Source organism: Andrena cerasifolii, chromosome 12, assembly GCF_050908995.1.
Source record: "Andrena cerasifolii isolate SP2316 chromosome 12, iyAndCera1_principal, whole genome shotgun sequence".
Taxonomy (NCBI): Eukaryota; Metazoa; Arthropoda; class Insecta; order Hymenoptera; family Andrenidae; genus Andrena; species Andrena cerasifolii.
Window position 1 is genome coordinate 11,096,956 of NC_135129.1, and position 1,033,582 is coordinate 12,130,537.

The 1,033,582-nt window shown below is 44.6% G+C and overlaps 74 protein-coding genes, 6 long non-coding RNA genes, 1 other non-coding gene and 1 pseudogene across 201 annotated transcripts; 44 read left to right on the plus strand and 38 right to left on the minus strand.

Moving 5' to 3' along the window:
- The first annotated feature begins 99,136 nt into the window (after positions 1–99,136).
- On the plus strand, positions 99,137–123,200 carry LOC143375025 (myosin-IIIb). Of its 4 annotated transcripts, XM_076823721.1 has the most exons (17): positions 113,172–113,313; positions 114,355–114,689; positions 114,898–115,179; positions 115,249–115,833; positions 116,124–116,515; positions 116,595–116,923; positions 117,007–117,513; positions 117,607–117,893; positions 118,047–118,321; positions 118,436–118,803; positions 118,899–119,033; positions 119,136–119,392; positions 119,475–119,683; positions 119,795–119,875; positions 120,424–120,588; positions 120,811–120,832; positions 121,314–121,477. In XM_076823721.1, the coding sequence occupies exons 1-17, from the start codon at positions 113,298–113,300 to the stop codon at positions 121,323–121,325; spliced, it is 4,257 nt and encodes a 1,418-aa protein (XP_076679836.1). In that variant the 5' UTR covers positions 113,172–113,297; the 3' UTR covers positions 121,326–121,477. The 4 variants fall into 4 exon arrangements, with proteins under 4 accessions (XP_076679834.1, XP_076679836.1, XP_076679832.1 ...); XM_076823719.1 differs by lacking the exons at positions 113,172–113,313; positions 120,811–120,832 and adding an exon at positions 99,137–99,426 and having other exon boundaries at positions 121,314–123,200; XM_076823717.1 differs by lacking the exon at positions 120,811–120,832 and having other exon boundaries at positions 121,314–123,200.
- A 1,187-nt stretch (positions 123,201–124,387) lies between these two features.
- Alpha-catr (alpha-catenin related) lies at positions 124,388–193,507 on the plus strand. Of its 5 annotated transcripts, XM_076824895.1 has the most exons (13): positions 124,388–124,606; positions 135,987–136,042; positions 156,953–157,142; positions 169,491–169,768; positions 171,207–171,449; positions 174,371–174,634; positions 175,553–175,804; positions 176,013–176,172; positions 176,327–176,445; positions 176,716–177,045; positions 180,195–180,401; positions 181,214–181,719; positions 184,022–184,154. In XM_076824895.1, exons 2-12 carry the CDS (start codon positions 136,028–136,030, stop codon positions 181,622–181,624), a joined length of 2,469 nt encoding a protein of 822 aa, XP_076681010.1. In that variant the 5' UTR covers positions 124,388–124,606; positions 135,987–136,027; the 3' UTR covers positions 181,625–181,719; positions 184,022–184,154. The 5 variants fall into 5 exon arrangements, with proteins under 5 accessions (XP_076681010.1, XP_076681007.1, XP_076681011.1 ...); XM_076824892.1 differs by lacking the exon at positions 135,987–136,042; XM_076824897.1 differs by lacking the exons at positions 124,388–124,606; positions 135,987–136,042 and adding an exon at positions 125,491–126,149.
- A 16,952-nt stretch (positions 193,508–210,459) lies between these two features.
- Positions 210,460–211,701, plus strand: Prbp (Prenyl-binding protein). 3 transcript variants are annotated; one of them, XR_013086823.1, is made up of 5 exons: positions 210,460–210,604; positions 210,761–210,823; positions 210,904–211,161; positions 211,233–211,433; positions 211,465–211,701. XR_013086823.1 is itself a non-coding variant. In XM_076823974.1 (4 exons), exons 1-4 carry the CDS (start codon positions 210,564–210,566, stop codon positions 211,312–211,314), a joined length of 444 nt encoding a protein of 147 aa, XP_076680089.1. In that variant the 5' UTR covers positions 210,460–210,563; the 3' UTR covers positions 211,315–211,701. The 3 variants fall into 3 exon arrangements, 2 of the variants coding, with proteins under 2 accessions (XP_076680089.1, XP_076680090.1); XM_076823974.1 differs by having other exon boundaries at positions 211,233–211,701; XM_076823975.1 differs by having other exon boundaries at positions 210,484–210,594; positions 211,233–211,701.
- Positions 211,702–212,106: 405 nt separating this feature from the next.
- LOC143375150 (homeobox protein aristaless-like 3) lies at positions 212,107–214,138 on the plus strand. The gene is made up of 3 exons (XM_076823965.1): positions 212,107–212,460; positions 212,813–213,015; positions 213,095–214,138. The coding sequence occupies exons 1-3, from the start codon at positions 212,247–212,249 to the stop codon at positions 213,434–213,436; spliced, it is 759 nt and encodes a 252-aa protein (XP_076680080.1). The 5' UTR covers positions 212,107–212,246; the 3' UTR covers positions 213,437–214,138.
- Positions 213,840–218,070, minus strand: Cul2 (cullin 2). Of its 2 annotated transcripts, none has more exons than XM_076823948.1 (8): positions 217,626–218,070; positions 216,804–216,996; positions 216,221–216,719; positions 215,959–216,138; positions 215,658–215,876; positions 215,407–215,577; positions 214,371–215,321; positions 213,840–214,300 (listed from the first exon to the last, which is right to left on the minus strand). In XM_076823948.1, exons 2-8 carry the CDS (start codon positions 216,920–216,922, stop codon positions 214,169–214,171), a joined length of 2,271 nt encoding a protein of 756 aa, XP_076680063.1. In that variant the 5' UTR covers positions 216,923–216,996; positions 217,626–218,070; the 3' UTR covers positions 213,840–214,168. The 2 variants fall into 2 exon arrangements, with proteins under 2 accessions (XP_076680063.1, XP_076680064.1); XM_076823949.1 differs by lacking the exon at positions 217,626–218,070 and adding an exon at positions 217,386–217,608.
- A 407-nt stretch (positions 218,071–218,477) lies between these two features.
- Positions 218,478–219,676, plus strand: Prosbeta3 (proteasome subunit beta type-3). Its single transcript, XM_076823967.1, has 3 exons — positions 218,478–218,631; positions 218,867–219,432; positions 219,505–219,676. The coding sequence occupies exons 1-3, from the start codon at positions 218,629–218,631 to the stop codon at positions 219,551–219,553; spliced, it is 618 nt and encodes a 205-aa protein (XP_076680082.1). The 5' UTR covers positions 218,478–218,628; the 3' UTR covers positions 219,554–219,676.
- A 117-nt stretch (positions 219,677–219,793) lies between these two features.
- LOC143375151 (uncharacterized) lies at positions 219,794–220,735 on the plus strand. Its single transcript, XM_076823966.1, has 2 exons — positions 219,794–219,965; positions 220,050–220,735. Exons 1-2 carry the CDS (start codon positions 219,899–219,901, stop codon positions 220,694–220,696), a joined length of 714 nt encoding a protein of 237 aa, XP_076680081.1. The 5' UTR covers positions 219,794–219,898; the 3' UTR covers positions 220,697–220,735.
- Positions 220,736–220,782: 47 nt separating this feature from the next.
- Positions 220,783–232,846, minus strand: LOC143375146 (facilitated trehalose transporter Tret1). 2 transcript variants are annotated; one of them, XM_076823957.1, is made up of 3 exons: positions 232,633–232,846; positions 223,184–223,497; positions 220,783–223,086 (listed from the first exon to the last, which is right to left on the minus strand). In XM_076823957.1, the coding sequence occupies exons 1-3, from the start codon at positions 232,686–232,688 to the stop codon at positions 221,795–221,797; spliced, it is 1,662 nt and encodes a 553-aa protein (XP_076680072.1). In that variant the 5' UTR covers positions 232,689–232,846; the 3' UTR covers positions 220,783–221,794. The 2 variants fall into 2 exon arrangements, with proteins under 2 accessions (XP_076680072.1, XP_076680073.1); XM_076823958.1 differs by lacking the exon at positions 232,633–232,846 and adding an exon at positions 228,837–229,413.
- Positions 232,847–243,864: 11,018 nt separating this feature from the next.
- Positions 243,865–248,785, plus strand: Ninab (neither inactivation nor afterpotential B). Of its 2 annotated transcripts, none has more exons than XM_076823956.1 (10): positions 243,865–244,042; positions 245,595–245,848; positions 245,918–246,064; positions 246,137–246,278; positions 246,679–246,829; positions 246,908–247,137; positions 247,214–247,396; positions 247,470–247,901; positions 247,961–248,063; positions 248,234–248,785. In XM_076823956.1, exons 1-10 carry the CDS (start codon positions 243,980–243,982, stop codon positions 248,398–248,400), a joined length of 1,872 nt encoding a protein of 623 aa, XP_076680071.1. In that variant the 5' UTR covers positions 243,865–243,979; the 3' UTR covers positions 248,401–248,785. The 2 variants fall into 2 exon arrangements, with proteins under 2 accessions (XP_076680071.1, XP_076680070.1); XM_076823955.1 differs by lacking the exon at positions 243,865–244,042 and adding an exon at positions 244,788–245,349.
- Positions 248,641–279,105, minus strand: Clc-a (chloride channel protein 2). 8 transcript variants are annotated; one of them, XM_076823939.1, is made up of 14 exons: positions 261,013–261,963; positions 260,754–260,841; positions 254,694–254,982; positions 254,242–254,453; positions 253,444–254,078; positions 252,357–252,591; positions 252,112–252,274; positions 251,804–252,034; positions 251,402–251,625; positions 251,137–251,328; positions 250,884–251,026; positions 250,632–250,809; positions 250,325–250,552; positions 248,641–250,261 (listed from the first exon to the last, which is right to left on the minus strand). In XM_076823939.1, the coding sequence occupies exons 1-14, from the start codon at positions 261,162–261,164 to the stop codon at positions 250,088–250,090; spliced, it is 3,144 nt and encodes a 1,047-aa protein (XP_076680054.1). In that variant the 5' UTR covers positions 261,165–261,963; the 3' UTR covers positions 248,641–250,087. The 8 variants fall into 8 exon arrangements, with proteins under 8 accessions (XP_076680054.1, XP_076680056.1, XP_076680058.1 ...); XM_076823941.1 differs by having other exon boundaries at positions 253,444–253,964; positions 261,013–261,955; XM_076823943.1 differs by lacking the exons at positions 260,754–260,841; positions 261,013–261,963 and adding an exon at positions 277,991–279,105.
- Positions 268,039–271,125, minus strand: LOC143375148 (putative oxidoreductase YjmC). Its single transcript, XM_076823962.1, has 2 exons — positions 270,069–271,125; positions 268,039–269,410 (listed from the first exon to the last, which is right to left on the minus strand). Exons 1-2 carry the CDS (start codon positions 270,399–270,401, stop codon positions 268,562–268,564), a joined length of 1,182 nt encoding a protein of 393 aa, XP_076680077.1. The 5' UTR covers positions 270,402–271,125; the 3' UTR covers positions 268,039–268,561.
- Positions 279,106–280,990: 1,885 nt separating the features above from the next.
- On the minus strand, positions 280,991–282,366 carry Syb (Vesicle-associated membrane protein synaptobrevin). Its single transcript, XM_076823977.1, has 3 exons — positions 282,151–282,366; positions 281,474–281,793; positions 280,991–281,398 (listed from the first exon to the last, which is right to left on the minus strand). Exons 2-3 carry the CDS (start codon positions 281,787–281,789, stop codon positions 281,346–281,348), a joined length of 369 nt encoding a protein of 122 aa, XP_076680092.1. The 5' UTR covers positions 281,790–281,793; positions 282,151–282,366; the 3' UTR covers positions 280,991–281,345.
- A 1,167-nt stretch (positions 282,367–283,533) lies between these two features.
- Positions 283,534–300,450, plus strand: Nsyb (neuronal Synaptobrevin). Of its 6 annotated transcripts, none has more exons than XM_076823970.1 (6): positions 283,537–283,872; positions 288,463–288,680; positions 290,115–290,194; positions 290,274–290,325; positions 291,056–291,114; positions 294,390–296,500. In XM_076823970.1, coding segments are annotated over exons 1-5 (366 nt in total). In that variant the 5' UTR covers positions 283,537–283,870; the 3' UTR covers positions 291,070–291,114; positions 294,390–296,500. The 6 variants fall into 6 exon arrangements, 5 of the variants coding, with proteins under 5 accessions (XP_076680084.1, XP_076680085.1, XP_076680088.1 ...); XM_076823973.1 differs by having other exon boundaries at positions 291,056–291,102; XM_076823972.1 differs by having other exon boundaries at positions 291,056–291,098.
- Positions 300,451–300,600: 150 nt separating this feature from the next.
- LOC143375155 (large ribosomal subunit protein eL22) lies at positions 300,601–301,813 on the plus strand. The gene is made up of 4 exons (XM_076823976.1): positions 300,601–300,745; positions 301,013–301,153; positions 301,320–301,441; positions 301,580–301,813. Exons 2-4 carry the CDS (start codon positions 301,025–301,027, stop codon positions 301,725–301,727), a joined length of 399 nt encoding a protein of 132 aa, XP_076680091.1. The 5' UTR covers positions 300,601–300,745; positions 301,013–301,024; the 3' UTR covers positions 301,728–301,813.
- A 626-nt stretch (positions 301,814–302,439) lies between these two features.
- Positions 302,440–304,793, plus strand: Atg8a (GABA type A receptor-associated protein autophagy-related 8a). The gene is made up of 3 exons (XM_076823978.1): positions 302,440–302,850; positions 303,624–303,821; positions 303,890–304,793. Exons 1-3 carry the CDS (start codon positions 302,761–302,763, stop codon positions 303,953–303,955), a joined length of 354 nt encoding a protein of 117 aa, XP_076680093.1. The 5' UTR covers positions 302,440–302,760; the 3' UTR covers positions 303,956–304,793.
- Positions 304,794–304,898: 105 nt separating this feature from the next.
- Amt (Ammonium transporter) lies at positions 304,899–307,657 on the plus strand. Its single transcript, XM_076823979.1, has 10 exons — positions 304,899–305,174; positions 305,241–305,526; positions 305,585–305,742; positions 305,815–305,926; positions 306,003–306,208; positions 306,290–306,421; positions 306,501–306,596; positions 306,662–306,840; positions 306,914–307,001; positions 307,066–307,657. Exons 1-10 carry the CDS (start codon positions 305,036–305,038, stop codon positions 307,224–307,226), a joined length of 1,557 nt encoding a protein of 518 aa, XP_076680094.1. The 5' UTR covers positions 304,899–305,035; the 3' UTR covers positions 307,227–307,657.
- A 47-nt stretch (positions 307,658–307,704) lies between these two features.
- Positions 307,705–310,919, minus strand: Orc4 (origin recognition complex subunit 4). 3 transcript variants are annotated; one of them, XM_076823959.1, is made up of 6 exons: positions 310,743–310,919; positions 309,865–310,084; positions 309,130–309,456; positions 308,562–309,059; positions 308,347–308,499; positions 307,705–308,274 (listed from the first exon to the last, which is right to left on the minus strand). In XM_076823959.1, the coding sequence occupies exons 1-6, from the start codon at positions 310,751–310,753 to the stop codon at positions 308,113–308,115; spliced, it is 1,371 nt and encodes a 456-aa protein (XP_076680074.1). In that variant the 5' UTR covers positions 310,754–310,919; the 3' UTR covers positions 307,705–308,112. The 3 variants fall into 3 exon arrangements, with proteins under 3 accessions (XP_076680074.1, XP_076680076.1, XP_076680075.1); XM_076823961.1 differs by having other exon boundaries at positions 309,865–310,093; positions 310,751–310,918; XM_076823960.1 differs by lacking the exon at positions 310,743–310,919 and adding an exon at positions 310,349–310,487 and having other exon boundaries at positions 309,865–310,093.
- Mdlc (RING finger protein mdlc) lies at positions 310,491–312,131 on the plus strand. Its single transcript, XM_076823964.1, has 6 exons — positions 310,491–310,625; positions 310,772–310,845; positions 310,960–311,166; positions 311,238–311,454; positions 311,523–311,715; positions 311,795–312,131. The coding sequence occupies exons 1-6, from the start codon at positions 310,514–310,516 to the stop codon at positions 311,976–311,978; spliced, it is 987 nt and encodes a 328-aa protein (XP_076680079.1). The 5' UTR covers positions 310,491–310,513; the 3' UTR covers positions 311,979–312,131.
- A 276-nt stretch (positions 312,132–312,407) lies between these two features.
- On the plus strand, positions 312,408–323,889 carry LOC143375144 (synaptic vesicle glycoprotein 2B). Of its 4 annotated transcripts, none has more exons than XM_076823950.1 (11): positions 312,408–313,409; positions 316,395–316,680; positions 317,583–317,730; positions 317,805–317,985; positions 318,061–318,382; positions 318,455–318,613; positions 318,682–318,770; positions 318,841–319,005; positions 319,076–319,195; positions 319,273–319,656; positions 319,733–323,889. In XM_076823950.1, the coding sequence occupies exons 2-11, from the start codon at positions 316,411–316,413 to the stop codon at positions 319,911–319,913; spliced, it is 2,019 nt and encodes a 672-aa protein (XP_076680065.1). In that variant the 5' UTR covers positions 312,408–313,409; positions 316,395–316,410; the 3' UTR covers positions 319,914–323,889. The 4 variants fall into 4 exon arrangements, with proteins under 4 accessions (XP_076680065.1, XP_076680067.1, XP_076680066.1 ...); XM_076823952.1 differs by lacking the exon at positions 312,408–313,409 and adding an exon at positions 314,238–314,444; XM_076823951.1 differs by lacking the exon at positions 312,408–313,409 and adding an exon at positions 314,519–314,718.
- Positions 323,890–332,532: 8,643 nt separating this feature from the next.
- Positions 332,533–333,874, plus strand: Trsn (translin). The gene is made up of 5 exons (XM_076824529.1): positions 332,533–332,731; positions 332,984–333,083; positions 333,144–333,359; positions 333,420–333,499; positions 333,557–333,874. The coding sequence occupies exons 1-5, from the start codon at positions 332,660–332,662 to the stop codon at positions 333,791–333,793; spliced, it is 705 nt and encodes a 234-aa protein (XP_076680644.1). The 5' UTR covers positions 332,533–332,659; the 3' UTR covers positions 333,794–333,874.
- Positions 333,875–333,964: 90 nt separating this feature from the next.
- LOC143375442 (glyoxylate/hydroxypyruvate reductase A) lies at positions 333,965–335,582 on the minus strand. Its single transcript, XM_076824524.1, has 4 exons — positions 335,291–335,582; positions 334,589–334,963; positions 334,168–334,532; positions 333,965–334,096 (listed from the first exon to the last, which is right to left on the minus strand). The coding sequence occupies exons 1-4, from the start codon at positions 335,385–335,387 to the stop codon at positions 333,965–333,967; spliced, it is 969 nt and encodes a 322-aa protein (XP_076680639.1). The 5' UTR covers positions 335,388–335,582.
- On the plus strand, positions 335,172–345,667 carry E(pc) (Enhancer of Polycomb). Of its 3 annotated transcripts, none has more exons than XM_076824522.1 (11): positions 335,172–335,339; positions 337,814–338,149; positions 338,823–338,961; positions 339,056–339,297; positions 339,613–339,869; positions 339,956–340,091; positions 340,169–340,465; positions 340,712–340,863; positions 340,966–341,100; positions 341,171–342,139; positions 342,578–345,667. In XM_076824522.1, exons 2-11 carry the CDS (start codon positions 337,997–337,999, stop codon positions 342,693–342,695), a joined length of 2,598 nt encoding a protein of 865 aa, XP_076680637.1. In that variant the 5' UTR covers positions 335,172–335,339; positions 337,814–337,996; the 3' UTR covers positions 342,696–345,667. The 3 variants fall into 3 exon arrangements, with proteins under 3 accessions (XP_076680637.1, XP_076680638.1, XP_076680636.1); XM_076824523.1 differs by having other exon boundaries at positions 335,172–335,336; XM_076824521.1 differs by lacking the exon at positions 335,172–335,339 and having other exon boundaries at positions 337,585–338,149.
- Positions 345,668–348,470: 2,803 nt separating this feature from the next.
- Positions 348,471–352,311, plus strand: LOC143375440 (fanconi-associated nuclease 1). The gene is made up of 8 exons (XM_076824520.1): positions 348,471–348,818; positions 348,906–350,284; positions 350,379–350,510; positions 350,584–351,027; positions 351,122–351,533; positions 351,623–351,745; positions 351,845–351,956; positions 352,075–352,311. Exons 1-8 carry the CDS (start codon positions 348,654–348,656, stop codon positions 352,131–352,133), a joined length of 2,826 nt encoding a protein of 941 aa, XP_076680635.1. The 5' UTR covers positions 348,471–348,653; the 3' UTR covers positions 352,134–352,311.
- On the minus strand, positions 351,754–353,340 carry LOC143375445 (NAD-dependent protein deacylase sirtuin-5, mitochondrial). The gene is given in 7 exon segments (XM_076824528.1): positions 351,754–352,035; positions 352,297–352,368; positions 352,370–352,424; positions 352,557–352,699; positions 352,766–352,861; positions 352,863–352,963; positions 353,024–353,340. Coding segments are annotated over 7 exon segments (753 nt in total). The 5' UTR covers positions 353,255–353,340; the 3' UTR covers positions 351,754–351,980.
- Position 353,341: 1 nt separating this feature from the next.
- On the plus strand, positions 353,342–355,570 carry LOC143375443 (methionine aminopeptidase 1D, mitochondrial). Its single transcript, XM_076824525.1, has 6 exons — positions 353,342–353,623; positions 353,698–353,937; positions 354,005–354,196; positions 354,267–354,417; positions 355,103–355,213; positions 355,272–355,570. Exons 1-6 carry the CDS (start codon positions 353,588–353,590, stop codon positions 355,460–355,462), a joined length of 921 nt encoding a protein of 306 aa, XP_076680640.1. The 5' UTR covers positions 353,342–353,587; the 3' UTR covers positions 355,463–355,570.
- Positions 355,571–355,586: 16 nt separating this feature from the next.
- Prosbeta7 (proteasome subunit beta type-4) lies at positions 355,587–356,954 on the minus strand. Its single transcript, XM_076824527.1, has 5 exons — positions 356,779–356,954; positions 356,270–356,476; positions 356,055–356,201; positions 355,788–355,986; positions 355,587–355,721 (listed from the first exon to the last, which is right to left on the minus strand). Exons 1-5 carry the CDS (start codon positions 356,907–356,909, stop codon positions 355,632–355,634), a joined length of 774 nt encoding a protein of 257 aa, XP_076680642.1. The 5' UTR covers positions 356,910–356,954; the 3' UTR covers positions 355,587–355,631.
- A 487-nt stretch (positions 356,955–357,441) lies between these two features.
- Positions 357,442–358,191, minus strand: LOC143375447 (U-scoloptoxin(01)-Er1a-like). The gene is made up of 3 exons (XM_076824530.1): positions 358,074–358,191; positions 357,814–358,001; positions 357,442–357,607 (listed from the first exon to the last, which is right to left on the minus strand). The coding sequence occupies exons 1-3, from the start codon at positions 358,099–358,101 to the stop codon at positions 357,473–357,475; spliced, it is 351 nt and encodes a 116-aa protein (XP_076680645.1). The 5' UTR covers positions 358,102–358,191; the 3' UTR covers positions 357,442–357,472.
- Positions 358,192–359,779: 1,588 nt separating this feature from the next.
- LOC143375242 (putative chitinase 2) lies at positions 359,780–362,882 on the minus strand. The gene is made up of 8 exons (XM_076824168.1): positions 362,658–362,882; positions 361,834–362,031; positions 361,547–361,706; positions 361,380–361,476; positions 361,104–361,310; positions 360,831–361,028; positions 360,382–360,510; positions 359,780–360,310 (listed from the first exon to the last, which is right to left on the minus strand). The coding sequence occupies exons 1-8, from the start codon at positions 362,719–362,721 to the stop codon at positions 360,044–360,046; spliced, it is 1,320 nt and encodes a 439-aa protein (XP_076680283.1). The 5' UTR covers positions 362,722–362,882; the 3' UTR covers positions 359,780–360,043.
- Positions 362,883–363,362: 480 nt separating this feature from the next.
- Positions 363,363–364,730, plus strand: LOC143375101 (protein KTI12 homolog). 2 transcript variants are annotated; one of them, XM_076823876.1, is made up of 5 exons: positions 363,363–363,639; positions 363,709–363,991; positions 364,069–364,207; positions 364,294–364,356; positions 364,463–364,730. In XM_076823876.1, the coding sequence occupies exons 1-5, from the start codon at positions 363,477–363,479 to the stop codon at positions 364,658–364,660; spliced, it is 846 nt and encodes a 281-aa protein (XP_076679991.1). In that variant the 5' UTR covers positions 363,363–363,476; the 3' UTR covers positions 364,661–364,730. The 2 variants fall into 2 exon arrangements, with proteins under 2 accessions (XP_076679991.1, XP_076679992.1); XM_076823877.1 differs by having other exon boundaries at positions 363,372–363,639; positions 363,730–363,991.
- LOC143375096 (carnosine N-methyltransferase) lies at positions 364,730–368,434 on the minus strand. Of its 3 annotated transcripts, none has more exons than XM_076823862.1 (8): positions 367,956–368,338; positions 367,263–367,488; positions 366,719–366,876; positions 366,437–366,577; positions 366,196–366,358; positions 365,901–366,134; positions 365,636–365,833; positions 364,730–365,089 (listed from the first exon to the last, which is right to left on the minus strand). In XM_076823862.1, the coding sequence occupies exons 1-7, from the start codon at positions 368,060–368,062 to the stop codon at positions 365,663–365,665; spliced, it is 1,200 nt and encodes a 399-aa protein (XP_076679977.1). In that variant the 5' UTR covers positions 368,063–368,338; the 3' UTR covers positions 364,730–365,089; positions 365,636–365,662. The 3 variants fall into 3 exon arrangements, with proteins under 3 accessions (XP_076679977.1, XP_076679976.1, XP_076679978.1); XM_076823861.1 differs by lacking the exon at positions 364,730–365,089 and having other exon boundaries at positions 365,206–365,833; positions 367,956–368,206; positions 368,300–368,434; XM_076823863.1 differs by lacking the exon at positions 364,730–365,089 and having other exon boundaries at positions 365,206–365,833; positions 367,281–367,488.
- Positions 368,435–368,887: 453 nt separating this feature from the next.
- Pip4k (phosphatidylinositol 5-phosphate 4-kinase) lies at positions 368,888–376,149 on the plus strand. 4 transcript variants are annotated; one of them, XM_076823843.1, is made up of 9 exons: positions 368,888–369,541; positions 370,441–370,538; positions 370,937–371,047; positions 371,813–372,001; positions 372,629–372,767; positions 372,840–373,139; positions 373,205–373,380; positions 373,449–373,591; positions 373,660–376,149. In XM_076823843.1, the coding sequence occupies exons 1-9, from the start codon at positions 369,404–369,406 to the stop codon at positions 373,845–373,847; spliced, it is 1,482 nt and encodes a 493-aa protein (XP_076679958.1). In that variant the 5' UTR covers positions 368,888–369,403; the 3' UTR covers positions 373,848–376,149. The 4 variants fall into 4 exon arrangements, with proteins under 4 accessions (XP_076679958.1, XP_076679962.1, XP_076679961.1 ...); XM_076823844.1 differs by lacking the exon at positions 368,888–369,541 and adding an exon at positions 369,827–369,968; XM_076823846.1 differs by lacking the exon at positions 371,813–372,001 and having other exon boundaries at positions 368,920–369,541.
- Positions 376,150–376,185: 36 nt separating this feature from the next.
- Positions 376,186–380,655, minus strand: LOC143375083 (kinesin-like protein KIF23). Of its 2 annotated transcripts, none has more exons than XM_076823832.1 (15): positions 380,239–380,654; positions 379,588–380,157; positions 379,355–379,522; positions 379,089–379,287; positions 378,891–379,029; positions 378,632–378,831; positions 378,462–378,566; positions 378,296–378,381; positions 378,092–378,222; positions 377,922–378,025; positions 377,748–377,856; positions 377,528–377,670; positions 377,157–377,462; positions 376,831–377,067; positions 376,186–376,758 (listed from the first exon to the last, which is right to left on the minus strand). In XM_076823832.1, the coding sequence occupies exons 1-15, from the start codon at positions 380,247–380,249 to the stop codon at positions 376,570–376,572; spliced, it is 2,697 nt and encodes an 898-aa protein (XP_076679947.1). In that variant the 5' UTR covers positions 380,250–380,654; the 3' UTR covers positions 376,186–376,569. The 2 variants fall into 2 exon arrangements, with proteins under 2 accessions (XP_076679947.1, XP_076679948.1); XM_076823833.1 differs by having other exon boundaries at positions 376,615–376,778; positions 380,239–380,655.
- A 3,910-nt stretch (positions 380,656–384,565) lies between these two features.
- Positions 384,566–394,842, plus strand: LOC143375088 (sodium-dependent nutrient amino acid transporter 1). 2 transcript variants are annotated; one of them, XM_076823837.1, is made up of 11 exons: positions 384,566–384,690; positions 388,675–388,764; positions 388,930–389,016; positions 389,111–389,360; positions 389,718–389,955; positions 390,450–390,824; positions 391,320–391,509; positions 392,046–392,222; positions 392,567–392,843; positions 392,915–393,009; positions 393,413–394,842. In XM_076823837.1, the coding sequence occupies exons 1-11, from the start codon at positions 384,679–384,681 to the stop codon at positions 393,584–393,586; spliced, it is 1,965 nt and encodes a 654-aa protein (XP_076679952.1). In that variant the 5' UTR covers positions 384,566–384,678; the 3' UTR covers positions 393,587–394,842. The 2 variants fall into 2 exon arrangements, with proteins under 2 accessions (XP_076679952.1, XP_076679953.1); XM_076823838.1 differs by lacking the exon at positions 384,566–384,690 and adding an exon at positions 384,995–385,320.
- On the minus strand, positions 393,995–396,403 carry LOC143375102 (uncharacterized). The gene is made up of 5 exons (XM_076823879.1): positions 396,150–396,403; positions 395,362–395,867; positions 395,039–395,294; positions 394,844–394,921; positions 393,995–394,738 (listed from the first exon to the last, which is right to left on the minus strand). The coding sequence occupies exons 2-5, from the start codon at positions 395,643–395,645 to the stop codon at positions 394,649–394,651; spliced, it is 708 nt and encodes a 235-aa protein (XP_076679994.1). The 5' UTR covers positions 395,646–395,867; positions 396,150–396,403; the 3' UTR covers positions 393,995–394,648.
- Positions 396,404–396,426: 23 nt separating this feature from the next.
- On the plus strand, positions 396,427–402,653 carry LOC143375086 (sodium-dependent nutrient amino acid transporter 1). Its single transcript, XM_076823835.1, has 9 exons — positions 396,427–396,603; positions 397,306–397,675; positions 397,751–398,006; positions 398,226–398,600; positions 399,002–399,191; positions 399,765–399,941; positions 400,054–400,153; positions 400,344–400,615; positions 400,862–402,653. Exons 1-9 carry the CDS (start codon positions 396,589–396,591, stop codon positions 401,027–401,029), a joined length of 1,923 nt encoding a protein of 640 aa, XP_076679950.1. The 5' UTR covers positions 396,427–396,588; the 3' UTR covers positions 401,030–402,653.
- LOC143375090 (sodium-dependent nutrient amino acid transporter 1) lies at positions 400,869–407,342 on the minus strand. The gene is made up of 10 exons (XM_076823841.1): positions 406,907–407,342; positions 405,885–405,968; positions 405,133–405,406; positions 404,732–404,948; positions 403,676–404,047; positions 402,790–403,156; positions 402,081–402,180; positions 401,828–402,004; positions 401,609–401,700; positions 400,869–401,546 (listed from the first exon to the last, which is right to left on the minus strand). The coding sequence occupies exons 1-10, from the start codon at positions 406,919–406,921 to the stop codon at positions 401,400–401,402; spliced, it is 1,845 nt and encodes a 614-aa protein (XP_076679956.1). The 5' UTR covers positions 406,922–407,342; the 3' UTR covers positions 400,869–401,399.
- Positions 407,343–407,750: 408 nt separating this feature from the next.
- Positions 407,751–413,148, minus strand: LOC143375089 (sodium-dependent nutrient amino acid transporter 1). Of its 2 annotated transcripts, XM_076823840.1 has the most exons (10): positions 412,747–413,148; positions 412,178–412,666; positions 411,963–412,103; positions 411,261–411,501; positions 410,676–410,919; positions 410,045–410,419; positions 409,117–409,483; positions 408,377–408,653; positions 407,970–408,064; positions 407,751–407,896 (listed from the first exon to the last, which is right to left on the minus strand). In XM_076823840.1, exons 2-10 carry the CDS (start codon positions 412,199–412,201, stop codon positions 407,759–407,761), a joined length of 1,902 nt encoding a protein of 633 aa, XP_076679955.1. In that variant the 5' UTR covers positions 412,202–412,666; positions 412,747–413,148; the 3' UTR covers positions 407,751–407,758. The 2 variants fall into 2 exon arrangements, with proteins under 2 accessions (XP_076679955.1, XP_076679954.1); XM_076823839.1 differs by having other exon boundaries at positions 412,178–413,148.
- A 2,077-nt stretch (positions 413,149–415,225) lies between these two features.
- LOC143375103 (uncharacterized) lies at positions 415,226–416,927 on the plus strand. The gene is made up of 3 exons (XM_076823880.1): positions 415,226–415,557; positions 415,663–415,874; positions 416,465–416,927. The coding sequence occupies exons 1-3, from the start codon at positions 415,465–415,467 to the stop codon at positions 416,793–416,795; spliced, it is 636 nt and encodes a 211-aa protein (XP_076679995.1). The 5' UTR covers positions 415,226–415,464; the 3' UTR covers positions 416,796–416,927.
- A 523-nt stretch (positions 416,928–417,450) lies between these two features.
- Positions 417,451–428,776, plus strand: Ift46 (intraflagellar transport 46). The gene is made up of 3 exons (XM_076823873.1): positions 417,451–418,929; positions 418,984–419,175; positions 427,839–428,776. The coding sequence occupies exons 1-3, from the start codon at positions 418,691–418,693 to the stop codon at positions 428,413–428,415; spliced, it is 1,008 nt and encodes a 335-aa protein (XP_076679988.1). The 5' UTR covers positions 417,451–418,690; the 3' UTR covers positions 428,416–428,776.
- Positions 428,001–438,258, minus strand: LOC143375104 (uncharacterized). 4 transcript variants are annotated; one of them, XR_013086805.1, is made up of 3 exons: positions 437,631–437,774; positions 437,459–437,542; positions 428,001–428,326 (listed from the first exon to the last, which is right to left on the minus strand). It is a non-coding gene; the product is annotated as an uncharacterized LOC143375104 (long non-coding RNA). The 4 variants fall into 4 exon arrangements; XR_013086806.1 differs by having other exon boundaries at positions 428,303–428,326; positions 437,464–437,542; XR_013086804.1 differs by lacking the exons at positions 428,001–428,326; positions 437,631–437,774 and adding exons at positions 434,955–435,326; positions 438,131–438,258.
- Positions 430,880–435,380, plus strand: Clc-b (chloride channel protein 7). The gene is made up of 12 exons (XM_076823834.1): positions 430,880–431,314; positions 431,547–431,672; positions 431,759–431,957; positions 432,040–432,293; positions 432,373–432,550; positions 432,948–433,472; positions 433,532–433,701; positions 433,770–433,949; positions 434,034–434,243; positions 434,329–434,574; positions 434,653–434,733; positions 434,804–435,380. The coding sequence occupies exons 1-12, from the start codon at positions 431,165–431,167 to the stop codon at positions 434,903–434,905; spliced, it is 2,421 nt and encodes an 806-aa protein (XP_076679949.1). The 5' UTR covers positions 430,880–431,164; the 3' UTR covers positions 434,906–435,380.
- Positions 434,955–435,228, minus strand: LOC143375105 (uncharacterized). Its single transcript, XM_076823881.1, has one exon. It carries the CDS (start codon positions 435,226–435,228, stop codon positions 435,115–435,117), a length of 114 nt encoding a protein of 37 aa, XP_076679996.1. The 3' UTR covers positions 434,955–435,114.
- LOC143375095 (uncharacterized) lies at positions 437,781–440,972 on the plus strand. 3 transcript variants are annotated; one of them, XM_076823857.1, is made up of 2 exons: positions 437,781–438,099; positions 438,789–440,972. In XM_076823857.1, exon 2 carries the CDS (start codon positions 439,009–439,011, stop codon positions 440,254–440,256), a length of 1,248 nt encoding a protein of 415 aa, XP_076679972.1. In that variant the 5' UTR covers positions 437,781–438,099; positions 438,789–439,008; the 3' UTR covers positions 440,257–440,972. The 3 variants fall into 3 exon arrangements, with proteins under 3 accessions (XP_076679972.1, XP_076679973.1, XP_076679974.1); XM_076823858.1 differs by lacking the exon at positions 437,781–438,099 and adding an exon at positions 438,174–438,312; XM_076823859.1 differs by lacking the exon at positions 437,781–438,099 and adding an exon at positions 438,345–438,681.
- A 6,219-nt stretch (positions 440,973–447,191) lies between these two features.
- On the minus strand, positions 447,192–488,169 carry Gluclalpha (glycine receptor alpha 1). 9 transcript variants are annotated; one of them, XM_076823850.1, is made up of 12 exons: positions 487,854–488,169; positions 483,756–483,823; positions 479,772–479,893; positions 462,525–462,592; positions 450,845–450,914; positions 450,570–450,723; positions 450,402–450,484; positions 449,763–449,897; positions 449,523–449,675; positions 448,956–449,236; positions 448,509–448,544; positions 447,192–447,561 (listed from the first exon to the last, which is right to left on the minus strand). In XM_076823850.1, the coding sequence occupies exons 2-12, from the start codon at positions 483,812–483,814 to the stop codon at positions 447,328–447,330; spliced, it is 1,395 nt and encodes a 464-aa protein (XP_076679965.1). In that variant the 5' UTR covers positions 483,815–483,823; positions 487,854–488,169; the 3' UTR covers positions 447,192–447,327. The 9 variants fall into 9 exon arrangements, with proteins under 9 accessions (XP_076679965.1, XP_076679964.1, XP_076679963.1 ...); XM_076823849.1 differs by lacking the exon at positions 462,525–462,592 and adding an exon at positions 473,602–473,669 and having other exon boundaries at positions 487,854–488,166; XM_076823848.1 differs by lacking the exon at positions 462,525–462,592 and adding an exon at positions 468,444–468,511 and having other exon boundaries at positions 487,854–488,165.
- A 983-nt stretch (positions 488,170–489,152) lies between these two features.
- Positions 489,153–491,403, minus strand: LOC143375097 (pentatricopeptide repeat-containing protein 2, mitochondrial). The gene is made up of 5 exons (XM_076823864.1): positions 491,184–491,403; positions 490,476–491,002; positions 490,101–490,400; positions 489,558–489,662; positions 489,153–489,478 (listed from the first exon to the last, which is right to left on the minus strand). The coding sequence occupies exons 1-5, from the start codon at positions 491,263–491,265 to the stop codon at positions 489,353–489,355; spliced, it is 1,140 nt and encodes a 379-aa protein (XP_076679979.1). The 5' UTR covers positions 491,266–491,403; the 3' UTR covers positions 489,153–489,352.
- A 1,400-nt stretch (positions 491,404–492,803) lies between these two features.
- On the minus strand, positions 492,804–495,267 carry LOC143375107 (uncharacterized). 2 transcript variants are annotated; one of them, XR_013086809.1, is made up of 3 exons: positions 495,023–495,267; positions 493,021–494,943; positions 492,804–492,944 (listed from the first exon to the last, which is right to left on the minus strand). It is a non-coding gene; the product is annotated as an uncharacterized LOC143375107 (long non-coding RNA). The 2 variants fall into 2 exon arrangements; XR_013086810.1 differs by having other exon boundaries at positions 493,021–494,926; positions 495,023–495,266.
- Positions 493,487–494,783, plus strand: LOC143375100 (uncharacterized). 2 transcript variants are annotated; one of them, XM_076823875.1, is made up of 5 exons: positions 493,487–493,628; positions 493,722–493,932; positions 494,009–494,138; positions 494,207–494,443; positions 494,510–494,783. In XM_076823875.1, the coding sequence occupies exons 1-5, from the start codon at positions 493,501–493,503 to the stop codon at positions 494,665–494,667; spliced, it is 864 nt and encodes a 287-aa protein (XP_076679990.1). In that variant the 5' UTR covers positions 493,487–493,500; the 3' UTR covers positions 494,668–494,783. The 2 variants fall into 2 exon arrangements, with proteins under 2 accessions (XP_076679990.1, XP_076679989.1); XM_076823874.1 differs by having other exon boundaries at positions 494,207–494,783.
- On the plus strand, positions 495,136–495,229 carry Trnai-uau (transfer RNA isoleucine (anticodon UAU)). Its single transcript has 2 exons — positions 495,136–495,173; positions 495,194–495,229. It is a non-coding gene; the product is annotated as a tRNA-Ile (tRNA).
- A 376-nt stretch (positions 495,268–495,643) lies between the features above and the next one.
- Mrps16 (mitochondrial ribosomal protein S16) lies at positions 495,644–496,640 on the minus strand. The gene is made up of 2 exons (XM_076824775.1): positions 496,248–496,640; positions 495,644–496,005 (listed from the first exon to the last, which is right to left on the minus strand). Exons 1-2 carry the CDS (start codon positions 496,368–496,370, stop codon positions 495,727–495,729), a joined length of 402 nt encoding a protein of 133 aa, XP_076680890.1. The 5' UTR covers positions 496,371–496,640; the 3' UTR covers positions 495,644–495,726.
- Positions 496,641–497,380: 740 nt separating this feature from the next.
- On the plus strand, positions 497,381–518,423 carry LOC143375091 (uncharacterized). The gene is made up of 5 exons (XM_076823842.1): positions 497,381–498,103; positions 498,474–498,521; positions 515,402–515,536; positions 516,325–516,776; positions 516,850–518,423. The coding sequence occupies exons 1-5, from the start codon at positions 497,828–497,830 to the stop codon at positions 517,625–517,627; spliced, it is 1,689 nt and encodes a 562-aa protein (XP_076679957.1). The 5' UTR covers positions 497,381–497,827; the 3' UTR covers positions 517,628–518,423.
- A 639-nt stretch (positions 518,424–519,062) lies between these two features.
- On the plus strand, positions 519,063–611,362 carry LOC143375098 (thyrotroph embryonic factor). Of its 7 annotated transcripts, none has more exons than XM_076823870.1 (7): positions 519,063–519,661; positions 557,177–557,206; positions 604,266–604,411; positions 605,208–605,445; positions 605,943–606,112; positions 606,566–606,703; positions 607,036–611,362. In XM_076823870.1, exons 1-7 carry the CDS (start codon positions 519,574–519,576, stop codon positions 607,120–607,122), a joined length of 897 nt encoding a protein of 298 aa, XP_076679985.1. In that variant the 5' UTR covers positions 519,063–519,573; the 3' UTR covers positions 607,123–611,362. The 7 variants fall into 7 exon arrangements, with proteins under 7 accessions (XP_076679985.1, XP_076679986.1, XP_076679987.1 ...); XM_076823872.1 differs by lacking the exon at positions 519,063–519,661 and adding an exon at positions 548,412–548,844 and having other exon boundaries at positions 605,943–606,046; XM_076823871.1 differs by lacking the exon at positions 557,177–557,206 and having other exon boundaries at positions 519,064–519,661.
- Positions 529,439–530,589, minus strand: LOC143375341 (uncharacterized). Its single transcript, XM_076824341.1, has 2 exons — positions 530,313–530,589; positions 529,439–530,246 (listed from the first exon to the last, which is right to left on the minus strand). Exons 1-2 carry the CDS (start codon positions 530,513–530,515, stop codon positions 529,796–529,798), a joined length of 654 nt encoding a protein of 217 aa, XP_076680456.1. The 5' UTR covers positions 530,516–530,589; the 3' UTR covers positions 529,439–529,795.
- A 14,558-nt stretch (positions 611,363–625,920) lies between the features above and the next one.
- Positions 625,921–627,236, minus strand: LOC143375196 (uncharacterized). The gene is made up of 2 exons (XR_013086834.1): positions 627,049–627,236; positions 625,921–626,200 (listed from the first exon to the last, which is right to left on the minus strand). It is a non-coding gene; the product is annotated as an uncharacterized LOC143375196 (long non-coding RNA).
- A 5,418-nt stretch (positions 627,237–632,654) lies between these two features.
- On the minus strand, positions 632,655–685,995 carry LOC143375275 (extracellular serine/threonine protein CG31145). Its single transcript, XM_076824222.1, has 7 exons — positions 683,580–685,995; positions 650,921–651,045; positions 647,054–647,129; positions 639,742–639,834; positions 639,098–639,402; positions 637,613–637,886; positions 632,655–633,734 (listed from the first exon to the last, which is right to left on the minus strand). Exons 1-7 carry the CDS (start codon positions 684,101–684,103, stop codon positions 633,533–633,535), a joined length of 1,599 nt encoding a protein of 532 aa, XP_076680337.1. The 5' UTR covers positions 684,104–685,995; the 3' UTR covers positions 632,655–633,532.
- Positions 685,996–686,022: 27 nt separating this feature from the next.
- On the minus strand, positions 686,023–739,743 carry LOC143375278 (coiled-coil domain-containing protein 137). 4 transcript variants are annotated; one of them, XR_013086861.1, is made up of 7 exons: positions 739,341–739,743; positions 737,987–738,134; positions 737,281–737,920; positions 736,995–737,205; positions 722,657–722,799; positions 707,281–707,457; positions 686,023–686,189 (listed from the first exon to the last, which is right to left on the minus strand). XR_013086861.1 is itself a non-coding variant. In XM_076824235.1 (3 exons), the coding sequence occupies exons 1-3, from the start codon at positions 738,061–738,063 to the stop codon at positions 736,996–736,998; spliced, it is 927 nt and encodes a 308-aa protein (XP_076680350.1). In that variant the 5' UTR covers positions 738,064–738,846; the 3' UTR covers positions 736,846–736,995. The 4 variants fall into 4 exon arrangements, 1 of the variants encoding a protein (XP_076680350.1); XR_013086863.1 differs by lacking the exons at positions 707,281–707,457; positions 739,341–739,743 and having other exon boundaries at positions 722,669–722,799; positions 737,987–738,846; XR_013086862.1 differs by lacking the exons at positions 707,281–707,457; positions 739,341–739,743 and having other exon boundaries at positions 737,987–738,846.
- Positions 687,874–690,430, plus strand: LOC143375281 (uncharacterized). Of its 2 annotated transcripts, XR_013086865.1 has the most exons (4): positions 687,874–688,355; positions 688,438–688,652; positions 688,749–689,364; positions 689,670–690,430. It is a non-coding gene; the product is annotated as an uncharacterized LOC143375281 (long non-coding RNA). The 2 variants fall into 2 exon arrangements; XR_013086864.1 differs by lacking the exon at positions 689,670–690,430 and having other exon boundaries at positions 688,749–689,456.
- On the plus strand, positions 734,920–736,861 carry Borcs5 (BLOC-1 related complex subunit 5). The gene is made up of 2 exons (XM_076824236.1): positions 734,920–735,814; positions 736,059–736,861. Exons 1-2 carry the CDS (start codon positions 735,501–735,503, stop codon positions 736,552–736,554), a joined length of 810 nt encoding a protein of 269 aa, XP_076680351.1. The 5' UTR covers positions 734,920–735,500; the 3' UTR covers positions 736,555–736,861.
- A 1,599-nt stretch (positions 739,744–741,342) lies between the features above and the next one.
- On the plus strand, positions 741,343–783,373 carry LOC143375277 (ATP-sensitive inward rectifier potassium channel 12). 8 transcript variants are annotated; one of them, XM_076824231.1, is made up of 10 exons: positions 741,343–743,071; positions 751,670–751,784; positions 752,909–753,147; positions 753,938–754,211; positions 754,457–754,649; positions 754,966–755,187; positions 755,815–756,050; positions 756,477–756,775; positions 756,849–757,122; positions 783,265–783,373. In XM_076824231.1, exons 1-9 carry the CDS (start codon positions 742,797–742,799, stop codon positions 757,120–757,122), a joined length of 2,127 nt encoding a protein of 708 aa, XP_076680346.1. In that variant the 5' UTR covers positions 741,343–742,796; the 3' UTR covers positions 783,265–783,373. The 8 variants fall into 8 exon arrangements, with proteins under 8 accessions (XP_076680346.1, XP_076680344.1, XP_076680343.1 ...); XM_076824229.1 differs by lacking the exon at positions 783,265–783,373 and adding an exon at positions 780,143–780,259; XM_076824228.1 differs by lacking the exon at positions 783,265–783,373 and adding an exon at positions 768,146–768,362.
- Positions 768,405–786,078, plus strand: LOC143375276 (uncharacterized). Of its 3 annotated transcripts, none has more exons than XM_076824223.1 (3): positions 768,405–768,890; positions 780,143–781,200; positions 783,265–786,078. In XM_076824223.1, exons 1-3 carry the CDS (start codon positions 768,655–768,657, stop codon positions 784,452–784,454), a joined length of 2,484 nt encoding a protein of 827 aa, XP_076680338.1. In that variant the 5' UTR covers positions 768,405–768,654; the 3' UTR covers positions 784,455–786,078. The 3 variants fall into 3 exon arrangements, with proteins under 3 accessions (XP_076680338.1, XP_076680339.1, XP_076680340.1); XM_076824224.1 differs by lacking the exon at positions 768,405–768,890 and adding an exon at positions 774,668–777,141; XM_076824225.1 differs by lacking the exon at positions 768,405–768,890 and adding an exon at positions 778,522–779,123.
- Positions 786,079–787,035: 957 nt separating this feature from the next.
- On the plus strand, positions 787,036–789,423 carry LOC143375553 (uncharacterized). Of its 2 annotated transcripts, none has more exons than XM_076824780.1 (7): positions 787,036–787,257; positions 787,556–787,790; positions 787,960–788,092; positions 788,162–788,379; positions 788,441–788,587; positions 788,676–788,849; positions 789,215–789,423. In XM_076824780.1, the coding sequence occupies exons 1-7, from the start codon at positions 787,242–787,244 to the stop codon at positions 789,345–789,347; spliced, it is 1,056 nt and encodes a 351-aa protein (XP_076680895.1). In that variant the 5' UTR covers positions 787,036–787,241; the 3' UTR covers positions 789,348–789,423. The 2 variants fall into 2 exon arrangements, with proteins under 2 accessions (XP_076680895.1, XP_076680894.1); XM_076824779.1 differs by having other exon boundaries at positions 787,042–787,257; positions 788,673–788,849.
- A 1,310-nt stretch (positions 789,424–790,733) lies between these two features.
- LOC143375327 (uncharacterized) lies at positions 790,734–792,727 on the plus strand. The gene is made up of 5 exons (XM_076824315.1): positions 790,734–791,247; positions 791,682–791,768; positions 791,973–792,057; positions 792,286–792,374; positions 792,443–792,727. Exons 1-5 carry the CDS (start codon positions 791,179–791,181, stop codon positions 792,638–792,640), a joined length of 528 nt encoding a protein of 175 aa, XP_076680430.1. The 5' UTR covers positions 790,734–791,178; the 3' UTR covers positions 792,641–792,727.
- A 4,193-nt stretch (positions 792,728–796,920) lies between these two features.
- Nasp (Nuclear autoantigenic sperm protein) lies at positions 796,921–812,323 on the plus strand. 4 transcript variants are annotated; one of them, XM_076824436.1, is made up of 4 exons: positions 797,731–797,763; positions 810,212–810,770; positions 810,816–811,006; positions 811,177–812,323. In XM_076824436.1, exons 1-4 carry the CDS (start codon positions 797,746–797,748, stop codon positions 811,831–811,833), a joined length of 1,425 nt encoding a protein of 474 aa, XP_076680551.1. In that variant the 5' UTR covers positions 797,731–797,745; the 3' UTR covers positions 811,834–812,323. The 4 variants fall into 4 exon arrangements, with proteins under 4 accessions (XP_076680550.1, XP_076680551.1, XP_076680552.1 ...); XM_076824437.1 differs by having other exon boundaries at positions 810,212–810,740; XM_076824435.1 differs by lacking the exon at positions 797,731–797,763 and adding an exon at positions 796,921–797,134 and having other exon boundaries at positions 810,212–811,006.
- LOC143375403 (uncharacterized) lies at positions 797,992–808,425 on the minus strand. 2 transcript variants are annotated; one of them, XR_013086890.1, is made up of 6 exons: positions 808,253–808,425; positions 806,040–806,264; positions 801,404–801,511; positions 800,416–800,553; positions 799,329–799,857; positions 797,992–799,265 (listed from the first exon to the last, which is right to left on the minus strand). XR_013086890.1 is itself a non-coding variant. In XM_076824441.1 (5 exons), the coding sequence occupies exons 1-5, from the start codon at positions 808,329–808,331 to the stop codon at positions 799,598–799,600; spliced, it is 810 nt and encodes a 269-aa protein (XP_076680556.1). In that variant the 5' UTR covers positions 808,332–808,425; the 3' UTR covers positions 797,992–799,597. The 2 variants fall into 2 exon arrangements, 1 of the variants encoding a protein (XP_076680556.1); XM_076824441.1 differs by having other exon boundaries at positions 797,992–799,857.
- Positions 812,324–812,384: 61 nt separating the features above from the next.
- Rempa (intraflagellar transport protein rempA) lies at positions 812,385–817,595 on the minus strand. Its single transcript, XM_076824429.1, has 6 exons — positions 816,980–817,595; positions 816,653–816,900; positions 816,263–816,581; positions 815,966–816,182; positions 812,924–815,894; positions 812,385–812,849 (listed from the first exon to the last, which is right to left on the minus strand). The coding sequence occupies exons 1-6, from the start codon at positions 817,241–817,243 to the stop codon at positions 812,537–812,539; spliced, it is 4,332 nt and encodes a 1,443-aa protein (XP_076680544.1). The 5' UTR covers positions 817,244–817,595; the 3' UTR covers positions 812,385–812,536.
- Positions 817,596–817,684: 89 nt separating this feature from the next.
- Positions 817,685–819,962, minus strand: LOC143375399 (uncharacterized). 2 transcript variants are annotated; one of them, XM_076824430.1, is made up of 7 exons: positions 819,506–819,962; positions 819,042–819,442; positions 818,780–818,975; positions 818,492–818,725; positions 818,207–818,419; positions 817,956–818,144; positions 817,685–817,867 (listed from the first exon to the last, which is right to left on the minus strand). In XM_076824430.1, exons 1-7 carry the CDS (start codon positions 819,794–819,796, stop codon positions 817,820–817,822), a joined length of 1,572 nt encoding a protein of 523 aa, XP_076680545.1. In that variant the 5' UTR covers positions 819,797–819,962; the 3' UTR covers positions 817,685–817,819. The 2 variants fall into 2 exon arrangements, with proteins under 2 accessions (XP_076680545.1, XP_076680546.1); XM_076824431.1 differs by having other exon boundaries at positions 818,492–818,975; positions 819,042–819,431; positions 819,506–819,551.
- An 894-nt stretch (positions 819,963–820,856) lies between these two features.
- On the minus strand, positions 820,857–823,699 carry LOC143375402 (hexosaminidase D). Of its 2 annotated transcripts, XM_076824438.1 has the most exons (9): positions 823,454–823,696; positions 823,309–823,363; positions 822,670–822,885; positions 822,258–822,606; positions 822,113–822,187; positions 821,837–822,032; positions 821,504–821,779; positions 821,336–821,422; positions 820,857–821,277 (listed from the first exon to the last, which is right to left on the minus strand). In XM_076824438.1, exons 1-9 carry the CDS (start codon positions 823,480–823,482, stop codon positions 821,103–821,105), a joined length of 1,458 nt encoding a protein of 485 aa, XP_076680553.1. In that variant the 5' UTR covers positions 823,483–823,696; the 3' UTR covers positions 820,857–821,102. The 2 variants fall into 2 exon arrangements, with proteins under 2 accessions (XP_076680553.1, XP_076680554.1); XM_076824439.1 differs by lacking the exon at positions 821,504–821,779 and having other exon boundaries at positions 823,454–823,699.
- A 216-nt stretch (positions 823,700–823,915) lies between these two features.
- Not (ubiquitin carboxyl-terminal hydrolase nonstop) lies at positions 823,916–829,380 on the minus strand. Of its 2 annotated transcripts, none has more exons than XR_013086889.1 (7): positions 828,619–829,380; positions 827,278–827,410; positions 826,992–827,207; positions 826,489–826,903; positions 825,844–826,410; positions 824,398–825,764; positions 823,916–824,338 (listed from the first exon to the last, which is right to left on the minus strand). XR_013086889.1 is itself a non-coding variant. In XM_076824433.1 (7 exons), the coding sequence occupies exons 2-7, from the start codon at positions 828,736–828,738 to the stop codon at positions 825,707–825,709; spliced, it is 1,509 nt and encodes a 502-aa protein (XP_076680548.1). In that variant the 5' UTR covers positions 828,739–829,044; positions 829,119–829,380; the 3' UTR covers positions 823,916–825,706. The 2 variants fall into 2 exon arrangements, 1 of the variants encoding a protein (XP_076680548.1); XM_076824433.1 differs by having other exon boundaries at positions 823,916–825,764; positions 828,619–829,044; positions 829,119–829,380.
- Positions 829,381–831,412: 2,032 nt separating this feature from the next.
- LOC143375548 (major royal jelly protein 1) lies at positions 831,413–838,773 on the minus strand. Its single transcript, XM_076824774.1, has one exon. It carries the CDS (start codon positions 838,367–838,369, stop codon positions 837,074–837,076), a length of 1,296 nt encoding a protein of 431 aa, XP_076680889.1. The 5' UTR covers positions 838,370–838,773; the 3' UTR covers positions 831,413–837,073.
- A 16,651-nt stretch (positions 838,774–855,424) lies between these two features.
- On the plus strand, positions 855,425–860,276 carry LOC143374982 (uncharacterized). 7 transcript variants are annotated; one of them, XM_076823618.1, is made up of 6 exons: positions 855,425–856,006; positions 856,978–857,085; positions 857,280–857,387; positions 857,582–857,689; positions 857,733–857,844; positions 860,114–860,276. In XM_076823618.1, the coding sequence occupies exons 1-6, from the start codon at positions 855,959–855,961 to the stop codon at positions 860,140–860,142; spliced, it is 513 nt and encodes a 170-aa protein (XP_076679733.1). In that variant the 5' UTR covers positions 855,425–855,958; the 3' UTR covers positions 860,143–860,276. The 7 variants fall into 7 exon arrangements, 5 of the variants coding, with proteins under 5 accessions (XP_076679733.1, XP_076679731.1, XP_076679732.1 ...); XM_076823616.1 differs by having other exon boundaries at positions 857,733–857,840; XM_076823617.1 differs by lacking the exon at positions 856,978–857,085 and adding an exon at positions 857,129–857,236 and having other exon boundaries at positions 857,733–857,840.
- A 10,352-nt stretch (positions 860,277–870,628) lies between these two features.
- LOC143375011 (RING finger protein 207) lies at positions 870,629–877,368 on the plus strand. 7 transcript variants are annotated; one of them, XM_076823700.1, is made up of 9 exons: positions 870,629–870,776; positions 870,947–871,180; positions 871,812–871,960; positions 872,046–872,830; positions 873,214–873,558; positions 873,633–873,918; positions 874,076–874,465; positions 875,252–875,523; positions 875,988–877,368. In XM_076823700.1, the coding sequence occupies exons 2-9, from the start codon at positions 870,972–870,974 to the stop codon at positions 876,096–876,098; spliced, it is 2,547 nt and encodes an 848-aa protein (XP_076679815.1). In that variant the 5' UTR covers positions 870,629–870,776; positions 870,947–870,971; the 3' UTR covers positions 876,099–877,368. The 7 variants fall into 7 exon arrangements, with proteins under 7 accessions (XP_076679815.1, XP_076679813.1, XP_076679810.1 ...); XM_076823698.1 differs by having other exon boundaries at positions 872,046–872,537; positions 872,625–872,830; positions 875,252–877,368; XM_076823695.1 differs by having other exon boundaries at positions 875,252–877,368.
- Positions 877,369–877,520: 152 nt separating this feature from the next.
- Positions 877,521–881,192, minus strand: Mtpap (mitochondrial poly(A) polymerase). 2 transcript variants are annotated; one of them, XM_076823702.1, is made up of 7 exons: positions 881,030–881,192; positions 880,366–880,556; positions 880,047–880,295; positions 879,758–879,976; positions 878,889–879,100; positions 878,602–878,822; positions 877,521–878,527 (listed from the first exon to the last, which is right to left on the minus strand). In XM_076823702.1, the coding sequence occupies exons 1-7, from the start codon at positions 881,157–881,159 to the stop codon at positions 877,965–877,967; spliced, it is 1,785 nt and encodes a 594-aa protein (XP_076679817.1). In that variant the 5' UTR covers positions 881,160–881,192; the 3' UTR covers positions 877,521–877,964. The 2 variants fall into 2 exon arrangements, with proteins under 2 accessions (XP_076679817.1, XP_076679818.1); XM_076823703.1 differs by lacking the exon at positions 881,030–881,192 and adding an exon at positions 880,623–880,980.
- Positions 881,193–883,090: 1,898 nt separating this feature from the next.
- On the minus strand, positions 883,091–883,627 carry LOC143374976 (uncharacterized). Its single transcript, XR_013086774.1, has 2 exons — positions 883,334–883,627; positions 883,091–883,300 (listed from the first exon to the last, which is right to left on the minus strand). It is a non-coding gene; the product is annotated as an uncharacterized LOC143374976 (long non-coding RNA).
- On the plus strand, positions 883,292–932,715 carry Pio (zona pellucida domain-containing protein piopio). Of its 3 annotated transcripts, none has more exons than XM_076823591.1 (9): positions 883,292–883,428; positions 885,787–885,824; positions 893,926–893,986; positions 909,292–909,506; positions 927,550–927,717; positions 928,689–928,894; positions 929,342–929,504; positions 929,664–929,849; positions 930,111–932,715. In XM_076823591.1, the coding sequence occupies exons 2-9, from the start codon at positions 885,789–885,791 to the stop codon at positions 930,312–930,314; spliced, it is 1,239 nt and encodes a 412-aa protein (XP_076679706.1). In that variant the 5' UTR covers positions 883,292–883,428; positions 885,787–885,788; the 3' UTR covers positions 930,315–932,715. The 3 variants fall into 3 exon arrangements, with proteins under 3 accessions (XP_076679706.1, XP_076679707.1, XP_076679708.1); XM_076823592.1 differs by having other exon boundaries at positions 883,296–883,424; XM_076823593.1 differs by lacking the exons at positions 883,292–883,428; positions 885,787–885,824; positions 893,926–893,986; positions 909,292–909,506 and adding an exon at positions 911,776–911,889.
- A 1,290-nt stretch (positions 932,716–934,005) lies between these two features.
- LOC143374961 (uncharacterized) lies at positions 934,006–962,228 on the minus strand. Of its 9 annotated transcripts, XM_076823561.1 has the most exons (17): positions 962,074–962,228; positions 944,511–944,686; positions 943,882–944,153; positions 943,544–943,817; positions 943,042–943,458; positions 942,348–942,954; positions 942,107–942,282; positions 941,073–942,007; positions 940,810–940,992; positions 940,579–940,732; positions 940,315–940,505; positions 940,071–940,244; positions 939,836–939,998; positions 939,559–939,745; positions 939,375–939,478; positions 939,167–939,196; positions 934,006–938,536 (listed from the first exon to the last, which is right to left on the minus strand). In XM_076823561.1, exons 2-16 carry the CDS (start codon positions 944,524–944,526, stop codon positions 939,168–939,170), a joined length of 3,882 nt encoding a protein of 1,293 aa, XP_076679676.1. In that variant the 5' UTR covers positions 944,527–944,686; positions 962,074–962,228; the 3' UTR covers positions 934,006–938,536; position 939,167. The 9 variants fall into 9 exon arrangements, with proteins under 9 accessions (XP_076679676.1, XP_076679673.1, XP_076679675.1 ...); XM_076823558.1 differs by lacking the exon at positions 939,167–939,196; XM_076823560.1 differs by lacking the exon at positions 939,167–939,196 and having other exon boundaries at positions 941,073–941,986; positions 962,074–962,227.
- On the plus strand, positions 952,972–954,464 carry LOC143375345 (uncharacterized). Its single transcript, XR_013086882.1, has 3 exons — positions 952,972–953,216; positions 954,033–954,095; positions 954,183–954,464. It is a non-coding gene; the product is annotated as an uncharacterized LOC143375345 (long non-coding RNA).
- Positions 962,229–962,580: 352 nt separating the features above from the next.
- On the minus strand, positions 962,581–978,613 carry Fra (neogenin protein frazzled). Of its 8 annotated transcripts, none has more exons than XM_076823546.1 (27): positions 978,278–978,613; positions 972,692–972,857; positions 972,471–972,616; positions 972,233–972,400; positions 972,042–972,164; positions 971,805–971,967; positions 971,589–971,716; positions 971,354–971,513; positions 971,153–971,265; positions 970,495–970,666; positions 970,268–970,415; positions 970,057–970,185; positions 969,771–969,977; positions 969,395–969,686; positions 969,149–969,307; positions 968,856–969,061; positions 968,621–968,773; positions 968,376–968,538; positions 968,114–968,308; positions 967,977–968,042; positions 967,671–967,803; positions 967,357–967,589; positions 966,966–967,070; positions 966,583–966,794; positions 966,295–966,511; positions 966,077–966,213; positions 962,581–965,905 (listed from the first exon to the last, which is right to left on the minus strand). In XM_076823546.1, exons 1-27 carry the CDS (start codon positions 978,330–978,332, stop codon positions 965,807–965,809), a joined length of 4,248 nt encoding a protein of 1,415 aa, XP_076679661.1. In that variant the 5' UTR covers positions 978,333–978,613; the 3' UTR covers positions 962,581–965,806. The 8 variants fall into 8 exon arrangements, with proteins under 8 accessions (XP_076679661.1, XP_076679655.1, XP_076679660.1 ...); XM_076823540.1 differs by having other exon boundaries at positions 970,495–970,903; XM_076823545.1 differs by having other exon boundaries at positions 971,153–971,268.
- Positions 974,419–981,397, plus strand: Bap55 (Brahma associated protein 55kD). 3 transcript variants are annotated; one of them, XM_076823590.1, is made up of 7 exons: positions 974,419–974,648; positions 975,404–975,519; positions 979,360–979,706; positions 979,799–980,128; positions 980,200–980,451; positions 980,530–980,727; positions 980,808–981,397. In XM_076823590.1, exons 3-7 carry the CDS (start codon positions 979,380–979,382, stop codon positions 981,021–981,023), a joined length of 1,323 nt encoding a protein of 440 aa, XP_076679705.1. In that variant the 5' UTR covers positions 974,419–974,648; positions 975,404–975,519; positions 979,360–979,379; the 3' UTR covers positions 981,024–981,397. The 3 variants fall into 3 exon arrangements, with proteins under 3 accessions (XP_076679705.1, XP_076679703.1, XP_076679702.1); XM_076823588.1 differs by lacking the exons at positions 974,419–974,648; positions 975,404–975,519 and adding an exon at positions 979,031–979,170; XM_076823587.1 differs by lacking the exons at positions 974,419–974,648; positions 975,404–975,519 and adding an exon at positions 979,069–979,285.
- Positions 981,398–981,996: 599 nt separating this feature from the next.
- On the plus strand, positions 981,997–983,788 carry LOC143375381 (odorant receptor 13a-like; annotated as a pseudogene).
- Positions 982,476–994,446, minus strand: LOC143374956 (serine/threonine-protein kinase atr). 3 transcript variants are annotated; one of them, XM_076823538.1, is made up of 40 exons: positions 994,260–994,446; positions 993,985–994,187; positions 993,743–993,913; positions 993,531–993,688; positions 993,310–993,459; positions 992,783–992,981; positions 992,572–992,711; positions 991,921–992,489; positions 991,701–991,865; positions 991,151–991,636; positions 990,902–991,079; positions 990,581–990,826; positions 990,387–990,503; positions 990,196–990,318; positions 989,865–990,112; positions 989,570–989,791; positions 989,327–989,498; positions 989,129–989,255; positions 988,940–989,064; positions 988,709–988,869; positions 988,478–988,638; positions 988,213–988,406; positions 988,062–988,146; positions 987,836–987,981; positions 987,660–987,776; positions 987,450–987,589; positions 987,162–987,386; positions 986,822–987,082; positions 986,522–986,747; positions 986,279–986,463; positions 986,018–986,217; positions 985,774–985,946; positions 985,569–985,712; positions 985,353–985,510; positions 985,060–985,291; positions 984,855–984,993; positions 984,683–984,797; positions 984,457–984,610; positions 984,072–984,308; positions 982,476–984,006 (listed from the first exon to the last, which is right to left on the minus strand). In XM_076823538.1, the coding sequence occupies exons 1-40, from the start codon at positions 994,301–994,303 to the stop codon at positions 983,824–983,826; spliced, it is 7,479 nt and encodes a 2,492-aa protein (XP_076679653.1). In that variant the 5' UTR covers positions 994,304–994,446; the 3' UTR covers positions 982,476–983,823. The 3 variants fall into 3 exon arrangements, with proteins under 3 accessions (XP_076679653.1, XP_076679651.1, XP_076679652.1); XM_076823536.1 differs by lacking the exons at positions 982,476–984,006; positions 984,457–984,610; positions 993,310–993,459; ... (2 more) ...; positions 993,985–994,187; positions 994,260–994,446 and having other exon boundaries at positions 984,124–984,308; positions 992,783–993,072; XM_076823537.1 differs by lacking the exons at positions 982,476–984,006; positions 984,072–984,308; positions 993,310–993,459; ... (2 more) ...; positions 993,985–994,187; positions 994,260–994,446 and having other exon boundaries at positions 984,486–984,624; positions 992,783–993,072.
- Positions 994,447–994,718: 272 nt separating this feature from the next.
- On the plus strand, positions 994,719–996,788 carry Hmg-2 (High mobility group protein 2). Of its 3 annotated transcripts, none has more exons than XM_076823596.1 (7): positions 994,719–994,872; positions 994,951–995,139; positions 995,211–995,394; positions 995,456–995,732; positions 995,806–995,887; positions 995,988–996,203; positions 996,277–996,788. In XM_076823596.1, exons 2-7 carry the CDS (start codon positions 995,052–995,054, stop codon positions 996,411–996,413), a joined length of 984 nt encoding a protein of 327 aa, XP_076679711.1. In that variant the 5' UTR covers positions 994,719–994,872; positions 994,951–995,051; the 3' UTR covers positions 996,414–996,788. The 3 variants fall into 3 exon arrangements, with proteins under 3 accessions (XP_076679711.1, XP_076679709.1, XP_076679710.1); XM_076823594.1 differs by having other exon boundaries at positions 994,720–994,872; positions 994,951–995,142; XM_076823595.1 differs by having other exon boundaries at positions 994,733–994,872; positions 995,026–995,142.
- LOC143374962 (protein MMS22-like) lies at positions 995,910–1,003,555 on the minus strand. Of its 3 annotated transcripts, XM_076823569.1 has the most exons (21): positions 1,003,237–1,003,553; positions 1,001,951–1,003,175; positions 1,001,738–1,001,872; positions 1,001,513–1,001,666; positions 1,001,257–1,001,442; positions 1,001,057–1,001,170; positions 1,000,163–1,000,360; positions 999,839–1,000,086; positions 999,672–999,769; positions 999,433–999,608; positions 999,204–999,362; positions 998,895–999,135; positions 998,588–998,816; positions 998,429–998,525; positions 998,159–998,353; positions 997,926–998,099; positions 997,491–997,844; positions 997,218–997,420; positions 996,958–997,146; positions 996,825–996,878; positions 995,910–996,101 (listed from the first exon to the last, which is right to left on the minus strand). In XM_076823569.1, coding segments are annotated over exons 2-21 (3,489 nt in total). In that variant the 5' UTR covers positions 1,002,235–1,003,175; positions 1,003,237–1,003,553; the 3' UTR covers positions 995,910–996,100. The 3 variants fall into 3 exon arrangements, with proteins under 3 accessions (XP_076679684.1, XP_076679683.1, XP_076679685.1); XM_076823568.1 differs by having other exon boundaries at positions 1,001,951–1,003,553; XM_076823570.1 differs by lacking the exons at positions 995,910–996,101; positions 996,825–996,878; positions 997,218–997,420 and having other exon boundaries at positions 996,991–997,146; positions 1,001,951–1,003,555.
- Positions 1,003,556–1,004,891: 1,336 nt separating this feature from the next.
- Positions 1,004,892–1,010,560, plus strand: LOC143374963 (uncharacterized). The gene is made up of 15 exons (XM_076823571.1): positions 1,004,892–1,005,234; positions 1,005,518–1,005,903; positions 1,005,973–1,006,165; positions 1,006,237–1,006,426; positions 1,006,501–1,006,747; positions 1,006,830–1,006,944; positions 1,007,011–1,007,324; positions 1,007,414–1,007,624; positions 1,007,714–1,007,878; positions 1,007,950–1,008,308; positions 1,008,380–1,008,534; positions 1,008,605–1,008,883; positions 1,008,959–1,009,203; positions 1,009,286–1,009,415; positions 1,009,497–1,010,560. Exons 1-15 carry the CDS (start codon positions 1,005,208–1,005,210, stop codon positions 1,009,607–1,009,609), a joined length of 3,129 nt encoding a protein of 1,042 aa, XP_076679686.1. The 5' UTR covers positions 1,004,892–1,005,207; the 3' UTR covers positions 1,009,610–1,010,560.
- The last annotated feature ends 23,022 nt before the right edge of the window (positions 1,010,561–1,033,582 follow it).

The following is a 1,033,582-nucleotide window of genomic DNA, read 5'->3' on the forward strand; positions in this document are numbered from 1 at the left end:
TTACGAAACACGCTGAAAGTTCCAAGTACATAGATGGAACGCTAGAAGAATATTTGCTCCTCCTATTTCTCCATTCGAGATATTTTTCACTTACTATATGTGATCAGTTTACTCGCCAAACAGTGGGCTACAGATATGGCTGTTTAATCTTCTATGACGCTGTGTGACTTTCAGGTTAGATATAATATTCTGCGTGTTTTATATCGAAGGTACTAAACTCACGAAACTTCTGTATTCCACCATTGTAATATAGGAATCATAAAGTGTTTGTGAAATGAAATTGATATGTGCCTGTTAATTTATATACAATCATTAGTGTCTACAAATGTTATAAAAAATTTTGTTGAGAAATTTTGCATGAAGATTGTATAGTTTGCTTGCTTGCGATTAGGGAAAATTGGTTGTATATTATACGTTTTGGAACAACTGGTTATTGAAAAGAAGAAACTTTGATGTTCTACTTAAATAGCTTGAGTTTAGAGGCGAGATGTTTGGTACTTCGAAGTTTAGTTTTCAGTTTCTCTGCGTTTTATGCAGTTAGATAAATTAGCGTGTATCCGTACTGAGTGATTGTGAAAACAAGTCGAGGAAATCGAAGAGGTATATAACTGCGCAGTGAATATAATTCACGTGTGTTCTTATCGTATTTTTGTAACAACAAGTGCAACTTCTATCAGCTCCAGACTGTATTGGTACCGCCAACAAGACGTCCAAATACCAACAACATACCGACATGCTGATCACGATAAATTTTGGGATGCCAATTAAAAATGTTGACGCCTTAATATGATTCGTCATGGTCCTCAACAGCGAGTGGAAGTATGGATTACCATTTACTTATATTATTCTTACGTAGGGTAAACTGCACTAATGCTGGCACTGCACTAATCATTGGCACTCCTGATTAAAAAGCCAAATATTAACAAGTACAAGCTTAGGAAGTACTGTTTTACAATTTCTTATTTTTCTTTCACTACAACACTGCAATGCCCAGTAGTTGAACTGCACATTTTACATCTGGCAACACCACAAAGTGGGTCAAAGGGCTGAGTTTTAGGCGTTTTCTTAAAATTTTGATAAAATGGGGTAGGTAAGTATATTTTGTCGCTTTATAACTAAGTAATGGATTGAAATGCAGATTTACTAAGTGTTCTAGGTATTTAATAATGAATGAAATAGCCTGCTTAAAACTTCGTTTTTAACTACATATGTTTTTCTATATAACCTCAAATTTTAGGGTGCCAATGATTGTACTTTTATGCCTATTTTTGTTTTTCATTGAATAGATGATCAAGATATTTTATTTTAATGAGAAATCTATAATCATTGATAATAACTGAAAACTAAGACCATATGAAAACTTCACAAAAAAATATAGACATTCTAATCGGGATTTCAATCATTGTACAGTTTACCCTATCAGCTACCGCAATTTCTAACTACACATTTGCAATATTCTTTCAATTTTTATCTGGGAAACAATTTCCAAGATTTTTTTAAAATTATTCATCGTCTATTATTTAAACCACATTCTCAGTGACTGAAAACAGACACACACATTAAAAGAATATAGCGAGTAATTAATTAAGCGATACCTGAAGAGTGGCACCAAAATTACAATTGCAATCGGAGTTTGTAGCACACTAGACTGTAGCTAGGTTCACCTTAGGTGTTTCCCGTAGCTCGTGTCAATTAAAAATGCTAACGCGTTAATATCCCCCGTCACGGTGGTCCGCAACGCATGGAAGTATCGATTGCCGTTCGAGTCATCCTACCCTGATGTACGTCTGGTGATACGTGTGGTCCACGTGAACGCCGAGATTCTATCTGCACCGCATCAAATATTACGGCTCGTGTAAACACCGCAGGGTGGTAATTAAAGCGGCACCCTTGTCGAATTATAGACGCTGGACGAGGGGTGGATTCGCCACGGCTGAAGACCCGTGGCGGGGTTTCCAAAATTTCGTTCAACGACGGTATTGCGAAATTCCCGCGTACACGCCCCTGCGGGAGCCCGATCCTCTGCACGCGATCGTGTTGTTTGCAATCGAACCGACGTGTCCATCAATTTCTGATTATGCGCGCATAAATACGAAGAAGAGATTACTCTGGGCCACAAATATTCATTATCGATGAAGTGGCATCGCCACTCTTAGCGAGCAAGGAGAGGGGTGAAGGGGGCGGAAGGAAAATCTGTGTGTGGTAAGATCGAAAATTGATCTAGGAATAAGATTATATTCTTCTTATCAGTAACGTTACTTGGGTGATTGAGAAGGAGTATTAAAATAAATTGTTAGTCACTAGTGGTGGGAATGTTGAAAATGGACATTGAGAAATCAGATTTGCTAGTGTTCTACGAGTAGGAGAGCACTGACACGTACATACACTGGCGTTCATAAGTATCAGGACACTTGGCAGTGGCGCACCCAGAAGGGCGGAGAGGAGGTTAAGGAGGCCAAGAAGAGGCTTTGTAAGAAGAAAGAAAAACTGGATTTTATTCTTTAAATAAATTTTTATAATCACCTAAGGAATTTTTGCAGAAAATTTTTTAGAGTTCTTTAATAAATGTGCAAAATTCTCCACCACAAGTATCTCACACTGGGTAGGTGTTCTAATTCTTATGAACGATGGTGTAAATAGCTCGAGGTACCACCGCGCAGTGGCATTCGCCTGATCAATCTACTCGGGCATTGCGCCATTACAATTTAAAAAAAAACTTTCCTGCAAGTATTCTATCACTCAGTTATCAGACAGCATATCACAAATAGTACCCATTATCTAAATGATGTGAATCGAAAAATTGGCGACCACGCAGCAAGTAAACGCAGAAGCGTCCATCATTCTAAACCACCAATTTCTCTATTCGGCCCAATCTCCGCAGTCTCGTTGCGCAACGAGCGACTTTGAGAATCGTCAATAATTGTGGTCATTTCCCATCGACCAACGTTACGATCCATTTATCACAGACGTATCGCGGTGTTATCGTTGCTGGATCGTTTCCATTGGCGATCGTGGAAGACGTCGCGACGGGTGGCCCGGGAGACAAGTTCAAGGCTTAATTCGACGAGATTTGACAAATGGTAATGCAAGGGATGTGCTCCGGGGGAAAGGGGTGGAGGATGCCGCCGTACGAAATTGCTATTACATATTTATACGGGGGACTCTGCATTGTCTGCTAAAAAATGTCCCGCCATTTCGCGACGCGCTCGCTCGATTCGTCGTTTCTCAGCGGGTGGACGAAACGCGACCTGGCTTCGCTGCTGTTCCGCGTTCCCTGACAAATGATCGCACTGTCAAAAACGCCGTCTACCGCGGCCGTCACCTGCGTCTCCCCTTATAATTCTCTTTTACGTGGAGAATTATTGTCGACTATGCTCCCTCTCATGCATCCTCGATCATTTTACTGCTGCTAGGAACCCTGTGGTGCGCGGCGTGTAATGTGTTTGCCCTTGTTAGGTTAAAGGGTTCTTATTAAACAGGTGTCCCTAGATCTTTCTAAGCACTCTAAACCATATTTGCTGCCACCCCGTATTTCAGGTAAATTTCTTACCTTAGAAAACCGTTTTAATACCGTAGACACCAAGTTACTGTAGTTCTGCACTTTTTTAGTATTCTTTTTTTACAGAATGTTGTAAATGAACCACTTCTATTAATTCAAATAATTGTTAATAATTCAAATTTGCCCATATTCTATAGGATTATTGTAGTTATAAGGGTGCCTGTGTATTTCCTCATATTTTACACAAAGTTAGAAGAATCTTCAAAGAAATGAGAACGACAGCGGGTCTATAAAGGATCGAGGGATGTAGTAGGGTTAAAATTAATAAGCTATCGCTAGTAATATCCTTTACAGTTGTGCCGTTTTGGTAGCACGTTCCAACTGCCTGAACGTACCCACGAATTCCTACTTAAGAGGACTGCAATGCTAGCGAAACGATAGAGTACCTAAATCCTTTCACTTCAGCCTTTCATCTTCGCCAGTTGTCGAAAAATTAATTTCTCACTTCCCCACAATCGAACGTCATGGAGAATTGAATTGTCACCTCCCACCATCGTAGCAATATTATTTTATACTACGATCAACCAGGTCGGATCATTAATACGCTCCGAATTACCCGGAGAAATTAATAACGCCGTGCCGGTGTGGTACTAATTAATTAACGTTAATCAAGCCTTGAATGGGAGTGGCCGCTAAAGTTCGCCGCAAATTCGCGAGCTCCACTCGCAAGTGGAACATTTCCTTCCGCCATGAAGGCAACAGGTTGTACAAGTAGAGGAGGTCGCCAACTTGGCGAAGGTTGAATACGGCGACATAAGCTCGCTAAATTGTCTTCATTTCCCTGCAAAAAGCCCGGGGGCGAATTTCCAGCTTCTCGTCTACATTTTCACCAGCAACGCGGCCGACAAAACTACCAGCATCCCCCCCCGTACATCGCCGAGTAACCTTCGAATCCCTTCGGAATTACAATTTCCTATTCACCCTAATAACCGCACAAACAATTCGATTAACGTGGAAAAAAAATCCCCCCCCCCCACCATATGAAATCCTTCTTCATCAACGATATCTGTCGCAATTGAATTCCAATCTCTATTTTTCCCCGTCGCCAATATTTAGCGAGCGCTGTGCAATCACGTGACAGCAGCAAAAATCCGGCATCGCAATTATTTCGCGTTCCATGTATCTCCGATTTCGCGCCGGCGAGCAGAATTTAAAGGGAGGAAAGAGGTCGAATGGAAATAATGGTAAGCCTGTAAAATTTAATCCCGTGGCGTCCAGTGTTTAAACAACGGTGACGCGCGGCCTCGCAGAACGGAGCGTACTGACGTGTCAAAAATAATACGTCGAGCGGACGTCGTTTCGCGGTTTTTCACGCCACGATGCTTTTTAAGCCGCGGCGGAGGGGTAAGTGTTTGGTCGAGAAGCGGGAGGAAAATCGCGGGGCAAATTGACAAATTAATGTAAACCGGAGAGTTAACGAAAAGTGCGGGGGAGCGCGGTGCGTTGGCGGGGGTATGTTTACCATCTGCATACATTGAAAGAATTACGCGCTTCCGCGTCCCTCTTATCGTTCGCTGCCTAATTCCAGCGAATCATTCGATTCGTTTCCATTAACTGTACACGCGAATAAACAACACACGGGGTTGATAGCAATTTTTCATTTTACTGCGCCCCATCGGCCGTGACGGGCTCCGCGACGATCTTACCCGAATTATGCCCACGCGGGCATGAGTACGATTCGTCGGGGCTGGGAGGAGGTGGTTGGGACGTTTTTAAATTATTCATTGCTCCCTGCCGCCAGTCGCGACCCTGGAAATCGTTCGATAAAACTTCTGGATGAAATAATACGAGGCGAACTTGTCGCGGCGGGTAAACAAAAACTGGCCCGCGACAGCGCAGGTAATCAGAGTGGGAAACTTCGGTCAATTTAACTTTGTTAATAAACAGCTTCTCGTCTTCGTCGCGGGAATGAAAGTATCAAGTTCCAGTCGATATTTGACTGGGCGTTGATGAATGAATTGCTTGGTCTGCACGGGGAAATTTTCTTCGACGAAAGTATTCTGATTGCTCTTTATCAGACCTGTTGGAGGGATCTTGTTTTTCTCGCTTGTGCTCCCACGTTGTTGTAATGGTAATTAATTCTGATACAACGTCTGCTGCGATATGGGGCTGGTTATAATTTTTTGTTAATTGCTTGCCTCTCTTGTTTGTTTAAAATTCTGCGCTTTCGGCTGAAGGGCATTTGCTAAAGCAATTTCAGGATTTCTTCTGAGACACATTGGTAATGGTTGAAGTACAAAACAAGCTACATGTACTATTACCCGGCCGAAAGAAGATCCCCAAGAGGCGGGCTCGGGCGATACAGTCCGTACCTATGACGATTGGTCGAATCACCTATTTTGGCACACTTTTAAAGACGCGACACACGTATTTTGGTTATTGGCTGAAGTAGGCACATACATTGTCGCACCGCGCGACGAAGAGAGCGCACAAAACACATCGAGATCGAGTGGAATAGAGCGATCTGACCGACGAACGCCAAAGCAATAGCGTAGGCATCTCAGACGGTTAACCATTAATATATAATAACATAAAAATTTTCTTATTTTTCAAACAATCTGGGCGAGATTGCGTTTGGGCTTATTTTAATCAGAAAAATCTAACCAAACCAATGATAATACTTTCCTGAATATATTGTGAAAAATAAGGAAATTTTTATGTTATTATATATTAATGGTTAACTATCTGAGATGCCTACGCTATTGCTTTGGCGCTCGTCGGTCAGATCGCTCTATTCCACTCGATCTCGATGTGTTTTGTTCGCTCTCTTCGTCGCGCGGTGCGACAATCATGTGCCTACTTCAGCCAATAACCAAAATACGTGTGCCGCGTCTTTAAAAGTGTGCCCAAATAGGTGATTCGACCAATCGTCATAGCGACGGACTGTATCGCCCGAGCCCGCCTCTTGGGGATCTTCTTTCGGCCGGGTAATAGTACTCATGCCTGTTCTCGTTTACACGTTTTACATCACTGCCTTCAGAAACTCCGAAATCTCAGAGGAAGCTGACTTAAATAGTCTTCTCCCAAAATAGTTAGTATTATAGAAGACTCTTTAAAACTGTAAGGTCGGATCTTGGTTGAGCTTAGTAGGTATTATGCGCTTGCTTCGCGTTACCTCCAAGTGTACGTTCTAAAATATATACGGCTAAATATATTTATTGTTAATGTATACTCGGTGTAAGAAGGTATATATTGTATGCGACGATACTAGCAATAAGATTCTGAAGATTAAGCGTGGAAATGTGCTTAATACAAGGTGATCGAAGGTTTCCAAACGTTGCCCAAAGTGATCGGCTATTCGTGTCTTGGAATCAACAGTATTAGCAATTAGAGCAGCAGAACGACTTGGTATTTCAAGATTATAGGGCGATATCTCGTCAACGACGTCGATGGGAGCGCCGTAAGCGGATCAGGCAAAGTGAACTATGAGCTCTGCGCGTAAGTACTTCGTCCCAATACCGTAAATTGATGACTACTGCGTTTGCAGCACCCGCGACACGCCTCGCATAAACCAAATCCCCTGGGCTGTTGATGGAAAGCCAAACAGAATTTCATTACCAGCCAAACGAATCGTAATGCACGGGCTTATGTGCATGCCCAAACATTATCGGGCTTCCTTTCTTCCTCTGCCGAAGCAGCGTCGTTTAAGCAATTGCTTTGCTTGCGCTGCCGCTGGGACCAGTTGCAATAAATTAGCGTCTACTTTAATCCCCTGGCAATAATAATATGCCTCTGCGACATATACAGAGGGATTAACCATTGAAAATGAAGGCTCAACAGTCACGTGACATCCTACCTCTTTCAAACCCCACTGTTTCCCAGACTTTTGTAGCTCTGGGTAGGTACTAATTGTAAGGCATCTGTTCTAAAGCGCTTCTTTCTGCCCCTGTCCACTGAATATATCTGAGCGACTTTTCGATTACTTTAAAGAGCTAAAGCTCGAAGGCTCCTACTCGACGCCGGGCACAGGACTAATAAAAGGATACAAGATGTAAGACACAAACTTTCAAGAACCCCTAAATTACAATAGAGTCAGATTCAACGCATCGCCAATCGCTGAATTCTCTATTCCTAGGACCACTGCCGGAAAAGGTACGAGCAGCGCGACGGAGGCCAGGCGAAAGGCAGAGAGGAGTAAAAATAATGAAGCCGCGACGAACGGGCTCGCAGCGAATCGGGGTCCAGCGGCGGGCTCGGATGGGGAGCTACCGGTTGCATCATCGCGATGCTAATTTGCATAAATCGCGTCGACAGAGCAGCACCCAACACCCCGCTAACTACGCCAGCCTACAGGGCGAAACGAGGCAGCGAAGAGACCCGTGGTCGACCGAGGAAGCCGAGATCTTTATGGTAGCAATAAAGCCAGCCAGGCTGGCTTCCAGTTACAAATGACTACTGGTAGCTGAAAACTATTGCCCCCTGGTATACGGGCGTGCCCCTCCCGCCACATCCCCCGTGTAACCCCTGCACAGCCGCTGCTCCACCCACGGTGGCTGCTGACCTCACGGAGCCAGTCCCCGCGGCTGGTTAGACGCGTGAAATAGGACCTCTCGTAAATCCTCGTAACGCCTAACTAACTCTCACGCCTCGGCTTTCTTTACGCCACCGTGCACCCTGCCCCGATCTAAGGATTACCTTCGTTAATAATTGTTATTAAGCGACCGACGGAACGTCGCCGCGCGATAGGTGTCCCCTCAGCTGCGCTGCAACTGGCTGGTCAGTCGGCGCTGACACGGATTTGGGAAACCGTCGGTTTGGGAGACGGCAGGGCTAACTTTTGTTAGTGATCTTGCTTCAAGAAGACTACATTCAATACCGATTTCGAGAGTTTGTATGTTTCTCGAGGCTTCCCCTCGCGATGGTGGTGTGCTGGGTCAGGTGGTTGTTTTGGTTTTACGAAGAGTTGAAGATTTTGGATGAAGCTTGAACTATAGTAGAATTATTTAAATTGGAAAACTTTGGAAGATATGAAAGTGTGTCTGGTAGGTCCTATATATCTTTGAATATTTTAGAGTTAGTTGTGATTCTGTTGATTGATATTAGTGGAGTTTGGACGAATAGGTGCTGTATACTAGAATATGATTTTCGGATCCTAATATTATGCAATGATTTATAGCGAATCTTCACCGTACGTTCATCGTGGAGAATTACTTATCCATATGAGAGATCCAGTCACGTAGGCTACTTGGTTAAAAAGATGAAAGAGCGCCAGCCGTGATGTAATTAAAAACTTCGTCAACACGCGAGGGGTGAATAAACTCCTACACGCCGCAACAGGGCCTCAGGACTTGTAAAATGTTTGTAAATAAGCCGTGAAAGGTGTTCATCAGTCTTCTTTAATATTCAAAGTTCGGAGGCCTGGCTGTGGGTTTTAAAGTTAATTTATCGCGGAAAATATACGCGCCTGTTGTACGAATAAAATCTATCATCGTACGTCTTACGCTAAATAATTAAGAATTCCACAATGAACGTAATTGATCACCTTGCCAGGCGAATCCTTCCATACCTTTCAACCACGTAATATCCATAAATTTCGAAACGCTCCACAACCATTATTAAGAGATGGAAATTCGAGACAAGCTACTGTAACTAATCCGAGGTACTTAACAAGTGACCTCACGCTTTTCCCATCTTCCCAGAGGCATTATTCCGAATCGCCGATTAAAAACGCGGCTTTACGCCTGCAGGCAGCTTCGAGCCTGAATAAAAATCAGTTCTAGCCAAATATAAGCAGATTTCACAGTGCCAAGCATCCGTCGCTGTATAAAACCGCGCTCGACCTCACGGAGCATTAAAAACAATCGTAAAAAAAAAGATATCAAAACAGCCTCCCCTGTGCTGCCACATTTTCAGACGCGACTCTAATCCTTCAGTAAAATCCGCGCTCGCGCAAATCCTCTTGCCCTTATAATCGCGTTCCGATGGATGAAGTTAAGTCACCGCGAAAATTTCAACAACACTGCTCGCCTAGAAACCACCAGCGCGGTTAAATGCATCCACATTGCTAGTATTCGACGCGGATCTCTGTTCGGACCTTCTCTCGATGGTGCTCCATGAACTCGACTTGAAGAGCCCGAGACTAGTTTGGAAGGAGGGTCGTTGATTTCAAGAATCGTTGATCAACTTTGCTGGTATTTGCAGACTACTCACGGCTGGGGAACTTGTATCGAACTGGTCTTGGAGGTTCGCGAGGCTGTCTGTTCTCTGCTGGTACAAAAATGTATGGAATTGTACGCGCAGGGAATTTCTGGTTCGCCGAGTGTTTAATTCGTCACTGATTTGGGGTAGGTAACGAGGTTCGAGTGTTGGGATGTGGAATAGAGACTGAAGGATTGAAGGATGCCTGGAACTGAGTTTAATTAAATGTAGCAGCATGCGGCAGTTAGTTTTTTGAAGGATTCTTGACGAAGGTGTTACAGTTAAGCTTAAAATACTTGAATACTGGCTCATCTTTGATGTATCGAGGGTGGAAGGGACATAGGGAGGTATTGTCACTCGAGTGATATACAAGGTATTGATCTTGAAAGTATAAGCCAACAAATGTGTTTCATCCACTCATCGCACATCCCACACGTCCAGGAACCTAGACCAGGCTCTTGCCTCTTGATCGCTCAATGTACCTTCTTCATCCCCCATTACTTCACACCCTCACACACCCCTTCCACTCACAGTGCACAAATGATTCTAGGAATCAAACTCCCTAAACTCCACAGTGAACCGCAGGATTCCTACTAACAATGCGAACATGGATACAACAATATATCCAATCCTGCCACATGCCACCTCGAAGAGCAATACACCTGATACCGAGTCCGGAAGAATAACACAGCCGAAGCAATAGCGAAGCAGGACTCGACTGAAGCCTGGATCGCAAGCTTCAGGTGTGCTACCTGAAACGATCGCTACGCGAAACCACCCCCGTCGCGGTGCAGCCATGCACAATTACCAACAATCCGTCGGAGAGGCGCGAGCGGCGGGCGCGAGCACGCGTTTAATGAACGTGAAATGGAATTCGTCGCGACTGCGAGGCACCGTTCGGAACGCAAGAACTAGCGGCAGAGGAGGGGGCGAAGGCAGAGGGACGGATTCCAGCGAGTGTTTGACGTGTATCGCGACGAGGCGCGGCACGACGGGAGTGGCTTTAGCCGCGAGGGTTAGGTTCCTCGGTGCCGTGAAAAGCGAGGCGTCGCATATTAATCATGGTATTAACACTTGAACCGAGCAAAAGCCTAAACCGCCGTGCCCAAATGGCGGTGAAAAGCGTCACGCCGCCTCCTTGCCATCCCTCCGTTCCTGTACTTGTATTTTCGTCGCTGGTGGAACGGGTAACGGAGATACAGGGTCGTGGCTAGCAGGCGAGGGGTGGGGAGGGGGTGGTTGTGTGCAGGCACACAGGACGAAGAGGGGGATGGGACTGTAAACTGAAACGGTGCGAAAATTAATTGCCAGGAACGCTTCGCCCACTCTCGTCCTACCTACCCTTCACCCTTAATTACTAGCCACCCTTCGCTCTCTCGTCCCCCTCTCCCACCCCTACAACCCCACCGAAAGCTCTGTCGCTGTTCCTGGTCGCGACCGCTAAACGGTCAGGTGAGGGGGATGGAAAAAAAATCTACGTTCCGAAGCGAGAGATAATATAAAACGGTACAATGATCAGATATAACACGGTCCGCTTAATTTCCAGCGTATCGAGTAAAAAACAGAGCCGGCAGCGGCGTCTGGCTGGGGAAAAATTCGGGCCAATTTTCCGGGGACCCGTTTGGTAAACAGAGTACTGATTGAATTGTAGCTGACCCCCAAACCCCCGCGACGTGTGGAATTTTCGCTCTTTGAAAATGTTGTATGGTCGGCGTTGGCCGCGGCGCGCGCCCTTGTACGCGGCGATGTTAAAAGGAGGGAGGAATCGTGTAGAATCGGAACGAGGGCGCGGAAGGATCTGTGTTCTTTGTCACTCGAAACGTAGAGCAGGAAGGAAGGTGGGATGGAGGTGGAGGCAGCAAAAGGGCGAGGGATGATTTGGTAAGTTGCTAGAATCTTGGCGAATCGCGGGAGAGTAGTTGCTGGAGGTAGGGGAGAACGTTGGAGGAAATTATTTGTTCGTTTAGTGGTATAGTGAAACAGGGTTAAGTCGTCTGGGAGTTGATATAGATTTCATATGCTGGATAGTACTTTGAATTCTGCTACGCTTAAAATAGGGAGGTAGGGAAATATTGAGTATCGCGGTGCTCTATAGTGAATCGAAGACTTTGCTTTTGATTAGATAGGAAAAATCTGAATGACAGGAAAGGACACGCAAAGTCCTAGATTCAACCTATTGTTCTCCCTTTTAAAGATTGAACTGTGAAGGATATCATTCTCCTGCAATTACTGACATCGGTCGACTAAAAATTCAAGCAACTCGCCTCGAACAGAAGAGCAACGCCTAGGAGCTTCGAAGCAACGACGTTCCGTGCCCCGTTACGGACAGAGAATTGCATAAAGGTATCTATCGATTTGAAACACAAGATTCTGAAGATGCCGAGGAGCAAGGAGAAAGTAAAGGACATGGGCGGGTGGAGGTGAGAGAACGGAGGTGTCGCTGCGTCGTGCGAATCGCGGAACAAGAGGGAGGCGATGTAATAAAGCGACTCGTGAGCGAAGCACGCCCCGAAGGCAACAGCTACCCCCTAGAGTTACAATCTTCTTCGATTTCAAGGGGTCGACAGATCAAGCTGCTTACGCAATACCCCTTGTATTCTTACAATAAGGACCCGAGGATGACCCTCCGAGTTCTTATAACCATCGGCTACAGACCCTGTAGCCTTCCGCCTCGTCTTTTCGTTTCCGACTTCTGAAGCGACAGGAGCCCTCTGCTTCACGACTCTCGCGATTTAATACACCTGGGACGATTAACTGAATCCTGTAATTTATGGAACACTCTGTGGGATTCACTGATCTAGTTTAAATTTTCCATGCACCGCTAAACTTTTGGGAGAAAATTGAAGAAAAATAAAATACAGTCAATTTTATTTTCTAAGTAATTATTTCTACTATTAATTATTTAAATCTATATCGTTCCTAGATACAAGTGATAAATGACATACTTTTCCACTGGATTTCTCTATAAAATTTTGTTAACTGTAAACATTTCGACTTCGTTTAAAAAACGATGGCAAATTCTGTGGATGAAACCACATCACCCATCACTTGGTTCTCGACAGGAATAACTTCGGAGCTTTCGTTCCAACTCAGGGAACGCCACTCTGTCCCAAAATTTACTTAAATTCCTCAAACATTACACCGTCATATCTTTTAGTTCCCCGTTTCATGTTCCTAGGTAAATCAATTCCCTCCGACGACCACACGATGCTCAATTTTTCGGAAAAAAGAAAGACACGGCGCACGAGTGCTCGTCCACGGAAAATCAGATAAAAGTCCGCTCCGCCCGGTTGAAAAATACTAAAATCAGCAGCTGCCAGTTGCCGGGGGTCGAAAGTTCCGCCACCCCGATGTATCGGGGCTTGTTTATGGGCGCCGTTCGACACGGAAGGGCCGGGCAACGAGCTTTTGTCAGGGAAGATACCGATGATATTGAATTTCCTCCATACGCGAAGCTAAAACACGCCGTCGGAGCGCGCGCATCAATTGCCAAGTGCACCGAAGAAAACGGTGGCTTTTACGCGGCCTCTAAAGTGCATAACACGGCAAAACGCACCGAGAAGACGGTGGCCAGTGTGTTGGGCCAGTTAGGCCTCGACCAGACCGCTGGACGGCCAAACGGCTCCTTCGTAATAGCCCAGTAATTGTGTTTGCTAATTGAAATTATGTCCTCACTGGGTCGACGCGGGGCCGCTGCGTTTTACCGTGCGAGGTGCATTTTCCACTGTATGCTACGTAAAATGAAGAAAATAATCCACGTCGGCACTCAGCCTTTTACCGCGTGCAGAAATTTTGTCGAATAAAATCGTTGTAACGATTGGCAGCTGGACTGAAAATGTTTCGCTTGCTGATGTAAATGGTTCTGTGCTTGCAGCTTAGATTGGAGGGATCGTGTGGATTTCCTTCTGTTGCCGGTGAAATTTGTAGGCGTATAATTGTTATGTTTCAGGCGATAGCTCTCTATTTCGTGGGCAGGGTCGGAGTGCAACGATTTCCCATTCGCGTCACGTAGAACGGTACGACCAATAAAACTTTGTCGACTTTCAGCGATCACGCAAACGACTTCTACGCTCCTCAGAGGGAATAAGAGATCCCTGAATAGAAATCGCGGCTGATCAATAGGGAAGACGTCGAAACTCATTTTATCGCGCTGCGAGAGCATTCGCGTTTGTCTCCTCCACTTTTATTTACTATTTCGTTATTTTCTACCCCCGTCACCTGTGCGAAAGTAATTCCTTTCGAAATATCATCACGTTTTAATAGGAATTTCCCTTTCCGAAGATAGTTGGTAGGATTACTTTGCTTTTACTGAACGCTACTTTTTCCATCCTTGATCAACTTCAAAATGTTTGACCAAGTATTAACTTGAAATCATATGCAAACTGTCTGCTTGATTCGCTACAGAGGACCGGGGTAGAAACAATTGCACATTAAATTATATCACACTGATTAAACACGAAAATATTTAACATACGATACATGTCGATCCAATAATTGAACTTGGATATCGATATAACAAGTTTTCGCAAAAGTGTTTCCACTATAGTCCTCTTTTATACCCTTCTAACCCTTAGCTTTGAAAAAGAAATAACGCCCAACCTTATGCTAACCTCCCACACGCTGAACTCCAGACCCGCAACTGAATTAAACAAATGTCACCCAGCGATTACTTCATACATAAACTCTTAGGCGTCGAAGCGACGTCGTCGACGAGCCAAAAGCCACGAAACGTCGGAGGCTCTGAAAGAAAGAAGTCTCGAAGGTCGGGAAAGGCCAGCAGACGCAGTGACTCGATCGTCTGGTAGCAGGAACCCTTCTCGAATAAAGAAGGAAGCGTGGCCAATAGTCTATGTATCGTTCCAGGATGCAATTGGGTTATTAATTAAGGGTATAAGCTGCCGTCGGGAGTGGCTCGCGAGCAGTGGATCCCTTTCATCGAGTTTTAATGCCCACGGAAAGAGGAGTGGGCGGAGGGAGACAGGGATAGACGATGGAAGAGGAGATATTCGATGGGGCAAGTGTGGGGGCGGAAGGCATAAGAGAATCGCTGCAATTATGCCGATGTTGTTAGGGATAGACTTTTAATTTCGCGAATCCTTAATTATTGCCGGGGCTAGTTTTAAAGCCCAGACTGGTTCGGCCGATATCAATCTGCAACGCAACTTTGTGTCTGTAATTGAAAAAGCCTGGAAACCCTCGCCTCCCCTCCCTCCCCTCCTCCTTTCTCTGTCTCTGTTTCGAAGGAAAGAAGGAAATGGAGGGCAGTCTCCCTATCTACGAATCGTTCCCCGTAAATAAAATTCTGTTGCCCGTGCTTATTCCTCTCCTTTCTACTCTTTTTCGCGGCTTCCGCTCCGCTGTGCCACCCCCGTCACTCCCTATTCCTCATTCTTCCTTTAATCCATCGGCTCACCGATTTCTTCATTGTAAACGCGACAACGGTCGCTGGTTACCTACCTGGTAATAGAATCCCTCCTCTCGCTGGTTTCACGATTGCAAATCGTTCGTTAACTTCTGCACACGCGTCTATGAATTCCAAGCTTTTTGAAAGACGTAAGTCATGCTTGCCCGAAGATTTACTGGCGCAACGAATATGCTGGGGTGGAAATAGAAAGCACGTGAATGTGACTCACCGGTCGCTGGATACGTTGCTGAGCAGTGTTTCTGTCTATCAGTCTGAAACAGAAAACGAATGTATGATTAGTTAAATTAATTAGGCAGCATCGCAGAAGTAACATTTTCCCTTTGCATTTGAAAAACACTAGCACGAAGGAGAGCACAGATTTTCCCTGAAATCTGTGGGACTTTGAGAATCCATTTGAGAACGGGTATAATTTCAAACAACATTATTAGCGACAAAGGACTGAAGTTTTATTTCAACCCCTCTCTTCCGCTACTAATGCTGCATAATGAAAGTGGAAGGCTTTCTCGATGACGCTTCAAAGGGTTTTAAAAATTCATTTCGCAGTGCTCTTCGCTGCAATATATTATTACATTCTGTACTAGAATAGATTATTACCCCCATTCCCTGCGATTCCAATTTGCAACATTACCAGTCATATGTCGGCAAGAGGAATCACTAGGACGACATGGAACTAATGAAGACGTAAAAAATTCTAGTATTATTAACTCTACATCGCGAATGCTTCTGTGCTGAGCGATCTCGAATACAGTTCCTCCAGCGTTGATAATCAATTGCTGGGAATAATGATCACGTTTCGTTGGGATTGATTCTCCAACGGTCGTTCCACTCACAAATTCCGCAGATAAAATCTTGGGGTTGGCGCTTCGACTGTGGCGGTAGCTCATGGTCTTTCATCGACGATGCAAACCCTTTGCGGTCAAACATGATAAATTTCGGGGTGGGCGGAGGGTGGTATCCGTAATACGTGTCCCGTTCCGATGTTATGTCGTTGATCCAGGCGCATATGTGCGCGTGAAAACGATATTTCACAGGCAGTTTGATGAGCTTCCCACATTAAGCCGGGGGTAAGTAATTATCGACTGAGCAATGACCAGAATGGCCGGGTCGGGCCACTCCCTTCTGGGGTGTCCCAGTGCGTGTCACCGCATTAACCACCCCTATACGGACATCGTTCTCATCAAAGTTCAAACGCTGGATATCTCCGATATGTCATTGTAACCTCTGCACGGCTTAATTAACGAGACTTGGCGCGGTTGGAGAGACACTTTCCACACGGAGAGTTATAATACTTTATTTCTTCTCGCGTTTCACGTTTCAGAAAGATGAGAAACTAGCTTTGACGATCTGTATGGTATTAGTAAAAATTGCTGTCTTCCATGTGACAAAATTTGAAACCTGAATCGTTTCAGTGGTGAAAGCAAATAATTTCGCCGCCAAGGAAGATAGTGGAGAATATGAAATATATATTTTTCAGGGTTGTTCGATGGCTGAAGATATAAACGCGGGGGAATTACTTTGGATATTTAGGATCACTTTGTTGCAGAGACAGGTGTTCAAGTTCAGTTCACAGTGCGTTATACTATATGTAATATATGGAATGAAGTGATGAATTTCAAGATGTCTTCCTATCTTAGAGATTTAAGCGAAGACTTGATTCGTGATTGTGCCAAGGGGGTGTGTAAGTGCAGAGTGCATGATTTATTTAGAGGAACCGCGTATTCGATTTTCGATGATGAATTGTTAGGGGATGGGGCTAAGGAAATAGCAATCTCAACCTATTCCAGGAGGAATATCGTTTCGCGAACAACGTTTCTTCCTTCGATTCACCCCATCGATAACGAGTTACAGTGAGTCCGGGAAAGAACGGGCTGCAGTTTCGAGTACAACCTGTACGCTCTTGACTAATGAAAAACTATAGCAGAACGTGATTGCAAAGTTACATTCATCCCCTTCCCGTAAAGGATCATTCAAAGTGCAGCATTCTATCTGCAGATCCTTGGAATTTCCTTTTTCTCATTCAGCATCCCTGCCTGCATATCAGGTCTGCACAAATTACATATAATGTATAAATTTTATGTTACCGTTCACTTGATGAAAGTTTATTATCGCGTTTTATCAGCAGAATATAAAACTGCAGAGATGTTGAAACGCGTCTGATTAAAATCCGGTTACATTACATCAACGTTTTCGCCTGAAAGATACTTTAGTTAATTAAATTCACGACCTTCATATAATTAATGGCTTTAATTAGCGTAATTCGCGGATACACCGGGACAGGGAACAATGGAAACCTCAGGAACAGTTTTATCCCTGCAATCTCGGACAGTACTTCCGATTTAATATATTTCTATCCACATATTTAACATTCGCGTTTCATACTCTCAATTCTTTCATTAGGAAGATATTAAAAAAGTTTCCCCGTGACATCGTGTTCTCTGCGTTGAGTATCGAACGCTGTGCTCGTTGCCAATCGATGCGGGCGAAAGTACTTAAAATCGCTGTGTATAGAATCTCCATTCTTTCTATCATTAAGAAATTGAAGGTGAACAGATTTGAATGATAGTGTTACACTTTAGACTGTAATATGCTTCGCAGGCATAAATTTTTTGAATTATATCTATTTTTGCTTTTAAAGGTATCACGCCATTTCTTTTTAAATTCCAATGTTGTGTTTGATATGTGCAGAATTGAGTAACAGATTGCTGCTATATATTTATCTATATTTATACCGTTCCTTTTTGATAGATCGATAAGGACACTTTTAAATAATTACACAGAGCTAAGAAATCGATAACTACAAGATGGATAATGATTCACGGGCGGAAACCGTATCCCTCGACTTGTTTCGTCGATTTCGTTGGTAACCTCGTTAAACTATGAGACAGAGGAGCAAGCCCTTTCTCCCTCGTGACTCGCAATCAGTCGACTCTCATCGGCGTTCGGAGCTTCCTCTCGAATTACCACAGAGGATGGTCGAGGTTGGTAAAGTCAACGGATCCAGGCTCCGTCTCTGCTTCCACCAAGAAATGGAGTGGCTTGATTTCAGTGAAATACGAAAAACCGAATCGACAGCGTCTGGTGAACAAAATAATTCCGTCTTGGTAGGTAACAGTTCTGTGACAAATCTCATTGAAAGATTCTTTCTTTCTTCAGATTATTAGACTTGAGATGGGCAACTGATGAGGACTGGGTAAACTTCGACATACATAATGTTTCTAAACTACAAATATTATAAATATATAGTCTATTTAAGTCCATCCTAAATATCAAACTGTTCATATTACTTCTGAGAGAAGATAAAGATTTTAGATTATACCAAGACTCGAGTCTCGTATAAAATCTTGACCCTGCAAGTCACGTGTGGCGATGGTATCCACCACCCAATGATTAAATTGGTTAATAGCGCTCATGAATAGAATAAAAAATGTTGAAGGTGAAAAGCGAAACGAGCATCGTTTCAGATACGCAATTGGTTATCCCAGTAGAAAGGGGTTAGAAATTTTCGATATTTCACTTGGTTCTACGAGGCAGCAACATCGATTCCTCAGCAGGGAATATTTGCCCGCCTGCTTCAAACGGCAACACGGGCATACAAGCCATCCAAAAAATTCCCTTTGTATCGTGACAGAGAGCCATGATATTAGCTCCCGCTGGTAAACGCAACGAACGCGACCACTGGGGGGGTTGCGTGGGGCCGAGGGGGTGTCATCTCGGTTCACCCACCGCCCTGCAAGGTTCCCTTTATTACTTTATTCCTCGTCCCTTTCCTGGCAGGCAGTGGGGAAAGGAACCGTGCTTCTCGAGGAACAAAGACCGAGAAGAAGGAGGAATGGGTAGTGCTCGGTGCGTGGGGGGAGGGGTCAAATATTATGAAAGTATTTTCCTAACCGACTGGCAAAGCCCCGAAGACATTTATTCCGCGAAAAATGAAGTAAAATAAATGTAATGTAAAGGGCAAACTGGCTCTTGGTGCCCGAGGAGGGCGTTGGTTCCACCCCCTTTCTCAGTCCCCCCCCTTCTTTACAGCCCTCTACGACTTCCTTGTGGTTCTTCAGAGCCGAGGAGGAAGGATAAAAAAACGTGGAGAACGGGATCGAGAGTTGATGCAACGGGGGGCAATGAAGGAGGGAGAGGCAGAGTAGAACGGAAAGAGTGGAGGTGGAGTGTAAGAAGTCGATGGAGGAGATAGCTGCAACAAGCTGTTCTTTCTTTTCAACCGCGGCGCACCAACGATGCCTGTTCCACGCCCGAAGGGATCCTTCCTCCTTTAACGTTCGCCCTTCTTTATGCCTCTTTCAATACGTTCTTTTACCGAATCTCCGTCTTCCTCCTGGCCCTCTTCCTCTCTGCCAGAACGTTTGCCTCGTACGCCGGAGCTCCACTTTTCAACTCGACATCTTAATTCTTTTTTCTGACATAATCGTCTTAGAAAGCGGGGAACAATCGCGGCGCCCTACGACGCTGGAATTCCCTCTCCCCCTATCGTCCGCCATTTTGAATCACCTTTAGCAAAGGGGACCTTGAAATCGTGTCTGTGTCTTTGAGGTGACTGGTGGCTGACTAGACTGAATCGTTTTAAGAACTCTGTTTCATATATATTCTCTGTAATACAGATCTATTCTCATGTGTATGAATATACGAAGAAAGAAGCTACTTGTGAAAGATTAGCTTCTTCAAATCTTCGTTCCTTTGAAACGCGATTGAATACCTACTTCTAAGGTTATCCAGCTTGTCCACTTAATCATTGCGAAGGGAATGTTCTACATTGTTAATCTACAAAGATAAAGGACCATTTTTGGGGGCTTTCATTGTCAGAGCCGACTGATTCGGTTCGAATTACGGTGGAGCCGTGGCGAGTCATCAGGGGCAGGCTGTCGTCGGGGTCGCATGCAAGCGGCAACGGCAACTATCGATTCGTGAGTTCGCCCAAGTAGAATGAGACTCGAAACGAACACGCCAGGCGGAAGACGACGGGAAGGTAAGGAAGATATTTACCAGCGTCTCCTCTTACAACCTCGGCAAACTTCCATTCCTCCCTTTTCCGCGTCTTCGCGACTCCCCGCCACGTGTTTACAATCGGTTACTCGATGCTTAATCCGATGAGAGAGGCGAACGATAGAGAGCAGCGGATGAAAGAAAGAGGGAGGAGCGGAGAAGGGGTTGCCGCGTCGTAATTTAAGGTGAACGCATCGCGACTGGAGGAGAGCCGAGCAGAGAGGAGGGCAGAGTGGATGTTTTCTCGGAGAGTTTCTAGCGTGGAAAGTGTAATGGGAGACGGGCCGGAGGTATCGAGAATCGAGTGAATCGAACTTCACTGTTTCCGAGGCTCACTTGTGGACACGAATCCACAGATTCGTTCTCGTCCACGACGATTTTTTCGTGGGCCGTATCACGGCAAGAAACTTGGTAACTTCTAGAGTTTCAATTGTGGAGCTTGCCGATGATATCAGCACGATAAGCGTACGAGTATCTACGCATTCAGTGGCGCGTGTATTCTGGGAAAACAAAAGAGGTTCAAGTATTGAGATGGCTAGGAGAGCATCGATAAACGTTGAAAGATTAAATTGCGATAATTAATCACAAAGAACGGAGCCGGCTGGCATGCGTCAATCTCTCGTAACTTCAGCGAATCAATTTTGTTATATTTAAAGAAGGTGACTAATGATCAACAGAATTAACGTCTAACTTAATGTGATTTATGTGTCGTGTAGATAATGATTCGTAGAGATATCTCAAGAAACACGATTGTAATCCAGGAACGTTTGATAGCTCAAGCAGTAAACCTTGGGGTATCAATATTAATTTTATAGATGGCGCACGTCGAAGCACCACCTTCAATTCTTCCTTCAAATCCACTTTATGCTCCTCCAGATTTCAGCAATTTACGCCCGAATAATATGCACCGAATTGGACAGAATTATTATTCCCCTCGCATGTTGTTCTCGAAGCGCGGCTGTAAAGAGTGAAAATGTACCAGCAACAGTCAAAAGGGAACCCAATGAAAACCGACGAAATTACGAGGCGAACTTTTTGCAACGAAACCAGCGGTGTACGATCGTTTCAACGTTTCCCCCGTGAAACGGCTTTGTGGCGTCGAAAGTATGAAAAATCTCTCGTTTCGTCTCGTTAGGCGACAAATACGCTGTAAAAAGGGGCGGAATAACGAGACGGTATTACAGCGAGAGGATGATAATATGGGGAAAAGAGGCGTTTAATTGGAAACTCGTCTTCGTTAGTGTTTTCATCATGAACGTGACGTTTCGCGTTTCGCGTGGCGGTTTAAAGGGCGTTGGACGGGGGTGAGGGGGGGCATGGGAATAATAATCGCGAAAAGGAAAATTGAAACGAGCGTCACGTGAACATATTAACGGAACGAAACACCGGAATCGGGCGATGGATACATGAATTTTCAGGGAATAACAGGTAAACCGCGGCACGCAGATTTATTTTCCAACAGATGCGCGCAATTAACGGGCGATCTGGATATCAATTCCCGATTCAAGCCCGGCGATAAACAAATGGGCAAAATGGGTTTAGTTCCCTCCCTCCCCATGGATCATCTCATTCATCACGCCGATTATTCGCAGTAAACATCCTGCGTGCAGGGTGAAGTCGTTTCACGCTGACGTGGACCGTGTGAATTGGCCCCGTTCAAATTAGACGCGTTCATAGGAATCGGACAAAGTGGTGGAATGATTTGTGGGAATTTAGCATTTGACGAAACGGGCGGGGGATTATCCAGGATAGGTCTACAATATCAGCTTGAATCGACTTGGAGCGAAGAGAAACTCAGAGTGACTATGTGCTGAATTTAATGCACTGTAGTAATCAATAATAAGTTTGGTTTTTGGATTGTAGATGTTGCTGCGTGGCACCAATTGATCTGAGAAAGTGAATTTGAATTCACCATCTGCATACGGACTTAACGTTGTTTTTTATTTTTAAATAAATTTTTATGACAACTGTCTAGGAATCCCGATATCATCGTATTGCAAGCGATTAGACACTTGCAGGAGATGAAAAAAATCGAGGTTACAGATGATTTAAGGGTCACTGTGTACATGTGTGGTAACGTTAACCCTCGCGCCAATTAAATACCGAATGCGTCGAGTTCTATAAACGTATTCAAAGGCTAGCCCAATCGGCGATATCTGTGAACCTACTTGGAAATTTCACGAGGCCTCCTTATAAATATTCAAATTGCCTGGAACCCCTTTCACGGCCCAAGGGGGAGAGATCGTGCGCTTGCATTTTTGAGACCTAATCGAGATGAAATTTATCAGCAGCTGTTATTTAAATGAGTGCCATTCGCGGCGCGACTTTCGTCCCGGGCGTGTGCCGTTTTCGAATAACTATTTTATGAAAAGCCAACATTACCTCCCCCTTGTCTGAAATTTTCGCGAGGTCTCCTTTTGAATTTTTCCTGAAGACAGAGTGGCCGTGGAGGAATTTCTAACTGCACCACCTCTCGAGCAAAACACGGTAATCTGTTGGTGCAAAAGGAGGAGCTTGGAGAAGTTTGTTAATTTTCTTCGTTACTCCATGCTCCGGAAACTAGAATCGAGAAGAACTTCCCGTCAATTCGTATTGGCTAGGACGAGTCTCATTAAACATTCCAACCGGTTATTTAAACAACAAATTCCAGCTGGCAGGGCTGCTGCTTCGAATTATTTTCCCGACGAACCGGTCGCTATTTAATATTACAATTACATTGTGCATTAATTCATCAATCCACCGCTAATATTAGATCCATCCCTGCATCGATTACCTGCCAAACGGTATTACACATTTCAAGTTATGTAATTATTTTTTGAACGCGACCGTTATGAAAATTGGAGCAGCGGGCATCCAGGTGTAGGTCGATCGCAGAATATTTCGATCGAAATTGTTGAGCAGCTTGTCAGTTTAATTAAAAAAAATTGCGCGGGATTCGCCTAGCAGAAGGCGTAGCAGCGTGTGTGCGAGTTATTATTATTATTAGTATTATTACTATTCACGGGATAAACCCTTTGGTACAACAGAGATACAATGCGGGGAGACGTAATACAAATATGACAAATATACAATCCGAAGAGAACAAAAGAGAGTATGTATAGAAATTTAAAAATGAACAAAGAATGACAAATTATAGGATAAATCATAGAATAGTTGACATATTACAATTTTCATGGAGTAGTTGGAAATTTCAACAGCAGCGAAACCCCAGAAAAATGTCATACACTGTTCATTACTGGAAAACTTGCAACGTTCGATCAAATTATTCACTTAGGTTTCGTTGGAGGTTAATATATTGGTATCACGCAAGGTCCATCTCATTCAGCAAGTTATTAAACAAGTAAATACATCAATAAACCTGCCGAATTTGGCGGTTTTAAAAATTCACTTCAACGAATTTGGACATCTATCGATACCTTCGATCTTTCGTCACAGAACGTAGATTCTCTTAAAAGCCCTTCTTGCGAAGCAGTGTGAAATTACCCGTTCAAATAAACTCTCTAGTTCGACCGACGTTGAACGCAATAAACGCCGCGCTGGATTTAAAAAAATCCGTGAAGTAGATTGGTCTTGATAGAGAAATAAAAACAGGGCGGCATTCGATATTGCTTTCGAAATGTAATCGTTTCTCTTTCCCGTCTGGGGGAAAAAACAGTTAACCAGACACGAAGTGCGGAATTCGATGTTCCCCGGTACAAGATAAAAGCGCCTCCCTCTATTGTGTTAAAAAGCACGAGTGCCCTATGCAAAACTATGACCTACAATTTCTAAACGAGCCCTTTCTCTCGCGGATGAATCGTCAAGTGCGTGTAGCTACGTCACGTCGGAAGGACAAACGCTTAACAGTGACATTTCCCTAAATACTCAAACCTCCCGGTTACAGTCAGCGTTCGGCGTGTTCATAACCGAGCAGAGATTCTACGATCCAATTTCATCCCCCTGAATCGTCGCCAGAAACCGTTTTCGCGGGACGTTTCGCTTTGCCTGGCCGACGATCGCCAAGAATGCGACGCTCGTGTTTACCGGAAGTCGACAAGACCCCGAGTGGATTGCCTCGCACATCGAATCGCGATATTCGGTAGCCCGTGAAACAGTCGACGTCCTGGAGGACGCGATTCCACCCCATCGACTCCCCCAACGCCCGAAAGTTCACCACGGAACGATATACGTTCGGTGTCGTTTCGCTCTTGCCTCAAGCGTCTCTCCACCCCTCGCGAGGCGTTCCCCACACCCTCCATCCGGTAGCCTGTATCTGTTGCTTCTTCTTTGGATGCTCGTGGCGACCTGGCGAGTGTGGGGTCGGGTACGACAGAAAGGGTTTTGCGGGATCGGTGAGCACACCGCAACAGGCTTGTAAAGATCCCTTCGGGGCGACTGTAATTTACTGCGCGGCTTCTTGCGGCAACGGTGGACGCACGCAAATGCGTAGAAAATTTGCAGCTGGAAATGATGAATAGTGGGCCCTTTTTTTGCCATTATTGTATTTTTTGGCGTGCAGGGTGATTGCGAGAGTTCGCGATTATTGAAGCTTTGTAATGGGGATCTTTGAGGGGTGATTTCGAGGTTAACCAAATGGGGAATTAAGACGTCATGGTATTCGTAAGAAACGCTCTAAGGATACAGTAAACATTACAAAGACAGAAATACAGCAATAATGAGAACAGAACGTCAATACTGAAATTGAGGGTCTAAACAGCTTTCAAGAAAACTTTCAAAATTTGGGCTTAGTTGTCATGACACGTAGAAGTGTGAGTAGAGGAACATGTGTACACATGTGTACTTGAATAAAGAAACGAATAGAAAGCACAGAACGGCCCAAACGGCAAGAACGAGTCGCAGTAGTATAAGTCAACGATTGCTGCTGCAACATCTTTTACAACGTATTCACTTCACTATCGCCTAACCCCAAGATATCTAACCATCTCCCGAACCAGATTCCATCCAACGTATGCTCGGAGGTCCCAGCCACTAACTCTAGCCCTGCAATTCTGTTATTAAATCGAGCAAATCAAAAGAGTTGACCCCGAACATGCCGTGGAAACTGAAAAGCGTCGAAGCGCTAATCCTCGACGTGGAAAACAGCAATATTGCAGTGATCCTGTCGCGGACTTACTTTCCAAACAGCGGCGATGTTTGATTTCCAATGGGAACATGCACAACAAATGTTTGAGCGGAATTTTACAAACAAGTACCGCGCGGAGGACGCGCTGTATTACGGGCCGCGAGTTCACCGTTCCCGACCAGAGGTGTTTCGTGCCGTTGCGTACGCGATGTCGCAATAATATCGCATCCGGTTAACGGCAGCAAATCCTCACCGTCGGACAAAAAGCACGGCTGACAAAGCTCGCGGGATACCCGCCGTTTATTTGTATTAAACAACAACAACCGAAGTGGGTTGCCGCGATCGAGCCCGAAACTGGCGAGGGATGGTTTGGACGTGACAATTGACTCACGGGGGAACGTGACGCGTAGCATTAAAGCTGATTTAAGTGCGCGAGCGAATAATGTGCAGACGGGGTGTTCGGTGAGTGGGGTTCTTGGACTATTTGATGTTAGTGGGAAGCTTCTCTGTACAAGGAGTTTGAGTAATTGTCTTGAACGGAATGTTTGAGATTTTTGGGGGCAAGTATGCGGTGGAGTGGATAGAGATCGAGAAGGAGTTAGAAAGGGTGGTTTCTTTGGAGTTTAAATTGGAGTTTAAGTAGGCAGAGGTTTGATTGAATTTAGGACTGGGTGTCCTGTGACATTGTGCTTATATGGATTACGTATTGAAGTTAATGTGTGGGTAAAGTTTGTTGATAATATTAAAAGATCATTATCAAGTGTTATCTAATTTTCCTGAATCTGACACAAGGAATAAGTTGAGATAGGGGAGTATGATAACCTTACTCAAAGAAATCCTACGAAATTGACTTATCGAAATTGTTGAAATTCATGTCGAAATATTTTTCAAGCTGAAAGCTACACAACTCGTGAAAGGAATTTCCAAGTTTTTATATTACAGAGATTATTCACAGCGTCTCTGATGTCATCGCCAATCATCGAGCATCGATTCAGCGTGGGGCACTTGTTTCGCGGACCGCCCGGCCGAATATAAGTGAGCTGGCGAATAAGGTGGCGGCTGTCAACCCTTGAGCAATTTTAAATGCAAATTAAAGTATTGGTCCCGTTGCTCTCCGCCTGCTTCGGTTACAGTGAACAGCGGCAGTAGCAAGCCGCCCCTCTACGATGCATTTGCATATTAAGTGGCCGCGACCCAATAACACCCCCATACCACTCAACCCCCGTGGAGCGCCACGATGGAATTTCACGAGCTTCGTTGGCTTCCCGTCTGCCGTTGGTAACTGGGATACCCTGGTCCGCCGTTTCGACGATACCGTGTAGCGAAACACAAAATAAGGATTCCTCGGTGTGCAAAAGGTAATAATTAACTGCTAGTTTAAACATCCACTCGGAGATTGCGCTAATTTCACGAAATCGTAGGGAAAATGTGTAAAATTCTGTGAACTTGCCGTGCGCGGTAAATTAATAAGGGAATGGGCATTTATCTGACACCGGTGGAAAGTTTGGAAAAATATCAGCAAGTTCGATGAGTTGAAAGTCGTGACGAGTATTTGATCCTCGACTCTTCAGATCCAGTTTGATTTACATTGACTTCTATTTACAACGCGTGATCGATACAGCATTGCCCCTCACCGAGCAATAAGAAACACGAAAGAATATATCTACTCGACTTCTCGAGCAATTGCAAGGTTTCCAACGACTCTAGGTTTCGGGCCAACGAAGACAAGGAGAAGCTAGCAGAATTTCCGTCGGGTCTAGCAGCGGAACAATAGCTTTCAGAATTCGAGGAAATCGTTCCCCGTTAATTACTCGGTACATTATCCGTGGATAACGCTGCCGAGCCCGATTCCCGGGGCAGACAGTCCCTCTCGTCTCGCCCTTCTAAATCCCCATTCACTGATCGCCGGTCGATTCCAAAAATTCCGCCGAGCAGAAACAATCATAGACAGTTCATTCCGCTCCGCTTAAAAAGTCCCCGACGGCACGTCCCCTCCGGAGACGATCCTCCTTTAATTAAAACAAGATCCAAATTAATTCCCATCAAAAACAAAGAGCGCCCCGCTTTGATGCTGCTCGCTACACGGATTATCTTTGTCCTAGGGGGTAACTTTCTTGGTTTTGCCACCAAAGGAGGAGGACAAAAAAAAAGGGAGACAGAAAAAAGACGGAGCCGAGGGCCGTGGGGACGGGTGGCCTGATGGTAGGGGGGGAGGTGAAAGGGTGGAGGCAAAAGAATCCAGAACATTTTACACCGCCCCGGGGCGAGTTTCGTCGCTTACGCAAAATAAACTTCGACGAATGGCTGTGACGGTACTAGCGAGGTGAACTTACACGCGCGCTTGGATAGAAGAGAGGTGCAGGGAAATAGAGGGAGAGGGACAGAGGGAGAGCTGGCAAGGAAGTGGCAGCGAACTGTGGCGGAGAGGGGCAAAAATGGCCTAGTACGAAGGGGGTAGCAAAAGAGTCTCTTGCGGTACATTTGGGTTTTATTGAATATAACGCGTGGCGGAGCCCCAACTGGCTTTCCAAGACTATCCCACTTCCCTTTGTCACCGTTTCGACTCTTTCCGTCCCTCCTGCTTCCACCCCTTTATCTCGCTCTCCTTCCATCCACCTTTTCCCAGTCTTATTCCCCCTTTTCCCTCTTTGCTCGGTATAGACACCGCGGTTATTACGCCATACTGGTTTATGGCATTTTTGCGTGCATTTAGACAGTTTTTCCCGTTACCTTCATCCCCCAGCGCCTCCCCACTTTGTCTCTGCTGTTCCTGTGTGTCCCCCCTTGCACCAGCGACTCGCTTCCTTCGCTTAGCCGCGACCGCAGGAGGGGTTAATGGCACCGAGCAGCAAGTCTAAAACGCGTGTCTCTGGAGCAAGCTTGAAAATCGAGAAAGTACCTCTCGGTCTCGTTATCGAACTACGGGACGAGAGGGTTTTCATGGCCCTTTGCCGCGGAAACTTTCATTAGAAGGGGAGGAACGTGGCGAAGAGCATTTCGTTTGATGGGTCAAAGGCTGGGGTGCTTTGCTACGGGACTGTTGATTTGGAAAAATAATTTAGTAACTTTGACCAGTCGTGGTACTGAAGATAATGCTAATGCTTGCGAATTCACCCTGAATCACTTATGTAGAAATAAGTGATAAACAGTAAGTCGTCGCACGTTTCATCCTAAATGCACAGCTACCATTATTTAATCGCAACATAATCTATCACCAGTCACAGAACTTTGCTGCGCGAAGCTGCAGAGCTTCGTCGAAATCATTATCGAGCAGTTCAAGCCGAATAATCTGTGCCGCCTACTTTGCAATCAATTCTGGCTTTAATAAAGGCAGGCATCGTTTGCTTTCCCGTGCCGCGCAACGTGCACAGAAATAATTCTAAATAAGTCTCAAGCGTAAAGAAGAATTCTTCTCCTTTCCCCTCGAGCGTTCCTTAGCGGAGCAAGGCAATCGCTGGCGAATCCCGTAACAATAAAATTACAGCCATCTGAAAATTAATAAGCCCCGCCGAAGCAGTTCAACCGTCCCCGGCGCACGCACGGAAAACTTAAAATAATAACGCGACCGTGGGCGCGCGAGTATTCTTTTCCATTCTCTCGGTTTCTGCTTTTATATTCCGTCCAGCCGCGTTTCTCCCTGCGGCGCCTTATTATTCATGCGCCTTTAAACGCTCCCGCATGGCGGAGTGTACGGAGAAATGCTAAACGGCTTCATCGACCGCGGACGATGAATTTCAGTGGCTTCATCAGCGGCCTGGATCAACGAAAATTAACTATAAACATAGCCGGCATGATCTATCAGATCATCGACAGCGGCAGGAAAAACCGTGGCTCGATTCGTTAGGCTGGCGTCACTGTCAAACAGATCTTGGACCTCGGCAAGCAACGCCAGCAATAATTAATAGACATTAACGTGAAATAGCGCAACGACAGCCGTAAAAGCATCAGATTTCAGACACAGAAATGGAGCTGAAGCGAGTTTTCAACACAGGGTGTCCCAGGGCAGCGTGACGTACGAGTAAAAATAAGAAATAAATATTACATAAACATGGGCTGAGTAACTGTTTTATTAAAAATATGGAATGATAACTGACTTGTTCTTCCTACGATATAACGTGAAAATAAATTGTGGATATTTATCCGCTCTGTTTGCGTGGGCTCTCTTTACTATTATACTCGAGGATCATCCAAGATGACAAATATTTTCTATTGCTAACAATAATTATCTGTAAGTTTTAGAACTTCGTATCGAGATGCTGTGGGTATTGAGGTTTTAATAAAACGTTTATAACCCTACGTCTATATAACATTTGTTTCTTATCTTTACTCGTAGAACACACTGCCATTTTACCTATGTTAGAAACAACCTGGGACACCCTGTAGAATTTGTGCAGCACGTGTTGCAGTGTGTTTCGTTCCCCATGGCGTATGGAATATAAATAACGCTAGGGGCCCGTGCATTGCGCGTGACATTCTTGTAAATTCGTCGACGTTGCTGTTTTCCACCGTTCCATTATACCGAGCAGCTCGCGTTCTCCGGGCGAAGACCGTTTCGTTGCTCTCTGTTATGAAAATGATCCGCGAGAAGGATCGCGGAGAGTGATCAGAGATCAGACGTGACGTAATTGCCTGCAACTTTTATTAAGTATATTGGCCAAAGGCGCAATCATCGTTGGCTGACTACCCATTCCTCTCAGACGCTGGGAAATTAATATTTCCCTTGCCAGAACTCGTACAAGTCGACTATTAAAATAACTTCCTTCGAACTGTCCTCCCTTTGCGACGGTGCAATGAATTCTTTTGTAGAAAGCGGGCCAGTGGTGCGTGATCAACATCTTATTGTTATTAGAGACGAAACCTACTTAGGATTTCTTGGTATTAAATAGATATTGCCAGTATATCACGCTTTCGGCAGGCATTAAGTAGTAACACCTATAATAGTAGAAACCTATAGGTCTGCGTTGAGGCAAATGTCCGATGAACATCTTCATTTCGAAATTGCTGAAACATTCCCTGACTACAATCTAACCTCCACCCAAAACCACCCAAATGTCTCTGAAAAATCTTCATAAAGACACGTCGAATAAACAAGCCTCGTCATATCGCGCAGCCAAGAAACCGGCGCGTTTTGACTCCCGTTAAACGATACCCGTCGAATCGTAGCGCCCTCGGCGAGACGTTTTTCCCAGCCGAAGCCTCGTTTCACCGTCACGGCCAGTTCCTTTCGCGGCTTACGCAAGCGTCGCTTTTTACCCTCGAATCGGCACGTATCGGTCGGAGTCCTCGAGTTTCTGCACCATAGAGGCGAGCAGTCGAACGAGGGTAACAAGAGAAACGTCGTCTCGTGTTTTTCTCCCGCCACCCCCACCCTTTCGCACCCCTTGCCCGCCAGGTTTTCTGGGGCAGAGCTTGAATTCTCGCGCGTTTCGCCCTCCGTGGTTGCATACGATGGACGAGGGAGGAGAAGTGGTGAAAAAAAGGGTGGAAAGAACGTGGATGCAGACGGGGCCGAGGGGAAGCATCTGCAGATCGCGTCGAAGGGGGTCAGACGAGGGTGGAAACTGTACGCACAAACACGTGTAATGGTATCAGGTTTTCGAGGCGTGCTGGAATACCCAGGAAAATGCGAACGACTGTGGGGGCTCGCGTTTAGAGATCGTGGCGCGCCGATGCATTTCAGGCTGAAAGGGTAATTGACGTTTAGGCTGAATACCGATACGTTCAGCGCGCTGTTTTATCCCCTCTCTGATCGCTGTCTGATAGCCGGGTCGCGTGTGCTACTGTGCTCCCGATACCGCGCGCATTATGCAATACGCGAGCGTCGTTTCGCTACCTACCATTTCGGGGTGTTAATTAATTTATTCAACCACACACGAGGTCTGCCTTCTTTCAAATTTTTATATTTACGGGCTTGTCATTGCTGGTTGGTGGAGAATTGAGTGCATCTTGGTGCACTGTAGAATGCACCTGTACTGCTTATATTTTGTACTTATTTATTTATTTATTTATTTATTGCACTCACCGTTACTGTCGTCAACGTCATTTCCAAGTTTATAAATTTGTTTTCATCGTGGTAGGAAAGGTTTTACTATGTGATCGTTAGTAATAGTGAATTATTTCAAATAGCTCATGAAGATTATGATATTATTTCTCTATTCGTCTTTTAGATTTCTGTTTAATGGCCTTGACTCGCTGATGCAACGAGCGTCGGGCAGATATTCCATCGTGAAGATGGAATAGCGATGAGGAAACGAAACCGCCGCGCCCGTGCTCCTCAATGCGGCTGGATCGAATGAAGGAAGTTACACGGAAACGTATGGCATAACAGTATCGAGTTTTTCTGGTGTTCGGATCAGAATGCAGCCTCGCCTGAGAGCTGCAGTTCGGCGTGTGCACATACTTGCATTGCCGTATGAGAATCGAAAACCACGGTCGAACAGAGTCTCTCAACCTTGAAATAACTATCGGAGCCTTCAGAACCGTATATAAAACCCTCGGTAACCTCCGAACCACCCTTACAACATAATTGCACCGATGCCCTTTCTGCATCAAGAAAGTTTTTAAATAAAACAGACAAAAAGAACAAATAATTCAAGCCCCCTCTAGCGTATCCCAACAAATTAAAAAACTTTCTAAAAGCGATGTGAACACTTCACTCATCTGTACAAATTTTTTAAAATAAGATTTCAATCAATGAATTTAAGCAAGATATTTCGTCAGGAACTCTTCCGAACTAATGCAGAACGAGGAAGTATTCCAAGGGTGGCGCAGCTGAATTTCGAATGAATTTGACGCGATCAGGAATCGTGGATAAAAAAAAGGGGGGAGAAAGGAGGTGGGAAGCAACGGGCGCGACGAAGCAAAGTCCATCGTCGCCGAGACAGCACGTGATAACCACTGATCGCTGGACAGCCAAACAATAAAGGCTTTCGTACAAAGCCCAACGGCATTCCTATTCATTCACACATGCAGCAAAGTCCCCTGGACAATGCCGGGGCTCGAAAGTCCTGCACAGTCGGCAGGCTCAATATTAAAATACTTGAGCATATTCTCGGCGAGTCGCGCTAAACGCCCGAAAAGCTCAAGACGCCTCTTTCAAAGAAGACAGAGCTCCGAGGGTAGGATCCTTTCGCTACTGATACAAGAAATTCCACGGATTCTGCACGAGCGTTGTCGCCGGGTGTTCCCTTTGTGATCGATCTCCCTTTGATACTTTGCTTTCCTTATCCTTATCGTTTGTTAAATCTCCCTTCCACAGCTTCCAGCGACTTGCACTGGTAACGAGGCGTTCCCCCAGCTCGAGTTAATTAATTGCTATTTTTTTTTTTCGTATCGGCAGAGCAGAGTGATAGGGCTGCATAAACGATTTTCATTGATTGGTACCGGAAAATATTTGTTTCGTGTATTTTTACGTTCGTTTAGTTTACTTTTTTTTACCTTTTTCCCTGCTATATCTTCTTTTTTAAAATGGGTTTTGTGTAATATTCGTACGAAACAGAGTATCGTTAAGTGAGTGTGTACACCGATAACGCCGGCGTAAAAAAAAATCATATTGGGGGCAATCTTGTAGCGTACAATCGACGCTTTTCAATATGCCGAATAAAGCTGTGAAACTACGATAACAAACCGGTCACTGTATACCGTGTACCGTGCTGTACTGGCCGAACAAAAGCAGGAAGGATCAAGAAAGACCTTTTCCAATATTTTGGAAGCTTTTGTTCCTTCTTTTTTTCTATAAATCTTTTCCTAGTTTATCTGCAGTGTGTATTCGTCGCAGAAAGGGGATGGATACAATAGTTGCACGAGGCGGATGAATGCAAGCTATGGGGTTCTGTAATTTTTTCAAATATTTTGTTAAAGGGCGACCGGAATGCTTGTTTTCAAAATGGACGTGAACTAAATGGGAACGTGCAGTGAATAATCATTCCAGGGATGGCAAAATAGAAGGGGGAACTAAGCGAGTCTCATTCTCGAGTAAGTTGTTCTGCAAATAAAATGGGAGTGTCGTGAATATTCATCGCTTCCTTCGAATCAATTTAAGTTGCTTTTAAACTACTTCTGCATCTATAAACTGTGATTTCACAAATTCAACTCTCGCGTTGTATATTTTATAACACTTGCATGAATTCTGTAATAAACCAGATTTGAAATTTATTTTCTAATGAAAGATCCTGCCACTTGATTATGCGAATACCCAATCTACGATACAGCAACTATTTAATGAGCCGAAGAAGTTTACAGATTTCAGCTTTTTTCGAACGTGAACATTGAATTTTTTAATAAAAATCATTCTAACCACATAACGTTCTTATGGTAACATTTCACAGAGTAACACATAACGCCATGTCGAAAATGCTAGGCTACAAAACAGTTATGGCATACTTTCACAGTATTATAGTGCAAATAAGGTGCACCATTTCAGAGCCTACAGTTTTTATGTACTCTATTATTACATATGAAAGTGTAAAAACATAAACATTACTTTCCTTCGTGGTTTCAAGATTTCTCTACGATTGAACATTATTTTTACAGGGAAGCAATGAATTCGAGAGTCCGGAGTACCTAAGTCACTTATAGGATTAAACATATAGATACTTGTAACATAGCAAATAATGTTATAAGGGATCGGGAAGCCTAGTAGCGATCAAGTTTAAAATAGGCGATACGAGCAGCTTCGATCCACTTTCCAACTCGAAATTTTGGTTCCCCTTTGGAGACACAGAATTAGACCATTCCAGGAAATTCTTTAACCCTACGTAACACAGAATCAAGAATACAATTCTGCCTTGCCAAACCACACGGCTTTCCTCATCGTTCAATTTACAAGCATCCACGAACCACAAACCCAAGAATTTTCAAAGGAGGAAGCCCGAGCTCAGCCGCCTGCTATTTCCAACCCTCGGTACACCAGCCAAATGCAATCTTAGAGAACGACAAATCGAGCCCCTTATTTACCATTTCAGTTCCCAATTGTCCATCGTGGATTCGATACACAGCTCGAGGTCGAAGTCGAAGCTCCAGGGTATTCCCTCCAATATGCTCACAGACGCAGCGCATACACGCGCGCCCGTTTGATATGTTTTAATTCGTATCGGGGAGCACGAGTGGCGACCAGTTGGTGTGGGTATAATCAGTGCCTCTGTGCCCTCCGATCCTTCCACGAAACCACCCCCCTCCACCCAACGGCTGTCCCACAGGGACGCGTCCTCCTTTTTTCCTTCAGCTCCTCTCGTGGAAGAAATTCGCGGGGCCATCTTCGATAGCCGGCTTGGTGTGCCGACTCTGTACACACAGGTACACGCATAGGTGGCGGAGGGCGGGTGATGGAGTGCAGAAACGACAGACGAAACGCCAAAAAGACACTCGGCACCATTACAGAGGGTGACGAGCGTATAACGGCGTTGCTCTGAATAATTGAACTTCGATCCTCGCTTCTCGAGAATATTAATGGAGGCTGCCTTCTGTCCTCCCCTCCTCTCCCTGAGCCCCGTTTCTCTGTGTTCACCCTCTTAGATCGAAACACCCACCCCCACCCTCCCTGTATATTTCACGTCTTCGTTCTATGAAGCTGGCCGCGTTTAATGCAGGTTATTGCAAACTTGATAATTTATGGCAGATTAACTATATCAAGTTTTTGCATCGCCTCATTGGTTAAGGTAGATTGCACAATATGTGGTGGTTGTAGAGTTTGGAAATTTGAAATGTTTTGTTGTGTTAGACTGTTTTGTGTGTTTTTACAGAAAGAAGAGTTACAGCTTTGTTATACCAAGTTTATTACTCTCTGTTTGGTGGTGGAGTGTTATACGAGTTTGATAATATTTCTATATTTTTCTGTAATTTAATTCTCTCGATGTGGATTACGGAGAAAAGGGAAAAAGATCTGACGTGTTCATTGAGAATATTAAACACTTACTTCGGAGTGTGTAAGTATTGTAAGAGATTGTTCGAAATTGGAAAGAATGTTTATATTTTTGGGTTGAGTCTGATAGAAGTGTATTGTGCGTTGCGCTTGTATAGGTCTGGGTAGCAGATATCAGCTCCATCAGACTCTTCTTTCGCTGTCTTCAATTTCCATTTACCCAATATCTAATTACAACTCCCGCCTCGCTGGGTTTTGACATTCTCATTAGCATCGAAACTCTGATACCCTTCGCCCCCTCTGTAATTTCTCCGAGGATGAGATTGTCGAAGAAGTGAATGGTCATTACCGAACGACCGATAAATCACTCTCCATGCAACCTAAGTCGAACGATTTAAACGACTTCCCAAGATTTTAACCGACCAGCCATGAAAATCCGCTGTCAAGTGGACTGAACACGTAGGTAGCTATCTTTGAGTAACGATTCAAGTTCGTGCCCAGATTTTTAAGGGGACATTCTCACTTGGATGGAGAAAAAGATCCCGCAGCCTAATATTTCGAAAATCTGTTCTTGTTCTTTAACATGGCTACCACGATATTTCAAGAATGAATTAACCGATGCCCTTCAAATTTTACAGACATATAAACTGGGTGTTTGTCTATCACCACTGCTAGAATTCAGTCAATGTCTGGAGTAGATCTTTTTTGAGGAGCCATAAAAGACGAAAAATTAGTGAAAAATCATCGAAACTTTCGATACTCGAGAAACCAGCAGTCACCTCGAAAGTGGTCTTCTTAAAACAGTGTAGCTGGTTTGCAACGTTCGCTGTGTTTTACCAGAGAGTCAGGTCGAGCAAAGAAGAACGAGACAGGAGGAAAGTTCTGGTGGAGAAGGAAGCCTCTTCATCTGGAGTAGGAAGACTGGCAGTTGAAAAGACAGGACACGGGGGTGGCATCGAGGAGGATATTAGGGGACCTGGAGGTCCAGAGCTGGGGGGGTCTGAATGTACACCAGGAGGGCCAGTACCATTGCAAACATAACCGCACTTTGCTACATTAGCTTTTATGTTAGTACATTCGACCATACGGCTTACCTGCCTCTTAGTAACGTCCATCTCCGCGTTAGGCGTGCGTGTACACGTGTGTGTGTGTGTGTGTGTACACATTTCGTCCAGAGCATTTCTACTTGTAACGTTGTAAACGCCGGGCAGCAGTAACCATCGTCGTTTCACGGTGTTCATGGGTACAACCATTACTTGCAAGCTACCTACTGTTTTAAGGCTTATCTAACGGCTTCCTGATGGGTGGGAAGCTCGACTAGCTTAAACACTCATTATCAGACCAGCTGACCTTCGTTTCAGGAACTTAACGTTCTCAGCTTCGTGTCTTTGCTTGCTCGTTCTTTCCACGCATCCGAGTGGAACTGCGGCGAACGTTGACTTCGCGACAAGCTTCGTGGGCTTGAATCGATAATTGAAAATGGTTCGGGAAGCTGTGCTTCGGGGGAACTACTGTCTTAACGCAGTACTATTTTTGAAATGCGTTACTGATTGGTCTCTTGCAGATTAAGAAGAAATTTCAGCAAGAATAGAGTGCTTGAGATATGGGTACAAATGTGATCAAGTAATGGAGATTATAGAAGGACACAAACATGACTTTTGGAGCACATGGGTCTGCAAAGCGATCGTTGCAGAAATATTTATTAAGGTTTTCTTAAAAGTAGATATTAAGAAATGGAAGAATTATTTAATGTGTAGTACAGTTTTGCGTGCGATAAGATGTTAGATCCCATTGAAAAGTGTAATAATAATGGCTGGGTGTTTTATTTCTCTCCCCATGAACTACCTCCGAGGAATTAATTTATCGGTTGAATGAAAATGAAAGAACATGAGCGTCAACCGTGCACCGTCGACGTTCCACGAGAAGCCGTGGCGATAAATTTCGATTATTTTGTAATGAAAGGGAATTGGAGGGGGAAAAAAGCAGCGGGCGCAGATAGTGGTCTTAACGATTTCTCATAGTGTTCGATCCACAATGAATAGTCCAACTGGGCGCAAACCGTCCCGGAACAATCCCCTGGCAGACGCATTCAATAAAATCCAATTTGGCGGTGGCTCGTGCTCTCACCAGCGAAATTAGGAGCGTGTGTACGCGGTTTCGCTCGGGATATACGAAGGCCACCCTTAGGCCAGCAGTTCTGGGCATTCCTGCAAATAATTTCGGGTCACCTATAGCCGGGAACGTCCGCCAGACTGGGCAATACAAGTGAGAAGCTGATTTCCACTGGAATGAAATGGTGAAAGTGGAACTCATGAAGCTCTCCTTGTGTTGTGTGCGAAGAAAGGGAAGGGGGGGGGAAAAAAGAGGTCAGGATGGAAGTTCGAGGGGCAAGGAAGAATTGAAATATCTCCGGCGTACGAACAGCCACGGGGAATTGAGAAATTGCACCTCTGTTCCAGTTTGATCACCCAACAAGTAGGAGTTAATGGCGATCCATGCCATTTTTCAGTGATAGAGATGGGGAACCCTAATGAAATTCTATTAATCGTCGAATTATGATTCGAAATTCCACTGGGCAGTGGAAGAAGAATTCTGTAAATGGAAATTCAAGGTGTAGGCAAAGACGAATTGAGAAATCAAGCAAGTATGAAGAATTGTGTGGTTAAACCTTTGTTCCAGTTTATGATTCCAGCAGGTTAACGCAATGAAATTCTGCGAATCATCGAATCACGATTTCCGCTGATAGGTAGGTGTATTAACGCAAACGAATGTTAAACAACGTTCTCTCCGAGGAAGCGGAATATTTTATGGGAATGGGAAGAACTTTTTCCTCTGCATATTGCTGCCGACTGAATATCGAGGATTCATTACAATTTTTTTGCACGTGAGAGATACCTGCTGCTTAAAAGACGACGTTTTGCAGCTGTGCAAATTTATAACAAGGTAGGAAACGATTCCACCCGAATCCAGAGATATGCGGTCGTGTAATTAAAGGAAGCCCGAGAACGCTGTCGAATGTTTTATTTTTCAAATACATTCTCTCGTTTCTTTTCGCAGAACAGCGTATTATTAGAGTGTAATTACGCTGGATATTTTTCCACCTGTTCTCGAGAAACTTTTACTTAAATGTGGAATATAATTAAATCCAAATTTAAAATTGCTGGTACGTAGCACGGGGATGTTCCTCGCGAGAGCGTGATCGTGCGTTTCATACTGAAGTAATTAGTAATTAGTAATTAGACTACTTCCACGGGGCAAAAAGAACACCTTCCGATTCAGAAATCTTGGCCCTGCAGAAGGGTATCTTTCATTAAAATATCCAAAGAAGCGATCCATCAACATTTCATACAAGACTGTTCGCTTCTAGAGATAAGATTAAATACCAAAAGTGATCGCATACATTTGAAAATATACAATAAGGATCAGAGAAATACAAGTACCACCAACTGCTTCATTTGAATTACATTATTTAAATAACCTACTTAGTCGCTCATATCCTTCAATTTACCTAAAACTCCTGTCCGAAAATTCTTTTACCAGAATAGCAAAAAATGGCCTGCTACTTTAATAGAAGAGCAGACGAAGCTGCCCGAGAAAGAATCACAATCGACACTGTTCCCAAATAATGAGCTTGCGCGCGTGTGTATAGTAACGACCGTGTTTTTACCCTTGGGGGCCAGCGCGGTATGCCAAGAATTACTTCCGACATTTAGCATGATCAGTGCCTTTTTCCTTTGACGAGCTTCGGCAAAGCCCTTTGGGCGAGGGATGCAAAACGGGCTTGTCAGGCAAACCAGTGGTGTTGTTTCGGTAACGGTGGCACGGCCTATAATACAACACGAGCACGACCTCGACGAGTATATACGAGTACCGGGGGATAATTAAGGTTCGGGACAACCTACGAGGCTTTTGTACTCGGTCGAGGTGCGTTTGGCCCTGGAGAGAGCGAGGCTCCTGTTGGATAGAACAGAAGGTTGCCCAGAGGAAGGAGGTCGGGGGGTGGCGGGGGAGAGGGCGTCGGAGAGAAAGGGATGGGTGCCGGATCCTGATTTACTATACGAACGAATTTATAGCAGACTTCTGCTGTTAATTAAGCAATCTACGAAAGATTCTAACGAAGCTGCACTTCATTCTGTTGCTACCTTTCACCCTGCCTGTTCTTAGCCGCCACCTACTTCCCTGTCTTCCAGCCTGCTTATTTTCCTATTCATCGTCCTGTTCCTTTACGAAACATTTCAGCCTCGCCCCGGTTCCTCCTCCAATGTCACTAGTTCCAAAACAGAGTTTTCGCTCACTTAACCCCTCCCCCCTCCATCTCGTTTCTCGTTCTTCGGGTTTCGCTCAACCCCCAATCGCCCACACCCCCTTCCCCGGTCGTCGGTCTAAGAACGACTTCTACGTCACTTCCATTCCAGCCTTTCCCCTCCCAAGCCGCGTTAGTCGTCTCCGTTTTGCTCGAGTTCGTTTTCCTACCGCCTCCACCCGGGTCGAAATTACACGCGAGTAATTTATAATTTAGACGCCGAGGAGCTGCAAGACGGCGACGAGGAGCTACCGGGGGGCGAGGAAGCGGGGCGACGAAGACGAGGTCGACGTCACGGCATCAGAAGCAAGTTGGAGGCGTACGTGTGCGCCACGGTTGTCAGTTTCGTTTAATGTTTCCGATCCACGGCTGGTTACTTTCCCAGATTCGCCAGATTGCCGTTAGTCGGGATGCGACAGATAGAAATGGAGAGGCAGGCATTAAGCACAAGTAGGGAAATCTGTAGTGAACTCTGTTCTACTTATGCATCTGTGCTTCTATTGCAGGGCTTGCGTCAGCTTACTTTCGTCCCTGTTACTTTATTTCGCGACTCCGCCTCCACTTGGTTCGTTCAGAGAAAAGTTGAACCGGGAATTTGACACAAGAAGGAATTTATCATGTATTAAATATGTTTTCGGGGTAGTGAGGCACGCAATTCGATTGGAATGTTTCTTCTTTTATTTATGGTAAACGTCGGAGAGAATGGAACGACCGAGCCTGTTTTTTTTTTAACAAAAGACACTCCTGATTGAGAGAATTAAAAATATGATTGTGCATCGTTGCAACAGCGAGGAAAGTGACCACTGATAGTCTGCCACTACTAAGTCGTTCCGGTTTGTTTATTGTCAGGAATGGAACAGGTGCGGTCCAATGAAGTCCCGTGACTCGCCCACTGTGCAGCGCGAAAATTCGCGCGTGAATATTCGAAGGCAGAGGCGAGGTTGCTGGTTCGAATCGCATATGCGACGGGGAGATGATTCTTTCTCGGCCGACGAGAGCGTCAAACACGAGTCAAATATAATTCCGAACTTTAAATTGAGAAGCTAACTTCCGCCCATCGTGTCCCAGCATGAAAGGCCACGGGCATATGTATAACGGGCGCGTCTAACTGATATAGATGCTAAAAATCCCTTCAATTTCCAGTGCGCGCGACGGCGAAACTTGCACGAATTCCCTCTTTATGGATTAAAGCGAAACTTTGTCATTATTCTAATTGCTTACGAAGCTGCGTTATCCGTCGACGCGCCCCGTCAGGGGAACTTTCACAATAATTTACGTTATGAGTTACTGCTGCATGATAATCTTCCATGTAAGTCCCTCTAACGCGAGTTACCTGCCGCGAGCTCCTGTTCCTGCTGACTCTGTCGCGGCACACAGGCATTCGATTCGCTCGATACGATGTCCTTGTCCACGTTCCATTCGTTTAGTACCTAATGTCTAATAGAAGTGACATTGTATCACAGGGAGCTAAAATTCTTAATGCAAGAAGTTGCTCGCGATGGCTCTAGGCAAAACTGGGGGATGATTTTAATGAAATGGGTCTCTTTTTCAATATGGAACTTCGGTTGCAATACGCGAGAAAACTTTCCTTCAGCTTCGCGCTAGGTGATGAAATTTGCAAATTTTGACTTTGCGTCAAAGCCAAAATTTTGGTTTTACGCATAAATGCTATGCTCATTTACTGGATTAATCTTCGATTATACACTTTCATCACTGGTGAATATGAAGTAAGATTAACGTAACGCAAGGTGAAAGAATGCGTCGCGGGTGGTTGGATAAATTTTTATGAAACACTTCTTCTACCACGGCACGTTCAGCGAGCGATGGAAACTGCGAGCAACGGTGTTGAAGGCAATCGTCTGAAGCAGACCCAAAAAGAAGCATCAATCTTAAACGTAACTGATTATTTCCTATGGAGTTCTCGGTAATGCAAGCCAAGGGCTCTACGAAATTATCCACCCTCCCGCCTCGATAGGACACGAGGAAACAGGACGAGATTCCGAAGGGCGAGGAAGCATCGATCGCGACGAAAATTGCATCACCGACTCTTCTCTGCCCTCGCCAGCCTCTTTACCTTCGGGAAAATATTCAGACTGGACCGACCTATATCCAGATGCTGTCACGTAGAAGGTGTCCTTACGAAGCCACCTTCAGAAATCGTTAAAATCGTTAACAATACCATCGTAGGAAATCAATGTCCATTAACGTCGAATAAATCCTATAAAACTGTGTATGTTCCCGTCGTGTATTAGATATTTACATATTCAATCGTGCTCCCTCTATTGGCCAATTATTCCTATTTCCCCATATCAAGACGAAACAGAGGGATACATCGAGGAAAACTATCCAAACTGAATAAAATCCCGCGATAAGGAAGGCGCCTATTTGTTTCCAGCGAAATCTCGCGGATACGCCCCGTAGGAGCGTACAATTTCAAACGGGGACGTGCTGCGGCACGTGTGCCCACCTACAGCGACTTGTAAAATATTCAAAATCCATACTCAGGTATTTACAGGGGCGAGCGAGCCCGTATGTCGTAACGTTGCCGAGGTTTATTATATTTTAGACGTGCCCGTCCCGCTTGCCCCGCGGGGAGGGTGTCTCGCCGCGAGGAGGGAAGACAGGCGAGAACGGGAAGAGGAGGCAAATCGAATCGAATGCAGGGAAAGGAGGATACGGTTGATCGATCCGTGGAAAATCCCGCTTCGAACGCAATCTCCTTTCCTTAAGGGTTTTCATCGATCTGCTTTCGTCCTCTATCGTAACGAGGAATTCGTATTTTCCTCGGCCAGAAATTAAGAGATCGCAAGAAACGCTGGGTAGTTAAATAGTTATTCTAACGAAACAACAAAGTGCAGTGTTTTTGGGTGCTCGTGAAGTTGAAGTATTCTCAATTGTTAATATGTAACAACTATCAATCGACAGGGAAATTATTATCAACACAGTAATGTTTCTATAGGATATGCTAGTTCGTAATTGCTAAGATAAATTTCTGGGCCAGCGATTATGTTTTCTCCAAAAAAGGAACGTGCAAAGGAAGGAAGTGAGTTAGAAATGGAGATAGAGAAGGGGGAAAAAGAAGGAACCAATGCAGTGGAAAAGGGAGGGTAAGAACGAAGGGATAGACACCATTTTTCAGTCTGGCATCCATGAATCTGAAATTGAGTGGATCAGCCATCTGCGCCACTGTTCCCTCTTACCAGATCCCTGAATGCACCGAACGCTTCCTCCCCCTTTACATGTTGCATACGTAGTCACTGTTATCCACCCACACCTTTGTCTGTATTCTTCTTCTCCTCTCGCCGCCCCCTTGTTTCTTACAGCCCGTGGCGTATATTTAACACGAAACGCGCAGTAAAAGAATTCGACGAACCATCTGGTTGCAGCTCGTTAAAGCAGCTGTGACTGTTCAGTGTAAATTCGACATCTCACCCTTTGAAATGCAAGAACATACTTCGAATCGCCTTTGAGCCACAAGCAACTGAAGACAGATCAGGAATCAGCGGCGTTTCGAGTATAAAGGAAGCAGAGCATTGTCTTCCAAAGTACATGTATCGTTTCGTACGACAAAGTCGCCTTGATCGTTGAGCTATACTACTTTCATCTTGCAAACTACAGAAACTGCAAGTTCCCTCCGAGCCCCATGTCCCGTTTACCAGGCGAGATTTTGCAAGCATAGACACTCAGCCTGCGCATTGCCTTTTTTATGGCTACTTGTTTACGAGTTGCTCGTATTAAAAATAAATCCCGCGCAAAGAAAGGCGTCTTGCGAGCTGCAACAACTGTGCCCGGGCGTTTAAAGAAGGCAGCGTAAAACAGAGGTTGCTTCCTTTCAATAAAAGGATCCCCCTTCTGTGGCAGGAAAATATCTTGGAAATGTACGCGGAAACGTAGAGAAGACGAGACACTTTCTCTTGTTGGGAAACAGGCGAATCTTCTGACTATTTCAAGGGTAATATGATTAAATTTGCGATTTTCGAAGGTGTTCCTTGGAGTCGACGAACTACGGCCCCGGGAATCGTCCTGAAAGGTCACTCCACCCCGAAAAATGGTTACCGTGCAATAGGATGGATGGATCCACCCTCAGGATGGGCAGGGTGTGGCGCTGCAAGATAGTAACACAACGACAAACAAGCTTTGTCGCAGTTTGTCGCCTCATTTCTCCGGTCACCTTTCGTCTTTTTCCTTCCCTTTAATATCGTTGACTCTCCAAGAACGCAGAATATCTTCCAGCTTTCTGCTTTCTCGCCCCTCGTTTCCTCCAAAGCTTCTTTTCCATCCCTCGCCCCTTCCCTTCGCCTCTTTCTCCACGGCGAACTCCTTGCTTTTTCAACGCCACGACTTGTGTATTTCTTCTTTATCCCGACGCCTTTCGTCCTTCTTCGTGGCCCACCGTTTGTTTGCCTTTTCCCTGGGAACACCTAGACGCGCGCGTGAATACGGGCGGAGGAAAATTCAGTGCCTTTCCACGGTCCTTTTTAAGGAAACGAAAATGTTTCGCGGCACTCCGGGGCTCTTTCGTTGGGAAGAAAAATTGGCGCTGCGCTGCTAGTGAATTTCATTGGCTTAAGTACACGGCGTTCTTCTGCGAAGACGAATTACGCTTTCTAATATCAAAAAGCGTGGCTGCTCTTTCGACTGGAGCTTAGAGCTTAGGCTTTCCCTTGATGTAACCTATATGTGGCTCAGAGTAGACTGGATCTCGTTTGTCGAATTAAGCCGCCCCGTGGAAATTACACAGCAACGTGAATTCATCGCGATTGAAATTTCCGGAGAAATTTCATTCGTGTTACTATGTATTTTTAGGAGGGCGTGCACAGTTCTACTAATTATACAAAGTGACTGGAAGGAATAATATGTTAAATGTTCCGGCGTAATCTTTTCCCTCCGCGGCGGAGCATCGCTCTTTCCGCAGAATTCATTCCAGCTGCTTCGACATCAGGGAAATGAGAATAAACGCGGCGGGGAGCGTTTTGAATGCGTTTCCGCAGTACTGTCGACAGGAAGATAAGTATTCGTTCCGGCGTCTTCTTCAGCTTTTCCTGCAGCGAAATCGCGGAGGGCTTATCCTACCACACGTCACGTCAATGAGGCTTCTCTATCTCTCAAATAATTCCTCTTGCGTAATGACAGCAGCAACAATTAACCGGGGAATCTAAGCATCCTTTCATTATGAAATGAAATATTTAAAGGGAAGGATAGATAAGTGGCAGGATGTCAGATCTAATTATTGACCATATCTTCGTAGAACAAGTTAATTACTACTTTGAGACAAAGGTTGAATGATTGGATATGAGTGTAGCAAAGAATTCTTTATATTACACGCGTATATTTAAAGCCGAGATTTTGTCGTGGCGTGTAGAAACTTATTGTTAGTTATTTCTAATATTAAGTTGAAGATTCTATTTCATACAATATTCCCCTTCCAGCTCTGTTCCTCGATTAAAATGATTCGCGTGTTCCACAGCTTCCACGTACCTAACTCTCTCCCAAAACTACATAAAAATTCCTGACTGCGCATAAACTTCTACCCACAAATGAACTTATCCAGATTCTGATGGCTGGTTCATAGAGCAAAGGAATGCATCAAGAAGTATTTTGAATACATTGGGGTAGCAGCGCTGACAGCAAGATAAGTATCCTTCCACCCCCTTTTCTCGCCACCCTTCATCCAGCGCCAACCGAAATCCATGGAAGCGCGATAAAGTAATTGCGGTACAAAGTATGAAATATGCAGGAGGCCATACGGGGAAGCGTCGAGGCCGTTGGGAAGATGAAGATGAAGACGCCGACGAAGGGGCGAGTAAGAAGAAGCGGACGAAAGATAAGACAAGGGCTGAGCGGGGTGGAAGCAGCGGCGAGAGGGAGGGGGAGGGGAGCCACGAATTATAAGTTTTAATTACTGGAAGATGAGCAGATGGATTACTTTCGTACCTTTTTCTGAAACTCGCTTTTAACGAATTGCTCGAGCCACACTGGTTAGAGGGCGGCTACGATTTATACGGGGCACTAAAAACCGATCCGAAAGACTTCGCTGGAATTGAAAAAGAAAGAAACATCATATAAATCTGGGCCTGAGGATCGACTCTGACCGAAGTGAAATGTAATTTTCTGGCTCATTGGCTTGTAACTGTGAAACGTTTGCCCTTTTGTTTCGTATGAAAACAAGGAGTGTGAGCAAGGAGCCTTGTTAAACACTGTAATTGACATGTACAATTACGAGAGTCTGAATTTCTGTAGAAATTTTATACTTCATTTTAAAATATATCGTAGTGATGATTGACGACGAAAGCTTTAGTAGAGTACAGAAGAAATGTGCAGACGGAAATTTGGTTTCGTAGATTCGATGTATTGATCGAAATGCTCCGGGAACATCTATATTTTCTTTGGTTATTGACGTTCGTGTCTGAGACTTCTAAAAATCGATCGGATTCCAGGGAGCGGCGCGTTCGCGATAATTTATCATCTCGGAACTGGCTGCCATTTTGCGTAATTGAGGGACCGACGGCGGATGAAGACTTCGGCGCGAGAAATTGGCCGTTCGTGAAATTGATTGCCGAATGGATCAGCTGTGCGGGGCTCAGGCTTTAAGTATTCAAGCGAACCGGCATTTTAGAGCCGCTTCCCTGTCATTTTTAGCTCGCTTTCTTCTGAAGTTTCTCATCCCCGTCGGGGAGAATAAATTTCGCTACTTTGTCAATAATGGGGCATCGTTCGAGGCATAATTTTCATCAACGAAGTTAATAAGTTAGATGTTAGTTATCGATCCTGCTGGAATTGAAATTAAAATGCAAATGCTTTTTCATCCATGAATCGCGAATACACTGGGGAAATAGATTGTGAACGGGGAGGTTTAAAAATAGTTGCATTCTGTCATCTAGATTTTTACGCGATATGTTGGCAGCGATGTGTCTGGGAATTTGTGGTTGAAATTTTCGCAGGGGGCGCGTCAAAAGCCATCACGAGGTGGGAGATGCTTTTACCAGCGTGGAAAAGGATTACTTGATATCAGTCCTCGTTACTCCTGATATATTAACAGTCTTCATACGGCAACGTCTCTGAAATCTGGATGATACTTTGAACATCATCTTACATAACGCGCAAACCTCTTACATATTCATCGGCTCATAAATGTCGAAGCCGCCTTAGCACGAGGTCGTATTAATGAATAATAGTAACGTTTCCCGTGAATTACGTTCAACGGTGAACGTAGGCGAGTAGACGAGGCTCGCATTAGACGGACGATTAACGCTCATGAAAAGGAAAACAATGAATATCAAATAGTAATCTTCAGTTGAAATTGAAGAATATCAGATTTTCTATGGTCCAAGGTTTTTGTTATATTAGAAGCATTCCTATTATACCATAGTGCGTGATAATGGTATGAAAATAGACGAAATTAGCCTATATTTTCATAAAATGAATTGAAATTTAAAAGAAAACAATTCTAACTTATGTTCCATATATTTAGGTTACAATTGATTGCAAAAATTCTGTTGAAAAGTCTATTAATGGCAGAGGCATGGAAGCTCATATTACGTCAGATAACAAATCAAGCAACCATGTGAAACATTTGAAATAACCTAACCAATGGAAATAAATGATCTTCTGCACGCGAGCCTCGCCTGTCTGACCAACACTGCCCTTTACTACTGGCTCGCGCTAATCCACGAGGCATTCGTTTACCTTCAGCTTTCATTTGACACAGAAATACATCCGACGCACAAAAAGGCTCGCGCAATAACTTTGAACATCAGAATTCGTCAGTCTTTCGTTAATCGAGCTAATAACAAACTATTATCTTAACACTCAAGCAACCTGCGATTCCAACACACTGCTCACAAAAATTTCAATTCGTTACACCCAGAGTCGAGACCTTAATGATTTGTTTAATCGGCAGAATGCAAGCGATCTGAGGATGTGTGGAATAAATATGATCGGGAAAGGCACGGGGACAACCGTTAATTAAATTTTGCCGAAAAATTCGGCAATTCCAGGCAACAGAAATCCGTTCTATGGGCACGGTGTGTGTAACAAACGTGAGCAATTTTTCAGTTCATCGAATAGGAATTCGCGCACGAATTCCTCGTCGGCGCGACATGACAGAAAGGATGCTGATTGGTGTAATAGTGCTGTGGAAATGGGTTTGATGGACCAGTGCTGGGGGTATGTACAGACTGTCACAGTGGCACAGTAGCGTGGATGAAACGACACTCTTCGGCTGCCTCTGTACTGTGTAACACATAGAAGCAAGTCCGTGTACGCGAAGAGGACTATCGATGCCCTGCTGTCACTTTCTCGATGCACGCAGTAACAGAAAATCTCTAGTACTTGAACCGTGCCACGAGGATACAGTTTCGACGTAAAATATCGTATTCCTTCATCCAACATCCTTTTCCGCGCTTCTGTCGTATGGATCTGAATCTGGCTGCATCAGGTTTATATTCAAATTTCTCTTCTATTTCGAGCATCACAGCCAGTTGGTTTAAACGCGGAAGAATAACGAATTGTGAAAGATATTTATTTTAACTGGTGAATAATTTCGTTACTTTGAATGGGAGAAGTTTCTAAGACTATTTTTCTAATTGCCATCTTTCAAATGCATAGTGCTGATGCGTAGAGGAGTTCAGTTGCCGAGAGCTTCTAGTTAAGCGGAAATAAATATCCCTATCAATGCGATTGTATATCGATATTCAGGGTATATAAAAAATTAAACAAAGACAAAAGGAATAGGGTGATTATCGAAAAGATCCTTTTAATTTCTCGCGCCTTCAGTGCTGCAAGCGTAAAAATTCAGTGCACTTTTCGCCATTATTTCAGACATGCGTTAGGATTGAACCGCGGTAGAATATTCTGACGATTACCATGCATCAATATTCGTGCAAGTGCAGGTGGATAAAAATCTGTGTCGTATGGGGTGATCGTTCGCCACCCTACATCACACTCGTTGATCGTGTGCCAAAAGGCTGTAATCCAAGCCATTTCTCGAAATCGCTCGACTGACAGATGTACGTAACTCATCAATCAACGTTTCAATGGAAGCCACGAGCTTCGACGTGAATACTGGGCAGTTCATTAGCTAAATGATTTCTAAGTCTTCAACGGTATTAATTATTACCCTTCAGAATTAGTCTGCTACGATCTGACGATTCCATTGATCATAGAGGGTTGCCGATTGCGATGCAGAATTTCCTACTCATTTAAGCTCCAGTATTCAGAGGAAATAACATGATTCGAGGATGTTGAAATTTTATTGTTTAAAACGACTCTTTTTATAAAAACGACTGTTCGAATACACGTAATGTTTCTAGGCTCCTTCATACTTAATAGGCGAAATGAGATTAACCTGCTACTTACCCTAGCAAGACTACATAAATCTTGAAAAAATGGAGTAGCTACTATTAAACCTTCAGGTTTCGAACTAAGAATTTGCATATTTTCGATAATATAAAAAATTACTAAGTATCTGCAGAAACAGATGGACATGTTTTCAATGTAATCGGTAATTATGATAGTTGCATAGGTCCGCGACGATCCACGATAAATCCCTCGTAGTTGGGGCGGGAAATTTAGGATCGGGGACAGATCGACGGGTTTACACAACCACTTTCAAAACGCTCGTCAGGTTAATTACTCGTTACGTCGTATAATTAGCCGCGTGACGCCGGAAGGGAGAAAAATCGACGGTTTCACTCGTTATAGAGCGAATGAAACTCGATCACGGCCGACACACATGCGGCCACGTATTAACCAGGCACGTATTTTCCCAGTGCTGAGCCAATGCGTATAGGATCGGCAAACAATGTTGATCCCCCTATTATTCGACCAGCGAATGGCTAATGACGATTAACGCAATGTTTAGAGCATTAATCCGTGGCATTAATATTTTCATCCTCCCCCACTCCCCATCGCTTCTGCGCCCTCTATGCGCGCAAAATTTGCACGCGCGATCGGATTAATGCGGCATGTTCGCGTTCAGAGCCTATACTCTGGCGCATCAGGCAGTATTGCTCGACGGGGAAATTACTTGGCGATCGTTTAGATGATTTTGCTAATAAATGTCTTTCGGTTATCTTGTTCTACCGATTTTCGTGGTATCGAATATTTAGGATGTTTCAGAGCATCAATAGCGGAGGCATTGAAGTGGAAGCTGTTTAAAAGTGTCGCGCAGATATTATTTGTATTTGAAATTACAAATTTAAAATTAAGAAGGTGTAAGAATTTATAGTTTGAGGGATTTATATTGAAAATTCAATTGTCGGGGGGGGGGGGGGGGTCGTGAAAGCATTGGACGATACGGAGGCGCTAAAGATTACGCCAATAACATAAACTCGAGGGCATAAATTTCAACGGTCGCGAACATCGATAAAAAAGCGATTCGTTGGTCAGCACGGTACTATTAATTAAACGTAATGGCGTCGTACGGCACGAAACTAGCCCTCTTTTATCAAATATTCATGTCCGTTTCAGATCGCGAGCACTCGTAAAAGGTGCACTCCTTGTTAAACAATGACTGGTGTATTCAGCGTCGGAACTCCAGGAAATTTTAGTACAAAGTCACGCGACTTCCCTCTCGTTAATTAAAGATGTGAGACCATAAAAATTTCCAAAGAATAGTTCAATCCCTCGGTTAACGCTGAAAAATTACGCGATGCGACTCGCCTGACACTAAATTTCGCGTTTCATTCCGCCAGAAATATTACAGACGTAGACATTTTTAGCAAGCTATCCGGTTACTGAAAGAAAGGAAGTCGTATTACTATTCGATAATGACTCTTTAAAAAGCAACTAGACCTCAATGGGTTAATGCTCGACTAAACGAATCGCGGGAAGTGCATCATTCGATGTTCCGGCGGATGCGCGAAAAGAGGGCCAAAGTATGATTAATAGTTAAGGCGAATTCGCGTATTCCCTGGTAAGTGAAACTGGCACGAATCGGAAAAGTTTGCCAGGGGAATGGCAGCGGGCGTTCGCCATCGACTTGCGTGCAAAGTCACGATAAATCGTGCGAAGACATTGATAGCAGACAGCCAGCCAGGGATATTGCGCATTTACACAACGACCGTGCACAGGGTGGGTCGAAAAACAGGGCGATATCAATTACAGATTCATCTATCGGGACAAGTGTCGCAGATAGCGAGGTAAATCGGAAGAAACATCGGTATCTTAATCGACGACAAGTCGTGAAATATTCTACGTCACTTTTCCTTCGTTGTTACTTCGACGAATTTGACGTATGTTGTTTCATATACCAGTGATTTAGTTAACTAATTACTTAAGGGTGTTGACTAAAATGGGGGTAAAAAAATTGAACGTGAAGTCTGGCCAATTTTATATGACGAATAGGAAATACGTAATTAATTGAATTGATCGGCTATTTCGCGATTAAGTTCGTATTACGGGTGTATTAATTCTGGACACTCGGGGCGTGTGTGCCATAGTACGTGATTTTTAAATATCGACTGTGAGCGCAATTACCCAATTCGCGTGTTAATGCAAATTTTGGTGGCGCGGCATTGTAAATCTTACAAGCATGGCGACATCCACGTTCAATATCGAAATTGCACCGGTACTGGGATTAATGTAGATTATCTTCAACTGTATCATTAACCCTCTGTAATGGGACCTCAGACTGGCAAATCGTTACGAACAATTGACGACATAGAGAGCGAAATGATATTGTACCGCGCGTAATTGTTCGCTGAAACAATGGTAACAAAGACAAATTGCTGTTTTCTATGTAATTTGCCCGTACTAGATGTAACACGTGCATTGAAAACACAGTCTTTTTGGTATTTACGAATCTGATAGTACTGTTCCTAATAATTATAGATATTAATGAACCTGACGTCTCATCACCAGTCGTTGAATAACACTTTAGTAGTAGGCGTGAAATTTGAATTGAATATTTCGCGAACACCTTGTATTCAGAGTTAAAATATACAAAATGAGCCACATAAAAAGTTACACGACGTTATATAGGTTACTATTACTTAGTCCTTACTTCGCGACGAACAGAGGTGGCCAAGGTTTGTATTCGTTCAATGAAGAATGAATAAAATCAACGGACAGTATATTTGTATCGAACGAATAAATTCTCACACAAAGAAATATGATTCGAATATTATTTAACAAACAATCAATGATCAACATACATACTTTTATTGCAGCCAAATGTTTACCCGATTGGAGAATAATTATTTTCCTCCAACTGAACAATAGTTCGTTCAATATGCTTCTCGAACATCATACAGTAAACAAATAAAACACCCCTTTAGTGTTCAAAATAACAATCGAAACAGATACTACGCAATACGTGGGTACTTATATAATTTATCGAATGAAAAAGTGCAATGTTTTCCCATCCTGTTTCACCAATATCACTGTTACTAAATAAAATTTACTTTAAATAATAACTCGAGCGAATATTCAACCATGTAACCCACCGGTCTGATGCCCAGCGAGAAATCGAGGACCAGAGCAAATCGTAGGATAGTAATAGCTACCCACGAAAGCTCGAGTGATGAATATTCAATAACTGGTGATGGATGACAGATTATTTTCTGTCAACGGTCGTGATCGTATTTTTCGTGCGGAAAAACTCACCGAGTACGTACGCCAAAGAAAACACAGATGGCACACACACAGCTCCGGCCGCCGTCGTCGATCTTATTCTTCACTGCGCCTTGAAGGGTTTCCTGCAATAGCAAGAGAACAGAAATCTTGATACGGGTACGATATATGTATATATAACCATGCAATAATATACTCGATCGCGGTTTCCCGCTCGCAAAAGGAGGAAGTAAAACTCGGTATGCGACGGGGCGGTCGTAGACGTCGTCGTCGTCGACGTACGGCGACGCTGCCGTAGTTTTATCGTGCACCCGCGCTTATATCGTGGTAATATCTTGCCCGGTAAATGAAAAAGTTATTGTTTTCCATTCTACCTCCCTTCCGCTCCCCTTCCCTTTCACTCGTTCCCCGCCATCGCCGGGCCGAAGTTCTTAGCCGAGAGCACACGAAAATCTCGCGAACCCTTCGGGAGCTCCTTTCCTCCGTGAAAACATTCTTCCACCCGAGAAATACGCATTACAAGCAAGACAGACGTTTTAGAGAAGTAATATCTTTGTGGTGCACTCGTGTCCGACTGGAAATACTTCAGGGAGTCTGTTTCTTTTGAGCAGTGGGCTACGAAAGCTGTGTGCCGGATTACGATTCCAGGGGTAATCGAAGGATTTCGAATGAATTATTTAAATAATAATCGCGGAATTATTGCGCTGCTGTTTTATCTGTTATTCCGAGTATAAATGATCCGAGTAGTTCTTCTAATACACGCTTCTGGGCCACTATGTCCAGTTCTTTTCTCTCTCAGCCTCATTTATTTTTGAAACATGATACAGTTGCGCTTTACAGATGCGGCGATGCATTTTTGAAAGAAGATACGTGGCCAGACTCGATTCTCTCTATTTTCACATGGAGAAGTGCTAGGATTCAAGTCGGGTTCTAAAATCACCTTATAGTTTCCGCGAACAGATCTCCTGCGACTTTGGAAATCAGTGCGCGTAAATTGCCGACGCAAACGCAAGAGATTGATAGACGTTGAAGAATTATTTCTGCTTAAGGGCAAGGAGACAGCCTCTGCAGCATTGTTTCGTTCGATTCGGGTGTCTTTATCATAACCCGCAGTCAGTGGTGGCGAAGACTTGACAGCCCTGAACCCCCATGATTGATATCAATCTCCTCCTCCGCCTCGCCCTCCTTTCGAGTAAACTACCACGCTGCATATCCCCTTTTCGATTATATCGTCCCACCTCTGCACACACACGTTACACGCCCGCAGACACAGACGCGAGCCTGGTGTTCCACGCTCGTTCGAGATAGCCCGGTCGATACGGCTATTATGAAAATTGAAAATAAAGGCACTTTTGCGCCCACCGAGGAGACCGAGTCGATCGGTCGTTGTCTTTTTACTCCACGGGACTTTGTTAATTATTTCTTTCAGTTAGCGATCGCGTGCACCGTCCCAGAAGCCTTCTACGTCCCTCGGAAATATTCTTCCCGCGAGTGGCAATAGGAGATTGGCCACCAGGATCGTAATTTCCTTTGTCCTGCCCGTCCCAGATGTTATTATCTTTGTTTCCCTTTAATTCGGGACTCGCGGCGCGCTGAATATCACATTAAACGCGATTTTTAAAGGGGGACCAACGTCGTTAGAGCTAGATGTGGGGATCGTCCGACTGTTATCCCGTACCTTTGACCGAAAATTACTTTCGTTAAACTCGACGGTGAGCCCTGCAAGATATTAAAAACGTCGGCAGGTACCTAAAAGTCAACTATACTCGACGCTTGCAATAAATTATTAGTAAGATAAATCAGGATAGTTTCTATTGTGCTTGAGCAAACTTCCTTAAAACATTTCTTTGCCCGCTGGCTAGGATACTCAACGCTGCGCATTCTTTGCTTACCGAAGTGCAGTTATTCAAATTCAGAATTTTATAGGGGTGGTGGGAAAATGGGAAGCAGGGAGTTCCATTCGCGAATCCCAATATTCCGCAGTCAATCGCGTACCTAGTTCTATTAGAAACATATTCTCCCGAAACCTTCACCACACCCCCCAGCAGATTCTCCCTCCCACCCCGTTCTAACGGAAAACTTACTCGAACCGCGGCTGCACCTTCGGACGCGAACGAGCCATCGAAAAACGCAGCGCGGAAGCGAAAGTTACGGTCGTAATAAAACGTCTCGTTGGTCGCGCGCACGAAGCAGCCAATAAAACGGAACGATAATGACGCGAAATATGAAGCGGACTCGATGGAATCTTACCGCGGTTTCCGGGGGTAGCAATAACCCCTCTTCAGGTGCAGCGGCGGGCGCAGATGAATGGATGCGCTCGCTTGTAAATACATATAGCCCGCAAACGATTCGTGCAAAGGGCAGCCCGAATCGTACTATATATTCGACAATATTGGACAATATTGGAAACTGTACTGGGAGACTATCTGCATGTGCATATGTGCCTTCCGTGCCAGCCGCGATACAACGCAAGTTTATTTATTGATGTGGATGCATGCGAGCACGTGCGACCACGTACACACGCCAGTGTTCAATTTCGCGGCTTCGTCACGGCGCGTACAAGCTTTTGGCCATCAGCAGGGAGGGACTTGATGAACGAACACGAACGGGGTGGAATGGTAGCATGCTTCCTTCAAGAATATACCGACGAAGCGAGGCGAGGTGTATTCAGCTTCGTTACACGAAGATTTCTATTTCCTCGGTTATAATTGATGCAAGCACGACGTAAGGAAATATTTGTGCCACTAATTGTAAGAAGTATGGCGTTTTTTGGTGCACAAATTGATCATGGATTTAATAAAAATTGCGGTGTTATATGTGAACTTAATTGAGTAACTTACAGAAGATTGCAGTCGATTCTTACGAGTTTCTAAGGTTTGTCGGAGCAGAAAGCAGGGTGGTAAGCCAGTGCAGGATTTAAAAAATTTTGAGGCTCAGGGGGAAGGTAATACAAGGTTCGGAAGATAAAATGTTTGGATCTACTATTCGGTGGAAGTGTTTTATTATAATGAAGCACGATGCACAGAATTTCAACGGAATTTCTTGTCGGATGTTGTAGCTATAGTAATCTTATTGCAAGCTCGCGAGTGACGCGAGCCTTGCTGCGATAAAAAATTGTCGGAGAAACGAGGAAAATAAGTCGAAGAGCGTATTTTTATACGGTTAACATGCAACGATACTCATGGCCGTCTGTTGCGCGACTCTTGCGTCTCCCAATGACAGGTTTAATTACCGCCCCTGGTCGCGGATACGTGAATTCCTCGCCGTTCTCGCGCGTATTAATTTTAAACGATGTTAAGGGGTCTCACTTATGAACGCTGCTCCATTCAGATCGCGTAATACGAGGCGACGACGGAAAGAACTTCAAAGAAACAGTCGCTTGACATAACGTCACGATCAATATAATTCAATGCCTCTACTGTGCGAATAATTAAAAAGTTTCTCTGTAATCCCTGCTGTTTAACTTTTTACTTATAACTCAAGTTGTCAGAGACACTCGAGCGTGAGTGGCGGTATTTGGTGAGCAATTGAAACGTTCAGCACGTATCGAAGTCCTGAAGTATGTATTTCTCACAGAAAATTGCAAGAACTCCAACTCGAACGATGCGAAAATGATTAATTCCTTAGTCTAAGAACTTTCCCATGTAGTGCAACGAAATTTTGGGTATTACGGATAGTAGAAGCCTGCTGCAGGCTTCTATCCGTGCTTGATGCTTTCTTAAAACTCGATTCGGCATTCCCTCATTTGATATGCTCTGAACATTCCAGTTGGAACATCGTCACGGGCGATAAAACGCGAGATACGGTCCTCCTAACAGTGTCATAAGGAACTGATTTCACGAGCAACGGAATATTAACCAACGATGCAGCCACAGATTGTCTGAATCACCGTCACAATTTCCACCATAGGGACGTGTCGCACGTGCACGATATAGCCACATCAGCGATCATGGTCGTGGGTGTTGCATTGTCACTTTTCAGCCCTTCCTAAGCCCCTGTTGACAGGAAGGATAGAAATGCATGTGTGGCACAACAGGCTCACAGAGGCAAGCTACTTGCTCCTAATTATTCAAAGTGTATTACACTTGTAATCATACTCAAATATACAGTCTTTCCCAATTATCTGAAGCGAAAGAATTTCTAAGTGGACCTCAGCTTTCGATCGGAGTTTCAATCAGAAATCACTATCAAAGAGATGAGAGTGACGCCACTTGCAATTTGCACTGCACTTAGAAACTTACTTTCAGCAAAGCATTCGAATAATATCTGACCAAAGGCTGGAAACAACCAGTTGTTAAATACTGTAATACAAAAAGGCAAGTGTTATCGTGACAAGAACACCGCGAGGTCCTAATTTTTCGCAATAGAAAAGGAAGCGAAGCTTAGAAAAGAGACTGATAGGTATCTCGAAACACGAGAACTAAAGTCTGCGAAGTGAAACTGTCTGTGAACCAGCTCCAGTCCTCTTCTTCCGCCTACGATGACGCGACGAAGTTGCCCGCCTTCGTATTTACAGGGGGGGAGGTAGGCGATACCCGCCAAAGTCCGTCGCAAGTTTTGGAATTTGGAAAATGCATTTAATCTAAGTGTAAGCGACGAAGACGGGGCCGCGCCACCTTTTCATCGGGACAGGGACATTCCGTAGAGGAATTGAAATTGCAAACCGGCCAGAGTCGAGAGCAGCCATTTCAGGTTAATTCCATTAATTAAATTTCCTTTGTGCCAGCCCAGGTATATTGCGAACCGCCAATTTCCGAGGTAGCATGATAATTCGAGGGATATTCGTCGGCCAGGGAACCCGACACGCAATTCGATTCTTTCTGCAATCGGCTAAGCAACGATACGGCCAAACGCCGAACGGATAAAGGGGCTTTGAATTACGCCTCCCCCATATCAATTTGCCAAACACCGTGCGATAAGGACGCTTCTTTCCCCGTGGACGACCGTTCTGTCGCCGATGAAACGGGTTTCGAGCGCCGTGTATAACTGCTGACACGTTTACCCCGGTCTCGAGTCGCCATTAATCAGTGGAAAAAGCGAAAATTAGGGACACGTTCTCCGAGGGCCCCAGGTTCCTCGAGGTCCATTTATTTCATGGCAGAGATAGAACGTGTCGTTAAGGACAGTATCAAGGATTGGGGAATAGTAATTTTAAACGACTTCCTCGCGATAAAGTGATGACCAAGGATGCGGCTACAGTTTGAATAAATTTCATCTCGAACAGAGGCTACGCAGACTTTCTCTGTGCCTTTTGTATCCTCAGAGAGTCTCGACAGTCTTTCGACGTGACTTGAAATAGAATAGATGTTTAATCAGATTTTTATTAGGACTCACGATGACCAAGCCACTATAGAAGATTGCTACGAACGTGTCCCTTAGTCCACATTACTGCCGCTAAATTGTAATATAAAATAGCTAACTACCGCTACCGTCGTACAATTCTATTTAAAATCCCAACCTCTCCGACTCCACACTCCGCTTCAACCAAAAACCTAATTCGTTTCCATCCATCGATCGCTGATATTCCTCCATTCATCAAAGGGAAAACCCTTTGGCATGGCTCCGCGAATTATTCAATTTTACAGCGGATTTCTCTGCAACAGGCACCTTTATCCTCGCCTTAAAAAGAGGCACTAAAAGCTAAACTCCCAACGAATACCCGAGGGCCGTTAAAGCGCCCTTAAACGGAAGAATCTGCTCCGATCACCCGATTATTTATGAAACCGGAGGAAAATCAGGATTCCTCGGATTCCCCGTGGAAGTATCGCGAATAAAATTCGACACGACGACGGCGCGCAGAGTTTGGCGTCGTCTTGAAGACTGTGCCGTATAACATGGCCTCCGTGGGCTTCGCGGGGGGGGTGGCATTATAAAATATAAAATATCCGTCAGTCTGGCCGTCGTAAACGTTAAACGCGACGCAATGACCGCGTTAAAGAGGCCACCAAGCCGTATGACAGTAGTTGGAGGTGCTCCTTTAGTGGCACCGTTAAAGGAGGCCGCCTTTAACTCTCCCCCCGTGCCGCCCTTTCCCTTCCGCCATCGTTTTTCCAGCCCCTCGACGGAATCCCTTTGCGCCGACTCGTTCTACTGATAGCTGCACGGGATACCGAACATGTCGCGTAAATATTTTAATAGGCGATCTAAATGCACCATTTCGGAGTAAAAGCTTGCAAAAAGACCAGGGACGTTGGTTCGGATGTTGCTCTTATTAGCTGGCGGGCAAATGGGACTGGTGTAAGAAGGGACGAAGGTAAAATTAGGTGCGATGGGGTTAGATAGTTGTGGTGAAATGTGGGGCGCACTGAGCGACTAGTGATCTTGCGACGATTCGGGGAATTTATCGAACGGAAATCGGACGTGAACGGCCACACGAGTCGAGAGACTATGTCCCCTCGCGAATTAATTGCTCCCTCGGCGAAACGTTCGATTCTCCACGAAGCAGCAAGCTTGCCCGCGCGAGCAGCCATCGTAACGCTTCGACGTTTCATCGTATGGCGTTCCAATGTTATACGACCACCCGTGAAAAGTGGCCGTTAAAGAAGAGGCGGAATGGAGGGAAGCAACGAAGTACAGTCATGGAGGAAACGACCCGTGACGGTCGTTGGTTTTCAAGCGAGGCGAATTAAATGCACCCACCTCGGCTCACCGCTGGATAGTCAAAGTCTGCGGGAAGAAGGAGCCCTCGATTTCCCTGTTACCCCCGCGATCCATCGATTTAATCCCATCGCGGGGAGCCGAGCGAATATCAAGCTCATCGATCATCCTCGCAGCCACCAAGTATCAATCACGACGTATCGACTTCAAGGGACGAATATTTCCCAGCAATCTCTGCCAAAGACCTACATTCTCCCGGCGAATCGATCGCGACGCAATTTCACGAACCAGGGGCGAGCAAAAATTCGCGCAAAACCGCCACGGACTCGCCGATATCGTAGATAATTGCGTTTACTTATCGGAAGGGCGTCGCGAGTGCCGACGTTGGAAAAAAAAAATAAAAACGGAGGAGGAGAAGGTGGCGGGGAAAGGTTCGACGATATTCCTTCAAAGGGACGAAGAGCTTATTAGGTCCCAAAAGAACAGGGTAATTCGATTTGATCTCCACAGGCTGCATTTCCGTTCGACGCCGACCAGACGAGGCAATTACTACTTCTCCGCGTCTTTCTGCGGGCCGTAAGAGCAGAGTGGTGTACGTACGTAAGGAACAGACGCACTTTTAAGCATAAAAAGTTACGATCGCGACGCAGCAAAGGGATGGCAGAGGCAAGTCGCCTACAGGAGAGACCGTTCACATCAAAAGGAATCGCGCGCTGCGAAGATCGAATCGAATGACGACGCGCGGTTCTTTTGGGGTTTAATAAAGTCCTCCTCCTTTTCAGAACACTGCACCCCTCCCTCCGTTCCGCCGTCGGTGATGCCGGCCTCGCCACGGTACCCGGCTGTCTTCCTTCTTCTCATACGCGTCACGGAATGTTTGGTGCCTGCCGGAGATTCGCAGAAATCCCCGGGGCGAGTCGAGCGAGAAAATAAGTTGGACATATAATTTGAGAAGCCGCAGGAAAATAAGCAACAGCGGAACTTCTTCATCCCCGACACCGTCAAAAGGCAAAGAAAGCAGGAGACGAAGCTAGCAGACCGGAGATGAAAGGGGCCCTCTCGTCTTCCTCCCTCTGTTATCGGCTGCGCAAGGGACGAGGAAGGAAAAAACAGATTGAAGGCCGCCGGTGGAAGCAAGGGTTAAGTTAATCCGGCCGCCCGATGAACTCGAAAAAGAAACCCGCCGCTGGGAGACCCTTAATTGGAATTACATTCTAATTATTCTCGGACGAGGACGTGGACCAAATCGCGTTATTGGTGTGCCTTTAGTAGTGTGGTCTGGAAATCGTCTCTCAGTGTCTTGTACCGAGGGGATTCCGGTTTTTTCTCAAGACCGAGGATTGGACTCGTGGTGTGCGGCGCGTGCAATCAACACTCTTGCGACAGTTTAGGACCACCAAAGTCCACTGGATAGACTTTCTTGGTGTTTATAGAAGCGCACAGTTGTTTTGCAATGTACGTGTTTGCTCAGGGTTTTTCAGTGAGTTAAAGTGTGTGTTATGAAGGTCAGATGTGTTCTGTGCGAGATATTTCTGATTGCGAGTTCCTACTACGACGCTTTGATGAGTTGTGGTTTTTGGAGCTAGGATGACCGGGTAAAAGAAAACTATGGATCCCGTTTCAATTGTTCCCTCTCTGAGGAATGAGTTGCTTTTGGCGATTGCAAGCGTGTTTCTCTCCTGAAGAGGATGTCGCAGCTGTTGGAAGCCGACGTCTGACTAACCGTAGGTTACACTACTGAAATTCTTTTAACTTTATGTACGCCTGTTACAATAATTTCGTCATGAATTGCACGGGTTTTTTAAATCGTTTTCGACAATCAGAACACCCACGTTTTCTATGTTCTTCCGAGCTTTGAACCGCCGAATCTTCGCGCTGTAGGCTCGAATCATGTATTTCGAGCCACGGTCGAACCGTATCGCGGAAAGTTCCCTTTCGGCGAGTGCTGTTTCATATTCCAGAAGTACGAAACACTCGGGCGTTCAAGCACGGAATTTTAAAAGCTTCCGAATGTCGTTTTGCTCCCGCTTTATTTGCCAGGCGTGGGCGGTGGGGTAGGAGGCGGTCGTTTTTTCCGTCGTGCTCGCTAAAAAGAACGAAAAACTTTGATGCACGCGTTGGACAAAGCGAGCCAGGAAGCAGACGGAAAAAGTACAATCCGCGGGGCCAGGACGCGTCGGCATTAACCGTTTCTGCGTCAAAATTTCTCTGCCCACGGGTAGGCTCTTTTAAACTGCCCGTGTAAAGGAGCTTTTGCTTTCGACTTTGAAACAGTAAAAACAATTAGGCGCTGCGCCGCGGCTAAATAATGGCTATTAACGGCGCGGAGGACAGGCGGAATCCATCAAAAGATGTCCTCCGAGAATGATACGCCGTTCAACGAATTTTTAGCCGACCAACTGGAGTAATTCCACAAATACCCAGAGCAGGGACAAACTTAACGGCTCTGTCTTTATGCAGTTGATGGAGGAACCAGAGAGGAAGTGCCTCAGATACGTCCATGCAAGTGGACACTGGCACGGGCACACAAGCGCGGAGCAATCTTTATCCGGTCGGCGTGCACATAAGCGCACGTACACGTGCAATATGCAACCAGCCCACCCAGCATGGAGCCGGGCTTTGGGGCCGACAGCGGACAATGCTGATTCGCCCATCCCAGGAAACTCCGGAATCCGAGATGTCAGCCGGCTCATCTAATTCTGAATTTAATAAACACATACCTGTCTACGTGAGAGGCATTGAGCGCGCAGATGTTTAACCCCGCGGGCGACGCCGCCACGCAGCCCAGCCATTGTTCCAGTGATAATAAACAATAAACAGAGGTAGCGGTATTTGTGACGATAGTGGTACAATTCCTTGCGTCATATCAATCAGGAGAGAGGTGCAAGGGTTTATTAATGAAAGCTGGATTCGACGTTTATACGGTGCGCGAGGTGTTTTAGGGGTAAACAGGCGGAGTTGGTGGGATTGGTTTGCGAGCCTTGGGGGTTGGAGTGAGAAATCTGAGGAGCTGCTGCGTCACGAACTTGTGCTTTGGTGGAAGGTGAATATTTGGGGCGGAAACTATGTGAACGAATAGATTTTTGCTGGCATTACGTGCAATGGTATTTGCGACTCCTTCCGCGCTCTAAATTTGTCTCACGAAGACTTCCTAGTCGCAAGAAAATTGGAAAATCCGAGGATTCAATAATATTGGATTGTTTTAAAATCATGTTCCACGCCAGAGATGTTTAACGAAAGACGTTGGTGAGCAGGTGAGGACGACGAGTGAGTCGTATCCAGGGAAGCACGATGGAAACGAGCTTAAGAGAATAAGTAAGGTACTAGCCGCGGAGCGCGCAGGGCGCAAAGAAATAAGTAAGGGACAGGCGTGAACGTGGACTACGGGACGTTCAGCCACGGAACTAGGGGAATTGGAACAGATTTACTTGGCTTTCGGCCTTCCCCGTCCCTTCCAACGTCGAAGGATCGACGTTAGGGGGTTTTCGAGGGTGAGCCAGTCGTAGGGTGGAAAAGAGGGTTGCTTCTTTCACGAGTTCCTCGTTCCTCGATTACGCTCGTGTCCGTGCCTATCGCTACACCGATACGCTTAGTTATATTCCACCGAATTCAGCGATAATTGGATGAATTTCGATCTGAACTGGAGTTACTCCGTAGGGTTCAAGCAATATGGGTTTGGGAGCAGGTGATCGGGTATGTACCTTCGCGTAGCTGCTGACTTTGACTCTCACTCGATCGCTAACCGCATCTTAATATCATTTCTTAACGAAACTGAATATTTTAGACTATATTAGGACTAATTAGAAGTGAAAATGAACCCTGTAGTCACTGTGGCAATACCTGCCAAGCTATCTGTCATCTAAAATACTACTTTCGGTGCCTAATGAATATTTCTCTGGACATATTCGCACACTTTCCACCTTCTGTTTCTTGCTAATCAAGTTCGAAATCACTGGTGAGGTACATTAAGCGTTAAGCTACTTCAGACTCAAGTAACTTGCTTTGATTTCCGCCGTCTAATACCACGGTACTGTTGGTAGCTCATTCATCTACCCGGAACGTTATCCTACAAAATGAGACGAGAGGACAATCGAGCAATCATTCAGTCGACTTGGGACGTGTCTGGTGGATGGATTCCCAACGTCTACGGCAAACCCCAGGCTTGATTCCAGCTTAACGGAGATTTTGCAGCAATGTTCAGGAAGCCAGGGCTGGGTTAAATGCGCCCGGTTTCGGGAAAGTAGGTGTAGACAGCGGCGGTAGGTGGAAAGAAGTTAGGGGTTGGCTGGTCGAATCCAAAGGAGAGTGAACGAGCGACAGAGGAGGAGCAAGAAGAGCTGGTAGCAGGGAGTGAAATCGCTTGGATCTCATGGATTTTCGGATTTTATGCTTCTTAGGCATTCGCTCCGATACGTCTGCTCGTGAGTACAGTTTTCCTTCTTGCTGTGCCGACCAACATACACGAGCCAGTCCCTGCTTCCTGTCCTACACTGGCTTCCTTATCACCAAAGTCCCTTCAGACTGCCGTTGAAAGACGATTTATGAACCGATCAAGCTCGGCGGCAAGAATACCCAGCCGAAACTCCTATCCACCTCGACAATTTATGGCTCGTAAGTTTCCCGGGGTTGTGCGAAATTTCGAAAGGATACTGATTGACGGACGTCCCATCGACATTTTACGCGGGGGGTCGTTTGGAGATCGATAGTCGTTTCTCTCTTTCAATACCATTTGATGGCTTACAGGCGCAATGGTAGTCTCTACTTTATTATACCCGAATATTTATCTAGTTCCTGTTTGAAGAGTACTTAGTGTTAAGTTCTGTAGAGTAGCTAATTAGGAGTTGCTATGCGCCATGCGAGTCAGAAAGGAGACTTCTAAATTGCGCTAGAGCTGTGTAATTATGCATACTTTGAAAAGTCCAATATATACATAATAATGTTAGCGTATTAAAGAGTTCGGCACCCTAAATGACTTAGAAATCCAGCATAACGAGAAGACGAGCAGAACCGATGAAAATGGAATGAGAATAAAAAAAAGGTGGACAAGAAGGGTACTGGGGTACAGCAAGAGAGAAAGAGGTAATACCTGGATGCTATCGGGATTTGGATCGAACCCAATTAATTCCTAGGGCTGGCATCGGTAATACTGTTGGTGTGGCAGGGAGCATGAACAAAGAAGACCATCAGACTGGCCAGTGCTATCAACGAAATTGAAATAATCGCATAAAGGCAGCAGCCTGAACATTTATTGGCCACCCCAATATAATCCCAGATAATTAATGGCAAACAAGGATACACTTGCAGGTAATGCAACCGTTTCTATGATTAAAGAACCCACAATCCCATTGTGCACAATGACAAACGGGACCACTGCCAGGAAAGAGATTGAAGAACCGAAATTCTGAGCAAATGCTATGCAAGCCTTCATCGACTATCAAATCCACAATCGCCGAGGCTATTTATCGCAAGTACACACGAGGAGCAAAAGTGGTCCCTTGCATCAAGCTGCCCGAATTCTAATTAATTTAAAACACTTCACTGAAAAGCTTCGACGACTTGCTCACATTTACGCTGCACGCTCTGGCGTATTTGCTTTACAAGAGCATTGAAAGACACTTCATCTAACGTTGGCAATAAACTCCTCGAAGCCTGTGGATTTCGACAAGTTTGTTTGACTTCGACTCGATGACACCGTTCTCCATGGAATTTTCAAGCGCGTTTCGCGAGATTTGCCCGCAGGAACAGGGTGAAAATGCCGACACTCCGGTGGCACGAAAATTCACCCCGAAATGCGGATCGCTTTTGAAACGAACCGAGAAAACGCGAAAATCCCGACCAATGGTGAATACATCAGGCACGACTCGGTCCAGCAACGGTGCACGCGCACTTGAGCAGTAAATTGTACGAGTTATATGATATTCCGTGGAGAAACGTGAACCCACGTGCGTACGTGGCGCGCAACACACGACGAGGCAAACCGCAGGAAAGCACGGGAGGGTAAGAGAAGTTTTGAGAGCACTACGGAGGTATAGAAGCTCATCGACGCGTCAAAGTGGTCCCCGCCAATTTCATAGGGAGGTGAGCAAACAGGGGCTCTCAAACCACTCCACCATTCGCTCGCGAGAAGCCCGGCATCGCTAGTTCTCGCTTGTGTCCTCGAGCCGGGTGAATCGTTTTTTACAGCGCCCTTTCGGTCGGGCGGAACGATGGAATCCGGTGGGATCGGTTACAGGCAGCCGGGAAGCATTTGAAATTTGTTTAACGACGAGGCGAGGCGGCCGCGGAGCATGCGTGGGAACGGGTAACGATAGCTACTAGCAGGAAATTATCGACGTTCGTCATAATCGAAAGGTTATAGTTATATGTTGCATTACACGCGTGCATTGCGCAACGGCATTATTTGCGTACGCCCCCTTCTCATAAATCCCATTAGCCTTCATTAACATTCGTCTGTAATCTGCATTAAACGAGCTCAGCCCATGGCAAAAAGTTATCGAAACGCCGCGCCGCCAAGGCAATTGCCAATTAACGATGGATTCACGTGATCGATACCTCCCCGCCGTTTACTTTCGACTCTGCCGAGCGCCGCCCGTGCTTGCCGTTTCCTCGGCCGAAGATGGCCGAGTTAATGTCACGTTACTGTTTGCCGCGGCTGCTCAATTAGTTCGATGCCATGAGACAATGCATCAGGCAAATCGAATCTCGCATGCAAGTGCATGCAGTTCTATTGAATTTCAATTACAGTTACAAATGACCCTGTGGGCAGGTTCACCGGCGTATTCCGGGCTAGAATTACGCAACGGTCGATGGAAAAACTGGAGGGACCGAAACTAACGGCGGAAAACCTGGCCGGGAGAAATATTTCCCACTCTCGTCTTGATTCGTATCGATTTCACTATTTACGCACAAGGGTCCCTAAACGGGTCTCCCGAAATCTAGAGGTGCCGTCCCAGAGGCGCAAGTATCTCGAACCTGATCGAGAGATACACGCACGAGCGCCGTTCGTAAACACCAGAATTTCGGAAGCTGGAAGTACGGCGTCGCGTATTGCTGATCCACGCGGCTCTCTTAAATATATATTATGTCCCCGAATTATAACAAGCGTCCCGAGATTATGCAAATGTTTAATCGCGAAGGAGCCCGCTAATGGGAAGAAATTGCAGCGCTGGCTTCAGATTAAGAGTCGCCTGCCTCCCACCACCACGTCTCAAGGAAGCAACCCTGCGGAGACAGCGACCGCCCTAAGAACTCCTTCTTCCCTTAACCGCTCGCAACCCCTTTCACTCCACCCTGCTTGTCGGCTCTGCCGAGATAAGGATTTAATTTTTGGCCACCTTTAATCCTAATTCCGAGTTACTTGGAAAACGGCCACCGCCACCTCGCCGCGCTCCCTCGCCCCCGTCTCCGATCTTAACCACGAGCAATGATGAGTCGTACTGCCAGCCAGAGATGATCATTAGTTTCCAGCACTCGCGTTCAACCACTTTTTTCGTACATTACTTTTTATCACTGCTCCTCTGGCCGTGGCTTCAATAATCGTGGATTTGGGATATTAAAATAGTGCGATGTATAAATGCGAGGGAACATTTATAGCTGCGATGAAAGAATTATACTGGCTGTTGCTGGAGGACTTATACAGGGAAAACGCAACAGTCGGATCTACGTACTTTCTTCGGACCATCGACTATGAGACGGACACTTAGTCTACCCCATTTTTTTCCGTAATCGAATGAAAAGGGGAAATTTAAATTTCCACGTAAAATGTACCAAGTACGTTGAGTTGATTTTTAGAACTTTTAACAGATCCGTACACAGTCGACTTCTACAATGATTTTTTAATGGGAAGTGACGGTCACCTTTTACGAGAAAGCTTATGAAACACAGAAATCTTAATCGTCGGTAATACGAAACTTTCAAACTTGTGGATTATCGTATAATCTTTTTAAAATACTGAGAAAGGAAGACTCGGGAGACGTGTCGTTTCATTCGATCAAGGGTCACAACCGACGAAAGGGACAAGGTAAAGCATGGCGCGATGAGAACGTTCCGACCGGCTAATTGAAAATGTTTCATCGCCCAAATTAATGTAAATATTATTATTCCGTTCCACTCTCGGGCGGCGCTTTTTCGGATAATCGCTCGGATGATAATAAGAACCTTTCCCCCGCCGACGCCCGCCCGCTGTTTTAATACGTCGCCGACCGTCGAGAGACAAAATTTCTTGCAGGAAAGGCCCTTTAGTTTTAATCTCGTTACTTGAATTCTATCAAGGGGATAACACCTATTAATTCGTTCCTAGAATGAACTCGTTAAAGGAGCTCAACTTGGTCGCGATATAACTTTGTTAGGTGGAGGGGGTCGGGAGGGTGGGTGCGTAAAAACATTCCACCTGCCTTTGAATATAGGCCGAGGGAAATAATGGAAATAATGAGCAGTGTAATAGCCACGAAAGAACGCGGCTCAGTCGCGACAAAGTGCCCGTGCAATCGATGGATCTCGTGTCCCGGCTTCAAACTAGCATTGGGGCTCGTTGAAACTTTTCTTAAACTGGCAATTCGTCTGGCGATAACGCTGCAATATTCCAGGAAGGTGCAGGGGATAATATTCGTCTACTTGAGCGCAACGTCAAATTACAAATTGCTCTGTCAATACTGCAAGCATATAAAGGTTCCTACGGATTCCCATGAATCCGTAAGTGTTCCGCGTTTTGTAAAGACCAACAAGCAGCAAACTGTGCCGCGATGCGTGCTGACGTGCACGTGGATTAAAAAACAGCGACGAATTGTAAAAAAATATTTCCCGAGCCAGAACAAACCGAAACGCCGCGTCTGACAACGACAACTTTTTTCGGCAGGGGAATTCCTGTTTGAACGGGCCGGTGTTATCAGTTGTATACCTTCCAGGGCACGATATCGTATTGTTAGAAGTGTGGCGTCGCGTGCATGCCGTAAAAACAAGTTACGCTCCACCGAAAAAATACGATTTAACAGGAGGAAGTATTGATTTATCGGATTTACCTCTCGCACCTGTTTGTTATCCACGACCGTGGGGAACAGCGAGCTTTCTAGTAACAGCGAGGGATATAAGCGCTAACTACAATGGACCCCCAAGAATTTCAGAGGAAACACCAAACGTCCCCTCGACGAAGCAGGCCCCGCAAATTTTCGCGGCTGAGGGGAAACGAAGAAAATAAAAAGTAATCGCCGTAAAAATCATGATATCTGAATGGTAAAGTGATTATGGAACCGCGGACCTGGATAAAAGTTGAAAATTAATCCTATGAGAATGTTACGTATGAAAACACGATAGAGGCGTAGCAACAAGTACGGAAATCTCGTCACTGCGGGTTCAAGGAGGCATTACACGCCGCGCTCGTGTCGTGTAAGCAGATTAATAAACTTCGTGCACGTGTTAGTGGAGTTTTCATCCTCATTTTGTCACGCTATAGCGGAGGGGCGAGCTCCTCTCGCCGGAGCGCTCCCTGCGAACGAGCGTTACCCAGTTGTACAAACAATTACACTAATTGTTAAAGTGATAAATACATACGCGCGCACGGTATATTCCCCGGGGATCGATACACTCGGTGTACACGGGGTGTAGCCGCGTACCGTGCTCAAACTGTACAGGAAACACGATGTTACAAGAGCTCCTCTGAGTGGCACGTGTTGTTCTTACTCGTAACGTGAACATACACAGAGTGAACGAGACAGAGACAGAGGGGGAGAGAGAGAGGAGACTGGTTGCAGGTAGACAGAGATGCGGAAAGGGACGCGTCCGCGGAAAGAAGACAGAAAGTCGCAAAGGGACAGACCGCCGCGTATTATATCACAATCCATTGCAAGCAAATAATTACACGGGCGACCAAATAATCTAGGGTAGTTCAGACACACTGAAGCCTTTCGGGGAGTTTCATACATCTATTAAATCTATGCTACCCCATGGTTGCGCCGCAAACTAAGTTACAAACGCGACAGCAGCCATGCCGGGTGGATCTAGCGAAATTGTGTTTCCATGAATGCCGTTTTCAACGTTTGTGCGTTGAAAGAAAGGACTGCCGTAATGAAATTTTGAAGTGGCGAGGTTATTGGAGTTCTGGCGGGAGGGTAGGAAATTACAGGGCGAGGGATGGCGAAGTGAATCTGTGTTTATAGGCGGGGGATTATCTTTTTAGGATTAGCACTTTTTATCGGCAGCGTGGTTTAAGACAGACGGGCAAGGGAAAGGTAATAGGTTCCCGCTGGCACCAGCTCGCCCGTTAAAAATAGCGAAACGCTTCCTTGTTGATCGGTGAAATGACGATGGTGCACCGTCATTTTCACGGAAAATGCACGCCTCATTAGGGGAAGGTGGGGCAAGACGGGGTACCCCCCGTATCTCGTGATACAAACGCACTAATTAAAATTGAGCATACGCGTTAGATGCGTCGCTAGCGGCGCCGCCAGTGAGCAGCGAATCAATGAAACACGTGGACGCGTGACGAAGTTTGATCAGAATTTATAATTTATTGGGACTTCCTTGCTTTTTGCTTATTTTTAGCACCCGTCACAGTGATATAATAATGCAGGTACGTATAGTTAAACTGAAAGACTTATTACCAAAGAATGGTTCTGACATAAAATTGATCAGTTGATTATGAAAATATGTGTTTTATTCATCATCAAACCTTAACTACCTCGTCTTGCCCCACCTTCCCCTACTCTCAGCAGCCCTGCCCTCTGCGTTGGATTACGTGTAAATTCAAACGGAAAATAGTCGATGCGGCAGCGGGGATGTTTATTTGCCCTGCATGTTTAGTTCCGCCGGAAACACCCTGTGTTTCACCCCCTGTGTCCCGTGTCAGGGGCAGCATTGATTATTCGTCAAACGAAAAGAAGCGAGGAACATAATTGTTTTACCTTAGGGGACTAACGAAGGTAAAGGGAAAATTAAAATACTGGTGTTCGGATCCGAGTGACGAGACAAATTCCACTTCCCTTTAAAATTGCGATGTATTTTTAAATAACTCTTAGCAGTGACCGCCGACAGATTTATACCGCGAATAAATGTTCTGGTGGAGCGCTGCGTCAGACACAGAATCGCTCAAAGGAGGCAATTAAACGTAATCCAATTTGATCTATTATAACTGTATCTGTGCCGCTCGGAAGCTTCCATCATACGTGCTTTTTATCGCTCACAACAACCATATTATTCGGCAAGCGTGCTGCAGCGGCCGCGCACGGTTTGCTGGCGCGTCCGACAATTAATTTTTTAACGAAGCAGGTAAATTCTCCAGCTCGATCCGCGTTGTTGTTAATTCGTCGAAATGTTTACCCAACGTTCTGCGCGCACATTACACACGCCTGTAAATACACCACGGTGGAGAGCATCAATGATAACGAATTTGTCGGGCATTCTTCGTCCAACTGGAAACACGATTACATACGCCCGACACCGGGCGGGCATAATGATTTCGAACAAATTAAAAACATACACCGGTACGTATTATTTGCCCCGCCGAAAACTTATACACGCACCTACCCCACTGCAAACGGGCCACAGAGGCCTTCGATTTTATTCCACCCCGCCATCGTTGCGGAGGGAGAGAAATAAATTTAACCCTGCCCGTGGTAACGAACCTCGGTACAGGAAAATGTATGGGAAAGCGAATCGAAGATCAATCGCGCATTTTATTCTACGAATCAACGATTCTTCCACTTTTACTAGGTTTAATATCAGTACGTAACTTTAATCCAAAATTTAGCGAGATCAAGTGGTCCTATTTAGAAAAATGTAGAGAAAAACGAAGAGTTCGTGAAGAAATATTTATCTATTTAGGATCGCGAACTAGAATCCTGAGCTTTTCCATTATTCAGAAGAGAAACTCGCGAACGTATCAATGGAGACGAACAATTTCAATAGTGGACAGCGTTTCTACGAATTCGAGTTGCCACAGTGCCAACAATATCGTGAATGATTGTTACTGCGCGTGCACACTGCACACACACACACACGGCACATACAACCCCGCGTACGATTGACCGAGCATTAAGTAGTATCGCACTCTTCCACGAGCGAAGCTTTATTGCTAAAGCTGCTTTCTGCTCCCTGCTGTGAAATTGCTTTACGTCTACACCGATGGCTTCGAAGGAGGGCTTTTGATATTTTTGTTGCTTTATGCAAGCCGCCGGCACGCTCGACGAAACCCGCCTGCACGCCGACCGACGCGCTATCATTTCTCCTGCAGATTCATTAACCCGATGCAAGTCCAGATAAATAACCGACTGACCACCGTAAACATCGACTTAACGTCGACTAAGTGCCACTCGATTAAATGGCAACGGTAACGTCCGCGCGGCATTAATTATGTTCGCCATGCAGAAGCGTTCAACCAAGTGGAATAAATTTTAAACATTCCATACCATGTGTTAATACGTAGATGTCTAAAAAATTTCCCCTAGTAACCAGTCGTTTTCGAGATACAGCTAGGTAGTTTCAGTTAAAAAGCTGCTTCATAGCAGATGTTCGAAGTGTGCACACGGATCGATACGCCATATCATTGACTCATTCACCACTCCCAACTAATTTCTAATTGCGCTCAGCACATTGCCCGTGCAATTTGTAATTTTTTAAAAGGCTACGCCGTTTCTAGGTATAACTTATGTGTGTAATTAAAAATTTGTAGAGACATATTTATCGTATATAAAAATGTAGAATATCACGTTAGATTTACGCTGCCAATTTGAAGTAAAAGTCACAAACACCATTAGCTCCGTTTATTATTTATAAAAAAAATTTCGCTGCTAAAGAACGACCGTTGGATAGAGTCGTTTAATTACACAACTTCATCGCTCGATTCTGAACGGAATTTCTCTCGGTTCGGCCAGGAATTCTCCCATAAATTTTTATTTTTCCATCTCCACTTACCTCTGCCTCCTCTGCTTTGCTTTTCCTCCTCTTTCTCTCTATCTCCGGTGCCAGAAATTACATCGAGGCTTACGTCGCTTGCCACAACACCTGCAACTTTCCCACCCCTCCATCGGGATTATCTATCGATTTTCTTTAATCTTTATAGTCGAAAGATTCGGATATTTTTCCGCCTGATACAGTAAACAGCGATTACCAAGAACGATTGGCTCGTCGAAGCCTTTCGGCACGCGTGTTCCCAAGCTTTGCCTTAATTTTTGTACACCGGTGATTGGTACAGGGGAGCGCACTTGCCGGTGCTTCCAAACGTAGAAAATTATTAATTGAAGGGAGCACAAGTTTACTCGGTATCCCGTTTTACTTGGGAGACTGAACCGCAGTAATATGTCGCGGCACATTAATGAAGGCGGAAAAAGGGAAGGTATCTCGGGCTATTCAGGAAGCGGAGCACTCAAGGAAGTTAAGTTTACAATCAGGTACGCTGAGAGGAAAGGTAAACCTACCTTCGTCCCACAAGTTAAAACCACCCTGGCTAATGGCTCCGAGCATCGAATGACACGCGACAAAATAAAATGCCCCTTATAAAGAGGTTCTTATTTCAGGAGACATCCCGGCGCACGCTGAGAGAAAAGGCTCTCGAAGGCGTTCCCAGAGCGCAAACGTAGCAATTTATATAGGTACTCGAAACAGCGCAAAACCGGAAAATGTTCACCCTTCGGCTGGGGAAGAAGAATTAACCTGCCATTTAAAAATATCGCAACCGAGAAAAATACATATTTACTTCTTGCGAAATTTCCTGTGCAAGGATCGAGTCTACGCTTGAACAAGAAATAGTGTATTCAAGAGGCTACAGATAAATTTATGCTTGCTTCAAACGAATCCAGATACATACTTTAAACAAGACCGTGCGAACTCATTTAGCCACCCAGCTATTCTGGCTTTACCTTCGGCGAATGAAGAATTGCACAGAGCCATGGGCGCGCGCGAAAGAAAATCCAAGGGGAAACGGAGCACGAAAACAGATATATGAATTTAACATTCGCGAAAAAAGTCTGAGAGAGAGAGAGAGAGAGAGAGGGAGCGGGTAAACTCTGGGCGGCGAGTTTAAACTCGCCCCAGGAGCAAGAAAACGTTTCTGGAACGTGGAACGTCGGGAACGACACACTTTGCCGACTTTCAGTTCGGATACGCGCAGCTTGTAGATCATTAAGCGGCTAAGGGAGAAATTCCCCCGGTTACTGAATGGTTAAGGGTAGTCGAATGTCGTTGAAAAGTGGAGGAAGAACGTACCCGTCGGGGTTCCGAGACGACTTCTTGACCCTGCTGCTCCGCCGTGCTGGTTCCCGCGGACGTGAAATTACCGTGCGAGCAGTGGCTGAAAACGCTCGCGTAAATATGATTCGGGGAAGTAGGGTGAGCGCGAGGGAAGACGTGGAGGAGACGAGGGGCGAGATTCGCAGACGAAACGGCGACGCAGGGCCAACGAAACGCCAGGGCAAAGTGAATTTCGGGAGTTTCGCGCAACTTCCGACGATATTCCGCGATAATAGACATTCGTGTCGCTTCGACAAGACTGGCAGCGCATATAGGGGCGACGTATCGTACTGTATCTTCCGAAGAATCTGACTTTTTCCGGGCGGTATGCAGAGTTCGGAGCAGTCGAAGAAATCCGTCGCGAAAAGGACGAGTTTCGTGGGAAGCTTTAATATTTCAGAAGGGTTGAAACGGTTCACGCAGCTACGTTGGCTGCTAAAATATTTGAGGACGTAAGTAATCCAAGGGGAGGAATCGATTTCAGGGAGCGGAGTGTTAAAATTCCTCGAAAGCACGAAGCAGCTCCTCTAATTGAAACTCCCGATTACAAACATTGCTTCGCAGCGATTATGAAGTTATTCGAGTCGGGAGTTCTGATTGCGAGGGGGTTGGCTTGAGTTTAAATGAAAATTCGTGAGTCGATTTACAAAAATACGCCGCGCCCGTGGGAAAGCTGTGGTTCTTAAGTAAGTACGTTAAGTATATTACTTCCGTTGAATATTGCTTCACGGAGTATCGAACGAGCAGCAATTTAACCTTCAATTCCATGTATAATGATTTAACATGGAACGCGGGGTAACGGCTCTGTGAATTGCACGCGTTTAATCGTCTGAAGAATTCAGTAGTTACGTGCCATGATAGTCGGACTGCTCCAGAGTCTCCGGCAATTAAACCACTATTAATGATAAGTTTCGAAATGTTTAGCAGAGGAGCGTAACGATGGCTCTTACCCGTTGTGCTCGCGATTCACTGCTTAAAAATAGTTGAACAGGCTTTCTATTTTTTTATCTGTCTTCACAGATAGACATAGTAACCACTTCACCATTCTTAATAAGTATAAGACGCATTTTCCTCTACACTGTACGTATTTAGCTACGTCTTATATTATTAAGCTACGCTATAAATCTTACTATCGTACTAATATTTATTTCAAAGAAAGATCATTCTATAATCTACGAGCGTTGACTTTAAATTTTAATATTCTTATTTCTACAGCTACCTTATCTTATTCGAGCTTAAAGAGAAATAGGAAGAGAGGTCTAATAGTGATAGCCATCGAGGTAGAGGAGAAGCGTGGTTAAGAGAAAGTAGTAGAATTTCAGTAGTGACTTACCGCGATGGTCAGACCGCTTCAGCCACAGGTTTCGTCGGGAATAGTCGCGATTAGCTCGCGCACGGTCGATCGCGTTGGCGGTCATTACGAAAACGGGTCACATAGGCTCTTCGTTTCACAATTTAAAGCACGATGACCCCACTTTTCCGTGCGATGCTCATCAGGAAGGCGACGTGTCACGTGCAACCGCGGTACGAGTTGCTCGCGGCCCCCACGTGACGTGTCATGTGCGTACCCGCATGAAACAGGAGCAGGTGCCATTGTCGGCGATGTCCAATTAAAAATGAATGAGACAATAGAATCGATTCCGGGCAGACCGAGCCGCGAGTCACGCGTTCTCGAGCCCGATGACTTCAACGTGACCGAGAATGGATCACGAACACGGGGGAGAGAGCTCCTGCCAGCCATTCAAGGATGAACGTGAAGAGCAGAAGTAACGGGGCACGGAATGCGGATTCGCCGAGTTTGAAAGTCTTCCTTCTGAGAGGCATCAATCGAGGGACAGCGTAAGTGACATTGACGGTTCGGCGGAACTTGTAACGGTATAGACAGGGGATGATTCTGCTCGACGTGGGGTAGCTTGGAGGAATTATTCGCGGATAGTTCAGACGTCTGTTAAAGTTACATTACATTCAGACACTAAGACGTGTATTCGAAATAAGCTACGTCAAGACGAAGAAGATAGACTGCTAGCACGAGTAGTCAGACTTTTATTCAATAAAGAAATCGCGATGTGGAAGTACCTACGTTACGAATTAAGTAATTTTCTAGGAACACACTGAGAGAAGTGAAATAGAAGAAACGACCAACAATCAATTACCCAGATGTTGCACAGGAAAGGGCCTACTATCACCTCCGACGAGAAGTATCACTGCGAGGATCTCTACACCCTGCCCCCGGGGAGATTGTGAAAAATGAATGAATTGTGGTGTTGGAGTGATCGCCAAGCGAAACGCGTTCACGGGTATGGAATAATGCTCCGAGGGGATACATTGAACGAGCGACTTGCATCGTCAAGATTTCAGCCCGAAATTCGTCGCAAGGCACTCTAGCAAACCCTTAGAACGACTGAGCCCAGATGTACGTACGATCGGTCCAAGTTTCTTTCTCGGGGGTGTACTCTGACACGCGCAACGTTGGACTGCATCCGAGAGAAGCTCGAGATAAAGGGTTGTTGACTGTGCGGATGCGGACGTTAGACTGAAGCGGTGGTAGGATCACCTCGAGGATCGTGTTGGACGGTCATTGGCGATCGGGAGTGGCTCTGACTTGGTACGGCGGGGCGCATGCGCGCCCCCTTTTTCAACCAAAAGACCCCACTAACAGCTCAGGCGTTTTCCACCTTCCTTCGTCTCCCTGCTGGAGCCACCAACACACTATTCAGGAGCGCCCTCCGACCAAAGGGTAGGGTGGATAGGTGATACGGTGACGAGACACCTATATGTTCGGTATATCGGCTCCATCCGGAGGGAGGAAGGAAGGGAAACGTTGAGAGGCAGAGGAAAGGGTGCGCGCGCGAGCTGACACCCCCACCTCTTCTTCGCTCCTCTCGTAACGTCGCCGGAAGAATGCTCGAGAGGGTCTACTTCCTCGGTTAGACTCTGCTAGAAATTCGCGGAACGAACGTACGTCTCGCCGTCCAACTGGAAACGTTTATTAGGCACAGTCCCGCGGGACTTTCTCTGTCCCTATATGCCTTAGGTTACGGCTTTACAACATTTACCAGGATCGTGTGTAAATTCTTCGAGCGTACTTACACGGGCACCGTGCTTCCTTCAGGAATAATTTGCGCCCGCGACGTCTCGATTCTAATGGCGACATCGTTTTCACAATTCTAAATTCCATGTGGATAAAACGAAGACTTTATCTGCTATTTCATCTGCTCGTTACAGATATTGCACAAACACCGAGTACTTGGAATCTAGCGTGGGCTGTAAGGGAAGGTTTTCAAAATGCATTTTCATCGAAGAAAGGAAATTGGTCTGTCTACTTGGAAATCATAATGTTTTGAAGACATCTCTTGTGACAATGGTGAAGCATTAGTGGTTGAAAGTTTAATATTCTGGAATTTATTTAAGCTCAACTTTCCGACGCTATAAGCCCAGTTTCGTTGAAAAAGACTGGTCAAAATGAAGGGTGTAACTAGAGATCTCTGACTCCGCACATTTTCTACTTATACAGTTGTATAAAACGACGACAGAAAATGCGTTTATAACGTTATACTTACCACTTTTGTGGAGCGAGCAGGGACACAACGGGAGGATTCCTAAATAATTAATGCACCTTCGTTTCCTGCAGGTATCGAGAGATGGGCAAAGACGAGTCTCATTAAAGCGTCCAGCACGCTCCATAAAAAGCTTCATAAGAAACCAATCCAAGTGTAATATAATGTTAAAATACACGTACAGGGAGAGTAATAATTGGTTCTAGTACTTCCCTCCCGGCTCTATTTACTATTTATTCCTGTAAATCTTTGATTGTGCTGGACGGGGATAGATGGATAGACGATATCGGTTCTACCTAGAGAGGGGATCGTCAAGAAGGGTTGGGGTGCGCGCGCGTTTTCGATCCCTCCCTTTCTGCGATCGTACACCGTCGGAGAAGAAGATAAAAAGACTCGTTTCGCCCTCTTGCTCCCTCTAACTCGATGGTGCCAATGACAGTGGGGGTGGATTTTTAAAGCACGACAAGCTTTCTTGAGAAATGTCAGAATCGAGTGTACTTCGATGCAAAGCTTCTTCTGCTGCCCGCAACAGCTTTGCATAACGAATTAATTACACCAGGGATTCTTGACTCGATTAAATTAGGAATAAATGTGTTTTAAGGAGTGATTCTCCAACACTAATAAAACGAAATGTTTCTTTCTTCGCATTATTTCTGCTTCTGACGAATGCAAACTAATTTCAGTTATCATAATCACCCAATTTGATTAACTTGATTGTTTCCTATGCTAGCAAAGCGATAGAAGCACCTTTTCCCCTTAATTAATTTCGCTCAGGGAGATGCTGTCTTATAAGAATTATCAAATTGAAAGTGAAATATTTATAAATAGCAAACAGGAGTGTGTTTATCACATCAGGGGATAATATCCATCCATCTATCTACGTCAACGTGAACGGAGACTTGAAAAACGAACAACTACAAGCCCGACGATAGAATTACGAGCATATCTCCACTCACGGATTCACGGAATCTCGAAGTTGAAAGAAATCTCTTTCCCACAGGACTTTGGTCGAACTCCTTTGTCCTAGTCGAATGAAACCTTATCTTCTATCACGGCTAATAGGAAAAGAGTGACATGTCACACGATATCGTGACTATCGAGTGACGCTGTATTTTCGCAGGATAATAATACCGTACGGACAAGAAGATTACGTGGGTCGCGCGATTCGAGTATCCACGCGAATGGATGTCCTTAACAGACAAGTTGTCACATCATCTAGACGCGCGAACAGTGGTGTTCGTCTATAGATACAACCGTACACCCAGATCCCAAAATACCTAAAATCTCAGCGACGACATCTGAATGCACAACCCTCCGACAAATTATTACACGACGTTACTCCGTTACAGTGAACCAGCGCGCATTATCCGTGAGCCACGCACACAGGCCCCGCGAAAAATTATAGGTTTCAGATAGAGGAGCCGCCGTGCAGAATATTATACCCTTAATAATCCAATTATCGGATCGGAATCGCGCGGCGATCGTGCGCCATTTGAACATTCAATAAACAGGCATCACGTACGATTCTGTTCGCATGATTTAGATGCTTTATGGAGAAGGGAGGGCGGCAGGGGGTGGGTCCGGCGTACAAATTCTCACACAGCTGCCCGCGCCCAGATACACTCGTGCACGCGCGTCCGTCTCTGGCTGCAGGAGCGTGATTTGTCAACCAATGAAACGGGGGGGTGAGGGGGCTAGTTAGAGCTGTATTCATTACAAATTACAGTCTGTGGACCGGTTTTATGATACCGCAGGAACGCGAGCGCGGTCTACGCGGGGCCAAAGCAGTGTGCTTGTTTTGCGGTACGGCCCCTTTTAATCCGCCACAAACGTTCATTTTCTGGCCAATTATCGCCAATTTTCGTTAGAATCAAGAACCCCGCGGGCCGACTGCCGGCCAGCCTCCATGAAATCTAAGCGCCGCGGTTCTATCGCCCGGCTACTGCGAAACCACTGATTTGCATATCTGCGTCCACGTTCCATCGAACCTATTCACCCTCTTTCAGTGATGTTCGAATCTCTGCCCACGAAAATTCCCCTGCAATTCGACCGTACGAAGATTCCAGTCGCTTTCGATATTACTGATAGTCGAAAGAAGACAATTTTGGGGAGCCTCGAAGGTTTGAATGGTTTTCTCTTTTCGGAAGGGTGCAAGCGTTTCTTCGAGAGCTTTCGAGAGGCTTGACAAGTTCGAGTGCAAATGCGTTAATTAGGGGGAAAGAGTGCTTTCTATTTGTAGCTGTTTGTGGGTGGAGGCTGGAATGGAGTCGTACGCGGAATCAAAAAGTGGATTACGTTTGGGTGCTGTTTATATGTAGTTGCACGTGAGACAGTAAAACACGTGAATCTCGTATCCAGGGTGACAATCTCGATCATGTCACACGGTTACATAGAGTCGTAAAACGGAGGTCGGATAATATTATGGGATTGCCGCGACGAATTCAATCGGTTCCGCGCGGAAGCGTGCAGGAAAAGTTGGATGAAAAATTTAATGTGTACCGCTGCAACGAAGGCCACGGGGGGAATTAATTCTGGGGACGAAAGCTTTGTGAATTCTCTGTTGACAGCGCGGATCAACTCTTGCGTCGAGTTAAAAAAAAAGTCAATAAATGTAGAAGTTTCTATGCTTAATGAAACGAAGGGACATATTTCTTGTGGGCACAATTACGAAACCTTAAATCTATTAACTGAATGAAATTGCTTGGAAGAAGCACGGCGGTGTTGCGGTAAAAGAGGACACCAATCAGTGTAACGTAAGAACTAATCTCGAACTATTTGTAGTGCACAAAGAAGCTCGCGAAGTGCAGCAGATTGAGTTCTCTTGGTTAATGAAAATGACACGAGGCTTCCCAACTTTCGACTGTGTGTTGATATCGAAATTCATGTAACTTTATCACGTTTTCGTTAAAATGTTCACTGCGCGCCAATATTACATGGGAATCGAATCCGAGATTGGATTAATAAAACTGTGATCGCCCTACCTCCCTTACTTCTCATTTCCTCGAGCAAGAAAGCTTAAATAACATTCCTGCATTTCGCTATGTAACGACTTTTGAAAATTCCATCGCAACCCAGCAATCATCAAGCGACTATCGCCCGACAACAACCCTCCCTCGAACCTCATCCATCTCCGCCCATAACTCGATACGCATCCAACGTACGTATCCAGAAAATCGAGTGGACATTTTTATGCAGAACGAAAGTGCTTCGCGCCACCGTTCGCCACGGATGATTACCCTGCCCAAGCGTGTGAATTAATTCCTTAATATCGCAACGAAACGTGCATAATCGGGCCCGACGCGAGCGCCTACGTTACAAATAAAACACCCCCCGGCATCGGAAGCATCCCCTTTGCTTCCTGCCTCTCTCTCTGTCGCTCCGAAATGGCCGGCGAAAACACGTCGACTGCATTAGCAGGGGCAAAGCGTCAAGTTGGAGTGCCGTTAAGTCACGTCAAAATTATGCGGCACGGCAGTTTGGACAATTTTCCAGCCGTTTAAACCGCAATATCTTCCCGTTACTGACGTCTGCCCGCTCCCTTTCCGCGGGGGTGGGTCTCGACTGACGTTGGGGGGAGGGTGGAGGATTGCTGAGAATCTTCGTCGCTACTCGTATTATGCGCGTGCTGGGACGCGTGCGTCCTCTCTGCCCGCGTAATTCTCATCGCCGTAGCGCCGCGCAGATTTGGAAATTATGCAAATCCAACGCCGCGGGGCCCAGGGCTTCGTGGCGGCACGTATCGGGAAATATTCGTCGCCGCTCGGAACCCCCCCCCCCATTCCCTCCCCTCGCCGCTTTTACTTTCTTCGTGTACGTGGCCACCTTTTCGTTGCCGGCTTTTCGGGATTTCCCTTCCCCCTGAGTCGATCTGGCACTTTCATGCGGATGAACGTCAGCCGGCTCCTTTTCGTTAGAGAACATTACTCTCGGCTTCGCGTTGGATCGTCTCTCCTTTCTTCCTCTGTTCTACCGTCGATTTCTTTTTAACAACTCAACGATGGCGTCCCTGTCCGCCATCTAGATATTTATTCCAGTAAGCCTCTGCGAGTCGTGGCCTCGCGATGCTTTATCGGTCTGTTCAACGGGGTCCTGTTCCGATTTAGACAGACGAAGCTTGACTCGTCGCGATATGGGAGTGTCTTTCTTCGTTTACCGTGGGTTGAATGATTTTCGAGATTTTGTTAGTGAATGGATTGTTGATGAGGGTGTTTTCAGGGAAATTGAAGCTGCTGGATTTGATGGAAGCTGTGACTGTGACAGCTCCGAGGTATGTACGTATTGCAGAGGGAGGTTTAAGAAATATAGATGACTGGGATATTGAATTTATACTACCTACTGTATCTGAGTTATCACCGAGAGATTACCATTTATTTAAATACATTTTTCTTGAATAAATAAGTAGCGGAAGGTTCTTCGAATCACGCTGGAATACAGATAAAAGTTATCGGGGAATATTTATTATGTTGCTTTAAAATACTTGGAAAACACTCTGTGTAAGTGTTTGCATATCCAGCCGTGTTTATAAGGAATCGTTTTAATGAGTAGGTAGTCGTTTAACGAATACCTACGCACAGTTTTCTTTCAAAGACTGAGAATTAAAAATCCCCATTACCCTGTTTAACTGCATATCGTTTCGTCCTACGTATCAGCGATCTTCTATTTTGCTTTACTTCCAAACATGTTTATATTCAATTATAGGGAGCGGTATTTATTAGCTGCATCGCTCTCTTTAATAATTAATGCTGCGGAATAATGATAATCTGGAATTATGTGTCCCGATGCATAAGTAATTGACAAATATCTTCCACCGTGAATTTCGTGAATTATTAGGCTAATTTAATTAATTACGTAAAACGAGCGATAATCAAGGAACAATTAATCGACAACTGTCGACACACGTATTACGAATTGAATTGAATAATTTTCTCATATTTCATACAGATAACAATCGCGTGTTTGTACACTACTTTTAATCAGCACGCGGCACACATATTTCTTAATTACCTAAGTGAACTCTCCCATTAGATGAGAAATTGTAAATATTATTCTATCACCACCAATCAGAAGGAAGTTCACCATTACGGGAAATGTCATTAACTTAATTCTCCAATAAACATGGACAGTTTTATGGTAGTTGAGGTGATTTTATGACAGAGTAGGTGTGCAACTCAAACCATCGGCGAAAACATTTCTAGCGCGGTGCCGGGAGGTGCGTTGCAGGCACAATTGATAATTTTATCACTCGGAACGGTCATTAGCGAAATTAAAGTGTTCATAAATTACCTGCCGCGAATACGGAATAATGGCATACACAGTTGAAGAAAAAAAGAATGGATCGTAGAAGTGTGGAGCGGGGCGCACCGTAAAAATTGCACAGTAAATTAAACTACAGAAATAGTGGCCGTGCAACGCCTGTCTAATGGCTCGACAAACGATGCTTTACTGTGCAGTCCGTTGCACGCTGTTATCCGCGTGTACAACCTGCAGCCGAACTTCTGCCACCGTCTGCTGCAGTTATGCTTATGCACAAAGACGATTCCCTCTTTTGCAAATGAAAATCTGCTCAACAACGTGTGCTCGCTAGAGGCACACTAGAAGCTATGCTTCTTCTGACGTTTCTACAACACTGAAGCTTCAGTGAAAAAGTGTGGACTAATCGTTACAGAATTCTTGTGTTCTTCGCATCAGAAATCATTGTTACTCTATCGAATCAGGAAACAGTGGGTAAAAATTTGTTGCATTACTTCCAAATATGCTACTATGAAATTCTATAAATAGGTACAAAAGTACGAGTGCTGGTATCAAGTACCTACTCTCAACTTTCTAATTTGATTTTCGAATGTACGAGAGAAGTTCATATCACTCTATGAACACAATTTTCCACAAAGAACCCTGTTCTTCGGTAATCACGCGCGAGCCCTGCTGAGAAGCTACTAGAAGTCAGTTCTCTTAAAAATTCCTCCCCTTCTTTTCAATTTGAAACGAAAAAGCTCGTCGATGTCGCGATAGAGAGCTACGACACTGTTACTTTCACGCAAGCACGCCGTTAACCATTCCTAACGTCTGCAAACATCGCGCGAGCCCCGTCGTTGGATCCAGCGATTTATCAATACCCTTTCGAACGATGCTCGTTAGGAACAAAATCCCAACGTCACGAGAGGTTTTCCCCTTTTTCTTTCAACGGGTGCATGCGATGGCACACGCGACAGAGGCCCACATACATCGGCGGAACACGATGTACTCGTTAGCATAACGATTCAGCTCTGACTGGGCTCTGCCGCACGTGCATTCGACCCTCATAAGCCAATGCATATTTATATATATGTACGTATTTCGGAGTTACACGGTACGATACACGTTATTACGTAATAATCCTGTTAAATGTGACGTTAAACAGCATTAGCGCGACGATAAAATTGCACGCCGGAAACTACATTGTTCTTGTTCAATGGGAACGATTTGAGCACCGTGGATGTTTCAGCTGTCGCGATGATTGATAAGAGAGAGCGCACAGTTCGTTTAACGCGTGACTAATATCTGACAGCGATATTTGCCCTACCTGATGTGTTATTTGCAGACGAATGAAACGCAATTCCAATGGACACACACCGGAGCTTTATGGGATTCGTAACAGTTAGAGAATATTGCAATTCGTTGCAATTAAGCTTGACTTTCGTACAATTATAACGATAGAGGACGAAGGGTCACAGGGCGAAGGAACCCTGTCGTTTCAAAATAAAGAGATACTACATAGTTTCTTTAATTTTAGAGATTTTTCTGTCAACATCTTAGGTCTCTGTGTGAACGACCACTTTTCGAGTGAACAGAAAAGTTACTTGTAATTAATGTTAATGCTTATACATATTATATAGTATTATATATAATGTATAAGCCCCCCCCCCCCATAAACATGACTCATGTATGAAAGAAGCTAATTCCCTTTAATTCACGAAAAAAGTTCTCACGCAAAGATTGTGAAATCAACTTTGCTAATTCCAACTGTATTCTCGTTCTCCGTTCGAACACTGATTCCTCTGTCACTTTTTATACTTGACATTCCTTTATTGGCCACAAATCGATTCAGTGCTCAGATTTTCAGCTTCGGTTTTAAGGAATTAGCGTGCGTTGTATAAGAAAAAACTATGAAGTCGACTTAAAACAAAATGTTTCATATCACTAGTGCAGGTTGGCGAATGTGCTATTAATCTATTACCGACTTTGATTCGTTTAAATTAGTCTCTACCAAGTTTTTATTATTTTCCATCGTAAAACGATTTTCATACGACATTTTTAACAGAAGATGTCCCTCTTATAAAAGTTTTTGTGTCAACTACAGGCTTCCCTCGCCCGCTAATTCCTTAAAACCGAAGCTGAATCCGAGGAATCAGTGTTCGAACGGAGAACGAGAGTACAATTGGAATTAGCAAAGTTGATTTCACAATCTTTGCGTGAGAAGGTTTTTAATGTTTTTCGCGAATTAAAGGGTTAAAGGTACAATTGGAATTAGCAAAGATGATTTCACAATCTTTGCGTGAGTACTCTTTTCGTGAATTAAAGGGAATTAGCTTCTTTCATACATGAGTCATGTTTATGGGGGGGGGGGTTATACATTATATATAATACTATATAATATGTATAAGCATTAACATTAATGTATCGAACGATTAAACACTGACAATGAGAATAAAAGAGAAATCATTCGGCGTAGAAAATCATTTGCAAATCTAAGAGCAAATGTTACTAATTGCTCGATATCTCGAGTTCTATCGATCATAATTAATAATAATTTATACTGGGCGGTTAGTGTAAATGTTGTTAACATTATTTGTCACTGCAATAGCCACTGGAATGGATATTTTAGCAGAAAATCCATTTTTGCCAAAGAATTCGGTGGATTTCGCAATTGTAAGTAACCGTCGACCTTGTTTTGATCGGGAGACATCGTTCCTCGAAGTCTACATAAGGAGCTCACAGATCTTCATGTACTCAGTCGTCGTCGGTCCTCCGGACTTGAAGGACCTCCGGGCACCCTGGAGCTGCCGAGCCACCTGGACCTTCTCGACTTCCTGGACTTCCTGGACTGGCTGGACTGGCTGGGGACCTGGTCAGGGTTTCAACCCTGGTCCTTCCTCCACCCCCGGAGCTCCCGAGCCCCCTGGACCATTGGGACCTACTGGACTTGCTGGACATGCTGGAGACCTGGTCAAGGATTCAACCTTGGTCCTTCCTCCACCCCCGGAGCTCCCGAGCCCCCTGGACCATTGGGACCTACTGGACTTGCTGGACATGCTGGAGACCTGGTCAGCGATTCAACCTTGGTTCTTCCTGCGGACCCTTGCCCCCCTGGCCTGGGTTACCTTATTCGGTTGGTGCCGGTGAAATTTTGGGGTTCGTTAAGCCATTTAAAATTTTAATTGCTTTCTTCGATTGATTTTCATCGTCTGTCCGATTTCATGCATTCCTTCCAGGATTTTTGAACGAGTCGTTCTATTTCGTGTATTTCTTCGATGGGTTTGCATGATCTGTCCTATTTCATGCATTTCTTCGATGGATTTACATGATTTATTTTATTTCACGCATTTCTTCGATGGATTTTCATGATTTCTGTTACTCTTTCATGCATCTCTTCGGGGGTCTACATTCTCTGCTCTCCTTCATGTATCTCAACGATGGTTTTGCATGGTTTATTCTACTTCATGCATTTCTTCGATGGTTTGGCATGATTTATTTCATTTCATGGATCTCTTCGGTGATTTTGCAAGACTTCTTCCCTGGCACGCATATCACTCATGTGTTTCCTTTCCCTGCTCTCTTTGATGTACGTATCTCTACGATGGGTTTACATGATTTATTCTATTTCATGGATTACTTCGATGGGTTTTCATGATTTATTTCTTTTCATGGATTTCTTCGATGGTTTTGTATGACTTTTGTCACTCTATCGCGCGTCTCGTGGATGTGTCGTCATTCCATGCTCTTCTTCGTGTATCTCTACGATGGTTTTGCATGCTCGTGCGTGCTCTGCTATTAGTCGAAATTATCTCGATCGGCACCAACTAATTAAGTTTTTTCTTAGTTTCCTTCCAAGCTGACCACACCATTGAACGTACTTGATTGTTTCAGATCCAGGTTCATCCGTTCGCGGGGAAGATATATTTAAAAAGAAAAGTGTTGGTGCAAAGTGATAGTGGAAGAAGATATCCAAGTAAGCCTAGATTAATTTATTATAACATGAAGTATTTAAGGTCCCATGTAAAATTGCGAAGTAGTCACTAAACCATTAGCTTCGTTGCTTTTTCATTGGCTCCTCATCTCCGATGAGGAGGTCGCCGCTGGTTCCGTTTTCGGGAGCAAGCGACTGAGCATGGAATCGGTATGGGTGGATCAGTTTCATCCCCTGGTGTTCTTGTCGAAAGGGAAAAGTTTCGGGCGTAGGGGGTGTACCTTTTGGTACACTGTCTGCGTAAGTCACCCTGTCCGATACCCAGTCTCCCAGTTAGTCGGCTTGAGTCAGGTCAAGTATTTGCTCCTGGCGAGTCGCAAGGTGCAAGAGGAATCGTCTGGGAGACGCCGAGCGCTTTTCCCTTTCGGTTCGGAGAGCAGGGTGGTAGGAACTGCGCCACCTTATACTCCTTTCATGCTCACCGGTAGTCTTTCCTTCTTTCCTGAATTTCTTTTAATCGCGTGATTGCTTGGCAGTTCCCTAGATTCTACATCTAAACCAAAGAGACCGATGGAACTTTGTTTCCATCGATCTCTTTGGTTTAGTTGGCTTAATGTACAGGGAGATCGATGTGTTGGTGCAAAGTGATAGTGGAAGAAGATATCTAAGTAAGCCTAGATTAATTTATTATAACATGAAGTATTTAAGGTCCCATGTAAAATTGCGAAGTAGTCACTAAACCATTAGCTTCGTTGCTTTTTCATTGGCTCCTCATCTCCGATGAGGAGGTCGCCGCTGGTTCCGTTTTCGGGAGCAAGCGACTGAGCATGGAATCGGTATGGGTGGATCAGTTTCATCCCCTGGTGTTCTTGTCGAAAGGGAAAAGTTTCGGGCGTAGGGGGTGTACCTTTTGGTACACTGCCTGCGTAAGTCACCCTGTCCGGTACCCAGTCTCCCAGTTAGTCGGCTTGAGTCAGGTCAAGTATTTGCTCCTGACGAGTCGCAAGGTGCAAGAGGAATCGTCTGGGAGACGCCGAGCGCTTTTCCCTTTCGACTCGGACAGCAGGGTGGTAGGAACTGCGCCACCTTATACTCCTTTCATGCTCACCGGTAGTCTTTCCTTCTTTCCTGAATTTCTTTTAATCGCGTGATTGCTTGGCAGTTCCCTAGATTCTACATCTAAACCAAAGAGACCGATGGAACTTTGTTTCCATCGATCTCTTTGGTTTAGTTGGCTTAATGTACAGGGAGATCGATGGAACTTTGATTCCATCTATCTCTCTACGGGTCTCGAAACGCAGCAACCTCCTCGCGGTGAGACCTGGTAATCGGTGAGAACCGAGCTGATAGCTGCGATTGTCAAATATTCTAGTCGGATATAAGAATTTCTGTAACTTGTAACACTATGGTAAAATGTAAGAATAAAATATGTAACTTGGAATGTTGTTCGATTGTTCCTACCGGAGCCCAGAACACGAGTACAGTGTTAAGATAGAAGGAGACTAATTTAAACGAATGAAAGTCGGTAATAGATTAATAGCACATTCGCCAACCTGCACTAGTGATATGAAACATTTTGTTTTAAGTCGACTTCATAGTTTGTTCTTATACAACGCCCGCTAATTCCTATTAATTCAGAATAAATCTTATATATTTTAGATAAATAGCTCGATACATTAAGTAAAACGACATATGGGTTCGAAAAAAAAAATGATTCGCTTAATCACGTAAAAACACCGGCGCTATGTCATAAAATAAGATAATATGGCTAAAATAGCTCCGACGACCTGTCAATTTCGCTATCTTTCGTGTATAGAGACATGGTCGCTCAGTGTGCCTATGGGTAGAGGGGAAGGGGGAATTAGCTTCCAGACGCGACAATAACCAATAAACAAAGTGTTGCTTGTAATAATGCGAATAGCGAGAAGAGCAACTCTATATAATTTTCGAAATGTGCTGTGTAATGTACATGTCCACGAATCATGATAGAAATATTCCACCTCGAAAACATAAATTAAGCGATAAAGTACTGAGAGAAGAATAGCCCTTAATTCTACGGTACGATCATACGTGAAAAAAATTGAATAATATGAATGAACGATAGTTCCCATAATCGTTTGACAGCGTGGACACGAAGGGCAGAGGAAATAGAGAAAAGGGGGCTGAAAATGGTAGACGTTATCGCGAGGCAGTCCCCTATCGCAGTTTTTCTTGTCGATACAATGTGTCTCGGTTTAACGAACACCCGGACACAACGAGCAAGATGTTGGCGACGATAATGCAGATGTTTGATCGCTGATGAACACGATGCCCCGATAGCGCACCTCGAAGGGGGGTAAACGACAAGCAAAAAGATAGAGGCGCAGATGAAGGATAAGAAAACCAACTGCCCGTGGAGAAAATTACGCAACTCAGAAATTTGTTCGTGAGCTTTCTTTCCTGCATTCTAATTGAAATAGTCAAGCGATAATTTGATAGGAAGAGAAACATCGATGGAAAGAAGAGAACAAAAGGGCAATCGTTTCCACGATTATTTATTCTTTCAAGTTATAGAGAGAAAACCTTTGGGCCACATTCACCTCGAAGGGTGAATCGGGAGTGTTAGTAGAGCTTTGAAACATTGACTCCTCTCTTTTAATTTAAATCAGAAAAGGTACAGGATTCCTGTGCAATTAATGAGCTCATCATTTCCAAGATTATAGTATCGAAGTTAAAGAAGAGAGATCCGCGCGGAAGGTCGATGCACGATTGAAGCTCAAAGTGCTGAACAAGTCGCTGACAGACTTCTTCGCGTTCTATTCATGACAAGGCAATTTAATCGCCTTCGTTGTTGGACAAAACAAGGCGCCGTTACAAAGTAATTAAAAGCAAATTACTCGTCGCGTACTGGCCCGTGAGCGAGGCGTAACGCGATTATTATTCGAGGGGCGTGCACGGGGCCAACACGTACCCGAAGCATTTCTCCATTTTATCAGACAGCGAAATAATAAGGACGACTAGGGCCGCAGTTATTCGGAAAGTACTGCCTTATAAATATCAATTATGTGTCACACGCGTGTCAACGCGCGGATATTTCGCTCCGCGATTCGAGAGATGAAAGCGGAAAGAGACCAAGTTTCTTTCCTCCCTTTGGCACGTGGATCGTGGACAGGGGTGGGACGAGAAGGAGGGAAACGTATCGAGAAAACGAGCCCCCTGAAAAGGTTCCTGAGATCCGACCAAGAAGATAAGGTGGGCTCCGTTGGGGCGCTTTGTGGTTTTTAACCATTCATTGCGACGATTGGAGCGCTCCCCACAAATCGAGGATCGTGCGGGGTCTATATTCGACGACACAAGAAAATGAGAATATTATTCGCAGGGCAATCGAGATCAAAGCACGGGAAATTATCATTTTTTAACGATCGTGTCGCCTCCTTAGTTTGCTACCCACTCCTTCGCGACGGGGAAGCCAGATGTAAGGGGTGTGTTGTTGCAAACTGTACAAGGCGGTCGGTTATTGGTGGTAGAAACAGGATGGAGGTGAGCCTGAGTTATTTTCAGTTCAGTTCTGGAAAATAGATGACCCCTACTCAGATTCTATTAAGTATTTTAGGACACTTGGTATAATTCGTAGATTCGTGCTTCTAGTTAAATTTCAAGGCAGTATCGATGTGCTTTGTATGGTTTAGAAAGTTTCATTCGTCGAGGTATAGACTGGTGAACTTGTACATGTATACATCTAGACAGTCCCGCGAGATAATTAATTCAATTAATTTGCTCGTAAATAGAAGAACAGGACAGAGGAGGCAAAGCTGGAAGATTTCAAATTGTTGGAAAGAAGATTATGTTTCGAGTATTATGACAGTAAATGGGGCTTGAAGGAGGTCTAGGTTTCTGGCAGTGAATATTAGAGACTAAAATTAAGAACTCACAGCTGAAGCCGCTCTAAAGAAGATCGAGAGATGGATGTGTCATCGATCTCACATTCTCCACAAAAGTGTTCCGTGAATGTAAAGTTGGGAAGCGTCTTTTGAAGCTTTCAGTACTGAAATGTCACGCCAACGATCCCTTTCAAGCACTTCTCGCGTGATCGATGACACTGTACAACATGAATGGCAGAGCTGTTATTCTGTAAGCTACTTATGATCGTTAACGACTCTTTCATTCGTCTTCAGAATAAAACTCCCTGTTTCTTCTCAATCAGCCATTGAAATGCTATTTTCACTAAACAATCGACAAAAAAGCAACAAAAAGTACTGTAAGTAACTCCGTGCAAAACACCCCACAATAATTCAAACAAAAATATGTGATTAAGGCTTAAATACACCCGGCTGCCCAATTACTCAAAAATGTATTTCTTTACTAACCATAAAAACAGCTCAACGAACAGAAGAAATTGTGAAGAAATTGTATAAATTATAATCTCACTAGACACTTGCTATTAACTCCCACTAATTTCCATACCTCGAGTGAACATTTAAATTTTAATTCTGACAAGACAATACTCTTCCACCATTTCCGTTGTCATTTCGCGGTACGATACACGCACACATCGCACCATTAGTCATTCAATCACAGCTTGTGACAATCGTAAAAGACTCTCCAAGCAACCGTGAACCCATATCAAACAAAGGGAACGCGACGTCGTTATTCTGATCCAGGCGTGGTCTGGGACACTGATATTGAGTCCTGAAATTCTTGTGACTTCGCCAACGTATGTGTCCACTGTCTACGGGGTTGCTCTTGCCACTTATCGCGTTCTATTTATCATCGCCAGCATATTTCAGCTAGACGCCCCCCCCTCAGGTAATATTTAGCAGGTACGGTACCGTACGCGGCCTATATTTGCGTTGCACTTGAGCAAAACCACGCTTCTGCTGGCATAATGACCACGTCGAATGGCCGCGGATGGATTTATGTCCAATTACTCCTTTCCTGTCCTTCCTCGAGACAGTTGGTCGCCGATGACAAGCAAAGTATCCCGTTTTCCGTCAGGAACACGGACGAGCAGTTTGCAGCGCGCTTTGAAGAACGTTTGTCACGGTTCGAGTGCAATGGACGCAGCCACGAATGAGTTTATCGAGTGCGGTGGTCGAAATAATGTGTAAAACCGATGTATTTGTGTGCGTGTATGAAGAAGTTTGACGGTGGAGTGTGATAAGGGTCGTGGTGTTATCGGTGGTTGTTTTTTTTTAGGAAGAAATCTCTTGTTGTTTGTGATATCATTTGTGATTGTGAAACTGCTGGTAAACCCTATTTTGGATTTTTCTTGGTTTACGGTGTTAATGGACATGATGAAATCTTAAGACAAAGAAACGTGCTCCGATTTATGAAATTTCCAGAAAGGGAATAGAAATTGTTTCCTGACTCGATTGTCAAGGATATTGCGGATATCGGTGTACAGAGAACTTAATAGGAAGTTTGCCGGACAATTGAATTAAATTCTGTTACATTCCTACGTGGCAAGTTCCGAGTGCTACAATTAGCTTGAACGACACGTGTGAGTAACTGCAGTCCCGATGACACACACCCTGTATGTGTTATTTCAACGAAGTAAGACTTCACTTCAATTTACCCCCCGATGATTCGGCGCGTCGCTCCTAGATATTAGCTCATCGAAACCCTTAAAATATACCGTTTCAAGCCCGCTGTGCGCACTGTCATTTATTTATATTGAAAGGGGCAATAACAAATTGCTCGCAAGTTACACAATGACCGAGAACGGACGACCCCCGAATTTCTAAATCCTATAAACTCTCGTCAACGTGTCGTTAATACTCATTTAGGAACCCTTTGGAAAGATCCCCCGCCTGTACAATTAAATTAATTGAATTCCATCCCGACAAACGTACACGTCTCATAAAAAGGGACGTATTTCTAAAGTGCTCGGATGACTCTTTGCGAATGCTAACGTTTATGCCTCTTTCCTTGGACTGTTTTATCACAAAGAGCGTTCAAGTAAATTCGATGTCGCGTGACACACGATCGGGCTTGAAATGATTAAACGCCGTCCCTATCGAATCACTGCACGATCAATTCGCTGTTTCAACTAGAGTGATTAAAAGCAACTGTACGCTACCATTGTAATATCGGTTGACAGAGATTATCGTCGAACAGCACGAAGTTGCCCTGCCATGGAACTGGCACGAGTCGAAAACTCGGGACCACCCTTGTGACTAAATAAAGTTCACGATCATTCGGTTATGTCAGATGATCGTCAGCGATCGTTAATAATATATTTAAACGATCCGGCGCTGATTTAACCGTTGAGACACACACAGGGACTATCGATGTACTATAGATATCGACCTATTTATCGGTAATCCGATTTGTGCCGTATAAAGACCAAAGCCGTTTGTTAGGGAGATCAAACTAATCGTTGGAATAGGGAGAAATCGGAACTAATGCCTGGCAAGTACGATAATGCACGTTGATGCGTTGTACCGCGATAATAATCGTTAAAACGGAAGCTGACGTTGCAGTAGCTGGAAGACAGCAACGTTATCTATTACTCAAACTCAAATCTCAACTATAATCGCCTACACTCATCTCTATTATAATCTGCACTTATCTCTCACCGGAGAGACACATAGTTCAACATTGATACCTGATATTAGAATAAGTCATGCGTGGTCTTATTTTCTGTATTAAAATTATGGATCAAGCGATGCCAATCTAAGCGTCAAGAAACAAAAGTAAGATAGTGACTTTCGTGAATAACTCTTCTTCTTAATTTACCTTAACAAACCTGCGAATCTCTGTAGAATCCTTGAAAGAGAAGTAAAGACAATTTCTGTCATTGCAATTCCAATATTCTATCACTCTGTGCATTATTATACATATGCAAAGAGAAGTGCCTAAAAATCATTGGCTACAGAATTTGCAATCCTGGTGTAAGGTATGATAATAGTCTAAAGACAGTAATTGTATCGATAAACCACAATGATCGAAGGGAATAGGGTTGTCTCTGGGAGATACATCACTAAGGAGGATGTTCAGACAGCCCATGTCGTCAGGATCGATCGCGAAACCGCGGGTGGTCAACTTATTGCTTCGTTGATGCGAATTCGCGAGATCAAGAGTGACGCAGGATCGACGGTGTCCTGCAGAGAAATTAGGAGCTGGTCGCTGTGTGCTAAGCGGAATTTATCGTTTCCGCGGGATCAACCGATTCCCTCCGAGCCCCCTGTCTAAAAAGATTCTTCAATTTATGCGAGGGGTGTCGCCTCAGGCTTCGGCGAGCAGCTGATGACTTCACGTTGGGCCCTTCTGATCGATAAATTTGTAATTCGAATGATGACCGTCGATTGATGCGGGAACAGAACATGGGAAAGGGTCAGAACTCCATTTCGAAAGCTTCTGATCGATCGTGTCGTGAAATTTACCGTGCATGGGGAACCATTCAAGGGGAAACAACGATCTAATGCTTGGTGTACTTTTTATTTGGATACAGAGAATTTAAATGATGTTTATTATTATTCACGAAAGTTGAAATTAAGTAATACCTTTCCCCATATTCTAGCTTTCCTTCGAACGATTCCTCGATTAATTGAAACACATTTCCCTGTAACAAATTCGTCGAATACGATGCCGAAATGGTCGTAACTTTTGGTGCTCGGCCCATGCATTAGGGACAAAGATTAATCCACAGGACATATGGTACCTTTCCATTCTTATCTACGGCCTGACGTAACTCAAACAAAGGCAGATGTTTGTCCGCAAATATGATATGAATCGATAGACGAAGGTGAAAACAGTCTTTCAGTTTCTTGTGCCGTAAGGAATACCTTTTTATACTCCACGAAGGACATACATGTACACTAACGATCTAATCAAATTAAATTTCATACACCTCGCAATTCAATGCCCTAATGGCAACTGGATAACAACATATTTTCCGAGAGAAGCAAATAATTATTTTACGTTACTTGGTCTTGATAAAATCGTTGAAATTAAGGGTGCAACGTCGATGATTCGCGAGTAACTAAAAAACGAATATATCACGCGATGAAAGACAATATACCAACGCGGTTGGACGTTATGAATGCGCCATGTATTACGAGAGAATATCACGAATGCTCACCCACCCTTGACAATTATTACCAAATCAGCCTGTCACTATCGTGGCCATGATCAACGAGATCTGATGAAATATAATGGATTTCAATAATTGTCCTCTAGTTTAACTATCTGAATGTGACTGTAAACGTGTTTGGTCAGGCGAGATCTCCGGACTTACGGATGGCTATTGCGAAAGGGCAGCTCTAATGATGTCGTATAATAATGCTGGCGTTATTAGCACCACATGGTGGGTGCAAATTTATCATGGAATTTAATAAATAAAATTCGTTTACGCGAGCTGTGCACCCGTACGTGGACGGCAGAATGAATTTTTCAATGCTTTGTCGTCCATTGTGCCCGTGCAAGCATGCTTCTTTTTTTAAATATGTCCAGAATAGGTTCGCGAACTTTCGCTTTTGCAGATTTTTAATGTGTTTTATGATAGACGAGATTCTTGATGAATAACAGATTTATTGATCGTTATTGACTGTCCCACATTATGTAAGGATCGAAGAATTAGTACCAAAAGGTGTTTTATCGCAAATATAGCGGGGATGAGGTTTCGCAATTTTTTAATGAAATACTATTTAATATTGAAACGATCACGTGCTGAGCCCTCGCGGGTGTATTAAATATTCGTGGGCTTCAATATTGAGGGGAATATGGAAATGCAATTTTATTTTGTCCTTCTAAATAACGATAAACTAGATTCCTACAAAAGAGGATGTATTTTGTAGAACATGCTACTCCATCTGTTCGAACGTAAAGGTATTCGGAGAGAGAGGAAGCAGAAAATCGATGCAGAGCACGCACGATATTTCGTTGGGAAGGTAAAGTTGGATAGAAGAAACATAAAAATCGTGAAGCTGAATTTAGTTATAATACTTTGAAATCGTCTCAAACATTAAGAAAAGATGAACACACTTTTACAACAATGGTCTTCTGTACTATTAATATATTGTTACTTTAAAAAAAAAAGTAAATAATGTAAAACAGCTCTATTTTGTTGCTTCCTTAGAGCTTAAAACGAATTAATAAGTTTGCCAAGATCGATTGCTGTGGTTATTTGATTACCCAACTGAAATATCGATGCAAATTATTCCTGAAGCAGTACGTTCTCTTTGTAGAACACAGATGTCTATTTTCATTCTATGATTGCTTTTGCGTTATCATGCACTGGTAAAGAACTAACACGAAAAGTTTCCTCCTACGAATCCGTTCTACTAATAATTTCATTCTCGCTAATTGTAATTGAATGACACAAAATTATTAGAGCATTCAATTCAAGGAAACTAAGATTAAATATTGTTTTAAATACAAGTTTCTGCTTGGCCTTGCAATATTACCATATTTTTCCAATATTACCAGGAATACATTTGTTAGATTTAATTTAATATTCTATATAGAGTATCTATATGATCAGAGGTACCAAATTATACATCACTCACCAATTGTCGAATTCAATGTATTGTCCCCGGTATATCCTCACAGTCACCTGTAAACAGACACATTACAGTTAATTTAAAAGAAAAACACAAAAATGAATTTAAAAAACTCTATGTACAATTCTACAAAAATAACAGTCTTTCTATTTAATAAAAACGCTATAAATTCTCTAGAGACTATACTCTATTACAATACAACTTTTATTAATTTTTTTTAAAATATAATCCTCGTTTATTTGCCACCCGTTACAATTAACATTTAACCAAATATTTGAACTTTAACTTACACTCTAGTAATTTATAGATATTTTGCCCATCGACTCTTCTGTAATTGAGAATCGTACACTAAAATTTCGCGGGCCGAGAAACAGAACGTCGCAACTCGAAATCAATCTTGTCAACACTGCCACGGTCACTGAACGAATGCTTCGTTTCGGCGAATGTTCCGCTACCCCCGAAATGGTTGGTTGACAGAAACCGAAACTTCCTAAGTATTATTAAATCGAGGCTGAAGATTTCCGCGCTGTGTTTACATGCCTGGTTTCGCGGAGGTCAACGTACAATACACTTAGCAAATGGCTATTGCGTACTAAGGAGGCTTTTGTAAAGTGACGTGGAAGCTACGTACACAAGATAACCGAATGTGTGTGTGTGTGTGTGACTGATCGAGGTGATATGTTATCGGCCAGCGCCTGTTTTCGGATCTGACGATTTAGTTAATCATATTCCTCATTTGTTGAATTACTGTGCGTGTGCCATGATTTCTTGGAAATTATAACATATGAACAAAAATAGCAAGTAAATGTAATATAATCGTGGGCCCACGAATGCTTTATTTGAAAGTTGTAACGAAAATATAAAACTGGAGGAAAATGATACAGGTTGTGCTATTGATATGTTGCAAGGTAAGAAAATATTAATTAACGATAGGACCAATTGTGGATATAGATTATCGTATTATTGCTACTCGAAGAACCTTTGAAATCAAAACGTTTGAAGAGTTAGATTATTGTTTGTATTATGAATTTACTAGGTGCGTTAAAACAGGGTGTTAATTGAGGAAGAGAACAGAAGCACAGTTCAGTTTCCTATTTGTCACTATTAACGGAAGAACTCTGGATTAATTTCTCCAGTGTATATCTGTATCCCGAACCATTCTATACGAAATTGCACGTAGGAATGAAGAAATAGAAAAGGCATTGCACAGGCCAAGCAATCTAACGTGCAAACAGGTCAAGCATCCAGAAATAAATGTTTCAAATCAAATAAAGTACTTCATCTGAAGAATAAATGTTTATATCGGTCGAGAACCACATAGTTCCTTGTACTTTCTTACCGAGATTTTTACAATTAACGTCACTTATTATGCCCAGTTGATTGCACGGTAGAAACATGACACGTGGACGAGGCTCTGCCATTTGCTGATGACAGAGTTACTCGTTACAGGCAAGTAACAATTAAATTCCAATGAGTATTACTTCTTGAAGCCTTGATTTCAAACATGTATTCATTAAGACAGTCATAATTGCAAAGTGAAATGGCATAAATGCTCTGGAAATAAGATAAGAAAATCGTTTTGAGGACGCTAGACATTATTTCTGTACGAAGCTCTTAATAGACCAGCTGGCATTAAATAAATAACATTGCATTCCTGTGCAATCTCCAACGACCATTTTTCTCAATCGAGTAACAAGGCTATTCAACTTTTAACTTGATATATCTGAGTGTCTGATATGTCTTCATCTTGATACAGTTGAGTGTAGAAATGTCCATTTGATTCTTTACCCTTATTCTTAAATTTGATCTGGATTATTCTACCAAATTGATAAAGATCAAGATTCTACGGACAATGAATGCTTTGTATATTATTATTTATGTCCGCCTATCATCTTCATCTTGACTCCATTTTCAATGACACACTTCCAGCTTTGAATTTTAAACAACATCTATTCATGCTCCAATACTGCATTTACTCTCTCTCTAACATCCTCATAATATGATTATTGAATTTAAAATCGTAAACGAAAATGGAACATCTTAATCAGCAAATTGGGAATGTTTGTCGAAAAATAATGCAAATGTATCACAAGGGATCCCATTCTTATTAATGTCAGTGTATAATCTGAATCTAATAGTCATCTAATTAGATAGTTTAGTACAAAGTGCCTATCCCCGTTCATTCGTGTTTATTCAAACTTGCAACAGTTTCCAACAGTTTACATCGATCTCCTTAGTGGTATCTTCACTCCATCAAGTTTATGGTAGAACAAACAGTAAACGTTCCCTGCACGAGACTAATATACCAAGATTGTAATTATATCGGTAATAACGAAACCCTTGCATTAAAGTGATTAATATACCTAGACGAATTATCCTGAACGAGCATCTGCAATATAAAATAAAGCGAACGGGCTGGATCAAGTGATACGTACATCCGTAATCTTTTTGAGAAATTATATGAACGTAGACGCCGCTAGAGTGACGTAGTAAATAATTATCAATCATCGTTAAACTTTCACGTGTTCGAGCGTGTCAGTAAATCGAAGGAACCTTGTCCAGTTTATCGCTCCACGCATCCTCTATCACCTGCTTGTTATTTCGCGGTGACGAGGGAAAAAAATGGCAAACGAACGGCGAAATATCTGCGAAGAATCTGCTACGAATGGATGAAACGTTGTGCCAAAACTCATCGATGCATCAAGTCGTGAAACGAGTTACCCTGAAATTTTTCTGGAACCTACAAGTGCCACTTACTTCATGGAATCAGATATGGCATGAGCCGACATAACGTGCCATAGTCGGAGTCCAATAATTTGCGATCGTGTCCCACTCGATTCCACCGATAAATCATCGAGCTAGAAAGTTCAATCGCAAGTCGCAATGATAATAATTGAACGTTTGAAGGGACAAGTGTCCGGATGCAGTTGAATATAATATTTTCAGTGATGAATACAACGAACGTGTGATAAGGGTCGGTTATTTTGTTAAATTCAATGAAATTTCGCGCGGAACGTTATCGTCTCATTATCATCCGGCTTGTTTCACACGGAACGATGCAGCGAATGAGTACAGTTATGGAAAATGCGCGAAAGAAGTGGAGGAAAATGCAATGGCTGGAAAAGTAACGGTAGGCAGAACTGTGAAACCCGTAACTCATTCGTTACTCTAATTCGGAATTAATTATGCAAATTTAATCGCACCGATGAAATGTTGGAGAGAGAGGAGACGGTAGGGCACAGAAACTGTTGGCGACATTAATAAATGGGAACCACTTAAGCGTGCTTTGAAGAGAAAGAGTTTGAATATTTAAAGAAGCGACGTTCGGATAAACGTTTGGCTAAAATGGATCTACGTCATGCTAGCGAAATATTGTCAAACGGAAGGAGTAACGGGGTCGTCAAACAAATGGACACGATAAGATCCTTCAGAAAATAAAAGGAACGACTTTGAGGTTCTTTAAAAAGCGTTGACTTTTTAGGTGAATCTTCTGTCGACGCGATATTTTGATAAAATATTTTTATTCGCGCAATTTAGACGGTAAATAATTTTATACCCCCATTGGAATAATCCTTTTCATCCGCCCCCTTATCGCAGTATCATAATCATCATTAAGATTAATCGAATGTTCAACTCACGTACAGCGAGTCAGAAAATTCTTTGCCCAAACAGGAATTTGTAATAAAACCTTATCGAACAATAAAGCAGACGTTCTCCTATCAGATCAGAAATGGATAGGCATACCTTAAACGCGGGAACCGTTCAATTCTCGTTGCAGAAAGGAATCCACGAACTTCTAATAAAATATTCGATAGAAAAATTCTACGATACAATACATTCGCCCGCTTCTTAAATTGGCTTCGAATACATACCATTTTGAAATCGATCATGATATGTACATACATCTGAATCTCGAACGCTTATCTACAAATGCGAACGAAAGGAAATCAAGAGTTTAAGCCCCGAAAAATCACATCCAATACCAAGTCCCCCTCCTACGTTAGTACTTTTTTAAATCCTTGAAATTGCCGATATCAGTTCGATTAAACTTAAATATCGTATCAGTCTGGGGGGGGGGGGCGATTCGATAAGGCTGCGTACGTAAGCGGAAGGAGTAGGTAACGGAGCATCGTGAAGGCAAAGAGGAAAGGAAGAACGGTGGAGGGGGCTCCGATGCGGTTCCCCGTGTTCCATGAGCACCGAGCCTGAAGACAGAGCCGGCCACTCGCGTGCCCTGCTCTTTTCAGTCGCCGATCCTTTTTGTATAGTCTCGGGCTCGCACAGTACCGGTCAGACAGTCACGCAGACGCGAAGTGCCGGGGAACTTACTTCGCCGGGCTCCGAACCGATCGTTTTTCTGCAATCGACACGCGACTGGTTTCGAGTTCCACCGGCCTGACACCTCCAGGTCATGTTCACGTGAGTCTTCCTCCTCTTCTCCGGGAGCCCCAGGGAGCATCGTCTTTCTCCTAATTCATCTGCAGTCGATGGTCCCGGTAAGCAGCATGCTGAGAACGTGACGGTGTTACGCATATTCTGTATTAACATCACAGTGTATAGTGTTGTTTATTTCGTACTGTTCGTTAGTCTGATAAAATTGGAGCTTCAATGTGGCGTTTCGAAGCGGGAGGTTAATCGGAACTTTTTCTAGAAGTTTGATGAGTCAGTCTTGGTTGATAGTAGATAGTTGGAGGCTCTAGTATCTATTTAAATTATTCGAGCGTGTTTGGAAGGACTGTTCTCGATCTGCCTTGATTTGCACACTCGCAATGTCGCGTCCAATTACTGTATTATTGACCAGAAGGGATTCATGAGATGGAAATTCCGGAGTGACTCGGGCCGAATGGTAGATTGTGCATCGCTCCCCCATAAATAGTAACGGATATGTAAAAACAAACAATTGAGACGTTGGAGCAATTACCGCGATAGTCTTACGGCGTAGCGCACGTGATCTGTTTAAAGTAATGCCAGTTCTGTCATGGGTACATGGACACTACATACCTACCGATGCATTATGCACGAGCCTTGATCCGTCCTGCACTTTTCATGTTTGTATCTCAACCTGCCGCGTAACAATTAAGCCGTTCCGTGGCGCAACATTCAAAATAACTTTGAAGAACCTCGCCCTCTCGGCCCGGCCGTAACGGTCCCCGCTCCGAACGTCTTTTCGCTAATTTCTCCGCTAATTTAAATATTACGGCACAACGTTAGGTGTACAACAAAGCACTCTGCACGCTAAGCAACGCTTTAAATTCATTTGCGAACACGTCAATTAAACAGGAGGCGCGAACTGAAACGATTCAACGAGATCGCTCGCACCATGAAGCGTGAACGATGAAAATGTCTAGGAGCCATTATCGTATTAAGTGTTTGCTATCGACTTGAGAGATCTACGGGAGATCAAACTGTAACACAGTAGCATTCATCCAGACGATGAACTGTGCGCCGCAAAATCCTAAAGACGCAACTACAACATAAGAGGGTTTGCTGGTTTGGTTTCAAGATACATTCCACTTGTACGCAGTGGCCGCGCCTTGAAATTATATCTCTATTAACGAACCAGGGGTTTCAAACCATCACAGACTATTTCTCGCAGAAATTCAAACAACCATAACAGAGGATCACGCGTATGAGCTGCGTATCGCGTGGATGTTGGTCCCCACCTCTCGTAAACGCTTATCAGGAATTAAACAGTTGAGAATTATCAATGTACAACGACGATATCGCGTGTCTATCTACCAAAACAAAGCTCAAGTACGCTCACGTGCGATCGCGAAGGTGTGCACCTTGAACTCTCCCGTGGATGAAAGGTCAAGAACGAATTTCGCAGGCCACGCTCAAAAGAGATCGTCGCGATTCAGAGAAAGGTGGAAAGGCTCGGGCAACTTGCTATATAGGGTGCTCCCAATATCCACGTACACTGCAGAAATGGCAGTAACCAATGGAACGAGTTGTAAATCGACTGGCACGTTAATGGGGAGCTTGGTGAATCGCGAGAGAGTACCTTTTCAGGCACCACGCCCAGAAACGAAATTCGTTCGCTTCAAGAAGGTGTCTGGCGATCTCTGTCTACTGTCGTCGTTGACATGAACATTCTCTTTATGAGTTTCTGAAGGACAGCGAAGGAATTCGTAATTTTGATGAATGAAGAGAGATGACGTGTTAATGGGAGAATTTGCTGCGAGATTCAAATTGAAAATGCTCTTCTTTAAACGTCGAGGAGTTACAAAAATTCAATCCCGATGTGACAAGAATATACGATGAAAGCAAGGAAGGGAAATCGAGATTTCATAATTTCTTTATACCTCGGTAGACAAAAAATTGGAATTTAGTATTCCTCAGACCATTAATCGTGGCTCTAAGTGCAATTTACTCTCGTGGTGTGCGATTTCATTGCCCGGCATTGACTTTTCAAGATTAATAACGACACACAGGCGAGCGCGGAGAAACCGTTCAGCGCGTGGACACGAACGACCAACAGGGCTAGGCAAATGATCACCACGCATCAGTAATTTGATGGATATTTCAATTAGCTATGAAATATCGCAGTATGGTCTCGATTCTCGATGCAATATAAAATCATCTCCGTCAGATGCATCTTGCAGCTTTTGAAGGAACATTCAACTTTGCGGTGATTGAAAATTAGTACGAAATCGGGCAAGGTTTATAGTATCAGCAAATGTGTCATGTGTTCGAAATTAAGTCTGCATGACGCAAGCGATAACGTACGTAGAAACGAGTAGTCGTATTTAGTCGGTACGATGACCACTAAAATGTGGCTGTTGATCGGCGATTACGCGAAACTCGTCACGGGAAGGAAGCGCGCGAAACACGCGGCATTAGCTGCGAGGGAATAAATTGCATAAGAGAAAGCAAAGGAGCCGAGTGCCACTCGATCGTTTTATCGCGAGATTTCGACAGGTGTCGCCGACCATATGAAAACCGGTGCACACGACAGAACACGATTCCCCTTTCTTTCCCGGCCGACTTTACTTTCCCTCGAGACAACTCAAATGTACCTTTAAGAGAAACTTTTATCGCGTTCGTTGCATAAGGGATACTTTAAAATGTATTTTACACGCACGACCACTTGTTGATTACTCGTTTCATTGTCATCTAGAAGTGGAAAGCCGTGTTGCCAATGAAATCCGTACTTTTGAACTTTCAACCGAAATTTGGTCGCACGGGGTGGTTTCGTAACTTCAGAAAGATGACGGATCCCGCGGAATGTCGCGCAAACGTTACATCCTATTACGTTGAGTTTTTTTTTTTCCACGCGCTCCGTTGCATTCAGGAAACGCATTTCCACTTCCTCCACGATTGATACCGGCATCTAAATTGAATAGATTTTCGCGTGATTCGCGAAACGTGATCTCACAATGCGATAACGAATTGCGCGGACAATGGACACGCACCAAGACACAGAGATGGGAAACAGGAGCACGGATTAATTAAGTTACGCGTAGACGAATTGATTTTTATAGGATCATTGAATTGTAATGTAAGATGGGATCGTTCGGGTTACATGACTGATATCATTGTACGGTTGGACAGATTAATTAAGGTTACGGACTGTTCCCGGCTCCGTTTTTCAACCGTTATTGCGGGCTTTGTTAAAAGAAACGAACGAAAATGCATTAAGGCTGAATCTTTAAATTGTTTCGTAACAGAAAAGTCACTTTCGCAGCGGAGCTTCTTTCAGAGAGATTTCTTTTCTCTAATTGTCACTAATTACAGTCTCATTTGAGGAATCAACCGACAAGGAAGAAAGTACGTTTCCTTGGAATTCAGCTGAATTTTTCTTATTTTGTAAGGCGAAGGGAAGACTTCAAGTCCAGCAGAGATAAATTTAAGCGCGGAATTAACGTAGATATACATCTTTCGCGGGAAGTAATCGCGATTTTCACGGCGGAAAGATTTAAAGCTGTATCATAGGCGAGAGGGGAAATAGAGAAATAATTTCGACACGATCGTTTCAACGGGTCGTGTAACTTAAACTCTTAAAACTAATAACTTCTTGTATTTAGCTCGCGGAAAATATCACTCGAGATCGTTTCTTCGAATAGTTTAGCTTTCACGAGGTAGCATTCTTATAATGTCCGTTATGTTCGCCATAGTTTCTACTTGTACCGAGACAATCGAACCAATTAAATAGAAGAAAGCGAGCAATTCCGCGGTTCGATTTGCTTGCCGGTCGGTTCACACGATCGTGACGAATGTTCGAACGGCGATACTTTCACCAATTCTGGTTATCGATCCCTTTTTTTTTTCTTTTGCACCGACCGGTACGTAGGATTACAGGACTTCCGTTCTTCGAGAATTTTATCGGCTCCGACGACAATAATTCTTTAGCATATCCAAAAGCACACATTGCGCAACGACGCGTGTGATAAAAACGTGAATCAACATCGAAAGCATCGGCATGGTTTTTATATCCGTGTACAGACATTTGTAGGATGATTCCTACAAGATTATGAGCCGTATCGGATACAGATAAAAGTGTATTTTACGTGTACTTGAGAAGGAAAATCTAAAGGTAGACGAAATTAAAGATAACATGGAATCGTTATGTAGTTACACAGAAAATACTGGCACATATTCCTGTTTTGTATCTTAGATGGTAGGTACAATGTGGAACGTTGTTTAATTAAACGATGAGCAACGAAGTTTAAGTAAAATTTCTTGGGGCGATCCGCGATAAACCTGATTTCATAAAGTAAAAGCACGTGACTTTTACTCGTGGGGCGTACTGAAGTGTAAAACTTTAGCCAAGAAGCTGGTAGGTCTTTCACAGTCGGCTAACAATCACGTGAACTACTCTTACAGCAGCATACGGTGTTTTGCAAAGTTTAAAATAATTTTTATTGGTGATCAGAAAACGATAGTATATTTCATTGTGCAGAAAATGAATTGCAAACCTAACATGCATCATTTTCTTCGTTATTGGTTCTGTAGGGACGATTTTAAACTGTAAAATGCTGAAATATTATTATGAAAAAATTGCGTAATGAAATATAGAAATAGATGATCACCCGAGTAAATATGTTAATTCGTTACTCCCCACGGTTAAGGCGATAATTTAATAGCGATCAATAATTTCGTATTGCTTGGCGAGGAAGGTAGAAATAGACAATGAGTAGACAGTGGCCAGTGGACAAAGTCAGACAAAAAGTACCGAAAGCAAAATTTGCAAATCGACCGTTCAGCTCTGAATCCCCTCGACAACCATCGCTTCCTCAAACATGGTTTGACTTTTTTTCTCTGTGGTTAATTATATCTCTCACACTCACTACTCTTGACTCCTGGTGCATTGTTGTCCACCAGATAATTACATTTCGCGGCGTGAGCGACTGTCTCGCGTCCCATGCTCTCCAGAAGGCGAAAGACTGCAGAAATTGCAACCGCTGCATTTCGTGTCCCAACTTAACGATCGAGTTTAATTAGTACCTAAATACTGTTCACTTTCGTTTCGTGCTAAAGTGAAGTGGAAATCTTCCACCGGCTACAAATTGTGCTTAATGACCGCGCGCGCGTGTGTACGCCAGATTTCATTCATTTGTGTAGGAGTTTTCCACCTGAAGTCATGGTAGATTCTTAGAAATACTGAAACAACACGCTCGATACGAGTTGCGGCTGAAAGAAGGCAATGTTCACCTTTGTTCGTCGTGGAAAAGCACGCTGACTGTTCAAAGTTTTATCAGCTGTAATTAACGTTTCTACAACAGCGTATCTGCTTACGTGACATTCGATTCAGAAGTACCTACTAGCAACACGCGAGTGGATCTTTAGCTATTTAATTGTTCCTCCTCGCGAGTTCGTTGCTGGAGATCTAATCGAAATAGTGAAATAGTTCAAACCGGATAATTATGACTATTTCACACGTTGATGAATTTTGAAGAAGAACCTAGGCATTCATACATTTTAAACCTTCATTTAAACAAATCTTTGCTTCCCATTTCAAACGACAAGGCGTCCTCGCGAAGATCTCTAAAAAACTGAAATTGGTAACAAAGTACATATATTATAACTCCTGAAGAAAACGATCAGAATAATTGAAATACCCATCTCTCTAAACCTGTCCTCGCTCATTTCCCATTTGCTATGTTCCATCGGCAACAGGACACTGCTTCCAGCTCCACACATTTCTTCATTCACACCGTTCATTCAGCTCCATTTATGTAGAAGCCATCCCACATTACACGAGAATCGAGTGAAACCCAATTAGATGCTCGTCACGCACGATAATGAATTAAATGATCAGCAGAAGAAGGCTGAGCGGCAGAAACAGATCAGATGAGGAAGCAGAAGAAGAGTTCCTCGATCTATTGTCCCATGGATCCGTGAGTACTCCCTGACATTGTTCGGCCTACGCTCTTTGGACGAGCGTGGGCGTTTGATTTCCATACAAAGCGTGGCGATTGCATTTGTCGGCTTTTCAGTTATTAAAAAAGCAGCAATTATCCGCGTGGCTCGTCACGTAGGATGCTTGTTGCGCAATACAGTCGACGTTGGACTGACCAATGCCGCGAAACAGGACCATGCTCGATACCTCTAGCATTGCATAGACTCGAAATTCCCAGGCGCGCGTGTAATAGAGCGGTTCTTCGTGGTTCGTTTGGAAGTTTCGATCGTTAAAAGAAACTGTCTACCTGGCGTTCAGCCTCTCTTCGAGAGCAATGGCTCGTTGAGTCATTATGCTAGGCGGTCTAATTATCGCCGCGGCAGAAAACAGACGAAAATGGCGTAGACGGTCTTCTCAAATTCGGAAAGCTTTTGTGAAGGGCTGCGAACCTTTTCTAACAATTTCAGACAATTCTGGACTGTGAAATGTGTTCGGGGAAATACATTCTAAAAGATGAAGATCATCAAGTATTGCGGCACTGGAAGATTTGTGTTTTTTTATTTATGCGAAAAGATAATGTTAAAGAATTCATATAGGAGGAGGTTTAATGTATGATTTAGTTTCTAGATGGGATAAAGGACGATGATATTAGAAGGTGGTGTATAAAGATCCATTCTAAAATTTCGAAAGACAATTTATCGCATCATTCTCTTCGGCTTATTAATCAATCAGGTCCCCGCGACAGGTGAAAATCTCGACAGTGGAAGCTCGTTTATCTGGTCAGAAATGCAGGCTTGTTCCACGCTACTTGCCAGAACCTAACAAAATTAGAACGTGCAATCCGAAGAACGTAATTCGATGAAGTGTATCGTGTATCGATGTCGTATTTCATCTCTTGTAACACTCGAAAACTGGTGTACCGTGAGTCGCGGATCTGATAACATCGGCAGATCGATTATCATCGCTACATGGCTCCTATGATGTTAACATTCAGGTGTGTTCATTTTTTAGATATCACTGGAGAAAGTAGCAGAAACTTTATAGTATCAGAATTTTAACAATTTCCCTTCGTTTCCCACAAGTTAATGTTATGAAGCAACATTACCCACAATATTTAAGTAATCCGAACGAATAAAGAATTTTCTCTACGTAACACGAAAATCAGTTACAATATTATTCGTGTTTACAAAATTTACAAATTCCCTGAGAAATCTCTGCATAAACGATAGACGTATAGAATCCAGCAAGACTCCATTGCTTCTCGCATCAGAGTTCTCGCGTCTTGCATCACAGGTGGACAACTCATAGGTGCAAACGGAAACACGTTATGCAGATTCGTCAAGCACGATTTCCGACCGGAAGATTAGCGCGAGAAGAAAAGTTGCTAGCTTCCTGAAAGGAAGGATGTTAAACATTAACCGTAATAACTAACAATTCCCTCGCTTTCGACGATATTAATTATGCCAAAGTAGGTTCCTTATTAAATAAATTTCCTCCATGGAAGGTGTGTTTACGTTAAATAGATTATTCCCCGCAGCGAGATTTCGCTGAAACAAGAATATTTTGCACAGGTAATGCGAGGGAAAGTTGAATTTGGAAAATGTAGGGTAGGTGGGATTAAATAGTGATCGATTTCGATATGATTGTTTATGAATTGAAGTGACTTTTTCGTGGATTCACGGTCCCTTACGGATGATTAAAAAAGAATACAATGGCTACGTCGGAGCGTGACGAGTATGAAAGCAAACAGTGGTCAAAGGTTGGAAAGTAGGGCTTCGCATTATCGTGGAATTAGCACACTTTTACGGAGTCACAGGTGGCAACGGCATCACCAGCGAATTTTACGCATCCTCCGAAACGTTCCATGTATTCCTTCATCGACATTCACCTGATTTTATCTCGAGCGAAAAGATCTTTCTGCTGTATAACATTACACAATTCTTCATAATTTCATATCTATACCCAGCAATTATTCTCGTGTATGGAATTGAAATATCCGGCTCGAAGATTGCTAAAATTTGGGATCTTTCATATTTCACTAAATATCTGGATGAAATTCATAGCAGTAGGTATACATACATCTGCACTTAGCAGTTTGCAAAAATTTACCCCAAATTGTTCGCAGTGCGAAAATGATAGAAAATCAAGAAACGCGATAGAAATTCGAAGTTACACAGAACTGCTGAGAACAGTTCGATTTACAGTTCGACAGACTCTAAAAAATACCCAAGCAAATTCGCTACCGCGTGTTCCTGGCGTAACACGCGTGACTCAAGAGACAAATTGCTGAACGATGAACAGCAAAACGCGAGGAATTATTGCTGCCAGTGTTACGACAATTCGCATTAGTGTAATTTTTTATCCCCGGCAGACTCTTGCCTTGACACGGTCACCGTGATTTGCCACGGTCACCGTGATTTACTGCAGGCGTACCAAAAACAACGACGAAAAAAGAACCGCGGATAGAAGCTCGTTTCGATGACGATTGTCATGGTACAGGCTGGACACGGTGACCCCGCGAATCAGACCGATGATTTCAATAGTCACCGTTGAAATATGTGTCTCTCGCCTCGTGGAATTAATATCGCAGCCTCGTTCCGCGCCAGCAAACACGCGGTATCGATTTCGAGGAAGCACGATCCGATTTTACGTCGCGATGAACGGCGGCGGTGAAAAATAAAGCCGCATAAAAAAGGGGAATCGAAGTCGGTCACCGATCGGTCTGCGGGATCGATCGCGGAACCGCTCGCGAAGAAATTTCGCAATTGCCTGGAGGCGCTGCGCGGAACAACGATAGGTAGAAATAATACATAGTTGTTTACGTACGTTCGTAGAACACGCAGATAACAATTAAAAAGTGGGAGCAGAAATTCATTTGCTTTTTCAAGGACTTCAAAAGCACACAATATTCTAAAATAGGAATTTTTCAGGCAGCAATTTCATTTGAATTTTCGGGATGTAGTTTATGTAATAACATTATTATATTCATCAGAGATTAGTTGATTATATTACACCAGTGATGTACCCAGAGGGGGAGAGCCCCGATGAGACCCGGACAACCCCCAAAGAAGAGGCTTTGTAAAAGGAAAAGAAAACTGGAGCTGATTCTTTAAATAAATTTTTATAATCACCAAATGAATTTTATTAAATTTGCATTGAAAATATTTGCGTCCCTTCAACTTGGCTCCCCCCAAAATTAAATCCCGAGTGCGCCACTGTATTACACTTTGGAAATAAAGCGTGTGTGCTTTGAGTATCGCGTCTACTTACGAGGTAAATGGTTCGTGAGATATATGAGTGTCCGATGACTTCTCTAATCGCTACATTAGTTTATTACGTCGACTTCGGCGAGTGTGATGCTTGGCATTATCGATGGCACCACGGTACGCCGTTACACCGTCATGGTGCTCGGATCAAGCAAGAAGAACGGTGCTACTGGGAAGGTTTTACATTTTAATAAATCAATGACAAGCACGTGGTAAGAGTCACTCAGGGATACCTCTTTGGACGCTCGGCTCCATGTTTATTAGATTAATAGCGACGTTAACGGGAAGATGTATTGAAAGCTACTTTCTTCGAACATTTAAGCGGCATGGGAAACTTTGGTAGTAGTTTCATATTTCGAGAAACAATTAATAATCCATGGATGAAATTTATTCAAATCGCGTCACATTACTGCAAAGTGACTGGAGGTATCTACTTTTCTCAGAGGTCAGAAATCAATAAACTTCGCCGGTGTGGTGTGCAGAAAATAGACTCAGCTGACCAAAGAATTCATTGATGCGCGAGTGAAATTTTCTTGTCTCCCTGGGCACTTTCCATACAAGCATAGCACAGTTTTGGATAATGGTATGCACTAGCAAATGCCAGCGCGATCCAGGAGTCGTCAACTTTCCTGGAAAAGAGATTGCGCCGGGCCCAATTAGCATAGAGATCCAGTTTACAGGGCATTGTTCACCACACTGCATGGTTTAAACATTACGCTGAAGTGCTATGGCCATTGATGGCACGCACTATACCGTTAAACCGTCACGCTGAAAGGATTAAAACAGCAGGATCTCGTATACGTGCGATTGGAAAAGCCTCTGACCCTTTCACTCCATCCGCTGTCATCTGACTGACACAAAAACCGTGACACGTGGACGACAGCTGCCACCGAAATAGCAGTGGAAAGAATTTCTCTGCCAATCGTTGATTAATTTTTGTAACCACTATTTTAGGCTTTCAGAGTGAAACTTTTGAAAACGTGAACATCCAACGTGCAGCAAAAAAGCAGATACATGGATACTGTACGTGATCACTGTTTACAATTGAAATTGAGTGATCCAAGTAACCCCGCGATTATTCCGTAATCACGGTTTCGTTTATTCAAATAAGGCAAGTAATGGAACCGTGTGTTATCAATGTACTGTGTTAATATTCATATTTAATTATATTAACGCCGTGCTGCGTGTTGCGTGGAAAATAGAATTCGGTAAACATGGCGCGCAAAATTGGAAAAGTGAATGTCCAACTCTGCGAAGCAGCTCTGTGAAGTGGCAACAGAAGGTAAACGAGCATGCGTAATTTATATGATAATCTCACGAGCACCTACGAGGATTTAAGCGGCTCGTCATTTTATGCTAAGCTACGCGTCGCTTCCCAATCTGCTTCGATACCTCATTCTACGCACTAAATAGTAGAAAAATGTATTAAGAGTGTTGAATTCGCCATGCCTTGTTTCCCACCAGGGAAAACTACCTTACCCCGAGCATGTGCCTCGAAAAATGTCAGGACTTAATACAATCTAACCTGGCCATTTACGTAAAAAGCGATTTCTAAAGGAATCATGCTTCGTTTAACAAACTTGGCGCTGAATATGCAAACAGAAGTGACTTCATTGAAGTTTTTTCTCCCTTCGAACTTGCGCTAGAAAATGCGATGCATATCAGAGTTATTTCGTTTTCCAATGCGTCCACAAGGAGAAACCAGCCAGGAATATCATTAAAATGTTGTAACTCTTTCCAACAAATATCGCTGCGTCCAGTCAAGTGACTGACTCCGCGATTTAACAGTACCTTGTTAAAACTGGAGCCTGTACTTTCCAGGAACGGAATGCGACTTAAACACGAACGTTCCAATCATTGATTTAGAATCCAGGAATAATGCCTCGGTAACGAACATTGATCGACTGATCACTTCGTTACTTAATTACCTTCCACATAAAATTACGTAGGAAATAGAATAATTTTAAAACGAAGTTATTTTCGAAGCCTCCTAGAGTGCGCCGACGAAGAAACACTTGGACACTCTGGAAGAGAGGCAATTGTAATCGATAATCGTTAATAACGAAACTCTCGTAGCCAATGACACCGTTGTAACCGAGAAGCCACGATGTTCGTGACTTCGCCGGCTTATGCACCGCCTAATGTGGTTCAGTCAAGTATTGTCCAAGGTAGCCGGACACCCTGACGCAGCTACGACAGACATTATTTTACAGTCGGGGGCCTTTAAGCCAATTTCACGTCGGGTTTCCTCGCTCTAATACCCATCTCGACACGTGACTGGCTCGCGCCGCGATTGGTTATTGTTTACGATTGGCGAGTTCGAAGGTATCGAACCGCGAAATCCAGCGACCAGCCGATCGTTCTCTTTATCAGTGAAACGGGATCATAATCCACTGGGGGAGGGCAGCGGCTGTGATTCACCACGAAATCGGCGATACTTTCGAAACGGTCCGGAGGAAGGTATTCATAGAAGAAGGCATCGATCTGTGAAATTGACAGGATTCTCGTGTTCTAGGTCGAAGACACTAATTGGTCGTTGTTGCCAGGGAATAACTGTTCTAAAGGGAAGAGTTTCATCGAGGAGGTCATGCTCGGGCTTGAATAAAAGAATATATTACGAACTTCATTGTTCCGGGAAATTGTAGCGTTTTAAAGGCTGAACGGTGGTTTCTGTTGTATTTTATGGTAGGCGAGGTTTCCATGAGATAGTCACCGTATTTAGACGATTTTCTCTGGGACTGAGCTACCTTGTCGTGGAAAATGAAGGCGATGGAGAATAGAGAGCTGCGGTGGTGGATGGAGTTTAGTAGGAAACTTATTACAGCTTCGTAAAAATGGGAGAACATGGTTTGTAAGAGGTTCTATTGTTCTGTAAAGTCAGTAGGTGCTTGGTGGGTCTTAGAAGGGTTTGAAAGTTGGTTTTTGTGGAGAAATAAAAAGTGTAGGTTGGCAAGTTTGCAAACACATCTGAATGGTATGATATGAAAAGAGAAATAAAGAAATTTCAGTTATAAAGAAGGGGATGGTTAGATGACCCTATCAAGTATAATGCTAAAGAATTTCTATAATTTTTTATAAATGTAATTCGCAAAAGGACCCTCGCGGTTCGACGTGCAATCAACGTTTAATCTATGGACACTTAAAGCGAGGGAATTAGAATTTGGCGCGCAAATTGTTTGACAAACGCGTAACGCAAACAGACAGCCGTGCATTTGACACACTTCGCGCCGTTAAAACGTGACTCGATGACCGTGTACAATAATTAACACCTGCGCGAGCTCACTTTACAAGATTATGAAATTATCTGTGTACTTTAGCGTGACCTTGTATTTACATTTCAAAGCAATATGGAAATTTTAATTGCCCCTCGGTTCCTGTGGAAAATAAAATAAGCGAACGTGCTACCTATCACGAAACCTTGCAATTACTGTATTCCTTTTTTATCATTATGCTCTTATCTGCTTATGTCTACGAATATTATTGTTTCTCCTCTCTTTCAGAGAAGAATTCCCTATCTGATTCAGTGTAATTACTGCCTCGGGATATGCTTATATTGAATATTGATAAGAAATTGGCGGTTGATGATTGTAGAATTATCAGACTGTGATAACGAAAAGATATTCAAAATAATACTTTGCGATAATGAAGACGATAACGACTGTTATTACTAAAATCTGGAATGAGTCATGATTGAGTCGAATTCATTAATATCAAGAGACTCAAATTTTTCTTCTATTCAGAGGCTACATATCATAAACTACAGCTGTCTCTCGTGATCCATAAATGTCCCGTTTAATTTAGTATTACAAAATGTCATGCGAAACCACGAGTGGCTTCGATCCTTAGGCGGCTTCATCCAGTGGCGTAGACCACCCATTATCACATCTTGAATATCCCTTATTTGGCTTAAAGAAAAAGGAGTATACATGTACTTGTGCCATTATTAACTCAAATGCTCCTTTGTTTTCGTTCTTACCACATAAAATGAACATCCTTACGATCTGAGAAGTTGGCTCAGATTTGATTATCCATGGAGGAAAAAAGCTTCAATTTACTCCAAGTATATCAATTACAAAGGAAAACAGAGTACCTATATCTACTAAAAAATGGCAATTACTTTCTATCCTCGACGATAGAATACTATTTAATAATGTCAAAGTCCATTCTCCCTAAATACTCCTGCTTAAACACCTGACAATAAAACTAGATAAGAAAATGTAGCCACCAGAATGCACTGCATCTTTTCTTACCTCCACACACCTAAAGGAAGCTGCATAGAAAGATATAATCTCAGTAATAACTCTCCGTGAGTCCATTCTAATTTTACAAATAACACTCCTTACGTGCACGAATCCATAATTCGTATGCAACCATCAAACGAATCGGTTAAACGCGAGACGAATCAGCCCCACGTGGGAGTCGTTTATCGTGACGGAGATACATCGGATTCACGGTGCACGCGGACGTAAGTGTATTTGTGTTATTATGGAATTAATATCAAGACCGCGAATTAATATGACAGAAGTACCACGTGGCGTGGTCTTCTTACGAGACCTATTTCTGAGGACAGAGCAGAAGTGCGCCGGTCTTTGCCGAGCCCCAATCCTATTAAGGGGTTAACAGGTATCCGGTTAGAAGAGACGAACGACCCAGTCGTATCTCGTGCCTGGCCAGGTGAACAGTGTTCATTAACTATCATCAGCGCTTAAATGAGGGATCGAGATCTTTAAGACACGGAGCGCGAGCCACTGTTACCGAAATGGGTGATATAATCGGTTAGTAAAGGATCCATTCAGCCGAGAGGAATTCCATCGGTCGATTTATTTTTCAAAGTGTAGTGTAACGAACGAATAATTATCAGTAATAAAATACTCGCGAGAAACAGGTCTCTAATTTTCATTCGATCCCGGCGAGAAAGTGTCTCGCGATTAGCAATGAATTTGTATAAATTCTGTTCGATTTGTTATCGCACGATTAATCGCGAAGATAGCACTGTTAACGTGGAAAATATTGAATCTTACGTTAATCTAATATTTATCTTGTTTTCATGCTGTGTTCTGAAGAGAAGCGAACGATTTCTGTACATGTTCGGTCTACTGAAAGGGCTTGTAATATGTAAATTTGATTATTATAAGAGGGTGTAGTATTATGTTACGCAATCGACCTTGCTAGTTGATGCCTGTATTAATTGAATTATAAACTTGCCCTGAAACTCCATGTTTCCCGCCAAAATCGATTCTCTCTTTAATTACAATAATTCATAATTTATTATGAAACTACGTACTTGACGATTCATTCTTCCCTTAGCCATGTATAATGATTTTCCAGGTGGAGAATGAAATTTATTTGAAACTGTAAACACGCCTCGATCTTTTTCTGCGTGTCTTTTTTTTTCAATGAAAAGTTGCCGATGCACACTAGAGCAGCGACAACTTTTCTTCTCGCGGTTCACCGCAACTTTCTATGCGACTTGGTCCTAGGAATTGCTTCGATGCAATAGCTTCCGCTCGTCTACTGTAAATTCACCAATAAATGCAACGTACCAAACACTGCCAACACAATTTTCTACTTCACTGTCTACAACTCTACCCATTACGTATAAAGAAACGCATTATAGTTTCTCTTTTCTAATAAAGGTGCATAAAAACTGTTACCGATCGTACTCTAAATCATACCCTACTAATAATACTGCAAAATATCTGCGTACATATTACTCTTTTAATAAATTCCCCCCTTTTGCGCGAAGGAGACAAGGAGCATAATCTATCAAATACACTTGGAACTTTTAAAACGGGAGATTTGAAACTTCGTTGCAGAAATGACCGGTGGCGGGACCTGCATGGCGTACCATGGTCTCAGTCAGCACGTGAACTTCGACGTGATACCAGATCCTGAGGACCGTTTCGTCCTGGAGGAGCTAATCGGCGAAGGGACATACGGGGAGGTTTATTCCGCGCACTGCAATGAGAGCGGCGATAAGGTCGCCATTAAGATACTGGAGAATGTCGCGGACAACATCGAAGAAATCGAGGAGGAGTATCTTGTCCTAAGGGATCTGAGCCTTCACTCGAATATCCCCCTGTTTCATGGCTTGTTCCTGAAGCGAGCGAAGCCCTCCGAGGAAGAGGATCAATTATGGTTCGTCATGGAGGTATCGTCGCGCTAATTCTCGTCTCGTAACACAGGCCTCTGATGGGAAAGCGTAACGACTGTACAATTGGGAGACACTCTTCGTATCTCTTTGTATCTTAAGCGTCGACCACGTTCCCGTGGCTATTCATTAACTCGTAATTAACTGATTCCTAGTTCCCGTGGACACTGAGACTGTAATATGACAGACAACCGTTCTTTTGCTCTAGCTCTGTACCGGAGGGTCGGTGACCGATCTGGTCCAAGGTTTGAAGAAGAAAGGGAAACGCCTAACGGACAATCAAATCGCTTACATCATCAAAGAAACGGTGGAAGCTTTGATCTATTTGCACAGCAATCACTGCATGCACCGTGACGTTAAGGGACACAATATACTGCTAACCGAGGAAGCACACGTGAAACTGGTAGACTTTGGTGTGTCCTCTCATCTTGCTGCAACACTAGCGAGGAAGAACACCTCTGTTGGAACGCCGTACTGGATGGCGCCCGAGGTATAGCAACGTTCGTTAGAGATTTCTTAATCCAATTAATTCACCTCATAAGTCACTGATATGAAACAGGTGATAGCATGCGAGCAACAGCTGGATTCCTCTTACGATTCACGCTGCGACGTATGGTCGGTTGGAATCACGGCCATCGAGTTATCAGAGGGCGATCCACCTCTCTCTGAACTACATCCTATGCGGGCACTGTTTCAAATCCCCAGAAACCCACCCCCGGCTCTGAAGAATCCAGATAGCCACACCCCGGAATTAGTGGACTTCATTTCGGAGTGTTTGGTGAAGGATCTCGAGCACCGACCGTTCGCCAGCGAATTGAAGGAGCATCCATTGCTGGTAAACATCGAGGAGAACTTGGAGAATGTTAGAGAGGAGCTGAAGGAGGAGATTCGTCGGCAGAGGGCGGAGGGAAGAGTTCACAGGCAACCAGAAGTGACGACCAAGCATGGGAAATTGAAGACTGATCGGAAAACTAGGCCGGAGAAGATGTACATGGACGATCTGGCTGCTTTGGATATGCTGTCCGAAGACGGGATCGTTGAGCAACTGCAGCACAGATACGAGCAGGGTCAAATATACACTTACATCGGGGATATACTGGTCGCTGTTAACCCATTCACAAATCTGGGACTCTACACGGGGATTGTAAGTATCATTTTACGCGCCCACTGCCACCGTGCATTTGAGAACCTAGCATAAAGCTACACTCTCAGTTGTCCTAGTCCATGCAGGGTACATTTGTAACACGCTCAGTGGCACGGTGGAGAAATTGTTGCTGAGAATAAAAAGAACGATGAGAAAAGTAAAAGAGTCACTTGTTTCATCGACGTAAAATGCAAATTGTCAATTTCGTGAGAACTTGCGCGTGGTAGATGGCGTGTTAAATTTGTAGCGATATTTCTAGAGTAATGTGGAAATGCGCATCATTTCCGTAGGAGCAAAAGAGGTACAAGGGTCAGGCGAGATCAGACAATCCTCCCCACATCTTCGCCGTCGCTGATGCAGCGTACCAGGCGCTGCTGCATCAGCGACAAAATCAAGCGATCGTCATTAGCGGGGAGTCTGGTGCAGGGAAAACCGAAAGCGCGAATCTGCTGTTGAAGCAGTTGGTTTACCTGAGCAAAGCCCCCAACCGCAACTTAGAGGAAAGGATTCTTCAGATCAATCCGATAATGGAGGCTTTCGGCAACGCGACTACTGGGATCAATGCAAACTCGTCGAGATTTGGGAAGTACTTGGACCTGACGATGACCAAAGGTGGCAAAGTCACTGGCGCCAGGATATCTGTTTATCTGCTGGAGCAGTCTCGAGTAGTAGCTCAAGCTGAGTGAGTATTCTTCTACCTAGTATTCTACGAAAGCAACACGAACCGCGAGTAACAGAGTCTTCCATGAAAACTGTTTCAGGGGCGAACGTAACTTCCACATATTCTACTACATGTACGATGGCCTAGAGGCGGACAATCGTCTGACGGAGTTCTACCTAGATGGGAACCTGCGGAAGCATCATCGATACCTAACGGATCACAGCCAGACATCCCAGACCTACATCGACAAATTCCAACAGCTGAAGACTGGCTTCAAATTGCTTGGATTCCAGGACAGCGAAGTGGACACTGTCTACCGTACCTTGGCTGCTGTGCTTCACCTTGGTGACATCGAATTCGGCGAGGTCGCGAGCGAGGACAACACTGATAACAAAAGCACAGTAATCGATACGACGCCTTTGAATAGAGGTACTCACTCGCTTCTAAGTTTCTGCAACTTCGATTGCACTTTCGTGGATAACTCTTTATGGATCTTGAAATATATGTTTCAGTTTCGCAGCTGCTAGGTGTGGAAGAGAACGATCTTCTGGATGCATTGACATCGAACTCGGTTATGACCAGGGGCGAAACAATCACGCGAAACAATACAGTGGCAGAGGCCTGTGCAGCGAGAGACGCGATGGCCAAAGGGCTGTACGGTCGATTGTTCGACTGGATGGTCAATCAGATCAACTGTTTGCTGTGCTTCAACCGTTCCCCGAACTACGAGCCGCTGGCCATCGGCCTCCTCGACATATTCGGCTTCGAGAACTTTCCCAGGAACTCGTTCGAGCAACTCTGCATTAACATCGCCAACGAGCAGATACAGTATTACTTCAATCAGCATATATTCACCTGGGAGCAGCAGGAGTACATGGCAGAGGGAATACCAGTGGACTTGGTCGAGTTCTCGGACAACAGGCCAGTTTTGGACATGCTACTGAGCAAGCCTATGGGACTCTTAGCTCTTTTGGACGAAGAGAGTCGATTTCCCAGAGCCACGAACAAATCTCTGATAGGTAAGACTTGTCTCTCCCTTTTCCAGTATTTTAAGTAGCAGATCAATAAGCGGGTTAGTCATTAGTGTCTAAAATGTGTCATACGTGTTACAGAGAAGTTCCACAGCAACATCAAGTCGAAGTTCTACGTACGACCGAAATCAGACGCGGTTTGCTTCGCAGTTCATCATTTCGCAGGACGCGTAGTTTACCAAGCGGAAGGATTCTTGGAAAAGAACAGAAACTTCTTGCCTCCTGAAGTTATTCAACTGGTCAGACAGTCCCAGTACGATATGGTTCGCTTCTTGTTCCAATGCCCCATCACGAAGACCGGCAACCTGTACTCGGCTGTTCACGAGACTGACACGAAGAGACTGTCGCAGTCCAATCAAAGTACAAAGGTATTTATGGATCTTCAAATGAAGATGTCCATGAACCACTTGCAGATTAAATAAAAGTGGAAACCTGTTCCGTGTGTCACGAATACTACGCGACTCACAATATCTTCGTCTACTATAATCTTTGGCTGCTTGAAACAAGTTAATTTGTTTCAGGAACGATACTCCAGTCGAGGTTTAGCATCGCAGTCCAGAGCTCAGCAAACAGTGGCAACGTACTTCCGATACTCCCTAATGGATTTATTGCAGAAGATGGTGTCAGGATCGCCGCAGTTCGTTCGTTGCATAAAACCAAACGACTCGAAGAGCCCACGATTTTTCGATAAAGAGAAGGTCGTGAAACAGCTGAGATATACTGGCGTGCTGGAGACTATAAGGATCAGGCAGAATGGCTTCTCGCATAGAATACCGTTCAACGAGTTCTTGAAGAGGCAAGTGTCGAAGTATATTTCTACAATTTTGTATTGCGTTCTCTTTTATGAATACTGTCTACGTCTTGACTTTTTGAGGATCTTTGATGAAAACAGATATCGATGTGTTTGCAGATATTGTTTCTTGGCATTCGGGTACGATGAGCGAGTGGTAGCTAATCGCGACAATTGCCGCCTTCTTCTCATCCGTTTGAAGATGGACGGCTGGGCGTTGGGCAGAACGAAAGTTTTCCTCAAGTACTATCACGTCGAGTTCCTTTCCAAGATGTACGAGGAACAGCTGAAGAAAATCATCATGGTACAGGCGTACGTTCGCCGATGGCTGGCGAGGATCAAGTTCAAGAAACAGAAGTGGCAGTTCGCTGTGTCGATCGTCACTTTGCAGCGCCACATTCGTGGGTGGCTGTCGCGCAAGCATATGTTGAACGAATTCAAGAAGAAGCAAGAAGAACAGGAAGCCACTGTTTTACAAAAAACTCAGGGTAAATTGTCCAATACCCTTGAAGCTCTTGGATCTACAATTTCACTTTTAATTTCTACATTCGCCTGATAAATAATTTCAATCTCCGCGTTACAGAAGAACAGGCAGAGATGGCTAAAGCCGAAGAGGGGGCAGAAGAGAACGAAGAGGAGGAGGAGGAGGAGGAGGAGGAGGAGGAGGATGACAAAGACGACTTGAAGGAAGACGATGCTGCAGTCGTCATTCAAAGTCGTAAGTTTATATCAATAACGCAAATATAATCTTCACTGAACAAATCACGTGCGAAGATTGTGACCAAATCAGAAGCTAATCACAATCCCCTGATGCTTATAGACTTCAGAGGCTACACCATTCGGAAACGCTTCGGGCTAGAACTGGAGGAGCGTTTCAAGAGGATCCTCAACTTCTACGACGACAAATTCGAGGCTCATAAAGCGTTACTCCGCGAGGGTTTGAAGAACGAAGACGCTGCGTTCATCGTTCAGCGATGGTACAAGAAAGAGGAGAGGGTTAAAAAGAGGAAACCACCAACGAAAGACAACGTGCACTCAAAGCTAAGACAAGCTGATCTCATACAATTCTCTCAGAACGTAAGAGACACGCGGAACGATTCATTCATTCGAACCGTTTCGATTCACTCATTAATTACAATGGATTGTAATCGCATTGAAGGTCCACATGAAGAATCAAGAGGTGCACAAGAATCTACGCCGTAATAAACCCAGCGTGCGGTTGGACGACATCGAGGAGCCACCGTCGGATTATGCTCGCCCGGAAGGATTCAGCATGGTGCAACCAATCATGCAATATCGAAGTGGCAATCAAGTGGAAGGCGAGGAGACCGCCAAGTACTATCGCGACTTGAAGAACGAGATGAGCAGGTAAATAAACGTATTGTTCTATCGCGGTCGATTGCCCACCCCCGCCTCTCTCGGGTGAATGAGAAATTCGAATGCTGAATTTTTCAATGCTTTTGGCACTCGCATCGGAAGTGGTTCGGAATTCGAAGACGACGAAGTTGGCTGGGACTTACCGTTGATACAGCTAGAAAATGACCTCCATCCGTCGTCGAGGTACATCGTTAATTTCAGAGCAGTGGTTTTATAGAACCCTTAGCTAAGCAGCAGCTGAATGTTTCTAGATATTTGTCTCCATTTATTTTTTGATACTTGAAGTTTGAACTTGTCTGCCATGTAGAGGACGAATGAAAGTCCAATAATTTCTATGATTTTAATGCTTTTCTACTAAGTACTGTAGAATCTTATCTTATGATTAAAATGGAACTATTCCACAGTCATTTACAAAGCATTCATTAATAGGGCTCTTATTGCTAAGTAGTGATGACTATAGTGGGCATCGTGTGAGATATTATTCAAGTTATTCGAAATCATAAAGACTTGAGTAGCATGTAACAATTTACCTACTGTTCAGCTAGAAATGTTGTACTCCCCCTGCTTTCGAGGATTCGTAAAACAGTGAAGAAAATTCAACCGTATTTCCTAGCGTGCTCGAGTACCATTTGGTCGATGCTGCGTATGGAGAATTGTGATCTAGAGCGCGTGGAGAATATTTTTTGGCTGACTATACCTCGCATCGAAATTATCACGTTCTAACTTTGCAGGAGTCGAATGGGGCAGATTCTGGAGGTGAACACCGAGAGGAGAGAACGTCTGGAGGCCCAGGGCGATTTTGCGATAGCTCCAGAGCAGCAGCTCTCGGATATATGGCACAAAGCTTTGAGAAATCCGGACGACACGACGCAACCAGAGAACTCAGCCAGAGCGAGGTACGCCGAAACTTCCTTAACAATTCAGTCACTTATACCTCTCCCCTGTCCAGCCCACTGTTTAAACTCTGACCACCTCCCCCGACGATTCAACACCCTCGTTTACCCTCTCCCCTGGTTCTATGTACGTGTACTTTACACTAGCCAGCAAAGTATCGCTGAATTAATAACTGTAATGTAATTGAGTTACTAATGTTTCGTTATGTTTCCGTACCTTGCCAGAGGTATCATGGCAAACTTCCAGGTAAAATTATAAAATTATGCCGTCCGTAGATTGTATCATACCTCCTGAGGGATTTAATTTCATTTAGAAGCTCCCGACATAGTTGTTACGCAAATATTTTTTAACAGACGACCAGTACCTGTTGCGAATGTACAAGGGAATCCCTTCCTAGTAGAAAAATTGCAAGAACCGTGCGAATGAGGGTGTCGTGTAAGATTGCGAGCGAGCGAATTGGTTCCCTTCGTGTGCTTCCATAGTCCCGATGTTGGAGTAAATAACAGTAACGTAGGAAATAGAAGTCTGAGTGCAATTTGAGATCTTGAATCCAGGATGAAATGTTTAAATTATGCCCTATTCGAGTCGCTGCTCCAATTCGAGCGCTCTGATTGTAGACCCCGAGTAACGTATTCATTATCAGTCTCTATCGACCAGTAGCTTTGAAGTCGATAACAGGCCACTGTGCTACGCTGTGATTTAACTGGGAGAGATGATTTCCTTGCAGTTCAAGGACTAATCACCTGCCTGGCAACAAGCTGCGGTCCCCTGAGGGCTATCCGCACCGTAAACAACCTGGAGTCGACTCTTCGAATATCAACGATTCAAATGGCCTACGATCCAGATACAGCGACAGACACGGCACTGTGAGCGAGCACCAGCAACCCATTAACGGCCACCAGCGTGTCGTCAACGGATGCCCTGCAAATGGACATCCGAACGAGGTGAAACTTAACGGGCATACTTTCGTCAACGGACACGCTCCGTCGAGCAATCACCACGGCCCAGCGAACGGGCACGAAACCGCGATTAACGGCTACTCGAATGCCGCGAGCGAGCGTTCATCTGTGAACGGCCACGCGGGCAAAGTGAGTGGACATCCAGCTCGCAGTAACGGATACCGAAGCAATCTTAACGGATGCCAGAATGGTTTGTACATCAATAAAATGGTGGCCAACGGGTGGGCCAGTCGCAGAGACGAACCGAGCAGACCGTCCGGGCTGAGCAATGGCCTCAAGAGTAGCTCGAACGATCGAACGAAGGGAATAACGCCCACGAAGGAGAATGGTAATTTGGAGAAAGGTCGGCAGATCGTTTTAGATAGTAAGAATGGAATGAACCGATCGGTTGTCAGCCAGAATGCCGTGAACGGTCGATTCGGCGTGAAGAAGGAAGTAGGCAAAGACTCGTTTGGCATATCAGCTGATCTTAGACAGCTCCTGAGGCCCACTGTCGTTCAAAAACGACCGGAAATCATCAAGGTTGATTACGATCCGGAGGACATCAACGGACCGTACAATTTTCGCCAGCTATTAAGACCAGCCGAGTATCTGCCTACGGAATCATTGAGAAAGAGAAAGGGGGGACTGGCTTGCAACGGAGTCCCGGTGTCGAAGGACAAAGTTCCTGAGAAACACGTGAAGAGAAGAGCGCCGCTGGCACCGAATCAAAATAAATTCGTTAACGCGAAGAAGTAACGCTACGCGATGCTTGAGCGTTCAAAATTGCATAGAGCAGACGTTGGACGAGCAGTCAGATCAATGATTTTGTTTAGAAGTAAGGAGGCTAATCGGAACTGCGATTAAAACTGCTGGGTATGTGCGAAAAAGGGTTCCAGAATATCAGAGCGTGTGATATTCATATAAATTAGTATGTATTAGGCCTTCCAATCGATTTCATTTGTTTAGACTGTTTTTTTTCTAGGAATAATTATCATTCTTTTATTTATTCTATTTTATTTCTGTTGTTTGTTACAATCAAGCAGATTTTTGTTATTTGAACTTCTAACTCGAGGTTTTCTGTTAAATATTGTGAATATTATACGCTCCTAAAATCGTGAATCTTTTCCTGGCAATCTGTTATATGGAAACAGCATCGTCTCCATTCAAAATGGACGAGATTGAAAATTTTTATTAGACTTATGATTATGATCATGCAGTCTGAAGAAAAAAATTTCCATCTTATTATGCCTTTCGAATCTGTTTGCGACTGTTTTGCAAATACTCAAAATGTCACCTTTGTTAGTTTATTTCGACCGCGCGATTGATTACTGCTCCCCCATAAAAGCGTGTTTCAATGGTAATCTATATTTAGAACTAGTCATGTGTAGCTTTACAAAAAGACTTAGATTGTGTTCGATAGCGTTAAAAAAATTTTGTTCACAAAGTTTCGACGGTGTTTACCGTGTATCATGGTATTTATATTTAACAAGATGAACGTAACTTGTAATGTATGACTAATATAATTAATCATCAAGTCTGTTTATTAGTGATTGACCCTGTTAATTATTTGCGCATACGTGGTAGCATGTCGAAAGTAAAGCTTGTATATAATATTATCATAGAAACAGGAATAATAATATGTTAAATATATATGTTCCGCTTTAGACTACAAACTTTGTTGTATTACTCATTCCACATTGCATAGTGCAATTTAAAAAAATAACTTTTTAACTCAACTGATATAAATTACGAATGACGTGAAAGAATTTAAATTTCTCATCGAAAAATTAGTATTATATTAATAATATACTATTTTGCAACTATGCCGTGGAATTGTGCGCAGTACAATAATCTACTGTATTCTGTTTTTCTTATTCTAGGACGTCTATCTTTCTTTAACATTTCAAATATCCCGCGCTTGACTACGACCCGTTGCCCCTAGCAACCAACCAACAACTCATGAATTGTAGGATATTCGAATACATTTTTAATCGAATACACTTTCGCTCGAATAAGCTCTTCTTCGTTACTGACGAATGAAAAGTTATTCGTGACTCTTATTCGGGATTCCTTATCCGAATAAAATTGCATCTGATACTATTTCTTATACAACGTTCATCTGTTTACCGCGTTCCGAGAAAGTGAGTTTAAAGTCTCATACCATCTCGCTCGTCAAGAACTCCAATCGTTGATAAAACCCAGTCTCAAGCCAGGAACCTCGTCAGATGGATGCTCCAAGCGTGTTCCTCTTTCTTTTTTTGCACTTTTCGAAAAAACCACAGAAAAATAACGCGAAACGTTGCAGAGCGCAGGACTCGCGAACAGCCGCCGACCAAACGTGGTAACAACTTCGCGGGACACGAGAGAGCGCCACTGCGTCCCTACAGTGGCGAACTCTTGATTGTAAAGCAGCTTCAAGAAGCATATTTGCGCGGGAATTTTAAATCGTTAAAATATCACATGCTCGTTGAAAAGTGGTATTCATTCCTCAAAAGGGAAATTCTTTTCAAAAAGCCAACAAAATTATTCTTTTAATTGATTTTTTATTCAAGAAACAAGATCAGTGCAGATATTTTAAAGAATTTCCTTGCATTCACTTGTTGAAAAACAATTTTATTTGATACAAGCAGTACAGTTATTCTTCCAATTCTATTCGTTCGATGAAGAAGATAATTAAGGGCAGTTTATAAAGTTACATTAAGCCAGCAAAATAGATAATGGAAACATAGTAGAAACACGCCATGTCCAGGAAAACTCGATACCACGAAAAGTTGCAGGCGCGTCGCCGTCGTGGCGCCTATGCCGCTGGCGTCGCTGAATGTCGCCGCCGCGATTGGTGGACCGCCCGAGAAGAGGGGCGTCTAGGGAAATAACTGGAATGGCTCGGGTGTCGCGGAGGGTGTTGTGTGGGGGCGGCACGGGAAGCGAGAGGGGTGCAACGAACCCTCTAGGCTCGGTTCGAGTCTACGGAGCGCGGAGTTGTGTTCGAATCATGGCGACACCCGACCCCGTAGACCCAGCCACCCTAGAGATTAAGACCCGTAGCATAGAACAGACACTACTCCCACTAGTGAAGCAGGTAAGACAATTAATCGGGAAGCGGCGGAAAGGAACGCTCGTGTGCTCTAATCACTTTGTTTCTTTCTTTTTTTTTCTTTTATTTGAGCCGCTTACACACACTCCCTGGCCTTTAAGCCGCGATAGGTTAAAGTCTCTCCTACCCCACCGGCTTTGCCTACGATGCGTTACGTTCTCTGTTGCACTCCGTGTCGTCTATAGAGTAAACCGCGTGCCCGTGTGTGTGTGCGTGCTCGTAATCCTCCGCCAGTGTGTACATGTGTAATAATGCACGTGTGAACGAGCGTGTATGTACGCGGAACCGGTGCATGTGTATATTATTCGTGGGGAAAAGTGAGAGGATCCGCGTACATGTCAATCAGACGGAGAGAGAACGAGTGGGCGGCGAGGGAGAGGGGGCGGGGTAAGACGGGCAAGAAGGTTAGTTGCACGCAACAAGGACGGAGAACGCACCGACCGTTTTAAAGAGCGGGACAGACCTATGAAAAGAGCGCGTACACGAGAGATTAAGAGTTACTTAACGGACTAGCGCATTCAGTGTCAACCATTCCTTCGATATCGATTCGATCTTCACGAAAATACCGCCCCTGCGACTTTAAGAGGTTAAAGTGGAACAGTGGGATATTTGACAGTTCCCACGCCGGGCATGTGCTTCGTATCATCGAGCGACCGAGCCGCCACGCGATCCATGTAACAGATATTTTCGTATTTCATCCGTCTCTCTCTCTCTCTCTCTCTCTCTTTCTCTCTCTCTCCCTCGAGCCTCTCTATTTCGCTCTTCCTTTCGCGACGTTCATCTTTCTTTCCCGTTGTATCTTTTCTAACCGCGACTGCCTGTATACTGACGTGTATATACATGTGTGTATATATATATATATATATTCCTGGAGTGTCACGTGACCAGTCTTTCGTGCCGCGGGCGTCGATTTCGAGCTTTTTCGCCGTAATGTGGCTGATAAATTCTCGTTGCGTAATCACGAACACGTGCCGGACGGAATTTCGCGTACGGATGTGGGAATACATAAAGCTAAAACGTGGCGCGGAAGTCAAAGGGCGTCGAACGGACCAAACGTGAAAAATGATTTCGAACGGAATTTGAATTAGACAGACCGATGCACCGGTACATCGAGACACCTGGCGTTAACTACGGTAGTAGACTCGGCACCTTGTTTCGATGATAATCATTTACGAGGCACGAAAATTTCCAAATTTCCGAAGTTCTTAACGAGGAAATTGCTGTTTTTTTTTTTACTTTGTTTATGAGCTAGGTTAAAGGGAAAATTATAACGAAGTAAATATACGTGGGCTATATATAGAGGCCGGTATGCTTAACAGCGTAGACTGTTTTGTAAGAAACTTCAGTCGTGTGATTAATGAAACGGCGCGCACGTGTCGGTATACTTTATTAACTCCTTTTTTCTCTCCCTTTGCTACTAATTTTGGCGCGGTAAAAGGGTCAAAAAACCAATTCGGTGCCTTTCAGTTTTTGTAGTATTTGAATTCTGTGGCGTTGATCCCTTTAATCTTCGCGCTCGTTTACAACGGTGAGTCGCTTTAATCATCCACTGAGATGTTACTTTCTTGCCGCCATGTTTGTGTTTTAATGTGATATTTGACAGTTATGCACATTATCGATCATATGTTTGGGGCCACTTCGGTGACCGTACGCTCAAATGCAATGAATAATTGTCTAGATGATTATTTATTCCATATTATTCAAATAATATGCAACTGTGTGTGACAGTGTACGTTATGCAATATAAACATTAAATCGGAGGAATGAAAATAGATGGGAGGAAAATACATGAAAATTCTGGAAAATAGAAAGAGCTACATATAAATAAGAAAAAATATTAGGTTAATGAAAGAGATGTTATAGACGAGAGTAAACTTTATTAAAAGCTGATTCGTTTGTTCAAACAAACAAAAACAGAACTGTTTAATAAATAATACCACTTTTAAGCTTCACAGCAAACTTTCGATATAAACCTCCGTTAAACATAGTTCAGTGAGAGGCCGCCTTAAACATATGATCAATATCGTCCTGGTTTTTATTTTATATTACTGATATCGAATTTACACCATGTACTTAGTTCCTAAATTATGATAAAATGCACCAAGATTTTTAATTTTAGATATGGAAGTAGTAGATCAGTTTTAGCTTTATAATTTTTAATGCCATAAAGTGTAATAACATCCATTTGGGTATCAAGAGATTATCGATAAAATTAGATATCGGATAGCGGTATCATATTTTTGGGATTGCAATACTTCACAGATACACGTACCTACATAGTTTAATAAACTCAAGATTAATTAGAATGTTGATTTTTCACGATATAGCATAGTATGTTTGAACATCGATAATTCGTAGGATGTAGTGCGGTATTTATTCCAAAAACTTCTTAGAATAGATATTGCAGTAGAAATTACGTGGAAGTACATATTACTGTCCCTGCGATTCGATTCAAGGCAGCCTGCTTGCTCCTTTAGGCGTATTTGAAAGAACGAATATCTTCAAAAGAATCCTCAGTTGATTATCACCTTTTATCTTTGTCACTCCGAATCTTTTGCCTTACGTACGAAATAAGTCTTCAAACGCGAGGCTCGATTCACAAAAGGCGTCGTTAGGAAAGGCATGAGAGCAAATGAACAGGTTCGAGTGGATTCTCTTCATCCCAGGATTCACCTAATTTAGCAATCACAGATCTCGTTTCCTGCGTCACTTTCCATTGAGCTACTTTCAAGTGGCCATTCCAACATTTACATACCCTGCTGGGGGAATAATTACTCAATCCGAAGCCAGATAACTGGATAATTCATTCGCGGTATGCGCACATGAACGTAAAACTTCTCTGGAATATAACTTATTAAATATTCGTTCCTTTCGAAACGATTGACCAACTTCAAAAAATTTTATCAACGTATGTAAGAAATAGCTGGATCACGCGAACGGGGAAACGCAAATAGCCACTGGTTAGCCGTATTTTGAAAATAACAGAACAATAGGAGCGTTTCCAATCATTACAAACTCCGCCCACGCACACGTACTTCATAAATGCACAGAACATTTCACATTCACGTATGCCTTCCATTCCATGTCCAGGGCGTATTTACTGAAACGTTGGCAAAACAATGAAATCCTCTGTGCAACGTGACTATAATTCATCTTCAGGGCCGATTGTTCTTCAATTTCACGGCCTGAAACATTAGAAATCTTAGGGGAATGCTGAAATATTTACAGTAAACATTACTCGTGTGTAACGAACGCAAGAAGGAATCAAACTACTAGTTCCTAATAAAAAAAAAATTAATTAAAAATAAACAGCACTTCGATGTATCTGATAGCTTTAAAAAAATATTAGTACACAATTCGAAGTAGCAGTGCTCCGGAACTATCGAAGCAACGAGTCGAAGTACTAATGAATTAATAAATAATTATTGCGATACGACAAAACGTAGGAAGGGTGGCGTAGGGTTTGCAATTAACAAATCACGAAGCTTCGGATAAGGAATTGTTTGCGATTGCACAGAAAGTTGAGGGATGAGATATATTTCTAGGTACACGGTGTGAAAGTTAGATACGGGGCACGTTGCGCGTGGCTTTGATAGCAGATTGAAACGGAACCGATCAAGCGACCAGAATCGCGAACCTGTCGCGGCGAGAATTATTTCGGGTCAAACGGAAAGCGAAATACCAGTCGCTCGTGAACAACCTTTGTGCCCCATTAAACGACGTTACGCGGTGTGCTAGTGCACAGTCGCGAACAAACGCGAAATTGATGTGTATTGGTTAAACCTCTTAAATAAAGCGCGCGGGTGTCTGATGCATGGCACAGAAGGCGATCGTTACCGGACTGCAGCCACTTGTTAGAGCACAGTCTAGCCGCCCCCTGGCTCTCCTTCTTCCACACCTTTCTTGCTTTTACCTTTTCCCTTCCCCAGCCCTGCAACCCCCTGACAAAGACCTTCGACCTACGCTTTTCGCGCAGACTTTTCCTTGCACTCGGAGTTTTAGAGTGGCCGAGCATCGCGGTCGATGTTTTATTGACCATTTGGCCGGCCGATTTGTTGGTAGACCGCGATCGCGTTCTGTTTGCAGTCCCGTTCCCCCGACCTCGTCTCGTGGAAGTCTTATTTTCGGCTGAAAGATCGCTGTTACTGCGTTCAATACACTCAATGGCATTTGAAGCCTCCGGATTCTGGTGGAATCTTGGATCGCAATGTACACTCGAGGGAAAATAGCAGTTGTGCTCGATTCTTTATAGAATGCAAGTAATCGGGTCGGCGTATGCTCTTTTCTTATCCATTGTTAATGGTCGCGTCGGTAAATTCGAGCCGTTTCCACGGACGCTTCAATTAACCCTCGTTCCGCGCTTCAACTCGCGCCCTGATATCATCGGTGTGTTGAGATTAATGACTGGAGGCCATCCATCAGCCGCTGTCAATCGCGAATGCGAATTAGACACTAATTATAGGGCAATCAGAATATTCGCGTAGCAGGATTTTAGAATTATAAAATCTATACCCTGGCTCCTTAAATTCTTCTACAAATGTATTTTCAAAAGAAATTTGAATGCGTGCACAGTTCTTGCGTTCCTATTTCCATCGCTGCTCGATCGCGGTTAAGAGCACATAGATTAAGCATGTTCTACATCCTCAAAGGGCAATATTTCTGAAGCGAAAAGTGCGGTAGTATCTGACGTGGATCTAGAAAGTCGTTCCTTATAAAATATTCCAAATGTCGAGTGGATCCTTAAATATATATCTTGAAATTTCCCTCTGACATTTTACCCCCGGTATTTTGGCTCTGTGCAGCTTTCGAATACGTCGATAGTTCTGCCGAAGCTTTCCCGAAATGTTTGTAGTGGAATCTAGTCTGATGATAAATCTAAATCCTAACTCGTTACAAAATATCTAGGCTCCCTGTTACTGTACCAAAAGCTCACTTGTTATTTCTTCGTTCTCGATAACAATGGTCGCAGTTCGCGTGCTCGTTATAGCCAGGCGACAATAGATTACACAGATCCACCACACGGTCATTCCTTTTTGCCAGCTTTTAATCGTAAACTTCCCTCTGGGAAAATTGAACAGATTTTCAATTGCCTCGCGTAAACTTCTGTGCTCCATTTCCTTCCTCATTCAATGGTTCATTTCATATTTCAATTCTGTCTGCGGGGTGATCCATCCTTCGTTACCTGCTTTTGGGGAAGGGAAAAAGAGATTTTATATTGCTGAAAAAAAAAAGTGACGACGCTGACGCGCTCGTGGACCACCAATATCTACTGAGAATTCCTCGGGTGGCACACTTGAACACTTCAATTAACCTCGATCTTCGACCTAACCCCACGCTGATCCATTACCAACGTGTTACGATCGCTGACTATGGCTGCTGCAGACTTCCTCAGCGCCTGTCCTTGATTATGAGCGGGAAACTGTGACAGACAAATGGGGGCATGAAGTACCAAACCGTCTTCAAATATTCTTCAAGGGAATTTGTGTCAGCTAATGAATCTAATCATTGTTTTGTCGAGGACACCTACCTTTCCTTATACTCATTCCATAGACTATGTTCTAATCATTGAAACTACCCTAGAATCATCTCAGAAACAGATATTCTGTTTTCTTCGTATTTGCCCCTACTTCCAAGTCACTCACGAAGTGATTCGAGTTGAATTCTTGTTAGGTACGTTATGCTTTCGATCCGCAAACTTTGAGACAGTTGCAAACCGTGCTTCCTCCTTCCCTAATTCAATCGCAAAAACGAAATTGTAGGATACACTCTCAGATTGGGAATATCGCGTTGTCTGACTAACTCCCATTTCAATTTCAACCACGATCTTTTATTAGATTCCGAATGGAAACTAATCCAAAGAATACGTCCACGCGAACAGAAAAGGCCATTTCTGGTTGAAAGCAATTTAAAGCGACTCGTCGACATCAGCGTCTCCATCTAGCTTGCGAGTTAGGTGATCACGCACGCCTGTGATTAGCCGTATCCAATTAACACGCCTCGATTTCCTGCCACATCTGCGAAATCTCATATCTCGCGGAGTCTTAGGCGGCGGGCTTACGAGTCGATTTTCCACGGGGAAATTACATCTCATATTTTTCCATCGTTCGGATGTTGCCGTGACTGAGGCCCTCCAAAGAGAGAACTTTCCGTGACAAGTGTGTGCAGTGAACTGTAATTTACGACCTCGAAAAGCACTCGGCCTTAAGGCTCCCTGCGAAGTCACTAAAGCTCAGACACGCTGGGAACTTTAAGTCGATGGGCCAGGGCGTTATTAAAGAATTTTAATGAAACTGTTACGAGTTTGGCCAATTTCTTGCATCCTCGGGGCACGAAATTGGAAACTCGGCGCGCGGATTACAGCAGTTCTCGCGTTTTTAATGACGTACACAGGTTACGCGAGAATACCGATTCTTTTCTTCCGTCTTAGGCTGATCGCCAATAAAAAATACTTCTAACCGTTTAGAAAGGAGAAAAGGGAAAATTGAGATGCAACGTAACTTTTTTTATTTTCAATTGGTTAAAAAACACTGAGGGGTTGCACAGTGGGGTACAACTTTAACGTACACTAAAAGGATCTAGGGGTAGTAGAAGAGCCCTCGAAAGACAGCGCGTTCTTCGTCGAAAATAGGTAGAATTTAGGGTCGCAATCACCAGGGTATCTCATCAATTCGAGTGTGATCGTTCGCCTGCTGCGAACAATCGATATTCTCATTACGGACACACTGTTGTGCTTCATCCCTGAAGTCCCATCATTGCAGTTTACGTTAAATAGAGGAAATTGGAGCGTAAAATTAACTGTGTAGACATATTCGCTTCAACTATCCACGTGTGCCTGCGCCTTAATTCCGATTCATCAGGGATAATAACACGTGAACTTGGAGGACACTTCTAAGTTCCAGGCACCAACCTGTAACATCAGGCTCCATTTGCCGCCAAAGCGATGCCTCGTTCTGTTATCAAATTCTTCCTCTCGAATCTCGGGTGAAATTTCCCGAATTCCCTCGACTAATCTATAAATTTGCTCCTCGAAATGCCCGAGCGCGCAGCGAAGCAAAGTACGAAGAGAAACTTTCAGGGACGGCTGGAACTCTGGAAGTTTAATCATTTATCAAAATTCTTTCTCGAGTTTCATCAACATGCAGCGTTTTTTTTCTCACGCCTCTTTTAGCTGCAGCTTTTTATCTCGCTTTTAAACGTAGCTCGATAAGGTTTCAAGTGCAACATGAATTTGCAAACGGCCCTCCAAGCCTTTGTAATCGTGCGCCGCTTTCGACAAATCCCGCGAAATTCGTACAACAGGCAATGCTGGCGTGGTGTCGTTTTTGGTTTCATCAACGAACGTGACGCGGGGCTTGTTCATCACGGGAGAAAGTTGTGATTTTCATTCAGCACTCGTGGGAACGTTCTCCCCGCTTCGACTTACGATGCCGATTTAGTGCGACTTTGAAGTTTCATTGAAACACCCGTCGGCAAATAGTTCGGAAGCAGTATGTGCGTTGTGCGCAGCAAAGATAGTTTTCGTTCGCATGCGGGGCAAACATGTCAGAAGCCATCGAACAAACTAATATTGACCGTCGGTCTATCCAACGATAGTGAAACCTCGTTCGATCAACATTCTGGCACGTCTGGGTAAGAAGGGCTCCCATCCAACGTTATCACTGCACTTGGGGCGGAATTTTTCATAACTCTTATAGCGAAATCTTGGCTACAGTCGCGTGAAATTATATTTTAATTCGTCTTGATTGAAGGGTATTGCCTCGAAATGTGATTTTTTCTTTTACAAGGCACTGTTGGCAGTTTCTATTGGCGTCACAAAGGATTTCACTGTGACAAGAATTATATTTGTTTTTTTATATTATTATATTTTTCTCGAGCAGAATGTGCAGAGATAGATTTATTATTACTATTATTATTTGAGTTTAGGATCTTTTTTTATTTTAATTATGTATTTTTAAAATGATATCAATTAATAAAATTTTGCAAAGGTTTTAAGCACTAATATTTTGTGAATCTTTTCGCAGGACGTTTAATATCGGTGTAATTATGTAACTGCTGATTATGCCCAGCGTTGTGGACACATATTATCAAAATAATATATAGAACTTCTGCAAAATTTAATAAACATGCGGTCAGACTGATTTACTCGCAATTTTCATTGCGGTACTTGAAACAATCGAGAATTATCCGGCATATTTAGCTGGAATAATAAAATTGGCGTGGCTGCTGTTTACTATTCCTCGAATACAGTTTCAACCGCAGTAATCGCGTTTCTTGGCGCACCGATTTGCCATCTAACTCATCCTTTTGCGAAATTGCATTTCTGCTGAAAATCGTCGCAGCTTCTAGCGACTCGACCTGAAATCTATTGAGCTACCGAACTCTAAGGAAAGTTTAGTTCCTGTGAATCGGATACCCCCGAGCCTAATGTATCTTTTCACTTCCGCTTGAGCTGTGCACCCTCTTGATCATAGCAGTTGCGAACATTTTCCAATTCGCCACCTAATAACTCAAATCTTCCACACCATTAAAAATTTCTGAGCACCCTTGTAGAATTATTCGCGTTTGCGAAAACCAGCAAGCACAAAATTATCGGTGAAAACACCGCGCCGAAAAAAAAGATGATCTTCCAATGATACAGCATCGATTTCAACGAGCAATTTGTATCGTTCCCTATAAACGCAGCAATTCTATTGGAAGCTCTCTGATGTGGCTCGCCGAGCGCGTTAGATCATTAACAGCAAACGTTGAAACTTTCAATCTTAAACGGCCATTTCGTTTTTATCGCTGGCCGTGTTAAATCCTACGCGATAAATCGCTCGTATCAGTGGCCATCGTGGCAAGCAAAAAACCGGGCCTTCCGCAGAGGGACGCGTAGAAATTTTCCGTCGAGCTCCCGCGCTGCCTACCGGGTTCGCGGAGATGGCAGGTGGGATATATTAGAGGGAATATAAAAAATTGCAGCATCGTACGGTGGCGTTTCGCAGTCGGCGCGCGGGCGTTTTAGTTGCTCGACGGATGACAATTTCCATGAAGGGACACGGGCCGCCCCGTCCGCGTCGGGGAAATTTCGCACGGTCGCGGGGAGGCCCGTGGAAAAAATCGCTCGATGAAAATCCGTGGCGCGACGTTTCGCATTGTGCAGAATTCGCTTTATTATCCGGCCGAGGGAAAAGAACTGCGGCGGGGGCCGGATCGAAGTCGCAGAACCGCGAATCGTTTAGAGCGAAGTTCGCAAAGCCGAGAAAATATGGGACGACCCGGGCGAAGGAGTGAATAAAAAAAAGAGAGAGAGAGAGAGAGAGAGAGTAGCGTGGGGGAGTTTCCTGCCGTATATTATCTTCTAAAGGCTCCTGGCTAAATGAATTAAATCGATCGCTTGAGATATGGGGGGAGGGTAAAAAATTTCGAGGTAAATGTCGTTAGCTTCGAGTTCGTTTTTAGGAAAGAAGATAACGTGCCGTGGATTAGTTTAACGAGAACATTTTTCATTTAATGCGTAAGTAATTGATTCTTTATTGTAACGATACTAAATTCTTGATAGTGAATTTATAAAGTTCGAGTATATTTATAGGTGGTTTCGTTTAATTTCTCAGATGAAAATTGGCGGAAGCTTTTTTTTTTGTCCTTTTCTTATTTGGGTCGTACCTCTTCATATATTCCATGCAAGTTGTCCATTTCAAGTCAATTTCGCAAAGAGACGGTTCAATTATTTTCTTTCGCGGACATCACTGCGCGTTATTATTACACAGCCGTACGTTTGTAAATTTTAAGTACATGCAGAAATTTTTAGGGAAATGGCGCTACTCTAGTAGTCATGCATACAGATTGCCTGCTAAAAATTAATAGACACAGATATGAGCAGCACTGGCACCATGTTCGCCACCGAAATCACCGCATTTCGTTTCTTTATCTAAAAACCTGACGAAAAGTAGCGTCAGGTACATCACATTACCGCATTTTAGAGAACGGTCTTAAAAAATGTAGGTACACGTTAGAGATTACAAAATTGCGCACAATCTTAATTCCAAAATATAAGAAGTCGGAAAGTATTCCCTTGAGGTAGTCCAATCTTGATCGAAAATTAAAATACGAAAGATGAGCGAAAGAAAAGGGCAGGAATTAATTATTCCTAGTCGATTGATATCGTGCAGTGACAGTTCCATTTACGCGACACTTAACGAACAGAAATGCAATTAGATGATGCTGCACTTTCTGCTGTTGATGGAAAAGAAGTTTAGGTGATAGTTGAAGGGAACATAAAGCTGCAGGACTGAGTTCAGGTACAAAACGCAAAGAGACAAAGCGATGTTAATAAACCGGGGGAAAAGCTGGCAAAGAAAACGTGATTCTTCTTGCGATACACAATAGGGACCTATCGTCTAGCAACGAAAAAAAGTATCGTCGACGACAAATATCAAACAAGGGAACATCAATCTTGAACAACTCCTAGAATTGATCGTTCACAAAAGGAAATCAGATACCCGGGTTTCTTTTGTCCATTCCAGTGGCTCTCAGAGGTAGCTTACTTGTAATCGAGATAGCATACCCAGAAGCGTTTGACATTCGAGATCCATCCCACAGGACTCGCAATTCACCATTTCCTGGGGAGCATAGATCACGCAAATTTCTCAAACATACCTCGAATATTTCATTTTTATTCAGCCCCCGCAGCCTTGACCTTAAGGAATTCCCTCTTCCAACTATACCACTCTCGACTTTCCACCAATTTTTACATTCCGCTACTTCAATTTTACTTTTAGCGGAACGTTTTAATAGCGCGTGCTCGCAATTAATCCGACGTTATAACAACATCGTGGCACGCGAAAAGATTAAAGAAATTTAGAAGCATTCTTCGTTTCTCCGCTAGGAAACTTAATAACATGCTGGCCCCAGTGGCATACATACCCGTATCCATAGGAAATACAAGAATAATTTACACGCTCACTACAAGCTCACCTCGAGTCTCTTGTACACAGTGAATACTTATGAAGAAAATATCCCACCCTTCTGCAAGAAGGAAGTTCAGAAACTACGCGATTGCTCCAAACGACGCCGTTTAATTTAATACATTTCCCGTGTCCGCGCCGTAAACATTATCCCGCGATAACACGGGAAATGCATATCGAAGGGGCGGGATATCGTTACACGAGAGTGGTGCGAGGGCGCAGTCGTTGCACCTCCGGGACGCCGGGATTGTCCTTTCGCGGAAACGAAATTTTAAGCCCGCGCCCCGACGGCAGCGGGGCCGAACGATCGGGGAGCAGTGTGGCTCGCGCTAGAAAAGTAGACCGAACACGAAATCCGCGCGCGTTGCTCAGCGGCGATCATGATTTCTCACTCAACGGATATGTACGATATGTTCTAGGCACATCTTCGACAGGCGAAACAATTGAGTTCGTAGGTATAATGGGTTCGTCCATGGTAAGTGTTTTAGCGGGTCAATGTTTCACCGACACACAATCGCTACGTACATGTGGTGTAACACTATTAGAGTTACATAGTTGACTAGCGGTACTCGAGTGGTGTTTGTTTACATGTGACTAGAGAGTGAAAGAGAGAAGACTAGACCGCCTTTAAATGAACGTTTCCTTAACGAGCTTTTGCAGACGTTGTTCTATAGATCGATGTGACTTAGTGGAGAAAAAGGGAGGAAAGAAAGAGAGACGAATAAATGGCGTGATAAGAGAGTTTTTGGTTGCGCTAACACGGTTCTGTAGAGATGTTACCGATCGATTGTTGTGTGTGATTAGAGAACAGGGGAGGATTGTTGCCGCCTAATTCGCCGTGTTTGTTTCGCGGCGTAATTCTCCAGCATTCGTTTGTTTTTCGCTCTTTCCGTTCCGTTCTCCCAGTAGCTTATTTATCGGGCGCAGCATGGGTCTCGGTATGCATCTCGATTTACTGTGCTGACACGTTGTTTTACATTAGAGTTAGAAGGAGTTTGAAGTTTCCACCCGCAAGATCCATGGAAACAAGTCCGCGGCGGATTCCCACGGACGCGCTTCTTTGGAGCTTCGCGGTGAAATACTAGAGAATTCTGATACCTACTGCTTTTCTGTTTGTTCAATTCGACACCGTTCGAAACGTGACTGAAGTAATGGTTTGAAATACTATACATTTGGTGGAACTTCTTTCCAGCGACACGGTTCAATGTTGTTGCGTCTTCTTCGAAGAATAATAACTTCAATAATTTGTCAATCATGTAGGCTGTTATAATTTAAGACACACGTCACACACACACACACAGACAGCATTTCTTTCAATCATTCCCATCACCTTCGAGAAGTTGATTAAGAATTTTCACTTTCATTCCAAGCGCCGCATAGAATTCAATCGTTGATACCCGCTTATTGCACGATTTTTGAATTAGGTATATTAATGGAGAGGAGCATTACAAGATTCTCATCGCGCCTGTTCCAGACCCATTTCCATAATCATTTTAATCTTTCCCTATCTCCATTTCGTCGTCGTTTCCGTTCATTTACTGCATACGATCAATTCGAAGGAAGTGTTAAAATTCCATTAAAAGGGGCGCGCCGTTTTCGAACATCGTCGCCTGAAGCTATCGCGCGATTCAGCCTGCATCCTCTCGACGAAGAGAATTTCATTACAAAAATTAAGTTCCACAGAAGGCGAGGGGCGTTTTCGCGAGGTGCCTTCTTTTCTCATACAAATTAGCTAATGCAGGACAACGCGAGCAAAAGGACCCGTGGCGGGGCTGTACTAATGCCTGTGCAGCGGATTAAATCGAACAGCTTCTCGCGAGTTAAGTATTCCATTAAAAGGGGGGCGATCCGAAGTCGTAACTCCCTGCAAATTATTTATTTAATGCGGCATAAAACACCGACTGTATCTGACACGTCTGCGGGGGGCGTACAAGAGGTCCATAAAAAAAGGGAAGCCCTCCGGTATTCGGGGTAACTGCTTGAATAGTAAAAAGATGGGGGCAATAGCGTAGCTTGTCGAATGTAAACGGAAATTCGTGATTTTTTATCATTCCGAGGAATCAAATTCAAAAGCCACGTTATCCAAAATGGCGACGAAGAGAAGTGAATCATAATATTATTAGATTTGCCTTTTGCAAACCCCTAATTCTTAGTTAATAATTACTCTGGTCGTTGGAGAATTTTATGAACTTCCACGACGACCAATCAGTTTCTGGAGTGCAAAATTTGATTACGTAAATAGATTCTGAAGGATTACTGTTCACTCTGTATAATTAAAGGGAAGTACAACCCGCTGTCGTCCAGCTGGTGTACGTACATCCCATAAAGTCCCATCGTCGCGATACGAGATGAAAGAGACCCGTAAAAATTGAACTCATTCTTGGGAAGCCAGGCAGAGCCCTCCAAATCGATGCAGGACGAAATGGAATGCTTTATCTGCGGTCTTAAAGTCGGCTGAACCTCATCATTCACGAAGATGTGTTGATTTCTTGTTCACCCTCGATAGGATGGTACATTTTCTCCTTTCCACGACGGTTCTTCCTTTGTGCGTTAAGTAAATTCGATACAGAGCTCCGTTGAATGCAGGTCATGTTGTGGAAAATGTTGTACGACGCGATCCATTAGCCATTAGCGTCGTAATCATTCTCGAAACTCCAGTGGTTAGAGGAATATTTATTAAAGAAAAATTCTCCTGCAGAAGAAGCTGTCGTTACAGAAATTAATTCCACGTAACTGTTCGTAGTGACATATCTGTGCCATAACATTAAACCATATTTCTTTATTGATAATTATTAATCGAGAAATACCTGTTCCGCGCTCTTTCATTCGAAACTCCATTGACCTTGTTCCAAGCTTTAAGATTCCTCCCGCAGCGTGTTATTTAAACTCTCCCTGAGATTACTTTGAACAAGACATTTTCACGGCTGTGAAATTCAGAGTGCTGCACTGCCTTTCTCTCACTCGAAGTAGTAAGTCAGCCGCGCGGAATTCCTCGTTTCCCCCCATATGTCGCATTAAGTATATATAAAAGTATAGCACATAGATCTCACGAAAGGCGTTCTCGGTGGCTGGATTTAAGATATTTACTTCTGCAAGCTTTCCGTACATACGACAGTACATACCTCCATATTATATGACACAGATAGATCACACTCTCCCCGGCCAGTGCAAACCGATTCCCTAGTCCCCCGAGAAAGATAATCGGTTGGGACGCCACCGCTTAGCTGTTATTAACAGTGACCAATAAAGTTTCACCATTCGTGACGAATCTTTCATGTTCCACCATATTTACCATCGCAAAATAAGAAGCTGATTCTAATCATTCTTGCCCGTTCGAATTTCTGAAGCAGAATTGTTTTAAGTACGCTGCCATATGTCCGCAATAGATAGGAGAATACAGCCCGTCGATCTATGCTAACAGTGAGCTTCAATTTCGATTTACAAAGAGCCTGCCAAGGATTCCCCTTATTTTCTGCGTGTTTCGCGACAGAAAAGGTTCCTCGAACCGTAAGGCTAGTGCAAATATGTACGGGAGTCACGTTTTCTGCTCTGCGTCCTCCTCTTACCTCATTTTGGTACTCGGCTTTTTTCTCCCTTTTCCTGAAGATTCTTCGCTCAGTTGTCGCTCCTCTTTGCACCATTTTTCTACCGGCCTACGTGCATACAATTCTTCCTCCTGTTTACCAAAATGGGAGAGGAGAATAATCTGGAAAGAATTCTCTCCGTGGAACGACCGAAACCGTCCGACGATGTACGGCCCTATTCTACTGGAGCGCGTGTCTGACCACGCGCGATCCTATTCTACTGAACCTCTGTAATTCCATGTTTTCGTTGTTTCTCCGGTTTCCTTTACACGATCTTCCGCATAAATACCATACTTTTGTTATAAAAATCCTTATGTTTCATCAGCTGGCTTCTTTCATGTTACATTGTCCACAAAATCTTTTGAGAATTCTGTTTAGGGATTGGTCTTGCAGTGCTTCGTTTTTTCTAGTCTTGCACATGATATTAACATCTTTGGTGGTCAAGAATTTTTACATCTTACGACGCGAGAGAGAGATTTACACGTTCCTCTGACTGCCCCTTAATCAGTACGATATGTCAATGTCGAAGTTGTTGAAGCGTCAAATTGGTCATCGGACTTTTCAAAGTCCATTTATGTCATCGCCTTCGGTGAAGCTGCTTTCAAACTTATTCGATTTGCCGGGAAACCGAAGCATTCATAAAAGTAGACCACCATTCCGGACACTTTTTAGAGAGAGAGTAGAATACCGCTGTTAAACAAGAAGCGTTAGCTTAACCGGAGATTATTTTATGAAATTATTTGCGACACACGTAGAAGTATCCTTTGTGTAGCAAAGAAAGTGCATGTCGACGTGAACGGACTGTTTTTACGTGATCGAGCCAAACGTGGCCGGGTAAAGCGTTGTTAACGCTTCGATAATCGAATTTTTCCCGCCACTTTGCCGTCGAATGCGTAGCAGTTTAACCCCAGATTTACGAGCACGTTGAATAAATAAGGATGAAGCTTTACGTATGATTTACGATACGCCTGTGCACGATCTCGATTAATAGCGAGTTACTGCATCTGTGTCGCTTCGATTCCGCGTCCTGGAACCTCTGGCAACCGTGGGGATGGGGGACGGTTCTAGTTAAAACCCAATTCAACGTAGTCGCGTAGAAATAGCGCAGTTTAGAATCACCGTGTCGCGGTATAAGAGCATAAATGCGAGCATAAATACAGGTTGGGAGCAGATTCGTTGTTCGACTGGAAAAGGGTTGATTTCTTGCATAAAAATAAGTCGAAAGTGTAGAGTAATTTCTTGAAGGCCTTGCGTTGCTTCGCTCGCAACTAGATCCATAACAGTTCCAGCAGTTCCTGAGTTCACGAATACGGTGTTCGCAGAAACCGTATCCTCAGCGACCTCGCGCGCACCTAAATTTTCGGGCCCACGAAGCCTCGCACGGAAGAATCTATCTCGCACTTTCCCCTTATTCGTCGCCCAAAGAATCGGCCCTTGCCCGACGTCACCGCGAATTCATCCCCCGGCACAATATTTATAGAACGCATAACATCTATCCGTCTATCTTAAGTTGAGAGGGGAAGTAGGTCGAATCATCCCTCAAAGTTTCGCCGAGGCACGGCCGGAGATCCGGCGAAAAACAAGGAGCCAAAGAATGGAAAGTCAACAGCGACGGAAATTAACGACGATCGAAGTCCCATTGTTAGCCCATGCGACAAAAGACACCGGGGGACCGGAGGAGCAGCGTTGCGTCGCCCTGTATCCAAGAAACTCCCGCGCTTTTTCGCTCCGCTCGGCGGAAAGAGGGAAAAAAAAAGGGGGGGAAGCAAGAATTCCCTAGGCGGAGGGAATCCAGCGTAGAGAGGAATGCTCAGTGGGAGAATCGGTCGCGGCCGGGACAGCGGCGGGGGGAGCGGGCGAGGGGGGGCCAGGGGGCAGGAAAGGGGGCCGTGGCGGTGACGTAAATGTAGAAGAGGGACCGTCGAGGGGTTGCTGGAAGAACGAAGGAATCGTGAAAATCGCGATTTCGCGGGCTAAAGTACGGGCCTGCCGGCGTATTGATTGTCGGTCGGTGGAGAGAGTCAGCGCGCCTGTGCTCCGACGTTTCACGCATAGACCGAGAGAAAGGGAGAGAGAACAAGGGTGGAAGCGCGGCAGTAACGAGGAGCGGAGCGGCGAGGGCGCACGGAGGGCGGAGAAAGACCCACGGGAGAGGGAGAGAGGGCACAGGGAGGGAATGAAAGAGGGAGAAACACCCTCGTCCCCGTGGTCCTGCCACCGAGTCGGTTTCGAGTCCAGTCTTCCCCCAGGCACTCGACAGGCCGGTACCTGTTTCTCGAAGCGACACGCGCTCTGTCGTCCTCGCAGCACACTCACTCTCTCTCTCCACACATAGACACACACGTCCACACACACGCGAGGCATATATATATATATATATATATACACACACAGCGTACAAAGAGGAGACACAAAGTTCCACGCGTACCACACGTATGAGTCCAGCACGGGCGCACCGTATCGGCGCACGGTATATCTGTACATATGATAAAGACGAGCTCATACGGCGAAAGATAGCGGTAATACAAGCAGAGGGATAGATAAAGAGAGAGAGGGAAAGGAGAAACGTACGCGAGCGCACACGTAGAGAATACACCCACGCACAGAGGCACCCACATGTCTACTCACACTGTGTACACGCGTACGCGAGAGAGCGAGCCGCATACACGCAACGAGTGGTTATCATCGTCGTCGTCGTCGTCGTCGTCATTCTCGTCGCTCGTCATCGCCCCGGCGACCTGCACCACGCGCCACAGTCACAGGAGAAAGCGAACGAGGCCTGGCCTAGCGCCGTAAAACGATCAGGCCACATTTATCAAGTCAGCCTCCCAGAATCCCGTGGCAGAGAGGGATTATCCCCCGAGAGAACGGATCCCTGAGCCTCGTGCCACTGTTCCATCCGCGCGAAACGGACACGCTTCGGGGATAGCTGCTCGTCTACTCAGCGAGTCTGCGATCCTCCTGCCTGCCCGCTGGACATTACGAATTCAGTATATGTCTGTTATGCACGCGTGGAAAAGATTCCGGGGCTAGTTGGAGTACATGCCATCGTGAGAGGGCGAGGGCGATCAACCCGTAAACAGCGCTGGGAAGAGCGAGAAGAGATACGCATTGCCACCGTCGAACGCGATCAGTGAGAATTCCATTCAGGAGAACCGACCACGTCTACTCTGCTCCAATCCCGGGCGGCGCGAACGAAACGAGTGCCCGCAAGACCCCGATGCTCTGATAAATTCTGCTAACCGGTTCGCGCTAACCTGGCTTCATCTCGTGTGCCAAGGTGCACGCAAGGAAAATTAGCGGCGGAAAGTCAGCCTGATCCGTCTGCCGGGTCGTGCACCCCCGTTTGAAGGGCGACGGCGAACTTTAAAGTCGGGTTCGTTGCACCGCTCCGATCGGAGACAAGTTCTGAGCCTGTGGCAGCAGCCTGAAAACAGTGATCTTCCTTCAAAAAAAAAAAAATATATATATATATATATATAAATTTAAATATAATATATTATACGAACATCTATTTTTGTTTCCGTTCAACTCGGGTCCTTAGTTTAGAGAGGGCCCGCGATATTAGCGAAGATTAACGATTCTAATCATAATTATAAACAGAGAGAAAGAGAAGGAGCACACTTGTTAACGAACGAGATCACCTGCACCGACAGAGAGAGAGAGGGAGAGAGGGGGAGGGAGAAAGAGAGAAGATTAAATATTTCTATACGAGTATAAGAGGCACACATATCTTAATGATGTTGACGATTCATAGTATATTTTGATCATATTCAGAGGAAGACAGGGAGAGCGTGTGAGAAAGGGAGAGAGACCTAGAAGGAGAGCGAAGAACCGACAAATCTCGACAGGCACAATAACAAAACGAAGATTATAATAGTAATATATAGAGATAAAGGTAGATTATTAAACGGCTGATAGCGGGAGGAAGATAAAGAGGAGACGAAGATCATTGTTTAAAAGTTGATTACTACTCGATTGTCTCTATGCCTGCCGCATTCTATCGACGAGACAGAAACATGTACGACTGTGGCATGATCCCTGATCGGCAGGTACGTTTTCATGATAATATCACCCCTCGCTTTTTATCTTTTAATCTTTCCACGTCGATGGACACTACTTTCGATTTGCGGCGCCCCCAATAGAGATCGATCCCCCTGCTGCGGTATTAATCGAAATAGGAATGTATTGGCAAGGTGCATTTCCAATAGAATGTTGATAATTGCTCAGTCGTGTCGAGCGTTTAAACGGGTCATGGAAATTAAATGTATGCTCTTTTAAAAAACCCACGTTCGCTTTTTAAAAGAGAAATCCGCGCGCATTGAAAATATATCTATGTTCCTTGGGCAATTAAAATATCCAGATTATTTATTTTATCTTTGTAACTCTGCGAACCGCGATATTTCCTTCTTATATTCTCATATTTTTTAACATCCGATATTATTCGTCCATTGGAAATGTTTTATTCCGAAACAGGGGAGGCGATTCAATTTTGTCGACGAACAATTAAAGCTTCCAATTAGGTACCTATTTTCCAGCAATTTTTTGGGCTCAGAAGTTACAGACCAATGAAAACGAAGCAATTAGAGTACATATATTAATGACCCTCAAACTTGTTTGATACCCGAATTTGCAAATGTTTGCTTTAGCCGTAGCAAAATTCCTGACAGTATCCTGTCCAATTTAACAGCGATAATAGCGGTTCCCAAATAGAATATGCTTAGTTGAGTAATAGGATTCCGAATACGTTTATACGAGACGGAGGAGACTAGTTGGAACGGCTTTGGAGCCGTCGGATAGGTGAAAATATATCAGCGATATATTCTCGGCGACTGCTCGATATAGGCCGCGAGGAAAGTGGATTGTTATATGGTGCAACGATTGTTGCAAAGTACAATGCAAAAATGAGCAGCCCTGCCTGCGACGTTGCTTTTAATGAGTTTATTAGTGAAAGGAGGTCGATGAAACAGATCGCAGTTGTCACTGCATTAAAATGAAAAACGTACACTCCCATCTGCAAGGAGCACGGTTGACTTTCATCGGCTTTATTCGCACTTCAGGCATTCCAAATTCTCCGTCACCTTCGTTATTGAAAGTCCTATCTGTGTCAGGCAGTCGACAAAGCTCTCGTCCAGGATTTATCGATGAAGTGTGCAATCCATCATTTTCTTGGTAAACACGGATTGAATGAGAAAGAGGAGGGATGGGGGCCTGGGTAGAAACAAACGAGATGAAAGAAGCGAGCTGGAGGAATAAATCTAAAACGGCGGCCGCGTTTCTGCGAAACGACGCCTCGGGGCTGGCTTCTGATTGGTGCGAAGCTCTAAGAATTCGAAATGAAAATGTACAAGCGGGATCTTCGGGGGGAATCGCGTTTAAATCAAGGAGCGCGAATCGACGGAGGCCTTCCCTCATTTTCCACTGGTTCGTGGCAGAATATAGTTGCTCGGTTGGGGGAGAATAAGATTTCCGCCCCGGTTCGTCATAATTTCCGTTTAATCTTCTCACTTAATATCCATTTTCAGCGCGCAGCTCCGATTCTCCCTGTGTATGCGAGATTGCGTTTGAAAGTTCCTCCAGCAATTTCCGGAAAAAGTGCTTCGCCATTTCGGTAACAATCCCTAACAAGCACGGCGGGGGTTTGTAAAAATCTATTAAGCCTTGCTAATTATCCGGCACCGAGGCTCGAACGTCGGGAAATGCACATTGAAGCAAACAGTTTAAACAGCCTCGCGCGTTTACTGCGCCGCACCACCTTCGCGTGTTAATTTATGCGCAGACTGACTGCAAGCGACGTTTAATTGTAAATTTAAATTATTCCACCGCAGCCCCCGTTGTATCACTTTGCGTCATAATTTGTGGCGCAATGTAGGTCCGCGTAAATTAACTTTTACAATGGGAGAGGATCCGAGAAATCTTGCGGTCGTAAATACAGCGAAGCTGGTTTCCCTTAAATACGAATCTTCTGGCTGGCTTGATTTTCATGTTCTAGCGGAGTTTAATCGGTCAATATCGATGCTTAGCCGCGAGAAAGATAATGCCGCAATTATCAACGGGCATCTAGATATTAATTAACGTCGAGATGCTACGGTAGCTGCTGTATTATTGCGGATTCTTCGGTGTTATTAATTTATTAATTCAAGAAGGCAAGTGCATCGTTCTTGCAAAGGGAAGAGTCTGTGTCTCTAATTAAACGATAAAGATCCTCGAGTGGAACGCTTCGAAATTAATTACGTTAAAATTAGAACCTCCTCTTTGGCCCAGCCGTTCCAATTTATTTCGCGATTACTCGCATCGCCGAGGCTCGGAATCATTGATACGTGCGAGGATTTGATTAAACGTTACTGCGAGAGCCGTCCCAGGGCCTATAGATTCGCCCGCGGCCCTCTTGATCCAACCCTCCAGCCTTTTCGGCAAAATCCCCCAACGGAGGCAAGGAAGGTGGCCATTCCGTGTCTTTACTCCCGTAGAAGAAACCGGGCTTTGCTCCCCCGGCAAGGTCGTCTGAACCAGGCGAATCCTCCATTAAACCAGGCTTATTACTTCTCGCGGGAAACATTCCAAGCAGACACTTGACATCGTAAAAAAAAGGGAAATATTAACTTCGAGTCTCGATAACCCGTCCCCATCGATTCTCTTTTTATTATTATCGTTTCGTGCCTCGAGGGTGCAGGTACTAAAACGAAATTGCTTGAAAGCTTGATAGAAAAACAAGCATCGTGAGAATTCGCATTCTTCAAATGTCACTTTATTGGATGCGTCTAAATTTAAGTTAATTCCCTCTCTTGAAGTAGAACGTTGAATTTCGAGAATTTTTCTTGAGATCTTAAGTGCCCGAAGTTATTGGATTATCGGGTAATTAGATGTGGGTTATTGTCGTAAGAATTCGGTGGGCTCAATCTTGCCACCTGGGTATCAGCATTTTATTTATTTTCTATGGATTTAAAGCATGGGAAATCAGGGAAGGTGGGAAGATAATAATGAATTCACAAAGCACTGGCCGAGAGATTAAACTGACCAAGGTTTCTCGCGATGGTTTATAATTTAAAGTCACGCGAGTCTGATTAACACACCTGTTAGTCGGACGTTTAAGTAATCTTTTCGCAACGATCGACACGTGCCTCCGTGTTCGTACGATTTCATCGGGAAGCGTTGATCGCGATAGTCACATTAATTCGCGCAATGTATGACCAGGGAAGGAAAACTATACGCTCGCCACCACTCATACGTACAATTTGCTGCATCGCAAGCTTCTTCCTGCTCTTAAAATTGCGGAAGATTTTTCAAAAACATCCCTCTGTATTAAATTAAACAAGTGCAATACAAGATTCTTCCTACAGGAAAGTTTTAAAACGAAGAAAGTTGAAATAAGAATGGGCGTAAATCGTTAATTTGGGGTTGGACGATTACCAGTTTTTTCCTCGGAACAATTGCCACTGACCCCTTTTATCTGTAAGGACTTCCCTTTGAGACTTTAATTGCTATACTTGGAAAAAAATGTGCAGTTATTATCCGAGAGTCTCTGACGACCCGTGAATTCTTCTCCAAGGACGATAAAAAGTGTCAGCAAGAGAAATGGGAGAAATTAATTAATAATGATTGTGATCCACCCTTATTCGAAACAGAGATATCAATATAGAAGGAAGGAAGTTAAAAATGAAGCAAAGATTTCTCACGCTTTCCTTCTGACTAGTAAGCTTCAATTGCGGTGACGTGTATAATGGTGAACGTTGCTCGTACGAGCAAGCAAATACTTAAGGGATAGTAGTATGTACGTTGAATGCGGACACGAAAGTAAACCGTGAATTCGTGTCATGGAGCCTGAAAGCAAATCAAGCAGATGAGTTTACGCGCCATTCACGCTGCAATAAAACTGCGTTCGAGTGTCTCTCCTGCACGGCTCCCTTTCTGTTACCACTTTATTTCGCGACGTTGAAGTAACGCCACTTAGAATGACTCTGCAACATGTTGTAACGAAAGTAGATTTTACTTTGCCGTGGCACGTTGCCAGTTCCTCCTTGAAATTTTCTTCTATGAATTAAAAGATAGACGAACAATTAAAAATTTTAAAGAAATTTATTTTATAATAGAAGGTGGAGACACAATGAATTGTTCGAAAATATTTCCAAAGCAATAATGGAATCATGAAGACTACCTAGGAACATAGTTTCTTACGCAATGCTATCGTTTAAGGTGATACATACGCATTCGATACTGATTAATATCGAGGCATGAATTTCACATAGACGTTAAGTGTTTCGTAACCGTCTTCATTGAAAGAAACGGTAGTGCTAGAATTACGTTCCCAAGGGGAGATTATTTCATCGCGAAGCCATTCTCGAGATCGATTAATATTATTATAAAGTACAATCAAAGAAATCATATGGGCACGTTGATTCATTCATCCACTTGCTCCATTCGTTCTCCAAAAGGCTGATACGAAGATAGAACCAACAGGATGTGATCAGAGTAATGCATCCACAAATTTTTCATTTTTTTAATCAGCTTTCTAACTATTGACGTTCCCATTCATTTTTCTCGTTTAATTGATGCAGATCAATCTTGCCCAATTCTAACGATTCCTCAAACTCCCTTCCTCTCGAGAAATATTTACCCTCGATATATTCTTTGCACAGAAACCTTCTTTTTCGAAATTCATTCCCTTGAGAGGTATACATCGGTTCCACCACTACGCAGAATGCGCGTGCACCATTCTTGCGGGGAAGGAATTCTTATACCGGAAAGTGAGGAAACATCGCAATAGTGATCGATGAATGGCGCCAGGGGGGACGTTAGCGTCTCGCGATTTTCATAATCGTCCCGTTCCCGATCAGCCGTCTCACCGATAATGAATATATCGTTCGCGTACGATTTCATCGAATCGTCGGGGGCATCGATTTCAAGCCGGTACAGGTCATTACAGTCGCGACGAATCGTCTCCCGTGGCATATCTACGGAATCACTTGGAATCCAATCATGGATAAACGGATTACGTTAACCCTGCGCTCTGTATCTTTGTTTACATAGCAGTATCGCGAACCGGAGCACGATGCAAAATCGTCATCCGTGCGACGAGGCAGTTTTCCATGCTGGAACGGCGCGCGTTGCGATCGTTCGTGCACGTCGAATTAGAACGGCTACAGACCGCGGAGAATTTTCATTAACGGATAATCCTAATCCAACGAATTTCGGCTGCGCTGCCCCGACGTAACGTTTAATGGGCTTAAATCAATCGTACGCGAACGAATGGCGGGACATGAATTTTAAACCGGGCGATTTTCCTGTGAAATGGACATGGAAAAGAGTGTGAATTAAGCCCCTCTTTAGCCAACTCTTTTCAAAGATGCGAAATTTCATAATGCAGCCCTATTTTTGGGAGAGTTCAGATTTTTAGAAGGTGAACGCGGGCGAGGGATTTTTACAAAGATTTTTTAGAATCGTCGGGATTAAATGAATCGGAATTAATTACGAATTTAAATTCACGATGCGTCGGTATTTTAAAATTTCGAAGACCCCTAGTAATTTTAGTTAGAAATTATAACTGAACGGTGTACCGAATCGTAAATTGCATTTACGCGAGGCTAAAAGGTATTGATGCTAAAGAACACTCGAGCGCCACGGCCCTAAGTATTTGCCTATGTAACGAGTGTACAAAGTTTTTCTACACAAAGGCGATCGCGAAGCAGAGGTCGACGGTCCATAATCGATATTCGGCAACCACGTCGCAGAAACATGTGGCGTTTATGATACCATGTAAATTACGTGCATGTAACGAGGATAGCATGCACCGTGGCGGGCGTTAGTTCTGGAACATTAATCGACGATTTTACCAAGGTCCAGTGTAAACGTAGATATTGCTATTAATGTTCTCCCACATTTCACCGCAGTTTACCTGTTACACGCGAACCGTTGTTCGCAAACCTGAAATTATCGCGTGGAAATTTCTGTCGTTTCGCTGTTCACATAATCGCCATTCAATTGGCTTCTAATGGAGACGTAGTCACGATCACGAGGTGTCACTGTTTACTGTACCAATCACACTTCACTTCTGCAACTAAAATTCTCTAATTTTAATCTCACAGAATGTAACAGTAAATTACATTTACTTTGCTCCTTAACATTGCATCTTTTTTAACACAATATTGCAGCAAGTTGATAGAATTGATAATGGTATCACCACTTTTATTGCAAATTCTTTACTCCCAAAATGAATATCAAATATTGAATGAAATATGCATCGAAGGCATTAGAATTTAAAGTAAGGCTGGCCTACACCTCTGTAGACATTTCTCATATTCTCGGTGGTCAGTGCGAAAGCAGATGCATGTGTCTTGAAAAATAGAGGAAGAAACGGCCACTCGTTAAGGGCCCCCTTGTTTTTTGAAGCTTTACTTTATGAAAGCGAAATGTTCGTGGCCTAGTTTGGAGGTAGTGGTCCAAAGTTTGGGGTCTGCTCCTTTGTCCCATCAGCTCCTTCTCCGTTGAACGTTATCAGCGTGTAACCGAGTGACATGGATGAGATAGGCTTCGTAGCTCGAAACAGAGGGAAAGCAAATTGCCCGAATAATACATTTTCACTGGTCTCCTAACTTTCGTTTCGCGGCCATGAAATTACTCGTAGAGTTATATTCCAGGATATCCTTGGTCACCCAGTATTCATCACACCTATTTCCTTCTCATTCGTGCCCCTTTCGAACCAACAATAACAGGTTAAACTATTCTCCGGTTAGAACTCGTTGAAAAAGCTTATTTCTCTCCCGAAACTGGGCGACCACTTCGCCCCTCGTTTTAACGTTACCCTTCTTTAGAAAACACTAGGGGAGTCCGCGATCTAAAGTAAAACACAGTCGTGTACGAAAATTCCTTAGAGAAATCTCGGAGCATAAAGGGCTCCGAAGCTCCGAAATTACTTTAAAATCTAGAACGCCTCCTAAAAAGTACAGCTAATTACATGTAGCTACGCTAATCAAAAGGTGGCCACATCAAAGGGAATTCCAACTGCGAAAATTAAAATCACGAGCGCTACAAACTTTAATTCAAACCCAAGCGACAGAATAGTTTCAATGATTCCTCGTTCGAGCGCATCCCCATAAAACAATCTGAAAATCTGAAAACAGTGACTCTATCCAGGTGAAAAAGTCTAGAAACAATCCTGTCCCTCAAGAGTGAACGACAAAGATTTATCATGGCGTTCGGAGTTTAGTGAGCTATCGTTCTTCTTCTCGTTATACTTTCCCAACAAAAACATCAGCCGGTGGATGAATAAAGCGCGAGGAACAAAAGCAGAGCGAAAGGAGACAGGGAAGCTATGTGCCGTACGAATAGTTGTGCCGCGGATGAGAGGGAAATGGCGAAATGAGGAAGCTCTGTGACGGATGGCGTGAACGGCGTAAAAGCACAGCTCATGCATCTTTTATAAGGGCAGAAACCAGGGGGATGTCCCCTGCGACGTCGTGAGTAATCGCATGATACGTCCGTAGGATAGGAAAGGGGGACGGGGGTTGGAGGAGTCAAGAGGAAATGACGAAGGTTAGATCATGTACACGCCAGTAGTCATTCACTCGAAGAGGCTAGAACCCCCATAATTAGCGCGGCACCTGAATATCTCAACCTCCCCTTTGCTTCGCACCTTCAAACAATAGAGAATATTCTAGTATTATTCATTACTATTCAATCTGTTATTCGTACTCAGCCTGACTGTTAATCAGTAACTTCGAAATTATTAGTATAATTGCGAGGACTGCCTTGGCGTTGCGTCATAGGGAGGAAATATCGTGCGTATAATTGCAGACCTCAATTCTGACTCTGAGTGTCATTAAATAATTTGCTAATTACTGAACGAGAGGGTAAGTAATTTACTTGAAGGTAAATGGGAAAATAGAGTTAAGCGAGGCACGAGGGAAATTGCATTGTATCTTCATCAGTATAGGACGAAAAGGTCGCGTCGTTTAATCAGCATCTAATTTTCCAATTTTCATGTCAATTGCGATATTGACGTAAAATTCTTTTCCCTATTATGGTGCTTTATCTGTACTGGTAACTGTATTTTAGTAGATACCATTACATCCCTTTTCCAACAAAACGGGAAGAATCGAGGAAAGATACGACGGAGATCAGAAATTGTATTTCGAAGGAATCTGATTCCAATGTATCGAAATTCCACTATTTGATAGCCATGCTTCCCTGGAAAAATGTCCCAGAAACCTTCATTTTTTTTCTTGTCAATCCAAATCGATTTGATCGAATTACGCTTTCAATTTTTATACGACGTATTTTCCAATATTTTATCGTAGAAGGTTCGAACGCTTCAGAATTTTATTTCTAATCAGAAGTCTAAACGAGACTGTTAATATTTCATGCAAATTACGATTTCTCTCACAGTCGATACGTTTAATTAAGGTGATCTCGAACTAAGTGACAGGATGTATGAAAGACGCTAACTGTAATAGATGGTATATTTGGAAAAGCTCGCCAGAAAAATGAGAGAAAATCAGTCAGCGAATAAATACGAGGCCTTTGATTGTTCGTGTACGTGTGGGCTCTCAGTCCGAGAGACTCTACGCCCCTAATTAACACCAAATTGAATATTCACGACCTTTTTCAACTAACCGCCTCGACAAGGTCCGTCTTTCCACGATAAATTAAAGTGGTCTCGCACAGCATGCCGTATTCCACCCAACTTCCGCTTGCCTCTGAGCCTCCGTTGCGGGGGATCCAATTAATCGCGCAGGTGTATATTTTTTCCCCTTCTGATTTATCCATTTATACAGAAGGCGATCGCAATTAATCAGTGAATGTCACTACTAAGGGATCAGCGATTCCTCATTAAATTCCCCAACAAATTTATCGCAACCCCCTCCAACCCCCACTGTTTATAAATTTATCCAGTGCAAGTGCGAATGCCAATTAATGATTACTGCGTCGCGTTTGCCGCTTAACACGTGAAATTACTATTTGCATAAATGCACGCGTTACACGAGGCAGCCATTAATTAGCATGCGGTGCTAATTGCCCCACGCTCGTGGCGGGAAGATTTCCCAGTGAAAAATAAGTGTTGTCGGCATCGAGAATGCGAAAATTCGTCAAAGCCGGGGGAGAGGGGGGGGGGGGGATTAATTGGCACGAGGGTGCGTTGAAAAATTTGTTGGAAAAGTAACTGCGAGGTCTGGGAAACTCGGTTAATTCGTGAACTTGGCTCGTTAAATAGAAAAGCGAAGTGAGAAGGAGGCAGGAGCTATTAAAGCTCGAGTTAGTGTCACGGTTCGCATAATTTGTGCCTTTCGTGTTCAAGCACTGGTATTCGACTCTAATTTGCGCTACCCACGGTGATGTAGCCCCCGTTGCTCGACTTAAACTCGGGTTAATACGGCCCACCTGTAATTAATGCTGTTAGGCACAGTTGCTGATAGATGCGCCACACTATTTCGCTGCCATTCGATTATATTTGCAAAAGAGCGAGTGCACTGTTGAAACTTCCTTTCTGCTCTGTGGTAAGTAGAATCTTTTTAGCAGCGCGCAACGTGGCGGCTGCAAATGCTAATTCCCGCACCCCATTCGGGCTCTACATGTTTATCAGCTTCCAGATTAATTACACGAATTTGCCATGGAAGTAAACAAGCTGCGTGTAGTTTACGCAAGGCCGTGTAATAACTCTCCTCTGGCAAGAACGTTGATCTTATGCAAGGAATTTGTACTCTGTCGCGCGATCTGGGGCCCCCTTATATTGAACTAATGAATTTACGGCCGCCCCTCTGACATCCGTGAGTTACGGCACCAAAGTTTCCGTCGCGGTGCCGCGATTCATGAAAGATTAAAACTTGGTCGCGGCGCGATATTTCTCGGGCAAACGTTTATCGAGCAGCCCCCACCGATATCGAATCTGTCAGGGGGTGTAACGTATTAAATTCCAGCTCGGATGAATCCTTATTTAAATCTACATCGCCTGGCACTCGTGTTAATTTCTTGGGTATCGGTGTTATTTTAATTCCTCGGGGTTAGAAGCTTTAATGAAGTACAGAAATTGCGCAGAAACTCTAAGCACAAGTGAGATTCAGATGAATTTAATATGTAGGAGATTTGAACATATTTCTGTCCACCACCATCTTCCCCCCTCCCCCCAAGGAACGAATGCCAATATCGGTAGCCAACCCACGACGTGCCATCGATTTGGTCGAAGGGTTCCCAGAATTTTAATGTGCAGGAATTCTCGTGGAATACGAAACGACGGGCATTAGAGTAATATTAAACCACGCGTTCGAAATCGCCATGTACACGTACATTTCAGTCCACCGTTTTATGTATTTACACCGTGCATTGTGTACACTTGCAGGATTTAATATTTCACGTTGCAGCGCAACCGTGAAATATCATACTGGAGCCACAGATAATTCCCGGGTTTCTTTACATTTTAATACAGGTACTTATTCGCACTCGTCTAATATTCCCCTTCTGCGCCTCAAATTGCCCCTCCCCCGTTTTAATCCCACATCTCGTGCATCGCCAAGCCACAATTACATTTCGAATACCATTAAACCCCCAAAGTTCGAGCCAAAACTCGCGATAAGTGAAACTCATAAATCGTCCAGGCGCTCCCCAGGCAGTACGCATCATATCCTTCAAAGTTTCTATTACAGCTTCCTCCAAAAACGAATCCCACGTGGATTCTTCGCCCCGTGCCATCTCGCGTCCCGTATTTCGCGCATGAAAAGGGCTGCGCGGTAAAGATAAGAAAACTCGAGCCCCGTCGACGCTCGCGTCGTTTATCCTCCGGTGGCACCGAGGCGTCTCCGCTCAGCAATTGCGCGAAAACATCTGTCGCGAAGGGCCGTTTGCGTCGAAAGACAGATGTAACAGGAGGGAAACGCGCGTAAAACCCTTTCGACCCCCGCGATATTAAAATTTTCCACGTGCACACAGACGGACGGGGGATAAACCGTTGCCAGGGAGCGAAAAAGAGAAACGCGACGTTCACAATGCACGCGGAGTGGAAACGAGAGCCCCGACCCGAGCGCGACGTCACTGGAACTCCCTGGCTGTTGTCTGGACCCGCGGCGTTTGACAATGCTTGGACGTAGACCCGCGAATCTGTGAATCGAGTGTGGAGTGTAAAGACGGGCGTCCGTACACACGTGCGCGTGTGTGTATGTTCATTCGATTGTACGCATTCACTTCGCAAAACAATAGCACCGGGCACGCCCCCTTTCCGATATTCCCCTCCGTCCCTGTCCCACCCGCGCTGCCGTCCCCTATCTTCCCGTATTCTCCCTCGCAGACCACGTTGCGCCTGTCTTTCGTATCTCTCTCATCTTGTTTTAATTCACCCAGTAGTGGGTCAGCATCCTTTAATAAAACGGCTGTGATGCGCGGACGATGGGTGTTCGATAAGTGTGGGCACCGATGCTGGGTAACTCGGGGGATGGTCACTTTGACGCCTAATTAGAAGAATGTTCTTTTTGCCGGGCGCGAGAGGAGTTGATTAACTGGGAACTGGGAGGTTGAGGAATTATTTTGCGAGTACTTGGTGCAAAGCGACGTTCTTTTTATGTTTATTGAAATAGCAATGTGTTCTTAGAATTAATTATGTCGAAATGTAAGCTGGCTTGCAGCTGGGTTAAAATTTGAAGACTTACATCGTTCTTCATGGTCCCTATAGGGAGGGTAAATTGATTGTTCAATTGGCCCAGCATTCGACTCATTGCTGTAGTAATAAATGCATATGGTAACCCACTTAGAATGAAACCACCCTCTAGCGCAATAACGCGAGATAATATTGATCTTTAAAAATCGCAAAGCTAAATCACGCCTCACCCCTTTCTGTCTTCTTCAATTATTCCTTTGTTCCACTTTTCATCCTCCTCTTTGACACCTTCTTCCTTCACCATCTTTTACATACGAGTATGTACATCCCTGTATACTTGCCGCACTTTTCAATACATAGGTACAACTCCCCTTCCCCTCGTTCTTCTCGTTCCTCCTCAACCCCCATCTGCGCACACTTCTCCCTTCGTCCTAGGAACTGTCTCCGTTTCTTACCCGTTTATAAGTCTGTCCCCGACCGCTGGCCTGGCGGAATAGTTTAAAAGGGGCGGCGGCTAAATGCATCGGCTAATTGTGTGGAAAATGAGGTATATAGACGCACCCTCGCGCGCCCTCCAGCTACAGGCCAGCTAACGGGGTTACTTTCGCCCAGCTTTCTTGAATACACATTCGCCATTTACGAGAAAGATACGGAGAGAAGGAGAGAGAGAGAGAGATCTGTCTGGTCGTTAGCCAGCAGACAAAACAATCCGAGCTGTGGCTTTCTACGGCAAACAGTGGAACAGCCTTGCGCGGTATCGGGCGCGCTTACTTTTCGTAGCAACGCACACCGAGATGCAACATTAATTAGAGATGGTTTGAAACTCTGTTAATAGCGAGCTTTGCTTCCCCGTCCCGTGCATTATGCACCGTCCGCGGTAATTGTTTTACCTCGCTAATATCAGTGGTACGAACAGTTCCTCGTGACTTGCTTCGTAAAGCGGGATTATTTTTTTACACCCCCAATTAAGGCTGGCTTCGAAATGGAAATATTCGATGACGAATGTTAGTAATTAAGGAGGGTTTCTCGTGTAACAGCCCTGAAAGTAACTGATATTTATGATTTTTTTTGTAGAAATTATTTTTTGTCTCTATCCCTCTCACGTAATTATTACTAATTATTGTGGCTTGATTTTGGAAAGTTTCCGCAAGTTTAAAGATGCCCCCTTATATCCCAAAAGAGTTTAACTCAATATTAACAATAGTTTCTTGAAAGAAAATTCATAAATATCAGTTCAAGTATTAAAGGAAAAGTTCGTTCTTGGATAGAAAATTCCTGAAGCCTCTCAATTAGTGATTCCACTGCTTCTATCGCGGATCGTGGACGTGAGAGTATCACAGTATGCATACATTCTAATTCGGATATAATGAAAGCTCTTCTAATTGGATTTCACTGGGCCAAAGTTACCCAGGATAATTTATTACCTACATCTGTTTACCCGATAAGAATATCGCAGTTCATCGAGGGAGTACAAACGTAATTGTGCTACATTTCGCATCGTCAAACGAATTAATTGAAATTCATTTCACAAATGTTTGCCCCTCGATCTTGTCGCGTAGCAAATGAAATTTGCATCGGGAGTTTCCTTTGCGTAATTTCTGTAATTGGTAAGCCTGGCGTTCAGGGAAATACCTACAAATTGCGCGGTCGCAACATTCGCTGCCGATAGCTTTTTATTAACTTTGCGCGAGATGCAGCGGACGCAAAATCGATACACCGTTGTTGGCGCAAAAGCGGCCTCAAATCTCTCCCGTTCCCGCGAAATATATCGCTTTCCGCGTGTAATATATCGAGGCTATACGTTATATCCGCGGCAATTCCGACCAATTTACTGGAGTTAATCTGCAGGAATTATTACGTCTTAAATGGCCACTTTATTCGCCGGTAGAATGGTAACTTGGAGCTTCGCCAGTTAAACACGTATCCTAATTGTGTCGCCGTTGCTGCATGTCCAGAGAGCATAATTTTTTACCTCCTCTCCCTATCCTACCCACAAAATCCAATTAATTTTTCAATATACGCCCCGGAATGAGATTCGTTCACGCCTCTTAAAAGTAATTCCCCACTCCACGTGAATCCTTTCAATGCGCAATATTCAGTTCGGCTTCTGATGACGTTCTACGTTGTATTCGATTGGAAATTAATTTGGAGGATCCGTAACCGGAGCCCCATTAGAATACTGTTCCGAATCAATCTAACGATACCTTCCGCCGTTGTTTTCCAGATCTCTACGTTAGTGTCGCACAGAGAACGTCCGCTATGTTCGGACCGAAATCTGCGTGCCGTCGCCAGGGTCGGGCAGGCGGTGAATTTGGCAGTGGAAAGGTTCGTCACCGTTGGCGAAACCATCGCAGATGACAATCCAGAGATGAAAGAGGAGATGTACGAGGCCTGCAAGGAGGCGCGAGTCGCTGGTGAGTTGTCCCATTACTTTTCATCCCCTCGTGAGAAGCGTAACGTCGCAACTGACGTATCCATTCAAAGAATTCGTGTGATCCCTGATACAGGGCAATTAATTCGCGAGCTGTCGCAATTACACACCGCCGGTTGAGAAACGCGCCGTCACCTGGCTTCTTATCACTTTTCGTGACAGACGACAAATGAAACTTCCGCGACGGTTATTAAAAGCCTACTACACTCTGAACATGACAGCGCGTTAGTAGATCGCATCTAAGCTTTGCGGCGCATCCGTGCGCACAGGTTTCAGCGTTCCTCCATTTACGTGCACAGCACTGTGCTTACTTTCAAATGGGGGGATCTAAATCGATGTCAGCGAGGGGTCAGTTAGGAATAAGCGGAACATCAAACCACTACAGCTTATCGTACTTATCCCCCCATTTCGATATTGCGCCAAGGAGCCATCTTCAGTCTGACAATAGCCACATTCAGGGTTTAAGAGAAGACAGAGACGGGGCGAGGGTTGCGGGGATGATTTTTACGGCGGCGCATCCAGAAATCGCCCGCTCAATGTTCATCCTCGAAACTTGTTAGGCAAATAGAGGGCCTCTAAAAAGCCGCGTGAAGATTCTAAAGCCGCTCGAAGATATAAAGACGTTCGTCACGAGTTGTCGCTTCTAAAAGCTGAAAAGCTATCTCTCGGCGGGGCATTCAGGCTCGTGCTGACGGCGACGAAGGGAGAACGTAGTCATTGTACGTCCAACAAGTTTTACTGGAGCTTGACTTTGCTGCGCTCTCTGCTCTCTTGACAGTTAGAACACGATATCAATACCTTCGGCTACGTATTCCCCTCGGGGGGAATAAAATCTCTAGTGGAAGGCTCCTCGAACGAGAAATTTCTCCTAGGACAGTGCTCCTTTGTTCTTTGCTGACATTTACGACGTATTTACGAAAATCGAAATCATACCGGCTCGTTCCCTTGCCACTTATGTTCTACAAACTGGGTTTCGTCATTGCCCCGACGTTTCTCAACTGATTCGGTCCCAATAGATACGCCAAATTTCTTTGTCTCTATATCGTTCACTAAACGAATTCTAATTTAATAACTTCTGTTGAGAAAAGCGCAGACTCTGGGAAATACAGTTACCCCCCGAAATCCCCCCGAAACCAAGGATTAAATTTCGCTTCGAGTTCCTTATGAAACCCTTTCACGAAGTAAATTTAATTTCGGTCGTAACCTAGGTGGTATTTTACGGGATTAGGTAACAGCGCGAAGATGACGAAACGAAAGGGGCTTTGTATACAATCGCATGGAATTACATAAATAAATGAGACTGAAATTTTAATTGAAACGGGACGGAACTCGTGCTCCACCCTATTAAAACTTCACGTGTAATGCTTATGAGCTTCGTTAAATTGTTTGCCACCGAAACATCTCCGTACACATGCACGCTCATTAAAAGTTACCAACGTACGTGTACACGCATATGTGTATTATCTATGTCGCTGATTCGCGCGACATTTTCGCCTGCGAGTTATCCTTTTTTTCATTCGCCTCTGCGCACAATCCCCCAAAGGATTCCTCCTCGAAAATGCTCCCTCGGTTCGCGAACATTTTCTCGTTTCACCTTGGCCTCCGTTCTCCCGTTTTTCCCCTTTTTTCGATTCACACAGATCAGCCGCGAACCGAAACACTTCTCCCAGGGCGCTGTACGTATCAGCAACGTAGGAAGAGACGCCCGCGGCTAAAAGCTCCGAGCATCGTCGCCGAGAGGATATAAATGCAAACTCTCGTATGCAACTTCGCGGAAAGAGCATCGGCAAGAATACGCAAACTGGGAGGAAAAAGTGTCGGCGTCTCCTTGGGGGCGAAACAGTTCTTCGAAAGTACTCCGCGCCGCATTTGTCCTCGAAACTTCGATATCTCCCTCTAATAGCACTGGATGATTTAACAGTGGACTGCAACGTTTGTTGTTCTAAAAGTCGACGCGCGTTATATCTCCCTACTTACATTTCTTCGTTTCAGACATGTTTAGTATACACGTCGCTCTAGTTATTTCAATGCAGAATCCACTGTGGAATTATTTCACATCTGCCTGTATGTTTTACGGTATAAATACTTTCAGCATTCCGAAGTCTTCACTTTAGTATCCATTCAGATTCGCAAGTTATGCGAGCTGGGGTGTATATGCAGTGGGTATTGTAAATATGATGCGGATGAACGGGAATATTTCTGACTTTTATTTTCCTGTGAACCATCAAGTGAATTTATTGGCGGGTCGTAGTCTTTAAATCCAGAAGTCTTCGAGCGGAACGCGGTTTTCCCGATGCGAGATCGCGGTCTTGCGCTTGCGAGCTCAGACGAATGCCAAAAAATGCAAAAAATATGCAGGGATGACCCACATTCGCGGATCCCTGAAAGATTCCTCGGCATCTCCAGGGGAACTTTGGACGACGTGTCCTTCGGATGGAAAATGACCAACAGGGAGTCGTCGAAAATGTTTGCTTCCCGTTTATGCATCTCTTCGTCCACCATACTCGTTGAATCGACATAAGGAATCGCGAAGAAATCAAAATTCGATGTATTATTTGCTCGTCGCATCGAAGTGTGGATGTTTCAGCTGCTGATGATCGATTTACTAAAGTAGCCACAGATTTTGATTAGTTACAAAGGCTTGCGAGATTACACTGCTGAAAGAAATATAAATTTTGTAGAATTAAAAATAACGAAGCTTTCCTTTATTTTCATACTCGCGAATCTAAATGTCCTAACACGTATTCGGTTGAATCCAAGCACAGCATCAGTTCTATAAAGAGAAAGTGCTCGCAGAAGATATCGATTGTTGCAATCAGCAAATGTTAGTTTTAATCCCATCGAACAGCGTTATCAGCTAACAGAGCAGGTCCTTAAGATTATCCCATTATTTGTGATTATCTGGGATCGTGCTCGTACACCATTCTCAGTAACTTCTTATACTTGTACGACCTGAGAGCCTTCCTCGCGAAGTTTCCTCCGAAAACTAATTGAACCGAGTAACTCGCTTCTCTCTGACTAGTTCGCGCGATCCGATCCTCTTCTTTCCACGTTCTCCCATTTTCTACAATCCCACCAACACCGAAATCGCCAATTTTATCTACCTTCCACTCTTAACCCACTTTAAACGACGATTCCCCGGGATCAAGAATTTCGTTCGAGTTATTCGGCGCGCGAGTCGATAAAATATAAATTTAATTAGATCGCGCTAACGCTCCACGGGCCGAGGAAATGCAGGAAACAGGGGTGTTGATGAATGAGCGCATTGGATACCGATAAACCAATAAAAATTGAGGGCGCTCGGGAATGAGACGGAGTTGAACGGAACGATTTTCTTGTAACAGCTTCGAAAGGGCGGCGATAGCAGGATTTGCAAAGGTCACGGCGAGAATCCTATCTCTAACTGGACGATGCCTATCGCACGTGAAGTCCATTGTAACTAATCCATGTGCCGTGAACGAGATCGTGGGTGGAAAATTCACGGTGATGTGGCACGCAATGTATCTGAATAAATCGTCCAGTCACTGCGCTAGATTCTGCACGTTCCTCGCGATTTAATCTCGCGCTAAAAATATTCCGCTGGCTACTTCTATCGGCACGCATAAAAAAAAAAACAGAATCGTTCGTCGTGTCGATTTTTCTATCGTTTCATACATCGCAGCATATGCCCCTCCGACAAACGACAGGAAAATCATTTATTCGTGATAAAGCAATAACATTAGATTTTCCGTTCATTACCCCGCAGAAATTACTCGCAGAAAGGCACTCGACTGCGTCTCTGAGGGTACGTAATTACAGCAATCGGAATCAGCGAAGGAAAAGTTCTGTCAGCTCTAAATCGCCAATTAACGACGAGGATCGTTTCGCATCGCCATCAGTTCTACCAATTAAAAGAGTATCTGAAATGCTCCCAATTAACTGCTGTCGAAGTGATCAGAGCGGTCAGCGGGAGCAAACAATCCCCCAGTTTAGAAGCACTTGAGTGGCAACGCGAGTGGGACTTTGGCGAGGAGTAGAACGGAAAAAATTGCAACTCCGGAGGATTGATGGAGGGCGTTTATGATGTTATCGAATTGCGCGGCGGAGAATTCAATCGGCGTCGATCAGTCGCAAAATCTGGATTTAATGAAGCCTCCAATCGCAATTATGCCGCGATTAATTGCTAATTGGGACTTTAATGCGATGCAGGCGAATCTGGACGCGGATCCGCCGGAAATTGCGGCGATCCTCGGCTGCAAGAACGATTACGCCTGTGGCGGACGATAATTTACGATACACAGACGCGAAAATTCACGATAAATCCAACTGGCCGGGCATTCGCTGCCTCCTACGTTACGGAGCGTGTTTACGAGCGGCATCGCTCACTCACCGGAGTGAGTTTCCCGCGAAGGCAACTAAATTGCCAGCGGCCGAAATTGCTGCGAATTACAAGTGCAGCGGAACGATCCTCTTTGATAAATTCACTAAGAATGTTGCCCCCCCCCTGCTCCCCTTTACCGGGGAGAATTTATAACAGAATTCCATTCGAGCATAAGCTCGGGGGCTTACGTAACGTTCTGTTGCATGCATTCTTCACGCATCGTCTTCTGTGAAACTTGGGTTCTTGAATACTTCATTCGGCGTCGATAGATGTGGACTGGCATCCTGCTCGAATGTATGAATTATGAATAAAGCGTTGGTAGACTGGTTGCTCTGCGCTGTGTTCGAATTAATGATACATAAAGTTCGTAAAGTGGAGAGGAACATGCAGGAAACATATACTCCCATGCTAGTAAAATAACTGTGAATTTTCATTTAACAAATTTGAACGTGGTAATTGAAGCTTAAGGTAGCCTTTAGAGATTGATTAATACTTTCAGGCTTAACAGCTTAGTCCACATTGTTTACATAGCTCTGTATAACACTTATTACATTCTCAATCATAGGAGCATCTAGATGCTTCGTTGCTGAATAAATCGCCCAGCAGCAAGAATCTAAAGTATCGTTCTGTCGTCAAATAGAATCATCCATTACAGTGCAGATTGGGAGATAGCGAGAAGTCGGTAGATATTATCAAGGAACGTGTACCGGCGAGGGAATGTAGTACGAGGTCAAAAGTCAAAGGGGTTAGGCGAGGGTAGTTACGCGGGGGTGGAAAAGCGGCAAAGGCGAGAAGTTGCGAGAATACAGAGCGCCGAAGAAACCGTGACGATTTTCCTAGCTTCTGTATCTGACAATCAGCTTGCCCTAAACCGATTCGCCCTTTAATGGATTCGCCGAGCACTTTGCCTCCCCCTAAAATTGCATCGCGACCGTTTCCAGCTTTCCCCGAGCCAATAAGCCCGTCTCCCTCGAGCTAACATAGGCACACGTTGACAGAGCTTAACCTCCGATCCCGATTTTTTCCTCATTGCCGTGAAACAACAGCAGTCCCAACCGTTCCGTTGTCTTGGAGCGCTTAAACGGACAAAGACGGCCTGGGAGAAGTGGAAAGCAAGTCAGGCAAGGCAAGCAACACGGCTGAGATAGTGGCGAGATGCCAAGCGATATACCGCTGGAACAGCGCGCATAAGTTTCGGGATGAAGCTATCTTATAATCTGTTCCCGCTCCTCTCGTTAAACGCTGAGAAGCTGGCGAACGTTCCCCTGGCTCTGAACACCTTTAACAATCGCTTCCAACTATCGTTCGCGGGGTAGAGAGATCGTCGACAAGTGGTAGCATGAATCGCAATTCATTTAAGTTGATGGGAGCGCGTAAATTTATTAACACCAGGGAGTTTCGGTGTTTCGAGAAATGCACTGCTTGAACATTGGGATTGCGCCGCTGAGAAGCTGTCTTATAAGGATTAAGCGTCGTTTGGAACTCTCACGTTCCGTTTCAAATCGAGGGCCAACAGTGGACGATTAATCGAAAAGCCATCGTTAAACTTGCCACGTATTTGGAGGCCCCCTGTTGGTTTTCTCGCGAAAGAAAACGGTCGCTGTGTCGTCGTCCACTAATAACTGCATCGATCAACGGCGAACAGTAACTTCTTCCACAGTCTGTGTACCCCTTACGATAGACGGTACTCTGCTATTTTTATCCCAACTACCTTTTAAGATCGGGTCAAGTCAACGTGCAAAACATTTATTAACCCTCGAGCGTTTCTCGGCGAAGAACCAGGCCGGGTGCATTGTTTTGGCAGACGTCGAACATACGCCAGGATCCTCATAGATTCTTCTCAATTTCCAAGCCAAATGCGACTTCGATACCCCATCGAACGTTCGGCGAATTAAGCGCGCCTTCGGTATCTCCTCGCGCCAGAAGAGAAAGTCGAATCCTTCACAGCTGCATTATGACTTTCTTTGGACTTGGGAACAGGGCTGACATAGTAATTTGAAACAGCAGCAATTCCTCTAACTTCGCAAATTAGGAATTAAGAACTGCGGGTTCCTCCATTTTCGCAAAGTTCAATGGAATCGTTATGCCGCGTCAATTTAAACTTCCGTGTGCCCGGGAGGCATGCCCGTAGCGCGGAGAGTTAAAAAGTTAGAATGGTATTTTCATCTCGTATGCAGGGTGAATCTTTGCGAACCCGTGCAGTTTAATATCGATGTCACGTAGCCTGACGCGAACTCGATTGACAGTGAGTCCCGTATCGAAACTCACGTGCCCAAGGGATTAATCAGACAGCCGGAAGGGACGTCGATATATCAGATCGAAAGTGTTGGTATTTGCCAGCGTATTTGAAACTGCTGATCGAGGATACCCAGCATGATGTTCGCCGTGCGTTCAATGGACCCACGGTTGAATAAGCTCCCTGCATTATACATATTCCAGAACGCAGGCCTGGGGGGAATCCATTCCTTTTCGCGTAACGAACAGTTGTCTCGAATGGAGGGGAAAATGTCCAGCCGAATTCGCGCACGATAAGGTGAATGTCCCAATTTCTGCTGATTTAACAGGTAACTCGTCATAAAGAAGGTGTAAAAAATTTGTTTGTGATGAAAATTTGCAGAGTAATTGATTAATTCTTTAATAATAAATCAGCCAATTCAAAAACTGTTTAAGAAAGATATTTCAAGATGTTTAACTATTAGTGATTTGTAATTAAATATATAATGCTCTAAATGCCCGTATATGTATTGCCCCAAGCTCGTGCAGCACTCCCGTAAATGTTTAAATAATTTAGAATTATTTTCTCGCAACTATAGTACAAACGTAACGCATACAATAATAAGAAAAGTGGGGACATGAGCAGAAATTGGGACATTCACCTTAATAGCTCGTCGGGAGGAACAAAACGATTAGAGATGCGATTTGTTTTATGTCCTCGATTAAAGCGTTGAACCGTGGACAATTTATGAGCGAAATTTATGAACCCGTGCGCGGAACATTTTACAATTTCGTCCTCCAAAAGCTGATCAACTTTCACGTGCCGTGCCAGCGCTGATTTCAATAAAACTGATAAATCGCAAAGGAATTTTAAAATCTGGGCGCCAATGAAATCGTGAGTTCTACGAGAGCCAGAGATATTATTTAGTAAATGGAGAGAATTCTGATGACTTGATCGTTACCAGTTCTGGTCCAAGTATTGATCTCAACTATCACAGAGGTGTTACTTAATTCTGAGACACCGCTCGAGCAAGCTAGCACGAATTATACAATTTCAAGAATAACTCGTGCTGGTTCTAGTCCCTCTTCTAATAACGAATGACTTCGCAGAAGTATTATTCCCACCGATTGTGAAACAACCTTCAGCATAACACCGTGCACAATATCTACATGAGACTTTTCAGTTGTCCCGGTTTGCGCGAGCACCGCGTTCAATTTATTTACAATCGTCCATTCTTAGCGGCATGTCCACGTGTTTTCCGCGATTCAGCAGCATCCCACTGTCATGACAAAGGATCAATGGTACGAGACTACCAATCGGTGAACTGGGTTATACGCAATGCGCCTGTATTGCGGTGCCGCGACGTCTGTAATCCCGTGGTCTCTCTCGAATTTGCATGAGGAATTGGAGGACAATCCAATTTCGTCCGATTTCCTATTTAATGGAACGAAGGGTTATTCCGAATATTCCGTCGACACGTAACCAAACCAACCCCCCCAGGCCCTCTCGCACGTCCAGCGAGCGTTCATTCGATGATAAGCGCAAACAGTGGGAGAGTAATTCCGTTTGGCGACCCGTTGGCCTTTCTTCGCCGCTCAAATGAAATAATCATCGGCGAAGATCGATCCCGGCCGCCGCTACTTTGCGTTCTTTGCTCTCGATTCGTGGCAATTGTCCGCGGAAGAGCCGTTCCCGTGGATTTCCGTTCTCGCCGCTTAATCTCGCGAATTGCGATCGACGCAGCGAGACGGAAATACTTACAAACCCCGATATCGGGGGGAAGCATCTCGTTTTAAAGCTAAACTCCAAAGCTGCCTGCTTCCCCGTCTCGAGTATTACCCGCGAGTGTCTGCATGCATTCGCAGGCTTATCGGCACGGATGGATCCGCAACAATGTCACTGTTCGCGTGGAATTTTCGGGTCGCGCGGCGTTTTGCCGATGGAATTGCTTGCGACTCGGAGACCAATCAAATCCGAGGATGATACTTTTTACTCGCTCGACGATGAAGCTGCTGATAGAATCTGGTTACACGCGAACTTTTCGTTCGGCGACACCCCTACTCCTTGGCCATTTATAGTCGAGAAAAGGCAGAAGCAAAGGGCGATGTCGAATCGGGACAAAGCAATGTACTCGCGCGATTGTTAAATTGGGTCAAGGGGGGTTGCATGGCGTACTTGATACTCAATCTGCATAAAGCATCGTAAGGTTTCGCTATCAAGGCAGCTGAACTGATTACGTTACGCGGAGTCATCCCTTCTAGGTTACAGAAGGGATTATCAGAGCGCGAAACGGCGGGCGAGGAATAATGGAACCGTTTCATTCGAGAAATTCGAAAATTTCTCCGAGCGCCATTGCCACGCTGAACACCGGCCAAGGAAGCGTGGCTGAACGACGAGGAAAAATGGTTGAGATACCCTCCGCACCTCTGGCAATACTCGATTACGTTGAGTGTTGAGAAATCTATTCGGAAGCATAGTAATTGAATCTTTGGTCCACGAGATAGAATCGGTGAGTCGAAGGTCCTACGGTAGAATATCGACGTGGCCATGAAATGTGACTTTATTACTTGATCGTGGAAAATGGAGGAAGTGAAGGGAAAGGCAAGATGATTCAGCTGAAACCAGCGTATCTTCTCTTCTACCTCGTTTCCTTCTTGTCTGCGGCGCTCGGTGAAATAGTTGAATACAAAAACCCTATCTGCTAACGCTTCGTTAAACCTCTGTGACGGTATTAATCCAAGGGATCTCCCAGCTTCTTCGGCCATTAATCAATGATTCACTGTTCGGTCGTGTTCAAATCGAGACTCGAATCACTGCTCCCTTTCGAAGCACTTGTGCATACCTTTGCACGATATTCGCTGGAGATCCTCTTCTATTGTGGTTTTATTCAAATGCTGAACTATACAAGCTACTTGCTGTAGATTCTATGGTAACCTTGTAAGGAATTAATGAAACACAGAGTCGATCCGAAAGCTCTGAACTTTCTAAATCAAAGTTTGCCCCTGAGATCAGAATCGGACGATTTATAGCGTCCCCGTGTCGCAGAGATATAAGTTTCAGATTTATTTATCGCCGAAGTTGAGGACACGTGTAACAAATTTACGTTCATCTAAGTTTGCAGCGTTACGATCTAAACTGGCTCCATTAAATTACGTATTATAGATAAAAGAAAAAGGAATGATAAGAGGAATTGAAATTCTACTAACAAGAATCTTTTAAAACCGAGAGAGAGGTTTTTAATTAACAAAGGTCGCTGTGAGCAACGACTAATTGAAGGAATAGGAGGATTTAGAATTGTAGAGGATCGTTGCTTATATATGTTGTTTAGAAGCAGTCAAATACACAAAGTCCTGTTAAACGGTAGGAAAGTTGCGTGACTGGAGTAACGATTATGTAAAACGAAAAGTTGGCGATGTAGGTACGAAGTGGCCGTGATAAAAGTTAATATCGAAGGAAAACAATTTAATGGTCGTAAACTCTTAGTTAGTTATTCCACGACGTAACTCAATCACGGGCCACGGGCACGGGGCATGGAAATGTGGAGCGGGAAAAAGAATATACCTACCGGCGCCAGCTTAAATTAAAAAATTTCGTTGCTCATCGAAAAAGTTAGCCGCGCGGCGTATCGTGACGAAGGAAATTGTGGAACGCGATACCATCAACGCTTCGGATAATTAAAACTACTTAAACGTAATGAATCTTGTCGGGGAATTCCGAGATTAATTGTTTCGTACATCCGCGATCGAAAGTTCGCACGAAATTTGCATATTGAGAACTAACGCAATTAATTTCACGCTACTGAGAACTTGTACAATTGCTTCTTTGATATTTAATATAATATATTGCAAAATTTCGTTTAAAAAACGAGTAGCTGATTGGAGGTATAGTTCACGACTTGGAAAAGGGAATCTTGTGTTATTTCGCATTCCTTTGGAGATTTTATTTAAAAAATTTCATACGCGTTCGAACGAAGTGGGATGCTTGGAATATCTTTTTTCTCGGAAGCCAGAAATTCCATGGTGCTGGTGCGAAATATGTCGATAAAGAAAATTGGTAGATGGGTTGTGGAGATAATTTGCTGTAGTTTAGGAGAAACTTTCTTTCCCTCGAAGTGGTCGCCATCGAGAAACTGTCCAGGAGACAAATTGACGAAGGGAATATCCCTGGAGAGATTGTACAAGTGAACTGAACGAGCTTATGGACACGATCTTGACGCGCTATTATGGCGGAGCACCTGAACCCACTTTGCATATCCTGTATATTTCATGGAACACTAAAATATGCATGTCGAATACCCCTCTGCGTTCGAAAGTTTGAATATAAAGAGCGTAGAAAATGCCGTTTGTTAATCGATAAACTTTTATATGTACCTGTAATACTCGAAGACATTTTCATTTTTCAAGTTTGTAGACATCTTTTAGGAAGAGGGTAAAGTTTTTTTTATCTTTTATCATATTACAGTGTTTATAACAAAATCAACGTTTGACAACGTTAGAATGCATTAACATTTCTAACGCTATCAATTCTTTCCTATTTTATTGTAGACACCTATCCATTTTTGTCCTGAGTTGAATTGGAAATTAAATGTTTCGAAAATGAGTTCCGTTTAATATAAATATTCTACAGTGTCAGAAATTCATGACAATATTCAGAAACGATCTATGCATCTTTGCAAGCAATTTTTTTCTCAGTTTCATTCGAATTTCTCACCCGAATCAAATATAGGTCGAATTTTACATATTGCATGGAACATTGGAAAAGAAATATTCAAGTGTCGTTAAAGTGTCGTAAATAATCGACACAGCGTTACGAAACCTGCGTTTCCGTCGATTCGAAGCAGAGAATGTACTCCCACCTCCTGTTCCCAAAAATATTTTTCATTCTAACCGAGGAATAATAAAAGCCGCGGAGAAATGTCCTAGATTAAAAATGAAATTCCAGGTTTTTAATCAGAGAGGACCTGTCATCCTCTCGCCTTCACTTTCGTGCAAAAAAAAAACGAGCAAACAGATGACATTCGATATATTCTTCGTGACACGTTCAAAGCGTTTTATAAGATGATAAATATTCATCGCGAGAGATGAAAGGAAATTCGATTGTCGTAGCACGCCGATATTAGAGAGGAGCTGCTGCATAGCAGACACAGCCAAACGACTGAAATCATAAGGTGTGTTTGTGCAAGAGACCGATTTACATAGAACATTTTGCATATAATACCAATGGCATGCAGATGTAACTCGTGCATTGCATTTGACATATTACCCTGGAAAATACTGAGTCTCAGTTTCGCTAGACAGGTGATTCCAAGATCAATGTCAATCTTCATATCTTCGTTCATCAATCTCCCTTCTATTTTCCTTAAAAGAAAATCCAATATTTTAGGACACCTCAACTGGATGAAAGATACTTTTTCGGAACCTATGACAAATATTAATCAAATCTCTTCTCTTACATGGCACTTATAATTTGGGCATCTAAAGCGGCAGTTACCATAGCAATTGAAGGCTTCCAAACCTTTTTTATTACAAACATTGATGACCAGATGAGTCTACTATACTACAATTTATTTATACCCCTTCATCCCCTATTTCACCTTCTCTTATTTACTCAGAACGAAATCTTAGGTGTAGAAACTCAGACAGGTTACTCGTTAATATGGAAGCATACGTTATAATTCAGTTTCCTATAATTTCACGACGATTAAATCGTAAATGAAAGGGTATTCTAAATGCAAAAAAAAAACGATCTTGTTGCAGGCTCAGCGATCGAAAAGTTATGCGAGTGTGCGATGGAAGACAGCCTAGCTGACCGAGGGTCTGTCGTCAGGGCTGCCAGGTGTCTTCTTGGCTCTGTGACGAGGGTCCTCCTTCTGGCTGACCTCGTCGTGGTCAAGCAACTTCTTCTCGCTAAGGACAAGGTGGCCATAAGCCTTGGTCGCCTCGAGAGTGTCTCCAACTTCACCGAATTTGTGAAAGCCTTTAGCCAGTTTGGAGCTGAGATGGTAGAGCTGGCTCATCTAACGGGCGATAGACAAGTGAGTGACCATTTGAATAATTCTTCCTTGCTGTGGTTATTAGAGGTTATTGAGGGGATGCAATGTCATTCAAGATACGTAGATATAAATATTCTAGCACTGTACCTTCTACTTTGAAGGAATTGAAATCGCATAGAAAATTGACTGAACATTTGGATGACAGAATTGATTCTAGAATTATTATTTTTTTTATTTGTTTTTAGTAATTGCAGGTTCGATAATTTCAGATTACAGCGACAATATGGTAATCAGGTTCGATCGAGCACTGAATGAATGAGACTGAATTGCTTCGTGTATCTAGATTGATCCTTGTTTGTCTGTTACGACACATATTGTGCTCCCGACAGCTTCGTAATGAGTACAATGAAAATGTACTTCGAAAATACCTGCCGCTATTTTCCATACCCTTTTAACGATGCCACTGAACAGCCAACGGAGCAATCTAAACCAAAACAATCAATGGCTGAGGTTCGTTTAATTTGAAGGCGGGCGCGATTAAGAGAAACAATGGAGGTCGTTTTAAAACTGACGAGATTAAAATAAAACTTGAAATGGTCTAACGAGGGCCGTGCTTGACATTCTCTGCTGTATTCGAAGTGTGCTGTTTTAGAAGGTTCAGTTCTGTTTTGAAACGGTGTTCCGAAGGAAAAGGAACATAGTTTTCCTTTCAATGTCTATACCTACCCAAATTAGAAGCTTTACAGCTTATATCCGACATCGAGGGATTTTTTCGAATTTTCTTTTCATTTTTCTCCTCCCCCTTGCCAAGTGGCACAGCCTCGAAAGTAGTTTTTGATAAATCGAGCACCCACCGGTACATCCTTCAAGGATTCCTTCGCTATCAAAGCGTGGCGCTCCCTTAACAGGGGGAAACATATAAAAGGTGCATTACCCACGGAAATAGACTGAGTTTCTCCGTAGTCCTCGGTGTCGTAATCTTCGGAGAAAATCGCACAGAGAGAAATAATATTCCCCGTACACTCGTAGCCTGACACGTCTAGCCTTTAATGCCAAAGAGATTCGTAAATAGCAACTCGAGAATAGAATCATCAATGCCAAGCTTCGACTGTATCACTGAATATCGCATAAACTATTGAAGTGTCGGGGAACTGCGCGGCGTGGTCTGAAAAATAGGTTTCTGAGACAAAACCTCTGAAATATACAAACACTTAGAATTGTAAAAATATAAGAGAAGGTTGACGAAAAAAATTGTGCATGCTATGACAAAATAATCTTGAATTATATTACAGTTATTAATTTTACTACCCCTTTGAATGTCTCACATCCCACGGAACACTGTCGTACCTCGTCTCTACCGAAGTATCACATATAGCAACCGCAAAGTAACATTCTGCATTCCGAACACCGGTCACCTAAAAGTTTCGTAGCAAAAGCGTAGAACACAGAATGAACTGTAGGAAATGTTGTAAACTTTCAGAATGATCTGAAAGACGAGCGACGAAGGGCACAGATGGCCGCGGCTCGCCAAGTTCTGGAGAGGAGCACCATGATGCTGCTCACGTCCAGCAAAACCTGCCTGAGGCATCCAGAATGCCCATCGGCCAAAGAGAACAGGAACACCGTTTTCTGTCAAATGAGAAGAGCCATGGATTTGATACACTACGTCGTCAAGGACGGCGTATTGGACTGCAGCGAGTCACACTTGTACTCGAACTCTCAGGTACGTAACTTTGTCTCCTATTTAGTGAAATGAAAATGCTGCGAAAATGTTAAATAATAATATTAAATAATACACGAAACATTTAATTGTAACGTTACGTAATGTACGAAAATAATATCAAGTGTTTTATGTGTTCCATGGAATCTGTATGTAATTTTGTTTACTTATAATTTGTTGTACCACATGTTGCATTAGATTTCTATTGCTATCTAAATGTGAAGAACTCTAAACTGCAAGCTATTTAAATATCAATTTTTCATACGCGATTCTGTGCAATACGAATAGAAATTTGTATATTTCAATTGACGACTGTAACCGGAAATAAGAGGAATCAGTCTCAGAACGAAGCAGAGTACAAAATCCGCGAAGATCGAAAGATCCTCCTTGAAATGAGGATCTCCTTCCAAGGAATTTTGGCGCCACGGAGCCTTGTTTATCGCCGCCATGTATTATCTAGAAACTCGGACATGCGTTCGTAGAAATCATGTGGCGGCAGTGAGAGGGCGGAAAGTTTACAGTGAAATGCATGGGAAAGCTTGGAATGAATCCAAAAAGGCGAAATTGTGATTCAGGGGTAGCCCGGAACGCACGAATTCGCCGACCTTGAACAGCATTGGCCACCTTGCAGGAAGCAATAACACTTGAGGAATCCGGATGATCTCCTTATCGTCGCCAGAATCGTAAAGCATGACCCTGATCTCGATAACGGCACCTTCAATCGGTTAAAAGAGAAAGAAGAAAAGCAGAAAGTAGGATATGCGGGCTCTATCAAGAAACAAACATTAGAAATCGATATGCGCATTTCCCCTTAGCATTTCTTATTTCAGCAGAGCAATTCATTGCAGCAAATAAAAAGTAGATGATTAATACGATTGCAGTTACGAACATCACAGCTCCTATAAATCACACACACGTGCAGAATATAATTCGCCACGTGGAACGTGTGTCACTTTAGAATTATTATGTAGAAGTCTTGAAGCAAGTAGTAGCAGTCAACGTGTGGTCAGACATATCAAGTCCTCGCTTAAACCTCCAACTGTTGCGTTGTATTTAATCTGTTACATTTTGGGGTTTAGTTAGAGCGTGGGACGACGCGGAATACAGTTGAGAATTTCAACACGTTCCACTCCAAATACGCTTTGGTCCGCAGAAAATAAACGCTATAAAGTGAAACGTGAATTATCGCCGTTGCATCTCCTCGTGCCCGGCGACTTTATCTCCAAGTTTCTCGATGGTTTCTTGCGCGATACGATGTATGTGCCCGAGACTTGAAAACATTCCAAATTGCGCTCCATATCCGTGGCACCAATATCGACATCGCTGACATCGGATAGTACGCTTTTAAGCGACCGGCTGGGGCCGTATTCGAAATTTAAGAAACATCCTCGGTATGGGATGGGACGCCGGTCTATCGACAGCGGCGTAAATTGATATCGTGCCGCGGATAAAGCGGACGCATAGCGAGCCACGCCGAAATGGATGTCATAAACGTTGCCCGGCATTCTTAGGCATGTGCCAAATTGCAGCGTCGCGATTCTGGTGCATTAATGCGCCGGCGTTATTTAAATTTCTCGCCAAGCGAGAAATCAGGAGGCCAGCCAAATACCCTCGCGGAACAGCAACGGGCCAGATAAGGGGGAATTTATTTAGTTTAAATGACGATACGCCCCACCCACTCGCTCGACTTATGAAGCGACAACTGAATTAAATGAGACTATTGTGGGGGTAATAGCGAGCGACGAAGTTGAGTGAAAGGGGATGACGGAGAGAAGGCGGGGGCTGAATTTTACGGGTGATTCACTGGTTATCAAAAGAAGTCTTAATAATTGTGAGTGTAGAAATGCTTCAATTTGATTTATCGAACAAAGCTTCTTGTCTGTCAGAGAAAACTTACAATTATTAGTAACTTTGCTGTGGCTCATGAGTGATTACTCGATGGTTTTCAGATGTATTTATTTATTTATTAAGTCGTTGGGCTGCTCTGCTTAGTAATATAGCATATCTCTGATGGTGAACATTTACAAGTAAATGTAATTGAACGTTGCGTTGATACATGATTTTCTGTCTCTCAGTGCAATTCTTTCATGAAATTTATTTATTCATGTGATAAACTACCTAAATCTCGAAATTTCAATAGGTTCTGTTACCGAATATCAAATCGCTGTCGCGTGAAACCTGTATATTCCAGTGGAAACTTAAATCTTTAAGAAACACTTTAGACCAAAATCCAAGAGCATCAAAGAATTTATAATGCGCAGATTGACCGATATTCCTGAAGCTTCAGAGGGGAAAAAGTAACTGAAGGTGCTCGGTCACGTTCAAGGATCTCGCCCGAGTAATTGCACTAGAAAAAATGTATATTTAATCGCCGCCAGTGTTTTATAGTCTATCGCGTTCTATCCTTGATCCAATGCAGTCGATTTAACTGATAATGCGTATGCTGACCTTAGGGCACATTATATTTAGGTACAGCTTGCCATCGAAGTTCCGTGTAGCGTGTTAGAACTGGCACGTGTTTACTTTGTAAACATAGTAATATTTTATAACGCGCATAATGCAATGTTCAGCTGGAAGCTTTTCAGCCCCCTTTTAACGTAAAGTCACGATCGATTTACGGAACAAATGAGAACGAAATTTTCGCGAAAACTTCATATCAGCGCTATATAAAAAAAATTATTATTAATTATATAGTAATCTGAAACTCGTCTAGGTTTTCCCCATTCTTACAATTCAATCGTCGCGAGTAATACACACGCGTTCTTGACGTTTACATTTACATTTTCATCTTCTTTCCCATTTTAAAACTAACAGACCAGGAGATGATTTTCTGCGTCGAAATGACTTGCATTTAAGGAGCATAGGGAGTCGTGAAAGGTGAAGGAAGAAAGTGGAGCTTGCGCTGATAGAACCATTAATTCCAGAGCTCCCAGCAAGAGGATTGGGACAGCAGCACAGCTTTCTCAGCGCTTAAACACTTTGAGAGACTCGTGGAGACCACAAGGATGACTCTCCTAGGACCTGGTTGTCGAGAGACACTCACGTCTGCCCTCGACACCGTCGTCGAAAACACACAGGACTTCACTGACAGCGCGTACACGAGCCACGAGCACAGAGAGAACATACTTCTGCTCTGCGATCGGGCGAAACTCGAGCTCAACACACTGCTACGTATCGGTAACAGCATGGTAAGATCTGATCATTTCTATTCCACTCTTTCGAGGACCTCAGCGAAGGACGTATATTCAAGTTGATCCTCTAATTCAAATTCTAATCTCACTGCCACTGTAACGCGTACTCATATTTCCTTATGAGTTTAAACAAGAACTAAACGAAGGAGAAAATTGCAATTAATGGTAACTGGTGATAAATAGAAGTAGCTTAATTAAGTAGAAGTGATCGACTAGAATACCTCGCCTTATCCAGAATTCAAAGATTAGCACGTATTAGTAAAGAATCAACGTGACTTTCCATGGTCGAAAAGTGGAGGAGACACAATGCCGATTGCGTCCACCTATAGACAAAGCAATTTAGCCGTAGTGAAAAGATCCGGTGCAAAAAATTCATATAATACCGGATTATTCGTGGAGGAGTAATCCCTGGCTTGATTCTCCCTGAAAAGAGGTGCCATTCCGTCGTAAATCCGAATGAATAACCGGGCTAACCTGAATCAGCTGCGAGAGCCACTGCAAATGAATAGGCAGGGGGTTCACCTGTGTAATTCTTTCTTTACAAAAAGAGCAAACTGCCTGTTTATCTTGTTAACACGGGTATCTACCACGACCTTAAACGCACAATTTCTTCTCAAACGTCCAGTGACAATACGAATTGCAATGAAAAGAAAGTAAGAACAGGGACTCCATCCCCCATTTTGTAACTTTCTTTAAAATTTTCAAGTACTTTCTTAAAGCTGAGAATAATTCTGCGCTCATACTTCTTGATGCATCATTTACCAGGGCATTAGAATGAAATCTATGACACAGGTGACAAATTTCAATGTAACATGAAAATGTCCTTCGCTGAAGGTGGTGAAATTTATTCCTGAGAATCCTTGCAGTAATGGGGTGTACAATAACAGTGAAACGTTTATTGTTATCTCGTGTCAGAACTACGAAGGCGGCGGTGGTTCCCCGAGTTCTGAGATGGAGCAATCCGTCCTGGGGGTGTTACGAACTACCAGGGACCTTCGCCAGCAGCTCTGCGCGACGACGATGGAGCAGGCTGGCGATCTTGGTCAGGTGACCAAAGCTGGCCAAGAGCTTGTGTCAACGATCAGAAATCTCGCTCTGGCCAACGACATTAATCGCCTCCAAGAAAGCAGCGACAGATTTCACGAGTACATGGACCACATTATCGAAGTGAGTGTTTCGTTACGAAGTAGCTCAGATCGTTTAAATTTCCGAGCAAATAAAGCTTCTTCAGTCACCATAAGGTGCTTTCGTTTTTGAGGCTCTGAATATTTTCGTTTTTTTTTTTAATTCGAAGTACTGGGGTTTAGTGATATTGTCCCCGATTGAAAGGGAAACGTTTCTGCTGTATAATGTATTTACTTGTGTGGGTTAACAGGTGTGCAAAATGCTCAGGCACGTCGCGCTCACGGAGTCATTGCAAGTTTCAGCGAAGTTCACAGAGATCAATTTGAGAATATACGGCCCCCAAGTGGTGATAGCCGCTCACACGTTGGCAAGGCATCCCACTAGCAAAATCGCTAAGGAGAACCTGGAGGGTAAGTTGCGACACGTGTGCTAATAACAGCTATGTAAATACCGAATCTGATAAACCTATAGAAATCCATGTTGCGCGAATGAGTGCATAGCTTGGAGTGAAATGAAGTAACGTGTTCTAGGTATGATAAATAAGAATCGACTCGTAATTTTTAGTATTCGCCGATATGTTGCAATGGCTCATGACTGACGCGACAACAGTGGCTAAAGATGTGCTCGAATTGAATCAGAATCGACCCGAGAAACAAGTATACATGTCCTTGCCACGACCAGGAGTAAGTAGAACCTTCTATACTCCTTCAATTTCATCTTACTTCGATCCATCGGTTCCCAATATCTCAACAAGTCAAAATATCTTTCCTAACTGCATCGTGTATTAAAAGTCCATCGGTTAGAAGTTAGCAGAAATGGCAAAACAACTTGGGCCGATGAAATAATTGATATAATCTTTATCCACTAAAGGAAGCCGGCGACTATGATCAATCCTTTAGAAACCCAACAATTGAGCAGAGCCATGGAAAGCCAACATCTGTATTTAATTGCAGAAACACGGCACCACGAGCAAGCCGCTGAAGCCAGTGCGATTGGACAGCGAGGAGCAGGCGAAGATCGCGAAAGCTGGCCTGGAGATGAAGCTGATCACATCAGAGATGGACGCGGAGACGGAGAAATGGCAGGAGAGCGGCAGCGCCCTGGAGGAGAACAACGACATCGTGAAACGGGCGAAGAACATGTCCTCGATGGCGTTCTCGATGTACCAGTTCACGAGGGGCGAGGGCGCCCTGAAGACCACCCAAGATCTGTTCACTCAAGCTGAGTATTTCGCCGAAGAGGCGAACAGATTGTACAAGGTTGTGAGACAATTCAGCTACCAGGTACGTGGTATTAATCAGGGCGACGTAGAACCAAAGCAAAGTGAATTATATATATATATATACACACATTTCTTCGATTGGACATGACGTTTGGGGTGCTACGTGTATACGTGTACCCGCTCAGGGACCGCCCACACGTACACGCATACACTGCGCACCGTCCTTTCTTTACGATCATTCTTTTCTACCGTTGTTTATTATTATCACGGATTCTATACTGGACTTGATTCCGAGTTTTTTGATCCTTGCTATATTGGAGACATTTTTCCTTGGATTTTTCGCTATTGAGTTTCGTTTTTACGTAATTGCGACGCCGGGGCCACGTCGAATCCGTTGATATGTAGTTCGATCGAAACGGGAATGCAAATATCCTCTCTCTTGTAAATATCCTTTGCATCGATATGGTTTAAAGTTTCTAGCATGTTGCATTCCGTTTCAACCGACTTGACGTTCAGAGCTGCTCGTTGATCTTACGACGCCGTGGATTTTTAAAATTTGATTTTAAGACCGAAGTGTCAGTGTGCCGTCGTGGGTGAGATTGGAGGTGGCCCGGGTGTGTGTTATTAGCATTAGACATGTTCGAATTAATACGTTTGCTGCCCTTTCGACCCTCCTAGCTAGGCCGAATATATATATAGTTACCCGAAACCATTTTGATCTCTTTATACTCTTCTTGAAAGAAATCAACAGAAACGCTAACCTTGTAATATACTCTGTATTATGAACACCCTTTTTTGACCCTCGCTCTTTGAATGCCTCCATCCAGGTAACTCTTTCTCTCTTTACTTTAGACCCTTGTTGGGCGCCTAGAGATCATGTTCGCCTTTTGTACAGACTCGTTCTCATTGCCGTGCTCGTTCTCTCTTGCAACTTCATTGTTCCAGTTGCTGTTAAGTGTCTGTTATCTCTTACATCACTTACACGTTTGTTACTGTTACATACTTTTTTATACGCAGCGCTGCTATGCAAGATGTCATGAGACACCTAGTACCATCACCCTAACAATCGTTTCTTTTGAATGACGTAGTGCGGCCATGTACACCTTTTTTCTTTTACCAACGAGGAAACGCACGTTGCGACGTACGACTATTTTCTGCGAGACCAGTTCCCATTGCCAGTCGCTACAACAAAGTAATTTTCATTGGTTTAATCGTCGAGCAGCTGAGGTGCTAACGTGTTGCCTCTCATTACCTGGAAAATAATCGATCGGACCGGACGAGTATTTTGTAACTAGATCTGCTCCATTGTGTATAAAATTGTCGAACTAGAAATGTAGTACCATTTACGTGCTCGTTTGATGTAAGTACCGAAACTAGCCTCGAGTATATTCTTCTTCTGTCAAGCTTCGTTGCAATCGAAATTTGACGCGACGAAGAGTATTCGAACATTATTTAGGTTTGACGTAAGCGAATCACAGTCAGGTTTACCATGTTTTCCATGTCTTGTTTGTGCTTGTAAAGAAACAGAGCAGTAACAGTCTTGATTGTGCAGTCGTAATTAGCGTGATAAGTTTTGCAGGAACGTGAGTCTCGCCTCGAGGATTAGAAATAATAAAAAGAAAGAAAAGGGACTGTCTTTTGATTTTCACTTGTCACACCATCAGACTAACTACGATCATTATTTTGTTGGTAAATCTATTTTGTGTACGTACATTTTATGACTTTTTTGTGTACGATTAGTAAGGTGTGTTTTAGATGCTACGGGAATGCTTCCGTCTGTGGACGACGTCTATGTGCATTGTGGTCCCCCTCCTTCCACTATCTGGGGCATGACTATTATGTCTCAGTTTTTGCCAGCTTCCGATTCTTCCGTTTAGAAATAAATAAACTTAACGTTACCATTAACGAGCCAGCTAAGGTGAAGTTACCCGCTCGTTTGTACCTCGAAATTGTCCGCGGTTATTCAGTCGAACGTACTCAAAAACTGCAATTACTTTCGTCAACGATAAATCGAATTTAAGAAATTCACTTAATTATTAATTCAATGAATAATTTAGTATATATTTGGAACACCATAATTGAAACAATTTAAAAGTGAAACAACTATGAATTAGATAATAAAGGCTATATTGTTTTGTTAATCGATGGATGAATTCTACTTTTATAAAGTTTAAGGGGTAATGCCACTCTGGAATTTTGGAAAAATGCTACAAACTTTTTTGGCTTAAATGATGCCTTGGGGTTTTAGAAAGAACCTACAATAAGTACAAAAAAAATCAAAATCAGGCTGCTTTCCCGGGCGCTAGAGTGGCATTATCCCTTAATGACAACTATCCCTGATTATATGTTCATCTTAGCTGCTGCCTCTTGCAAAAGTGTATCTGAATTCTAACGATGGTTCGATTAATTTAATAATCGTGAAGCTTGCAAAAACAACAAGGTCTGTACTATTTCACTGTCATTCACACAGTCACTCTCTAATGTTCTTCTCAAACAACTTACACTTTCCGTTAAAACTTTTGCATTGTGTTTCTATTTAGGAAGGATAGAGAATTTTTCTGTTAACTTGTTAGATGCAATTCTATAAGTACCCAAAGATACATATTTTAAATTACTTATTACTAGTCAATGAATAAAGAATAGAATCAGGCATTGCTTTGAAGAGTTAATTTAAAAAAAAAAAAAGAAACGCTACATATGTACGAAGAATAATTTCGCAGGGCAAACGTAATTGGTGGTTTTCAACGATTGTTTAAAATACATAAAGCACACTTACAATTAACCCCATTCGTAACAGCACGGCGCAAACATCGCTAAAACATTTCCGACGATAATTTCGATGTTCCTAAAATAATAATTTTATTGTAAATCTTCAAAAAATCGTTAATCAAAGAATTATTCCAGTCGTTACAATTCAAGCTGATACAATTTACCATCAACTGTACAATTCTAGGAGCATAATAAGATTTCAAGTACAAATGATTAAAAAATAAAAAATGCACCCCACTTCGTATTCTTACAATGAAACTGGCTATCAATCTTACTGAACATTTAATTCCTGATAACGGTGTTTCTCATTTATATCGATTCTCTTACGAATTCTGACGATTACTCGTAGACGTTGAAATCGTTGCAAGACCGTACACGAACACGTTTGCCTTGCGACACGAATGAAGACGTAAGTTTGTATACGATGTTGCATGGGCGCAGGTACCAGGTGGACCGCACAAGAAAGAACTCCTGGAGAATCTCGACCGTGTGCCGACTTACGTCCAGCAGCTTCAGTTCACCGTGAAGAATCCCACCGTCGGGAAAGCCGCCACCTTCACGAAAGTCGATAACGTGATACAAGAGACAAAGAACTTGATGAACGTGATTTCGAAAGTGGTCACCACATGCTTCGTCTGCGCCACAAAGGTAAGACGCCCCGTACTGATCGTCCCGATCGATGTTTCCGTGTGCCACACACGAACATTCAATTACCGATTGCCACAGATTACTGTCTCTCATTCACGTTGTCGTGCTGGTTTTCGTTCAGTACTCTTGACTTTTATTTTTCCGCCCGAGAATTCGGGGCCAGTTCGATCTTTCCTCTTCTCGATGGATCAAGCAATTATTATTAGATTAATACCGTTGATACGAATCTCTAAATATTGGTGATAATTTTACTAGGTTCGGAGATGTAGCATTCAACGCTTTATTAACGTGGAAAGATTGAACGGATTCCTTTTTTGTATTTTAGCTAGCTTTGTGTCGGCAGAAGAAGTGTTTCAATTTTTTTAAGTGTAGCTGTGCGTAAATCGTTGAAATCGCAAATAGTTAGTCCTGTGCGAATATTCGTTGTAGTAAGACAGCTGTTATCAAGGGAACTTAACTTCATTCATTGGATACCATAAAAGCAACATAACTGTTCATCAATTTACACATTCGAAGGAGTTCTAAATCCATTAATTAATTTACCTACAACACTGAACACTGTAATCATTATTCAGAGCTCTTATTATCCAAGTATACACCTAAATCGTTAAACTGGCACAGGATTCAAAGTCAGTCATACAGAGCACCACCAAATCCTCAGAATTCTACAGATACCAAACCCCCAGCCTCCACATTCTGTCACCGCAAAATACTACGCAATTATTCGCACAGGGCGAACAAGTACGAATCGCAGCGCAGTCACGTCACGCCTAAAAACTGTCTACATGTCCTTCCATGTATTCATCGAATAGCACAATGTGACCATGCCGCAGTACGTGGAGCTCAGTCCAACAACGGTGCCTGGCCTGGGCGAAGAGGATTGCTTGTACCCAGTTAGTCCCCAGTTGCTACCGTCGACGAGTCCCTACGTGCAGCCCCATCCCCTTACCTCCTCCCAGCTGCACAACATTTTAAGAGCGCCAGGGCTCAACTTCCCTCCCTTCGGTCACAACACTCTGCCACTCCCCGCGTCCACCAGCAGCAGCGGCACGCGTAGCTCCGCTTCCTTCGTCCATCCCTCGGTCCTGCCGTACTCGGCCAGCAACACAACGTCCGGTTGCGGACCGCAGGCACCGCATTGCCTGCAAAATCTTCAGCTACTGCAGCTACAGCTGCACCAGGCGCAGCTGCAGCACCTAAGACACGCCACTCTGCCGAGATAACACAGACTATCGTTGCACCGTGATGGTCGCATGTGTTCACGCGCACAGCCACAACGCTGCGCGGCGAAGCGCTCGCTGTTCTTTCGTTCGCACAGGTTCGATTTTGGTTTCATTTTTCCGTTTCGTTTTCCTCGTTTCGCTGGTTTGCTGCTTCCACTTTCGCGGTCGCGAAACGAACGCGAATGATTGAATTACGAAGTAGTTGGATTGAGAGATATTGTGTCTGGTTGGCAGGGAAGGGGATTAGGGAAATTTTATGGCATTGCTGGTGTATTTAGGACAGATATGGGCAAAATTTTTATTTAGATAAAATTTATTTTCGAATGACGAATAAAAGTTAAAAAAAATATTCATCGTGTGTGGAATAAAGTTACAGTTAAAGTTAAAGTTGAAGAATTTATTCGACGTTCAAGTTGAAACGCTTGACGTCTAAAAAATTTAACTTTATTCGTCAAATAATCTGAAGTTTAAGTAACTTTTATTTGATCCGATATATAAATAATCTTGTATTTAGTTGGGTCCTGCCCAACTCTGATTTGGGAGTATTTATAGTTGGATTTGGAGTTCTGGAATTAATCGAAGGAGTGTGTAAATTGCGATAAGTACTTCTTTGGGGATAAAGAATGTGATTGGGGATTCGGAGGCATGGGATTAATGTGACCCGAATTAGAATTTTTGAATTGTGACTGTTTGGCAAGTTCGACGAATTTTATCGTCGAACAATTCAGTCATTTGCGTTCGTTAAATATTTTCTCCTTTCTCGTCACCGCTATTTTCATAACGACACATTTTACGCGTAGGCATTACCGTCGCTATTTATGTTAATAAACTGGCTTGAATATTTTTCTTACCGTATTGTTGCAGACATTTTTCTCGCAACAGCTTTGCTTCGACTAATAAGCCACGTTGCGACAATATACAACATAATCCGCAGCACGAAGGTGAACTGATAATCAAACGAGTTTACTGTTTTCAGCTGTCTTTACAGGAATGGGCGCGATGCAATCTTTCGTAACAGAATTTCCTTTTCATTATTGGAGTCACTTTCTGGCACGCTGAATATTGTAACGCATAATGCTTGTATATAATCGTGCATCAAGACAATAACACATACTTTTCCTACAAGTATATATTTCTCAAACAATAATACTTTACAATTCTTCAATTTTATATTAACAAATTTTTATAACAACCAAAGAGTAATGCTGGTCACCCTTCTCCATGGTGGGGGCATTAACAGTCACAGTTGCGACGCTTTTGAGGGAGCTTCTTTGCAACTAAAAGGACTGGAACAATTACTAACTAAACGTCTGCCACGTCGTACAGAAGTATTTTGGAACTTAAGTATCGCGAGATACATTCAAACATTCAGATACAACGTTCAGTTACTTTGAGCGTGAAATACAACCGGAGGGATCGCGAAATGTGGCAATTCAATTCACCCTGGAGATAGAGGAGAGTGTGCCCTTTATAATGCATTTTGTCTCGTATCGATATCGCAAGCGGTTCCCGAGATATAGGGCATCGAAGCGTGTATTTGAAACGCAACGGGTATGAATGGGGTGACCGAATACGCGTGACCCAATGACCCACTTCTCTTCCCGGAAATGCGTACATCACTAATAGTACACAGTAAACAAACGCTGACCTAGTTAACTGACCAGCGCAACATGGCGAAGCGTGGGATAAGCTAGTCCGAGTGAGAGGTCCGACTGCGCGAGCGAAAAATACCATTATCTTTACACGACGATATCTCGTGAACCGAAAGTGGTATCGACGCGAAACAAACGCCATTTCAAAGGGAAGGGTTCCCCGCTTCGGCTAATATATCCATTTTGAAATATTTCTTTATAATTTCGGAATAACAGTCTTCCAAAGTTATAGTTATTTTAATACGCGTTTCTGATGTATTTGGAGAAGCTTTACGGTAAATTCGTGAACCTTCAACGTGATATTACTTGCAATCTTATAATTAACATCCGTGAACATTATGAATAATAATATTTAAACAAATTTGTTACACTTCCAGAAATGTTGTTCCAACTCGTTACAGTTGCAAAATAATTACAAAGCAGTAAGAATATCGCGGAGTACAAGAATATCAACGAAAGCTAAACGTTCCAGAATACTTCTCACGCGACATTTCAAATAGAAGGGAAGTTATAATCGACGCAGAAGATTTTAGCCACTCGAGGCTTCCATTTATCTGGCATTTCTTACTTCTTCTCAGCGAAGTAGCCAAAGTATACGAGGGAGATATTTATTTGGTGAAGCCCGAGTGGTCGAAATCGTTGGATTATAAGATTCCCTTGCACGATATGGGGTGATCGCAGCGTCGTGCAGGATAATTGGCGCGGTACACTGGATAATCCGCCCTTCTGGGCCTCTGTTTTACAGTACAACCTGGATTTCCGAGGTCTGTCGGCGCGTGGGGCCGGCGGCTCGCCGTACAGGGGCGGAGAGGGTGCAGGCGCCGACGGCGACGGTGGCGGTGCTGGTGTCGACGGTAGCAAGACGGGCTCCGCCCCCGGCAGCGACCCGTCCGTCTGACAGTTTGGGATGGCCCGACGGGCCAAGGGGGACGCTCGCCGCACTCGGGTTTCCTTTCTGCTATTCTAGGAAGAACCTCGCCTGCCCCAGCGAAGCGTACACGTCGAGTCCTCGCGGACACCCCCGACCAGATCCATCGCTGCTCGTTGAACGGGCCTCCGCCACATTTCGAGGGGACCTTCCGCGTGCCATACGGAGCGATCGTTCGCATGGCTTCTAAGTACGTACAGTAGAAATCTGGGATGGAACAGTTTGGCACCAACGAGTTAAACATCTTTCCCTTCTTTTATTGGGCAAAGCAGAGCACGCGAGGTCTGGTGAGCGAAATTTTGTTGTAGGTTTTTGTTGAATAACAAAAGCTTTGTCTACTTTTTACCGCTTTTCCAAAAACTCTCACCCTTTTATTGGTTTTCATTGACTTTAATTGTCTCTTCCTATCAATTTTACCGCCCCTGTCTATTTAGTGTTACATTTCGTAATAAATTTGTATGCGATCTCATTGGTGCCAAATTACACGGGTTCTACTGTATCGTTAAAAGAAATTTGAAGATTCTGGCAAAATATCGCTAACTAAGCGATTCAACTCGTAACTATCCAAAGGAGAGCCGCGAAATGATGAGCGCATCAAGTTACGAGCTGTCCCCTCGAAATTATTATACAAAATCTTGGTTTGTTACCAACTGAAAACGACATGCTCCATTCTTGGTGTTTATTAAATTTCTAATATCCCAGTGAACGAGCCTCGAGTGTCGTTCTTCTCGAGGGCACAGGAAAATGAACGTTCGGTGGAGCGTTCGTGATAGACTCGCGTTAAGAGAATGTACCGGTGCTACAGGGCCAGTTACCTGGTTACCCTGGTTAAATAAGAAATTAAATATCTAGGTGTTAAGCCGACCGCGGTATTTCTTACAATATATTCGAAGCATACCGAATTTTCGTGCGCGACCGTTGGTCCTCGAGAACGCTTGCTCGCCAAAGCGATTACTAGACCGTCGACGTGTACGTTTCAATTGTAATTGCTTCGAGCACAAGCTATATATTCCAGCGATTAGCCACAGTACACGCTCGTGCGTTGCTCAATATATAGACAGGTTTTTACGAGCCCTCCGCTCCACTTTAATCGCGTACGAAATTGCGATAAGTGACTGCCATGAAACACGACGAGAACCATGGAAATCTGCGAGAAATTTGGGCATGCTTTTTACACGATAACGCACGCGTCTGTTCAAAGCCATTTACAACGGAAATTACTCGTTCCACAGCCATCTCGCATTTAGTTTCCGACGATCACCACTCTTCGCGACAATCTGGCCTATTAACTCTTCTCAGCACACTTAACTTCACCGCTCGACGCGACGGCAATTTTCGAAGCAAGAATTTCTGTTAAGCACTCCAAAGTTCCTGTTAATCGATGCGTTCGTTTAAACTGTAATTGCCTTGAAACACTACCCATCCGACGACTAAACGAGACACGAACTCGCGTCGCTTGAACCAAACGACTTTCGCACTTGAGCCTCATCGTGCACCGCGCTTCTTCAGGCGGAGGTGGAATAATTTTTAAAAAGGCGACCCTAAGAGTCGCGGCTTGCTCGTCCCCGAGCGTGCACGATGAAGATCGATCGCTACAATGGCAATAATGCAGCCATATCAGAGGAATCGGCGACTGATGCGAACAGGGACGGGTTTAAAATAATATCCGCGGCAGGAATCGCTTTTAACTGCTTGGTGCCATCTCATCGACGAGAGCAATAATCCGCGTCGTCCCAACGGCGAACACTTCGCTGCTACGTCGACTGTCGGCCCAGTGATTCGCGCGAAGGCCCGTTGAGAGATACACGATTCGACGGAGTCACAGCGGCTCGAGTAGCAGCGAAAGGATCCGAAACGCAGCCCCGTGGCGCGCGCGTTAACGCCGCGCCTCAGACGCCTTGTACAGACTTATATTTTGAAATAGAGCATCCCCATTCGAGATCATTTCAGGCTCTGCGCGAAGGAATCGCTCTTCCATGTAGGAGGGTTGGTGCAACGACAATAATTCGGGATGTCGACTGGAGTGCCTTTTAGAGGTGAAATATTTAGAGGCCAACTTCCGCTGATAACGCGTCTCGCCACCAACTTCGATCTTTCAAGGGTTCCCGACGGCGCAGAGCCGCGGTATATCGGCTGTCAGTCTTTTAACACTTTGCAACCGTCGTTAACGCGCCGCGCCGCGCGAGTACGTAGCGCTTTTGTCCACAGTTTGCTTTCGATATCCAGCAGCGTCTGATCGTTATTTTGCTAATCAGCACCTCACAGGACATTGTACGCCTTCAATAAACGAGCAGTCCTGCTTACGTGTACCGTGCGCGGAAGAACGTGGAATCTGGAATGATAGTTTACGCCCTTAAATCGCTAACATTGGTCGTCGCGAAAGAATTCTTTTGCGGGGAGCTAGGATACCGTGGCAGAAACGATTCTTGAATTTCGCCACTGATGACGTTAATACTGTTCGACGTTTGGCAGTGTAAACTGTCTTTCAAAAAGTGTTCCAACGTTCTATCGAGGGTGCGATATAATAGACAAGGAATTTAATGAGGTTGTAGGACACTGAAGTGAAGCTAGGAGCCTGGGACTACATTCTTTATTGCTTGTAAACAGTAGCGTTTTGGCCCTCTGCAGTGGTCAAAAGAAAGTGAACTGTTTTAAACTGTGAACAATATCAGAAATAAGATAGTTGCATTAGAAACAGTTATACCTTCAAAATACCCCATGAATTAAATTCTCTGAATAAAGCCTAGTGTGTATCAAGATTGCTATGCAGACATTTAAAAATATGAGTTCCAAACTTTCTTCTAATCACCGCGGTAGTTCTCCTAAAAAATAGCAAGAGACACATTTGGCGGATTGTGATACTACTCGAGCGTGTCCAACTACCTCGTTACACTTCTTAAATCAATTATAGTCTAACCACTGAAGCCTCCAACAGTATTAGTTAGAAGAAAACAGCCTAGAAAGCCTCGTAGCAGCAATTCACAAGGCATTTCTTGCTCGTAAAACAATTCCCTTCAGCTGCCTCCCCTAAGCCATCAGATTCCACGTTCACCAGCAAAACATGTCGCGAAAGGGGACGTTTAACGAGACTGCTCGTTTCACGGCCAGACATCCGCTTTGCACCCGAGCACTGTAGTTCGCGAGACGATGCCAGGCCGCGGTTTTGCGACTAACCAGCCCTAGCACAGCTTGAAAACACAGGATGGGGCAGGAGATGGACGTTGAGGGTGACCTGAGGGCGGCAGCAGGGCGGTCAGGGACGTACTTTGTGGCAAGGACACCCTGGCTCACTGCACGAAATCTCGTGGTTTAAGCTCAGTCGGGCGTAGAAACGACCTAAGCTGCTCGCGTCCGATCGGCGATTAAGCTGTTCACCTATCGAGGCGCATTCTCGCGCGTCGCCGCGGACGTCCGATCGAGTCGCGGGCAGCTTGGATGCGCGCGAGCGCCGTCCGAGAACAAAGCTTCCTTCATAGTGCCACAAAAGAAACACTCTCGTTCTTGCGATACGTCTTTGAACCCGCTGACGAAATCGAGCTCGCTGTCTTCCAGAGAGACGAGCGAGGCGTGCATCAATATTAAAAACAATCCCCGACGACTTCTGTCGATGTATAAAAGCTGCTCGACCGCGCACGAACGAGCCCCTCGTGATTTTTCTATTCGTAGCGACTGCCCCCGTCGCGGCTAATTGATCGACGTCGAGTTTAACCGTAGAGCCGGGCAAGCTGAATAATAATGCGCGCGCAACGGCCACGAGCAACTACTAGCTGTAATTGTACAAAATAATAATCGGAATCGAAGGGTTCGTCGTGCACGCGCCAGCCAATATCGAACCGAAGATCACGAAGCTGGCGCTCTAGCATGGCCTCTCGCTGCACGCCGATCAAACGAAACGGCCGGGGACTTTATCGATCGATTCTCGTGATCTTCCTCGAATTCGGAGCGCAGAACGACGCTGGACGATGACTCCCCCGCGCGGGGAAGCTCGTGGCGCGTCCAGCGGCGATCCGCGCCACGCTTGTTCTCAAACAGCTGATCGTTTCCGCGTGAACGGTCCCCGGAAACGACAGGGAGATACAAGTGGTAGCGTTTGTACATAGAGCATTAAGTTCACGCGAGAACAACGTCGACCAGTCATGCATTTCACGTACTTACGAGTTGTATTAGAGGATCGATTCTGTATGTATTATACAGAGTTGGCACAAAGACAGTACGGTTGTACTGATCAGTGGAGTTTGCGGGGGAAGTCACCGTCGTCGATGATTAAACGTTTGACACTTCGAGCAAGCATGCTGTGCACACCTCGGCGTGTTCTCGCGTTCGCGTCCTTTGGGAAGCATCCAAGTATTATTCAGCTGCCTCCCGAATGTTCACTCGGGACGAATTAAGTCAGAGTTCCTTGGTAGAAGCGATCGCTAGAATAGGCTCGACTGAAGGGGCGTTTACCGAAACCTTGCGTTACTCGAAGTGTTAATGAGTCTTACAAATTAATAATTATAATCAGATAGGCAGATCGATGTTCTTTTATTTTGGTGGAATGTACGCAGCGTTCTTTCTACGTCGATGACCGGTGACGGACGCTTTTGAGCAAGCTCCGCTGGCTTCGTAGATGCTCGAGGCGCCAGAATGTAAACGAGGGCCTCTTACCAGGGGACATTTTGACAGTGTCCCCCGAGATGTTCCTAGGGTGTAATCACGCGGACTGACGTCCCGTAAAGCGCGCGCGTAAACCTCGCAGGAATGTAACGAACCGGCACGCGTCCGTTGCAAGCTGACAAAACATTTACGCGACGCGTTTGTACAGACTCTGTATCATACCTTTATCCACGCGGTCTTTAGTGTATAGAGTTCGTCAGTTAAGGGGTTAAGCTTAAGTTTTTTTGTATAAAAACGGCACAAATATTTTGTATGGGAAACGTGGGGTGAGTTCGACGTGAGCGTTGAGTTTTTATTATTAAATTACCCGCGTCTGTAGTCTGCCAGCTAGAAACCAGCTAGAAACGATTCGACCGAGGATCGATTGCCAGGCCTTCCGGGGTCGTCTGGGTGGAAACTGTTATCAATTATCGATGAATTGGAGGGATGACGGTTTTGTTCAAAAGTTTCAGTCATTTTTAGGAGTCATAGATATCTTAGTTGATGATTTCGAGCTTAAGTTTCTTTAAGATTCAACAACCTCGATGAGTCGTAGGTTTCTTAATACTATTATGGAATCAGGAACCCCCATGAGAGGGAGCGCGGAATGAAAGACCTCAGCGGATCGGGTTCGAGTCCCACGTAATACTTTGAGTAGTCATGATTTTCTTAGAATTATTTGAGACGTTTAGAAAGTACCAAAGTTAAAATTCTACGGATTTCCCAGCTAGCTTGCATATACTGTAATCAGTAAAGTACTATCAATATTATCAGTAAATCCACCTCACTAACTTAATCCCGACACACCTTCCAGCTTCACGTAAAATCAACATTCGAAGAATCAATTTCATTTAAAAAAAAGAGTATAGACTGTCTACGTGTCTCCCAATAATTCATCGATTCTCGATAACGCGCGTACTCCTCGATTCAAGATCTGGCAATGAATCCTCCCGTCAGATCGGCTTCGTTGTTTCCTATCGAATGAAGAATTCTCGTCGCATATAACGTAAAACCTAAAACCAATGTGGTGATAGTACTTCTAGAGATCATCACGATTCTAGTCGTTGCATAGAAGTCAGTTTGTAAGTGTATAACGTGTACCGATAATATCGTTAAGTATATAAATGATAACGAATCGAAATTACACGCTAGCATCCACGGTCGTGACGTTACGATATCCCAAAGCTCGGCATTGTGGCCCTAAAAGCAGCTCATTTGCGTTCCCTCATCTGAAGGCACAATCACAAGGGAGAGCAATTTGCGAACCGTATCGTAGCCTCCTTGCGTGTGTACGACGTCTGAAATTCGCCATGGTGTAATTCTACCTCAATTCGTAGCATAGACAGCTCCAAAATTACTTCGTCGATGAATAATGTTCAGGTACTGGCTAGATCTCAGCATCGATTAATCCTTCTCGGCATATACGTAAATTAATTAACGTTAAAGTCTTCTAAGCGTGTCTCTGGGCATGTCGGAGACACGTCGCTGTGAGAGAATGAAAGGAAACATAGGAGAAACGGTCACTGGTGAAACGTTTCGAAGAGAAGATCTGATTAAAACGATCCAGCAATGACAGTGTCGCTGTGACACTTCTCCGCGAGCTTCTCGTCGCCATCGATTGTGCCTGTTAGCTGGACTATTTCGTGCCTCTGCTGGAATATTATCGGGTTTAATCGATACTTAATCGTCTCCAGGTATTAATCGAATGAAAACGAAAGGACTCGAGAAAAAAAAACGAAGCAGCCTTGTAGCCAAGCATTCGCAATAGGGGGATAAGAGGAATCCTACCCATCTAGCAGTTTTTATAGGATATTTTCTGAAACTCTCTCCTCAGCTCGCGAAGGCTATGGAATCTATTCAATCATTAACGAAAGTAAGCCAAAAAGGAACGGGATGGAGCGAGATGTGATTCCTCGAGGAGTCTCTTCTAACTTATTAAAACTCTTCGTACATCGACGTTTAGAGAATCAGTTCGGGAAATTCGTACTATGAGCTTATAACACCTCGATATATCGAAGAAACACCGATAGATCATCGAATAGTTCGTTCGTTAGACAAACCCACCCTTCCCCTTGATGTATCTCGAGAAATTTCATTTTTTAATCAACGATTCGACGGGCAAGGGAGAAAGCGCAGAAACGAAGGGGGCTGAAAAGGGCTTCGTCTCTTGTCGATTATTCGAAGGGAATAACAAAACGTACGTTAAGGTACATAGGTTTTTCTACATTTTATTGTTGCGGCTAAGTACCGTGCCAACGGTGGCTGACGTTATTTACAAAGGGACTGACGATACCTCGGTATCCAACTAGGGCAACTAGGCGGTCGAATGAACGCAGCATCAATTCTTCGCGAACGTAGCGATTGTTAGATTCTTTCCCAGACTGCAACGTCGCCGAGGAAGTCGCGACATCTTCATCCGCCGATCGCCAGAGCGAATAATCCTTCGTTTCGTGGAAAGATGGATTTACCTGTTAGAATTTAGACCGTTGGAGAAGCTCCCTGACAAAGAACGTTTCCCTTGGCATTTCAACGCCCGTACACGTATTTCAGCGATTGTCGACGGGTGACGGGATTATCAAAAGAATTGGCAACGATGGGGTGCAGGGGAAATCGCGAGAAATGATGGATCGATTTAAAAAGCAAGGGTGGAACGAGCAAGCATGGCTCGCGAATAACTGACGAGCTACAAACGAAAGAGTTCTTCGAACGAGTGATCGTTTCGCAAACAGTTGGCAATCTTCTGGTTGCAATTATATTCGCGATAGACAAGGTTTTTAAATTACAAGAGAATTCTAGATATTTTCCTATTTAGTGAAAATTAGTTTTTATATGATTTACAATGAGAGTCTCTGGTTTTTGCCAACTGATTGTTTATATCCCCCCCCGATGCTCGATATTTGCGTGTATGAATATTGTAAAGAAAAAGACGCGTGAAATTGTTTGTGAAATGAAATAGATTTGCGATAGTTAACAAACGGTTGATATTCCTGAAACAAAGTGTTCTTAACATTACGAAGCATCACAGACATTCATTTCCGAAACTTCTATCATGTTCAAAGTAGCTGCGTAGATTGTTGCACGGATCAGATAAATTATCGACTGTTCGCGTAAAATAAATAATAAACACGTGAATATAATGTTCAATCGTTTGTTAACCACCAGTCTTCGTACGAAGCTAATAATTTCCTTGCTACTGAAAACGATCACGACGTTCGGGCTCTTGAATTAACAAGAACGAGGTAGTAGCGCGTATCTGTGAAACGTTATCGGCATCCACAGAATAAAGGCGCGCTTGCAAGTCGACGAGGTAGCAGATTAAAACGAAAGACGATCCCCGATTCTGTCGCTGTTTCTTTCTCTTCGTTCGACTTTCAAACGCGAGGCTGTGATCGTCGACGCGATAGGAAAAAGAGAGAGAGAGAGCAAATGGCCGTAGCACAATGCGGAGTGATTAAACTAATTACTGTAAGAGAATCGTCTCGGATAGAGATCGAAGAACGCGCATCCTCGCTCGTGTTCGATACGCCTTCGTAGTTTAACACGGTCTTCCCAGCGATGATTAACGTTTCCTCCTCCACGAATCGTTTCTCTCACGCGAGCGTAAAGCCACCCTCCCACGTGCGCAAATCTGAAGCCTACGTTCCACGTGAGCAATTCGCGATGCGTAATGCAGTGAAAGGGGGTTCCTTCGCGTAAGGAGCTCGTAACCGTTGCGACGTAACGCGTGATACGCTTAAGCAAGCTTTAAGCCGCGACCCCACTTGCGCAATGGGCAGTACGGAATGCGGACTAAGTGACGCATTTGAAACCAGATTTGAACCACGTGAAGAATGTGCGTTGAGGAATGTACCTAAAGAACGTTTCCCACTTAAAATAGCGTGATGGAGAAGATAGGTAAAGCCACGGTTATACGTGTACAATGGCGTGAGCAATGCACTGTAGGAAACGTCTAACGTAGAGTACTCTTTAAGCCACATTCCCACGTGCACGATGTTCGATGCAAAGTTTATGTAAAAATATGTTCGCACGTGTAAAATTCAGTGCTCGAAGCGCACTTAGGAGCCTTTGAAGCGCAACTTTTTTTCGAGTATACTGGTTGTATTCGGTTGCATATGTACGATTTTATTACTTCTTCTCGATATCCGTTGCCTTTTAAGTCGATTTTTTTCAAAGTATTTCGAGTCTGGTTGCGTATTGCGCGCGTGGGAATGCGGCTTAAGAATCCTCATCAGGGGTTGTCTACGAGAAGCTAGTGTCTTTGAAGCGTGCATGTATCCTATGCGTTGAACATGTGGGAACGTGGCTTAAGTGGAGGGGGAAAGGCCGCGATGGCGGGATTTCTATCGAGAACTTTTTGAGAACGTTCGTTTATCCGAGGTAGGTTCGACACGCTCGGCGCAATCGTGATCCCCGATGATCGGGAGAGAAGCGAAACGAAACGCTTACCTACCTTATGATAATTTATTACCAAACGTTTCATTTGTATGACGATATAATGGAAACGAGAGAAAAAGAAACCAAAAAAGTATCGAGATCATAGAGGACGAGTTTAGCTTAGATAGGTTTCGTACTTCGTATTTAATGAACATTATTGAATCATTATGTATCAAGTATCGCATGTATTGGAGCTGATGAGGACAATGGAAAATAAATAATTGTATCCATAAATCGGGCATTAATTATATGTTTATATCCTGTGGTTCCTTGTATTTCTTGTATTTCTTTGTTCAAAGCATATTTTTGGCACTCGTCGACTAATAAATAGGTAGTTTTCAATATTTCAATCGATTTCAGAGAATTACAGTATCCGATGAATGTTTAATAATAATTAGGTACTCAATTACGTGCAAAATCTGTACAAAAATCTTTGTTGAAGCTTAATAAAGCATTAGATTTTGAGATGCAATAGTAAAGGTAAATTATTTACTGAATATAAATAATTCATACTTAGTGAAATCCAGTTCAACTAAAATGTATTTATACATTATATATAATACTATGTAATATGCATAAGCATTAACATTAATATATCGAACGATTAAACACTGATAATGAGAATAAAAGAGAAATCATTCGGCGTAGAAAATCATTTGCAAATCCAAGAGCAAATGTTACTATTTGCTCGATATCTCGAGTTCTATCGATCATAATTAATAATAATTTATACTGGGCGGTTAGTGTAAATGTTGTTAACATTATTTGTTACTGCAATAGCCACTGGAATGGATATTTTAGCAGAAAATCCATTTTTGCCAAAGAATTCGGTGGATTTCGCAATTGTAAGTAACCGTCGACCTTGTTTTGATCGGGGGACATCATTCCTCGAAGTCTACATAAGGAGCTCACAGATCTTCATGTACTCAGTCGTCGTCGGTCCTCCGGACTTGAAGGACCTCCGGGCACCCTGGAGCTGCCGAGCCACCTGGACCTTCTCGACTTCCTGGACTTCCTGGACTGGCTGGACTGGCTGGGGACCTGGTCAGGGTTTCAACCCTGGTCCTTCCTCCACCCCCGGAGCTCCCGAGCCCCCTGGACCATTGGGACCTACTGGACTTGCTGGACATGCTGGAGACCTGGTCAAGGATTCAACCTTGGTCCTTCCTCCACCCCCGGAGCTCCCGAGCCCCCTGGACCATTGGGACCTACTGGACTTGCTGGACATGCTGGAGACCTGGTCAGGGATTCAACCTTGGTTCTTCCTGCGGACCCTTGCCCCCCTGGCCTGGGTTACCTTATTCGGTTGGTGCCGGTGAAATTTTGGGGTTCGTTAAGCCATCTAAAATTTTAATTGCTTTCTTCGATTGATTTTCATCATCTGTCCGATTTCATGCATTCCCTCCAGGATTTTTGAACGAGTCGTTCTATTTCGTGTATTTCTTCGATGGGTTTGCATGATCTGTCCTATTTCATGCATTTCTTCGATGGATTTACATGATTTATTTTATTTCACGCATTTCTTCGATGGATTTTCATGATTTCTGTTACTCTTTCATGCATCTCTTCGGGGGTCTACATTCCCTGCTCTCCTTCGTGTATCTCAACGATGGTTTTGCATGGTTTATTCTACTTCATGCATTTCTTCGATGGTTTGGCATGATTTATTTCATTTCATGGATCTCTTCGGTGATTTTGCAAGACTTCTTCCCTGGCACGCATATCACTCATGTGTTTCCTTTCCCTGCTCTCTTTGATGTACGTATCTCTACGATGGGTTTACATGATTTATTCTATTTCATGGATTACTTCGATGGGTTTTCATGATTTATTTCTTTTCATGGATTTCTTCGATGGCTTTGTATGACTTTTGTCACTCTATCGCGCGTCTCGTGGATGTGTCGTCATTCCATGCTCTTCTTCGTGTATCTCTACGATGGTTTTGCATGCTCGTGCGTGCTCTGCTATTAGTCGAAATTATCTCGATCGGCACCAACTAATTAAGTTTTTTCTTAGTTTCCTTCCAAGCTGACCACACCATTGAACGTACTTGATTGTTTCAGATCCAGGTTCATCCGTTCGCGGAGAAGATATATTTAAAAAGAAAAGTGTTGGTGCAAAGTGATAGTGGAAGAAGATATCCAAGTAAGCCTAGATTAATTTATTATAACATGAAGTATTTAAGGTCCCATGTAAAATTGCGAAGTAGTCACTAAACCATTAGCTTCGTTGCTTTTTCATTGGCTCCTCATCTCCGATGAGGAGGTCGCCACTGGTTCCGTTTCCGGAAGCAAGCGACTGAGCATGGAATCGGTATGGGTGGATCAGTTTCATCCCCTGGTGTTCTTGTCGAAAGGGAAAAGTTTCGGGCGTAGGGGGTGTACCTTTTGGTACACTGCCTGCGTAAGTCACCCTGTCCGATACCCAGTCTCCCAGTTAGTCGGCTTGAGTCAGGTCAAGTATTTGCTCCTGGCGAGTCGCAAGGTGCAAGAGGAATCGTCTGGGAGACGCCGAGCGCTTTTCCCTTTCGACTCGGAGAGCAGGGTGGTAGGAACTGCGCCACCTTATACTCCTTTCATGCTCACCGGTAGTCTTTCCTTCTTTCCTGAATTTCTTTTAATCGCGTGATTGCTTGGCAGTTCCCTAGATTCTACATCTAAACCAAAGAGACCGATGGAACTTTGTTTCCATCGATCTCTTTGGTTTAGTTGGCTTAATGTACAGGGAGATCGATGGAACTTTGATTCCATCTATCTCTCTACGGGTCTCGAAACGCAGCAACCTCCTCGCGGTGAGACCTGGTAATCGGTGAAAACCGAGCTGATAGCTGCGATTGTCAAATATTCTAGTCGGATATAAGAATTTCTGTAACTTGTAACACTATGGTAAAATGTAAGAATAAAATATGTAACTTGGAATGTTGTTCGATTGTTCCTACCGGACCCCAGAACACGAGTACAGTGTTAAGATAGAAGGATATGTACAAGATGGAATATTTCTGCGCGATACTGGAAGTAATGGGTGTTTGACAATTTTTAAAGTCCTCTCTGCTTCAGCACCTTATTGAAATATACCAAGTTACAATTTTATGTTAAATAAATTTGTTTTGCGTTAAATAAACCCGAATAGAACAGCGAGGTTAAAAGGCGAATTCTAACAAAATCATTTAAAAATCGCGGGTTTCGAATGACGTAGTGTTACACGTGTTGAATTCTAATTCCTACCACGTGTAGCGTTACAATCTGTTTCGAGACTTCACCGGTAACGTTGCATGCGACACTAAAATGGTAAGGTCTGGCTAAGGGGGTCCTAGGACCCCAAACCGATGACACGTATATTGAGGGAGCTCGCGTGCCCCCAGAGGGTGTGACAAAATTACATTGGGTGATGCTATACATCGTTGATGGTTATATCTGGGCTGTGTTAGTACATACATACGTATTTAAGGGGGTAGACATGGGTAATGCAGCGCGCTGTATACCGACACAATCTGGCCCGAAACATGGGTTTGGGATTTTTCGTTTTTCGTCCTTATATGAGCAGATTTTGGGCTGGGCGAGGTTTCATTCGAAAGAGGAAGGTTTAATGCGGAGCGCTCTGCTCGTGGTTCAACGAGATTGTGTTGATATGTAATAATAGCCACAATAAAAGCATGATGGAGACAATGTATGCATTTTCGGACGATTGTAGGTTGTGGTTATATTCATTTTAGGCATACATTGACATAGGAACTGTTGGGAATTGTATACATTTACTAAATTAACGATTTTATCGTTACATATACATCACTTGAAATCGCTGTCGTATTTATATCATAGTAATTCAGGCAGTTAGAACAACAACGGACTAACCTACATTAAAAAAAAATTTCCTATTGTACATCGATGGCTTACAATTAGTGCACACATTTTATATGTCCACTTTTAGCGTTTTTGAGAAAAACAGGTTCAAACATTCAATGGTACTTTATGATTACATAAATACTTTTTACATTATTGTAATATAGGTATCACTGAATGTATGTAATTAGTAGTATAAGTTAGAATCTGCAAAATTATAATAATAACTCGACAATAATGCTTGAAATTTGGACATGCTATTGTAACCAAGTACAGAGGAGGACATACTATACTGAATGATATTATATAAAAATGAATGAAAGGAATTATACTGGAAATAATCTCACTTCAATATTATATTTATTTTTAAAGTAACAGGAATAAAAAAGTAATTCGCGGTAGATATAGGAAGACTTTAAAATTTTTTTATTTATTGTTACATTTTTCCAAGACTACTTTCATCCAGTAACGTCTCCGGAGGGCAAATTAAAGAGCGAGAAGTGGCGCAGATGTTTCGAGACAGTGACTGTTTAACGAAGAGACGCAGAATTTTGGAGCGCCTCTTATTTGCAACTTTAAGGCAATGCCTTTGAAGCTGAAATTTAATATACCTCTTTCCACTTCATGTTCTCCTGATATATTGGCCAAAATCTGGCGAAAATTTTCAGAATGCACAAAATTGGGCTTTGTAACAGGAGAACATGATGTCGAAAGAGGTGGCACTAAGTAACGTCTTCGGAGAGAGAATCAAGGATGCCTTCGAAGCTGAAATTCAGAATACCTCTTTTCACTTCATATTCTCCTGATACCTGGGCCAAAATCTGGCAAAAATTTTCAGAATGCACAAAATTGGGCTTTGTAACAGGAAAAAGAAACATTTGTGGCAATTTTCAACTTCGTATCTCCACCTGGAGGGTAGTAAAGGGCAAAAATAGGAAACCAGGTTTTTGCCGAATTTCTCCTATACTAGGGGATGAAAAATTTTGAAAAAAATCAGAGACATTTCTGTTATTGGGGCACATATTAGAGAATTGTTTCAGATTTTTAAATTGAAAAACCAAGCCGTGAAAACTAAAAAACGCCAAAAAATGCTGAAAAATGCCGATTGTGCATGGAAGCAGTTTTGGCACTATAATTATATTTTTACTGTAAGTACGTATCATTGTTACTATTGTCCTGAATTTTTTTCAGATTTTTCAATTGAAAAACCAAGCCGTGAAAAATAAAAAATGCCAAAAAATGCTGAAATATGTCGATTGTGCATGGAAGCAGTTTTGGCACTATAATTATATTTTTACTGTAAGTACGTATCATTGTTACTATTGTCCTGAATTTTTTCCAGATTTTTCAATTGAAAAACCAAGCTGTGAAAAATAAAAAACGCCAAAAAATGCTGAAAAATGCCGATTGTGTATCGAAGCAGGCTTGGCACTATAATTATATTTTTACTGTAAGTACGTATGATTGTTACTATAGTCCTGAATTTTTTTCAGATTTTTAAATTGAAAAACCAAGCTGTGAAAAATAAAAAATGCCAAAAAATGCTGAAATATGTCGATTGTGCATGGAGGCAGTTTTGGCACTATAATTATATTTCTACTGTAAGTACGTATCATTGGTACTATTGTCCTGAATTTTTTTCAGATTTTTCAATTCAGTGCGCCGCAGTTAAAAAAATTAAAAACCGATTTTTTCGTCTTTTTTTCCGTGTCAGAGTAACTTATACGTCGAATTGCTTCATGAAATAAGTGTTTTATGCGATCTTCCATATTTATGCGTACAGCAAAACATCATAGGAATTAGCTGGACATGCTATTGTAACCAAGTACAGAGGAGGACATACTATACTGAATGATATTATATAAAAATGAATGAAAGGAATAATACTGGAAATAATCTCACTTCAATATTATATTTATTTTTAAAGTAACAGGAATAAAAAAGTAATTCGGGATAGATATAGGAAGACTTTAAAATTTTTTTATTTATTACATTTTTCCAAGATTATTTTCACCCAGTAACATCTCCGGAGAGCAAATTAAAGAGCAAGAAGTGGCGCAGATGTTTCGAGACAGTGACTGTTTAACGAAGAGACGCAGAATTTTGGAGCGCCTCTTATTTGCAACTTTAAGGCGATGCCTTTGAAGCTGAAATTTAGTATACCTCTTTCCACTTCATGTTCTCCTGATATATTCGCCAAAATCTGGCGAAAATTTTCAGAATGCACAAAATTGGGCTTTGTAACAGGAGAACATGATGTCGAAAGAGGTGGCACTAAGTAATGTCTTCGGAGAGAGAATCGAGGATGCCTTCGAAGCTGAAATTCAGAATACCTCCTTTCGCTTCATGTTCTCCTGATACCTGGGCCAAAATCTGGCAAAAATTTTCAGAATGCACAAAATTGGGCTTTGTAACAGGAGAACATGATGTCGAAAGAGGTGGCACTAAGTAATGTCTTCGGAGAGAGAATCGAGGATGCCTTCGAAGCTGAAATTCAGAATACCTCCTTTCGCTTCATGTTCTCCTGATACCTGGGCCAAAATCTGGCAAAAATTTTCAGAATGCACAAAATTGGGCTTTGTAACAGGAGAACATGATGTCGAAAGAGGTGGCACTAAGTAATGTCTTCGGAGAGAGAATCGAGGATGCCTTCGAAGCTGAAATTCAGAATACCTCCTTTCGCTTCATGTTCTCCTGATACCTGGGCCAAAATCTGGCAAAAATTTTCAGAATGCACAAAATTGGGCTTTGTAACAGGAGAACATGATGTCGAAAGAGGTGGCACTAAGTAATGTCTTCGGAGAGAGAATCGAGGATGCCTTCGAAGCTGAAATTCAGAATACCTCCTTTCGCTTCATGTTCTCCTGATACCTGGGCCAAAATCTGGCAAAAATTTTCAGAATGCACAAAATTGGGCTTCGTAACAGGAGAACATGATGTCGAAAGAGGTGGCATTAAGTAATGTCTTCGGAGAGAGAATCGAGGATGCCTTCGAAGCTGAAATTCAGAATACCTCCTTTCGCTTCATGTTCTCCTGATACCTGGGCCAAAATCTGGCAAAAATTTTCAGAATGCACAAAATTGGGCTTTGTAACAGGAGAACATGATGTCGAAAGAGTTGGCACTAAGTAATGTCTTCGGAGAGAGAATCGAGGATGCCTTCGAAGCTGAAATTCAGAATACCTCCTTTCGCTTCATGTTCTCCTGATACCTGGGCCAAAATCTGGCAAAAATTTTCAGAATGCACAAAATTGGGCTTTGTAACAGGAGAACATGATGTCGAAGGAGGTGGCACTAAGTAATGTCTTCGGAGAGAGAATCGAGGATGCCTTCGAAGCTGAAATTCAGAATACCTCTTTTCGCTTCATGTTCTCCTGATACCTGGGCCAAAATCTGGCAAAAATTTTCAGAATGCACAAAATTGGGCTTTGTAACAGGAGAACATGATGTCGAAAGAGGTGGCACTAAGTAATGTCTTCGGAGAGAGAATCGAGGATGCCTTCGAAGCTGAAATTCAGAATACCTCTCTCCGCTTCATGTTCTCCTGATACCTGGGCCAAAATCTAGCAAAAATTTTCAGAATGCACAAAATTGGGCTTTGTAACAGGAGAACATGATGTCGAAAGAGGTGGCACTAAGTAATGTCTTCGGAGAGAGAATCGAGGATGCCTTCGAAGCTGAAATTCAGAATACCTCTTTTCGCTTCATGTTCTCCTGATATCTGGGCCAAAATCTGGCAAAAATTTTCAGAATGCACAAAATTGGGCTGTGTAACAGGAGAACATGATGTCGAAAGAGGTGGCACTAAGTAATGTCTTCGGAGAGAGAATCGAGGATGCCTTCGAAGCTGAAATTCAGAATACCTCCTTTCACTTCATGTTCTCCTGATACCTGGGCCAAAATCTGGCAAAAATTTTCAGAATGCACAAAATTGGGCTTTGTAACAGGAGAACATGATGTCGAAAGAGGTGGCACTAAGTAATGTCTTCGGAGAGAGAATCGAGGATGCCTTCGAAGCTGAAATTCAGAATACCTCCTTTCGCTTCATGTTCTCCTGATACCTGGGCCAAAATCTGGCAAAAATTTTCAGAATGCACAAAATTGGGCTTTGTAACAGGAGAACATGATGTCGAAGGAGGTGGTACTAAGTAATGTCTTCGGAGAGAGAATCGAGGATGCCTTCGAAGCTGAAATTCAGAATACCTCTTTTCGCTTCATGTTCTCCTGATACCTGGGCCAAAATCTGGCAAAAATTTTCAGAATGCACAAAATTGGGCTTTGTAACAGGAGAACATGATGTCGAAAGAGGTGGCACTAAGTAATGTCTTCGGAGAGAGAATCGAGGATGCCTTCGAAGCTGAAATTCAGAATACCTCTCTCCGCTTCATGTTCTCCTGATACCTGGGCCAAAATCTGGCAAAAATTTTCAGAATGCACAAAATTGGGCTTTGTAACAGGAGAACATGATGTCGAAAGAGGTGGCACTAAGTAATGTCTTCGGAGAGAGAATCGAGGATGCCTTCGAAGCTGAAATTCAGAATACCTCCTTTCGCTTCATGTTCTCCTGATACCTGGGCCAAAATCTGGCAAAAATTTTCAGAATGCACAAAATTGGGCTTCGTAACAGGAGAACATGATGTCGAAAGAGGTGGCACTAAGTAATGTCTTCGGAGAGAGAATCGAGGATGCCTTCGAAGCTGAAATTCAGAATACCTCCTTTCGCTTCATGTTCTCCTGATACCTGGGCCAAAATCTGGCAAAAATTTTCAGAATGCACAAAATTGGGCTTTGTAACAGGAGAACATGATGTCGAAAGAGGTGGCACTAAGTAATGTCTTCGGAGAGAGAATCGAGGATGCCTTCGAAGCTGAAATTCAGAATACCTCTTTTCGCTTCATGTTCTCCTGATATCTGGGCCAAAATCTGGCAAAAATTTTCAGAATGCACAAAATTGGGCTTTGTAACAGGAGAACATGATGTCGAAAGAGGTGGCACTAAGTAATGTCTTCGGAGAGAGAATCGAGGATGCCTTCGAAGCTGAAATTCAGAATACCTCCTTTCGCTTCATGTTCTCCTGATACCTGGGCCAAAATCTGGCAAAAATTTTCAGAATGCACAAAATTGGGCTTCGTAACAGGAGAACATGATGTCGAAAGAGGTGGCACTAAGTAATGTCTTCGGAGAGAGAATCGAGGATGCCTTCGAAGCTGAAATTCAGAATACCTCCTTTCGCTTCATGTTCTCCTGATACCTGGGCCAAAATCTGGCAAAAATTTTCAGAATGCATAAAATTGGGCTTTGTAACAGGAGAACATGATGTCGAAAGAGGTGGCACTAAGTAATGTCTTCGGAGAGAGAATCGAGGATGCCTTCGAAGCTGAAATTCAGAATACCTCTCTCCGCTTCATGTTCTCCTGATACCTGGGCAAAATCTAGCAAAAATTTTCAGAATGCACAAAATTGGGCTTTGTAACAGGAGAACATGATGTCGAAAGAGGTGGCACTAAGTAATGTCTTCGGAGAGAGAATCGAGGATGCCTTCGAAGCTGAAATTCAGAATACCTCCTTTCGCTTCATGTTCTCCTGATACCTGGGCCAAAATCTGGCAAAAATTTTCAGAATGCACAAAATTGGGCTTCGTAACAGGAGAACATGATGTCGAAAGAGGTGGCACTAAGTAATGTCTTCGGAGAGAGAATCGAGGATGCCTTCGAAGCTGAAATTCAGAATACCTCCTTTCGCTTCATGTTCTCCTGATACCTGGGCCAAAATCTGGCAAAAATTTTCAGAATGCATAAAATTGGGCTTTGTAACAGGAGAACATGATGTCGAAAGAGGTGGCACTAAGTAATGTCTTCGGAGAGAGAATCGAGGATGCCTTCGAAGCTGAAATTCAGAATACCTCTCTCCGCTTCATGTTCTCCTGATACCTGGGCAAAATCTAGCAAAAATTTTCAGAATGCACAAAATTGGGCTTTGTAACAGGAGAACATGATGTCGAAAGAGGTGGCACTAAGTAATGTCTTCGGAGAGAGAATCGAGGATGCCTTCGAAGCTGAAATTCAGAATACCTCCTTTCGCTTCATGTTCTCCTGATACCTGGGCCAAAATCTGGCAAAAATTTTCAGAATGCACAAAATTGGGCTTCGTAACAGGAGAACATGATGTCGAAAGAGGTGGCACTAAGTAATGTCTTCGGAGAGAGAATCGAGGATGCCTTCGAAGCTGAAATTCAGAATACCTCCTTTCGCTTCATGTTCTCCTGATACCTGGGCCAAAATCTGGCAAAAATTTTCAGAATGCATAAAATTGGGCTTTGTAACAGGAGAACATGATGTCGAAAGAGGTGGCACTAAGTAATGTCTTCGGAGAGAGAATCGAGGATGCCTTCGAAGCTGAAATTCAGAATACCTCTCTCCGCTTCATGTTCTCCTGATACCTGGGCAAAATCTAGCAAAAATTTTCAGAATGCACAAAATTGGGCTTTGTAACAGGAGAACATGATGTCGAAAGAGGTGGCACTAAGTAATGTCTTCGGAGAGAGAATCGAGGATGCCTTCGAAGCTGAAATTCAGAATACCTCCTTTCGCTTCATGTTCTCCTGATACCTGGGCCAAAATCTGGCAAAAATTTTCAGAATGCACAAAATTGGGCTTCGTAACAGGAGAACATGATGTCGAAAGAGGTGGCACTAAGTAATGTCTTCGGAGAGAGAATCGAGGATGCCTTCGAAGCTGAAATTCAGAATACCTCCTTTCGCTTCATGTTCTCCTGATACCTGGGCCAAAATCTGGCAAAAATTTTCAGAATGCATAAAATTGGGCTTTGTAACAGGAGAACATGATGTCGAAAGAGGTGGCACTAAGTAATGTCTTCGGAGAGAGAATCGAGGATGCCTTCGAAGCTGAAATTCAGAATACCTCTCTCCGCTTCATGTTCTCCTGATACCTGGGCAAAATCTAGCAAAAATTTTCAGAATGCACAAAATTGGGCTTTGTAACAGGAGAACATGATGTCGAAAGAGGTGGCACTAAGTAATGTCTTCGGAGAGAGAATCGAGGATGCCTTCGAAGCTGAAATTCAGAATACCTCCTTTCGCTTCATGTTCTCCTGATACCTGGGCCAAAATCTGGCAAAAATTTTCAGAATGCACAAAATTGGGCTTTGTAACAGGAGAACATGATGTCGAAGGAGGTGGCACTAAGTAATGTCTTCGGAGAGAGAATCGAGGATGCCTTCGAAGCTGAAATTCAGAATACCTCTTTTCGCTTCATGTTCTCCTGATACCTGGGCCAAAATCTGGCAAAAATTTTCAGAATGCACAAAATTGGGCTTTGTAACAGGAGAACATGATGTCGAAAGAGGTGGCACTAAGTAATGTCTTCGGAGAGAGAATCGAGGATGCCTTCGAAGCTGAAATTCAGAATACCTCTCTCCGCTTCATGTTCTCCTGATACCTGGGCCAAAATCTGGCAAAAATTTTCAGAATGCACAAAATTGGGCTTTGTAACAGGAGAACATGATGTCGAAAGAGGTGGCACTAAGTAATGTCTTCGGAGAGAGAATCGAGGATGCCTTCGAAGCTGAAATTCAGAATACCTCCTTTCGCTTCATGTTCTCCTGATACCTGGGCCAAAATCTGGCAAAAATTTTCAGAATGCACAAAATTGGGCTTCGTAACAGGAGAACATGATGTCGAAAGAGGTGGCACTAAGTAATGTCTTCGGAGAGAGAATCGAGGATGCCTTCGAAGCTGAAATTCAGAATACCTCCTTTCGCTTCATGTTCTCCTGATACCTGGGCCAAAATCTGGCAAAAATTTTCAGAATGCACAAAATTGGGCTTTGTAACAGGAGAACATGATGTCGAAAGAGGTGGCACTAAGTAATGTCTTCGGAGAGAGAATCGAGGATGCCTTCGAAGCTGAAATTCAGAATACCTCCTTTCGCTTCATGTTCTCCTGATACCTGGGCCAAAATCTGGCAAAAATTTTCAGAATGCACAAAATTGGGCTTTGTAACAGGAGAACATGATGTCGAAGGAGGTGGTACTAAGTAATGTCTTCGGAGAGAGAATCGAGGATGCCTTCGAAGCTGAAATTCAGAATACCTCTTTTCGCTTCATGTTCTCCTGATACCTGGGCCAAAATCTGGCAAAAATTTTCAGAATGCACAAAATTGGGCTTTGTAACAGGAGAACATGATGTCGAAAGAGGTGGCACTAAGTAATGTCTTCGGAGAGAGAATCGAGGATGCCTTCGAAGCTGAAATTCAGAATACCTCTCTCCGCTTCATGTTCTCCTGATACCTGGGCCAAAATCTGGCAAAAATTTTCAGAATGCACAAAATTGGGCTTTGTAACAGGAGAACATGATGTCGAAAGAGGTGGCACTAAGTAATGTCTTCGGAGAGAGAATCGAGGATGCCTTCGAAGCTGAAATTCAGAATACCTCCTTTCGCTTCATGTTCTCCTGATACCTGGGCCAAAATCTGGCAAAAATTTTCAGAATGCACAAAATTGGGCTTCGTAACAGGAGAACATGATGTCGAAAGAGGTGGCACTAAGTAATGTCTTCGGAGAGAGAATCGAGGATGCCTTCGAAGCTGAAATTCAGAATACCTCCTTTCGCTTCATGTTCTCCTGATACCTGGGCCAAAATCTGGCAAAAATTTTCAGAATGCACAAAATTGGGCTTTGTAACAGGAGAACATGATGTCGAAAGAGGTGGCACTAAGTAATGTCTTCGGAGAGAGAATCGAGGATGCCTTCGAAGCTGAAATTCAGAATACCTCTTTTCGCTTCATGTTCTCCTGATATCTGGGCCAAAATCTGGCAAAAATTTTCAGAATGCACAAAATTGGGCTTTGTAACAGGAGAACATGATGTCGAAAGAGGTGGCACTAAGTAATGTCTTCGGAGAGAGAATCGAGGATGCCTTCGAAGCTGAAATTCAGAATACCTCCTTTCGCTTCATGTTCTCCTGATACCTGGGCCAAAATCTGGCAAAAATTTTCAGAATGCACAAAATTGGGCTTCGTAACAGGAGAACATGATGTCGAAAGAGGTGGCACTAAGTAATGTCTTCGGAGAGAGAATCGAGGATGCCTTCGAAGCTGAAATTCAGAATACCTCCTTTCGCTTCATGTTCTCCTGATACCTGGGCCAAAATCTGGCAAAAATTTTCAGAATGCACAAAATTGGGCTTTGTAACAGGAGAACATGATGTCGAAAGAGGTGGCACTAAGTAATGTCTTCGGAGAGAGAATCGAGGATGCCTTCGAAGCTGAAATTCAGAATACCTCTCTCCGCTTCATGTTCTCCTGATACCTGGGCAAAATCTAGCAAAAATTTTCAGAATGCACAAAATTGGGCTTTGTAACAGGAGAACATGATGTCGAAAGAGGTGGCACTAAGTAATGTCTTCGGAGAGAGAATCGAGGATGCCTTCGAAGCTGAAATTCAGAATACCTCCTTTCGCTTCATGTTCTCCTGATACCTGGGCCAAAATCTGGCAAAAATTTTCAGAATGCACAAAATTGGGCTTTGTAACAGGAGAACATGATGTCGAAGGAGGTGGCACTAAGTAATGTCTTCGGAGAGAGAATCGAGGATGCCTTCGAAGCTGAAATTCAGAATACCTCTTTTCGCTTCATGTTCTCCTGATACCTGGGCCAAAATCTGGCAAAAATTTTCAGAATGCACAAAATTGGGCTTTGTAACAGGAGAACATGATGTCGAAAGAGGTGGCACTAAGTAATGTCTTCGGAGAGAGAATCGAGGATGCCTTCGAAGCTGAAATTCAGAATACCTCTCTCCGCTTCATGTTCTCCTGATACCTGGGCCAAAATCTGGCAAAAATTTTCAGAATGCACAAAATTGGGCTTTGTAACAGGAGAACATGATGTCGAAAGAGGTGGCACTAAGTAATGTCTTCGGAGAGAGAATCGAGGATGCCTTCGAAGCTGAAATTCAGAATACCTCCTTTCGCTTCATGTTCTCCTGATACCTGGGCCAAAATCTGGCAAAAATTTTCAGAATGCACAAAATTGGGCTTCGTAACAGGAGAACATGATGTCGAAAGAGGTGGCACTAAGTAATGTCTTCGGAGAGAGAATCGAGGATGCCTTCGAAGCTGAAATTCAGAATACCTCCTTTCGCTTCATGTTCTCCTGATACCTGGGCCAAAATCTGGCAAAAATTTTCAGAATGCACAAAATTGGGCTTTGTAACAGGAGAACATGATGTCGAAAGAGGTGGCACTAAGTAATGTCTTCGGAGAGAGAATCGAGGATGCCTTCGAAGCTGAAATTCAGAATACCTCTTTTCGCTTCATGTTCTCCTGATATCTGGGCCAAAATCTGGCAAAAATTTTCAGAATGCACAAAATTGGGCTTTGTAACAGGAGAACATGATGTCGAAAGAGGTGGCACTAAGTAATGTCTTCGGAGAGAGAATCGAGGATGCCTTCGAAGCTGAAATTCAGAATACCTCCTTTCGCTTCATGTTCTCCTGATACCTGGGCCAAAATCTGGCAAAAATTTTCAGAATGCACAAAATTGGGCTTCGTAACAGGAGAACATGATGTCGAAAGAGGTGGCACTAAGTAATGTCTTCGGAGAGAGAATCGAGGATGCCTTCGAAGCTGAAATTCAGAATACCTCCTTTCGCTTCATGTTCTCCTGATACCTGGGCCAAAATCTGGCAAAAATTTTCAGAATGCACAAAATTGGGCTTTGTAACAGGAGAACATGATGTCGAAAGAGGTGGCACTAAGTAATGTCTTCGGAGAGAGAATCGAGGATGCCTTCGAAGCTGAAATTCAGAATACCTCTTTTCGCTTCATGTTCTCCTGATATCTGGGCCAAAATCTGGCAAAAATTTTCAGAATGCACAAAATTGGGCTTTGTAACAGGAGAACATGATGTCGAAAGAGGTGGCACTAAGTAATGTCTTCGGAGAGAGAATCGAGGATGCCTTCGAAGCTGAAATTCAGAATACCTCTCTCCGCTTCATGTTCTCCTGATACCTGGGCCAAAATCTAGCAAAAATTTTCAGAATGCACAAAATTGGGCTTTGTAACAGGAGAACATGATGTCGAAAGAGGTGGCACTAAGTAATGTCTTCGGAGAGAGAATCGAGGATGCCTTCGAAGCTGAAATTCAGAATACCTCCTTTCGCTTCATGTTCTCCTGATACCTGGGCCAAAATCTGGCAAAAATTTTCAGAATGCACAAAATTGGGCTTTGTAACAGGAGAACATGACGTCGAAAGAGGTGGCACTAAGTAATGTCTTCGGAGAGAGAATCGAGGATGCCTTCGAAGCTGAAATTCAGAATACCTCCTTTCGCTTCATGTTCTCCTGATACCTGGGCCAAAATCTGGCAAAAATTTTCAGAATGCACAAAATTGGGCTTTGTAACAGGAGAACATGATGTCGAAAGAGGTGGCGCAAAGTAATGTCTCTGAAGAGAACTAGAAGCCTTGACCGAAAGTCGATAGAGTTTGAGAGTAGTGAATGGCATATTTAAAGTAGTGCTTTAATGCGAAGATTTTTAAAACCACTCTGCGTGGAAGGATCATTTTAGGTGTTCTTTTTAGCATGTCTTTTATATGTGATTTGGAATAGGAAGGAGTAAGTAGTGCTCGTTAAATAAAAAAACTCTTTTACCACTTAGCTGCAATTTATTCAAATAAGTGAAATGCAATACAATGAAATTTTACAAGTGTAACTGGGTAATTCGGCTGAAGCAGTATCTTGTGCAAATTTCATATCAATGAACACAGTCGAAAGTGCAGCCGGTTCAACGTCTTTTATGTAAAAATTCCTTACCTGTAAAGCAGAAATATACACGATTAATAATCGCTCTAATTACAGTATGTGAGATTAGTTACATCGCATCGGTACACTCTAAACTCTAAACATGTCACACATATACAAGCACGCACACACGCACAGCATTTCAACAGATTTCAGAGTAGGTAGTTGCGGAATTGGCCGCTACTCGTGTCGCACCCAATGTTACTAACTGAGTCTAAAATAAGATTACAGTGCTACGAGTGGTAGGAATTAATATTAAATCTTACCAAAAACAAAATCTAAAACGACTAATTTCAATCAACATGTTGCATAATAAAATTATTCCCTTTACTAATATATTTTCATACGTGACAAAATGTTGCAACGTTTCTCCCATTTTCAATAATAGACAAGTCATGTTACTAAAAATATTTTTCTTCTTACAGGTTTTAACTTCGGAATATTTCGTCGGAATGATGGAAACCTTGATAATAATCACAAGAAAATAGTGACTTTATATACCTTATACTTTATTGTAACACTGTAAAGGCCTTTTATGCAAATATATTGAAAGAAACTTGAAACAAACTGTATTATTATTCAGAAATACCTTTTACATATTCCTATCCAAATTTCAAATATCTATGGTATTTCCTTAAGAATACCATAGATTTCCTTTGTTAATAAGTCGATATTGAAGAAAATTTTGCAACTATTGCCCATGGAATACTATTCAGAAATTACAAGCTTCGAGTCTTTCAAAAGCATCACATTAACCTAGAACTGTTTAAAGGCCCATGAAAAGCGTAGCTCTTGTTCGCTACTTTAAGGCGATGCCTTCGAAGCTGAAATTTAGTATACCTCTTTCCACTTCATGTTCTCCTGATATATTGGCCAAAATCTGTACATCGATGGCTTACAATTAGTGCACACATATTGTATGTCCACTTTTAGCGTTTTTGAGAAAAATAGGTTCAAACATTAAATGGTACTTTATAATTACATAAATACTTTTTGCATTATTGTAATATAGGTATCACTGAAAGTATGTAATTAGTAGTATAAGTTAGAAAGTTAAAAAATAGACATACAATATGTGTGCACTAAGCCATCCCAATATATTTGAGTGCCTTTTTTATATTATTTGTTAATAGCCAACGGTTATATGGACAGGAACATTAAAAGAATTGAAGTATCATAAAATAGTAATAAACCCCGTAAACATTGTGTTTCATAATTATTCCAGTTCAGAATTCGTTCATGAAATCCGCTACTGAAAATGCGCAGGCTGGATGCGCGTGATTATTATGTGGTCGGCTCCTCGAAGTGATAGAAAATATAACCTAAGTATATGGTATATGACAACAAATGTTTAGTGGCCATTTCGTTCTTTTACGAAACATTTGTGAACTTTTTATCATCCTTTCAAAATATTATTATTACGTCACAACAGTATTTTTAGGAAATCGGGTATAGCAATTAGGTTATATTTTCTGTCACTTCGAGGAGCCGACCACATAATAATCACTGTAATACCGACCTGCCGAATCGGCCAGGTCACGTGACGTGTCTACCCCCTTAAGTAGAGGGAAATCGATAGTTTCTTAGTCGATTGTAAAGCCAATTACTGAATTACCACTGTTTAAAATAAATTATGCCTCCTCGTGGCGAAGACATATTAAAAGGTTTCCAAGTGTATCCTTTTTTCGGCTGACAAAAGATATATTCCTTGCGAGTAAATCGTAAGCAGATGACAGTTTGAAGGTTAATGTAAACCGTCGCAATTAATCTTATTCATCTCGTAATCCTAATTCACGTACACGTATTTCCCTTGACAGTTATTCGTTGCAGGAATTGGATGAATTTACGGGACGCTGACAGTGGTAAAATATTGTGGCAGGGTAATGAGGATTTGTAAGTGAACATAACCTCTGTCTAAGCGGTAACACGAATAGTGTGTTTTATAATTGGCCGATCGAACGATTTGTTCACAGATCTGTGCCTGACGTGGAGCACGAAGCAAGAGTACCAAAAAAGATTTTGAAATGCCGTGCAGTGTCTCGGGAGATTAATTTTAGTTCAGCGGAGCCAATGGAAAGATTTAGGTTAGAACAGAAGGTGCTGTTTAAAGGCCGCTGCCTGGAGGAATGGTTTTTCGAGTTCGGTTTTGTTATACCTAACAGTACAAATACATGGCAAAGTTTAATTCAAGCCGCACCAGAAAGTCAAATGATGCCTGCTAATATCTTGAAGTATGTGCATACCATTTATTAACTTTCAATTTGCAACTCTTTATAATTAATTCTTCCATATTTCTAAACAGCGGCAACGTCGTGATAGAGACGAAATTTTTCGACGACGATCTACTGGTCTCTACCAGCAAAGTCCGTCTTTTCTATGTCTAATAGTATCCATTTTATACTGATGATACAATGTGGGTCCAACTACTGTGTGTGTTATCACACTCTCTTGGGATGGAATACTAAAGACGATAGTAACTTCAAAGTTCATATTGAACGTTTTACTTTACAATGCACCTACTGTGATACGCGCACGTGCTGAATGTATTTTCTCACAAGATTCTCTTGAAACTGGAATAAGCAATGTCAGCACCCTTTCAGTTTTAAAAGAAAAAAGCCTAATGAAAATTTACTGCGGTAATGCTTCAACTGCAAGATGTGCACTGTTAATGCACAATGCGTCTTTATTTATTAAGTATGAATGTGTGTAATAAATTTTGTACATATTGTAATACACAACACTTGATCTAATAAAGAGATATGTGTAAAAGACTCGTGTTTTAAATTACGCGTTCTAAAATCTTCTTCAGTTTCATTTTCCTTGTTTACTGTAAGAAGACCTGGGGTTTCTATATCTCTAAGACCGAGCCGTGCCCTCCTACGTTGATACCAAAAAATCGGACCGCGAATCGGCGAATGCCAAATCCTCGTAAAGACATAACGAGCGCACGAGGGAAAGAAAAAGGAAGCTAGATATACATTTTCTCCACTGTACATCCGTGCTATTGATTCGTGGTGTACAAGCAATACATTTTTGTGGCTTCATTGCCCCTCTTGAGGGAGTTCATGTTGAATATACTCCTATCCCCTACCCTGTCTGCATCACACAGGTGTAAGGAAAAAAAGGAGGAAAAGAGAAAAGAAATAGCGGAGTTGCGGAGCCACTGTGGTATCCACACGGACTTCTCTCTATCTGGTAGTGATTCAATTACCATTAGCCTACCCTTCATCGGTCTACCGTTCGTTTAGTGTACGCAAGTGTCTAATTAATCAATTAAAAAAAACGACTATCACCGAGAGGGACCAGCTACCGCGGTATGGATTTGAAGGAGGAAGACGAAGGCGGAATCGAAAGTGGCAGGCAGCTGTTTTTGGTAGGGGCGCCGCGTGATCCTCTGGTATCAGCTGGGGCGATCGTCGCTTCTGCTGGGGCACCAGACGAAATCAACCCCGGAGGAGATCTACAGTCGACTGCTCTGGCTGGTCTGATAGGCGCGCAATCTTCCTCGGTTTGCTTTCCTACAAAATTCTGTAAGTGCACCCTGCCACCCCAGACCTGATTTAATTAACTGCCACTCTCTTCTACCTGTCGGCCCGTAAGTTGGGGCAGTCCTCAATTAAATTATTGCTAAATGCATTAAGCGAATCGGCAGCCCTTGTTTTAAATAGAGTTAGTGGTAATCAGTTTAACAGTTATGAACCGTTTTACCCACGTGTGAATCCAACGCGATTAAGTGCGATCGAGGTAGTGCGCGTATCCGCGAATCACCCTCCGGAAACTCTCTCTTCGCTGTAGTTTAATCGCTGATCGAGCAAGCCCCGCGCGCTGACCGATCGTGCGATCACTGCCACTGATCAGATTGTGTCCGGTGCGTTTTCATAGCCTACGATTTCTCGCCAAGCCCGGGGAGCGAGGACAGGCAATCGTCGGGAGTCGGTAAACGAAAGCAGCGCAGATACCGCACCACCTTCACCAACTTCCAGTTGGAGGAATTGGAGAGAGCCTTTCAGAAGACACACTATCCTGATGTATTCTTTCGAGAGGAGCTTGCTCTGCGTATCCAACTGACAGAAGCCAGGGTGCAGGTAACAAACTCTGTACGCTCTGTCATTCAAAAAGATGCGATCGATGAGGCTTATAGATCCGAGTGGTCATTGTTTCTAGGTGTGGTTTCAAAACAGAAGGGCAAAGTGGCGGAAGCAGGAGAAACAGTGTAAAGTAACCACTCACTTGACCTCGCATCTGTCCCCATCCGACTGTCAGGAAGTGCAACCACAGCAGCAGCAGCATCAACAGCAATCGGATCATTTGCTGCTGGAACCACCATTGGGCAGCCCACCGCCTATATATCTTGGAATGGAGTGGGCAGGTTTCTCTCCGTACAGCAACACAGCCACTGCATCACCCCTTGTGGTCAACAATATGAACAAGCCACTCGAGTCGGAGGCGGATGACAATCCATTGCTGGACCCAGAGCTGTTGCAACTGAAAACTCCACGTTCCTAATAACACCAATTCGAGCCTATACCATAGCGTAGCACGTGAATAATACTCCTCTCACCATATTATGCAATACTTTTAAAAGGTAAACTACCTAGTGCAAATGATTCTTTGCGATCACTAGAAACTTATCATATACCGTCGTGCAATATGTTGCCAGTTCCTGCTGGTGTATCGTAAGTGATTTAAAAACGTGGGACCAAAGACTTATAATGGATAACGAGGCAAAAAAATTGAAACTCCAAGTATCTTCGATTATTGTTATGTAGATTTTGTAAGGATATAAATATAAATTTATTCTTGCGGGTTCAATGAATCCCAGCTGTAAGCAATTGTAGTTGTACGTTACAAATGGAAATTAAATTTCTACTTATCCCTGGGAAACCACCGACGAGAGATTGTCCCAACATAAAATAGTAATGTCAGCTTTATTCGGTGTGCATACATATATTACAGATCGTCAAATCAACTAAGTTTATTAATTGGTTGATTTAGAAGCAAGTAAGCAATTCGGAATGCTCCCTCTGATCCTTCGAACAAGAGAGACACTCGGCTGAGAGAGTACTAGCGTTAAATAAGACTATCCCTTGCGTGGAAAGATATTCGGTGAAAGGAAACCTTACACCGGCCGAACGTTTTGTCCAAAGTTGTTAATAACGAATTGTGCTTGCGTCACGAACGATCAAGGAGCATCCCGAATGAAATAAATTAACGATGGTGACAGATGGTACAATTGAATCATGCGACGTACGAATACTCATCTGCATTATTCGGCGCACGTTCGATATACTGCTTATCTATGAGAGATTCGATACACTTTTTGATCATACCGATTGAGGGTGCAAATGTAAACTTAGATTGACTTAGTACCTGCAACAAGAATATTAACAATACAGATCAGCCGCGTCGTTTTAAACCGGACAGCGAAATAAAATCTTACCTCTTGTACGAGTTGATTGTGTCTGAGAACCTTGCGACTCTTCATAATACGGACAATAGCTGCTTGCAGGTACAATTTTCTGTCGTCGGCAACGCTGCGATGAGTCGCTTCTGTATCGTGATTCTCGTGCGGCATATCCCGTTGCAGAGCGCCGGATATGCGGAATTTCGTTCTCTTGTTCGAGTAATTGAAATTAAGCGACAGTGTCGTGTCCTGCTTCAGCTCCCCTTCCGTCGACTTCTTCAAAACTTTACAATCTACCAGGCTGGTGGCATGCTTGACCAATTGGTCGTGCGACAGGCGCAACGACGCGGCGGCCTCGCGGCATTGTATCGAATTGCAATGTTCGAAAAGTAGCAAAAGCGCCATTTGGTAAGTTTGCACGGTGACCAAATAAGGCTTCTTCAAGTAATTAAACTTGAGCTCCCCTTGGCAAAGGTGATGCAACCAAGTGAGCTTCCGCCCGCTGAATTGCGCGTGGTAGAACGTTTCGAAAGCCTGTATGGACTTTTCTAATTGCTGGGGAATATGGAACGGACCGGATGACGATGGCAGACCCAGCGGCCAGGCGCCAGCCTGCAACACGTACACTACGAAACCTATGCCTAATTGATTTTCCCTACCTCCTTCTCGCAAACTGGTAGCAAACTTGGCATTCAAGTCCGTCGACACCGACATGTCGGTGAACATTCGATGAAGTTTGTTCGTGAACTCGTAGCCGCAGGCTTGTTTTAAACGATCGATCATCAGCTCCTCGGCGTCCATCGATTGCGATTGCGACTGCTGTTGTATCAAACGCTTGGCGAGCATACGCGCGTAGAACTTTTGAAAGACGTCCTTGTCGTCGACATATTTGAACACGGTGATGCAGCGCCCCAATTTCTCTTCCACTTCTGCCTCCGACGCGGCCTTGGCGTATCTTTTCAGCAGCGAGTTGCAGTACTTAGCTAGCTAAATCGAATATGTTACAGATAACAAAATTTTCATTAACCGTCGTAGAAACCGACTTGCCGGTAGCGACTAGCAAGTTATTTACCAGTTCCGGTGCTCTGGCCGGTTGCCGCGGCACAGGCTTATGATTCACGACAGCCGAACAAGCTTTATCGAGAGCAGTCACGAAGGCTTGGTCGTTTTTGAACACATCTTTGATCAATTCGGAATATTTGTGATGCACATCCAGCATGCTTTCCACAAATTGCGTGTGTACCTGTTATCACACGATTATGGAGTATTGTATCATTTCTAGGGAATAAGATATTTTAGGCGCATCGCTTCCCGTTTCCTTACATTGTCACCTTGTAAAGATCCGATTGCCTGCATTCCTTGTTGAGTTATGTGTTGCGTAAGCTTTTGTACAAGCGGAGCCAGACCCGAAGGTATTGGCATTAACAAAGGATATAAGAGACTTAAATTCCTTCTATGTTCATTTTCTATCATAATTTCTGCTTCCGTATGAAGCCAAGCCACGTGCGTGGCTATCATCTTCTCTTCGCAGCACTGTCTCACCTGCAAAACATTACTCTCAGACAACCGACTACTACTTTAAATTAATTCACTTCTCGCGTAAAGCGTAAGAGAAAGGCCATACTTTAGGTACAGAGCTCGAATGAAGGAACTTATGAGCGCGCAGCTCCTCTTGGACCAGTTGCGATGTAACTTTCTCCATGTAATGCGTTATATCAGATTTCAAGCGCAGCTCCACCGCCTGTTTCATATAAAACTCCCCGCTAGCTTCTAGAAAAGGTGTTTCAAAAATTTCTTGATACATCTAAAACGAGATAAACTGTATGAAGTAGTTTTGCAACGAGCACGTATATTAAACAAAAAGATAACGTAACGTGAATAATTACATCCAGATCTCCTAGTAATTTATACTTTCCGACGCAAACGAAGCTCTGTATCACGCCACAAACAACTTCTGTACTCGCTATCTCAGCTTTACCGACTCTGTCCGCGTGAATGCTTTCCAGCAGCTGGGAAACTAATTGCTTTTTCAACGGTATGATCATTCTTTTCTTCCAGATATCTAAGCCAAGTTCCCCTATCTCCATCTGTTCCTGACAATCGTCAGTCATAGTGGAAAATGTGCCGTAGATAAGTTCCGCATCCGAAACCTTCTGTTTCTGAATGTGCTGTTGATTTAGATATAGGTATAGGCAATGCAAATAATTAATACCCTGCGAATACTCTGTCCAGGCACGGTGGTATGCCTGGAGCCAACCAGATTCACCTTGGGCGCAAACTGACATTAACAATTGGAAGACGTGATTATCTAGAAACTTTTTCGTCTCGTTATACAATTTATCTGTGAATGGTTCTGGATATGCCACGCACAAGGAATACACATCGCTAGAAGAAAATATGAACGATGTATTCGGAGTTACCACCTGTCCGCTTATAAAACAGCTGCGATCAAAGGAATTCACGAGGTACCTGAATCTATCGTTCCATGTGGCGCGTGGAACATTGGACAATGTTATTACACACTTGACGGTCTCTTCCAATACATTCCATGTTTCTTGAAAGTTGACGTGTTTTGGTTTCAGTGACATCCTTTTATGCGATCGAGGAAACACCGAGGTATCAAATGTATAAATTCTATAATATAATCAGCAAACTTGTAAACCTGCAAGAAATAACCTCTGTGACAATCGTTCGGCTTTAATTCATCTCTGGTAATAAAGCAAAATGCGGGAATGATAAGAGCATCATTGGAAGCAAGGTAACAGTCAGCAGACTGAACAACATTAAAAGCCGAGCACCTAAAATATATTCCAAGAATAATCGTTGCGCTATATACAGAGACTCGGTGGTTGCAATGGTTTGTTCATGCGTTTTCCACATCGGTGGTTTAAAAATAACATTAAAAGTAAAATACGTCGCGGGCGTATTTCCATTTCATGGCCGTCCCGAATTTCTTTCCATTCGGACGCCTCTTACGGAACTTATTCTTCTTGGAATATATTTGCCAGCGCGAGTGGATTCAACTGATCAGCACTCAAAATAGAGTCGCACGTTTTAATCGAACGATAGAGATCGTTCGTTAATCGTCGCTGAACGTGAACCGGGAACGATCATCTTTTGGTCGGTACCGCCGTGAGCTGCGATTTATTCCCACGATTGCAATTAAATAGGTTCGAACGGGAGGTATCGATGCGACCTGTCCAACCAACTACAAGTCGCACGTGTAAACGCGTATTACAGGCTACAGCTGACCGCTGCACCATCCAGATGGTCATGACCGAAACCACTAACCAAAAACTCGTAGAAAGAACGGCCTGTGTATTCTCAGAGATACGATGGCTTATCGATTGTAATCTCCGTTAAGACGTGTCCCTCTGCTACGCTTGTTCTCCGTATTTCGTTCGAATCATTCCCTGTCGCAAGATACATGACATTTGCAATGACTCGTCTTGATCGAACACATTTTCTCTCTCTATCCGTCTCTCTTGTCCCTTTCCCTTCCTCTCGTTCTCACTTCACCTGCCACTTTTTAAGGGTCGTTCGTTCCACTGGCGAATGATAACGCGCTTGCCTTGCGATACGCGCGTACACGGACTCTATCCCGTTCTATGTAACGATCAACGAATTAAACATGGGACCCCGAACTGCACCGAACTGCCTCGAAATTCTCAATAACATCACAGAGCCATCTTTTTCCCCTTTGCTCTTGACTCTTCCTGGGCTCGTGGAGGGGGTGATAGGACAGATCCGACCAGAGAACCAGTTCTCTCGCGAGATACTCCATATTGTTTTTTATGTCAACTCGAATTAAATGGCAATGCGCTCCATTTCATTGATTGCATCGCCTTTTCAGGCATTCCCAGGTACGCTGAATGGTTTTGCTCAATGAATATGGTAGATTTATGCTAAACCTGGAAATTGTATAAGCTTCCTAGGAAATAGCGAGTTTAATGAAAATATCTACCTGAAAATACGCGAGGTGATGCTGATTTTCCCGCCTATCCCTAACATGTATAATAATAATTATCCTTCGAAATTGTACTAATCAAATTAAAAATGAATTGTATATGAAAGTTGGGATATAATATTTTGTACGCAATACTGTGATAATAAAAGGTTCACGCGCATTATTGTACACGTTGTTAGATTAGATTATTTACCGCAGAGCTTTACGCTGGCAGGGGAACTCAACTTCTATGCATTACATACTTCGTGATCGTGATTCGCGTTCTACGGTGTAGTTTAAACTGTGCCGCTGGTTAATTATTGATAGATTTGATAAAATCTCTTAAAGATGGTAAGTATTCTTCTGTTAAATGCTAATACTTCCAGTAATCTTCGGTGACGTTTAAAAATTTTCATCGCTATTGAATTTGCGCGACTTTAAAGTACTATAAAGATAAGGGGAGGTTATGTTACTGTCAAATACACTGATGACACTGCACGTTTCGTAAATTAACAGAAAACAACTGATATTACTCTTACGGGCGAGCCGTCCTCATGATTTAAAAGTTACTTCTTTTCTATTCCAGAGTATTTTAGCGTACAATGGAGGAGCTATTATAGCAATGAAAGGGAAAAATTGCGTGGCAATAGCCGCCGATCGCAGATTCGGTATACAAGCGCAAGCGATAACGGTGAATTTCCAAAAGATTTTCGAAATGGGGCCACACCTGTACGTCAGCCTTCCCGGCCTAGCCACCGATACCCAAACAGTCATGGAAAGGCTAAGGTTTCGAGTGAACCTCTACGAGCTGAAAGAGAGTAGAAAGATCCATCCCAAGACTTTCGCGTCAATGGTTTCGAATTTATTATACGAGAGAAGATTCGGGCCTTACTTCGTAGAGCCCATCGTGGCTGGTTTGGATCCTGTTACTTACGAACCGTTCCTTTGTAACATGGACTTAATCGGATGCATAAGTCAGCCTGGAAACTTTGTAGTCGGTGGAACTTGCAGCGAACAGCTTTACGGAATGTGTGAATCACTGTACGAAGAGGACATGGAACCAGATGATCTCTTTGAGACGATCAGTCAGGCTTTAGTAAACGCGTGCGATAGAGATGCGATATCAGGTTGGGGAGCCCTTGTTCACGTAATGTAAGTTGCTTAATTTCCCATCTCTCCCCGCTTTCGTTTGTTTCAAAGCTAACAATTAACTTTCAATTGCAGAGAGAAAGACAAAGTTACAACAAGAACTGTGAAAACACGAATGGATTAAACTATCCGCCAGACACATGTTTACATTATGTATAAATTTATATTCTGGAAGCACCTATTCAACAGACATATATTCTGTTCAAATAAATTAATAATTTTCAATAAATGGAATGGAAAAGTTTAATGTTTATCTATTCATTGCCCCATCCCGAAAGAACCTAAAACGAATAAACGTCGCGACCATTTGAATAATTCTTCCGTATGTTGGCAATAGTAATTCGAGCTGTTCAGTTTCTAAAAGATTTCAGGTTATGTTTCCCTAGCCTATACTTGTGCGATATTGAGCTCGGTTCGCGTCAGGTTTTACGGGCTTTAGAATGATACTTTGCACAAATATATTTAGAAAATGATTACCACAATGGCTCTTAATAGATTGTGCGCAGGATTTCGGCAAATAACAATATGTCGACAAAGTATGTATAATATCTACTTCTTTAAATAATCTACTAACAGAAACATAACCTGATTTATTTACGTGATTTCGTTCGTCGTTTCAGGGAATATTGTTGGAAGGTATTGTTCGTCTTATCAATCAAGAGGTGAAAACGATGCTTTGCCTTCGTTTTTTTCTAAGAGCGTAGTGAGTACAACGTACCCCGAAACACGCATTAAATTTGCACCGAGAACGCTCGACATCGATTTCGGAAATCTCGATAATGCGCCGAAGAGGAACATAATCGAAACACCATTTAAGAATATACCATCGATGGAGGAGCCTCTGAAACGGCGCCCTATCCAGCATGATCTACCGTTAGAGGATAGGTCGGTGCAGCTTCCTCCAACCGAAAATACCATAGAGAAGCTGGCAACGCGTATGATCGTAATTCGGCGGCAGAAGATGAAGAAGCACAAGAGAAAGAAGATGCGTAAAAGATTGCAATTCGTCATGGCGAAGATAAGACAGAAACGTAACACAATCAGGGAGAATGCATTTCAAGCAGAATTAATCGCGAAGATTAAGGAAGCGGAGATGTTCGACGCAAAGTCGTACGTGAATGAGAAGCTCGCTCTGCTGCAGAAAGAATTCATACCACGGTCGTACATGGGTGAAATACTACCGCAAAGTATGATAAAGCACTTTCTGGAGGAGAGGAAGGCAGCCAAGGAGAGAAGACGTAATAAATTTCGTTTGAAACTTGATTAGATGTATATATTGGATAAATAAACGTTCGTTATTCTAAGAGTCCTCTGTTTCAATTCAACAGCATTTGTATCAAGCTACACGAGAGATGTAGTCAAAAATGTTTAATTTAAACTTATAAAACACTGTTTACACTTTTACAGTGTAAATACATGCGCCCACATTATCAGACCATGTTTTTACAAATGTTGCTTGTACGTTTATTTATTAATTACGCCTTGTCTTTTAATCACTTATGTACTATTGCGAGATGAGAAGAAGGAGGACTACCCACAAGCTGAAATGCCACAGGGGCAAGGGGAATCGCCCGCTCGCTCCACCTTATCCCCTCCAAGGAGTCCTGCTTTTCGGTTCTTAGCGGGTGTCCATATCCGCGAATTGTTGCGATTGATTTCGTTTGCGTTCTTCGTCACGGGACGAACTGTGTTGGAGGGGATACGTTGACGCGAGCGGGCGATTCCCCTTGCCCCTGTGACATTTCAGCTTGGTGGTAGTCTTGCTTCTTTTCATCTCGCAATAGTACAAATGTTATAATACTACGATACAATAAATAGCACCTTTCATTTTCTTGTGCGTGTCGAGAAACATGTAAGGCACAACTGTCCGTTCCCGACGAACCTAGTATATAGTCGCAAGTAATATATGTAGAATCTTTGAATAGCATGTAATATATTTTACAAAAATATACCGCGTCGCTAGCGCCTTCTTTGAGAGACATACGCGATGCATTTAAACTATGTAGTCTTTAGTCAATAAATATGTATCATCGCGAAGATTAAAATTATCCTACCTAAAAATGGGAAAACAATAATCAGAGTATCGATAGTGAAGTCTTAATATCGTGCAACTGACTTTAATCGATCCCCGAAGTCTCTTGATTATATATTATCAGCTCTACCGTTCGTCATAAAACCAAATTAGAAACGCCGTTTCTCTTACTGCGTTAAAGGCCTCATAAAAAATATATAAATCCATCTGAATGATTGATATTGAAACGCGGTAATTAAATTTCTTTCGCCACTGTTCGATGGAAGACAAAATCCTGCCTATCCGCGTCAGGAATATTAAAAAGCCTATCTCACGGCGATATTAAGAGCTGCCTCAGGGTAACACCTGCCCCTTCTTTACCTCTAACACCTTTGGTTTGTTCCTACTAATAGGACTAGTCCTTAAGTTACTATCCCTGCCGGAGAAGTAGTCCTCTATCTCCTGCAGCGTTTTGCCTTTAGTCTCGGGGAGGCATAAGTAAAAGTATATCGTGCCGAACAAGGATATACAACCGTAAAGTATGAAAGTACCATGCCGAGTAAGTGCGCTAGCCAAGAATGGATAGGTTTTAACTACCATAAATATGAACGAGTGGGCTGCCATGGTAGTCAAGCCGCCGATAATGCCGCGTACTTGTACCGGGTACACCTCTCCTATCATCACCCACGGGATAACCAGGAAGCCAAGAGTGCACGTTATAGTGTAGGAAAATATGCACATAACAGGGAACCAAGTGGCGACGATCGGCGAGTTGTTCAAAGTCCAGTAATCTTTCAGCCACATATAGCCCCCCAAACCCATCATGGAGAACCCACAGCCTACGGAGGAGACCATCGTCAAAGGCCTCCTTCCGCACCTTCTGCACAGGATGCAAGCCACGATGGTGGACGCCAATCTCACCACGCCGAGGATCACCGCGGCTAAGTACTTGTTTAACGTCGCCCCTGAGTCTTTGAATATTTCCACGGCGTAGAACGTTATAACGTTGGTGCCGGACCACTGGTAGATCAGGAAGTACAAAAACAACAGCGCGAACGGCCTCACAGCGTTCGGTTTCAAAAGAGCGCCGACGATCTCGCGGAATCCCGTTAGACGCTTGATATTGTTCCGATTAGAGAAATTGATAAGCGTCTCCATTTCTTGATTGACGTTGTAAGTGCTGCCGCGGAACTGCTGCAGGGCCTTCCGCGCTTTTTCCGGCCTGCTGCGGGATATTAGGTACGAAGGCGTCTCGGGGAAGAAGAACATTAGCAGCAGAGCGGCGAGGGGCAGGATCCCGCTGATCGCTGCGCAGACGTTCCAGCTGACCATGCTTCCCAGGGCATACTCGATCAGAACGCCTGTGCTGACGCCGATACTCGCGAAGGCGGTCAGCATCCCCCTGAGGTGCGGCTGAGTCACCTCCCCGGTGTAAACGCGAGCCGGGGCGCCCACCATGCCCGATCCAAGTCCCACGAAAAATCGCCCGGCGTATATCATGCGGATATCGGTTGCGCACGCGATCAATATCCACCCGAGCAGCGCTGGGATCTCTGTGATAATCAGGGATCTCTTTCGGCCAAGGACGTCCATCATGTAGCCGGACATTAGACACCCGATTGGAGTACCGATGGAGGACATGCTAGCTGCGGATAGAATAGAGAATGTTATCTCCTCTTAGAAATATATCACCTCTTTACAGATACGTAGTTTAGTCGAGGAATGTTCCATAAGTTTCGTTACCTATCCACGACTCCTCTGAAGATCCCTCGGTTATGGGGATGGTACTGTTCGGTTCCTGCAGCTGCGGCAGCGCGATAGCGGAGAAGCCAAATGTCATGCCCGTGTTAATAGTTCCTAGTTGCGCGACCACCGCCGCGAGGACTTGTTTCACCACACTGCCGGTAACATTTTCACCGCTCTCCGGGTCATTGTGCGCGCTGTTCGACGATTCTCCGGATTTCTCGTCCTCCAGCTCGGCGGGTGATTGGATCTTTGGAAGTACTGTCGAATCCACCAGAGAGGATTTCTCGGAATTCTGTATGTCCCCATTGTGTCTGCAACAAATCATTTAGACCGTATGAAAATATGCCCCTAAGAAGTTACCCGATTTTTTTTCAAACTGTGCAGGTTTGTAGAGGACCTCGACAGAAGTAAAAAATCAAACGAAAAATTGCCCGACAGGTACTTCTATCGAGGTCCTCTACAAACCTGCACAGTTTCAAAGTAATCGGAAACTTCGGGTAACCGAACTTCCCCTGTAAGCGGGAAATTAAAAAATTCGCCTTCTTCACACGAGTAAAATTGACAAAAGCAAATGAGCCGAACTCAGTTTTTTTTTTTTTTTAAATTCATCGCGAAAGTAGAAGGGACAGTGTTTCGCACCCGTCCATAGTGTTTATCTCGCCAGCTAGGAGATAATTATTTTTACGCAACGTAGATAAAGAGGAACCTGTTTGAAATCATATACAAATGTTTTTCTTTGAAAGAGCCTACAGTGTCAAGAGGACAAAAATTTACGGCCCAGAGACAGGTTTATCAACGCAGCAGGCTCTCTGTGGAGTATAATTATATAAATGTTTCGTACAGCCTGAAAATTTCGCTCCAATTTGACTCCGCTAAAATAAAAAGCTTCACCTAAATCCTGAGCATCCGTATTCCTCCTGCACTTAAGACGGGGCAATTTACTGTTTGATAGATTGTTCCCTGTTTATCATTATTACTCAAGAAACACGTGAAATCCTGTTTCTTTTCTTTCCGATATGTTAATGCATCGCAGTGGCCATAATTCAAGTTAATTGAGTGAAAAGTAATCTACGGAGCAGCATAATTAACGTCATATTTAGCGTCCTTTTTCCTTATTCGAACAAAGAATGGGGGAGGATCGTTAATAATGTTTACCCTAATAATTATCAGCGGCGTAATATTAATAAAAAATACTTAAGGTGATCCAGGACGATTTCCACGATTCATGAACTCGCATAAAAGACAGGGCAGATGTGATTACGGCCGTGGAGCCGAGAGATAGACAAGAATTGACATAAAGAAGTTTATCGGTAGAAAGGACTTGTTCTTTGTCAGACGAGTTGCGGAGCTTTGCGGAAAAACATAACGAAATATTTATCTATTAAGAGCAGATTGCAAAAAATTATTAGATCACTCTCGCGTTTAAAATAATACCTATGCGTAGAAAAGGCGACCACTGTCAAGAACAATAGTCGCGCGTGCATTTCCAGTGATGAATCACGTTCTACACGCGTGGACTTCTGTATCGCTCTTCCGCTCTGACTTTTTAACGCGGCGAAACGCCGCGTGACAAAAAGCGTGCACGGATCGTTTCGAGAACCGCGTGAAATTATAATACGCAACTTTCTTTGCGCTACGCAGTTACTTCTCTCGCTTGAACGAACGTAGTGCACCGCTCTGTCTGGAGAGTCTGTGGACTTTAAATAATACCAATAGAAATCTGTGGTCACTCGACTGAATATTATAAGTAAACTTAGTAAACACATCGACGATGCTTAATAGGCCGCGAGCAACGCGATGATGTAACCGTCAACTCTACAAAACGATAAATATCGTCGGTGACATTGCGTTCGGCCCGTATGCAGATTTCTCATTAATAAAACACGTGCTGGATTGTGGTACAGTCAACGTTCGATTCCGCATTCGTACAGGCGTAATTGGCGAATCAGTTTGGAGCTAAGAGGCGCGTCGAATAAACCGCCTTACCAAATTATTAGTGGAAACAGAAGCTGCTTGAAATATTAAGGGTATGAAGCATTTCTTCTTCAATTAATTGCAAAGAAATCAATTGATGCCGAGACTTAAGCTTTAAAGAAGTATGTTTTTTTAGTCGAAAATGTGCATTATAGATGACGCTACAGATGAATTAGTAAAGGGGCTTTTTAAAAATGTTCCTTTTGTTTTATAGCGATAACTCAAAAACGCAGGTTTCAATCGAGTCAAATCAAATTCGAGCATGTTAAATTGAAGTTAATAAAAACTCTTCTTCTTTGTGAAAAGAAACTAAAACCTCATCTTTCTCCACCGAAAAAGGCACTTTTTTAAAAAAAAATCCCCATTCCTCAACTATCATTTTCATAATTTTGCTTGTTTTATAGGTTCAATGCAGAACCAAAGGTATTCTAAAGTAGATTCTACAAGCAGGTCGCTGAATTTCGTTTCGTTTCGTCAAAATCATTGAAAAGAAAAGAGACTTTTTTGTCAAAACGACAAGAACGACTGCTCAGTAGCCCGAAGAATGCATTTTAACTGTTTGAAAAAGCGACGCAGTTGGGAAGCTCGTTGATCCGCATCGTTACGATTTACCTCGAAATCCTACCAGCGGCCATGGCCGTGATGGAAACACCGGTTCCCGTAAGATCACCGAAGTTAAACATCACGGGGCGGCGTACTGGGGAAAGATGGGTGACCATCACCTGTCTCCCGGTGCGTCGCTGCTGCTGGGACCCGAAGGAGAGAGGAGGGAAGAAGGAAAAATTGACTATCGTTCGTTGGGCAATATAAGCGAAATGCTTGAAACGCCATCCTGTGTGTTAGAAACACACAGGAAAACAAAAAATACAAATACAAAATACAAATACCTCGAAATCCAAAATAAATCGCACGCGCGGGAAGGGCAATAAAATTCATCCGATGGGAACTCTGTGGCTGTCAGAGACTTGTTTAAAGTCCCGTTTATGATTTGCAACGCGTTTTATACGTTTCCTCAGGCGAGGTCTATAAAAATATCTTATTTTACAATCATCTTGCATCTGTGTCCTTCTCTGTACTTATGTCACAGTTGCGCCTAAGCTCGTCCGTCCAGTTTTAATAAACGTCTATGCGTAAGAACGGAGTCGCGCTTGACCGTCTTCTTCCCTATGGATTGCTGTTGCCGTTCACGTGCACTCGACCGAGAGATTCACGAATTTTGGCACTCTCCAACCGAATTATTTTCGTCCACGTGTTGCAGGGAAGGGTTCAAGTGTGTACAGAGTACACGCTCCGCGCGAATACACCCCCCGAGCACGATCGTCCCCGACCGTGATATATTAATATCCCCAATTACATCACACAGGTTTGACAACGGAAAAGTGAAACACGTGGCGAGTAAGCCCGGAAACAACGAGATGCGAACAACTCTCTACTCTTCGCGTTAGGTGTTACAAGATCCAAATACGTATTTGTAGTCAATGGCGCACGCAGATAGGGGGCCAAGGGGCCCCATCACCCCTTAAAGAACAAGGGGCTTTGTAAAAAGAAAAGAAAACTGGATTTTACTGTTTAAATAAATTTCTATATTCACCTAACGAATTTTGTTGAATTTGCAGTAAAAATATTTGTATCCCTTCAACTCGGCTCCCCCCACCCCCAAGATTAAATTCTGAGCGCGCCACTGTTCGTAGTCATATTGATTCTAAGTGGAGGAGATGTATTCCCGATGTATTGTCTAATATTATTATCTTCGTTGTTGGAATCTGGGGCATTTTTAATAAATCCTCACAACTGCCGACCGACAATTCGAAAAGGGATTTCTGGAGTGGAATTCGCACCCCCGGGGCCACTTCTTTTCAAGATTACCACCGTACCATACCATATTGTAGTAATTTTAATTAATTCTTAGTTTCATGTTCTTAAGGTTAAGAACTCGCCTTTACTCTAATTTTAATATCTCTATATTTATTATATCTTCCAAGAATTATATCTTTTAAAGAGTAATAAATAATAATAATAATAAACCATACTTCTGGAGACATAGAATATCTTTAGGTCTTCGTGGGCAGAAAGTAAAATTGTCGTTTCGTCAGTTATTTAATACAAATGCACCCCCTGTGCAAATGGTTGCATGGGGGAAGGTAGCCCCCTGCGATCGAGAAATTGGCCTCGTGTGTCCAGTGGAATAAGCTGTCACCTGTCCGTTCATCAATGATGCTACTCGAGTGCGCATATTAATAGATTAATTACGTCGAGTCTCGGTAAATAGATGGCTGTTATCAGTTTGCAAGGTGTAAATCACAAGGATTTGGTCGGTCAGAAATAGTTGCCGCGTTTCATTTATAGAAGACAGGATTCTGCGAGCGCGTTCAAGGGACAATATAAATTTTGGCCGTTTCGAGTGAATAAAGTAAATTTATGTAATTTTTCTGCAAAATTTCTAACGCCAATCAGCGACAAGGGTGAATTTTGATATTGGCCCTTCCCTCGAACAGAAAGGGAATTAACCCAACCGCGAAAAAGAACATTTACGTAATCTGAAACTATTGCATCGTCGTATTAAAAAAAAAAACAACGTTCGTCGTTCATCAGCTCTCACCAACAGCGCACGAGTTTAAAAACCGAGCCACGGGAGAACGCAATTAAATTTGCTCGACTGTTATTTCGCTTCTCTATCGCTCGCAGAACAGCATTAATTCAACTGGCCTGTCGAAATCTTTAATAAGGACGGCATTCATGATTCTCGGTCAATTACATCTTCGAGGGCTTCTTTGGTTACAATGCACAGGAATGCAATCAACTTAGCATTGTTATTTGACTTCCACTTTATTTATATCCCTGGACTTCGCGAGGCTGGCCCAACGTGATCAATACTCGAGGAAAAAGGATCGATCTGACGTTGAAGATAAGGAAGATGTTTACTCGTGTGTAAAGTCGGACGTAAAAATAATAGAAAGATCTATTATAGTTGCAGATAAGAGACGCACACATGTTTCCCAGATTTTGCATAAAAAAGGACGCTGTTGCCAGTGCCTTGGCCATTACAAGGAAAAATAACCGATCAGATAAAGTAGCCTACCTCGCACTGAAATGGTTTGCCAAAGAAAATAACATAGGGTACACAGTCGCGCAAAGCCACTGTGTATGGCGACCATTGGTAGCTTCACCTTCTAGCAGAAACACTGACAACTTCAAACTGGTGCGCATCCACCGAAGCACGCAACGATTTCTCCTAATATATACAAAGAAATCGTCGAAAACTTATTTTCACGTTTTCACATGGAGGATATTATACGATCCATCAAAGTGTCCTACGTAAAAAGGCACTTGCAGTCTACGACCACTCAGATTAGATTACAAAGCGAATTGAAAACAAACCGTTAACATTCTATTCGTCGTGCCACAGAGGTTAAGTTCAAGCATGAAAAACGAATTCAATTTTCTCATCGTTACCCGAAAATTGCGGTTAGCTTAAACCAATAGAGTTTCATTTAAATCTACATTAAAGTCTGACTAAACGCGTTACCTAACATCGCTGTTCCCAATTTCACTTTCAAATGAAATTCACTGAGCACTGTCGCAGACCACGTGCGACCGTAAAACCAGAGCAACGTGCTCGCAAACACAGGGAGGGGAACGAAGGGACACGGGGGGGACATGCGTTTTATGTACTTACTCTGCCACAGTGTTCGTCATATCGATCTCCCGTCGTTGCTTCCCTCGAAGCGATCGTTTCGGAATAAAATATGTAGGGTTACGACGCCTATGTATATATCACAGTCAGTCGGATCACAATGTTACAATCACTACGGGGCAATTAGCGGGTTTCATCTCTTTCCCTTCTCTCCTCCTGTCGATTCCTTTGTTTTCGGTTATCTTTGTCGCTCTACTTTCGCCCTCCGTCTCTCCCGCTCTTTCCTCCAACGTCGCAATTACGAGCTGCTTTCCGTAGCCGCGGCCTTCCCTTTAGAGAAACCCTTCGTTCGCCAAATCGGGCGTTTTGTTTCGTCGAACCCAACGGACGTCTTCTTCCATGGACAACGAATTTCCACTGATCGTCCCCTTCTTCTTTTCCCTTGCTCTCGGCGCGGTGTCCTCTTGGAACCGAAGGTGCTTCGTCGACGGGGATCAACGGATACTGGGGCTTCGGGAGGAATCGCGATTAAATGGAAACGCGGAGAGACACGAGGCACGTAGGCAGATGGAAACGAAGAATGTTTACATACGTTCCGTCGTGGCGCGCGCGGACTGAATGTACTCGTGACAACAGCCGGCGAACATTTATATATGTGGTAGCGGCGGTTGCCGCGCTGACCCGCGCGATAGTCGGCGAGGGGGAGGGGGGGAGCGCGCGAATTTTGTTGACCCGCGCCTGCGCCCTCCGAACAGCCGCGCTTTTGCGAAAAATATCATTTAAATTAGCGCGCTTTGGTGGCTAAATGAATTTTAATCGTTCTATACAATTAAGAGAGTGATTATTTAAAGTTTACAGGAACGTTATTCCGACCTCTTCTATACCTCTAGCTACGTGAATTGTATATCAGTTTGTTGGAAGTAACGGAAATCTAAAGTGGTATCTATGAATTTGTCCATGTAATTTAATTCCTGAGGGGGGGTGCTTGTTTAAGGTAAAACACTGTTATTTTCCGCTGCGTTTTTAAACGTCCACTGTTTTAAAGTAATCTGGGAAGCAGCGGTCGAGTGAGGCCATTTAATGGGATTTGTTGAACGCGAAAGTGTGATCGTGTAACTGTACTGAGGAATGATATTAAATCACGCGACATCGCGGGAACGAGCGCCGCACCGTTGCTGATCTCATTTTAAATCGAGAACACATAGGGCGTACCGTCGCGTAATCTACATTCGAATCGATAAGAACAATCACGAGGATTTGATCATTTGTTTATCTGAGAAAAATAATGTCGTATCGCCGAGCGGCTCTGCCAGGCTCGTGACTGAATTTGTCACGATTGTTGCTCGTGAAACCTGATATTGACTAGAGGCCGGCCTCCCTCATGTGACTATGAATGCGCCAAACGAGATAAAGCGTACGCGCGGTACTTAAACCGAAAGAAAAGAGTGCTCTCGAAGCTCCCGCGCGAGATCTTTTCGTTCGACAAAACGGGACGTAAATGAAGTTAAAATAAATTAAGCGCCGCACTTTGCGACTTACAGCTTCCCAGTTGCCAACGTACCTTTGTACACTGGCTGGCTCAATGGGAATTCGGTGAAAAATAGCCGAGTTGATAAAAGGGGTGCCTTTATTCTGGAACGCTAATAAATCATGCAACGGCTACGATGGTACAGCGAGATCGATACTTTATCGCGTGCAGGATCGACTGGAAAAATATCGCAGAAGGTAGGAAAGTAACAAGCACGCACAAAAGTACTCCGCTGAAATTTATCTCGGGCATAAAAGCTGTTTCGGAGGTTAAATTATTCGAAAAGAGAAGTGGATCTTCCTGGAGGAGATTTCTTGGCGGAGAAACTCCTTATCGTGGATGGCTTCGTTCATTTGCGTACGACGATGAATCACCCGCGCAATGAAACGACGAAACAGTAACATCTGACCAGACCGGACCAGATAACCCCCCTGCAACAGTCCGTTTAGGCGAATTATGCACACAGTTTAATCATCGGGGGTATGACGCTTCCGCGGCCAAACGAATCGTCACAGTTTCGCTGCGAGTTAATTCTTTTTGTGGAGATAACGATGCCTGCGGGGTTCCGAGCGTTCGAGGAAAAGCAGAATTCACTTCTCGGGATATTTATATTCGAAAAGACAACGTCAACATTTCCGACAAATCGCAGATAAGGGATCGCGGGTACAGAAGCTCGAAAGCAGAACAAGATAGTTCCAGAACTCGGAAAGATCCAGAATCCTTGTCGCACCGATGCGGCGACGCAAATTGCTACCCCAATAAAAGAGAACGTTGCGTAGACGTTTATCGGCGATCATTAATGGATTACATTAAGCGCGATTAATTTTTCCGCGAGGTAAACACGGAGCACACGAATGGCACGTGCACGCAATTAAAGATATATCTGCTATAGTACGCTGCTCGGCTCTATATTTTGTCGAATGCATTAAGGGGGTATACCCGTTTAAACCATCGGAAAATGTGTACAATTTGTGGAATTTTTTACAAGTCAACGGCTTGATGAAGATTTCCCGTTTTTTTACTATCTTTACATAGTATTATCAGCTACTTAAAGAAAAAGTTTCAGTTGAAAAACTATTGTTTTTCGGAAGTTATGCATACATAGCCGAAAGTCTCTCGGTTTTAGACGGCTAAACGGTGGGCCTAAAAACTCGCGCTACGTTCAACCAATTCACTCCCAATTTTTCATGCAGGAGTGCAATAAGATTCCACATCGTCCAACGAGAGCTCTTTTTATTTCGTATCCCTGTTTATTATTTATAAAGAAAAAAAGGTGGCCCTGTCTCTTAGAAAAATGTAACTTTACCTTTGATCTCTCACCATTTCTTTATTTTTCAAAATTTTAAAAATCTGCCCCGTTGGACGATAGCTATTGACATACTTTATAAGAAGATTTTATTGTTTTTGATTTCAGACACGACACACAGCTGTTTTCAGGGCTACCGTTTAGCCATCTAAAATCGAGAGACTTTCGGATACGTGCGCATAACTTCCGAAACACAATAGTTTTTTAACTGAAACTTTTTTCTTAAGTAGTTCGTAATACTATGTAAAGATAGTAAAAAAGCGGGAAATTTTCATCCAGCCGTTGACTTGTAAAAAAATCCACAAAGTGCACACATTTTCCGAGGGTTCAAACGGGTATACCCCCTTAATTGAAAGTAAATGCCCAAGAAAGGGCACCTACAATCTTCTTAAAAACCATGCAAGAAGTAAATAAGACAGAAATTTGAATATACATAATTTACATACAACTTTAGAAAACTTATTAACGGGGGCAAATTTTTTTACGACAAAAGTCACTTTCTTCTAACTAATAATTGCTAATTTAAAACAAGATGGTACGCTATTTACTTCGCACGAATTTCGTTTAACTTTTCGCGTGACCGATCGGAACAAAATTACTGTCCAGTAGTATACCTGGAGAACTGCGTTGTTTGTTTGGACGTCCCCTGCGGATTCTATCAATGCGCCCAAAATTGCAATTACAGTAAAAGTACCTTAAACCACAATACCCGTTGTCGACTGGCTCGTCTGCCGGAGAAGCGGCAAACAGAACGATTACACTGTCAAGTAAGACGAACAGAATTCCCCGCAATATCGAAACTCAGGTAACCAGAAAATCGGCCACCGTTCAACGCATTCACTCGCAAAAGAAGAATCTTCGAAACGAGCAACACTGTTCGTCGACGCAGCCTGTCTTCAGCCCTATCGGATTAATTTCGCGGCAGTTTTTCGCTGCGCACAGAGGAGGCCGCACGTTTTAGGCGAGAGGTGGGACGCGATACGAACACTATCGGACGTACTTACACGTAGATGTCGTCGCTCCCGCTGGGGAAGGTCTGGTAATTGCGGTTCCTGGACATGTCTGGCGAAGGACTGAACACATTCGCGTTTTGTTGCGGTCGATTAAATTATTCTGTGGGGGTTTATCGGGGCTTGGTGTCACGAGTCGGCCCGTATCAAGCCCGCAGTCATGCGCTTCTTACGTCTTGTGCGTCTTGTTTTGTTTAATTTCGCTTATTTCCACCACCCTCTCTTCCGCGGCGCGCGATCCACGCGCCCAAGCGCGAAAAGGAGCGGCCGCCCTGGCTCCTAACCTTTCCCAAAGTTTATCAGCGAGCCTTCGCGAGCTATCGTTCAGGCCGAAGGACGGCTCCTCGCCGAGGGGAATTGATCGAATTGATCCCTTAGTGGAAATTTGCGCCCGCGAGCCTCAGTGCCGTAATTGGGATCACTGGCGGTTACGGGCCGCGCTCGTTACGCTTATCGGGCCTCGTTGCTGCACCCTTATCGCAGATAAAACGATAAACGACACGCGCGATTGCGCCAACAGGCAGATTACACGGAAATACATGTCGGTTAAGGCACCCGGTGTTAAAGCCGAGTGTTACGAGTTACGAGTTCCATTGCGAGGCTTATTGGGTTAAGCGTGCTCGAGAATCTCGTGCGATGTCCGAAGACTATTTAATCGCGGGGCAATAATTGAATCAGCTCCGAGGAGATCGGAGACCCGATTGCCTGGCTGACTCTGCGCAGAATTTCCAACGACGGATGAGTAAATTAACCGCGGAAACGATTGAACCAAGCGACAGAGGCGATTACCTCGATTAAAGGAGGGAGATTAGGCTCGATAGACTTTTATACTTCTCCAAGCTTAAGGTCGTCGCGATTTTTGGCGAAGCGCGGCGATACGAAGAGAAGAGTATAAGCAATTGATGACCGAAGCGCAGCGACAATTAATTATTATTATTACTCGCTTCGCCGCGCCTCGCCAAAATGCGCGACGGCCTTTGTTGCGATCTCGAGCGAGGAAAAAACTTTTTAAAGAATTTTCTTATCGCTGCTTCCCTAACCCAGACCTTCTCCCTCCCGCTTGCGACATCTTTACACGCGAATAATATGAGATCACGTTGAATTAATATTCAGAGAGCGCGCGTTGCACAAGGTTTTGCGTTCTGCAGTGATTCGCGACGCGTGCTGCCGTTCCTCTCATTGTTAGTTACCTGCATAAATGAAAGAGCGGCGAGCACAATCGAAGGAAGTGTGTCGATAGTGCGAGTGCGTTTTCTATGCCCTTCCTCCGAGTAGTATTCTTTTAGGCGCGATCTCGAGCAACTGGGACGGGAATGAAATTTCGATCGCGAACATGGCGGTTGTTTCGACCTGTCGCGTCGCGGTTCGATGATACGAATTCGTGGGTGAACGGGTGGGGAAGGGGACGGCACGGCCACCAGTGGACCGCGGATCGACGATAATTAATCAGCCGCGCGGCTCGTTAGTTGTAAGGCTGTCGCGCGCTGCGATGAGTTACTTAACTCGACTATCTGTTGCGACTTAAGGGGTCTTCCTAGTGTGACAGCTGAAAAAAATTTAAGTTTTCGGAAATTAAAAAAGAAGGAAGTATCGCGCGTATCCTTTTGCAAGTTGCAATCACCTTTTACATTTAAAACTATACGAAAAATATTGCAAGTAAAAATATCCAGTTATAGCAAAATGATGTACTGTTAAATTTTCATGGAAAAATTCCGATTATTTTAGCTTTTACAGAGGCATCTGAATATTTACGATATTTCAGGATCAAATTCATACAGAATCAGATGAAAAATCCTGCCGCACGATTTCATTTAAAGTATTTTCTAGTCTTCAACGAATTTTAGTGCTTTTTTGATGCAATTAAATAAAATCTTTTAATTTAAAAATATTTTTTCAGTAATAAAGACGATTAATAATAATAACAATAATTACTTTCTGCGGAGCCGATGATCCTTATCGCGTCAATTCGGTGCGAGGGTCGTCGACGTGCCAGTTGATGAATCGAGATTGAATAGATCGCGATCTAATCCCGTAATCGAATCAAAGGGGATCACGGATCGCGGGCCGCCGAGCAGGCTCGCTTGTTAGCCAATGATTTACCCCGGTCGATGAAGCCAAACTCGGATTACACGGAGATTTTGAAACCTGGATTACACGTGTCGGTAGATAATTTTGGAAAAGTACGGGAGACGTCGATCATCCTACTGCATCGATGAAGGTGGATCGAGTACAGCGAATTTAATCTACACAGGTGGACCGGTTGCTTTTCCTGGTCGACGGGGAGTTCGCTTTTGATCTAACGTTGAATTTCCTATTAGAATACTTAGGTCCAGTTAGTAGGTACAGAGAAACGAAACTGGCGCGCATAGAAGGCTCGAGAGATGGACGACTTATCGTGGAAGCGAACGATCGCTTCCGGCTCTGACGATTCCTTGATCGCGAGAGGTTGCAGTGGCAGTGACAAGGCGTTTAGTCACGATCGCGTGCCACGAGTACCAGGAACGTTCTGGTGGGCGATAATGGGCGTGAGCCACTTCGCTTTCTGGACAGCATCGAGTCACGAGATCCGATAAGCCCGTGCAAAATCCTCTCGTGACCGGAGTCACGTGCTTCCCGATCACGCAGTGATCGCTACTCCCGAAACGCCACGTGAGAGATTATCATCGGGCGAATCCCAGTTTGCTCGGTCTACGAAACGCGCGTCTCGTTAGATCCCTGACAAATATTTACCGGACAAACTCTGGAAGGCCTTTCACGAGAATAGAAGACGATTTAAAAATAGACCCGGGAATCGTTTCCCGATTTTCCTGTGTACAGTCGAGGCGCGAAGAAACTCCGTCCCGACGAGTGCCACACACGTGGAAATTCAAGGCATTTTCTGGCACCACGATTCCTGGCCTCCATGGCCCTCTAGCCAAAAGGTTTTATCCAAACTCTGTAACTTCTTTTTCTACTCTCTTGCACACTTAGCTCGTTTTTAGTAAATTAATTTTCCGTCTTCATTTTCCCGAGAAATTACCCCTCGGAACGTTTGCCGCCTGGGCCTTTTCCCATAAACCCGCCTCTGCCTTCTTAGTCAGAAATCCCTTTCAGCGCAATCTCGGGAGCGAAAACAAAGACGCGGGTGATTAGAAACTTGGATTCCCAGCGAAGGCATTCACGGGGAGCGGGCGTGTTTTCGATAAGTCACGGAAAAGAATCCGGTTACAAATATGTTTATCAGCTGGCCGAAGATATCGATATCTCTGGCGGGTGGTATCGGAGTGATGTTGGTATGTCCTATATGTACCGTTGCTTTCTTCGCAGCTCGCGGATCTTTATTAAGTGAGTAATTAGCGGCACATGCTCGTTAATACCGAGCAACTAGCGAGTCCCGATGGAGCAAGAGTTCATAAATTGAAAGAGCAGAAAGAATTGGAAATTCTAGAAGAATCCTGCTACTCAGTGCTTGGATTAAGGGGGTATATCCGTTTGAACCCTCGGAAAATGTATACATTTTGTGGATTTTTTTACAAGTCAACGGTTTGATGCAGATTTCCCGTTTTTTAACTATGTTTACATAGTATTATGAACTACTTATAAAAAAAGTTTCAGTTAAAAAACTATTGTTTTTCGGAAGTTACGGATACATGTCCGAAAGTCTCTCGATTTTAGACGGCTAAACGGTGGCCCTAAAAACTCGCGCTACGTTCAACCGATTTACTTCAAATTTTGCATGCAGAATCATAATAAGATTCCACATCGTCCAACGAAGGCGATTTTGAAAATTTTGAAAAATAAAGAAATGGTGAGAGATCAAAGGTAAAGTTAAATTTTTCTAAGAGAAAAATCCACCTTTTTCCTTTATAAATAATAAACGGGGAATCGAAATAAAAAAAGCCTTCGTTGGACGATGCGGAATCTTATTATGATTCTGCATGCAAAATTTGAAGTAAATTGGTTGAACGTAGCGCGAGTTTTTAGGGCCACCGTTTAGCCGTCTAAAGTCGAGAGACTTTCGGACATGTATCCGTAACTTCCGAAAAACAATAGTTTTTTAACTGAAACTTTTTTTATAAGTAGTTCATAATACTATGTAAACATAGTTAAAAAACAGGAAATCTGCATCAAACCGTTGACTTGTAAAAAAATCCACAAAATGTATACATTTCCCGAGGGTTCAAACGGGTATACCCCCTTAAGTGTCCCGTGGCTAACGCTTCGATAGAGCCCCAGATTCCTTAGGGGAGAAGTAATATCGTTCCTACCATAGACAAGTGGAGAGAACGCAGATCCTTAAGTACACCCCTGCGATAAAAGAAAGCTGGCAACAACAACGATAAGCGTCCGCTCGGCTCGAATATCTCGGGCATTTTATACGCGACAAGACGACGATACGCGACGATCGTTCATCGTAGAGAAGGAAACCGATCTGGAGGAAATGATTTTCCCTCGAGGATGGAGTAACTCGTTATTTCCTGAGCGAGTACGTATCGAGTGGAAGTCGAGAAGCTAAGCGCTATCGCGACGAGTGGGCGGTATCTCGTTCATCCGGATCGGCTAGAATCGCGATAACTGAATCGGCGATGACCGAAGTATCGATCTCAGCTAGCGACAGGTGTGCCAGTGCTTGCGTCAACGATGCACGTGATTAGCGTGTCGCTTCATTAACACGATCACAGAAGGACTCGATTGATCCGCACCATCTGTCGCCGATCCTCGTGGGAACTCGCGCGCGGCCTTCGAGCGCGATCGGTGATTATCGACGGCTCTAGGTGAGTCTAAGGACCGTCGACTGATTTCTTCCCCTTCACCGTGTGCAAGGAGCGAGGAGGGGCGTGCGAGAAGGAACCACGGTGGTTAATAAATTAAGCTCTCACGCGTGACAGGCTTCCCTAATTTCTGCATCGTAACGATGTCTGTAATGGAGAGAGCGATTTTTCTGCAGGAGCTTTTTGATGGATGGCGAGCAGTGAATCACGCAGAAAGGTCTCATCACATGATCCGCCCCGATGTGGACGTACGCGCGTCACGAGCGTAGATTAGGATGTCACATGATGCAGACAAGTCCGTAATGCATCACTGACGCGTAGCGTCGGATCGTAAAAAGCGGAGCTTTTTTGCCGAGGATAAATAATGCGCGTGAAATTTGCATTTTCTGGCCGACAAGAGCACTGGATTCCTCTTTGCGTGGGATGCCTTTCGAGCGGAACGCTCGTTTTATTTAATTGGAGGTAACCCACCGTGGGAATTAAAAGTATGTTTTAGGAGAAGCTTGTCACAAAAATGGGCTAAAATGATTTTTGTCGAGCTGTATATTCGATCATAAATAATTATTTTCAAATATAATTTTTGACGGTGAGAGAATTTTTTTCTGTAGCTATCTGTTGAATAACAAAAGCCTTTCATTTTATAAAACCAAATATATAGGCAAGCGATAGGTACCTATTTTTTAAATCACAAAAAATGGATTTAACGATTTAAACAAAATATATATATAAGAGAAGGGGAGAAATTCAAGATCTTTAATATGGGTACGCACCTTTCCCAAGTATAATAGTAATTATATGGGTAATTTAAAAATAATTTATAAGTTTCATACTAAATTTAAACACGTATTACCTACTTTTCTGCCGTTTTTTTTAAACTTGCCGTTTTTATTCATTTTAATTTTTTCTTTCTACCAAATTTGCCGCTATGGGCAGTTGCCCTGTTGCGCCCTGTCCAGTATTATTTTCTGGTTACATAATGCTAATTAAACGATTAAATCCCCTGTCAAACGAGAGATCAGCGTGTCCAATAAATATTCCCCTAATAAGCTGTCCTAGTATTACGTTCGAAGAATAATGTAATACTCTTCAACGGGCACGTGACGGTAACCAATTTCCATAACGCCGAGGATCGTTTCCTCCATCGAGGAAGATAATCGCGCTTTATCGCGAGCACTGTCGGCAACCGCAAAGAATATAAAGAACGCATAACGATCTGTTCTTTATCGCACATTACCAGTCGTAAACAACGGGACTAAACGCCGCAGAGATCGATTTAAAATAGAAGCTCTACCTCATCGGGGATTAAATTGGGAAATACGTCGCGATGAGCAATGGCTGTTAGCTCGCGGGTCCATCATTGTTATCGGAACTCCAATGCCACTGGATTCGATTGACAAGTCGTCGCGAAATGTGCTCCAAGGATAAAAATAGTGGCCCCAGTCATCGCTTTCCACGCGATGACATATGGCGAGCGGTCCTTGTTTTCCACGTGGACGTTGCTTTTTTATTTGACGATACGATGTTAAACAATATCGACAGATAAGTCCACTCGAAATAATTACGTAGCTTGGACACGTGGCTACCACTCGGCGAGCTATTTAAATACTACGTTCAAAGCTCCAATGTTACGTGTAAATTAGAGTTAAAAGAAAACGGTAGCAAAGTGATCAAAATAATTAGTGAATCACCTTATGTGGATCTTTAGCGAGTACACCACCTTGTGGATCTAATAAACGAATGGGTGAATTTTAAATTAGTTCTCGCAGGTAATTTTTCAGTGAAACTATCGGCACCTTTTTGGGAGGTGTTAGGCAGCATTTTAACTTTATCTTTAACCATCGTTTATTACTTACAGTTTTAAAATGGCGTGGTTATACAACATCGTCTACCGCCATATCTTGTCTACTGGCTCCCACCGCCAAAAGCAATAGGAACATAAGAAATAAAAAATTCTTGTTTCAACTTAAAGAAAAATAGATTCTCTTCAATGTGGCCTAGGGTTTTTACTATATTTTAATTTGTTCAATTTTTATAAACCTCCAAAGCCGACCATTTCCTTATTTTGTAATATTCTTAAAAAATCGTATGCTACACGAAGAAAATATATTTTCGTAAATGAAAATATGTATGAAAATTACGTTGAAATGCTGCCTAACATCTCCTAAAGAGATTCCTATATTTCACTGAAAAATTACCTGAGAAAACAAATTGTAAATTTAATTTTAAATTTACCCATTCTTTTACGAGGCCTATAATTACCTAGTGACTTTGATCAGTATATTAGCACCTCAAGGATTCTTTCGTCTTTCCACTCGGAGTCTCTCCTAATACAACTTCTCAGAACCCACCAACCGAGCCATCTGTCGCACGAGACAGAGGAAACCCGACGATTTGCACCCATGGCGTGTTATAATCGTACGGCAAAGAGGTGTCTGTACGTCGATATAGTCGAGTCACACCAGGAGTTACTGTTACGCAATGAGTTAAATATGCCAGCGCGGATAGGAAAATGCGTTTGGAATGTCTTTAAAGAATTATTGTAGCGCATCGTGGTGTGTGGCGATGTTACGTAAATCAATGCTAGAGAAAATGCGCGAGTTCGCGTGACACGATTTTAATTATTTGAATCAGAAGAGGCCTTTGTTTAGACAGCGATCGAATACGGTAAGAACGGGGTTGGCTTTAATTTAAGTCTCCGCTGGAAAAATCCATGAACCTGCATTTTCTTAGATAGTCCAAACAAACGCATGAATCTTAATTGACCGGTGCGTTAACTTTAACGAGTCTGACTCACAGGCTCTAATCATCTTAGACCTATTAATTACACGAACAGCTTTGTTCCGAACGCCGACGTTCGTTTATCCGACCGTGCAATATCGTTCGACGCAACGGCCGCTTCAGTTCCGACGGTTATCTCCGTGGAAATTAAGCCGCTTGGTAGACAAACGTCTTTCCAGAAAGGAGCAGATACTGATGTTTTCCAGGCGATTCGACCGATAGCAATGGCAGAGATAAGATAAATAAAAGAGTTTCTGACCCGCGGTGCCTTTTATTCGCGTGTCGACCTCGCTCGCTCTACGAGATACGAACATTCTATGTACTCAGTTTTTAAGCCGCCAATTTATAGTAATGACGTAATGACTTCTATTACCTCGACAAATACGACCAAACAATTAAGATAATGGGTATTGTTAGATGCCTACTTCGCGACTTTCCCTTTTCTTACTTATCTGGTCATCGTTACCCAGACCCTCAGTCCCTTCCGAGCGAACGGGACTTAACCGTAAACAAGCGGATTAGGCCGTGGGTCCTAAGGCCCCCTTCCAAAGTGAAAGCTAACGTCTCAGTCACCACCGAACTTTCTTCAAACCACCTCTTCCTCCCTTACTCAATGACCAATCCTAGCTTCATTTTCCACAGCCTCGCAATAAAAACTATCAATAGGATTAGTGTTTGTATTTGCATTCTCCCGGGTACACACCGGTATTCATATACTGGGCATTTAGCTACTTACAAGGGAAAGTCCCCAAGCCGGACATTCAAAAACCCCTGAAAACCGGTTACTTTCCGTTTTAGTGTTTGTAACTCGGGAACTGTAAGAACTGTAAGTTACCAACTGATGTTCCTACTTAAAAGAAGTAACTTTTGCCTGAAAACTTTTTTTCCATCTCTTACAGTTCGCGAGTTATAACAGAAAATCGGAAAATAACCATATATTCTATTTATCCTACCTATATATCCTCTACATATCCCCAAAGTTTCATAATTTTTTGAATTTCCAGCTTGGGTATCTTTCCTTGTTACTCACGGTTACAGTCTCACCGAAAACTCTGTCCTCTGGCCGAAAATGGCACGCGCAGTCTATGAATATCGAGTGTGCAGAGTGTTGAAAATATTCCTCGGCAAATATTATCGACTGTCTAAAAGAGTCCCATAATATTGAAAGTCCAAACACTCCACTCGGCTTTGGATCTATAATTAAGTTGCCTCAGCTTTGAATTTGGTCCCCGAGCGATCTGCACGCTCGCAGGCGTTGAGATTGGTCAGTTGCCTTTAATTACAAGCCGCACGGGGTTCCAAAGCGGACGCGATGCTCGAAGAACCGTCGCCCGAACCACGAAGGTCGACTTTGCGTTAGAACGATAGTGGAGAGTTTAGCGGTGCCTCCTGGCCAGCGTGAATACGCAACGACCTCGAGGACCTCGTCGAATACGAATCGACTGGATTTAGCAAATTAGCGCGCGCCCACTTGGGCTTGTTCCTGCGAGTGAGGTAGGTAAGTGTCGGTACGGATCGGATCGAAACGTCCGCACGCGAACCATCGATACCGTGTCGTTATCTCAGCCTTGACCCACACCCGTACAGCCTGCTGAAAGTACGTCGGAAGCGCGAGTCTCGCCGCGAGTGTTTCTGTTTCTCGGAAAAAGGAAACCATTCCACTCTGTTCTGCAGAGTGGGCAGAAAATGAAAGAGCGCAAGTTCGTTCCGAAGTCCCCGTAGCGTGGTAATAATCGCAGTAAACGGTTCAGAATCCTTGCGATCCATAAATCCTGCCACCAGAAGGATGTCTGCGCGATTGCATATTATTCTACTATTTTTCTATGAGTTTTTCTACGACAATAGTGACCTGATTTTCAGAAACAAGAACGAAGGTTCGAGAAGGCGGGTGGCCTAGCTGCAGGCGCTCACCCGGCTTCTGTGTCGCTGCGAGAGCAGGCCACTCACGAGACGCACCTCTAGGTTGCCGCGAGCACGTGACTGGCACGTGGCGCAAGCATGTGTGCACAGTGCGCGCCGTGCACCGTTCCGCATAAAGCTGCACGTAAGCGTCAGCTGGGCGCGAACTTACGCGGAGCGATGTAAGTACGCGTCACGCGGAACACTCGAGCCGCCGCTGGTTAGCGTGCACGCGGCCACGTACGACGAGAGTTGACGTGGGACCGAACTAATTCCCGCTAGCAATTGTCTCGGGCCATTTTTTGCACCGCCTGCAACAGAACGTTGAGTCAGAATTGCTCGATGGTGGAAAGAACTTTGGGCCCCCCTGATAATTGTTAGCAATAATGAAGCATCACCTTGTAAAAGGGGCTGCAAAGTTGAGCTTACGCAGATGCGGCCAGCGTGACGCCTACAGCGACGATGGGCCCGACCAGTGCGACACCATAAATATCATAAATTGGCATCGGGGTCCTTAAGAGTTTTTCCCAAAAGGACAAGAGGGGACTTTCCACGGAACGGAAAGGCAGTCGATTACAGACCGGGACTCGGGAAAGACCTTCTCGACTCTACCGATTTTAACAACGGAATAAAACTGTAACGATTAATTTAGAAAGCGAGTTAATACTCCCAACTTTAAAATATTCTTACATAATGAACGTACTGAATGTGATTAACGATCTACTTAGTCAATGACTCCTGCTATCGGAGTCCGACGGTGAATTTTGGATACAGGATGGATTAGGTCTCTGTGATTCGATGGTGTATTTTGTATTATGTAACGAAGCTTGTCTCGTCTCTGGTACAGCTATCCTTCAGCCTCTCTTTTTTTCTCTGGTTCAATTATGTTTCTTCTTTCAATTGGACGGGCTCTTTGTCTCAACGCGTTCCTCGATCGGATAACTGCGAGTTAAGCAACGGTCGCGTAGACTAGACAACAGCTGAGCGTTGAATATGCGAGAAATCAAGGCTGCTGTGATCTTTTCATATCGCTTCTATCGTAAATGCTACGCGCGGACTGTCTGTGAGAGAGCTAAGAATATTAACTAGTCTGTTGACTGTTTTCCCCCCAGTCACTGAACGATAAGCGCGACCCAATGCCGACTGCATTTCCCCGCTACTGGGAGAGTGTCTTAATCTACGATTCTTTATTACCTTGGCGCAGGTAGTAAACATACATATTATACACAGCGAAAAGCTGGTCGAAGGATAAATTAATACTCCCGTAGAACCGTTATGACTTCCAAGCCTTCCAATCGTGGTCTTCGCGTGGTCGTAAGGAACGCCGAAGTTGCGAAAAGTTTCATATGTCACGCTTACTTTTTCCTCATCGCGCACTCGGGGATTGTATCCTCTATTCGCATTTAACCAGAGAAATAATAGATTCTAAGACCTACTTCCCGAAATCCCTACACTTAATCTTAGCTGCGAATCGACTAACTAAAGAAATTGGACGGTTTACGGTTCCCGCAGTAGGTAAAAAAAATTGGAGACACTCGTGATCGGTAAAGAAGAATTTCGAGAAAAAATTTTGGGTCGATAAAAACTTACCAATCGGTAAAAGTGGAGTGCAGAGAGCGACAGAAATTTGTAACGCCGAGAGACGATTGGTAACTGAAAGAATTATTAAACCTGACGATTATGCTATCTCGAAATACGAAGGAGAACGGTTATAAATTCGCCAGGGCAGAGGCTGTGGGATATCATTGTCCAAAACAATCCCGATTGCAGCGTTTCACCAAACAACATTAACCGTTCCGCGAATAATTTTGGCAGCAGGCCAGTGCAGCCGAACGTTACGCGAATTCGGTCAATTGAACGAGTTTTTCGCGAGGCTGACCAGAGGAAGAGATTCCGAGTGCTCGGGGCGCAGGATGTCAGAGCTTAAGCAGTCGACTTCGACTGTTCTGGACCATAGGATCGCCAGCCTGTTCCCGGTAATAGAGACGTATTCTGTTTACCTGTCGAAATCGTCGGTTGCATCACTCGTTCCTACGCTACTGCGAACCGTGGTCGACTAATAATGCCTCCCTCCTGTCACCAAACTGCTGCTACTGCACCAAACTGCTTCTACCGCTTCCCGCGCACGAACCTGTCATCGAAATCACACGAAACTCGTTACGACTCGTAACTTACGAACCTGCTGGACGGTGGGCACTTTGGGAATTAAATGCGACGTGTACATGGCGGTTCAAAGTGTACAATATAAATCAAGAATATGGAATGAAATTCATTATGAACCTCAAAGCGTTTCCGTTGGGATTTTTGTTCCCAGAGAAATCAGCTTTCTCTCAGCAACGGGAATTATTCTCGAGTTGCAAGAATAGGTACCTCGATGAAAGTAGTAGGGGAACTTTTGTTTTCAGTCCTTCAGCTGCAGGATCATTCATATCTCACAGCGTCGTCGAGCTGCACCATGCACATTACCTCACTCGCCAATGTTTATCGTATACTAATTTTAAAAGAAATAATGGAATACTCCGAGCACCTCATTCACTGCCCTCTTGGAGCGACTCGCGAAACTACTTCCACCTGTTCCTCGAGGAGTCGGTATTGCAGACAGCGGCTTTCCCACGGAGTTGGTAAAGCGGAATAAATTCTAACGAGAAAGTGTACGTAGTACAAAAAAAAAATTGGAAACTGATACGAAATGCCTGCTTCTATTATATTTCAAAAGAAATATTCTTTGAGGCGTTACGTAAATTACAAAACAAACGTCAGACAGGTGTCACGTGTCGCTGGGCCACGTGCTAGGGGGGTGCAAAGTTTCAAAAAGGGTTGAAAGCCACGTGACGGGGTGCGGGGCTTCGAGCAACCGGTGCCGTTAATCGGATCACGGTTGAAACTGCATTTTTAAGGTCAGCAGATTAACGGAACAATGTCATTCGACCGTCGAAGCCCCAAGGGGAACGATGGACTTCACCCACAAGCGAGTGTACCACATTCTGTTCTCGATTCTGGATCCGCTGGTGACGGAGCTGGACGACGAAAACCTCGAGGATGAGATATAACGTCAGGGAATACATGGCCCGCTAAAATTATTCAAAACCGCGAATAGTAGACCGGTGAATGGTTGATTTTTCCGTTCTCCATGCTCCAGCGGGTAGTGCCAGCGAGGGCTGCAATGAAATCAGTCAAGCGCGTCAGATCGAGATCGGAAAATGACTTTTCCTCGGTGAAATTCAACGGACTCGACGATCTGTTGCACGGGAAGCGGGTGAAATTGTCGAGGACGTCGTTTCGTGTAAGTGTTCGCTTAGGGTGACACTTGGGAGCTGCTGATACTACGGTGCTACTTAGTTTCACGTGCTTACTGACTTTAAAAACTACCCTTACTCTAGAACTACCGATTCTAACACGCTGCTAGCACTAGGGTACTAGCCTTCCCAAAAGCAATCATCCCCTAGTTATCGTCACGAAGTTGATAGTGCATTCGCCTTAGTCTACCTTAGTTTCGAAGACCTGACAGGGTAGGATTTTCCACGACAGTTAAGCGAGGTCCAAGACTGCTCGAAGATCGACGATGGAGGAAAAGAGGAGGGTGGAAATTACTTCCCCAATTGTGATTCGAACGTCTGGATGAGGTCCTGCGAGAAGGAAGTGATCGAGCCGATCTCTGGCAAGATCACCGGCAAGATACCCTGTTGGTTGAAGGGCACTCTGTTGAGGAATGGACCTGGAAGCTTGAAGGTCGGGGAGTATAGCTTCAACCACCTGTTCGACAGCTCAGCTATGCTGCATCGGTACGTCTGTGGCTTGCGTAGCTTCAGACGCCCATCGACTAGATAATGATCTTCATAACTTTGCTGTAGATTCGCCATCGCCAATGGGGACGTGACTTATCAGTGCAGATTCGTGCAGACGGACGTATACAAGAAGAACACCGCTGCCCAGAGGATAGTGGTTACCGAGTTCGGCACGAAAGCAGTCCCAGATCCTTGCAATAACATCTTTCAGAGGTAGCGGCTGATTCGAGCAGTGTGGGGGTTTGCGTAGAATGGAAATACATAGATGCGGTCGATTCTCTTCAGGGTCGCAGCAGTCTTCAAGCCTGGCGACGACTCCGATAATTCCATGATATCTGTCTACCCCTTCGGCGACGAGTATTACACGTTCACGGAGTCGGCGGTGATTCATCGTATCGATCCGGAAACTTTGGAAACTAAAGCCAAGGTACGTGATTTGTGTTATTTATCGCACTCCACTATTCATTTCTCTAGGAATCGTGAATCCATTGCGTGGAATTCTAGTGGTGATCGATAAACAGTCTTGGTGATGATCCTTGATGTTAACCGATATCGATCGTTGAGATAAAGTATGGATTCCCACTAGGGCTGGGACTATTTGTCGAATTTTTCGGTATTCGAATATTCGAATACTTCAGTTGCTCAATTATTTGGCGAATATAATTAAATATTCGATTAATAATATTCGAATGCTCAAATATTCGAAGTTTATTCGTAGCATTCGAATACTTGTAAAATATTCGAGTATTAAATTATTCGAATAGTCCCAGCCCTAATTCCCACCAAAGTATCTCGAATGAAGGTGTAACATTTCTTGATCTCCACAGGTGAACGTGTCTGACTACGTTGGAATCGTGAACCACACGTCCCATCCTCATGTAATGAACGACAGCACAGTGTACAACATGGGGATGAGCGTGACGTCGCGTGGACCCATGTACAACGTCGTCTGTTTCTCGCCCAGTCGCATCATCATCGGTTAGCATCCCCTTTGAATGCTCTAATTTCTCAGCTTAGCACTGCAGCAATCTGTTACTTGCTGTGTAATTGTTTCAGATGATTCAGGGGAGGAGAAGGAACTGTCCATGTTCGACCAAGCCACCATCGTCGCCAGCGTTCCATCCAGGTGGATGTTGAATCCCTCCTACATGCACACCTTCGGCATCACCGAGAACTACTTCATAATCATCGAGCAGCCTCTAGCTGTCTCCCTGACTACCATAATATCCTGCAAAGTGAAGCAGGAGCCGATGCGCGCTGCCTTAAAATGGCACGAGAACGAAAACGTATGTTGTTATCGTCTAAGGTGTACATTCTGATGCCCAGTAGTAGATCGCAGGGTACCGTGTTTATTTATCGCAGACTCTTATACACCTGGTCTCGAGAGAGACAGGCCTGCTGGAGAGGACGTTCGTCGCTGAAGCATTCTTCTACCTCCACATCATTAATCAGTTCGAGACACGCGATCGCGAGTACGTGGTTCTGGACATCTGTTGCTACCGGGACGCGAAAATGTTGGACTGCCTCTTTGTGGACGCGATGAAGGTGGTATTTCATGATGATTATTACAGAGTATCACGTAGAATGGATGGGAGAGACAGTTTTGCTTCCTTTATAGAATTTGCACGAGAACCCTGACTACGCAAAGATGTTTCGAGGCAGGCCTCTGCGGTTCGTGATGCCCATGAAACGTCCAAAGCCAGACTTGCCATTGGAGTACAATTTGATCACCGCGAAAACGGTGAACCAGGGTCTAGAGTCGTTTCAAGATGTAAATGAATCCTGCGAAAGTGGAGACGGTAAATCAGACGGTTCAACAAACGGAGACCCATCGAAGACCAGCAAGGATAACAAGAGCGACTACAGAAATACTCTTCGGAGAAGAGCAGCTGCCCACAGGCTTCCCGATGGCAACATCTTTGTGAAACCAGAGCTCCTCTGCGACCTAGGCTGCGAGACACCGCGACTCAATTACGATTCCTATCTTGGGAGAGAGTATCGCTATTTCTACGCCATCTCCAGCGACGTGGACTTGGATAATCCCGGAACGGTAACTACACTTTCATTCTTCCTTATTGTATCGCTGAGCCATGGAATCTTGCCCCGCAGATCATCAAGGTGGACGTGTTGAAGAAGACTAGAAAGACCTGGTGCGAGAAGAACGTGTACCCCAGCGAGCCAATCTTCGTGCCAGATCCTAACGGGAAGGCAAGTAAAATAGAGCAACGGTTCTTCTTCTATCGATACTATTTTCGCTGGTTATTACTTACCGAGGCGATCAACAGATTCTTCTTGCCTTCTATTGGACAAGGGTGTCCAGAGGATCTAGCGACCTAGAGATACCGATCCACCTCTTCACGCAATTCTAAACATTTCAGAAAGAAGATGACGGCGTGGTTCTGAGTGCCATCGTATGGTCGACCAAGGAGACGCAGGTGGGTCTGCTGATTCTGGACGGCGCGACTCTGACGGAAATCGCGAGGGCCACCTTCGACACCCCTGGCCCGGTGCCAAAGTGCTTACATGGCTGGTTTACCTTGGACAAGTAGAGTAAACGGAGATTACAAGGTCCACTTGATCCTCTGGTCCTCGTTGAAAGCGCTGGCCTAGATTATCGGGGGCCCGTGCGATACCTGTCACGCTAATTGATACTGCTACGTTTCTGAACGATCGACCGGCGTCGATCCACGCTTTAGTTGATAGCTTTGTCGCTTTGACGCTTCGTCGCGTATACATACACCGTGTTAGACGCGAGGGAGGAACAAGTACCTATCCAACAGCACAACGTATAAGTAACATAATAAATTATTTAATGTCTTCTCCCGATTGTACAGTGTACTCGTATCTGACGATTAGTGTTGCGTAAAGCTTCATGATGAGACACGTGGTGTAACGCGGATAAATTTACAATAAAATGGGATGCATCTGTGAAAATAGCTCGTCAGACGGAATGTAAAATGCCCTACGAACACTTCGTCTTAAACTAATTCGCCTCGGATCGAGCGGCTCGCTACCGATCGGAGCCGGGCGCCGTCCGCCTCTGGTCCTGGATGAACACCCGTTAACGATCAACTTAAGGCATCATTCAAATTACGCTACGTCGTTGTCGGGATATCGTCCACTAAAACACCACGGACGCAGCTCGCATCCTTGCCGAGCGTCCGGTCGATTTGACGCGTCTCGACGCGTGTAATTCGAAACGTCAGCTTCCGAGTCGCAGCGCAATTCAGCCGAGTCCCATCCAGATGTCGATGAAACGGTGCAACGGACCTACGACGACATTATAACTCTCGCGCGCTTAGACATAACGATTAACAATTAGAATAAATAGGTTGGCACAACCATGGTCAGATAATTACACACTATAGGAGCATTCAGCAGCGTTTACTCATTGACTAAAACATGGCCGTTGGATTACGGCCGGTCCTAGAACGCGAATACGTATTCGCTCAACGATTCGGGATCCTCGTTACTGTCTACGTGGACGACGGACACCTTATTCACGGTGCCGTCCGGGAAACGCTAAGCCACAGGTTAAAAATCACCGGAGCACCAACGGTCTCTCTAATAATACCTAGCGTTCGCGGAGCTTCAACGTTTCGGCATCGAGGGGGATTCCTTTGAGCACTGGATATATCACGAATGGGAGAGTATCATCGACCCGCCACGACTACAATCGCTCGCGCGCACACGTGCAAACACACTCACTCTCTATCTCTCTCTCTCTCTCTCACTCTCTGTCTTCCTAACGCGCTACGTTTCAAGAAGAATGCAACGATTCTCGGTTCTCTAAAGAAATAAAACATCTACATCCTGATATAATCTTCGGTATCGAAAGGGGCTTCCTTCTACGCGCCTAAACACCAGCAGCAACATGCCGAAAATTCGTCTATGAGCTTCCAAAGCCGTCGTGGGCACGTTTCGCCGAACGTGCCGGGATTAGGGAAGCCCTTGAAAACAGAATGATAGATATCATAGTCCCCGGAGTTAAGTACGAGAGGAGCGTTGGAGAAAGCGGCTACCAGCGACCCGAGTTTGCCCTGGGTCACCACGGGTGTCTACGGTCGCGGAAGAAAGGGGGGTTTAATTAGATTCAATTAAAAAGGGGCAAACGTCCCTCGCATCGTACGGGGCCCCGTTGACTGTCTTGCAACGCGGCTATCACATATTTTGCTTCTACTTTCGCCTCCCTTCGCTCGTCCCTTTTCCACGGTCTCCACATATCGTCCGCCCCTCTCAGACCTTCTCCACTTTCTCGCACTCCACGGACGCGATGGAGTTCATCGTGCTGGCATTTTTGCTCTCGGTGTCTGTCTCGCTTTTGGCGATGCTCGAGCTGGACACAGCAATGTGGGGGTCCGCGTGCATCGGCAGGATGCCTGCGTTCGCGTCCTCTATCGCCTTTCGTAGCTGTAAGGGCAGAAGAGGCGTGAGCAAGGGTGGATACGATCGAGCGCGAGGATCGGGACGTACCTCTTTCAGTCCCACAACGCCGACTAGTCTCCCGATAGCCGTGACGTAGGCGTGATTCACGCCCACCATGCTGAAGAGGCTGTGCACCTTGAGCAGGGAGGTCCTCTCGACCAGCTGGAAGGGTGCCGGGTCGATGTGGCACCTGGAGAAGTCCACCTCCAAAGCCATTTCGCTCTCCTCCCATTGCTTCTGGTCCTCCGCCGACATGTCTATCACTCTCTCGCGCGGCTGGCGGTATAAACGAGTCAGGTTTAGGCTACCGGGGATCTATATCGAGACGATGATTAAAGGAAACATCTGTATTTACCAGCTGCACTTTCTTCGAAGTGGCTGGACTCGGCGCCAGCATGGGCGTGTGCGATGTCACGTTTATGCCGTCCTGGCTTTCGCGTCTCGTGCCGGTTACAGATCCTATTTCTGGGTCAGGATCTACGTCCTGCAGGGTGGCTGACTTGCGGAAGATCGCTTCGAAGGCCAGGCGTATCCTGAAATCGTAACCAGCCTTTGGGAATGAAGGAAAGCTGGATTTCCTGGTGTTCGTCAAGTAGACAGTGTTTACCTGCTCTCTGCCCCGGTGACAGTGGTGTAAGGAGTGGCGGCGGGGCTGACCAGAGGGCTGAACCCTTTCAGCGTGAACGAGTTGGTCTTCTTGAGGATCGATTTCTTGGGCTGCGACCCGAATACAGGCGAGTGGTAGGTGTGCTGCAAGGTAACGAGGCGACGTGTGAAACGTGGACGATGACGCAGGCGGCTGTTTAATCGAGCAAATATGCACAATTCGCGCGGAATGACGTCAAAAGGGTGCGACTCACGTGATCGGGGCCGGCGGTGTTGTTTGGGGACATCGTTAGATCGTTCACGCTTTGCCTCTGCATCTTCAGGATATCTGGCGCTGGGATCACCTCGAACCTGGACGGCCTCCTCGTTCTCTCCTGATCCCTCAGCTGCCGTTCCATTTCCTCGCGAGCCCTCTCCTCTGCTTCCTTCTGCCACATTTGGGCCACCTAGAACGCAACATCCTAACGTAAATCCTAATCCCCCGAGATCTAGATAAACCTGTGATCCTATTTAAGGTACCTGTAGCCTTCTCTCGCGACCTATATGCTTCTCGATCAGCTTGATCAGCTCCAGCCTCTGAACGGACCCCAGCAAGATCATCGAATCCGGATTGTCGACTAACGGAAAGCCGCGCAGTTTGCGGTTCTCCTTCAGAATCTCCTTCAGCTTCTGGTACGTGATACCGTGCCAGATGTACCTAACACCGCGGACCATGAAGTCCTCGACGTAGATGTTGTACATCCCTAAAACAATGCTCATTCTCGCTCATGGGCTTCCTTTGACGCAAACGAAATAAACGGAGAACCAAGGGCTCAGACGAATCATTACCTCGCTAGCAAATTCCTTCGGAGAGGCTTTTTAGAGACAGTAACAGTTTTTAGTTGTTATTCTTATGAAAATTAGGAAAGGCAGAAGACTCACCTGAGCTGGAGGGTAACAGGTCCGGCAAGTAGGGCAGCTTCTTGATCAGAATAATGCTGTCGTATATGCTGGGCTGCAGAAGGGCGGCGATCGCGTTGCTGATTAGCACGGCGATCATGATAGGGACTATATGGGTGATCTGGCCGGTCATCTCGAAGATGATGACGCTGACGGAGATGGTGTGGGTGACCGCGCCGGAGAAAGCAGCCGCTCCAACGGCGGCGTAACCCCCTGGAGAACGATTCCCTTGAGTAGTGCAGCTAAGCAGCTAAAGTCGAGTCAACGCGAACGAGCTAGGCTGCAGTTACCTGGTATAATGGGGGTTATTATGCCACCGTAACGAACACCGTTCGGGAACCACAGTGCCATAGCCTCGCCCACGGCTCTACCTAGCGCGGCACCGATCTTGAACACGGGTATGAAGATCCCCGATGGCACGGGCACCGTCGAGCTTATAATGGAAAAGATGAACTGAAATCAAAGTCCCTTGCTCGACTGAGGGCTCCCTCGTTTCTTAAGGGTGGTGCTAGGGGGGAAGAGAGCCTGGTCTTACCGTGAACGCAACGAAGCCAAGGAGCCCGGTGAACACGTCGGTGTATTGGGTGGACCAATGCTTGACTATGTTCATCTCCTCCACGCCTACCTCTTGTTTGGTCCAGGTGAAATTGGTGAACAGGCCGTAGACTTGGTCGTGGGTATTCAAGTCGCCTGCCATGAACTGCCCCAGGCCCAGGGGGAAGGACACGGATGACACCAGAAGAGAGACGATGCCAGGGTACAAGAAACGACTGGAAGCATTCGACGAAATTGCGAGAAGCGAGTCAAGGTACGATGCGATCAATTACACTAGTTTACAGCCACTTTGCGCAGCAGATGCCACTATTTTTTTCTTATGAAAAATGGCTAGCTGATTTCGAAAATAAGGTCTAAAAAAAATTCTATGGATACGTTTTGAAGATATCGACAGGTGAACTTTGTATCTGACTGTAAAAAAGGTGGTTTTAGAAATAGTTCTGATTATTTTTTTGTCTTTTGTTCGTTTTGGTCAATTTCGATGGTATTTTCTCACTTTAAATAAAATCGTGGAGCAGGATATTTTATAACAGAATATGAATGAATTTGATACAGCATCAAGCGACGAAATGAATTTCTTGTGATATAACCTGCGCCACGATTTTATTTAAACTGAAGGAACACCACCGAAATTGTAGTACAAGAAAATAATTGTTTTTTAGTTATTAGTGCATTTTTTATATATTTCTGCTCAGAGGTCATTTTCTATTGCATGGCTTTCATTTTTTCCCAACAGGCGTAAATATGTCTCTGAAGGCCGATTTTTTGTATTTTACATACATTTGGTTCCTCATAAGAGAAACGAATCCCAAAACGAACAAAAGACAAAAAAAGAGCCACAACTATTTCTAAAACACACACATATATTAACAAAATACTTGAAAAAATGTACAGAATGAATTAAAATTGAAATAACACAATGAAATGGAAAAAACACAAAAACCGAGAAAAAATTAAATTTCAGTGTTTTCACGTCAATTGTGTGGCATTTGCTGCGCAAAATTCTTTTCTTATTTTGTAAGCTAGTGTTATTCTAGAGTCTGGCGCCGAGCGCTAGACTCACTCACTTCTTCTGCAGGAAGCTGTTCATGCTCTTGTTCTTCCTCATGAAGATCACGTACTGCCTGTGGAGCCAGACGTAAAAAGCACCGCCCAAGCCGCTGCCAACGCCGATCAGGGCGAAGACGAACAGCTCTTGGGGATCGAACGGGAAGTCCATGGTGAAGTTGGTGGCGAACATCGCGGTGATGGTTTCCTCCCTCTGGAACCAGATCGCGAGCAAGCGGAACATGGTGGCGCCGCAGACGGCCGCGAAGAACCCACGCCAGTAGTTGCGAACGGCGAAGTAGACGGTGGTGACCTCGATGCTGAAGAGGACACCCCCGATCGGGGCGGCGAAGCAGGCCGCGACACCCACCGCGCAAGCTGCGGCCAGCATCTCGCAGTTTCGACTCTCGTTCTCGTAGATACCCTGGAAGCTGGTGACCAGTTTCGACAGCAGGGTGGCCACGATGCTGGCGATGTGCACGAACGGACCTTCCTTGCCCAGGGGCAAGCCGGAGCCCAGGGTCGCGGTCAGACCTATCACCTGTTTTGGGGCAGGCCCAGAAGAAGCTTGCAACGCGAGATTTCGAAATGCCACCGTGGTTCCGATGTTCCCAGAAGAGTGGGGCATGCAGAGGGGGAGCGAGGAGACGAGGAACTACGGCGAAGGGAATTATACAAGGTAGAGGTCAGTGGTTTGACACGATGGTGTCTAAATTCAGATCGTTTACTGATTAGTGTAAAGAACCGCGTGGCAACTGTGTCGGTAATTCCAAGGAAAGGATTAGACTAGCTGAGCGAAGCAAGGCATGCCGTCTAACCTTGGCGATTAGAGTACGAAAGGTGAGGTACTCCTTGAGGGCCACCCCGCGCAGGATGGTCTTCATCTCTGGGATCCCAGACCCTATGCTCTGGGGTGCAACGATGTGCACAAAACCGGCGCTGAAGAGGATCAGACACACTGGCAGAGACACCCAGGCGATGTACTGAAGCGCTGGGTTGTGCGTCAGGTCCTGATAAAGCCATATCCTGGCTGGTGGAAGAAGGACACGGTTAACCAGACGGTTAAAATTGTCCCCTCGCCAGAAGCGAATTAATGGGCGCGAGAAATTCAGAGTGCGTTTGCTGAAGCGCGGTAGTAAAATCGAGGCCCTGGGGAGAATTGAATTGTGCAAAGGAACTTCCAAACTGTAAGCACGATTTCCTCTCTGCCGCGAGAAGGCCTCGATCCTCAAAGGGTACGAAAACGAGAGATCACTGGGATCAGACTGACCGTTGTTGCACATCGAAATGCCGCGGTCCATGGCGTAGCTGATCAGCGCCATGATAACGCCGAGCAGGGCCAGGAAGACCCAGTCCTCGCCTAGCCTAGCTCCGGTGTGCTTCCAGGCGAAGGCCAGCAAGGCGAGCAGCTTCCTGCACAGGGGTCCCCGGCTTCTCGACTTCCGTAGATCCTCCGCTCTGGTCTTGTCATACTTCCGTCGCGCTTTGTCGTGGTACTTGAGCTTCCGCGCCTCTTCCTTTGCGTACTCACCCAGGTCCTTCGTGTACCGACCATACATCTGGATGCATCACGATCTTTCATCCACTCTGTACTCTTCCCAGCGACACCAAAACCGGTGTACGCTAGCGTTACGTTTCTTATTCGAAGGACACGATGCAAGCTTTCATTCGCGATCGTGAGGGTAGCATTTGCTAGAAAGAGTGGTACCTACCGGACGTCTACGATACACGATCTTTCTCCATGAATCTTTAATCGTACGACCGCAAAGGATTCTCGGTAATACAGCCCGGGAGAATCTCTACGATCGTCGCGACGTTTCGAGTCGAAAGTGACCGTGTGACTTGTATCTAATTCGCGAGATCGGTCCCGAAGATTCAACGCGTTCGGATAACATCGATCATCCTTGATTTATATCTAACTCGCCCCGTCGGAGCCATTGTTCTTTTCGCTGAACGGGATCGCCACTCGCGCCAGAAATATCTGTTCTCCTATTTATAAATTAATAGTGTTGCAAACGTCATGCATAGGCTCCTCTCGCTGGCGAGGCGATGCATCAGCGATGTGAATCAGGGCAACGAAGCTGCGAATTAGGGCTTCAATCCGAGAGTTATTCCCCGAAGATCGGCGATTCGTCAATAGCGATCGCGCGAGCAAGCCAGCGATATATTATCGCTGTGGATCGTTGTTACGTGCCGGGGCAAGATAACGTTATCGCGTGAAATTACTCTGGTAAAAATGCGCGCTACCGAACGTAGCCCGTGGGTGAAACGAATGTTGCTTGTTTGCGCTCGCAAATGTCGCTTTCGTGCATAATAAAACTGACGAGTGAAACGTTGCTACCGGTCTACTACTATTTACTACGCTCACTACTACTGCTACTTACTACTTGGAAAAGCAATTTCGCACTGTCCCAGAGCGATTGAGACGCGCTATCGCTCGGCCACCGATCTGTCATCTCAAAGAAGAGGAGACGCGAGCGTCGCGAGCCACGGAATGGCAGGTTTCGACTGAACGATACGATTCCCAGTCTAGATCCCGCTGAAAGGTAGGTGACTCGAGCAAACAATTTCAGATGGAATGCGAGGAAAATAAGATTACACTGCTCCATGTTCGACGATACCCCGATCGGCGATGGTATCGCCGTTTCAAGGAAGCGAGAGGAAGCGTGGCTGATTTAGTGATTTAGTCTCTCACACGGTAAGTATTAATGGACGAATGCCCGAGTAAGTGACAATGAAGAGTTTCCAGACGTCAGATCCAAAATCACTCGTCGATGGGATCGGAATCTCTATAATTAGCTTTGTTATACGTGTACGGTACGCTAAGAAGCCCAGGCTTAGGAGTCAAAGTATCAAGTCTTGGAGAAAAAAAAATGGTTATTTGGGAAATAGAACTCGGAAGATCTCCTAGAGTTCCCGTTCGAAGCTCGATACCGGGGAACAAGTGTCTGTTTGCTTTCATGGAGTTAAAGAAAGGTGCTGATCGTTGAGCCAGTTAGTAGCACCTGCCAGGGGGCAGGCTTCGCCTCTCCGATTGCCCACTTACGAGATAGTCATCGTTACAGACGAAATAGGCTCTGTTCAGGACGAAAGCCGGCATGAAATCTGTATCGAGGGTCCTTCGAAAGCTTCAGCTGGGGCCTCGGACAAAAGGGAAGCACCGAATTCTTCGACGAGGGATCACGTCACGGACGAGGCATTCCTCGAGTATAGAAATGTCTTACGGGTCACTGGCAACCGACAGCACATGTTTTCCGCCCGTCCACTCGATCGGCCGATCAATCTCCCTTCCGCGAAGGCTAACTTCGCTAGACAATCGAGGATTGACTAATTGTCACCGTCCCTCCACGCTCCTCCTTCCCTACCTCTCTTGGCAAGCCACGATATCCGATATTTTTGGCGGCGACTTACTGCGAATCACCCATTTCTATTGTTTCCTGCATCCGACGACTGCCAGGGTCCGCTGGTCACGTTGCGACTCGAGGGACCGAGCAAACAACCCCCTCGGGCATCCAACACTCCGCCCTCGAGTTTCGCGATTTATTTTTAACACCGACGTCCTACAGTTTCGCGTTTATAAAGATCGCCGGGGTTCACTCGTTTCTTAGCAAGTAGCTTATTCGTCCAATCGCGTCGCGTAGAATCGTCACAGTCCTCGAGACTCTTGGAGCGACCGGTGCTCCTATGTCTTTTACCATCGTCGATTTTTCAAGCGACTCAGAGCGAAGCGGCTTTCGCGGGGAAGTCATCAGCGCGAGGCAAGCTTCGAGCAGACTAGAGTTCGTCGATGGCGTTTGGAAAAGTCGCTAGGGTTTCGAAAAGGGCGCGAAGTCTCGCGAAGGAGCGCGTGCACGCGAATTTGCAGACGAACGACAACTGAACGACGCCGCGCCGTGTTCCCAGCCTTCCGAATCGAACTTGAGCCGCGATATTTGTTGAAATTTGGCAACAGTCAAAATCAGTATTTTTAGCGGTGCCCGCCGCCGGTCAACGACGGTGTGCACTATTGTTTATTGCTCATTAGACGTCTGCGATTGGACGTTCTAACGGGCAACATTGTGATCGGATAATATACGTGTAGGATTCCATTTCCACCCCTTGTTCGTCCGTTTGCGAACGGGGCGACGCTCGAAGGGCGAGGGGCACTTGGACCGCGAGAACCACGCTGAGAATAACCGTGGCAATTCGCTCGTCGTGTTACTACGAATTCTACGGCCGATTACGCGTTGTTAGTTTGTGCTTGGATCAGTGTTGTTGCACGTGTTGCTTCCAAGTGTTTTCCACTCACACATAGTACCACGCGCTCGAAAATACCATTGCGACAGAGTCAAGAATGGAGGGATAGAAATAAAGGAAAAGATAAATGAGCGTCTCCTTTAACACCTGTCTTAGTAGTCCACCTACCGATTTATTTTTCTTTAAAGGTATTTTTCAATCTGTTTTTATGGATATAGATTCCGCGGAACGAGCTATAAATGTTCCTCTCGTTTTCGCTTTACTGCGCGTTGCGGATCGGCAGGTGCATTTTTGCGGGAAATAGCGTAGGATGGTGTTCTATGTAGAGGGGCCGTGAAATGGAAGCGAACACGAGTCTACGGCTGAGGATTGAAATATAGGCGACACCTGAGCGAACCCGTGGATGGATTTGACGTCAACGACGGCCACGTTCCACTGGGCAATCAGCCCCTAACCCAATTTTAGTAATTGAGCGCGACCAATTTGCGATACAATTAATGGCCCCGCTCCGGTACAAACATTAAATAGATAGAAACTGTAGCACTCGACTTCGGATCGAATTAAAATTCAATCTCCCTACAGAACTGGAGAGTTAAATATCCCCCCTTGCAACGTTAAGTCCACCGTGAATTCCACACACGCCAAATAAAAATTCCCCTTCCTTCGATTTCCATTTCGAAGTTTCCCGAATGAAGTTCCCCGAGGAAGGAACGCCGGTCGGCGGAAGGGTGCTCGTTTGTTCAGCGAAACGGAAGAACGCGGTCCGTTCGGCTGGTGTCTGGGAAAATTGCGGAAAACCAGTGGAGCGATACATTCTGTGCACACGGTGCATCTGCATAACGGAGGAAAGCGATACGCGCGCGTGCACGTATGCAGGTCGAAATACATGCATAAGCGTTAGTACACCTACTGGAATAATTGTGAAAAACGTTGGAAATTCATCGAAGAATTCTGAGAAATTTTATACCATTTGGTATTTTAAACGAAAGCAGGGAAAGTGTGGAATAGAAGAGGTACCCCTATATTTATGAACGGCAGTGTACGCGTGAGGAGAGTCGAATCTGCGCGTCACGTGAGTGGATCTGCATGCTGGTCACGCGTGTCGGATAAACGTAACGAGTCCTTAAGCGCTCATTCATGCAGATAGAGGCATTGCTTAGAAAGCCGTGGCTGCAACAGTCGGCGTGCACTTTTCCGTTTGGAGGATTACCATCCGCGAGGCGCGAATCCATAAGGATCGAACGGGGGAAGATGCAACGGCGGGATTAACGAGGCAGCGTGAGATTTAATTGAACGCAGCTGCAGAGAAGTGAATGGTAATGCGTTGTAACTGAAAATAGAAAAGTGGTAAATGGCGGTAAATATAATAGCAAATGTCCGAATGAAAAGGTAGAAACAGTAACTCGAAACACGTTTCGAGTTCTCTCTAATTCGCCATCGACTGTTGAGCGTGGAGTAGCAGCGACTCAACTGCAGCGTTTAATGCAAGTGCTCGTTCACTGGATTGCAAGCTGCAGCCCATCGGGGCCTCGAGCTCTCGGTCCTCGCTCGTTTTCCACGCAATCAGCCGATTCGTCGTGGAAAACTCAACGAGGAAGGAGACTCGTAACTCTCAGCGAGAACGAGCGACTCGATGGACGGGACGAAACGTCGGCAGCCGCTTATGCAATGCATTTTTATGCATTCCGAGCTCGTGGCCCCTGAAAAAGGAGGAAATGAAAAACTCGCGCTGCGACGGTATTATCGAGGCGACTCTGTAACGAGGCTTCTAAAGTTATCAGCCGCGGCTCCGAGTCAAGGCGGCCGCGCCTCTCCCTGCGGACTTCTAATTTCGTGGAGGCGCATTCGGCGGACTGCAGCTGGTCACTGCGATCCAAGTGACGTGCATTTCGTGTCAAGGTCGACTCGCACGCACACGCCACTGTCAAGCGGCCCCTCGACAGGGCATCTTCCATTGACATCCGTGGTAAATTTGTCAGAGACCGGTCGCGAAGTGTCTAGCTCTCTAGACGGTGGAGAGGGACAGAGGAACTCTGAGCCTTTGGGCGAGGAACAACGGGCGAGCCGCGTGACAGAGAAAACAGCCGCGGCTCGTTTAACGTTGTTAGGTATTATACGACAGAACTGACAGGGATCGCGAGCCGTTATTGCAAGCTGCTCTCTCGCGGAACGTTTATGTAAAATGTAGTCTCTCTCTCGCCCACTTGGCATCCGTTCAAAGGTCGCCAGCAGCCGCGCCGCGCTTCGAGGACCGCGAGAAATCGCAAGCCAACCGCGACCACACCGTCTGCGTGGCCCAACAGCGTCCATGTTTCAGGGATCGAAGTTTCCGTGATGCAGGCTTTTGAAAAATGACCCCTCGAGTTGCTCAGGCCTTTCTAAGTAAAGACTTCTGCTGAGAAAGGCTCGAGTAACTCGCTTGAATCAAGTTTGGATGCTTTATAGAATATATAAATGCACTGCGCGAGAAAGCACGACGATGCCAGTTATTAATGGCCCCGGTTCAGGTTTGCCGAGCCAACCACTTGGCTCTCTCGTGGATGTAACGATTGTAGAGGCTCGTCGCGAGAGGGAAGTATCGAATGGGTGCTGAGAAAGAGGCAACAAACGAACAGCAGGACAAAGAGCGCGTGTCGCGTATTGGCAGGCTACCGACGATATTGGCAGACGGCTGAGTCGTCTGGGATTCGTCTACCAGCGGCGAAGACGGGTTTAATTTTAAATCTGTCGTCTGGTGATGGTTCAACGGCATTGTATTCGGCTCGGGGTGAATCTTACTCGAGGATCCCTTCGGCAGGAGATCCTATTGGAATTTCTGTGGGCTCGTGACGAAGATTGACGATTTTAGGAAATTGGGTTTGATGGGAAAGAAGCAAGGAAGAGCGAAATGCTGCATGATGTGAAAATGGAATTTACGAGGTGCCCAGTATAAAGACGCAGTAGTACGCGACTGCTAATTAGCGAGCTTGATTCGCGAGGGGAGAAGTGCCGAGCGAGATTTCGCTAGCATATCTGAGATAAAGTGTGCAGCAGAGAATTCCCTGCTGGCGCATGCACACGATGCAAACGATGCATTGAGAGGGAGGTGGCTTACAATCGTGTTAATGTAATCGAAGGGATCGAAATCCTGCTGCTCCTCGTCCGCGTTCGGCGGAGGACACGGATAGAACGCTTGCGAGGGTCTGACAACACAAAACAACGCAATCAGAGGAGGAATAACGCGTCGGGCCTCTTGGAAGCATTCTCGCAATTAAATATCCCATCCCCGACGAGCTTTTCTCGAAGCGTCGAGATCTTTAGTAGCTGATAGCATTATATGATAACCAGAGGAAAGTGAGAAACGCGAGGAATACCTGTGCGGTCTGTTCCGCCGGTTTTCCTTCAGTTTCGCCATCAGCCTGGTGAATTCCTCCCATTCCCTGTCCACCTCCTCCTCGCTACCCTCCGGGTGATGGTAGTGAAGAGTCTCCTCCCGGAGCTCCTTCTTCGTCGCCTGGCTCGCCATGGCGGCTCTCCCTCGAAAAACTCGCCGACTATCCGGGCAGAGAGAACGTGTGGCACCCGCCTGCAGCGGGGGCGCGATAGCGGTATCGGGGCGATAAATTCACGCTGCTCAAAGTGCGCCTCCAGGCCTGGAATTCCGCGACGACCGGGGATTACATAACCGCGCGGGAGCCTCGACCAGCATCCTCGAAACTGTGCGAACCGACCCAGAGTCCCTCCAGCCGAGGATGGCGAAGAAGCGAGCGAGTTCAGCGGAGCTGTTCGACGAATGATCGCGGAGCTTCACGGCAGCGAGTCGTTTCGTCGGAGATGATCATCGCCGGGACCAACAGGCATCTCGATCGCATCTCCGCCGCCACGGTAGCGTCGAGCCGCGTTTCCTGCTGCGTCGCCTTCGACTAACGACGGAAACGGATCGGCCACGGGTGCGAACCAGCCCACGATCGACTTTCTCGGCCCGTCCGCAAGTCCGTGTGACACTGACACTGACACCACAGCGGCCGGAAGCGAAAAATTGGCGAAAAGAAGCCGTTTAAGGCAATTGGATCGTAGGCAGGACCGTCGCACACCAAGCCAATGAGTCACACTGACAATGGGAAGAGAGAACCACCGTGCAGACCTCAGATGGGAGGGCCCGGCTGGCTGGCTGGTCCAATTTACGGACTCATTAGCCTCGCTTCGACTGTTGTCGACGTCGTCGTCGTCGCCGCGCGGTACACGCTCCCGCGATTTTCCCCCGCGATATCGGCGCTCTGACCATTGCCGCGGACACCTATGCGGTGTCGCCGCGAGGACGCGAGGCAATTGCGACTCTGGCCGCGAAAAATTCGCGCCTCGGTAACGCGCGCCTACGTGAAAAAATTTATAATGCGACGATGGTAGAATTTCACTTTATGGATCTTCTATTTTTTACTCCTGATATCAATTTTGCAAGATTGGGGGAGAATTTAAGATAGGCCATTATAAGATGGGACGATTATTTTGAGAATCGATGGATTATTGTTTTTAGTAGACGAAGATTATCTTTGCTTTTGGACTTCTGGTATTGGTCAGGGGTGGCTCTTTCGTTTACGAACGCGTAAATCGGGAGTGTATTTTCTATTTATTCTGTATTATAGGGGAGAGACTGATGGAAATTTCAAAGGAGTCTTGACGTAGCGGTTTCTAGTAGCGACTGTACGGTAGCTGTACACGGCAATTGGCCACTTCCCTCGACGAGGGCTCGTAGGAAGCTGCCTTCAAAGTCACCAGTTATCATTGATCAAAATTACCGCGTAATTTGATGAATGGTTGTCTTACCCGATGCCGGCACCGAGCCCCGATCGATGACACTACGCTAGGGCTACTTTGTGCAACGGTGTTTCCGGTCCTGACACTGGGACTTTGAGAAGCACTCTTTTCAGAGCGAAGTCGATTTTCGCTCGTGGCACTTAGATCGAGGATTGATCCTACTAACGCAGTTGAGAATGATCCACGAATCATTGCAATACAACGAGACGATCTTAAGCAAACACAATCCGGTTTCCCAAAAACCACGCTCCTTTTTCCTCACTTTCGACGGTTCCGTACAAAAAATCCACGAACCAGAAGCGAAAACTCCGTGCGAAATCGAGAACGCGATCTTTCGCGAAGTGGTACGTACCTTCACGTGCGAGAATCGCGATTTTTCTCGGTCGGGGGATTTTCCACGGATACAGGTGAACGATTAACGGAGCACCGTGGCAAATTGTTCGTATTTAACGCGGCATACGGTGCATTGAGCACGTCGAGCCGTAAATTCGCCTGTTTATCCCGAGAAGATAGCCTGATAATGGATCGGAAAGGGTACCGACTCGGTAAATTTGCCTACGCGAGCTTGTGCGTCACGCCGGGTGGTAATTATTGAATTTCGCGCGAAACTAGGAGAGCCTCGGTGTCGTTTCTACAAATTCGCGAACAAAAGCGAGGGAACAGGGAAACTCATCCGAATCCCTACGTCATGCACGTTGCAGCGAATCTAGGAAAAAGATATCAATCGCCTTGGAGCCATAACTCGATCTCATGTAACACTGGCTACGTATCGTTGCAAACGGGGGGACTTCTCCGTAAATTTACGGAATAATTCGTCACAAAAAATATACATATGTACTTACAAAGTTATTCCGCAACAGCCTGCAGCGCCTTTCACTTAACATTCAACTAATCACGTGAGTACTACTTAGTTTTCCTTATTATGTCGCTTATCACGCGCCATATTCATAGCGCGAGCCTCGTGACTGCTAATAATGAGTAGCTCACGATTATTACCACCAGCTATCTGCGACTATCAGCTTCGAATTCTACCAGGCTACGATATGGAAACGGTTATTACAGATAGCTCTTTGCATAATCCCCGTTCGATTCGCGCAATGACATAATAACACGTCTCCCCTATGGCGTGGATACCCAAGCCGTGGAATGTTAGCCTAAACCGCCCTGTTTTCCTCGCTCCTAAAAATAAAGCCCCGACGCGCGTGCACTTACTTCTTTCCTTCGAGAATTCTTGAAACGAGCGAAATCCACTGAATGCCGAATCCTCGAGCATCCAATCATATTTCGCGTACTTACGTTTTTCTTCGGGACGCACTAAACGTCTCCTTTCAACAATCCATCATTGAAAAAGGCGCGTTAAATCGTCATTCTTCCGCAAAATGCCCGAACAGAGGTTTAAGTGTCCCCTTTGTCAAGTTCGTTTTCAGTGAATGAAAAACATCAGTTCCACAATCGCGCGAGTGATGCGTGCAGCGGATAATTAAGCGAGTGTAATTAGGAGCGATGAATATTGAACGACGCCGGTAATTTACGCCGACGGCCCAAGGAAGCCTCGTTTCCCCTGAGATGGCGTAGATTCTTTCCAGGAACGGGTCGAGCTCTCAATTATCCAAGTGCCTTTTAAACAATCGTGCCCATCCTAGCGACAAACGCGCCCAATAGTTCGTCACAGTCGCGCGCTACTTCTGGAGACGCTTTTACGCCTCGCCCGGGAAATTGCTCCCCTTTGCATAATTCACCGTCGGCTTTGTTGCTTGCACTGGCTCGGCCGTTGCCTTGCCCCGCGAGGAAACGGAAGGGATGCCGCTGCGGCAGTCCTGTGATTCGAACGGGGTCTTTCAAACTTCCGGAACGAACCTGGCAGGACACTTTGGCTAAGGGGGTAGGTACTCTAGTGTAGATGGTAGAAGAAAATTTGTTTTTTTGCTTTATATCGTAGTTTGTGGTGTGATAAATATTTCTGCAAAGCGAGGTATTGAAATTCGAAATATTAGCAGAGATGTAGAGGTCCAAAGGTAATGCCTCCCGTACGGCACTATTGTCTGTAAAAACTTTGAACGCATTTTTCTCGAAACAGGGTTTTTCAAGATGGGATTTTCAAGGACGTTTGCATATCTCGAATACTACTGGGCCGATCCAGTAGCTCTTTTGCGTACACGTTCATCACATAACTGGCTATGGTTGGAAGCACGGGCGAGTTTCTATCTTGTAAAAGATTAATATTACAGAAGGAAAACAGCCAAATTTTTCGTGAAAATCGAACAGTTTTACTAAAAATGCTGCTATTCTGCAAATTTTTATTTTTAGAAGGCCTCCGTGGTTCCAACCATAGAGACAGTCATAATAAATGAAATAAACCTCAGTTTTTCCATTTCAGATGACTAGAACAGTTTCTACGCTAACGCTCATCGGAGAAGAATTTTTTTTGCAGAAGCTTGCGCCACTGACTATATCTATGTATATGTGCCATGAAAAAACTCAAAAAAATTCTGAGTGTTACTTCAAGCATACCTTAATATGCAGGCAAAACGCCAGATAGTGTAAACTTATAATATTTGTTAAATAAATTCGGGAAGTTACACTAGAGTACCCCCTTAAATACTCTTGCGCTAATGGCACCGAAACCGTGGTAACAGCTTCTTTCTATAAAGTAAGACTGCCTACTTAGTTCCATACGTACTATGGAAACTTCTATTATTCGTGGGGCATTAGAGGAAACCATTAGTATGGTGCTAGATGAGGTGAAGAGTCTGGTTGCACTTGGAAGTGGATAATTATTCACACAGAGATAATTCTGTGATTGAATCGTGTTTCTTGGGGATATCGCGACTAGTCGGTCCATTGTGACAGAAGATCCCTCGAGAGCCATCACCACGGATGTCCCATGGGTTCATGACCCCATGCCGGCATATTAGAGCAGTGAATTAGTTAATGCCAGTCACATGGCCGGGCAGCGACGAATCACCATTCTCGCGGCGCGTCAACAGTGCATGCGATTGCATTTTGGACAAGATCGCTTTGCCCCAATCAGAGGCCCTTCCTTCCTGTTTAGCTGTACCCGATTCTTTCAATCGAGCCTGTTTACCGCCTCTGATCGTTTCTCGTTCGCTGTGATTACCTCTGCCTTCAACTTCAAGGTTGCGACTTTGTTGTCGTTCATTTAATTGAGAAAACAGCTTGATGGCTTCAGGGCTGATGGGGCTAGGAGACTTTTGGGTGAGAAAAGTTGAGCCGTGGGAGCTTGACGATGCGTGATTAGATTCCATACGCTACGATGACGAAATGAGTTCAGAAATTCTGAGTATTTAGCATAGGATCTACTACTTAAGTTCGATTATAGTGAAACTAAAATTCTGTTTATCTTTCCGGAGTTCTAACAGATATTTCAGAGGAACTAGGACTAACGATCGAATGAGCTAATATCCTTTTGTAATAGGGTCTAGGACAACACCGCGTCGGTGTCACGAGCGCGGCGTTTGCCTGGCACTGCCGCGAAGATCGATCTAATGAGATAAAGCTCATTAGCGATTCCTTGGGCGATTAGAGAGATTAATCAGCGTGTCACCGGTACACCCGTGTTTCTCGCCGAATAAAAATTCTGTTACGGTGAATCAAGGAGAGATCGATTTACGACTCGCTTGATTCATACGTCTCCTACGCTCGATTAATCGTTAGCTCGTGGCCGGGTGTTTTTTTTCACCCGTACGATCGTCCACGCGAAAAAAAGGCCCCTCGTGCATTCGCATCAGCCTTATCGCGGGGGGGAAAAAAATAAGATAGCCCGAGCACGCCTTCGCGGCCTGCTCGATAATACAGCCAACAAACAAAGCGTGTCGATAACTTTTGATCCCCCTGTACATTCGTCTTGTGACGCTCGCGACGCGCAAAACACGATTCGGCTCGCTCCTTTATTGTTTCCTTATGGCCTGAAAAATATGTAAGTGCGTGGGAATAATTGCTCACTGCGATTGGAGGGAATCCGACAGTCTGCTTCTGTTTGGGCAATCTACGAGCCCAGTTCCTTGCACAGGGAGCAAAGCACCACCTAACTTCTCTCCTCTTTCCCTAGGAAACCTACGTGTATTCCAATTTTCCCAAGCTGCCACGTGCATCGACAGTAAAGCGCCTAGAAAGTGCACTTTACGGACACGTAGACGCGGCCTGACGAAATTTCTATTCGACATCTCTGCGCGATAGGTGGAACGCGGCGCGCATAAGCGAGCACGATCGACGGGACGGAATACAAATTTCCTGTGGGAAGCTTCAAGGAGATTTTTCCCAACCGAAAATCCTTGCGCCGGTCATAGAAACTGGCGACTTTTCGAGACGACTTTTCAAACACCTGCCAGTGATGTAACGCGACCGAATGACACCCTTTTTACGCGCGATAACGGCGGACCACCAAGGACTTGGTAGAAATAATCGCCGGCGAATCAATTACGCCGAGGGTCGCATATTTTTCCGTGAAAACGCGGCGATAAGAGCGAGAGACATCGTGTCTGCGAGTCTCCTCGATAACCCGTGTTTGCCGCCTCGGAAAGGCGGAGAGAAAGCGGAGGGAATAGATGCAAGACCACCCCCGACACTGGGGTAACGCCACGATGATGGGCCAAAAATGGTAGGATAAGTTTGGAGGTGATTGTAAAAAAACTTATGAACTTTGTTAAAAACATAACACAAGGTTCTTATGGCATGTATAAAGAAGACGAGGAAATATTTTTTTCAGATTTTTTGAATAAAAAATAGCCGCATATACGACACTTTCCATTTAAGTCCTTCCGCGCTTTTAGTAAAGTTCATAAATTTCGTTCAAATCACGACCGATGTATTACTTAAGGAGAATTATAATAATATTGCGTAGCGAAGGCTTCCCTGGTAGTTCTTTGCGAAATCTTGAGGAATCAGAGTTTATCTGGGATCACTTCGTTTCAGTGGAGGAAGTAACACCCAAAGGAAACAGTTTCCACGTTAAAAGGCACGCGATCGAGCTTAATTACTCCCAATTAAGACTAATGATCCCAATCTCCGTGTATCATACATAAATCCGCGGGATCTAATTGCACAGGTGCCACGAGGCTGGACAGGTGGGCGATTACGAGGAATGAGATATATGGCGACTTAGGGAGACAACAGCGTGGAATTTCTTTGATCTTATTCGCACGATTCACCGCGCACGTGATTCCCTTAAATAAAGTTTGGCGGCTCGTTAATCGTGACGAGATTAGATCGACGGGGCACGAGCCATCGATCGCCTGTCCCTTTCGTTGATTACGCAAGGTACGCGTCCACTGTCCAGGGCCTCGCGGAGGCTCGCTACCGATAATCGTGACTGTCGATCAGTAATGAGTGCAATCGAGATCCCGCGAGCAAGTCCAAGGCTGTCGTCGTCATCGGCCCGATGATCGACCAACGATCAGACCGCAACGCTGTTATGTCATCGCGAGCATCGCTTCCATCAAATCGGCGAACCGGACACGCGAGCTCATCGCCGTCGCGTAAACATCGCTCGAAACGTGCTGTTTAGCTTTAACGCTCCAGTTTGAACAAGGCTGCATCGAGGCTGGACATGTTGCGGGACGAAAGTCTGCGATATATGTATGTATTTGTACGAGGTAACGGATTCTCTCCGTTAATGATACATGGTATCAGAGCACCTGGTGCCTGCTACGTCTATATTATAAAAAAAACGCGAATAACAATTAAATGCTCCGTGCTATCGAAAGTGTACAAGTGTTCCGAGCTTCAGTTCCGAGCGGAATCCTTATGTAAATGCTAGCAAACCTCGCTGTCTACGTAGGTCCTTCGGAAACGAACGCTCGAGGCTCGCCTGATCGCAGATTTCCCTGCTCTAAACCGATTCGCAGGGATTACGCGTATACGATATCATTACATAAACAAGACAATTCTGAAATGCAGTTTGAAATGCTAACGACGAGGCACTGCGGCCTTCCCTCTTCTATTCCCTATCAAATTCAGCAAACACCTGTACCTAACCCAGGCCTAACCCAGCTGAGCGTCGAGTACAATGTTAAGTAAGTATATACTCCAAGACCACAAACAGTGTGTCAGTACCAATTCCCAAACGACGGATCGAAACATTTAAATCTCTTAGACATTTTTAGGAACAAGTTTGATAGGTAGAACGCCCATTTGTTCAGCGAACTCCTCGCAAGCCTTCAGCTGATTCGAATGATAGGAGATGCCTCCCTGCTTATCCACGCGCTCCATAGCCGCCCTCTCGGGGTCCCCAGCCACCAAAACAGGCTTTTCCCCCGCTGGAGGCATGCTCCTCAGCTGTTTCAACAACGTGGAGAGCCTATCCTTCGACCCAGAACCAAAAGCCTCCGGATTGATAGCCATGAAGCATTGTCCAAGGTTGGCGATCTTCGTCTTGTCCTTCCACTGTCTGATGTTGGGTCCGAACTCAGCTCCAGACAGCACTCCGCAGAGCACCTCGACCATCAATGCCAACCCGTAGCCTTTGTACCCGGAGTTACGCTCCTCTCCACCTAAAGGCATCAACAGCGAGGCGGCGTACGCGCCCTCGGCGTCGGTGGTGACCTGTCCATCGCTTCCTAGCGCCCAGCCAGGTGGAATGGGCTCGTTCTTCCTCAGGGCCAGCTCGATTTTACCCAGAGCCACGGCGGTCGTGGCCATGTCCAAGAGAAATTGATCGCCGTCGGAGGCGCCCATCCCCAAAGACAGAGGATTGGTGCCCAGCCCCACGTCGTTGCTACGAGTGGGGACCATCAGGGGGCTGGTGTTGGTGCAGCTGAAGCCTATCAGACCCTGCTCGATCGCCATCGAGGTGTAGTAGCCGCAGATGCCGTAGTGGTTCGAGCCCCGAGCCGAGACCATACCGATACCGAACTTCCTAGCCTTTTCCATAGCCAGCTCCATGCAGAATTTCCCGATCACCTGGCCCAGGCCGTTGCTCCCATCCACCAGCGCTATCGCCTGCAACCATTTCCATCGAACTTCACGGTGAAGCGTGGTGGCACGGATACAGCGGAGTCTCGAACGAAGGAGAGGATGGGATTTCGGGGCGAAAGCAATTCCTCATCGGTTAACTCGGGGTCGTCGAAGGAGCTCTCAGTGCTTTAACTCTCTCAGATAAGCGAAGAGCGATAAGCCGCGGATCCGTGTCGAAACCAGCCAACTATCGCCTCTGATTTTAGAAGAAGAGTACCGCGTGTAGGAGTACCGAAAATCGAAACGGAAATACGATTCTGGCCGAGAAGCAGACCATGCCACACGCTCCGCCGCGGGAGATATAAAGTTCCCAGCTACGAGGAGCAACGAGTAAACCGGTGGAAGGCGGATTTCCATGCGTGCGCTGTGTAACCGCGAGCATTTCCATTGTCCGATCATTCTTCGGCATTAGAAGCGCTCGCACCGTGCAAGCGACTAATTAACGTTAGATTAGAGTTGACTCTGCTTGTCCGCCAGTTGAAGTACTTGAAAGCATCATCTTCGTTTAGGAGGAAAGCGGGACGGTTGAGAGCTGCGTGACTCCCAGAGGGGACGTTCGATGGCTTCGAAGGAGGAGTGCGTATTTGAAGGTGTGGAGATTCGAGAGTGGATGGACACCGTCAGACCTTGGGCCCGATCGTACCTGAAAGTCGGTGAGGACCTGCGGCCTGGCTGCAGGATCGGTGACCTTCATCTCGATATCCTGCACGTACATTTGCAGCCTGTTCATCCCGTGGCTGAAGTGACCTCTGTAATCAGCGGTCATCAGATGGTGGCCCACCACCTGGCCGTCTTCGGCGGTCGTTCCAGCTTTGCACAGGCACTCCCTGATGAACCTGACTACCTCCTCTTTGGGCACCACCCTGCCTGTCCCGCTGCCGGCCATTCTCCTGGTCCAACCGTACTGCGACGGGTCTGACAAGAATTTCGACGCTGTCCGCGTCGCAGTCACCAGACTTCTGTTCAGCGTCGACATTGTACTTTCTTCTGTAACGTATATTGGCCACGTCGATGAACCAATCGACCTAACCCAGCCTTCCTTATCTCCACGGGGCTTTAACTTTATCAAGCAACAAACAGGGGTCGAGGAATTACAGATGCATTGGCCGTCTGTCTATCGCGAACTGGCGAATAGCCGAAATTCCCTCGGGCCAGGTTATCGCCTCTTATCAGCCCTCGACTCGAGGCGAGCTCATTATCAGGCGGGAGCAATGTTTTTCGGTGACGGGTCAACCGAGTCGATTCTCAATTTCTTCAGCTGCCTCCACGTGCAAGGACGTTCCAAGTGCTCGGGCAAACCACGGGGCTCTTTTAATCTCTGCGCCCCGATCGAGCGGGCGTTCAAATTTCCCGCCGCGCAGGACTCGTTCCGCGACCACTGCACTCGCCGCCTTATTGCGTAACTGTTATCAGTGAGTCCCCAAGAGCTTCCAGATGGATCGATTTACATACGTGGACTCGCGTAGAAATTTCTTTTCCCAGAACGTTCCTAGCAGACGAAATCTCCGATCGATCTCTGTGTTCATGCGCAAACCAGTGATGTATGGATCGCCGGCCAAGCTTCGGTGATCGACGGAGCACGGAGCACTTGCCTCTCTGCGACTACTCGCGGCGCCTATCGCTGCGATGCGCATTGGCTAGACTGGCTGACGTCCATCAGCGGGAAATTCAAGTTCCGGGAACGTTATCGTACTAGTTTCGCTCGTGACTCTTCGCTTCCAGAGTGGCTTTTCTCACGTGGGCTTGATTCTTTTTGCTTCGAGGGAAAGTTCCGATATTAGGAATCCCGTTTATCAGGTTCAACTCGAGATTCCTCTCGCCGAGAATTTTCTTTGATAGAAGAAAGTTCGCGGAATATTTCTGGCGTATTTAAACAGGCTTCTGTGGTCCGTGCTGTTTCTAGGTTGGAGGAGCGGATGACGTATCTCTATTTCTGCGCTGATAAAACCGACGATATCTTCGACGCAGTTACACATACGAGAGAATATATCGTCACTGAAAGAAATGCCAAGCGGCGCGTGTCGGCTCGTACTCTGCATCTGCTTAAACGTTTCTCCTCCTGGGAGAATAATTCTGCGGACTCATTCAATCACTGTGTACGTTTCTTATTATAATCTGATCGAACGTCAGACATCCATGCAGATCCTAGTAAACGGCGAATACATTTGAATGCACACTTCGAATTATTCTGAATACGATTAGAGAACATCGAAAGAGTCGGCGTTGATCGCCACGTAATGACAAAGTCGAGAAAGAGACGGAAGTTTCTTAGACGCGCCGCGTCTGACAAAGAAGCAGACTGTCCAACGCGTATAACTATGTACCTAGTGGAACGTTGCAAGGCAAACCAGCTAATCCGGCCGCAGAAAAATCAATGATCGACCCTCTCCTGCGTTTCCGTCTGCGTGTTCTAATCCCTGCTAGTGTTTACGCAATCTCCTGCGCCGAATCACCGCTGGCAAACAAATGCCCCACGTTTCTGTAATTCGGCGCGGATCCACCACACGCGGAGCACGCTCTTTATTCGCCGGTGTAGCTAAGCGTGGCGGAAAAACAGCGCGAGAGGAAAATGAGGAATCGAACGATCGCGCGCCCGTTAGAAAACGAAGCCTTCGGTATTGACTGACGATCCGCGCTGGCTCTCGTCTTGCTTCCTGAAAAACGAGCCACACTGGCGAACAGGTGGCTCGCGAAACATCAGACGGAGCTGTCGTTTCTGCGCGTTCCGTCGATTTTTTCGCTGAGGGGAGTGGATTTTTGTCGACGCTCGAATCTTTTAATTCCTTCTTTTCTTTGAATTCCCCGGGCAAAATTCGACGTCGCGCAAGTTCCTTGGGAAATTTGCATAGGTTGTACTTGACTGTTCGCTGAACGTAGTTAACTATGTATCAGCGTAGATTAGAATTTTCCAGTTACACAATATTCCACGGAATATTCTGGAAATTTACCGTTTCGGTGGCCTTCTTTGTCTTTAATTCGATGCGCGTTGTGCTTTACAAAATCCTTGAATAGGGCCAAGTTTAATTGGGCGACGGATGGGAGCTGTGGTGTCTTTTAAAAGCTTGTCACTTTAAAATGGTGGATTTTCGAAATACCACGGAGACAGCGAACTTGCGCGAACGAAAGTGTGCAGGTCCAATTATCGGAATGATTAGTTTCGCGGCTGTATCGGCGCGTCCTTGAACACCGTACGACCAAACGAAGACGATAACGGTTTCGATGGAAGCACGCTGCTCAATATCGAGTTTTCCACGATAATGAAGACCTAGGCGGTTACAGAGAAATCGACGTTGATATTCTCTTTCGGCTGGTTATTAGGTAACTTTCGATCGACTCGCGCAAAGAAATTGGGCCAAGTTATGCGGAAAGCTGCCAGCCCCCAATAATCTGAAATGCTGTTTTAGTTTCAGCATTTGAATTATTAAAGAAAAGTAGCTTTATTTCTATTGGGTATATTTTATTTCTTGTTGATGTTTTAGAATATTTTTTAGTGGATTATTTAATAGTGAGTAGTGTAATTAATATTATCTTAAATTTTCTGTAGCTTTTGTTTTTTAGGCCCAAAATGGAACTACGTAGCTTTAATAATTGTACCTATAATGTAAGAGTAAATGAATGTAATATTAAGTTATGGGATCCCTGCTGTGTTTAGGGTAGAGTGGGGCTAAAAGTCTGTTTTTTATATTAAAATTTTTTTATAAAAAGAATTTTTGTATTTCTTTTTTTACCTAACTAATTTTTGTCATTTCAAGCAGGCTTCTGCATAACTCGACCCAATTCAGGGGAGCTGTTACAGCGACACATGCTCGAGACAAGGAGGAACAGTGATTTTGAATGGACCTACGCTTCCTATTTGACTCCGTTATTGTCACCTCCTCGGCGGGGAATTTTGGTGCCTCTTAGGATCAAAGGGAAAGTTCCAGTTGGAATAGACGAGGTCCGAGAATCTTAGCGATTTAAAGATCTAAAGATAATTTTTAAAACTCTGACGATTTTAGTCACTTTTACGTGCACGCAGGGGTTCCGCGTTACTTTTTATAAGTATTCCCGTGTGGGATGTCCTCAGCTTTTGAATTTGAAGCGAAATTTTGAGGAAGGAGAGAGGTTGAGGATTTTGCCGACCCAATTACGAGAGATAAAAGGGTAAAACTAGTTTGTTGTTGTTACGTACATACGCCGGTATGTATACCTATGTTTATATATAACGACCTCGCATATATAACCGTAACGCAAATATTGACGGTTGACTGTAACGGGAGCGCAGGTGATACATCGAGTTGCGATGAATTCGCACGAGCGAATTCACGATCGCTCTCCCTCTTCCCTGTCTACTTTGTCTAGTTTCCGATACAGACTAGTTTATTAATCGAACACAGCTGTAAAGAATTCAGCTGAACCGAAATTCCAGTGCACGCGATACGATGTGACACTAAATGCCGCGGATATACCTACAGTAGAATAAATAAATAATTAAAGCTCCTAAACGAACGTCTGATCTTCGCGCATATATTTTCTCATTCCCGAATCTGAGCGAATTCCACCAATTTTCAAAGCAGGAGAATTTTCTCCATAGAGAGTGGCGTGACTGGTGAAAGAATGTCCGAGGTGCCGATCAATTTTCGGGGCCAAGTGGAACGAACGAAATTTACGACTTACGGCCGCTGCTAATGAATTTATGGCATTCGCTTCGGCAGTGTTCGCCTCAGGTCGTTCACGGGACTTTATTATTGGAGTTCCATTCCGTTCCATTGCCGTTCGACGCGATAAAAGATTGATTTATAACAGATCAAACAGATCGGCCGCGCGAATAAACGAATTATCCAATTAAGGGGAAGGGGCGAGGCGCGGGTAATCAATACGCGTTATCTCGCCTTCGAGACGAATTAGAAATCGGCTAATCGTAGCGATAACTCGTTTAGAGCGCGCTTGAATCGACGCCGCGAATTCCGCTCGCATATTTATGCCTATTATGCAATTGCATCGCGGTGATCGAATTCAACGCGACCTCGAGTTTACATCGCCACCTTTCCTCCCGTCAAGAATTCAGGAATTCGAAGATCGAAGAAGAAGCAATAGACTTCGAAGAACATTCCCTCTAATCGAAAGCAACAGAGAATTCTACGCAATGTTTGACGTCGCAGTGCTCTTCTGCTTATCAGCCAAGGATCTCGGGGCAGAGCAAACAGCGCGGACAGCGGAGCTGTAGACGGTTTCGGGTGAAGGCGAGAGATTGCAGCGAAACAAATAGCATAATCTGCGAGAAGCGAGCCGATTATTCGACCAGCGGAGGGACTCGGTTCGCTAGGCGAATCCAAGACCAGCGTCTCCGATCGGAAAAGCGCTGCTCGCGATTACGTCATTAATATTCGATCGAGTTACCTAACGAGAGATAGACGCTCTCGGGAGAGAAACAAAAAAAGAATACTGCGTTGTTCTCGGCGTACAATTGGAAACCGGCAGATCCGCGGTGCATCGAGCGCGAAAAGACCGATCAGCCGGAACCTCGAGCGCGTGCAGACGAGCGAGGAATGTTAATCGACGTTAATGAGATGACACATCGTTAACGCGCGACCGTTGCATGGCTTTCGTTTCGAGAAGAATGGAAAAACAAGAGCAGAGATTGTGTCAACCGATTCGTCGCGGATTCATCTCCGGACACTTCGTTTCTGGTGCTTGGAAGGAGCAACCTACTTTCAAGATTCAAGACGAAACAATACTCCCGCAGAATGGAGTGGAATCGGATGATCCAGGGCTACGGTCAGTCCATAGGAGGCGCGGCACGTGCATAGACGCTGGAAACGTCGTAGTAGTAAGTTGTGAATGGGTGGAGTACGGGGGAGCGTACCACATTAGCGGTGAATGAAACGTGCGGCGTGGGAAAACGGTCTTGGTACCCCATCGCAGGATTTCTGCGCCCAGCGCGCTTACAAGGGAAGTTAGGCAACCCGGAGATTCAGAAAAATAGGCAACTCTGTGTGGAAATAGAGTAGTTTATGTGTAAGATAAATCAGAAAAATTCAGAAGTTTTTCTTTCGTGGAATACTTCCAGAACGCTGAGAGATATCGAAAAGAAGTTTCAACGAAAGATGCATCTATTTTTATATCTGCAAAGCTGCGTAAAAATGATTATTGAGAAATCTACACTTTTACGCAGTTTTGTGGATATAAAAAAAAGTGCAACTTTTGTTTAAACTTCTTTTCGATATCTCTCACCGTTCTGGAAATATTCCACGAAAAAGAAAATTCTGAATTTTTTAAGAGGTGTGATTTCACCCCCCAAAATCGCACCATGGCACCGACAAAAAATAGGTTTGCTCTATCTTCACGCGAAGTTGCATGTTTTTCTGAATCTCCGAGTTGCGTAACTTTCCTTATTAGAGAAAGAGCATATATTGGAGGTCCTGAAATTGAAGATACCGATGTCGAGGACCGGAAGAAAATGGGTAGCGATCGAACGACGCGAAGAATCCCCCGGATCGATAGGGTGAGAAGCCTAGCTACCGTCTGCGTGTCGACAGGAGACGGAGAGGAAGAAAAAAGCAGGTGGAGGATGCAATTTACCAGTTTTGTTTCTCCTCTGCGTCTGCCAATAACTGTTACACGCCGGGGAGACGTTTTTGCCTAGCCTTTCGGAGTCTCGCGGCGCACAGCGATCGGAGAACGCTATCCGCTTAATTCAGCCGTCCCGAATTGCCATTCGCACAGAAAAGCTCAGCGCGCATCGGTGGCATTTTTTCGGGGCCAGCTGACTGCCGGTTCAATCTCCGATCAGTTTAATGAATCGATCGGGAAAGAATGGATAATCAGAGGAGCCTCTTGCAACGTCTGTTTTCGCAAATAGAAGAGACGAAACGATTAAGCGTCGGGGGAAAATGGCAAGCTGCCGCGGAATTTCGCGCGGGGCGTTTCGAAAGTGACGCTGTCCACTCTCGAGGACGCATTGTCTTCGGGTTCGCTATATACCATCGTCTGAAGATCGCCGACCAGTTGGCAGACGCGGCAGCAATTTCGCCGTTGCAAAATCACGGCTCGAGGCGAGGGTGGTGGCGAAGATCGTGGCTGTTAGTCACCCGGGCCACGATCTTCCCCGAGCTTTGTTCAGATAGATTTCGAAATCCCGAGGAAACGTCCCGTAATACACCGCAACGCGAGGAACCTCGCCGATACGGTCGGCTCGCAAACATTGGCGCGTCGAAGAAATTCCTCAGAGCTAAGATCCTCGATCTAACTAACTTATCCGCTGACACGTTTCCCTATCTCCAGAAAATCCTCGTTTCGCCGCGAGTGGCAAGAATCACGGCAGCGGGCACGACAGTTCGCGAGGCTCAAGTGTTCCATCGGCCGCGAGCAAACACGCGGATCCACCGATAAGATAGATAACCGAACGGTGGAAAACCACCTGCTCGCGGTTAGAGCCTTTTCCTCTGTGGCTCGATAGCTCGATTCGCCTGGTGAATTGCCGCGGCCGCGAGTACGCCGAGTGATTCATGCCGGCTGCTTGAAAATACGCGTGCAAATAGGCGCGGCGCGCTCGCGATGGAGCCGCGAATGCTCGATCAGCTGACGATCGGCTGGCGCCGAGGAAAGTGCACGGACGGCCACGAAAATGCACGCGTGAAAGTGGAGGAGCACGTGGCCGCGGCCGGCGCGGACGTATGGATCGCACCGCAAGCGAACTATTCGCGGCAAGCTCCGCGCACTGGCCAAGAATAAACATGAAAATAGGCTTGCAACCCTTACGTCGCGTCGCTTTTACCGCTTTGATCGCTGCGCCGTAAACCTGGCCGCGTCGATTCGATCGATGCAAACGATTTCGCTATACACCGTTTGATATTCGGAGGATCGGAGGGAATTATTGGGATTTGCTAGTCGACCCGGACCTGTCAACATTCCAAGTCAACGCTGGAAGCCTACCGCAACGCGCCCTCTGAAATATATTATTAGGTCGAGAGGAAACGTTTGCAGCAACAGAGCTGACGCTGATTGTTATGATTTTCTATCCCAACGCGAGGCTGAATAACGAGGAATTACATCCTGTCGGGCGACGCTTGGATATTATATTAGAGGTTTACTACACTCTGTATCTTATCGAAGATGATATTCGATGTGAAACAGTGACCCTGGTTATCAGAATTCTTGGGATCTAATGTAAAACCGAGTAACGAGAAAATGGCACTGGGCTAACAAGCGTCTGCCACCCTTTCCGCGAAGTCGCATCAGATATTTTCATTTAAAAGAGTTCAGGCAATTTTAGAATTGTTTTAAACTTTAGCAAGCCCCTGTGTGTAAAGATCACCCTTCACTTTCGGTGTTGGGGAAAGTACGTAGACATTTTATGTTAGGATGGAAATCTATGCTATCATTGTCGATGAAAAAATAAAAAGTTACAGGCTAACATTTTGCTATCTTTTTCAATTTCGTTCGGCTTCCACCCCCGCTGGAACCCTACAGTCTCTTGCATCGTGTCCTCCCGTATCAAGTACACAGTTCGTGTAATTTTCATTTCCCACCACCGCGGTGGCAACATCCAACGAAAAGAAGATGGTAAGAGAAAAGAGGACTCACCAAAGTGTTCTGATACCCCAGGCCGTAGTCCTGGCTGTTTTCGCTGCTGGACGCTGCCATGTTGAATCCTCGGTTCGTCGCAGACGGGTCAGAATTTATCGAAAATTCGCTGGCCGGGGAGACCAAAGTCTGCCGAAATGTGTCGGAGTGTTCGCAAGTGTGTCGAGGGATAAAGAGAGAGAGAGAAAGGGGGAAGTTGCTTCCCTCGCTCGATGGTTATCGGTGGTTAAACGAGACGGCTGTTTCTTCCTCTTCCTCTCTTGTCCCGGGATCTTATCGACGACGATCCCCGGCTAGGACGCATCTATCGTCCCCCACGGTCGGCGAAGCTCGCTTCTTTTCCTAGCGCTCTCAGCTCGCCAGCTGGAGAGCACGCGAGTAGATCCTCTTGCACATGCACGAAACCGAACGACGGCCACGCTCGACTCTGTGCTCCGGCTCGTTTCCCAATATTCATAAAGCACAGATAAGGAGTTTACGGTAGGCGCGCGTGGGAAGACCACCCAAGTAAACGATCGCATCGACGGGGAGATCCTCTCGCGGTTTCGTCACCGAACCGACCGATCGGCACGCCTCGCGGAAAAGCTATCCGCGCTCCCTCCCCGTGACCGCTACCCAGCGACCGTCCTCTTCTGTTCCCCCGCGGAAGCACGCTCACCAACAGTGTGCTCCTTCGCGAGTCCTTCGAGAAGGCCGGTGACGAACTAACGTCGGCCGACCGGCTGTATGTCGGGCGAACGCGACGCAAAGGAAAACAAACCCCACCACCGAGGCCCGCTCGAAAATTGTCCCAATGAACGCTGCCTCGTGCCACTTTCCCGGGAAATCGCGCAAACCGCGCTCCCTCGTAAACAATCCCCTCCCGCGACGCGAGATCCAGCCAAACAAACACGACCCTCGAACCCCGCCGAGGGTGATAGAAGGAGGCGCGGGTCGAGACCGACACAAGAAATCGCGCACGTTTCGGTTTTACGATCGTTCCGAAAACTTTCACTTGTTCTTTCGCACTAAACGATCGGATACAGACTAGCGATCGTTGGACGGTGGAATGGTGGCGGAGGGTACAGCGGTCGAGACACTTCTGTGGGTGACTTCGTGGGCCCCCTTGGAGACGCGCCTCAACGAGCGACTGTCCGGTTGGACGGTCGTCAGCCGACTGATAGGTGTATGAATGAAGCGGCCGAGATTTCTGCCTCGGTTTACAGGAAAATCGGGACCCTGGCCCGCGCGACTCGGGCGTACGTTTTCGTAGCGCGCGAGGAACGCTACTTCCCGTGGCGTAAATCGAGAAGATCGTAAAACGATTTCGTTCGACGATAAACATCGGGCCCAGATAATTGGTAATCTCTGCTGTGTTCGACGAGCCAGACAGCCGAGGTGTTGCGCGCCGATTTCGACGGTAAATCCTTGGCAAGCGCGTTTAGTTAACTCATCGCGTTAGAGCGGAGATACGTTTGTCTCCTCTTCGCGCGCGATTCAAGTTTTCGAGTGTCTTTGACGCGCAGAATTTGGCACCTAGCGATAAGGGAAGCTCGAGGAGGTTTCGGTGTCCGAGGGGCTTTGTGACCCCATTTCGGAAGATTGCAGGGGCATACTGTATCTTATTGTTAAACGCCTTTGTACTTTGGAGTCTGGAAGACCGGGGAAACAAGGAACAAGGCTGAAAGAACCTGGCAAAGTCACGCGTACTGTAAATTATCTAATACAAAGGAGCAGAGAACTCACAGCCACTAAACGCTACTTAAAAGAAACACGTACCTACTGCCTCATTGAAATCTGTGCGCGCAACACTTGGCGCGATAATTCTGCCATACCGATTTCCACCGATACACGCTCGATTACGAATTGCAAGCGTAATTATGTAATTTACGTCGGCCCAGAATTGTTCAACGGCTCCCGGCCGTTGGTTCGTTAAATATTTTCTGGCATCGCGGAAATCGTCGTTTATCGCAAGGGCTAACGTAACGGAAGCGTAAGTCAGGCACCGATTACTCGTTTATTGTTTCGTGGAAACTCTTCGCGCTCCTATCTAAGGCACACACAGACTATCGTCTATCAGAGTCGATTAAACTCGGGTAAGAACAGCGTGGATAACACGGGATCATTCATATCGCTCGCTCGTCCCGTTAAAACATCCTCCGATCGCGACCTTGACCATCGACAGCTCACGCGCTACCTCTCCCTTTGCTTCTAGCCTTTCAACGTACCATGCTCAGGGACCACTCGAACGGAAGACGCGGACCACTAATTGGCTATCGAGCCACGCACTAATTTCGTATCGGTCGTGACATTTCGACTGGGCCCTGCGATCGAGCCCCTCGAACTTGGATCGCGAACAAATCGCGAGGCGATTTGCTCACTGCCCGGTCACGCTCGCTTCGCGCATCTTTGCGACGAAGCCGCGTAAACACGATTCGTTCCGATCGCTCCTCGTTACGAATGACGTACGGGCGAAGGTTTTCAAGGGGAGGACGATTAGATCGAGCAGCGAACTTTCTAAGGCGCCGAATGGGTGCCAATCGAACGGTTTTAAGGAATCGAGGTTTCACCGAATTCGACGAACCACTGTGTGTCACTTCGCGCCGAGGAGCATGACGGTATTCGCGTCGGTGTATGAATATTTATGGCCACGAACGTACTAGGAGAGGTAATCGAAATGGACTTCGGAACTCAACAAAGGCATCGCTTCGATCTAGTTTTACGATCCTCTTTATACTCTTCGATCGTGACACTTTGGATACAACTGCCTTGTGCCGGTGCACTGGTTACGATCCAATCAGGAGGTGGAATAGAGCCGAGTTAGACGGTGGTTTAGGGAATACACAGACCAAGAGGATTAAAATCCAAGGGTTTTTGTACTCCAACTTTTATTAAGCTAGGAGATGAAGCCAATGGAGCTCTGGCATTGGGTGTTTAATCGGGAAGAGAAGAATTTGTATAACGGTTTGCGAAGGAGGAACGACGCTGAATAGGAGCCTGAATCACTTGAAGGCCGGTGGGAAAAGTATAAACGTTATATTATATATTATATATCATCCATAAATGTACAATAAGCATAGAGATAAACGTCGTGAAAATTGTATATTGTCCGTTTGTAGTTTTACAAAAAAGGCCACCCGTATTAATACTGCAGTTAGTTTAACAGTTGTGCGCTCGAATACGATTAAGTCTCAAAAATATGCGTTTGCTATTGGTATCGCGGTTTTGCCTGGACAGAACTGCAGATCGCGACGATTGACAATCGCGTTTTAACATTTTATGCCGGAACACTTACGTCGTCGAAGGGTCCCCTCGCTCTAAGACACAGAATGAACAACCCAACCACATTGTATTCCCCTCGATACAACGCTAACAGTTATTGATTGTCAGCGGGCTTATCGGAACTCGACGATTCCGGTAGAAGCGAAGCTATCGCAAAAGAAATATGTACGTTTCAAGGTATAATTCGATCTACGTCTACAACTGCTTATTTGCGTCACTCACCGATGATGATGATCAGGATGATCACGCAGATGATGCCGATGATGATCATCATCTTCAGGTTCTTCCACCAGTACTTCCTTTTCAACTTGCCTGCCTGCTGCTCGAACTGAGTCGCGCCCTGCTGCAACGCGTCCGCACGGTTCTCCAGCTCCGACAGCTTTTGGTCTCGCTCCAACACCTTCTCCACGTTTACTTTCATTATCCCCACGACCTCGTCAACGGTCGCCTGGGTTTGCTGCAGCTTTTTGTTGGACGCTGTCTGTTGCGGGGTCTGATTGCCCATATCTCCGTCTTTGGAATTACCGCTACCTTCCATGTTCCTGCGAGCATAGAAACGGCGTGAAATCAGTAGACATCTTGAGTGGGGCACCGCTTGCCGTAAACCATGACTATATATGTATATACTGGCGTTATTGTACACACCCATAACCTCAAAATTTACGAGAAACTTTCGCGACCGGGATTAAACGAGTTAAACGCGATGTGAAATCGTGGCACGGTTCGTGGCACCCGGCAAATGCGATATAAATATTCAATTGTTAATAACAGGAAGGAAATGCAACACGGTGCCCGAAAATATGTAATAGTTTTGGTTACCGTGGCACGATAATAGCCCGTCGCAAATATTCATTTGCTGTACCGACGGTTTTGCCAGAGGAGATTATTGTTGTACTCACTTTGGAGTAAAAGATGCGCAGAAGATTCGAGAAGGAATGGAAAATTAGGTATAAATAATGACAGGTATCTTCCGCTTTCCTTAGATGACGAACACACTTCAACAACAGTGTCTGACACAAGATAAAGATGGCGATACCAGTGACGTCATGTTTATAGCGAATAATTTTTGACAAACATGTTAACGAGAGCCGAGGATTCCCTCTAATCTAATCTCCGATACGGGAATCATTGGATTCGAGATATAAACATCTGTCTGCAATGGCTATTGCGACGTAAATTATTAACACGAGAAGCCACGCTTCGAAACTTTCAAATAGCACAGGTGCTGCCATCTCGAGGCTCTGTAATTAGTCTCAGGCATGCACGTTCTTTGCTGGATCAACTTGTCATTCAAATTAATTCATACGTGAATTAATTTCGTAATGTAAATGCTTGTGAAAGGTCGTCGGTATAGTTGAGGCTGAAATTACTATTGACGAAGGCACTTTAAGTATCGCTTCGTGCCAAGTATCTGATACAACTCACTTCCACGTGACCCTTTACACTTTAATTAAGAATCCCATGCCTTCACCAATTTTATACAACCCGCATCCTTGGGGGATGAAAAATTCTTCAAATTAAGCATTACTTCGTCGCGCAATTACACCTTGGAAATTAAACCACGAATTGCAAACAGAACACGCTTCTAGCCAACAGTAGAATCTGCCCGTAATAGTCAGACTGCGGACCCAGCGTCTCCCAAGCGACCCCTCCATCAGATCTCGAAATAAAATCCCTGTGAAATTCGAGCCAAAGATTTCGCAATAAGAACTCACCGAACGAAGCCGCCATTCTACACTCGTCTCCACCGACTTTCCACAACATTTCCGCGACTAAGAGCGAAATTCACCTCGACACCCTGGTCCCACGGCAAAAATCGCAACAGGGACATAAATAAAACATCTTGCGGATGCTCGTGCGCGTACTCTCATCGCGTCGCCAGGACCGTGCTACTCATCTGGCATGGCGAAAGAACCAATAAAAATTCCTAAAACTTTGTACCCTAACTGACATCCCGATCGAAACGATCTATCCGATGGAATTACCATCCACGGCAACTTTCCTGTTATTTGCAAGCTGGGTAACAGAAGCGGGAGCTGGGAGCTCGATGGAAAGACAGAAATCGGCGCGGTCGTTGGCCTATTTCCGTGGAAGCAAGCGCAGGGTGCTCGGTGTCGCTGGCAGCAGCCCTGGCGACCACATTCAGGGTGTGTTTGCGCATGAGGGTTGCGGCTGGCTGCCGTTTATTGACTGAGGACTCCCGTGCATGCGCGCGACTCGCCCCGCGGGACGGTGGGTCGACCGTGTTCTTTCGATACATCGATTCTCGCCGCCCCGTTTCTGGCACGAAAATTCACCGCGTAGCGAATATTCTCGCTGTAAGCTCTGTATTTAAAGAGATTCGGCGTGATTCTCTGTCTATCGGAGCTTCTTCGCCGGCCGGGAATCGCGGGGCACCCGGAATTCTCGGATCCCGGTGGGGCGATTCAAAAGGTTCGAGGGCCGTCGAGATATCGCTGGAGCGGCGGCGTTATCGCGGCGGTGCCGCTGGAAATTTTATCAATACCGCGGCCGTCTAGTCGCTGACAGTCGCTCGTGAAAAGTACGCGGTCGTCTGACGGGGTTGCCAGGCCAGCGGATAGCTCTAGTTGAGGAAACCAAAAGCGACCTAGGAACAGAATGTGAGTACATCCACGAAATCCTCCCGATTACGTGCCGCGCCGGGAAGTGACATCGCCACCGAGAATTCGTAGCCGCGGCAGGCCCTGTGAACTGGTGACTCCCTGTGGACGAATCTATACCGCGTCGACCCCCTGCGAATCCCTAACGCTCTCCCTGTCCACGAATGCCTTATCAGGACGGTTCGAGCCGCTGGACACTTTGGACATAATCGAGTCGCTAGATCGTTCAACGATCGCGATGTAAGTCTTCGCTCGTGGACGTTCTCCTCGCGTTCCCCTTTTGCCTCGACGTCGGAACGGAAATGGGTGTTCGTGCCGAATGTGTGTCAGTGGGAAGGGAAACGGAATTTCGGGCGATGTCGACGCCGTGGGCTTAGGGAACGGGCGAGGAAGTGAATACCGCGACGCGAGTTTAGAAGTCCGAGGACTTTGCGGGTCTTTCGTGCGATCTTGCTTGATAGAGGCACGATACGAGCAGTAACGTTGTGAAATAGGGAAGACAGATGAGTCATGGCAGGCGGTTAACGTTTGGACGGAATTAGAAAGTACGCTGCTGGGTAATTCCAGTGGTCCGAGGCGTAGAATACGAGTTAGGAACTCGTGAAACGAAGCGTCGGCTGTATCTTGCTGTCTCGATTCGAAATTTCTCAGAGCCCCCGCGAGTCGTCGGTCCGATGGAAGGATCGAGCTTCGCAAGACGGATTTCAAGACGCAATTTCCTAAGCGTTTGTCGCCAATCGATTTCCTCGCACGGGCTGTCCACGGCACACGCCAGAATTTCCAATAAAGTGCAGCAGAGCTTGAAGCCAACCGTGGCGATTCCTTTCGGACGGCGAAATTGCGGTCATTGAATTCTGGGACCTCGGCGTGCCCCTCTTGCACGATCGAACGCTGTGCAATGCGAGGGGGGAAGAAGTTGTTCTCGAAATCTCCTGAACTTCGCTACTCCCCGTTCGATTATTACTATAATTTTATGGAGGACTTAGAATTCACGGCGTGATTCTAATTATAAAATTCTCTCGCTTATAATTAAATTTCAATATTTCTCGGATCGATCCTCCTCTATATTGCAATTTATCGAAGCGTAGCGACAAACGCTCGACACGTCGAATTTAAATGGAAAAGATGGTCGGTGCGATAGAGCAAATGGATATTTATTTGACCAGGGCGGTAGCGTCGTTAACATATTTCCCGACCCGTAGATTCGCGAGCTTTAATTACGGGCACACACGTACGGGCGGCAATCAATCGCGAAACACGCCGGGCTATACGTTCTACTCGCTGTTTCTATATTTAGATAATCAATGACGAGCAACACATTTGCTGCAATGTTCTATGGCTTTCGCGATGAAACGAAAAGTAACGCTTTCCGGCGCGTATCTGCTGGCCAGCAAGTAGAGCCACCCCTGGCGTAGTCAGGCAAACCTGAGGGGCCACTTGAACGGCGGCTGAGGATATATTACTTGTCCCTAACCAACGACACTCTATTTTCAAGTCTGCTTCAGTGGAATTCAGATGGAACGCTGTGAAACTTTTGAAATAATAGCAAGTTTATCTTTGTCAGGCAATTTTCAAGTACTATTTAAATAGCAGATCCGGTTAAAATATCATTTCTGAGCGACAAATAGCAGACGGACTACTTCATTACCAAGTCTGATCTACTAGAATTCAAATAATCCAGATGCACGGTCAGTACATAATCGGTATTCATTGGCCGCTGCAAGTAGTTTCTCCCCGCGAGAGTCAGACAACCTCGCATCGCGTCCTGCAGTGGAATATGTAATTCGCATTTTCCGAAGCAACTCTTTATTCTTCGAACAAGATGCTTGGAATGCCATCGCTCGTTAACATTGTACAATCTGCCGTGGCTCTAAAATTAGAACGCGAGCCTGAATATTTTTAAAGAGATGCTAACGCTTTTAAACGCCAGCGAAAGTTTGTTCGCGCGTAGGTCGTACATTGTACACGTTCCTGGAGTAGCGAAACATAGTTGGAGGGTTGAAAAAGTTCCTCAGGATCGATGTTGGTGAAGGGTAGTTTCTATCGAGTCGTTGGAATGACTTCTGTCTTACGCAATTCTGCGATGTGAAACGGAGACCGGAAAGAACGAAACAGAGAGTATTAGAGGAAACTTTTCCCTGCCCGACTAGAAAGTAATTCAATAACGACGATAACTGGCGGGCCAGCCTCTCGATCGATATATTAATTCGATTATATAAGCCGCTTGGACGCGTAGAGGCTCGAAACCAGGTGAACTCTTCCATGGCTGAACAAAAAATTCCCCCTCGTTCGTGGTGAGAATCTTCCGCGAGGAATAATCGGTTCGGCGCATATACAGTCCATTTAAATCGCTTTTAAACGACTCGGGGGGTAATTGTGTAAGTACGAGTCGCAGGAAGCGTGCATGCTTGAAATTATACTCGCTGCCTGGAATTGTAGTCGGATGGAGGGTTCGATCGGTTGTTGCCACTCGGTGGATCGATCGGTAGCCAAAAATAAAGCCCTCCCCGACCGCTTTTTAATCCGCCATTGCGGCTGATACCTACAGAAATAGTGATTCGCCTCCTCGAGCACGCACCGGGAATCGAAACGACCTGAATCGACGTCAACGCAGTTGCTGCACTTGAATCGATCCTATCGATTCCACTTTTTCACAGGTGTATTCTTATACTTGGCAAAGGGGAGGGGGGGTGTAAATGCGAGAATGGTCGATAAGTTTGTGGTGAAAATGTGAGATGGGTTATCTAGAAGTTTCTGTTATAGAAAATTCTATTAATTTTTATTATTATTATTGCCCACGGGAGAAATAAGGGAGTCCCATGGCGGTCCAGAGAGGGAAGGGTGTAAAAGGTTACCCCCCTCGCTCCTGGCTTTTGAGAAAAAAAATCGCTTATTTTTAAAAACTAATCTTGACTAAGTTTATACTAAAAAAGTGAATATCTTTCAATTTCCCAGGGTTATTTTTTCATTATTATATTTTTCTTTACAGTCACCCCAAAGTTGCCCCCCACCTCACCTGGAAAAAAATCTACAGACGCCCTTGAGGAGTCTATCATGCTCCTGTAGCTATAGCTTTCCTTTTGAACCTCCAATTTCTTCTGTTCAGAATATTTTCGAATAAGCACTGCGACTTATCTTCCAATTCACGTATCGTATCGAAGGTTCCAAAGTACCGAGTTTCACAGTGGGCGATGAAGTATTTCGAGCAGGTGTTCCTCATTTCCAGGGGCACGGAATGAACGAGTCGCTCAGATTTGCAAATAAACGAGGACAGTAGGGACGGCGTGTGGGTTGAAGCCGTGGAGTAGAGCCGTGGACATCGGTGATTTAATGGGAATGCAACTGAAAGTTACGCAGAATATTGAAACATGAACAGGGGCGACGCCAACGCAGTACTTCCTTGATAATTAAACTAACATCGCGGTTGTTCCAGGAAAGGTCTTTCCCTGGGCGAAAGGTCAGACGTATTTACGTGTGAAATGCCTTCTGGTCAGGCTGAATGAAATGCCACCTGAGCTGGCGGTAACCTTTCGACTTCCTTCCAACGAAATCAGACACGAACTCGTTATTAAAAAGCATAAGAACAGAGACTTGTCTCCTAGCTGAATTTCAACGATATTAATACTTGATATCGTCTCGAAGCAACGAAATACAGTAGAGCAGCTTCTAAGTTCCCAAGTACCTCGGATCTAGCAAAGACATTGTTAAAGGATAGCCAGCCCTTCGGCAACTGCTTGACGTTAAACTGTCTCCGAACTCGCTTCTCCATTCTCACTTCCTCGCATTCAGAACGACTCGCCAGTTGAAGAGCACTAGCAGCTTCTTACGCCGTTGAGGCTGCACAATATCGAGCATCGAGGGAAGACAATACGCATTTTCGTCGCCGAACGCGCAGCTTTCAGAACCGTGTCACGAACTTTGCCCTTTCGCGTCCGTTCCCGCCCTCGCGTTCGATGGGGGACGTTCATCCACCATAGGATGGGCGTAGGGGTCGTAACTCTCGCGAATATTCCGTGGAAAAGCTGGACGTGAAACGCGCGATTGGATTTAGCGACACGGGGAAGATAAGGCTGCTCTAATTTCTGCGCTGGCTCGAGTGAATACTTTATCACGCAGCCTCTCGCGTTCTCTCACGGCGAATAAAGGAATGAGATTCGTCGGCTGGAGTACTCCGCGCGAGGAAAGGGCTGGATAAAAGGGTCGAGTGGGTCTTGGAGATAGGAGAAGGAAGAAATTCAGGCGATCGGATTAGTCAGCTGGAGGTGGATGCGCATTCGGCCGGCGCTTATGCAAATGATCGCGCGAAAAAAGCTCGTTCGCTCGCTTTAACTCCGCTTGCTTTTAATCTCCGCGCATTACGCGCCTGCACTCGCGCCACTCTCTGTTCGACGTTCAATTCCCTTTCTCAAAAGAGGATATCGTCGGGTTGGCAACTTTACTATGCTTTGAATCGAGAGCTCCGTGTTCTTTCTTGGGAAACTCCGATAAGGGTACTTGGATCTTGCTTAAGAGTTTGAAGAATTCCTTATACCGGCTCGTGTTTAGAAGAAAGTAAGCGTGACTGATGGGAATGTGGTTGTTTGCTCGCAGGGCCACCGAGGGCGGTCTACCAGCGGATGCTACTGCGGGTGCAGGTGCAGGCACCGATGGAATCGTCGGGGGTCCCAGGACGCCTCAGCAGATCGCCTCGCAGAAGCGGCTGCAGGCGACGCAAGCGCAGGTCGACGAGGTCGTCGACATAATGAAGACGAACGTCGAGAAGGTCCTGGAGCGTGATCAGAAGCTCTCTGAACTCGATGATCGAGCAGGTGAGTTGGAGGGAACTATTCCCCTACAGTGTGAAAATCGACTGGCGCAAAGTCGATGCGAAATATCCGCTTTCATCGTCCAGTGTAAAGAAGAAAAGTTTATGCCTCTAGCTCCCTTTAGCACAGCCGTTTCTCCTTTTAACGTCCTCGAGGAAATTACAGGGTACAGCCTTAACGCTTCCGGCTACTGTAATCGCGGATTCGATTTCCTTCCCTAGACTGTTGACTTTAGCGGGTCTTCCTGGGATAAACTTAAATATCATTTTGCACAGTTGTAGCGAAGCGCGATTACGAGCGCACAAAGAGACGAATTAAGCCGAAGGACGAACGCTTCGCCACATTTGCTCGAAGGATATTCCATCCATTCATTCTGGAGCGGGCTGCATTAAGGCTGCCGTCTCATTTTTGTTACGGTCCGAATCGATCGGAGCGTTTCCAGTAAACAAACGGACCCTAATGAAACAACTGCGGTCGATATTATCTCATCACGCCTGCAATATTTTCTAAATTTAAATGCATTTTTCTTATGTAAACCGCATATAAGCTTTCGAATGAGACCAATTTCAATCAAATTGGTACACGTATGACAGAGATATCGTAATATCATGTCATGTACCATACCATACGAAAATGGTAAGATTTTTCTTCTGATTCTGATTCTCCAACCAAAATTTTGTCGACGTAATACATATACCCGTTAGATGTCCGGGCCTGGAAATCAAATACTTGGCGTGGCGAGGCCGTATTCTCAGATCATCAATACCCACACCATCCCTCTCAGAGGCTTTCAAATAATTCGTCGATTTAAAACTCTGACGATATGAGTACATTTGCATTATATTGCGTTTTAAAATAATTCTAAGATCATCATTCATCGACGCCAATACCTTGCCTTTGAGAGGCGTACAGATAATAATTCATCAATTTAATTAAAACTTTGACACATTGCATACACTTTGCCGCTTCACCGTGATTCATTCAAACCTTCCTGGCGATAAAATAATAATAGAGGAAATGCAGCAACAGCGCGATACGAATCTCGATACATATCGGCAACATATCGTTGAAACGCACCAGACCACCCTGCACAGATGTCTTCTACTGGTAATGCGCAGATAACTACACCCGCAGTGAGACGGCTGCCTTAAAGCGCTTCTGACCACCGTCGATCCTTTCCCCCTGCAACTGTCGGCCCTGTCGCGATTTCTACTACTGCCCTCCAAACGACAGATCGGAATGTTATCTAGAACTCGAGGATGCGACTTACAGTTCCCGCGGCTTTTGGGAACTTTCAGAAGCTCTGCTTCCTTCAGGATTGTTTTTACAACACTTTCTCAAGCTTTTTCTGGAGCTCTTCTTTCTATGCAAGGGCTTCCTTGAAATTGCAGAATCCGTCGAGTGTTTCTAGGTTGATTCGGGCGTTTCTTTTTCCAGACGCGCTCCAGCAAGGAGCGTCACAGTTTGAACAGCAGGCAGGAAAGCTGAAGAGGAAGTTTTGGCTACAAAATCTGAAGGTGAGAGAGTCCTCGTCGGGCTTCGTCCACTTGCCCGGCTTCGCGGTACTAAGAAACTTGTGCTCGACTCTGTTTACAGATGATGATCATCATGGGCGTCATCGGACTCATCGTATTGGCCATTATTATTGGTAAGTAGCCAGACGCATAAACGCACTTTCAGAAAGCTAACGACACCGCCAGTTTAACTGTCTAAATGTTCTGTGTCATCTGGTGTCAGTGTACCTCGCCACGATTTCAAACGACTGATTCGCAATTGCCAGTCCCATTGTGTTCTTAAAACTCACTAGAAATCCAGAACGAATATACCCGATGACTAATACTTCTCGTCGATCAAAGAACTACGGCGTTCTCCGCCTAGCCTCGAGTTAAACCGGATAGAATCGTTCGTTCCCGGCTACTGTCTCTGCCAATCTACGTTCCTTCGTGACCAAGAAATTCTGTTCGCACGAGGCCGAAAGGGACGTCGGTGCCCCGCGGGGGAGTGATCGCCGATGTGCTCGCACGGTGTACGAGCAATTCGTTCGGCGTTCCTTAGGAATTCCTCGTGCGTGACTGATTAAACTCTCGGCCGGCAGAAGCGTCGCCGTGCTTTGGTTCAGTCGCGGCTCGGTGCCATTCGAGGCGACGAGAGGCCGCAGAAAACTATCGCGAGGCTCGAACCTGCTATACGGAAAGTCGCGTACAGTTCCCATGGTCCCTTTCGGACCGTAGAGATTCCTTTGCGAGAACAGTCTCAGTCTCTACGCTAACTCGCGACAGAGACACGATTGATTTTATATTAGAGAACGCGCCGCGTAATATCCCACCCAGTTCGTCATTTAACGTGTGAGCTCTATGTGTTTCTCTTTTCTCGTCTAGCGAACTTTATGTAGACGCGCTGGTTGGTGGAAGAGATTTGTGTGTGAGTGAGTCTGAAGGTAGAAAGCAACAAAACTGCGTCGTTGCGTATTAACTGTGTTGTCTCTCTCTCTCTCTCTCTCCCTCTCTCTCTCCTCTCTTTCTCTCTCTCTCTCTATCTATCTGTCTCTCTATCTCTGTCTCTGTTTCTATTTTCTGTTCCTCTTTTGTACTTCTCCTCGTGCCCTTTTCTATACGTAGGACGTACGTGTGTACCGAGTACCCGTGTAACGGATACATGTATACCTCCATTCTCGTTGTTCTGTACCACAAGACTCCCCGTGCGTCCTCGGCCCTTCAGAATTCCTCCGATTTTGAAGGTGTAAACCCAGGTGCTCGCGGTTTCATGAGGACCTTCACGGGGATACTTTCCCCAGCACGATGATCGTTCAACTATTCGCGTTCGATTCGACTCTTCGTTGCCCCAAGAATAAATTACGCTCTTGATTGCGCAAGTCAACTGTTGACGACGACGCGGATCCCCTTCACAAGGCGATAGTATTCGAAGATCGTGGAAAAAGGGGAGGGTGAATACTTCTCCGCGAAGGATCCTTATGGAATCGACGTTCACAGTCGATGTTACCATACACACGTTGTCTGCCTGTAATAGGTACTTGCTGGTGTATCTGTCGCTATCTGTATATCCCCGCCCCGTTCGACCCTCCCCCAGAAACCGCCCCAGCCCCGTTCTTCGAAGGCTCGTTGTATATTCATGAATCGCCGATTTAATTGGCGCGAGCTTGAATTAAGAGTCGCGCACGCGCGCGCGACACCGCGGGAACGAAAGGCACGAGTGGCGGCGGGAAAGCGCGGTGCTTCATGAATCCCCGACAGCCTCCGACCCTGAGCAACACGATCCAGACAGCGACGCCACGAACGTGAACGCGTCGAGAGGCTTTGCTGCGAGGAGACGTGTAAATGCCGCGAGCGCGGCAGAGAAATGAGCTTTTAAAGGTGCGAGGAGAATGTTTGTAGGATCCAACCGAGGAAGACGCTTTTACGAAGAAAGAAGAGATTTCGTAGATCATGGAGATTAGCGTAGAAGACTTCTTTGGTAAATTGATGGATAAGCGATCGTTTCTCCGTTGAGATAACGGCGTTTAAACCACTCGTGCAAAGCCTCCGCAGTGTCACTCCCTCTGACTCCGTTGCGACGGGAGTTTGCGCGATTTGAAAACAGAAAGAAGCGCATAGTAGAATGTAGAAGAGGTGCAAAAGATTCCCGAAGAGGGACGCGGTGTTTCTTTGGAAAGTTCCGAGCGGGCGAACCGGCTCGGAGGCGCGACACGACGGATACGTTTTCGAAATGTACACAACCACTCACCCCGCATCAGTAATCACTGTTATGTGTCTGTCTGTAATTTCTTGGTGGTACCACCCCCTGTCTATCCCCCTCCGAAGTTAGTCCCAGCCAGTGATTTTCAATTTTTTGGTGGTCGCGGGAGCGATAGACGCGCGAGAGGAGCGCGCACGTGAAAAGAATAGAGAATATAAGTACGGACGAGCAGAAAGAGCGAAGGAGCACGCGTAGGATCGCGTGCGGCGAACAAAAGATAAGAATGAAAGATAACGTTCACACCACCGAGAAATGAAAACACGAATGGACAACACCACAACATCAACAACAGCTACAAGCACTATATCGCTCCTCCTATGAACAACAGTAAGAACAACAGCTACAACATCATCAACAACAGTAACAATAATATAGATAAAAGGTTTCTTTAAAAAAAAAAGACAGAAAAGAAAAGCTTTTGTTTAACTCCTACTCTTCTCTTCGGTACGGTAAGCTACAACTTTTACTGCTGCACTTGGTACCACATCTTTTTCAACTTTTCTCTATACCTCTTCTGCGTCTACTTCTTTCAAGGTCGAGGATTTCTCTCCCTTCACGGTACACAGGTTCCAATTTTCATTCTCTACCGTTCACATCTGCGCGCAGAATTGATCCACGCGGTATGCAACGAGAATTGAGGACCGTGCAGCAAGAGCAGCTACATATTTATCAATTTTGAGTAAATTAGAAAAAAAGTGTTTATATAATTGTGGCACTGACTTGAAATTAAAAAGGAAACACTAATTGAAAAAATATATAATTTCACACAATAAGTAGTTACCGAGTTGATAAATTTTTAGTTCCATTTTGGGCAAATTTTTCCAATCTGGAGCATTCGTGTCGCGCAAACCTGTAATGGGTGCAAATTCAAAAATTGCGATAAATCGATGCAGAATATTTTTTCACGTAACTGGAAAACTGTAAAAAATGGAGCTGCGCCCCACTTGCCGCAAGATCCTCGTTATTACTTTCCCCGTTCATTTTATTTATTGCTTTCGCTTTGAAAAGGAGAGGCAGGGTGAAAGGAGCGGATCGATTTCTGCGCGTAGCACGGCTCCAAACTTTTGCATCTTCGATAACAGCATGGGAACTTCTCTTCTTTCTACCCCCCCGTCGTTCTATATCCACCCCCCTGAACCCTCCCTCGAACTCGAACACCGTTTCAGAGTATACAATTACATGACATGATAAATGATATTTCATACATCGGAGCGACTGTGCTTGCCGACGAAAACAAAATAATTCTGGGACGATCTTCAATGCCCGCCGCATGCATTGCTTGCGGAACGATTACGGTGCATGGCACGTTTTCTGTTTCACGTTCGATAGATGGGTTTCGTGTGATCGATAGACGTAGGGGCGCATGGCTTGAATAATTTCCATGGACGCAGTTACGTCGAGACTTTCGGCAACGGCCCCGCGAAAATCGAAGACCGCTCTAGCGGGGAAAGGCCCGAATCGGTGAACGAAATGTCCAAGGATATACTCATTCTTTACATTGAGGGAGCAGTGTAGAGAATGACGACTCTTTGCGAAGTGGCGCGTGTTTGCTGTAAGTTGCATGCGACTCGGTTCGAATAGAATAGAATTGATTAGAAGTATAAGTGTGGCTATGTACGTAAACGATTAAATTCGATCCCTGTGGACGAAGGTATCGCCTCGATCGTCAGCGGCAGCGGAGAACTAGTGGTCTGGCCAGAAACGTCCACTACTACTTGTAGTACACACTTTTTCTCAGGCCTTTCTCGTTACGGGACTCGCGCGAGACTAGCGTTAACGCTTTCAAATGAATTAATTCGTGACGAGCAAGGATCTTCCTCCACAGAGACGTTAGTCCGCGTTCCTGCATGCGAAGATCAGCAGAAAACCGAGCGATAAGATCCCGTAATGCCCATTGGCGACGAAATTGTCGCACGGAAAACGCACACGGAAACAAAAATCTGCTGTTGTTCTTTTCAGCGATCGCCACCGGCGACAGCGACTCGCAAAACTGAACACGTGAGTAAACCTAAGCCTCCTCCAAAAAAAAAACAAAAAAAAACAAAACAAAACGAGCCCAAAAAAGAGCAAAAAGCGAAAAGCAACCGCAACGAGGCGAGAAGGGGGAGGAAGGAAACGGCGAGAGTTATTAGAGCGTGTGCGACGAGTTAGAGAAACCGTTTGAATGGTGATGCGCACCGAGATCCGCGGCAGCGAGGTGTGAAAGTGGGATTCACAGAAGGAAGACGAGGAACGGTCATCCACGGAGCGTCCATCTTTCGTGAATTCTCGAGACTCAGCCTGGCCAGGGTGCTCGGGAAGCGGGGAGGAGACTCCTTGAGCCAAGAGGAATTCCACGCTCTACCCGAGAGGGAAGGCGTCGAAGACGAAGAGAACCCGATTATCACGGTTTCTTTAACAACCCCCAATTCCCAGCCTCGAACGATCTCGAGGTGGAATGGGGAGGGACACGGTCGAATTTCTCTCGTGGTCTCGCGAATGGACGAAGGCTGGCCACGGACGCGCCATTTTCATCGAGCCCCGTTCGTCTAGCGACAAAACAGTTACATCGAACGGTAACGATAATCCGAAAACGATCGTAGAAAAATGTGGGGAGATAGCAAAGAAACACTGGCCTTCCTTCGTCCATCTTTGTTAACCGATCCGCGATGGCCAGCGCGCGTAAATTCACAGGGAGAGGGGAACAGAGTGGTGGTTGGATAAGGGTGGGTCGATTGTACGGCGAGACAGTCGCGATACGTACAGGGTGTCCGCGGAAGACCGATCATTTTCGACGAAGGCAGCGCGTGTCGTAGCGGTGTCCTCGTTCTGCCCCCTTCCCACCGTAATCAAGTGCCGAATATAAGTGATTAAACGAGGGTGTCGGCGCGTGTCGACGTTTACTTTACAAACACACACGCGCGCGGGGCTACGAGGGGGTGGCGCGTGGTCCAGGGGCCGAAGCTGGAAACCCGGGTCATCGGTGTTACAGGGAAGTGGATATACTCGTTGAATCATTTCCCGCCTTGGTTAATTCGAATTTAGCTCCCTTGTTCGTCGAAACACCGACCAGCAACAGGGCAGGGGTGGCGAAGCTTTCGTGTTCTCGCGAACGAAGGGACTTGAGTCTGAGACGTTTAGCGATTCTGAGTAAATAAAGAGTTAAGCTCCGTTGGGCTTCCGCGTGAAACTCGATCATACGACTTGAATCAGACGTCACCCCCCCTGTGCAATGTACACGTATATACATCTCGTGCTGTAAATAATATCATTTCTCCTTCACGTTCGCTCGACTACGACCAATTCCGCCGATTAAACACGAATTCTTGAGTCTCGATGAATTACTTAGAACGCGAGATAGTGAGAGAGAGAGAGAGAGAGAGAGAGAGAGAGAGAGAGAGAGAGAGCGAAAGGGACACGGAGAGAAAGGAATCACGCGCATCTTCTGTTCTTTCGCGTCCGAGTTCTTCCATTGGTTCGGGGAAAAAGAAGACGAGGAGATAAACGTAGAGGTTCTAGCCACCCTGCCTTCGTCGAAGACGGCCACGAACGTCCTCTGGCACGCTCGTGAAAGAGAAGGCGTGAAATACTCACACGATCGAATGGTATCGCGCAGAGGACGGGAGAGAAAATGAGAAAGAGAGGAGCGCCTCGGCTCGCGTGGACGAGGCGCCTATATAGGTTCGTTTTAAGGCTTGAAGAATTATCTACGGATGTTATGTATACATGTTAATAATATTAATAATAATACTAATAATAATGATGATGCTAATAATAACGAGAATAAGAATAATTACGATGATAATAACAACAATAACGATAATAATAGTACCGGGATAAATATTAACGACCGTGAACCGAGCGACGCGACGATCACCGTGGATTCCTTGGGCTCGATTATCGCTTCGAGAGGATAGCGCGTGCAGGGCGTGGGTGCGAATCGAAGACACATTTCGGGGTCTATTTCGCGGGTAAAATCGATCGAGGAAGTCGCGAGCCTGGATCCATCTGTGTTGATTTCATCTCCTGCAATTGCTTCCCTTCTAAAAGTCCACTGTATTCTACGAAACAGGTGTACCCGAAGTTCATAAGATCGCGATTATGAACTAAGCTGCGTAGCCTTTAAAAACACCACACCAGCGACACATTCGTGGATGCAAGTTTCTACGCGATGTCTCTCGATGATGTTTGCAAGTAGAATCGACTTTAAGGAAACGTGTCTGCCTCGTCGACGCCCTGTACACGATTCCACGAAAAGAACGAAAGGTCCGTTTAAGGGAAGAGCATTCGACATCGAGATCTCTGAAACAAATCGAGCAAGTCGTCGATGGTTTTCTTTATTTCGCCTTTCATTCGTTCGCACCTTGCTCTCGCCTGTAGCTGTTGAACGAACGCGTCCGAGCGACTCCCCTCCTCCGCGTAGAAATTGACGAGTAATTAGTGGAAGGATTTCGAGGAAATCGGATCGTATCGAGAGTCGTGGGTCGAAAAAGGTTCACCGAGCAGCCCCTATCGCGAGGTTTCGTTTCTTTCAACGAGATTCTGGATATTGTAGAGGAACTACGCGAAGAAGGGGGCCGGGACTAAGGAACGATTGAAGAGGGAAAACGTTTATGGTAATTAGATGGAAAGAAGCCTGCCGTGACATCGTGGCGTTCGAAACGACCGAACAATGTCTCACGAAGTGCGCGAGAACGCATAGCTGTACGTCATGCGACCCCTCGGCCGTCTTTGAGGCGTTAATTATTAACGACGATTATGAATCATGATTATACCGCTTTCAACATTGTACAGTATCGAATAAAACTTACAGTGAGTAGTCAGAAAAGCAAACCAATCGCAGCCAACTGTACGTAGCAAGAAAAGAAAAAGACAATGGAGAAACTTTTTGCGTGGTACGATCGCGTCTAGCTCGTGTTCTACCTTCTGTTTTTTTTTATTTATTTTCCCTTTTTTTTATTATCGAACGCTCTATAGTCAAAGGGATTTCTATGAAAGCTCAGCGAAGAGAGATTCATCTTGGTCACGGTCGTGTCCAGAGAGTATAGAAATGTTTGTTCGCGGCCAGAAGAGGATCCTTTTAGAATCTAGTATCTCTTTAACCCAAGCGGGAGGTAAGAATACTGAATGCTCCTCTCTTTTTACTACTTGTTTTTCGTTTCACATCTTCCCCTCCTACAGTCAGCCATTTCCTAGTTTCCGTTGGGTTCGTATCGACATATAGATAAAAAAATATTATCAGTCGCGATTACGATTAAAGCGGTGATTCCACGCGCTCCCATCGTCCATCGATCGTCGATAAGCAGACAGATACATAACTACTCTTTTGTTCCATCCCCGTCTGAACGCAACGCTGGAAGGGTTTCTTCCACCCGCGTGTATTCTTACGTTTCAGTACGACTCCCTCGTTTCGAGTCCGCATCTTCGTTGCGGAAGACAAAACCTTGGGAAGGCAAAGAATCTTCCGGCAATCGAAGCTTAAAGCTAGTACCACTATTCTTCATTAAAAATTCTGTCTGAAGCAACGAAGAAGGGCAGGTTCTCCCGTTATTCTTCTCTTTCTTTAAATACACGCCCCCCTCGCCTGAAAAGAAAGAAACGTGCGCGATTGTACGCGAAGAAATACAGGAGAAACGTATTTCCTCGCGCAGAATCAGCCGCGCATGGAACTCACCCACTAGGAACTCACCCCCGCTACCCCAGTGACTAATTCGTACAATTTGCTTTTGCAGCGAAATTCATGCCAGAATCGGCACCACCGCCACCACCCTATGCTTACCCACCACCGGGCATGCCAGTCCAGGTACCTGGTGCAGCTGTCCCAGGTGCCGCCCCAGCTGCAGCGGGAGGCGCAGCGGGCGCGGCAGGCGGTGCGAGCGGCCCTCAGACAGCCGGTGCTGCGCTGGTCGGCAACCTGAACGGCATCCACAGCGTGATGTAAAGGGACTTGCCCCGTGCATCGCCAGAAGAATTTCCCGAGTATAACTTTAAGCGAGCAACACGAAGCGAGAGCGAGCGAGGAAGACGAAGAGGAAGGAGGCACTGATCGATCGGTCCACGTTCGTCCTGCGGTTAATCAAGGTCTCTTCTCTATCGCACGCGGCACAGAAAGGGGATCGAGCGGCCGTCATCCACGGAGGGCTCCCGTTCGGCGCGCCGTGCCGGTTAACGCGTTAACTGCCGCGAGAATCGAATGCTGCCGGGTGCACCCTCCCCGACGGTCGGTGCACGCGCGCCGATTCTCGCTTTCCTCACAGCGTGAGAGATCGTCTCCGTGCGACTTCGGTGCCTAACGAACGAAACGAGGCGCGCGCCAGTTCCTTTGGCCAGTTAACGCGGTTAACCCCCGCCCCCCCCCCCCCGTGATCGCGGGGCACGCAGATCTCGAGCACGGCGTGCCCCGCCGGCGATCCTCCTCGATCGCGGCGGGACACACCGACAGGGACGCCGATGTCGATCCTATATAGGTATAGGTCACGCACGATCGGCAATGATCGATCGCCGCGAAGCATGATTCTCCGTTCACGTATTCCTCGTAGTTAACCTTTAACCGATTGCTGAACAGCCGGCACGAGGGGACGAAGGAAGGAATAAGAAGGACACTGGGCGTACGTGTGTATCTACGTATATCGTACATGTACATAAATTACTACGAATTGTCGATGTAAGATTAAACTATGCATATACATATATATATATATATATAACACATGCATATATATATATATATATAAATAATATGACTTATAAATATGTAGCGAATATTGCGATACGCAAGACACGAAAAAAAAGGGACAAACACGAACAGAGAAATAGAGAGAGAGAGAAAGGGAGAGAGAGAAAGAGAGGGAGAGAAAGAGAGATTGTTAGCGTTGAATTTTATTATCATTATTATTGTTATTATTCACTAGGCAGTTCACGCGGGACAGTTGCGAGCGATTTCGTTTCAACGATCCTCACGCACGCTCCCTGTTTTTACAGATTCTATAATTTAGGTATAGCTGCAATCTGCACCGTTAATTAACGCGAGTTTCGCTATCTCACACTTTTCCCTAGCCGGTTTGAATGATTTCGAGGCGAAGAATGCTTCTCCCGTGCGAGCAGAAGGACAGCCGAACGGGGGAAGCGTTTCAGAGGTTATACTTGTTGAATCGCACCCAAGCATCCGTTCTCCGTGTCCTCGCGACACCTGGAACACTCGAGTCCCTTAACTACCGACCGAGCAGAAGTCGATAATCAAGAGTCGAGCGCGATAGATGTTTCCTTTCTTCTCAGAATCGAAGGAACCTTGGTGTCCTTTTATTCGCTGGCCTAATCAATGGGTACTTCGTCCGGCACGTTTACCTCGTTTAAATAGTTGGGTTTCGATTGGCAGAATTACTCCAAGCACTCCACCATTCAAAGCATTCAGTCTCTGTAGGATATACAGTCGCACTCTAATACGTATTTGGAAAAGAGGATGTCGATTCCTACGTTGCCGCAAGAAACAGCAGAGCCCTGCGGCGGAACGGCAACGAACTTAAATCGAAATTATCTAGGGTCGTAGGTCGAATGGAAATCGAGAGGCACGTGATTCGTCGCTTTGTTACGCTCTATCAGTTTGCACTCCGAAAATTGTGAAACCGTCGACGAGCCTTCAGAATCTAACGACGGGAAATCTTTCGCCCCGGACCCACTGAATCGATCTCTCGAGGCATACCTTCCTTGCTCAAGACGCAAAAAAACGAATAAAATCGCCCCATGCCCAAAACCCCCCTCCCTTTTTCTCCGAGGCGCTTATTATACAATATGTCCACGAATCGACGACAGAAAAATGACTATTTAAGATGTTTGTAAGTACGACGAGAATAATTATACGTAAGAGGGCTTCACCGCATAGGCAGTTAACGTATTATTACGAGTTACAGAGGTACGAATAATATTCGGTTGAGTTGAACGTCACACGTACGATTTAATAATCGAGGAATCTATGTTCATCTAGGAAAGATTATGTCTTAGATGTTACTGTATATTAGCCTTAAATAAATACAATTATGAGAAAGTTAGCTCTTTTTCTACGGCAGTGCACCGTCTTCCCTGTTACTTGGCTCAGAGTTCTTCCTAGATACTGTGACTGCAAGAGTGGGTAGGTTTCTGATGCCTGAACGCAAACTTTCAAGCCCCGATTGAAGGCAGAAACTGGTAGAAACTATTTCTTATGAAGCAACGGGGCTACGTTCATAGCATTACCGTGTTACGCTCCTGATTTCGATCAGGGATAATCGAAACTCGAAACGCTCGTGGCGCCGCACGCGGAGAGACTCGTCCATTTGTCGACCATTTGTAAATTGGCTCCGGTGAGTTTTCTGTTCGCGTAAAAAAGCCAAGATAATTCGAATACGTGTAGAGATGTTTCGAAAATTCGACGGAAATACGAAACGTCGTTTCACGGCGATTGATCGTGATACCGTTACGTCGACATTTTCGAAAGGATCGAGCAGATTTCGTTGGATGTAAAACGCCTGACGTAAACATCGCTCCTCTGGCTGGACCATGTGTCCGCTAGAAACGTGACAACTTTTTAATTAAAACCAATTCGGAATGATAAATCGTACGTTTTTCAGATCGCAGCAAAGATGTCCAAAGGGCCAGCCAACAAGAAACAGGCCCTTCGGGGTAAGGGTCAGAAGAAAAAGATGTCCCTTAAATTCACTATTGACTGCACACATCCAGCTGAAGACAGTATTATGGATGTAGCGAATTTTGTAAGTCCTAAATATCTATACGGATATCACTACTGCTCCAGCTTTATATTACTTCGATACGTGATCGGATCATCGTGTATCGTAGCCGTAACGTCTTTACGTTAACCTAACCTAGCAGGTGTGCGAAGACCTGGGGCGAAGATTGTAATGATATTCATTTTTCTAGGAGAAATACCTGCACGAAAGGATCAAAGTCGCGGGTAAAACGAACAATTTTAGTAACAGCGTTACGCTCGAACGCGACAAGATGAAGCTTTCCGTCAATAGTGACATCGACTTCTCTAAGCGGTGGGTATTGTCCTGTATTTTGAAATATTGTTTAAAGATCAAGAGGAGAGACTATTTAACGCATAGATGATCACGGAATGACATTACTCTCGACAAGAAGACCGATATTTGCACTGATCCGATACCGTGTTTCCATAGGTACCTCAAGTATTTGACAAAGAAGTATCTGAAGAAAAATAAGTTGCGTGACTGGTTGCGTGTAGTATCAAAAGACAAAGACACCTATGAGTTAAGGTACTTCCAGATCAACAGCCAGGAGGACGACGACGAAGAAGATGTAGAATAAACTCTGTTTTTATTCTATACACAATTACAGATACATCTGTACATATTTCTATTAATAAATCATGGAAAAAATTTGCTCTTAATTTTTTTAAGCAACAGCAAGTTTCCTGCAATTTATTCGCCCCTATCACCTCTTTCTATACCCGTTACATGCAGGTAATTGAGTTTCCCAATTTTACTGCTCGAGTAAAATTTCCGGAATCGCGGTGCTACGAGTCCGACACGATAAGTTGTACATCCCTCCACACAGAGAGGAGAGGAAACCAAATTTATCATTACGATGCATCATCAATTCCTATACTCGCGTATACACAATACGCGTCACCTGACGCGTAGTAATAAAAAAAACAGCAGTCACTCTTTATCATCGACAGCATCGTATCTATCGAGGGCTCTATCAGGCCCCAAGCAATTACGCAAGAAACCTTGATCATTACCACTCTATTAATCCAATCGGAATAGTATAACGACCATCTAAATCGTGTAAAGAAGCATATTCTTCTTAGAAGCGTAACCCAATATTTCTCCAACTAGTTAAAGATTATGCGTTTAAAGCCAGCCGTGAAATAAATGTTGAATAAACATGAGAAATACAGTGGCCGAGAATTGCTAGAGGCGGGCCTGTCATATCTATCAAATACATCTGTAAACGATTCCCCGATGAAGCAGATATCGCGATAACGTTTCAGAGCATATTCCAGTGACGTGACTAAATTATCAGTGCTGTTGTTCGACCACAACATTCGGATTTTTTTACATTTTGCGCAAATTGTCTGGGGACTATTTTGCGGTGGCGTAGAGAGTGTAAGGAAAAGTGTATCGCGTTGCGCAGTCGAACCGACGCACGGCGATTGTTGTGACAGAAGTGTAGAAGAGTGTCGTATCGTCGTCGTCGTCGTGTCGTCGTTTCCAGTTTGGAGTCGATTAAATTCGTGTTTAATCGATAGGTAGAAGGAAAAAAGGGACAGCATCCGTGGTTGTGGTACAGGAACGGGCCCGTAGAATCGCATTGCTCGTGCGATCGCGCGAGAACAATGAAGTTTCAGTACAAGGAGGAGCACCCCTTCGAGAAGAGGAAGAGCGAGGGTGAAAAGATTCGACGAAAATATCCCGACAGGGTTCCTGTGAGTACTTCGCCCCAGAAAATCCTCCTCGAATTCGATCGACGAATTCCTCTCCCGCGATCTGGAATAATCCTCTGGAAGAATAATTTATCCCCCCCCCCGACCAGAATCGTTGGACGAATTTAATTTGCGCGACCTGTTCCGATCGTGTCCCTAGATTTTCCTGGCCTGGAATGGGCCAAGGTCAACTTTTTGCGCCGCATTACATTTCATTTCGCGACGATGGAAACCGTTTTATTCTAATCAAGACGGTGAACGATTAAATCGAAAGCTCGTGTCGAATTTCTTTGTGCGTTTGCCTCGCTATTCCTCCACTCTATTGATCTTGCTACGCCCATGACTGTGTAATTTCCGCGATTGGTAAGACGTATGATGAAAGAGAGCGTATCTTTTTTTTCCATTCTCGCGCGAAATCTAAGTAACAATTCGGAGCAGTAACCCTGCTCCGACACGGCGATTTTCGACTTTATTAACGCTCGTCGAAGCGTTCGGAAATGTAGACCAGCTGTTGTTAGTTTTGAGACTTGGAGAAGTGTCAAACGTGCATAATATCAAACGCGGATTTCAAGCTGGTATGTGATCTTGACGTTGAGCCAAGGTTTAAGCGTTTCATGGTTTAGGCAACAGTAGAGGGAATTCTAATGGAAACATTTGCATGTTTCCATTGAAATACAGGATTACACGTAATGCTGTACATCCATATTTCCAAATTTGTTGATATAAACCCAGTTCGGTGAAATACATTCACAAAGGATATTTTACTCATTTTGCAGGTAATCGTCGAGAAAGCACCCAAGGCAAAAATTAGCGAATTGGACAAACAAAAGTATCTAGTACCATCTGACCTAACAGTCGGGCAATTCTACTTCCTAATCCGCAAGCGAATTCATCTTCGCGCCGAAGATGCTCTCTTTTTCTTTGTCAACAACATCATCCCGCCAACAAGCGCCACTATGGGCTCTCTCTATGCGGTAATTATATAATAAGGAACACGTAAGAGTGTGCAACATTATGTCGACTACAACTGTGATTTCTTCAGGAACATCGCGAGGAGGACTTCTTCATTTACGTAGCGTACAGCGATGAGAATGTTTATGGACACTAAATCAGACGGAGGAGAAAAGGAAGACAACGTCAGAATAAAGAGCGGACAACAAAAATTTGCCATCTACAATGTAGTCCTTTTAGAGGCTTTTCGGAAGTGTTAACTAAATTATATCTTTCATCTCTTTTAAGTGAAACTTCGAATCCTAGCACCGCACACTAAATTAAATTTGCTTCCTTAAAATAAATTGGACGTGTTCATCTGCCAACTACACGAACGTCTTATTTTTTGATTCTATCGCTCGCCGCTGGCCGAGGAAGCTTAGGGTAGTAGAACATAAGAAGTATTAATCAGAGCAAAGTTCTGTGACCTCGTGTCGTCTTTAGCCTGATGCTAAAAAGGAAAAAAAATTGGGAAACTTAAAGAACAATTATATACATTGTAAAGAGTGACTAACTTCACTGTTACTGAAGCTTACTATTGTACACACATTAAATGATGGAAAATTATTAATACCTAAAATTACGTTACGACAAATTCGTGACTGTAGATGTTTTATGTGATATCACTTTCTTTTATCGAGGCTAGTGTTATTCTATTTACAAGATTTAATGTTATTCAGTCACAAAAGAATGGAAAAGAACTTGCTGAATACAGTGCTGTCCCGAGAAGTGATTCGTGATTCGATGAGCGAAAATCTGCCATCCCCCGCTAATTCTTTTGTAGTTGCTACGGCGAGCGAGAGAGACTTCTCGGTCCTTCTAAAGTCAAGCCGACTAGACTACCCCGATTGGAAAATTCATAGCCAGTTTCACTTCGCGGGACAGAACTGCATGTGGTGATTTGAAAATTTTTTGTAACGGCTGGATGTGGGCCAATAAAAAAATGTAAAAACTGATTTTGAGTAAAGTATATGCTCCTTATCCTTACACTCTCAGTTCTACGATAATCCGAAACTGCGAGCTCGCTGTACCGATAGGGAACCGTTCTACCTGCATTTCATTCATAATTAACGCTGTTTTGGTCAGGGTTCATCTATTGTTAACATGTTTTTGTCAAGAGTTCCACTTTCCCTGGCCACGGGAGGAGTACGTTCCTTAGTCACTGCTATTGCTTTTGTGAGAAAGGTCTCCGGATAATATGGAAGTAGGGAATAATGAAACGAACGTTACGAATTGTTCGATCGGGCAGGTGCATACAATTTCAACGTACAAACTTAATCAAGAAGATAGTAATTGGATTGTGACGAACTCCTTTATAATCTTTACTATGCAAACCGGTAAAGATGTTAATTAGGTAATGTTGAAGAATACATGCAAACTTCATCTGTTCCATTACTTATTAGGTTTCGGTATGCTAGAATCTGGATGCGTTTCTTTAAAGAACGAAGTGAACATTATGATGAAGAACGTAGTAGACATAGTCCTTGGCGGATTGACTTATTGGGCATTCGGTTTTGCAATGAGCTTTGGATCGAACATATTCGATAATCCTTTCATTGCTATGGGTGACTTTTTAATAGATCCTTCTATAAACGATAGGCTTATGGGCCCAAAGTGTGCGGCGTTTCTGTTCCAATTGAGCTTCGCAACTACTTCGACAACAATTGTTAGCGGTGCTATGGCTGAACGGTAATTACGCCAGGTATAATGAAAAGGTTTATTTTATTTCAACATTATACAATTACAGATGCAATTTCAAAGCATACTGCCTGTTTTCTTTTCTGAATACAATTGTGTACTGCATACCAGCCGGATGGATATGGGGTGATCACGGTTTTTTAAAAAACATTGGCGTCGTTGATATTGCTGGTTCAGGAGTAGTGCACCTTGTCGGCGGTAGCTCCGGTAAACATTATTCCTTTATTCAGTTATTGCGACAATTTATTGACAAACACTTTAAACGTCATTTTACTCTAGCACTTGCGTGTGCCATTATGTTGGGACCAAGATTGGGCAGATATGATAATGGAATTGACCCATTACCTCTTGGAAATCCTGTCAACGCTATTATGGGCTTATTTGTGCTTTGGTAAAACAGATAATCGGATAATAATTCGTAAACTTAAGATCATTCAATGTACTAAAGCATGATACGACTGCATAAGGTGGGGCTGGTTAGCTTTCAACAGTGGCAGTACATATGGAATTACTGAACATCGATGGCAATACGCCGCTAGAGCAGCGGTTTCCACGATGCTAGCAAGCATGGGAGGCGGTTTAATTGGATTAGGTTTCAGCTTGACTAATCCAAATGGGATTGATATTCTCAGCCAGATAAATGGCATCCTCGGTGCATTAGTTGCAGTCACAGGTGAATCCCACTAGAGCAACAACTTGCAGATACTTTTAAAATAATTCAATATAGTAATGTTACGTCTACAATGTCAGTTAGGTGGGTGTTTCCTTTTCAGAGCCTGGGAAGCCATAATCGTCGGGATGGTGGGCGCTTTTGTTACATGCTTCGCAATGCCTCTGTTAGATAAGATGCATATTGACGATCCCGTTGGAGCCAGCGCAACGCATGGTCCTATCTCCGTTCAACTTGCTATTGCTTCAGTCTCCGTTTGATTTTCTTTTTAACAACAACGTTCTCCTCCTTCCAGGAGCAAGTGGAATTTGGGGTATTATTGCTATCGGCTTATTCGCAGATGATCCATATCCTCTGACTACTACTAGTGGAAGAAAAGGCTTATTCAAGGGTTTGTATCAATGAACCCTGCACCTTCGATTCAACAAGCCTCGTAAAGACCTTTTACTGTTTCAGGCGGAGGATGGTACTTGCTGGGCGTACAATGTTTAACCACCCTGTGCTTAGTACTTTGGAGCTTCTCTGTGTCCATTGCTTTACTGTGGCTCATTAACAAAGTTATACCGATCCGGATGAATGTTCACGACGAGCTGCTTGGCGCAGACTTAGTAGAACATCGAATTCGGCATATGCAGGTTTATATGTAGAGAGCAGTGTCATTAAATTCTATAGTTCAGAACTCTGATCTTTCACTATGTGCATTTTCAGATAGGTGTGAGCAGAGCTATGTCTGCTCTCCGCCCGATTTCTCGCGAGCACGAATTAGGAAGCGTACATCCTGTAGGAATAAATCCGGGTAAGATTCATTAAACTAGGCTATTGATAGAGCTGGACTCGTTACGAAAATTAATTTGCAATAGGTCACAATTCGTTCATCGAAAAGTACAGCCGTAAGAATCGTTTGAAATTCGGGAAACGATTGTCTCTGAGGAAAAAGACACCGAGGAGTCCTCGACCTAATACGATCACAGACTCTGTGTTAAGTGGAAAGCCGAGGCCAAATTTCGCGTGGATGGATTGATGTTTCCGAATTCTTTCTAACAATTTATCGAATGTAAATTTATTAGAAACGTATAAATGTATTCACGTACACTGTACACGTTCTAACGCTTTCACACGCCACTGTAACACATACGGTGTACAGACATCCTTTGATAAATAGGTAAAATCTTATGTAATCGCGTACATTATAATTACACACACACATTAGCATATAAGGGAACAAACCAGTTGAAAGATCACAGACACGTTAAATATATGTAACACGATATCTATAATATCCTAAGTGATGTCTCGATTAACAACATGGCACGTGTAAAGAAGTTAACTCTATTATAGCTCAGTTTCGAATAAAATATTTTTATGAAAAGTTATTTATCTTCTTCGCTTTATCGAGGACGTAATATCGGACGTTTTTATTACGCTGTCGTTGGCAGAAATTATATCTCCGAAGACAGTATTGACAGACAATCACAAAATAACAGTTTCATCTACCTTACTCGATATTCTCAAACATTTAAATATATTTACAAATTTATGATAACTTCGCGTAGTAAATGCAAATGATGATTTTGCCCTATGAAAATGCGTTACACGATAGGTACGGTGAATTTTTAAAAAATAGTCGACATTCCCCCAACGCCAAGTCCTACACCATATACCTACAAAATGAGCACACATATTAAAACATCGGTACAAAATCGTTCCCCTAACAAATACTGTAGCAAAATCGGCTTTCGATGCGGAATAAAAAGAAAAAGGAACATTCTCTACATCCTGACAAGTAATCCTGACACAAGTTTATGGAAAATATGAATCTGCTACTTGCTCGTAAAATACTATTCTGTTAGTGAAAATTGCAGACGAACGACGCCACTGTAAATGCAGAATTTGTTGGACTATCATCGTTACACGCTGCTCAGAGCCCATTGGGAGACTTCTGTCGGCAATCCAGGATAATTTTTTACAGCTTCCATAACTTGTTGCGGCGTCAGTAAGAATTTGTAATACTGATACTCCTTCTCAACTTTCGAATTTATACCGCTCACCGGTGTTAGGATCTCCAAATTCTGCGAAAGTTTTATTCGTCAGCTGATTACTGAAATACTGTACAGGGACATCATTCCTTTCACTGGCCTTACCTTGATGTGCTCGAAAGCTTTCATTATGACGGGTCTTTGAACACTTTGTATGGATGAGTTCTGAGTGGCAAATTTAATATAGCGATTATAAACAGTCTCGTAATTGAACGGCTCTCCATCATAAATCTCTGTCTCGTGTTTCATTGCTATTATCTAGAATTATGATATAGTAAGAAGATGTTTCATGCCAAATGGAGTAGCAACAACGCACTTACTAAGCACATTTCTAAAACTGACAATCCCTCGAGCATTAGCACCTTATCGTCTTGAGCAAATATTTTGCTCGCTTCCACAAAATCATTCACTTCCAGTCTTTGATGATTCTCCGACAATGTGGACACAGCTACTGCCAGAAAATTTCTAAAGCTTCTCTCGCTTATATCGATCTGATACATTCTCTTTAACAAATTCACCATAGTAGCATTACCGACTAAAGTTTTTATATAATCGTTCCACATGGATCCAAACTGCGGATCTATTGTACAGTCGTCGTATTGCTGTTCTATCCTATTTACATTCTCGTCGTCTGGAAGACTAAGAAGATGTTGGAAGAGTTCTAAACGATCATCGAAGGCAGAAGCTGGCTGCTCCGACGAAGATGTATCGCCAGGGAACAAAAATATCTGACGATGAGAAAATCTAGATTTAACTCTCTTCTCTAGAAGCTCTATAACGTCCAATCTACAAGTCATCCCTATTACGCATATCGGAGCCTAAAAAGAGAGGAGCGTGTTTGAATTCACACCAGAATATTAAATTCCCGAGTAACTCGGTCACACTTACTTGCGCAGATTGAGCGATATCAAACAAATTATATAGCAGAGTTTGATTGTGGTGTTCACAGAACAAGTCGAATTCGTCTAATATAAAAATAACTGGTTTCGACCGCTTCTTGTCGCCCGACTTTAGACAATCGAGCAGAAAAGCTAAGTTCTCTGCGAATGTGCCGAAAACCTTATCGCCTACCACGTTCTCTAGTTGCATTTGACGAGTGGCATCTTTCAATGCCAAACGGTCATCGGTGTGAACAAGACCGTGAAGATTTACTATCAAAGCATTCTCTTTGAAACTTTTTATGGACGACAATTCTTTCAAGACGCTATTGATCAGCTAGAAAAATAGGTTTCCATAAGAACAGACTACGAAAACATCGGAATTGGTCAAACCAATAAATTAAAGTGACCAGATATTTTCTGTTCCAATGCGGGACAAGCAAGCAAGCAAGCAAGCAAAAAAAAAGTGTTAACAGATCCGTGAGGAGATCTTTTCCGTAATTTATTAAAGCATTTACAATATATTTAAAAATACTTACACTTGTGATTATAAAGTGAAGTGATACATTGAAACGAAATTAAAAATATTTCTTTTTTCACAACAAAAAAAGTAGGGGAAACAGTAATTTTATGCCACTGCAAAAATGTAAAAGGTTACATGTCCAATGCGGGACAAAGGGCTCAAATGCGGGACTGTCCCGCACAAAGTGGGACGTCTGGTCACTTTACAATAAATCGAACATACCGTTGTCTTTCCGCTACCCCTAGGACCAATTAATAGAGCAGAATTGCTCTCGCCTGTGTCGACTGTACGCTTTAACAGCTCTAATATGTGCAGGCGTTCTTTGACGTGGTGTCTAAACTTTGTTTCGGGGCACATGATCTTGCGCTTTAAATATTTTCTAGTCAGTAGTATCATGTTGTCTTGAAAATCAATAGCCATGCTTTTCTTCTTGTTCATATTGCTTTTTCCTCTGAAATGTGCCAAAGGTTTATTACTAATTCGTTTGTAAACTATTTGCCTACATATTGACAGAATGATCATTTGCTCAAATGTTCATATCTATGGAGCAGGTATTTTTCATTTACGCAACGACGCTTGCGAAAGTTCGTGCGTCGTATAGTTTAACGATTTTATATAGTTCCATCAAACTACAATACGATGAACATATAGCGTCCCCGATTAGCCCAATGTAACCTATTAATTGTAGGAAAAACGTAAGCGATACCTTTAGAACGTGCTTACTCGAAGGGTCAATTCACTTAAGTAGATTTGATATCGATTGACTAGCGAAACGATTAGAACAAGTACCGTCGGGGATTCTAAAATAATTGAGAAATAGCGAACTCTCGGTTAGAAAACTGCGGGGGACCAGGTTGTTTACAAAACAAACATGGAAGACGCAGAACCCAAAACGGACAAGAAAAATTGCACGTTTTTATTTAAAAGAAGAAAGATCCGAAGTGCTGCGGCCAGGAAACGTAAAGGAGTGAACGATGAAGACGGTAACTATGTTGAAGAAATACCGAGCCTTTCCCTCTTACTCCGATAGATCGTAATTTCATTACATAAACTCGATTAGTATCCCGCATAGGTTATACGTTTTGTATACAAATTTCAACGTACGTACCATATTTTTCCTTTGTAACAGAGAGCAGCGAAGACGAAACTACAGTTGTCAAGAAAGAGAGGAAGCAGGATGATCACAATCCTATGAAGCAAAGTGTAAGTGGCGAATGAAATGCTTCTTAATGAGCAACAACCGATGTTTCGTTTTTATGCTATGCTGATTCAAGTATTAGCAGAAGTGGGAAGTATTGTAAACACAGTGCTTTACAGACTAATACAAGAAGGTTCAAAGACCAGAGAAAAGCTATCGACGACGACAACAGTGACGAAGACAATGTTACAGTATCTTACAGGAGTAATAGAACCCCTATGCCGGCTGGACCTAGCGATCAAGGGGCGACAGCTGTTTTGGAGACAGAGACGGAGAAAGATAAAGACGCTCAAGCTTTGTTTGAAAAGGCTCAGAAAATAAACGAGGTATGTATAACAATAAGCAGACACGTGCGTAAGAGTGGAACGAGAGAATACAATTGGGGAATGAATTTTAGGAACTCGAGGGAAAGGAAGACGATAAGATTTATAGGGGGTTAAACAATTATGCTCAATATTACAAGAAGAAAGACACCGCTGCTGGGAATGCTTCCAGCGGTATGGTACGCAAAGGACCAATCAGGGCGCCAGCTAACCTCAGGGCCACTGTTAGATGGGATTACCAACCAGACATATGCAAAGACTACAAGGAGACTGGTTTTTGTGGCTTCGGAGGTGAGTAAAGTTATAGCGAACTAACCGCGCCGATTTTTGGAAACTAACAAGTAGGGTGTCATTTTCAGACAGCTGCAAATTTCTTCACGATCGTTCGGATTATAAGCTGGGATGGCAATTAGAAAGAGAAGCAGCCTCGGGAGAGTACAACAATAGCGGCGACGAGGACGATAAAAAGTACGAGATCAACAGCGACGAAGAAAGTTTACCGTTCAAATGTTTCATTTGCCGTAATAGCTTTACCGACCCCGTTATCACAAAGTACGTTTAATCTCTTTACGGTATCAAAGACTTAATCAGCCAGGGATCGAGCAGAAACGGGACGAATTCTTTGTTCCAGATGTAAGCATTATTTCTGCGAAAAGTGCGCGCTGGAACAGTACAAAAAGAGTACCAGATGTTACATATGCAACGTACAAACCAACGGCATGTTTAATCCAGCCAAGGAGTTGATTGCGCGAACGAAAATGGAGGAGAAGGCAAGAGCCGCGGAGGTGGAGGGCGGCGAAGTTTCTGACGAATAATAAAGCACATATTTTCCTGACAAAGAAATCGTACTTTCTGCTGAACAAATTTCAATCGTTTTAAATACAAATACACGACCTACAACCCTGTATACCGAGACATATGTATCCTAATGGATAACGCTTAAATACATTCTATTCCTCTAGACTCTAGACGAGCCCTAAATGCTTCTTCGGATTAATTTCGAACCCCCTTTGGCGGGCTGCTCGCGCGAGGGTGCCGTGGAATTGGTTCATAAGCGCGTTAAGAATAACTTTCGAGGAAAAATGAAAAGTAGCAGGATGGAGTAGGTCGACAACCCTCTCCCTAGTAAAAGGTCTAGATTTGGAAGATCTCGGGCCTGTATGAGCCGTTCCACAAACACTCGTCGTGGTTGACGTCGGTCGGAGCCGAGGGGAGGCAGAGCAGCAGCTCGCTATATAGGGCGAAGGTGATTCTAACGGCCCGTAGTTGTTCCTTCAATCGATACACGCGCAGTGTTGTTTGCCTCGTACTACGAAAATGTTGGCGAGCTGCTCGTCCCTCGCGAGCGACCAGAGAACGCCAGATAGCGATCCGGGAACGTTGTATCTCCTCGCCTCGCCGCAATACGAGCCGACGAATCAACTGGAATGAGCTGAGCCGAGCGACGAGGGGACATCAGTGGAACGGAACGGTGCGGTGCCGGTGGTGTTGGAAATTTGGGGGGGTTCTTCGTAACCCGCGCCTCGCCGTCCCTTCATTGATTTCTAAGACACGCCGCGCGCAAAACCCCGCAGGTGTAACGTGATTGCCCGTGTCAACGCTAGCTACACCCGTGGATCCCCGCGTTTGCCAATTGCCTGGGTCGGCTATCTTAAACCAGTTAATTGTGATTCAGTGTGCCCCTTCGAAATCAATGCTTGAACAGCAGCTTCGTTTTCTGACCGCTGCCGTATCAACGAAACAGACCCTACCACCACCGGATGTAATAACGTTACGTGTCGTCGAATACCACGAGAATCCTAATCGAATTACGGCGTAGCCGAATTCCGCGAGTGATTCCCCTCGAACGTTCATTTCTGACAGAACGAAAGCTTTGCGTTTACGTTGATTCTGGCCGATTTCCGAGCGCATCGTCGCTGTATCATGTGAAACAATGTCGAGGAACTCCCTCGCGAGTGCATCGTCTCCGATAGCAGCTGTTGCTACGGTTCCTTCGGAGGGACGGTGCTACTGATATGATAACGCGATAGAATTCTCGTTCCCGGCGGAACAATAGCTGTTGTCACCACACATATGTCAGTGTGCATCGTCGATCGATAAGCTGACGATCAACGAATGCCTCGGACCGGAGCCCGTTGATCATTCTTAACGACACGCCTACGACTACCGATTCGTCAACAGAACGTCCCAAAACGGAAGCAAAATTCGCAAGGTGCTACGTTTCGCGGAGATCCTTTATTAACCAGGTATGTGTCCTCTTTCACATAACTTCTGACACTGTTCCTAGCGAAGTTTTGTCGAACCCTGTTCGCGGGACGGTTATTTTAATCCCCTGGATCGTAGACTACCCGCGTAGCAACGTAAATTCTACCTCGGTGTCATTTGCGTCTCAAGAGAACAAAGCCTTTGATCTCTTATAGCCTCTCAGCTTCCAAATTCAAACTTTCAAGTGTGCAATTAAAAGATTCGGCTAATGTTTACGAGATACTGACAGTTGCAAGTGTTTTCGAAGATCAAAGAGTAGATCGAAGGTTTTAAGTATATTTCGCTGCTTTTTTCGAACTATTTTTCGTCCATTTTTTAAGTAGAATTACACGCGACGAATGATAGAAGTCAAACTGATACACACGTGAGAATAACTGATGCGTCAAGATCCTTTTCCCGTTAGAATTTCATCGAGAGTAGTCAGACCGAAACAATTGAGAAAGACTGAAACTATCCTTCGGTCTGTAAAATCACAAAGGGGGAGAAGGAATCGTTCGGACGAAAGTGACTCCAGTGAAGAGTTGCGGGGCTAAAAGCGACTCATTGAGATCCATCTACGCCCGACCGTGCTACACAGCGTCTCCTAATTAGCGCTAATCACCGATTAAATACAGTTATCGTGGCGGCCCGTTACGCTTATGCATATCGCGATCGTCGTCGCGCGCGTACATATCTAAGTACCTAAATAGTTTCGGTACGAGACGCATCGAGAGGCGCCAAGTGTTCGCGACCACGGAAAGTCCAAACAAAGAAAGAACATCGAGATTGAAATTTTCTCCAGTGCGTCATCGGGCTGCTGAAACTCGTCGCGAGTGCACTTCAATACGACCAACTGTGTGATTTGTGCCTTTCTACCGGACTATGAGCGACTTGGTCGATTAACGAGTGATTCAGTTACGAGGAATCAAAGAGTATAAGGAGTTCGATGATTCGATTATGCGAACACGGTGCATATCGCGTTGGAAGGGGATCCAGTAGGGACGATTTACGCTTGTCGGCTTTCTGTTTGAACCTGGGTAAGGAAAACAATCGTATGGTGTTCGGTTCCAAAGCTCTGGAAGCATTTCTCGCGCACAGGACACCGAGGCGCTGACTTTATCACGAAAGTTGAGGAATATTTATCTTTCCCGAGTGTCGTGTAATCTACGCATCGTTAACTTCCTACTGCATAGCAGCCGTATCAGTAGCGACTAGGGATCCTCGAGGAAGCACCATTTCCGATGATGGCTATGTACTTTCAAACTTTACATTCCTGTCAACGAAGTAGCCGTGAACGGAATAGCATTAAGGGTATGTTGCGGTCTAGAGACCACAAAATAGCTGAACTTTAGGAATTAGTTAAAGGAATACTACGGATAATTTAATGGCACCTTTTGCATTGTGTTAAGGATGGCTTGAACTATAGAAATAGACTTTCTTTTTGTAATTAATCATTGCAAATGGTAGTGGGGAGTCGTTGAAGTCTAAGCGTTAACAAATTCATCCAAAACGGTACAAGCCATCGGTATCAAATAAAAAGCACTTCGTGAATTTTTTCGAATTTCAAAAAAACCTTGAAATGAAATTAAAAAATATCGATTTTTCGACAATTCTAGATCGGAACCTCCCCTTAACGAAGATATTAACTAAGTGGGACTCAATCCTGCTCGAGTTCCTCGTTTCCCCGTCACACCGGCGGGGCGGCTCGTCGTTTCCCGTTTCGATGAATATTGTATATTAATGCCAGAGGAAAGTTCGGTGACAGAGCACCGCTATAGCTTGATTAGATCTATGTATATCCGTAATGAATGCTTGAGTCGTCTCGATTCCCGGAATCGCCTAAAAATACATACTCCAAGCGCGACGGTACTCGACAACGTGCCGCGTTTTCGTCAATGTCAATTTTCGTTATTATTTTCCCGACGTCCCCTTCAGCCGGCCGCGAATCAAAGAGCCGAGGGTGCGTGAAGTCGGTGCACGTGGGAAGCGAGTAGTGTCTGACGCCGGAAAAGGGGGAGGAAAACAGAGGGGGCGAGGAGCGAAAATGTCGAGAGGTAGGTGACGTATGTAAGTACAAAGGATCGCGGACACGCGGGGGAGAAGTTTGTGTTATACTCTTGACAATAGCACCTCTCGACATTGACGGCAAGGCTGGCACGTGTGTATAGTTGCATGTATTTAGAGGAGAATCGTACGGGCGCCCGGTGTGCAAACGCCCGCAGGCGTTCATGGTCGATTGTGCGCGAGCGAACGCGCGGATCGATAAACTATTAGTGTGCACGCATCCGACGGGCCACGCTTTTTTAGAAGCGTATCGAGCGATAAAGAGTGACGACAAAAAATGCACGGCTCGATGCAGCGCATTGTGACGTAGTGGTTGACGCAAGATGGCACGATAAGCGCCGTTACGCGGGAATTATTCTCAACCGTCGCTCATAACTGCAGACAGCTAGATTCCTTGATAACGTAGTCTACTTACCAACAGTCGACGTTAAAAATTTATGAGCGATCGTATCTTCTGTGTTAAGGTCACTTCCTAGTGGCACTTGTGTCATTCAAACACACCATTCGTTTGAACACCTCTTTAGGTAAATGTAAATAAAGTGTTTCTCCTTCGCCCTCTGCTGTCCGTCAATCCTACCGCCTCATCGGCAATTACCGAGCCATTATAACCGAGTACGTGTACTTGAAAAACGTCTCGACGCTCTTTGATCTTAATCATGAATATTAACTCTTCAATCCTGTCGTTTCATTACTATCTGATGCTGTAGCTCGCTAGTCAAGCTCATGCTGATCGGACAGAGCAGTGTCTTAAAGATTCTTATTCCGCGGAGAACGCGATTATTGTCAACTGAAATTTGTCGAGTGCAGGACATTTACTCACGTTCGATGTCGTCTTGTCCCATCCACGAGGCAGAGTGTGAGCGAGTGGGCCCTTTGGAGTGGCTTAGGGAACGGAATTTCGGTGATGTTGGACGATGTTCCAGATGGTTTGTGGCAGTGATGCCCTCGTCGGAGGAGGAAAGCCAGTGGCTCGTTGGCAGCGGGGGTGGTCTGGTACCTTCTGGCGGTGGCACGGTGTCCGGGGCGGCTGGAGAACGCGCGGTCAACGTTAGAGGAGGATTATACACCGAGGAGATGGCGACGCAACCGGCCAACTCCAGCACGGCTGGCGTGAACACGGCCTCGGCCGATTCCGCGGAGCACGACCTCATCGACTCCACTGCCGATGCAACACTTTTGGCACAATTTCACGAGGACGCTATCAAACAGGTCCGTTCTCCAGGCTCTTTCAGCCATATTGTCATAAGAACACGAAAAATCGCAATTTTTCCGACCACGCTCGATTTTCTGTTAAATATCCCAAATAATTATCGAATTGGTCCACTTTATATCGAAAGCTTTTAGGTAAAAGAAGCACCTTTTGGAAAATTAAAGCGGACTTGAATGGGTAGTTAATACGAGATTTTTAGTATTATTTCACTAGCACGATGTTAGATTATCATCACTCGCGGTTTCCCGGCCCGTATACTAAACGCTACGATTGATTTTCAGAGGCGAAACGATGTTAAAACGCGTTAAAAGCTCCGAAATCCGAGGAGTCCCTGAACCGACGCCACCCACTGCTCCGCAGACTCCTCCTTTACTAAAATTTGAATTTCGAGCGCTAGATACTGCGATTATCGAAAGATGTATCGAAGCGAGGGGTATCGATCGATATCGATCGGGACCCTTCGATCGAACCGCGAAAGAGATATTTCGCGACCAATGGGCTCGTGGAAATTTGAAATCTGTGTTTACATTGGCCACTGGTAGCCCCTTCGACGCGTCCAAATAAAATATTGAACTTTCCTCAGTTTTGCAACAAAAACATAACCTACGTTAAATGGCGTCCCTTTTACCGAAGTTGCTTTCTTTAGACGTTTAATCAGTCTTTTCACTGCCAGTGCTTTCACTCCCAGCGGTCCAGCATGGACGAGGTTTTAGATGAATCGATAGTAAAAACAAAATACGAGTCGCGAGAAGTACCGGGATACCTGAATGACTTCTCAGTAATTAGGCTTTTATTTGACATAATTTTCTCGAAGGTTACATCTGTGGCCCGGATATTCTTGAACGTTGAAATATAAATATAATTAAAGTTCAATGCAGATCACGTTATTTATGTGTTACAGGCTGGTGTTGGGTATTTCCAAATATTGGCTGCTCTCTGTACAGGCCTGAGCCTCGCAGCAGATACCGTTGAGTTTTTTGTGGTACCATATATTTTACCGAGCGCAGAAGTGGAACTGTGCATCGAGGACAATGAGAAAGGATGGCTCAGTTAGTCGATCGTAACATTTTTCTTATTATATATTTGATTTCGCGCGAGGTTCTATCGTGTCGCCGTGTTGCAGGCAACATCACGCTGATGGGTCTGGCGCTAGGTGGATTATTCTGGGGCGGTCTGGGAGATAGACTCGGGAGGCGTAGATCTTTATTATCCGCAATGTCTGTTCATGCTGTATTTAGTGGTGTCGCTACTTTTATGCCAACGTATGGCACATTTATGACTGCTAGATTTTGCTCAGCGATTGGGTAAGAATATTCCTCTCTCATTCGAGCGTAGTTTGGCATTTAGCGAAGCAAATTGTATAATCTATTCCATCACAGAGTAGGAGGATCCCTACCACTAGCATTCGCGTATCTCGCGGAATGTTGCCCGCGGCTAAGCAGAGGCCGCTGGGTCGGTTTACTTGTAGCAGCCGGAGCACTAGGAGGCGTGTACGCTGCTCTTTTGGCATGGGTAGTAGTCCCGACAACTGGAGAAATGGTTGTTCTCGAAAATAAAGAGCACTTCAGTGCTTGGCACCGTTTCCTCTTACTCTGCTGTTTGCCTGCATTGTGCTCCACCGTTGGACTTATTTTTATACCGGAAAGTCCGAGATACTTGGTCGAAGCAGGCAGAGACGTGGAGGCAATGATGGTTTATCAGGTACCGTGTTTATCTGCATCTCGGCTTATAGAATCCACGCGGTTTCTACGGAAGATTAATGTATTCTTGCAGAAAATATACAAGAAAAACAACACACGAAAGGGTGCGACAGGTGCGCAGTATCAGCTATCTGAATTGGAGCTTCCAACTAAAAGGCCTCGTGGTTTAGCACCTCCGTCTCCTACCAACCATACTAGCGTTTTGGCTGACATACTTTATTCCATTGAAATGGTAAGAGTTCGCGTACCGTGTTCTTTGTATCTGACAATTAATCTTGACCTTTTTCTCTGAATTTTCAGTTTTGGAATTCTTTTCTGGAGCTGTTTATATCGCCGCATTTGCGCGTGACGGTAGTCCTTATAATTATTTGGTCGACCGTATCATTTGGGTACGTGTTTCTGCTAAATAATTCAACAATTTTTCTCCGTAGTGTCTCCTACTTTATCGTCTTCTTCCAGACTGTACGGCCTTATGGTATGGTGTCCCGAGTACCTCAAGCTTATACGCGCTACAGAATATAAAAATCACACTCTACAGATTTCCGGAATCGAATTTAAAGAGCAGATGTTCAGCGGTTCTCTAGAGAATCGTCAATACAGAGATTCGACCTTTTTAAACTGCAAGTAAGTAGAGGCATGAGAAACTATTTCGGGCGCACCTTAATCAGGCTACACAAGGGCGTTTACTTTTCAGATTCACAAAGATGGTATTCAGTCACGTAGATTTCGACAATTGTACTTTCCAGTCTGTAGAATTCAGTAGCATAAAATCCAGTAAGACTCACTTTACAGACAGCGTTATTATATACTCAAAGTACGTATTGGGAATAAGAATCTCTGGTAAATGTTTCTTCCGACGTGCATCACGCAGCTGCGTTCTATCGTTTGCAGATTCGTGGATACCGATCTGTACGCGCAAGTCTTTAGGAGATGTAAATTGGAGAACAATACGGAGTTAAGTTTAAGTGGACCGTGCCCGACACTCGATTTGGATTATAATATTTATATAGAGGAAGCACTACATGGTCACTTAGTTGCTCAATTGGCATTCGTGCCTGCGGCTGCTTTGGCAGGACTAGCGCTCACTGTACTTCAGCGGCCAAAAATGATTGGTATCTCATTGTTTTTCTCTTCGGTAGTCGCCCTGTGCTTGATCGTCGTGGGCACCAATAGCTCGGCAGTCCTTGGCTTTGAAGGTGGTTTCATAGCAGTGTTCGCCATAGCTTGGACGTCACTTACACTGGTTACAGTCGAGAGCTTCCCTACTCACTTGAGGTAAGCGACTGTTGTTTTGGTAATAGTTCGTTAAAGGTTCATGGTCGAGGATATGTAAGAGGAAATTTTTCCGCAGGTGTACCGGGTTCGGTTTTATAGCAGCTGCTATAAGAATATCTGGTTTAATAGGAACTACAACTTATAAAACCTTAGTTGGCGCACCTTTAATCGCGCCCGCACTGTTGACTGCGTTACCGTTGTTAATAGCTAGTCTCGCAACGTTTAAATTGCCTCACACTCATACTGTCTTCTTATAAGGATCTTACTATTAAAGTGAGAGAGAGAGAGAGAGAGAGAGAGAGAGAGAGAGAGAGAGAGACGAGAGAGAGAGAAAGAGAGAGAGAGAGAAAGAGAGAGAGAGAGAGAGAGGCACGAGCATACAGATGCCGCAAAGAAAAGACGTTTTTAATCTATATTTTAATGAATCACTTACGAACTGCGCTGATGTTTTTACTCGATACACTCATGACATGAAAAGTCTCAAGATACGTCTTCAAGCCCGAGAAAGGTCTGAGCGGAAATTGCAAGTGAAGTGTCTTGGACGAGTGCGAGTTGATCGATTCGCACATTTGACAGACAGAAATTACGTTTTTCATTTTCCACGGGAAGTGTGATTTCGTACAAAGTGACATATCTAGTAAAAGGAACGATAAATTTCAGTCTACGAGGGAGTTTGAGTATAAAAAGCGCACAGGCATTAAACGGATAATCGTCTCGTACGCTGGGGGCGTGGACTTTCTACAAGATTTTAATACGCGCGTTTTAAGCGCCAACGAAGGTCATTGTTATAGCAGAATCAGAACTTACGATTAGTGGAGAAGGTGAAAAAAGGTACAGAGATTCAATATTTTGAGTCGCATTACTGAAATTTCGTGTAGGACTTGTACTCCAAGATTTCGCTCCATCTAACTTCAAATCTAACACAGGCCATTGTGCGACTCGCCCTCGAGGGAGGGCGGTTGTAGAATGCACGTAGATGTTTGTAAAGTTATTTTAATAGGGCAATAGTCGTGAATTTTCGACGAAGTCAATTTGTAATGGATGTTAAGAGGCTGAAAATCATCATCCATAATGATACGTCGAGTGACGTAACAAGAATATCGAATACTCTAAACACATTGCTTACCGAAAATGCATTTGAATATCCGAGATAGAGCAAGTGGAATGTTATCCGTAGCGTATAGATGTTTTTTCTGTTCATTGTTAGACTAGAGAAGCTATGCATGATTCCAGAATTATTACATCTTAAGCGACTCGGTTGGAAAAGTTTGCCAAGGACAGTACGATAGAAATTTTTATATCCACTATTGCGGCGTACGCTTTTGCCATTAAAAGAAAATTAAAAAAAAGTTGTATCCTAAGAAAGATAGGTAGGGAGGCTCGGGTCGAGCGATAGTGGGCTGTTTTTACTGCGACGGAAAAGTAATATCGAGCAAGCACGTATTCGGTACTTTTGCTTTTTACCGATTTACTCTAGCTTACGTAAACTTTAGATGCTAAACACAGCTAATCGGGGAGGCATTATCCATGTAAACGAGAAATGTAAATGCTGCCGTATGAATCCTAAATTCTCAGCTGAAGACTTGAAATCGCAGAAATAGAAGCTTGTGCTTCGTTTTAGCGTAAAACCAAGAGATTATCGCCTCTAGTCAACTTTTCAATCGTCTTTAAGCTTACGACGCGATCAACCTTTAACAAATGCGTCGCACTTTCTAATACTTGCAAATGAAGTAGAACGTTATTTTCTACTAAAAGTTTCTGTTACGGAAATTTTGCTAGAATTTTACTGCCGCCCCGGCGAAACGGGCCGGTGGCGGCGAGGCAAAGTTGAGAAATGAAATACTGGTTCCTCAGAACTCACAACTATTCCTAGGCAATAAGAACGTAAGCGTAACTTTTATCAAGCGATTATTCGAGATATCTCATTCTTATGGCAACTCAAAATATATTATTAAGGTATTTAAGCAAGTTTATTAGTGAGGTAAAACCAAACTGCTGTTGGCAAACTTAATCGGATAAAATGTTTACGTCCCGTCATGGTTAGTGAATTCTTTCATATCAAATTGTTGGCATCTAATTTAACAAGGAAAATTGTTAATGTTGTGAATCGAATTCTACTGTGTCGTTTAAATGAAGTAGAAACGAGTCAGAAGTGCTGTTCGTTGCCTGTACAAGTTTGTCGTATAATCGACTCTGTTTTCCATCCTGCGCTGATAACAAAAAAAGTTGCTCGTTCCTACTTCTGCAAGCTGTATTTGCAAATCGGGCGATGAAACAGGCTTGTGCTAGCGTTACAGCTCAACAAGAAAATTAATTGCGTAAATCGCCGTGGGTCTGGCGAAACTTTTATTTAAGCTTTAATTCAAGCAAAACCACGGGGACACCTCCCTCTCTAATGATATGTATAACAGTGGAAAGGAGGCAAAAATTGTGAATTTTTTTGTTTCAAAGATGATCACGCCGGCACATGCAGTTCCACATTATTAAATCGTTGCTACGCAGCCTTAAATTCGCTGTCGCCCGTAGATAATATACTTTACTCGACATATCACTTACGAGCGAGCACTCTAGATTCGTAGGCTTTAATTAGACTATCGACTAGACATACTTGGAAGTATGTACCAGCAATCGCAAGAGGTGAAATCCCGAATCGGTAAAATAGCAGTTTGCGGGCAGGAATTCTGCTAAGATGTTATCTTTAAGGATTACGTTCTAGAGGTATCCTTTAGTGGGCTCTGTCAGTCGTTAATGATGGGTACTTTGGTTGTACACCGATCGATTATCAACAGATCAAACTTTAATGAAACGAAGAATACTCATAAAAGCTGATCATATCTCATTCAGTGCAATATACTTGTTAAGCATGAATATCATTCTTGTCTCGTGATAGAAAGAGTGCACAAGTGTGTTGCGAAGTCCAGAATTGATTTCATACAATTGCTTGGAACATTGAAGATACCAGCGACGAAACTAGGGACGGGGGTATAGCGGGTATTTCTGCTAGGGAACCTGCAATATGTTTGAAACCAGTTAATAAACACGTTTATTACGTCTTTTTTATGTAAAATGTGAACTCAACCTCCTAAGGTGGGCAATACAAGGGGGTAAAATGTTTTTTGGGGGGCGGGGACCAAACAGAATCCTTGCTCCGGGCGCTTACAACCTAGTTTCGTCCCTGGAAGGTACAGTACTCAAGGTAGTTGAAGAATCATACACTCAAGTGGCTTTACTGCTAAGATATCCAATACTTTAGCGTAACTGTAACGTGGTACATAAGTTAGATGGATGATAGTCGGGCCAACGATAAAGATCAAGTTGATAATCATCGTGTTTTTCTGTAGAGACTGTGTCTTGACATTTAAATTTCTATTGCTTAATTACGGGAATGGAAATGTATAGCCCAGCGATAGTAATAAGGAGGGAACCGTACAGGTTGCTGTTTTTTTTTTTAATTTAATTCTGGTTGCACGTTCTGCTGAATAAGTCGCGCGAGATTTCAACATTTCCGGCGCTTGGTCCTGCTTCAAGCGAATAATTTCAATATTTCCTCTCACTTTTCCCAAATTATTTATTCCGCCAAATTGCAACTATAATCCTTACACGCAGGGCTTTCAGATCCACTATACTAGCAATCGATGGAAGGAACTCGAAATATTCCTATTTTACATAACTTACCGATGTATTTATAATTGACCTATTTTGTGAATTTGGAGACTATAGAAAGCAATACTATTCAACAAACTATGCAACCAGTATTTAGAAAAAAAAAGACACAATATACAACCATTTACTAGTGAACTATTATTAAGAATTATTACGCATGGTTCCAGCAATTGGTTTAAAGATTGACGAGAGTATTGTACGCGTTAAAATCGAGAACAGTTGGTCTGTTTAATGGAAGACATTGATCGTACGATAATGGAAACACAGTACAGTAAATATTTGATTGATTTTATTAAGAAGCATATTTCCTTTTTACTATACGAAAGTAGACTTTTCCTTTCTTTTTTTAGTATGTATAAGCGTATTCTATCTTTGTAGATGAAAAGCAATTGACTTTCATACAATATTTATTGCATTAGGAGTGAAAAGTACATAGCTCAAGAAATTTTAATATTACCATCTCCGTTTTTGTAAGTTGGTACGATTGCGACCCAAGACGTCGTCGTTTGTATAACTACCGAGATGCATCCGAGATCTAATTTTATTTTTAAAATATAACAATGGCTACTGCTTTTTGAGTAAGTTTCTTTCGAGCTACCCAAAAAAGGATATAAAAGATCGAAATGATTCCATAATTTACACGAAGAGCGTTAATTTGTATTACAGCAATACGTGTACGAAAAAGAAAACTTGTTGGAACGATCGTGGAATTATAGTTTTAGGTAGCTTTATCTCGCAATACTTTTAGAGCACTTGATACTACGACAAAATTTGTATATAATTTATAAGGAAATCCGCGAGCCCTTGCAAATTTCATGGCAATACGTACTAAATTATTCGTAACATTAATTGTCATTATTATCATTGTTGGTTGTTCTCATTGTAGTAATTAGTCCGTTCGATGGACTCGATCCCTCGACAGTGTTGATCGGGATTAATTCCATTACACCGTAAAAGTCAAAGTTTCGAGGACACTTGGATGGTATTGTTTCGCCGCGTCGAGGAAGTTGGAAATTGCTTAGGACCGACTAAGATGAATCACGTACGTAGAGAAAGTATTCGATGCATAGACGCGAGTAATTGCGGGCAAATTGGACGACGTTTACAGATACTATGTACTTTCCAGTGATGTACTTTTTTTATTCCACCGTGATTCTACCGATTGATCGACAGCTTGGTGAAATCGCCCCTTTATTTCGCTTCTGTTAACAAACATGTGTTTGGAAAAATTTCGACAAAAATACGATCGACGCGTTACGCCAATTATATTTGTATCCCGAAATACGTTGCGTATATGTATGTGAAATGATGGCGCCCCGTTTTCTTTGACGAACCAAATTTTACTGAACACTACCTCTTCGTAACATCGCCATTGTTGTTGACGAACGAGATGTCGAAGCGAAGAAAGGATTTCTCGTATGTTTTATTTAACGTGAAACTATCATTTCGATAACAATGATCGATCGTAAAAATGTAAACGACAATTAGAGCTAAGCAGCAGAATGTACGGGTGGAATAAATCGGATAAATTTATTCGTTTCGAGCGTGTCTGATTCCGGCGTTCAATTTCGATTGAAGACCGTGTGTCGTCGAACGTTATTAATTAATTTCCATAATTACTCACCTCGCGAGTCCAAGGGCGTGCCTGCTAATTAAACAGAAATGAAGAACGAATTTTCGAACCACTAACCGGGCCGCGGATTTTTAGAAATTAACCTTTCAGCCTTCGAAGCGAAAGTTTCGGCGGGAAATTTAAACGACTGTTTGGCGCGCCACCTGTATTCAGCGGATAAATCAGAACCGCTACGCCGGCAAGAAGAATTGGTCTTCTTCGTTACCGATTGCGATCACCGAAGGAAACTGCAACTGAAAGAATCGACTCTTTATCGAGTCGTTCCAAAGAACAAAGTGACTTTGCATTTCCCTCGCGGTCTGACGCGAGTGGGTAAACATTTGAGACGATAATTCGCATACCGCAGCGCAGAAGTGTCTGATCTATCAGGTACGAACGATTTACATAACTGCACTCCCAAGCCGTATTGCAAGCAGATAATATACATACGCAAAGTCTGAAACGCGTTAGGTGATCGCCAATGGGAAATCGAACGGATCATTACAAGAGTTCTGATGGCTCGTAAAGTTATGGCGCGTGGGTGCAACGCGTTGCCGACTATTCTCACCGATTATTGACCTTGAGCTTGACCTTGGGCGTGTCCTCGACGTACAAAGTGGTGCGAAGACGATCGTGTCGAACGAGCCCTGACCTAACCTATTCTAGGCTATGTCTCCGTTCTCCATGTACAGACAAAGCCTAGGAGAGGCTAAATCAAGTTACTCTGCTTCCCAGAAACGATCGTTGCCACGTCTTCTTGCAAGTAAACTCCAGCCAGTTCGATTCATACTCTTTCCCATTGAACGATCGAGCGGCGAACGGTTTCATTCACTTTTCATTGCAGTTTTCTCGCAATCTACGATGCCGTCCCGACCGTCGATGATATTTCACCAGGACGCCAGCACGCATCCCCGAATTCTGTACGCCGGGCTGGGAGCCAGAAGGAAACGCGGTTTTCCGTTGGGAACGCGATCAATGGCGGCCGCTGAGGTAGAAGTAAAAGTAGAATGCGCGGCACAAGTGGCGGAGAAAAAGTCAGCGGTGGCCGGTGCACGCAGTTTTTGGAGCCAGCTCTTTTTACGGCCGTGGGCCGGGGACGGTACAAAGAAAGCGTGTCACGCCTAAAAATACGCGAGGCACGCAGGTAGATGTGAAAAGGTCGCCGGGGCCGGGAGGGAATAAGAAAAAAAAGGAAAGAAGGAAGGTAGAGGAATTGCACAAGAACAGCGATTTGGTATTCAAATCGCCAGGCATGTTCCCGCCTCTCTTCGCGGCCGCGGATCCTCCTCTCTTGGCAATAATACGAAGGCCTTCTTCGTTTAAGCGTTGGCTCCTCTCGTTCTCCTCGCTCTTCCTCCACCTCTTTCTTGTTCTCCAGCCTCTTAACGGCAGATCTCACCTTCCCCGTCGGACTTTTTGCCTTATTATCCTGTTCTTTCTCCACATAGTTTATTACGCAGTACAGGTAGCCGAGCCGCGGTCAGGCTCTGCAGCGTCGCGGTCACATGCGCCGTAGATCACTCTTATCGATCCTGGCGGCGGCAGGAAGATCGAGCCGAGGAGATCGCTGGATCCGCACTGATACCCCGGGGTTACTTGGTCGGCTGCGGCGCGCACAGACACGTCCTCGAGAGATTTCAATGCCTCGAGGCTTGCGGAGGCGCGGAGACTCGAACGTCCGCACGTGCACTGCTCGACTGCCGCGTGGTTACATAAACCGGGCCGCTGCAGCTCTCTCGCTCGGTTATTTCGTACATTTCCGAGTGCTTCACTTTCTCCTAGGTCGGCATCCGTGCGCGACGCGGTTGCATCGCCGTGGACGTAGAACGATCTACGTGGTCCGCGGCTCTGTTTCGCCACCGGCCCGCTCAACCGGATCCTCGAGCGCGTTCACCAAAGGGAAAACCGTGTCGCCGTTTACCTGGAACGAGCTGTTTACGTCGTTCACGCTGGACTACCTCGTGAATATTAACCGCTGGCTTCGCCGCGCCCCGATGTATCCGCGGGATCGCGGTGGATCACGGACAATCACTTTCCACTTTCGTCGGTCCCCGGGTACCGTCCCCGGTTGCGGAATCCTCGGCCTCTGCGCACGGGTCCAAAGTTCTCCTGCCGCGTGTCGTCGGTCGCGTCACGGACAGCTACGCGATAGAACGTGGGAACGATCGGGAAGACGTCCAGCGATCACGTGTCCTAACCCTCGACGGCCAAGTGCGAGAAGCGGTTAACGAAGGCGACGATCGGTATACGTGGCACCGGATTGGCCGGTGGCATAGCTCGGCAACACGCACGGTGTGCGCTCACATCGGCAACCTGTGCACCCACTAACCGGCGAGCCACGGGAGGCCAAGGTGTGCGCGCGCCAGAATAATATATGTATCTACGTGCGTTAACCACGTGAGAGCGGCCAGCATCTTTCCACAGGCCCCTCTGGTGGGGACTTCACCTATGGACTGCTGCTCTTTCACTCCCGCGAACCTTGGATCCCCGGGAAATCGCTAGAATCTTAACGCCGACGAGTCGCAGCGCGGCCGCTGCCCGTGCGAGCTGTTGCCCGCGGGGCCTCCTCCTTCGGCCGATTCAACTCCGATGCTGTAGCGTGTACATATCCCGCATAAATTGCGGTAGCGATCTCTGTACGCTCAAGTACACCCTCTGGAAGCTCTCTTGAGAACTCTCGGCGTCGCCGTAAAGGTCACGTTGTCGCGAAGGAAAATCCCCTCGCAAGCGGAAACGAAGGGCGACCGTGTCTGCAAATTACACGTTGCCCCGCACACGGCGATACCCGTAAACGGGGGACCGCTCTTCCCTCGCGGCCGAGGCTCAATCGCGGCTGCATTGCTCGCGCATTTCTTTCGACGCAGCTCGTTTCTTCGCGCAGCCGGCGCCGTTTTTACCTCCATTATTCCGCTGTCATTTACTCGGCATGGTAGTTGGCGTCGGTGTCTCGTTCGCCAAGGTAGGCGCCTACTTTTTTATTCGCCACCCCGTAGACGGCCAGTTCTCACTCGGCATTCCCGGCAATCTCTGATCGACGAGTTTTTATGAAGGTCGTACGAACTACGTACGAGCCTACCCACTTACCCGGCCGCTGATGCACGTGTTTACGCTATTTGCGGCCCCGGCGAAAAGTCCGACGTGTTTTCTCTGCGTTACAACATTATTTATCGCTCGAATCGCGGCCGATACATCACACGCCGATTGCCATTTCGTTTGCGAAGGCTCTATTCGAGCGACTCTCGGCGACTGTTTTAATCGCTCGCAGCAGTTGGCAACCCGCAAAATTCTCTAGGCAGCGATAGAGCGAGGGTTAGGCGAGGCATGGATCCCCCAAGGTCATACCTCCGATCCTATCTCGGCGACTGTGGGTGGTCCACACGGTTTTCGAGACTGAAAGAGCCTCGCGGTATATGCGAAACTTGGGAACCCTTCAGCCTTGATGATGCATATTTCGCTAGTCCCAGCGGCAGCCCCACGGAATATAATCACCGATAACAATGCGCGAGACGTCCGCTGATCGACGTGGGAGACTGATCGAGCGGCCCGTACGCAAACAAGTCCGTCCACGTTTTATTCCGTCGCCCGTGGCTGGCAATCAGAGCGAGACTTTATTTCGCAACCGGTGGCCGGTATCCCGAATTCTCATTTGCAACGTCGAAGATGAACATGGCGGCGGACTACGATAATTTATTAACTAGTCCGGCAGGTCAAACCTGTTGGCTCCCCGCGGACGTGTTTTGCTCGTCGCGCCGGAGCGCGAACAGCCGGTGTCCTTTCGCGTCTTTCTGCAGAAAATACCCTCCCGGCTCTTCCTTCCTCGACGATCCTCCGCGTCTCTTAATTCCCATTTATACCGAGGCCTCGAATTACCATCGACTTTCCTACGCGGCCAACGCGAGGACCCTTCCACGACCCTCGCGCTGCAGTATTGTAGCCCGCGAAGCTCCAACTTTTATTTCCAAGTAGCAATACCCCGCGGGGCCCTCTTCTCTGCGTCGCGGATCGCTGTTACGTTATCTTGCGTGTTAATTAAAGAGCTCGGCGAAAAAGGACACCGCGGATCGCGTGGTGACGGTAATAAAGCTTGAAAACAGGTTGCAAAACGTACGTATCCCGTCGCGCGTACCGTTGGCGGGGCTCGTTGAGTTTTCTAGTCACGTCCCCGACGCATGTCCCCTAATGTAGGAAAGCAAGCGTGAGATATAATTTTCAGACGTTTACTCGGGATTCTCCCGTTGCGCTCTCGGCTGTTAACGGTTCGATATTACACCGGCACAGTGATTCGGGATGGCGACCGGCCAACGGGTAGGAAATTCTCCAGCAGTGACGTAAAAAGGTATCGCCCCAGGGGCATTTCTTTAACACGGCGCTACCCATGCGAGCAGGGGGCCCCTCTTTTTTTTTTATACCTGTACGAATCAAAACAGACGACCTTATCCTCCGCGCTCGAGTTACTGTGTTCCGTTGCAGCGGAGCGGTTCTGCCGTTTTAATTAGAACCGTGCATGCACTCATCGGGCCACACGCTCCAACCAGACCCACTCGAGGAAAAGCAGGTAACCGCTGATGCCCGTTCTTTCCCTCTCGACTTTGATTCTTTTTTTTGTTTCTTATCGCTGCTCTTGTAATTCCAGGTTCCTTGTACACCCGGATAACTTTCCAGTCAAGCTCCACGATTTCTGCCAATACTGTTGTGATAACACGCCGGGTATTCCGAATCAACAGGATCGGGAAACCCGTTCCCGAGCTTCCTGGTCGTCTTCTTATTAGTGTCTCGTTTAAATTATGAGTCCTGGGCCGCAGCTGACAAGGCATACGTTACCCCGAAGGTGTCTTACAAGTTTTACGACAGGAAAGTATGCGTGGATTTATGATGCTGCTCGATATGTTCGATCGGCGGTGGACGAAGCATTCTGGGCAATCCTCCCTTTGAAAATCCTCCGGCGCGGAGCAGGGAGCGTCGGTGCAAGTGTCTCTCGCGCGAGGAATCGTTCGAGTTCCAATCGCGGTGGTAACTCGACACTCGCGGCGAACGGTGTAAGGAGGAAGCAGATTTGCATACCGCGAACGGCAAATTGTCCAATTAGAATAGTTTCTGCGGATATATAAGGCTAGCGAAAGCATCGGCATTCAATCGGTATGTGCCTGAAAGGCTGCTACGTATGCCGGTGACCCTGACATTTACACCGATGCATTTCGCGTTGCGTGTAGCGCTCCGCTGGACATTAAGTGCCATTCACATCGACACGCTCTGTCGACGGTCCCAAACCGGCGAGCGTTATCGCGCCCCTAATTTTCCACGCGATAAATAATCGCGGGCAGGGTAGACGGGGGCTGATCAGCGATCGGTGTAACTCCGAAGCCAACCGCGTTCCAGGCGGCATCCTCGAACGGGCATTCGCAAAAGGGGCCTCTGCCTGTTTGCAGACCCGTATTACACGGATGTATTGACATTGTCGAACGCTCGCGCGAAACCAAAACGAGCGAGAGAACCTGTTTAACGTGCAAATATTGAGCCGCTACCGGATTCCCCTCGCGTCCTCGTAACAGTCGTGACAACGACAATAACGCGGAATGCTGTGAATATTGATCGCGAACCTCCGTTCCGCGTGGATCCAGATTCATTCGGTTCAGGCCTCGTTCTCAAATTCTGATTAGCTTGACTCGCATCCACGCCGAAAGTATGCGCGTACGCGCAGATTCTTGTCCCTCGTCGGTGGGCAGCTAAGTGGATCGGCGCCGTGAAATCGGAACCGTGCTCCGCTTCGCCGAGGGATCTCGAGCGATCGGCTCGTCGAAATGAAATGCAAATAGTCCGCGCGGAGAAGGCGCTGCTGTAAAATATGTTCGAAAAGGGACGGGGGCCCGGTGCAATCTTCCTTCGCAGATACAATCGCGAGAGGCTAAAAATAAACGGTTCGTGCGCGCCGTATCGGGGTACACGCGCGTTGCACGGTACCAAAAATTTACGACGGCCTACGGTACCAGGATTTTATTAAGATTGGCGCCTCGAGGAATGCAAGCTTAACGGGTCGCCGTGGCCCAGCCTTCTTCCTCCTCGGCAGCCAGCAGCAGTATCTCGATCCGTCTGCGAGCACTTGCCCCGTGCCTACGCGACGCCGATCGTTTTGCATCTCCCGGCCCCACGAACGAGAACTTACGGCGAACGAGACGCGTCTCTGCGAGCTGCAAAGACCCCGTGGCCAAAGTTCGCCGTTATTGCCACGCGATTCATTTGCGAGGAGAGACGCGCTATTTCGCGTAGACGTAAGAACACGGGAGGAAAGTGGGCCAAATGAATGATGTTAGCCGGACGGTGTGTCCTGGCAGGAGCATTGTGAAACAATCACAGCGAAGGTAACTGCTTTTTATCCCCCGAGGAAATAGACAGAACAATGGAGGAGAGGAAGAAATAGCTAGTTTTTCTGAAAGAAAGCGTGTCATTGTCTCGCCGACGTTAATCGCTCTAACCAACCGATGGTTACGCGCAAGATTTCCTGTCGATGCATTCAATAACAATGGCGAGGCCTTCGATTGGCGCGGATGAACCGTGAAGATGTACGAACGCTACGAACCACACCGTCGAAGGCTGCCAGCAAGGTCGCCTGTTCCTCCGTGTCTCCGACCACTGTAGAAACAAACGGGCGATGTACGGACGAAAGGGTTCTAACGTATATTTCTCGTTCCGTCAGCTGTCGCGGCATCTGGAAAGAAGGACGAAAAGACGGCATCCTTCTCGGTCCCAAAGGTGCGATCCACGCGCGGCAGAGGGAACACCAGTACTCGGGACTTCCGCTATTTATATCGTCGGTAAGCCCGCCCGGCGAATCGCGGTGGACCCGATCGCAGCTCCGGCCTGCAGCGCCGGGTAAACGTGGGCGTGAACTTTTCAATAAAGCCGGTCTCCTCTCGCGGATGCTCGGTTGAACGCGTGTATCGGGATCAATGACACGCCCGCAGATTCCCCAGAGGTATCCTCTACGAGGTACGTAGAGGCATCCTGTAGAATTCCAACCACCTTCCTCGACTTCACAGCAGGACCTACTGGTTTCTATTTATACACCGCGCGAGACCTTGCAACTTACGGCTCGCGCGCTTACGGAGTCTGTATCAGACCGGTTCAAAGCGCGCTCGCGACTCCACTATCTCCGTGGAACGATCGCTCCTAGTTTGATATCGTGTTTTAATACGATTTCAATTACATACGTCGAATTTTCCTCACGGAAGAAATTCATTATGTTGTCCGCGAAGTACCTTGCTGGATACTTGGGCAATAAGAGGCAGGGAGATTATTAATTATTTCATCTTACGTCACATGTACTTGGTGTAGTTTTTTATGCAAATGTTTAGAGGTTCTTTGGAAGGCAAGGAAAAGTTGACGTGGAAATATTTCAAGTAGAATATGGAAATGCGTCGCCAGACCATGAACAAACCTCAGCCATAGGTATAATCTCTCGTTTATTATTTAAGCAAAGATAATACTAGCGAATAATCTAGCTGGAAAGTACTATGAACCCAAGTACTGTTTCCCTTTTTCAATTAAATACAAGTATCTTGTTCCTTGAATCTGGACAGCTTATAGTAACGCCATCTACTGCTTGAATCGTTTACCAGCGTAGTGTATCTCTGTGCGGAGCGTGTTTTGGACGGAACGTTGTTTTGATAAGATATCGTATTAACGCTGTTCTTTTTCTCGTTTAGTTAGTTTCTCCAAAAAATCACGGACATTATGGCTGATAGAATATCAGAGATTTTTAATTCCTTTCAGGATTATCTCAGCAAAGAGGAAGTGTTGCGCGAGGTTTGTCCAACAACTTGCTACCGATCAAGCTTACCGAATTTCGTGTCAAAATGCCGACGTTATTTTCAACAATTTTAGTACAACTTTCGTAAAAGAAGCATGCTAGTCTTTAGTACGTTCCCTGAATTCTCGATTTGTTTTGTAGACTCAGCGACGTTGAGTAGCTTCTGCCCTTATAATTTATATGAACATTAGGTTAGGCCATGTTGACAACACTGTCATTTGAAAGTCTTTCAAATTTGTTTGCCAAAGGAAATCCGTGCCATTGTCAGAGACCTTGAAAAGAGTGCCAGAGACGTTATGATGACATTGCAGAATATTCACAACGAAAACAATCTCGAAGAAAACATAAGTACGTGCCCGTGATGGATCATCCAATCACCGGTGTAATTATTATTCGTTTCACTTGCAGTCGTGTCTCAGTATTGTTCGCAAGCGAGGGAACTGTTCGAGGATGTGCGTAAAAACTACGCCAGACTCGCGGAAGTGGTACCGAAAGATCAATACTACAGATACCACGATCAATGGCGATTTGTTACCCAAAAATTATGTTTCCTAGCCTCGTTAGTAATATATTTAGAGATTAAAGTTCTGGTTACCAAAGAAACTGTCGCCGAGGTACTAGGAGGTATGTGGTTCGTAACAAATTTATTTGTACTTTATATTTTAATTCGTATCCCGTGTACAGTTAAGAACAACAGACTAGATGGTTTCCACTTGGACCTGGAAGACTTCTTAATGGGTTTGCTCCAGTTGTCTGCGGAACTGGTATGTATATCTCTTTATTCGCATGTAATTACAACTCATTTGTATGTTACATTCCAGAGTCGTTTTGCTATAAACAGTGTGACTAATGGGGACTACAATCGCCCCATAGAAATAGCACGATTTATAAACGAATTAAACGCAGGCTTTAGACTTCTAAATCTGAAGAACGATTCCCTACGGAAACGTTTCGACGGCTTGAAATATGCGGTGAAAAAAGTGGAGGAAGTAGTATACGACCTCAGTATAAGAGGCTTGAAACCGTCTTCGAACCCAGCTGCTCAAGAGACAGAGTAAATATTTTGTAAGGAACTCTTATAATATCAATAATATATATTAATAACTAATAAATTATTGAAACATCTATTTTCATATTAATTATCTATTTTATGTTACTCGATTTTTGCACTGTACAACAATCTCCGAAAAATCTGGTACAAAAGTTACGATAGTTAAGTTTCGAGATTGTTAATAACCGTCTTGTAAGTTTAATACATTCCGTAATTGTTCATCTTTAATAAATCTCTCGTAATTCTCAGCAAAAAATGTTGCAACATCTTCGGGACGAGTGACACCCGAAATGTGTGGTGAGATAGTAACCTGTATTAATTTAAACCATTTCAATTATTACTGACGCTTGTATTTCACGTTGTAATACTAGCGATAATTACCTGCGGTACCGTCCACAGTTCACTATTTTCTGGCAGCGGCTCTTCTTCAAACACGTCCAACACTGCTCCTGCGATCCACTCCTGCTGGAGAGCGTGTAATAAATCTGTTTCTTTAATAATTGTACCTCGACCTATATTGATGAGGACGCTGCCGCGATTTTTACAATTTTGTAACACGTTCCCATTTAACAAACCTAAAGTATTAGGTGTAGATGGTAGAACATTAACAATGTAATCGCAATTTTTCAGCATTTCAGGTAAACATTCGATTGTTCTATGCTCGTCGATGCAACACAATTCTTCTTTAACTGGTGTTCGTGTTACTCCCCATACAGTGGCCCCGAATGCTTTCAATTTCTGTGCAACTGTAAAAATTGAAAACGTATTTACACGAAATCAAGTTAATAATTGCAGTACTTACTCGTTTTCCCAATGTTTCCTAAACCTAAAATACCCACAGATAGATCGCAAATTAGTCTATGTTCGAATATTTTCCCGCCTGTTGACCATTCCCTGTTTCTTTGATTTTCGTATTGCTGTTTCTGAAAGCGTTCAAAATTAAAGATATGTGCCACCACGTATTCGGACATAGCTAAACCCAAAGTTTCGCCGGAGAAACGAGTAACGACATAATTAATTTGTTTATCTCGTAGGCGCGGAACCAGTGTTTCGGCACCAGCCCATGTTGTTTGCACCCATTTCAAGCGTGGTAACTTATCCGTATATGGTAAAAACAGATTGGAATCGGTTACCACTATATCAGCATTTTCTAATTTCGATAGCGTATCATTTTTATCTGGAATTAAAGAAAGCGTATTTAATATACTAAACGGTAGATGCAATAAGAAAAGGGGAAATAAAAAGTTGCGTCGTTACGGTATTATGTGACGAAAGGGCATTAAAATTAACCGGTGAATCATTAAGGAGAACGCGTTTGAAATGTGCGCCAAATATTTAAACGGGGTGGGTTTTCCGCCAAGTGAAAACGCGAAATGCGCAAATTCAGTGTACAGCGGATCGTAGTGGTAGTGCGTTTTGACACGTGCTCGCTGCGAAAGCTTTCGTGAGCCGAAGAGATTCGTGCTCCGCGGGCATGAGAGAAAGTGCATGTCAAAAATAATACCTGGCGAAACGTCAAATATCGTTAAGCTCGGAAGTTGCGCTCGAAGGTGGTAAGATAACCTAGGAATCACGGATAGAATTGCAATGCTATGCGCCATGTCGACACGCGGGAATATGATCTCGAAGAACAATTATCGCAATCAAAAACAACGTTTAATGATCGATCGTACTTTTTTGCAAATTTCAAACGTCCCGTTATTCGCAAGCCGATATGCTTTTAATTTTCACTTCAACGTGTTGCATCAATGTATCTAACCTAAGTTTCCGGTTGAACATACGAGGGTACATTTTTCATTAGTGTTGTCGCTTATGCTACATCATTTCTATACTTTGTCATTTTTATATTAACCATTTTAATTCGATTATGTCGTGGGCGCTGACATCTGTCGAATTCTTTTTTATTTTAACATGTAAATAAGTTGTCTGATTAGCATGCAGCAACCATTGTTGCTTGTCTTCTTATTACATTTGTAAAGGAATTAACAAGTATCTCGATCGAATCGTAACATATTTATTCGCTTCTTGCATTAATATTGGAAATAACAGAAATAAATGTAACGGCATTTAATGGAATTAGTTTAATCGAGATTTTCGTCTCGCGTGGGCAAATTGAAAATTTAAAATATCCGCACAAGTGCGACGCGTGCGCGAAGTAGCAGTGTCTTTTGCACAAACAACGTGTACGCACGGTACGTCAAGTTACAATTTAGTTTCAGCAGCGGTTGCTCCCCTTTATAACTTGATATTCTTGCAAGACAATTGTTCTAACAAGCATAAAATATGAATCGTAATCATTGCATTCCTACAAACTTGTATTTTCGCAAATGAGCTACTGAAACGTCAACGTAAAAGTCGGAGGAACGACATTTTCAATTACACGGCCATACCGGAGCACCCATTAACAGTCGTCGATAATTAATATCATTTTCCAGAGACATTTCGAAAAGTTCTCCGAAATTAATACGATTTTTATAGAAATTTATTGGAGCAATCGGCGATAGGTTAACGAAAGTTTCGTATCTGGACGCCACCTTACATGATTCCGCGAAAACAGTCGCGTTCTTGGAAATTCGCAAGTTGTATGATAATTTTAATTTGAAAAATTTTGATACAAAAGAAGAAACGCCCGGGGACGCGGACGAAGGATATCGCACCGTTGGGAACGGTGCTCGAAAAGTGAGCACCGTAAAAACCGGTGCTGGGCCCCATTCACGGCGCTGTTCAGCACCAAAAGTATTCACAATGGTGTCCAGCACCGAAAATATCGATGCTGAGCACCGTTCACAACGGTGTTCTTGATGAACGCGCACTGAAATCATCGATGCATTGCTATCTTACATTTTTGTTTTCCATGTTTGCTATTGCAGACTGTTAAAAATGTGTTTTCTTCAAAAGAAACTCAAGGAGTATAAACACTATCAATAATGTTGAGTCAAGTATTGCACTCAATTAAGGCATAAAAGTAGCTCAAATTTGTAGGAGTATTATTATAGGATATAATAATTGATTATGTATACATTTGGCAATATCAATTTTTCGAAACCTAAATAGATTTTTAGATAAACTAATATTTATCTAATAAGTAGATAAAATTAAAATATCTGTTATTAAACCTTATCACTCAAATTAAATATCATTAAATATCTATATTACTAAAATAGTAACTTCATGATTAATAAAGATTAATAAATATACTTAGATGCATCACGGTATACTGGGTATTCAAGAAAGTGTATGTGTGCATACGCGTATATGGATAGACCTCAAATTATTATTAACATTAAAAGTTTAAATAAAATGATACGAATATAGGTTAGATTTGCATTCGAAATTCACATTTGTTAAAAGCATAATCGGAACTGTTTTTTAGCCAAATTATAATGCGCTTATTCTTAGCTTATTAATTGAACTATTAATTAATAAGCCAACCAGATAGATCCATTAATTTTCATACACGAACTCAACGGTGCAGACCTTGTTCCGTGTACCATGCGCGCATCGAAAACAACGACGAATGTCGAACATGAAAAACATAGATGTAAGATAGCAATGCATCGATGATTTCAGTGCGCGTTCATCAAGAACACCGTTGTGAACTGTGCTCAGCATCGATATTTTCGGTGCTGGACACCATTGTGAATGCTTTTGTTGCTGAACAGCGCCGTGAATGGGCCCAGCATCGGTTTTTACGGTACTGGCACCGTCGCGGACGGTGCTGGCATCGTTACCGACGGTGCTCACTTTTCGAGCACCGTTCCCAACGGTGCAGACATCTTTCCATGTAGTGTGAACAGGGTTGGCATCCAGTGGGAATAATGCTTGGCGGCCAATAGACGGTCGCGAGTGGACCGGTGGCGGCAGCGAGCCGATTCCCGCGCGGCGAACGTCGCATCGCGGAACTGCTCGGGCTGAACGTGTTAAATGGCTGTGCGTCGGCCATGATGGCTTTGAGCAGGGACCGTGTCACGCAAACATGTTTTCAAAGTGATATATCTCGTTTGGTGACTGAGTGACCGTGTTCCAGCGCGATGGCCGGAGAACGATGAGGCCCTGACCGCTCTCTGTGCCGGGTATTACGGGCGCAGGGCCCCCAGCCAGGCCCAGTCAGGTTCACGTTCCGCAAGCCCGAGGCCCGAGCCGACCCGACTGGCCTCACGGTTCGACACCAGCCAACTCGGTTGTCAACACGCGAGCCAGCCGCCTCAGGATGAGCAAGCTGTCGTTCAGGGCCCGCGCCCTGGACGCTTCCAAGCCCATGCCGATTTACATGGCCGAGGAACTGCCGGATCTGCCAGATTACTCGGCCATTAACCGTGCTGTGCCCCAAATGCCCAGCGGCATGGAAAAGGAGGAGGAATGTGTAAGTCGAACTGTTCAGCCTTCTTCCAGCATGTTTTCCCCGTCCGCCATCTTACCCTCGGGCGCATCTTCGTAAACAACCGGCAGATGGCAGCCTGTTTACCATTATTATCTGCAAATATTCTTTATTTTCCATCCTTTTACGTAATTGCCAACTTTCTTTTACGGCTGGCACTTGCTCCTTGGGCATTTACGCACGTACCTCAAAGGTTATTGACAGCTGTCAGCCTCTGGTTTCGAAGCAACAACAGGATCAAAAGTCCATGTCCCAATGTTGTTGCTCGACGCACAGTTTCAAACTTTTATGCTCGCTGAAGTTTGTCCGTTGCTTTAGCAGTACCCTGCGATTTGCTAGGCTCTCCTTGCATTGGAATCATTTTCCACGTGCATCTTTTCATGCATAAACAATAATTATTTTACGTTACTTTGCTGAAGTTCGTTGCGAACAATGACAGCATCTCTTCGAAGTAAGGGTCACGCTGTATTAATCTGTGAAACATGTTTCGTATAGTTAAGTCTTGTTTTAAGAAAATAGAATAGAAATTAAATCCTTGTTTTAAGAAAATAGAATAGAAATTATATCCTTGGGTCAAGGAAATAGAATAGAAATTAGCAATTGTAGTTTTAATTTATGTATAATGGGCACGTTGCAATTGTATCGATTCTTTGTATAGGAACATCACTTGCAAAGAGCAATATGTACGGGTCTAATCATTCCTACCCCTGAAGTAACCGACTTGGCAGACGCGGAAGCTTATGATAAGATATATCCAGCAGATTATAAGCTACCGCGTCAACTCATACACATGCAACGTAAGTAAACATGGTAAAGAAATTCATCTGAGTTATAAGCAATGCTGTATTGCGATCTAGAGATTTAATAATTGTATTCTGTGTCTGTGCGTAGCCTTTGCGATGGAGCAAGATATTCCGGATTACGACATGGATTCGGAAGATGAAAAGTGGGTTGCAGTACAAAGTCGCAAAATGGACTTGACTCCACTTCAGTTCGAAGAGATGATGGATCGTTTGGAGAAAAGTTCAGGGCAAACTGTAGTCACCCTTAACGAAGCTAAAGCGCTTCTGAAAGAGGACGATGATTTAATTATTGCTGTTTTTGATTACTGGTTGAATAAACGTCTGAAGACGGTAAGTTTTTCGCGTTGTAGCAACATATGCGCTTATATTTAAACGTATAGCGAGAATCATTTTGCGTAAACGTTCATTAGGAATGTTATTTTATCAATACTGTGGGATTAGGAACCCCCATAGAATAAAAGGGAGCCCGGACTAAGAGACTAGGGAGCGTCGACGTAGCCGTGGTGGCACACGCGGGTGGCTCGGGTTCGATCCCCGACGCCTCCTGACTCTCTTTTTCCGTGGTTCCCGAACACATAGGAATTATTACATCTATTCCTACGATACACCCCATGGTGATTTAATTGTACTTCTCCTTTGTTACAGCAACACCCACTTTTATTAACAGTGAAAACGGAGCATCGGTTTGGTTCAGCTGCCAATAATCCTTATTTAGCGTTTAGACGTAGAACAGAAAAAATGCAGACGCGTAAAAATCGTAAGAACGACGAAACTAGTTACGAGAAGATGCTGAAACTACGTAGAGATCTTAGTAGAGCTGTTACCCTTCTCGAAATGGTTAAACGAAGAGAGAAAACCAAGCGGGAACACTTACACCTTACGATTGAAGTCTACGAGAAAAGGTTCGAGAAAACTCCTAGTTTCGTATACTTCGTCTTTTGTGACAAAAACACTTTCTCAACTTTGTGCGATTGAAAATTATGCGTAGATATCAGGCACAAGACTTTAATGGGCAAATACTAGCGGAAGTATCGGCGCTGAAAACACCGAGACCAGCTTTTGCTCCACTGTTCACAAATCAATTTGGTGTTCATCAGAATTGGGCGAATAAAGTCAGTAGTAAAGTGAGTATCTTGGAGTAATGGAGGAAATTGTTGCGATGCCTGTGACGATACATTGAACGTTTGATTATTTTATTTAGGACGAAGTAGTACCTAGGAAAGAAAAAAGACAGTACAAGAAACGGAAACATAAAACTGACAGCAGGGGTGGAAGTTTGGACGATAATGGTGTACGTGGTGGGACAGGTAGCGGAGGCGGTCGGGGAAGTCGGCCTGGTGTTCTTGGAGGCGGGCTGGACCCGCTAATGAGCTCAGACGAAGACAGTCCGCTTCCATCACATTCTCAGCCATCGGTTCCCTCGGATCGGGACGACGAAGATACCACTGACGAGGGTCAATTCGCTTTCCGAAGGAATAGAAATAGCAATTATCTACCAGTGAGTGCTGTTACATTCGTGCGAATTTACCAGTTTCCTGTGTACATTTTTGTGAGAAAAGAGAGAGAGAGAGAGAGAGAGAGAAAGAGATCGCCAACTAAACTCTGCCGCGGATCTATACGAAGCAGGATGTTTCTCTGTTATATGGCTGTCGTTGAAAATCGTCATGAGCTACCGTAAAAGTGTGGAAATAGTCTTAAAGTTCTTTTTTTCAGGATTGTAGATATAGAGCTTTTCTCTTTGCAGCCTGTATCAGGTGGGTTTGGAAATTGGCCTTGGTGTGATAAAGGCGAGGGGGGCTTGGCCGATAAGAAGTATAGGTTCGCGCTGACCAGCATCAGCAAACCACTGCCAAGGTGTATTGGTTTTGCACGGCGACGGATCGGTCGGGGTGGCAGGTATGATACGCGCGCCGCATTTGGCGCGGGTGCGAGTGCTTGTACATACTTTTGTAGGCATGAAATTTCTTAATAATCCTATTGGACGTGGAACGCTTTTAGAGTGATACTGGATCGTTGTTCAACCAACATGGACGACATGTGGTCTTCTCTGGACTTTACGATACATCAAGCAAAAGAAGAGTCGGTGGAGTCGGATACAACCGCCACGGCAACAACTCCAGTAAAAAAAGAGTGGTAGGTTGAAGTCGTCGGTAGAGGACGTCGTATATAAAGATGAATTTACTAAGCGTGTTTCCGTGTGCAGGCTACACTTTCGACCAAAGACTCCACCTGTGTCGGTGCATAGTCCAAGCGAAGAAAGCAGCGACACAGACTCGGATGAAGAGCCAGCGTTATCGCCAGCGAAGCCGCTTCCATACCCGTTCCCCGCCGAGGCGACATCCATCTGCGTAGAAGTGGAGCCTGAGCGTGCAGGAGACGACCCACCTTTCACGTCAGAATTCAATATCGCGGATTACTTCTCGGTGGACGCTCTGTCGGACTTCGACCTTGCCGTGGCGAACATCACCGGTAGTGCGTGCGTTAGTGGCCTGTCGGACAATAACTCTAGCGACTCGCGGACAGACGAGCTGGGCAGCTCGCATTTCGTTGTGACACCGCTACCTAGCAGCCTTTTCGCACAGCCTGCGACGCAGCAGGGCCGGCCTCAGTGCAGTGGTAGTGGTTCTAGTGTTGTAAATACTTTGACAAGTTCTACGGTACCGTCGTCTTTCTCGTGCGCGAGCAATCCAGCGACAGCATCGAGTACGGTGTCCACGCAATGCGCAAATGCTGCCACCGAGGCGCAGTCGAACCACCAGTCAAAGCAACAGCATAGACAATTGCCAAACAACAGCAGTACTGCCTCCATTCTATCCAAGTCCTTGACTAGTCCAACAAATAATAGGAACGGCAGCAGCTGCGGCAGTGGTAATGCTGGAGTAAGAGTGTTCAGTGCGAGTACCGCGACCAGTGGGACGATAACAAACTTCGGCAACGGCCATCAGAATGGCCCGTTGCCTCACATAAACAACTCTAACAACATTTCGAATAACACTCACGTGGTGAATAATCAGTCGACGATAGTTCTGCCGCAAAAACATCCGCCGTCCAATCTGCTACCTGGCCTGATCGCGCAGAGCAAATTGGCGAGTCTTGCGAGGCAGCAACAACAGACGCAAAGTCAGGCGCAACAAATCCCAACGTCCGGGGAAATTACGCTTAATAGTAATAGGTAAGTGCGATGCCACGTGGAGTAATTAATATACCATATTACATTGTTCGAGAATGCAGAGAGCCAAGCAGTTGAAATTCTCATCTTGGTTTATGTTGATATTGCCGGGAAAAGAGCGGAGGGAATAAAAGCCTTCCAGTGTCCTTATTCGTTTAAATGCGAGTCTATCTGCATTGCCGAGACTGTAATTAACACGTTGACTACCAAACTACGAGATAACTCGTAGTTTGCGTTATTGCCTAGGACGCCAACTACGAGTTACCTCGTTGTTTGGCAGTCAACGTGTTAAAAGTCCTTATTTTATACACTGCTACTTGTTCGCAGCCTTTTTTAATTATAGTAAAAAAGATAATACCTACTGGTATCTTCTGGAAGATGATTTTATTGAACGCCTCTCTGAAAATATCATTCTAGTAAAAGTCGCACATTTGATTATAGTGAAAGTTTGGATATGGAGGTGGATGGAGTGGAAAGCGCGGCTTGCGATGGTAAGCCGCAGCAGCAGCAGCTTGTACGGGCAAACAAAACAAATTCATTAGCAATGGAAGTGACATGATGCCTGCTATCGGCACCCCTGTTGCCGCCAATACGTCACTGGGGGCTTCGCTAACTTTACCTTGCCTATGTCTGCCAGACTTTGGGGACTGGACATGTACTACGTGCTCGTTAAATGCGAAATGCGGTACGGCTATAGATTCGATTGCAGAAATGCTCTGATCAGTTGCCTGGTTGCGGCGATGACGATAGAATAGTGTCGATTCCATTACAAGTACCAAGTCGTTTTTGATAATTACAAAAGTGTCATGCTCTAATTCGTTTTTCTAAAAGTCGCTTATTTCCTTGCTCATTGAACAACCGCGATTGACACAATCCACAGTGTCTCATTGAACCTTTATAGGAAAGAAGGAATAGTTTATTTTTTACGTACATTACATACATTAGTACCGGCTTCTTGGTCAACATTATTCTTCTCCTTTTATTTCTCCATGCAAAATTATTCTTTCAGAAAGTGTAAACATCGAATTAGCATCGCTCGCGTACCCTCTGTTCTCTTTTGAAAGAATAATTTCTGTTCAGCGCAAGGGAACCTTTTATGCTTGACAAAATTGTAGCCCGATTTCGGGATGCACCGAATCTGGCGAAAACTCCTCTCTCATTGTTGTTTCTTTTAATCTAACGCAAGTAACACTAAAGGAATATCTATGATGCCGTTGTTGCAATCGTAGCACAAGCTTTCTCAGACACAGCATTAATTATTTTATTACGAAAATATTGCACAGAGATTTACGCTTGACTGTTTCTCTCTTTTTCTTTTTTAAATTCTCGAAAGTTCCGTATGATTTCATTTGGTGATCATATGTACAAGGAAGACGTTGCGGACAAGCAATGACGGATACGTACCAGAAAACTTTCTTCTTTGCAATACAGAGTCTAAGCTTTCGAAGGGTGAGTTCGCGATTGTAAATTTTATTTAAAAGATGAAGCATGCCGGAAAAAGTAGAGCAGCCGCTTCCTGCCGGGGAACTGTATAGTAAATCTTTTATAAATGTCGTTAACAATTCCGTCATATCGCGGATCACAATGAACTCAAAGTAGAATGATTTGACTTACCTATGGACTTGTATGATTATTTCATTACTGTATATAGATTCGGTTTAAATGTAGTAAGATATTGAATTTATTTCCTTACAGAGTAGTAATATGTTAAAGGCTTCCAGGCTGTGAAACAATGAAACTATTGTTAACAATAATTATTCTTGAATTAGCATTAAAGTTACTCAAATAATAAAGAAAGTTTTTGATTATTTCGTCGATTGCCGAACGATGCATTTCTGTGCTGTTAACGTGTAACGAATTATCCCCTGTATGCGATTGTAACATATAAATTTAGATCCTAATGTTGCGTTTGGGAAGCTTGTATCGTAAGAAAGAAAAGAAACCAATATTACAAAGCGACGAGTTCATGACACTACGTTAGGATTTATAATGTTTACGAGGAGTGTGCAACAATTCTTATGTCTTTCACGTTAGTAATTGCGAGCTATGGAAATACAACAAAATCATTAATGAATTCGTTTGCCATACATGATATGAAAGAATTGTTCGTTTTCTCGTGATCCATCACTAAATCATTCTAACTCTTAATTTTGTACAAGAAACGAATAGACCGCAGAACAACGTACCGTTAATTCTATTTTTTTTTTTTTCAAACATTTTGCCGCAGGGTTCCGATAACAGTACTTCGGGGAAAGCACTTGTATTACATACTTTCAATTCATACCAGTAGAATTCATTGCAGCAGCGACAAACCAAAAAATTGATAAATCACATAAATCTTGGAACAATAGCCAAGTCTATGTTTAAGCTTCAACTAAACGATTATTAGGCCCCCGCATAGAAGAAATACATAATACCACATCAGAGAGTACTATTGCCATAAAAATAAGACTCGTTCTGTTATTCATCAATCTATGATTTATTGTAGTCGAATAGATTTTAAACTCTACTGGTATAGCTACAAGGAAACCGAGATTAAGATATTTTGGCACTTACTCGTACATAATCCATATGCTTCGCTACATGATTTTGCTGATAAAAAATTTAATTATTTCCAAAAGAGACCAACATGCGAATAGTTACTGGATCTGCGCCCATTTACGCGCGCGTTATTCTCTTCCTCTTAGTCTTTCTATATTATTACTGTCTCCCTTTCTACGTAACTATCGAGGTGTAACGTTAAAACATTTAAAGCGTAAGAAGTAAACGGAAAACTAAGTTTATAAAAAGTAATCGACAATATTGAGGATATATTTTCATTCGGAAATAACAAGAAGGAGGGGACGAAACGGTAGACTTTGATTCGGGCGGATTTTTCTTTAGCACACGATCACACATCTCATATCTCTGTGTGGCTGATAGAAGAGATGCATGTAAAAACCGAGTAATAGTGATTCACGATAGGCTGTCGAGTACGCGAGTTCGGGGACTGACGAAATTCAAGAGTATCCGTCACATAATTTCTATTGTCATTTAGGAGAGGTTTGATTCATTTACGTGATTTGTAATCTGAAATTTATAGGCACTGATCGAGATCAATAATCCTAGCCATTCGGACTGAAGGTTTCTAATTTAGCCCTAACGTAAATGGCCACGGCGAAAATGTTGTTCAGATAGTCGTTGATTTTCCGGGCTTAATGCACAGAAATTTTTTCCAAGCATGCAATAAGAAAGTTCTTTCGCGAGCCGTAACGCGAGATCAAGAGAGAAATAAATAATAAACAAAAAAATGTAATGGTGCAAATGTTGCAAATTCTAGGGAGACTTCATGAAATCATAATAAGAAACAAACAAAAAAAAGATATATTGTAAATATAAAAATAATTACGCTTATTGTATCTCTTACTTTTAGGTAATTAACTAAAAAATAACTGTAATTAATGTTGTTGTGGTAGGCGCACAGCGATGTGTATGAAAATTTATGAATTCGGGACGATTTTAGAGGAGGAGTAATAAAGAAATTTTATCCTGGATAGGACTTATTATTTTGTTAAGAAACTTCACTCGCCTGTATATTATATAACATTTTGTGAAATCTAATTTCTGCCACATTTGTACATACTTTAGATATCTGATTATTTCCCTCGTTTTTCTCAAAATTCACTTTAAGACGCGAAGTAGTGATTTCTATCATTCCTTTTAATCGTACTGGCGCACTTCGCGATTTCAGTCATTTGCTTCTTGTAATTTCTCCTGGATGGGATTGAATTTTATCGATCCAGTTAACAGATAGAATCTTCCGCCGTATGATTTTGAGAAAGACGAGCGATATTGTGCGGAAAAGAAAATTTCCAAGAATGTACTTGTAAAAACCATTTGTTTATTTTAGTTGGAACGCTTTAAACGAAATATAGTGGTACATGGATTTTTATATAAAATTTATTAATGTTAAAAATATTGACCCAATAGCCACTTTACAAATAAAACGTCGAAAATCCTCAAGGTTTGATCGCTCCAACCAAAGACTGAGTTCGCTTTACATTTTCTGATTTGGCAAACACGAAATTCCACAGACAGAGAGACCGATGCCATTATTTGGAAATTGAAACGGTAGCAACTTAGTCAGAATGTTAGCTAGAAACGTTCACAGATTCTTCTTTTTTTCCTCTCTATCTCTCTCTCCTTTTGTGAAAATTTCAATAATTTATGGTAATTAGTCGACAAGATGATGAGACACAGTAATGTATAATTCGGTCGAATTGGATCGTGAGACTTCGTGTTTACCTAATTTGTTGCATTCGCGGAAAACAATACTGTATCGTGTAAGTAGGAGTAAGCCGGATCAATGCAACCATTTAGAGCGATCGAACGAGACCTATTATATCGTTTCGTGTAAAGGGAAGGATTATTCGGAAAAAGAGTGAGCTTACAGATATAATGTTTAACGTGAGGCTCTTTAAAAAAGTTCTGAGTGTTAAAAACTTTTACGATAATATCGGCAAGTGTCGAAATGCGGTGTATCTATTATACGTGTATTTTATTCTGTGAATACAGTAGGACTTCTATGTCGCTGTGCGACAGGAAGATTTAATTGGAAAAACGCTCCAACCAAAGCTCTGATTCGAACGAAAAGTTTGGCGAGAGTATAGAGAATTTTTCTCGAGATTGTGTAGCCGGAGAACTATAGCAAGGGGAAGATATCAAGTTCTATGTATACTAGAATGTTTGATCTAGACGCCCTTTAATTTGTTCTTCGATGCAAGCATCATCTACTCTCTCGTCCCCTGGTAACACCTTTCGCTAAATGCATGTATCAAATTTAATTTGGTCTAAATAAAATATCAGATATATATATTATATATATACATAAATTAAAGCGTAAATTATATTTATTGTTTGCGAAAAACCATTAAAGATCTGCATAATTACATTCTTCAATTTTGTCGCTTCTCTGACTCATGCTTATAGCTTCTTACTACACGCTTTCTACAATTAACAGTAACAACACAGAAACCGTTTCATCAGCTGCAAATACATTTCGGGCAATTGCATAGAAATTGTACACTTGTGTTTATTTACATTTCTGTATCGATAGAAGAGTAGAGATGTTATCAGGTAGATGAGTTTTATATTCCCTACAAATTACATGTAGAAATCTAAACTCGACTATTATTTAGTATTAATATCCGTAATTAATGTGATTAACATTTGAATCTACTAGATAATGTAACTAATTGAATGTATATATGTCAATCTACGGGTTGCAATTTGACTATTAAATGTATTCTAATTATGTAACTCTGACAAATTGGCAGAACTATAAACAATCCGATCATTGTACATATATATACATACATATGTGGGAAAAAAAGTTAGTACGTCAGGACAGAACTTATTATGCGTAAAACGTTCTCAGCGTAATTTATATTAATAGATCAACATTTACATTTCGCTTGTCTCATTTGCTAATTCTGTTTATGTACTACGATGTACATTTTCTGTGCTATACTTATACGGCAAACAGACTTTCAGGTTTTTTATTTTCTGCAAAATGATACATCTGTTTTCAAAGGAATGGTTTGTAATTAGAACAACTGTTGTCAAGAAAACATTCGCAATGAATATAGACTGGACGAAGAAGAATTTAAGAAAGCGGATATTTCTTCTGAAAATAAATTCCGATTACATCGCGTAAAAATAATTCTTTTTTTAGGATATCCTACCTAGCAAAACCAAGAACTAGTTTTTAGGTATGGAACTTATATACTTAATTACAAGGGTGCCCTGTGCATTAAGTGATATAATTGAAATATTCAGATAAATCGAATTTTCTTCATATGTTATTTACATGTGATTTGAATTTTTGGAACTAGTAAGATTTATCTTATATTTTACGCTTTTTTTGTACAGTATTTCATAAATAATGTTTATTTCTATTTATATTCATGTTCAAGCTACATTTTAACATGTATATTCCTTTAAATAAGGGAACTTGTTCCATTTTATTTCTAGGTTATGTTTATCTAACCTCCAGTGCTACCAACTATTTAAAAAAAAATTAAGATGCCTTTATTATTATTATTCGACTTAGTATTTTCACATCTCAAATATTATACATATATAGCCAAGTGGAAGTCATACATAAAGAAACAATCAAGGTTCATGAACTTTGGTATCATGTAAAAATGTTTATTGTTTGTAAAGTTTTATACTTTTAAGATTATGGTACCCGTGAACTAAGGCTCGATTCATTGTCAATTGTCAGACGAGTGATGCGGCGTCGTGCGATGTGAACATGATGTAAGGATGTGACGAACTGTCGCAAAAAGTGAATCACGTGTAAATCTCCCTATATACAACGCGGCATCACTCGACTCGAGTGGTCTGAACTCTGAATGAGACCTAAGCAGAATTGGATATCGTTTCTTCAATGATGAATGTCGCGAAGAATTCGCAAGAATTGCAAGATGTAATACTGTGATTTCCTTTAGACAGAATACGCGAGTGAGACAAGCTAATGAAAGTAAGTTGCACAGTAAATAGTAGTCAGATCAACGGTAGAATGCCACAACAGACGCGAATTGATCAATTTTATAAATCAACTATTAGCAAGCGAACATCGAAAGTCGTGACCAATATTAAAAAGAATGCTGCAGCAAAGAGTACGCCTTATTCAAGGAACGTAAGTTATTTCTGTTGCCCTCAATCTCTTGTGTTATCGTTTTGAAAATATTTGTTACATAGCATACATGATTATATTATTTTGTAGAGGAAGAAATTTAATAATGGAAGGCGAAACATTTCATTCTCACAGGACAGTGTACAATCTGACACAATGCCAGAATGTACATTTGTATATGAGACGCTTGGCAAGACGTGTAACATCGATCTTGTCAATATTGAAGAAAGTAATGAATTGTCATTGCGTGAAGATGATTACTTGGAAGGATCATCAAATCCAGTGGCTGGTATTAAACACGAATCACGTTCATTTAATGAAACAGTAAATACAAGAAATACAAAAGCATGGAATAACAATGAAACTTACTCAACGACACCAAAAAAAAAATTAGCAAATCCTTCAAGTACTATGCAGTTAGAAGGGATAGAAGAAGGAAGTTCTTCAAGTATTCATTTAAAAGAAACTCCAACTAAAAAGCTAAGAACTCCAGATAAAAGTCCCTTTTTGCCAGCAGACTCTAATTCTACTTCTGCATCAAAGAAATCAAATTATTCTCTGAAAGTAGCTTCCGCCAAGTCGCAAAGAAATATTGCAGTAAAGAAACTTTTTCTTCACATTGTAGATGCCGAAGTTGTAAAGCAAGCAATCGAATGTATGAATTTAGCGAAGCAAGGTGCTATACTGCCAAATAATTTTGATTTAGAAGAAATATATTCTAAAGGTACATTTGTTTTTCAGTACAGTCCCATAAATACTAAGGCTCTGACGAAGTATGAACTGAATGACATAACTTACACCGACGATTTAAAGTCACAAGTACTGGTCGCTACAATCTTCACTGTTTTCTCTAATCCTGTTAATTGTGGTTACTTTAGCGAAAACGAATTGGACTTTATCTATTCCATCATTACGCTTCCCAAAAAAGCTCAAATGCTATTAGCACGTATGATAAGGAGGAAAAATACGCTGTACCGGAAGAGTGGCATAGATTACCCAGAAATAGATTCAGATTTACGGAATACCTTTGAAATTCTTGCTTCACGATCTATTTGCACATTCGATACCGAAAATGAAAATTTATCTACTCTACTTGATTTACTGCAAGTCGATGAACTTCAACGACTTTGTCGGAATATGAAGACACGGTCTAATGGAAGAAAGGAGAAGTTAATAGCTGGTCTAATTAATTTATCAAAAAAGAAATCTTTGTTTCTTGGAATAAAAACTCCACAGATTGTTTTATACACGAATATTCGTGACATATTGGATTATTGTGTACGAATAACTGACAGAACATGGCAAATCGTTGAGAAGATACTGACCTTATTAATACCAAATCGAGATCCCCAAGAAAGTATGGCAGATAAATTGTACGAACTATTTGATGTTTATCAAGAGAACATAATATTCCCCAAAACTCCTGCAAATCGTTTTCCATTATTTTCTTGCCAACTAGATGTAGTAACGTGAGTCTCCCGTACCTTGTCAGTACAGAGCTATAATGCTGGCATTAGAGCGAAGCAAGAATTATACTCTGATCTATTTTGTTTGCTCGTACAGGTACATCGAAGTTAAATCGATGTTGACCGCAACATTGAAATGTATTGAGAAGAAAAATTGGGAAAAGGTGCGAGAGTATGGAAATCTAGCTATGGATAAACTACCAGATGTATTGAAAGGTGAATCGTTAAGGTAATTTAAAATACACGAATCTGTTGAAACGAAATTTCTAATACTAAATGCAATTAAAACTTGTATTTTTCAGACTAAAAAATTCTGCACTCCCCATGCACGTACGACGTTTTATGCCTGGATACGTATGGTTAAAAATACTTTCGCAATCCATAGATGCATTTAAAAAGGACAACGATAAAAACCGAGCTGTAGAAGCGTTAAATTTCTTATTAGAACAAGATTGTCATATGCGTACAAGAAAGGGAAAGTGGTACAGTGAACTAGCGCTTATTAAAATGTTCCATTTTAAAGATGCGGAAGCTAGTGCGTTAATAACAAAACAAGCCTTGAAATCGGGAATCTTGACACAGGTTGATAAAATAGACCTCATAGAAAGGGCAAAGAAAATTCTTAAGAAGAAAACGGGGGTAAAATCGAATACCAAAATGGAAATTAGTACAGTATTAAATGATCATATTTATGAAATGCCTTATGAGGCTGCATTGAACACTATAGATGCTTCGTTAATGCCTGGGTAAGCTCATTTGCGTCTATGTTGATGGAAAATAATAGTAACGAGTTTAAATTTAATAGAAAGCTAAAATATTTACTGTTTTTATTTATTTTAGGAATACTGCAGGGAACAAGAACACTTGGCGTATCGAATCTAGCGATGACAGTCAGAGTTACGGATCAGTAGAAAGTCTCGCACTGTATCACTATTGCGAGGGAGAATTTTCTAATGGATTACACTGCGAGGGCAGATTACCAATTCTTCTGTTTGTCACTTTGTTCTGGGAAGAACTCTATGATATACATATTCCTGGCGCATTTGTAACACAGTATCAATCTGCCCCAGAAGATTTGTTCACGGAACAATTCTATGAAAATAGAAAAGAACAAATAGACATGAAACTTCAGATTATCAACAACCTCAGATCAGAATCGTTAAGCAACATGATGGAAGAGAGATTTAAACAATACAGTCAGTACCAGTCTATAATGCCATCAGATTTGCTGAAGAGCAGTGTACAGTTAAAAGTATATACTCCTTTGATATTCTATTAGCATTCTTCACGCTATTACTATATGTAACAATATGTAAACCAAGAAATAATTTTCCCTCGTAGGAGATAGTTCACTGTTTGGGAGTTCAAGCTGTCACAGGGATTTGTAAACGACTCTATGACAATTATAGGCTCTGGAGGTCTGGCTTTCCTGATTTAATTGTGTGGAATTTTGATACTAAAAAGGTGGGTACTTGTATAGCGATACTGAAAAGAATTTATTTCGTTCAAAATTTATCTATATACATATATCTCCTATAATATATGTATTTTCGTTCTTTACAGCATAAAATTGTAGAGGTAAAAGGCCCTAAAGACACTCTTTCGACAAAGCAACGGTTATGGTTGGGATATTTAAGTCAACTTGGACTTAATACCGAAGTATGTTTAGTACAAGGTAAATACCCGATTCCGTACAGACTTAAGGTTCCAAAGCTTCCGTTACTGTAGTAGTACAGGGACCTTGGATATGATACCTTCAACATAATGTAATGAAAATGTTTATTCTGCTGCAGAAAAACACGGTGCAAAGAGATCGAAGAAAACGATACAAGTGTTTAATACTTCAGAATGATCTGCGTAGCCCGCGAATCTATATTTATGCTGTTCCGAACGTGACATAAATATATCACCGTTATATGCTTTCAGATATTATCGCATGTTTTAATATTTTTTTACAAAGTCTATATTACTGGTTTATCCATGATGCATGTGGAATAATTGCAAATATAACTTACGCAACATGTCTTGTAGCGGGAGTTGTTTCTAAGTTAAATTCACCGATGGGAACGCCGCGTTGCGCTACTTGTTAAGACCGAGGACGTACCGATGACTAAGCAAGCGTCACGGTTCTCAGCAGCAGCATCTAGTAATTTAAAATAAAGTGAGAAACATACTTATTTTATTTTTAAAGAAAATTTTGTATCGATGTGCATAACTTTATAATATAGTGTGTTCAGGTATACATTTTTATCATTATATCTATGCACATACTTACAGGCCTCCTTCATCACACTCTCTTCCAAATATTCACCAAACCATACAATGTGAGGTCTCAGCAATCCTTTGCAGCCCCCTTTTTCGCAACAGGGTAAATCATCTTTCGGGATATCGGAAACCATAATGTTTGGATCTGGAGATCTATATATATCATTTATATTCGTTATATGATCTATATATACACCAGTCTCTGACACTCCATCTCACCCTTTTCCTTCCAACGCAGGGCATACTGGGATCTTTTTATTTATGGCAACCTCGTGGCATACAGTGCAACAGGTTTTGTAAAGCGAACCGTCAAGCTCCAGCCCTTTGATGAAGGTCGTCGATGTTTCGCGTTACGATAGTAACGGTTTTACCTTCTTTCTTGGCACGCTCTTGAAACGCCGCTATTGCTTCGTGAGCCTGGAAACACCGGTTACTGTAACAACAGACAAGGGATAGAAAGACCAACTGTCTGATTACTTTATTGGGTTTAGCTTCGCTCGCCACTCTTCTGCGGTACTCGTAAAATTCCCACACTAAAGATGGGTTTGCTGCAAACGCTTCCGCAGTCGCCAGATGTTGCGCCTGAAATTTTCTCCAAAAGCCACCGGCGCCTCTGAACGTGGGGATGCCAGATTCCGCGGATATGCCGCTACCTGTTAATATCAGCACGCTCTTCGCGTTAAACAACGCTTCGCGAAACGAATTCATGACGATTGACGTTCATACTTCACTCCTGCACAGTGCTTTCCGTCGGATACCGTGCGCATCAGCTGATCCATGCATATAGCACACGCAGCCATGACGTCACTCGTCACTGATTTGTAAATTTAAAAGTCCACCTATAACCTTGTGTTTATCATTTTGTATATGATTTTATAATTCGGTTTCCTGAATGAAAATTATTATGACAGGTCTACCTGCGAGTAAAAAATAAAGATTTCTCTACTCGCATTACGACGAAGGCGGAATTGTAAATGGGTTATACTCGAGCGAAGTGGGATCAAGGAAAAATATAGTATTTAAACATAGTATCTCTCGAAAATGTTCATTAGAAATTTTTTTAGAAAAAAACCGAACGTACGTTCATTTCTAAGGAAATGGTTCTCCCGTGTACGATAGTTCATCTAACCATTGCGTTAATTTTATTATAGATATCGACATGTAAACCGGTATATAATTCCTCTGGAAAGTATGAAATTATTAAACCGTGGGCAGTTTCGGAGATTAGGAAAGTTCCATCGTATATTCCCCAACCATCTTACAGTCAATCAGCTGTACCTAGAGAAGGGCCGAGGAAACCTGAAATTAAAGATAAAAATCAAATACAATGCATGAGAGACAGTTGTAATTTTGCTAGACAAGTGTTGAATCATATGAAGCCGTACGTGAAGGTACATAGCATGCATTCGGTATAAAATTCGATCAACTACTTTGTTGTACTAACGGATTTCCTTTCAGCCTGGTGTGACTACAGACCAATTAGACGTGTTGGCGCACGAGATGATTATAAACAATGGAGCTTATCCTAGCCCGCTTAATTACCAGGGTTTCCCAAAATCGATATGCACTAGTATCAACAATGTTGCATGTCATGGTATTCCAGACAATCGGCCTCTACAGAAAGGAGACATGATCAACATCGATATAACGGTGAGTACTGACATGTCCTTCGAGCATAATACTTTCCTCTGAATTTGTGAGCCTGCACTTTTATCTTCAGGTATATCTAAATGGATATCATGGAGATTGCTCAAAGATGTTTGAAGTAGAAGACTGCGACGACGAAGCTAAACGGCTAATAAGCATGACAGAGTTATGCCTGAAAAGTGCAATTGATATCTGTAAACCAAATGAAAATTTCAGCAGCATAGGTAATCGTAAAAATTTAAGCGTAAGTAGGGAATACAATCCCGGTCATTATTTACGATCCCGGGGTTGGGGGATTTTTTAAAGTCTATCTCGGGATTCCGGGACTAATCCCGGGATTGGGTAATAGAAAATTTTAGTAATTAAAATGATTTATTTTGTGTTAAAATTTGACATATTTATTTAAAGTCAACAAACATTAGCTAAAATCATTTTTAAGAATAAAAACAGTAGAATAATGAAGAATAATAAAGTCTCAATAAGTAGATAATATCAGTAAATCATTATGAAGATTTTTTGGAAATGCGAACGAAGAAACAGCAAAGCACCCACAGTACATATCTACAATGTTTCGACTTTACATGTTCAGACAAGTTGTGATTTGCACTCGCGCGATTTCGAAATAGCGAAAAGTGAGAATATCATTGTAAAAATAAATATATAGTTTAGTTAGTTATATGCGACTTAATATTATTATGAAATTACGACGTTCATTTATTCTGTTTATTTTTATATTTTTTATTTGTTCATAAAGTAATTCACATTTTTTAAAAATCCCGACACGCTCGGGGTTATTTATATCAACTCCCGGGATTTGTAGAACCCAAAAAACAGCCGGAATACCGTATCCCGGGATTATATTCCCTAAGGGTAAGGTATAACATTTATATATTTCTAATTTATTTCTAGGAAATGTTATCGAGGAAATGGCGAGGAACAATGGATATAGCGTAGTTCCAGCTTTTGCAGGGCATGGTATAGGTACTTACTTCCATGGACCGCCAGATATTCTACATTATGGTAGGTTGATGTTGCATTTATGAAGGGAATGCGATGTTACGTGTCTTGTTATTATCAGCAAACAACATCGATGGAAAGATGCTGCCAGGAATGACGTTTACCATCGAACCGATTTTAAGCCAAGGCGGCATGGAAATCGAAATTTTAGACGATGGATGGACAGCTATCACAGCTGATGATTCACGTACCGCTCAGGTTGAGCATACAATTTTAATTACCGATTATGGCTGTGATGTATTGACTCGTTAAGTTTGTTGAATTACTTTGAATTGTTACCCTACTTCTCCTCGAGCTACTATAGAACCTACTGTCTCTTCTCCCCAAAATAAATTATATTTACGAGAGGTTAAATAACAACACTTCTTTCGGTAGATTTATGTGGTAAATATTTTTATTACAAAAATGTTTATATTCATCTTTACATGACAGCGGGTCCCCAGTAACCATCCAGAGTTAACGGTCCTTGTATCTCGACACCTCCGTCTTTTGTGATTATGCCCAGTTGATACTAAAAACATTGAAATTGATTTCTCTCGAACTTAGCTTCATGAAGTTTTAACAACAGGCAACTTACTTTTGGGAAAGATCGAGCATCTCTGTAGTAAAGAACTTGCATCACTTTGTATACGAGATCTATCGCTTGCTCTTTACTCATTTCTTTATTTTCCGTGTAAGCCTTTCTGAGAATAGGTGTTGCCATGTACGCGCCATATCCAGAGGCGATTACTGGGTCGCTGTAAGCTGTACCAAGTTTATCTACAGTACCCAGAAACCTGTACAAGACATTTAAACGAATGTTACATGTACGTTGATAAAATTGGAAGAAGAACAAACTACTCACAGCTTATCATCCTCTATACCACCGATAATGAAATTATTCCAGAACGGATCAAAACTGGATCTTCTATTATACAATACTCGAGTTAACCAGCAATGAAGGGCTTTCGGCTTCAAAACCAAGCCATCGTCCAGGCATTGTTCCTCGAGACTATAAAACACGATTCATATTATAAATTGAAGATTGAGAAGCTGTACCGAAGAACGATCGAGACTAACATTTTTCTTTCAATGTTGCTCTTGAGACATTGGTAATCGGCGTAATCTCCTCCTGCGCCAAGGATAATGTTGTCATTAACTTTCATCACGCGTTCCAGATTTCTGAATCGAGCCAACGATCCATATGATCCAAGAACGTCCGCGGCTATGAGGACACCATCTTTAAATTGAATTCCAACTACAGACGTGCCCGTCGTCATAGGAGCCCTGCGATGGAATAAAACAGTTAACTTGGGAAATGAATGACATTCATTCGAAGCATTGAAGACGATTAAAACTGTCCCGTTACCATTGAATGTTACCAAGTCAAGGTTAGAATTGAATTGTATGATTCGAAATATGAACGTAGTTAAAGCAATCTGTACTTTTCAATGACTCGTTACATTATTGAAGATACTTAAGCAAAGAGGTTTCTTAAATTCTCCGTAATTTATATCCACAATAAGCAACATGACATGCAATTTTCTGAGAGTGACTCTACGAGCAGATGAATGTATAATAGATTTTACTGTGATCTTTGAAATCCTCCGACGTTGGATTGAGCAGAGCTTCCAGGGAAATTGTAAAATGCACCAGGTACCGGTCCATTTTGCCAAAGCGGCGCGGAATTATGCCAATCACTTTTGTTAAGGAGCGCCATGTTTCTTTAGAAGTTTGAAACAGTTTGAGATGTCATCTAGTCGAAACTCGAGCGCCTGCAGGCTTGAGCTTTCAAGAAAGTCCCTAGAATCATGCTAATTTATACAAGGTGTCCTTTAATTTGTATTGCACGTGACGAGGAACAAACTCCTCGCTTAAAAATAACTGGAAGAGTTCTAATTTTAATCCTTTGTAGTTTTGTAGCATTCTACGTGTGTTGAACTGTATTAAGAAACTAGTTTACACTTTTAATTAAACGTTTATCTCTGCGCCGCGAATTACAGGGCACCCTAAAAGCGCGTTATTTCATCTAGTGATATTTAAATTCTCTGCCGTGAGAATCGATGACGTTCGCGGTGATTCGATAATTGCGATTCTCGAAGTTTGAAGAAGGAATGGAAGAATTTGCAGTGCGCGTGATTTCTAAAGTCACAGAGACCTGGACGCCTTTATTTGTTGGAAAGCATTACACCGTGGTATTGTACAATTATATTTTATGGCATTACTTCGACGGAAAACGCTCCAAAGGCAAATCGGAAGATTCGATTACAGCTATCGGCGGTTTTACAAGTCGCCGTAGGGACTGCCGCATCGTACGTTATAGAATTGGTCGCAGACTTGAAACTGTTGGTTGAAGAGGGTCCCGTTTACGCAAAGATGGCTGGAAATCAAATGTCCATCCTGGCACAAGTGATACCCCTAGGTAGAAAATTAAAATTTGATTAGATATAAATACATAAACATCGAAATATATCCGCTAGAATTTACTGTACAATTCCGAAGAAATTATACAGAGCGTCCCATAAGTCTTGGCACTCTAATACAATTCTGAGCAAGAAATCCACTCCCCTATCTCTATTATATTTGAAATTAAAAAAACATTCTGTGTTTAAGGCCCTCCTTACCTGGCACTGTGTACTAAGATCAGCCCACAATTGGTTGCCCAGATCGTGGCAAGAGAAACCAGTACGCGGCATTCTTTGGTACGTCGGATACAGCGGCGGGTCGTGGGGTAAGTGCAAACTGTGATAAGGATCGTACGGGGTTCCGTCTTCGTTGAAATAGTGGCCAGCGAAAGCGGCGTTCGATAGAACTGAAAAGCCAGGGATTGGTGAGAATTTCTATGAAAATTAAATCTATGAAAATTCAGATTCGTAGTATTTACTTGCGAGTAGAACAAAGTAGAGGAACATGTTTTGAAATATCGATAAAGCACACGGTATAATATTTGCGGGAATGCTTTTAGCCAATGTTTACCGCATCGCACGGCTACTGTATTTTTTAATGGACCGATACTCGAGGCCCTGTTTTCCGAATATTGAGTTACACGGGATAAGGTTGATCTCTCGTAATGGAGTGAGATATCGGTGGGTGTCGAAGGTCCGATCGAGAATTTCGATGGTTCCTCTCGATCCGAACGTTGGCCGGAGACTGATTTCGAAGTAAACCAGTGTCCAAGAAGTAAGTTCAGGTTCGCGTGATAATTTTACTGGCCCCTCGATGACCGGCATTGAAAGGTGAAGGAATCCTGCGATCGAGTTTCAACGCCGTTACACCGCCGGTCGGTTTATTCGGCTTTTCGCAAGTAGGTTTCCTACGTCTTCTTTCTGGTCGTGCAATTCGATGGGAAACAGGCGACCCTGATGTACAATCGCAAAATAACTAAAAGAAAGAAACGAGAAGCTTTGTTAATAATAATAGTTTATTTGGAACCGACGAATCCCGTAATAAATATCGACATGGGCAAGGCAATAGTATTCTCGTGAATTGTTTTTAGTGAAATCAAATTATTAGCCTTCATTAAATTCAGGATTAATTATAAATACTAGCATTGCAGCATTTCGTGCGATTTAGAAATTATACAGAGTGCCCGTGTAAATTGCAAATTACACGCGCAAGATAAGCATGTTTCTCTTATTTAACAGAAAGCCTAGATCCGCGAGCAAAAGAGGGTTTTACGTAACCCTCGAATGTAACTCGATCCCGATGATCGATCCTTGTACGTGTATGGGAGCCCGAAATTACTGACCCACATTTTTTTCATAACAAACATTCACTTCCAAACTGGAGCAACGTGCTACCTCTCCGGCACCGCCTACTTTTACACCTATTTAACATAAGAATGCTCGTATATCTAATTCTTCCAGCGCCTTGCGATTCCCCGGTTATAAATTATAGTCAAATATTAAATGGCATAAGCTAACAATTATGTTTCTCTTGAATCAGATCGATCGTATCTTCCTTCCTAATTTATTACAAAACTTCTGCTCGCAAAAAGAAGATATTGAAATTTTACAGTGACCCAAGACACGCGTTATAAAAATTATTTCGAAACTCGATACCGCTGTGCTCCATTTCGCGATAGAAGCCAAACGTGTCTTTATCAACGTAATATGTAAATCAGCGCCAGTAATTCACGGAGAAGGATCAAATGTCCTTAGGCAGGTTTCTCTGTGTCCCTGCCGATCTTGCACAATAGTTTGGCGCCAGCCTCCCACGTTCCCACTTATCTCTTCTCGCTCCTTTTTTATACCAGAGAAAAAGTATTTACGCGAAAAGTCACTGGTCGCCTTGAACAATCAAGCGAATTGGCAGCGGAGATTCGTGCGTTTATATTTCATCGACGAGAACGGGGAATGCTGGAAGCCAACCGAGCTCTTTTCTTGCAGAGAAAGAGAGTTCGATCGCGCAAAGATCACTCTACTTGGGAATAAACGCGAGTAGTTGAATTAGATATGTAAATCTAATCTCTCTGTACAATCTAATCTCTATAGAGTCGGTTGACCAAAGATTGCTGCGTTTTACACGGCGTAACTACACGGTAGTTATAGGATAAATTGGGGAATGATAAAGAACGCGATTTAATTACAATTCTATTTATCTACAAAGTTTCTTTATTCTTATATACACGGATAATACAAACTCTAGCGATACATAGTCTCTATCAACGGCGTGATACTTGTCATACATGGTACGTATTATTACATTATGAGCCATAACAGGAGGGCAGTTTCAGAGGAACTCTTTCAGATTAGTCTTTGAGAGATCACGGATCAGTCCTTGCTGCTTAAAAAATTTCCATGGTGCTTTTTTTCTTTTTTTTGGTATTTTCCCTTCGCTCGTCGCGAGCCTTCCTCAAACGTAGCGCACCAGGAACGCCAACGGCAACAGTACCGGGTGATAGAAACTTCTTTCTGCAGAAGACGTGCCGTTCTTTGTATCGTTGACTGGGGTTGGTTTACTCGAATTCGCTAGGGCCATGTTGATCGATCTCATTAAAGGGAACGTGTTTTCTGTAGGGTCCAGCGAGTCTCCCAAAGCCGCGCATTTGCCACGGAAGTCGTCGGTGTCGATGCTCCAAATCATCACGCCGGAGAGCTTCAGCTTCATCGCGAATTCGATCTGAAGATTGTCAGAAAAGTCTTTAGTACTCGCGTATAACGATACACATGTTTCCTCTAAAAAGTACCCACCTTTGTCTTTATGCTAATCGGATTATCGTACACAATAACATGATCCTCTTTAATCGCGTAAGGCGTGCTACTATCGGCGTCCCACCCAGTACTCCAATTGCTGGAATTCTCCACTATCTCCTCGCAGATCTAGCAAATCGTACGTCACTTGTCATAAATTTGTGGCAGATATATCATTCAGACATAGAAGGTTGATATAGACAGTAGGATTAATGTAACCACGTGTAAAGTAATTCAAGAGCTTTGCAAAAAGAGAAGAAAGCTGGATTTTATTCTTTGAGTAAATTTTTATAATCCCCTAAATGATTTTTATTGAATTTGAAAATATTTTTATCCCTTCAACTCGACTCCCCCCAAGATTAAATCCTGCGCTACTGGATATAGGTATCGAGTATCCTCGAATTAGGAAAGCAAATAGAGCGCAAATATGATTTAGAAGCCAGGCATACTTCGTTGTATCCCATGAATCCGTTTTGGCCAGTGTAGGGGCCCTTGAATCCTTCCGGCAGGCTCTTCTGATTCATAGGACTCTCTTGAGGAGAACTCGGCTTACTGGCCAATACAAAGGTTCTTCCATACATGGGTAGCCCTAACACTAGCTTGCTCGGTGGCGCGCCTTGGCTCAGCAGATAGTTGATCGTGTCTTCCTAAAAAGTGGCCTCGCGTCTTGTATCGAATAGAGCAGCTGACGCTCATAAAGCTACTTTCACACGCGTTCTTACCACGCTAAGACCATCTTGGCCTCTCATCGGTGAATTCGGGAGCACTTTCGAGTCCCACATACCGTGATAATCGTAGGCCATCACGTGGATGTGGTCGAGGTACTTGGAAATTTTTGGAATATCGTAGCCTACCTCTATGATCCCTGTATTGGCACTTATGGCTGCTGTCAACAGGTAGTTGGACTCTCTGAACGCTTCTTTAAGTTCCTGATGGAAAGTTATGTGTTCTCGTTAGCTGGGATGAAGGCCGTAGCTTTCTAGTAGCGAGAACTGTACCTTTACGAGGGAAACAAAGTTCTGCTTGTCCACTGGAGCACCTTCGCGTGATCCAGGAAACTCCCAATCTAAATCGAACCCATCGAAACCGTACTGCCTGTAGGAAGAAGGACTTTATTGCCATCGCGTCGACAAGTATAAGTTACATTTCGAATTCGAGAATTTACCTGAGAAACGCGATCACGCTGCTGATGAATCTGCTTCTTCGTTCAGGGGACGAAGCGAGCTCGGAATAGTTCTTGCTGCCTTCGTTCCATCCACCAATTGCAATAGAGACTTTCAGCTGAGGATATTCCCTACTCAGTTGTGTTATCTTTTTGAAGTCACCTGGTGAACGCGAAAGTGTTCGTTCTCCATTATTCGTCATCGTAATCCAGCACTTCCGCGAAATTGATTTTAAGATAATTCCAACCCACTGGAAATCGATTAATATATCTTTCCACTGAATTATTACCTTTCTCTATGTCCTTGTAGGGATCGAGGCTCCCGATAGTCCACGACGTGTGGTTTAATCCAGCGAACGCATATATGATATGCGTGCAAAGGTCCGGCTGCAGGTTGGCTATATCGAATTTGCCATTTTTCGGCCTGTACGTGGCCCACGAGGCGACGTAGCAGGCCACCACTTTGTCGTGCTTTGGCTTTATCAGAGCTTGCGAAAAAAATAAAACGTCAATAAGAGTTCTTCATTATAACAATACCGCAATCGTTCCGCAAATAGCCTGTATCTATAAGACAGAGTTCACTCTTGAACCTGCTTCTTACTCTGAACTTTCTTTTCGCTAAAGACAGAATGACTCACCGACCGAGTATTTGACGAAAAATCTCCAGCTATAGCTACCCATGGAGGAAGGAACATTCCAAGCGATTGACCCGTATTATAAAGACGTCAAAGAAACAGAGAGTTTAATCGACTTCGGCAGATTACTTCTCCTGGGGGAGCGATGTTAAACGAAGGTCGCGTCGAAATGTCAGATATTTGCATTGCACAAGACGCCAGGGAGAATGTCAAACGCATTCCCGACTTTCTTTTGTGCCGTTTCTACTTCTTCGTGAGCGTCGAATTTAAAACTGACTTTAGCATCCGGATTTTAATTTGTTGTTTTTTAAATGCGCGCTTCTGGAGGCTCGCTGTTTGGGCTAGAGGAAAGCTTGCGCACAGGATGAATCCGTTCGGATGAAGGAGGAAGCTAATTCGGATGCGGACGATATTTCGCGTTCAAGTCACGTGCTGCTAGTGTCGAATGGGGAACAGTGACCTTATTGATATTTACTCACCTGTTGCATCGTTGATAGCGAGGAGGATGATCGTGATTAGAGGCAGGGGAACGTACGCCTTCATCGTTGAGACCGACTATGCGAATGCCGGGTTATTGGCCTAGTATATAGCTTTCACTGGACTTGCGATAAGCCCGCAGTATGGTACTCTGGCGTCGAGGAAAGGAGAGGTAACGGTGCTGATGCTCGAAAAGAGGATGGAGCTAGAACCTGTTGCTGACAAATATCGCGTGGCGAGCCGCACTTATGTGTATAGCCACACGTATATACGCACACGTGCACGAGGGGATATTTATAGGTGTTTCGAAATTAACAATTAAACGGTAATTTTACCGGCATTAATAAGACAAGTCCTGACCGTAGGTACTTTCGCAATCTTTCTGATTGACAATATATTAAATTTTAGTATGCTAGCTTGAGATTTCTTGTATTACTACAATGTTTTGCAGTTTCGTAATTTAAATAATAGCAGGCATCTTTTCGTTTGTGCACCTAAGCCGCTGCAACCCTGAATGCAGTCCTGTGTACGGGATAGTCTACTCCGAGGGGTTCGGAGGAGTGAATTTTTATTAAACATTTCCCTTCTGTTTGGTTTAGCAAATCGCTATTATCCGTAGCCCCTACTGCTCTCTTGAATATTTAGTTTATTATTCGATCAGTCTTTTCTTTTCATCCCGATTTGTTTGAATAAAACTGGGTCGTCTAAAGTTTAAATAATGCCTAGAACTTAAAATGATAGTTCAAGATGGCGGTCCGTGGTTTCCGTGTAGCGGGTTAGAACGTTTACGGTGAACCCTCTATTATTTTAGTTCTCTCACGATGCCGCTTATTATTATGACCGGAATACCATGCAGTGGCAAAACAACACGGACTTACGAATTGAAAGAGTATTTTGAGAATAAAGCGGAAAAGAATGTAGAAGTTATCAGTGAGGTTGATGTGTTGACGAAGGCAGGCTACGATAGAAATACGTTTTACGCTGGTTAGACTTTGTCTTTAGTTGGTTTTTACTGTGATCATTACGCTCCGATAGCAATAAACCCAGGTTCAGTGTCGTTACCATTTGCCGCAGATTCTAAGAAAGAGAGAAGCGTGAGAAGCGACGTAATGTCTGCAGCGCAGCGAATGTTAAACACGAATGACGTATTGATAATCGATGGTAGTAATTATATCAAGGGATATCGCTACGAAATGTACTGTATGACAAAGTTGTACAAAACTCCTCAGTGCACGGTACATTGCGATATACCAATCGAGCATGCTTGGTTGTGGAATGAAAGACGACTGGAGCACGAGCAGTACAGTAGAGAAATCTTTGACGCACTCGTGATGAGGTAAAGAAGAATATTAAAACCTAAAGGACTGAGATTTTTGTCACCGTATAATAAAAGATTTGTAATACGATGCTTAGATACGAAACACCAGATAGTAATAAACGTTGGGATGCGCCGTTATTCTCAGTCTCGGCAGAAGACGAGTTAAAGTTTGATGAGATTTATAGATCGCTGTACGAGGCGAAAGCGCCAAAACCGAATTTAAGTACTCAGTGTGTTAGTATTTATGCAAGTTGTTTACTTAAATCCAGTATTTATTAATGTTTGTTTTTAGAATTTATTAAGCATGGATTGTATTTCAGCCACCATCGTCGTCCACAAATTATTTGTACCAACTGGATTCAGTAACTCAAGAAGTTATTAATGTAAGTTGTTCGAAGATTTTTATTTGCTAATCAATTGCGATCAGATTTGTAACGATACTATAGAAGATTAGAATCCAAAACAATTTACATTATTCTTTTTATAAAGGCGATTCGATCAGCCAAACGATTGGGCGTCGAGAGTGAATTTAACATACCAGGGTACAACTTAACAGTACAGAAACCATGTACCACGGCACAACTTATGAGATTACAAAGACAATTTGTAACTTATAGTAAAACGCGGCAATTCGAAGTTAATCAGATCGCGGCATTGTTTGTAAAATATCTTAATAAAAGTTTGTAATGAAAAAGTTCGTTACCATCATAAGTGCTTTAAGACGACTTTCTAAGAGGTAATAAATATATTAACAAAACGTTTTATCGTGTTTTTAATAAAAAATTATATTAATTACAATGTTAGGCCTAACTTATTTTGTAGATAATTTTGGCCTGCATGTATTCTGCATTGCAAAGTAAACTTTTTACTTTGCAGTATCCATAAACTTTTACCGTAGTAACATAACACGGAATATAAATTATTCTGAAGTAGATAATGACATTTGTGCGACCTTTTTAGCCTTCTAGAAATATTATTCCAAAAAAAAAAAGAGAATAAAGTATAAGGAATATTGAACATTTGAAATGAAAACCACAAAGATTCTGAAATTGCATCTTTTTCGTGATACTAATATTCGTCAATTTAAGACAAGACTGGATAAGGCAACGCTGGCTTCTGTAAAAATTTGTAGCTAACATGTATTCTTTGTAAGATGCATTGGATAAAGTTGATAAATGAAATTTTTTCTATGAAGCGCATGGAAGAGAGCATCGCGAATAAGGGATATTGCATAGTACATACATGCAACCAAATCTAGTTTCTTTTATTTCATATTATTACGATATTTGGTAAATAATTCAAACAATAAACGTTAATGATTATGCTAAATCACAAGTATTGAACTCAAAAGGGAAACTGCAAAACTGTTATCATCACTAAAGAAGATTCATTACCTTGACCGCGAATTAATCTCTGTCGATGTTTAAAAAAATAATCATACCACTTTATTGTTATCCAATTTGTTGACAATAGAGCACATCTATTTAGAAGTTATTTATAATGAAATAAAATTCTCGATAAAAAAATAGCAGTTTAATCATTAACTATGTTGAAAGAGTTTTGTATCGTTTCTAGATCCAAATTACATAAAGTATAAAGCTTTGCTTTCGTAGTAATGAAACTATCGTATAATGCATTTACAGTTATATCAATTTTCCTTACGAGCGAAACACATCAGGTCGTCAATAGCTAGTTCTCCTGCTCTTGCATACCGTTGCTTTCAGAGCCGTTTCTATGATTCACATCATTATCTATATGCCTCTTGGGTTTCCGACAAACGAAATAGACGCTATTATATTCACATTGCAACATACTGTTAACGTTCTGCGCGTAGCGCGTTCTCACGCGCGTCTCTTCCTTCTGAAATTAGAGTAAACAGTAAACTTAAATATCATCCTTTAGTACTAACTACAACATCATCGATTACCTCTAATTGAAATCCGAAACCTTGAATTACGTTGCGAACAACGTCGTAGCTAGGTTCTATTGAATCTTCCATTGGCATATCACTAAAGTGATAGAGCAGTGGACCAAGATTTACCCATATGCCTCCTGGTTTCAGAATTTTATAGATCGTCTCGATAAACTGGACAACATTATTCGCGCAGTCTATGAAAAAGCATGTCGCGACACAGTCCCAATGATTGTCTTCTGTGTAAACCTGTAATGTAGGAAGTAAACTTTTAGTAGGCGTAATTCCTCGGCGCACCGTTGAAACCTACTTCCAGAAAATCTCCCGCTGCCATGGAGAATTGCGCGTTCTCCGGAAGATCGCTGGGATTCACGTCGGGAAAGAATACAGCTTGATTTTGATGCTCCGGTTTTAAATTGTTCATATATTGGTGTACCCATGGATGCACTTGATATGAATTCACTCCCCTACATCTATAAAAATATTAACAGTTATCGATACTCGTTACCGCGCCTCTAGACACTTATCGGGGCTGATTTGTCCGTGCTTACTTATTTAATACAAAATGTGATGCGAAAAGCATAAAAAGGGAAAACTCATTTCCTTGGCAAGTATATCCACGTCTTGCAATTTCGTAAGCAAGTCTTCCCAAACCTGCCCCAGGTACTAGAATTTGCACTTCTGATGGTGTACTGGAAATTTACCTATCATTTCATATTTATCTGAACTATGCTTTAGTATAACACAGTAGTTATTGCAAACACCTACAACCACTCTGGTAACAAATATTCTGTTGGTATTCATGTATTCATAGATATTTGAAGGGCTCGTACCAATATTCTAAAGGAAATTGATTCAAGATTTCGTCTATAATAGGTTGATAACACGCATTGCGTTCTTCGGTTCCTTCCACGCTCCAATCACGGACGAGTTGTTTAATCGTAGCCTGGACCTTTTCTTGATCAGCCATTACTGGGCGAGGATTTAGTGTCTGCAATCAGACCTACCTATATTTTGTACAATAGAATATACTTTTGTAAAAAAGAAGCTTGTTAAGATGACAAGAAAAAATCCAAGCTTGAGTAAGAAATAGGTAAGAAATTTCTCACTGAAAATATATCAGACTATACGCATTCGTATGTAAAGAGTAAGGGATTAATTCTTTCTATATCAACTTTCTATATCATAAACAGTAGGAAAATGGCAACGTTTACATCGTGTTATGGTTTTAATGTCAAACAGAATGAAGTTAAATATTAATTATTGGATGATACTTATAAAGATATTCTCCTTACGTTTCGCAGTATTAATAGAATCGATGGGTTAGAATGTTAAGAACACGTAAATATTGTACAACAGGATATACATGCTACACACCATGTAAACTTTTCTTACACTGTCAGTCTGTGCACTGGCTGGGCTCACATTTTCAAAAATATGCGCTACATCCTTTATAATCAGCTTGATTATATCGTTGTTGTTCTCGATACATCTTTTAACGTCCTGCAAGTGCTCTCTATACTTTGACAGAAGTTTCTGATGATGCGTAGGAAGCGATAGCAAATAGGACTCTGTTTTTTTTACCCTTAGCAACGAGTGATTTCTGCAAGAAGAACATTACTAAATAAGAGGCACTCGCGATACCATCGCGTTCGTGAATTACAATTTGGCATGCTCTATTGCTGTCCAACTATTGTTTGGACTCGATTAAATCAACAACTGATAATTTGCACATGGCCGTGATATTGCGTTCGATAAATCTATCAATACCTAATGTTAAATACAGGTGTGCTACAGTTTTGGGAATCAATCTCTATAATTACAATTATCACTCGCGAAACGTTGGAAACGAAGTGTCACAGTGTAACGCCGTATAGTCGAAGGTTAAGTAATAACGATCGGAGTATTTAACGGCAAGCGAAAAGTTGTGAAATACATCGTGCCGAGTTATCGCTGGTAGCGTGTACTACGGGGAAAATAAAATAGTAAAGGTAATAAAGATAAGGGGAAATCGTCGACTCGAGGATTACCAGCGAAGCAAACGGGAAGGAGTTTTCATCGAGCACTTACTTGTAATATTTGAAAGCCGAGACGATCCGTTGAAAGTGCTTCCTTTCTTCCTCGTCCTCGTAAGTGTCGTGCATCTTTCGCGGATAAGGATTCGACATTGTTTCCATTTTTATATTCGAACAGCGGAGCTCTGTATTTTAATGAGTTTTTCAGCACGACGTTCGGTGGCGGCTTTCTTGGTGCACGCGTTACGACGCGTTCACATTATCACGATGAATCTTTCTTTAAGGCTGAACCGTCCGCGGATTTTGCTTATCGACAAATGCATTAAGATAAATGAAGTTTCTAGTGTGTTCAAATAATCAGAATTATCTTTTGGACATCTCCGGAAACGATAAAATTACCTGGCCGAGTAATGCGTAAAGTTTGCTTCGTCAAATGTCTTCTGTCATACTTCACTCCGCTAATTGTATACCACGGGATACCACGGCATGTTTGTGATCACTTTAATCACATTTCATGCTGCAGAACAATTATACAGTATGACATGTACACAGGTAAAAGAGAATTAGCTAAAAAGTAACAAGAGAATTCGTCGGTAAGATAACTTTTTATCAATTTCATTTCATTAATTCCATTTGCCCTTGAAGATTGTTGCATTATATATCGACGAATCGATTCGAACGGTGCTCTATTCAAAAAGCATCTAGATCATTTCATGCAAAGGGAAAGTTCATAAGAAACTTTAAGGATCGATTGAAGTGATCGTAGTTAGAAAATGTAGCAAAAAATTGCACCTTTCAACAGCCATTTGTAAGAAAAAGCGCCAAAGCGTGTACATTCGCTAGAGACATATACATAACGCATACCGCATACTGCAGTAATACATACTGTATCATGAATCGTGTTAAGAAGACCAAGAGTAATGACGAAGAGGGAATGAAGAGAGCAGCTAAATGACTTTAAATTAAACCGTGAAGATTCATAAAAGTGACTACTATCGCGCTCTCGATCGTTACGGAGGCACTAAAACGGCTAAAGCTCTAAAACGTAACCAACCGAGGCTGTCATAGGCGGACATACGATGCACCGAGAATTTCAAAGCAGTCCGTTCGGTGGAATACAATTTAATTAACGGCTGTATAGAGTAATTAGCAGTAACGTAACGTGGCGGATCTGCGGGTGAAATTCGCTCGCCGCGATTGGAAACGGTGCCAAGGCGCAACTCTCGTATCCGCAGAGTTTCTATAGCTGTTGCGGTTGCAGGTAGGACCATGGTTGTCCTCGCCATTTTTAAAAGGAGCTCAGTCGCTAATGAACCACGGTGGGGTACGCTCGGTGTCTCGCGGCGTTCGAGCTACGGACCTTTTCTCCGTGCATAGTCTCGCTTGTACGCAGTGATCCCGCGATGACGGCTGTATAAAAAGCTTCCTCGCGACTCCCCATCGAACGTGCCACGCAGAGGTGTTATCCGAGAGGTGTGCGTCGCAGGCACCAGCCCGAGAAACATGTCCAGTGTGCCGACAATGTCCAGCGGGCTTAGCAAGCTCAAAAAGAAACACTTCCGAGTGAAACATCAGAAGGTTAAGCTGTTCCGTGCGAACGAACCTCTTCTCAGTGTTTTTATGTGGGGTGTCAATCACACGGTGAGCACTAAATACACGCATTTGCGTGACAGCATCGTACGTCATCGAAATGCCATCTTTCTCTCTTCGTCCCCTTGAAACTTAATAGAGGCCCACAACTATAGCCGATCGTTTACGTTATTTTGCCGCGTACGCGGTTCCCACGACCGTCTCCTTTTATCGATAAGCTGCCCGTGGGCTTGAATTCATTCGGGGTATAGAGTGTCTTATGCCTATTTCCTAATAGCAGCCGCAGTATTACCTGCCTAACGTGTTATTTTGCATTCGCGTGTTTACAAGGCGAGAGTGACGTAAAATGTTTTTTGTCATCACTGGGATCGGTCGTCGAAAGATTTACAGCTCGCTTTGCTTATCCTGTTTTTCTTTGGCAAACCCGCGCGTTAGTGATTTACGTTCAAGATGGTGTTATGATATTGTTATAGCTGCCGTATGTTTATTTAGTTCGGCGTGCAAGTTCAATGAAAACCAGTTTGATGGAGTACTACGATTATCTGTTGTCAAAGTCACCGTTGGATGAGTCACTTAGTTAAACGATCGAGCCCGTTTCACTCGAGCGGAAAATAAGTATTAATTATACGAAAATGGTTAGGTGATTGGGAACTGAGCAGAATGCGTTGTAGCCATAATTAATAGGAGGAAATACATGCGATCGTTTTCATATCCATTTAAGGATGATGACATTACATGTAGATCATATGATAAATTTTATGTATAACAGGCATATGTGTGCGTAGATCCATGCATCTGATGTTTCTCCATAATGATTCAAAGGATCAGTAAATTTTCAATTACTTTGTCGTTTCATTGATAATGTTAAAACTTCTTTGTGACCAGATTCGCAAATAAGGAGCTTGCTTCGGGGATTATGCTTATCAAAACATTGTTTTTACACGTTGCAGATAAATGAGCTTAGTCATGTTAATATACCGGTAATGCTCCTGCCAGATGATTTCAGAGCTTACAGCAAGCTGAAAGTGGATAATCATCTTTTTAACAAGTGAGTGACATTACATTTCGTAGCAGCGTTGGCTTTTGAGTGTAAATTACTTAATGGTAAAAGGACAAAAGGGAAATGATGTACCATGCTTTGACTAATCTGGGAAAGAAATCATTAATGTAAATTTACAGCAAGCCGCCGAGGTGGCCCATTCTAAATATATCGCTAAATACTGAATTAGTAGGCTGGTCACTGATTTTAATAATAGAATCAATGAAGGTTCTCATGATCTCAGATCGCGGTTAATGATAAAGATATGAATAACATTATTTTCGATCTGAAAATGGATATTATCCTACGCTTCCAAAGGTTCCCTTAGAAATCGTCGAATGCCTAGAAATGTAGGTCTTTGTACTTCGGGATTATGGAATATTCGTAAGTCAGACTTTTTGTTTTAGGGAGAATATGCCCTCCCACTTTAAGATCAAAGAGTACTGCCCGTTGGTATTCAGAAATCTGCGGGAAAGATTTGGTATACACGATTTGGACTATAAGGAATCAATGACAAGGTAAAAGATACTTTATTTAATGCTACGTATTCTTCGAATGCTCCCTTCGGATCACTGTTAGAAATTGGTTTAAATGTATCTCTGAAGTAATTACGATAACCAGCATCTATTTGCAATGTATTTTATGAATAAGAAACAATTATTAATTTCTCTTCTTCTACATATCTCTATTATTACATTGCACCGCATGCTAAAGATATGTACATTATGCTATGCAAAAGCTTTCTGTATAAGTTATGATAGTTTGTTGCGCACCATGAAGTACCCGTGGGTCTACTAAAACAACATGGTACATACTTTTTTTTTATTTCTTTGGCTGTAAAGCACGTTTGTTTATTTATAGAACATTGCAGATTTAGGGGCTTTACTTGATACAACCTTGAAGGAAGATAATCTACCCAATGACTCACAGGCAGATCATTGTAAATAAAAGTTTCATCCTTGTATTTGATAGTAGCTTGAATCAAAATGTTGCGAAAAAAATATTTTGTCATAATATCGGCATTACTTTCAAAACTTTATAATAATTGTAATAATATACTGTTCTTTCTACAAGGCATGGACACAAAAGTATTATTAGATAAGAAATTGGTATTGTGACTAACAAATCTTCTACTCAGAGTAGAGTTTATATAGAGTAGAGTATTATCTCGCACTTGTATAAATCTGATTATGTTAGAAGACGAGGAAGCGTACTGTTCATATAAAAATAATAAGTAAAAAAATCCCTAATGGTAAATTGTAATACGAGGATTTTGATACTAGATGTCGGGCATTTAATCCTTCCCGAACAGAGAGGCATTCGGATTTGGCTGGATATGGGAAGGCTCGTGAATTGGTTCAGCGCTCTGCTACTGCTCCTTCAGTAAACCTTTCTCCTCCTCCTATTATTTCGCAAATTCCAGTCTTAAATAAGCCACTACGTTCCTACAGTTTTAAGCCAAAACGTCTGAGGTTAGCCAGACTTGATTTTTCATTTTGTTCGTGTGGCTTGTGGCTAACACGTTTCCATGAACTCCTCATTAAGGAAAGAAAAAACAATCGAAAGAAATAAAGCGCACACATCATATCACAGTACCGCCTTATCACAAATAAAGAACATATTTATGTTCCCACAATGTGTCACGAATTACAACCCATAGAATTACATTTAATTAAAGCATGCACTTTTTCTCTTTTTTTTAGCTTCGTGTACTTATAGTTCTTGCAGTATATAATACCATCTTTCCCCTTGAATTTTGTTTGATTTAATTATTAGACATGCCATTTCCGTAGCAACTTATTTTTACTTCATTCTACTACTGCAATATGTAAATAGTAGTGTTTTAACGAGTGAATTAATATGTTCAATATCTGCCTTGAAAACCAGTTTCCCCCGTTTGTTTATGCACGTTGAATATATAGTACATATAATCGTACGGAATTATGAAAATGAAACTAAAAACATTTTTACTGCAAGGAGTAAATAGTCTTGTGTGCTTTTATGTGAAAATGTAGATGCTTTATTTTTAATAGGACTATTATTTGCTCTTAGGATACGTAGCGGAAGTGAGTAAGTGAAATCGTTCTTTCTCTTTTCAGATCGCAGCCAATATTAGACGATTCTTCTGGTAAAAGTGGCGCGAAATTCTACCAATCCTTCGATAAATTGTTTATCATTAAAACTCTTACAAGCGAGGAGGTGGAAAGAATGCATTCATTTTTGAAGCACTATCATCCGGTATGTAGGGAGCACTGTTACAACATATGGTATATCTGTATGTCTGTAGAAAACTAACAGCATTATTTGCAGTATATCGTGGAAAGGCATGGGAAAACATTGTTGCCTCAATACCTTGGCATGTATCGATTGACGGTAGACGGTGTGGAACATTACGTTGTCGCCATTCGGAATGTATTTTCGAATCACTTGACGACTCACAAGAAGTTCGATTTAAAAGGCTCAACGGTAGACCGTGAGGCATCCGACAAAGAGAAAGAGAAAGATCTACCCACTTACAAAGACAATGATTTCGTTAAAGAGGGGATGAAGATTTACATCGGGGAAGATGCAAAATCCAAGCTCATAGAAACGTTAACTGCTGATGTTGACGTGAGTACTGTTCCTGTCCCATTACACCCAATTGCACTGGATTTATTAAGAAATTACTTTTACAGTTCTTGACGCGATTACATCTAATGGATTATTCCTTACTACTTGGTCTACACGACTGTGCGAGGGCCGAACAGGAGAATAGAGAACGCGCGGAGAGGGAAGAGGAGGAGGAGAATCACGAAGAAGAGGAGGACAGTGAATCTGGAAGTGGACTAGATTCGCGAGGTCCAATGGGAGAGTAAGTGTTGTACAGTTCTGTAGGAAAATCTTGAGATTCAAGATGCATAATATTCACTCCTGTTTCAGCCGTCTGTGGGGTTGGAGTTGTTTCCCTGGTATGGCAACGCCTCCCGAATCCCCACACGCCGCGTTGATGCGCGACACGAGTCTACAATACGAAGATGCAATTATTCCTGAATTAGATATTTATGCAATTCCTAGCAAAGAAGGTAATTACGTCGTATAACGGACTACCGTGCGGGGCTCGACCTAACGTCAACATGTTATTCTGTTTCAGGTGCACCCACAAAGGAAATTTATTTTTTAGCCATAATCGATGTACTAACTCATTACGGCGTGCGTAAGCAAGCGGCAAAGGCAGCCAAGACAGTGAAGTACGGTGCTAATGTCGATGGTATATCAACCTGTGATCCAGAACAATACGGCAAACGATTTATAGAGTTTATGAGCAAAGCTATAGAATAAGCCCGTTGTTCGTTGTTGCTAAGCTTGTAAATTTGGACCGCTCGTTTGAACATCGTGATGACACTGTCGCTTTTACCATGCCCCCGAACGCATGGCAAGGAAGGTTTAGTGCATTGAACCGTTTATTCTCTGCACTTTGATGTTTTATGAAGATCTTCGCTTAGTACGTCAGTAACGTTGATTACGTACCTCAGTATTTCTTATGACATCTACGATCGATTTGAAAGCGTAACAAATGATTGAATTTCATAAATTGTCATTCTACTACAGAGACTTGAAGAATCTTCTCGAAGGAATGTTTAGCACCTCTTATAACCAGTGACATATTTTCTCAGTATTTACTTACAACTCTCCTATAATCGCGATCGTTCAGCATCGCGGTGTTGTTGTGTTCTTTATTTTCTCATTAAATTTACATACTTCGAGGCGTGATATTTTATTCTGCGTGCGTTATGTGTACAGACAGATATATACGAGGGCCCTATGGAATATTAAAAGAATATCTCCTATATCCTGCTTGTTTCGTGAAACGATACTCAATACTATATCGAAGAAAATACTTCGTCTGTACGTGGATATATTTGCCGGTATATCTAGTATCTCGTTGCCCAAACTATTGATATGTTAATGGTCGACGATGTAAGCGATATATCGTACTGTATCGTACGTTGTTGTTGGTACACATAATGTGCTATAAAAGCTGTGTTGTGCGCTTGCGCACGACAGTAAGTTATACATAACGTTAGTTTACTGGGGAATATTGAAATTAAATGTTGATGTTACATTATAATATAATAATCTCGAAGGAAGCGCGATTTAAGTATTTCGCGAGAGAAGCCTACACTTATCATAAAGAGTCTCTCCGGTTTCACAAAGAAGAATTATAATGCTTCTGATCTAGTATCTGTGGTATTATCTGGGATGTTTAAAATATTCGAGTTAGAACGTGAATCGCTTCTACGGCAGGAACTTTCGTTTTGGTAGGTCTAAAGGGAGGAGAGAAGTAATATATTATACACGCAGAAGGTACTATATTATATGTATATGTAATAAGAGCTTGGAACTTGAAGAATTACGAGTAAATGTTAAAAGTCTGTAAATGTCATCTCGGTCGTTTCAGTTACCGTGAGTCGGTGTTTAGACCATCGGTTCGCTTAGTTCGTCAAGTATATTTACAGGGAACAAAGCGAGTCGTATGTATTATGCACGATTCATGTCTCCTTTCCTTCATGAAAGTGCTCAAGTTATTTAGACCGTGTTTCCGATTATAGATTGTAAGAAACCAAGATCGGCATACATTTCTTCTTCGACGCATTGAGATTGGGACCCGCCGACCTTGTTCTTTTCAATACCACAGCTTAATTAAGCAACGGTACTGCGTTAACGACATATTAGGTTTTCTAATAATGTACGGAACAAAGATTAAGCCTGTTGATAGTGTTCGATTCTCAATGCGTTAAGATGTTGGCGCAACTTCAGCTGCACAATAACTTGCTTAACAATTTCGATACAGGACAACTTACACTATAGCTTCACTCTTTTTATTCGGTGATAATGTGCAACAAGTAGATTCTAACGAACAATATTCTAAGGTCGTATGTATCGTTTGTACTATGTAAAAAAGCAAAGGGGAGGATGCATCGTTGCATAACACTCTATCTTTAAATAATCTAATAATCGATTTTTTATAATTTGTTAAAAAATGATTCATAATGTAACGAATAATTACTTTACTAATTAAGGTATTCATCTAGTCTCGATACTTTGTATGATTTTATACGTTGCCAACGCATTGGAATGACGAGAGGGGAGAAACGAGGAAATGTAATTGAATATTGCAGACGACACTGTACTACATACCATAACGTTATCAGTTGCAAGAGTACGCTCAATTTCTGTAATGTTGTAGTTTCTATAAAATAAGAAATATAATTCGTTCTGTCAGCTACAATAAACTGCTACGCAGTGACGAATTTTATGAATATATACATTCATTTTTTTTTACTGGCTTGCAAGTACTGAAAAACGTTCAAAATCACACATACCTTTGTCCAGTTATCGAATTTGGAATCCACCGATTCGCCGGATGCTTTTCTAATTCGACTATACATAGCGAAACAGATTTCGATGATTTTTCAGTTTAGGTTCTCATAATTCGCACTGTGTAGAAACGATGTATACATATATTTACTACTTTGCTGTTGGCAATACATATTCAGGCTTCTGTTGTCCTATCGTTTGTACTATTCACAGAGTCTGTGCTGTATAAGCCACTGGAAATAAATGAACACTTAACACAAAACGGAATTATAAATAAAAAAAGAAAGAAACACAACAGTAGGAAGGAACATGTTCGATTTTATTTTACAATAAGATGTAGGCGAATTTATTTCTCTTAGCGAATGATACTTGTCGCAACACTAAGACAATATACTTTATACTAAAAACGATCAAGTAATTTGTCTATTACTAAAGTAACTTGGTAACAGAAAATATATATTCACTATAAAATGAAACAAAAACATATACTAAAACATTAATCATACGCTTATAACAGATTTGTACTTTTGTTATTGCATGAAATCAAAAATTGAAGAAGAATTCTACTTCTTCGAGACTTTGGTTTTTACATATTCTACTACGTATTACAACTACTTATATTCGCTAAATAAGTCTTTGTGGTGTTTCGTAAGGCAAGTAATAAACGCTTACGAAATTAAAATTAGACGCGAGGTTTCTTCGAGTCATTCTCTTTCGAGCCGCAGCAGCTTTTTTCGGAAGTAGAATCTTTATTTTCAGGGCTAAAGTAACTACTTCGTTTTCTTCTCGAAACAGGCGATACTTGTTTCAAGTGTTCCATGTCGTTGAATACAACTTGCGCACCTCCTCCACTGGTTGGTATTATGTCACCCTATAAGAATCGTTCACAATCTACATTCATTTTCAACTGTAGTTTTTGTCTTAGAAGATTACTAATACCTACTTTATACAGTTTTGTTTCGAGTTCACCGTCTGTATCTTGTTCCTGAGCAACGAGGCAATATTTGGATGCTCTGTCAGTTATGGCCTTCGGGTCTGTCAATTGCGTGACACTTCGTTTATTTCGCATCAATGGTTGGAAGATGGTCCCAACCGGAACTAAACCAGTAGGTCGATGATCGATCCATCTCTCTGCGCTCTGCGATCGTCTGTACCGCAAATTTGCCACTGGAATCCTATCCTAAAGATCGTTAATGATGAAAGGAACTTGGTATCATTTCAGAGTACACCAGGAGTTAGATAATAAGGTACACAGCCTAAAGTATTTACTTTTTTACTCAATCGTACGTCGCTAGCATCATCGAACTTGACGGTAGAAGCTGTCTTTACACTGGTTTTCGGTGTGGTTACGGGAGCAGATATAGTTTCAGGGACAATAGTTGTTCCTGTAATAGTAGTAGCTCTAGACGTTGTAGGAACTTCATCATCGCCATCATCATCATCATCATTATTATTATCGATTGTCATTGGCACTGTTTCTCTAAGTTCTTGTTTCCCTTCAATAGTAGCTTCTTCGTCGCTTACTAATATCTGCTTGACTAACTTCAGCTTGTCTTCCTTCTCTTTCATTTGACTCTAAATAAATAATCATCAGAGTTAATAAACGTACAGAGCATGTATACGCGAGTATAAACGAATACCTGAAGGATCTCGCGTTGACGGCGTAGTTTGCTTTCTAATTCTTTGCCCATTTTGTCAGCCTCCGCTTGGATTTTATTGGTGTATCTCGCTTTAACCCTTTGCTTATCTATATCACGTTGATTCAGTAACATTTCCTTGTTTGCTAACTGTGAAAGAATTCCATGAATCTTTGGCCCCCAAGAAAATGGAGAATGATTCATAAATGTGGGACTAAAAAACTTACTTCTTGCTTCATGTGTCTGATGATATCATTCGCGCTATTTAATCTGTACAGCAAAGTATCGATTTGGCCCTCGGTTTTGCAGATGTGGCCCTCCAAAGCAGATATCTGTAATAATAATTTTGTAATTACAGTTGCAACGTTCGTAACATTCTCCGAGAGGCACACCTTACCTTTTTCTTTTGTTGATCGCCTGCGGCTTTTAACGCGGTGTTCTCAATTTTCAGCGACACGTTGTCTCGTTCCATTTTCACCAACATATTCCTAAAGTTATTCTCTAAAAAAAAGGGCGCGTGTAAATTATTAGAAAGATTAGAAATATCCAGAGTTAAATGAATATTACGTTTCTGTCTTAAATCATCTTGCAACAGATTGCGCTTCTGAATACGCATTTCCAAGAAGCGCATCAGCGTGGTAATTACTTCGTCGTTGTGCGGATTCGTTACGTCCATATCTGGGAATGGTCCTCCGAGACTGAAACGAGATATATCTTGTAACAAACTCAAGTTTTTTATTATTTCTATACCGAAAATAGGATGCAACCTACCTATAAACTAAACCTAAATCGAGTTCCAAATCAGCAGCAGCCGGATTGCCGGCACTTTCCAATCTGTTTTTAGCTTCTTTAAATATCTGCGCAAAAAAGGGAACAGCAATGAACGAATAATCCACACCCTTTCGTTTGAACATATTACAAAAATCAATTTTCCTACTTTATTGGCTTGTCTTCTACCGGGTACGTATCCTAGATCCATTTTCGAAGTCGCGGAATTTGTAACTTGTACTTCTTGACTGACTTCGGCAAACTTCATCACTTGCTGCAGGAGAAAGGTACATTATCACGCAGCTGATGTAATTCGGATAGCACACAATGAGTACTCACGACAGTTTCGTCGTAATCATCGACGCTGGGATTGACGCAAACGATCATTCTCACGTTCCCTTCACCGTCGAAATAATTCTTAAACAGATGCGTCACTTTGGAATCCCTGTAAGGGACTATCTTGTTCGTGTCCTGAGTTTGATTCTCGCGCAGTATTTCCAAGCAGGCCCGTAGCGTCATCAGCGAGTTGTTTATGTTTCCTGTTTTATCAAGTATCAGCTGTTTGCATGGTGGGACATATAACATACAATTTACATACCTGCTTCCCTAAGTCTCTGACCAGTGTTTTTGGATCGATTCGTACGCTCGCTTCCAGCCAAATCTACCAGTGATAGCTGGCTCACGCATACGACTCTTTTATCCTGAACCACCTGCTCCCCATCCCTATCCAATGGTGCCTAGTAGATGATTAGTATAGTAACTACAGGCTGAGAGTCGTACCAACAGTGTGTCTTACCTGTACAAGCCTTATGGTAAAAACGCTGTGAGATCTGCTCGACTCCGCATTAAGAGCAGTGTGTGCAATGTGCCTTTTACGTTGACCGCGCTGAAATACATCAAACGCTTCCTCCGAACTTTTCGCTTCGACTTCGGTGCACCCGTGCACATACATATTCCTGTTCCCATCTTCGCGAATAATTTTACTCTGTAAAGTCCTAAATTTTCCAAAGCTTCTCATGAATCCCATTAAACATCAATTATGCTTTTAAGAAGTATACTCACTTTGTTCTCCCATCGCTATCTTCTAGCAAGTCGTATACGCTATTATTATAAATTTCAGTGTACGTTACAAACACTGCGTACGCATTATCCTCGTCGACAATAACAGATTCTGATTCGCTTTGAGTCAAAATATTGTCATTGTTGTCGCACTCGCCGTTTTGTTGGTGCCTATAGAAAATACAGATATCAGTTTCATACTGAGCGTAGTAATGTAGAGAGGTAAAGCTACATACAGTCTTGGGGTTCTTCCGTTCCCAGAAGGAGCAGATCTTTGAACCTCATTTTGCCTATCCGACACCGCATCAGCTTCGCTCTGTATATCAAATCCGTTTAGTTTATCCGGCTTGAAGACGAACCTTTTTGCCTGGCAGTTTGCTATGCTATTGAAGATTACGTTTAAGCTACGGGGCATGATGCCCGCATCATGCTGATTACCAGACATGGTGTATGTTTTGCCACTGCCGCTAACTCCGTATGTGAAGAATAAACTGTTTTTACCATTAATGAGGTTTTCAATGAGCGGTAACGCGACAAGATTGAACACTTCTTTTTGAGAAGCATTTGGCTGGAAAACGTGACTGAAAGACATTTGAATGGCTCTGTTCGCCGTGCGAATATTGCTGGCTGACTCTGGTTGCGTGATGATCAAGCTTGTGTCGGAAATAATTCTCACACAGGATACGCAATTAGGATGAATCATTGGTCTTAAGCGGCAGAAGACCTTAACAGGTTCCTTGGACATCTCGTTATCGCATTTCAGGCGGTTTGCGTGTTTCCGCGCTACAACAGGTGGTCTTGCATACCTATTAGGTTTTAAGAATTTAAATACACAGATTCGTTAAATATGGTGAAATAAAAATCACATGGTTTTCTCGAAAACTTACGCAGACTTCATGATGGAAATGTTTAGGTGTTATGAGAACGTAACAAGGATTAGTTTAAAAACTTTAAAAGTCTCATTCGCGACGTCTTCGCGGTTAGTTTGTCATTATCTTTTTTATAGTGACCGTTGTAAGAATCTGTCATCTATCAAGTTCAAAATTCAAATGTGTAAACAGTGAAGTCGCGGTATCAATGCTAGTTAATGCGACTCTCCATTTATTGAATTACGAGAGCTTTTGATTCGTTCTGGTAAACATGTTCGAAACAGTCCAGTTTACATGTAGAATTGTTTCGAGGATTTAATTTCAATGCCTGTAAAAGACATAAATGAGTTAGGTACTAGTTATTCCTGTGCATTCAAACTGGATTAGATCTCTAATTAAGGCTCTTTTCCCCCTTACGAATGAATTCACGCAACACGTGGTTTACGCAATATGTCGCGGGACACCACGGGACACTGGTGTGAGGAGCTGTGAGTGAGCCACACATGGCCACACATCGGACCTCGCGACATGATTTTTAGGGCAATAAACAAATATTTTAAAATTAATAGAAATGTCGAAACCACGATTCTCAACCGAGTATTTCCTCATTTCCTCCTTTCGCAATCGTTATTCCTCCCAGACCAATAAATTCATCTACCAATGCCACCACTTTGTCAACCTTTGGACAAGGTAATAATTGTCGTCCCTTCCGACGCTTCCAGGATCTATAAATCCAGCATGGTACATTCAGTTCCTCTATAAACATTTCACCACACACTTTTTGTTTTCAATGTATCTTTATTTTGGGGGGAAAAGAGGAGATCCCATAAAATTAATATAGGCTAAAGTGACGATAAGGTGAATGTCCCAATTTCTGCTCATTTCGTATCTTTCGTATTATTATATGCATTACGTTTGTACTATAGTTGCAACAAAATAATTCTAAATTATTTAAACATTCACGTGAGTGTTGCACGAGCTTGGGGCAATACATACATCGCTATTTTTCATGAGCAGAAATACGGAAATTTAGAGCGTTATATATTTAATTATAAACTACTAATTGTTAAACATCTTGAAATATATTTCTTAAATAGTTTTTGAATTGGTTGATTTATTATTAAAGAATTAATCAATTACTCTGCAAATTTTCATCACAAACAAATTTTTTATACCTTCTTTATGACGAGTTACCTCTTACATGAGCAGAAATTGGGACATTCACCTTAGATTTAATCAAAAAAATAGAATCTACTACAGAAACATGACATTTATTATAAAAAGAATTCACAATAATATCAACACTTACAAGAGACTATCAACAGACACAGTCATAAACTCTTAATACTACGTACATATTGCCTTTCAAATCAATATTAACAATTATTAAAAGATTGCTCAGCACAAGGTGGAATCATGGTCGTCACAAACTCTAGGCACAACTGGAAATAAAAAAATAAATAAATAAATAAAAAAATACAATCTCCTTCAATCTCCTCAGATTCTAATCTCTGTCCACAACAATGCCTTAATTGGATAATAATTTGACCCAGTCTCGCTTAAAATTAAATTTCAACAGCAGTCTGAGTCAATGATAAAAATGGAGGAAAATTAGTGGTGTCCATTTACAGGTTTACACGTTATGTACTCCATTGCACAGCACTAATATGTATATGTATAATCACGAGTGCTTGCATTAAAGTCTCCAGGAGCCGTCCAGCCACAGGGAATGCCACGTGCGTCACATATCGCGGATCCAAGTGTTTTCTAACCCACGGGATGTGCAATGAAGTATCCAACGGTCAAGGCTTCCCCTGAAAAACTGGTTGAGGCGGTTCATCACGCTCTCGATCCCTAGCAATAAGCACGAACGTCTGTTTCCACCGAATCAGTAAACGCTTAGTTGTACTGTGGCAGAGAAAGTGCAACGAAACGATGAGCTGTGGATCAGAAGCAGCATGCTTCTGAACTGGTGTAGAAGACGATAGCGGATTATCCGGTACGTGATTTTCAATAAAAAATGTAGATGGTATTGTTAATATTCATGTACATAGCTGCAATTTAAATGATAGGCTCGATACCAAGTGGCCTTTGGGAAGTTAAAGCAAAAGAATATTCAGTTTCACTGCAAATTCTACGCCTGCATAATTCTTTTCATAATAATGACAATAAAAATAAAATTCTTTCAATTGTAAACCACTGATACCTCCTATTCCTTTGCTTCATATTAATTTCTTAAATATCACTTTGCATTAAGCTCCTACTTCTATTATACATTAAACTGTTTTAATCGTGTATGTCCTCAGAAAACTATCTACATTCGTATAACATTTTTTCTTTAAAATCGCCTCCTAGACGTCTGTTATTTAATATTCTTCGCGCTCGTCCCGGAGTAGCTAGACTAAAGTAGTGCACTTGAAACGAAGAGAACGTTTTCCCTTGAACTCTTAGCGGTCCCCCAGAACTTAGTGGTCTCCTGTTTCCATTTCGCAACATAAACAGCAAATAAATCGCGTGACATCACTCGAGGTAAATTTCGCGCGAAGTTGGTTTCGATTGGAATTAACCAGTTTCAGCTGGCTCGCGATTCACTTTCACGTGCAATAGATCCTCTTGTCCCTTAGCTACCGTCGAAGGTCGTTCATTACGCCGTCGATCCCCGTCTATTTTACACTCGGCGCGTATAGAAAGTCTGTTGATCTGAGGATTTGGTCTTTCCCTTCGCGGTTGCCCAATTTTGGGGATCCCCTTAGCGCGAGCTGCCGCTGTCACGTGTGCGCGACTTCGCGAAAGGGATCAATCACCCCACGGGGGTTTTTGTTTTCCTTCCTAATTCTCATGAGCGAAACTGCGCATTGATAGCATTGGGAGATCTCTGTGGTATTTGGGCGATTCAGTTTGGAAGGACTTGGAAAATCAATGAATAATTTAGGGATGGACGTTGATCATATTTTACGTAGTAACGGAGTTTAATTAAAATTTGAATTCTTAGAGGGCGCTTTTGATTCTTTGCACAGATTTCTGGTAGGAAAATGTCTGCGTAGATCACGAGACACTTGCTTGGTATGTATTTAACGCACTGCCGTGCCATACAAATGCAATTTTTCTTTAGAATACTAGATTTGCGAATTAAGGACCTAGATTTGCAATTTTAATCTCAGTTTTAGAATCAAAGATGAATTTTCCACTGATGCATTCTATTATACTTATGTATCGTTTTCTGAAAAAAATTTCCAACAAAATCGGTTCCCAGGGTGTCCTTCATACATTCCTCGACGACCCTGAAGAAAATACCAATCATTTTACCACCTCAATATCATAATAAGCGAGCATCAAGTCAGTCCCAACGTTAATCCGAAACGTTCTAAAAATAAGCACAAGCTTCTTATTATCCACCAATTAAAAAGGACCTTAAGAAACTTAGCGCGTAGAATAGTAAATATCTGAAGCATTTTAATCTCACGACTGTTATAAAATGCTGAACCTTACTGCAATAAAACGCGCTGCTTATCTTAAAAACCAGTTGATAAAAATTCAATCTACTGCAACGTTTATTTAACCGAAATATTTACTGTGCCCTTTGAACGAACAATGGTTTTTTGCAATTTTGAAGTTTGCTATTTTTGCTTGAAAATTCACTGTGATTAATATTATCGAGAAAGAGCTCAGGTTTTCGAGATTGCATCGACTTCCTCCTCCTTGTCCTTCTTCCACTATCCTTTCGCGTTAGAGCGATGCAGCCAGTGGAATTTACATTCATCCTTGATGCAAGGAGGTCGAGCAATTAGCAAGGTTTATTAAACCAGAGCCTCTGTACGTTTCAACGCGAAGAGAGGACGAGTTAACTAGTCACTTGAAGGTTCGATTTACAGAAAGAAAGTGGATTCGTCACGATTTCTGAATTGTACTTGTAGAGGAGTAAATACTGAACTGTAGATGGAATGAGTTAATTCATGTGTGATTATTATTAGACAATCAATTTTTAATACACTGGAGACATCTGTCATGGGAGAATTACGGAGTTGACATTGTTAAGCCTCATGAAACAGAGCTGTCTAATAAATTTCCAGCTGTAACACATTATACGAGATAATATGGCTAGTGTGGCCTTCGAAGGCACAATATTTCTCTTTTGTTCCTGTCCTTCCTGGATCGGTCCGAGCTCAACGACTTCCTGAATGGAAACACGTGTCCCGAGCAAAAAGAAACGGCAGGGCAGCCTGGTTTTTGCAGTAGTACCCCTTCTTCCACAGGCTGTCCATGCCTTTCGTTCCATCAGGCTCGCGTGGGCCAACGATTAGTCCTCCCTTGATTCAGTTGTGATTTTGCTAGTGGTAATTTTACCCTTTCATGCCTTAAGAGGGATCTGTTTTGCAATAGTGGATTTCAAAGTGCATTAGAAAAGACTTCGCGAGAAGAAACTTCAGTTGTGGAGAATATCTGCAAATATCTGGAACCATGGAGCCACAGGTAACTTTGGTGGTAATTAAAGCAAGTGTTGGAAGTTAATTATAGCGTGGTGACTTTCGTGAAAGATGGATTCGATTTTAATTTTATTTTGAGCATTGGGGGATTATTTTTTTAAATTAGCGAGTTTGTGTTAAGGTTCTCCAGGATTATTATTCTCAGTTATCTGATTGCTCGAAAGAAGTCGTTAATTGGGAGAGAAACATCTACTAGTCATTATACCACTGTTCTTCTCGAGTTACAAGTCGTCGCGAGTAGATTTTAAGGACGTTATCAATGCTCATCCTCAGCTTCTGATGAAATAAATCAAGACAGGGACAGGTGGATGACAGTGAGGGAAACGGAAATTGTGCTTTCCCCTTCTCGATCGTGTTTAGGTCCCCGCGATCCCTACTTCGATCACTTTCGTTGACAAGCTGTGTATGTACCGTCGTTGCCAGTCAGTGGTTGTTTGATCCTCGCGAAGGCACTACACCTGTCGCGACCATTCCCATAGATGTCACAGGATTGTGAATTCGAGCTTCTACCCGTGTCCCAAGCCGCCAGAAATCATCCTCCCGATCGGGCACGCGGCGCACATAAATAAATCAGGATCACGATTCGAGTCGTTGTGAGTTGAACGAGATGCAGAAGGTATGCCATTTTTGTGAGAAGCTTCATTACGTTTTTATAATTCTTAGGGCTTAGGTTTTAGGTCATGGATCTCGGGGCTTAGGTTCTATTAGGATTTAGGTGTTTTTAGGGCTTAGGTCCTAGGACATAGATCTTTTTAGATTTTAGGACTCTTAGGTCCTAGGTCTTCTTAGATTTTAGGTCCTAGGTCTTCTGAGATTTTAGGGCCACTATTTCTTTACTATAAAACAGAATATTTTATCACTGAATGCACCAGGGAGATTGGAAGCAGCCACGTGGGTAGGAATCGCCACGTGTTCCCTTCTAATCAAAACAAAGAGGTTTAAGTAACCTGAACACGTCGCGTAATTCCCCGTGAGAGAACTTTTACAATTTTGACTCGAATGAACCTTCCACGAGCTACTCCACTGATTAATATGCCGATGACTTTAACGGTAATCATCGCGTACTTTACTCACGCTCCGTAGAAACTGTCAACTGCCCAGTTTGACCATAAAAGAATCCTCTGTAACTCGAATATTCGAACACCTTTCTCCTTTACCAAAAAATACAGTCACCTCGACGATGGTAGTAATTCCTAATCAATTCTCCTAGTACAATCTATTTTAGAAGAATTTCAAGTGAACTCATTTTTCATTCAGCAAACTAACAATTCTATCGTTCAAGAAGACGTTACAACTTCATTCCTATAGCTTCCTTGATCAGAGAGACCTTCCTGGATCACATAAGAACTACAGTTTTTGCTCCATCGATTGCTTGGCTCGTTAAAGTGTCGTTTCGTCTTCAATTACATAGCTCGTGGGAAGTTGATTATATTGCAGGAATATTAATAGAATTAGAAGCTAGAAGCCGATCATTTCTACATACCAAAGAGAAAATAAATAGAAGAAATTAGAAATATTTCTAAATTCTTTCTGATCCATGAAATATTAAATGTTATATTCCTTTAAATCCTCGGAGGTTCATAAATTTCCGCTTAATCCCAGGATTTCTCGGGCATAATGTAGGCTGCACAGACCTTGCACGACCGCCGCACGCAACTTGACAATAAAAATCTTACGCAAGGCCTAAGGCAAATCCAACTTTCATTCGAAGTCCTCCGTGCAAGATACACGGCGACCACTCGACGACATGAAAGTTTCCACCCAAAATAATTATGAAAATCGTTACCCGTTGGAGGCTTTTATTTCTACACATCTTCTGGCATTTAATTGGCGTTATGCAACTCTAGGAACCAAGTAAACGACGTCTGAGAAACGAATCTTCGTCGAGAGTCAAAGGTCGTTGGTACCTACGAAATAATTCTAATCAGCTCGAAAAAATCATCGCGAGACACTAATTTGGTTTACACAGAAAGCTACTTTCTTTTTAGAATCCCACTTGTTAATTAAATTTCATCATTCTTTAAGATTGAAATCGGATTATATAAGTTTAACTGACTTTTTGAATTTTATTACCTATTTCTATCTAAATTGAATCCTAGTTGCGGGATGTTTAGGATTGGAAGCTTGCAAGTGGGGATTGGAAAGTAATCAGAATAGATTTGCACTTGCGAAATGCTGGTGCGATTAATCACCAAATGCCGTTGCCATTGAATGGTCGCTGCTGTTGCCAATCGTCAAGGTGAAATTAATATTTGAATCAGGAAGATCGTTATCTCCCTGCTCTTTCACCAGAAAGATCTATATCTATCGCTGACATTGCACGGGAAATTTTTGCATAGACCGTTGAAGAAGTGGCTCCACGATTTAGAGATCTGATGGTAGATTTACTAAATTTATAGAAAATAATTGATCGGTGTAGGTTGAGAAAGGAACGGCGAGGGACGATCCCTATGATAGGTAGAACATATTTTCCATTTATCTTAGGCAACGCGAGGGAAATTGGATCAAGGAACGACTACAACAGGAAGTCTAAGGGCCAGTAGCGTGTAGTATCGCGTTCGATGTTATAAAATGATCCTGTAGTCGTAGAACCGGCTTTCTTTGCGCAATAAAACGTAATAATCATCATGTTGCGTTAGAGTTTATCGTAGATCCTCGTGAAACTAGGATAAGTAAATCCCGTCTCGCCTACCAAAATCGAGCACGTAGTATTTTACCAAAAAATCCTGCATTTGAATATTCAATTCCCTTGAAACAGGGCAGACCGGGGCTAAAAGTTCCGGGGGTAAGTTGCTCCGACGGCTCTATCTTCGAAATAAAAAGAGCGTTGTACTTTAAATTATTTTTCCCTACTAAACACCTCGGTACCTGAAATCCTTACAAAATCTTACAAAGGGATCTCTGGGAATGCTGCTTAATTTTCGCAACCCCCTTCTGCAAATAATTCCATCAATGAAGATCTATGAAAAGAAATCCCGCATTCGAATACCCTACCTCATAATTATGAAATTTTTAATTTCCTTTAAGCACACGCCCCAGCACCTCTAATTTTATTAACAAAACCCGGTGGAAGTGCCCTGTTACCAAACTTTCGCAACCCCCCTCGGCTAATCCCTCCGTCGACGCGCCTGAAGCAATACTTAGAAATCGGATAGTCTGCAGGAGCTGTGACCATTCTGATAATTCGATAGTCTCTGTATTCCGTGCAGCAACGATCGCAGCCACGTCGGATCGTTGCTGGAGCCCCCGCGTTTGGATATCTCCGGATCCACCGGCACCGTCAGTGGTGCGTTTCGAGACGACTCGATTCGCGTGCAACAAACAGCCGAGAGGTATGCAGCCTGTTAAACAACGGGGCGCGGGACAATCGCGTTCGCCGATTGCTTCGACGTGTTGTTGCGTAAACGGCGCACGCGAGGATAATCGTGGCAACTCGCGAATTGCAAGCTTCTGCGGTGGGACAGTGTTTATAGAGACGTTTCGCGAAACGCCGATTCAGCCGGAGCGCGATGGATGTCACGGAGATGCTATCAGCGGAGACTGAACGTGGAGAAGGTTTCGTTTGAAATCGATCTCGAAATATCTGCGATTAAAATAATAGAGTGTTCCGTTTTTATTCGCCTTAACTCTAATTGAGATTTCTCTGCAAACTCCAAGCACTTTCTGTTCTTGTTCGTCTAATCCCGATCCAAATTCTCTGCTACATCGGAATATTTTAGTATTCCAGAGAATTGGAATCAGGTGTATAATGTTTTATTCTATACCGACGTATTTTCCTTTTCTATAAGACTTCAATTGAAATTAGGCGAATAAAAATTCCAGTTGATATTAGGACTAACATTCAGTTGGCATTGCATTGAGTCTAACTGGTACAAGTTTTGAACTTCCTTTTTTGAGAAAGTTATTCGCATTCGAAATCAGGAGGCTGTTCCTGTCACTATCCGAATTAAAGCAGACCAATTTCTTTCAGCACGGAAGGCAAAACGCCGCGTTCGTGGGGGACGACGGCCGCGCGACTACAGACTTGCAAAATTCGAATTCGGGTGGACCCATTGAGAAGGTACAACTAATACCGATCGTATCAATTTATATAGAACACTTTAATTCGAACCTAATTTTCTCTATCAAGCGAGCCACATAGCCTTTCAAAATTGTTATTATTAACCATTTCTATACACGATTACATAGGAACTATCAAACTTACATAAGTCTATTCCCCTTTCAGTTTCAAAATAACGAGAGTTTCGCCTTCGCATATGGGATCCAGGATGATCGCAAGTTGCCACTCACCTTGTCCATCCCCGAGGAAATGGTATGTCCCAGAATCTAACAGAGTCTTGTTGTTCCCTATCCTGCAAGGATTCTCGCTCACTCTATGTACATGTGTTCTTTGAAATCCGATAAAGTCCATCGCGGAGAACGGAGAGCAGAGGGCGACCTGGGGCAACGGATTGGAATTCCTCATGTCCTGCATCGCGATGTCTATTGGCCTGGGGAACGTCTGGAGGTTTCCCTTCACTGCGTACGAAAACGGTGGAGGAGTATTCCTGATACCCTACATCATCGTTCTCTTCGTCGTCGGCAAGCCGTTCTACTACCTGGAAATGATAATGGGGCAATTCTGCAGCAGGTCCTCGGTGAAGATGTGGGCAGCAGGTGTGAATGTTTAAAGCACATAATTAATCTACGGTTTGTTAGGAGATAGCGGCCTCTTTCAACGCTGACATCGCGAGAATACAAACGTGGTGTGCGGAAATGCTTCTGCTGCGCTTCTTAACTATGCTCGCGGAACGCCTATGGGCGTCCTCCGCAGGAGTGCATGTAGTGTGCGACCGCGCATATGAATTTGTAGAATTAAAGGAATTAATGGAAGTAGAATCTTAAAAGTCTTGATGGGTAATAAGTGAAAATATTCTAAACCTTTTCGGGTATTATTGTTCTTTCTGTATGTCAAAGTGGAAGCTATGGAAATTTTTGCTGGAAGATTGCATCGGTCTTCTTCATTCTTCACAGCGCCAGGATTTCGAGGAGTCGGCTGGGCTCAGATGTTCTCCATGCTGGCTGTAGGGACCTACTACTGTTCTCTGATGTCTGTGACACTTTACTACCTAATCGGCAGCTTCCAGGCTCAGCTTCCCTGGTCCACCTGCCTCGAAGAATGGGGTGACTCCTGTGTCGATTCAGGAGGATCCTACAACGTCACCCAACGGAGCAACGCTACCATGATAAGTTCTGCTGAACTTTACTTCAGGTGAACATTCTGAACATCCCCTGAAGGAGAGTCCATAGCTTCCAAGCCTATCAGTTTCATCAGTTTAGAGGGAAAGGGAATCACTGAACCCTAGGTTCAAATGTAGATCTATTTCTTTACTAAGTAATTATTAGGGTGATCTATCCAGGACTCCTTTCTGCTTCCTAACTAATCCTTATACAAATCTTCTGAAAATCTCCTAAAAATCTTCGAAAACTTCCTGAAAATCTCTAAAAATCTTTGACAATCTCCTGAAAACCTCCTAAAACTTCCTAAGACCGTTTGAAACCTCCTAAAACCTCCTGCTACCTCCTGAAATTCTCCTCAGATCTCCTAAAACCTCCTGAAAGTTCCTAGAGCCTCCCAAAACCTTCCAAACTCCCACGAAGGAACATACACAGCCCCTCCCCCACTAAATCGATATGAAACCACAGCATCATTGGTAGAAACAATAGTCAACGAGTTCTAATCCACCACGACTACTTTTCCACCAGGAAGACAGTGTTAAGGGAGAAGCAGAGCATCGACGATGGCATCGGTTTGCCAGACTGGAAGCTGACCGTCTGTCTGCTAGTAGCTTGGCTCTGCATATTCGCTGTCCTAGCGCGCGGGGTGAAGAGCTCTGGAAAAGCAGCCTACTTCCTGGCGATTTTCCCTTACATCATCATGGTCAGCCTGCTGGCGAGGGCAGTGACCCTGGAGGGTGCCGTGGACGGCATCATCTTCTTCGTCAAGCCCAGCTGGGGGAAGCTGTTCGATGCGAACGTCTGGTACGCTGCTGTCACACAGTGCTTCTTTTCGCTGTCGGTGTGCTTCGGGGGTGTCGTCATGTACTCGTCCTACAACGACTTTAGACACAATATATACAGGTTACTCTCAGAACATAAAATAATGATCGATTAGACGAGTTAGTGGTGTTAGAATCGTAGGCCTCTGTCTTCCTCCTCACCTCTTAGCGCCTCGTGTTTTAACACTCCGACTGACGTCGGCATGCTTCGCGCGGATATCGGTGGGAAAGTTTCCAGAGAATTTTGGACGACCTGAGCAAAATTCTGGGCAGGCTTGAAGGGGTACTTCTGAAAACCTCGCGCCACTCGAAGCGTTAAACGGGCGAGCTTTGGTGAGAAATCAGAGTCTACTTGTAGAGAAATAAGTTTCGTGGATGAATATTTGAGTTGGAGAGAATTTCCATGGTGTCTTTGGAATGCACCACTGCTATATATTTAGTAAATGCCGCAGGCAATTCAGTTATGAGGTCTCTGCCTAATTTCTGGCTTTCAGAATGATCAACCCTTAAAGATGTTGCAAGGTGATTTTTCGTTCGAGGATTCTTAGACGTGGTTTCTTTTTGTGTTCCTTTTCAGAGACGTTATAGTAGTGACCACATTGGACACGTTCACTAGTCTGATGGCTGGTTTCACGATTTTTGGGATACTCGGCAACCTGGCCCACGAACTTGGTACCGAGGACATCGGCGATGTTGTTAAAGGTGGAACTGGCCTCGCGTTCGTGTCTTATCCTGATGCAATTGCGAAATTCACTGTCTTGCCGCAGGTAATTTATTTGCCTGAATATCAGAAAATCATGTCTTTGAGTTAGGAAAGGAATGTCTCTGGATCTGTAAGTTTATCTTGCAGCCTTGAGGTGCCAAATTATTGGGTAGCTGTAGAGTGATACGAAGGGATTCAAGTAGATTCTTTATTTTATTTCTTCTCCTTTTTAAGCTATTCCTCCCCCCTTCGTAAACTATTCCTCCCCATTTCTTAACTTCCCACTCGAAGGATTAACAATTCCATCATAAAGCAGAACTAAAAGATAAGTTAAAACAAAACAATAAATTGAAGATAGTATTAAAAGAGAGCATAAAATGATTGCAGAAATGTTAGAGTTCGTGGTCGATCACCGTGAGTTCTATACATACAAATATAAATTCATTGAAAGCGTTCAGGGTGATCTAGACACGCATATAGGTATCGCAACGAGCGCCTGTAAATTTCATTGATCCATTTATAGACCGACGAGGTGATCCAGATTTCACTTTCACTCCCACAAACGAACATAACACGATAATTTTTTCTACTTTCTCGTAGCTGTTCTCCGTGTTGTTCTTCCTCATGCTCTACGTCCTCGGGATTGGAAGCGCTATCGCCATGACCGGCGCCATTATCACCATTATCACTGACCAATTCCCAAACTGGAGTCACATTTACGTAGTACTTGGCACCGTTGCCTTTGGATTCTGCGTTGGCACCGTTTACTGTACACCTGTAAGTGGAATTCTCAATTTTTTCCATTACCTTCAAGATACAATCCCCATAAACTTTCACTGTCTCAACTAAACACCAGAAAACTTACATTCATTGCAGAAAAAAGTTCATTATGCGAACGAGAAGTATTAAAAAATTTTATTTTCCTCAAACAATTAAAAGACAACTCTGATCTTAATTATATGAAAGGAATTTCTCAATTATTCTTATTGCATGCATTTGAAACTACTAAAACATTTTCAAAGCTCTATCATGAAAGCTTAACAGAAAAATAGACGAAACGAAAGAGTTTGAGGAACGAGATTCTTCCTGGTCATTTTATCTGTACATTTAATCATCCGCAGGGTGGACAATTCATCCTAGAGCTAGTGGATTACCACGCTGGTTCGTTCATCGTGTTCATCCTGGCCACTCTGGAGATTACAGGTATTTTCTGGGTGTACGGTTTAGAGAACTTCCTGGACGACGTGGAATACATGCTGAAGAGGAGGCCATCCATGTACTGGAGGCTCTGCTGGGGCGTTATCACACCCCTTCTGCTTGCTGTGATCTTGATTTATACATTGGCCACTCTACGACCATTAACATACAGTGGAATCCCTTATCCAAATAGCGCACACGGTTCGTACGATTTTTACTTAATATTCAATTAATTCTACAAACTATCAGGATCCCCTTTTTATTAATTGCAGCGGCTGGATGGGCTCTCTGTGCGTTTGGAGCACTGCAAATACCTTTCTGGCTGATCTACACCATTATGTCTAACAGAAATTTGGAAGTAACCGAGGTACAAGCAATAACTCAGTTTTAACAGTTAAAATTGATCACCAAAGTAAAAAAGCCACTGTTTTATTAAATAATGGAAGAGTCAATAGTAAATTATATAATTTTTCCCCAAAATAGGTACTTTGACTTCTGCGTTTCTCTGTTAAAAAATACGAAGAAGTGATAAATTCAATTTTTCCAATTTTCTCACTTAGGCTATCTTTATAATTGAAGAATAAATATACTAAAGGGATAAAGTGCTAAACTTAAATAGATTGAAGTTTTTCTACAAGTATTTTCTGTATAATTCTAATTGAAAATCGTGCCCCATATTCCTTATTCTCTTCGCAACAACAACTTAAATTACAACAGTTATAATTCCCGCACATATTTATTTGCCCACATAAATAACGTTCAATTTACAGATGATCAAGTCAGCCTTCAAACCATCCTCCGACTGGGGACCCAAAAACGCCAAGGAGCTGGCTTCCTGGCGCGAATTCAAAGAGACCAGGCGAAAGATACGAGAGAAGCGCGATTGCTCCAGAATCAAGCAGTTCGTTTACGTGATACTCTGCTGGGAGGACAAGCTCGTGTGAAATCGAAACTTTACAAGTAGGGACTCGTATTCGATCATTCCTCGTGATAACATGGCACTTAGTACCATTTTGGTCGACTTAGTGTGGCAGTCGAAGCTGGAAAACATTTTCAAAGGCGACCAACGATTTCCCAATCCCAAAAATACCCTTTCGACTTTGTTCTCCTTTCTTCCACGCTAAAATACTTTTTTAAACACACGTTACCATCGAGTACTTAAATTAGATTTGTCTTCCACTTAGAAGATTACAGCATCTTCGAAATGTTCTCCTTGCTTCTTCAGCTTGCCTCTGTATATAGTTCGTACGTGTGTGTAGATGTAGATTTAGTATACATGACCCTATTTAACTCTCTTCGACGTTTATCTAATGTTTCTATATTTTCAGAACGAAAGAAATCGGTTCCCTAAGGAAAATGGATGTTCATTGACTCTGCAAGTCTCGTTTCGTAATATTCTTTTAAATAGTTTGCTTAGAAATTGATGAACTACCACGAGGGAGATAACAGTATTATGACGAGGAGGTATTTATCGAACTGCGAGCTTCAGAGTGGATGTCCATTTCCTTAACCCTTCGAGCAGCGATAAAGTCCACTTTCTGTAAATTTCTAAATTTTAGCATTTAAGCATATAATTAGTGCTTAATTTATCAATGTTCTCTGCTTCCTATTTTATGGAGTGTTTTGTCACTGCTCAGAGCGTCAAAAGGAACTGATTTATTTTATAATCAGAACAAAACAATCTGGTTACTCGAGATCACTGAAAATCCATTCCCAACATTCTGTTTTACATACATATTTGAGTAACCAGTTGACTTTCTTCTCGAAAAGGGACGAATAGAAAAAATAGTTTCGTGATTCACGACTGCCGTGAAAAAAAACATTTAAAGAATAATCCCCGCCTTTATTTATTAATAATATCGTCAGATTCAATTTCGTTCTCATAGATTTCATTAAAAGATCTTAAAGATGCAAACCATAAGTCAACAATAAAATAACATACGCGTTTTGGATAAACCCATCGAGCTCAGAATTTCAACTTCTTCGTTCAAGAAGAATCATTCCTTTTATCCTTCGTAATTCAAGTAATTCCAATCTCCCACGTGTTCTTCCTCCTCTTCGCATCTGAGCGGCACAAATACCTCGTCTTCCACGTCCTTTTTTAAATAAAATAAGCGTACTAGTAACTATCACACCGATCTGAGAAAGTGTATGTAAAGCATTATCGATAGAAATAGAAGAAAATTGCACGTTATACGAACACGTGGCCTGAGCCTTTCTCTTTCTATCAGCAACTCCAGTTCCCAGTCCCTTTGCCTTTTTTCCCTTTCCTCGCAAATCTGAAATTACCATTCGAAATATTTCAGCAACAGATCAACAGATATATGTAAAAAAATCGAGGAAAATAGACCACTTTGAAAGCAACGAAGAAAGAAGAATCTTTAACAGCATTTCACTTTGTAATTAAGCAGCCAGTGGCCAAGGTACTCGACTGGATCGAAAGGCTTCTTGGTAACGATCTCTCGAAGAGCGTTCGCCAGAGGTTTACTCAGCATATTTTTCAAGTAAAGCCCATCTGAAGATAAATATTCGTCAGAAGAAGAAGGGAGGGATACGGAGGAATCGGTTTCCTCTGCATCTTTTAAGTCGAGGCTCCACAAATTCTGCAACATCGTGATGTCTTCATTGGTGAAGCCCATGGCCTTTAAGAGTCTGAATTTAAAATATTCTTTCTGAAAATTGTGTCTGAATTGTACGTTTCTTGGACCAGGTCTCTCACCTAACGAATTCATCTGTGAAACCAACTTTCAGTAAAGTTCTTATCAGACACTCGCTTATGCATCTTTCGTGTAAGAACTTTTCGATTTCTTCTCGTGGTACCAATATTGGGTCCGGCTGTTTTGTGATTTTGGATTGTTTTTTAGATTCTTCAGGTTCTTTGGGCAACAAGGAACAAATTACGTTCATGCAAGGATTACAAATAGTATCCTCTATTTTTTCTTCTTCGGTCATCTTCTCAGCTTCCTTAAAAGTAGTATCCTGTATTTTTTCTTCTTCGGTCATCTTTTTAGAGCTTGTTATTTCGATTTTTCTAGGTCTCACTATTTCAATTCACTTCTTTATTACTTATGTAATATCTCCTTTTTGGGAAATTTAATTGCGTTTTTTTGGAGCACGTAGCCTGCAAAATGTGTAGTAATAATTGTCATATTTGTTATTCTTCTTAGACTTTGACACCACAAACTTCATTCCACTTTATGGAGCCTGCTTCAATGTGTTTCAAAGCTCTATAATACGTTCCATATGAAAAAATCAAAATGACATTAAATGAAATTTAAATTTAAGAAATTTTCTTCGGCAAGGCATCTTCCCCTCCAGATCCAAAATTTGCAGGACATCAGTATACATAAAAAATGGCATATAAATTAACAGATTCTTTTCAATTTCATTTCACAAATATTTCACTGTAAACAAAAGGCTTACGATTTCTAAGTTACAATAATTAAATATGGAATTTTTAAAAATTATATACTGCCTCAAAGTCAAGTATATTATAATCGTTGTTACATCGATTATAACAAACCTTTGTCACGCGAAGTTTAATCAGTGAGTCAAGGAGTATCCAGAACGCTGATAAAACGTCGAAATATCGATGATGGAGAACCCGTGCAACATTTTATCAGCGTGCAATATAGTTGCAAAGCTTTTCCACTGCTCTCATCCGTCACTTTCGCGTTCGCCTCGACGCACCGACGTTAATAATCATATTCCCGACTAGATGAGCTCTTATCACTTGCCGCGCAATCTAAGCGTCAGGATCGCGATCATTTTATCGCCAAGGTTCTTTTTTTCGAGCATTGGGTGGGTGGGCAGGCAGTATCGACACAGACGTTTTCGCGATATAAAAGCAGATGCGCGATGCCGATCGCTGGGGACTGCGTTGGCCCTGGTCCTCGAGAGTCCCGTTTCCACCTGTGACCGGTGTATTGTTTACAGAAGCATCCAAATGCAGAAGGAAACGGTGAGTTGAAGACGTCACTAAGAATCAAAGTAACTCAGTTGTTCCACTTCAATCTTACTTAAAAAGTTCATTTTCTCATCCCCATTTAAATGATAAATTTATCTACATCCGAAGGAGCTCAAAAGAAGTCCCCTAAATCTAAATTAAACAGATCATTACCAAATTCTATAAAAATTAACTTCCCTCATTAATGAACATTCCCTTCAATAATTGCGACAACATGCTCGCTAAATTTACGACCGATGATGGATCGTTTGATGGATCATTTCTCCAACCTAACGTTCTTTCGAATCAACCTTCGGAACACGGATTAACCCTTTTACAGCGCAATAAAACGATAAGCAACGACCTAAAAACCTAGAAAAGAACGATACCGTTAAATTAACTCTAAATAATCTTCACCTCCTCGTGCTACACTATGATGGGGTGAAATATAATAATAATAAATAATAATATGTGTTCGACTTATAACTAGCCACCAAACTGGCATTTCAGGAAGAGATAGGCAGTTCTACATGCATTTTTGCTATTCGAACAGCCGCGATAGGAACGATTCTACTCACGCGATAAGCACCGCCGCGAGCAACATAAAGAGCTCAATGCTAATCCTTCGCTATCTCGAAATTAAAACCCCATCGAAGTGGAAGAACACGGAAGTAATCAGCTAGCTACATGGTACGTGAGTTGGACTTTGCTTCGCAGAGTAAAGGCGTGCAAAATGGATGCAGCAACCCTGGCTTCGTCATGGAGGAGACTTGGGAAGGGAGGTCCTTGGAGGTGACCAGGGAATCAACCCCTCGATGCTCAATGGCCGCGGAGGAGATGGAAGTGCAGAGCAGCTGGAATAACAGCATAGAGTTCCTCATGTCCTGCATCGCCATGTCCATTGGTTTCGGCAACATATGGAGGTTCCCGTTCACTGCTTATGAAAACGGTGGAGGGGTATTCCTGATTCCTTACATCATCGTCCTGTTCCTAGTTGGTAAACCGTTTTACTATCTGGAGATGATCCTGGGACAGTTTTCATCGTCCTCTTCTATTAAAATGTGGAGCGTGTCCCCTGGGTTTGTTGGTAATTGTTGTTCTTTTTTAGAAGCGAGGTAGGGGTTGTTTGTTGGTCGTTGATGATGAATTTTGATGGGTTCAGGGGTCGGCTGGGCGCAATTCTGCTCGACCATTGCACTGATGACGTACTATAGCTCGTTGATGTCTCTGACGCTGTTTTTCCTGGTTGCTTCCTTTTCTGCTGAGCTGCCCTGGTCCAAGTGCAAGGAGGAATGGGGGCATTACTGTATAGACTCTGGGAGGAAGGCGAATACTAGTGCTAGCAGTGCTCGTGGCTTCGATGCAGTGGCGGAGGATATGGAGGAACAGTACAGGAGCTCTGCTGAGCTTTACTTCCTGTGAGTTCGTTTTTTAATCGTGACATCGTCCTTTTGAGCGTTTTTGTGATGGTAGTTATTGAAGGAAGTACCAAGGAAAAGGGTACTGCAGGGTTTAGAAGTAGGGGATTCATTTCTGGTTCTGATTTATATTGGTTTAAGTAAATGACTATGGAGTTGGAGAGTTGGGGAAGAAATCAGTTGGAAGTGCAAGTTAACGACTACTTCTCTCAATTTCAGAAAAGTGGTTCTCCAAGAGAAAGACAGTATCGACGATGGAATTGGATTGCCAAACTGGAAGCTGACGATATGCCTGCTCTGCAGCTGGCTTTCTGTAATCCTCATATCGTTCCAAGGTGTGAAAAGTTCGGGAAAAGCCTCCTATTTCCTAGCAATTTTCCCATACGTCATTCTACTCAGTCTCCTCGTGAAAGCAGTTACTCTGGAAGGTGCTGTAACCGGTATCTTATTCTTCGTCACACCAAAATGGTCCAAGCTCTTGGACCCAAGCATTTGGTACGCAGCTGTCACGCAATGCTTCTTCTCACTATCCGTCTGCTTTGGCGCCATCGTCACCTACTCCTCGCACAATGACTTCAAGCACAACATCTACAGGTAAACAATTAATCATCCGACAGTCTGTTCTCTATCCCTTCGATCAAATTGCACGTTTGCTAAAAATATGATAGACTATCTCTGCTTAAATGGGAAATATATCTTCCTCATCTACAAATCATCAAATTTCGTGATATTATATTTTTTTAAAAACTTTGTTACGTGTCATAGTAGAATCGATGTTCCTGATTTATATGGCCCATGGCTTGATTCATGAATCTAGATTCAAGTTATTTAAGTGTCTTTATTTCCGTCCTCTTGGAAAGGTTGAGAAATGCTGGATCCTGGTTTAACACCTTGCAGAAGTTTTTATTTTGCATTCTTTCATTCGGGAATATTCTTTTGTTTTGGGTAATGATACTAGGTAGAAATTAGCATGATTACTTATCCTCGTGTTTCAGGGATGCACTTATCGTGACAAGTTTGGACACAGTGACGAGCTTGATAGCTGGTTGCACGATTTTTGGAATTTTGGGTAATCTGGCCCACGAAATGGGTGTGGAGGACATCAACAAAGTGGTTAGATCCGGGGCTGGTCTGGCGTTCATTTCCTACCCTGACGCAATAGCGAAATTTAGTTTCCTGCCGCAGGTGTGCTTCTAATCAGCTAATATTGATAATGTTCCGACTGTACTGTTTTTGATAATTCACCATATCTTCCTTGCCACTCGTACAGTATTTGAAATAATAAAGGAGTCATCGACTCAAGTGACTAACGCTGTTTTGAAACTGTACTGAAGAAACCAGAAGATGCTACACATACATATGTGCAAGATAGAAATATTGTATCAAGTAGTTTATGATATGAAGATACGAATTCACGTGCGTCTCTGTGAGTTATTCAAAATAAAGACAAGCAGCTTGGCATGCATCATACTTACGAGATTGGATCGTCTGGATGGTTAGTCTGAATCATAGAAGATATCGAAAGCGATAGCATTGACTTTATTATACCTTATCGATCTTATAATCCGAATAGCAAGACATTTAATTTAGAGTAGTTTAATATAAAGACAAAGTGCATGTTTCAAATTAGAAAAAAAAAGAATAAACGAGTGTCTAGGGAGTTTGAAAGATGCGAAGACGTATATTGATAGGAAGAGAATTAAAAACGAATCAATTCATGATAAAATTTATTAAGAGAGAATCTGTTTCCCTTTACAGCTGTTTGCAGTTCTCTTCTTTGTGATGATGTTCGTCCTGGGCGTGGGCAGCATCGTAGGAATGGTCTCTGGGGTGGTCACAGCCCTTAAAGAGAAGCTTCCAAATGTGACAATCTGGAAAATCGTCGTCCCTGTCTGCCTAATGGGATTTGCGGTCAGCACAGTTTATGTAACTCCGGTATGTAATTCGAAAAATCTTGATTATCTGTCATTAGAACTAAATTGTAGCTTTTATTGACCTTAAAATATTGTGCCCAATAGTGTTGTAAGTATTTTTATTTTGTACACAGGGCGGGCAGTTCTTGTTGACGTTGGTGGATTATTATGGTACATCGTTTGTCGTGTTCATATTGGCTTCCTTTGAGATCACCGCGGTCACCTGGTTGTATGGTTCGTATAATTGTTTTAATTATTTAAAGATGACGATTGAAAGTAATTTCAAAGTAAAAATTGTGACTCAAAATAGCTTCAGAGTGAAAGTAACTCCGTCTAATTTCAGTGCTCAGTTGAATAGATCATAGATCGCTCAGAGATCCCGAAGAGAGCAATGTAGAACAATAAATATCTGCCCTCAATACAGGAATACAAAACTTCCTGGACGACCTGGAGTTCATGTTAGACAGGAAGACGTCTAGCTACTGGAGGATCTGCTGGTTCCTCGTGGTCCCCTTAATTTTAATAATCATTTTCTTCTACACCGTGGCCACTTTGTCGCCGGTAACTTACGCTGGCAAAGCATTCCCCACTTCCGCCCACGCGGCTGGCGCAACTCTACTCTGCTTCAGCGTCTTCCAAATACCGTTTTGGATGATGGTGGAGATGGTGAAGAACAGGAATCTGTCTCTGTTACAGGTACTCTGCTTTATTTACATCACCTTGCCTCTTTTATTGCTTGTAATAATAAATTTCATAATTCGATGGGGTGTTCCATATAATTTTCCAATTAAACATTGCATTGTAATTCCTTGACCGGTTTTTGATGTCCTGTCCAGGACCTTGAATTTCATTAATTATCATTAATCCATAATTATTGCTTTGTAGTAGAACTTGAATAAGTATTGTAAGTAAGGGTTATCTATTATTATTTCTTCATCGTAGAATTTGAAGACATCCTTCCTACCAACTTCAGAATGGGGACCAAAAGGTACCAAGTGCAAGAAAGACTGGCTCCTCTTCAAAGAAGAGAAAGCAAAGGAGAGAAGACTCAGGGCTCAGCCCGGGTGGCTTCGACTGATAAACACGTTGTTTCGCGTGAAACCCAAGTAAAAAAGAGAAGTAAACTGATAACGAAAGTGAACCCCCTCGCGCACTTCAAACAGCCTGGAAGCAAAGACTGACTTTCGATCGAGATTTAAAGTGTTTATTCTATCGATAAGAAGATGACGAAACTACTCGAGACCTTAGTCTCATAAAACACTCGACAAGATTATTATAAAGTGGGGTCACAAGTGCTGGAAAGTTATAAAGGATTATATCAAAAGATTCGTGGAAAAAGAATACATGGATGGACTTCGTTGAGCGCTGTGAAGTGGAACATGGACGAATCACTAACACAACGTGACGATTTACTGTATTTATTGCAAACTTAACTCTAATTCCCAATTACTCCAAAAGCGAACATTCTAATATCACACTTTCAATTCTCCCCGATCAGCATTGCAACGATTCTGGACCTCTTCTTAGTCAAGCCCATCCTCGATACCCTCTTCGCTTCCTTAAAGTCCATCCATTCTTTGTGCTTAGTGGGGTCCCTGGGGCCCCAATCAGAGGTCGGTTTCAGGATCTAAGAACCAAGCACAAAAACGAGTGAAAAAGAATCCTCAGCTTTCTATCTCGTCTGCTTACATCCATAAGTTTGCCTTTGCTCTGCATCCTGGTAACGATCATCCAAATGGGCAGCTGAATCACTCCCAACACTAAAATCGTCCAACCAGCAGCTGCAACGTTACCCACACTATTATAAAAGGCACCATGTGTCCCCTTTGAACGAAAGTTCATTTTCCACGTCTTCAAACATCCCCCAAATTCAGACTGATCAAATCATTTCTCGCATCCCCATCGTACCATATGCAGAAGTTGGATAATATTCGCCATTGTACATGATAGGAGTCAGTTCGGAGAGAAAATAGATCAAGATAGCGAGCAGGGATAGTGGAGTCAGGCAGCACCAGCAGATTCTCCAATAAAACGATGGTCTTCTGCCAGCCATGAATTCTGTGTCATCCAAAAAGTTATCGATGCCTATGTAACAAAGAGAAAACTGACGAGAAACACTTGTAGCGATAGGTAGGTTCTAAGAAGCAGGGTACACACTTACCGTACACCCACGAAACTGCGATCACTTCGAAGAAAGCCAGAAACACTATAATAAACGTCCCGCCAAAGTAATCGACCAAGTTTAATATATACTGCCCACCCTGGGTAAACAATTTCCATTAAACACTTTATTTACAAAAAAAAATCCATTACAGAACACGCATATTTGTCAACTGCACTAAATAGTCAAATTGATAGTCGATTGGTTTTTGTAATGAGAATCGAGTAATTATTTATTAATCTACAGCGAAATATCCAGTTTTCTTATTCTTTTACCTTTTCCTTGCAAATTTGTCTGCTAGTGTTTAATTAAATACTACTAGGACGGAGCGATATTTCAGATGAATCTGTGCACACGGATTTTGTCATAAATTAAATAGAATGCAGAGACCTGTGTAAATGGACTTTGTCATGAAGTTAAATAGAATGCATAAACGTGAGTGAAGGACTTTGGCGTCAGTTAAATGAAATGCACAAATATGTGTGAAGGACTGTCATAAATGAAATGCAATGCAAATTTTCGTGTACACCGACTGTAACGCGTTAACGCGCAAATAAGATCCTTTCTATTCGACATTTTGCTGTTTTGTTAATTAGAAGCCGCGGACATTGCTCGATTTGACTAAACAGTTTCGTCGACGAAAAGTAGTGGCTAGTATGCGCCTGGCCAAATTCAGTGTATTAGCATAAGTGCATATAACAGAGCTCACTCTCGTGCAATAAACGATTCCAACGAGAAAGCCAGCGCTGGTGACGCCAGCAGCGACGGTCCAGTCTCGGAACCGTGGAAACCTGTCCTTGACGATGCTGCTGATGACCCCAGTGAAGGCCACCGTTGTGCCGATTCCCAGAACGAAGAGCATGAGGAAGAAGAGCACCGCGAACAGCTGGGGTACCACTGCGAACTTCGCGAGAGCTTCTGGGTAAGAGATGAAAGCCAGACCTGTGCCAGCACGGACCACTGTGCTGATGTCATCTTTACCCGATTCGTGGGCAAGGTTGCCTAGGATGCCGAAGATCGTCGTTCCAGCGATTAAACTGGTGCCCAGATCCATGGTGGTCACCACGTTGCAATCTCTGAGAAGTGATTTTTCTCTTAATTAATTGACTTGGGGACACTATTCGAGTATCCTATGTTGAGTTTCTTTTTGTCTTTGAATTTATTGCTGAGAAGGAAAGTGTGGGAGTCTCAATTTCGAGAGGGGAAACAGGTTCTTGGAGATTGGAAATGGACGTGTGATATCTGTTGGATTTCTGTAGGTCCCTAGGTGAAACATATGTATTTGGGGGAAGAAAAATGGGGGATGAGGTACTATTTCTTACTGGGAGATGAGTAAGAGTTAAGTTTCATGAGTGGGGTAGTGAGGTAAATGGACCTTCTAGCTTTGGATCTTCTAGTTTTGGACCATCTAGCTTTAAACCTTCTAGCTTTGGACTTGGGGATTAGGAGAGGGCTTAGACTTAATTTTCCTGAATGCTATAGCAAGTTAAGTAGACTTTCCAGCTTTGAACTTTAGGATCCCTTGGGGAACTTACAAATTAACATAGATGTTTAAGTTTGAGTTCGAGAAAAGCTAGTAATTACTTAGTGATTACCTTAACGAATTGTGATTGAACCGATTGTAAGACGAGTACATGGTTACAGCGCCGAAGCAAACTCCAAGGGAGAAGAATGATTGAGTGACAGCTGCATACCAAACAGCAGGTTCGAATATTTTCTCCCAAGTTGGCATGAACAAGAATATTATACCATCCACAGCTCCTTCGAGAGTCACTGCCCTTACTAACAACGTAATCATGATCACGTAAGGGAACAGAGCGAGGAAGTAAGCAGCTTTTCCAGTGCTCTTGACGCCTTTGCTAAGTACTACAAACACACAGGCCCAGCTGAAGAAGAGTGTAAGCACCAGCTTCCAAGATGGAGCTCCAAGACCATCCCCGATCCCAGCTTCGTTGAGGACCACCTTGCTGAAAAATCACAAAAGAATTCCAATGTTCCTGAAGCTTACAGGCAACTATTCCTATGTTCATTGCATTATTAATGAGTATGTTAGAGTGGATGATAAGTGAAGTCTTTGAGGGCGGTATTGAGGGTTTTAGACAGGAAACTTAGGGGTTCGTCAGAGTGTCACAAAAGGTTTCAAATATTCCAAGGAAATTATATTTCTGAAAATTATAATACCTATTTCTTGGAAGATGCTATTTTAAAGTGACTTAAGGGGGTAGACACGGGTAATTCAGCGCGCTGTATACCGACACGATCTGGCCCGAAACATGGGTTCGGGACTTTTCGTTTTTCGTCCTTATATGAGCAGATTTGGGGCTGGGCGAGGTCTCATTCGAAAGAGGAAGGTTCAATGCGGAGCGCTCTGCTCACCGTTTGAGTCACAAAACTCTTTTAGTGACCTAAAAATGCTTGGATTCTGCGGGTATATTTTGTCGACTTTTGCTTTACTTTGGACACTGATATAAATTTTAATAAAAGTAAAGGGACATAATGTAGATATCACAAAATCACACAGTATCAAAAAATACTGCCACATATCACTATTAGTAAAATAGAACCTCAAACGACGAAGATGATATCTGCTTGGATTTACTGGATGAGCAAACGATTCCTTAACAAGCAGTTGGAGCTACTGTAATACCCACCGAAAGTACCAATCAGCCGAGCTACTTTTATTAACATTCGCCAACTCGTTGCCAGCTGACGTGCTGTCGAAGCACCCATCGCCCCATTCTTTCCAGCACACGGCCCAAGGGAGGACCGACTGAAAACTGGCCAACAGGTAGTACAGTGTCAGCGCCATCAGCGAGCAATAATAAGTGACCACCGAGAAGACGGAAATGGTGAGACCATACCCGATCCCTGAAGCAATGGTGAAACAGCAACTTGTTATCCCCCACAAATTAACAAACCCTTGAACCGAATCCCGCGGTTCCAAGAGCGCCAGCTTCGCAACATTCCCTCTAATGAATTATTCACTTTTATAGGCCCCATTCGGTTCCATTGAAAACTACCCCAAGTGGTCCCAAAGGGTGCCGGAAGGTACCTTTGAAAGCAGGCGACATGGACCAGACTTCAACGCAGGACCTGCTGCTGAACTGCCCCATGATCATCTCCAAGTAGTAAACAGGCTTCCCAATGATGAATAACACGACGATGTAAGGTATCAAAAACGCACCGCCCCCGTTCTCGTACGCAGTGGAAGGAAACCGCCAAACGTTGCCCAGGCCAACCGAGAACGCCACGCAGGACATCAGGAATTCCAGATTGCTGTCCCATTGCGCCCGCTCGAAATTATTCTCCACCTTCCCTGGTGTCGTCTACGAAACCAGGGGAATCATTCCGCGAGAAGTAATTAATTAAATTCCTATGAGACTATTCTGTTCTGAAGCATGTAGTAATACTCTTATATCTATTAATATTCAACGTGAAGTTTGACATTCGTAATTAACTCATATTTTCTAATCAAATTTAAGTCGTAAGTAATTTATAAAGTGGAGTGATGGAATAATCATCTCCTTTGTCTCATACAAGTATAAATATCTCAGAATTAAAATTTCCCTCGCGCGTTAGAAACTATGAGTATACATATTAGAATCTTTCCTTTCAATTTTGAGCTGTAGAACTATTTCTCTCTGTTTCTTAGTTTCTCAGAATCTTTTCCTTCAATTTCAACCTGCAAGTCTATTAATTGCACTATACAACGGTAAGATCAGATATGTTTTCTAGAGGACTCAAAGTACTAAATTTGAAAGTAAATAGCTTAGGAAGTGTCCCAGCTGCTAATGTCAAACTCACCCCGTTTTCGACCTGCTTCTCAGCGCCAGACACGACAGAGAGTCTATATGAGCCAGGCACACCTACGTCATCCGCGAGGTTGTTCTACGAATAGAAACGTACACTTTGGCTATCTTTCGCTCGTCATCTAGCAATTTGCAATTACATGCCCAGTTTCGTCGATTATCGCGCTGTTTACGTAAGGATACAGCGACACATCAAACAGGTATTCCTTTTGGAAGCCGGCTTAGCGCGAGATAGGCGTTATTAACACGTAATTGCAGCGAGATCTTTTTAGAAATCTACTGGAACCATTATCCATCAGCCAAACAATGTTTCACTTCGTACCGGAGGTAACGACAGGCGCAGGAAGCCACGGATTTCTGCCTCGATCCAGGGACAACCAGCGTTTGGTCCATTCTTACCTCTGTCTACTAGAAAAATTTCCTTAGGCCTCAGAATTATTCCGGGACGCGTGCAATCCGAAGGTAAGAGGGCAGCGAGGAATAAAGAGATACCGTCGAATTCGTGCCGAGATGTTTCGAAATAGGCCAACATTGTTATTACGATAAACGAAGTAAGACCTTAATCAACTTTACAGCTGCAATTTAGATTAGCCTCACGAAATGTGTTCGACACGTGAAACAACAAATCGATGGAATTTTTTCTTGTTTTCGGGACGAACCTTCGAATTTCGAGTTTCCGTGGCTCCACTAGAAAGCGCATAATTTAAATGAGCGAGAGCCTGATTAGATCCTTCCCGCGTGTAAACCGAGTTGATTAGAAACCAGATATAATAACACCTCGTATAATTTCTTAATTGTATTAGCTGGAAGCCGAGCGTTGTTCTTTGAGATCCCGCAAGGTAGTTTGAACCATTAAATTGCATAAGACAATCTATCCTGTCTATCCACCGTACGGTTATTAGAATCGGACCCTTGCTCTTTTTTTTTTTTATTAATTCAACGGCAGATCTAGCGTACGCCAACGTGCTTTTTTACTCGTCGGAATCTTATAATTGCGAGCAGATGAATGATACCAACCTTCGTGTAACCCATAATCACCCGCTTTTGCGTACACGCCACCGCGCCGCCAGTTCCTCAGCGATCTAAACGCGATCTTTGCGAGGCAACAGCCTTTGGAAGACTGATGGGCGATTTTGTTCACCCAGATCAGATAGTCCGCCGTGTGAAATCTTGACAACAAATGCCACCGTCGCATTTCCATTTTCGCGATTAACGTCTTCCACGTATCTGTCCCGCCTTCTCTAGATCTCTTCTTCCGCCGCGAGATACGGCGCGGGGCGACGCTCTATTGCCACGGAATTCGTCAGCTCAACTTTTGCCTTTTTTTCGCTAGAAAATTTACGTTCGCAACGCGACACGTGCAGGCTCTTTTATAAATCGAGAGAACGATCCGCGACATGGAACGCGAGGCGGATCTGCGTAGCCAGTGTGATCTAATCCTGGATCTGTTTCTAAGTTCTTACGCTCGTCTTCTGAATTTCTCTGGTTTTATATTCGAGCGTATATTGAAATGCTCACCGACAGTTACAGTTTATCTGGAGTGGAACACTTTTACTGGTTCTCCTTGTTGTTACATTTGTCACGCTGCTTTTAATTACATGGACGCTTTGGAGCGTGACGAGCGCGCGATCACTTTCGCAACGCAAGAACGATTTTAATGAGACACTTTTACTGAATTAATTTTGCATGCTAAGGCAATGTTTCATTGGGGGATACCGTTACGTTTGAATAAGCGGGATGATCAGTGATTTAATTAGGAAATTAATTGCTTGACTACTTAGTAGGATCATTATCTAAAACGGTTCACAGAGGACAGGGCTTCAGGTATGAGTAAACCGCACAGTTATTCAAGTGTCAATTTCTTTAATTCTATTTCAAGAAAGTCTCAACGAAACCACCCCGACATCTGAAATTCTTCTCAGCTTTGAACTCCTTCCACTCCAGGCGGACCTTCGGATCGCTGGGGCCCCATTTCTCCTCGTTCGGTCGGAACGCAGCTTTGATTGTCTATAAAACGAGAAACGTCCCGTGGATATTGTTCCGGCTGGGATTCTGTGTAGGCCTCCGCGGAAATACTCACCTCGAGCATGGAGGACGATCGTTTCTCGATTAATTTGTGCAATATCGATGCGGCTATCGTCAGGACTCCCAAGGCCAGCAGGGACCAACCGATACCTATGAGTATCCGGGTAATTTATTTTCAGATGGGTGAAGAATTCTGTTTGTAGGTGAGGCAGAGGAAGGTGGTGTTAAGAGGAGCTTTAGAATTGTTTTACGAATATTTAATTCGGGATACTGTCACGTGTGCTGAACGTGTAAATATTATAGAAGTGGATGTGGTTTGGGTAGTTAAGTTCGGAGGAAGAATTGTGAAATTATTTGTTAATTTAATTCAAGAGTAACTTGGACATTCGTTCAATTTTAGAAATGGTATCTTTTGGAGGAAGAGTGAAATGGGTCTTGTTCTTTAACAAATACTCTTATTACCATAAGCGTAAGCTGGAAATGGCACGCCATCGTACGTGGGTGGTTCGTAAGTGATGATCGTGTAAGCCAGGATCACGATCATTAGTACAGGGGTGATGAATGCCCAGCAGAACCTCCAGTACCAGGATGGTTTTTTGCCTAGCATGAACTCCACGTCGTTTAGGAAGTTCGACACCCCGTAGATCCAGAAGATGGTGATCATTTCTAGGACACCGAGGATTATGGCGACGAAGGTGCCTCCGTAGTAGTCGACCAGAGAGACGAACCACTGGCCACCCTTGAAGAATTATAATTGTATCGTTCTACGTTGGAGAACTTTTTGAGTTCTCAGGGAAAGTGTTTGAGGGAACCTTAGTCTTTTATGACCGAGGACTTAGGGACTGCGAGGTACTAAGATGAATTACTGTCAGAGTATAGTGTGCACTTGGGGAATAATCAGCATCTTCTTTTAAAACTAGCCGTGCTAGTTGCACCCCTGTAGAGTTTAATTAAAAAGAAGGAGAATTTTGTATAAATTAGTGTTACAGACCACAATGCACTTAGAGGATAATCGACCTCCACCTTGAAATAGTTAAATCTTTAGCAATTGGGTGTACCACTTGCACTGCTATGCAAATCAATTAGAAAAAAGGAGAATTTTTAATGACATCTTGCAATTCCATTACCTCCAAAACAGTTTCCCCCATTCCCCATATAAATCGACAAGAATATCCTCGCCAAATGTCTCCCAGCTTACTCACAGGAGTGACATAAACGAGGCTAATGACGAATCCCAGTATGGACAAAAGGAGCACCAGCTTCCACTGGCTGACTTTCGGGAAGTGGTCGCAGAGGATGCTGAAAACTGCGCCACTGAGTGCCACCGCGCTTCCAACGCCCAGCACGAACATCATCACGAAGAAGAGGACCGCGAAGAGCTGAGGAACCACCGTGAACCGGGATAGAGCGTCTGGATAGGAGATGAAGGCGAGACCTGTGCCACCGCGAACCACCCTCGATATATCCGTGGTGCCCATTTCGTGGGCCAAATTACCGAGAATCCCAAAGATGGTGCAGCCAGCCATCAAACTGGTGAAAGTGTCCAAGGTGGTCACTATTATCACGTCTCTGGAATCGTCACGCGAAATGGCTTAATACCTGATAATTCTGTTGGTTAAATAATTTCGGATTAACATTTATCTAATATGTGCTCTTCGAGTGAACATTTCACCCAAATACAAATATCCTTTCGTTGCTTATAACAGACTATTCTGCCATACTATTCCTACAGATCCTCCAAATGCAGTTGAATAATTTAAGGAGGCAGTCATTTCAAAATTACTCGAACAATGTTAGGAATATGAAAGTTGATACTTTCCTCTGTCTGCTGATTAATATATTAACTAGCGTCACTAATTATTATTTATTATATTTATTATATTATTATTAATTATATTTATTAAAACCCTCAGCAGATTCACTTATTTTAAAAAATTAGGTTTTGGTCTGCACGTAAGATGATGCACTTGGCATTTGCTACAGATTAAACTCTCATTCTTGGAAAATAGTGGACTTGCTCGGTTTTCACAACTAAATTATAAATTATTTATCGATTAAGAACGTATTTCTTCCTACCGAATAAGAGCTTATTCGGTGAAGTTCTGACCGACCCCGTTTCAAGCCACTCACCTGCCGACGTTGTGTCTAAAATTGTTATAAGACGAGTAGGTGAGGATGGGGCCGAAGCAGACCGACAAAGAGAAGAAGCATTGAGTGATGGCAGCGTACCAGACGGTTGGCTGCCACAGCTTGTCCCATTTGGGGGTGATCAGGAAGAGGATGCCGTCCACAGCACCCTCGAGTGTCACTGCCCTTATCAGCAACGCGATCATGACGACATAAGGAAATATCGCAAGGAAATACGCTGCTTTCCCCGTGCTCTTCACTCCGCGATAAAGCACAGCGAATATCGATGCCCAGCTGAAGAAGAGGCAAATAGTGAGCTGCCAAGACGGCGCCCCAATTCCATCCTCGATGGAGTCGTACTCGTTTAGAACGATCTTCCTGTAAACCAGTTGCTATCTTCCATCTCTCTTAACGCTTCAACTGATAGATCAAGGTGAAGAATGATATGTAGATACTCTGTGCAGGTGTTTGGGATGGAAGATCGTGTTGAGATAAAGGCCACTAAAGTGGGTAATTAAAGTTCTAATGGTAGGGGTGCGCTGAGTCTGTGCCTCGCGATACTTTCATGATGATTTCATTTCGCGATGTTCTGATTCGAGAACTGTGTTTGTAGATCGAGGTAAGGACCGCCAACCTGAAGTATAATTCTGCAGAGCTGCGAAGGGTACCGTTGTCAGTGGCAGGAGAACTAGTATTTCTAAGCACGTCGTCGTCCTTCGAGACGGTATCGACGCATTGGCCCTGCCATTCCTCGCGACAGTAAGACCAAGGTAGCTCGGATTGAAAGCTACCCGCCAGATAGTACAGCGTTAGACCCATCAGGGAACAGTAGTAGGAGACCACGCACGCGGCTGCGAATGCTTGCCCATATCCTAAACCTAGAACCACGTGTTCCCATTAAAACCGCCCATCTCAGTATCAAAATTGTGGTGCCTGAAGCGAAGACAGAAATCGAGATACAGTAGTGGTGAAAAGAGAGCTTGACACTACGCAGCTTAAGTTAATACTAGGTTTTAAGTATTATATCGCTAGTTGACAATGGCAACCCCCAATCTATGGGGTGTAAAATTGAAGATAGAATTCTTTCCAATGGAACTATGGCATTTCTGTCACCGTTCACAGTTTAAACTATCTTTGGACCACTGTTGAAGGTGTTAGTCGACATTTTCCTGATTGCATGTTTTACCCCATCAGTCTCACATGTGAGAAGTGTAGTTACCTCGCATGGCTGGGGTCATGGACCAAGTTTTAGCGCACGATTTGTTGGTGAACTGGCCCAGAAGACTTTCCAAGAAATAGAATGGTTTCCCCACGAGTATTAGAACGATAATGTAAGGTATCAAGAAAGCACCACCCCCGTTCTCGTAGGCGGTGAACGGAAACCTCCAGACGTTCCCGAGGCCGACGGAAGTGGCGATGCACGCCATGAGAAACTCCAGCCCTCCACCCCATTCTGCTCTCTGGAGAGCAGCAATTCGAAAAGAGAGAAGAAATAATTAATAAACTCGTGTTGCGGTAAAATTATTCTGAACGACACGTTATTTTATGGAGTTGGATCTCCCGTCTCCCCTGCAATTGAATAAACCAGTAATTTTATGAGGAAAGTGGCCCCGAGGGTAGTTTAAAAAAAAATAGAAGCTGCATTAAAAATATAGTATTTTTAGTTCCAGATAGTATTTAAACTATTTCGAGCTGTTTAATTAAAGCACGTCTTCGGTCTGACAGGGTGATTCAGTCATTTCCCTATTGTTATAAATAGAGAATGCTTGCAATCCGAGGCGGTGTTTGCAAAAGCGATGGCGTTGTGTCAATACTGACACGAAGGTGATTCACACCGTCGAAGAGCAAACGAAAAAGGTTTCGTGTTACGATAGAATCTGTCGTTAGCGTGATTATCGTCATTATTGAAAAATGTACGTACTGGGGAGTGGCTTTCCGACGACACTTTTTCCTGCGCGTTGGATTTGTCTTTCGACTTGCCATTGTCACTGAAGCTACCCCCTTTTTCTCCAACGTGAACGTTCTCCAGTTGGAATGCTTCGTTCGTGTAACCATTCTGTTTCTGCGAACACACCCCCCCCCAATTAAATCCGAACCTCCCGTCGATTATATTAATTACTGCGTAAAATATCTCACATAAACTCCGTTCTTCGGTTCCATTATGCCCAGTCGAGTGTCACCTTCCAAAACTCTTATTCACAATTTGCTAAATCCACTGCACCTTCTTACCAGTCCCAGCAGAGCATACCCTTCTTAACTTTCCACCAATAAAATCCAGCAACTTCTAGTAAAAATCCATCGCAGAGTCTCCTCCCCCAACATCCTCTTCTGAAGAAATCACACACTTCCAGTTCCTTGATGATCCTCGATCCTTCCGCTTCGCAAATGGAGCCTTACAGACCTCCCCTTTATTTTCCTCTCCTCCCTTCAACTCTCCTTTCCCTCCTCCAAGTTCCAAAGGGAGCAGAAATCGGTCCACTTAAATTCAACGATGAGAAGGAACAACACCGTAGAAGGGACCAGTGAAATCTTGGACGAAGGTAGTCGAGGACGCCTCGCTTCCGGTCCTCGGTCACCTCCTTGGCTCGCTGCAGCGCTATGGCGAACGTCCCGACGGAAGTGTTGCTGCAGAGGCGGACATCGGGAAAATAGCCTCGCTTTTAACGCGCACGCCGATTAGATACGATCGACGGGAACGTTCTCACCTTCATCCTTCGGATTTCATCTCGTTCCAGCCAATGCTACCTCGTGCACACCCTCTCTCTGTTCAGGCATGGTGCGGCGCGTGTCCGACGTAATTGCAGGCTTCTCGCGTTACTTCTACGTAAAGTGATGGACTTTGCGGAGAAGTGATAGTCGAGCTTCTTAGAAGCTGAATTCATCCGCTCCGCTTTCTCTGCACTTTCCGATCTCAGCGTTTAAGCGAGGCAATAAGACTTATCAACCTTTTCTGCTTCTTATTTTACAGAGTCGAGCTCCCTGGCTTCTGAGAGGCTCAGCCCACGCTCGCGAGCAGCCCTCGTTGAGCGATTGCAAAATAGACAATGTGTATAGTTCATTGAAGAGGATCAGGGGACTTGGTACCGTCGCACGATCGAGATACGCTACCTTCTGCTGCAATTACAGCGATAACACGCTAATTCTAGAGAGATAATTTCAGCTGGGAATGCGCTCCTACGAAACCGAAGGGTTTTTTAGACTCGATGCGGTTCAGTGGAGGATCAATTAGGATTACAGGGCTAAGGTTCATTGAGGTTTGAAGGAATTAAGGACCTTGCAGCAGGAGGGATGCAGGCTCCATATTTACCAACTTGCAGTGAATTAGAAAAAACTGTTTATAAATTGACTGCTTTGAATTAACACTAAAAAGAGAACGGTAATTGAAATATATATATTTTCACGCAACAAGTAATAGTTATTCAGTTGATTAGATTTTATTTCAATTTTTGGCGAATTTTTCAGTTCTGGAGCTTCCCAAAACAAGAACATCGCACAAAATAGGTAGAAAACTTCCAATAAATCGCTCATCTGCTGCCGAATTTGCATCAAAGGATGTAGAATTTTTTTTTGAAGAAATGGAGAAATGGAGTTGCACCCCTCTTGTTGCACGGTCCTCAGCTGTGTTTTTATTCTCAGTGGACTGGCACGTCGGTTCGCGGTGACAGTGTAGTCACAAAGGCAGGTAATCCGACGATCATTTGCGGTATGAAGAAAGTCTTGCTCTTTGGTAAACGTCGCGAGCATCTGCCGTTATCAGCGCGGATGAGAATGGGTCAAACTTGTAAAGTCATAAAGACTACGTGCCTCGGTGGATGTCTGAGTGCTCCGAGTGGCGCAAGATTTTGGAGAAGTCAGCTCCTTCGCGGTATAAAGTACAAGGAGAACTCTGTGCGCCGATTTTCTACAGCCACCGAAATCGACAATGGAATTCGAAAGTCCGGCTATCGTTCCGCGGTAATCACGAGTTACTGCCCGCGTGCATATCATTATTTCCCAACCGGCGTCGATTACAGGGGGGGGCCCAGAAAAATCGTTCCAGCGGATAAGCATGAAAATATTTTAGCAATAACTGTCCGCTCCACTGCCCCCCAAGGACTTCGATCGAGACCGTGCAAATTAATTACAGAGCTGCAGAATGCACTGCAGCATTCCCGGTAATGCGAGAAAGTCGAATTGCGTCTCGATCGCGAATTCCTTACGTCACTCCACGGCAAACACGACGTACGTAGTTCCTGATTACAGGATTAGTCGCCAGCCAGGTGAAGTCGAACAGCGAAGACAGTGAAAAAGCCACTCTATTTTCTACCTCTTCGAAACAGATGAGAGATGAACTTCCTTGATATCTCTCACTCCAGATATTTCGCGGAAAAATAAATTTCTGCACTCTTTTAAGGGGTTGATTTCACCCCCTGAAACTGCACTATGGCACCAGCGATATAAATAGGTTTGTGTTGCGGACAAACTGCTCTACTTGCTCGCAAAGCTGCATAAAGCCGGAGATTCGCGTGGGAACTAAGCTAAGCTGACAAGGGGAGGACACCATACGGTAGACACCGATTTTGATGAGCCTTGGCAAGATGGATCTATGTCGAAAATAAGTAAATAGGTGTCCGAGGTGTTTCAGCCAATAAGCCTTAATAATAGAGATGTTTACATGTAAATTATTAAAAATTTAGGGCTTTAGTGCGTAAAAGTCACACACTACCCTGGCGCCCGCGGGAGATTCCCTTCTGGAGGCGTCGGGGTGCCTTTTGAAGATGTCTCCACGTTAAAAAAAACTTTATAAATATTTTATTATAAATTATTTTTTTTATCAATTTTTTTTAACTCGAGGGAATCTTCAAAAGGCACCCCGACTCCTTCATTAAACCCCCACGGCCATTATGAAATTTTTAATAATTTCCATGTAAATATCTCTATTATTAAGGCCCATTGGCAGAAACGCTCGGACACCTATTTACTTATTTTCGACATAGATCCATCGTGCCATGGCTCATCAAAATCGGTGTCTACCATATGGTGTCCTTCCCTTGTCAGCTATGCTATGTTTTTTCGGAAACTAAGTTACCTCGACGTAACTGTGTTTCCGAAAAAAAACATAGCACAGCTTAGCTCAGCTTGATGGAAACGGTTCCATTTTTTAAAACTTAGCATAGCATAGCTTAGTTTAGCTCTCACGTGGAGCCCCGACTTAATTTTCTAAATCCTCGGGTTGCCTGACTTCCCTTGTCAGAAACGAACGGTCGCCTCGACAGTGTATCGATTTGCTACGTGACAAATGAGGGCGATCGTCCGGCGGCGGAGCTTTTTTGTCAAATTCTGGGCAGTCGACAGAGCAACGTGAGATTTTTCTGGCACACGATGGCTTAAGAAATCACACCTCTACAGCCTGGGGAGACAGATAGGCGATCGATCGGAACGTGATGATCATCCAGTGGCCTTCGATGATGGAGAACCTGAGTGACGTTTACTACCTCGTCCAGCTGATCGTTCGTCAAATTTTCGTCTACATAAGGGTAGGATGTCGGCATTAACCTTCTGACTTTGTCGAGCGAGGGATGCCCAACGTGCGGGAGAACTTTGGAGCTGGCCCCTCTACTTAGCCTGCCACTTTCTTCCAGGATCTGATACTCCACAAGTTCCTTTGGCTGGCCACGAACAAAGATCACTTGGAAGCTTCCGACTCGAAGTTGAGGAGCTTGACCTCCAGGAACATCACTGCTGATATTTTAGCTTTCGGCATCCTTTGCACCGTGCTGTTCTTCCTGGTGGTCCTCGCTTCGAAATGCGAGAAGGACCACGGGGCACGCTACGCGTCTGCGGCTATGGAGACGTAAGTCTTGTCGATTGAATTGGGAACTGACTGAGTTCAGGATTGGTAGACACTGAGGGTTCAATTCGCAGAGTTAATTGTTTAGAAGGATTCGTAGATAAAAAAAGAATTCCTAATAAGGCTGACCAGTAAACAGAGAGGATCCGCAAAAGTGCCCGAGGCACTTTTTCCCGTGGCTCTAGAACATATACGAATTACAAAAAATATTTCTACGGAAGTAAAATAGGCTTTAAAAAGATGAGCCGTTGCTTTTGAAAGTGGTGTATGTCCATTTGTAGCTAAAATTCGTTTATTTTATTTAACATTTTATTGATTATTATTGCATAATAAAATTTCACAGGTTTTAAAAAGATTACCCGAATTGATTAACGCATGCGAATATTTTTAAGCTGATTCAAACGCAAGCCCTTAAATATCTCAATGTTTTACTAATAAAAAACAAAATTTCTCAGTACATAGTCCTGCGAACAATTTAAAATCCAAAGAACTGAAAGTGTATTTCTCAGACCGGTGAATCTTAGAATTTACCGGTAAATCCTGCCGGCAAATCTCCTCGACTCGTCCCGATCTGAACACCATCTGTGATCTAGGTGCCCCTCCTTGGACATGCACGAGGACTCCCGCTGCATTTCAAGCTCAAGCTCGACCACCTGCTTCCTCCACGCCTGCGGTGACGGGAAATCCCCCCGCGGCCGGTTCACCAAGAGGAACTTCTCCGACGGGGACTTCGCCAGGGTTCGATCCGGTACCAGGATGCACCCCACCAGCATCCTAAAGAAATCTATCTTCGGTCTGAGCGCTGCCCAGCCGCAAAGCTCCCAGAGCACCCAGACCACGGTGCAGATCCTCCAAAAAACCAATCATAGATGGCTGCTCAGGCGAACCAGAAGCGGCCAGGTTTATGGGAAATACCCTGTGTAACGACCGATACCCAAACTCTGAATCGATCATCCCAACGTCACTGCCTTTCCTGCGCCCCATCACCTTCTCTCCGCACGAGCACGACGTATCCATCGCGTAGCAAACGCGCGTCGCAAGAAACCTAGATGCCGATCGAAAGCTTCCCGACGAGCGGGGGTTCCCGTTGCATAATTCGCGGGCTGTTTAACATTCCCGACAAATAGCAGGCCAAAGCTTTATCAGACGCTCGCAGGTAATGAATCATTCGATCTCGCGCGGACCGTCGCGTTACGAGGACCTCCTTTCGCGAAAGGCGTTACATAAGTTCTTTCTGTATTTTCGGTGGTGTACGTTGGGAGAATATTCAGCGATGCGTTTCAGTCTGTTTACTCGTGTTTCTTTTTTTTCGAGCCATTTACCGATTTTTATCGCTTTTAATTCGATTCTGTATTAAAGTGCCCTGGGAGCAGGTGCCCGTGATCGGTAACGGTCTTGTGATAACTCGATTACGTTTCGAGAAGTGCGCTACGCTCCGCAGATATTAATAATGTTCGTTTACACGTATTTTGTGCGACCGTTTATTGCTAGTGAAATTTTATCGACGTTTTTAAGACCGCGCTTTCTCGTAGCCTGCGTTTATTGCTGTTTCTTGGGAACGGGGGGTTTGTACGGGACCGTATTTACGTGTACACCCGTTGTTCAAATATTAACACGAATAAAGAGCTTTGCACCGTTGCGTATGTGCCATCGATTAATTACGTCAGGGATAAGGATTTCATTCCGCGGGCGCGTTATCGGCAAATACAGTGTAAGGAAGATCGAGAGAGCTTTATCTGGGAATAGTCGTAAACTTGTTATGACCCTACGCGGATCGCTGCGTTGTAAAAATTAGTATGGCTTTATTATACCCAGACGAATTTTTTTTTTTTGCGAAACCGCGCGATTGGGTATCGGGATCAATAATCCATCGATTACCGTAAACTCGGGCGAAAAAAGATAGCAGCTGATAAGTAGGAAGATGTTACCAAATACCGTAACGCTCCAGTCTGCACAGTTAGCTCCACTTCAATGGCGAAATAATTGATTAAAAATTTACTACTTGAAGGACCTTGCCAAGAGACAGATGGTACGAAAGAAACATTTAATAAACTACTTAAAGCAATTTAAGTAATCAGCTGTTTAAACAACTTTACGACTCCGCTGAGCTTGTGAACCCCAATGTGCTCTTAAGCTACGTGGTCCACAAATATGAAATAACATTTGGGCACGGCGAAACTCCATTTATCCGAACTCAAATGGATTAAATTAGTTCACTAATTTACTGCCTATAACTATTTATTCGAATAACAGAGCTGTTCTACTTATTAACGTTTCAAAATTTACATTGGGTCGGTGCAAAAGTTCGTTCGCTTTATTGAATTAAAGTTTTTATTCAAAGTAAAAATATATTACAAGCTTTCATAATCAAAGCATTTTCCTTGGCTATCCATTACCTTTTGCCACTTTCCTGGTGAATGTACAAGTAGGTAGAAAGAAAGACACTGACATTCAATTCTTACATTTATTTATCCGATTTCTTTTATTGCTAATATTTTGCAACTGCTGCTGTTTCATTCAACAACCAGGGATCGATTTCACGTACGTCCGAAATATAGATACGCCCTTTCGAATTAACGCGGCAGTGTATTTCTTGACACCCGACTTGAAGTGATCCCTTACGCTTCGAACAATGGAAACTCCAGGAAACATGCTCGACGGCGACCAAGCCTGCGCTCATCGACCCACGACGATGCCATAGAAACAGCGAATACATGAATGGCAAAACAATCGCCGATTAGAATCCTCTGTTCCCCGGCAGCGATGAGAACGTAATTGTTACCTCGGCAATAATCGGCTGACGATTTTCTCGGAAACGGATGGTGATTGTTAGAATAAATACCATGGACATGAAAGATAGCAGCGACGAGGAAGAGACGCACGATCTCTCAGCGTTCACGAAGTTCGACGAGAGCATCGAGGTTCGCAACGCCGAAGAGATACAGAGCCCGGTGAGTCGCAGGCCATCCAGCTCGAGGAGAATCAGGCAGAGCCCTGCCACCGTGAAGCCGAAACCCGTGGAGCCGGACTCGCCGCGAGGGAAGCGGAACTTCAGAAGGTAGACTTCTGCGGCGATCGACGCGCAGTTTCTGATAAACAATCACGCTTGCAGGTACTCGGACAATGAAAACAGCTTTGGGAAGTCGATGGGGGTCAGCAGCGATCCCTCAGACAGCGAGGAAAGCGACGAAGATGAGATCCAGGGAACTGGGAACGCGCAGCCAATCAAGATGTATAGTCCGAAGGATTTCGAGGATCTGGAAGTGTCCACGGAAGTGAAGGAACTGTTTCAGAATATCATGAGGTACCTCTGATTGTTTTGCACTGTTAAGAGGAGGTTCCGGTCTAAAAGACGATTTTTTTTTATTTCATTTTTCGAACGTTCAAACCTTTAGGAATGCGTGTTTAAAAGGATTTGTTGAAATTCGTAAAATTCCCGAAGTTATAGGCATTTGAGTAGCGGCCACTCGGCACTCACGTAAAACTTTAAACGCGTTTTTCTCGAAACAGTGTTCTCAAAACGGTGGGACCTGTATTTCCAAAAGTTATTATCCGATTCGACTGAAACTTTTTTTTACTTGGAAGAATATACTTCTGGCTAGGAGGGCAACCAGAAAAAATACAAAAAATTGAAAATTTATAATTTTCAAAGGCGTTGAAAGGACGAAAAATATACGGGGAAAGTGATTTCAAACTTCAAGTGTCGTTATTTTCTTAAAAAATTTCATTTTTGCATTTTTTTTCTGGTATCCCCCCTAGCCAGAAGTATATTCTTCAAAATAAAAAAAGTTTCAGTCGAATCGGATAACTTTTGGGGTCCCACCGATTTGGATGAATTTTTTGACGCCTTGACTTTAACGACTCCCCAGTGCCGTCTGTAATGATTAATGATAAAACAAAAAATATATTTCTATAACTTAAGATATCCTTAATACAATGCAAAAACTGCCATTAAATTATGTATAGTAGTTTTCCTTTAATTAATTCCTAAAGATCGCCTATTTTGGGGGGCTCTAGACCGGAAGCTCCCCTTAAGGTCACTCAGCTGTTCCGTTATACTTATAAAAATTTAAACGGAAAGTTAGCTGGTACTGTAAACGTAGAAAATTCATTGTACATTTTAATTACTTGAAATGTGTTTATGCTACAATATTCTACGTTAGCAGTAAGGAATTCTAAGTGAAAAGGGAAAATAGATGAGGGAATGTCCCCAGAAAATGAAATTTGTTAGGTTAGACATTTCTTTATTAGCAAAGCACCTATTCAGAACATGAAATACACTTATTACACGTCCTCTGCAGAAAGCAGTTATCAACAAACATTATATATATAAAATTGTATTGAATGTTGAATTGGGCTAGTGAAAATGCGCAGACTGGATGCGCGTGATTATTATGTGGTCGGCTCGGCGAAACTTCCGAAAACCGGTCAAACCCGATTGGGCTGAAATTTTGCAAATAGCTTCATTTTGCATAAAAATAACGTTTGCGAGAAGGATTTTTGGCGACTCGAAAATTTTTTTTTTACCATTTCAATGTCATTCTCTATCTTACCGACAGAGTCGAGAATCGGATTCAACAGTTATTCAAACATTCTCTTTATTATTCACTTTATTTTTGCAAAATTTGAGTCAAATTTAATAAGGAGAATGCATTGAAGCTTGGCCCCGTGTAAACTCACATCGGTTCGCTACCATGCTTTACGCGCCCGCGAGCGGGCGCGCGCCCCCCGCCCCAAACTAACCCAAAACCAATACTAATACCCAGTATCAAGCTGATATCTCTTTCTAAGTTGATCTCTGTTTTATAGATTTTAGGAGATTAATAAGGAGAATGCACTGAATAACTGTTGAATCCGATTCTCCGCTCTGTCGGTAAGATAGAGAATGACATTGAAATGGTAAAAAAAAAATTTTCGAGTCGCCAAAAATCCTTCTCGCAAACGTTATTTTTATGCAAAATGAAGCTATTTGCAAAATTTCAGCCCAATCGGGTTTGACCGGTTTTCGGAAGTATAGCCGTCGGCTCCTCGAAGTGACAGAAAACATCATGCTTTTATTGTGGCTCGTATATCCAGCTATCGCTTCAGTTTTGCTATGAACCCACGTTGGTAGTCCTCCCGAGTAGGCGCCATCTCGTATCTACTACCACAACTAAATTTGTCACGTGACTTGCTATGTATTATCGCCAATATGGCGGAACTCTGATTTGGGAATGTAGTCACGATTTTTCGTTTTTCGTTCTTATATGAGCAGATTTTGGCCTGGGAGAGGTCTCATTCGAAAGAAGAAGATTCAATGCGAAGCGCTCTGCTCACCGTTTGAGTCACAAAACTCTTTTAGTGACCTAAAAATGCTTGGATTCTGCGGGTATATTTTGTCGACTTTTGCTTTACTTTGGACACTGATATTATTACATATCAACACAATCTCGTTGAACCATGAGCAGAGCGCTCCGCATTGAACCTTCCTCTTTCGAATGAGACCTCGCCCAGCCTCAAATCTGCTCATATAAGGACGAAAAACGAAAAATCCCGAACCCATGTTTCGGGTCAGTTTGTGTCGGTATACAGCGCGCTGCAATACCCGTGTCTACCCCCTTAAGGTGATGCCTTTGAAGCTGAAATTTAGAATTCCTCTTTCCACTTCATGTTCTCCTAATACATTGGACCAAAAACTGGCCAAAATTTTCAGATATCTCTAAAATCAGGCTTCGTAACAGGATAACATGACGTGGAAAGAGGAGCGCAAAGTAATCTCTCTGAAGAGAAGTAGAAGCCTTGAATGAAAGTCGATAGAGTTTGAGAGTAGTGAATGGCATATTTAAAATAGTGCATTAATGCGAAGATTTTTAAAAGTAGCTCGGTGTCGAAGGATCATTTTAGGTGTTCTTTTTAGCATGTCTTAGCATGGCGATTGGTTCTTAAGATTAGAGCAATGTGTAAGTAGTGTGATGTGATGCGATGTGATGTGTTAAGGTGAATAGAGTTGGAGAGTAGGGAATTGCATGATTAAACAGTGCGTTAATGTTTAAGGAATGCTTTAAGGAAACGCCATTGAACCTGAAATTTAGAATACCTCTTTCCGCTTCATATTCTCCAGATATATTGGTCTTAATCTGGCAAAAATTTTCAGAATGCACAAAATTGGGTTTTGTAACAGGAGAACATGCCATCGAAAGAGATGGCACAAAGTAACGTCTCCGGAGAGCAAATCAAAGAGCGAGAAGTGGCGAACATGTTTCAAGACAGTGACTGTTTAACGAAGAGACGCAGAATTTTGGAGCGCCTCTTATTTGCAACTTTAAGGCGATGCCTTTGAAGCTGAAATTTAGTATACCTCTTTCCACTTCATGTTCTCCTGATATATTGGCCAAAATCTGGCGAAAATTTTCAGAATGCACAAAATTGGGCTTTGTAACAGGAGAACATGATGTCGAAAGAGGTGGCACTAAGTAATGTCTTCGGAGAGAGAGTCGATGATGCCTTCAAAGCTGAAATTCAGAATACCTCTCTCCGCTTCATGTTCTCCTGATACCTGGGCCAAAATCTGGCAATAATTTCCAGAATGCACAAAATTGGGCTTTGTAACAGGAGAACATGATGTCGAAAGAGGTGGCACTAAGTAATGTCTTCGGAGAGAGAGTCGAGGATGCCTTCGAAGCTGAAATTCAGAATACCTCTCTCCGCTTCATGTTCTCCTGATACCTGGGCCAAAATCTGGCAATAATTTTCAGAATGCACAAAATTGGGCTTTGTAACAGGAGAACATGATGTCGAAAGAGGTGGCACTAAGTAATGTCTTCGGAGAGAGAGTCGATGATGCCTTCGAAGCTGAAATTCAGAATACCTCTCTCCGCTTCATGTTCTCCTGATACCTGGGCCAAAATCTGGCAATAATTTTCAGAATGCACAAAATTGGGCTTTGTAACAGGAGAACATGATGTCGAAAGAGGTGGCACTAAGTAATGTCTTCGGAGAGAGAGTCGAGGATGCCTTCGAAGCTGAAATTCAGAATACCTCTCTCCGCTTCATGTTCTCCTGATACCTGGGCCAAAAACCTGGCAATAATTTTCAGAATGCACAAAATTGGGCTTTGTAACAGGAGAACATGATGTCGAAAGAGGTGGCACTAAGTAACATCTTCGCAGAGACAATCGAGGATGCCTTCGAAGCTGAAATTCAGAATACCTCTCTCCGCTTCATGTTCTCCTGATACCTGAGCCAAAATCTGGCAAAAATTTCCAGAATGCACAAAATTGGGCTTTGTAACAGGAGAACATGATGTCGAAAGAGGTGGCACTAAGTAATGTCTTCGGAGAGAGAGTCGATGATGCCTTCGAAGCTGAAATTCAGAATACCTCTCTCCGCTTCATGTTCTCCTGATACCTGGGCCAAAATCTGGCAATAATTTTCAGAATGCACAAAATTGGGCTTTGTAACAGGAGAACATGATGTCGAAAGAGGTGGCACTAAGTAACATCTTCGCAGACACAATCGAGGATGCCTTCGAAGCTGAAATTCAGAATACCTCTCTCCGCTTCATGTTCTCCTGATACCTGGGCCAAAAACCTGGCAATAATTTTCAGAATGCACAAAATTGGGCTTTGTAACAGGAGAACATGATGTCGAAAGAGGTGGCACTAAGTAACATCTTCGCAGAGACAATCGAGGATGCCTTCGAAGCTGAAATTCAGAATACCTCTCTCCGCTTCATGTTCTCCTGATACCTGAGCCAAAATCTGGCAAAAATTTCCAGAATGCACAAAATTGGGCTTTGTAACAGGAGAACATGATGTCGAAAGAGGTGGCACTAAGTAATGTCTTCGGAGAGAGAGTCGATGATGCCTTCGAAGCTGAAATTCAGAATACCTCTCTCCGCTTCATGTTCTCCTGATACCTGGGCCAAAATCTGGCAATAATTTTCAGAATGCACAAAATTGGGCTTTGTAACAGGAGAACATGATGTCGAAAGAGGTGGTACTAAGTAACATCTTCTCAGAGACAATCGAGGATGCCTTCGAAGCTGAAATTCAGAATACCTCTCTCCGCTTCATGTTCTCCTGATACCTGGGCCAAAATCTGGCAAAAATTTCCAGAATGCACAAAATTGGGCTTTGTAACAGGAGAACATGATGTCGAAAGAGGTGGCACTAAGTAATGTCTTCGGAGAGAGAGTCGAGGATGCCTTCGAAGCTGAAATTCAGAATACCTCTCTCCGCTTCATGTTCTCCTGATACCTGGGCCAAAATCTGGCAATAATTTTCAGAATGTACAAAATTGGGCTTTGTAACAGGAGAACATGATGTCGAAAGAGGTGGCACTAAGTAATGTCTTCGGAGAGAGAGTCGAGGATGCCTTCGAAGCTGAAATTTAGAATACCTCTCTCCGCTTCATGTTCTCCTGATACCTGGGCCAAAATCTGGCAATAATTTTCAGAATGCACAAAATTGGGCTTTGTAACAGGAGAACATGATGTCGAAAGAGGTGGCACTAAGTAACATCTTCGCAGAGACAATCGAGGATGCCTTCGAAGCTGAAATTCAGAATACCTCTCTCCGCTTCATGTTCTCCTGATACCTGGGCCAAAATCTGGCAAAAATTTCCAGAATGCACAAAATTGGGCTTTGTAACAGGAGAACATGATGTCGAAAGAGGTGGCACTAAGTAATGTCTTCGGAGAGAGAGTCGATGATGCCTTCGAAGCTGAAATTCAGAATACCTCTCTCCGCTTCATGTTCTCCTGATACCTGGGCCAAAATCTGGCAATAATTTTCAGAATGCACAAAATTGGGCTTTGTAACAGGAGAACATGATGTCGAAAGAGGTGGTACTAAGTAACATCTTCGCAGAGACAATCGAGGATGCCTTCGAAGCTGAAATTCAGAATACCTCTCTCCGCTTCATGTTCTCCTGATACCTGGGCCAAAATCTGGCAAAAATTTCCAGAATGCACAAAATTGGGCTTTGTAACAGGAGAACATGATGTCGAAAGAGGTGGCACTAAGTAATGTCTTCGGAGAGAGAGTCGAGGATGCCTTCGAAGCTGAAATTCAGAATACCTCTCTCCGCTTCATGTTCTCCTGATACCTGGGCCAAAATCTGGCAATAATTTTCAGAATGCACAAAATTGGGCTTTGTAACAGGAGAACATGATGTCGAAAGAGGTGGCACTAAGTAACATCTTCGCAGAGACAATCGAGGATGCCTTCGAAGCTGAAATTCAGAATACCTCTCTCCGCTTCATGTTCTCCTGATACCTGAGCCAAAATCTGGCAAAAATTTCCAGAATGCACAAAATTGGGCTTTGTAACAGGAGAACATGATGTCGAAAGAGGTGGCACTAAGTAATGTCTTCGGAGAGAGAGTCGAGGATGCCTTCGAAGCTGAAATTCAGAATACCTCTCTCCGCTTCATGTTCTCCTGATACCTGGGCCAAAATCTGGCAATAATTTTCAGAATGCACAAAATTGGGCTTTGTAACAGGAGAACATGATGTCGAAAGAGGTGGCACTAAGTAATGTCTTCGGAGAGAGAGTCGATGATGCCTTCGAAGCTGAAATTCAGAATACCTCTCTCCGCTTCATGTTCTCCTGATACCTGGGCCAAAATCTGGCAATAATTTTCAGAATGCACAAAATTGGGCTTTGTAACAGGAGAACATGATGTCGAAAGAGGTGGCACTAAGTAACATCTTCGCAGAGACAATCGAGGATGCCTTCGAAGCTGAAATTCAGAATACCTCTCTCCGCTTCATGTTCTCCTGATACCTGGGCCAAAATCTGGCAAAAATTTCCAGAATGCACAAAATTGGGCTTTGTAACAGGAGAACATGATGTCGAAAGAGGTGGCACTAAGTAATGTCTTCGGAGAGAGAGTCGAGGATGCCTTCGAAGCTGAAATTCAGAATACCTCTCTCCGCTTCATGTTCTCCTGATACCTGGGCCAAAATCTGGCAATAATTTTCAGAATGCACAAAATTGGGCTTTGTAACAGGAGAACATGATGTCGAAAGAGGTGGCACTAAGTAATGTCTTCGGAGAGAGAGTCGATGATGCCTTCGAAGCTGAAATTCAGAATACCTCTCTCCGCTTCATGTTCTCCTGATACCTGGGCCAAAATCTGGCAATAATTTTCAGAATGCACAAAATTGGGCTTTGTAACAGGAGAACATGATGTCGAAAGAGGTGGCACTAAGTAACATCTTCGCAGAGACAATCGAGGATGCCTTCGAAGCTGAAATTCAGAATACCTCTCTCCGCTTCATGTTCTCCTGATACCTGGGCCAAAATCTGGCAAAAATTTCCAGAATGCACAAAATTGGGCTTTGTAACAGGAGAACATGATGTCGAAAGAGGTGGCACTAAGTAATGTCTTCGGAGAGAGAGTCGAGGATGCCTTCGAAGCTGAAATTCAGAATACCTCTCTCCGCTTCATGTTCTCCTGATACCTGGGCCAAAATCTGGCAATAATTTTCAGAATGCACAAAATTGGGCTTTGTAACAGGAGAACATGATGTCGAAAGAGGTGGTACTAAGTAACATCTTCGCAGAGACAATCGAGGATGCCTTCGAAGCTGAAATTCAGAATACCTCTCTCCGCTTCATGTTCTCCTGATACCTGGGCCAAAATCTGGCAAAAATTTCCAGAATGCACAAAATTGGGCTTTGTAACAGGAGAACATGATGTCGAAAGAGGTGGCACTAAGTAATGTCTTCGGAGAGAGAGTCGAGGATGCCTTCGAAGCTGAAATTCAGAATACCTCTCTCCGCTTCATGTTCTCCTGATACCTGGGCCAAAATCTGGCAATAATTTTCAGAATGCACAAAATTGGGCTTTGTAACAGGAGAACATGATGTCGAAAGAGGTGGCACTAAGTAACATCTTCGCAGAGACAATCGAGGATGCCTTCGAAGCTGAAATTCAGAATACCTCTCTCCGCTTCATGTTCTCCTGATACCTGGGCCAAAATCTGGCAAAAATTTCCAGAATGCACAAAATTGGGCTTTGTAACAGGAGAACATGATGTCGAAAGAGGTGGCACTAAGTAACGTCTTCGCAGAGACAATCGAGGATGCCTTCGAAGCTGAAATTCAGAATACCTCTCTCCGCTTCATGTTCTCCTGATACCTGGGCCAAAATCTAGCAAAAATTTCCAGAATGCACAAAATTGGGCTTTGTAACAGGAGAACATGATGTCGAAAGAGGTGGCACTAAGTAATGTCTTCGGAGAGCAAATTAAAGAGCGAGAAGTGGCGCAGAGGTTTCGAGGCAGTGACTGTTTAACGAAGAGACGAAGAATTTTCGAACGCCTCTTATTTGCAACTTTATGGCGATGCCTTTGAAGCTGAAGTAGCCACTAAACATTTGTTGTCATATAGCATATATTTAGTTATATTTTCTGTCACTTCGAGGAGCCGACCACATAATAATCACGCGCATCCAGTCTGCGCATTTTCACTAGCCCAATTCAACATTTAATACAATTTTGTATATATAATGTTTGTTGATAACTGCTTTCTGCAGAGGACGTGTAATAAGTGTATTTCATGTTCTGTATCGGTGCTTTGCTAATAAAGAAATGTCTAACCTAACAAGTTTCATTTTCTGGGGACATTCCCTCATCTATTTTCCCTTTTCACTTAGAATTCCTTACTGCTAACGTAGAATATTGTAGCATAAACACATTTCAAGTAATTAAAATGTACAATGAATTTTCTACGTTTACAGTACCAGCCGACTTTCCGTTTAAATTTTTATAAATATAACGGAACAGCTGAGAATTTCTTTCCTTATTCAGAATAGAATACAGAAATAGCAAACAGCTCCCTCTCGCGTTCACCGGGTAATCGTCGATCTATCGGTATTACCACATCTGTGCAGAAAAAAATGCTGTAATACTGACCTGCCGAATCGGCCAGGTCACGTGACGTGTATACCCCCTTAATATCACTAATCTTCTGATCTCAGGTACACTCCACAGAAGATCGAGCTGAACTACAAGCTGATACCCTTCATCCCCGATTTCATCCCCGCAGTGGGCGACATAGACGCCTTCATAAAGATACCGCGACCCGACGCTGTCGAGGATAAAATAGGCCTGGCTGTCCTCGACGAGCCCTGCACCGACCAGTCCGACCCAGCCGTGTTGCACCTGCAACTGCGCAGCCACCTGAGGAGCGCTGGCGCGTCCAGGCAGGCGTTGGTGAAGAGGATCGAGGACGCTGAGAAGAACGGGCGGTCCATCGACAAGTGGATCGACGATATCAATCAGCTTCACAGAAGCAAACACCCCCCGGCCGTTCATCTGGCGAGACCCATGCCCGATATAGACTCCTTGCTCCAGCAATGGCCTGTCGAGGTCGAGGAGAGGCTAAACGAAGCTGAATTGGACCTGGCACAACTGGACTGCGAGCTACCTCGACTCGTTGATGTCGTTTGCAATCTTCTCGATATTCCTGTCGAGGAGGACTACAGATTAGAGGCGCTTCACACGCTTTTCACCCTTCACTTGGAAGTGCGGAACGCCAGGGCCCAGAAGTATTGAACTTGGAGGGGGTGGAATCTCTGTGAAGGATGTTTTTAGATTTGAAGACGAGGATTGGTGGGATGTCGGGGGCCGATTTGTGTATAGTAGGCTGCACATTTTTGGGAGCGACAAATTTTCAGGGGCGGCGAATTTTCGGGTGCGACTCAGCAAAAGGAATTTGAAAAAGTTTAAACACGAGGGCTTGGGATAACTTTAAAAACAATTCACTTTTTTCATGTAGAGAATTAGCGAAAACTCACATGTGAGTAGCGATATTGAATTAATTTTGAAATTGTCTCGTCTCTTTTCAAGCAAAATAAATATTTTGAATTAATTTTGAAATTGAAAATATTAAAAGTATAAAAAATATTTAAAATAGATTAGAAATATTTAAATAGAATAGAAAATATTTCAAATATATATTTTCAAAATATTTATTTTGCTTGAAAAGAGTCGAGACAATTTCAAAATTAATTCAATATGGCTACTCACATGTGAGTTTTCGCTAATTCTCTACATGAAAAAAAGTGAATTGTTTTTAAAGTTATCCCAAGCCCTCGTGTTTAAACTTTTTCCAATTCCTTTGATGAGATTTCACGGAAAGAGGGCGGTAGACGCTTGTTAGCTTAGGGGTGCCAAATCTCAAAATCCACCCCAGTGGGATGTTGCCTTTTGTGAATGTATGTTTTTCCTGTCAAAGATGTAGTTTCAGGCGAAGGAGTGTAAAGGGAGGATTGGAAGCTGCTGGAGATCACGATGGTTTTGTGAAATACGTATGCTGGCCCTTGTTAACTAGTCGCTTACCACTCACAAGGGAAGATCGCGAACACGAAAATTCAAAAAATTCTGAAACTTTGCGAATATGTAGGGGATTTCCTCCTGATTGCAACGCAAATTTTTTTGCTGCCCAAATTCACTCGAAGGGGGTGAAATTAACCCCCGAAAATTCGGCTATTTTCCGATTTTGTGTTATAACTCGTGAAATGTAAGAGACAGAAAAAAAGTTTCGAGACAAAATTTACTTCTTTTAATTAGATCTATCATTTGGTAAAAAAAAATATTTTACAGTTCACGAGTTATAACAGAAAATCGGAAAATAACCGGATTTTCAGGGGTCAATTACACCCTCTTAGAGTGAATTTGGGCAGCAAACAAAAATTGCGTTGTAATCAGGGGGAAATTCCCTACATATTCACGAAGTATCAGAATTTTTTGAATTCCCGGGTTCGGGATGTTCCCTTGTCAGTGGAAACGAATTCTGACGCGTGTAATTCGCGATACTGATAATGTAATCGGGCTCGTTAATTGAGTCACTGCACGGGTTTACAAAAACTGCTACGATTACATTATCGATTGCGTAGTATATTGATTAGTAGGCGGAAGACAACATTTGTGAATAATAAGAATAAGAATTCTGTGTTCGTTATCATGCTAATTTAATATCCACAATTTGTAATTGCAGCATATCTGTTGCGATTATACTAAGCCTCTCGTAACTAATGCCGCATCTAGAAAGACTGATATAATCCTATATAAAAAAAAATATGTCGAAAATATTGAAAGAAATTTTTTCACATCAGGCTCCGTTTCGGGGAAAAATTGGAAGAAAAACTCTTGACTCGGTACCTTTAATTGTTACGAATTCTTAGTCTTTAACACTCTATCCATAAAATTATAAACAATAATCTAGAGTGTACTCTATTTTTAAATGAATAAATTAAAATTCTACGTAAAGGAGCGTTTTAGTGTTTTTAAATCTTTTATCTTGAAATGGGGAGATAGATGCGAATGATTCATAGCCTCAGCCAAGTTTAGTCCACGTGTACTCGACAACATTGACGATATTTTTCTAAAAACCGAGGCCTCTTATAACAACACTTTATTCCACATTGTTATCTAATATTCTCCTACAGAATCATGAATTCCTTAATAACGCCATTGTCCCATTCTGTTTGCGTGTCGGGTCAGCCGACTGCAGGCGTTGATAAGAAACGCTTGCGCATTACCATTATCAGTACACGGAGTTGGGAAAAATGTAATCTAATTACAAATTACGATTGAAATGTAATTGTGTAATCATATTAGTGGGCACTGTGCCTAGAGCCTACGAACCTACAGGGGCCTACGAAAGTCTAGAAATGAAATTTTAAATAGGACTGTACCCTAACATAACAAGAACAAAATTGAATATATAATATAATTTAAAAAATAATGTAAATATATTAACAATTGAATGACGTGAACAATAAATTGAAAGGGCTTACAAATACAGTTTTTATGCAAAAGTGCCTAGGGCCTATGACGATCCTAAAACGGCCCTGTCTGTGATGACATATTGTCAAACTCTGTCAGTACAGCAGACTTCCTGAATCGTCGCCGTAGATCAGTGCCTCCCAACTTCCTCGTCCCTGTCGATCATTCCCGACGCTATAAATCCCGAATAAAATGACGACATATGTTGACACCAAGGCCTTCACTAAATCTACCCCCGTACGCAATACGAACCGGACAAAACGGACGCATCCACTCGATTTAGGACGATCGAATAATAGGAGAATATCACGAATCGAGCACCGCTTCCATTGAACCATGAATCATAGTATTAGTCACGTGACTGGGAATTTGTAATTCTATCTTCCTCGAGCAGGCACAGCGTGCTGACGCTGCGATAAACGGCGGAGTAAATGTCACGCACACGCAATAATTCGACTCGACGTTCCACGTTCTCCCGTTCGTAACATGCGAGCCAAATATTCGCGCTTCGAAGATGACGGACCCGTCGACGCACGTTAACGTGAGAATAAACAGCAGCATCGATGACAGTGTTGACAGTTACGTGATCGAGGACGACAGAGAAAGATTGTTGGAACCGAGGAAGAATTCACCGTCGGACGATGACATTACTGTACAGAGTCGGGTAAGGAACACGACAGTCCCGCTGCACCACGCACATGGACGTTTGTTCCTGCCCTTTTTTCATTCTAGTGTCTAACCTACCTGACACCCTCCACCATTCGCACAACTTGTCCCTCCTGTTGTTCTCATATCAGAGCAGGAACGAGGAAACATTTCCAATATATGACGCAGAGTGCAGCATAACGCTGCTTTTTCAGGCACTCACCTGTAACGCTTTGTCTCCTTCTCGATAGAACGACATCTACGGCCATGGGAGCGTGCCTTTGCCAAACATTGCGGAGACAATTACGAATCCGAGGAAGCAAAACGCGCAAGAAATCAGGCCCGGAGCCACTAATTTCTTATCGACCAATTACGAGGTAACATGCTTCTGATATATTATTGTTAGCGTGTATGCGTCGTACCTTGTAAGCAACTCTTGAAATGAATTCTGTTTCTTCTCTAGTGTCTAGATTACGATCCCTGTGAGAATCGTCTGTTGCAAGATGAAGAAGGGCAGAAGGGATACAAGTTTGTAGTTAAAAAGAATTTCGCCAGATGGTCCATATTCTTATTGATTGGCATTTTCACAGCTCTCATCGCGGGCTTCGTAGATATTTCCATAGAACAATTGTCGAACCTGAAATATGGGTGCCTCAAGTCCTGTATCCTTTGACGCTAGCATACGGGTGGACGTGGAGAGAAATGAATGTAAACTTCGTTATTGTTTCTTACAGTTTGTAACAGATGTAGATCAATGTGTGCTAGATAACTGTTTATGGCTACCGTATTTCATATGGGTGGTTCTAAACTCGGTACCTATTTTAATAGGGGCTATTTTGGTAACGTACGTGGAACCTGTAGCCGCAGGTAGCGGCATCCCACAGGTGAAATGTTACTTAAATGGAATTAAAGTACCTCGGGTTGTTCGCATTAAAACGCTAGTGGTAAAAACAATTGGAGTAATCTGTACAGTGGTGGGAGGTCTAGCCGGTGGAAAGGTAAATATTGCTCATTGTTGCTTTTGCTACTGTTTGCTAAGATGCGTTCTAACATACGCTACGATGATGCTTCTTGTAGGAAGGACCTATGATACATTCCGGGGCTGTGGTGGCAGCAGGGATATCGCAGGGAAAAAGCACCACGTTCAAAAAAGATTTGAGAATATTCAAGTATTTTAGAGAGGACCATGAGAAACGAGATTTTGTGTCAGGGGGTGCAGCGTGCGGTGTATCTGCTGCATTTGGAGCACCGATCGGTGAGCAATAAGGAGAACAACTAGGGATGGGTTTCTCGAAGCGTCGAAACCTTGAAACCCCAAGAAAGTTTCGAGTATTAAGAATTCGAAACTTTCGAAAGCTAGATAAGCAAAAGTATGAAATCGACGAATAAAGAATCATTCGCGGCGTGCCTCGAGAATTTGTATGTTATATTTTTCTTTGTATTTTGTTTAACTGCGGTCAATAGAGATTTATGCAAAAATTTTGCTGGCTGCAGTTCTTAAAGCAAGATATTCCACTTGCAAAACAGAATCAACGCTTCAAGTTACGAGAGTTTCGGATTCGAGTTTCGAGAATTTACGAAGTAGCTTCAAACCCACCCCTAAAAACAACACGTGTGGTGAAAACACTAATGAATTATTTAAACTAATTTAGGTGGAGTATTATTTAGCATCGAAGAGGGGACTAGCTTCTTCAATCAAAGCCTGACATGGAGAACATTCTTCGCCAGTATGATCACGACATTTACGTTAAATATTGTTCTTAGTACTTATCACGGACGACCCGGTGATCTTTCTTACCCGGGCTTGCTAAACCTGGGGAAATTCGACACGATACCTTATCACATTTACGAAATCCCCCTGTTTATGATAATGGGGACGATAGGCGGCCTCCTAGGCAGTTGTTGGAACTACCTGAACTACAAAATCACCTGTTTCCGTCTGAAATGCATTAAAAGGAAGTGGCTGAAAGTAGTGGAAGCTATTTCAATTGGCATACTAAGCGCGACAATGGGATTCACGATGATTTATTTTTTAAACGATTGCCAGCCGCTGGGCCAAGATCCCACCAAATATCCAATTCGGATGTACTGCAACGAAGGCGAATATAACACAGTGGCAGCTTTGTGGTTCCAAACGCCAGAAAGTAGTGTACGATCCTTGTTTCATGACCCCAAAGGTAATAAACTGGCGACGCATGAAATCGAGCCTGCATTTAATAAATCTTTTTTTTCGCAGGTTCTCACAACGACATGACTTTAGCTATTTTCGTTGTGATTTACTTTTTCCTGGCTGTTTTCACCTTTGGTCTCTCTATGTCCAGTGGACTTTTCATCCCGTCTCTCTTAATAGGGTCTGCGTGGGGCAGACTAATAGGATCATGCCTCTCGAAACTATTCCCGGATTGTGTAAGAAGAGAACATAAAGACGAAGTCGGCGAACGAGGTGGAGCATCAACTGCTATGTATTATTGCAGGTTGTTCTAGACCCTGGGAAATATGCCTTACTAGGTGCAGCTGCACAACTAGGCGGAGTAGTTAGAATGACCATAAGTTTGACGGCTATACTCATAGAAGCTACTCAAGGGATATCTTTCGGCTTGCCAGTTATAATAGTCCTCATTATGGCTAAATGGGTTGGCGACTTTTTTAACGAGGCACGTAAATACATATCGATACTTGTCTGGTGCTCTTAAATCATTGGAAGTGATTGGAATAGTATAGCGTTGCTTTGTCTTCAGGGAATTTATGAAACTCACATACAAATGGCTGGGATCCCGATATTACCATGGGAAGCTCCACCGTTGTCGAACAATATACATGCCAGTGAAATAATGAGCTACCCTGTAGTAACGCTAAAAACTTTAGACAATGTAGGACATATAGTGGAACTTCTTAAATGCGTAACATTTAATGGATTTCCCGTAGTTGACCCCCCCAGTAGCGATCAGGTAACAAATATAGGACTTATACCATTTTATACCAAACCGGTTATATGTGTTTATCGTTTTGGAAAATTTCGTTTTTACTTTTCAGAGTGAAATACACTCTTATGGGCGATTTCGGGGCTTGATACTACGCTCCCAACTGATAGTGTTACTGCAAAATAAGATCTTCAATGAATACGCAGAAAGCTGGGACAAAGATTTGGGCATTAAAATGTTCAGAGACGAGTACCCTAGGTATCCAACGATTGAACAAGTTACCGTAACTGACGAAGAGAAAACTTATACGATAGATTTGAGACCCTTTATGAATCCTTCCCCTTACACGTTACAGCACGTTAGTATTAATATTCTATTCACGACATTGCGAACAAGCAATCCCTTCGAATTGTTTATGACAATAATTTCCTTTTAGTCCGCAACACTGCCACGAACATTTAGGCTCTTCAGAGCTCTAGGGCTTCGCCACCTGCCAGTAGTGAACGAAACAAACGAGGTATCAACGATTTATATGTTTAATGAAATGTTATATTGGAAGGGAGATTATATCTTTGGACTTGCTTCAGGTAATCGGAATTATTACACGAAAAGATGTTGCCAGATTTAGGATATGGAAACACAGAGGACGAATGGGCTTGGACGAGCTTTTAATTACTAATAAGATTTAACGTTAATGTTCCTTAGAAGGATAGGAAGTTTGATAATAATTTACTACGATTTTTAATAATATATCATACGCATATATTCCGCTCTTGTGTACACATAAGAAAGATTTTTACGCCGCGTGGGGCTAGAATCTCGATCAACGCTTCGAAGGCCGAAGTGTTGGAAGAGACACCCAAATGAAATTATCCCACGGTAAGATATACATATAGTATTAATTATTTACAAACAATTGCCAGCCTAGCCAAGACCATAATTTAAAGAACAGATATACCGGGAGAATTACTAGCAGCAAAAGGAAATAGTATTCGTACGACGGAATGTACATATTAATCTATTCCACTATTAGGACTGGTATCCTGTAGTGTGAACACCTCTAGTGATTGTAACTTATGCAACATAACATTCGAAACCTTTATGTACAACCTGGAACATGAAAAAATATTTTGTTGTAGAGAACAATATAAATCTATTTCTTTATATTTGCCTAACAGTTCTTTTCACCTATACTATCGTCAGCATATCGAAAGACTTCGCTAAGAACTATACCGCGTATAGATCTAACATTTATTTTAACAATATTACGTACACGTAGAATATATTGCAGTATTGCGTAGTATCAGTAAAATACGACTATCGTGAGTCACTCCTAAACATATATAAATATATATATATAATTTTTATACACTTTAAGCAGTCGACACTTTGCAGGTAATCATCGGTTTCAAAAATATATGTGTGTATACGACTCCCATACAATTTCGTTTAACAACTATCTACGTCTATCCATTATTAATGTATCCTTAACTTATGCGTAATAAAAGAGGTAACTACTATGCATCCATATAAGATGACGAAAGGAAACATTGGCAGGTACGTTTTCGAGGATTAATAAACGGCATTACAGTGGAACATTAGTAGAACGCAATTCCCGCGAAAATGTTATCGATATCTAACGAGACCGAATATATAAGAAATGCCGCCAATTAATTATAGGTCCCTATTTCGGGAATGAATCACCTTGAGACTATAATACATACAGCAAGAGCGGGTAAAGCTATCTCTTTCTAATCTCCAATAAAGCGAGACTCGAGAATTTTTTCGCGAAACTGTGGCAGCGGAAAGAGCGCATAGCCCTATAGCCTCACGTGCAGGTAAGATGGTCTTTTTCTCTCCCAAAAGCGTCCCAGCAACCGCAAGTATTTTATCTCGGCGCAATAGTTGAGCGCTTAACGTAAATCGAGAACGAATTATTATCGTTAAAGGTATCCCGTCGCGATGCACACGATTCGAAAATTCAACACCGCTAACTACGGCGATCAGCTATTCCTGTGATTGGCTTTTAAATCAGGCGCGCGCAACGCGTGCGCGTATCTCGAGAAAAAAATAAAGGAGGCAAATTTGAATGCATGCCATGCAATTTTTGTAAAATCGAGAAAGCAGCGGAAGGGAGTGTCTCAAGGTAAAATGAATGGTTACAAGTGGAACAGAAATAAAGGTACACCGCGCGTGAAGAAGCAGCATAAATCAAGTGGCGAAAGGAAGAGAAGTGCACGCACATCGATAACAAAAGCGCACGAAACAGAAGAAGAAGCTATTACACGAAGATATCATGATGCGCAGAGAATGGCAAGGTTCAGGGCCAGAAAGAAGAAAGCATCGGAGGAGGCAAAGATGCTGGAAATAATTAACTTTACAGAGCTCTCTGCGATATCGGAACTAAAGAGAAGAAATATCGCGTTTGAAAGCATCAGCTCCGTCATTGGCGTACCGAGCATCGAACGATTTCAAGCATACTCGACTGTGGAGAATTCGTCGATCGCTGTACATCCATCTCACGGGCAAAGTAAATATTCTCAGTTACTGGCGATTATAGAGGAATTAGGGAATGACGTCAAATTGGCGTACGCTGGTAGTAGAACTTCTGCGGAGAGATTGAAAGCGGGCATTATACAGGCGAGAATGCTGATCAGAGAATGCTTATTGGAGATAGAAATGAACACGGAGCATTAGTTCGTCCGCGACTAATTCCACAATTTTTAATAGATAGGTAACTTAATTATATGCTCTCTACGAACCTTCAAAATTCAATTACACGGTAAGATCATCTTCAGTATGAACTATTGCGATAATTGTGAACGATATATTCCCCGATTTTTCCTGCACCAGTGGATAATAGAAAACAAAAAGTGTCAAATTGAATGCCGAGAAGAACATGAGCGCAGAGTACAAGGAAAGTAATAACAAAAAAAATTCATTGATGTAGTAACAGTAATACTCCATATAAAAACAAAGCAATCGAAATCTGTAATTGACGAGTAGATTAAGCACGAGGAATCATCGGAATCCCTCTATGAGACTTCAATAAAACAGCCGCACCACAAATAACGTGTCGTTCCTTCGATCTACCCACGAACATATCGACGAGTCCGAAGCGTCCGAGTTCCTAAAGCGTCGCGAGATCTGAACTCGAAATGCCTCCTAAATCGGTTCTTGCCACCGTTTCTACCAACCATTACTGTTATATATTCTAAATTACGTGAAATTCTGCGGGCTACCAAACTGTTTTCGTAACTCGAATGTCCCTCGAGAATGCCGATCCCCTCTGGTCAAGTTCACCGTAAGCGAGTATATCCTCTGGTCTGCAAAGAACCGAAAAGAAGACCCATGAAAATTTTTCTCGCTCCGTCCGAAGGAGCAAGCTCTATCGAAGCGCCCCGGGTGCTTTACCATGAATCGAATGCTTCCCAAGGAACGGATCATCTTATCGTTCGGATGGAACCGGTCGGGTGGCCGTTAGCGATTACAAGGCAGCCCCGTGCATCCCGCAAGCGTTTTCGCCGCTCCCCGACAATGTCGTCGAGTATTTTAAGACGCGGTCGGCACGGTCAATTGTTTCGCGGCCTCTCAGGTCGTACACCTGTCCGTCGTGAAGTTGCAGACGGGAGTAGGAAGGGGTTATGGTCAATAAACGCAACCACGTCACACGCAGCCTATCGGCGACCCCGCTTGGCCCCTTAAAGTGGCTCCGAACGAAAATCTTACATGTCGGCCGATATTGCTTTTGTGCGTTTGTCTGCGGTATATCTTGAGAAAAACCGCACGGTTTCAGGCACGGGCGGCATCGGCGGTCGCGCGGCGCGGCGAGGGACGCGCGGATATAAAATGGGATCGTTCCGGAGCGCGGTTTAGCTGCACGGTGGGTTAATCGTGCGTTTCAGTGGACTGACCGAATTGCGTCCGCCATTGTTGTGATTGGTGAACGTTCCAGAGAAGACGGCGTTCTTAGATTGGCGCGCATGCGCGTCCGCGCGCCACTTGACGACGCTCTTCTTTCGAATTTTGGGGAAGGCACACACGCGAGCACACAGAGGCGACGCGGGAGCGCGCGCGCGCGACCACCGCGTCGCAGGTAGCCGACACGCGCACGCACACGTATACACACACGTATTTCGAAAACAGTATTTAGCCGCTTGATTTTTGCGCACGTGCTACCGAATTTTCACCCTCCCCCCCCTCTTCCCACCGCCCGCCCTCTCCGCTATTTGGAGCTCGTTACCCGCGTCTTTTTCGGACGTGGAGAATTCAATTAATTTCGTATGGGTTCTATTTTTTTTCTTCCTTCACCCGCACTGATGAAAGTGGTTAACGGGATTCCTTAAAAGAGATCGCTAGGTTGATGCCCCTTTTCTTCCCGCGAGCATAAATAAGTCTCGTTTATATGAACATTTCTGTTTACTTGCTCGACGGCGGCCGAATGACAGAGGGAATTCGTTATTGGGTACTACATTTTCTACACATGTAGATTGATATGTTGTTGATTGGCTTTGTACCGGGAACTGTCTCGAGGGGACGTAGTTTAATCGACTTTATCGTTTTGTGTTACAGATAATTTGTAACGCACGGAGATAATGTAATATTTATTTTATATACGAGTCTATAAGTATGGAGAGTTGCTGAGCGTACGGAGGGAGCCGACAAGCTTTGGCTAGATTTTGGGCCGAAACGTATGCACAGGATATATTTTACGGATAGTTTGGTACTCAAAGTTTACAAAAATGACAGCCCATAGGAATGACTGTGCCTATACCGTGCATAATTACGTGTTATGCCTAAGGCTAAGAAAAAGTCTTACCTTAAAAGGGTAAGGGAAATGCGCGAATACAGAAGACAAAAGTTAAGGGCAGAGACACTAGAGGAACGAGCGATCAGACTGTACACCGCCGCGGAAAGGATGAAGAACGCCAGGGCGAAGGAGACCGAGGAGCAAGCGGCGATAAGAAGGATGCAGGAGGCTCAGCGCATGGCCAGGCATCGCGCCAAGAAAAAGCGCTGCCTGGACGAGAACTTAGCTAGAGAAATTTCCAAGATCGCGGAGCTTACTAAAATGCCGGACGCCGCGACGATAGCTCAGATGTCGGAGATGAATATGAATAAAATATCTGCGGAGCTGAAGCAGATGATGGAGAGGGGAAAGGTACCGGAGCACATAGTTCAAATGGCTCAACTTGCTGAATTTAGCAAAATGACTGAATTAAATAAGATGTCTCAGGACATGGCTAAGAGATACGAGATGGAGAAAATGGCAGAGTACGCCAAGACGACGGAGTACATAAAGATGCAAGAGATCGCGAAGATGAACGAGATGGTGAAGCTCTCCGAGATGGCTAAATACAATGACATCACGAAGATCAACGAGATCGCGAAGATGAATGAAATGATGAAGATGTCCCAGATGGCCAAGATCAATGAGGTTCAAAGGATGAATGAGATAGCTAAATTAAACGAAATGGTGAAGATGACGGAGATGGCTAAATACAATAACGACATAACGAAGTTGAATGAAATTGCACAGATTAACGAGATGGCCAAAGAGATCGCGAAGATGAACGAGAAGACAAAGATGAACGAAATGATAAAAATGGCTAACATACAGAATGACATTACTAAGATGCCTGAGTATTCAAAAATGGCAGAGATGGCGAAGCTAACGGAGCTGGCTAAGCTGAACGAAATAACGATAACAAAGTTGAACGATCCACCTCCGCCAAAGGTACCAGAGATTCCTCGAATTCCTGAGCCTGTGATTACTGTGCCAAACCCGAGAAACTTGCAAAATGTTCAAACTGTTCAGGTAGCACAGGCTAGCCCATCCAGTACGATAAACTTCCCCACTGTACCCGGACAGGGTAAATACGCTCAGTTACTGGTTATTATCGAGGAACTTGGAAGAGACATTCGTCTTTCGTACGCTGGAAGTCGCAGTGCAGCTGAGCGCCTCAAGATGGGCATTCAGCACGCTAGGATTCTTGTACGAGAATGTCTACTGGAAACGGAACATAATGCACGGCAATGATCTGCCAATACACTTAGCGACTAGATTTTTAGCAGATTATTTTACAAGATAATACTATGTACATTGTATGGAGTACAGCAGTATATTTTAAAGGGAGTGTCTTAGCATCCACAAAAATGTGCATGAACATCTAATACTGACTGTTTTATATTTTATACGATCTTATCAATTGTAAGTTTAACAAAGTAAAGTATAAGACGCTGGGAAAAATAGTAGCTGTACAACTTAATATCAGTTTCAATAGTGATCGCGTTGATTTCCGGGGAGAGAATGTACACTTCTGTGGATGCCTACAAGAAATTAATCAATTAACAATGCATAATATTGGGTATAAATTAAATAAAAGAGAAAAGAGATCCGTTTCCCTCTCTTTCGTTCTTTTTTTTTCTATTACTATTATTACTAGTGAAGACTTAAAGACCATTTCCTATGCATAGATTCAGATCATGAAGGGATCGTTCCTTTGTAATTAAGGTTTTAATTTAGCGAATAGGAAGAATAATATTAAGCAGAAACCATTTGTACACTGAAAAGTCTTCATTTATATTTTCTAAGGAGAGCTTATTGCATTTTTGGTTGAAACTATGGGTACCTAGTAATTACCTATGGTATACATGCAGAAAAAAGTTTATCAAACAAAATGTACCTATGGAAAGTATAATCCTTGAATATAACTGACTACAATCTGAATAAAAAAGAAAAACCATTTTCTACAATACTGTGCGTTGATTTAGTACCCTCAATTACTTGTGCGTCGATCAGTTTAAAAATTAGCGCGAGGATGTTACGTAACATAGTTCACGCTTTCTCCTTTTGCGCGCTACTGAGGCCAGTGGTGCCAAAATCGTGGGACGTGGCAGTGATGTCAGAATCATCGGCTCCATTCGACTCTTTTCGTTACCAATCGACATTGCCGAAACTCGAGCGGATGAGTTGTAATCAGGAGGTCGGGTGTTCAAATCCCAATGCGGTGGTTATACTTTTTTTTTTTTAATTACTCTCTAGTTTCACTTTCTAACTTCTCAGTAGAATAAAAACTTGCAAATTGTCAATTTACAAAGCATTTTTAAAGTTTAATTTTTATATGCGAGGAGGTATTAATATAATAGTAATAAATATCGATGGCGGAAGATTTTACAGAAAGAATAAAAGTTATTAAAAAAATACGAAAATATAGTGTAAGTGGTCCTACCTGCTTGATTGTGAACAGGAAAAGAATTTAGTGTTAGAAATAATTAGAAAGAAACAGTACTTTTAGTTGGATCAGTTAATTTTCTCACTTTCAATATTCCATTCGAATAATAATAATAATATTAATACTATATCAAATATATATATATCAAATATATATATATTTGATATACCTCGAATCTTCGTTATTATAATTAATATGAGCCTGCAGAGGAAAATAGCGTAGGACGAACTTACGACGAAACTGTTTTCAAGCCTTAATAAATAAAATGCTGCGAAAGACACTTGCCGTTTTATAAAACCAAAGCTGAACGACAACAAATCAAAATCATGGATGAGATAGTGCAGTGGTAATAAAAAATTATTAGAGTTGGATTTTTGATTCAAGAATCTCTTATTCATCAAACATACATCTGACAGTGTACTTTACGTTGGGGACTTGCTCGAGTAATAACATAAACGAACTATTCAATCGATCTTACATTATACTGTTCCGTCTTTTAAAAAAACCCAGCACCTGTGATTCTCTGATAGATATATTCCTTTTCTTGTTTCAACTTATTACATATCTTAAACTACATAGAGAAACATTTTGTACTTATAATAACGTTACGTAGTAAACGCACTAAAATCCTAAAAAAAATCAGATCTTTAGGTGTGTACAATACTTTGGAATTAAAAATATCTTACCATTCTCGTAATAGTTGCGATTTTGAAGTCATAGAGCAGATTCATGCGTCTACTTTGACACTCATTAACTGTAATTTTTTAACGACAACGGAAAAAAGTATGAAAAAAAAGAAGGAACAAAAAAAAAAGAAAGAAAAACTGCATCGATCCGATTTATCCCATACACCCTGCTAAGATTTCACAGCGATGCTTTAGAGCTCTTACGATTTCGTGTCCAGCTTAAACGAAGCAAGAACAGCTGCAGAAACTATAGGCGTGTTTGAAAATAACGTTTACCCGCGGAGGTGTTAATCGTAGCGTCGGAAGTAATAGAATCGATAAGTACGTTCTCAGCTACATTATGTGAATGTATAAATAGAGTTCCTAGTATGGTTCGGAGGCTCCACTAAGGTCAAATATCATGTACACTTCGAAAAGAATCTATAAACCATGGGTACGTGCTATAACATAGTGCCACGCTTCAAACAACAAAGCATATCTATCGACTGTCACGATCCTACCGAATGGCTCCAGTGCAGATTCCTCCTTTCCATAGCCAGTGGCCAACATACTCGACACAATTTGCTACGGGCCGATCGTTTAACGACGACACTGTGCGCCCAGCCTAGCGCGCGCAATGAAAAATATGCTCGCATTGCTTGCCAATTAGCACTGGACACTTGACAAACAAAATCCCATGGCTCCCGCCTCCGGAGCCCGCAAAATAATTCGTTCTATTTAGCAAGCTCCCGCTTCGTTCCTAAATTTCCACCCTGTTTCGGTGCTTCGATCCACTCGCTATTTAATTTGACCTCAGCAACAGTGCTGTAACCAGACCTGGGTAAAACGTCCAATCGAGACCGGTAAATCGCAATTAAAATCTCCAAGTCTGGCCCCTCGCGACCGAGGCGACGTTCCGCGCCGCGCGCGTCGGGTTCGCTGTTTCATTCTCTGTTACCGTGAAAATAGGAGTAACCGATTCCTTTTTTGGCTTTTAAAATACGAGCACACCCAGACCCAAGTACCGTGCGCTATTTGAAAGAAAAATACTCCTAGTACCCAGATCTGGCTGTAACGAAATGAGAACATAACGTTGTCGAGTCATCGTTGAAAATTCGATCGATCGTTTCCGCCGGATTGTTTGCCGCGATTTAAGAGGAATTGCTTCGCGGGGGTGGGTCGGCGCGCTGCCGCGAACCCGCCGCCAATAGCTGCTCGGCAAATGAATTCCTGTCGCCCGGTGGTTCCTATCGAACTGTTCGCTGAACTTAAAATCATTCGCACGATCTCCCTAGTCGCTAAAGCTACGATCGCTTCGATAACGCTGATCCTTACGCTCTCCCCTGTCGGCAGCTATTGACAGCCGCAGCTAAAAGAAATCTCCCGCATCGCTGGCTGTTATTCTATACTTCAAAATCGCCATTCCGTTTTCTCTCGGTAATATCGTGGAAAGTAATACGTACGCTCCATAAATGATCGCTCGCGTTACCAAAGTCCCGAATCGAACGAACGCAGGCATTACTTTCGATTCATTAATTCTTTCTCCTCGGCTAGATTTCGAAGGATGATAACGGTCTGAGGGTGGGATCGCGCCAGGCATCCTTTCATTGGAAGATGTTCGCTTGGCAGACTTAACTATGCGAAATTCTTTTTTTTTTTAAACGAATCAGTTATTCAGTTAATTATGGGCTTCTCGAATAGAAACTAAGAGAATTTACGATTAATGCCAATCGTTAAGATTAGGGATGGGTTTCTCGAAGCCCCAAAAGCCAAGAAAGTTTCGAGAAGTCGAAACTTTGCACTTTCCTGGTGATTCGAAACTCTCGAAAGCTAGATAAGAAAAAGTATAAGATCAATTAATAAAGAATCTTTCGCAGCGTGTCTCGAGAATTATTATTTTCTTCAATTATGGGCAATAGAGATATATGCAAAAATTTTGTTCACTTCAGTTATTAAAGCAAGATTTTAATAATAATAATAAGAATAAGAATATTCCACTTACAAAACAGAACGAGCATTTCAAGTTTCGAAAGTTTCGAGAATTTAAAAATTAGGTTCCAACCCACCCCTAGCTAAGACGTTAATAATACAATTATACTTATACCACTGTTCCTTGTCTCACATCGCTTACTGTTTTCTTAAGAAATCAACGAAGATGCAAATAACCTTCGCGCCGAAACACGCCTCGGGCGATCCGACTCAAGTACGGTACATACCATACCGATATAATATATATAAAACATGAACGTGATTGCCTGATTCGAATTACGAAGAACGAACGTGACACGGATCGTTGGTGATTTACAATTTAATCGTATCGTTTGTGATCGACTCGTCCGGCATCCTCATCGAGCATTCTAGATGGCAACACGATGGTACAAGTTTAAAACGCGTCGGCGTCCGTCCCGTTTCTACACGGTGGCCGGTGGTCGCCGGCCACCCTCCGCGCGACAACGGCAATATTGATACACGTTACAATCGGGGGAGGGGGGGGGGGATTGGGTTACAATATTTACTTTATATTGTGCGGGGTTTACGTCGCACGGGTCTCCGATAAAATCGAACGGCTTCGGTTTAAAACACGGGGGATTCATTCAGCGCGTTACCTCGTTAGTCGCGATAAGAATACGTATATACAATTAATCAGCATAATTGGTTTTCATTATGTCAGTCGTTATTGAGCAGGACGTTATACTGATCCGACACTTGCGCGCTACACGAACGAATCTTGTGAATGAGCAAAATCAACGGCGTGCGTATACAGCGGTAAAAAGGTGATAGCGCCGAACGGCTGCGCCACTTCCCGTTTCAGCCGTCGTCTCGCTCCGAGCACCCTCGCGTACATCGCCCCTGTCGGTCGAGGTCCGTTACAGTTAAGTATACGATCGGAGGCGTCGAGCTGGGCGACGAATCGGCGGCGACGCAACAACGAAAGATGAGAAAACGGAGAACGCGGAAGGACGCGTTCGATAACTCGTTCGAATGAATCCTTCGTCGAATGGAATCTATTTACGCCACGCGGGCCCCGCTCGCGTATAATCAACGAGCGGCCGGGGGTCCCTCGTTGGGTATTTTGTAAAAGACGCGGGGCCCGCCCGTCTTGTGAAATTTCGCTCCGATGAATCGATTTAGCGGGTCGACAACCGATACCAATGGCAACCAAACGAAGCACGCATGGAGAAACTAAAATCGTTTCATATCCCTCCTCGTATTCCTCTGTTTCCTCTTATTAGTTGAAACGCGCTCTCTCTCTCTCTCTCTCTCTCTCTCTCTCTTTCTCGCTCTCTCTCTTTCTTTTTTTTTCGATTTTTTTGTGTTCTTTTTTCCCCACCCGTTCCCAAGGGCATCGACAAAACACGTGTCGTACACTCGCCCTGTAGGGGTATAAAGCTCTCTGCGCCCCGTTCCAGTGAACCGTTCTCGACCCCGGTTCACTCTCGTTCACTTTCCTCTCGCTTCCCCGTTTTTTTCATTTTTTTTGTCTTTCGACCTATATATTTCACATTGAACAATATCCTCAGTCTCGACTGGTCAATGAGCAATACGAGAGGTCCCCACGTCGCGGGGCCTCGAAAGAGTCCAAGGGAGAGTAACATGAGAGTTTCTTGGCTCGTGTGTTAACTACCGCTCGATCGTTAATTAATATCTACATGTACCTTCCTGTGACAATGCGACCGTTAATATCGGCTAATCATCCCCTCGTCACTTACGGTATCCTTTAGACTTCTTTTTTTACGTTTATTTATTATGTTTTTTTTTGTATTTTTTTCCCACCTCAAGTCAATGTTAACGTTCGTAATCGGGGAGTGCATTAACATCGACTTGCTATCCCGTAGACTGAGGATTTTATACGCAGGAATCATTGTTGTATTAACGATTTACTTGTCAATTATATTAAGTTATATTATTTATAAATTTATTCGCTTGTTCGTAGTTCGTTAACAGGCCGTGGCTATACAGGGCCCACACTACATTGATTTTCATCCTGTGGCACGCGGTCTTTCCGATATATGTTACAGGCGTGTGTGCGTGTGTTGTGTGTACGTGTGTCGATGTGCGTGTACGTGACGTGAGTGTGTTGCGCTCGCATATAATAGTTGGAACATTTCGCCCATTTCCGTCCCCCTTCGCTTTCCCTCCGCTCTCAAATCCCCCTCTCGCTTTTATTACATTATAATCGACTACTTCCTACCGTACCGAGCGTTGTTATTTCGTTGCGGTTTCCTTGGTCTTTGGGCGACGATCGAACTTCAGGCACGGATTATTGAAAAGTCTCCCGTCCGCGTGGAAAACAGGCGTGCCATTCGAACGACACGCGCTCCCTGCGTCACCTCTTGCCCAGAAAAGGTTTGCCGGGCGCAGGGGGCGCGGCTCGTCCGAGGCGAACGATAGACCTTGAAGTTTGATTCGACTCGGATTGACGTTCAGTCGCACGCTTTCCTCTCTCACTATTCACGGTTGCCCGCCGGTGTTGACAGATATCTCTGTCAAGTCTAGAACGCGATGTTTACTTGTTCATACCGCCGTGTTCCTGGCCCTGGAAGAGATAAGTCGACCAGTAGCCCAGATTGAACAGAAGGAACGTGAGAGGGAAGGCGATACGCGAGACGAAGTCAATCTTCGCGCTACCTTTCGCTTTACACCTGAACCATCTAAACGGCACGATGTCCCAGCAACTCCTCTCGGTACGTGGGAACGGTAATCGTTGAAAGCGGCGAGGATCCTCCGGCGGGGCCGTTCGAACGGCCGTCGGTGGTGGCGACGGGGATTTGCGAGACGTCGTGGGCGACGGCGACGGCGACGGCGACGGCGATGGCGACGATCTCGCTGAGCTTCTGTAGGAGTGCCGCGAGCTCCTCGGCGAGCACCGGCCGCTACCTTCAGCGTTGTGCAACGATGAGAAGGACGCTGATCGCGATTGATTGTGGTGCACGTGGTAACGCTGATAGTGATGGTGGCGCTGCGCTAGTAACGGCTGGTGTTGCTGGAACTGCTGCGACGGCTGCGGCTGCGCCTGCTGCTGTTGCTGCTGCAAGGGCGGCGGGGCGTGCTGCGGCTGCTGCTGCACGTTACTGTGTTGGTGATAGTGATGATGATGTTTATAATGGTAGTGTTGTTGATCACGAGGACGTGAACGATGAGGTCTGGAGTGGTAATGGTGGGAATGGCCGCGAGCCACGTTCCTCGATCCGAGCGCTTCCTTGTCGACATTTATTCGTCCTCCTCCTCCTCCCGAAACAGGTACGTTGACCAGTACGCGAGATTGAATACAGCGAATACGATGGGGAAGAAGATCCTTGAGATGACGTCGATGCGCTTGGACCTCGTCGGGAACTTGGACAGCCACGACCTGCAGCAGTTTTTTTTTCGCGGTTGCATATGTAATTCGCAGTGCTGCATCCTATCCACCGACATGGTGTCCTCCGGTTGTCGGACCAGAGGTCTCTGGAAATATTCGAGACAGAAAGGATCGATACGGTGTTCAAAGAGAGCGGCGAGCAATACGCTTCCTCTTTCTGCCGATCTCGCGTGCCCGATCGGCTCTTAAGGCACAAAAGTCCGAGGACGCCCGAAGTCTCCGGGGCAAGCGGGACGAGAACAATCGCGGCGGGTGGGGTGGAGGGAGAGAGACTCGACCGAGACTTCGCAAAACGAAGGCAGGGTATATTCAACATGTAAAGCTGACTGCGGTGCAATTATATCGGGCGCTGTCGGTGATTCAACGGTGAACGTTCACAGGCATGCATGGCGACCGCGATCTCTTTCCAATTCCTGGCGTTCCTCCGAGGGAGCGTGTAGACATTAGGAGAGCATTCTAAGAGCAACTTTCGAACGGAGCACACCGTCCTACGGATTTACTCGCTCACGGATACAGAAATCATGCAGTGTGACATACTGGTAGTGCCTAAATTAGCTACGCGCACATCCAGCTTTGATCAACGATAATTTTTAAAATGTCAGTCCCACGAGAACATTAGAGGCTCGTCTCATACCCGTTTAATGTCTAATCAGTTTTGTGTCTAGTCATTTCAGACGGCTACTAAACAAATAAAGACATTATTCAGTTACACTTCTTGCAGAAGATTGTCAAAAAATCTTGCCAGCCGCGTCACTCGCGATTGCGCGCTCCCGAGCGTGTCTCTTACAAAACGGCGTAACGAAAAAAAGGGAAAGAAGAACACTCCGGATATTACCAATGACTCTCGACGCCTAGGTGAATTTAGAATGCATACATAACAGGAACGTAACATTCGCGGTAGAGTTTCGTTCACTGTTCAAGCTACGCGATGAATCTCAACAGTGTCGCTCGTTGTTAATCGAATGTCGAAAGACGTATTACTGAATATATGAGATTAGATATAAAATTACTAGACTTTAAAAGGTTTATTTACCTGTAGAGAATGTTGAAGTGGTCCATCATATCCGGTCTAGCAGTTTACAATAATAAAAGTAAAATAATAGAATGAATGTAACGTCATGGTATTCGAAAATTTTGCAATGATACATTTCAGGCAACTATCTCAATGTACGCAGCAGGGCGCTCGCTTTTACTATCGGACGCCTACGTCGCATTACGTTGTTCGCAGAACGCCGGACAACGTATGGGATAGGTACTAAACAAATGAAAAAATAAGCTTTGAAACTGAAACGCTTGTTCTTTCTCTTATTCTTTTTTTTTTCTTTTCCTTCTCTCTTCTCTTAATCGCTCACTAGCGTCTCGATCGTCGTGCAAGACGGTTACGATTGATAAGAACCGTTGCTTTTATCACTGACCAAAGATGAATGTTGCCAGGAGATAATGAACATTTAAGCGGCTGTGATTGTCGTGGGATACTGACCATAGCGAAGTTGGACGAGTTGTCCGGCTCGACTTGGTCGGAGGACAGGTCGATCGCCGATGATTGCTCCGTTTCAGACGGTGGATACTTTTTCTCTATGTTGTCGCTGTGCATGTCGCTCCTCGACGCGTAGTTCACTAGGGCGAACTCGAGGAGCGCGCCGAATACAAACGTCAAGCATACGCCCGTCCAAATATCGATAGCCTTTGTATAAGAGACTGGTGGCAGTGACGCATTTATTCCTGACGTCTGCGTGGCCATCGTCAGTAGGGTAGTCACACCTGGTTTCAGAAACATGCGCGCGTGTACACGTCGATTAAAAGTCCCGCTGGGATCCGCGAGTCCTCGCCGCCGCGCGACGATCCTGCGCGTACAGGGTGTTGAAAGAACGGTGGTTTTTCACTGCTTTCAGGGGTGAATCTACAACTCTGGATCGATGGAGATTTGTAAAAAAGACTCGAATCAGAAGAATTTTGCAGCAAATTTTCTTCACCGCGTTTACCCCTGAAAGCAGCGACCATCACCTTTTTAACAGCCTGTACAATCACCAATTGTTCCTTGCATTACCTAATGACACTCGAGCTGGCACGGCACTCTGATCAAGCCAGAACGACACCCAGGACACAATGACAAGCATGCAGCAGGGGATGTAAATTTGTATGAGATAGTAACTGAACTCTCTCTTGAACAGCAAGTCCACCTTAAGGCAGCTGTACTCTCCTGCAAGCCGATCAGATCTCATCATTGCTGGTCGCTTCGGAGCCGTCAGCGTATAGTCGCTGTACTATAGTGAATGGATTTACAAACCAGTGTTAGTTTTGCTATTACAATAATCGGTAAGAAACTTCTCCAATGTGAACCGAGGTAGGTGTAAATTTTTAACAACTTGGACAGGATCCCCTTCCTTCCACAGGAAAACCAAGTCGTCGGTCGTCCAGCCATCTGGAAGCAGTCGGTCACGTTTAAATTACCTATCTTCTTGTACGTACTACTAGCTTTACTACTCGGCTTCGCCCGAAATTTAGATTCTGATTTTATAAAAAAATGCTTTTCTGTCAAAATAGTCACATTCATCTGGATTAGGGAGGCATAATGAGCTGGGACACATTTGGTGACCCCAGAGTTTACCGTTCGAAAGTTTTTAGGCGACAGACAAACACACAAACACTTTCTGCTTTATATATTAAAATCAAAGGCGTCCGCAGACTTTTTTCAAACTCATTTTGTAGGGCCAATTTAATTAAAAATTTACAATTGAAATTGAAAAATATTAACCTTTTTAGTATAATTTTAATAAAGACTAGTTTTTAAGAATAAACGATTCTTTCTCAAGCCCGGACCTTGCCCTCGCTGCGGACGCCCATGTCCACAATATCCCTGTTACAAATACTTAGTACAGAATGTCCACAGAGGGGCTATATTTTGTATTACAAATTCGATACTTACAACTTGCCATACGAAGTGAACAAGTCTGCCGATCCAGGGGGTACAATTTTAAATTCATTGGGCATGATAACGTCAGGGATATCCTACAATGCAAGAAACAAAGTGTGAGCTCCTCTGCAAGTTGGGCGTTCTCAGTTTTCTTTTTTAAATTAAAGTTTCATAGTTTACCGTATACTGTATAGAACGGAACCTTTGGGGAAAATACGAATGTACACGTTGGGCATAATAATATTGTGAAAATGTCCTTCTTTCTCGTTCGAAAAGAACAGATCTGGCATCCAAACACGACTCGCGTCCGTTAATGTTAAATATTTCAGACGACCTGTAACGTTACACATAAAGAATTTAAGGGAGCAGTTGGGCGATACGCAAGGGGGAGAGGGGTGTCGCGAGCCTCGCCGGGAAACCGGAAGTCATGCGGGAATTTCGCAATCCGTAATTACCTCCGAAATCATCGAATTTTAGTCGTTCATCCAGCCATTGTTCCCGGAATGTTAACTGTACAGAATATTCCTGCAGGCGAAAAGAGAAGGAAACCATTCAGTTAAGGGTATTTACACCTACGTTAGATAGCAGATAATTTTATGCTTGAAATGGTTGGGACTTCTATGGTGGTGAATGGAAAATATGGGGGTTTGTCCATTTGTGAATCGATACAGTAAAAAAGATGGTGGTTGCGGGGAGTATCGAGTCGGGCGTTAGAAAATGGGCATGAACCATTAAAAAATTCAACCAAGATTATAAGCTCTTTTAAAGGATTAATAATTCACTCTGGTAAAACATGGTAATATATTTAAAAAGGAACTACTTTGGCTAATACAGAGTTTTAGTTGAAGAAACTTTGGTTTCGTTTCTTACGTCGGATTTGAAGCTCCCCTAGTCCTTTCTAATTGTGAAAACAATCTACGTAAATCATTTAAGGTGGAACTTAAGATTGATGAGAAAGAAATTACGTGTTGTAGAAGAAGTAGAAGAAACGAGTGGGTCAATAAAACCGAGGAAGTTCGTAGAGCTGCTCTAGGTGTTTATATAGTAATATTTTCGAAAGAATAAATACATACGTGGGTTGCTTATTATTTTCGTAATCGGAGGAGAGAAAGGAATATTATAAAACTTATTCTTTCAGTAATTGCGGTTAGTTAAGTGCTGCATTACTGACCCAATTAACGTTCTCAAATGCACTACTATCATTGAAGAACACGTTCCATGTAATTATTATATTTTTGCGAAACTGTATCTTAGTCAATAAACTTGAACTACAATATCATTTCCTCTGAACGTGTCTTATTTTATCTTTGCCTTAATAACCCCTACACTATTCAATATTTACAATCTCCATAGATTAAAAATGCCCACAATCGTGATAAAGTCTTCCCAGAAAAGAGCACGACTAAAATGAGTGTAATAAGCTTGGAAAACGCGAAGAGGGTCAGTAACATTATTACACCCCACTACCTTGGTATCGATGGAGAAACGTTCGAGAATAATTAGCTGTTAAAATAAACAGAAATCTGGAGTGGCGCGCAGAATCGACGAGAATAGGCCGCAAAGAACAAAAGGCACAACCAAAAGGGAATATGGGAACAATTGAAACGGAATGAATATTTCCTACGAGAGCTAAAAATACTCCATCAGGTACTTTGGCGATTCTGCAACGATGCCCCGAGTATCCTACCTATTTCACCCCGACGCGTCTTATCATGGTGGTAGCTTTCTGAGTGCGATAAGATACCTAACCCAGACCCTTTAACGCTCTTCGAGGTACCCGTGGGCTTCGACGGAAGCAGCCGAATTAATCGATCACGCTGAACTTCTCCCGCGCGTATTACCGCAAGTGCGCTATTAAAGGGATTCGCAGGGAAATGAGTGCTACTTCAACCGGGCACACTTCCTCCGACGCCGACGTTTCCAGCGAAGGGGGAGAGACAGAGAGCTGGGCAGGCATATTACGAAGTCTTTCCATTCTTCCCTTTCTGCTGGAAGATTAAGAGCCCCGCCAAGATCGGGCGAAAAAAAGATTAACCGTGGGGGAACGCTTTCCCGAGGCTATTTCGAGGTAAAGAGCACTTGCCGGGCGAAAGGTCGCGTTTAATTTTTTTTCACCAGGGAGCGTTAAAGAATCAAGGTCGGCGCTGGTATCTTGCTGGAATGAAAAGTCTTGTTGCAAAGAACGCTCTGGGAATTGAAGAACGGTGTTCGGTATATGCATACACGTGGTATATGCATATACACGGTCTGTGTACACTGCGAGAGGCAATGTAAGAGTCATGCAAGAAGCAACATCGAAGCTCTAACTACGCTCAGATCTAACTATTGGTGAAAACTAATGCAAGATATATATATATATATATGTATATATGTATATGTACACAGCGGTAGACACAACTATATATATATACATATTTATGTAACGTATGTAGCATGCATGTTGGCTCACGGTTTCATTTTCCCGAAGCTGGAATCGTCCACGGCGTCCTGTTTCGTTTCTATTCGAGAGGGGGTTAAAGACAAGTGCTTCCACACTTCGCATTCTTTCTTTCGCTTTTCTCCCTGACGGCTCGTCCTTAATTCCGTGGCAGGGTACAGCTTCGACAAGTTTAACCGAGAAAGTCGGAATCTAGGAGATCCTTTTACCTCGACTTCGTTCGCTCATTCTTTTTGCACTGCTTTCGTTGTACTTTGCTCGCTTTTTGTTTTTCGCATGCTATATTGGACTATTTATTGCGCCTTTGCCGACCAGCTCCTGGCTGCAAAGACTTACGACTTGCCCCGCATGAGTTTCTGAAAATTCAGCAACACGTCGCAGAGGAGAGATCCGCGAGGACCTCCCGGGTTCTTTGTTCTCTTACTTTCGCAGTGACACTCGTAGCATTCGTCGCGCAACTGCTCTTGCTTTTCCATCGTTCCGTTGCGCCGTTAAACGGCCCCTTTCAATCAGGGGACGCGGAATCGCAGAATAAACAGGTACAGAGGATAAGATGTTTGCAAAGCCCACGATAATTCTGCGTGGTGGAAATATCTTGCGGAAGAAAGCGTGTCTTATTATACAGGGTGCTCCATAAGACACAGTAGTTTCGGGGTGAAAAGTGGCTAAGAAACGTTGAGGATTGCTAACGAGACACCGAGGGTCGTCGTCACTTGAAGGGTAAGGGGAAACACAGGGAATGTCACAAAACAGCTTTATCGAGAAAATGAAGTGTTTTGTTCCAGTGCAGAGTGGACGTTACCTGTTTTTAACAAGTATACCGAAACTTTGACGTTTTCTTACGAGAGCATTTGAACTTTATAACCCTTTGCGATTCGACACTTCTGTAGTCCCAGTTGTCACAAACAAAATCTGCTGTAAATCGCAAGGTCACGAAAAATGCACATCCCTCGTTTTTCCCCTTACTCTTCACTGCTGGAACTCCTGCTATTCTCCTAACGCGTGTTCCTTTAATTCCCTGTTTGCAAAAGATAGATGGATATTTGATCCTGCTTCGCTTCGAGTCGATCACCAGTAATTGAAAAGAGCAGGGAAGTTTGATAAGCGATAGCCGAGCGTCCTTAGGAATTCTTCGAAACTGTTCGAATTTAATAACAAATCCTCGATATTCTAGAAAGAGAACACTCTACTCTTCTCCGCCTGTTTTCTGTTTCAGCTACTATTATCGTCCTCGTATCAGTAGAATCCCTTATTACCTCATTCCACTTTTCTTATTATCTAATTCCTCTCCACTAGAAACTACCACAGCGGCCTCTATCGTGTACCAGGCGCGAACAAGCGACAATAGAAGCTCCTTAACATCGAGCTCATAGACTGCGCTTAATTATTCAATGCTACACCCGATCGATTTGGCACGGCGGAAGTGGCGCCTATTAATTCCCATTTGGCTCATTCACTTTCACTTTCATGAATACATTACACACAAGTGGCACAAGTCAGCTAATAATCAAACTCCGACCCCTAAAGATCGCGCCCTTAGTTACAGACAAAAGTGATCTCGTTGGGTCCACTCGAGGTCTCGTATCTTATCGCCCTTTCAATCTTCAAGCTTAACGATCCCACTTTATCTCAACTGTTTAACGATAGACGAGTGCCTGAACGTATGTAAAGCATTGCGCTTTATCATCCCCGAGGCTTTGGAGTACGGCTGATAGGCGCAGCGGTTAAGAAATTTTATTACGCATGTTGGTCCGATATTCCGAAGCTGGCCAAGCAATTACTTTAATCGCGCGCGAACGGTGGGCCAGGCGGATCGCTTCACTGACTCCACATGGAAAATCCCAGCTCAAATGAGAATCAAACGATCTCGCGACGCGGCGTGCCGGGTATTGCGCCGTTCGCGCCACCCTTTATTGCGGACTCGCTATCATAGGCTGGAAGACGTTTCTCGCATCCGTTCGGAGGCAGGGTCCTACCTAGCTCTTCCGTCACTCTCGGCAGAAAGAATTTTTGCCACCCTTTATATCTAATTGTGAATAATTACTTTAAAATATCAGTGAAAGATTTTTGACAGTGAGTGAAATTTTTTGTAGGTATTTGTCGAATAACAAAAGCATGTTGTTTTGTAAAAAGATTTAATATTCATAAATTACCAATTCAGCAAATCTTTGCCACCCTGAGCAATGGCCCTGCTCGGAGGTGAATGAGTGTGCGTGTATGCGTGACAGAGAACTAAAACGAAGGTAAGAACGAAACGATATGAAACAGTAAAGGGACAAGATCGTCCCACTGAAACGGGTACGTACCATGTCGTCCTTTCAAACGGCGAGGAAAACCGTGCGAAACGTTCCTGCATGGAAAAAGTGATTTTTCTCGGTGTACATAATTACAGTCAAGCCTCCAACGACGAGCTAAGCGCATCTGCATAATTTCCCTTCGTATATCTTTCACCGGGAACGATTCTACTCGCACCACGCCGCACCGACCTTCCGTTTTCGTTCATTTTTATCTCACGGTGTATAAAAAAAGAAAACACAGAGAATCGCGCGAGTGTCGCGAAAGTCGAAGGAAAATACCTCGGTTGATTCGTTAAGGGAACTTGTGTCTCGAAAATTGCCGTATCATGTCTGCCAGGGGCTCTTGATTCGAGGCTCTGATTTCTTAAGTAGTGCAAGTCGGTGGTTTGTCAGACCCTACTACAATTCCCTAACGCAGAGGTGTCCGCGAGGCTTGGGACTCTTGGGATCGCGTGAAGTGTGCCGAAGGGATTGATTGGTGAATGAAAGCTAAGAATTGCGTTTCCTACAGCTGCTTTTCTGCGCAGGCTCCAAGGGGAGCCTTCTCCAAGGGAACGATATCAATGGTGGACGATCCGTATCTTATTGGACCGAGTAATGAGCTCGTTCGGACTGTTCCTCTCAGTGGAACGACAACTTACACCACTTATTCTAATAATCCATCATTCTGACATATATTTCCCCCTCGCGGAGGTAAAGATTCTTGTTTTCGCTGATAGGGAACCCCATGGGGATGATTGTTTTGTACCATTCGTATTAAAACTCGAATGAAATTCACAGTTTGATGGTTGATAGAAATCGATGTGCACAGTGAAATAATTGATAAGACTCAATTAAATTTGGATTAATACGTTGACGACTTGTTCAATGAAAAGGACCAGCATCGTGTCAACGGTGGATCTACGACTGACAGTTCTGTCTGTCAATTTCCTTTCCAGGAAGTTGGGTGTCGTTAAACGATGAGAATTAACGTGACAACGGGGATGGATCAGAAACGATTGATACCCGATACGTGGCACAAGGAGTTCATTTGAGAGCCTTCTTTGGTTGAACAACGCTTGATTGATTCAACGAAATTGAAACAATGAAATTGAAACTGACTGAAGTAAGTAGTTCACTTAAAAATAGCGTCGAGGCAAATTGTAACATATTTAATGGCAGTGTATCGGGAGATAAAAATAAACCTGAACATAAAGCAGCAGAAAAATTGAGAAATAATGGAGCCTCTTCTTCTCTCCATTTATACAGCATTATAAAATCGATCGTAATATCCTTATTGCCTTTAAAAGCAATTTTCAGCCACGGAACAACAAGCTCTCTGTTCACGAACGATAGGGCAAAGTAGTCGCGTATGAGACCTATTTCTTAAGAACATCATAACATTAAAATTCGATACACGTTTTAAAAGTAGAATGTGTATTCTTTAGCAACCTACTGGAAAGCACTATAACAAAAATTAGGTTTCTTCATAATAAAATAAAAACGAAAGTCATTTAAATGCGCAGATAAAAAAAAATGTGTTCCTAATATGAGACCCAGTTTGTTTCGTCCTGAAACTTATTTTTTTCTTTCTTATTTTATAAAATCGGCATGTGAAATCTGTTTCTTTTTCTTAGTTTGTAAAGAAATAGCATCGCTATGACATTCAAGAGTTCTGTAGCGGAGATAAGCTGGGGTCTCGTATTAGGAGAGGTCGTCATATTCGGCTGTTTTACCCTACATCGACGCAACCGACGCAAAACCTTTCAGTTCGAACGAATCATCTTGAACGGGCAAGCTCATTGAATGAACCCAGAAACTCTGACAACTTCTTTCAATGTTCAATACGCTGGAACACTTCGATCGAATGGTAATTTACACCGCTCGCTTCGCTTTGAATTTTCTCGAGTCGACCTCATTGTTCGACCAAAGTGGACCGCGTGAATTCGCCTTAAGAATGCCCGAGGAATCAAACGCGCTCGTTGTACTGCCACGAGCCCCGGAAGTGCCACGACCGCGAGTCCTGGTGCGACTTGTTCGCCGAGAACCGTTGAGATCCGAACGAGCTTATTCCAAGGGCCGGTGTCCCTTTGTTCCTGGAGAATTCTCGTGGCAGAGTCGTGCGTGAACCGGTTCAATGAGACTCGGCTCTGTCTTCGCGAGAGCGTCGCTCCCCGCGTGTAAATGCGCTCCAATGACAAATGAACAACAGCGAGAAAGAGACAGACAGACAGATAGGCAGGTGAAAGGCAGGTAGAGCAGATGACGTGGACGAAGAGACGGCGAGATGAGCAGGATAGGGTTCACTGGGGTAGGTATACAATACATATGTAACATGCAGCCTTAGAAAAAAAAGACAAATATGCACGGTCCGCACAGGGCGTTTCAGAAAGGCTGAATGAAATCCCGAGGATGCACTCCAGCGATTTTCAGCCTTTATTAAAAATTCTGAGGCACGCCAAAAAATATATTAATATTTATGAAGGTCCCTGGATACCTCGAAGGTACCTCGCACGCGAAGTTTCTTTGTCGTTGGTACACGATGGTTATTTAATTCCATTATTAATTAACTTGTATTAAAAAGCTCTCGGATACACCTGTGGACCTCTCGCGGCACACCGGCTGAAAATCGCTGATGTATTCGACGGATCGGAACAGGAGAGATGGGAAGGTTCTCTGCTCGAGCTGTGACCAAAGGTACGAGCAAATATTGTTCGACGAGTAAGAATTAAAGGGGAATGGAAGTAAGTGATCGCGGAGGCCATGAAGTGGTTAGTTCATAGGACATTTAGTAATAAATACCGCGTTTCGGTTATTGCTTAAGTGCTCTCGACTACAGACCTCCTCCAAGTCAGAGGAGAGTCAACTGAGTTTATAAAAAAAGTCAGAATTTGCATGGCAAGCAGCACTTTCAATTTACTCATTTGTTTTATTTTTTTTTAAGAACCTCTTTCAGCTGCGAAGCTTCCTGGAGCCTCTGAAAGGTGTTTGAAGTCGTAAACACTCGGAACGCGATCTTTATCACGAACTATCTTGTATATTATTACATAACCACGCAGATAGCTGAGGTTGGGTGAAAGATTTTTAAAATAATTACCATTCTATTCGGTCGACTACCAATGGTAAAATCTATGCTCGCAGATAAACTGGTTCCTTTGATCGTAGCTCGAAAGGCGAACGTGTCCCGAGGATCTGTTCCTCTCTGTTTCGATACAAGGAGCTCGCGCTCTTTTTATCGACCACTTTGAAGCACCCCTCGTATATCCGAGTAACAATAATTCTCTGCCGTCTGAGATGTTCCGACGGCAGCTGGTGCGCCGTTGGAGAGCTGCGTCACGCGAGAATTCACTGTTCCATCATGCGCTGCCACATCGGAGAAAAGCGAGGGCTGAGGATCGAATCACGCTTGGGGGAGAAGAAAGAAACATCGCCGGTGGAGGGTGCGTCTTGAACGCGCGACGAGGTCGATTTTATTATCGCCACCCTTAGACGCGTGTTTGCGATGCTGTGCCGACGGGGGAGCGATTTTACGAGCTGACGAGGCATTCCCTTAAGATTCCCAGCCGCTCCTGGAGACGTTGGGACACGAGTTGGTACCTGCCGGACACTAAGCGCAGACGCTCGATCATTTTAGAAGTATTATGTTACTGTGTCTTGAAAATGTGAAGAATGATTTACAGGGGTGAGTATATGCTTCGGGCGGTGAATCCAGTGGCGCGTATAGTGGAGAGTGCTAAGGGACCCCCTAAAGAAGAGGCTTTTGTCAGAAGAAAAGAAATCTGGATCTTATTCTTTAAATAAAGTTTTATAACGACCCAATGCGTTTTATTGAATTCGCATTAAAAATATTTTTCCCCGTTGAACTCGGCCACCCTCGATATTAAATCCTGAGTGGGTCACTGGGCGAATCAATGTAGTGGAATAAGTAGAATATGTTATGGGGATATTGATTGTATTTTGGGAAGGAAAATTATGGGAGAAGATACTATGGAAAGAAATAAAAGAGTAACCCTTTTTCTTGCAATTTTATTAAACCTTCGTGGTCACGCAGGGTGTATCGCACTCCAAGAGCAATTGTCGAGTTCAAATGCCGCGCCTTCGCGACTTCCAAAGGGGATTTATTGTGAAAAAAAAATTAAAAAGTAGATAATCGTATGTACATGTATCACTTAGAAGTTAAAATGTTCAAAAATACGAAAATGGAGTGCAAAATGACCACGGAGGGTTAATTTCATTCCCCCTTTCCCTTGAATTCTTAACGATTGTAATCCTCGTTAATCCACGTCTTTAACTACTTGTAAGTTGAAAATCGTCGAACGTCTACGCTGAATATTTTACGCACAGCACTGGAAACTCGTGTGCCATCGTGCCACCAAAGCAAACGGAAATCGAAGGGGGAGACTTTGAGTCGTTGCCTCGTTAAAGACGCGCGATTTTATCCAGGCTTTGCAACGGCGTCGAAAGTCGAAAGTTCAGGCCCCGCGGTTCGTAATTCCCGCGTTAATCCTATTACAATTAAAGACAATCGTTGTCTGAACTGACTTCTATTCCTAGCTGGCTCGTCGTCGCAAAGTGTCCAATAGCAAACGTGTCGGTAATTAAACGGCTGATTAAAAATGGGGGCACTTGATGGGTATCGCGGGGCCATTGGTTATCACTTCCTCCTCGTCGTTTGACCTTTTCAGGTGGGAGCCAGGTGACGCGATTTCACTCGAACTGACAAATATCAACGGCTTTGATAATGCCACGGCTTTTTGGTGCGAAAGCGACAGGCGACGGGGACATATACTCGCGGAGGGATCTAACCAAGTTGTGAGATAAGAATCGAAGGATTTAGGGTGGCACAGAGGTTCGTGGAAATCGCTAGCTGGCTCAGGCCCGCGAAGCAACCCTGCAATCCGAGGGCGAGACCCCATTGGAGTAATTTCAACTTGTCCCAGAAACACTCGCGACTCGATCGAGGCGAGAGCAATTTGCAAACGCAGAAAGGCACGCGACGAACAATGGCAAAATTCGATGCAACTGATAACGATTCTTATCTCTGTTGCGGGACACGTGTCGTCGAAGGGCGAGTGTGCCGTTCGCGTTACTGCGACGGAAAGTCGTATATTACTCCAACAGAGTTGATTTGTGCACACAGGTTGGTCGAATGCTTTTTACAATCGCTAATGGGAGCACGTTAGGTCACCCTGTGCACGTTACGATCGCGGCTGGGGCTGGGATAAGACGATCGCTTGAAAGTTTTTATGGAAGGTAGTGCGTGTTACTTGCGCAGTGAATGTTTCCTGCCATTGCGGGGCGAGTGAGAATTGAATCGGGTGGGAAGAACGACAGATGTATCGTGATTGCGGGGAATTTTCCAATGCAGTCACGGAAGGAGAAACAAGGGACTGCAACTTTCGACTTCGACAAACCGCGTGCGAAGGAAGCTTTATCGATTGCTATAAAATAATGGTGGTAAGGTGGGAAGGTGTAAGAGGGATGCTGTAAGGGTTTGTTCCCGAGATAATATAGCCAATTGGATGGTGTCCAAAGCGAAGCTACGATTTGTGACTGGGAAATTGATAAGAGCTGACTAAGGCTAAATATTCTATGCATTTCAATGTCCCAAAAAGTCGACGATAGTCGTCGCAGATAATTCGGATGTGGTTTTCATTTTCATTTCAGAGATCCTTCGTCCACTTACCGCTACCATCCCGAATAAATCTCGTTACTAGGCTTACCAAAAATTGGCCGAGGAAAATGTACACACGATTTCAGAGAAAATCCAATCACGAAGTACCGCACTGACCAACGAGCTTTCAAATGCCACTCCAGTGTCTTCAATTCGCTCAGAATTTTGCGGGATACGATTGAACATCGCGCCCCGCAAAGCTCTAATGCGTCACTAACAAAATACACTGATCGAAGTATCAAATCGTCAGAGGCGGATTTTGACGTTTAACGCCCCTAGGCTAACAAGTGTTTGCCGCCCTTTCCAAGAAATGTCATCAAATATTTTAATTTAAAAGGGTCGAGACAATTTCGAAATTAATTCAATGTGGCAACTCGCATATGAGTTATTGCTGATTCGTTGTATGAAAAAGAAGTGAATTGTTTTTAGAGTTATCTGAAGCCTCTGTGTTTAAACATTTCCCAATTTCTTTCGCTTAATCACAAATCCGTCTCTGTAAATCGTAGACTATCGATCAAGGTTTCGCCTGTTTATTCGAGATGACGATGCAAAGCGCACCCCGCGCGAAAAAAAAATCGAAATAGCTTTCAGAATAGACAACCGAGCGTCGCTGGACATTTAAATTGCACTTCCTTCTCGGCAAATATTATCTTGACAGGCAAAGGTGTGGTTGAAAAAAAAAAACGGGAAGAAGAAAGAAATGGTGTGGGAGCGGTGACACGATCGCTCGCGCGCGCGCGATCAAGATACTAGAAAGTAATAGAAAAGAGTAATGCTCGAATAAGAAAGCATCCGCGGGTCGAGTTTTTTGCACCGTTCGATTATCCGTCGCGCCCCTTGAATGTCCAATTCTCTAGGCGAAAGATGTACCGTAAACTGGGGGAACATTGGCATAGTTTTGGGACATTTTGCTACATAATACAAAAATTAACACTTTCACATTTGCTTTAAGTACCTTATCATACCATTGCATCTTTTGTGATTGTACCACAAGTGTCAAAATGCATGAATTTCTTATCTTTTTCGTTCTTTAATACATGTTAATTAGCCGCCAATGTTACCCCGGAGCAAAAATGGCACGTCATATAAATACCATTAATAGCTAAAGCTTTTACCAAACTGAACTTACATTGACACTTAAATTTGTTTCTTTTTATGTTCAATGCGCTCTCTTTTATATATATATATTTTAATTTGCTTAAGTTATCCTATCACAACATCGCATCATTTGTGATTGCACTACAAGTGTGAAAGTGCATAAAATTTTTGCCCTTTTTCTTCTCTAATTAAGTAACTGCCAATGTTCCCCCAGTTCACAGTGCCGAACAAGGCGCAGAAGTGGTTGCAACGCACAGTCCATCGAACGTTCGAACAGTCAAGTAACATAACAGAGAGAACACACGCCGACCACGTAGAGAATTATACATAGTAACATGACAGTCAACGACATCGAGAAAAAAATGAACGAAGTGCGACCGGATCATTTAGCAGACATCCACTGGTTCCAGCGCGGCGTACGGGCCAACCGTATATATTTATTAGCGTGCAGGGCGAGGGGCCTGACGGTCCCCTTGCCCCGCACGTGTATACATATGCACACACGTAAAATAATACAAATACAAGTACAGACAAGTGCAAGTCTCACGGCATCACGTACACGTGACGTTAAAATAGATATACACAACGTGTGGATAATACAGATTGTTATGTAGGCCTTGTTTCGTGTCTACTTATTTTGTTGCACTCACCATCTTATAATCAACTATTTTGCTGATAGAGCGGAAAAAGATGTTGACCTTCACATTCGTCGGGCCATCTAACACGTCGACCGGAACAGAACAAAACAAATCGATTAATTAAATCAGTCACCGTGCACCGAGATTTGCGTGCTCGTTTCTTTTCTTTCTTTTTTTTTATTCTTTTTTTTCCAATTCAACTTTGAACTGTTACACGGTTTGTGGAGGGAGCAATGAGCGAAGAGGTACATAGACGTTGGTCGAGGATCGTGGAATTCGAGGGGTAGGGATGTCTGTTTCTCTCGATAAGGGAGAGAGATTTATGAGAGAAGTTCTCAAGCTCGCGATGCGCACGTTCGCCAAGCGGCGGCGCTGCTTTCCCAGCGCGTCTCTGTTCCCCGGTTGTGTGCGCGGCACGGTAGGGCAGGCCGGTGACTGTGAAGCGATACGAAGGCACCGAGTCGCACGGTCCGCGGGGACGTTTACCTCGGGAAACGTCCCGTTGAAGTTTAACGGGCCGCGGCCTATTTATGCGAAAGCAAATTGAATTGCAAAGTGAAGAGAGCTGTCCTTAAATTACGTAAGGGTAATTTTGGCGACTTCTTACCCCCTCCCTTCTTCGGTATATGAATTTGCAAGATTTTATATTCCAACCCCCTTCCTTGCGTAATATTTTTTGCATTGCTTTTTTTCAGGTATTGCAATTCTTTTCAAGGTCTATATGATTTATTTAACTCCGTTATATCGTTTTTTAGGCGATTTAGACGCCACCTGACTCTCTCTACCCCTTTTGTAAGAAATTCGTGGCCTCCCCCCTCTAAAGCGTTACGTAATTTAAGGACGACCCTGTAAGGCTACCGAGCGCTCAATTCTCGAGTTTCCGCGACGACGCGCGTGGTTCTTTCAGCGACGCTTGGCTTCTCGAACGATACACCAGTCTGTGATAAAGAATGCCGAGCCATTCTTTGAGCCGTCCTCCGTCAAACGCGCGCCTTAGAATGGCGAAGCTACTTTGGAAAGGTTCGATGAAAAATGTAAGCAAAATTTAACGCGCTGCACAAAGTGACGTTCAACCTCCTCCAGCATTCAACGTTAAAGAGTGACCTTTTTCTTGGAACTCGCAGCTTTCGACGGTATATCGCCTTACGGGATGTATATTCTGAGAAACCCGCGCCGTTGGATATTATTTTTCCTCCCCATGTTCTCCGAATTGCTTCACACTCTTCAAGCACGTGCTTCGCAGAAGAAGGGTGACTTAGCAGAGTGGTATTTTGTTTTCACTAAGAGCGATGTGTTGTTTTATTTAAGAGAAATGAAGTCCTCCGAATGAATAATTGTTCTTGATGATTCCTGGTAGAGCAAGAAGAATTATATTTCTCTGCGGCTTGTTCAATCACTTCGAAATAATTAATTAACGATAGAAATGACGTTCTGTGCACGTCAGATCGGATAACCTTGAAGTGATCCTTTCATGAAACATATTTTCGTATCCAGATCTTGAAATGAAGTCACGTTTACCATTTCCTCCTCCGATTTCTCTAAACAAGATCGACAGAAGGTCGTAATTCGATTGAAGAGAAAAAAGTGAAAAATGTCCCATTTGATAATTGCAGTAAAAATTTGTAGTTCAGCCTAACGTAGGATCAATATCGATCCTCAATGAGATGAAGTATGTATATTCGAAGCTACTATAGAACGTACTATAGAAACACCTACTCTAGCCAAACGCCCGCCTATCAGTGTTAATGAAAAATAAGAAGCTAACATCAAGTACCTTACTATCAGCTCCACAGTTTAATATTAATAAACAACATGGTACCGTTACGAATTTCTTATGAAACACCCTGTATAAAGTGGACTACATTCAAAACCTCTTCCTACTTAAACAGTCGCAGAATACTCCGCACACTTGCAATGCAATTTTTCCAGAACAATAATCATGTTCGGATCCAACTCACGAATCGAAGCGTTAAAACAAAAGAGCAAAAGGAACTGGACCACTAACCGAGCAATAATTCGTATAACAAAGAATACAGCTTATAGGATAGGCGTCTCAATTACTGTCCGTGTCTCCTATTACTTCCATTTTATTTATTTTACTTAATAAAAAGTCCCAATTAAATAATAATTTTTTTTTAACACTATTCATTATACCTCGCGTTTTTATTAAGCAAAATAAATAAAGTGTCGGTGATAGGGGCTCTAGCAGTAATCGGGACATCTACCCTAAAATACAATGAAGAGTGACACATCAAGATGATCGTTTGATAGCTAAGCAGCTTCCAGACGGCGATAAAACAATTCCACCCTCGTCGCCTCCCTTAATCACAACAAAGGGTTTAGAAAAGTCCGTGTGAACTCAGATTCTCGAAACAAAAAAATACACTGAAAACTTCGCGACGGAGGCGCGGAGAAGAGTGAGTGCGTCCGAGCTCGGATGAATTTTAAACAGTTTGTCAATCGACCGCGTATGCGTGTACAAGCTTTCAGCGGCTTAGGTGTCGTCGAGCGTCGATACCGAGGCACGGAGAAGAGGGCGCAAGATAAAATAGTGTTTTATAAAATATTCAAGCATCACCTGTTGAAACCAAGTCGAAGCCAAAGTACAGAGGCCTTACCATTTTTTATCGACAGGGCGACAACGTGCTCGTCGCGACGAGTGATATCGTAACTTTCCTTTATCGAACTCTATCGTAACTGGGTCTGTCGTTTCGGTGGTATCTCACGTGCGCCATTTTCGCAGGGTGGAAAGTCGGCGACTTTCGACCGCAATGCATTACACGCCGTGTAATAACCCAAAACACTGCTGGGCCGGCCTCGAACGGTTCACGATTGTACACACATCTGTACAACATGCTACACATGCCCCGCTATCATTTAATCCCTTACTGCACCACGTTTCTCCATTTTCCGTGACGCGACGTCGTTCATAGAAAATTCTCGTTATAAGCTCATTGCGACTACGCGTTGTAAGCTCGCCGCCAGCCCCGAGCGTGGAGCCTATAACGAGAATTTACTGTATTATATTCCTACGATGGTTCAACTACCGGTGAGAAAATAGACATGCATTCCTTGCTGCTACGTTACTACGGTAAACTCCTATAAAATAAACGAATTTCGAGTGTTTATTTTCTAATTTCGGCATACAGGCCCGTGAAGTCTAATATCGTGGGACGTTTCTTCTTTAACGACACTTTGCTCTCGCGGGGAATAAAAGGGGATCGGTTCACGAGTGTCTTTCGAAGCTTCTGGGGAGAATTACTTTGTGGCGAGGATCCATTGGGAAACGGGCGACATAGGCCCCTGTCTTTGCGAGCTGGCGAGATCGTCGACTTCGATTAAAAGTGATCGGGAAAGGGGAGAGGGAGGCTGGTCGCTCTACACGGATATATGTAATTGGGTACCACATGCGAGAGAAGTAAAAGAAAATGACTCACCAGTTTAACGCGTCTCGCACTTTGAAGAGAGCTCAATAGCTTTCAACGGTACGTACTTTGAAGAAGTACCCCGCTACCGTTCTAGCTCGAGGAGAGGGAGGTCGGGGCAAAAACTATAAAAATCTCTGCCGACGTACGATTATTGCAAAGCGAAAAAGTGGCCTCTCTAATCGTGACGAGTCGACGTGAAAAAGCGACGTGAGCTAGTTTCCACGGTTTAAAATGCCTGGCGAAGAGTATGGCACCAAGGAATTGGCACTTTATAAAAATGCGCCATTCTCGGGTGCCTATGGTTTCCGAAACGTATCCGCCGCTTGGCCTCGTGATACCAAAGCGATATTTATCGCTCTGTAATAAAAATTGAATCTTATTCCTTGAGCGCTCCTCCACGAAATGGACCTTTTTCTTTAAACAGCAGATCTTTGCTGCTCTCCAATTCTTTTCTCGATATCTTCTTTGCAGATCTCGTCTTTACGATATGCACATTTCGTGGGGGCTACTTCAGGAAGTAAAATGGCAGTTTTCATCGCAGAATGATCGATATCCTTTCGAACTCGGTCTACGAAACTCGGCATGTTACGATGAGCGATAAGGACAAACAGGGTTCTGTGCCGAGATAATTTGCCCCGGGAGGTGTGAATAATTAGGACGCCATCGAGCATCTATTAAACATAAATAAATGGACGTGACGATTGATGATCGCGAAGGCGACGCCGCGCGCGGCCAAAGAAAAAGGGAGCGGAGACGTAGAAGCATTACCAGCGACAAAACCGTGATTACCATGGCCGACAGGAACAAAAACGCCTATTAATAACCTTAGTACGTAACACAAAGTAACTGGTGCATCGGTACATACGTATGACAGAGAAACGGCCTGCGATTGATAGACTTAATGCAGCAGCTCGGAAAAAAGCACACCACCGGACACAATCGATTTATGCAATAAGGGATTAAAAAACAAATTGTATAGCGGCCGAGTCTGTAGATGTACATATATATCTGTACGTGTGTGTGTGTGTGTGTGCGTGCTCGTGTACGTGTGTATGTTGATATACTGTGTGAGCAATAAGTAATAAAAGGAGATAAAACGAACAATATCTGAATACACAGTGTATCTTTATGGGTGTACATGTATGGGTTGCTGGTGTCAGCCACGAGGCAAAAAACCTTGATGCCACCTTAATGGCTCACACGGCAAAAACGTAGTAAAAAGTATGGTAGTAAAACGTCAAGTTCCATTAAATCATCTACGACACAATAGCGTGAGGCGACAGTATGTGGTGTAGTTTTCTGATTACGTTCAGCACGACGTATATACCGCGACTAGCGGGCACGAAAGGAAAGGGTGCCGCGAGATTACACCCTGCTCGATCCACCATAATTTCGCCCGGCGGGAGGGAGGCGTAATTACAATACAATTTGCTTCTCGTGACACTTGGGTCGTTCTATGGATTATACCGTAAACGATAGAGCCAGCTTTCTTTCTCATTTAATTCTCGAATGGATAGCCGAAGGGGTTGGGGCGTCGTGCTGTCCGCAAGCTCCAAGTTTCTCTTATGCATAGAAAACATATGCTTGCTTAATATAACATACGGTAGTAGTGGAATTAAAAAAGTTATGATAGTGGGCCTTAAATACGCACGAGAGCCTGTTTACAAAAGGGACAGAGACAACATAAAGAGAGGTAAAAAAGAGAGAACGTGGTGTGTGTACATGGTCTTTTCTGTATAACGGGTGATAGACAAAGAGCAGAGCGTTATAGGATACTAATAGTAGCGAGTTAACAGTAAACACGAGTGTGTGTATATACAATACATTAATTAATATGTATGTATTATCATACAACCGCAACAGTAATATGATAATCATTGCACGTCTAGCTACTGATCTCGACGCTATCTCGTCGATTCCCGCTGGTGTTCTATCGCTGAACGTTCGATATCTGTCCGCGACACAAAAAGAAGACGATTCCCCGCCGAATCATGATATTGTTGCAGCGTCGGGCGCACGGCGTATCGAACGATCGGAGAGCTTCATACAGCATCGTACAACGTACCGGCGGGTGCGAACGGCGCGCCGAGCGTGGATGTATCTAACGCTACGGACCGAAACCGAAAAACAGAGGGAGCAGAATTTGCGACACTTTCGAATTCCAAATGCTCCTTTGCCCGACGCGAAAGGAAAAAGAAGAGGAAAAAAAAAAGACAGCGAGAAGAAGAGCGAGTCTACGGTATCCGGAAGAATGGCGCGGAGATTCGAGAAAGAGATCCGGTTGATCAGATGTCAGGAGACTATAGCTAACGATCATTGTCCTCTAGGGTGATTTACTCTGTATTTATAATACATACAGATTGCACAGGTAACGAACACTGAGTGTAATGTAATAATAATAATGGATGATAGTGATGGTAATAATAATGGTAATAATAATATAGTATATATAACGTGTAAAGGCGTGTGTCTGTGATTTCGGGGCATTAGATTTTTAACTTACCATAGTAACGTCATCTATTTTTGAGATACTTCGAACAAATATGTTGACGCGGACAACCGCGGGCCCATCTAACATAGCAAACAGAATAAATAAAATTAATCAATCGTTGAGTAATATGAGACGTATCTTGGGGGTTTGTGTAATGGCAAAAGAAAAGAGAGACGCCTCTCGGAGTCACGCTTCCGACAGCTGGACACAATGGGGATATAAAACGTTTCCATTGTCTTTTCTCATTGGGCACGGGTACGGCCCCTCGCGCCGATGGAGATCGCTTTTAAACTTTGTCGTTAGAAACAGCGCTTTTCATGTACGAGCGTGACGTTCGGTGGAATATTCGTGGCTGGAAACGACATGGAAAGAGAAACGACGCAGGGGGGGGGGGCGAATCTTTCTTTTCTTCCACGCGCGGAGCGTTTGCAAGTTAATACAGGCCGAGCCATATAACAGGGGCGAGACCTGCTCTCCCGTTTTAGGAACGGGGGACAAGCGACGAATAAGGTTACGCGCCGTTGCGAGGCTCCTCCTCCGCCGCGGCATTCTGCCCCTTCGAAAGCGCGACCACGCGTGCACGCGCGACGGGAGAGATACCGGTTGCAGCTGGCAGGCGCGTCGTTGCGTTCAGGAGGGAAGCGGAACCGTGGCCAGATAAAACTCGTGACGTTTAAACTCTCGCTATCTTCCGTCCGACAGCAGATACGACTCGCTACAATTATGCGATTCAACGGTTACGCGCTATATGCTTTTACAGGGCGTTTCATACAGAACGGCGAAATTAGAGAAACGTAGGAAATAAAGAGAACTTTAAAATGGGGGGGCGGTTTTGGAAACATTGAGAAGCTGGTATCCACTAAAAAGAGTGAAATATGTAGAATGTAGAGGGTGATGCATTGTAATCGATCGATGAAGATATCGCGGGAATTATTAGGTATATCGAAATATGTGCTTCCACTTTCACCGCGGTAGGTTCGTGGATATTACTAATAATCCAATGATATTTGAATGGATCGGTTAGAATCGGATATTCTATATGCTTTACTCGATTTGATAGGTACCGTATGCCCTCAAATTCTTGAACACCTTTCCCGTGACACCCTGTATCCCCAGACAACCGATCGTGGACCCGAATGCCTCGAGGGTGAAGCTACGTTGCTCGGAATAATTCAGGGATCAGCTGGCGGGCAATTGCAATGCGTGTACTAAGTATTGGCCGCTAGAAAGTACTCTATATCAACCCATAAACATCGAGCAACGTGGTCACCCTCGAGACAGACACGATCGAAGCTCGTATATCGCGAGAGTGCACAATACGGTCCACTTGGACGTTTTCCCGGATCCATCAGATGCTTCGAGAACAGCTCGAGTCAGGCTAAACACGTAGGCACGAAAGAAAGAAGCGAAAACGATCCGAGAGTATCGCCGAGCAAGTTCAACGAATGACATAAAGAAACTTACACGTCTCGTAGTTGCTGCTTCGCACTGAAATATCGCAACAGCGAAAACTCTTATGCGAGATTCAGAAGCGACTCTGGGAACGTATGGCCGAGCGGAACACTCAAAGAAGCAAGCTAATGGAACAGTATACACCGAGACCAGAAGCGTACCGAGCGAAAGGCACGCGTGTACCTACAAGTAGTTACGCTGAATGGCAAACAAAGCGACCAGAGAACGAAGAAGAGAACGAAGGAAAAATAATGGAAATAAATGGTAATCGTTACTTGATGGAGAATATGATTGAAACTCTAAGAAACTTGAAGCGTTGTTTCGTACGTACACCGTATAGGCTTTCCCAAGATGTCTGGCCACAGGGATAAAGCAGCAACGCAATTATATATACCGATCTCGATTTAAACGGAGTGATCATTTTACTGTCGACTCGACAGACCTTCGTATATATTGAACAAGCATACGTGTGACGTGTCTCCTCGTTAATTCGGTTAACAGACTCGCAACCTGCACTAGCGAACCCTCGGTTGGATTCGGGATTCAACGTATCCTAGACGAACGCTGGAATGATCGACAGATCGACGGGTCGCCTGTAACTTTTCTCAAGCGCATTATCTATCGATGAATTGTGGAACGTCACTCATGTGCCCACGATCCGATCGTTCTCGTGGCACGGACTTCGATTTAACGAGCGCGCCTCTATGCGGTGCGAACACCCTTGACAATTGATTAGCAATATCGATTGTAGGCTGAACGAGCCGGGCGTATCGTCCTGAGCCATACAGAGTGTCTGCGTAACATTCCGCCCTACATGAACCAGGACAAGACGTCGGACACGTTGCTCCTGTTCACAGAGTTCCTCGTCGATCGTGCTCATTGCGAGCGCGTCTACTTTTGCGACGAGTGACAGAGAGGTAACGCACTCCGTGGAAGTGCTTCCACTGGAGTGCTGGGACCATTTTAAGAGACCCCTCGACGAGGGCGAGGTCCCTTAAAAAGAATGGGCAAAGAATTCGTGGGCTTCGAATGTTTAGAAGAAGGGTTGCTGCACCCCCAAATACGGAGGAGTCTTAAGGGGTTCCACCTACCTTGGCCAGGCCAAGAAATACCGCATCTTTGGCAATTTATTTCCAAGTGACAGAAATACTTTTATCGATTAAAAGTTTTCAATAAAGATAGAGGCATCGATTCTTTTCCAAGTTTTCGTTAAAAACAAATACGGCGGTCGAGAGTATACCATGCTGTGTACGTTATTTCTGATGAACAGGTTCTTCAAACAAAACTTTAACAATGGAATGTTAAATAGAGCTAAGCTGTCTATCGGTCGCCGCTCAAATTTTCTCGATGTTCTAATATTTACCTGGCTTATGCGCAAATAGAGGTCTGGGTTAGGTCTGGGTCTATTTGCTTAGACACACGATACTGAGATTTTTGCTTCAAAGTGTAGCTACTTTGTTATGTTTCAAGCAATCGAAAAAATTGAACGTCGGCCGATAGACAGCTCAGTCTTATTTAATGTTCCGCTGTTAAAATTTTGTTTCAACAACCTGTTCATCAGAAATAACGTTCACGCCACATTTGTTCTTAAAGAAAACTTGAAAAAAAATTTGTACATATTACTCGAAGATTTAGGAATGAATTCCTAAAGACGAGGTATTTCTTGACCTGGCCAAGGTGGTCTAACCCCTTAAGTGAGGGATAGATCGTGATTTAAATACATATTTGCAAGCGGCCTTCGATTAAACGTTAAATCCTTCTGTTATCGACGACCAAAGTTGCAAGCTCATATCATTCCTTCTCTGATTCGCTTGGCTCTCGTCGTCCAGTCCTCGAAGAGGTCGATAACCAAAGATCGCGTGGAGATATTAACAATAACGTCCCACCTGTTCCGATCTAATTACGAGACGAGGGGCGCGTTGATACGAGGCCACTGATCAACAGCGATCACTCTCTGATTAAACATTAAACATTAAATCGTGTTTCGAGTGTATCAAGAAGATTCTCGTTGGCCAGACGTTCTCCGATACGTTTGGATACTCTCCTGTGGCTTAATCGCGGGGCCATTAAAGTCCTCGTCGACTCGCTGTGTTCGCCCACCCGTCTACCAGTAGCGTCGGGCACATTCGCATCGGTTCCTTGCGATTCTGACCGAGAAGCGGGCGCAGGGCGCGGCGCGCCGAGGTGAATCGTTGGATTTCGTCCATAGAATGGCTCCGAAGACGAGGGGAGGCCATCGATTACCATCGTCCCCCGTGTGATGCGGGTGTTGCAAAAGGCATGCAGAAAAATTCGAAGCATTGCAACCGCGTTGACGTTCCAAGTGCCATTTCGGCGCGTCTACTTCCGGCCGCAAACTACAAAACACACTCGACGTACGGCCTAATCCAAGGACCCCGATCGAGAAACGTCGCATTCACCGGGAGCAAGAAAAAAGGGGGTGGAATAAGCTCGATAATCCTGTATACTCACATCGTCTCGCGCGTTGAACAGATGGTGAGGGGGACGATCGGGAACGGATACTTCCCGTGGAACGTGTTAACGTAAATGAGCGTACTAATCATCAAGCACTACGAGGAACTACCAGATCAGGGAGAAAATTGGACGAAACCTATGAGACCAACTGCCAATAATCCTCTCTGTTTTTCTCCTCCTCTCTCTCTCCCTCTCTTTCTCTCTCTCTCTCTCTCTCTCTCCCCTTTCATTTCCCTGTCTCTCTCTCTCTCTTTCTCTCTCTTTCTCTCTCTTTTTCAGCCCCCATTGTTCTCATCATCCCTCAGCAACGTCTGTGCGCCTACGTAGCGTATAAACGTGTATGTACATACGTGGAACATAGAAGCTAGAATGCCGCATGCCTGTATCTATGCTAGAATGCTAGTATTTCGTTTCTGTGTGTGTGTACACGTGTGTGCGTGGATTCGTTCTAAATTAAGGAGCTTCAATGTGTGCACGGATGAGAAAAATAACTGGGTATCCGGGGTGGGCGTGACAAAACTGGGGATCAACAAAGTAGACGAATCGATGGGGGTGGGTGGGTGTGTGTGTGTGTGTGTGCGGGGGCAAGGGGGTTGGGGGTGGAGAGATCAGACTTGAACGGTGGCGAAAACAGGGGGTCTATGATGAGCGGTTGCGAGACGCAATGTTCCCAGATCGAAGGATCAATTCTGCGCAAAATCGTCGCTAGGTGTCTTTCACTTTTTTTTTTTCAACGCCATCGATGGAACGAGAATCGCCACGGCGCTGCTTGAGAATTAAGCGGCGAATCTGTTCACGATCGATCGCGTTAAAAATCTTTTCAAGCGCCTTTCCCGGCAATCTCATTTCCGTTCCGTTGCGAAAGATTCGCGCGCCGCGGAAATGGTTAATACGAGGGCGGTTACCCATGCAAGATCTGCGAGAAGATCCGGGATCGGATCTGGTACCACTGGGGGGTTTGGGGGCGGGGGGGGGGGCGAGACGGATGGTATGCATTTGATGTTAAATAAGAAACGTAACGGAGAAGGGACAAGATGCTAGCCTGCTGCCATTGCTGTTGTCGCCGTTCTCTGTCTGGTGCTGAGAGGCCATCGTAACGTTCTCATACCGAGCCTCTAAAACCTACGTTTTGCGCCTACATTGTATCTTGCAAGCAACAGAAAAATAAGGAAAAAGTACCCGCCAAGAGAGAAATGGCATTGCACCGCGTTAAAGATTCTTGGATTGGTATATGCATACTTACCATCTTGATGTCACTAATTGTCGCAATGCTTCGCACAAACAGGTTTACCCGGACAATGGCCGGCCCATCTAAGGGCAAAAACAACAGAGGGCCCTTTTAGTCAGTCAATCTTTTTCGTGTCTTACAATACTCTACTGGATATTTGTTTTTTTTTTCAATATTTTCTTTCATCATTTCACAGAGTTCTCTCGAGTAATGGAGTTTCCCTACGACCCAAGAGGATTTTCACTTATCATTGGGTGTGATTGGGAGTGATTTTAAGGGTGGGACGATTTAGAATTTAGACGAACCTCGAAATTCGTGCGTTTCGTATTCGACGCACACACGCATACAAAACGATGCACGGGATCGATTCGACTCGATCGTGGCGGAGACTAGCCTGCTCGCCGTGGGGAAGGGTAGAAAGTACGGGACGGTGAGCTTCTACCGTAGAAAAGAAAGGAAAACGTCTAGAAGCGAGAAATCGGTAGCTACGGGCAAAGTGCTGTGAGACGGGAGTTTGTGATCGTTTGTCGAGCCGAGATCGTACGCTTCGGCACAGAGGCCGGGGGAAACCTAGTGATCGGGTTCTCAACGTATGGTATATCTGCCGAGATACGGTGTACTTGTGTACGTGTATGGTAATAACTACTGTCGACGTTAGTCAGCTCTTTCCTTCGCCTGGCAAACTGCGTGAACAAACGTGCGCACCGTGTCTATAAGCGTGTGCACCCTAACGATTCTCTTCTTCATCCATCTGACTCCATCGATTTCCATTGAATGGCTCGCTGTCTTACCTGTGCCCGCGAATGGCGGTAGCATTAAATAATAGGAAAAGTTTGTTAAATGTTGCATTGTCTGCGGCAGAGTTTCCTTGAAATTCGAGGGACAAAGATTTATTTTCGCCCGTTTGCTTTCGAGGCAGAGGTAACTGGTTGCGGGCTATCAATCTCTTTTTATTCGCTTTCTGCCGCGCGCGTGTACGCCCGCTCCCCTTTGGAGGCATGCATCTGGTTGCTGGATATGCGATCGAGTGGCCGACGAGCATCGTTTCGATGGGATAATTAAAAAGCAGGCCCTGCGTGGAGGGAAATGTTTGCAACCTTCTCTTTTAATTAGAAATCATCCCTTTTGAGGCCACCCGCGGATCAGCGCGGGCCAAAAGTGACGCGCAAACACGTTCCCCGATAATTAAGAGAAAGAAAGAAAGAGGAGCGCGGCGACCGATGGATACGGGAAATGGTGAGAAGTCTCGTGTCACGGTGGCAACATCAAGCTTCAGGCGGTAGGTACGTTGTCGACTGTAATTATCGACGATATATGCATGCTTTCCCTGACCTATCGAACAATGGGAATTCGCGGTCCAATTTTTTCCGAGTCGTTCAATGCCGTCGTATAATTTTCGTCGCGCGACTTCGGGGACAGGCGGCTGTACAGGCGGCTGTACAGGCGACTGACACGAGCTGTGCATCGAATCACGGGGCTGAGAGTGAAACGAATTAATTTCGAAGGACGCCTGTTCGCGTTTCGTCGCGAAATACTTGGATAACCGCGTTTCGACAAGAATCACACTGTTTGGTAATTGCTAGAGGTATACGAGTATTAATCTCCGAGCAGTAAAAAAATAAATGGATATTGAGTTTAAACCAGTATTCAGGTGCACTTGTTATTATGCATACAGCTACTGCACATAGATATACTAAGAATAATATGATTAATACTATCGAGAATATGGATTAACTTGAGTTGTTGAAGAGTCGATTCGATAATCGCGATTCAAGTGCGAAGAGTACTCAATTCACTAGACGTATACAGTTTCGGCTGGCAAGTAGAGCAAGTCACGTATTAGTCAGACGCGCGCAGAAAGCTCCCGCCGAGGAACACGAAACCGTACAGAATTGTAATAGATTTCTAAATTTCATTTCCACAAATACATTGCGATACCACGCTTTCGAAAATGAAGAATCTATTGTTTAACAGACAATGAAGCGCACCGTGTCGAAATAATCGATGCATCAAGTGCACAAGACATAAATGTGTCAAGCAATCAACGCTTCCGTCAAACATTTCACGCCCCGATTAATTAAAATCGAAACACGCAGAAAGAGACTTTTGCGAACGACGCTTGAAGTTACAATTCTCGAATAAGTAAAGAGGCAACGCCGGAGGAACATTTCGGTACTCGATATTTCGATATACCTAATACTGCGGGCAAACCCAAATTCTTCGACTTAACGTCTATCCCCGAGTACAATTAAATCGCATGACACGGTATAAAAATAAAACAACATAACAAGCAATTTGTTTCTACACATAGAAGTGCACCTCTGTCCTCGTACATCGCATCGCGAAGCAGGACGAAAACCTTCGCCATCGTCCACCGAAGTGACATCCCTCCTTTCTCAGCAAGTTAGCATCCTCCCCTCCCTTCTCGCTCCATCTTATCCAAGCCACCTCCTACTGTAGATTTTAACGAATACACAGACACACGTTCTGTAGGATCAGAAACCCCCATACTCGAACGTAAGAAGGGACCCCGAAGGTGGTTAAGGTGGGGTTGGGTCCTCTGTGCGCAGGACCCCGAAGATCTCGAGTACTGTCCCATCGTCCGTGGCACTCTTTTCCCGCGGCGCCTGCAATTGGGGGATCGTCCGGGATGGGGGGAGCACCGATCGTCACCACACGAGGCCGACGACGCAGAGAGAGAGAGCGCTGAGTGCGCGCGACAGAGACGACGGGGGTGTACGCTCCAGACGAAGTGCATTGCGTAGCGTTGTATTGCGAGAGAGAGACGTCCAGGAGCGTACCCCAAGCGACGAGGAGTTGCGCCAGGGGGATATGGCCGAGTGTGGGATCAGGAACCCCCATACCCATGCCCAAGTGCGCAGAATCCCGAAGATCCTCGAGTTTCGAGTCCTATCGCCCGAGGCCGCTAACCTATATACGTATCTATACTGGATAAGGTTGGGCCTAAAATTTCTGTGACGATTAGAATCGCGCCATCTTTGGGAATAAACCACATGCGCCACCTGAACGGGGTCATCGGTACTACGCTTCTGGATTCACATGTATACTTATCCCTCGTATAAGTAGTTCGTAGAGCAATAGAAAATATTTCTTACAGAAAACAGGAGGCTTGGACTATAAATCAGTTCACCACGCAGGTAGAAACCGCGTTGAATAGCGCGAATAAGCACGTATGCGAATCGAAAAACTTTAGTACCAATGACCCCGTTCAGGTGGCGAGTATGGTTTATTCTCAAAGATGGCGCGGATCAAATCGTCACAGAGCCTTCCGACGGCAAGAAACCGCGTACCGTTGACCAATACACAGATCACTGCTAAGGCCCTCTTTTTCCACGGTTCTTGCAACAATCTATTCCCTTTCCCTTGCACGAGCTGAAGCTGCTGCCGAGGGCACCTAGAGCAAACTTCGTCAGCAGATGAAGGCTTAATCTTGATTAATCGCTTGAATACACTATATCGTTAGGTCTGGTAACACCTGCCGCGTATCGTCGAGGAGACTTTGAAAGATTCGCTCCGTCCAAAATCAAGGGAGACACACTTCCTACCGATTAATGGTACGCTCGCGACTCCGTCCTCCCGTTCGCTCGAAAATCACGGCGACTCGTCCAGAATGGTCTGACGTACTATAGACGTGTTGCGCTCGCGTTTACGTAAATGCCAGTTGCGCTGTGCAATATCTGTTCGACGAACAAATCATGCCGTCACTTTGCCAACCTAACGACAGCACCGTGCGCGCCAGCCCGTTGTTCGTCATCGTTATCGTATCGTTCCATCAAACATCGCGTCGCTCGAGGACGCGCTTCGCTTTATTAAATTCCGTCGCGAGTACGGCGCCGCCGGCGCGCTGCCAGCCTCGAACGCCTCTTTCTTGCTTGTCGCTCGTCTCATCGAGCCACCTCGAAATATAATCGGCGATCCCCTTAAACACGTGACCCCGATGGGTGCGGCACGAGACATTCTCTGTGGTTGACTGACAGTAACGACAAACCAACGGTTCGAGGGTAGGCGGAAACTGTGCGAGATCAGGGCTGCCCCCGTTTACTCAATCAATCCCATTCCGGGCGCGAAGTGTCGCCCGTTCGGCGAAAAATGAAAGGGAAAGGAAACGAAATCGAAATCATGGTTTAATTAAAGAAATGAAGAGTTGGGCCGAGCATTGCCAGAATTCGGTCGTAGGCAAGAGTTATCAATTACGGTACACCACCGTTCGTCATACATCAGCGTTCGAAGGTTCGCTGTTTCTTAACTACTTTCATCTGGAAATAATTCAGTTAGTTGGGCTCGTCTGTGTAACGACGGAGAGGGGGTGGTGGCGGTGTAAGGAGCAATTTCGAATCAGATGTTCCCGCGGAGTTTATGCGTGATCTCGATCGACTTCGTTGCAACAAGGGAGCGCTAGGACCTTCGGAACACCGATTTGGTCTGGACGTTACACGATTATTCGTAGGGGACCCCAAATGTAATACTTTTCTCCGAAGTAAGGGAGAAATTCACGTTTGAAGCATTTTTAATGCCTACTCAAGGGTGGGTAGGTTCCAAAATGAAGGGTTATGGGTTCGTTCCAGTCTCTCGTCGTACTTACCGCATACTTTCTTTTCTCTCCCTTTCTATTCTACTTTATTTTTTAATAACATCGATAATAAAAAGAAATAAGTATAAGTTTTCATTAAAGAACGTTATTGTGACAGAAATAGGAAGAAAACTTGGAATTTATTTACAATAATTAGGGTGATGCTTACTATAAAAGCATTGAAAACATAAAACGTTGCGAGACAGTGGAGATTGAATAAATGATTGATTGCGACAATTTAATTGCGTTTGTGAACAGTTTTTGTTCTTTAAAATGTCAAGGTAAAAATACACCTCATTGACATTCAAAAAATCTCCTTATTTTTTTACCAATCCTGATACAAAACACGCAAAATTTTAACATTGGCTCACAAATCGGAGCGTTCTCAAAATCTTTATGGCATCTCCTCGTAGAGCAATTTCCTGATATTTTACTCATTAAACTATGTTGTATTTCTTTGAATAAAATTTTCACTTGCCTGTAAAAACATACGTAATCACGAGGCTGGCACAGCGGAGTACATTTAATTGGAATTCCACCTAAATGAACTCCACTATGGCAGCTTTGTGATGTATATTTTTACAGGCGAGTGAATTTTTGTTTCAAAGAAAGACAACATAGTTTAATGAGTAAAATATCAGGAAATTGCTGCACGAGACGATACCATAAAGATACACTCTTTAATACATCACCAATTTTTTGAACCAATGTTAAATTTAGGAAGACTTTTTTGAATATTAATAAGGTGGGTTTTTGTCTCGACATTTTAAAAAACAAAAAAATATGCACAAACAAAATTAAATTATCAAAATCACGGTGTCGCAATATTTTATGTTTTGAATACCAAGTATCCTAATTATTGTAAACAAAATTCCATATTTTCTTCTCATTCCTGTCACAATAACTTTTTAAATTAAAACTTGTACTTATTTCTTCTTATTATAGATTTTATTAAAGTATAAAATGAGAAGAAACCCAACCTTTCGTTTTGAAACCCAACATCCGTCAGTTAGGCATTAAAAAAACTTTAGACGTGAATTTCTCCCTTATTTCAGAGAGCTTTGCGTTGTAACTCTGAAAAACTATTACACTTGAGGTCCCCTACAAATAACCATGGAGCGTTCAGACCAAATCGGTGTTCCGAAAGCCATGCGCTCCCCTTGTAAGACCGGTAGCGAGTAGCTTTGCCCATTTGCCTCAGCGCTCAGGTTCAGTTTAACTTATTCGACAAGAGCGCGAAATTTTCTATTAGAATTCTTCTACTCGCGATCAGATAACGGGTGGATCGTACGAACCCGTCGACAGAATGTTAGTTCCGAAAATAAAGCAATTTGGGATCCTCAGAGAAGTCTTCTTAAATCTAGAATGCAAAGCGCATCAGTAATTATATCAGCGCCGCGACTGACAGAATGGATTCTCTTTCTCCGTGGTATCAAGCTTGCTCAGACTTAACCGCTGTCTCCTTGGCATTCGTATCAGACAATTTACGACACGTTCGGTATAATCGGTCGGTGTTCGGTATGGGAGAGCGGAGGGAACAATGGAATGCAAAAGAAAAAGAATATATAGAGAGTGCATGTATCCGTATATTCACCTGTTGCGTTTTCTCCGCTGGGCCGGATACGCGCGTCGTACCGTCCTGGTCCTAGAATGGTGTCCAGCACTTCCTTCTCCTTCGCCCGGTAATCCACCTTTCCCCCCTTTTCCCGCGTACATCTGCAATCATAGGCGAACAATCGCGGTGAGAAGCATCCCAGCGCCGGCTGAAATCTGTGCGTTCTACGCCCAGCCAAAGAATGCTGAATACTGATAAGGCGAACTTTGATGTCCTGAAGCCTCGAGGCTCTAATCTCTAGGACCTTTGAGCAACATTCCCATCGGCGCTTACTATTCAGAGATTCAAGTGTACTGATCTAGATCGCGCCTCTCTCGTTGAATCGCTAAACTTGTATTTAATTTGAATTCCATGAATTTTAACACCGATAATTTTCAGAAACCCCGCGGCTCGCGCGGATTTCGAATAGGTATACCGAGAGGTGCATAGGGTGTTCCAGGAATAAGAGTACAGAGTTGGGGAGCTTCTTGCGGAAGCACTTTGGATCGCTAAGGAATTTTTAATAACTCGTAAAGAAATGGTAAGACCTTTCCCCTTTCTTAAGGGGGGAAGCTTGTGTAATCGGTCGAAAGAATCGAAATTTTTTACTTAATCGATAGTACGTCATGTGGAAAATATGTTCATAAAGCGTTCGGCCGAAATTTAGACGCTGAAGGCCCGTACAGATAATTTTCGTGCCCCCTCCATCCTCTCGTCGATAAAGCCTCAAAAAAAAACGAAAAAAAAATTTTTACCAACTTTCTTCCATAAACAGAACGAGAAAATGTTCTGAAATTCGCCGGTTCTTGCGTACCACCGCTTAAAAGCTCGTTATTTTCACAATTTTGCACTATTTTTTTTCTCCAACTGCTTGGTTTCTTCGTTGTAGGGGAGGCCGGGGCTAAAAGTTCCGATTTCGATAAACCATAAAAATGACTGGAAAATAATGTAGTTATTCTCTTCACTATGGACTAATTTCTTGTTAAATTTATTATATCTTCTGATTTTAAGCTTGTGTTGAATATATTGTAATAGGTTTCCCATAGAAAGTAATTTATTTGTGGCTGATCGAAGCGGAACTTCTTACCCCTACATGGGGCAAGTTGTTATCGCATTGGGGTAAGTTGTTACTATGATATAAGAGTTGCCTTTTAATGAAATATTTCATTTTCTAATGAAATAAAGCAGAATTTTATTAATAATGGTTATTTATGAAGGTTCGGACCAACAAAAATGTATTATCTTTAAAAGAAAACCAAAAGCGACAGTTTTTATTTATCTTTACGCATAACTTCGATCGAAGTCGTGTCCCTTTCCGCCTTTCATTCATATGTTCGCATCTTAAAGCACAGCGGAAACAATTTATACATTTGCGGTAGGTCTGTGACGACAGCACCCCCAAATTCGAATTTTCATAAAAACTCAACGGCATTCGTTTGTCCATCGTTTGCCCACGTTTGCCCATAAAAAATTTTTTTTGCCCACCCTCCAAAAAAAGTTATGAACAAAATAAAAAATTTGTCTTCATCACTCACGATGAATTCATTTCAATTTTTTAAAAGAAGGATACGAATATACCCGATCTGGCCACGTTTGCCCACTCTCAGATTTCATTTGCCCACCCTCCAGAATTTAAATAAAAAATAAAAACCGCGAAAACATGGGTATAGATGAAGCGATCGCGTTAAAGTTCGATTATTCTCGAAAATATTATCAAAATCGTTCTTTCAACGGTGCAGTTCGTTAGTTTAGATGTAGAAGAGATTTGCCCATCCATTAATTTCGTATGCCCACCCTTCAGAATCGAATTATTAATGAAGATAGCCAAGAAGTGCGGTACCCGTTAAAGCGATCGCGTTAAAGTTCGATTTTTCTGGAAAATATTATCAAAATCGTTCTTTCAACGATGCATATCGTTTGTCCAGATGTAGAAGAGATTTGCCCATCCATTAACTTCGTATGCCCACCCTCCAGAATCGAATTATTAATAAAGATAGCCAAGAAGTGCGGTACCCGTTGAACCGAATACCTTTCCGTTCGTTTTTTCCCGAATGAATTATCAAAATCAATTGTACTTACCGTAAAGGTTGAAGGTGTTTGGTGACATTTTATCCAAAAAATGTTGCACACACTTCTTTCTCACTTTATTGGAACGACACTTAAATTTGTATCGCTCATCGAACACTTCACACTTTTCACACATCTGCAGCATGTGCAGAATAACACCAGAGTGGTTATCTAGTCATTTTTCACTAATTACCGCAATGATATCGCACAACGGAAAATAATATAATCTCACAGTTACTTCACAAACCGTAAATGAATGCACGGTCTTGCAAGAGTTGCGTCCGAACTCTGTAGACCGACCGACTTTCGTGCGTCGTTGGAAGGAATTCGAGGGTATCGCAGACATCTGTTTACGTTTCGGCACGTTCGATGACGACACGCAGTGTTGATACCCTAAAGGGTAGCAGCGCCGAGTGCCACTGCCGAAACGTAAACAAATGTCTGCGATAGTCTCGAATTCTTTCCAACGACGCACTTCTTGGCTATCATTATTAATAATTCGATTCTGGAGGGTGGGCATACGAAATTAATGCATGGGCAAATCTCTTTTACATCTAAACTAATGAACTGCATCGTTGAAAGAACGATTTCGATAATATTTTCCAGAAAAATCGAACTTTAACGCGATCGCTTCAACGGGTACCGCACTTCTTGGCTATCTTTATTAATAATTCGATTCTGGAGGGTGGGCATACGAAATTAATGCATGGGCAAATCTCTTCTACATCTAAACTAACGGACTGCATCGTTGAAAGACCGATTTTGATAATATTTTCTAGAAAAATCGAACTTTAACGCGATCGCTTCACCTGTACCCTTCTTTTCGAGGTTTTTATTTTTTATTTAAATTCTGGAGGGTGGGCAAATGAAATCTGAGAGTGGGCAAACGTGGCCAGGTCGGGTACATTCGTATCCTTCTATTAAAAAATTGAAATACATTCATGATGGGTGATGAAGACAAATTTTTTATTTTGTTCATAACTTTTTTTGGAGGGTGGGCAAAGAAAAAATTTTTTATGGGCAAACGTGGGCAAACGAAGGACAATCATTTCCCACCGAGAAATCATTAAAATGTTTTCATGGGGGTGCTGATGCAAATTTTTTTTTGCCATAATTTTTTTTTTGAAGGGTGGGCAAACGAAATTTTTTTATGGACAAACATGGGCATACGATGAACAAACGAATGCCGTTGAGTTTTTTTAAAAAATCGAATTTGGGGGTGCTATCTTCATAGACCTATTTGCGGCGGGGCAAGTTTTTACGGTAACAACGTGCCCCAAGTCACGGTAACAACTAGCCCCTACCGACACATGTAGCAATTTCAAAGACTATTCTGCTTATACATGTATTCAAACGATAAACCCTATTACACCATGTTCTTAAATGTCATTTGATCCATAAGAACGATTCAATCTATAATATCGACGTTAAATAATTGAAATAGACCAAAATGTAATGATAGAAAAATTTTTACTTATCTGGTACGCGACTAACAGGTCCTTGCTTACAACCACACAATTCGCTGTCGCGGACGCAATTAAAATGGGCGAGAGAGTGGCGTGATCAACTCACGCGGAAAAAATAATTTAAAGTACAACGCTCTTTTTATTTTGAAGATAGAGCCGTCGGAACAACTTACCCCCGGAACTTTTAGCCCCGGTCTCCCCTAGTTAAGTACAACGGACACCAGAACCTACACCGATTTGCAACTCCAGCGGCGATTTTATAACATAAATTTTGTACACAAACATATCCCAAATTTTTGAAAAGATTCGTTGCGCTGGCTCTTTGAAAAAAAATCACAAATTTGTTCCTTTTTTTAATGCGTTTTACACAAGGTTCCGCCCTCGAGACGAGTAGGCTGAATCTCTCGAGGCAACTTATTCCTGAGACACGATGTACAAGTGGGAAACGTACCTTGATGTATGTAGCAGGGCCGTTAGTAACACCAGTAACTTCAATACTCCAGGCCACATTGCGGCAGCCTGCGAACAACAAATGCCTGGTTAATAACAGAATTTCACGACGAATCTTTCCAATGCTCATTTTATACATCGACATGGAAGCTAGAATCGCTTCGGCATTTCCACATAAATTACCAGCAGCTTTCTCGGAATCCAGTTCCTTTGAAAATCCCGTTCGGTGAATTCGAGTGCGAAAAAAAAAATGGGGGCGAAATTTGATCGAGCCGCTTTCTCCCTCGTTAAGCAAATAAAAATTCCCCTCGACCGGGGAAATTACATCGCGTCGTGTTTGCTAAAACTCGTTGGAGACGGAGCGGAGGCTCGTATCGACGCGTTATTATTTTCCCTCCGTAAGCACGTCGCAGCCTCATTCGCCCCGAGTTTATAAATATTCATAATTTACTTAACTTCCCGAGCACGCGACCAACCTTTGCTCCGCCGCGGCAGAATCCTCGAGAATTCGGAGGAAAATAGAAACGGCGGTGTTTCGCGTGCTTGAAACGGCGCCAACACCCGCGAATGGGGAGCGTTTGTTGCGCGAAAATTTTGCCTTGTTCATTAGCGCACAGTGGCGAAACATGCCACGCGATACTGCATTCCCACGGCACGTAAAATCGCCGTGGAAAATTCGAGGGGAATTGAACGCGCGGAGGTATTTCTTGCAAGCGAGAAGACAATTTTAACATTGCCGTTATGTTACTTCGTAATTAACAATTATCGTATTAGTATCGCGTTATTACGAAGGCCCCGGCTACGTACCTAATCTGAACGCAATTTAAGCCACTAACAATAGCTGTATCTAAGAATCAAGGGATATTGGAAAATTAGCGTCTCAGAAGCAAAATTGGCCAGCGCCACTTTCTGCAAATTTCTTAATTTTAGTACTCAGGAAGTGCTGGATTAAGCAGTAAGCAAATTAAGCGCGCGCTTAGGGCATTAGGAGAAAGGGGGCATCATATAAATCTTTTGAATTTTAAAATCTAACTTTTGTGAGAAATACTTTTTAGTGAAATTGTCGAATTAGTGCTTAACATATCAATTTCCTCTATTTTTTATTTCACGGAGTGGATCAGCTTGGCTCCTGAAGGGCCCATACTCCAGTACACATCGCTATCCAAATTTCAATGGCCAACTTATTGTTACTAAGAAGCTAAAGTTGAAGAAAAATATTTGGATAATGCGATTGAACACGCCTGCTCAAGCAGGGAATACCCATGCGAGAGAAATAACAGTGGTAAAGAATTCGATATTCCCAGATTTCTGGCTCGCCCGACAATGCGCCGACCTATTCTACTTGCCGCAGCCACGATCGCGATACTCGAGGCTCCGCGCGCTTCCGTCAAAGTCGATGCGCGACTTGTGTCGAAGGGAGCTGCTGTTTCGCGGCCGCGAAATATCGTTAATTGGACAACGAAATTGGAACGATGTTAACGAGAATGGGAAACGGGAAATTAGAGCACGCACGGCGCTCGCCAAACAATGGGAATCGGCTTCGAAATTATTCAAACGAAATCTCACTCGGCTAAGAATTATTTGCTCCCGACTGAAATAACAGAGATATGCGCGTTACGGCCGCGTGAAGTGCACCCCCTCGACGGACAACAAAACAACGAGTGTTTTTCTTCAATTAAAACGATCATTAAACACAGTGCCCGCATTCCATCGCGCCGCTCCGTTCTCCTAACGCATTATCCGCTGTTTTTCTGAATACTGGGTTACTCGTAGCATGTTCGAACGGTATACAAAATGATCCCCAATGAGTAGGTGTGGTGGTAGGTTGATGTGTGTACATAACATAATAAACCACCAAATTAAATATTATTATGCGTATTCTTCGCCACTGATTCCAAAGGGCCCTACAGAGATTTTACTCAGGGAAAAGAAATTTTAAAACTTCGTCATTTATTTCACCCGTGCAGAAGTTCAGGACTTCGAACCCCCTGCCGCGCGCGACCCCAGGAATTCAATTTTATTCGGCGGGTATCTATATCGGCGATGGAAGCGCATAATTCGAAAGCTCTATTTATAAGGATGCCATTTATGAGAGGCGGCCGTGAATGCCCACGGAGGATCGATGAATGGCGGCAGAAATTTGAAAGAGATCGCGGGTCGAAAGTTCGCTCGGTAGCGGGCGGCCGACCAAGGGTTAAAAACTCGATGTGGATCGAACGGGGAGGGGAATCGGGCAAGGCGAATGTTTGACGTCGCGCGGAACGGCGCTGGTGGGTTAAACGGTCCCGTTTAATTACGGGGATCCGCGGTGATACGTTAACAGCATTTCGACAGGACGCGAAAGGCAAATGATTGCCCCGCGCGCGCGTCCCTCTGTATGGTCGCCGCGAATTAGGTCACCGCCGGCGTGTACGTGCGAAACGTGTTTGTATTCCTATTCCTCGAGAGTGCTCGAGCAAAGAGCGAACAAATTTCTTTATCAAACAAATCCTCGATGTACAAACGCGTTTTTAAGTAATTGCTTCCTCCTCCCCCCGGCCCCCTCTGCCCAACGCCGCCCTGTATCTACGCGCCAACTCCATCCGGCGTTAATTTTAATCAAACGAAATACGCGCGGGGCGTTTCGGTAATGTAAACGCGAGCTTAATCGAATGACATGCGGGGAGCAAGAAAATTCTCGGTGAGCGTAGATCGGTAAGTTGAGAGATACTCGCGATGATATTCGCGATGGAATTCGGACATGGATGTTGGCATACGTCGTGTTTGTATTGGAATAAGTTGTACTTGGAATCCGACAATGAATAAATGAAAAAACACGGGCACTCGACGAGCGCCGCCGTACTACTGGAACTGTAATTAGCAACTAATCTATAACAAGATCCGTTGTTCTTTATTCATTGAATACTCCTTTTGAGGTCATCCATTAATTGTCGACACGCCGAGCTCTCGAGGTATCAGCCGATCTCTAGTGCGCGTAATGGCACAAAGGACTATTGGCTTAGTACCTGAAGAACTGCATATCTCGGACACTATTTCTTTGCGGCTCCACGTCCGGCAGAACATTTCTGCCCCATTTCGTGCGCTCCGTTAACCGAGTAAGCTTGTTATGGCGAAAGGGGGCCTTTAATAGGCGAGCGGTAAGAGAAATATAATAAATTCAGAGATGGAGACTCGTGTCTCAATCTATCTCCAACATTTTAATGGAACACAGGCAGTAAACGCTCAAGTTATCTTTCCGCAGTAAACATATTCCATCGCTAAAGCTCCCCAATGGTAGACGAAAATAATTTCCCGTCCGATAATTGACCCTCGCACAGCTCTGTGTGTTCCTTGGCAAGCTAACGCTGCGCGCACGGCTCTGAGTTATTTTATACTCCTCGACGCCTGAGAAGGATTACAGTCAAAACAAATACCGGGGCGATCCGTTTGATCGGTTACAGCCGAAGCCAGCCGTAGCGGTTACAAGGCGAGAGATAGCGCCGCGCGGACGCTCGCTAACGAGCCAGGCGAGCAGCGGAAGGGAGTGAAAATTCAGGCGGTTTCGGGTTAAGCTGGCCCGCGACGGTCAAGCGTACGGTTCGCAGCAACTGGGCAAGCAACATTCATGCGGGAGTCGAGGGATCCATATCTCTGGCGTTACACGCGATCCCCACCACAGCCTCCCAATCTCGTTTCGTCGTTCTATCGTCGCTATCCGCAAGCCCCGTGATCCTCGTCGCCCTGTCCGTCGAACCGTGCACCTTGCTCGCCCAGCGAGCACCGTCCGTCCGCCGATTTTACTATCGATTCCGGTCCCCGCATCCTACCACCGTCACTTCCATCAGCCCCGGGAGACGGACAGGGCCCCCCCACCGATCGCAACCTTCCGCGCTGCTAGGAACCGCACCGAGTCCGCTTGGATAAAACGAACCAGTGCCATGGCTAACGCCGTTACCAATTCCCCACTCGGTTCTACGTTTCGCGATCTACGGTGTGCGTGGGTGGTGGCCATTCGAGGCACCGATACGCGCCCGACGAGTTTCGAGACGAAAGTTTCGCTGTCCGGCTGCTAATGGGCGTTCTCGGTTTTATCGAGGTGAAACAGGATGTTGTCCCTTACCTGGAGAAGCTGATAATCCTAGGCAACGAGGCTTCCGTGGCGCAGTGATACTGGCATGGCGCTCTCCGGTACGACACTGGAGCTCTACTCGACTCGTCAAGTGTCCTGCCTCGGGAAGGTTCGTCTCCTGGACTGCCACCGTTCAGAAACCTACATACACTCACACCTACTACCTGGTTGCTGCCACGCTATTGATCTCTGGCCCAGCCAACCCGCCGACCCACGCACGCGCTCACAGTTGCCGCGTCGCTTTAGCAACATGACGTCATTCCTTTCCCCGGAAGCCCAAGCCCCCCGCCGGCCCCCCGGCCGTAACCAGCTTTCACGCTTCGTCCTTTTCTTCTCCGCTTGGTTCTCGGTGCCGGTAACCGGGAATCGCGAGCGCCGCCGCACTCCACCTACCATGTGTCCCACCCACACCACCGACACCCGCGGACGCTCGCGACTCTCGGCAGGATCGCGTCCAGCCGCAATCACGCGCACCAGAATCTCCAGGGCGTCGAGAACCTCCCGTCGATATCCTGTTCAGAATTTTTAATTCATTCCCCGCGGGACACTCCTTCGGTGAACGCGCCTCTATTTACTTCACGCTTGTACCTACGTTGTTTAATTGCAAAATGTATTAACGATAGGAGTCGATACGAAAAGGTAGTTTATGGCGAGAGTAGGATCGATCTAAAAGCCATCGGGGCTCGATTGGCGAACACGAGCGATCGTATTGTCACGACTTCGATTGTTCCTCGATCTGCTTTATCGATCGCGGGGGTGGCTATCCTGACATAACCTTAATTTAATTGGTCCCGTTGCGAATTTGGAGGCTTGTATGTATATGTCGATATGTCGGATCGAATGAGAAACTGAATGCAAATGTAGCTTTAATGAATCACTTTAAGTACTTAGAGATGGATTTCTAGAAGCGTCTAAACTCCTCGAAGCCGCAGAAACTTTCGAGTTTCGAGAATTTATATTTTAACTGTAGTCAATAGAGATTTATGCAAAAATTATGCTCACATCGGTTCTTAAAGCAAAATATTCCACTCACAACTTTCGAGAGTTTTAAGAATTAGGTCAAACCCACCCCTAAAATTTGTAGATGTTTTTTGCAATTCGCGGTTGCAATGCTATTTACACAAGCACTAGGCTGTATATATAAAGACACTTTAGATTGTAGGTCAGTAATTATTCAGATTAACCAGTATGGAAATCGAGATAATAAGAGGTCAAGAACAGTATTACAGAGAACGCTACGTTCTTCTATAATACCGTTATGCGGTATCTCCCTATTAAAGAAACAATGCATATTTTTATAATTATTATTCTGTAATCAGTGTACAGTACATGATACATTATATCTTACAATACATTTATATGCAGTCTACTTGGTTTCTCCGACAATGGTATAAATTGACTGTAAAATCAGTCAAATAAAGGACTTCTGAATGCAACATTAATCAGAATCGCATATTTATTAACAGCTAATTAAATGGTGTGAAAACGCATTACAAGATGTTCCTCAAACCCGTTCTAAACATACCACCTCTAACGTCACGCCCAGTACGTAGTTTATTTCGTTCAGCTGCTGTCGCGAAGTTTATGGATTTCATTAAGTTCTCGTCCAAAGTAATCTGTTAGGAAGAGGAAACAACGATTATATAGTAATCAAAGAGTAGCAGAGTTTATTGCAATTATCGGAAATACACTTACGTGGGTCGTGAGGCGTTCCTGCTTCTTAAGATTCTCGATCAATTGATACAGTTCTTCCAATCCTTCTGCGTTTTCACCTTTCAAGTCATCTTCGAGCGCATAGATCTGATGCACAAAAGTAAAAAGTCAGATTGCGTAAATATCTTCAAAATGAATTATTATTTCATACATTTGATCGGGTCGCTCGATCTTTTAAACTACGGTCGTGTTCAGATATATTGGCCGGTGAGTTCGGTTTCGCGAGCAGCGCGCGAGGAGAAATCAGCCACCACCACCTGACACGATCATGGATTGGCAGTTGAAGTTGCTGCCGGATCTCGTGCAACGCCTGGAGAAAAAAAAGTGGGGGGAACCGGCTGACCCGGGGCCCGACTCCTGCGGCTCTCGGAGTGGGGAAGTTCGACACTCCTGTTCTACGCTAAGAACTCGGTTTGGCCTACGCGTCAGGAGCTTGGCGCTATCGTATGGTGGGAGAATACCCTTCACGAAACTCACCGGCCAATATATCTGAACACGACCTCAGAGAAAATACTTGATACATACCACGTCGGCGAAATAAGTTTGCCTGTTGGTAGGTGTAGTGTCTTGTTCCAATGTTTGTTTAAACAGAGGGATTATTTGTACATATTTCTTCAAATGCATGTATGCCAGAACTTTGATACACCTGACGTCGATGAAATGTTGCCTCCTCACCGTAGATAATACTTCCACCGCTATTTCCGGTGAATTTTGCTTTATCGCTAGAGCCGCTAATAGCGTAGTACTTCTGCACGAAGGCGGAAAGCTCCTGTCCGTCATACATTTCCAGTATTTCAAAGCGCTTTGGAATGCCTCGGCGTTATTCTGCCGGAGCAATCAACCAGAGATGTAATTAATGTTAAACAATGTATAAATGCAATTCTGTAACGTAATCCTTACTTGTTTATAAAGCGCGCCAAGCATTACAACAAGGCAATAACTGATGAGACCTGTTTTCATGTCGGTCTCTAACGCGGATTCATAAATCTCTTTCATTTCATTGTACATATTGTGCTTGAATAAGAGGCACATTAAGAGTTGGAACGTCGCTCTCTGATTAAAGAAGTCGTTGAACGACGGATTCTTAAATGCGGACAACGCGATGTTCGGTTCGTTTAAATAATAAAACATCCTCATCACCACTGGCCCGAAGGTGTACGTTCCAAATTTCAGATCCTTGTTACAAGCGAGGTACTTCTCTATCATTTTAATTATCAAATGCATATCAGTTTCAGTGTTGTGGGCTAAGTGTAGCATGGCTTTCAGGTCCTCCGTGAATATCACACCATCCTCTTTGTCGCAAACCTCCTGCATTTTATTACGAAACGTATCCTCTATTGACATAAATTGATTGCGGAAAAGGAATCTTGTGTTTTCATAGGCGGTCACGCCTAACGATTTTTCCGAATAAAAGAACCGAACTCCGGCTAAAGAAGACGACAGAACATGTATTATTTGAAATGAATTAGGAATGTCTTGGGATACGCTGAAACGTTAATCAGTTTCAGTGAACATTTCGTCGGTATTATGCTACACCTGCACATATTAGCTTATCAACAGATAACTTAAATTCTCACTGTACGATTTGAGGTTAAAAAGATTACATACCGTTAAGAAAGTTAGGTTTAGTGAATACATTGTTTGCCAGACCAATGTTTAATCTGCAGAGTCCTCTTATACTGATTGCCATGATTCAATGTGTAAATCAATGTTACGTCGCGTACGAATTACTCTTGAATAACTGCAGGAATGAGGTAACGATCCAACTGTACTTCGGATGTGTACGCAAAAGAACAAAATTTCTCCCGTCTCGGCGGAAAACGTTCTACTAAACTCTAGCACGTGGCTTCCGTTTTCGTATACAACAGTAATATATAGACTAACTATGTTTTGTTTAACAACCCTTTAATACAGACAGTTTTATCATGAAATAATTGAAAAATCAGTACGTTTCGTTTTTACGAGATCACTTCGGATTGATAAATCAATATAACACATTCAATAAAAACGCACACGCAATGACTAGTGTTTCTTTTAAACTCCGTTATTTTCTTGCAAAACGTAACAATTCTATAATTAAGATAAAAATAACTTTGCCATGGAAGATCGTTTTGTCCGTTCATTCGTATCAGTCGACTATCTTTGTGCTGTTTCAGCAAAAAGGATGAATAACTTTCTACTTCAAAAGATAATTTTCGCTCCTACGAATTTTACGATTAATTAAATGGAAAATACAATTTCATAAAATGGTCTTGTACTAATAAAATAATAAGTAGGATAGCTTTAAAATAATAAACGTTTAATACACTCATGAGTTTACATTGCAGTAATTCTTACTCCGAAAAGTAAATAACATTTATAATTTTCAATTGAATAAATCTTTTCAGTAATAATGTTATTTATTCTATTTAAGATATCGCACAATTACTGAATATAGATTTTTATTAAGCCTTTACTTCCTCTTATGTTACATTATACCACAATACAATTTATTCTTACTCATCCGCATTTCCATAATCCTATGTTAATCACAATTTTTATTGTTTTTAACCCTATAATATTAAATTATTATATTTTGCTTACTGATTCCTGTGCAATTACTTACATCGAGCAAACTCATTCATTCCAGATCTCCGTTAAATAAAGTACACTATCAATTAGTAGACAATTAGAGAGAAAAGTAATTGGATAAATTTGGATTAGCTTGATTCTTTGAAAATACAAAGAATGGGCAGTTAATAAGATTAGTAATTAAAAAACCTATCAAAAATATTGTGAACAGAACACTTTGTATTATATATATATATATATATATATAGTTAATATTTTTTTGCAGGGAAATTATTAAAACATATAATATTGACTAATTCAGAGTGTTTTCTGGTTTACGCAATTGTTTCTCTTTTGTTTTCTCTTTTCTTTTCAATTGATATTTATTTGAAAGAACAACGTTGCGTAAAGTAGAATGAAGGAATCTTTTATTAACAGATTCCTTTGGTTTTATCCATCCACTTGGACCCATTATCTCCGCCCTTCTTGCACCGAGTTTCGCTTCTTCCAATAATGCTTCAACTGCAAGCCTAATATATGATTCTTATTGTCAAAAGGTTTAATATCACCCTAAATTTAAACGATCACTGTCACATTACCCGTTTACACTGTTAAATAAGAAAAATGAATGCATATGCCGAAGCATTTACAGTGGACTTACCTGTTTAAGGTTTCGTCATCCATTTTACAGAAATTTAAGCAATTTCTACGACCTTTGTACTCGAAATGTTAATGCCTTCGTTGGTTAGAATTCTGACTGATTGTAAAACATCTTTCTTAATTAAATGAAAGTACTGTAAACGCAAGTGATAAATGTACCTGTTGAAACAAATATGCTTTACAATAAAGTTCGATCGCATTCGAAAGGTGAGGGAAATAGTACTATACAGATTACCTATATCAAAATTGCAATTATATTTCAGGTTTACATATGCTTGTGACATAAATAATAAGTGTTAAACAAATTAAGCAGAGGTTAACTTGACGTCATGACTGTAAACGATTCTTACGAAAGTCTGCACCTGCGTTCTCGCACGCGTAGCTTCGTTTAAACGATTCCGAATTAAATCCGAGAATTAAGTTTTCAAACATTACACCGATGCTACTTGAAATTCTTTAATTATTATTTATTTTGGCTACAGATCAGCGCATTATTCTGCAGAATCTCTTAGTCGTGCGAACGTACAGTTTGAGACATTCAAAGTAAGAATTGTTGCGTCGTAAAAAAACGTAAAAATCAATGAATAGAAGGATTGTTTACAAATGTATCACGCGCAAATCTCTGTTTTACAATAATGCGTAAAACGAACTTGATTGCAAAGATTTTACGGAACAATTCAGATTTTTAACAACTTTCAGATCACGTTATTTTTAAATGATAATGGAAGATCCAGAATTGATCCAATTGCAAGATTTGAAAGCAGAGTTACTTGAGAAGGCACACGCTTTAATTGCAAAATTGAAGAAGCAAGAGGCAGATGACCAATCATTGATTACTTTAAAGTTGTATCCCATTAATTTCTCGTTTATAGTTAATTATTTTACGACTGTGTATTTATAAGTGACGCGGTAATATTGTATTGTCTTTTTTTACAGAGTACCAAATAATATTAATAACGCTAATAATTCAGAGACAAAATTATTCGGCCAGTACGAACAGAAACTGTGCGAAGTTTCCCGTCAGGTCTCTGGCATAACATTTGACAATGTAGATAGGAAGTTGTTGCGGGATAATCTTTATCAATACACAACCAAGTTAGTAACAAAGAGTCTCACCTGCCTGGTTGAGTTGAGGGTTCAGTTAAAGGTACACGTACAAAGTAACAGAACTTTAAACAGCGAAGGCAGAATTCATTATACGCTATGCTTTTATCTTATTTCAGGGGGAAGTGGAATTTAAAATTGACGATATAACGTGCCACTTTACAGAACTCGATAGATGTTACATGTTAGAGATCAGTCCATGGGTACAGAACTTTACTAGAATGAAGAACTTCTCTTTCCTTACATCTGGTATTCTACAGCTTCTGTAATTTATTTGCGAGACAAAAAATATGCGTTACCATATGTTTGCTTTTTAGCAATTTCACAATACAACGAGCAGAATATATTAAGAATGAAAACAGTATGTAGCTTGGAAGATAAAAAGTACGTCACCTCCAAACAGAGCACAGAGAAAAATGGTGGAATTTTGGTGCACGTACATTCGCCTGAAAATGAGGAACAACAAGTGTATTTGGAATTTCAGTGGTCGCTACAATTTATAGAACGAACTTGGCAGATCGAACATTTCTTTGTTATAGAACCTACGAATGCAGGTAAGACATGCAACAACCTCGAGAAGTTACTTGTAACATTTTACGATAATTGTGTATTACTTTCAGGGATGGAATTCGCGAAGGAAAACCAGGACCTGCTGCAGAATTTTTGTCAAAAGAGTATCAAGAAACCGGAGCTCTTGGATTTGTGGCAAAAGCTGTGTTCGGTTATCGATACATATGAAAGTAAGAGTAAATCCCAAATGGATTGCGATACCGACTAATTAATCATGATCAGTGTATTATCATCGTTACATTCAATCGCGTAAACGCTAATAAAGAATATAAAAATTCATGTACATTGTCCTGAAATGATCAATAAAGATTTGTTTCACACATACCCATTGTGTTACGTACATAACGTTAATACATAATACACAATTCGAGGATATACATAAATATACATCTGCGCATTAATCATATATTTATACTTGCTGAAACTGTAAAAGCAGTTTCCACATTAGGCCGTATAACGTCTTCGTTCTGTAAAAATAAGGTAACTACAGTATCGCAGGTTATGTTTACAATCGTGAAATTAATTAAATTCATGAAATTCGAGAAATCGTGTATGAATATTACATTATTTATGCAGAGAAACTATAAAATTATATATTTTGTGATTCTTGTCTGATTTAAAAAGTATTCCTGGACCGTGACTTTATATGCTGTAATAAGAAGCAGGACAGTAAGAATCCCCAGTGGCGCAATCGGTTAGCGCACGGTACTTATAAGACAGTAATTCTGTGAGCAATGCCGGGGTTGTGAGTTCGAGCCTCACCTGGGGAATGTTTTTTTCATTTTTTCCCTTCAATTATCCGAACCACTCTTTGCATGGAATTATTGATATATATATATAAATAAAATATATATGAATGAATATTACCCAACTATATATAGGGTAAAGGTACCAGTAATTGACCACTTTTCAGAAAAATGTGAAAAATAAGGTTTTTAGAAGTGGCGAACTGTGGGTATTAGGAGCCACGGCGTGCTGTTGAAAAGAGATAATTGCACTTCTAAAAACCTTTTTTTCACGTTTTTCTGAAAAGTGGTCAACTACTAGTACCTTTAGCCTAAATTGAGTGTGGTTAACTAAAATTTTGTAAGTGTAAACACTGTAAACTAATGCATTTTTTATCTCTTCAAATTCCACTAAAAGTAACTTGCAAGAATTTGTTAATATAGCATTAAACCAATATGTTTTCTGTCCGTAACAATTTTATTTATACATGCCCATTATTTACAAGATGAATGCGAAACATAAATAGAAGAAAATAGGAATTTTAGCCTGTAGACTCTGCCTTTGCATCTTTGTCCGAACCAACTACTGCGGCGTCTCTCCGTTTTCTCCATGCAATCATATGCGTCCTTGGATGTACAGGAAGGAAGCCAGAGAGTCCTAAGAGTTCAGCGACTGGTTTTGAAATGTCTACGGATGTTTGGCCTAGCCAATACTGTATACGCTCCAAATTCAGAGCGACTAATTTTTCGTTGTATTGGTTCGGTAGAGGATCATAACTGCCCAATTGTTCGATAGGCGGTTTACGTTGCTCTTTTCGTGTCTAGAACATAATCGCTTACTGACCTATCTCCACAAATTCAATAGAAGAGTTTTATCATAATAAGTATAATTTCTATGAAATCAGTATGAATATTTGGATCATCAGAATTTGCGTGCTGCTTTATTGTGCGTATAGAAAAAGTCAAAATCTACTTAGTTAATACATATAAAAGATTTTCTATTATAGAGAAACATGATTATCCCCAGAATGACCAAACATTCAGAGAGAGAGAGAGAACTTACGTCCATTACAACAATATGATAGAATGGTCTGTTTGAGCACCCGTAACGGACAAGCCTTATCGTTTTATGGAAAGGTGTATTACGACCAGTCCCAGAGGCAAGGTGTAATGGTAATCGTGGCATTCTTCCAAATATCTCTTTGAATTATTCCGTTCGATTATTCTTTCACTTATAGATTCAGGTTATGTTACGCTCAACAAATTTTTCAGCAGAGCCGATATTAACAGACACCGCCTATTCGCAGACTTTCATGATGTAAAACGATAAAACTGTAATTCATTTCATATTTCTTACATAAACTGCATAAAATAAATGTATGATATGGAAAAATAAGAAACTCTCGGCTTCTTTTAATTACGATCACAAAATACAGTGCAGAGAATAGAGTGGAAACTCACATCACGGATGACCACAGCAAATTCAAAACAACGAATTCGGTAACCCACACTGACTCTGCACTGATGCCAAAAAATGACTTGGATTGGTTGATTCTTATAGAGCTATCTTCGTTTCTATCAGAAACAACCAATCCAAGTCATTTTCTGACACCAGTGCAGAGTCATTGCGAGTTACCGAATTCGCTATCAGAATTCAAAAATCTACATCAATTTTTGAAAAATAAATTCATTCGATACAACCGATCGAAATTATTCTTAAAATCCTGAAAATTAAATACAGATCATTAGAAATGGCTCAAAAGTTAAGAAAAATACGGAAAGTATGCAACGCACCTTTCGCACGAGACAACCACGATACCACCATCTACCGACAAATTCAAAGAAGCTATCGGTATTCTATTAATTATTACACAGTACCTACATTCATAATTTTAAATTTCAATGTACTTTAATTATTTCTAAAAGCCATTTCTAAAAGAATTCGCAATCTTTTTCGTCTATACATATATACACATTTAAAAGGAATCCAAAACATATACATCGTTTCATAAACTTATCAATCATTTAAACCAGTTAGCGCAAGAAAAAGTGTTTGCTTATATAATTACTTTTCCATAAAACATCGAGAAAGACGCGTAAAAATTTCTCCCGAATAATAGCCTAGGAATCGAAGGCTGGTATAGAGTCGCGCATGTGCAGTACGCGATTCTCCATGGCCGTTCAGTGATCACCGTGTGAAGGGGCTGCAGAGCGTCGACTCGTGGAGCGTGTTGTCAGTTTGACACGCAGTGGCGTGGTGTACAGTTCGAGCTCGTGCGATGTTACCGATCCCCCGTTCGTTGCGGCGTTCTCTCGTACGGCGATATCGAAACGAAGAACAGAACCACGCACGGCTCGCGATCTCGCGGGTAAAGGAGCACAGGCTTATTCGTTGACGCCGCGGACGGCGGCACGCTCGTGGGAAACAAGCGAGAACCGCGAGCAGAGCAATTCGAGAAACCGTATCGCGGCGATCAGTCGACGGTGTGTTCGCCTTCGAGGTTCGCGGGATGCGCGAGATCGATGCTTTTCCCATCGTCGTCGTCTAGTTTCCGGGTTAGACACCTGGAAGGGAATTAACCTCGATTCGGAGGGCTGGTTTTTGTGAACGATCGCGAGCGGGCCACGACGTCTCAAGTAAACATGGGCGATACGCCGGGAGCGCCGAAAGTGGAGTTCGCTCTTGGCAGCGAGGTGTCACTGGAACATTTCTTCAAGAGCAGCTTCGCGCGTGCCTTCGTGATCAATTGCCGGGACACCAAGTCGCTGGATTACGAGATGCTCGACAACACCGTTGCCGGGGAGACGGAAACCAACGGCAACAACTTCTTCTCCCTCGTGAATTTCGGTAACGGGAAAACGACCCCTGACAATCGCGTGCCTGCCAAGGACAAGACGAACGTTTGGAAAACGAGCGAGGTAAATACAACTCGTATGTTTGCTTATTTACTCCGCGGGAGCAGCAGTGTTGCTAGTATGTATTCGTACATTTTGGACGCACAAGTTCAATATCTCTCTAGTTTCTGGTTATAATATCGAGGGAATTCTACAATCTCCTAATCGTTACCAGCTTTCCAATGTTTATCTCAGCAAATTCCGTTCGCTTCGCATTTCCTGCGCAGGAAAGACACTTAACCTAAAACATCGACTCTCCGCGTCTCTTTTCGTAACTGTGAAATATCATTTCACGTTTTTCATCTCAATCTGAAGCATGCATTTGAAGTCGAGCGTGGAAACACATTCTGTGGACGAAGTTTCATAGATCTAACGAACGTTTTCTTTCCCACAGGCGGTTCAACCCACCGCAGATGCGAACGAAGTAGGAAAGCTGCGAAAAGTGAGTTTGCATTTACTCGAATATCTTCGATCATTCCCATAGAATGATCGTGCATTTATAAGGGGCAGTTGTGCCCAGCTGCCGTTCGATTAAGATTCCTCAGATATTTCTCGATACGTCGCGGCGTGTAACAGTGAAATGCGTTTAAACGCGGATTTTAAATAACCGAGCTATGCGCTTACGCTTGCGCAGAAGGTTCCGGTATTAGCGCCTGAATTCTATCGTACCGCTATAAGCGACAGTTTTTCTCGTCGATATTCCCTCCCGACCTTTTTGCTCCGCTCTTTCATCCTTTCTGCGAAACAATCTCCAATCCTGAGCGTCGTTTGTCGACCTGAAACCGTGGCTCGCAACTGGAAACGATCGCGCCGGCAATACTGAAAATAACCGAGCTTGAATGTTTCACAGACGAGAACGGCAGGCCAGGCGGGTCAGTTCAGTTATTTTGACACTTGTGTGTTTCGCTCGTCTAAATTTTCCAAGAAACTCCGAATGTTCGGTTATTATCGTCGTTGTTCCACCACCGGCTTACGTAACGCTAGGAATTCTATCGGGCCAGCTTGACGGAAGCATAGTTCAAAGACCCTTCTTAATCCATCGCGGAGGAAAATTAAATAAAATCTACAGCAAGATTTCGTTATCAGAAAAATCGATCGGTTAACGAACTCTGCTTTATCCGAATACCAGCCCCGCAGTAACTAATTTCATACGCGAAATCTTGAATCTGTAACTCGCTTTTTTTTCTCGTTTGGCTGCCTCGCGGGCTGTCTCTACCGGCGCGCACCGGAAGTTGGACTCGTCGAGTCACAGATGCGTGAAATGTCGCTAACGCGGTCAGATTTTTTTACCTCTCGGAACGCTCGGCCGATTTGTTCCCTTAGTCGTCGAATTGAATTCGTCTCTAAATGCTGCGCAAATTTTACAACAAAATTAAATTCGAAGGTGCCGCGCAGCTTGCGATTAATTTCTTAATCACATTACCCTTGTTAACCCTTTTAGTGCCAGGCGAAAAAGAGGTGCCTATGCGAGAATAACCGGCCGAATTTCACGGTTTTACTAGGGTTTGGGAAAATGCTCGTAAAAACCGAACAAGAAACAATATTTACATGATTCAAAAAGCAGTATATTAAGGACGAAATAGAGAACAAAACGGTGATACTAGTTTTTCTATATTCATTGAAAATTATATAAATAACAAAGGTATAAAAGATCATAAAGAAAGTAAAAGCGAATAGTAAAGCGCTATAAGGCGCGGGCCGATATATCGGCCTCCGGCACTGAAAGGGTTAATCCAAATCAGCCACTCTGGCCACGAATGGCAGCAGTGTTTGTTTTAACGAATTCGATGATGCACGGATTCATGAGATGGTGATGTCCCGGTGACTTGAACGCCCGAAGCTCAGGGGGGCCGTACACGTCTCTGCTTTTCCACGGAGTTTAAGTGGACACACGTGGCGTTAGGTGTTTGCGCTCGCTCGTAGGGAACGCTGATCGGGTAGGTTTTGCCGAGCGGAAGTTCGCTCGAGCCCCTTCCGTAATTATCAGTCGAGATACCACTCCGCTGGCAAAGCTTTGTGCGTTTTGTCCGCGCTTACATGCGAACGGGCGTTGCGTGAACGTGTGTTGCCTTTTCTCTCCCCTCGCCCCTTTCGTGACGTCATCATCCTGCTCTTTTTCGATGCCACGGGCGGCAGGATGTCGGTGCACGCATATGCCGCGGTCGAAATTGCTCTGCCCACCTTCTTCCCTCGAGGAAGTCCCTTTTCACGCGGCCGAGCGACGGTGGCTGGCCTTTTCGATTGCCCGCCGCGTGTCGGGGACCAGCCGCGCCGCCAAAAGGACAACGGGGCCCGTGCCTAAAAGTCGCTGCTTCAAGCTGAGTGAAAGCTTGAAGGATCTCGCTCGGAACTGAGGCATACTCGTAGAAAGCTGGCATTTCCCAGGCAACGGTTTGTGGGTTCAAAGTGCAACGCACTTAATTTTCCTCCTCAGATTGTTCGCTTTATTGCTGGCAACTCATTGTTAGCTCAAATCTGGAGCACTTCCTTTGTGCCATTTACGATCCCAAGGCACCGTAGCAAGGGCGGGTCAGTAGAAGTAGCTTCTTCGCCGGTTTCAGTGCCTGTGATTGGAATAAACTAAATTGCCCGATGGAACTCCCGGGTTCACTCATCTGAACGAAGCGACACGTTCTTCGTCGGAAGCCTTCGCGGTCTCTTATTAATAATCACGGGTAACCACCCTTGGGCACGTTATAATGACACGAAAAGTAGAGAACGGACAAGTAAGGGGGAATTAAAATTAAGATTAAAATAACAAATACCAATGAAAACGGCAGAAGGAGATGAAATAAGATAAACAGCTGTTGCAAACATAAGTATCAACGTTGCAACTGAATTTCTGAAAATGGGTAATGAAAAGGCCAAAAATTATGAAAAGCTTTGGAAATCTTTTATAAGAATTTCAGAAATATTAAAATCGAGACTCGGAAATAAAAACAGCGAAGGGTATCGAGTGCACAGCAAATATCAGATTTCTGGCAGATTACACCAGGTGTCCCATAATTCCGAGCACCGGCGCGCGTGGATCAGTGTGAATTATTCCGCAAAGGCCCCGGCAGCTGAGAAAAGAGTCGGAAAGGTGAATGTTTAGCAGACAAACTCCGTCTATCTTAAGCCAGCATCGAGTCCAGCAGGAGTGGTTGGTTGCTGGGGGGCTGGCGGGCGCACCGGAAGGGTTTGATTGATGGTTTGTTCATTAACGAGCGGTGTGGATAGAAGCGGTAGCGGGAAAGGTTACCTAGTTGTCCACGGCTCTGGAAATAATCATCATCCTGGAGGACGAGTACGCGGCAAATTACAATGCCCGCGACAACGGTGCGCCTTATGCTCTACACTGGTTCATTGCAAAACGCATCGTCGTTGGACGTGCGTGTACGCGCCGATTATAGACGACCCCCCTGCTCCTTTCTCATCGTGCGCAACGCCAGCACGCTTTCGCTCGCCACAATCGAATAGTTCCCACTGGGAAAATTCCCGCAATCCACTCGAGTCCCGGGTGCTTCCCTCTGGGCCGGGCCCGACGGCGAAGGCGAATCTAGGTGAAACTGGTTTAAAATAACACTCCGTTAGCGGCTGATCTCCGCGAAGCTGTGCCATCAACATCGCGCGCTCGGGACGCTCGCTCCAGGGTACACGCACGGTGAACACCCTCCATCATCGACTGCATCCTCATTCCTAGGCTCGCGCTCGCTATTTTTCTAAAGTCCCGCAGCCTCTACTCGGCCTCCAGGCGGTTTGCGCCGGATCAGCCCTGAATCGACGTTGTAACGACTTACCGAAGCCGCGCCGCGTCCTCTGTAAGTCGAAACTGGGGTGGAGAAGTCGCGAGGCAGCGCCACTCGAATTCCCCGCGGTTCTCGGCGTCCCCTGACAAATTGGAACCGAGCGGGGGACCCTCGCCCCGACACTCGGAGGTGGATCTTTATCTTCCGTGAATCCCGGCCGCTTTCGCTTGCGCGGCGATAAAAGCCGGGGTAGATTAGATATTAAACGCGTGTCTAAGGGAAGATCCCGAACCCGAAAATTCCAAAAATTCTGAAACTTTGCGAATATGTAGGGGATGTCCTTCTGATTACAACGCAATTTTTCTTTGCTGTCTAAATTCACTCGAAGGAGGTGAAATTAACCCCCGAAAATTCGGCTATTTTCCGATTTTGTGTTATAACTCGTGAAATGTAAGAGACAGAAAAAAAGTTTCGAGACAAAAGTTACTTCTTTTAATTAGATCTATCGTTTGGTAAACACAATTATTTTACAGTTCACGAGTTATAACAGAAAATCGGAGAATAACCGGATTTTCAGGGGTCAATTACACCGTCTTAGAATGAATTTAGGCAGCAAAGAAAGATTGCGTTGTAGTCGGGGGGAAATTCCCTACGCATTCACGAAGTTTCAGAATTTTTTGAATTTCCCGGTTCGGGATGTGTTCCCTTGTAAGTAGGGAGGACGAGGAAGGAGGCGAGAGCCGGGAGGTCGTTTTCCCACGGTGTTCGCCAAAGCCACGGCTGATCTAGCTGGCTTTCCTCCATTTACATTCACCGGCGAAAAAAATACTGCTGGAATTTCGCGCCGCCCGTGATTCTAATTCCTCGCCCGTGTACCTTTCGCCATCGCGCCATTATGACGCCGCAGCGCCGGGCTGAAACACTGCCCACGATTCCTTTCACAAGTTATACAGGGTGGCCCGCGCCGAAGCAAATGAACGATCAGCTGGCGACGGGCGATCCTCGCGGCGTCTCCAGCCGCCGCGTCTCGATCTCCTTCGAGGCCTGTCGATCCAAATTTAATCCGAATTGCGCAACTCGCCGGACCCCGGGCGTCCAACTAGCGCCCGCCTGTCTTCGTGGGCTCCGTGGGCCGTTGGTGGGCCATAGACGTCCCATCCTTCGTTTGCATTCGTCTTATTTCGATCACCAGGATGCGCGCTATCTGCGAAACACTTCTGTAACACGAACAACTGATGCATAACTGGCGCGCGCAATCCACTTACACCGTGGGGCATCGGTGACTCACGCGATCCAGCGGTCGCCGTTCAATTGCTTGCGGGAGAGTGTATCTCAGGTTTAATCTGAATTACGTAATTCGTTTGGAGGAAAGTTCCTGGTCTCGTGATCTGTTCGACTTTCGGGGTGAAACGGTCGTTTAGGATCGCGGCTCGATCGCAGGTACTGTTAACGTGGCTGCATGGTAGCTCGCATCGCGATGGACCAGGTAAGCTGATCGTGTTCTACGCGTAGTTTTATTAGATTCCTCCGCTCGGACTCGAAGCTATCCTGTTATTGTGACGCCGCGTTCTCGTGACCGACTCGACCAGCGATATCCTCGTCGAAGGCGTGCTTTACGATCTGATATTCAATATTAAGATCATTGGACCGTGGATGTCCGCGCGGCGTGTGATATTACAGACACTCGTGCAGACGCCCTGTATCCGCGTCGCTCGGAGCTGCAGCTTTGCAATCGATCTCATCCTCGTGAGATCGGGAAACGTCGGTGAAGATGAAGCTCGAAACCGACCTCTTAAGGGGAGGTGCCACATTGGCCGCGTCAAAGTCGCAGGTTTATTTAGCGATTCCTCTCTTTTCAACATTCACGTTAACAGAAATCTGATTAATAGCATTTAGGTAATATATACCTCTTGAAGATTAAAAAAATTTGGTTTATTATTTTTTTCAGCCTTCAAGTGATGTATGACAAATGCAATTAATTAGATTTTTAGGGGATTTGTTATTTAAGAGAAAAAAATTGCTAAAAATTAAATCTTTTTTTGTGAATTAATTACGAGGAGATGAATGCGAATTGTGATTACATAGTATTTTCGGGCAATGTTTATTGATACTATAAACTGTCCGAAAAATTTCAGTCGCTCAAACACACGTGGATCTATCGCGAAACTTGGTGTTCGCTAGGATCTGGAACTTGGATGACTGGTGCTCGTGAAAATCGCAAATTCCCAGCTGAAAAGGCTTGGTGATTCATCGGTGACTAACATTAGCCAAATAGCGCCGGAAATCTTGATACCAACGCGATAAGCTATTCCCAATTGCGCAAATATCGTGTCACAATGTCCTCGCGGTGGTCGCGGAGGTAGAGCGGGGCAAAAGGAGCAGCTGGGCGACACCTAGGCACGGCGCGCGTAGAAACGCGATTAGCAGCGAGCATCGGGTGACAAGCTGATTGATAAACCCACCGTCGAGCCAATTTATTTCCGCTTTAATTATTGGCCGCGCAACACCGCCGAGGGAAATTACAGGAATTATATCTTCCAGGCGTTTCGCGGCTCCGCGAGAAATTCGTTGGATAACAGTAACAAGCTGCATTTAAACGTCATTAAGGTCATAATCCAGCTAGAAGGAAGCAATGTCGTTCAATCAAGGATCCAGCGGAGCACTTTTAGGATTTTAAACGAGGTCTTCGAGGTTTTCAACGTCGCTGAAAATCTCCCTCGTTCTTCTGTTTAAACAGAAGCTGAAGTTGGGAAAATTAGGCGAGTATAAAATTGCTACTGGAATATCGACTCTTCTTTTTCCCCCTTCGCGGACCATCGCGCCGCGATTTCGCCGCTAACGAATCTCAGAAAGCCACAAAGAGGATAGAAAAGAGGCTGAATCTAATTTCGTCCCTAGTTCGGCCTTGAGCGTCTTCTACATCCCTAGCATTCCTACGTTCCGGCGCGGCGCCTTCTTCTTTTTCCTCGAAAGCCGTGGGATCCGTGTTCTCTTTTACGTTCGTTTCCTTCGATCGGAGCATGCCCGTCTCAATTGCGGCCTCGTGTCTCTGCAGGCTGCTCTTCCATTCCTCTGCATTCTGCACGCCTCGATTTACGAGCTTCTTTCGATCGGCCGCGACGTTTCTTGGTCGACGAGCGTGATTTCTGCTCGTCGATTAAGAGTTCTGTCGGTTCGTTCCCGTTCATCCCTTGGGTCACCGATGACCCAATGGGTGCTAGTAGCACCTATATGTTTCGTGACTTGTATCGTTAAAACATGAGCTCCACAGTTGTGTTATTAATATACGTTGTAAATACGATTCACATTCAGTTTGCAGGGTGTACAGTAAATAATTAATTTGAAGATTTAGGTAACGAAATTTTAAACATTCTTCTCGCGGTTGGTATTGTATATTTCTTCCTCCCCTCGACTTCTTCCATCCCCTATTTGTGGATGATATTTCATCGAGCAAAGTGCTAAGAAAGTTGTTCTATGGTCTTTTTAATTCTACGCACCGTCTGGATTATTTATCAGTTTCCGTGTAAGTAAATGGTGGTTGACCACTATTTCGTGTCGCTTAAAAGATTTTCAGACCCCCTTATACAGGGTGATCACTTGAACGCAATGCGTTTCCTCAAAAAGTGCTTCTGACAAAAGTTGGATTTTAAAATTCAGAAAATTTCTATGGTGCCCCCCTTTCTCCTGATGCCTTAAGCACGTGCTTATTTTGCTGATTGGTTAATCCGGCAGTGGTGCGTGGTGGCTGAACGAGAATCGCTCGAAGCAGCGGCTGAAAGAAGGTTTTTAACGCGCTTGCTCGATGCTAGAGAGCATCGGCGATGCATCGAGGAAAGTTCGCCGGCTGCAATTTCCTACGGCCAACCAGACGAACGTATTTTCTGCATCACTGAGCTCCTCCTCCCCTCCGTCCTTCCACGCGCAATTCCACGTTTCACGATCCTTCCGTTCCTGAAAGAAACGCTCGTATCTAAAGCCGCGTTTCAGCGCGCCAGCTAAAAAGGAGCGAACTGCATCGAACCTCCTATGAAACGGAGCCCCTGAGCGTTTGCTGACTGATCATTCCGAGCACAATCCCGCAGCTGGCTACTAGGGACTCGGTGCTCTGCAGAAAAGTAGAGGCGAGGTCGAAATCGGCCTCGCCGAGGAAATATTGCCCACCGGTGGCCCCTTCGGACCTCCTCGTTTCAAAATTCTGCACCACTCCTCGGTAATGGGGTTCGAGAGCTGAGGAATTATTTAATTTCTTCATCTTCCGATGACCCAAGTTCCTAATTACTCAATTCTTTAATCTTATAAATTGCTAATTTCTCAGTTTCCTAATTTTCTTTTTTCCGAAGCTCCCAATTCTTCCAGTCTCTAATCTTCTAAGCTACTAATTTTGCAGTTTTCCAATTGTCCAACTCCCTAGTTTCTAATTCCACAATTCTCTAATCTCTAAGCTGCTAATTTCTCAGTTTCCTAATTCTTCATTTCCCTAAGTTCCTAATCCCTCCAGTCTCTAATCTTCTAAGCTACTAATTTTGCAGTTTTCCAATTGTCCAACTCCCTAGTTTCTAATCTCTAAGCTGCTAATTTCTCAGTTTCCTAATTCTTCATTTCCCTAAGTTCCCAATCCCTCCAGTCTCTAATCTTCTAAGCACTAATTTCTCAGTTTTCTAATTTCCTAATTCCACAATTTTTTTTAATCTTCCAAGCGGCTAATTTCTCAATATCCTAATTTCCTAATTCTGCTAATTTCCCAATTTTCTGGTCCCTCCATAATTCCCCAGTTCCTGAATTTCTTTCTTTTTTAAATTCCTCGCCTAAGTGGTACACCAGCGAGGTATACACGTATATTACTTTCGATATTATTATTCCCCAGTTTCGCTTCGTTAGGCAAAGGATATAAGATTTTCCCGCGACCCAACACGTCGAATCTCCCCGATTCTAATTAAACGAGGCTCAGGCGTTGGCCAGTACGTACGTCGGTCGATCCGATATTTTCTGGTCCCACGGGATTCTCTTCAATTTATTTTTAATCATTGCATCGTGCACCGTGCGAACACTTTTTCGACCATTGTTTTACGTAAGCTTCACAAAGGGATCCACTCATCTTGCTCCACTCCCCATCCACTTTCTTCTAATAACTGGCAATGCGTAGCAATCGGTTTGTTGCTCTTAATTAACTGATTAGCCACGGCAAACGTGTTGCACCTTAATTATCTAGAATTCTGGGGGATTGTGTTTTGCGCTAGGGAACAGATAAGAGTTTGATAGCGCGGTGTCACTGAAAATCATTCTCACGGTTCACATCCGGCATTCGCGGTCGGCATTGTCTGACAATGTGGTCTAACCATCGCTCAATTTTCGCACTATTAACTGCACGTCCGCTGTTTTTTGTCTCCCGTCCCATCTTTGCCTTTCGAAGAACGGTTCTCTTCGATGAACCACGAAGATTTCACGAAATACATTCTCCTTCCCCTGATAAAACATCTTCTTGAATAGATCTCTAACGATCGATTTGATTAGCAAAATCTATTATTAAAAAGGTTGGCGCTCCAAACGACTTGGATCCGCCCATTTCTTCAAAATTTCTTAAACAATCTCACTCTAATCTCACGAGATAATCTCTTCCCCCATCTTTCCCTCGCAAATTTCACGAAAACAGGTCGACTCGATATATCTGATTAAGAAAATCGGTTATATATCTCATTAAGAATAACAATTTGACTGGGCCTTTCCTCCGCAATTTCTCACGATATTCCAGAACAACCAATCAACGATTTCACACCAGTGTCTTCTTATCTCGCTCGCTTCAACTTTTCCCTCTTTGAAACCAAATAGGGGGGAACACGAAAATTCTGCCTCGAAGAAAAGTCGCTGGAGGTCCTTCGCGCATAGGCGCCCGCCGAGGATAGAAAAGAAAGTTCCCCTGGAAAGTGTTATCACTCATCGGAGTATCGAATCCATTGACGTAGCCAGCGCCAGTCATTCGTGATTCATCGTCCGCGATTTGTATTCAACGTTCGCGTTGCCGCTACATCTTATTGTCCGCGGAAATTACATTTTACGCGAGTATTATGCCGATGGAGGCACGATTCGTTGCTCCCTCGTCGCGCGTACTTAAATCCCCTCGTTGGGAATTCGAACGTTCCGTCATTTACTCACCCACGCAGCACGCGATACGTTCGATCGAAGAATTAAGGGTATATTCTCGTGTAATCCCCTCAAGAATTTACCATTTTTAAAAAAGAAAAACTTTTTTAAAACCATTTTTAAAAAAGGATAACGTAGTAGATGTCGATGGAATTAATGAACGCATATTTGCGCTATATTGCTATATGTAATTTATCGAATTACCGGTAAAAATTTTAGGGTATTTCTCACGATTTACCGGTATTGCAATCCCTAGTAGACGCGTAAAGAGATGGTACTAAGAAGCAATACAAGAAGCTCGACATCCACGCTGGGTCAAATCTGACCCACCGGCCGCCCATGCAAGGATCAGCTCGCCGAGTGGAAGCCGCGTCGCGTCTTTTTAACACGAATGGTGCTGATAACGATCCCTGAAGCTCCTGGAAACACGTTCCGCGGGCTCCGCGTATTTGTTTTAATAATTAGCCCCGTGTCTGATGAGATCGCAGGCAGCGATCGTCGCGGCGCTGTCCGCGTGCTTATCGAAGGAAAAACAGCCGGCGAGGAAGGCCTGCGGCGCTTGGATATGCGCCGCGAGCGGAAATGGAAAGAGAGCATGGCGACGGCGGTGGAAAAATAGAGGAGAGAGAGAAGGGAAAATAATTTCAGTATTCCAACAAGACAGGGCCGCCACGCGGATCCTCCTAGCGAAACTCATCGTCTGCGGGTTAAGCTCCCGCTGGTGGGGCCTCGTCTGTTCGTTTCACTGGAATGCCACCAAAAATAAATTCGGCGGCGGAGTGCCATCTTGGAATCACCCCTTAATGCATTTGTCTCCCCCTCATCTCCTACGGTCAGCCTTCTTTTATAACTTCATCCTGTCACATATTTCGCCTATCGTATCGAGTTTCCTGCCCCTCGCGCCTGATGTGCACCTGGACACCTCCGGCATTCACGGGATTACCATTTTCCCTGCCCATTCGTCCCGTTTTCTTTTCATTCATATTCTTCTTCGCCATTCGCAAGCTGATTCCAGGGCGCATCAATTCTCTTGCAGCTGTCTAGGCACTTATAGGGACGGGGCGATGTAAATTGATTATTATAGCTTCTGATTACTTTAAACTATCTGCGTTTACGATCACCATTCGAGGTTTATACTGCCGAGACACTATTTTTGCTGAGCGGTCACGCGAAAAGGTAAACGAAATTCGTGTAAAGTAAATCGTGTATCGTCTGGTACATAGATGGCATTGCTTTAAATTGCCAATTATTAGTTAGAAGAAGATGGCGTACTGTTTCAAATTTCAGATTCGGTAAGCAAGTGACAAATTAGCTCTCGTTGTAAGTTTTCTAGAGTTGTGTGTAAATTTCGTGCGCTGAAATTGTTACACGATTTTAAAGAAAATTCTATATGTCCTTTCTTCTCGCTCCAAATGAAATAGGGCACAGTAATTATGTATCCGGTGGTAGGCACTTGGGTTACTGTTTCTCGGCCGTATCAAATCTCGAAGGTCCAGCGCGATTTCGAAAGATTGGATTTTCGCAATCGACGTCGAGTTAAACACTTCGTTTGCCCGCGGAGCAAAAAGTTCCCCAGCCCGTGTAATTGCTCGTTAATCCGCTGAAATGCGGGGAAACTGTTTGGTCGATAAAGCCTCTTGGACCGATAAGAGGCGCGCTAAAAGCGCGCTGCCTCTTGATTTAAACCGTTTATCTCCGCGAAGGTCCTTGGGTCATTAATAAAAGATTTCGTGAAACGAATAATCGTACAGTTTCGTGTCCCTCTTGTTTGACCATCGGGCAGCTGAAAGAAAATGTAATCGAACAGTGAGGCGCGAAGCACGCACAGATTCGCCCTTTAAACTAAACACTTCGTTCGCAAGCAAAGAGCTTAGACTTCGTGAACTACATAAACTGTTAATCTCAAATGTAACGGGGATATTCCAGGCCAGTGGCGCACTCAGGATGTAATCTTGGGGGAAGCCGAGTTGAACGAATAAAAATATTTCTAATGCAAATTCAATAAAATTCATTAGGCGAGTATAAACATCTATTTAAAGAATAAAATACAGTTCTTTTTTCTTTTTACAAAGCTCTTGAATTACTCCAGTCGTGGTTACATTAATCTCCTTTTTCCTTAATTCTTCGAGGGGTCCCCGGACCATTTGGATTGCGCCAGTGCTCCAAGCTGTGCGGTTTGGGCACCCGATTCCGCAATATTTCAAACTAAAAGCTATCTTCGTTAACCTTCCACTCGAAGGCTCCTCGTCAAGCTTCACCGGCTCCGATAATTACACCGCTATCTGTATGTTTAATCGAGTCCTCGAGCGGAATCGAGGACTTAGGGTCAAACGATCTATGGAAAAAGGCAAGGTAAAAGGTCCTTTGTCTCTCGCGAGTACGCCGGGCGGAGGGAAAGAGACCATGTGAAATCTGGAAACGAGTGGAACGGTGTTCAAGGCTGCGATCGAGAGGCTGATAAATTCGACCAACCACCAAGGGAAGCGCGCTAGGTGTTAGGTGGTTGATTCGACTCAGTTTCTGCATATCTTATCATAGCTGGTGCGAATCGCGCAACTGAACAATTTCCAAGAAAAACTCAAAATCAGCTCCCGGTTCAACTTCTGCCGTCTCGAAAGCAAAGCCTCGTCACTCCTAATTTCCCAGCAATCGTGCCACCCAGCAGAAGGCACTGTCCATCCGAAGTTCGAGGAAAGCCAGTGACCCGACACCCGATGCCACCTGCTTCCAAGTATCTAATCGGCGACGATGTGCCTCCGATGTGATGTCGCGCGGCGTTTATACGCGCGCAGAGAGAGGGCCGTTAGTGCGTACAAAGAGACGGCTCGGTGTGTACAAGTAGAAACGAAGGAATACTGAATAATTCAAGCAGTGACCGTAGCGAGTGACGTCACGATAGTATTCAGCCGGTGGACGGTTCAAGCTGAGCGACCATGCGGAAACCCCATCCGCTCGGGTCCCCCCGCTGAAAATTTCAGCTTTCCGTACAAATTCACCTGCCAGCGGCGTGGCACTATACCCCGGAGGGAGCCCGGCGGAGGTCAACGCGAGCAAACCGTACGCAAAACCTCGCGTTTGTTACTTAACTGTACCGTTTTCACCTTCGCAAAAACGGAGCAACGTTGCTCCTCGCGATCGCCCCGACACGCTCCGCTCCTGCACGCGTTAGGGGACTTTTCTTCGGGGAATTTGTGGTTCAGATCGAATTTGGAAATGTTGATGCGGACGGAGGTAGTAGGGATTTCAATTTTCAAATTCATTTTAAGATCTGGCGTGGCGTAAGTTTCCGAAGCATACCCAGAGACACTGGGGCAACACTTTCGATGCTTTCTAGAACAGTGCTTCCTAAGCTCTTTTGAGTAGCGGTAGATTTATTTAAGGTACATTTATATAATAAGGTAAAGAACACACGTTTAAAGCAGGTATTTCAGAATATAATTAATAATATTAAACTTAAGAATGTGATTAATAATATTTAAGAAAAAAACGTGACCATCCTCAGAAAGCACTTCGCGACCCCCAGATTTGGAATCACTGTTCTAGAAAATATAAACGCGACAGCAGTAAAGCACGTTTGAACCACGGGGTGCAAGTCCCTTGGCGCGAGAACGCGCCCACGCCAGCCGAAGTGTCAGAGGCAGTCGAGGTGGTGTGGAAAAATTGCGTAAGAAACTAAGCGTGGAAATGTTTTATTGATGAGTTGTAGAAGACCGATGGTTCACTGGGGAACTCATCGCTATCGCTTTAATAATTCCCGAGAAGAGTTGATAACCCGATTAGAAGTGAATATGAGGCAGGTATCGTTTGCACGCATTTAGAACCAGAGCACCGTTAAAATTGCTCGCAACGGACCAGCGTGATCGGAGGTTCTGCAAGAGCCTGAGCTTTTCCCAACCACCGATCTAACAACCACGGAAGGTGGGAACCTCTCAGATATCTCTGGTATATGACAAGCTGCTCCCCAGTGTTTACTTGGTCGTAAATAGGGAATTCGATCCCGGGGCTGTTTTTTTGGATTCCAAAACTCCCGGGATTTGATGCATCAAGTTATAACTTACCCTGAGAATTTCAGGAATTTTTAAAAACGCAAATTACTTTATGAACAACTGAAAAATATAATAATGGAATCCAAAAAAACAGCCGGGATCCCGGGGTTGAATTCCTTAGTCGTGAACCATATTTTTCACCTGACCCCGTAACTAGAAGTTTCCCTGGCGGTAAATCCTGCGACCCGTGCGGGGAAACAATTGGCCCCTCGCGACCGGTGTAAAGCCGAGAGAATTGCTTATTTAGGGAATCGAGAATGCTCCTTTGAGAATGGAACAGAAGGGCAATATTAATATAACTGTTATTCACCTGTTTCCTAGTCGATGGTTCCGCCCAGGGAACCTTTGGGGCGAGAACAATGGTCCCTATGGCGCACCGTTCTAATCCCTTGCAAGGGGTTATCAAAGCACTTTCGAATATAGTAAGGTGTTCCTTATTTATATACCACTTGCTCAACACACTGCGCGCAAGTCTGTCCCTTCATTTTTTGGATATTCTGTAGAAAAGGAGTAGAATATACAGGGGCGTAGGTAGGATTTCATTCGGGAGGGGGCGATATTTCATTCAGGGGGTACAATAAATAGTAGGTACAGTGGCTCGCATTAATATTCGGACACTTTTTAAAATCGCATAACTATTTTAGAACTGGTCCAAACAACTTGAGTTTTTTTTCGAAGAGGAGATTGAATATTATTCCAATATAGCTTGTTGTCGAGACTAAGCGCGACAAGGGCACCGCTGAAATTACCATTTAACGGAATGCGTCTATACGCGACCGCCACTCATCCTCGTGCAGTGTAATTCTTCAATAATCGTTTTATGGCGCCATTAAACTCTTCAGCAGCCCCTTTCAACATAGATTATAAGCGTCAAGACCATCCACTGGGCGACTAGGAGTGTCCAATGTTTAAAATATTGGAGGCAGGTACTTACGTACCTTGCGGAAGGGACGCGAAACGTGCCAGAGTCCTGCCTCGGAACGTGTAATTAAGGAATTAATAAAATGCCTGCAGGTTTGAACAACCGAATCGGTTATTTGAACGGGTATTAAGCTAATGAAATATGGAGTACATGGTGATTATGTAAGCGTACAGCTAGTTCTAATTTCCAGTTGCTAGCAACTCTGTCCAAGTGCTGTGAAACACAACATTGCGAACTGTTACAATAGCTAAGCTGTGTTAACTCCGTCGAAATCGGCCGAAGCTGTTGCCGCAGTTAAATAACTAACACACCTTTCGTCGTTTAAATGGTAACGCGCCGTCTCTCGGTAAATAAGAAGTGGAATAATCAAACTTTATGGGAGCTATTCAATCTTCACGTGACCATTAAGTTTGTTGTGGCTGGAGGATAAATATTAATGGCAAGTGAAACTTTCCTCCAAAGGAAAAAGGAGGATTTCTCGATTCGGTGTTGAAATTAAAATAGAAAAAGTAGTTGAATAACACAGCTACTACTTTTCTATAATTAAATATCGCGATCTACTTTTCTTATCACTTTTAAAAGTCCCGCTACAAAATCTGCATTTAAAAGTCTGTTACGGAGCGTGGAAATTTCCAAACTCACCGAACACTTCTCCCTCGGAGCCCTCACGCGCTTGCGCCGGGGGGCATTCTTCTTCGCTGTTTCAATAAAAACGACGACAGTTGAACGCAGCGACCGATTCGAACGATGAACGCACGATTCTTTCAACATCTCCCGCGTCCTGGGTTCGTTATCAACCATGGCCCATCGCCGGATATCTCGCAACCCGTACCGTATTTTTCCCGCCATTGTATGGAAATGTCAGGAACCTCGTGTTCCTACGAACTCCTTTATGCCCGTCTTTACGGCGAGCACCGAAAAGAAACAGGGAGAAAAATGCAAATGTCCAGCCACGGAGGTGGAGGGCCTCTCCACAGTGTTTCGAAGGTGTGCATTGTTGGCCCCTATGCTTTCGAGAGGCTTTCAATGAGCGATTGATCGTCGATGTATAATCGTTTGTCTGATAATGCTTCCGTGACTCGAATCACTGAAAATTCGTGGCTGTTCGCGGTTCTTCCTCTCGCGCACCTCTGTTAGAATTCTATTGGAAGGCACGATGTAAATACTAGCGATACCTCGAAAGTTGTTCGTACGATGAAAATTCTATTGTTTATTAAACACGCGCTGTTTCCTTTCTCGCTAATATTTAGTTGGTTCATCGGAGACCCCAGGAATTATTCCCCTTTGAGGAACAGAGAACCCCACTTTCTCTGAGACTACCGTTGCGACCAGTAGCGCACTGAGTATTTAAACTTGGGGGGGAGCCGAGTCGAAGGGGTTAAAAATATTTTAAATGCAAATTCAGTAAAGAAATTTTAAAGAATAAAATCGAGTTTTCCTTTCTTTTCGCAAAGCTCTTGAATTACTTCAGTCTTGGTTACATTAATCTCCTTCTTCCCTTTTCTTTGGGGGTAGCAAGGCCCAACCCTCTCTGGGTGCGCCACTGGTTGCGATAATCGAGCACTTTGAAAGCTGTACGTTCTATGTGTGTAAAGTAAACGTTTAAGGAAAAGCCCACAGTTTCTTTAATTTTATTCCGAATGTTCAAATCATTCCTCGAGCAGGACAAGTGTTCCTTATTTTGAGCGCTGCAGGAATCCCAGTTTTCTCTTTTATTGCGTAACGGTGGTGGATATCGTGGCGAAGTAAAGTAATTGATAAAGTGACTGATAGAAAAGAGTTTTGATTTCTATGTGGAATATGTTGCCGCTGTAAGCGCGATCTTCGTGCAAGCAAATTGTGTGTACGCTCTGCTAACGTCGGTTTGTGTTCACTCCACCGTGTGAAAATCTCCTACGCAAGGTGAAAACTTCTACTAAGGGGGAACAACACCTTGAAGCCCGGAAAAAGTGCAATTTTTTAAATTTTTTGTTAAATACCCACACTTCGTAGGAAAGTCATTGATATGAGGTTTAAATGTGCATGCAGTGGACGGTATTTTAGAATTTTTGCGCGACAAAATATACAGTTTTAATCAAGTTATAGAGGTCACCGTAGAGCGTCGAACACGATCTGATGGTTTCCCACTTTATCTGAGAAAAATAAAGGAGATCATTTTTTTAATCTATATTAATATAGTTACAGTTAAGCGAACGGAAATTTAATTACATTAATTTTTGGAGAAATGTCGGAGCTTAAAGGGGAAAGTTCTAAAATTTCGAGTCATTTTAAAGGAAAAAATCAATATATTTTGGGGTGGAAAAAATAGTAAAAATAATTTATATTTAATTTCCGCACGATTACTGCATTCGGGAGAGCTGCTCGCCGGTTGGATAGGTGGCATTCTCACCGCGCGCGCGGATTGCAATCGGGGGATCTAGAATTTCAGATCTCCTACGCTCGTCCAAGTATCGCCGTTCCTAATCGCGCTATCTCATCCTGTTTCCAGCAATGCCAGTCGCTGATCGAGGAGAACCGAAGGCTGCAGAACGCCCTGACGTCCAATCAGATGCCCCACGTGCAAGTGATCGACAATGTTTTCCTTCAGACGCAGATCGAGACTTTGCAGTGGCAACTGAAACAGGTTTGTATGTAATCAGGAACGACGGTCGTTCCGAACATGCTTCAGGTACAAGGGGAACTGGTAGTGCTCTAGACCGGATTACCTTGTTCCGATTATTTAATCCTCTTCGTTCGGAGCCGAAAAATGTTAAGGCGAACCGGCAGGCTAATTCCTTACCCAGAAATGGACGAAACACATTCGATACAACATTCTCGCGATAGCCTTCGTTTCCCGCGAGATGGGCTCTGAAGTCGGGGGGTGGCCATGTACCCCACGATCTTCAACATCCATTTCCTCCAACGAAGTCTCCATCTTATTCGATTCTCAATTATACTATTAACTCCAGATAATGTAAATAATACAAATAATTTTTGTAGTAATTTTAGTGAATTCTTAGTTTTATGTTCTTGAGCCTAAGCTGATTAATAGTTTCTACTGCTGCCTCGCCTTTACTCTAATCTTATTATCTTTATATGCATTACTGGCAAACAACCCCGCGCTTCGCTTCGGGCCTAAGAGATATTAGGGAGTTCGAGAAAATACATTTTACCCCCTTTCATTCGCTTGGGGATGGAATTTCCAAGAATCCTTCGGTTTGAGCTGGGCGTCGATGAGTCAGTCAGTCAGTCAGTCAATCAGGACTTCTTTTATATATAATACAGATATCTTCCATTTAAGAAGTAATAAAGTCGTAATAATAATAACACTAATAGAAATGTAACAGGATGATAGTGGAATAATAAACCGACCCAGCTTTCAGTCTCACTTGCAATGCGGTTCATTCATTTCTCTGTTCATTGAAATTGCAGATCGAGGCGAACAGGCAGATGTATCGTTCCCTGATGGAGCAAGTGGTGCGTTTCCTGGATCGGGCCCGCAAGAGCCTGGATATTCTTCACGAGAAGAGTAGTCTCAAGGACAAAGGTTCGGCGGGGCGAGTCCCTCGCAGTCGCAGCGTGCACGCGGTGCACGGAGACTGCTCGCCGAGTCGCGCTATCTCGGCCTCCTCGTCTTCCTCGTCGGACTCGTCCCGTTTCACCAGGGCGAAGTCCGTCACCCAGATCTCACCGTGCGCCACGGGCTGCCGCGAGTTCACTTGGTCGGTTCTCCGCAGAAACGACCCCGTGCATTGCACGCCGCCGCGCAACAAACCTCAGGACCTCAATAAGACGCACGACGGCGTCGTTTATAGAAGACCGAAGCAGCCCGAGCTAGATCCAAACGAGGTGCCGCCCGAGAAGCTGTCGCAGGAAGCATTTAGGTACGTGGATCTTGTCAGCTTAAGTTCCTACCCCCAGGTTCGATTGACGGAGTCTGTGAATGAATTGTTGCAGGTTAATGAAGACCGTTCAGTCGCTGCTGGCGATGAGGGAGCCCGACCTGGCCAAGATCACGCCGATCGAGAATAACGAATCGTCTCCGTCGCCTGTAGACCATCATCGTCACAATCACCACAGCGAGGCTTTCTCCTCCCTGCAGAACGGCAGCTTTGCGAATTCTACAGCGTTGCAAGAGGTTACCGGGTTCCCCGCACGCCCCGGCAGCGGCCTGCGCGCGGAGAACGACAGTAGGACTTGTTTCTTGAAAACGTCGTCGAACGTCGCCGAGGTCGAGCGAAGCCTGCAGAGCCTTCTTCCCGGCGTGAGGAGGTCCCTCGACGCTACCTCGCTCAACTCGGCAAGCAGCAAAACTACGGAGGAAGAGGACGCGCTACCAAATAATAATTCACTTAATGTATCCATGCCAGAGCATGACGGCGTGTTCATGTACGCGCCAACTTCTACGCCAAATAAATATACTAGGAAGATAGAGAAGAAAAAGAAAGAGAGGTCCTCGAAATCGAAGCCAGCCGTGAGCGTCAGCAGCGTGGAAGATGAAAGCGGATTCTCCTCTATGAGCTCGTTCCAAGAGATCGGTCTGCCTAGCGCGCTGCCGACCTTCCCCATCAGAGGCTGCCACGCGGAGGTGGGCCTGCCGGAGATACCTTTGGAGAAGGCGAGGCACCGCAGATGGTCTTCGACACCGGCTGAGATTCAGGCTCTCTTCAAGCAGCATCGAAGCAGCTTCACCGCGCCGCAAACTACTGCCGAATCCCTGAGCGTTTGGGTCTAAACGGCCCCGCGCGAGCAGTTGCGAACGAAAGTAGCCCTAATGAATCAATGCATTTCACACGTTGGAACTTACAAAGCGAATTGACTGAACGTCGAATACACTCGAGTATCCGCGCGTTGTAATTTTGTTTGTAAATATCTCTTTTAAGAATGTTACCTACTCACTTTGCATCTTGTTTGTTTCTCGCCGGGAATATTTAGCGGGGCAGGGTTATACGACTGATTCGCGCTTCGCCTAAAACAGCCCGTTGCTTTCTGTGCCTCGGCAGGAATTTCGCGAACGAGTCGATGCGACCAAGTAGAATACAAGTACGCTCGGGGCTTTGCTAGAAAGTTCATACGTATACGAGTGTAGCGAATACCTTACGTGATTCTTGTTAGCTACGCGCAGAAGATTTCGTGCAAATTTGTATCTAGCGTTTATATTAATGGGATAATCGACAATCGTAAAGCATTAACACCGTTGAATTCTGCGGATACCAAAAGCATAGTAGGGTTCTAAGCAGTGTACAAGGATATATCCATGCTGTACTCGAGAAACTTCTGTTTCTATGTAAGTTAACAATGTTTAGGAACGATCTTCAGTGGACCACCTTCTGACCATTAGTCGAGAATAGTTCAAGTTAGACTAATTTACAGATACGAGATATTGCTGCCGATTTGTATGATTCTGTGTTCAATTTGCATTTACGAGTATTGACATGCCACGGTTAATTTATCAGAAATTGTAATCTGTTTTAAGTGTCTTGGATTTGTATATAAAAAATGGCTCATAAAATATTCAGCATACAAGAGAACGGGCTTTCTTAACCAGGAATGAAATCGTTTTTAGTCAAGTCATTAATTACAAACTTATTATTTATTTCATCAACTGATACAACTACATGCATCGTATTTGCATACCTCGATCTACCTTTTGTACGTTCAGTGACTGGAGGAAACGATTTTAATCCTGCAATGTAATTAAATTTCAACGTTCTTCTCATTATGTACCATTAGTCTTTAAAAGTTGTTCCAGGCCAATCGAGGAGAAAGCTTGCCTAATCTTTGCGCAATTTGGAACGAGAAAGATACTTTGAAACTTATAAAAGAAGAATCGAAAAGACAAGTACGACTATATTTTCCACTCCGTGGATGCGTGAACCCAAGAAAAGTGCTCGAATGAAAAGCAAGCGGATCAACCGTTAGACAATTCGACCTCGAAGCCCCTCAGTTCATTCAGCAACAATATTAACAACAAGAAAGAGCAATTCGATATAAAGAAAAGATGGAGAAAAAGATCGTAATCGGAGATCCCACGAAAACCGCTAGATTGCTAGATCACGGTCGCGAACGGTCGCTAAGGCAGGGCCGGCGGTGGGGGCAGCCAGATGGAGTGGCGCGGCGGGTTGCGCGCGCATCGCGATAAGGCAGGAGTAGAGAGCGTTCGTTATCAGTACGGCAGGCGTCGTTCACTTGTCGCGAGTCGGTCCGTGGGGCAGCCAGGAGATCGCGCCACCAGCCGAGCCACTTTTAGATTGATTTTCAAGAGCACCGTGCACGGGTAGCGCTCCGCGTTTATTTTAACGGTGGCCAGAGTGTTCGAACGGGCCGCGGCCGTCTCGGGTGATAGCAGGAACAATCGCGACGAGGTGAGAGGTTCGGGTGCGGGCGCCTTTTCTCTCCGCCGGTCTGGAAGAACGTCATTACAATTGTGTCCCACGGGAGGCACGTCGCGGTCCCATCGTGTCACGCTCTCGCCTGTGTGTTATTAACACGGTCTGGCCGCGTGTGTGCCGTCTCTGCTTCCCACGTATACAGACGAGGCTCGCGTGCACGCATATAGGCCCCTCTGTCTATCTATATATCCGCGACTCGGTCGGCTCCGCGCGGTGTGGCCGTGTATATACGGACGGTGTGTGTGCGTGTGTACCTCGGAACGTGCGGCTTCGTGGCGCAGTGCGTGAAATGAGTGACAAGGACCGTTCATCTCCCATCCTCGTTGAAAACAGCCTCAAGTCTCTACTCGATCCGCCCAATATCTTTCCACTGATCGGTGAGTATCGAAACATCACTCTCTCCAATTCACAAACGCGCATGTTATATCTTTAGAATGCCCTTCTTAACGCGGGCTCGATATATCGCCCTCCCCCTCCCTCTCCCCCTCTCGCCGTCCCCTCGCCTATCCTCGCCGTCGTCTTCTAGAGCACGCATTCTTGCTTTTCTTCGAAATTCGCGCAAATACTACTTCAGCGCTGACTGGCGGCCGTCGAACGAATACCAAACGTGCCACTCTTTTTTTTTTTGTTCGCCGTCCTGCACGTTTCCATTGACTCCGGCCTAAGTATTCGATATTTCTTGATCCAGCGCGGCGTGGCCTTCCACGGTGCGACGTGACGTTTACGTTTTCCCCGGTACCGCGCCGCGACCTTTTCTTTCTTTTTTTTTGCGTCCGTTCGCCGCTGTCACGGGACGCGCGGGGAACGGCGGGGAGGGTTAAGAGTTCGACGAAACTACGCGTAAAAGCGAGTCGCGGGAAAAAAAGGGACAAAGGGCAGTAATGCACGCATTTGTGTTCATTGGTCGCGCCGGCGCTCGGTTCTTTGGTCTCTCGATTAACCTCGTTAGGACCCCGTGGCGCACCACGTGATAGTTAACAACCTAACCTCACTTTCGCTAGTTCAGCCTGCAAGTCTATACACGCTCGGCTCGGCTCGGCTCGATACGGCCGTCGGGCAAAGTATCCGTATCAATTCTTACTTCGCTCGACCATGGAAACCAGCGTCGTTAACGTCGAGCGATAGGCTGCTCAATGGAAATTTGCAATTTCGAGTCGGGAGTCATTGACGCGTTTATCGAACGATGATTATTTCCATGACATCTAGCGCATCGTTGCCCACGCGAATAATTCGGGGCAGAATGCTAATATTCTCTTCCGGTCGCTACCATCAGGCCTCTCCTTGGAGTGCGTGCTTTTTTCCTACCGTTTATCAAGACGACAGGGTGGGAGTGGCGAGACACCCGGGAGGAGGAGGGGCAGTGAAATAAAGTGTTTGTTGCGTAGTATTTATTTAGCCTGTTATTCACCGCGATATCTCGAACGACGATCGTAGTTCTATGTCAGGCTCTCATAAGCGGAATTAGAACTGCGCTCCGCTCGGATAATTGCCCATTAACTGTACTTTTGCAATGGTGTCAATTCAGGCTTTAACGAGCGATTCTTTCGTTTCGCGAGTCGTTGAAGCGCGCGCAGGCTTGTTTCCTTACTACTGCTTTGGGCTGCGCGCCGCGTTGACATGTAAATCGCGATACAAAGTGCAGCCTCGATATTGCCGAGGTAATAATAATAATTCGACTTTTTCGCCGCGCTGCTTTATCTGCGGCACAAGGTTCGCGTCCACTTCAAGTAATTGCGCGCGTGCGCGCTCGCGGCGCTCCCTCGATTCAAGTTCGCCCGCATCGGGGCAAAAAGACACGGAAAGGGGAGGGCGGGGGAAGTTGCCACTTGCGAATTCATCTTAAATACAAATTACGGGAATCACGTCGGTGTTAATTGCCCCGGCAAGCGTGGCTTACACGCTAATAATTCGAAACGTACAGACGATGAATTAAGGACAGTTCCCTGAGTCAACGTAATGGCTTACTTCCCATTCAACATTGCAACCAGTTCCATGCGCCTCGTTTGCGAATGAAATTGGTTTCGTTGCAAGGTGGCATCGAAATAATTCTTTCTTCGGAAAAGTACAATGTCTACCTACGACTTATTTGTAATATTCTTCGGTCAAGATTAATTGGCGAAAACGAGATGTACCACGTAATTGCACTGCTGATAATAGTCGTTTCAAATCTTTCTGTGAGAAAGATGGTATTTCGTGAAATTCAATCGATTTTACAAATGCTTCAGCAGCACACTGCCAGCCAATAATCTATGTTTATTTTGTAATACATATTATTTCGATCGAAGATATCGCGCGACGTGAATGGGACTGGTTATTGAGATAGCTGTATAGGAAGACGGGAGCCATTATCGTTATCAATATTTTGATGCTCGCGCCTTCCTGTTTTACGTTCCTTAATTCTCGAAATGTTCCCTTAACCAGATATAAATGTAAAACGATTGCCTTTACTAAGAGGTTCTCTCCTAAGCTGGACCTTTACTTTAGAAGTTCGTAAATTTAATGATTATCGATAGCTACCAATCCTAGGCGCTAATTAGCGAGTTGTAAAATTGCTTATTTGCAATCATGCAATTCGAAAGTGACATAAATTCAGCTCTCCGATTACCAAGAATTTTGCCCAAACCACCCTTAATTACGATTCTATAATGACCGCAAATGTAAAAACGCAGCTAAAAGCCGTGAATTAATTTGCAGATTTATCACAGCGAATAATTTGCACAACGGGTGCATATTAGCGACAGGGGGGTTTAGTAATCGTAATTATCACGCGCGAGACTTTTGCGGCATATCAATTTTCCAGAGGCCAGAATTAACAGTTATTTTTTAAAATTTTTTCGAAAAACAATCATTGAAAAAAAGTTAATTTTTATTTAAATGGAAGTCGGTCTTCATTAAATACTGCATCCATTTTCCGAAAAATCAAGTGATTCAAAAATATTAAAATTCATCTATTTTGGTTACTGATAACCATTATTGTCAACGGAAATATTTTTTAGTCACTAATAACCATTATTTGTCGACCGAAATATTTTTTGGACTCTACCGATCGCAAATTGTTTTACAAGAATTACTCAAACCTCCTCAACGAATTTCTCAAAGCCGATTAATTAATTTTGACAAACCTCATCATCTTGACTCCATCCCCTGAAGTAAAAGACACCTCTATGTAGATCGATAAAGCTCAAGAATATCCTCATAAAACAGAAACTCAAGAAAATTGGATAAGCTCGCCGCGAGTCACTGGATATCAAGCGTTCCTCTAAGGACATTACAAAACTTCGTTCTATTCGGTTTATCGCAGAGGACTATACTGCGTTCCACATTAGAGCGTACCAGTTTCGCGCAGGGATACACTGGTGATTGGTAGTAAACCGGCAGGGAAAGTGCTACGACCAATCGCGTGTGTCAGATCCGTGGGAGCTGCACAGATCGGTCGCAAATCGGTAGAGGCGTTGGTACGCTCTTATATGGAACAGTGCGTACTTAACTCGGTTTGGTTAGTTAAAAGGTCAACGAATGATTAAAAAGTGTCGGCGGGTAATATCGTAGCAAGCTTCTAACGCCAAAGGGATACCGTGGAAACGTCTAACTCTACTGGTAAAATAATATCTTCGTACTCCCGTGAATACAAACATCCCCAAACAAACATCGCAATTACCAAAGCTCGTCGCCCAGTTCATCGAGATTTACACAACAGCGCATACCTTCCCATACGAAACTAGTAGAAGATTCCCTACCAACGATATCCCCAGCCGAGTATCCTACACTTCTACAAGCAACAAGTCAATCCAACCCTGGATCCCCGTTCGCTAACTCCTGGCCGGGCCCAGCGATCTGCTTCCACAGTTTCCTTAGACGCGTGTTCGCGCGGCTATCGTAGTCCACGAGGATCGTTTAAGCTGGCCATAATTCTCGCGGCGGCCGGCACGCGGGCTCGTGTTGGAGTAATCAGGAACGATAGCGCGGCAATCAGGGCGGTTGGTAGGTTGCTAGCCGCTATCGTAGGGTTTGGAGCGGGTCGTTACGGTCTCTTCTTCTAGAGATGTCATTTGAGAGCGGTCTTCAACTTGAGAACGGTCTGTTCCCCTCCGCTGAGGCCTAGCGGACGTTCGGAGCGGCGAGGCCGGTCGCCTCTGGCCTGCTGTGGCCTCCAACCGAGCACCGCTCTTCTGGCAGCTAGCCAGAGCTTATGCCAGGTTTCAACATACCGGTCGACACGGATATTTTCGGGTTTGCGGCGAAACGACAAGCTCTACCTTCTCTTTCTTCGCTTCTGACCTCGTCGAGGCGCGCGCGACCAAAAACCGATCGCGGCCACCCCCTCGCCTTTCGATCCCCATCGAATTCGCCGGACGGGGGGCTGCTCCCTACCCTGCACCGCGGTGTGCATTTCCTTCGTGGGCTAGAGGCTACCTTCTATCGATTCGAGCCGCTCGCCAATCGCCCGTTTGCTCGCGAGCACACGCGCCTGGAGTTTGTTAATTGCTGGCGATGCTTGTGCCGGGTGGGATGAATGGAGACGCGGAGGAATGCGGAGGAATTTCGGATGGTGTGGTCGTAGGTCACTGCAGAGGAACACTGGGGCGAGTTGGTGAAGTTGAAGTCAGGCCCGACTAGCCCCTATAGGCAAAACTAGGTCGCGAAGCTGGCGAAATGGTGTTTCCACTGTTGGCGTTTTCTAAAATAAAGTTTTCAGCTGCGAATAACAATTCGGAGTGAGGCCATCAAGAGGTTCAAATAAATGTATTATAAAGAAAGGGCGCAAAACGCTAGTTTTGCTAGTTACTGGTTGAAGTAATGTATGGATTAGTCTGTTTGGTATCTTAGAGTGTTGTCTCTTAAGACAATTAGATACTAGTTCCCATGGGTCTTATTTAGAGATCATCGCAGAGATTCGTTGCCTTCCCCTCTCAATTTTTGATCAGAACCTACCACGCCACCTTCGCTTCTACTCCTTTTCTTCTGCCAGCTGGTTGGCCCAGTTGACGCAGTGTTTCACTTTCTTTCACGGCGATCCTCGACCACCTGGGGCTCTCCCCGCTTTTACTCGAATCTCCCCAATTCTGAGCGCTGCCTGTGGTTCGCCAATGGCTCCAACGTTCTTCCTTCCTCTCAACCGATAAACGTCGAGGTATTGCTCCCCGCTCGACACGCGATCTAGCCCCATTTTGGTATCAACTCTTCCTCCACCGTTCAGCCTCCGCTGAATTATTCTATCCCCTTTCTGTCGACTTCGAAGACGTTTGAAGCGATCGGTCCGTCTCGCGCGACTCGACACGAATCGAACGGAGAGCTCGATGCACAGCCTCTCCAACTGGAAGTTCAACGAACCGGCTTGTCACAGGTGTAGAACACTTAACCGGGGAGAAAGAGGGCAGCGGCGATGAGACGCCGACTCTGCCCCTCGCAACTACATCTGCTTTTCATCCGTTCGAATCGTCGCGGGCACGGCGATAATAAGCTGGGCAGGCGAAGCGAACCGGGCACGCTTATCTGGTCATAAGTTGCTTACTCATTATTCCGCCGCTTTAAATAATTTACGGCCCCGGCATCAGGGGCACGTGGACAACGTTCCCCGCCTGTTCGCGTTTACGATCCTGTAAAAGGGACTCGAACGATAAGATAGCGCTGGTAATTTAGAGCTGACGGGCTGATTAGGAACAAGAGCGAGCCTCCACGTGGGACGATATGCAACGTCGATGCTCGACGATGGAGATCTCGATTTCGAGGCCTGAATCTCTCCGATCGAATTCTGAATGGCGACTGGCAATTCACAAGTGGAGCGTGCTTCTCGGAGTTCATTGATCAGGACGATAACATTGGCATGCCACAGTTGTTATATTCGAACGTATTTTACGCAGATTACGCTCACCTACGTGGAAAGATAAGTCGGACGGTGTTCGAGGAGCTTGGAATTTGAGTTTCTAAATTCGTAACTGCATCCTTGGATCGTCTGTTTCGCGAGCCGTTACCGGGCCCTGCGGAGGCCCGTCAAGTTCATCGACACCTCCGCTGGAAATCCTTCTCTCCCCCAGCCGCCCTCGCGAGACCCTTCTTTCTCTGTCGCTTCTTCGGGGTGTCATAGTTTAAAAGAGACAGTCAAGATAATGTGATTGGACGAATCGTACAAGTGTGCGGCGACGCGAAGCCTTTACGCCGTGCCTGAAGATATGGCTTCCCACGTCAAGGTTCTCGCAGATGCGCCGCGAAGTCGCAAGGATCGAAGACACTTCTGAATCACTGGTCTCGTGACTGCACCGCCGCGCCTCGAGTTTCACTCGATTTTAGCGCCGCGAATATAACGGGCAAGACAAACCGTACCGCTCTACCTACGTATTACTTTCGTCGACGAGATAACGTAATTGATGATGTTACAGTGACTGTATACACGTACCCAGGCTTAGCCTTCGGTTTCCTTGTACTGAAAGCGTTCTCCATGGTCCGCCATTGTTACAATTCAAGTGCTGGGGAAACGGAAGAAAAAGGTGCTTCCGCAGGTGGCACGACGGATCGTTCGATCGAGAATTGGTTTATTAATTTATTTGCAATAATCACGAGAAATGCTCTCCCGAGTCAGAGATGGGCAAAAGTTTTGTTTAAATAAAAATGTCGAGTAAGGAATAATAGTTAAAGAGATTATTAATCACGCGTAAAGTTAAAGTTGAAGATAAAGATGAAAAATTTATTCGATGCTGAAACGCATTCGTCAAATAATCTAAAATTAAAGTAACTTCTATTTGATCTGATATTTAAATAATGTTTTATTTAGTTAACGCCCAACTCTGTCTCGAGTACGATGACTCGGTGTAGGAAAGAAAACAGCTCTCGTTTCATCGGCTTTATGTGCAGGTGCGCGTTACCGACAAAGTCAGCGGGGATAATACTCGATTTGGAGCGGGGCCAAGCGTAAAAAGCAGATTTCGGCTGGGCGCATCGGTGCTATTTCACTTGCACTCGCGTTACCATCGTGGAATACGCGCCGGTACGCGATATGCGCCTCGGTCCGCATGGAGTCACGTGCTCCCGCGTAATACAGAATATTTCTACTTATTGTTAGCATTAACGAGCATGACGAACCCGCGTGCTGCTTCCGTATTTTCGGGCGCCCGCGTTTGTCCACGTGACGGGATTTCGGAAGTTCGAAATCCTCGGCGGTAGCTTCGAAAAGCCGTCTCGTTGAAGAATCGCTCCGTGTTCCTTGATATTTAAAGAGAACGAGCGTGGAAGCTTGGGGGAATTCTGAGAGATAATTAAGTAGATCCCTGTCTATTTTTTTGTGCAAGCGATTAGGGACCAAAGAAATAGTTCTCCTTCGTAAAGCCTCGCGTGCTGCGTACGGCAGATATTTCTTAATTTATTCGTCACAAATGGGCTCTCTTCCGTTATTTATCATAAATAATTCTGCGACACAATAACAAGAAGAGTTATTAAGAATATTATTATCGTTGGAAGTACAGTGTTTCGTTGAATCTTGACATCAGATCGCGTTTTCGGAATTTATCATCAGGTCGCAAGGAATACCGAAGTGACGGGATTAACTTCGCGAAATATTCCTTTCTCACGTCATAGTACGTGTTCCGCGTTATTTGCCAAGCCCGGTAGACTCGCGAAGTCTGCAAATCTGCGGGAAGCTTATCTGTCTTTTGGACACGTTCGTGCTCGCGCGATGCAATTTCGAAAGTTCCCCAAACATGAGATGTAATTTATATTAGCATGAAATATTCCAACCTACTCTATAGAATCTCGCCAAATATTAACCCTAGACTGGGAATCCAAGCCTCTTCAAAATATATACTACCCTCCACAATTTTCCTAAATCCACCCGCTTTTTCACCTGCACAATTATTTTCACTTTCCACACCCATCGTCCAAAGCAAATTAATTACTCACCCGCTAAGGGTTAATAAGTAGGGGAGGCCGAGGCAGGTCGATGCAGAGAAATTATCTCTGTCTAGATAAAAATTTTATTTTTCAAATTTATTAGTGATCTATTCATTAAGGAGTCTCCCTACTTTGACGGCCTGAAAAGGAGCACGATATTGGGGATTTTTTTAAACCGAAACCCTCAAATTATATTAATTGAAAACTTTATGCCTATATTTCCACACATTTAATTAAACAAAAAAACGGTACCTAAAACTTTAAACGCGTTTTTCTCAAAACGATGTTTTTCGAATTGTTTAGCATGATATTTCAAAAACCAATCCCTCGATTTACTTCAAACTTGGTATATATATCATCGGTAGATGTCCCATTCTCGTTGTTATTAAACCTAAGTAAGTCGGTCTGCAAGGCGCTGTATTTGAATCGCTATAACTCCGGATATAACCACTATTTTTGCATACAATTTTTTTCTTCATATTCTCTAAAGATTGACAAATAATGCCACAAACCTGCAAGTAAATATATTTAACGGTTGTGTTTTAAAAAATTCCAACACCAACTTGCCTCTGTCTCCCCTACATAAATATAAGCCAGCAAAGGCGCAGTTGCACGGCAAAGCTCTTCTGCCAAGTAGGGACCCCCATTCTCGAGTTTCCAACGAATCACCTTCGACATCTTTCTACCCGAAGAAGGCTCGCGCGTGCTACATACTGCAACATCCTCCAGGCTAGCGAAACTTGTCCATCGCAGGCTGCGTACGCGTCGCGCACAGCCGCCGTGCACCTTGCACGCGGATGCAAAGGTAGATACTCGCGTCCTTGTCTGCTCCGACAGTGCCGTCGACTGCGAAGTGACAACTCGCAGGGATCTCTAACGAGATATCTCGAGCGTCTCATACGCGGCCGTAAATCACGCTTCGTCTCACAATACCATGCTAATGCAGCGCGTGTACCTGCACGGTTACCCTTCTTAACGAGCAATTTTATCTCGCCGCTCGAGCAATTATGCGACCGGCGGTCTCACTCGAGCCGCAGTTATCGGTGCGCGCCGATTGTTCGCGTATCGGACGCTTGATCTTCGATATTACAAACACGCTATGTCTTTTAAAACGAGAAGTATTAGCTGAAGCTTTGCCTGCGTTGGGAAAAGGCGAGCGGTTTGCTGCGAGATGGTGCAGTCCCTCTGAATCACTGGAACGATCGGTGGGAAGAATTCTGCTTGACTCGTCAGATTTCGAGAATAGGGAATCAGTCGCAGTTGTAGGCTTCTAATACGAGGATACAGAGAGCAAGAGAATGGGCGTTTTATGTACCATCTTGCTGCAAAGTAGCGCATTAAGTGAGGCATTGAGAACAGAAAGGGAATGACTCACGCTTTTTGCGAAATTTAATCAGTAGCAGTAATGTACTCCAATCGGCTGTACCTACTAATCATGTAAAGTAGGAAAAATTATTTTCTTTAATTTAAATCCATATGGCGTGACAAAATCACTTGTTCCATTGAAAGTTTCTGGTGACATCTGTCTCACTTATTATAATAAAATGGAAAATGAATTGTATCTTCATTAGGAAGCATTTCGAATAGTATCAGAGCCGAAAAATTATTTCTGCAGGTAGTGGCATCAACGCCTGCGATAAAAGCTGTTGAAACCCTGTTTTGTAGATCGCCTATTTCTCCGTTTGCGGAGCGCAGCACTAGGGTTAGCTCGTTGTTGCTCTCAACGCCTCTATTTATTATTCTCTTTCATCATCAATGAAGATACTTGTCCCAAAACGATCGCTCCACAAGAAAAGAATTCTAAACACTTTCCAACCAAGTACCCAGCCATTCCCCACGAAATTCACTACGCTCGTGCAGAAAGGCGATCCTCTAATTGTTCCATGGAGCGCGGCAGAGCGCCGTATTAAGTTTTAGGGGGCGAGCGTTATTACAACGCCGTGCGCAGTAAAATGTGTGTTGAAATTCGAATAAGGAGGATGGCAGGGGCGACACATGCGCCTGTTCCTGGTTGACCACACTGTGGCTACATTATTGTCAAATGTCTCTGGCTCGGACGATGCTCGTCTATCCGCTCTAGCAGCTAGGCGAAATAGTCACGCGTTACAACCACACGTGTGCGTGTGCGAACGCATCATTAGCAAGACTATCATTAGCCAACAAGGCCGTGAGCAGGGCCGTCGTTGTCGACGGACTGCCACGGGCTCTGTCGCCAGAGAAGCTGGCTCCTCTAACGAACGTTCGTCTCGACAGATGTTCACCTCGAAAAGTCCTCTCTTAAAGAACGCAGGAGAATTTATTCACAGATCCTAGACAAGTATTCTTACAGGAGGAATTAAGAGAGAATCACCTAGAGCCTACCTGCTCCGATAAATATACACCCAACGAAAGTCACGCTCCTGACGATCTGTGTACCATTAAGATGTCCTTTTGATACGGTGGGCTATCTTCGGTGGACCATAAGGGAAGCTGGTATTTAGCAGAAGCACGAAACGTTCCGCAGTAAATCGCATGAGACAACATGTGCTGTGCACCGGTGAACCGAGCCTCGATGAAAAACGTGTTCAACAGGAAAATGGATTCAAATGGATTCACGCGAGCCATCTACCAGACAGCTTTACCAGCTGCATTTACAATATTTTCCGTTTCTCTTGCTGGCTGGCCCTCTCTTGTAGGATCATTCGCGTTTCTCTTGAGAATATCCACAGACGGCTGATCCCCTCGTCCCGTAGACTCTCTTTACTCGAGAGGCTGTTGCTTGCGTCGGGCTGTTTGGTCAACGCCTTGAGCTCCGGCCCGTCGATTTCTTTGGGCACCACCGCTCTCCTCCTTCGTCCACCGCGTCTTCTACGGGATCGTCTCCTCGATCTTCTTCGTGATCTCCGTCTGGATTTCCTTGATCTTCTTCTCCGTGATCTCCGCCCAGATTTCCACGGTCTCCTACGTTTTCTGCTTCCCGATCGTCTGCGTCTACTTCTTCTGCTTCTTCTTTTGGAACACCGTATATCTACGCGAGCGTCGCCGGCGCCAGCGCTCGACGTGGATCCGTCGAGGAAGTCTTGGTTGTGCGCGTAGCTTCCCCTGGAAGCTACCGCGACTTTCCCTATATTCCTTGCACCCACTGTTCCAGCCATTCTCTCTGTATACTCCTTCAGATCCTGAAGAATCCCGTGTGAGACGCCACGCGCCAGTGCCAGGCGAACGTGTCGCTTAACGTCGCCCGCTGGGACATCGTATTCCTCAGCGATATAATTACAAATCTCTCGAGGAGTCGACCCTTGGAGGGCCCGCAGCTTCTGTATCGCCTCAACAACCCGAGCCTCGATTCTCGGGAACCTCCTGCCTGCCATGCTACCAATTAACTGTCATCATTAATGGTGTCTGCAAACCAATTAATTTATCCAGATAGGATGCCAAATTAAATACTGCATTCTGAAGAATTCTGTTGGTGCGCTTACATTTTTTGAAAATCCGACACGCGAATTTTGATGAAGTTTGGTTTTCATATTAAACAACGCGGTTTCCAAGAGACGATCGTCGTTGCTCGATTAACTTTTCTAATTTCTTCGTCGTTTTTCCATTAGGCATCGAAGTGAAAAGTTGCTCGACACCGAGGGCTTCGATCTATTTTTTTAGGTTTCTGTCTACTTCCCTCCCCCCTCGATGAATCCCTCTCTCTTTCTTCTATGCCTGCTGGTTTCTTTTCGGTCTACCAAGCAGAAATAAAACAGTGGCGAATAGCGCCAGGAGAGAACGACAGACCTTTAAACAGTGACGTCACCGAGGCTGTTTTCTCATGCCTTCGTAAATATAGTACTCTTCCGGCTGTTTGACTTGCAAATTGAGTCCGCAATTAGAGAGCTCCTCGAAAAATTGCGGTTCGAATTATCGGGGAGCTCGCGAGCAGAGTGAAACCAGGCGAAATGTATCGCGAATCGTGCGTGTCGCTTAAATGGCATCCCCTCGCGAACATGCACTAATAAAAAAATAAAGTAGGCTTCGTTGGATTTTCAGAATTCCGGTACACGTTGCCGCCAACTCTTCGACGTAACACGATTTGTATCCACTTTTCTATCTACAGGTGTAATGCTCTTCTACCTCGTTTCGAGTAATTTAATAATTGAAACAGCATAGAGTCCTTTGTATAAAATTATTATTATTACTATTTTACTACTTTAGTTTACAATGATCACAACTAAAGTAAAAGGATTGCATATAAACTAAAGCTAAAGCTAAAGCTAAAGCTAAAGCTAAAGCTAAAGCTAAAGCTAAAGCTAAAGCTAAAGCTAAAGCTAAAGCTAAAGCTAAAGCTAAAGCTAAAGCTAAAGCTAAAGCTAAAGCTAAAGCTAAAGCTAAAGCTAAAGCTAAAGCTAAAGCTAAAGCTAAAGCTAAAGCTAAAGCAAAAGCAAAAGCAAAAGCAAAAGCAAAAGCAAAAATTAAAATTAAAATAATAAAAATTATAATATAAAAATCCTATAGAAAAATATCATAGAGCAAAAAGTAAAAAATGGAAAATAAATTTAGAAGTTGCTTATTCTGTAACGATATCTCACTGATGAAGATCGATGTGGAGTAGTTTAGTTCGTTTTTGCACAGACGAGAGGAAAGAAAAATTGATGAATATGTTGATCGATGGTTCGATATATTAAGCAGAAGACGAGAGTATAGTTTGTTATAATCCCTCGCGATCGTTATTATCGATTAAACCGTGTAGAAAAATGCGAAAAGCTACTTATGTAATTATTTCCTCAAGTTGGTGCATTAGAGATAAGTATAATAATTACAGATTACAAGCCCGCCGTGCAAGTGGATCGTAATAAATGTCTCGCAATCTCCCTGCACCGTGTCCATCGATTAAATCGAAATAAATTAATCGGGGTATAGCTCTGATACACGTTTTACGCGAAATGATTTATACGTGGGTGGTAGGAGGGATGCAGCTTCGTTCGCGTCGCAAAACTTGATATCCGATTTTAAATATAGATCCGATCCTTTTTCCTGTTGATGTAACAGCTTTTCAGTTTTCCTTCTTTTTTTTGTTGTGGCATAATGTATTGTTTTGTTCGACCGCGTTACGAGAAAATATCAAGGGAAACATCTGAATCTTGAATTAAGTGGTGCAGTAGTTCGAGACTCGGCCGTGTAGCGAATACAGTGTCGCAGAAATTATAATAAATACTATACAATTTACTATAGTTATTACACTGCATTCCTTACCACGGTATATTAATTCTCCGTACCAAATAATTATTCCACGCTTGACGCAGTCTCTTCGATAACACACAACTGCGTGTCCATTTTTCTCGGATAGAAGAAATACCCTTTGAACGAAGATCGCACTGATGTTTATTCAACGAAACGGACAGGATAAAGTGGCAGCGCAGGATTTATTATACAACGCATGCAAATTCGATATGACAAAGAACTGTTTACTAGAAAGTCAACAGGTGTCGATATAAAAATTACTGTAATAACCTACTAGCTGAGACCACGGGAATACAGAGCGCGGGCGTCGATTGTGTATCAATCAAGACGTTGCCTCTCATTATCGATCGTGATCAGGAATCCTTAATTACGATCACCTCTGCACCGCAGGCCAGGCAGATCGGAAGGTCAAGCAGGCTGTTTGAAATCGAATGATAAATCCGAGCTCCTTAATGTAATCGAGTCTCGAAGAAAACGCTATCTGCCATCGGTGCTTTCTGTCTGGCATTTAGAAACACATTCTTCTGCCACGCGGATCGATCATGCTCCTCGCGACTATACCTATTCCCCTCGCGCCACGATGCATTATACCGTTCAATTTGCTCGACAGCAGGCTCGCTTTTAGCTAAGTTCGTTCGTGTGTAATTAATGGGATTGCGGCCGATGAAAGTTTTGTCTCGTTATAAGCATTGCTGCTTCGAGTGCAGCGTCAGTTCGCGTTCAGATTGTCCGATAAAGGAAAAAGAAATCCAACGTGCAACACTCGAAAGAAGTATCGCTCGAAGCGATAGAATTGCGATAAGAAGAAGCTTCTTACAATGTTACTAGTATCTCCTGCAGAGAGCAGCACAATCAGACCCAGACTCTACTGGCATCTGGCACGGGTTCATAGAATTTCGTGGCACCATCGGGAACTTACCATCGGCGTATGGAATAATCGACGACGGAAAAAAACTCGTGGCTGGTTCGCCCATTTAGGAACTCGATAATCCAGCTTACATTTCGAGATTAAACTCGCGAAACCACTTCGCTGGTGTCTAGGACCAGAGGAAATTGGTAGCGATGAGAGGAACGAAAACAAGACCCCACATTTATTATTATTATTATTACATGTCTTTATTGCACCATTTCAATTACAAATTATTATTACCGGCCGCTCTACTGCTTAACTCAATGGGTTTAGGACAATAAAGAAGGAAGAGAGGAAGGAAAATTAAAGAATTGTTAAGGAGAACGTGAAAGGAGAAAAAAAACGAGCACTATATTGAAGTACCCGACGACAGGGAGCGTATATTAGGAGGAATAGAATTGTAATAATAGGAGGATGCGTATGAAATGGACGCAGTGAACTTACAAGTCCAAATTCAACAACAAATTCTCTTTATCGATAGAATTGAGACACGTCGCTCTTCCGGTGACCAGTCTCTGCCGAAAACTGATTTATCGATGCGGTCAAAGTTCCAGGGGCGATCTATAGAGCGCTCTGCGCGATAATCGAGCGGTTGATCCAGCTTCCCTGAATTTTCAAATTAGTCTGTCGTGACCGTTGCGCTTGTTAGTCGTAAAAGTGCGAAAAGCGTGTGTAATTATTGCGGGGAAAGTGTCGCGTAGACTCAGGCGGAGGTTGGAACTTGGAACTAGGAGAGTGGCTGGCCGGCAGCGCAGATTTGGGACCTGCCGTCGCATCTCTCGTAAGTGGAACATTCAAACCCTGTAAACAGTGTAACCGATGCTTTCTCGTCGTGCGTTGGATGCGTTACGAGGGCCGACTTGGACGCGCGGTAAATTCGAATGGCGAAAGGGCGAACTTTGTCGTAGAAGCGTTCGATGCTTCCTTGTGGAAAGCGTTTTTTTTTCGCGAGACACCGCGAAATGAATAGTCTGGTGGACGTGCAAGGACACGCGCACCGGACACGATGCATCCATCCGTGCTGGGACGGCCGCCATGACAGTTGTTTATTGTTAGCCGGGTAACCCGAGTTCCTGTGCAAACCGATTGTCCGAATGATTCTAAATTGCCTAGGTTCGCTCGCAGGAATTGCCGTATTAAGTTTAATGAGCATTGCAGACGTTTTAAAGGGGCTTTTGGTGAAGCACGTTTTCTGCAATATTCCCACCGTTAAGTGGCGCATGCACAGTCACTGTAACGAGCATGTAGCTCCGATCGACTACGTGCACGGTGATTAACGGAACTGATAGTGCGTTTGATCGGTTTCTGTTGCTTTCGTTCTCTGTTTCAAAGAAGCTTGCGAGGTTAGAGTAGATCTGTTAATATTCGAATGGCCGAACTATTTGAATATTCCTAAATTCGAATAGCTGAGCTATTCGAATTAGGGCTGGGACTATTCGAATAATTTAATATTCGAATATTTTACAAATATTCGAATACTACGAATACACTTCGAATATTTGAGTATTCGAAAGTTATTATTCGAATATTTGAGTATTCGAAAGTTATTATTCGAATATTTGAGTATTCGAAAGTTATTATTCGAATACTGATGTATTCGAACAGTATGGTGTGAATTATAAATCAAGTTCTTTAGGTTCATTTGTCAGGGTGAAATTTTGTAAGCTAATTTTGACCCACTTCACACCATACTATTCGAATACATCAGTATTCGAATATTTAAGTATTCGAATAGAATTCGAATACTTGGATATTCGAATTATATTCGCCAAATAATTGAACAGTTGAAGTATTCGAATATTCGAATACCTACCGAAAAATTCGGCAAATAGTCCCAACCCTAATTCGAGCACTCCTAATTATTTGAATAATATTCGAATATTCCAATGCTGCTAATTTATTCGAATACCCTTAATTATTCGACTAATATTTGAATCTCAAATTCGAATTCTATTGGTATTCGAATACACTTAGAATATTCGAATATTCGTAAGAGCTAGGTTAAAGTACCTAGTCTCGGCATAGTTCTATTGAATTCTAATTTTTGAGCGCGATCGAAACGCAAAGACTGCGAGGTATACTTGGCCTTAGAATTTTGAATTCTCCTGAAAATTCTTTTACATTGCATTTATATTCCGGGAGTAGAAGATATACAAGTTTCTTCGGGGGCAAGTAGTGATGGGTTTGAGCGGCGTTCGTTAAAATATTTCGGGCCTTAATTTTGGTACGGGTAACCACGTAATTACCTTCTTGGGTATTACTTTCAATTTGAATTTTAATATAGAATCCAATTGCTCGAAAACTTATCAGCCATGAAATCTATCGTCCCTTCACTGTCATTGGGAGTACAAAGCTGAAAAGATTCATCGATCTTCCTCGTCGCAAACGAGCTTTCCCTTTTGTTCGTCCACTCGGTACCGTTCGTCGAAAATCCGCGTCCAATGGTCGCGTTACTCGTGAAGGATGAATTCGGAATGGCGTGGCGAGTCTGGCCGAGGCGAAAGTGGTCGTATAAATGTCGGGAACAGAGAACGCGACTTAACGAATGCGGAGAGATCGGTGAACCGGAAGCGAAAGGCGCGCAGCTTCACGATTCGGTTGGTTCGACGGCACGTATATGTATACGCGCGTAAGATCGTTAGCCTTCTGGCCTTTAATGCATCTTTAATGCACGCGAAACGAGAAATCTCGCTATTTCGCGATCTTGCATTTTCTTGCACTGATTTCGGAATTCCTCGATCGATTTGGGGACAGTTAAATCACGGAGAATTTCCGTCCTCCAATTTCCAGAAATCTTCCATCAGTCGTTAGCTTCCCGTCCGGTTCGATCGTCACTTACAATCTCATCTACAATGCTTCCTAGAACAGCACTTCCTTTCAAAATAATATCATGTTTAGGTACAAACATTTCTGTCTCTATAAAGCCGGGAATTCACCTGGAAAATAAGCTAAGCTATGCTATGCTAACAAGGGGAGGACACCATGTGGTAGATACCGATTTTGGTGAGCCTTGGCACGATGGATCTATGTCGAAAATAAGTAAATAGGTGTCTGAGCGTTATTCTCTGTTATTAAGGCCCATTAGCAGAAACACTCGGACACCTATTTACTTATTTTCGACATAGAACCATCGTGTCAAGGCTCATCAAAATTGGTGTCTACCACATGGTGTCCTCCCCTTGTAAGTTCCAAAAAATTAGCTTCGATACATTCCTATGGAACCGTTTCTACAAAAAGCTAAGCTAAGCTGTGCTATGTTTTTATTATGTTTTATAGCACAGCCATAGCATAGCTTGGTTCAACTTCCAGGTGGATTTCCGGCTGGAAAGTAGAAGCTCGATTTGAGGGGTTGCAAATTGTTTCGTTCGCGCTCGATGGTGGCTGCAGATCACCGAATCAAAGGGTCGTGATCGTAGAACCTTTGCTGTTAGTACTGGCGATCTTCTGTGCGGGGAACTGTTTCCTGAGATTTATGAGATGGAAATTTGCTTGTTCTCCGTTTAGAATGATAGGTTTGTAAACAGAGGGCTGCTGCACCGAGTGCTTCTCTGTCGGTATTCGTTTATAGGCCGGTGGTTTTCTGATATTTGCGAAAGCCTGTCCGATATAAATCAGTGAGAGGGTGACTCAGATGTAACACTTAGAAAACCCGATTGAATGAGATGCCTAAGGCTTACGCAACAGCGACGACATCCGCGGGACGAGTTGCAGCAGCGATGTTCACGATCTGCAAGGCCATGCCTCCAGAATTTACTGGCTACCATATTAGTCGACTAGTAAAATTGATTGTCTGAAGTAGCAGGCGGCAAGGCATCGCATAAAAATAAGGAGCTCGTGGAGACGAGGGAGTGAGAATGGAGTCGAGCAGATTCATAGTTAATTAAAGTCGAGAATTTTAATATACAAAATAAATATACCAGGATGGTGTTAACTCTCACATCCCTCGAAGCTTAGATACTCCCCCAGACACTTCTTCTTCGAAATTTACTGCCTTCCTTTCCGAAATCGACTGATGTTTGGCAGGGAACCAAAGATAAATGCTGATACCGTAAACAGGACAAATATAGTTCTCTATCAAACTTCGTTAAGGGGGGAGGCCTACCTAGAACGGCCAAAACAACATGCTTCTTTGGGAATTTTTTCTAGAAATACCGATAAACTTTTATTATTAAACATTAGTCTATTGGAAAGAGTACGTCTTACGGACATTTCGGTATTTTTTGTGGTAAAAAGTATTGAAAGGTTTGTGAGTTATTGGCGATGCCAGAGACGTCCTTTTTTTAAAGCGCTTTGCGGTGACAAGCGTAGCTCAGTGCAGGATTATCCAATATTGAAAATTCGATTTTTTTTTAAAATAATATATGAAATTATCTAGGCGTTGTCGGACCCGATTTTGGAAAAATTATTTTGAGACAAAATGGCGACTGTGCAAAGTTGAAGCATCGATATTTGGCGCAAAATTGTTCGTTCTTCGAGTGTAAAAAAAAGTCTAGGCAAAAGAAAAAGGAAAGCTCCCGGTAGCGTTTAGATTTTTAACCCTAAAATAAGCCTGCAAAGCCTCGAGTAAATCGGTTCATTAATTTTTGAGTTACGTGTGTCACCGACTTTGAAAACATGATTCTGAGAAAAACGCGTTTAAAGTTTTGGGTCTGAGCGTTACACCGAGAAACACCTACCTACTTACACGCGGATAACTTTGTCAATTTTGGTCGGATTAACTTGACACCTTCAGGAAATATTTTCAAGATGTTGATACTTCAAGAAAATATAAAAATCGATTTTTCGAAAATTACTCGTAAAATTACTTGTATCTAAATATTACCTCGCATATTTACTTATTACTGTACAGTTTGTATACCAGGGGCTAGTCCCGTTTAAATGAATAATAATACTAATAAAAATAATAAGAGGAGTTCATATGCACGTGATCGTCTTCCTACGAGTAAGAATCAAGCGAAAAACCCCCCTAGACAATAGCTTTTCGATCTCCAGTTTCCTAGATTAGCGAGGATTGTAGTTGAACTTGACGTACCTAGCGCAGTAGATCTCTACGTTCAAAATTGTCCTCCATTAGAGGATTCAGCTTTCTGACTTTTCTCTTTAAATACCACAGCAGCCCAGTTCCGCGTTCACGATTGAATGGAGCACACGCAGGTTGCGCAACAGTTGTGCCATCTTTTCGGCCTTATCAGTCGCGTTGCGCCGACAATAGCACCGACACTGCTCAGTGGCCAATGAATCGAGTACCCAGCAAGTTGTTATTGATATTTTAGCTCCAACAATTAAACACCCCTTTCGTATCACCCTTCTTTCCATTTCTTTCCCTTTAGAATCCTCTTTTCCATTCAGCATTCAAGTTTCTCTTCAGCGATGATTTCCCACGTTGCATGTAGGGTGCTCCGTAGAGATTAGAAACACCTGTATTTGCACACTGGGAGGAGTATCATCCAGGCAAAGGAACGTCTAAAAGGATTCCCTCGATCCGTACGCGGCATCGTAATTCTCTCAATTTTTCTGAATCCTGCGTAGAAAGAGCCGGTGCCGGACGTGCCGTCGGCGAAGGTCGCTCTCCGGACGTGACATCACTGGCAATCAGTTTTTCAGACACGTGAGAAAACAATTGTTCCTTACAATGCCGTAATAAAATAGTACACGCCGGCTGGATCAATTTAACCGGCCTGGACGGCACACACCGCGGTCGCCAGTCGCGCCAGGCTATGAATCAGTATCGCGAGTCATCTAGCACACGCTACTTACCAACTTTTTCACTGATTAAATTATTTCATGAATCTTTGCATTTGAAGGGTAGGGGGGGGGGGCGAGGAATGTCCATTTTTCGTGATTTTGCGATTTGTAGTATATTTTCTCGGTGGCAACTGGGACTACAGAACTGTCGAATCATAGAGGGTTGTAAAGTTCAAATGCCCCCGGAAGATAACTTTAAAGTTTTGGTATACTGTTTAAAAACAGGCAATGATAAAGCTGTTTTGTGACTTTTCCTGCTTTTTAATAATAAACTGTGCATCATCCACGACTTGACAGTTTCGTCCACCCCAGTGATCAACGAATCTTACAAATAATGAGCATCCGAGTCCTAATTGGGTCACTTCTCGACCACAGATACTTAGCTGCACTGTGTATTTCGAAACGTATCGAAGGGATCGTCGTTTAAAGTCCTTCGCTGATTTACTCGGATTCTTTAAGCCGCCTCATTAATTGGCATAGATTCTATAAATGCTGCGCGTTCGTCGAGCAAGTGCGTGTGGTATTTAACGGGAATGGAAAAACGCGTTGTGAATGCCGCAAGGACGTCGATGCACAGCACAATGCTGCCCAATGCGCACGTGATACTTTCCCACGTAATTAGCCGCGAAACTATCGTGCAGCAACGAGGAAGAGATAAGATGGAACGTCGATGCCTCGCGAAATTTTGCGGGGGAAACTGGCGTGATTTCCCAATCGAATGGAAATTTTAATCACGCTTCCTTATCCCAGAGAAAATCATATCAAGTATTTCTTTAATAGGGGATGTTTTATTAAATCGGCATGAACCAGATCGGTTTCTGTCTGTAATGATTTGGTAAATTTTTATAATAATGCATATAATTATCTCAGCAGAGTAGTGCGTTAAATTTTAAATTTAAAATATGTAAATTAATTTATTAATTGTATATTATTTAATTTATATTATATAATCATTTTATTACTACTCATAATGATCGGGCTCGCTTTTTTAACTTTGTTCGAGCGAAAATTATTGGGGTATATTGAAGATCGTGTAGGTACTAATAAAAGTAGAAGTTTTAAGGTTACTACAGCCTTCTAATGATGCAATTAAATTGTTAAATAAAATAAATTTATATTTATATTATCTCAAGGTTATGTTAATTTTATTATTATCTACAATAGCGATGATTACTTTCAACATTCGCGGGAATAATTATTGAACAAATGAAAGGGCACCCTCGGTTCTCATTTCTATTAATCCCTCTCTCATAAAGAATCACTCCTTTGGCAAGTACCCCTGTGACGCTGTAAACCGCACAATACTCGAAATGGAGTTATTCTATTATTAACATTCTCCCTCCCAAAATGTCTCTCAAATCACGACACCACCGTGGCCCCGATTCGTGCCGACTGCGCAGGGCGACTTCGTTATATAAAATCGAAGAAGCGGTGTATAAACGAGACGCGACCTCTGTATCTCCACTAGCTCAGAAATATCTCGAGTACAGAGGATGGCTCGATATCGCGAGCAGAACTCCCACGTGTCAGGTTCACGTGGCGGGACACGTGAACGCCAGCGCGGAATGGAAACCGTGTCGAAGGGTGGTGGCGGTTTCATGGGGGTGGAGGCCCGTCCAACTATTAAATGCGAAGCGTATACATGCAAACGGAACTACCTGCTTATTAGCCCCTCGAGGAGCTGTTACGCAACCGGGGTTTGTAGCCTGTGCACAATGGACCGAGTCAAGACGTTCCTTTTATATGAAAATATCGTCACCGACTGGAAAACGGTACCGGCGACCCGAGTCAGTGGATCATTAACGAGGGTTGGACCGGCTGCCCCGCGAATAAAGGAGTATAATTAACTATGGCGAATATATTTTGCGCGCTGCCCTTTGGAAAGTTCATCTTCGCGGGCTTGAAATTATTGCATTTTTGTATATACGCTCGCGTGAAGATTGACATCCGAGCTCTACTGGTGCTATGGTGCAGGGCAGTGGCGCACTGAGGATTTAATCTTGGGGGTAGCCGAGTTGAGCGGATAAAATTCATTAGGCGAGTGTAAACATAAATTTAAAGAATAATACCCAGTTTTGTTTTCTGATCACAAAGCTCTTGAGTTATTTCAGTCGCGGTTACATTATTCTCTTTTTTCCATTTCCTTTGGGGTGCGCCCCTGCAGCAGGGTATTTTGGAGTGGAGATAGTATTCTGTTCATTCGTGGAATAATTAGTGGGCAAAATATAGAATTCGTGACGCGGTTAAAGTTTAGGTGGTTTTTGGATAATTTGTTCCACAGAAGCAAGCCCTCATTTTCGAGGGAATCAGGTTCAATAAATCAGTGCACCGTCGATTACCACTTGATTAACATTTCCGCCTGTTACTCAATATTTACGCTCTTATTGAAATCTCTTATTGCAAACAGATTTCAATTCGGAAATGAAGGAAGAGTAGAGTAGTTCGACGCACTTCGTAGCACGCAAGTAGAATCAGCTGTTCACAGACAGACGCGTTATCACTCACACTAGATCAGTTCCTTCGATTCAAAAACTCTCTTAAAAACATTGCTCCACATTTCCCATTCATTTCCACGCCAGAAATATACCCCCTTCTCGGTTCTACCAGCACCATGACTCACAACCCCTATACAACTCTACACCACCAAAGTTTCCTCTACATTCCTCGTTAATCGCCACGATCCACCTCTCGATTTCGCGAACATAATTGCCCCAGAGAAGCCCCGGGAAGCCCGTCGAAGTTGGTCAGCCTTCCGTGTCTAAATCGCAGCCAGCGTGGAGCGGTTATTATCGTTTAGCATCCTCGCACTATTTGGCTAGTCAATCGCAGTCGGCTCGAAACACTTGATGAACGTCCCGTGCAACCCCCGGTGTATTTTCTGCTCGGCCGACCGGCATATTTAAATCTCCAGCTGGACGGGATCGTTCTCTTGGGCCAGCTTCCAACAAGCACAACAGGGGATGGGCTGCGTTTGTCCATTCTCTCTCCCTTCTCCGTTTCCTTCCGTCGAGATGGGGGTGGGACAGGCAGATGGGGTAGATGGTCGAAGCATCGCCTGGCATTCGACAGATAAAGGTGTTGTATAGGTCGATTAAAATATAAATTGCGTTCGTGGGCCGCGACGCGACGGTTCACCCTCCACGGATGAGGTCATCCTTGTGCATTCTGCGCCCGCCTCTCCGGTACCCGCCTCCGGACGAGCATCCCCCCCTTGGAATTCAACTTCCCGTTCGGGGAAACTTGCCGTTTAAAAGATACTATTTCGATCTATCCGGCTCTGTTTAGGTAGCCTTTTGTATGCTTCCTCTATTATTCCACGCGTTCAGTGTCCCCGATGAGTGGCCTCTAATTCTCCACTGCCACTAAATAGAGCCGATCTGATCTGCTGGATGGCGCTTGAGAAGTAAGGGAAGCGAAAGTCTCGAAAGTATCGAGTCGCTACGTTTCGGTACCTGGCAGGTTAATTGACTCCTTGGCAATCTTTGCGAAGCGAAAAGCTCTTCTTTCTGTCACTAGTTGAGTTTTAAAAATCGGTGCAGCCGCAGGCGGAACACAGGTGCGCCGACAGCTCTGCGCGATTAATCCGAGGCACAGCGTATCGGATTCAGCGGCTGCGACAACGCGCAACGTCAGAACACCTACGCTCCTGCGCTGACATAACGAACGGTCATCTACACGGCACACATTTATCCGCATTCAATACGCGAATGGCAGCCGCGCATAAAGAGTCACGAAGTTTAGGGAGCTCGCCCCGCTGTTCAGCACCGTTTTCGAACGTAACACTTATAATTGGAAGCTATTTCACCACTGTTCGGGTCGGTTCTCGCCTCTTTTAACCTTTTATAGACGCCTCTATTTTAGCTATTCATCGGTCGATTGGTTGTTGAGCAAAACGGAATTCTCTGAGACCCTGCGAGCCAGTGTCTAAGATACACCTTCAGATAGTTTAGGGAGTCTACTGCTCTCATTGACAAGCTTACCAATTATTACTCAATTATTTTACACACACTTCAGTAAATGGTATATTCCTTCGAAATTATAAATCCTCTGTACAGGGTGTGCCTAAATACACTCCCGGCCAGAAAGCCACTGCAGATGAATTTTAGGACAATTTTAATATAAAGTATAGTTATTGTTTATTATCCACTGCAGAGGATATTTTCTCCTCGTCAGTGCATCCACCTCGTTTAGATATAGGTAGCCTTGCGATTAATTTCTTCCACCTTTCCAATCATCTTGTAATCTTTTCCACAGCTTCTCCGATTTCGAGCAGATTTTTCTCATTTTGCTATCGAGTTCGTCTTACAATTTCTCGATTGCCTTATTACTGCGAACGCTACGGCACGATTTGCACTCGATCATTCTTTCCCAATTCTTTCAGTTGTACAGATCTGCGAAATACCAATTTCCACCAGTCCGGTGGAATTCACGCGTTACACGGTTTCAAAGAAGGAGCTTTGTAAAAGGAAAAGAAAATATGATTTTATTCTTTAAATAAATTTGCATGCTCGCTTAATCAAGGGCGGATGCAGAGGGAGGCGATAGGGGCGATCGCCCCCCCTCCCCAAGAGTAATAAAAGAAAAATATTACGACACTGTGTACTATTCTGTATAAATAATTAATGTGACTGAAATTATTTAGGTTATAGTATCAGATAGAGATATTAAAATATAAAATACAAGGAAATTTTAAATCTTCTAAAAGGAGATTAAAAAATGTACTTATGTACTTTTACATATTTCGCCCCCTCTAAGAAAGGCTAATGAATCCGCCACTGCGCTTAATGAATCGTTATTGAATTTGCATTAAGTGAAATTGCATTGAGTAAATGTTACTTAGAAATATCTTTATCCGTTGAACTCGGCTCCCCCGAAGATTAAATCCCGAGTGCGCCACTGATCCCACCATTTCGACGCGTCTCGAGTGGCGGGAGCTCCTCCATCTTGTTGATGCGCCGCGCACTCGGGCCCCAGCTGCGCGCAACCGTTGGGACAGCGGCGAGCCGAAGGCTGAGCGTGGCGGGGTTTACGGCGAAATAGCCGTAATGTTTTATTAATGGTACATGTAAGATTAACCAGGATAAATGAAGTAGCGCATTAGACGGGCGCCTGGGGCGCCTCGAAAAGCAGCCGATGACTGCGTAACACGTCCCGCCACGCTATTCTTCGTAATTCCTCGCCTGTATACATACATCATCGGCCCCCCCAGTCCCAATGATCCGTGCATCAGATTACTTTGATATACGACAGTTTCTCGTCCGCGCAAGATTGTCGCAGGTCAGGTCGATTCGGGTCAACGTACTCCATCTCCTGGCCACCGTGTGCCCTCTCGCTCCCTGTCTCGCTTCATTCCATCGCCGTCGCTCCCCTTCTCCCGTCCTCGCCAGACCACGTGCTGCTCCGGGCCTTCCGCAGGGCCAGTCGGCATCAAGTCCGCGGCGAAACGTTCGCCGGGCCTCGCAGGGGATGGCCGAGCCGCCCCTAAACGGCGGAACAAAACTCGCTTCAGCGACATTTACGGGGAGCGGACTGAATCCCGCGTAAACGGGAATGAGATTGCGATCGGCGTCGCTCGCCAGCGGCCTACGCATAATTGCTGGTATGACGCAGGGAATTGATACGTGGCACGGTAATTTGCATCGCGGGGAGCCGCGTGAGAAAGGTCCGAACGAGCGACGTCGGCTCGATGGTAGGAAAGATCGAGTCGCGGATACGCAGGGGATATTCAATGTTATTTGATAATACCCGGCGGTGCCGAGTGAAACGGAGAGGGGACGGAGTTTTAAGCATCGTTCCGTGGAAGAATGAAGGAATCGGAGAATCAAACGTCCCATTTAAAGCAGTCCTCGCCTCCTCGAGCTCTACTATCAATTAGTCGCGATGATTAATTTCAGGATGCATTATTCATCGCGGGGCTGGCGAACGTGACGCGCTAATTAATGCTCGAGGATCCACGGCTCACGGCATCGTCGGCGTGGAATCGACTTCATCACTTAGGCCGCGTGCTTCAGCTAACCCCCGCGAGCGGCACTTTTAACAATCATCCCTGCGATCCCTGCACCTCCGCGCGAGCAACGATCCCCTAAATGGCCACTGGGCTACCAAACGTGCCACGATTATCCAGCATCGATCGTTCGACTCACCCCAAAGAAGGAACACTTCCACCGGGACGTTCCCCTGAAAGAAGGGAGCCCAAGGACAAGCCACAGCTGTTCCGATGGCGATGGCTGGAGAGCTCAGGCGTTGTCGCGCTCCCGATATCAGCGATCCCCTAGGCGCGTGCTCGCCGCTGGATGAAGAATACATTAACCTGGCCGTCGCTCGTCTACGGTCGAATTTCATTCGTCCGGCGTTAACTGAAATAAACTGGAACACGGCGACGGCGTCGATGGTCGCGTCTCCGCGCGGGGTGCAAGCGCGACACGTGACCGAGGAACGTGCCTCCTGGTGCACGTGGACAGGGAACACATCCCCCGACATCGCCCTCCGCCATCACTCGCCGTGCCTCGTGCCTTCAACCCTCTTCTGCTCGAGGAGGCGGAGGAGAGGAACCTGTTCCTCTCAGTCATCCTCGAGCCTCTTCAGGCTCTGCGCGCCGCGACGTTCTTGGACGATCGGGTACGCGACGCTCGCGACAACTTTTTTCGGCTCGTTCTCTTTAAGGAACGTAAGAGAGAAGGGGAACGTTTTGCGTTATACTATGCTCCCGTGCATACGTACGCGCGTGTGCATGGTCCCTGTATACGCTGCACATACAGACACACACACACACACAGGCATATACACGAGCGTAACAGTGTACATAGGTATATGTACATACGGAGGCAGATATGTGACAGTGATTGCGCATATATACAGTGACTCCCGCGGATTTGTTCGTCAGGGACTGTCTGCTTTGTATCGTTCGGATACCACTCGGAGGAATTGCTTGAGGAATCACGAGTTCGCCTTGGGACATGGGATGTCCCACGTGTAGCTTGGTTTTTGGTTGTTGATCGAAGGATTTGCTTGATGATTTGCAAGTCTCCGGCGGTACGCGGGGCATTCCGCGTGCAGTTTAGCTTGCGGGTGTTGGGATCCAGGGAGTTGCTTGACTGATGACCCATTTGCAGTGGAATATGGGATATTCTGTGGGCAGCTGGGTCTTCGTGTGTTGGAATAGGCGGAATTGGTCGGTAATTTGCAAATTCGCAGTTTGATTTTCGGTTGTCAGGATCGGGAGCATTGATCGAGTGGTGAAACGTGTGCAGTGGAATGTGGGTATGTTCTTTGTGCAGCTGGGTTTTCCCGGGTTGGAATCGAAGGACTTGCTTGATAATTGCCTCGCTTGCATCAAGATGTGGGAAATTCAAGTTGAGCTGGGAAATGTGAATTTATTGGTGGTGTACAATTTCAGTTGACGTAGGCTCCTCTTGGATTATTGGTGCGAGTGACTTCTCTCCATCGTCTTGGTAGTTTGATCGTAGCATAAAGCAAAGATATAGCCGTCTTAATGGGGTAGGTTTTCTGAAAATTGGAGAAACAGAATCATAAGAACTGTTTCGCGAGTAATCATAGTTTTGAGGTTCTGTGAGCAATCCTGCACGAGTCACTGCGCTACGTTCACGTGTGTAACTGTACGCGGTGGTCTGCTACTAATGACATAATTAGGAGAAGAGTGGTGTTTTGTCAGGAAGAAATGGTGTAAAGTTTCTGCAAGTGTGCCTTCGTTTCTCGAGAGAGGCGACCTGGAGCATCCATCGGACACGCGTGCAGTGGGTTATAGATTAGTACGGCAAATCTTGTTAGAGATACACATCGATAGTACCTACGCTAGAAACAGCGTGCGATAATTTAATTCGTAAAGCATAGTCGCGTTCCTCTAGGAACTTAGGTTCACTTGCAGAAACTTTATTCCAAAATATTCATTCACCATTCCGCGAAAGAGCAGCCTCTTCTTAATTGCACCACAAGTATCCAGCTACCCTGTGCAAATTTCTACACACACGCGACACGACACGCACATGTGCAGTTTTAGCTTCGTGGGATTTAGCTGGTTTCCTCCAAATCTAGGGTGATTTTGTCGTCGTTACTCGCGAGCGTGTCTTTGAAACTTGTTGCACAGACTAGTGAATGATTGGAATAAAGTTGAGAAGTGCAGGACTGTGCTTTGGTCTTCTTCTTTTCTCTTTGCTATATTTCGTGATCGAAGATGCTTGAAAGATAGCGCAGATGGAGATTTGCAGCATTCTGCAGAGTTCCTACGAGCTCGGCTTCTACAAGTTTGAATAACTACTCGAGCCCGTGTTTCTAAGCAAAGGTTGCACTGCTTTTCCTCGGAGATACCTGGACACCGATCGACTAAATCGTATTTCTATTCTACAAGCTGTTCCACTCAGAAGAAATCTGCTCGCATTCGCAGAACGTTCTCCCGTCGCTAACCATCGTTTAAGTTCGATGTCGATCGTGACGCACCGCGAGCGTGAAAAAGCGTGCGTTTATAAAACCAGCGTGGGCACGTGGAATCGCGGCGCAACGTGTGCATTGTCTCTCGATTCTTTTCTGAAACGGTAATTCATGCTCGCTGGGTCCTTGGCGACTCGTTCCTCGAGAACATGCTTCAATTAAAACTGACATAATGTCCTACAATCAAACAGGACGCGAACCATGATATTCCATTCTCCGCGAGCGCGTATCCTCGACTCGAGTCTGCGCGACACTTTGATACCTCGCATCGAAACATTTTTCGAGTTCTCACTTTCACTGCCGACCCAGCCTCCCCAGGAATCATTCCGCACGCTGCGAACTCTCGCGGACTTGAGAATTTTAGAATATCAGTTACTACCGATTGGTTGCTACCTCCTTATGGCTCGCATATAACATCACAGCTGTTTTTTAATCGGCCAGCTGAACAATTAAAAGATTGCGAGGAGCGTGTTCCAAGCGGCGTTGCCTCGATAGCCAGCGTCTCTGTTGACGTTATTTCGATGCTTCGTTATCTCCGAGGATCCCCTCTATTTTCGGGGAAGGTGCCCCTCCGTCTCGGCTACGAGCTGAGCTTAACAGCCCGCTCTGGCGCGTCTCTCACGTTCTTCCAAACTTCTCCACACACACCCCCAAACAATCATTCGCCGAGGAGACATTATAACGAGACGAATCCACCCCTTTGAACTCTTACCTCACACCCGGTGCAGCGGGATAAAGCTAAGCGTTCCTCGTCTCTGTTTGCAAGATTGTCGAACTTTCGTTACGGCCCAGACGGGTACCAGCGATGTCGCCCATCAGCGGTACACCCTGAAGCTCTCCAGAGACGTCCTGGAGAGAGCGGTACACGCGGACAGTTGAAAGGACAGCCTGGATCGGGATTCAGTGAGCGATCAGTGAGCTGTTTACTGGGAGGCGGGGTGTGTCTATCGCCGAGGGCCAGTAAACTGGCATCTGAAACGGATTCCTGGCCGTGGTCTCGAATGGGGAGCGAAGAAGGAGGCGATGGGATGGCTAATGTGGACGCCGCCGCTTCCTGGCAGCAGTATTACACCTGGTGCGCCCCGTACTCTCATCCGCACCCTCATTCGCACCCGCACTTCACCTCGCATCCGCACGCCCATTCGCATTCCCACTTTCACCATCCGAGCCACCCGAGTCAGTACCAAACCGGACAGTATCAGCAGCAACCGTTGCCAGCGTCCACGGCCAACACCTCCGGTCACTATTCCACCTCCCAGCAGTACCATATGCAGCTGCAAGCTGGCCAGACGCCGCCCCCGCACCAGCAACAGCAGTTCCACCCCGTCAGGGGGCAGAATGCGCCGAGGAGGGCCGCCCCTTACGATAGACAAGGTATCGCCATCCAGATTTCTGTTGTTTTCCAGCGCTAACGAATGCTCGCGTGGGTGGCGACGTATTTATACGCGGACGATGCGCGGCAGTGGGGAAGAATTCGCGGGAGGGATTGATTAGCCACTCGATAATTGGTTCATTGTGATCGGAGCTGGGTGAAGGAAGTTTAGCGAAGATAGGTACACTGGTTTATTCATGGAGGGTAAAAGGAGCGTGGAGGTAGCGAGGGGGTACATTCACGGGGGTTAAGGGACTTAACCCACACTTCGAGTGGCGCAAGGTTTTGGATAATGCGCCTTCAAGTCGGTCAGCTGTTTCCAAGCGGTGCTTCCGATATTTTCTAGAAAATATCCACGTGAAAACACGCCCACTACTACCGCATACTCTGCGGACTTATATATTATGAATTTTAACAAAAATTCTTTTATTGGATCCACTGTATTTATTCACTGTATGTCCTCTTGTATAAGGGGTTATGTCTAGTTTGCAGGCGAAAAAGAACTCGATTTTCGGGAATTTTTTGACGAAAATTTAATTTATATTTTTAACAACTATTTGCTTATTTTAAAAGTACATGTATCCAGCAACCCTCGGCAATTTTCTTGTAGGAAAATATTAAAAAATGAACGAATAACAGCCACTCTCGCGGGAGCTGTTTTTATAAAGGCGCTGCGCGGTGAGCACGATTTCTCCGAGCCGGATCATCTGAAATCAGAAAGTGAAGAAGATTCTGTTAATATATGAGTTTATCTGAACGAAGGATTTAAAAAAAAAACGATTTCAGACAAAATGACGGCCTTTTAATGCAAAATCATGATTTTTCGATGTCTGTATTGTTCGTTTTTCGTGAATTAAAAATAAAGTTTCCATCAGAAACAAGCGTTCGTTCACGAACCAGATAAACTCGCATATGTACCTACCTACTAACAGAATCTTCTTCACTTTTCGATTTTAGATGATCCGACTCGGAGAAATCGTGCTCACCGCTATAAAAATAGATTCCGCGAGAGTGGCTGTTATTCGTCCATTTTTTCAATATTTTCCTACAACAAAATTACTGAGAGTTGCTGAATATATGTACTTTCAAAATAAGCAAATGGTTGTAGAAAATATACACTAGATTTTCCACAAAAAATTGAATGGTACTTCGAATTACAATGCTGAATACCATTTAAATGAGAATAAGAGGCACAGCGCACGTGTTATTCGATGAAAAGTTGGCCAAATTCTTCCCCGTCATGGCAACTAGTCGGCATTCTAGGCAATCTTGTCCTTGGCTTCCGTGTAGCCATTATCCTGCTCGCAACCCTGGAGGATTCCACGCGAAATTGCATAAAGCGGACGCCGGCCGATGGTCACGCGACGTCAATCACCAAATGGGTCGATCCTTTTGGAAGAATTAATAACGTCGGGCGGTTCAGCTTCGTTCGTGGATACCGCGTGTATCGTCCTGATTAAAATACCGTTCTGTCGTATAAACGGCGCCCCGTTTATACCCCCGAGGGATCGCGTTCCCTCCACGTGAGTCTCTTGGTACCGGTTGCTCCTTCAGGGATATATCGTACGAACCCAGTGCGGAAAGGGAGCCGAAAGATTGGCCGATTACGGTAATCGATCAATCGAGCGCTCTGAGTGCTATCTTAAAGCAACTATTAACTGGTCCCTCGTATCGTCTACTTATCGACATTTTATTTCTCATCGGAGTGTCTACGTTTTATCTGCCATCTATTTCGAGGCAACGTTTACAATCACTATTGATTTCCTTGAAATTTTGAAAGTATTGGTGGTTGGCCGCATTTGCTGTTTACCTCGTACGGTTAGGAGTTTATTCAGAAGCGGAGGGCTCAGAAGCCAATCATTGTAAAGTCCAACTTTCCCTGGAAATGAGTTACGTAGTTCAAAAACCTCTTTACTGTCAAAACTTTCAGCTGATAAATCAATTAAGCCACTACTTTCATACGGAAGCAATAAATGGCGGTACTTACATTGTAAATCGCGGTTTTTATGGTAATGAAGTGAGTGGCTTATGAGCCCTCTAAATATCTTGTAAAGTATCAGGGGTCTACGCAAATGTCTGAATGTACATAGGTAAAGGGGGTGCGTAATACTCGATGCCATTTCCTCGTTAAGACCATACTAAGATCGCACTAAAGTAAAGTCCGATCCCAACATCAGGTATATCAGTTTCAAAGTGTAACGTGTACCTATTCGAATAAAGGGGAAAGAAGGAACTCGCAACCTTAATTCTTAAATCACGGATTTAAGCCTCGATTACGCCCACATCTCGTTTTCACTTTTCCCCTTCAATTTTTATTTCATATCTTTATCTCTTTATCCTTCATCTTTCGTAGCCTATTACTGTCTCCCTAACCTATTCTAGTTAATTCAAGCTTAATAGTAGCGAAGCTGTATATATCAATACCACCACCCGCATTCTAGAAAGTCCATTTCGATCCCCCACGAAACATCATTACACCCAGCTCTACAAAAGTCATCCACCTGAACGTAGAACACTAACATCCACGATTTGCGCGTCGATAAATGAATTATCAGCGATGTCAAGCGTAGCTCCATCGACGTACGACCAATCGAGCCCATCGACAAGCCACTCAGCTACGCGATAATCATTATAATCAAGCGCAATCTCACAGCAAATGATCATCGTCGCGACCAACAAGGCGCTTCTTCGCGATGCATCCTGCAGCCTACGATTGAGGGGTTCATTGGAAAGGGGCCGTAACATTCATGCTGACGAAGAAATTGCTAATTCAAAGCAGAGTTGGGCATTAACTGAATAAAAAATTATTTAAATAACAAATCGAATAAAAGCTACCTTAACTTTAGATTATTCGACGAGTAAAGTTAATTTTTTTTTTATATTAACTCGGGTTAACTTTATTCGACGCATGACGTTTTGTTAACTTTTACTCGTTATTCGAAATTTTATTTAAATAAAAGTAAGATGTAATAAAAGGCGTGAAATAGCATGAATTTTGGAGCCAAGATTTGGCTGTAATTGGCATTTACCATCTACTTCAATTACCAGTGAAAATAATTACAATTCAGTACCGAATCTCCCATAAAAAAAGATACGTTTCCTGTAAATTTATAGTATTGTGGCATTTGCCAGCGTTCCTCTGGGCCCCTCAATTTTCAACTGTAAGCCCCGGTATCGCTCTGCGGCGACACGGCTCGGAAGGCCTGGATCGAGGCTCTCGAGCTACGCGTCGCGTCGCTCCGAAGCCGGCGGATCCGATTTTCCCGCAGAGAGGCGCGTTTGCGTAACCGCGGGACGCAATCTACGTGTATCGCGGCCGAAACAAAACCGTCTCGACGAAAGGGACGATCGAGCGACGTAAATCCACCCTGTCTGGGTGGCCGTGACGGAGGGTTGAAGCACGGGGGAGGACGTGGAAGCCTCGACGCAACCGCCGGCGAAATCGCACGCTGAATTATTCATGGGGGAATCTGTTGCTTTTATTCGACCGGTTGCGTTGTCGTTTGTACTTTGAATTTATCAATGGTAAACCGCTGGGTCGGTTGGACATTACCCACAATTGCGGCGCTCAGGGGGGACACTGTGGCTAGGTGTTGTCGATTAAGCGCAACGGAATGGAAATTAAACGGGGCTTGTTGTAATTGTCGCCGTAGCTTCACTCTTAGAAGATAATGTACACTGTCGTTTATAAGAACTAAGACACCTGCTGTATTCGCGCAGAACCTGATAGTTTTCATTATTCCAAAAGAAAGTGAAATGTGTTAAAATTCCTTAGTAAATTTACAAAGTTTCTCACAATCATTCCACACGAAGCAGGCGTTCTAAAACTTACGAATGGCAGTGCATTAGGGGGGAATGAAATGGTAATTTAGAAAACGATTGTCTTGATTATTAATAAGAGGTGGAAAGGCTGAGTAGGTGCACTGTTACTTTTGAACGACAGTTTATGTTCGTCGAGTATTAGAGAATGCAGCCTCGACTGTTATCGCTTTTCTCAGCTGATTTATTTTAAGGAACTGGTAGAAAACTTTAGTTCATTCATGAAAGCGGGTGTTTTATTGTACTCACGATCCTGAAGGGAAGTGCTTTCGTTTACAAAAATTCCACGGGCACAGTAGTGGTCGAAGGAAGGTCCGACCTGTGAATTACACTTGAGAATTTATCGAGGGTGGGTGTTAAGTTACGCAGGCGTGTAGAGATGTAAGTTTTAAAGTTTCTCTTCACTGCCACTGCATCTGAATTTGGTGGAGATTGGTCTGGATGGGAGAGGGTGTATTTTTCACGACGCTGTTGTTCGTATAATTCGAGAAGATGACCCAACGAGTAGTCTCGCGAATGGACAGTGTACGCGCGTAACAGAGATGCGTGGCGTTATTTTCCTCCCATGGAAATCCACGATAATCCCGACGCTGGGATAAACAGCAACGTCCATCATACGGAGCGACGGTACATGAAAACCGTATCTAATCGCTCCCTATTTCCATGAACACTGTCTTCCAGTGGCCTGCCCTCTCTCGCTCGTAGTTTTACAGTCTTCTTTTATTCAAATCGGAACGTGGCCAGTGCTTGGCTCACGCATATACAGAGTTCTGTGGATTCCTTTCAGTTACTTCATCCGCGATGCTTGTACAATGAATTTCGCTATACATCCCTTCCTCCACGACGATTTGTATAATTCGATGCTATTCAAGTTGGTATTTTCGAGAAAGCTGAAAAGATTGGGCTAGATTGGTATTTGAGTGTTCTGCATTGCTGGTTGAAACAAAAGTGGCTGGGGAAAATTAGAGCAACTTTATTATTCAGTTTTCTATGATTAGATGGGATTCAAGGTAATTGTCGCAGGTGGCTGTTGAACTCGAAGGGTTGATCTCACGTAGGCTTCCATTTTCTTAAACTTCTTACAATTCTTTTTCTCTCTTCATCCGAAATTTCAAATCCCTCGCAGAGTTTTGAAGCAGCATAAAAAGAAAATTATAATAGAATTAAAGGAACTCTACTTCCCCCGTGTCGAGATTAATCAACACACTGCAATCACGAAGGATCCCCTAAACCCATAGGAAGATACAAAATACTACACTCTGGAAACTTCAAGGAACACCCGCCAAGAATATCAAAGTATATTCCAGTGAAAGCAGAGAAATTACCACGGCGGAAGGATCCTGTGAAACGGGGACGACCAGAAGCTACGAGGTATTTGAAACGGAAGTGGGAGATTCAGTCGCCCAGACCTTGTGCCAGAGAGGAAAAAAAGAACCTGGAAAATTCCCAGCAGCACCGGAAGTCGTTCAATTTCGACTCGACACGCGAGTGCCTGCTAGCATTCGTTACAGTACGTCACGAAAATCGTCGCTGGGATCACGAGAAGTGGTTGAAACATCGGAGGATCTCTGGTATCCATGAGCTCCCTTCGTTATCAATCACCGGAGGGTCCCAGTCGATCTTGCGATCCCTCGATCCCCCTGTTTCTAGCTAGAATGTCAGTGTAATCGATCGAGGATCCTGGAGACGCGTTGCCGACGCTCAAGGACGTCGAAGGCGTTCCGTCTCGTTGCCGAGGATAATGCAACGATTCAGGATAAACTCACGGTGGCCAGTGTTTATTTCTTAGCGAACGATCGCGGGATACGCGAGCCGGCGAATAATCGATTTCCTCCTGCACGTTCTCCTCGCCTCTCGTTGCCCATTCCCACCTCGATCTACGTCGCTTCTCTATACCCCTCTCCATTCGCCCGTCGCAGATTTTCCCACCTCTTTTCCGATCTTTTCCTCCCTGCAGCACGCCCACTTGTCGATCAAGGATTCCCTCGAAGGTGAGGGAGATATTCCCTCTCGAACGCTTCAAAGACCATTCTGATCATGGAGATCCGCGGTCTGCTTCAACCGGAGCTTGTCTGCTCGAAGAATTATAAAGTACCGAGTGGGAGACGAATGCTCCTCTGCTCCGAGGAATTAGGGGAGTGTTTTCAGCAACTGTTATCAAGTGGAGGTAGATTCGGTGAATGAGCCGCGAACCTTTTCGTCCTTTGGCCAGGCTGCACCCTGCCGCATCGGTGCGTGCATCTGCTTGCACATGCGAGCCGTGGCAGCGCGTGTGGGCCGAGCAGATCTTCCGGTGGATTTCGCGCGATGACTCACCTCGCATCTCGTTCCTCGAATCGTTCGTTATTCTTCGAGCTGGTCGACGACGCGCGAAAGGGAAGAAGAGGGCCGCCAGTCGACCGTGCCTCGAACCTTTCAGATCAGAGTTCTGAAGGTGCAACAAAAGGGATAGACCGCCGGTCAATGTTGGACGTAATTTTACCCACCGATGACCAAGTTTATCCCGGAAACGAGCGACTGCTACCGAGACCTGCGCCACCGATCACGACCCCCATCGTAACTTTCCTCGCAGCGAGGGCACAATTATATCCCTCCTAATCCAGTCACCGAGTCGGCTATTTAAAGCCCACAATACCCGATCACTTTTCAACACTCAAACACAATAGAAGCTGCGCACCTTCACCCTGAATCTCTGACACTAAATATTCAGGCGCTATGAAGGACAAGAGGAGCTGGCTGGGTGTACAGAGGAGCCCGTGACGTTGCGTCGCGGCGCAACTAATTTTACACTTATTAGTGGCGAGGTGAAACAAAGCCTAATAAAAGGAGAGAAATAGCGGGGCCGGCGAACAAAGAGGAGGAAGGGCCCGGCGAAGGTTGCGGGCCGCGAGGACGGTTGCCTGGGTCCTAAGCGGACCCGCGCGAGCCTCCCACTTGCGCATTATGCGCGGAGATACCCTATCTGTTGCGAGAGGAACGTTTTCCCGTTCTTTTCTGCGGGGCATGCCTGATCCCTGACCTCAGGCCCGCGATCACGGCCCAAAGGACCCTCCCTACTCCGCCATGCTGGGCCCACGCGCCGCCAGGCGAGGCCCCCCTCTGCTTCGCGCTGCGAGCTCCGCTCCGCTCTTCCCTCGACTCCACGACCTTAAAATCGCCTCGTCCACCACCCACGTCAACTCCTCTCCTCTCTGCGAGCTGGTGCTATCGCTCATCGCAGCCACGAGTGATTTCCGCGTGACCTTCGAGTGATTCGGACGGCTGGGCCCAATAGTCCAGAAACGATGCGCCAGTGTACATAGTGTTTCTGGTGACCTGGCTCAGCCTGGATGAACCGTGTTTGTTCTACTTGGATCGCACAGCGCTGGGAATATTTATCGCATCGCTTTCAGATTTATGTGGCGGTATGATCGATAAAATGATTCGTATCAAACTTATTTTAGCCAAGATAGCGAGCTACACTTTTTTGCGATTATTTTTCCTTGGTATAAGTCACTGGTTCTCAACCTCTGGGTCGCCACCTCCAACGGTCGCAAAGTGTTTTCTGAGGGTCGCCGCGGTTATTTTTAGGTAATATGGTTACACTGCCATATTCTATTAATAATGTAACACTGATTTTTTATAATCGAGAAAGGAGAAGTTGGTTGCCCAGATGCAAGCGCAACCATCGCGCTAAATAAGATAATTAAATATATTACTTAATTCATGTATTAAGATAATGAAATATTATTAAGTTAGAATTATATTCCGAAGTACCTGTTTTTCACGCGTCTTCTTTACCTTATTAAATGTACCTTAACTTATACGGGAGGGGCGCAAGTTATTTGAATATTATAAAAGCCGGTCGCGACTCAGACAAGGTTGGGAAACACTGGTATAAGTAACAACGCGTTTAATATTCGAGCGATGCGATGAATATTTCCAGTACTGTATGTCTTCATTTTGGGGCTGGGAGAGTAATTATCTACTATTCGTAGAGTAATTAAATAATAATCGTAACTTATGCGAGGTTCAAGTATCCGTGGTCAAGTGAAAATGAGGATTAAGGTGATTCATAAACTCTTTTTAGCGCCGACAGGGTGTAAACCCTCTGTCACAACGATTCTATAAATTTCTTTTCAGCGAGTTGATTGGAATTGCGATGCTCGTGTGGCCCACATGCGTTTTGCACGCCACACGACTTTGTTACATAGAAATTACCACTTTGCCAACATTTCAGGAATCGAACGGCGGAGGATTAATTTAGAAACGATAGCACGCGTGTAATGAGAAGAATATCGGACACCTCTCTCTCTCCTCTCCTCTCTTTCTTTGATCTTTCATCTCCTCTAGCTCGATACTACGCACCCATCAACTCGATTGTTCTCAGCAGGAACGCTAGCTGATTCTCATGCAGCCCCTCTCTATCTTTCTCTGTGCGCTCTTTTTTTTTTATTCTTGATTACCTATCTATTTTATCTCTCTTCATTCTCATACATGACGTTCACGCAATACTGTACCTTGTGTCGTTTTCAGGTGACCCCATGATAACATCCTCTCTGAAGGGTAAGTGACAAAACGACAGCTCATTCTTTTCTTCTTTTTTTTCTTTTCTTTTTTTGGTTTTGTTTTGCATCTCTCCCCCCCTCCACGACCGAGGCATCGTCCCCCTCGGACCGTCTCCTGGAATTTGGAGCGAGGGTGACGGTGGCACGCGTCTCTCATTTGCATGGATTTTTTTTTTCCTCTCAGATTTCCATTCTCGCTTCTCACTCTTTCACACACGTACACACACGCCCGCGCGCGTAGGAATTAGAAGGGAAATGAAACGTGGCGTTCTGACACTTCCGACGCGAAGAAATTGAGAATCTTTTATCGACGGAGGGAGTTTAAAGGAGTGGGCATTGTTTTATTATATTTCTGCCTTGATGGCCGCGTTGTTGGTTCGGGCAGAGGGAATTTCATCGAATTGCGCGGCATTGACAGTGTCAGAACGTCGTCGAAGAATTTTCTGGCGATTAGGACGATATAGGTAAAAGCAGCTTGAGCACATTAGTTCACAGTAGAGTATGGAATACTTAGGTTCGGATCGAAGGGTCCTGTTAGAGCGTAGTGGGGAAGAGAATTACAATGATGGCACGGTTTGACAGAGCATAAGTACGTAGCGGCCAGTTTTGCGCTTTAGTGGGAATGGAACGTGTTCTCGGTAAGAGAGCAAGGCAGTTTGGCGCGGATATGTTATTGCTTAGGTAGAATATGGCATGAAGAAGTTATCCCAAGGGTAAACTCAAGTAGAGTGGTTGCCAAGATCCTTACACGATCAATTTACCTTGCTTGCTTCCAGTAACTCCGATCGATCCATTCAAACTGTGATGAAAAACAGAGACTTGAGTGAGAAGAATGCTCGGTTGGGTGAATTAACTCGTGTGATGATATTTTCGGTGGTTTGCGAGAAATGATTCGTAACATAGAAGGGATGAAAACTTGAATGGGTGGAAACTTGAATATTCAGAAAGCTAGCAAACTAAAGGCACAAAAAGAATAGAAAAGATTCATAGAATACCTTCATTCAAAATACATATCAGCACGTGAAAGTAGTTTTCATATACCCATGAAGACTCAAGTCCTCCATTATTCAGCTACAGGTCATTTAAACCCAATAGGTACCAGAGATTCGAACAACCTCTTCGTTATATCGAACTTTAAAGTTCAGCGCCGAAGAATTTCAAGATAAAGACAGTTCTTGGCTTCTAAAACCAAAAACAGGTCCACCAAAGTCCCTCGTCCTTCCTTCGCCAAATCCTCTTGAGTTTCTAGAATCCCTAGATTCCTAAAATCTTCAAGTTCTTCAAGAGTCCACCTTTAGTCATCTCGAATGGCATGGATCCGTTCTTAAAACCAAAATCACAAATCCTCAACTTCGTCCTCCCTTCGTCCCCCAACTCGACTCGTCAGCTGACTCGAATCGAACCACGACGAGTCGACACCGAATCCTTGGAATCTTCATCGCAAGTTCATCGTCGTGCCAGAAAATTGATAGCTTCAGCCATCTCGAGTGGTATGGGTTCGTTGTTAAAACCAAAATCACGAATTCCTCAATGTTCTTCGCCCTCCCGAGTCTTCCCGAGTCCTCTTTCGAGCCCCAGCTCGAATCGGCACCGAATCCCTAGAATCTTCAAGTTCATCGCCGCGCCGGGAAACTGATAGACGCCCAGTCCACCTACAGCCATCTCGAATGGCACGGATCAGGCGTCGAAAGGTCCTCTGGATCGCGCGGAACGATCGCCTCTCGCGTATATCCGTTGGCCGTCGCGTCGGTCTGTGGAGCATGTCTCGGCGACGGTATCCAGATATTCTCGTTTCACCGACAACATCGCCGCCTCTTGCATTTTATCTGGCAAGATGTGGCAATGCCGTGTTATGGCCTAGCTCGGCTGACGTTATGGAAGGATAATCCCATGCGGTCGACGGTTGGTCTCAGATTTCGCGTCCAGACCATAATCTCGTGAGGGGGGACGAGAGAGAGAGAGCCTGGACAGTCAGCCTTGCCCGTGCATCGGCGAACTCGGGCACTTCCACAAAAATCGCTCGACACTCGAGGAATCGACGGCGCACAAGGGCGAATCCGGACCACCGGCGAGGGTGGGCTGCCACCTTTCAAGGGTGGCCGAAGGTTTTTTCGAAATTCACGTCGATGTGGTAGCTTGTAGAGATTCCGAGATGCAGGGGAGCAGGAGGCAAAGTTGAGGGGACCTTGGAGTGTTTTGGTGACAAGTTAAGAAGCCGAGGAACGCATTTCTAATTTATTTTTGTTTGTAATTGGTATACTTAACCCTGATTCGTTCCTCATTTCACGAACTGAATCTGTCCCTCGGTGTCAAATTGACACAGTGGTGAAAGATCGACGGAATGACAATGTAAACAGTTATTTTTCGATATTTTTTTATTCAAATCGATGAGTTAACATCTACGTCTTAGATTTTTCACAACTTTCGCATAAAATAAAACGATGTGCAGGACATACTGCTTGTTTACAAGAATCACAAATAACAGAACAGTATAATTTATTACGGGGAAACTGTGTCAAATTGCCACGAGGGATGAGGGTTAAATTTTGGTACTAGAGTGGGTTCTGGGTTAGCCACTATATCTCTTCAAGTTTCAGACTTTATTATCTTTCAATATCTTAGATTAGGTTCTTAGTTACCGCAAGAGTGACAGTGTAGGTACACTTGATTGAGAATAATCCTCTTCAAAGTCTGCCGATTTGTGAAAGAAACCATTTCGAGAATATTTAATTCATTCCCCTTGTTCCTCACTTAGACCCTCGATACCTTGCTTCTCTCTAAAGAAACACACAATTTTCCACCCATGTCCGACATTTCACCCCCAGAAATCGACTCACTCTTCCCCCTATTCCCAATATCACTGAATTTTTATCGACATCCACAAGCCCCAGAAAGCTGTACCAAACGTCAGAGCAAATTGGAAGCAGCGAAAGTCAGCTCTTGCACAAATTCCTCGGTAGATCGACCCTTGACTTTCAGCTGACAAAGGAAGCCCTAAAGTTGCGCGCGTACGAGCTGCAAGGGGTCGCGTCCATCCTCGAAGCCACTTGGATTCCTTCCCTGTCTTATCTTCCCTCCATCGCGTATCACCGAGTCTTCCCTCCGCATTCGAGCACAATACACCGCCGTTTCTCCTTATTAAACGGGCCACTTCGCCGGGGTACAGAAAAATCTGGACTCCTGCGCGCATTAGAGCCGCCTCCACTCGTGTGCATACGTTTCCATCGTTTGTGCAACGATGAGCTGATGAAACGATCAGGCGTAACGCGAGACGAGCGTGCGCGACGGTATTATTATTATCATCCGGCGTAATTATACGTCGCAGCTAACGAATCCGCCTCGTCGTAATCATGGAAAAGCATTTAAACGACACGAGGGGGATGGGGAGGCGAGGCGCAAACTCGTGAATGCGCGCTGCTGTCAGGACAGACGCGTTTCTAGCGAGAACCGGTCGTTAGATTCTTATAACGTACGTTACTATCAGTCGCTTTTATCGCGACGTCCTTTTTAAGCGTCCGTGGCGTCGCTCGAGCCCCTCGAAATCAATCTGATCGCGCCGAACGTGGCTCATTAAGCTGTCGCTCCAATCACCGGCTGCTGGCGGTTGTCTTTGCGAAATTAATTTGTTTAGCTAACAAGCGTACCCTCGATTTTCTTGCCAGCAGAACCGTGTAATTTGGTGCTGACAGTAGAGTCCGAGGTTAATTGACTTTCACGGAGGCATGCCTCTGTTTGTTTAGTGGAATTTAATTTTTTTGTGGAACCTTGGCTCTGTGCGCCATGACTGTCTGTTGTGGTAGAATCTCGCTGTGGCGATGTTTAGGGAACACAAGCAACAATCTTCGGGAAGGTTCACGTGCGGGGAATCACAGAAGCACGGGAGAAGTAAAATCTTGAATATAGTCGATTCAGAATACTTCAACTCACTTGCAATATTCAAGTCTCGATGTTAAAAGTCTACGGGGATCTTCAAAGTTTCGATGGGTCTCCAAACTGAATCTATTCCCTCTCCATCCTCATTGGACGACGATAAGTCACCAATAGAACATATTCCCTGCACACATGCACTCTGGCTAAACAAAACCCTCGTCGAGACTCCCGGAACTTGTCCGATTCTACTAGAACAGCGTTTGCCAACTGGCGTCCCGCGATACGAAGTTTAGGGTTCCGGGAAAAGCAGGGGCGAGCAAAAACTTTATTTAAATAAATATTTCGAATAACGAATAAAAGTTAAAAATATTATTCGTCATGTGCCGAATAAAGTTAAAGTTAAAGGTAATGTTAAAGTTAAAGTTAAAGTTGAAACATTTATTCGACAAAAACAAATATCTTTATTCGTGAAAAAATTTAAGTTAAAGTGACTTTTATTTCATCCTTTATTTAAATAATTTTTTATATAGTTCATGCCCTATATAATTTCTAATTTTCTTATTTTACTTGTAAATAAGTGATTTCGATGTTACAATCCTTCGTATACAAAGAAGAGAACCGTCGATGTTAGGGGCTCCACCACAGTTTAGTGCATTTGGAGAAACTTAGCAAACGCTCTAGCTAATAGAAAATTTACTCTGGACCTGATCGAACGATTATCACTAGCTCCGACAGCATTCTAACGAAACCCATGGTTCGACTTGCACAATCGTCACGCCCTTTACCATATCGCGTCCTTCCAATTTCCATATTCAACGTATTCGCCGATCGAGCGACTGCGAGGGTTGCAGCCGACCCGTTCGCGCCGTTTTATGTAACGTCGCGCAGGTAGGTCGCGACGTTGCTCCAACGGCTCTCGATAATTGATCCCTCGAATCCATCTTAATAATCGTAGCAAGAGATAGAGCGAGATAAGCCTGTTGATCGGCCGGCTTTATCGTCGTTCCCTTTTAACGAACGGCCCCCAGCGCCTCGCAATTACCGTTTTCCCGCTATCGCGGCGGCGCGGCGCGGCGCGGCCGCGCGATCGGGGACGAAAATAATTTCCCGCGCGGCCGATAAGCGGGCCAACCGATTATATAATAAATTTATTCACAGTCCCGGCGTCCTTCTGTTATTTCACCGTGGTTTCTGGTGCACGCCGCGCCGCTTATAATTACGAGCCGCGAAGAACTCGAGCTAACGAGTTCACCTCGTAACGAGCCTCGGGGCCATTACGGGCCGCGATCCCGTCGCGAAAGAATCGATCGATCCTGGCGTCTCCGATGGGATCGCTAACGAGGAGTTTTCTTTATCTTTTCCTCGAACAGACGGGAAAATCGTCACGCGTCTTATTATAGGCGTTTTCCACCCACGCGCCGCGTGCTTCATGCGTCAGGTTCGAATGTGCTCGCGGCGCAATAAATAGCTTTTAATTAGACGACCGACGGTAGGTACTCTTTTCCAGGATCGTTGTTCGTTATGGGAATCGAACGAGCTGTGATAAACGGGAGGAGATATTTTTATATCGCTGGTGGTGTTTAGTACTCCGGATTGTAAGCTTTTAATCGTTCTGAACATGTGATATCGGTTTTAATCGCTACAGACGCTGGAGTGTTAGAATTTTAGAGCTCCCTAGGTGTTGGCAGATTTGACGAGCTTTTCGAGGAGCTTTCAAGACCCATGGAATTTTGGATAGTTCTAGGGCTAGTGTGTCAAGCGAAGCGATTCAAATTCGTCAAAGATCTCAGGCTCGTTATTAATATTTCAGTCCCCTTCGATGCTCAGAAATAGTGCTGTTTTAAAATAGATAAGGAGAGGTTGAAAATGGCAGTTCACTTTCCTTGGACGGATTTAAAAGCAGCAGGAAGCTGGGCTCGCCGTTTCGACCAGTTTTCAAACGGGATACACGAAAATAAGAAAGTGAAAGCAGTCCGTTTATGGAACGAACGTCGGCAGAGATTGAGATAAATTATGCCTGTACGCGGATCCTCGGCTCGTCCTACTTCGTCCTCGGTTCGTCGGCGTTAGCGTCGATCGTAGGCTGGCGCGTGATCGCTGGATCGTCAGGTGTCGGTGAAGCACACAGGCCCCTTTTTGCTATCTGTAACGTAAACATTTCGCGACGACGGCAACATCTGCTCGTCATATGTGAAATTATCAAAGGGGAGTCGTATTCTCCCGCCAATGGGACATAATTCTGTTTAAAACGAAACAAGACGAGTCGAACTTTGCGGCTACATCTAGCAGCCTCTGCGGAAGATGTAGAAATTAGCAGTTCCGCTCGGGTATCTCGTTTCGAGATCCAAAAATATGCTTGCTCTGTGCTCCACTTTGTTGGAGACATTCACCCACTCCAGTCATATTTAAATTTCGTATCATCATCACAAAGAGATCTCTATGCTTCGTGTATCTATACTAGTCACAGAACTGGGCGCAAAAGGCACAAAGTATTTCGTTATTGAAAGGCAACTATCAACTGCAACTTCAGCGTTTTGAAAGCAAAAAGATGCTGGAAAACTTTGCAGCCCCAGGTTGAAAATCGGGCAGACCACGTCCCGCGATCCAGCACTTTCAATTTTCGTGTGCTTGTAAATGCCTGGCGAGAGCAGAAGAGGATGGCGAAAGAATTTGGAGGGAAGGAGAGGTGCGATATTCGCGACAGTAGAATGAGTGGCTCAAGACCGGACCAGACGTGAAAACGTCGACTTTCGGCGGGTCACTTTCTCCTCCTAGTGAAATGTGGTCCTGCCGTTCCCCTACCGTGATTCCTTTCTCGTTTTTCTGTCAGGAGAAGGCCCATCCTAAAATTTTCGTTAAGTGGGCCACGAAAAGCGGAACGAACCGACTAAAATGGGACCGCTTTCTTTCTGCCCTTCACACCCGTTAGACGACTGTTTCTAGAGTGTTCGTTTCTGGTCTTGAATTTAGACACTTTGCGCGGAGTTTATTCGTATTCCATTGGAACGAATTCTCCTTATGAAATCGTGATTCGTGAATCCAAGGGAACGCGCATTCGAAGATGCTTCTGCAAAATAATTGGCAAGTGGAAGCGTTTCATTAACCCTTTTGTATATTTATCTTCACAAATGCAAATAAATTATACGGCTAACACGATGGACATTATGAATTCGTTATACTGTGAAAGGGTATTCTCTGATTAATTCGCCAATTAACGAAGTAAGTAACATTTGAAGCGTCCGCGATGCAAGGAGACACAAGTGCCTGTCTACTTGTAAAACAGCCCCAATTCGTATATATATCTCCGTGATCGATTCTGGAACATAAAGAGTACCGTGTCGAGAATCGTTGGAACGGCTCGCCTCTTCTTTCTCTTCGTTACAGCTCGCGGTGGTCGGGAGTGAAAGGAAGCAGCAGGATCAACAGGTTGTCTCGATTCCCATTTCGTGTAGCATCGTTAGAGACCGTAGCAACAGCTTAACCTTTAGCCAGGAAACGAAAGCGTCTCTCCTCGCATCGAGATCTCCGGGATTGCTGGAAAAAGCCAACATCTTGTTAACATCTGACGGCATATTACCGTGGCAACATGTTTCGGATTCATCCAATTTCCACTACGATCCCTAGCAAGCTTATACAGTCACCGTAACCAGCAAAAACTTTGCCAATTTTCCTATCGCCAGCTTCAATCAGCACTTATTAATAACAATCGCCTCATCGATTTCCAAGCTACTTTTCAATCACTCTTGCTCGACGAAATACTTAAAGTTCATTGAAATATCAAACTTTGCTTCTCCCGCTTTTAATTAAGGGAACGAGAAAACGGAGAAAGGGTTCTCCAAACGACCTTCCACTGTAACCATCGTTTCTATTATAATACCACTATACTTCCACAATTCCTCGTCTACCTATGTTCGCTGAATACAAGATCTACCTTCTCCGCCAAGAAACCTTCATCCTCCGCTACGGCTGACCCACGCACAGCCCCAATCCACTGTGCGACGCGACTCGCAGCGGATACGTACCCGAATTGCAGCGACCCAGCTGTTTTCGCCGAATTCGTGCGAATAGGACGCCGTGGAGGGAACCGTTGGCGGTTATAATCGCGTTAGATACAGCGATCGTGAATGAAGGCAACATCTGCGGGATGTAACAAAGGAGAAAATGGAGGAGGAGGCTGTCCTACGTGCGCGTGCAGGAGGAGGAGGACAAAAGGGAAGGCGGTGGAAGAGAGAAGGATAGAGGAGGAAGAGCGGCCACGACGAAGGAGGAGAAAGGAATCCTTCCGTGACCCGCGCGAGGCTGTTGGGCTCTCCTCGTGGTTTCCGCGTTCGCACAACAGACGTTCACGGTGTACGGGGACCGGTTCACCGGTGATTCAGAGCTTTGTGCCTCTTCCAGCAGAATTAACGTCTCGGTATCTTCCCTCTGCCGTTGCTCTTTTTCCCTTTCTCCAGTGCTGCGAGGGAGCGACGGAGAGAAAGGTTCTCCGCGCGAACGAAAAGGAAACTCGTCCAACTCTTTCGACATATCCTACTGTTTTCCAAGCAAACGGAGAAGATTTTTCGCGGGCAAATTCGAGGGATGCGAATGAAGGTCTGGTAAAGTTTAACGACCCGCAAGATTGCCTTCCTCTTCCTGATGAATGGAAAGTTAGGGTTAATCGAATTTCCTCGTGCTTGTTTTGAGATCCCATTGGCACCGAGACTGGTCTGTAAACACGTTACACCCGGGAGTTTTGTTTATTTATCTCACGGTCCCGGAGCACAGCCGCTGTACTGGCTCCAACCTGGTATCGCCGTGAAATCGTGTTACCGTAGCCTGGAGCGAGAGCTCCGCAGCTCCATCAACGCGTAATAAGCTGAAAAATTTCGTAACTACACGTTAACAGGTCGTATCGCCTGAAAAGTAAAAGAAAAGAGATCGACCGCTATCGTCGCGATATCACGGAAGTCCCGGCCACTCCGCAAGTCGAAACAGCCTTAGCTAGCTACTTTCTACATCGACGTCCGTTTACGAGGTCCCGGAGCTACTTAAATTTCATTTAGAAAACGACACTCGCAGCTTCTCAATGAAATTGCCCTTTCGGAATCTGAAATATCAGTCATCGAACTTCCCCGAGGGGCATGGTTGAGTCACAGTTACCGTTACCATCGACTAATTCAGTTCCACGATCATTCGAACGGAAAAAGAGCAGCAGAGTGGTTCGCGTCTCGTTTAATAGCCCAGAAAGTCGCTGAGGGAGCAGGCAGAGAAGGTGTCGGACCCAGCGGCGAGCCATTAGAGTCTTTCTTCTCGAGGAACAACGAAGAACTCTCACTGTGCCCCACTCGAGCCATCACGAAACGGTCCTTCTCCCCCTCTAGGCGCGCTCGGCGTGCTTGGCGTCGCGGCATTTCGCCACTTTCGATTTTACCCGGCGGAGCACGGCCGCGCGCCGCGTTACCGTTAATTTCATGGATCGGTCACGATCGAGCCACGCACCAGGAAGTGGGTCGAACCGACATAGAAAACGGGGACAGGCAGCGCGGCGGTCCTCGCGGTCGAACCTGCGTTCCAATTTTTTCGTCCCCTCTTTGTCGTCGCGTCACTGTCTCCTTCGACGAGCCGAGCCGTCGATTCGTTCCTCTTTTAGTAATCGTTCTCGGCTGAGAGAACTAGCCCTCGGGGTGCCAACTCCGCAGGGCTGGTATTTCAAGTAGAACGACCCCGATTATGGTCGGGCGGACCTAGCAGGGGAACGTCGCGGACTCGAGAAAGGACACTCTGCGTGGAATTTTATTAAAGTACAAAAGTTTCGAGGGCGGTATTCTCAATCGCTACTTATTCTTAAGCAAATGCTTAGGCATTCTACTAGATTAGTAGAGGATGCGTGCATTTGCTTAAGAATAAGTAGCGACTGAGAATACCGCCCCGAGAGTTTCTACAACTTAATGATATTATATAATTCTGGACTAAGTAGCTGCATTTTACATTCCCAAGTTGGTTACTGTTACTTATACACCCTTTAGCAACATATCCTCCTTTCCTGCGCTTCGCGCGGAGAAGCTGAAGCACACCTCCCGCCAGAAGGAAGCCTTCGCGCACAGAAGGCCACTGCACCTGCAGAATCGCGTCCCCGATTGGTCTAGCCCGCCATCACCGTGGTAGCTGACAGCTAAAGCGATCTCAGGGCAGGGAAGCTTGTGGGCGTTTAAAAACGTAAAAGCAAAGGGTGTGCCCTAGGTAACCCAGTCCGAGGAGGAGGTAAACGGGATCCTGGCGAGTCGAGAAGGACTCGGATGGATCGTGCGGGAAGCGAGGAAGTGGCATCAGAGTGTTAGCGCGCTCGAAAGAGGGGAGGGTACACAGGGTGTGCAGGGTGGGGGGTGGGGGCGGGTAAAAGCGGATGTTCGGCGAGCGCGGGTGAGAACGGGCGAAGGAGGAGAGGGCACGTGTGCGTGTCTGTGGGAGTGAAATCCGCTGGCGGGGCGGCGAGGGGATACAGATAGCCAGGGAGAGGGAGCGACAGAGAGAGAGAGAGAGAGGGTAGCCGAGCGTCGAGCGGAACGGAGCGGGGCTCGCGACTACCTCAGTGTCTTTCTGGACGCCGCAGGTTGGAGCCGCGCAACGGCCGCGTTTCCCTCTCTTCTCCTCTCTTCTTCACTCCTGTCTGCCTACCTGCCCGTGTGTAACAGCCTGGCCTCTCCTCCTCGCGCGCCCCCTCCGCTCCTCCTTCAACCCCTCTGATCCTCTTTCTCCCTAGCCGGCAACCCCCTGTTTTCCACCCGTTCCCGCCCTTGCTCGTGCCGTCTCTCGCGATCCGAGGCACTCGGTCCCCAGGACACCGACGTCGCAGATCGTCATCGTGCTCCAACGGCTCTCCCCCACCGACGAGGACAGGCTAGCCAATCGGAGCAACGCTTCCGGCAACGGTGACGGCCCAATGGGCGACCACCTACGACGGATAGACGCCGACGGTCGCTGATTTTGACAGTCGACACACGACGACGGCACCGTACTGCTCTCCTTCCGTGTGCGCGCGCGCCTCCGCCGCCGCTCTTTCTCTCTCTCTCTCTCTCTCTCTCTCTCTCTCCGTGGCCTCCCCCCCTGGCCTGCAAGGACACGCTCCGGTGGTACGCTCGGGCTCGTCAAGGACTATCGTGTTTACTGTGCTCCGGCTCCCCTTAGCAGTCGCTTCGTCGCCCGTCCCCGAGGACCGTTCGCTACCCCTCCCGCGGGAGCCGCGCCGCCAGGAACCGCGTCCGTTATCGTGCAGTGGCACCGTCTCTCCTCGCATCGCTGTCGGAGAGGAAGAAGGGAGCGTCGGAAGTGTAGACGGATCGCGAAGTGGCCGAGCACTCGGAGGATAGTTGAATCGAGGAACACGTGGCTCGTGGACCACCGCGGGAATTCTTACCTCGGGTGCCGGTGCTACCAGGCAGAGACGGGCTCCAGAGGAAGCTACCAAGGCGGCGGGACCCTTCCCCCAGGGTACACTCAGTGGGATTCGTGTTCTCTAATTTTCGAGTTTTCTATCGCCCACGCGTCGATCGTCTTTCAGTGGCCTCCCTCGGTTCCCTTCCTCTCTACTCAGTGGCTGTCAGGGCTAGTGTCCGTTCAGTGTGACCGCGAGGATACCGTGGGGATGACAAGCCTCGACTAGGATACAATAATACGCGGATGCAGAAACAGAGAAGCTGCGGCAACCGCGAAGCCTCGGTAGTGTCGCCAGTCGTTCTCCACCTGGGACGTTAATCGAAACCTTTCCGTCTGTGCGTGGGATCCTTCTCGCGTCCATAGTCCGTGGACTCTCCAGCCCTGCCGAGGACTCTGAGCGACCAGGGCGCAAACAATTCGGACCGGAGACTTAAATGCGCGCGTGAAAGAAACTGATGAGCTGCGCTATGGAGTACCAGCAATTGGTGCCACCGCCGGTACCAGGCGTGCTGCACCAAGCGCACCACCAGCAGCAGCAGCAGCAGCAGCAGCAGCAGCAACAGCAGCAGCAGCAACAACAGCACCAGCAGCAACCGGTGCAACCGCCCCATCCCCATATCGTGGTCGCGCCTGCGCACCAGCAGCAACCCCAGCAACCACCGCCACCACCGTTACCGCCGTTACCGCCCACCTCGCACGGACATCAGGTGCACGCACCACTTCCGCCTATCCACGACGACAGCACCAGCTCGCGTTGGACGCAGTACCAGCACCTTTGGAGGCAGCATCATGTCTACGTGAATGGTAGGAATCATCCCCTTGAGATACTAAGGGCTTGGGTGACTGTTGGCCTCGTTTCACTGCGGCCACGAGACTGTTTCAGGGGTGGCATTGTAGGGAATAGAGGAATGTTGTGGGTGTAGGTTCTGGTGATGGGAAGGAGAGGTTTCGAAGACGACTCGTGTGTCTGCAGTATGCTTCCCGCGAAATTGAGGGCGGTTGAGGGAATTCTAGTCACTGCTATGATGGGAACTCTGGCATTCAGAGCAAAAAGCGCACTGACCCACATTTTTTACGAAATTAAGTAGCAATAATGTATTCCAATAGGCTGTACTAATCATATAAAATAGGAAACGCACATTTTTGTTCAATTTGGGTTAGTCCGTTTTTACTCCGAATGCCTCAACTGTATTTTGGATATGGAATCGTGATGGGTATCTAGCTTCTAGAGTAGTCTAGTCTCTGAACTTGTAATGCAATGTCCCCTTCTGCTCTCCACTTTTTCTGCCAAGTAGGAGGAATATGCGATGCTCTATGGTAGCTAGAGTGGTTAACTAAGTTCACGATTCCACGTGGAGTTGACGCGAGCAGAAAGGGATACATTGAAGATCGCGCCGAGCTTGATTCTTTATTCTGAATGACACGGAGGGCTGGTGTCTATTCATCATTTCGGAGACACGTGGTACCAGAATTATAGAAACAATAGGAATTCTTGGGGTTGAAGTTGTGAAAGGATTACAGAGATCTTGAATCTACGATCTAAGATAGTTAAGCACCGGTATCTCTGATTTTGCCTGGAATCGAGGGCAGTTTTCCGCTCAGCACTACCCGCAAGAATATAGATACATCCACGTTGAATAAGCGAATCCAATCTCTATTCACTTTCAGCAGCGGAATTCTTCTCCTCGAGTCTGACAAACAGCAAAGAACAGACAGCATTAACAAACGACACGTGCGCAGGTTCCTCTCTCACCTCTTAAATTTCTCCGTGGTAGAATTACGACATCCTTTACGTCACCTGCCTTTAAACACGAAGCACAATGAGCTCTGAATATTAGCAACCGTTCTCGCACGTTCCAAAATTTCGTGCACATTATTATATTCAAACAATTTTAATTACAATTCACGCGTAATCGCTGCCATCCCCATCTCGGATTTCAGAGACGCGTGTCGGATCGACTCGCGATTTAAGGGACGCGAAGCGTGATAAATTTAGCCCGCGACCACAGAAATGTCGCTCCTCGAAAGCGGCGAGGAAAGTGCCGTGGAAGTCGGGAAAAGGGCAAAGAGAGCGATCGCGAAATGGAAACTCCCACCTGTTGCTTACATCAGATTGCCCACATTTTATCCGTAACTATCGCGGCGTGATCCAACGGTCTGCTTGGATCATAACGCGCCGGCGACTTTCTCCTCGCGACTTTTCCCTACGGACTTCTCCCCGTCGTGAGTTATTACCTCATTCAATTATTAAGCATTTTCCTCGCGACGCGATACCAAACCCGACGACTGCGATCAATTAATTACCGTCTAGGGGGATTAAAATGGAGTGGAATTCTCGGAATGATTAGAAATTTACAAGCACCGAGCGACGATCAAAATCTTGCTCACTCTAAATAAGATTTCTATTAAAAAAAAAAACATTTTCATATCCCCGATGAGAGGTTCTGCGGTAAATTAGTTTTGTGTTTAAAAGTTCACGCGTATTCATTTGCGTCATATATTTTACGTAAAAGTTACTCGCGGTTTGTTGTAGAAACTGATTCTATTCGAGCAGAAGAACGACTGAATGACGATCACGGGATGTGTCATGCGTGGCTGGCTGGAAATGGTCGCTGTGTTGGTCGACAAAGCATTCTTCCTATTAGCAGTGCAGTCAGTAAACATAGATACACTCCCTTTGATCTATTGCCTTTACATGATCTTAAGCGTATCAAATATTCTAAAATCCGTGGGGGGGTAATTTCACTTGTTCTCCTTATTTCGATGACTCCTAATCATTGTCCACAGATGGCAACCAGTTAGAGATAAGAATCTAAATAGAGCAGTCGTGTACTTTTCAACGAGAATTCGAATACAGTCGATGCAGCGCTTATAGAAATTTCGACTTTAAGTATCGTTTATCGCTCGCTGGTCTAGCTTCAAAGCCATCTATGGTTTTATTCATCTCGCAGGCAACTCGATCCCCCGTTCCCCAGTCGCGAAAGTTATTTATCGGCTCCACGTCGATGCCAGTTAACGGGTTTGAACGTGAATGAATCATACACGCGAACGTGCGAATTCACCTATGCGCCTATCCTATTTGCGACGGAATCGACTCAAGGCTATTAACATTTGCATCCTCCCACGTCTTCCACTCGAGTCTCTCTTTCTCTTTCTCTGTCTCTCCGCCGATCCTCCTGGCCTCGTGTCTTTCCTCTCGGCCGTTCTTATTCTTTTGTTCGAAAGAGAAAAGACCGACGGAAAAACACGGAGCTCATCCGAGAGGAGCCGCGCGTAGAATGGCGTTTAGGAGAGTAGAAATGTCAGTTCTTCGGGAACGAGGCTTTTCCTTCTGTTCCAGCTACGGATAAACTTGTGAAATTTTCTTTAATTCTCATTCGCTTTAATCTATCATTATTGCGAACATAAAGTTCCGTGAAGGTGTTTGAAATTTTTTTAAAAATTTTGGGAACTTTTACTTTGGTCAAATAGCTGCTGTGTCTTCGGTAGCCAATGCATCGAGTTTCTAATAGCGAATAAGATCTCGTTCAACGTTTCTAATAACCAAATAGCTCCCCTTCCGAGTCTTTAACACCGAAAAAGCTGTCGCTGCGAGTTTCCGAAATTCAGAACACCTCTTGTTTCGAACCTGAAACAGCTTGGGAGCTCTCGTTCACATTCTCTAACAGCGAGGAGGCTTTCGCTCCCAGCTTCCAGCAGCGCAGAAGCTCTTGTCCCGAGTCCCCAGCAGCGAAAAAGCTTTCGTTGATCATTCGACACACGGCTAAGCATTGCCCTGTTCTAAACGCCGAGCGACCTCGTGAGCTCGTTGCAACTGCGCTCGCTTACGCCGGTCGAATTGTCGTCGGACACAATGGATATCAAAGTGGTTCGAGGGGCACAATGCTAGGGATGGGCAGACCATCCCGTCCTGCGCTTTGACGTTGTCGCCACTCAACAATGACGAATCCGGGGATCGTGTCATTCCCCGAAATACACACTTTTTTTTTCATCGCGAACGCAATACACTTACGCAACTCGTCTCTCATTTCCCTTTAATTCAAACGACATTTTGGGGAAGGGGGCTCGAAACCACTTTGCAAATCTCGAAGAAAGTTCCACGTGGACGTGGCAACATGTTTCCAAGACAGTGCCATTTTCCTTTATGTCCGTCTGAAAGTTATTCCTACGAGCATGGCCCAGTAACACTTTGTCGATCGTCTTAACATCGAATTCCCTAACGATCTGATATGAATTTCTTCGCAAGATAGAATAATAATAATAAGTTCCTTTCTCCTTTACTCTGTCAATAAAAAATGATAGACTTCTTCGCGAGGGATTAGACTCTATAAGCAGGTTAATTTTAGTAGCGAAATAGGGTACGTGAAGGAATGAGAATCTGGAACTAGAGTTCCAAATAGAGTCAAGACCTCTGGACCCAGGTATCCGAAGAAAAATTCAACGCGTCCAGTCAAGAGAAGAATGTCCAGGGACAGTCTAGAAAAACAGTAGAATTTCTTTCTAACAATGACAGCAAAGGTGACGACGATGAAGCAGCAGCTATTCGACGCGCTGCTGGCTTGCCGGTGATTTTCTTTCGCAAGAAGGAGCAAACTCCACTGTGCACCTTCTCCCGCATACTTCGCGCAATTCTGTCAGCGAGCAAGCAGATACATCGAAGGGTATTCGAGGCACGTGGTGGTAGCTTCAGGTACAGAAGCAGAAGCATATTTGTGCCCGTGGTTGGACATTAATATCGAGACCACCGACGTTTCTATGAAGCAAAGTAGTGGCCGACCTGTGTGACCTCGATTCATGAAACGCATCGCTCGGGCTCGGTAGATCGTTCTCTGCGCCCAAACAGCCTGGCCGGCCTGAAAAATCGCTGTCCAGCAGCGCTAAACGGCCGAGCATTAAATGAAAAGAGAATCGAACGAGGCTGTTGGTTGCGCGCGAAAATATAGACAGATATTTCGGACGTCGAGGCGGCGGAACAGGGAAATATCTTTGCATGCGTTTATTTCTGCTCCCGCTGAAATTAGATTTTAAACAGTTTTCTCTTTCCCTCCCGGTTTCGTGACCTAAATCCATCTTTCTGATCGGCGTCTTGACCTCTGCTAACGCGCGTCCCTTTGCGCGTTCAGGCGAAGCTTGCAAAAATTCGTGTTCTTCATTTTCCTAGATTCCCTTCATATTGGGAGGCAGCATTTGTTCGGCTCAGTTACGGTGAAGTTTGCAAGGCTTGTTTTTATATTTAATGGCGCAGACTGGGTAAAGGTAAAAAGCTGTTTGTTACACTTTGAAGTTTTACGTTTCACGTATTAGATTAGCCAGAATTTGCCTTAAAACTAATGGCTGCCTTATGATTGACGGTACACTCGAATTTCGAATATCCGAAGAAGCTTGACGAGTCCTTCCTACAACAACCGCAGACACGTACGTCTTCAGAATATCTGGACACGCTTCGCGAGACCTTTCAAAACCTATCCAGACTTGCAAGACCCGCGGAGACTTTAAATTGTCGAGCTTCATACGCTGATATCATGCGCTCGAAGCGAATCGAAGTGCTTCGAGTCCCGTCGCTACTCGAGCCTCGCCACGCGTCCTTGGCAACGGAAGATTAAGTAAGAAATCCCATCCGAAGCTGAAATAATGAGCCAGCATCCGTGTCACGTTATTATCCACATCGGAAGCTTGTCTTGAATGGGATCGATCGCGTTCGACCCTTCTGGAGCGAGCGTGCCGAGCGAGTGTCGCGGCGAGTTAGCGTTTCCTGAAGACCGTGGCACATTGACCGTCACCCGACCTTCTCGAAGGCCGCGCTTTAATCCACGGCCTAAACGAAGCCGTAAGAAGTCGCTCGATCTCTCGTGCTCGCATCCACTCGCGTTACGTGCCCTCCGTTTGACGCGTGCACGTGTTACTCGCGGGCCTCCGGTGCAGCTTGCACATGCACACGCGTATCCATCTGACGCACCGTTGAAGTTTCACGTTTCAGGGTCGCGATTTCGCCTGACAGAGACACAGACGGAATTTCAAGCACTTAGCTCGCCGCTTCGTCCGCTGACAGTTTGCTCCTGGAACGCCCTGCTCGAATTTAGAGAGCGCGGATCCTCCGAGCGCATTGGTAACAGCTTCCAGCGGCTGTCTGTAGCAGAGTTGGGCATTGATTTCGGGGATTTTCGCGATTTTAAGCGTTCTAAGCCTTATTGTGCAATCTTTAAGCGTTTATAGCTCAGACTAACGTTAACCGATTTTGATGAAATTTTAGGCACGTATACAACTTACTGCAATCTACAAACGGTTTTTTTTTTTAATATTCATTACGAGCTCACAAAAAAAAGTTTAAAAATCCACCTTTACTATTCTTTTCGCTATTCCAACCAAGTGCATTTTTTTCAAAACGACGAAACGCGTCAGTTAGCAAACTAATCCTTCTAGCTTCTTAAAAAAAAACTCGAGTTGTTTGGACCATTTCTAAAAAATTTATGCGATTTTAAAAAGTGTCCGAATATTAATGCGAGCCACTAATTTTTATAGACCTCTCTTCGCGGTCAGAATATATCGAAAAGTAACGCAAGCCCAGTAGCGACTCTGCAGGAAGTATTAAAACGACCGAATGGTTTGCAGCATTGGAACAGCATTTGAAAAGGTGGAACGATAACGATTGATACGCGCCGCTCGTAATCCACGCTTTTCGATTATCCGCGCTTCCTCTTACATTCATTACGCTGGATTATGGATGCATAACCGCCGATGTGTTCGTGGAGTCCACCACAGTCGCACGTTCGCCTGTGCGTGCCCCTGTGCACGAGCCAGTCCCGATGAAGCGCACAGGCAATAATTATTGCACATAGGGGAGAGGTAGGAGGTCACGCGACAAATATAGCGTTGTTTATTTCTAGTTTCACGCGAACACGGCGGATAGAAAGAAAATTCTCAAACTCTTCTATCGATTCTTCTGAATCTTCCACGTGTACTCGTGTCAAGTTTATAAAGAGAACTAGCATAACACAAAATTGTGCAACATTCGCCACGGAATGCTCGTGTCATTAAAATATCTGCTCACTATCTCTGTTTTCGATCGTTGCCTCACTCTTGCTTCACCATTCTCGTGATAAATTCTTCATTTTCACTCGCTCATCCATGGCGAAGGAATGCTCGGTACTTAGCATTAAAGGAAACCATAATAATCCCTACATTAAACACAAGGAAGAGGCTTAAATAATAAATTCAGTATTTTACACCGCTGTTAGACACACTGTGGTCCTCAGGAATTGTGCTCCTAGCAACAAACTCCTGTTTTCGAGTCTGAAAGGAACCGATACATCAAAGAGTCTCAACTTATCGCCCGATTCGACATTTTCTGCCTTCCATTCATCGATGACTTTTCCTCTACCTCCTTTTAAATCCGTCCCCTCCCTTTCTTCATCCTCTGCCGTTTCGTCACGTTGAAAGAATTAGCTCGCGAGACACGAGTGTCATAGGCGTGCACGCGGACTATTGATGGACAGTGTTGTACTCGCTCGGTGGCCGGGCGCAAAAGAGGAGCAGCGACTGACGGAGGGCAGAGGGACGGAGGCGCGGGCAGTTCTGCATATACGAAGAGAGCCACGGCACGCGTGCATCCACGTGCTCGGAACCCGGAGGGAAGCCGATCCGCGAAATTGGATTTCGCTCGGGCGCATCGATCGCTGGCAAATGATTACTCAGGAGATTCTACGCTTCTTTCTTTTTTCGTCCGTTCCGCTGGTCCCTTTTCACGGACGCCGTTTCTAGCGCTTCCCGCAATTCGAGGTACTCCTTGGCGAAGCTTTCACGTGTCCCCCGTTTCCCTCTGAACGCGTCGATGAATTACAAAAACCTTCGCAAGATAGCAAAGCTAGGGTAATGATGGTCGTCGAGGGGCCCTTTTCGATCTAGACCCCTGGCATCTCGAGTATTATGGAATGGTTTCCGAAAGGTGAAATGAAACTTGGAGAAACCCTTTCGATGTTTAGTAACAGCACGACAGGCAGGACAAATATTCCACGAGATTCTTTGATGCATCGACGAGTCGCAGTGCCTTGAATCTTTCCTTTGATTTCTGCTGCGGAGTCTGGCATCCAGGGTCGATGAATTTCTTATTTGGAACTGTTCGTCGATCGTCACTCTCTCCGATGAAAAATATGTTTGCACAGAGATATTTGGAGGAAACGCGTGTTTTTGAGGAACGAAAGGCAGACAACATACACACACGTGTGATGGTAAAACCGAGAGGAGTTTGAACTCTGTCGATTGATAAAGAATTATTCACGCCACGGGGAGCTATCTCGTAACAAGCATCTCTATACATCACTGAATCCCTGTCAATCTTCCAGTGAAACTTGAACCAGCCAAAGAATCTTAATTAAATAAATAAATAGTAGAAAGATCGTTCCACGGAAACGTCCAGTAAACTCACAACTTAAAATAAACTATCCTCCATAAACTCGTGGATTCTCGTACTAAAAATTCATTAATGGCACAGAAAATCGGTGTTAAAAGCCACTCGCATTACTCCTACACGAGAAATATTCTCTAACGAACCTTCGACTGTACACGATCTCCCACCTAACATATCGATTAATGCGTTGCTTTTGTTTCTTTTTGTTTTCAGGTAAGCCACGCGTCGAGATAACCCAGTTTAACTAGCATGTAGAATTCCTCAAGTACGTGTAAGTAAAACTTTGCACTTTTTTCACCAAAGGTTCCCCAGGATCTTGTACCATTCAAATCTTCGTTCTGCAAAATCTATTTTCCTCTTCGAACCAACTTCATAGGCTTCGAAATCGCAGTGATTCTTCTTCGCTTCTTGAACCTGAATTTTCGTAATTCCTCCCATTAAATCTCGCCATCTAGGGTTGATTAGCAATCGTTAATACATTCGAAGCTATCGATATGTTCCTACCGGTGAAGAACCAGAGCTAGGTGAATTTTGAAGGAAAGATCTGTCAGGAGCGAAGCGATTTGCATGGGAGTCTGCGATTGGATAGGCATGTGATTGTGATAGAAACACCACGACGTAAATAGACAGTAGTGTTATCGTACGACCCGACTGCACGATAACGTCGGCCTCCTCCAGGACCTCGACGATAAACTTTTCGCTCGCGTCTAATACGTACTTGTCGGGGGCGAGCACTCTTACTCGAGCAAATTGAAATTTCTCGAAGGAAGAGTAGACTCCTCCGGCCACCGGTTCTTAATTCATATTTGCCGAGGAGTCTTTGTTTATTTTATTATATCAAGGGGCCAAGACCCTTTATCAGGGTTAACGATAGTAATACGCAGAGGCAGATAAGGGCAAAAATGTTATTTAAATAAAAATTTCGAATTAAAGTTAAAACTATTATTGTCAAATGATACAGTTGACTTTACTCGTCAAATAATCGAAAATTAAAGTAAATTTATTTGGCCCGTTATTTCAATAATTGTTTATTCAGTTAATGCCCAACTCTGAGCAAAGGTGATATATCGTGGTGCGTAGAGAAAATTGAGAAGATAGATAACAGAATAATGCGCAACATATTACGCTACCTTGATAAATAATAAATATTCTTTCGAGTGCTTCGCACAGGCCTGTGTCGTCTTCCCATCGACTGGAAAATTTTTGCCGAAACTTGCTCGGTAGAAGGGACGCGTTAAAAATGCCGCTAACAGAGTGTCGCGTGTTTGATCAGCTGACGATCGTGCAACATCTTTCGCGTATCGATAACTTCTCTCGCGATTGCTTCTTAGAATTATGAGGCGATCGATGGGAGCTTTTTGCGCGAGCTTCGAGAAGAGCCTGCGAGTTTCTGTCGACTTTCAGAGGTGATTCGGTCAGGGGATAGTGTGACTATATAGGTGACGTAAAACAGTAGACACTAGGGGAAGAAGAAATTAATCAGCGAGTCATTGCTTCGAATTTATTGGTAATGAATCATTGCCACTCACACTTATTGCTTTGTATTTAAAGTGAGGGCATTTATGGTTTCACGGCGTTCGATTTTTATTGGTATTTTATTGTCTCTTTCTAAAGAAGCCATTTTATGTACTTTTTTTTTTATTTAATTCATACTTTTCTTTGATTTCAAATTGCTAGGTTATAATTACGCAGAAGTTTTTTAATATATTTGGTGCTCTTTATAAAATCGCCACTTCCAATACTCAGCATCGGCTTCGAAATATCTTCCATTTTGATTTGCTGTTATATCGAATCTATGTCGTGACCTTGAGACAGGTCACAGAGAATTAATGTCAAGGTCGTGGCGTTTACGTAATCGTGTAACCTCTTCTGCAGCATTGCCGATAAGCGTTTCTTTCCCTCTATCATTATCAGTTCCAGCTAATAACGCGTAATAACGCACTTGCCGGCATAATCGACTCAATTATTCTGAAAAGTAGGAGCGTCCATTCATTATTACAGTGGAATTGGAGCTTATCCAAATACTCCTTTTAAAAATGCAAAACTTGGTGCTCCACCTTCTCCTTGCAACCCAGAGTCCACGAACCCTTACTATCAAAACAATTCCTATCAACTATAATTTCCAAAACTGCACTTCCAAAAAAATACCTGCAGATTCCTCAAACCTCCCCCTGCAAAACGCGCAGCTCGCAAAGAGTGTAGCCACTTGGAGCGCGTAGAAAAAAAAATAATTCGCAGGATCTGCAGCACCGAGTGCAGTTCAAAGGCCCCCAGTCTCCCCTGTAGAAACTCGAATTTTTTTCAAGCGTACATTCCAAAATCTGTCACTCATACAAATACACGTTTCGTAGAACAGGGTTCGAAGAATCAGTCGACATTTTTTATCACGCCGTAGTGCCTATACTTTCGACCACACACCCCTTCGCTTCGTAAGAACACTTCACTGTCGAAGCAAAATCGCACTCGCCAGGATACGCGTTTATTTCCACGTCCAGGTGTCCGGTCTTCGCGACGCTGTCGTTCTAACGTTCGAACAGTTAATTACGCGGCGCGTTATCGTTTCTCGCTCAGGTGTTATCGCGCGCGCAAAAAAAAAGTGGCGTTTCGCGAAAAAATGGTCGCCTCGCGCTCATTACAGTAACGATGACCTGGTAAAGGGAACGCCCACCATTGAAACGCCGCTGGCCATGAACCAAATACCGTGTATCTCTCGCAGGCATATCTTTGCAAAAAGGAAAAGAAGGAAATTGGATAAGTGCTCCCGTAAAAATCGCGCGAACCCGTGCACATGCGCACCGGGGGCACTCCAGCGAGTCTGGCTCTTGATAGCGGTTCTTCCAAGACACCGTAACGCGTGTTACGTGTAAAAGTAAATCCACGAGTGCAACGGCCGCTGGCAATTTCACTTTCCACGCGACGAAAGGAAAGAAACTGTGCTTCTCGTGCACTGGCGTGAAACCGCACTGCCGTCCGGGTAATCGTGAAAACGAAGACGCGAGCACGGCTCCGCTTCTAATTTCCTTCTAAGTCGAACGATTTATCGCGTAATCGGTGGTGCTTTGTCGAATCTGACAAATTTCCGCCTGTTATGGGACTGCGTCCTCGATACCGCATCGTTTCATCGCGTTTCGATGTAAACAAACGTTTCTGCCTTTCCGGAAAATATTTTCGGAAAATCGGGGATTCTTAAATTACCTCGCAATCAGTTTCTTAATTACTGTGGTTCTTTGTCTTTATTACGCCGAAAGCACGAGAGAATTGCAAGTTTACGTTGCGAACCAACCGCAACCGAATGCTGTTTTGAAACTTAACCCCACTTAGGAATTCAATTCGACTTAATTCTTCGGGAATTAACAAAAGAAACAAGTATTGCACGTGGGTACCATATTCCCGTAAAGTTAAGTTTTTTTTCCAGCCGCGACATTAGGAACACCCCTTAAGCGGTTGCTTGAAAGTTGCAATTAGACGATTATAGTTCCTTAAGGTGTAGAAATGATCATTTGATCGTAGATTTACAGCGTGCAGCTATGCAAACGACGGTCAGCCGATGATTCACCGATCGAGAAATTATGCAACAAGTTCCGAACGACACTTTAGCAACGCGCCGTTTTTAGACGAGAAAACTAAACGTCGCAGAGTGTCATTAACGCGTGAGAATACCTCCGCGGCGCACTATGTATTGGCGCGAGGAAAAATACGATCCATTTCGAGCAGTAGGTACCTAATTAGTAGCTCCACTTCGATATTACAGCCATCGTCTTCTTTCGTTTTTTTTTTTTACAGTGAACGTTTCAGCTTCGCTCAGCTTCTCGTTGTCACGAACCACTGGTCGACAATTAGTGGAATCGCTCGTAGTTGGCAATGACACGCACCCAGCGTTTCACGATCTAGATCCTGCCATTAATATCATTATCACAGACGGATTATTATTAAATAACAATTCCTGGTTAATTGCCTATCTCCGTGCCTGCGGCGTGTATTTACGTCAGTTTGATCTAAACATCACTCAATGACTATAATTCAGAAAATTCGCAATGCTGTTCTGCGACTATTGCATAGCTCTATTGTCGCCTAGAAAATACAGATAATGTAAATACTCAGAATATTTCATCTCTTAACTTTTCAGAACCAAAGGTTTCTCGTTGCATCAGAAAATCATGCATATACTAGGAATTACTAAAGGAATTACTAATTTTATTGCACAAAAATGTTGACCAAATTACCGTAGAAGTATGTATTCTTCCTATTCTTCTCAAGCCTATCAACCCCCAACGGTCAATATTTCAAGCAATAGGAATTCCATCTTGGAATTCGGGGGATTCTGGAAATTCGTGAAATTCTTAATAAATTGTTGCGGTATTCCCTTCTCGATTCAAGTGACTCGCAACGGAACGCGATCAGTTTGAATCGAGTCGCGCTGGAAGATCGTGCTCCCCGTGCCCGAGGAGGAGGCTAGTCCTTTTTTCCCTAGTCGCCGTCATAATCGGCTGTGTTGTACGCCTTTAACGTTCGCCACGGCGGAACCGGTTACAGTTTCTTACGTTACAGGAAGTTTTGCCTCGCTCGATTTTTCCGACCGCTCTTTTTATCCGCCTCTCTTTTGTCTCTTTTGCCGGCTCGACTCAGCGGCGTGTCTGCACGCTTTCTGGAAAGCGAAAATCCAGCCTAGCCGCGAAAATCGCCACTTTCTCGCGCCGACTCGATTACATAACCAACGAACCGCGATTGTTATTCCCCAGGTTGCACGACTCTTGAGTGAATTCGCTGACCATTTCCCGAATTAAGGGTTATGCCTACCTGCAAGGTCTGAAAACACAAGTATTTTCGGGATTTTTTTTTAACAAACTCGAAGAGTTTTTTTAAATAAACTTGTATGTATTCGAAAGTGTACATGTTAAACTACTTGTGGTAATTTTTCCGATGGAAAATATAAATAAATTAAAAAAATATCAGCGATCTCCCGGCAGCGATTTTTTTTCAGTAGTTTGCGGTGACCACTCTAATTCTAACCTAGTTCATCTGAAATAAAGAATTCGCGGGAATTTAGTTAGTATATTGGATTATCTTGTCCTTGATCGTTCATTATCCAAAAATATTATTTTGCTACAAAATAGCGGCTTCTCATAGCAAAAGTATCGATTTTCACTACAGAATCGCGCTCATGTTTCATCATTTTTCATCTGTGAAATGAAAACTACGCAACGGAAACGAAAAAGCCACGATTAAGGACAAGATAATCTAATATACTAACTAAATTTAGTCGAATGTTTTATTTCTGTTGAACCAGGTCAAAGCCACAGTGATCACCGTAATAAAAAAAACTACAAGAACTTTAAAATATATACTTTCGAATATACAACCGTTTACTTAAAAACTTCTGCAAATTTAAAAAAAAAATCCCGAAAATACTTCAGATTTCAGGCCATGCAGGTAGGCATAACCCCTTAAAGGCAGATTTATTCGAAGCGAGTCTGCCGGACGTTCTAAGCACAAATCGCGATCGCGAAAGATTCTCCAGAAGAGGGGGTTCTTCCAGAAATACTACTCGCTCCCACCTGTTCAGGGAACTCCACAGCGTGACATTTAATCCGCCGCGAGACAACAGGTCTCATCCCAGCCGCGGATGAAAATACACTGGATCCGCGAGTCGCCTAATCAGAAACTAGTTTCCACTATGCAGTCGCGTGATAAATCAGCGATATGTCCACGTCGCGCATAATAAAGCCGCTTATCGTCGGGATCAGCGATTTTCATTGCCATTGTTGTATCTGCCTCGCGATCCTTATCCCTTTCAATTGGAAAGACGCTCTGAATAGAATAAGCCCCGCCAGCGAACAGTAGGAAAGCGTGAAAAATAGCTTCTTTCCATCCTCCATAATATCATTTAACTACCCATTCAACGTAGCAAAGAAACGAGGATACAGATTTTTAATACCATTCTCTCACGACTCGCCACTGTCTCCTTTCTCTTTTTTCCTTCCCCCACCTGTATTTATTTTTTTTTGTATTATAGATCAGTTTCGAGGTAAATTCTCCGCTTTTTCGTCGAATTGCGCGCACTTTTTACGGCCTCGTGACGCAACGCGAATTCGGGTCGCCGTCGAATTTCTCCTTTCGTGCCGGGGTGGGCAAAAAGTGAAAAAGAAAAAGGACAAGGGGGAGGGGGGGGGGGCGGTCGGGGAAAAGGGCCACGCGAAAAGAGAAAGGGGGAACGCCCGTGCCTCTGTAGGACCCGTGTACTTTTTATATTTAAACTCGCACGACCGAGCGCCACCGCGTATAAGATCCCCGCGCGCGTCCTCGTTATTTCGGTGAAAGTGAAAGTTGCGTGGCCGGCGCGCTCGGCTTCCTACTCCGATCCTGTATCTTCGAAGGGAAAACGCGATGCGCAGAAATAACGAGTGGATCCTCGCGTAAAACGCACAACGCGTAATCGGATCTCGATCGATCGATTATCCGGCCGCCTCCGAGCGCGCTTCGTCACGGATCGCCGCGATATTCACGAAAAGGCCGGGCCCTGGCCTGTCCAACTTCTCAGCCTCGACGTCGACGTAAACAGCTGGCGATCGAAATTCAGATTACTTTATCCAGCCTATGTATTCGTGATTCGATGCATCGCGGAATCTATTAAGACGAAATCATTCGAGGTTATCCATTTACAGCGGTGTCGCCGATTTTTAGAGCCGAGGCGGTCGTCGGCGGAAGTCCCGCGGAACGGTGCGTGGACTCGATTAATTAGAGGCTCGGAAAGTGATTGACGGTGATGGGGGATAATTAAAGATCGATAGGGGCGATCGGGGCGCCTCGTTGCTCGCGTTTCGCTGACTTTCTTCCGTGACTTCGCGGGCGATCTCTCTGCTCGGTGGTAGCCGGGATGAAACTGGAATGCGGCCTTGACACGACATAAGAATAATAAAAGATAGCAGAAGGAGCGTGTGTCGCCGGCTAGCAGCTGTGAGGAATTAATTTTAGATTAAACAACCGGTGGGTGCCTCACTAGGTCAACTTCATTCGAGTCAATGAGCGCCGCGATGGCCGTCTTTTCTGCGAGCCCGCAGCGGATTAAGCTGGCAACGTTTCCGTGTTTCCCCGCTACCGAGGAGAACAGGGATGCGAAATCACTGTTCCCGCAGAGTTTCGGTGGAATCGGCCACAGTGGCCATCCGTAGTTGTTTCGATGTAAACATGCCTGTAAATCGTAGACTACTTTCCTATGCAGAGTGACCCGGGGAATCTTTCGAGCTACAAGAAGTGAATTTTTTTTCATTTAAATAAAAAAAATTCGAGTAACGGGTAAGAGTTAAAAAAAATTATTCGCCGTGTGTCGAATAAAGGTAAAGTTGAAGTTGAAAAATTTATTCGACGCTGAAGTTGAAACCCTCGACGAATACAAAAATTAACTCTATTTGTCGAGTAATCTAAAGTAACTATTATTCGATCCGCTATTTAAATAGTTCCTTATTTAGTTACTGCCCAACTCTGATGCAAAATATTGTCTTTGTGCACTTCGGAAATGGTTAACAGATTTCTGTACCAGATGTCCCCACTTCTCGTTACCTTGTACAGTAAATTGCACAGCAATGGTGGGTTCTACTGGTGAAAACATAGCCTCTGTCAATCAGTCGGTCGACAAATTCGATGCCAAGAGCTTTTGATCTCGCTTCTTGCTTCAAGTCTCGCTGTATCGTACGTACACCGAGGAGCGTGCACGCTTGTATGTACGCGGCCAAGGCAAGATGTGTCGAGACATCGCCATGCAGAACTGACATTTGGATGGCCTCCTTTCTCCGCGTGGCACGTGGGTTCACGCTTTTCGGCGTGCAACGAGAAAGTTGTTAGGCGTACCGAGAGCGATTCTAAAACAGCTGGCCAACCTTCGAGACCTTATTCCGTTTGTCTCCAGCTATGGGGATTCTCCTAACGATGAGTCGATAAGATCGATAAGAAAGTACGCGCAAAAGAAACTGCTGAGATTTAGATGGGCTATTAGACTTCCAATCTTTACTAATTGTAAGTACCACGTCGATGGCTCAGTACACAAATATTTTATATCCCCTTTTAACGTATTCGAGGAAAATGCGTTTAAACATACAATGGTACATATTACGAACGACAAATTTATGAAGCTGATAGAAATGTGATTTTTTTACAGCATAAAGAAACAGTCAATAACTATTTTTTGCATATAAAAACTCAATTTCACAAAAAGTGGATATACAATATCTGTGTACTAAGCCATCGATGAATATCGCATTCATCATATTTTTTACTGATTTAAATGACTCATGGTCTTCCTTTTCTTACCTTCTTGCCGTTTATACAGTAAATAAATAAATACAGTATTTCGAGTACTGTATTATCAAGATGTTCACTAATTCTTCAATTGAGAGTTTCTTAGTCTCTGTTCCAAATAGTGACTGTAATTTTGAAGGATATAGGTATCTCTGTTTGTTATTCCGCACTCGAGTAAATTCCATTCACAATAGTTGCCCGTCTACTTCAAAATCTTCCTGTATATAGGACCTTCTTTTTTTTTTTTAAATAAAATCGATTTCCCAAGCCTCAGCGATCTCAATCTCCAAGAAGCTTCCAATCGCATACTCGTTTATCGAATCAATAACTTGTATAATTAATAAGCGCTTGGCGACGCGAAAACATGCAGAATCATGTACTTCACTCGCAGCTAGGAAATAGCTTCTCGGTAACGGGAAGAAAAACACCGAACAGCCGCAGACGCAGTTAGCGGCTACTTCTTCCTCGTGGAAATTCACGAGTACCTCTTTCTTCGAGGATTCCGAACTGTTCGCGTTATGCCTTCGGCTCGGCCAGCTGGAAAGTCGGCACGGCACGATTCGCTTGCCCGGCAAAAATAGACGAAGACACTAGACTGGACTAATGACTTCGTCGACAACAGCCACTTCTAAATCGGAAACGGAGTAATGCGCATCAAGTTGAACGGATGATTGCAGACTCCGACCTGTTTCTTATCGGGAAAGTAACCCTGTTACTATTGCCAAAAATAATCAACGCGAGAATTCTTAGAAAGAAAGAAAACGTTACTCGATCTTCCACAAATTTCCACTTTAACTCTTTGCCTGGCGTGGGCGTGCTCTCGCGTTCATATTTCCTGGAAAGCGGGAAAGGGTCTTTTCCTGGAGTCGAGGAGAACTTTCTCGTCAATATGAGTTGTTCGGAAAACCTGGGCATGTTTCAAAGAATGATTTGCTTAATAGAATCTTACTTGCACACTTTTCAGACGAGACATCTTTCCTTTAATACAACCGGCGAAACGAAGGTACGAGTCGGGTGGCTCGATTTGGACAGGAATAATTGGCACGTCTTGATTATCTCCCTAAGCCTCGTCCAATTAAAAGTGTCCCGTAGAGGGTGAAGCGTATCAATTAAAATCGCCCGTTCGGCGGTCGATCGCGTCGAGTAAAAAGAAGCGGCAGTAATTGTCAATTATCGTCGCAGTAAATTACACAGCTGATTGAACGCGAGGTCAGATAAGAGGCGAATCTTCGGAAGAGGATAATTATCGACAGTCGATCGTACGGCACGCCGAACAAGTCGCAGGAAAATAGTACAATCTCGGGCAGACATACAGTGCGTCTTCTTCCCCGTTCTTCTCTGATCGTTGTACATGTTACGATGGACAGAAGGAAGTTTAAGGGACGATGAAGATCGTCAGCATCGAAGGTGTAGCGAATCGGTGCTAATTTCGCTCGATACGAAGCGAAGCTGCAAGTTGAAAACTGGGAACGTCCATTTTTCGTGTTTTTCCGATTTATAGCATATTTTGTTGGTGGCAACTGGGATTACAGAACCGTAATTTTCTCGATAAAGCTGTTTTGTGACATTCCTCCTTTCCCCCCTTACCCTTCGAGCAGCGATGTTACAATTCAGGCTTTCTAGGGATTCAGTGTCACCTTTTAAAATAATGTATTGTCAAGGTTCTCAGGGTGAAGTCGACCGGGGGTTTCCTTGTATATTTGGTAACAACTTATTCTATCAACCTATATAGAGTGAATTCGTATACATTATGAAATGAGAGTAGAGTGTGAGAGGGAAGTAGAGTTTACGTGGCAAGGAGAAACGGTTCGTTTGTGGTCAGACGTGGTTTAGAACTGGTAGTAGGAAATGTATTCCTGTAATTTTTTTAATATGTACAGCACCGTGGAAATTGGTTCGAGTATTAAGGATATAAATTAAGAGGAACCTTGGGAATAAATAGAAATTTAATAGGAACTCTATCTGAGATTGTTTAGTTATGTTATTTTTCGTTCCTTTAAGAGGGATACAAAGTCTTCTTCGGTTCACCTCCGTGAGTGTTTTCTTTTCTTACACATGGGAAGATTGAAGGAATAGAAGTTTTTCCATCCACTTTTTACACCTGTTAATGACATCGTTATAGTTAACCATTAACCTCTTCGATAGCAGTGTTGGTTCAATGTTCGTCGTGTAACTAAGCATTCGTGGAGTTCGACTTCTCCCAGTGATCAAACGATACACTTGATACGCCAAAGAGAAGTAGAATTGAATGCTGCGAAGATCACCATAGCACCAACTGGAGATTCGATATCAATTCCATTCATAATAATTCTTTTCTGAAGAACGCCAAAGCTTCCTTATCCTGAAGCACAGTTAACAAAACGATACCAGTATCATTGACGTTAACAGTATTTACTTCACCGCTTTTCCTGCATTTAATCTTTCGACAGGGTAATCAGAACCAAGTTACACGTTCCGCGGCGTGAATTACGACGATTGAAAAGGGTGTTCTTCTTAATTGCTAGTTTCCATACAGCCGCCCTAAATCGACAAGAAACACACGTCTCGCGCTGCTTAATTAACGGGGGACAGGAAAACATCGGCAGGTTCGTAAATCCACGGCGAAAAGGGAATAACGAAAAACCCGTCTCCCGTTTCGCGAAGGCGAAACAACCATAGGAGAGGCGGTTTGATTTATCGCCGTGGCAGCGAATAATAAAAGCGAGAGGACTTCCTTAACACGCGCGGCAGGCGACCAGACTTCCTGCATAATATCCAGATCGAGTTTCGATTCGATTCTTTTCCTCCGACTTGGCTGGCTCTCGAAAGCTCCCGCGGACAGTTCGCCAGCCGATTTTCTTCGTTGTCGTTGTTTATTGCACGGTGGCTAGGAAAGTTGATCGCCAAGTAGAACCACCTGCCTAGATATTTCTGTGGATCACTGATATCCTTCGACCCCTCCAATCGATATGTATTTCGCCGCTCTGAAAATCATTCCGCCAATGAGAGTCTGATCCTCGAGAGCTTCCGGAGGACTTGCCACTGTTCTTCCATTCGAGAGGCAGAGAAATTATGGCATTGTTTAAATTTCAAAGTGAAATTACAAAGAAATTAATTTAAATGCACTGCGAGGTTTTAAGGTAGGCGCGCCACTGTTCGCAGTTTCAGAAAGGAACTTATCTTTAGGTCTCTTTTCTATGATAAACGATAGGGATTATCGCGAAGTGAAATGCTTAAAATGAAATCGATCCGAATGTAAAGGAGTGGCGGTGGTGATGTATCAGGCTATTTACAGAAGAAAGTTGCTACTGCTGTTGTTATTTATCGTCCCGAGCTGCAGCGACGCAAGTGCACGGTGATGTGTACGTATTTCTGTCTCGAGCAGATTAGTACGCTGCCCAACGTAGTTGCAATGTAATCCTTTTTGCGGGCGTGAGTACCAAGTGGCGTGTTTACAGGCACTTCGAGGAGTCACGCGTTAAATACGGATGAACAGCGTGTTCAACGAGGAGCCTGCTGAAGGGAGCGAAAGAGAATATTTTTAAATCGAACCGCAGCTTCTTTTTACGTAATAGCAGATTTTAGTATTTCCACCTCCGCCTCGGATGATGGTACTTTTCCGTTAATAGCTTGTCAGATGAATTACTCCAGTGTTCATGTTTCGTTAATTGAGCCGCGGAAGACATGCAATCGAAGAATCCAACGACCGATCGACTCTCGTAATTCCGCACATCAATTTCGCAAATCAGCTATTTAGATGATATTTTTCCTCGTTTGTGGTATTATCGAGGATAATAGGCGGGCAGCCATTCTATATTACACTCTGGAACTTGTTCCTCTGTAATATATTATGATCGACGGAGAATTAAGCAAATTACACGTACTCCACTACTAGTGACAGTCGACGCGGACGCACATAGATGCGATGCTTGGCAGAAACCGGGCAATCATTATTCCGCAAATTGTGATGGAGCATTTCAGTATGCCAGCCATTCAATCTCGCGTGTGCGCGATTTACAGGGACCACGTCTGTTGGATAGTTAAAAGAAATGAAATTAATATCAGAACTACCTCCTTTTCACTTAAACGCTTCCTCCATGACTCAAGCCTTACATCGTAGAAATCACGATTCAAAGAAATCGTTTTCCTTTTACATATGTTCCTCTCAAAGAAATCACATAGAATGTCTACCTTCCCAAGTCTCTCCATACAGTATTCGAAGATCTTCCTAATTCACCGCTAAGGGGAAGAGGAAGCTTCAATTGACAATGCGCCTTGGTATAGTTCAAAGACAGGAACTGAATTTTGCGTGGACGATAGCTTCCTGGCAGGGAGGAGCCACAGGTTGTCGCTGGCCCGTCTACGCCGGCGCCAATGCGTTCGAACAGAGGAAGCACAAGGAAGGGGACGAAAAGGCGGCAAAGCGGCGACGGGGAGAGACAGATAGGGAGAAAGGCAGGAAAAAAGGCGAGGAACCGTCGCCGTCGGCCACTTCCGCGATCTGAAGCGATCTTAGGCGTTTCCCAGTCGCGTGACCGATCTTTCCCCTCGCGCTCCTGTCAGACCAACGTGTTCTTCCCGTACCGCGTGCCTTACGTCACTGACTCACTTTTGCGTCGCGGAGATCGTTTTCCCCGAGAAAGTTCCCCGACTGCTTTCGCGGCTGCTTCCTTTGACATCGCCGCCACGAAACGGCGCCTTCCAGTGCAGCAACGACGCCTGAAAAGCCTCGATTCGAATAGCATTCGATTGTCAAACCTTTCTGTCGACCTGAGAAGACGAACGCTAGATCACTACCGTGATTTTCATATTTCCACATCCCCCATGTGAGTTAGGTATCTACCTGTGAGTAGAAGTACAGACAGAGATGGGAAGCTGAAGTTCGGGGGGACTTTGTAGTAATTCCAAGAATTATGAACTATCTAAATATTAAAATTTTAAAAATCTAAAAAATCTTAAAAAATCTAAAAAATCTTTCTTTAAAATCTTAAAAATCTTTCTTTAAAATCTTTATAAATCTTTATATATTTTTAAAATCATCAAAAATCAACGATCACAGAGGTCTAAATTTCTGAAAAGGACGACATCTGCCCTGGAAATCTCGTTGATTCTTGGTAGCTTCCAAGAAGAGTCTTTCATCAGGATTCCTATCCTTGAAGTTCGTGGAAAGCAATCGCACGGCTGGGACCTTTCTTCTCGTTTTCTAGGAGGAAGCGCTCGCCAGGACCAATTTGGCCAATTTTATCGGCATGCCATCGGATCCTGGGCCCGTCCAAGGACGCGGCTCGGCGCATCCTTGCGAAACGCCACCGCGGAGGATCCTAGCGAGCGAATGTTTACCGTGTTACGTAACTCTTGAAAGTCACGGGAATAATTGCGCGGATGATCCAAGTTGCATAGAATGCAACTTCGACGGAGGATTAACTAAAAGGACTGCCGCGTGTTACGTGGAACGCTCCGCGATCCACGTTCCATTGCCAAGGACGAGACCAGGAATTATCGAAGGACAAGCGCGCGCCTTTCGAAACCTGTTGCCGACCAAACCAACTGGCCACGCCAAATCAATTCGTCGATTCCGCGTTCCGCCTTTGTCCGGCCGGGTCCATTGGACGAACCGATCTCCGTCGGGCCGCGGAATTTAAATCGATCATCGAATCGGCGGTCGGGGAAATGGAGAACGGAGAGACGAAAGTTTCTCTTCAAGGCTGCTTAAAAGGACTCTTAATTTAATAGAAAGAATTTAATTGGCGTAGGATGACGGTCTGTGGTATACAGGGTTGTTTTGAAGTTGGGGTTTTAAATCTGGGCCGAATTGTAGAAATTCTGTAGCTTCGTCGAGATACGTACATTTGGAAACATGGCTTAGTGGTTCTAATGATGCGTTAGAATTGTTGCATAATAATTGAGGATATGCCAGTGTTCATCTTTGGAATTCCGGCCCTACGGATTCTTTCGTTTAGGGAGATCTTGAATGATTAGTGTGTCCGAAACCAGTATTCATTTACACGTTGGTGACAGTATTGTCGATGGTTATCGAACGATTTCAAGCATTCCGAGAATTCTTTAACTCGTTTGATAATCCATGAAGAGACGTGGGTTTGCATCATTGCTGGGGAAGATAATTTATTTTAGTAGTTTCTTTGGTACTAGAAGGCTACCTTCAGCTGACTGTTAGTCGAACAGGAAGCATTATATTATACTGTTTTTGACCATTATAATGATAGAGGTACCCACTCTCTGCGTGGAAATGTTTATATGATATTATGTTACATCGTGTTAGGTCGCTGTACTAACATAGTCTTTTTCCTTCTGTTCCAGGTAAGTCCACCTGAACACCTGTGGAAGCTGTAGCAATCATTGCCACTCTCGTAACCTCATACGGGTAATATTTACTAATTAATCATCGCGTCGATGCACGCCTGATAAACGCAGGTGCAACGATCATTTTAATTGATAAAAGTAACTTCTCAATTTCCAATGTATGAGTAACATACGCTGGGCCGAAGATTAGTAAACACTGAAGCAAGCAATTCGAAGCCTTAGATAAATTCATAACGTCACACTTTTTATTTCAATGACAGTGGTTATTGGCGATGCATCGGTTACCATAAATTTAATTTTACATTAACTTATCTACTCAGTAGCTTCGTATCTTTAACAAAAGAGGACTGAATACACGAATTAATGAAAAACCCAATAGTAGGTGCTCCAAGTTACCACTAACACTTTCAAATCAAACTCAATTAGGACCGTACGCAAAACAGTCACAGAGACAATTGAATTTTACCATTTTCTCAAAAACTAGTTTACGAAAGCACCCACGACGCGACAGGCGGGAACGGTCAGCGATAAGGACGAAAGTCGTGAACGATGTTCCAGCAACTATAACTCAACTATAACAGCAAAGATTACTCGCCTTGGTCGAAGCTTGTAGCGTTTGTCCCAGGCAATTGCGCGAATCGATAGGGGAAAGAGAAAGTTCACGGAGGCGCAGAGCCGATCAGAAGGAATCCAATCGCACAGAGGTGTACACGAGCATTGCGCGAGATCATACGCACATTTACGCAACATCGCAGCAAAGTCTCGATACTTGCAAGTATCTTACATGGAATCACAGAATTTTCAATCGTTTTCTTCGAAAGAACCCTCTAAGCATTCCATGCATCAAATTTCTGATACCGGTGCATGAATTTAAGGATTCTTCCTCGTTACCTAGTTTCCCGAACTCAGAATTAAACCTACAGCTTCCGCGAGGGCTGGCGAATAAGGGAACTTTCCCTTTTAAACTTAGAAGAGAAATGAAAGATAGAAACTGTCCTTTCCTTTCCAGCTCCTTTATCTCTACTTACGACAACTATGCGCGCAAGATCTAGATAAGCGAACGCGGACAGTTGTTGAGGAGCAAATCTCTGTGTCACTCCTCGCTAAGGACCGCGTGCACGATTTTACAGATCGTTTCACGTACGAATACACGATTCCCCGGGAGATTAAAGCTGTCGTCTCGCGAGTTTTCCGCGCGATATGCCCGTCGTCTGTTCGGGCGTTGAAGTCCCTTCCGGTTCAAGAGGTCCTCAGGATCACACGCTGGAGTGTCTTGCCTCGACGCGCGCGGCCGCACCGATCCTCTGCTCGAACCTGGCCGCAGGATTTCGATGAAGTTCGACGAACTCAAGGGAGTATCGTTAGAACCACCAGTCGTGACTTATTCGCCGCGCGTAATCGCGAATTTCTAATTACTCGCCGTGTCTGTAGGAAGCTGCAAAGTAAACACTTGGCAATTACGTTCGGAGAAATTGTTCCATTTGCCAGCACCTGTCTATTACGTTCGAATGGCGATTCTACTTGCCGGCAGAATTATTCGCGCGGCAGTTTAATCGTATCTGGACAGCTTCCTCGATTTCCTTGAACACTTCTACGTGAAAGAAGCTTCCAGTATCCTCGATCTCGAGCCAGGGACGGATTTGGAGATCTGGCGCGCCTAGGCTAACCAGTGTCTGGGTTAGGTGCTCCTTTCCGTGAAAAATCATCAAATATTTGAATTTAAAAGAGTCGAGATTTAATTCAATACGACAACTCACATATATATATATATATGAGTTATTGCTAATTCGCTATATGAAAAAGAAGCGAATTGTTTTTTAAAATTGTCTCAAGCTTCTGTGGTTAAAACTTTTTCAATTTCTTTCGCTCAAAATTTATTGCTTCTCAAAATTTGTCGCTCTCCCAAATTTGCCGCTCTCCAAATTTTATCGCTCCCCAAAATTTGGTGTTCCCCAAATTTTGCCGCTCCCAAAAATTTGATGCTTCTCCAAAATTGACCGCTCCCCAAAATTTGCCGCCCCAGTCTGCTAGCTTATTCACAAATCCGCCCCTGCCTCGAGGCCGTTGAAATCGTTTATCCCGCGGTGGTCACGGACCAGCAAAAATTCCCCAAGATTTAAGAACCCATTGGCGCCAAGGAGTTGTCACTGGGCGTTTCGAAAGTCGGTAAACGGGAATCTTTTTCGGCGGCCTGACGAATATCCAAGTTCGATCGACACGGATATAAGCGCCGATCGATTTGGAAAGCGAGAGTAGGGTTTAGTTGTATCGATATCGCTGAGAAAGCGCGACACGCGGACAGAATTTATCGCCGACGGGGGCAGGGTTTCGCGGTGGACGATGATTTTTCGAGCGGGTTCGATCGATTCGGGGCGGTGGATCTCTGGCATTCGCGGCTGGATCGCGCAGCCCGGAAGTCGGGGCCTGCCGCGATCGCTCGGCTCGCCCGAGGGGAAAGTGGTTTGAGCAACTTTCACTTGCTGCCAGTCCAAGCCACGTCTCCGCTTCTACTCGCGAGCATTGTGTCGCCGCTTCCACTCAAGCCCATTAACGCTGAATATTATTCGAATCCCACCGCTCTTACGGGATTCGATCTTCGACTTTTGAAACTTTGCGAGAACCTCCGGTTTCAACAAAATCTCTGAGAAAATCACTCCTCGGTATTCCCCATTTCTACTCTCCATAAAGCACAGACCGAGAAGCGTTATAAAAGTATCCTGCTGTCCAAACAGTTGCCTTCAGGTCGGCTAGTGGAGCTCCTACTGTACATAAACTTTCATATCCTCGTTCCCCATACGTACTTCCTAAAACCCAGAAATAACAAACCATCAAGATCACAGAAGTGGGAAGCTCAGCTCCAGCTACCATCCTTTTCGCCAATGCTTCTTGCAAAATACTTAGAAAGGGGTGAAAGAAAGCCCATGACCAGTGGCGGATTTAACGGGCGGCCCCTGCCCAGAAGGCCCACCCAGGGCCCGATCTTCAAAAAAATTATGATTTTATCCAAAGTATATTATTTTTTCTGTATTATTACACTGGGCCTGTTTTTAGTAAACTACCGCTTTATTTTCCCGAAAAACGGGCCCCCGTTCAGAAGCCCTAGCCTAAGGCCCGATCTTCAAAAAAATGATGAATTTATCCAAACACTATATTTTTTCGGTACTACTATATTTAGTCCGTTTTTAGTAAACTACGATTTTCCCGAAAAAGCGGGCCCCTCGGAAGGTCTGCCACCTGTGCCATTTCCCTTAAATCCGTCTGTCGACTGTCGACCCTCTGGTCCCATATCCAGCAATCGATCCACTCGTCCCGACCGATCGATCGAGAGTGAATCTAGCCGTGGAAGAAGCGAGGATCCCGGATGAAAGAGAAATCTCGCAGGTTGGAGGGAGGCGCTGCCCGCGGTTCATTAAAACGAAGAGAGCCGGGGGAGGAAAGTCTGGCGGGGAGGAAGAAAGAAGGAAGCAGCGCGGCTGGTTCGAGACAGGAAGGGAAGGAGCGCTCGACTTTTCGCCTCTCCTCTCTTTCCCTGTCTGCCCGCGGCCTCTCTCGTTCCTTCTCGCCTTCTCACGGAAGCGGGGCCCGTTGCGTGCCTGGGACTCGCGCGCGCGTAACGCGCTCGCGCAAGCCGTTCCTCCAGGTTATCAGGAAGCGAAAGAAAGCGAGCGGCGGATTCCTGGCATGGCCGGCCGAATAAAAAGCCCAAAAACACGAAATTTCTCCGCGCTCGCGGGGGCACGGCGGTGTACACACATTGTACCAACCACGTTTCTCTTTGCCGCGCCGCGCGAGAACGCTCGCGCTTTTTGCCGCCGGTGGGCACGGTAGACTTTCGAGATTTCACTGTGGCCAGACGACCGACGTAAATATCGAGGGTTATCGTTCGTCGAATGGTCGCCATTATCGCGGTGAAATTTGTCACTGATAAGCGTGTTTCGTGCCGGGGGGGGGGGGGGGAAAGCTGGGCGCCGCACGGGCTCGGTTTTCGTTGATCTTTCGAATTGTCAGCGTTTTACCGGGGAAATAGAGGAGCTAGTAATTTCGCTGGGAAAGATGACAGACACTAGACCACGAGTGGCATTATTAAAGAGAAAAGAGGAGCGACGTCGTTCTCAGCTTTACAGGGCGAAAGGTTTCTTTCTTCTTACTCGACCTCTGCGTCTATTAATAACAGATTCAATGCTGCCGGTCGCACCTGTGCAGGTAAAAAGGGGATAAAAAGAGAGGAGGCAATTAGTATCTAGCTTATTCAGCCTTGGCGAGGAGAGTACTCACTCGCGGCGGTACGTGAATAACGATCGTAGATCGGTTCTGTTCCATTCGTACCGCTATTTGTTCCCGTTTCCGCGGTGGAACGCGGCGTGTACCGTTTCGGTGTATCAGGAAATGCGTGTCCCGTTCTCCGTTGCCTGTGTGCGCAAGGGAAAGTTTTCGTTCTTACCAAATTCTTTCTCCTCGTGTCCGCCACCCCCCTCCGCTCTCGCCTCTTCTTCCCTACCCCTCCCCGCTACAAGCTGTCCGCGGGACACCGTCGAAGAGAAACTCGAATCACCCGGTTTACAGCGACTCTATATTATTTTCTAGCGGAGCGCCTGTTCGTTTTGACGACGGGGAAGCAAGAGTTTGCAAGGCAGGGGCAGCTTGATCGCGTCTCCGACGAGCGTCGGGCACGCGTGTCGATGGGAAAGAGGTGGAAAGGGGACACGATTTAATGATAGCGCTCGTTACAGGTCTAGCGAATATTTTACGAGCAACCCTCGGGATATTCTCCGCGGTATCGCGAGCGCGGGGACGTTTATTGCCGCGCGGAGAAAGCGAGAACGTTGGCCGAGGAAACGGATCACACTTTAATTCGATTTCTTTCAAGCAGATTTCATAAAAGAAGCTTCACGGAGTGGAATAATATTTCTTCTAGAAATCTATGAGCATCGATCCTCGCTTAGCTGTCTTTATAAATTTAATCGAATTGAATTAAGTAGCGTTCGATTGATGTCGGATCTAGACTCGTCCCTAAAAAGTAAGCACGAACAATGTCACCGTCTACGTATTCTGCTGCGCCAGTTTCCTGGTAGCTTTACGCGAACCGCTAGCCTGGAGATAACGAAAGCGAAAGATAATTGCAGACAGGCGCGACCAGGCGTGAATTATTTCACCTGGACAGGTTTGCAGCGCGAGTCTCGGGGGGGAAAAAACCTTTCGAGGAACAAGCTGCTTCTTCTCCTTGACAATCTCCTTCCTTGCGCCGATTGACTAGCTACTGGGAGTCACCTTTTTCCATTCAGCCTATTCAATACTATCTCGCGGCGATCTCGAGTCGCCAATGAAGCACCGGTTTCTGCCATTTTTCGCAGATTTTCCGAATGCTAGGTGTTTCTAAACCTGGATAGTTTAATTATCGAAATAAATAAGTCTAATTTCCAAACACTCCTCAGCTACCCTAATTGAAATCGTAACAGCTCTCGGCGCACGCGCCGCGGTTATCGTGGTATCGTTTTAGCAACCGCGAACCATGCTATCGTTTATGTTTAACATAACTATAGAAAATCGTGTTGACGCAAACCGTGGGCCCGCGAAATCTGGCGCGCGTGCGCCTCCTCGCGACTTGTTCCCGCGGGAGTGCGAGCTGCGAGCGTTTCTCCGTGCTCCTCGTTGCACGCTCGTGTGCATCGATCCATCGAGTGGTAGGAAACGATTTGCAGGAGGTCCCGAGGCTATCGGAGGAGCGGCCAAGGACGTGTTCGTGGCTCGCTGCGTTTCAACCCGTTACGCGCCAGCTCGTAACTCATAATCGCAATATTCGCCAACGCGGCCAGAGATGAGATCGAATTCATTATATCGGGCCGGCGCGGACGAAATCGCCGATCGCTGATGGCGTAAAAGTTCCTTTCTTTGCGGTGGGGATACCGTAACAATTGCTAACGCTGGCTTGCTCGGGAAACGTCACGGAAACTCAAGAAACTAAACTAAATAGTTGAAAAGCAAAAAATATATACAATTTATCTAAGGTCTTCAAAAAAAAAAAGAATCGCGGAGAAAAATCGTTCGAGGTATGCAGTTAAAGTTGTATTTAGCGCACACTTTGCACATTTAATTGTAAAAGTGTCTAAAGCCGAAGAAAGTTATAATTCGACTCTGATATTGATCAATTCTGTATCGGAGATCAAATATTATCCATATACCTATTCGTAGTGTTTGATGAAAGTCTATGATTGGGACTCGCAGTCTACAAAGTTTGAGGTACCTTCTTGTGTACGCACACGTTTCAAGATTGAAATACATCCTCTGCTCTCGCGTAACAGGAATAGCGCACCCTACAAAGATACTCGAATAAACTTCGCCCTGCATCCTCGTAACAGCGATCACGTTTTTGAATTGAAATCGACTTGGAAGCTCCGCGTCCTCGTGTCTCCGCTATCCCGTGTCTCTCGACGCAAAAACGGCTGCAGAGCCGACGGGAAACGTGTCAATTCAGTACGTGTGTGTGGATATATATTAACTTAATTGTCGGTCGTCTGTGTCCTTGCGGCACACCTGTATACACCTTGTATTAAGCTGCTCGAACGAACGGACGGCACGTTTTGTGGCCGAAGCTTCAGAAAAACGCCAATTTGCCGCGCGTGTTCCGTGGAACGTATGATCGAAAACGTGTCTGTCACCGACGACTGTATCTCCGTCGTTCTCGAGCACTGCTCTACAAAACTTTGCTCCGCGACACTTCGAAGTACCTGCCTTTAAACGAAAGTGAATTCGCTCCATAAAACTCGAGAGTTTCGAGGCGGAACAGTTTGAAAGTTGACGCGGCTCAGAAGCCCAGGTTCCGCGCCACTTCTCGATCGAGGAAGAGGAGTTAATTCGCTTGCGAGATCTTTTCTCTGGCTGTGACGAGCAGGATTTTCATCATTTCCTCGGTGCACGTGACAATGGACGATCCAGGCGTCGTAATCCATTTCCCTTTCCCCGCGCGCACGTAACTGTGTGTGTGTGTGCGTGTGTGCGCGCGCGCCGGTAATTAGAGAAGACCGCGCTAATTGGAGCGTGCTTTGAAAAGTGAAAGCATTTTAAGGAACACGCTTCCGGCAGTTGAAGGAGGATCCCCGTGAGCCCCGTTTCCCTCGTACCTTTTGCTCGGACATTACGCAAGCCCGCGCGACTTTTCCGCCGATTCGACGAGTGTGGTTCTTCCGTCGCGCTCCCTGCACCCCCCTTTCAACCTCCAACCAATCGAAGCTCCGTTTAATCATCTCCCTCGTTAAGGAGAAATATTAGAAACATTGAAGCTAGACCGATGCGTCCCATCGCTGGCATCGGAGAAACTCTATTTTATTACTTTATTTTTACCCGTGACAAACGCGGAGTGGTAACGAGCCTCCAAGCTGCTCGTACCTCCGATCCCCGAAACAGTAAATCCTCCTCCGCGTAATGATCATTAATGCTGGATTACCGCCAACAGCCGCCGGCATCGAAATTCGATTCTTGCTCCCTGCCGACACGCGCGGCGGAATAATCGCGAGCGATACGCGTGCTAGAGTCGAAGGTGATGGGAATGTTTGAACGCTCCGACAGGAACTTTTGTGTCGCGGCTGACCACTCATTTTATTCGTAGAACGAGACGCTGCGTTGCGTTGGCGAAGTGGAAAGAGGCGTCTGACTAACGATCTGTAAATCTCGGCCCGTTGTCAGCGCCCTCGATGATTTATCCGCGCGGTAAGCCGCTGTCAACTTTCTTGACGAACGGTCTGTAAATCGTGTCATCGTAAAAATCTATTAAACACGCCACTCGATGATTGCGCCTTGTTCTCTGTCCGAGCAGGTACGATTTTACGATCGAGATATCCTGTGGACGGCGCTTTGTTAGCGTCGGACGCTCATGCGCGCACAGCGCTGACGAAAAGTCTGAGGATTTTTGTTTCTGGGCTTCTTGCAATCGGTTGCGGCGTAAAGATCGTCGCGCGTTTTGGCGAAGCGCGGCGATACGGAGAGAAAGGTTTATAAACGATTGATGACCGAAGCGCACCGACTATTAATTAATTAATATTAATTTCTTCGATCCGCTCCGCTCTGCGCTTTTTATTTTTAAAGAAGGAAGAACTGAAGGAAGGGTGGATGCTGAATTAAACCCTGTGAAACTTTTGTGTCGGGTATAATATAATATCTTTGTGTGGAATTGAGTCGGGGCTCGATAGTGAGTTCTGTTCGGGCTAGACGCGTAAACTCGATCACTAGTCAGGCCTTGATCACGGATTTCTGTTTCACCTCGTATTCGATCTATCGTCCGAAATAGCCGAGTATCGGGCTACCAAGGCCACAGGAAACCATCGCCAAACGAATGCGATTGTTTATTCGCTGCAAACAGTTCCACGGCGCTATTGTTGCCCATTACGTTCTTCGTGGTGTTTCTTTTATTTTCGCCGACAGCCGCGGGTGAACCTTCGATTCTTTCGCTAGACCATTTTGAAGTTTGCGAGCAGATAGCGCGGGGAAAGTTCTGGGGATACGTGCACGGTTTCTGTGGGATGGAACTGCAGCGCCGCGTCTGACCACCGACGATCCGTTTCCCCTTGCTCTCTTAATTCTGCCCCTTCGCGGTGCGGTCTCATTTTTTTATTATTTACAAAGGCTCGCGAGCCCTTTCTGGAAAAGGAAGCTGCTCTAAATTTTCTGAAATTACAACTCCAGCCCCGTTGAAAGTCTTCTGCCCTGGAAAATGCGCGCTTCGTGAAATGGAAAGGAAGAAAGTCATTTCGGTGCACCGAGTGCTTCCTCTGAGCTAGTGAAACAGATAAGTCTCCTAATGACTAGTAGACGTATGTGTACGGAAACAGATTTAAATCTCTTAAACAATCCAACGAACAATCTCGACTGAGAATTAAATCAAAACTGACACTAAAACTAAATCTAAACGAATTAGAAATAGAAATTAAACACAGACATAGACCGAGACGTGGAAGGGTGTGTAGGTATGCTAGGAATAGTGCTGAAGGATTTATAAACTTTCCGAAAGTGTAACGTCGTTATTGTGTGGTTAAAGTTACAGCGAGGAATCGTACAGGATAATTGATATGTAACGGAGATAACCGTACGAAAGAAACGGAAATCATCGTGAGTATTCATTAATAAAAGCACGTACAGTTCCGTTTCACTGGTTTATCGCGAATCAGCCAGGCTGCTCTTTCCGTGGCAGCACAATGCCCGCGATACGAGAACGCAACTGCGTGAGACTGTTAATGGTAATTTTATTCGCCGGCTCGAATTATTGCCTGTCAAATTAAAATTTCACCGTGCAGCGATTAGAAACGATGCTCGTCAACGATTTCACGCGAGCCTCCTGGAGGTGGCGGCCTAAAATGCCGAAGAAAGGTTCTGAAAGATGGGACCCGTGGGTTTAGCCTACTGCAATGACGGTCAAAAGAAAGTTTGAAATTCATACGTTCGTATATTTGCACAAGTGACTTCGCGCTAGGCTTTAAGCATTATATTAAATATCATAAGTTAGGAGACATAATTCTTTCTAATCGAATTATCTTATTTTTTATTTTATTATTATTAATTTATTTACCACTACTGCAGTCGAGTCACCTCCCTGCAGATTTCAGTCTACGCTCAGTGGATTTTCTGATTTTCTTTACCTTTTCACGAATCACCCTTTTCCTTTTGCACCACGAGCTCGACTGCACCCTGAATATTTACATAGGAATTGAACGCGATTAAAGAAGAGGGAAGGTACACAGTAGTATCTTCTAAAAGAACTCTTGGAATAAAGGTTGCTGAGGAATAGACCAGCTTGAACAATAAGAAAGCAGGAAAGCATAAAGATCTTGAGTCCCTTATTTCTACAACGATCTATCTGATCGTTTAATATCTTCCAAATCTCGTGGACGAATAGACGGCGACGATGAATCGTTACGACTTTTCTATCACCTCTCGGGGCTCGTGACTCATTCCGTACTTGAGCCAGGTAAAACGCTCGCGTGTTGCCGATTACGTAAAGGAGTATGTTGCCGAGGGCGAGGGGGGCGGATCGGGATGACGGAGAGGAGATGAGAGGAGAGGACAAGACAAGGAACGTAGTAATTAGAGGCACGCTCTCGGTGTAACGAAGGAGTAGAGCGAAGAACTGGTTCTCCCGTTAACGGAAATAGTCTCCGGCCTGACATTCGGACTCGGAGCTCAGCTGCCGATCGCGACGAACACCCTTCTCGCTGCATCCTCTCTTTCGTTGCGTGGCATCCCTAAGCAGGAACTCGGCCAGCTCGATGATCCGCCACCCCTTGGATAAGATTCGGATTCAGACAAGATCCTCCGGCTGATTCGAATGCTGATCTTTCATCGCTTCGCTGATAAGTTATCTGTCACGGAGAAGGAAGCTGACATTTAATATTCGCGGCTGAATTATAGTTTTCGTCTGGTGCCTGCAGTAGTTTTCCATGGACCGGCGTCCTTTTTCGAACGGCTGTAGCTGTCGAGCGCTTGATTCCAATACGAAAAGTTCAATTGACTTATTGAAGATCGCGCATCCGAGTTGCTGAACCCGATTTAAGAACGTAGCCGTCAATACGTAGCTCGCGATCGACTAATCGAGTGAAAAGATTCAGCCTGACGTAGCGTCGAGAAACTTCATTCAACGAGTTCAAAAATTCACATCGAGTGAGAAGAATAGCCAAGAATATTTGATGTCAGCAGGCGACATCGTGCTGTCGAAACGAGATCGATCATCTGCATTTCGTCCGCAGAGATTCTTTTGAGACTCTACTTTCTACGTTGGCAGAATCGTAGTTCTCGATGGAATTGCATTAAAGGCTTCTTCCCTCGACTAGTCAGATTATTCCACAACTTCACCACTAACTTCTATTTCCCTTTGTTTGCCTCGCGCTTCACCACTTCGCTTCTCCTCGCCGATCGGATTTACCTGAAACCCACAGTGCACCTCGCCATCGTTAGTATTCTCTCCGTTTCTTCTCGAATTTCACCGACTCCACCGCTGCGCCCGTCCTCCGCCACCTCTTCGGCCCTCGTTTCCTCTGTTCCTACATTTATCGCCACCTCCTGCTTGAAATTCATCAGCGTTGCGTGTACTCCCTTCTTCTATTTGCCACCCCAACAGTGGGATTACCTTTTTACGCCTTCACCTGGAGGACCATACACCTTGCATCTCCCAAAATCTGAAGCGTTCGCTACTCTGCCTCGTTTCTTCTCGCGTTCCATTAATTCTATGCACTCACCTGCATCCTCCATTTCTCAAGTTCAACTTCTCCCTTTTACTTATTACCCTATTACTCTATCCCTTCGTCCTCCATCAGCTCTCCAGCGTCCTCCTTCTTGGGATACATTCACCAGTCCCCTATCGCTCTTTGTTTCGCTGCCCCACTTTCCCCCGTTTCCTTCAATTTCCCTCTCGTTTCCACTCTGTTCTCCAGCGATTTGGCTTTCCTAGGGCCCTCTGGCTGCTTTTCCGCCTCGTTCCTCCTCGAATTTCACACTCTCCAGCCTCCTCTCGTTCGGCTCGTCTGCCCTCCCCCCTCGCCCGTCGCTTCGGCGGCCGGCTCTCGGTCCTCGCGTTCTAGGCGGCCGCCACGCAACGCGAGATTAGTTCCGCAGAGCTGGCGACGACCAGCAGCCTTGAACCAAATTGCGAGCTGTCGTTGTTTAGTTGTTTAGCTGGCGTGCACGGAGAAACCCGGCGGCGTAGTCCGTGTATGGTTATTAGCCGTTTAAAACCGTCCCCGGAGCTTTTAATCGCGCGCCAGCCTCGGATCTTCCACGGAGAGGAGATCCCTCCCGCGCACCCTCGGCCTTCCCGGAGTTTTGAATAAACAGAAATGGTCCTCTTCGCCCGAAACGCTCAATTAAAAACTATTAAAACAATTAAAAACTAAACTCGCGGTTGCGGAGCGGGTTGCTTACGCGCGGGGGGCGAAGGGAGCGTTAACGGTAGAGAAAGGATCAATCGGATGGTCCTTGAGAGTAACGTTCTTTAAGAAACGAGCCTTTGAACGTCTCTTTTGAGGCTCGGGGAGCCTCTTTGATCCGCGCTTTTATCGCGGAGCCCGACCTTGGAATACGCGACGACACGTCCCCTCGATTCCCGCGCCATTTTCTGCCCCGTTGTCGGAAGAGGTCCGTCAGAAGTCGCTTCGTAGAAGAACCGAGAAGGAGGAGCGCGCGAATGCTCGACGGCCTTGGAGATGCTCCTCCAAAAATAGTGGGCCCTCGCCCGCCGTCCTCCGCTCGGCTCTCTGCCTCTTCCTCGTTTCGCCGCCTTCCTTCCGCGTCTTTTTTTGCCCCGAAACTGCGTTAATTATTCGCGATGGTCTCGAAACGTCGCCGGACGGCTATATCCTTGAACGTTTCGCGATTCTATCGCGAGGATCCTTCCTATGCGTCTTTAGATTCGAGAGCAAAAAACAAGTTAAAGAAGAGACAATGGAACAGCATGAATTGAATCAGTGGCGCACCGAGGATTTAATTTTGGGGGAAGCCGAGTTGAAGGGATATTCTTAAAGCGAATTCAACAAAATTCGTTAGGGGATTATAAAAGTTTATTTAAAAAATAACATCCAGTTTTCTTTTTACAAAGCTGTTGAATTACGTCACGCGTGGTTACGTCAATATCCTTTTTCCGTTTTCTTTGGGGGTTGCCAGGGCTCCTTGGCTCCCCCCTCTGGGTGCGTCGATTGAATATTTGATAATTGTATCGCAAAGCGAACGAGCACTGTCGCTTTCGAAGGGGAATCCTCTTTCACGCGTTGGTAACGCGGTGGAACTTGTGTTTTTACAGCGAAACAAGGCAAGGATGGGTTGGATGAGAAGAAGGACGCAGACGGAGAGCTATGGGGCAACGTGGAAGCGCAGGCCGCCTTCCTTGGCCCAAATCTCTGGGACAAAACTCTGCCCTACGATGCCGACCTGAAGGTATTGAACCATGTATGTACAAAACGCGATACGGTAAGCCCGCCTAGAAGAACCCAGATCTAGACTGTAAACGACGGAAGACAGCACTGGAATGCTCTTTGTGATTTATTTCGCCTTCCCCTCTGCTAATCATTGGTTATCAAAGACACTTGCTTTGCCGATCCCCTTGCTGTAGAAGCGTAGTGTCAGCAGTTCAGTCACCTAGTTCACTTCTTTCCCCCGGGTTCTATGCAGAACGTAGAGAATGATTCGTAGAATTAGAGCACACAGAGCTTTAGAGTAAATCGACACCACGTCCCTTCTAAATAAACGCTATAAACTTTTCCCCCAGGAGAATGATTGCAAAATACCCGACTCGTTTAAACGTAAAGCTACCCGAAAGGGGAGATCTCTTACAACTAGTTGAAACAAGATGAAATGCTCGATAAATATCGTACGATATAATAGAAACAGTGGTTCTCGCAGCATTTACGTTTAATCCAGTCCAGCGACACTCCAGAGACCCTGTCTGCCACTTCTTCTAGTACCTAGCTTACTAGATCGCACCCCGAACGTTCGCAAACTGTAACCACCCCAAAGAGAAAGTAACACGTCACTTATCCCTTTCCCTGTTTCAAACACACACATGCAGCGCGTTAAAGCCAGCAACACTTTCGAATCTCCCCGCAAGTGTAGCCCTGAAATTGCCTCGAACCTCTGCGGAGGATCACCGCGGTGGATGGCTCGCCAGCCAGCCTCGATAGCGACGATCGACCCTGTTCAGCAATCGCTCGAATCCGAAACGAAAGGAGACGATGGTCTGTTGCAGTACGTGGACCTGGACGAGTTCCTGTCCGAGAACGGGATCCCCGTGGACGGCGTGGCTGGTGGCGGGCAGGGCACGATGCAGAGCGGGCAGCTGCACAAGATGAATAACACCGAGGCACCTGGCCACCAGGGGCCCGCCGGCCTTCACCTGGAACCCATCACCAAACGCGAGAGATCACCGTCGCCGAGCGAGTGCTGCTCTCCCGACACCATGAACCCACCCTCGCCGGCGGACTCTAGTAAGACTCTGCTCTATTAAATAGTCGCGTTTCCCAATTGGTGCTCCGCGAGACGAACTCGTAATAAAATTTAACCCTCCGTGGTCACATGTTCTTAAAATATAAATTTTGCTATGATGAGATTTCTAGTTGAAAAAAAAGTAGTTTTGGAAAGAAGCGATTTTTTTCTTTAGAATTCTCCAAATTTTTAAATTTTAATATTAAGGTCCAGAAGTTTACAGAAATATTGGCAAGGGAAAAAATGCACCCTGTGCGACCACGAAGGGTTAGATACGAAAAGTTAATATAATTATATATATAATTCTTTTTTAGACAACTATCGAAGTTGGGGGTTCCGCTAAATTTTAGCGAGCTTGTAAGGGTTCCGTGGGAGAATTTAATTAGGAAACGCTGAGATAGACTAGCGTCGGCATTCTGTCGGTTATCCCCTTCTACGCGCGACAGATCCCCAGCACTCGTGACGGCCGGAAAGCTACAATATGCTTTGTCTCTTGCAGCGCTCTCGATGGCATCATCGGGGCGAGACTTCGATCCACGCACCCGGGCCTTCTCCGACGAGGAGCTGAAACCCCAGCCGATGATCAAGAAATCACGGAAGCAGGTGAGGGTCACTTCTCTTGATCCAGTACCGAGTGGGATCGTCGAGTCGAATCGTAGAATGATTTTGGTGAGGGGAAGTGACTTTTGTTGCAGATGAATTGCTTAAATGTTTGAGGTTTCTCTGGGTGGTGTAAAGTCGTTCGCCCCGTTTAGAAGGGGGACAGCTGTCGACGTTTCACCGGCACTGCGATCAGCTGCGATCGAGGGCAGTGCTGGCGAAGTGCCGTCAGTAGCTGGGTAGCTGGAGTTCTGGCGAAACTTTTTCACCCATTAACGATTGTACGAGGGCACTAGCGTTGGCACCTTATGGCTCACAGAGACCTCCTTAACACTACTGGCGCGTTCGAATTAAAGGAGCGGAAGATTTTCATTGAAGAATTCGCGAACGTTAATGGGTCCAGCAAGTTGGCTAGGAACTGCAGCTACTCCGAGTATGTAGTTTGTAGTGGCCTCAGACCCCTGGTTGCATTGATAGGCGCTTAGAGACCTTTTGTTCCCTATGATCCGCCACTGGTTGCAGTTCGTTCCGGATGACCTGAAGGATGACAAATACTGGGCGCGTCGTAGGAAGAATAACATGGCAGCGAAACGATCACGGGACGCGCGTCGCATGAAGGAGAACCAGATCGCTCTCAGGGCCGGCTTCCTCGAGAAAGAAGTAAATCTTCCCACGCCTCTTAAGTTAAAGAACACGCGTCGCTGCAAAACTCGAGCCTTCAGGTCGTATCGGTGAAGTTGCAGAGGTGCAACGGACAGGGGAAACCGTTCTCGGTCTGCTCCTCCCATTTCCAATGTAAATCGCCTAGAGCGTCGAAGAGGACACTTGGCCTCTTCCACAGCGGAGGCCGAACTCACTGTGCAACTTCACCTGATCCTTCCAGTCGGGAAAGGATCGTTTCCCTTTCGCGCCACAGTGTTCATTACGCTTCGCCGTGCGTCGAACGTCTCAGCGGAGCGAAACTAAAGATCCGCCGTGCGTCTTTTTTGCAGAATATGGGCCTACGACAGGAGCTGGATCGGCTAAAGAACGAGAACATGCTGCTGCGCGACAAGCTAAGCAAATACACGGACGTCTAACAGCGCGGCGTGCAAGCGACAGCTCGTTCCAGCGATTAAAAATGATGCAGAGACGAGCGTTTGTTGCGCCAGCTCCTCCCACACTTCATAGTCGCAGCACTTAGGTATCGCCAGTCCGGAAGAGAAAAGAGGAAAATAGAAAGGAATGGAAGGAGCGCGCCGAATCACAAGACCATCCTCGACGATTGAAGACAGAGCCGACTTTCCTAAGGAGTCCCGAAGATACCCTTCGGGGACTTCTACCATTCATCGATTCCCTCTCTTTCTCTCTCACACACACACTCACACAGACACGACCTCCCTCTGTCCAGCCCCTCCGAGGGGCGAATCCTCCTCCCGTCCCTCCCCAAAAGTGTACATAGTTATATATGTATAGTTAGATTATATGTATACGCGCGTACATACACGCACGTGTGTATGCCCTGTCTGTAAAGCGTGGGTCTGCGCGCGCGTGTACAGGTCGCCCGCACGCCTGCAACCGTGCGTGCACGTGCAAACGAAGGCGCAATGCCAACGGCGACCATTGGTATGCATGGCTCGCTATAACAGTATCCCCGTCACGTGTATGCACACGTATACGTACGCAGACGTTACGTATATATCTGCATACACAGAGAGGCGTCTCTACTTGTACACGCGAGGCGGCAGACAGGGACGTAACCAGTGCGCGTGCTGCGCTCCTCGTCAGACCGAATTGATAAGTGGATCCGAGGGAATCTGCTCGATTTCACCGAGGACGTCTGAATCGCAGGGCAACGCCGGCACGCGCGCCGCCCCCGAAAAATGCCTCGTGAGCCGGGCTGGAGCTGATTAGAGTAATAAGCGAGAAAGTGTATAAATATGAGCACAGACAGGCGCGTAAACGATCGTCTGGTTGAAAGAAGCGGCCGCCTAGCCACGCGTTGGCTCCTCGAGCTTCTGTTTCTTTCTCGTACAACCGCGGTCCCGCATCTGATCGTGGATAAATCCTTGGTCTAACGTTTCCTCAGTGCTTTCTCGACCGTCCCCCCGCTTTCTCCGGGCCATTGCTCGTTTAGAGAATCAATGGAGGGACCCGGGCAGGAGATCTTCAGGGTCACGTGCACGAGGTGTCTGTAGAATCACCTGTACAGATGTCTGGGGATAATAGGATCACTAGAGGTACCTAGAATCACCTGCACATGGGACCTCTAGGGTCGCCTGTGTAGATCATTTTCAAGGTCGCCTGTACAGCGGGAAACATTTACGTTCGCCTGTACAGGGACCTCCAAAGTGGCGTATGTAGCGTGTTCAAAGAGTACCCGTGGCTCTTCGTTTTGCGTCCGATACCATGGTCCTGTAACCTACATGCCCACTTTGAAGGAATGTCTAGCGTTCTATAGGCCCGTGAAGATACTCGGGTCTCTCAGCCCCATGCTATCAGAGCACGTCTACTAATTTCACTTCCGTAGAAGAGTAGCCTTCTGTTCGGTTTAACCTTGTACAAAACCTAACTTCCATTTGCATTTTGCACAAAAAGAGAGTGAACTGCCGCGGCAGATAGTTGATTCTAGTCGAGTTGTATTCTTCTACGCCACTACTAATCCTTCGGCGTGCGCGTTCCGTGGAACGACCACTTTCGGCGACCTGGAGAAAGCCCGGGGGGGAGGGAAGAATGTCCAAATCGGCGATTTATTAAAACAAACATATTAAGAAGGATACTTGGGAGAACGACGCTTTTCTACGCACGGACTAGGGTCCTAGTTCTCTAAGAAAACGTTAATTACTGTAGCGTATCCCACGTGGTGATGGTACACAAGTGATTCTAGTTGTTTTTATCGTAAGGTAGATCAAGTGCTTCTTTCCTTTTCATACGTAACACGTTCTGTCACTTCTCTATGTTCGTTTCGGCGCTCGGTTTTATGCCATTTGAAAATCGCTCGATGCAGCTCGAGTGCGGGGAAAGCGTCGCGACGCGTCTCTTGATTTTTTTTTTTTATTAAATCGTTCTCGCCGCCCTTCGATTGGCCGACGGACTCGTCGAGCAACGGGTATGAAATTCAATCTCTTCTTTTGTACATATTTTAAGGGGGGAGGGGGGGGGGGAAGAAAGGAAAAGAGAATCGTACTATTAACTTCTTTACAATTCAAAGTATAAATATTCTTGCGAACTTCGTAGCGTAAAGCGAAAATGTTATGAGAGGAAAGTTATGAAATTTATTCTATGGACGTCCGGTAATTTGTTTTAAAAAAAAAAGGGATGCTTCTGTTTAAACGAATTGGGGCTGTAACCTTCCATTGTTAACTTTGAAGTCTAATCGCTGAAATTGTGCACCAAGGAGGGCTACCTTTAGACAAACCGTGGAGTGCATCTCTATTCGTAGCTGCTTCCTCTTGTACTACGAAATTCCGTATGTCATCGTGAGCGGGGAAAAGAAAAGTGATCACGAGGGAAGCCCACTCAAGCGCCTTCATCCATGGATAATACATGCGATTAATATTTTACATACTGTTGATGCGTTAAATAAGCGATTCTGCTCGTTGCAACGCTCAGTGACAATAATCAAGTATAATTATAAATATATATATGTTTTTTAGCACTTTTTGCGACGTGAAATCGACACTGAGAGTACGCTCCCAGTAGAAGACCTTTTTACATTACGCTTGTTATCAGTCGTTTACATTATTTTTTATCGGTTCGATCGGTTTCTTCATCTTTTTACTCCGCGAACCCTCGAAGAGCTTCTAGCCTTATAATATTATATCGTATGACGTATATATGATGCATATACGCGACGTGTATGTATATTTGTAGATACAAAAGCGAGGAAATTCGTTTCGCGGAAGGCCTTGTCAATGACAGATTCGCTTCGGACAATTTCTTTCTTTCTTTTTTTTTTTACACATGAATCATTGAGAAGTGCATTGTTCGTCGGGAGCTCCATGTAATCAATTATATTTTACGATTGTAAATTTCTTTTTTAGACGGACTGCGACGTCCGTGCTAATCGATCACGTCGACGTTATGGAAAATTGTTTTACGCATTGTTATTGTATACATATATGTTCATTTTTTTTTGCCAAGATTTTATGCATGTTGTACAATGTAAAAAATTTTGTAGTTGATTAGTGTATTATACGCGGGCGGATCTCGCGTCGCCAGTCGATTATAAGTTCAGCCCAACGATTCGATTCTCCAGAAGCGACTAGAGAATTCGTTTGAACGTATCTGTTCGCTTGACTGCGGAAGAATGAACGGTAGAAGTAATAAAATTGTTATCTGTTCCGTAATCAAAGTGTGTAATCACTCGATATCGCGACAGCTGTGAAACCGGTGGACGCTGGGGAGCGCAAGTGTGGCGGTGCGCGATCTCGAGGGAGCAACGCGATGCAAAAGAGCGACTGGTGATCATCGACGATTCGCATGGGTCGTTCGAATTCAATTGCAGCGCGACCCGCGCCGTTTTTTCTTTCTGGTGCATAGGCAAAGCTTATTCGACGGAATCCATATTAGATCGTATTCGACAAGTTACTCAGGCGCGTCGGTTCTGATAGTCGTACAAACAACGGGCAGAAATTTCCCCCCACACCAGCGAGAGAAAATCATTCGACCCTACATGGCAGCAGCGAGCGTATAGCAAATCGCAAGTGAGAAATTCAACAGGCATTTCGATTGTTTTTCCCCCCCTTTCTTTCGATCGCCGTGATAGCTGACGATAGTCGTCCGATGTAAAGCCGAGAAAAGAAAGAGACACTCGTTCGCGTTTCTCGAAAAGAATCATCAATATTTGTAAGTACCTTCTAGTACAAGTTGCTATTAATTAATTAAAGTACATCCGTAGCTTTCTAAGTGGCCGGTCTTGGATCTCGGCACAATTCGATATGATCGAAAGAAACGAGAGGCGCCGATAAGCAGAGCAGACAGTGCCGGGGCGCATGCGTGCGCCGCGACGCCCACAGCCCGCGAATAGTAAAACGTAAAGGGATGAAATCGTAGAGGATTTAGACACACTGGTAGACGCAAACGACAGCTTTTTGCTCCAATTAGAGTTAACGACGATGATAACAAAACGAGGGAAAATTAACGAAACAGGGAAAAAAATGGAAAAAAAACAGAAAGGGAAGAGTTAGATGATGTCGCTGCGTCTGTAATGACACGCCATCCGATCCATTCAAACGAAAAACAAAAAAAAAACACATGGGAAGTAAAAGAATATGACCACCAACGTCAAAGTGTATCACATTTCGAGAAATATATGTATTTGTTATTGTTTTCATTGAATTATATTGTTGTACCTGGTCCCGCTTCTCTCCAATTACGTTTAGCAAATAATTTATACCGTTGATCCTAGCATTAATATGGAAATTCAGAATATAGTTTGCAGTAGTTCGGAATCCATCAGGATCGAATCCGAGAGTACGGAAATTAGCAGACTTTCATCGCAGATACCTGGGAACGATTCAAACATATTCTGGTATTCAATTCTGTTCACTAAGTACAATTTCAACAAAGTGGCGAAAGATGGGTTGGTAACACAGTTTGGGTGGTGACACGAAGTTCCACAAGGTGATAGCACAGAACAGGTATAGGATAGACCTATCAGGCATAAAACTATTCAGTACCTTAAAAAATACCGGTAAATTACCGGTTAATTGGTTTGAATTGAAAATTTTACTGCATTACCGGTAATTGAAAAAGTCGGTAAATATGCAATCCCTACTCGCGAGCCCCCTTACCATTTTCATGCCGCACCCAACATTAACGACTCAGTCTAAAATAAGATTACAATGCTACAAGTGGTAGGAATTAATATTAAATCTTACCGGAAACATATAAAATCTAAAACGACTAATTTCAATCAACATGTTGCATAATAAAATTATTCCCTTTACTAATATATTTTCATACGTGACAAAATGTTGTAACGTTTCTCCCATTTTCAATAATAGACAAGTCAAGTTACTAAAAATACTTTTCTTCTTACAGGTTTTAACTTCGGATTACTTCGACGGAATGATGGAAACCTTGATACTAATCACAAGAAAATAGTGACTTTATATACCTTATACTTTATTGTAACACTGTAAAGGCCTTTAATGCAAATATATTGAAAGATACTTGAAACAAACTGTATTATTATTCAGAAATACCTTTTACATATTCCTATCCAAATTTCAAATATCTATGGTATTTCCTCAAGAATACCATAGATTTCCTTTGTTAATAAGTCGATATTAAAGAAAATTTTGACATGGAAAGAGATGGCACAAAGTAATGTCTCCGGAGAGTAAATTAAAGAGCGAGAAGTGGCGCAGAGGTTTCGAGGCAGTCACTGTTTAACGAAGAGACGCAGAATTTTGGAGCGCCTCTTATTTGCAACTTTAAGGCGATGCCTTCGAAGCTGAAATTTAGTATACCTCCTTTCGCTTCATGTTCTCCTGATACCTGGGCCAAAATCTGGCAAAAATTTTCAGAATGCACAAAATTGGGCTTTGTAACAGGAGAACATGATGTCGAAAGAGGTGGCACTAAGTAATGTCTTCGGAGAGGGAATCGAGGATGCCTTCGAAGCTGAAATTCAGAATACCTCTTTTCGCTTCATGTTCTCCTGATACCTGAGCCAAAATCTGGCAAAAATTTTCAGAATGCACAAAATTGGGCTTTGTAACAGGAGAACATGATGTCGAAAGAGGTGGCACTAAGTAATGCCTCCGGAGAGGGAATCGAGGATGCCTTCGAAGCTGAAATTCAGAATACCTCTTTTCGCTTCATGTTCTCCTGATACCTGGGCCAAAATCTGGCAAAAATTTTCAGAATGCACAAAATTGGGCTTTGTAACAGGAGAACATGATGTCGAAAGAGGTGGCACTAAGTAATGCCTCCGGAGAGGGAATCGAGGATGCCTTCGAAGCTGAAATTCAGAATACCTCTTTTCGCTTCATGTTCTCCTGATACCTGGGCCAAAATCTGGCAAAAATTTTCAGAATGCACAAAATTGGGCTTTGTAACAGGAGAACATGATGTCGAAGGAGGTGGCACTAAGTAATGTCTCCGGAGAGTAAATTAAAGAGCGAGAAGTGGCGCAGAGGTTTCGAGGCAGTCACTGTTTAACGAAGAGACACAGAATTTTGGAGCGCCTCTTATTTGCAACTTTAAGGCGATGCCTTCGAAGCTGAAATTTAGTATACCTCCTTTCGCTTCATGTTCTCCTGATACCTGGGCCAAAATCTGGCAAAAATTTTCAGAATGCACAAAATTGGGCTTTGTAACAGGAGAACATGATGTCGAAAGAGGTGGCACTAAGTAATGTCTTCGGAGAGGGAATCGAGGATGCCTTCGAAGCTGAAATTCAGAATACCTCTTTTCGCTTCATGTTCTCCTGATACCTGGGCCAAAATCTGGCAAAAATTTTCAGAATGCACAAAATTGGGCTTTGTAACAGGAGAACATGATGTCGAAAGAGGTGGCACTAAGTAATGTCTTCGGAGAGGGAATCGAGGATGCCTTCGAAGCTGAAATTCAGAATACCTCTTTTCGCTTCATGTTCTCCTGATACCTGGGCCAAAATCTGGCAAAAATTTTCAGAATGCACAAAATTGGGCTTTGTAACAGGAGAACATGATGTCGAAGGAGGTGGCACTATGTAATGTCTCCGGAGAGCAAATTAAAGAGCGAGAAGTGGCGCAGAGGTTTCGAGGCAGTCACTGTTTAACGAAGAGACGCAGAATTTTGGAGCGCCTCTTATTTGCAACTTTAAGGCGATGCCTTCGAAGCTGAAATTCAGAATACCTCTTTTCGCTTCATGTTCTCCTGATACCTGGGCCAAAATCTGGCAAAAATTTTCAGAATGCACAAAATTGGGCTTTGTAACAGGAGAACATGATGTCGAAAGAGGTGGCACTAAGTAATGCCTCCGGAGAGGGAATCGAGGATGCCTTCGAAGCTGAAATTCAGAATACCTCTTTTCGCTTCATGTTCTCCTGATACCTGGGCCAAAATCTGGCAAAAATTTTCAGAATGCACAAAATTGGGCTTTGTAACAGGAGAACATGATGTCGAAAGAGGTGGCACTAAGTAATGCCTCCGGAGAGGGAATCGAGGATGCCTTCGAAGCTGAAATTCAGAATACCTCTTTTCGCTTCATGTTCTCCTGATACCTGGGCCAAAATCTGGCAAAAATTTTCAGAATGCACAAAATTGGGCTTTGTAACAGGAGAACATGATGTCGAAGGAGGTGGCACTATGTAATGTCTCCGGAGAGCAAATTAAAGAGCGAGAAGTGGCGCAGAGGTTTCGAGGCAGTCACTGTTTAACGAAGAGACGCAGAATTTTGGAGCGCCTCTTATTTGCAACTTTAAGGCGATGCCTTCGAAGCTGAAATTCAGAATACCTCTTTTCGCTTCATGTTCTCCTGATACCTGGGCCAAAATCTGGCAAAAATTTTCAGAATGCACAAAATTGGGCTTTGTAACAGGAGAACATGATGTCGAAAGAGGTGGCACTAAGTAATGCCTCCGGAGAGGGAATCGAGGATGCCTTCGAAGCTGAAATTCAGAATACCTCTTTTCGCTTCATGTTCTCCTGATACCTGGGCCAAAATCTGGCAAAAATTTTCAGAATGCACAAAATTGGGCTTTGTAACAGGAGAACATGATGTCGAAAGAGGTGGCACTAAGTAATGTCTTCGGAGAGAGAATCGAGGATGCCTTCGAAGCTGAAATTCAGAATACCTCCTTTCGCTTCATGTTCTCCTGATACCTGGGCCAAAATCTGGCAAAAATTTTCAGAATGCACAAAATTGGGCTTTGTAACAGGAGAACATGATGTCGAAAGAGGTGGCACTAAGTAATGCCTCCGGAGAGGGAACCGAGGATGCCTTCGAAGCTGAAATTCAGAATACCTCTTTTCGCTTCATGTTCTCCTGATACCTGGGCCAAAATCTGGCAAAAATTTTCAGAATGCACAAAATTGGGCTTTGTAACAGGAGAACATGATGTCGAAAGAGGTGGCACTAAGTAATGCCTCCGGAGAGGGAATCGAGGATGCCTTCGAAGCTGAAATTCAGAATACCTCTTTCCGCTTCATGTTCTCCTGATACCTGGGCCAAAATCTGGCAAAAATTTTCAGAATGCACAAAATTGGGCTTTGTAACAGGAGAACATGATGTCGAAGGAGGTGGCACTAAGTAATGTCTCCGGAGAGTAAATTAAAGAGCGAGAAGTGGCGCAGAGGTTTCGAGGCAGTCACTGTTTAACGAAGAGACGCAGAATTTTGGAGCGCCTCTTATTTGCAACTTTAAGGCGATGCCTTCGAAGCTGAAATTCAGAATACCTCTTTTCGCTTCATGTTCTCCTGATACCTGGGCCAAAATCTGGCAAAAATTTTCAGAATGCACAAAATTGGGCTTTGTAACAGGAGAACATGATGTCGAAAGAGGTGGCACTAAGTAATGCCTCCGGAGAGGGAATCGAGGATGCCTTCGAAGCTGAAATTCAGAATACCTCTTTTCGCTTCATGTTCTCCTGATACCTGGGCCAAAATCTGGCAAAAATTTTCAGAATGCACAAAATTGGGCTTTGTAACAGGAGAACATGATGTCGAAAGAGGTGGCACTAAGTAATGCCTCCGGAGAGGGAATCGAGGATGCCTTCGAAGCTGAAATTCAGAATACCTCTTTTCGCTTCATGTTCTCCTGATACCTGGGCCAAAATCTGGCAAAAATTTTCAGAATGCACAAAATTGGGCTTTGTAACAGGAGAACATGATGTCGAAGGAGGTGGCACTATGTAATGTCTCCGGAGAGCAAATTAAAGAGCGAGAAGTGGCGCAGAGGTTTCGAGGCAGTCACTGTTTAACGAAGAGACGCAGAATTTTGGAGCGCCTCTTATTTGCAACTTTAAGGCGATGCCTTCGAAGCTGAAATTCAGAATACCTCTTTTCGCTTCATGTTCTCCTGATACCTGGGCCAAAATCTGGCAAAAATTTTCAGAATGCACAAAATTGGGCTTTGTAACAGGAGAACATGATGTCGAAAGAGGTGGCACTAAGTAATGCCTCCGGAGAGGGAATCGAGGATGCCTTCGAAGCTGAAATTCAGAATACCTCTTTTCGCTTCATGTTCTCCTGATACCTGGGCCAAAATCTGGCAAAAATTTTCAGAATGCACAAAATTGGGCTTTGTAACAGGAGAACATGATGTCGAAAGAGGTGGCACTAAGTAATGCCTCCGGAGAGGGAATCGAGGATGCCTTCGAAGCTGAAATTCAGAATACCTCTTTTCGCTTCATGTTCTCCTGATACCTGGGCCAAAATCTGGCAAAAATTTTCAGAATGCACAAAATTGGGCTTTGTAACAGGAGAACATGATGTCGAAGGAGGTGGCACTATGTAATGTCTCCGGAGAGCAAATTAAAGAGCGAGAAGTGGCGCAGAGGTTTCGAGGCAGTCACTGTTTAACGAAGAGACGCAGAATTTTGGAGCGCCTCTTATTTGCAACTTTAAGGCGATGCCTTCGAAGCTGAAATTCAGAATACCTCTTTTCGCTTCATGTTCTCCTGATACCTGGGCCAAAATCTGGCAAAAATTTTCAGAATGCACAAAATTGGGCTTTGTAACAGGAGAACATGATGTCGAAAGAGGTGGCACTAAGTAATGCCTCCGGAGAGGGAATCGAGGATGCCTTCGAAGCTGAAATTCAGAATACCTCTTTTCGCTTCATGTTCTCCTGATACCTGGGCCAAAATCTGGCAAAAATTTTCAGAATGCACAAAATTGGGCTTTGTAACAGGAGAACATGATGTCGAAGGAGGTGGCACTATGTAATGTCTCCGGAGAGCAAATTAAAGAGCGAGAAGTGGCGCAGAGGTTTCGAGGCAGTCACTGTTTAACGAAGAGACGCAGAATTTTGGAGCGCCTCTTATTTGCAACTTTAAGGCGATGCCTTCGAAGCTGAAATTCAGAATACCTCTTTTCGCTTCATGTTCTCCTGATACCTGGGCCAAAATCTGGCAAAAATTTTCAGAATGCACAAAATTGGGCTTTGTAACAGGAGAACATGATGTCGAAAGAGGTGGCACTAAGTAATGCCTCCGGAGAGGGAATCGAGGATGCCTTCGAAGCTGAAATTCAGAATACCTCTTTTCGCTTCATGTTCTCCTGATACCTGGGCCAAAATCTGGCAAAAATTTTCAGAATGCACAAAATTGGGCTTTGTAACAGGAGAACATGATGTCGAAAGAGGTGGTACTAAGTAATGCCTCCGGAGAGGGAATCGAGGATGCCTTCGAAGCTGAAATTCAGAATACCTCTTTTCGCTTCATGTTCTCCTGATACCTGGGCCAAAATCTGGCAAAAATTTTCAGAATGCACAAAATTGGGCTTTGTAACAGGAGAACATGATGTCGAAGGAGGTGGCACTATGTAATGTCTCCGGAGAGCAAATTAAAGAGCGAGAAGTGGCGCAGAGGTTTCGAGGCAGTCACTGTTTAACGAAGAGACGCAGAATTTTGGAGCGCCTCTTATTTGCAACTTTAAGGCGATGCCTTCGAAGCTGAAATTCAGAATACCTCTTTTCGCTTCATGTTCTCCTGATACCTGGGCCAAAATCTGGCAAAAATTTTCAGAATGCACAAAATTGGGCTTTGTAACAGGAGAACATGATGTCGAAAGAGGTGGCACTAAGTAATGCCTCCGGAGAGGGAATCGAGGATGCCTTCGAAGCTGAAATTCAGAATACCTCTTTTCGCTTCATGTTCTCCTGATACCTGGGCCAAAATCTGGCAAAAATTTTCAGAATGCACAAAATTGGGCTTTGTAACAGGAGAACATGATGTCGAAAGAGGTGGCACTAAGTAATGCCTCCGGAGAGGGAATCGAGGATGCCTTCGAAGCTGAAATTCAGAATACCTCTTTTCGCTTCATGTTCTCCTGATACCTGGGCCAAAATCTGGCAAAAATTTTCAGAATGCACAAAATTGGGCTTTGTAACAGGAGAACATGATGTCGAAGGAGGTGGCACTATGTAATGTCTCCGGAGAGCAAATTAAAGAGCGAGAAGTGGCGCAGAGGTTTCGAGGCAGTCACTGTTTAACGAAGAGACGCAGAATTTTGGAGCGCCTCTTATTTGCAACTTTAAGGCGATGCCTTCGAAGCTGAAATTCAGAATACCTCTTTTCGCTTCATGTTCTCCTGATACCTGGGCCAAAATCTGGCACAAATTTTCAGAATGCACAAAATTGGGCTTTGTAACAGGAGAACATGATGTCGAAAGAGGTGGCACTAAGTAATGCCTCCGGAGAGGGAATCGAGGATGCCTTCGAAGCTGAAATTCAGAATACCTCTTTTCGCTTCATGTTCTCCTGATACCTGGGCCAAAATCTGGCAAAAATTTTCAGAATGCACAAAATTGGGCTTTGTAACAGGAGAACATGATGTCGAAAGAGGTGGCACTAAGTAATGTCTTCGGAGAGAGAATCGAGGATGCCTTCGAAGCTGAAATTCAGAATACCTCCTTTCGCTTCATGTTCTCCTGATACCTGGGCCAAAATCTGGCAAAAATTTTCAGAATGCACAAAATTGGGCTTTGTAACAGGAGAACATGATGTCGAAAGAGGTGGCACTAAGTAATGCCTCCGGAGAGGGAATCGAGGATGCCTTCGAAGCTGAAATTCAGAATACCTCTTTTCGCTTCATGTTCTCCTGATACCTGGGCCAAAATCTGGCAAAAATTTTCAGAATGCACAAAATTGGGCTTTGTAACAGGAGAACATGATGTCGAAGGAGGTGGCACTATGTAATGTCTCCGGAGAGCAAATTAAAGAGCGAGAAGTGGCGCAGAGGTTTCGAGGCAGTCACTGTTTAACGAAGAGACGCAGAATTTTGGAGCGCCTCTTATTTGCAACTTTAAGGCGATGCCTTCGAAGCTGAAATTCAGAATACCTCTTTTCGCTTCATGTTCTCCTGATACCTGGGCCAAAATCTGGCAAAAATTTTCAGAATGCACAAAATTGGGCTTTGTAACAGGAGAACATGATGTCGAAAGAGGTGGCACTAAGTAATGCCTCCGGAGAGGGAATCGAGGATGCCTTCGAAGCTGAAATTCAGAATACCTCTTTTCGCTTCATGTTCTCCTGATACCTGGGCCAAAATCTGGCAAAAATTTTCAGAATGCACAAAATTGGGCTTTGTAACAGGAGAACATGATGTCGAAGGAGGTGGCACTATGTAATGTCTCCGGAGAGCAAATTAAAGAGCGAGAAGTGGCGCAGAGGTTTCGAGGCAGTCACTGTTTAACGAAGAGACGCAGAATTTTGGAGCGCCTCTTATTTGCAACTTTAAGGCGATGCCTTCGAAGCTGAAATTCAGAATACCTCTTTTCGCTTCATGTTCTCCTGATACCTGGGCCAAAATCTGGCAAAAATTTTCAGAATGCACAAAATTGGGCTTTGTAACAGGAGAACATGATGTCGAAAGAGGTGGCACTAAGTAATGCCTCCGGAGAGGGAATCGAGGATGCCTTCGAAGCTGAAATTCAGAATACCTCTTTTCGCTTCATGTTCTCCTGATACCTGGGCCAAAATCTGGCAAAAATTTTCAGAATGCACAAAATTGGGCTTTGTAACAGGAGAACATGATGTCGAAAGAGGTGGTACTAAGTAATGCCTCCGGAGAGGGAATCGAGGATGCCTTCGAAGCTGAAATTCAGAATACCTCTTTTCGCTTCATGTTCTCCTGATACCTGGGCCAAAATCTGGCAAAAATTTTCAGAATGCACAAAATTGGGCTTTGTAACAGGAGAACATGATGTCGAAGGAGGTGGCACTATGTAATGTCTCCGGAGAGCAAATTAAAGAGCGAGAAGTGGCGCAGAGGTTTCGAGGCAGTCACTGTTTAACGAAGAGACGCAGAATTTTGGAGCGCCTCTTATTTGCAACTTTAAGGCGATGCCTTCGAAGCTGAAATTCAGAATACCTCTTTTCGCTTCATGTTCTCCTGATACCTGGGCCAAAATCTGGCAAAAATTTTCAGAATGCACAAAATTGGGCTTTGTAACAGGAGAACATGATGTCGAAAGAGGTGGCACTAAGTAATGCCTCCGGAGAGGGAATCGAGGATGCCTTCGAAGCTGAAATTCAGAATACCTCTTTTCGCTTCATGTTCTCCTGATACCTGGGCCAAAATCTGGCAAAAATTTTCAGAATGCACAAAATTGGGCTTTGTAACAGGAGAACATGATGTCGAAAGAGGTGGCACTAAGTAATGCCTCCGGAGAGGGAATCGAGGATGCCTTCGAAGCTGAAATTCAGAATACCTCTTTTCGCTTCATGTTCTCCTGATACCTGGGCCAAAATCTGGCAAAAATTTTCAGAATGCACAAAATTGGGCTTTGTAACAGGAGAACATGATGTCGAAGGAGGTGGCACTATGTAATGTCTCCGGAGAGCAAATTAAAGAGCGAGAAGTGGCGCAGAGGTTTCGAGGCAGTCACTGTTTAACGAAGAGACGCAGAATTTTGGAGCGCCTCTTATTTGCAACTTTAAGGCGATGCCTTCGAAGCTGAAATTCAGAATACCTCTTTTCGCTTCATGTTCTCCTGATACCTGGGCCAAAATCTGGCAAAAATTTTCAGAATGCACAAAATTGGGCTTTGTAACAGGAGAACATGATGTCGAAAGAGGTGGCACTAAGTAATGCCTCCGGAGAGGGAATCGAGGATGCCTTCGAAGCTGAAATTCAGAATACCTCTTTTCGCTTCATGTTCTCCTGATACCTGGGCCAAAATCTGGCAAAAATTTTCAGAATGCACAAAATTGGGCTTTGTAACAGGAGAACATGATGTCGAAAGAGGTGGCACTAAGTAATGCCTCCGGAGAGGGAATCGAGGATGCCTTCGAAGCTGAAATTCAGAATACCTCTTTTCGCTTCATGTTCTCCTGATACCTGGGCCAAAATCTGGCAAAAATTTTCAGAATGCACAAAATTGGGCTTTGTAACAGGAGAACATGATGTCGAAGGAGGTGGCACTATGTAATGTCTCCGGAGAGCAAATTAAAGAGCGAGAAGTGGCGCAGAGGTTTCGAGGCAGTCACTGTTTAACGAAGAGACGCAGAATTTTGGAGCGCCTCTTATTTGCAACTTTAAGGCGATGCCTTCGAAGCTGAAATTCAGAATACCTCTTTTCGCTTCATGTTCTCCTGATACCTGGGCCAAAATCTGGCACAAATTTTCAGAATGCACAAAATTGGGCTTTGTAACAGGAGAACATGATGTCGAAAGAGGTGGCACTAAGTAATGCCTCCGGAGAGGGAATCGAGGATGCCTTCGAAGCTGAAATTCAGAATACCTCTTTTCGCTTCATGTTCTCCTGATACCTGGGCCAAAATCTGGCAAAAATTTTCAGAATGCACAAAATTGGGCTTTGTAACAGGAGAACATGATGTCGAAAGAGGTGGCACTAAGTAATGTCTTCGGAGAGAGAATCGAGGATGCCTTCGAAGCTGAAATTCAGAATACCTCCTTTCGCTTCATGTTCTCCTGATACCTGGGCCAAAATCTGGCAAAAATTTTCAGAATGCACAAAATTGGGCTTTGTAACAGGAGAACATGATGTCGAAAGAGGTGGCACTAAGTAATGCCTCCGGAGAGGGAATCGAGGATGCCTTCGAAGCTGAAATTCAGAATACCTCTTTTCGCTTCATGTTCTCCTGATACCTGGGCCAAAATCTGGCAAAAATTTTCAGAATGCACAAAATTGGGCTTTGTAACAGGAGAACATGATGTCGAAGGAGGTGGCACTATGTAATGTCTCCGGAGAGCAAATTAAAGAGCGAGAAGTGGCGCAGAGGTTTCGAGGCAGTCACTGTTTAACGAAGAGACGCAGAATTTTGGAGCGCCTCTTATTTGCAACTTTAAGGCGATGCCTTCGAAGCTGAAATTCAGAATACCTCTTTTCGCTTCATGTTCTCCTGATACCTGGGCCAAAATCTGGCAAAAATTTTCAGAATGCACAAAATTGGGCTTTGTAACAGGAGAACATGATGTCGAAAGAGGTGGCACTAAGTAATGCCTCCGGAGAGGGAATCGAGGATGCCTTCGAAGCTGAAATTCAGAATACCTCTTTTCGCTTCATGTTCTCCTGATACCTGGGCCAAAATCTGGCAAAAATTTTCAGAATGCACAAAATTGGGCTTTGTAACAGGAGAACATGATGTCGAAGGAGGTGGCACTATGTAATGTCTCCGGAGAGCAAATTAAAGAGCGAGAAGTGGCGCAGAGGTTTCGAGGCAGTCACTGTTTAACGAAGAGACGCAGAATTTTGGAGCGCCTCTTATTTGCAACTTTAAGGCGATGCCTTCGAAGCTGAAATTCAGAATACCTCTTTTCGCTTCATGTTCTCCTGATACCTGGGCCAAAATCTGGCAAAAATTTTCAGAATGCACAAAATTGGGCTTTGTAACAGGAGAACATGATGTCGAAAGAGGTGGCACTAAGTAATGCCTCCGGAGAGGGAATCGAGGATGCCTTCGAAGCTGAAATTCAGAATACCTCTTTTCGCTTCATGTTCTCCTGATACCTGGGCCAAAATCTGGCAAAAATTTTCAGAATGCACAAAATTGGGCTTTGTAACAGGAGAACATGATGTCGAAAGAGGTGGTACTAAGTAATGCCTCCGGAGAGGGAATCGAGGATGCCTTCGAAGCTGAAATTCAGAATACCTCTTTTCGCTTCATGTTCTCCTGATACCTGGGCCAAAATCTGGCAAAAATTTTCAGAATGCACAAAATTGGGCTTTGTAACAGGAGAACATGATGTCGAAGGAGGTGGCACTATGTAATGTCTCCGGAGAGCAAATTAAAGAGCGAGAAGTGGCGCAGAGGTTTCGAGGCAGTCACTGTTTAACGAAGAGACGCAGAATTTTGGAGCGCCTCTTATTTGCAACTTTAAGGCGATGCCTTCGAAGCTGAAATTCAGAATACCTCTTTTCGCTTCATGTTCTCCTGATACCTGGGCCAAAATCTGGCAAAAATTTTCAGAATGCACAAAATTGGGCTTTGTAACAGGAGAACATGATGTCGAAAGAGGTGGCACTAAGTAATGCCTCCGGAGAGGGAATCGAGGATGCCTTCGAAGCTGAAATTCAGAATACCTCTTTTCGCTTCATGTTCTCCTGATACCTGGGCCAAAATCTGGCAAAAATTTTCAGAATGCACAAAATTGGGCTTTGTAACAGGAGAACATGATGTCGAAAGAGGTGGCACTAAGTAATGCCTCCGGAGAGGGAATCGAGGATGCCTTCGAAGCTGAAATTCAGAATACCTCTTTTCGCTTCATGTTCTCCTGATACCTGGGCCAAAATCTGGCAAAAATTTTCAGAATGCACAAAATTGGGCTTTGTAACAGGAGAACATGATGTCGAAGGAGGTGGCACTATGTAATGTCTCCGGAGAGCAAATTAAAGAGCGAGAAGTGGCGCAGAGGTTTCGAGGCAGTCACTGTTTAACGAAGAGACGCAGAATTTTGGAGCGCCTCTTATTTGCAACTTTAAGGCGATGCCTTCGAAGCTGAAATTCAGAATACCTCTTTTCGCTTCATGTTCTCCTGATACCTGGGCCAAAATCTGGCAAAAATTTTCAGAATGCACAAAATTGGGCTTTGTAACAGGAGAACATGATGTCGAAAGAGGTGGCACTAAGTAATGCCTCCGGAGAGGGAATCGAGGATGCCTTCGAAGCTGAAATTCAGAATACCTCTTTTCGCTTCATGTTCTCCTGATACCTGGGCCAAAATCTGGCAAAAATTTTCAGAATGCACAAAATTGGGCTTTGTAACAGGAGAACATGATGTCGAAAGAGGTGGCACTAAGTAATGTCTTCGGAGAGAGAATCGAGGATGCCTTCGAAGCTGAAATTCAGAATACCTCCTTTCGCTTCATGTTCTCCTGATACCTGGGCCAAAATCTGGCAAAAATTTTCAGAATGCACAAAATTGGGCTTTGTAACAGGAGAACATGACGTGAAAAGAGGTAGCGCAAAATAATGTCTCTGAAGAGAAGTAGAAGCCTTGAACGAAAGTCGATAGAGTTTGAGAGTATTGAATGGCATATTTAAAGTAGTGCTTTATGCGAAGATTTTTAAAACCACTCTGCGTGGAAGGATCTTTTTAGGTGTTCTTTTTAGCATGTCTTTTATATGTGATTTGGAATAGGAAGGAGTAAGTAGTGCTCGTTAAATAAAAAAACTCTTTTACCACTTAACTGCAATTTATTCAAATAAGTGAAATGCAATACAATGAAATGTTACAAGTGTAACTGGGTTAGGTTTGGGTTAGGGGAGGGTTAGGGGTATCTGTTAGGGATTTCTCCACGAAAAAAAAAAAAAAAAGGTCCAGGTGAGGGTTAGAGGTATCCGTTAGGGATTTCTCCACGTAAAAAAAAAAGGTCTGGGTTAGGTCTGGGTTCGGCTGAAGCAGTATCTTGTGCAAATTTCATATCAATGAACCCAGTCGAAAATGCAGCCGGTTTAACGTCTTTTATGTAAAAATTCCTTACCTGTAAAGCAGAAATATACACGATTAATAATCGCTCTAGTTACAGTATGTGAGATTAGTTACATCGCATTGGCACACTCTAAACTCTAAACATGTCACACATATACAAGCACGCAACACGCACAGCATTTCAACAGATTTCAGAGTAGGTAGTTGCTGAATTGGCCGCTTCTCGTGTCGCACCCAACGTTACCGACTGATTCTAAAATAAGATTACAGTGCTACGAGTGGTAGGAATTAATATTAAATCTTACCGGAAACAAAATCTAAAACGACTAATTTCAACCAACATGTTGCACATAAAAATTATTCCCTTTACTAATATATTTTCATACGTGACAAACTGTTGTAACGTTTCTCCCATGTTCAATAATAGACAAGTCAAGTTACTAAAAATATTTTTCTTCTTACAGGTTTTAACTTCGGAATATTTCGACGGAATGATGGAAACCTTGATAGTAATCACAAGAAAATAGTGACTTTATATACCTTATACTTTATTGTAACACTGTAAAGGCCTTTTATGCAAATATATTGAAAGAAACTTGAAACAAACTGTATTATTATTCAGAAATACCTTTTACATATTCCTATCCAAATTTCAAATATCTATGGTATTTCCTTAAGAATACCATAGATTTCCTTTGTTAATAAGTCGATATTGAAGAATATTTTGCAACTAGTGCCCATGGAATACTATTCAGAAATTACAACACTGTATGTGTAAATTTGGAAGCCGAGGTCTAACAATTTAAAGATTCAGCTTTTGTATTTCAAGACTCCCTTTGTATTTAAAGTATTTTATTTCACCACACATTTTCTGTGTTCTCTTTAGTTAAGGTAGCTATTAAGTAGACGCAGAGTCCACACATTACTGACAGAAATCCAATAAATTTCTGAATAATATGAATACGAAAATGAATAATAGCGGCGCGCAGAATTATCATATCGAATAATTATTTATTACTAGTGAATTATACATAACACGCGCGCAAAAGTTATTACTGAATATATTTACAGGATTAAGTCATGAGATGCAAGTTTAGAAGTGCATAAATTACTGACAGAAACCAGCAGTTTATAGTAGGAAATTAGCAACATACTCACATATTATTATTACATTCGAAGCCTTTGAAAACTATAAAAATACAAATCTTCCCTTATACAATATACAACGCACCACTTAATTAACGTTTATCTTAATATATTGTTATAATAATCCGCAAACAATACAAATTACTTTAAACACCATACAAATTTACAAATCTACGATCTCCACAAACTCATTATTTACAACACTTCGATCGCAAAGTATCTTAAGCAATATACACCACATAAATTTACAATTTACATTTAATATTCACAACTTCTAAATACATGATTACAATGCCCCTTAACAATTTTAAATTTAACTGGCAGGCACATTGTCGACTAAATAACAAAATTACCTGAAGGTCCTAAAGCATTACAAACTTTCCACATACGTTATAGGAAGAACAAAACAGAACCAACTAAGTACCTTCTCATACGTACCAATTCACAATTTTACTTCACGTTCCTCGACGAATCCTTTCCCTGTAAAAAGACAAGGAAAGCAGCATTACTGTCATCGTACTTCGTTCCTCGATTCGCCTAAAAATTCCAGTTAAAGGGAGCTCGAGGAACGACGTGGGAAAGAAAGCAAAGGGCGAGGAGTTCTTTAAACAGTGCTTAGGATGAGAATGCGACGCGCTGGAGCGCAGAAGCCACTGCAAAGTGAAAAAGAAACACTCCGCGCGATTATGCAAACGATGCATTAAAATGCATCCCCGCTGAAATGTTCGACGTTTCCCTGTGGAAACTGCAGCCACGAGCGTTAAAGCCGTTGCTCATACTCGAGCTTTCCACGATCAGATATCGTTTGAATCTTATCTTCCCTAAACGATTACCATTACCTGAAAAGGAGCCTCGTTTCTTCATCCTCCTCTTTTGAATTTATGTCATACAAACTTGTAAGCCACCCTGCTCCTCGATTCTGACTTAAATAAAAATTGAACAGACAAGGCTCAGAGAAATAAATAATTACATCGATAACGAAAAGAAAGTTTGAAAACATAATTGCAGAAATATCTTATTTTTCCTACAAGTTTCCAGTGTTCAAGCTTTTTTGTCCCCAGTGCTGTTAATATATTTTTGTATTCTGTTTTTTTTTTAGATTTTAGATGATCCATATAATGAAGAACTGTCACTGGATCTAAAGTATGAGAGTTTTTAATCTTGCTCAGAATTGATTCTTTGTCGACGTAGCTGCTTTAAGAGAAGAGGGGACCTAGGAGACAGCCCACTAGGTGCGGGAGTGACGTAGAAAAGTAAAGTGTCGCGAATGGGTTGGTCCAGGAAGAGGATCGGTCACGTAGCGTCGAACACAAATACTGGACGAGTACCTGAGAGTATTTCCAAGTCCACTGAGAACACTTTAACGCCTTTCTTCGGGGATAAAAGGCGGAGACACGCAAACACGATGTTTATCCTCGTTCTTCTAAGATTCTTTAAGCTGTCAAGTCTTTCCGTTGGTTTTCAACGCCTGTGTAACGATAGTTGGAACGCAACTTCGTTTGTGGTGTTATCATTGTGGAGTTACGGTCCATGATCGGCTGTAATTAAGAAATCACAGTCATATTGACCGTGGTCTGCGATTAAATGTGTAATTATTTTAAAGTTTGAGAATTCAAGTGGCTAAAATGTTTAGCTCCGAAATTTTCAGACCCTTGAAATTTTGAAGCTCGGAAGCTCGCAATCCTTGACGTTTTAAATTTAAACCTGAAACGCTTTTACTGTTCAGCCACTATATCCTTGAGCTTTGAATTTTCATCCCTCGAACACAAAATCAGTATTTATTAATACAGAGACAAAGATAATAGTTGTAAATGAATCGTTATTCCACTAATACACACGTGGAAACGTGTGTGCTGAAGAATAACCAGACACAAATTAGGAGAAACAATTATAAAGGATAATAAAGAACAGCAAAAGCATTTTAATTTACTACAAATTTCTTTAATCCCCCCTTGGAGCGCAATTAACCAACTCTCCCCTGCAAACAGCCGCAGAAATCGTGCGAGGGGTTTACCCTTCAACAACCACATCCCTGGGTTGTTGACTCCCCAGCGTCCCACGGAATTGTTGTTAGTTTTACGAGCGTAACTTTTCTCCCCCTGGCTAAGCAGAAATCCATATCGCTACCCCGCTGCGCGCGGGGGTGAGAGACACTGCCCGATTCGGCGAAAGGAGGAAGTGGAAAGTTCCTCTTTCGAGAAAAAAGTCTAGCCGAGGCAGATGCGGGAGGAGGGAGACAGTCGAAGATCACAAAGGGACGAACGTTAAGGGTTGATTTATGGACAGACGCGAAAAACTCGCGGACCAATGCACCACTGGAGGATAAATATTATCCGCCTTCCTCGTCGATCCTCCTTCTTCGAGTTCCCTGTGTCTCCCCCCACTATGCAATTTTTAACACGCCGCAGAGACGTCGAAATATAAAGAAACTTTCTCCACTCCACCCCACTCTTCGTATTTCCCTCAATTCGATTTGTTCTCTTGTCTATCGACAAACGAATTAATCGTGATTAGTACTTTTAATAGTATTCTGTAAGGAGGAGCATACATAATAGCAACAAGTGTTTTGTATCATTTTTAGAGGTTTCTGGAGTAATGGGAACGTGATCGGGTCGGAACAGATTGGAGGGTTGCAGTAGGGTTGATTTTAACGCATCTGTTGTTTGAATATTCTGTGAGAAGGATTAAATTTTCCGCGAGTTTCGTCCTTATCCGTTGTTTGCTACAAGAGACCATCGTAATGCTTGCTTCGTGGAATGTCGCAATAAATGTGCTCTGTTTAACGTCGACGAATATCTGCGATATTAAATGGTGATAGGAGGATCCTGAAAGCATTTGTAACGTGTACGGGATTGACGGGGATATATCAGCTTCCAAGCTCGTGGAAATTCTTCCCAGGGTAAACAAATTCTATTGACCATCCGAATTCCTTGGCGAACTCCAAAACATGTCGCGCGCAATTATCTCTTTACCGAAAGTTTCGCGAAAACACCCCTTCCCTCGGGGAAAAATATTGCCGCTGGACTGCATCGATGCGAAAATTTCATTCCTCCATTTGCTCTATCGAGGTAACTTTGAAATTCGATTAACTTCGTCGCGAAATGATGGTTGCAGCCCTTTCATGGTATACATTTTGTTATATCGTTTATTTCCTCGTAATTGCTTCTATATTGACTTCGTTGCTGGACGAACTTTTATGCCATATCCACAGAGAGCTTCCATTTTAAATATTACATTACACCAGCTTCAATTTTACAACGAAACGTAATCTCTGACGTCAGTGAAATAATGAATCGATGTTGGAACAGAATATCTCTAAAAAGAACACGACTGCTCATTACCTTTTCAATTAATTCCTCGAAAATAGCACAGGGTTTACAAATGAACGCGCTTTCATCTTCAATGAAAGTTTTTAAACCTCCCTTTTAATCCGGCAACTAATCTGTAATAAATAACAAGCAAACTATTTAATTTCCTTGCAAACAGCCTTATGTATCCTTCTTTAATTCAATTACCAGAATATTCTCCGATAGAATCAATCTTTTATTCTTTCCTACGTTTCCAAATAGAATAATCTCCTTTAAGATCTTAATCCGCAAAGACGCGAAAAGATCGTAAGAATAATTTACCAATGAGTCTCAATGAATACTGAATAATTTGTGGAATTATTTCAAAGTCAGGTGTGGAAGCTTCGACGAGCCACGAAAAATCTAGGAAGATAGAAATCAGGCGAGTTGAACGTGTCCGAATTAAGGGGAACGAGGATTAAGTAGAGAAGGTCGAGGAATGATCAGACGCGGGCCCTGAATACAAGCTGCTACGATTTCCTCGCCGGCAATATAAACGCCCGAGTACTTGCTTTACAGCAGTCGGCACGTTCCGAGGGTTCCGCGACGATTTCGAAGCACTTCCGGCCGGGAGTTGGCGAACTTTCGCGCAAATACCGCGCCGAAAAGTTTTCCAAAATTGAGCAAGACTCGGTGGAGGGAAAGCCTCGTTCGTTCTCGTTAGTCTTCCGAAGATCGCGAAAACTTTGATCTCGCAAGTCGGTTTCGCTGTAATTCCTCGCCCGTGGCCATGTGCGCGTAACAACTTTTAAGAGCAAACTGTTACAGTCAATTATTAGCATCGGTCCCTGAGAAAATTTGATAGAACGACGGAAATAATATTGTTCCGTAAAAATCAAATACATGGAAATATGTTAGGTACGCGATGAAGGATACTTATATGTGACGCTTGAGGGCTGTCCTTAACCCCCACCCTTCCCCGGTATAAGAATTCGTAAGATTTAATATCCCAACCCTCTCCCCCTCCATCCTTACGTAATAATCTTTACATTGCATTTTCTCAGTTATTAAAATTCTTTTAAAGGTTTATATTATAATCCATTTAACTGGATTTCGGGAAATTGAAACTAAAATTACTTTTCCGGAACCATTAGGTAAGAAAACGTACCCAAAACCTTACGCGATTTAAGGCCGACCCCACCCCCCCTTTGTCAATATTCGCTGTGAGAAACGAAAGAGAATACCGTGGAAATGTAGAGAAGAGTGAATTCGCAAGGCCAGCTCGAGTTCGACAGGTTGATCGTTCTGGTCGCAACGGGCAGGGCGAATCAAGCAGCCCGTACCTCGAGATTATACATTCGTCTACGGAGGAAATTCGAGCTGTCAGGAAACGGACGTCCTGGCCGGGACGTCTAACGTCATAGGCAAGCCCGAGATCGCGTAATTAACAGGATATATCCTTCCCAATCCTCCGGCCGTGTCGGTGGCAACGGGACCCACCCCCAAACCCCTGTCTAGCAAACGGGGATTCAGATCGTGTTACGGCTGCTGTCGGTTACAGGAACCACTTGCTAAACCCGCCTAAGACGACTACTAAGACTGATTGGGGATTTCGGGGGCTGTGTGCACGCGCGACGTCGCCTCAGCCACTCAGAGGATTGTTTTTCAATCGTAATCCCTTTGGTAGACTGGCCCCCGCCGCTTTGTAATTGCTTTGCAAACGGGCAGGGAGGATACTACAACTGGGATCGCTATTTTCAGGAAAAATGAAATAGCATCTGTTTTTACTTTTCTTCCGACTGTACAAAGGCGGATGGGAAATAGATTGATCGCTCCTGAAAGTAAGAATATTCGAGTTGTTCGTTCTTTTGAGAACGTAATGGTATCGCTTTGTTTAAAGCAATACAGATCTTTTTTCATCTGACTGGTTCCGAAGTGGAATTGTTATTCGTAACAGTGGGGCTATCGACAATGCTCCGCTGGAATATCATTGGATCCTCAAATTAATTGGAATAATAATGACGATCGATACTTCATCAACAATCACTGGGGCTACAGAGGCAGCCCTCTAATGAATTGTTATATTATACTGCAACGATATGGATATGGATATTGTAATTTAGACCGCGCGTTTATCGATCCCCAGTTTCCAGAATACTGAGGCGTAGCATTAAATCTTGCAACAGTTTTACGGTGCTTTCCGAAGACTTTCAGCGACCCAGAAAGTTTGTGTCCACATCGTTTTAAAAATGCGAACCAGCGCGAACCAGCCTAATTATATTTTCACCGAGGAGCGTTGGCATTCAGACAGAGTTGGAATCTCTAATACGATTATTTAATAACTCCCTCCGCAAATATGGCATGATTAAATGCACGGTTAGTGCAAGAAATGGAAAGTTTCGAACGAGCGCCGCTCTGTCCGTGGAGTTTTATTGATCTTCCGCGAAAATTCCGCGTTTACCTTTGCACGTGAAGGCGAAAAGTTCCCGCGGGGCGGAACTTTCGCCCCGAGTAAGGGTGCTGGCAGCGCGGATAAGCCTGCACACCCCGAGCAACTTACCCCGGAGCAGAAGGGAAATATCTGAGCGGAACCATCATTGTCGTCGTTGGAACAACGCTGCGAAAATACTTGGTGAAATCTCCTTCCCTGAAAGAAGTTACAGCTACCGCGCCACGAGAATTCGAAAAGTCATTTGCTTCGTTATCTTCCCCTCTGCAAACTGTTTTTTGCTTAATCTGCTGCTTCATTAAAATGCAGCTCTTCGTAGCTCGAAGCGTGTTTAATTATTTCTCTAATCGCACGATCGATCGATTTTACGAGGTCCTGGTGCCCAGACTTTGGCAACGAAGGGTAAGTTTGTCGTGTTTTTTATTCGGAAAATCGTTGCTTTCTATGCCGCTGTGTGCAGGGAGAGTTTTCAGATCCCAGGAGCCGCGAATGTTTTGCTGCTCCTCGAGACAGGGAGGGAATTATTGGGAGGTTTCTTTGAAAAACTGTGAAACTCGCTGGGAGATGGAATACCGATATGAAGACGGAAAGGGAACGTTTCAGGGAACAGCTTCATAATGAAATCAGTGGTGGAAACTCTTGGGCGCGCGACGTAATTAAAAGACCTTCTGAATCTTTCAGATTCGCTTAATGAAACTACGGGGAAATTGATTTCTCCGCTGACCATCGCTTTGTTCCCTTTTTCGTACCCTGCTCCCGTTCCACGGACCGTGACACTATTCACGGTTTCAATGATTCAGAAGCTGATAATCGGGAGCTAGAAAGGTTTCAGAAACGTGAAATTGAATTAAAGATATCGTCAGAAAATTCTTCTTCCGCCATGAAATTCTCGTAGCATTTCCTCTGTCTTTCACTACATCACTGCGAACGAGAATTTCAACAGTCTGTTACTTTCCCAATGCTTCCCTGATTCTTACCAAGCTGCTGGAACAAGAGAAGAATAAGATCCATAAGGTAACTTACTGGAATAAAATCAGAGGTTTTCCAAACACTTTCTACGGTTTAAAAGTGCAAGTTTGCACAAAAAACAAACAACTATTTAAAAGGTGTGTCTTTAAGTGTTCGCGGTGGCAGAAAGGTGGATGAAAGGAGGGATGAAAGGGCTTCGATTGCTCGTGAGAAGATTAAAGAGACAACGTTTCTCCAACAGAGTTCATTTCATTCTCTCGTTGCCCAATAAACGGTTAATGGTGCAGGTGCGCCCTGCAAATAGACAGAGGAACACATGCGTATGAAAAAGCACACTTTTACAAAAGACAACTCTCTTGCACGCGCGGAAAACACGTTCGACGAGAGGGAGCGCTATCCCTCTATTTTTTTTTTCTGTGAAAAGTGAAATTTCCTGTAAAAAACTTTGACGCACAGCTCCCGCGCAAGAATGACACGAAGTGTCCATTATTGCCACTGAAACCAATAAACTTTACGACAAACCGCAGCCTTTAACAGAGCCCCGAAGGAAACTGTCAGCCGCGAGGCCTGAGATCGAGCAAACTTTGACACACTCTTGCCACGAAAGCCATAACGACGCGGCTCTGTTTCATACGTACACCATTTCCCTATTCTCTTGTTTATGTACACGGAAAGCAGGAGTTCGCGGGTGTTTTTGATTTTTGAAACTGCTCTCGCGCGTCTTACGATATACATACACTATGTACAGTCTCTTTGTACAAGTTTCGTCTTAAAACAGAAACCGAAAGGAAGAAAAATTGGAGGGAGAGGGATAAGAATAGTCTCCTGCGCTGAAACTGAACAAGCAGCAACGAACGCTATTGGAACCTAAGTTGGATCGAAGTACGGTGACTGATTCATTAGTCTTGGGAAGGGATAATTAATAGTGACCAATTAAATTCGCCCTTTCTTTAACGACAATTGTCCCCCGCGGGGGTATAACGCGTAAGAAACACCATGGTCGCTCAGTCGTTCACCGCGAAGCCTTTTTACAAGTCTTTCTTTTTACAGGTTCTTTTTTACAACGACACTGCGCCACGACACACCATCGCGACGAGCTAGGACGCGTTAGGACGTGGCGTCCTGGGGCCTCTCGCGGATCACCTGACTCGAGTCCTCCCGATTCAGGCAGTCCCTGATCGCTTGGAGTATCACGCGCACCCTTCTGTCCAGGGCTATGAGATGGGGCTCCCATAGAACTGGCGCCACGGGGTCGTTCGCCATGCTTTTCCGCAGCGACGTGCTTAGGGACACTGGCCCGTTGTGAAATCTGAAACAGGAATTATAATTCGAGGCTGCAAACGAAGCCATGATCCGAAGGAGGCTGTGAGTCGGGTATTCAATACACCTCTGTAGGATCTCTGTTGCCTAGAGTGGGAAATTTTCAGTGAAAAGAATTGAAAACTACTTTTAAATTAAAATATTTCATGATATATCGAGGATAGGGTGCCAGACGCTCGTTAGCCCAGGGGCGCCAAATCTCTAAATCCTCCCCTGAGTGTAATATAATCTTTTTCTTTCGTGACGAGATACGCTGGATGCGCCTATGTCCTCTACTATCGAAATAGACACGAACTTAGAACTTTCAACTTTTTATAACGATCGAATTCAATACCATTTGCACTGTTGTATAATATGCAATGCCATTAGATAGAAAACGTGCAGTATTAACTGCTGGAATTTTCATTTCTTGCACTGTTGGTTATATTAACTTTTCTGAAGCATAGAATAAGCACCACGAGGAAAGTAAGCGTTCCATTATTAAAAGATTCCTCTATCTGAACAATCAGATCTACCTAATATTAATCCAGATACCAGAGGATTTATTAAAAAAATATACCTCCGCTCTGTTTCTATTTTTCAATCAACGTATCTCGACCATACGGTGCCTGTAAAATGAAGGGGAAATGCTTTTCGCTCTGGTAGCCGAAGCCTGAAATTGGTCAGTGACGGCAATGAGACCGCGAGCTTTGATAATCTTCCCAAAGATTCGAATTTATATTCAACGTGTCACCGAGCAAATCTGTCAACAACTTGCTCGCCGAGCCTTCAGGGTTCAGGCAGAAACCAGGGTCCATCCAACCCCCTCGGCTTTCAATATTCACGGAATCAGACTAAGTCGATCGTTTTTAATAAACATGCAAATCCACGGACGCAGAAGTCGTCGGGACTCGAAAGATTAAAAAACGTGACCCTCCATCGGACACCTCTTCTGGATAAATCGATCGGCCCCGGAGCGCGGTGTGCAAGGAATTTTTCAATAAAAATGCAAATACTCGTAATTAGAAGTTCGTCCAGCCCGATGATACGTATCTTTGGTTCTACCTCATAGGAAGATTGTTTTTTCCAGCGGGTCTTAAAGTTTCCAGACATGTTGGAGCGCCCTTCGAGATTTCGAGACGTGGTCCGATAATGGAGGAGCCGGGTCCTCCTCGCGGAAGAGGCAATGAATAAAGTATCGACTCAAGCAGACGGATCCTGGATGTCATTTATACTACGTCTAGGGTGATGCATATTCACTTAAGTCGAATTCCTTCTGCGGTACGATGTAATGCTACCCGTTCTCGAGATTTAAATTAATGCAGCCAAAATGTGGGGTTTGATATTTTGTCTAAGAATTTTGAATAAATTTTTGCCGGCTATTGTATGTATCACTTAATACGATATTTCTTGTAAAGTGTATCGTTGCAAATAATTATATTTTGTCTGTGATGGGCATAGGATTATGGAAGGTCGTAAGGAAATTTGTCACTTCTGAAGAAATCATATTAGAAGGTTTTCTATCGCAGTGATGAAGGAAAAAATTTGGGTCGTTTTCAAATAGCTGTTGCTTTTCCAGAATTTTGATTTTGATTTTTGCACGAGTTTGTAATGGGACACCCTGTAGATATGAACGTATAAGTATGTCTCAGAATGCATCCTCAAAGAAAGTACTTTTCTGGCTAGCCACTTCTCGATGTCACAAGGGAGCCGAGAAAAGCAGACCTCGCGAGCAGAGGAGGATAAAGACTTGATCGAGCAGCTTTTATACCGTTTGAAGGATTTTGGTCCCCGAGGAAATTGATGACCCTGGACGACAGGTCCTTATAATATTTACCTAATCGAACAAAGTTGAATCGAATTCCATCGCCTGGAAGTTTACCATGATATTTCCTTCAATGCAGTCTCGCGTTGCCATTTTATTCACACTTTCCTCGAGAAATATCATTCTAATTTTCTTACAAACATCGGCATTAAAGAAACTTCATTTTCTTTCATCGCATCGTGCGACCTCTAATTAAATAAAAACAGAAGTTTCTTTCTTCGCTAAGGCAAAGAACGGTGCAATTATTCCCTAGGCAAGGAATGAATCTCAAAGGATGAATCTGAAAATCTACGTTGGAATTCCCACTATGTCTTCAATTAATTAAGCGAACGTATCGAGGTATAAATTTAATTGCTGAATAAGAGATTCGTAGAACCACAAGCATTCATGATTCACGGTATGTATAAGTGTTTCGTACGAGTACACATCGAGCTCGGTGAATGGGGGGGATTGAATGAAAACGAAGTCATAATGAAAGAAGCAACCGTGACTGACACGATGAAGTAGCCGCAATGAAGTCGCCACAGGATGCAATTATCCTATAATATCGGGTTTAACGGGCAGAGTGTGGGCTTCTTTAATGCGTTTTCAACGAGCCGAGCACGATTTCATTCAAGAAGCTACTTGTATTCGAGATCTTCTCCTCTCAACAATGACCGAGGCGATCGGCGATCAAACACGATTAAATTCCATAGGAAGAAATCAACCACGAATTATCGATCTTCTGCTTCCAATCTATCCTCTCCCTGTTACACTGGCTCCAATCTATACGACTGGAAATTAGATTCTTCTACAATAGCTATTCCATACAAACACACTGTTTCATAAAAACAAGAAACTGAAGTTACATTGTTGGTGCTAATTCACAAAAGATTCACGTTCAACTATACTTAGTGTTAAAATCTTCGTGAAATGAAATTCAAGTCCACTAAGGTCCTAAGAGTTTCAGTTACGGAGGGTCTTAAGAATCAACGGAGTAGCATAATCATTTAACGCCGCCGCGGCACTTAGGATCCCGTTGAAGGGAAAATACCCCGTTTTCTTTTCAAATGCTATATAAATTTAAAGACGAAGTTCCTCCTAATAGAGCTATCCCACTTTCGTTACCGTTCACAGTTTAAACTTCAAGCTTGCCGCCAGTACATAATCGTTGACGGAAATTCAGGAAAGTGTACTAGATTGAACGGCAAAGGGTTGAAGAATTCGCCTCTATCTGCCTCGCTGGGATCCCTCGAAGGCCGTACCTCGCGGGGAAATTCAATCTGCGGAATGCTCCATTTTTATCGAGACAGTGGCAGGTGTCCCGGGGAGAAATACGCGCGTTCTGGCCGAGGGGAAGATATCGGCCTCCCGAGTTTCCGCTCGTAACGCCGGCTTAAGCAGCGGCCAGCCACCCCCCTCAGCAGATCGATAATCGGCCGACGGAATCGTGCATCGGTCACCGGCCATACCGCGTGCTGTATCTCTCTACGCGTGTCGACGAAAATCCGCTCTCGTCGAATTTATCGCGCCCGTAAAAAGCCCGTCCCCGTGAATCCGCATCAAAGCGGAGATTCACGAGCGTGCCGGTACCGGCGGGCAATTCTGGTAAAACGTTTCACTCCGAAATCCGCCTTATCCGGTCCCCCTTGTGCCTCAACCACCCCTCCCCCTCGCTCCACCTGGGCCAACAGGGGTCGTAAAGTTTTCCCAGCGTTTCCCTTTTTCGAAATCCGCTGGGAGGCCGTCGAGCCGCTGTGAATTGTAAATTCCCAGCGATCGATCTCGCCGAGCGACCGCGGCGTGATTAAAAGCGCGGCAAGATCGACGATCGACCGACCGATTCTGGATCGATCTTGAGGAATTAATGGAACGGGGGGTGCGCGATAAAGATGGCGAAATATGGGCATGTTGCGGGAGAAATTGGGTTTGGAAATTGCAGCGTTGCTGGGTTGTTTATCGAGGCTGGGATTATTCGGGGCTGCTGTAAGTTTTGCAGCTTCGATGGTGTCGAAGAGTGATATTAGCTGAGCGAACAGTGACGGAGCTTGATTTGATAAGAAGAGTTTTTAGTAGAAACTTACTTTAACAGGGTGCCGAGAGTGGACTGCCTGATCATGCAGCACTGCAAGATGGGAGCGAGGATGGAGATTTCGTCGTGGAAGGGTCGGCCGAACCCTCTGCCGTGGTCCAAGTGCAGGGGGAACGTGTTATTGCCGAATATCTTGAACGTCTCGTAATGGTGCCTGTCCATGTTCCCCATGAGGAAGTCCAGGACAGCCATGTCCATTAGATCGAGCAGCCTCCGGCCTTCGTCGTAGGGAGGTATTTCTTTCACTAAGGAACAGTAATCGTCGTCTGGAAACGATACAGGACACGACATTAGACACGACTTCTGTCACCGTGGGAATAATGAACAATGATAGTCAAAGCCTATTAGAAACTGAGGGAACGATATCTGCAAGTAATTCCAGATAGACAAGATTAAAGGAACCTGCGGATGTTTCATGCATTTTAAACAATACCTAAAGATTTATGCTTGGGGCACGCTGAAAAGATCCACTGCGTGCACGAAACCCTGGTATCTAATAGTTTGTGCAGCACAGTTATGCATGGGTTATAAAGACAACACGATATTCATAAATTTCCAACGAATCGAGGCGTCAAGTATTAAGCAAACCCCGTGAAATATTTCATTTCACATAGCAGGCATTAATTACGTTTCTTTTACCTCGATTAATCGCACGTACCGAAAAGTTCCTTTATTCCATCATTAGAATCCAAGAGTTGAAATTGCAATGCGCAAAATAAATACAATTCTACGACACAATTGCTATCTATATAATTAAAACTCATTAATAAAAGCTTCAGAAAGAATATTAGCCTAAGGGTACGTTCGAATGTACGCGCGGAACGTATTAAAAGTGCTAAAACTTTGAACCTCCAGTTTTCCGAAATTATCCACATCTTGTGAGTGTGAAAGGTACGGTTGGAAGCAGGGAACCTTCCCCTTTAGAACGTACTTTGTTTCACCACGATAAGACTTTCCATCGTCGAGATATCGTCGTGTAAAGAGAAGTATAATTTTCAATCCTTCATCTATGTCTGTCTCACTCGCGCACACGGACCTCTCACTCGCACTCGTCACCGACCTACCCCAAGCTGGGCACCTGTGCGCTGGTCAGTGACAGACGCTGAGTCAGCAGTTTTGTTTACTAATACTAGACTTGCATACGCATTTCCTGGATAAGAAGTAGGTCACTGGGTCGCCCAGGTTTGGGCCGCCCCATCACCCCCGCGGGCACTTTAAAGCCTCATATTTCGGGAACCACTGAAGATAGGGACTTGGAACAAAATGCACCATCAAGGGCATGCTTTCCTCTACACTTTCGCTCTTCCTACCACCACCGTTCTCAGGTTAATTACGAATATTATTGTTGGTTAATTGTAGAGGATAAAGTATTTTCTTTTGAAGTAACTTTGTTGAATTTCAGTTTCCCTGAGTTTCTAATGTGTATTAGAATATTGGAAAAGTTCGTGTGTATCTACTTAAATGCTGAAGCACTCACCGTGCTCCCACTGCGCCTTCTTCCGTTTGTGGTAGCTCCTTCTCCAGGGGTGTCGCCAGGCCTTCCTCGCGGCGATAGATTTATCCGGCAGAAACGCGGCGAAACTCCCTTCGAGGGTGTCCGGATTCCCGCAGATCGCGTGAGCCGTGTCACAGTAATAACTGCACTTCCCATGGAAGCAGATATTACCGGCGGGACTGACGAAGAACGTCTTCAGCAGCTCCCCGTCGGCGATCTGATAAATCTCCGTGGTCAGGTTCAACGTTCTGCCGGTTACTGGCATCGCCCTTCGGAATCCCAATAATCTGCGAATAAATCGTTCCGCGGGCAACTCTTTACCATCGTTCAAACGATTGCCGCGAAATCTGTTGAAGTTGCGACGACAAATCTTTCAATGTTCCTCCGAATTTTCCCCAATTTTAAATTTGATTTAACACTAGAACCGAGAGATTGTAGAACACGGTGTTCAAAACGATGAGGGAGGCTACGGTAGTCAGTTGGAGGGACAACTTAAACTATGTAGTTTAACAGTTAATTGTATCAAAAACTTAATGGGAGGTCCTCTAAGGAGTTGGGTTTCATTATTAGTAACACCATCGCCGCGATTTCATTGATAATACAATACGAAAAGTGTATTTAATTACCTGTCTAAATGGAAGGCTGCTATTTCGGCTGTATGCCTCTCGAAGTCAGTGAAGTAAAAGTGATTCGGCAGGGTCTGCTGTTCTCGTGGAAACCTGAAACAAAACCAAACACCATTGTGAGCAAACACTTGCATAGCCCCATTTAAACTGCAATGCTATGCTCCGTAACTCGAAACGTTTCGATATGTTCTACGATACTAGGAACAACAAAGAAAGTTAACTATTATCTCAACCTCACTGCCATTCAAACGTTTAGAAAATTAAATCTCCCAGGAATCGCGAGTCCTGAATAGAAGCGCGGGCGAAAGGTGTTTCTCGGGAGCGAATGTTTTCCCTCCACTTCTCTGGTTTGCCAAAAAATATTTCTTTCGTTCAAGGGCACACGGCACGTACCATCTCGAGGAGGAGCCTCGAGAGATGTCGGGGTCTAAAAGGAGACGATTTCTCGGGGAAAATACCGCCGGTACGGAGAGCACGGGGTAGAAACAGAAGAAATGGCCCTCCCTTCTCAGTCTCCGTTTCCATCGTGGAAGTCGACGGCGATAAATAAAAAAGGCATCCCGGGGGAATCCTTCTCGTACGTGGGCACCTTTCCTTGCGGAATATGGGATGGAGGAACAAGAAGCTTGAATTCCTCCGATGTACTGACGTTGAACGGGTGTCTTCCAACGAGACTCCATGGGAATGTAAATAATGGGGAGAAGTTCCCGGCGAAAACAATCGTTTCCGACCGCGGCTCTGTATCGGGAACGTCGATTTACGGCGGACCAAACAGAATACTCGTACCTTCGCACTGATATTGTTTCCTATCAAGCAATGTAACGATAACTGAACGAAAAATATAACTGCTACATAAAAATCGCACACCAATTCATTCTTATTACCTTCAAATCTCCAATTATAAATCTCTCTCCTCCCTAAATCGAATTCCAAGTCATCATTTTCCAACCACCAGCCACATAATAAATACAATAATTCACCGTGACCGTCGAAGCTCTTTCTATCCAAAGGAAACATTCGAAATTGTAATATTTTCTCCGCGGGGGAACGAGACAGCAATCGGTAACGAAGCGAAGGAGTAAGTCATCCAGGAGGAATCTTTGCCCGATCAAATATTTACTCGCGATCTCCATGCAGATTTCACGAGCCACCCGGCACGTAGCAGATCGATCTCCGCGGCCATCCAGGACCGAGATGCATCGGAAACATTCGCCTAAGCTCGCCAGAATAACGGTCGATTTAATGGCGCCCTTGAAGGAGGATGGTCTGTATCGACGGACGGGGCGAGAATTAAATGTCGACCGTGTAAAACAACGAGGAAAGTTTTAATTCGTTCGGTATCGACGTGGTAAATTATTCGACGCCGCCGGGACCGGGTTTATTGTTCCCTCGGAAAATGTCAGTCAAGAAGTTCACCGTTTTATCGCGACGGACGGTTTATTGGCAAACGCGGCGGCGAAAGGTTGGTCGAGATTGCAACCGAAAATAAATCCCTGGGATGATGATTCCAGTGGGATGATTTCGTCCTATCCCAACGAACCGGGCAATGACATAAGGCTGCGCGGTGCTTGGAAACATTTATCAGAACACAGGGCTGCACGATCCTTGGAATATTTCATAAAGTTAGAAGGGTATGTGACATTTCAAGGGGCAACGCATATTTGGCAAGAAAACGGGAGTTTTTTTTAGATTTTTATGGTGGAGGTTCGAACGATGATGCTTCGAATAAATTATACAGATATTAGGAACTTGGAATGCTTCCCTAGATACATTGGAGGTCTGAAAGTTGAACTAGAATAGCAAATTCAATGGGGTGAATATAAAATAGAAAAGGGAACTTTAGACCTCTCTGTGGAAAGGTATTCATCGCGAAGGGTGGAAGATTGACAGCTGTGAAAAATGATCACAGGTGCGGTTACACTTAGAGCACGTTGGGCGAGCCGAGATGGGAAGAGAGCAACGGGATCTGGAGAAGCGTGGCGGCCGGCCGGGGAGGAAGTTTCGCGGAGCAGGCAGTGCTAATTAATACGACGGTCGCCCGGTAATTAGCGCGTAATTTGCATCTGATTAAAAGTTAAACGGCGTCGCCAGGCAGCCAGCCAGGCCTTGCCTCCTGACCTTCCGACTTCCCTGGGCATAATTTTGTTTACCAAGCTCCTTCGCCCGCGAACTCGCGTCCCACCATCTTCGCGTCCCGCGAAACTGCGCGGAAAAGATAAGCGGGCATTTGGTTGGAATAATTGCGCGGGAATAAGACCCTGTCCCTGGTATTTTCTATTCAAATGAACCGTTTCGGCAGAAATTTATTCGCTTGAATATTAACGGGAGGCGTTCCTTCGAACTTCGAAATTCGCGGGGCAGATTACAAGGATCGTTTGGAATTCTTTTTGCGAGCTTCCTGCTGTCAGAAGCTCCCGCCACGTTTCCCGCATTCCTTTTTCACAATGGCTCGGATCTTTCGAGGCTTAGGTATTTTCAGGCATGATTTAAAGCCACTGGCGGCTAATTTTTACGCGCAGGTGATTATTAAACGGCTGGCTCGAATAGCGGGCCTAAAGCTAATTACTGGTGAGTTAACGATGTAGGTCGATGGTAATTATTGCTGGTCGATCGCCCGACGAGTGGCACGAGCGAAAGAAAAATGTCTGCCCACTTCCTTCCAACGAGTTACCTATAATTATTCAACATATCGCGCGAGTACAGAGGATGAATTAATTCTGGAAACGTGAAGGGAGCCGCGTTGCGTTTCGTGTGTAAATTCAATCTGGAAAATATTAGAAATATTACTCGAGCTTCTGGCTGGATTCAATCCTAAAGGTGTCTATTTTACGGAACGAACGCTCGCGATGAAATGAACATTCGTAATTTTCCGCTCCGTTCCGCGAAGGAGACCCGGCATTTTTTCTGAAACGAGCCCAACAAGATTATCGAAATTTCTCGGCTGAAAATGCTGCTCCCAGGAGAACGCGGGGGACAAGTGGAAGCTGTTTTTAATAATCGAGTGTACGGAATTCAAACGGGAAAGTTCCGCGCGAAATTTAATAACGAGGAACTTTGAAACGCGCGCGCGAAAGTACGGCAAGAGGGAAAACTCTGTTTTTAATAAATCATCACAAGCAATTCAGAAAAAAACGGGAGCGCGAAAGTTGCATTTTGAATAAACTGTGCAATCATTCTGTAAAAACTTGCGAAATTTTTACTATCAATTCAGACTTTCACCCTTAACATATCACCACTAATTACACAATTAATAACAGCAATAACTTCCCAAAACCTAATCGACAATCAACGTCCGAAAACTATGAAACTTAAAGACAATCCCACTCCACATCGGAGAGATCAAACCCGAACAAACCCGAACACGCAACCTCGCTGGACGCACCCTTAATGAAGAATAAAAATTAACGAAAGCCTCGTTATCCGAGCGTCAGAGAATGAACGTGGACTAAAAGAAGTACGTTGGTACATCCGCAAAGTATCCTGCGGGCCAAAGCGGGCCAAAGTGCGCAATCAAAGGGCCTTCACGCGGGGAGCAATAAGAGGCTCCAGGAAGAAATTATTTTCCGTCGCGAGAAATTGTCCATTCAATGAATCTTGGCGAGCAAGGGGGAGGCAGGAGGTGAGAAGAAAGCCAGGGCTCGTTCGTTTCGGGACGAGAAAAAGAGGTGTCCTCCTTAACGTGTAACGAGAGCTTATTGCGGGATTGGTGGCGTCTCGTCCGGGACGCTCGCAATTTCGCCTCGAAATTCCCTCTTTGGTCCCCTCCCCCTTCCCCTCTCCCAAGAGGGTTGTGGGTGGCGGCGGGCGGCGGTGACCGAGGGCGGAAACTTTCCATGGAACTTATTGCCGAACTTATTACCGGAGTTTAAGCCGGCCTCGGCCACTTATCGCGGAATCTTCGGCCGACCGGAAGTTTAAAGGGCCAAATATGTGCGCCCAGAGGAGCCCAAAGGTGCAGCAGAGACAAAAAGAGTCGCAATAAGCGTCTCGACGACCCTCCCACCGCCACCCTGTCTCGAATTTCCTCTCCACTACTGGATATTACGTTTTCTCTACTTTATTCCTTCCTTTCCCTCTCCCCCTCCGCTGCTCCGCGCCATTACTGCCCCGGTAACTCGTTTCGAACGATCGAGACGCTGCGCTGATTTCGTTGGAGCACGTAGATCGCTGCACGGTCGCCATTCGGGGGTGGAAGAGAGTCTAAAGGATTTCTTTTAGCTTCAGAGTTGTCGAAATGTCGTTGCGATAGTTGTTACGTACGAAACGCTGCGACGCAGCGACGAATCAGCGGTAATAAGCCGCGATTGAAAAAATTTGGCGAGAAGATATGCGAAATAATGAATTATTAATCTTTTTGGAAGCCGTGCAGAAGCGTTGAGAGTGAAATCCTGAGGGTGTGAAGGGTGGTAGATTGATAGCGAAAGTTTAAGTGACGAAGGGGACGGAGAAGATCAGCGAAGATTTCAAGGAAGGTGAAGGGTGATAAAAAGTATGAACCCATCGGCGGAATCGCGGGATTAACGCCGCGTTTTCTTTCGTTTCTCGTCCCCCAGGAAGACGCTTCTTCCGTCGCCTGTATCTCTGCGGTTTTTCTCGTGGCCCAGGGCTGACGAAGTTACGGTGGATGGGATTACGAGCACAATTACATAAGTGGAGGCCCAAGTGCCTCGTGCCGTGAGAGAGCCACTCGAACTGTCCTTGCCTCTTCTGCTCAATTATCATAGCCCACTCCGTCGCTCCCTTTCTCCCTGTAGAAAGCGCGATACGTCACATCCTCTCATTGTCTGAGACCCAGAAACGGGGGGGGGGGAGGGTTGGTCGTGGCTTCTCGGACGTGCCACTTTTACTTTTCACCCTCAAGTGCAGGGATTCGGTGGATTAAGTGGCTTCCAAGCGATATTGCACGGGGGAGCGTGTGGTTTGCAACTAATGCGATTGTTTGCATATTTACATGGATAGGATCAGGTAAAAAAGCCTCTTAGCGAACTTATATTCTCAATCCTTGTACAAACCATTCCTTTGTTAGTAAAACTTTATGAATTTCAGCTAGTATAATAGCTTGATTAATAAACACTGTTATAAGATGAAAATATAAGAATAAGTATATAATTACAAATTTGCAGAAATAAGTAACCATAAAGGAATAATATTTTAACGAATCGTACACATCTTTTACACCTGTTCTATTGACAAAAGGCGTCAGTCGAAATTCGACACTCATCGTCTATAGACAGCAACTTATTCCTCTAACTATTTTCATGAATACAATTTTACCCCAACTTGAATCAAGAAACATTTAAACATTGTAATTAATAATTTGCAATGTGTATAAACAGTAAAAGTTTAAGAAATCGGTGAAAACCGAGCCGGTGGCTGCGATTGTCAAATATTTTATAAGAACTTCATTAAGTTTGAATACTTCGATAGAATGTAAGAATAAATGTACCTTGAAATGTTTGAATAAATCTTTCCTACCCTTTAAAAAATTTATAAAGAGTTGTTCGATTATTCCCACTCCAGAATATAGTGTTAAGCTAGAAGGATAGGTGGAACTTACAATTAGAATATTTGAGTAAGATGCTGGAACAGATGGAACTTTGAAATTTCTCTAATTCATCTCTGTTCCACCTGTTGCAACATCTTACTGGAATTTTCCAAGTTCCAACAATTTATCGAGGTGGTCCAAGGTCTGTCTAGTTCGATTGGATGTCAGGCTAGATGGACCTTGAAATGCTTCGTTGTGGAACTTTCAGTAATCTACTTAGAACAGATAACACTCGGAAAATTCTCGAAGTCCCATCTGTCCCAGCACTTTTTCCAATTTCTTTCATATCTACTATAATTTCCACGACACGTGTACACAGAAATAAAAAAGCACTAGCACCAAAATATTGTCCTACATCCAAATTCAGTTCCCTTTAATCAATTATAGGTGCTTTTGCATCATTATCTCACCGAAATAAAGTTTCCTTTGAAACCGATCATCCGTGATACCTTTACCCCGATATCCATCCATTACTTTTCCAATTGCAAGCGACTTTTCAAGCTACGTCTGCTCTCGATAGCTTTCCCACGGGTTCGCAATGCCCTAGGCGAGCGGTTGCTCGCGTCGCTCGGCCACCTGGTTCGACGGGGAGTCGCAAGGACCGATATTTCAGGGTTAATTCGCCGCTTTTATCGTGGCAAATCTATGAGGGACGGGTCCACGCGCCCCGCGAGAATTCGCGACGAGAGGCCACACGTCACGGACAAACTGCCGAAGTAATTTCGCGCTGGCTGCGAGCTCAAGATACCAAACTTTCCTGCCCTATCTTTGCGTGGGTGCAGCAGCCTGCACCCTAGCGTCTCAGGTCAAGGAGCTCGATTTCCACCCTCACAATTTCCACAGAATTGCTCCTAATCGCGCCAGTCGTTCGCGATAAATAATATTCCTGTGGGACGAAACTCAAAGGCTGGTTTATCAAGCGATATCAAACGACGATGTGTCAAAAAACGGTAGGATCCAGTGACAAGAAATACGAAAATTTGCATCAGTTTTCAGTTAAAATAGACACAGAGGAGATGCATAAACCAAGTTCCGTGAAGCTGAACTCCGAGGGTTGAACGGCATAATTCGTCCCAGAAGCGTTCGCGCAAGTTCGGTAATCAAATAAATTGTTAATCCCCTGAACTAACATCGCCGCGTTCAATCCTGTCGAATTAAACGCGGCTCCTCCGTTTTATCGTGGCAGCGGAACGAGTCTCGCGGATTCGATTACCGTCGAAATAATCCAAGGTAAACCCCGCGGTCCCATCGCGGGAAACTTTCCCCTCTTATCTTCATCCGCCAAGTTTTGCGCGGTCGTTCGTAAGGCTGAGCAGTGCATCTGCTTCACCGGGATATGCTGGTTACAACTCAAACGGGTTCGTCGAGAGATAAGCGTGGCAGGCAGCTTTCGGGAAACCCCAGTCTCCTTTGATGAACCGATCAGATATATGGATCTCAAAAAAGCAGGAAAATATTCTAACGACAGGTTTATGAAGCACCTTACACCTTGGAAAACTTTCTTCGAGATTCCTGTTGCACTTTCTATGTTGTGAAAAATAAGGATCAAGATTGCAAATTCTTTTACAGTGCTCGAAGTAGGTATCAATTAATATTGAGTATGCTAAGAAAGAATGTGGAAACCGTAAGTGAATTGGTAAAGAAAGGCAGCATCACACGCTCCCGTTTCACGTTGATAAGCTTTCAAACCGACTGCTCGACCGTGGCGCAAGCTTTTTTCGTTCGACGAGGGATCATTGTTTCGCCGTGAAATTTAATTGCACTCACCTCATGGGCTTGAAAAGCGCCTGCATGTGCGAATAGTCTATCTCGAGCTTCAGCTGGGTGCCGCCTTCCTTCTGAACTGAAAGCAGAAACGGGGGAAAGCACGATTATTTATTATCCGCTTCCGTGGAAAAGCGCTCGATTACACGGTCCAGCGATCGAATCCTACAAATTGCTTAGGAGTAGAGTTTTCCTCGGCTGAATTTTCTCGGTTTAACAGAGCCTGAACAATCGAGACTTTCGACTAAATTGGCCCAGCAGCGATTAAGTCACGGTTAATTGCGCTCTCCTAGTTACGCTGATATCGAGCAATAATTAGAAATGCGCGTCCATCGAGGGGCCGTTTTAAACATTGTTTCGTACTTATTCGCCGTTTCTATTGCGAAACTTCGAAAGAATCGTTCGATGTTTACTAAACATTTCCTTTCACGTTTCCATTCATTATCCACACTGCTAATGGATGTCTGAACTCGTGCCTGATAGTAATCGGGAGATCGGGTTTATTATCCACGACGGATCGGAGATTAAAGAGAAACCAATCTCCATTTAATGCCATAATAATATTATCGAATTTCGTAGTTTGCGCGGTGTGATCAGAATTCAAATGATCGGATCTTTTACGGCGACGGCCGTGTCATTTGAATACGCGAAGCTTCGATTTTGAACAAGCATTTAACGATTCGTTTAAAAACAACAATTTTAGTGATCCAGAGTAGGTATTATACATTTATCTGTGTGATTTTAAATTAAAATGAAATCAAAGTAAGAATATAAATGGCGAAGATAAAGGATTCAGTGAATTTAGAGTCAGAGGTTTTAGAAATCAAGACTTGTCAAAGTATGACAAGTAGACACTGTGAGTTAGAATATCGAATGATTTTAGTCTTCGATATACGTACGTTTCAATTAAAATTGAATAGTGTCTATTTTCTCAAGCACTCGATATTCTTGGCAAAATAATTTCGCGGCGGATGCGCTGTCATGCAAGTGAGCGAAAAAAATTCTTGGCAGCGACACACGAACGAATATCGATCGCTCGTCGTGCACTGTGTCAATTTCATAAATGATATATGTCTAATTTAAGTACCAGCCGTGCCGGTTACCCGCAGTCAATTTATCACACAGGGCAATTAATCGTCGACCTCCTGTCGCGTCGTCGATATTATTGACCCGAACTACTTACGCCTGCACTCCCACTTGCAACCGACAATTGGCCTTTCCCTCGATTATCACAACTGCGAGAGTGTCCCAAACTACTCCATTTCCTAGTAACCATTAAAAATAACTTTCGGAACGATCATTAACAAACAACATAGTCCGACGTGGCTGTGTCAGCTGGCAATTAAAATTGACATTGAGGCGTCAGAGCGCGCGTTATGTAAGTAGACGCGCGAAAACTATGAATTTCTGTCGCGAGTTTATTATTACCAAGCGTGAAACTGTTGCGGTAGAAATTTCTGTGGACATCTCTAGATGCGAGTGCGCACTAACTCCAAACGGAGACGTGCATCGATTTTCGAAACGAATCGAGTGGAAAGTTCACCTTGAACTCGAGCGAAGTTCGAAGGTTGCTGGCCTGGGGGAAAAAAAAGAGAGATCAGGGGGAACGGATGAAAGGGAAAGTTCGTGGAGTATCCTCGGCGTGTTTGCTGAATATTAAATGCCACTTAATCAACACCCGCAATTACTGTGTTTCGCTGGTGGAGAACCGAGGAAGCTTTTTGTTCGAAGTTGGAGATGCTTGAACCTCCAAGTTCCCTGTAACTTTCACCCGGCACTCGAAGGTATTATTAATCTTGAATATCGAATAAGGGTCGATGTAAATGAAACGTTCTTTTGCTCGAGTCGAAGTCCGATTGAAACTTTAGTCAGAAGTGGAATGGCGAGCAGGAAACTTCGTTACCGAGATGCCTGGTCGATTGCACGCCCGATTCTGTGGATCCTGATTACGCGTGGAAATCAGCTTTCATCGTATCGAACGGCAACAGCCTCTTCGCGCAATTTAATTATTGTTTAGCAACTTGGATCGACCTACTTTGTCACCGAGATGCTGGGGGAGCCGTCTTTGTCCCACCCTCCCTTTTGATCGACGATCTAATTTCCTACGGCAGCTCGATACAGGCTAATAATTGCATCCTCGGTAACCTGGGACTCCTTGGTGCTGATTTAACTTCCTTCCCGTGCCACACGCCTCCACTGTTACCTCGCGATTTGTTCAACAAACTGTCGTCCCAAAACGTGATCGAAATTCCATCCACCTGCTCGTTGGACGACACTCCTAATTTCGCTGCTCGCCGAAGAAATCGATTTGAATTTCCTTCCGACATATATACTACGGCATACATACGTATTCCCAGGATATTTGAATACTTCAAATCGACTAGAAATATCCCATTAAATTTGAAAACTATCGACTCTACTGTCGCCATTTCTTCGTGAACTCGCGGATACAGTTTACTGAAATATTAATCGAAGCCCAAGCGAGTCTTACGAGCTCCCCCGTTTCTCGAACATTAATAAGGTGGCTACGAAGTAAAACGAAGTGATTGGAATTGACGTTGAAGCGGCGACAAGTCGGAAAAGGCGAGCGCGAGCGCGAGCGCGCGTGGCGAATATAAATAATCGAGGAGGAGAGTCGACGCGATGATCGAGCCGGAAATTGCGCGTGCAACGTCGTGCCAGGTCTAATTTTAAAACGTCACGGTTCGCGGGGCCGCGAGCAAGCTTCTCTGTTTCTCTCTTTTCACCCTTCCGGATCGGACGATCGCTACGGCATTGTTAGTCAATGAACCGCGTCGCGGCAATTACTAAGCACAAAGCCACGGTCACAATAACACGCCGGCTTATTGACTGGCTTCATGGCCCGAGGAGAAATTAATTCCACCAGAGAAGAGATTATCGCGACGCCGTTTCCACATTAATTTTATGCCAGCGCTGCGCCTAATTCCCTCCCCTGCCCGTTTCATTCGCCGCGTACGCTTCGTTAGCGGGCGCAACGGCCATTCCGCGTCACAATTTCGTCACGCGAAATGTCGCTCGGTTCGCCGAGAATGAACCTTTATCGAGATAATTCGCTGATCGAACGAGGCATCGGTTAATTTTCGGTGCCCACGGGAATCTCGTTTCTCACTGTTTTCCGCTGGTCGATAACTTGGTTTAGAGTGCGAGGGAATGTACAGATTACTCTTAGATAATTAGCAAGCTTGATAATCGAAATAATTGCATTAATCATTTTGTTTGAATTGCGTGGTATTAAAACGCCACGGAAGATAGAGAACTGTTGAAGAAATTAATTTTGGCGAACATCCACGATTCCCTCGACGCCACTTTCAATCGACAAAGGAAGGCCCATCGATGGATCGATTTATTTTGAGCCACGTAAAATTTAATAAAGGTCCGCGAACGGGCGCTCCCCCATCGTCGATTACTTCGCCGTAGGAAAAATTCCAGGCACGATTTGCGTGGCCTGACGCTTCGAAAATTTATATTACAGCACGCTCGATCGTGTAATATTCGAAGGGTGGCAGGGGGTTCGATTGGAAGTGGCCGAGAATTTCGATTGTTATGCATTGGCGCTGCGATGGAGCGTCTGACCAGTGACGGCTGATTCTACTGCGGCGGATCTGTGCTGGCTTGGCCCAGAAAAATTCCAAGAAACACAAACGTGGGATCTTTCTTTCTAATAGCAACATTTGTCACGAAGCACACCACTCTTATCAATTTCATTACGTGAAAGTTCCCATTTTTCCGAAGCAGTACAACTCTGCTCGATAGAAGCCTACTACGATGATATTTACTACACAGCATTCCGCCACTCGATAGCTCGATAAGTCTACATTCTCAGTACTGCGAATTAAAAGAGACACTCACCGACATGAAGAATAGGCTTCGTCGCGATTTCGTACAACAATTGGTCCACGTACTTGGAGTCCGCCGGGTAGAGTTCGGTTCTGGAGATCTGCCAGTTGAACTTCTCCATGGTCGAGCTGTTCCTCCTGAAAGCAACGGAAGGGAACGGTGTAAAGTAACTCCGTACGGAGGAGCGTCGCGAATACAGAGAGGGGTTTGTTCGTTTAGGGTATCGAACGCGTGGGAACGAGAGCCGACGGATCACGAACGGTCTCGTGACGCGCGCGACCATCCAGGAAACGTAATTCGTGGCCCTTTTAAAATGCATGGAATGCTGTCCACGAACCTTGCCCCTCGTTCCACGGTAGGTCCAAGGGTCCCCTCTGCCTTTCTGATAGGCTACCCCATCCCAGAGAAGGGGTGTTCTCTAAGGCGCTACGTGAACACCGTTAAGGGTTGGTTCTCGGCTTATCTACGGCTAGGATAGTTGAGTTGTGTATGCGTGACACGCGTCTCCAAGAATGTAGATCTCCTTGGTACCGTCAAGGATCACTGTAAATCATGTCTTTTGTCCCCTTTAATAACGCCCCGCCCTGTGTCTCTTCCCTGACAAGTTTCTTTCTTTATTTTCGCGTTCCATAGGAGCGCTCCTTCGTATCTACTTCCTCCTTGAAATGTTTACTGAAAACCCCTGGCAATAGAATGAATTGCCACGAAAAACTGCAGACTAGAATGCAGAATTTCGAGAAAGGAATATCTCGCCAGTAAATTCATCCCCTTCTGCCAGCCGAATCCCGAGATAATTCAGCGTGGTTTAACGCGACGTCGTCGAGCGGTTAGTATGCAAGCCGCAGGGGGTGGCGCGGCCATCGTCTTGCTTGCATTTCCATGGAAAAAGGAGGAGAGCGAAGGTGAAGATTTTCTGCTGAAGCAATGGCTCGTTGGCCCAGCCGCCGTGAAACAAGCCCTCTCTTTCTTCCTTTCCCTAGCTTCCTCTTTCGATTCCACTTCCTGGCCACGTGGTGGCCGCATGCAAATTGGGGCTGCGGAGTCCCAGGGGCTGGGGAAGTGCTTTCGGAACGGCGCGTGGTAACCTCCCTTGGACACTCGGGAAGTCAAGGTTGGAAAATAGCTGGGTGAGAGAAGCAGGTGCTTTCTCCGCCGAAAGTGGACGAAATGGGTAGGACACGTGCAGATATCATGCCTCAACAATTGAACAGTCATTTTTATATACTTAATTAACTTATAAAGAGTCGCACAAAAGAGGAACAATTAAAGAATTCAGTTTCAAACGATTCGTAGATTAATAGCTAGTATACCTATTTCCTTCTCCCATTTAAGTTGTCTTAACGCTTGAAACCAAATCGCGTTTAAGAAACGAGTGTCCTAAATGCATGAATTTTTCCAAGGAAATTATGCTAAAGAGTGTAGCCAGACTTTTGTTCCCTTTATCGATTAACTTTTACACAGGCAAGCGAAAGAGCGAGGCAGAACGTCGTTAGGTCGACCAGCCACCGGTAATTATTTACTCCAATAAAAATAGAGGCTATCGTTCGGTAACTTTTTCCAGGCCAGTGGAGGGAGACCAATGCTTCCGGGAAGTTTCCCAATTTCTGTCTCCTCGGAACGTTGGTTCCGTTGCCGCTTGTTTTCTGCTCGCCTGTGGACCGGCTCGCGCGTGTTCCGCGGTCGCGCGTTGCGCGAAAATTCGCCGTCCGTCACACGGCGGGAGGAGCGAAGGGGGACGAGGAAAAAAGGAATATCTGTCGCGCCGCGATTAATTTACCACGGGAATTACTGCGTGGAAATGAAGCTCGCTGCGTCGCGATATAATTTTCATGGCAGATTCGCGCAGACAGGAACGTTGCTTTAAAAAAATGTCCTCGTACCTTTTTCCCTGGCGCTCGTCCTAAAAGATAAATACTATAACGTCGTAAACACACTGACAGAAGTTTCCCCAGTTTCCCCTGCCCATTTTTCGTTGGAGATTCTTTATTCGATCGTGAATTAAATTTCGCTGGCTAGACAGTGCAATACGATGCTTCTGTTGAATACGGTGCAATGTTGTGACGGAGATTCGGTGGAAAATCCGTCAGGTGGTAAATATAATATACGAAAAGGGTGAGAGTAGTTTGGAGCTTGGCAAGCTGTAATTGAAATTCATCCCGTGTGCACGGACCTCACCGTCTTTCGGTCTCTCAATCTTGGTAGCTCGGCTGACACCTGACACGGCGTGTTTCCAATAGCATCTAGTTCTTCCGTTAAATAAATCATTACGGCCAGCAAGCTCTGGCCGAATTCGAGCTTTCCTGTTTCTGTTTCCAATTAGGCACATGATTTATTGAGTCGTTTTTAATGCACCAAGCTTCTTTTCTCTCCCCCCCCCCCCCCTAACGTGCCAAGAATTTATTCCTCCATTATCTCACTTACAATAAATTCGTTTCGATCTCTATCGCCCAGTTTAAAATTCACCTTCCCCCTTCTCTTAATTAACCAACGATACTTCATTCGTGTACACCTTGTTCAGAGATTTCCATATTTATCAGCCAGCAACAAATCACAGATAACCTACCTCTGCCCCTATTCTCTGTCACCCAATCAGCACAGAATAATACCTCTACTGAAATCACAGAAAAATCTCTAGGTACTCTACTTTCTCCGCCGCCAATACAGTCGTTTAAAAAACACTCATCCAACATTGTTCCCCCGATTTTTTCACATAGAATCTGATGAAAAATCAAATGAAATCGCTACTTGCCCACTCGTGCCGCTACGTAACGAGCGGCCGGCGTGGTCGCCGTTAGAAAAAACAGTCGGCCAACGCACGGTTTCGGGCGAGAAGACGATTTTCAGCGGCGGGGGCGTGAAAATCGATACGAACCAGCGGTGTATACACATATTGGCCAGGTCGCAATTGATGAGATCGTTAAAGTAGACACACCGTGTACATCTAGTTGGGGTTTCATACAATTCGCGCGGGCGCTCGCGTCCCTGTGTGCACAGGTCAGAATGCACACAGCCCGCCTCAATATGCAGTGATCGCTAATGCAATTTCATGGCGGCCTGCATGTGCAGTAACGAAGGCTTAGGTCACGCTTTCATGTACGCTGACTGATTACGTCTTGCGACTGTAGACGTGCGCCCAGGGTGTAACCAAGCCCGTCCGAGTGTCGTTTTATGAGAACGATTCCACACGGGATCGAACCGAGCCCCCGCCCCCCGCCTGCACCTGTTAATTAACTTCCCGTTTATTTTCGCGAGGCTCGAAAGTTTACTGCGAGAGGAGCTGCACACTCGACGAGGAACGACGCACAGACGAACTCACCGGCGGAAAGAATCTGTGCGTACCATCGTTTATGACTTGTGAAAGCGAAACGAGTGGAGGATAAGTGAGACAGATAGTCTCCGAGAATTCATGTTTTCATAGTGGATGAGTAGGATTTCATTGAGACACTGACATTGTGCATTTAAATATTATACATACACACATCTGTCAGTAAATCTTAAGGAAATACTAAACACTCTGCTTTATTGCCATTTTCGGTCCTGACAGATGTCTCGGTCGCCCAAAATCTTCCCGTGCATTCTCAGAAACACTTCTCTTCAATTCGATGCTGTAGAATAGATACGCTATATAATTTAACAGATCCTTGCACTCCTACAGTATCGTCAAAGCGACAGTTCTTCCACGGTTGTACATACAAAGTGAGCAGACAACGATTTCGAGGCGAGCCAAGATCGATCCCCCTAACGAATCCGGCCAGACATCGACGATCCGATGTTAACTCGTATCAAAGACACCGTGGGGCGTTTCCGAGGATGATTCTAATCCGTTGCGAGAGTCCCCGTGCAATCGTATTATGAATTAAAGCCTCGTCTAGACGCGAGGATCGCCTGGGGGATAATTGGAAACAGAATCCTGAGGAACCAGCGCCGTTTACCCCTTTCGACGATGTTAAGACGATCCCCTGGCCGTCGCGCGAAATTACCCACGATTAAAATACACCTGGCAGAGAGGCGTAGTCTCCTGTGTTTCTAGTCGAAGTCCGTGAATCCAGGATCAGGAGAGATCAAGGATTAGGTTCTTCGTGATCGTCGATACTCTGAATCGAAGTCGCTATTATCATTGAAAATTGAGAATACGGTAGACATGAGATAAGGTGAATGTCCCAATTTCTGCTCATATCCCTATTTCTGATCATTTAGTATTTTTCTTATTATTATATGCGTTACGTTTGTACTATAGTTGTAACAAAATATTTCTAAATTATTTAAACATTTACATTAATTATCAATTATTATACATCGCTATTTTTCATGAGCAGAAATACGAACATTCAGAGCATTATGTATTTAATTACAAATTACTAATAGTTAAACGTCTTGAAATATCTTTCTTAAATAGTTTTTGAATTGGTTGATTTATTATTAAAGAATTAATCAATTACTCTGTAAATTTTCATCGCAAACAAATTTTGTACACCTTCTCTATGACGAGTTACCTCTTAAATGAGCAGAAATTGGGACATTCGCCTAACCACTGAAATGTGGCAAGTGCAACGACCGGGTTTCTATAATTTTAAAGCGCCCAAAGGCGTGCTATCGTAATTTCCAATACTGTACTGCTTATAGAAGTGAACTATTATAATATCCACGATTTGTAATGTCCCTCGTTTAATCGGGTTTCAGTGATGGTCGGTTGACGAAAAAATTGGTGACAGGTAGCCATTGAATCTGCGAAGAACATACACGTGATTTAATTAAACGCGGGCGCGACGTTAATTGAAACCCTAGCAATTAGCAGGGATGCTCACCGAGCCGGCCAATTCACTGACAAGGCAATTTTACCGAACGTTGACATCACAATGGGGAGGAGGACCGTGCAGTTTTGCAGGTAATTCGATGCTTTGGCTAGCATCCCGCTTTAGTACTCGATAATGCACGTGGCGCTGGGCGCACGGTAAACGCATCTATGCAGAACTGATTGTGAAACGACATGCATGGATTAGAAGGAACAACGGGCGAGAGAGAAGTCGCGGATCCTCAGCGAAAGAAACTGGAGCAGATTCCTGCCGCTGCAATGTCACTCGACTCCGTTCTACTCCCATAAAATTGTTTCGTTTATTCTCCCCGCGTTACACGCCTGTCGCACTCACAAGCAACATGACAAAGTGCGAGGCTAAGCGAATGTAAAGTCACTGACAGAATGCAGAAAGTGTATTGCAATGCTGGAAGGAAGGAATGCTCCAAGATAACGACACGATGAGTCGACACTCTGTGAGCCGTTACAGCGTCGAGTACATGCGGCGAAATTACACCCCAGAGCAGACTTAATTATCGATCGATGCTCTCGTAAGAAGCTTCGACGATCAGCGTGATAAGAGTAAGCGCGGGAGAAAGACAAGGTGAGGAGGAGAATTGAGGGGTCACGTGTCGATCGGACGACCCTTCGGTCCACGTGACAATATTCGCTAACTAGTATCGCGAATCTTCGATCTATTCACCTGTTTGGGTTAGGTCTGAGCATCCTCGCTTCTTCCGAAGCAGAAGATACTGAAACTGGTAGAAGAAGCTTGATATAATAGCCTCGTTTTATTCCCATTTTCCAATTGCACGATTGGTTAAAGACAGAGAACAGGATGGCTAACGCTGGAAGAGAACCTACACTCGATGACGAAGAAAGAAGTTAGTCAGCCCAGCGACGATTATTTTCTCATGAATCTTTGAACGAGAGATGACATGATCGGTCTGAATCATAACCGCATTAATATTTTCCTCGTGCTCGCTGTTATTTATAAAACAGCGCACGACAGGCCTTGGAATCGACAATAGTCTGAACAAAGAAGATTAGCATAAGAGAAACCATCAAGCTCCCCCCGCGACTGTTTCCCGAAAGTCAACCGATCGTCCCTCATCAATCTTCCTCGCCGCGCGTCGGAAAGCTGACGTCTCGAGCGAAAATCCCGCGCAAAAGCCGATCCCGCTCGCGAGGGGCAAGAATTCGGCTGTCCAAATCGTGTTCGCGGTAGTAGAGTTTTTTTTGGGACCAGTGGAAAAATCGATGGGATGTTAAACGAAGAGTAACGGGGGTCGGGCACTGAACCATAAATAGAGGAGGATCGTGTGTGGACAAGTGGATCGAGATTATTTTTCGCGCGATGACTGGAGCCTCCGTCCCCATTGGAAATATTGGAATGGAACGGTGAAATGAATGGACGTTCACGGTGACTACTTGCTAACAAAACAGCGAATGGGAGTGAATGTTACAATCGTCTTCATTGATCCAGTGAACGTTCCTTCTTTCACCGTAGAGCACCGTCGCTAATGTATGCCATATACGAAGGCTCGAAGCAATTAATTCAGACACCTCTGAAGTTCCCTAATTAAGGTGTCGCGAGATCCACACCCCCTCTCAGTCTCCTTTGAAGGTGATTCCCCTCGAAGAAGGCGTGACACCTTCAGCCCCGCGGAATCCACTTATCTCGCCAAACTGGCAATCTCTTCTTTCTAGTTCCGACATTCTACTGCGCTGTTACGTCGAGGATCTCAAAACCAAAGAAATACAGCCGAGCGGAAATTGTGAATCACCTCTGGTTTGATCTCTCTCATAATTATTCTTAGAGTAACGGATGTTAATTCACAGGGAGACAAAATCCTCGCATTCCACTTCATTTCTATTTCTGGCAGTACAATTTCTATGCAGCTATTCTGTACTGTCGGGAAGATCCTAAGATTCCATTTAGGTATATCATCGAGAATATCTCATTCGAGAATTTTCACACTTACGTAGAATAATAATAGACTTCAAGTATGTCACTGGTATATCAACCTCTAATTCATAGAATTTTTCAAACATAATTCCTCGTAATGGAGCAATCTTAATATTATTACCAACTTATTGAAAATAGAAGTTAAAAGTTCGCGCAACTAGATCACACTAAAGATATCTGTTCCCCGCTGACCCACGATCGACTAAAACAGCAAGACTAGTGGCTTCATCATCCTCCCTGGTCATTGGTGAATTATTAAATCAGCTAGCAGCGCCGATTAATTCGAATGCCTTTGAGACGGCAGGCAAACGAGCCCGTCCTGATTACGGGATTGTCTGATTAGTCTGTTTCCCAGGGAGGCGCGGGGTGTCGGCCGGAAGTCGTGGAAGCACCGCCGCCAGTCTTCTCCAGGGCGCGGCTGCGGTGCCCGCGGAACACGCCAAACTGCAAACCGAATCTTCCGGCGTAGATTGAGTTCGGAAACACACGCGCCAGTCGAACTAATCTCGCAAGCCGCCCGCCTCGTCGCCGAGGAGCTGCCGGCAACTCCTTCCACGGGGTCTGTAACTCCATCAGGGGGAGGATTTAAGCTTCGCCCGCGTGTACGACCGATCGTAAACCAACAGACACGGGGATCCGGCCACCTGTGTATGTCCGGCGTCGGAATTACCGCGTCGAGGCGCGCGATGAATCCCTAAACGATACCTGTCCGCGGGCACCTCGCCGCGCGGTGCCATCGGGCCAAGTTATATTGAATATCAGCGTTTTCCGGGAGCCACTGGAATCCTTCAAACTTCCGAAAGCTTCAGATTTCGCCCAGCTGGCGAACGAAACGACCGTGGTAGATGGAATCCACTGAGTCCTGCCGAAGAATTCGGATGCTCGTGGTTGGTCGAGGGGTGTTATCCGGTGGATGTAGATTGGGAGGGGTAGTTTAGATTCGTTCGAAATTTCGGATGCTCGTGGGAGAGTGATGGGGGTTTGTTGGTGTGGAATGAAGGAGACGTTTAGGGGAAAATGTGACGAGGGAAAAGAGCGTTGTTCCACGAAGAGAATTCAAGAAACTATGAAGCAAAGGGGGTGGTTTAATAGGGAGCGCTTACCGCTGAATTTTTCAGCGTGACTCACTCACGCTGGAGAAGAGAGTAAGGAGAGCATGGAGCAAGCTCAGACGAAAGGAAGAGGAGGGAGGAAGGTGGTGTTCATTTGTTATTCATAGGGTCGCCATAGCCTCGGCACGTCGTCGAACAGGTTTCGAACACGTACACGAAGGGCCACGGAGCCCGCGAACTCATGCAGCAACTTCAATTACAAAGATTTCTTTTATCTGGCCACTCGTGAGCTTGCAGACTCCACCGCTCTTCGTTTCTCCTTTCATTCTGCCTTCTAATATCTACGCCCTCGAGATAATCTTCTTCCTTTTCGGTGATAAAGTAGCCGGGACTGAATTATGTCCTGGGGTTAATAATAATGCAGCGTTGTTCTTTTATATTAATGGCAAAACGATGCCACTGTGTACGCGCAGGCGATTATCGTTTACAATGGAACAAGATAGTTTCAACAGGCTCGCACGGTCGTTTATACCTATCAATTAAGTACAGCGTGAAATTAGCAGGTACGGTAAATCAATGTTTGCCAAATTAGCAACGGAGAGCAGCTTCGTTGATTACCAGGCAATTACCATCCCAGGAATATACTTTCGCGAGCCATCATATTCGGGTCACGAACAATTCGCGCTGACCTGAATTGCGTAATACTAAACCAAGTCCCGGCAAGTCACCGTAACGTTTACATGGGGAGAGATGGTAACTCTTCAAGATGCAAGACGCCACGTTTGGTGATACAATTACAAAGCTTCATATTGACAAGCACTATCTTCGCAAATAACTTACAAGCTCTCTAGAACTGGAAAATAGCAAAGGGTAAATCTGATCCACGTATTCATCAATGATTTCACCGAGAAGAGAACGAGCTCCGATAAAATCTCTGTCCTACACCCGTCGAACATCCTGCCACAAAGTCAAGCGCCAGCAACTCGTTTTATCGAAGTCTCGCCAGTGTCCCGGGATTAAAATTAGCGCGGAATGAAGCTGCGAAGCTGCGGGAAATGGCCCTCGCTAGGGAAGATTTATTGGTCGAATAAAACGGAGGACAAAGAGGCGCGACGCGTATTTTACGGGGCATCAGCAATTCTCCTGGGCAAATATGCCGGTTGTTTGTTCTAGAGGTGGCTCGCCGCGATTCAACAAGCGAAACGTTCGTCTTCTCGCGCGCGAGTTCCTGGACCCGCGAATTCTACCAGCGGCGTCCAAATTTATGCACCACGAGTGCGACTCGCGTTGTGCTCGCGCCGCGTCGAAGTCACCCTCCTCTCCGGACGGTTGTTGAACAGAGACGCGAGGAATGCGGCTAAATGAATTAATGCTCCAGAAACCCTTAGAAATTCCTCGTGTAATTAGAGCAGTTAAAAGATAGCATTCACTCTGCAATTTTCTTTGAAATCCCATGCTTTTATCATCTATCAGCAGTTTTTTGTTTTTACGCCACTTTCGCGGTACACCGGAGGTCCCCGAACGTCAAGCTCGCTGGTTTATTAATCTCGTAATTATCATCAATCAAACACAGCCATTCGCAGGCCAACGCAGCACTCAGTGATCACTCAAAGAATTGTTTGCACCGCTGGCAGACGAGTCGAATGTCACGAAAAAGTATCGATTACTGAAACGAGGCGCTACGAGTTGGGCTCATCTAAATGTCACTCGGCGATGCTCGATACAATCCCTACACCTGTCGATCATGCAATTCATTTTTATTAGGACACATTCCCTGCTCCTTCCTGCGTTAATAAATTGATTGCGATAGGAGGAGCTGTTAGAGCGCTGGAAGCTAGTGAATTCTGTACGTCGCGGTGAATTATAGAAGGATAATGAAAAGTGGCACTTGTTACGAATTTTCTGTAAAAGCAGTTCGAATTTCCAATAATAAGGCGTTCGGACTTCGCGTCGAAAAATAATGAACCGTTATGGCATCATTGCGCCGTTTCAGGGAGGTCAAATTGTATTTTTATCGGGGATATTTGGAGGAATCCGTAAGGCCCCGACGTAAGAATCGGTGATAAGTAGGACGTTCTATTATTTATACAGCTCGTAGTCTTCCCTGGCCAGACGACGCGACGTGTGTCGTGGAATCGAATCCTGACAAAGGAAGAGACACTCTCACCTCGCAGCATTGCTATTCCCGAGTCGATGATATTTCACCGTGATGCAGTCCAGATCTGAGGTAAGTGCACAATATGCATTATGCATGCCTCATCCACGTCCTGGCGTGGATACGTGTGCGCTGGTCCGCGATTTTCGATCGTTTTACATCGGCGCGAAGGGAAGTCGTCTGCTTCTCCCCCAGGCTATTATAAAACATGCCCAGGATCGTGGAAAGGAGCGAATTAGGTGACGAATATGAATCTTTGACAGTGCACAACTGTCGGGTAGAACGATCGACACTCCCGCCAATGATATTTAATTCAGTAGCGAATCAACGAGTGGAATTGAAGCTCTTCCTAAAACGGAGGGCAGTTCAAAATTCAGGTCTTTATTTTTTGTGACCATCATGGATTTTCAAAAGAATTTCTGACACTGACACGGTGACCTCTTAGGGAGAGTGAGGCACACTTGTTCCGAGGACCATATAAGAGATTGTAGAAATATGGAGAGATTTCTGGGGCAAATTATTCTATTAGATTCATTCCGAGTGCAATCGATTGGGGAAAGATGTAGGAAGACCCTTCTTTTATCAAGGTAGGCAGATAAAACAAAAAAGTAGCATTTTCACTCTGTCGATGAATAGAACTTCCACAGCGAGTGCATCCTCATGCATATGGACCAGCCATTCGTCACATCCTGACGGGGATGGCCTCTTCTTCTCACTTCAATCGCTCTTAACCTTCTCGACCTTTTGGAACGTCTCTAAAATCACCATCTCATAATACTGTAATCTATCAGACGATCTGAGTGACTGTTCTATATCAGCTGTATAATCTGATAGATTTCCGATTCGATCTTTCAAACGATACAGTGTTTGCTTCTCAAAAGCCAGTGCACGTTTTAATGAATCACAGGGAACTCATTGCTACCGCATTGATTACACCTTCCACGCTGACTACAACGTGGAATTATCACACCAGACTGGACCAGTAAAAACTCGAAACTGTAGCCTCTATTTTATTGAATCTCCTAGCGATTATGCGAGATTTATTATCCCCCCTATCGTGATTGCAAGCCCGTGTAAAATCCTCGTGGGATATCATCCACCATTTTCTTCGGCAATTACGGAAAAACGAGCGCAACAGCGGGAAAAAAGTGTACAGAGTAAGATCCCTCGGTTGGCCGTAAATTACGAGAAAATTATCGTGCCCTGAAGGATCTATAATTACTCGATGCTGGGCGGATCGATATTGCCGGGTGGATCGGTGGAACAATCGTGGCGCGTTAAGAAGCTCTTAAACTCGACGGAAAGCTAACACCGCGGGAGAGCTTCCCAAGGAAGCGAGCCTTTCGTTCTTTATTAATTACAGGAAACCGGCGTAAAATCACCGCGGGACCCGGCCCCTCGTTCCTTATCAATTACACGCGGAATCGTCGGGCCAGCGTGACGCATAAATTTAATATGAATATGCATGCGGAATGTAACTTCTGCCCGTGCATCGTCGCCGATTAATGCAAATTGGATGCCGCAAATTAACCGCAAGATGACAAGATGGCGGGACCGCAATAACGGGGCTGATCGGAGTAACTGGAATCATGTGCTCGCTAACTCTTTCTGATAGCTATTACAGAACCTGCCTCTAGCGATTATTATCTGAGAATGAACGGGTTAAAATATATCTATTTTATTTAACGGAAGATGCGAATATGCGGGGGACTTGGAAAGATGGAGGAGACGAAGAGGAACAGGATAGCTTCTTTCGTTTAGAATTAATGATACGAAGGGATTTGAAAATTATTTGTGTAATTTTAGTAATTCTGGAGTAAAATGATTTTCATGACAAAAGGGGTCTCATTATTATGGATTATTAAGATAAATTGATGGGCGATTAGAGTGATTAAGGTGTCGGCGAAACGACCATGATTTTCAGGAAAATCGCCCTCTGCGTCGCTGTTTGTCAGTTTGGAAATGAGTGTCTCTAGAGTTCGAAGACAGAAATTGATTTCCACGCCGAGCAGGGAGCACGAAATTTACCGAAGTTGCCGGTGAATCGGCCGAGAAAAAGGACGCAATTTCGACTCTTCCCTCGTGATACTTCGAATCGATTGCTTCGGGGATACGACGTATTGTTCTTCGCGTAAACGGGCGAATTCGGAACTCGTGAATGCGTGGAATTTCAATTTAGAGACTCGTCTGTCTTCGTGTCTCGCTGATGTTTAAATTCGCTGTTTAAAGAGGGCGATATCGATTCGATTAAATTAAACCAACACCGAGCAAGATGCTAAATGTATGCGAACCCTCACGTTTCTAACATAAAAACTCACTAATTCTCAGACATCCAGGTTTTGCACCAGAATCTGTACAGTAGACTCTACTGTATTCGTCTTTTCTATTTCTAAAACATTGTAGTCCGCTTTCTATGCAATAAAGCCCTCCTTAATTAAAATTACTATTCAAATAAAAAATCGAGTCTTAACCAATCAGCAATGCAAAAGGCAGACCCGATCGGCCGAAAGAATCGCATTTTCCTTGAACAGTTAACGCGAGTTCGATAGCAGAGGATCCACCCGCGCGATTTACAGGTGCATCGAGTGCAATCGGTGCACGCGGCGCAGAAAAATGAAGGAAATTTCCTTCAGCGATTCGTGGACGATTCGCCGACGGGAGAGTTGATTTTCAAACGAGAACCGATTGCTGTCGTTGGATGGAGACTCCAGAGCTGCGCGCAGCGTGCCATTCGAGCGCCAAACTTCTGGCGACGAAAATATCCGCCAGCCTCTGTAAACACCTGTCAAAGTCGTGATACAGTTTTAATCGGAAACTGATTAAGCTCGCGACCTTTTCCGTCTGGCGCAGGGTGGACGTGTGGAATATGATTATTTAGCATTTCCCGCGCCATATCGTTTCATTTTCTCGCGTCGTGTCACAAGTGTATTTTCATTCTCTGACGGACCGAATGTTTCGAGAGTAATAAGGCACTAATTGCCCACCTATCAAATCATCGACCCGCCGCTTTCCAACCCTACAAATTATAATATTCCCGCATTATTTACACGTAACGACACGATACCCGATAGTTCTCAATTTCCACGACGCGACACTTTACACAGGCTATTCGGGCTCGCGACACTCGATCGTGCGCCCCGTTAATTGCCCAATTAATTAAACGTTATTGGCGCGTGCAAGTGCTCGTGCAAACATGGCGCACGGTTCGCGTGACCTTTGCTTCAGTTCGCTGCCAATGAATGGCACGTCTACGCGGTATGCTCCGTCATTTTAACGACGATCCCCTCGACTCTTCTTCATTCTATTCCGAGTTTTTAGACTCGGCTTATGTTACTGGCGTTTATCGAATTTGTCCGGTGCTCGATAAATTCACGTTTACGCGCGCTGTATTGATAAAATCAGAATGCGCATTGCACAGGTGTATTTGGCCAGAATCGACGGTAGCTAACGGATTCGTTGGGGCCACAGAAATACGATCGCAGGAGTGCAGCAACTGCTGGCTGATTTCGATCAATCAGTCGCGCACTGCAATATCGATCCCAACATTTATTGAATCTCTGTGATACGTGTAATTAACTAGCCCCGGGCGAAGTTAATTTAGCGGGAGAGCGAGATCGCGCTTTGATTGGCGGACTGTAAGCCGCTGAAGGACGAGGATTTGTCGGCACGAGGCCGTCTACTATCGATTCTTCTGATTAATCAACGCATCGGGCTTGCCCGTCGGATTCGATTAAAAACGGGGTCGGTAAAAAACTTGCTGCGCGATACCCACGTGCATATGTTGCATATCTTCGTCCGATGGAATTTAATTCGACTCCTATGCCGACTTGTTTGCCAAAAATCGGCGGCACGACGAATTAAACCGGGCCCATTGAATTTCCACTCGAAAGAAATTCATCAGTCCGACGGCTAATGTTTCGAGCTTAAGCTCGATCCTCGACCGTAATCCCCCGGAGAGCCTTCCTTCTCGTTTTATTTAATTTCCGGTATTACAGGCGTGGGGGGAGGGGGATTAATGTTTCGTGAGATATTTAAACGTAATTAGAAAGAACCGCGCGCTCCGCTGGATCCACGGTATACACTGGCCGTCCACTTCGTTCCAATTCTCGCGGTGTACAAAGTGTCGTTGCGGCTCCGAGGCCCTTTTCAAAAGTTCTGCGGCTCTTTCAAGGGGTCGTCCCGAGTCAATAGGCCATCTGGGTTGAAGATTCGGGCGCACGGTAGAACGGCGGAGGAGACAGAGGGAAAGGGAGGAGTTTCCCGAGGAGAAGAAAATGGAGCGGCTCAAATATTTGACCAAAGAGTGACCAGCAAGGGGGACTAGAAGATGGCTATCTTTAAAATTCAGTGCTCTCCAGCTGTAACGGGTGTGTCGAGAAGTCTCTGCCTTCCCTTGGATATTCGCCCCGGCGGAAATCGTGTCTGGAGCCGCGACTTTCTTCGGTCAGAAAGGGAAACGGATTTCTCTAGTCCTCGTTTCACGCGCAGGCTCTCTAGGTGTATACACTTTTTTTGGAACTTTAAGGATAGGGATTTTTTAGAAGGAAGGTCGTATGTGCAGGCACGTGGACCCGTGACATCGAGGCGAACTGATTTATCAGAGTGCGGGGATTACATGCGCTAGTGGCAGGATTCTCCAGTGCTCTCACGCTCTCTCGGCAGAACTGTGGGATCCCGCGCGATGGAGAGAAAAGAAGGCCCCCGCTGGATACGCGCAACCAGGTGAAGAAACAATACTGGCTCGTTCAAAGGGAAGGACGTGAGAAAAAAAGGTCCACTGCTCTCGCTTTGATGCAACTCCGAGTTGCTGCCCTGTCGGCGTCGTCTGTTCCGACTGTACAACCGACGATCCAAGAATTTCAAAGCGACCGTCGATGAAGTGAACTGTACTTTGTCGGGTATGTAAGAATATTATTCGGAATTGTTATCGAAACGCTGGATCGAGGGGGGATGGATTGTAGCGACGCGTCGCTGGGATTCAAATGGCAGATGACAAATGCTAATGCAACGGTATTCCATGGGGATTAACATATGTAACTCTATGGTAATGTAATGATATTCTACCGAAAAGTTGCGCGTTAAATCATGCGTGATATATTTCAGAATAAGGCAGAGCTACGGGGACAGTGTTGTAAGAGTATGTAGCTGTGGTTAGAGAAAAAACAATGGGTTGAAAAGTGACTCGATGTGAGAACGTTCGAGAGCACTTTGTGTTTAACCCTCGCTTGGAGGCACAGTTGGGCATTATTCGAATAAATTTTTATTAATTCCTCTGCTTCGAGGATACGGGTCCATTTGGAATCTACGTGTATTACGTCTTGTTGTTAGTATTGCTTCTTGGAATAGATGAGGTTTTTGGATGATAACAGAATAATCATTGGAATTATAACGAATGAGATTATTAGTCAAACGCGTCGTGAAACTATCAAACTATCCACCGTTCAAGAGTTAATGCTAAATTGCACCGTCACAGGTACATGAACTACTTGGAAAATTACAAATGAACGTGGAAAATCGCGCACTTCCCATCGTGAAGCAAAGTGAATACATATGTTAGATCCTTAATCATCCTTCGTTACACAATCAGATTTCCTTTTTATCTCAAACATGAGATTAAGCTACGACTGTTTGCTCTCTCCCATTATGCGTGCAGCCAGCAAACTATTAGCAGGTATGTAACGCCAGGCACGCGATAGAGGAAACTCCCGCGAGATTTCTCGAACGATCGGGCCAAGGAACGATAAAGAAGGAGAAACACGCGCGATGCAACGATGCACTCGATCAAGACACGGTCCCAGCGTTCCCATTAATGACGAACAGGGGTACGAAGCGTAAAAGCAGGGTCGTTACGCGTTCAACAAGAATCGCGGGCGAGAACGCTTGGAAATCCATCGATGATTCTGATTTTCACAGCGACTGCCTCGTAACTTTCGCCGCAGGCCCTTCCATTATTTCCACTATCCCCATTATTTAGTGGACACGAGCCATTCATTTTTACGGTGTCCCATTAAACGAGGGGGGATCGGGAACGAACAAACGAGATTATACGGTCTGCACCCCCGTAAGTTTTAATTATAATTAATATACCCTACATGGAGAATCACCTCTGCAGTTTTACGTCACACACAATCACCTTACTTGAACGTGATCCTTGGCGGGTGTTTGTGCGCACTGTATTTAAGGGAAAATCGATATATGGAATTTTGTGTATGGAGAATACACGGGTTTGTTAAAAACTTTCGATGGAAACGATCTACTCGGAACCGAATCAGGGTTTAAGTCGAAAGAAAAAGTAACTTTAGCAGAATTCGATATAAATCACATCTTTGTAACTGCTAATAAAGCTGGATGAAATGTACGGTAATGCTGAGTTTTTCATGTTGATTCTGCGACAAAGGGGAAATTTATTATTCTTAATTTGCAATAATAGAGGGAGAGGGGATTAAAGGTGGGAAACTCGAGGCACTGGACTCGCTGTATTCGCCAGCTCGCTAACTCGCGATATGTAATTAATTGTTGGAGCGTTTTTTATTTACGCCGACCTATTTAACAGCTCCAACTCCGTAGGTAATTACAAACTAATTTTGAACTTGGAAATACTGCGTCCACCGCGTGTGGCTGACGCGAAATTGAAAATCCATCCGTAATCGAAAGTTGTAATTTATTCAGTCGCGTTTTAATTACCCCCCATTCGAGTTTCGCGTTGGCCTGGGCTCCCTATTAATCAGCGCGGAAAAAAATGGAAAGTACTGTGACAAATAGAATGTCGAAAGCGCCGCGATTCTGTCGCTCCACACTCGCTTTCGTCGAAATATTATTCCATCGTACACTTCCAATATTTTTCGCCCATGATAAATCGCAGAATGTTATTTTCGTGATGAGAACTCAGTTCAAAGAATAGTATAACAATGATCGGTAACTATCATTAATCTATTGGAGGAAAATCGAGGATAAAATACAACAGATAACTTTTATAATTATCACCACCACATTGGACGAGCTCCATTTGCATTTTATAATGGCCCCAAAAAATATTCTTCCCTTGAAATTTCCTAATTCGACCTCCATGCGTTGAATCTAAAATTCCCGCCGCTATCAAAAGGGAATTCGCGAGGAATTCGTGAATTTGAAAATCATTTATTTCGTACAGGAACGTCTGGAGAAAAGACCCCTTGCTATTTATTCGTGCTAAACGTTCGACCGCTTTTCTGCACGAAACTTCCCGTGAAAGGGAAAACCAGAATGGCTCGGGGAACGAGGTTCCTTTTTATGGGCAACTTTTGGAATCGTTCGTTACCCTCAAAGAGGAAATGTCAAAAGAATTCATAATCTCGGAAGGATCTCGGAGCAGCGAGGAAGGTCTTAATGCAAAGGAGCCTGAAGAAAACAGAAGAGAGTCCCACCCTGTGTGTCGCCGGTCCTTACCCCCAATGCGATTCCTAATATTTTAATACCAGAAGCAAATACCGTGCGATCGCAGAGGCTTTGCGCGAAGCCAAGTGAAAATTACAATAAACAAAGTCAACGATTCCTATATAAAGCACGCAAAGACGGCATGACCTACTCCAAAATCGATGTAACCGGAGAGACATGAAATAATCTAATGGTTGGCTGGTTCCTGAAGCGTTTTAAATTCTATTTATGTCACCAGAAGCTTTATATGCGGCAGGGGCGATCGGTTTAACACGATCGGTAGAGGTTAAACGTGAGGGGAATAAGATGCCGAAGGAACGGATGCACGAAACAACCCAAGACACCCTCATTAAAGAAAGAACCGTCGGTGTTCTATGCCTACCAGAGCGGAAACAGATACATACATTTACATATGGAACAGCGTTTTCCGGTCGCTGTATTAAATATCTGAAACCCTCCAGTACTGATTCGACGCCGTTTAGCTAGAGATTACCAAGGCCATGTTTTACGGTATCAGCAAACGTTGGTGGCCAGGCGAGAACGAGGATATTTCAACGCACGCCCAGCATCTCCATCAGGCAGGCACACAAGCTGGAAAAGCAGTCGGGCAATTCCAGGAGGCAGCCTAATTGCGGATGTGCTGCGAGGCGCGTACGAATAACTAATCAGCGCAAATGTCACCGGTTGTGTGCACTGGCTGCACGCACGCACACACAGGACTTCACGGTTCCGCGACACGAGGCCTTGCGCAGCAACCTGCCGACGAATATGCCCAGCACGTGCAAATTACCCCAGCCAGCTGACGTGCCGGACATCATCGTCGGATCGAATCGAAGGACCGCGCGCGGATTAGAATCACGCGCTCCTCTACAATATTACCATTATATCGCCGCGGCTCGAATCGTCGGCGACTGAAAGGGCGCAGCAGAGTTAAATGCTTAGACCGGAGGTAATGATCTGGGTAACAGGTGATCGGGGATCGCGTGGGCTGGTAAGGAAGGGGACACAGTGGGAATTATTCTTGTTTGGGGAGGTTTGTAAACAGGGGAATTAATGCAAATAATGAAACTAATGATACTAGAGGAATTAATGAGGCTAATTAAAATAATGTGCGATCAGAACCCCCAATAAGAGGAAGCCCGGAATAAGAGAACTCGGAGGATCGGCTTTGGCGACATTGGTAAGGCGGCTGGCCAGTAGCGCACTGGACCCGAAGACCGTGGGTCCGAGTCCCATCGCCCGAGGCCCATTTTTTTCCCGAACATATAAGAATTACGAAACCCATCCCAACACGAAGGGTGCAAATCTGCTCGCGGGACAAGCAGGCAAAGTATGATTGCAAAATTTTTCTGCGACTTTTAATGCGACCACTCGAAATACTCCCGTTATCCACGCTCGGGTGCACAGGCATCGTGGAAATGCATTTTCGAAAGTGACCAAGTTCAGAGGGAACGACGTAGAAGTGGGTCAAGTTTCCGACGGAATTTCTGCGATTATTGTCGAACGAAGATGGAAACTGGATGCTCCCGCGATTGCGGCGGATGCACCAGCGACGCATTCAGAATCCCCGAGTCCCGTCGAGGACGCATTTTGCGTCGCCGGATGGAAGGGTGCATTAACTGTAGGGAGTGCGACAGTGTCCACATTACCTGGGATTTCGAACTCTGCTAGGGGGGCGGTATGGAAATGGCGAATTCGACGAGCCAGCGAGAGCAGGATCTTCGCTCCCTGCTGTAAATTACTGCTCCTGATTTGGCGACTGGCTGGGGAAACTCATTAGTCATTAACATCCCTGAAATGAGATCCTCCGAGTTCCCACTGTGCGCAAACCTTGCTCCGCTCGAAAATTCGGGGACGAATTTTCTTTTGAACGAATCAAATTGCTCAGGTTACGGCAAGTTTTTTGCAAGGTGGGATGAAAATTGTTTCCCCAGCAGGGGGATTGGTATCTGGGCCAACTGGATGAGAGGGAAGATCTCTGTTCCACTGTTCTCTCTGTCCCAGAATTCCACGTATTTGTTTAGTCATTCACAGTAAACGGGACTATCCTTTTAGTGCGAACACGGAGGACGGAAGAAATATACAAAAGCATTTCCCCGCTTACTACTTAGACCGATCTGACTGAAAGGCGCCCAAAGTATTGAGTAGTTGCAAAGAAATCGAGATCTCGATAATCGAATCAATTCTACTTTTTATCCATTCAGAAACTTGCTCGACCCTCTCGTTTTGCATCTGCAGTAAGAGAAATTTCAAACGGAAGGAAGGCGCATCGGGTGGCTTCGGCAGGAAAAAATGTCTGCCGAGGCTTCGTCTTAGCGTCCATTAAACAGAAAGCTTTCCATCGACGAGTGAATTTTATTCCATGCATTCGTGCATCCCAAGATGCGTCAGCCCGACACGATACGAGACGGATATAGCAGCAGCGCGGCGCGGACAGCGCCGAAAGATAAACTCTTCCGGTTCTCTTGAAAAGGCGTCAGCTAAAAGACAATATCGCGTTTCCATTGCGCCGCGGCGTTCCCTACGTAGCAAACATGTTCCGCGTTCGAAACGTCGAACGTGATGCATCGAGTAATTTTTTTTCTCGCGCACGTAGCTTCCTGTCGTTGCCCCTCGACGCTTTTGCATACGCAATTTCTCACCCGCGGGCCGAGACGTTTGCTAACTTTTCATATTGAGGCTTCTGTGAAATGAACTCGCGTTGCGCACAGCGGCGTTCAAAAGAAAGCTTCAACTGTGAATGCTGGCAAAAATGAGACAGCTCTGTTAGAAAGAATTATACCTTGAGATTTATATCCCACAGAACGGGGGCTTGTCGAAGTACAATACGCAAAGCCTAGTATCAACGCTTCGCATTATAATTTCACAATTCTATTTCATAAGTGCAGCATTGAGAACGGTTCATTGAAATTTTCTTGAAATATTTTTGCAGCTCGCAAGAAATCAATGGTAACGGAATGAAACGCAGAAGAATATACGCCAAGTAGTTCATGGAATAATCAATTACGTAAGCCTGCAGAGGAACATGCTCGCCGATGAAACAGGAATAATAGATCAGACGTACAGGATGTCGCGTGGCGGATGTTGCCTCCATTACATAAATTCCTGATTTGTCATCGTTCCTCTCGTCTCGCGCCAGAGAACCTGCCGCGCTCAACCTACTCCAACGCTCGTGGAAAAATGCTCCTACCCGAGGTTATTTATTTAAAAGACAAACTCTGCGAGGGACCAAACCTGATCGTATTGAAGATACAAATACAAAACGTAGGAGGTAAAAAGAACATAGTCCAATCGTAACTATGCGATTTACATCTGATTGGCGAGACCAATCGCTCTATACCTTCATTCCCAACATCTTCCATCGTTTCTTTATTCTCAATCACTTAATATTCCAATGCAGACTTCATCCAGCACACGCTTTCTTCGAGCACAAGGTTTCCACAGTCCATTGTGCGAGGATTTTCCACGCAGAGGTACTTAATTCTTTCCTCTTCGCGCTTAAATCCCCTTTAATGTAAATGCAAATCTCCCGTGATTTATGTGTACAGCGGTGCAAAGGGTGTTATCTAATTACCGAGCAGTCGAAGGTCGACCTGCATCGAATTACACGCAACTCGTTCGCCGAGGGCTGCATAATCGTTGGATAAGGCGAGGAACTACAGGTGGTCGCGGTGCGATCTGTTAATTCGCGGGAAATCGCTGGCCATCTTGCACGTTCGAAGGAAAAGTCCTCGCGCTAATAAGCGAGCAAATTAAAGGCTCGCTCGCTGCGAGATCTATCAGAACGATGCACTCGCTTGGGGAATCGTTGGGAGGCATTTTCCTTCGCGTTAACAAGTGTGTACATAGGCGCCGGCCACCGGCTGTTGAACGGAGCGTAATTAAAAGGGTGTAAATCTACGGGGAACGGACGGAAGACGGGCCTTAATTCGATGCTGGAAAAAGAATCCGCGACTACCGTGAAGCGATATGTACGTAAGCGCTGGAAATGTAATCTTGCGAGCTGCTCGCGTAATTAAGACTTTCGCGGCCGATGACGCGGTATTACGTCCTCGTCGCTCTAGCAATTACCTAACAGGCAACGTGCAGCGCCTATTTCGTTACTAGTTACATATGTAATTCAACTGGAATGTAACTCATGGCTATTTCGGTTCGCCGACTTTTCCACGCAATGTAGGTATTATGATTATCTAAGCGTGTACAGTATACATATAGTACCTTCTTGACAGTTCTGATAAGGATGGGCATTATTTTCAATTTATGAAATAAAACTTTTACAGAGTGCGCCACGAAAAAGCTGAGATATGCATTCAATTTCTCATTTCGTGCCACAGGGTTTCATTGATTTCTGTTTTCGAAAATACGTTTCAGTTATTTCAAAAGGTCCTTAAAGTTTAATGTCGATTGGCAATTTTTGTATTAAGCTTCGCTACGGAACTAAGCTTCGCAGGAAATGGTTGACAGAATAACCTCGCCAATTTTATCCTCCCCTTAACAAGACACTGTGCTCTGATTTTCAGATATCATATATATATATATATATATATATATATATATATATATATATATATACTGAATCGACGTTGGTGTTACTTCTATTTCCCAAAGAATGTATGCTAAAGTCCAAACAATTTCCATACGAGGTGACGGCAACAGAGAACGACAAATGGGTGCAACCACTTTCCCCATAACTCCATTCCTAAAGCGCTCCTCCTTAAGTGAAAATAAACCTCGACTCCGCGGCAATATTTCAACGTCCCCTCGCGAATGCACTTCGCGCTCCTTTTTACGCGAAGCGAAACAGGAGGAACCGTTTCGTTTTCACGCGCGATTCTCCGCTTATACCGAAAACACCGGCAAAGTGGCGAAACGCCTCGACGTTCGTTACTCCATTCGAACCAATTACCGGCGGGTCTGCTCCGCGGATTCAGCGGCGATGAAGGCCGCGTGCGTCCGTCGAACAATCGAATTCACACGCGAGGGAAAACGAAAAGAAATTGTGTCACGGTTATTGGGTCGCTTCGTAACGCGAGCGCGCCAAGTTATACCCGATAAAGCCGGCTGCTCGACCAAACGACGGGCGCCTGCTCCTCTGCCAACGTCGAAGGCAACAAACGAGAGGAACCAGGGGAATCCCGTCGTGCCCTGTCAGAAGCTCGGAAGAATAAAACGGATTCCGCGGAGGTTCGTTCGCGTCGAATTATTGTCAACAATCGAGGAAAAGTCTGGCTATCGAGCAGGTAATTTTCAAAAGAAACAGTATTATATCCCGGCAATCCCCACACTACTTTACATATCGAAACACGATACGACAGATTAAAGTTTCGCCGGATAGTAGACAGATAAGAGAAAAGCGACCATAATCAGGACACTAATTCCTCTCGAAGACTGTGCGCCGTCACTGGGGGGAATTGAAAATTTTAACGGCGAAACGAGTTCCATTCGGGCCGAGAAACAACTCTAACACCAGTCCCATAGGTGGAGAACGAGGCAAACGTTGGCACACGGGGCAGGGAAACGACCAGCGACGAAATCGTCCATAAAACCGCGGCCACGTGCTGCGAGAACTCGCGAATTACCCGAAACCGCGTGTACTCGCTGAGCCGATAGAGAGAGAGAGAGAGAGAGAGAAAGAGAAAAAAGTGTGTGGTCGAGGACGATCGTCCCCAGGAGGATTAATTACAATGCAAATTGATTCCAGCTACCTTTTTTTCCATCCACCCCCTTCGAGCCAGGGAAATAGATTTTCCGTTAATTAAATGTCGCCGTTCGACCCGATCCTAATTAGGATTCTCTCTTCGTTAGCCAGCGATGTCCCTGGGCCACACTTCCCTCCGCGCTTTCTCTGCCCCCTGATTCTCGAGTGGCTGGATCCGAAGGGCCTCGAGGAGATCTCGAAAGCTTTCAAACAGCTTCTCTCTGGCTGAGGCGACAGGCAAAAAAGAGTGGGGAACGGGGCGGAGAGAAAGAAATCCAGTCGGAGGTGGAAAGGGGTAGAATCCACCAAGCTTTCCGCGCGAGCGGACGAAAAAACCTGGAATAATCGATGGACCCCGTGGATCGATCCCCACTGTGGCTTTTTCCACGGCGAGCGGAGTCGGTCTGGATGTAACAGAGGAGGCTGCAGGAGGCGGGAAGAGGCTGCGAGGCGAAGCTGATAGCGCGAGAGAGAGAAAGGGAAACGGAAAGGGGCAGGGGAGCGTGGGTGTTCCGCTCTGGAAAACAGAGATGCATTTCTCCCGAGGAAAAGCCATTTTCTCGCCTCGCGCCGCTTGTTTACCCCGGGTCATTTATAATTTCCATTGCACGCTCGCTGCGCCTTGTTTACGACGTCCCGACGAGCCCGTCCGCCGAATCGACGGTTCCGCTCGCCAGTGGAGAGGGGAATTCGGTGACTTCGAACGGGGGGCGACTTGCAAACTTGTTCGCTTCGGTTTCGGGAGTTTCGATTAGCTCGTCCCCAGACAAATAGGAGTTTCTGGCGCGTGCCAGGCACGCGGCTTTCACTCTGCTGTTCTTTCAAGGAACACGATTTCATGCGTTGATGAGTATTTGGAAGGTTAACGCGAAAGAGAAAAATTCTACAGCTCCGCGACGTCCAAGTTCTTCTTCCTCTTAGAATTCCCTTTGAATACAACTAACAAGGAGAGTATTTCAGGTGTCTGCCTCCAATCGTTTTGATTTTTGGATATGTTATAGAGGACCGAAAAATAAGAAATACGTGTTTTTTTATTTTTCCCCGTTTTCATATTTGGGGGGTGAAAACTGCGTTCAAAGTTAGGGTTGAAAAATCATTTTTGTGGATTTTTGATAATCTGGTGAGTCACTCATATTTCACATTCAAAGACACAAAATTCGTCCATTGACACTATTCCCCTATCTCTAATAGTTCTCGAGATATTCCACAAAAATGATTTTTCAACCCTAACTTTGAACGCAGTTTTCACCCCCCAAATGTGAAAACGGGGAAAAATAAAAAAACACGTATTTCTTATTTTTCGGTCCTGTATAACATATCCAAAAATCAAAATGATCGGAGGCGGACACCTAAAATACTCTCCTTGTAAGAAAGAATGTAAGAAAGAACGTTTAAAGAGAGACAATAGGTGTTGAAAGGAAGTGAAAGACCGTTACAAGCGGGAGACCCTGTGCAATGGAAATTCCTTCTCCCGAAACCGACTCGCATCAGCTTCGACTTCGAAGCCTTCAATTTACCAAACACGCCTATCAGCCTCGTCGAAATCACAGAACTAGCAGCATCCACATTCTGAAATTCGGTGAGCGCCGCCGAAACGAATCCGTTCCAGTTTCCAGGGACGCGATTTCGATGGCGCAAGACGGCATTGTGTTCGTTAGCAAGGGCAATTACGAAGGAAGGAAGCGACCTAACAACGCCAGGCGGATCGCGCCTCGTACCGGGGCGTTATCGAGCAACGACACTTCAGCAACTTCCATCCCAACCGTTCAGACTCTCCCACCTTCATTTACGGTTTACACGACTTTCCCCGCTGACGTCGTTCTTTACCAGCCAGGGGACAGAAGGAAAAGAGGCAAAGAAACTTGTGTTCGGAGCACGTGCGACGTATGTACGTGCGTTCGTTCCCCCCGCGCTAACTTATTACGGCGCGTTAACGGCTGCACGGAGGATATTAGGGTGGCTGTGAAAAGGAATCCGGAAGAAACCCTCTCCAGAAGAGGCATCGAGCGGTCTTGTTGCGAATCATTTCGCGGGGATCGTTTCAAATTGAGTGCTTATCGGATAAACTATCTGACTGGGGAGAAAAATATCGTCAACTAAGGTAACTATAACAACAGAGTGCATTAAAATCGAGTTCGATAGCTCGTGGTGTTTGAACCTCGAGCGCCTTGTATACTGAACAGCAGAATAGCCTTGCCATCTTAATTAATAACTACATTATTATTATTATTATTATTAACGGGAAACCCTTTAGTGTGCAGAGGTACAAAATTATTACCATTACTACGTGGAAAGATAAAAATAAGAGAAAGAAATAAAAAATATATATATAAAATAATAACATAAAATAAAATAAAATAACAAAGATAAATTAAGATGAGATAATAATAGATAACAAAAACATAACATAACATAAACTTTTTAAATACTACTAATAATACATATAACAGTCCGCCTGTTTATGCCTAATCACGGAGCAAAAGAAAATTTTACATATCGAAGCCATAAAGCGATCCCATCGTGGGTGGTTTAATATCCCTACACTCGGTGCCAGGAAACTGCCAGCCCACGCGTCGAAACAACTGTTTCCACTGGCCTTCGAGGATCGTTCGAGTCTCCGGTGTTTTCCCATTTCTCGAGGGGGAATTGCTGGAAATCAGACTTCCGCGGGCCAAGCGTCCGATTAATTTTCGTCAAGGGGCACGGACTCGAGTAGCGTACGCGGAATTGCCTCTAAATCGTCGCTGCAAGCCGGATGAAAAATGTCTCGGGTGTTACAAGCGTCCCTGGAAAGCGTACACGGGTGCATGTGCAATGCCTGCACCTGCCCCCCTCGCGAGGAACGAGACAGGGCGAGAAAGGACCAAACCGCTCGCCTAGAATCGGACGCTGCAACTTTTACGATATATTTTAACTCCACGCCGCTGCACGGCCTCTCTTCGTTCTCCCTTTTCTCGTACGGGAGGGGAAAGGAAATATGTGTCGGACACGGGAACGTTCCCCTTCGTCGGGGAGCAGGCTGAAGAATATCGTAACGTATTGCTGGTCGTTGAAATCGAGAGACTGCTGATTAATGGCGCTGCTCTGCGAAGTGGGATTAACGAGGTTAATAATGAACCGCTTGCGACGAACGTTTTACTGGAAGGGTAATATCGAGGGCCCTTGGGCGAGATCTAAGATTGATTGACAAGTCGATGAGACTGGGTGATTCAGGATTATTGTGGATGGAGTGAATATATAGCATCGAGGTGTTAAAGTGTATATAAGATTTGCTGTGGGCAGCATGAGTTGATTTGCCGCCTCCAGTAATTTTTAATTACTCAGAAACGTTTTTGTTACGAAAAGAGTAACCCACGAGGGAAGTTAGGCAACCCGGAGATTCAGAAAACGATGCAACTTTGTGTGCAAGTAGAGTAGTTCATCCGTAACACAACCCTATTTTTTGTTAGTGCCATATTGCGGTTTTAGGGAGTGAAATCACCCCTTGTAAAAATACAGAATTTCCTTTTTCGTGGAATATCTCGAGAACGGGAAGAGATATCGAAAAGAAGTTTAAACAAAAGTTGTAGCTTATATGCATATCTATAAACCCGCGTAAAAATAATTATTGGATTAAGGATTGGTAGTGGGGGTAACTCAAAAAGTATGGATTTTCCGATAATTATTTTTTTCCTAAAACCGCACTATATCGCCAACAAAAATAGGGTTCTGTAATGGATGAACTGCTCTACTTGCACACGAAGTTGCATAATTTTAGGCACACGTGTTACCTAAATTCACTGGCCAGTTTACGAATTAATTTGAAGAGAAGTGCACGTTGCTCGTATCGTTTAGTTGGTTCACCAGTCAACGTCGTCCTGTCCGATATTTTCGACATGGTATCGAGTCTGCGGATACATTCTGTAACATCCTCGACACTCCTTCGGTCGATTTCCTCGCATGTCCTCTAGCATTCGACATTTCTGTGCCTTTTTCTCGGATTCTTTTTGAAGTTCACTGATGCAGACCAGAAATAACTTGTGCGGGCAGCAAATTTCTGGTAGCGCCTGTTCCCAGTAAATAATATACGAATCCGGTTTGGTATACTAGATAATAGGTAATTCGAGACTGGACCGGCTTCGCGTTTCCAGCCCCGCCAGAATGTTTCGCGCAAGAGTCTAATACCTGTTGTGGGTCGAAATTACGTAACGCAGTCTGTCGACGAAATGGTATTTTGAATCACTGTGAAATTATGAATGAAAGACCGCAGAAGCCTCTGCACCCACAAAGCTGCTTCATGCATGTTAAAACCGGATATTCTACCGGAGAAAAAATATTTTCCAGCTCGATATGAATTTAAAAGGCTCCATTTAAAAGGCTCTCAAGGTAGGTACTACCGATTTTCGATCGGAGATCCGAATATCGATGCCCTCGAAAATTGATTTGATCGATGAAATATCAGTGGAGGATCGTGGGGAGCGCATAGGCCAGTGAACTTCCTATCCCTTGAATTCTTTGTAAAACTATCAATGGGGGATCAAAGGAGCTCGCAAATCCACAGATTACTGCGCGCGTGTCTCAAACAGATATCCCATTGAAAAAAGTTTGCAACTTCCACTTCGATCCTATTTAAAAGAGTCTCAAAAGATCGCGAAGGTCGCTTCCTGTCACTTGAACTCATCTAAGATCATCGACAGAAGATTAAACAAGCCAGTGAAGCCAAAGAAACCTTGACTTGCATTCCATTTAAAAGTATCCCCAAGTCCTAAAAGGTGTGTTTAAGGGAGCAGGAGGGCATCAATGCCCGGGGAGATGCCTTTGGTCGCTGGGGAAGTTCGTAGACCATGGAGGTTGCTTCCCATCACTCGAATTCACCTCGCGAGTCGACCGAGTCACGGACGATGAATTATTTCCAGGCAAACATCCGACATTCGGTTCGAGCAGCTTTGTCATCCTCGCCCTGGAGAGTCGAGACTCCGGGGGCTCTGTGTTTTCCTGAAGTCGGCGATGTTTGGGTGATCTGACGGAAAATTCCGCCGATAAATCGACACGACGCGGGTCTGGGTTAACCTGTTTCGATGATGCGCCATTATGCATGTTTGCTCGCGCGCGTGTGTACACAGCGCGGTGCGGTGCATGCTCGAATATGTGGGCACGCCTCCGCCTCGTGCACGCTATTATACACATGTAAATTCATGAATAATAACGTGTACACCCGCGACGGTAATTTGCCCCGCGTAAGGACAAGCCCGCGGCTGAATTACGCCTCGCTTCGTTACACGCGCAAAACCTGACACCGCTGGCCGAGGAAGAATTATTTCGTTCACTGGCGAAGATAATTAACAACGCCGTTCAACCGCGTAAATAGACACGTGTCCACAATTCCGTTGGACACGTTGCATAGTTGCTGCTCGACCCTGGAGATGTACTATCAGTTGCAGTTCGTCAAATAATCCTTCGATTGCCACATTCCTCACTTGTATAACGTCGATTGGATCCTCGACTGGTCTACTTCTTGCGAAACCTAACTAGGCGTCTTCTAATAGGAAAATCGGAGCGTAAGGTGTCCAAAGGTGAAGACCCGCTACGATGTTCTACTATACTAAAGTGACTAGACTAAATACAGCGACAAATGATAATACAAGGCACCAGATGCAGTCCCCCCTGTCAATGCTCCACTCTAAAAATGCCTATCCACCTTGATATTCCCAGGACTTGAAAACAGTACTATCCAAAAAGTACCCTAGAAACTCCTATTCGCTACCAGCACCGTGCTTTTACGACGTCGCCGCGTCTATCCCAGCAGCCACGCTAACTGCATTTCTTCCAGCCCGCAACAACCACCATAAAAGACCAAAACTTGCCAACCGCCCAGTGTTTGCACGGAACGTTCCAGCTAGAGAAGCTCCGGGACCAGTTTATATCGGATGTTCGGGAGGAATGTTCGGAGGAAGTATCGCTGCTATGGACAGAACGTATCTGTTGCTTGGCGTATCGGTGCACGAGTCGCTGTGCAAACGGTTTGCCTCGGCGTTGTCTGCACGTCCACGTAGCCTATTCAAAGCAAAGTAACCCACCCTCGAACGGGGACATTAAGGTATTGTCGGCGCTCGTGCGCCGCGAAACAATGGCTTATTCCCCAGGCGGTGGGGGTCACTAGAGCTGTCTATCTAGTGAGAACGTAGAGATCCCCGTGCTCACGAGGAAGCTTACAGAGTGTAACCTTCGGGGAAATGCGGCTCCTTGTTTCCCTCCCTTGCCGCCCTGTACCGCGGACTAGCAAACTCTTGTCCCTTGCCCTCGCGGGGATCGATCTTCCCAGAGAAATGCAATGAAAAATGCAGTCTGCTGGATCTCAATGCCGCCCTATCGTCGCAAGTTTTTCATGGCGCCCGAGCTCCGCGATATCCTTGTACGTATGTAGATTCCAACCACCGCTGAGCACGAAGGCTCCGGAAAGGGTGGGGGGCGGGATTGGTTTTTATGGGCACGTGAACGACACCGGGAGGCCGAATTCGATTAAACGGGCCTCCGGTAGAGCTTCCTGCTTCCTCACAATTTTTTATAGCAGTGTTCGATAGCGCTGAGGAATAACGGTGATTATTCAGTGGTTTCTTTGAACACAGCGTGGCCTGATTCCTGCTGCAGAGGAATTGCAAATATGCTGGTGCTCTGGAGAGATGTCAAGCAATATGAAAGTCTATGGGACTAATCGCTGAGCATTGCGAGTGACATGAAAAAATATTTTTACCATATCGATTATGATATTTCAAGAATTTAATGACCCTTTACAACAGAAAGTGCTGAAATCGGAGATGGGAACAATCCTGTAATTTAAATCCATCGAATTATCAGACTGACGGGGCTGCCCGCAGCCCTTACAAATCGCAACGATTCCGCGCGTCCCGAATCGTATTGCCCTGGATAATTACACCGAATCTGGCGCGAATTAGGCTTCGATGAAAGGTAACGCTCGCGAAGCGAAGCAGAGGGAAAAAGGGGGATGAAGGGAGGAAAAGTTTCCTCTTCGAATCGGAGCGGCTTCGCACGATGAAAGCGACGTCAAAGCAGTGGTCAACCGAAATGCACTAGCGCAAACGCATCTGCGAGTCGCGCCTACGCCTTCTATCATCGGTATAATTACGTTTGCCGTTGGGCAACTTGTTTGCGCGAGAATATGTGCTCGGGACCTAGGCAGGCGCGCTCGCGTGCGAACGCGCACGCATAAACAAGTGGAATCTAATACAACGCACGTGAGCGCGTAGGTTCGCGCGACGTGGCTGATATTTGCTCGAGGGACAATGGAATCACTTAAGCCGAACCAAGCGTATCGTTCAGAAATTGATTGACAAAGAGGATCCAGAATCGAGTTAAGAAATACTGCTAATAAAGAATAGGTGGATGCTGCCTGACGCTGGCTATGGTGAAACTTGCCCACACCAGATAACTTCTAAAGTATGAAGTTTAAAAGAGCAGTGAATTTTCTATAAGAAAGTACGAAGCTTTATTCGTCCTAAAGTTGATAATAATTACAGGTGTATGAAAGTGTAGGGCAAGTTATGCTACTCGCCCTGTATAGAACATGAAAAATTGAGGAGAAGCGTTCGTTTTTAGCCGCTATGACTCAAACTCGAAGCGACATAATTAGCCGTCGGTTTTACTTACTCGACGTTTATCAGAAACCGACGTCCATTGGTCGAGCGAAAGTTGAAACAAAACCAAGGCTCATATGGTATTCCGGGTGGACAGCTGGTCTGTCGACGGTGAAAAACGAAATTCGAATATGAGAAAGGTAAAATGTTCTGTTAGGAGTATATTTTTTCCTGTCATATAGAATTGCCGGAAAAATCTCGCAGTATCCGAGGACCGCGCGTCCCAAATGGTCCACGTATATTTAACCCAGTTCGCTGCGCGTCACCTCGCTATTTTCGAGTTTAAACAGCACACAAATTTCCCCAGTTTCGCGGGGACATATCAAAATCGAAGCCAGAACGGCGCGGACGTGGATGCAGGAGCGTGTCAGTCACCCGGTATTTTCGGCGATACTACGAGTCGAACCGTGGCCAGAGTATTTTCCAAATAAACAGTACAAGAAATTTCCCCTCATTTTTCATCCGCCCGAATGAACGGAAAAATGGGGGGGGGGCGGGGGAATATTCGTGGAAAAAAAACGGATTAAAAGCGTGGAACAGTTTCGCCGGGCGAGAAACACTGTACCAGCGACAACACAATTTTCAGCTGGACGATAAGGAGGAAAGGGACCAGCTGCAGAGCCAGTTTCCATTTCCACCCCATCGTCGGCAAAGAAGGGTGAAAAGCTTGCGCACGCTCCCGGTCCACGTATTATTCCCGCGGATAACGAGCGAAAAGCGCGCGATCGGCGCGGTGCAGCGCAGCCAGCGCGAACAACGGTCGTGATCCATATATCGCGACTCGAGCCACTCTTATCTAGCTGTTACGACAGAATGACGTTCGTGATATTTCTGTGAATTACACGACGAAGACGTGGATCGCGATGGAGCGCGTCCGAATCACGATCGAAGTCCACGTCCAACTCGATTATTCCAACGGAAGCCCCGTCGCTAGACTAATTGTTTCTCTTCCGCGGCCTTTCCGTTCAGACGCAAGGAAACTTTCCCCAACTGTGTAGAGAGAAAACACCGGAGTCCGCCCCTCCGCCCCTGGTTGGAGCCTGGATGGAAATCGGTTTAGGAGATTTCGATGCCCGTCCTTGCGAGATTTAAACTTGCCGCTTTCGGTCGTTATTCCGCTTAATTAGCCGACCGCGTCCAGGCGGCTGAAAAGTTCGCTTATCTCGGGACGAAACGGGGACAGATATTTTCATTGGGGTCGACGGCAGCGGAAAATTCGGAGACCTCTACGCTGACTGTACAGGGTGTCGAGGTCGATTCGAGATACTGGGAGGAGATACCAGGGGAAATGGTTTCAAAGAATGTAGATTCTTAATTTATGGTCGGTGGTGCGAGTTGGCAGGGGTTAAGAAAAAGCTCGTGACTTTGTAGAGATTCTAGGGAATACGTGTTGAGCATGCTGTTGCATTTGAGAGAATGGTGCAGCCGGACTTGTGCAATGTATGAGAGTAATGCTGGAAGTTACAGCATCTGTAATCACTCAACTTTGCTGTGTACTTCTTCACTGTTATCTCGAATCGATCAACGCTGTAGCTTAACCAAATTCCGTAGACAGTCTGTGAATACTGAAAGAGCAAGGACGACGACTTTTGCCCTGAAGAGTTCAATCTAAATGCGAATATATTTTGAGTTTATAATGAACTATTGAAGTGATCGACCTCTTTCGTTTTACCTAATTACTATTCAAACGGATGTTAAATCCGCCTCAATGTATGCATTGCGGCTGACGTCAAGTTAATTCTGCGTTTAACACGTTGGCTGCCACGAGAGTCACCAATGACCACAACCGCGAATTTATCTTTAGAGTGCTGCTTCGTATTTCTGACGATACCGATATTAATTAATCCGCGCGAGCGAAGAACGTGGGGCAATCGCGTAGCAGTCGATGCGTCGACTACTTCGATCGACAGGACCAAAGAACAGGGAAGCATATATAGCACAATAAAAGAAACGTGACTCACCTAAGGACCAACCTCTTCAGCTCCCCCAGGGTAGGATTGTAGGAATGATCCTCCCCGCTGATCCTGGCTACTCCTTCGTAGACACTAACACCGTAACCCTTCACCACGATGTCCACTAAGTCAGGGAAACTGTCGTGCACCACTGTCTTCTCTGTCCTCGTGTCCCTGGACTTAGTGCCATCGTCCTTGCCACTGTTCTGGGTGGTACCAGACACATCGCCACTGGTCTGTTCCTTGCTGGCGTTCACCCTCTGCAGGAACTTGCGCCGAAAATTATTATAAATGGTGTCTGTGTTTGGATCGTCGCCGAAACGAACGCGACCATGGCTGGGGACCAGATGGTGGCCGCTGTAGCCCAGGTCCATCTGGAGATCCATCACCAGCAGGATGGTGAATAGTATCGCGAACGCGCTCAAGCCAAGCATCAGCTTGTCGCGGATCCTCATCATCCTCATCGTAAACTTCATCTTCCAATCGTTCGAGTCGCGGATCCTCTGGGACCTACCAGACTTGAACCTCTTCATGCGCGAGCACCTTGCCTGAGGCTTGCTCTGAGGCTTGCTTTGAGGTTTGCTCTGAGGCTTCCTAGGAGCCTGATCGACGTAGCTTGGACACAACGCAGTCTGGGTCTCTGTTGCAGTCTTCAAAGCATCGCCGGCGTGGTCCCCAGAGGCTCTCCAATCCGCAGTCCCATTCGCGACACTATCAGGAACGTTGACCAGGACTGCCGCGAGGTCCGAGTCACTTGTAAGCTTCGATTGGGGAGCAGGTTCGTTGAGATCGACTACCTTCCTGATAATCCGTTCATCGTTTGACAGAGGCAAGGGGCTGGGCTCTATCTGCACGCTGGAGCAGGCACGTGAGCTCTGTTCCGGACGGTGGACAGACGTGAATGGTTGAAGAACAGCGGCAGGATAGGCGAGACTCCTGGTCTTCGCCTGCCCGTCGACTAGCTCGTGTTTACTTTGCTGCCCCTCAGGCCTGCCGTCTGTTCTCCCCCTCTCGCCCCCCTTACCGTGCTGTGCATCCGCGAAATTCGCAAGTTTGCATTTTACGCCGGGCAACGTGGCTGGCTGCCGCGCGTGCAGCTCCTCACTGGCTGTCCACCACTTCCTTTCTGAAACTAGCTTATCGGCTGACCCGTGCTCCTTATCAATCGTCCACTGGGGCCTCGTCGACCTCTGACCAAGCCAATCGTCCGGCGGAGGCGAACGTTTCACTTTCAGCGACTTCCAGCGCACCTTCGCCTCCTCCCGCCACTCCCGCGACCTTGTCTCCACAAAGCCTCTATCCTCGCGCGGTATCTGGGGTCGTGCGCAACGTCTGTGCGTAATCGGCGAGCAATTAGCCGCGACAGGGTCAGCAGAGTCCCCGGTGATAGGGAAACCGTGGATCCGCCCGATCAAGCTTTCCTCGCTCCAGGATCTCCTCTGGCTGGCGTCTAGGGCCCGGAGCAACTTCGTCGACTTCTCTAAGCGCCTCCTGATCAGAACACGCTGCTCCAGTAACCGTAGGTTGTCCTCCGACCTGATCAGATCCTCCACGTCCTCGACAGACACGCTCTTCGACGAGTCCCCCTCGTCACGAAATGCACGATGGTTCTGAGCTAGCTCCGGGGAGATTCCGTTAACGGATTTGCTTGGCGGGTCTTCGTGGTCCTTGGCGGGAGTTTGGGGAGTCTCGTTTGGTAGAAAGAGACTGCTTCCGTTGCTCTGGATACTCGAACAGACGACTGACAGCTGGACGTTCGTGGATTCCTTGAGAACATAATCCCTGAAGGATTGACGAACTTGGTCGTGCCCCTTCGATTTCTTCCTCCTGACAGGAGGCACTGGTTTCTCCTCGCAGCTGGCGCCAGATAAGAACTTCCTCCTCAGAACCAGAGGACTTTTCTGAATGTTTCTAACCAACCTCTCGCAGCCTTCTGCGATGTTGTCCTTCGAGCTCCTCACGAGCTTTCTAAGGAAGGAGTCGCTCTTGTGCAACTTCCTGCGATCGAGTTCCTCCTTCTTCTCCCCGGAATCAGGTGTACCGTCAAGGCTCCCCTGTTCTTCAGCTTTATCCGAGGACCTTCTGCTCTTCTCGCTGAAGGTGAACTTGAATCTAGGCCTGCCGAAGGAGGCAGTTACCCTCTGCTCGTCCCTCGACGACCGCACGCGATCGCTCAGGCTCTGCTTGATCCTCCCTTCGTTCTTTCTAGATCGGAATCGCGAGTCCTCTTCATCCCCGGCCGAGAACCCGACCTCGGGGCTGAATACCAAGCTGTCTCGACCTCCGACAGTTCGTTCAGCCGATCCGGGCTCGCTACCTTTGAATGTCTGGCGGCTTGGGCGTGTCGTCTCGTCTCTGGGACCATTTACGGGACATCTCCTCTCGTCCAGAGTTCCTTCCGCGGGCGAATTCCCAAGGGGCTTTGGAATATCGATCGCGGAACGTACGACTGATCAACGAAATTCCCGCTGCCGTCGTTTTGCCGAAAGTCTGTTCACCTGTGTCACTAATCACCGCCTTGGTCGGCTCCCTTGCAGCTTCTGGAATGTATCGACTCGCTCGACGCTCACGGACCGGCTACTGGACACTGTCAGCCCTTCGATTCCACGGCGTCGCCGCCTGGAAAATAAACGGGAGAGAAAACGTTAGGTCCCGACACGAAGCAGAATCACAAGGAGCAACGAACTATAGCGGCCAAAGGAGCGTCGCCGGGGCTCGCTCGAAAAATAAATCGGGCCTCGATGGCGTAATAATATCGCTCGCGGCCCTTTATCGAGCTCCCCTGCAGGTGCAACACCACTCGTTAGATGCACTGGGTCAAGGTGCAGCCTTTAAGGGGGTGCTCGGGGGATGGGGGACGATGGCGGTCGTAGCGTCTTGAAAGAGGAGCGATATCAACCGTGAAATAGAGTGACGGTAATGGCGTGCTTCGTGTTGCGAGAGTGGCCATTACAGTTATCGCCAAAGTCGCGTCATAAAGAGGACGGTGGGGGCTGCGCGAGGATGGCCGAGTGAGATCGTAAAGGCCCGTTTCTTTCCTGCCTTTTATACTGACAAACATCGTTGCGCCCAACGGAACCGCATAATTCAATATCCACGGCCGTCCGCCGCGACTTTAATGACGGCAAAGCAGATTCGAGCTATTGGAATATTCTCGCCACTATATCCACCCTTAAACTATTTTGCTTTCCGGAGTTAGACGATGCTTGGGGGACAAGATACCTGCAAGATTCGCATTCTGAAATTTCATAAATCTAGATCTACATCATCTAGATCAGAATTCTAGGGTTTCTCTCCATTTTCGCAGTCCTGGAGCGAAACCCGAGGATTCCAAGGATGTCCCAAAATTTCAAGCTTCCAATTACCCCAGCCCCGGCGCGCCAAACTCCAAAATCTCGCACACCTTGTCCTTTATATCGTAGCTTCACGACCCCGGGCGACGCGTTGCTGCGATTCCAAGCATCCCCCGTCGCGGGAACAGGGTTAACCCTCGCGCTTTCAACAGGCTCGCCTAAAGCGGATCGATCGAACGCGACCCAGTCATTCAGCATCGATAAAAACAATAACTTGACCCGTCAGCTCGGCAAACTGATCGCTCGAGCGGGATCCACGGCCGAGTTAGGAGTTCGATCACGTGTAAGTGGGAGCACAGAGCAAGGACGCGCGTTACGCGGACCACGGCTTTATGGCGAGCACTCTTTTACCGCGGGAGAAACGTCAATGGCCGTGGCTATCTTTATTATCGTCGAAGGACGCGCGGAATTTCAATGGCGCTTCGATTCGTCCGTGGGAGTATCAGAGGGGGCCTCGAGAGCTACGCGGGAAAACCCTCCCCTTCGAAACGACCCCCCTTTGCTTCTTCCGAGTGGCTGTTCAGATCAAAGATCCCAAACACCGGAACGACGTCGATTTCCAATCGTTCCGAGGATGTATAAAGGGAAGAGGGCACCGGCCGCTAGTAAATCGCCGTGTAACAAGCTCTTCTTCGGGGCATTAACAGAGGCAATTCCAGCGAAACTGCGAGCTCAGTTAGCGAAATCGTCCATGGCCGTGCAGAGGACCCCGATACAGGGAATATTTTTCCATCGTGTCCTCGTGGATGACGTTCTACGATAATCTACAACGTAGCCTTCGAGCCTCCTCTGTTTTGTGGAGTCAGATACGTTGATAGTGAACCAGGATAATTATTGAGAAATAATTAATAGGGATTTAAAGATTTGAAAATGCATATTACAGTCGATACCGAACGTCAACTATTATGGGTGGTTTAATCAGCACTCGTTCTCGCGCAGGAAATTCGTATGAAATTAAATTCCATAATTTCTCCATAAAGATATATTTGTCAAAGTAGAACAGATTGATCTCGTTTCAATAAATGGTAGAAAAAATATCGAGGATGCTATTCTGATCTCTAGCGAAAAACATCCCCCAAGCAATTGGATTAAAACTATACTAGATTAGCCAGGATAAGCTGCACCGATCGAATTAACATTATATTAGGGAAAGCAACTGGAAGAAACGATAAATGTTGTAACTAAAAGGTCATGAATTAGGTCAGACGAAAATGTCAAGTCGATTCTCTCCTCCAGAGGGTGCCGACTACGAACAAACTTCTCTCTCGCCCCTCTTAACGCAAAGTTTCCCGAAAATTCGCGCGACCTTTCGGAAGTATGTAGTTTTATCAGTTTTAACATGGAACACACGTGCGAAAACGGGCGACACGATTCTTCTGGTTGAACGACGCTGCATGTGCGCCACTCGCGAATATAAATACGCCAGCTAATTGTAAGCTGGCGCCGATTTCATACGATAACGCTGAAAGCTCCACTTGCGTGCTCCCTGCTAATTAGAAATTTCGATTATTAAGGCGAATACACGGTCCCCCAGTAAAGGTAATTAGAAACCATTGGATTAGAAGCCTGAGCTACCAGCGTTCGTAGAAAGCTCGCAGAAATTCGAACACGCTCGACCACGTTACGAAATTTTCCGCGAAGATCCTCCATCGCGGAAGGGACGCTCGAAGAAATTCTAGAACGTTGCTTTGACGGCGGAACACGAGCTCGGATGTATCAAGAGAACTAAGTAGGTATATCAACTTCTCCGTTGCATTTTAAATACTGGTCTAGGGAAATGGAACTTGCACCGTCGTATTACAACCTTGATGCTATATCTTTCCAGACTCGACCCTGAAGATCTAAAATCTAACGTGTTCATAGTCCCGAGATCGATAATGAGGAAAGCATAGTGTTTCTGGAGAAACTACCTTTCATCGATAGAGAGTCAAACTTGTCGATCGAGACGTTGAATCTCGGGCTTCTGGATGACAAAATTGAATAACTTTCTGGCCACGAAAGTCAAGAAGCGATCGAAAGCAGATCAGGGGGCCCTCGGCTTCGTCGTTCCCTAAAACTTTCCCGTCGCCTAGTGTTTCGAAGGAAGTTGTCGGCGATGGCTCTGGGGCGAATACGATCTTCCTCGCAGGACCTGTGTGTAATGCCGGGGAGAATCGCGAGGTGCACTTCTTATTTCCACCTGACGCCAGACGAATAATAAACGCGGATGTTTCGCGCGATACACTCGCTAACAATCGCCCAGAGATTCTATTTCGAGCAAACAACACGGGCGTGGAATTTCGTTTCCAAGCGTGCCGAGGAATGGTCGTTCCGTTCGCCGCAGGAACCACTTCTTTTTCTCCATTACGTTCGAACAACTACGCCGGTCGCGAAACCTTCCCCGCCGATTCTAACAGACCGGAGGAAAGAAACAAGGGGCCGAGGATAAGTTTCACCGCGCGGTAATTTCATAGTGAACCTTGGACGACGGATGCGGGATCTATTTTGACCCACACTTCTATTCATATAGGTGTACACCTCGGAATAAGGTTTTATATTGAAATCTAAAATCTTTATCTCCATCAAGTAGTGCAAAAGTTCTTTCGCTTTATTGAACCAGATTTTTAATCGAAGTGAAAATATATTATAGGTATTTTAATCAAAGTAGTTTGTACAGACTTTGCAAACACTTCGAACATGAATTCTTTAAGAGCTTTTCTGTGATACTCCCGAAGGTACGCGACATAAAGAGTCATTTCGATAGCAGAAAAAATACTTCGGATGACAGTGGGGGCATCCGAAGTCGATAATCTGCCGCATACAAATTCGTTGCATCGCAGGAAATGAAAGATTAATCGAATAAAAATTCCCGCGAGCCAGGCAGGTGGCAGAAGACGTTCGCGACGGATCTCATGAAATATTGAGGAGTGGAAAAATTATGAAGACAGCTTAACGGCCGGGGCGCCTCTCCTTGGCGTCGCGGCGCTGTAACAAGGGCAAAGGGTATGCAAAGCAGAGGGATGCAAGTGGGCAGGCGGGACTGCGACGGCCGTTGGAAAGAACGCTGCCTCTATAGGTGCCCGAGACTCGTGGATCATTTAAATATTGCACGGGGAATGGTTAAATAAAGCAGAAGGTCGAGCGTACGGGCGGAATCTGGAATCAGCTCCCTCGAAACATCCGAAAAGTCCATGCCGGTTTTATCGGAATGCCTCGCGTGTCCCCCGGTCATAACGTGCTTCGACGTTCGCTTTCCGAGTCCTGCTTTATTGCAAATTAAAAGAGTCTGCGGTGGGAAGGGGTCCCTCTGATCTTCCCCCGAAATCGTTCTGCAATTTCTTTACGAAACAGCCAGGCACAAGAAGCTTCGCGATCAAAATGTTGGATCCCGAGAGCTGCCGTGAGATTTATAAATAAAGTGATGAATGGTCGAGCTTCGGCATTCCTGCTGTTACGAAAGCTCACCTTAACAGACTAGATAATAGGCTTAAAGTTAAAGGATGTGAACCTAAGACTGGGAAATGTTAAGGGAACATGAGAAGGATGACAACGAAAGAATTTCCAGAAGGATGGAATAGTTAAAATAGCAGCAAGGTGCATAGCAGGGCCGCGCTGTAAATTTTACAGCATGATTATAAAATAATGTTTCTTCAAGATTGTATAATACATTGTTTTTCCCAGCCAGTCTTCCATGTTCCTGTTAGTATCTATTTCCAAAGTCCCCCATCGCCCGATTTAAATAACAAACACGTGGTTATTCGAGGTTAATGGCTCTTTTGATTTTCGAGTTTTCGTTGATCATCTGCTCTGCCGAAATGCGGGTACTAGAACGGGAGATTCCGAGGAGGGGTTATCACGTTTCGCTTTATTTTATTGAAAGCAGATACAGATATAGAATGAACGAGCAAGTTTCCTGTGCTGTAACAGGAATCGCCTACGTTACGGGCCTCGACTCGGGAATTACAATAGTTTGATGCGTGTTTAGTATTCCCGAAGTCGAGCAGACTGGTTAAAGGATCCTGTTCGACCGGGCAACGACGATTTTACCAAATACTCGTCAAGGCTGCGAGCGTGGCCTGCGAAGCGTAAGTCCTGCACGTGACACCTTTTAGCCGATCGTTTCGTTTAGAATCGAAAGGTTCCTTTAATGCCCATTCGAGGGGCAAGAATTAAACCCCGGCTCGCTTTTCCTTCCTCGTTTTTCAGCCGCGCGCATTTTCCTTTCATTCTGCAGCTTTCCCTTTGCGCGGGCCCCGCTTAAACGCCTTAATTAATTGCAATCCGTTGCCCCCAAGCCGGAGAGCTCACTTTGCCGGGAAGAATTGTCGCATTAAAAAGCTCCGCGGTGTTAAACCACCCCCCTGGCCACCCGCGGCGAATTATTAAAAGCGATTACCAACGGGCAAGGGAAACCGGGCAGCGGACCTCTCGAAAAGTAATTGGAAAATTTCCACTCTCCGCGTGGAGAAGGGGGATCGAGACGATTCCCTGATCCAAAGACACGCGTAAATTCTAGCGCGATTTATATTGCTGAATTAAGAGCGAGCGAGGAGGAGGGAAATTGTATTCGCCAAGGTGGCCCTTTGAAACTATCTAAATTTTCTTTTATACACAGTTTTCGTATTCTCAAATTTAGGGGAAATGTTTGCTAGGGACGCAGAAACGAAAAGTTACAGCAGAGAAGCGATATAGAGGAGAATTGAAATGAGAATCTTGGGAAATGATTTAAAAAATTCCAGTGAATGGAGAAGTTATTGGAGCGAGCTCTGGTCGTAACGAAAGTTTAGTTAATCGAGGAAAGTTACGGGAAAGTGTTTGGACGAAATAGAACTGAAACTCCTCATTCGTTGATGCAACTTTTTCACGCCCCGACATCCACCCCTAAAATCCACACCTCCCCGTGTTTAAGCTTTGCTAATTAATTGCAGCCTGTTCTCGCCCGCCTGCTACGGGGGTTTACCCTGCCACCAGGCATGCTCTTTAATTATTATGTTAATTAATAACTCGATCTTTACGGTTATGAATCACAATTTTCTTACCCCACGTCCGCCACCGTTCGACGCACCATGAATCTATATCATCGCTGCACACTTTAATTTCCTACAGTATCACGGTGTGCTTAATTAATGACGTAATTAACTCTCTCGTTCGCCAAACGCGCTGCTACTAATATTCTCCGAAAAGACGCAATTACGGGAACAAAAGGGCGTTACGCGCACAAAGGGCTGCATAAAAGGATGCAGGCTTCCTCGATGAAAAGAAAGAAATATAACTTGGAAAAGGAAATTTTTTTAACAGTGACGAAGGCGTTGAAAGATTGTTGAAGAAATTTATGTGACTCCGTGGCAACTATTCCCTGTATTTCTCTTATGTACTTTACTTATTTCTGATTATTTGTCTTATGTAAATTCATGTAGAAACAGAAATGTTTCTTTTGTGCAATAAATCAATTTTCACACGATTTGTTTTTAAAGAAACTCAAGAGTAGGTATTTATAAAATGTAAATTATTAGGTGGAATCTATAGCTTTTACAAAGTAGATCTCTCTGGAGAAAAGATTCGATGGTTCTCTGATTTCCATCAGAAAAGCTTCGCGAAAAGAATCAATTTTTCTAGCAGAAATAAGATCACACTAGGAAATTTGATTCTCTTTGTCATTCACCGTAACAGATTGAAGTTTTGTCCTGATTCATTCACGGGCAATGACTCTATTCCTACACCACTTTTGTCTTCCATTTTCCAGCACCTAATTACGAGCGCCACACGCTTCGTTACTTCCTTATCGTTCATCTTTGGCAGCTAGACTCGTTCTTGCTGTTATCAGCGTAAAATCGCCACGGCAATTAAGACCTCTCGTCAGTGACAGTTAGGGGTCACTGTTGTCACCATTATAATTGTCCATTTTCACAAAAAGAATATAGTGAGCAATAATTGTATTCAAATTAGCCTTTTCAACCACCGCTGTAATTTAGATAGAATTACTTTTTTATAAGAATCTTCCGGGCTCCTTAAAAATTCCACCTTTTCCCGCAATTTAAAATCCTATTACAACAATCTGTAATTCCGCCGATAATATATCTAAAAATACAAAGGTTCTGGTGGCCGTTCCTTAAGCAACTCCAGCCAAATGAGCGAACAAACAAATCCTGCGTAATTATACGGAAACTGCGCCTGGCGATGTCGAAAGAAAAACAAGTAAATGTCAAAGGATGCGTTTGAAAAGCACGAACAAACGTCAACGAGGAAAATTAAACGTGGACAGAGTGGGGGGCCCAGTGCATTACAAAATTAAACGCGAAGCTCGCGGAACCCAGCGTCCACGAAAGCTCTTTCAAAGTTACATTTTGTTGTCCACCAACTGTGAATAAAATTTTCAGATTTTCAGAGGCTATTTTGGCTAACCCAGAGATGTTTAATTAACCGCCAACCGCGTTCCTATTAATACCCCCGAAACACTATTTCAGTTATCAAAACCTGGATTACAGACCACCAAGCCCCTATAAAATTATAATTAAGTTAATTCGAAATTGTCACTCGGCTTCACCGAGCCGTAAGCTTCGACCAGCAATCTGGTTTCCCTCGGTGATTGAATTGCTGCCTCCACTGGCCCTTCATTTACACTCGTTCTCAGTTGAAAACTAATTTATCTGCTTCTACTGACGTCTGACTGATAAATTTCCAATATCCGCACGCCATGTCATCTCTGTTACTAATTATTTCATTCACAACGACACCGAAGTCGCCCCACACTCCCAGGAGCTCTGCCATTACAGGCGTATCTTCTTCTAACTCGCACCATCATCTACCAAACACTCTGCGTAGAGCCACGACTGGCGATGGCGTGCAAAACTTTCTCGACTCGAGGGGGCCCTTCTCTCAGAATCGCAACGATGAAAGATGAAGGGGATTGACGTGTGTGCGCGCTTGCGAGGGATGCAATCGAAGCGTCGCGCGTTGGGACACCATTCCGGGCGACGATCAGCTAGGTGTTTCGTGTAGGTTGCGTGGCTTTCCGCATCGTCTTCGAATTATTTTCGGATGGCAACGTGAGTGCCTCTGCCAAGAATACTCGCCGCGCTAATAGTAGGTTGACAGGCCGCGCGTATACGAGAGGAAAACGGGAGCGCTCGGTGACGCGCGAGCCGAATCCATAGTACACAACAGAAGCAGCAGCTCGTAAACGTCCAATAAATATAAATAACATCGGTCCACAGCGCACCGTGCCGATGAAAATCCGCCCCCACACCAAGAAAACCGTATCGTCCTCGTCCATAAATATCAATTCTAATATCTGCGCTGTGTGTTTCGCGTATTTTTTTTGTTTTTCCGCCCAAGTCCCGTTCTTCATCATCACAACGGGCGCCCTTGTCGCATGAAAAGCTGCTACACGGGTGTCGAGGAACAGTTGAACGTGACAGAGGGGAATCAAAGATATCGATTCTTGTTTCGTGTCAACAGATTGGGGAAAATGAATTCAAGTGGATCTTGAATGTCTCCAAGGTAGATTAATTGAATCGCAGTGGTGATTCCTGTATTTGCTGTCGTTCGAGGCAAGGGATCAGTGTTAACGACAAAAGCGAAGGATAATTAGTTTGTCGACGAGAACGGCGAAATTGGATTCGTTTCGATGTTATTAAGCCGACGCGGGGGGAAAACATTTCTAACCTGCATTAAACGCGACTCCACCCCCTGGGCATTATTATGCCGCGGGCGATAATTAAACGTCCGTATCGCGCAATGTTTATGATTAATAATGCGCCGCGCGCCATGTATCACATTATGTCAAACGAACGAATGCTCGGTCACAATTCAAGGGGGAAACGAAAGGACGGAGTAGATCGACGTCAACACCGAGGAATCTATTAACCAGCCCTCTCTAATTTATGCATTTTAATAAATCCACTGCTTATCAAATAATGGTACCAGTAATTCGTACAGCAATGATAAATCCATCAATTCATTTTTCACTTTATTTCGTGACTTGAATCCGTACCGAAGACTGCCACTTTTATCAAAACATTAACGTTAGAAAAGCTTTGCTACGCTTCGAGCAAAGATGGAAGAAAATTTCAGTGGAAGCACTTTCATATTTCTATCCAAATAAAGTGGATTAGTGTTTCTTCGTTTTTCTTTAAATAGATTTAGTTAAAACGAAGACAAACGTTCGATGAATTTCATTAAGCGAATGAAAGTAAATTTATCGAGAATACGTGTCGCCCTTGAGGCGATGTGTTAACTAAAGCGTGCTCCCCATTTTCTGGCATTCGGACAACGATGATTAACCACCGCGGGATCAAAGGCTTCTCCGAAGGACTGCTTAAAAAAGAAGCTTGAAGCCTGATACTTTGAATGAGCCCCATGATTTTTAAGTGACTTCTCTCGTATCCAAGCTCGAAGACGACGAAATTCACTATGAACATATACCATTCCTAAAACTCAATATTTTAACTGAAAATTACGCTCCGCTGTTACATCTCGTCGAAACAGAAACGCGGCCCCTGTTAACGAGATTCAAATTTCCTACGCTTCAAGAGCTTCGACCATTTTTCCCTCAATTAAGAGAACTGTGTTTGATACCGTACACACTATATCCCGTTACAAAAAATTCTGTTTCATAGTAATTATACCCTTCAATTAAAATCTCCAGCCAGGAGTGCTCGAAAATAAAAACTCTGATAAAAAAAAGGGTTTCTGTACGTAATTGAACGTATCATTTATTAAACCTCCATGTATCGTCCATTTAAAATGGTCAGAGGCTCCATTACAGGATATTTTCACTCCCATCGGAAGTGCTTCCTCGTGTTTGACGTTTCCACCCAGCAGTTAAGAAAACTTTGCCGCATCCAGTGTCGTGCTGTTTCGCACAAAAGCGCTCCTCTCGTCTGCAATGCTTCGCGATCGTCCGCTGAATATTGCTCCAGCAGTTTGCAGGTTGCAGCGAGGCGCCAAGCACGCCTTATTTATCGTCGACTACATAGGCTCGTCGCTTTGACGTTCGCGAGCTGTTCTTCGCGGAGGAGCATAAATCTACCAGTGACGTAGGGGCCGAGACACAGAAAAGGCGGGCACGCAGCAAAACAGGTACCGATTCACGCGCGGCTTTGTCTCGTCGACCATCGCTGAGAACACGAAGGAGCAGACCATAACGAAGGCTACCACTGAACGAACAGGTATACAGCGCAGGGGGGATCGACCAAAAGACGCTGCAAGCACAGTGTCTGAAGCTTACCAGCCCTGAATGGCATAAGTCGGAGGGAAAGAACGAAGAAAAAGTATATTCTGGATCCAATCAACAGATCTGCAATTCACGCGCAGAGGTAGATTGAAGTGCATCGTGTCAATCGAGGCAATTCAACTGGCCTTTAACCTCTTTCTTTTGCGTTCAGCAGTGAAAGTACCTGGAGCCTCTGAAAGTCCCAATCTGACAGAAGGAATTACGACTAATTGACTCCACTTGTTCCTGGATATTTCGAATAGCAGAGGTCGAGCCACTGGCCAGAGTGGGTTACGCGAAGTCTTGGAACCTACTTAAAGACGAACGTGGAGGTTGTTTTTGGAGTAAGGGTGATTGCAGGAATTGGTGGGTTTGATTTGTCACGGGTGGAACTCGACTACGATTTGGCACCTACGGCGTCACTTACGCCAGAACGATCATACACGAGGGCACAGGACAATTTTAGACGGCGAAATCCATCCGCATCAAAATGCAACGACCGCGACACGCGCTTACGTCGACGTGTTACATCTTGTTTTCGTGTCGCCTTTTTGGTTCTCTGCTTTTCATTATTTCCTTCGAACGTCCAGGCAGGATATACCTTCTGGAGGGAAATATTGAAACATCTTCCAAGAACTAAAAATTTCCACCTGTTAACTGAGAGAGGACTTTTTAGTGGAGCCACCTTTGAGAGATGACGAAAGAGCAAATGTATCTCCTGTTTCTCGGTAGTATTTTCCAGTGTTTTCCTCTGCTCTTTGGTTCGTGACCTTATGACAGCGTAGGAAAGCAGGAGCCGTCCCAGAGTGAACACTTCGAGTGGTGCAGGGATTTGGAAGATGCCCTTTCAAGTTCCACAAACTTCTGCTTAACTTTGTCGCAGCAAGCATTCAGAGGCAAGGAGAGAATACATTCACTGCTCCTCAGAAAATCAGCGAGTGAGCTCAAGGAGGGCCAATGTCAAAATCGACACATTTGCCTGACGTTAAAAATTTTGCAAAAGCTTTGTTTACGCTTTTAATTGGGCCCCTCTCGAACTCGCCCACAGAAATATTCCGCGGTGGAAAGACGCCGAGTCCCACCGAGGAAAAGCCTTGTCGCGACGTTGAACGTCGCGTGTTTCATCGACATCAGGCGGCGCGCGCCCGTTCAAACGAACCAGTTGCATGTCGCGATTCATCGGCACAGTTTAAATCATGCGAGCCAGAAACTCGGTGAACTCTTCGATGGGAGCAGCGGAGCCCCGCTTCGATGAGAAACTGGCGCAACGCGAATGCACTCGATCGCCTAGAGTGAATAATTAATTGCGCGCGTTACTTCATTGTTTGCGTTACGATCGTGTGCACGGTGACCGCGTATCGAAAGCACGAGGGGCACATATTCGCCAGGCGGTGGATAGAGCGCGGTTATAGACGCGCTAGAGGTTAAAATTAACTTGAAACCAGCGAATCCGCGGAGAAAAGAAACGCGGTTACACACAATCGCTCTAGCCCAGTGTTCTCAATAATCTACCTGCTATCGACACTTTTCGTTTGCTCCACGAATTCTCCGGAGCGGCTTTCTCTTAATTGCCGTACTCGCAATTTTCCCTGCATGCCTGCCTCAATCGAGCGTCACTCTTTCGTGACGCGGTTCTGGGCACTCTAGCCACCAAAGCAGCTCGAAAACAGAAAAATCTTTCTGGGTAGATAATAAGAGACGATTGAAGGTGAATATTCATTTCTGTTTTGTTCGCGATTAGATGATTAACTGATATCTACAGAGGGAACCGAAAGAAAGTCAACGTCCATAGATGTTAAGATCGAACCTCCGTGCATACTATACCCACTACCGAGGATACCATTATCCTGGTAACTCGCGACTGCATTCAAGGAGCTAGATAAATATCTCTATAGCAGCCACGCGAGAGACGTAGCCGCGTTGGGAAGCGGCAATAATGATTCGCATGAATATGCAAATAGCTGTTCTTCTTCACGAAAGCGTGGATAGCAGAGAAAAAGGCAAATTAATATAACGCGCGGGGGATTAACATTCAATGCTGCTGTTGCGGTAAGCAGCTGGGATCCTAAGTAGTAGAATACACCTTTGCATCGTTTCAGTGAAATATTAATGCGGTATCCAGGTGGCCTGGAAACCTTAAAAGCTGCGAAACTTGGAAACAATTGCTTTCGAATGTTCGTACGAATATCTTTCCAATTTCACCTGGAACACACGATCGCCACTGATCCCAATCAAGCCCGATCAAATTACCAGCAGGCCCTTAAAAAATTTCCTCGACGAGAGAGTGGAACCTAAAAGTTGACGAGTGTAAAGGAAAGTCGACATTGTCACCGGATTAAAGTTGCAGGGGAACCACGAGAGGCCTCCTCGTCATTATCGAGCCGGGGGTGTAGCCGCGTTTCAATGAGAACGCGGCCTTGAGGATCGTTCGAATCGATAGGGTGGAAAGAGTGATTGCGGGAGGAGTTTGGGATAGGTCGTCAAGGACAATGGTGCAGAGGCAACTCTAAATATAAACGATATATCGGCCAGGCCATTATCTTCAATTATCTCTCGGGGCACGGTTGACTTGGTGCAGGCGCTGTCACGGCGGTATCGCGACTGCACTACGAACTAGCACGCGAAGGGGCTGGGGAACGATGTCCCAGCGTTCGTCGGGGGCTTGCACTTTGAACGGCGGAAAAGTCGACTGAAAAGCGAAGCAACAGTTGACGCGCCGTTTAATTAGTTTCGCTTTCTGCGTCGCCCAGCGAACCAGCTTCTCGCGCCACCCTCTAAACTCTAAACGCTTCCGTTCCCTGTTTCGGGAGCATCCGCCGCACTCGCTCGCAGGCGAACTTTCCAATGGAATTCGCTGACGAACGCGTCGAGGCAAACTCGGCGGCCCGTCGCCTTCTTCGCGATCGATGGGTCGGGTTCATTCATCCTCCTACGGAATGAATGAGACTCGACGGCACTAGATACCTTGTGTCTCGCGACACGCGAGTTTGGGAGAAGAAATGCGGCACGATTTCTTTGAACATCCGTACTCCCCGGGCTGTTTATGATTCGGAATTTATTTACAGTTGCTCAGACTTCGGCGGCTTTGCTTTGGTTTAATTCTGGTTCTCTTGTCCAGGAGCAGTCGATGATAAATCCGACTTTAGGTTTATCGATGCGGAGTACAGTGGATCGATGAATCCTTGAGGAAAAAGGAGCCAGGGGAAGAGATGAAGAAGTTTCCCGGGGAATTCAGAGATCGAGATTTGTGGGGATAGTTATCGAGTTTACAGAGGATCGAGTTCGGGATGGAAGGGACGAAAGGGTTCTGAATTCTGGCGAACAGAGTGAATTCTTGGTTACAGAGGCGAGGTTCCGCGACGATGAACTCGATCTCGGCGGAAACTTGCAGCCAAGTCTGCCCTTGCACAGTCAAATTAAAGGCAGGAAGCAATGATACAATTACTCTGTAGCCATTTATTAAACAGAGAGACCTGGCTCTGCGTTCAGTCGTGATTGCTCGAGAAGAAACGGAAGTCAGTGAAATCTGAGCGGCGTCTCCCGTTGCACGAGATTAGTTTAGCGAAATCGGCGCGCCTTGATTAGACTGCTGGTGGATTACGAGCATAAAAAAACACGCCGATTAAATTCTCGCCGCTAAAGGAACAATTTAGGTTTCTCGTGCAGACACCTCGTCCTCTCTCAGTGGCCGACGTTATATAAGGGACTTCAATTTGACGCTGGATAAAGCGAGCAAGTAATAACTGCAAACAACTGCGGAGCAATTACTGGTAATTACAAAACTACTTAGATTCCCAAGTGTACAGAGTCGCACGATTGTCACGAAATAGAGGCGGCGTAATACATTGAAGGACGGGAAATACATTCAGCGCGATAGACAGCTGAAAAATGGTGGAGCTTCCGTTGTAACGAGCGTGATCAAGGATGATGTGCTTAATTACAAAGTAATTGTGGCGAGCAAATGTTTCGTGCCATTCCGCAGCTGGTGTGCAAGTATATAAAGAATTATTGTCGTACAATTGAAGTTGCTACCGCATGACTTATAAAGGTAGCAGAGGTGGAGATATGTAAACAGGGAGACTCGAGTACCTCGACGAGTCTGAGGTGTTTGGATAATGTTGAAAGGGTTTAGCAGCTTCTAAATTTCACGCTGTACGAGGCAGGGCTTCTTTCCTGCTGGACAGGGCAACAAATACAAATTCTCTCGACTTAATTCCACCAGTGGTCGCGTAATTGTCCCAGGGGCTAGCTGAGGAATTCCTAAACGAAGATCGTTCGAAGAGAACCGTGGTTCCTCGAAAAGGCTGCACGTGTAACGTGTCCCCTGTAAACCTCGAATGCATCTTCCACTCGCGTTCCAATGGAAAAATTCGGAGACAGCCGCGGAGATAAATGTACGTCGAATAAATCACTTGTGCTTGAACCTGCAACGCTACTCGCGACAATAATTACTCCTTGGAGTCCTCGGGCTCCGGGAAGATATTTCCAAAATTCTTACTTTCCTGGGCCTGTTGAGTCCGCTACGATTAAATCAGTTCCACGGTAACAGAGGTAGGCATTTGTCAGAGTAAATTGGCCATTTTTAGACTCTTCTGTTTTATTTTGACACCAGTGTGGGAGATAGCACAGATACACGAGCTGTAGGGAATTTGTAAACACTCAATGAGATAGTCGGATTATTAGGCTGGCGATAAAAATTTCCTATCGCGCGGGGGCGTTTAAACTTTCCATCGACGCTGGAACAGCCTTCCAGCGTTTACGAGATCCTCGAGATTTACGATAACCGACCCGGCTGACAACGACACGATCGCCATGCCGTGGAGATAAAACCCATGCAAACTGCCTAACGCGTCGACGAAGAAACTCATCTGCGTAACGCTTGCGACGCATTTTTTACAACTTGAGCTCTATATAGTCCCATCCACTGATTCATACTTCCAGCTCTGCGTCTTCGAGTTTGCACAACTATATTCAAACTTCCAACACCCCACCCATCGTCTGTTTTCACTGATGATTGCAAGACGGAACGTAAATCGTTTGATGGCTTCTTAAAAATACGCGACATAAAAACCAAAGAAAGGAGAAAGGGAAATCACAAAGGCAATTTGTAAGACGATGTTAGAACCCTATGCAAACGTGCTGCGATGCACCGTTATCGTATGATCACGCACTGGTAGTTGAAGATAGAATTTCTAGGCGTCAATGATTTGTATCACAGAAAAACGTATTAACACTTTATTATTATTATTATTCTTATTATTTATTATACGGGTCTAAGCCCTTTTAATTATTGCGCGTCAAGGCGAGTGAAAGATGCATAAGTTGATATTCGCAGATAGATCTTAAAAGACAATGAGAAACCTAGGCAAATCCAAGTTTTAAATGTTTTAGAGCCTACAAGAGTCCCAAATTCTTCAAGGAGTTCAAAGTCCTTCAGCATCAAGATTTCCCACACTCGCCACGAAACGTGCACCTAATTCAAGCACCTAGATACTCGATTTGAGTTGTAAAAGTTAAGCCTATCCAATGATTGCCGGGAATTAAAGCAGAATTAAAAGTCTCCCAGCGGAATGATAAGCAGGAAGCCACCATACTGTCGTCCCCCATCATCGTTTTGTTCCAGCAAAGTTCAAAGCTGGACTGGTTACGTAAGCCAGTAATTACTCTGAAGTCCAGTTGCACTTTAATTGCCAGCCCGAGGTATCCCGCGTCTCGTCGCCGAACTGGTCTTGGATTTTTCGACAACGGTGATTTTCACTTTTCTAAACAGCTGGCCGATCAAGTGGCAGCGATGAAAAAAAAGGCCGAGAACCAGCTTCGGAATCGCTGCTGGCCGCAGTCCCTCTCGCTTTCCTCGAGAAACCTGTATCCGTTGGATCTTTTCAAGCCTGTCCGCGACACAGATCGGTGAACGCGCGAGCGAATTACTCGGTTTTCCTTAATAAACCGCACCGGTGCCGCAGGAAACGTGAGAACGTAACGCGACGACGATTCAAGGAGAGAATTTATTATCCCAACTGATCTGCCGCGAAAGGATATTCGCAAGTGCGCTCGAAGATTCAGACTGAGGGCACGTGGATCATATTCTTTCCGATGTATTTAGAAATACCCTATGAGATTAGAGTTTCCACGAACCAAGGGAAGAAAAGGTGCCTTGAGGCATTGAGGAAATCAATTAAACGGAACCTCGCAGCGAGGTTTTCGCAGAGGGGAATGAACTCAATGAACCCTCCGCCTTCAGATATCCAAAGGATCAACACCACACAGTCCTCCAAAACTCTATCAAGTTTGCTTCAAGACGAGGGACCCTTATCTCCCCCAGAGAGAGAATTTTCCAAGCATCGACATCACATGAAATTCCAACCGTCAGTGATACCCGCGTGGAAGCAGTTGAACCCTTTGCCTTCACGCGTCCAAAGACACCGCCACCCCTCGCTCCCTTTGCAGCTGCAACCCTTCTTTCCACGAGCCAGGGCTCGCGAGATGGAAGCGGGAAATCAGGGAAAAACGTCTTCGAAGCTCGAGAATCCTTTTTTAATGCGCGCTTGATACACTCCGCGTGGGGCGGAGGGGGGTGATTCTGATTTATCTTTGATTCTCGGGCGTGAACTGGAAGAGCGCTCGAAAAGCCAGAGAGAGGAAGGAGCTGCTCGGGTTGCACACTAATCCCTTAAGAGATGGTGCCCAAGTTGCGAGCAGCGAAACGAGGCGGGGAGAAAAAAAAGGCGCGATACAATCCTGCTGGGACCGGGTTCCATTGAAATGCCGAGGATGCTTGCTAGAAAAACAGCATCTAGGTTAAATTCGCGCGAATGTTTCGGCGCCAGCCGGCTTTCCCGTCGCGGCTGATAGAATTCCCTTCTCTCCTGCCAGAGGAAACGACATCGACGGGTTTCTCGTTCGCGAAAACGACGAGGACCCGCGGGAAATAACCCGCGGATGGACCCCGCGGATCCGCGAAACCAAACTGGGGAAAAAAGAATCTCTGCTTCGGACGACGAGGTTGGTGGCTGCTCCTGGATGGAACTGAGTGTTTTTGATTGTTTGCGAAGGAGTAGGCTGGTTTGTACTACAACGAAAGTTTTCCAGCAATATGGTAAATAATTGCAGTATGGTAGTAGCGAGGATTGTGAACAAGCGCGACGGGATATTCGCACATTACCGCGGTAATTCGTGACTAACGAGTGCCCCGTCCCTGTCGATGGCAGCGTTTCATTTCCAAAGTGCCCCGATAGAAGTAATTTTAACCACGATTACCGAGAAAGATATTACAAGTATTCGCCCGTTTCAGCACGATTCTCATTTAATTTCCTGTGACTTCAATCCCCGCCGTTTCATTCGACATGATTTTTACCTTGCTAATTGAAGAAGCTATTACAACTGGGACTCTTCCCCGCCCCGTCCCGTTCGACTCTTAATTAACGCGTGCCTCTTCATCTCCCTTTCGCTGGATATTAGCCTTCCGCTCCCACGTGCTTCGATCCAATAACTGCAGCGGAGGAAAGCGGTCGAGCTTCGACGAGCAACGCGCGCCTGCATCCATCGTCTCGCGTGAAAAAAAAAAGAAGAAGGCCTCGTCTAGGGAATCAGACGGTGCTCCGGTAAAAAGACTCTGCAAGGCGACTTCTGACAGTCGAGATACTGCGCGGAGAGGTCGAATCATTACACGGTACGTGACCGCGTAACAAATAGACCGAGGATACGCAAATCTCTCGGCTCTCTGCATCCTTGAATCCCGAGAAAAGTCAAGCTACGGACGGCCGACGATCACGAACCGTGACTCGGCGGAGAGATGAGTCACGGAGGCGTCGCGATGCTAAACAGCCGCGGAAATTTCATAAATGCAAGCGCCGGCTAATTAAACGGCTCGCAGCCTGCAACGCCAGGGTCCATTTATCGGTGAGGAGAAATGAAGCTCCAGAGGCAAATCTGTCTTCGGAGCCCCTCGGCCACTGGTGGAAAGCTTAATTTGTACAGTTAAGCGGGGATAGGCAGCGAAGTAATGGTATTCTACGTAACGAACACTTTTTGAGTCGACGGAATATTGATGGGAGTAAATGTTTCCCTGTGGAGGAAACAGGCTTGCGAGATGATACGCCAGTTTGTTGAAAGCCGACAACTTGCCAAGTGCTTAAAAGTCTAATGCAAAACTCGGGACGTGTTGTGACGCAACAGATTACGCATGGAAGTTGTGTTTAAACAGCGAAGAAACTAAGCAGCACGTTTGGAAATGAAAAGTCAGTGTTAAGAGGCATTGAAGATTTTGTTCTGTGTTTCATTGGGAAACTGTTTAAATCTGAAGGTTGTAGGGCAACCTTGGTAAAAGGTATTGGATTGAAGGAGTTTTCGAAGTGAAGAGATATTTGACGAGTCTGATTTATTTTTTTAAATTGTTGAATTCGGAGTGAGATTCTAAGGTATTCTTTTGGTGTTGCGAGAGAAACTTGCTCCCTAAGCTGTGATAAAAAGGTTTGCGTCGATGGAGCAGAGAGCATTGAGCGCGAAACGTGGGCCAAGCGACATGGCTCGAAGACTAGACGCGCGTTCCGCGTGCACGCCGGAAAATTATGCGTTCTTATGCACAGGCACGTGCATCGTGGATTATGCAAGACGGGTATACAGCCTCGTGCCGATCGCGGAGAGCTGCTTAAAATGCTCGACGCAGCCGACCAGCGAGTTACCTCCGCGATGCTCTTCATCACGATCGAAATAAAGAGAAGTCAGGCGAAAGCCAGCGAGACACCTCCGTGGGGGCCATTAAATTTTCAGAGAATCATCTCGGGACTTATCTCCGTGGTCCAGCGGAATCCCCTCTCGATTCACTTCCAGCCACACTTTCTACTCAAATGCTGGGATTTTTTTTTCTAAAATTATGTAGAATTCTATTGAAGCAATCACGGCTGGAGGAGATTTAGAAGAGGTATAATAAATACCTCGTACTCGTAAGTACGTGGTTATCCAGCAAAGAATTTTTCCACTTTAAATGTTACGTTTAATGTCAAAATGCTATCGACCTGTAAAGTAACTTGTTATGAAATGCACGGCATGGACACTAGTAAACACGTGTAAATCGATAAGCAACGCGAGGGATCAATCTATTTTAAGCCTTGAAATATTACTCTACTGAACAGTATTTTTGAATTCAGAAAGCCCGTGTACAATCGACAAAAGTGAAACAATTTGCACAACTTTTTTCAGAAACGGATGACTCTTCGGAGCGTCACGGGGCATTCGATTCCCACGGAAGTTTGAAAGAGCAGTTCCCACTCGTTAGTCGTGCAACTAGGTTCGTCGCCGGGAAGAGGAAGGAAACGAGGAACGGTTGGCCGAGGTGAAAACTGGAGGGACGCGCATACATCCAGCGGGATGCGAGGCAGCGCTCGAAGCGGCATCGAAAAAAGTATCTGGTCGTGGAAAAAAAGAAGCTGTAAGGCTGGGCGTGAAGCTGAAAAGCGAATGAATGCGCGATAATTGACGCGGCAAATGGAAACCGACGCTTGTTTGCAGTAGCTAGTATCTGCGTTCAAATCAGCCACGTGTTTTCCATTCGACGGGACCGGGTCTCCAAGAACCCCGACCAGCTCGCTCGCCAGCTCCGAGACGCGACGCTGGGGACCACGATCCAATGTCCATTAATGCAATCTAATCGGTTGATTAATCGTAACGAGCTGGCACCGAGAGTAACTTCTCTTTCACGCAAATATTAGTCATGCTTTCAAACTTCTCCCGCCCCTCGCAGTGTCATCCTTACCCATTTGAACCCTCGGTTATTCTACTGTAAATGCTTTCCATTGAAACTTCTTATAAATTATCTCGTTCTATCGCCACGTCCACTACTTTCAGTTCAATTCCGTGTAACTCTGGTGTAAGTACTGGTGGCAGCTCCGTGCAAAATACATACAATCAGCAAGAGTACAAGACTTGTTGATTCAACAGCTAATATTCTCTTTAACCCAACTCCCGTTGATTCTTTTATCCCACATAGCGTTTCAGTCTGAATTATAATTGACTTCGAGTTTGTAAAAATTCGTAAACAAAATCTACAGGACACTAGTGTTGATACATCGGTTTCGTAAGATGTCGTTTCCCCAGGTCGATTACGCGATTACTAATTACAGTTTTTATAATAGAGGTGACTGAAAACTAGTCGGACTACCAAGGAATAGAAAATAATCTACTATTTATTATGGGAGGCAGAATCTGCATCGAAACCACTCAAACAATGATAACTTTCGACGAGGGACGAGAAAGCTAGCCTGTCTTCAACGTTTGTGGTTAGCAGATGAAATTGTACGAGGCTGGGCAACGCTCTCCACGTGACAGAGCCCGAAGAAAGCAGCGCGGCTCTTTACAGCCGACGGTTTTACGACCTCACCCTGGGCCAGGGACACAAAACGAGCAACTACGAAACAGAGTATCGTATCGTCGGTGTAACTATGTGTTTGGCTAATTTCTTTCGCGGAACGAATTCAGAGAACCTGTTCTTAACCCTCTTCGTTCGGCCAACCATGGCCAAAAAGAGTAATTGCTGCTCGAACACGTTTGGGCGCTCCACCTTCGCGCGTTAATATGATAATGTACAAAAGAGGCTTTTATGTAATTCTGAATTTAGATAGCGATTGTTTGCTCTGATTCTGAACTTGATTTGATTCCAGCCTCACTTAGCTTGAAGCGTAACACGGTTTCAATCTGATCTCCATTTCGAGCTTGATTCGATTTTGATCCGCAAACGATTCCGAGCTTGATTCAGTCTCATTAGAACTCTATATCAAGCTAAACTCGCCATCAAATTGGTTCTCTGTTTCGACCTCCTGGCTTGTAATTGCGTGTATCTCTAGCCCGAGCTAACCAAATTTTGAGTATAATTTAGATCCAATTTAACGTTCTTTTCGGAGCTTAGATCGATTTAAATAGAAGCTTTGACTCTTCGGTACATATTTAACTAAAAAACTCTGTTTTCCCATCATACATATACAAGTTGTATGCCTATCTAAAGCCCCCTCGATAAAGAAGCATCGTTACCACGGTCAGCTCCGAATAATAACACGATTACTTATATACGAAATGGCCATTGACGAAACGGTTTCAAGGCGAGCGCATGCGGTTAATCGGTGAAGAAAATTGGGAAAATAAAACAGCTGGATAAAAGTGAAAATCGACTTACCCTTCGTGGCTCTCGGAACGGTCCAAGTCGACCAGCAGGCCTCCTCCATGGTTACTTTCGCGGTGTTCATTACATGGCGTTAATAACACGTTAATGCGGCTCTCACTCCAACACTCGGTTAATATCCACACTCTGTTAGTAGAGAATCATCGTCACTCTAATCGCTTTCCGTCCGATCTGAAAAATTTCAACAAACACCTCTTCAAGCCACTTCCTCCGCACTGGATCCCAAAAGGTTCGATCTAGAATCGATCTACGCTTTGAAATCGGTGTTCTTTTATTTCTATTTTGGATATCATCTGCTACCGTGTGACTTGTCTCACGCTAATAAAGAGATATCGCGATTCAAACTAAGGAAAAAGTGTGCAGAAAAAAAAGGGATGTTGGGAAGGCGTTGAAATCCGTGAAATCAATGAAACACACGGAAACAATCGCGGCCCCTGGACGGATCCAGCGATCGAGGGGTGAAAAATGCGCGGAGCGAGCCGTGAATTCAAATGAAAGCGGGCTTGACACTTGGACGATGACGCAAAATCGATCGGATTAGCCGTTGGAGAACTGAAAGGAACGAATGAATGCTGGTGAAAAATTGAGAGATCACTGTGTACCACTGCGATGGTTTTCACGTGGCAGCCATTCCCGTTGTAACAAGAAGAAATCGAAAGATTGTGAATCCACGCATAGAATTGCAAAGTAATGAACAAGTTACAGAGTAACTTGACGATCGATTTAAGAGTAGAATGAAGAAGGTACGTATCTGCAAGTTAGACCAACAAACGAGGAAGAAATATCAAATTATTCGCCACGATTAATAACCTAAATGAGAGTACTCACATCCTCCGAAAAAATAGTAAAAAATCCATACAGAATTCGATGTTCTAAGTTCCTCAAAAAACACTTTGGGTTTCATGCAGGCGGACGTCTCGCGAGTCCGCGAGGAGCAATGCGAAGCCCCGTCTACCTACTCATCGATCGACGAGTGTTAACGCGAAAACAAGTGCCTATAAACAGATGAAATATGACGGTGGATAAACGGGTAGTGCAAAAGATACGTTCGCAACGGCACTGTGCCCTGGCTAGAGCATTTCTATTTGCGATAGGTATCCAGAAAGCCATTAACGGCGGCGTATTTTTTCGTCGGGTATCACCTCAGGGAAGATTATCCACGTCTTTCGACGCTAACTACCGCGAAATATGTACGGCGAAACGCGGGGCGTTCGAGGCAGACGATAACGAGTGATTACAGCCGGCTATACATTATTTCATAAATATCTGTGGAACCATTAAGCGTTCTCGCAATTTACGTCAGCCTTGAGGATATCAATTAGAGGTGTAATTAGATATGCGCGTTCCGTTTGTTTCGCTGGCAAAGAGAGCTCTTCGCTGCGAAGCAAAACAATAAATAAAGCGCGGGGGTGCTCCAGCTCTCTTTTTATATTCATATTAATTGTGAATGAAACACGATGGTAATGTACCATCAGAATAGGAAACTTTCTTACGCTTCAGAATTGCGCGGTGCTTTTCTAATTGAATGGAATGCTGTCGAATGAGTATGAACGCAATCTCACTTGAATTCTTTCGTATCGAGTATCGACTTATTGTTCGTTCTAATGCGATGAATTACGGTGTCTTCTTTACACAATTCATTATTTCGTTACTGTTTTTACAGCCAATACTCAATTACAATAACGAATTTCGATTGCAAATAAACGGCCGCCAATTTCCCCGGTTTTCCATTTCCGTCGATGGAGTTTCGCACTCGTGGAAATACATTTGTGTGCCACTTCCACGGCCGAGGTATTTATTGATTGTTAAAGAGCAACGCAGCCGAATACTGGTAAATAATTCAACGACGCTGTTGTTCGATCAGCGGCGATAAAAAAGTTCCAACGAAACGATGGGTGTCATCGTCGAGCCTATTAAATCTACAGCCAACAAAAACGATATATTCGACCGCAAAGGGATTAAAGTTCCAGCCAACAGAGGGATTTTTTCTGCCCAAACTGCAGCAGGCGAGCAAATCCCGTAAATGATGTTCCACCAAGAAACCCCCAAATATATACGCTGCTTTCGGGGAATTTAATTCCGTCTTGTGATCAACGATGCCACGATCATATGGGTTAAGACGCAAGAACGTTTGCGTTGAAATTATGCGAGCAAATATGGCTGCAGTTTGTGGCTTTGTATTTTTATATCTCGAGTATTTTGCACCTTTTCCGATCCCCTTCGCTGATTAATAAAATCACGGAGCGAAGTAAAAAGGTTGCAACACTTTATATCCCTCCAACCCTTCAACACGGTAACTAAATACCTCCTACTACAAATACTTGAATTCTATCACTAGTATTTCCCTCCAGAACCCCACATTCCGACAACACCAACGTCCTCATCTTCCACTGATTCTACCCTCCCAACACCTCTCTCAGAATACTCCAATTACCATCCACAAAGAGCAAACACTCAACACACTTCCAACAACTAAAAACAAAGAATCCACCTAAATTACCAGCCCATCTCCACCACGAGACAACCCAGCCGTCCACACCCCCAACAAGCGATCCTTCATCAAGATCTCCCTATATCTTAAACAAAACCGCCTAGCCCCCAATTCCTCACCACCCTCCGCAGCCAGAACCACGAGCCCAAAAAGAAGCTGTCACTCGGCACAAAAAGAGCAGCTCCGCGAGCTGCTAGCCCGAATGGAATGAAACGGTGCCCATTCTACGGTGAACTGCACAAGGCGAAAACGGCGGAATCCCAGCATCAACATTCTTACGGTGCGCGGAATCCGCGATCGCCACGGGCTACGCGTTCCCGTCGACGACTTTACAGGTGATTACAAGCCGCCACGGGATTCCTTTCTCCGCCGGTGCAACCATAACCGTACACATACGCGTGCACACCGTCGAAATTGAGTATGCAGAGCGGATCGGGCCTCAGTAGCCATCCACTATGGATCCTCCGCTAGAGTCGCCTCTAAAGACGATCGCCGATTTACGAGGCTGAATGGAGGCACGTTGAATCGCGTGTTTCACGGCTGCCCGCCGCCGCGCCGGCTCCGTTTCGCTGGCTGCGCCGGCTAAAAGCACCGACGTCGGGCCCAATTAGTCTTTCGTGAAACGGAGCATCGGTAACGCGATAATACTTGCATCGTTCACGCTGCGGCCCGCGATCGCTTTAATCAACTGGTTTCGGAGCGGTTTTCGAGTGGTGGAACGCCACCGATTGGCTCCGCGTACCGCGATTATTTTGTGGACGGTGCTTGAGGAGGGGGCTACGGGAAGCCGAGGACGATATGACGGAGGAAATGGGAGGGGAAGATGATAGTTGCGGGGTGGAGATAGAGCTGACTAATATTGGGGAGTTTGTCTTCTTTATGCGCTGAGATAACACTTTGCTGATTTGGTTGAGAAGGGTCCTTGTCGCGAGGGTGCGTATGGGAACGTAGCATGGGATTCCCATTTACTAGCTGGACATTTTTCAGTAAATAGTAGAGAATTATTTTGAGAAATCTGCCTATTCGCGCGTTCGCCTGCTCGTCCTCGAGCTAAATGGATACAAAGCTAACAGCACGCTTAAGGCTACAGAGAATTTACTATTCCAATAAGGAAACATTCTGAAATCTAAATCTTCTCCCGCGCCTGTGTCCTCAACTATCCAGCAATAAACTCTGCATCGTGTAATCCTCTGAAATAGTAGAAGACTGCTTCGCGGACGATGGAGATTGGACGAACTTGTGTGCAGAGTCCGGCAGAACAAGTTTGCGGTAAGTCTTGCTCGAGCTGGGAAATAAAGAGGTGCGCAGCGAGTCGGGGGTGTCTCTCTTTTCACGGGGAATCAATAAAAATCGCCGGATCCACGGCACCAGTAAACACTTGGCCAAGAAAGGGCCGCGTTCCGCGGGTGATTTGACTTTCATCAGGCTGGAAATGGGAGCTGGGGGACAGTGGCGACGGAATATCGACGACTTTCAAATTCGCCGCCGCTAATAACGCTCGACGGGAAGTGTCGACGAAGCGCGTGAGGTTTATTTGCTCGGCAACGAGCTGGCCGATCGCTTTCAGAAACCGAGCATCCAGCCAAGAAAGTTTACTCCGCGTCAACACGCGAGCCTCTTGCCGACGAGAGGGTGGATGAGGGAAAAAATGGAGTGAAAAGGAGGAGGAAATTCTGGAAACTCGACCAGCTACCGCAAGCTTTAGGCCACTTCCTTTCGAAAGATTATCTAAAAGAATTCGCGAAGAAGTGTGTCTGGATGATATCGCGAGTCAAACAAGAGATTGTAAAAAAGCAACAAGTGTACGAATAAACCGATGAGTAATACTAGTGAAGGGGCATTAATTTTGTTTGCTAAAGTGATCGCGATGCGTTATCTTGTACAGCAGTTATCAGTAGCCGCGTAAAAAGAAATAACCCGAGATACGATAAATCTGATCTCTGCTAAATATTTGCGAACACCGCGGGCAAGATGGGCGTCATCGCCTACACTCTGCGCGGAGTAAGTAACTAATTACAAGCTGCCCGCCACAGACTCCAAGGATTCCGTCATTAAAACTATCTATTTCCACGAGGGAACCGAGAGCAACAGGCTCGTCATCGAATAAAATGCCAGGCTGCGTCCGAAGAAACCGCACCGCAATTATTATGCAACGTGGATCCACGCAATCTTATTGTTACTTAAACTGTGACGAAAACGTCGCTTAATTACTTTCACTCCGCTGCTGTTTAAAATACCTGCGCAATTCAGCGTTCGTGTCAACCACAAAGTATTCGATTCTGCGATCAAATTTACTCGAGATATCATAATCGCGGTTCAGTTTGTTTTGTCTAAGAGTGTCAAGAATCCGACTTCTGGGAATGATAAAAACAGCACTGTTTTGTGCCGGTAGGAAAATAGGTGAAAACCTCTCCATTTTCAGAATAGAACCCACACGCTATTCGCAAAATTGATTTCATAAAAATTCCACTGCGCCCAGCAAAAGACTGTCGATTCTCTGGAAGGAGGCTCGTCGATCGGTGTCCCGACCGATAAAAGACGGGTCAGGGAGTCGGATTAATCCTAACGATGGCCGGGTCACCGGAGACCCGTGTGTTGCCGACTGTTTACATTCGTAGCGATATCGCCGTGATTGTCTTACATTTCGAAGCGAACCGGCGTGTCTATAATACGGGTCACGAGCGACCCGGCCATCGGCTTTTACCGGTCGATACCTATATTTCTTCCAGCGTGCAGATAACGCGTAATCTGCGGCCTGTCCGCGATATTCCATTCCCTTTGTCTCGTTTCGAAACTCGCTACGATAACGTAGCGTTCTCCGCGAGGATCACCGACGAGACCTAGGAAGACACTTGAACCATTGTTGGCACTGACCATGCACCAAGAAACGAATTAACTCGTTCCAATTACCTAAGCGTCGTGGACAGTTTACGGCTTCTTGCTAATTACCCTCCGGTAAAAAATTCTCGTAAAAGGAAAAATCGCGGGCCAAATCGCACGACGAAGAGATTTACGATTGGACTAGCGGCACGCGACTGATATACGCGCGGGGATATGAAGCTTTAAAGTCGCGATTGGAATTAATTAAACGACACCCCCGTTCACGCGCGCGCGCTGTCGATCACGAGCTTTCGACTAACTTGCCGAGACGTGTTTGTCGCCACTGTGTTCCAGGAAGTTTGCTTTCGTTCGTTGCGAATGGGACCTTTTGGAGATCGAACTTTCGTGGGGCGTTAATTAGATTTTTTTTTACGAAAATACTGCACTTGTTGGTGCTACTTGAAAGGTTTCGGTGAAGCTTCATTAGGATGTAATTTATCACCTTCAGAGTGAATGTTTGATGAACGATTTTGGGTAGTTATAATTTATCTACTAGAATTTTTCCAGATTTGAAGTAGTTACATGTAAAATGAAATTTATAACTGCCTATAAATGGGAGGAAGAGAAATCCCGAAATTTCTATATTAGTTGCGCATCGTGTACCGTACGAATTGATAAATAAAAAAATTTAAATCACGCAATACTCTACCTACACTCTGAGAGGACATATTCTTACAACACCTTAGTAACCTTTTCACCGAACAGGGAATGAAAAGCTCTGCTGTCTGCCGCTGGGTAATCCAAAAACGAGGGATCAAACACGGTGGGCCTCGGCGAGTGCTTTCGCCAAAGAATATTCCGAAACTTTATTATCCTTCATTCAGTATCACCTGTCGAACCGCTCCCTTCCCTTTTTCCTCTTCGCCTTACTCGCCGTAACGAGGTTACTGCTTTCCACGCGACAGTTTCGAAGCAGGCGTTGAACGAGATTTTCCGATCTGACGGACGGCGACCAAGTGAAAGGTAATCGTGAAAAACGGTAACGAGTTTCTTGCGCGGCGCGGCGGCCGATAAAGGCGATAAAACGCGGTCGATCGACGTTCACGCGCGGAATTCGATTGGCGTCGACGGGAATCAAACGTCTTCGCGATAAGATAACCGACGGCAGTCGAAAAAAAACAGTGGCAAACAGGCTACAATCTGTCCAAACAGAACGGGTACCGCGTGCAGGCGCAATCAGCCCCAATTAATTCAAACAGCGCCAGACGGATTTACGACCCTTAATTAAGACGATCCTCCAGGCGACATGTTTGCTTCCATCTGGAAAGCCTTTCACGCTTCGACAGAACAATCGGAGCAAACCGCGCGTGTTTGAGTTTCCTGCCCACATCAGCCGGATTAATCGAAACATGGTTCCATCGCGAGAATTCATAAAATCTGTTAGTCCAGTTGGTCCAGTTTACCGTGACTGTGAAACAGAGCGTCTATCCTGCAGAAAACGTCTCTGTACGGGCAGCTGCTTCCAGGCCCGTTAAATAACGCAGAAACTGCTGCGCGATTGGCCAACATCGCGCGAATCACGGTTAATTAAATTCAGTGCCGAGTGTTTCAGATGTTTCTCTGATTGTCTGCATTTTAGATGGCTGTTTCCTATTATCCATCCACGAGAGCTCCGAAATTTACTTCTTATCAGAGTTCAGCGAATCTAGCGGTTTAAAGGCGTGACCCTCTGCTCGCCCCAGTGGAAGGAACAAATCATCGTTCCGAGAAACACAATCATCGGCTCGAAAACTCGCCATCGTTCCGAGAAACGTTTGTTCGAGCAGAAGAGGAAGGGTCAAGGGGTTAACTCGACGAAATCGTCGTTTTCCACGCATCAACGCCGAGTGGAATGAATTTATCGCGACTAGTGCTCGCTGGGAAATCGTAGCTCGCGGTGTTCTCGCTATTCACGCGTGCTTCCCTGTCTGCGATTACACCCTCGAAATGAAGCCCTCTGTCTCCATTTTCCGGGGATAGGGCGCCGCGTCTCTTTGATTAGGACTCAGCTCGGGCGATGTCGAGGCTGATATTAAGATGAACTGGCGTGAAACGAGGGAGGTAGGGAGATCTCGAGCAGAAAGGGTTGGAAGGAAAGTGGATGGAGGCAAAGATCGCGTGGCTCGATTTCGTGGAAAGGAAAAGGAAGGGGTGTTTTGAAAAATCAGATTTTCAATGCTTTGAACTCTTTTGGTGATGGAAATAAGGGAATTTTTATATTAAAATGTCTGTATAACTAACTTAACCCTGAGCTTTATGATTCCAATTATTATCCCTATTATTACCCTACTTTGTAGAATATAAAATGTAAGGTATAATTATTTATAATGAATCTGTCTTACATTTGTAATCGTTTAGAATTTAATCGTTCGTTTCACCACTACCGTGAGCTTGAAAATTCGGTTGAGGCAATATGCAAGTTTATTTTGTACCAAGGGTGGGACCAAGAGGTAGCAAGTTAATTCGACCTTACAAAACCGCCAGTCGATGGAGGTGGGTGAATTTTGATTGAAAATATTCCGGGAAGTTTGGCAAAGTAGGAGATCCCAACTAAGAGGATAACTTAGTTCACGAATTTTACGAGACATTAAGTCTTCGAGCTTCTATTTTCTTGTGGCTGAGTTCGGAACACCTACTTAGGACCGTGTGAATTGGGAATGTCGGGTAACATTGACGGTAAGGATTAATTCTCTTTGTTTATTTTCGTGGGAGGTAACTTCAGGTAGCTAACCATTTGCAATAGAAGATTACAAAAGTGAGCGCATCTTAGGCGCGGAGCTTACACCTCCTCGTGTTTGAATTGAAATAGAATTACAGTAGAGTTGAGTGAAGAAGGGCATCTTGCTACAGATCAATTTCATTTAGTTCTTTGTCGAAATGAATTCTAAAAGGGAAATTTTAGAGAAGGGAAATGGTGGTTCTAGGAACACTATCATCTGATCTTTAATCTCCATAATGAGGAGAATATTCATGAGGAGAATAAGTTCCCACAATTCGTCCACCCTTTCTATTTCTATGATACCAGTCCTTACTTTTTAACACATTAAGTACCTCTCAGTACCGAATTATATATGAACCAAATTTCCCAAAAATCTCAATCAAATCGATGACACTCGACAAGCAACTCTCTATCATACACTAACAATAATAACGACTTTATTACACCAGAAAAGGCGAAACAGATAAATTTCGATGAATAAACTCTGACTCGCGAGACCTAACCCTAACAGACAAAACAATACACTCAAAGCTGAAGGGTAGGGGAGGCCGGGGCTAAAAGTTCCGATTTCGATAAACCATAAAAATGACTGGAAAATAATGTAGTTATTCTCTTCACTATTGACTAATTTCTTGTTAAATTTATTATATCTTCTGATTTTACGCTTGTGTTTAATATATTGTAATAGGTTTCCCATAGAAAGTAATTTATTTGTGGCTGATCGAAGCGGAACTTCTTACCCCTACATGGGGCAAGTTGTTATCGCATTGGGGTAAGTTGTTACTATGATATAAGAGTTGCCTTTTAATGAAATATTTCATTTTCTAATGAAATAAAGCAGAATTTTATTAATAATGGTTATTTATGAAGGTTCGGACCAACAAAAATGTAATATCTTTAAAAGAAAACCAAAAGCGACAGTTTTTATTTATATTTACGCATAACTTCGATCGAAGTCGTGTCCCTTTCCGCCTTTCATTCATATGTTCGCATCTTAAAGCACAGCGGAAACAATTTATACATTTGCGGTAGGTCTGTGACGATAGCACCCCCAAATTCGAATTTTTGGAAAAACTCAACGGCATTCGTTTGTCCATCGTTTGCCCACGTTTGCCCATAAAAAATTTTTTTTTGCCCACCCTCCAAAAAAAGTTATGAACAAAATAAAAAATTTGTCTTCATCACTCACGATGAATTCATTTCAATTTTTTAAAAGAAGGATACGAATATACCCGATCTGGCCACGTTTGCCCACTCTCAGATTTCATTTGCCCACCCTCCAGAATTTAAATAAAAAATAAAAACCGCGAAAACATGGGTATAGATGAAGCGATCGCGTTAAAGTTCGATTATTCTCGAAAATATTATCAAAATCGTTCTTTCAACGGTGCAATTCGTTAGTTTAGATGTAGAAGAGATTTGCCCATCCATTAATTTCGTATGCCCACCCTTCAGAATCGAATTATTAATGAAGATAGCCAAGAAGTGCGGTACCCGTTAAAGCGATCGCGTTAAAGTTCGATTTTTCTGGAAAATATTATCAAAATCGTTCTTTCAACGATGCATATCGTTTGTCCAGATGTAGAAGAGATTTGCCCATGCATTAATTTCGTATGCCCACCCTCCAGAATCGAATTATTAATAAAGATAGCCAAGAAGTGCGGTACCCGTTGAACCGAATACCTTTCCGTTCGATTTTTCCCGAATGAATTATCAAAATCAATTGTACTCACCGTAAAGGTTGAAGGTGTTTGGTGACATGTTATCCAAAAAATGTTGCACACACTTCTTTCTCACTTTATTGGAACGACACTTAAATTTGTATCGCTCATCGAACACTTCACACTTTTCACACATCTGCAGCATGTGCAGAATATCACCAGAGTGGTTTTCTAGTCATTTTTCACTAATTACCGCAATGATATCGCACAACGGAAAATAATATAATCTCACAGTTACTTCACAAACCGTAAATGAATGCACGGTCTTGCAAGAGTTGCGTCCGAACTCTGTAGACCGACCGACTTTCGTGCGTCGTTGGAAGGAATTCGAGGGTATCGCAGACATCTGTTTACGTTTCGGCACGTTCGATGACGACACGCAGTGTTGATACCCTAAAGGGTAGCAGCGCCGAGTGCCACTGCCGAAACGTAAACAGATGTCTGCGATACAGTCGAATTCTTTCCAACGACGCACTTCTTGGCTACCTTTATTAATAATTCGATTCTGGAGGGTGGGCATACGAAATTAATGCATGGGCAAATCTCTTTTACATCTAAACTAATGAACTGCATCGTTGAAAGAACGATTTCGATAATATTTTCCAGAAAAATCGAACTTTAACGCGATCGCTTCAACGGGTACCGCACTTCTTGGCTATCTTTATTAATAATTCGATTCTGGAGGGTGGGCATACGAAATTAATGGATGGGCAAATCTCTTCTACATCTAAACTAACGGACTGCATCGTTGAAAGACCGATTTTGATAATATTTTCTAGAAAAATCGAACTTTAACGCGATCGCTTCACCTGTACCCTTCTTTTCGACGTTTTTATTTTTTATTTAAATTCTGGAGGGTGGGCAAATGAAATCTGAGAGTGGGCAAACGTGGCCAGGTCGGGTATATTCGTATCCTTCTTTTAAAAAATTGAAATGCATTCATCGTGGGTGATGAAGACAAATTTTTTATTTTGTTCATAACTTTTTTTGGAGGGTGGGCAAAAAAAATTTTGTTATGGGCAAACATGGGCATACGATGAACAAACGAATGCAGTTGAGTTTTTTAAAAAATCGAATTTGGGGGTGCTATCTTCACAGACCTATTTGCGGCGGGGCAAGTTTTTACGGTAACAACTAGCCCCTACCGACACATGTAGCAATTTCAAAGACTATTCTGCTTATACATGTATTCAAACGATAAACACTATTACACCATGTTCTTAAATGTCATTTGATCCATAAGAACGATTCAATCTATAATATCGACGTTAAATAATTGAAATAGACCAAAAAGTAATGATAGAAAAATTTTTACTTATCTGGTACGCGACTAATAGCTCCTTGCTTACAACCACACAATTCGCTGTCGCGGACGCTATTATAGTGGGCGACAGAGTGGCGTGATCAACTCACACGGAAAAAATAATTTAAAGTACAACGCTCTTTTTATTTTGAAGATAGAGCCGTCGGAGCAACTTACCCCCGGAACTTTTAGCCCCGGTCTCCCCTACACAACAAAATCTAGGACTAAGAAAATTGGACAAGAAGAATGGAGCGTACAGTAAATTGAAAAGCAGCGAGAGACGACAATAAATGAATTTCCAGGGGAGTAGAATTAAATACTCCACGATACCCTGTAAAGATCGGCGTGAAACAGGCGATGGACGAAATTTTCCAGGCCATGGGACGCATGCAAAAAGGAGGTTGCTTAACGAGAAATGTCCAGCGCGAAAGGGTAGATGGATGGCCGGGCCGTTTTACGTGACAATGCAGCGTCTACTTCAGGTGAGTTGTTGCGTCTACTTTTGCCTCGGTATAAGGCCACGTCCCGCCGATTAGCCCTTATCTCGTCCACCTGGCAGCGATGTTAATAACACCGACTTCCGTATGTAATCCACGTACAGTATCATAACGCGCCAGCCAGCTCGATGAGGCAAGAAATGCTAAAAGCCAGCGAACCAGAGAAGAGAATCCAATGCAACATGGCTCGGGCAAATATCGCCACCCTCCAGCCCAGCCCCCTGTTTACGGCCTGCATCTTATTAAAGCGTTTATCGGCCCATAAATCGCGGCGCATACGGGGATAGAAGAATTTCGATGTGCACCTTGCCGCGGGGAATTAAAAAAGAGGGTCTAAGAAATTAGCGGAGTCGGGGGAAACGAATGGAGAAGGGGACTCTCGAATTAATGCTCGTTTCTTCTCTTTCCGTTTGTTTTTCGAAGGAGGTTCAAGTTTCGCTGTAGGTAGTGTGTCTTGTCGCTACTCGTAGCAAGAGAGGTCTTTTTATTGCGAAGGGAAAAATGTTTCGCTAATTTGATTCTCACAGAATTTTTATTCATTTGCACAGGGGATAAAGTGAATCGAGGTCAGCGGAGAGAGTGAGATTTTTTTGGGGGGATTGATTCGCGAATTGGAACTTGTTTCGTTGATAAGATCCTCGTCCGAGGGCTGACGAGGTTAAAAGGGGAGCAGGAAGGGAAGTTCGCGCGGCATTGTTGCGGAACAAACTCGGCAGAAGACTCTGTGATCGAGGATGCGAGGACGGAAAAAGGCGGGAGAAAGAGAGGCGAAGTTGCTCGAAAGAAAACTCTCCTCACCCGTGGCAATGTAACGAGAGAATTCCTGTTTCGCGAAAAACTTCATTTATTCGGCCAAGTTTTCCAATATCGAGATGAACAGCCTTGATACACCTGCCCGGCGCGAAATATGGAGGGGACAGGGACGATTCGAGTGCTCGTCGCGATAACGCGAGCAATTCAACTTTCCTCGCCTACCGTGGCCATTCCTTTAAACGCCCGGGCACCCCAGGGGCTGGGCGTCGAAATTTTTAACAGAAAAGTTCTCTAATTTCCCAGGGAAACCTTCGAATGCGAATTTGAAAGCTGTTACTCCTTCTCGATGAAAACCGAATCGCAGAAAATGAATGGCTAAATGAATTTCAGCGGGCACTACTTAGGAATCTCGGTGCTAAAATTCTCCTGCAAATTGATAGTGGCTGGGAGTAATATTTCTGTTGAGATTACCAATGCTTGGGAATACTGCGATTTGAAAAACAGAAGCCGTTAAAGGGTAAATGAAACCACCGGAGGTGTCTCAGGCATTGGAAAAAGTTGTTCGTCAACTTTATGACTACTTCCGTGTAGTTACATCAGTCTGTTCACGTCGTCGATTACATTCGTGCGTAAGTAGCAATATGTCTCACTTTCCAGCCCGTGAGACGCGTATCTTCTTGATTGCCTTTTATCCTGTCCACCCACGCAGGTGATATTAAGACGAGTATGCGGAGCACGCGTAAATGACACACGGCATTCGATTAGCCTCGTCAATTCTCGAGCAGCTTAATTGCCTCGAGGCACTCGACGATCTAAACACCACAGCCACTTCGCTGCGCTTAAGGAGCTTCTACATGCGAATTGCTTCGGGAATAAAAATTATCAGAATTCAAATACTCTTCGATTCCCAATTGAGTTTTAATATCTCAAAAATTCTACCGTCACTAGTCCCCGAAGTTTTGTAACTCGATAATTACACGCCCACGCAAGGGCAGGACGTGGCATTAAGTCGAACGGAGCCAAACATCATTTTGAAATCCACGCGAGCCATTTGTGGCGAGAAAATGGCAGAATCAAGTGTTAAAAAGCCACGTGCGAGATTCGCCCGGAGACTGCCCACCGTTCGGATACCAGCGATAAAAGGAAGAAGCGTGTCACTCTGCGACCAGCGGCCGACTCGCAACGAAATGTCGGCCACGCGAAATTTTCGCGCGATCTGCAGAACACGATGCACCGGCGTTAACAGATTCTGTAAAGCTTGGAACGCCCCCAGGTGGCGATAAAAATTTTATACCTACAGAGCTTCGATTATCCATGGCCCAAAGAAATTTCCCGATATTACGATGGTAAAGCCGATACGCGTGGCGCGTGGCAGCGGAAAATGCAAAGTTAAGGGAAACGCAAGAGAAAAGACGGGAGAAGAGGAGGGAAACGTTTGCAGCATAGAATCGTGCCTCGAGAATAAATAATTAGAAAAAAAAGCATCCATATATATTTTGATTATTTCCCTTTGTCTTGGATAATTTGATTTACAAAAGCTTGCAAGCTGATTACATTGGATCTGCTTTATTTTTCGTTTATCGAACAGCGGGTAGAGGAACGTATTCGTCGAGCATCGTAAAATAATTTTCCGCCATCAGAAATGGCGACACAGTGGAAATTTGCACTCGTGCTGCGCATATGGGAACGTTGCTTGGTAGATAGCGTGGGAGGATTTTATTGTGTCAGGAGGCAGAAGGTAATGGTCAGGCGAAATTTAATTCAAGTTGCGTATGCGATATAAGGGGAACATTCGAATCGATTCATTCATGCTGAAAGCAATCAAGGCGACATCCAGTGATGTATACAAAACAAGGATCTAAAGGCGAAAATGAAAACGGCAAAATACAAAGCGCACCCTGGTAATCGAGGTAATTAATCTCGAGAAGCGTGTGATTGGTTGATAACAATCGCTAAAAGCGCGATTAATTTTAACTGCTCCAAGAAAATTCCTCTAACAGACAAACGTTTAGAGACGAGATAATGATCGAGTCGACAGAACAAAGTTACGTGCTAGTGGTAGAAGAATATGCTCGAGACAATTTCGCACAAATGAAAATAGTGGCTGATAAGGATAACAACGTTCTCTTGCAGCATCAATTGGTAACACAAAATAATTTTTAGAACGAAACACGCCACGTAGGCGTGACGCGAAGCACGAGCCTTTAAAAGCAGGCAACAGAGATAAAGAAAATGAAAAAGAATGACGGTACAAATTGGACGGGGCAAACGAGGGACCTTGACTTACACTCAGCGCTTCAAGCACGTTAATAGCAAGTAATTAACACGGCGAATAATTTCCAACCTGCTCGTTCGAGCGCCTGTGCGACAAAGAGCCTGATGGGACGAAATGAAACTGTCGAGGGTCGATAAATGACGAGTTTTTCTATTCGATATCGAGGAGAATAGTGGACCGAGAGAACCGATGCTTTCCACGGGGTCTATGTGCTTGCAAATAGAGGAAATGATTTCTAATCGGAAGAAAGAAAATGATATTAATGTTTCGCTCTATCTCAACTGTGCTTTAATTTGATTATGTTAATTTCTTGTCTCTGTATATATATATATATATGTATATATTATTATTATGACTTTATTACCCGCGAGATGAAAATGCAATATGAATTACGAAAGAATGTATAAGGAGAGTACTGGCGCAGAATGAAGCTTCGCGAAGCCACTAAATTTGATTGTGATTAAAAAAATGCTGGTCTGGATGAAAACGGCGGAAATCCTTAAAGGAAGCGCGGGGAACAGAGTAGGGAAACGGTTCGTGCATGACGTGGCGAAAAAAAAAGCGAGTCGATGCGCCATCGACGATGCATTTTATGCGATCGCAGAACGGCAGATCGATAGGTAAAATTCGCGGTTGTCGAGTCGGTGACTTTCACTTTTGCCGTGCGCGGAAATTCGCAATTTCTCGCGGCAAGGGAAAGAAACGTACAAGAAAGGAACCAAGGAGAGAAGAGAAAAAATTCAACGACTTACCGGTCTGCGCACCTGTCGCCTGCTTCTGCGCGTCGCGGAGCGTCTCTGAGAAGCGTCGATCTTCGAGGATCGAGATCTCAGCCAACCAGAACTATTCTCGAGCGCTGCTTCTATTTTCACCGGGCACTCGTTGGATTTTCGACCTGCGAATAAGAACGACCTTGAAAACTCTGCACCTTGGCGTCCACCTCGTGATTCCCGCCAGTTACGAGCCTGGCCGTACACGTTTACTCAGAACCACGATCGGATGCTGCTACATCACCAGAGTGGTTCAATTTCCAAGTTAAATACCGAGGAGACCAGTTGACTCGATCTCAAAGGCGATTCAATTACTGGTTGATCAACGCCTCTTTGCGCCGCTGGTAGCAATGCATTTTTTTAGGGTTTCGTTGACGAGAAAGAGGGACCTTTTGGTGGTGGAACGTGGATCGACGGTAGATCGATAATTGAGGCTCAGTGGCTGAAGCTACTTCCCTTTGTAATTGGAAAGCAAACAGTAGCCGCGAGTTTTTGAACCGTGACCATGGGCGAGCACCTGCGAGACCGTAAAACGTCGCTTTTCTAATAACTCACGCAATGTAAAGCAAGCCCCGCTGGTTGCCGTTCAAACGGCAGTTAACTCGTCGCTAATGTGACCTTTAGAACCTTCCATTTCCCTCGCGGCGAGGTGGAACCGCGCTTGTTCGGTACATACAACGAGCGCGAAGATTCGCCGCGACTTTCACGGAATCTTTCAATGGCGCGCCTCCGTCCATCGTTAATCAAGACGTTATGCAACTGGCAATGCGCTGCTTTGCACGCGCTATCGCGGTGCTCGATGCACAGAATCCGCAGGGCGACTGTGTGCAAACTAACACTGATAAGTGTATTTCGAACTTTGGATCCAGATTGTTTCGTTTCACCGAGCACGTAGAAATGGTCCATTCTGAAAATTCAGCTGACTCGTGGATTTCCCAGGCTTCTTCCCTATAAATCGTTTTAGCAGCGAAATTTCGTAATTAAGTTTCTGCTCGATTTTACCCCAGTTCCCCACTAATTTTGAATAGAGGCGTACGTCGAATTTCCGTTAATTTTCTAACGCATTCGTACTGGATTTGCATGGGACGTCCAGGGGATATCCCGCCGCGGCCAGGCTCCGCAGAATCGACCGATACGCGACAATCGATCCACAAGTTTGAAAAAAGATAACGCCACAAGAAGCCACAAATCTTTTGGCGGATAGCCTCTGCGAACTCCGGTATTCGAAAGAGCAAGCATTCCCAGCACGTAGTTAAAAAACTAACGTAAATCAGCCTCTCGCTGCTCCCGGTGTATATCCACCCTACTAATTCCACCGTTTGCACGGTTATTCGCTAACATAGGGTAGATGTACCGTTTGTGGCCATTGCACTGTTTTCGGCCACGTGCATAATTACCTATCTTATTTTTAAATTGCTTGCAAGTCATTATTACGTGGAGAATTTCGACATCATAAATATTTTGTTTCGTATACCGCCAGAAATATAGGGTTACACTTATTGCTTACACGGGAAAATATTATATTTTTTAAATGGCCAAAACTGGTACAATACCTTAAAGTGGCCGCGAATGGTGCATCTACCTTATTGCGGGGACATCCATAATATTCCAGCCGCGAAGGTAGCGCACCCCGAGATTCGACGTGTTCGTCAACGAGAACGATAAGATTCTCTGCGCTCCGACAAGCGCGCCTTACATCACCGTTAGCGAAATGACAATGAGACGCAGCGATGCGAGAGTTTGCTCGTCGTACCTGAAGAACGTCCCAGCGCGCGCCTTATCACGGCACAAACGCTGTACAATTACTGTAATTGCGCAACGAACACGCTCCCTGTCCCACCAGCACTTTCGGTGTTAAGTTGATCGTCAACATCGGCCAGAGCCAGCCAGCAATCCTATGTACTATATACGTACGAACGTGTGTCCACGTGAGGAGACACCGTTCGACTGCACCGGGACGCGGTGCAGCGACAGAAAGGATTTGTAACGTGGACGACGCGATAAACGATAACAGTCTCCCATGCTACGTACACAGCATACAGAATTATTTTCATACGCTGGCTTTCAGAAGTAGAAGAACTCACGGAGAATCTTTAGAACCTATGCAACCCCTAAGCTATCGAATTTATTGGAATTTGCGAGGGGAAGTCGGCATTCCATGGTGCAGGATAATATCGCTTACCGTCGTGGAATTTTATCCAAGTGCGCTGCTAGTAGTTGGTACAAGCTTTTAATAATCCCACAAAGGCTGCCTTGAGATATTACCTTGCCCAAGAACCGTTGCCCCCGTGCAAAGTATACTATAACAACTCGGTGATACTATTAAACTCCTCCGAGACTTCGAACCTCACCCCTCGAAATGCATACGAAACGGTGAAGAAAAATTCGTTTTGGCACCGGCAGACCACGGGCGCGATGCTCGCTCGCCCGATAAGCCAGTTTTATCTCTGTGCTTTGACACAACTGCGAATAGATAGAAACAGATCGCTCCTACGTGTGCAGAAGTATCGTACGATTATGGCAAATAAGAATGGTGGAAAAACGTACAGAACGGGGAGACAGAAGTGCAGGCACGACGCGCAAAGTGGCTCAATGTGATTCGGTGCAATTTGAATTGCGGTAAGCTTCGACCCGGTTTTTCGTTGGTCACGCGAACACGCGATCACGTTCGACGCCGATGCACCTGTCGCGATTTTCCAGCTGAGACGGGCCGGCCAACTTTTTCTCCCGGCGACAAGGTGGAAGCAGGGCGGAGAGAAGCGCGACACGACGAGGAAGCACGTGGCTCCGCCGTTTCCGAGAGACACGTAGCAAAACAATGTTCGCGCGACCAGAGCCCGCTGCTCACTGACGATACGGTGGCGCGCGCGCGGTTACCTTATCCCTCCTATCACTCCTGCCCCCACGATCCCGCCGCGCGTGGAACTTGCCGCTAATGCGATCAACACGCTTGCAACAATTTTCGATGTACATTAACCAAGGATTATTCTTCCCCCCTTTTTTTCCGCCGAACGGCGGTATGTGTATCTGCTATTGTTTCGCGAGGGTCGAGGGTAGCGATGGGTTCGAGAGGCGGTTCGAGCAATTAAGAGCGTATAATGAGATATTAATATTGATCATTGGTAGCGATGGGTTTGAGAGTGACTGATGTTTCTGAATTAATTTTGATAACAGTAGTGACGTTTTCGTGGATTTCGGATAACGCGACAAGGATTCGGGAATTTAAGTTTATTTTCGAAATGACACGGGGTCGTTTGAAAATTCGCGGGAGAGCGAATGAACGGGCATCGCTGCACGTTGCCACGATTGCACTGCCCCGCCACTTGCAACGTCAGATGCAATTCCGCGCGCATCTGGAAATAGTTCTTGACGGTGACGTGTATATTAGCGGTATACAGTTTCTTCTCGATATTACTGTCGGGTATGCTCGCGTGTTTCTTTGAAGGAAGAAATAAAGAAATTGGGGGGGGGAGAGAAATTAATAAGCAGCCAGATGAGCTGGAAGACGCGAGGGTAGTAATAACTTACGCGTCTTAATAAAACTCAACAAAGAATATGGTTTATTTAAGGATGTAACACCAAAAACTTCTTTAGAGTAAAAAATGTTGAGCGGACGAAAAGCACAACCGCCCAAGACGCTTGCTTCGAACCGAATGCCGTCAACGGTCGCGTTCCTTCCCAATCCGAAGAAAACGCGTGCCGCGTGCAAAAATAGGAAAACCCCGAGTCCTGAGACAGGGGAGGTTTCGTCGCCTGGCAAAGTCCAAAAGCCACGAAACCTTCGGTGGAACTTTATTACCCTACCTGGTCTTCTGCTTCGCTCCAAGTCCAGTGCTACGCGCGCTACACAGAGTTTCACCGAAATTAGGGCATTAAATGAAACATGTACAATTACCATATTAAAATCGAGCAATTACATCACTCATCTCTGTAATTAGAATCTTAACACGTTCGCTACCGCGCGTAACATATGCACATATGTGTGACGCGTTGATTCATCATGGGAGGCACATTTTTCCTGTTTACGTGTGCATAAGACAGAATCTGCGGTATCTACATCGTGCAAAACTACAAAAGACAAGCGAACGTGTTAATTTCAACGAAGAAGCCAGTTCCATTCCCAACCGCAAACGACCAAAAAACCCACGAGCCTCCTTCAAAAGCTAACTCAGACCCAACTGATCCACCCCCAAATAATAATAACAGCAGAAAACACCCTTGTATCCCAACCAACGTCCCATCTATTCCCAAGAAGATGGAGGCCAGTAGTTGCGCATGAATCGATTCAACCTGGCAATTTCCATCGGCTCCTGACAGAGGAGGCGATCGATGGTACAGATTCGTTCGCATAATTACTACTAAGTGACGGGGTTGTGACAAAGCAACGAAGCCGACGTCGATAACCGAAACGCGATGATGACTCTGACCGTTGGAGAGACAGCTCGAGAGCCAGGAATGCTGGCAGCAAATGCAAACGACTTGACCCCGAGGGAAGATCGGGCAAAGACAAGACACGTACAGGCCGTCCTCTCCATCGCTCGACTCTAGTGTCCGTCTCAACTTCGATGCACGAGTGCATAGGGCTGCACAAAGGAACGTACAACGATTGGGTTTAGTCGGTGTACAGTTGCAAATTCAATTACGCTCCGGCTATTAAAGTCCACGTGCACCGCGATCGAGACACTTCGTCTCCCCTTTCTTCCCTGTCCGCGAAGCCTCCATGATTTATACTCCACGTGTTACGCGCGAATCGCACGGATTCGCAATGTTTCGCGTTAACTGCAATTGTGGAGCAGCGCTGTGCAGACAGATGTAGTAAGAATATTGGGCGGTTTGATTGTGGCGCGTAAGGTAAATGGAATTTGATGTGGCTGGAAGCCTACTTTGCTCCAAATGGTTGAATTAAATAGGAAGTAATGACTGGTAGAGAAGTATGCAAGGCGGGGGATTCTGTAGGTGCCTAGGTACCTAGTACAAATTTAAAGGAGTTGCCAGGTTTAATTGCTCCGTGTCATTTGAAGATCACTTACTGCGAAGAGGTGTTGGAACTCCATTAAGTGTCGGAATTGTTAGACTACCTATGTCGCTTCGCAATGGCTTCGAGAGGAAACTGAAGCATAACCACTATATTTCTTTCCAACAGTGGATTTCTGATATGCTAGACTGTTATCAAGGGATCGCGTTAGCGAAGAGAAATGTGTCCCGATTCGGGAGAAATAGCACGGTTTCTTGCGATCGAGATGACTTCTTACTTTCTTCCCATTCCGTGCCACCGGTTCAAATCATTTTTCAAAGCAGAGTGCTGACGTTCGCCGAGATTTTATCCTGAAACGAGCAAGTTGGAGAAGGATGTCGAAAGTGAAGCACGACGATGGCTTGACGGATCGTGGTCGAGTTTGACCTTACGATAAGTCTGTTTACCGGAAGCAATTCTAGTCGATGGAGCTTCGTGTTATATACTACTCCTACAAATTCAAACTACGAGTAACCTTAGTCAAAAATTATCTTAGATTCTCGCAACCAAAAACGAATTTATAACTCCCCTAAAATATTTCGTTACGCAGGTATTTTCTTAATAAATTACACAGTGATTAAGGGGTTGCGTACCTTTGCCTTGGAAGAAGAGACTGCTCTGGCATCATTTCTTTTAGAGGAGAATGCCGCTTAATTTATATACAAAAATGATGTATGTCTTGATTTTTAAATATAAAGTTTTTTCATATGAAAAGAAAATCACATGAAAGTAACCCTACCTTCCGACCTGTCAAAGATACGTAACCCCTTAAGTCCCAACATCTCTACATTTGAGCATTTTAGGGCAACGAAGGGTCTGTGTTCTTCAAACGAGACGTTCTGCAATATTTATTCCGATGTAATGATGTTCATAATTGAAAAGAATAAAGCAACCCGATTAGGAACCGTTCAGAATGCGACAATAGGGTGGCGCGAAGGGAAAACCGTGCAGCTGGGCACGAACCACAGATTTTTATGCTGATCTGCCAAGCAAACAACCCTAAGCGTCCAAATTTTGCGACTGCTTCGACGAAATTTCGATGTTTGCTCAAAGTAGCCTGCATACCAAGCAGCGATCAAGATTCGCATCTCGCCGCGAATCGCTCGGAACATTTTCTAGGAGCCACGTATTCTGTACACTCGTTGCGCATAAGGTTCGCGAATTTTATCGCGATCAAATCTTTCAGAGACTATTATTCCCTCGCCTTATTCCCTTACCAGTACTCGATTATCTTCCGGAGCTCTTTGCAAAAATTATAATGCGAATTCTGCTCGCCATTAGCAATCGTTTCATCTCCATGTACACAACGGAAAATTTATTTTCGAATGACGGGAAGAATACTGATTAACAATTTATTATCATTAGTAACACCTGCAAGTAAAAAGAAAAAAGACATTACGTGGTACGATTACACTTGTTACAATATTGTTGGTCCACGGACACCTGACGCTGACGAACGAATCATTAAAGTCATTAAACACTCGACCCTTTTATCCATAAAACCAACATCAGCAGAATTTATGGTTTTTCAAAGTGTTTTCCAGCTCACTGTCGTAAATAATCGATCATCCATCGCGTACAATATTCACGACGATTAAATGGGATTGCTGTTGGTACATCGAATCAACCATCTCGAATGAAGCATCCAAGGACGATTGTGCACAATGAGGCGAAATGAAATTAAGACGACCGCGCAATTTCTTCGCGATAAACACGCATATATTTGCACAGATGATACGCTCTTACAACGCCACGCGAAAGAATCGAACGAAATTCACATCGAGGACATCGAAGTCCTAGAACCTTCAGCTAAATACTTAAAAACACACTGAATCCACCACAAGACAAGTATCAATCAATCCCCTCCTGTTCAATGATCCGAATTTTTTAAAAATAGAAATAGAAATATTTTTCAAACACCAAACGATCCCTCAAGAAATGCTTTCAATTGCCCAGTGTAGACCTTCCCGATCGCTTCACAGAAATGGATAAACAGGCGCGTGTGCTCGTTTAATCCAGCAACAACGAGCGGAAGAAATAAAAAAAAAGGGATGCGCGGACTGAACGGGGAGAGGAATAAAATCGTGATCCCGATCTGGCTCCGGGGCTGATTGTCGTGCAGAATCACGTTCCGCGGTGTAATCTCTCGCATAGGAGACGAAGGTAAAGGGGGATACGCATCGCGGCCGTCTTTTTACGACGAAACGTCGTCGTCTCTCCATTTTTTGATGACACCGCCTCTTAAAGTTTCGCAGCTAGGCGCGCTGGGATACGAGCAATTCAAATTTAATGCCGCTTTTACACACCCCCTGAGCCTCCCCCGCGCGCACCCAAGCTTCTCCTCTTTCCATCCACGTGCACGTCCATCGCCTCGTCCCCGTCACGCATTGTCGGGGCCCACTGGCCTCCCTCAATGCGTCCTCTCACAGCGATTTTTATCTGCAGATTGTGACTACCAAGGGAGCAACGGCGGCCACTCTTTTGGCCCACTTTGAAAAGACCAGGGCCTCCAGGAGCTGACGATCCATTTAGATAGAACGCTGTGTCAACCACGGCCAACAAGGACTCGCCTTGACCCGACATTTTTATTCGTTTCGGCCTGCTCGTCAGGCAGCATGTCGCGCAGTATCGCCCGAGATCGAATCGCTTCAGGTAGTCGGCCGACCCTAGGAATTCCAAGGGACTGATTTAACGCCGAACCTGCGGTGTTGCATGCAGTATAGATGCTTCAGAATTTCTTTGACTCGAAAATTTGAACGTTATTAGCTAACAGTGGACGTAATTTCAGGTACATATATATACACTAGGAAAATACCCCGCGCTTCGCTTCGGGCCTAAGAGATTTTAAGGACTCCATGAAAACACATTTCACCCCTTTTCACCCCCTTGGGGACGGAATTTCCGAAAATCCTTCCTTAGTAGGCGCCTACGTCATGAAAACAATGTATTTTCCAAATTTCACGCTTCTAGGTTAAACGGTTCGAGCTGGGCGTTGATACATAAGTCAGTCAGTCAGTCAGTCAGGACTTCTACTTTTATATATATATATAGATGCATCTACTTAAGTAAGCTTGAAACTTGGAAGTGTTACTATGGACAAATGAGAATACGAGGCGGAGATCCATTGAGTCACCGACGAAACATCGTAGGGCCCCGCGGCCCAATATTAACTCGGTCGCGCGCGGCAATGTTAAATAAATGCGCAGTGTGACGATGTTTTCCCCGTAGGTCGAAAGTGTCGGAACGGCGACATGGGAGGAAAAATAACAGAGATCGTCGCGAGACAATAGAGTTAACACGTTCTATCATCATTATTTACGTATATACACTCGTATAATCCTTCCTTTCCTTTCAGTTAATAAACATTTAACAAAGACTATTGTACGCGAAGTATTCCTCTCGATACCCCGCCTCCTACAATACGTACTATAATAACTTTGCGCCACTGAACAATTTAAACCGCCTTGTCAAGCAGGGAAAAGAAGAATTCGCCTTGAAACGGGATTGCTAATTCAGACTAGCGGATCTGGGAAACGCGCATCCAGAAATGAGATTCTTCCATGACTCGTTTTCCGAGCTCGCGCGTTATGTATAAATTAATAAGTAAGTTGAAGGACGGTGTTTGTCGTATCTGTTCGGCGTACAGAGGCAGAAGGGTTGGAAAACTGTAGCCTAGTAGTTTCCTCGATCGAGAATCGTTCCGCGGAAAATTGCTCGGCGACACGTGAAACGTGTTTACGAGGACGCGATAAGCCACGTGTGTATTAAAGTAATTTGTACGCAACGACATTCGGGGATCGGTTAACATCCACGGTATGCAAATTCCGACTCCGTGCAGCTGGCCATTGTGTAAATGATCATTAGTGGGTTATCGTCCCTGGATATCCAACGATACAATCGACATTTTCGAAGGGGATGCGTAACTAGGGCGGGAAGTGCTTCTTACAAGATGGAGTTAGCGTTAGCCAATTGGTATTCCGTGAAAAGTTATCTCACAATTTAAACATTAAGTTAATTTCTAAAGTACTCAACGAGAAAGATACACTTAACTGCGAATTTTGAAACGGCGCGGGATCGTCAGCGCACTATTTACAAAAAAGAGAAGCTGTTGAGGTTGGCAAAATTTCATTGGGAGACACTTGTGAGGTAGAGTATCGCCACGAAGATATCAACCCTGAGTTGATACCACGGGGCTCAGTACACACCAAGGAAGTCTAACTGCGCAGGCTTTTTTTTTTTAGAAACATTTCAATGACCTGAGTCTTTCTGTGCGACGAAGGTAGTTCGTGTTTTTTCTCACACAATTTTCAGAGTAAGTTCAATGGGTGCTCTTTATGAAGAACGTGAATGCAACAATCACCTACGTATAATGAGACATGAAAAGGATTACATTCAAAAAGATCCCTTGGTAGTAACAACATAAGCAACGTTCATGGTACCTACTAACGCAGAATTGACGATATCACTTCGAACATCATTGCGCGAAATTGCGACGATAAACACGACGGTCGTTTTATTTAAATTCAAGCCGTTCCATGAATAATTAAACTCCATATGCCGAGGGTCGAAATAGTTACGGCGTGTTTGCGAAAATAAATTGGGATCGAGGGAGAAAAATTAGAACCTGAGGATCGATTATCACGATTAGAATTCTAGTAATGAACACACCGGTTTCGGGTTTAAACACCGTTCCCGACGTTGCTGAAACGAGCAAATTGCGTTTTCCGTCGCGGGCAATGCAGTTGCTGCACGCATGGCTTCCGGCTGCACGACGAGATGTGTGAAGAAAGAACGCAAAAGCAGGAGTTTGCAGGAATTTTATTTGTAAAACGCAACAACATAAATAAAAGTATAATTGGATGACTGCTAGACACCCATTTACTCCTGTCAATGCCAATTCACCCACCCTTTTGATTCCATTTGAATCAGCCTGTATATTTAATTGTACCAAGTATTAGATTCATTCGACGCGTCGGGTTGCAAACACCGGCGTAACAAGCGCGAAAAATGGCGATTTTTCAGCCGCGCTTCCCGCCACAAAATTGCCGCGATGCAGACCGAAATCCACCCCGCTGAATTATTCACGAGGGTATCGCGAGGCCACGAAAATATCAGTCAAGTATTTTTTCCTTCGCCCCTCCTGGGCAAGAGATTAAAAAACCAGACAGGAGATTTTCGAGAATTCCATCTGGCTCCGTCTGGTCATAACTATGCGAGCTCTCGAGTCCTGGCGAATATTGGAATCCGTGCGAGACTCGACCAACCTGCGCGAGACATCGGCAGGCTCATGCATGCATATTCGTCTCGTGGCTCTTATTAACGTAAGTTCTGCTGCGATACTCCCCTTCTCTTGCGTATCAGACTCCGCTATTAAATTGAACAACGTCGCTGCATTCTATATCTAAAGATTATGAATAATACTTGGTGGAACGAATGGAGCACAGGTTGGCTGCACTTCGATAAAAAAACCTCGATAATTGTAGGAACATTCGTGCAAGTATCGAGGGAATTATTTTCAAGTGGCAGCAGGTGGCGCCAGGATATCGATCTCAAGGAAAACCCAGATGTTCGATGAAAGGAATATGATGAAACGTGAATCGATAGACTTGGAGATTCAGATGTTGAACCTACATCACGTATAGATCACTCTGAACACGAGTCACTCACATTTACCAAATAGGTAGCTTCTTTCTAAACCTGATATTCCAAAGTCCACCGAAACAGTTCGTACGCCAAACTTCCTTCCAACTTCAAGAAAATAAATTCGCATTAAAACGGTCCATTTGATGATTTTCTTTTCTGTTACCAAGGATCTCTCGGGAAATTAATCCACATCCCCCAAAATAGATCCCCGAATTTCCCCTTCCCCGGCGAAAAATCAGGCGGGAAGTTGAGCTGCGGGCCCCGTATTTAGAGACTCATGCTCCACCGTTCCGAATTCGATGTCGATAAGGAACGGCCGGAGCTGGTTTCTATCGTTGCCACGCGGACCGTGAAGATAATGCTCGGATACGTCGATGCGTTAGAAAGTTGGTTGTAACGAGCACTCGTTAAAAATCACGGGAAACGATGCGGAGGAAGCGACGACGGTAAAACTGGCGATGAAACGTGAAGCGTGTCGCGACAGATAGAAATCTCTATGTCCCGGTGTAATTTCGCTTCCGATTGCTTCCCTGCCCGTTTTAATAATCATTTCTCGCGGGCGTATCGTTAGCACGCCCGTTTCGTGCGACGCGACCGATTCAGTTCCCACAAGTCGCCCGCTTTCTAAATGGCTCCTGACAGCCCGATGTTTGCCGCGGAAAATGGTCACGCGAGGCCCGTCGAAATCGGGGGATCAAATACGCTAGCGAATCGAAAGTCAAAAAAGAATGATAGAGTCCAGAGGGTTGGGTCGCGTATGGTGCTGATCGAAAGAATATTTCACGCGTGAGCGATGGCAAAAGTATCGCAGTTGGGTCAGGGAGAAACTGTGATGGCTTGAAACGAACCCAGAAGTGGATGCCACGGAGCATTGCATTGTGTTATTTAATGAAATGTGTAAATGGTGAAAGGATTCTGTGAATATATTGAAATTATATCTCGTTCGAACACCGGAGCTATTAGTTGAGAGTTATTTTAATTATGGCCACTGCAAGGCACGTAGAGAAATTATTTATCAACCCTGTTTTGCAGATGCTGCTTGTCGAGCAAGCCTACTTCCACGGATATGCTAATGGTATGGTATCTTTTCCGTAATGGAGGAGTACAAAGAAGGACGTTGCTTATCGCCACGCCAAGATAAAAAACATTTACGAAAAAACGATTATCTGCCACGGTAAAACGCTGCACAACTGTTTAGCCGTTATCAGAGGTTTAGCCAGCGCGCGGATAAAATACAAAAATGCTTCTGATAATATCACCGGTGAACTGTGTCATCGGAGTAACAATTTATGTGTCCGCCGCTCGAACGATAATAAAACGTCTACCGTGTATGTATTTATAGCGACGACCTGGGGAGCACCGATCAACTTGGAAGATACAAGTACGATTTAAATAAAAGAAACAGACATTTGCAAATAAATACAGGTCATGGTAAGTTGCCCAAAGCCTTAAACATAGAGAATGCTGCAATCTCCGGCTGATCGTTCTTTTCCGCGGAGTAAGAGAGTGATTTTTCTAGAAGATTTCTACTGTAAAATGACTTCAGGAAATTGTGTTATCGAGCGAAACCCCGTCCTTCTGCGTCCAACTTCGAAATCGATTTCAACAGATGGTGTTCCCGTCGTAGGAACGGATTCTGACACGCGAACACGCATTCTAGCGACGCGAACAGTCGATGACGAAGAGGGAAATGACTTTTTGACAACAGAGACTGAGAACCGATTTCGGGGCAAATTCTGTAATCGCGAGCGTTGATACTGTTACTGTTTCGAGGGGTACAGTTTTGTGGCAACGTGAACGAGGAAGAAGGCGGCCTCCAAGATGCGTCGAAACGATCAACTTTCCAACTATTAGCTATTTAATAGCAAAATGAACGAAAATGGACACTTTTAATGAATCATTGATTGAAACGTTACGCGCAAAGGGGCAGCGTCAGATGGCCTTAAATTTAACATGACAATTATTGCTAGGAGTTAATTAATTATAAAGTATTTATGTAATTAGTCCCAAAGTATTTATACGAAACATTCGATGGCATTAATACCCCTTAAACAAACCTTTCCGGTTGAGAAGCAAATGAGATTATCATAGGCCATTAAGCAAGTGTGTATATACGTTAGTGTAAACCTCGAGGGACGTTTCCAAGGAATATATAGAGAATCGGACAGGATGGGATCAGAGCAGAGTTCTCAGGGCGGTACCCAGAATGCTAATGCCAGCAGGGCAAGGACTACGCCTCTTAGACGTGGTAAAAGTGTGCCGAATAGGGAGAGGGTACCAGAAGATACGCCACCAAGATGTACTAGTCCTGGTGCCAGCATTTGTTCGGATTCCGATCTACCATATATATCATACACTGTAAACAGACCTATCGGAGATTCACCGAAGATGACTAATAAACAGTCTCAGTTATACAGAGGGAAGAGTTTGGGAGCTCAAGATATATCGAGGCGTAAAAATAGCTTAAGTTCCAGTAGCTACAGGTAATGTGCTAATATGATTCTTATAGCGAATTCGGTACCTCGCACTGACTCTGCACTTGTGCCAGAGAATGACTTGGATTGGTTGTTTCTGATAGAAACGAAGCTAGCTCTATAAGAATCAACCAATCCAAGTAATTTTTTGGCACCAGTGCAGAGTCATTGCGAGTTACCGAATTCGCTATTATCGACTTCTTCCAACACTGTATTTGTATTATCTTTACATAATTGTAACTATTGGTCACAGGAAAACTACCTCTGATAAGATTCACAACATAGTCGTAGTGAAATCAGCTGCCGCCGATCCCACAGCTGAGAGGGATCCCGATCTGGTGAAACTACAAAGTATTCCAATGTTTCTGCCAATTATGCGTGGCACTCTGAATTTACCTCCAGGCGTCAGGGATCCAGAAGTGCTGGAAAGACTGGATCCCATTGGTCTGTTCAATTTATGCGCACGCTACCAACATCATCTTAATACCAACGCTCAAATGATCGCGGGGGAACAAGCTACTCTATGCATCAATATAGAACCGGAAGTCACCAAGATCCTCAATTTGGCGGTGGAGAGGCAAAAGAAATTTGCTAAATTCGCCGAGCAACTGAACAAAGTGCAGGAGCTTAGTAAACAGCTGACTAAGTGTCATTCTCTTCTCAACCAGACATTAGAGAGTCTGGAAACGCTGAATAATCTTTTACCTATCGAGGAGAGATTAGAACCATTTGTATGGACTACTGGGTAAAATGAATGTTGGAAATGCTAAGAGGCAGCTGCAAAAGCTAAATTCTATCTGAAGCATATTGCACCGGTGCTAAGACAATTTCAATAGATTCGACACGGTACTTGTTAGAAGTTTTTTTATTTTATCCTTCTTATTGTTAGCGATGAATCCTTGCTACCACTCTGCGTCTAAAGACTACTAGTACCTATACATGTCGTGCACAGAAAACACTTCTATATATCTATTTTCGTGTTAACCCTCTAATTGTACGAGAAAAAGAATGTGACGTTTAGTTTGAAAAATACATACAAATTTCCTATGATCAAAATATTGTACATTTTATTAAACAAAAAAAATCGCGATTACAACAAAACGATCCATAGCGTCCATGTGAACACCAGAGAAGAAACAATCCACGTAAAAAGAAGTATACATTTCATGATCTCTGAATGTGTACGTACCCTAGCCATTAGCGCCAGCAGATCGCTCTGCTTTCATTCTTTTGTAGGCTGCTATGACATCGCTTTGATCTCTTTCTAGCTGCCTTCTTTCTCCAACCGGCAAATTCTTACGTTTGCCTGATCTGTCTATGGACGCTGCTTTTCCAGAATCCATTTTCGGCCCCTCGCTCTTTCCCAGCAACGAATGCAGCAATAGACCCTTCTTGCCAGGCTATAACAGAAAAAGGAATATTTTGTTAACGTCTATGTACGAGAAAACACTGAAGATCATCGCGAGTATATGCACCTTCGAGGTACTCGTGCTCTCAGCCGTCTTTGGCCAACTCGTTAATCGAGGTGGTTCATGAGCAATCTCGCCAAATTCAACCTGATCTTTAAAATTTTCGAACTCGTCTACACCTTCCTGCTCCCTCTTTTCCTTTTTCACTCTCAATTTCTCCTTCCTTTTCTGACTTTTTGTCAATCTAATCTCGTCAGAGTTCTTCTTCTTCTTCTTCTTTCTAATGTTTTTATGTTTCGCTCTTAGCATCTCAATCTTATCTAATTCGCTTATGCTGCATTTCGTCAATCCCTGAATGTGCCCAGTTTCTGGGTCCCGCTGCACCTGAACCCCGTACTTCTTCTCGAACGTAGTTTCGTTGACGAAAGCGTGCGTCTCCCTGTCGACCCTGTGCAGGAACTGTTGCTCGCTTTCCCCAGGCCTCTGCTGAAATATAGGAACCACTTTCTCTGGTTTAGCTTTTGGATGCGGAGGTCTGGGGTTCTGCGCACCCACAGATATCAGTGCGCTCTTGCTTTTCTGTTTCTTTATTTTAGCTATCTTTCCCAACTTTATTGCCTCCTTTAGGTTCACCACCCTTTCCAAACTTCTAGGCACCGCTTGCTCGTCCACATCCTTCGGAGGTGCGTTTATCTTCGTTTCCAACCTACAAAACGCGAGGTGCTAACCTATGTAAATAACTCGAGGAAGCCTTATTTAATCCATCACTCACTCTGCCTGTCGCCTCGCCTGTTGCTTGAAAGGATCTTTTACACCCCGATGCTTTTTCCCCGGAATCTTTCGACCCATTTTTTAGCAATAAACAACGAGACGCAACTCTCACGTGGTCGACGGCGTCGTCTGCTGACAGTGCTGACCAGCTGGAACGACGCGCGTTAATGTCGCATGTTTAAAACCGACACTTGAGAAACTATACTTCAGATAATACAATAGACGTATGTATTCGAGAACAATCGCTTCGAAAGGAATAAAACTATTAAAAATGAATACCGAAGCTTTGTATTGATGAAATTCACTCGCACCGAAAGCGCGCGAAAAACAACACGAGCCAAGAATTCAAACACGATAAAGAGCGCCACATTGACGATCAAAGATAGTAACTTTAATGATTTAGTAATTTATAGGCACCTTCTATATACACATATTAATTACAATGCGCCAAAATAGGTGTTAAAGTTAGAAAAGATTTGAATTGTATAACAGCTGTATACATGTGCCTGTCAAATGCATCGCGACCAGAGACATCTAGAAATGACTACAGAGGCATATTTGCAGTGATTCAAGGAGGTTAGAAAACAATCTCCGAGCGTTTATAAAACGTCCGTGTGCCTGATCCGTACGTTCGTTTAATTGTTTACTCATTTACTGTATCAAAAGCTCGCAGTACACGGGGCGAGCACTAACGTCAACAAACTTTCCACGGTTCTGTTACTACATGCGAAATCACTTTTCTCAACGATCAGGTGCATCCGCAAAGAGCAAAGAGGACAAATATGAATATAGTTCGATCGTCCCTTTTAATTGCGAAAAAGCAATCATGCGATTGTCGTGAAATATATTCCGTGTCTAAACGGTGCATCCATGGTACGTGGAGCATTTTATCACCCGAGAAGGGAATCGATAGAAACGAGCCCACGGATACCAGCTCTATAGACGACCTAACAGAACCCACGAACTGCTGCATGTCGGGGTGCACGAATTGCGTGTGGATTCAATACGCGGACAAACTGAGTGCCGCCATCGAGAAGAGCGACGTGGACGTGCAAAAGTTAATCGTAGACAAGGTACAAGACCCCAACATGAAAGCATTCCTCTCGATGGAACTTAGATGGAGAAATATCATTAAGTAACAAAAAGGGCGATTCTGTATATAAACCACTGTATATATGTACATTAGATGCAACCGAATTTTGTATAATAAAGTATAACGATTAACATGTACTCGTTCATATTCAATTTACATTTTTGAACCCCTTCCAAGTCTTGTGCAATCGAAATATATGGAAACGGAAGTGAAGCCACGCTTTCTACGACTACGCCGGATATAGTACAGAAATTTTAAATACCGATATGAGTTGATCTCGAGTGCTGTGTTTTCTACGCGTACGTCCTTCGGTTCTTCGAGGTCACGGGTTTACTTTAACACGTTTTACTCTCGTTAAAATTTCTTTCGAATCTCCACGCGAGACCGCCCGCGTAACGTCGAATTACAAACTAACATGGCGTCTGCTCTGTGCTTCGCGCCTTCTGCCTAGGTGGCACCACTTACACGAAAGAATTTAAACTTTGAATATTCCCACTAATCTGTAATAATAAAAAGAAAACGTTGACTGAGTTCTAAATCGTAATTGATCGCGCATTCTTTTACTGTTTAAATCGTTCATTCTAATTTCCTCTTTGGGGGAAGATAACTAGATTAAAATGCTTATTAATTTGAATGTAACTTCTAAGAGCGCGAAATTGAAGGAATTTTCCAAAATTTTCATTCCTTTGGAAAATTAATCAGTCCTGCTTGCTGCATCAGAATGCAAACTTAGATCCCTTCATCTAACAAATACCTCACCCACATCAGCACCGAATTTCTTCCTAAATTAGAAATTCCAAGTGGTTTGGGTTAGGTCGGGTGAAATTTCGCGGAAGAAATTTACGAAACGAACTCGATCATACCAAAGTTCACGAAACGAGTACAACGGCGCAAGAAGGCGCCACTTTGTGTGTTTTACGTCGTCCGAATTTCCACTGTTGCGCAAAGTGTTTTGATCGCCTTGCTCGCCTCTGGTTTGCAACAGGCCGAGACTTTCACGCATTTTAACGGGGACTAATTAAAAAACAGGTATGCAGCCACGGACAGGAGCTTTCAGCGAGGCGTTTCGACGCTGCTTGTCCCACAGCGTCCCGATAATCGCGCGTATTTCTGCGCACGGTTTACATTACACGCTCGCTTATTTACATTGCATACATATGTATAAAGCCACTTGTGCCGCTTACGCTAGCCGAGAGAATGTGTGACACGTATGGGGCGTGTTGGCGATCGAGAAGGAACATACCTTTCGTTTCTCTACTTATGTTGCCCAGTAACAGATAAATCAAAGAGGAAAGGTTCCAACGAGACAAAAAAAAAAAAGAAATCGTTCGATCGCGATCGTGCATAAATCGATATCACACATACGCGGCAACGCTAAGGACCATCGTCAAGCTTCTAAAAGATTTCCTCCTCCATCTGTGTTTTCGAGACTGTTACAAGTACAAGTACTATTTGCAATAGGTACCTGCATTTACATTAATGGTACAGTGGGACTTCAAAAGCAATGATAACGAAGGAAGAAGTAATACAACATAGAAAGCGCGCATGTAGGAATAAGCTGACGGAGCTTATTGTTTAAAATAGTCGACAGTTTTTGTCACACTTCCTAGAATACTCTCTTGACCTTCCTCGACGCGCTCACAGCGGTAATGACATACGTGGCTATGTAGATTGTTACCGATAAAACGGTAATTATTGTCGCTTGCATGCGCACAAAAATATCGAAATTGTCCCGCGACCAAGAACTTGAAGAGCTTATTTCAAGACTCTAATAATATCCGCATTTTCCCTCGCGAATATTCTGCTGAAACAGCCACCTCTAACACAAAAAGGCAATCCTTTACTACTTCCCAGTCCCCCGGTGAAACTAAATTTCCGAAAACCCTCGAGCTTTACTCGAACAAAGCGACCACGACGAGGAAAATCCAGCGGGAAATAGTATCACCCGTTATTGCAATAAAAAGTTCGTGTCGAAAAGCACGGTGCCCTACAATGGCGCGGCATAATCTTATCTTCGCCCCTGCCCACATGTCAACTGTTTCTGCTGCCTCCGCGGGCGCGCACACTCTCGCGGTACGCTCCTCGACACGCACGCAGAGTCCATTTCCATCGCGTCCGTGCGCCACGTTTTCCCGCACACGCGTCCACTTCTCCACATGGCCCCACATGTCCCTGCACACGGACACCGGCTGCCATTCCTGTGTGAGTGCGTAGACGCCGAGGGCCGTGTGCGTGGATTATTTTCGCTTATGCCGCGGCGCACGCAATCTCAGAAGTGGTTCTCCCGTTGACAGGTTCCGAGCGAGTTTTCGCCGGCCTCGAAGCGGCGACGAGTCTAGAGTGGAGCCCGAGGATCCCGAGGATCCGGAGGACCGTGCACCCTGGGACCGTGGGGGGGCCTGACGCCGCGTGGACACACGACTGGAACGGCGAAGAGGAACGTGACGGGCCCGGCACGCACGCCAGCCGAGTTCTTATGCAACGAGGAAGGTGGACAGGTCGCATGGTCGCGTCGTGGGTGCACGCGCGCGGCTAGCAGTGCGATACGTATGTACGCGAACGGGCGGAGAGACGGAGGAGCGGAGAGACGGGTGAATTATGAATGATTCCCGCAACGAGGAGGATCGCGCGGTCCCGTGTGCCCCGCTGGTGGAAATAGCGTGCAAACCGCGGACGGAAACGCCGCGATACGGACAAACACGCCCGCACCAGCGTCGTGCTGCAGCGTGCTGGCTGATCGGCTCGTGACGAACGGGGAACAGCGGCGTCCTGGTGGGCCGAGACCGAGGAGACGAGGACGCACAGGACCTGTGGATCGAAAAAGTGCTACGGGAGCATTCATGTCCCTGGGATTCGTCGACTCGCGCGGCGAACGAGGAGGCTGAGAGTTCTTCTGAGTGGAGGTTGGTAAACGGGAGGGAGGAAGGATGGTTGAGGAACTTGAGGATCATTTGTGAAAAGGATAATTGTAGCGAAGGGGGAGGAAGAAGCTCTAAAGATCTGTGAGAAGGAAGCATCTCTGCGAGGGGGGATTTCGAGGCAGGAACGTCGTTAATCGCGCGACCATAGCGGTCGATTGATAAGAATGACGAAACGGCACTGGGAATAAATATATAGAACGCGATAGTATGCGCATTTGCGCGAGAAAGCGCGCGGCCGTTGCGTGGTGGCGTGAACGTGGCCGTGGAACTTGGAACGCACGCGTGATTCTCAAGCTGGCTTGATCGCCGTCCCGTGTAATTCGGTGGTTAATCAAGACGCTTAGCGGCGGCCGTGGATGGGCCCCGGTGACCTTGAAACCGTTCCCGCTACCAGGGGGCCACCGATAGAAAGTCGCGCCGGCGATCGGCAAGCAAGAGCCGGGTAAACCGGAACAAAGGGGCTGAGCCGCGGCTAAATCCGTGAGATCAAGGAACCGTAAGTGGCGGATCGTCTCGTGGGAAATCGTAAATTCGAGTGACGTCCGCGCGCGGCGTTCGGCGAACAAGCGCGTGCAGGACCGTTCGAATCTCGCGTCGGATTTACGGCCGGCCTGAGTCGGTCGAGGGGCCCGATTAGAAGCGGGTCGCGGGGAGCAGGAAGCGGATTTCAGCCGAATGGCGCGATACGAGAAGACGCCGCTGGTCGTCGGTTCGCCCGTCACGATCGCCACGGGGGGTCTATAAATACGGCAGGCGAAGGAAGAGACACGGGTGGCATCGAAACATCGTTCAACGAAATGCTCATGACCGAAAAAGGTTCACTCACGAAAAGTACCGACGAGGAATTGGACGATCATTCGACAGCCACCAGCAACGCCACCCCGTTGGACCAGCTACTGGTGAACTCGACTGTTCCTGCGGTCGCGGTCGCGGTCAAAGTGTGCGAGGACTCGGCGGACGAGACCAGCAAGAACAACGGCGGGAAACAGAAGCGCGGCATCCTCAGCAACTTCCAGAGGAGGACCTTCAGCAGGATCAGCTTCAAGGGGGAGACTGGACCTTTACTCAGCAGGTGGATTTCTTTTTCTTTTTTTTTTTTCGCCTTTAAGATTTCACCTCTGCGAACAGGCTTTCATGTTCCTTTGCTGTGTATACCCACCTCGTTTCAGATGAATAGGAAATATACGTGGAGATATTCCGAGCGGATCATTCGGAACAAATGATTATCGTTTGGGATTGTAGGCGGGATATACGCTTTCCAAGTTCACTGATCCTCGAACTTGTTTGTTCGTAAAAATTACGCGCCCTTCTCGGTCTTTCGTAGGTTCAGTGGCAAACTGAATTTTCTTAACACTTGGTCGAACTTAATCAGTGAATTGATGAGTCAATAGAATTGACGAGCTGATAATAGGAATATAAAAAGCACGAGTCCTTCGGAAAAGACAGAACAGCGGATGTGAGTTTCGTGGCTCGAACATGCGGTGTGGGAGGTCTTCCGGATAGAATGAATATCTTTCTCGATATTCTCGCTTGCTTTCGTTGCTTGTAAGTACCTTTGACCGTTGTGTGCAACATTTGTATGGAATAACGTGAATTTATTCGCCCCGACGAGTACAGGTAGGGTGAAAGGGGGTAATGGCGGACACTTAAGCTATAATTGTAATACAACCAAGATATAATGTGATATATTTCTTGAAAATCATTTTTTTATAAACTCAAACTATCAACCTATTTGTAGGATACGAAAATAATTAGTATTATATTGATTTATTCAGTAAAATTACGAGATGCACAAAAGATGTGTGCTGACCGCTATTGTCCACACCTTCCTAACCCACATTTTGCGAGCAATAGAGGTCTACAGGCTGCTACATTTTTTGCACGTGTAACCATCGGCTGAGTCCCATCCACAAAATTCAGAATGGGCCCAGAGGTCACAAGAGATGCATCGAAACCACATTTCATTATCATGGCCAAACTGATAGCAAATAATACACTTGTACACTGTTTTTTCAAAAGTTTCGGAAGTCCAATTGGCTTTTCCAGTTGTTCTAGGACGTATTTTTGCCACATACGGAATAAAATTGCTCCAATGAAAAAAGTTATGTTTATTCTGCACTGGGGAATAATGGTAATCATGTTGCGGGCACTAACGATCAAGCGACCATCATGGCCCGCACATGTTTTCATTGATAAAATTGAAGATTACATATATAAATTAAATATATTTATATTAAATTTCATTCTAATCCTTTGCCTTTACAGTATATCTGTATTTACGTAAAATTGAAATGTATAAAAACTTCAAAATTAGTATTTATCTTGTATTTATATTTATCTTGTATTAAAGCACAAAAAGGCTTATTTTCCTTAGTTGCTTAGCCACGATTAAGGCGAGGTGGTTCGACAATATAATCAATGATGTCGTGGAACGTAAAGAAAAGAAATTGCACATTTCGGACACGCGGTTTTATAATAACAATACTGACCATCATTGCCCGCTGGCCGCGATTGTCCCATTCTCCCCTACCCTTTTACCAGATTATTTCGCGATATCGTCGGGGGATATCATGAATTCTATTCATAGTCACACTATGGAGCCGTTGTCTGTCCAGTTTTATTTTAACGAAAAACAGATATAAAGTCTCTGCGGGTGTTTCGTTACGCAATTTGTTGTTTACGAAGAATTCCCAGCGAAACGGCGCAAGCCTGTCGACTCGGACTGTTTTACTAACAATATGGCTCGACTCTGCAACAATTCCAATTGAACATACAAAAATAACGTATAATTCTATTCCTCGGGCTTGTTATTTCGAACTACGCTCAATTCACCAAAGCTCCATTCACTTAAGCTATCGGTACTCTCGTAGAATACTATTTTCATCCGCGATATCGCTAACGAATGGAAAGAAGCCAGCAGCTTTTAGCATCCAACATTGAAAACGCCTTCTTTATCACAATCGACAAGTTTTTATGATGTGCAAGCCACTCCTTGTTCAGAAACAATACATTCCATTTAAAAACAATTCTTCCCTTGCCTTGCAATCTCCCAGCGGTTGCAATCGCGGAATTCAAGTCAGACAGGAGAAACAAATAATCATTAATCCTTAATTAAACACCCCTTATTAAATTCAACCACGACACCATGAAACAACGTCTGTTTCTATATAGCCAACATAAGGCGAGTCTGACCCGTTATAAGGCGAAAGGTTACTCGCCACTGTGATTCACCGAGGCACTGTCACTAGGAATCGAGACTCGAGAGGAATAATCGTTCGATGTAACGGAGAAAGCCCGTCGAAGTCGCCAAGACGGGAACGAAAGCGAAGAAAGCGAAGCGCTCTAAGTCCGTGAATGGCGCCGCGCGGTTTCCCTGCGGCGCCGTCGAAAATACACGCGTCGTTGAAAACTGGACCACAATACGTGGCTGGCGACCCCGCGAAAATAGCGACGGATCGCTCCCGTTTCCCTGCCGCGATCGGCAGAAATCCCGCTTTTCTGGGCCGAGAATAGAAGCGACTAATTGCGGAAGACGCCTCACAGAGAAGCAGGGATTCCCGACGCCCGACGTCGCGGTCGCTTCGTGTCTACGCACCCACGATACAGACTGTTCTGCCTCGCAGAGGTTAACGTGTACGTTCGAACGTCTCTTAAAGTCTGCTTTGCTTCACTTGCTGCTATTTTGCTGGCTTGCTCCAATGCAATGCTGGCGAACAGGTCGAGAGACTCGGTCGAGTTTCATGGTTTAAGGCTGAAGCTCGAGATGTTTTCATTGAGGATTCTCTGAGCGATTGTAACGAACCTGGGGGTAGAATGAAAGCTTTCAGTAGGGGAGTTATAGTGGAGGTGTGTGGGGATTACGTAGAGTTTGGTATCAGGTTAGTGCGAGATTAAATGCTCTACGGAGAAGGGGGCGTATGATCGAGGGACTGATAATAGTCAGACATAGGTCTACACCTAGTGATCGATTGTTTTAGAGAGACTGATTCCCTAGGATCTAATGATCACGTGTCTGAAACGTGTATTCGCTTGGGCAGCCATTATTGCGCACCACACTCATCGCCTGACACTGCCACCACGAATTTATCAATGAAGGGTACAAGATTACGTGTTCTGCATCCTAGATCGCACGGTTCAACGAGATGGCACAGTACAGCTTCAATGAGCGACCGAGGATCTATGTGCCCTTCCACAGCTACGCATACTGTGTATGTACTTGAAAAGTCTCAACTAAAAAGTCCAATGGAATCACACACCTGCGATCTACACTGCCTCTAACCAATGGCCGCTATTTCCCTCGCGCGCGACTACTCGAGAAAAAAAAGCGACGTCCATTTCACCCCTCGTAAATCACAGTCGTCGATATCGAGCACCCTCTAATCACCAGACAGTCCTGGCGGGAACTTGAAGAATGGTATAAAACCAGCACGTAGATCCATGAGAACGCACCCTGCGGCAAGTTCCCCTCGCTTGCCACAGCCACCGCGTAGATCGCCGCGAAACTGGACGCGGCCGTCCGCGAGGATCGGGTCCAATGATCTGTTTTGGGTCTGGGGCGTCGATCGTCAACGAGGCTCCATCTCTAGCGGGCGCAACGAATCTGGCAGGTCGCGAGCCGTGCCAATCTGGCGTGCAAAGGCAAAAAAGAAAATCGCTCGCCAAGGGTCGAAATTGGATCGCTCAGTGTACACCGAGCCACGGTCCCCTAACGATCCTCGGTTAATTAAACCGCGGCCCCCGGCTACCGCATCGGGCCCCGTTTCGCCAGCCCCGCGCCGCCTCGGGCCTTCTTTTCCGACCATTTCACCCGGTGACGCGACGTTTTTATAAATAGTCCCCTGAAAGTGCGTAAATCAGAACGCGTGACAACAGATACTCGTTTCCCCTTTTCCAAGAGGGCTGATCCCTCGATGATTTAGTAAGCGTACTCGTCGAGCGCTACCGAGGAAATCGAGAGAAAAGAACTGCCAGTGCGGGACGCTCGCGAGTGTTACGCAAAGTCTGTTCCCGACCCGGGGGGTGAAACGGAGTGCACGAGTGTCCCCGGGGAAGGATGGAGCGTGTCTGTGCGGTGAATACCAGCTGAGGCTTCCTTCTGGTCGCAGCGACCCGAGGGGAGGATCGGCGGGACCGTGCGGTGCGGCAGGGTGATACGCGGCGGTCGTGGAGTGACGAGGCGGGATCGTGGATAAACGGATGTGGTGCAAAAGGCTGATCTGGATTTTCCAGTGGCTCTGGACAGGCTGCGATATTTGGCTCTGACGATGCGTTCTTTATTCGCTGCGCCGTTAAGAGCATCCGCTAGAGCAGCGGCCTCGGCCGAGAAAGCTTAAACTTAGACGGCGAAATTCCGGTGCGAGTCGAACCGAAATACATACAACCGTGTTCTAAGCGCAGCTACGATCGGCTCTATTGTTCGGGCCATCTTTCCCTCGCGGATCCTCCGTACCTTTTCCACCTATGTATTTACATATTTAGACAGCGCCGCGAGTAGTTGCAACCCTAAATAGAGCAGCGCGGACCACGTGTCGGTTGGATTCGCAAGCATTTATTTTTACGATCGCGCACTGTACGATAAGGGGAGACTGCAGGAAGGCCTACGCGCAATCGATGCCCTCGCGCCCCCTGCCATGCGTGCCAATACCGCGAAAAATCGCAAGATCGTCCGTGTGGCGGTCCAGTGAACAGGCACCGAGCAGGGACCAGGCGTGCGAACGATCCCGAGGGTCGATCGATGTGTAGCCAGTGAAATGGATGGTTCCACGTCGAAGACGCTCTCACCGAGTTCTTCAGGCTCCGGGAAGGTCCACTTGGGCGAGGGGATGGCTCTGTCCGGCCTGCGGAGGGCGCTCTCTCAAGTCTCCATGCTGGTCGTGAAGGCGACCACCTCGGGCGAAACTGCGTGGAGGGAGGAACTGCAGAAGTATGCCGCTTTTTTCCCCCGCACTATTTTGCGCACAGGGAAACGATCGCTTAAATGCCTCGTCGAAGCGGCTAGTAATTACTTCAATTGAATCTGTATTTCCAAACGGGACTCGTAAAACTTCCCACGAATTACGCAACGAATTGGCGAATGCCGGGGAACCTGGCGAAAATTCCACATCTCCGGACTGTGGTTTCATTGAGACTACTGTCTTTTCGATGAAGCGGTACAGGATGATCGCTGTAACGCTTCAAGGCGGAAGTCTCCGAATCAAGGACAACTTCCATCGGCTGGCGAGTTAATCTCGCTCGTCTTATCTCCACGCGGCATTCTTTAAACAACAATCTCTCCGTACGGTTTATGTCATTAGCTTTATTGCGGCTAGTTGCCCATAATCACGGCCACTTTCTCGTCTGCTCTGAATCGCTCTGTTTTACTAGCCGCGTGGGCAGGCCTTTCGAAATAGCCTTTCTGCAGAGCATGTTTCCTAACCGGTGGTTTTGCTGATTATTTAACCGCGATAATATCCTGTTCCGTGGACGACTTGGTCCTTGGAGACTCGGAGGTTTCATTAAGTCCTGTAGCTTGGAAATTCTTATTAGCTCTTATCACTGGTCGAAGCCTCTGCAAGCTTGGCATAGAACGAAAATCAAAAGAGAAGGAGAAATACAAGCGACCAGAAGACAATATACAGAGGCGGTGAATAGAAAATTAAAAAAAGAAAACTTTAAGTGTTACGGTGATATCACTCGCCTATTCTAGCAATTCCTCGTCCATAGAATTTAAAGTACAACTCTAGCCGACGGAGCTGCCTTATTTTTCTTACCGTTCGCAGTTAAAGCTTCCGTTTTATCGCTACTGTAACCGCTCTTAACGATTGATTCCCTACGGATCGCAAAGCTCGAAACCAGCGTTCCCGAAAGCGCGTTCGCGCTAAAGCAGACACGTTCCACGCGGAGGAGAATCCCTCGCTAACCGCCACGACATTTTCCAGCTTCGCTGATCGCGGCCTCCCGAACAGGTGTGGAAGTCGTAATCTATTTTCATCTCGGGTCAATATGTCAGGGTTGAACGATGCGAAACCACACGAATTTAGAACGTCGTTTGCCAGGCGAACGAACCAAGCCAAATCGAACCGCGGTCTAGGTCCCTTCGAAAAACCGACCGACTCTGCTTCCCTTCCGAACCATCCGCCACCCATCAAACGTCCAGGTCGCTGCCCACTTCTTTCCAACCTCCCATCATCGAAATCGAAGCCATCGGAAGCATAAGAAGTTCGTCAAACCTCGATCTTTCTCGCGAAAAATCACCGCGCGCTCAGGGATCCATGGGGAACTGGCAGAACGACGAGTGGAGGAGCGAGGGACGTTCCTCCCAGCTCGCTTAGGATAACGAAGCGAGCGGACCTTGCGTCGTCGCGCTTTCAAGGCGAATATACCGCGGCTGGTTTACGTTCGCGGCCAACGCGCGTGTCCGTCGTCGAGAATCGGGGAGAGGATCATCTACTGGGGGCTAAGCCGAGGAGAGACAAGTTCAAAGAGACCACGGACCCCTGCACTCTGCCAACAACTTTAGCGCCTCCGATACGAGGCTTGTAATAATCCGTGGCTGCGCAACACTGTCTGCGAACAGCGCAGCCGTTTCTAATCTCGATCGTCTGGCTTTACGAATTTTCGGAGCCACTCGCCGTCGGATTATTTCGGGCGGGTGTCGGTCAGACGGCGGCCACTGTGTCGTCTGGCACGGTATCCGAGCGGTACTGGAGCTTCCAACGTCACCGGGAACCTCTAGATACCGACAAGTGTTTTCGTCTCGCAGCAGTTTCGAGGAAATTGCGTGGGAATTTCGTGGACCAGCGAGGAAACTTTGAACACGGGATTTAGCAATATTATAGGGGTTGAATTGAGTCGGAATTGGAAGACTGCGGTCTTATCAGATCTATAATACAGATTTCAGGAATTTGGAGATGTAAGTGAAGCCTCAGAGTCATGGATGATTATTGATTATTTCTTATTCCCGATGCGAGCCAATTAATCCTTCATAGGTGTCGTTCGTGCTAGGTCGTTCGCACTTCGATCCGTGATGGAAACACAGTTTTTCATCGAGCGATCTTTGAACGAAGGAGTGACTGTCTTTTTACTCGAAATTGCGAGATTTCGTGGGGAATTAAATTTGATGGGCTTCGAAGGGTTGGTCGTCCTTTTTGGGGGTCGCCTATCTAGTTTCTTAATCTTATCAAGTGAACATCCCCTAAATTTGCTTTCTCGATGTAGCCACGAAAAGGTTGGCCAGAAAATTAATAGGGCTCGACTGGGAGCGCCTAGCAGCTTCTCCAAACATTTCTATAACACGGCTAACGTCAGTGACCCAGATAAACGGGATCGACCAAATATTTGGACAACTCATGTTTCGCAATAAGTTATTTTCATGTTCGCGGGAAATCCTGCGCTGGGACCATTCTACTGGGAAATCGAAATCGACCGTGTGTTAGGTCGGTTGGCTCCACTTGGATATATATTCATGGTAATCGGTGAGGGGTTGATCACGGGATATATTATCTAGTAGTATATTCTAAACTGCAATATGCGTGCGTATGCAAGTAACTGCACACAATTGTACCCTCTGGGATGGAGCATCCCTTTCTAAACCGAAGTCACGTGAACACAGAAAAGCACTGGCAAAAACTAGCCAAGCTTTTCGAAATAGCTGTGCGCATCCAGATGTGTTTGGATAAACGACAATTAAGATACTCGAAGCTCTGCTTTTCCTCGCGTTAATCCACTTATATCGTCGCTCATAACTCGCTCTATCATCTGCGAAGGAACGATTCTCGCGAAATAGACGACGTTCCTGAAGGTTCACCCATTCCATGCAAATGAAACGGCGATCATGAAAGTTTACGATTAAACGAGTGAATCAGGTAGAGCCGGAAGACCGTCGGGTCTCGCTTGTCTGTCGATTTTTTGGCAAACTGCCCCCGATCGGTCCATCCTGGCGCGAACAGAAAGATCTTCCGACCGTAAATTATGTCCTCTGGCATTAAGCTCCGTGTATTTCGGAGCAGACGATACGACCGTTTTAAACGGCCTTTAGAGAACCCGTGGGAGAAGAGCCGGCGTCTCGTTTCGCGTTTCACGCGAAATGCAACACCACGGGATCGTCTTCTTCGCAATGTCAGAGGGAAATCGAATTTCGAAGAGAATCGCAGGTCGCAGGGATCTCTAACTCTCCAGTGGCTACGGGACGCGTTACCAAAAGGGCGTAAAGGAAGAGGATAGCGCAGACAATGGATGTTATAAATGGCAGCACTGTTCGTGTTAGAAATATTTGTTTTGTCCTGATATGCAGAGCAGAGGATACCGACAATCGAGGACATCCGTTTATGTACCTTATAGAGATCCAAGTCCAATGTTACTTGTTACTATGAAGTAAATCAGAATGAAAGAATCGATTCTGGGGATTAATAGTTGATATGGTAACAGTAGTAGCGGCAAAATTGGTCGACAGATGTGACTTATTGTTAGAGGCTGGCATACTGGATAAGTCTTGATCACCTTAATTAAATCTCCTCCTCCACCTTCAATAATTTATTCCCACGTGTGATACATTTTACAAACAATTCATTCCTCAGTCGATGCTTCTTAACAAACATCCCACACAGGACTCCCGTCATTCTCATCGACTCCGCCCGCCGTGATGCTGCTCCGAATTAAGCTCGAGGTGCTGACCATCCGCCGTTGCTTTCAGATATCGCCAAACCAGGTTCAGCTCGAGGAGGATACGCAAGAGGGTGGTTTTCAAGCACGGCGATTGCAATGTCGTACAAGGAAATGTCGCCAAGCGACGACGCCGTTACCTTCAGGTAATTTTAAAGTATTTCTAAAAGCGTACGGCCGTGCTGAAGCGTATACGTCGCTCAAGGCGATCCCAGAAAGTCTCTTCTCCCAGCGAACGACGATTATACTTGGACATTTCACGCGTTCTGACGCTACACTCTCCTCCATCGACCGCCGAAACGAGTCCCTTTTCCTTCAATTGCCGTCGAAACGACCCCCTTCTGCACCAACGGTCAACTTCGATCTGTATTTTATAAGGCCGATCACATGCCAAATGGCTTCATTCTGTAGCGTCTACGTCCATGCGACCGTTTCGGCTCGATTCTCTAGAAACCTTCCCTCCAACTGTTCGCATCGCTACGACAGACTAAAATTACCGTCACTTCCCGATGTAAAAGTTAACAGTTACTAGCGACGGTATTCTTGGACATCCACTTCATCCGCAATTACTCAATCCTCGGTCTAAATGGGATACAAATTCAAAACGAAGTCTTCCCTTCTTTTCTACCATTCTGCGAAGCGAACGAGTGGGTTTCCCCATTTTCTTTGAAGCCAGCGAACGAATCATAATTGCCGTAAAATGATCATCCAATCTCCTGTACCTACCGCTCATAATTAGAGACCTATTATGCAAACATTTGGTCTTCGAACTCTGGAGTATAGACTATAGGAGAATCTCTTTTTAATTTGTATTGAGATAATATAGATTCTCGTACTGTCCCTCTCGATCTTTTCTGTAGATCTCCAAATTGGTATTCTGCTTTCCTTTTCACTTCTGCGAAAACGTGTCTCTTCTTTGAGTTTTCCTTTCCTTCTGTTCAGGGGCGAATTTTGAGATTTGGCGCCCCTAGGCTAACAAGTGTCAGCTGCCCTTTCCGCGAAATATCGTCAATTATTTTAATTTAAAAGAGCCGAGACAATTGCAAAATTAATTCATTATGGCAACTCACATATGAGTTATTGCTAATTCGCTATATGAAAAGGAAGTGAATTGTTTTTAAAGTTGTATGAAACCTCTGTATTTTCACAAAATTTGTCGCTCCCCAAAAGTTGCCGCCTTAGGCTGCAGCCTACTTATTAGCCTGTAGCCACAAATCCGCCCCTGCTTCAGTTATTCCGTATCCACACTCTTTCGTATTTGTGCTTGTAGGACATTTTCACGACGCTGGTGGACGCACAATGGCGCTGGACGTTGCTGGTGTTCTCCATGAACTTCCTGCTATCGTGGCTGGGCTTCGCCGTGATATGGTGGCTGATCGCGTACAGCCACGGGGACCTAAATCCAGACAACTACACCAACCCGAACCTCACGTTCACGCCATGCATCGTGGACATCCGTGGCTTCACCAGCTCCTTCCTATTCTCGATCGAGACGCAGCACACGATCGGGTGACTAGCCACTTTCCATTACGATCAAACTTTATGTCGGATCAGTGATTCGAACGAATTTCAGACGCTTTCGGGAGACCCTATCGCCAATGATTTAATTAGTTCACTTAAGGACTCGCTGCGAGTGTAATTTCGTAGGATTCACGGTGAATGAGCAGAGTAAGAATAGCAAACGATCGAATAGATTTTAATTTTGGAGTCTGCTGGGTCGAGAAGAGTATCGGTAATAGCTGAGGCTTGTGGATCTGTGCATGATACTTATATTAAAATTATCGTCGAGTGATTTTTAATCGTACGTGGTAAATAATTGAACAAAGGACAGCAGGCGACCATTGTTATTAACTGGATCAGTGGAGAGTTAAATTGTAAGTACTCTTCTCGAGCTGCTGTTCCATACTGTTACTTCCTCCCTAATCTCTAACACTGGAAGAAGAACCCTACTAACTGAAACGACCATAGAGGTACGTGAACATCTTGCAATTTCCTCGCTGAGTTGCTAAAATCGAATAACCATAAGCCTGGCGTCGAATAACGTCCCCAGCATTGATTAACGAGTACGATTCGTCGCTGGATTTCGGTAGCAATAAACACTCACTTTCGCGCCTCTAATTCCATCGAGTTCCAGTGTCGAGAGGTTCGAAGATACTCGTTGCTTCTTTCCATGGTCTAGTCGACCGCAGACACAATTCTACGCGAACAGATCGCGATGCTTTCGGGACCAATTGGAACGCCATCCTTCTACCATCAATTCCTTTCGATTGCAGCGTTTAATGCGAGCGTATTCTTTTAGATATGGCTCGAAACACCCGACAGACGAGTGTCCAGAGGCAGTGTTCGTCATATGCATCCAATCTATGACAGGGGTGATCCTGCAGGCATTCATGGTCGGCATAGTGTTCGCGAAGCTGTCCCGACCGAAGAAGAGGACGCAGACGTTGCTGTTTTCAAGGAACGCGGTCATCTGCCAGAGGGACGGCCAGCCTTGCCTGATGTTCCGTGTCGGTGACATGAGGAAGAGCCACATCATCGAGGCCCATGTCAGAGCTCAGATGATCAAAAGGAAGGTGGGAGTTCCTTTCCTCCGCAAATTGAAAGCTTTCAGTCCGCACCTATTTCCAACGATTCCAAGCGGCCACCTTCAGAATTCAATTTAACCCAAGAATCACAATGAAACCAGCGGAATATCGTTGGAATTCGAATCGTTAAGTGTAACTTAACCCCCTCCTTAACTCATCTCCTTGGCGCTATTTCTATTTATAATCGAGCGAGTGAAGCTACATAAGCTTCTAATACGCTGCGAAAATTCCAGGTAACCAGGGAAGGAGAGCTCCTACCGTTCTTCCAAACGGAGCTGAAGGTGGGCGGTGACGGCGAGGAGGACAAGATATTCTTTATTTGGCCGACTACCATCGTCCACAAGATCGACGAACAGTCGCCGCTTTATCACGTATCAGCCAGCGATATGCTGCGGGAAAGATTTGAGATCGTCGTGATATTGGAAGGTAAAGAGGCGACAGGAGGAAGCAAAGTGTTCGCAGCTGTACATAGCTATCGTTGAAATTTAACATTTCTTTTTTCTTCTCTCTTCATGATAACTTTATTCGCTTAAGACAGTAGCGCGCACAATTACTAAGTGGAATTAATAGAAGATTAATTAGTAGGATTGTATGGCAGGAGGAAGAAAATTTGAAGATCTTGCGCGTTTGATTTACATTTAGCAGATGTGGATGTAAACTGTAACCAATTGTGTGGATGGTCCAAGGTTTTTTGAAAGGTTGGCCTACTTTTAGCCTGGGTACGATCGAATCGTGGTTGCAGGCGTAATCGAGTCGACTGGCATGACCACGCAGGCAAGAAGCTCCTATTTGCCATCGGAGATCCTATGGGGGCACAGGTTCGAGCACATAATCACGTTCAAGAAGGAGACTGGAGAGTACGAGGTGAACTATACGCTGTTCAACAACACCTACGAGGTCGACACGCCGCTCTGCTCGGCGGCCGATCTCGATAAAATCAGGTCGATGCAACGGGCGAAAGGAGGTACGAGAGGAATTCTTTAATCTCGGGATGGTAATGGCCGCTAGTTAATTCCTGGGGCCCGTTTCAACCACCGACCGCGACAGTAAAAAGTGAACTGCATTTTATGGGAGATAGCGCGGTTGGAGAAACGTAATTGACCCCGATTAACATGAATCACGTTTATTGAATCTGTGGCGATGGTGAAATATGCGCCGCCACTCGATCTTGCTTCCTTTTCATTTCCTGCTGATAATTCATGATCGAATCATTGAAAATTTTACTTGAAATACATCTTGCCAATGAGGAGCTAGAATTTCACTGTATAAATGCTTCCAAGTTTCATTCAGATTGAGGAGAATCAACCCCCCGTGCGATATAATTTAATTACCAAATCGAGAAGAACTACGCACCTGACACGAAATGTCAATGTTTCAATATGAAATATTCATATTTGGAGTCTTTGCGTGTCTGTGTGTTTAAATTGAGAACGGTGCTAATTAACTTGCTGGGAGGGAAACGCGAGAACGGTGAACGGGATTCCTGCGTTGCGGCTCTCGAATGGTCGAGTGATTAAATTAAATGGAGGCGCGGTGATTTTTCGTGCGCGGACTGGTCAGCAACGGATTTAGATTCTTGGAATGATTTCAGAGCGCATGAGCACCAGCGGATTCGCTCATTATCGGGACGCGTCCAGCAGCTCCTTGACCACTGGATCCGGTTCGAGCTTGGCATCATCCACGGGTGGATTGCACATGCACGTCCCAATGACGACGCTCACCGCGATTCCAGTTATGATCACTGGCCCGGACGGTTCCCTGAGACGCGAGAGCATGGAGAGTATGCAAACGGACACGAGGCAGCCGATATTTTACACGCAGAACGAGGTACAAGTTCGCCAACCGATCCTGTCGCGTTCCAACATTTTTCTCAGAGACTATCTCACCGGATTTCCAAGTGAACGGTCTTGGAGCAGGGTGTGGTGTAAGAAAGAGATTTCAGATACAGAATAATGCGTAGATTAGAATTCTAAGAACTTCAAATTCTTTAAATGTTCCAACAATTTGGAATTATAGATTCTATTATGCGCAGTTCTGTTTTCTGTATTATAATTGAATATTCTGAAGGTGGCACAGGTAAGGGAACAGGAGCAGTAAGAACTCCAGATTAAGATTCAGAAGTAATATCCATGAAATTTGAACGTAGAAATATACTGGAAGCCTAGCGATTATGAGAGTGACCATTTTCCTCTTACAATACCTACAGCAAACCGATGGGAACTGATCACGAATTCATTTTACCTGACTGCGCAGTTGTCGGATAGCGAGCCTCACCCTATGAGCCACGCGCAAGAAGAGGCCAGGAACCAAGAAGACTATAATCGGGTGCTGGGGGACATCAACGCGACGTTGAGGAGGAATCGGGGGCCCAGCAAGGAGGACAAAAGGATCCACAAGGATGCGTCCAGAGGCACTTTAGACTCGAGAAAAAGCGAGAGCAGATCTAACGCGGACATGATGAGGAGATCCACCTCTAGGACGGGGATGGATCAAATTCCAGTTCTCATCAATCCACCCCTAAGATCAGCGTCTCGACAGCATTTAGACCCCAGGTGAACACATTACCAGCTGCACCTTGCAACTTAACATTCCAAGTCTGTCAACACCTGCGTTTCACCTGCGTAGGCACGCAAAGTTCACCGAACCCAGCGAAGTATATCACGAACCACCGCCCCAATCTCATCCACCTTCGAGGAGGCCCAGCTTAGGCGACAATCACAAGTCGAAGGAGTCGCCAAAGAAGACCAGCTTCATTCTTGACGACGAGGAGCACGCGAAGATCGCGGAACCAGCCGCTTCCAAGGTGACCCAGCATCGGCGAGACCCTGAATCACTGGACACCGATTCAGCCAAGGCGAACCATCATCCTCTGAGCAAAGCTCCCCAGGAGCAAGTGTAGGTGAGCGAACCAGTCGTTGCGTCCACGTTTCGCATTAATCAGGGAGAGCCGATCTATGATTTCGTTCTAACTAATGGCAAGTCCCGTGAAAGTTTTACCCAAAGACACTTCAGTTCCTCTGATAGCCGGACACCACGGCTCGTAGTGAATACGAGGGGAATCGTATTCCTATGGGGAAATCCAGCAGGAGTAGAATGACACTGATAAATGACATTAGAAAAACACGTGGAGTGTGGAGGAATTTTTGAATAGTAACGAGGATGACACTCGGGGAAGCTGTTTTCATTCAGTGAATCAGAGTTATTCACTAGGGTTAGGGGGCTAGAATAATGCGGTGTAGGAACAGGAGGCTAAGGTACCCTAATCTTGAGGTAATATTCCAGTATGCAAGCAGCAATTTCTTTTCCTGTGAAAGGTTACCCTTAAAGTTATCGCGTTCTTTCGAACTTCGTAACGCTGCGAGATAGAAGGAAACTTTCAATATAAGAACTGTTCAGTTTTTTATGCCCTATCACGCTAGCATAAGAAAACTAAAGTTATTTTAAGGAAACGAGAAGAGCGATAACTTTAAGGGCTGATTTCACCTCCTCGAAGTGAATTTTTGCATACATTTCATTGAAATCAGAATTTTCGGGTAGGTGTTCCATTGTAAACCGCCGTCGTGTGCATTTGCGTCATCGGGTTAAATGGCCCCCGGCAGCTTAATCGATGGGCTTCCGTTCCGTTCCGCTATCGATGAACCGCAGCGAAACGAGCGAAGGTTGAGGTTTCGTTGCCGCAAATTGCCTTGCTGGAGGATCAATTACAACGATTCGCAACGATCGCCCTCTTAAAACAACTCGACTTCACCGTAGACTGGGCTTCTAAATTGTTCTAACTGGGGCACAAAGACGTCATGCGGAGTATCTTTCATACATATGCGCCGTTGGCTAAGTTTCTCTAACTGGGCTGCATCCGGTCCAGTTCCAATCGCCAAATGCTGGCTGCTCCTTTCCTTCGGACCGTTTCTTCCCTCCACTCCCTCGGCTATCCACGTGGACGTTCATTCTGATCGAAATTATCGCGAACCAGCTCTGCACCGAAGCTTCTCTACCGCGAAACGAGTTCGAGGTACAATAGGACTTGGCTTCTCCAAACATGGAGGACACGACGGTTTAGGTAACTGGACGGTTCGGATAATAGGTGACCACTGATTCTCCCTTCCATCGCATCTTTTCTTTTACTGGTCGGATACATTGATACAAGGAAATATTTATATACATTCTGTGCAACGATACGACTTCATATACACTGCCGTTCATAAGTACAAGGGTGATTCGAAAACTTCGCTGCCTAAGAAAGAAGGAGTGTACATGTTAAGAATTCTTTTTGCCATTATTATTCAACATTAGCCCCTTTTCGAATTTCCACACTTGGTCCATTGCTATTGCAATGCCATGCTCCCGGTTTGGTAACAGTTCTCGCCCTGGTCTCCGAAATGCTTCTTTAAGGCCGCAAAGTTTTCAAATTACCCTCATATTAGGACACCTGTTGTACTTGCAGAAAATGTGATATTTTGTACAGATTTCATCCTTTTTCACTGCTTTTAATTTAGAATACCAAATAAAGGAATATTTCTTAGAGTTCTTCAATAAATTTCCAACATTTTTCACAATTATTCCACACAGAGCAGGTGTCCTAATACTCACGAACGGCATCGGCAGTGCAAGTAATACGCCGCAGGGTCCGGCTTCGGATAACAAGAGCTCGGCAAGCATGCTCGGTAAACCAGGTACTGGGACAACATTCGTTCGGATAAATGGAGTTCCACTGTACTAGGAACTCGGATGAAAAGAACTGGAAGGCATTGTGAGTCATTTGGAATCCCGTTCAGCGATTCACTGCTCTGATACTGTATTACGAGCAGAGTATTAATAGAACAAAGTCTGTTCGAGCTCGATACCATCGGCAATTAGTCCCCGTTGAATCTCAGATACTTATCCACGTTACTTTCTTGGAAATGTTCAAGGACACTTGAGCAAGAAACTCGGGTTTCAGTCCCTTTATTGTTTGTACGCGTTCAGATGTGTCGGGTCGACGTAGGAGTTAAATGGAGCTGGAATTAAAGGTGAAAAGGAAAGCTGCTTGTTTTATGCTAAACAGCTGACGACGCGTTAATCCGCGTCGCGTAGGAAGGCTCAGCTGATTCAGGAGGCGTGATCGTAAGTATCGATTGTGATCGTATATACCGAGCGGAGTCTCCGCGGAAAGGTCAGACGGTGTCTGGCCTTTGGAAAAGCCATTTCGTTTAGTAATCGCCTGGTGGTTAAATTCCACTGGCCTCTGTGCCGCGCGATTCACGGGGATGCGTTTGTTTCATACAAACAATGTAAATGTACGCTCGAATACGCCCGCCGGTGGCGGTCGTGGCACGCTTCGTCGATCCGAGCGTGTGCTTGTAGGACGAGGTTAAACGAGCCAGGAAATCGCCAGTTAAATGACACGAGTAGAACGATCTTAACAGCCACCGGCTGAGAGAAATTATCCCCTTCGTTCAATTCCACGGTTTTCGTATCGGGGGAGTCGAGTGCGCCACTATCGGGCTCAACGTGATGCATCGAAGCTCTAACACACTTTACCCAGAACATACTGCCAAAAAAATGGACAATCCGAAGCTCCTCGAATAAAGTGGGAAACTTAACACTTTAAATACGGTCGACGTAGGTACACATAGTGTGTATTTTCATCCTACTTCGAAAACAAATCCACCTCGAAGTTCCCTTTGAACAACACCTCCCCAAAGGGACACTTTCCGGAAGCCTTGCGCCGCCGAAATTGCTAATAACCAAGTCACACCATAGTTTCTCCGAATTCTGTCATCCAGATCCCTCGACGCGCGAGTGAGCTGTGTTTGTAGGTAGTCAGCGGTGGCTGAACGTCGTGGAAGAACGTTACAAGAGCCAAGGTGAACGGTGGTCGTCGGATTGTCGAGGTATTCCACGGTACGTGATGCAATACGCGATGGCTGAAGGGCAGATGGATGAGTAGAGGATTAAGTGGATCCAGAGAGGCGCAGGTTAGACGACACGACAGGATGGGTTTAGTGGCGGGAAGTGCCCTCGTTATCACGCCAGTCAATTGTTTAATCTCGGCCCGACCCTCGCCCCCGACTCCTCGGGCCAGGTTTCCACGTACACCGGCACACCAACGCGCGAGCCATGACACCACGCGAAACACGCTAAACCGGCTATCAAGTTCCTCGAGCACGTAGATTCGTGCAAGTGCACGGACCCCGTTCTTCTTCTGCAGCCTTTGCTTTCCACCTGCCCACGAGCTCTGCAAGTTCCGCGAGCTCGACCATCGTGGAAATGAGAATCGAAGCCCTCGGTCGTGTCCCACTTTCGCCACTTGTTGCTGCTTCTCTGGTCCCTTCCTCCAAGAAAGGGACTTTTAGGAGGATGGAGGATATGCCTTCTACGGAGGGAGTGGATAATTTAAGAGAGAAAGGATTCGTAATCCTTATGATCCTCTCGAGACTTAGATCCCTGTGGTAATGGCAGAGGAGTTCAAGAGATAGAAAGTTTGATTCCTGCAGTTGGGAGGTTTCACTGTCGAATGCAAAGAAGGTTGAGGAATAGGGGTTCCTACTTTTATTAAGTCGAGTTGGGATCTTTGAATATAAAGTTCTGTAGAAGAAAAGGGGGCATCTCTTTCGAAGATGTTTGTAGCAGGCGTATTTATGCGTAAGGGGAAGCAGGGTTTCTTATTAGATGAGCAGTGTCAATGACCTTAATGACAGGGCGCGGTAACTCGACGTCAGGATTATTTCAGTCGCTTTCCGCAACCGTGTTATCGCGAATCTTTTCATTTCTTATTCAAAACAGCCATTGTCTAGACGACAATGAGCTCTGTCTAGAATGACAGCCGAGGCGCGAGGATAGAAAAACGGCGAAGCGTATCACCTTGCAGCGCGAATTGCGACATCCTCCTCCGGTACTGTCCTCGGTCTGATACGCTGATTATACTCGTGATATCTTGCGAACAACGATTCGCGTGCTCCCATTCACGCCTCGCGCGCCCTTCTTTCCGATCAGGCCGAATTCAATCCACCGCGCGTCATGCTTCAAATGCGAGCTCTCCGGTGCTCAAGCTATGCAGTGGAATACCTATGCAAAAACTTGAACATTCCATCGAGGAGATGCAGGATACGAGACCAAGTCAAATGCAAATCCTCAAACACTGAAATTACCCAAAAGCGCAAAAACTTAAGCTCTAAATTCTCCAATACTAAAATTATCCAGTAGAATACACAGGAGCTTGAGTATCATACCAAACAGACACCCGTTACAATTACACTTCCATCGCGAATGAAATCGAGAAACGGCCCACTCGAATGCAATGTAACCGAATGAAAGAAAACGTGAACTATCGTAAATCAACCAGGAGCACCCAGAAAGTGCAGGCCATGCATTCCCCTGTCGCAAGCGAGCGGCGAAAGTCAAGAAAGGGTACCGTAAAGAAACGCCCGGCCTCCTCGAGCAGTACACGTCTTCCTTTAGTACCATATCCTGCCACGAAGAAAGGCTCGGCTTTCTCACGACGGAAGCACCGTGTTTTTTCCCTGCGCGTGAAAAACACTGATTACACGACCAACGCTTTTATTGCACGCTTGTTTACCTCGTTTTCACGGAGCTCGTGACTAAGATGGCCGTGCCCGAAGGTCGTCACACTTTTGTAACCGAGTCAGCGTAAGTGTTACAATAGTCACGCGCACGCTGTGCGTTTTCCTCTTTCTCCGTTGAACCAGCACCGTGCGAACGTGAATTTCGAAGGAAACAGATGAATCTTTCGAAGGAAATCATGAATGGATGACGCTGCGGTCGTAATCAACGAGGTACACGCGAGTGACTAAGACTGACTCAACGGAGCAAGGGGCGCGGAGCAAGACTGTCATAAGTCATGAAATAGCAAAATATCTGGCGGCCGCTTTTCGCGTCAATTCCACCTCGTAATGAATCAGCTGACCGAGAAATCCCAGCGTGTCCACTGTCTCGTTAACGCGTGAGTCATCCGCGGAGGAAAAAAAATCAGGAAGGCGGCACCCAAATTCGAGATTCAGAGATTGGATCGAGCTGATCGATGTGCTCCATGCGTCCTCGAACGATGCTGGGATGCTCTGTGAGCAATTTCTCCAAATGTCATTCAATTTCGTCAAATAGAAAGGTATTGATTAAACGTTCTTGGAGTGGGATAAAAGCAGCTCTTTAAATACATAAAATATACTCAGTCTGGAATTACTGAAGAATATCATCAAGATTTAAGACGAGATTTAAAACGCATCAACTTCTAAAAATGAATTAAGAATAATTAAAAATCTGTACCTCCCCTAAAAGTTATTAAATTTCCTCCCACGAGTATTTGAGAATGCCTTACTGTCATATGTCAATGATTGGAATCAATCGGTGATAATTTGGTCGTCAAAGTACTCCATAGATTACCTAATTATCAAGTGTACCAAGATTGATTCTCGATCAAAGTCACCGATCCTCCCAAAAGATACATCGTTAGTGGTGCATTCAGGATTGAAATGGTTCACTCTAGCAGACGAGCCGAATCGAAGCACAGTAATCGGCGTACACCATCGTGCCAAAGTGAATTGCAAACTCATCCATGATTTCGGCTGGTTCTATCCAGTCGATGACGGCCGGGTCGTCAAAGTACTCGTAATGCTCATCGAAACGTCACGGTCATGCCCTCCGGCCTCGTTGAGGTAATTGGTTATTATCACGGCGAAGTGTGTCCCCTATTAGTGGATACCAGTGTACACACTGTCCCTTGTTAGTGCGCATTAGCGTGTACAGCGTGGACCCAAGCCGATGCACCGTGGACGCACGTGTTCCGCCCGCGAAGCGATCTGGCGGCCATGGAAAAGCGAAATAACGAGCACATACCGTGAATCCGCGAATAAATACCATGGACAGGGAAACGTCTGAAGTCGTCCGAAGCAAAGTGAAAGAAGCAAACTCTGTTCTCCGTTCCAGCAACCAAATTGTATTCGGATTCCACTGGATCTCGACTTTTTTCCTTTTAAAAAGCAGTTGTGTATTCCGCGCTGCTGTTCAAACACAGCAGAAGATGGATCTGTGTTTGCTTCATACGCCTCTGATATCGATTAGAGTACGTGTCCCCCATGTGTCTCAAGTAACGCCTCACGCTTGCTGATAAATTGGTACACTTTGACTAACACCGCGACGCGCATAGCGAAGCAACAGCGTCTCGGGGACGACTCGATCAGCGCGCGCCCAAAAAATCCTATACGATGCTCGTTAAATATGCGCAACACTCGCGCGGAGCTAGCGTGCTTTCTAAACACCGACCTCGTGAATTCTCACGAACCCTCCGAGGTTTCTCGGTCGAAACCAGCAGGCGATCCGACAAAACCGCCCATACAGACTGATTAATCAAAGGTCATTCCCTTCGAGTCGAACCCAGCGGGTCATTAAACTCCAGCTAAATAAAAATTCTCCGCAGCTTGTCCAGATATAGATCGGCAAGAATGCCACGGTCCGGGTCGAAAGCGATAGGTGTCCCGACAAGAAACGATTCGTGATCGATCCACGGGGATCGACAACGGCGCGTGCACACAGGCAAGGCCCGCTGTCAAGACGTTTCTGTTGCATGTGCGTGTGCGTGTACGTGACTCGATGCTGATCGACGATCCTCGATCTCGTTGAGAAGTAGGAGGAAAAGGCTAAGTAAGAGAGAAGAGGGAAGGGATAAAGGCGGGCGAGGAAGGTGCGTTGACGTCACTGGACAAGCTCGCTGCTCGGTACGCTCGTTGGCAACGCGATAGCAGTTTCACGAGGTTTCAACGTCGACGTAGAGGCTTCTCCGACCGGTTTTCATCGTTTCCCATCGAAATAAACTGCGAGTCGTCCGCCTCCGTCGCCAAAATACCCGCGGCAGTGCGCAGTGTCCCGGTGGGCGGGAGATTTGAAATTCAAAAAGTGACGTAGCCAGATCTAACGACATCTGTGTGACGGCCGGGGACCACGTGGCCAACCGTGCTCGTCGCTCGTGCCCAAAGTTCCACGCCTGAAATACAAGATTTCCGGGCCACCGTGCGATTTCTCGCTTGCGAGTCCACGAAACCGACGTCGACATCGAACGCGGATCGTTCTTCGTGCCGTTGCGATCGAGGTGTTGCCACTGATTCTAGCGGCGACGGTTGGCACCACTGCCACGTACGAAAGGTAAACGTCGATGACGTGAGGGAATGTGTTAATTGATCGGCGTGATCGTCCGCCGTGCACGGTTCACGTGATCCGCGGGCAAAAGACAATGAAACGGCCGGTCAGATGATCGGTGATTAATGGCAGGCAGGACGCGAATTTTCCGACATCCGATCGCGTGTCGACCTCGTTTTCTTCTCTCCACGGGCGAAGCCGCGGTTTCGTGCGCCGGGTTGCCACGGCGATGATGAAAGCTGGGGAAGCGGCGCGGCGTTCTGAACGCGGGAACCTGGGTTGATTTTGAAGAATTTTCGTGACGGAGAGCTGCGTCGAGGGTAATGTAGACGGTTGCGTGTTGGTTGGGGTGCGAAGGGTGCTTCTGGAGCAATGGATGGGGTGTAGGAATGTATTCTAGTTGCGATGGGTTTAGAAGGGTGTCGGTTCTGAGTTTGAATCTGTTCGAAGCTTGAATACTAGGGAACGTATTTAAAGTTCAGAGTATCGTGTTCTTCGCGATGGAGGTGACTCTTTCATCAGAGCACAAGTGTAATTTTAAGAGTTCAGTGTAACTTCCTAGACCATTCCAATCAGTACCTTTAAAAATCTCTGTGTTGAAAACGGAGCATCAACATTCCCTCCATCGTTACAATAAATAGAATAAATTCAAGCTCGAACCCCTATCCCAGAAACACCTTTACGAGGATTCATTAAAATTCGAAAGAAGAAGCTCTAGTACCCATCAACGTAGTATGCAAATTTATACATCGAAGCAGATTTAAATAGTTAGGTATCTCCCTTCTGCACGCTCGTTGCTCCGGGTCATGCAAGCCTTACGTAATCGCCTCTGGATTCGGCCCGGCGTGGCCGAAAGCGTCGCGTGCGGAAATTTCGCCGCGCGCAAAGGATGAAGCTCTGTAATGACCGTCCCGCGTGTAACGCGATTAACGTGCGCTGGGCGGCTCGACGGATGCGGATCATCTGCGGCGCAGCATGCGAATTCGAACGTCGAGCATCTGCATCGCTCACGTGCCCAGGTTTCTGCATTCTCCCTACCGGAAACGTCCCTCTTCTCCCTGGACCGGCGAGCGCCACGATCGCCACGCATACGATTAAAGTCATTAAACGGTCAATTAAATGGCCAGGACCGACTGGCTCCGAGATGTTTGTCAGCGGGATCCTCTCTTCTTTGCTGCACTTTTGTCGGTGCTTGATAAATTCTAGGGAAGCTGAGTTCCCAGGAGGCGCGAAGATTATTCAAATTAATATGTTGGGCTTACAAAGTATTTGTTCTGTAAAGGTATGCTTTTCAAGCGAAGTATATAGTCAAGGATCTATTTGATAGATATGGGAGTCTGCTTGATTTATCTTCGTCATTTACTCTGGGTGTTGGGATAATCCACTTATTGGGTTGATGCATATGAAATTGCCGATAGCCGGTAGCATAAAAGTTTCGTTGTTTATGGTGGCGATACAAGTGGCTTACTACTCGAGAAATCTCACAGAAACCGAAAAAAGTGAAATAGTTAGGAAGCAAATAATATTTTCATTCAAACTTCCCTACGCGAAACGTTCTTCGGTAAACGAAAGGTAAAGGTTTTTTTTATCCTGTATCCATCCGAATCTTTTCTGCCAAATCTACAAGAAGGTACAGCTCACTTATTCTTTTAATAATTATCATTGCTGTACATCTTTCTTCCACAAATTCCATATAATTTCTCAAATTCCACAGCTACCATCTCTTCTATAGAATCGTCTAGATCTAGAATGTGCCAACCCTTCTATTACTGCCCAGCCTATTACTTCACGGTCCGAAGGTAAAGAAATTCGAAAGGCATCAAGTCGAGATATCGAATTACGCGCCTAATCGCAGGACTGCAGTCAGAAGTTTCGTCGGCGAGAAGCATTCGCGTCGGGGGCTGGCATCCGGCGAAATTCGCGAACAATCGTCGTGTTTTGCAGGCTGGTTCACGTAGCAGCGTGTGACGCGAGCGTGTATCGGTGTTCACCGTGTGCCTGCATTATCCCCGCCATAAGAGGGAAACGCCATGGCATCCGTTGGCACAATCTCGTGCAACGGGCGCGAATCTGAAACAGTTGCGTGTGCGACGCGCTTACGTGCGCTGCTTCTGCTTGGAAAAACGCGGGAAAACGATCCCTCCAACGAGAACGCTACGATCCAGTGAGAATCTACCTCTGCTCGCTTCTATCTTCCTTCCTCCAACTCGCTCTCTTATCTCGTCGTCAGCTACGAACTGGAATTCGCAATTTCCCCGCAAGATTTTCGATTAATTTCTCGAGACTTCGGAGCCACGTTCTTTTAACTTAAATATGGAATTCGATTTCATTCGATTTCTTTTTTTAAGAAACATTTGGACACTTGTTTCTTCTACGGCCAGTGGTTTGGAGTTTTGGTTTTGAATTTGCTTTCAATGTGCAACGAAATTTCTGGCCAGCGTTCTTTTTCGACAGTTGGAGTTTTATCGTGGTATGTTTCAGAATTTTGAGTGAAGAAACTGGGGCCTTTGCTATCGTGTAATTAATACGTCGATATCGAGGTATTTGATGAGTTGAAGTTGTTCGTTTCATTCAGGATTAGTCAGTTTCAATTCATGTGCATCTGTTTGCATTGAAATTTACAAAGGAACCGGCAGAATTCTGATTATTTTTCTGTTTCTTGAGAAACGAGTTTTAGCTTTCACTTTTCATTCTTCGACCAATGAACGGTTCGTCTGCTTTGCTTTTTGACTATCCTTTTTGACAAATCCGAAGACGCCTGCTCGAAACAGAGCGATAGTCGCTGAAGGATCTTCTCGATGGTAAATGTAAGATAAGAGAATATTTACGAGCAACATAAAGCGAAGACAGAAAGCTGAGGCATAAATTATTTCACCACGAGCAATAAGCTAGATAAGAGACGTTTTATCAATATTTAGATCTCTCATATTCGCCAAGGTGTCCACGATGAAGAGTTTGTAGCTTTGTAGCGACGATTACGCTATTATTCCTGCAACGAGATCGATTAAGTTGATAATAACGTGATCGATGAGTCGGAACATCGTAAGAGAATAAGGAAACGCTTAATAAGCTTCCTAATTGCCAAAGAAAATTCGTTTCTCACGAATGTTACGTGGTTGGCGCGATGATTCAGAAACTACGACTCCCTGTAATCTGTAAATCTGCAAAATAATTATGTAATAGCTCATCGAAGCCTAAACTAACCGACGTCATCCTTCCAAGTATTCCTCGATGTGCCTGTCACTACTAGTTTCCCTCTTCAATCTTCAAGTAATCGCCAAAAGTCAGTGGGGCTTTGTTAATCTCAACTTCGGTTTCGTAAGAAAGATATTTTGAAACAAAATTCACCTAGCAAAACATGTGACGATTTTGAAGTGTCCTATGTATGCAAAATTATTACAATTTCAATCTCCGAAATTATATTAACTCCTTTTCAAATTACACACTCGTTTCATTATCTACAGACGTGCTACAGAATATCTAATAAAATCACAAGTTTTCGCGACCCATCTCCCTCTATCTAATTTTATAAGCCCATATTTTCGACTTTCCCTGTGTTCCCCAAATCTATCTCCCCAATTCTGAGTATAGAATAATATACGTCCAATCTCAAGACCGTTCCCCTTACCACAACCCACAATCACTACCATTTTTCTCGCTAAACCCATATCCTCGCCGTCCTTTCAGTCCCCATTCTTCACTAAATGCCCCTGCAAGTAATCATTCCCCTCGTCCGCACCGATAACCAGAACCCACCTCCGGTCTCACAATTTAATCGACCAACCTCTGCATGCCAAACGCAAAGCTAAGACAGAGAGAAAGAAAGCAGAATCGTGTGGACTGAAGAGTGACGTCGATTGTCCGCCATAGGGACGAGGAATGGTGGGATTCCAGGAACGGAAGGGCGTTGCGGATGCCGAAGGAAAGTGAGAGGAAACGAAGAAACGATGGCAGAAAACGGAACTTTGCTGATCGTGGTCGACAGCCGTGAGTCATCGTCGCGCGGTGACATCCAGCAGCATCGACTTCACTCGCATCCCCGCGGCGAGGGGGACATCTGACGTCTCTGTCGGTGCGTAACCGAATCGAGGACCGAGCACACGAAACGGGACGTGTCTACGCGCGCTTGCATACGCGGGGAACGAGGGAAGAGGACGGGAACAAGCGGCACGCGATGGACGCGGCTCCGTGGGATTGAAGAGGGACGAACCCAGTGGAAAGCAAGGGAAAAGGGGGGAAAAAGGGGAAAAAGGTAGGACCACCCGATGGCGAGTGATCTTTGCGCGTGAACCGACGAACAAGTGGCATGGAGGAGCCGCAGAAGCTCTTTCGTCTACCTGGTACCATCGAGGAGGAGGAGGAGAAGGACACCGAAGTGCAAGGACACCTGACGCTCCCAGAGAACCCCAACGCAGCCGACTCACCACTGCTGGGACCGCGGAACGTTCCAACCCTGTCCAGCCTCCCCAGGAACGTCACCCTCGTCAGGGTCAGCACCCAGAGCAGCAGCATCGGTGGCGTCGGTCGGCAGGACTCCACCAGGTGAGTCACTTTTGTACTCTGGGGTTCAATGAGCTGAGTATTTCTCGATGCTGAATAGTTCAGTAGAATTTGATGATTATTAATTTGAGAAAACTGGATAATCGTAACTTTTTACTTGTCTATATTAAAACGAATTAATAAGGATATCTAGTGTGCGCGAAAATTTGTCAGACGTAGAATCGAGGCAGAGATGGCCGAATAAAAGAAAAAGAAACTCGAAGGAATGATTAAAGATGAATAAAGATTTTCTATCCAGATAGTGGTGACTCCCTGAATTGGGGTGCCTTTATCCATTGCTCCCTTCGTTAGCATCTTGATTGTAAGGAAACTAACGAAGGGTAACTTGTTGGGGAAACGGAAGCTTCGTTGAAAAAGAAAAGACTAGCCCCCTCGCACGTGAAATAATAGAGTTTAATAGTTACAAGGAAGCTCACATACTCGCAGCAAAAAATTATAATTTTCCATACAAATTTTTCACGTATCTAATAACCAGAAGATAGCCTGATCGAGCAATCTTTCGACACACTTTGACGATCAATCTATTTACATAAGTAAAGGATCCCCCGTGAAGGTCCCTCGGTCGAACCGCGACAGGAAATTTCTACTTTGCATGCGAGAAGTCAACGTATCGCCGACACCAGCGAGCCAGCTATAATCACGCGACAATTACCAAACAAAACAGCCGCGAATAGTTAAACTATCACGTGCCCAGTCCCCAAGGCGTCTCGGTACACAAGGATACCCTTCCACTGAAAGGCAGTTGCGTTCTATTTGAAGGATTCATTGTCGACGCGTCCTGGCGCCAGATGCTGTGTGCCACCTCGAAATAGACACGCGAGAATGCCGGAAAAATATCGATCACCTCATCGATCTCGACGAACAATCGTAAACATCCTAACCAATTGCCCAAACACTTCCAGCTGTCCACCGAAAACAGGAACGGAACGATCCGCGAGAGATCGAGCTGCTATTACAATGCAGATGGGGCGAGAACCAGCAACAACGTACGGGAACGACGTGAAAAAAAAGAAATGGGGGATCCCGTAATTCGGTCGTTAAAAGAACCTGTAATCTTCTGTAATCACAGCCGCAAAGGATGGTGGATTCGCGTTTAATCGACGCGTCGCAACAGTTCTGCCGCGGCGAGCCTCCGCGCCGGTGTTTTCATAATTATTGTCCGTCAGCGAATATTTACCGTCGAGGCTTTTATTACGGGACAGGTGCAATTTATCGGGCAGGCACCTATTAACGTCGACGCGGTGCAATATATTTCTGAGACATCGCCGCGAGGCCGTGCAACCAGCCTCCACCGAGTTTTCTGTTTACCCTTTGCCTGTAATTCGCGAAGCCGTCACCGTTTGTCAGAGGCTGGATCGCGCGTTACGCGCGCAGGGCCACGTAACAGCCGTTGCAAAATTTGCGAGCGAACCTTGCCCGAGCACCGCTAATCCGCGTCTTTGTATTAACACCTTATGTAATATGCTTCCGGGGAGAAGTTCTGCCCGCTGGCAAAAGTTATTCGGGCATTTACCAGAATGGGAATTTTGGGATAGATTTTAATAGATAGGTGCGAGAAGGGTTTAAATAGTTAGGCTCACACGCGGTGATAGATAAGGATAATGCTAATTCTGTAAGTTTTCGTGTACTTACGATTAGCACCTTTGCTGAGTTTCACTGATATTCAGTGTTCTTGGATCGGGTTGCAACATTAGTCTCTTTGCATCAGCGTTTCCCAATGGAACCCTTGCAAACTCATTGAAATTTCGCGGAACCCTCAGCCTCAGCAGTTTTTCTCCTTTTTATACAGTCTGCTGACGACGCCACTTCAAATTTTCCTGTCAGGTGTATGTTTATCGTTGACTAATTCATACATTTCTTTAATGTTTAAATGCTGCTTTAGGTAACGAAAATTAGCTTGAATGTCTCTAAATCCCACTGAAGTTCTCTTAATGCCCATAGCTTTATGCTATCGTACTCTATTTACTCTGAACTTTGATATCTATTATCATCGTGCACGTTGAGCCATCTTCCTCAAAGCCACTCTCGAAATAAATCAGCTTCAAGTGCCCCGACCCGATATTCATCAAAAGGGCAATTAATCAGTACGCGGTTCGTGGCTCCGTTGTCACGTTATCCTTAAACAGCTGAACATCGGAGGAATCACAACCGTTTCTGCCCTGGGGTTGATAAATGCATGCCTCGCGAGGTTGTAATCGGGTAATCAAGCGCGCAAATACCTTCCAGTTGCGCATAATTAATTCGGCAATGATCAGACACGCTGCACACCCGTTTCCAGCCGAAAGGTCAGCAACGGTGGATTAATCTGTGATCGCGGACGAAGTTAATCGCGGAAACTCGCAACGATTTCCCGCGGTGTATCAGATTTCGCGTTTCCTGGAGGAAAGACGATACCCCGCGATTTCTACTTCTAGTTCTAGTAACTTCTCAGCCACCAGGCCTCGGCTTCAACTCCAATTCGATTCAGAATACTTAGCTGAAGAATTCAATTATTAACTAACCCGTTTCTCGACCAGGATCCTATCCACTGAATTTAAATTGCCCTGAAAGTAATCATCGAACTTTCGAGACCAGCTATGTAACTCGTCTTCCCAGATTAATCGTTAAATACCGGATGCCTGTCAACTGCATGGAAGATTCTAATTTCCCTTATAAGTACACATCCTAGGACAAGCTTTTATATTAAATTTTGATCATGACCTGAAATCCTTATTTTCTAAAAAAAGTGGTACTAATAATAAATAATAAATAGACTCTGTATTATTAAGCAGACGAGGGTTAAATGAAGGTGTTCTTTCAACGTCTTACTTGCTATAAAAAATAAAGCATTATTATCTACCACGTTTATCTGAAGTGTTATCATGGAGATATCAAAATTATGAGATCTTTTTAAACACTCAATCTTTTGTAATACTAATCCAGGCATCGAAGACCTCTGTGAGAACTATTGGTAAATACATTCTCCTACGATTATTGTATTTTCATTGTAATACGTAATAAAGTCGATATAACAGTAATAATAATTGTTTTACTAGGATGCAGCCCGCGTAAACTTGATACGATACAATAAGCAGGCGCAAGGGGAAGGGAGGACTGGTAATCCAATTACCAGCGCCTGGCCTAATCTGACGTATTTATCTGCAAGGATTAAACGTGCAACAGATATACTGAACAAGCCAGAACAGCTTACAGTAACTTGAAATCGATATTTCATATAGAAACGAGTCTTTTAAACCAATTGCTACTGATGCTCCAAAAATAAGCGACTTGCCAAAATTCTGCGACCTCAATTGGCAGCCAAAACGAAATTGATGTTGATAATATTGCACAATATCAGTGATAAGTAACATATAACACGTGTAATTTAATATTTAGAATGCGAAAGGGAAGGGAATTAATTATAATTCAGTGATACATACTTTCCACTTCACTTCTTACTTCTCCTTATTTTAGGATCTTCCCAGAAATACCACGATGAGGTGCGCAATACCCAAAAGATTCGTTCTACTGGAACAATTTGAATTAAAAGATGCAATTTCCTAATTCAAGGTTGACCAAATTCAGAGCCATTGAAGAATGGCAAATTGAATTACAGAGAGAAAGAAAGAAGCACAGATTCCGAGAGGCCATAGAATCCGGCGCGACGCGGCAAGTTTTCAGAAAAAAATCGAAAGACGTAGAGTTCACTCGCGACAGACACGCGAATAAGAAAAATCTTCGCGCGAGCCTGGACCTCGCGGCTCGTCCGATCTCGTTAGTTTAATTAAAAGCTCGTTACTGGCGACGTTGCGTTCGCGACGAGGCTCCGCTGGCAGTGAGCTTGCACCCGATGGCACATTAGCGCGACTTTTAATCCCAGAACGGTTTGGTGGCAGAGGAAGCGAGGAAAAGTTGAAAAGTGTTCGGACCTCTTCATGGCGAGTCGTGGAAGACCGAGCGCCGCTTCCGGCAGGAGGACGAGAAGAATCGACGCGTCTCGATCGAACTCGACCGTGAGTCGACGCCGCGAGAAACGAGACAGCTGGTTGGTTTTGTTCAAAGAGGTAGAATATGCGTTGTTTTTATCATCGAAGCTATCGAATTCGAGTGAGAGCTGCTCTGATGGAATTGTTAAATGGTGAATATCGAGTGAATTCCATTTCCCTGTAGTATCGTGTCGCACAAGTAAATTTCCTTTCCATTCTCCAAGCTTTGGAGATTTCACACATTCCTACCGATACAGAAGACAAATTATCTATGGAGATATTAATGCGGATTATCAGGAGCACTGATTTTATTTTACAAATTAAATTAATTCATATCGACGGGCATAATCTTTTGACGCCCCTATCGACTTACTTTCGCTCGCCACTAATCAAATTTCCAATCTGAATAAACTCTAGAGACTGAGATTAAGTAATTGGAATTAATTAATCACTCTCTAAAAGACACTCTTTATTCACAAATTCTTCTCCCAGAAATAAATCCAAGGAGCAACAGATAATTCACTGTGCTAGTTTAGTGTTAATTAAATCCAGCCTTATAACGACACCACGTTCATTCGTGACATTATCGATGGAAAGCGAATTCTCCTGTTTTCTGATGCAGAAATAAAAGTAATTTTCACCGCTGTCGGCCTATGTTGACGGCACTGGTGTCAAGTGACCGGTTGCTTGCTTGAATTGGCAAGTATATTTCGTGACTGGCTACAGAAACACGTGAGGTCGAGTTTTCGAGCCACCGTTCCTCTAGAATTAGCACCGTTCTCAATTGACGCCTACAATCGGCACGATCCTCTCCTATGGAATAGCGCCATTATAATGCGCCGAATAAATTACTTGCCCGGGCGAATGGGATTCATCGCTGCGCAGTGCTGATCGAGCCCTTCCGGCTCCAATTTCTTTCATCGACCAGGCCCGCACGCTTCTGAGGAAGCACCAATTCATCGACAAAGGATCGAGTTAGCTGCCCTCGAAAACGGTCGACCGAATCAAGCTGCGAAAATCTTCCGAGCCGAGTGGCAATTGTGGAACGAGAAGGGCCCATTCGGCGGGCACGTTCACACGAATTCATCGAAACGAATTACACCGTTTCAGGTCGATCAATCAGTGAGTCACCGTGCGAGAGAAGCCTGTTCACACGTGATGCTTCTGTGCACCGTGGCTGAGGTTTCGGATCTATTCACTTGACAAAGATGGTGAAAAGACCTTTAGCTCTGTCTTATACTGTGAGATTTTACTGCTTTATAATAATACAGTCGTCTCCGAAATTTTGAGGAGGCACTGTGGAAAGGAACGTGAAATTTTAAATCGACGAATGTTACGAGCTGCAGAATTTTTAATCGTCCTGCGTTTCGTGTTTTCTAACGAGTTTCCAGTAATATCGTAAATAATGCGATACCAGGGTCCAGCAGGTCACAGTGATTAATACTCTCACGTTCAACAAATTTGAATAATCAAACTCCTGCCACTCTAGCAGAACTAATCAATTTCACTCGAGATAGCTTCTGCTTTACAAATAAATTCAGATCAACAAATACGTGTAGCCCGTCTTTGGGTGTACAACCTTCACCCATTCATTGTCGCAGATCTTGTTCCATTGAACGCCACATTTTGGGCACGCGACTAGTCCCAAGAAATTCGATCGTGCAAGAGTTAGCTCCTCGTCGGTGGACGAAACGCGTGCGTTGCGTGTGATCAGCGATTTCGCGACGATTCGCAAAGTGTGCTCCCGATAAGGAGATACCGTGTCGCTGATAAGACATGCCGCCGACTCCCAGTCAGTCAAACGGACGACCTATCGCGGCGGAGACGTCTCAATCTTGTTAGCGTAAATCCTACGCGAGCCGACGAAACACTCCCAACACATTACCGTGTAAATAAACGAACAGCAGGTAGCGTTAATTGCACGAAACGGAAGGTGCAAATGCATCTTGGGTGTAATATTCTTCCGTCCATGGGAATTCGGTGATCTTCACTGTGATCTCGTGGAAAAGTGAAAGCAAACCACAAGTTTAAAGATACCGCAACCTTGGGCGCCTCTGAGCGAGGTTCAATGTAATTGTTGATAGATCCTCGATCCTTCGAACGATGAAAATCGAAGGGGTTCGTTTTCACTCGTGCTGACCAGTTAGAGTGGAGAGAATTGATTTTACCAGGAGTTCCAAGTGTACACAGAAATATCGTGTCTGATCATTGAGGGACTGATATCACTGGGTACTTCCCTGCGTAGATCATCTCGTAACGACTGTGACGCTTCGAATGCATATTTTATACAGATTCCAAAGAACATTGAAGCGGAAACCGAACCTGTATTCTCTGTCCACGAATAACTGCCTTAATAGTTATACAGAAAAGAGGAGACAAAGTCGTCGAGATCGTGTCAAAGGTATCGACGCCTCGCACCGCAGCGCAATAAAGATAGAGCAGGCAAGGTTTCCAGCTACGTAAACGCGTTGGACAACAGCGAAGAAGTTGCAGATAGACGGAGAACATATCAGCAGTTCAAGGGTGACACTTGAATTTCAAAAAAAAAAAAAAATCACCGAAGACTTAACGCATGTAAATTCTAATTAAAAAGAAACACTGAATGCATCGACCTAGAAATTCAAGAAACCAAGCTGCAGTCACAAAGCCTTGTGACAAAATATCAATGTCACACCCCTCTATACAGAATTCGAAATTAAAATAATTCACAATTGCCATTCTCCCTTGTCAATGAAAATTAAAATGTAAGGATAAAATCGACGGGAGTGGCAGCGGAACCAGCCGCCAGGATGTTAGCTAGTTCTCACACGGTGTCTGTGATGAGAAAAGGAAGATACGAGGGATCCTTAGGATGGAATCCCTGATAGGACGCGGCGTATCTCGAACGGCGCTTCACGTGACGCAACCAGCCCATTTTCGCGCAAATGAAGAGAGCAAACGTTATTGTTAGTGACTGATAAGTGGAGACCGCTGGTCAGGTATTGGCTACGTACGTATAAGACGTCCTACTTCGTTGCACGAACATCAGTAGATCCTCCACTAGCAAACACGTCGGCTATGCATCGTTTTTGTCATCGCCGACACTTGTTCCGCTGACTGCGTCCAGGACCAACCTTCTTGTAAAACCGAATAAGACTCGACGGAAATTCGCAGAGAAGAGAAGAAGTAGCGACACGAGCTCGAAGAGGACAACGTTCGATCTGGATCCTTCAAAGGAACCTCGCAGTGAGTTCGTTGAAAAAGCGTTGGATACCAAGAGTGATCGATGGAATGAAGGTAGAAGCTGATTTATTAGACGCTTCGTAGAGCAGAATTTTAATTGAATTGGAAGACCGATCATTCGATTCCTGAAGGGAATTCTGCAAGTTAATTGATGGAGGCATCGAGCCTGGACACCACAGTTCCATGGTAGAAGCGGCTCTGTAGCAAGTTTTCCAGGCTGTCGCAGAGTAAATGGCAACGGCATAATAAACCGATCGATGGATCTCTGGGGAAAAAAATCATCAAGGAGAAAGATAATCGATAAAAATGACGCGGGACAGGATTTTATCGAAACGATCGTCGCGATAAGCGCGAGATCGGGCGCGATAAGTGAAAGGCCGTCGAGCAGATAATTAATTACGGGGAAGTTAGTGGCGTTCCTCTCCCAACATTTTTCGTGATCCACGGTGTGCATCGACCCACCCACTGCTGCAACGATTACGATTACGAATGCTGGAAGATAAGCGGGATTCTTATCGTCGACCCTGCAGGAATCTTGTAAAAGATCTTGCATCCTCAGGTCCTTAAACGCGCGTTCAAAAAGATATAGTTTGACGTGTGGATGTGTCACGTATCTGTAATCTACGGCCATGCAGAAAGTCTCATGAAATGATACACTTGCTTGATAAAAGAAAATATCTTTCGATTATTGATCCTCGATCGATAAGAGGCGGGACACTGAGGCTGCTGTGCAACGCTGCTAATAACGATCCAAGTGTTTTATGCAAACAGGCAACATTGAATATTTTACTGTTGAGTTTTAAATTAAAAATGGGTCGATGTGTAAGGATAATTCTGAATTGAATAGAGGAGTTTAAAAGCTCGTGATCGAATTGTGTTCGAATAGAAGGGAAGATGAACGGAGACGTTCCAAAAAGTCCAATTTCGAGCGTGACGTCGTCGCCGGCGGATCATGGAGAGAAACAAAATCTTTTACCACCGATCACGCCGACCACCCCCATAATCGTGAAAGTGGCGAGGAGCTCGAACACGTCGTTCAGAAGCAGGTAAATCAATTTTCATGGATGACCGCGCGATCGAGAGGCATTCTTCGCTGCGCAATAGCTTCCTCGTTTAATAAATGGAACTGTGGGATTAATCATTATTCATTAATACCGCGAATTAATTTCCGCGTGCGCGTAACAAGCACGCGTTCGATATTCTTTTGGATCGACTTCTGTCGCCGGTCTGTTATTTATGGCCGTCGCGTTAATTTGATAAGCGAGTGTATTTTTTCTCGGCTCCCTTTGTTCCTACGTTTGTTCAATTGCTCGGTCAAATGGCAACGAGAAGGCGCATTACGGAAATGTTGGATGAATTTACTGGATGTTCTGTTTTTTTGTGGACTCTTCTATGTTTGAATCGATTTGAATTCATTTTATTAATTCACTTTCTGATAGATAGATTCGATGGTTTGAAGGAGAAGTAGAAGTTGAAATTTTTGAAGGTTTGAGAATTATTAAAGGGGAAGGGAGTTTTGGAATTTTGTGGGAATTAAGACTCGTTTATAATATTCGATGCAAGTTAATTAACCATAGGTATTACGGATTGGGTTGATCATTCAGTACCATGGAATCTCTTCAATAATTCACGACTAATATTTCTTAATTTATGAGTAAAGGAATAACAGGGATTTGTATTTAATTTGAAGAACAATTTCTTTATACCCTGGGGTCTAAAACACCCCAATGCTATCTACCAAGAGTCACTTCACCAGAAATTAAATATCACTGAGCTCAGACCAGAAAATCTTGCAAAAGTCCTAATTCCAGGTCAACCAAATCCAAAGAAACATCATTTTGTTAGGAACTATCCTTATCACTAGCTATCCGATAACAGAGAAACTCAGATTCACCGATATCTTCACAGCAGATTGTTCGAGGTCGTGTAAATTCCTCTACACAGAGATCCATCATTCCATCAATAAATATTCAATGAAAAACACCTACCATTCGCTTCCAAAAGTAATTATACAATCTCATCGATCCATTTGACCTGTTGCCATCGCTCCGATTCAATCTACTTAGAGCTGTCATGCAACCAACGCCAATGCATACGCATGTTAATTAATATCTTCCAGAAATTCGAAAAAGGCCCGCCACGAACCAAAACAACAAAGGTATAAAAAAAATCACACGAGCGAAAGGTTTCCAGCAGAACTACCGCGTATTAAGAAGTTAAAGGATATAAAGGATATCGATCCCCATAGGGATCGCCCCATGCCGTTCGACCCGCGATCGAGGGACGAATGATCGACATCGCGTAGCTCGCTGCGTGTCGACAACTCGGCTGCTCTACGCGTGGCAATACATAAATTGGCAGATAACAGTTGCTCTCGGTTATCATTCGAAGTTAAAATGGCGACTTCCTTTGTGCGGTAGGAAAAGGGGGCGAGCTCGAGGAGTCTCGGCTGGATCATCGAACCGGACACAGCGGTGTATTCTTGCACCACCGTCGCTTTTTCCCGTTACTCTCGCGATTCCCGCTTAAACCGACCATCCGCGAGAATCGAAGTGCAATTTCGTTTCCTATCGCCCTCGTAGCCGGCGTAGCCCGGAACGATTACTGGAGCTGCCTCCACCTCGATCAGCCGTCGATTTCGCGCGTAAACTTTATCACTGGTCGGTCGGATTAAACGAGTAAACAAGCCTGACAAGTGGCAACAGTGGTTCGACGATAAGCGATTGAGAATATCCCAATCGTATCACCGAAATCATTTTCGCGCGATGTCATCAGTGGCTAGAAGCGACTCGATGAAAGCCGTCGGAGCGGGCACGGATTGTTGCGTGTTTCGTGTAGTTATCAAGACATTGAGGTGAACCCTAGGCGATCCACGATAAACGTGATATTAAAAGAGAGAATTGGGTCACGTTTAAGATCCATCGCTCGTCGTAGATATTCGCGTGGGACAGTGGATTTCGGTGAGACTGGCCAGAACTCGACATGGAAGTGATCGGCGACGATGACGTACAATGCGAAGAGACCTGTCGTGAGTATTTTCCTCGAAATGATTAGCCACTCGCGGGGACTCATCCGACGGATTGTTTTTCCACGTTTCATTGCGCCAGAGGATGCGACTCTTCCGGCGGAATTACGTTAAAGTACGTTCTATCGGGAGATGAACTCTCGCAGAGGAGATTCTCCTATCTCTGCTCCATTCACGCAGATCTACTCGCGTGCTTCAGACTCTTTGTGGAGTTTCGATCGATACAGGCGCGTACAAGAGCCTCGATTAATTCGCGCGACAAATGAGATGCGTTGAAACGGTGTCAATCGCGAATCGTACATCTCGAGCACGCAGCAAGTGTCCAGCAGATTCGAGATCGGCTCGTTACGAGAAAGGGAAGCAATCCGCGTAGAAGCTGTCAGTCGATGCTGGGAAGAACAATTGCGATCCTCCGGATTTGTTATTCAAATCCTCCATGATCTGTTCGAGGCACGCAGACGTTGCGGCACGCGCGCAGAAAAGTCGAAGTAAGCCGCGCGAAGGCCTTGGCGACGATCTCCACGCGCGCCTTACATCTTCAAATAGTCGAAAGATCGTTCAAATAGGCGGCAAGGTGTAAACAGAATTGGCCAGTATTAGCAATTGGGACGAATGTAGGGAATATAATGGACGCTGCTTGTATTATAATTAGAAATTGATCGAGTATGAACTGAAGCTTCTGAGTAATTACGAAGACCCCCTTCGATGGAGAATACGAGTATTGTCTTGCCTTATTCTCCACTGCAATCGAGTGGAATTTGCATAAAGCTGCGTCAGGTATTACATGAGCGTAGAATCAGTTGCGATCTGCATATGCACAATGATCGTGTTCCTAGACGATTCCCACTCGTTTCAATTTTGATAGGAATTGCGACGAGAGAAACGCAGATTGACTACATCAAATTAGGTACTCGAAGTAGTCGTCCCAGGGTAACAATGACAATGAAATTCAACCTCGTATATACTTTTGACATGACGGTCGCTTGTAATCCCCCCATCTGAATGTTTGGGAAACGTTTCAGGAGCCGTTACAGAGCAGGCCCGACGCGCAAGCTGCGCCGTCGCGCGGTCCTGAAGAATGGCGACTGCAACGTCCTTCAGTCCCGCATCTCGAGGCGGTCGCTGCGCTTCCTCCAGGACATCTTCACGACCCTGGTGGACACGCAATGGCGCTGGACGTTGCTCTGCTTCAGCCTGAGCTTCGTGCTCTCCTGGCTGGGCTTCGCCGTGATCTGGTGGCTGATCGCCTTCACCCACGGTGACTTCGACGAGCGCCACCTGCCCCCGTTCCAGATCCAGAACAACTGGACGCCCTGCATCTACAACATCTTCTCCTTCACCAGCTGCTTCCTGTTCAGCATCGAGACCCAGCACACGATCGGCTACGGGAGCCGCTCCACCACGGAGGAGTGCCCGGAGGCGATCTTCGTCATGTGCATACAGAGCATCGCCGGCGTGATGATACAGGCGTTCATGGTGGGCATCGTATTCGCGAAGATGAGCAGGCCAAAACAGAGGACCCAGACGCTTCTATTCTCGCGGAACGCGGTGATCTGCCAGAGGGACGGCGAGCTGTGCCTCATGTTCCGCGTCGGGGACATGAGGAAGAGCCATATCATAGGAGCCGCCGTGCGAGCGCAGGTGATCCGTTCCAGGACGACCAAGGAGGGCGAGCTGCTGTCCCAGAACCAGCAGGAGCTGGCCGTGGGCACGGATGGCCAGAACGGTAACCTGTTCTTCATCTGGCCCACGACCATCGTCCACAAGATCAACGCCGACTCCCCGCTGTACAATATGTCCGCCGAGGACATGCTCACCGAGAGGTTCGAGGTCGTGGCCATCCTCGAAGGCACCATCGAGTCGACTGGCCAGACCACTCAGGCCAGGTCCAGCTACCTGCCACAGGAGATACTCTGGGGGCACAGGTTCGAGCCGATGGTCACGTACTCGAAAGAGAGGCAGGGCTACGAAGTGGATTACTCGCTGTTCAACAGCACCACGCAGGTCGACACGCCGCTCTGCTCGGGCAGAGAGCTCGCCGAGTTCTACAAGGTGCAGGAGGAGCTTCGCCATGGGAACGGTGAGTCTCCTTGGACGGTTAGATTCGATAGTCGACGGTTTAGAAGTCGGCTGTTGGGTTGCTGCATGATGAACGACGCTTTGTCTAGAACGCTGCTTCTTCTGTTCCGATAATTGCAACGCGATGAAGGAACTGTGAGCCTCTAGGTGGCAAGCGATTATTCTACTGTCACCCTCCAAAAAATTTCCATCTTTCACCTATGTGCTATGGAATTAATTAATTTCTAGCTTAACGCTGATTGCCCTCGATACTTCAACACTCAGGTCCCCACTAGTGTGCATTTCCAGTGCTAAACGGTATATGAAGATTAACTACGGTAGAAAGTCAAGTTACATTTCACTACGCAGCAACCTAGCAGCTCAAGCATTCGTTTGTCGATAGAGAAGGTAGAACGCACTCGCCAATCGGAACCAAGTTACTCGATCACCGTGAGACTCAACTCTAAACTAGACAACCTAATTAAATCAAGCCTCCACTTATCACCCACAACAATTACTAATGCAACTTCTCAGCTAACCAATTCATCCCTCCACCTCCGTGACCACCCCCATAAAGTAGCGAATAGGTCCCTGTACGCCGCAGAACGTCCAACAACGTCCAAGTCCTCGCTCCACCAGAATGTGTGTCGCAATGAAAAATTTCCGTCGTGCGTCCGCCAGCATGGCATCGCGCGATAACGCGTTACAAAGCAATCACTAACGATACAGCAAGGCCGAGGCACGTCCTCTAATTGGGATGCACACGCGAATCAAACTAATCGATAGCAACCACCCAGCAGCCTCGTGGATCGCTTCTTCTTTCGCTTTGCTGTGCTTGGACTCGATCCGCTTGCTTCTCCGCTTCTCCGCTTCTTAGCTCTCCCCTATGGCTTTCCGTGCAAGCACTGGTTCTTTGTCTGACTGTTGGTGCTGGCTGTACCCGTAGATGGAGGCCTGAGGAAAATTCCTAGCGAGCCGAAATCCGTGCTGATCGCATCGAACACCGTGAGCCAACACGACACCTTGGAGTTCCTTGTCCCCCAAGGGCACTCTTCGCTGAGCTCATCGAAACTCCACATTGACATTCCATCGATCGACGACTGCCCAGGCGTCTGAGCGAACCCGGGGCTCGAGCAACGACGGCAGGCAGTGAAGGAGAAAAGGGAGGATGAAGTAGATATTCTTGTGAAAGAGAGTAGCCCGAAGAGTGGATATGGACTCCATAGGGAATCGAAGATACCTGAAGGGAACTGTAGATTCATAGACCTCGTGTCTGCTAGGCTGATGCCTCATAGGTGTGAAATTCAATCGGGGATCCTGGTCTGCCTCTATCGCGCTTGTGTCTGTCCCTCGTGTTGTCCTGTCTCGTATAACGACGCGCCCTGGCTGAAGATCGTCTCGTGACACGATGCCAAGCGATCGGGAGGTGGTTGGTTAAGGGGCGTCGACTCATTCACAACTGTACACTTTCTGAATCGAATCTAAGGTAAAGCAGCCAGATCTCAGAGATGCTAATGGGGGACGTGTGAAGCTTTTCGAGAAGTTAGGGATGTTAGTTATCATTTTAATAAAGTTAATATTTTAGATTATTAGAATATTTTGAATTCTCGCTAACGATTGGAATAATTTGATAGAACTAAGGGGCGATGGCATAATTGAGAAATACCGGATTAAACGATCTCGCTTAACTTTTTGAGAATGCGGAGGCGGAAAGAATTGCGAAAGATGGGGGGTTATTACCGGGACAGACTTCCAAAATTGAGGACTGTCCCATCTAATCGAGGACGACTGGCTGCTTTACTCTAAGATGTCTACTACTCTATAATTCTTCCGACCACTGTCCGAGTCTGGGTCTAGATCGAAGCATGCGTTTCATGTGTATCCCGCGTAATTCTCTAAAACAATTAACACCCGAATAATCGAAAACTACTTCGAGGATGAAACTTGGGTGACGAACTGTGCGCTGCTATAACGAAAGCGTCCGTTGGGAGGTTGGTTAACATCCACTCATCAGGGAATCAGGACCAAAGCGTACATCCTTAAACGTGACCTAAACCAATCCACTAAGCAGCAGGCTACTTTCCAGGTGTGATAGTCGACGAGGATTTCCCAGCAGAATCCTACGCGGACAGCCAGTGCCACTGTGGTCATCGGCCAGCGATCCTGGGCCACCCTCTGACGCACGTGGACAGCATCAGGAGCGAGGCGAGCGTGGACGAGACAATCACCTCGCGGAACGCTTACAGGGACCCGTGCATCTACCAAGGAGCTCCGCCAGGACTTGCCAGTAGAGACCACAGCTACTACAGGATCCTGGATCTAGACCCCGACGGGATCCAGGTAATGGGGGACGTCGATATGCATCAGCTGCCGGAGGCGGTGAACAGGGAGATCGTGCAGAACAGCCGAGAGATCATATACGAGGAGCCAGAGACGTCTAGAGAAGGCAGTCCGCTTCTGCGACCAACTGCTAGTCGACGCGCGATCAGACACCCGTTATTGGACGAAGAAAGGAGATCCCTGAACAGCTGTAGAAGGATCGTCCCCCACAGAAGCCTTCTGCGAGGCTCGGAGGAGGATAGAAGGTCCCTGGATGGCTCCAGGAGGAACTTGAACGGCTCCAAGAGGTACCTACTGGTCCCTCTGGATGGCAGGACACTAGAGGCCAGTGTTAAAGAGCATTTACCCAGAAGACACACGGGGAGCAAGGAACACTTGAACGCGATTAGGAAGAACGCCCCTGCGAAGGAGTCGAAGGAGATACCTGAGGTCGATGCGAGGGAGAGGCTGCACTCAAATGATGATCGATTGATGATCGAGATGGAGAGGTGCTCGGATCAAGCGTCCCCTTGTCTACAGGGGACAGTGTTGTCCGAGGGCAACAGGGCGTCTCTGTCTGACCCTAATTTATCACCAAACGAGTACACGGGTTCTCCAAAGTGTCGTCGATCGCCTGTTACCGGGTCACCAGTCTCGCCCACGTCGGACCTGTCGCCAGAGTCGGGGTTCTATGAAGGGGCTCAGTGGAACTCCAGCCCGGAGTGCGTGCAAAGAGATCTGAAGCTTCCTAACGATTCCGCAGTCACGAGGAACAGAAGGAGCTACGAGAACGCACAGCTGCAGGACGTGAACGAAGCCCTGTCCAGGCCAGACAGCGAGAACAGCTCGCTACACAGCGAGGAGTCTGCCAAGAATTCGACTAATGACAATGTTCAATCGAAATGTGGAGAGAAGAGCGTTGTCGCGAAACAGGCGATCTCTTACACGAGCGTCTGACCGAAACTATCCCGCGACAGTCACCTGTGCCTTTCCACAAACGTCATCTATTACGACCAAGTGCCAGTGCAACCGTGTTGTGTACAGTCGAACTAGAGTTCACCTTGGAGACGAGGTACTCGTAGCTGGCCGTTGTTTCACCCTCGATCATAGATCACTGGAGATGAACCGCGCGCAGGACTGAACGGTAACGAATTACGATCGCTGCAATCGCGGTATTGACATTTTTTCCAAATTCATAGCCGGGTGCGTTTGAAGCCTGGCGACAGGCGATCGGAAATTAATTCAGGAGTGAAAGGTGACGAAGTATGGTGACTGCGATTTTTCAAACGTTTAATTTTAGTAAGATTATTCCTTCGAATAGCTGAATATCTTTGCCTTTAGTTTCTACGAATTTTTACATTTTTCATTTGTCTGGCGTGGAATGGAGGCTTAGAGGAGTGCGCCTTTCAGTCACTTCTACGTCGCTGTGCTCGAGGGTTGAAAAGCTAGGCGCGAAGTAATAGAAACTGTAGCAACTAAGATGCGCAACAACATTCGAACTACTCTCAGTCTAAGTGAATTTATACTATATTTTTCTGATCCACTGTCGTTGATTGTACATCACTGTAAAACCGCGGGTCGGTTCGCGCGAAGCTTCCATACGAGCATCAATTAGAGAGTCGCTTAATTTAGCGAACGTTATTTAGAGGTGGTAAAGCATCGACTGTAAAACTGTGCCTTTTCCTTCCAGCTTTCGTGAGTTTCTCGAAGGCTTCGTTAGAAATATTCCTAGGGTAGGCAGAGACCATGCAACGCTTTGATCGTATTAACCCCTCGATTCTTATCGCCATTCAAACTTTCCACGATCAATGAAACACGCCCAGTGCCTTTTCGGTACCATTAAACGGCTACTGTTCGTCAACGGAATTCAAGTGCTCGAAAGCAGCATACTCGTTGGCTGTAGAACGTAAAAGTCGAGTAGATCTAACCGGAGTATTTAGCGATGGAAAGGAAAGTATATTTTTACAATTTGAAACGTACAAACGCAAATCGTCGACACGTCAACTCTTTTCGAGCTCTCAATGTAGATGAATCTTTGTTATTTTAAAAACAAACACGCGTGTTCATGCAAAAGTGGCCAGATTTTCGGATCGCAAGCTTAGTAAAGAAATTCCTTGGACTTTTAATGTGGAGGATCTGGAAACTTGACCTCGTGTCGACGATGGGGGATGTAAAAGAACACGGGGAAGTGTAAATGTAAACGTGTTTGGGAGAAGTGCCTCGTTTCCCTCTCTTTTCCAGCTGGGGAGGTGTAACGCGCGTCGAACGTCGAGATAAATTAGCGTAATTGATATTTATTGCTTCCAGAATATTGTAACTACTAGCTGGACGTTTGTATGTGACGTGACTGGAGGTCAAACTTTGAGTGAATCGTCGATTGAATGTGGATTCGCGTGAATGGACAGCTACTTTAAATTGCTATCGCGAGCCAGATTATTCTGATAACAGTTAGGCTGAGTTCGCTGGAGAAATCTTGGCGAATGTGGTACACGTGGGGGAAATTAGCCATGGGCACCTGCCATCGTGACTTCTAGCAGAAATTGTGAAAATGTCATTTGTAATAAAGAACAATCGAAACCTACACCACCTGCTATTTCCTGGACACCCTCAAGTTATTCTACAGCAACTGGAGATATTCTTCTGGTAAGTATCCCAAGTAGTTTGGAAAATTCTATCTGAGGTCAAATTATATTTGGATACCGATGGAAACTTTCTACATAAAGTTTCACTGAAGTAAGCTACCACAGCCTTTAATACAATTCTATATTTCACATGATGTCGAAGAAGGGGAAACGCACGTGTTAGCGACAACTTGAATAAATGAAAAATGAAAACACGAGTGGATCAAACTACTTGTACCGAAGAATCACCATTGCCCCAAAAAACGCGAAACAGCATTTCAAATAAAGCTTACCTTCAGCCCGTTAACCAGGAAGAACGAGTTAACTCATTACGAAAGTTTCGTAATTATACCTAGTCTCTCCATCATTCGCGCTGTACAAAACGATTCACTTTCCCTGTAATCGTTTCCAAATATACAGAACGCCGTTTCTAGTTAACATTCCCACTCAAGGAACTAAGAAAATTACGTAAGTACCCCAAAATTTCTCTACCCAAAACACCAAGCAAGAGTTTAACACTATGATGGGGAAATTACTTGGTCCCTACTTGAATACTTTGAAAAGGGAAATATTTTGCTCCTAGTTAAATACTTTGAAGAGAAAAACACTTTGCTTCTTCTTTAATTACTTGAAAGAGAAGAATTCTTCGTCCCCCATCTCGACGTCGATAATCCTCCAAACTCTAAAAGAAAACAATTTGCAAAGCCTACTTCGAGGCTGTCGACGCTCGAATCTCGCGAGAAACATGCCAAGGATCACGAGACGCGAACAGTTTTGTGAGTTTTGCGTGACGATCGGACTCGCGGAGCAAAGGAAACAATCGAGGAAAGGGGCACGATAACCTTTCGATTCGACGCCTGCACGCAAGAATTACCGATTTCGCGATCGAGCCCGCTCGTCCCCTTTTCGTCGCCGACGCTCGTCGACGCTCCTCGACGCTCCACTTTGAACGTTATGCGCCAGGCGTCCACCGGGGCAAGCCCACCTCCGTACTCTGGCGAATCGTCGTGACTCGATTTAAATACGGCCAATTATTGCGAAATGCTGACTTGGCGAACGATAGTAGCCGCATAAACGCTCCGAGACGTGCACGGCATTCAGCAGTGCGAAAGTAACCACCATAATGACCAACGCGAGGGGTAAGTGATAGAGAACCATGACCGAGGTGTGCAGACGCTCATTAGACGTGTATCTGTGGAGAAGTCGCGAAAACAGAAGGATTATGGGTCCTGTCTGTGTGGGTTCATCAAATTCGAGATAACTTGCGGAAAGTTCAGACGGTATCAAAACGTTGCAGTCGTCAGAAGATAAGCTGTCTTTCTTCTTAAAGTAGCCGAGCGACTACCGCGTTGTTTGTACTCCCTGATACTTTGGCAGCGTTTCAATTAAACCGTAGTGAAATGAATTATTCTTGAAAGCAGATGTATATTCTGGCAGATCCGTTCGGCGAGGACGTGTCCCTGCTTTACCCTGACAGTCGCGGCGAGAGGTTCAACAGGCTCAGCGAAGGCTACTGTGAAACACCGATAGTCAAAGGGGTTGTTAGCCAGCTGCGAAGATGGCCAGCCGATCTGTTTTACGCGTTCGTGGCTGCATGTTTCATTATTGGAAGCCTGGTCTTCCTCATCTTCGTCACGGTGGCCGTTTGCCTGCCCACCGTTGCTGGCAACAGGTATCGATATTAACAAAAACGTCCCCTAAGGGTAATATAATAGCATCGCGAAGGCTGTGTTACTTCGTCCCGTTCCTCCTTCTCCAACGACAAATTCATTATCGAAAAGACATATTTCGCCAGTGTTATTGGACAGGGAAACAGAGTAGCGTCACATTGGACATTTCAGATTAGGAGAGATTTCAATCCTGGAGATCGAGACATCGCCCAACGTCTACTTCTTCAAGCTGGGTAACCGACAATGGTCCACCAGGGAGTTCTGCTACATCGAGACCGCTGCTCACAAGCATCCAGACTTAAACGTAAAGATCCCAACGAACGACAAACGTTCTCCCAGGTACTGGTCTCTAACAGGCAACTGAATCCTACAGGTTTACTTGATAAACTTATTGAAAGAGGAGCCGCTGGGGAAACGCTCGAACGAGGTGTCTAGGAATGAAACGAAGCTGGAGACGAGACTGAACGATTCCTTATCGACGAGCCACCTTTCGCCGGGGCTAACTCCAGAGGAAAGACTCAGGGAACGACTCGTGCTGGCGAATGGGAATATCAGGATTATCAACGTGTCTGTGGAGAAGTTCTTCAAAGGGTGAGAGGTGAAAGTGTTGAGTGGCATTGGCGTTTGCTAATTTCGAACGATCCCTGTTCAGATCGAAGCTGTCGATGGGCGCCAGAGCTTTGGACGATGAAAGTCTGGAAATGGCTGCGAAAACGCATCTTCTATGGAGCATCCCGGGGATCGCGCTGAAACCCAGCATGTACTGCGCCCTGGACTCCGTGAAACGGTTCCTTTGCAAGTGAGTAGCACGTTGATGGCGGAGTCGCATCAATTAACACGTGAAATTAACTTTGCGAAAATTGCGGGATCCTGTGTACTCTCAGCAGGAATAAAACTGAGTGCTTACCGGACAAGCTCGCCACCATCGAACCAGAAAATGGTATTCAAGCGACTGGAGTGCCGTGCCAGGCGTTCGTGGGATTCCTCCTGCAGGAAATATCGAAGGGCCATCTTCGTGGAAAGTACACGTTGAAGGACGCCGTAGACAAGTATTGTCCAAGGTGAATAACGTAGATATCTTCGGCAAAGTGTACTTGGAACGAGTTCTCTTTTAATCGAGTGAGAAGTATGCCTAAGTATCCCAGTAGGCTGTTTGAATATCAGTTCTTCAAGGAACTGGTGGAGTAAATAAATGCAACGTTGTAATAAATGACGAAGAACTTGTTCGGTAGGTCGTGCAGGGCGTAATATACGATTCTTTTATAAGTAGATGAGTTGTATCTGAAGTCACCACTCTTCTTTTTCTTTTTAATACACTCGTGTACTTTTTTTTAACGTTATCACTAACGAGTTCTTCTATGTTGATATGAATCGATTAAAATGCGATAGTCTCTATAAAATTTCCAACCATTACGCTACGTTTCAGAGCGCACTACTGCCCCGAAATCCGTATTCTGGACGCGACAGCAAAGTGCCCGACCGAAGCGATCGACTGCCCCATCGTTTACTCGACCACCATAAGTCAAGTCGATCCGAACCCCGGGGACTTCGTAACGTGACAGTGGACGAGCCGATTTATTACAAACTGTATACATGTAGATTATAAAATACAATATAGAATATCGTTTCTAAAAACGCTCCTCCCGTTCTGCCCTCGAAACTCCATGAATCCCATCGAAGCGAGTGTCACTTGAACGTTCTCTGCTCGTAGAGGCGAAGAACGCCCAGCCAGATCCAGATCTCGCCAACTAAACGATGAAATGTTAACTGTTCGTCTACTTTCCCTTTAAATCCAACAACTAACACGCACGTATAAACAACACCGTTCCTATAGTGTAAGACAGAGCAGTTGGTAGTGGGAAATTGGAGAAAAATAACCAAACCAAAACGATGGCGCTGCTTATATCGTACACCAGGTCAGTCAAGTAGAGGACTATCGATGGGAGACTCCACCGTGGCCTCTTCTAAAATAATCAACGACAATCGTTCAGTGAAACCCACCTTCCGATCTTTTACCTCGAGCGAACCTTAGTTCTCAACGTGTCTCGATGGAGAAACGAAGGATTTTTAATAAACAGTAACGTCACACGCAACGACTCACCGATAGAAGAGAATAAGCGAGCATAGCAATCGCCAGCAAGGAAATTAAAGAATAGTGCGTAGAGTAACCCAGACTCAAAATCATCACAGCTTTGTACTTGTACCCTTCGACCACTTGACCATTTTCCAGGAGACTGTACTCGATCCGACCGTGGCGAACACTGTGGTAACTCAACAGCAGCACGCAAGTGGACAACAGTAAAGCTTGACAGTATCGTAGTATCTCATTCTCCTCGGTCTTTCTCCAAAGCAACGTCTCCTGCTTTATCGAGACACTGAGCACGGATGTGCAACTCGCTCGGAATCGTCGCGGTGCAAATCCATAATCGAGCACCTGGAAAACGACCTCGAGTCACAGAGAATGCTTCTCACTCGATGGATCGAAAGGAATCGAATCTCTGATACAAGTGTCCCGATTAATACTTCGACTGGCGTCGGTGTGCTTTTTTTACGTCGATGTTTTCTGGATAGCGTCGGGCGTACAGTATGTATTAAAAGTTCCCGGGCTCAATAATTTATTGCGGCGCGACGGTGAGCTTGTGCTCCGAAGAAAACGTGGATGCTTTCAGTGTTTACTGTGAAAGAGCCATTCTCAAGTGTACTAAGGTACACTGGGGTTCATAAGTATTGGGACATTGGAGATCGAATACTTTTAATTTAATTTAATTCACAATAAATTTCCAACATTTCTCATAATTATTCCATACGCAGCAGGTGTTCTAATCGGTACTTAAGAGTAGCAGTGTAGGGTATCATGCTTTCCCTTTACTGTCCTTCGTTCCATCAAAATAAATTATGAAACTCGGGGTTCAGGAACTGTCGATACATACTGTATTCTCCGTGAGTCATCAAATGTTGACTTTGAAAAGAAACCAAGCTCGTATCTTCGCTTTGCACAAAGCTTTTCCAACAAAAACTATTGCCCAGAGGGTTAGCCGGATGGAAGGGGCATTTTCCAGAACCCTGCGCCAATTAAAGTGTTAATTAAGTGGCTCCAAATGACTCACTGTCGACGCACGATGCCCCTCGCGTATCGTTTGAATTTTTTCAGGATATCTGTTCATCGTCTTGGAAAATTTGCGTGCTTTGTGCCGGGTAACCGAAAGCTGGCTGCTTGAAGTGAGACGCGGTCGCGAATGTTTCGTCGTTATTCATATTGTTCGCTGGCGAGGAATCGTCTAAACGTAAATTACACTGTTGTAACCTGCCGCGTGAAATCTCGGTGTTGTCTCTCCTCTGGGAAAAATGCTGCAGCGTCTCAGCTATGCGAATCGCGGTGGAGCTTAGAACATGGCGCGTCATCGCAAACGCTGGGCTCGGTCCGCCGTGGGATCACTCGTCGGGTGTAGGAAGAATTCGGTGGGTACTCGTGGCTCACGTGTGTGCAAGTGCACACGTCGCTTTAACGTCAACTGCATTGCACGCGTCGTTCACGAAAATGAATCTACGCGAGTTGATGTGAAGCGCATCGATAGTCGAGCACTGAGAAATCCTCTATCGAACTGGCTGGGAATAACTACCGTTAAATATTGCGCTTCGACCTGTAACGTGATTAAAGAGTTTGCAGAGAGACAGTAGAAACTACGGGGGCAGATTTGATTAACCTTAAATTTCGATTAGTTAATTAACAACCGTTTAAACGCGCTCGACGAGCTATGAGATTTCGAGGCAGGCGGAAAACCAACAAACACGGTGGACCTTTAGTTAGTGATTTTATCGGATGTCGAGTGATTTGTTTAATTTTGGTAATAGTGAATAGAGAGCGAAGGATGATGATTTGAGAATCTTTTTAGACGATCGGACGATTGGCGTGCGCCCTGTGCGATCATTATCTGATGGGGAACTCGATCTACGTCATCATACTGGGCCTGATTGGGACCGTTAGTCGATCGTAATACTCAATGTTTTTGCTTAATAGAAAGACTGAGCAAGTTCACGAATCGGTCTTAACTAAATCACTCAGACGACGGAACGCTGATTCGTGAATTTTCAGATTTTGTTCCTTAATGAATTCTGATCTAGTTTCTAACGTCGCGACTTACGGTCTTCAAAAATCAATGGATTAACGTCTGTGTGAATAATAGGTGATCACGGCTTTCGATATTATTCGCCTAATGAACACCAAGATGCCAAGCAGATCCGCAACGCATTGTACGAATAAGAAGGCTGGTATGTTATTGCAGTGGTTGCAAATTTTAAAAATATTAAGTTAGAAGTGCCATCTTTCATTTCTCGCTCTTTAGAATAGTGATTTTCGACTTCTTGCTCTCAAATGCGTAACCTGAGTTCGTTAACTGTCTAACTCAAAGTTTATTCGATATAAATATATATGTATGGTTCGATCGTGAACTCAATTACTCGAAAAATTCCTCAGTAATAACTGCTCCCTTTCGTCAGTTCCCCACGACGTGCAGAGGGACCTGAAACTGATGACTTCGATTCTGGGAATCGAGCACTACACTCTGATCGTGCTGGGCGCAATCACGGTGAGCTTTTCTCGAAAGGTTGCTTCTTTGGAAGTCGGTGCGCCTCGAACAACGAGATAACTTTCTAGGAATACCCGATGCTACACACGCCCTGGCTTTTAATGCAGCTGTGCGTGGTCATCGTGGAAGTCATCGTGTTTTGCATCCGCGTGTTCTTGGACGGCCTTCGCATGAAAAGCGACGAAATATTGGTGTGCATTTGGACCGTGTACAACTGGCTGCAAGTGTTCTGCCTGTTTCACAGACAAGTGCGACAGTCTCGCTGACGATTCGCTGATTTACCAATCAGCAAGCCTGACGTCGAGAAAGATTTCAAATTCTTGTGGAACTTTTAGTCTAAAATGTCCCCTACATTTACATCGCCCTGTACCAGTACAATAAACAGCCATCCCATTGAAATTGCAGACTGAGTGAAAGCTACCTCTTCTTTTGTTTGTTTACTACAATCTTTGCGATACGAAGAACACGTGGGGCAACTTTAGCGTTCAGATAACCAAAAATCGAGATATATTATGTAGAGATAAAAATTCACGGAGCCCAGTAACAATGACGCTTAAATCGAAGGAAAGTCTCAGTCGCGTTTGCGTGCAGGGTCAGATGGCAAATGGGAAAGGGAAGACTGGGAAGATTTCCTCCAAGGTAGAGGAGAATGAAATTTGTAAAGGGATACAGGGTAGATGCACCATTTGTGGCCACTTTAAGGTATTGTACCAGTTTTAGCCGCTTCTTAAAAAATATAATATTTTTCCGTGTAAGCAATAAATGTAACCTTATATTTCTGGCGGTATACTAAACAAAATATTTATCATGTGAAATTCTCCACATAATAATGATCTGCGAGCAGTTTAAAAGTAAGATAATTATGCACATAGCCGAAAACAGTGCAATGGCCACAAACGGTACACCTACCCTAATATCGCATGATGAAAAATGCTCAGTTTAGAAACGTGACCGCAGGTAGGAGCACTGTACGTGGCAGTAATGTGTTTCGCGACTCACTGTTTGAGTTCAATCGCTCTGAAAGCTGGAGGCCGCTCTCCCCTTGGGAGCACAGTGACCAAATCAGCAGCTTTCAATGCCCTTTTCCGGCGAAGTTACAGTAACAATACTTGAATGATACATTCCCTTAAGCATTAAGCCACCGGGCCACCCACTATCCGCTCACGAACGTACATCCCTTTTAAGTATCTTGCTTCCGAACTAATCGCGCGCACGTTGCCAACTATCCAGAGTATTAGAGTTCCAATTCACTCCACCACTTCAGAATCTTCCCCTTACACACACGAGCCTTTTAATGCAAAAGTGGAGTAAGTCAATTTTTTGCCTATTTGCTTTAACACCACATCTCGACAGTTTAACCTTCGTTGTATTTTGTGCGGGGGCTTTTTTTTTACTTACACCACTTTGACATTAAACGGCCTCTTGTGTAATGGGAGCAAGTTATTTAATATTTTTTTTAAATTTGGAGAGAAAGATACTTAAAGGAGGATCGTTTCTCTCCAGCATCTATTGGCATTCTCAGTGTTGAACGTAGAATATTTTAAATCAATGGAAATGTAATTTGATAAAGTTTGATTGAGTGTATAAAGGTGCTCGTCTGCCTATCTCGCGCGAAAGTCCTCAGCAAAGAATGGAGTTATTTGCAGATCTGAGGATCGTGATTCTTATAACGAATGTAATCACGGGACTGATAACCACGGCGATGATGACCGTGGGTGATAAGTACGGTATCCCTTATCTCTATCTACCCTGGCTGGTGAGCACCATGAAGGGGATGGCCCTGTGCGAAGGGCCCACGCTTTTAAACCTGGCCAACGCGCTTCTACCTAACCTTACGTTCCCTGCTGGGACATTCGTGCTCGCAACTTTCCTTTTGTACGGTAAAAAATCACGTTTTTGCTCAGTTAATATCGTACATCAGCCTGTAAGGAATGGTTATTCTAATTACGAAGCTAATTAAGTCTCAGTTTGGTATCCAAATTCAATTTAATTGAAATGACTCCATGGACGGTTAGAAAGAAATTACAAACTATATTCGGCGTGTTGTACAGAATTCTTCCTATTCCAGTGGAAGAACTTTGCATTTGGAACAATACTTTTGCAAGCTTCAAACGCTGCTGGAAGGACTACCATTCGCGGAAGCAATACGCGGCGATGAAAATGACGGAGAAACTATTCGAGCCGCGTAATAAAAAATTACTTTACCGGGACAAAGAGAGGGATAACTTGAATATTGCTGGTGGGAAATTGAAAGCTCGACGAGTACCTGTCGAGTGTTATGGCAAAGATAGTAGAATGTCCATGGATTCCAATGTGAGAACCGTTAAAAGTACCCCCGAGGGCAATGGTAATCAAACTCGATTACTGGATACAACTGGATAATTAATTTCCGAATAACTGGACAATTTTATCAAGTTTCAATTCAAGTTAATTTTATCAATTAAACGCCATGATTTCATATATTCAACATTTATAAATTCAAATCTCAAGATGCATGTCACTCGAATACTTTCTATCGAAGATTCTGCACGACTGACAAGGGAGGATCCCGAAGCCGAAAATTCCAAAAATTCTGAAACTTTGTGAATATGTAGGCGACTTCCTCCTCGTTACAGCGGAATTTTTGTTTGCTGCCCAAATTCACTCGAATTGTAATCGTAAGAGATAGAAAAAAAGTTTCAAGGCAAAAGTTACTTTATTCAATTAGATCTATCATTTGGTGAACAAATTATTTTACAGTTCACGAGTTATGACACAAAATCGAGAAATGACCGATTTTTCTGGGGTTAATTTCGCCCCCTTCGTGTGAATTTGGGCAGCAAATAAAAATTTCGCTATAATCAGGAGGAAATCGCCTACATATTCGCAAAGTTTCAGAATTTTTGGAATTTTCGGCTTCGGGATCTTTCCTTGTGAGAAGCAGAAACACGAATTTAAACTGAATTTAAACTACGAAATAGATCGATCCATGTATTCGAAATTTTCAAATAAAGTAATATCCCAATTCTAATTACGAAGAAATCAAAATTTCCTTGCTCAGATTCCAAGAAACTTCAAGAATTAATTTTATTCCGCTATTCTTGAATCCTGGCGTTTAACAAATGATCTTTTTATTTCAGAATAATTGTTAACCTTTTTACGTGCAATTGTAGCTTAGACGTTTGATATAACGCGATTCTTTGTAACCATACTTTTAAAACAGAGTAAACCACGCGAGCAATAAAAATAGGAAATGAGACCACTCACCATTGCCTACTTTCGACGATCCAACAGCTGCTGCTCCACGCTTTTGTCCCTTCTGCGACGAAAAGGCCAAAAAGGCTCGCGATGACAATTTAACGTATCCATTGCTGAAACTGCGAGCAAGTACTTAGTAGTGACTGTGGTTTCTCACATTTTTACATCGAACAAATATTTTAGATGCTCTGTGACTTGTATTACTTACGAGGTCTCATTAAGACGAACATTTCTGTATCGCTGGATCGATGAAACACTCTAATCTGCCACTTTAAACGCTCTGAAAAGACGGAGACGAAATTTCCCGTGACGCGAACCGTTTGCCGGCAACCAACATGGCGGCCACTTTCTAGATTTCCATAATTTCAACTACAATTTACCCGCCATTTTACCATATGCCCCTTCGCGAGATGTTAGTACGCTAGTTTTGCATTTAATGGTATACCAACGCGAGTGGCGTATTCCTAACCTATTATTCGATCGAAAATTACGGTAATTCTGGTTGAAACTGCTTTCTCAAGGTGAATGTGTTTGATATTTGAAAAGACACGTTGAAAGTTGCGTCGTGCAGTAGAGGGCGATCGACACCTTGACTTTTAAACCAGATTCGACTACATTCCTTCGATATTTCCTCATTAACCATGATTTACCTTAGAGGAGTAGTTAATTAGAGTAACAATTGTTATACGGTTCGTGTATACTCCCCACCTTTCAATCAACAATTCACGATTTCACCGAAAACCAGCGGGACGACATGACACAATACTCTGCTGCAACGAAACTGCGCAGACCGATGCGCGGACGCTGCGCAAACATTCAAAAAAAATTTCTCAACGCGCAGATCGCCAATATCGACGCGTTTTCATCGATCGCGATACATAATGCATTATCGTAAAACATTCCCTAGCCTCGTTATCGATCCATCGTACACATCTTACTTTACCCATAAAGTTAACAATAACAAGGAAAAAATGTAGATTTCCTTTACTGTATCTCTAATTACACCTGACAAGTTCCACACATCGAACTTCAACAGGTACGTACGTTCCTCAGAATTAATTCGAATAGACAAACATTGATAAACTACGTTCCCAGGATTTATTACAGCTATGAAGAAATTCGTAAGTAACTTTTAGAATACAACCCTGGCCGTGTTAACCGTCGATTACGCTCAAGCTACCAAGTCTCTGAAATGAAACGTATCCCGCCTCCAGACGAGAAATGGCGGTAAAACGTGCGCGCATGCGCGCCAGTTGTTTCGTTCACATCGATGTAGTCCGTGCCGCTGTGCTCCTGTTGTGCTTGACGCTCGCACAAGTGATACGCATGCCGGTAATAAACCGTTGTTTGGCATAACGGTCGTTCCATTCAATATTCCCAGGCTTTGTACATAAACTACGTAGTGACTGTTAACGTAGACCCCGTGATACCCGGAGTTTCCCACGCGACAGCCGGGGGTAGCAGTGAAAGTGTGCCTATCATTAAGAAAGCGTCAAACCTCAAACAATTCGAAGGAAGCCAAGGTACGTAACATTCTGCTCGTGCCTCGCGCACATCGTACGTCCTACTCGATCCTTTCGTTCTATAATCGTCGTACGCTCCGCGTAAATAGAAAATGTCACGGCCAGGAGCTGTTTCGTATAGATTAAGGTTGCTCCCATTCGAACGGTTTTAACGGGCAATATATCGTGCGTAACACGCAGTTTATTTCCGTACCGTACATTCTCGAGTTCCAATGAGTTCACGCTTGTACCACCTTTGTTGTTTACTACGACAAAAAATATAATCTGTTGAGTCGGTGAGCGAGCGGTAACGGGTTGGTGCACTCACACACGCGTGCGTGGCTAAGTACGCAGCGTAGCCGGGGCGTGTGTGTGCGTGCGCGGCACGTCCCGCGTCTATCACACATGCAGGACCGGTCACGTGTCCTCACGGCACAGGCTGACGTCGCGTATGTGTGTTTGCCCGTCGAGAATCTCGAGATCCATATTTTTTCACGAATACCATTTGCGAAACATAACCTCTTGTTGACGTACAGGCACCAGTCCCAAGTTCAGTATTGCAACAGTGCGTTGTATTTCTGAAAGTATGAGACATTCCCCAGTGTCGATCGCGTATTATTTTTAAAAATGACATGATCGAAAGCATCCAGGTGACTCATAGTATAATATTTATCCATGAGATTGTATATACAGCCAGTGGCGGATTAAGCATCACGGAGGCCCCAAGTGTAATCTGAATTCGAGTTTAGTTATGGAAATTTTGGATACTGTAATCATTTGTTTTCCAAAGCGTCCTTGATTCCGAGACTATGAACGCGCATCTTGGGCTATGCGCGACGATCTGCCACTGAATAGAGCGGAGTGAAAAGTCAAGGGTATCGGTATTGTTCGTAGACAGCTTATTCTTTTTATTGCAATTATGATACATTAATTCCAATGTAACAAATAACAAGGGTCAGGTAAAAAATACGATAATCAAGAAAATATTATCAGAAAGATGCGTTCCGTTTAAATAAACCCTCGGAGAGAAGTTTTGCAAGCGTATTCGTATGTTCACCTTATCTTATCGTTGACGCTGCAAAACATTGTCTCCGGGTACAATAGGTGCTCTTTATTCTAAGCACTTTTATTTCCCTTAAATTTTAATGGACGAATTGCGTTTCACAATCCTTCGTATATGATACATTTTTTGTTGGCATAAATCCTCCTCTTCCGCTGTAACAAGTCGTAGCAAAAGCTAAATTCTTCTTGCGAACACGCTTATCATTGCTTATATTGGCTCGAACAAGTTTACCGCTATACTATGCATATTACAAACATGCTTATGTTTCTAATTATAAGGCGATCGAATTATACTATAGGCGTCTATGTGTTTATTATGCTCTGTATTTAAATTCCCAAGCAAAATTTCAACAAATACCTGTCCAGCTTCTAAAATGTGTGGAAACACTGAACCTAACAACAGAATTTCACACGAACATAAAAGTGTCTATCGTAACTGTTAGAAGAAGAGCGACTTAAAAGTTCATGAAAAGTATAACTAATTAGCCAGACTACGGCAAGTAAGATTTCGTTATTTTCATATTAATTGACTAATCTGACTGCACATCCAAACTGAGGAGAAGGTGTACACGGTTCTGCTCTGTTCTAGTTATCGTAATATAATGCTTTTCGGTCCGAAAAGCTGACTTCTCTCCTACACGTTATCTTGTATTCATGCGCCTGTAAATATTCTATGTTATTCATAGAGATCTATATGAAAAGAAGGCCTTCGTTTACGCAAACTCTCGGATGCAATTGAAGTGTAAAAAAACTTACGAATAATGTACAAAGCTTTAAAATATGACAACTTTAAATGTATAGAATTCAGTGTCCGAATACTTTGCCCGCTATTGGAACGAAACCCTCGCCCAATCCTTCTTCGCGTATAGTTCTCTAATCATTTAAATCCTCTTCGTCGAAGGCTAGATATTACTTGGTAAATGGTACAAAATGATGGACAAACACCGTACTCCTTACATTTCCCATGCCTCGCGCAAATTCAAGATAGGCTCTACAAGGTGAGCAAATAATGTGCACCGCACATTACCTGCTGGTGAATGTGAAACAGATTTCGCCTTCGAGGTGGTCATTCGCAATCGTCATTTCATCTCTGAAAAAATACTCTCAATATTTGTCTCAATGTCGCACCCTGTCGCCAGGTTATTTCAAGTACCAAATCCTCTGCGCTGTGTCTAAACTCAGTTTCCAAGATACGATCCATGTTTAAGCCCTTTCGATAAACCCCTTCGCTTAGCACTCCATGCCATCGTGGGGGATGTTTCGTGTTGGATTTCGAATAATCAGAAACTTCACCTGGTTCCCTTCGGGGATGAACATGTTCTGTACCTCTTAAAGCCACTCACTGTCAGAGAGGGTCGTCGACATCGAAACGCTCTGTCACAACTGATGGAAACGACCTTAGACCTCGAAGGCCTCCCACTGCTACGCGATCATGGCGGCGATGGGGCTGAAACGCATTATTTTGCTGAGTAAAATCCACGCCACCGAGGCGAGGGCGCAGAGGGTGACGCCACCCCATCCGAAGTCCATGCTCCAAGAGCTGTTGAATCGCCGGGCCTTGAGGACGTTGCGCGGAGCCGGTCCACCGACCACGCCGTCCTCTGGCCCGTTCAATATCCGCGCCCCGCGGTCCTGGGCCCTCTTGAAGTGAATTATCGTCAGGGTGAACAAAGCGAACGTGGCTGCAACAATCGGGCTCCACGTTAGAACTCTCCTAGAAACTATCGTGCTCTCCCTCGTCGAAGCATTTCGATTTCAAAGAGAAAGCTTCTGGGAGGATACGCGCTCGAGGACGCCTTATCAGCGATAAGAGGTATTTGTCTTTTATTAATCTCCGGATGCAATATTCAGGAGAGGGGAAGTACCGATTCGAATATGTACTATTGATTGCGGCTCGCTTGTCTGACAGTGTTTTCTTCCAGATAAGTACCGCGATACTCCAAGAAAAGTTCTTATTTATCATTGGCGTGTACAAGCAGGATTTAAAAGCAGATTCAAGTGGGTTGATTGAAACGCTACTCGGAGAACCCGACTCGCTCTGAATACCCGTAAGTTCCTAACGGTCGTTAGCTTGTTCCTTCGCAGCGAGCAGCTTATTTTGCGGTCGGCTTCGCGAGCGCTCGGAGATCCTTGCGGTCGCCGAGCTTGTCGACCGCGACCGCAGCACGCTGCGCTGATGAAGTTTCCTCGGTTAACGCGATTATCGTCTTGGCGCTACCTGGCGGTGCCGAGAAACTCACCCGCCAGGAGGTACATCACACCGGTGACCAGCACCGCCGATATTTGGTGCCTGCACAATCCAAAAAATCCAATGAGAACCGCGGTGCTCAGAATGATCAGGCAAACTAGAGAACAGGAGATACTCAAATTCTGCATCCCTGTAAAAAAGAACACGTTCAACTAGATACGACAAACCTCTGCACAGTATTTATTCAGCAGATCCTTCTGACTCGAACTTTAGGTATGTGCACCGTAAATTTATATCGCTTTAGCTTTCAAATCGTACGACGCGCACGAAGATTCTCTTAAAAGCTAAGTAGAGTATGAAGATTTCAAACGAAGTCAACTGGGTATTAACTTATCCCAAGCGCTTCGAATCGTTTACGTATTTACTGGATCATCACTGGCAATAAAACCAAATGCAACACAGTATGATGGGCGTAGCTTCAAAGATCTTATGACGCTGGGCTCTCGTGCAAGTTTCAAATATATTTGTAGCGTTTCGTTAAGTGTCTACAGTAGGGACTTTTTAAATAACTTGATAAGTGACCACGGAGGCATTTAAACCTTCGTGGTCACGCGAGGTGTATCGCAACCCAGAATATGTCTTTGTCAATATTTCTGTAAATTTTTAGACCTTAATAATAAAATTTAAAAATTTCAACGTATCAAAATTTACATTTCTAGAAAAAGACTATTAGAGAATTATGAATGTATAATTGTCACTGAACAGTTAAAAGATTCAAAAATACAAAAATGGTATCTCAAAAATGACGCTGGGGTGCAATGAATCCTATGTGACTAATATGTGATTACAAGATGTGACCACGGAGGGTTAATTGTCCTGCTAAACGCGATAGAGAAGTTCATCGAGAGGCGATTATTTCGAAAGTAGGTTTTAGTTTTAATCGCAACGGTGGCGGACGCGTGGGGAATTCTTTTAACACAGATAATAACGATTGGAAGCGACGAAAGTAGAGAGAAAGAGGAACGTGGATCGTAACTCACGGGTTTGCCAGGCGACATGGATCTCCTCGTGTGTTTCGTCGGGCGACAAGTAGTTAATGCACCTCTGTTGTGGAAAACCTACCTGACCCAGTAGTCGTATTTCCTCCTCTGAAACGTGAGAATTGAAATGGAAATGCGAGCTCGACGCGCGCTTTAACGCCGTTCTCGTGTACGCAGCGAGACAAAACTGAACGCTCATTTCTCTTTTTCCGCTCGATCTTTAATTAAAACGATCCCACGGATTGCTACGTTCGAATGGAAAAGCGAATCAGTAACTCTTACGCTCCGTGAATCAAAAGAGTTTCATGGAAAAAATACGTCGAGGCTATGCACATTGCACGCAATTACGAACGATTAATTGCTCTTTATAGAGAGTGTCTAAGAAATAACTAGCGAAATTTTGGTGGTTCGTTCTATTGATTTTGAGGATGAAAAAAGCTTATACACTCGATAACGTTTCCTTCATGAATTATAAACACTTTTTATTCGCTATTGGGTTTCGCAAGGACCTTCACATCCCTTAATCGCTTATTTCTGAGACACCCTGTGTGCGCGAAAGTGCATGTTTAATTGAAATCAAGGAAGGAATGCGTGGAACTCGGTTTCCAGTGAACGCATACGTTGGCCTTAATTTAAAGGCGATAATCGATTTTTATGATCGCTTAGAGGTCTCGTTCCCGGATAAATTCGCGCACGACTAATTAACTCGCCAGTTGGGATCGAGCTGTACTCGCGGGGGGCGTAATTGTTGGGGCGTGAAATTCGATATCAGATCCCGAATACTCTATCGGCTGGGGTGGGCCTGGGAACGCGTATTTCCGTTAAATGTCGGGAAGAGTGGTCGTCGAGGCCACGGAAACTTGGGCAATAATAAATCCTGAAGGGGAAATAGATCGACTCAAGTTCACTGGGTCTAGGTTTCCTAGGTTATTCTCCCTGAAACTCGAACGCGTATCGAGAACTCGCGATTCCACTGGTTATAATTGAACATGAAATATCCTCATCCCTTAACTTTGTAAGCTTACCCCAATTTCTGCAGGATATCCTAATCTTTAATGAGAATCTATACGAGTCGAGGATATCCCGTTTCTTTCGACCAAATTAATTAATCGGACCCCTTATTATTACCTTCTAGAGGCTAAGGAAATTCTGAACCCCTTTTCTAAATGCCGTACGTGTTACCAGCCGATTCTATTAGCTCTCCAAACCGTTTATAGCCACATTATAGCAGGCAGCGCGTTGTGATGGAAATCACACGTGCACGCTACAGTGGCAAAGTTGCTTCAGGATTTATGCGTACAGTGTTACTGTCTGATTTTCACAAAAAGGTCGAGGAGGCAGCTACGCGTGCACAGTCTGCTTCGGACGGCACTGTTCCGTGCTTGGCGTGATCAGGAACCATCAGAAAGTTCCCCCCAAAAACTAGAAGACAATATTAGACGAGCAGATTATTCGGACGCACGCGTCAATCCAGTTCCTCCAACGTTTTCGAAGGTCGAACTTAACTCACTGGAAACTCATCCTATTACCCGATGCAACTTCCATGCAGGATTCCTGCAAAATTCCACCCTCGTAAATCATTTCGTGCATATTTCGAGCTCCCGGCTCGGAATTCATCCTCTTTCGCAACGAAATTTAAATCGTCTCCGCTCCAGTTGATTCTGTGCACTCGATTTTTAGGACACTTTTTCATACGACGAATCGCGAATGAGAGTATTATAAATCTTCATATTTTAGATGCATACAAACCAGCAGAGGCTCTCCCGAATCAGCAGGTACGTCGGTTCCACTAATTCGTTTTCGACGACGACTGGGCCAACCGAGGGAACGAGGAATCTGCGAGCCCGGACATTTAGCGAGTGCTGGAGCAGGGCAGATTGGAACAGTAGCTACAGCGGGCGGCTCCCATTTTTCTCCGAGATTCCCAACGACGCGGGAGAATTAAACGTTCGGGAGGTACAATCAGTCGTGATTGCACGCCCACGCGTACAAAGACGTCGGGGCCGCGTTCGTCGTGGAAAGCCAAGCTGCCAGACCCTCTCCTCGATTAAATGCTGGACGACTGTGTCGAAAACGATTTCGTTACTCGTCACGAATTCTCACGTCGATACGGCTCGATCGTTATCGAAAGGAGTCGCGCGCTTAATGAGGACGATCCGTGAACGTTAACGAAGCGGTCACCGAAATGCGGAATAATTGAATTGCTCGTTAGTAGGGGCGCGGTGGGGGAAATTAATAATAGAGAGTTCTAGATATGGAACGCCTAATCACGCCCTTCAAGATGAGATTTGAGAAACATTTCTCTCTCCTTGGAGCACTAGATTTCAGTTTCAATTCGTTGGAGAGGATTTTGCAATCTTCCCAGGGATATTCGATATTTTATCGTACGTAGACGTCTCATTGGTTATTCAGTATGACACAGCGATACCAGTCGATTTGAATTCCTATTCAAGCCAGTGCTACATTATAAACACACGAGCTAAAGAAGTGGTGCTCTTAATACCTCATCGAACATCCCGGACTCCCTTCCTCTCGCACACCACTGTGGAAGCTGGGGCACAATGTCGCGTAAATGTTTAACCAGGTCAGGAGTCGTATTTCCATCCGAGGAGACGTATCCAAACGAGACGCAATAGACCAAAGAGCAAGAACTAATTTACTTATCGCGCGCTGCACAGTTTCTTTCAAACAAGTCTCTAATCTTCCCCACGAGCATTATCGCGCGAAAATCACGAAAGAACGAGATTGGTCCTGTAAGCGTTATGAAACTACGGTTTAATCCAAGTTGTTTGCCAGCTGTGATTCCCTTTGTTTGGCCAGTTGTGTGCGTCACACCCTTTCGTACTTTTCCACGATTGACTTTTTCTGGGCCACTTTGTCCGTTCTCTCTGGGGAGGAGGCGACACAATTTCTGCCTGGCCAGTGTTTCCCTTCAGATTTTATGAGGCCACGACACTCGGGGCTTTCTAAGCTGGATAAGGAGACGTGAGAAGACGCTGCAGGTGGCAGAGGGAAACTACGAGCAAAGCGTCCTAACGCGTAAAACAACCCCCTATTGTTCTTTCCCCGGCGTTTTAAGGTAACGAAACGAACGCACCACGGACATATTGATCAACCATGGCGCGTCATTGTAATTGGAAATGAATTCTGCAGGAGCAGGCGAGTTCGTTTGTGTTCTCAGAGTCTCTGTGTTTCTCCGCGACTGTGACTTCGCAGTGGGAGGAGTGTGTCTAAGTAGTCAGGTGGATTTTGCACCAGTTCCCATGGTAGCATTAATTTAAAGAACAGCCAGGCGCAATTAGCGGCCCAGGAATACGCGAAAACGACTCCCAGCCACTAGCGACAGGCAGCACCAACGTCATTAACACCGTTTCCGCGGTAGCATCGCAATGAACACGCGAAATTTTACGAGTAACGCGAAGTAGAGCTGAAATATTCATTGAAACATTTAATTGCGAACACTTTGTCGGGTGATTTTACGAGGGAGATTTATTCGAGCGAAATGGGTGCAATTTGGAGGGGTGCGTCAAACATCGAAGCGTTTTGTTCCCTTTTAACTGCGTTCGATTCTATTAAGCCTGAAATAATTACCGATTGGCCGAGTTCAGCGAAGGACCCCAAAATACCTAAAATTCAGTGTTATTTTGAAATTTAGGTAAAAACACATAGCACTCAGGATTATTCGAATATGATTCGAATTTCTATTCGTCGACCGAAAAGTACGAGCCGGAGGAATCGAAAGGTCGCCGCGATTTTCGCGATTAATGTATTCCCACGCGTTCGATCAAACAAAGGGCATCCTTCACCTCGAACACGAAGCTTCTGTTCCATTAATAGGGAGTGGAGATCACTTCGGCTACGATAGATGTGAACGGCGCTACAGCTCCCAGATGCTTGCCGAACATGAATCACTGACTGCAGGGGTTGAAAAGGAGGAACAAGCAAGCTTGTGTTTCGATGGGTCGAAATTTAAACCGTTGCAATTGGTACGAAAGTGATTGCCATGAGGTTTTAGCGAGGGAACATTCCAAGATGTTCACGGTCACGGCATACCGAGGCAGATAGCGTGATATTTCAGATCCTAATCGACTGGTCGATAGCTTGGTCAGAGTCAAGGTGGTATCCTCGTATAGAACACGTTCGTACAGCAACCACGTCATTCCGGTCTCCGGATTCACAGCCGCGATTACGCGAATAGCTGTGCACGCGTGTCGCTCTCCAGCTTGACGTTGAGTTTGAAACGAAATTGGCTTCCATGGATTTTTGAATCATGAAGTAGTAAATCTAGAGTTACCCTGGGCACAGCCCAAGCCTGAATTTTGAATGAAGATTCGCAGAGAATCCTGGATCTCTTGAATATTCTAGAGGTCTCCTTAGAGTCTTGGTCCTCTGCCACCACAATACCATGCATATTCATCCACTCGTACAGCACTACACGTATTTACTATCTATCTCTTAGTTTTAACTAAGTATTTCCAAGACATCCGAGACTTCTAAGCACCCCTATTCGTTTCAACTAATCCTCAAAGCCCTCCGAGGCTTTACATCCACAAATACCCTGAGAATTTTCAAGGAACAGGCTCGGAGGATCTGCCCAGACGATATTACACGAATCTTCCCCATTCCCAGCACTTACCCGTGAGTGAAACGCACATGATCCAAATGCCCCCGTACATTGGCACGAGGAACGTCGGTCGTCTGCCAGAATGATGGTTCCTGTGAGCGGAAGCCGAACCCAGCATCGCCACCTGCCCGTCCAAGTACCACGTGAGTGTAACGTTCGTGCGGGTCAGAGCCTCCTTATCCCAGCCCACCTCCTCCCAGTGGTCCGACATTATTGCTCCACATAGCAGTCCGGTCGCTGGAACAGAGGAGCAGAGGGTTCCGCCGTACAAAAGTGCCATTATCAGACCCCGCGGCGCCCGCTTTGTCTGGACGGCCCCGTTACTTTAAGTCTCTACAAGACTGGTAATCGACCCTCGGGCTATGTGCGTGATAATGGAACGGTGTCGGAGGAGTTACGTAATCTCGGAGCCTTCTTTGTGCACCGGACGTGGAGGAATGGCGAGAATATCGCCAGAAGGCACCGTCGAGTACCTTCAACGATCTGCTGGCGGGGGTCGAGTTGTGTCGCTTTGCGAATTCTACTTTATTATTCAAGTGATGCTCGACGAATGAGTTTATTGGATTATTAGCTGGCGATTTTATCTTCGCTCAAGGTGGAAGATTATGCAGATCTGTCCTCTGATGAAGCCAGGGAGGATAAGTGATTCGAAATGGCTGTTGCAGAATGTGCAGTGGTGGGGAAAGGAAAGTTTAATCGTATTTTTACGTGTATCTAACTTAATACTAATTTTAATATGAATATGTATTTTAAGAAATAATTCTCTCTCTTTTTGTTATCCTTCACAGTTTATACTTTCTTTTCACCATTACTGTATAGATTTATTTTTATGTGGATGTGAATATGGACGAAGAAAATATTCTTCCTGCAGGTTAATTGCATCTGAAGAGGTATATAATAAACAATTAGCATGGCAAAGAGTTAAGAGAGAAGAAGAAAGGAACGCTGCAACTGTCCACTGATGGGGCGTCTGACCAAGCGCAGGGATATACTACTTAACTCAGCCTCGCTGCGTCTCCTCGCAAGTCTCCCCATAAAACGCTGACGTACCCCCTATAAAAGCGTAGCACACGACCTTCTCCAGCAAGTAATCCCACTGTCGGCGATTAAAAGGATCGAGATCGATGGCAATAAACGAGAATTTCCGTGCTTAGTAGTACCCTGCACGAGGATCTTGGCAAGACTCTTCGGGCTTTCGCGCCTCACAGACACCCCCTATGTGTGCTGCAGAAAATGTCATTGCATAAGAAATACAGCGGCGAGTGCCCTCGAGCATAATAGACCACTTCTCTCGAGTGACCATGCTGAAAAAGTGTCACGGGTGAGTTCAACCGGTGGTTGTTGCTGCATTTCGTGAATCTTCGAGTCGAGACCACTAACGAGGATATGAGAAGACTCCATCGAGTCTTAAAATGCAGTCTAAGGAACTTGGAATCCTCAATCTCGATAAGAGAAGCGGTAACATAACTTGCTTTCGTTTGGAGTCTTTCGATGCCGATTTCGTGAAACAATGAGCAAAAGTGCCTTCGTATTTTGCACAGATCGCAGGTGGATTATCCTGTTTACAGAGATGATCCAATTAGAGAGGAACGAGAGACGAAGCCTAGAAGACACACCGCCACTGATCGCGGAGGATAGATTTCATCTACGCGAAGCGTGGGCCTGAGATGAGACGCGGTTATGGTTTCGATGCATCGAAGCAGGAGCACGTGCTCCGGCCTATCGATTCGCTTCTTAACGATCATCACGTTGCCGCAGCTCCCGATGCAAAATTAATCCGCACGTCGACAGGAATGGACATCGATTGTCCGTTAACCCAAGCGAAGGTCCACACGTTCGTCAAAGACCTCCAAATATCGACAAGCTCCATTTACATTTTCCCTCACTGTACAATCCAATCACCGAATAAAAGCATCCTCTCCCCATCAGTTCCAAAATCCTCCAGAAGCAACCCCTCGCACTTCGTCCGCAGCGTGCAATAAAAAGGAGCTACCTGATCCTGCAGATCAGCTGATTCCCTGCGAAGGGAACCCGCGTTCGGTGAGAAAGAGAAAGCACGAAGTTCGGTGTGCATGAATGGGGACCCAGGGACAAGGGATGATCCAATCCACGCGATCACGAACGCCGGTCGCAGTGGGATCCGAAATATAAACACAGGAGCGGCGAACGAGTGGAGAAGAGGGAAAGGATCGTGGTCGATGGTTTTGGATGGGCTTAGATTTTACCTGCGAAAGTGAGAGCCAGTGTGGCAACGAGGAAAGCGAGACGTGGACCAGGGGCCCTGGGTACACGGGTAGGCTCCATCCATGCAGGTGGTGCCCAGGGCGACCGCTGGCAGCCCACTGAGAAACCCGCACACCGCACCGACAGTCGCCAGTTACGCACTGGCCAATCGACACCCCCGTTCTGTTTTCGGCGACTCTCCAGCACGTCGACGGGGGCAAAACTACCAGGACGCCCTCTCCGTTCTGCGTCGAAGCGCACGAAAATCGACCGACGTGCCACCCCACCCGGATGCTGCGGACAACCCACTTCTGCTTTCCTCTCCAGCCCTTTCTCTTCCCTCCCTTTTCCCTTATCGCCCTTCGGCTCCTTATCCCTCCACTCCTCCTCGCCTTTCTGCACCGCCAAAAGGACCAAGGGTGTTTGACCAGCTTCAATTCTCTCTGCACATTGGCCCTGAAGGGCAGGCTTGAATAGTCTCTGCATTGTCCATTGCATGTTTCGTTGCGGATAGTCTTCTAGTCTGCTAGCAGTCCCTTTTCCTGGTCCGTTTGAGGTGGTACAGTCGTGAGTAGGTTCGTTTTAGGTTTCTTGGTTACTTTGTGCTTTCTAGGGTTCTGTGATGGTTGGAGAGGCATCGCTTGCCCGTCTTCCATTTTGCGCTTTTTGAGTTTCCTTAGTTTGTAAGCGTGTCTGGTAGTTGAGGCTTTTCAGTTGCTTTTTGGGCTACTTCGCGAGGACCAATCTTCTCCTCTGATCGTTCGTCGTGGAAAGCTGCATAGCTTGCTCCCGCTGGGCCCTGTTTCAACATTCATGGAGCACTCGGCAATTTCGCGCCAGATATAATCAGCTGTCAACTTCTTTCGAGGGTGTACAGTTGCACAGCCAGATGACCGCAGTGAAACTGAGAAATTCAGGAACAATAATTAACGTCCCTGAATTCGTCGCGATCAATTTCCTCTAGACACCAATCGCTTTTACGATTTTATTATTTTTCTATGGGTGTAATACAGGGCAATGAATAATTTATATTAATATCTAAATAACCACCACTCTTATTATCTGTAAACAATCCCAATGCCTCGAAACCTATCAAATTCCTAACATCTCCAAAGCCTCGTTTACGTCAGAGTTATTGCCTCCTAACGATCCGTTTGCAATCGTTATCAATACTGATACGACACTCGTACGTTTAAACGTCTCTGATCCTTATCCTGGCCGTGCGGTGTTCGTTAACGATCGTTAGAATCGCGTCAATACGGTGTCCTCCGCCACCCATTAAGTCAACGTTGACCTTAACGAATCGTACGCACCGTGTCGCGTTTGATGTGGCCCACGTAAGAAGCGTGGGTGGAATATTCTGTACACGTTTTAATCTCATAGTGGCGTTAGGATGTCGCCGTGGGTGGACGATCAAAGAATCTTTCTTTTCATTTTCCCTGCTATCCTTGACGCGGGGTGGTTCGTCGAGCACTCAGGACCATAGAGGCCCTAATAACAAACCACGTGCCCCATGCTGCATCGATGAAACTTCTATCGAGTGCGATCACACCCTCCCAAGCGGTGTGCAATTACTACGGGGATGTTTACTCTGAATTTAACACTTTGAGCGGCGTTCGCGTGGTTTCACGTCGAGGAATTTCCACCTGTCGGCATATAAACCCAACTTGGTACGATATTTGGCCAAACGTTGCGCCAGTCAAAGTGTTACTACACCTTACTCTGTAGTTGAATAATTCTTTGTTACACCGAAGTAGGTACTGTATGCATATTCTATACTAAAGCTACACACTACCCCTGTTTGATCTTAAACTTATAGCCCGCGTTATCAGTTTTCATTGAGACGCGTGTACAGTTATGCTACAATGAACAGATTTCATGGAATCGAAAGTCGAAGGGTGATTTATCGGCTGGATAAGCGGGAACTGAGTAAGGAAACCATTGTTCGTTTCTCGTTACAGATGGCGGACGTGGCTGAGAATGCAGCATTCACTGACCCAGCGACCGCGATATCCCACGGGAAACGGCACCTGTTAGTGCGGGATTACACGATGGCTGTGGCCGCGTTGGCGCAAGCTTGCCAGCTGCTGGCTGAGAAGCACGGGGACACCGCGGACGAGCTCGGCGAACCCTATCTGCTTTACGGTCGTGCTCTACTGGGTCTGGCCAGAGAAGAGGCTGGGGTGCTGGGCGGCGGGGTGCCCGGCTCGGAAGAAGCAGAAGAGGACGAGGACGAGGACGAAGAGGAGGCGGAAGACGAGAAGCTGAGCAACGTGGACGAGGAGGACGAGGAGCGCCAAGAGAAGGCTTCAACCAGCGAGACAAAAGAGGAGGCTGCCTCTGACAGTAAAACCAGCGAGTCGAAGGCCGCGGAGCCACCCACTGAGTCGAAGGCGGAAAAGAAAGAGGACAAGAAGGAGGAGAAGAAGAGTGTGGAGAAAGAAGAGACGGAGAAAAAGAGTGGAGAGAAAGGAGAGGTGGAGAAGAAGAGTGGAGAGAAAGGAGAGGTGGAGAAGAAGAGTGGAGAGAAAGGAGAGGCGGAGAAAAAGAGTGGAGAGAAAGGAGAGTCGAAGAAAATTGAGGATAAAGTAGAACAGAAGGAAGAGAAAGCTGTTGCTGGATCCAGCAAGGACACGAAGCACGCCAATGGACCCTCGTGTTCGAGTGGACAGAACGGTGACGTGAAGGAGAACGGGGAGAACGATTCTGAGGACACTGGGAAGGAGGAGGAAGAAGACGAAGTGAATAATTTACAGGTACATATACTTATATTTGCATTCTTTATACATCTCTTTCTTAAATATATTTGTGTCCCTTGCTCGTGACCTCTTTGGTGGTGAAAATGTTCTTTTCTGTAGCACGATTTAAACTATGGTCTCTGTTAGGCATTGCGAAGTTAGCACGAATATTTACCCTGAAATTAAAGGTGGCCTGGGAGGTTCTGGAGCTGGCGAAGCTGGTGCTGTTGAAACGCGGTCAGTCGGGGTGGAAGCTGCTAGCTGACGCATATCGTCTCCTGGGCGAGGTGGCCATGGAGGGAGGGAACTTCCAGGGTGCCCTGAGCGATCTGCACCGTTGCCTGGAGCTCCTGCAGCAGATAGAGCCGCGCGAGCCAAGGGCGATAGCGGAGATCCACTATCAGCTGGCGCTAGCTCACTCGCTGGGAAACGAGTTCGACGCTAGCATCGAGGAGTTCCACAAGGCCACCGAGCTGCTGGAGGCGCGAATCAAGGAGCTGGAGGATATGAAGGACCCGCCCAAGTCCGACGATTCGTTCTACACCGTCGAGGGGGAGATACAGGAGCTGAAGGAGCTGCTGCCCGAGATCCAGGAGAAGATCTCCGACATGAAGGACTTCAAGCAGGAGGCCTGCAAGCTGGTGATAGAGGGCATCAAGAGCAAAGTGGCCGGCGGCTGCTCGAACGGCGCCGGCCCCAGCGGCAGCGAGTCCGGCTCCGCGTCGAAAGTTCAGAAACCAGCCAGTGACATATCCCATTTGGTGCGCAAGAAACGGAAAGCCGAAGAGCCAGAGACAGAAGTCGCGTCGCCATGTAAAAAGCCGACGCCGGAGAAGGCCGTTTGAATTGTGCAGTCTACCTCGGTGCGTTTGGGACACTCTTGATCGCGTTGCTTGGCGGTGGAAATTTTTTCGAGAAAAAAAAAACAAGAGAAAAACAAAGACCTGTACCACAGAATTTTTAGTATTGGACCAAGATAGGGTAACCACGGTCGGATCCGACGCGATTCGACTGGACACCGTGAAAGAATATTTTTAGTGAACGCAGACGGAAATACCGCTCGTCTGACTCCTCGGTTCTTCCCATTCTCTTCTTTTTTTTAATTCAGTAATCGTAACCGACGTATGTGTTTCTTTTTTCGTTCTCTCGTCCCTATGGTTCGTTTATTTATTGTAACTGGTAAGATCTGGGCGGTGAACTTGGTTACTGGCGTCGCCGCCTGAATTGCGATTGTTTTTAAACTTATTTTCTAGGACACGATAACAAAGTAGCAAGGAGTAAGGTTGTTCTTGTATAAATCTGATTAATAAACGTTAAATGACGGTTTTTTCTAAATGCTTCTTGATATCCACAGGTACGTGCCCGGTGCGTGAATACTAACATCTCAAGCCACACAGATTGTTCACAGTATATTTTCCAAAGTACAGTATCATACAAATATGTTGGGAAAGTTAAATAGCACCGCATGCTTAACCCACGATCACATTTCTGGACGGATTGATACTTGGAGCTCAAAGAAAGAACGCGCGTATAGTGTCTACTCTATGCTTATTCGCCTAAGAGTTCCTCGATGTCGTCTTCCTTGTCAGAGCTTTCCTGCCGTTGAACTTTCATCTTGTAACCGAGCGATTCCAACACGCTCGCGTTGTAATAGTAACTCAAGTTAATGCCAGGTACCAAACGCTTCAGTTCCTCTATGGCAGCGCGTGCTTTATCAGTGTCTCCGATATCCATGTAATGCTGTGTTATAGTGGCGAATAAGTCACCGCGACGTACAGACTGCTCCAAATCGGATCCCTGAGAATCGAGCAGCTGGCGCACCTGTTGCATCGCTGGCCCCGTTTCACCCCTGTCGAACAATCTGTAATAGTAATTCACGCTCCATTAACAATAGTCCTCTATGCATCCTGCTACATTATGAACAGAACCACATACTTCTTGATATCCAGATAACGTCTGATAGTTGCTATCCTATTGTTCACCAAATCGACAGCTCTTTTATGAATGTCAGGATCCCTGGGTGCGGCCACTTTTGCGAGACACCTGCTGGCTTGACTCAGAGCATCGAGAGCCTTCTCGTAATTCTGGAACTCGTCTATTTCCACTTGGGCGCAAGCAACGTAGAAGTTGGCCAGCAGATCCATCGCTTTCCCTTTCGAGTAGAAATTGATGATGTTCTTCAATACCTCCGGTTGGTTCTGCCAGTCCAGCGACTGCAAGTAGTTCCCAGCCATGATGTAGATCTCCCTTTGCCTGGATACTTGGGCGAAGAAGCATATCTTCTCTGTGTCGCCAGACTTTAGCAACGCCTTCATGGCCCTCAGTTTATTGCCAGCTTGGGTAAACTTCTTCGTCGCCAGGTGATAGTTGCCCTGCTCGAACGCGATTTCCCCGATTCTTTCCAATAACGAGATGCGGGTTTTCTCGCGTTCGGTGTCGTTGTCGACCTTGTCCAAGGTCATCTTCTCTGCCAGATCCTCCGCCAATAGAATATTGTGCTGCTGTATCAATTCCAGTGCCTTCATGTAGTTTCTTCCAGTGGCTAGTAGATCCACAGCCTTTTCAATCTGGTCGTTTTGAACGAAGTAGTCGGCACATTTCTCTATCAAAGCAGGGTCAGAATCTGCATTAACATCCATGATGATCAGCTGCAAAGCACTGTACTGTTTGGTATTGAACGCGATGTCCAGAGCCTTGTGCAGCAGGCCGGCTTTATGATACAGTAAAACCGCCTTATCTGGCTGATCGTTTTCCTCGTAATACTTTGCAACGTCTATTTGCGACTGCCTTGGCGCCAATATAGCCAGGGGCCACAATTCCTCGAACATGCTGTGTTCCTTGCACAGTCGGATCGCATTTGTGTAAGCTTTAGCGATTGTGTAAAAGTGAGTGGCTTGTGCTACATTGTTTTTTGATTCGTAGTGGGCAGCTAGGTGATAAGCAGAGGCGGCATGATTCGTTCGAGACACCAGATCGCTGACTTCATCCTCCCTGCCGAAGTAACAAAGTAGCCTCGTGGTTGCTAGAGTGTTCTTAGCTTGTTCGTAGAGGCGCAAGGCTCCCTCCATGTCTCCCGTCGATTCTATGTATTGTGCATGCCAATTTTTTATTTCTGAATCGTCGGAATTGTTCAGATACGTCAACAGCTCCCTGGGCCTCACCAGCAGCATCCTTGGCACTTCAAACCTGTGACAGTCTGCTTTGGTATACATATCAATGGCCTCTGCTATTTTACCTTCCTGCTCGAGAACTTTTGCATGATTGTAGTAGCTGGTTTTCTCACAAATTTTGTTCTCGTTCCTGGCCAACTCTGTGGCATCTTTGAACTTACTGCGAGCCTCAAGAAGCTTGCCAAGCAGGTCCAGTCGCTTTGCCTCGCGGAACAGACGCTCAGCGTCAGTGTATAACCCAAGTTCTACAGCTAATATTCCAACCTTTGCATCCAGGTTTAAACTATCATCTTGCATGGCTTCTCTGAGAGCCCTCGCTGCTTTAGCTTGCTTCATGTGACCCAGACACAACAGCGCCATGTTCAGCTGCTTCGTCTTGACACACATCCTTGCCAGACTCTTCCAAATGCCTTCATTCTGAATTGACTTTATCGCCTTGAAGGCCTCGTCCATGTTAGCAATGCTGATGTGGAAACTGAAGTCCAGCACAGCTTTCTTTGTCATTGCATCGCAGGTACCTAGCTCCTCGAAGTCTCTCATAAGGAACTTCGCCACTTTGCTGCTCCTGTCTACAGTCTTTTCAGAATTCAAGATGATAATGTGTGGAGCGTGCACACCCAGTATTCTGCAATTCTCATCTTTGATTGGCTTTATATCCTGCACGACGATTCCGTGGTCCGATGTAGCAAACATTGACACGAAAACCACAGTTGCCTTCGAAACGTCGTATTCATTTTCATTGTCCTGGCTCGATGTAGACTTGGAGTCTCGCATGTCCAGTCTCTGTGCACGGCATACAAGCAGCCTGGGGTCTTCCACGTCCCAGCAATGAGCGGTAACTAATCTTCCTCTGCATTTCACGGCTAGAGCAGTGTCGTCTTCGTCTATGTCATCGGATTCCGCGAAATCGAATTCGTGTATCTGATCGCTTTCTATGTCCCAGACGTATAACGTCGAGCTGGGCATCAAGTTGGTCATAGCAACGGTAATGGACACGCAACGGCAGTCCGCGTTACACCTTGCCTCGATAATCTCGGCGAAATCACTGATCGCTTCGTAAGTTGCCATTGCTCTAGTGTGCAGCTTCGCTTCTCGCTTGCTCAAATCCCAAATCTTTAATATACCATTCAAAGACGCAACTGTTAGGTACTGTCCGGTGAGGTCCATTGTGATGGGTTCCCCTTCTTCTGGCAATATGGGTAGCATCTGGATCACCGTGCCCTCCATTGATCTCAGTTGTATAATCACTGGAGTTAGGACGATTAATGTATGGTCGCAGATTAACAGCTTCTCAGTGTCGCAATTGAAACTTACGATCACGCTGGTGTTAATGGAATTCTCCCTGTGAATTCTGTAAGTTACAATCTGCCTACCCGAGGAGACAGCAATGTACTCCTTGTTAACAGCAACGAGTTGCACTTGAATGTCGGTTTTCAATGTACATGCTAGGTCATCGATTTCGATTAAAATCTGAGTGGGACTAAGTTGACTGGCACAGACACCGTCGTTGTACGCAGCACACATCGGTTGTTGATGCAATACAAATACATTAGTGATACAATTAACTGCGAGAAGCGGGCTTCTTAATAAGCTAGCGCCCCAAGTAAGTTGTTTTACTGTGCCGTGAATGCTACAACACTCTGGTACATTTGGCCAGCCAGTTTCCTCACTGTCCACTTCCGCTTTGCGCTTCCATAAGTAGATTGTCCCCAAATTTGTCCCAGCGGCCAAAGTAGCTGTAGAATATTAGCAATGAGTTCGTTTCTATGCTTTCGATACTGCAAACTGAATCGAGTATCAATAGTACCATTGTTTTTACAGAAAGATATGCTTGTACAAATCTCTTGTGGAGTAGCCATATTTCCAGTAGTTGAATCTGGCGGAGACAATACATAGGTATCGCCAGTGTGAAGATCCCAACAACGAACGCCCAATTCTCCTGTAAGAATTGCTAAAGTATTCCCACCAGCCCAACATAGCACTGGACTAGCTCGCGATATATCGCACCGACTGCTAAGTTTCACCTAGGGAAGCAATGAACAAATCTGTGCAAAATGTATATACTGTGTTACTGAAATGCGAGCAAACGTAGACATTGGATTACTTTCATTAATTCAGTGAGACGTCCAGTAATGGGATCTGTTTGAAAATGCCCTATGTTCAAACCCTCTGTCATAATAATAATAGAATCCCTGGTTTGATGGTGCAGTAGAAACTGTAATGCAACGCCGCTTGTGCTAAGAACTTCTGTACACTGCCCCTGATTATCGACAAAATATATCACGCCACTGGTGGTTGAAATGTAAAAAGCATGATTATCCCTTTGCGATAGAACTGCTGTCGGCGCAGCAGTTCTAGGGCGCCAGGAACTAAAAATATCTAATGCTCTCTCGTCTCCTGCAACTGCAGCTTTTGCTAAACCACTGAAAGCAATTTATAAGCTTTTAACTATTTCCAGGTGGAAATGTATGAATGCAAAACAGTTCGTACGCACCTCATATCCATGGTCGGTTTTGGTGGAATAGTTTTAAAGACTATATGAGCGAAGGTATCTTTTAACTCGTGGTGAAACATCATTAGTAATTGACCCCTAGAGTCAATTTTCCAGCCCACTATGGAACCAGCTGAATCTGCGGATACTAATCTTCCACCATGCTGACTCCATTGTAGAATATTAATGGACTCCCGATGTGGAGTCACTATTATATTGAATTCAATGCTTCCAGTGTCGCCCGGCCATATCTAAATAATCATTCACATAATTCCAAACAACGGTGCTTTTACTCTTATCGCTTTAATATAATTCTAAGAGATCGTTAACCCGCAGTTCTCCGCTCTCCCATCCTGCTGCGAGCCACCGCCTTTCCGGATGCCATCCCAAAGCAGTGACCTGAGCTACGGAGTGCCTGGGTGATTCCACGTCCTGAAGCTGCTCTCCTTGATCATCGTAAATTGTCACGAAACCACCTTTGTCCTGAGAGTACGCGGCAACTCCGAGCAATGGATAATTAGCGTGCCAAATTGCATGAGTACTTATAGAAGCTGTTTCTGGATTTTGTACACGTGTATCAAAGTACAGTGACATTATCGTTTTTAATCACTTTATTGTGACTAATAAACTTGAAATTTTCATACGGATAGGTTACTGTATATCCAGCCAAGAGTACTTAAATTCTAAGAGTCCCTGAACTTCATTACTAAGAAATTCTTCTTCGGCAAACAGGTAACAATGAAAATTTATGTAAACTTAAGTACACATTTGTCAACCAATATTAAAGGTTACTTCAACAAGAAGGTATCGGATTTATGTAGCAGCTATGGATTGATAAGTCTCTTTATTTTAAATATCAGTGAAGAATTTGTTAATCATGTATGCCAATGAACGTGCCGATGCTTGTCCGTTATTTTAATTCAAAAAGACAAAGTTTGCTGCTACATCTGACAGTTCACAAGCTTTGGTTGACATACAGGTTGCCATAGCAATGTTCACGCCAACGCCATGCTTCATCAATTTGTAGGGAACATAATTAAGCAGGAATGTTAAAAGTACAATTTCTCATTACTTTTATACTCTTTATTGATAAGAAGTAATGTATACAGTTACAATAATTATAATGGATTACAAACTACAGTATAAGATTCACTGTTCTACAAGCATTGGTCAAACCTTCTTCGTGTTAAGTACTCGATCTTCTAAGTCAGCTATTCTCTGGAATTTTCAAGCAGCTTCTATTAGCACCCGACCCTTCTACTCATTGTTATTTTACTGCCAATGTAACATTCATGTCGCACAATACCCTGAGATATTCCTGGGTCTGAGTTTCCCTCATCGCTTCTATTCCTGCCAAGTGTGTCCTGTATTGCTTCTCCAGCAACGCCAAACTATTGTCCATTTCGCTTTGCTTTTTCATGCTCAGAGATGTGCACAGTTCGTTCCTTTGCTCTTGTAACCTTAGTTGCAAAGCTTTTATTTCCAAGTCCTTGTTCTATACCGTTAATAAAATAAAGTAGTAAAATATTGCATTAGTAATGATCTTAGTTTGATTACCTTGATCGCGACTGCCATTCTCTTCTCGTAATCATGCTCAAGCTTTTTTTTAGATTTCTCGAACTTTCCAACAGCTTTCTTCAATGCAGAAACCTTGGAAATTAAATTTTGATTTTGAATCTGGGTTTCGTGGTCTATCTCGTTCCTTATTTTGTTCAATTCTTCCTTCATCATCATATGCTGCTCGACTAACATTGCCTGTAATTTGTCCTCCTAAGAGAAATACAATATTACTCGATAAGATACATCGCTCGGTAATATTCTATACTGTTCGTAGGTAAATACATCTTTAATCTTCATTTCCAGTTTTATTTCCAAATCATTAATCTTATTAATTAGTAACGCAGTTTCCTCTTTCCTCCCTGCGTTAATCTGCAACAGTTCCAAGTCTTTCTTTTCAAGTAGCTCTTCTTTCATTTGCAACTCTTTACTCTTTTCCTCCGTAAATGTATCAAAACGTTCGCATATTACTTTGATTTTATTCATCCAATGCTGGTCCAGTAATTTCGTTTCTTCCTCCTTGAAAATATGTGTTGTATTTCTTGCTTTACAAGTGAAACTTCTACCTCTTACCTTACCATGGATGATTTCTTCCAATTTCTCCATTATTGCAATTATGTTGTTATCTAATGACTCGTTCTTCAATCGAGTCTCCTCTAATTCTTGTTTCAACGCGGTAACTTGCTCTACAGCTTCGTAGTGATACTCCTGAACAACCTCTTTATAGTCTGTTTCAAGAGCGCTTTTCTTTCTCTGCATGTCTATCAGCCTTTAACAATGTTTCATCGTTTGAGCTTTATTGTCTCTTTTAAACCATTTTTAATGATATACTAACTTAGCTTTCAAAGTAGTGACGTCGGAAGTTAATTGACTAATACTTGCAGACAAATGATTATCCGTGTTACTACTGTGATTTCCCGGGCATTCCAATAATTGATTCTTTAAATATTCATTTTGTGCCTGCAGTTCTGCAATGATAGCACTCAATGTATCGATACGCTGCTCGTGAATGTTTAGCCGGCTATTTCTTATTGCATCCTGACTATGAAAGCGAACAGTTGGTGGGATTTTAGCGGCATGCATGCATCGACTTGTGCCTGTAGTATCCATCGAGCGCTGCTTTAATAACACAGTATTTCGTTGATGCTGGATACATTTTGCACTTGGTTTTAAGCAACTACGCTGAGGTCTCACGGCATAGTCAGATAAGTCACTTACGGACGAGCTAATACAGACCTATATTACATACAGATTATTTTCATTCGTGAGGAGAAATTTCATAAACCCTAGTATAGGTACCATATGATATGACTTGGGCAATGGTAGAAGGAGTCCGTTAGGTGGAGGTTTGCTAAAAATTCCTTCGATATGACCTATCTTCAATTGCCTGCACAGTTCCAGGAGATATTCATTTCTCAGCCGACGCTGCGCGGTGGTAGTGCTCAATTTATCCAGCCAAACCTTGCACAACTGTGCACTTTCTGTAGATGTCAAGTTCAATACAAAAGGTCTAACTCGTGCTAGGGTTTCTTTGAAGCATTTGTCCAATTTCAAAGCTTCCTGTTCATTATATTCTCTAATTTTTCGCATGGCTTTACATGCGCCGGTATTTATCTTACTTTGTGGAAGGCGTCATTTATGATGCCAGGAAAGAGGCATCTTTTAAGAAATTTGAGCCTTTTCACAGCTCGTTGCTTTTGTTCTTCGTTCAATAGCGGAAACTTCGCGATGGTGGGAGATTATAGATAGAAATAGATGAAAAACGGACGCGGAATACGTGCTTCGGGTTCGGGCCGTATCAACAATCATACAAAAGAAAGATTTTATATTCAAATTTATTGTGTATTTATTACTATTATTCACATCTACGTTTTAACTACATTTAGCTTCTTCTACACGGATAGTTTTATGTTACATCACTATACTTTGACAAGAACTACTATATTAGTTCGTATATTTAGTGATATGAAAGAGTCAATGAAATATATATTTGAGATTACGTGAAATATGATTTCCTGAAAGTTCTCAAGGAGGTATTTTTAGGAGTACAAAAAATATTTGCACATACTATATGTGTAATAAACGCGTATATACCATACCATATAAGAGTAGACCTACGCCCCCACCGATTTGCAGGGGCGGATCCAAGAGTAATAAAATAGAAATATATTATGACATTGTGTATTATTCTGTATAAATAATTAATGTGAATATAATTATATAGGCTATAGTACCGGATTGAGATATTAAAATATAAATTACAAGCAAATTTTATATCTTGTAAAAGAAAGTTAAAAAATGTACTTATGTACTTTTACATATTTCGTCCCCTCCAAGAAAGGCTCCTGAATCCGCCTCTGCTGATTTGCAACCGATCCGCGCAGCTCCCACTACTGCCTACGCACGCGATTCTATGCCGTTTTCCTACCAATCAACAGCCTCCTCAGAGTCGTCGTTGCGCGAAACGAGTCTACTCTTAAGTGGAATTCAGTATAGGTAGAAGCAAATATAAGCACAATAGCCAGAAGGAATGGTTATTGAGCTTTAGTTACATTATAATCCTTTCATAGCCAAGTATCACAGAACAGCTCACGAAACGACAAAGCTCGATGACGAAGTCATCGTGACAAGTTCGTTCGCTCCTAAGTCAAATATCTTATAAAATTATGTCCCATTCATGTCGCCCGATATCACTTTCTTTTTTTTTTTAAATCTATCTTTCAGTTCGCTACATCTATTTATAAGGTAAAATCGTACAATTTACAAGATGTACAATTTACTAATCGTAAGTTTTCTCGTACTTTGTTCATCAGCCTATCGTTTCCTGTTCGTCACCTGTATTCGAGTTGGTCATTAAGATCTAAAGCAGAAACTCCGCAAATACGTGTTAGAGAGACTAAACCCGGCTGTTCAATTTAACTTGATTTTCTGCTGTTTGTTTCAATTCTACCAATCGCCCTTTCATGGGTTGAATATTCGTGCCGATCCATTCGTCGATGGTCGTTGTGAAAAAGATACTTTCCATTTGAAACCTCAGATATCCCTCCAAAGAAGATAGTTCCAATACCAATCTGCAAAAGATTGTCATACAATTTTCCCATAAACGATGGTAGTAGGCATCGATCTTACTCTGTGAAAGCAGGTATTAAATTCTCCAGCTGCATGGGATTTGTGTAATTGTTTGCAACTTGCCACGGATTCATCCATGTAGATATTCTGTAATATCGTAGAAACACAGTCATGGACGTTCTATGTTAAAGCATCCCGACTTGCTCAGTTCCACTTATCTACACTTACTGTTCGCTAGCAATAATGTTATGGTATTTAGCTCTAAAATTCAAAAACCACTCTACACCTACTGCGACCTGCCACCCAGGGAAAAGCAAATTACTGGGTATCGGCGCAGGTCTTGGTTGCGGCGTTATATGGAGAGGGTGATCTATGTATCCTAAGCTCTTAGCCACTTGATTATGAATTTGTTCAGAGTAACCATGGATCCAGATTTTCAAGCACAATGCTAATGACGGTAATGCTGTGGGCAATAATTCGCATAATGTTGCATAATGGTCATACCTGAAATTAAGAGTGGATAGAACTAATCATTTAAACGCATGCTTAAACAGAAATTACCTCGACCATCCAGTGAAAGCTGTCCCCCGAAATTCATGAATTTTAGTGACGTGAACGCCCAATTCCTCTATCCATTTCTCATGGTTACTTATGTGGTGCCTTATGACTGGTACATGTTGCGAAGATCCAGTGGCACCTTTAAATGCGGTAGCTGCCCATACACGGGGAAAAATCGCCGCATACTTATCCCAGAGCCCTGACGAGACATTTTAGTACTATACAATATTTCAACGTTTGCATAACGATATCTACGGTATTAAGTAACGAAGGTCGTACCATGAGGTAGAGCAAAATTGTCTCGAGGATTGTAGTGCCAAATCATAGGCTCCACATATTTGCCGATATAATGATCTGCAAATAACATAAAGCCCTTTTATGAGCCAATATGTGGCGCGAAATAACAAACAGATTTTCGAGATACCGTTCAAAATCTGCATATCTATCGATCTTAACATATCGTCCCATATGATAATCTTTAAATAAGGATATGTTTCTTGTACAAATTGCGCAACAGCCGAGATGTGCTCCAAATACAACGCTGCCTTTCCGTACTTGCTGGAAGCAGCCCTTTTCGTGCAAACCAAGCAAAGGCCTAAATGCCAAACTTCGTCCGCACCTATGTGCAGATATTGTATGTCTGGATGGAAGTTAACAATCTGCCGGATCAGAGACTTCACCAAAGGCAACGTCCTCGGATTGGACGGACAAATGGAGCTCGGAAAGTGCTCCACTTCCCTTAAGGATCTCCACTCGTTATGCTTTAAAACGAACTGAAATTGTTTCTGGATTAGTCACCATGTTTCCTACGCGGGACTCTTTTCAGCTTCGTATACCTCCATGTGACCGAATGTCTGTACTAAAGGAACAATCGCCAAACCACAATCTCCTGCGATCTGCAATATGTGCTTAGCCTCCTGAGCCGTGTATCCGCTGGTCAAATGGCTGGGTCCATTGCTTCCTATGTGAGAGAGCTCTCGATTGTATGGGAATGTGTCTTCCCACTCTAGGAGAAGACCAGTGGCACCCCATGTCCTCAAAAGTGGAAATAACTGCAACATCGATAACTCATACTTAACAACTGACTTTAACAAATCAGTATCAGCGATCGCAGTCAATGTATTATTTATTTGTAAGATACAAATGGTGTCATTTCTGACGTTTTAAAAGCGATGCGAAAAGAAGGGAAACTATCTTAGCAGAGTAGTATATACAGTGGCTATATACACAAAAATTTACATAGAATATTACGCCTTATTACGCGTACGTGCTCGTTCTGGAAAAAGAAAATCCACGGACTTTTCGTAACTGAATAAAGTCGCGCGACCGGGTGAACGAAATAAAATTCCAAACATTAATGACACCGACAAAACAATGAAAGAAATAAGTGTCATTAGGATTAGGAGCCGAAGATGCTGCCGTCAGAGAAGAGATACTGTGTGTAAACAATGCTGCTGTTCATTCGAGTGACAGACCTTTTCGAAATAACAAACTCGTAGTGGAGCACCCTTCAGATCCAAGTGGATCAGTCTGCAAAGGTAGAAGAATGTTTCAGTGACGCGTCATTTATTGAATCGAGAGTTTTTTTTTTAAATTTAGGAGAATCGATCGCCCACTTACCTGTGCAAGCCAAACGTCAAGCCGTCCATCTTTCTTCCATTACTACAACGTTAATTAAAAGGGGCACAGTATCAGATTTCGATCGACATTTTACATTGAGAAGATTGCAACGAATATTTTTTTACTCCCTTTTATAATGCATAGACATTGACCTTTCGTCCTACAAATTTTTGGCCTAGTTTGATAAGAACGCGCGGGCCAAAATTTTAAATTCGAACGCCGACCGTCGTCGGAACTAGGATAAAAAATTCTTGATTAGAATTCAATGAATAACTATAGTAGCTTCGCAGGTTTTTTGCTTTGAATAGATTTGAATGCATGGGTCGTATGAATATTATTTCATTGTGACGAGATTGCATTATACGCGATAAAAGGATTATCGATTCAGTGTCTGATACGGTTGATAAGAAACATTTGGTGTACACAGGAATTAGGAAAGGTACGGATGAACGAGAGACTGCGTTCTCGACGAAATATAGTTTTATTTTCTGTATACGTTTACTTCAGCCTTATATAAAATATTACAACTGCACATAGTATTAGTCACTCCCAAACGTACGGTAGTATTGGTCGTGCGTCAACGATACATGTTGAGAATGGGTGCACAAGTGCAGTTGTTGCATCGCGAACGATCGATGGTAATGTCGGCCGATGACAATATTTTACGGTACTTACTCTTCGCCTTTCTCTTCGCGTACAATGTTCTCTCCTGTACATAGTAGTTGGCCAGGGTATGCCACTTCCTTATAGACAACAGATTACAGTTAGACGAATTTTTTGAGCGATCTTAACGTCTCCACAATTAAATTGTACATTCATAAGCGAACCGTCCGACTTAAACATTGATTGACACAGTACGAGTTAGGTGTCAGCCGCAAAACCATTCTCAGGCTAGTCGTTCAACACCAGAGAAGGATTGCACGAGGCTAATGTCTCAGGGAAACCTTACGTAAAATTTAATCGATGAACACAATGTAAAAAAAAAACGTTTACAGAGCAGGGCGTCGCGATAACGATAAGCACACGGTTTACAAACTAAAAGTGCAACGAACACTTGGCACTTTTTCTCTAGGATCATTTGCATACGAAATATAACGTAAAAACGTCGAAAGCTGTCCGCCGGTTCGATTAACGGTGGATTAACTGATGCGCCATTCTTCCGCTCGCTCCAAGATCGTTACATTCTAAATCGTTGCGTTATAAAAGAAACGTAAAACGGGCAACTAGAAAAAGAAATTTGTTAAACAGTGATAGTTTATTATACACAGTCGCGCGAAATAATTCGCCTTGTTCGGATAAATACCATTATCCACTTTATCTTTCCCTTTTCGCTACACGATACTTCGTTTGTACAAAATTGATTCACCGCAGGATGGCTAACACGACGAATCACACGAGAAAATGTTTTTAGTTCAACCTTCGCGTCAAGTCTAACATATTCATTTAGGACACAGTTTCTCGAGGGGTGCATTGAGGGAAGAGTATAATTAATATAAAAAAAAGAGAAAAAAATCCTAATCGTGTGATCCATCCTTGGTGTTTCGTGTATACAAGTGTCAGGGCAGGAATATAATAACAGTCAGCGATATACAAAAATGCGATCGGTCGTTTTAAAAAAATTGAGCTAATCTTAAAACTACGCTTACGTTACTTTCGGACACGAACAGGGGAATCGATCGCCGTGTGCGCCAGCCTAGACTTCGTCGAACGTAAAAAGACAACGGTCGAAAGAAAGAGAAGGAAAATGAAATAGCAGCGAACACGATGAATCATTACTTTCCAGACTGTTGACAATTTAAAAGTTCGAACATCACGACAAACATCTATGCTAACAGAGCGACGTCCGGTCGATCGCGACTATCATTAACAGCGATTAATTTCTAGTTTATCCATCTTAATCGCCACGATCAAAAAGCGTAATAGTGTAGTCAATCGTCGCCGGGCTCGTCTAATCTCGAAAATAGTCCCGCGCTTCGCGTTCTCTCAACCACCGTCATTTCAACACGGCGGAGTTGGAGATTTCGTTCTTCAGGCCTTCGTTTCTTTGTCAGTATTAGTTTCTGTCACATAGGATCGTGGATCGTGTACACGGCCGGCTGATTAGCGAGCCTGCCGTAAGTGGTGTGAACAGATTTACGAGACAGTTTCCAGAACGGAATTGCTTGTTCGTATATCTCTTAGCATGCTAAAAGGACTTAAATCTATCGCCAATGATTCCTCGGTGATAAATAAATTAATTACACGATTTAACGTTTACATCTTGGTGTTTCGACCGTACTCCAAAATTTGTTTATGATAAAAAAGAAGATACCTGAAAAGGAAACGTTATTTCACTGGGGCCTTTGGTAATAATTACTAACGGCAGCTGTTAAACACTGCCGCGGACTCACCCCTCGCTAGTCAGGACGTCTTTTAATCTTGCCCTGGTGATCAAATGATCGTCGCACTTGAACCATTGATCTCTTTGCTGCCGTATAAAGGCAGTGTAGTGCCCGGTCTCCAGCGAGCCCTCGTGGTTTATCACCGCGAACAAAGAGTATCTATTGTCGCTGAATGCCATGTCCTCTCCGTTCTTTGGCAGGCCGTCCATCATGGCGCTGTTGTTGTTGCCGTTCCGTCTGTGCGACATAAACGGCGTCATGTCCAGCTGTTCCGGGAACGAGATGAACGTCGAGATCTTCTTGTCCTGAATGCTAGAGTGTTCGAATCGTTTCAAGTGAAAGCTGGCTACGATGGGTAGCTGTTTCATCGTCAATTGCTTGGTGCTCTCTTGATAAGTCTGGCAATTGCTGCATTTTATTTTCGCGCTGGATCCCAAATGCTCGGCACGCGTGAACCTTTCTAGGCAATCTAACAACGAGGTAGGGGGGCCAGAACTATCGGAGCCGGACGCGCTAGCCGTCGGCCCCAAATCCAATGATATATCCCAAAACGGGTCTATCGTGGTCGACACTCCGCTAAAAAAAAATGATCATTATCAGTACAGGTTCTTTTCATCCACGCCTACGCTTGCGCCGTGAGATTTTGTGTCGTACTTGCACGCCTGACAGACCACGTCGCTCTGAAGCCCTCCGGTAAAGATTTGATCGATGATGCAGTTGCAATGATGAGGGTTGTCCTTTACCAAAATCGGCGCCGCTTCGCAATGCCTATGCAGCACGTCGAGCGTGGCTATAAAGAATTCATGGGCATCCTGCTGTTCGTAGCCTGCTAAGTGCCTGGCGTGCGTCCAGATCAAATGGAGAAGCTTGTGAAGCGTCAGCGGCGCTTTGCTGCCAGAATAAAATTCCTGAAAAAGATGAGACACTTCGCAGACCAGACAGCGAGTGGGTTGAGGGCAGTGGTGACGATCAGCAAGGAAGTAATCTCTTAACAGTGGCGTGTGTATGAGTGCCTGTACGATGCAGTTCATGAAACATGTACTTCCAAGATTTATAAGTCCCCTGAGACCTAAAAATATTATGAAAAGTTTTAATAAACGCTTGAATTTATTGGTACATGCGATTATCCTTGCGTCGGGTTTTGTCACAGCTCTTACCTATAGTGGAATTTTCGACGACACGCCTCCTGCGCGGATGCTTCCTCAACAAGTCTGCCTCTATCTGCGTCGGTTCCCATGCTCGATAAAATTCTCCAAAGCTCAGCGACTTTGCTGACTCGCTCCACTGTGTTTTAGCCACCCCCAATAATTCTCTATCGTATACATAATCGCCGCATTGGAAGCACAAAATATTTCCGTAACAAAGATCAACAGCTGCAACATAACGTTAGTGTAAGATGCACGCCTCTTTGGGTACGATACATTGTTGCTTAAGTATAATTACCTAAAAAATGCTTTTTCGTCTTCGCATGTTCCTGTATGTGACCTTTTACGTAGCAGCCAAAGAATATACAGTGAAGACACGAATGGAGGCGGTCTTTGTACGTTTTACATGTATGACATAAGCAGCTCACGGCCTAAAATATATAGGAATCGTATTTTCATTCTACTGTATTGGAAACTTGAAAAGACCGTGGTACAGACAAAGCAAGTTGTACAGATTAGATAAAAGCATCGTTCCAGGAAAGTTATGGTACGCTCTCGTAGATTAAAGCATGATAGGAAAGTTTATTCAATGAGACATCATAATTGCGTCGGACTATAAACCAATGCAAATATTCATCGGATCAAACGGTACCAGCCGAATCATAAATCTGCAATACCGTTATTTTACGCGAGCAAATCTGCAAGGAACTTTGTACCGGCGGAGTAACCAGGCACGGCGGCCATTTTTAAATCCATCATTATCCACGAATCGTCCACGAAAGTAACAGTAAAGGCCAAACAAAAGGAATTATATTATCAGCCCAATTTTCCTGCATCGTTTATCGCGGCGATTACTACCGGTTGCATGACTAATTCATTTAACCTCCGCAAAGGCAACTTGATTCCAAAATTACTCCATAACAATGGCTCCCTATCGAATCGAACGGTTTCGTGTTACAGTAATCGAAACCCCGCAGTAGAAAGGAGACGAGCAAACAGAGCGAGAAAGAAGGCCGGGGAAAGGGATCGCAGGCGGACAGTGGAGTTTAAAATATATGTACATATAAATTCTATTCAATGTTTCCAAAGAGCGCGCATAGAGACTGATCGCTAAAATCGACCGTTGCACTCGAACAAGTAAACAAAGGCATTTTGGAACGAACGGTCACCTGACCTCGTCCCAGCGGCCATGAATGAACGGGCGAGAAAAAAAAGGCGAAGCAAATACGAAGGTGGCACGCGGCCGCTTTTTAAAGTTCTGCGAACAATACGTGTATGTTTGCGGAGCGAGTTGTCATTCTAGCTAGAATTTGCATGCCCCGTGACTAAAGATCGCGAGTGGGATCGACAAAGTTAGAGGGAGAGAGATAGAATGATCTGGCGACTTCCGAGATTGCGAGGGTTCACGGTGCCGCAGCGATTCCTAATTTTTCCCAATTGCTCGTTTTATCGGCGCGACGAGACCGTCAGGGATAACGTCACGGAAGACGAGAGGCGGGCGAACGGCAACGGCGTAGGATGGCGAGATAGAGAGGGCCACAGACTGGAGGCGAGGAACAGAGGCAGGAGAAAGAGGAAGAGAGACGGAGACAGAAACAGAACCTTGACCACGGATCACGCAAGAAAAAGATAGTCGCACCTTTCTTACGCGTGCCTCGGTCGACGTGCTGGTCACAAAATAGGAGTGTATCACTTTGTAGGGCTGGATACCCTTAGCTGCTTTGAAATTATTCAAGTGTATGCAGCCATGGTCGCTCATCTCAGGCTGGCGCGAGCGACGCTGCCCTGTCTCCTCCTCGGCCTGCTGATGGCCCTGCGCGAACCCTCCGACCGTCGATCGGGTAACGATGACCACGGCGCCGACGTGCAGGCAGCTGACCACCGACGACGCGACGCGGACAACGGGCCGACGAGGATGACAGGCACGGGCGCTACGCGGAGCGGTCGCTTCGCGGCGACGACGGCGGCGACGGTGACGGAGGTGACGGAGGCTGCTCTGCGCGGGGCGTAGCACGCTGGCCTTGGCAAGAGCGCGCGTGTCGTTGACATGGAAAACCGCGTGAGCCTTGGAAAAAAAGAGCGCAAGGGTTGCCCGTGCAGTGTCGTAGCTAGTCGATCGCTGTCACACTCTGTATATACCGATCTGTCCCCGTTCGTCGGACAGAGACGGACCGCTGGCGACGGAGAAGGGGTGGGCGGGGGGCGGCTGGAGGAGCAAGAGCCTGGCAGACGGGGTCGAGAGACGGAGAGACGCGCACCGCCAGACGAGACGATCCTTAACACCCACGAGAATAACGACAGAGGCTGACAATGATCTAAACGTCCACCTCTTCCAGGGAAAGCACCGCTCCGAGATTCTTACGAGTCGTCCTGGCCACGTTTTCGACACCCGGGTGCTAACGGACACCAGCCGGTCACTGCAGGCGCCGCCGGTACGAGCCAGCCCCTCTTGTGTCCCCACCATTAACGGTAGACCGTTCCCAGGGGCGGCCCGTCCGGGGGAGTCCACGGGTTTGTAACGCGAATCCTCTTTCATTTTCAGAACTCTTCGGTGAAATAGTCGGTAAAGAGGTGGCTCGTTATTTCGGCATGGATTGCGGGAGATTAGGGAGCACTGGAGGAATTTGGAATGATTGCGGAAGATCGTTTGAATGTCAGACGCTTCCTGATTGGCGGGCCTCGCGGGCTTTCGATTCTTGAAATCGACGATGATCGCGTATCGAAACAACAGATTTCAGCCAATGACGAGGTTCGACGAGTCGCGTATTGCTCTGTGATTGGCTGCTATATTCTTCCCTGCTCTTTTTCAAACATTGTGGTTATTGGTAATATTTGCAGTATGGATCCACCGGTTTTGTCGCGTGGTTCATTAAGTAGAAGTACGATTTTGTTTAGTGTTTGTGTGATTGAGTGCAGTACCTAGTAATTTATTCAGTTAGAAGAGGTTATTGGAGTTCAACGAGGTATTAAGAATTGTATGATAAGTTTGTAGAGGTCCATTTTGGTAGAATTTTTCATAAGTGATATTTTGACTGTGCCACTTTTTGAAGCTTTATTTCTTATCCCTCGTTAGGCGGGTCCATTTTCACCCATGCTGAATATTCAGCTGTATTATTAGTAGTACTTCCCAAAGGGGATAAGGATTTTAATTCAAATCAGGATCGAAGTCTAATGTAAGACTAACGCGTGCCAATAAAAGTCATGGATTAAAATGGACCCTGAATTAAAACGCGAAACAGTGATACAAGTAACAAATTTTACGAAAGCAAAATAAGAATCTGTCATGAAACAACCTTTCAATGCTTCCTTGGTATCTTTCCTTATTTATTCTCTACTTCTTTGACTCTATTGCCAAATGTATACTGGGAGAAGTCGACAGTGGCGAGGGTTTCGAAGAAAGTAGATACGCCTTTGGCGGTCCCGCTTCCCTAACCCCTCTCGCCCAGAAGTAACAGCTGCGCACGATATATGTACATACATCCCTTTAGGATCGCATTCCCCATTGCTCGCAAAAGCAAAACCGCCAACTGATAATTCCCTCGTTGCGTGACCTGCACAGATTTAATGCTATCCTATAGCTCCGTCGAGTACCAACAATAACGTATCAATCAGATTAGATTTCGATCAACTCTAATCACCTAACCTCGGGAAAGGCCAATACGACGATTTGTGCGCGTATTGTGTTGCATCGTTCTCGCTGGAATTAAACGGTTCTACTAATAAAGAAGGCTTCCGATTTAGTCTTTAACAGTGTCATCATACGCATTTGCAGATTTTTGAAGATGTCGAGTTCGTAATGAAAGAAAAACACGTGTGTTCTATCCGAAGTCCAAATATATTCTAATAAATAATTGCATTACATAATTGCATAAAATATTAACTTAACTACCTACTTTATACATTTTAGAAATTATAAATTCGCGCGCAAATCTGCCACACATGCGCACTCATGCGAAAAACCACAGAAGTACTGTTAGCGTCATCTACGGTGAGTAATTAACACGCTTTACTTGATGGGTTTCGATACTCGTAGTATAAAATAGAACAGAGGTTCGAAACTGAAGTTTTATTTCCTTGTTTACCGCCAGTCGATAAATACACGCGCTGCACTTTGGAAATAATTCTTATATCGTTGTGAGAATTTGTTTGATTTCACACCGCCCTGACAATATGAACGCGCGTGAATCAACAATCTTACCCATTACTCAGGCATTTTTTTTGCCACCGAGGATCGCTTCCTTTTTCTGCGAACGCGCATCCTCTATTTCGCTCTAACTTACCTTACAATTAGTTACCGACGCGTGTACAGCCCCACCGAATAGCGGTGCGTTTCGAAACGCATCGGAGCCGCAAACTCGTTAATACTTAAGTGGGCATAGTTACGTAATGCTGAATTACGGGCTGAAAGTGACGATGACACAAAGAAGCCAAGGTCTTCTAACATCTACCTCTTTATTAATAAGACATAATTTACATGAACACTATATAATAGCGACGTTACACTCTAATACACAAAAGTAATAAACCATTAACGATACGAGCCTCCGTACATCTTGCTCGGATCCTATTACATCTTTATGCTACTTAATATACAGAGTGTATCGCGATAAGTGGTACAACCGATCTGGCTCTGATTCCTCGTTCGAAAAGTACATCGAGAATGTGGAATAAAAATTTTCCGTACAACTCGGATCTGCTCTATTCTATCCGCAACACGATCAATCGCACTGCGCAAAAAGAAATATTACACACACTCGATCCCACTTTTCCCACGGGATCACCTCGCTCCCGTTTGCGCCACCACGATAACACCCTGCGCACTTTAAAACTATAGAAAATATATTAATCTTCTCGGTGTAATAGATCGGTGTAACCGTGTAAAACGACGCTGAACGAGCATGATAATTAACGTACTTGTGCTCAGTTTCGTCTCGCCCATCGAGGATCATTCAGTCAATCGCGATTTTTCAGCCGAATATAAAATCACCAGCTATTCCCCGCGCTGACCTAAGATCTCAGTGCCCGAATCGGAGTCCTCGATCGTAAGGCGGCTCGCGGGACCTGCCCTCGACTAGAATTCCGGAAGACACGTCGACGCTCGGCGATTCCGTAATTGCAGACGGACTTTTTGCAAAGGTGTGTTACAATAGACGGGGCTATCTTCGACGTAACGCTTTCGCGAGCACGCGTCTCGTGACGGAGAAAGCAAATCCATCGCTAGGAATGATCGAGGGATCAGTTTGCTCCGGTTACGCGATCGGTAATTTCCTCTGATTAAAAGCTAATCGCGAGATAATCGCCGGACGATGTCGATAAGTAATGGGACGCTGATCGTCACTATGTAGACTTTCGTCGGTCAACGATGGTCGACGAGCCTCTCTGAACTCTCGGTTAGCGCTTAATCATCCGACGAATGAATAGAGGCAGCCTTGAACCATGGTAACCGCCGAATTCCGTCCGTGAGCCAGAGTCGGTTCTCTTTTTATAGTTGCGCTGACATCATTTGTTGCAACTACAATTGACCGCCAGAGTCTTGCTTCGAAGGCTACGTTTCCCTCGGGTAAAGTGCCTCGTGAGTCAGAGGCGCTGCCTTTGGACGCGTTTCAATGAATCGTGAGCTTCGATTGATATTTTTCAGATACTTAAAGAGGGAAGGTGTGCCCTGCGGTTCGAGCCGTTTAAGAGACCAACCGCAAGATTTGCACACACACCGCAACACATTTCTGCTGGGCGGGCAAACGAGTATAAGTCAAATTGTGCCTGAAGCTTGACCAGTTTCTTTTCCGTTCTTTTTTTCTCAATCCAAGTTGAAAGTAAAAGATTCTTTTAAGATTCATATTAAACTTTCACACATAGTCTTCCCGCAAAATTAATAATTCTCCCTTATACTCGCTTGCTCGCTCACCAGAGCAGAGATGGACAGAAATTTTATTTCAATAAAAATTTTGCCCATCTCTGAGACGCAATCGGACGTGTGTTGACCTAGTTTGACGTTGACCATGAATCTTTGACACGGTGGGCTGGATCCTCCAAGATCTTCAACTAATCCCTCAAGCTTCTACAATTTTTCTCTCCACTCTAGCTTATATACGAAACGATACTTCCCCTCTGACACGATTCAAAAGACTATTCTGGTCCAACTGAACCCAGAGCCTCCCAACTTCGATCATCGCCCCTCCAAAAGAAAGGCGCCTCGAGTCTTTCCCTTCCACTCTCGACGACTCTCGATCACCGAGCCGCTAAGTAACCACGATCTACGCAACGAGCCTGAAAGTGCACCTTGCTCCCAGATTCTAGCGATTAATCTGAGGTGTGCGGGCGCTTTCTCGTCGCAGTTTTGTAATCTATCTCTCTCTCCCCCGCGGCTCTCCCCGGCCGTTCGTTGACTCATGGTTCAGGGCTAGGCCCCGGCATCGCCTGCGCCGCGCGTAATAACGTGCGTGCGGCGAGCCGAGCCGCACCGCAAAACTGGGACGCTGCGTGCTGAAAGAGGAGACAATTGTGGGAAGAGGCTGAGAGCGAGATTACCCGCAGCTCCTTCGGCGAGGTTTTCCCTTTTCCGAGGTGGACGCTCGAGCCGCGACGGCCACGGCACAGATGACACGTTCCTCTTTCTTTCCCTCCCACTGATCCGCAGCTCGAGACCAAAGTGCTTTTAGGAGGGCTTAGGAGCGTGGCACATACTTTTTAGCACGGGTACAGTAGAGCTGATAGGCTCTTGGATCAAAGGTGTAAAATGGGAAAAGGTTTGCCGGGGATGGGATTGCTTAGCGCAGGGGTTGAACGAATTTTGGCGAAGGATTTTCTAGAGGATTTTAGATCCATGGCTTTGGAATCGAGGGACCCAGTGGAAACCAGCCACACGCCACTGTTTCGCTATCATATCAGGACGTGGTGGAATTACAGAATTTCGTTGGTTGCACGGACGAATTAATGGCACGAAGAATGGGAAATTTATGCGCATATGCATGCGCCTTGTTTTCCACCGAGCGCCTCTATTCTGGAGGATCTAGTGGTGCTTTATAGTCAGAGGTGGAATTTTTAGCCGAGGAGAATGGTACTTCTATTGATTATTCGATTACATCTAGCCAGTACTTGGAACTCGCCCTCTTTAAAGGTTCGTAGCTTTCCACGAAAGTCCTTTAATTCAGAAGCATACGCGAGATTCTAAATATAAAGGCACAGCTGGCGGATCCTATCTTCCACGCAGGTGAATGATAATTAAGTAGGGGAACTAAAGCATCAAGCATCAACACCACATTGGTCTCGAACTTTGATCAGTTACACGCTGTTACCATACTCCCCCGATATACGCGTACGCGTGCTCCCAGGCGACGGGCACCGAGCGAGGATGCGAGCCACGATGCAAGCTTCCTTTCGGCAAAGATTCGTACGGACTACTTAGTGACCTAACATTCCTGGTCGAGAAAGGGGACCGATCGGTGCAATGAACGGCGCGAAATGGCGGAAAGCTGCGTGGACGAGCGCCTAGAGAAATGAGTCATAACCCGCGTTTTCCCGACGCCCCGTCGCTCTGTCCCCGTGTACAGTTTCAATTCATCGTCGCAAATAAGGCCAGATCCATTAAACCCATTCGTACATACGTGCCGCATGTACCGTGCACACTAATTACACGCCGCGCGTATGTACGTACAAGCGCACAGTGGTCACAGTTCGCAGAGCGCTAAGGCAATCGAGAATAAGGTGCTGCATTGATCGCCGTCTTTCTCCCTACTCCGCGGTACGATTAACGAGCGAATCGTCGGGGTTTCGGGGCATCGATTTCCTTCCAATTCTGCATAAAGCTGGCGCACACTGTGTAGAATAATTTAGCAAAGTCACCGGATGGGGCGCGGAAGATTTCGCGAGCAAATCGATTTCAAAGGGGCGCGGAAAATTTCGCGAGCAAATCGAATTCAAAGGGGCGCGAAATTATGCAGGTATTTGCGGGTAGATAAGGGAATTTACTATCGTCTGACAAGTCGAAGTGAGGATATTTTAAATAATAATTTAATGCAAAGCCAGTGTATATTAATTACTACTTCGGTACTGTTACGTTGGGTGCAGGAGAGAAGCAGCACTTTGAACTCGATTTTCTTGCGAAGTATTTGGTATTAAGCTGCGCGTTTTTAATATATTATTACATATTACGGTGTTCATTAAATGCATGCCAATTGGAGAGAAATCGGTGGCTGGAACTCTATACAGTTCCCTTGCAAGTGGCTGCGTATTATTTAGCATTTGGTCACGATCGCGTAGATCCTGCCCCGTGGCTAGAATACCGGAGTTCTATGTATGCACGAGTAGCGAGTGTAATTCGAGTGGCAATATAAGGTAACACCTTTGTGTGATAACGTTTTTGCTGAAGCGAACTCTCTGTAACCTACATTTCTGAATCTACTCCAATTTGTATCGAAATTGGCAATAAGCTTGAAACCGTAGGGAATAACTCTTTACTCTCTGTAGATGAAGATCTTGGTAATTTCCATTTGCAAATAGAGTGCTTAGACATTACTCTGAATTACTTGGAGCAACGTGGAGCGTTTACTATTGCGGGAGCAACCTCCCTACGCGTCTCGATAGCCATTGATCGATAAAAATGCAAGAAATTGAAAGATTACACGTTGCCAGTGCTCAATTGCAGTCGCAGTCATGCTCGGATTCAGCGAGAAGCTTACAGAGAAATAATTTCTCGAATGAAACACGTTAGAAGGAAATGATTCATTTCTATCTAGAACTATGACCCTCTTATATCACACTCGATATTGGTATTTCCCTCTCTGTGTTTCATTCTCATCGGAACGGTGATAAACGTCCCTCTTCGTTTTTAAGTCCATCGTTTTCCTTCGAATTTCGCTTGGAGTCGGACTGGATGCGTCTTAATCTGCCTGGCAGATTTAATAGCCCCCATTGGCGATGTTAATTCGAGGTCAATTAAGCGCGAACGTGTGTCGAGGGCGAAAGTTTCGACGCGTATGAAGGCCTAATTGTTTTCTGGCCACGTGCGCCGATGCAGCTCGATTTCCTGTTCGGACACGGGCTTGATGCAGACTTGAAGCGAATGCTGATAGGATCGTCAATAAATGGTAGCTGTGGTGAAAGTCCCTCTCGAGGGTAATTACTCCAAACCGATTCGATATTATAATTCCCCTCTCTGAAATACAGGGGTGAGAAGCGTTTAACATTTATCACGTTACCATCAATTCTTTCTAAAGAGTGTTCAAGCTTTCTCTCACCATTACCGCATACACTTCGCTATTTTCATGGGAGATCGATTTGCGATCTAATTTACCTAGATCTGTGAAGACCTTGAGAGACAGTTTTTCGTTGATTTTAGGGTCTCTATATGAAAATGTAATTTGCTTGAGTCATGGAGAAGAATCAGGAAGGCTATCGTTAGTATTAGAAAGAGACCTCGCGACAGAGATCTTACCCTCGTCCCATTGATGAGAATCTTATTGTTCGATGCTAATCAGAATGGCAACAGCCTCGAGAGGAACCTGGAGGATCCGAGTTCCCGCGTGTTTCAACGAAGCTCCGATTCGTCGGATCGAACGGTATCTCGCGGCCGTTCGTATATTTCTATCCAATTATTCGTTAGTTGATAGGATTCGCGACGCGCCGCGCGGGCGCCGACTGGCCGAGCTTCGGCGTGGCTGATACAATTTCCTTGCTTAAAAAACGAGCCGACGTTCCTTTTAAATACTATTTCCAATGTCGCGCCATCCGAGACTATTAAGCCGTCGTTTGATATGCAGTCTAGACGTTCAAGGCCACCAGAAACACTGGACGGAGTCATCTTCGCGTTATCTGACCTTGGCGATGATCCGAACGTCCTCGAAGACGACTGAAACCGTCTTTGGTATACCTCGAGCGAGTGCAGAGAATGAAAGAAATCCGGCGTGCTACTCGAGCCACTATCAAGTGGTGCATTTAATTCCCCTTCAAGGGTACAAGCCAACCAAACGTCCCTCCCCTAACATTCCAACGTTTTCCAACCCCACCAACGTCCGTCCACGGGATTTCTTCCACCCCCCTGCCCGAGTACAGTCCCTTACACGCAGAAGTGAAGGAGAAAACGGTTGAGAAAGACGTTACTGCGCGACGAGGGTCAACAGAACCGCTATTCCAGTGGCCACAACGAGGCTGATCCTGTTAGCCGACGAGGCGGGTATCTCCGGCTGCTCCGGCGCGCTACCGTCCTCCATGTACTGGTAGCTCTTCACCCCGATCTTCGACCTGACCACCCTGTAGTTCGGTTGGCTGACGTTCACGCGATTGTTCAGCACGTTCTGCAGGGAGTTGGTGACGCAGTAGAAGTTCCCCTCCTCGTCGAACGCGAACGTGTCCGGCCACTGCATCCTCTCGTGGTCCCTGGAGATGACCCTCTGCCCGGTGGTGAGCGAGACGGTGGTCTTCGTGTTCCACATGGCCACTGCGTCGTCGGCCAGCAGGCCGAAGTACAGGACGCCGGTGGAGGACATCATCATGCCGTCGGTCTGCGAGTTCTTGGCGCCCAGCTCCTGCACGTGCAGGTCGACGTTGCTCGAGTTGCTCTTGAGCGCGTGCGTCGGCAGGGAGTACACGTCGAACGACGACAGAGGCGAATAGTAGATATGCCTGTTGTTGCTGCTGGCAGGCAGCAGAGCGATCCCGTCCACCGGTATCGGCACGTTCACGGGTGTCTTGGCGACCATGAACCTGACAGCCTCCGGCTTCGCTTTCATCGAGTCGTGACGGATCTTCCAGGAGGTGTTGTTCCGCAGGGAGTAGACGATGATGCCCGGGTCCTCGCGGTCGCTGTCGGTGATGTACGCCAGGCCGCCGTCCTCGTGGTCCAGCACGATGTCGTTCAAGTAGGCGGTCTCGTGGCGGGCCACGTGCTGTGGGAACTCGTAGGACAGCAGCACCTCGCCGTTCTTCTCCAGGTCCAGGATGGCCAGCCGTGGCGGGCAGCCGGGCTTCGTCTCGATCGCCATCGGCGCGACTCGACCGGAGTCGATCACCCACATACGCCCCATGGGGTCCACCTCCATGCTCTGCACGTACTGGAAGGCGGTGCAGTCGCCCACCTTCTGCATCTCCCAGCTGGGGAACGCCGTCAGGTTGGGAGCAGTGACGCGGTCCACCGGGGTGGCAGACGTCACCGCCAGCGCCACCGGGACGCCGTCCCACCAGCGCGGCATCGTCAGGTACATCTTACCCTTCCAGAGCTTCACGCCAGATATGAAGTTGTTCGCCGGGATGTAACTGCCGTGGGCAACCGCGTACTCGTGCTCCTCTTCGGAGGGCCACACCACGTTGATGGTGTTCCACTGGAAGATCACTTGGAAGGGCTCGTGGCAGGTGGCCATGGCCACCAGGAGCAGTAGAATCGTCGGGCTCTTCATGGCGGTTCGGATCGGATCGGGGCCGTAAGTCACTTTCAATCAGGTCGTCGCACTTGCTGTCTTTGACGATGGATGCTGGTCGCGGCTCCTCTACGAAGCTCAGCGGCAGGAAGCAGTCGGAAGGCAGAGCCAGTTGGAAGCTAATATCCGGAACCAGGCGCGGTCTCGGTGCCGGGTCTTCTTCGCGCGGCTTCCGTCTATTCTCGTCGACGAACAGGCGTAACGCGCTCCGCGGAGTATCCGTGGCTTGCCAACTGTGCCGGCTGGCCAAGTGCTTCTGCCTGTCGGCTGTTCAACCTGGTGTCACCCAGCCAACTATCGCGTATGCGTTCTACCGGCTGCAACGCGCTTCTCAGCACAGACCCATCACGCTGGGACGATCGCGATTTGACTGACGAAGACGCGCACCGTCGCTTAGAGAGGCGTCGTTCCCCCACCCGAGCCCCACGCTCGCACACACACAAGCGTGCTACCAGCAGAGGCGCGTCTATCACGGACACCCGGTACATCCCCACCAGCGGACGCGCGAAACCTAGCCACCGACTAGGCGACTACTTACAATTAGCCGTGTCGAGGATGATGCATCGTGGAAATGCAAATTAGAGGTCTCGCTCGAATCACTGCTGGCACCCCGCGGAGATGCTACCAGCAGCTTCTCCGTATTGTCTAATTCCAAGCGGTGATCGCTACCGCGCCGCTTGAAATAGAGCATCAGCTGTCCCAAATCGATGGTTCGATGCACTCGCGGTTCGGGCGTTTGGTAAACGCGTGGGCGTTCTCAGTGTATATAGAAACGGTATTTGAGGAAAGTTGTAGGTGGAATTGGAACAATGGTGAGCGTTTCGACACGAAGGATTGGCACGACTCATTGGTGATACTGACTAATTGCAGATCCCAGACTGTAGATGGATTTGTACTCCTCTGTGTCATTGCTTCCCAAGAAGGGTTTAGAGACCTAGAAACATCAGGGCCCCCGATTCCTCCACCGCTATACTTTTCATCTTCGTTGAATCGACCATTTCGACGAGCTCGTACGACGATATATGGTGCACGGTGAAATTGTCTCGTAAATTGCCGTCGAATTGTCCTCTGATTCTCAATTTCCATCCACGGTCATTGGGTTTAATGCTCTTCTTAGTATTTCGTGATTTTGTTCTTGCTTAGCCCATTGTCGGGCCAAACGAAAGACGTTGAGGCTGAAATGGTACATGGATCGGCACGGTCCAAGGGATAAAGGATAGGTTGTATGGCCGGGCCTGTTTGAAAAGAAGAACGCTTGAAAGGGGTGAGCTAGCTACGGGCTTAGAAAAGACGGTTATGCGGCGCTTTATCTCCCCTCCGGGGAGATGATCCCGAAGATCGATTCAACGACCGTTTCTTCGTCTTCTCCTATGTAGATTGTCTGGAGCTCTGATAAAACTGTCTTCCCTCTCGGTTAAATACCAGCTAAGCACACAAATCAAATGGGTCTTGAGGTTCAGGAGCTCCTTCGATGGGATTCTTGGTAATTCACGGTGAATTCTGGCCAGAACAGCACAGGATAACTTGTCTCGATTCAGTGTCTATCTGTTCGAGCAAACTGATCTTCCACAACACGTGTTTACCACCGATGTCGGTCATCGTTCGAATGTTCTATCGTTTTATCGACACTGTCATGCAAACCGACCACACGCTGATCAGTTTCTCTGCTTCGTGGTCCATTGATCCCAATAGAGTGAAATGGATCATAGAATGCACGAGACGACCGCAATGGATATCCATCCTGCGGTCTGCGACCCCGTCGAATCCAGATTTCCTTTGAATTCCTTCGTAAAATTGATAAAGGAGCTTAATAAGTGTATCGTGCAACGCTTCGACTACTTTCGATTATTCAGGGTGAAAACACCCTTGGAAAAAAATACAAAAAATTGACAGTTCCTTGTATCGGGGTGCTCCAAAATCTGCAAGCTCCCAAAGAAATGCACATATTACTCTGTGGAAAAAAATCGGGATAAAATCAAATGGAACAAAAATTATTCATTTATTTAGCAATATCTGTTGGCAGTCTTTAAAATTTCAAAGAGTGCAAAGTAATCTGTTTTTCCGATCTTCACTGCAGCGTTGGAACACGATTTTTGTAGTGGCTTATAGCTCATCTAGCGAATCTTCTTTTACATACCTCCACTGACTCGAAACGGCGTCCCTGTGACGGAAGTTTCAATTCGGTAAACAGAAAAAGTCGCGCGGTGTTTGGTCAGATGAATGCGGACCTTGTGGAATGATATTCGTCGAGTTTTTCGCTAAAAAGCAGGGCTGGATAAAATAAACTTTTGTAATAGATAAATAGAAATAAATACCTTTATTCCTTCGAGTGACACAGGATTTGGCAAATAAGCTTTTCTTTCAAGTAGTAGATAGTTACATAAAGAAATAGTATTTCAAATATATATTTTAATACTAACTCGTGCTAATACTATTGTGAAATGAGTATTCATCATTGAAATATAAGAAAATTGTCTGTTAAATACCTCGTGTCTCAAATAATGACTGATTGATAACATAAAAAATGTGCGTAAACATACATAACCTTGATTTTTGATCGACTTTGGCGCGCACTTTTCTTTCTCTTATTTTTCATGTCTGCAAACACTCGATCCCGAAGGCTTCTTGCGACATTTCGATGCTTTTCCAACGGTTAAATTCGCTTCTAACAGAAAATTCAACGTAAACATTGCAAACTCTGCTCGATTAGTTTAGACGCTTTCAAAATCACTGAGCCCTCGAATCACGTCTCGCATAAACATCTGTCGTACGCAAACTATTCGCCAAATCCACTGGCATCAACAACAGACATGCCAATTTAAGGGGTTATACCTAGTCAATTTTTTTTGAAGAAGCGAAAGCGTATATTTTTCACACAACTTTTTACGCTTAAAAGAGCAACATTTAAGGATATTTGGTAATTTTTTTGTGGAAAAATATTTACGTTTATAATAAAATAACATGCGACATCCAAGAAGCATTTTTAAAAATTTGGTTTTGCGGTGAGCATTGCCATTCGTAACCAGATTATCTAAAATGAAAAAACAAAAAAGATTTCGTTAGTATATTAATGTATCCTCAGGTTGACGGAGAGAATTTTCCGAAATATTCAGTTAAAACAACATGGCAGCTATTTAAAGTTGAAATCCTGATTTTTTCGCGTAATTTTTGTTTTATAAACGTAAATATTTTTCCACGAAAAAATTACCAAATGTTCTTTAAATGTTGCTCTTTTAAGCGCAAAAAGTTCTGTAAAAAAATTCACAAATATTCGCCTCTTTTCGACCGCCTGACTAGGCATAACCCCTTAACGGAGCAAAGCTACTGGATATTACGTTTCGTGGTTTTTCTAAGTGACACTTGTCTTGAAACTTTTGAACGTTCCCCCGTAACTCCTGTAAGCCCATCATTTCCCTAAGTTCATGCCATACTTCCCTTCAATTACTCGAGTTGAGCGCAAGTGCTCGATGCTCGAGAATGACTTCATCTATCTCCAGCGAGCAATTTGTCAGTAAAGTACACAGTATCTTCGAAGCTGCTCACTCCGAGCAAGCCAAACACTCAGCGACAGTGAATGCTCCATCTTCATCATAGACACATGGAGCTCTCAATAGTTAAAATAATCTAAGCGTAGTCCGCGAGCCGCATCAGGATAATTCCAAACAATTCCGACGTCCAACGCTGCTTGCTGTCACGAACTGACAAACAATTAATATTTATGGTCGGGGCGGCCTTTCCGTATCGACACGCGCGGAAGAAGAACGCGATGGCCCTGCACGTGAAGCGTGATTAGATAATTATGCAAACGCGAGGATCATTGTCGAGCTAATCTCACGTCAGCGGGCGTGTTGATGCGAGCCTCAAAAATAGTCCCAATCGCGGCCGGCCTCTGATGGCCCCTGGGATCTATCGGTTGCGCGCCTCGCGTTTTCGAAACGACGCGCGTGAAACGAGTACAATAATGATTTGGCAGCGGATCCGCGGGCACGTGCGCGACGTGCCCTCCGTGGCCGTGGCGCGGCTATTTCCCTCATTGATCCTCCATTTGCGATCATCTATATTCCATGACGAAGAACAATGAATTTTCTGAGCTGAGTCTTTGCAACAGATGTTTCCCTAAGTGACCGAGGGCTTTGTATTTTGCACCAGCTTCAGCGGGAGCCTTGATTATTGATCGGGAGGGTTTAGATATATATCAGGCGGAAGGATCAAAATAGAAGGGATTCACTGGGCCGTTTGATGGAACTTTGAAGAACCATCGAAGGCTCGAATGGAGCCAGATCGCGTGCACATTTCGTTGGAGCAGATCAGTTTCGCCGAAAGCTGGGGATCGATGAACGAGGAGCTGAAAAAGAAAAAAGAAAAGTAAGCTGTTGGTCACCGGCAGCGTCACTGAAATAACGAGGCCAATAATATCGTCCAGGAATTATTTGGTTTCCGTTGCAATCGAGCTACTGTTAATAATTCCTAAGCCGAGAGCGGGAATTATTTCGCGCGGGCGTAAGTGTAGCTCCGGCTAATGAAAGCAAATCGGAGGAAAATAACGATTATCATCTCGAGCCAGGTAATTCGATCTGAGCTGCAGAGAGGATGGCGTAAATTTCACCTTGGGAAGCGTGCTGTAATCGCGGGGGAATATTATTGAAAGCAGCGAGGCGCTTTAATTGATCGATGAAGATGAAGGATCGATCCTATGGAATTGCAAACGCGCGAAGGGCATCTAGAGAATAATTGATGAAACGACAGCGGATAAGAATGGTCCAGTGGATCGCCCGTGGTGTCCGTACGCATCTGGGCGACCGTGATGACGAAATGACCGCCACCTATTACAGATACCATCGCTGTACACGTACTTTATTACCGTTATAACATTACGTTACAAGTCACATGATCGTGAGTCAACGGCTATGCTATACTAGTCACGATTGCGAGCTACCAATCAGACCTTTCTGCCATGGATCATCGTTGGGTACTGTTTGCCTTTGAGATTCGCCTAATCTGCAGCCTCTCGCAGACTGTTTCCATTAAACGAGCTTCTAGTACTTTGATTTTGAAGAATTCCAAGCGTATTTCATAAAATTCTGCGTGGCTGTGCGCAATATTTGTCCCATTTGTTATTTCACTCGTTACTCGCGTGTTATTTACATACTCAACTGAAAAAAATTGGTAATGAGTGCTGCACAGCCTCAGTTTCTGTTCCTCGTTTCATTTCAACCGGTTGAAGAAATATCTCCTTGACTGTCGATTGCAATGCCGCGTCCAGAGGTGGCCCTAGCACCCCCTAAAGAACGGGCTTCGTAAAAAAGCCCTTTAACGCTTTAAATAAATTTATATAATTTGCATGAAAAATATTTTCATCCCCTCGACAAGTTGCCAACCATTATTAAATCCTGAGTGCGCCACTGGTTGATTGAATGAAAGTTCTCTGTGTAATAGCTAAGTAGTAGAACTTGTCGAACTGTTTCGCGTTGCCATCCAGAGAACTAGAACAGCAGGTAGAGGCCGGAATTACAGATTCATGCTAATTGCTGGCTTATTAATATTGCCGGCGCGAATTGGTCGCTGTTGCCCCTAGATGCTGCGCCATTTTCAGCTGTTAGAAGCGTTCGACGGACGTGCAACTATGTCAGTTCTAATTAACACTCTGCCTAACGGTGACAATCGAGTTCTCGTTAATTATTCGTCTCGCAAGAGCGTTACGCTTCCACGGTGCCCCAAGAGGCAACGAGCCTCTCCACCAAACGCAGCACAACGTTCTCCTGCGTGCCATATTTCGTCTCCCATAATACTGTTCTCGAAAAAAGAGACACGTTCTGTCGCCTGGGGTTATGCTGAAATTCTCCACTCTTTTCTTTTCATCGATGGAGCGAAGCATAGTTCCGTTGCGAAATCAGTTGTCATCCGAGGCTTCTATGGAACGCGAGGAGAGAAGCGTGCGCGTTTGCCACTCGTCGTTTTCATCGTTATTTTCCTTCCGCGGATATCTGTCCCGCGTTTCTCAACGTCTGACTTCACCACAGAGCAAGCATGTTGCGTCGCGGTAGCCTTCGAGATATGGAGTCCACAGCCGCCCGCGAATCCTCCTCTCGAGGCACCTGCCTCTTAATTATCCGCTTGTGGATCTGTTTCTATCGGCACGGAGTTCCAGTATTATTATATAATTCGCGCGTTAGCTCGAGGCACGGATGCCTGCATAGAATCAGAAATGCTCGCATGAATTTTTTACTCCGCGAGAATTATTCCAAGCGCTGAGTGTTATATGGAAAATCACCGGAGATCATGTGCACAGGGTGTCCTGTAATTAATAGCGGATAAAACAGGTCGACTTTACGAGTGAATTCTCCGTTTCCATCGCGGCATCCACGTGAAAAACGAGGTAAAGGCCAATTGAGTTACGTCGATTGGTGCAGTCTGAACTACGCGGATCGCGACAATTAGGTTACACAGTAGATCTAATAACAAAGCACCGTCGAAAATCAACAGCATCCTGACTGCTAACCAAATTACCCAGCGTTCTGAAACTCTAAACTTTTCTTGCCGAACAAATGCAGCTGTTAATAAAATCGATCCACTTCCAAACGTGGCCCTGGTGCACATCTGCTTAACGGTCCAGACTCACCCCCGAAGCCCGAAGGCACCCGTTTTCCTAAGACTCTTTGCGGTAGCTTGAGGAATGTATATGGTAGAGCGGGGGTAGCCTGAGCTCGCCTTGGGTTCGCTGTAGCCGAAGCGTCGGATGTTGTTGAGCTTTCGGACAAGGTTTATACTTTTTCTGTAGTTCACGGTGTCAAAGTAAATAAACGCCTTTGCGCCAGAGTATTATTAATTACCCGTGCACAAGTATAGGCACTTTTAATCCAACATTCCCGACTTGTCACCGCGGAATCATCGGCATTGAAGCAGCAGCGCCAATCACGGGTACACCCTATACATACTAATAAACCTGGCCGTTGCGCAATACCGCGAGCCGCGCTGACTAATTAGCCACGTACGGGGCAGAGTCATGAATAAAATACACGTAGGCTTGAAAACGAACGGTGGCCTTGCCGCGCTTTTACGTCGACGCTGTTTCGCGTCCTCTGCGCTCGGCCGCTCGGGCTCCCTGAAAAAAATTCCGTGTCGCGGCACACTTTTCCTCGCGGAGCGGCGTTAATTCAGCCCGGCCGCTTTGTCTTTCCATTGAGCCGTGCGCCACGCACGCTGCCCGTTAATTCCTGTTGCTCATTGCCCGTTTCCTCTTCGCTCGCCTCGCGGGCACAGGCGCGATTCGACTCACGATCGGCTGTAACCTTCGCCGAAGGGGCTTTCACTTCTGCCCAGCCGCGACGGAACAATTGTCTCTCCGCTAAAGAATTCATTTCGTGTGTCGTGCGTTTTGTTAGTCGAGGATACCGGGAACAGAGGAAGTTGCAAGCATTCCTCTCTCTCTCTCCGGAGATAAGAATGGCAGGGTGGATCGGGGAGCCGCGAAGGGATGCTCGAAGTGAAATTATCGCGGTAATTAGTCGCATAGGAACAGAGCTCGACGTGGGGGCAGGCGAAGCGTTGCGAATAGTTGGGCACTGCAGGTAGCGATGGGATGAAGTATATCGGAAGTAGCTTCGAATCTGACTGGGTGGCTTTGAACAGTTCGCGAGTACTTCGAAGAAAGAAAAACGATACTTTTAAGCAGACACAAACCTGGACGAAATAGGTTCGAACTCTCTATAAGTGCTTTGAGAAATGTTAGCGCTATTTTCAAGTATAATGGAACCCTGCACCAAGGCGCAGCAAAGGTGGAGCAGGGGTGGGCGCTTGCCCCCGCCCCGCACAGGAAAAAAGTAATGAGTTAGTCGTTCGTGCGAAATTAAATTAATCTATTACAAAATAAAAGTAAATTAAATTGCGAAGTAATTCCGCATTACGTGACTCTATACTAACTCCTAACCACGTTACGTAAATTAAAATTTCGGCTTCACTATTTATTGCTCCGCTCTGAATGAAATCTTAGCTACGCCCGCGTGACCAAGTAGATTCGAACCTTTTATGAGTGCTTTAACCAGGACTTTCCTATTCTAAGCAATTGTGTGATTTGTGCTTGGTTTGTTTGCGGAGCTGTCTTTCAGGGTGCGATTACTACTTTCACGAAATGTATGCTCTGAGTACTTTAAAAGTACGCACAATTGAGCATGATCATTTATGACTTTTATGAGTAGCAATCGAATCCCATAAAGTGAACTTTTTTTTATTGGATTCGAGTTGCTTTCGTGAGTACATATTGAACTTGATCTCATACTTAAATGCAGACACATTCCGCTGATCGTGACGAGCAGTTATTCGAATCTGTTCATTGCTAACCCGCTGTCAGCGTGACAGTCGTTTATCTCGGCGTTTGTTAGCTAGTCTAGCCGGCGTTGGACGTTTCGCCAGCCAAGAGCTTATTCGTTCTCTTGATTTATCGCTATCAGCCCTCTCGAAGGCATTCTGACGCTTCGCCCGCCGGATTTTGCGAGTTCGATGGCTCCGAAAATTAGGCGATTCAACTCTGAGTATTGCAAGCTTCCATTCGTAAATCATGCTAAAATTCTACGGTTCTGTAATCGAGGAGGAGGGACTCTCACCCTGTGCAGAGCATTTTTCTGCTCCCACGTTGATATTTTCTGAAAACCACCGAAAATGTTCCTAAGTAAGCATTTATATAGTTAAGGAAAATTATTTTTCAAAATCTTTCGTCACCCAAAGCGTTGGAGAAAAGAAAGCTTACAGCTCGCATAAGAACTCAACGCTATGTATTTCATGTTTGTATCACCAACCTACTTTACAAACCCCCTCCCAATTTACAAACCCCCTCTCAATTACAAAATTTGAAATATAAAATATAATCCTTCCTAAGGGGTCGTCCCTAAATTACGTAAGCCTTTTCTTACGTTTTCTTAAAATGAGGGTAGGGAGAGGGAGTCTAGTAGCGCCTTACGTAATATTTTTTCAACCAAATTTTCAGTACGAGCAGCTTAAAAGCGATGTTTCGTCGCATACACGAAACCGAGGTTAAATCTTACGAATTCTTATACTGGAAAAGGGAGGGAGTAAGTAATCGCCAAAATTGCTATTACGTAATTTAAGGACGGCCCCCAACGGAACTCTATTTTCTGCAACCGTTCGTGATAACTAAACCATTCCTTAACAGGCAGATCGATTCGCGTCGGCCAGTGTCCTTCACAATTTTACGCGCCGTATTTATACCTCTAATCGACGTGCGATACGAAAAGTAGCACGTTTCATTTCTCTTGCGAAAGCACATTCCATCGTGTTTGACATTGCACGTTTTGTCTTCCGCCACGAAGAAAACTAACATATTTCACTGCTTCGCCACGAAGAATACCACGTTTTCGATTATACTGCAGAAACTACTTAGTATCACGTTTTAGCGCGTGGTTAGTTTAAATTGTTGAAGTGCACTTTTGCCTCGAAGAATTCTACTTTTGAAAATATTGTTTAATAAATAATAACTCCATCTAATCTCCAAAAGGAAACACACATGAAAAATTGAATCTACATAATTTAACTACGGTATTTTAATGTTTAATAAATTATCGACTTAGTACTAAATAAAAATCGCGTCGCTATTTAAGTTGACCAAATATGCTGCTTCTCGTCGCCATAGACGGAACATGCTACTTTTCATGGCAACCCGCTCGTGCTAGTATTCGCAGCGAAAGACGAAACATGCTATTTTTCGTGACAACGAAGACAAACGTGCTATTTTTTGTAAGAAAATTGCAACTCGCTGCTTTTCGAAACGCACTTCGTAATATTCCGCGGAATGTTGAAACAGCAAGAACTCGGAGTGCTAAACAGATGCGCGATAACTCAGCAACGGTCGAGCCAGTTTGTGCATAATTCTGCCTGGGTTCTCGCGTGCGAGCCATAAGCGGGCGAAGCGGGCGCGGGAAATAAGTCTGATTTAACGAGCATAAATACGCGAGCCGGCATATAGGCAAAGGCCGCGCCCTGTGCATCCGTTTCCCTCTGGCCTACTAAAATCCACGCTCCGCGGCGCTGATGGAAATAGAACTGTCAAAGCAGGAAAAGGGGGAGAAGCTACGAGCCGTTTCGCGGATTAGAAACGTAAGGTGGAAAATGAGAAGGGACGTGCGCGATAGCGCTGCTATCTCAGTCCAGTGGTTCTTAAACCGGAGGAACCACTCGGGGGTGAACGGGGGTGTACCTACGTTTCCATTATTCTAATCAAAATTTTAGAAACACTCTTCGATTACAGACGTGGCTGTGCTATTTATCTGTAACACTCTAGCAGCTGCCTTTCGATAGAATTCATTTCACCGTCTTACACGCCCGAAATAACAATTCTAAGGGAAGGTGAAGAACCACTACCACAGGTCGATCCGAAGGGTAGGCAATCCTCGAATCAAGATTGAACGAACGCGAATCGTCTCCCAACCTTTCAGCTAATGGATATTGTGGGCTGCGGGCATCGCGTGCCCCTGCGCGCGGAACTTTGTTCGTCCGAGGATATAATGCTCGCCGCGATTGTTCCTGATTCAGGGATTCCGATCGAAGGCGTAACGAGGAGCGCTGCTTTACGAGTTGTATCCGTCGTCCATCGACGGACGTCATTAAGGGGAATGAAGTGGATCGCTTTCGTCGAAACTTGATTGGAATCGCTCGAAGAGTTCTGTGGAATATTTGCTGATCCAAGAGCTCATAGAAATCAGGAATAATCCTTGGAAAAAAAAATTCGAAATTATCCTCTCGGAAGGAGTCCAAAATTACCCCTCGCTGTCTCGGTTATTGGCTAATTGTATTAAAGCGTCAGTCCGCAGGCATCGGCGGGATTACCTTTGATTTCGAGCATCTCGGTAGCGTGAAGCAAGCGTTGGCCAGTGAGCGATCCTTAGCCGCCCGTGGATAACGCGCGAGAACGTGCGTTTCCTCTGTTTCGAACCGCTGGACACCCCCCGGCGTCTCAAGGCAGGAATGCCCACCAGCCCCGAGAGCTTCGTGTCAACTTTACTCTTTATCGCGGCCGCGTAATTTCATTACCCTCGCGACGGGGGCGGGACGGCCGCGCGCAAGGGGTTGGAACGAGGGTGCAGGGGCAAACAGGATTTAAAGTGACGAAAGCACAATGACGTTAAGCGATTCGGTGAATCACGCGACACAAGCCATTTATAAAAAATTCTATGCCCCCCTGGCTGCGAGCTTCTGCCCATGCAATTCTTCACCCTTCGTCGAACCTGCAGGAAAACGCTTCTCCGTTCGCGCTTATTTCTTGCGCCTTGTTTTATCGAGCAGTTTGACACTGATAAGTATACGTGTTTGCATAACTCGCTTATGTAATACAGGCTAAGCTTTAAAACCCTTGAACAGCGGATAGTTTGACCACACGTTCGACGCAGAGCCCATTTTGCCCTGTAATTTAATTTACGTACACCTCGGGATAAGCTTTGCAATTGGATTCTCAATTTGGTATCCAAATCCTCGTGCTTTTCATAGAAGCAGTATTAACCATCGGTTATAACACCTACTTTTTGGAACTTAGTTGCCACACTGGGTCGATTCGAGCCAAATGAATTTTCAATCAAGCTGCTGTTTAAAAATTATCTGTTAAATTAAATAGCAAGAATTATCAGACAAAGTTGGAGCCTGTATCCGTCAGGTGAGGGTTAAGTATTATGTTCTGTCAACCCTTTAATCTACGAGATATAGATTTGAGAGTTAAGATTCTCGTTCCGTCGCTACTGTGCGCGTCCGTGACACTCCATCTTCTTTCGTCACCCTGTCCAATGGTCGGGCCGGTGTTTTTCTCGAATATCTGCCCGCGCCCCGTAGAATCCAATTTAGGTCGTTGCATCACGCACCGCGGACAGAAGCGTAAGAAGAGAGAGGAACGGAGATAAGCGACGACCTCGTCATAATGCTGTTAGCGAAACGTTCGCGCGACATGCTTGCTTGAGAGTTTGCACGAGGCTGACGCACGGAATATATCGTGATAAGGAGTTTTCGCGGCACTCGATCGCCGATTGGCCGTTTTCGTGACGTGAATAGGGTGCATTGTGCTGGGACCAGGGAAAGGGAGGAAAAGTAGAACGAAACTAGGACTAATGGCACCGTTCATTTCTGGATAGGCTTCCAAACGCTTCCAATCGCTTCTAATAATGGCTTCCGATCGTTTTAACGGGCCCCCAAAGTCTGCTCGCGGTTTAGGAATAACAGTGGTCATCGAATTTAAATCGTCAAATACTCGTTAAGGGGCTATTATACGGCTAAAATAAACGGTTCCTTCTGGATTGGATTGAAGGACGATTAATAACTCATACCATTTGCACGTTTCGCAATAGTTTATTGTGGATATAACGCGCATTTTAAAACCAGCAAACCTAAAAAATATTGAAAATTGAAAGAAATGCAATTCTCTGACTCAAAATCTACAAGGTGGAAGTTCATTGAAAAATGTTAACAAAAATTCCCGAAGTTATTCGTCAAATATCAACTTTGCACATTTTCCCTGATACAATTCTCAAAAGAATGTTTAATAAAATTTATCAGATTTCTACGACCTTAACGAGCGAGTTCCAACTTGCGGAGAAAAGTGTTTTGTAGGTTCAGTTAAAATTTCAACTAAAAATATTGATTCGTTCTCGAGTTATGATGTTCACCGTCATATCGCGAGCGTCCACTTCAATTTTTAATACTTTTAAGATTTCCTGGCCTTAAAATGCGCGTTGTATAAAAACGTGGATCCGCTGGATCCCGATCAAGTTTGAATTAGGGCGATTCCTGTAGAATTCTGATCCGTCGAGGCTTATTCCCTTCGAGTCGCCTAACGTAAAATATAAACAACATCTGACAAGCTTCCTGCCGATAATGCAAGGCCAGACGGGCAGGAGTTTGCGAACGTTTAGCGCGTTAGCACCCCGATTCGATCATTACCGCCTCGCAGCCCAAAGCGGCAGAGGACTCGTGGCTTCCACGGATTTTCACGGTTCGTCGAGGAACGCAGCCGGTTTAATGGTATCGAGCGACGTTTCACGGAAGACCACGCGGCCGAAAACTATCGCCCTCCCTTTGCCAATAAACCGCGCGACACAATTAAGAATCGTCCCCGCTCGGAATCACATTCCCGTCTAATCGAATGACGTTTTCGATCTACGCTCCGTTGCTGCGAGACCATCCCCCGATGCGAGCTCCGCTCGTCGCCGGTAAATTCGTTAAAGAAGGGAAGATTGGAACAGTGCGATCGTTGGGGAGCGCACAGAGAAGCTAGAGACGCATTTCCTCGAGAACAGTGGGTCACCTATTCTAGTCGGCCCGATGTCGGCCAGATGAAATCCTAGATCGCCGGTTACCATCACGACCAACGGCTCTCCCTTTATTATTTTTCCTACCCCACCGCGCGGACGGTGGAGTTCCCTTGCGAAACCCCTGGCCCCTTTCGTTCGCAGCAATTGCAGGACGGGATATTCCATTCAGGGACCCCAGGCTCCTATTTTTTTTTGGGGGGGTGCTTTTCTATCGCGCCGCCTGCTCGCGACAATTCAGGGACGGATTTCATTCGACGAGGAGGAAAGAAGCGTGGAGTCGACTCGTGTAGTTGGCAATAATATTTACAGTGGTAATAGAATTTTCGATTAGTGACCTTGGATCTCATAATCTTAATATATAAAGCAGAAAGCTTCTAATATGTTTGTGCGTTTGTCTGTCACCTAAAAACTTTCCACCGATATACTCTAGGATCGCAAAATGTGCCTCAGCTCATTATGTTTGACTAATGCAGATAAATGTGACTATTTAAAAAGAAAACTAAAATTAAATTTTTTCTTTATAAAATCTGAATCTAAATTTCGGGCGAAGCCGAGTATTAAAGTTAGTTAGTATATAATACGTATTTGATTAGTGGAAAAAAAGTAATGGAGAAGAATATACCTTGGATGCGTAACTATTGCCTTCTGCACACCTTGGACCTTCCACCATCTTTCCTCATAATCGACTCGATTTCTTGAATCTCAAGTTGCAAACGAAGCCACAGAGCTCCCCGAAAGTCCTCGACACGAATTCCCAAGCAACCGTGTTAAGATCTCCGCCCTGACGATTCAAGAACCGCGATACCTCCAACTGAAAAAGGTGATTCAGAATTGTTTCATAGCCCCGTGGTACGTGAGCCCACTTCAAAGCAGTCCGTCCCTCGGTCATACACTTTTCTTCCACCGTTTGCTCGTATAAGGAAACGGCGACAAGCTTTACGCAACGCTCGAGCACGCGTTGAGACAGCCTCGAGCCTCGGCGGGCCCCTCCGCGAGGTAATACGCGTGCCCGATTGTTTGTGGAAACATTTCTAGGATGTCACGAGTGTCGCCGAGGAAAAGGTCCGACGACCAAGGTAGCCGAGACCTTGGTGGATGGAAACGTAAGTAACTTGGCTGTTTAACAGCGGCCATCTGTCGTGCGCGCGATGACTCGCGTCATGCGATTCCTCGCGATATTATTGCGCAATTTTCATCTACAACGCGTTGTACGTTGTAGCCACTCCCTCGATCGATTCCTTCCCACCTGGCTTTATGGACACAGATGTACCGACGCTGTAGAACGAGACCAACTATGCCTGACTTATGAATCATCCGTGGAATAATTAATGGGAATCGCAGAACGAGAATTTGTTGTAGAGAGACTCTGCCGAAGAGTCAGAGAGTGTCGAGAAGGTTCGACAGTAAAGCGAAAAGATCTGGGTGATTTCTGACCCGCGGTGAAGCTTGATTGTGTGAACTTTCTCAGATTTTTAATTCAATTCGAAATGTTAATTTTAGTATTTTATTTAAACGAATGATCGCTGGTCTAGGCTTCTGGAAGCGTGCTACTGTGATTGCGCTGGAATGTAGAAGAGACCATTGTTCTCTCGTGGATTCAGATTCTCAGAGGGGAGGCTCTCGTGGAGAAAATCTATTATTTTTGCAAGTGTGACCTGTCGGGGACAGGAAGAGGAATTGTGAAACGGGTTTTCGTTTTGCGTAACGTCCTGGTAAAATAGCACCGCGCACGAATCTCTGCTACCAATTGTTCTTCCCTCGGAGTTACATGTGTGTATACAGCTTCGATTTTATGTCATCGTTTGCTCGGAAGGAGCTGTTTCCCTGCTTTTTCAAAGCTTGGGTTACGTCCGAATGGTCAGAAATACGACTCATCGCACGCAAACGTGCGGCACGATCTGCTCGCGGGGGATAATTATTTTCACCAGCGTCGACGCAAAAATCTCCCATGATTCAACGACTAATCTTCTGCCGTTCTATCGTGCTATGGAACGGAAGAAGCTTACGTCATGGATTTTCTTTTTATGTAACGGTGCAACGGCGCTGGAAGGGAAAATTAGTGTTTCAAGTGTGGAAGCTTCGCGAAGTAATTAGGTGTTTGATGGTTTAAGAACTCCTCAGATGTATATTTAGTAAATGTATTTGAAAGTTTCCGAAGGAATAAAGAATAACCGAGTTTTATACCATGTCGAACCACTCAGCAGTAAATGGATGTCATTACTCATCCTCGTTACAGTGCCAGGAAAGTCGAGCAAAGGAAATGACAGAATCTTTTCGCAGACTTGATATGTCAGGCACACAATCACTTACCATTTACATAGTCCATAGAGGTATTTGCTCCAGTATTTCTCAGTATTATTAGCAACAGGTAATTAGGTACTAGTAAAATAATTCTTCCATCTATAAAATAATTCTTCCGTCGGAGATACTTCCTCCTTCGCCCTTCTAAATTCTTGCAAACGTCGAGCTGAAGCGATTAAAGGGTGCAAACAGAGTGTATACTCGCTGGTTACATCAGTGCAGGCGCGAATGGCACAGTGCAAATGATTCAATTTAGTAATTAAGCCGCCATACAGTTCACCGTGCGAGAGTGTACACGGTGTCCCCCTGCTCCACTCTGTCATCGTGTTACATCGTTAGTCACGAACCCAATAATAGACGTTAATGAAGGGGGTGTATTTAACAGCATTGTTGGCCAGCCGATAGGCTCAGGAGCAGTCGATACAACGGGCCATAATAGTGATGTGCCCAATATAATCGCCACGTGATAGGCGCATTCTTATGATTCCAGGGTTCGAAATAAAGCAGAGGCAGAGCATCCACGTCGTTCGTGGAAAAGTGAACGCGGTTACGATCGAGGAAACGAGATTCGTTATGTGTTCTTAGTCATGTCTCTTTGCAACGCGAGCGACATTAGTCAACTTTTTTTTATATAGATAAAACTGTGAATTTCCTGTAATATTGGACTCATTACGTTCTGCGATTAATTAGTTACGCTTTCGTATGTTTAACGAAAAGTTTCATTCTTGTGTCGTTTGGGGGTTTATTTCAGGACAGAGGAGGATTATTTAAGGGGCTGATATTTTTTATCAGTGTATCCTTGTGTACTGTATTCACAGACTTTTTAAATGGGCCTTAATTCTGTTTGATGTCTACCTAGTTTTTCACATATATTTGATGATCGTAATAATTAGCGCGGTGGTTGGAAAAGCTGATATAATCATTCTCACGTTAGGGGCTGTTTTATGGAAGCTTGTATCGGGCAAACTAAGATATCGACATGGTGTGAAAATAATCAAATTAGGATCAAATTGTTGCCTTTGTTTTCGATCGTAGCTAATCGACATCTTACCATATGTAGCTATTGCTTTTCTGTGATCGATAATAAGGGAATTCTGCCATTTTTAATTTTAATTCTTTCCGCCAATGGCATAGTTGTTCCATGCCAATATAAATGATTAAGGGGGTAGACACGGGTAATGCAGCGCGCTGTATACCGACACAATCTGGCCCGAAACATGGGTTTGGGATTTTTCGTTTTTCATCCTTATATGAGCAGATTTGGGGCTGGGCGAGGTTTCATTCGAAAGAGGAAGGTTCAATGCGGAGCGCTCTGCTCATGGTTCAACGAGATTGTGTTGATATGTAATAATATCAGTGTCCAAAGTAAAGCAAAAGTCGACAAAATATACCCGCAGAATTCAAGCATTTTTAGGTCACTAAAAGAGTTTTGTGACTCAAACGGTGAGCAGAGCGCTCCGCATTGAATCTTCTTCTTTCGAATGAGACCTCTCCCAGGCCAAAATCTGCTCATATAAGAACGAAAAACGAAAAATCGTGACTACATTCCCAAATCAGAGTTCCGCCATATTGGCGATAATACATAGCAAGTCACGTGACAAATTTAGTTGAGGTAGTAGATACGAGATGGCGCCTACTCGGGAGGACTGCCAACGTGGATTTATAGCAAAACTGAAGCGATAGCTGGATATACGAGCTACAATAAAAGCATGATGGAGTCAATGTATGCATTTTCGGACGATTGTTGTGGTTATATTCATTTTAGGCATACATTGACATAGGAACTGCTGGGAATTGTATACATTTACTAACTTAACGATTTTATCGTTACATATACATCACTTGAAATCGCTGTCGTATTTATATCATAGTAATTCAGGCAGTTAGAACAACAACGGACTAACCTACATTAAAAAAAAATTTCCTATTGTACATCGATGGCTTACAATTAGTGCACACATTTTGTATGTCCACTTTTAGCGTTTTTGAGAAAAACAGGATCAAACATTCAATGGTACTTTATAATTACATAAATACTTTTTGCATTATTGTAATATAGGTATCACTGAAAGTATGTAATTAGTAGTATAAGTTAGAATCTGCAAAATTATAATAATAACTCGACAATAATGCTTGAAAGTTGGACATGCTATTGTAACCAAGTACAGAGGAGGACATACTATACTGAATGATATTATATAAAAATGAATGAAAGGAATTATACTGGAAATAATCTCACTACAATATTATATTTATTTTTAAAGTAACAGGAATAAAAAAGTAATTCGCGGTAGATATAGGAAGACTTTAAAATTTTTTTATTTTTTGTTACATTTTTCCAAGACTACTTTCATCCAGTAACGTCTCCGGAGGGCAAATTAAAGAGCGAGAAGTGGCGCAGATGTTTCAAGACAGTGACTGTTTAACGAAGAGACGCAGAATTTTGGAGTGCCTCTTATTTGCAACTTTAAGGCGATGCCTTTGAAGCTGAAATTTAGTATACCTCTTTCCACTTCATGTTCTCCTGATATATTGGCCAAAATCTGGCGAAAATTTTCAGAATCCACAAAATTGGACTTTGTAACAGGAGAACATGCCGTTGAAAGAGATGGCACAAAGTAACGTCTCCGGGGAGCAAATCAAAGAACGAGAAGTGGTGCAGAATTTTCGAATGCCTCTTGAAAGGCCTGCGCCTCTTATTTGCAACTTTAAGGCGATTCCTTTGAAGCTAAAAGGGTGTAGCCGGTTAAGATGGTCAAATGTGTCCTTGAACCGAATTCGACTCACGATGAATCATTCGAAAGCTTATTAAAAAAGAAACATTTGTGGCAATTTTCAACTTCGTATCTCCACCCGGAGGGTAGTAAAGGGCAAAAATAGGAAATCAGGTTTTTGCCAAATTTCTCCTATACTAGGGGATGAATAATTTTGAAAAAAATCAGAGACACTTCTGTTATCGGGGCATATATTAGAGAATTGTTTCAGATTTTTAAATTGAAAAACCAAGCCGTGAAAAATAAAAAACGCCAAAAAATGCTGAAAAATGCCGATTGTGTATCGAAGCAGGCTTGGCACTATAATTATATTTTTACTGTAAGTACGTATGATTGTTACTATTGTCCTGAATTTTTTTCAGATTTTTAAATTGAAAAACCAAGCCGTGAAAAATAAAAAAAGCCAAAAAGTGCTGAAATATGTCGATTGTGCATGGAAGCAGTTTTGGCACTATAATTATATTTTTACTGTAAGTACGTATGATTGTTACTATTGTCCTGAATTTTTTTCAGATTTTTAAATTGGAGAACCAAGCCGTGAAAACTAAAAAACGCCACAAAATGCTGAAAAATGCCGATTGTGTATCGAAGCAGGCTTGGCACTATAATTATATTTTTACTGTAAGTACGTATGATTGTTACTATTGTCCTGAATTTTTTTCAGATTTTTAAATTGAAAAACCAAGCCGTGAAAAATAAAAAAAGCCAAAAAGTGCTGAAATATGTCGATTGTGCATGGAAGCAGTTTTGGCACTATAATTATATTTTTACTGTAAGTACGTATGATTGTTACTATTGTCCTGAATTTTTTTCAGATTTTTAAATTGAAAAACCAAGCCGTGAAAAATAAAAAATGCCAAAAAATGCTGAAATATGTCGATTGTGCATGGAAGCAGTTTTGGCACTATAATTATATTTTTACTGTAAGTACGTATCATTGTTACTATTGTCCTGAATTTTTTTCAGATTTTTAAATTGAAAAACCAAGCTGTGAAAAATAAAAAATGCCAAAAAATGCTGAAATATGTCGATTGTGCATGGAAGCAGTTTTGGCACTATAATTATATTTTTACTGTAAGTACGTATCATTGTTACTATTGTCCTGAATTTTTTTCAGATTTTTCAATTCGGTGCGTCGCAGTTAAAAAAATTAAAAACTGATTTTTTCGTCTTTTTTTCCGTGTCAGAGTAACTTATACGTCGAATTGCTTCATGAAATAAGTGTTTTATACGATCTTCAATATTTATGCGTACAGCAAAACATCATAGGAATTAAAGAAACTGAAAAAACCGAATCATTTGAAACTGTTATGCCCCTGACATTACTCTGACACGGAAAAAACCATAAAGTTGCAAATAAGAGGCGTTCGAAAATTCTGCGTCTCTTCGTTAAACAGTCACTGTCTCGAAACATCTCAGCCACTTCTCGCTCTTTAATTTGCTCTCCGGAGACATTTACTTTGTGCCACCTCTTTCGACATCATGTTCTCCTGTTACAAAGCCCAATTTTGTGCATTCTGAAAATTTTCGACAGATTTTGGCCCAGGTATCAGGAGAACATGAAGCGAAAAGAGGTATTCTGAATTTCAGCTTCGAAGGCATCCTCGATTCTCTCTCCGAAGACGTTACTTAGTGCCACCTCTTTCGACATCATGTTCTCCTGTTACAAAGCCCAATTTTGTGCATTCTGGAAATTTTTGCCAGATTTTGGCCCAGGTATCAGGAGAACATGAAGCGGAGAGAGGTATTCTGAATTTCAGCTTCGAAGGCATCCTCGATTCTCTCTCCGAAGACATTACTTGGTGCCACCTCTTTCGACATCATGTTCTCCTGTTACAAAGCCCAATTTTGTGCATTCTGGAAATTTTTGCCAGATTTTGGCCCAGGTATCAGGAGAACATGAAGCGGAGAGAGGTATTCTGAATTTCAGCTTCGAAGGCATCCTCGATTCTCTCTCCGAAGACGTTACTTAGTGCCACCTCTTTCGACATCATGTTCTCCTGTTACAAAGCCCAATTTTGTGCATTCTGGAAATTTTTGCCAGATTTTGGCCCAGGTATCAGGAGAACATGAAGCGGAGAGAGGTATTCTGAATTTCAGCTTCGAAGGCATCCTCGATTCTCTCTCCGAAGACGTTACTTAGTGCCACCTCTTTCGACATCATGTTCTCCTGTTACAAAGCCCAATTTTGTGCATTCTGAAAATTTTCGACAGATTTTGGCCCAGGTATCAGGAGAACATGAAGCGAAAAGAGGTATTCTGAATTTCAGCTTCGAAGGCATCGCCTTAAAGTTGCAAATAAGAGACGCTCCAAAATTCTGCGTCTCTTTGTTAAACAGTCACTGCCTCGAAACATCTGAGCCACTTCTCGTTCTTTAATTTGCCCTCCGGAGACATTACTTAGTGCCACCTCTTTCGACATCATGTTCTCCTGTTACAAAGCCCAATTTTGTGCATTCTGAAAATTTTTGCCAGATTTTGGCCCAGGTATCAGGAGAACATGAAGTGGAAAGAGGTATACTAAATTTCAGCTTCGAAGGCATCTCCTTAAAGTAGCAAACAAGAGCTACGCCTTTCATGGGCCTTTAAACAGTTCTCGGTTAATGTGATGCTTTTGAAAGACTCGAAGCTTGTAATTTCTGAATAGTATTCCATGGGCACTAGTTGCAAAATTTTCTTCAATATCGACTTATTAACAAAGGAAATCTATGGTACTCTTAAGGAAATACCATAGATATTTGAAATTTGGATAGGAATATGTAAAAGGTATTTCTGAATAATAATACAGTTTGTTTCAAGTATCTTTCAATATATTTGCATAAAAGGCCTTTACAGTGATACAATAAAGTATAAGGTATATAAAGTCACTATTTTCTTGTGATTACTATCAAGGTTTCCATCATTCCGTCGAAATAATCCGAAGTTAAAACCTGTAAGAAGAAAAGTATTTTTAGTAACTTGACTTGTCTATTATTGAAAATGGGAGAAATGTTACAACATTTTGTCAAGTATGAAAATATATTAGTAAAGGGAATAATTTTATTATGCAACATATTGATTGCAATTAGTCGTTTTAGATTTTATATGTTTCCGGTAAGATTTAATATTAATTCCTACCACTCGTAGCACTGTAATCTTATTTTAGAATAAGTCGGAAACGTTGAGTGCAGCACGAGCAGCGGCCAATTCAGCAACTACCTACTCCGAAATCTGTTGAAATGCTGTGCGTGTGTGCGTGCTTGTATATGTGTGACATGTTTAGAGTTTAGAGTGTGCCGATGCGATGTAACTAATCTCACATACTGTAACTAGAGCGATTATTAATCGTGTATATTTCTGCTTTACAGGTAAGGAATTTTTACATAAAAGACGTTAAACCGGCTGCATTTTCGACTGTGTGCATTCATATGAAAGTTGCACAAGATACTGCTTCAGCCGAATAACCCAGTTACACTTGTAACATTTCATTGTATTGCATTTCACTTATTTGAATAAATTGCAGCTAAGTGGTAAAAGAGTTTTTTTATTTCACGAGCACTACTTACTCCTTCCTATTCCAAATCACATATAAAAGACATGCTAAAAAGAACACCTAAAATGATCCTTCCACGCAGAGTGGTTTTAAAAATCTTCGCATTAAAGCACTACTTTAAATATGCCATTCACTACTCTCAAACTCTATCGACTTTCGTTCAAGGCTTCTAGTTCTCTTCAGAGACATTACTTAGTGCCACCTCTTTCGACATCATGTTCTCCTGTTACGAAGCCCAATTTTGTGGATTCTAAAAATTTTCGCCAGATTTTGGCCAATATATCAGGAGAACATGAAGCGAAAAGAGGTATTCTGAATTTCAGCTTCGAAGGCATCCTCGATTCTCTCTCCGAAGACATTACTTAGTGCCACCTCTTTCGACATCATGTTTTCCTGTTACAAAGCCCAATTTTGTGCATTCTGAAAACTTGTGCCAGATTTTGGCCCAGGTATCAGGAGAACATGAAGCGAAAAGAGGTATTCTGAATTTCAGCTTCGAAGGCATCGCCTTAAAGTTGCAAATAAGAGGCGCTCCAAAATTCTGCGTCTCTTCGTTAAACAGTCACTGCCTCGAAACCTCTGCGCCACTTCTCGCTCTTTAATTTGCTCTCCGGAGACATTACTTAGTGCCACCTCTTTCGACATCATGTTCTCCTGTTACAAAGCCCAATTTTGTGCATTCTGAAAATTTTTGCCAGATTTTGGCCCAGGTATCAGGAGAACATGAAGCGAAAAGAGGTATTCTGAATTTCAGCTTCGAAGGCATCCTCGATTGCTTCTGCGAAGACGTTACTTAGTGCCACCTCTTTCGAAATCATGTTATCCTGTTACGAAGCCCAATTTTGTGGATTCTGAAAATTTTCGCCAGATTTTGGCCCAGGGATCAGGAGAACATGAAGCGAAAAGAGGTATTCTGAATTTCAGCTTCGAAGGCATCCTCGATTCTCTCTCCGGAGGCATTACTTAATGCCACCTCTTTCGACATCATGTTCTCCTGTTACAAAGCCCAATTTTGTGCATTCTGAAAATTTTTGCCAGATTTTGGCCAATATATCAGGAGAACATGAAGCGAAAAGAGGTATTCTGAATTTCAGCTTCGAAGGCATCCTCGATTCCCTCTCCGGAGGCATTACTTAGTGCCACCTCTTTCGACATCATGTTCTCCTGTTACAAAGCCCAATTTTGTGCATTCTGAAAATTTTTGCCAGATTTTGGCCCAGGTATCAGGAGAACATGAAGCGAAAAGAGGTATTCTGAATTTCAGCTTCGAAGGCATCCTCGATTGCTTCTGCGAAGACGTTACTTAGTGCCACCTCTTTCGAAATCATGTTATCCTGTTACGAAGCCCAATTTTGTGGATTCTGAAAATTTTCGCCAGATTTTGGCCCAGGGATCAGGAGAACATGAAGCGAAAAGAGGTATTCTGAATTTCAGCTTCGAAGGCATCCTCGATTCTCTCTCCGGAGGCATTACTTAATGCCACCTCTTTCGACATCATGTTCTCCTGTTACAAAGCCCAATTTTGTGCATTCTGAAAATTTTTGCCAGATTTTGGCCCAGGGATCAGGAGAACATGAAGCGAAAAGAGGTATTCTGAATTTCAGCTTCGAAGGCATCCTCGATTCCCTCTCCGGAGGCATTACTTAGTGCCACCTCTTTCGACATCATGTTCTCCTGTTACAAAGCCCAATTTTGTGCATTCTGAAAATTTTTGCCAGATTTTGGCCCAGGTATCAGGAGAACATGAAGCGAAAAGAGGTATTCTGAATTTCAGCTTCGAAGGCATCCTCGATTGCTTCTGCGAAGACGTTACTTAGTGCCACCTCTTTCGAAATCATGTTATCCTGTTACGAAGCCCAATTTTGTGGATTCTGAAAATTTTCGCCAGATTTTGGCCCAGGGATCAGGAGAACATGAAGCGAAAAGAGGTATTCTGAATTTCAGCTTCGAAGGCATCCTCGATTCTCTCTCCGGAGGCATTACTTAATGCCACCTCTTTCGACATCATGTTCTCCTGTTACAAAGCCCAATTTTGTGCATTCTGAAAATTTTTGCCAGATTTTGGCCCAGGGATCAGGAGAACATGAAGCGAAAAGAGGTATTCTGAATTTCAGCTTCGAAGGCATCCTCGATTCCCTCTCCGGAGGCATCACTTAGTGCCACCTCTTTCGACATCATGTTCTCCTGTTACAAAGCCCAATTTTGTGCATTCTGAAAATTTTTGCCAGATTTTGGCCCAGGGATCAGGAGAACATGAAGCGAAAAGAGGTATTCTGAAATTCAGCTTCGAAGGCATCCTCGATTCCCTCTCCGGAGACATTACTTAGTGCCACCTCTTTCGACATCATGTTCTCCTGTTACAAAGCCCAATTTTGTGCATTCTGAAAACTTGTGCCAGATTTTGGCCCAGGTATCAGGAGAACATGAAGCGAAAAGAGGTATTCTGAATTTCAGCTTCGAAGGCATCCTCGATTCCCTCTCCGGAGGCATTACTTAGTGCCACCTCTTTCGACATCATGTTCTCCTGTTACAAAGCCCAATTTTGTGCATTCTGAAAATTTTTGCCAGATTTTGGCCCAGGGATCAGGAGAACATGAAGCGAAAAGAGGTATTCTGAATTTCAGCTTCGAAGGCATCCTCGATTCCCTCTCCGGAGGCATTACTTAGTGCCACCTCTTTCGACATCATGTTTTCCTGTTACAAAGCCCAATTTTGTGCATTCTGAAAACTTGTGCCAGATTTTGGCCCAGGTATCAGGAGAACATGAAGCGAAAAGAGGTATTCTGAATTTCAGCTTCGAAGGCATCGCCTTAAAGTTGCAAATAAGAGGCGCTCCAAAATTCTGCGTCTCTTCGTTAAACAGTCACTGCCTCGAAACCTCTGCGCCACTTCTCGCTCTTTAATTTGCTCTCCGGAGACATTACTTAGTGCCACCTCTTTCGACATCATGTTCTCCTGTTACAAAGCCTAATTTTGTGCATTCTGGAAATTTTTGCCAGATTTTGGCCCAGGGATCAGGAGAACATGAAGCGAAAAGAGGTATTCTGAATTTCAGCTTCGAAGGCATCCTCGATTCCCTCTCCGGAGGCATTACTTAGTGCCACCTCTTTCGACATCATGTTCTCCTGTTACAAAGTCCAATTTTGTGCATTCTGAAAATTTTTGCCAGATTTTGGCCCAGGGATCAGGAGAACATGAAGCGAAAAGAGGTATTCTGAATTTCAGCTTCGAAGGCATCCTCGATTCCCTCTCCGGAGGCATTACTTAGTGCCACCTCTTTCGACATCATGTTCTCCTGTTACAAAGCCCAATTTTGTGCATTCTGAAAATTTTTGCCAGATTTTGGCCCAGGGATCAGGAGAACATGAAGCGAAAAGAGGTATTCTGAATTTCAGCTTCGAAGGCATCCTCGATTCCCTCTCCGGAGGCATTACTTTGTGCCACCTCTTTCGACATCATGTTCTCCTGTTACAAAGCCCAATTTTGTGCATTCTGAAAATTTTTGCCAGATTTTGGCCCAGGGATCAGGAGAACATGAAGCGAAAAGAGGTATTCTGAATTTCAGCTTCGAAGGCATCCTCGATTCCCTCTCCGGAGGCATTACTTAGTGCCACCTCTTTCGACATCATGTTCTCCTGTTACAAAGCCCAATTTTGTGCATTCTGAAAATTTTTGCCAGATTTTGGCCCAGGGATCAGGAGAACATGAAGCGAAAAGAGGTATTCTGAAATTCAGCTTCGAAGGCATCCTCGATTCCCTCTCCGGAGACATTACTTAGTGCCACCTCTTTCGACATCATGTTCTCCTGTTACAAAGCCCAATTTTGTGCATTCTGAAAACTTGTGCCAGATTTTGGCCCAGGTATCAGGAGAACATGAAGCGAAAAGAGGTATTCTGAATTTCAGCTTCGAAGGCATCCTCGATTCCCTCTCCGGAGGCATTACTTAGTGCCACCTCTTTCGACATCATGTTCTCCTGTTACAAAGCCCAATTTTGTGCATTCTGAAAATTTTTGCCAGATTTTGGCCCAGGGATCAGGAGAACATGAAGCGAAAAGAGGTATTCTGAAATTCAGCTTCGAAGGCATCCTCGATTCCCTCTCCGGAGACATTACTTAGTGCCACCTCTTTCGACATCATGTTCTCCTGTTACAAAGCCCAATTTTGTGCATTCTGAAAACTTGTGCCAGATTTTGGCCCAGGTATCAGGAGAACATGAAGCGAAAAGAGGTATTCTGAATTTCAGCTTCGAAGGCATCCTCGATTCCCTCTCCGGAGGCATTACTTAGTGCCACCTCTTTCGACATCATGTTCTCCTGTTACAAAGCCCAATTTTGTGCATTCTGAAAATTTTTGCCAGATTTTGGCCCAGGGATCAGGAGAACATGAAGCGAAAAGAGGTATTCTGAATTTCAGCTTCGAAGGCATCCTCGATTCCCTCTCCGGAGGCATTACTTAGTGCCACCTCTTTCGACATCATGTTTTCCTGTTACAAAGCCCAATTTTGTGCATTCTGAAAACTTGTGCCAGATTTTGGCCCAGGTATCAGGAGAACATGAAGCGAAAAGAGGTATTCTGAATTTCAGCTTCGAAGGCATCGCCTTAAAGTTGCAAATAAGAGGCGCTCCAAAATTCTGCGTCTCTTCGTTAAACAGTCACTGCCTCGAAACCTCTGCGCCACTTCTCGCTCTTTAATTTGCTCTCCAGAGACATTACTTAGTGCCACCTCTTTCGACATCATGTTCTCCTGTTACAAAGCCCAATTTTGTGCATTCTGAAAATTTTTGCCAGATTTTGGCCCAGGGATCAGGAGAACATGAAGCGAAAAGAGGTATTCTGAATTTCAGCTTCGAAGGCATCCTCGATTCCCTCTCCGGAGGCATTACTTAGTGCCACCTCTTTCGACATCATGTTCTCCTGTTACAAAGCCCAATTTTGTGCATTCTGAAAATTTTTGCCAGATTTTGGCCCAGGGATCAGGAGAACATGAAGCGAAAAGAGGTATTCTGAATTTCAGCTTCGAAGGCATCCTCGATTCCCTCTCCGGAGGCATTACTTAGTGCCACCTCTTTCGACATCATGTTCTCCTGTTACAAAGCCCAATTTTGTGCATTCTGAAAATTTTTGCCAGATTTTGGCCCAGGGATCAGGAGAACATGAAGCGAAAAGAGGTATTCTGAATTTCAGCTTCGAAGGCATCCTCGATTCCCTCTCCGGAGGCATTACTTTGTGCCACCTCTTTCGACATCATGTTCTCCTGTTACAAAGCCCAATTTTGTGCATTCTGAAAATTTTTGCCAGATTTTGGCCCAGGGATCAGGAGAACATGAAGCGAAAAGAGGTATTCTGAATTTCAGCTTCGAAGGCATCCTCGATTCCCTCTCCGGAGGCATTACTTAGTGCCACCTCTTTCGACATCATGTTCTCCTGTTACAAAGCCCAATTTTGTGCATTCTGAAAATTTTCGCCAGATTTTGGCCAATATATCAGGAGAACATGAAGCGAAAAGAGGTATTCTGAATTTCCGCTTCGAAGGCATCGCCTTATAGTTGCAAATAAGAGGCGCAGGCCTTTCAAGAGGCGTTCGAAAATTCTGCGTCTCTTTGTTAAACAGTCACTGTCTCGGTTTAAGTCGGTCATCTTCGGTTGCTGTCAGCTGCACACGCTACATACTATATTATACAACTTGTAATTCATTCAAATGAAGCTCATTGCTTGCAATGGTCAATGGATTGGACAAGGCGTTTATGAATGATGGGCTATTTTCGTAGGTACCTTCTCGCGGGTGTGCCTGGTTCCTTGGTCATATTTGCAAAAGCATTGCTATTTGTAAAATGGGACCAAGCTAAAGCCTACGATCTAAGTCAAGATGCCTAAATCGAATCAAAGTACGTTACGCAACATTGATCCGGTTTAGATAGTTTATGATTTAATAATTCTAATACATTCGACTATGCTCCTACTACATTTGTCCGCAATTCCTGTACTATTGCTACGCCATTCCTATGCTGTTCTTATACCAGATCTCCAGCTTACCTTAGATATTCCCACATGGTTGCTAGACCATTTGCATATACTGTCCCTTCAGATAGTCCTATACTTTTTCCATATAGTTTCTACATTATTCGTAAACCATATCCGTACTCTTACTACATAATTGCTTCACGATTTGGAAACCAGTCTCTTATTATTGCATTTGCTTTTAACTTGACTGAATTTCAGCTTCTACTAACTTTATTCAAGATTTCTTTGCGCGGTTATGTCCGCACTGCGCTGCAGCATCCTGTAATACCGACGATATGCCGGAATTGGGGCTGAAAACTGTCTAAAGTAATAGGAGTACATGATACTAGTGGAGGTGGCACGCCCGAGGTGTGCGAGAGAGAGGGGGAGAGGGTGCGACAAGGACAGAGATAGATGGCGTGCCACCAACTTTGGTTGTATGTGTCCCAGGTACAGGAGCAGGATCACATATAACTAGAGTTGGTGGCACGCCATTTTTCTATCTTCCTCCTTGTCGCACACACTGGCGCTCTTTCTCGTACACGCCACCTATTTCCCTCCTTGTTGCACGCATTGGCGCTCTCTCTCGCACAGCTCGGCCGTGCCACCTCCTCTAGTATCATGCATTCCTGTTACTTTAGAAGATTTTTCAGCCCCTATTCCGAGCATAGCCCAGCCATATCGTCGGTATTGCAGGACGCTGCAGCGCAGTACTGAAATAAATTACCACAGGAAGAAATCATGAATACTTACTTACATTTACGTAGAATATGCGTAAATAGTAAAGATGCTTACATAGAAAAGCATGAGAATTTATTTATGAAATCATTTGCTTCTATTGAATAGTAATAAACATGTATAATCAATGTTAGTAATGAAACTTTTTACTTCCCGGTAATGTTCTTTCCCAGCTTGTAAGAGTTCGATTATTATGACCACGGTAATCTGTAATTGATAGGTCAGTAATAAAAGTACTTCGATTAATAGAATGACTCCTGTTAAACTTTATTCATGATTATCTACACCTTCTGTGTCGGAATAGAATGCCGGATTTACATTTTCAATTTATAAAATTGGTGACCAATCTTTTTGTGTTACAATTTGTTCCACTTAGAGCGTGCCATCTTATTTACTATCAAATAAATAAATAAATGAAACAGGTAACCAGTCGATCAAGTCAATGTCATTTTTAAATACACCATTCTAATATAGACGATCTTTATCACACTTGCTACTTTACTGCCACTGGTTTTCAAATAAAAACAGATAATCTTCTGTCAACGGAAATTTCGTGACATACCAGTTTCAGAAGAGTGACGAGCTCCCTGCGTTCTAAGATAGGTATATACATACTTCACGAGGGAGTTCTCTAGAATATATGAGCGAAAAAAGTGTACATCGTACCGTCGTACTACCGCGCCTTTTCACAGTTACCTCGCAGCAGAACAAAATTCGCCACCGGGGAACGACGCGTCGCATACATAATTAAATAATGCCTGAAGAAGCTCGCGGCTGGGTTCTCGAATGAACCGCGGATATCGCGAATCGCGTATCATTAACGACGGCTAGGTGCGCGTCGCGCCGCAGACTACAGAACTATGGGGCTTACAGGGTGTGCGAGAAACTTTGTGCCAAGGTTTTCTGACACAGTAGGTACTCGGCAAAGCAAACAGTAAAATGGCTTAACAACACATCTGTCTATTTGAATCTCGAGAAATTTTTAGTGAAACGCCCCTAGGCTTTACGAGGACTGCACATGCAAAATATCCGAATCTCATTCATTACTCTGGTAAATGGAAAATCTTGCACGACGCACGTAAACGAATGTTTTTGAACCCATTTTCTCTAAATCTATTTCGTTTCTCTGAATGAGTTGTACGTGTACGATCCTACAGTTTGACGCAAGTATTTTTGCACACCCTGTACAGCCGCGATAGAATAAAGGAGCAGCAGACGCCTCTGGTTAACTAAGTTCTGTAGAATGAAACGCTATTCCGCGGAGACCTGAGCCTCGACGAATGAAATAACTTCGCGGCGATAGTATATCGGCGGAGCCTGCGTTACGTCCTATTCATAATCGTTGCCCTCCGCATTTGGAACGAGCTTTAATCGGGGCACGGTGAAATTCCCTCGGTTCGATCGTGTTACATGAAACGTTTGCGTACACAGGGTCGCGGTAAATCGGAAACGCGTTAGACTCTCCACAGATTACAATGTCGCGCGTGCATGCACGCGGGCCGGTTCGCAAATATTTGCAACGACACGGTGTTGCCTTTAAATTAATCGAAAGCCGCAGGCGTGCATTAATTCTCGCATTCTCGCGGTACCGTGGCGAACAGCAATTACAAATATCACGATCTTCAATAGAATTAATCGCAGCTGCAAACGGTATTAAAAATCAATTCAAACGGGCCATTCTCTGTTTAACGATTTTGGAGCGTGATTCCACTTGTTAAAGTTACAATCTATAGCATTCCTGCACTCTGAGCACAACTATACCATTATTACCACGATCGTTCTGTGAACCACATGTTCCAGACCACTTTCGCCGTTACAGTTTAATATTTGGCGAACAAACAGACGTATTCGCCGACTACAATCGAATTCCACGCAAGTGTCTACACTCGGCATCGCAAATACAATCGAATAGGATCGGATATCTATTATCTATCACGCGGCAGTCACTCTTTTCATACTCATATTTGCTAAGAGACCAAGGGGTGAATCCCGGATCTGCGATCATAGCAGGAATATTTGAGGATTCTCCGTGTATGCGTAGGGTAACCGCCCAGATTCCGCCGGAGACACAGTAATTTCCGTGATGCCTTCTACAGGGATGAGTTTTTGGACCGATTCCGGGATACCCGGAAGAGGCACACTGCGGTTAGGAGGTATAGGAAGGCGGGTCGTGGAATTAGCATTCACTGACCCGTTTGAGGGTCAGCCATCCACTCTGCTGGTCGAGTATATTTCCCTGGCGCACCAAGGGCCGTGTTTTTCTCCTATGATTAAAGCCCAGCGTGCACGGTCCCGTCGTGTCCTTCTCTTTCAGAGAAGGATCTTTCGAACGATCGATAGTAGAGCCTCCTCCGTGTCTCTAGCAGTCGGGCTGTCGCAGACAAATAAATCCGGGAATCCAAGCGGAACGATCAAATAAAGTCTGGTCTCGCGGAATTTACAGAGAGGAAGCGGGTTGGGGAGAGAGAGAGAGAGAGAGAGGGGGGGGAGAGAACGTCTAGCACGCTGCGGATGGAAACAAAAAATTGCCCAGAAGGGGTTAATAGCGTGCTCCAGCGGCCACCACCCCTCTCTGGCCCTCTACTCTCTTTGTAGGTTAAAAGGGCGAGCCCTTGTTCCCGCGAAGGGCGAACAGACGGGGAAGAAGGACTCGGGAAAAATGTCGTGTCGCGTTTCGTCGATATCGCGTGCCACGAGTGGATGGCGAGACTGAACTGCAGGACGAAAAGCCGCCAAACACAAAGGAATATGCATAATCCCTTTCTCTCGCTTTTTTTCGCTTTATATACGCAACGAGTTCTCCCCCCCCCCCTCTCTCTCTCCATCTATCTATCTCTATCGCTCTTCAGTTTGTATAGCGACGTTCGTCTGGCGGGGCAGCGGTGTTCCTCTTCCACATGTACACCCTGGCAGGTTGAATGTATATATATGTACGTGCGTATGTGCACACCAGGCATATAGATCCCTGCAGGAGTGCAGAAAACGGGGTGACGGAGGCGCCGAGGGGCGAGGACGTCGGGGTACTGCTCTCACGGATATAGATCCTAGCCCGTTGTACCAACACAGGCTGGTCCAGCTGCTAGGGATGGCCTCGAGGTCGCTCTGGATCACCTGAAATATGTGGCAGGCGAGTCAGAAGGGTTGCTTCGCGTAAGGAGTCGTATGATATTCAATGTTTAAAGTCCCAAAGGCTGTAAATCCTTAAATTAACAGCGAAAGCAATCGCGAATGTTAAGAAACTTAGATTTCCGCGTTTCTGTCACTTCGGAGCTCTCGAGGAGCATGCAAACTCTCGAGGTACTCCACGTATACAAATTTATGAATGTCTTTTAAGACTGTTAGCTCGTTACGAGGGTACCCTACGGGCGCCTTTTGCAAGTAAGAATTGTTCGAAAGCTAGCGGGGAAGGGTGCTCGCTAGCCATCGCTATCGGGGAGCACGTACATTCACGACCACCCTCGCGTGCTTACGTCAGATCCACCCCCTGTGTATAGGCTGCTGTGTGCGCGAGCACTACACAGGCAAGCCCGTGCAGCAGCAGCAGCCCATCCCCTTTTCCCTCTCTGTGTACGTGCACCACCCACCCGACGTGGGAGGGCGCGAGATTGGTGGCACCTCAGTGACGTCAGAGCCGATCGTCAGGCGCAAACGGGGTTGCCCACCATACTACGTTAGACTGACGAGCCGATAAACTACCCACCAGGGTTTTCTGCGGCGGGCGGGCCAACGGTCTTCGGGGTAAACAAATTTCTTAATAATGATTCATTGTTACATTCGACTGGGCGGAGGTTTGATTGTTGGTAACGCCGTGAACGTAGCTGGTGAAACGTGAAACCGTCCGAGAGTGACGCCGAGGTGGAGTTTCCAGGTGGTGGTTGCTGGAGAGAGTTCTGGCTTCTGGTTTCCAGGTGGTTACCGTTGGTTTGGCCGACGATGGCGAGCTCCGGGTCGGTGGTCGACGGCGTCGGCGAAAACGACGGTACGGCAGGCGTAACCGGTGGCGGGACCAGGAATCCTTTCATCTGCGGCGTCTGCCACGACTACTACAACGAGCCTTGTCTGCTGTCCTGCTTCCACACCTTCTGTGCCCGTTGCATACGCGGCCCTCATCTTGATGGAAAGGTCTCCTGTCCCATCTGCGGGTAGATAACAACGACTGTTATTGCATGGCGTCCTTAGGGTGGGTGACGATCCCAGGTCTGGGTTAGGTTTGGCTACTATCTTGCATGTTTTTCTATCTCTTACTAATTTTCATCTCTCTGTACATCTTGTTCGCTGCACCTGCATCATGGCAAGTAAAGCTTGTTCTTACACAGATATGGATATGTAACACTTTAGGAAAACACTGTGCTCCTTGCGAGCTATGAGATAATTAAGTAACAGTGACTTCTTGATCTATATTACTTTATTTTGTATACTCACATTACATTTAAATGATGCACACATTTCTGCATGATATTTTTGGGTTGCGGTCCCAGGTTTGAGTTAGACTTGTCCACCGTCTCCATGTTTATACGTCTCCCACTGGTTTCAGTTTTTGTGCGAATGCTGCAGAATCCTAGGCATTCCTGAAAATGTATTTTATGCTCTGCGTGACACATTATTTACACAATTTTCTTATGCGATACTTGCTGTATCTCCCCCTTTTCATTTCTTGACTCTTTTTGAACTTTGCTTTTATAACCATTGACTTACCATTTCTCAACGCTCAAAGTTTAATTAAACATTGATACTTTCAACGTTAGCAAGCTGACAATATATTACCATGCGCAGGCAACAGACACAGCTGAAGGATGGGGCACAACTACCACCACCCGATCAGCTGATACTACAGTTGGTTGAGCTAACGAACTCTGAGAATCCACCCTGTGCCAATTGCGACAAGCATGACAAGTCTTCTATGTTCTTTTGTACAACATGTGGTAGGTACCAAAGAGATCAGTATCCAAAATTCGCAGCAACCCCAGCGGAGGCCACTTATTTACCATGGAAACCGTTTGCACACAGGACAAGCACTGTGCACCCACTGCAGGGAGAATACTCACCGTGCGAAGATGTTCTCCACGCACGAGGTGGTGCACATGAGCAAATGTGCCAAGGACAACCAGCGTCGCTGCCCCCTCCACGGTGAACAGTACATAATGTACAGCCAGAGCGCAAAATGCATGCTCTGTGCGACGTGCTTCCGCGACACGCCGGCGGACGCCAGGCCCCACTGCGTAGACATCGAGAGCGCCTGGCAGCAGGCGTCGAAGAAGATGGAGAGGGCGGTGAACTCGATCTGCGAGCTGCAGGCGGGCATCAGGGACGGCGTGGTGGCCCTGAAATCGCAGCTGGACGAGCTACGGCACAGCAGGGAGTCGGAGCAAAGGGCGCTCAACACCTTCTGCCAGGGAATGCAGGAGGTGATCACGAAAACCCACGGGACGGTACTGACGGAGCTCCAACGGCAGTTCGAGAGCAAAGAGAGGGTGGTCCGTGGTCAGCTGTTCTCCCTAGGTAGCGCGCTTCCCGTACTACAGATGCATTTGATGTTGTGCACCGCTTTCACCAGCGGCGCGACGAAATATCAATTTCTCGAGCTAGCCCATCCGATGCTGGAGCGGTTGAGCCGCGTGGCCCAGCTGGGATACCCGTCGAGGCCGCCTTTGCTCACCGCCCACCTAAAGACCAACTACAGGTGCGAGTTCGCCAGGGCGTTGCAGCCGTTCGTCGGTCAGTCCCAGGCGTCCAAGGAGTCCCTGTACGACCAGACCCACGGGATGGGCCAGCAGGAGCCGCCTGTGATTCAGGTACCTAAGCCACGTTCGGCCTGATCGGCCCAAACCACTCTCGATTTTAACAACACTATGTGTCGTTTATGTTCATATTGCAAGTTTCTTTTCCACTGCATTTCTCGCGCACACTTCTGTGTAAGTACTTTCGTTCACAGGACTTTTACTCTATGATGTGGCTTGTACTTTGGTCAGTTGTACGTGGTGGTAGTCCGTAGCCCCAGATTAGACAGCCGTTTGCCTATGACGTAGCGCAGACAGGCGACTTTCGTTTCCCGTTAGTTTATTTAGCCGGATGTGGTAGTCAGAGAGTCTACTCAGGCTTGCGTAAAGAGAGGGAGGGTGACTTTTCGTAAGTGAGACGATGGGCGATCACGTAAGACGCTCTCCTTTCCGAGCAGAGCAGCAAGACCACCCAGAGGATCCCGCCAAAGAGTGGAGGCGAAAGTGGGCCCTTCTCCCATCACTGCCGAACCTTTGACACTCAGCTCAAGGAATTGAACCAACAGTTGCTCACGGTGAAAGAAAGGCTGGGGGAGCTTCATCGTGACGTGGCTCTTCTCCGAAGGGCCAACACCCCCCCGTTGGGGACCCGCTACGACCACGTGGCCAGGGACTGTCGGGTGTTGAGGCAGCAGTTGGAAAACCATCAGATAGAGTTAGAACGGCTCAAGAACGTCTTCGACACGTTATGGGACGAGCAGTTGTGCAGGATCCACATAGAGAAGGACATCTTTCATTCTCAGGTACCTACACCTCTATCCTCCGCCCATTCCTCCAGCGACGATCGAATCCATCACTCTCGCCTTCCTCTGCCCAGATGAACGACATCCTGTCGCTGAGGAATCAGGTGAAGCAGCTGCAGAACCTGGCCCAGCAGCTGGAGCCGTTCATAAAGTCCTTCACGACCGGAGTCAGCGCTGGCGAAGTGAGCATGTCAGCCTCGGACGCTGCCAGCAACCAGCAGCTACAAGTGCTGCTGGAGCATTTGGCGCGCTTGCAGATGCAGGAGCCGCCGCAGCAACCGCAGACCCAAGCTCCCACCAAGGAGCACCGCCACTCGCGTAACACTTCCACCAGCGCCGACAACGCGCTCTATATGAAAGGTACGTGTCCCGGGCGAGGATACCCTGAAATTTCCTACAAAACTTATTTCAGCACCTTGGTGCTCAAGGACTCCTGTACCGTGCCAAAGTGCTTTCTTTTCCCGTCCCTCCTTAATGCGGTGATTCGAGTAACGAGTCCAAGTACTTTTCTATGCAGAGTCGAAGGAGATGCCGACGCGTTGTCGCACACCCTCGGGCGGTGTGGGTGCAGTGCTCGACTCAAGCGGGAACATCGTGGTTTACGGAACGGCCAAGTCCACCGACTCGAAGAGAGGAGTCCTGAGTCAATTGATGGAAAAGGCCTGGACCAAGGAGGACCGGAAGAAGTCGCCGGGTAGAGAGGAGGGCCGCGATCGCAGCCAGAGCCGGCGATCGAGGAAGTCACCGGACAGCGCCAAGCCGAAGACACCGCCCGGCCACTCGACCACCAGCAAAGTACGCTCCCTGTATCGGTCCCTGAAGGGTGGCAGCGGCGACACCTCCGCCGAGGGACTCGACCAACCGGAACGGTGCACAGACGCCCAGAAACCACAGTCACACACGGCTGGTAAGAACAAATCCGTGAGGATCGCGTGCACGAGTAAATAGCGTTCGGATGAGAGGTGGCGAGGTAGGGACTTTCGACTTGTCCACGATCCGCCAGATACGCGCCCCGGCTTCCACAGGATTCATGTAGATAGCATTATAAATCGATGTAAATAAAACCCTGATGAACGCACACGAGAATTATTGCACCTCGTATCGCGCCCAATTCAGGATCGACCAGCGCAAAGTGTTTTGTCTGGGTAGTCGAATCGATACCGCCGGTAAACGACGTCACGCGCGTATTATTTTCGTAAGCATCCTAACGATCTTCCGCAGCGAATTCGACGGGCTCGCTCCGACGATTTTTCATTAGTATAACGAGCCGTCGCCGTTGCCTTTGTCTCTGCGCAACGTCGCTTAAGTATCCTTCTCATCGAACGCCATTAAAATCGCAATTAAAGGGACGCGTCGGCGGGCCTGCAATTCAATTAAATCCAGCGCCCGATTGTCTCTGCAAAGCCATTCCCGGTAGCTCTCTGCCGCGGCACAAAACGATCAGACAAACACCTTGCGCGGCCTGGTAAATTAGACACGGCGCTCTTGTGGATCAATCGAATCGTCTGTTCTGCAATGGTTCTACGTGTTCCCACATGATGGAACAGTGCCACAGTTTCCAATTGGAAGTTCGTGTCTGCTACCCCCTTTCAGTGATCAAAGAACAACTTAAAGTAGTCTAACAGTCTCTCCCTCTCGTCACTAAAGTTCTACGCGGTAGCAAGGTACACCTAAGCGATTCACGTGCTTGCAGCAGGCGAGGAAGGGGAGTACCAACGAATCTCCGAGGCGTCGAGCCTAGGGGAGGCCAAGAAACGCGTGCAGGCCCAGGTGCATGCGGTTCCTGACGAGCAACCGCTCCCTGCTAACAAGGGCACTAAGGTGTACCCTGCCAGCGACCCGGAAGACGTCCTCTACGGAGACGATAAAGCGTCCACGGAAGTGAGGAGGCGTCGGCGAGCCAGCTGCGACAGCCTCAGCACCACCGGGTCCGGCAGCAGGCGGTCAAGCATCGCGGATGGGACGGTAGGTGAATCCGTTCCGGATCCAAGGAAAACGCTGGTTGTGTTGATCGGGCCTACGCCTGCGAAGTCGTCTCTGGTGCAGAAGCAGCGCTCCTGGGAAACGTTCCCCAGGCTAAAAAGCAAGCGCAGCAGTACCACTGCTGCCGAGGGGACTGCTTCCTCTTTCGGCCAGCTGAAAAAAGCAGACAGCTTCGAGGGACACGAGGAAACGGTGCGCACCTTGGTGGCAGCGGTGCAGGAGACCAGGTCTCACCTGCGACACCATCACGCGTACCACCATCGCCATCACCGCAAGAGCAAGACAAACTAAGCGCGCTCTTGCTCGTGTGGGGCGAAGGTACGAGAAGCTTGTCTTCAGAGGAGTGCTCGCTCAGATAGTGAACGGGGGCGAAGCACCAGAGGCTTCTTCTACGGCCATCCTTGAAGAATTCAAGCAGAGATTTGTTACGTTTGTTGTCCCTGTAGCTCGGCCGCGTTCGGCTATCCGGGAGAGAGCCGTCAACCCTCCAGAAAACGCCTAGCATAACACGTTCGGGAAAGTATTATCGGGGGGACTATACCCTTCGGTCACATTAGTGCATTGTTATCAGTAGGAGGAGTATTGTTACGAAACGCGAAAGGGTACTACGAGAACGGTTCTTTTTCCACCATTTCGAGCGTTTTATTAGACGTATACGACACACGGTCAAAGGGCATTCCCGCGTGGTGTACATATATTTACGGACAAGCGCGTTCCTCGTCCCAGCTGCCGCTAAACGGCAGGCCTCGATAAAGTGCACCGTTAAACATTACTTTCACGAAGACTGTACAACCGACGTTCTGTTGGAATTTCTTTTTCCCGGTCCGGACCAAGGTTTTCGACGGTTTCTATACACACCCGTTTCTGTGTCTGGTCGGACTTGTCCCAGGGTCAGCCAAGCCTTCAGTGTAGGACACGCATCTCCGTTTTTTATTGAACATATAGCTTTTTTATTGCACTTTGAAGCGCCGAAGGTGGCGATATATCGCTGCCAATAGGAGAGTAATACGCGAGAGTGGAGGCAGGGGTGATGTACGCGCGTAGCTCAGTACTCCTCGTTATTCACGGGGCTCTTCGAGCGACACGACTCGCGCGCTTAGAGGCTCGGTATTAGAATTAGCGGGATACGTCGATAAACTGTGCATGCGTAAACACGGCGTTACGATTCGAGTTATTGTAAAGGGTGCGGAAAGAAGGGGGGGAAAGTAAAGGATTACTATGCTGCTCAAATCGGGCGTCTAGGTGGAGTGGACGCTCCGTGGGGAGGATAAATCGAACTGATTCGTTGTAATTTAGGGTTTATACGTATAGTAATACCTTCGATTCGAGGTACTGTATACCCTGTATACTGAGTCGAACGAATAACGCGACGTAGAGAGGGCAGGAAACGTCGGTTAGCGAATTTCAACACTGCCAGCCACCAGGTACATTACGAATTTAAACGACGGTGCATCCTTTCTCTCGTACGCGAACGAATAGCCTAATTGAAAAGATAAAGAGAAACATATTCGTGTAATCACCAATCGCACGAGGACCCGTCGTCCCCGCCGCTCGCTCCGATGAGGGAAGAATCGCGACTGACGAATTCAACGATCGCACGTTCGTCGAACGTCCCGCGCGATCGTATCGCACAAGGTACAAACACGAGATTCCATTTCCACAAGGACGAGCGAAGGTTCCTCGTGAAAGTTTAACAGGATCGTTACCGTTCATTTTAAGCGACTAACGAGCCATAAGGACGTTACAGTTATAGAAAATGTACACGATTAAGCATGTATGAGAAATGTCGAGTCGCTGATAATAGAGAAATATACAAGTTACAGAGTATGCAAACCTTTCAACTATTCTTGTACGTTTCTTCCAATCTACTCTCCTTCCCTTTTTACATTTCCTCATCGAAACCTTCGTCGTTCTAACAGAGAGATCCTCCGACATCACACCTCGTTGGTTTTCTTCGTTCTTTTATTAACGGACAATCCTTAAATTATAAAATCAATTTAATACTATCGATGGAGTTTGTTAAACAGACACAGTAAAACTTTGAGGTATAAAAATGCTTTCTATTATTTACGCATCGCTTGGATAAAAGCACACTTCTTCAAACGCTTTGCAATAGTTATACCGAATCTGTTACCTTTTAATTGCGTCGCTATTTGTATTTTTATACATCATATAACTCGATATAACATTTTTTCCCATCAAAGTGTACGTGTGCTTTTGTCCCAAGATGCAATGCTGTTTGTTCGACATATTGCGTCGCTGGTCAATCATAAGAAAACTGCAGAGACCTGCGCCAAGTACATTTAATTCCTATGGTGAAATGCATAAGGAGGGGGTAGATGGCATCGTTTATACGTTTTACAGATTCGATGAATCGTGGAAAAACCAAAAACTCAGCTACGACACACTGTTTGGATATCTTATTATTTTATTATCTCTTTCAGCTTGTCAGAGTCGTCGAAACTGTTCTCGTCTGTTAAGAATTCATCTTTAACTAATTCCGACTGTACTGATTCGGTGTCTCTATCGCCATTCTCTTCTTCCGCATTCTTGACAGGTTTACTGACATCTTTAGCACTGACATTCGTCAAGTCGTAGCTCTTCAGCGTTGGTTTCGAAGACTGTTTCATCCGAATCAATCCAAGTAGCGTCACAATGGTCTGCGGTCCGTCTTTTTCAAGTCCGAGCAACGCAGTCCGAACGTGGGCTTTTATTTTCACTATTTCGGCCGCAGTAACGTTTTTGCTAACGTTTAACGTGGGCTCGAACGGGTTGAGAATGTGCAAAGGCGCATTGTCCCGTTTTAATTTGCTCCTCCCCTCCCGAATGCATATCGCGCGGGTAGTGAAGTCGAATGTGGCGTAATAAGCGAAGAAACCATATAAAAGGGCATGCAATGATTCGGTATTTGTACCGGTTTGGGCCTGCATCCGTTTCACGCACGCAATAAATTCAACATCGAACGTTCCATTACTAGATGAGAACCCTGAAAACAAACACGTAAGTTTCGATTTGTGGAGAGAGCAGGGGGTGAAGAATCCTTTCCACGTACATACTTACTTGCATATTCTCCCAATTTGTTTAGAGAGGGCAATATGCCCTTCAACTGGAAATAAAATATTATAAGCAGGGTGAGGGAGAAATTCGTTATCCACTGCCCCGACGTGTCTGTTGTTATGTAGTGACATTTCGCCCATTTGCGAATAGTACAAACGAGAGGCTTCACTCGAGGATCGATCTCACCGTAAATGTACAACACCTCGGACATGTACAACGCAACCCTGGAAAGTTATTGGTCTCAGAAGCAATTACACTCGATAAGAGGACAAGAAATATTTGACACATACATCTGTGTGCTACTAAGATCGCAGTGTATACTTGTACATTTGTTCGTAAATTTAATTATAGGAACACGGGCTTGGAGAATTTTGTTTACATTACTGATGCCAGGAATAAATTTATGCATTATGTGGGCTAGTATCGATAGAAATTCCCTCTGATCCTGTCTCTCATAAGCAGCGTAAGGTTTTGATTGAAATACTAATTTTTGCGTAGTATCCTGAAAAAGATGTTCGCAAAGACAAAGATTCATATAAAATTAATATAGCAAGCTGTTAACATGTACATATCGACGTGCGTTACGAAAAGCAGCACGTTTCATTTTTCTTACGAAAAACAGCACGTTTCAGTTTGCCACGTAAATAAGCACATTCCACCGTTTGGTCTTCCGCCGCGAAAACTAACATATTTCACTGCTTAGCCACGACGAATAACACGTTTTGGGTTCTACTGCAGTAACTATCACCTTTCGGCGCGTCGTTAGTTTAAATTGCTGCATTGCATTTTGCATCGAAGCATTCAACTTTTAAAAATATTGTTTAATAAATAATAACTCCATCTAATCTCCAAAAGGAAATACGTGTGAAAATTTTAATCCACATAATTTAAGTACGGTATTTTAATGTTTAATAAATTACCGACCATGACTAAATAAAAATCGCGTCGGAAGGTATTTAAGTTGACGCGCTCGAAGTTTCGTAGCTAACCATCTAAATGTGCTGCTTTTCGTCGCTACAAATGAAACATGCTAGTTTTCGCAGCAAAAACCGAAACGTAATAGTTTTCGTAACAACGAAGGTAAACGTTGTTTTTCGTAAGAAAATTGAAACGTACTACTTTTCGTAACGTACGTCGATATATCGTGGCTTTTACTCACATCTGTCTTTCCCTTCTTATTATTGAGTTTACACACTAAATCAAGATCACATCCTACCAGTCCGAAACCATTTACAGATGACCCAAATGGTACAACAGAGATAGTTGGAAATAAACTCGAGAAACAGAGTTCCAACTGATTGGCCGTATAAAATCTAAGTCTCACATCTAGGTCTGTGAAGGACAACATTCTATGGAGCATGTGTACTTGCTCCGTCACCTGTAAAATTCAACAGTTACACACATGCCGCATAGAACCTCGTTACTTTTACTCGATATGCTTGTAATACAGAATTTAACGAATGCAGGTTCTCCTTGATTAAATTAAAGGAAGGACTCAGGATGCTGCTTCTCGGGATTTCGTTCGTCAGTTGCACCCGCTGTTTAACGTTGCCGCTTTTGTTCAAATGCAATTTATCACGGTACCATAGCACTGTTGTTTGTATAGGAATATACTCAAAATTGCTCATATACGCCGAAGTCCTTCTTATCTCTTCGACAGAGAAGTTCGATTCGAACTCCACCAATACAAAATTTTGCTAGAAGCAACGTTAAATTACAAGTACCTTATGTAAACTCGAAACGGCGATCGTTAGAAAATATACATACAGCATCCAACCTCGACATGTAATGAAATATTTTCGCGATCTTTCCATACTTTTCACAGTAACGTTTACATTCGGCGGTAGAACTGTCCATGTCCAATTGCACCAAAATACTTTTCCTCGCTTCGGTCTGTCTAAAATGGAGTATCTCATAAAAGGAGCCTCTTGGGAAATTTTCCATCTTTGATTTAGGGGCTATAAAATAAGTTTTATACATTTCACTCCATTTCGGTGCTTGTAAACATAGCTGTATCAATTTACCATTGTCGAATTATACGAACGAAACACTTGTTACAATTATCAAGTCGCACGACCCTGTAAAAGATCGCGCCCGATAATTGTTTAACTTTAATATGTTACGTCTTTCCGATTTCTTCAAAATGTATTCATTTTTATCCGTTATTCCATCGATTACGTTATCGACTGTGTTTTACAGCATTTAATGCGAATGTTTTTAAAATAAAATAGGTTAGGTTTGTAACATTTGGTGAATCACGTGAAATGTAACAACGAAACGGACAGAAAATGAGAGTAAATGTATCTACTCTTACCATCCACGTTTGGAAAAACGTAAATATCAAAAAAGAATAAAATAATCGGGAATACGAGTGATTAGAATGTCCCGATTGAGGTTATACCGCCACCGATACAATTTTATGAAAGCATACCACTGATCTTTTTCGATGATTCGTTGAAACGCTTCTTCGACTTGAATCTCGTTATGTTTACTGTACATTTACAGTAAAAGGTGCTTAATAAAGGGCAAAAGTTCGTGGTGACACGATATACGAGAGCCATTTTTAAATGTTCTGCTAGTATGTGAAACACGTGTTACACGTATGCGCGACCGATAATGTACCATAAGGAAAGCGCCTCTTTTGTACAAGTGTGTAACACTATCCTTCGCCAGATGTCGTTTATTCAATTATAAAAAATTACCGACGGAACTTAAAGTTAATTTATCGAGCAAATGTATTTCATCAAAATACTCGACACTTGATTAGTTAAAAAGTAACATTTAGGGTACACAATGAATTCTAACTAATCTTCAAGTCCATAGAAGTATATCTTGAAGTTATTATCTTAGCCGAATAAACGAAAAGAACGTAATGAAATGACCACGCATAAGGTGTAGGAGTTCTACACTTTCTGATCTGACTACGTTGCTTCGTTAATAACATCGTCCGTGATCCATCGATCAGTTTGATTAATTAAATACAGAAATGGTGTTGAAACATATTTCGCTCGAGCGAATCGAGAAGAATCGCGAAGTCCACATCCCCCGAGAGGAGCGTGGTAGAGCGTCTAACCCGGGCGATGACGTAAATGCAGTCTATCCTTTCCTCCTCGACGTTCCCGGGCGTTTTCTTTCTCCCATTTCATTCCTTCTAGCCCTTTTTCGCGAGACTCCTGCCGCTAGTGATGGCTTCGAGTTGTATCGAGTCGAGCAGCATTCACCCAACTCGATACAATATCCAATTTAAACAATTTTTAGTGGAGAGCCCCAGGATTCTTCAACAATTTTGCGGTACTAGATCGCGTATATCTTCGACTCCTTCCGATTGACGAACGTATTATTAAACGAGATGTTTCTCAATACAGTACGTTTTCAAAAATGGCAATTAATTTAACTTTTAAATTAAGTTTCAATAGTTCTAATTTTAATTTTCAATTTCTACTGACAAGTCGAAGTAACGTAGTATTAGGTAACGTAAAATTCTCAATTCTTTGATCCAGAAATAGCAAGTTCTACTGTACCAAGGAATGCTATTATTCGACCGCTCAAATTTCATTCACCGAGCGTCTGGGTTAGAGTCTACATGTACCATTCCAATATTCGCCAGCTACTCCCAACTCTAATTTCCATCGCTAGCCGTCGTTGGTGGATCTAGCGACGAAGAAAAAGAATCGAGCGCTGCAGTGTCGCTCTCTGCCGTTCGATCGTTGAAACATTTCATAGATCAATTACGAATTCTCTCTCTCTCCGTTCGACCAACGTCCACTCTCCTCTCCATCTCCCTCCGACCCACCGCACATCCTTTCCCTTTTCCGAGAATGAGACCTTCGGAAGGATTAGGAGGAGCCTCTGCCCCCGGTTCCCCAAATTTTACTCTCTGTTCACGACTGCAGTCCCCGTCACCTCTTTCTCTCTCTCTCTCTCTCTCTCTCTGCTTGCCCCGTGTCCCTCCGGTTCCCTGCTGCCCCGCCGTGGGGAACACAGAGGCAACGGGGACCGCGGACTCAGGACGAAGAGCCAGTGCAGTCTCGAGGCCCGCGTCGACCGCGACGGATTTATTTTCCGCGGCCATCTCCATGCTCGACTGCTTCCCCACGGAGCGACGAACCGCCGGCAGGTGTGTGGTGCAGTGGCGGAAACGAACCGCGTGAATAGCCAGAAATTTCTCAAAAGCCCCCCGGACAAAGTCGATTCGAGAAACGGAAGCGTGTAAACCGCGAATTCGATAGAAATAAAACGGACAACCGAGAGAACCGACTCCCCCTACGCAACAGCATCCTTGAAATCTTAGCTAAGAATTCAAACTGCTCCGCGCATCGACGATCGTGAATCTTCGAGAATCCTCTGGTCCTGGTGGATGGCTGGATCCTGCTCGAGGAAGTCGCGACGACTCCCTAGAATGACCATTCCTCGGGACCGTTGCGTTTGAACGTGAGCGGGGCGCGTTCCCAGCAACCGTCTTCGGCAGACCCTGCGCGTTTTGGGGATGTGGAGGCGCGCGAGGCGGACTTTACGGCCGGCGAGGACGCGTGTTCGACGCTGCTCGATGAGTCCCGTGTGCTACCGGAAGTGCTGATGATGAACGAGCCGGGATCCACGCGGTAGATGAAACAGGTGATTCGTGGAACGAACCTGACCGGTGTCTGGCTTGGAAAGTGATTCCGTCATTAGACATCTGACTGTTTTCTCCATCTCCATCCTTCTGCACGCTTTATTCGTGGTCTCGTAAGGCGACGAAGGTCCATTATTTACAAGATCGTCGGTCGAAAAAGGGACAGATCCGTCGCGGTGTTTGGGAAATCTTGGCTGGATCACTGGCGATCGAGGCAGGTGAGGCACTTTCAGCTGTTTGATACTCGCGGGACGACGCATTCACTCGATTTGTCGGGCAGATTAATCTCGACAACCCTATTAGGCGGATCGAGAAGACGTTATCGGAGATATCGGTGCGGAGATATGGAAACGAAGGGTTGTTTCTAATCGCGGTGACACCAAGATGGCGCAATAGCTCCTCGCGAGGAAAGACTGCGACGACCACGTTGGCGGACGTTCAAGGGCGCGGAAGGCGCCTGGAGGCGATCGGAAAACGGGCGTAGAGAAAAAAATCCCCCCGTTACGTCACTGTCGCTTACGTATATTTGCGTTTTAAATGGAACTGTCCGACCCAAGGTTGTCGAAAGTGGGCACGCGCGTTTCTCAACGATCCAATCCACTGTTTTATTTGTCACTCGGCATGAATTTTAAAAATAGGTACACGAGAAATTATCCCTCGATTATTAGTGATATGGGGAGCGGTTAAAACACAGGAGGCTTGAGACAACTTAAAAAACAATTCGCTTCTTTTTCATATAGCAAATTAGCAATAACTCATACATATGTGAGTCGTCATAGTGAATGAATTTTGAAATTCTCTCGACTCTTTTAGGTTAAAATATCTTGCAATATTTCGCGGAAAGGGTAGCAGACGCTTGTTAACCTATTCCCTGCATAACAGCTGACGCGTGCTTTCTTACCGATCTCCTCCCTTAAAGTGGATTCCTGGTGACTTATCAAGGTAACTTATAAAATAAGAATCCGCGGCTGGCGAACGCGATGTACCGTTCCAGAAGGGAGCTCGAGGGGTGGTGGGGCGTAGGCGGGGGAGGTGGTGCAGGAACGTTCGAAAAAGTTGGCGCGGCAGCGGGGCACGGGAGGGCGAGAACGGCTGACAGCTGTGCCAGAGTGGAAGCGACCGTTTCCTTTCTCGAGTGCACGCAGAGACACAGACACGCACGGAAAACGGAGGGGCGAACCACGGCAAACGGCTGAATGGGTAATGTGGACTTAATAGACGGTTTAATGAAACGGCGTTATGCAACGGAAACCGCGCGAAAACGGGTACAAGGCTCGTTTGTTCATCCTCGTGTGGTGGGTGGCACCGTAACCAAATACGCGGGCCCCAAGGACCCTCGCCCACGCGGCGCTCGAATCGGTTTTAATCGAGTCGAAACCACGAGGCGGAAGCACGGCGAATAACGAAATCGATCGCTCGCGGTCGCTCTGGTTGCGGCTGGAAGATTGGGTGGACTACTTTGCTCGGGTTCATGATGGTTATAATAATTTATAATTAATAGGTACCTGTGATTTCGTAACGGTGCCAACGCATATATCGATGACCATATCCGTCTCACGCGCGGACAGTTGAAGTCACTGGTGACTTCAACACGCGGCGAGCTATGACGTGGGCACGGTACGCGACGACCCGTGCGATTCCTACGCGTCGTTCGCGTAACGGATGTCACTTTGAAACCCCAATTCCCAGACAAGCTACTCACGAACGTTTCTAAGAGGTAGCTAGTAGAGAGCGCTCCTGAAATGCATTTCTAAGGGAGAAAAGGAAGGTGAAAGGCAGGAGAACAGTACGGCCCTGGATTCCCCGGTGCAGCGAGCACGTAGCACGAGCCTGTCCTTTCTGCCCGCCCGCGAGAAAAGGTGGAAAGAAGGTGGCAGAACCTCGCGGGATGTCGATCGACCAGCCTCGTAAATCTCGCGATTCGTGTGGCCGCGTCGCCGTGATCGATCCAGGGACGAGGGAAAACGGTTCGGTGAAAATGTATGGTGGTCCAGTGTGCCCGAGGTCGTTCCTGTTCCGTGCACCGGCCTCTCCTCTTGCTCGAAAAAGTGAACGTTGCGTTATGTTCGGCCGCGTTCGCGAAACACCGCGTCGCTTTCTCGAGCCGCCCGACACGGCTCTACTAACCACCTCGAAAACGTCCACCTGATCCCTTCGGGACCCTCGAGTGGACCTTCTCCACCCTCGCGAGCCTTCAGCCAGCTTTCGCGTTCCTGTGACCCGCGAGAGACTTGCCCACCGCATCACCGATCCCGTGGATCTAGGGAACCGCTACGGACTAGGGGAACTGACACATCAATGGAGAAACGTGGTCGCGGTAGTGTTCAAGTTGCGAGGAGTTTGTGTCGCGAGGGACTAACGATGGATAGAGTTCGGATAAAGTAGAGCCTGTGACGTTGGATAGTCGAGGCGAAGTGTATCGAGTGGATGTAGGGATTAAAAAGTACAGACGGGGTTGTTTAAACTATTTCTTGTGTTCGTCGCAAGTGTACTAACGCGAGAGATGTTTGCACGCGGTCGATCGCACTCATGGGAGTTCGACCCAGTTATTAATAAGACTTTCTCTTTTATTTTAGCCATGGACTGGCGGGGGGTCGCAGTGACGTTTCTATTGGTAAGTAAATGGACAAATCTTCTGATTATTGTACAGGGGAGACCGGGGCTGGTAAGCCAGTTAGTTTGGCTATCTGATTAAATTATTAAGGCGACTTAATGTGACAGCAATTAAGGTATTTTAATGTTTTTCTAACACCTTCCATGCTGGTCAACCAGCCCCATGATCGGGGTTAGTAGACTTACAGTATGGGGTAGGTTGACTATAGGTACAATTAGTTACGAAAATGTTATTAGCAACTTATCTCAATTGTATTGTAACAAAGAGTTCTTTCATTATAAAATGTTAATTATCTTTTGTTCATTTTTTAATAATAAACTGCAAATTTTTTCAACTTAAACGGAAATAATAATGTATTTACAACATATTGCACTTTAAACAAAAAATAAAAATCGCTTTCCAAATAAGAAAATACCAATTTAAACCTCATTAACGTTATTAGTTCAATTATTCATGTATAAACAAAAATACTACGTCAATAGATCGTCTAATAAACAAACTTTAAAACAGTCCCTTAACATTTATTCAATTGTAACTATATAGGGCGTGAAAACATAAAATCTTGAAGAAACAATGTTTACTTACGTAGTCAATTTTTCGATAAACGCTGATAACTGTGAAAAAGCACGATCGCTGGGTCGGACATATTTATGGCGTAGTAGAACTGACTTCTTTCCACAGTGAATCTTTCCGAAGTAGAGCATATGTTGGTGCAAATTTACTAACAATTAGTCAACCCCTTGCGGCAAACAGCCCCGGTTTCCCCTAACGTTTCCCTTGGAACTGCTAACAAGGCACCTTCGCGTAATGTACATACCTCCAATTCCCATCGCGACACTAACTAATGGCCACTGTGCTCGCCACGCTTAACATAAATCATCTAAAAGCCAGCTCGGAATGTGATCCGCGACTGCAATACGCAGGCTGATCTATAAAGTCATCTTGCACGGGGCGTGGAGCAAATTATAGGAGAAAGCTTCATCGCATCGTTAATGAATTGAGAAACGAAGGACGCAAAAAGACTACAGATTGTGTAACCAGTTCGCCGTTAGGAAGTGTCTTAGATAGCACTTGACGTTCGATATTCCTCTATCGGTGGGTGGAACAGCTGGACAATCGAGAAACGAGAGGCGTCCATTTTCGTTCGATTTCGATTTCGATCGCCGTCACGCGTCCACCTCGCGTGTGCGTGCTCATAATACTTTCTCCCGTGTCGTGTCGTACGAGAAACAAGCGTGGCTGGCGTAGTATGTTGGCCAGGAATGCGGGGAATTATGTAACCCTTTGTTGGCACAACGTCCCGCGAAACCGTCTGCCGGGAAAATTCTGCCGAGCTTCTGCAATAATTTTCCATGCTCCGCGACTTTTCAACTCGAATAATTAACGCCCACTGGCTGGTAACTACTCGGCCCAATCGTTCCTTCGGTTTATTGAGTTTCAAGCCTAAGCTAGTAAATTCAGTAGTTTTTCAGAAAACATGTACTTTTGCTCGAGGAAATGGAATTGTTTAATTACTGGGTTACCTAAAACAGTGGCAAGGGGCAACCCAAAAGAAGGAGCTTCGTAAGAAGAAAGGAAAACTCAAGAAATTTCTATAATCACCTAATGAATTTACCGAATTTGCACTAAAAATATCTTTAGCCCTTGAACTCGGCTCCCCACAGGATTAAATCCTGAGTGCGCCACTGACCTGGAAGATTTATGAATCCATTGTGAAATTTGTACCAAGACCCTTCGAGTAGTAAAGATCGAGGATCGAGTCTATCTTCGATATGCAAAGAGGAACGGCAGAGAAAGTAGTTTCGCAGCTTTCCAGCGATTTCAAGGGAGACTTCTTAGACGTGGCGGAAGATTTACGCGTTTTTCCGCGAGCCTGATAGTAGATACTACGGTTTTTGTTCGGTGGGTAACGAGCGTTATTAGGCTTCTTGTCGTCTGAGAATGGGCACCATGGAGACGAAGGTTACGCGAGATAATTTGGGGAAACGCTCGTTTCTCCCATGGCAATCACGGTAAACGCCGTGGAGGAAGACGAGGCGGTGCCCTCTTGACAAAGACCAGCGGATTTAGCGTCGTTAACTCATTCGGAAGCTGGCAATCTCGGGCTTGTGCAACGCGTAATAATTGACAATTACGTTTAAACTTGGCGTTTACGCCGATTGGGACCGCGGGAGGTTCTACCAAGTGCGCGCAATTAACTAAAACAGCTAAATCACTGTCTAGCCCGGCAGCAGCTCTGCCACCGAGCGAGCTGATCCAAATTACGGACACTTGCACTTGGTCCCTAAACAGAATCCTAATAGTAATATGTTCTTCCGAAGCTCGATGCACTGGAGACAATCAATTCCACTTCGACGTGGGAGCAAATATTTATAGCGCACGAAGAGCAAGAAAAATTCTCGAGTCGCCGAGAAACACTTTCAAGTGCTTGCAAACATTTGCAAAACACAGGTTCTTCTACTCGACTAATATTATAGCTTTAAAAAACCTCATCACCAAAAACACCAAATTTGGAAGACTTTGTAAATATATCGGCACATTAATTGAATTGAAAAGTAAAAAAATACAAATAATTCTTTTTCAAAAAGTGAACGCTCGCGAATGTTTGCACTGGCGTTCTGCATAGGAAAGACAATCCGTTCGGAACAGCCACGCCCACTTTTACTTCGCTGTTCTTTTAAATATCGGCGCGGGATGTCGGCGAGGCCATTTTCACAGACGTTTCACCACTGCGCGGCCGGTAGGAGAACCGATACCGGAAGCGCGCCGCTAAATGCTCTCTTACGAGCAGTTCACACGTCTGCGGTCGACGGAAGACTAAGAGGGTGCTTCTCAGTGTTTACACAGCAAACCCCTGACTGAGGGAAGCTGGCTTTTCATTTTGGAGGATTCTTTACTTGCCAGTCGAATTTTGGGAGGAGGTGGAATTGATTCCTGACCATTAACTTTTATCGATCTCAGTTTTTCTCTTAATAAAAAATCTAGGAGGAGGATATTTGAGGATCTTGCAGCAAGAGGGGTGCAGCTCTAGTTTTTACAGTTTTTTACTTACGACGTGTAAAATTTATTGCAAATAAATAAGAATATTAATATTAATATTAATATTTTTATTATGGAATATATTTTAGCCAAAAATAGAAATAAAATATATATATATATATATATATACATATATATTTCTATTAATGTTCCCTTTTTAATATTAAGTCAAACCAACAAATTCATAAACAGTTTTTTTCTTATTTGCTCCAAGTTACTCTCGCTGCAAGGTTCTCAATCGCACGTTTCCAAGAACCAAAGATTTTCTTTCCTTTTACTTTCAAAGCCACTCGCACGATAGAGTGCGCCGTGTTTACAAACAGTCAATAGAAAATTGCGATTATTTGAGTTGGGAGAAAGTGGCCAGTGACGCGAGTAGGTTTAAAAAGCGCGTTGTATAAATCATTTCCCCCCGTTTCGTGGAATAGCATCGCATCGCTTGTTTAGGGACTTCGAAGGAGGTAGAATGTATTGGAAGAGGCTGAATTTGGAGGTGCCTGTGAGATCAGCTCAATGACTGGCGTGGAGGTGGCAAAGGAAAGAGCGTGGGCGTTTCTTTAAAGCACGGAATTTCACGGAGAGCCTGCAATCTCTGCCAGCGCCTACGTAACATCGATGACTTTCATGTTTTTTTCCGCCACGACGGCGTCGCATTTAACGACATTCCCTTGTGATCTCTGATCTGCCTCCTAATTAAACTCAATTCCTAATTTACCGATCACCTTTAAAATTCGTATCGAGATACTGTAGGAAAAACTTACTCTTAAGCGAACGTCGTCAAATTCCACGAATCTTATGCTCCAAAGTTCACGTTCACCTGTGCCGAGCAATCGTAAATGGGATCTGTAACAAAATTGACGCACCCTGTGTTAGTTTTAGCCCTTACCGGTAACGTGGAGCCTGGAAGACTCCTGCAGAATTATTTTTCCTATATTCTCCTTCTTTCAAACTCGAGTTTAAAAATAAATTTAGGCTTGACAATGTGAAATTATTAAAAAGGAGTTCGTGTCACAAAGTGGGTCGTCACCGGTTAGGGGTTAACGAAACTTCGACTGGATATTCGCCAGATCTGGTTAAGAAAAGCCGAGATAACGAACTCAAGAGGGTTGTGCAGGGAAATCGTGCCTCTCTCGTCACCTTCGACTGGAGCATGTTTTATCCGAAAGCTTGCAAGAATGACGTCATTCGGACTCGGCGATCTCTTAGAGGCGAGTGACTAATGTAACTCGCGTTATGGCAGCAGGATCCAGCGACGTGGGGAGGCGTTTTCAAGGAGATCCCTGCCTACGCTTGATCCGCGACCACGTCGATCCGATTACCCATTGATCCACTTGATAATAACCAGCCTACCCAAGGTAGATTTCAACGCACGAAAATACCTAGCTGCGCTCTTTGCGCGATCGTTGCAGCCCGCCAGTGTTCCCATTAGCTTTCTTTTTGCACGCTGTGGACCGCGAAACTGGCCGACGCTGATCGTCGCATTTACGGCTAATTATTGTCATCTATCGCGTAGGGGAAAACCCCTTTGATAACGACACCACGATTAGCCGCGACTGAGTGTAGCAAATGGTCGCTGCGTTTCGCTTGGTTGTTTTCCGAGCGGATAATTTATCGCAGCAGTTCAGGGAACAACGGAGTTTGTTATACCGTCCCAAATTGCAGCTCCACGGGTGCAGGCAAATTGCAGAGGAGCAGGGGACGCCGGCGCGGCGGTCTTGCTTCGAAACAAACGCTGAGAATGTTGCTCTTGTGCTTATCATTAATTTCATAGGCCTTTTGCGTTTCTCAATGGAAAACTGTGCTATAATCTGCGTAATGTTGGACGGAGCTTACAACCGGGAGTTTGTAACGTGTGAATACAAGTATTTACTAAATTGCTGCTTCTTTGCTGTATAATATAGTTCAGTTTTACTCAAAACTGTTTCACCATCACTGCTAAGCAGAATTAGCCAGCTGCCTAGGGCGCAAAGTTGACAGAGGGCGTTTAAAATAAAGTTTTAAATGAAATATTCCAAGTTGTACTATAAATATTTTAAGCTACGAATAAAAATTCCGAGTAAATTCGTGGAATTTCGCAAGATTCCCTAGGGACAAAAAAAGGCTCGAGCTATCTCTGACCACTGCCGGTTCCTTTTTCGAAAGAACAGTAGAGATTCTTGTTTTTGCGAAGTTCTCCTTCATCTTGAAACAAAGATCGAACATCGTTTCTCAAAGTTCCATCCTTGAGCGATAAATGCGCGTAGATCGAAGTAGGTCTGAGCAGTTATACGCAGCCCGCCCATCGATCAATCTCATCCTTGACGCAGCCACGCATTTTTGCGACACTCGTCGCGCACTTTGCACCGTATCGCTGCGATTATGTGTATTTATGTGTAATTGGATCGAACACGAGGGGAGCGCGCGTGGAAATCTTTCCCTGAGCGCTCGATGGAAACGAGACTTTCTGCCTGTCGACCAGCAGCAACTCGATTCTGGCCATATAAGGCAGCCGACAGTTCCATCATCCGATGGAATCCTGCGAGGCATCACCTTCCACAACGCGAGAGCATAGTAGGTAACGACAGTTCCCTCCAGTTTTTCGGTTCTGGGACCATTTGTCGCCCAACGATTCACTACTCTGTGATCAGGGACGGATTTGTGCGGCAAATTTTGGGCGAAAGAAATTGGGAAAGGTTTAAACACAGAGGTTTCAGCCAACTTTAAAAACAATTCACTTCTTTTTCAATATTGAAATTTCCTCGACTCTTTTAAATTAAAATACACGATAGTCCCGGTCTGTGACAAAATATTCTCCAAAACGCCTGAGAAAATATCACAAAGTGCAAACCTCGGCTGAAACGTTCGCACTTAAATTCCCTCCCGAGAATATACAACAGCGCGTACCCACGAAACGGCTGCAGACTCGTTAAACCACTTTCATCGGCGCACACCGTCGCGTGTACGTGCATTAACGGCGTCAGTGTTTATTAGACAATTTCTCTAATACGCGTTTTCGTGTCTACGAGCAGCCGTTCGCGAGAAACACACCGTGAAATCTCACTTTCCATTGAGACACATACTATTCGTTTAGCTGAGTATTATGCCGCTTGGTTTTCCTGGTAACGCGAAAGCATCAGCGCACCTTTCGTTCGTATGGAAAAATGGAGACTAATTAGTCGGCGGACGGCGTTCCTGGCTGGGGAATTAGAACCAGTTCAGGGTTGCGTCGATCTGCCCCGGAGACATCAATGCGCAAGAAACGAATACGCGTAACGCGTTGCGTCTGTGCAGCGCGATGCAACACGGTGCAAGAGAGCAACCACGACAATTACCCGCTCGCCTAACCCGTGATCTGGTCGACGTGCCAGTCGACTCGTTTCTGCCGTTACCTAAATCGGCATGGATCGGAAAATAAAAGTGTGTCGAGGGAGTAAGAGGTGTCTCGAGCGCCCTTGCCTCGCTCGCCGTTGCTCCACGCTCGAGAACGGGTACAAACGCTACAAAGGCTTCGATCTTCTGAGAACGCTCGTATCATGGGACCATTTTACCCAATTTTAAACGGAGGAAAGTGAATTGTAGAACTGACACGAGACTCAGTGGTTCTGTGAATCGTTAGCGTAATATTTCTTCAGAGTTTATTAAAATGAGCGCGTGCTTAGGATCGTTCTCTTCCTTCTTACGTGACGCGCGATTTCCATCGTTGTTTCTCATATGCAGGGGCCGAGGAACAACTGGGGACGCCGATGATAACGCCAACAAGGTTGCAATTACGCGACACACTTGTAACCAGTCGCTGGTAATCTGAAAACAGTCCCGCGGGCTGACGTGTTCTATCGGATAGGGTAATTAGGAACGATCTCAGGTTTAGAACGTGTTCTAAGCGATGCTCGTCCTCGCCATTATCCAATCGACAGCCTCGCCATATACAAGCACTTCGCCTTTAGATCTTATTTACAACCTTGCGCGACGAGCTCGGGTTTCACTAGTGAAATTAATCATCCTGCTTCATCGTTTCCTATTATCCATCAGATTGTACGCCTTCGATTACGCTTTCGAGTAACTCCTGCCTCTGTCAAGGTCTCGGTCGCCGCGCTGGCAATGAACATCCATCGAGGAGCTCGCGCACAGCCTTCCCATTATCCTCGAAATTAGAATTACTCCGCAGGACTGTAGCCAGGACTGCGGGCTTCCTCTAAGAGTACATAGGTACTTAATTGATGAGAAACAGGCATTGTGTGCCTCCCAGATAACGCGTCTTCGATTGTCCTTAAATCCCGTTCCATCGACACCTTTTCCACGGGCTTCCCGCTCTGCCTGGGTATATAATAATGGAGCTTAATCGATGAGAAACGGAGCCGCGTTTCTGCGCGCACTGCGCCTCAAATTGCATGATTCATACTCGCCGCGAGCGAGAAAGAACGGCGAGAGTCGAACGAATCAAGTTTAGCCTGACATTTTCGCAAGGACTTTTCCGTCGATGACGCTCGCGATTCTGCGGCTGATAAATTTTCCTAGCATCCTTTTTACAACATCCTTTTTGCTTTTATTACAAGTTCTATATTATTCAGAAGTGAAGCTAAAGTGAAACGGAAAACGGATAACTAAAAAGACTAAAAAACGTAAAATAATGTATGAAAATACGTAGAGCATTATAAATATTTACAGAAAAAAGACATTTCAATATTTACGCCCACGCTTTTATTTTTAGTACATTTTAAGAAAAGCTTGTTTTTAAAAAAAATCTTTTTACTATAAAAAAGCTATCGCCATTTTACAAATCGACCTGCGAATGTTTACGAACTAACTCGCGGAGTTTAAGTTGCGTGGGCGGCGACGCTGCGTGGGGTTTTTCAAAGCCGAAGTCACAGTAGCCTGCCGAGTGGTTCCTTAATGATCGTTGCTTTAGTCGCGAATAGTTAAGTAGGAGTGGATTAAAAACTGGCGCAGGTGTAATGAAAACGCGAAGGCTTTCCAAAGTCGTGGGGCTGGCGCGACGATCCCACGCCTACCGATTGTTCGCCGCGTTATCTAGGGACAAACGATCCCCTAGCCGATCTAACGAACGCCATTCTTTCTTTTGCAGATCACAATAGCGAGGCACAGCACCACACAGGCGGCCCAAATACCCCAGCAACAGCCTACGTGTGAGTATACGCGCCGCTTTCTAATTGTCAGCCACCGCGATAACTAATTAGCCGGGGTCAATTAACCGAGAACCTCTCGAGAAGAGTCCTAGGGACTTGGCCCGTCCCCTGGCCCCCCTACAATTTTCCATTTCCCACCCCCGCTGAAAAACGTTTCCTGGCGGATCAAACGGCGACGATCAGATAACGAACAGAGTGGACTCTTTCCACGCGCTTTCTACAGCACAATACCACGGCGATGACAATGATTCTGTCGGGAACAATGAGCAGCTTATGAACGGGACTAATTAGCCTGACGGGGAGCGGTCCACTGATCCATCGGGATGTTCAATTAATTACGCTTCGGGGTAATTGTCTGGGAGGGGAATTGTCGCAGAGGTGCTGTGAATCTTTCCGATCTGGAAATTAGGTGGTAGAAGATTACCAGAGTGCTAGGACACTGATAGAGAATCAATTTTCCAAGATAAGGAACTCTGCGTATACCAAGGATCGAATCTTCCATTTTATGACAGAAAGAAGTGAAAAAGACGCAGAGTAGAAAGCAGCGTTACCAAAAAACAAACAGCTTTAAGCGAGGAAAGCTTTAAATTATGAAATAAAATTAAGAAATTATGAAATAAAGACTTGCGATAATTGAGAACTTCTATCTTGACTTCTGACAGTAGGCTTAAATTTCTTCTTTTCTAAAGAGACGACAGGTTATGATAAATCAGCGAACGTCCGACACTCGACCAAAGGTACAATCTTGAAAAGGAAGATGCGCACGTCGCAATCGCTGCGCAACAGTCATCGAAAGAAAGGGAAAGAATGGTCAGAGAGAAGAGAGGCTTTCCAGACGAGCGACGACCTTCCTTGGAAGACATTGCTTTGCTGGAAGGTGAACGCAGCCGTGCGACCTAGATTCTCATGTGGCGACCAAAGAAAGAGAGATCGAACGAGGGAAGAGGCGCCGAGGAAGATGCCGCGACCAAAAGGCAGCGGGGCGAAACGAGATGACGATTATAAACGAGAGACGAGCACACGATTTCCTTCTCGACATCGATGCGAATCGAAAGTCCCCATGTAACCAGCGGCCAAACACTTTCAGCCTTTTACCTTTTACCATCGAGTTCCGCCGGAATTTCACCGTCGAGCGCCGGGTTACGCAAATTCGCCAAAGGAAAGAGGAAACGTCCACTTCTCTTTCCATCTTCTCCCGCGGATAACAGTGGAGCCTTTAAGTCCTCCAAAACCACTGATCTTTTGAAACTGAATAATTTCTCAGAATTAGGCGACGTCCAAAGTTGCCATTCCCATTCCTTCCTGCTACTTTACTTTAACCATGTCACAAGCCCCCGTCGAAATTGCCCAAGTCTTTCGCAAGGATCCTCGCTCTTTTGCGACAGATCGAATTTCCAATTCACCTCGAATCCCGAAAACCCAAGGTGTTGTCAGCGCTGTAAGGCGCAGAAAAATGTGGCGAATAATGTGACGCTTAAGATGCACGGTGCGGCAGGATTTACGTAACGCTTTCAACGATTACGTCGCTTCCAATGGACGATTAACGAATCGGGGAGGCTTTTTACCGCGACGAGTGGAAAGTGCTCCGCGGCTGTTGCTCGCCGCGGAACACGCCACGTGTTCCGCCCTGAAAAGCCCGCCGATTATTAATTTGTCACTTTCAATGGCTGCTTGACGATAAAACGCGTCTCTGCTGAAAGGAGAGTGTGGTTTCCGCGTGGAGGAGCATCGAGGATACAGGAGAAGCTCGCCGAGCAATTTCTCGAGCCTTGACTTTTATTGGCAAGGACATTAAACAGCGAAGCGAGGGCTCCCTGGCCGTGATCAAGCTTCCACGTCAGTATCTTAATACCGAGCCTTAAAATCTCAAGAACAACGGGCTTCGATTCGTGGGACACGAGCCAGGAGGAAGCGACAAATTGGAAAAATTGAAACGAGTTCCGTAAACGTCGCTGTCCGCGTGATTGTTCATCTCGAGGCTCGTTTGTTCGAGAAGAGAAACCGCGCCTCAAAAGAAAGCGGTTTTTTCCTCTGTTCAACGGGTGTGCATGCGAAGGAGTTCCATCCTCGTCGTTTGTGACTATTATTCTCACCGAGCATTGTGTTTTCCTCGTCTTTATGGGTTGTTTGACGAGCCGAGTGTCATGGTAAACATTTATCACGGAGGGTACTTTCAAGTTCGCTGGGAGTGGGGCACGAATTCAGAGGCTCGCGTGGTCGATTCAGTTGAATAGTCAGTGGCAATGAAATAGACTGCATCTAGATGCACTCTGAACGCGATTATTAGTCATTCAATTGGACTTTCTGTGGGAACTCGCCAAGTTTCTTTTTCGAATAATGAAAAAAGTGTTCAGTGTCTCGGTTGCATTTGCAGCCTGGGAACAGTCAATCCACTCGATCAACGAACGCACAAAGATTTCCCTTTGCCCGACCGCACGTTCACTTTTCATTCGCCTCTGTCGCTCGCTGAAGGTAAGCTCCAAGGCCGTTGGCTGTTCGCGTGCGTTCAGCGCGAGCCCAGTTTCAATTGAAAATGGCAATTTCTGTGCAAGTGGATGCGCCGGGGCCTCGCGATAAGGCAGACCAGAGGCCCGACTACTCCGGGTCGATCGGAGATCCTCTCGAACGACTGCCTCGAGGCAGCCATGCCCCTAGGCAGGCAAAAAATCTAATTAATTATTCGTTCCCATTATTACGCGTCGATTAATCGAAGTCTTGGTTTCTAATTTACTTCGCATCACGCGCACGTCATCGATACGCCTGGCCAGATTATCTTTCAATCGAGGCACAGTGATTCCACATTGTGCGCAGCAGCCATACCGCGGTCAGGCCAGGAGGTCTAAAATAATGACTCGGGTGATTTTTACGAGTCCACCTTCCATCCATCTTCCTCAGCGCGAGTAACAAATCCGTGATTAAGCCGAGCGACGATCAGCTATATCTGTTTGCCTGTCACAACGTACGATGTTAATTTCGCGGTCGAGCCGCTGGTTAAGGCGACGCTGACAGGCTTTGGGCGGATGGTTCAACTCTCCTAGTTAAATATAACTAGTTGCTGTTCAAGGCTCGAATAGATGAGCTACGAAGGGGGAATCCCAGATTCAGGGACCTGGAAAACGATGGTTCTATGTATCTCTGCCTGGGAGATAGCAGATCGGTGGGAGAACCGTTATTTTCAGTGACCTTTGGAGGATCGGCGGGCCCTAGGATCGCGAAATATCCGTATTTGCAGCCTAACGCGCGTAATAACACACGCTTCTAACTGTACGCTCCGCGAATCCATAATTATCCAGCTCGACCCGCGGTCAGGTGGCCCATAAACAGGATACGCGGAGGGGGTTATAAATGATCCCGGCTAATGACGATTGCAAGATTATTAAGCGGTCAACGACGCTTCCTTCCTCGAGGTTCCGTTACTCGTGAATTTATTCCAAACGATATCGCGCGCAACGTTAACCTCGCGTACATAGGCAGGTACGTCCAATTATTCGTACATCGATTGCAAAATTGATGCAGTCCCTCGAGCTATTTCTACAGCTACTTGCACCAGCTTCCCACTTCTTCCCGCTCCTAAATCCACGAATTTCCAATCCAACGCTAGGTACCCCCAAGAACAAAGCTCAGAAGCAAGGCCCAACCCCAGCGCTGAAATTGCAGGATCCAATTCAGAGCGACAAAAACTCGTAGCTTTTTTTCCTCGCAGAGGGACGAGGAAAAATGGCAAAGTGCTCGGAGCTCCTCGGGTAAAAAGGGGATCGTTGGAGCAGAGAAGCCCAAGCAAGGAGGATGCAGGCTTCCGTAGAAGGGACGCAATGGATCGTAACGATCGCGCGGATCGGTGGATCCTTCGCAGCGAGGCCATCGATCACGGGCCTGATCGCACGGAAGATCGCTTCTTAAGTGATTCATTGTCTTCCACCGGGTTACTCGTTCCTCCGCTTCCACACTCGTCAGCCGAGCTCTTTGTTCACCCTGGACAAATAACTCCGCAGCGTCATCAGGACCTGCATCGTCACTGGCAGACCAACAGGTGTCTATCTAGACCGACTTCAGAAGTAAACCCCGGATCTAAAATGAAGATCACCGATCTCCCCTATCATACCGCGCTACCTTAACACGGAAGCTATTGCAAAGTCCCGCGTGCAGTGGTCAAGGGGCTCCGGAGTAGAAGAGTCTTGACAATGGCTCGGCGAGAGGACAACGGATTCAGCGAGCAGAAAAACCGCAAGGAGAGGAGCCCACCGAGGAATACCGTTCCCTTGCTCTGACGTGTAGCCCGACACCCGATAACGGTACACAACTCGCGTACGATCCACGACAATTCATCCGTGCCGTTCCCTCGCTAGTATGTACGTCCTTTGCGTAAGAATCAATTTGGCTGCGCAGAAGCCGTTAGGGCAACGAACAACAGTGTACACGCGTGCTTGACCACGGCCTGCACTGGCCGTTACCTGCTATGTACTCGCTTCAATTTCTCGCGACGCTTCCTCGATCCTTCTTGCTGGTCACGGGACCGTCCACCGAGTAATTAAAGTTCCAGGGGAGACTAAGTAGCTGCGTGACAGTACTGTTAGGAGTTAGAAGCTGGTTGGGGGGACTTGAAAAGGAGATGTGATTTCTTAGGATACGATATGTAGAATTAGAATTAGGGCAGTGACCACCAACCGGTGGGTCGTGAAGCGACTTCTGTTCTTTTTTTTTTAATATTATTAAATTAGAATTATATTCTGAACTAGCGAAATACATTTCATCCATTTTCACCACCCCCTTAGGCGTTGATTAGGGAAAAATCCTGAAATTGGTTTTTAGGCATTTGCGTGGGTAATCTTTGTGAGCAAGAACCAAGTTGATATCTAATAGAGACTACGAGATATTAGGGAGCCCAAAAAATATATTTTACCCCTTTTCACCACCTTGGGGATGGAATTTCGAAAAATGTACCTTCCAAATTTCACGTTCCTAGGTTAAACGGTTTGAGCTGTCTTTTTTCTCCTAATTCAACAGTGAAGTACACCGCGTAGCTTGAATTCTCTGTGAGATGTTATCATCTCCTGATGCCACTATCAGTGCCAGCGCCTAGTCACAATCTGCCAGACCCCTGGGAGGCGCTTTATACGCGCCACTCTTTAACGGTATTGCGCGTACGGGTCTAAGGTCTTGAGGATCTGTATTTCAAGCTCGAATGAAACTCCAGACTCAAGGTTTAGAGTTTAGCAAATGGTATAGGTAGAATGTGACGATCGTGTTTCCCAAGGCGATCTATGGATGTTCGCAGAAGAGTTTGAAGGCCTCGTCACAAACGAACGCGTCTCTAATTAGCGTTGATTAGCGTGCAACGGCTTCGATCTCGGCGCGGATAATTTATTCGCGGATTAGCCACGGCTCGAGCACAAAAGGATTTCTCGCAGGAAAAGCGTCGAAGCGCGGGCAGAGTCCTTGGTACCCGCGCCGAGGATCATTGGATCGAGTCGGCCGCATCCGTCGGGCGATCAGCGCGGCTGGAAATAACGATGACGCCGTTAATTAACCAGGGAAGCGTCAAAGTTAGTCCGCGGTTCTTGCTAGCGGGAAATCGGAAGGCTGGAAGCAGGAGGTGGATGACGAACGGCGCTCCTCGAGACTTACGCGCTTGTTAGAACGAAGCTGGATGGTAAACGAGAATATCTCGTTTCAGGAAAAGGGGACTTGGAAACGGAGATCGTTCGAGCGGCAAGATTTAACTCCTTGTTAGCTCGAACCTTGAACGCTGGGACGTTTTGTTTCTGGGGAAATCGACGAGTATAAATCTCTCGTTAGCAGTTGCTGTTACAAGCATCCATTTCTGTGGAAGAAGGCTCGAAGCGAGCACCGGTGAGTCAACGTCGGGCTCCGTGTCAATTTGTACCGCGAGTTTTTCCTGGGGAAAGGAAGGAGATTCAAGGCTGACACCTTGAATTACTCAGATTTCAGTGAAAAAGGAAGGTTCGGAGGGACGTCTTTACTGTTCCGTAATTAATAGCTGCGATTATTGGACACTTGCATCGCTGAGGCATTGGAGGAGGACGACCTTCTTCGTCGGGAAGGAGTAACGTTTCAATAATGGCTAGTAACCACGGCAAATTGCGTGGAGGAAGGCCACGGATCGATGGTATCGGCAGAGGGAAGCGTGTCGCGATTAATATAATCGGTGAATCACCCGACTACCTTCCGACTTCTCTGCAGGCGAGCGTTTTTATTGCATCGGATCGCCTGCAATTACTGCTCCGTGCTCGTTATCCTTGTGAAACGGTCCAAATCGACGTAAAAGCGGCAGGAAAAATCCCACCGAAAGAGTTGATCCCGCTGAAGAGTTTGAAGGCCCTGGTGCACAGATGTTATCGTTTAAACAACGTATGCAAATTACCGGAGGAGAATCGACGAATGAGCAATATCTAAGCGCGATGGAGGCTCGCTAACAGAGTTGAGCTTCGGAGCATCAGCTACCGTTACAGAATCATTATCCTATTATCAGAGACGTGGATCGTTGAGTATCGAGGAGGCTTTATTTCCATGTACTCATTAAACGAAGTATGAAAGAACGATTAGCAGAAAATAGCCAAGCGCAGGCGAGGAAGACGGAGAACCGCAAGAGGAGGCCAGAGGTCGTTCAAGAGTAACGTGCGAACCCTGTTGCCTCTGAAACTACTTAGCGTTGAGTGTTACACCGAGGGTAACTCGCTTAATCCAATTTGGTATACGATCTCAGATAGTAACCCTTACTCCACCCCTTTAGTATTCTTGGCCAAGTCTCTCAAGAATTTCCCCAACAAACATATTCTTCCACTGGTATCCGCGTCAAGAATTTCAAAGTCGATTTTCTCGAAAATCAAGCGCAATATCAAGAAATTTTATTCCTTTTTCTCGACTTATTTACTTGTTACAAGTCGAAAAGAAACAGTAAGTTTTTTTGATACCGCGCTTCATTTTCGAGAAAATCGACTTTGAAATTCTTGATGTAGTAAGGAAAAATGTACCTTTACGCTTCCATCATCTTCCTCGAGCACCTGTTGCACCTTGTAGCTTCCCTATCCCAACAAAAACAAAGCACGCAGGCCTGTCCGCCCGTCGCCGCAAAGGAGCACAATCGACGCAAGCGCCACCGGAGGAAGAGGATCATGAATAAAGGGAAAAACGGCGGCGCAGCCAGGCCTCCCTAGCCGCATAGGCGGATGCGAGGCTCGATTCGCAAGCACACATACACGAGGACGCAGCGAAGCGTGCCGAGGCAAGGCTACGAGAATCGGCCAGGTCTGGAAAGAGCAGCAGGCGCTGGTTGAAAACGTTCCCCTCGCCGGGAAAAGACGACGGGGGCCCAGCCAGGGCCGCACGATGGATCGATACCGCCGATAACCATCAAGCACGCGAGCAATCGACGCCTTTGTGCGTGGCAGAGAGTCCTGAGATAAGGACGAAGTTGCTGGCCAGTCGAAAGTGGGTCGAGAGCGTTTTTCATCTTCGGTCGCTGGCTGCCCGGCCGACTGGCCATTGTTGTTGGACGAGCAGTTGCGTACAACTGTGGCAACCACTGCCGCTTGTCCTTAATTAGGGGATGGCTATCTGTGCTTCCTCGATTATCCTCGAATCTGTGCTTTTACCTGAAACATTCTACTAGTGACCAAAGGGCATTCGTTGGAAAAAGAGATTCCTCCTTTGGACCGAGGGTGACATTGGTCGAGCAACTGATTATTTAACCTCCATGACCCAAAATTTAAATTTCAGTTCAAATATCTGAGGGACGAAATTTATATATATTAAATTTTTTAATTAACGTAGCATGTCTCGAGTCAAGTGTAACCACAAGTTTTTAGCTGAAAATATTACAAATTATAATAGTTATGTTTTTTTTTTTAAACAAACCAATTTTTTCTCGAATCTCTTTTACTTTAAAAAATTTTGTTAAACATGATGATAGGTACTTTATGTATTAATATTCAACGATGAACAATTCTGCAGTGTTTAAACTTTATCTGAGAATTTCTGCGACTTATTTTAACAGATAGTTTTTAAACAACAGCTGTCTAACCAACGTGGACAGCTATAACGGTGCCGCTGGACGATGACCAATGCTGTGTTTTCAGATTTTCAGTCAACACCGATCAATCCTCCGTCTAACTGGACCCGCAATTAAGACCGCGATTCGTGCAGGGGCTGGCGGCAGCCCCGTCCAACGCCGCTTTTCTGAATAAACAGGTCCAACTGGGTAAAAGAGTGTCAGCGGTATTAAAATCGCCGCAAAATGTTAACGGTTCACCTTTCGCGAACGCCTATTTGAGTCTACTCTCCGTTAATTATACGCCGTTGGCACCATTCTAAGATCAGCGGGGATCGATTACAGATATCCAGCTTGTCCTCCGACGAGCACCGATCGCCTGGATTCTACGATTCGCACGGCTGATTTTTTGAGGACATATTGGCTATTACAATAGCGGAATAACGATCTCGGTGGAGCTTGTTGGTAAAAATAATGGTGATTCATAACGGTCCGTCGGTTCTGCTCGTAAGCGCTATGACCGTGGGCCTCCTCTTACGGCGGAGTTACGGTAATCTTCGTTACTATTCCGCACCTCGATGCAGCCAAGTGTTCCTTCCTCGCGATCGTAAAGCTCCGTGCACGCTAAAACAACGTCGTACACCTTGGTCAACGGCGAACGATGAACTGGGTCTCACTCGATTCGAGCCTATTCTACCTCGATAGAATGTGCTGTTACTTCATTTAGCCATCGCTGGTGCATTTGCACCTGGTCTTCGAAACCGCATCGTAAACCTTGATCGAGGCAGAGGGTCTGGACGATCTGCCAATTTTCCCCAAGGCCAGCTCGATTACCCCGGCACGTCAGCAAAATCGTTTCTGCGAAATCATGGACAGCGTTCTGTGAGCCGGCAACAGGGGACCGTGGAGTCTGTAGTTTAGCCGATCCGAGTGGAATTCCTGCAGAAATCGCTTCCGCGATGTGTTTTGTTCAACGGGTCCTCTAATAACGCGATTACCTTCGTGGAAGTCAGGCGCAATTTAGATTCACTTTGCTCCGAGTTCGAGTGCCATTAGTTGACCTTAGATTATGGGATCCCTCAAAGTCCCAGGTTGAAGTCTTGAAATGCTTGCATCACGCTCCAAGCGTCATTTCCACCCGCCGTTTCAATTAACGTTCTTCGGACCGTTCACACCGAGCTCGTTCCAGGAAACTGGATAATTTTACCACGGAATCCCAGCTCCAGGAGCAATCTAGACACCGGATGATCCAGATCGCAGCTGGTTTTTCGAATCTCGTTAGCCGACGAAGGTTTACTAGCGTCCTCCATCAGCTGAAGCGCTCGAGAGTCTTTGGGGACTGGTTCTTCTCGTTCCATACGCGGGGCACGTCCGACTTATGCAAGTGGAATCGTAATCTCGAGCTGGACACTTATCCTGGCGCTCGTAGATCCTGCGCGTCACCTCGATCTCGCGCTCCTACGTTATCGATCCTATATTCGGATACGCCTGACAAGTGGGGAGATTAAAAAAGAGAAAGAGGGTTCACCTAAGAAAGTGATAAAAACGAAAGCGGCGAGCGTGGGTGAAAAGAAATTTCTTCCAAGCGGGAGGAAAGTGTTGATCTTGCGAAATGAATTTCTTTTTCATTAACATACCTATTTATACTTCTGAGGAACACTCGAAGCGACATTCGCTAAACAGAGAGCATCGACCTGCAGATTTTCGTCGCTATCGTAGCCCTTGCCGTAGAAGTGGAGGCATAAGGAAGGTTAATTACGCGGAAAGCGATCTAGGAAAGATTTATTAACCTCGATTATTCCCTCAAGTCGCCTTTCCGGCTGCTACGACGCCCCGCGGGACGGATATTACGCGACAGAGTTGCGAATAATCGCTGCGATTACCCTCGTGCAGGAGAAAAAGGAGGATCGGAGAGGCTTAACGGAAAACGACGGGATCTAGGCGGAAGCACGTGTTTAAGCTCACAATTAGACGCGTTCACTTAGAGCCGCGTCTTTTCAATCTCGCATTTTTGTAATCCTCGCGCTCTTTCAATAGTTTGCACTGCTTCGTTAAAGAATATAACGAAGAATAGCAGTTCAGATTGGTAAAATTTTAGCTGTTAGTGCTATTTATGTGATGTGTCAAAGAGATAAATATCCATTTTTAATCACAAAGCAAATCTAAATATGTTAATTTTTATATTATATAACAAAATGTTCCAAAAACATGCAGATGTTCTCCCAGTGAACGTAATCTGTGGGGAATGAGCTATCACAGTGGCTAAGTATTACATATGTCTACCTCATGGCTGAGTTAGCAGTGCTGATAAGCAGGGACTTAATACCGGTATTATCGAAAACCGGAATAAATAGGTACCTGTATTTTTTCGGTTTTCCTCTTGTAGAAATGGTAGGTTCAAATTAAGACAGATACCCGCTAGAAACTAAAAGTACATTAATCAATTATCACTAGTTAATTAAAAAGTAAAAATAATGTAATAAATTAAAGAATACGTAGAGTACATCGTATTCCACTATTTCACTGCTTAAATATGGACTAATTAATTAAGTGCGCAGCTTGGCGATCGAGCGCGCGCACTCCAGATAGTTCTGAGTGATTCAGAGCCCACTAAATGCTCCACCCTCGCGATGCAACCGAGAATATTCGCAACTTCCATTGTCCGACGCCCTCGGGCGGAACGGCACGCATGGCTCCTCTGCTTTGTTAGGAAAAATATATTCCTCGTAAGAACGGGGAACGCTAAAGTTCATCTGAATCGGTAAAGCTCGCCTGTTAATCGGCGAGTAGCGTTGCTGGGGCTTCCGGTTGTTAGCGGGATCACGTCGCGGAGGATGCAGACGCGAGTCGCGTGCAATATGACAGTTATAATGCCGAGCGCGAGTCGACGGAAACGCTTTTTGCAAGCATAACGGAAATGCGCGAGCCGGAGTCGTGCAAATTCTCAACTCCAAAGTTTATGGAAATTGTGCAGCTCGAGATCCATGGCAGCAGCTAATTGTTAGAGTTCGCTCGCCAAGATAAACCTAAGATTACTATTCCCCCAAAAAACTTGAAAGAACCGTGGTCAGCCAAGTGCGATATGTAAATGCTCGCCTACTGGGCACATCCTCCCAATTCCCCTCTGATAGCTACTCGAAAAGCCACGAATTTCGCAAGGCCCGAGGCTACGAGACGGTTCGGCGATTATGCAAACTGGAGAGTTAATGAATTTCTGCTCGTTAACCCGCTTCCAGCGGCGAACGATCTGCAATTGTGCTGGTCGTTCGACGCTGTTCCAATCGAGATTGCGTAGCGAAGAGACTGCGCATACCTAGTCCCATCTTTTCGCAAGGCTCGCTTGGACGATTCGCCAGATGGGAGTCTTTTCATCGATAGAGTGAATTGATCCCGGCGACAGGAAGTTGGCTGGCGTGGCCGACGATCGGTTACGTCGCCGATATGTTATGCCGCTCGTGTTCATCGCGGTGCATTAAAATCTCACGCACGGAAGCCACAGAACGGTTGCATAACTGTGCGTCCCGCCACGCCATCTTTTCGATCATATTCTTCGAATACATCGAGACTCGATAGACATCGGATTCGTTGGGTGACGGTGTTCCCTGAGTTATCTGGAGCTAACCTTCGCTTAACCACCTCCCACTGGTGGTTCCAGGAACCCATTCCTCCCCTTGGCGGTTCAGAGAACATCGGCAGAAATTCGCAATTAAATCCCCGGCTCTTACACAGCAGCTGCCACCGCACAAAGAAACTACGCAGGAATCCTGTTCCCTGAGAGAGGCATTCGCGAGTTAAATCGTAGACACGTGCTCGCGCGCCGGAAGTCGAAGGTACTTGACCTTAAGGTCCGCTTTCGTGAGCGCAGGACGCAAGAGTCGTCTTTGCCGCGCGTTCCGCCTTCGATTTCCCTTTCTTTTCCCATTTCTCTCGGTACTAGCTAGCCACTGGGATCCTCCTCGTCTCCACCTCGTCTCCGCCGTGGCGACTGAGTCACCGCGAGGTCTCGCGGGGTGAAACAAAGGCGTGTACCCGACGAGCACCATTTGCAAACGACACGCGAGCGGCTCGGTTTCCGGTACACGGGTTCCTCTCCTTCCAAACGCTCGCCGCGACCCGTGAGAAGGAAGAAAAGACGCGCGAAACTCTTTCCTAGAATCGCTCGGCTTCGGTTCTTTAAGCTCCACGTACAGGTATCACTTCCGTCTGAGTACTGACTCATCGTCAGTACCGATTGTGAGTACTGGAAACAGGGCCGGTGCGAGGATAGTTGGCTTCTTTTCTTCTCTATTTAATATATTTTGCCTTTACGGAGTACAAAAAAAAGAATTACATTTACATTTTGTTTACGTGGCAGTTGGATCTCTTTAATATTAAGGGGCCATTCCGGTTAGACGGGTCGAAAAAATCGATTTTTTTTTAAAACATTTTTCAAAAGTACATATCCTCAAGAATGTAAAAGAAATATTCTGAGTATTTTAGTTTCTACAGTGGCACTTTGTAGGGAGCGTTAAGGCTCGGCCTCTATAGATGAAAACTGTGAACGCGTTTTTCTCGAAACGTCATTTTTTCACATGGTGAAGATAAAATCTGAAAATCTATCGAACCGATTGCTTTATAAATTTTACTGCTTATTCTGCACACCTATGACTTTCGCAGGGACTACAACCAAGTAAGAAAATAGCAAAAGAGAAAAGCTGAAGAAACGTGTTTCTTGCATGTTGCCTGCCATTTTCCTAATTTTGGAGATAAATCACTAATTATAGTCCGAGAGAAAGCAACAGTCATACTAGTCAAGAATCTGTTTGGATTTTTTGGTTCATATAAGCCTTCACGAGCGAGGCATGAATTTTTGAAACATGTCATCAAGACCGCTTTCAAAAGCATTTTAAAAGCAATAATTTCATTACTTTTATATTTTTTATTTACTGTAGAAATGTAGTTTAATAAATAGAAAAAAGTTTATTCCATTACTATAATTATTTTCGTCGCAATAAATTCCTGAAAATCGCTTTACCTCCCAAAAATGTGGCAAACCCCAGAGCTTGCAAACATTCCTATATCCCTTCTAGCTACTGTAACCGATCTGTGTGCGTAGACCTTTAACCTCCCAAGCAAATACCTGCAGAACGCACGAGCTGACAATTTCAGAGGGACAAGAGGAGCGTTTTCTCGAGCGCCGAGATCGAATCGTGACGCAGCAGTTAGTCGCAAAAATCATTGCTACCAGGAAACAGATGGGTGTCCGGGAGCGTGCAGAATCTTTCTGTTTCCTGTTGCTTCTCCGTCCAGCGGGAATCCGCCACGGAGGTGAGGGAGCCGTTGAAAAAGCCGAAATGAATCGCGCGGAAGCGTGAAGAAGATTGGCCCCAGGTCGACGAACCCGCCGCGGTTTTTTCGGCTCCCCCTTCGATACTTCCGTCGAGGGAACGATCGAGCGAAGCGGCGGCCTGTTGCGAGAAACACTCGCTGGATATTCGCGTGCGGCTAATTGGCTCTTTCTCTCTTTCTCGGCCGCGCCGTGGAAACGTTCGTATCATTCGCTAAGAAACGACGGCTTGATTGCGCCTGGGAAACGCTTGTCAACCTTAAATGTCCCCGCGAGTGTGCCAATCACGACTTCCTTAATTACCGCGCCACCCCTTGTTTCGCTAAGCAGGACCTCCTCTGCGAAACTCGCGGTCGCGGGTCTCATGTTCCATCGATCTTTGCCAAGCATAACCGCTAACAGGGATTCCTTCGATTAAATAGCTACTTGGCCGTGCTCCGTGGATAAACGAATTGAGACAACACTGTCCCAGTCAGGATCATGGAAAGAATGGAGGAAGAATTGAAATTTCTCCAAGCAAATTGGCGTCGTTAGAGGTAATAGAATTTGATTGCATCGATCTTGCTGGCCAGGGAATCGAACGCCTTATTCGGCCTTTAACGACAGCGTTTCCTTTCTGATATATCTACAGCCACGCGATCCTTTTATTGCCCGTCGATCAGCTGCTCTCGCGGTATACGGTTGGTGGAGTATTGGTGATTAGGGGAGCCAGGTTTGGGCCGAGGTAAGACGAGGAAGAAGCCGCGAGGAGTCAAGTTCACGACTCTCTCATCATTGTCTCGGGTCCCGAGTCCACGATAATACTAAGCCAAACATGATTATTGTCATCGCGACCGCTGGCTGCGACACCGAGGATCCTCTAAACGAAGACGCCGTTAAGCACGCGCAAATTAATTGCACGCGAGCCACGAACCCCGGAATTCTGTCTTCATTCAAGAACCGCGCTGTGCAATTAACATTACGTACTTTCGTAATCGAGTTACCGCGTTTCGCAGGCTTTGTTCGGAGTGCAGCTGAAGATGGGACTGTTTTGGGCAGTGGAGCACCCAGAGCGAGGCGGGTACCCGAAAAGAAAACTGGATTTTATTCTTTAAATAAATTCTTATAATGATTCTTAAAATATTTTTATCCCTTTACCTCGGCTCCCTCGAGATTAAATCCTGAGTGCGCCACTGGTTTTCGGAGCTGCGGAGATCCTTTTTTGTATTAAACAGAAGTGAATCTTCGGTGAGTTTCATTTTCTACTTGATTTCTAGAATTCCTGGTACCTACTCCAGGTAACTAAGGATTGTGGAGAAGTCAGGGCTGCAGTTCTGCCTCATCTTCTAATTAAAAGAAGCCACGATTATGTGCCGGTGTAACGGTGATCACAAAGCCAGCGACTAAAGTAATATCGTTAGATTGCCGGGCGATTAAGCGCGCCGCGGCGCGAGGCTGCAATTTCAGGGTGAACGTACTCGCGCGACTAATTGGTCGCAGGTCATCAAATAATACGGACCAGGCCTTCGTGGCCGACAAATTGCAGGATTTTCCACGATCGAACGGTGGAAGTGTTCCTCCTTTCCTCTGTAGGTCCCGTAAAAACGGTTACCTTATTCCAGCACTTCCTCGAGCATTCTTCGTCTCGGGATGGATGATTGTCGTTCGATAGAAAATAGATCCTGATCGAACCGAGTACGTCTCGAGAAGAAAAATGCCAACTATTTGTAATCGATCGGACTGGGATAATCGGAGGGGTACCGTTACCCATTCGCACTCGATGATCGAGTCGAAATTTACTGTTACACGTGTATTGGGATTTTCGAGTGGATCGATACCTCTGTCCTGTCCATTTCTCATGTTTCCAAGTTCATTTACCGCTGTATGGAGTTTAACAAAGAGGGCAATAATTTGCCCCTCCTAATTCTTAACTACGAGCCCTGGAAGTATGTAAAATTTCACTAAATTCCTACTCTTTCTGATATTTCACAGCGACCGTGGCGATAGCGAGCACCGTGCAAATCGAGTGCGCGAGCGAATCGATAATCGTCCACATCTCGACCGAGGGCAACACGGATTTCCATGGTCTGGTGTATCCAAGGGGTCTGTCCAAGAACAGCTCCTGCCTGCAGGAGTACAGGAGCCAGGCCACCCCCATCACTTACAACCTGCCCCTCAGGTCCTGCAACACGATGCCCACCGAGCTGGTAAGTGCTAGAAAACGCGTAAAAATGCCTGCATCGAGGATCGTGACAGCGCGGCATGGCTAGCGATCATGGGATCGAAGGTGTGCTCGCGATAATCACAGACAGATCGACCATATCGTAACTTATTACCCTGATCGATGAGACCAAATTGCCGCTTGGATCGCGTGCTTTACGATAGGCGTAGATCCAACACCGCCTCGACGAAGGCGATATATTAGCTTCTCGCTTGTTCAAGCTCTGAACACTGGTCGACGAGGACTATTTCGCGCGATCTCTTGCCGAGGTTAATGCTGATCGATGGTTCCTTGGAGTTTCGATCTGAGAGTTTTTCTTCCGAACAGCTATGCTATTTTGAAATTTGCTCCAAGAACTCCTCTTTCCTCCCGAAGATCTTTCTCCACCAGATGAATCAGGCTCGTAAGTCCAAGTGCGCCTCGAGTACACCGTGACACGTGCAGCATGACGTCTCGCGGCGTTACGCGCAGCGGAGCCGCGAAAGAAGCGGAGTACAAGCACGAGGAAGCTCGATCGGCGATCACGATCGCTCATGCGACTCGACGTGTACACGCGTACCGTACACGCCGGGCGAAAAAACCCACGGAGGCGTGAATGCACGCGTGAGTACACGCTGGCGAGGGAGAGGAGGAACGAAGAGGAGGCGATAGAGTAGGAAGACCAGCAAGGGAGGAAGGGAAATACAGAGTGGCGGAGGAGGGCAGGTTCGTGTAACGAGGGAATCGTGTGTCGAGGCGAGAGATCGCTTCCTCGCCATACCATAACTGGACCGTTATGTGACCGGACTTACGGCCTTCTTCTTACGAGCGTTACCAGAGATATGTAGTATGCCAGCAGCAGCAACAGCAGCAGCCAGCGTTGCTACGCCTTATGTCAGCCGCAGATACATGCAGCGCGCATACAAACGCACGCTCGTGTCCTTAACGGACCGCTGGTTCCTTCCAACCAGGCCCGATAATGAACTGCTGAATCACGATTCGCAGCGGAGTAGCTAGATACCTGTTGGCTGGTGCATCTGCTTGCTCGAATTTCCAAACAGTTTTCTACCAATCGACGAGCCTTTTCTTTCCGAGTTCCATCTTCTCAAAGGATGTTGGTCACTCGAACGACCCGAATAGACGCTCGCAGAGTAATCTGGACCTGTTCGATTTCTAATACCAGCAGGACGCAAGAAAGGCCACTTTTGCCATTCGCCACGATCGCTTTCCCAGATACGTCCGATCACTGCGCCCCGGGTGCTCCGTGAAATGTTAGATCGCCCCGAGGATCCAGCAATTTTTCGCCACTCGGTGTGTATTTCTCCGCGGCGAATGCCCGATCCCTATCGCGAGGCCTCGGCGGAGCGATCGGGCGTTTCTTGGATCGATCGAGCATTCGGAGCAGCGGTTCGATTTCTTTCCAATTTCGTACCGCGAGCCCATTGTCTCCGGACAACGCCCACGAGCGAGAAACGCGGAAGAAGCGGGCCAGCCCTCTAATGCGTACCCGTGAAAGACTCTGAATCTTTAACAGACCCCTTTAAAGCCAGTATCCCGAGCTGACAATGATTGCGAGCCTCCCGGAGGGCAAGGCGCCTTGGCATATCGATGATGGAAGCGTTCACCGAGCATCGTAATTATAATCGCTCTATCGTATCTCTGGCCGAGTAGGAGCGAGTCTCAACACCTGGTGGTTAGCTCCGCCGTCCACCAACAGAGGAATATACCTTCGAGATACACTTTGTGGCTAGAAACAAGAATACTTCTTTGGCGGGAGTTGAGGTAGGATCGAAGGAAGGAAAAGGAAGTTGCTTTTCGTCCCGGGCCTGCTGGTGGTCTCATCGGTAAGACCCAGCCTCGCACTGGGGCTGTAACGAATATTCAATTACCAGAGAATTTGAAATTCGAATATTCGAATACCAGAGAATTTGAATTTGAGATTCAAATATTCGAATACCAAGGAGAATTTGGGATTTGAATATTCAAATAATCAAAAGTATTCGAATATTCAAATATTCAAATATTCGAATAATCAAGAGTGTATTCGAATAATTACAGGTCTAACTTATACGCTGGGATGCTAGCAGATTGGACGAAACGGGTATATATTCGAATGAGTAGATGAGGGAGAGCGAACCGGCCCCATCCCTTCGCGGCCCAAGTGTATCGAAAACTTGACGAAACAACGCTAGATCTGATTCCATGGCGGCTCTATCTTTAATTCCATCAGAAGCATCCAAGAAAAAGAATTTCGCGTGCGCGCGATTGGAGAGATCGACTCCGCGGGACTAATGGCGACGGGCACGAGGGTGTATAATTTAAGGGTTGGGGCGCCGTGGGGAACAATTTGTCCCGTAGGAAACGGCCGGACCTCGGCAAGGTTGAGGAAGGTGAGCAGAGTCTTTGACCTCCCGCGGATGGGTGATTCCTCGAGATCGTAGTGGGCGTCGGGGGGACTGTGGGTAGCCCCGACATCCTGGACGCCGGCGATCCTCTCGCGTGGATCGTAAACTGAACGGTTTTACGGCGCGTTGGTACTTCTGCGAATTACTGCCGCGGGGCTATCGACTTCCCTCTTGAACCGCTGATACGGTGTAATTGGTAGGAATATCGGTACTACTAGCTCGCGAGAGGCACGGTGATCAGAATACCTCGAGCACTTGGAATATTTAAATACCTACTCGATTCATCCTCTCGTCTAAACCGTCCGCGGCAATTGTAGCTTCAATGTTCCCATTCTATCCGAGCGGATCGTGTACTCGTGATATCGAACGTGTAGTATTTTATTTCTCAGATGCCTGGGCGATGTCCATCCTATCGAGGCTGTCTAATCGATCCCGAGGCATCGAAATATTCAGCTTATCTGGCAAGCTAAGCGATGCTTGCGTTTTATGAAGCTTGGTCTCGGTTGTGCGAGCAGCGGCTGCAAGGTAACGGGACGGCGCATTAAAATGGCACCGGGCGAAACGGCGGCCTAATATGGCCAAGCCGGGACCACAGCGTTTTCGATGCTTACGCAATCGCGTTCGCGTGGCGAGTCGCTCGAGCGTCGGTCCAGTACCCCGTTACGTAACGGAGATACTCATCGCGAGCAGGGAATAACAAGATTACCATTTCTTTCGCCTCTCTGTGCGGTTCTTATCTCGCCCCGAGAGCAATTTCCTTTGCTAATTTCGATTTAAAACGTTCCGGATGGTCAGGATCCACTCTGTAACCGCGAACCTTTCACGAAGGTACTTACTAGCAGCGGACTAAAAGCATGCAAAACGACCGAGTAACTCGCTTGCGTTACTCATTAATGGCGCTCTATCTCCACTTGCGCTTAGCCTCTCGCCTCCATTTGTATTCCTTAGCTGGGAATATGTAGGAGCTCGTGGATGCCAGAGGTGGGCCCATGCTAATTTCTTCGCTTTTCGGTAACTCAAATTTTTAGAGTCGATGGAGGAGGAGAAACTTTCAAACCATCCAGCGAGATTGTTTTCGCGACGTTTGCATCGTCAACAGGACCATTTCGGAAGTGGCTCGTGTCGCGAAAGTGCCCTCATGCATAATTCCATGGAAAATCGATGACGAAAGCTGGATAGGAGACCATCGTTGCTTCGTCGTCCTGAGCGTGCAAAGGTCGTTTGTGTTTTTGGCGAGGTGACCAACGCGAAAAGTCCTTATGCTGACTGTCGAGTGGGTCGATATCTCGTGGGCAGCGAGGCGAGCATTGCCCACGCTCGAATCGTAAAAGTAAAAGTCTACGGTCGATTCCCCTTGTCGTGTGCAATTCCACGTATTCCAGGCTGTATCTGTGCTATTTAGATACGCACGCATCACACCGATACAGGATGCTCCAGGGAACCTGGACAAACATTTTACTGTCCCACGCCTACTGTCCTTGGCGAATCGACTCTGCTTTCGGTGAAGGGAATTAATGCAGGCCTCCAAGTGTTTCCAACTTGTACAATTAACATAATGATATTCGTGGAAGAATTCACTGGGCAAGAGGAGAAGAGCTGAAATCGTTCAGCCAGTCTTTCGAAACGGTGGACCTGTTCCCGAACTTTAAAGACTGTTACGTAAACCGTTGCGAGGATGCCCTTCCTACCACGAAATTTCAGATTCCACGGCTGCTTCTGCAACTGACTTTGGACAGAAGCTGGATGACTGAAGGTCCACTCACGCATATCAGTGCCGTCAGTGACAATAGTTAACAACTGCTCCATTCCAAAACAGGGAGAACTACGCGCGCATAGGCTTTTAACTGTAGATGCCACGATAACTCTATCGAAGGAACCACTTCGACAGATTGAAATTAAACAGCATCAGCTGCAACGCCGCCGCCCCCGCGATCCTGCGAATTGCCATCCGCAATATTTATCCTCTTCTGTGTCTCTCTACCTCTCTACCGCTCTACCTTCGTGTCTTCCATAAAAGAACACACCACTGCTTCGACTCCGTTGCATCTTCAACCCATATCCACTCCAGAAAGCCTCCCCGCCACAAAGTATTACCCAGAACCAGTCGCGCGTTTTTCCGCGTCCGTTTAACAAGAAGCAAATTAAATGTTTTTGAGCCGTCCGGTTGATGAATCGAGCCGGCGTTAATCATTCCCCGCGCGGAGTGAAACTGGCCATCGGGCCGCCGCCGGACCTCCTTCCAATAAATCTTGCGCCGCAGAAAAACGCCGCAACAGTCGCGGAGACGGGCGACGATCTATCATTTCTCAACTGCAGTCGGACGGTTAACGAGATCGTGGAAAATCTTCGGCGATAAACGGCGAAATGGCATCCAGTTTCTACGTTGCTGCCACTGATATCCTTGAGGATGGCCTTGTCGAGCCGCACTCTGATGCTCGCCACGCCGCGTACAGTTAGCGGTGTCTGTGTTACGTTAAATCGCCGGAAATTCGCACACCGTGAGTCGCGGGCTGTTTAACGCGCCGAGATTTTCCAAGCCGCGCTAATTGACGCGCGCGTGAATTGAAACTAGTTGGACGACGCTTTTCGCGCCGCGACACGCCGTTGATTTTGTTGCTAGGCGGTCTCTGGCTAGGGGCGGGGTGGATCGCGTGGATGGAGTGCACTGGGTGCGGTGAAAGCAACAACTTATTTCTTATAATCTCTAATTGGTCGCATGGGCTTCACTCCACCCTAGCGTCATCTTTGACTTACCATTTTCGTATTTTTTAATCCTTTAACTTTTCAGTGATTTTTTTTTCTTAAAATTCACCACATTTTAAAATCTTATTCTTAAGCTCTAAAAATGTAGTGAAATATTGGCAAAAAAATGCCTGGGGTGCGGACACACCCCACGCGACCACGAAGGGTTAAATTCTCAGGGGTTCGGTTCCTTCCATGTTCTCTACTTAATAATCCTCCATTTCTCCATACACTCAAGCACATTAAATCCATTCTCGCTGAAAGGGTTTCCCAGAAGCCCCCATAGCGGTCTCCCAACATCAAACTAGCAGTTTTTCACTTTCCTGTCTTCGCACACGGGTTAAACAGCTTTTCCGCATATAAAGAACGATCGGAGCAAATCGTTTCTCAGAGGGATTCGCATGGTCCAGACACGAACCGATCGCGTTGCTTTTTTCTGGAGATTCTAGCAGATTTGCCTATTGAGTTGGAGAGCAGGTGGGGCGCGTCCGTTTGCAGCCACCATTAACCGAGCAAATGTTGCCCTTGCCAGGTTGGATAGGCCAAGGTGGATAATATCTTCCTAGTAGCGAGGTGTAACCACCGGTTGCAAACGGGGATGGCGAGCATCCTTCTCCACGAGGTCCAATTACATCGTAAAATCGCGTAGCCCGGGGCCCGCAAATTACGCGCGAGCTTCGCCCCTCTGGCCCCTTTGAGCCCCTCTTTCCTTTGCTAAACGACGAGCACCGTTTTTGCCCCCGACTCTCCGCCCAGAGGGATGCGTTTCTTCGAGAAAACTGTAATTCGTGACGGGAACAGCTGCAACTTTGTATCTTATAGAGGACTTCCCGTTTTACGTAGCCCCTTAATCTTTGCGCACCCAAGGGGACGAGCGCAGCTTTTTCAATATTACTATACACAAATAGATTCCACTATGGAACCGATGGAGCACGAATCGTCTAATCGCCGACCGCTTTTTGGACGTTTTGCAAAGAAGATCGAAAGGCCGCGTAGTGAAAATTAAAAGCAGGGTACGAGGGATGGTTCTCCCTGCAATCACTCGCGTGTGGAATTATCGTGAGAACGAAAGAACTCTAGGATGTCCAAGGTGGTCATCTCGCGATTATCCATACTCGCTGGCTACGTAAGGATTAATGGTCGACTTTCACCTCGTTCGTTTCCCCGCCCGCGACTTATCCCTTCGACTCTTGCCAGTGTCCCGCTCGCTCCTCGCTCGAGTGCTATTATCGCGGTCCGAGAGGATCTCCATCGGCGAACCCTGATATTCATCCGATCCAATCATTTGTCCAAGTTAACGACGCTTACGCAACACGTTGCTCTCTCAAACATCTTCGGAGCTACCATATCGTGGGCGAAGGAGAATCTCTTCGGATCTATTCTAAATGAAAGTTGATGTCCACTTATATATTCATCCACACTTTCGATGAATCGAATTATTTGAATTAATTCATCGTCAAACTTTCATCTTGATTCTCTCCAAGTGTCCCGCATAATTCAGTGTCTGAACACCGCGATACATCGTTTAAACGTGACGACCCCTGACCCTCCATGGAAGAGACGACTCTCGGGACGCGGAGGAGCGCACGCAACCCTAGCGCCCATTTGCGCGTCCCTTAACCAGAAACGAGGTGTTAAATCGGGCAGGGCTGCTCGTGGAATTGGCTTCTCCGGCGAATCAGGGGGCTCCAATCACCTCAAGGTCACTCGTCCGGCAACACCGTGCAGCTAAGTGGCATAATGGCCGACTGCCGTCCGCTCCAGCAAAAAGGAACACGGGGAATTTTAATGCCAGCCAGAGCTTCTCTGTCACGCCGTCATACCCCTCCGATGGAAACACCGTTACGTCACCCGTTACCTTTTTCCCTCCCACGATAATCGGCTGGATAAAAATGCATCGATCCACTACCGATTTCCTGTGTTCAAAGGATCGATTAGCCGAGGGAACCTTCGCGGATCTTCCAGGATAAAGGAAGATGGTCTCTCTCTCGAAATGTGATCGTAGGGAAGAAGAGTACCCAGAAAGGGGTGGATGAGAACCGCTGACGAAGAGACTGCAGACCTTCTAGGGTCGAAGAAGCTGCATACTTGTTGCCCACACAGTGGATCAGGCCTGTTTGCTGTAGGACGCTTCGTCAAATAGCCTATTGTTCGCAATTTCAGGCCCTTAAAGTGAAACTGGTGCCCTAGCTTGCTAACGGCGTCTATCGACGTTGTAGCGTCGGTATTGAGGCGCATTTTGGAATAACAATGCGACTGTGGGTGGTGGAATGTCGCGCAGAGGTTCAGGGTGGTGCACAGGCTTCGCAGGAGTGGATTATTCCCTGCTGGAAGCCTGTCTGCATGGTAGGAGGTTCAGCAGTTTCGACCTACTGAGCTACTACGATCTTAGCTGCCTGGATAGCGAGACAGTAGGTCGAGGGTGCAGTGCGACGTGTTGAAATTCACTAAGTTACCAGAACCATTAATAAGATCACCAACACGAAAATTCAAAGAATTATGAAACTTTGGGGATATGTAGAGGATCTATAGGTATGTAATACGCAATTTTTCTGCGTAACCCCTGAGAATCCGGCTATTTTTGATTTTCTATTATAACTCGCGAACTGTAAAAGATAGAAATAAAGTTATAACAGAAAATCGGAAAATAAGCGAATTTTCAGGGGTCTTCCCTTGTGAGTGCACACTTAAAGAGCAGAGTGTGTCAAACGATGAACGATACAAGTGGTACCGCTCGGAACACTCAATTATCTGACGATCTTGTCACCCTGTCGGGCCCATTTCTCGCTTCACGACGAGGAAACGAGATCAAGGCCTCTGAGAGCCACTGACAAGCGGAGAGAGGAGAGGAGAAGCGAGAGACTGTATCGGGCCACGGGGTACAGGTCCTCCAACCTCGTTGACCTCTGACTGAGGGCGAGCAGCCATATCTGCCGGCCAGTTTTTCAGGCGGAGGACGCTCGGAACGCTGGCGCAAGGATACGGCACAGCATCGCCCTGTTCAGACCGGTCTCGTCGTCTCCTCTTTTGCTGAAGAGTCGCGCCCTCTCTGTTCCCCGCGCCGACGAGCCTCCGCCGCTGTCTTTTCCTCCTTGTCCCGACGAGACGGCAGCCTGATCCGCTGGACAATGCTGGCGCCGAGGTATCGACGACCCCGGACAACCGGAGGTCGTCGCACCAGCTTCGAACGGATAACCCTAAACCCTGCCGATTTCCCTCTGACGATCGATCACTCGCTCAGTCGTCACGAACTCGATGCTCCTCGAGTCCAAACCCACCGACCATGGGGCGTGATCTCCGAGCACTCTCAGTTATTAATAGAAGGTTAGTGCGAAACAAGTGGTGCAGCTCAATCTCAGCCGCGTCAGCCAGTGGAACGAACACAAACGTCAGTTTTAAAAGTCAAAACCAAGTGCCTTAAACCTCCCCGACAGTTTGACGACAAGTGAAAGGAAGAAACTGATTAATGCAGCGATTAATAAGCCCAGCGAGCCACTTGCCCGCGATTACTCGCGATCGGATGATTTCTCCCGGATCGTTGAACCCCGCCATGTTCGGTATCATCGTGAATCGATGCATGAAGGAATCCCGTGGCTTATCGTCCATCTCAGCCTCTTCCCCTTTCTCCCCTGCACCACCTATATGGAAGTAATCGCGGTAATCGAAGCTCCTAAAGGTCCTCCGTCGATCCCTCCCCGGGGGCGCACCCGCTACACGGTGGGAAGAATTAATTGCGAGTAACGTAACACCGCGTCGCGGGCTCTCGCCAGCGCGGATAATGATACACGCTTCCCGGCGTACCCGTTCGACCCTGCAAACTCATCCTGTTGTAAAATCGAGCATCGGCGGGTCGCGTTTTAATCAGCAGAACCGGATCTTCGGGAAACGAGCGGGATCGGGTTCGCCCATCCCGCCTGGCCCATAAATCCATCGGCTGGATCACGGAATCGTAGTTCCCGGCCGGGAACAGTCCTATGATTACGAGCTTGCCTAGTGGAAGCCAACAAAGGACAGGGCGAGCGACGCACCGTTGATTAAGTCGTACCATCCCGGCCACGATTTATGTTCGATTCTATTCGACTCCTTGAGACGCAGTCTCAAGATTATTCCGCAGTCGACGTCCGCAGGAGTTACTCCCGACGAACAATCGTGGGGGACGGTTGCATCGCGCTTAGAATATCCCTGGCGTCAGGAGAGACTACCAAGGACTTTATAAACGATCTACAGGGTTTCTAAGACCTGTAGCATCGTTTGGAGCAGAGGAGCTGATAAGGAGGCGCTACGAGACCGAGATACACAGATTGTTTTATGTTCTAGCGAGGCTTTTTACTTTGTCAAGCTTCCTGAGACGCTACGAAAGCAATCACCCTCGAGGGTATTCCATCTTTGCTTAAACAAAGATGCCATTAAATCGATCGAGAAGCCGGGGAAGCCTGTTTGCCCCGATGGGAGTTCCCGTTCGAGGAAACTCGCCACTGTTTGCCACGCCGGGGGAACGGTTTCGCGTTTTTCCTGCCGGTGAATAATTGTTTATTAAGCGTGGAACGTTGCGGAGGAGACGGGGCGAGAAGACGGGATGGCAAAGAGAGAAAATGGACAGAGTGGACGAGAAGAAAGCAACCCCGGCGACAACGTCCAGGCTAGCTGCTTCTTCGCGTTCTCGCGTCATTAACTCGCTGCCCGGGCTCTCTTCTTCGTCCACCCTTTTTCCTCCTTTTCGTCGTTAACCCGTTTCTTACCCGGGGCCTCGATTTTCTATTTATCTTCCGTGTTCGATACGCGGGGATACGTCCCTCCGCCGAGCGACGTTTTGTTCCAGAAGAGGAGAAAAACTCGCGTACAAAGTGCCTCTATCAGCTTCTCCCGGAAATTTAATTCGCGATAAATCCTCGGCCAGCTTCATCATCCGGAGATCCAGTCGCGCGACTTCCAGATTACTTCTCGCGTGAGAAGCGATCTTCAGGACACAGGACACTTTACTCCGCAACTTCCAGAAATACTGTTACTCTATAATATCCTCGTTGAACGACGAACTATGCAACAGAAAATGCAAGAACAAATACACGACGAACGAGTATCCCGTCCAACAGCGAGCGTGTTACGAAATCGACAAATAATTAGAGGACCCGAGGTAACCAAGAGCGTGTTTGAGGGAAGCTGAACGACTTCGCCAAACATTACGTTCGTCGATAACCGAGAAGAAGAGGACGGTTTCTACCACGAGACACTTCTGTCGCCAACCAGGGAGCACTCGATTTCTCTGGAAAGGCGGGGTCCAAGGACACCAGGGAGGTCAGAATACGTTGCGATACCAGTTTTTGGGCGTCTGTAGAGCTCCACTGGAGTTTGACTTTCACCTACCGATTAGAATTAATTTCCACGACACAAAGATGCATCCTCGCCCCCAGGTACTCCCTAAACGATTAGAGACGGATTACGATCGCGTAATTCGCGTGTACACACTTTCGAATGCTCTGATCGACCAGTCCAGCTGCATTTCACTTGACAGTGGCTGCGTGTAAACTTCGCTCGCTGCGGGCCTTTTTCATTTTCGTGGATGGCGAGGCATGCAGAGGTATTCGAAGCTGGTTGGCAAGTAGATTATGTAAGGAGGCTCCTCTTTGGTCAGACAGTCCAGTCTGCCTAGCCAGCCCCCGCGGCATCCCAGTTGCCGCGTACAAGGCGCATTATGTCTGCTCTCTCATTGCTACGCGTTCCACGGCACATTTTGAATTTCATTGACACACTTCGGAAAACTGCAGCCCAAGGTGCGCTCTTCGTCATATCGATGAGGCCTCTTCGGTCATTTCTTTCAAACAATCCGATGACTCGTGTATTACGCAACGCTTGTTAACGACACGCAGTAAGGATGCAATAATGGTAACACTTGCGATCGTGCCACGATTTCTCTTAATTGGAATTCAATTGAATTCGACGATCTCTGTTAGGTAATGGAACATGTGGAAGTTACAGCGAATGTGCGTAGCTTTTATGGTATAAGAGTCCATTGACAGTTTCGCGTAATACTTGTCGTAAAGGCTTGCCGATCGTGATGTATAACATGAAATAATAACGCAGTAATAACGCCTGGAATAATAATGACTTCTGAGCGTGTTCGAGGTACGATCCCGTAACCGGCGCCATTAAGTCACCAGGGAATTCAATCTTGGCCGCTATCAGAGATCGGTAGCCTCAATTTTCCTTCAATTTTCATGTCACCCCGAACCTCTCGCGTGCCTCTTAATTTCCGGTCTCGATTGCAGCCGGCAATTAGCCGCGATCCACAAAGCTTCTGCCTACCAGACGCGATCGTATCGCCGGACGATTGAGTGCTCTCGCGAGTAGTAAAAAGGGGATGGAATTGTTGCTGCTAGGGGAACTGAAAGGGATACTGCTACGTTCAATTTATTTATATGGAAATATCCTATAGATTAAGTATTATTATTTAGCAAAGATTCTTTTTGCGGCCATTCGATAATATGGGAAAGAAGATTTATGGAAATTTTCTCTAGATATTAAATAGGTATTATTATTCAGCAGAGATTATTTTTGCAAAAATTCCATAATCTAGGAAAAGTATGGCGACGAACTGATTTTACGGCGTTATTACCAGAATTCCATAATGTGGGAAAAGGTAAGATGACGAAATGATTTCAAAGAGTTCTTAAAACAGCTCTTTACACTAGTCCCAGTCGTCGCTGGAGCCTTTCTGCGCGGCTGCAAACACGAGGCCGACATTCCTGCATACGCAACGAACGACAAATATTGACGAGGGACATATTTCCACGCGACCAGCGTGTCTTCCTTTATCGTTTACCCGATGTGCACACGCAGAGCGTGACATCATCGGTTGTGGTCCGGCTCTCGCGAACGCGCCAACTGCGTCAGGATTATTTATAGCGACACATCCTCCCAGGGAAACTGTAACTGTACTTTTACCGCGATTCGATTAATCCGAGTGTCCCGCGCAGCGTTCTGGTCATCTTGTTGCTCGAGAAACTCGATCGATACCATCGGATGAAAGGAACTCGATAAAAATTTCCAAACTTTCTTGCATTTTTCCACGCCGTGCAATTTCAAGGAATTCCAGTCTACTAACTGCCAAGCAAACACAGATCTACGATCCATTACCACTCAAGAGCCGAGCTGCTTAACGATCGCAAACCAAAGTATCCACTCCATTAAAATCGCTCCCCCGCGGCTCTCCTCTCCCAGAATAGATTATCAACAAGCAAATATCCAACGCAGCATCTATACTTTAAGCCTCGCATTCAAAGAATCCTCCAGCACCATCAAAACCCCTGGACCGTGAATGTTCCTCCCCCTAGGGACGGTCAGAAATCGGTTTGGACGAAGCGGGCGCGCCGAGCAGAGGGAAGCAAGTCAGCTGGAGAGCATCCCGAGATCGTGTTTACAAGGATTACAGTTGGTAGCGCGTGGCGCGAGACTTGGTGCAGCTGCAGCTGGCAATGGCAGCCTCGACTGACCGGACGTCGAACCCAAGAAATGCTCCAGCCCGCTAGATGGATCGTAATAAGTCCGCAAAGTATCCCGCGGGCAGGGCGAATCCCGCGAGGATGCTCTCTCGCATTTGCATACGTCTTGCCGACTGCTCGATCCATCTTCCAGCCGCAGCTCGCGGCGCAACGGCTCCAAAACGACACCGACTGCTCGGCAGCGCTCGGTATCCCTTCAGGAAGTAGGTACCCTGCGCCGCGGAGTTTGCGCCAGCCCTCGGTGCCTCGATCTGGTCCCGCGGCAGTCGCACCCACGCGCATTCCGGGGATACTGAAAAGCTTCCTGCAGCCGAGCCACGGAAACGGCCACTTCTCGCGGACGTTACGTAAATTCCGGATAATAAGATCTCCATCTGGGTTCCTGGTCGAGGGGGAATTAATATCGCCGTCGCGGGTGCATATAAATTTCTGACAAGGATCGCGCTCGTGTAGCAGCTTGGCGGAGTGGGCCCTGTGTGCAATTTGTGGCGCGGTTGTGGAGGATCTTCCCTCTCGAGGACCTTCGAGATGGGTTCTTGGAAGATTAGTTTAGAAATTTTTCTTAACGCTCTATTGGCTTGTTTAGGGGTAGGTAAATTAATTCTCTAAAAAGTGGAGGAAGGTGCAGCAAATTGTGGTACAAGGTATCAATGGAACTAAGATTAAAACGTCTCCTTGCAATCTCCTTTTAACGATCCCAGCGTTCAGCTTTATCTCTCCAGCGTTATCGGTGCAACGGTAAATTTTTGCAACCTTTCCAACATTCCTGGCGCGTCGAGTGAACGCCGGCCAGGCTGCTATTAAAATTATCCTAATTACAGGTGTGGGGCACGATAAACATTGCCCAGAGGCGGGCAGCGAGTACCGCGGGTGAGAAAGTTGTAGCGACATTAATAATAATAATCAAGAGGCGGTACTGATGAGTCGGATGATAGTTAATTTGCATGGGACCTCTGGCTACTGTGGCCCTACAGCACCACGGGCCAAAAGGCGTACATTTTAAACCCTACACTCTGGGATCCTCCGAAGATCCCAAGATAACCGCGATAATCCACCTTCGCACCATTTCGCGCGATGCAGAACCTCTTTCCCTCGCGATTTTACTAAATTCCACCGTGGAGTATGCTATCGCGAACGTTCAGAGCCCTCAGAATTCCTCTACATACCAAAACTCCCAATACGATCACCAAGAGGAATGCGCCGTATCTGAAGCTCTCATCGAACGAGGATAAACTCAATCAGCGAGCGCCTGGAGATCCACCGGAGGATATAATCCGGTGCAGGAAGTGGCCTGGGAATATCAGAGAAGCATGCCTCGATAGTGGCGTGTCTTTGAGGGCACTACCGCTTCTGCGCCAAGAATAGCGGCGTTTTTCCCGATACTCGCATTGGGTGGTCGAGGATCGCTGTTAAACTTTGACTCTCCCGACGGTGGACGCTGCCTCGGGATTCCAGCGGCGGGATTCAATTGCCGATGAGAATCCTCGGACCGCGGCTCGACGATTCTTCTCCCGCTCGAGTGAGTCGTCATAGAGCGCGTGGACAAAGGATCACCGGTTGGGAATCGACGTATCCAATGTCGGACGGTATGTACGTGTATATGCCTACGTGACCGTGCAAGAAGGGAATACCGTGGATGCCTTGCGGTCTGATAACTCCTCATCCGCGATGGAATTCCGACTGCTGCCGTTCCTGTTGCCTCGTCACTGGCTCACGGAGGGCCCGGGCGTCGCGATAAACCGGCAACGGTATACCATACGGCCGATACTTTTCAAGGATTTTTCAACCGTTAGAGCACGTACCGCGGAACAATGCCCGAGCCTCCTGGGGGAAACGGAACGACGTATGATCGGCGGGCAACGGTACTTGATAAGAAATTCCCGCTTTCGGCCGATCCGCGAGGACGCCACGAGGCAGGAGCTGGGTGCGCCCGCTTCGAATCAGAGTGACTTTTCGGAGTTCTTTTCGCGGCGGAGGATACGAGTTGCAGAAATTGGCTTCGAGACACTAATTCCTCCAGCGGCCATCGATCATCGGCTTATTCCAGCTATTAGTGGGGAGGTTGGTGCGCGGAGTAGCTTTCAAGTCCATCAGACGTGTCCGAGAAAAGCTATCGTCAAGTCCCTGGCCACGTCCACAAGGAGGTTCCTCTCGGGCTCATCCTCTTTCCCTTTCCATCCGTCTCCTCCGGAGCCCTCCGTTCCCTTGCCGTGCCTCTACGTATAAAGGCATGCAGGCTCGCTTCTATGGCCGTAAACGCGCGATTCCTCGGCCTCGCCAGACCCGTTCGTGTAGGTGGGATTCTCATATTGGCGACCTCGAAAGCTCCCAGCCTCCCTTCCAGGATGTACCAAGTCCAGACGAATCGCGGGGAGACCAAAGGCCACGCAGGCTTGAATACATTAGGCACGATGGATGGACTTCTTTCGCGACTAATCGATGGCGTTTCATTCAGCTTTTCCATGGCAGACTATTATAGCAGTATTATACCGGTATTTCCTGGGATCATTCGTTAAGTAGCGATCTGTGTCTGCTTACCATTAGTCGTCCCCAAATTTTCCCTTCTTTTGCATTTCAGCCAAGTCCGAAATTCAAGAAATTTAGTTTGAAAGTAGGTTTATTTCTTGTTATTGTTTCACAATGTTTCTTAATGGATCATTAAATAGCGAGTAGTTTTTTAAGCCTAAAATGGGACTGTGTATAATGTGTCTATAATCTTTTGCAAACTGAAGATCCATGCTGGCTTTAACTAATTTTTTGTCATTTTGAGGGTTGGTAGCTTTCCGCATAACTTGGTTTCGAATCCGAAAGCTCAGTGCAGTCGGCAGAATGTCCGAGGAAGTAGATCAAGAACAAGATCGCGAAGGAAGGGGCTGACAGACCCCCGATCAAACAGCCAGCGATCTAAGACGAAGATCGATGGCCACAGGCCGTTACGTAACGCCGTGGATCGAATTAATCGAGGACCCGTGCGACCTCATCCCAGGCAATGAGCACCTAGTGGTAACCACGGCGCTGCAGGCACGTTTATTGCGTAGTCATCGACCTTCGGTAATGATCCTCGCAATTTGTGGTAATACAGATTCAGGTGTACTCCATCAGCGATAACCAACCGCGCCGATCCGATCTGCGGAGGCTTAGACGCGATCTCGGGAGTGTCCAGGCACCGCCCAGCCTCAAATCTACATCATCAGCCACGGAAATTAGCAGGCTGCTGTACTTACATTGCCAGGCTGGTGCGAACTTTAACACCTTCCGCGAATGCTCGCGCGATCTATGGACCTCTATGCGATTCCGACGACGAGCGCTAATGAAATTACATCACCGAAGCCCCGTTCCTCTAATCGTCATCCTATCCCTCAACTTCCAACAGCCAAACATCTTCTCCTCTGAATACAATTCCCTATTTCGAATGCCCGAAGGGACACGAGACACCTTCGAAGAATCCCCACGACTCTTGGATCGCAGAAAAAGACGCGACTCCCAGAGCAGAGAAACGGATACACTCGATCGACCGAGCGACAAAGAAGGTTCGCGTTGCTCGAGGAATTTTCCTTCCTCGTCGCGTCGCAGGGTCCGCAACTAAACCGCAGAAAAATCCTCCCCTCTGGCGAGCACCGGATCGCAAAAATCCCAGAGCCTCGACAGGGTGGTCTGTAGGAATACAATACCGAAAAAAGCCCCTCTAGGTGCTCCTTTTGCCCGTGTCGGATCCGAGTGTGGGGATCGTGTGACAGGAGCATACGCGACTTCGGGGTGTGCGGTATACTCGAGAAATCATGGTCAGCCGTGTAAACAGAGGCCTCTGGTCCCATACCAGCCCGCTGACCGTAAATGCGCTGTGCGTGCGCTGGTCCCCGACTAGGTGTGAAACGTAAAGTCAGCGATCTGACGAGGCTCCCTCGGGCCGATGCACCGCAGATTGCGAGTATCCTTGCTGAGGTCGGACGCCAGGCTTCGTCGAAGGTCGTTGCCTGCTCCATGTACACGGTGTCCCGCGAGAATCTGCGTCCGGGGCTCTTATCGATTCGATGCGGATCTCGAAGGTTAAAGGGAATCTCTTCGCGCGGTCTTACGGTTCCTCGACTTCCCTTGTGGAATACAGTGGATCGGTGAATAGAGGCTCCGTGGTACGTGGTGAGCTTCGTACCATCCTAACGCAATTAATCTTCGACGTAGGTCCATCGACTTCGCAGCAAACTGGCCGCCATAATCGGTCCCCCACGAAAGGACATCCGCGAGGACGACCTTGGGGCGTCAGCATCCGATGATCCGCGTCCTTGGAGGACGATCATCCTCCGCTGATTACCCTCATTGTCCGCGGAAGCGGCAGGAAGGCCTGATTGCAAATCACCCCCATTAACGACGATTATCGTCGGCATTAACGGTAATGGTCCAGCGGCCAGCTCGTTCGAGCAGTTCGAAAGTAGCTCGTCGATGGGGAAAATTAAATACCCACGAGCAGTTACGTGTCTTCGCGGGAAGAACGAGGAATGGAACTCGAAGAGACGAGCTTGGCGGACTGAAACTTTCCTACGATTGCCGGTGACTCACTAACCAGCGAGCGCGAGGCTCGAGAGGATTAATAAGTAATCAATTTCATCGGTTCCGCGAAGCTTCAGGGGCAGAAGAACAATGGCGGAAAAAGGACGACGAGGCTGATCCTGTCTTGGCAAGGCAGTTTGTAAGACAGGGGCGAGGAAAGGAGGCGAGGAGAGAGCGGTCTGGTTTTTGCTGGCTGGGTGCAAGGACAGACGGATTGCTCGCAGGACTGAGAGTCCAGGGGAACGCAGCCTCGGTTACTGTGCCCGAAATGGTCGTAAGCGCGACGAAGAATCACCTAACAAATCCGATACCTGGTCTCTTATATGTAGAAAGGCTGTGAGATAAGGATCGATCGTACAGAGTAGCTCGATTTATTTTTATAGTACTTAGCCGGAATATAGTAGTCGTAAAAGTTGCGGGGGTCCCAAAGTTTACAGATTTGCGGTTTCGTAAATTTGAAACCTCAAAGCTGTAAAATTTCTCACTCCCGGATCTCAACTTCTTTCTTTCAGGTTTCGGAATAAGAGATTTCGCATTTTTTTGGAGAGGTCAAGTTTTGAAACCTCAAAGCTGTAAAACTTCTGACTGCCAGCGCTCAATTTTTTTCTTCGAGATTTCGAAATAAGAAGTTTCACAACTCTTGAGAGATAAACATTCAAAATCTCAAAGCTGAAAACTTTGTGACCGCCGGAGCTAAAGTTCTGGGCGTTGAGAATGGAACTAGGGTGGAGTATTAGGTCGCTAGATGACAATGCGAATGCTTGAAATTCTGATACAATAGTTATCAATGGTGTTATTCTACTACTCCAGATAGGTGTCTGCAAGAGGGTCTATTTATAGATGGTTATGTATTCTGTTCCAGGACGACGGTGGAATCGAGTATTTCAACACGATAGTGGTGCAGCCACATTTGAAGCTGGTCACGAACCAGGGCAGAGGGTTCCACGTGAGATGTCGGTACCAAACGCGGGACAAGGTGGTGACGAACGACCAGACCCACGTGGCCATGCTGCAGTCCCTGCCGTTACAGGTACGACTCCCTTTCTTTTCAATCTCCAGTAAAAAACCAGCGAAGACGAGGACGTCCGCAGACTTTTTTCCAGGGAGGGGGGTGGAGCAACTTTGAGAAACGGTCAAGTTGACAGGTTGTAGGGCCAATTTAATTAAAAAATATTCACCGTTTTATTATAAACATAAGGGGTCTGCCTACCTTGACGGGCGAAACTGATGCGAACTTGGGAATTTTTTAAAACAAAACCATTAAATATATTTTTCTCCAGCTTTGTGGTTTCATTTGTCGACCTTTACAGAATATAAAAAAAAATTATATGCAAAAGTACCTAGTGGTTATATCCGGAGGTATAGTTGTCTGAAATAGATTTGTACGAATGTGGCTATCGCCCGAACTAGATTAAATGAGAAGTATTGAAAATTTAAAAAAAAAATGGCAGCGTCTAAAACAGACATCGATTTCTGCAAAGAAATTGCTGCTTTTTAAGTTGCAAAAGCCTAATTTTGCAAAAACCGACTTAGTATTAGTACCCGCGAGAATGGGACAGCTACCGAAGATATATGCCAAGTTTCAAGTAAATCGAGTGATTAGTTTTTGAGATATCATGCTAACAAATTCGAAAAACCTCGTTTTAAGAAACACATGTTTAAAGTTTCAGGTACCGTTAAATATGTACAAATATAGGCATACAGTTTTCGATTAATATAATTTGAAGATTTCTCTTAAAAAAATCCCAAATATCGCTCTCCACTTCCGACCGCTTAATAAAGATTACTTTTTAAAACTAAGCTATATTTCTCAAGCCAGGGGGGTCAATTGCCCGATTTGCCCCCTGTTGCGGAAGCGAATGAGCGAAGAGTCTTTCCCTAATCAATGAGAAATCTCGCAAAATGCCCAATATTTCGCTTCTCCCTCGAAAAGTAGCTACGATATCTTAGGGTTCAACGATCCACAAGCGTCCAGAGACGAGTAATAAATATTCTCGACAGGCAACAGCCCCTATGCCAGGATGCACGATGAAGATCTTCAGCGGAGATCCAACGAGGCATCAAGTGGCGGCAAACGTGAAGATCGGGGACCCCCTGACCTTGGTCATTAGCATCGACGAGCAGGAAATGTTCGGCCTCAAGATCTCCGATTGCCTGGTGCGCGACGGCCTAGGATGGGGGGAGCAGAGGCTCATAAACGACGAGGGGTAATTTTCTATCGCGATACTATAAAGCGACTCCCCGCGCGAAAACCGTCACGTACCCTTCGCCCCGTCGGCCATGTCCCATTCCCTCCACGAACACCTCTGATAATAGGCAGGAAAACGAGCAGAGGAGAAGAAACGAATTGCCCGCGTCAGAGCGTACGATGAATTATTCAAGGGCCAGGAATTCAGGGTACAAAAGCGGGCCCCGGTTCGCTGACTTCTTTTCATAAGCAAATCAGCTGATGCGACGACAGGTTGCACGAGCACTTTCCCTCTCGACCTGTCCCTGCCGCGTCCGCAGTCGAATTTCTGGTTCCAAGGACCCCCGATCCCATAGATCCACTCCTCCCATTTATGTAATTCACGTAAAAGTGTACCGAAAAACTACAGAGTTGCCTTTGCGTTTCTCGAAGTGGAGCGAGTATAGGAAACGCGCGGATGTTTCAGTTGCCCGGTGGATGGCGAGATCATGGGGCAATTCACGTACAGCGAGGACAAAACCGAGGCGAAGGTGAACTTCCAGGCGCACAAGTTCCCATACACGGCCAGCGTCTACTATCAGTGCAACGTCAGACTGTGCGTCAAGCACGGCGGAGGATGCATCAGCACGGTAACTAGAATTCCTCTGAATTTAGGGAAACGAGGACTGCTCTTGTGAACTCGGGGGCACAGTAAAGCGATTAAGCTGTCGCTCAATCGTGTCCCGAGTGAACGAGCAGCGTCGTTTGGAGGCTCTCCAAAAGAGATCATCAATATTCCGTGTTTGCAGCCGCCAGCGTGTAATTCGGTATCGAGACGACGCAGGGACACTACGAACGAGAATATGGTGAAGGGTGTCGAGGGCTTGGACGGAGGCACACCGGCCACTATCGAAGTTTACAGCGGGCTATACGTGAACGAAGCCTCGGACGTTGGCACCAAGTCGGAGTTCACCGATGATGTCTTCAGAGAAAGGGTAAGGTCCCATTTGTATTCGTCGCTCGCTGAAAGGCTTCGCGAATGGAAGCCTCGAGATTTTCATTGATTGTACCTAGTTTGCGGTAGTTGGCCTTGGGGGTAAAAGTGGGTAAAAGGTACGATTTAGGCAACCTGTCTACTAAATTGTACCTTCTCAACCTCCAACCTATTTGTACCATTACACGTCCTTTATATTCATTAATTATTGCGAAACTGATGATGTACGATTTAGTCTCACTGTCCGTATTCCCGTTTCCAGGCAAACGACGACCCCAACAGTATCTGCATATCGCAAAGGAGCTTCGCCATCGGCATCGCGATCGCTGGTCTGATCCTCATGCTGGCGGTGGTCGCGGCGATCTTAGTGCTACTCGCCAAGAGACGGCACAAGAGCATCTCGACCACGGGATCCTCCATCTACAGCGGGCCCTACACGAACACCGCGTACAGTCACAGCAGCTAAGTTCAGCCGCGAAGGAACCCCTCGATGCGAGAAATATCATACGAACGCGGAGCTCCGACTGCCAGCGATGTCGAAGCGATCGGTTCTACCCCGTCGGAATTTAGCTGGAATAGGCGAGGATACCTTTTGCTCAACCGCCGATGCTACTATCGTTTCTAATCGTTTTATATTCTCGAGGAAGTAGCTCAGACACGATGGGTCCAGACACGTGTTCAAACGTATCAGACCGGAACGAGTCCCTGCGCATTTCTGACGACCTTGCCACGGTCTTTTGGTAATCTGTCGCAACGCTACACTGCCCCTTTTTGAGAGTTTGTTAATCGAGCACGTGTCCGTGACCCGCGCGCTTTAGAGAAATCGTAGTCCAGCTCGTCTCGGCCTGGAACGAATCGACGAACGAATCCTTAGCGTTAACTTTAATATATATACTTTATATATATATATATTATTATTATTGTTATTATGATATACATATTGTATACTAGTCCGGTATACGCTGTCCTAGCTAACCTAGCAGCCGCACTTGGCACCGCGCTCTACGCGAGCATCCTTTGCCCATCATACGGTCATCCCGGTAATTTAACTTAATCACCCGTGCAGAACGACTCACTGTAGCGTTTAAGGCGAAGTCAAGTGGTACGCGGAGACTGTTAAGCGAATCAAATGCCCCGGTGGTTCTAACGACCGTTCCTTTTTTCCTTCCACTTCCGCGCCAGAGCTCGCGCGTTCCCTTCTCGTATTTATAGTCACTGCAGTTTTCCACGCGTTCTTCGTGCTCTAGAAACGGTCTCTCAGTTAATGGGGCTGGGGTGACTCGGGGAAGGTGGTACCGGGCTTGGAATTTTTTAGTCTAATGTCCGAAGCGCGATGAAGCTACATGAGCACTCAGCGCTGATCCTGTGCTTGGCGTAGCGGAGCAACTTGTTGGGTTCTAATTTCCTTGAGCAAGGATACCTAGCTCCAAATAATCGATTAGAGACGAGTTTATACGAGTTTAAACGAATTATAGTTCTCTTAACGGGCAACCGGAGAGTTCCATGGGATGTATTGGTTATTATGTGCTTCCGACGAGGCGGCGTGCTTCGTGTTACGTGAGATCAGATCCCGTTGCCGCAGACGCGAGGGAACCAACGTCGAGTCGTGTATTTTTTTAGGTATGTAGGAAAGGAGTTTTGGAAAATTCACCGAAAATGTTTCCTCGCGTTTGCGGCGGCGAGATGCTCGCATGAGTGTGGCGATAAACGAGTGTATAATCCGATTGCAATTCATTATAACGCTTAAATGTAAATTAGTTTAATTGAATCGAGGTGCTGCTCCGACGTCGGTATTCGAAGCCTGAGGTGTTTCTGGTTTCACATGGACCAAGTCCGAAAGCGTATAAAAGTATTGGAAATTTTTCGAAATTCTCAGTGACTGGATAAACACCTTGTAGCGACCCTGAAGATATCCTCCCTTTCCCATTTTGTATGCATATACGCATTTCTCCATGGAAATCATAAATACTTCTACGCTTCTCGCTATCTATTCGATTCTTCGGCAATGAAAAAAAAACATAGATTCTCCTAAGGCAAAAATTTCCAGCAACTGGTTTAGCAGTTACTTTTGCGAAGAAGAATGGAAAATAAAGCCCGAGTACTGATGCGCGGAGCATTTTCTAGTTGTTAATTGTCGAACAGGTGGAGATAAAACTGCCGAAGCAGTCGCGTAACTGGGTCCAACGTGGTGGTGGGTACAGATCGTAAAATTTACATTTAAACAGAGAAGGGGGGTGAAAAAAATAAGAAAGGACGGACACGCGGACGTAACTCGTAACCCATGAAACCGCTATTGTGCGACGATTTAGAGAAGAGAGCAAAAAAAATAAATGTCGATTCGGTTTTTACAGAAGCGATTATTACGCTGGCGACGTGTCGTTCTCTGCGGACTGGTCTTCGTCAGAGATTATGCATCTCGACTGTTAAACATCGTGTCGTGAGAATTTCTGTTTTTGTACTCTTTGGACGTCTTCGCGTCGAAAGGCAAACGTTTCACGGACTTAACTTTCTTGTCACGAGATGACAATTGTACAAATTTTTGTTGACTATGGACTTTGCGTCACGATGTTTCGCGAATATCTACCCCAAGTGCAATAACTTCGAGCAATCGACAGCCCAGAGAACTTCAATCGCGGAATGTGAAAAGACAAGCGAACGGATAACGAAGGAACGTTATCGTTCGCATGTGATACGTGTGGCATTGGTTCATAGCGACATTGGGGACGAAAATGCCTGTATAGAGACTCTTTTTTGTAAGGATACGCGATTCTACTTAGGTCCCGCAATGTTTCTCTGGACCCTTGTCAAATGAACTTACAACGAACTTGTGTAAATAACGACAAAACAATAAATCTTGTAACCATAAACTAACATGGCTACTTAATAACCCGAAAGACATTGCACCGCCACGATCACGTCATAAATCACAAATACAGTCGCTGTGAAATAGATCTGTTATTGTTTTGTACGAAATAACAAGTCCCGACAAAATAATATCAGGTTAGGTTTCGCGATGTTGAACAAGTAGTACGTTAGAACAACGTGTAAAGAGAATTATATGTTCTAAACACTTTGCACGTTAGCAATTAAAGGATCCCTATATCGCCAGACGCCATATTGAATCATAGATAAAAGATACATATATAAACTCACGCTTTGACGTTTGTAAATGCCCGAAACCTGTGAGATGTTTTGATTACAGCGTAGTCAGCATGGTCATCGTGCTCTTCGTAGTCACCGTTTTATACACACACTCGCGGAAGCAGTAACTTTTCAACGAGACAACGCGAATATTGCAAGAGCACGTGGTGTATCACGCGCAACTTACCAAACACCCCGAAACACTGACGCGATCGTTCGTGTCGAATTACTTTATAAACATTCGGGGTCTTTGCCCAAGTTACGCCTAAGCCCCATCACCCGACGCAATAACATTCCCGAGGCAGTGATTTCGAAAACAAATGGCCACGACAAGTTTACGTTCGAATTTAACGCATTGGAATTTTATTCTAGCTTCGTGCTTGCTTCGCGTTTCGATCGAGCGATCGATGTTTTAAATTTTACGTTAATGATCGTTAATACGCTACTGAGTGCGGTTGAATTACACGGGAATCCGAATGTTCACCTTTTTGAACGAGTAATCATTGTTCTTCGCTCGTTTTCCTTTAATTTTGCGACAGAATTGCTGCACACGTTCCCGCGTTTAAACATTCTGCTCGTTACAGTTCGAAACTGAGTTTCCTATTAGCGTTGCTAGGGAACGCTGTGATTTTCAGGGCTGTGCAATACAAGATCCTATGGGCTACTGAAGTTTTCTGTTTCTCCGAATAGTCTACTTTCTCGATCAATTTTTCCTCGATTTAGAATAGATTCTTTCTTCTATTGACTGCAATGTTAAATGCCTGGCTATAGCTTGCTAATTGAAAGAGAAAAATTGTAGAAGTTTGATGTATCCTAGAGAGTACCACTCGTGCTACGGCACTGGCTAGCTTCCTACGAAAAGAAGCGGGAAATTTGATTACGGTAAATAAGAAAACATTGTAATGTGGCTATTTAAAATTAAGATATAAAGAGAACAAGTCTGTAAATGATAAATATAAGTAGAAATAATACAGATTCGCGTTGGATCGCGGGAATAATTCACAGGTCTCGCGAAGTATCAAACGAGAGTGTCTTTTTTTATTGAATTATATATAATTCGTTTTTGGAAAATATGATATATATATGTATATAATATAACAAGAAATATAATTAGACTGACATGAGTTCTATCAAATTGTCCGGCTCTCTATGATGTTGTGCATCTTTGGGTTGGTAGTATAGCTCTTTGTTTTATTTCTTTCCACCATACGATTTCCAAATCGCGTTCACCTTCTCGGTCACCTTCGCGATGCAATTTGCAAACGAATCCTCCCTCCGATTCGTCGTAGCTCTCCTCGCTGTTTTCCCTTTCTTTCCACGCACGCTCTCCCATTCGTTCCGTTATCAATTCCCTCCTGCAACTCTTTCAAAACCAGAGTGTACTCCTTCTTCGACATTCTGTAACTCCATCCATCCCTCTTCGAACTAGACAAGCTGGCCCACTGCAAACAGAACACTCTGGACCGCGGAAATTGTACAACTCCTTGCTCAAACACTACCAAATATGGTCGCGGAAGAGATCACTCCAGCTCTTAAAGAGTCAACATCGTCTCGGCAGAGTACTTGGTTCACGACCAGCGAACATGTTTTAACATCCCTTCTGACAAATATAAAGTATATTCAATTGATCCACCGACAATGCTGCCCCGACGGCAGACAGGGGACAAGGTACAAGCTCAACACATCCTGCACGTAGATCTCAGTCTAAAAACAAAACTCTAAACTATATAGCGTTAAGCATAAAGGCACAGCCATCGTTCGTTCTTGTACCATGTGATATGTCCAACGGAAAAGAAACAATACAGGTATGAGAAAGAATGCAAGTACGCGGCGCGACCGGCTTGGAGCTTGTCCCCGTCGTTTGACGCTCGATTGAGATCGGTCCAGGGATGCTGGCCTCAAACATATTCGCTGCCCGAGCATCGTGCCCCGAGCATCTGGCTCGCTCTTCAACAACGAGACGTCGAGTTCACGCCAGGCTAAGGTCTAAAGAGATCGGCGACGAACGAATCCGGTATCTGTTTCCTGCGTCCCGCACAGTGTATGAACAGAAAATTAGAAAAGAATGCGAGATAACGAGGACGAGATGTCACCGATCTCTGATCTAATGCGCTACTTATTCAGCGTCGCGCGAGAAGCAGCTGAGATGAAGCTGGCGGGACCTGTTGGAACTAAAACTGAACGGTGACCGATTCTCCGAATGAATGTGCCCTTCCAGAAACCATTTACAAAAAGTTCCAGCTACTTCTCGCGGTGCACCGGGCTTCCTACGACGAGACGTACAGACAATTCAACCGCATTTTCAGCCGCATTCTGTGTATCGAGGATCCGCTAATCAAGCGCAGAAATCATACAATTTCGCTTAAAGGCTAAACGCGAGTCTTCGACGTGGCAGCGCGACCAACGGAAGGTGATCAGGAAGATGCGAAATTTTCCAACGAAAAATTCCCACAATGTTCCACGCGTACTAGTCTCTCTTTTCTCAGCCCCTTACACGCATTCTCATCCATTTCTCTCGCTCTCGCTACCGTGTCAATCTCCTTTTATGTCGCATACAAAAATAGTAGGAAACGAACGTGAGGTCTTGCGAAACTTACAATGACATTTATCACCCGTTCTCCTCCGATCGTTAGTTTAATAATTCCTCGAGCTGGTCACCCGGCGAGCGGGCGACTTCATCGGCGTGTCCCCCCCTCCAGCGACTCCCTCCTCTCTGCTTCCCCGGTTTTTTTAGAATAGCCCAGGCGATGTTACGAAATCACTTGTGGCGATCGAACGACGCTCGGTGCACCAGCCGACGAGCACTTTTTTCCAACCCTTCTCTTCGATATTTCTCGCCAAGCTTCCTCTACCGATCGAAATAAATATAAAGCGTTTCCCAGACGCACACGATTCAACGGAACGGAGTAGCGTACGTACCTGGGCGGGTGCATCGAGCGTCCGATTAAAAGCGTACACGCGAGCAAAATGAATATATAAATAAATAAACGTGACCGTGCAATTGGCGATTATGACTTTGGTTCAGCTGCTCCGTTTGCACGACGTAAGCGGGAACCGCATCTACGAGTAACGCCCATCGATAACTGTAAAGAGTCTCTTTTGCCACCCCGTTGTTTTCTCGCGTCTCTGTCTCGGAGATTCAATCAAAGTACCGAGACTCGTGTGAATGGACAGTGCTTAAAATATACACTGTCGATTCCTCGTTTCTTATCCCTTTTACAGGAGGGAATCACTTCCACCCTTCACAAGGGTTGCTACGATCAGATTCAGGGCGATAGTCGCAGGCGGTTTCTCTCGATAGACGATTAATCCTTGTTTCGTATCTTTTTTTTTCGCTTTTTTCCTCCTTAATTACGACTTAGAGAGATTCGTGAAATGCTGTTCTTTCCTTCTGTGTCTGTTATAGGTACAATTATCTTCATTAATCACTACGACGACTTTAGGTACGGTTAAACACTACAGTTGTGCGCCCATCTCTTTACAATCGAAACGTCGGATAGCTCTTTGTAATCTGCCTAATGTATACCGCTCAGGTCGCTCTCGTTTTTCATCGCTGCTTTAAACCTAACGACGCTCTAATTAAATTTATCACGCTCCCTTTCGAAGAGAGTAGCACGTATCTTTCTCAGTCTCCCTCCCCTCGTACCTGTTCCTCGCTCGTTCGCCAACTATCGATAAAAAGATAGGCACACCTTCACCTACGTCCTGAAGTACAATTCACCGTAAGCGAAGCTTCTGGATGGATTCCACTTGGTTTCTCTCTCGCAGAGCAACGTGCACCCCTTGCTCTTGCATGAAACGATTAGGATCGAATGATAAACGAAAATCGAAGCTTCCCTTCGCGTCAGGTTCAGAATCCGAACCAGAACGAATAAATAAGTGACCATGGCGCGAGAAGTGGTCCACGTTGAGCCGCAGATCGTTATTTTTTTTTTCACAGACGGAGACATTATTTGTAATTACGACGATCACGCGTCACCATCACCGCTGACGAACTGATAAACGCGTATTGGATTGTTCAAGAAAATTGGGCATGAAAATTATCGTCTATTATCCTGCGCTCTTATAGCTTTTACAGTGGCTCAGAAATCTATAGGATTCAGAAGCGTGCCGTGAAGCTTGGAAGACGAATCATAGTTACACCGTTTGTGAGCTCTTTAGTCGCGTCTCAGCTTTAAAGTAAAAGATCCTCGTCTCGGCTATACTTCACCGTCGCGGCCTGTTACAGGCGAAATGAAACGGAAGGGAAACCAATCGTGTCGAAGAGTACGCATGCGAGGCAGGTTTCTCTCGTGATAGCTAAGCTGTGATGGTTTCGCGCTACTTAACTACTGTGTCGAACTAGATATATAGACCATGGTACTGAATACGTTCACAGATTCACGGGATTATCCTTGGACGCGAAAAGTTTCCGATTCCTGGGAGTCTAGGGAGCGTAAGTGCCTTCGGTGTTGAAACGAAAGGAGCCAGAAGCGTTCTGCGAGATCAAGGGCATTAAGTTCGAGAGGTGGAAGATGTTCAATATAAAAACGAGGCGGCAAGTAATTTGATTCGGGAGTCGTGAATCGCAACTGATAGCAATTTTTCTTCGGTGGCAGTATACAGAAGAATCAGTGAGCAGTGATTATATTCCTGATTAGACAGCGTTAGCAAGTTGCTAGTTGTAAACGTACTCAGTAACATGTACATTATAATACTCGTACATTAGTTCTATTATAATTATTATAGAAGGATTCCCTTGATGGCCCCGCAGAGATCATCGCGATGGTCGTCCAAGGTAATCCCTGTACGTGTGTGTGTGTGTTTTGTGTGTGTTCGTTTTAAAAGTACCTTTTCCTTAAAAGTAAATCTCACATTCATATAGTTATCTGTAAAACCGCGATTAAAATATCTCCAGATATAATATAATATACTGTATATATATATATATATAATATATATAATAATTGTAATAGGTAAAATTCTGTTTCAGTAACTCTGTTTTGGTGTACCACTGTGTGCCTGCTCGTACCACCACGCAGAAAACAACGCACACGTTTTATCCTTTCAATTTGTACACATATATATATTATATATATATATATATATATATATATATATATCCCTCTGTTTTTTTCTCTCTCTTTCCGATTATCGTGATAGCTCAGATATTATTATTCGATACGCAACTCTTTAAGTTTAATCGTTTCCGAACTCCGCGTTTTTTTTTTATCAAAAGAGATGTAACGTACTTTGTTCTCGTTCTTCGTTTCGTCGATTTCGTGACGTGAATGATTATACTATAACGGTGGTGTGCTTTTTACCCTCTTCGCTTAGACGATTAAAAGTACGGTTAATATTAATTATTAAGAATGGTGTGTACGTGTGTGGGTGTGTGTGGATAGCGATAAATCACGCGTTTGTCGTTCGGTTCCCCTTATCAGCCCGTAACCGGTTGTCTCCTCCGTTCTCCCAGTTCAACGCTGCTTCTCTGCCCTCCCCCAGCTGTTCCAGCTACCTAATATTGTACCAGTTGATTTCGACGGGTGATTGTCACCTTCACGGTCCCTGCAAGTCAGAAGATTATTTGCTGAGAGCAGCATCGGCCTCCTCGCGTCGATCCTCGCGACACAATATGCCAGTGAATTGCTGTTTTGTGCAAATCAAGATTTTGCGTTTAACGGGGGGTGTCCCGAGGATACACCGATCACGGCTGATCTATAAGCGGAGTTGAATGGAGAAACCGCGCGGCGGATTTGCAAACGTGTGTGGAACGGTAACTGATACCGAAAGTATAATAAAAGACACGCACGCTTTAAAGAAGGAAAGAAGAAAGGAACAACTGATCGTTGTGCGATAAAGAACACATTCATTGTTAACTAATTGGTAACATGTCTGCATAGTAGTGTACCACCTGTGCGCGTGACTATGTGAAGCGTACAGTGCTGTAGTAAAATGTGCTCTGAAAACTTCTGCTCCCTGTGCGTCCGTTTTTCGAATGGACCAGGGTATAGCGAAGGTCTCGCGGTGACACTATAGATTAGTCTCAAGGAAATGGGAAGAATTTTCCAGGCACATTTCCACGTGACGGACAGATATCGACTAAAGCGGGAATAAACGCGCGTGAAGAAGCGTCTATGTTGCGTGATGTGGAATACGTCGTGTTCGTTTGTAGTATTTTATACTGAATATCTGTACCTTATATCATATTGTCTTCCACAGGTCTCGCTTTTAAGGGGGATACAAGAACGTGTGAAAAAGTTGTGTCACATATCGTTCTTCGTAAGCGGAACAAAAGTAGAATTGTAACAGAACCGTTCAAGCAACGTACCGAACGAGAGAGAGAGAGAGAGAGAGACGAACATCTAACTTAGACTCCCGTACAGATTTAATCGTCGGTCCTTACCTTCTCTCAGATCTTTCGGCATGTTCGACGAGAGCGACGGCATGGAAGGAGTCTGATAAAGATTGGGCCGAGCGCCGGTCGGTGGCAACGGTGCTACTTTGGACCTAACGAACAAGTTACATTGCTACTCTCTGTTTCCTAGCGTTCATAGAAGGATACAAGCGTAATCACTTCGAACAATCACCTCTGTTTACGAATCTTCGGGTTCCTCCCGTCGAACGAGGTGGGTGTACCGGCACCCGAGTTGTTCGACGAGTACGATGGTGGCCGGTACGGTCGTGGGCAACCTTGAACAACAGGTGGTGATGGTACTGGTGCATACTGCAGCCGCGGATTAGCTGGCACTCCCGGATGCATCAATCTCATATCCCCTGAGACAAGAATCGTGCGACAGTCACTCCACAGACCCGCGCGTAATGAATTCTCGCGAAGCGTAGGGTCATGAAACGGAGCTATCGTACCTTGCACAATATGGACACCCTGATACATTGGCAGTGGGTAGCGTGATTGGGGTTGTGCGCTTCTGTCCCCGCTCCCACTTCCGAACAGCTCGTGTGCTGGAGTCGGCGACCTGCTAGTCCTCTGAGAGTTGCCTGGCGTCGAGGCTCGAACACTAGCAACAACCTACGGCACACGTTCAACGAATTTTATCAACGAATTGCTGCGTCGTGTACCGCACGGTGCTTCAACACTTACAGGAACGTTTTGCCTGAAAACGAGATTGGGAACCAGCGTGGGAGTCATGTACGTCCCAGGTGGTGCAGGGGACGCTCCACTGTGCCCGACTTGGTGGCCAAAGGTACCATTTGACACCATCGTCGGCGGTGGATAACTGCCGGAGTTGACGTACATCAACGGCATCCCGGGCATCTGCAAATTAATCGGTTGCTGTTTACAAAAACACTTCTACTGTTAGGATAAGCGTGCCTCGATGGAATACCTGATTAGAGGTCGGAGTGTTTGGTGGCGTAGGTACTCTGTACATGACAGGTGGTGGCTGAATGGTCGCTTGCCCTTGTGGATAATACGTGGGAACCATGTGAACCGGTGGCTGATACGTGTAGTCGCTTGGTGCCGGTGTCACGGCGGGCATCGAATTGTAGGGAACTGGGTAGCTGCCCACGTAATTGGCTGAAATAGAAACGGTATAATTAGATAATCGATAAACGGGTGACGCTAAAAAGAAGAGAAAGTTTTGATTTACAATTCGATTGGCTGGGGGGAGTCATAGTTTGCGCGTTAAAAGAATAATTCGACGTGAATCGTTGCTGCTGGTGCAGCTGCTGCCTATCACCTGGACCCTGACTGACCGAAAGCGCTGTACCAGGTGGAGGTACAAAGTACATCGTTTGTTGCGGCTGAAATAAAGTAACAATAAATATAGATGTAACATCGAGTTACGTCGATATACATAGGGTAAGAAAGCACTCCCTACTGGCATTGAATTTGGTGGAGGCTGCCAGTAATTCTGCGGCATCGTCTGCACGCTTTGCACCGTCTGATTCGTAGACGGCTGCGGTTGGGAATAGGAGTGCGGTGGCGTGGAGTGATTCTCACCGGGTACGCGCTGATCGTAGATACTCATGCCCATAAAATATCCAGACAATTCAGTTACTTCCTAAATCAAAGGGCATCACCATGTAACAATAGCTTTGAGCGACCACTCTCGTCCCTCCGATATAGAAACAAGTCCCTTACCGTTGTCTGCGACACTGGTCCTTGCTGCACAGGTACTGCATAATTAGCGTAAACAGAGTTCTGATTATACAAGACGTCCCCCTGACCATTGTTCTGTACATTCGCCTGACTCGGATGAGGAGCCATCATCACAGCCTGCTGGCCCACAGGGGGTTGGTAGACACCCTGGTTGTACGGTTCTGAGGTAGGTATGTAGCTGGTGTACGGTTGAGCTGTTTGGTTATGGTTACATGTTTGCACCGTCGATGACGATTTGACTAGAGTTTGTTGCTGGGGTTGCTGTTGCGGCTGATGCTGCTGCTGCGGTTGTTGCTGCTGTTGCTGCTGTTGCTGCTGCTGCTGCTGCTGCTGCTGCTGCTGCTGAGGCGGCCCTGGGTTCTGCTGAGGCGGTGGCGTGAACGGTAGACTCGGTGACGTAGCTGTGTTCGTCACGTGAGTCACCGTCGTGTTACCACCGTTACTGTTCTTGCTCGACTGCGCTTTCTTTTTACCCTCGTTCTTTCCATTATTCGTTACTTTCGATGGCTCGGATGGCTCCGCGTTTTTTACAGGCGACGCGTTATTCCCCTCGTTCTCGCGCGGCGACGCAGCGGCGGCGTAAAACTTGGGTGGATTCTCGGGATCGAACCGGTATATCGACCCGTCCGGGTTGGTGCACGGCTGATTGGTTTGTGGATTGATGATTATGCTACCGGGTGGCACGCTGGATATACTGGTGACCGCCCACATCACCGTTTGGTTGTTTGCTTCCGGGGAGGCGAGATCCTGACTAGATACTTGGGTGTGACTGCACGTCATGTTCGCCACGGGCGATGGCGACGGGGACGGCGAGATCGTCGCGTCGCTGCGCTGGCTCTGCGATTTGTAGCCGCTGCTCGAAGGGCTCAGTCGTGAACACATGCTAGCTCCCGAGTCTGTAACACGCCAATTCAATCCTCCATTCATGAATGAAAACATTTAACCGCTGTTTCCACAGAAGTGTAACATACATAGTTAGTACCTTAGTACCGAGTAGCTAAGAACTTGAGACGAACCTTGCTTCATAAGACGAGCTCCTGCGCTGTGAGTAGACGTTACGCTGTCCCCTCTGGACAGCATGCCTCTGGTGTAGCCACCGAAGCTGAAGGATTTCGAAACTGATGGCCTTAGTACTCCGCCCCGGCAAGACTCTCTCCCGTCGAAGGACTCCCCTTTCAGGAGCTTCGTTTGCCTGTTACATAGACAGCGTTAGAATTTACACAACCGCCCGATAACGTTCAGCGAAGCGAGGTTCACCTCATTGTATGGTCCGAAGGATGCAATAAACGATATCTCGTTGAGGCGTCGGAGCTCTCCGTAGATGACCAGTAGGGCCAGGAAGTAACCTCGCCGCTGTCTCCACTACTATCCTTGAATATCCTTCTCCTGGCACGTTCGTACTCCTCTTCCCTCTCCTCGAAACTCTTGTTCTGCCGACAATAATCGCCGGACAGCCTGTCGGGCGACTTGAAATTGAAACTATCCTCGAAGGAACTCGAGTCTCTCTTCAGGATACTCCTGCGCGGCTCCTCCGACAGTATCAGGTCGTCCCGGATGTGCTCCTTGAAACGAGTGTTCGGGATTCGCATGTTCTTCGTCCTGGTCACTATCACGCTCGACCCAGACTGGTCGACGTTGTGCTCCATGCCGAAGTACGCCGCTACCCGGTGCACCAGCATCCTGTTGTACGAGGACATGTTCGGGAACTTGTGGCAGACCTTCTGCTTGTCCTTGGCGAACTCGATCAGGTCCTTCTCGATCTTCAGCAGCACCGTGCGATCCTTCTGATTCCGGTTTATGGTCTCCGCGATGAAGTGCTCCAGGTCGATGCCGGTACTGTCCGTGTACAACTCCGTGCTGCTATCTGCGAAGGGGAATATTCATGCTTCTTGAACACAGAGTGGTTAGAAATTTCCAATTAGTGGCAACGTAATAATACACGAGAACGAACCTCGCGAGAGGCACGGAGACGCGCTGTCGAAGCTACCCTGGGAGGAATTCTGGTGCCTCAGCTTGTGCCTGGAGCCAGGTCTGCTGACGGACAGGGTGTTGCCGCACTGATTAGAGCATTGATTGTTGCAAATGTTCAAGGTGTTCGGTCTACGTTGCTCCGACTTCTGATTGTTCTGCGCGTTCTGGGCCAGGTTGGTGCACTTGGGCGAATGCTGCAGCGCCTGGCCCGACTTGGACGGTGACACTGGCGTCTGCAGCAGGCCGGGTCGCTCGCTCTGATTGTTCTTCACGCAGTTGTTGCATTTCTGGATCACGTTCGAGCCTGTCATCTTGGAGCGTTGCGACTCCGACTTGTTGCCGTTCGTTGGCGAGGTGTTGTTCTTTGGCGAGTGGACTTGAGAAGGACTAGATCGACCTGCGACCAACATAAGGCATACCTTAACGCGTGAACAGTACCCCGGACGAATGAAGGAAATTTTACCGGAAGAAGGAACGCGTACCATTTCGTGACGGAGCTCGACAGGTGGGCGAGGTGGCCGTGTTGCGCATTTGCTTCGGGGACTGGTTCGGGCAGAGGTTGCTGTTGAACATCGACTCGTTGTTGTTGAGCTTGGCGTTGGTGGAGCTGAGGGACAGACTGCCCGCGAACTTCTTCTCGCCGTCCACCGACTGAGGGCTATGCGGTGACGACGAACCGTTGTGTGGCTCCCTCGGGGGAGACGTCGACTCTCTCATGGCATGGCTCCTCACCAGCAACTTCACTTTCGTATTCGCCTGAAAGACGTACGCGCCATTAGACCAGCCCCCGGAATCTTCTAGATGAACTGGTGACACGTACCCTATTACGCAAGTTTTTGTTCTCGGTGTCAGGTTTATCGGGTGGACAGGAGGGCGAGGCGCGGTGGAGCGAGGGAGAAGAGCCGACATTGGGATTGGCATTCCCGTCTATCATATCCGAGTCCGTGCTGCTCTGGTAGGACACGTTCGGGCCACCTATGACGAAGCCTTGCCTGGAGGACGGCACCGAGGGCATTCCTCCTCGCACCACCACCGTGGGACTCTCAGGTCGACTGTGCGACCTGCTGCCTTTATGCACCACTATGCTTGGTACTGCAACAACCAAACCCAATGCTCACTCCGTCCTTCACCTGATCACCAAGCTCAGCTTCTCCGCAATTCCACGAGAGACAAACTGTTTAAGATATCCGAGGATTTCACGGGTATTCTTCGAGTCTCCCATGTGCTTTTAGAAGAGGATTACAAGAGAGTTCTTCCCGACAGTTTTCCAAAAGAACACAGCCTACGTCTCAGCTGATCTGAGCTCACCTAAGCTGGTCAGCCAATAGATCGCGAAGAAAGGAGTCTCTGGGGCACGGTGTCTCGCGTAAATTGGGAAGCTATCACGGGTGGCAACGACTACGAAGGAAGAGGCGAAGGGAAGAATCGTGAGCGTGATTGTACACTTACTCTCCAGGCGGGCCATGTGTTAAATGCGTCATGGGGTTACGGTGCAGGGCTCTGCAACTGGTGGGTTCAAACGGGTGCAACTGGGTTAGTACGTGAATCTTTTGGGTGGCGTGCAGCTCGTGGGGCTGATACAAGGAGCCAGACCACTGCACGTCCACCTTCCAACATCGTACACTCTGTAAGCAGATACAACACAACGGTCATGAGTTGGCTGAAAACGCGGGATGCGGTCGTCGTTCAGGCGTGAATGGATAATGAAGCACTAAAGTCGCTTGGTTCCTAGATTCTTTCATTACAGTCGTTACTCTCTCAAATTAACGTTTACATTTCGGTATAATGCTTTAGTGCGTGCAGGCGGTATCACGTGCAGGAAGTCCCAAAGCAAGTGGGGGAGAAATGACCGGGGTAAAATGAGCTTTCTTAATTTATCCTTTAACAATAGAATATATTTACCAATTTGGGTGACGTAATAAATGATAATTATGCACATTCAGATATCGAAAAATGTAAATTCATTTAAAAAATTAAAAATCAAGTTTTTTTATGTGAAAAAAACATCGTTATTTTTATGTGAAACTTGTTTTCAAAAAATTATCGAGGCCCATTTGAAAAAAATATAAAATGTTTTTGTTAAAAAATTTATTTAGATATAATAAGTATGTATGTATTTTAATAATAGTTACGTATTTGTTTTAGTAATAATATGTCGGATTGTTCATGTAAACAAAGCTCATTTAAAAACTCATTTTCAGAAGAAAATGTGTTTACGCAAAGTACAAATTATTCACGTTAAACTTGTATTAATGAAATATATTTTTCAAAGAATAGTTTAAATTGTTTAAAACTTCTAATAAAGCTAATTTTATAATTATATCCTTTGTTCAAACTCGTATTTTATTTTAGCTCACTTTACCCCATGTATGGCTGGGGTGGTATTGCCTTAAATCTGCCACTGCGCGTACTCCAGCATTTTATTAAACTAGTGACAGTTAGTTGGAATGAAAAAGCACGCTTGCAATGCTATTAGTGACGAAGGAGTCGTTAGAACAGTGTTCGCCAAAAGCTTCACTCCTTGGAGTGCTCGTTTGTAAAGCACCAAGTTTAAAAGTGAACTAGCTTAGTCAGGAACCAAGCAAAGTCCACGACTGATGCTCCACTAGCAGCGTGACCGCGACAGCACGCGTGCGTTCGAAAATATCGCTGGTCAGTGACAACAAAAGCTGTTCACCCGTTCCATTCAAGCCAAACATTGATTCATAAATCCTCCCTCCCCACGGCGGAAGTAAAGCGATGCGAACGAGGCATCGGAGTTCGATCGCTGTCGATCGTAGAGCCACAACCAACCTCCACAAGCCAGCCTCCGCGACGAGCAATTGACAAGCAGCGGGAAGCATCGCGGTAAAGTGGCACGTAAACAGCCGCGTCTTCCACTACGACATCCTCGCCTTCCCGCTTCTCACAAAATCTTGTCGATCCACCCTTACTCCGCGATTCTGTACACGCGAACGACGGTAAATTCCTTGCAACGCACTAGCGGATCGTCAATCATCGTCGTCACAGAGGAACCTGCACTTTTCGCGTGTCTAAGGATGCCTCCTGCTAGCTCGTTATCCTCTTTGGAGTCAGCAGGGTTTCTCGCGACAGAGACACGGACGTGTGTCGGGTCTTCTAAATTGTACAACGAAGGTAGCTCAGTTCTGGAGACTCTGAGGAGCAAAATGCAGGGGACTGCTCGCAGCAAGTGGCACCGCAAACAAGGTGCTCCGCTGCAAGGGAGGAATTTTCACGAGTTGCTCAGAGGTTAATGCGGGTTAACTCTCCGATCGTGAGATCGCCTCGAAGATCACTGGCGTAACAGGACGAGATCGACGAAGAATCAGAGAGCTCTCCCTCGATCGTTCAACTTTCATCGTACTCCTCGGCGGCGACCTTCCGCGGCGCTCTGTTTCACTTTCCTACAGCTCGTTACTCGCGTGCACGGAGCTCCTCGAGCCCGCAGGATCACTGGATCGGAGTGGATCGTGGCCCTCGGCGACCTTCCACCCGCGGCTTCCTCCTCCTCGTGGCGTGAACCGGAGACGCGCGTTGGCAAGCCACCACGGAGAGTCTCGAAAATAGCAGAACACTCTTTCTCTGTCGTCCCGCGGTCCTTCGCGCCTCTTTTCCGCGATCTATCGGCCTGCCCCTTCGACGGGGGCAGAACCGCGATTCCTGCTCGTCCGCTGGGGGTGGGTGGTCGAAATCGAACTCGCGAAGCACCGGGTGACTGCGGAGTCGTCCACCAGGAGCACAGAGACACGCAGAGGAAAAAAGAGAAATAGAGAGAAGCGGAGAGATCGAGGATAGAGAAAAGGGGGGGGGGAGAGAGAGAAAAAGAGAGAGAGAGAGACGCGACACGAAGAGACCTGGACCAGCCGCAACTCGTCGAGTGGTACAACGGCACGTCGCCACGAAACCGCGTCGCGCGAGAGACTGAGAGACCGAGAGAGGAAACGCGCGCCTCGTCGGTCCCCCCTCGATCGCGGGCTCGACGTGGAGAGCGGTATCGAGAGCAACGACGGACAGAGAGAGAAGCAGCCAACTCACTCGACCAGCTAGCGAGCAACGGGGCGACGGGACAGAGGGTAGGGGATGAAGAAGTCTGAAGAAGGGAGGAGGGGGCGAGCGCGCGAAGGGAGGGAAAATTTTTAGACAGAGAGGCAAACGGGAAACGATAAAGCGGGGATAGACCGAGGAAAAATGATTCTGGACAAGGGCAGAGGGGGTGCAGCGGGGGTGGGAAAGGGGCTACGTATGTCGGGCAAGTGCACGCGTGCGCGTGCCACGGTTCTACCGGGTGTGCTGCGAATAATGGCCCCCGTGATTCTAAGCGACGATGCTACTCCACCCGTGGGTCCTGTGCTTTCAGGATGTCCCGACCACTTGCACCCTGGAGGGTCGACTACTGGGTGATTCTAACACGAACGCAAAGTCGAGATCCTCGGGAGAGGGTGACCGAGTTACGGGGAGTAACGCGGGACGAAGGGGAGGCTACTCGATGAGAAGTCTGCAACGACTTACACTTTTCTCGATCTGAATATCTTTGAGGATGACGTTAAGCAGAGCGACTAAAAGAGCCAACGCGGAGGGTTGAATTCGAGCAAGAATGAGAAGAACTTCGTAAGCTAGCCTGCGCGCTGCAAAGGAAACTTTGGAACTCCTTCGCGCGCTGCACAAATTTTGCATGCACTTTCGAATATGCCCCCGGGGGAGGATCGTTTCGCGACTCGAGCAACCCCTTTCCCGTATCCTTCCCTTGAAATGGTCGAGCGTACGTCCTTCGCCAACTTACATTTATTTCATCGTTAGCAGTACGTTCCCACAGAGTTTCGACGGCCTTGCATGAATCACGACCGCGCCACTTCGTTGCCAGAAATTTATTCCCAGGGAAAAAAAGCTGATTTAAGCGAGAATGATCGATGCGACCACTGTTAACCGTGATTATGGCGGGGCTGCAGGTTACAGTCCGGCTCTGTTGAGCTTCACTTTGGCAGAGAGTTTCTCGACACTCCGTTCACGAAGAATTGTTTTTAAAAGCGTCCCCCGTGGTCCCCGTGGAAGGCACCGCTTTCATTTTTCAAATCTATCGAAGCCAAGTGTCCACGGCACTCGTTTCCCTAAGACGGTTTCGAGGACACCGCGCTTTGATCAGCCAACGATACGATCGACTAATTGTGGCAGAAGCCGATATCGAGTCCTCCGAAACGAGGACACGTTTGTTTCGCGATTTCGAGAATCCCTGTGAAAACGACGGCCCAAAAGCAAAGGAAAAAGAATCCCAATAGCTCGTTCCGGCTGGCCGTGGTTGTGCCCGCATTTCCGCTCGATCGCGGTTGATAACACAGTTCGACAGCCATCTGGACTTGTAACATTCAATAGCCGTTTCTTATAGGTTTTCGTGCCCTGAAAACGAATCCGCAAACCGTTTGTCGCCATCACCCTCAGATTTTGAGAAATTCGATTTTGCAAAAAAAGCCTGCAAATTTTCAACTTTCAACATCTTTTGTGTCGAAACGGTAATACTTATTCGGTTGCTCATTGCGTCAAATTATTCTATGAACCCTTCCGAATACAATGAAAAGGACACCCGAAATGCACCCATTTTTCAAGATATATTTCAATTTATTTGCAAAACTAAGGGTCTAGGAGAAAATCTAACCAATCCACGCGATGCAGCAGACATTTTTCCTTCGGAAAGCATTAACAGTAGTGGTAAGTCACGTTTCGTTTTCAACACAGAAGCGAAATAGTTTGGCAAAACGCGCGGTGCCGACAGTGGTAGTCAACGGCGGCGCGCGATCCACTGCCGCTCGGCGTAACAGAATCGCTTAACGCGCGTTTTACCAAACTATTTCGATTCTGTGTTGAAAACAAAACGATGGAAAAATGTCTACTAAATCGCGTGGAATAGTCAGATTTTCTCCTAGACCCTTAGTTTTGGAAATAAATTGAAAGATATTTTCAAAAATGGGTGCATTTCGGGTGTCCTTTTCGTTGTATTCGGGAGGGTTCATAGAATAATTTGACGCAACGAGCAACCGAAAAAGTTTTACCGATTCGACACAAAGATATTGAAAGTTGAAAATTTGCATTTTTTTTTTCAAAATCGAATTTCTCAAAAACTGAGAGTGATGGCAACAAACGATTTGCGGATTCGTTTTCAGGGCACGAAAATCTATAAGAAACGGCTATTGAATGTTACAAGTTCGAAAAAAAGTGAAATTTTGTCGAACTGTGTAATTGCAAGGAGGATCGTGCCCCTGGGTCGACTGTCAAACTTTTACTGCCCCATATTCGGCAGCCTGTGTTTCCGTGGCAACTACTATAATCCCAGAGCGTGGATGTGGCTGCGTGTACGTATGACTGGCCGCGAATGGTGTCTATGACCCATATAACACGCCCAAGCGTAACTAGGTCGTGCACCTCTGTATCCCCTGGAATAATACAGGGTGTCCTCCTTTGAAAAAGCACAGCGAGCCGCGACAAGCCTCCACCGAGTGATCATAAGTAATTCAAGCGACTCCGAGGGCCCGGCGAATCCTCTAAACCCTAACCTGATCTTCAAAGAAGGGAAACAAGCGTGCTTTACAGAGACAGGGAGAGCTCGACACCGAATCGAGCAATTTCTCTGCGAGATAAGATGCTACTCAAGGCAACGCAGTTGCCCCCGCCGTAATTGCTCCCATGTTTTATTCAAAGAAAACGGTGCCCCTCGCAACTCCTCTAGATCGATCTGAACACGCGACACAGCCCAGGCTATTCCTCCTGATGACGATACCCCGAGTCAGGCGGGACCGTGGACTGACACGGGGTGCGTTCCGTTTACCGATATCTCGACGGCCACGTTCCGCAAACATTCCCTTCGGCAAGCCTAGGAACGCCTAAAAAACGCGTTAGAGCGATCGATGTAGAAGGGAGCGCGAAGAAACGCAGCAAGAAGCACGGGAGCAGAAGAGAAAGAACAAGCCGCTGTTGGCTGAGCGTTTAACGCGCGAAAGGGGGTGGCGAGGAAAGTAGGTCGGGGCTATTATCGGTGGAACAGAATTAATTCGACCGGGAGGAGTGTTAATTAATCGCTTCGTCTGGGACGGAGGATCGTCAGGCCAGACTTAGACCAGCCCCAGCGAAGCCCGCGGGCCGAGAGGCTGGCCCCGAGCGGAGCTGCCCCGAAGGAGCCAGGTGGCCCAGGAGTCCTTGCCGCCCGAGGAATCGCCCGGAAAACCCAATTCCAGGAAGTAACCTAATTCCTGCGGGAGGGATGACCCAGCCAGCGAGGAGGCGGCCACGGTACGCCAGGATATTCCGCAGGAGGCGGGATATATGGGGGAGGTTAGAGGCCGCCAGGGGGGTACGTTCAGTTTAGCGATACGTGCCAGTCCGATGCACCCCTTGTCGCCATGGAAACGACCTACTCTCCCTGGACAGACGCATCGGCCACCCTCCGCGTGTTAAACATTCGAATAAGGATATCTGCCTGCTCTTTGAACCCGATGGCTAACCGCTTCGGGAGGATTTATAATCAAAACTGGCAGCCCCCCGTCGACACCCTCTCAACGATTTCCATTGGTACAGTGCGGATACATCGAATGGCGATTTGAACGTTTGCACCGCGGCAAGGTAGATGTTTAGTGAGAAAGGTCTAAACAAAGGATTTTTATGGAGTTCATAGGACTTTGGAATAAACGTTCCACGCGACGTCCCATCGCTCTTGCCAAAGGGGATTTCTCATCGGATTGTAAATCACGCGTTGTAGGTTCGATCGATGCGCGTGTCCCTTCTATAAATACACCGTAGAGCGTCTATTTTCCTCGGCGATTATCGAGCTTCCGGTGTCATCTCGCGCCTCTTCGAGGCTATTACCTTGTCAGCTAACTTCCTATAAGGACATCCCTTTCCCGGGAACACGTTTTTCGCGATCTGCCGCTGTCGGCTTCCTCTTCAGGCTTTGCGTCAGGACTCGAGGATCTACTTTCTACCTGCTTCCCAGCTTCTTAATTACTACGTTGGCACGCGCTTCTCGTCGATACGTACATTTATTAGGAAATTTCTCTGACACGGGAACAAGGCTCATCTCTCCCGAGCCGGGATCGATCCTCCGCGGCGGCGATCTCCAGGTGGCGAGTTCCGAGTCACTGTCGCGAACCTGGACGCAAAATTATCGACCGAGGTTCGCCGCTATTCTAGAACAGCAGGAGGTGGACGCCTGTTTCTCGCGCCTGATTTCCATCGGCGCCCGCGAAGGCAGAATAAATTCGCGTCACCGTTCGCCAGCTAAAAAGACAATGGAGGGACCGGTTGGCCCGGCTCCAAGCTGTATTATTTTAGCTGTATATTCGACGGCATATGGCGACGTGTCGATCGCCTATTACGACATTATAACGATCATTGACGTCCGTCGCCCTGCAATCTCGATCATCTCGCAAGCGCGGACGCTCGATACGCTCCGGCTTCGGAAATAGACGCTTGGGATACTCGTCGAGTGGAAGCAGCAGGGCCTCGATGGCCGCCGAAATTCCAACTGCTTCTCCCCGACACCGTGGATGAACGTAGGATGCTTAGCGACGGTGTCGGTAACGGCGGGAATGGAAAGCGAGTAAAGTGGAGCAGGGGGGGAAGTCATGGGGAATCGGTGTGCCGGGTAAATTTTATTCAGGTCAACCCGTACAGTGGTCGACCCGGGGTGCCGGAGGGTTGCTGAACCCCGTGACCCATATTCCCGCAAATGGGCCAGGGAATAAACGACGAAGACGGATCGAGCTCATCCCCGAGCGTATAGGTGCTCTCGCGTACCACCCCTTCGCTCGACAACCATCTTCTCCGGGAGAAGCCACCTCGAAGAGGACGACGGAAGCGATCTATCGAAAGAACCGCCTCTTCTCCATTGTGCAAGGAAACTCGCGATCGCTGGAAAAATGCTTGTTGATTTTGGCAGCAGGATGCCGGAGAACATTGCCGACTTGCCGTACTTGTTGAACGCTTTTAGAACAGTGACTCCGTGTCTCAGATCTTGCGAGGTAAACACTGACTTGACGCGGCGGTATGTACGTTCTGTGTTCAAGTTCCCTTCCGGATCGCCCGTAAGCGGAGGCATCTCCGCCTCCTTCCACGCATAAATCTTCATAATCCCAGGGAGGGGTCTTGTACAGCTTCTAGGTGGGAAAGCAAATCCTTCTTTGAAAACAAATCTACTCGACGCGGAGGCGAGATGCACTCGTCCGTGTATCTTGTGGTTCCCGCAGCCGCGGATATTGGGTCGCGATTGATTCCCGGGGAAAAAAGCATCCCGCTCGATGAGATTCGAGGGAGAGCATGCGAGTCATAGTTTCATTCGTCCCGCTGAAAATAAAAGAGACGGAGAGCAAAAGCTATTCCACTTTTCCCTGCAAAACCACAACGTTCGCTCGACAAGTACTAATTGAACGGAAGTTTAGCAAACTTAATCTTTCGGGAATTAGAAAAATAAACACCTATTACATTTTAAATTTAAGACTAAGAAAATATTTGTAAGTAAAATTGCCAAGAGAACCGTATTCTTATGGATATTTTTACTTACAAACAAAAGGATACGCGCAATACTTGTTTCCTTTTTTAATCCTCGAAAAATTAAGTTCTTTTCAGCCGTCACGCTGGGAAGGCCACTTAATAGAGAAAGAAGAAAGATTTTCTTATCGACCAGAGGCGGAAGCAAATGAAAACTTCTTCATCTCGAAGGGAAGTGTCCCCGAGACGAGTGATAAGAGTCGCGGGCTAAACGCTGGCCAGTAATCTCGTCAGGGTGAATATTTCCCGACGACAAACACGCCAGACGAGCAGGCGCTCGTCGCCGCGAGGAAGACACGCTCGAGCATTCAGCCCAAGCCACGAGCTTCCGTGCCGGCCCACCGCTATTTATAATGAAAATATTTTCACGACGGACCACGATGTCCGACCGCTGCCCACGTATCTATCGACGGATCTAGAGACGCGGTAGCGTCTCGACGCCAAGTACATGAAAGACACCCTGTATATCGTCACACGGCTATTCCAACCTAACCTGAAACTTACTTCATTGATATCTCATTACGCCTGCTATATTTTCGAAATTTAAAGGCATTTTTCTGGTGCAAACCGCTTATAAGCTTTCGAATAAGACCAAATTCAATAAAATCGGTCCACGCATCAGAAACGGTAAGATTTTTCTTCTAATTCTCCTTCTTCGAGCCAAATTTTCATCAACATAATACGTATACGCGTTACGCGGCGCACACCTTCAGCCAAAAAGAAACTAACACACATGTTTCGTTCTTCGTTCGTCGACTCTCGGGATTATTCGGCAGGGATCGTCGTCCGTCATTGTACATGTACCTATATATGTATACTATTGAATTTTATAACCTACCAAGTGTCAAATAAGGAAAGTTCTCAAAATTTTCTGAAATTTCACGAGTTTTTACGCTAAATAGGAGACTGAATTATTGTCTCAATTAATTTCTTACGTAGAGTCGCAGACTTGCAAGTTGTCCGGAGAAGATTAGATAGACAGAGCATCTTGTTTCGCACAAGTTTCTGGAAATTTGTCAAATTAGCGTAGCATTAAGAATTAAGAAAATTATGGCAGACCGCTTACAATGTAGAGCAAGTAACATTAGCCAAGAAAGTATGCTGAAAACGCATATCCTTCGATACTTTTCCATTCTTTGTGAATGACATTCGTGATACTTTAATATAAATTCCACAGTTGTTGCTGCGCTATTCATTAATTTTACTAGTTTTCCATTAACAATATTTCAATTCACCAATAAAAATATTGAAGCTCTTCGTTCATTACCATCGGCATTATTTAAATTCCCTGCGACAAGACTTTCTACCATATGCTCTCGCTTCCTTCGAATACATTATGTAGTCTCTACACTCGCTATAGCAAAAGGCCACTCTATTTCTAACTAAGTAAGTTCTACGTTAAGTTGCGCATAATTAAAATGTAGCTTTTATATATTTATACAGGTAATCGAAGCAGAAGATGATGCGGTGTGATCTACGTCAGACTATATACGCACAAATTTGTAGGTAGGGTTTTGCATACAGAATTATTCATTCAATTATTTCGACATATGAGCACGTGTGTAAATTATTAGTAAATGTGTCCTATTTCAGTTATCGATGCAGACAAAGAGGAAGTAACCCTACTGCACGAGCAAATGAAATAAGCTCTGATGTAACATACATATGTACACCCAGTTGTAGAGATATAGCGAAATAGCAGGTACATTCAGCAGTTAAGGAGGAGCTCTCATTGAAGACTACCCAAACTGTAGTACAAGTCGCATTTTAAAGTCCCATGCAGCCTCAACGGTGTTGAGATACTTGACACCCCTCATATTTCTGTGAAATAAATGGCTTGTTTCGATACATAAGGTGTATTTGCTATAATCCTTAACTGATTTCATGATTTTACTACATTAAAAATTACGTTTTTTTTTGTTTATGGTAAAACTTGAAAAAGTAAAAAAATTATGCCAAGAATATATATTACATATCGTATTTCCCAGTATAATGATTCAGTTAATTCATTCTATTCCTAATCATTCCTTTCATCGATTCTTCGATTCTTTTATGGTATATACTTTTTAAAATATTACTTTTTTAAAGTTTTTTATGGTATATATACATATACCATAAAAACATCAATAATTTTGTAAAGCTATTAATTTACGACAATGTTTTTAAATGGGATTCTTTTTGATGGATTAATAAAAATATCCGCGATACGAGTAATGGAATGTATGAACACAGGATTTTAGCTGTGAATATGTTGTGTCATCTTAAGCGCAGTTTGAAAGCACCTTTATGTACTTGCAGCTCATTTTGATTTCACATCTTTTTTTTGTGATTTATTTGATTTCATGTACTTGGCGTAATTTTTTTACTTTTTTCAAGTTTTTTATGGGGATATATATCTTGCCGCGCATTTAGCACCTACGCCCATCGATCTCTCAACGCCTTTTTCTCCCCCTTCGCACGACGACGTCGTCGATAAGTAATCTTATTACGAACTCCTCGACCTACGCTTCGTCACCTATCAATGCTTACTCTCCACTATAACACGATTGATTAATTACGCTTTCTTGAATTTCAATTAAACAAATTATGTCGGAAGTAAGTCTAAAGAAGAAAACTCGAGTGTTTACGGTGGCATTGAAGTGTCGCGAAATGATAGAGCTACGCTACTCGGTCCAGCGCACGCAAGTAGAACGAGTCAAGCACGGAGACGGTAGCCGCGAGCTCCCAGGATTAATCAACACGCTTGTTTCTCTAGCAACCTGCCTCCAATCCCCGAGCATTATCTCCGCGTAATTCCATACCCTTCCTTTCATTCCTTACTAAAATCTTCGACTCGCATGATCCTCGGCGTGGGACGAAGAAAGAAAGGAGGGAAGAATGGGAATTTGAGAATGCAGAGAGTCGACAAAGGACAGGGGTTTCCACGGACTACGTATCCGTTCTCGATACTGTTTTCCTGGCAGAGGGACTGCTGGTAAAAGGGAAGCAACACGTGCCTCCACTCGTCGCGGGACATAAATTCACGGATGGACAATCGGGAAGAATGCGGTGAAATTGAAAGGAGCTATAGGAAGAGGGGAGGTTTTGGGCTCGTGTCGGATCAATACCGTTCCTATCCGATTCCTCTCTGTCGACAGTTGCATCCCGCGTCCTTTCCACGTCCGTCGCTAACAGCTTCGCATCAGAGCCCATTAAGCCCCCGGAATTTCGAGGATCGCGGTAATTCGCTGGGATGTGCTCCGCTTGGACGTTCACGCGCGAGAACCTACCACGTCCGTCGAGTCCAAGCGGAATAATCCACTTAACGACTGGCAATAATCCCTCTTCGACATCCCTCGCGGAAACATTCGCTCAAGAGTGACTACGATTCTGTGGGATCAGGAACTGCTATAAGGAGCCCGGAATACGAGACCTCGGAGGATCAGCTTCGGCGACATTGGTAAGGCGGCTGACTAGTATATCCGAAGATCGCGGGTTCGAGTCCCGTCACCCGAGAACCGTTTTTTCTGTGCTTTCCGAACAGGAAATTACGGAACCTATTTCCTTCCATATCCATTGCTGCTTATCAAACTTCTACTAATGTGCACCACGGGAGAACGCCGTCAACATATATTTATTACACGCACTCGAGAGAAAACAGAGTTACTGGAATATTATTATAACATATTATCCATCCCCTCGTCTACGATACTAGAGAAGATTTGTGTTTCTCGGGATCGATCAAGATATTTGATCACCGCGATGGAGTTGATAGAACAGCCAAGCCCCCCAAGCCGAGGTGACAAAAAGAGTCGTGGGAGAAGGCAGAGAGAAATGGACGGGGGGGGAGGACACCCTGTTGATTCGGTATCCGCGATAGTGTAGCCGGGGAGAGCTGTATTTAACGAAGAAAACCGCCACACTAATTCGTGCGTTCCCGACGAGGCCTGGTCAATCTTGGCCCTGGTCCAGGGCTACGTCAGGACGGTCTCTGACGCCAGCATCAATGAAAGAACGTGAAAGAGGAAGAGAGAGAAGGCGAGAAACTCGACCGGTTGACAGGTTATATCTCTCTGTAGGCCTCTCGACCAAAAATAACGCGGGTGTTTTAACGCCGTGGCGATTTTCACCGAGACTCCTTGGCCATGCTAGACAGCCAGCCCACCTCTGTGTAATCATCCGCGGGTCTTCGCTAACTCAGGCCTGACTATCGCCACCTGAATGCCCCTGGCAGCCCAATCCTACGCACTACTACTTACGATACTCCGTGTCGCCTTGTGTCAGCGCGCTCTTCTTTGCTTCCCAGGAGAACGTCTAGTCTTCAGCTGCGGATGAACGTATGCCCAAGGTAAGGCTGCTCGAAGGAAGCGTACCCCGAGCAAGACGGATGAACGAATACTCGACTGAGGCACAGCTAACGGCGAAAATTGCCCTCCGCGATACGTTTATATAGAAGATCGCTCGGAGCCTGTGCATCTCGCTGGTCGTTGATGCATTATTCAGCCGTTCAGCTGCACTTCGCAGCGAGTTCGCAGGCACACGTGAGGGAATACAGACGTACCGAGCACACGGTTGCTTCTGGTCGAACGTCAAGCTACCACCACACTTGGCGATGAGACTTCTGGGCTTCGAGATTGAAAGGAATCGCTGAGGAGCAGATTTTTCTCAGAGAAAGGGAGGGTCGTCTCTAGCTGAATGCGAAGCGACTCGAGAAGCCCCATGGAACCTCCAGAAAAATTGCCAAATATTTCTACCTGTTCGAATTCAGTTCGGTTATGAACGAAGCTTCAACTATAAGACCTAATCGGTGGAGGAAACGCGTGTCGTCCACGCTGCACTTCCTCCTCGGGCAGTCTCGAGCAACGACAATTGTCGTATGAAAAATTCAGCGTGCACGTGCGGTGCACGCGGTCGTTGTATCTTGCGATCCGGGGGCGAGACGCCAGTCCGCGATCGAGCAAGGGGTTCGTGCAAATTTCAGGTCGTTGCCTCGGTCTTTCCCATCGTCCACCGATCCGCTCCCTCGCTCCCCCGCCGGCTGGTCTTTGGAAAACCGAGGGAAAACCGAGGGAAAACCGAGCGCCCACAGCTGAATCGCGCGGATCGATAATTCGACGATCTCATCGCCGGCCTATTCATTTTTCCTTCGGCAAACAGCGCGTCCGGCGATGCGTAATTATCGGTTCCGCGAAGCTCTGTTGTTCCCGCGACTCCGCCGGCCGACGGACCGATAGGAAACGCCTGCCCACGCGAATTGGAAAACACGACTCGATTCGACCAGTCACGATTCATTGTGGCACCGTGACGCGACGGTGCGCACCCCTCGTTATCCAGATTTTCCAGAACCACTGGACCACCCACGCCTAGAGGCCACGGTTGCGCGATTAGCTATGCTCAGCGACGGTGGGAAGGAGGCAACGAGGTACTTGGGTATTACCCATGGATCAAACGAGGAGTTACGCAACAACTACCAGAGTCGGCGTCAACTATTTTCCCAATTACAAGTAACGGATAGGCTTTCCGCCTGGATTCTAGACGCTGCTGGCATTTCGCCGACGAATAATAATCTCATCTAACCCTTCGAACCGTAGACCCACTCGCAGCTCGTGTGTGAAATAAGCCAGAGGGGTCGCGTGAATTAACCGAGTGAATCAATCGATGGCAGGTAGCTCGCTGATAAAGGACAGGCTCGAGGAGAGTGAAATCACAGCCAGCCACCCCGACTGAGTAATCAATTGCCTTTTTTTGTCCTCGTTAAAGCTGCCGTGCTACGAATCGTCAACATCTACACGAGCGGGGGCAGGGCGAGGTGGCCCTGTTGGTGGGAAGGAAGTTCCTGGAACCGACAGGGAACGATTCAACGATGTCTGACTATAGACGCACGTGTTCTACTCGCGTGACGTAGCTTTCAGGAGTTCGAAGTTACATCCAGTCACGCTATTAAATCTTAGAAACAGAGGAGATTTGGAAACGCTGCGAGTGGACGTCGCGGGACCCGTTCGGATCGCAGAGAAGTCGATACTGGATTCTACGAAGCGGTAGGTGCAGAAGAAGCCAACAGCTCATTAGAGGGATGGCTGGCAGGTCCTCAGAGGAGCAATTTTCGTTCTTATAGGGCACGAACACGCCACCCTCCTCGCTTCGAGGGCCATTGCAGCCCACTTCTTATCCTCGCGGACCTCGATGAGTCTCCTACACGCCCGCTATCGTGCTTTTATCGTCGAGCATCGACTGTTTTTGTTTATTGTCCCTGCTCCGCCAGGCCACCCCTTCTTAATCGCCCTCGACGAGGATTTATCGGCCCGAAACGATCCCCCGATGCTAGATGACCGTCGTTCCGTTAATGAAAGAGAATTGCCTCGGGTGGGGGTCCCGATCGGAGATTAGAAAGCAAGCTTGTCTACTGGGTGTAGAATCCTCAGGGTTTAACTGGGGCAGATTTCAGAAGCAATACTTGAACCTTCCTCTGGGGACTCGTAAATACGTACACGGAACTAGGAAAAAACTGCTGGGGTTGTTCTCCTTCTTTTGATGAATCCGCGGAGTGAACGGTAGTGGGGTTAGAATCTAGATGGTTGCAACGATGCGCGAATCACGGAGATAGGCCGAGTCCGACTGGCGAACTTGACCTTCACCTCGAACCGCGGGCTACCTTCGATCGAATCTTGCCGCTCGGGGGTCGGGAATTCCCCGAAAGAAGGTTAACAGAAGCTTCTCGGAGGGCGCGTGCCACGTGCGGTGCCGCATTAAGCGGAAGGGCCAGGCGCGCACGGGGCTGTCGTGACTGCTACCGCCGAGCGATTCACGCGCGGGACCGACCCGACCCTCCCAGCAATTCGTCTTGGCGAGGGGGGTTACGACGCGGATCGATCTCGCCACGATTCGGCCAATGGTGAAAGCATTCGGCGAATCCCGCGTGAGTCATCTCGTTTCGTTCGCGCTGGCGATGACCTTGCTGGATAAAGGCTCGTGTGCACTGCGACGCCGAGGACTACCGCGTGCGTCCAATGCGATTCTCATCGACGCCGAGGGCCTTGATCGCGATCGTTCGATGCCTGCTCCGGAGATCCGATCGCTTCGAGGAATCGGCCCGCGGGTGGAGCTGGTGTAACGAGCTTGTTGGCTGGGACGTGTCCACCGCCACTAATTCCTCGGGAGACTTACAGCTGCGTCTTGGCCTTGCTGTAAGTTTTCAGGGTAGGCGGAGAGAAGATTCTCTAATAAAGTTTCAACGAGACGCGACACTGCGCGGCTGGAGCTCGAGGAACAGCGGCGAAATCGTCTGGCGATAAGTAGCGGCCCAGGAGCCGGGAGGCCGACGAATAAGAGAAAAGAAACGTCTGGCGAGTCGAAAGAGCTATCAGCGAATCGATAAGCTAAAAAAAGAAATTTCCGTTCGCGTCGACACGCCACTCGACAATAATTACTCGTCGCATCGTTCCCATCGACACCGCGGATCCTCGGTGAAGCGAGAAATAACGCCCCCTCCGTGTCGAGTGTACCTCTGCGATCGGGACGAAGCGACTAATTAGCCGTCGGTCGATCCGAAAACGAAAAACAACCGGAGGAACGGGACAGAGGCTAGAGAGGAAAGCTGTATCCGTAATAGCGGCGCGTTACCATGAGACCATTACAGTCTGACAAGGTGGAAAACGGAGAACCGTATAAATATCCCGAGGCTGCACGCAAGACGATGGAAAAAAAGCCTTGCTCCTCGGGGCGGCTCGTTACAGGCTCTTCAGAAATAAACCTGCACCACGTGCAGCCTTGATCCTGTGCACGCAACAGTGCCGTACACACATGTCGCACACGTTAGCGCGTGCACACACCTCCCCGACGGCGCATAACATTATAAGGCGATTTATGGATGCTCAGGGAGAGCCTTAGCGAATTTACTACCGGCACACGCGATTCGGGGGGGGGGGCCTTCCCCTCTGATCGCGAATGCAGCAGGAGGAATGGAAATACTGAATTCGCAATCTGATATTTATAAGCCAGGGCCATCGAACGATAACGGCATTATCGTGCCCGAGCTGCCGGAGCAGTTCGAAGCGCCATTCGGCCACTGTGCCGCGGAGGAGGGAACTTTAATCGCGGAGAGCGCGCGAAAATTCCGCGAATTCGGCTAAAATCGGCACGCTTCCGCATAGTGGTGCAGCCGAAAAGCCAGCTTTTGATAAACAGAGAACAAGATCCAGGATTCTCGTGTGTGTCTATGACTCCGCGATACGCCGACGAAGGGAGCGTGGGGAAGTAGGGGAAGCACGACGGTAGGGAAGGAGGGATGAGGGGGTGGAGTAAAGTCATAAAAGTAGGGCAGTAGTGCGGTAGAGCAATCAATAGAGGCCGGATCGCGGTGGGGAGGGGGGCATTAAGCCACCGTGGAATTTTGGCCTTCCCAGGGGTGGAGGGATGCTCCCACAACCGAGCAGAAAAAATCATTTTTAGCGCATCCCTTCGACGTGGATCGCGTTATCGAGATGCACAAACACGGGGCGGGCGTGAAGTTGTACGCGAGCAAATTTATTAGTCGTTTACTATCTACGGAAAGTCGCGCTGCTTTTCTTTCGCGAAACTTGTATGCTAACTAAGGAATACGATAAAAATAGCCTAGAAGCAGTACGTTTTCTTTGGACAAGTCACGGGATGCTTGTAACCACGTGCTACTTTAACTTCCCGCGGAAATCAGCGAGCATTAGTAAATGCTAAGCAGTCTTGCACTAATCGCGTTTATCGATCTCCCGCGGGGATATTCGTAAAATTGTCCTAACGCGAATTGTCTACAGTCACTGATCTTCTGTATATGATTAAAGCGTCGAATCTAATGTCAATCAGACGAGCAGAGTACGCGTTTCCCCCATTGCCATTCGTGTATTATTGTCAATGTCGTTGTTGAAAAAGGGGAACAATTGATAACGTTCATAAATGCGAAATCGCTCTGTTGATCGAACCGAGAAACAAACGATTGACGGTAATTTCAATTCTACCAGTTTCTACGGGCCCCGTAGCGAATGCGATTCCCCATTTCCTATTTTCCTCTGTCCTCTACCAATAAACTGCACGCTGTCTTTATCTACGAGAGGCATGTACGATATGAAATCGCCGTGCGTAGAGAAATGTTCATACCTGTCGCGATGATCATGTGCGCCCAGAGTCGTGAAACGATTCACGATGTTATGCGCGGGTTGCGAAGAGGTTATGATCCACGAAGGTGCATAGTAACGGGCGACCAGCACGATGCGTTTCGAGGACCAGCAGTGCAATGTTTCCCGACCGACGAAACGAGCGACCTTAACGTTTTCATCCTTAAATGCACAACAAGCGAGCGATAAGACTTAGCAAGCAGACACCTACGGGGCTTGGTAAAATGTTTTGTAGCGGATTAAGGTGTGCTTGAACGATCACGGGTGAAAAGATGTGTCCTATGTTGAACGCACAGCACGCACCATAGATTGGCGTACAGCGAACACGAAACCATGCGTTGATTAACGAATAAAGTGCTCACCTGGTTCTAAATATACCCGCGACACAACTCCACCATTTCACCGATTTTTCACCGCACTCGAACGCGTTATTGTTGTCCTTTGCTTTTTTCAAACGTGCTCGGCTAATCGGTGACGCTATCTGTCCTCGCGTGCTCGTATTAAAAAACTCGTCGTCGAGGTGGCAGCACCCTGGCCACCTAGATGTCTCCACGGTACATGGCAACGCCTTCAAATTTCTTATGGTCAACTTTCCCGCCACTCCAAAATACACGATTCCCTCGGATCTGTTTCCAACTGTTTCAGCACAAGTAAACAGAAAATGTGATGTGGCCCTCTTTCCCTGGAGTCGTGGTCTTCTGAAAAACATGTTGCTGAAAAACTATATCCTAAAATTTTCATATAATTCTGTTGTATGTATGCACTATACCGCGCCTTCTACGATTTTCTGCATTGTCCTTTAATAGGCAGTGTCCACCAATGGAGGACCCGCGTTTTTTGTAGCGCAGGAAATAGCTGAAACGATGATTTGTAAAGAACATAAGATTGTTTATTGGATATCAAGTTTTACAAATATTATCACACACTTGTTTATGAATGTTTCATTGGAGATGGCTGCCTTACACGTATTGTACAAATATAATAATTGTATTTTATAATGGCTGTATATATAATATATATATATATAATATAATATATATATATATATATACTTAATTATCTTATAAAGTGGCGGTGTTCCTGTTTATATACATCAGTGGCCTGTAGCTTTTTAGTCTTGATTATCGACGAACCTCGATAATTAACCCTAACAAATCCGTGAGTTGTTGATCGAAGAGAAGAAGAACGATGAATGAAAATGAGAGAAATGGCATGAGAATGGCAATGGTCGTGGCGATGATAGATGGTACACTACGTTCGTGTTGATGGAAATGATTAAAAGCAACCAGCCTCTAGCATCTCGCAACATTCATTTATCCTCAATATTCCCAGCATACATAAAAATCAATAAATAATAATCATATAGATAAATATATATATACTATATATATATAATTATCCTACTATACTTTTGTGGTAAAATATTTCCGCAGCCCTTGTCGTAGGCCCATTTTCTTCCCCTTATAAAGAGCTAACTGCCCCTCAAATACCGCGAATAGTTACAAATTTTATGTATATATTACACATATATATATATATATATATGTATATATGTATGTATACTTAATGTACAAGCTGTTCTTTTTTTATCGGTATAGCTCGCACTTGCGCGTTTCCATTGGCGCCAATCGTAAATGTTCATAAAATAAATACTTTATATTTCGAAGCGAGTGAAAGATATTCAAAAGTTCTTGGAATTATCTCCCTGTTAACCTTACGGCCGCTTCGTTTCCTAAATCCACTTATTTAATTAAAGATTTAATCAGGGAATGAACGGAATCCGTAAATCTGCATGCATGTGCGTATGGGTCGAATGTCCTTTTATAATACTATTTTCGTTAACTTATACCGAGCTAAGCCGACGGCAAAAGAACTTCGTTCGCTTCCTGTTCCTCGAAATCGGGTGGGTATCCACCCCGTGTAGCAGCAAATATTCGAGTAATATGCAATACTCTGGGCATCAATGTCGAGGATTCCTAAAGCAGGAGTATCACATATTCCTTTGTACTGTATCCATATTAGACTGTCGCCACAACGGGAACGCTCGCTGGCGCGTTTCCCATCTCTCACAGTACAGAACTTTTGTACAGTACCATATCCAACGTTAGGAAAATACAAAAGTGCTTAAAAAGATGGTATAGTAAGGAATACTACAAGCGCCGTTGCCCTCGTTCAACTTTCTCGCTACATTATCCTGCAATCCCGGAGTCTCGCTTTCCATTAATACTAAAGAGACTTCTATCGCAGTAAAAACGGTGTACAAAATTTACGGATAGCAAATTTTCTAGCGCTGGAAGGAAGTAATGTATATATCTATGTATATCTCGACGGATATGGTAAAAAACTGTTTGCTTACTAGTCTATGTGAAATTCGCTGTAAATATACGTGTCAATCTGATAATCGAGCGATAGAAAAAATCGTTCCGTTGCTTCTAGCAATTGTACGTGGCGCGTGCACGTAATACGCGATTCGTCGTCACTGACAAATTGGTTTAGAACGTTCTCGAAAGAAACAACGTATATCTTACAAAATAACGATTTGTAAATATTCGTTAAAAAATATTTCGTAAAGACGAGTCTTGAATTTAATTTACTCTATTAATTAGACCGACACACGTACCCTTACCTGGACGTTTAGAACGTAATCGTTATTTAAGATAAATCAACCTCGTCGAAACGGTGACCGTCTCGACGCGAAGAAAAGTTACTGTCGCTCTCTGCGAAGATCCAATCACTGCTTTAACGTACGCTGTACAGCTTATATCGTAATACCCATACTCGATGTTCGCTTTCATTAATTCTAAAATAATATTTCTCGATGAGATCGTAATACTACATTGTTTTGTATATTCTCCCGGTGAATGAAACAATCTCTTAGCAAGCTGCCGAAGCCACTGAGTATAGGGCAATTCAACACAAAAGTTTTTAACGAATATTAAAGGTCTTAACAGCGATGATGAGAATCTCAGCCTGTTAAATAAAATTTATAAGATCACAGGCAATTCTCTTCGTAAAATTTACAAGCGACCGGTTTCTGTATCGATGAGACCCTTTAACGATCAGTTGCCCTTTAATTGATTAATACTAAATTAACTAGCTTGAAAGTACTGTACCGTACTGAAACCTACGATCAGAACTGTTATAAGAAAAGATTCTGGCGGATAAGAAAATAGAAATGACATTCCTACCGTCCGTCGTTTATACATTAAACTGTAAATTCTTGAATTAAGAGGCTCACGTGGTCTCGCCATCCTAAGCGTAAGTATGGCAGTCGACAGTATCGATATACAAAATGTACTCTCATGAGTATAAATTATAGAATCAATATGGCAAAGAGCACGTGAGCTTTCGGGTATACTACGATTTCTTCTTCTTCTTTTTTCTTTAGGCAAGATCATCATTTTCATCAAAGCACATAGAAGGCAATCCCGTCTGATCACCCAGAACTTTTACACACGTATAAGAATTGAAAAAAGTTAAAACTGTTTCTCTCCGCTACGGATTCATTGAGTTATTAATTTAACATATCCTAGCTCTCAGGAAAGAATCCCAGATAAGACTCGAACTTATCGGTGCCCTTTCGTCTCGACTGGCTTGCACACGCCCTATGCAATCTCACACGAAAATTCACCGTCAATACGTTCGTAATAAAACGTCCGATCCTCGCGTGAAAAACACTTTCAAACCGTACCACTCACGATCTTGCGAAATACAGGTTCATTACAATAGTGTGGCAGTGTCAAATTACATTGGCAAGTATACTTTACGCATCGCCGTAGAAAACAACGTTAGTACCGGAGGAGAAAGCAAAATTGACTAGGAAACACTCGCGTTCCAGCCCAGCGATACTCGGATGATATATAAATTTTCAGGCAAAAACCAGAGTCCGAAATGCTCGATACTGACGCCGTTCATCGGCCATCGATTTATCCGCTGCCAAATTCTATCGTATTTCCGTTGTACCGAAATATGATCGTCCCGCAGAGGCTTCGCCGTGCAACGTGGTCATCGCACCTCTATCTCTCAGGTACTAACATTGAGAATGTATCATTGCAGTCTATTGAATTGAGATGGCACAAGGTTTAGGAACCTCTTCTAGCACTCAAACTCTGACGCTGTTATGGCATTTAGATCTTTCATCAGACCCTCTAAATTAGCCATCTCTTGGTTCAGTTCTTCCGTACTGTACGAAGGCTGGAAGAAACGGCGAGGTTAATCAAGCTGTCTTACCTTACACGGGTGACTTATAAAAGGAACTGACACGTCGAGCCCGCTTCAACAGCGGATTCTGTAATACGGGACTAAAAGTGGCTCTTCTCCGTTTTACATCGCTCAAGCGTACAGTTCAAATGGTGTGTCCATTACCTTCAACCGTTCTACTTCCTCCGACGTGTGCGCCGGATTTGAAACAGAGGCTAATCGATTCTTGGCTAATTGCGTGGTACTTTGTGGCTTCTTGTAGGGGCTACCGGACATCGTGGGTCTTACCGTTACTTGAGAAACTGCGTAAAGTAGCAGCCATATCGTAATACAATATCTTAATCGTGAATGATCAGATAAAGAGAATGTAAAGTGTGACTAACCACCGTGTTTCTGCTGTGCCGGTGTCGAGGGTGCAGACTGAGGCGGTGGTGCTGGCACGCTAAAGCTTTTCAAAGGATGGCCCTGCATCCTCTTACTACTGCCGCTGCTGTCTGTTCCTCCGCCGCTACTTGACGGTTGATTGCTGTTGCCGTAATGGCCCGAAGCGTACTGAGTACTACCGGTATACGGTTGGCCGCTCGCGCCGTACGATAATTGCTTCAAATGACAATTGTTCGTATAAAATTGGGCGCGATGTTTATAGCGAATAGGAAGGACGTTGTTCTTACTTGGCTTTGCAGGGGCTCGTAAGAGCTCGAAATGTTACAAGAATCTGGACTCGATTCTGGCGTCGGTTCTAACGTTATGTGGGCTCGACTTAAGCTATACTGCGCCACTGTTCGAGGGTAGTTTTGTCTCACGGTTGGCGTGTCGCTGCAGGAAGTATGGATCGTTGGCTGCGACATGCTCGTGTTCACGATCGGTGTGGCAGTCGCTATGGCTGTAAAGGCCCAAGCACTTTATCATATAGCTTAAGTATCGTTGCTTCAGAATTCAAGTATGCTTTTAATAGTGCATCATCGGGTATCCGCTTTTTGTGTTGAAAATTAACACCGCTACGGATGACAAGACACTAGCTTTTCCGCGCCATTTAATTCACGATTTTACTTACGTTGATGTAAAGATGCACTGTCAACGGGAAGTGTAATGAGTTTAGGTTTGTGGCTTCCTCGACTATGCTGCCTGCTCAGGGTCGAGCACTTCTCGTCGGTGTTACCTAATATTGAGTGAACGAACAAAAACCGACACACAAAAATCAGGAAAACAGCGAACCAAATAGAATTCTACTAACTTGAATATTACTAACTTTAAACTAAGAAGAAACGTCAAGAAGAAATCATTAGAATTGTGTACTTAATTATGTTGGAAGTAAATCGGATCAGTTTCAGCTGTAGTGATAATCATAAGGAAACTCATTCCTGGCAATTCAATTAGACGAACAAAATACTGTGCAGTTGTGTTTCCATATGTCATGGCACGTGGCGTTATCTTCTGGAACTTACCCATGTAACTTGGCACGTAAGTACGTTTGTCCAATGAGCTAGAGTTCCCGCGTACACTTTCTTCATTGTAATCCTGATTACTTGGTCTGGGTAACGTGTTACTAGTCACGCCACTGGTAGAGGCTTCCCCATTTATCGAAGATTTCTCCAGGGCCTTGAGCTCCATCTGATCGTGATGAATCCACAAGTCAGGCGGTTTGATGTTCGTTTTTTGATTCGCGTCTTTCATGTATCTAAAACAGTTAATTCTACCATTAGCTAAAATAAGGTTCTCCGTAACCATGGAAATTGTACACATGTATGAGGATACGCACCCCTTTTTCCGATCGGGGGTGTCTGGATTGCGCTTACAGCACATTACTACGACTACAACTGCTACACCAGTGATGAGCACAATAGAACAGCCCACAATAATGTAGATCAGTATATTCGACAGTCCTCGTCCGTCTGTAAATTGAATTAACTGTTTAGCTATTATGTAAATATTCTAGCATTCTAACAAAATAATAAAAGTGTTTCAGAGTAAAATAAATGTTCACGTTACTTTATCATTCGCTACGCTTACTACATGCTATACTAATACACTAATATGATCGATAATCTAAAGGAGAATATCTTACCTCGACCATGCAATTCATCATAGACATCCATGCCATTGCCTAACATAAAAATAAGAAATTGCGATACTAGACAGACTCTTTTACAACCAACAGATTATCAAATACGTGCATGTACGCGTGTATACTGAAATATTTACTTTGCGGTGTCTTGAACGGGACAGTTGTAGAGAAAGGGCCGTATCCTTTTGAATTGCGTGCTTGAATCTTGAAATAGTAAGTTGTACTCGGTTTAAGGTCCTTCACGATGAAGTCGATTTTATCACCGATAACAGCTTCGATCGACCACTCCCTATCCCACTTTGTGTTATCGGTAGAATAAAAAATAATATACCCTGGAACAAATTTATCTCAACCTCCATTGTAAACTTAACGCTTCGATTGGAGAAAGTTCTTTAACACCTGTGATTGGTCCATTAGGCTGTTTAGGGGGTTGCCATCGCAATAAAACGGAAGTAGGACGGTCTTCGATAGTTTGAATTACCAAATCCCTTGGAGCAGAGCTTGGGACAGCTTCCTGGGTCTGATTCGAAACCACCATGCTCCACGGTGATTCTCGTTTTCCCTAAGAACGATGGTGAACATATCATTACCTAAACACTCATAGCTATTAATAAAAGACTCTTTAAATGGCAAATTATACACACCTTAATAAGTTTCACTGCGAATTCGTATAGCGTGTTTGGTTTCAAATCGTGTATCATGCAATTGAGATCAGTGGCGTTGTGATACCTGTACCGCGGACTACTGCTATGGTGGTGCGTATAACGCACAACGTAGTACCGATTATCCGTTACGAACTACAAAATTATTCTCCGTTAATAGAATTCATTGATTTACGATACATCGCTCGCGGTAATTCACGCTGTACTATCAACATACTTGTGTTTTCGGTAAAGTGGTGTCAGTCCAATACAGTACTACCGTAGTATCCGAGAGTACTGCAGCTTTAAGACCAACCGGCGGTATCAAAGGCACAGAAGTTTCAGACGCAGAACGTTCGGTTGTTCTCACATTCGCATATGCCGGTTGGCCGTCGCCGGCATCGTTTGTTGCTCTTAAGGATATAACGTACTCCGTCATTGATTCTGAGGGTAAAGAAGAAGTACTTATCTACCCAATTACTCAATGTTTTACTATAGGCATTAGTAAATCTACACAATGAAAATGTTCACCTAATTGGTCTATAGTGAAAGAACGTTCTTTCCCATCGAGGATTCGAACTTCAACGTCAGGCACTCCCCTTCCCCAGCCAAGCTTATACCCCTTTACTTTGATACTTTGATCCTTCGGAGGGTTCCAAAAGACTTGTATATAATCTGACATCACTTTTGCTATAATACACGCGTGCGAAATGGGCTTAGTGTCTCTGTGCTGTTTTTACCATAGAAATAATTAAGAATGCTTAAAGACCGACTGACTTCTTAAATTGCTGGGCGTATTTGGCACTCTTTTCTCGTCCGACTCGGTTTCGTACGTCTCTATCGGTATCCATTCTGTCCAAGGTCCAGTCCCATTCACGTTTAAGGCACATATGCGAACTTGATAGACTACATGCTTCTCAAGCCCCGTGAGCACTCGTGAGCGTTGATTCCCTTCAGTCGTTATAGTAACCGGCTGCGAACCCCGATCGTGTCGGCGGTAACGGATTTTATAGCCAGTGATAATCCCGTTTTGTCCCTCAAGCGGTGGTTCCCATCTTATTAAAATACTCTGTTAAGAGATAGGGTAAACAGTCAGTGATATTTCCAAACTTTCGCCTCAGGCTTGTAGAATCTTAAGTACGATGATACGCACTGTAGGACTAGCCGGTTCTACTGTAACATTGTGCGGTGGTTGAGTAGGTTGTGCACTATAAGTCCGCACTACGATATCTCTACTAAACGCGCCAGGACCGTTCTCATTTACAGCTTGAACTCTAATACTGTATTCTGTATAAGGCACGAGGTCTACCAATTCGTGCATGGTACTAGTGATTTCGCGCGTTATTTCCTCATTGTCACCCTTCAATTGAAACATCAGATATTCATTCGTGAAGCTATGCGGAGTTAATTAGTAATGGTTTCACATCGAAGCTATATACCTCTACAAACGTAATAATGTATTTAGAAATTCTGCCATTAACGACTTGCGGCTTTTCCCAAGACAGTGCGACGCTCACGCTGCTTGTAGCGTGGCCCTCTATATTCTGCGGAGGTCCAGGAACATTTGCCTGTTACAATACATTTACGGCGTTACAGTTGAAAAGCAGCTGAATCGAAGATTTACTAGTTTCTCTTAAATTCTGAACAGACCTCTGTGAGCGTAGTGACTTGCAACACCTCGCTAGAGATCCCAGGACCTTTTGCGTTCAAAGCGACCACTCGAAACTGATACGTCATACTCGGTTGTAAACCTGGTATCATTGCTTGCAACTTTCGCTGCGTATTTATAACTCTTTCTCTGTAAGATTTGACTGTTATGCACGAAATACGATCTGGGATGTTTTGAGAGGGCAATCTGTCGTGGAATGGGTAATCACCTTTGAGCACCCTCCTGTTTGTAATAAATATAGTAATTTAGAATATCCCCGTTTGTGTTTTCTGGTTCTTGCCACCGTAAAGTTACAAATCGGGCAGTGACAATGACGAGACTTAGATTCCTCGGGGCCGACGGGACACTTCCTTCTATCGACTCCAGGCTGTCTGTGTCGTCTACAAAACGGGATTTCGGGTCGTACAGGGAGTTGGGGAATCTAACAGATCCAGGAAGATCTGCGGGATCATCGGACGGACTAATGGAAAGCGGCGGATTCGGAGTGAACGCGGACAGCGTGTGACCTAAAAGGGTGCTCGGATGCTGCCAGGTTTTATTGTACAATTGACGATGCAGCAGTAGCTTCTTTTTGGGAGCTGTCTTTGGAGTGGTTGTCTTATGGGAATTCGCTTTTCCTGGATACATTTGTTAGCATGCAACACAGTTAACAAGGAGGAAACACAAATGGAAAAAAAGAATGAAGACAAAATTAAAATTTCTAACAGAAAGAAATGCAAACGATAACGTATGTCAAGCTTTTAAGCGAACAAAAAGATTGTAAATTAATAAATTGATAGATATGTACAGAAAAGAATGTAATTACGTAAACTTTACACCTTCAAGAATTAGAGGTACGAAACTATGAAATGGTTGGAACAACTCACTAGGTTGATTGATCGTTAGCCGTGCCGCGGCTTGTACACTCCCAGCAGAATTCGTTCCGATGCATTGAAAGATTCCAGCGTCTATAGCTAGTAGGCCGTTAATTCTAAGATAACTGCTGAAAGTAATCACGTAAGAGAAATATATTTCGAGGAGTTGCTAAGCTACTTCGGTCTGGTACAAGTTACAGCTCATAGACTCACCCGTTTATGATCTGCCAATACGCACTAAACGTAATGCGTTCTCCGTTCTTGAGCCACGTAATTTTTGGCTCCGGTTTCCCATAAATTTCGCATTCAAATTCTAAATCTTGATTCTCGCTAGCTACCTTGTCGTCCGGCTTTTTTAGAAATCTCGGTGGCACTAGAAATGTAAGAACAAGGTATGTAGCGTCTGAAGACAAAAGAAATATTATTCACTTAGCGGAAAAGAAAATACCTTGTATAATTAAATCAGCAGCTGCATCCAGCGTCTCAACTTCGTTTTCTGCGCGACACTGGTAAGAACCATCGTCTATTTCTTGGACATTACTAATTACAAGACTGGATGCGGCAACTTTACGATACCTGGACAATAAAATACAACGTTCCAATGCGTCACATTTCTTTTTACATTTCATTATTCATGCTTCCTCGCGCAATCTTTCCAGCTCACCTAGAATCAAGAGATGCTAGATCAATAGCGACACCGTCTTTCAGCCAGAGTATGCTTGGCTTTGGATAGCCATTGGCAGCGCACTCTAGGGTAACCGTTGATCCTTCGGTAACCATTTGTTGCAATGGTTTGGCAATGAAGACCGGCGGTGTACTTTCTTGATCTATGACACAACATTCCCTCTTTCACAAATCCCACGTCCGCTACATGTTAATAGTTTTCAAGCATTATACTAACCAATATCGCTCGTCAATAATCCTAATTGCGCTTTATTACTGAGCCTATATTGTCCATAACTGCTGGCATTACACCTGTACGAACCGACATCCTGTATGTTAACATCGTCGATCTCCAATGCACCTGCCCAAACATAGAACGGAACATGTATCTCTCGATTAAACACCTACGATAATGCAAGTAACGCAAACCTGATGGTAAGACCGTCATTCTACTATCATCAAGTACCAACGGGCGCTCATCTTTCAGCCATTGTATAGTCAATGAATTGTACGACGTAGGAAGCGTACAACTTAAATAAGCAATCTGCCCCGGGTAGATCATTGTATCCTGAGGTTCCTTTTCAAATCCTGGCAAACCTTTAAAACAAAGCACTCGCTATATATCTAGATTCTCATCACCCTGTTCGTGTGAACTGCGCATACTAACTTGCGAGTTTAATTGTAGCTGTGCGAGAGACAATAGCTCCGACATCGTCCACAGAAGCTAAACACTGATAGCTTCCAGTTAATTCTGGAATACTGCCGTAAACAGCAGCTGTATTTATATACAAGGATCCATTCGCTAGCTGAGATCTGTAAAGAGAAAAACAGGTATGGACGTAGGTTTCCATAATACCAAGGCGACATCTTAAAACTCGACATTCTTACCTATAAGTGTCCCCAATAAAATTAATCGGTTGGCCATCATCGGTTCGCCATTGAATAGTCTGTTTCCCAAGATCGCTCCTCGCTTCGCAGTCCAGTCTAGCTGAACTTCCTTGCTCGACCACCACATCTTGCGGTTCGATGGTAAAGTACAATCCACCTGCGCTAGCTGCGAGGAATAAATTCGACTTGTAATTTTAACAAAGAGAGGAACACGCATTTTTACATAATCAGAAATCACAGGTTCGTCATCGTATCCTTTATTGAGAAGAGAGATTTTCAACGACTGCTTAGTTCTAGATTCTAGATCGTTAGCCAATGCGAGGGTGAATTTGAAACGAGCCACAGGTATATCAAATTTCCCTTGCATTTCACAAGTTATTCAACACGTACAGGCGTTAAGTATTAGAATGGTAGATGTTGTGAAAACTGGCGGAGCTTCATCTAGGGAAGATGTGGATGTGCGTAGTAGTCGGGGAGGACAGAGGGGATAAAGGGTCGGCAACCCTACAGAGGCACCCTTCGGCCCTTTGGGCGAGACACCCGAGCCGAGTACCTAAATTCTCTTTTCTTCCCTTTCTTTCTTTTCCCTCCTTTCCAGGGGCTTTGCGATCGCCCGATACGACGTACGCAACCGCGATGCAGGACGATTCAACGTCGTTTCTGAATAGCCCTTCGCCGGGATCAAAGAAATAAGAGAATCTCGACAGGGCAATTTTATGGGACGCGATCCGAATGATTTCTAGCGAACGCAAGCTTCTTTCGCTGAAATACCGCGCAATCGATACGCCGTCAAGCGTTCCCTTCGCGGAACTATCCGCAGCAGATAAAAGAAAGTTATCTCTCCTTATAGATTCCTATCAATTACAAAAGTAACGTGCTTAGGATACCGCGCATTATCGATGACGTCTCCGCTGGAAAGAGTTGTTTAAATTGCTCAGCATCACTGCCATTATTTTCGCGTGGAAACGTCTCGCGTCCATAGAACGGGCGGCACTGAAGATCGACTCGGCCAAAGAAATTCCATCCACCTCGTTAAATTCTTTTCAAGAAATTCTTAAGACTCCCCGTGAAAGAGATACGCATTATATGCAGACAATTATGAATATCTTCCCGGGCTAACAATCTTCCGGTAGAAATCCTTCGCCTCTAGACCCTGGCACACTGCAAAAACCGTTACAAAAGAGCCAAGAAATTCAATATGAACGGGGAGCGTATAAAAAAATCCCGCGTGCCTATCGAAACTTACGCTGAGGAGAAGAAATGGTAGCCTCCAGGGGCGATGGTCGTATACGGGACCACGTATCCGTTTTTGGCGGGAAATCGGAGAGTACGCGTAATCGGCATCGGGCCGTTGATCGCTGGCGGATCGACTAATGCAATCGACACCTCCAGAAAATTGAGAGACACTGTCTACGGTTATTGGGTTACAGTTTCACGCTCACGGTGGTCTGTCACCTTTCCGTGCAACCTTCGCGAACGAGCGAAACACGTCTTCAACGATCGACACGTAGAGAGATAATTCTCTTTCGCCGAGTACATTTCTTTCGCAACTCGGACAAATCTCGTTGTTTCTCGATATCGCGTGTCTAATAATGTTTGAATTTTTACCGCCATTTCTTGCCACAAGCACGTCACGCGAATCAATCGAAAATATATCGATAGATTCGTGCTTGCGATTCTCGAATCTTTCCCTCCGAAAAGCCGTCACGCTTCAGTTCCGTTCTGCTCTCTTGGCCGTGGAGGGACGTGCGAAGTTAAACGTCGATAAATAAAAAGAGGGAAGAAGGGACGGGGATGGAACGTGCGAAATTTCGCGCCCTATAGCGCCACGAAGCTGCATTCTCAAGAAAATAAACCGTTTGCCGTCTGACTATTTGATTTATGAGTGCGGGCGACAACCTACCGCACGGCATACCGAAATAGATCAAGAGGAGAACCATTGCGGCGTACGCGCGAGGTAAATCTGTCGCGGAAACAACCACTGCGCCGTATTGCATACAGAGCGTCCAGTAATTCATCGTGCAACCGAAACGGGGCGATTCCTCAAAATGTGGGATCAAGCTTGCCTGCGCGAGGCTTCGTTTTCGGCAGCCATCGAACATTTCGATCGGGGCTATGCTTCGTGCAAAGATCAAGGCACCGGTACGGCAAAACTTTATCGCACATTCTTTACTGATTTCTGCGTAAAGAATCATCCCCCGTTTCGATGCACCATCAGTTACTCGACAACACCTTGTATATAGGGTGTTTCTCAGACATCGGCTCATGCATTTTGTTTAGTAGCATAACGGTAGCGGAAGAGAGAGAGAGAGAGAGAGAGAGGGGGGGGCAGAGAGGGGGAACGAAAGTATCATGTACAAACTTACAGCGAGTCTTCAAGTTGCTATCTCGGACGAGCTAAATGTATCGGATAATTTCCTGCAGATAAGGTTCACACGATCGATGCGGGAATCGTTTCGCGAGGTGTTTTCTCGATGCTCGTCGAGCGATTACGCTGCCGCAAAAATGCTTAGAAAGCCGGCATACTTTCACCCTCTATCGGTAACCATGACTTTTCTTCCTTTCCTTCAAAACTGCCCGCCCGAAAAATGGCAAACACCACGTTACCAGCTGGGCAGTGGTGTTCCTTTCGTTCCCTGTTCCCAGCGTGGCGCTCGTCCCTTCGTCCCCGATATTTCCACGCGATAATAAATCCAGGGAATTTTTTCGCAGGCGTGGATTAATTCGCGGGGCGAGTTTGCATGCCCGCGGTGGAAGGAGAGGGAGAATGTTGAAAAACGCGGTAAAAGTACTCGACATGTGACGAACAGACCGTGAAGGAAGGCAAGGTACGTATAACACCGCGCCACCACGGATCTACGGGGTGCGCGCATAAATACTGATAGAGCATGGGGACGAGGGTGAAGGACATTACGATCCCCTCCTGCGAGGGAATCAATTAATCGCTCGCGACAGTTGGGGATCGCAGGGAGCAACCGTTTAGATACAGGGAAAGGAAAGCTACCGGGGGCAAAATCTAGGCTCGACTTTAGCGATCGATAAATGAATTCCTCGAACCGGGTTTCTTCTGTCCTTCTCCCTCTTATACTTCTCCGTACCGTGACTGTTACTTCCGTTCAAGGAGGTACAACTGTTCCGCGAAACACGTCCAAGAAAGACGAGAATCGGGGAAACGATGTACTGCCTTGAAAGGATAACACACACGACGGTATCGTGGTAATGGAATTACTGCCGTGACGCAACGACTTTAAGCGAACGTGATTCCTTTGTGAGATACAGAAAGAGTAATGTGGCCAGATTTACCAAACTCTAATGGGGGGAGCAGCGTGAACTGAAACTCCTTTCTTTCTCCCTTCAGAGGAAATACTCCAGGTACATCGTAAATCCCTTTAGAAAATCTGTACGTTTCCAAGCAGTGGATATAAAAAATTCAGGAGATCTGGCCTTGTCGCGGGAGGGTAAAGGTGAAGGCATCTAAACGAAATCAATCGGTGATCGATTTCGTTTTAGATGCAAAGAGTGTCTCAGGTAAATCACCCTATACATCAATATGCACGCGCGTACGCCGCGTGGGCGCTGACCATTAAGGTGTCGTTACGACATCGGTCCCGGGGTACACACGTTTGTAAATACCACTTTACATGGAACGCATTTGGACGCGCTCGTGTTGCACGATCGTCCCGTATTTGGACTACCAACGCTAGCGTACATCTTCCATGTGTCGAATCTACATCACCGGCGAGCCCTTATACGAGCACGTTTCGCGCGCAACCGGTACTCGAGTGCGCGAAAATCTCTGTTTCCATTTCTACTCGCTCGTCGTCTCTGTTTAAACGGTACACATATACTTGAGTACGTTCAACGAGAGATCGATGAACTGAAATCGAGGGGGTTGACGTCGGTGTTGAACTCATCATGTTCTGTTTGTACGGGCCCCATAATTGTTCTGCAGTGTGCTGCGCGCCGGTAGAGAGCTATATCTCGGCAGACAAAGCTAACTGGTTTATTTGAAGAACGCACCCTTTTAAGACCCCCCTTTCATTGTTTGAACGCCACGCCACCGCGATGAGCCGGAAATGGATCTTTATATCTAACTACACGGACGTATATTGTAATAATGGAAAGCAAATAACAAGAATAATAAGGGGGATGATACTCGTGGAAAGCCAGTCGTAAATACCGGCGAGTCGATCAGCGAAGATAGATACAATTTTTAACGTAGGCCGCTGGTACTGGTTGGTTACGATTGACGCAACGACATTGGACGTTTAGTAGATGCATTTTCTATCGCGATAAAATCGCTAGGAGAGGCATGCCGCATTGTCGGAATACTTTTCCTGCAGCGTTTAACGCGAATGCTTCTAGTAGTGCAACCGCTTTTAATGAATCTGCTCTATGCTACGAGCTAGAACAATGCTGTCCCTAGGCTTGCCTTGGAAACCTCTCCCAATTCATTATTACTTTTATCAGGGGACCTATTCCGCCCTCGTTATTGCGGGAGTATTGCCAAGGGATGTGTCTCCGCTCAGATCGTTGCAATCGGAAATACACCCCCAATCACCCCCTTATACGACGACATAACCTTCTCTGCATCAATAATAGTCGTCCGTACCGCAGTGCTTCTCAACTTAATTCCTCAAAATAATTCGAGGCACCAAATTCGATACAAAAGGTGCAGAATTGTGCCCTTAACATCGTATCTAATAATATCTTTTTCTTGAACAATCATATCTTAAAATTCTTGGATACAAGAAATCGTCCAGATTCGTTTACGATTCTTTGTTCGCATTGTTGTCGTTCGCCTGCTTTGGTATGCAGAGTCTCGATCCTTAAACGGCTCATTATTTAATTCAAAGTCGTAACAGTGGTAAACGGTTTAATGAAACAACCACTTGCATAATAATTGCACGTTATAAAAGTATATCGTGCGTAATGAATAGAGGTATAGTTTCCATTCCTGCGATCCGATCGAGATACATACTTCGCCAGCAGGTTCCCATCGTAGGTTTGCAACATTTCGACAATTAACGGAATGCCCCCGAGTCCTGATAACTCCGGCGCGTGGCTTCTGGTCGCGATTCGCGAAAAATCAATCAGGTATTTCACGCGCCCGGACAGATGAAATCGTCGGGGCACCGGTTCGAGAACGGTTCTCCGTGGTGTAATCTCGCGTCGAGCGTTAAGAGATTAGCAAACAGAAAATCGCGGAACGGCCTCGTAAATATTTGCCTACTGCTACGATCAGACCAGATGCAAACAGTGGCAACCGTGAACCGATACGCAACGATGTCCCCCGTTTCCACGTTCATCGATAAAACACCGGATAGAGCGCGAGAAAAAATCCCATTTTACGCTCTTATCTGTAGCAATCGGCGAGAAGGCGTGTTTTTACGGTATATACGCGAATGACAATGCCGTCCTGCGCAGACACTACATTTTCTCTTTCAAGACGCACGGGCACCTGCGATTTAAATGAATTTCCGATGCAGAGGGGCATTTCCGAGGGGTAATACGCAAAGGTACGACTGCTTAGGGGGAAGTAACGTTGGGGAATGTGCGTTTCTAGTGGGCATATATCGGACTTACCCAGTACGACGAATGTCAACAAAGCCAACGGGACAGCGAGAATACGCGGCTCCATTGGGCCAGCGGGTGTCACAGACTCCGACGCGTACGAAAACCCAGCGTTATTTCTTCACGCGATCGCTGCACAAGCATACATTGTCCTGCTGAACGAATACATGCCAAGTCCCTTTGACTCACCGTCGTCCGTGAAACGACAGATCGAGTCTCACATCCGTAAACTTCATTCTCGCACAGCACTGTCGCGAACTCGGCGATAGAACATGGCTAAAGGACGGCTATACACCTCCGCATTGTCTCGAGTCGCTCGACGATCTGACTCTCGCCGCCATTTTGTACCACCTCGCGATCATAGCGCCGCCGACGCGAGCCCGCGGTATTAGCAGGTGGTTTGAATGTTTCTTGATGCTTCGACAGCTCTTTCTATTACTTTGAAAGAGAAATGTTTGTAGATATAAATTGAAGCTGGAGGAGTATATAGTTATTCTTATTCCTTGCGAAATGTCTTGCTTGCCCCGATCAATCGAATATTAACGTACGTTCGTCTATAATTGATTTGTGTAATTGAAGAGAATTTTGGGATATGGATTTGATTCGTTTATATAATCAACGTTATTCTTCGAATTGGAGGGAGTATTAGGTACAAAGCTTTACGTTCTGCGATAATTAATATAAAGTTTATAAAACGGGTTGAACATCTTTTCCATGGTACAATTCTATCGAATAACTTGTTAACCTATCTATCGTTGATTCCATGGTGGCGGCACCAAGCGTCTTTCTAAGTTGAGGTTATGTTTCTGTTGTATTAAAAAAAAATACATAAATAAACGTTCATGTAGCCGTCAAGTACATATATTTTTGTCGTTTCATTGAGTTATTTTTGTAGAGAAGTTACGGTGAGTCGTGAAATCAAAATAGGGACGTTCTTCTATCCTTTTGATTCGGTTGGAATTGTTGCTGTTCCGGCTTATGTGTGGTTAATTTAGCATTTGTGTCGTTTCTATGACAAAAGTTGGTTTTTGCATTATTCTTTGCCGCCGAGAAGGGAGGGCTCGTCAATACAGGCGATCTTATTGTTGCCGCAGATATTTTCGAAACCAGCAAAATGTCAGGAGGCATGCTTTATGGGGGAGATGAAATCGGTGCTTTGGTGTTTGACTTGGGCCATCATTCTTTGAGAGTCGGCTATGCCCAGGAGGACACTCCGAAAGCCGAGATCCCAGCTGTCGTGGGTATAGGGGAAGATGGCAATTGTACAGCGACGAAAACCGAACCCATGGACATCGATGATAAAAAGCCAGATAATAACATTACGCAGTCTGGGACCAAGTATTACATCGACACTACCATACTTCATGTCCCACGAAAGAATATGGAAGTTGTGAGTTACATGAAGGATGGTATGATCGAGGATTGGGATCATTTTGAGAAGGTATCGTAAAACTGGGATCAAATAGTCTCCAAATAATCCCTAAGTTCTTTTGGTCGCGCAAGCATCAACTACAAACATGCATCCTGTAATAGGTTTTAGATTACACTTATTCTAAAGTAATTCAGTCAGACGCGGAGTATCACCCAGTGCTGTTTTCCGAATCACCATGGAATGTACGTAGTAAAAGGGAAAGGCTGACCGAATTAATGTTCGAGAAATATAACGTGCCAGCATATTTCCTGGTGAAGAACGCAGTTCTTGCTGCTTTCGCGAATGGCAGAGCAACTGGCATTGTTGTTGATAGCGGCGCGACGCACACTTCCGCTGTACCGGTTCAAGACGGTTTTGTATTGACCCAGGCGATAGTTAAGTCACCGCTCGGGGGAGACTACATAACTATGCAGTGTAGACAGTTTCTTCAGGTACAGGTGTAATTGGAAATACTAGTTCAGAGAGGTATAACAATGGAATAATTGTGTGATTCGAATAACAGGACAACGACATTGACCTGTCTCCCTCTTACATGGTGGGTAGCAAAGAAGTTGTTAAAGATCATGACAAACCGAGGTGGGTAAAAAAGAAGGGCTTGCCCGAGGTTACTAAATCCTGGCATAACTACATGGTGAAAAAACTGATCCAAGATTTCCAAGCTACGGTGCTACAAGTATCAGAATCTCCGTACGATGAGAAAATAGTTTCCACGATTCCTGCAGTTCAATACGAGTTTCCTACTGGATATCATCAGGTACTTAGAAGTAGCACACGCGCGTATGTGTGATCTTAAAGTGTATCGGTGCTTGACGAATGTTAATAACATTTTAAGGACTTTGGGAGCGAAAGATTTCGTATGCCGGAAGCACTTTTCGATCCTAGCATGGTACAAATGCGTGGCGGTATGGTTGGTAATACTATGCTAGGTGTAGGACACATCGTACAGACCAGCGTGGGCATGTGTGACGTCGACGTGAGGCCAGCGCTTTATGGAAGTGTCGTTGTTACCGGTGGTAATTCGTTTATTCAGGTAATATCGTGTTGCAGATATTAACAGTCGCGCGACTTTCAAAGACACTTTATTGACATTACTTTTAATACGACGCTTAGGGATTCCCGGAGCGTTTAAACAGAGATCTTTCTACGAGAATACCGTCTAGCATGAGGTTGAAATTGATTAGCGTAAATGGATGTGCCGAGCGACGATTCGGGGCTTGGATCGGCGGGTCTATTTTGGCGTCGATTGGTACCTTCCAGCAAATGTGGATCTCAAGTCAGGAGTACGAGGAAAGTGGAAAGAGCCAAGTAGAACGGAAATGTCCTTAAACTATTAAGTTATTTTCATTTATCTTCACCTAATAATACTATCGATAATTGTACAAACACCTCTTCGACGATCTTTTCTTAAGTAAACGGTCATGAAAGATTACACTGTGCATTACATTCAAACAAATCGAACGCTATACATAACAATGAGAGATATCATTTCTTCTGACATTTGTTTAAGACACGCGTGTTTTGAATATTGACCTGAGACGTGGATAAGTATATTTTACTTATACGTGATATTGAATAATGACTTGTAAAATATGCAGTCAAAAGTGGGAGTTTTATTTATTATCAGTGCACCACGTAAACGCAATAAAATTTTATAATTAATAGTGTATAAAAAGTTGTATTAAAATTTTTATAAAAACTTACGACGAAATTATGCTGTTTTTTAAATTAATCTACACGATCACCACACGGATCCTATGTCACGTATATTCACCTCTGAAATATACTTCGAATGTTAGACTGCTCTGCTCTCACGGGTACGGCAGCAAAGTATAGTTTTCTGTTCAAAGCACATCTTTCTTGTCATCAAGCGAGAAAGTGTTCCGCGCTAGAATTATGCCGTGTAAATAATGTATGACTAAAAGCTCCAACTTCAAAAGAAACCTTTCATTACACTAAACACATTTAATGAGCTGTGGTACTGGTGAAATGAGCGGTTTATGTACAACTATGTATTTACTTCTTTCTTAAACACTTCAGCACAAGATCAAAGCACAGAATATTCCACAAAGCTGATGCATCATTATGTCTTTAACTATTTACGCTACAGTGAAATTAGTCTAATATAGGGATGAAGTCCAATTTGTCCGATGAACTAGTCATTCGGACTATCGATTTTGTGAACAGTCTAACGCTGTTTCCTGAGAATATATTCATTGCACTTGATCAAGTGTAAAGTCAAAATATACTACTCCATTGTGTAACCTTTTTTTTTTTTATCAAAGTTCGCGACACAAATATAATGAATATTGAAACTTATACATCTATCAATCAATTAGTTCTAAAGTTTGTTGGACTTTATCCAATAAATATTGTGAGATACATTACATGCATCAGTGCTATTATTCTTATTGTCATACCGCTAATCGCACAAATCTACAATAATTTGGAAGATTTAAACGTTATTTTGGAAACAAGGTTTGAACGTGTATAGTATTAGTGTTAGAAGTTGAATGGGGATAGGAACGAACTAATTGTCAACTCCGTCTTTTCTAGTTCAGTATTACTTACAATTTCACTCGCTATACTTAAATCATTGATTTGGATATTTAATAGAAAGAATCTGGAAGTCTTGATCGATTTCATGTTAATAGATTATTGGGGAATAGTTCAAGCTGACGTTTTCAAACACCTACAAGGATATGCAACGTAAATAATCATTAGTGTCCAGACGAATGCTATTTAATGGATTTTAAATACTTATAAACCGAGTTTCGCATCTTTGCAGATGCGCTAAAAACATCACGAAGGGTTACTTGTTTTTAATTTTGAATGCATTATTATTCTTCTTCAGTTTGCCTACTATTGAAATACTTATTACGGCAAATCAAGCTTCAAGGAATAATCTTACTACAAAGAATTTTCCATTTGTTGCATCGTATCCTTTGGCTTTTTACAACTTTCCTTTCTATCAGGTACTATTCACCAACAGTTTAATTCATTAGTATGACGTTATAATTTTCAATTTAATCTGTATGTAGATTGTTTATGTATCTCAAATTTTGGCAACTAGTATGTGTGGTCTTATGATTCTTGCGACAGACACCTTAATTGCTACTGCTTTGCTCCATACTTGTGGACATTTCGAGATACTTAAAGAAAATTTGAAGCAACTCAATACGGGTATTCGCTGTGTACGTAAAATATTATTCATCAGACGAACCATAGCGGTCTTTCTAAAAATCTCATGTATTACAGGGAAATATTTTAAAGATTCAAGTGGAACATGTAATTAAGCATCATCAAGTAATTCTTTGGTAAATAAATTTAATGTAGATAAATGAGTTTCGGTGTTTTCTCATCTGCTCGAATGAAATTCAGGTTCTGCGACAATATGGAAAAGAATTTTCATTTAATGCTCTTTTTGCAAACTGTGGCTAGCAGTTTGTTACTTTGTTTCGTCGGATTTCAAGTTTCCTCAGTAAGCATGATCTTAAAAGTTCTACAAATTAGAACGGGATACAGGGTGTTATATAACGTATGTCGTACATTCTTTAATTGCAGACGTTAATGGAACAATCGAAAGTAATAAAATACTCCTCTCATTTAGTGATGGCACTTTCCCAACTATTGCTATTCTGTTTCCCTGGAGATATTTTAATCTCTCAGGTAAACAATCTCATAAAAAACTCCACTGTTTTATAATACGAGCATTGCATTTGAAATTATGTCCTTATTATGGCAGAGTTCTAGTATAAGTAGAGCTGTATACTCTACGCAGTGGTACGAACCGCAAGCTCGCATTGAGACCGAAGTGTGCATGATCATGTTACGTTCTCAGAAGCCTAGTTGCATTACGGCGGGAAAAATATATGTCATGCATTTAGAAAACTTCAGTTCGGTAAAAAATATATGTAAAACGTCGTTACGTAGTACTTGTCAGATTATTACTTTATCTACCTACATTCGCAGACACTCAGTACTGCACTATCATACTTCATGATGCTTCGAAGCTTGGGTGTAGAAGCTTAGAACTGAAGAATCCTCTACCTACCTCCAAGTGTTTGATTAATTATCATATTACGTACGAGTAACGAAGTATCAGGTATTTCACATATTGTAACAATCATTACATATATCCACCCCAGCCAAAGTACATTTGGCAAAGATTATCTATGTTCGTTGCTTCTAGAATCAGATTATTAGTTTGCCCCTCGACGCTGAGATTTAAGGCGATATTCTCTAGTTTCTTCCCGTGTGATCGAATAAGACCTTTGAGCCGTTGTTCAATATTCTTTATGTGCTCCACGGCCTGAAATATTCATTATTATATTCATACCGATGATTTCTTGCATCACCGTACATTTTAGACCTTACCTTCTCATTCGTTTTCTCGCCGCCGTCGCTGATTTGATTTTTATTCCAGCTTACAAGTGGGTCGTATACAAATGGAGTGAGCATACTCAGCAATGTGCTACACTGTTGCCGAAGAACCCTCATAGTTATCTCACAAGCACGCCTAAACGGCCCTTCAGTTTTTAACGTCCCCATAGCGTCTACCATGTTGTGTGTTAAACGAAACGGTACTCTTTCTGGCCAGTCAAACAGCTCCCCCTGATAATTAAGATTTCATGTTATAGAGAAGCATCTATTCATTTCTACCATGGTGGTAAATATGTACTGTTTAGCTGACATTCTGTTTAACTAGACACGGCATTTAATAAACGAAATCAGTAGATTTAGAATTGCTTTTCATAAGTACCCTGTTAAATAAACAATTGAAATCCACGTGCACACAATCTCCACATTTAGAGTCAAATAGTATATTCTCTCCATGCCGATCTCCAAGACCAAGAATGTATCCTACCATGGACATCACCGCTGTAGTTCTAATGTACGCAGTACGTGCTTCGTACCTATTTTCAAAGCTCTTTTTCATGAGTGTTATTCTCAAACAAAATATTTCTATTCTGTTCGCAGAAGCTTACCATCCATATGGGTCAGGGAACATAAGACGGAACCAGTCTCCAAGAACGGAAGGATGCCTCGGCAGGAGTTGCTCTAAGAACACCCTCCTCTTCTTCTCCAGTGGATCTTTCAACGCTGAAAAGCAACAGGCACGTAAGTCCCATTTTGTAGTATGTCACTACCTGTACTTACCGCACAACATGCTCCTGAGTTCTCTAGTTGACACTCCAATGCCTCTTTCTTTATACAAACTTATTATAATAGGTCTGAAACCGACCAGATTCGGTACCCATTCTATCAGACCGCATTCCTCATTTAAAGGCACAACACTCTGTAATGTTCACAATGTGGATTGCATTGGGTAGTAGCATTTTATCTAGCCTATTTAAACACTTACGTATGTTCGGATATACAATCTTCTTTGGCGCGATTCCGGATCATTTTGAAGATATTTATTTACGATGTCGTTGAATTCCATTAGTCTGAAATCCCTTCGCAAATCGTCCTTTGGCTTGCACATGAAAAGATACTGCTTACCATCCGATCCTTTTAAAGCAATGCGCCGTGGTCTTTGAAGAGATGGCATAATGGCTACGGTGTCTTCTATCCCCGATATATGAACCCAGTTACTGTATATCAAAGAATAGTTTTGTATTATTTGCAACAGACAAGTTATAATCCTATACGTACGTCGAAAATGGATTATGATTCTCCAACGATACACCTTTGGACGGTAAATGGAGTTGTCTAAACTTGGTGGTCGGCATCATAATTGAACTAAATTCCTTATTCGCAAGTAAACGAGGAAGATTGCACGACAACTGGTGGACCGTAGTATTCGTGATACCCTGTGACAAAATTATGACTGCGTAACATTTTCTTTACTGCAATATTCTTTTAACTTACATCCGGAATTGGATTGTTGGACAGTTTAATTAGTCTCTCCCACAGTTTGTGAAAGTCTTTGATAAGTTTTATCATCTCTGGCGACTTAAGCTTGGCATTATTCAGAATCTCTTGGCAGCGTCTCTGGCGTGCTGGATACGAAGACTGAGAAAGGCGGCTCAAGTCAGAATCATCTATTCAAATTGTTAACTGTTTAAGCACTCACATTGATAACTGATGCCATCATCCACAAGCAATGTTGGGGATAAACGTGAATTAGCTTCACTACGATTCCACAGAGGGTGTTCTGCACTTCTGAAGAAGGGTGACAAATTCTAGATACAAGCTGGCTGAATGCTGTCAGCCACATAAAGATCGGCAGCCTTTCTTGGTATACTTCTGCATCATGAAAGAAGAATATTACTTAATCCTTCAATCGCAAAATTGCATTTGGTCTGCTTAACACTCACCCATAATCTTCGTCATTTTGAGTAAAGCGTCTTTACTAAGTTTCGTAAGTTCTTGATTCCCGGAAAAGCTAGTTCGAGATGTCACGCGGGAAGCAAAGTCCAACCATATAGTTAACATTCTTGGTATAGATTGATGAATGTACTTGCAGCCATATTGAAGCGACTTGCCATAGTAGTTCATTGTGTGAACTTGCAAGTCTCTAAGAATATCGTACTCTAATATAATTATTTCCATTAAACGCACTATTTACCGCTGCTTACCGTCCTTTAATGTCTTTCTCTTCATCAGTCATCCTGTCTATGATAGATTCATAGTACTGGGCACAGAGAAGCAAGCTCTTCTCCCACTCTCTCCAAACTTCAATAGCTTCCTTGTAATTGATGATGTTGGCATCGGTGTCCACATTAACTGTTTCATCGTTATACTTCGCGTACAGAAGCTTCGCCTAAAAGCAGGTGAAAATTAATATCACTTCTCGATATTCTTCTTCTTTGCGAGCACACCTTCGCGCATTGTTTCCTCTCTTCCAAGCATTCCCCTGATGGCAAAGATTTGTAATATGAAGCTGATTGAAAGCAGTTGGAGAAAGATCGCTTCAATGTCGTGAAAGCATCCTCCTGGCAGCCCTTCTGCCAATATAACTGAGCTTGTTCTATGTAAAGTTGTTGCGGCGGGCAAGAATCGCTGGCTGACAAGGTATACATATACGCTTGCTGATGCAGTCCCCTCCTGGCAAAACACTTGGCTTGAGCACGTAATAAAATGGGTAAGGGTAATTAGTATTTGTAAGAAGATATGCATACTTCCTAGCAATTTTGGCACTTTTACGCCAAATTTTGCCAATTTCCTGCTTCAGTACAGAGTTTTCTGAATTGTTCGTCGCTTTCTGTAACTGGACTGCTAAATCTAACGAAGCTCTACGCATACTAAATACAAATTCCACTCCGCGGGAAGCTCTGACAAGTTGACCACGTTCTTCCCACTCTCCGAATATCATTGGTAGCTGCTCCACGCTAGTTAGCATCGTAGAAACTGCTTTGTCAAACTCATTCAAGATGTGTAGTCTGTTCGGCATAGAAAGGTGTCATAAATTCGTTCAGAATAGCCTTCAGCTTCGAAGACAACTATATATACCAGTCTTACTTCATAATGTACGAGTAACATTGCTGATAAGCTCCTGGGCGCGAAGCATCTTCGAGCAACGACACTAGATTCTTCTTTAACGATAGCAAATCTGGTTTTGCACCTTTCTTGAGGTCTTCAAGCAGGGTATGCTTTATATTCTTATGCGAAGTATCATCAAGTTCAGTAAAATGAGCCAGTCTCCAAAAGGGCTCGTTTTCGATTATCAGTGGCTCTAGCTCTGGTCTAGGATACACGATTTAATGTATTATTAAATCAACCAATTGTTCAGTACCTACATGTAATTACCTGCTGTTTAAAACTCCTTCAGTGATATGTTTGGCTGTGAAAGGCTGATCAAGATCAAGGTAACACTGGATCATGCCTTGTAAATACGTGTGCTTTAAAGCTTTCTTCTGCGCCAGCCTTTCGTAACACGTAGCCGCGTCCTACATGTTTTGCAAAATTTTTAGAACAATGTATAGCAATTGGTACGCTCAAAGATACGTTCTGTTGTACCTGAAGCTGTCCATTAACTTCATGAGCCAGAACCAATTGCTGAACCGTGGGAGTTTGATCCTGGCTAGCTAGTATACCAGATATACCATCTGGTTCATCCAGTTGTGCATAGATTTTCTAGAGGGAAACGTTCGCTGAGCTGTCTTTAAATTTACATCGATCTAGAGCTTACTTACAGCCAGCAATCCACCCTCCAGTGCTTCTGATAATCCTTTATTAGAGGAATCCATATGCTGCTCTAAATACATTAGCGCTCGATGATATTCTCGAGACTGATAACAACCTTCAGCCACTATTAATTTATCCAGTTTCTCGCAGAACTCTAAACGGGCATGAAAAGGATATGTGTTAGAATTTATCGATATATCTTCTGCTGTTAGTAATTCAGATTAATAGACACACGTTTCACTGCTCCATACTTATAGTTGCGATTTAACCGTTGCTCCCAAAGCCATCTTTGCAAGTGATCTAATACTGAAAATACGATCTGTACAAAAATTATAAAACAAATTATTCATCAACTGGCAGGAATGATGTTCTTTAATTTATATACCTGTGCACAACGCATGCGTCTGGTTTCTTCAGAAATTCTCGTATCGTCTGCCTTCGCGCTATGTCCATGCCTGAGCGGTCGATGGCGCGATAACTCAGGATCAAGCGTAGGTTTCTTCCTGACATCGATTATTGTCAACATTTCTCCTCGTATTGCGGCGTGTTCTTCTTCCGTGCCATTGGTTATTATGTATGCTGGCGAATGGAAAATGCACGTAAAGGCATGTACGTGCATCGCCAGAGTATTCATTAATGATATTACTTACACACAACATGGGGCAAACAGAATGTTAGTATTTTTATATCTCGCTTGAGTGCTAATTTACACGCACGTAATACACTATTAAGCGTTTCATCCTGAATATTGTGAAACATACTGCAAAGCCAATTAAAGGCCCAATTTTCAACTGAAGAGCCAGCTTCAGAACTGCAAAATAAAGAATATACCTTTTGCAGAATTGGATTTGCGAAAGACCATGTCCGAAGTACGTACATACCCGTAAATGGGATGAGGAAACTTTTTGTCGTCGCTGACGGCTGCTATCTTGTAATGCGAAGTCAAAAAGGGAGAGATAATCTGCTTCACAGTTAAAGGTAGATTATTCCACAGATTACTATTTCTCCCTTGAGGTGAAATATCGTACGTTTTCAAGATTTCCTAAAATCATATAGTGCGTTTAAATCTAGACAGGGTCATAGAAGACGACGTAGAGTATTCTATTACGTACTTGAATGGCAAGTGAGAAACAGTCCATGCTCTGGCTACTCTTTTGCATTTGAAATGCAGCTACATGTTCGAACAGCATGGCACGGGCGAATTCTTCATTCACGTCGGGGATAAAACTACTGTCATCTGCGACGTAGAAGCGTTTGATAGCATAAAGAACACATAGATGACGAAGTAATTAGTTGCATACCTCTGGAGATAATTCTGCGAGGAAGAAGGCTTGGTTCAATGGCACCCAATTCTCCTAAGCACTCTCCATACAGTAAGCGGATGAATTCATCCTTATGCTGACACCCAATTAATAATGTATCTAGTAACTGAAAGATTAATTCTGATCATTATGCATACATTATTAGTATATTTATCATATTTCGAAAGACAATCATACATCAACGATCAGTGGATGAATGTCCGTCTCACTTAAGATCATTTCGTTCAGTTGGCTACGATGCTCTGCGAGGAATTTCTGCAAATACATCAGAGCTTTGACTCGCACTTCGTCCGTTTCGTGAGTAATCCGTTTCAACCACAACTCTAAATTTGCTTCGAAACCTTTGGGCCTGAAATTTACATACCTCTCAGTATGGTGAACACATTAAAACAGATACAAGGGGGAATGTTTTCTACGTACCTGGCTTGCAAAATACGCGCTTTAATTATATTGGAAATCTCATTGGGAACTTCTATATCGTCTATAAAGAACAATTCCGCAATGTGATCAGAATTTTCTTCATTGCACTCAATGATAAGGAACCTCAACATGGGAATTATTTTTTGCGGATAAACTTTCAGTAATGATATTAATGATACGCATATGGTTGGCAATAATGGACCGAGCTCCTTAATGTCGATGCTGAAACATCGAATAGAAAAACGGTTACACCTTTTTAAGCCGTATGACTTATTTTAATTGCTGTTTTACATACTTGTGAACGAATGCATTCCATGCATCGCATATTAGAAGCCCAAATCCTGGTCTTTTAAATCCAAGCGAAGTTCGCAATGTTGCTAGGATCTTGTACCGCAATGGTGTCAAATATTGTGCACCCATATACCTCATTAGCGCAGCTAATGAGGCAAGCGCGGATTGCTGTGTATGCTCATCTGATTTGGACCCGAGTTTTATATCAAAGTTTACTAGTACACCGTGTAAACGTAGATTCAAATAAGATTCCTGAAAGTATTGTGAATATAATGCATTTGTCTTAAATTTCATGCTTCTTTTGTAGAAGAACATAGGCAAAGGTGCAGGCTTACAATTCCTTTCTGTGTAATGAAATTCTTCTCTGAACTACTATCATAGTCAGATATAATTTTTAATAATCCAACTATCTTCTCTGGAGATTCGTGAAAGTGTAACATCAGTTCTTCAAATATACCCTATTAATCATGTTTAGAGAAAGTGTTAGAATTAAATTTTAATAATACCGTAACTGTATTTGCATTACCATGAATGACTGCCTTGTCAGGAGTGATAAATTCATCTGGGTGATTCTTGACACTAATCTTAAACATTCTGTGGCACTCGCGAGAGACATATTTAAGAAGGCGTAGCTGCAAATTTGCTGAATACAACCGTATGAAGTGTTACTAAATAGTTACACTAAGAAAATTAGATAAATTGTCCGTTCTATATACGTACAGGGAAATATTCCTTTAACATTTGTTTTTCATCCATGCTGATTAACTCAGCGATGTCGTGGAGAAGAGCTTTCGCATTTGGCACGTCCACAATGAAGGGAAGCAAAAAGCAGACTGCATAATGGCCATCTTTGCGTAATAATTGACGCGATCCCTCGTATCCAATACACTTTGCAACGCGGTGTATCGATGTGGCAATGTTGTAGGAGTGATTTATAAAATTATGGACTGCGCATTGCATTATAAGCTGAAATTAGTGGAACATATTACTAGAAATTACCTCTTCGTACTTTATAATCTTACTTTATAACTTTCTGCATACCCTCAGGAAATCCGTTTTATATCGAACGTACAATACTTTAGGGGAAACGTTTAAAGATTTCGCAATGTCGTGGTACGCGGTTGTAGCAAACGCCACTGCCGCTGGAGATGACGTTGAATATAATATAGATATGAGAAATACATTCAAAATTCTCCTCTCAATTATATACAGTGGGACGCTAAAAGTAAATGACAGCAATTTATACATTATAAGTACGCAAGATAAATGCCTTCATGGTATTCGTCTTACCTTGCGCCATTTTTTGCTGTAACCAGTAAAGTATCATGCAGAGCATGATTGGAACTTTTTAAAGCTTTCATGAGGGCATTTGCTATAGTGTTAATTAGTAAATCGACAAATTCGTCTAAAGAATCAGGCATATCATTTTCTACCGCTACCCCAGATTTTGCCACTAAATGTATCTTATTAGTCAGTATTCCATTAATCCGCGCAGCGATGTTAAAACGGACCGCAGGATTCTCGTCTTCCATATATAAAACCCATAGTTTTGCTATTTTATTGTCGTTGAACGACTTTGTGTGATTTGAAAAGGAAAGAATGTTTTCAGAAATGCGTAAACGCACTGAAACAAAGTCTGAAGATAATAAACTGAAGTAGCGACTGAGGACCGAATCGTGTTTGTCCGAGACACAGTAGACATTAAAATTGACATTGCTTTCGGAACTCTCGATGCAACGTTTGCATCGTATTGTCCATTTTGTGCTGTCTGATGCCCTGTAGAGGAAAACGCTTTGATTAATCTTTTCATAAAAAGGCAAATTAATTAATAAAAAGTTACCTCATGAAGTCTGCACATCCTGATAAGTAACAACTTAATCTGCTCAAAACAATTACGAGCGTTTCGTGAACTCTTTCTTCCTTTGAATATAAGGCAGGTTCGAGAACATATTTCGAAATGTCTTCCAATTTCACTTCTCTACTGTTTAGAAGTAGAACACTGTTCCTGCAAATTTTTCTGTGTAAAAATGCATTTAAATTTTCGAGTACTGGATACTTACAGCAATGCCCCCACAGCCAATTCGGGTTCACAGTTTAATATACAAGTGTTTAATACTTTTAAACGCTCCATTCCACTACCAAATTCGCAAAGAACTTCAAGACATTTTAACATTGTCGCAATGTCAAGGGACGCAGCAGCTTCTTTCACGTGATTATTCCCGATTTCCTTAGGAATTTCAATATGTTGAATAAATGGCAACGTTATTAGTTTCTGAATTAATTGTTTATTTGATTCATTGTGCGCCATCATGTGAATGCAGCTTTCAAAAATAATCTTCTTCTGCTCACAGTGCTCTGAACTTAAATTCTGCAAAAGTGTCTTCAGTATATCGTCTAAATCAGTTGTATACAATTTCGTTTGCAATTTCAATTCTCTCAGCCAACATTGTAAAATACGCGAGGCTTTCAAAATATGCATAAGTCTCTCAAATCTTCCCACTTGGGTTGCGGATGTTAATTCGTTTCTCAGTAAACTCCATGATTCACAGACATCGCTGATCGAGTTACCAGTACCAGCAGTGCGTTTAGTATGAATTAAAATACAATGCATAAAAATGATAATGAGGTTCTGGAAAAATTTTATATCATCACTTTATACTTTGCATAAAAACCTAAGTAGATAGGCTCGTGTAATCTTAGCTGTTACGAACCGGGCAATATTCGAAACATGAGATAAATTTGATTGCCTCGGGACGAGTACAGATTCTTGGTTCCCTGACAAAGTAATGTCTAATTTTGTTACACACTTCCTCTTTAAGTATTTTTATAGCCTCCAGATTAACGGTGCATCCTATACGTTAATTTGCAATTTGAAGTTTATCGAGGAAAACAATCAAAACCATTCCGTTCCAGTTAACTTACCCGTTAATTCATGAACTATTAGATCAATCACCTGAAAGCATAATTCGATACTATTCGGAAGTATCGGTGACAACTGGATGAATCGAGCAAGTGTCTGTATAAATTCATGTAACTCATTTCCCGCTAGCTCGTTCGAGCCTAGCCAGGTGGGAATTACTTTGACAGTCTCAAGAACATAGAGAATCAAACTGTGGAGTTCCTTAAAACCCAAAGGAGAAATACAATTATTAACGCAAACAGTTAACATCTACTTACCTTAGGAAGATGGATCTATGTCGAAAATAAGTAAATAGCTGTCCTATTGTAATATCTTTGAGATATTTACATGTAAATTATTAAAAATTTCATAGCGGCCATGGGGAATTACCTTCTGGAGGCGATGGGGTGCCTTTTACAAATTTTTTTTTAACTTGGGGGTGTTAACTGGTTTTTTAATTTACTTATTTTCGACATAGATCCATCGTGCCAAGGCTCATCAAATTCGATGTTTATCACATGGTGTCCTCCCCTTGTTAGAGGATACTTGCCTGCTTATTCAGTAAAGAGAATTCCATTAACTCTACGCAAACATTTAAAGCTGTAAACTTCACAGTTGGGACGGATACGACGATAACTTTTAATATTGTATCCGAGAGCGCTTCCTGCTGCCAAACTGTTACTCCTGTTTTCATAATGATCTGAAAAGAGATGGAATTTTTATCGCCTCGATGTGAAACCCAAAGTTGTAGCATAGACATAGATATATTACTTTTAGAATGGACATTTGTACTAGTGGTATATTAGAATACTTTATTGAGACGGGAAATGCTTGCAGATCCAAATTCTCTATAACGTTTCTTTCTGTATTGAACTTAGCCAATACAAGTTCCTTCCCGTCTCCACTCATCTTATAAAATTCTGACATTTCTGAAATCCATAACAATCAGTTTCTAAACATTCAGTTTTATCATAACTACTTACCTTGCAGAATATTCATATATTCAATACTGATAGTCTCAAACATTGTGACATGATGCCTGGACAATATTCTAAGCATACAAGCTTGTATTTCTATACTATTAACTAGGATCTCGTTGCTTAAGGGCTCTCCGACTACGTAGAACATTGCGCCAAACAACCAAGTAGTAAATGCTACAAATACAACACGATATAAACAAAATCAGAGCATTCCAATCGTTACTCGTACTCGTCGTGTTCCTTACCAGCATATTGACATCTTATAGCTTCGTCTTGTATTCCATTACTAAACGGGGGAACCAAGACCGTAGTCAGAGTAGCAGAACCCTTAAGAATAGACTCCAGAAGGGACCGCAGCATTTGTTCGGTTGTTGCATTCTTCAAGTCGGAAAAGATTGCGATTATAGGGCTGTTGATGAACTTCCATACCGAATCTGCCACTGTTATTCTGGAAGAATACAATTTTATTCCTTAATCGTTATAACACACAGTATTTTAAACGAACTTGAAAATGATTTACCCGCTATTGTTTTGCCGGATAAATGAATGATCATTTACTTCCATGTTATGTCATCAGTTTTCACGCATCATAGAAAACGATAGAAAACACAGTACCATTTCGTGCCAGTTAATCCCGCCGAAGATGAAACGATTTGAAACGATTATTGAACATTGCGCTAAACAGCAGGCTTTAAGTATGACATAGATAGTGCGCTGATGACATTGCCAAGTGAACGTAAAACGCAAACGCCCCTTTTCATTCGCTGGAAGTCCAATTCCCCTTTGCTAGATATCTAGGGTTTCGATTTAGCGGTAAAATCATCAACATTTGAATTAGCGTCATTCGAATGAATTCGAATCCTCTCCATGAGAAGTCGGCTTTAGTGTTTATGCCAATCAACTTTAATGATTATATATTTCCCTCGATATGTTATTTCTGTCATGAAAAATTAATTTTTCTTCCGAAAGTACACGTCGTACACGTTGCCGTGCAACACCGGGCATGATTCAGTGCTACGTTTCATTTGCATTCAGTTGCAACAGTGTTGTTGTCAACATATTCGTCGTTTAACCTATTACGTTATCATTAAATGAACCTATGCGCTAGATTCATTAAAAATATATCGATCACAGTAAATATTAAATCTTTCCACAATCAGCCGTCCAGGTTCTCTTTATAAAACGCTATTGCACTTTGTATAACCTTCCAGGCAATAATGCAGTTATAGTTTTGAGCCTGAAGGGATCAGTTATGTGTTTTATCTGAAACTACCAAAATATTGCAGCAAGGGAAAAGTGTATATTAGAGAAAATGAGCGAAAATGCACCAATTAATGATGTGCCTGAAAGCAATGGAGGGCCAGAGCAACCTACTTTCAATGGAGAAACCGAAGAACATATTAGTAACTTGACTTCCACTAATCTTCAAGAATAGCATTTTACTTCTTAATAATAATGCTTTGTTTGTTAGACAAGTCACCAGCAAGTGGGGAGGATAAAGTACCAGACTCTGTGTGCGACAATGGGATGAAAAAGAATAATACAGCTTCTGGCATCGGAAGTAATACAACTAATACAACTAACAGAGCAAAGAAGCGTAAGAAAGCTCCTAGGGACGCCACCGCGCCAAAGCAACCACTCACAGGCTATTTCAGGTACGGCTTTACGCAACCAGAAAACGTAAAAAGAATTACCATTTAACAAACTGCGATGTAGGTTTTTAAATGACCGAAGAGAAAAAGTGAGGACCGACAACCCGACTTTGTCGTTTGCTGAAATTACCAAGCTCCTTGCCTCCGAGTGGAGTTCATTGCCTGCTGATCAGAAACAGCAGTACCTGGATGCTGCGGAGCAGGACAAAGAACGTTATAATCGTGAATTTAGCGACTACAAGCAAACAGAGGCGTATCGTTTGTTCAGCGAAAAGCAGTCGTCGGAGAAGCAGCATGAGAAGAAAGAAAGGAACGGAACTGACATGAATTCGGAGCAAAATGTATGGCGCTCGCTTTAATTCTCTGCTATTTAATTTATCGTTACAACCGGTCTGATATTCGTTTGGTTATTAGGATATTCAACAGGACAAGGACAATGACTTTACAGGCTTCGACATACCGATCTTTACGGAAGAATTCTTGGATCACAATAAAGGTGAGCAACGCAGCAGTTCGTATACTTGTATAAAAGAATATTTACAATTTTATTGGTTTCGCGTTTCATGTGTATTTACAATAATCCTTTATGCGTGCAGCATGTGAAACGGAATTAAGGCAATTAAGAAAAGCTACATCAGATTATGAGGCTCAGAATGCTGTTCTGCAACGGCACGTAGATAGTCTTTACGCAGCTGTAAATCGCCTGGAATCTGAAACAAATCAACAACGCACGACAAATCAAGCTCTACAACGTCATTTGGATTCCCTTCGTTCGCAATTAGCTGGTTGCTTCGCGACGATACCCCTTCCAGGTTGGATTTGTATATAAAGAGCAGGATAACTTTCTAATCGTTACAGCAAAAATGATGACCCGCTTACTTTCAGGCACAAACGAGGGCGCAACGTTACAAAATATCGACAGTTACGTTGAAAGACTCGAATCATTACTGAGCAGCAGTACAGAGCAATCTTTGCGAAATGCTGTGCGTAGTGCTGTATCTCGCCTTGAGTTAATTGGATGACGATCGCCTCCCGGTAGTACAACTACTACTTCGCTAAAACATCATCGTTCAAGACACTCGCATCGAAAATAGAGAGAAAAAAAAAGTGACTGTGTTGTTTTTTACATGTTTTGTAAAATGCAACTTTTTCCTCCTGAAGCAGAAATTCTCCCTTATGTATCGGTCAAAATTCCGTATGCTTCCTAGCTTGATAATTAACGTGTCTGTACCATATGTAATATTAAATTCATCTTTTCATTTATAGCTTTATGTTTATACAATTTCTTTTTAGGTGAGTATAATTTATAAAATGTACTTTCAGGCATCTATCCGTTATTATACAGTTTAAGTATACATAATCGCTCTGTAGCATAATAACAAAGTATCATCATGGTATTACCGACTATTTATTAATAAATTTTTTAAACTTACTACTGATTTCCTTTTACGTTTTTCATAGCACACTGAAGTTGATTCCAGGAATACCTGAAAGTTGAATGAGACATTTACGATAGTTGGAAAAGCTTCGCGAAGAACACTTCTCGCTATGTTCTTAGGTTCTTACCTTAAAGATGCCGCGTTCGGACGTCGATTCCTTTCCAAGTCAGTTAAGGTATGCTCAATTTGTGACGATAAGAATTGTACTATTTCAGCTCTCACTGACAAAATCGATCGTAAAAATTCAAAAGTATTATGCTGATTCGTTATTAGTGATTTCCCAATGGAACAAGATATGACATTGTTAAACTTTTCCCTGAAATTGTAAATTTCGTGAAACATAGGCGGAGCATATTTGTGGAAGCGACTGAGAATATGAGTACTAACTGTAAAGTAGGATTTTCTTTGTAATACGAGTTCTTAACGACACTATTTATAAAATCGATGGTGTGTTGCTTATGCGGATGATGATCGTGAACTTTCATGTAGCCTCCAATAATATAAGGTGTACAAATTGAAATAATATATTCTGTTACGTAACACGCGTAATTTCTTTCACCTTTGAGCAGACTTTGTAGAAATAACATTACCTGCATTCAGAGCATTTCATTTTAATTGGGAATCGCAGTAGATTTATAAGAAATGCAAAATGCTACTTACCAAGTAAGAGTGTTTATGCATCATGTTATCGCTGGAGATGCTAAAAAAGTTCGACATCAATATTTCAAACACTAGACATAAGAAATCTGGCTTTGCATCTCTGAAGCACTTTAACAATGAATCGGATACTTTAAAATTGTTTGTGTTGGTGGTGGAAGTGATTAAAAGTGACATGTACTGATCGAAGAGATCGCGAATTAGTATCTGCAGCGATATGTCACTTTTAACATTGAGAGCCTCCATGCCCAAAAGTATCATGGAAAATGTCTTCTTCCCTAAATTTTTCGAAAACGGATGGTCCAGTGAAAGGATAGTTTTATTCAATAACGTTTTGAACATGTTATTGGGTTGATTCTAAAAGAGAATTTAGATTAATATAAATCAATTAGCACTAGCTACACTTTATCTATTTATGGAAACGTGAACCATGCTTACTTTGGAATACAACATTGTGGAAGTACAAAGGATTAATGTTCCAATACACCTGTATACCCACAAAGCTAATTTCGAGTCTTTAGTCTCTTCTGTAATCGGCGTGAGGATCCACTTTTCTAAATGATTAAAGTACGATCGCCACTTCGCGTCATGTTGCATTCGCTCCTGTTCCGTCTGAAACGCATAAACAATTACCATTTTATCATCGATATTAACTTTATAAACATATATACCTTTAAAGTATTTCGTTTCTTCATAGAGTACATCATGAACATTAGGATGGACTCGTCACTGTCTTGAAATTCTTGAATATCGCGTGGTGTCGCAAACATCTGTTGTATTTCGCTTAATCGTAATATGTAATCTTGTATAATTTTTATTTCATCGTCGCTGGTATCATGGCCGATGATGGAACATTTTATCCACGCCTGAAATTAGTAGCACAATGTTAAAATCTTATTACTAAACATGTATCTACGCACGTACTTCGAATTCTTACTGACTTGCACGAGTATTGTATCAAAATTTTTTATTTCTCTCTTCAAAGACTCAACTGCTTGCTCCTGTTCGAGTATTAATACCAAGTACCGCTTTGTAATCCTAAAATGCAATTTTTATATGAGCTACTTAGTCATTATATTAGAAATAATTCGTGATTTTACCTGATGTCTTTAACAATTATGGACGACGCGAAGTGTTGGAACAAAGACATGGCTGAATGCTTATGCTTTTTCGCTGTTGCTGGATTCCTCAATGCTTCCAAAGTGAACTCAATAGCAAGTTTAGAGACATCTCGATAATGATCACCAGTTCTTGCAGGATCAAACACAAGTTGCCGTACTCTGCACGCAACATAACACCATAAAGCATCTAACATTTTTCCTACACCATCTATACGTGACAAATAAACGAATCACTAAAAAACGAGGGGGGGGGGGGACATCGATATACAATTAAAAAGCAACGAACCTGAAGTAGAGGGCTTAAGATCGAGGGAAGTACACTTCTCGAAAATGTTAACTAGAGTCTTTGTCAATGTCCCGACCATTTTACTTGAACATTCCAATAGATACCGATCTACCCAACCGCTGAGTAGTAAATGTTCTCCCAATTCCACTCTACTAGACGACATTATTATACTAAATACATCAATAAAATTAATCATCATCGAGCGGGAGGTATCATCTTTACGGCAACTTATTGCATTCACCTGTGAATATAATTAAAGTTTAACGAGGGTGTGAAACACGGAACGTGGTGGATGTAAATCGTACACACCGTATCTATGTAGTAAGGCGCAATATTCGCAAAACTGAGCCTAAGCTCGCTGTGCAACAGAAGAACAGCTAACTTTCCTTTCCAAATTAAATTATACTTTTTACTGGTCTCATTATTATATTCTTTTGTCACTGGTAAGAGATCCGACAACACTGAACACTGTAAAGAAAGAAGAATCGTATACTTGTTGTACAAAAGGGAAGGCAATTAAAAAGATCATAATACTCACCACGTTTGTGGTATCTGCAGTAACAGCTAGCGTTAAAAATAACGAAATGAAATTATACAAGCCTGTTACAGAAAATTCTTGGACTTTGCTCTTAGAAAATTTCGAATAAATACGACCCTTAATTTGGTTCCAATGCTTTGTATCACCGCTGCTACAATTTATTCGCAAGAAGGATCCTGTAATACGTTTTTGAAATTAATACATTCTGTGATACAATTTACTTTACACGCGATACTTACCGAGCAAACGTAAAAACATTCCATAACTGGATTCTTTGCCACATTCTGTGTTACTAATCCTGTCTCTTACTTGTTTCAAAATGTCCACAGCGGTCTTTCTATTAGAAACCTTTCTCATAGATCGTAATAAAACGAACGCATAGATACTTACGCAATCAGTTACTTACTTTTCCACTGATAAAGTCCAAGGACCAGATGTCTGTAACAAGAAGGGCTCATCTAATCTTTTATGAAAGCAATCCCAAAGGAGAGAAATCACTGAGACTCGTGGCTGCCACCAATTGATAACTATAGTATCTAATAAGGGTATCATTATGCGTAATTCTTCATCAATTTCGTCCCTTTCGCCGTCTTTCCCGCCCTTGGAGATGTACGTCTTCAATATCTTCTCAAGCTGCTCGTAATTAGGTCTAATCTTTAAAGGTGCAAATAAATAAGTACATTATCATCATGACTTTGAATCACAAAGATTACAAAATTAAAACTATTACCCTAGAACACTTAGATCCTAAATATGTACCGTCACTGTTGTATCCGTACAAAAGTGAAAGATTGTAGATAATCCAAAGGCAGAACAATTCAGAGTTCTTACAGGGTTCTAAAGTATAGCACGCAGATTGCTGCTTACTGTTGGGTGTATTCCTATTTAATAATCCATTGATACAATCATTTACATAATCCCAAAATGTCTGGAAATAGATAAATGTTTTATAGTTGAATTCGAAAATGTAGTCTTAAGGCGGTAGGCCCATCTAGAACGGTCAAAACAACATGTTTCTTTGGGATTATTTTCTAGAAAAACCGATATACTTTTATTATTAAACATTAGTCTATTGGAAAGAGTACATCTTACGGATATTTCAGTATTTTTTGTGGTAAAAAGTATTGAAGAGTTTGTGAGTTATAGGCGATGCCCGAGACGTCCTTTTTTTTAGGCACTTTGCGGTGACAACCATAGATCGGTGCATGATCATCCAAAATTGAAAATTCGATTTTTTTTAGATAATATATATGAAATTATGTAGGCGCTATCGGTCCCGATTTTGAAAGTTGAAGCATCGATATTTGGCAAAAAATAGCTCGTTTTTCGAGTGTAAAAAAAAATCTAGGCCAAAAAAGGAAAAGCTCCCGATAGCGCTTAGAATTTTAACACTAAAATAAACCTGCAAAGGAAAACGCGTTTAATGTTTTGGGTCTGAGCGCTACACCGAGGAACATTTATCTACGCGTATAACTTTGTTAATTTTGGTCGCATTAACTTGAACTTTCAGGGAATACTTTCAAGATGTACTTCAAGTAAATATAAAAATCGAAAAATCGATTTTTCGAAAATTTCTAGGTAGGCCTCCCCCCCCCCCCCCTTAAGGAGTAGCAGTATGTAGTACCTTTGACTTCATCCTTTCAGACAAGCTATCAGTGAATACTTGAACTAGCAGCCATAATTCACGAATACAGGTACAATTATACGGTGTTTTTTGTTGTATGTTTATTAGAGGCATCTAAAACATATTGGAAGAAATATACAGTAAATATATACGAGTATTTAAGCGCCACATTTTTTCTTGCAAAGAAGATAATCTCTTACCGTTTCAAATATCTTGAAGGAAATACAAATAAGATCATTTACTATCATCGCTTGTATATTCTCCAATTCACCAAATTGATTTTCCACTGAATAGTGGTAGTACATACTACGTGTATATACCAAGGAAATAAATAGCCATCGTAATTCTATGTGTGCATGGTACATATGATATTCGGGTTGTTTACACTGCAATACAAATGACTCGTGTGAATAATATAAGCAGCGCTGTAACTTCATACACGTTTTTTCTACAAACCTGATTGCCCAGCTTAGAAGGTGCATAATGAAATGTAGCATCTGGGATATTCCGCAATCTCTGAAGGAAACGTTTTATAGTAATAAATAATGTATTAAATTCCTCTTCGATATCTTCATTTACAACTTGCAAAGATTGAAGATCCCATTTAATACTGGAAATTCATATATCATTAGAGGCATAACTTAAATAACTAAGGTGGTTTTAAACAGCAAATCATCTCACCTGTTTAAATACGTCCGAATGTATAAAATGAATTCACATATAATACGTCTAATATAATAAAAATCGATGTCATCTGTCTTAGAGTATAAAACTTGGTTGTAAGTCTCGTGCCTGCTGAGTATCTTTAATTGCATGCTGTGAGAGAATTAGATGAAACGATTAAAGAAACCGATATAACGTAGAATAAACATTTATACTATTATTGCTTCTTACTCCAAACACTTGATAAAATGTTTCAAGTCAAACACGGCTGTTGCAGCAGGCACAGTGCAATCGAATAGTTGTATATCCATATCGGACAATGGATATTCATCTTGTGGGTAAAGAACGTTCTCCAGTTCTCCGCATAAGAACAAACTCTCCTTGCTCAATTCCCAATCATTAGAATTCACCTTTCCATTGCAGTTAAAAGTTAAACACAAATCCATCTGTACAGTGTGTTTTTCCAAACAGAATACGAATCGTTCAATGTTTATTCCAATCAAGACTCGTGACATACATTTGCCTATTAATAAAACTTAACAAGCACAATTTACGTACTTCATTCTTTAGAATATGTGAAACGCATGTAAGCAGACGCTTTTTCCTAAGTTTTGGCGGCAATCAGAGAACCGCCATCTACAGAGTGCACTATAGTGAGTGCAGACTTTGGAAGTATATACTAGATTTTGCATTATGTTAAAGTAAAATTCTTCTGTATTTCTGTGGTACGCGCATTTATTAATGTAACTGGAAAATGTAGTTTAACAATTGGATATCGAAGACCGATATTTTCCGTGACAGATCGCATGATCCTCTTCCATTCAAAGAACGGTCTGGGTTAGAAAATAATTATGATCGACGACGCTTCGCTTCCTTTCTTATTAAAAATTTTCTTTAAATGGTTCTTGAAACGCAACAACTGATTCGCTCGTCAATTGTCGTAATTTTTCAAGTACATTCAACAATCTTTTCCTTAATACAATTTTACGGGCCGCTTGAAGAAAGGGCAACAGCTTGCAATAACGGAGAAGCGATTGTCCATTTTGAGGCGATGTTAAAGTGACATGGGGATACTAGGAATAAATGCACAAAAAAACTGAAGGCCGAATTTTGAGAATATTACAGCGTCGTCGTCTAATAATTAAGAAAACGCGTACTTTCTGAGAAGCTCTTAAAATTCTTTGTTTTATGCCTCTGACCTTCTCTCGCTGAAACAAGTCTTCATCCACGCTCATCTTCATTGACTCTTTATGATCGTTCCATTCTTGTTCCCGCTGTATCTTAACTTCAATTACTTGAATCTCGCTAGCGCCACATGTTCCGTAATTTACTTTCGGCCTATGATGAATCCTCGCCTGTTCGTTTCCTTTGCGATAACTCTGTACTTTTAGCAAGAATTCCTTTAGCTTTCGTGCTTTCTGTTCTACAATCTGGTACATGTACGCGTTCAGTGGACCTAATCTCACGAAACAGTTTAATCATTTCATAGTCCGTACGAAATTCTTTAAAGTCCTAACCTTTTAATTCGTGCTCGCCGTACGGATTACGAATCTTTGAATTCAAGACGCAATTAACAGTATGCAGTGGATACAGAGGAACATAACAGCATTTCTTCACTAAATCTTTCTCGAAGCTCGTGCATGGCTTAGCAGGCTTTTTTATTTGGAACTTCGGTGCAGGTCTCTCTTGGGAAATTGATTTTCTTTTTGTACGGGACACTGGGATAATTTTTACTGGCTGCGTCGTTCTCTTAGTTCTCGGTTCGACATTCTCCAGCGATTCTCTAATTAAACCATAGTCACTTTCATTACAGGACTAATTGCATTCCCCCCTTTGCATAATTCTTTTCAGTTGTCTCACCGCAAAAGACCTGGCCGAGTGTACGCATGGAAATTTATGACGTGGGGTGTTTTGCACAAGTCAGAAATGAATATCCGAATATGGAAGTTCATACTTATGTATCGAAGGGGTCTGTAAATAATCATGAGTGTTACAGGCCTCTGTCCTGGTTTTATATGGCCTAAAAATCAATTAAATGTGCATTATGACGATGTACATATATTCTAAGACAGCTTGGTAAAGAACCCCGGCATAGAAAATACAAGTTTACCACACCGAGGATAGATGTCGACACATGGCTCATCTTTGGATGGTAAAACCGCGAAGGAGAATTTTTTCTCTGCGCAAGAGGATATCGATATTTTACAGCAGGCCCTTAAACAACGAACAATGATACTTTCCACGTGAATTCTATGGGCATCGAACGAGTAACTTACGCTCGACCCAGTGGCACATTTCCGAAGTTCACGTTAGTGGGAAAAGAAAAGTGACTTCTTATCTTTGCAGTAATTTTAATTCGTAACATTCGATCGTCGAAATAACGAATACTCAAGACATCGTTATAATCCCTCGATTCGTCGGGAATAAAAAGAACATTTATCTTGAGCACCGATCCTGGACTAAGCCATCTTCTCTGCAATAAATGCGTTTCTCAATCTCTCTACATCTTCAATTTCTCATACAAGTCTTTCTTCACCTGAGAAGCACCTCCAACCCGGAAGTAATTGGTTTCTAATGGGAGAGGCTGAACGGGGCACAATTTAGAGAAATAATTTGTGATTTCTATCGCTTTCTCTTGAACTTTAAGGTTTCCAGCACTGAAAGTGAATTTTAAACTCGGCGGCGCCACGCTTAAGAAAGCGTTCTTTGAATTCTCCTTGGGACAACTCGAAATCTTTTTCCTGTTCATGAGACATTGGGATGGGTCGATCGCATCAGCATCCATTTCGAACTAAACGCGTCACGATATTATCGGCGTACGATTGGCGAGAAGATTCCATTCGCTTAGACATTACCAGAAACAAATGAAAGTTAAATGCGCAGTACTTCGCGAGAGTCCGTGGCGAAAAGGACCGATGCTGTTTTAAATTCCGCAGAATAGCACCGAATTGAATATTTTACATCGAGGCTTCTTCGCCGACCCGTTTCCCATGCTCGAGTGACTTTTAAGCAGAACCCGGCCCAGAATTCGACGCCTATCGCAAACCTTATATTTTTTAATCATGTAAAACACCGAGAAATGTTTATTCTGTGTCGAATAGGGGGGAAATGCATAAAGCCCTTCAACTTTCGCGCGATCGCATTGTACATACATATGTATATGCATCTGTTTACAAGCTTCTGATAACTTGTCAGAAACAAAGATGGAGTGCGTAGGGAGATAGCTGGAGCTGTTTATACCTGAAGATAGGATCGTTATGCATATTTTGATAGTTATTTTCACGTAGGCGATGCTGGTGTTCGCCCGAAACGACAGCCGATTTTAATGACACGCTTGTAAGAAATCGTCGACTGGGAAATGAAAGTAATATATTCAGCTGCATGCATTGCGGTATGACTCACACAGTACCATGTCAGTTATTCGCAGTCTCGTAGCTGTGTTTTTATAAATACTTCCGTATCTGTATAAATCGAGAAAGCGGTTAATCATGAACGTGCAGGACCTACACGACGGGGTATGTTGTTTGATTTCTTCTTGCGAACGCATTTCTCCGTACAGTCTTTGAATACATTAATGGAACCGCAAAGCCGGAGGTTAGACTCATGTGTCAATCGTTCAATTTCGTTTCAATTCCCCGCGGTACAGTAGACTTCCTAGAGTTCTACTCCTTTATATTACCTCCTTACGTATTAACAACCTCGGGAAATCGCAGTTAATGGAAATGATTTGCAGCATTATGCGTTATGATAGTACGCGTCTTCGGGGCTGATTATAATTTACTGTTAATCTCTTTGCAGTCCCCTCTGTTGAGAGCTATATTTTTCGGAGACGTAGAGGAAGTTCTAGCATTATTGTCTAAGCAAGAGGATCCGAATTGGCAAGATTCGGAACAGCGTTCTCTTCTGCACGCAGCCGCATATTGGGGGGATGCGACGATCGTGAAGCTGCTCCTATTGCACGGAGCCGCAGTGAATGCTAAAGATAAGAATTGGCTAACTCCGTTGCATAGGGCTTGTCGCTCAGGGAATCATAATGTAGTAGAAGTTTTATTACACCGTAAAGCGAACGTGAATATGAGAGATCGTAGCTGGCAAACACCTTTACATGTAGCAGCAGCGAATAATGCGATACAGTGCGCGAAACTGATAGTTCCATATTTAAGGAACGTTAACGTAGCGGACAGGTTTGTGTCTTACATATTCCCTTATCCATCGATTTGGACACATATTGATAAGAACGCGTATGTTTCCAGGAGCGGTAGAACAAGCTTGCACCATGCAGTTTACAATGGACATCACGAAATGACGGAATACTTAATAAAAATTGGCTGCGTAGTAAACGCTTATGATAAAAAGAATCGCAGGGCTTTACATTTCGCAGCTTACATGGGGCATGATAATGTCGTGAAGACGCTTATAGAGCAAGGGGCAGATGTGAACGTAAAAGTAATATTATTTTTCTAGAAACATTCACGCGAGTTACAAGATGATATTTACGTATTCGTTTGTGTGTTAAGGATCGAGATTTGTACACTCCATTGCACGCAGCCGCAGCTTCCGGTAGCATAGAATGTATGCAGATATTAATTAAGGCTCGGGCGGACGTCGAAGCGAAGAATGAATATGGAAACACACCTCTACATATTGCTTGTCTGAACGGCCATGCAGACGCAGTTAAAGAATTAATCAGTAATACCGTGAACGTTGGTGAGATGGCATAAAAGTTTGTCGAGATCAATGTTCCTTTCCATTAAATTTCTAACAAATTATCGCCCGAACAGAGGCTGTCAACTACCGTCGACTGACTCCGCTACACGTTGCCGCTGTTAGCACTCGTGGCGTTCATTGTTTAGAAGTACTTTTACAAGCTGGCGCAAAAATAAACGTCCAATCGATAGACAAACGCACGCCTTTGCATATGACCGCGATCCACGGAAGATTCACGCGATCGAAAAGCTTATTGGACGCGGGGGCATCGCCGCACACCAGGGATAAAATTAGAAATACCGCTTTACACATAGCTGCTTGGTAAAGTACAATGTAAAATAATAGTCTCGTCTGTGGTTCGTCATTTCTTTCGGTGTCTATTTAAAGTTCAAATCTCCTCTAGGTTTGGCCACGAGTGCTTAACAACAACTTTACTACAGTATGGTGCATCACCAACGGCGTGCAACGCTGAACTACGCACGGCGTTGCATCTAAGCTGTTTAGCAGGACATATCGAGGTAAAGCATCCATACAAGTACGTCCCTTGGATCCATCGTTAATTCTCCAAATAATAACATCCGCAGGTCTGTAGGAAATTGTTGCAAGTCGATAGTCGACACATAGACTCGTGGGACTTCGGTGGTAAGACACCGTTGCATTTGGCAGCATTCAAGGGTTCTGTCGGCTGTTTAGATCTGCTGTTGTCTAGCGGAGCTAATTTTCGATTAACCGATAACGACAAGAGGTTGGCGCTTCATTACGCTGCCAGCCAGGGCCACTATCTTTGCGTTTTCACGCTGATCGGATTCGGAAGTGATTCTAATGCACAAGACGTAGACGGCGCGACCCCTTTGCATTTAGCAGCGGCAGCATCGAATCCCATGGATTCTGATGCTCAGTAAGCGTTCAATCATTAACGTACAGTTTGTCCAAGAAAGCCGTGCCTTCGTCATATAATTAATACCGTACTTTCTTTTTTTTTTTTAGATGCGTACAGTATTTATTGAAGCATAGAGCAGATCCACGTTTGCGTGACAAACGTGGCTTCACTGCGATTCATTACGCGGTTGCTGGTGGAAATCAGCCGGCTTTAGAAGCTCTTCTAGAAGCTTGCCCACAAGTGAACTTGACGACTTCGTCCAATTCCACAGACAAACAAGAAGCTATATCCCCAGCGTTGACGCCTCTACACCTTGCCGTAATGATTAAAAGCATTTTGGAAAGCTACTTTAACGCGTTCTGTCCTCCAACGTACGACTGTTTAATATCCGTGCCGTCTATTTGTAGGCATATTACGGGCACAGTGAGATACTGAGCTTATTGCTGCCGTTGTTTCCCAACACTAACATTAAAGAGGATACCGGTAAAACGCCTTTACATCTAGCTTCTTGTAAAGGCCATCGCCAGTGTGTTCAACTGTTGTTAAGACACGGATCTTTCGTATCAGTTCAAGTATGACCTCAAAAGATCCTTTTCGCTATCGCACGTTTCTCTCGTACTGACGATTGCCAATGATCTTGCAGGATTCTATCGCAAGGCGCACTCCATTGCACTGTGCAGCTGCGACAGGTTACTCTGGCTGTCTGGTACTTCTTCTGGAAAATGCAGAAGACCCAAGCGTTGTCGATCGCTACGACGCAAAACAGCGTACTGCTTTAACGTTAGCGGTGGCGAACAGTAATACAGAGTGCGTCAATTTACTTTTGAAATATAAAGCTGATTGTAATTTGCCAGACGTAAACAAACACACGCCATTATTTCGAGCAGTGTTTAGCGAACGTGATCACCAGCTAGTGAAGTTGTTATTGTCGCACGGTGCGCGAGTAGCGGTACAAGATACGAATGGTAAAACGCCATTGCATTTAGCCTCTGCGTGCGGAAGGTTGGTTCCTTTTATTCGATCGAGAGATCGCCGCATATTTCCACCCCACTTCAACTTCATTTCCCCCGCAGAGTGAAAGCACTAGCCGCTCTCGTTAAAGCTGACCCCGGGGCTGTTACCTCGAAGGACGATCAAGATTGTACGGTTCTTCATTGGGCTTGTTACAATGGCAACTCCAATTGCGTGGAGTACCTCCTGGATCAAAATGTAATCGATTCGTTAGAGGGTAAATATCTGTCACCAACGCGAGCTCGCATGCGCAAGACCTGAATCTAAACCCCCTATTACACGTGCAGGTAATCCATTCTCCGCTGTCCACTGTGCGGTGTACCAGGGATCGGTAGATTGCTTGAAGTTATTAATAAACAAATTCGGAGGGAAAGCTGTCGCTGCTTTAAGAGATAGTACGGGCGATCGCTTGCCTTTACACGTCGCGGCTAGTGCAGGGACCCTAGATTGCGCGAGGCTTATCTTGAACTCTGTCGGTGCAGAATTAGCTGGACTGGAGGTTCCAGATTATTCAGGTCGAACACCTCTCCTTTGCGCCGCTGTTACTGGCCAGTGTGGCGTTATCGGTAAGTTTCATTAAGTAACGAGTACTCCTTCCTCGATATCTCTGTATGAATCGTCTCGATGTGTTTCGATGGCAGAGTTATTGCTCGAGCGGGAAGCCGACGTGAGTGCTGTCGACTGTAACAGGAACACGGCGTTGCATTTGGCTTGCCAAAGGCGTCATTCCGCTGCCGCGTCGTTATTACTCAATTGGATAGACCCGGCCAATACGAATCCCGAGAACACGTCGCAGTCGCAACAGCAGCGCATCGCTGTCATTAACATGACCAATAAGCAACAGAGGACACCCTTACACTTGGCAGCGAGGAACGGCCTCGTAAAGGTAAACGAGCAAGTCCTACGAATTAAGTTGGTCCATTAAGAAGTACATTATTCTGCAAAGTGAACGAGACTTATTTTTGTAGGTGACACGACGCTTGTTGCAATTAGGAGCTAGCGTAGTAGCTGTCGATGCGGAGGGCCTTACTCCTGCACTGGCTTGCGCACCGAATCGCGCCGTGGCACGTTGTTTGGCTACAATCTTAGCTGCACACGGTATGTAGATAGTCACGATCGTCTTCAGCGTTCGATAAAGTGTACTCAGTTTCTGAGAAATCGACCCTGTTGCTCTTACAGGCCAACATTGGGAGGCTGCGCAACATTCGCCATCGATTCAGCAAACGTCGGAAGTGTATTTGAACGGCAGAAGCGGTGACTCGCAACACAGTTCGGATTCAGAGTTTTACTGACAATAATTCTCCCGTTTAGATCATCGAGCGTTTCGAATACTAACCGTCGACTCGGCGTATGAAAATGTCGACACTGCGAGATCAGCGCTCGTTCGACGGTGCCTGGAGATTTTTACACCTGGGCTTATGAGAGCCTGGCTTCACTGCTCCGCACGTAATAACGTGAAAGACACATTTATATTGGACACTCGACACGCCATGCCAGTATTCTCTCTACAGATTATAAAGAGGCGGATGTTCTTTTCGTATTTCTTTAAGTATTAGCATTGTTAAATGCGATGCTAATGCGGAGAGAAAAGAAGAAGATTTCTCTTGTCAAGTTAGCACAGTATCCCAAAAATCAAGGTGCAGTGATTACGGCTGTGAAGTGCCCCCTTCTCCCTTTTTTTTACCGAAAACACTGGGTTCGCACATAGAGGCACTTAATAGATGTGTGTTTCAATGGTTGTTACGTGTCATTCTATACTAATTATGACTTTTAACATATATACAGAGCACCCAGGACGCTCAACGGATTGTATTCTTTTTTTTTTAATGTCGAGCGATCGAGAAAGGTGTCGAATCATATCGTGTACGCTAAACAATGTATTTTTATTGTACATATTGATCGCAATAATTATCGCTTTAAAGAGACACGTTATCGTGCGCGCGAGACGATAGAAATTATTGAATAGGTAATAATCTACGATTTGTACGTAGTCTTTCGCAAACAGTGCGAGATTCAAATACATTATTTTTCTCTACAGAACAGGAGACCGTATGCGCTGTACATATTGATAAATATTTTTCAATACCAACAACCGTACAATATATAAACGTGAGTTCCGAGGATTTAATACCGTATCACATCGAAACTGCGCTATAATTTAAGTGCTAACTGCCAATATCATGCATCTGTACTACATGACCATTTGTAATCAATAAACGGCGTTACGTTTTATTTTTATATAAGCGTCTTATAATTTCTTCAGCCCCGTATTCCCTTTCCTACGTAACAGTTATTCATCTTTATCGCAAATCCTAATACCGTTATTCTTCCTATTCCTATTTCAATTATCCAGTAATTTATCAAGTTTGTAGAATCGGGGGCTCGCGAGTTCCTTTACCATTTTCGTGTCACACCCAACGTTATCGACTCAGTATAAAATAGTGGTAGGAATTAGCAGGTCGGTATTACAGCATTTTTTTCTGCACAGAAATGGTAATACCGATAGATCGACGATTACCCGGTGAACGCGAGAGGGAGCTGTTTGCTATTTCTGTATTCTATTCTGAATAAGGAAAGAAATTCTCAGCTGTTCCGTTATACTTATAAAAATTTAAACGGAAAGTCGGCTGGTACTGTAAACGTAGAAAATTCATTGTACATTTTAATTACTTGAAATGTGCTTATGCTACAATATTCTACGTTAGCAGTAAGGAACTCTAAATGAAAAGGGAAAATAGATGAGGGAATGTCCCCAGAAAATGAAATTTGTTAGGTTAGACATTTTTTTACTAGCAAAGCACCGAAACAGAACATGAAATACACTTATTACACGTCCTCTGCAGAAAGCAGTTATCAACAAACATTATATATACAAAATTGTATTGAATGTTGAATTGGGCTAGTGAAAATGCGCAGACTGGATGCGCGTGATTATTATGTGGTCGGCTCCTCGCAGTGACAGAAAATATAACCTAAATATATGCTATATGACAACAAATGTTTAGTGGCAATTTCAGCTTCAAAGGCATCGCCTTAAAGTTGCAAATAAGAGGCGCTCTAAAATTCTGCGTCTCTTCGTTAAACAGTCACTGTCTCGAAACATCTGCGCCACTTCTCGCTCTTTAATTTGCTCTCCGGAGACATTATTTTGTGCCATCTCTTTCGACATCATGTTCTCCTGTTACAAAGCCCAATTTTGTGCATTTTGAAAATTATTGCCAGATTTTTGCTCAGGTATCAGGAGAACATGAAGCGGAGAGAGGTATTCTGAATTTCAGCTTCGAAGGCATCCTCGATTGCTTCTGCGAAGACGTTACTTAGTGCCACCTCTTTCGCCATCATGTTATCCTGTTACGAAGCCCAATTTTGTGGATTCTGAAAATTTTCGCCAGATTTTGGCCAATATATCAGGAGAACATGAAGCGGAGAGAGGTATTCTGAATTTCAGCTTCGAAGGCATCCTCGATTCTCTCTCCGAAGACATTACTTAGTGCCACCTCTTTCGACATCATGTTCTCCTGTTACAAAGCCCAATTTTGTGCATTCTGAAAATTATTGCCAGATTTTTGCCCAGGTATCAGGAGAACATGAAGCGGAGAGAGGTATTCTGAATTTCAGCTTCGAAGGCATCCTCGATTGCTTCTGCGAAGACGTTACTTAGTGCCACCTCTTTCGACATCATGTTCTCCTGTTACAAAGCCCAATTTTGTGCATTCTGAAAATTATTGCCAGATTTTTGCCCAGGTATCAGGAGAACATGAAGCGGAGAGAGGTATTCTGAATTTCAGCTTCGAAGGCATCCTCGATTGCTTCTGCGAAGACGTTACTTAGTGCCACCTCTTTCGACATCATGTTATCCTGTTACGAAGCCCAATTTTGTGCATTCTGAAAATTATTGCCAGATTCTCGTCCAGGTATCAGGAGAACACGAAGCGGAGAGAGGTATTCTGAATTTCAGCTTCGAAGGCATCCTCGATTGCTTCTGCGAAGACGTTACTTAGTGCCACCTCTTTCGACATCATGTTATCCTGTTACGAAGCCCAATTTTGTGGATTCTGAAAATTTTCTCCAGATTTTGGCCAATATATCAGGAGAACATGAAGCGGAGAGAGGTATTCTGAATTTCAGCTTCGAAGGCATCCTCGATTCTCTCTCCGAAGACATTACTTAGTGCCACCTCTTTCGACATCATGTTCTCCTGTTACAAAGCCCAATTTTGTGCATTCTGAAAATTATTGCCAGATTTTTGCCCAGGTATCAGGAGAACATGCAGCGGAGAGAGGTATTCTGAATTTCAGCTTCGAAGGCATCCTCGATTGCTTCTGCGAAGACGTTACTTAGTGCCACCTCTTTCGACATCATGTTCCCCTGTTACAAAGCCCAATTTTGTGCATTCTGAAAATTATTGCCAGATTTTTGCCCAGGTATCAGGAGAACATGAAGCGGAGAGAGGTATTCTGAATTTCAGCTTCGAAGGCATCCTCGATTGCTTCTGCGAAGACGTTACTTAGTGCCACCTCTTTCGACATCATGTTCTCCTGTTACAAAGCCCAATTTTGTGCATTCTGAAAATTATTGCCAGATTTTTGCCCAGGTATCAGGAGAACATGAAGCGGAGAGAGGTATTCTGAATTTCAGCTTCGAAGGCATCCTCGATTGCTTCTGCGAAGACGTTACTTAGTGCCACCTCTTTCGACATCATGTTATCCTGTCACGAAGCCCAATTTTGTGCATTCTGAAAATTATTGCCAGATTTTTGCCCAGGTATCAGGAGAACATGAAGCGGAGAGAGGTATTCTGAATTTCAGCTTCGAAGGCATCCTCGATTGCTTCTGCGAAGACGTTACTTAGTGCCACCTCTTTCGACATCATGTTCTCCTGTTACAAAGCCCAATTTTGTGCATTCTGAAAATTATTGCCAGATTTTTGCCCAGGTATCAGGAGAACATGAAGCGGAGAGAGGTATTCTGAATTTCAGCTTCGAAGGCATCCTCGATTGCTTCTGCGAAGACGTTACTTAGTGCCACCTCTTTCGACATCATGTTATCCTGTTACGAAGCCCAATTTTGTGCATTCTGAAAATTATTGCCAGATTTTTGCCCAGGTATCAGGAGAACATGAAGCGGAGAGAGGTATTCTGAATTTCAGCTTCGAAGGCATCCTTGATTGCTTCTGCGAAGACGTTACTTAGTGCCACCTCTTTCGACATCATGTTATCCTGTTACGAAGCCCAATTTTGTGCATTCTGAAAATTTTCGCCAGATTTTGGCCAATATATCAGGAGAACATGAAGGGGAGAGAGGTATTCTGAATTTCAGCTTCGAAGGCATCCTTGATTCTCTCTCCGAAGACATTACTTAGTGCCACCTCTTTCGACATCATGTTCTCCTGTTACAAAGCCCAATTTTGTGCATTCTGAAAATTATTGCCAGATTTTTGCCCAGGTATCAGGAGAACATGAAGCGGAGAGAGGTATTCTGAATTTCAGCTTCGAAGGCATCCTCGATTGCTTCTGCGAAGACGTTACTTAGTGCCACCTCTTTCGACATCATGTTATCCTGTTACGAAGCCCAATTTTGTGGATTCTGAAAATTATTGCCAGATTTTTGCCCAGGTATCAGGAGAACATGAAGCGGAGAGAGGTATTCTGAATTTCAGCTTCGAAGGCATCCTCGATTGCTTCTGCGAAGACGTTACTTAGTGCCACCTCTTTCGACATCATGTTCTCCTGTTACGAAGCCCAATTTTGTGCATTCTGAAAATTATTGCCAGATTTTTGCCCAGGTATCAGGAGAACATGAAGCGGAGAGAGGTATTCTGAATTTCAGCTTCGAAGGCATCCTCGATTGCTTCTGCGAAGACGTTACTTAGTGCCACCTCTTTCGACATCATGTTATCCTGTTACGAAGCCCAATTTTGTGCATTCTGAAAATTTTCGCCAGATTTTGGCCAATATATCAGGAGAACATGAAGCGGAGAGAGGTATTCTGAATTTCAGCTTCGAAGGCATCCTCGATTGCTTCTGCGAAGACGTTACTTAGTGCCACCTCTTTCGACATCATGTTATCCTGTTACGAAGCCCAATTTTGTGGATTCTGAAAATTTTCGCCAGATTTTGGCCAATATATCAGGAGAACATGAAGTGGAAAGAGGTATACTAAATTTCAGCTTCGAAGGCATCGCCTTAAAGTTGCAAATAAGAACTACGCCTTTCATGGGCCTTTAAACAGTTCTCGGTTAATGTGATGCTTTTGAAAGACTCGAAGCTTGTAATTTCTGAATAGTATTCCATGGGCACTAGTTGCAAAATTTTCTTCAATATCGACTTATTAACAAAGGAAATCTATGGTATTCTTAAGGAAATACCATAGATATTTGAAATTTGGATAGGAATATGTAAAAGGTATTTCTGAATAATAATACAGTTTGTTTCAAGTTTCTTTCAATATATTTGCATAAAAGGCCTTTACAGTGTTACAATAAAGTATAAGGTATATAAAGTCACTATTTTCTTGTGATTACTATCAAGGTTTCCATCATTCCGTCGAAATATTCCGAAGTTAAAACCTGTAAGAAGAAAAATATTTTTAGTAACTTGACTTGTCTATTATTGAAAATGGGAGAAACGTTACAACATTTTGTCACGTATGAAAATATATTAGTAAAGGGAATAATTTTATTATGCAACATGTTGATTGAAATTAGTCGTTTTAGATTTTATATGTTTGCGGTAAGATTTAATATTAATTCCTACCACTCGTAGCACTGTAATCTTATTTAAGAATCAGTCGGTAATGTTGGTTGCAGCACGAGCAGCGGCCAATTTAGGAACTACCTACTCTGAAATCTGTTGAAATGCTGTGCGTGGGTGCGTGCTTGCATATGTGTGACATGTTTAGAGTTTAGAGTGTGCCGATGCGATGTAACTAATCTCACATAGAGGACTTCCGGTTTGATCGTTAACGAGTACACACGCGAAGTTTAGTGGTGAAATAACCAAAGTACAAATGTAATAAATAAATACAAAAATATCTACCAAATACCATAACTAGAATAGAGAAATTAAAAGTAAGGCCTTAACAACAGAACCTTCAATATCCTGACGTAAGGTAGGGAAGATTAGATAGTTACATAGGAAATAACCTACAAACTACACAACACATTCTACATCACAAACACGACATGGAAGAAATGGAAATAGAAGACAAAACAAAAAACAAAAATAAAAATACTTCTGACCTCAAAGATAGTCAAAACAAAGTAACAATGAACAACAACAATTATCAGATTTCAAACAACCAACACATGTTGGATATTATAGGAATAAACCCATCCTCATCCTCCAATAATAACAACCTAAATGTGGACAATAGCTTAAAGAGGACAATACATGGAGAGTCTAAAGCAGGAACTAGTGATAACACAAATATAAGTCAAATAAATAAAAAAAAAAAGCAAAACATTTTCCACGAAATGCAGGAAAAGAATAGATATGGAGACAATATCTCCGGACCGTATATAATTCAAATGACATCAAAGGATGAGTCCCAAAACCTGGGTAACTTACATCCTCTACAGTTGGGAAAAAAGATTGCCCCTCTTGCAACTCAACTCCAGAAAATAAATAAGCTAGGAAAAGATAAAATACAACTAACGTTCAACAACCATATTTATGCTAACGAGTTTATAGAAAAATCCAAAAACAAGCTAACGGAATGGTACACATACATTCCGGATTATAAAATCTATAGACGAATTATTGTGTATGACATTCCAAAAGAAATGGATTTAGAAGAAATCCAACAGGGAATAGAGGAGCACGACTATAATCCAGAAATAGTCGAAATTGAAAGGCTAATGCGTTACGATAACAAATCAGATAAGCTAATACCAACAAATGCTATCAAATTATTAATCAAAGGAGATCTCCTTCCTCAAAGCATCACTATTTGGTATGTGAAATGCAAAACAGCTCCAATAAAAAAAAACGTTAAAAAATGCTATAACTGCCTACGATACGGACACACATCTGCACAATGTAGAGGACAAAAAAGATGTCCAACATGTTCAGAAGCAGAACATTTAGAAACTAATGAATGCAAAACAGTAAGGAAATGCGCAAACTGCAAAGGGGAGCACGGTACCTTTGATATTAACTGCCCTTCACTCCAATACCAAAAAATACTAGCCACTACAATGAGTTATTTTAATGTGGACCATAAAAAGGCAAAAGATATAATAAGGAAAAACAATATTATAAGCGAAAATCAAATTATTAACATATATTACAAAGACATAAATAAAATAGCTATATTTGACTGGAAGGAAAAGCAATTTCTAAACCCCCAAACTCTAGAAGAAATTGAACTAAAAAAGCCCAAAACAATAGAAAACAAAAACGTGAAGGAAATAAAAAAATACGTATCAAAAGAAGACATAAGAACTCACTTGGACATAAATAGGAACATAGAAAATTTAAGTCTAATCAAACTAAATACACAAAATCCAATAAGAATTAATACAATCGAAGATAAAGGGAGAACAACCAAAATAGACGAGGCTTCCATAAAAACCTTTTACTCGAACAATACTTTTCCATACTCCAGGGTAAGTAAGAAAACAAATAAAACACTTATATTAAAAAATTCACCGATAATTCCAAGGCTTAAGGAATTAACAAAATACAACACCACAAATGAAACTAAAAAGATCGCATACGATCAAAAATCTAGATCCAAAACATTAGCAGACTCAGCAATCACAATCAATCCAAAAACTCTGGAACAGGAATAAAGAACAATAGTAATACAATTATAATGAAAATCCTTCAATGGAATTGCAGAGGAATTAGAAATAAAATTTTGGATCTAAGAAACATAGCACAAGATTATGACATAATAGCACTACAAGAAACCTGGTTAGATGACGGGAACTATATAAACATGGGAAATTTTAACATCGAAAGAAATGACAGACAAGCTATTCACCACGGAGGAGGAACCTTAATAGCAATAAACAAAGCCATATTATATGACAAAATTAATGAAGACTTCTCAATGTTCAACCAATTCGAAATTCAAATAATAAAAATCAAAACTAACACAAATAATGACCTATATATAACCAACCTTTACAAACCTCCTCAAGCAAAAACAACAGGCAAAATATGGTTTGAACTATTAAACAAATTAGGGAATATATCTAGCTACAAAAATCATATCATATGTGGAGACTTCAACGCTAATCATAAATTATGGGGAAGCAGAACTGAAAACTCGACCGGGAAGAATCTAATGTACGCAGTTAATAAACAAGACTTTTCAATAGTTCCAAAAAGAGACTCTACGATGATACCAAAAATAAACTGTAGTCCAACTGCACCAGACTTACAAATAATTTCATTAGATTTAATCAACAATATTGAAATTAACATCATAACAGACCCAATGAACAGTGACCACCATCCAATATCAATTGAAACAAATTCTCAACCACAAATATTTACAAGTGATAGACCAAAGTTATCAACAACAAAAGTCGACTGGACTAAAACAATAGAAGACTTAGAGAGAATAACATTCAACAATAAAATACTAAAAACTAACTATCTAGAGGAATACAAAAATCTAACAAATATTGTACAAGACACACTCGTTAAATATGGTGCAAAACAACTGAATACCCAACAACAAAACCAAAACAACATAAAAAACAACCATACGACAACTATAAGGAGGAACAAAAATAATAGACCAGCTCTCATATGGTGGAACGATGAATGCCAAGAAGCAACAAATAAAAGGAAAATAGCATATCTAGATTATAAAAACCTACCATCCAACGAAAACTTAATCAAATGGAAAGAAGAAATTAGCAATACACGAAGAATAATAAAGAAAGAAAAATCAAATAGTTTTAAAGAAACAGTAAATAAACTTAACCCAAACACAAATACAAAAGATATATGGAACACTATTAAATCATTCAGTAATAGCAAAATATGGAATACACCGAATAGCAGCACATCGGAAGATCAAATAAGATCAGCAAAGATATATGCAGAAAAATTTGCCCCTCCATCAACAGCAAACTACATTCACATCAACAATAAAAAAGAAGAACTACCATCAGTTTGGAAACAGAAGGTCTCAATAGAAGAAATAAAAACAATAATTAAAAACTTAAAACCTCTCACATCACCAGGAGCGGACAATATCACAAATGAAATACTACAAAAACTACCAATCAACATAATAACCAGGCTTATGGAAATTATATCGCAGATCATCGAGCAAGGAGAGATCCCAGCAGACTGGAAAGTTTATAACACCACACTAATACCTAAACAAAAAAAAGACAGTTACAGACCAATATCGCTAGCCTCAAACATATTAAAACTAACTGAAAAAATAATAAAAAATAGACTTGAACATTACATTGAAAATGACCTTTTGCTGCCAAATATACAATTTGGATTTAGGAAAAATAAATCATGCCAAGACAGTCTCAATCTACTTACCACAGACATATACCTAACCTACCTCAAAAGGGAATCATTGGGAGCCTTATTTATTGATGTGGAAGGCGCTTTCGATAATGTAAATCCAACAATATTAATAAACGAATTAAACAAACTGAAAATCCCAGCCAACATAATCAGATTTATACAAAATACAATATCAGAAAGAACAATCCATTTCTACTTAAAAGGAACACACATAGACACCAGAACATGCAGGAAAGGTCTCCCTCAGGGATCTATCTTAAGTCCATTACTATTCAACATTTACCTACATAATATACTAAATCATACAGGAAATAACTGTTTCACCCTTCAATTTGCAGACGATATTGTAATTTATTGTAGAAATACTGAGAAACTTAAAATAAAAAGAGACTTAACAGAATCAATAGAGACTTTAAACAAATGGCTAAATTCAATAAATTTAAACATATCGGCTGAAAAAACAAAATTAGTAGTATTCTCCAGGAAGAAAGAACCTCAAGATTTCGATATCAACATTGAAGGAAAAATTGTCAAACCATCCAATGAAGCAAAATTCCTAGGACTAATGTTGGACAAGAAATTAAACTGGTCACCGCACATCAAATACCTTAAAGAAAAATTGATTAAGGCAACAACAATTCTAAAATGGCTATCGGGAGTACATTGGGGATCACACCCGGAAACTTTACTATTAATTTATAAAGCAACCATTAGAACAATGATTGAGTGGGGCCTTCCACAGTACATAAATGGATCAAGAACTAACCTGAAAGGAATCAACACTCTAACTCAAACTGCATTAAAGAAGTGCTTAGGACTAATGCCATCAACTCCAAATGCAATAGTATGGCATATAGCAAAAGAAATGAACATATACCAAAGGGCGGAAATATTAACAAACAACTATTTAGCTAAATGTCACTCACATACATCACATAAATTAAAAACAAAATTACATTATATAGACAAATTATTAAAAAAATCAACAACACAAAGATACAATTTCTTTCTGATAAAAAGATGGAATTGTATAAAGCCCACTCTAAAAAGTATACACCATACAAACCTACCTATAATATACGAATTTCCAATACAAACACACCTCAACAAGTTTGAAGTAAACACAGAAATAGGCGAAATCATAAAGCTAGCAGAAAACCCAAACGAAGCATTCACCAAAAAACTATCTGAACTCCCACCTCATGAATTAGAAATATTCACAGATGGATCTGGACACAAAAAAACAATAGGAGATAACAGCAATGAAGAAAATACAAAAGCAGGAGCAGCCTTTTACATCCCCCAATTAGATAAATATGAATTATTTAGCATAATGAAAGAACATTCTTCAGAAACTCTGGAAGCAATAGCAATAATAGAAGCGATTAAATTCTTCAAAACTAGCACTCATAGATCCTGCAAAATAATATCAGACGCCAAATATCTTATTACTAAATTAAATCAAACAAACCAGAATACACAAGAAAATCAATTCATAGCAGAAATAAAATTCCTAGCATACAGATGTCAGACCATACGTAAAGAAATTCTTTTCATATGGTGCCCAGGCCACCTAGGAGTAGAGAATAGTGAGAGAGTAGACCAATTGGCAAAATTAGGACGAGAGGTTGGAAAACATATATCAACAAAACTTACTATAAAAGAAGCAAAAAATATCTTCAAAGATACAGCCATAACAAACTGGAAAAACGATCTAGAGATAAAAGCACAAACAAACAATAACAGTTACTTTAAACTAATAGACGAAAACATTAAGCTAAATACACAATGGTTCACCAAATATAAACAAAAACCAAATAGAAAAGCGATATCAATAATTAACAGGATCAGAAGTAATCACCACAGAACAAATGCACATTTATATAAACTCTCCATAATTCCAGAACCAAAATGCAATTGTGGTTATGAAGAAGAAGACCTAAATCACTTGATATTCACATGTCCCCTAAATAAAGACGCCTCAGACAAATTCATCAATTTCATTCAAACAAAGGGAATACAAGCTCCATACGATATTAGGGCCTTAGCCTTTAGTAATGACATGGAAACACTAGCCAACATAACACAAGCTTTTGCAAGCATGAACACACAACTATAATAGAAATACAACTAACCAACAAAACAACGAACAAATAAATTTCAGACGACAAGCCAATACGAAGAATAAGGAAGGAAGAATCAAGAATAAAACACTGTGGTATCAGCGAAAGCTAAATCCACACAAACATTATCTATCTATCTAATCTCACATACTGTAACTAGAGCGATTATTAATCGTGTATATTTCTGCTTTACAGGTAAGGAATTTTTACATAAAAGACGTTAAACCGGCTGCATTTGCGACTGTGTGCATTCATATGAAAGTTGCACAAGATACTGCTTCAGCCGAATTACCCAGTTACACTTGTAACATTTCATTGTATTGCATTTCACTTATTTGAATAAATTGCAGCTAAGTGGTAAAAGAGTTTTTTTATTTAACGAGCACTACTTACTCCTTCCTATTCCAAATCACATATAAAAGACATGCTAAAAAGAACACCTAAAATGATCCTTCCACGCAGAGTGGTTTTAAAAATCTTCGCATTAATGCACTACTTTAAATATGCCATTCACTACTCTCAAACTCTATCGACTTTCGTTCAAGGCTTCTAGTTCTCTTCAGAGACATTACATAGTGCCACCTCTTTCGACATCATGTTATCCTGTTACGAAGCCCAATTTTGTGGATTCTGAAAATTTTCTCCAGATTTTGGCCAATATATCAGGAGAACATGAAGCGGAGAGAGGTATTCTGAATTTCAGCTTCGAAGGCATCCTCGATTCTCTCTCCGAAGACATTACTTAGTGCCACCTCTTTCGACATCATGTTCTCCTGTTACAAAGCCCAATTTTGTGCATTCTGAAAATTATTGCCAGATTTTTGCCCAGGTATCAGGAGAACATGCAGCGGAGAGAGGTATTCTGAATTTCAGCTTCGAAGGCATCCTCGATTGCTTCTGCGAAGACGTTACTTAGTGCCACCTCTTTCGACATCATGTTATCCTGTTACGAAGCCCAATTTTGTGGATTCTGAAAATTTTCGCCAGATTTTGGCCAATATATCAGGAGAACATGAAGCGGAGAGAGGTATTCTGAATTTCAGCTTCGAAGGCATCCTCGATTGCTTCTGCGAAGACGTTACTTAGTGCCACCTCTTTCGACATCATGTTATCCTGTTACGAAGCCCAATTTTGTGCATTCTGAAAATTATTGACAGATTCTCGTCCAGGTATCAGGAGAACATGAAGCGGAGAGAGGTATTCTGAATTTCAGCTTCGAAGGCATCCTCGATTGCTTCTGCGAAGACGTTACTTAGTGCCACCTCTTTCGACATCATGTTATCCTGTTACGAAGCCCAATTTTGTGCATTCTGAAAATTATTGCCAGATTTTTGCCCAGGTATCAGGAGAACATGAAGCGGAGAGAGGTATTCTGAATTTCAGCTTCGAAGGCATCCTCGATTCTCTCTCCGAAGACATTACTTAGTGCCACCTCTTTCGACATCATGTTATCCTGTTACGAAGCCCAATTTTGTGCATTCTGAAAATTATTGCCAGATTCTTGCCCAGGTATCAGGAGAACATGAAGCGGAGAGAGGTATTCTGAATTTCAGCTTCGAAGGCATCCTCGATTCTCTCTCCGAAGACATTACTTAGTGCCACCTCTTTCGACATCATGTTCTCCTGTTACAAAGCCCAATTTTGTGCATTCTGAAAATTATTGCCAGATTTTTGCCCAGGTATCAGGAGAACATGCAGCGGAGAGAGGTATTCTGAATTTCAGCTTCGAAGGCATCCTCGATTGCTTCTGCGAAGACGTTACTTAGTGCCACCTCTTTCGACATCATGTTATCCTGTTACGAAGCCCAATTTTGTGGATTCTGAAAATTTTCGCCAGATTTTGGCCAATATATCAGGAGAACATGAAGCGGAGAGAGGTATTCTGAATTTCAGCTTCGAAGGCATCCTCGATTGCTTCTGCGAAGACGTTACTTAGTGCCACCTCTTTCGACATCATGTTATCCTGTTACGAAGCCCAATTTTGTGCATTCTGAAAATTTTCGCCAGATTTTGGCCAATATATCAGGAGAACATGAAGCGGAAAGAGGTATTCTGAATTTCAGCTTCGAAGGCATCCTCGATTGCTTCTGCGAAGACGTTACTTAGTGCCACCTCTTTCGACATCATGTTATCCTGTTACGAAGCCCAATTTTGTGCATTCTGAAAATTATTGCCAGATTCTCGTCCAGGTATCAGGAGAACATGAAGCGGAGAGAGGTATTCTGAATTTCAGCTTCGAAGGCATCCTCGATTGCTTCTGCGAAGACGTTACTTAGTGCCACCTCTTTCGACATCATGTTATCCTGTTACGAAGCCCAATTTTGTGGATTCTGAAAATTTTCGCCAGATTTTGGCCAATATATCAGGAGAACATGAAGTGGAAAGAGGTATACTAAATTTCAGCTTCGAAGGCATCGCCTTAAAGTTGCAAATAAGAACTACGCCTTTCATGGGCCTTTAAACAGTTCTCGGTTAATGTGATGCTTTTGAAAGACTCGAAGCTTGTAATTTCTGAATAGTATTCCATGGGCACTAGTTGCAAAATTTTCTTCAATATCGACTTATTAACAAAGGAAATCTATGGTATTCTTAAGGAAATACCATAGATATTTGAAATTTGGATAGGAATATGTAAAAGGTATTTCTGAATAATAATACAGTTTGTTTCAAGTTTCTTTCAATATATTTGCATAAAAGGCCTTTACAGTGTTACAATAAAGTATAAGGTATATAAAGTCACTATTTTCTTGTGATTACTATCAAGGTTTCCATCATTCCGTCGAAATATTCCGAAGTTAAAACCTGTAAGAAGAAAAATATTTTTAGTAACTTGACTTGTCTATTATTGAAAATGGGAGAAACGTTACAACATTTTGTCACGTATGAAAATATATTAGTAAAGGGAATAATTTTATTATGCAACATGTTGATTGAAATTAGTCGTTTTAGATTTTATATGTTTGCGGTAAGATTTAATATTAATTCCTACCACTCGTAGCACTGTAATCTTATTTAAGAATCAGTCGGTAATGTTGGTTGCAGCACGAGCAGCGGCCAATTTAGGAACTACCTACTCTGAAATCTGTTGAAATGCTGTGCGTGGGTGCGTGCTTGCATATGTGTGACATGTTTAGAGTTTAGAGTGTGCCGATGCGATGTAACTAATCTCACATACTGTAACTAGAGCGATTATTAATCGTGTATATTTCTGCTTTACAGGTAAGGAATTTTTACATAAAAGACGTTAAACCGGCTGCATTTGCGACTGTGTGCATTCATATGAAAGTTGCACAAGATACTGCTTCAGCCGAATTACCCAGTTACACTTGTAACATTTCATTGTATTGCATTTCACTTATTTGAATAAATTGCAGCTAAGTGGTAAAAGAGTTTTTTTATTTAACGAGCACTACTTACTCCTTCCTATTCCAAATCACATATAAAAGACATGCTAAAAAGAACACCTAAAATGATCCTTCCACGCAGAGTGGTTTTAAAAATCTTCGCATTAATGCACTACTTTAAATATGCCATTCACTACTCTCAAACTCTATCGACTTTCGTTCAAGGCTTCTAGTTCTCTTCAGAGACATTACATAGTGCCACCTCTTTCGACATCATGTTATCCTGTTACGAAGCCCAATTTTGTGGATTCTGAAAATTTTCTCCAGATTTTGGCCAATATATCAGGAGAACATGAAGCGGAGAGAGGTATTCTGAATTTCAGCTTCGAAGGCATCCTCGATTCTCTCTCCGAAGACATTACTTAGTGCCACCTCTTTCGACATCATGTTCTCCTGTTACAAAGCCCAATTTTGTGCATTCTGAAAATTATTGCCAGATTTTTGCCCAGGTATCAGGAGAACATGCAGCGGAGAGAGGTATTCTGAATTTCAGCTTCGAAGGCATCCTCGATTGCTTCTGCGAAGACGTTACTTAGTGCCACCTCTTTCGACATCATGTTATCCTGTTACGAAGCCCAATTTTGTGGATTCTGAAAATTTTCGCCAGATTTTGGCCAATATATCAGGAGAACATGAAGCGGAGAGAGGTATTCTGAATTTCAGCTTCGAAGGCATCCTCGATTGCTTCTGCGAAGACGTTACTTAGTGCCACCTCTTTCGACATCATGTTATCCTGTTACGAAGCCCAATTTTGTGCATTCTGAAAATTATTGACAGATTCTCGTCCAGGTATCAGGAGAACATGAAGCGGAGAGAGGTATTCTGAATTTCAGCTTCGAAGGCATCCTCGATTGCTTCTGCGAAGACGTTACTTAGTGCCACCTCTTTCGACATCATGTTATCCTGTTACGAAGCCCAATTTTGTGCATTCTGAAAATTATTGCCAGATTTTTGCCCAGGTATCAGGAGAACATGAAGCGGAGAGAGGTATTCTGAATTTCAGCTTCGAAGGCATCCTCGATTCTCTCTCCGAAGACATTACTTAGTGCCACCTCTTTCGACATCATGTTATCCTGTTACGAAGCCCAATTTTGTGCATTCTGAAAATTATTGCCAGATTCTTGCCCAGGTATCAGGAGAACATGAAGCGGAGAGAGGTATTCTGAATTTCAGCTTCGAAGGCATCCTCGATTCTCTCTCCGAAGACATTACTTAGTGCCACCTCTTTCGACATCATGTTCTCCTGTTACAAAGCCCAATTTTGTGCATTCTGAAAATTATTGCCAGATTTTTGCCCAGGTATCAGGAGAACATGCAGCGGAGAGAGGTATTCTGAATTTCAGCTTCGAAGGCATCCTCGATTGCTTCTGCGAAGACGTTACTTAGTGCCACCTCTTTCGACATCATGTTATCCTGTTACGAAGCCCAATTTTGTGGATTCTGAAAATTTTCGCCAGATTTTGGCCAATATATCAGGAGAACATGAAGCGGAGAGAGGTATTCTGAATTTCAGCTTCGAAGGCATCCTCGATTGCTTCTGCGAAGACGTTACTTAGTGCCACCTCTTTCGACATCATGTTATCCTGTTACGAAGCCCAATTTTGTGCATTCTGAAAATTTTCGCCAGATTTTGGCCAATATATCAGGAGAACATGAAGCGGAAAGAGGTATTCTGAATTTCAGCTTCGAAGGCATCCTCGATTGCTTCTGCGAAGACGTTACTTAGTGCCACCTCTTTCGACATCATGTTATCCTGTTACGAAGCCCAATTTTGTGCATTCTGAAAATTATTGCCAGATTCTCGTCCAGGTATCAGGAGAACATGAAGCGGAGAGAGGTATTCTGAATTTCAGCTTCGAAGGCATCCTCGATTGCTTCTGCGAAGACGTTACTTAGTGCCACCTCTTTCGACATCATGTTATCCTGTTACGAAGCCCAATTTTGTGCATTCTGAAAATTATTGCCAGATTCTTGTCCAGGTATCAGGAGAACATGAAGCGGAGAGAGGTATTCTGAATTTCAGCTTCGAAGGCATCCTCGATTGCTTCTGCGAAGACGTTACTTAGTGCCACCTCTTTCGACATCATGTTCTCCTGTTACAAAGCCCAATTTTGTGCATTCTGAAAATTATTGCCAGATTTTTGCCCAGGTATCAGGAGAACATGAAGCGGAGAGAGGTATTCTGAATTTCAGCTTCGAAGGCATCCTCGATTGCTTCTGCGAAGACGTTACTTAGTGCCACCTCTTTCGACATCATGTTATCCTGTTACGAAGCCCAATTTTGTGCATTCTGAAAATTATTGCCAGATTTTTGCCCAGGTATCAGGAGAACATGAAGCGGAGAGAGGTATTCTGAATTTCAGCTTCGAAGGCATCCTCGATTCTCTCTCCGAAGACATTACTTAGTGCCACCTCTTTCGACATCATGTTATCCTGTTACGAAGCCCAATTTTGTGCATTCTGAAAATTATTGCCAGATTCTTGCCCAGGTATCAGGAGAACATGAAGCGGAGAGAGGTATTCTGAATTTCAGCTTCGAAGGCATCCTCGATTGCTTCTGCGAAGACGTTACTTAGTGCCACCTCTTTCGACATCATGTTATCCTGTTACGAAGCCCAATTTTGTGCATTCTGAAAATTTTCGCCAGATTTTGGCCAATATATCAGGAGAACATGAAGCGGAGAGAGGTATTCTGAATTTCAGCTTCGAAGGCATCCTCGATTGCTTCTGCGAAGACGTTACTTAGTGCCACCTCTTTCGACATCATGTTATCCTGTTACGAAGCCCAATTTTGTGCATTCTGAAAATTTTCGCCAGATTTTGGCCAATATATCAGGAGAACATGAAGCGGAAAGAGGTATTCTGAATTTCAGCTTCGAAGGCATCCTCGATTGCTTCTGCGAAGACGTTACTTAGTGCCACCTCTTTCGACATCATGTTATCCTGTTACGAAGCCCAATTTTGTGCATTCTGAAAATTATTGCCAGATTCTCGTCCAGGTATCAGGAGAACACGAAGCGGAGAGAGGTATTCTGAATTTCAGCTTCGAAGGCATCCTCGATTGCTTCTGCGAAGACGTTACTTAGTGCCACCTCTTTCGACATCATGTTATCCTGTTACGAAGCCCAATTTTGTGGATTCTGAAAATTTTCTCCAGATTTTGGCCAATATATCAGGAGAACATGAAGCGGAGAGAGGTATTCTGAATTTCAGCTTCGAAGGCATCCTCGATTCTCTCTCCGAAGACATTACTTAGTGCCACCTCTTTCGACATCATGTTCTCCTGTTACAAAGCCCAATTTTGTGCATTCTGAAAATTATTGCCAGATTTTTGCCCAGGTATCAGGAGAACATGCAGCGGAGAGAGGTATTCTGAATTTCAGCTTCGAAGGCATCCTCGATTGCTTCTGCGAAGACGTTACTTAGTGCCACCTCTTTCGACATCATGTTATCCTGTTACGAAGCCCAATTTTGTGGATTCTGAAAATTTTCGCCAGATTTTGGCCAATATATCAGGAGAACATGAAGCGGAGAGAGGTATTCTGAATTTCAGCTTCGAAGGCATCCTCGATTGCTTCTGCGAAGACGTTACTTAGTGCCACCTCTTTCGACATCATGTTATCCTGTTACGAAGCCCAATTTTGTGCATTCTGAAAATTTTCGCCAGATTTTGGCCAATATATCAGGAGAACATGAAGCGGAAAGAGGTATTCTGAATTTCAGCTTCGAAGGCATCCTCGATTGCTTCTGCGAAGACGTTACTTAGTGCCACCTCTTTCGACATCATGTTATCCTGTTACGAAGCCCAATTTTGTGCATTCTGAAAATTATTGCCAGATTCTCGTCCAGGTATCAGGAGAACATGAAGCGGAGAGAGGTATTCTGAATTTCAGCTTCGAAGGCATCCTCGATTGCTTCTGCGAAGACGTTACTTAGTGCCACCTCTTTCGACATCATGTTATCCTGTTACGAAGCCCAATTTTGTGCATTCTGAAAATTATTGCCAGATTCTTGTCCAGGTATCAGGAGAACATGAAGCGGAGAGAGGTATTCTGAATTTCAGCTTCGAAGGCATCCTCGATTGCTTCTGCGAAGACGTTACTTAGTGCCACCTCTTTCGACATCATGTTCTCCTGTTACAAAGCCCAATTTTGTGCATTCTGAAAATTATTGCCAGATTTTTGCCCAGGTATCAGGAGAACATGAAGCGGAGAGAGGTATTCTGAATTTCAGCTTCGAAGGCATCCTCGATTGCTTCTGCGAAGACGTTACTTAGTGCCACCTCTTTCGACATCATGTTATCCTGTTACGAAGCCCAATTTTGTGCATTCTGAAAATTATTGCCAGATTCTTGCCCAGGTATCAGGAGAACATGAAGCGGAGAGAGGTATTCTGAATTTCAGCTTCGAAGGCATCCTCGATTGCTTCTGCGAAGACGTTACTTAGTGCCACCTCTTTCGACATCATGTTATCCTGTTACGAAGCCCAATTTTGTGCATTCTGAAAATTTTCGCCAGATTTTGGCCAATATATCAGGAGAACATGAAGCGGAAAGAGGTATTCTGAATTTCAGCTTCGAAGGCATCCTCGATTGCTTCTGCGAAGACGTTACTTAGTGCCACCTCTTTCGACATCATGTTATCCTGTTACGAAGCCCAATTTTGTGCATTCTGAAAATTATTGACAGATTCTCGTCCAGGTATCAGGAGAACATGAAGCGAAGAGAGGTATTCTGAATTTCAGCTTCGAAGGCATCCTCGATTGCTTCTGCGAAGACGTTACTTAGTGCCACCTCTTTCGACATCATGTTATCCTGTTACGAAGCCCAATTTTGTGCATTCTGAAAATTATTGCCAGATTCTTGTCCAGGTATCAGGAGAACATGAAGCGGAGAGAGGTATTCTGAATTTCAGCTTCGAAGGCATCCTCGATTGCTTCTGCGAAGACGTTACTTAGTGCCACCTCTTTCGACATCATGTTATCCTGTTACGAAGCCCAATTTTGTGCATTCTGAAAATTATTGCCAGACTCTTGTCCAGGTATCAGGAGAACATGAAGCGGAGAGAGGTATTCTGAATTTCAGCTTCGAAGGCATCCTCGATTGCTTCTGCGAAGACGTTACTTAGTGCCACCTCTTTCGACATCATGTTATCCTGTTACGAAGCCCAATTTTGTGCATTCTGAAAATTTTCGCCAGATTTTGGCCAATATATCAGGAGAACATGAAGCGGAGAGAGGTATTCTGAATTTCAGCTTCGAAGGCATCCTCGATTGCTTCTGCGAAGACGTTACTTAGTGCCACCTCTTTCGACATCATGTTATCCTGTTACGAAGCCCAATTTTGTGCATTCTGAAAATTATTGCCAGATTTTGGCCAATATATCAGGAGAACATGAAGCGGAGAGAGGTATTCTGAATTTCAGCTTCGAAGGCATCCTCGACTGCTTCTGCGAAGACGTTACTTAGTGCCACCTCTTTCGACATCATGTTATCCTGTTACGAAGCCCAATTTTGTGCATTCTGAAAATTTTCGCCAGATTTTGGCCAATATATCAGGAGAACATGAAGCGGAAAGAGGTATTCTGAATTTCAGCTTCGAAGGCATCCTCGATTGCTTCTGCGAAGACGTTACTTAGTGCCACCTCTTTCGACATCATGTTATCCTGTTACGAAGCCCAATTTTGTGCATTCTGAAAATTATTGCCAGATTCTCGTCCAGGTATCAGGAGAACATGAAGCGGAGAGAGGTATTCTGAATTTCAGCTTCGAAGGCATCCTCGATTGCTTCTGCGAAGACGTTACTTAGTGCCACCTCTTTCGACATCATGTTATCCTGTTACGAAGCCCAATTTTGTGGATTCTGAAAATTTTCGCCAGATTTTGGCCAATATATCAGGAGAACATGAAGCGGGGAGAGGTATTCTGAATTTCAGCTTCGAAGGCATCCTCGACTGCTTCTGCGAAGACGTTACTTAGTGCCACCTCTTTCGACATCATGTTATCCTGTTACGAAGCCCAATTTTGTGCATTCTGAAAATTATTGCCAGATTCTTGCCCAGGTATCAGGAGAACATGAAGCGGAGAGAGGTATTCTGAATTTCAGCTTCGAAGGCATCCTCGATTGCTTCTGCGAAGACGTTACTTAGTGCCACCTCTTTCGACATCATGTTATCCTGTTACGAAGCCCAATTTTGTGCATTCTGAAAATTATTGCCAGATTCTTGCCCAGGTATCAGGAGAACATGAAGCGGAGAGAGGTATTCTGAATTTCAGCTTCGAAGGCATCCTCGATTGCTTCTGCGAAGACGTTACTTAGTGCCACCTCTTTCGACATCATGTTATCCTGTTACGAAGCCCAATTTTGTGGATTCTGAAAATTTTCGCCAGATTTTGGCCAATATATCAGGAGAACATGAAGCGGAGAGAGGTATTCTGAATTTCAGCTTCGAAGGCATCCTCGACTGCTTCTGCGAAGACGTTACTTAGTGCCACCTCTTTCGACATCATGTTATCCTGTTACGAAGCACAATTTTGTGCATTCTGAAAATTATTGCCAGATTCTTGCCCAGGTATCAGGAGAACATGAAGCGGAGAGAGGTATTCTGAATTTCAGCTTCGAAGGCATCCTCGATTGCTTCTGCGAAGACGTTACTTAGTGCCACCTCTTTCGACATCATGTTATCCTGTTACGAAGCCCAATTTTGTGCATTCTGAAAATTATTGCCAGATTTTGGCCAATATATCAGGAGAACATGAAGCGGAGAGAGGTATTCTGAATTTCAGCTTCGAAGGCATCCTCGATTGCTTCTGCGAAGACGTTACTTAGTGCCACCTCTTTCGACATCATGTTATCCTGTTACGAAGCCCAATTTTGTGCATTCTGAAAATTTTCGCCAGATTTTGGCCAATATATCAGGAGAACATGAAGCGGAAAGAGGTATTCTGAATTTCAGCTTCGAAGGCATCCTCGATTGCTTCTGCGAAGACGTTACTTAGTGCCACCTCTTTCGACATCATGTTATCCTGTTACGAAGCCCAATTTTGTGCATTCTGAAAATTATTGCCAGACTCTTGTCCAGGTATCAGGAGAACATGAAGCGGAGAGAGGTATTCTGAATTTCAGCTTCGAAGGCATCCTCGATTGCTTCTGCGAAGACGTTACTTAGTGCCACCTCTTTCGACATCATGTTATCCTGTTACGAAGCCCAATTTTGTGCATTCTGAAAATTATTGCCAGATTTTTGCCCAGGTATCAGGAGAACATGAAGCGGAGAGAGGTATTCTGAATTTCAGCTTCGAAGGCATCCTCGATTGCTTCTGCGAAGACGTTACTTAGTGCCACCACTTTCGACATCATGTTATCCTGTTACGAAGCCCAATTTTGTGCATTCTGAAAATTATTGCCAGATTTTTGCCCAGGTATCAGGAGAACATGAAGCGGAGAGAGGTATTCTGAATTTCAGCTTCGAAGGCATCCTCGATTGCTTCTGCGAAGACGTTACTTAGTGCCACCTCTTTCGACATCATGTTATCCTGTTACGAAGCCCAATTTTGTGCATTCTGAAAATTATTGTCAGACTCTTGTCCAGGTATCAGGAGAACATGAAGCGGAGAGAGGTATTCTGAATTTCAGCTTCGAAGGCATCCTCGATTGCTTCTGCGAAGACGTTACTTAGTGCCACCTGTTTCGACATCATGTTATCCTGTTACGAAGCCCAATTTTGTGCATTCTGAAAATTATTGCCAGATTTTTGCCCAGGTATCAGGAGAACATGAAGCGGAGAGAGGTATTCTGAATTTCAGCTTCGAAGGCATCCTCGATTCTCTCTCCGAAGACGTTACTTAGTGCCACCCCTTTCGACATCATGTTCTCCTGTTACGAAGCCCAATTTTGTGCATTCTGAAAATTATTGCCAGATTTTTGCCCAGGTATCAGGAGAACATGAAGCGGAGAGAGGTATTCTGAATTTCAGCTTCGAAGGCATCCTCGATTGCTTCTGCGAAGACGTTACTTAGTGCCACCTCTTTCGACATCATGTTATCCTGTTACGAAGCCCAATTTTGTGCATTCTGAAAATTTTCGCCAGATTTTGGCCAATATATCAGGAGAACATGAAGCGGAGAGAGGTATTCTGAATTTCAGCTTCGAAGGCATCCTCGATTGCTTCTGCGAAGACGTTACTTAGTGCCACCTCTTTCGACATCATGTTATCCTGTTACGAAGCCCAATTTTGTGCATTCTGAAAATTATTGCCAGACTCTTGTCCAGGTATCAGGAGAACATGAAGCGGAGAGAGGTATTCTGAATTTCAGCTTCGAAGGCATCCTCGATTGCTTCTGCGAAGACGTTACTTAGTGCCACCTCTTTCGACATCATGTTATCCTGTTACGAAGCCCAATTTTGTGGATTCTGAAAATTTTCGCCAGATTTTGGCCAATATATCAGGAGAACATGAAGCGGAGAGAGGTATTCTGAATTTCAGCTTCGAAGGCATCCTCGATTGCTTCTGCGAAGACGTTACTTAGTGCCACCTCTTTCGACATCATGTTATCCTGTTACGAAGCCCAATTTTGTGCATTCTGAAAATTTTCGCCAGATTTTGGCCAATATATCAGGAGAACATGAAGCGGAAAGAGGTATTCTGAATTTCAGCTTCGAAGGCATCCTCGATTGCTTCTGCGAAGACGTTACTTAGTGCCACCTCTTTCGACATCATGTTATCCTGTTACGAAGCCCAATTTTGTGGATTCTGAAAATTATTGCCAGATTCTTGCCCAGGTATCAGGAGAACATGAAGCGGAGAGAGGTATTCTGAATTTCAGCTTCGAAGGCATCCTCGATTGCTTCTGCGAAGACGTTACTTAGTGCCACCTCTTTCGACATCATGTTATCCTGTTACGAAGCCCAATTTTGTGCATTCTGAAAATTATTGCCAGATTCTTGCCCAGGTATCAGGAGAACATGAAGCGGAGAGAGGTATTCTGAATTTCAGCTTCGAAGGCATCCTCGATTGCTTCTGCGAAGACGTTACTTAGTGCCACCTCTTTCGACATCATGTTATCCTGTTACGAAGCCCAATTTTGTGGATTCTGAAAATTATTGCCAGATTTTTGCCCAGGTATCAGGAGAACATGAAGCGGAGAGAGGTATTCTGAATTTCAGCTTCGAAGGCATCCTCGATTGCTTCTGCGAAGACGTTACTTAGTGCCACCTCTTTCGACATCATGTTA

What these genes read in the sequence shown, in the direction of transcription:
- LOC143375091 (XM_076823842.1), top strand. Translation starts at nt 497,828, where the DNA reads ATGGGCGATACGCCGGGAGCGCCGAAAGTGGAGTTCGCTCTTGGCAGC. An exon ending in ACGTTTGGAAAACGAGCGAG is followed by an intron (nt 498,104 to 498,473) that starts GTAAATACAACT and finishes TCTTTCCCACAG; the next exon opens with GCGGTTCAACCCACCGCAGA. An exon ending in AAGTAGGAAAGCTGCGAAAA is followed by an intron (nt 498,522 to 515,401) that starts GTGAGTTTGCAT and finishes TCCTGTTTCCAG; the next exon opens with CAATGCCAGTCGCTGATCGA.
- Amt (XM_076823979.1), top strand. Translation starts at nt 305,036, where the DNA reads ATGGAAGTAGGGAATAATGAAACGAACGTTACGAATTGTTCGATCGGG. An exon ending in TGGAGCCAGCGCAACGCATG is followed by an intron (nt 306,422 to 306,500) that starts GTCCTATCTCCG and finishes TCCTCCTTCCAG; the next exon opens with GAGCAAGTGGAATTTGGGGT. An exon ending in AAGAAAAGGCTTATTCAAGG is followed by an intron (nt 306,597 to 306,661) that starts GTTTGTATCAAT and finishes TTACTGTTTCAG; the next exon opens with GCGGAGGATGGTACTTGCTG.
- LOC143375095 (XM_076823857.1), top strand. Translation starts at nt 439,009, where the DNA reads ATGCCTAAGGCTAAGAAAAAGTCTTACCTTAAAAGGGTAAGGGAAATG.
- LOC143375341 (XM_076824341.1), bottom strand. Translation starts at nt 530,515, where the DNA reads ATGGCAGGCAGGAGGTTCCCGAGAATCGAGGCTCGGGTTGTTGAGGCG. An exon ending in ATTCTTCAGGATCTGAAGGA is followed by an intron (nt 530,247 to 530,312) that starts GTATACAGAGAG and finishes GGTAGCTTCCAG; the next exon opens with GGGAAGCTACGCGCACAACC.
- LOC143375275 (XM_076824222.1), bottom strand. Translation starts at nt 684,103, where the DNA reads ATGAAGAGGTTCAAGTCTGGTAGGTCCCAGAGGATCCGCGACTCGAAC. An exon ending in GCGCTTTTCAAGCCCATGAG is followed by an intron (nt 639,835 to 647,053) that starts GTGAGTGCAATT and finishes GTTTTGTTTCAG; the next exon opens with GTTTCCACGAGAACAGCAGA. An exon ending in ACTCTCGGCACCCTGTTAAA is followed by an intron (nt 633,735 to 637,612) that starts GTAAGTTTCTAC and finishes TTCCTGTTTCAG; the next exon opens with ATTTCACAACGGGCCAGTGT.
- LOC143375399 (XM_076824430.1), bottom strand. Translation starts at nt 819,796, where the DNA reads ATGCGAAAAATTAGAGAATATAATGAACAGGAAGCTTTGAAATTGGAC. An exon ending in AAGAAATCATCCATGGTAAG is followed by an intron (nt 818,726 to 818,779) that starts GTAAGAGGTAGA and finishes CATATTTTCAAG; the next exon opens with GAGGAAGAAACGAAATTACT. An exon ending in AGACCCAGGAATATCTCAGG is followed by an intron (nt 817,868 to 817,955) that starts GTATTGTGCGAC and finishes TGAAAATTCCAG; the next exon opens with AGAATAGCTGACTTAGAAGA.
- Syb (XM_076823977.1), bottom strand. Translation starts at nt 281,789, where the DNA reads ATGGAAGGTAGCGGTAATTCCAAAGACGGAGATATGGGCAATCAGACC. An exon ending in CATCCTGATCATCATCATCG is followed by an intron (nt 281,399 to 281,473) that starts GTGAGTGACGCA and finishes CTTTTGCGATAG; the next exon opens with CTTCGCTTCTACCGGAATCG.
- LOC143375440 (XM_076824520.1), top strand. Translation starts at nt 348,654, where the DNA reads ATGAAAGTAAGTTGCACAGTAAATAGTAGTCAGATCAACGGTAGAATG. An exon ending in TGCCAACTAGATGTAGTAAC is followed by an intron (nt 350,285 to 350,378) that starts GTGAGTCTCCCG and finishes TTGCTCGTACAG; the next exon opens with GTACATCGAAGTTAAATCGA. An exon ending in AGAGCAGTGTACAGTTAAAA is followed by an intron (nt 351,534 to 351,622) that starts GTATATACTCCT and finishes TTTCCCTCGTAG; the next exon opens with GAGATAGTTCACTGTTTGGG.
- Atg8a (XM_076823978.1), top strand. Translation starts at nt 302,761, where the DNA reads ATGAAGTTTCAGTACAAGGAGGAGCACCCCTTCGAGAAGAGGAAGAGC. An exon ending in AATATCCCGACAGGGTTCCT is followed by an intron (nt 302,851 to 303,623) that starts GTGAGTACTTCG and finishes CTCATTTTGCAG; the next exon opens with GTAATCGTCGAGAAAGCACC. An exon ending in CTATGGGCTCTCTCTATGCG is followed by an intron (nt 303,822 to 303,889) that starts GTAATTATATAA and finishes TGATTTCTTCAG; the next exon opens with GAACATCGCGAGGAGGACTT.
- LOC143375276 (XM_076824223.1), top strand. Translation starts at nt 768,655, where the DNA reads ATGGAGGAGCCGCAGAAGCTCTTTCGTCTACCTGGTACCATCGAGGAG. An exon ending in GGTCGGCAGGACTCCACCAG is followed by an intron (nt 768,891 to 780,142) that starts GTGAGTCACTTT and finishes GAAACGTTTCAG; the next exon opens with GAGCCGTTACAGAGCAGGCC. An exon ending in GGAGCTTCGCCATGGGAACG is followed by an intron (nt 781,201 to 783,264) that starts GTGAGTCTCCTT and finishes GCTACTTTCCAG; the next exon opens with GTGTGATAGTCGACGAGGAT.
- LOC143374956 (XM_076823538.1), bottom strand. Translation starts at nt 994,303, where the DNA reads ATGGAAGTAAATGATCATTCATTTATCCGGCAAAACAATAGCGG. An exon ending in TGGAATGCATTCGTTCACAA is followed by an intron (nt 989,792 to 989,864) that starts GTATGTAAAACA and finishes TCGATGTTTCAG; the next exon opens with CATCGACATTAAGGAGCTCG. An exon ending in CCAACAATCCAATTCCGGAT is followed by an intron (nt 985,511 to 985,568) that starts GTAAGTTAAAAG and finishes ATTTTGTCACAG; the next exon opens with GGTATCACGAATACTACGGT.
- Ninab (XM_076823955.1), top strand. Translation starts at nt 245,197, where the DNA reads ATGCTCCAGCGGGTAGTGCCAGCGAGGGCTGCAATGAAATCAGTCAAG. An exon ending in TGTCGAGGACGTCGTTTCGT is followed by an intron (nt 245,350 to 245,594) that starts GTAAGTGTTCGC and finishes TTTCCACGACAG; the next exon opens with TTAAGCGAGGTCCAAGACTG. An exon ending in GCCCAGTCGCATCATCATCG is followed by an intron (nt 246,830 to 246,907) that starts GTTAGCATCCCC and finishes TAATTGTTTCAG; the next exon opens with ATGATTCAGGGGAGGAGAAG.
- LOC143375242 (XM_076824168.1), bottom strand. Translation starts at nt 362,721, where the DNA reads ATGAAGGCGTACGTTCCCCTGCCTCTAATCACGATCATCCTCCTCGCT. An exon ending in CGCTATCAACGATGCAACAG is followed by an intron (nt 362,032 to 362,657) that starts GTGAGTAAATAT and finishes TTTTTTCGCAAG; the next exon opens with CTCTGATAAAGCCAAAGCAC. An exon ending in CTACAAGGACATAGAGAAAG is followed by an intron (nt 361,707 to 361,833) that starts GTAATAATTCAG and finishes CGCGTTCACCAG; the next exon opens with GTGACTTCAAAAAGATAACA.
- LOC143375096 (XM_076823862.1), bottom strand. Translation starts at nt 368,062, where the DNA reads ATGGAAACAATGTCGAATCCTTATCCGCGAAAGATGCACGACACTTAC. An exon ending in TCACATTTTGTATTAAATAA is followed by an intron (nt 366,359 to 366,436) that starts GTAAGCACGGAC and finishes ATATTTTTATAG; the next exon opens with ATGTAGGGGAGTGAATTCAT. An exon ending in GTTTCGGATTTCAATTAGAG is followed by an intron (nt 365,834 to 365,900) that starts GTAATCGATGAT and finishes CTCTAATTTCAG; the next exon opens with AAGGAAGAGACGCGCGTGAG.
- LOC143375403 (XM_076824441.1), bottom strand. Translation starts at nt 808,331, where the DNA reads ATGGAGCCTACCCGTGTACCCAGGGCCCCTGGTCCACGTCTCGCTTTC. An exon ending in CATGTGCGTTTCACTCACGG is followed by an intron (nt 801,512 to 806,039) that starts GTAAGTGCTGGG and finishes CTCACGTTTCAG; the next exon opens with AGGAGGAAATACGACTACTG. An exon ending in TGTGATGTACCTCCTGGCGG is followed by an intron (nt 799,858 to 800,415) that starts GTGAGTTTCTCG and finishes CGATTGTTGCAG; the next exon opens with CCACGTTCGCTTTGTTCACC.
- LOC143375025 (XM_076823717.1), top strand. An exon ending in AGTCCAATCAAAGTACAAAG is followed by an intron (nt 117,894 to 118,046) that starts GTATTTATGGAT and finishes AATTTGTTTCAG; the next exon opens with GAACGATACTCCAGTCGAGG. An exon ending in GACCTCCATCCGTCGTCGAG is followed by an intron (nt 119,876 to 120,423) that starts GTACATCGTTAA and finishes CTAACTTTGCAG; the next exon opens with GAGTCGAATGGGGCAGATTC.
- LOC143375101 (XM_076823876.1), top strand. Translation starts at nt 363,477, where the DNA reads ATGCCGCTTATTATTATGACCGGAATACCATGCAGTGGCAAAACAACA. An exon ending in CGAATTTAAGTACTCAGTGT is followed by an intron (nt 364,208 to 364,293) that starts GTTAGTATTTAT and finishes ATTGTATTTCAG; the next exon opens with CCACCATCGTCGTCCACAAA. An exon ending in TAACTCAAGAAGTTATTAAT is followed by an intron (nt 364,357 to 364,462) that starts GTAAGTTGTTCG and finishes CTTTTTATAAAG; the next exon opens with GCGATTCGATCAGCCAAACG.
- LOC143374961 (XM_076823558.1), bottom strand. An exon ending in CCTTCGGACCATACAATGAG is followed by an intron (nt 942,283 to 942,347) that starts GTGAACCTCGCT and finishes TCTATGTAACAG; the next exon opens with GCAAACGAAGCTCCTGAAAG. An exon ending in GGGTGTCCATATTGTGCAAG is followed by an intron (nt 939,746 to 939,835) that starts GTACGATAGCTC and finishes TTCTTGTCTCAG; the next exon opens with GGGATATGAGATTGATGCAT.
- Pip4k (XM_076823843.1), top strand. Translation starts at nt 369,404, where the DNA reads ATGTCCAGTGTGCCGACAATGTCCAGCGGGCTTAGCAAGCTCAAAAAG. An exon ending in TGTGGGGTGTCAATCACACG is followed by an intron (nt 369,542 to 370,440) that starts GTGAGCACTAAA and finishes TACACGTTGCAG; the next exon opens with ATAAATGAGCTTAGTCATGT. An exon ending in TATAAGGAATCAATGACAAG is followed by an intron (nt 371,048 to 371,812) that starts GTAAAAGATACT and finishes TTTTGATACTAG; the next exon opens with ATGTCGGGCATTTAATCCTT.
- Bap55 (XM_076823590.1), top strand. Translation starts at nt 979,380, where the DNA reads ATGTCAGGAGGCATGCTTTATGGGGGAGATGAAATCGGTGCTTTGGTG. An exon ending in AGTGTAGACAGTTTCTTCAG is followed by an intron (nt 980,129 to 980,199) that starts GTACAGGTGTAA and finishes TTCGAATAACAG; the next exon opens with GACAACGACATTGACCTGTC. An exon ending in TTCCTACTGGATATCATCAG is followed by an intron (nt 980,452 to 980,529) that starts GTACTTAGAAGT and finishes TAACATTTTAAG; the next exon opens with GACTTTGGGAGCGAAAGATT.
- LOC143375277 (XM_076824231.1), top strand. Translation starts at nt 742,797, where the DNA reads ATGCTCATGACCGAAAAAGGTTCACTCACGAAAAGTACCGACGAGGAA. An exon ending in ACTGGACCTTTACTCAGCAG is followed by an intron (nt 743,072 to 751,669) that starts GTGGATTTCTTT and finishes CGTTGCTTTCAG; the next exon opens with ATATCGCCAAACCAGGTTCA. An exon ending in TATTTTACACGCAGAACGAG is followed by an intron (nt 756,051 to 756,476) that starts GTACAAGTTCGC and finishes CTGACTGCGCAG; the next exon opens with TTGTCGGATAGCGAGCCTCA.
- Prosbeta7 (XM_076824527.1), bottom strand. Translation starts at nt 356,909, where the DNA reads ATGGCGCTCCTTAACAAAAGTGATTGGCATAATTCCGCGCCGCTTTGG. An exon ending in AGCAACATTGAAAGAAAAAT is followed by an intron (nt 356,202 to 356,269) that starts GTTAGTCTCGAT and finishes CGTGTTTTATAG; the next exon opens with TCTCGAGGAACAATGCCTGG. An exon ending in ATGCTCGATCTTTCCCAAAA is followed by an intron (nt 355,722 to 355,787) that starts GTAAGTTGCCTG and finishes CAATGTTTTTAG; the next exon opens with TATCAACTGGGCATAATCAC.
- LOC143375553 (XM_076824779.1), top strand. An exon ending in CCCACCGTTGCTGGCAACAG is followed by an intron (nt 787,791 to 787,959) that starts GTATCGATATTA and finishes TGGACATTTCAG; the next exon opens with ATTAGGAGAGATTTCAATCC. An exon ending in GTGGAGAAGTTCTTCAAAGG is followed by an intron (nt 788,380 to 788,440) that starts GTGAGAGGTGAA and finishes ATCCCTGTTCAG; the next exon opens with ATCGAAGCTGTCGATGGGCG.
- LOC143375011 (XM_076823695.1), top strand. Translation starts at nt 870,972, where the DNA reads ATGGCGAGCTCCGGGTCGGTGGTCGACGGCGTCGGCGAAAACGACGGT. An exon ending in AGGAGCCGCCTGTGATTCAG is followed by an intron (nt 872,831 to 873,213) that starts GTACCTAAGCCA and finishes CTTTCCGAGCAG; the next exon opens with AGCAGCAAGACCACCCAGAG. An exon ending in CAACGCGCTCTATATGAAAG is followed by an intron (nt 873,919 to 874,075) that starts GTACGTGTCCCG and finishes TTTTCTATGCAG; the next exon opens with AGTCGAAGGAGATGCCGACG.
- LOC143375151 (XM_076823966.1), top strand. Translation starts at nt 219,899, where the DNA reads ATGATTACCACAATGGCTCTTAATAGATTGTGCGCAGGATTTCGGCAA. An exon ending in AATAACAATATGTCGACAAA is followed by an intron (nt 219,966 to 220,049) that starts GTATGTATAATA and finishes TCGTCGTTTCAG; the next exon opens with GGAATATTGTTGGAAGGTAT.
- LOC143375402 (XM_076824438.1), bottom strand. Translation starts at nt 823,482, where the DNA reads ATGGACGGCTTGACGTTTGGCTTGCACAG. An exon ending in CAATTTTGCTCTACCTCATG is followed by an intron (nt 822,033 to 822,112) that starts GTACGACCTTCG and finishes ATGTCTCGTCAG; the next exon opens with GGCTCTGGGATAAGTATGCG. An exon ending in GCTTTCACTGGATGGTCGAG is followed by an intron (nt 821,780 to 821,836) that starts GTAATTTCTGTT and finishes TCTTAATTTCAG; the next exon opens with GTATGACCATTATGCAACAT.
- LOC143375098 (XM_076823865.1), top strand. Translation starts at nt 568,950, where the DNA reads ATGAGCTGCGCTATGGAGTACCAGCAATTGGTGCCACCGCCGGTACCA. An exon ending in ACCTGAAGGTATTGAACCAT is followed by an intron (nt 604,412 to 605,207) that starts GTATGTACAAAA and finishes GGTCTGTTGCAG; the next exon opens with TACGTGGACCTGGACGAGTT. An exon ending in CCGGCTTCCTCGAGAAAGAA is followed by an intron (nt 606,704 to 607,035) that starts GTAAATCTTCCC and finishes TCTTTTTTGCAG; the next exon opens with AATATGGGCCTACGACAGGA.
- LOC143374963 (XM_076823571.1), top strand. Translation starts at nt 1,005,208, where the DNA reads ATGAACGTGCAGGACCTACACGACGGG. An exon ending in GTTTAGCAGGACATATCGAG is followed by an intron (nt 1,006,945 to 1,007,010) that starts GTAAAGCATCCA and finishes TAACATCCGCAG; the next exon opens with GTCTGTAGGAAATTGTTGCA. An exon ending in TGACGCCTCTACACCTTGCC is followed by an intron (nt 1,007,625 to 1,007,713) that starts GTAATGATTAAA and finishes GTCTATTTGTAG; the next exon opens with GCATATTACGGGCACAGTGA.
- LOC143375150 (XM_076823965.1), top strand. Translation starts at nt 212,247, where the DNA reads ATGGATTTGAAGGAGGAAGACGAAGGCGGAATCGAAAGTGGCAGGCAG. An exon ending in TTGCTTTCCTACAAAATTCT is followed by an intron (nt 212,461 to 212,812) that starts GTAAGTGCACCC and finishes GCGTTTTCATAG; the next exon opens with CCTACGATTTCTCGCCAAGC. An exon ending in TGACAGAAGCCAGGGTGCAG is followed by an intron (nt 213,016 to 213,094) that starts GTAACAAACTCT and finishes CATTGTTTCTAG; the next exon opens with GTGTGGTTTCAAAACAGAAG.
- Mrps16 (XM_076824775.1), bottom strand. Translation starts at nt 496,370, where the DNA reads ATGCCACGATTACCATTACACCTTGCCTCTGGGACTGGTCGTAATACA. An exon ending in ATCATATTGTTGTAATGGAC is followed by an intron (nt 496,006 to 496,247) that starts GTAAGTTCTCTC and finishes ATTATGTTCTAG; the next exon opens with ACACGAAAAGAGCAACGTAA.
- LOC143375144 (XM_076823950.1), top strand. Translation starts at nt 316,411, where the DNA reads ATGCCCTCGTCGGAGGAGGAAAGCCAGTGGCTCGTTGGCAGCGGGGGT. An exon ending in CAATGAGAAAGGATGGCTCA is followed by an intron (nt 317,731 to 317,804) that starts GTTAGTCGATCG and finishes GCCGTGTTGCAG; the next exon opens with GCAACATCACGCTGATGGGT. An exon ending in TGGTCGACCGTATCATTTGG is followed by an intron (nt 318,771 to 318,840) that starts GTACGTGTTTCT and finishes GTCTTCTTCCAG; the next exon opens with ACTGTACGGCCTTATGGTAT.
- Prosbeta3 (XM_076823967.1), top strand. An exon ending in GGAGCCCTTGTTCACGTAAT is followed by an intron (nt 219,433 to 219,504) that starts GTAAGTTGCTTA and finishes TTTCAATTGCAG; the next exon opens with AGAGAAAGACAAAGTTACAA.
- Hmg-2 (XM_076823594.1), top strand. Translation starts at nt 995,052, where the DNA reads ATGAGCGAAAATGCACCAATTAATGATGTGCCTGAAAGCAATGGAGGG. An exon ending in ATTCTTGGATCACAATAAAG is followed by an intron (nt 995,888 to 995,987) that starts GTGAGCAACGCA and finishes TTATGCGTGCAG; the next exon opens with CATGTGAAACGGAATTAAGG. An exon ending in CGCGACGATACCCCTTCCAG is followed by an intron (nt 996,204 to 996,276) that starts GTTGGATTTGTA and finishes GCTTACTTTCAG; the next exon opens with GCACAAACGAGGGCGCAACG.
- Fra (XM_076823539.1), bottom strand. Translation starts at nt 978,332, where the DNA reads ATGGAGCCGCGTATTCTCGCTGTCCCGTTGGCTTTGTTGACATTCGTC. An exon ending in AAGTCACTACGCTCACAGAG is followed by an intron (nt 970,186 to 970,267) that starts GTCTGTTCAGAA and finishes GTATTGTAACAG; the next exon opens with GCAAATGTTCCTGGACCTCC. An exon ending in AGGAAGTAGAACGGTTGAAG is followed by an intron (nt 965,906 to 966,076) that starts GTAATGGACACA and finishes CGTTTCTTCCAG; the next exon opens with CCTTCGTACAGTACGGAAGA.
- LOC143375097 (XM_076823864.1), bottom strand. Translation starts at nt 491,265, where the DNA reads ATGGCAATCAGTATAAGAGGACTCTGCAGATTAAACATTGGTCTGGCA. An exon ending in TAAACCTAACTTTCTTAACG is followed by an intron (nt 491,003 to 491,183) that starts GTATGTAATCTT and finishes CGTCTTCTTTAG; the next exon opens with CCGGAGTTCGGTTCTTTTAT. An exon ending in TTGGCGCGCTTTATAAACAA is followed by an intron (nt 490,401 to 490,475) that starts GTAAGGATTACG and finishes TTGCTCCGGCAG; the next exon opens with AATAACGCCGAGGCATTCCA.
- LOC143375090 (XM_076823841.1), bottom strand. An exon ending in TCGGCTGATTGGTACTTTCG is followed by an intron (nt 404,048 to 404,731) that starts GTGGGTATTACA and finishes GTGATTTTTCAG; the next exon opens with CAAGGTGGTCCTCAACGAAG. An exon ending in TTATCCAACTTCTGCATATG is followed by an intron (nt 401,701 to 401,827) that starts GTACGATGGGGA and finishes GTAACGTTGCAG; the next exon opens with CTGCTGGTTGGACGATTTTA.
- Ift46 (XM_076823873.1), top strand. Translation starts at nt 418,691, where the DNA reads ATGGTGATTGTTAGAATAAATACCATGGACATGAAAGATAGCAGCGAC. An exon ending in GGGAAGCGGAACTTCAGAAG is followed by an intron (nt 418,930 to 418,983) that starts GTAGACTTCTGC and finishes TCACGCTTGCAG; the next exon opens with GTACTCGGACAATGAAAACA. An exon ending in CTGTTTCAGAATATCATGAG is followed by an intron (nt 419,176 to 427,838) that starts GTACCTCTGATT and finishes TTCTGATCTCAG; the next exon opens with GTACACTCCACAGAAGATCG.
- Nasp (XM_076824434.1), top strand. An exon ending in ACGAAGTGAATAATTTACAG is followed by an intron (nt 811,007 to 811,176) that starts GTACATATACTT and finishes CTGAAATTAAAG; the next exon opens with GTGGCCTGGGAGGTTCTGGA.
- LOC143375327 (XM_076824315.1), top strand. Translation starts at nt 791,179, where the DNA reads ATGGCGCGTCATCGCAAACGCTGGGCTCGGTCCGCCGTGGGATCACTC. An exon ending in TTGTACGAATAAGAAGGCTG is followed by an intron (nt 792,058 to 792,285) that starts GTATGTTATTGC and finishes CCCTTTCGTCAG; the next exon opens with TTCCCCACGACGTGCAGAGG. An exon ending in TCGTGCTGGGCGCAATCACG is followed by an intron (nt 792,375 to 792,442) that starts GTGAGCTTTTCT and finishes ATAACTTTCTAG; the next exon opens with GAATACCCGATGCTACACAC.
- Borcs5 (XM_076824236.1), top strand. Translation starts at nt 735,501, where the DNA reads ATGGGATCAGAGCAGAGTTCTCAGGGCGGTACCCAGAATGCTAATGCC. An exon ending in TTAAGTTCCAGTAGCTACAG is followed by an intron (nt 735,815 to 736,058) that starts GTAATGTGCTAA and finishes TATTGGTCACAG; the next exon opens with GAAAACTACCTCTGATAAGA.
- Clc-a (XM_076823939.1), bottom strand. Translation starts at nt 261,164, where the DNA reads ATGGCGAGCCAGGCGACGAAGAAGGAGCTCCGGGAGGAGACTCTTCAC. An exon ending in ACACCGCCGGCCCCGATCAC is followed by an intron (nt 251,027 to 251,136) that starts GTGAGTCGCACC and finishes GTTACCTTGCAG; the next exon opens with CACACCTACCACTCGCCTGT. An exon ending in CTTCGAAGAAAGTGCAGCTG is followed by an intron (nt 250,553 to 250,631) that starts GTAAATACAGAT and finishes TTATACCGCCAG; the next exon opens with CCGCGCGAGAGAGTGATAGA.
- LOC143375548 (XM_076824774.1), bottom strand. Translation starts at nt 838,369, where the DNA reads ATGAAGAGCCCGACGATTCTACTGCTCCTGGTGGCCATGGCCACCTGC.
- LOC143375447 (XM_076824530.1), bottom strand. Translation starts at nt 358,101, where the DNA reads ATGTTCCTCTACTTTGTTCTACTCGCAA. An exon ending in CTACTTTGTTCTACTCGCAA is followed by an intron (nt 358,002 to 358,073) that starts GTAAATACTACG and finishes CTGGCTTTTCAG; the next exon opens with TTCTATCGAACGCCGCTTTC. An exon ending in ATCTTAGTACACAGTGCCAG is followed by an intron (nt 357,608 to 357,813) that starts GTAAGGAGGGCC and finishes TTTTCTACCTAG; the next exon opens with GGGTATCACTTGTGCCAGGA.
- Cul2 (XM_076823948.1), bottom strand. Translation starts at nt 216,922, where the DNA reads ATGTCACTGAAACCAAAACACGTCAACTTTCAAGAAACATGGAATGTA. An exon ending in ATTCGAGCTCTGTACCTAAA is followed by an intron (nt 215,877 to 215,958) that starts GTATGGCCTTTC and finishes AATGTTTTGCAG; the next exon opens with GTGAGACAGTGCTGCGAAGA. An exon ending in ACAATCAACTCGTACAAGAG is followed by an intron (nt 214,301 to 214,370) that starts GTAAGATTTTAT and finishes TTCTTGTTGCAG; the next exon opens with GTACTAAGTCAATCTAAGTT.
- Prbp (XM_076823974.1), top strand. Translation starts at nt 210,564, where the DNA reads ATGCCTCCTCGTGGCGAAGACATATTAAAAGGTTTCCAAGT. An exon ending in ATATTAAAAGGTTTCCAAGT is followed by an intron (nt 210,605 to 210,760) that starts GTATCCTTTTTT and finishes TATTCGTTGCAG; the next exon opens with GAATTGGATGAATTTACGGG. An exon ending in TGGCAGGGTAATGAGGATTT is followed by an intron (nt 210,824 to 210,903) that starts GTAAGTGAACAT and finishes ATTTGTTCACAG; the next exon opens with ATCTGTGCCTGACGTGGAGC.
- LOC143375083 (XM_076823832.1), bottom strand. An exon ending in GATAGCGATGGGAGAACAAA is followed by an intron (nt 379,288 to 379,354) that starts GTGAGTATACTT and finishes TGGAAAATTTAG; the next exon opens with GACTTTACAGAGTAAAATTA. An exon ending in ATGATTACGACGAAACTGTC is followed by an intron (nt 378,567 to 378,631) that starts GTGAGTACTCAT and finishes TTTCTCCTGCAG; the next exon opens with CAAGTGATGAAGTTTGCCGA.
- LOC143375148 (XM_076823962.1), bottom strand. Translation starts at nt 270,401, where the DNA reads ATGTCGACGCTGAACAGAAGTCTGGTGACTGCGACGCGGACAGCGTCG. An exon ending in AGGTCCTCACCGACTTTCAG is followed by an intron (nt 269,411 to 270,068) that starts GTACGATCGGGC and finishes AAATGGTTGCAG; the next exon opens with GCGATAGCGCTGGTGGATGG.
- Clc-b (XM_076823834.1), top strand. Translation starts at nt 431,165, where the DNA reads ATGACGGACCCGTCGACGCACGTTAACGTGAGAATAAACAGCAGCATC. An exon ending in CGAAACTATTCCCGGATTGT is followed by an intron (nt 433,702 to 433,769) that starts GTAAGAAGAGAA and finishes GTATTATTGCAG; the next exon opens with GTTGTTCTAGACCCTGGGAA. An exon ending in TAGTGAACGAAACAAACGAG is followed by an intron (nt 434,734 to 434,803) that starts GTATCAACGATT and finishes GACTTGCTTCAG; the next exon opens with GTAATCGGAATTATTACACG.
- LOC143375278 (XM_076824235.1), bottom strand. Translation starts at nt 738,063, where the DNA reads ATGGGTCGAAAGATTCCGGGGAAAAAGCATCGGGGTGTAAAAGATCCT. An exon ending in CAGGCGAGGCGACAGGCAGA is followed by an intron (nt 737,921 to 737,986) that starts GTGAGTGATGGA and finishes CGCGTTTTGTAG; the next exon opens with GTTGGAAACGAAGATAAACG. An exon ending in AGAGCACGAGTACCTCGAAG is followed by an intron (nt 737,206 to 737,280) that starts GTGCATATACTC and finishes TTTCTGTTATAG; the next exon opens with CCTGGCAAGAAGGGTCTATT.
- Not (XM_076824433.1), bottom strand. Translation starts at nt 828,738, where the DNA reads ATGAGCGACCATGGCTGCATACACTTGAATAATTTCAAAGCAGCTAAG. An exon ending in CCGAGGCACGCGTAAGAAAG is followed by an intron (nt 827,411 to 828,618) that starts GTGCGACTATCT and finishes TATATATTTTAG; the next exon opens with GCCGTGAGCTGCTTATGTCA. An exon ending in GTGGTCTGTCAGGCGTGCAA is followed by an intron (nt 826,411 to 826,488) that starts GTACGACACAAA and finishes ATTTTTTTTTAG; the next exon opens with CGGAGTGTCGACCACGATAG.
- Mdlc (XM_076823964.1), top strand. Translation starts at nt 310,514, where the DNA reads ATGGAAGACGCAGAACCCAAAACGGACAAGAAAAATTGCACGTTTTTA. An exon ending in ACAATCCTATGAAGCAAAGT is followed by an intron (nt 310,846 to 310,959) that starts GTAAGTGGCGAA and finishes AGTGCTTTACAG; the next exon opens with ACTAATACAAGAAGGTTCAA. An exon ending in TGGTTTTTGTGGCTTCGGAG is followed by an intron (nt 311,455 to 311,522) that starts GTGAGTAAAGTT and finishes TGTCATTTTCAG; the next exon opens with ACAGCTGCAAATTTCTTCAC.
- LOC143375155 (XM_076823976.1), top strand. Translation starts at nt 301,025, where the DNA reads ATGTCCAAAGGGCCAGCCAACAAGAAACAGGCCCTTCGGGGTAAGGGT. An exon ending in TTATGGATGTAGCGAATTTT is followed by an intron (nt 301,154 to 301,319) that starts GTAAGTCCTAAA and finishes TCATTTTTCTAG; the next exon opens with GAGAAATACCTGCACGAAAG. An exon ending in GACATCGACTTCTCTAAGCG is followed by an intron (nt 301,442 to 301,579) that starts GTGGGTATTGTC and finishes GTGTTTCCATAG; the next exon opens with GTACCTCAAGTATTTGACAA.
- LOC143375102 (XM_076823879.1), bottom strand. Translation starts at nt 395,645, where the DNA reads ATGACCGAAGAAGAAAAAATACAGGATACTACTTTTAAGGAAGCTGAG. An exon ending in ACTGGCTGCTTAATTACAAA is followed by an intron (nt 394,922 to 395,038) that starts GTGAAATGCTGT and finishes TGGTAATTTCAG; the next exon opens with ATTTGCGAGGAAAGGGAAAA. An exon ending in GAGAAAGGCTCAGGCCACGT is followed by an intron (nt 394,739 to 394,843) that starts GTTCGTATAACG and finishes TATTTAAAAAAG; the next exon opens with GACGTGGAAGACGAGGTATT.
- LOC143375442 (XM_076824524.1), bottom strand. Translation starts at nt 335,387, where the DNA reads ATGGCGCATAGCATTGCAATTCTATCCGTGATTCCTAGGTTATCTTAC. An exon ending in AGGAAACATTGGGAAAACGA is followed by an intron (nt 334,533 to 334,588) that starts GTAAGTACTGCA and finishes CAATTTTTACAG; the next exon opens with TTGCACAGAAATTGAAAGCA. An exon ending in AACTGTGGACGGTACCGCAG is followed by an intron (nt 334,097 to 334,167) that starts GTAATTATCGCT and finishes AAATTAATACAG; the next exon opens with GTTACTATCTCACCACACAT.
- Orc4 (XM_076823959.1), bottom strand. An exon ending in ATATCGCTCAATCTGCGCAA is followed by an intron (nt 309,060 to 309,129) that starts GTAAGTGTGACC and finishes CTCTCTTTTTAG; the next exon opens with GCTCCGATATGCGTAATAGG. An exon ending in AAGCTTTCGAGCACATCAAG is followed by an intron (nt 308,275 to 308,346) that starts GTAAGGCCAGTG and finishes AAACTTTCGCAG; the next exon opens with AATTTGGAGATCCTAACACC.
- Trsn (XM_076824529.1), top strand. Translation starts at nt 332,660, where the DNA reads ATGGCTGATAGAATATCAGAGATTTTTAATTCCTTTCAGGATTATCTC. An exon ending in AAGAGGAAGTGTTGCGCGAG is followed by an intron (nt 332,732 to 332,983) that starts GTTTGTCCAACA and finishes TGTTTGCCAAAG; the next exon opens with GAAATCCGTGCCATTGTCAG. An exon ending in CAATCTCGAAGAAAACATAA is followed by an intron (nt 333,084 to 333,143) that starts GTACGTGCCCGT and finishes TTTCACTTGCAG; the next exon opens with TCGTGTCTCAGTATTGTTCG.
- LOC143375443 (XM_076824525.1), top strand. Translation starts at nt 353,588, where the DNA reads ATGTTCATTAGAAATTTTTTTAGAAAAAAACCGAAC. An exon ending in TTTTTAGAAAAAAACCGAAC is followed by an intron (nt 353,624 to 353,697) that starts GTACGTTCATTT and finishes ATTTTATTATAG; the next exon opens with ATATCGACATGTAAACCGGT. An exon ending in TGATCAACATCGATATAACG is followed by an intron (nt 354,197 to 354,266) that starts GTGAGTACTGAC and finishes TTTTATCTTCAG; the next exon opens with GTATATCTAAATGGATATCA.
- LOC143375146 (XM_076823957.1), bottom strand. Translation starts at nt 232,688, where the DNA reads ATGTCCAGGAACCGCAATTACCAGACCTTCCCCAGCGGGAGCGACGAC. An exon ending in GGGAGCGACGACATCTACGT is followed by an intron (nt 223,498 to 232,632) that starts GTAAGTACGTCC and finishes GATTTGTTGCAG; the next exon opens with ACACAATGGGGACATACAGA. An exon ending in TTCAGAGGAGTCGTGGATAG is followed by an intron (nt 223,087 to 223,183) that starts GTAACGAAACTT and finishes TTCTATCCGCAG; the next exon opens with CTAGCATGTCCTCCATCGGT.
- LOC143375088 (XM_076823837.1), top strand. An exon ending in TCTGCTGAACTTTACTTCAG is followed by an intron (nt 389,956 to 390,449) that starts GTGAACATTCTG and finishes CTTTTCCACCAG; the next exon opens with GAAGACAGTGTTAAGGGAGA. An exon ending in GCACCGTTTACTGTACACCT is followed by an intron (nt 392,223 to 392,566) that starts GTAAGTGGAATT and finishes AATCATCCGCAG; the next exon opens with GGTGGACAATTCATCCTAGA.
- LOC143374962 (XM_076823569.1), bottom strand. Translation starts at nt 1,002,234, where the DNA reads ATGTCACGAGTCTTGATTGGAATAAACATTGAACGATTCGTATTCTGT. An exon ending in CCTTCAAGATATTTGAAACG is followed by an intron (nt 1,001,171 to 1,001,256) that starts GTAAGAGATTAT and finishes AATATGTTTTAG; the next exon opens with ATGCCTCTAATAAACATACA. An exon ending in CTGCAGATACCACAAACGTG is followed by an intron (nt 999,363 to 999,432) that starts GTGAGTATTATG and finishes CTTTCTTTACAG; the next exon opens with TGTTCAGTGTTGTCGGATCT.
- LOC143375086 (XM_076823835.1), top strand. An exon ending in TCTGCTGAGCTTTACTTCCT is followed by an intron (nt 398,007 to 398,225) that starts GTGAGTTCGTTT and finishes TCTCAATTTCAG; the next exon opens with AAAAGTGGTTCTCCAAGAGA. An exon ending in GCACAGTTTATGTAACTCCG is followed by an intron (nt 399,942 to 400,053) that starts GTATGTAATTCG and finishes TTTTGTACACAG; the next exon opens with GGCGGGCAGTTCTTGTTGAC.
- Gluclalpha (XM_076823850.1), bottom strand. Translation starts at nt 483,814, where the DNA reads ATGTGGCCTGGAGTATTGAAGTTACTGGTGTTACTAACGGCCCTGCTA. An exon ending in CAGCGGAGAAAACGCAACAG is followed by an intron (nt 462,593 to 479,771) that starts GTGAATATACGG and finishes TCGACGTGTTAG; the next exon opens with ATGGCCCGACGAATGTGAAG. An exon ending in TTCACTTCGTATGGCAAGTT is followed by an intron (nt 449,898 to 450,401) that starts GTAAGTATCGAA and finishes GACTGCTTCCAG; the next exon opens with ATGGCTGGACGACCGACGAC.
- LOC143374982 (XM_076823616.1), top strand. Translation starts at nt 855,959, where the DNA reads ATGTCCACTTTTAGCGTTTTTGAGAAAAACAGGATCAAACATTCAATG. An exon ending in ACTATAATTATATTTTTACT is followed by an intron (nt 857,086 to 857,279) that starts GTAAGTACGTAT and finishes AATTTTTTTCAG; the next exon opens with ATTTTTAAATTGGAGAACCA. An exon ending in ACTATAATTATATTTTTACT is followed by an intron (nt 857,841 to 860,113) that starts GTAAGTACGTAT and finishes TCTGCTTTACAG; the next exon opens with GTAAGGAATTTTTACATAAA.
- LOC143375089 (XM_076823840.1), bottom strand. Translation starts at nt 412,201, where the DNA reads ATGGAACCGAAGAACGGAGTTTAT. An exon ending in TCTGCAGAATTATACTTCAG is followed by an intron (nt 410,420 to 410,675) that starts GTTGGCGGTCCT and finishes ACTGGTTTACAG; the next exon opens with GAAGATCGTTCTAAACGAGT. An exon ending in TTTAGACACAACGTCGGCAG is followed by an intron (nt 409,484 to 410,044) that starts GTGAGTGGCTTG and finishes TGACGATTCCAG; the next exon opens with AGACGTGATAATAGTGACCA.
- LOC143375103 (XM_076823880.1), top strand. Translation starts at nt 415,465, where the DNA reads ATGATCATCCAGTGGCCTTCGATGATGGAGAACCTGAGTGACGTTTAC. An exon ending in AAATTTTCGTCTACATAAGG is followed by an intron (nt 415,558 to 415,662) that starts GTAGGATGTCGG and finishes ACTTTCTTCCAG; the next exon opens with GATCTGATACTCCACAAGTT. An exon ending in GCGTCTGCGGCTATGGAGAC is followed by an intron (nt 415,875 to 416,464) that starts GTAAGTCTTGTC and finishes TCTGTGATCTAG; the next exon opens with GTGCCCCTCCTTGGACATGC.
- Nsyb (XM_076823968.1), top strand. An exon ending in TTTGGCTACAAAATCTGAAG is followed by an intron (nt 290,195 to 290,273) that starts GTGAGAGAGTCC and finishes CTCTGTTTACAG; the next exon opens with ATGATGATCATCATGGGCGT. An exon ending in CGTATTGGCCATTATTATTG is followed by an intron (nt 290,326 to 298,141) that starts GTAAGTAGCCAG and finishes TTGCTTTTGCAG; the next exon opens with CGAAATTCATGCCAGAATCG.
- Pio (XM_076823591.1), top strand. Translation starts at nt 885,789, where the DNA reads ATGGACTGGCGGGGGGTCGCAGTGACGTTTCTATTG. An exon ending in ACCCCAGCAACAGCCTACGT is followed by an intron (nt 893,987 to 909,291) that starts GTGAGTATACGC and finishes GATATTTCACAG; the next exon opens with CGACCGTGGCGATAGCGAGC. An exon ending in TGCAGTCCCTGCCGTTACAG is followed by an intron (nt 927,718 to 928,688) that starts GTACGACTCCCT and finishes TATTCTCGACAG; the next exon opens with GCAACAGCCCCTATGCCAGG.
- Rempa (XM_076824429.1), bottom strand. Translation starts at nt 817,243, where the DNA reads ATGTCACTGTACTTTGATACACGTGTACAAAATCCAGAAACAGCTTCT. An exon ending in GGGAGAGCGGAGAACTGCGG is followed by an intron (nt 816,901 to 816,979) that starts GTTAACGATCTC and finishes ATGATTATTTAG; the next exon opens with ATATGGCCGGGCGACACTGG. An exon ending in ATCTTTCTGTAAAAACAATG is followed by an intron (nt 815,895 to 815,965) that starts GTACTATTGATA and finishes AATATTCTACAG; the next exon opens with CTACTTTGGCCGCTGGGACA.
- Alpha-catr (XM_076824892.1), top strand. Translation starts at nt 124,406, where the DNA reads ATGGCTCGGGTGTCGCGGAGGGTGTTGTGTGGGGGCGGCACGGGAAGC. An exon ending in ACATGGACCACATTATCGAA is followed by an intron (nt 175,805 to 176,012) that starts GTGAGTGTTTCG and finishes GTGGGTTAACAG; the next exon opens with GTGTGCAAAATGCTCAGGCA. An exon ending in CGCTAAGGAGAACCTGGAGG is followed by an intron (nt 176,173 to 176,326) that starts GTAAGTTGCGAC and finishes CGTAATTTTTAG; the next exon opens with TATTCGCCGATATGTTGCAA.
- LOC143375105 (XM_076823881.1), bottom strand. Translation starts at nt 435,228, where the DNA reads ATGTACATTCCGTCGTACGAATACTATTTCCTTTTGCTGCTAGTAATT.
- Mtpap (XM_076823702.1), bottom strand. Translation starts at nt 881,159, where the DNA reads ATGGCTCTCGTATATCGTGTCACCACGAACTTTTGCCCTTTATTAAGC. An exon ending in ACATGTCGAGGTTGGATGCT is followed by an intron (nt 880,296 to 880,365) that starts GTATGTATATTT and finishes CGTTGCTTCTAG; the next exon opens with CAAAATTTTGTATTGGTGGA. An exon ending in GATCTTAGTAGCACACAGAT is followed by an intron (nt 878,823 to 878,888) that starts GTATGTGTCAAA and finishes ATAACTTTCCAG; the next exon opens with GGTTGCGTTGTACATGTCCG.
- LOC143375100 (XM_076823874.1), top strand. Translation starts at nt 493,501, where the DNA reads ATGATAATGGAAGATCCAGAATTGATCCAATTGCAAGATTTGAAAGCA. An exon ending in AGTTGAGGGTTCAGTTAAAG is followed by an intron (nt 493,933 to 494,008) that starts GTACACGTACAA and finishes ATCTTATTTCAG; the next exon opens with GGGGAAGTGGAATTTAAAAT. An exon ending in CTTCTCTTTCCTTACATCTG is followed by an intron (nt 494,139 to 494,206) that starts GTATTCTACAGC and finishes TTTGCTTTTTAG; the next exon opens with CAATTTCACAATACAACGAG.